Genomic DNA, 1,124,694 nt, shown 5'->3' with positions numbered 1-1,124,694 from the left:
GTAAGACAGACTCGTTGACTGAAGGTTTTGGGAGTCATGTCACTGTGTTTTCCAGTGGACATAAGAAATAATATTCCTGCTTAAGTCTTTCAACCTAAATATTATTTCCAAATACATCCTGATGATAATTTCTTCCATTGTAAGTCATGACTGATTTTCCTCTCTCTCTCTCTCTTTGTTGTTGTTGTTTTTGTTTTTGTTTTTGTTTTTGAGACGGGATCTCGCTCTGTCGCCCTCTCTTTGTTTTTTAAGAGACAGGGTCTCTATGTTGCCCAGCCTGATCTCGAACTCGTGGGCTCCAGTGATCATCCCACCTTGGCCTACCAAAGCGCTGGGACAACAGGCGTGAACCAACTGCACCCAATGCTTACATTCATGATCTCCTTTAATCGCCACTATAACTATTAGCCGGTAGATGCTATTATCTCCTTTTTTGCAGATCAGTAACATAAGGCTTAGAGGATCAAGTATCTTGCCCAGATGCCTTACCGAAATGCTACAGATGAAGTTGGTGTGGTAACCTGGGCTGAGCACTCTGGGAGAGGAAGAGAAGAGAGAAGACAAAAAACAACTGAGCTATGACCAGTCCCAACACAGAGGCCCAGAAAACTTTAAGATTTGAGGATTAATGTCTCAAGGTCAGGAGCAACCTCAAGGCTAAAACTCAGATCTCAGGACTCAATTTCACAGAAGTTCCACTATAAAGGCATTAATCCAAATCTTTAAATGATATGAAAATTTTATAATAAGAGTTCAATATTTCTGCCAACATTGGCACATGGATTGCAAAGTCCACAGGATTGAAAACACCGTCAACATAATGGAAATTGAACAGCATCTGATTACTGAGTGCTATATCAGCAAGTTAAATGCATCTTTTGCATACATTTTAATGGTGTATATCCTAAAACTGAAGTGTTCAATATAAACATCCAGATTGAAACTCAGGCAGTGAATTACATACACAACAAATCAATTGAACATGGCAGAGCTTGTCAGACTCATGAAAGATTAAATACATTTTACATTTCCACAAGTGTAGTATTCACAGGTCTAAATTGGAAAATTCTTGGGTTGAAGAAGAAGAATCATAATCTTAGCTTCACTCATTGAGGAAACATTATTCAGGGATGATAAGAGGTAAAACCTTAAAAATATTGACAAGCTAATGAGAGAACTTTGAGATAAGCTGATATGCAGGTATCGTTAGGACTGGGAAAAGCAAGAAAATGGAAGGATGGGTTAGAGGGTGGCACTAAACGGCTGATATGGTTTGGATATCTGTCCCCACCCAAATCTTATATTAAATTGGAATCCCCAATTCTGGAGGCAGGGCCTGGTGGAAGGTGTTTGGAACATGGGGGAGGATCCCTCATGGCTTGGTGCTGTCTTCACAATAATAAGTGAGTTCTCCCGAGATCTAGTCATTTAAGAGTGTGTGGCACCTCCCCACTACCCCCCCCCAACTCTCTCTTGCTCCTACTCTGCCATATGAGATGTATGTTCCCCCTTTGCCTTCCACCATGATTAGAAGCTTCATTTGCCCTCCTCAGAAGCAGATGTTGGTGCCATACTTCCTATATAGCCTGTAGTACCATGAATCTCTGCTTTCTAAATTACCTGGTCTTGGGGATTTCTTTATAGCAATGCAAGAATGACCTAATACAGAAAACGTACCGAGAAGTGAGTCATTGCTGTAGAGATACCTGAAAATGTGGAAGCAGCTTTGGAACTCAGTAACAGGCAGAGGTTAGAAGAGTCTGTAGGGCTCAGAAGAAGATAGAAAGAAAGATGAGGGAAAGTTTGGAATTTCTTAGGGACTGGTTAAATGGTTGTGACCAAAATGCTGATGGCTAAGCCGTGAACAGAATGCACCCAAGCACTTTGCTAAGGCAAAGCATGTGTGACCTTTGCTCTAGTTCCCCATAAGTTCCTTATTTCCATTCGAGACCTCAGAAGCCTGGACTTCAAACCAAAATGCTGACAGTGATGTGGACAGTGAAGTCCAGGCTGCTGAGGCCTCAGATGGAAATTAGGAACTTACTGGGAACTAGAGCAAAGGTTACGCAATGTTACGCCTTAGCAAAGAGCTTGACTGCGTTCTGTTCATGCCCTAGGAATCTGTGGAAGTTTGAACTTGAGAGTGATGATTTAGGGTATCTGGCAGAAGAAATGCCTAAGCAGCAAAGTGATCGAGAAGTGGTGTGACTGCTTCTGGCAATCTATGCTCAGATGTGGGAGCAAAGACAAAAGGTAGAACTTATGTTTAAAAGGGAAGCAGAGCAAAAAATTGTTTGGAAAATTTGCAGCCTGGCCATGTGGCAAAGAAAGAAAAAAGCTTTTTCAAGAGAGGAATTCAAGCAGGCTGTGGGACAATTGCTTGCTAGAGATGTTTGCAGGATTAAAGGGGAGCCAAGTGCTACTGTCCAAGACAATAGGGAAAAAGCCTTGAAGGCGTTTCAAAGAACTTCAAAGTAGCTTCTCCCATCACAGGCCCAGAGGCCTAGGAGGAGAGAATAGATTCATTGACTGGACCCAGGGCCCTAGTGCCTTGCACAGCCTTGGGACACTGCTTACCACATCCTAGCTGCTCCTGTTCCCACTCTTGCTGTGGCTCAAAGGGGCCTACATACAACTTGGACTGCCACTTTGGAGAAGTCAAACAGTAAACCGTGGTAGCTTTCATGTGGTGTTAAGCCTGCAGGCACACAAAGTGCAAGAATCATGGATTCTTGGCAGCCTCTGCCTAGATTTCAGAGGATATATGGCAAAGTCTGTGTGTCCAGGCAGAAGCCTATTGCAGGGGTGGAGACCTTACAAAGAACCTCTACTAGGGCGGTGTAGAGGGGAAATGTGGGGTTGGAGGCTCCAGCAGGGTCACCACTGGGGCACTGGCTAATGGAACTATAGGAAGTGGGCCACTGCCCTCCAGACCCAGGGATGATAGATCCACCAGCAGCTTGTATTCTATACTTGGAAAAGCCACAGACTGCAGCCCATGAGGACAGCCTTGGAGTCTCTACCCTGCAAAGCCATAGGAGCAGGACTGCTGAAGGCCTTGGGCCCTCACCCCCACCCCCCGCCCTTGTACCAGTGTGGCCTGGATGTGGGACATGGTGTCAAAGAAGATTATTTTGGAACTTTAAGATTTAGTGACTTCCCTCCTGAGTTTTGGACCTGTGTGGGGCCTGTAGCCCCTTTCTTTTGGCCAATTTCCCCATTTTTGGGATGGGAACGTTTACCCAATGCCTATATTCCCATTGTATCTTGGAAGTACATAATTTGTTTTTGATTTTACAGGCTTATAGATGAAAGCGACTTCCCTTGTCTCAGATGAGGCTTTGGACTTTGGACTTTTGAGCTAATGTTAGAATGAGTGAAGATTTTGGGGGCCTATTGGAAAAGAATGATTGTAGTTTGCAATGTGAGAAGGACATGAGATTTGGAGGGGCCACAGGTGGAATGGTATAGTTTCTCTATCTCTCTTGCTCCTGCTCTGCTGTATGCGATACCTGTTCCCCCTTTGCCTTTCACCATGATTGAAAGCTTTGTGAGGCCTCCTCAGAAGCCGAGCAGATGCCAGTGCCATGCTGCCTGTACAGCCTGCAGAACCATGAGCCAAGTAAACCTCTTTTCTTTATAAATCACTTAGTCTCAGATATTTCTTTACAGCAATGTAAGAATGGCCTAATACAATAGCCTAAACTAATTTGAGGGAGGTGATGTGTCTCTTGCTTCACAAAGTATGGTTCATGGACTAACAGCATTGGCATCACCAGGAGGTTGTTAGAAGTACAGACTTTCAGTTCCCATCCCAGACCTAATAAATCAGACTCTCCAAAAAGTTTGGGGAGCACTGCTCCAGCCAATGACTTGTGGTAGAATGACTTCTGTTTTTGCCTCACCAGCATCCATTCTCCTTTCAGTAATAACTCCTAGCTTCTACTTTGGGGAACTTTCCATCTCCCACACTCAGACCTAGGGTTCAAATGTGGCTAACCTAGCCCCCTGTGACCAGAGGAAGGCACATGATCCAGGCCTGGCCAATGACAGTGCCTCATGCCCCAGCCAGAGTGACTGGTTCAGCCAAGAGGATGTAATATGAGCTGAGCCAATGAGACTTAGCCCTGGTACTTTTGGGAAAGAAATGCTCCCCTTCCTGAGTTTGCTGAGCTGGTAAGATATTCATCTACAGCAGCCATCTTTCCACTACCTGAGAATGAAGCCAACACAGGAAAATGAAGCTGAGAAATGAAAGATATCCTAACAACTTCATTTATCCACTCGCTACCAGATCTGAATCCTGGGATTTTTAGTAACTCAAGCCAGTATAGTCTTCATTTTCTTTGGCCAGTTCAAACTGGATGTCTACTAGTTCCAACTGAAAGAATCCTAATACATCAGTCTCTTCCTGTCCCTGAAATTCGTTAGGCTCATTCTGAATCTTTGATGTTTCCTTTTCCTCTCTTCTTTGCCTGTGTTTAATCCATTTTGCATTGCTATAAAAGAATACCTAAGACTCAGTAATTTATAAAGAAAAGAGATTTATTTGGCTCACAGTTCTGCAGTCTACACAAGCATGGCACCAGTATCTGCTCAGCTTCTGGTGAGGCCACCAGAAGCTTTAACTCATGGCAGAAGGCAGAGGGAGAGCAGGTGTGTCATATGGCGAGAGAGGGAGCAAGAGAGGGGAGGGAGAATTCTCTCTCTTTTCTTGTTTTTTTTTGGCCATCAGATCTCATGGTAACTAATAAAGCAAAAATTAATTTATTACCATGGCACGGACACCAAGCCATTCCGAAAAGATTCACCCCCATAACCCAAACACCTTCCACCAGGTCCCACCTTCAGTATTGGAGATCACATGGGGGACAAATATGCAAACTATGTCACTGCTCTCTAAACCAGTTTAGAGGGTTCAAAGTTTGCCTCCTCCAGATGTGCCTCTTGCCTGAGACCTTCCCATATAGCTTCCCACACATACTGCTCTCCCCAGCCCATCAGTGAATTCCTGTGTCCAGGTGGCTAATGGTTCCACACTTACCCTTCAGCTGTGATCAGTTTTGTGTCCACCTCTGTCTTCCTCTCTCTTTTTGCTTAGATGACACCCACTCAACCTGTAGATGTCCCCTGCTACAGGTGGGATACCCTTGTTATATGTTCTTATAGCACCACCTGTCTTCCCTTTGTGGCACTTATATTTGTAAATATATTCATGCCACAGAGTACTGCATGAAGACAGTCAAGTGGGTGGTTCAAACACAGAACCTGGTGTGAGCCTACCTGGACTAGCTATATGACCTTGGGCAAGTTTCTTAACCTCTCTATACCTCAATTTCCTTATTTATAAGGTGAAGATACTAAGAGTACCCCCTCAGAGTGTGATTTTGTTAATTTATGTAAAGTCCTAAGAACGTGCCTGGCACAAAATAGGCACTGTATAAGTGATATCTATTATTGTTGTACATGGGATTATTTGATGTCTGTATCCCAACTCCCATCAGACATGAAAAAATAGGTCTGCTTTTGATCACCATTTTACACTTAAAGAAAAGGGCCAGGCTAGGCATGGTGGTTCACACTTATAATTCCAGCCCTTTGGGAGGCTGAGGCAGACGGATTGCTTGAGCCTAGGAGTTTGAGACCAGCCTGGGCAGCATGGCAAAACCCCATTTCTATAAAAAAAAAAAAAAAAAAAAAACCTAGCTGGGTGTGGTGGTGTGTGCCTGTGGTCCCAGCTACTCAGGAGGCTGAGATGGGAGAATCACTTGACCCTGGGAGGTCAAGGCTACAGTGAGCCAGTAATTGTGCCACTGCACTCCAACTTAGGTGACAAAGTGAGACCCTGTCCCAGACAAAAAAAAAGAGGGCAGCCAGGCATGGTGGCTCATTCCTGTAACCCTAGCACTTTAGGAGGCTGAAGCAGGAGGATTGTTTGAGGCCAGGAGTTCAAGACTAGCCTGGTCAACATAGGAAGATGCTATCTCTACAGAAAATTTTTTAAAATTTGCTGGAAATGGTAGTGTGTGCCTATAGTCCTAACTACTTGGCAGGCTGAGGTTGAAGGATTGCTTGACCCTGGGAGTTTGAGGCTGCAGTGAGCCATGATCAGGCCACTGCATTCCATCCTTGGGCAACAGACCAAGACTCTGTCTCTATTAACTAAGTAAATAACTAAATAAAAAGGAAAGTACAGTCCAGGCATGGTGGTTCATGTCTTTAATCCCAGCACTTTGGGGGGCCCAGGCAGGCAGATCACCTAAGGCCAGGAGTTTGAGACCAGGCTAGACAGTATGTTGAAACCCCATCTCTACAAAACAAAAAAATAAATAAATAAGAACAGAAGTTAACTGGGCATGGTAGTGCATGCCTATGGTCCTAGGTACTCTAGAGGCTGAGGTGGGAGGATTGTCTGAGCCCAGGAGGTGGAGGTTGCAAAGACCCGGTGTCAGAAGAAGGAAGGAAGGAAGGGAGGGAGGGAAAGAGAAAGAAAGAGAAAAGAGAGGGAAGGAAGGAAGGAGGAAGGGAGGGAGGGAAAGGAAAAGAAGAAAGGAAGGAAGGGAGGGAGGGAAGGAAGGAAGGAAGAAAGGAAGAAAGAAAGAAAGGGAAAGGAAAGGAAAGAGGGAGGGAGGGAAGGAATGGAAGAAAGGAAGGAAGTGAGGGAGGGAGGGAAGGGAAAGGAAGGGAAGAAGAGAGAAAGAGGAAGAAAAAGAAAAAAGGAAGGAAAGAAGGAAGCAGAAAAGAGAAAAATGTCCGTAGGAGTAGCCAATAAATTGAATACTGAATTTGGACAATTGCCTTTCTCTAAGTGGTCTAGAAGCTTCTGGAGGGAAGGAATCTTGTCTTGTGCATTTAAAAAAAAAAAAAATCGTATCCAGTCTTAAGTACTGTGCCTGGCACATTAATTCCTTTCCTCTTTTCCCCTCACTGCCAAATGAGTTATTGCCACTCACTTGATATGCAAACACTGGCTGTCTGATATGGAAAAATATTTTTCTGGCTGTAGACTTGAGTTTGATTACCAAATTGATTTCTGTGAATTATATTTCAATTCTGTGCAGAACTTTTTGACAGCCCTTTTCTTTAATCATCATGTATCCAATAAATATTTATTAAAGACATATTCTGTGCCAGATACTGTGTGAGGCACTTGCCATCCTGGGATAAAAGAAGGTGGAATTGGCGCTTACATAACTCAATTTCTAATGCAGCATTCATTGGCATTGTTAATTAATGTCTTTGCTACTTTTTGTGTGCTATTAGTATAAGGATAAGATAACTTTGGCGTGAGTATCAAATTAGAATTCCTACAATGGAAACTACATCTAAAACCATAGGTGTATTTATGGGTGGTTAAGATGCCCTAAGTTAGCCAGGAAGGGTGGCACATGCCTATAGTCCCGTGTACTTGGGAGGCTGTGACGAGAGGATCACTTGAGCCCAGAAGTTCGAGTTCAGCCTAGCTGACGTAGTGAGACACCATCTCTGTTAAAAAATAATAATAATAAAAGTTGTTTAGGCCTTTGAAACAATTGGCATATTTCGAACTGCCGAGTGAAAGGCCCCTGAAGGATTTTTAAGCTAAGTTGGAATGTGATTAGATTTTTATTTGATAATACCTTTTGATTAACTGAAAGAATGGATTACTCTAGCTGGCTACACTCTGGGGAAAAAGGGTTAAAAGATAGCAACATTTTTCTTGGTGAGACCAGTTAGAAATCTGTGGTGAGACAGTCAGAGAGTTGTTGATAGTCTGAATTTAGGGGAGTGGACATGGAAAAAGAGAGGTAGGCATACTGAAGACTTTTTTTGGAGGTAGTCAGCTGAATTTGTGATTGCCTGGGATGAAGGACAAGGGCCAGTCCCAGATTTCTGAGATTTCTGACTGGAATGAAGAGAAATGTCATTTTGGGTTTTTGTTTTGTTTTGTTTCAGATTGGGAATGCTGAAGGAGAAGGTTCAGGTGAGGTAATGAGGGAGAAATGAGTTTGGTTCAGAAATGTCACCTTTGAGATAACCATGAAACACCTGAATTGTTTTATCAAGTAAGCCCTTCGCTGTACACATGTAGAGCTCAGAAGAAAAGTCTGCACTGTGGAAATAAATCTAAGAGTGATTAACATATAGAAGATAATGGAGGACACACAATTATGGATTAAAATGCCCAGAGAGTGTCAAGTGAGATACAGACAAGCGTGTAGTTCATGAAGAGCTCCTCCATGCAGAGAGCAGGTGGATAAAGAGTAGCCAATGAAAATCAAAAGAGAAATTCCAAAGTGGCAGAAGGAAAGCCAAATTGGCCTGGTACAGTTGTTCATGCCTATAATCCCAACATCTTGGGAGGCTATGGCAGGAGAATCGCTTGAGGCCAGTAGTTCAATACCAGCCTGGGCAACACAGTGAGATACCCATCTCTACAAAAAAAAAAAAAAAATTTAATTAGCCAGGCATGGTGGCACATGCCAGGAGACCTAGTTACTCAGGAGGCTGAGGACAGAGTATTGCTTGAGCTCAGGAGTTTCAGGCTGCAGTGAGCTATGATCACACCACTGCACTCCAACCTGGGTGACAGAGTGATACCCTGTCTCTAAAACTAAATAAATCAATTTAAAAAAAAAAAAATCCAAATTAACACACAACATCACAAAAGCCAAAGAGTATTTCAAGATGGAGGGAGTAGTCAAATATATCAAATACAGCCAAGTGACCAAGGAAGATAGATAATAATATTAACAATGGTCACTTCTTGAACAAGACTTTAAGCTGCATTTAATACTTTTGACGATCCTGTGAAGGAGGTAATATTAAAATTCCTATTGCGAGGATCGCTTGGGGCCAGGAGTTCAAGGCCAGCCTGGGCAACATAGCAACACTCTGTCTCTTACAAAATAAAAAATAAAAAAAATTAGCTAGGCATGGTGGCACACACCTGTAGTCCTAGCTACTCGGGAGACTAAGGCTGAAGGATTGTTTGAGCCCATGAGTTAGAGGTTGCAATTCATAGAGCTATGAACATACCACTGCACTACAGCCTGGATGACTGGATGACCAGAGTGATACTCCATTTCTAAAAAAGACATTTTTAAAAAAATCCCCACTGCAGAGAAGAGGAAGCTGAAGCTGAGAACTTAAGTAACTTTCCAGAGTCCAGTGATCATTGTCTCAGCAGAGCCTATTACTAAAGAGTTCTTTGAATTCTATCAAGGGCAGTCTGGGTGGAATGGTTGGGAGATAATACATACGGGAAGGGGTTGATCAGTGAAAAGCACATGAAAAGACAGACTCTAAAAGATGTTTGGCTGTGAAGGAAATGAGAGATAGGTAGTAGACAATTGGAGATCTCAAAAATGCCTTCAGTGGGTGATTCTCTGCCTGGTCTGCAAAGACCTCTTCTCATCTGGCTCTTCCCTGACTCTTCCAACTTTTAAGCCAAAGACAGCACTCACTTCATACTTCCAGGCCTACAGGCTCACAACGCCTCCTGTCATCTTCCTTTTGTTTCAAGTTGACTCGTTCCTCAAAACTCAGTTCAAACTTCACTTCCATAGGAAGTCTTCTCAGCCTCATCTTCCTCAGTAAGTTTTCATCAAAAGTCACTTTTTGTAATTCTTTAAAAACCTAAACTGCCCAGCACAGTGCTAGGCACCTGCACAGGTGGTTCTCAGATACTCACCAGGTAATGAATGATTTTACCTGAAACACTTGGCTTACTTGATCAGAACCAGCATACTCACCACCCTGCTTTCCTGATGGTTCTCTCCCTTCTCCACATTCTGGTCTGAATTATATGGAGCTGAGAGCCCTTGAGTGTATGGGAGGATGGAATTTAGAAGGTAAGTGCATGGGAAGGAAATTGAAGCCAAGAAGTTTCCATGGAAATGAGACTTCCTAGAGAGGTTTAGCCATAAAGAGAGATCTCAAACAGCAGCTTCAGGGAGACAAGAGAATAAATAGGTTTTTTGATTTATTTGTTCCTTTCATCAAAATAGTTCATGTGAAAAACCTTGAGTATGTTTGTCATCAAAAGGTGAGAGGTTCATGAACAGGGGGGTTTGATGGGGGAAGTTATTAGAAGGAGTGGAGGGTGGAGCAGATCAAGTGCCCGTAAGCTTTAGAAAGGGAGAAATCATTTCATTAGGTTGAAAAAATTAAACTGAGATGCCCTACCTCTTCTCCATAGACAGAAATATCTTCTCCTTCATTATGCTCAAGGAGTTCCACTGCCTTGCTTACTGCTCAGTCCCCCAGAACAGCAGACACATAGTAGGGCTCAATAAATTTTTGCTGAATGAAGTTATGATCCAAAGAGGATAACACTGGAAGAGTGCTAAGCATAGACTCTAGGATAAGGTAAGTAATATAGAGTTCCACAGTGGGCAAGTCTATGCAAACCTACCCCAAAGTCCGAGGCAGCTGAGATAGATAGATAATAATATTAACAATATTATTAGAAAATTAGAAAGAGGCTGAGAAATCTGGTTTCTCAGAAAGAAACATTTAATAGGTACTTATGAACAGTAGCCTTGTATGTGTCTCAGGTGGCATGAGGCAAAATGGTGGATTCCCCACCATTACCCCCATGACCTGGGGCTTAAATACTACAGGGAAAGCAGTGGCTCAGAAGGGATTTGTAGGACAATTGAAGTATTATAACATCAAGGTTATTTGACCTAAGGGCAGGACCAGGACTGGGGGTCAGTGTGTGCTCTTACACAGGGAACAATAGATAAATTGGAAATCTCAGAGGCCTTCCCAGCACTGGGGTTAATCAGAAGCTAACATGGTAAATTAGCACCCAAGATAGAGTTGCTCTGGCCTCCACATGTAGCCTGGTCTTATTTAGAACAGAATTTCTTTGGGAATGTTTACATTCCTTCCATGGCCACAAACACTGTTTACAATAAAGGCAAAGCTATTTCTTCTATCCAGATTATTCCTCAGTGTCCTCCCAGCCCCTTACTATGGGTCACTTCCACAACTTTAACAATCCCACCACCTGGTGGAAGGGCAAGTATTCCGAAGAGGCACCCTGACCGAGACTTCTCTCAGAGGGGCAGCACCCTATAATTTTCTTTGGTCCTGTCCTTCTAGAAAGCTGTAAGCCATGTGGCCCATTGAAAACAAGGTAAGACCATTCTAAATGTCCTTGCTGTACAGTTTTGTCCCCAGTTGGGGTGAGGGTTTCACTCTTCCACTTCTTCTCGGAAAATTAGGTAGACAGCCAGATTAGGGTTTACAGTGGCAGGGCCACAGGCATAGCATCCTCCTAGTGGCAGCTGTGGTATTCTATACTCGGAAAGCACTAAGCAAATGCCAGACATTGCTTACTGTCACCAGTGGCCAAAAAGAGGTAGGCTGTAACTGACCAGCGCAAAATTCTTTACTCAATTGTTAAGCCTTTCAAGATCTACATGAACCAGGTAAATGAATTCAAAAGTCTCAAGGGTGCTAATGGATTCAAATGATCACAAATGTCTTGTGCTTTTTTTAAACGGAATTCTGGTTCAACTGAAACCTTTGAAAAACGTGACACTGTAGATGTTTCCATTTTCAGCATTGCATTCATTGCCATTTGGACTTTTTAAATAAAAAGGGAAACACAAGGATAGCTTAATTATCTTTGAGGGGCACAGTGATTATGACCATTTCACAGAAATCACTGATAAAATAATGAGTTTCAATTATTTCCTATATTTCCTATATTCAATTTATTTCCTATAGGAGTAGGTTCCTATAGGTTATTATGACTTTTTAAAGAGTGATTGTTTTTATGTCTCAACACAAAGCATCACAATTTCTGTATGTTTTTAATGTTTTTGGTTAAATCATAACATGCATACAGAAAAGTACATAAATCTTAAGTAAATTGTCACAAAGCAAATACACTTGTGTAATTACCAGACAGGGTGAAAGAACAGAACATTATCAGTATCACTAAACCCCCAACCTTCTCTGATTCTTCCAGTCACTATCCCCTCTTCCCCATGGGTAACCCCTATTCTGACTTCTAACACTATAGCTTACTTTTGCTTGGGTTTTTTGTGTATGTTTATATAACTAAAACCATGTAGTGTGAGGTGGGTATCGTGCGGGCTCCTTTAATCTCAGCTACTTGGGAGGCTGGGGGAGGAGGATACACTTGAGCTCATATTTGAGTCTGGCCTGGGCAGCAAATGAAATCCCATCTCTAAATATATAAATATATAAATATATATATATATATATGTGTGTGTGTGTGTGCTGGGCGCAGTGGCTCATGCCTATAATCCCAGCACTTTGGGAGGCTGAGATGGGCGGATCACTTGAGGTCAGGAGTTCAAGACCAGACTGGCCAACATGGTGAAACCCCATCTCTACTAAAAATATAAAAATTAGCCAGGCATGGTAGCAGGCATCTGTAATCCCAGCTACTCAGGAGGCTGAAGCAGGAGAACCTGGGAAGCAGAAGTTACAGTGAGCTGAGATGGCACTACTGCACTCCAGTCTGGGCAACAGAGCAAGACTCCGTCTTAAAAGTAATAATAATAGGGGCTGGACACAGTGATTCATGCCTGTAACCCCAGCACTTCAGGAGGCCGAGGCGGGCCAATCACAAGGTCAGGCGTTTGAGACCAGCCTGGCCAACATGGTGAAACCCCATCTCTACTAAAAATATAAAAAATTAGCTGGGCGTAGTGGCAGACGCCTATAATCCCAGCTGCTCAGGCGGCTGAGGCAGGAGAATCGCTTGAACCTGGGAGGCAGAGGTTGCAGTGAGACAAGATCTCACCACTGCACTCCAGCCCTGGTGACAGAGTGAGACTCTGTCTCAAATAATAATAATAAATAAATAGTAAAATCATGCAGTGTATACTCTTGTGTCTGGATTCTTTTGCTTAATATTATATTTATGAGATTCAGCCATGTTGCTCAGAAAAGCTGTAGTCATTAGTTTTCATTGCTGTATAGTATTCTATTAAATGAAGATGCCACAGTTTATTTACAAATTCAATATTGATGGATTTGGGCTTGTTTCTAGTTTGAGGCTATTACCAAAAATGCTACTATGAACATTCTTCTGTGTATCCTTTGGTGTACATATGCACAGATATCTGATTGATAGATACCTAGGTAAAATTGCTGGGTCATAGGATGTGCATATGTTCAACTTTATAATGCCAAGCAGCTTTAAGGTATCATATTAACATTCCCACTAGCAGAGCGTCAGAATTCTGATTGTTTCACATGGTCCTCATGCTTAGTGTTGTCATCCTTTTTTTTTTTTTTTTTTTAAGACAGAGTCTCAGTCTGTACTCCAGGCTGGAGTGCAATGGCATGGTCTCTTCTCACTGCAACCTCTGCCTCCCAGGTTCAAGCGATTCTCCCACCTCAGACTCCCAAGTAGCTGGGATTACAGGCACGCACCACCACGCCCGGCTAATTTTTTTTTGTATTTTTAGTAGAGACGGGGTTTCGCCATGTTGGCCAGGCTGGTCTCGAACTCCTGACCTCAGGTGATCTGCCCACCTCTGCCTCCCAAAGTGCTGGGATTACAGGCATGAGCCACCACACCTGGCTGGCTTTTTAACTGTAGCCATTTTGGTGAGTATACAGCTGTATTTCATTGTGGTATTAATTTAAAATACTGTAATAAACAACCAATTGGGTTTCCTTTTATAGCAGAAAAGAGGGAACCATTTATAACTTGGTAATGCTCATAAAAATATTTTTGGCAATGAGTCCACATCATCCTATTTCCTTTTAGGATGGTGTCGATGATCAGTCCATGTCCCAACTAATACAAAGATAACAACATAGGATGTGACAGGGCCGTCCAAACCATCTGTTAAGCAGAAGGACTCATTTAATATCTCCTCGAAACAAAGAATGATAGAAAACTGAATAGCAGCCGGGTACAGTGGCTCATGTCTGTAATCCCAGCACTTTGGGAGTCCGAGGCAGGAGGATTGCTTGAGGCCAGGAGTTTGAGACCAGCCCTGGCAACATAGCCAGGCTAAAGTTTGCTAAAGTTAAAAAGTCTGACAATATTAATTATGAGGAGAATATGAAACATTGCTTAAACTCTCATCTCTACAAAAAATTTTTTAAATTAGCTGCCACTTAGGAGGTGGGAGGATCACTTAAGCCCAGGAGATCAAGACTACACTGCAGCTTGGGCAACAGAGCAAGACCTTGTCTCAAAAAAAAAAAAAAAAAAAAAGGAAAATGAATAGTCAAAAATTATCATCAATAACAGAGAACTACCTTTAAAAAACTTAAATGTAAAATGTAGAATATATAGTTCCATTTGGCTTATCCAATACAACCAAATGAAAGCCAAGAGATTAGGTGATTAAGACCCACACCAGCTGTAGACAGAGCCAGAACTAGAAGTCTAGTCCATATACCCATGGCTTTTTATACCCTACCCAGAATTTTATTCAACATACTTACGTCTAAAATTTATCTTTAAACTCAATTTAATTGGCCAAAGTTCAGATTAATTCTGTAAATGCACTTAGCTAAGCGTGAAAAAGATCAGTATGTTCATATGCTGTAATTATATAGCCATGCTTTCTCTCCCTGACTAATTAGGAGACAACTCAACACTGAAATCCAGTCCCAACAGAACATGTTATCTGGCTATCACTCTGCAGAAAGACAAAAGCAGTCTATCTAAACTCCCACTACTTTATTCGCCAGCAAGTCAAGGCTTAGAGTTTTATAAAGCAATCCATGTATATAATTAGCTTTCTTTTCCTCTGAGAACTCGAAGGGGCTAGCTCCATAATGCGATAGCTTTCTTGTAGGAAGATGTCACCGTTGGCCAACCGTCAGTAAAGCATGGACTTTAAGTCATGGCTCTGCACCAATCAAATACATTCATCCAGAACTGCTAAGTAACAAAATAAAACTAATTTGTCCTTATAAGGTTTATGGTTTGAGTCTCTGCTAACAGCATCAGCAAACCAGCTACAAACTCTTTCACTAATCTTGATCTGGGAAATAGATGTTCTTTTCTATTTCACTGTGGCATTCAGGTACTATACCCCCTAAATCAAAGGCCCCACAATGGTGGCTCACAGACATATTTGGTTTCACTATCACTGGTTTAAATTTGAATTAGAGCCAACACTTGAAATCTAGCGAGTTTACACAAAAATTCAGATTATCATCCTCTCTTGAACCATGAAAAGCTCTAGCCATTCAGGGTCAAGATTCCTGTTATGGGCCAGGTGGAACTGAAAGACAGTGGCCTCCCTGAGTGGAGCAAGGTCTCCGTAGTTCACCGCAGCCTCCCGTCCAGGCCTCTTTACTGCTTTATTCTCCCTTTCCCGGCCTCCATAGGCATTTGAGTTTACAACCCCTTCCCTAATGAAATGGCCTCAAGGTCAGGTTTCTGCCTGGAGAAAACAATGGTTGCACATTGCCAGCAATTTTTTAAAGTCTCAAAACAGGCTGCATATGATCATGATACCTGCAGGGCCCTGGTGGATTGCCCAACCCTGCCCTTATTCATTCCCTTTCTATGGATTGGATATTGGTATCACACAGAGCTCCACTGGCATACAACCTAGCCAGAGAGATCTGCAACTTCTGTCATGCCCCATGAACCCGACTTTCATTCCTTCATCCCAAGCACTGCACATGGGCAGAAAAGTGCTAAGAGATGTAGTTCAGTTTTCTCTAATCTGCAAGAAATTCAGGTGACAACGAGAGCTGTGCATCTGACTCTCCTTTTAAGCCTCTGTATGTTTCCCCTGTGAATCAATGCATTCAACAATGCTATTTAAAATTCAATAAAGACAAATGAAATTATAAAAATGGATTATCACTTTTATGGAAAATCAACTAAACAAATGTATTGCTCAGAATGTCAAGTATTAGGGGACTTGAATAAAATATTGAAAGTACATTCCCTAGGGGAGATGAACAATTCAAAAAATAGGACATATGGCAACAGTGCTAACTGATATTTCAAATACAAATGGCACTCCATGTCCTAATGGAAGAGGAGCTGTGTTACCTGATGAGATGACACAAATCGTGCAGTGGGGGTCTCAAGGGCCCAGTGGACAGCAGCTGTGCAGGATCTGAGGCTACGGATATGAGCAACACTGTGTCCCTGGCAATCCACAGGGGAAATTAGTTCACATATAGAACTATATATTACAGGATTTACTGTGGTAAAAGCTTCTAAAGTTCCAATAACAATAGATAGGCCAGGCACAGTGGCTCACACCTGTCATCCCAGCACTTTGGGAGGCTGAGGTGGGTGGATCACCTGAGGTCAGGAGTTCAAGACCAGCCTGGCCAACATGGTGAAACCCTGTCTCTACTAAAAATGCAAAAATTAGCTGGGCGTGGTGGCAGGCACCTATAATCCCAGCTACTCGGGAGGCTGAGGCATGAGAATCGCTTGCACCCAGGAGGCGGAGGTTGCAGTGAGCCAAGATTGTGCCGCTGCACTCCAGCCTGGGCAATAGAGAAAGACTCTGTCTCAAAAAAAAAACACACAAAAAAACAGATAGCCAGAACCCAGATGGTCTCAACAAAAATGCAGCACCACAAGGAGTTCAGCACTGCATAGCACTACTCCTGTCTGTTGGGCTCTTGTTGAAGGATCTAATTTATCTACCTTCCCTTCTCTTGAATCACCAGTAGCTGATCGTGTGGTCTCATTTTGGAGTAACTGCTCAGGCGTGCATCCACTTAGTCATTTATTCCCAAGCTCTTTTTTGTGGGTTTTTTTTTTCCAACCTGTCTTATGGAGCTGACATTCCCAGGCTCTAATGAGGTTGCCCCATAAGGCTATCCATTCCACGGCCATTTTAGAAATCTCTGAAGAAGTGTGTTAGAAGTGAATTTTCTTTTTCTTTTTCTTTCTTTCTTTTTTTTTTTTTTTTTTGAGACAGAGTGTCATCGAAGCTGGAGTGCAGTGGTGTGATCTCGGCTCACTGTAACCTCTGCCTCCTTGGTTCAAGCAATTCTCCTGCCTCAGCCTCCCAAGTAGTTGGGACTACAGGTGCATGCCACCATGCTTGGCTAATTTTTTGTATTTTTAGTAGAGAAGAGGTTTCACCATGTTGGCCAGGCTGGTTTTGAACTCCTGACCTCAAGTGATTCACTCACCTTGGCTTCCCAAAGTGCTGGAATTACAGATGTGAGCCACCATGCCTGGCCCAGAAATGCAGATTTTAGGGCTGTACTCTAAAAGATTCTCACCTAGTAGGTCCAGATGGAGACCAGGAATTTACATATGAACCAGTACCTCCAGAGGATTCTGGCTTACATGGTCTGTGGCCATACTTTGAGAAACACTATCTCAGAAGGCTGATGGCAACATTTCATAATTCCATCTCCAGCATCAATTTTTAAAACATGTTTTTAATACATTGTCAAATATATGTCTTGAATTCATAATAATACAAAACCTGTCCCATCATTATTGAAGGTTGTTTTCCTATAAAATTTGATAAATAAAGGAAAAGAAAAATAATGTGTCCTGCCTTTGCTATATGAACTGTTTTTCAGAGTAACCAAATAGTGTATGAGGAAAAGTCCATCCTTATAGAAGCCCAGCTAACAAATACAGAAGGAATGACTTAAAATTTTTTAAATCACTATTTTACAATTACTAACATTAAAAAAAGTTGTGTAAGGAATGAACATAAACCGATGTCAAGGCCATTTAGTGAAAGGGTGATGGCTAACTTTATTTTTTTGTTTGTTTTTTTTTGTTTGTATTTTAGATGGAGTTTCACTCATCGGCCAGGCTGGAGTGCAACGTCGTGATCTCGGCTCACTGTAACCTCTGCCTCCTGGGTTCAAGCAATTCTCCTGCCTCAGCCTCCTGAGTAGCTGGGATTACAGGCGCCCGCCACCATGTCCAGTTAATCTTTGTATTTTTAGTAGAGTCAAGGTTTCGTCATGTTGGCCAGGCTGCTGTTGAATTCCTGACTTTAGGTGATCCACCCTCCTCAGCCTCCCACAGTGCTGGGATTACAGGCGTGAGCCACAGTGGCCTGGGTGATGGCTAGCTTTATACTGAAGGGATCAGATTTACACCACCTGAGCCCACTGATGAAGCCCAGGAAAATGGGGCAAATATAACAACATGTACCTCGTGATATGATGCTCCAGGAAGTATGAAGTTTTCTTCTGCAAAAAAGTCAACTTGAATTTCATCAAGCTACTTTATAGGAAATATGGGAGAAAAATAAATAAGTTAAATTACACTAAAATGACATAATAAGACAAATCCAGAATGTGGATCATGTCTAAAATTTGGACAATTAATCCAGTTTCTACAACAAATCACTGGTCAAATGAAGGAAGAGGGTTGTTCAAACTAAAAGAGACTTATAGACATAACTAAATGCCATGTGTAGGTCTTATTTGAATCCTGATTAAAAGAAACAGACTGTAAAAAGATGGCTCTGAGATGCTCAGAGGAATCAAGTATTTTTGCAAACACTTGAGCAAAAGTAAGGGTAGATGGACAGATAAAATGAGACTCACAAAATATTGCTAACTGCTGAAGCTGAATGTTGTGTATATGGTTTATTATACTGTCTACTTTTGGGTATGCTTGGCATTTCCCACAATAAAAAGTTTTTTAAATATGCTTTAGCTGTAGGCACCTTCCTCTTTCAAGTCAGGCTAATGAAGTCAAGAAGACTTAGCAAGAAGTTGAAGTTCTTATTACTCGGGAATTAAACATGTCTTTCATGTAATAACTCCCCTATAAATGTCCTTCCAGAAAGTCAAAAGTCAGTTTTCATATCCTGAAATCTATTATTTTTCTCAAAGCCCAAAAAAAGCCAAGCACGGTGGCTCATGCCTGTAATCCCAGCACTTTCAGAGGCTGAGGCGGACCGATCACTTGAGGTCAAGAGTTCGAGACCAGCCAGGCCAACATGGTGAAACTCCGTCTCTACTAAAAATGCAAAAATTAGCCAGGTGTGGTGCCATGTACCTGAAATCCCAGCTACTCGGGAGGCTTAGGCAGAAAATTGCTTAAGCCTTGGAGGCGGAGGTTGCAGTGAGCCGAGATCACGCAATTGCCCTCCAGCCTGGGCGACAAAGTGAGACTCTGTCTCAAAAAAAGAAAAAAAAAAAGAAAAGAAAAAAAAAAAAAAAAAAAAGAAAAGGAAAAGAAAAGAAAAAATCCTTGAGTCAAAGCTTAAAAAAGCGCTGGCAGTTTTTCCCTGTACTGCATTACTCCCTTCTCTAAAAGCTTAATGAGATGCATGGAGTAACTGGAACTCCATTTATAGTGTTGGCTGCTCGAGAACCATTGAAAGACCCTAAAAAGCGTCACATAGCTATGAAGTGAAAGCAAACTCTTTTCATTAAATAAGGAAAAAACAGCTGTCCAGACTCAGGAGTTTTTGGTGTTGTAAAATGCATTATTTAAATAATGATAAAATGTTGAAACAACAATGGTTGTACTTCACTATCACATGTTTCTAGAATGAAAGGATAGTTACCTTAGAATGCTGCATCTACAACTTACTTTGTCCTGTTCACCTTGAAGAAAATGGATTCAGATTCAGAATTTAAATTTCCTGAATGAAAACTACTCTAATTAATTAATCTGAGTGCATCTGTAAATTTTGAAGTCGCTACTGTAAAAATGTATGCAGTAATTTAATTCTTAGAGACCATTTGGTTTTCATTTCCTTTAATGTTAAATTGGCTACTTAACTCACCCCCTGGTAGTTAACATTCACAACACAATTCTCTTGTCCAACATTCTTTCAAATGTCTGTTTCCACTCCAGAAGACATCAGCCAGAATACTTAGGTCTTTTTTAGTAATTCTGTAAGTAATATTTCTAACTTTATTTTTTAAAAAGTCTTCATCAAGGCTAGGTACAGGTCTCATGCCTGTAATACCAGCACTTTGGGAAGGCCAAGGTAGAAGGATTGCTTGAGTCAAGGAGTTCGAGACTAGCCTGGGCAACATAGTGAGACCTCGTCTCACAAAATATAAACAAAATTAGCTGGTGTGGTGGCACATGCCTGTAGTTCTAGCTGCTCAGGAGGCTGAGATGGGAGACTCATTTGAGCCTGGGAGGTCAAGGCTATAGTAAGCTGTGATGGTGCACTGCACTGCAGCCTAGGCAACAGAGTGAGACCTGTCTCAAAAAAAAGAAAAGTTTTAGTCACTAACCTTTTTGTGGCTTTCCTGTGAAATGCCAAGTGCTATTAAAATAAAAATGTTTGATACCTGCCAGTTTTTGCTCATATTGTGTTCTGGGAATACCTACATCAAAATCAAGAAGTGTGTTAAAAGTGGGCCAGGCAGTGGTGGCTCACATCTGTAATCCCAACAGTTTGGTAGGCCAAGGTGGGAGGATTGCTCGAGCCCAGGAGTTTGAGACTAGCCTGGACAAAATAGATCCTGTTACTATAAAGAGTAAAGAAAATTAGTTGGGTGTGGTGGCATGCACTTGTGGTCCAGCTACTTGGGAGGCCGAGGGAGGACTGCTTGAGCCCAGAAGGTCAGAGCTGCAGTGAGCCGTGATCATGCCACTGCATTCCAGCCTGGGCAACAGAGTGAGACCATATCTTTAAATAAAAAAAAAAAAAAAAAAAAGCAGACTCTTGGGTCCCCTCTTGAGCCTATGAAATCGGATTTGTGATGGGGCCTAGAATTCTTTACCTTCAGCAAGTGTGTCAGGTGACTCACACACTAAAGTTTAACAACCAAGTTTCCAAGATCATGGAGTTTCTCTTGCATTTACAAGAAAAACAGAGGATAGAGAAGTTTAACAGTACCGTTAATAAAGCAATCAGCCAAATCTGGCATGTGGAAAACTCTGCAGGAAAACTGACCTGCTTTCTTCAAAAAGTCCAAGGTATATCCACCAACTCATGAATAGATAAACAAAATATGCTATGTCCATATTTTGCAAAAATGCAATATTATTCAGTCATGAAATAGAATGAAGTACTGATATCTCCTACAACATAGATAGACCTTGAAAACATTATGCTAAGTGAAAAAAGGCAGATACAAAAGGCTACATCTTGTGTGGATTTCATTTACATGAAATATCCAGAATGGGGCAAATCCATACACAGAAAGTAGCGTTGCTGAGGGGAAGAGAGATGGGGAAAAGTTAAACATAAAAATGTTCTGGAATTAGATCATGGTGAGTGATCACATAACTCTAGGAATATACTAAAAGCCACTGACTTGTGCATTTAAAAGGGTGACTTTTATGACACCTGAATTATATGTCACAAACTGTTATTAAAAAGTTAAGGGCATAAAAAAGGGTCATTTTTTCTAGACTAAAAAAGGCTTAAAAAACACAAAGGAGGCATAAGAACTAAACAAAATGAATAGACTTTGTTTGAATCCTAATTCAAGTCAACTTTAAAGTGACATTTTTAGACAATGGGGGAATTTGAATGTGGACTTGGATTTACTTTTAAATTTCTTGGCAATCATCTGGCATTGTTGTCAGGTATGATTGTCTTTTTGTATTAGAGTCCTGTAGAAGGACAGGACTAATAGAATACGTGTATATATGAAGGGGAGTTATTACGGAGTATTGACTTACACGATCACAAGGTGAAGTCCCACAGTAGGCCGTTTGCAAGCTGAGGAGCAACGAATCCAGTCCAAGTCCCAAAACCTGAAAAGTAGTGCAGCCTTCAGTCTGTGGCTGAAGGCTCAAGAGCCCCTGGCATAGGTCCAAGAGTCCAAAAGCTGAAGAACTTGGAGTCTGATGTTCAAGGACAGGAAGCATCCAGCATGGGAGAATGATGGAGGCCAGAAGACTTAGCCAGTCTAGTCCTTCCACGTTCCTCTGCCTCCTTTAATCCTAGCCATGCTAGCAGCTGATTAGATGGTGACCACCCAGATTGAGGGTGGGTCTGCTTCTCCCAGTCTGCTGACTCAAATGTTAATCTCTTTTGGCAACACCCTCACAGCCCACCCAGGATCAATACTTTTTATCCTTCAATTCAAGCAAGTTGACACTCAATATTAAGCATCACATTTTTCTTTTGAGATGAATACTAAAATGTTTAGGAGTGAAATAATGTAATATCTGGGATTTGCTTTAAAAATACTTTGACAAAAAGGGGTGATAGGTGGGACAAATATGCAAAGTAAATGTTTTTGTTGATTTTGTTGGCTGGAAGATAAATATATAGGGGCTTATTGAACTTTTTTTGTGTATGTTTGAAAATCTTTATAATAAAAAGTTCAGAATAGACCAGAAGTTCAAGACCAGCTTGGGCAACATGGTGAAACCCTGTTTCTACAAAAATTAATACAATTAGCCAGGTATGGTGGTATGCACCTCTAGTCCCAGCTACTCAGGAGGCTAAGGCGGAACAATCACTTGACCCATCTTGTGATCAAGGCTGCTTTGAGCTATGATTGCACCACTGCACTCTAGCCTGGGTGAAAGAGTGATGCCCTGTCTAAAAATAAAAAAGTTAAGACTAAAGGAACTCAGGATTTCTTGATTGCCTTATTTTGCTGTGATTCAAAAAATTTCACTTGTACTACTGAACACCAAAGTGTTAGGATGAGATTGAAGGGCAAATATTAGAAGCTAGTTCTTACTTTTTAGCTCTTCTGCAGGGAAGGGCCAGAGGGATGAATTTTGAATGCTTCCATTAACTGGGAGAAATTAATGGACAGAATAGAAAGGCACTGGGTTTAAAGTTTCTTGGTCATTTTTTTTTTAAAGAGAGATCACTTAAATTAAAATTCTAAGCCACTTGAAATTCTAAGAGCATGAAATTATTGTTTACTAAATGTTCTGTTGATACCATTCTAAGTAATGAATTAATTTTGCATCAAAATAAACTTGTGTTGGATTCAACATTTTATTTTGGAGGGTTTCCTATGGTGATATATTGCTTCTAGAACCTAGTTTTACTCTTACAATCTTGTTAAAGATATTTACCTGCCTTAAAAATATAGTACTATTTATATACATACACACATAAACATATGCACTGAGAAAAGAAAATTAGTTTAGGGCCAGTAATCCCATTACTGAGGATAAACCCAAAGGAATATATATCATTCTAGTATAAAGACACATGCACATGCATGTTCATTGCAGTACTTTTCACAATAGCAAAGACATGGAATCAACCCAAATGCCCATCAAAGATAGACTGGATAAAGAAAATGTGTTACATATACACCATGGGATACTATGTAGCCATAAAAAGGAACAAGATCATGTCCTTTTCAGGGACATGGATCCTCAGCAAACTAACACAGGAACAGAAAAACAAACACTGCATGTTCTTACTTATAAGTGGGAGCTGAACAATGAGAACACATGGACACAGGGAGGGGAATAACACACACTGGGGCTTCTCTGTGGGAGTGGGGTGGTGGAAAGCATTAGGATAAATAGCTAATGCATGCCGGGCTTAATACCTAGGTGATGGGTTGATAGGTGCAGCAAACCATCACGGCACACGTTTACTTATATAACAAGCCAACATGCCCTGCACATGTATCCCAGAACTTAAAATAAAATAAAATAAATTTTTTTAAAAAAAGAAAGAAAAATAGTTCAGGACAGTTTGAGCTATGTGAAGTATGCAAAATTTATAATGCCCAGAGAGATACAAGTATGGAACTTCAGTCATATCCCCTGACCCAGTGCCTGTGCCTTGGGGACCATTGTTTGAAGTCATTTCGTTCGTAGCTAGCTGCCTTACCCATTATCTTCATGTTCCTGGAATTTGTGACATAAAGAACTATTTGTAGCCAATCATTAGCTTATGTTGTTTTAATGTAAATTCTTGATAAACAAGTTATAAACTGCTTATTTTTTCCTTTAAAAACCCACTTATAACTGCCACTAATCAGAGTGTATATTCAGGGCAACCTGAGGATGGCCTCCTCAAGCTCTGAGCTCAAATAAACTCTCTACTTAATTATATTTTCTGAATCTCATTATGTAAGGTTGACATTTTGGTGATCCAGCTGGGGACCTGAAGCAGACCTCCAGTGATCCTCAGTGTTTTGCCTACAGCCCTGGTATCAGCACAAATGACTTTGTTCATCTGACCTTGCCAGAGTCACTAGGGTTCTCTGGTAAGGCCCTGGTGGGTTTAAATCCTCTGTGACAGTTGAGGACTCAGAACTGATTCAAGCTACACACATTTCTACCCAATGGAGTTGGAATTGAAGCTCTACTTTAAGGTAGGTGATACATTTGTTATTCTCTAGAGATTCTGCTGATTGCAGATTTGTGACTTTCATATTTCTCTGAGGTTAAGGGTTTGTTTCTAATTACTCCTTGGAGTTCTTCAATTTTTCTGTATTTGAAATTTTGTTCAGGGAGAAAACAGTTTCCCTCTGAAAAAAGAAAGGGAAATCTCTGTGACTGAAGCAAAAAATTTATAATTTGAAAAACTGGCCAGATTCTGAAGCTCAGTTCAGTTGACAAATCTAAACTTTTTTCTTGAATGACCAAAATTTCTCCCAGTAGGTCTTTCAGAAGGAAAGTCTAAAATATAGACATTAGTACTATGATAACCAACTTCTGTTAGTCCGTTCTTGTGTTGCTATAAAGAAACCTCTGAAGCTGGGTAATTTATAAAGGAAGGAGGTTTATTTTGGTGCATGGTTCCGCAGGTTGTACAGTAAGTGTGGTAACAGCATTTGCTTCTGGTGAGGGCCTCAGGAACCTTACAATTATGGCAAAAGGTAAGGGGGAGTGGGCACATCACATGGCAAGGTGCGGGGGGAGGTGCTACTTTTTTTAAACAACCAGTATTCATGGGGACTACCAGAGTAAGAACTCACCCTTTACCATGAGAATGGCATCAAGCCATTCAAGAGGGATCTGCCCGGATAACCCAAACACCTCTCACCGGGCCCCACCTCCAACATTGGGGATTACATTTCAACATGAGATTTGGAGAGGGCAAACATCCAAACTATATCATGAGATTTTCTCTTTAAAAAGAAATCTACCACTAGAAACTCCAGCTGAATTCATGTTTAATACTTACATTGCCTCTTCATGCAAGTATTTAGAAAAATATGGGTCTCACATAACTTGAGATGACCCTGAGTTACAATGGTCAAAATGGGGATGGCTTTGAAATACCTAAACTAGTTTATCTGCATGCTCAATTAGAAAACCCCAGCTCTAAAATAAAACAAAATAACTGGGAGAGCTATTTTCAATGGAAAATAGAAGCTTTTTTAGAAGCTTCTAAAAATGTTTCTAGAAAAGGCAAGTGGAAAACAAAGGATTGTCTAAAACAATTTCTAAATTGAAAAAAACTGCTGAAATTTCTCCCCCTTTTTCAACTCTTCCTTCCATTTTGTCAGAACTTCCTTGTCTGGACTTTACCTCCCCTTCCTCTTCCTCCTCTTTCTCCTGCTGTTCTGGTTCCATTTTGGGAATACCCTCTGTCCAGTACAGAAGAACCTGCCTTGGTTTATTAACCACGGTAAATGTAGAACTTAAAGGGATAACTAAAGAATTCCCAGATCCTTTTCAGAGCTCTGTTGGGTTTGCTAGAGGTTTTGAATTAAACATTCGAGCTTATGATCCAAGAATTTCTGATTTATATCAACAGGTTCACATTTTAGTGTCAGAAAATAAAGCCAAAGATTGGATAGCAAAGGCAAACTGGAGAAATCGTTTAAAAGACTTCCATAACTTTTTTGAAGCTGATTGTAAATGGGCTCACAATACTGTCAAAGCTTTACTAGACTCTATCCCCTTAGTTTTCCAAAAAGTAGTTGATTGGAACAAAATACAACATGCTGAAAAAATCCCATTGATCACTATGGGAAATCTGAAAGAATGTTTAAACAATATTCAGGCCTATGAAAAGAAAGTTATGCTAACCATCAAAATGATACTCTCCTTAACTGAAACTTTATAAATGAATCAAATGAAGAAATGGCAACTATAATAAAGACACAATGCCCCAGTTGGGCTACCTCTCAAACTCATAATCTAGTTAATCCATTGTTCTATACTGTAACCAAAGAAGAAAAGGAAAGGGAAGTTAAATCAAGAGGAAAAATAAATAAGTCATGAGTTTACAACTAAAACAATTGTCCAGGCTGGTGGAGGGGCTCATGCTTGTAATCCCAGCAATTTGGGAGGCCAAGGTAGGTGGATCTCTTGAGTTCAGGGGTTCAAGATCAGCCTGTGTGACATGGCAAAATCCCATTTCTACAAAATAAAAATACACAATTGTCCAATCAATTTACAACCCCTACACAACCTAGTAAGTTCCCAAAGTGACCCAAATCAACCACTTTTCAATTACTAAAAAAAGTCTGAACATTTCAGGATTATATAATACTAGCATCTCTTTTCAAGAAGAGGGATATGTATTTAGAATTAGAAGATAAAATATAATTATTATGTCCCAAAAAATTTTCAAAACCTGATCATTTTAAATCATAAATTGCAATTCATATTGTCACAGAGAAAACTAAATTGGTAAATAATTTAAAATTACAAGAGCTGTTAAAAGTAGTATCTGATCTCACAGAGCCAGGTGGCTCATTCCTATAATCCCAGCACTTTAGGAGCTCAAGGCAGGCAGATCACTTGAGGCCAGGAGTTCGAGACCAGCCTGGCCAACATGGCAAAACCCCATCTTTACTAAAAATGCAAAAAGTAGCCAGGCATGATGATGCATGCCTGTAATCCCAGCTACTTGGACAACTGAGGCACGAGAATCACTTGAACCTGGGAGGTCGAGGTTGCAATGAGCGGAGATCATGCCACTGCACTCCAGTCTGGGTGACAAAGTGAGACCCTGTCTCAAAAAAAAAAAAAAAAAAAGTATATCTGATCTCTTTGGTTTTGGGGAACCAAGGATTACTTTGTGCTGTGAGAGAGAATTTGACTTTAGTGTATGCAGTGTCTGACAAGTCACTGCAAAAGCTGCAGTTTGGGGAGTGGCTAACAATAGTCTCAGTGAATGCTTGTTAATGAAGAGTGCTACTTATTTCTCTGTGCACGTAGGTAAAAAGACAGGTTTGAACATTTGTGAGGACACTTGCCACCAAGAGATAAGACTCCTGACAGGGAAAGGCTGATCACAGAGGGAGCTGATTGGCATCATTTCACCCGCCAGTAACAAAGCAATGTCTTCGTGGTGAAAGGCACTGTGGAAGCATTGCATGGCCCAGTTCCAGGGGATTTCCCCTTATTAGGGGACCTAGGATTGTAAAAGTGGGATCCTTGATTTTTTTGTTCTTATTTTTGAGACAGAATCTCACTCTGTCACCCAGGCTGGAGTGCAGTGGCACAATGTCGGCTCACTGCAACCTCCGTCTCCTGGGTTTAAGTGATTCTTCTGCCTTAGCCTCCCGAGTAGTTGGGACTACAGGCGCATACCACCACACCTGTTTTTTTTTTTTTTGGAGGGGGGGTTTGTATTTTTAGTAGAGATGGGCTTCACTGTGTTAGCCAGGAAGGTCTCGATCTCCTGACCTCGTGATCCGCCTACCTCGGCCTCCGTGTTGGGATTATAGGCGTGAGCCACCGTGCCTGGCCAGGGATCCTTGATTTTTAAAGATCTAGATGTGCTGCCTTCCAGCTGTGCCTGCTTTTCATATATTTAAATATTAGGCCCTGGTAACTGCAAAGGTTTCCTTTGTTTGCCTTGTTCATTAAAGGGCTCCACCTTGAAGTCAGTAATCTACTCAAGAGAAAAATTAAGTGGAAAAGAACACCTATCTAACCAGATTGGTATCCAAAATACAATGTTCTTAGCTGGCTATACTGAAACTCTTTGTAAAATAAATCTACATCTATAAAGGAAACCTCCATTTGTAAGGACATCTCCCTCACTGTACCTAAACCACTAGAAACTTTTGAGAAAACATTAGTCTAAAGTAAATATGACAAATATTGCCTTTATTTAAGATACTTAACATAGGCCTTTATCTATAAATAATGGTGTTTACATCTAACTTCAGTGTCTTTAAATAAAAATTCTCACATAAGAGTCATGTCTTTAAAAGTACAAATTTAAGATTGCCTAGCTAATATTATTTAGAGCTTGATTGTCTAAAGAGGGTAGAAAAACTATTTGAAAATTGGCTTAAAAAGAACAGTATGAAGCTGTAAAATACACTTCTGTGTGTATGTCTATATGTTTATGTGTCATGTATGTGATATTTCATTACAAAGATGTATGAAAAAGCTCTAATCATTGGTTTTTAAAAGTTAACACTTAAATATTTAATCAGAAAAATAGAAACAAACTCAAATGCCTTTAGTTTACATGACTTGGGTGAATGCTCAGTAAATAAGACTAGTTTAATATTGTTGGTTTAATGAAAACAGTTGTGTGTCTTCTACTCAACAAAATATGCATGTATTTAACTTTAGGGTTCCTGCTTAGGTGCCAACTATCTAACATTCACAGACTGTAAAAATGATTAATAAATAGCTTGAGATAATAGCTAGCTTTGTTTAATGAACTATTCAAGCATAATTGTTAAAAATGAATAAATTAGGCCAGGTGTGGTGGCTTGCGCCTGTAATCCCAGCACTTTGGGAGGCCAAGGCAGGTGGATCACCTGAGGTCAGGAGTTTGAGACCAGCCTAGGCAACATGGTGAAACCCCATCTCTACTGAAAATACAAAATTAGCCAGGCATGGTGGCACATGCCTATAATCACAGCTACTTGGGAGGCTGAGGCAGGAGAATCACTTGAACCTGGGAGCTGGATGCTGTGGTGAGCTGAGATCATGCCACTGCACTCCAGTCTGGGCAGTAGAGTAAGACTCCATCTCAAAAAAAAAAGAATGAATAAATTACATGAATGTAAATGGGATACAAGTTTATAAATGAACTCTGTAGTTCCAAAAATATTTTCAGAAACTTGATCTTAAAGTCATGTTGTGTTAAATTAAGTAATAGATAATCATAAAATGTCTGAGTCATTTATATGATATAGAAAAGCTATATCTAAATCTGTTAATTAGAAAATTGAGGAAACATCTTTCTAAAAATTATGAAATGGTTTAGATTTACAAATACAGGCATAAACTCTACATCAAAAATAAAATTCTAAGCCCCCACCAACCAACTGGACCCCTGCTTGGCTAAGGGCATTCTAAAGTAAACCTGATTGAATAGGAAAATATTTAAGGGGAAAAATAGTGGGCTAGATGTGGTGGCTCATGCCTGTAATCCCAGCACTTTGGGAGGCTGAGGCAAGCAGATCACCTGGGGTCAAGAGTTCGAGACTAGCCTGGCCAAAATGAAACCCCATCTCTACTAAAAATACAAAACTTAGCTGGGCGTGGTGGTGGGTACCTGTAATCCCAACTATTCGGGAGGCTGAGGGATGATAATTGCTTGAAGCCAGGAGGTGGAGGTTACAGTAAGCTGATATCACACCACTGCACTGCAGCCTGGGTGACAGAGCGAGATTCAGTCTCAAAAACAAACAAACAAACAAACAAAAACAAAAAAACAAAAAAAGGGGAGAAATATTAGAAGAAAGAGAGAGAGAAAAAAGAAAAGAAAAGAAAAAAAGAAAGGCAAGGCAAAGCAAAGCAAGGCAATTTGGAATTCAGGCACAGCTGACCAGGATTAACATAAAAACAGAGACTTTGAGACTGACAAAACAGACTCTTTGTAGCAATAAGACATCAGCATGACAGGTAGCAGGCCCTGAAAGAAATTGAAGTTTTTACCCCAAAATATATTTCTTTTTTATTTTCTTTGTTTTTTTTTTTTTTTTTTTTTTTTTTTTTTTTTTTGAGATAGGGTCTCACTCTGTCACCCAGGTGGAGTGCAGTGGTGCAATCTTGGCTTACTACAACCTCCACCTTCCAGACTCAAGCAATCCTCCCACCCAGCCTCTCTAGTAGCTGGGATCAAAAGACATGCTCCACCACACCTGGATAATTTTTTTTTTTTTTGTAGAGATGAGTTTTGCCATGTTGCCCAGGCTGGTCTTGAACTCCTGAGCTCAGGAGATCCACCTGCCTCAACCTCCCAAAGTACTGGAAGTACAGGTATGAACCACCATACACGACCTCCCAAAATATATTTCTTTGACATATTTTGAAATGGCACTGCAAAGCTATCTCTTGTACAAAAAAAATACCTTCTGTCGAGAACCCCTTTCCCTTTCTAGGTCTTCTTTCTGATCCAGGAGTGATTAACAGAGTTTGGCGCCTTTAAGAAACACAATCTATTTATTCTGAAGCCTGCTACCCGGAGACTTCATCTGCATTATAAGATCCTTGGTCTGCACAACCCTTGACCTTAGCCCAGATACCCTCTTCTACTGATTTCAGGTCTTTCATTAAGATCTTTCAACCAATTGCTAGTCAGAAAACCTTTGAATCCACCTATGACCTGGAAACCTCTGCTTTGAGTTGCATGAGGGGGAACTTTATGTGTTCAAAATGACAACAGGAAAAAAAAGTAAATTTTTGTCCTAAGGTAAGATGCCAATATAAAAAGGAAACACAGGACAAAACTGACGCTTTAAGCAAATTTTAGAAAATTTGTGGAAAACTCATCTTAGGAAAGAAATTTTGTTTGTGATCAAGTTGGCTAAAATTAGAACGAAATTATATTTAAGTTATTTTCCTAAAAATTGAGCCATAGGAGCACTCATGGGCATAGAGACTGCCAGACCTGTACCCACCTGTGCCCTGTCCCCACACCAACATTGCTGCCAGTGCAAAACTGTGTGGGAGACCAGTAGACCCATCCTCACCCCCAGTAGCAGCTGCCAGCTGCACAGAGAGTGCACAGAGTTTCATGCCTACCAGCACCCCACCCTCGTGCTAACACCAGCCCTGGAGCAAACACATGCACAGACAATGGGGGGACCCCTGGCTAGCCACACTATCCTGCCACCATCACCACTGCAAACACCCACACAGAAGTTGGCACCCCTGAACCTGCCAGCACCTCACTGCAGCCAATGAGTGTGCACCCTGCCATGCTACCCATGCTGCTGGCACATGCAAACAAGGATGGATCCCACAGCCACTTCCCTGCAAAGTTCCGTGGCTGGTACCACCCATCAGATTCTTGTGAACACTGCTTCAGGAACAACTTGGCTCTTCCAGCACGGCAGGTTCCTAACTTCCAGGGACCACAGAAAAAAAGCCAGGGGTCTGAAATCAACACCCCAGAGTTAGAACACACAGTCCAGGAGTTCTGAGCTGAGCCTTGGCTCCCTGAAATCCTCCAGAAACAAACCCAGTCAATTGAACCCACCTTATACCACAATTAAATCTCCAAGAACATAAAATGGAATAAAAGAAAAAATAAAACTTATCTAAAAGTCAGCAACTACAAAGATCGAAGGAATATTAGCCCAGAAAGATGAGAAAGAACTAGTACAAAAACTCTGACAACTCAAAAAACTATAGTGTCTTATTACCTCCAAAGGATTGGACTAGTACCTAAACAGGCTGAGATGGCCAAAATTACAGAAATAGAATTCAGAATCTGGATAGAAAATGAAGATTATTGATATACAGGAGAAAGTTGAAATCTAATCAAAGGAATCTAAGGATTACAATAAAATGATACAGGAACTGATAGACAAAATGGCCATTAGAACAAAGAACCAAATTTATTTGATAGAGTTGTAAAACATTCTATGAGAATTTCATAATGCAATCCCAAGTATTAACAGCAGAACTGACCAAGCTGAGGAAAGAATCTCAGACCTTGAAGACCTCCTTGAAGACCTCTGAAATAACTCCATTAGAGAAAAAGAGAGAAAAAACAATAAACAAGAAGGAACAACCACTGAGTAATATAGAATTATGTAAAGAGACCCAATATATAACTCATTGATGTGCCTGAGAAACAGGGAGGGAAACCAAGCAACTTTGAAAACATATTTCAGGGCTGGGTGTGGTGGCTCACACCTGTAATTCCAGCACCTTTGGGAGGCTTGAAGTGGGTGGATCACTTGAGGTTAGGAGTTTGAGACCAGCCTGACCAACATGGTGAAACCTTATCTCTACTAAAAATACAAAAATTAGCTGGGCATGGTAGTGCACGCCTGTAATCCCAGCTACTAGGGAGGCTGAGGCAGGAGAATTACTTGAACCCAGGAGGCGGAGGTTGCAGTGAGCCAAGATCATGCCACTGCACTCCAGTCTGGGCAATAGAGTGAAATTCCGTCTCAAAAAAAAAAAAAAAACTTCAGGATATCGTCCATGAAAATGTCCCCAACCTCACTAGAGGCCAATATTAAAATTCAGGAAAGACAGAGAACCCCTGCAAAACACTACATAAAAAGACCATCCCCAAGACACACAGCCATCAGATTCTCTAAGGTTGAAATGAAAGAAAAAAAAGCGGCTGGAGAGAAGGAGCAGATTGCCTACAAAGAGAACCCCATAAGACTAACAGCACACCTGTTAGCAGAAACTCTACAAGCCAGAAGAGATTGGGGGTCCATATCCAGCATACCCAAAGAAAAGAGTTTTCAACCAAGAATCTCATATGTGGCCAAACTAAGCTTTATAAGTGAAGGAGAAATAAGATCCTTTTCAGACAAGCAAATGCTAAGGGAATTCATTATCATCAGACTTGCCTTACAATACATTTTGAAGGGTGTGCTAAATATGGAAAGGAAAGATTGTTACAAGCTGCTAAAAACCACATTTAAATACATAAACCAGTGACACTACAAAGCAACCACACAAACACCTCTGCATAATAACCATGAATAACAGGAATGAATCCACACACATTAATACTAACCTTGAATGTAAACTGGCTAAATAACCCAATTAAAAGGCACAGCATGGCAAGCTGGATAAAGAAGCAAAACCCAATTGTACGCTGTCTTCAAGAGACCCATCTCACATGCAATGACACCAGTGACATCCCTTCAATGTAAAGGCATGGAGAAAAACTCTACCAAGCAAATGAAAAACAGAAAAAAAATGAAAGCTTGCTATTCTAATTTCAGACAAAATAGACTTTAAACTAACAAAGATTAAAAAAAAGACAAAGAATGCATTACATAATTGTAAAGGGCTCAATTCAACAAGAAGATCTAACTATCTTAAATATATACTCACTCAACATAGGATTGCCCAGACACATAAAGCAAGTTCTCAGAGACAAATGAAGAGATTTCAATAACCACACAATAATAGTGGAAGATATTAACATCCCACTGACAGTATTAGATGGATCATCAAGGCAGAAAACTAACAAATATATTCAGGACCTTAACACTTGACAAAATGGACCAAATAGACATCTACAGAACTCTCCACCTGAAAACAACAAAATATACATTCTTCTAATCTGTACATGGCACATACTATAAAATCAACCACACAACTGGGCATGAAACAACCTTCAGCAACTACAAAAACACCAAAGTCATACCAACCACACACTCAGACAATAGTTCAATAAAAATAGAAATCATTCAAAACCATATGATTAAACAAAATATACACAACCTGCTCCTGAATGACTTTTGGGGAAATAATGAAATTAGAGCTGAAATCCAAAAATTCTTAGAAACTAGTAAGAACAAAGATGCAATGTACCAGAATCTCTGGGACACATCCAATACAGTGTTAGGAGAAACGTTTGTATAACTAAATGTCCACTTCGAAAAGTTAGATCTCAAATTAACAACCTGACATAAAGTCTGCAGGAGTAAGAGAAACAAGAGTATACTAACCCCAAAGCTAGGAGAAAACAAGGAATAACCAAAATCAGAGCTGAACTGAAGGAAATTTAGATGCAAAAAAAAAAACATACAAAAAGATCAATGAATCCAGGAGCTTATTTGAAAGAATTAATAAGATTGATAGCTTGGTAGCTAGACTAATAATAAAGGAGAGAAGATCCAGATAAATACAATCAGAATTGACAAAGGGGATGTTATCACTGAACCCACAGAAATTACAAAAATACCCTCAGAGACTATTACAAACACCTGTATGCACACAAACTGGAAAACCTAGAAGAAATAGATAAATTCCTGGAAACATACAATTTCATAAGGTTACACTAGAAAGAGACTGAATCCTTGAACAGACCAATAATGAGTTCCAAAAGTGAATTAGTATTAAAAGGCTAACAACCAGAAAAAGGCCAGGACCAGATGGATTCACAGCCTAATTCTACTAGATGTACAAAGAAGAACTGGTACTATTTCTACTGAAAGTATTCCAAAAAACTGAGGAGGATAGTCTCATTTCTAACTCATTCTATAAGGTTAGCATCATCTGATATCAAAACCTGGCAGAGACACAACATAAAAAGGAAATTTCAGGCCAATATCCTTGATGAACATTGATGCCAAAATACTCAACAAAATATGAGCAAAGTGAATCCAGCTGCACTTCAAAAAGCTAATCCACTACAATCAAGTAGGCTTTATCCATAGGATACAAGCTTGGTTCAACATGCACAAATCAATAAATGTTATTCACCGCATACACAGAACTAAAAACAAAACCACAGCTGGGTGCAGTGGCTTATGCCTGTAATTCAGCACTTTGGGAGACCAAGGCGGGAGGACCACTTGAGCCCAGGAGTTTGAGACCAGCCTGGGTAACATGGTGAAACTCCATCTCTACAAAAAAATACAAAAGTTAGCAGGGCATGGTGGCATGCACCTGGAGCTGGAGAGAAGGTGCTCACCTATCAAGAGAACCCCAAAAGGCTAACAGCCTGTTAGCAGAAACCCTACAAGCCTATTATCATTTCTCCAGAAGTCATTCCCCAGTCATCCCCCAGAATCATTTCCCCAGTTACTCAGCAGGCTGAGAGAGGAGAATTGTCTGACTGGGAGGTCAAGGCTGCAGTGAGCTGTGATCATATCACTGTACTCCAGTCTGGGCAAGAGTGAGACTCTATCTCAAAAAAACAGAAAAACAGGCTGAGTACAGTGGCTCACACTTGTAATCCCAACACTTTGGGAGGCCGAGGAAGGTGGATCACAAGGTCAGGAGTTTGAGGCCAGCCTGGCCAACATAGTGAAAACACATCTCCAGTAAAAATACAAAAAACTAGCAGAGGTTGTAGTGAGCCGAGATCGTGCCACTGCACTCCAGCCCAGTTCAAGACTCTGTCTCAAAAAACAAAACAAAACAAACAAACAAACAAAAAACACAAAAACAAAATCCATGATCATCTCAAGTGATACAGAGAAGGCTTTTGACAAAATTCAACATCCCTTCACATTAAAAAATCATTGCTGGGCAGGGTGGCTGACGTCTGTAATCTCAGCACTTTGGGAGGCTGAGGCAGGCAGATCACGAGGTCAGGAGTTCAAGACCAGCCTGACCAACATAGTGAAACCCCGCCTCTATTACAAATATAAAAATTAGCCGGGCATGGTGGTGTGTGCCTATAATCCCAGCTACTTGGGAGGCTGAAGCAGGAGAATTGCTTGAACCTGGGAGCGGAGGTTTCAGTGAAATGAGATTACACCACTGCACTCCAGCCTAGGCGACAGAGCGAGACTCTGTCTCAAAAAAAAAAAAAAAAACCTCAACAAACTAGGCATTGAAGGAACATACTTCAAAATAATAACAGTCCTCTATGAAAAACCCACAATCAACATCATACTGGCAAAATATAGAAGCATTCCACTTGAAAACTGGAACAAGACAAGGATGTCCTCTCTCATTACTCCTATTCAACACAGTACTGGAAGTCCTGGCCAGAGCAATCACACAAGAGAAAGAAATAAAAGGCAGCCAAATAGGAAGAGAGAAGGTGAAACTATCTCTGTTTGCAGACAATATAATTCTATACTTAGAAAGCCGATAGTCTCTGCCCAAAAGCTCCTTGATCTGATACACAACTTTACCAAAATCTCAGGATACAAAATCAGTGTACAGAAATTATTAGCATTCACATACACAAACTGGGAGCCAAATAATGAATGCAGTCCCATTCACAATCACCACATAAAAAATAAAATATCTAGGAATGGCTGGGTATGGTGGCTCACACCTGTAATCTCAGCACTTTGGGAGGCCGAGGTAGGTGGATCATCTGAAATCTGGAGTTTGAGACCAGCCTGGGCAACATGGTGAAACCCCATCTCTACTAAAAATACAAAAATTAGCCAGGCATGGTAGTGCACACCTGTAATCCCAGCTCCTTGGGGGGCTGAGGCAGGAGAATCACTTGAACCTGGGAGGCAGAGGTTGCAGTGAGCTGAGATAGCACCACTGCACTCATCCTGGGTGACAGAGTGAGATTCTGTCTCAAAAAACAAACAAAAAAAACCACCTAGGAATACATCTAACCAAGGAGGTGAAAGACCTCTACAACAAGAATTACAAAACACTGCTCAAAGAAATCCGAGATGTCACAATCGAATGGAAAAACATTTCATGCTCATGGATAGGAAGAATCAATATTATCAGAATGGTCATACTGCTCAGAGCTATTTATATATTCGATGCTATTCCTATCAAACTACCAATGACATTGTTCACAGAATTAGACAAAAAAATTTAAAATTTCTTATGGAACCAAAAAAGAACTCAAATAGCCAAGGCCATACTAAGCAAAAAAAAAAAAAAAAAAAGTGATATTCATATATTCATCACTTTACCCTACTTCAAACTATACTACAAGGGTAGAGAGCCCAGGAATAATTCCACACACCTACAATAATCTGATCTTTGACAAAATCAACAAAATAAGCAATGAAGAAAGGACTTTCTATTCAATAAGTAGTGCTGAGGTAACTGGCTAGCCATATGGAGAAGACTGAAACTGGATCCCTTCCTTACACCATATACAAAAATTAACTCAGGATGAATTAAAGACTTTAATCTAGAACCCATAACTATAAAAACCCTGGAAGACAACCTAGGAAATATCATTCTGAACCTAGGACCTGGCAAAGATTTTTTGATGAAGACATCAAAAGCAATTGCAACAAAAACAAAAATTGATAAATGAAACCTCATTAAACTAAAGACCTTCTGCACAGCAAAATAACCTATCAAGAAAGGGTAAACAGACAACCTATACAACGGGAGAAAATATTTGCAAACTATCCATCCAACATAGGTGTTATATCTAAAATCTATAAAGAACTTGAATTTACAAGCAAAACCAACCCCATTAAAAAGTGGCCTAATGTCATTAACAGACTTTTTCAAAAGACATTCATGCTGCCAACAATCATATAAAAAACGGCTCAATTTCACTAATCATTAGAGAAATGCAAACCAAAACCACAATAAGATACCATCTCATACCAGTTATACTGGCTATTTTTAAAAAGTCAAAAAAATAAAAGATGCTGGTGAGGTTGTAGAGGAAAAGGAATGCTTATGCACTGCTGGTGGGAATGTAAACTTGTTCATCCACTGTTGAAAGCAGTTCGGCAATTTCTCAAAGAACTTAAAACAGAACTACCATTTGACCCAGCAATTCTATTCTTGGGTATATACCCAAAGAAATTATAAATCATTCTACCATAAAGACACATGCATGTGTTTGTTCAACTCAGCAGTATGCACAATAGCAAAGACATGGAATCAACCTAAATGCCCATCAATGGTACGCTGAATTTAAAAAATGTGATACGCACACACACACACACATGCACACGGAATACTATGCATCCATAAAAAGAATGAGATCACGTCCTCTGTAGCAACATGGATGGAGCTAGAGGCTATCATCCTAAGCAAACTAATGCAGGAACAGAAAACCAAATATCACATGTTCTCATGTGTAAGTGGGAGCTAAACAGTGAGTACATATGGATGCAAGGAAGGGAACAAGAGACACTGGGGCCTACTTGATGGTGCAGGGTGGGAGGGGGTGAAGATTGAAAAACTACCTCTAGGGTACTATGCTTATTACCTAGGTGGCAAAATAATGTGTACACCAAACCCCTGTGACATGCAATTTACCTATATAACAAACCTGCACATGTACCCCCAAACCTAAAATAAAAAATTTTTAAAAAGAAAACAGGAAAAAAATATTTATTTTACTGAGCCCTAACAAAAAATAAATAAAAGTCAGAAGGGTCATAAGTGTCTAATCACTCAACAAAACTAGCATCTCTACCTTCAGATCACAAAAAGATGATAAACTCAACACTGATTTTACTTTTCCGGAGAGTGTAAGTTCAACTCCACTAGAAGGAATCTTTTTTCACCGTTGTGTATCTTCAATTATTTAAAAAAGTTAGCTTCCCATTCCAGTAGACATAGCTAAAAAAAAAATTAGTTTTCCTATAACTTCTTGATCCTATGGGACCCTCTGATATATAAAAGGATAATTTCCCTCTTCTGTAGAATAATATATCCACAAGTGTATATATATATACACTTATATATATATATTCTTATACATATATATATATGTATATATATATATATATATATATTCTTATACATAGATCATGTTCATCAACACCGCAAATGTTTAGTGTCATGGAAGAATTTGGCATCAAAATTTGTGTATGTTAATTTATTAAGAAAAATATTTTTAAAAAAACAGAAATTCAGCATCCTAAATAGAGTATTCTAAATGTAATTTATATTTTGTTCTGTGGCTTTAGGTTATCACCATTATTGAAATAAATTTTTGTATTGTGCTCTCATTAAAAAATAATAAACTAAAAATTGAGCAAACTGATTCAAGACGAGTCTAGGACCCTACGTAAAACAATACAGTTTTCTTAGAGCATTGATCTGGTCTTTAATAGATAATTGTTAAGAGGTTATAAAATGTTTATAGAAATCTCATGTTGTGTGGCCAAAGCTGACTTAGATTCGATGAATTTGTTTTTAAGACTTTATTAAAATTAGCTTTATTGTTACTAATATACTAATATGAAGGTAAAATTTGATTTTCTCCTTTGAACAAGAATTTCACATAGTATTAATAAGACATTGTAACATATTTATTTACCTTTTGAGTAAACTGCAAAAATAAGTGGAGGAAGACTTTGCCTCATGCTGTCTTTCTTTTGTTTTCTCTACTGGAAACAGTATCCTCTCTATCAAAGAGTAAAAGTCTTTGCTTTTTGAAATATGTTAATTATCATTTTGGGTAAATGAATGATTATTTTTTACAGTGACCTGTGATTCTATTTTGATCATATGTTTTAAACTTTTCTTATTTTAATATCAAGTGTTTCAAACCTTTGATATTTGATATACTTCCCAAAATTAAATTTTGAATTCTAAAATTAAGTCTTTTTGACCTGAACTAAATTGCACATAACAAACAGGAACCCCTGAAAATCCTCAAGAGACATGTTAGGCTTATTTGGTATGTTAAACTCATACAAGAGGCATTGTCAAATAAGAAATTGTGTTTAACTTTTTCAAGTTATATTTGCATAAATGTGTTATTAATATGTGTTCCAAAATTATATGAGGTTCCTAAAATTCTGATACATCTTGATATATGTTATGTCTTATGTATATATGTGTGTATGTATGTTTTTGAGATGGAGTCTTGCTCTGTCACCCAGGCTAGAGTACAATGGCACGATCTCAGCTCACTGCAACCTCCGCCTCCCAGGTTCAAGCAATTCTCCTGCCTCAGCTTCCCAAGTAGCTGGGATTACAGGTGTGTGCCACCACGCCTGGCTAATTTTTTGTATCTTTAGTAGAGACCAGATTTCACCATGTTGGCCAGGCTGATCTCGAACCCTTGACCTCAAGTGATCAGCCCGCCTGAGCCTCCCAATGTGCTGGGATTACAGGTGTGAGCCACCGCACCTAGCGGTGTCAGTCATATTTATAATTATTATGTTAAATTGTTGTATGCCACAGAAACGATATAATTGCATTTTCAATTGCATCTTTAACCATGGCTACTCTAAGTCTTTTTCCATTGACAATCATTGCTTTACTTTTATTCTACTAAAAAAGTGGTTTATAATAGATTATAGTCTATATTTGCTTCTTCAAGTAAATTCACTTCTTTTTTTGCTTCTTCAAGTAAATTCACTGAAAAGAGCCCTGACAAGTACCCTTGAGAACAGGCTTCTGATAACTTTAGAGATCATACCATTAGACCAAGTCAAAATTTCCAGAACTCTAATAAAAAGCTTATGTGTTCATGAAATTGCTAAGAAAACATCAAGCAGAATAAGAATTATTACACGGTATGACTTGATAGAGGACTAAAAGTATGTTTTCACAAAAATTGTTAACAAAACATCAAGCAAAATAAGAATTATTACACAGGACTGAATTGATAGAGGACTAAAATTACTTTTATGACATTTTTTGTTTGAAACATTCCTGGTTCTTTTTGTACTTTGTTTTCTAGAGTCAAGAAAACATTTTTCTTTTCAGTTATTTACAGCTCACAGCAGTTGTCTAAAGTATACTTTTATAAGCAAAATATAAATATTTACCTTTCTCTCTACCTGATTTTTCCAAAATTTGGAAACTATTGGTGACTATTTCTATTTTATGGAAATATAATTATTTGCATAGGTTCAATAAGAATATGTTTTCTTTTGTAACAGGACATGTTAGATGAACTGGTAATTTTACTAAGGCTCAACAGGAATGGCATGTTTTACATATGACCAGACTGCTTTGAGGAATTGAAATTGATTTTATGCAGCTGCTAAAACGCTGTTGGAAAGACTGGCCAGGTACCTTGTCTACATGGTTTCTGACTCTGTGGTAAATGAATAATATCACTTTCTGAAGATGAGGAACCTCAACATACTTTTGAGACCTTGAGAAGAGAGGAATTCACCCAATTCATACAGATACTACACGAACAGTCTCCTGGTGAATCCCTGGCTTGGTATCCTAACTTCAAGAAGCTTTTAAAAGTTTAATCTTAAGTGGCTGGGCATGGTGGCTCACACTTGTAATCCCAGCACTTTGGGAGGCCCAGGCAAGCAGATCACCTGAAGTCAGGAGTTTGAGACCAGCCTGACCAACATGGAGAAACCCTGTCTCTACTAAAAATACAAAATTAGCCAGGCGTGGCAGTGCACACCTGTAATCCAGCTACTTGGGAGGCTGAGGCAGGAGAATCGCTTGAACTCAGAAGGCAGAGGTTGCAGTGAGCTGAGATTGCACCATTGCACTCCAGCCTGAGCAACAAGAGTGAAACTCTGTCTCAAAAAAAAAAAAAAAAAAACTTAAATTCCTTATTAAAACATTCCAACAAGGCCAACTTAAAAAAGCCTATATAGCCATTCACTATTCTTGCTGAGTTTTATGCAAATAATCAGGCCAAGTATAATACTAAAACTTATTTTGCAATACATTGGTCCTATTAAAATTTACCTTTGGTAGAAATGGGGAGCTGAAGAGGGGAAAAAAAATGTTTCAGAAGAAAACTATAGCACACCTTTTCTTGTATACCAGTCCTGAACACTATTTTTAACATTTTATTATTTCTCTATGATTTGAACTAAATCCTAAATTATTTCCTAGATATAAGAATTTTCTAAAGAAGGACCAGGTTTTCATTTTCTTTATAATCTTCATAGTTGACTCCTTTATGGAATAGGGTTTTCTTTTTGACATTTTGGTATTCAAATTCTCTTTTTTATTATAATCTTTATGTGTATTATATTTCTACTATGTATCCCTTGTTTTACTTCTGAGAAAACTAAACTCATGGTAATCTGAATACTAGAGATGATTCAACAAGTGATAGCAGCTATATAAATCAATGACTTGACTAAGGTCTCATTTTTGCCACCCTGTGATGCCATCCCATTTAGCCTTTGGGGACTCTTAAAATTCCTAACCGAGATGTATCTTGTTTCCCCCACCCCCCATGTGGAACAGGACCATCTGGGAATGAGCATTCCTAATGACATGGGACTAAGCTCCTGAACATAACTGAAGCCAGAACTGTTTGAGTTCACCTACAATGCTTTCTTTGAAAGGTCTTGATGAAAAGGGGGGAAATGAGAGAAAAAGAAAGATCAGAACAGTCTGAGTCATATGAGACATGCAAAAATCTATTTGGCCCAGAGGGACGTGAGTATGGAACTTGATCACATCCTACCCCTGCTCCCCACATCCATTCCCAGGGACAATTGTTTAAAGGCATTTTGTTCCTGTGTAGCCCCTTCCCCCATTATCTTTTTGTTTGCTTGTTTGTTTGTTTGTGACAGAGTCTCACTCTGTCACCTAAACTGGAGTACCGTTGAGTGATCTCGGCTCACTGCAATCTCTGCCTCCCGGGTTCAAGCAATTCTCCTGCCTCAGCCTCCTAAGTAACTGGGATTACAGGTGAGCACCAACACCCCTGGCAATTTATTTGTATTTTTAATAGAGATGGGGTTTCAGCATGTTGGCCAGGCTGGTCTTGAACTCCTGACCTCATGATCCGCCCACCTCAGCCTCCTAAAATGCTGGAATTACAGGCTTGAGCCACCGCGCCCGGCCTGATTTTTGTATTTTTGGTAGAGATGGGGTTTTACCATGTTGGCCAGGCTGGTCTCGAACTCCTAACCTCAGGTGATCTGCCCGTCTCAGCCTCTCAAAATTCTGGGATTACAGGTATGAGCCACCACTCCCAGCCCCCATTATCTTCATGTTCTTGGAATTTGTGACACAAAGAACAATGTATAGCCAATAGCTTGTGTTACCTTAATGTAAATTATTGGTTTACATTACAATTTAGGAACTGCTCTTCTTTTTCCTTTAAAAACTCACTTTCAGAACAAGGATCACTGAACTACCAAAAAATAAAAATAGTAATAAACCCACTGTGGCCACAATCCCAGCACTTTGGGAGGCTGAGGCAGGATTGCTTGAGGCCAGAAGTTTGAGACCAGACTGGCCAACACAGGAAGACCCCATCTCCACAAAAAATTTTTGAAAAGTAGCTGGGCATGGTGGCACTTGCCTGTAATCCTGGCCATTCAGGAGGCTAAGGTAGGAGGATCACTTGAGCCCAGGAGTTCAAGGTTACAGTGAGCCATGATTACGCCACTGTACTCCAGCCTGGGAAGGACCCTGCCTTTAAAAAAGCTAAAAATTAAAAATAAACCCACTTGTAACTGCTGCTAATCAGAGTGTATATTCAGGACAACTTGAATCTTTGCTCCTGGGTGGCCACCCTCAAACTTTGAGCTCAAATAAACTCTATACTTAAAAATTTTCTGACTCTTGTTATTTAAAGTTGACAACCGCCCCTCCCCCCCAACACACACACACACACACACACACACACACACACACACACTTATGTCTATGACTAAATGCCGAATCTTTGGCCAGGGAACTAACCCAAATTACCACATCTTTGTTATGGGAAGGTGCCATCTGTTTTTAGCCATTGATTTTAGTATTACAGCAGAGTGTAGCCTATCTGCTTCATAATCAGTTAAAAGTCCAATTTTTTTCCCAAGTGTCATGTGCATGACAGACAACTCTCTTGCCAAATGATAATTGGGATGTGAAAAACATTTTGTTATAATTGAATTCAAGCAAGTAAATCATCTTGGCTAGGCATCAAAAATCTTGGACACCCGAAAGCTGGAGAGATTAAAAACATTCTTTTTTTTCTTTTTTTTTTATCACACCTATTTTCCAAGTAAAAAACTATTCTCTTTAGATTATTGATATTGAGGAGGTTGGTTACAGTACCCTCTTTATAAAGATCCATGGAAGAAATTTCTTTCAGGAATATTTGTATTTCTCTTGAGTGTCAATTTTTTTTTCTATTTTCTGATGTTTTACATTGACTGTCAGGCAGCTCAGAGCAAAATCTTCAGCCTTCCTCCAGCAAGTATTCCCCATGGTTTTATTTTGTGTACTAGCCTTGGACTTTAATCATATTTTCCCTGCACTCCAACTTTCTCACTATTCTTTGAAAATCTCATTGTAATGTATTTGTGTAAATTACACTCAAATCCTTTTTGGACTAAACTGGGCTGTAAACAATGAATAAATGACCAGGTGCGATGACTCACACCTGTAATCTCAGCACTTTGGGAGGCTGAGGCAGATGGATCACTTGAGGTTAGGAGTTCGAGACAACCCTGATCAATATGGTGAAACCCCATCTCTATTAAAAATACAAAAATTAGCTGGGTGTGGGGGTTCCTCCCTGTAATCTCAGCTACTTGGGAGGCTGAGGCAGGAGACTGCATAAACCCAAGAGGCAGAGTTTGCAGTGAGCCGAGATGGCACCACTGTTATTTTCGCAGATTAGTTACTGTGCAGAATATAGACTATGTCTTGGCTCCAGGCTATGTTGTCTCCTCTACTCATTCTGGTGGCTTTTTCAGCCTTACCCTACCACCAGAGCTCTAAGCCCTATAAGTGACTTCCACAGCTGAGCACACTAAGCACAGAGCAAGACTCTTTCTCAAAAAAAAGAATAAATAATAAATCACAAATAATCATCAATAAATACAAAACAGTAGAAATTTAAAAAGCACAAATAAATTGCAAATACAAGTTGTTTTCAAGTTCTTGGCTAACTCCATTTCACTCTTAACACGTACTACTTCCCTCTCCCTTTATACAGGGATATCTGAAGCTCTCTTCTGATATTTACCAACGATAAATATGCTGGGTTTTACCATGCAAATGAAATTAAAGAAGAGAGGATAGAACTAAGGGGGTTTTAGTTTTGTTATCAGGGCTTTCCAACATTGGGGGAAAACAGTGACTTTAACGCTGGTCTGAGGAAGACATTGGGATTAATGTATTTGTGTGCAAGACTAAAAAAGAGGAAGAACATGTGATGCATATTTATCCCAAAGAAGGTGGAGAAAGGTGGCATTAAACTGTTCCTAGATTATTTCTCAGCAGTTTTATTGTCCAGAGAGCTTCGTGGCTGCTCAGAGTATACAAATGGCCATTTTTATTTTGAGTTTGTGGATGTCAGGAAACCTTTCTGCCCGTTGACCCATCATCTCTGAATCTCTAAAACCAATCTTATGTTATATAGTGGAGATTCCTGGGGCTCAGAACCAAGATTCCCTACCTCCAACTCCCCATATTTGGCTGAGACCTTCTGTCCAGTTCTGGAAACTGGATCTTTCTCCTAGTGACCTATCAGGTCACTTATAGTCCTGCCTGCTCTCACCAAGCTCACTCCACAGCAGAGGTCAGGTTGTTGAACCTCAGTTTGGTGGCCTAGGCCTCTCTTTCTGCTACTGTTCTTAGACAGCACTGCCCCAGGAATTCAACAGCTGGAAACCCATCCCCACCTCTGCCTGTTTTTCAGCACTCAGCAGGTACCTCTTCCTGGGCAAGTTATTCAATATCTCTGGGTTCAGTTTCCTATCTGTAAAATGGAGATCGTCTAGTACATATATCTCAGTGTTAGTATGAGGACTCAAAAGAGACAATGCAAAAAAAAAAAAAAAAAAAAAAGGCTTAAAACAGTGCCTGGCACAAATAGTAGGTGTAGAGTAAACTGGACCATTGCTGATGATTAAAGAAGAAGCCCTTGTGTAAGCATGGAGTTTCCTCCTTAGCTGTGCTGTGCTAAGGATGATATTAAAGAGTAGTCAACAATTCCCCTTTCTAGAGCATCTGAGCAGCCAAGGTAGATTTACCCTAAAACTGTTGAAGTAAAGTTTAGGTGTCAATTTCTTTATTTGCATGGGCCTCACCTAGGGCCCAAGAATGGTGCTAACAATGTGTCCATGGGGTTGCATATTTTTGTAAAATTCATAAAAGTATGATGTTTTTGCATTGTTTCTTTTAAGGACCACCCAAATTGTATAAGCTTCAATCTCACAAAGTCTGGCTCCATCCCGGTATCCAAGTCACATGACACCTCGGGAGCCGCCAATACATGAGGTGGGTGCTGCCAGTAGTAGATAGATAAATAGAGATAGAATTATAAATATGATCATACATGTACAAAAGGATGATTTAAAACACTGAGTTTTGGGGCCAGGCACAGTGGCTCGTGTCTGTAATCCCAGCACTTTGGGAGACCAAGGTGGGTGGATCACAAGGTCAAGAGAGTGAGACCATCTTGGCCAACTTGGTGAAACTCCGTCTCTACTAAAAACACAAAAATTAGCCAGGCGTGGTGGCAGCCGCCTGTAATCCCAGCTACTCAGGAGGCTGAGGCAGGAGAATCACTGGAACCTGGGAGGCGGAGGTTGCAGTGAGCCGAGATCGCACCACTGCACTCCAGCTCTGGTGACAGAGCAAGACTATGTCTCAAAAAATAAATTAATTAATTACTTAAATAAAACACTGAGTTTGTTACTTATTTAGATAAGCCACCTTGTTTTAAAATAAAGAATACAAATTTCCTCCTATCTTTAGAATTGAATTAGAACTTGTACAATACCCTTAATAATAATAAATAGATCTAACTCCCCAAAATGCTTCCTTCACCTTGCTGCTTAATCAAATTTCAAAACATCCCGTTATTTTTGCAGATTAGTTACTGTGCAGAATATAAACCATGTCTTGGCTCCAGGCTACGTTGTCTCCTGTATTCATTCTGGTGGCTTTTTGGGTCTTACCCTACCACCAGAGCTCTATACCCTATAACTGACTTCCACAGCTGAGCACACTGAGATCTGCAGAAATTGCATCCCATAGCTCAGCAAAACACATTTTGCCATGAATTTAAAACAATCTCTCAGGTAATTGTCACTTTTTTCATAAAGAAAAAATTGCCAAAATGTAGAAAAGAAACATAATAGCCAATAAATGAAAACATTAGTTCTTAATAGAGTATTTGATAGAATAAATCCTTGATGCTAAGGGCCAAATAAGATGTCATCTGAGTCACCCAACATATCCATATACTTCTGCAGATGCTTCTAGTGATTCCAGGTGACCCTCTCTGTACACCTAAGGCCCCTTTTCAGGCTCCAGCCCTAGCTAGGAGTCAGTCAGGGGACAGAGAAGAGGTGATTGTCGTGGTGCTAGGATCATGTCTGCTGTGGGGGTGGGAGGGTAGACACAGGAGACAGCAGTGGAGGCACCACAAGAGATCATTCTTTTGCTTTCAGGTCAGTTGTTGCTTATGCCATGGCTACTGCCCGCTCTTGTGCTGTAGACAAGTGAGTATTGGGGGGCTCTCCTTTTTTTGTAAAACACTATACTTTATACTGATATCATGTTCTTGCAGTTTCTTACAAAAGGCTAATATAGTCTTTATTTTGTTTTCTGTAATGAAAATTATATATCAGTAATACATGCTCATTGTAAAGAATTTGAATGATACCTCAAAAATATTTTAGAAAGTAAGACACATGAAATCCCATCACCTTGAGAGAACTACCACTGACATTGTAGTAACCATATTTTTACACACACACACACACACACACAAACTATACTTATACATGTATATACATAGAATACATATGGCAGCTGGAGTGCAGTGGCTATTCACAGGCACTGTCAGAGCACACTGCAGCCTCAAACTTCTAGCCTCAAGGGATCCTCCCACCTCAGACTTCTGCCCACGTAGCTGGGATTATAGGCATACCACCACCAGACCCAGCATGACTATTTAAATTTAAACTAGTTAAAAGTAAATAAAGTTTAAGATCCAGGTCTTGTGTTGTGCTATTCACATTTCAAGTACTCAATAGCCACATATGGCTCCCATACTGGACAGCAGAGATACAGAACATTTCCATCACTGCAGAAAGTTGTACGGGACAGTGCTGGACAGCATTCAGGGCTCTGCAGTTATTTCAGCATGGTTGGATCATAATAGGTATGTGGGAAGTGGGAGGAGGAGGTAGATAGGTGGGGGTCGGTTTTTCTCCTGGTGGCAGTAAAGAACCATTTAACGATTTCCAATGGAGATGACAGCCGTGTGGAAGAATTCATAGGGAAGGGAACACTGGAGACAGGGAAGCTGAATGAAGGTGGAGGCTACTGCAGTGGATGATGCTGAAAGTAAATGATGGAGCTAGAACTAAAGTACAAGCAAGGGCTGGAAAGAAGAGGCAGACTCGTGGATGGTCAATAGGAAGAACTGCCCGCATGGAAGAAGATGAGGAAGTAGGAGGCTGAGAAATGGAGGAGGAGGCTGAGAAAGGAAAGCATTTGTGCTAAGTCCTGGACAGCTGGGATAAGGAATTGTTATTCTTCAAGACAGAAGACACAAAAAGGAAGTGGACGGGTGGAAGAAGAGAATAAACTCTGGGCCAAAAGAGTGATTTTGTGGTGTCTCTGGGAAATCCAACTGAGAATATCTGGAGGGCTGGTGAGTATTCTTCTAGGTCCCTTTATTCAGCTTCAGACAGATTAAAGTTGGACAGACTGAACTCCCTCAAATTGGACAGACTGGCCAGGCGTGGTGGCTCACAACTGTAATGCCAATGCTTTGGGAGGCTGAGGCGGGAAGATCACTTAAGCCTAGGAGTTGGAGCTAGACCCATGAGCTATGATCGTGCCACTGCACTCTAGCCTACGTGATAAAGACCCTGTCAAAAGGAAAAGAAAGGGAGAGGGAGAGAGATGAGAGAGAGAGAGAGAGAGCAAGAAAGAGAGAGAGAGCAAGAGAGAGAGAAAAGAAAAGGAAGGAAGGAAGGGAGGGAGCAAAGGAGGCAGGGAGGGAGGGAGGGAGAGAGAGACAGAGAAAGAGAGAAAGAAGGAAGGAAGGAAGGAAAGAGAGAGAGAGAAAGAAGGAAGGAAGGAAGGATTGGACATACTAATTTCTCTCAAAAAATTAGGCCTAATAATGAACCCAATTGAAACAATTCTCTTTAAACTGTATTGTAAGTATTGTAAGCTTTTTTAGTACCAAATACATATTATCTTGAACCTAACTTAAAAGCAATTATAAATCAGTTTATTTTGTTCTATCATCTCTGTATTTAATAGACATTTCTCCTCTAAGCCCAGTGAAGTTTTACTATTTCAAATGAACAGAGTTTTTCATGTTCATTGAATTGAAGTATTTGGCCAGAAATGTGAAGCCTTCAGATTAAGGTGAATTTCTCTTAAATCAAACACAAATGTAATTCTTTCATAATTCCTTCCCATTTTTATCTCCTGGTTGGGGGAGGGGAGAAGACATTCTGCACAACTACCCCCAGCCCCTGCTAGGTTGCTGCTGAATTCCTGCATTAGTCTCTTTACTAAGGAGATTTACTTCTCTTTTCCTATATTTTCCCATATAGCCTGACCAAATTCATTGCCATAGTTAAAGGAAAGGTAATATCTCTCAGCTATCAAAAAGGACTATAAAAAGAACAGATTCCAACTAGAGATACGTTTGGAAGACTCTTGAGAAAGATGAGGGGACAATAAACTGATATTCACTTTCCGATTTCAACAAGATCCTATGAATATCTACAAGATGATGACTAGCTGCTAGGGTTTATTGGTAAATTTTATTCAACTTCTTCTTCCCACCAAAATCACCTTAATCACACCCGAAACCACACCCTACATCAGATCCTAACATTCCACTGTTAAAAAAAATGCACACGAAAACAAACAAACAAACAAAAAAAGCACTTGAACAGCTTTCCATCATCATTAGCACAAAATATAAACTCTTCCATAAATACAAAAATTAGCCAGGCATGGTGGTGTGTGCCTGTAATCCCAGCTACCCGGGAGGCCGAGGCAGGAGAATCGTTTGAACTTGGGAGGTGGAGGCTGCAGTGAGCCAAGATCGCGCCACCACATCCCAGTCTGGGTAACAGAGCAAGACTCCATCTCAAAAACAAAACAAAACAACTCTTCCAGGGTTTCCTGCATGGTCTGGCCCCAAGCCATTCTCATCTCAGGCCATTCTGCTCCTTATGTTCCATTTCTGGGCGTCCTTAAACAAGTAAATCCCTTTCCTGTTTACCTTGGGGCTCTGGACGAGCTGTTCTTTCTGCTTGCAAAGCTACAACCCCACCAGAGCTGCCTGTCTTGATCAGTTAACCAAATGTAGGCTATTTTTTGGTTTCCCTTCCTGCTCCATCCCCAATACCTGGGGAAAGGCTAGGTAGCATGGTGTTTGAGGGGCTCTGCCTTCAGGTTGCTTGAGTTCAAATCCTGGATCTACCACTGGCTAGCTGCTCTGTGACTTTGGGCAAGTCACATAACATAATTATTTCCCCATCTATAATTTGGAGACGACAAAATATATTTTGAGGATTAGATTTGTTAGCAGATGGTAACTATGTGAAACAGTAATAGAAGTTCTCCTTTTGGCATATACTCCAATTTTATTCTACTTGTTTGCCACGTTTGAGCCTGTTACCTTGAGACTGCTATGGCTGCCTTCTCAACCTCCCCAACTCCCACCCTCCAACTGATTATGGTTTACTTATTGGACTCTGCAAATGAATAAAGAGGGAGTATGAGGAAAGGAGGCAGTCCAAGCTTTAGGAGAGTCCATGGGAGTGAGCTTGTCGAACAAGACTTGGTCCTGGCTTCTCTTTAAGCTTACGGTTTAGGCGGACACAGATTATGAACACACACTGGATTAGTGTGGCTTTAGGAAAGGGAATCTCAAGGCCTTAGGCAAGCCCTGGAGTAACCTCGATGGCCTCCCCACAAGAGAACCCGAGGAAGGGTCTAGGGCCTAAGAGCACCAGAATCACCAACGCCGGGGATTGGTGGGGAGCCTGAAGAATCTAATTCCGAGGATGCTCTGCGCGCAGACACGGCTTATCCACGCGCCACTGCAAGAGCCAGACCTAGGCCGGCCCCGGACACCGAGAGCCAATGGCCAGGCCCGTCCTGCCCCGTCCGGGATTGGCTGTGCGTGCCGCGGCCCTCCACCCCGCCCCGCTCAGCGTCTTCCCGGGATTGGCTGAGCTACCCGACGTCTCCAAAGATCGGCTGCGAGCCCCGCCCTCGCCCAGAGTCTTCCCGGGATTGGCTGCGGGCCCCGCGACCCTCCTCCTCCCCTCCCCCGCCCCGCCCCGCCCGGCGCCGCCTCTCTGGTTTGTTCGGCCGGTGCAGGTCGCCTGCCTCTTTGTCAGCTGGAATGCCGTGGTGAGTGCGTCTCCAGCCTTCGGCTTTCGGTCTCCGGAGGGGAGGGCGCCCGGCCGGCCCGCGGGCCCGATCAGGGGCTGGGCTCGCCCAGTGTCCCCACAGGCTTTGCCCGCCCCGAGCTCCTCTGCTCCTGGCGGCCAGAACGGAGGGGTAGAGCAGCCCTCGGCTGCCCGGGGGGCGGGCGGCAGTGCTCGTCCCGGGGCCGCGCGAGGCACAGGCGCCGCGCCCAGAGGAACAGCCAGAGGTTTCCGGGGCAGGTCCCGGGCACCGTAACAATTTTGCCCTTTGCTTCCCCAGGGCGGACGCGCCACTACTTTGTAGCGGGTTTCGGGCGGGCCACGCGTGCGGCGACAGGAACCCAACCCCAGCCGACCTTGAGCTCAGGAGTTCGTCTCTTACGTCTGCGGAAGTGCAGCCGCCTCAATCCTTAGGTATGTTCGTAGCCTTGAGCTGGGGGAAATGACTCAACCCGGAGCACGTGGCCAGTGGGACCGGAGGGTTCCCCGGCGTCTGTTTGTGGCCAAGGTCCGAATCCGGCTCCCCTTAACTGGAAGGAAACCTCCATGTAGATGCTCACCAAACAAAACAGCTGTTTCTAGTGGTGGTTTCAGACTTAGAGAAGCAGAGATCCACGAGGTATGGAGAGCAACGCAGGAAATAGTAGTGAACCCTGTAAAAAATCAAAAAAAAAAATCCCAAAGCACCCTTTCCTGTGCCCTTTTAAGGTTAACCCAGTGCTTTAAGAGGCTAACACAGAAGGGTAAAGTAAGTCTCCATAAAACCCAGAGAAGAGACTGGAAATCTCCCCTTTGGATCCTGTCTGGAGTCACACCTGAACCAGAAAAAATTTCGTTACAACTTGAGCACCTTTGTGATTTTCTTTACACAGTTTGTAGAACAAGCGATACATTTCAGTTTTCTTTGTTTAAAACGTCATTTTAAAACTTTTCTTTCTATAGGTTGACAACTACAGGTACAAGCCATTGAAGCTGGAATGTCCTGTTGCTGGTATTTCAGTTGACTTAAGCCAACTATCCCTTCCATTACAATAGGAAAGTGCCTCTAATAAGGCCAAATATGCGTACTAACTTGTAGCAACCACGTGTCCGTGCAGTGCCACAGGAGCTAGAGCAGTGGGACATTGCTGGTGGCAACAGGGCAATGTAGCAGGTGCTTCGTGTTCACCTTTTCAACATTTTTCATTTAATTGTCACAACTCAGAGGTGGATTCTGTTAGGGACAAGCTGCCCCAGGACCACCCCGTCCCCGCCAACTCAATGCAGCTGACCCTTAACCTGAATACTCTGCAGCTGCATTCCTGAACCCTTATCTAGGTGCCACAGCAAGGTCCCCAGACTTGCTACACCGAAGCCCTCCGGGTGGCACGGGGGAGGTCATGAGAAACGTGGATAAACCTAAGTTACACCCCCTTGTAAATTCCTGTTTTCACAAGATAATATATTGTAAGCCGGCCACGAGATGAAATGTGGTAAAGTTAATCAACTAACAACCCCCGGGTCTCTCTCTCCCCCATATAAACCCCTCATTTTGTAAGCTCAGGGCTGCCACCTCTGACTGGTGGAGAAGCCCGGCAGGTTAATAAACTTACTTGCCTGACCTTGGGTCTGTCGTCTTTTCTCTCTGCTAACCTTACAGATTCTATTCTCCCATTTCATACGTAAAGAAATGGATTAGGGGTAACTCAAGTTTCATCACATGTGAGTATCTCTGAGAGGCTTCACGTGTATAACTTTTCAGCAGTGTGACTTCTGGAAAGTCACCTGTCTCTTGAGATTTGGTGTCCTGCTGTAACAGTTAAGAATTAAACCAGGAAAGAATCACAGTAGAGCTGTTAGGAATATTAACTATTTGTATTAATTCATTGCATTGAGCTGAAGAAGTTTCACAAAATTTGGCACAAAATGAGTATCTGGTTAGCACATTCTGGTTTTTTTGTGTGTCTATGTAGCAAGTATTTAATATTTATCTTGGAGTCATTCTTAATTCATAGCACTGTTCTTACCTTTTTATCTAAACTTTTATGTTCCATATTGTAAAGTCTAGCCTCATAAGTTTAGGTAATTGCTCATAAGTTCAGATAATGTTGAATTGTAATCCCAATGTTGGAGGACGGGCCTGGTGGGAGGTGATTGGATCAAAAGGGTGGATTTCCCTCTTACTGTTCCTTATAATAGTGAGTTCTCATGAGATCTGGTTGTTTAGATGTGTAGTGTGGCTGGGGCAGTGGCTGGTGCCTGTAATCCCAGCACTTGGGAAGGCCAAGGCAGGGGGATCGCTTGAGGTCAGGAGTTAAGACTACCTTGGGCAACATAGTAACACCTCCTCTCTACAAAAAATGAGGCAGAAGGATTGCTTGAGCCCAAGAGGTTGAGACTGCAGTGAGCCATGGTCTTGTCACTGTGCTCCAGCCTGAAAAGAAAAATTAATAAAAATAAAGATTATGCAATTGTGCATATGTTTTCTCAAGTCAGAGGCAGAAGAATGGCAGAGTTTAGATTAAAAGTGTGGCACCTCCCCTTCCTCCTACTTTGGCCATGTGCTTCCTTTTAGACATACCCCATGATTGTGAGTTTCCTGAAGCCTCAGCAGCCAAGCTCCCTGTGCAGCCTGCTGAGATGAGACAAACCTTTTCTTTATAAATTACCCAGTCTCAGTTCCTTATAGAAATGTGAGAATGGACTAGTACAAAAAATATTCAACTAATGCATTAGCTGGCTATAATTGCTAAGGAGGGAAGGAAAGGGAGATGACTTAACATGGCCGGCAAGGGAGGCCTCACTCAACATGAAAGAGCTGAGGGAGATGTCATGGCCTTATATATAGTTGAGGGGAGAGCATTCTGGGCAGAGGGAAAACTAGTGCAAAGGCCCTGAGGATAGCTGTGTTTAAAGGTTTGGAGAAGCAGTGAAGCTATAGAGAAGTGCCCTTGGAGGGGAGGACTTAATGTCTGTATATAGTAGTGGAGTTGGTTATTTTCAAACTCTTGTAAAATGGCAATGTGCTCTGGCCTTCAGGGCTCTGAATGTTTTAATTTAACTGGAATGCTCCCTATTGCCTTATACCTTACTGCTCTTAACCTAACTTTTCTCTGACCACCACCAGCCCTTCTATGTAATGGCCCTGTAGCATCAGAACTACATTGCACATTGTGTGTGAACTTGCCTAACTGCCTGTGCTTCTCTACATTCTGTAAAGTCCCCCTTGGTTCCCACCATATTACAGAGGGTCTAGTCAGGTGCTTGACATTTTGTAGGTAAGTGGCTTATAGTCCCCTTCTAAGGGCAGCATAATGTTGAGCCTAGGTTCAGATCTCTATGTGTGATCTTAAACCACTTAGTGTTAGGTTTTATTAACAAGTAATATGTGATACATCAGACTACTTGGTAAGTAGTAAGTACTCAGCAAATGATATATTAGTTGGTAGTACTATTTAATCATTTTTATAATACGTAGAGTCATAATGTGAGAACAAAATGACAATATTGATATTTAGTATTCTGCATGTTTCGGCCGCACATCTACTAAATTTGGAACTGATACTTAGTATTTACATAGTACTGGAATAGCTCTAATGTTCTTTTAATGGAGTGTTTAACTATGGATCAAGTACTATTCTAGGTATCGTAAGAATCAGTGAGCAAGTATACAAAAATCAGTGGATATGGTTGGTTGTGATAACTCATTGGCCACATTTCAAATATTCAATAGCTGCATGTGGCTAGGGGCAGCACAGATAAAAAGGCTCTAGCAAATAGTTGTCAAGAATAACCACGGGTTTCACAAAGCACTCCACGGAGTCCTGGTGGTGGTCCTCTCCCCCTTGAGTTATTTGGGCAGAGGCCCTGTAACACATCCACGGCTCAACAGCCACATGTGGTTAGGGACAGCATAGATGGAAAACATTTCCATTACTGCAGGGTTTTATTAGCAGTACTGTTGTAGCATTGCATGATGCAGCCAACTTTTCAGAAGAGACAAGCTGTCAGAACCTGGAAAGACAGTGTAGTCTGAATGACTGCCTCCAGAGATAATCAGGCCTAATCTCTGGAACCTGTAAATGCTTCCTTATTTGCAGATATTATTATAATTAGATTAAGGATCTCAGGATGGGGAGATTACTTTGAATAATCCTAGTGGGCCCTAAATGCGATCACAAGTTCCCTCATGAGAGAGAGCACAAGGGAGATCCACACACAGCAGATTGGAAGATGCTGGCCTTGAAGATCGGAGTGAGGCAGCCCCCAGGAGCTGGGAGATACCAAGGAACACATTCCCCATCAGAGCCTCCCTGAGGAGCATCATTTGATTTGGCTCAGTGAAACTAATTTCTGACTTCTGGCCTTCAGAACTGAGAATAAATTGCTGTTTTAAGTCACCAACTTGTAATTTGTTACAGCAACCTCTAAGATCACAAATATAGCTGGGGCAAGAACCCCACCACCTCAGCCTGCCTCCACTGTTTTTATTAGTGCCGTGTGGGTGGTTGGGAGTAGATCCTATATATATTCATTAGTCATTTTTTAAAGGTATGACCATGAATTTAAAATGTATTTAGACTTTAATCTTGAGATACATGAGCATGTGACTAAAATATGTGGGGTCAGCAGATACCTCCTAATAAAGCATTGTGAAAAGTAAGGAATCAATTTATGGTTTATTGGAAAGTCATTTATGCACACTTGTATTTATACAGTACAAGACACCACATTTTACAAATTCAGTAACTGAAGCAAATTAAGACAATAGAAAAAGCATTCTAATTATAATTTTTGCCCTGCGGGCTGTACAGTTTCAGCCAGTAGTGTCCTGGAGGTAATACAAACTGCTAAAGTGAGATAATGTTTTCATAAACTTCAGTTTCAGTTTGTGTTTTAAGAAATGTAAACTTGAATCTCTGGGCAAGAGAAGGTTCTCAATATTTGGCACAAAGGGAGCATCTGTCAGCCTATTAGGTGTTTTTGGTGTATGTAACATGTAAAAGAGGACTTAAAAGGACATAATGGTACTAGTGTCCTTTAAAAATATATATACCGGCTAGGCACAGCCTGTAATCCCAGCTCTTTGGGAGGCTGAGGCAAGGGGACTGCTTGAGGCCAGGAATTCGAGACCAGCCTGAGCAACAAAGCAAGACCCCATCCCTACAAAAAGTCAAAAACTTCGCTGGGCACAGTCATCTAATCTACTTGGGAGGCTGAGGAGGGAGGATCACTTGAGCCCACAAGTTCAAGGCTGCAGTGAGACATGACTGTCACTGCACTCCAGCCTGGGCAACAGCAAGACCCTGACTCCAGAAAAGTAGTATCACTAATAAAACTAGTCTTCCCAGGGTCAGCTACCACAAGGCTCTGACTTAAGTCCTTGCCACTAGGTTGCAGTAATACTCATTCTGAATTATGGGATACTACACTTAAACAGCACTGTACTAGAGTCTGGGAAGGAAATTGGGGCAAAGAACCTAAGTGTTTTAATGAGAAGTCCATACTTAAATTTATTATGGGATGGAATAACACATGGTTCACCTAGCTCCCTAAACATGTTAATTGACAAAATACTATCTGAAATCCTTTACATTTTCTAGGTGTATCAACATTTCTTCTGTGTGAAACCATTTTTCACCTATTCCCTGTAAGAATACCTTATATCAACTGACATGAATTACTAATGCGTTTTTATTACAGTGTTTCAGCAAAACCACCATTTCACTGGACCACGACGCACTTGAGGCTATTCGTGGGCTCATGAATATTCAAGTAATTCAAGCTTCCCTTTAATGAATGCTGTTAGAGCTGAGGCATAGGATATGAAGGTCAAAACTCAGTCACTTGAAAATATTGTATATATTATTGTTCATACCCTTTGAAACTTCTCAAACTATAGAATCTCATTCTCATGATGAAAGTTAGGATCAAACTGAACCCTATTTGCCCTTTATTATAAATCCTAGAGATGAACAGTTTATATATAAAAATCCATTTAAAAGTGAAATTTAGATTCTATAAAGAACAAAGTATTGTGAGATTCTGAACATAATCAGGTCCTCACTTTTTGGTGGGTGGGAAGAATGAAACAGAACAGTATATTTTTATTTAATACTTAAACTGCCCACAATTCTTGTTTTTTCTTTCTTAATTGAATCCCTGTTTCCAACATCTGAGCTCCATCTCCCACTCCCAAAAGAAGTTTCATTATTATAAGTTAAATATTTCTGCCCAAGTATGGCCAATCTCAGACTACTTTTGAGATGTGTCCATACAGAATAACAATTGCTAGCTCCCTGTTGAAGGTTTAACTGCTTAGCCTGCAGGTAACCTGATGAGCTCACATTGAAGAAATTAAGGTAGAAATTCTCCTACAGTTAGTTCCTTACCGTGAGATAACAGTTTGTTCCTCATAATAAACTTCTAGTTCCATCCTCTTTTTTTTTTTTGTCATATCCAGCTCTACAAGTTTCACGCTGTTTAAATCACGTACCTACAAAAACCTGTTTAAAATGTTTGGATACTCAGCTTGTTTCGGCCTGAAATTTCTCCAAGACCAATGAAACAAAACAGGATTGTGCCCTGAATACACACCCAAGCTGCAGGCTCCTGCTTAGCTCTATTTTGCTTTGGCCTCCATTAGATCTTCAGCCACAATAGCAGGAGATAACAGTCTTCCTAGAAGCTTTCATCAGCTGCAAGTTTTCTTACAGAATGAAACTTTTCTGCTATTTTTCTCACAGTTAATTGGCTATTTGAGAAAACCGAATTTCTGGCTCTCAGCATTTAACTGGATTCTGTGGGTGACTGGATGACCGCTTTGCACATCACTATGGGTATCATCCCTACCTTCTTTAAACCTTTTGTGCCAGTCAAAAATTCTTGCTCTTGATATGTCATCACCAGAAACTACTTTTTTTTTTCTTTTTTCTCTTTTGCGACAAGGTCTTCCTCTGTCACCCAGGCTGGATGGAGTCTAGTGGAACAATCATAGTTCACTGCACCTTGATACCCTGTGCTCAAGTGATCCTCCCATCTCAGCCTCCTGAGTAGGTGGGACCACAGGTGCGCACCTGTGGCTAATGGCTAATTTAGTTATTGTTTTTTATAGAGATAGGGGGGTCTCCCTATGTTGTCCAGGCCTGTCTTGAACTCACGGGCTCAAGTGATCCTCTTGCCTCAGCCTCCCAAAGTTCTGGGATTACAGGTGAGCCACTGGACTCAGCCAGAAACTACTTTTAACAGTTCTAATTGCCACCTGTCTTGGCTGTATATTCAGAAAGAGCCAGTTTGGAATTAGGGTTTTTTGATTGCTATTGATAAGAAGGTTCAAATGCAATAGTCTATTTCAAGTGTCTCACTGACATATTTAACTTTACACAAAGTTTAATATGAATTCTTTGCTCTAACAGTCACCAATTTTAGGGTCAACAAAAAAATAATTCTATTCACATCTAAGAAACTTAGCTGGCAACCTTAAAAGCTCTGTTGTAGCCAGCGGAAACATAACCTATTCCAGCAATTTCACAAACTACACAAAAATTGGTAAATATTTCAACAGATGAGTACAAATAATCTTTGGAGAAGGTGATAAAGATTTCAGTGCTATATCATCTTAGCCTTCTGTTTTCCCACCTACAAAAGGGTCGAAAATAAATCAGTATTTTCTTGTCCAATTAATAGGAAAATGATATATGAAATACTTTAATTATATGTCATCAGCACTGTCGCACTCTGAAAGAACCTAAGATTTTAAAAATACATCCTAATAACATGTATATTGCCACTTGTCTTGGCTATATATTCAAAATGAGCTAGTTTGGAATTATGGGTTTTTTTTTTTTTCTTTTTTCAATTGTTGTTGATTGGTAGGGAGGCTCAAATGCAAGGTACCAAAATAGTTATTTCCAAATATAGAACAAGAGAATAGATGCTGTTGTCTCCAGTCTGTATAATACAGTATGTGTGGTTGGGTTTCTAGGAATTCTAACACATAAGTATTGCTTCCCAAATTCATCCTGCAAATACTACCTAGTGGAGTCAATCTAAAATAAGCACACATACACTGAAAAATACCATCTTATAAGCTTTGAACACATATTTCATACATCTCTCAAATCAAATTTTGAAGAGGTTTTCACAAATTACAATTGTACAATGTGGATGCTGGAATTAAAATAGGTTTTCCACTTCCAGAACTTTTCCATCATCCCAAACAAATTTTATACCCATTAAATAGCAGCTCCTCATTCTCCCTTCCCCTAGCCCTTGAGAACCTCTATCCTGCTCTCTGTCTCTACGAATTTGACTATTCTCAGTGCTTCATATAATTGGAATCATACAGTATTTATCCTTGTGTCTGGCTTATTTCACTTAGCATAATGTTTTCCAGGCTCATCCATGTTATAGCAGGTGTCAGAATTTCATTTTTAAGGCTGAATAATATTTCATTGTGTGTGTGCCTCTGTGTGTGTGTATACCACGTTTTGCTTACCCAGTCATCTGTTGATCAACATTTGGGTGGTTTCCTCTGTTTGGCTATTGTGAATATTGTTATGAACATTGGTGTACAAGTATCTGAGTCCTTGTTCTTTCAGTTCTTTTGGGTATACACTGACAAGTGAAATCGCTGGATCATATGGTAATTCTATGTTTAATTTTTTGAGGAAGTACCATACTATTTTCTAGAGAGGCTGCACCATTTCACATTCCACCAGCAAAGCACAAAGGGTTCCAGTTTCTCCATATCCTCACAAACATTTGTTATTTTTCTATGAACAGTCGTAATTGTATGTGAAGACTCAGGTATCTACAATGTTATGTATTCTCTTCCCAGTTGCACGATTTTTTCAGTGCTTTGTTTTCAGGGAAAACAGACTCAGGCTGGTCTTTCTTATGGTTTTAAGTACAGGGTACTTTACGATAATTTTGTGGTGTTTGCTAAATTCAAGAATTCAATACAGGCCGGGCGTGGTAGCTCACACCTGTAATCCCAGCACTTTGGGAGGCCGATTCCAGCAGATCACCTGAGATCAGGAGTTTGAGACCAGCCTGGCCAACATGGTGAGACCCCCGTCTCTACAAAATATACAAAAATTAGCCGGGAGTGGTGGCTGGCGCCTGTAATCCCAGCTATTTGGGAGGCTGAGGTGGGAGGTGGGAGGCAGAGGTTGCAGTGAGCCGAGATTGCACCACTGCACTCCAGCCTGGGCGACAGAGCGGCACTGTCTCAAAAAAAAAAAGAATTCAACACATATTGCCATGTTCCTTCACTGGGGGAATCTCCATTACTTTTTGGGGAGGCTGACAGGGCTGCTTAAAGTATTTGTATTAGAAAGGCACTGCAAGATGTAAACGTGAAGATGTAAACTGGACCTTATCCTACTTAAATTCTCTTTAAATTAGCAGAAAGAGCAGCAGCTAGAAACGGCTGGTAACAACTGGAATCCACCATTTAACTAAGGCGGTTAATCCCCCAAAGCATAGTAACATACTGTACTGCACCCCCTAAAAGTGTGTTACCAACAGGACCACAAACAAGTTTGCCCACTTTTTAATGCAAATATCCCTTTCAAGATCGCAAATCCTTCAAACACAGGGCCTAATCCAGTCGCGCTTTACTACTACGAGTTCCTCCAGCCAACTGGCAGGAGAGCCGCCCCAGGCCCCGCGGAGAAGGCAGGTACGCGTCAGGGAAAGGAGAGCCCGGGCCGCGCCCACCTCGGCCCCTGGCACTGCAGGTCCTGCAGGTCCTGCGGGTCCCGCGGGTCCCGGATTCCAGGCGAAGCGGCCCACAGCCTGCGGCTGCTCAGACCTCCTCACCTCGCCCACCTCCCAGCCGCCTCCTGGCTCCAGGTCCGTAGCAGGAGGAGGCCTACGGAGGTCCCTGGCACGCGAGGAGCAGAAATACCTTGAGGGGCAGGACCAATTGGCCCAGCGCTGGACGAAGACCAGCACCCTCGCCGGAGTTCTGAGAGCCCCGGCAGGCCGCGACAATACTGGGAGACGTGTCTGTCAATCACTGGATGGGGGCGGTCCTGGCGGGGGGCATGCAGTTGGCTAAGCACCGAGAAGCTCGAGTTCCATTGGCCATTTTTCCGGTTCCAAGCCCACCCCTAGGCCTGAATCCCCGTCCAGTTCCGCCGGTCCACTCTCGGCCGAGAGGCTGGGGAGGAAGAGAGGAAACGCCCGGCTTAGTTTTGGTTCCTTCTGCTGGAGGCAGAAGGAAGAGTCCCAGACCTTCACCCATGGTCCCCTGGGCACGTTTCACGCCCAGGTTCTGACATGTCCTGTGGCATTCTGGACCTCTGCCTTCTACCCTGTGTCCCACGCTGATCCATCCTAGGCAGGGAGAAGGCAGCGTCGCAGGGACAATGCCAAAATCAAGATGTTTCTCTTAGAGCTTTCTAATATTAATACCTTATGTCTAGGTCTGTATAGTATACAATGAGCATATATACTTTTTATAAATCTCTGAAACCACTCCCCTTCATTAAATCATCAAACTAGTCACAGTGAAGTAAGTACTGTTTTTCCTTATTTTTCAAGCAAGGAAGCATGAGTAGGATTTAGAGGTCAGCTCACGTCCTGTCATGTTTACTTCCTAAATATCAGCTGCACCCTGTCCTCATTCCTATTCCCTTGCTTTAATTCAGACCTTCATAATTGCTTGCCTGGATTAGTTCTACAAATAGCTCCCAACTCCTTTTCCGGTCGTTCTCCAAGCCAAAGATTAATCTTCCTAATGCAAATCTGATCGTGTATCTTAAACCCTTCTCAAACGTCTCAAATGTCAACTCCTTCTGTGGCCCCTCATTGCCTGTAGGTTCTGGCAGAGACTGCTTTTTATTGAAATATAACATGCCCACAGATGAGTACACAAAAATGCACAGTCGGCTGAAATTTCACAAACTAATGACAGTCCTGCTACCAACGACTAATTTAAGAAACAAAACATGGCCGGGCGTGGTGGCTAACGCCTGTAATCCCATCACTTTGGGAGGCCGAGGTGGGCAGATCGCTTGAGGTCAGGAGTTTGAGACCAGCCTGGCCAACATGGTGAAACCCCGTCTCTACTAAAAATACGAAAATTAGCTGGGTATGGTGGTGCGTGCCTGTAATCCCAGCTACTCGGGAGGCTGAGACAGGGGAATCGCTTGAACCCGGGAGGTGGAGGCTGCAGTTATCATGCCACTGCACCTCCAGCCTGGGCGACAGAGGTAGACTACATCAGAAAAAAGAAAAAGAGAAGAGAAGAGAAGAGAATGGAGGGGAGGGGAGGGGAGGGGAAGTATTTCCTTCCAGTCCACTCCTTTTCACCCAAAGGTAACCGCTCGCCTGACTTCTAACAGCATAGAGTAGTATCCTTGGGTTTGTACATTATATACATGGGACCATTTCAGCATATGATTTTTTGTGTCTGGTTTCTTTAACTCACTATTTCGGTCATAAGGTTCATCCATATTTTGAGTATACAGTGTGCTCATGAGGTTGCTGCAGTGCATTCCATTTTGTGAATACACCACAATTTATATTCAACCAATTATTGATAGGCATTGGAGTAGTCTACATTTTGGAACTATTAAATATATTGCTGCTATGAACATTGTAATAAACGTCTTTTGATGAACATGATGAAAGATGATTGCATTTCTGTGCGGTATATACCTATCAATGGAATTCTTGGATTATAGGTTATACTATGTTCAAATTTAGTAGATATTAAATATTTTAAAACGGTTTTTCAAAGTGTTTGAGCCAATTTACACTTATCAGAAATGTATGAGTATTCCAGTTATTCCACATTCTCATCAACACTTGGTATTTTCCATCTTTTTTCATTTTAGTCATTTTGGTGGGTGATAATTGTGCTTCAGGTGATTTTAATTTGCAGCTTCCTGATGATTAATGAAGTTGATCACCTTTTCATCTCTTTATTGGCTATTAAGAAATAACTTCATGAAGTGTCTGTTAAAATTTGTGCCCATTTTCAGTGTCTTTTAAATTTGTATTTTCCTAACATTTGATTATGAAAAATTTCAAATATTTAGCAAAGTTTAAAGAGTTTTACAGTAGCGTCTGTAAGCCTACCACATAAATTATTCTACTATTAACATTATATAACACTCGCTTTAGGATATTTCTACCTTTCCCTATATCTATCTTAATGTTGTTGCATTTCAAAGTAAATCGCAAACAGCAATACATATTTGGCCATTTAAATATTAATATTTCAGCATGCATATCATTAACTAGAATTTAATACTTCAGGTTTCTTTTGATGTAAAATTTACATGAAATGAAATGCACAGATCTTTAGTGTATATATTTGCTGAGTTTTGACAAATGCATTCATTAATATAACCCAAACTTCTATCAAGTATAGAACATACTATCACCCCAGAAAGTCCTTCATGCTCCCTCCCATTTCCACTTTCCCAGGGACAACCAACATTCTAATTTTTTTCCCCACTGTAGATTAGATTTGCCTGTTTCAGAAGATCATATAACTGGAATCACACAGTATGTTCTTCTGTATAAGGCTTCTTGCACTCAGCATCCTGTATTTGAGATTTATTCATAATGTTGCATGTGTCAATAACGTATTCCTCCTTATTTCTGAGTAATATTCCATTGGATGAATATATCACAACTTGTTTATCCATTTTAAGAAGATTTTTAAAAGTCATTTTATTGAAGTATGTTTGGCATGCTAAAAAGCTATACATATTCAATGTACACAACTTTATAAGTTTGTAGATAAGTGTACACCCTTAAAACCATCAGCACCATCTATGCCATGAACCTAATCCATCACCTCCAAAAGTTTTCTCCTGACCTCTTTATTATTATTATTGATAATAACACTTAACATGGGGGGAGGGAAAGAGAGGGAGAAAAGTTGGAAAAACTGTTGGATACGGTGCTCAGTACCCAGCTGAAGGGATCATTTGTACCCCAAACCTCAGCATCACGCAATACACCCAGGTAACAAGCCTGTACATGTACCCTGAATCTAAAATAAAAATTGAAAAAAAATTAATTTAAAATAACACAATGTAAGATATATCCTCTTAGCAAATTTTTAAGTATACAGTATTATGTTTTTGTTTTTAGAATTCTGAATATTCATCCTTTGTCAAGTATATATGTTGCAAATATTTTCCCCCATTTGGTTCCTTTTCATTCTTTTAATGGTATCTTTTGAGGAAAACTTTAATTTTGAAATATCTAATTCATTAGTTTTAACAGTATTTTCTGTTTTTATTTAAGAAATCTCTGCCTACTCCAGGTTATAAAGTTTCCTCCTTTTTTTTTTTTTTTTTTTTTTTTGAGACAGACTCTCTCTGTCACCAAGCTGGAGGGCAGTGGTGCGATCTCGGCTCACTGCAATCTCTGCCTCCCGGGTTCATGCAGTTCCCTTGCCTCAGCCTCCTGAGTAGCTGGGACTACAGGCACCGCACCACCATGCCCAGCTAATTTTTGTATGTTAGTAGAAACAGGGTTTCACCATGTTGGCCAGGATAGTCTCCATCTTCTGACCTTGTTATCCACCAGTCTCGGCCTCCCAAAGTGCTGGGATTACAGGCATGAGCCACCATGCCTGGCCCCCAAAAATCTTTAATGTTTTAGTTTGCTCGTTTAGATCTGCAATCCGTTTGGAATTGATTGTTGTGGATAGGGACATAGAGGTAGGTCCAGATGTCTTTTGTTTCTGTGTGGATAGCTAATTGATCCAGCATGTTTATTCAAAAAATCCATTTTCCCACTTGCAATTGTCATAAGTCAAGTGACCACGTATGTGTGGTCCTATCTCCTGCCTCTGTTTTGTTCTATCAGTTGGTTTTTCTATCTTTACAACAATGCCAAACTGACTTCATTACTTAGCTTTATAGTAAGCCTTAATAGTGTATCAGTGAACCTAATTTTCAATGTAATTAAATTTAAATTTAAATAGCCACCTCGCTATTGGCTACTGTATTGGACAGCACAGATATAGAACATTTCTATCCTGGCAGAAAGTTCTACTGGATAACACTGTTCTAGAAAGCATCTAGAAGCCAATCCCAGATGCTTCATTTTATAGCTGCATGCTGGGCTGCTCTTCAAAAATATATATGTAAAATCTTTTTTCGAAAACTCAGAACGCAGCCTCCTATAGTTATGACACCAATTCTTTTAACCTTGCACTTTTTGCAATACAAATATTCTGTCAGGTGTGGGAGAGCTTAGTGAGTTGGGAAACATTTTCTTTGATCAGACACCAAAAAATAGTAGCCTCAAATCATAGGAAAAAATTCCTGCTGAATTACCATTACTTGTAGTTCATTACCTGCTCTCATCCAAGGTCACACTTAATTCTCTTACTGCTCCAGGAAAGCCCTGGCCTGTCACTAGCTGTGTTTGAGAGAGCTTGCCTTCAGACTTGCAATCAGGGGTCTGAGTCAGATCTGGCTCCTATAAGGGATTCCTCAAGCCATATGGTCCTAGTCTATCAGTGACACTGTAGACTTGTGACTGTAAAATGATGCATTATACTTATTTTATCCTTGAGATGTTACTTTAAAAATTATGCATATTTATTTCTCCCTATAATGTTTGTATTTGATAACTCTTTCTTTTCCAATGTTTCGTGTTTTACACTACTGTGATGGCTATTTTATCATCAATTTCCAGACTGCAGTCTAGCCCAGGGCTTTATTTTTATTTTTAGAGACTGGGTCTTGCTGCGCTCCACCCAGACTGGAGTGCAGTGGTGCAATCGTAGCTCACTCCAACCTCAGCCTTCTGTAGCTGAGGGCTTTAGTCATGATCTAAATCTCCATTGGGCAACAAAATGTTTGTGGAGCACTTAGTCTGTGAGAGGCACTATGCAAGGCCCTGGGGAGATGATGACAAATAACAGATCACTGTTACCATTGAATAGCTACTATAGTCCAAGCTCTTGTATTTGTTATTTTACATGATCATAACAACTCTGCAAAGGTAAATGTTGCTGCTTCATTTTCAAGATGATAAAGCTAAGATTGTGAAGTTGGGGGAGTCAAAATCCTGTAGACAGTAAGTGCTGGAGCTGAGATTTAGGCTATGAATTCACCCTTACAGAAATGGGCCCTTTGAGAAGACCCTGAATGTGAATGTGGTGGCTTGGATCTCTAGCTGCTACCCTGGGCCACAGGGGTGAGGATCACATCCTACACATTATGGTCTGAATTGCACCGCCCTCAGATTCATAGGTTGAAGTCCTAACTCCCAGTACCTCAGAATGTGATCTTATTTGGAATGTGGCCTTTCAGATGTAAATAGTTAAGATGAGGTCATACTGGAGTAGGGTATGACCAGTTTGACTGGTGTCCTTATAAAAATGGGAAATGTGGACACAGAGAGATAAATACAGGAAGAATGTGATATGAACATGAAAATGAAGACAGAGGTACTTCCACAAGCCAAGGAATGCCAAAGGTTCATAGCAAACCCCCGGAAGCTAGAGGGGAGTCAGGGAACAGATTGGTGCTCATAGTTCTAGGAGGAACCAACCCTATCAATAGCTGATCTCAGAATTCTACCCCCTAGGACTGTGAGATGATACATTTCTGTTGTTGAAGATACCAGTTTGTGGTACATTGTATGGCAGGCTTAGAAAACTAACACACTAAGGGCCGGGTGCTGTGGCTTACACCTGTAATCCCAGCACTTTGGGAGGCTGAGGCGGATGGATAACCTGAGGTCAGGAGTTTGAGACCAGCCTGACCAACATGGTGAAACCCCATCTCTACTACAAATACAAAAAATTAGCTGGATGTGGTGGTACACATCTGTAATCCAGGCTACTCAGGAGGCTGAGGCAGGAAAACAGCTTGAACTTGGGAGGCGGAGGTTGCAGTGAGCCGAGATCATGCCATTGCACTCCAGCCTGGGCCACAAGAGCAAAACTCTGTCTCAAAAAATAAAATAAATAAAAAGAAGAAAACTAACATACTAGGGATGGCTGAGAAACTCACACACTAGGATGGCTGAAAAACTCTCACACTAGGGATGACTGAGAAACACACACACTAGGGATGAAGTGGAAGGAACTTGAGACCCGGAGGATGCTATGAAGCACAGTCTCCACATCAGCACTAGTCTGAACAAAAATGAAAATTTTCTTATTTAAAGGACTACTATTAGGGCCTCTGTTATTTGCATTCAAATCTAAATGACACTTAGGATAAAGACCAAACACCTAATTATGACATACTAGGCCCATCAAGAGTTGGCCCTTGGCCGGGCGCGGTGGCTCAAGCCTGTAATCCCAGCACTTTGGGAGGCCGAGACGGGCGAATCACGAGGTCAGGAGATCGAGACCATCCTGGCTAACACGGTGAAACCCCGTCTCTACTTAAAAATACAAAAAACTAGCCGGGCGACGAGGCGGGCGCCTGTAGTCCCAGCTACTCGGGAGGCTGAGGCAGGAGAATGGCGTAAACCCGGGAGGCGGAGCTTGCAGTGAGCTGAGATCCGGCCACTGCACTCCAGTCTGGGTGGCAGAGCAAGACTCCGTCTCAAAAAAAAAAAAAAAAAAAAAAAAAAAAAAAGAGTTGGCCCTTGCCTTCTTTTCTACCTTCCCCTTTCTGACCCCGCATACGCTTCAGTCATATAGGACTACTCTACTCCTAAAGCCATCTCCCCACTACTTTCATCTGTGCACACTTCTTCCTCTCCTGTAAGTGATATCTTTCTTATCATTTTCCCTCTGCATGTGTATTATTTATTTATTTTGTTAAGCCTTCTTAGCTTGGCCACATCTTAACATAGGTTTTATGTCCTCCAGAATTCCTTCCCTGACCTCATCAGGCTAGATCTCTTATCTCATGGTACCAGTGCTTCCTGTTATCATAATGTTTACCAATTACACTGTAGATTGTAAATTTCTTTTAGAGCTCAGTGCCTATTTCATCATAAATACTCATTAAATCTTTGCTCAGTGGCTGAAAGAAGACTACCGTTTTTCCTTGGCCTTCTATGGAAAGGTATTCTCTGAATTTCTAAAAAATAAGATCTTATAGATATTTTTAATGAACAGCTCAAAAACAAACTGAAGATAGCAATAAAATGAAGCATTTGGTACTGGCTTCTAGATGTCTTCTAGAATAGTGCTGTCAATAGATTTTCTGTGAGGAGGGAAATGTTCTGTATTTGTACTGTTCAATATAGTAGCTCCTAGCCCTATGACTAATTACAATAAAATAAAGTTAAATTAAAAAATTTAGTTCTTTGGTATGAAAGACTGAATAATGGCCTCCAAATATATCCACATCCTAATCCTGGGAACCTGTGATTGTTAGTTCATATGGCAGAAGGGATTTTGCAGATGTAATTAAACTAAGGATCTTGAGATGGGGAAATTATCCTGGGTTATTTGGGTGGGCATTAAATGTAATTGCAGGTGTCATTACATGAAAGACACAGAAGGAGATTTTATTACAGGCCAAAAGAAGGCAATGTGACAACTGAAGCAAGAGGCCATGCTGCAGGCTTTGAAGACAGAGCTGGAGTAAGGGGCCTCCAGTCAAGGAATGCATGCTTGTGCAAGACTAGGTTGAAAACAAAACAAAAAGAATGCATAAAATGCAACTCTAGAGTCTGGAAAAGGTAAAACAAAACAAAACAAAGCCTCCAGAGGGAGTGTGACCCTGCTGTCACCTTGATGATAGCCTAGCAAAACTGATTTTAAACTTCTGGCCTCCAGAACTGTAAAACAATAAATGTATGTTGCTTTGAGCCACCAGGTTTGTGGTAATTTATTATAGCAGCCATTAGAAATTAATAGATTCAGCAGAATTGGCCACATTTCCAGAATACATCCTAGATAGTGCAGCTCTAGAGTTTTCTGCTTGCCACAGACACGTATGTGGGAGATCTCTGGGATGCTACATGTTTCAGACTTTAGACATTCTGAATATTAATTTGCTACATTTGTACATGAATCTATGGTATAATTGTTTTGTATATGGAAACCAAGGCTAGAAAGTTCACCTATCTTCTGCTAAAGCAGAACACTAGGACTATAGTAAATCAAGGCCTTTCTTCGACACTGTAATCCATTACTTTTTACTACTCAAGACCATTTATAAATGGCCTCATTTTTCTCATGAAAAATGAGAGGTGTTTTTCACCAAAAGAAGTGTTTGTTTTATTTTCATCCAAGAGAGGTGTTCCAGTTCAATTCACCTTTGGAACAGGTGAATTGAACCAGAAACATCATCAAGTCAGATACAAATCACATTTCTTTGATATATGTCTCATTTAATAAAAAAATGACTTTGATGTCTTAGGTTTGCTTGGTGTGTACATGTACAGTCCAGGCAGGAGCATATCTAAGGTGTGGAGGTAAAAGAGGCTCACCTCTAATCTCTGCCTTAAAAGGCTCCACACACAATAACCCTCACAGCAGTACAGCTGTTATAATTTGAGGCATTGCATTGCAGAGTTCAGCTTTGTGCCTCTACCTGTCTGCACACATGTGAAAGTTTTATAATGGGTAATAGTTGTTAGCAAAATGTAAGTCCTGTTTTCCTTGGAGATGGTAAGAGGAAAAAGTAACCACTAAACAAATTCCATTAAAGCAATTACTACAATGCCTTGTATTATAATCCTTAACACTCTAGTTAATGTTAACTAGTTGGGAAAGGACGTATATAGCCTACCCACTGCCATTAAAAGTTTTTTTCTTAAAATATACATAACACAAAATTTATCTTTTTAACCATTTTCAAGCGTACATTTCCATGGCATTAAATAGACTCACAATGTTGTCCAACCATGACCGCTTCCACTTCCAGAACTTTTTCATTATCCCAAACTGGAACTCTGTGCCTGTTAAATAATAACTCCCCGTTTCCTGCTCCCCCCAGCCCTGGCAATCACTATTTCTACTTTCTGTTTCTATGAATTTGACTATTCTAGGTAACTTATATAAGTGGAACCGTATAGTATGTGTCCTTTTATGTCTGGTTCATTTCACTCAGCATGATGTTTTCAAGGTTCATCCATGTTATAACATGTGTCAAAATTGTCTTACTTTTTAAGGCTGAATTATATTCCATTGTATGTATTGACCACATTTTGTTTATCCATTCATCTGTTGATGGATATTTGGGTTGTTTCCTCCTTTTGGCTGTTGTGAATAATGTTTCTTTGAACACTGGTTTACATGCTGGTGTATTTTATTAGTGAGCTACACAAACCTATTAACCAGAGTTTGCATAAAATGAGAAACAGATTTAAAGTCTCCCCTAAATAAGTGGTTATACAATTTGGTCATACATTAGAATTACTGGGGGTTTTTAAAGGTTCCCAGTATCTATGTTGCACCCCTGAAAAATTATGTGAGATTACCTGGGAGTGGGACCCAGGCATCAATGCCTTTGGTAAATCTTACCTGTTGATTCCACTGTGCAGCCAAGTTTGAGAACTAGTGCCCTAAACAATTGCCTCATAAATATCATTTCATCTAAGGCTCTTTTCCTTTCCCTACAATCTTTAAACCACACTCAGATTTCCCATACTTATAAATCCAATTTAGCTGAATTAAATTCATTGTCATGTTTCACCAAAGCAGTTACTCATAATTTAAGCTTAAGGGGGAAAATCTCAGCTCTGTATAAAATTATTAAGGAAATGTTTGCTCTTATCAGCAATAGGATGCATATAGTCAAATATGTTTTAAAATTTTAATCTACTAATGAAACTCTAAACACATTTTAATTGCAGGACTGAGAATTAACTTTTTATTTTTATTTATTTACTTTTTATTTTTTTGAGATGGAGTCTTGCTCTGTCACCCAGGCTGGAATGCAGTGGCGCAATCTCAGCTCACTGCAACCTCTGCCTCCAGGGTTCAAGCAATTCTCCCTGCCTCAGCCTCCGAAGTAGCTGGGATTACAGGCGCCTGCCACCCCACCCGGCTAATTTTTGCGTATTTATAGATATGGGGTTTTGCCATGTTGGCCAGGCTGGTCTTGAACTCCTGACCTCAGGTGATCCGGCCGCCTCGGCCTCCCAAACTGCTGGGATTACAGGTGTGAGCCACCATGGCTGGCCACAAAATTAACTCTTACTAATACAATTATTAAATATTGCCTTGGGAATGTCACGCTAATGTAATTTTATAGGAAAGAAAGAAAACACCATTATTTGCAGGTGACACAATTGAAATGCTTAGAAAATTCAAAAGAATCAGCTTTCAAAAAGTCCTGAAGGCATACAAATAAGTTAATGGCAAGAAAAAGAGATAATCCTTATGTAGGATCCTTGTATAACCTTGTATACCAGCAGAAAAATAAGAGATCCAATGTATAACAACCACAAAAATTAAAATACTTAAAACAAAAGATGCAGTATACATTTATTTGTTTAATTATAAACCATATTGGACAATGCTTCAGAAAGTGGCTTGTAGAACAGGCTGCTTAGGGGATTATCCTGGCTTCCAGCACTTAGTAGCTGTGAGAACCTGGGGAGTTATTTAACCTCTCTGTGCCTGAGTGCATCTATCTATAAAGTGGGGAAATAATAGTGCCTACTGCATAGTATTAGAAGGATTAGATGAGTTTAAAATCTACAGTGCTTAGAACAGTCCCTGCTACAATAGCATCATTTCAGTGTTAGCTTTTAGGTTTATTAGGAGGAGTCTTTTGAGAAAGGGATTAACTACATAGAGGGCTATAGCGTATTGTTGAATAGAGTGAGTTTGTAGGTGTGAAGGGAGACAGAAAATAAATACACAGTGGATGACTGGGTGCGAAAGAAACAAGTCTGAAGCTTGAGACTAAATATTTTATATATTTGTCCTCCCTATATAATATGAGATTGCGTGAATGAGTATAAGATTTCTACATCAATACAACTCCAGTTAAATACAGAGAATGCTAAATATTGTATAAAGGGAATTTATAAAAATTCACATGGAGAAATAAATGGATTTAAATATAAAATAATATTTGAACAAGAAGGGCTGTTATCAGCTTTTACAGCCTATTATGCAGCACTTACAAAACAGTAGTGGCATAGTAAATACTACTTCAAGAACTAAGATTCTAGAAACAACTCCAAGTTTAAAGAAAGCAAGAGGAAACATGGCTGTATAAGATTTTTCAAAACTCAAGGGGATGTAAATATATATCCTATGTATACACAATATGTATGTATACACATATACACAATTAGTTTTCTATATATTATATATAGTGTATATATATACACTATATATACATAGATATACACACACACACGACTGTGCCCAACTAATTTTTAAATTTTTAAAAATTTTCACTTTTTGTGAAGACAGAGTCTTGCTACCTTGCCCAGGCTGGTCTTGAACTCTTGGCCTCAGGTGATCCTCCCACTTTGGCCTCCCAAAATGCTGGAATTACAAGCATGAGCCACCATGATTGGCCAATATAGTTGAATAATTGGATAGAAACTTGAAAAGTACTCCAAAGGCCTTAAATATTAAAAAAAAAATAGGGAACCATTAGAAAACAATTTTCAAAACAAAGCTATGAAAGAAAAATTAATTTCTTTCTGCTTTGAAAACCTCGGTGGCAACAGACTGGAATATCAGACTGGAATATATATTACAATTTTAAGTATCTGTAAAATGGGACACAAAAGCACAATAACAGAACAGGAAGCTTTAAAAATCAAGTGTGACCAAAAAATGGATCCATCTCCACTTCCATCCTGAACATGGTGTGTCCTGCTTTAACTTCTGAAATACCTCCTACTCGAATAGGTTTCTCTGCTTTTACCCTTGCCTTCCTAAAAGTCTGTGCTCCACGTAGAAAGCCGGGTAATCGTTTTTAAAGAACTTAATAAGACGGGGTCAAGTCTCACACTTAATACTCTCCATTGCCTTCCCAGTGCACTAAAATAAAATCCAAATCCCTACTCATGGTTCATAAGGTTTCACATGACCACTCACCTTATGCCAGCCTACTTCAGCCATTGATAGGTCCTGTGCTGGGTCCCACCTGAGTCTTTGTACCAACTGTTTCTTACTTTTTCATTCTTCTTTTTTTTTTTTTTTCAGATGGAGTCTCACTCTTGTTGCCCAGGCTGGAGTGCAATGGTGCAATCTCGGCTTACCGCAACCCTCGCCTCCCTGGTTCAAGCGATTCTCCTGCCTTAGCCTCCCGACTAGCTGGGATTACAGGCAGACACCGCCATGCCTGGCTAATTTTTTGTATTTTTAGTAGATACGGGGTTTCTCCATGTTGGTCAGGCTGGTCTCGAACTCCTGACTTCAGGTGATCTGCCCACCTGGGCCTCCCAAAGTGCTAGGATTACAGGTGTGAGCTACTGCGCCCGGTCACGTTTTTTTTTTTTTCCCCCCGGGATGGAGTTTCTCTCTTTCCCCGGGGCTGGAGTGAAATGGCGACCTCAGCTCATTGCAACCTCCGCCCCACAGGTTGAAGCGATTCTCCTGCCTCAGCCTCCTGAGTAGCTGGGATTATAGGTGCCCACCACCATGCCTGGCTAATTTTTTTTGTATTTTTAGTAGAGATGGGGTTTTGCCATGTCGGCCAGGCTGGTCTCCAACTGCTGACCTCAGGTCATCCACCCCCACTTGGTGGATGGGATTACAGCCTCCCAAAGTGCTGGGATTACAGGCGTGAGCCACCATGCCTGACCTCTATCAGCAGTTTCTTTTGTCTGGAATGCTCTTCACAATCCCCCATCTTTACAAGACAGGATTCTTCACATACTTTAGATTCCAGCCTATATAGTTCTTTCTCTGAGAAGCTTTATCTGAGCCCTCAGTTTAAAGTAATAAAAACAAAACAAAACAAAGACTAGAGGCTGGATGTGGTGGCTCACACCTGTAATCCTAGCACTTTGGGAGGCTGAAGCAGGTGGATCACTCAAGCCCACAAGTTGAAGACTAGACTAGACTGGGCAACATGGTGAAACCCCGTCTCTCTCCGCAGAAATACAAAAATTAGCTGGGCATGGTGGTGCATATCTGTAGTCCCAGCTACTTGGGAGGCTGAGGTGGGAAGGCTGCTTGAGCCCAGGAGGCAGAGGTCAGAGTGAGCCATGGTTGCCACTGCACTCTAGACTGGGTGACGATGTGAGACCATGCCTAAAAACAACAACAAACCTAAAACAAAACCAAATGTATTTCTGTATGCCAGGCAGTTTCTAACACTTTACATACAAAACTCAAAATATTCTCACAAGAACCCAATGAGAGAGATTCTATTATCATTTCCATCTTATAGCAAGAAAACTGAATCCCAGCAAAGTTGGGTAAAAATCTCAATATACAGCAAGAAAGTAGCTTATAAGTGCCTTTATTTAATTGCTGTGCTCTGCTGCCTGTACAAGTAGCCTTCCTTCTACTCTCAATCATATCACTGTTTTTATTTTCACTATGGCACTTTTAAAAGTGTGATTTTTAAAATTTGTGACTTGTTTCTACTGATAGAATGTCTGTCTTGTTCACTGCTATATGTCCAATACCTAGAACAACGACTAGCAAATTGGAAATACTTAATACTCTCTCTCTCTCTCTCTCTCTATATATATATATATTGTGTGTGTGTGTGTGTGTGTGTGTTTGTTAGATGGAGTTACACTCTTGTTGCCCAGGCTGGAGTGCAATGGCACAATCTCAGCTCACTGCAACCTCCTCCTCCCAGGTTCAAGCAATTCTCTCACCTCAGCCTCCGGAGTAGTTGGGATTACAGGCACCCACCACCATACCCCAGCTAATTTTTGTGTTTTTAGTAGACCTGGGGTTTCACAAATACCCAATACTGAAAGTTGCATTATCTTGTAATGGCTTTTCTAGTTTCAATGCATATTGCATAACAAACACAGGAAGTCCTATATCTTTCAGCTCAAGGAGTCTTTCTCTTGTGACCTGTATTGCTGAAGTTTTTCTTACCTTCTCGTGTGTGTGTGTGTGTGTGTGTGTGTGTGTGTGTGTGTGTGTGTTTTGAGACAGAGTTTCGCTCTTGTTGCCTAGGCTGGAGTGCAATGGTGTGATCTCGGCTCACTGCAATCTCCGCCTCTTGGGTTCAAGTGATTCTCTTGCCTCAGACTCCCGAGTAGCCAGGATTACAGGCATGCACCACCAGGTCTGGCTAATTTTGTATTTTTTTTTTTTTAGTAGAGATGAGGTTTCTCCACATTGGTCAGGCTGGTCTCAAACTCCCAACCTCAAGTGATCCACCTGCCTTGGCCTCCCAAAGTGCTGGCATTATAGGCATGAGCCACTGCACCCAGCCTACCTTCTTTTGATATCAACATTACTATGAACAATAAACCCATCTATAAGGGCTCTATTGTTCCAGAGTATGAGTTTTCTTTTCTTTTTCTTTTTGAGACAGGAGCTCACCCCATCACCCAGGCTGGAGTGCAGTGGCACAATCTTGGCTCACAGCAGCCTAGACCTCCCAGCCTCACGTGATCCTCACACCTCAGCCTCCTGGGTAGCTGGGACTGTAGGCACATGCCACCATACCTGGCTAATTTTTGGTAGAAACAGGGTTTCACCATGTTGCCCAAACTGATCTCCAACTCTTGGGCTCAAGCGATCCACCTGCCTCAGCCTTGCAAATTGCTGGAATTATAGGCATGAGCCACCACACCCAGTCTGTGTGTGTGTGGTTTTTTTTTTTTTTTTTTTTGCCACAGAATCTCACTCTGTTGCCAGGCTGGAATACAGTGGCACGATCTCGGCTCACTGCAACCTCCAATTCCTGGATTCAAGCGATCCTCCTGCCTCAGCCTCCTGAGTGGCTGGGACTACAGGTGACTGCCACCATGCCCAGCTAATTTTTGTATTTTTAGTAGAGATGGGGTTTCACCATGTTGGCCAGGATGGTCTTGATTTCTTGGCCTCGTGATCTGCCCACATTGGCCTCCCAAAGTGCTGGGATTACAGGCGTGAGCCACTGTGCCTGGCCATCTGTGTTTTCTTAATGTAACTTGAAATGATTATTCTGTTAATAAATTATCTGCTATATTCATAAATTTGTTTATATGCAACCTTAAAAAGGTAAGAATCTCATTGTCCATTCCTCTTACATGTAATTGCTTTTATTTGTGAATGGCTTTTCCTTTCTGTTTTATTTGCAAATACATATACATATACATATCATTTCCCCTTTTTTAAAATAAAAATTAACATACTAGGCTGGGCACGGTGACTCACGCCTGTAATCCCAGCACTTTGGGAGGCTGAGGTGGGCAGATCATGAGGTGAGGAGATTGAGACCATCCTGGCTAACATGGTGAAACCTGTCTCTACTAAAAATACAAAAAATTAGCCAGGTGTGGTAGCGGGCACCTGTAGTCCCAGCTACTTGGGAGGCTGAGGCAGAAGAACGGCATGAACCCAGGAGGCAGAGGTTGCAGTGAGCTGAGATCAAGCCACTGCACTCCAGCATGGGCGAAAGGGCCAGACTCTGTCTCAAAAAAAAAAAAAAGAAAAAAAGGATAACATACTAGGTACCCTGTTCTGCATCTTGCTATTTTTCAGTAATGGCATAATCTTTAGCAAGCTATTCACCCTTTGAGTTGATTCATCTGTAAAATATGAACACTGTGAGGATTAACTAGAAAGATGCATGTAAGGAACTCACCAGAGGACTGGGCAGAGTGAAGCATTTGATATAATAGATGCCACCTCAACACTCCCTACATCCTACTTCCACCTGCAGTCCATGTCGTAAGATGGCTAAAATGCATATCAGACTCACATTCCATTAGACCACTAAAATGCCCATGGGAAGCCAGGAAAGCTCAGATCATACCAGCCTAAATTATTTGTGGCTCTCTCTCTAAAGTAAGTTTTCCATCGATTCTGATGACTAACCAATATTTATTCTTTGAGACAAATTTAAGGACATAGTCTTGTATATGCGTACATTGGATTCTTCTACGACTTCAACGAAAATCAAGGGAACAAAATTCTCTTATCTATTCAAACACACTCTTTCATCTATCGAGAAGTCTACAAAGTGCTGTTGGGAGGAACTTTCCTGCTCCCAACTTCGTTCCAGTGTTTGGGGGCTTGCAAATTAACAGATTAATAGAAAGAACGTTTATTATATATGCATGCAAGAACACTATAAACAGCAAGGGGTAAGGGTTTACAGACCAACTTAATGGTTGTGTCTTAAGGCTTCAGAGTGAAACTATGAAAAGTTCTGATAAGGCTTATTTACAATACCTTGGGAGATCCTAGTGCTAAGTGCCCTTATAAGAGGAACACTCGGAGGAGGGTTTTGGCAGCTGAATTCTCAGTAAAGCCTGCTTTACTCATCAAAGTTTAGCTAAGGCTTTTTTTCTGCAGCTGCTCTTTGTTCAGATATTCTCAAAGTAGACTTGTGTCATACTGATGGGTTGTTAGTCCCTTCATTGCCCTATTTGAAACTTGACATGAAGTTTCATTGACAAGGAGCTGTGCTGATTGCTGTGGAGATAAGGCTGGGTTCAGAGGTTGGGAGTTAAGGGATCTGTGAGATTTGCGAAAGACGTGAACATAGATTAGAACAAAGATGAATAAGCAGAAAAGAACAATTAAAAGCACATAGCCCCATGATCTGAACCAGTCTCCCACTTTTGCAAATAGGCCTTCCCAATCAAATAACGGTCCATTCTTCAGGTTCTCAGATATTTCATATAGATGCTGTATATCAGACATTATTGCTTCCGAATTATTTATATAGAGGCAACACTGTTTGCCAACAGTTCTACAAGCCGTTTGTCGTTGGGTGGTTGGTATATCCAAGACATGATCCTTTTGGGAGGCAGACACTAAACTGCTAACTTTTGATTGGTGTGCTTCCAAGGTCTGCTTATTGGCACTGATTTCCTGTTCCATTGCTTTGGAAATGTTTAGAATTGCCTTTTCTAAATCATAAGTTCCCAAACTTGGAAAAAGGGCCCTTACTGTTGAATTGTCCTTGGGGTTGCAATACAGAGGTGAATTGTCTGTGTCTCGTTGGGTGCATCTATGTGGTGTTACTTTATGAATGAAGGATCTCAGGTTTGTAATTTGGCTAGCATTTAAGGTGAGGTATCTGGTGAGGGAAGGTACCAGATACCCAAGTCCACATCGTCCAGACCATTTAGGTGGAAACCCTTTGTACACCCCATTGCCGCATAACAAAAAGAGGCCAGAGTTGTTCACAGACAAGGTCAGATTGGAACCTGTGAGCCACCAGGTGGGGGTCTGGTGTCCATCATGATCTTTGTCATTAGTTATGTTGGCATCTGCACATCTCCATTTCCCATGTGCCTCTGTCAGGCCATAAGAGCAAAATAGGTTGCGAAATAGCTGGTACAGGAGGCCTTTGGTTTGGTTTTGGCAGCTATAAAGACAGGTGCCATTACCTGACCAGGTCAATCCAGAATTTCGATCTACCCATTTGTAGTCTTGGGTATTGGGTAGACCAATCAAGGGAACAGCTGAGCTGTTCCAGGTCTGGTTTGTGCAACCTGCAAACCAGGAACATTGTCTAGTGCCTAGGCAAACACTTGTATCATCATAATCATTCCTGGATTCATCTGTAACATCTATAGAAGGCATGAAGGTGCCATCTGTAAAATCAAACCATAATATTTGATTACAGTATTGTTTAGGTATATTACCTAGGAAGGGTCCAGTGCCATTTTTATTTTCTACACAAAGAGAAAAATTTCCCTCCAATAACCTTACTTGAGCGAAGGATAGACCTTGAGCTTCCATGGCGGCTTCCCAGTGCCAAGTCGCTTTACCATAGGAGGAAGTAGAGTGATTCTGTACTTCTGCTTGTGGATACCACACCCTTTCATACATCCATTGTCCAGAATAGGTCCACCAGGTGCTTGCACTGGCAGGAACAAAAACTAGTTCGGGTTGTTCTGCATTATCTAGATGCTCACATAGCCAGCAATTAGACTGATTAGTCAAGATAGATAGTGTTCGGAAAACTGGTGCAAGCAGGTGTTGAGCTTGTACTAGAGTTGTCAAAAAAGCAGTAAGGGTTAATTGAAGCAGGGCATAGTTTGAAAGGGAGACCATAGTGGAGGAACAGAGGGAAAACAGGCTAGGTTAAGAAAAGCAAACTCCAGACAACGGAGATTCAATGAAAGGGGAGGGTTTTGTTTAAATTTCTAAGTCAGAGAATTTTCCAGGTCAGGGAGGGAAGATGTTTCAGCTAGTTGGAGATGGAGACGAAGTTCTTGGTCTGAGATACTGAGTAAAGCTGTCTACTTCATCTGCTCATGGAGCCTGTGAGTAGGTGCTGAAATTCCTCAATTTGAGGTAACCCATAGGCATGACCTTCCAGTTGTCATGTGATGATCTTGATCTGGCTTGCTGTGGCTTGTACAAATTCAGGAATTTTATTTTGATGGCTGTGTAGGTGGGTAGCACTACTTCATAAGGTCTCTTCTTTTTCCAGGGAGGTTATAATACATCTTTTCTTCTAAAAACTTTGATATACTTGATCACCTGGTTGAAAAGATGGCAGGGTCTGTTAGAGAAAGCCACATATTTTTACCTGTTGAAAACATGCTCCAAGTATACTAATTATTGTATATAATTAATCATAGTTTTGAATTGTTCACTGAAGTCCCCACAATGCTCATTCAATCTATGAAAGTTTTAGAGATGCCAGTAGGCACAGAGTAGCCAGAAACTATTTCAAAAGCAGTCAGTCCTCCTATTTGGAGTATTCGACCTTTTTTGTTTCTTATTTTTTGTAGAGATGGGGTCTCACTTTGTTGCCCAGGCTGGTCTTGAACCCCTGGCCTCAACTGATCATCCTGTCTCAGCCTCCCAAAGTGTTGGAATTACAGCCATGAGCCACTGTACCTGGCCAGTATTCCAGATCTTTATAAGGACCAAGGATAATGCTTTTGGCTGAGTCCAGTTTATTGACAGATTTTTTCCTAGAGTTCATTTTATGTTTAGATTTTTAGGTTCCACTTGCCTTGAGGATTGAGGATAGTAGGGGGGATAAAATTTTAATGAATATCCAAGAGTTTTGCAAGGAAGTGATTTAATTCTGCTGTAAAGTGAGTTCCTTTATCTGATTCAATTCATAAAGGAATGCCAAAACAAGAAATAATCTCAGTTGTTAGTTTCCTTTCCACTGTTATGGCCTTAGCACATCTAGTTGGATAGCACAGTCCATCCATTAAACATGCAGTGAGAACAGTCTAAGGCTAGAGACAAATCTATAAAGTCCATTTAGAGTACCATAAAAGGCAATGTGGGTCTTGGAAGACTCTTTGTAGTATGCTTACCATACTCCAGAGTCTTGGTGAGATTTACGAGTCCTGCACTGGAAAACAATTTGATCAGAAATGCTATGGATGCCAAGAGCCAACTGTCTTTTGGCTCTTTTGATCATCCTATTCACGTATATGTAAATACTTTAAAATTTTCTGTATACTAATTGTGTTCTGACGTTTAGAAAACCTTTCCAGCTGAGGGCCAGGCACGGTGGGACACACCTGTAATCCAAGCACTTTGGGAGGCTGAGCCGGATGGATCACTTGAGGCCAGGAGTTCAAGAACAGCCTGACCAACATGGAGGAACCTCACCTCTACTAAAAATACAAAAATTAGCTGGTCATGGTGGTGTGCACCTGTGGTCCTAGCTACTTGGGAGACTGAGGGAGGAAAATTGCTTGAACCTGGGAGGCGGAGATTCCAGTGACCCAACATCGAGCCACTGCACTCCAGCCTGGGTGACAGAGTGAGACTCTGTCTAAAAAACAAAACTCAAAACAAACAAACAAAACACCTTTCCAGCTGAGGAGAGACTACCTTTCTTGGGGGCTAGCCAATTCTCAGAGATAACAAGGGGCCAACCAGGAGCATGTCGCTGATATACAAACTAATCCAGAGCCATACCTCCTCTATCTGGCCCTTACACACATGTAAGCAATTATCTGTCTGCCTTAATCATCCCAGGGCCACGTGCTATGCAACTAGGGGACAACCTCTACAGTTTGAAATCCATTGAAATGATTTAAACTAGCCAATCCTAAGCTGTTCACCCTGCCCTGTCTCTTCTTTCCCATGGAGGTTAACACACATCCCTGGCCTTGAGTGGAACGAAATGATCCAGGCCACAAGCACATGACCAGTGGGACTGGAGGGTTCCTTGATGTGTTTGTCACCAAGGCCCGAATCTGGCTCTCTTAACAGAAAGGCAATTGACACTCATGGGCTCACTTAGCAAAACAGCTGCTTCTAATGGGGATTGCAGACTTCAAGAAACTGAGATGCAGCCAGGCACAGTGGCTCACACCTGTAATCCCAGCACTTTGGGAGGCCAAGGCGGGCAGATCACATGAGGTCGGGAGTTCGAGACCAGCCTGACCAACATGGAGAAATCACATCTCTACTAAAAATACAAAATTAGCCAGCTATGGTGGCACATGCAATCCCAGCTACTCAGGAAGGTAAGGCAGGAGAATTGCGTGAACCTGGGAGATGGAGGTTGTAGTGAGCCAAGATTAGGCCATTGCACTCCAGCCTGGGCAAAAAGATGGAAACTCCATCTCAAAAAAGAAACTGAGATGCATGAGCTGTGGACCAGGAAGCACTGCAAGGAGTAGTAGCAAACCCTGTAAAAAAAAAAAAATCTTAAATCACCCTTTCTTGTGCCGCTTTTAAGGTTAACACAGTGCTTTAAGCAGAAGGGTAAAGTAAGTCTCCATAAAACCCAGAGAAGAGAATGTGAAGCTCCTCTTTGGAGGAGCTGGACTCCTGTCTGGAGTCGCAGCTGAACAATTTCCTTACAGTTTAAGCACCTTTGTGATATTTTTACATGTCACATATGATGCATTTAAACTTAACCTTAGTTTTGACAGTGCATTAAAACCAAGTGTTGGTATTTGACACTGTAGGCAGTAATGGTGCAGCAAAATAGTGTAAAGACTGCTTTTACCTGAGAACATCTGAAGACTGGCTGACTCTGGTCACGCCTCCCAGAACCAGATTTCAATGGGTATGGACATTTGAACTGTTACCTACTTAGGCCATGGAATGTCTCAGGTTACTCAAACTCAGCCACAAATGCCTTGCGTCACTTGCGTTCATCCTGATCTCAAAGGCAGGTGTGCACACTTACCAGCTGGCTATTGCTACCAATGGATTCCCAATTGTGCTGCCTTTGCCTAACCTCTATGTGCTCTCCCAGGCACAACCACAGAAACCTTCACTGAGATACTGAAATTAGCATTATCCACCCCACACACCTGTTTTTATTTACTCAGTTTTGGCAAGCTTTTCCGTGTTTATTGCTGTGAAAACAATGAGCTAGCTCTGGGTATTCTAGGACAACTTTCTTCCTCTCAGGTAAGTTCCATAGCATATATATATATTTTTCTTTTCCCTCGGAGACAGGGTCTCACTCTGTTGCCCAAGCTGGAATGCAGTGGTGCAAACATGGCTCCCTGCAGCCTTGAACATCTGGGCTCAAGGAATCCTCCCACCTCAGCCTTCCCTGTAGCTGGAACTACAGGCATGCACCACCATACCTGGCTTTTTTTTTTTTTTTTTTTTAATTATTTTTAATAGAGACAAGGTCTGGCCATGTTGCCCAGGGTGGTCTCAAACTTCTAAGTTCAAGCAATCCTCTCATCTTGGCATCCCAAAGTGCTAGTATTACATACAGGTGTGAACCACCACGCCTGGCCTCATAGCACATTTTTCATGTCAGTTGGATCCCGTGGCATCAGGCATGCTCCTATGCCCATGTAGTGACCTCAGTTGCCACCCTAATTGACAAAGCCATTAACCTTTTTTTTTTTTTTTTTTTTTTTTGAGACGGAGTCTTGCTCTGTCGCCCAGGCTGGAGTGCAGTGGCCGGATCTCAGCTCACTGCAAGCTCCGCCTCCCGGGTTTACGCCATTCTCTCGCCTCAGCCTCCCGAGTAGCTGGGACTACAGGCGCCCGCCATCTCGCCCGGCTAATTTTTTGTATATTTTAGTAGAGACGGGGTTTCACCGTGTTAGCCAGGAGGGTCTCGATCTCCTGACCTCGTGATCCGCCCGTCTCGGCCTCCCAAAGTGCTGGGATTACAGGCTTGAGCCACCGCGCCCGGCCGCCATTAACCTTACAATAGGTTCTCTTATTTACCTTTGTTTCCCATTCTGTGTCAACTCTTACAATTCCATAAAAGAGTGCCTTTCTACTTGACAGATCAACCCCTCCTCATCTTGCAACTCTGTAATGCTCTAAACCTGTACCTCTCCCTGATGGAGAACCCCACTCCACATACACGTGATTACAGTCACAGAGTTGGCTTCTAACCCCCAAGAAGACCTCTTAAGACACTCCCTTGAGTCATCCACACTTACTCTGGGCCAGGTGTGGTGGCTAACACCTGTAATCCCAACACTTTGGGAGTCCGAGCCAGGCAGATCACCTGAGGTTGGGAGTTTCAGACCAGCCTGGCCAACATAGTGAAACCTCATCTCTACTAAAAAATACAAAAATTAGCCAGCGTGGTGGTTTGTGCCTGTCTTCCCAGCTACTCGGGGGATCACTTGAACTCAGGAGGTGGAGGTTGCAGTGAGCTGAGGTAGTACCACTGCACTGCAGCCTGGGCAACAGAGCAAGGCTCTGTCTTAAACAAACAAAAAACAGACTTACTCTGTTCTGTGACAGCTCTTATAAACAAAATTTTCAGAAAGATAATAACTGGCTATGACATAGTGAGCTTGTACACTGGCGAAAGAGAAAACATACACTACTTACACTGACTAGATATACCCTGGGACTCTGCCATGTCCTTGGCAGTCTGGAAGCCCCATAGATGACGATGATGATGATTTGAGATGGAATTATTATTCTTACTATTATTAATTGAGATGGAATCTGTTCTCACTGTTGCTCAGGCTGGAGTGCAGTGGTGCGATCTCCGCTCACTGCAACCTCTGCTTCCCGTGTTCAATCTATTCTCCTGCCTCAGCCTCTCGAGTAGCTGAAATTACACGCATGCACCACCACGCCTGGCTAATTTTTGTATTTTTAGTAGAGATGGGGTTTCACCATGTTGGCCAGACGGTTCTCGAACTCCTGACCTCAGGCGATCCGCCCGCCTCGGCCTCCCAAAGTGCTGAGATTACGGGAGTGAGTCACTGCGCCCTACTCCCCAGATTCTCGACCTCAGCAGATACTCCCATCACCAATGGGCATATAATTGCTATCCGATTACAGCTATTTATTTTCCTATATAAATTGTTATTGTTCATTGCACAACACTTAGGAAACTTATAGAGTATCTTTATGGAATGGTAGGACACAGAAAACTGCCAAATGGGCAGACAAAAATGGACTCCCTGTCTCTCCTCCACCCAGCTTGCGACCCTACCCTTATCTCTTACTCATGTTTATTGTCGGGCAAATGCCCCACAACCTAAAAAAGACATGGCTACCAAAGGGGGACAAGCAATTATGCTATGGATTAGACATGGGACCAAATGGACTTCTTTAGCTAGTGTGCTCACAAAGGGCAGACATAGGAGAGGCTCAAGAAAAAATAAAGCATTATACTTACAAGACCTAAAGACAGAAACCACGCCAGCCATACAGGGAAAGACACTAGGATGGTCAGTAGGCAGTAGACCACCGTGAGGGAAAGGTTTGGAACACAGCCTCTATTGCCTTCTGTTAAGTGAGCCGGATTCAGACACCAGGAACCCTCCGGTCCCACTGGCCAGGTGCTCGGGACTGGGTAATTTCCTCCGCTCAAGGCTAGGAACATACCTGCGCTTAGAACTGAGGCTGCCGCACCTCCGCAGACGTAGAAGACGAATTCTTGGAGCCCAGGGTCGGCCGGGGTTGGGTTCCTGCCGCCGCGCGCGCTACCCGCCCGAAACCCGCTACAAAGTAGCGGCGCGTCTGCCCTGGGGAGGCAAAGCGCAAACTTGTTACCGCGCCGGAACCTGCCCCGGGATCCTCCCAGCTGCTCCGCAGAACGCAGCGCCTGTGCGTCCGGCGGCCCTGGGACTGGCGCGGCCTTCTGCCCCCTGAGCCGCCGAGGGCTGCTCCACCCCTCCGTTCTGGCCGTGGGGAGCAGAGGAGCTCGGGGCGGGCAAAGCTCGAGGGGACACTGGGAGAGCCCAGACCCTGCCTGGGAGCACTCCCAGCCAGAGTCCAAAGGGCAGAGACGCACTCACAGCGCAACTCCTCGGGACAAACTGGCCGACGATCCCCACCTGGCCAGAAGACCAAGAAGAAGGTGCGCGGCGGGAACTGACCGGAGCGGGGACGCACGAGGGCCGGGAAGTTCCCGGGCTGGGGCGGGGCGGGGCGGGGCACCGCAGGGCAGATTGCCGGATTCAGGCACCAGGAACCCACTGGTCCAACAGGCCAGGTGCTCCGGGGCTGGGTAATTTCCTCCCGCTCAAGACTAGTAACATACCTGCACTTTGGGCGTAGGGAAGACTCCGGGCGGGACGGGGCGGGGCTGGGAGGGGAGCCACGGGGCCGGCAGCCAATCCCAGGAAACTTCGGGACGAGGGCAGGACCCGGGCTGGACCGGCCCGCCCGTTGGTCACCGGTGTCCTCGGCCTGCCTAGGTCTGGATCCTGCACGCTGGGTGAGACACAAGGCCACCCTGCACGAAGCATCCTTCGAACCTCAGGGATCCTGGGCAGGAGAATCGGCTTCTTCAGGCACCCTGCTGGGCCTTGGCCCTCTTCGATCTGGTTCCCTCAGCCCCTCAGTTTCTCCCCCGGGAAGCCTTGGCGATTACCCTCTCCTCCCCTTGGCGCCTAGGCTCTCAGTCACGCGACCGCCTAGAGCTCTGAGCTGTTATTTATACCGCGTTTTTTTGGTTTTTTTTGTTTTTTGGTTTTTTTTTTTTTGAGACGGAGTCTCGCTCTGTCGCCCAGGCTGGAGTGCAGTGACGGATCTCAGCTCACTGCAAGCTCCGCCTCCCGGGTCTACGCCATTCTCCTGCCTCAGCCTCCCGAGTAGCTGGGACTACAGGCGCCCGCCACCTCGCCCAGCTAGTTTTTTGTATTTTTTTTGTAGAGACGGGGTTTCACCGTGTTAGCCAGGATGGTCTCGATCTTCTGACCTCGTGATCCGCCCGTCTCGGCCTCCCAAAGTGCTGGGATTACAGGCTTGAGCCACCGCTCCCGGCCTTATGCCGCGTTTTTACTCACTTAAGTATTCAGCACGGGTTCATCAGGTGTGTACTCTGTGCCAGGCAATCTTCTAATCCTTAAATGGAAGAAATAAAGGACTCCCTTGGACTGACATTTTTCATGGAGAATAAAAAATGAACACAAAATATAAAAAATGTTAAGGTTATAAGAGCTAAAGAAAAAAACGTGTTAAAACTTGAAAATATAAAAATAGCAAATCATCTTTCCTGTGGACAAATGAAACCCCTCTTTGATTCTAAGAAACAAAGAAACAAAACCCATCATGACTGGTGTTCTGTAGTCTTTGGAAAATACGTTTTACTGTAGAAATGACTAAATACGATGAAAGACTCTTTACCAGTAGTGGTTGGTCGGCACCTCCACACCTGAGTAGCATCCTATTTTGGTTCATGTTTGATAAAGCAGAAGAGACCTAAAGAGACATGGGCCAGCCGGCGCGGTGGCTCATGCCTGTAATCCCAGCACTGGGGAGGCCGAAGTGGGCAGATCACCTGAGGTCGAGAGTTTGAAACCAGTCTGACCAACATGGAGAAACCCTGTCTATACTAAAAATACAAAATTTGCCGGGCTTGGTGGTGCACGCCTGTAATGCCAGCTACTCGGGAGGCTGAGGCAGGAGAATCGCTTGAGGCAGAGGTTGCGGCGAGCCGAGAGACTTCGCTATTGCACTCCAGCCTGGGCAACAAGACAGAAACTCCATCTCAAAAAAAGAAAAAGAAAAAGAAAAGAAAAGACAAGGGCCAAGGGCCATCGCGCTGAGGCGTGGAACACGTGGTCCGCAGTTGGGATACTAACTGCTGTATGGGTGGGGGAGTGGTCCTCAAACCCTGGAGCTTCTCAGTCCCTGCCTCTTTCAACCTCTAAATGGGACCACTGCTTTTCCCTTCCCACTGTTCTGCTGGCTGGAGCACCCTCACCACCAGCAGCGCGGCTCTCACCCATCTGGTCTGGGTTCTGCCAGCCCCACGGGTCTAAGCTCTCCCCAGGCCATTATTTTTTGCCTCTTCCTTCTTCATTGAGGTCCTCTCTCTGTCTTTTGCTCTTTTGCCTGGCTCAAGACATGGGTTTAACCACTGTTTATACTACCCCTTGCTAATGTTGACTCACTACCCCATATCTTTTTCTTTTTTCTTTTTTCCCAAGTGGCACTTTTTGAGATGTCTTTTTTTTTTTTTTTTTTTTTGAGACGGAGTCTTGCTCTGTCGCCCGGGCTGGAGTGCAGTGGCTGGATCGCTGCTCACTGCAAGCTCCGCCTCCCAGGTTCACGCCATTCTCCTGCCTCAGCCTCCCAAGTAGCTGGGACTACAGGCGCCCGCCACCTCGCCCGGCTAGTTTTTTGCATTTTTTTTTTAGTAGAGATGGGGTTTCACCGTGTTAGCCAAGATGGTCTCGATCTCCTGACCTCGTGATCTGCCCATCTCGGCCTCCCAAAGTGCTGGGATTACAGGCTTGAGCCACCGCGCCCAGCCGAGATGTATTTTATTGATGTTTCTTTACACGTTGTTTTTACATGCATTACAGTGTGACGAACACATCCATCCACTGAAATAACATTATTCTCAACCATGCAAAAGCAAGCAATACTCTTAGAATAATCCTTTCTGCATATGTCTTTAGACACTTTTACATTCATAACATGGCGGTCACCACCCCATTTCTATGTTTAAGTAACTTGACTTTTTCTCTTTCTCCCTTTCTCTATCAATTAAGTTCCCATTTTATTTTACCTCAAGCTACTTTTACCTAATAGAATATCTATGTTTTTCACTGTAAGATTGAATAAGGCCAGAGATGAGGAGAATAGTGATTGTGAAATAAAATGAAAGACATAAATACTCAATTCTTGGGAGCAATAGCCTTGTTGTTGGGATACGTTTATTCATTTATAAAACCAATGAGAACCTACCATATGTCAAGTACTGTAGTAGACCTGAGAGCAAATAGTGAAAAAAAACCCAAATCAAGGACCTTGCCCTTGTGGAACTTTTAGTATAGTAGATAAAACAGACATTGATACACAAATCATACAAAAATGTAAAATTACCACTTAACAAGAGCTGGAGTGGTGGTCAGGGACCTAACTGTGAGTTTGAGGGAAGGAAGAGTAAGCAGAAAATTGAAGATGAGTTTATAAAGCAAAAGAGTGGAGCCTGGGGTATAGGTAGAGGAAAGAGGATGTACAGTGTGTGTGCTCTAGGAAGGAGCTCAGTGTATCCATGGACATGTAGAAAGGCTGCCGTGACTTTCTACAAAAAAAAGCCAAGGGGTCAGGTGGGGTGGAGAGAGATATAGGATAAGGCATGATATAATCTGGGCTATAGAGGGAATGTGGCTGGAGATGCTGGTGACTGCCAGACCATGCTGGACCTTGTAAACCATGTTTAAAATGCCCATCAATGATGCTCATTAGTAATGTGTTGTACAAATGCAGGTCAATAAAAGTTGATGTTTGCAAGACCAGCATGTGTTCAGGTCATTATGTTCACAGCTAATAATAGCTAACCATTATTGCACACTTATTTGATTCTCTGCACTCCTTTAACAGCTCTATATAGATAATCTCATTTAATTTTTCCAGCTACTCTACCCAATAGGCATGATTAAATTCCTCATTTTAGGCAGAGCGTGGTGGCTCACACTGTAATCTCAGTGTTTGGGAGACCAATGTAGGAGGATCACTTGAGAAGTTTGTAGTTTGTATTTTATTTATTTAGAGACAGAGCCTTGCTACAGCCCTGAACTCCTGGGCTTGGATGGTGGGCATGTCTTGCCAGATAGCAGTAACTCAAGCAGACCCTGAGAATTACCCTATGTTTCTTGGTGAGTTGTTGTTCAGTGTTCTGAGCTATGGACCCCAGGAATGGTTAAATCAGATGTTTACACCATACCTGTAAGAATTCTGGGACCCTGACTCGTTCCTTGGAACACGAGTCGTACGAGGAAGGGAAGGCCTTTGTTTTGAGCTTAGTAGAGGCTACTAAGTAGAGGCTGCCAAACAAAAATAGCTTTCTAACTTGCGTGTTATTCACAGATAGCAGTGGTTTTCCTGTCCAGCATGCCACTCCTGGACGCCTGGTACGTAAGCCCCCGGAATAAAACTCCGTGTCTCGCCTGCTGTCTCCCGGTCTTTTTTATTGGCCTCTGCGTGACCATACCCTCCCAGCTTGCTGGCCTGGGAGTCCAAAACGACAGGGCTCAAGCAATCCTGCTGTTTCAGCCTAGCTGGGACTATAGTCATGTGCCACTGTAGACGATAATACACTTTAGAATGACTCTTCATAACTCTGAGATCTTTCTGTCAGTCCCAGTACTGGGCTGGGCGTGGTGGCTCAGGTTTATAATCCCCGCGCTTTGGGAGGCTGAGGTGAGTAGATATCTTGAGCTCAGTAGTTTGAGACCAGATAGCACTAACTCAAGCAGACCCTGAGAATTACCCTATGTTCCTTGGTGAATGTTTGTTCAGTGTTCTGAGCTATGAACCTGAGGAATGGCAAAATCAGATGTTTACAGCATACCTATAAGAACATCTGGATCCTGACTCGTTACTTGGAGTGCAAGTTGTACAAGGAAGTGAGGGCAACATGGTGAAACCCCATCTCTAAGAAAAATACGAAAAGTTAGCCTGGTGTGGTGGTGCACGCCTGGGGTCCCAGCTACTCAGGAGACTGAGGTGAGAGCCTGGGTGGCAGAAGTTGCAGTGAGCCAAGATCATGCCACTACACTCCAGCCTGGGCAACTGAACGAGACTCTGTCTCAAAAAAAGAAAAAAAAAAAATCCCAGCATTGATGCTGAGGGTCTGATATTGATGATGTACATGAAATGAGAAACATTCTTAAACTTCATGATTACACAGATTACCAGCTAGTCAAAGATACTTTTATCCATCCTAGGTGACTGTTACTGGCCTATACTACTGTGGGAGAGCTCAGTCCTTATTTCAGCAACTGGATAAGGCACACACTGTGATTGTGCTTGTTTTTGAAAGACAGAGTCCAGGTCAGAATCACAGGGAAGGAAGTCAACTACTTCAAAATATTGAACTGGTTAATGGGAAGCGCTTAACTTCTCACTCAGAAATTCCAAGTGGAGGAATTTGCAGTAGAGTAATATGCCTGGCTTGCCTGGGCTCCTTCCCTCACTTTTCCCCAGGGAAGGAGGAACATTTTTTTCTGATCAGTGAGTTTCAAGAAGTAACTGAACAGGGAATGGCAGCCTCTTCCTGCCTCCAGGCCTCTGAGATTGCTGATCTGCAAGAGCTAGTGTAAATTTTAAAACTATATATTTTTTGTACATTTTTTATGCATATCTATAGAAGTCTTTTTTTTTTCCTTGAGATGGAGTCTTGCCCTGTCGCCCAGGCTAGAGTGTAGTGGCACAATCGTGACTCACTGCAGCCTTGACCTCCTGGGCTCAGGAGATCCTTCCCGCTTAATATTCCAAGTAATTGAGGCTATAGGTGTGCACCACCATGCTTGGCTACTTTTGAAATTTTTTTGTGGAGATGGGGTCTTGCTATATCCTCCAGGCATTGAACTCCTGGACTCAAGCCATCCTCCTACCTGTGCCTCCCAAAGTGCTGGGATTATAGGTGTGAGCCACTGCACCTGGGTAGTATGAATTCTGTTTTCTGCAACTGAACCCATTGGACATACTTACTTGGTGATTCTGGCCAAGCTGTTATAAATGTTCATTATGTGGACTCCAGGATGGATTTTACATAAAGAATGAAGACAAAATCTATTCATAAAATTCCCCCAAATCAACTATCACGTCATTTCAGTAACTTATAGGAGTAATTGCCCTCTTCATATAGGCTGATATTCAGATGAAATCGAACCTACTAAATATTCTGGTGTCTTTTTTTTTTTTTTTTTTTTTTGCTCACATTCTTCTATATCTTTGACGGCAGTGGCTCTGGACATGCAGAGTGAATGGAAAAAGTGTAATGTTTTTACATTGGACCTTTCCTACTATTATAGCACAGTAGCTAACCCATATTTGAAACTCAACAAATATTTGTTGACTGAATGAATTATTACATTCAGGGATCAACTGAAAATGTTTTATGTATTTATTTTTGAGACAGAGTTTCACTCTTGTTGCCCAGGCTGAAGTACCATGGTGAGATCTTGGCTCACTGCAACCTCTGCCTCCTGGGTTCAAGCGATTCTCCTGCCTCAGCCTCCTGAGTAGCTGGGACAACAGGCATGTGCCACCATGGCTGGCTAATTTTTGTATTTTTAGTAGAGGCAGGGTTTCACCATTTTGGCCAGACTGGTCTCGAACTCCTGACCTCAGGTGATCTACCCTCCTCGGCCTCCCAAAGTGTTGGGATTACAGGCGTGAGCCACCGCGCCTGGCCAAAAATGTTTAAAAATCACTGTATTTTGGGGCGGAGCAAGATGGCCGAATAGGAACAGCTCCAGTCTCCAACTCCCAGCGCGAGCGACACAGAAGACCGGTGATTTCTGCATTTTCAACTGAGGTACTGGGGTCATCTCTCTAGGGAGTGCCGGACAATCGGTGCTGGTCAGCTGCTGCAGCCTGACCAGCGTGAGCTGAAGCAGGGCGAGGCATCGCCTCACCTGAAAGCGCAAGGGGGAAGGCAATCCCTTTTCCTAGCCAGGGGAACTGAGACACACAACACCTGGAAAATCGGGTAACTCCCACCCCAATACTGCGCTTTAAGGAAACAGGCACACCAGGAGAATATATCCCACACCTGGCCGGGAGGGTCCCACGCCCACGGAGCCTCCCTCACTGCTAACACAGCCGTCTGCGGCGATCTATCCGCAAGGCAGCAGCGAGGCTGGGGGAGGGGCGCCCGCCATTGCTGAGGCTTAAGTAGGTAAACAAAGCCGCTGGGAAGCTCGAACTGGGTGGAGCTCACAGCAGCTCAAGGAAGCCTGCCTGTCTCTGTAGACTCTATCTCTGCGGACAGTGCACAGCTGCAGTCCATTAGGGGAAAGAGCGGGGGCCGGCGCAGACGCGAACGACTCTGTCTGACAGCTTTGGGGAGAGCCGTGGATCTCCTAACGCGGAGGTTGAGATCTGAGAACGGACAGACTGCCTGCTCAGGTGGGTCCCTGACCCCTGAGTAGCCTAGCTGGGAGACATCCCCCACTAGGGGCAGTCTGACACCCTACACCTCACAGGGTGGCGTCACCCCTGAGAGGAAACTTCCAAAGAAAGAATCAGACAGGTACACTCGCTGTTCAGCAATATTCTATCTTCGGCAACCTCTGCTGCTGATACCCAGGCAAACAGGGTCTGGAGTGGACCTCAAGCAATCTCCAACAGACCAACAGACAGTCCTTCTGACTGTCAGACGGAAAACTATCAAACAGGAAGGACACCTATACCAAAACCCCATCAGTACGTCACCATCATCAAAGTCCAGAGACAGATAAAACCACAAAGATGGGGAAGAAGCAGGGCAGAAAAGCTGGAAATTCAAAAAATAAGAGCGCATCTCCCCCTGCAAAGGAGCGCAGCCCATCGCCAGCAACGGATCAAAGCTGGTCAGAGAATGACTTTGACGAGATGAGAGAAGAAGACTTCAGTCCATCAAACCACTCAGAGCTAAAGGAGGAATTACGTACCCAGCGCAAAGAAACTAAAAATCTTGAAAAAAAAGTGGAAGAATTGACAGCTAGACTAATTAATGCAGAGAAGATCATAAACGAAATGACAGAGATGAAAACCATGACACGAGAAATACGTGACAAATGCACAAGCTTCAGTAACCGACTCGATCAACTGGAAGAAAGAGTATCAGCGATTGAGGATCAAATGAATGAAATGAAGCGAGAAGAGAAAACCAAAAGAAAAAAGAAGAAAAAGAAATGAACAAAGCCTGCAAGAAGTATGGGATTATGTAAAAAGACCAAATCTACGTCTGATTGGGGTGCCTGAAAGTGAGGGGGAAAATGGAACCAAGTTGGAAAACACTCTTCAGGATATCATCCAGGAGAACTTCCCCAACCTAGTAGGGCAGGCCAACATTCAAATTCAGGAAATACAGAGAACGCCACAAAGATACTCCTCCAGAAGAGCAACTCCAAGACACATAATTGCCAGATTCACCAAAGTTGAAATGAAGGAAAAAATCTTAAGGGCAGCCAGAGAGAAAGGTCGGGTTACCCACAAAGGGAAGCCCATCAGAATAACAGCAGACCTCTCGGCAGAAACTCTGCAAGCCAGAAGAGAGTGGGGGCCAATATTCAACGTTCTTAAAGAAAAGAATTTTCAACCGAGAATTTCATATCCAGCCAAACTAAGCTTCATCAGTGAAGGAGAAATAAAATCCTTTACAGATAAGCAAATGCTTAGAGATTTTGTCACCACCAGGCCTGCCTTACAAGAGACCCTGAAGGAAGCCCTAAACATGGAAAGGAACAACCAGTACCAGCCATTGCAAAAACATGCCAGAATGTAAAGACCATCGAGGCTAGGAAGAAACTGCATCAACTAACGAGCAAAATAACCAGTTAATATCATAATGACAGGATCAAGTTCACACATAACAATATTAACCTTAAATGTCAATGGACTAAATGCTCCAATTAAAAGACACAGACTGGCAAACTGGATAAAGAGTCAAGACCCATCAGTCTGCTGTATTCAGGAGACCCATCTCACATGCAGAGACATACATAGGCTCAAAATAAAGGGATGGAGGAAGATCTACCAAGCAAATGGAGAACAAAAAAAAGCAGGGGTTGCAATCCTAGTCTCTGATAAAACAGACTTTAAACCATCAAAGATCAAAAGAGACAAAGAAGGCCATTACATAATGGTAAAGGGATCAATTCAACAAGAAGAGCTAACTATCCTAAATATATATGCACCCAATACAGGAGCACCAGATTCATAAAGCAAGTCCTTAGAGACCTACAAAGAGACTTAGACTCCCATACAATAATAATGGGAGACTTCAACACTCCACTGTCAACATTAGACAGATCAACGAGACAGAAAGTTAACAAGGATATCCAGGAATTGAACTCATCTCTGCACCAAGCGGACCTAATAGACATCTATAGAACTCTCCACCCCAAATCAACAGAATATACATTCTTCTCAGCACCACATCGCACTTATTCCAAAATTGACCACATAATTGGAAGTAAAGCACTCCTCAGCAAATGTACAAGAACTGAAATTATAACAAACTGTCTCTCAGACCACAGTGCAATCAAACTAGAACTCAGGACTAAGAAACTCAATCAAAACCGCTCAACTACATGGAAACTGAACAACCTGCTCCTGAATGATTACTGGGTACATAACGAAATGAAAGCAGAAATAAAGATGTTCTTTGAAACCAATGAGAACAAAGATACAACATACCAGAATCTCTGGGACACATTTAAAGCAGTGTGTAGAGGGAAATTTATAGCACTAAATGCCCACAAGAGAAAGCAGGAGATTTCTAAAATTGACACTCTAACATCACAATTAAAAGAACTAGAGAGGCAAGAGCAAACACATTCAAAAGCTAGCAGAAGGCAAGAAATAACTAAGATCAGAGCAGAAATGAAGGAGATAGAGACACAAAAAACCCTCCAAAAAATCAATGAATCCAGGAGTTGGTTTTTTGAAAAGATCAACAAAATTGACAGACCGCTAGCTAGACTAATAAAGAAGAAAAGAGAGAGGAATCAAATAGACGCAATAAAAAATGATAAAGGGGATATCACCACCGACCCCACAGAAATACAAACAACCATCAGAGAATACTATAAATGCCTCTACGCAAATCAACTAGAAAATCTAGAAGAAATGGATAATTTCCTGGACACTTACACTCTCCCAAGACTAAACCAGGAAGAAGTTGAATCCCTGAATAGACCAATAGCAGGCTCTGAAATTGAGGCAACAATTAATAGCCTACCCACGAAAAAAAGTCCAGGACCAGATGGATTCACAGCTGAATTCTACCAGAGGTACAAGGAGGAGCTGGTACCATTCCTCCTGAAACTATTTCAATCAATAGAAAAAGAGGGAATCCTCCCTAACTCTTTTTATGAGGCCAACATCATCCTGATACCAAAGCCTGGCAGAGACACAACAAAAAAAGAGAATTTTAGACCAATATCCCTGATGAACATCGATGCAAAAATCCTCAATAAAATACTGGCAAACCGGATTCAGCAGCACATCAAAAAGCTTATCCACCATGATCAAGTGGGCTTCATCCCTGGGATGCAAGGCTGGTTCAACATTCGCAAATCAATAAACGTCATCCAGCATATAAACAGAACCAAAGACAAGAACCACATAATTATCTCAATAGATGCAGAAAAGGCTTTTGACAAAATTCAACAGCCCTTTATGCTAAAAACGCTCAATAAATTTGGTATTGATGGAATGTACCTCAAAATAATAAGAGCTATTTATGACAAACCCACAGCTAATATCATACTGAATGGGCAAAAACGGGAAAAATTCCCTTTGAAAACTGGCACAAGACAGGGATGCCCTCTCTCACCACTCCTATTCAACATAGTGTTGAAAGTTCTGGCTAGGGCAATCAGGCAAGAGAAAGAAATCAAGGGTATCCAGTTAGGAAAAGAAGAAGTCAAATTGTCCCTGTTTGCAGATGACATGATTGTATATTTAGAAAACCCCATCGTCTCAGCCCAAAATCTCCTTAAGCTGATAAGCAACTTCAGCAAAGTCTCAGGATACAAACTTAATGTGCAAAAATCCCAAGCATTCTTATACACCAGTAACAGACAAGCAGAGAGCCAAATCAGGAATGAACTTCCATTCACAATTGCTTCAAAGAGAATAAAATACCTAGGAATCCAACTCACAAGGGATGTCAAGGACCTCTTCAAGGAGAACTACAAACCACTGCTCAGTGAAATCAAAGAGGACACAAACAAATGGAAGAACATTCCATGCTCATGGATAGGAAGAATCAATATCGTGAAAATGGCCATACTGCCCAAGGTTATTTATAGATTCAATGCCATCCCCATCAAGCTACCAATGACTTTCTTCACAGAATTGGAAAAAACTGCTTTAAAGTTCATATGGAACCAAAAAAGAGCCCGCATTGCCAAGACAATCCTAAGTCAAAAGGACAAAGCTGGAGGCGTCACGCTACCTGACTTCAAACTATACTACAAGGCTACAGTAACCAAAACAGCATGGTACTGGTACCACAACAGAGATATAGACCAATGGAACAGAACAGAGTTCTCAGAAATAATACCACACATCTACAGCCATCTGATCTTTGACAAACCTGAGAGAAACAAGAAATGGGGAAAGGATTCCCTATTTAATAAATGGTGCTGGGAAAATTGGCTAGCCATAAGTAGAAAGCTGAAACTGGATCCTTTCCTTACCCCTTATACGAAAATTAATTCAAGATGGATTAGAGACTTAAATGTTAGACCTAATACCATAAAAACCCTAGAAGAAAATCTAGGTAGTACCATTCAGGACATAGGCATGGGCAAGGACTTCATGTCTAAAACACCAAAAGCAACGGCAGCAAAAGCAAAAATTGACACATGGGATCTAATTAAACTAAAGAGCTTTTGCACAGCTAAAGAAACTACCATCAGAGTGAACAGGCAACCTACAGAATGGGAAAAATTTTTTGCAACCTACTCATCTGACAAAGGGCTAATATCCAGGATCTACGAAGAACTCAAACAAATATACAAGAAAAAAACAAACAACCCCATCAAAAAGTGGGGAACGGATATGAACAGACATTTCTCAAAAGAAGACATCCATACAGCCAACAGACACATGAAAAAATGCTCATCATCACTCGCCATCAGAGAAATGCAAATCAAAACCACAATGAGATACCATCTCACACCAGTTAGAATGGCAATCATTAAGAAGTCAGGAAACAACAGGTGTTGGAGAGGATGTGGAGAAATAGGAACACTTTTACACTGTTGGTGGAATTGTAAACTAGTTCAACCATTATGGAAAACAGTATGGCGATTCCTCAAGGATCTAGAACTAGATGTACCATATGACCCAGCCATCCCACTACTGGGTATATACCCAAAGGATTATAAATTATTCTACTACAAAGACACATGCACACGTATGTTTATTGCGGCACTATTCACAATAGCAAAGACTTGGAATCAACCCAAATGTCCATCAGTGACAGACTGGATTAAGAAAATGTGGCACATATACACCATGGAATACTATGCAGCCATCAAAAAGGATGAGTTTGCGTCCTTTGTAGGGACATGGATGCAGCTGGAAACCATCATTCTTAGCAAACTGTCACAAGAAGAGAAAACCAAACACCGCATGTTCTCACTCATAGGTGGGAACTGAACAATGAGATCACTTGGACTCGAGAAGGGGAACATCACACACTGGGGCCTATCATGGGGAGGGGGGAGGAGGGAGGGATTACATTGGGGAGTTATACATGATATAAACGTCATGCACATGTACCCTAGAACTTAAAGTATAATAAAAAAAAAAAAAAAAGAAAAAAAAAAAACATAACAATAGGAAGATTAAACAAACCTTATGGTAAACTTCATATATTGTAAAGATGATTTGTAGTTTAAAATAGTCACCTATAATTTTTTACTATTATCATCACTACAATTCAACAGATTCACTCAGTTTTCCTTTCACCTGTTACTTCTCACTCCTCTCCTTCCCTATCACAGTTTTACTACATGGAAGCATCATAGCATTTAATTTTATATTTTCTGAGCTATGTTTCCTTCCCATTAAGCTAGTTAATAGAGATGACTCTATTATCTTCCTGAATGAACTGTAAGTTTGCTATTTGGTTTTTTTCTTATTTCCTCTAAGGCCCTAAAATAATCTCAGGCATCCCTCCAAAATCATTGTGGAGTAACAAGGGCATAGCTATAGAGGTACTTTTTTATTTTTAATATACAAGTTGTAGAAAAGAATTACACATTTTTAAACAAACAAAAAAAGCTCAAAATGGGACACATACCTTGCATTCAGTCTTCCATCACATACGCCTTCTATATTAGAATAGACATTCTTATTAACATTAGACACAGGCTCTGGGCATTCAAATTTGTTCATACAGTAGATAATGTTTTAGAAATACTGGTTATGAAAAGGAAGGAGAATTGGATACAGTAACATGGAAGCAAGTTCTTTTTCTGCTTCTAAAGGCAGGTCAAAATAAATAACGCTCTTGCTCGTATATCTAAAAGGTACCATGTTTTTATCTTCTTGATTTAAGTCATTGAAACAGCACAGTAATTTCAAACATTTCAGAATCGTTTCAAAAATATTATCAAGGTAATTAGATAGCCAAGAAAATAAGTTGTGTCAAGAGACTAAAGATATAATTCAATGTAATTATAGTAATTTTTCCATTAAGTCTTAACATAAACATTTTGCCCTCCAATTAACATAGTAGAAGCCATATGATCAATATATTTTATGTTTTAATTCTATATATTCTAATTAGTATCATGCTACTTTGACAGCAATGTAACTTTTTGTTTTTTGTTTATCTTTAACATGCAGAGTTCAGTTGGTTAGCATTGAATGTTAGAGTACATATATTAGTTTAGACCTGTGAAAATGCAAAAGTGCAAGACTTATTAATCTGATTTAAATAAATACTGAAATTAAAATGTAAAAAAAATAAAATAAAATAAAATAAAATAAAATAAAATAAAAATCACTGTATTTTATAATGCCCTTAATCAGATTCTAGTAGCATGGTGGGTTACTTACTGGTGCAGCCCGGGGGGAGTCTTACCAAGCTAATTTTGGGACAGACCCATCATGGAGGCCATGGGTGTGCAGTACCGGGAAAGCTTTTAAGCATTTATCACATGAAAGAGGACGCTACCGCATTAGCCCAGATCTCATGTACACACATAAATACAGGTTCTCAACCAGTGTTTCCAGGTGCAAGTAGTTAAAAATGTTAGAGTCCATCCTGAACAGAATGCAAAGAAAATGATATCAGCTTTCTGCTCTCTGGGGTCTGAAGCTCTAGCCTGTATCCTATAATGGCTGACATCTTGTCATTCACTTCACCTTTAGCCTGTGTTTAATGAGCCCCTTTCTACTAAATATGCTGCCTGACTTCTTGGACCTTCTTACATCACATATTCCAACTGCCTATCCTTGCTCTAGTTGACCTGTTTCCCAATTGTTCTCCCTCTTTCTTCCCAGACTCCTGAAGACTCTTGCTTTTAGTCACATGGGTGAAGGGTGATCTGCACATCCATTCATGCTCTTAACCAGACAACAGGTACTTGCGAGCTCCAACTGTGTGCTGGGCAGTGGGCTATGTGCTGGGGATACAAAGATGATCAAAACATGGTCCTAACTCCCAGAGAGCTCACAGATGATGATGATCGTACAATAAGTGATGAGGTCGAGGTAGCACTGGTCACTGTGGGGGACAGAGATGAGGCATCAAACCAGGCTGGGAAGGATTCCAGGAGCAAAGCTGCCTTCCTCTGGTTGTCATGTCCCAGAAGAGCATTTATTTATAAAGGTGAAATTGAGAATCCTGAATAAGTCCTAGAACCAGACCAGAAGGCTTTGTGCTTCTGGGAGAAAATGGATAGGTAGACATGGGCTCTGAAGAGAAAGGAAACTTCTACACACATTAGAGAAAATGTTGAGTGTTTAGATTCCTGGGCTTAGAAACAGCATTTGTACATCTTTGTGATGGGGCCTTATTGGCACTCTTTTAAAATTAGTCTTGGGGAACAGGGTTAAGTGGGGAAAAATATATTAACTAAAATTTGTTTATAACGCATAGGAAAAAATTGTGTGTGTGTGCTGTAGGTATTTTTACTGCCATTTTGGAGGAGGTTTATGGTTTCCTAACAAGCTCCGATTATTATAAAGCATGTACTTGCATAGACAAGTTGAGGGAAAAGCCTGATTGACATTAATCTCAAACATGTTGCTGGGAAGAATTTTTTTCTCCTGGTTGTCTTTGAAGTGAAGATCAGAGGTGATTCTTTGTTACCCAAAAAACTTTGATGTTTTCCTGCACTACTGCTGACAGCCAGGATGTAAACACTAACATCCACAATCATTTTATGATTAGGTGAGAATTTGTTAAGGAAAACAATAATAAATAATTTGTTATTGCTCAGTTGTGACTTTAAAATGTTCCTGGGTGTCTTGAAGGGAAAGATAGTTCTAGAACAGAACCACTGACATCCATTAACGAAGTCTATTTAAAAACTTGTTTAGCTGAAAATGAATGCATCAAAGTGGCAACAAAAGAACTTGCTTTAGTACAGTTGGAGTGGGAGGGAATCAGAAGAGAGAGAAAATAATAGGGAATTGATGGAAGAGAGAAACCCCTTTCTGGCCCACCAGCACAACCAAATCCATCCCCCCCAACCATTCATCCACTAGCATGTGCTCAGCAGTGGGGGACACAACGTAAAGCAGATGTCCACCCTCACAGAGTTGACAAGTCGTGGATCACAGGGCCAACTGATTTGTTAGACAGAATGCCTTCATACCGGGTGAGGAAAAGAACATTTCATCCCAAATATGCACTCATTATAGAAAAGTTGTAAAAAAAACAAAAAAACAAAAAAAAACACAAATAAATGAAGAAAATGAGAATCACCTTTAACTTACTTCCTAGAGCTAATCATCATTAGCATTTTGGTGTAGTTCCTCCTTAAGTTCTTCTTTTTTTTTTTTTTTTTTGAAATGGAGTCTTGCTCTGTCACCCAGGCTGGAGTACAGTGGCACGATCTTGGCTCACTGCAACCTCGACCTCCTGGGTTCAAGTAATTCTCCTGCCTCAGCCTCCCGAATAGCTGGGACTACAGGTGCCTGCCACCATGCCCAGCTAATTTTTTTTTTTTTTTGCATTTTTAGTAGAGACGGGGTTTCACCGTGTTAACCAGGATGGTCTTGATCTTCTGACCTTGTGATCTGCCCACCTCGGCCTGCCAAAGTGCTGGGATTATAGGCATGAGCCACTGTGCCCAGCCTCCTCCTTAAGGTCTTTGTGTTTGTGTATGTGTGTCTAGCATGCAATCCATATTTTCTGTCTTGTTTTATTATTCACTTAACATTATATCATGAGCAGTTTCCTATGCTGTTAGAAATCTTTAAAAATATAATTTTTAGTGGTTACTTGATGTTCCATTTCATGGATCTGCAAAATTAACTTTTACCATTTAGACTGTTTTTCTCTTTATTGTTTGCTACTGTAGTTAATAGTAAAATAACATCTTTAAACCACAAATTGTGCCCAAATCTCCAGTTCTTCTTTAAGGTATATTTCTAGAGGTATAAATTTTTGGATCACTGGATATGAAAGTTTTGCTGCTTTTGCCAACTTACTTTCCAGAATGGGAAATATTTGATTCTAGAACATCTGGATAATTTAAGCAGTGGTTTGGTTTAGTGCTTGCTCTCATGTAAATCAGTCACAATGGCATACTTAGCTGAATGATAGTGTTTTTTTTTCACAAGTGAGCATTTGGACAGAAGCTTTTTAAATTACAGGTTACAGAGGGTGGCTTTGAGGACCCATGCTGAAAACAATGGTCGTTTTTTAGTGTTTTTCTTTTTCTTTTTCTTTTTCCCCTTTCTTTCTCTTCGCCTTTCTCATTCCCTCTTCCCCTTTTATTCACAGCAATTCAAACTTCCTCATCTCTACCCACGCTCTTCCACTTATGCTGATAACCCACATTCACAGTCTGGTATGTCTCCTTCCATAATTTTCCTCTTGTATGTGTAATTTTTTTTTATTATTTTTTTATTTTTTTTTTTGAGGTGGAGTCTTGCTCTGTCACCCAGGCTGGAGTGCAGTGGCACGATCTTGGCTCACTGCCACCTCAACCTCCTGAGTTCAAGCAATTCTCCTGCCTCAGCCTCCTGAGTAACTGGGACTACAGGTGCCCGACACCACACCCAGCTAATTTTTGTATTTTTAGTAGAGATGGGGTTTCGCCATGTTGGCTAGGCTGATCTCAAACTCCTGACCTCAGGTAATCTGCCCGCTTTGGCCTCCCAAAGTACTGGGATTACAGGCATGAGCCACCACACCTGGCCATTGTACATGTAACTAGATACTCATTTATGCACATGTATATGCACACACATGCACACATAATGTCACTATTTTACAGAAATGATGTTTCATTATACTCTTCCGTGTTTAAAAAAAATACTGAAAGGAAAGCAGTGTCTGGTGGTGAGTTCAGCAGTGATTTTTATGGAGGCCATTGCTGGAGGCACACCTTAGAGCCAACTGCCCCAGCCCTTTCAATAATAGGTGCTTAAAAATTATTTTGTATTTCAGGTTGAGTGGTTCATGTTTCCTGCACTGCACCCTGATGTATACACTTCATTTAATATGTCATTTACATTATAATTCTTGGTGTTCCATTCCTTTCTAATTACCTTAGTCTGTTTCACCTGCTCTAATAATATACCATAGACTGAGTGGCTTATAAACAACAGAAATTTATTTCTCACAGTTCTGGAGGCTGAAAGTCCAAGATCAAGACTCTGGCCGATTCAGTGTTTTGTGAGGGCTGCTTCCTCACAGATGACAGCCTCCTTCTCACTCTAACCTAACATAGCAGAAGGGATGAGTGACATCTCTAGGGCCTCTTTCACAAGGGTGCTAATCCCATTCACAAGGACTCCACCCTTTTGATTTAATCACCTCACAAAGGCCAGATCTTCTAATGCTATCACCCTGGGGGTGAGAATTTCAACATAAAAATTTTGAGAGAACATCAACATTCAGACTGTAATACAAATTAAAACAATAATTTCTCTTTTTTAAACCTGAATCCTGACCTTATTCAATCACCCTTTTCCAATTCCCATCACTGATATATGTCATTGCTCTTTAAAACTTTTGCCAGTCTGATGGGTATAAATAATATCTCAGTATTGTTTAATTTTGGTCTTCTCTGATAACTAGTGAGTTTAAACATATTTTCTTAAAAAATTGCCATTCATGTTTCTTTTTCTGTAAATGCCTGTTGATATCCTTGGCCATTTTTCAATTGCTTACTTTTTTCTTATCCATATTTAATAGCTCCTAATGTATTTTAAATTATATGTCTTTGTCTATCATCAGTGTGGAAGTTTCCAGCTCACAGCCCCCAAATGTGTTGCTTTTGAATGAACTTTGTTTGCTGGACATGATTTTGCCAGTTGATGTAGAGAAACCCTTGATACAGAACCCCTTCTATGTACTCTTTTGATCACAAGTGCTGGCAAGATAAAGACCACATTCACAGATTCTCCTGCAGCTAGGAATCTTATTATTATTATTTGAGACAGGGTCACGAAGGCTGTAGTGCAATGGTGCAATCATAGCTCACTGCAGCCTTGGGTTCCTGGCTCAAGCAATGCTCACTCCTCAGCCTCCTAAGTAGCAAAAGCTACAGGCATGTAGCATCACTCCCAGCTAATTTCAAAAATATTCTTAATGAAATAAATAAAATAAAATCCTGTCTCACTGTGTTTGCCGAGGCTGCAGCAAGGAATGTGGCATGAACGAGGTTGTACCAAAGGGATGCATTCATGCAAGACCTGGAAGATGGAAGGGAGGCAGAAACCATTTTCTTCTGCTATTTCTGCTATAAAGCAAGTTTAAAGAATTATGAATATTTGTAAGCAGACTCTGCATTCCAGTGTCCAATCATCACCTTCCTGAATTTGAGAACTGAAGAAGCAGCAGTGATAATAGCAATAGCTTTCTGACGTCTCATTATTATTTTGTTGATGTGTCCTTGAAATGGGTCATACAGTGGCAGACACCTGACTTCTGGTTCTTGTTCTATGGCCCTTCTAATACTTTTATAAACTCCTAATTTCCTGTATTACACTCTGTACTTCTTGAAATACCTAGGGTGGTTCATGTTTCCGGCACTATCTTCTCACTGACGCGCTTTGTTTTGTTTAATGTATCTTTTACATTAAAGTTCAAAATTTTTATACAGTCAAGTATTTCTATTGTTTTTACTGCATGGTTTATGAGATTTCTGACTTGGTTAAGAAATATCTGTGACCCTAGATTATACATACATGGAGTCCAGATTATCTTTTACATTTTTATGATTTAGCTTTTTATTTTAAATTTTTATTCACCCTGGGATTTAGTTTTAATATTATGTAAGATAAAGGCTGAATATTACTTCTTTAGGTGGTGGTGTGGACTGAATTGTGTCTCTGCAAAATTCCTACATTGAATACCTGATTCACAATGTGACTGTATTTAGGGATAGGGCCTTTAAAGAGGGAATTAAGGTAAAATGAGGTCATTAGGTGGGGTCCTAATCCAGTATGACTGGGGTCCTTATAAGAAGAGGAAGAGAAACCAGGGATGTGCATGCACATATTAAAAAGGCCGTGGAAAGCTGGGCACGGGAGCTTATGCCTGTAATCCCAATCTCTCTTTGGGAGACTGAGGCCGGCAGATCACTGGAGGTCAGGAGTTCGACACCAGCCTGGCCAACATGATGAAACCCCATCTCTACTAAAAATACAAAAATTAGCTGGGAGTGGTGGCATACGACTGTAATCCCAGCTACTTGGGAGGCTGAGACAGGAGAATTGCTTGAACCTGGGAGGTGGAGGTTGCAGTGAGCCAAGATCGCGCCACTGCACTCCAGCCTGGGTAACAAAAGCAAAAAACTTTGTTAAAAAAAAAAGAAAAAAGGAAAGAAGAAAGGAAGGAAAGAAGGGAGGGAGGGAGGGAGGGAGGGAGAAAGGGAGGAAGGGCCATGGAAGATACAGTGAGAAAGTGTCCCATTGACAAGCCATGGAGAATGGCCTCAGGGAGAACCAAACCTGGCAATGCCTTGATCTCAGGGCTTCTGGCTTCCAAAACTATGAGAAAATCAATTCCTGTTGTATAAGCCACCTAGTCTGTGGTATTTTGTTAAGGCAGCCATAACAAATTAATACAAGTGCATAGACAATTGAATTGGCATTATTTATAACTTAATCATCTCTCTTGTTGAATTGAAATACCATTTGATCATGTAAAAATGTATATATGTATTAAGGATCAATTTCTACATTCTCTGTTCTACTATTCTGTTTATTTATATGTGTATACCATCTAATTAGATTATTTATATTGGTTTTATGGCATGCTCTGATATTTGATAAGGCAAATCCTCTCTCTTTGTTTCTCTTTCTTCCCTCATCCCATGGGTTACTCCTTGGAAAATATTGTTTTCTCAGGTCATACACTTGCATAGTTTGAATACCCAAATAGTACAATAAAGCTTATAATTGAAACAGGAGTCCCTGTCCCACCCCAGTGGTATACTGGTATATATAACAACTAACTCTCTGGAAAAAAAAAAAAAAAAAAAAAAAAAGAGGCCTGACTTACAGTGTTTTCTGTTTCCATGGTCTAAATACCCCCATGTGTCTGATTTCAAGCTATCATTTTGATGTCCTTGAACAGGACCTTGGGAAGAAATGTGCCAGCTGGCTTTCCCAAGCTGGAACAAGTCAGCTCCAGGACACCTCTGCCCATTCCTGAGCCCTTCTTTGAACTCTTTTTAATCTGCTTTTCTGGTGTTTTTAGCCCTTTATTTATTTAATTGACTGATTGATTGAGGCAGGGTCTTGCTCTGTTGCCTGGCCTGGAGTGCGGTAGTATGACCATGGCTCACTGTAGCCTTGGCCACTGGGGCTCAAGCAATCCTTCCACCTCAGCCTCCTGAGTAGCTGGGACCACTTGGGGATGCACTACCATGCCCAGCTATTTTTTTTCTTTTTTGTAGAGATGTGATCTTGCTATGTTGATTGGGCTGGTCTTGAACTCCTGGCCTTAAGCAATCCTCCTGCTCTCCAACCTCCCAAAGCGCTGGGATTACAGGTGTGAGCCACCCCACCTAGCTGAGGTTTTTTGTTGTTGTTGTTGTTATTGTTGTTGTTTAATTTTTGTGGGTACATAATAGGTGTATGTATTCATGGGGTTCATGAGATACTTTGATGCAGGTGTGCAATACGTAATAATTGCATTATGGTAAATGGGGTATCCATCCCTCCAGCATTTGTCCTTTGTGTTACAAACAATCCACTTACACTGTTTTAGTAATTTTTAAATGTATAATTAAATTATTATTGACTATAGTTACCCTGTTGTGCTATCAAATACTAGGTCTTATTCTTTCTAACTACTTTTTGTACTTATTAACCATTCCCATTTCTCCCTCTGCCATTCCCCTGTCCTGCCCACTACTCTTCCCAGACTCTGGAAACCATCTTTTTACTCTCTGTCTCCATGAGTTTAATTGTTTTAATTTTTAGCTCCCACAAATAAGTGAGAACATGGGAAGTGTGTCTTTCTGTTTCCAGCTTATTTCACTTAACATACTGACCTCCAATTTAATCCATGTTGTTGCAAATGACAGGATCTCATTTTTCTTTTTTTATGACTGAATAGTAAGTACTCCATTGCGTATATGTACCATATTTTCTTTATCCATTCATTTGTTGGTGGACATCTGCATTAATTCCAAATCTCGGCTATTGTAAACAGTGCTGCAACAAACATGGGAGTGTAGATATCCCTTTGACATCCTGATTTCCTTTCTTTGGGGTATATACCCAGCCGTCAGATTCTGCATCATATGGTAGCTATATTTTTAGTTTCTTGAAGAACCTCTAAACTGTTTTGCATAATGGTCATACTAATTTATATTGCCACAAACAGTGTATGAGGGTTTACTTTTCTCCAAATCATCGCTAGCACTTGTTATTGCCTGTCTTTTGGATAAAAGCCATTTTAAGTGGTGTGAGATGATAGCTCATTATAACGTTGAGCACCTTTTCATATGCCAGTTTTCCATTTGTATGTCTTCCTCTGAGAAGTGCCTATTTAGATCTTTTGCCCTTTTTAAATCAAATTATTAGATTTTTTTCCTGTAGAGTTGTTTGAGCTCCTTACATATGCTGTTTATTAATCCCTTGTCAGATGGGTAGTTTGCAAATATTTTCTCCCATTCTGTGGATTCTCACTTCACTTTGTTGATTTTTTTCCTTTGCTGTGCAGAAGCTTTTTAACTTGATGTGATCCTACTTTTGTTTTGGTTGTCTGTGCTTATGGAGAATTACTCAAACATTTTTTGCCCAGACCAATGTCCTGGAGAGTTTCCCCAATGTTTTCATTTAATATTTGATAGTTTCAGGTGTTAGATTTAAGTCTTAAATCAATTTTGATTTGGTTTTCATATATGATGAGAAATATGGGTATAGTTTTATTCCTTTACATGTGGATATCCTGTTTCCCCAGCACCATTATTGAAGAGATTGTCTTAACCCAAATGTATATTCTTGGCATCTTGGTCAAAAATGAGTTCACTGTAGGTATATAGATTTGTTTCTGGGCTCTCTATTCTGTTCCACTGGTCTACCTGTCTGCTTTTGGCAGTACCATGCTGTTTTGGGTACAATAGCTCTGCAGTGCAATTTGAAGTCAGGTAATATGATTTCTCCAATTGTTCTTTCTGCTTAGGGTAGCTTTGGCTATTCTTGGTCTTTTGTGGTTCCATATAAATTTTAAGATTTCTATTTCTGTGAAGAATATCATTGGCATTTTGATAGGGATTGCATTAAATCTGTAGATTCTTTTGGGTAGTATAGACATTTTAACAATACTGATTATTCCATCCATGAACATGAAATATCTTTTCTTTTTTTGTGTGTGTGTCCTCTTCAGTTTCTTTCATCAGTGCTTTATAGTTTTCATTGTAGAGATCTTGCACTTCTTTGGTCAACTCCTAAGTGTTTGATTTTATTTGTGGGTATCGTAAATGGGTTACTTTTTAATTTTTTTCCAGATTGTTCACTGTTGGCATATAGAAATGCTACTGATTTTGGTATGTTGATTTTGTATCCTGCAAATTTACTCAATTTGTTTAGTAATTCTAATAGTTTTTTGGTGGAGTCTTTAGGTTTTCTAAATATAAGATTATATCAGCTGCATATAAGGATAATTTGACTTCTTCCTTTCCATTTTGGATGCCTTTTAGTTTTTTCTTTTTTTTAAGGTTTTTAAAAAAATTATACTTTAAGTTCTAGGGTACATGTGCACAATGTGCAGGTTTGTTACATATGTATACATGTGCCATGTTGATGTGCTGCACCCATTAACTCGTCATTTACATTAGGTATATCTCCTAATGCTATCCCTCCCCCCTCCACCCACCCCACAACAGTCCCCAGTGTGTGATGTTCCCCACCCTGTGTCCAAGTGTTCTCATTGTTCAATTCCCACCTATGAGTGAGAATATGTGGTATTTGGTTTTCTATCCTTGCAACAGTTTGCTCAGAATGATGGTTTCCAGCTTCAACCATGTTCCTACAAAGGACATGAATTCAACCTTTTTTATGGCTGCATAGTATTCCATAGTGTATATGTGCCACATTTTCTTAATCCAGTCTAGCATTGATGGACATTTGGGTTGGTTCTAAGTCTTTGCTATTGTGAATACACCGCAATAAACATACGTGTGCATGTGTCTTTATAGCAGCATGATTTATAATCCTTTGGGTATATCCTCAGTAACGGGATGGCTGGGTCAAATGGTATTTCTAGTTCTAGATCCTTGAGGAATCGCCACACCATTTTCCACAATGGTTGAACTAGTTTACAGTCCCACCAACAATGTAAAAGTGTTCCTATTTCTCCACATCCTCTCCAGCACCTGTTGTTTCCTGACTTTTTAATGATCGCCATTCTAACTGGTGTGAGATGGTATCTCACTGCGGTTTTGATTTGCATTTCCCTGATGGCCAGTGATGATAAGCATTTTTTTGTGCGTGTCTGTTGGCTGCATGTCTTCTTTTGAGAAGTGTCTGTTCATATCCTTTGCCCACTTTTTGATGGGGTTGTTTGATTTTTTCTTGTACATTTGTTTAAGTTCTTTGTAGGTTCTGGATATTAGCCCTTTGTCAGATGGGTAGATTGTAAAAATTGTCTCCCATTCTGTGGGTTGCCTGTTCACTCTGATGGTAGTTTGTTTTGCTGTGCAGAAATTCTTTAGTTTAATTAGATCACATTTGTCCAGTTTGGCTTTTGCTGCCATTGCTTTTGGTGTTTGTCATGAAGTCCTTGCCCATGCCTATGTCCTGAATGGTATTGCCTAGGTTTTCTTCTAGGGTTTTTATGGTTTTAGGTCTAACATTTAAGTCTTTAATCCATCTTGAATTAATTTTTGTATAAGGTGTAAGGAAGGGATCCAGTTTCAGCTTTCTACATATGGCTAGCCAGTTTTCCCAGCACCATTTATTAAATAGGGAATCCTTTCCCCATTTCTTGTTTCCATCAGGTTTGTCAAAGATCAGATGGCTGTAGATATGTAATATTATTTCTGAGGGCTCTATTCTGTTTCATTTGTCTGTATGAATGTAGGAATATCTGTTTTGGTACCAGTACCATGCTGTTTTGGTTACTGTAGCCTTGTAGTATAGTTTGAAGCAGGTAGCGTGATACCTCTTTTGGCTTAGGATTGTCTTGGCAAGGTGGGCTCTTTTTTGATTCCATATGAAATTTAAAGAAGTTTTTTCCAATTCTGTGAAGAAAGTCATTGATAGCTTGATGGGGATGGCGTTGAATCTATAAATTACTTTGGACAGTATGACCATTTTCATGATATTGATTCTTCCTATGCATGAGCATGAAATGTTCTTCCATTTGTTTGTGTCCTCTTTTATTTCGTTGAGCAGTGGTTTGTAGTTCTCCTTGAAGAGGTCCTTCACATCCCTTGTAAGTTGGATTCCTAGGTATTTTATTCTCTTTGAAGCAATTGTGAATGGGAGTTCACTCGTGATTTGGCTCTCTGTTTGTCTGTTATTGGTGTATAGGAATGCTTATGATTTTTGCACATTGATTTTGTATCCTGAGACTTTGCTGAATTTGCTTATCAGCTTAAGGAGATTTCGGGCTGAGATGATTGGGAGTTCTAAATATACAATCACGTCATCTGCAAACAGGAACAATTTGGCTTCCTCCTTTCCTAATTGAATACCCTTTATTTCTTTCTCCTGCCTGATTGCCCTGACCAGAACTTCCAACACTATATTGAATAGGAGTGGTGAGAGAGGGCATCCCTGTCTTGTGCCAGTTTTCAAAGGAAATGCTTCCAGTTTTTGCCCATTCAGTATGATATTGGCTGTGGGTTTGTCATAAATAGCTCTTATTATTTTGAGATACGTCCCATTAATACCTAGCTTATTGAGAGGTTTTAGCACGAAGGGCTGTTGAATTTTGTCGAAGGCCTTTTCTGCATCTATTGAGATAATCATGTGGTTTTTGTCTTTGGTTCTGTTTATATGATGGATTACATATGTTGAACCAGCCTTACATCCCAGGGATGAAGCCAACTTGATCATGGTGGATAAGCTTTTTGATGTGCTGCTGGATTCAGTTTGCCAGTATTTTATTGAGGATTTTGACACTAATGTTCATCAGGGATATTGGTCTAAAATTCTCTTTTTTTGTTATGTCTCTACCAGGCTTTGGTATCAGGATGATGCTGGCCTCATAAAATGAGTTAGGGAGGATTCCCTCTTTTTCTATTGATTGGAATTGTCTCAGAAGGAATGGTACCAGCTCCTCTTTGTACCTCTGGTAGAATTCGGCTGTGAATCCATCTGGTCCCGGACTTTTTTTCGTTGGTAGGCTATTAATTATTGCCTCAATTTCAGAGTCTGCTATTGGTCTACTCAGGGATTCAACTTCTTCCTGGTTTAGTCTTCGGAGGGTTTATGTGTCCAGGAATTTATCCATTTCTTCGAGGTTTTCTAGTTGATTTGCGTAGAGGTATTTATAGTATTCTCTGATGGTAGTTTGTATTTCTGTGGGATCGGTGGTAGTATCCCCTTTATCATTTCTTACTGCGTCTATTTGATTCTTCTCTCTTTTCTTCTTTAATAGTCTTGTTAGTGGTCTATCAATTTTGTTGATCTTTTCAAAAAAGCATCTCCTGGATTCATTGATTTTTGGAAGGTTTTTTTTTTATGTCTCTATCTCCTTCATTTCTGCTCTGATCTTCGTCGTTTCTTGCCTTCTGCTAGCTTTTGAATGTGTTTGCTCGTTCTTTCAATTGTGATGTTAAGGTGTCAATTTTAGATCATTTCTGCTTTCTCTTGTGGGCATTTAGTGCTATAAATTTCCCTGTACACACTGCTTTACATATGTCCCAGAGATTCTGGTATGTTGTGTCTTTGTTCTCATTGGTTTCAAAGAACATCTTTATTTCTGCCTTCATTTTGTTATGTACCCAATAGTCATTCAGGAGCAGGTTGTTCAGTTTCCATGTAGTTGAGCGGTTTTGAGTGAGTTTCTTAATCCTGAGTTCTAGTTTGATTGCACTGTGTTCTGAGAGATAGTTTGTTATAATTTCTGTTCTTTTACATTTGCTGAGGAGTGCTTTACTTCCAACTATGTGGTCAGTTTTGGAATAAGTGCCATGTAGTGCTGAGAAAAATGTATACTCAGTTGATTTGGGGTGGAGAGTTCTGTAGATGTCTATTAGGTCTGCTTGGTGCAGAGCTGAGTTCAATTCCTGGATATCCTTGTGAACTTTCTGTCTTGTTTATCTGTCTAATGTCGACAGTGGGGTGTTAAGGTCTCCCATTATTATTGTGTAGGAGTGTAAGTCTCTTTGTAGGTCTCTAAGGACTTGCTTTATGAATCTGGGTGCTCCTATACTGGGTGCATATATATTTAGGATAGTTAGCTCTTCTTGTTGAATTGATCCATTTACCATTATGTAATGGCCTTCTTTGTCTCTTTTGATCTTTGCTGGTTTAAAGTCTGTTTTATCAGAGACTAGGATTGCAACCGCTGCTTTTTGTTTGTTTGTTTGTTTTCTATTTGCTTGGTAGATCTTACTCCATCCCCTTATTTTGAGCCTATGTGTGTCTCTGCACGTGAGATGGGTCTCCTGAATACAGCAGACTGATGGGTCTTGACTCTTTATCCAATTTGCCAGTCTGTTTCTTTTAATTGGACCATTTAGCCCATTTACATTTAAGGTTAATAGTATTATGTGTGAATTTGATCCTGTTATTATGATGTTAGCTGATTACTTTGCTCATTAGTTGATGCAGTTTCTTCCTAGCATCGATGGTCTTTACAATTTGGCATGTTTTTGCAGTGGCTGCTACCAGTTTTTTCTTTCCATGTTTAATGCTTCCTTCAGGAGCTCTTGTAAGGCAGGCCTGGTGGTAACAAAATCTCTCAGCATTTGCTTGTCTGTAAAGAATTTTATTTCTCCTTCACTTATGAAGCTTAGTTTGGCTGGATATGAAATTCTGGGTTGAAAATTCTTTTCTTTAATGATGCTGAATATTGTCCTCCACTCTCTTCTGGCTTGTAGAGTTTCTGCCAAGAGATCCACTGTTAGTCTGGTGGGCTTCCCTTTGTGGGTAACCCAACCTTTCTCTCTGGCTGCCCTTAACATTTTTTGCTTCATTTCAACTTTGGTGGATCTGATAATTATGTCTTGGAGTTGCTCTTCTCAAGGAGTATCTCTGTGGCATTCTCTGTATTTCTGAATTTGAATGTTGGCCTGCCTTGCTTGGTTGGGGAAATTCTCCTGGATAATATCCTGAAGAGTGTTTTCCCACTTGGTTCCATTCTCCCCATCATTTTCAGCTACACCAATCAGATGTAGATTTGGTATTTTCACATAATCCCATATTTCTTGGAGGCTTTGTTCATTTCTTTTTACTATTTTTTCTCTAAACTTCTCTTCTTGCTTCATTTCATTCATTTGTTCTTCAATCACTGATACCCTTTCTTTCACTTGATCGAATTAGCTGCTGAGGTTTGTGCATGCATCACGTAGTTCTCGTACCATGGTTTTCCCCTCCATCAGGTCATTTAAGGTTTTCTCTACACTGTTTATTCTAGTTAGCCATTCATCTATTCTTTTTTCAAGGTTTTTAGCTTCTTTGCGATGGGTTCAAAAATCCTCCTTTAGTTCGGAGACGTTTATTATTACTGATCGTCTGAATCCTTCTTCTCTCAACTTGTCAAATTCATTCTCCGTCCAGCTTTGTTTCATTGCTGGAGAGGAGCTCTGTTCCTTTGGAGGAGAAGAGGTGCTCTGATTTTTAGAATTTTCAGGTTTTCTGCTCTGGTTTCTCCCCATCTTTGTGGTTTTATCTACCTTTGGTCTTTGATGATGGTGACATACAGATGGGGTTTTGGTGTGGATGTCCTTTCTGCTTATTAGTTTTCCTTCTAACAGTCAGGACCCTCAACTGCAGGTCTGTTGGAGTTTGCTGGAGGTCCACTCCAGACCCTGTTTGCCTGGGTATCACCAGCAGAGGCTGCACAACCGCAAATATTGCAGAGCGGTAAATGTTGCTGCCTGGTCCTTCTTCTGGAAGCTTCATCTTAGGGGGCACCCAGCTGTACGAGCTGTCAGTCAGCCGCTACTGGGAGGTGTCTCCCAGTCAGGCTACCTGGGGGTCAGGGACCCACTTGAGGAGGCAGTCTGTCCGTTCTCAGATCTCAAACTCTGTGCTTGGAGAAACACTACTCTCTTCAAAGCTGTCAGACAGGGACATTTACGCCTGCAGGAGTTTGTGCTGCCTTTTGCTCAGCTATACCCTGCCCCCAGAGTTGGAGTCTACAGAGGAAAGTAGGCCTCCTTGAGCTGTGGTGGGCTCCACCCAGTTTGAGCTTCCTGGCCTCTTTGTTTAAGTACTCAAGCCTCAGCAATGGCAGACACCCCTCCCCCAGCCTCGCTGCCACCTTGCAGTTCAATCTCAGATGGCTGTGCTAGCAGTGAGCAAGGCTCCATGGGTGTGGGACCCTCTGAACCAGGTGTGGGATATAATCTCCTGGTGTGCCGTTTGCTAAGACTGTTGGAAAAGCACAGTATTAGGGTGGGAGTGTCCCAATTTTCCAGGTACCATCTGTCATGAATTCCCTTGGCTAATAAAGGGAATGCCCCTATCCCTTGCACTTCCCATGTGAGGCGATGCCCTGCCCTGCTTTGGCTCACACTCCATGGGCTGCATCCGCTGTCCAACAAGCCCCAGTGAGATGAACCCAGTACCTCAGTTGGAAATGCAGAAATCACCTGTCTTCTGCATTGCTCATGCTGGGAGCTATAGACTGGAGCTCTTCCTATTTGGCCATCTTGGAACCTCCCTTAATGTCAGTTTTTTTCTTTTGTCTCATTGTTCTAGCTAGAAATTTCAGTGTTATGTTGAATAACAGTAGTAAAAATGGGCATCCTTGTTGTATTCCAGACCTTAGAGGAAAGACGTTCAGTTTTTCCCCATTCAGCATGATACTAGCTGTGAGTCTGTCATGTATGGCTTTTATTATGTTGAAATATGTTCTTTCTATACCCACCAGCTGAGATTTTTAAAATGTCTTTAATATTTATTGGTTCTGATGGATTTTTGTTTGTTTATTTATTTTTTGCTGTCTAACATCTAAACTACCTTCCTGTTTGAAGAATTTTCTGTTGTATTAGTCTTGGCCAGAGGCAGAGCCTGTCTTCCATTATAATAGCTGAAACGATCAAACATATGCATTCCTCTACCTATTAACATCCAGGACCTGGGAAAATGCTATGTTTTCAGCAAAGGAGGGCCTCTTGCCTAGTATTTTAAACCTAGAGCAAATTAGCAAAGAATCAAGGAAGTATGCATAGAGTTTTGTTTTGTTTTTCTATATATGGCAATGGTACAAGAAAGAGCATCAAGTATCTAGTGACTGCAATGTCTAGTGATAGGATGGTATCCTCTCCAGTTAATAACATCATTTTCATCTTTAAAGTTTTAAAAAAGGCCGGGCGCGGTGGCTCAAGCCTGTAATCCCAGCACTTTGGGAGGCCGAGACGGGCGGATCACGAGATCAGGAGACCGAGACCATCCTGGCTAACATGGTGAAACCCCGTCTCTACTAAAAAAAAATACAAAAAAACTAGCCGGGCGAGGTGGCGGGCGCCTGTAGTCCCAGCTACTCGGGAGGCTGAGGCAGGAGAATGGCATGAATCCGGGAGGCGGAGCTTGCAGTGAGCTGAGATCTGGCCACTGCACTCCAGCTTGGGTGACAGAGCGAGACTCCGTCTCAAAAAAAAAAAAAAAAAAGTTTTAAAAAATTCACTGCTGCATTCAGTGAGCTAATCTTTTATAGTTGACCCTTGAATAACATGAGTTTGAACTGGGTACAGTTTTTTTCAACCAAACTCAGATTGAAAATACATTATTTGGCTGGATATGATGGCTCACATCTGTAATCCCAGCACTTTGGGAGGCCAAAGCAGGCAGATCACCTGAGATGAGGAGTTTGAAACCAGCCTGGCCAATGTGGTGAAACCAGTCTCTACTAAAAATGCAAAAATTAGCTGGGCATGGTGGCAGGTGCCTGTAATCCCAGCTACTCAGGAGGCTCAGGTAGGAGAATTGCTTGAACCCAGGAGACCGAGGTTACAGTGAGCTGAGATTGCGCCACTGCACTCCAGCCTGCACAGAGTGAGACTTGGTCTCAAAAACAAAAACAAACAAAAAAGAATATACATTATTTGTGGGATGTGTAACTTGTGTATATGGAGAACATTTTCCTATATGTGAGTTCAGTAGAGCCCACTGCTGGACCTGAGTATGCAAGAATTTGAGTATATGCAGGCGGTCCTGGAACCAATCCCCACGTATACTGAGGGGTAACTGTATTTTAGCTATTTGCATATATATGCATAAGTGAGATTGGCTGGTAACTCTTTTCTTGCCCTATGGTTTTTTTTCAGTTTTTGTAACTGAAATTTCAGTTTTTATAACTGATTTTGTAAGGTAAGCCAAAATCATTTTCTGTTGTTTGAGCAAAGGAGCCCTGGCTGACAAAGTGTTCTCTTCAGATCTTGTTTTTCATGTAATTTTGGTAATTCATAATTTTCTATTTGTTTCAAGTAGAAACAAGATTCTGGTTTTTTTTTTTTAAATCTGTCATCTTGACTAGAGGTCACCTGTTTCATAGTGTGTGCGTGTGTGTGTGTGTGTGTTGCCAATACACTAAGTTCTTACCTTTGTTTTCATTTTTCAAAATTTATTTGTTATAAAAATTTATTCTTGACTTATTCCTGAAGAGCGGATAGATATTCATAGGTGGTTAGCATTATCTGTAACTGTCCCATAATTACTCTCTGGGCAGAGATCCTCATCTCAGTGTTGAGAAAGTGCCCACGCCCTAGAAGAGTGCCTCTGCACAGCATCTTCACTAATTCAGAGAGGTCTGTGGCGATCTCCTCTGGGAGAAGACTGGGGGTTTCTGTGTGGACAAATGTCCCTAATGACCGTATGACTCAAGAGAGATTGTCGCAGACAGGATTTCAGAAAGCGGGACTGTTCCCACCCATTCCCTGTTTCCTTCTCCTGTCCTTGTCTTGCCTTTTTCTGGTCAACTTCTCCCCATCCCCAACTCCAAGTCCTGTCTTGGCTTGCTGATTTCTGGGAATTTGGGATCCAAAGTAGGGAGAATGATGCCCAGAGTTTCAGCCCAGGCCAAGACCTAGCTACTCAGGAGACTGAAACAGGAGGATCCCTTGAGCCCTGGAGTTCAAGTCCAGCCTGGGCAACATGGTAGGATCCATCTCAGAAACAGAGAAAGTGAGAGAAAGGGAGAGAGAGAGAAAAGGAGAGAGAAAGAGAGAGGAAAGACAGAAAGAGATAGAGAATGGATATGAATGACAGAGTAAAAAAGAAGATAGGAAAGAGAAAAGAGAAAATAAGGCTTCTGAGAAAGGGAGGAGCATCAAGATTTAGAATAGGACCACCAGGTTCCAAGGCAGTGTTAGAATGCAAGCAAGAATGCCCTGCTGAGATGATGGGGAATTATTGCTGTGGGATATGAACTGAATTTCTTTACTGTTCTTCTAAAATACAATCAATGACTATAATTACCTTTTAATGACCTGATTTCTTCACTTTTTTCTTTAAATGTGCTTAATGTGTAATTCAGCAATATGAGCCCCAGGCTCACTTTTAAAGAGCTGAGCATAGATTGGCTTCTCCTTGGTTGGCACTTTTCATCTCTCACTTGTGCTAGACTTTACAGTGAGGCTCAAGAATTCCAAATACTATGCATCAAGTATTGTTGAAAAAATCTTCTTGTTATTGTTATTGAAATAGGGTCTTGCTTTATTCTCCAGACTGTAGTGCAATGGTAAGAACACAGGTCACTGAAGCCTCCACCTCCTGCGCTCAAGCAATCCTCCTACCTTACTCTCCCAAAGTGCTAGGATTACAGGCACGAGCCACCACGCCAGGCTGTTCAGTAATTCTTGAAATATATTTTTTCAATGGTCATGGAGATTTTCAGAACTTGTATTTCATTGTTTCTTTATTGATGTATATGTGGCATTGTTTCCTAACTACCCCCAATATCCTTTTCCCCTTTCTTCCTTACGAATAAAATTCCCAATGTTTAGGTTGTATCAGTGGTGCAGAATAAGGGTTACATTTTCTAGCTTCCCTTACAGCTAGGTGTAGCCATGTGAATAAATTTCAGCAGTGGGATCTACATGGAAGTTGTATGTGGTCCTTCCAGGAAATGTCTTTCAAAGGAGTATCCACCCTTCTTTAGGTCTTCCCATCTTTCTGTTGGTTGAAATGTAGGCACAATGATTGGAGCTGAGCAGCAAACTTGGACCACAGAGTAAGGAGCCTAATTTTGAGGACGGTGGACGAACAAAGCAGAAGAATTCTGAATCCTTAATCATTGTAGAGTCACCCTATCAGCTGGGCCTGTTTTCCTATGGCCTTGTTACATGTATAAGAAAATAAATTTTTGTCTTTTAAACCACTGTTTCTTGGGTCTTCTGTTATATGCAGCCAAATCTAGCTCTAAATTATATATATATATAATCAGGTATGCAACCATATATTGTTTAATATGACAAAAAAACACACTTCATTTCTGTTTGTTTGTTATGCATATTGTCTACTCCTTGGAAACCCCAAAGAATGTGGCATCACAGTTGCAGACTGAATAACTGGAGAACTATTTAAGAGCATAAATGACCAACATGGAGAAACCCTGTCTCTACCAAAAATACAAAAAATTAGCCGGGCATGGTGGTGCATGCCTGTAATCCCAACTACTCAGGAGGCTGAGGCAGGAGAATCACTTGCACCTGGGAGGCGGAGGTTGTGATGAGCCAAGATTGCCCCATTACACTCCAACCTGGGCAACAAGAGCGAAACTCCATCTCAAAAAAAAGAAAAGAAAAAAAAAAGAGAGTATAAGTGGCAAATGATGCAAGATGATTATTGTTAACACTGATGGGGGCCTAACGAGCAGCAGGAGGGTCCGTTCTTCTTATAGAAACTAGATATTTTTCAGATATTCACCCACCCCTGTCAACACAGTGCAGGGAAAGCTGACTGTGTTAGTCTGTACTTGCATTGCTATAAAGAAATATCTGAGACTGGATAATTTATAAGAAAAGAGGTAGAGGTTAACCTGCAGAGGCTATATAGGTAGCATAGTACTGGCATCTGCTTCTGGGGAGACCTCAGGATGCTTTTACTCATGGCAGAGGGTGAAGTGGGAGCAGGCACAACACATGGCTAGAACAGGTCAAGAGATAGTGAGGGCGGAGGTGCCACACATTTTTTTGTTGTTGTTTTTTTGAGACGGAGTTTCACTCTTGTTGCCCAAACTGGAGTGCAATGGCACGATCTTGGCTCACTGCAACCACTGCCTCCCGGGTTCAAGTGATCCTCCTGCCTCAGCATCCTGAGTAGCTGGGATTACAGGCACGGACTACCTTGCCTGGCTAATTTTTTGTACTTTTAGTAGACACGGGATTTCACCATCTTTGCCAGGCTGGTCTCGAACTCCGCCCACCTTGGCCTCCCAAAGTGCTGGAATTACAGGCGTGACCCACTGCGCCTGGCTGCCACACACTTTTAAAGACCAGATCTCATGAGACTTACTATTGTGAAGACAGCATCAAGTCATGAGGGATCTGCCCTCATGACCCAAACACCTCCCACCAGGCCCCCCACCTGGTGCTTTGGGGATTACAATTCAACATGAGATCTGGGCAGGGACAAGTGTCCAAACTATGTTACTCGCCTCATCGCAGCTCTTGGGATGATCTAAGTGTTACTTCATATTTCTGGCAAGAATTTGGTTCATGAATGGCTACATAACCCAAGGTGGGCTACTTAGACTCGAGAAGCAGTTTTCTGGACCTTCTAGGAAAGTTACTTCTCATTTCCTTGGAGAGTTTCTGAAAGCGATCCTTTCTCCCTTTGCTTGGTTATTGCTGTTCAGATCCAAGGCCCGACACTGCTGTAACCATCAGCACAAGCTTGAAGATGATGCTGACACAGAGGACAGCAAAGCCAGTCAAGTCACAAGCACATGGAGTCACAGGCACTGGATTTAATACTTTTGAAGCAGGTTCTACTTCAAGGCTTTCAGTGAGGTGAATTGATCAATTTCCAGGTAAGTGATATTGAATTGGATTCTCTACTACTTGCAGTTAAAAACATTCTAAGCTGACACGACCATATGGTGGAAACAAGCCCTCAACTTGGAGCTGAATACTTGGATTCTGCTCCCAGCCCCACCAACAACTGGCTGTGTGCCCATAAGTAAGTCACTCCACCTCTCTGGGCCTTACCTTCCTTATCTGAAAAGGTGAAGCTTTGGGGCTAGATGAGTGGTTCTCAATCATGGGTAATTCTATTCCCATAAGACATTTGGAAAAATATGGGACATTTTTCATTTTGACAATAATTGTGGAGTCACTACTGACATTTAGTGGGCAGGACACAGCAGTGCAGAATTTCTTCAATGCTTGGAATGATCGCACGTGATGAGAATTTGTCACACCTAACATGCCTCTTGAGACACGGCATTAGATGTTCCTTTTATCTCTTTCTTCACTTATGAATCTGAGGGGCCCTTTATTAATCTCTCTTGATTTGCTGTCTTGCTTTTCTCAATCTGTTGGCCTCTATTTGGCTGTCTACATAGAAGCTACAGAACAGTGTTTCCTGGTTTTGGTCCCTAGGATAATATGCAACAGAATTACCCTGAAGAATTGCTAAGAATTCAGATTCCTGGGCCCAGTCTGAAACCTACTGAATCAGCATCAAGATCTCCAGGTTGGGGCACAGTGGGATGTGCCTATAGTCCAAGATACTTGCAAGGCTGAGTGAGGAAGATCTCTTAAGCCCAGGAGTTCAAGTCCAGCCTGGGTAATATAATGAGACCCTGTCCTTAAAAAAGCCAAAAACCAAAAAAAAGTCCCTAGGTTACCTTTATGTAAGCTGTAATTCACTTTATATATTGTCTACCTAGGCCACAATGCCAACAATGTAAGTTTTTTTTAAATAAAAGTCACTTACAACATTTAAAAAATAAAGTATCATTCATCTTGGTAGTATTTGAGTTCTTTACATAAATTATTTTACTTAGCCTCACAGCAACTTCATTTAAATAAGCTGCTATCCCCATTTTACAGAAAAGAAGAACTAAAGAACCAAAGTTCGTATCTTCATTTCATAGGTTAAGAAAAGAGCTACTCTGTCTTTACAAACTAGCAAATGTTAAGGGCTTGGACTTGAGCCCAGATTTGCTTGAGCCCAAAGCCTGACTCATGCCATTATACTCTGCCAGTCCATGCTGCTCCCTGTCTTTGATAATAGCTAGCAAAGACACACACCGGAGAAATGCCCCAGCTGCTATTTGCAGCCACACTGTTCACACAAATGATGTACATTAAAATATATGTGACATATGTGATTCAATATGCTGAGTATGAGTAATATTCAGTTAATGAAACAACATGTACAGTATGATGCCATTTGTTAGCTATATACCAAAATGTTAACAGTAGGAGGGATTACAGAATATATATTTTTAATATACTGACATAACTCAAGCATGGCAGAAATGGCTGGCTGAAACTCATATTTCCCTCTTCCTTAGTTTACAGTTATCGCTTGGACACAGATGTCCAATCAGGGACTACATTTCCCAGCCTTCTTTGCATTCAGATCAGAACATATGACTAATTCTCACCAATGCAATGTGAGCAAAAGTGATGTATCATTTCCGGGGTAGAGCTTTGTTTTGTGCTCCCCTCCACCCTCTGTTAGCTGGGTGCAGAGGACTCCAAGGAAACAGAAGCTATTAGACCTTCAACTTGGAAGGAGTCTAGGTTCCTAAATGACAACATGGAGGAACAGCCACTGTCTGAACTCAGCCGTTCAGTTACCAAACTGAACTGTTCAGTTTAGTTACCCACCTGAACTGTTACATGAGCAAGAAATAAACTGTTACCTGAACTGTTACATTAGCAAGAAATAGACTGTTGTGCTATGTCATGGAAATTTGGGATTTATTTGTTATAGCAGCTAGTGTTACCCTACCTAATATGAGTAATACATACTGACAATTACACTTTTAATTTTCTTCTTTTTATATGTGTGTGATTTTAAAAATAGTAATAAACAACATTTTTGGGATTCATAGTTGTAGTTACAGCAAGGAGTATCCTTACTGGTTTTAACTCTCAAAACTCACATCATCTAATGAAAACTGGAGGGATCTACAAAGTAAGGAATAAAAGTCTGGCAGATTGACTAGCTGCCTCTCAACATTTCTTTTTACATGGAAGCTGACCCTATATAGAAAGTCATCTAAATAGCCTTGAGTTATTACTGCACCAGAGGGACAAATCAGTGTCAAAAATTTGGGAACTTGCTGCCCAAAATTTTGCTTTTCCTTCAGTCGAATGGCATTTTCCACATAATAAGTACATATGAACATGGGGCGACAGATTGCAAAGTGCTCCTAAGGGTATAAAGAAGAATGGATAAAAGATTTTCCTGTCCTTTGTCATGGTACCTTGCATGGATGAAGCTTAATATAATACCTAATTGGCTACAAAGAATCACAGGGCTTTAGAAAAACTGAATGGCATGGTTATGCTGCAGCATCTTATCCAACAACTCATAATGAATTGCAGTAACATAATCCAGCATTGAACATGAAGCTGACTTCACCATGAGACTGCATGAGAACCCTGAAGAGTGTACAACAGCCACATTGTGGACAGGTTTTAATAAGTTTAAGATTTCATCAAAAATGAAAAAGAAGATGAAAGAAAAATTTGTAATTACTTCAACAGAAGAAACCAGAATAGTTTAATTACTTGGAATGAGAATTAAAGTACAAAACAAATATTTGGTGAGAGTTTAGCTATAAATACAGGGGAATATTTATTTTCATAGGCAAGATAAAGGTAAAATTATCATATTTTATTTTTCATGGTTCAGTGATTACTGTGTTCTTTGCTTTTAGTGTCTGTGTGATGACAGAGATAGATCTTTGTGGACAGAGGTTTTATTTCAAATGGATCATTCCTGCTTCCTGGCTGTGTCCACACAAAACCAAAATATCTAGATAAGTGGTATCCAGCTGTAAAAATGCCAAATGATGCCAAGGTTTCTGGTATTTCTAAATATCTGAGTGTTTGGTACAAATGTTTCCAAATATGTAGATGTAGGCATTGGCAGTTTAGTTGACAAAACTCAGATAAGTACTAGACTTTCTATTTTTAGCATACTTATTTTTAGCACAAGATTCTACCTATGCTTAGTAATGGATGATAGAGTAACTGCTTCAAATTCTTGATCCCAGGAAAGGCCTACGTATTCAGGGAAGTCTGAGAAAAGCCACAATCCCTTCAGCCTTCTATGGGTACCATTTCCCTGTCACATGAAATCTAGTAAGTCCTGCAAACAGTACTGAGTTATTACTGTCCTAGAGAGGCAAAGTCACAACAAAGATGTTGTGATGACCTAATGGCCATCCTAGTGCTGAGCACCCAGTAAGTACATGAGAAAATCTGGCAATACAGAGAATGTTCACAAATTGCCTTTACCACTTCTGTCCACTTACCAGCATCTGAAGCTACATCTTCATATGGATGAATTTCCTGTGTTCCTATCTAAAACCCATCCTTCCACTTTGCACTAGACTGCTTTCCCTCTTGCCTACCCAAGATATTGTTCCAAGAGTTCTTCTCTCTCCTGCATTGGAACGTTTTCTCTCCTTCTTCAGGATCCTTCCCATCTGCAGACACACATGCTATTGTTTCTCCTGTTCTTCAGCATGCACAGGCATGCAGGCACGGGCACACACTGCACTTTCCTTTGATGAATACTTCCCCAGCTAGCTACTGTCGTACCTGTTTGAGAGCAAAATGCTTTCCAGATATGTCTGTACTCACTGTCTCTAAGCTTTATCCCCTCACTTTCTCTTAAACGCACTCTTATCCACCTTTTAGTTCTACCCATTCCATCAAACCTGCCCTCCTTGGGCTGAGGCTGCTGGATCCACCCAACAGTTCTCAGCCCTCATTTTAACTTAATCCCTTAGTAGCATTTGATACTTTGAGTCACTCCCTTCTTGATCTTTTTTCTGTTTCACTTGTTTTCCAGGACACCAGACCCTTCTAGTTTTCTGCCTACATTAGTGCTTGCTTCTTCTCGGTCTCCTTTGCTGTTTCTTCCTTCCCCTCCAACCTTATTTTATATTTTGCTTTTATAGATGAGGTCTCGCTTTGTTACCTAGGCTGGAGTGCAGTAGTGCAATCATAGCTCACTGCAGCTTTGAACTCCTAGGCTCAAGCAATCCTCCCGCCTCAGCCTCCCTGATAGCTGGGACTACAGGAGCACACCCACTCCCAGCTAAGTTTTTTATTTTTTTGTAGAGATGGAGTCTTGTTTTGTTACCCAGACTGGCCTTGAACTCCTGGCTTCAAGTGATCCTCCTAATTCAGGCTCTCAAAGTACTGAGATTACAGGTGTGAACCACTGCACCTGGCACACACAACCTAGCTGGAGTATCTGAGAGTATAGACATCGGAACTTTTCTTTGCTTGATCTAACTACAGTTTTTTGGAGATTTTATTTAGTGTTATGGTATATTTTGAATGTTTGTATCCCCCTCAAATTTAAATGTTAAAAACATAATCATTGACTGAGCTCAGTGGCTCAAACCTGTAATCACAGCACTTTGGGAGGCTGAGGTGGGCAGATCACCTGAGGTCAGGAGTTTGAGACCAGCCTGACCAACATGGTGAAACCCCGTCTCTACTAAAAATACAAAAATTAGCTGGGCGTGGTGGTATGCACCTGTAATCCCAGCTACTCAGAAGGCTGAGGCTGGAGAATCACTTGAACCCGGGAGGCAGAGGTTGCAGTAAGCCAAGACTGCACCACTGCACTCCAGCCTAGGCGACAGAGTGAGACTCCATTTCAAAAAAAAAAAAAAAAAGTAATAATCAATTCGATGGTATTATGTGGGGGCATCATGAGACCAAAGATCTCACTAATGGGATCAGTGCCCTTTAAAAAGAGGCCCTGGAATGCTGCCTGGCCCCTTCTGCCATGTGAGGACACAGTGAGAAGACACCTGTCCATAAAGAAAGCGGGTTCTCACCAGACCCTGAATCTTGGCACCTTGATCTTGGACTTCCCAGCTTTCAGAACCATGAGAAATAAATTTATCTTGTTTAGTCATATTGTGAGGTATTTTGTAACAGCAACCTGAATGAAGTAGCTTTAAAAACACCATGCTGATGACAGTGACTCCTGAATTTATTTCATAATTCCAGCCCTTTCTCCCACACTCCAGAAGTACATCTACTGATATCTCCACTTGGATGTCTAATAGACAAGCTCAACTCCTGATCTCCCATCTCAGTTAAAGGCAACTCCACCCGCCAGGTGGTTTCATCAAAAGCCATGGAGCGAATCCTGGACTCCTATTCTTTTCACAGCCTACATCCAATTCTGGCTCTGTAAAAATCCCATTGGTGCTACCTTCAAAACATATCCAGTGTCTACTTTTGGCTACCTTCACTACTTCCACCCCAGCTGGTGTCACCATAACTGTGTGTGTGTTTTGAGATGATCTCTTGCTCTGTCACCCAGGCTGGAGTGCAGTGGCTCCATCATAGCTTACTGCAACCTTGAACTCCTGGTCTCGAGTGATCCTCCCACCTTGGCCTCTCAAAGCACTAGGATCACAGGCATGAACCACCATGCCCAGCTCACTTACTTGATTTTGATGCTCATAATCTATTGTTTGTCTCCTCTCTCCCCTGACTGGAATGTGAGTTCCATGAGAGCCAGAGTCTTCATCTGTTTTGTTCACTGATGTACCACAGGTGGAGAGAACAGAGCATGACATACAGAGGACCCTCAATAAATATTTCTCGAATGCATTAAATCAGTAAGTAGAAAAATCAGGTTGTAAGATTCTCCTGGTAGTGATGATGATGATGATCATGATGATGCTGATGATAGCTATCTTTTATTGAGCACCTACAATGTGCCATTGACAGGCTATTTACTTAATCTCATTTCATCTGCAAAACAACCACCTGGCATAGATACCTTTATTTACCCTATTTTTCAGATGGAGTCTGAGGCACAGAAAATTTCTGTAATGAGGCTGATCCAAGTGCAGTGGTGTTTACAACTAATAGATCACAACCAGTTACATATCTCTTTATTCCTTCTCCATTCTCACTGCTTCACTTGACTAGCCTTTAAAAACTTTAAAAAATATTTTAAAAAGAGAGCATTTTTGTAATTTGCCCTAGGTCACCATCACTGGAGGAGGCAGAGCCAAGATTAAACCCAGAGCTGCGTGCTCAACTTCCTCACTATTCTTATGCATTTCTGGAGTGAGTATTAATTGGTGCAGCTTTTCTGGAGGGTAATTTGACCTCAGCTTTAAAAAGGATATGTTCATACCTTTTATTGCAGAGAACTACTGACAGATATTCACAAAAGTCTATGCACACCACTATTAACACAAACAACCAACCAAACAAATAAAAAATCAAGAAGAACCCAAGTTATTCATAGCAGGTACAATCATACAATGGAAAACTATGTAGCTAATGATACAACACTTTAAAAGAATGTAATGACATGGAAAAACCTTCACACCATGTGGTAAGCAGAAACAAAAGAATAACAAGAAACCAGGACATAAAACTGTATACATTTCATGATCTCCTAATTTTAAAAATTTATGCATAAAAAAACTGGAAGGGAGGGAGTGGAGCAAGATGGCTGAATAGGAACAGCTCCAGTCTCCAACTCGCAGTGCGAGCGACACAGAAGACCGGTGATTTCTGCATTATCAACTGAGGTACTGGGGTCATCTCACGAGGGAGTGCCGGACAATCGGTGCTGGTCAGCTGCTGCAGCCCAACCAGCGAAAGCTGAAGCAGGGCGAGGCATTGCCTCACCTGGGAAGCGCAAGGGGGAAGGGAATCCCTTTTCCTAGCCAGGGGAACTGAGACACACCACACCTGGAAAATCAGGTAACTCCCACCCCAATACTGTGCTTTAAGCAAACGGGCACACCACAAGATTATACCCACACCTGGCTGAGAGGGTCCCACGGCCACGGAGCCTCCCTCATTGCTAGCACAGCAGTCTGTGATCTAACCGCAAGACAGCAGCGAGGCTGGGGGAGGGGCGCCCGCCATTGCTGAGGCTTAAGTAGGTAAACAAAGCCACTGGGAAGCTCGAACTGGGTGGAGCTCACAGCAGCTCAAGGAAACCTGCCTGTCTCTGTAGAATCCACCTCTGGGGACAGGGCACAGCTAAACAACAACAACAAAAAAAGCAGCAGAAACCTGTGCAGATGCAAACGACTCTGTCTGACAGCTTTGAAGAGAGCAGTGGATCTCCCAACACGGAGGTTGAGATCTGAGAACAGACAGACTGTCTGCTCAAGTGGGTCCCTGCCCCCTGAGTTGCCTAACTGGGAGACATCCCCCACTAGGGGCAGTCTGACACCCCACACCTCACAGGTGGAGTACACCCCTGAGAGGAAGCTTCCAAAGTAAGAATCAGACAGGTACACTCACTGTTCAGCAATATTCTATCTTCTGCAACCTCTGCTGCTGATACCCAGGCAAACAGGGTCTGGAGTGGACCTCAAGCAATCTCCAACAGACCTACGGCTGAAAGTCCTGACTATTAGAAGGAAAACTATCAAACAGGAAGGACACCTATACCAAAACCCCATCAGTACATCACCATCATCAAAGACCAGAGGCAGATAAAAGTACAAAGATGGGGAAAAAGCAGGGCAGAAAAGCTGGAAATTCAAAAAATAAGAGTGCATCTCCCCCTGCAAAGGAGCACAGCTCATCGCCAGCAACGGATCAAAGCTGGTCAGAGAATGACTTTGACGAGATGAGAGAAGAAGTCTTCAGTCCATCAAACTTCTCAGAGCTAAAGGAGGAATTACGTACCCAGTGCAAAGAAACTAAAAATCTTGAAAAAAGAGTGGAAGAATTGATAGCTAGAATAATTAATGCAGAGAAGGTCATAAACGAAATGACAGAGATGAAAACCATGACACGAGAAATACGTGACAAATCCACAAGCTTCAGTAACCGACTCGATCAACTGGAAGAAAGAGTATCAGCAACTGAGGATCAAATGAATGAAATGAAGCGAGAAGAGAAACCAAAAGAAAAAAGAAGAAAAAGAAATGAACAAAGCCTGCAAGAAGTATGGGATTATGTAAAAAGACCAAATCTACGTCTGATTGGGGTGCCTGAAAGTGAGGGGGAAAATGGAACCAAGTTGGAAAACACTCTTCAGGGTATCATCCAGGAGAACTTCCCCAACCTAGTAGGGCAGGCCAACATTCAAATTCAGGAAATACAGAGAACGCCACAAAGATACTCCTCCAGAAGAGCAACTCCAAGACACATAATTGCCAGATTCACCAAAGTTGAAATGAAGGAAAAAATCTTAAGGGCAGCCAGAGAGAAAGGTCAGGTTACCAACAAAGGGAAGCCCATCAGACTAACAGCAGACCTTTTGGCAGAAACTCTACAAGCCAGAAGAGAGTGGGGGCCAATATTCAACGTTCTTAAAGAAAAGAATTTTCAACCCAGAATTTCATATCCAGCCAAACTAAGCTTCATCAGTGAAGGAGAAATAAAATCCTTTACAGATAAGCAAATACTTAGAGATTTTGTCACCACCAGGCCTGCCTTACAAGAGACCTGAAGGAAGCCCTAAACATGGAAAGGAGCAACCGGTACCAGCCATTGCAAAAACATGCCAAAATGTAAAGACCATCGAGGCTAGGAAGAAACTGCATCAACTAACGAGCAAAATAACCAGTTAATATCATAATGACAGGATCAAGTTCACACATAACAATATTAACCTTAAATGTCAATGGACTAAATGCTCCAATTAAAAGACACAGACTGGCAAACTGGATAAAGAGTCAAGACCCATCAGTCTGCTGTATTCAGGAGACCCATCTCACATGCAGAGACATACATAGGCTCAAAATAAAGGGATGGAGGAAGATCTACCAAGCAAATGGAGAACAAAAAAAAGCAGGGGTTGCAATCCTAGTCTCTGATAAAACAGACTTTAAACCATCAAAGATCAAAAGAGACAAAGAAGGCCATTACATAATCGTAAAGGGATCAATTCAACAGGAAGAGCTAACTATCCTAAATATATATGCACCCAATACAGGAGCACCCAGATTCATAAAGCAAGTCCTTAGAGACTTACAAAGAGACTGAGACTCCCATACAATAATAATGGGAGACTTCAACACCTCACTGTCAACATTAGACAGATCAACGAGACAGAAACTTAACAAGGATATCCAGAAATTGAACTCATCTCTGCAGCAAGCAGACCTAATAGACATCTACAGAACTCTCCACCCCAAATCAACAGAATATACATTCTTCTCAGCACCACATCACACTTATTCCAAAATTGACCACATAATTGGAAGTAAAGCACTCCTCAGCAAATGTAAAAGAACAGAAATTATAACAAATTGTCTCTCAGACCGCAGTACAATCAAACTAGAATTCAGGACTAAGAAACTCAACCAAAATCGCTCAACTACATGGAAACTGAACAAACTGCTCCTAAATGACTACTGGGTACACAACGAAATGAAGGCAGAAATAAAGATGTTCTTTGAAACCAATGAGAACAAAGACATAACATACCAGAATCTCTGGGACACATTTAAAGAAGTGTGTAGAGGGAAATTTATAGCACTAAATGCCCACAAGAGAAAGCAGGAAAGATCTAAAATTGACACTCCAACATCACAATTAAAAGAACTAGAGAAGCAAGAGCAAACACATTCAAAAGCTACCAGAAGGCAAGAAATAACTAAGATCAGAGTAGTACTGAAGGAGATAGAGACACAAAAAACCCTCCAAAAAATCAATGAATCCAGGAGCTGGTTTTTTGAAAAGATCAACAAAATTGATAGACCGCTAGCAAGACTAATAAAGAAGAAAAGAGAGAAGAATCAAATAGACGAATGAAAAATGATAAAGGGGATATCACCACCGACCCCACAGAAATACAAACTACCATCAGAGAATACTATAAACACCTCTATGCAAATAAACTGGAAAATCTAGAAGAAATGGATAATTTCCTGGACACTTAACACTCTCCCAAGACTAAACCAGGAAGAAGTTGAATCCCTGAATAGACCAATAGCAGGCTCTGAAATTGAGGCAACAATTAATAGCCTACCCACCAAAAAAAAGTCCAGGACCAGATGGATTCACAGCTGAATTCTACCAGAGGTACAGAGAGGAGCTGTACCATTCCTTCTGAAACTATTCCAATCAATAGAAAAAGAGGGAATCCTCCCTAACTCATTTTATGAGGCCAACATCATCCTGATACCAAAGCCTGGCAGAGACACAACAATAAAAGAGAATTTTAGACCAATATCCCTGATGAACATCGATGCAAAAGTCCTCAATAAAATACTGGCAAACCAGATCCAGCAGCACATCAAAAAGCTTATCCACCATGATCAAGTGGGCTTCATCCCTGGGATGCAAGGCTGGTTCAACATATGCCAATCAATAAATGTAATCCAGCATATAAACAGACCCAAAGACAAAAACCACATGATTATCTCAATAGATGCAGAAAAGGCCTTTGACAAAATTCAACAGCCCTTCATGCTAAAACCTCTCAATAAATTCGGTATTGATGGAACATATCTCAAAATAATAAGAGCTATTTATGACAAACCCACAGCCAATATCATACTGAATGCGCAAAAACTGGAAAAATTCCCTTTGAAAACTGGCACAAGAAAGGGATGCCCTCTCTCACCACTCCTGTTCAGCATAGTGTTGGAAGTTCTGGCTAGGGCAATCAGGCAAGAGAAAGAAATAAAGGTATTCAGTTAGGAAAAGAAGAAGTCAAATTGTCCCTGTTTGCAGGTGATATGATTGTATATTTAGAAAACCCCATTGTCTCAGCCCAAAATCTCCTTAAGCTGATAAGCAACTTCAGCAAAGTCTCAGGATACAAAATTAACGTGCAAAAATCACAAGCATTCTTATACACCAGTAACAGACCAACAGAGAGCCAAATCATGAATGAACTTCCATTCACAATTGCTTCAAAGAGAATCAAATACCTAGGAATCCAACTTACAAGGGATGTAAAGGACCTCTTCAAGGAGAACTACAAACCACTGCTCAGTGAAATAAAAGAGGACACTAACAAATGGAAGAACATACCATGCTCATGGATAGGAAGAATCAATATCGTGAAAATGGCCATACTGTCCAAGGTTATTTGTAGATTCAATGCCATCCCCATCAAGCTACCAAGGAGTTTCTTCACAGAATTGGAAAAAACGGCTTTAAAGTTCGTATGGAACCAAAAAAGAGCCTGCATTGCCAATACATTCCTAAGTCAAAAGAACAAAGCTGGAGGCATCATGCTACCTGACCTCAAACTATACTACAAGGCTACACTAACCAAAACAGCATGGTACTGGTACCAAAACACATATATAGACCAATGGAACAGAACAGAGTCCTGAGAAATACTACCACACATCTACAGTCATCTGATCTTTGACAAACCTGAGAAAAACAAGAAATGGGGAAAGGACTCCCTATTTAATAAATGGTGCTGGGAAAATTGGCTAGCCATAAGTAGAAAGCTGAAACTGAATCCTTTCCTTACTCCTTATATGAAAATTAATTCAAGATGGATTAGAGACTTAAATGTTAGACCTAATACCATAAAAACCCTAGAAGAAAACCTAGGTAGTACCATTCAGGACATAGGCATGGGCAAGGACTTCATGTCTAAAACACCAAAAGCAACGGCAACAAAAGCCAAAATTGACAAATGGGATCTAATTAAACTAAGGAGCTTCTGCACAGCAAAAGAAACTACCATCAGAGTGAACAGGCAACCTACAGAATGGGAGAAAATTTTTGCTATCTAATCCTCTGACAAAGGGCTAATATCCAGAACCTACAAAGAACTCAAACAAATTTACAAGAAAAAAACAAACATCCCCATCAAAAAGTGGGCAAAGGATATGAACAGACACTTCTCAAAAGAAGACATTCATACAGCCAACAGATAAATGAAAAAATGCCCATCATGAGTCTCCATCAGAGAGATGCAAATCAAAACCACAATGAGATACCATCTCACACCAGTTAGAATGGCGATCATCAAAAAGTCAGGAAACAACAGGTGCTCGAGAGGATGTGGAGAAATAGTAACACTTTCACACTGTTGGGGGGAGTGTAAACTAGTTCAACCATTATGGAAAACAGTATGGCGACTCCTCAAAGATCTAGAACTAGAAGTACCACATGACCCAGCCATCCAATTACTGGGTATATACCCAAAGGATTATAAATCATGCTGCTATAAAGACACATGCACACCTATGTTTATTGCGGCATTATTCACAATAGCAAAGACTTGGAATCAACCCAAATGTCTATCAGTGACAGACTGGATTAAGAAAATGTGGCACATATGCACCATGGAATACTATGCAGCCATAAAAAAGGATGAGTTTGCGTCCTTTGTAGGGACATGGATGCAGCTGGAAACCATCATTCTCAGCAAACTATCGCAAGAACAGGAAACCAAACACCGCATGTTCTCACTCATAGGTGGGAACTGAACAATGAGATCACTTGGACTCTGGAAGGGGAACATCACACACCGGGGCCTATCATGGGGAGGGAGGAAGGGGGAGGGATTGCATTGGGAGTTATACCTGATGTAAATGACGAGTTGATGGGTGCTGACGAGTTGATGGGTACAGCACACCAACATGGCACAAGTATACATATGTAACAAACCTGCACGTTGTGCACATGTACCCTAGAACTTAAAGTATAATAATAATAAAAAATAAAATAAAATACAATAAATATACCAAAAAAAGAAAAAAAGTTCAAGTCCAGCCTGGGCAACATAGTGAAAGCCCATCTCTGAAACAAAATGAAACAGAAAAATGAAAGGAAGAAATTTTGTAATTTTTGACAACACAGGTGAACCTAGAGTCAGGTACAGAAAGATACACACATAAGCCAGGTACAGAAAGATACATACTGACTAATCTCACATGTGGACTCTAAAGAAAGTCTCAAACTCACAGATCAGAGAGTAAAATGATGGTTACCAGGGGCTAGGGGAGGTGGGAGTGGATGGGGAAAGAGGAAATTGGTCAAATGGTATGAAGTTTCAGTTAAACAGGAGGAATAAGTTCTAGTGATCTATTGTATAACATGGTGACTATAGTTAATAATAATGAATTATATATTTCAAAATTGCTAGAAGAGTAGATTTTAAATGTTCTCACTACAAAGAAATGATAAGTATTTGAGGTGATGGGTATGTTGATATGTTTGACTTAATCATGCTGCATGTGTATGAACATATATCATAACATCACATTCTATCCCATAAATGTATAAAATTATTTGTTAATTAAAAATAAAAATAAAAATTAAGTAAATATCATGAAGAATCACATTCTCACCAGCTAATCATTTTTTTTTTTCCAGTCTTCAAGGCCATTATTTCAGGAAATAAAGAAATATGCCATCCTAAAGTAGCTTATAAAGGGCAAATGAGAGTGAGCCTTGGGTGGAGTGTGGCAAGGGGGTGGCAACTGTTTGGAAGCCAGGTGCAGAGGACTCTCTCATGTTTATTTTTCCATGGAATATTTGGTTTCCTCAGCTTGGTCCTTTAGTGTCCCATCTAGCAGCATCTTGGACTCACCAAACACTCTAATTTATAATTATCCAGCATTAAGTTGCTCTTTGGCAACTATTCTTGGTGATTCTGCTCATTGGTGTGATTAATTACACCCCATTAAGAGACCAGTATATATTCTGTGGGAGTGTAACGTCGTCTAATTTGTGGGGAGCAGTTTTCAGCTCAGCCAGCTCAGGAACAATTTAATACTGAATCACCAGCAAAGAATCATTGCTTCTAAAGCAGGCAGCTCAGGATTTGGAAATCTGATGAGGAAAAAATAAAATAAAACTAGAAAAACTAGTTTGGGAGGAGAACAACTCCACCTCTCCAGTTAGGTTCTCCTAGGGTTCTCCTGAGGGTAGGTTCACAATTATTTAATGTCATTTGATTCAACTGACACTTATTGACTCCTGCTTTATGTCGGGAGCTGTTTGGGCCACTGGCTCCACATAACACATGGCATTTATTTAGTAAGAATTTGCTGAGCGTCTATTATGTTCCAAGCATATTCTAGGTCTAGATTCTTTTCTTACATCACACCAGAGTAGGAATTTCTGTCTGTTTTGTGCATTGATATAACACAGGAAGCTAGGCCTACAACAATGCTTGGCACATAATAGATGCCCACTAAATTCTTACACACACACACACACACACACACTCCTCCTGATGCTTTTTACCCTGTTCTAGTGGAAAGGAAGAATAACAATAAACCTTATACATAAGCAAATAATCTAGTATATCAGCTGGTGGCAGTGCTAAAGAAAATACGAAAGACAGGCGGAGACACAGACAGAGGGATGAGGGAAGTGAGGAGGCCAGAGCATGCAGGGCCTCTCAGAGTGTTGTAAAACCTTGGGTGCAATAGCACATGTAGAATTCATCACAAAAACACCATTACTGGGCACCTATTGCATGTCTAATACTGTACATAGTTACTTCTTCACCTACACCATCTCAGCTATTCCTCACCAGGGCCATGTAAGGAAGATTTCCTCCCCTTAGCTTCACGTACCAGAAACTCCATTATTTAACACGGTTGTATAACTAGTGAGTGTTTGAGTTGGGACCCAGAGCCAGTCTTTCTGTCCCAAAGCCCACACTCTTTCTACCCCATCACACAACTCTGCAAGAAGTGCAATAAAAATGCGATGACCTGGGCAATACTTAGAATAACAAGAATACATCTGCAGCTCCAAATCATCATAACGAGAGCAAACACTTTTCCAGAGCTTCATACATATCAACTCATCTCATCTTCTCCACAACCCTATGAGAGGCCATCAGGATGTTCCTCATTTTGTAGATGAAGAATCTGAGAGGTCAAGTGGCCCGTGTGTCATGCAACTAGTAAATGGTAGATCCAAGCTCTGAGTCAAAGTGGCTGGCTCTGTGTTCATAACAACCACACTCTGTGGATTCATTCATTTATTCAGCATCATTTGTTGAACACTGTGATAGGAAGGATAATTGCTCCCTCAAAATGTTCATATTTTAATCCTGGGACCTGTGAATATGCTATTTATATAGCATGTCTATGAATTTTCTGAGACCATCTCCTCATCTGCAAAATGGGGATATTGATACATGCTTTACAACTACATATGTATGTTGTATTATGTATCTGTTCTCATACTGCTATAAAGAATACCTGAGACTGGGTAATTTATAAAGAAAAGAAGTTTAATTGGCTCACAGTTCTGCAGGCTGTACAGGCAGCATGATGCTGGTATCTACTTGGCTTCTGAGGAGGCCTCAGGAAACTTACAAACATGGCAGAAGGCAAAAGGGAAGCAGGCATGTCTTACATGGCCAGAGCAGGAAGAAGAGAGAGAGAGGGCAAAGGTGCTGTATGCTTTTAAACAACCAGATCTTAACAGAACTCGCTCACTATCATGAGAACAGCACCAGGAGATGGTGCTAAACCATTCCTGAAGGACCACCCCATGATCCAATCACCTCCCACAAGGCCCCACCTCCAACACTGGGGATTACATTTGGACATAAGATTTGGTGGGGACACAGATACAAACCATATCATATGCCTATAGAGTTGTGTAAAAAAAAAAAAAAAATCTGTGTCCATAGCTATAATTTAAATGACACTTGTGGGGTTGCTGTATCAACCTGCTATATCTGGTTTTAGATTTCATGCTACAGTAAAGAGTTAAAAAAAATCTTATTTAAGGACCACACAACAAATCAGAATAATATACATATCAATCTCTTACCTTTGGGTATAAAATTATGGGACATTTCCATTTTCTACTTTTTGTATTTTGTTAATTAAAATAAAAAATCTTTAATATTTTTGTATGCAGGAAAAAATAAAGACAAAATGAAAATGATAGTAAAGACCCAAATTACATACCTGTCAGGCTTCTTGGGAGCATTAAATAAGCTCTTGGTGCTTGAGAAAGAGCATTAAGGGAGGACGTGGGAAGAGATGCAGCACTTGAGCCATAAAGTTCAATGCTAATCAATATTGTGGTCATGAACCTGAGATCCTGTAGGATTCTGAAGCAGAGTCTGTTCAGGGTTGGATACTTTCTGGAGTAGTATATTTAATTTTATTCTAATTATTTGGAGGATGGCAAATTCTTTGTAGATAGAATCAGAGTTTTATTTCTCTTGAATCCCTGACAGCTCCTAGGGTAATGCCTAACTACATCATAGTTGCTGAATAAATACTTTTTAACTAATTGATGAATTGAATTTATATTTCATGTACATTACATATAGTAACTTATTGTTGAGTGAACTAGAATACTCCATAATGGAAGTGGACTAGAATGTACTATATTTTACCCTGGTGTTAAAGAACAAGTGCCACTTGGGGCTCATAAAGAACTATTTGAAAAAATTCATTACATCTAAAGATAAACTTGGTGGAAACCCTGCAAATAACTTATGAGGCCGTCAATACCTTGATTCCAAACCAGAAATAGCAGACAGTTTGAGAAAAGAAAATTATAGATCAATTCTATTCATGAACATAGACACAAAAAAATTAAACAAAATATTGGTTAACTTAATCCAGCAATCTATAAAAAAGAATAATAAAACAGCTGTTTGAGACTACTGGTTTAATATTCAAAAATCAAATCATGTGTTACATTGTACTAACAGTCGAAAGAAGAAAAACCACATGATCATATCAATTGATGTAAAAAAATGCACTTGACAAAATTCAACATCCATTCATAAAAACATTCAGAAAACTAAGAATAGAAACCAATCCAAATTTTGATATCTAATTTTACTAGTTTTAATTATAAACACTCAGCAAACTAGAAAGAGAAGGAAACTTCCTCAATCTGATAAAGGGTATCTACAAAACCCTATGACTGGTATCATACTTAAGGTACTTAATGGTGAAAGACAGAATGCTTTCCCTTCAGGATTGGGAACAAGATAAGGTTTTCCATTCTCAATGTTGTTGTTCATCATTATGTTGAAAGGTTCTAGCCAGGGCAACAAGGCAAGAAAAAAAAAATAGCCATACAGATTGAAAAGGAAAAAAAAAAAGACTGTTTGCAGATGACATGGCTGTTTACATAGACAGTTCAAGGAATCTGTGGGTTGCTGGCAAGATGGCCAAATAGGAAGAGATCCAGTCTGCAGCTCCCAATGAGACCAATGCAGAGGTGGGTGATTTCTGCATCTCCAACTGAGGTACCCTGTTCATCTCAATGGGACTGCTTAGGCAGTGGGTGCACCCCACAAAGGGCAGCAGAAGCAGGGTGGGGTGTTGCCTCACGTGGGAAGTGCAAGGAGTGGGGGAACCTCCCTTTCCCAGCCAAGGGAAGCCATGAGGGACTGTATTATCCAGCTCAGATACTGTGCTTCTCCCACATTTTTTGCAATCCACAGACCAGGAGATTCTCTTGTGTGCCTATACCACTAGGGCCCTGGGTTTCAAGCACAAAACTGGGCAGCTGTTTGGGCAGACATCAAGCTAGTTGCAGGAGGTTTTTTTTTTCTTATTTTAATTTTATTTTTTTACCCAAGTGGTGCCTGGAACCCCAGCAAAACAGAACTGTTCACTCCCCTAGAAAGGGGACTGAAGGTAGGGAACCAAGTGGTGTCACCCCGCAGTTCCCACTCCCACAGATCACAGCAAGCTAATAACCACTGGCTTGAAAGTCTCACAGCCAGCACAGCAGTCTGAAGTCAACCTGGGACGATCAAGCTTGGTTGGGGGAGGGGCCTCTGCCATTACTGAGGCTTGAGTAGGCAGTTTTCCCTTGACCATACTCAAAAGGCCTGGAAGTTCAGACTGGGCAGAACTCAACACAGCGTGGCAAAGCGGCTGTGGCCAGACTGCTGCTCTAGATTCCTCTTCACTGGACAGGGCATCTCTGAAAGAAAGGCAGCAGCCCCCTTCAGGGGCTTATAGATAAAACTCCCGTCTTACTGGGACAGAGCACCTGGGGGAAGGAGATGCTGTGGGCATAGCTTCAGTGAACTTAAACATACCTGCCTGCCAGCTCTGAAGAGAGCAGCAAATCCTGACAAGGAGGGTTCTCCCAGCACAGTGCTCAAGCTCTGCTAAGGGACAGACTGCCTCCTCAGGTGGGTCCTTGACCCCCATTCCTCCTGACTGGGAGAGACCTCCCAACAGGGATCGACAGACACCTCATACAGGAGAGCTCCAGTTGGTATCAGGCCAGTACCCCTGTGGGATGAAGCTTCCAGAGGAAGGAGCAGGCAACAATCTTTGCTATTCTGCAGCCTCCACTGGTGATACACAGGCAAATAGAGTCTGGAGTGACCTCCAGCAAACTGCGACAGAACGGCAGAAGAGGCGCCTGACTGCTAGAAGAAAAACTAACCAACAGAAAGCAATAACATAAACATCAACAAAAGGAATCCCCAAAGAGAAACTCCATCCAAAGGTCATCAACCTTAAAGATCAAAAGTAGATAAATCCACAAAGATGAGGAAAAACCAGCACAAAAAGTCCGAAAATTCCAAAAACCAGAATGCCTCTTCTCCTCCATATGATTGCAACTCCTCTCCAGCAAGGGCACAAAACTGGAGAGAGAATGAGTTTGACAAGTTGACAGAAGTAGGCTTCAGAAGGTGGGTAATAACAAACTCCTCTGAGCTAAAGGAGCATGTTCTAACCCAATGCAAAGAAGTTAAGAACCTTGACAAAGGGTTAGATGAACTGCTAACTAGAATAACCAGTTTAGAGAAGAACATAAATTACCTGATGAAGCTGAAAAACACAGCACAAGAACTTCGTGAAGCATACACAAGTATCAACAGCTGAATTGATCAAGCAAAAGAAAGGATATCAGAGATTGTAGATCAGCTTACTAAAATGAGCATGAAGACAAGATTAGAGAAAACAGATAGAAAAGAAATGAACAAAGCCTCCAAGAAATATGGGACTACGTGAAAAGACCACACCTACGATTGATTGGAGTCACTGAAAGTGATGGGGACAATCAAACCAACTTGGAAAACACACTTCAGGATATTATCCAGGAGAACTTCCCCAACCTAGCAAGACAGGCCAACATTAAAATTCAGGATGTACAGAGAACACTACTAAGATACTGTTCGAGAAGAGTAACCCCAAGACACATAATTGTCAGATTCTCCAAGGTTGAAATGAAGGAAAAAATGTTAAGGGCAGCCAGAGAGAAATGTCAGGTTACCTATAAAAGGAAGCCCATCACACTAATGGTGAATATCTCTGCAGAAACCCTACAAGCCAGAAGAGAGTGGGGGCCAATATTCAACATTCTTAAAGAAAAGAATTTTCAGCCCAGAACTTCATATTCAGCCAAACCAAGTTTCATAAGTGAAGGAGAAATAAAACTCTTTACAGACAAGCAAATGCTGAGGGATTTTGTCACCACCAGGCCTGCCTTATAAGAGCTCCTGAAAGAAACAGTAAATATGGAAAAAAAAACCGGTACCAGCCACTGCAAAAACACACCAAAATATAAAGACCAAGGACACTATGAAGAAACTGCATCAACTAATGTGCAAAATAACCAGCTAGCATTATGATGACAGGATCAAATTCACACATAGCAATATTAATCTCAAATGTAAATGGGCTAAATGCCCCAATTAAAAGACACAGACTAGCAAATTAAGCTCAAAATATAGAGATGGAGGAATATTTACCAAAAAAATGGAAAGAAAAAAAAAAAAGCAGGGGTTTCAATCCTAGTCTCTGATAAAACAGACTTTAAACCAACAAAGACCAAAAAAGATAAAGAAGGGCATTACATAATGGTAAAGGGATCAATGCAACAAGAAGAGCTAACTTTCCTAAATACATATGCAACCAATACAGGAGCACCCAGATTCATAAAGCAAATTCCTAGAGACCTACAAAGAGACTTAGACTCCCACACAATAATAGTGGGAGACTTTAACACTCCACTGTCAATATTAGACAGATCAACAAGACAGAAAATTAACAAGGATATTCAGAACTTGAACTCAGCACTGGACCAAGTGGACCTAATACATATCTACAGAACTCTCCATCCCAAATCAACAGAATATACATTCTTTTCAGCACCACATAGCAGTTATTCTAAAAATTGGCTACATAATTGGAAGTAAAACACTCCTCAGCAAATGCAAAAGAATGGAAATAATAACAAACAGCCTCTCCAACCACAGTGCAATCAAATTAAAACTCAGGATTAAAAAACTCACTCAAAACCACACAACTACATGGAAACTGAACAACCTGCTCCTGAATGACTACTGGGTAAATAACGAAGTGAAGGCAGAAATAAAGATGTTCTTTGAAACCAATGAGAACAAAGACACAACATACCAGAATCTCTGGGACACAGCTAAAGCAGTGTTTAGAAGGAAACTTATAGCATTAAATGCCCACATCAGAAAGTAGGAAAGATCTAAAATTGACACCCTACCATCACAATTAAAATAACTAGAGAAGCAAGAGCAAACACATTCAAAAGCTAGCAGAAGGCAGGAAATAACTAAGATCAGAGCAGAACTGAAAGATATAGAGACATGAAAAACCTTTCAAATAATCAATAAATCCAGGAGCTGGTTTCTTTGAAAAGATTAACAAAACAGATAGACAGCTAGCCAGACTAATAAAGAAGAAAAGAGAGAAGAATCAAATAGACACAATAAAAAATGATAAAGGGGATAGCACCACCCATCCCACAGAAATACAAACTACCATCAGAGAATACTATAAACACCTTTACACAAATACACTAGAAAATCTAGAAGAAATGGATAAATTCTTGGATAAGTTCCTAGGCACATACACCCTCCAAGACTAAACAAGGCAAAAGTTGAATCCCTGAATAGACCAATAACAACTTCTGAAATTGAGGCAGTAATTAATAGCCTACCAACCAAAAAAAATCCCAGGACCAGATGGATTAACAGCTGAATTCTACCAGAGGTACAGAGACGAGCTGCTACCATTCCTTCTGAAACTATTACCAACAATAAATAAAGAGGGATTCTGCCAAATTCATTTTATGAGGCCAGCATCATCCTAATTCCAAAACCTGGCAGAGAAACAAAATAAAAAGAAAATTTCAGGCCAATATCGCTGATAAACATTGATGCGAAAATCCTCAATAAAATACTGGCAAACTGAATCCATCAAAAAACTTACCCACCAAGATCAAGTCAGTTTTACCCCCAGGATGCAAGGTTGGTTCTACATACACAAATCAATAAACATAATCCATCACATAAACAGAACTAATAACAAAAATCACATGATTATTTCAATAGATGCAGAAAAGGCCTTCAATAAAATTCAACACTCCTTCATGCTAAAAAGACTCAATAAATCAGGTATTAATGGAACATGTATCAAAATAGTAAGAGCTATTTATGACAAACCCATAGCCAATATTATACTGAATGGGCAAAAACGGGAAGCATTCACTTTGAAAACAGGCACAAGGCAAGGATGCCCTCTCTCGCCACTCCTATTCAACATAGTATTGGAAGTTCTGGCCTGAGCAGTCAGGCAAAAGAAATAAAGGGTATTCAAATAGGAATAGAGGAAGTCAAATTGCCTCTCTTTGCATATGGCATGATTATATACTTAGGAAACCCATTGTCTCAGCCCCAAAATTCTTTAAGCTGATAAACAACTTCAGCAAAGTATCAACATGCAAAATCAACGTGCAAAAATCACAAGCATTCCTATACACCAATAATAGACAAGCAGAGAGCCAAATTATGAGAGAACTCCCATTCATAATTGCTACAAAGAAAATAAAATACCTAGGAACACAACTTACAAGGGACTTGAAGGACCTCTTCAAGGAGAACTACAAACCAATGCTCAAGGAAATAAGAGAGGAAACAAACAAATAGAAAAACATTCCGTGCTCGTGGATAACAAAAATCAATATGATGAAAATGGCCATACTGCCTAAAGTAATTTATAGATTCAATGTTATTCCCATCAAGCTACTATTGACTTTCTTCACAGAATAAGAAAAAACTACTTTAAATTTCATATGAAATGAAAAAAGAGCCCATATAGCCAAGTCAATCCTAAGCAAAAGGAACAAAGCTGGAGGTATCACGCTACCTGACTTTTAACTATACTACAAGGCTACAGTAACCAAAACAGCATGGTATTGTTACCAAAACAGAGATATAGACCAATGGAACAGAACAGAGGCCTCAGAAATAACACCACACATCTACAACCATCTGATCTTTGACAAACCTGACAAAAACAAGCAATGGGGAAAGGATTCCTTATGTAATAAATGGTACTGGGAAAACTGACTAGCCATATACAGAAAACTGAAACTGAACCCCTTCCTTACTCCTTATACAAAAAATTAACTCACAATGAATTAAACACTTAAACATAAAACCTAAAACTATAAAAACCCCAGGAGAAAATCTAGGCAATACCATTGAGGACATAGGCATGGCAAAGACTTCATGACTAAAACACCAAAAGCAATTGCAACAAAAGTCAAAATTGACAAATGGGATCTAATTAAGCTAAAGAGCTTCTGCACAGCAAAAGCAACTATCATCAGAGTGAACAGGCAATCTACAGAATGGGAGAAAATTTGTGCAATCTAATCCTCTGACAAAGGGCTAATATCCAGAACCTACAAGGAACTTAAACAAATTTACAAGAAAAAAAAAAACCCATCAAAAAGTGGGCAAAGGATACGAACAGATACTTCTCAAAAGAAGACATTAATGAGGCCAACTAACATATTTTAAAAAGCTTATCATTATCACTTATCATTAGAGAAATGCAAATCAAAACCACAATGAGATACCATCTCACATCAGTTACAATGGCAATCATTAAAAAGTCTGGAAACAACAGATGCTGGTGAGGATGTAGAGAAATAGGAAGACTTTTACATTGTTAGTGGGAGTGTAAATTAGTTTATTCATTGTGGAAGACAGTGTGGTGATTCCTCAAGGATATAGAACCAGAAATACCATTTGACCCAGCAATCCTGTTACTGGGTATATACCCAAAGGAGTATAAATCACTCTACTGTAAAGACACATGCACACGCATGTTTATTGCAGCACTATTTACAATAGCAAAGACTTGGAACCAACCCAAATGTCTATCAGTGATAGACTGGATAAAGAAAATGTGGCACACATACACCATGATACTATGCAGCCATAAAAAAGGATGAGTTCATGTCCTTTGCAGGGTCATGGATGACGCTGGAAACCATCATCCTGAGCAAACTAACACAGGAACGGAAAACCAAACATTACATGTTCTCACTCATAAGTGGGAGCTGAACAATGAGAACACGTGGACATAGGGAGGGGAACAGCACACACTGGGGCCTATTGGGGGATGGGGATAAAGGGGAGGGCAAGCATTAGGACAAATACCTAATGCATGTGGAGCTTAAAACTGAGATGATTGGTTTATAGGTGCAGCAAACCACCATAGCGCATGTATGCCTATGTAACAGACCTGCACTTTAAGCACATGTATCCCAGAGCTTAAAGTAAAATTAAAAATAAAAAAGAAAGTTCAAGAATTCTGATAACAACAACAACAACAAAATCCAAGAACTAATAAGTGAGTTTGGCAAGTTTGCAGGATGCAAAATAAACACACACAAGTCAACTCTATTTCTTTATTTTAGCAATGAACAACTGGAAATCAAAACTTTAAAAAAATACCATTGACAATAGTTACTCCCAAAATAAAACACTTAGGTATAAATCTAACATCACAGGACATGTATGATGATCACTACAAAACACAGATGAAAAAGAAATCAAAGAAAACCTAAGTAAATGGAAAGACATACCATGCTCATGGATTGCAAGACTCAATATAGTAAAGATGTCAATTGTCTCCAATTGATGTGCAGATTTAATGTCATTTCAATCAAAATTATAACAGAATTACTAAAAAGATAGAGACAAGCTGATGCTAAATTTTATATCGGGAGGCAAACAAGTAAGATAGCCAAAACAATTCTGACAAAGAAGAAAAAGTTTAGAGAAATCATACTATCCAATTTTAATATTTACTCCAAAGCTATAGTCATCAAAGCAGTGAAGCAATTGTGAGTACTAGCAAAGAGAGACACATAGCTCAATAGAAAAGAAATGAGAGTTTAGAATTAGACTCACACAAATATATCTAACTGATTTTTCACAAAGGCAATTCAAAGGAGAAAGGACAGCCTTTTAACAAACGCAGTTTGGACAAGTGAATATCTATATGTAGAAAGAAAGAAAGAAAGATGAAAGGAAGAAAGAGAAAGAAAGAAAGGAAGAGAAAGAGAGACAGAGAAAGGAAAGAAAGGAGAAAGAGATAAAGAAGAAAGAAAAAGAAAAAACTTTAATCTAACCATCACAGCTTACATAAAAGTTTAAAATATTCATAAATCTAAATGTAAAACTTAAAACTACAAAGTTAGCCTTCAGTGGAATAGATCGAAAAAGTTAGATCCTTTCAGTTCATTACATTTTCAAGAAAAGTAATTAAATTAACTAGGCATGGTGGCACACGCCTGTAATCCCAGCTACTTGGGAGGCTGAGGCTGGAGAATTGCTCGAACCTGGGAGGCAGAGGTTGCAGTGAGCCGAGATTGCGCCACTGCACTCCAGCATGCACGGCAGAGCGAGACTCCGTCTCAAAAAAAACAAAAAAAAAAAGAAAAGAAAATTTAGCAAAAAGGCAATCTCCCCTTTAATTTAGTGGAACAATCAGAAGTAAAAGGAAAGAAAACTCTGGGAAAACAAAATTGGTGAATCACATGGAGAAATGTGGCCTGGGATATCTACCTGGGAACACGAATCCCCAGAAATAGCAGTGTCTTGACAGCCTTTGAACTCATTTATTCATTCACCAAATATTTACTGAGCCCCTTATATCTGAGATGCTAAGTACACAACAGTAAACAAAAGAGAACCCATCTTGTTCCGTACCCATGGAGATTACACTGAAGCAGGGGAAATAGGCTTTAGACAAATACTAGTAAGCACATAGTAAGAACTTGTGATAAGTGCTATGAGAGAAACAACAGGGTAAAAAAGTAACTAGGTGAGGTGGTGGATGGATGTGTTAGTTTGCTATGAAATTGTCCATATTGGCCTTTTTTTTTTTTTTTGAGATGGAGTCTCTCTCTGTCACCCAGGCTGGAGTGCAGTGGCGCTATCTTGGCTCACTGCAACCTCCGCCTCCGGGTTCAAGCGATTCTCTGCCTCAACCTCCCTAATAGCTGGAATTACAGGCACAGGACACCACACCCAATGTAGTTTTAATAGAGATGGGGTTTTGCCATGTTTGCCAGGCTGGTCTTGAACTCCTGACCCACCTCAGCCTCCCAAAGTGCTAGGATTACAGGTGTGAGCCACCATGACCAGCTGGCTTTTTTTTTCCTACAAAGATGGGAATTTCATATTATTTGGTCTAACAGATTTGGCAGGATGGGTGAAGGAGTTGGAGGGAGGTGTTAGGAATAAGAATGACCCCCATGTTTCTGGCCTTAGCAGCAGAGCATGTGGAAGTGCCTTTATTGAGATGGGGAAGACTGGGAGAGGGGCAGGTGCTGGGGTGTGGGGGTTGGTAGAAGAAGCTCAGTTGGCAGATGTGAGGTTTGTGATATCTGTGTGAAGTCCAAGTAGAGATGTCCATGAGGCAGTTGGTATAGGATTTGGGAGCTCAGCGGAGAGTTCTAGCTAAGACACACGTTTGGGAATTTTAGCATATTAGATGATACTGAAATATGTGGGAATGGATACATGCATCTATAAGAAAGTTTAAAATGAGGAGAGAAGAGGGCCCAGCAGCTCCAATATCTGGAGACTGGGTATAGGAGGAGGAGCAGCAAGAAACTGGAGAATGTGTCAGAGCTGTAGGAGGAAAACCACGAGAGTGCAGTATATGAAGGCCAAAAGAAGAGCATGAGTCAACAAAAAAGAGAGAACGGTAGATTGTGTTGGATGCTCCTGAGGGGTCTAGCAAGAGGAGGCATTGATTATTTGTTGTTTAAACTCCAGGTTAAGGCCAGGCATGGTGGCTCACACCTGTAATCCCAGCACTTTGGGAGGTTGAGGTGAGTGGATCACTGGAGCTCCGGAATTTGAGACCTGCCTGGGCAACATGGTGAAACCCCATCACTATAAAAAAATACAAAACTTAGCTGGGTGTGGTTGCACACACCTCTAGACCCAGCTACTCGGGAGGCTGAGGTGAGAGGAATTACTTGAGTGCAGGAGGTGGAGGTTGCAGTGAGCTGAGATTGCACCACTGGATTCCAGCCTGGGCAACAGAGCAAGACTATGTCCCTAAATAAATAAATAAAAATAAATAAAATAAAATAAAATAAAATCCAAGTTGAGAAAACATAACTGCTACTCTATAAAACACAGATTTGGTAACACCACTGAAAAGAAACCTACTATTGCTGTGAATGGATATAACAATATAGGCCAGGCGCGGTGGCTCAAGCCTGTAATCCCAGCACTTTGGGAGGCCGAGGCGGGCGGATCACGAGGTCAGGAGATCGAGACCATCCTGGCTAACACTGTGAAACCCCGTCTCTACTAAAAAATACAAAAAACTAGCCGGGCGAGGTGGCGGGCGCCTGTAGTCCCAGCTACTCGGAGGCTGAGCCAGGAGAATGGCGTGAACCCGGGAGGCGGAGCTTGCAGTGAGCTGAGATCCGGCCACTGCACTCCAGCCTGGGCGACAGAGCGAGACTCCGTCTCAAAAAAAAAAAAAACAATATAAACACATACATTGTGTTTGCTCTGTGTCAGGCACTGCTCTGAGTATTTCTTATATATTCACTCATTTAATCCTCACCACTCCCAGTTTACAAACAGGACAAAAGTAAATAACTTGTCCCATGTCAAAGGGCTAAATGTAATGGAGCTGGAATTAAATCCGGGCATTCTAGCTCTGGGGTTAGTGCTATTAACACTCTCATGAATGACTGACAGAGATTCCTTAACAAACTTGAAAGTTGTCATTTGAAATATAGAATGTCACTGCTGAAGCATTCAGACAGCTGCCAAAGGTGAAACAGTTTTCAGTTTAGAATTTTAGTGGATTTGCTATAAGGACATGTTTGTGTGTGTCCATGTGTTTTAACTTCTCTGATCCTGGGCAGACCTATTGCCATATGTGGTAGATTGTTTCAGAGATGCTTACAACAGTCTCTCCCATCCAGCATGCCCTTAGCCTCTCCTCCATCAAGAGGAAGGGCCTATTCCTTTCCCCTTAAATCTGGGCTGCCCTTTGTGACTTGCATCAATTGATTTAAACAGGGTGGAAATGATGTTCTTGGACTGCCAAGGCCTGGCCTCAAGAAGCTTTTAGTTAGTTAGTTAGTTTGTTTATTTTTTGTGTTTTGTTTGAAACAGAGTCTCCGTCTGTTGCCCAAGCTGGAGTGCAGTGGTGCGATCTTGGCTCACTACAACAACCTCCTCCCAGGTTCAAGTGATTCTTGTGCCTCAGTCCCCTGAGTAACTGGGATTGTAGGTGCCTGCCACCATGGCCAGCTAATTCTTGTATTTTTAGTAGAGATGGGGTTTCACCATATTGTCCAGGCTGGTCTTGAACTCTTGACTTCAAGTGATCTGCCCACCTTGGCCTCCTAAAGTACTGGAATTATAAGGATGAGCCACCATGCCCGGCCAAGAAGTTTTTAGTTTCTGTTTTCATTTAGGAAAAGCGGCCACCATGTAAAGAACTCAAGGCTCTTCTGCTGGAGGGAAAAACATCTGAAAAGGAAGGAAGGCCCTGGAGGATGAGACAAAATGAATCCAGAGAGGTCACAGGAAGAAAAACCAAGGCGTCTCAGTTGAAAGTCAACACCACAGCCCAAGATAGATGAGTGAGGTTGTCTTGGATCTCCAGCCCAGCGAAATGACAGCTGAGGACAGCTGTGTGAGTGAACCAGCAAACACCATGTAAAGCAGTCTTTATGCTGAGCTTGGCACAACCTCCTGACTCACACAATCCTGAACAATAAGAAATGATTGTTGTTTAAGCCACTAAATTTTAGGGTGGTTTGTCTTGCCACAATGCGTAACAGATAAATTTGATCTCAATCCTCTCTCTATGTTCCTGTGAAGAAGAATGTTAAAGTCAAGGAAGAGCATTTTACTTTGACTCTCAAGTCTACAAGACTTTCAAGGCCTAGGTTAGAGCCTCTTTCCTCTGTTTCCACTTGGCTTCATGTACCCAATAAAAAAAGGTTGGTGTCCTCAGACACAAAAATGTCAGTGGATTTCTTTGGGTCATGTAGTTATAGGTAATTTCCTGTATTTTTCAATTTTTCTAGAGTTAGCAAAAATTATTTTAATAATGAGGAAAGATATACCAAAACTCCTTTTCACAACCATGGCAGCACGGCAACCACTGTTTGTGGGTTGCACAGCAGCCACTCCCAGACTTTGTCTTTCTTCCCAAAGAGCCTGAAAGAACCAGGTGCTCATCTTCCCGGTCTCCTTTGGTGCTAGAGGCAGTCATGCAATCAAATACCAACAAGATGCCAGTAGATACGAAGGTAAGTCTGCTGAGAGGCTTCTGACCAAGTTTTCCTTCTTGGGAAAGAAAGAAGGAAGGAAGGAGACCTCTCTCTTGTTTTGCTCCTTCTGTGCCCTGCATTTGGTTGTGGACACATACGATTGTGGTGTTTGGAGCTCGGTAGCCATTTTGCAACCATAAGGCAATGGGTTTACAGTTGAAAAAACTAAAAAAAAAAATCTACTCAAAAATAAAAAGAAGGAAAGAAACAGAGATTGAAAAGCACTTGGCTTCTTGATATCATCACTGGTTGCTGAACCAACCCTGAAACTTCCTGTCTATTGGCTACCTGTTAACTAATTGACAAATGTCCATATAGTTTAAACCAGCGTTCGATTTTTTTTTTTTTTTTTTAACTCACAGCTGAAAGCATCCTAGCTAATACAGCAACTCTCTGGGTATTGAACATTCTCTTACTGGTACAATCGTCCCTTCAGCATACATGAGGGATTGATTTTAGGACCACTGCATATACCAAAATCTGTATATACTCAAGTCCTTCAGTCAGTCCTGTGGAACCTGTGCATGCCAAAAGGTAGCCCTCCACATACACAGCTTTCGCATCCTGCCAGTACTGTGTTTTTGGCCAAAGTTTGGTTGAAAAAAAAAGAAACCTATGTATATGTGGACGTACATAGTTCAAATCTGTGTTGTTCAGAGATCAACTGCACTCAGTTTTTCCATGCAGCTAAATTCAATTATTCCCACTGTAAATTAATCCTTTTCCCTCTTTTTTGTCTCAGTGGAGACAAGACTTGCTGCTTATCAATCTTTGCAGTAGAGCGAATTCTGTGGCAGGCAGCCATCAGACTTGAACTGCAATATCGGGTCTTCCTGGCTTTCCAGCTTGTGGGCCTGCCTTCGTAATCATGTGAACCATTTCCTTAAAATCAATCACCCCCCGTGACTTATTTATATATATATATATATTTATATGATCTGTTTCTCTGGGGAACCCTGACTAATACAATGATCTAAACCAATTTTCTGTTTTGATTTTAGCTTTGTATTACGGCAATTTGTTATCTATACACAAATCGACAAAATAGAATTAAAAACTCCCATGCACCTAGCACTCAGCTTCAACAACGGTTAATTTGCAACTCTCGTTCTCCTGTTATACTCCCTCCCACATAACTACCTCCCATATTATTTCCAGGTCAACCCCCAGACATTGTATCATTTCACCAATATACCTTTCTGTATGCATCACTAGAAACTAATGACTTTTAAAAATATAACCACAATACCATTTGCACACTTAAAAATAATTCCTTTATATCATCAAATATTCCATCATGTTTAAATTTCCACCAATTATCTATCTTTTAAAAATTGGGGCTGAGAGTGGTGGCTCATGCTTGTAATCCCAGCACTTTGAGAAGCCAAGGTAGGTGGATCACTTGAGCCCAGGAGTTCAAGACCAGCCTGTGCAACATGGTGAAATCCCATCTCTACTGAAAATACAAAACATTTAGCTGGGAGAGTAGTGGTGTGCACCAGCTATTTGGGAGGCTGAGGTGGGAGGATCACCTGAGCCCAGGAGGTCAAAGCTGCAGTGAGCTGAGATTGTGCCACTGCACCCCAGCCTGGGCGACCAGAGTGAGACCCTGTCTCAAAAAAAAAAAAAAGAAAAAAGTTATACTATGTATTGTTTTTCAAAGTTAATACAGAAGTAGGACATACTCATTGAAGAAGTTTTAGAAAACATGAGAAAGCACATAGAATAAAAATGAAAATCACCTGCAGTCCCCACCAGCCTATAAGGTGTCATTGTATGATTAGAAAAAGATGGACCTTTCCAGAAGGAACAGCCTGTGCCAAGATGCCAGCCACCACTTATTGTCTCAAGTGGTACCCTTGCATCCTGCACAAACTGAGCCATTTTACACTCATGGCCCTGAGTATTCCACCAGCGTTTACATTTTGAAGTAGAGCCTTCCAGATTGTTTATGGATATAGGCATAATTTTTGTATAATCAGTTCCATACTATACATTCTGTTTTGTAAACAGCTTTTTTTTCACTTAATAATAGACCATAAACATTTTCCCATGTCATGAAATTTCTTCCCAAGCATGACTTTCTGTGGCTACACAGGTTGCCGTATATGACTATACTATAATTGGTGTAGCCAGTGACCCGCTGTTTAAACCTATTGCCCTTGGAGTGCAACACTTATCTTAATACACAGGCAAGAACATTATGTTCTTTTTGGTAGGAACATTAAAGCATGCAGGGAGTTTCTGCACATGGATTGCATGATTATGAGGTTTGAAGTTGGTTCCACGCATTGGTTTGGGAAGACAGAGAAAGTATGCTTCCACTTAGTGCAACTCATGCCTTGTGGGGTGGAGAGAACTGTCTCTTGATGCATTTAGATTCTTGGCTCTTCCATGGTAAACAAGAAGCTTCAGCCAGGGGCGGTGAGGCACAAAAATGGAACATATTTATTTGTATGGTTATTCCCAAAGTGATGCAACCAGGAGACCTAGGGCTTGGGGAGCCAACCTCAGCTGATGTGTGAGGCTGGCAGAAGGCCACAGGCATGAGGGTTCTCTTGGATTGGCATTGCCGGGTGTCAGGGCATGAACACAGCTCTCCCTGGATGCAAAAACCTGCTGATTGTCTTGTAAGAAACATCATCACAGGCTCAAGGAGTTGACTAATGGATTCTCAGAAAATTGCCAGCTCATAATCTCTGTGTCTTAAGAATTGGGATAAACATTGAGGTCAATTGCAAAGCCCTATTTGCCCAAACCCACAGCCCACAGTCAGTCCAAAACCAGAACCCTAGTGTTTTCTATGCCAGTTCTTATCATTTTTTCTGAATCCACAAAACTAAATGGCTCAGTTTAATGAAGGCATTTAGACTGGGGGAGGTTACAGGGCAGATGCAAAGCAGGAATTCCTAACCCCAGAGGCCACTCCTAAGGGTCACGGTATTTGGTAAGTGTGTTGAAATCCCTCAGATGGGAAGGCCACATACATGAAATCATCAGAAGGATGATTTCACATTAATTCACAAATTATACTTTAGGAGGAGAGGAGTCCATATCACTGGGCCTTGAGGGAAGGCTTTTCTCAGGTAACAGGAGACACAGAACATCAAGTTCTTCTCAGAGATGACTCACATATTAAACATGACTTGGTAGATACTCTTGAATCTGAAACCCACAATGAGCTGTCTCTCATCACTTCCAAGGAACTGCATTTTCTAGAATTTCACCCAGTTCTTGTATCAGAGATGCTATTGGATGGTATGAGTTTTCTAGGACTGCTGTAACAAAATGCCACAAACTGGGTGGCACAAAACAACAGAAATTCCTTCTCTCACAGTTCTGGATGTTAGAAGTCTAAAAGCAAGATGGTGGGCAGGGCCATACTTCCTCCAAAACCTCTAAGGGAGGATCCTTCCTTGCCTCTTCCAGTCCATGGAGGCTTCATCTGGGTGTTCCCTGGCTTCTGGTTGCATAGCCCTAATCTCTGCCTCCTTCGTCATATGGGCTGTCTTCCCTCTGTGTATGTCTGTGTCCAAATTTCCCTCTCATTATAAGGAAACCAGTCATACTGGGTTAGGGTCCGCTCTAATGACCACATTCCAACTTGATTGCATCTGCAAATACCTTATTTCCGAATAAGGTCATATTCACAAGTACCAGGAGTTGGGATTTCAATGTGCCTTTTTAGAAGACACAATGTAACCCATGACAGCTGGAAAGTCAAAGGTCCAGAATTATAGATACAGCTGCATCACCAACTGCTGTGTAATCCTAAGCAAACTGCTTTTCATCCCTGGACCCAGGTATCCTCGTCTGTCCCCACAACTACCCTCATGACTTGCAGATTCAATTTCTTTCAGATCAGTCAAAGGGAATAGACTCATTGTAGAAAGGGTCTATCAGGCGGGAGCAGCATCACAATGCTGGCAGGCAATGCCAGGACTGGTGTGGAGGGGTCTGCATGATGGCCCGGGTGTGCCAAGTGGAGAATGAAGGGCACCAGGATACCCCCAGCAGTCTCTGGCAAGGCTTTTTGTGGTGCCAGCAGCCACGCTATACACTAAAGAGCAATCAGCCAAATTGCCATGCTCCTTCCCCCTGGCCCCATAGGCAGCCAACCCCTGGGACAGCAGTCGTGATACTCAGTTCTAAGGCCCAACGAGCACAGCCAACAGCCTTTGGTTTCCAGAGCTCATTATGAAACTGGCACTAGCAGGTGAAGACCCGGTTGGCTTGAACAACTAGTGTAATCAATCCAGACTAAATGTACCTCCCCTTGATCCAGCTTAAATATTTAGACAGCCACAATGCCCGTGTGCAGAGGCAGTGAGTGGGTGAGAAGGTTTTAGCTCTGGTGAGGCTGAAGGGACTTGACATGTTATTGAATCAAGGGCTGTAGAAGGTGAAGCTGGGGCCGCCACACATTCCAGGAATGCGGATGTAGCACTCTCAGTGTGTATCTGAGGTTGACAGGGTTTGACAGTCTCCATCTGGGAACAATAACTGCGAGCAGCAGGCCAGGCCATACTAAGGGCTGCTCTGCCTCCCTCCTGGCTCTGCCCCTCGTCTCTGGCTCTGCGCTGTGCACTCTGAGATGGATAGAGGAGGGGAAGTCCATGTCCCATGGTCCCCTGCAGCACTGGGCTGCATGCAGGAGCCCTGGAGAAGCCAGGGGTGGGGGCCAGCCTCACTGAATGCTTGCAATTCCAGGAGCAGCGGGCTGAGGACAGAATCCATTTCCCCCCTCTGGGAGACCTGAGTGGAATGCCACAGGGGAAGGCAATTTGGGATGCTGACTGATCACCCAGCCAGCTGCAAGGTCTCCTAGCATCGGGTGGAGAAGCCAGGGGGTGGCAATGTGTTTACGTCACATTTAATACCTTGGGCTGTCTTTGTGTGAATGGGGGAAGGGAGGAGGCTTTCATCTGTGAAGTTCAAAGTACTGTTCACAAACTACCTCTGCTAATCCTCACTCTGATCTGAATTTTGTTGTGTAGTTAAACTGATTACAAGAATTTGGTGGATGGGGCTAGGCTGGGCCTCTGGGACAGACTTCCCCATGCTTGGTTCCCACGTGGCCATGCAGTGAGGTGGGGGGAGAGGGTTTATGGTGCAGAGATTGCTGGAGCAGGAAGGAAGACCTCAAGACCACATCACACAGCCCAGCAGTATCCTGCTCTACATGGGTGACACTGACTGCAGGGAATGTGATGAGACATACTTTCCTGAGCTCCGGAATGACGATCTCTGCCTACTTTCTGGACATGTCCACGGGTCTTTCAAGCACAGCCTGTCCAGAACTTAACTCAGTATCTTTCCCTATCTGGCTTTCTCCCTGCAGTACTGCCCTTAGCCTGGGCTTCTGGGACCCTGTCCTGGGGGACATTGAGGCCCCTATTCTGTTCTCTTCTGGCTGTGTCCCTTTCCACAGGGTCATCCCATCACAGCCCACACCAACCCCTCAACTATGCTTATGCTCCAGGACCCCAGAATTCCCTGCCCAAACAGCTCCAGGCTCCTTCCAGGGCCTATGCAGGCCTCTGGCACTGGTTTGTCCTCTGAAGGGTGCCATCTGCTGCAGGGGCAGTTCTTAGTGTGGATGGGGCATTGGCGGAACTTGGCTGTGCAGACTGGAGCGCCACTTGTTGGTCTCCTCATGGTGCAGGAAGAGGGGCAGGCTTTGGGTCACTGGCCTCCATGGGTAGTGTGGTCCCAGGCCTTGGCCTGTCCCCCTGTGTTATCCAGCTCTGTGACATATCAGCATCATGTTTAAACCCCTCCTGCCATCTTGACCAGATCATCCTGATTAGCCAGTTACTAACTTCTCTTGGTGCCACCTCCACAACCGCTTTTGGGCACACTCCCTTCTCTCCACCCACGCTGCCTCGGCCTCTCCTCTGTTCTCCTGGGTGAAGCAAAATAACAGCCTCCTCCCTGGCCTCCCTGCCTCTACACCTGTCCCTCCCCAGTTCATTCTCTGCACTGTGGCCAGATGATCTTTTGTCCTCTAATCTTGTGACTTCATTGTTATTCACAATTGGAATAACTTCTACTTGACCTTCAACTCCCAACTTGGAGGTCAAAGACCTACCAGTGAGGTACTGGGGAGCTTCATACACCACCCCTCAGCACCCTACACCATGCATGTGCATTGTCTATGACCCCCACTGGACTGTGAGCACCACGAGGGCAGTGTCGTTGCTTGTGTTGGTTCTTGGGATCACAGTATCCCATGTAACGCCTTGGGTAGGTTAGATGTTGTGATGGTTACTGTAAACATCGACTTTACTGAATTAAGCAATATCTACAAACTTGGTAAAGCATAATTTTGGGTGTGTCTGTGGGGATGCGTCCAGAGGAGATTAGCATGACAGTCTGAGTAGACTGAGTGGGGAAAATTTGCCCTCAGTGTGGTGGGCACCATCAATTGTCTGGGGACCCAGACAGAACAAAAACAGAGACGAGGCGAATGTGTCCATCCAGCTGCTAGAGCTGGTTACACCCTCCTTCTCCTGTCCTGGGTTATACCCTTCTCCTGTCCTGGGTTACACCCTCCTTCTCCTGTCCTGGGTTACACTCTTCTTCTCCTGTCCTTGGACAACAACTCCAGGCTCTCTAGCCTTTGGACTCCAGGACTTACATCAGTGAACCCCTGAGTTCTCATTCCTTTAGCCTCAAACTGAGAATTACACCACCTACTTCCCTGGTTCTGAGGCCTTCGAACTTGAGCTGAGCCATAAGGTCAGCTTCCCAGCATCCAGTGTCTTCAGCTTACAGATGGCCTGTTATGGAGTTTCTCAGCCTCCATAATTATGTGAGCCAATTCCCCTAATAAATTCCCTCTTAGCCAAGCGCAGTGACTCATGCCTGTAATCCCAACACTTTGGGATGCCAAGGCAGGAGGATTACTTGAGGCCAGGAGTTTGAGACCAGCCAGGGCAACAAAGGGAACTTCATCTCTAGAAAAAAATTTAAAAATTAGTTGGGTGTAGTGGTGCATGCCTGTAGCTCTAGCCACTTGGGAGGCTGAGGTGGGAGGATTGCTTGAGCCCGGGAGTTCGAGGCTATGGTGAGCTATGATTGTGCCACTGCACTCCAGCCTGGGCAGCAGAGTGAGATCAGTCTCTAAATAAATACAAATGAACTGGATGCAGTGGCTCACACCTGCAAGCCCAGCATTTTGGGAGGCCAAGGTGGGCAGATTGCTTGAGCCCACCTGGGCAACATAGGTTGTTGCCTATGTTGATAGATAAATAAATACATGTTTTAAAAGCTCATCTCAGATATCTATATATTTATACTATTGGTTCTGTCTGTCTGGAGAAAACTGACTAATACAGATGTTTGACAAACATTTGTTGAATGCATAAAGGATCCAGACAGACAGTACCATTGCAAGAACTAGAATCTGCCAGGCATGGTGGCTCACGCCTGTAATTCCAACACTTTGAGAGGCCAAGGTGGGCGATCATGAGGTCAGCAGATTAAGACTATCCTGGTCAACATAGTGAAACCCCATCTCTACTAAAAATACAAAAATTAGCTGAGCAGGATGGTGCGTGCCTATAATCCCAGCTACTCGGGAGGCTGAGATAGGAGAATTGCTTGAACTTGGGAGGCAGAGATTGCAGTGAGCAGACATCATGCCACTGCACTCCAGCCTGGCAACAGAGCACGACTCCATCTTAAAAAAATAAAAATAAAAATAAAAATAAAAATAAAAAAAAGAACTAAACTCTAGGTTTGCTAGTCAGTATCAGACTTATAAGTGTATCAGCCAGGTAACTTCACAGGCCACCAATCCTTTTTTCTTCCAAATTTATTTACCTTATTAACAGCAATAATAATAATGAGAATTTATGTATGTAATATAAATTATTATTGATAACTGAGTGACTAGGTGGGGTTTCCAAGATACCTTAGACTGTTAACATTCTAAAACTGTGAAACTTTTCCTTATCTGAAAATGGAAGAATTCAGATGAGGGCTAACTTTGTGCAGACCTATTATTAAAGGGCTGGAAACTTGAAAGTGTTGAAAATCTATGGTTTCTTTTTTTATTGATACATAATAATTGTACATATTTATGGGATACATGTAATATTTTGATATATGCATATAATGTGTAACAATCAGGCCAGGTAATTAGGATATCCGTCATCTCAAACCTTTTTTGTTGTTGTTGTTATACTTTAAGTTCTAGGGTACGTGTGCACAATGTGCAGGTTTGTTACATGTGCCATGTTGGTGTGCTGCACCCATTAACTCATCATTTACATTAGATATTTCTCCTAAAGCTATCCCTCCCCTCTCTCCCGACCCCATGACAGGCTCCAGTATGTGCTCTTCCCCACCCCGTGTCCGAGTGTTCTCACTGTTCAATTCCCACCTATGAGTGAGAACAGCGTCATCTCAAACTTTCATCATTTCTTTGTGTTAGAAACATTTCACATCTCCTAGCTATTTTGAAATATGCAATAAATCTTGTTAACTATAGTCACCCTACCGTGCTATCCAACACTAGAACTTATTCCTTCTAACGATATGTTTGTACCTATTAACCATGCTTGCTTCATTCCCCTCTTCACCCTTCACAACCTCTAGTAATGATCATTCTACTCATGAGATCCATATTTTTAGCTTTCACATATGAATGAGAACATGTGACATTTCTCTTTCTGTACCTGAACCACCAGTCTTTGAAGGGAGTTTAAACATTGCTGTGAAGCTAAATTATCTTTGGAAATGTGCCAATATGGAACCAACTCTACATACTAGAATTTCTCTCTAGGAGAATATAGTATAATATATCTGGAAAAAATGTTCTGACATTTTTCTGGGGAGTATTTGAGTAACAAGAGGAAGTAAATATGGTGCCTTACAAAGTGCTTCTTTTTTTGCTAGGCAAGTATGCAAGTTGGGGGCCAGAACAGAATTGTTGAGGACAATAAAATGGAAGCTGAGTTACTACAAATAGTCCCCATTCTTCGTATTTCCGTCAAATCACTGTCACTGTCTCCTTACATAGCACAGTCTCCTCTGTAGCTAGGTGTGCTTGTACATCTGAGCTCTCACCACTGAGATTTAAGCAGAAATTTTGTATAGGACTTCTGGGAAGGCTTTATAAAACGTACAGGATGTGAATAGTTTTTTTGCCCTTCCTTGGTTCCTTCTTCATGCTGCCTGGAATGTGAATATAATGGCTGGAGCTACCAGCAGCTATATTGGATCACGAGGCAACCTTCAAGAAGGAAAGCAATGAACAAGGCTGGTGAACCAGAAAACTAAAAGGAACCTCAGTCTCTTTTGAGTTTATAGAGCCACTACAGAAACCCTCTAGATTTCTTTTATGTAGGAGAGGAATAAGCCTCTTCCTGAAGGTACCACACTCAGATTTCTGATAATAGCAACTAAATCCAATTTCTAATTGAGCCAGGGGCCAAATGATTAGCTTGCCCTGGGGTCCTACATGCCTCAGTCAAGTTCATTCTAATCCTGGCCCCTAGCCAAGGACTCTCCTCCTCTCCCTTTCTCCTTTTTCTCTTCCCACATTGGCAAGGCCCCAGGCACCTGATGTCTCCCGTGAGCAACCCACGAACAATTCCCTTCCAACTTGGTAAGATGCACCCAGCCTTGCCAAAACAGTGATCAGTAGGGGGATTCAAACATAAGCAAGACTCTACAAATGTTGTAACAAGAAAAACTCTTTCTCAGAAGTTTGGGCCTGTTCGTTGATTATGGAATCTGCTTCCTGGAATAAAGTCGATGAAATGTGGTAGTATTCTTGAAATTGTAGGCACAGACAACACCAGTCTAGGATGTTCGGAGCACTTTGTATAGCTCTTCCAGGAATCCAGGGTGTAAGGGACAACTGTGGTGAAGCGGAAGAGATATTGTTCTTCCAGTGGGAAAAGGCAGACAGAGAGTAGGAGGTACAATGGCAGACCTTTCCCATGGCAATCGTCTCCCTTCTGATGGTATTTCCCATATGTATGACTTCCTGAATGTCCACTGGTGGGGTTGTGCCCCATCCTGGAGCCTGGAATGGAGAGCTATTCACTGACTTCCATGGGAAGAGTAATTTAAAAAGTTTTAACTTTTATTCTTTTTTTAAACAAATTTCATTTCCATAGGTTTTGGGGGAACAGGTGGTATTTGGCCACATGAGTAAGTTGTACATGCATGTTTATAGCAATACAATTCTTAATTGTAAAAATATGAAACCAGCCCAAATGCCCATCAATCAATGAGTGGATAAAGAAATTGTGGTATAGATGGATAGATGGATGGATGGATAGCTAGATAGATAGATAGATAGATACGTTGGAATACTATACAGAGTCATTTTTGCAAGGGCACTTCTCTTTAGCGTCTTCTTGGGATAGTGCATCTCCATCTGCACGTGACCAGGTTTCAGTGACAGGCTGGAGTCACACCTAGGGTTGGGGAACAGGATCCCAGAAGCAGAGGAAGCTTTGTCTTCCTCACAGTCAGGGAGGGCCTTGATGGACAACTTAGCAAATGACATTCCCTGGGGGAGGTCTGAGTAGATGATCATTGAGTATTTAAACCTGGGGACAGGAGAACTTTTAAACAACAGGTGTAGTGATAAAAAGCTAGGGTCTTATTTTTGTAAACAGGAAGGATAAGAAGGATGTATGTGGAGCTTGTCTGTTAGCACGTCTGTGGTGACTCATTTACAAAAGCTATTATCAATTATTACCCTCTACTTGATCTTCCTTGAAAATGTAGGGTTTTGATATAGGTATTATTTAAATATCTCTATATTTATTATTCTGAAATATAATCTGATGCTCCGAGGGTGGAGCTTCTGGGAATTATGACACACCCTGTGACCCCACCATAGGTGAGTGCTCTGGGGACATAAAAGTGGACCTCATGTAGGTCATTGGGAAGACACCCCTGCGGCTGGTGGGGTGCCTCAAGCCCAGCCATGCTTCATTGGACAGATAGTTTTGGATCTCTTTTCTCTCTTTTTAAAAAATCTCTACTCACTCCCTATACAATCTCATATTTTTGAGTGACATCTTTTCACTTATGACTCCCATATTTTTATTAAAGTGTCTACTTGGCATTTTCTCTTGGATGTCCAATGGACATCTCGAACTCAGCATGTCTAAAACTGACTTCTAACCAATCCCTTGAAGATGATTCAGTCCCAGCTTTCCCATCTCAGTAGATGAAAACTGTCTTCTTAGAGGTCAGGTACAAAACCTTGGAACCATTCTTGACTTTTCTCTTCCTCTCAAACCCAACATTCAGACTCTCAAAAAACTCTTCTTGGCTCACCTATCAAAATACTTGCAGAATTTGACCACCCTTCACCACCACTACCTTGGTTCAAGTGCTAACTTCTCTCACTTGGATTATTGCAATCATCTCATAATTGGCCTCCCACTTCCACTCTTGGCCTCTTTGGTCTACTGTCAACATGGCAGCCAGAATAAACCTGCTAGATAAAAGTGAAATCATGTCAACCCTCTGCTCAGAATCTTCCAGTGGCTTCTTAACTCTCAGAAGGAATGTACAGTCTGGGCTCTGATCTACAAGTGCCATATGCTTTTCTTGCCTTCTTCATTACATTGCACACTGCATCTTCTTTGCCTGTCTCTCATTTCTCCACTCCAGTCTCCTTGCTTTTTCTTTAGCATGCCAAGACCACTGCCACGCCAGAGCCTTTGTACCTGCCATTCCCGCTTCTGGACCACCCCCACCCACCCCCCAAACACACAACCTCTCCCCATTGGCCACACATTAGGTGCTCTCACTTCATTTAGGCATTTCTTCAAGCCACCTTCTCAGTGGCTTTGTAAATGTTACCTCCTACTGGTATGTTGTATCCCCTCCTCCTGAGGTAGACATGGCAGTTGCTCCATCCAGAATCTTTTCCTCCCAGTGCACCCACCCTGAGTTGCTGTGAATATCAGCTGCCAAAAGCTCCCAGATGTCCTGCTTCTCTCAGCTAACGGTTACTGCCTTGATGGGAAATCACATTCTCTTCTCCACCCATGCTAGAGCAGCCTGTAGCCAGTGATGGAAAGATATGGGAATGCAAAAGGCCGCTTCCTTCGCCTTAAGGGGAAGAGGGAGAATTCTGCAATATTATGTGAATATTCCAGAGTCCCTGTGAATCACACCTAAGACCACATCTTGTCTGGCTTTTTTCTATTCACTACTGGAATCCTTTCTTCACTTTCTTTCGTCTGAGAGCTCTCCCTCAAAACTAAATCAGGGCTGGGTATGGTGACTCATGCCTGTAACCCCAGAGTTTTGGGAGGCCGAGACAGGCTGATCACCTGAGGTCAGGAGTTTGAAACCAGCCTGACCAGCATGGTGAAACCCCATCTCTACTAAAAATACAAAAAAAAAAAAAATTAGCCTGGCATGGTGGCAGATGCCTGTAATCCCAGCTACTCGGGAAGCTGAGGCAGGAGAATCACTTGAACCTGGAGGTGGGCGTTGCAGTGAGCTGAGATTGTGCCATTGCACTCCAGCCTGGGCGACAAGAGTGAAACTCGGTCTCAAAAAAGCAAAAACAAAAACAAGAACAAAACAAACACACACCCTAAAAACTAAATCAGCTGCACTGAACCCCTGTCTCAGGCTCTGTTTCTAGGGTACTTGACCTAAGACATTTCTGTTATTCTTTTCTTCTTAGTGATCACCTAACAAGCTATATATTTAACTTTATCCATCTCTACCACTAAAATGTCACTCTGTGAGCACAGTCACTTTGCTTTGTTCACTGAGGCATCCTCAGAACCCAGCACAGTACCTGGTACATAGTAGATGCTCAGTAAATATATGTGGAAAGAAGGAATGAGTCCTCATATCCCTGTGAAGCCTGGAACTTACAAAAATCCTGCTCTTGTTAATCAAGTGGGGGTGCCCGGACTCTTAATTCTGTTACCCACACACTCTTCCCACTTTCTCATGCATTTTCTCTGGCCTGTTAAGGTCGCTTTGGATTCCAGTGGTCTACTCTGCCCTATCTTGGCTGACTTCCCAGTAACCTATATCACTTGCTTGTTGTCCAAAGGCACCTGTCAGCTTCTCTTTGGACTACTTTCCTCATTCAATCTGCCCATCCACTCCCAGTAAAATAACAAGGTAAGCAAGAGAAATCTACTCATCGGCATCCAGGTGTGGTATGAAAACTAGCTAGATGAGGAAAGGTAAGAGGTAGAAGACAGCCAGGGGCTGTTCTTCACAGTTGGAGTGAGAGATCAGAATGTGTGGTAGAGACGGGAATGGCCACAGGCAAGGGGAGAAGCTCCCTTTTTTGGAGGGGTGGGGTGGATTGGGTATAACCCTGCTAACGCAAGCTGAGATCCACTGCCTGACTCATGTTAAAAGTGAATTTTGACCCAGCCATCCCATTACTGGGGATATACCCAAAGGATTTTAAGTCATGCTGATATAAAGACACATGCACACGTATGTTTTTTGCGGCACTATTCACAATAGCAAAGACTTGGAATCAACTGAAATGTCCATCAGTGACAGATTGGATTAAGAAAATTTGGCACATATACACCATGGAATACTATGCAGCCATAAAAAAGGATGAGTTTGTGTCCTTTGTAGGGACATGGATGCAGCTGAAAACCATCATTCTCAGCAAACTATTGCAAGAACAGAAAACCAAACACCGCATGTTCTCACTCATAGGTGGGAATCAAACAATGAGATCACTTGGACACAGGAAGGGGAACATCACACGCCGGGGCCTATTGTGGGGAGGGGGGGCAGGGATAGCATTAGGAGATATACCTAATGTAATGTTAATGGGTGCAGCACACCAACATGGCACATGTATACATATGTAACAAACCTGCACGTTGTTCACATGTACCCTAGAACTTAAAGTATAAAAAAAAAGTGAATTTTGGCATAATTACAAGAGGATACCTTAGCACTGTGCTCCAGCCAGGCTGGGCTTCTATTACCGAGGAGTGGTTAAAGGTCTAGAGACATGAAATCAGGCAATCCAGGCGGGGCTGAAATCTTGGAGGTTCTGCACTCCTGACTAGTCAGTGACCTAGGTGCCTTCCTGGGCTGTTTCTGGTGAGTAGTGTGTTCATTGGTTTCGATAACAGCAAATGCTTCCTGCTGCTCTTTACGTGATAGGCCCTGTTCTGAGTGCTTGCTAAGTACTAACTTATTTTTCCTTCTGATAACCCTGTGAGCCACATACCCATATGTCTTCTTATTATGCACACTTGTCAAAGAGGAGGCGATGGAAATACAAAGAGCTCAAGCAACTTGTCCAAGACTGCAGTCAGTGGTGGAACTGGGATTTGAACCCAGTTTTCTCACTCCACTGCTTGTGCTTAATTGAAGCAAAAGGAAATGCATTGAAGGATATTGGGTGCTTGCAGAATTAATGGGAAGCCAGGAGGACCAGCTCCAAATAGGCAGGTATGAAGGTATTCTAGAGAACTAGGAGGCAAGAGCAATAAGGAAAAGTCTTTAACAGAAAGAGTCTCATCAGGATGAATAAGCCCCAGCCATTCTTACTCTGCTGAAATTCTAACAGGAAAGGGTGGGCTTGGTCATGCACCTCCTCTTTGGATCAAATGAAGAAAATAACTCCTTTAATGGGTACAAAAAATAGAATGAATGAATAAGGCCTAGTATTTGATAGCCCAACAGGGTGACTATAGACAATGATACTTTAATTGTACATTTAAGAATAACTAAGAGAGGCTGGGCATAGTGGCTCAAGCCTATAATCCTAGTACCTTGGGAGGCTGAGGTGGGCTGATCACCCGAGGTCAGGAGTTTGAGACCAGTCTGGCCAACAGCAAAACCCTGTCTCTACTCAAAATATAAAAATTAGCTGGCTGTGGTGGCACGTACCTGTAATCCTAGCTACCCAGGAGGCTGAGGCAGGAGAATCCCTGGAACCTAGGATGCAGAGGCTGGAGTGAGCCAAGATCACGCCACTGCACTTCAGCTTGGGTGACAAAGTGGGACTCCGTCTCAATAAAATAAAATAAAATAACTAAAATAATATAATTGGATTGGTTGTAACTCAAAGGATAAATCCTTGAGGGGATGGATACCCCATTCTCCACAATTATTTCACATTGCAAGCCTGTATCAAAACATCTCATGCACCCCAGAAATATATATACCTAATGTGTACCCACAAAAATTAAAAATAAAAATTATATATAAGAAAAGAAAATAACACCTTTTTAAAAAATCTGTTGCTACATGACAAATTACTCCAAAACTCAGCAACCGAAGAAAACAGCAAACGCTTCTTATCTCACAGTTTGTGTTTGGGAATGCAGGAGCGGTTTGGCCGGGTGATTTTGGACTGGGGTCTTTCATGAGGTGGTAGTCAAACTGTCAGTGGGGGGCTGCAGCCATCTGAGAGTTGGACTGGGGGCAGAAGGTCTGCTTCATAGGTGTCATGGCTGGCAAGCTGGTGCTGGCTGTTAGCAGGAGGCTTCAGCTCCTCAGTGCTTGGGCCTCTCTGTGGGATTTCTTGAGTTCCCCATGACACAGCAGCTAGTTCCCAGGAAGAGTGATCCAAAAAACCAAGGTGGATGCAATCTTGTCTTTTATGACATATACCACTCTTTCTACAGTCTCTTTTTGATTACACAGATCAGCCCCATTCATTGTGGGTGGGGACTGTCAAGAGTGTGAATATCAGAAAGTGAAGTTCAGTGGCCATTTTAGAAACCAGTTACCACTTTCCTCAAAAAGAATCCAGAGCACCATTAGGAATGGGGAGCAGATATTACAAAACCAAAACAAAATCACACACAGACACAGACACACATACACAGACACACACACACACACACAGATATCTTCTAGTTTCCTTCAAGTGAAATGAGAAAATAATAGTATCTACTTTACATGGTTGTCTGGAGAATTGGTGGATTAGCTGGCTACATGGCACATTGTCAGCAATAAACAGATGTTAGTTATTATTGCTGTGGTTGTTTGTTAGAGTCATCAACTTGTTAGTCACCCTCTGGTTTAATAAAACTCTTTCAGTCAAGTTTCAATGGTACTTTTGCCCTAACTGGCATTTGCTTTATTCACTTCTTACTGATTTCTGATCACACAGCTCTCAGCATCCACTGCAACTGTGGTTTCTACGTCATTCCATTTCTTGCACCACCTTTGCTCCTCTTTTCCTGAAACGTTTAAGCTCCTCCATGCTGCCTTTTCTTTTCTCTATTTGAATATTTATCTCTACACAATTTCTCATCTTATCCTTCATTCTTTCTTCCTGTGAACAAATGGCTTAAATTGTCACCTGGAAATTCTATCTGTGCCCCAGTGTTAGCAGGTCTTAAAAAGGAAAAACTCTAAAATTCTTCCCTGCCATTTTAAGCAGATACAGAATGTGGGCTTACCCATGCAAAGAGTAATAATTATTACTATAATCTCTAACATTAAAGCATCATTTTACAGTTTATAAAATGTGATAGTTATCAAGTAGTATTAAGTACCAGTAACTTCTGGTAACGGAGTTAAATCTATTTACATTCTAAGATCTTTTGCTGAAGTTGCATGCAGTTGAGCTCTCAGGAGTGCCACCCAGGGGCTGGGGGATCTGGTACTTTCAGAGCTTATGGTGAGTGTAAGTGCTACTTCCACTATCTCTAAAATCCCACAAGCCTACTCTAAGAATCAATTGTTTGCAAGATGGACCGTACACAACTATTCATTCACTCCATTATTTTTAACCAACATTGTAAATGAAGCTACCAGGGACCACTTAGTGTGCTAGATGCTGGGGATCCAACAATGAATAAAGCTGACTCCATCCCTGTCCTCGTGGAGCTGAGTTTGCAGGGCTAGGGCAAGGTGGAAGAGACATTCAACTAATAATGGCACAAATATTTTGTTTTGTGGTTTAGTTCTGGTTGTTGCAGAGGGAAAAGCAGCAGATGCCGGAAGAGTATTCTACAGAATCCCCAACTCACTTACTCTATCTCACTTGCCCCAACTTGCCCATGCCCTGGTCTGCCCTGGAAAGCTGTTTCCCAGGCTCCATGATGGCACAGTTCCTGCTTAGTTCAGCCAGCGGGAGGCACTGACAGGAGACTGGAGGACAGGGCAGAGGGAGAAAAGCCAAGATAGTTCTGTTCCCTTTCTTGTCTTGGATGGTGTCTTCCCCATTGCTCCTCAGCAGCCCAGCTGCCGGTGAGGTGGTTCCCCTTTGGTTGTGATTTCTTTCTGGGCCTCCTGCCTCAGTTCTGGTTACACCATCTCCTCGCTTTGTCCCTTAAGCCGTGGAGTAGCCGCAGTTTCCTTCTGTTGCCTACTTCAGGTGGTCTCACCATCCCATTTGGCTGCTTGGCTCTTCCCTCACCTGTGTGACAAATTCCCTGGAATCAATTTCTTGTTTTAAATACAGAGTAGTTTCTGCTTTCCTAGTGGGACTAGACTGATATAATTGCTCTCTGTATTTTTTAACCCCAACGACTGCATTTGCTGCAATGTCTGTTCCTGTCATGGAGCTGGGCTGTGACTTTCTCACAGACGGTGCCTATCTTAGGTCATGGCAAAAGAATGTGACCCAGGGCTGCAGGCAGTAATGGTTGATAGCACTGAGCAGAAAGAACTCAGGTGGGATCGGAGCAGCACTAGCTTTATTAATTTTTCCACCTTTGAGATGAGAAACCTATCCTAAAATCTCAAGTCTCTGATTCTCAGCCCATTTTCTTATAGAACCCACCTATTACCTCCAGAGTCCTACCCATTGCCCGAGCCCATGGGATCATTCCACACCTACTCCCAATTTCATCTGGCTTCATGGCCACCCAAGCAGAAATTATTTGTTTGCCCACCCTGTAACTTCCACCCTGAAAGTGCTGAGGTTTCCGTAATGCCCTGGGGCGGGGGAGGGGGAGTGATGGGGAGAGGTGAGGGGACAAAAGATGGGCTGTTATTTAAGCAGAACAGAGGTCTCAAGTCCAGGGGATCAGCTAGCAGCATGATCAGAAAGCAAATTGGGACTGGAGATCAAAGGGCATGAAGCAGGGGCAGCAGTGGAGAGACATTTCTGGAACTATGTCCTCCAGCAGTGGTTCTCATCTATCTCCAAGCCCCAGACCCTCCCAGGCAATTGCCTATTGTGCCAAGCAGTGGCAGCAGGTTTCAATCTAGTAATATATTTTCTTGGTCTGGAATTGCTTCTGGAGCCCAAGGGAGGAAAAAGACCAGTCAGCATTTTCTACCGGATACAAATGTTTCTCTCACCTACCTCTTTGTGCAGAAAGCCTGACCTCCTCAGAAATGTCAGCCAGAAAAATCCACACTCCTTATAATCCTACAATTTTCCACTAATCAGATGTCTAGACAAGAACGGTCTCTGCCCCCTTTCCTGTTTGCAACTCTGCCTCGAAAAGTTGTATCCTCCTGACAATACCATTAAAATGTTCTTTATTTGCTCCGTGGGCCTTCTGAGACTTGGTTGCTGGAAATGCTATCAGTTCCCGGACCAGTGCAATTCTCTTGAAATCACACTTTGATATTCCTCTGCTTAAATTTCATTCTCATGAGAGGAGCTCTGTTAACAAGGCAATTAGTACTGCTTTGAATATAAGTAGAGTACTGTGGGGTTTGCAGCCAGATGGCCCATGAGCCAAACTTGATTCAGGGTTACTGTAACTTTGGAGAGAAAGCTATTCTCACTGTAGCTTGAACTCATTTAGAGAACACAATGTACTTCTTTAATTTTGTAAGAAAACTGTGGTGACCAGTTTCAATTTCTATCCATCTATTAGAGATCAGGAGAAGCTATCATTTGATTTCTCCTCCTTGGTATGCTAACCATATCTAACAAGGGTTGCAAAATCACATAATGGAGGCTTAAACCTAATTTATGTAGAGTACATTGTTTAAAACTTAGCAATAAGATAATGAGGATCAAAGGCTGTCAGAGAATGAAATTCCCAGCTTCTTCATGGAGGAGCTGGGGAACAGGGCATTGGTTTAAGTGATGGACCACCCTCACCTTCCCCACAAAATCTCACCCACACCACTTCTTACTTGGCATCACTGGGGACCACATTGGCAATCACTGAGCCAGGGATGGTGCCACCCTCAGTGTCAAGGGTGGCTGCAAGTACTCCCTTCCACATTGAGAAAAAATAGTGACTTCATTCTTTAAAAGCAGTACATTCATGTGGTATTGGATTTTGGAACCTCTCTACTTGGGTTCAGATGCTAGAAGTATAAGCTCTGCACCTCAGTTTTCTCATGTATAGAATGGTATCCTAATAGTTACTACCTCTTAGGTATGTTGAGGATTAAATGCGTCTATAAATGTGAAGTTATTAATGTGAAGCAATACTGGGTATGTAATATGTGCTAAACTAATGTTAGCTATAGTAAAGATATTTTTTAAGTTTTAAAATTCAAACATTATGAATGGGTATCCAGTGAAAAGTAAATGTTCTTTTTAACTCTGATACAGGCCCCCTCATTTTCCTCCCCAGAAACAACCACTGTTACCAGTTTATTATGTATCATTCTAGAGATATTCAAAGTATATTTATTTATACATATAGATACTGAAATAGATAAACAAATGGAGAAAGAAAGCTATAGATACAGATAACTCCCAATTTAAAACAACAACGGTAAATATCATACCCTGGCCTGCATTTAAAAATTTTACATTGAAAAAATGTGCTGTAAATAAAAAATATTTACAATAAAAGATTGTTCCTTATCAATCCCTACAGATGCAGCCAATCTTCTCACCAGCTGTACAACACCCGCTTCATCTGGATGTGCATGTGGAGTGATTCGTTTAGCCAGACCCCTGCTGATGGGCAATTTGGGGGTTTTCACTCTCTTTCCTTTAATCACTCTGGCCCCTACCCCTTCCTTTCCTTCATTCCAGCTAAGTGGGAGAGGCCTTCATGTGTCTCCTCATGAGGACATTGATACAGATCCTCATTTCTTCTAAAATGATCAAGGCCAAAGTTATTTCCAGAAGTGACCAGGCAGCTTCTAGCAGAGGGTTCCATTTCCAGCCTACTGCCCATACTATCCATAAGAGAGGAATTCAGAACACCTGGATCCTGCCAGACTTACAAAAGTTTGTCAAGTTTTAAAATGTCTTTAAAATATCTTCAGGTTATTTTTCAGAAGCCATGTCACGAAGATATAGAATCGATGTATATATAATTGTAAGTTACATACAGATTATAGTCTGCAGGTGTGTTTGCATACCAAGCTTGTTTTTCCAGTCTTAAGAACAAGTCATTATTCTTGCACAGTCATTGATCTCACTTTCTGATTTTTTTTAAGTTGCCTTAAAAGAGCATTTAATTTTAGCACCACAATAATGATGGCTCTGGAAAATAGTCTCCCTCCACACCCAACAGACTTTGAAATACAGGAATTTCAGGTATAAATAACAATTGGCATGTTACAGTATTGTCCAAAGATTCAATAACAAGTCATAAAAAAAAGGTATATCTTGATTTCTTTCTAGAACAGGAAACATCTTTTTTTTTTTTTTCCCTGAAAGCTAAGCCCTGAAGCAAAATTTTGAATGTTGGTAAATTTGTCTGAAATAATCAAAAGGTCATCTGGGAGGTAGCTCTGTAACAATCAAAGGTCAAGGTTTTGAGTCAAATGGGTCTGCATTTGAACCCCAGCTGGTTGCTCCACCATTTTTTTAATGTGGATCCTGGGCTATGGGACATCCAGAAACTTCAGCGACCTCCTTTTGGAAATGAGACGAAGGTCTACCATGAAGATCAAGTGAGGACTGAAAAGCACTGTGAATGGGCCTAGCCGGTAACAACACCCTGTGTTCATCACTCAAAATGCGTGACGTTACTCTGTTTCTAAGCCTTTGGAAGCATGTGAATGTGCGTGACGTTACTCTGTTTCTAAGCCTTTGGAAGCATGTGAATGTGTGTGACGTTACTCTGTTTCTAAGCCTTTGGAAGCATGTGAATGAGAGAAAAGAGACCGGCTGCCTTGCTTGTTTCCTTTTTAATTCTGTCTTAGTAGAATGGGAGTGAGGGAGCCAGGCCCCGACCTCACAAAGGGCCAGTGTCTGTGGGCTCGGTGATGTCTGGGAGGCCCATTAGTCTGAAATGGGACCCCGCCAAGTTTTCATATGGTTTTCATATAACCAGGCTTGTTTTCACTTCTGTGAGCTTTCTTGTCACAATCCCTCTGGAAGCAAGGAAGTACAGGTGCTATGAAGCAAAGCTACATGCACAGAGGCAGGGGTACCAGGGGTGCGGAGACAGAGAAACACCTCCAGGGCCTTGCAGAATCCCTGAGAACTGTCTTCCCCAGTGACTGTCTTCCCCACTGATTGTCTCCTTGCTCCCCTTCCAAGGCTCCCAGCCTCTGGCATGTGTAGGCCTCTGAAGGACTCCTTCCGTCTGGTCTGCTCTTTCTTCCCAGAGGAGGATGGGCGGGAGAATTGGCAGACCAACAAAAGCCATTAGCAGCGTCTGGTCTGGCGGAGGCGCAGCATTTGGGGCAGTCCTGGGCTCCACTGGGCTGACGTGGGTTCAGCCCTCCATCAGCTGCCTTTTGACAATTGCACCCCAGGTCCCTTCCAGCTCAACTGGTTGTCCAGAAATAAAGTTGGGTTAAATTAGGCTCTTCCTAGGTGCTATGTAAATGGTGTGAGCTCTTGATGCTGCTTGTGGGTCTTTTATCGCAACAATAATAATGATAATAATAACTGATTCGCAAATATTTATTGAGCTCCAACTGTATGCCTGGCATTGTACAAGTCCTGAACAAAACAAATAAAAACAGCCAAGGCTTGCTGTGTTGACACTTTTGCAAAGAACTTTCCAGGTATTTTAATTAATCTGCTCATTATCCTTGTGAAATGGGTATTGCAATTACTTTTCTTCTTCAGATGAGGAAACTGAGTGTCATAAAGATTAAGCAACTTGCCCCAAATAACATCACTAGAAAGGGGGTCACAGGTAAGGTTGTGGGCAAGAAAATGAAGCCAGGACCCCAACAACATTGTGCAGCTATTGTAACTGTCTACCAGGGGCAGCCTGAGAGTGCTCCTCTAAGACTTTGGTTCTAACCTGCTGCATCTAACCTTAACTGATGCGCTGTAAAGATCTTTCCAGTTGGGAAATCCTGACTGTGTAAGCACAATGTCCTGCTTGACTCTCAGCCCTTTGCCGTCTAACCTTTATGGCTTTCACTTCCACCTCAAAATGGGGGCTTTCTCTGGGCTAAACAAAGGAGAGGGGTTCTCAGCCCCAGAGCATGAGAGCCAGTCTCCCCTGCTCTTGCAACCACTAACTACTAAGTCTTCTTCTTGTTTTGAGACTAAGCTGCCATTTCCACCACACCTCCTCCTGCCATCCCTCCTCCTCCAAGGCCCTGTCTTGCTTCTCTGTCTGTTGCTGAGTTCCTCTTGAACAGGGCTCCAGCTTGTAGTTTGCTAACTGGGACAGGAGGGAAGGAGAGAGGTTTGGAAACTCCGGCGGGTCCTATTGTCTGCTACATGGAGAAAAGCTTCCAATGAATGGCTCAAACCAGTCAGTTTTGTGGGAGATGGGAGGATAACACTTTCACGTTTTCAGGCCTTCGGTCTGTTATCTAAATTCAAGGAAGTGACAGAGCACAATCTCTTTGACCCTCATTTTCTACCCCAGACACTGCACCTTTATCATAATCCAGACGTGACTAAAGCTGCGTCTCCTCCTTAATCTCCGTTTCAAACATCCCCCATGTCCCGCATCTTCTACTCCCCCAGCTGACTTCCTCCAGTAGCTCAACACAAACCATTCTTTGGCCCCAGTGGGTAGAAGGTCCTAGTAAGTTTACTGCCCTCACCTCCCTCCTTTCCTCATTTCTCCAGCTGAGCGTCCACTATCCATGTCTAGAGTCACTTTCTTGCAAAGACCCTCAGCCTCTTTACCTCTCTCTCTTCATTGTATCATCCTGGCAGAACACAATCTAGTCAAATACTATTCTGTGCCTGCATGCAGGCCAAAGGACAAGACCTGAGAAAAATACTCAGCCATGCTGGCTAGTCTCATTTTATGTTCCTGACCACCAATTTCAAGTTGGTCTTGAGTTTGCCCAATAATCCCACCATGTATCCCTAGTTGATTTACCTCCTTCTACTCCACTCTGTGACTTTTCCACACTTTCTCCTCCTTCCTCAACTCCACAACACCTCCTTCCCCATCTCCATCTCAGTTGCTGGCCTTGCTTTCAGCTTCACTGAGAGGATGAAGGAGTCAGAGGAGAACTTCCACACTCTCTCCCCATTCCCATCAACCCTCCTTCCGGCTTCAGCGTCCACATCCTGACCTCCTCCTGAAAGGGGCAGTGCCAGCTGCATCAAAGCTAAAGGTTTTCCTGAAGCTGTCAACAAACTTCCACTTCCTCTATTTCATTGGCCAGGACTGTGTTATAGTCTTCCTCACTAAGATGGAGATTGGGAAATGGAAATTTACCTTTCTTTGCTTCTGTAACATAACCTGTAAGGGCCCAGGAGTTGGGATTAGCTGTTGGATTAGACAGGTAATCCTGTCTGCCACAAGTAGTCTTATTCCCCAAGACTCATTCATGACAGCAAGGTGGTTTCCTGTATTTAATACATTCTTTCTCGTGGAGGTTCCCTCCCTCATCAAAGTGTGGGGCCCTCACAGACACTGTTGTCCTAAGTGAAGAAATGTTTTTCAGCTAAGCTAAGAGGGAGATAGCTATTTCAAGCCTTTTGACTTCCTAACTCTAACTCTTAACCTTAATCAACACTTTTATTACATTGATCAGACTCAATTCACAACCAAAACATGAGTGTGGGGTTTATGTTTATATTCCTTTCTTCGGGATGTGTAGGTATTTTCTTTTCACTTCTTCAACTACTCATTTATGATGGGAATTGAGATTCATTTCTAAAAAAAACACAGATGCAATGAAACTATATACTAAGCAATGAGAAAAGAACAAAGGCTTAGCTAAAGGCTTAGCAATGAAGGTGCAAACGAGTCATATCAGAATATTCAAGATGAGGAATATGGATCCAGTTAAGCATGACTCTTAGGTCTGAGATTCCTGGGAATTGTAATGAATAGTGCATGATTGTCTTGTACAATGAAAGAATGGTTTTATGAAGCATCGACTTGGGTCATAAAATAGGTAAATTTTGGTCAGGTGCAGTGCCTCAGGCCTGTAATCCCAGCACTTTGGGAGGCCAAGGCATGAGAATTGCTTGAGCCCAGGATTGTGAGACCAGCCTGGGCAACATAGTGAGACTTTGTGTCTACTAAAGTTAAAAAAAAATTACTGGGTGTGGTGGCATGTGCCTGTAGTTCCAGCTACTTGGGAGGCTGAAGTGGGAGGATTGCTTGAGCCTGGGAGGTTGAGGCTGCAATGAGCCGTGACTGCACCACTGCACTCCAGCCTGGGTGACAAAGCAATACGCTGCTTCAAAAATTAAAAAGTTAAGCTTTGGCATCTGTGTCTCGGTCAGCTCCTTCGTGTCATAAATGCCCGTCGGGAAGGGTCATGGCAATGCGTGTATCTGCTGCTGTTGTGTAGAAATCACTCAGTTGCAGAGGCTCCTCATTGGGGATGAGCTTGGAGATGACCAAAGGAAGCCCTATGAACTATTTTGAACACTGGTGCATGCTTACCAGGTATGAGGTGTTGGGAGAGGTAAACACCAAACACACCAGGGACACTGCATTTGTCACATATACCACTGTGGAACTATTTCTTTTTATCTAGCTAGAAGATGCTTTTCAAAAGCTCCTTCATAAGAATTCCAATTACATCTCATTGGCCACTTCTGTGGTGAGGGATGCTGGAAAAGGAAATATCTAACAATGAGAAATGGAATAGCTATAATGGGCTTAGACCAATCATGGTGCATCCTTTAGGGCTGACACATTTCTGACCAGAACAAAATAGAATGAGAAAACCAACAAGAATTGGTTAGGAAGAAATGATGTTTGGGGAAGGGGCTGGCTCCCGGAGGCCACCTACAGTGTCTGCCACAAAGGCTGTTTAGCATTGTGGAGGGAATGCAGGCTTTGGAGCTAAAAAGACCTGGGTTCAAATCCTAGGGCTACTTTTTTCCAGCCAGGCAACTGTGGCTAAGCTCTCTAGTCTCTCCAGGACTCATTTTTCTTAGCTCTAAAATGTAAGTGATATGAATGAATAATCTATGTATTGCCTGGCATATAGTAGGGGCTCAGTAAATTGTCGCCAATATTATTACTACTAAAAATCTGTCAAGTTCTTTCCTGAAAGTTTTCACAGCCTCACCACAGTCACTGAGGTGGGAAGTATACAGTAATTCCCATCTTGGCAAGAGTCTCGAACCTCAGAAGAGTTAGAACTAACCTAAGATCACATGGGAAGCTGGTGGCAGAGCTGGAACTCAGATCTGGAGGTGCAGATTTCCACCTTCCCCACCTTATGCCTCCCCATGAAGTTTTGATCTTCCAGTGCATGTGGACCAACCACTGGGGATGAAAACCCTTTTTAGAAATGCCTTCTGAATTCCATTTTTCTGTATCCTAGAGAGACACACTAAATGTCAGCAAGAGAAGCAGAAAGCTTCGGAGGGCACCAGGACAGCATAGCCTGGTCTGTGCAGGGCCCCTTCCATTTCAAAATGTGAGCCAGGGCCCCATAAAAATCAGTGAAGATCCCAGAAGAGATGGTTTATTTACACACAGAGGGGCGCGCACATTGGAGGGCTGCTCTTTCACCTGCCTAGTGTTCATTTCTCATTCATACCCATCCTGTTCCCATTCCTAATCCAAGTGGTTCAGTGTGGCCGACCTCAAATTCTCTGCTCCAGGGCTGGGCATGTGGTCTAGGCTTGGCCAATCAGCAATTTCTACCCTCTTGGCCAGGACACTTGATTCTGGAATGGACCTGTGACCCAAGCCAGCCAACTCAGGCTCAACTCTGGAACTTTTGCCAGGAGACAGGTCTTTTCTTTCAACTGGGAGCTGCAGCTGTGAGGCTGATATAAGCTTGGAGCTTCCAAGGACAACTGCCTGGCCAGAGACTGCTTAAGAATAAAGACAGGCAAGAGATGAGTAGAAGGCCTGAGACCTATGGACCTGTGGAGATTGTTGGAGACTATAAAATCCAGCCATGCCTAAACCTACCAATCCAACTTTAGATTTTCCCATTAAAAAAGCCTATACACTTTATTTTGATCCCTAAGACAGCTTAAGTTGGGTTTCTGCTATTTTTTTTCCAAGGAGTATCCTGACTAATTTGCAAAGAAAGATTCTTTTCCTATCCTCCCTATAAATCCATTAATCTACACGATAAAATGAAAACCATTCCAGCCAGCGTTGTTACTCCTCTGCTACTTAGCTAAGACAGGTCCTTTTCTCTTACTTAGCTAAAGGCATCATGAATTAGTCTTTAGCATCAAAGGATGACACCTTGTCTGACACTATCTGGAACAATAACCCAAAGATCAAGAGATTTAAATTTGAGTGGGAGACAGTTATGAGAAGGGAGCCATTGCTGGCTCTGCTTTTCTACAGAAATTTCATATTTTTAAGCAATTAGACATCTGCTGTAACATTATGGCCAGCTTAATACCAGATAAGCCACCAATGTGACATTAGTATTGACTTCCTTAAAGCATTCTTGTACTCACCAAGTGCCCAGGCTTGTGACTATTAGCGCATATTCAGTAAATCATGCAGCCAATGAGAAGGAAAAGTCAAAGTTTTGCAGAAATTAGGACAAGACAGTCCATAAATTTTTACTGACTTCACCTTTCTCACTCAAGTAAGTGTGTAATGAGATAGAGAGAAAGGTGTGATCACAGATTGGAAATTATTCCCCACTATTAACCCCCCAGAGGGAATAAAGAAAGCCATTTATCCATCTATTCCATAGCACAGGCTTGAGAATTCTATTTCCAGCCATTTCAGATGTCCAGCCTGTCTCCTAAAGGGCTGACCTTTCATCACCAAAGGAAGGCCACTCGCCCAGGGGCTTTGTAGAGGATGCTTTATAAATCTAGCATCTGTCTATAAATGCACTTTCATTTTCACCTCTCTTTCTACGGGAAAAGCTGCCTTCAGCTCTCCTTGCTGTTCTAATGTGAGGACTAGAACGGGTGGGCACGAAGAGCTGGCCCAGGCCCTGGTGTCTGGCAGGATTTGTTTTGGGGCCTTGTGCATACAGCTCTTGGTCTTCTTTCTGTGCTCTTTCAACTTCCAACCTTGATTGGTTGGCTGCTTCCTAGTCTTGGACTCTCCCCTGAACCTACATTCATCTGCATCTACAACAGTGCCTGGGGCACATAGTAGGCATGCCATCTGGGCCATCCTGATGCATAGCTCCAAAAACACTGTTCGTATTTACCACACATGGCCCTCCAGCAATGCCCTTTATATACAACACAGTGTATGCAGGGCCCCTGTGATCGGGTAACTCAGTGACTGCACTTAACATATTTTGTTGATAAATAGATAGATGAATGAATGAATGAATGAGATCCTGGCTGGACATGCTTTGATTTCTTTCCTTGGGTATTGAAGGTTTTCCTTTTCACTAAGTTCTAGCTTGCATTTTCCTAACATGCATCTGACACACAGTTGGCACCTTGTAAATATTAACTAGATGGCATCAGCCTCAAAATTAATTCTGTTCCCATGTCTACCTGCTTTCCACTTAGGTGATTTGACTGGTTATCCTAGCTTCTGGACAAGTTCTGTTCAAGCAGCCAATTATTATTTTTTTTTTTTCTTTTTTTTTTTTTGAAACCAGATCTTGCTCTGTCACCCAGCCTGGAGTGCTGTGGTGTGTTCTTGGCTCACTGCAACCTCTGCCTTCTGAGCTCAAGCAATCTCCCTGCCCCAGCCTCCAGAGTGGCTGGGAACACAGGTGCATGCCACCATGCCTGGCTAATTTCTTTTATTTTTGGTAGAGACAGGACTTTACTATGTTGCCCAGGCTGGTCGATCTCAAACTCCTGAGTTCAAGCGATCTGCCCCCTTTAGCCTCCCAAAGTGCTGGGATTAAAGGTGTGAGTCACCGTGTCCAGCCTCAAGCAGCCAATTTTTTATCTCATGGCTCTCACCATCCTACTCCAGGTTCGTGGCTCCCTAGGGTTGGCCTTCACCCCCTCACCCCATCTCTCCTTCACTCCTGTTCTTTTTTGTTTTGTTTTGTTTTTTAATACTTTAAGTTCTAGGGTACATGTGCACTATGTGCAGGTTTGTTACATATGTATATATGTGCCATGTTGGTGTGCTGCACCCATTAACTCATCATTTACATTAGGTATTTCTCCTAATGCTATCCCTACCCCGTCTCCCCACCCCACAACAGGCCCCATTGTGTGATGTTCCCCTTCCTGTGTCCAAGTGTTCTTATTGTTCAATTCCCACCTATGAGTCCTTCACTCCTCTTCATTCCACATGTGACTTCTGCCCCTGGAACATCAAGGCATTGGGGGAGTGGTTGTAGCTTAATTTTCACAGAAAAACAAAGGTAAGAAATGGACCATAGTTCAATGATTAACTTGAATTGTGGCCTATTGTTGACAGTAGCCATAGTCACAATGTTTCAAATGCTTTGGTTTTGGCAGGTTCTGGAGTGCATCTCTCCTGCCAACAGGCTCTAGCAGGGGTGGCTGGCTACTGTGAGACCCTCTGTTGAAACCTTGGGGTCCCCCACTCAGTTTGGGTACTAGCAAGTATCAAGACTAAAGCCTAAATGTCCTGCCTTTCAGTTTCCAAGTCCTTCCACAATCTGGTAACATGTTACTCATTCAATCTGAGTTCCCATTCCATCCTAACACAATTTCGTCAATCAATGCAGCCTCTTCTACTTCCTCCACAAGGTCACTTCCATTCCCCCTCAAATGCACCCTCTTATCCAAATCTCATCCATCCTTCAAATTGCTGCCCAATTTCCAGCTCCTCCAAGAAGCTTCCTACAGTCACTCCAGCACTTATTCATCCTCCACTTTCTTCTTAGACACTATTTGACATTATTTTTATAGATTATAGTATATCATTCCCTCTTTCCTGTGTGGATCTTGCCTTTCTCAGCAGACTATAAATTCCTTGAAGGCAGGGATCATGCCAAAGTCTTTCAGTGACCTTCACATTGAACTCACATGCACCTGATGATTTAAACAAATAAGCTTGACTGACCCTGCATCATAAACACTTAGTATTTTTGAGATATCTTTCCTGGGAAAATTTCATTATTTTAACGTTTGAAACAGGTCAGTTTTTCAACTTTTCAGCATCATGTTAATGAGGACAATTGAAGGTAAGAGTGTTTGCTGTGGAAGTAGAATGAACTTTCTGTCCAAGACGGAAATAGAATCCTTTCTTTGAGACCCCTGCTGGAGCCTGTTACGTATACATAGCTGTCACATTGGCAGGGCATACAAAATAATCAAAGGTTCTGTTGATTATTATAAACTCAAGTGGAGCTGTGGCATTTGTCAACAGCCACCAGTGTTCAGCAAATGTGCTCCTTGTCATTGAATGCTGGCCCTGTTTTGAAGCGTTATTCCTTTTCTGAATGGGGCTAGCATTATGTAATAGGACAGAAGGTAGAAAAAGCAAAACATCAAGAAATAGACAAATGCCACTTTTCCTTCCTCAAGCACCTTGCAGAGGCCTTGCTTATGATTAGAGTTAAATTAAATTCTACTCCACAGATTCAATTTTGAGGGGCTTCTTTTTCAGGCCTTGGGACTTCTGGGTAAAATGAAGAAGTGTTTGATCGAATGCTTAAGTTAAATTCAATAAGTGATGCTCTTTCCCCCTTTTTCATGGGTAACAGGCTGAAAGTCTTGGTTGGGTGTTGCTTTTCTGGGGAACCAGTCCTAAATTTTCTGTGCTCTGACTCTATACTGGCAGAGGTCACATTATGGTCAAATCACTTTTCTGTAGCTGTGATCCATGCAGCTCTAGAGGGGAATATATGAGATGTCATTTTTAGCAACTGCAGCCCCTGTCACAATACACACACACACACACACACATGCATGCGTGCACACACACACACACATGCTTCGGACTCTGGTCTTCTGCTCTCTCTTCATCTTAGCATTTCACATATTCCATTCCAAATACAAACCTCCTCCACCTGTGAGTCACAAAAAGATAAAAAGGGGAGACAAAGCCTGAGAATAAAGGGGACTTCGCCCTGGGTAACTAGACAGTAGAGCCTACTGAGAAGTGAGCAGCAGATTTAGAGTCATGGGTCTCTGGAGCCAGACTGTCTGGGTTCAAATGTTGCCTTTCCCACTTTCTAACGGTGTCATATTGAGCAAACTGCCTAACTTTCCTGGGTGTGAATTCTGTATCTGTAAACAGATGCCAACAGTACTGGCCTTGTCTCATGGGTATGTCATGACAATTAAAAGAGTCAATACATATGGAGCACTTAGAACAGTGCCTGGGACATGGTATGTGCTTAATTCATATTAGGGAAAGGGGTGTAAGTTCCTTAAGTAACAGTGCCTGGGACACGGTACATGCTTAATTCATTGTAGGGAAAGGGGTGTAAGTCCCTAAGGTCCAGGAAAAGATTCACGTGAGACAGCAAACAATAGAAAACTGTATCTGCGGCTGGGCGCGGTGGCTCATGTCTGTAATCCCAGCACTTTGGAAGGCTGAGGTGGGCAGATCATGAGGTCAGGAGATTGAGACCATCCTGGCTAACATGGTGAAATCCCATCTCTACTAAAAATACAAAAAATTAGCTGGACGTGGTGGTAGATGCCTGTAGTCCCAGCTGCTCAGGAGGTTGAGGCAGAAGAATTGCTTGAACCCAGGAGACAGAGGTTGCAGTGAGCCGAGATTGCACCACTGCATTCCAGCCTGGGCCACAGGGTGCGATTCCATCTCAAGAAAAAAAAAAAAAAAGAAAGAAAGAAAGAGAAAGAAAATTATATCTGCCAGTTCTTGCATAGAACCTGCTCTTGCTCATTATTTTATTTAGCAACTATTTACTGAGTGCTTAATATATGCCAGACGCATGCTAGGTGCAGAGAATGAAGAAGTAGAAAAAAAATCACAGTCCTTGCCTTGTACAGTCAAACACGTGTCCTTTCACAGGCACTCTTGTGTGGCATGAGATGTGTGCCACTAGACACTTTGTGTGCAACACAGTGCCTGGCCCACAGGAAGGTTCCAGAATTACTCACCATTATAGGCTCCTGATAGACATCCCTGATTCACTTCCCACTTGGATTCCAGAATTCCAGCCATTCACCAAAATTCCAGATAAACTCACTTTCTTGGCTCTCGGAGATGCCTCCCCAACCCACCTCTCTGCTTCTCCTTCCCTACAGAGAATGCTGCTGCCCAAACCACACCCTCCACACTCCTGTTTTCTCATTTCAGCTGGTCCTTTGGTTCTTGCCAAAGCATTTTCAGTGGATGTCGCCCGCCTGTCCTGCTCTCCCTCTGACTTCCCTACCACCAGCCTGCCATTCCTAGTCTTGTCCTTCACCCTGTTCTGGGCCAATGACCCAAATTCTACTTCCTTGAGACCTGAGTTGGCCACAGCAGCATCCTCTCAGCCTCTCCATCCTCTCCTCTTCAGTCACCTCACCCTTCAAGCCCTTCCCTTTCATCTTTCCACTGGTGCCAGTGGAAAAGTGAGCCAAGATTAAGCTTATGTCTGGAGCATCCTGAGAGCTTGCCCCATCTCCAAAGCCAGCCTCTGCTTCTGTGTTCTCATTCCCACCACTCCCTCCCCACTCCAGCCCCGGCTCCCCACATCCACTTCCACCATTCCAGCTTCCTCAGGCTCTTCCCACTGCCTCCTTTCTCATTGCATATAAAATGCACAGTATTCATTCATTCATTTACAAATACCCATTAAGTGCTAGCATGTACTGTGTGTTAAGCACTCTTTTAGGTTCTGGGGATAGAGCAGTGAACAAAACAAAATCTCTACCCTTACAGAGCTCACACTCTAGTGTGGAAAGTTGGACAATAAACAGCCCACCAAATAATGCAGGATGTCAAATGGCAAAGAATACAAGCTTGAACCAAGTGTCCAGGCAGTGCTGGGCCTGCATGTGAACTGGAGAGAAAGGATGGAGGAAGAGAGAGAGGTCGGTCATGACTTGAAAGGGCTCTCCTTATGGGTCAAACTATTTCATAGTGGTGGGAGAGTAGCTGCTAAGGTTTGTATTGATTCGCTGGTTTGCTGAGAAACTTCTGGAGCCTGCTGCTGGACAAGACCACAGTCTGGATATTGTTCTCTACAAGGTTGTGGGGCTTGGCATGCACTGAAACTGCAAGGAGCCTGCCGTCTTCTGCCCTAAAATCATAGTAGGTCTCAGGTTGATAACAGTATGCCAGCTTGTCCAAGAGGAATCATTCCATCTCTTGCCTGGGGATAGAGAGCAGAGGAATGCCTTGGCTTTTGGCTGTACTGTGTGTTTTGGCAAATGAATATAAGAAAGACTTCAGCGTGGTCTTTCTACCTATCTCCTCACCTAAGTCCAGGTAATGAGGAATTTGGGAGAAGATTTGACAAGGTTATGAATGTACTACTTCCCAACCACTAATTAAAGGACAATCCAGGCTGTAAAAAGAGCTCTGTTTCACTTTCATCATGAACATATCAAAGTATTAAACTTTTATAATTTACTGGGCTATTTTATATGACAAATTTTGTTGGGTATTCAACATATTGTATGGCACAAAATCTGTTGTAATTTACTTGTCATTGAGCTGAATATATTTCCTAGTTAGCATGGGGGTACACATACTTTGCAAAACAATATTTTGTTGTTGTTTTTTGCTTTTAGAGTTAGTTAAAATCATCTCAAATGACACTAGAGCTTTTCTATCTTGCAACACTTTGGAGTGGATAGCCTTACATTCCAGCTGAATTAATAATAGTTAATTATGGACTTCACACAACATTCCCAGCAGAGATGTCCCAGCATACCAGCCTTCATACTCCTGATGCTTGGAATGTTCCTCTATCAGTTACAATCTGCTGTGCACAACTTCTATTTTGGGGCTAAGTTGTTTCTTTATACAGAAACCAGTACCCTTGTCAAATCAAGTGAGTGCATGAGTCATTGTGCATTTCCTAAAAATGATCACATCAAATTTTCCTCATCTGTTATCCATTTTCTTTTTTAATTAGAAGGAAAAAGCATTAATAATGCATATATCTTGGTGAAAATCCTAAATGTTCATAGACTACTGTTACAGTAAAAATGTTTCTTGGCCAGGCACGGTAGCTCATGCCTATAATCCCAGCACTTTGTGAGGCCGAGGTGGGTGGATCACTGAGGTCAGGAGTTCAAGACCAGCCTGGTCAACATGGTGAAACCCTGTCTCTACTAAAAAATACGAAAATTAGCTGGGTGTGATGGCACATGCCTGTAGTCCCAGCTACTTGGGAGGCTGAGGCAGGAGAATTGCTTGAACTCAGGAGGCGGAGGTTGCAGTGGGCCAAGATCACACCACTGCACTCCAGCCTGGGTGACACAGCAAGGCTTCGTCTCAAAAAAATAAAAAATAAAAAAAAAAGTTCGTTTGGTGGCGACTGAATTTTGTACTTGTTTAAGAAATGATCAGTTTCCATTTGCATTTTCATCAACTATGTAACTTAAACACCTCTGCTAACTTGGGGCTCAACTTCAATCGTTCATACTGTGATCTGTGATATTTTAGACACTATTGAATGGCTGGAGATGGTGGCACTAATTAGTTAGAAAGTATTTGATGGCTACTCTGATTTTTGAGAGTCCAATAAAGCAATGAGAACCAGTGTGGCCCCAGACAAGACTTAATTTCTCACTTTTCAGGTGACTTGAAGTGTGGGGGGAAGTGAAGCTTGTTCTTTCCCCATATCATGAATGGATATTTTTGAAAAGCTTTGATTTCATTTAGGTGTTAGTACATTATGCTAAGGAGCTGATGCTTTGGGGAGAGGATACTGCCTTCTATGCGAAGACAAACAAGGACACCTAAAATGTCCTTAGGTAGCCCTTTCTGCACTCCAGGGGCAGTTAGAGGACAAATATTAGGTGTGTCTAATCTACTTAGGAATTTGAACCCAAAGGGGTCTGTTAAACAATTGGCCCATTTGTCTGAATCTTTCCGAACTTTTTCTGCTTGTGCATATCTTCTGATCACAAAATCTTGTCAAGTATCCCAAGAGTACTCGCTCCTGTGAGGCCAAGGCCAATGCTCATTTCTTTTGCTCTCTTATCTTCTGAACGAACAACGAGTTAGAAGGAGAAGAGGCAGAGGGACATTCTAGTAAGATTCGTCCCGCTGGAGAAGAGAATGATCCCAAAGAACATTGCCACTGTCTATCTGCAATATTATTAGACCTTACATTTAACTGAGGGAACTTCTACCAATGGCTTTATTAATAATGTAGTAATGTCCGTTTCTAGTGTCATTCAATGTTCCAAAGGCTTTGTGAAATTGGGCACCGAGACTTTTCCTATTTCCAATTAAAACAGTGGAAATTTACCAGTTGTTTTGTGGACTGCTTAATATTTGAATTTATTCTGACCCATTGTCATAAGATTGCTTATCAAATAGGTGGTTCTATGTTCCCAGAAAAATGACTGAGGCTATTAAGATTCAAATCATTGAGAGAAGAAGAAAATCTCAGATTTTAACCTAAATGAGAAAGAACTAATTTAACCTTTTATTTTATCTTTCTTTCATATATTACAATGAAATAGAGAAAGAGGGCGGAAGAAACCTTCCAGAATAAGGAAGATAAAATCTGACTGAGTAGCAGGGGAATATAATCCTAGAATACTAGTTCTTCTTTCCTCCCGGGTGTGGAAAGGGGGACATGTGGGCCATTTTGCTACCATGGAAACCAACCAAGGTATGTGGGAGGGGGAGGGAAGGCCCCTTTGAGGCCCATCCTCCCCTTCTTGGAACTTAAAGATCTTACTTTTCTCAGAGTTAAAGTGTTCTAGTCAGGAGGTGATCTTTCTAATGGCAAGAGATGTGTGTGTGTGTGTGTGTTTGTGTATGTGCGTTTATTTTATTTGAGTTCCAATTTGCCTTCTTTCCTACTTCGCCTTTTAAATCTAGTGATTCTGGCCGTCTTTAGTCTAGACTCACCCAGAAGGAAAGTTGACAGTTAAAGACAAAACAATTGTTGAGCACACATTGGGTATCAGCACAGCCTTCTGTTGTGGGGATGCATGGACTGCAAGATATCTAACACATCGCATAGAGTCACTAGATACAAACTCTCTATTATGCTAAGCTATATCTGTCCTGTTCCTATTTCCATACTCACAGATCTCTTAGAAAATAAGCAGCTCAAAATGAATTTCCTCTCCTCTTTAATTCAGAGGAATTTCTGAGCCACAGTTCTCTTTAATTTTTAAAACTGAGTATTAAAAACTGTCATCCTCAACACAGATACAGAAGCCAGTCCTCCTGGGTTTACTGTTTCTTTACAATCCTATGTCACAGGCATCCACCTTTCCCCTTCTTCCTTCCCAGTCCTTTCTAAGCTGCAGTGGAAGGCGAAGGAGCAAGGAACCAGGTATTCGGAAAGCTGGTAAGCATGCCAGTCTGTCTTTCTGGAAGGATGTTATAGGAGAGAAGAGATCAGCTTGGTAGAAATGTGCCACTGTGGATGGTAGGAAGTTCTCATCACAGGAAGCATCCTAGACTAGGTTGGAAAATCTCAGAGGAGGAGTTGGATTAGATGCCCAGTAATCTCATTTTTTAAAAAATAAGCATTCTATTTTTTAAAGCAGTTTAAGGTTCACAGCAAAACTGAGCAAAAGGTGCAAAGATTAGCCCTCTCCCCACCAATCTCTCCATTATCAACATCCCACACCAGAATGGTGCATTTACTACAATCCATGAATCTACACTGACATGTCACGATCACTCAAAGGCCACTCTATATGAGGGTTCACTCTTGCTGTACATTCTATGGGGTTGGATAAATGTATGACAAGTATTCACCATTGTTGTATCATACAGAGTATTTTCACTGTCCTAAAAATCCTCTGTGCCCTGCCTGTTCACCCCACCCTCCCCAGATTTCCTGGCAACCATTGATCCTTTTTCACAGTTTTACCTTTTCCAGAATGTCATATAATTGGAATTACACAGTATGTAACTGATTTGTTTTATGCGACCACTAGAGCCGGCGCCAGAGGAAAAGGCAAGTAGGCAAGACAAAAAAGGAAACTTTATTAGCTAGCCAATGTGAAGGAGGAAAGGGGCGAAGTTCACCAGTCTCTGGCGGCAGAGGCCGGGGAAGTCGCTCCAGCGTTCTCGGGCGAGGTTTCTGGGTCCCGCATATGAGGAGGGACCCAGGAAGTTCGCGCCGCGGGCCTGCCTGGAGCGGCTTTTATGTCTTGGGCCTGGGAGTGGGAGGGCGGTAGGCAGGATGCGGGCGGGTCGAGGGGCGTTCAGTAGGTGCAGCCAGGTAAGTCTCAGTCTCTTCGGATTGACATCACCTGGCGCATGCCCAGTTGATCTACACCTTCCCAGGCGCGGGCTACATTTTTGCCCGGGCGGGGAAAAGTTGGTGATGAAGAACCTAGAAGTACGCCATCTTAGCCACCTTTGTTCTTTGTTTCCCTCTCCCTCCATCCAGACAGTAACCTTTTCAGATTGGCTTTTCTCACTCAGTGATACGCACTTAAGGTTCTTCCCTGTCTTTCCATAGCTTGATAGCTCATTTCTTTTTAGTGCTAAATAATATTCCATTGTCTGGATGTACTAATATCCTTATGTTAGTTTCTAGAGATTGCAGGATAGCACTGCTAGGGTATCCACAGAGATGAAATAAAAAGGATGTAACAGCCCGATATCTGTGATTTCTACTGAGAATGAATGGCTGAGTTTCAGAGTTCTAAATGAGGGAACATTGCTAGTGCTCGGGAGTCAACCTCCACATGGCTTGTGTGGAGCCCCTGACTCTGTGCAAACAGGATGTGGGAGGGCTTATGCAGTCCAAGTGACAGAGATGCAGCACACACCAGCTGAATCTAAACAGGGACTGTATTGACTCCTGTAACTGGGGGTAAGTCTGCATTTTCAGGCATGGCTGAATGTAGTGTGGGAAAAGGTGCTATCAGGGTCCTGGCTGTCTCTGCCTCTCAATTGTCTTTTCTTCTAGGTTGGCTTCATTCTCAGCTGACTCTCCACGAGGTAGCCAAGATGGAGCTCCAGGCTCACTTTCTACCAGCTGGTTGACACCAGTGCAAATGAAGAGCCTCTTTACTAGCAAAACTCTCAGGGATGGATTTAATTGGCCCAGCCATGAAGGAATCCCGGGAGTGGACGCCCCTTATTCCACAGAATTAGGGACTGGAATCATCATACCACCACCTCCTGGACAACATGAAAGTGGGGCAGGAGAGGTTTCTAAAGGAAAATTGGGAGTGCTCTTATTAAAAGAATGGAAAATGATTCTGAGCAAGGGAGGTCAACAGATGTTCTTTGTAGCCAGACTACAGGAAATGTCCAAAAGAGTGGAGATGGGTGTTGATATGGTTTGGATATCTCACTCAAATCTCATGTTGAATTGTATTCCCCAGTATCAAAGGCAGGACCTTGTGGGAAGTGTTTGGATCAATAGGGCAGATCCGTTATGAATGGTTTGGACCATTGCCTTGGTGGTAAGTGATTGTTTGCTCTGAATTCATATGAGATCTGTTTGTTTAAAACTGCGTGGCAGCTCCCCTCCCACTCACTCTCTCTGTGGCTCCTGCTTTTGCCATGTGATGTGCCTGCTCCCCACTCACCTTCTGCCATGATTGTAAGCTTCCTGAGATCTCCCTGGAAGCCAAGCAGATGCCAGCACTGTTTCCTGTAAAGCCTGTGGAATCATGAGCCAAGTAAACCTTTTTCTTTATAAATTACCCAGTTTCAGGTATTTCTTCAGAGTAATGCAAGAACAGCCTAACACAGGTATCAATACATACTACATAAAAGTAATGAAAACAGTGGTCTTGAATATGGTCTCAAAGCAATCAATTCAAAAAGAACCTCATTATACCTTTTTATAATTGAAAGTTAAATGTCTACTGGGACATGATCTCTCCTTTTCTGGGCCTTTGTGTTCTTTGGGCTGCTAGAGAAGAGTAGAAGAAATGGTGAATTCACAGTGAGTTCCTATCTGTTTCCAGTGTGTCTTCATGTACTGCTGGGACTAGAAAGGTAAACATGACATTTCCTAGACTCCCTTGCAGCTAGGGTAATAGATACAAATGAGTTTAATTAATCAGATGTGCTCAGAGATTTGAAAGGCAGAAGCAAGGAGGAAAGATTATTTCTGCTGCTTGGTTGCTTTCTGCTGCCATACACAATTGAGATATTGGGCTTCTCTGCAGCAACTTTCCAATGTCTGATCTCTAGCTTTGTGAGTTTTGAGAGAGAACAACAGAGGCAGCCACTGTGTTCCCCTGATTATGGAAGAGGCAGCAGCTTCCTGCATGGGCCAGTTCTGTAGTGCTGCTCTAGGAGCCATTTCTGCAGGTCCAGCCTAGAGCCCGCTACTCTAGCCCTTCCAATGACATTGAAAGCAGATAATTTCCTGTATTAAATCATCTTCGACTTAAAACCACTAAAGAGTGTCTGTTTACTAGATCCAAACAAGGCGAGTTGACAAAAGTCTCAAGAAAAAATAAAGTCTGGCTCTTGCTCAAGGCCTGGATGTTCAGAGAGGGCTGATTTGGGAGCAACACCTGGTGACGTGGGCAGAGGAGCAGCTCATTTGGCTTCCATGGGGGCATATTCCTATGGAAGAAGGGAGCACCAAGGCAACTTCTGGAGATTTTCTCGTCAATATAAGGGCTCCTCCTTAGAAATCCCTAGGACTTTTCTCTCTGTTCACCCAACAGGAACTATCCACTTTAATTCATTTTCTCAGTGTGAGGCCTTTGCTATATTCACTTATGCTTTCATTTATAATCCACAACTATTTACTGAGCACCTACCGGAAAGTGTTATTCTCTTTGCAAACTAACCCATCTCGCCCCCTCCTAACTCCCTGCTCCATACTCCCACGTACATGCACACACACATGCACACTGTACACAACACACAAACTTCTCAACTCCTTCACCACCCCCTCCTTGACTGCCACAGCCCAGGTTTTTAGTCCTAGTTTGTGCTCCTATAATTCCTGAATTTTCCCTATCAAAGCGTTTTCTCACATTATATTGAAATTGCTCATTCACTTCTGTCTCTCATGCTGAATGTAGCTGCAGGGATGGCAAAGGTTGCATTTCTTGTTTGCCACTGTAGACTCAATACCTAGCATAATGTCTGGTATACACATAGCCCAGACATCCAACAAATATTTATTGAATTTATATTCTGGCATTCTAAGGGCTTCCAGGGACTGAATTGTCTGGGCTAAATCTCTTAAGATCAAAGGAAGTGCTAGAAAATCCAGATGCTGAGATAAAATTGAACCTTGGCAAAATACTTCTTTCTTTTCTTCCCAAACCCCTCATGTTTCAATTCCCCATCCTTGTCTCTTTTAGCTTGACCAAAAAAAGAAAAAAAAAAAAAAAAGGTGGAGGAGTTTTTAACCCAAGACTTTTTGCTTTCTCACTTGTAAAATGGAAGCACAGTGAATTAAAGATGGCCACACATTCTTTGACAACATTCCCATTTAAAGATAGGATTGATGTTCCTGCTCCTTGATCTTTAATCTCGGTGGGCTCTGTGACACTTGACCAATAGAATAGAGCAGAAGTGATGCTGTGCCAATTTCCAAGTGCAGGTCTTAAGAGACTGGCAGCTTCTACTTGGTTTCTTAGAATGTTCACTCAAAGGGAAGCCCGTCGCCATGCTGTGAGAGAGCCTGAGCCAGTCCCAGCTGTTCTGCCCATTCCAGCTGACACGCAGACATATGAATGAAGATACCATCTTGGATGTCCTGCCTAGTTGAGCCTTCAGGTGATACCAACCCCAGCTGCCATCTGACTGCAACAACGTGAGAGATCCTAGGTAAACACCCCCCAGCTAAGCCTAGTTAACACACAGAACTGTGAGCCACTGAAGTTTGGGGTGATTTACTAAGCAGCAATAGATAACGGCAACTAGAAGTAATGGTAATACCTACCTCATAGTACTGTTATGAAGGTAAAATGAGATTTTTAAATGCAAAACTCCTGTGTACAACCTAGAATGAAACAAGCACTCATTATGTATCATCTTCTCCTGCCTTGCCTCCTTCCTCTTTTTAACTCTATGAATGTCTCAGAAGGAGAGGTAGGTGGAGTGGAGATGGGCTATATGCTAGGTATTTGGAATTTGAACAGCTCTCTTCTTTTTTCCATCTTTCTCTTGCTTCTTTCTTTTCTATGTTCTTTAACGCATAGCCAGATCATTTAGATCTAAAATAAGATCACCAAATCAAGCCTTTGTGTTGCAGACAGAAAAATCATAGGTTTTGTATGGGCTTATGGTAATGAAAATCAAGCCCAAGAAGCTAAATGATTCAAAGCAAAATTCCCTTTGACAGCTTTTGTCATCTCTCTCTCTCTCTCTCTGTGTGTCTGTGTGTGTGGAGAGAGAGAAAGCAGTTAAACAAATACTTTAGCCTACATAATTATTTTACCATGTAAGCATGATAGAATTGCAGGCTTTTTGGAGGGGAAGGATTTTAAAAGCACATGGTTACCTGTAATTACAGTCTTGCAAAGTTTGATTTTATACAAGTGACATTTAAGTCTGATTTAAACCATGCAGAAATACATGGTGCATATTGGAAATGCTCTTTTTCTTTCTGACTCAAATGGCTATTTTGTTCTAGTGATCTCCCTAGAAGTCAACATTTTATTATGTTTATTGTAAGGTTGTGTGTCTTTCTAATTATGTGGCCCATCCTAGAAAACTTGCTACCTTGAGATTACCTTTCTATTTCTCCTTGCATTCCTGCAAACACCTAAACCTCTGTAGACAAGAGGTTCATCTCAGAGTCTGAACTGGCTGAGGCTCATAAATTCTGTCAAATACCTGGTCAATTAAGTTCAGGTTGGAAGAGGGGGGTCAAATTAGATGCGTGACATATGTGGATAAGGGCATTGGTTTATTTCACATTTCAGACTTTAATGTGGGTGGGTACACAAAATCACAGAGTTTGTTGTCATACCCCAGCATAAAAGCCTCTGGGACAAGGCTGAAAGGGTAGCGGGGAGAGGGCCTTGGATGGGGGATGGGGTGGTTAACCCGCGACTCGAGTGACATCTTGCCATCAGCTGCAGCTACAGACTGTAGCTTGCAGGAGGAATTTGGCCTGCCGTTGAAGATGTGTTCCTCAGATGAGACTGTAAGGGGCCGGAGCTTGGGATTTTAGGAGTGCAGGGCCCACCTCTTCCTTGGCATCAAGCCACTTAACTAAACTCTTGCGGTGTCATATGACTAGGGACGAAGTGCGGGGCCCCTTCAGACGTCGCAGCTGGGCTGTTTTCTTTCCATTTCACAGTTCCTGGAGAAGGTGTGACTGAGTGAGGCGTTGGAAAGCTTGTTCTATAATTACTTCTTGATCCGCTTCTGGGCGTGCTGTGCATGCGTCCGACCATGTGTGTTCCCGTTAGCTTGTGCTGTCGACAAGAGCCAGAGAATGTGGGTCTAGGATAAAATGTGGATGATATTTTTGCTTCAAATGTCACATTTTAGGGGGTTCTAAAGGTCTTAGGCTGGGGGCTTTGTGGATGATTGCAACTGTAGCCGAATCTATGAGCCGGGAAGTACCCAAGCCAGTGTAATCGCTCCAAATTAGGGCATGTGGCACTAAGCCGGGCAGCAGACACCGCTCCCGGCCCGTCGCGAGCAGGCGCCCCAGGTGGGGGCTGCAGCGAGTGCGCGCGCGTGGGCTATGGAGCCGGCGGAGGCAGCGGTCCGGAACGGCTCTGTGGGGGCTGGGCTCTCTCCCGGGTCCGGCAGCCACAGCATCTGCCCCGTGCTCGCGCGGCGGGACCTACCAGGCGCCCGCCCTGGGCTGTGCCACCTCTGCCCACCCGCCGCTCCCCTCCACCCGAGGCCCCTTCTCCTCGGGCCTCACGGGGCTCCTCACTGACTCCACGCGCCTCCGGGGGCGTCGCGCGCTCGGAGCGGCGCTAGAGGCGCGGCCTCATGCAGGGCGCCCCGGGATTGGCCGCGGCGGAAGGGGGCGGGGCCGGCCGCGGAGAAAATAGCTTGCGCGCCGCCAGAGTGTAGTCTCAGTCCGGAGCCTGAGCCCTGCTGAGCCTTGGCGCCCGCCCCAGCCCCGCCCGTACCTGCACTTATTTATCGTTGTTGTTATTATATATATATATATATATATTTTTTTTTTTACCGCGGAGCCCCGCATTCGGGTCCTCCCGCCGCCTCCCGTGCAGCGCTAGCCTTCCCCAGTTCCTCAGTCCCCTCCCGCGCGGTGCGCCGCAGCCGAGGCGATGCGCCTCATTCAGAACATGTGCACCATAGCCGAGTACCCAGCGCAGGGCAGCGCAGCCGCCTCCGACTGCTGCGTGGGCGCCGCCGGCCGCCGCCTGGTCAAGATCGCAGTGGTGGGCGCCAGCGGCGTGGGCAAGACCGGTGAGTCCTCGAGCTTAACCCCGGGGCTGGTCGTGGGCGACCCCTGACGGGAGCTGAGGCTGAGCGAGGCGTGGGGAGCGGTGGGAGCTGCAGTCCGACCGCTCGCCGTCCCCTGCAGGGAGCCGCTGCCCCTTGAGAGTGGGCTTAGCCGTTGTCGACGCCACCCGCCTGCTTCCACAGAGGAGGGAAACAGGGATCAAGAATGGCCAGGCGTCTTTCTGGGGACCACCGGCACCGCCGCCATCAGAACTTTGGGGTGTTTTAGTCTCTGGCAATGCCTGGCACAGAAAGGGAGTTAGTGAAGCTAGCACCCCGGGAGATCTTGAAAGTTAGGAAGACGTGGGTCTACTGGAAGGCTTAGGTGTGGCTCAGCCGGGCTCAGAGAAGGGGGTGGGCCCAGTGAGCCTTCCAGCTGCACAGAGCCATAATTCACGATGCCTTCTACCCCGCTTCTTTTTGTCTGGAAGAGGGGTCAAGGAGCTACAGGGTAGGAATTTCACTTGTGGCCATCTATGGCTTTCTTTGGGAGAGCTGTTTTCCAGGCTGGGGGTGGGGTGGAGAACAATCTAACTTCCAAGGTTAACACTTTGACTTTCTTTTTTGTGACCTGCAGCACTGGTGGTCCGGTTCCTTACCAAGCGATTCATTGGTGACTATGAAAGAAATGCAGGTGAGACAATGCATTTGAGAAAAATTCTGTCCCATTGCAGGAGGACTGTGGTTCCCATTTTCCAGCACTTCCCAGGCAGGTTCTTTCAGTGACAGTCCAAGCCTGAGGATCCTGCCACTTAAAACTTTCCCCAGCCCTCCATGCCCCCCCCCCCCAATAACTACCATCTGGCCTCATTCCATTCCAAGCCCATTCATCATTTTATCAAGTGCCTGAAAGTATTCCCCTTGGTATGTTTTAACTATAGTGACCCCAGTTGGAAGCACCCTTTGTAGTCAAGAACCTCTCCCTTCAAAACACTCCGGCAAAAGTCGTAAAAAAAAACAAAAACAAAACAAAACAAAAAAAACGATGGTCAGCTCCTTCCCCCACCCCTCTCCTTCTCTGCTGGCTGCCTTTCAGAGGTGACCTTTTAAAGCAAAGGCCAAAGGAGAGCAGTTGTAAACCTAAAGTTCTTCCTTCTTAACAAAGACAAACAACTGGATGGTAGAATTTTAGGAGGAGAATTCCTGAATAAATGAGAGGACACATTTTTCAATCCCTATGATTAAGAATAGCCACTGGGGAGGCTTAAGAGCTTTCTACCTATGCTCTGTTAGCAAATTGCTTAAATCTGTAGACCATATGAGTACATATAGGGGATTATTTGAAACGAGCTGTATAAGCTATCCCAAGATAAGACGTGGCAGCCTTCTGCTTTGATGTAGAGTTGATTATCATTATGTCACATTTTTATTCCAACTGATAACATTGGCTGTGTGTTTACTAACAGTATTTGTCTAGCAACCCATTCTATCTAACGGCCAAAATACAAAGTTACAGTCAAAGAATGATCAAGTACTCAAGAAAACAGAAACCTCACATAGGCTGACCAAGATAATTTGCATTAAGGGAGTATTCTAAAACTGGAAACTTTGTTTAAAATTAGATAAATACATTTTCAAAAACTTGCAAACTTTGCCCTGGTTTTAATAAATCTAACATAAGGTTAACATTGCTGTTTTTTTTTTTTTAATCTGAAGTAAGCCCACTAAATAGAAATAAACTATAGTTTTTTTGTGTGCATTTGTGCATTGTGCATTTTTTTTCTAGCTTAAAACTCAATGTTTTAAAAGTTGTACAAGAAGGAAGAACATAATCTTTTTTATTTGCCTTCATAGGTAATCTGTATACTAGACAAGTTCAGATAGAAGGTGAAACCCTGGCTATTCAGGTTCAAGACACTCCAGGTATTCAGGTGAGAAGCTCTGAGACTCTGGGTGAAAGAGGAGCCTACTTGGCTGTGGAATCACTCACTTCTTCTCAAGTCCTTTATGCTGCAGGAGCAGAGAAATGTGCAGAGTCACATGTAGACTTCCATATTGTCTGACAGCTCAATTGTATCTGGCTGTTGGTCAGTCTTAGCATGGTTTAGTTTGGGAGATTTGGCTAAGGGGCAGTAGAAGGATTCAACACAGCCGGAAAGCCCAAACCAAATGCAGTGGGAATTGGTGTTTTCCTTGCTACGGTTAAAAAGTCCAGTTTTAATATATGTGTCTTTGGCATGAAAAACCAAGCTTCTGGGTATAGTCTGCAAATACTTGGAATCTCTTTTGTACTGTGGAAAGTTGCTCTATAGACAAAAGCGCCACGCTAGGGTTTTTTTTCCCCCGCCTCCTGAACTGGGCAGTTATCCAGGTTTAAATGCTTCCAGCTCCTATCTTTACTTCGCCAGACTTACTGTCTAGCCAGTTAATTTCCCATTTTGTGCAACTACAAAGTCTCTCTGCATGGAGTTCTCTGCAGGTCAATTTTCCACTGGAGTGTGGTGAGCTGCACTGTTATTTATTCCAACTCTGTGCAGCTGGATCAACATATTGTCAAGAAAGCTGAAGTGTGTGGGATATAACTTGTTTATGGCCCGCAACCTGGCATTACTATGAAGGGCTCTTTTGAATTTGAAATCTACCCAAGCCCAGGCTCTTTGCACCACTGACCAGCATTCACCTTGCCGTCACCCCACTCTTTCAGGTCCATGAGAACAGCCTGAGCTGCAGTGAACAGCTGAATAGGTGCATTCGCTGGGCAGATGCTGTGGTGATAGTTTTCTCCATCACTGACTACAAGAGCTATGAACTCATCAGCCAGCTTCACCAGCACGTGCAGCAGCTACACCTGGGCACCCGGCTGCCTGTGGTGGTCGTGGCCAACAAAGCTGACCTGTTGCACATCAAACAGGTTGACCCTCAGCTTGGACTGCAGCTGGCCAGCATGCTAGGCTGCTCGTTCTATGAAGTGTCTGTCAGTGAAAATTATAATGACGTCTACAGCGCCTTCCATGTTCTCTGTAAAGAGGTCAGTCACAAACAGCAGCCTAGCAGCACACCTGAGAAGCGAAGAACCTCCCTCATTCCCAGGCCCAAGTCACCCAACATGCAGGATCTGAAGAGGAGGTTTAAACAAGCTCTCTCTGCCAAAGTGAGGACTGTCACCTCTGTCTGAAGCAGGAGGAGCACTCAAGGGGCTTTGGTCTTCCCAGGAAGAGGGCCTGAGTGCAGGAGTGTTGAAGACTGGCAGTGGTTCCTGGTTCCAGAAAGGGCTGGAGCAGAAGGGCCAGAGGGCCTATGGAACTGCTACAGAAAAGGAAGTGTTGTTCTGAGCAGGGGGACAGGATTGATGAGGCTTGAAAGAGCCCACTGAGCCACTCTCTGAATATGTGAAATGTACTCTGTGTCTTTTCCTTTAGAGTGGGGAGGGGGCATAATCGGTTTGGTTTCTGCATTTAGCTACCTTGTAAATGGTGGTCCGTTGCAGTTCCACGAAATGTATTGTTGTGATTTACAGTGGGAATGACAGAACAGATTAAGCATTGATAGGCTTTCTTTTTTCCCCCTGTTTTCTTTTTCCTTCTTTCTTTCGTCTTTTTTTTCCCCAAGAGGAAGAATTGCTTTTCTCTTATCAGTATGATTTGTAACTCTGGAACACGATTCTTACAGAATGCCTTTCTAACCTGAAGGATACCCAGATTTCTTTCTTTATGAACAAGATGGAAAATCCCCTACCCCTGAAAAATGGATTGAGTTTATGGACCAGAATATTCTGTATAGCAGACATCGGTAAGCTCGCTCGGTTTGCAGGAAGGCGCCGGTTCCCCTCACAGGATGCGCATGCTCAGTGGGGTGTGTGTTGAGGAGTCGTGAACTTCACACTCTTCAGCCCCAGACTTTGCCTGTATAGTTTTTTGTTTTTGTTTTTAACTGTTCCATCAGGAAAAAAAATGTGTCAGTTGATTTTGGTGTGACTTGTGTAAATGGTTCATGGCAATGGCATTGGAGTGCTTCGGAGGCCTGGCTGAGTCGTGCCTAAGGGTGGCCGAAATACGAAAACACTTTTTACAGCAAGTGAACAGGGGCTACCTGCCAAATCCCCTCTACAGATGCACTTTAAAAAGCCACTCATGCTTTGGCTTAAACTGTAATTAATTTATTTTATGTACAATAAATCTCATTTGAAAAAGAGCAGACGTCTAAGTTGGTCTCTATTGAAACGTTAACTTTCTGCCCTTTAGACAAAGTATGACCTGGTATCCTGTGATTATTGGGCACATTGAATCTGGCATTGTGCCTTTCAGGGGTTATCTCTCAAGGATTACAGCAATCCAAGGAGGTACATGCTAGTATTATCCCCATAACACAGATGAGGAAACAGGCTTATAGAACAAGATCAGTAACCTGTCAAAGGCCACAGCCTGTAGCATTGTAAATTGTAATTTGCTGCTTTATATTCAAGACTAGCTTATCTCCTATTCACTAACTTCATGTCTTAGGTATACCTAAGGCAGATGTCTGGCTCCACATATTCAGCACAGCCTCAAGGGTATTCTTTCTTGGACACTAAGATGACTGCTTCTTTCCACATGCTTTGTTTGGCAGACCTCTTCTTTGGGTATGCTGCTTTCAGGAGATTCACTTTGTTCTCACTGTAGAAGCTTGCAGTCATTGATCTGGGGCTGTGAAATCAGGAGCCAGTCCCATGGACCTTTGCCACACCTGTCTCACTAAAGCTGCCAGCTCTCTCGTCTGTGCCACTTGGGCCTAGAAGGATCTTTCCTGCAAGCTAAGTGAGCCACCATCTATAGGGACAAATCATCACAGCTGACATTTCTTTGAGTAGTGCTTTCACATACCTGATCTCATTTAATGCCCAGGAGAACCCAGGAGAACCCAGGAGAATACTGTGGGGTATTGACACCATTTTACAGATGGAGAAGACAGGCTCTAAGTTTTGGATGATGTCTTCAGATTCACACAAAGGAGCTGAATCAATGCCACCTCACTGTATTTCCTGTTCTTAGTCTTTTGGAGGATTTCATAGCTAAGACACTCCTGCATGCGTGGGGCGATGGGGCCACAGTGAATAGCAGTTGAGGGGCTACTGCGGGGTGGTGCCAGGATTTCCAATCAGTGTTCCCACAGGGTACAGATCCTGATGGCTGACAGGGTTTCCAGGGATGCCTCAAACCTTCCTAATATACAAGGTAACTTTCTATGCTTCCAGCCTAACCTCATCTCTGAGAAGAGTGTGTGTGTTAGCGGTGGGCAGGGAAATGGTGCTAACATGGAACTGAAAACATCTCAGTTCAACGGCAGTGACAAGTATCTCCAACTGGATTCTATTCACTTTTATTTCTATTCAGCCTATGTGGTTGTGTTAACAATGTCCAGTGAGCGAGAGGTTGATCTTTATATAATTACTAAATGTCCCTTCCCCACATTCTGGAATTAAGAGTTTTCCTGCAGGTGGCTTTATGCTCCCAAGGGTGCTGAGCAGTGCTGCATTTTAGTGATCACTGCCGCGCCACCGCCCCCTTTCCTTCCCACCAACCTACAGGCTGCAGGGCTCTGGCAAGCCTTGTCTGCTCCCTTGCTGAGCTGTGAGCTCTGCCTTCTCCCTTCCTGGCCCCCCAGTTAGCGATTGCCCCTTACTTCCTCACCCCTGCACTGGACTCAGTCTCTCCTACTGCATCTTAGACAGGCTGGAAGGGAGCTCAGAGCTCTGGTGCACCCAGAGGGAAAAAGTGGCTTGTGTAAGGGCACTCTAGGAGAGAGAGGGCAGGGAAAGAGACAGAGACAGACAGAGACACACACAGAGGGACAGAGACAGAGTCGCAGCTGGAAACCACCCAAGTCCCCATTCTGTCCACTCTCTCAGGCAGATTTGTCTATTTATAGTTCTGGAACACATTTTTCTCTCTTCTAATAAGTCTAGATTTATGTTTTATTACTTTTGCTCATCTCTTTCCTTGTTGGTTAACTCTTCACTTAATCCCTGTTTTTGTTTTTTTTTTTTTTTGAGACGGAGTCTTGCTCTGTCGCCGGGGCTGGAGTGCAGTGGCCGGATCTCAGCTCACTGCAAGCTCCGCCTCCCGGGTTCACGCCATTCTCCTGCCTCAGCCTCCCGAGTAGCTGGGACTACAGACGCCCGCCACCTCGCCCAGCTAGTTTTTTGTATTTTTTAGTAGAGACGGGGTTTCACAGTGTTCGCCAGGATGGTCTCGATCTCCTGACCTCGTGATCCGCCCGTCTCGGCCTCCCAAAGTGCTGGGATTACAGGCTTGAGCCACCGCGCCCGGCCTTGTTTTGTTTTGTTTTAAAATTTATGATCTACCACCACCTGGCCCTGAGAAATGACCCTCTCCATCTAGACAGGGGAATACATCCTTTGCCATCTGGGAAGGGGAAGGCAGGGATGTGTATGTGTCTGGGGTACAGGGGAGCAGAGAAAGGGAAGGAGTTAGAATTTACTGAATATTTACAACATACCAGATTCTACGTTACCCCCGTTAAGCTTTTGAAAAATCCTATAAGGAAGGGTAGTAATATCGCTTCTATTTTAAAGATAAACTGAGGCACAGACAGATGAAATTTACCTTAGGGCCACATCGGTTATAACAATTATTGTTTCTATTTATGGAAAACCTGTGTGCCAGGCCCCACAGGAGGGTTTTTGAAATAACTGATGTTTGCTGTGATATCTCTACAATCCATCTTTAGTCTCCTCTTCAGAAAAGCAAAAGGGAGGCTGAGAATTAAGTGGCTGGCCCAGGCCCTAGGTCGCCTCCAGGACTCCACCCCAGGTCCATCTGATGCCACTGCCTAAGCCCTGGGCTGATGGCTCAGCAGAGCCCCACCTAGGAGCCCTCCTCTTCCCTTCCCTGGCCGGGTCTCCTGTCCTGCTGTTCTCGTCTCCCACTTGCTGCTGTAGGCTCCTGGATCCTGCCGGGCTCCAGGCCCCCCTGGCTGCCACACCACATCTGCTGTTGCCATCAGCCAGCTGCTTACTGGCCTCCAGCCCTGCTCAGTCATAAAGACGTCCAGGCTGGGAGCGGGAGGGGCGTGCAGTCCGGCTGTCTCAGAGCTGAATCCACTTCTGTCATGATGTCTGGCTTTTGAGTTTCCTCCCTTGCCTCAAATCAAAAACATTCACAACACTCTGCAGCCTGCCTGGTGCTGCGTGGTGTGCAGAGAGGGCTCAACCCTCAAAGTCTTCCTGGCTGCTCCCGTCTCCAGCACTCACCAGGCGCCGCAGATCCGAGTTTGCCTGCCCAGCCGGCTCCTAACCCCAGGTTTAGGAGCCATGGGTGTATTTATGGTGAGCCCCTCGCTTTGGTGAAAAATGAGATTTTGACATTCATCTTACACTCCAAGAGGGAGAAAACAAATGTGTTTTCTAGGCAAATGAACAAGTTTGTAGGCACATCCCTCAAAAATGAGCAGCTGATAATCTCTGGTGCTACCTCTGCACCCAAGGGAAATGAGCACTGTCCAGTCGTCTCTGTGGATAACTCATGACAGGTCCCTTGGGGAGTGGCCCAGGATGAATTAGAGAGCTTGTCTGGTTACAATAACCAGGAAAACTGGTGTTGCACATATTCCCTTTCAAGTCTAAAGAGAGATGGTTCCAGAAAGTTCTTACTACCTTCATTACTCTCCTGAATTTGCAACGAAAACAGGATTAGGGTTATTACTGACTATGGCAAGATCCCAGCCACCACCCTCCAAGCTTTCCTCTCAAATAGTTTGCAAACCCTCCATCATCTGGTTTTGTCTTTTTAAATTCCTTTTAAGACAGAGATGGAGTCTCTTGATGTTTGTTGGGCTAGACAGCAGACATTTGTAATACTGGATTATTTGTTGTTGAGATTCTGTTTCTGGTAACCAGGGTAAGATAACTAATAGTGGTCTTGTGGGGAGTTTGATGGAATTCTTTGTTATTGGGATCCCATTGTAATGGAGGGGTGGCATAAACAGAGCCATCTGCATAGGCCCCGGCTCACTGGGGACAACTCTTGGCTGATGCAGCCTGGAGTGCTTCCAACCATTTGGCCGTGCCTGCCATGTCTGCTCTGAGGTAGACTCCAGAAGAGGGTTTACAAAGGCAGAAGTCAATTGCTACAAAGTATTTACACTTCTATCAATTGTGTTTATAAGGAGTGTGGCCAGTGAGGTCGCTGGCAGAAGGTTTGGATTTGTAAGTGCTTGTTTAGGTGATAAACACTCAGACCCAGGCCCCAGACAGGGGAAACCAGTCTTACCACTCCTGTCAGCCTTTTAAGTCACCTTCAGGTGGCTGACAGCTGCTGGATCCCTTTAGAATGGATACATTTGGAGATGTTGAAATGGGAAATTGGCTAGCATTAGTGATGGAGAAAGTTCTATCAGAGATATATGGCCTTGTATGAGCAATAATCAGACATTTATTACCGATAAACGCTTATGTGCTCTGAATATGCATTACACGTATTCACTCTTTTAATTCTTCCCCAACCCAATGTTGCAGGTCCTATTGTTATACAACTGCATGGTCAGCGAAGACCAGGAGAGATGGACTACGATGTGGAAGAGGTGGGACTGGAATCCAGCCATTGGATTGGGCTCTTGACCTCTGGGCTATGCTATCCTGGACCAAGCTGTTATTCCTCCTCCACTTTCTCATCTCCTTGTAGACCCCATGAGTGCCTCCAAATTTCCTCTTCATTACTATTATTCTCCTGTTGATGTTTTATTGTTTTGAGAGGTAACTTCCTTGGCATCCTCAGTGTGAAAACCCACATTCCTTGAAATTCAAGGATGGCCATTGTGTTAGGGATGGCTCCACAGGAACCCCCCCCATGAGGCAGGTGCCACAATTACCATTTCTTACAGACGCGGACACTGAGGCTTGGAGAGATCCACAGTGCTTGGCGTGGCGGAACTGGGACTTAGGCCCAGGGAAGCCTTCAGAGCCCTTTTCTGCCAGCTGCTCCTTTGGAGTTGGAGGGTGTGACTTGCTTCTCCTCCAGCCCCCCCCATGCTGGGAAGAGTGCCCAAGAGCCCAGCAGCAGCACGGAGGTTCTGGGAGGTTCTGCCATGGCGACAATTCTCTTTCCCCCAAACCCCCCTCTTTTTCCTTATTTGTTGGAGGCCCTTTGCAGGATTTATACCAAATGTCTATTGTTTTCCTGCTTTTTAATCAAGGAGCAGTGAACATCCTGTGCCTCCTGCTTCATCTTCACTCAAACTCTGGTTACCAAGAAATTCTTCCAGCTTACCTTTCCTCCAAAGCCTTCCACCACCTGACTGCATGCCTGGCTTAGCTCCTCAAGCCAGCCTCCAGAGAAGAAAAAGATGACCATAAGCCAAACTCTGACACTTCTCCCACCACTCACAGACTGCCCCTGACCACACTAATTACAGTATGGGGAGCATTTTCAAGACATAAGAACTGCTGAGTAACATTTATAATCAATACCTTCCTCCTTTTATCATTTCAGATTAGAAGTTTTTGGATTTTTTTTTTTTTGAAATGGAGTTTCACTCTTGTTCCCCAGGCCGGAGTGCAGTGGTGTGATCTCGGCTTACCGCAACCTGTGCCTCCCAGGTTCAAGCGATTCTCTTGCTTCAGCCTCCCTACCTGGGATTACAGGCATGCGCTACCACACTTGGCTAATTTTATAATTTTTTAAGTAGAGACGGGTTTTTCCATGTTGGTCAGGCTGGTCTAGAACTACCGACTTCAGGTGGTCCACCTGCCTCAGCCTCCCAAAGTTGAATATTTTTAAAAATAAAAAATTAATTTGTAAAAATACAGTTTTCTGCTATGGCGGATTAAAGTCACAAAAGTAATATACAAATACACGTTTGCTATAAAAAAAATACAAAAGTATACTGAGGGCGAGACTCTCCCTTCTCTTAGCCCTCCCATTCGATATTCCTTCCCAGAAGTAACCATTATATATGTATTTCCAGAAAGTTTCCTTTGCATATAGACATGTGGTTTACAACTTCCTCTTCAGTAGATGCTCACGTCAGGCCTGAGCATCAGAGAAGTGCCAGCTACTCATTCTGAGTGCCACAGAGTCAGGGACACATCTTGTTCATTCACCACAGTGGCCCAGAGCCTAGCACTGTGCCTGGAACATGGCAGGTACCCAGTCAATCTTTAGGAATGAATGAAGGGAGTACAGATTTGAGTCACATAACAGGTTATTTTTCATTTTTTTATTTTAGAAAAGTCATCTCTGCTTTAACATTTCTTAGGGATGGTTACCATTTCCTTCCTTATTCAAATTCAATACTTTAAGATTAGTAGAATGAAAAAGGCACCTGAGGTCTCCTCTATTTCATGAAACAATTGATATTATGTGGAAAACATACTTGGGCAAGAAAAAGAGTGTCTGTGTCTACAAAAACCCTGCTTTGGTTACATCTTAAAATAATCTCCAACTTGACGGTTCTTTCAAAAATGACAGCGTTTCGTAGAGAACTAAAATCAGAGACATGTGAGTGTTTTGGTGTACATGTTATTTCCTTCACCTGTTTAATCCACAATAAAAACCTTTTCAGTTTTATCTGTTTATTACCAACATGGATGCCAGAAACTTCCATCAACCATACACCTACAAACATGTGGGTTGCAAGTGGTTCGTTTTTGCCCTGGAGTTCTTACAAAATTTCACTAGGCGGGTCTAGGTTTTTCTGCTAATGGTCAGATGGAAAACTTACACTTATAGAAAAGAAAGCTTTATATTTCAATCAAAACTCATACCCACAAAGTCCACAGGGGTTGCTGTTACAATTTAGACTCCCTGGGACCAGATATCTCATATTGGGGTCTTTCTTTGGAGGGGAGGAAAACTTTTATATGTAGATAACCCTCCAATCAACCACCTTCCCACTACAGTTCCAAGTAGCCTGGCAGACCTGCCCAGTGGGCCAGCTAGAACAATGCAGTTCTTTGTTATGGCAGGATGATTTACAATACATGCAGGCTACCAGCACTGCCCCAGACACTACCCCTCCCTTCTTTGCCTTTTCAGAAATGTTTCAGAGCAAGAGAGAAACAAAGCCTCAGACCCTATTTGCAATGTTTTCTCCTCAATTATATAATCCTAAGGAACATCAAACTTTCCTCACACTCATAATTCTAAAGCATGTCTAACTTCTTGAGCAACTTCAAATTGAAAGAGTTGTAATCTACCAACACTTGCCAACAGGCTTTTCTTTAGAATTAATGAACTTGCAGGTGGAATCAGGAAGCTCACAGAGGGTTAAGGATAAATGGAAATGATCACTAATTGGACTAGCCAAAAGACAGATTGTCACCTTCAGGAAAATAAGAAAAACTTTTTTTTTTCTTTTTTTTAAGAATCACAGCAATTCAAGCAAAGTACCTCACTGCGAAGGTATCAAGACCCTTCAGGCAGAATTCTGTCATGCTCGCAATTAGTGACAGGGATGTTGGTTGTGGACGAGTATTTGGAGTGGTGGCAGAAAATTGTATCAGCATTTCCAGCATGAGTAGCTCTTATCTTCTTAGCGGATGCTCAGAAGCCAAGGTCTGGATGCAGTCGGTCAGTTGCAAATAACAGCTCAGGAATGTTAAGTGGCTTCAGGAGTCGAGTGGACAGCACGATTACCTAACAACAGGAGAGGGCAAACACACCGCAGGGAATTAAGAGGGCCAATCTCAGGGTACTGGATGATGAGAAATAGAAGGCAACAAATGTCTTTGGGGGAGGGTATGAAGTGAAGTTCTATGAAGGAAAGGTAGAAGGCAGCCAGTTCAATGGTGCTAGTGCCCTGCCTGGAAGGAGGGGGACACAGTCTGGGATTAATGAATTTGTCACCCACATTCAGATGGCCTGTGGGACAGCTGGGCTGTGTCTACTGAACCTTTAGCCAGTGGGGCACTCAGGATGGCTCAGACTGGCACTAGGTACATTTGAGAGGCAGAGCCCAGCCACTGCCTTGCTGCTAAATTGGACTGGATCATATTCTCGCTTCGTAATGCAGTAATTTGACCTCAATATCAAGGTTTCTCCCCATTTCAGGGAGCCTTTGCTCCTCCAGGGAGCATGAGAAGGCACATCCAGGAGGTGGATGTTGTTAGTGATGATGGTGATTGTTAGTTTCCTAGTACCACAAACTGGGTGGCTTAAACAATGGAAACTTACTGTCTCACAGTTCTGGAGCCTAGAAGTCCAAGATCACAGTGTTGGCAGGGTTGGCACCTTCTGAGGGCTGCAAGGGAATCTGTTCCACGCCTTTCTCCTAGCTACCTTGCACCTTCACATTGTCTCTCCCTATGCATGTCTGTTGCTGTGTCCAAATTTCCCCTTCTTATATACACACAGTCACACTGGATTAGAGCCCACACTAAAGACCTCATTTTAATTTGATCATCTGCAAAGATCCTATTTCCAAGTGAGGTCATATTCACAGGTACCAGTGGGGAGGTTAGGACTGTAAGATATTTTAAAGGGGACACATTTCAACTCATAACAATGATGATGGTGATGATAACGATAACGAATACTTGTTAATTTTTATGATGTGCCAGGTTCTGAGGATTATCTCATTGAATATCCATTTGATCCTGATATCGAGCTTATGAAATAGGTATATTTATTATTCCTGCTTTGTAGATGAAGAAAATAAAGTACAGGAAGGCTCAGGAACTTGTACAAGGACACACATACAGTCAGAGGCTGAGTCAGGATCCCAGCGCAGACAGGCTGGCCCCAGTGCCCCTGTGCCTCCCTTCCCTGTCATCAAGGGCTCTGGGCCCTTTATTCCCTTACTCCACATGCATCTTTGGGCTCCTCTGGCTTCTTTCATGGTGACCCTTTCTGCTTCCCTCAGTCTGGATTTTATTCCGGGATAGATTTGTCTCTGCAACAGTGGGAGAGCCTGTTTCCTGGGTCTGGGCTGGGGGCATGATGTGCTTTATAAGGGCCTGGTTAGGTTTTGCACAAGCAGTATTGTATGCACCCTAGAAGAAGAGGTGACTATGGGAAAAGCTATCCTGGAGCCTGAAGTCCACAGCCCACAATCCCTTGGAAGGAGATTCCAAGGCCCACAACATGACTACCTGGCTGCGCTCCTTTGGAGTGGTGCAAGTGGGCCTGCACACTTTACTATCCTCCTTTCCCACTCCCCACATTGTCCCAGGTATAATTAAATTAGTGAATTAACCAATCCATGTCAACGAGCTCATTGGTGGAAAACAAAAAGTCTGTACTCCAATGAAGAGAAAAAGTAGAAGAGGAAGAGAGAAGGAAGTATTTTCTTGTTGTTAAAGAAATAATTTTTCAACAACCTTATGAGAAAGTTTTCTGTTTAAAAACTTAGTTTTTGGAAGCATCTATGTTACTTCTTGAAAGAGGATTATCTTAAAAATATATATATAGTTAATGTCAGCCAAGTCATATTTTTGGCAGAAACAAATTCACTGAAATCTGTGTTTCATGATTTTCCTTGAAAACCATGCAAGGAGCCTTTGAGGACAGTGGGTGAAGATTGGCCTTCTCTATCATCTGCATGCATGGTTTAGACACCATTTGAATGTGTGTCTCCCAAGAGGGTCTCTACTTATTTCAGGTCTTCCTCACCAAACCCAGTAGGTAATTGAGCCTGGCGGCTTCCAGGCGAGTGCCATCAGCAGACCCTGAGTAGATCCCAGCTCCATACTGACCCGCCAGAAGCCCTCCAGAAAGTCACAACTTACAGCCTTGCTTACCTCATCTCTCTCAGAAGGAAAATAACAGTGCCAAGCTTGAAGCAGTATGGCAAGGATTACATAAGATCATGTATGTGGAGCACAGGAAGTGCTCAGCAACTGTGAGCTGCTATTGTACTGTGGTTTTGTGATTCGGTCCTAGATCTCCTTCTGAATCTTATGAAAGCTAAGAACTTTCTAGAAAAATATACAGATGTTCATACAAGATTTTGTGTTATAGTTTTAGGGGTGGTTAATGAACTCCTAGGAATTCACAGACCACAATTAAGAAGCCCTTTTTCGGCCGGGCGCGGTGGCTCAAGCCTGTAATCCCAGCACTTTGGGAGGCCGAGACGGGCGGATCACGAGGTCAGGAGATCGAGACCATCCTGACTAACACGGTGAAACCCCGTCTCTACTAAAAAATACAAAAATACTAGCCGGGCGAGGTGGCGGGCGCCTGTAGTCCCAGCTAGTCGGGAGGCTGAGGCAGGAGAATGGCGTGAACCCGGGAGGTGGAGCTTGCAGTGAGCTGAGATCCGGCCACTGCACTCCAGCCTGGGCGACAGAGCGAGACTCCGTCTCAAAAAAAAAAAAAAAAAAAAAAAAAAAAGAAGCCCTTTTTCAAGCTGGGTGCGGTGGCTCACGCCTGTAATCCCAGCACTTTGGGAGGCCGATTTGGGCAGATCACCTGAGGCCAGGAGTTCAAGACCAGCCTGGGCAACATGGTGAAACACCATCTCTACTAAAAATACAAAAATTAGCTGGGCGTGGCGGTGCACGCCTGCAGTCCTAGCTACTTGGTAGGCTGAGGCAGGAAAATTGCTTGATCCCCAGAGGCGGAAGTTGCAGTGAGCCGAGATTGTGCCACTGCACTCCAGCCTAGGCAACAGAGTGAAACTCTGTCTCAAAAAAAAAAAAAAAAAAAAAGAAGCCCTTCTTCAGAAATCTTTTTAAATGCACACATAAAGACAAACATTGCGCACTCTTTGGAAGTAGGTTCTTCGAAGGTGGTAGAGGCCAGTAGTCGTTCATGCAAAGGGCCCTCTCCTCCTGCTGTGACTTGGCGGTCTCCAGTGCACCGCCAGCCCTTGGGGTCTTTAATTCTAAAGCAAAGATGGTGGATTCCTCTCTGGCTGGGGTGAGGGTGGGCCTGAGGGCTAGAGTACATCTCCATCCCCAAGGATGCTAAGTCTTCGTGGCAGGTTTGAGGAACTTGAAGTGAAAAGGCTAAAAGTGTTGACTTCCAGAGCAGCAATAACTGAGCCCAAAGAATCTGTCACTCTCGGGTACTGTGCTGGGCTTCCAATCATGGCTGACAGAGACCGTGGATTTGGCTACTGCCACTGAGCTGAAACAGTAAGGCCAGTCCTCACATCTGAATAAGCAGGTATTTAACAGTAATCAGTCTATAGCTTTGTGAGGGCTCAGCCAGAGGCTGTCTGGGGTCTGCTCTGTGGAGGGGTGAAAAGAAACAGATGGAAAACAGGGGTTTCTCAAGCAGTAAGTTGGGGGCCTTCGTGGAGGGGAGACAGCAGGACTGAGGCCAGGAGGCTTTGGGATAGCACAGTGGTTAAGAGCACAGGTTTAGGAGGGTCTAGTCTGCGTTGGACCCTGGCTGGGCCACTTGCCAGATGAATGACCCTGGAGAAGTTGCTTAACCACATGGAGCCTCAATTTCTTCATCTGTAAAGTGGGAATGATACCCACCCCACATGATTATGTGAGGATCAATGTGAACATCTTCTAAAATATCTGACACAATGACAGGCTCCAGAGGGGCTTAGAATGACAGCTGCCATGACTGTCTTTGTCACCATCACTGTCCTCATTATGTGCATCCCCAGCTGCATCCTTCCACCCAGCTCACAGCAGCCAGGGGGTGGATGCAGGGGAGTGGAATTGCCAGAGCCAGTGACCCCAAGTGTGAATCTGATCATATTACTACCAGGCTTAAAATCCCTGCAGCTTCCTCACTGCCCTCTGGTAAGCCCAGCCCTCCCGGAGAGCATCAAAGGGCTTCAGAACCGGCCCTTGCCTCCACACCCACAAATCAGTCCCACATTCCAGCCTCCCTAACTCCTCGTAGTTTTGCACCTGGCACTTTGGGGATGCTTCTTGGTCCGGGAGAGGAGCTCCCCACTCTGCCCAAAGACCCCTCCTCCATTGTCCTTCAGCAATCAGTTCAGGCATCACTCCCTCCAGAAAGCCTTCCCAGACCACCCCTCCCCAAAGCCTGAGTGTGTCCCCTGGCTGTTGGTATCTCACTGTATTCCCTGTTAACTTAACAGAGTCTTTTCATTGTTTCTTAGCACAGTGCCTGATACATAGCAGGTCTTTGATTGAGTCAGTTGGCGCCTGATTGAGTGAACAAAAACCATACAGCAGTGGAGGAGGCAGGGAGTGTAGCCATGGTCAGCGGGAAGTTTTCGCTCAGGGCAGCTCTAGTGGAAGATGCTCAGACAGCTCCAGGTAAATGTGTTTCCTCTCCATTCGATGAAAACCTTACTTGTCTCTAATTCCTATTTTGAAGAGCAAGCAGGATCATACTGCTGACATTTCACATACAGCATGAAATATAAAAGTTGGTGGTCTTTAAGTATGTTTGCATCTTAGGCATCTTTTAGTATTGGCTACTTTTGAGCATTTTCAGAATTTTTAAAGCACATTCTACTAGAACATTTCTACATTATTTGGCTAAGATCACCCTAAAATTCTAAAAAGTGGGCCCTAAACAGGAACAAAGATGCTCAAAAATGAAAAAGAAAATAGTCAAAAGAGTTTGAAATTAGCTGATCAGATATGACATGTAATTGTTTTTAAACATAATCATCAACCATGTGATAGTGGACAAGTTAAGCACTAGAGAATTCCTTTCAGAGAACTGGTCTTTTCTCAGGCAGCCAAGGGCACTGAAGAAAATTCCCATGGGTGATGCTCAATCCTTGCCCATCATATGGCTACTTTTCTCTGCATTTTCTAAAATGCTTCTTTTGATTCTCAGTATTAGAAATCAGAGGTACATAGAACCTAAACCTGGTCTTCCCGGCTTCCTCTCCCTCTCCCCTTTTCAGGGTCCCTGCCATCTCTTCTTCTCCTCCTTCTCTTTCCCCTCCCTCTCTCGCCTCCTGTTTCTTTCTGGGGGTAGTTTTTGTCACTTCTTCTCAACTCTGACCTGACTGTCATTCAGGGCTGAAGAGTCAGCTGACTTGACCCCTGACCCATCAACTCCTAGCCACCCGACTTTCACCTGCTAATAGCCAAGTGGGCTGGCGGCAGTGGCCAGCCTCCTTCTCAAGCCAGAGGTGTCCAGGACGCTCAAGAGCACTCTGCAGTGCTCAGAGCTTGGCCCAGCCACCATACCTGCCCTGCACCATCCACCCACTGGAACACCTCCCACAAAAACAGCCAGTGGGGAGAGAATCTTTGCTGATTAAAAATAAATTTCACAGTCAAATATGAGAAACGGGGTTTTTAATGAAAACAAAAAATTGTTTTCGAAGAGCCTGAACGACACTGCAAGCTGCAGGGTAGTTATGACTTAAGCGTCAGCATGTGTTGCTAACTGCAGGCAGTTCTATCAAGGAATGTTTGAAGATCCTGCTCATTCATCAACAACAAGCCTCTGTGTCAAAGCAGATACTTGACATCAAAAAAATATACCGGCTGACTGTGAGACGGGGTGGAGGACATCAGCCAGGGAACCAAGTCCCTCCAGCAGCTTTCGGCCAGCACTGGCTCTCTACTCCAGCTAGAAGGGGGATGTTCAGTCTTTGTTCTCAGGCCTGCCTTGAACTCCACATGGGCAGTCCAGCCCTTAGGAGTGACCCAGCCCTCTGGGCTTTCTGCTGCTCCAGACCATGGCTATAATTTGTAGGTGCCAGCATCTTCCTGTTCTATTTCTGCTGAACACAGAGGAAGCAGGGAAGTCCAGGATTTACATTCCATATCCCCCTGATTTCTAACACTCAGTATCAAAAGGAGCAAGGGGTACATTTTTTGTCCCCTTTTCTTTTAAATTTGGGAGATTCTTCCCCAAAGTGACCCACATATGCACAGGCACCAACATGCATATTCATTCGATAGGCAGCTTTTGGAGCATATATTGTATTCACGCTGTACAGGCACATGCACGCATACCCACTCACACACCTGTGCTAAACCCAGAAGGTTTGTATCATTAAGCCAGTGACACAGTGGATTAGCCTTCCTGAAAAACCTGGGAACCATCTGACCTGACTACCACTGCCCCAGAGTCACTGTGCTGTGCTTATAAGGCTCTCAGAAGACCTGAAGTATGAGATTCAGATCTTTTCGCTGTTGTCTCCCCGGGGCTTCCCATCAATTTTAAAATAACCTGGAGGCAGGTTGGTGGAGCCAGGATTACGGATCCTTGAACCTCTTAAGTTGTGTGCAAAACTGTGTGTGAGCATATTTCTGGGTCTACTATTTTTTTATAAAAATTAGTATGTCTTCACTAAATATTCAACTCTGGGTTGGGCATGGTGGCTAACGCCTGTAATCCCAGCACTTTGGGAGGGCAAGGCAGGCGAATCACTTGAGGTAGGAGTTCAAGACCAGCCTGGCCAACATGGTAAAACCCCGTCTCTACTAAAAATGCAAAAAATTAACCGGAAGTGGTGGTGGGCACCTGTAATCCCAGCTACTCAGGAGGCTGAGGAAGGAGAATCACTTGAACCCGGGAGGTGGAGGTTGCTGTGAGCCGAGATTGTGCCACTGCATTCCAACCTGGGCGACAGGGCGAGACCGTCTCAAAAAAATAAATAAATAAAAATAAAAATAAATAAATAAAAATATTGAACTCTGTAAATGCAGAACTACAGGAAAGTGTGGGTGCGGCATGCTTCACTATGAAAAGCAGTGGATGGGTGTCATCTTGCCCACTGGCCTTCCTCTTGTTTCTGAGCTGGCGGTTCCCTGTATTTTCTCAGAGGTTCCCTCCTTGTTATTTTCTTCTTACAATCACAGGCTTCTGCTAGCCTCTCGGCTACCATCCAGCTGCAAAGTTCAGCCAGCCAGAGCTGTCTGGCCGTGGAGTCCCACAGTAGGCATTGAGTGAGTGAGGAGAGAGGCTGGTGTCGGGCATATGTGGATCAGAGCAGGGGAAACCTGGAATTTCCCACTTGGTGTCTGTGGCAGTTTGGGATGGGGGAGGTTGCCCTCTTGATCCCTTTTCAGTAGACAGGAAAGAGGACCTTCCCCAATGCACACATTTTCTCTCATCAGCACATCTCCCAACAACCACAGGCAGGAGAGTGGAGAAAACATGTCCCTTTTAGAGCAGAGAAGTCTTCAGAGGCTAGCAGGTGGGCATGTGGTTTCTGGTTTCCTATGTTTCATGCTATTCTTGCCACTTTTTGTGAAAGAGAATTCATTTCTGGAGGTGCTGTGAATGGATTCTATTCATTTCCTTTGAACAGCTGATCCCCGAATGCTTTTCAAATCTCAGATCCAAAGCCTTCTCCATGGGAGTCTGTGCTATCTAAAAGAAGCTCGTTCTCCTGGTTTTTTCTACACTAGCACCTATCTATGTCTGCTGTCCACTTGTCACGAGCTGGCGCTTCCATGTTTATTGTCAGTTACTACCCAGTAGAATGGAAGGAAGTTCCATGAAAGTAGGAATGTGTCTAGCTTGGTCACTGTTCTGTCCTTAGCATAAAGGACAATGCCCGGCACAGAGCAGATCATCTTTTTGCTTTTTAGATACTCTATAAATGCCTGTTGAATCATTACTTAATCCAGCTTAATAGGAATGATTGTAAGTTCCTGTACATGGATCCAAAAAGCACCCACACAGCAGTAGAATAGGGAAGATTTGGAATAATAGCAATAGATACAAAAGACAAGGTGGTTTTAATTGTCTGTAATGTCAGTGTCAGTCAATAGGTTGGTGTGGTTTGTGTGGTCTTTTCCAGAAAAGCTGCTTTTCTGTTATGTCAGAATGACATAAGTAGAGTCTCTAATGTTCAGTATTGGACATTCAATTAACATTCATGAATATCAATAAGTGGCAGACTCTGTTTGCGGTGCTGAGAATGTAATAGTTGAAAAATGCAAAGTCCTGAGGCTGGAGGGGCATAAGCAAGGACAAGAGTGGTAGGAAAAGAAGCCCCAGATGTAGGCAGGGGTGAGATCATGTGGGCTTTGTAGGTCATGGTAGAGAGGAGGAGATGACCCCAATTTTCTCTGAGCTGATCAGTCCACGCCAAGGTTTGGCTTTTGGTTACAATCAAGTGCTAGAGAGGGAGACAAACTGGGGTTGAGGAGAACTGCTACATCATCAGGGAATTCAGGTCCATGTCACAGGGTAAGAGTGGGGTGGCTACAGGAACTGATGATACTCAGTTTGGAGAAGAGAAGACCTGGTGGAGGACATGGGAGCTATCTTCATATGTCTGCAGAATCATCGTGTGGAAGAGGGATGAACCTCATTTTCTTTTAAATTCTGTGTGGCTTAAGAGCTAGAACCAGCACTGCTGAGTGACAGTACCAAAGAGGCAGATTTGGGCTTCATCTAGAGGAGATATTAGAACCAAGAATGAAGCCCTCTGTGATGGTTAGTAGTGAGTGTCAACTTGATTAGATTAAAGGATGCAAAGTATTGTTCCTGGGTGTGTCTGTGAGGGTGCTGCCAAAGGAGATTAACATTTGAGTCACTGGACTGGGAAAGGCAAACCCACCCTCAATCTGGGTGGGCACAATCTAATCAGCTGCCAGTGAAGCCAGAATAAACACAGGCAGAGGAACATGGAAAGACTAGATTGGCTTAGCCTCCCAGCCTACATCTTTCTCATATGCTGGATGCTTCCTGCCCTCGAACAATGGACTCCAAGTTCTTCAGCTTTTGGACTTGGACTGGCTTCCTTGCTCCTTAGCTTGCAGATGGCCTATTGTGAGACCTCACCTTCTGACTGTGTGAGTCAATACTCCTTAATAAACTCCCCTTTACATCTACATTTATCCTATTAGTTTTGTCCCTCTAGAGAACCCTGACTAATATACCTTCCAAGCCTCAAATAGGCTGCAGTGGGAGGGGACAAAACCTCATCCTGGGAGATGGTCAAGTAAAGGCTGGATAGTAAAGCCAGAATGGAAGCACTAGCTATGTCTATTAGTGCTGTTTACATCAATGATCAAGTGAGGGTTACTCCCTTGCTTGCCCAAAGGTCTTAGACGGTCTATTGGGTATAGATTCCGTAGAACCTATCCCCTTCAATTAGGTCACATGTGTTCTTGAACAGAAGTCAGAGTCTGAGCAGACCCTGGAACTAGCACGCATGCCACTTCGTGTATTGCTAGGGCAGCAAGGCATGATTTCCGCTGCACTCTAAAAAGCAGGAAGCTGGTCCTGTCTCATATCTGCAGAGTTTGCTGTAGGGCCAGGGCAGCTGTGTGTCTGTCAAGGTCTAAGAAAGGGAGACCTGCAACAGCAGGTGTCACTCTGCAAACATCCAGGTAATTCACCTCCTTTCAAAAATGTGGAGTGAAGGACTTCAGGATAAAGAATGCCTCTTCTGTTTCCCCTGCTGCCTGAGGAATCCTCCTAGGGCCTGCTAACTCTTCAGAGGAGCTTTTTGCACAAAGGACAAGTAGCAGTCAAGGCTGATCCTTAAGCTCAAAATTCTTTGAGAAGCTCTCTCTGCAGATGACTGAGCACAGGGTCAGATTGCAGCAAAGTCACTGTAGATTCTGGGGCTCTGCTGTCAAACTCAGGTCACAGGGCTTTGAAAACGTCTGCATTTTATCCTTTTAGAGTAGGGATTAACATATCTGTCAGGCTATTATAATGCATCACTGTTCTGAAGAGCTAAGAATTTGGTTCACCATGTTAGGGGCAGCAAGAAGTGTGGTTTCTGATGAAAAAAAAAAAGAGGTCTTTCTCAAAAAGGCAATCATTCATTAAACAGAACCGTATCACTGCTGGCAAGGAGGGTGTTAAATGAAGCAGAATTTGCAAATTTATCAGAAATCTTACCAGCTATGACCATAACAGGTGATAGTAACAGAAGAATGATCATAGTCAAAAACTGGTCACTGCCCTGCTCAAGAGCCTGCTGTAGCTCTCTAGGTATCCAGGTCCCATTCCTCAGTTGGGTGTCTGGAGACCAGCAGGGACCAGACCTTCTTGACTTAACCTGGTAGCTCAGTCACTCTAACAACACAGACTGCTCCTACCAGGCCAGTTCTCTTGGAGTCAATAAACCCCTCAAACTACAAGGGTTACTGAGTCACTGCCATTTGCTCAGGCCTGGAAAGCCCCAGCCTTTGTCCTCAAGGAATTTATATTTGATTGAGGAGACTAGACCAGTAAATATGAAGTAGTCAGGGAGAAGTCCAGATCTGCATTTCCCAGTATAGATGGTGGAGGTGGGTAGAGACGTGGAAAGAGCCCGGAGCAACAGGTAGGATGTCACAAAAGGGAAGGATGCAGCTCCTGGAGCTGGCTGTGTGGATATGTACAGTAGTGGGTGGAGGTAGGAGGTGGCACAAAGCTGTAACCCCAAAGCACTGGGAAGATAACACCCCCAGAGTCAAGTCTCAACCTGGGGGGATGAGAGTGGAAGGGAAGACATCCCAGGTTCTCTGACCTCTGGCATGACAATTCTGAGCCATGTAACACCAGCTCCTCAGGGGCCTCTGGAGGACCGCGCACCCAGAGCATACCCAGCTTGGCAGTGTGTTGTTTTGTGGCTTTTCTTCTTCACTGTCTTTTTTTTTTCTGAGTTCTTCACTTCTGCTTCTTGGGATCATCTGCCAAGTAAACTACCTGCTCTCTCATCCCTGGCTTCGGGGCTGTTTTGGGGAACACACTAAGGCAAGGGTTTTACATCTTACCAATTTAACAGGCTGTGCATCCCCAGTCACGGGAGAACTTCCAGAGGCAGGGGTTCTCCTCTTCCAGAAGCCTCTCTCCCTGGGCTCCTGCTGCCTCATTCTGTGAGCCTCAAATCCTCCAGCACAGCAGTGTGGTGACTGCTCAAAAACGGCTGGGAATAACTGCAGCCATCATTGACTGAGAGTTCTGAGCCAGGCACAGTGCTAAGAAGCATATTCTCAAGCCTATTCTGATTTAAGATTCACAGCCACCTTGGCCCATTTCCTAAATGAGGAAACTGAAGGCTTTTCCCTCCCAGATCACCTGATTAGTCAAAGGCAGAGATAGGATTGGAACTTGGGCCCATAAAATAGAAAGGTCTACGTTCTTCACTACTGGGCCACAGAGCCAGTTTTCTTGTTTAGGGGATGGGATGGGGCCTGGCAGGAGGTATAGAGAAGAAAGCTACAACACTAGTCATTGTCTGGACAATGCTCCTTCCCACACTCCTCTGACTCTACTCTCTAATTGCCACAGTTGGGAGGTGGTTCTTGGAGTCATCCCTCCATTATCTGGAGCCTAGAGAGCAGTGAAAACTCCTGAGTGATTCAACACTGATTGGACATCAGAGAATATAGGACCCTAAGGAATCAGGAATAGGGGTAATAGTACCTTAGCCCCAGAAGCCCAGAGCTACAAAAGAAGAGCTCTCCTCCCTTCCTTCACCCCACCGGACTCCACCCTACCCCAGTTTATTTTGCAAACAACAGAGTTTCCATTTAGAGCTAATTTGCCTGGTGTCATAGCATTTAATCTGTCATGATAGACTTTATCAAAATGACCCAGTCCTGCACCACTGGGAACAAAGGAACTTGTTTGTTCCTGTATGGGCATGTAGGGCTGGTTCTGGCTGCAGGAAGACATTGTGACACAGGTGGCAGCAGGAGGGAGGGAACAAAGCCAGGAGGGTGATAGGCAGGCAGACTAGGAGATGGGCACTGGGACCCCTAGGTGGAGGGCCCTCACCCATCCGTCACACCCCTGCCTCTGAGCTCTTGTTCAAATCATGGAAGACTCAGTACCTGGGTTCCTGGTTTCAATGATGCCACAAGATCTTTGACCGTTTTCACTTCAGAGACTGTGACCCCACCTACCACAAAGAGGATCAGGACAGGGTAGTCACTAGGATGAGGGTGGCTCACCTGCAAAACAAAACACCAGCAATATCAGATGGACGGCAGTGATGCAGGTGTGATGCAGCTGGGTGCCATCTTCACTGTCCCTCTGTAGAAACCTCAGGACTACTACTGATAGTGGCAGAAGGCAGATAAATCCTAGGCAGATAGGGGTGGGACCCTGGTGAAACCTGATGACAGTTTAAAGCCTAGCTACAAGTCCCAGGTAAATCCATGTACTGGATTGAGAACCTGTCTTCCCATTTGGTGTGTTTTCCTCTGATTGATCCCTACCCTTCCCCTATTTTACATATACCTACACTTCCCTAATTGGTTTTTTACACTGTCATGTCTATCTTTCAGTGGTGACTTTGTTTTAGCCTTTTTTTGCATACTTGCAAACCAATCAGCAGGCACTTCCCATTCTGAGCCCATAAAAGCCTCAGACACAGCTACACACAGAGCGAAACCAACTGACTTCAGTTGGGGACCACCCTTGCATCCCCTCTCTGCTGAGAGCTGTTCTGTTGCTCAGTAAAATTCTTCTCCACCCTCCTCACTTTTCAATTGTCAGTGTGACCTTGTTCTTCTTGGGCATGGGACAAGAACTTGGGAACCGCTGAATGCGAGTACAAGCTATAACATGGGTGAGCTGGGGCATGTCTGCCTAGCCACGGGCTGAGCCAGTGCACAAGCCATGTATGGCCCAGTGGGCCGAGTAGGTGGGGCAACTCCTGTGGCAAGCCTGGGGTCTAGCAAGGCCTGGGAGTGGGGCATTGCTGGCTGTGGAGGTCCCTGGTTGGCAAAGTGGGTGAGAAAAATCCTGTGTCACTACCTCCATTATGCAGGTGTGATAAACAGCCCTTAGAGAGACGATGATTTCTTAGCTATCAGATGTCCCAGTGGTCTGCGAACTCATTGACTGGGAAAATGTATAACACAACTCCTTATTATGTCTCTTTCAATAAAGATTTAATTGAAAGAAAAGTTAAAGGAGCAGGAGCTACTAAAAACAAGAGAAGGCTGAGGGACAACTTCTTTCTTTCTTGTTAATCTTCAGGTCTCAGTATAAATGTGCCCCCTTCTTTGTTGCATGGCTCTGTTTATTTCCTTCAAAACATGTAAAACAGCTTGTCGTTACTCTATTTGTTTATTTATTTGTTTACCTGTTGGCCATCTTCTCTACTAGAACATAAATTCCATGAAGCAAAAGCCTCATCCTCCTGGTTTATGCTATTCCCAGCTTACCTAGTACAATTTCTGGTACATAATAGGTGCTCAATAAATGTTTGTGGAAATAATAAATAGTTAAAGCGGTAGGTAGGTGGAGGCAGAGGGTGTACAAGGATGAAAGAGCACAGGGCCCCCCCCGTCAAGGTGCTTACAGTACAGTACAGACTTACAGCCCTTAACTTCTTCAAGCTAGCCTGAGCTGAGGGTCCATGTTGCATGGAACCTACACAAGATGCTGTGGAGAATTCCTGCTGATTCCCTATGATTTCATCAATGAGGCAAAAATATTCTTATATACTAAAATGAGAATAACTCAAAGTAACCATTCAGGAAATACAAAATGACCAATAACTAGACTCAGTGATGGAGACACTGAGGGGACAAGAAGGGATTCCTGAAGACAGTATGTTTTGAGCTGAATCTGGAAGCCACAGTTGGTTTGATGAGGAGTGGGCAGGAGAAATAGTGTGAGCCAAGTTTCAGAGACAATCAGTCACCAGAAGGGTGGAGCGGGACAGGGAGGCCCAGCCAGAATGGAGCATGCATGGAGTCCTTGCAGGAAAAAGTCTGCCAGCTGCCTGCGTGGCCACCAAAGCCAGAAGGTGGGTAACAGGCTTCACCTCCAGCAAGAAGAGGGGGAATGAAGGTATAAGTGTACATGCCCATCACAACGCATCTGTGGGTCACAGGCAGTCCAGAGGAGTGCCTGGGGGAGGAGCAGGGCAAGAGGACGCCCTTTCTCTTACCACCCCCAACTCCTTTCTCAGCTGAGATCTCTGGCTCCCTTGCCTGATTATACCCATGTCTCAACATCTTATTCTAAAAGCACTTGAAAGGATGATGCATTAAGTGTTCCCAGTTATGTCATTATTCCTTGGCTTCTGAAGAGGAAATTCAGAATGCAAAGGCAGCAGGCAGGAGGAAAGGAAGGACAGAGAGAAGAGAGAGGACTGGGGGACTATCTAATGGCCTCAAAATAGGTGGTGGTGAATACTGGAAAAAATTTCAAAACACTCTCATCTTCAGAAAAAGACTCAAGTCCGCATCCTACTCTGTACCTCTGTTTCTCCCTGACCACGTTTGTCAACTGCTTTCTTCCAATCTGCATATCAGACACCATAGCAACCCTGCTTTTGTCCTACTGTGCCCTGGAATTGCTCTCACAGGAGTCACCAGTGGCTCATATTGTAGGAGTCAATGGACACTCCTTTGTTGTCATCTAACCTGACATTTCTGTGGCATTTGTCACAGCTGATGACACCCTTCTTAGGTACCATGATAGCACTTTCTCTAGGTGGTTCCTTCTACCCTTCTAATTATTTCTTCTCAGATTTCTTAATAGGTTCCCTTTCTTGGTCTGCCCCTTTAAATGTTGTTACTTATGGCTCCATCCTTGGCTCCTTGCCCTTTGCACTCAATGCAACATCCCTGAAGGACCTCATCTTCTCATTTTTTATGTACCTCTCAAACCTATGTCTTTTGCTCAGTCATCTCTGTTGAGCTCCTGTGGACAGCACCACCCAGCTCCTGTGGACGATACCTCCCGGGATTTCTGAACTTGACAAGTTTCAAATGTGATCCATGATCTTTTCCCCAAAAACTTTCCTTCTCTTGAATTTTTAACAGCATCACCACCTTCACAGTCACCTGAGCCAGGCACATGAGAGGCATCTTAGATTTTGCTGTCTCTTTCATCTCCCAGATGAAGTTCTATTCATTCTACCTACTTAAAGTTATCAACATCTCCTTGATTACTTCCACATTAGATCACTGCTACAGTCTTCTAGTTTGTCTCCCCTATGCAGTTTGGCCATACCCCATCCATTCTCCTCATTTCTGCCAAGTACGTTTTCTAAAATACAAATATTTGTTATTGAATATAGCAAACATTGTACTTTTTTTGGTATTATCTCATTTAATTCTCAAAATATCCTTAGAAAGCAAACACAATTATTAGTGTATTTTGCAAATGCAGAAATTGAGGTTCATGCACAGTAATGGATCCAGGAGCAAAACGCCAGAGGCCACACTCTTAAACACCTCTCGGCTCCATCACATGATCAGATTCTCTGCATAGAATCTCATAACTTTTGGGATAAAGTTCGAACTCTGTAGTTTAGCATATAAGGCTTTTACGGAGGGGCGGAGCAAGATGCCGAATAGGAGCAGCTCCAGTCTCCACTCCCAGCGCGAGCGACACAGAACCGGTGATTTCTGCGTTTTGAACTGAGGTACTGGGGTCATCTCGCTAGGGAGTGCCGGACAATCGGTGCTGGTCAGCTGCTGCAGCCTGACCAGCGTGAGCTCAAGCAGGGCGAGGCATCGCCTCACCTGGAAGCGCAAGGGGAAGGAATCCCTTTTTCCTAGCCAGGGGAACTGAGACACACAACACCTGGAAAATCGGGTAACTCCCACCCCAATACTGCGCTTTAAGGAAACAGGCACACCAGAGAATATATCCACACCTGGCCGGAGGGTCCCCGCCCACGGAGCCTCCCTCACTGCTAACACAGCCGTCTGCGGCGATCTATCCGCAAGGCAGCAGCGAGGCTGGGGGAGGGGCGCCCGCCATTGCTGAGGCTTAAGTAGGTAAACAAAGCCGCTGGGAAGCTCGAACTGGTGGAGCTCACAGCAGCTCAAGGAAGCCTGCCTGTCTCTGTAGACTCTACCTCTGCGGACAGCGCACAGCTGCAGCCCATTAGGGGAAAGAGCGGGGGCGGTGCAGACGCGAACGACTCTGTCTGACAGCTTTGGGGAGAGCGTGGATCTCCTAACGCGGAGGTTGAGATCCGAGAACGGACAGACTGCCTGCTCAGGTGGGTCCCTGACCCCTGAGTAGCCTAGCTGGGAGACATCCCCCACTAGGGGCAGTCTGACACCCCACACCTCACAGGGTGGCGTCACCCCTGAGAGGAAACTTCCAAAGAAAGAATCAGACAGGTACACTCGCTGTTCAGCAATATTCTATCTTCGGCAACCTCTGCTGCTGATACCCAGGCAAACAGGGTCTGGAGTGGACCTCAAGCAATCTCCAACAGACCAACAGACAGTCCTTCTGACTGTCAGACGGAAAACTATCAAACAGGAAGGACACCTATACCAAAACCCCATCCGTACGTCACCATCATCAAAGTCCAGAGACAGATAAAACCACAAAGATGGGGAAGAAGCAGGGCAGAAAAGCTGGAAATTCAAAAAATAAGAGCGCATCTCCCCCTGCAAAGGAGCGCAGCCCATCGCCAGCAACGGATCAAAGCTGGTCAGAGAATGACTTTGACGAGATGAGAGAAGAAGGCTTCAGTCCATCAAACCTCTCAGAGCTAAAGAGGAATTACGTACCCAGCGCAAAGAAACTAAAAATCTTGAAAAAAGTGGAAGAATTGACAGCTAGATTAATTATGCAGAGAAGATCATAAACGAAATGACAGAGATGAAAACCATGACACGAGAAATACGTGACAAATGCACAAGCTTCAGTAACCGACTCGATCAACTGGAAGAAAGAGTATCAGCGATTGAGGATCAAATGAATGAAATGAAGCGAGAAGAGAAACCAAAAGAAAAAAGAAGAAAAAAATGAACAAAGCCTGCAAGAAGTATGGGATTATGTAAAAAGACCAAATTTACGTCTGATTGGGGTGCCTGAAAGTGAGGGGGAAAATGGAACCAAGTTGGAAAACACTCTTCAGGATATCATCCAGGAGAACTTCCCCAACCTAGTAGGGCAGGCCAACATTCAAATTCAGGAAATACAGAGAACGCCACAAAGATACTCTCCAGAAGAGCAACTCCAAGACACATAATTGCCAGATTCACCAAAGTTGAAATGAAGGAAAAAATCTTAAGGGCAGCCAGAGAGAAAGGTCGGGTTACCCACAAAGGGAAGCCCATCAGAATAACAGCAGACCTCTCGGCAGAAACTCTACAAGCCAGAAGAGAGTGGGGGCCAATATTCAACGTTCTTAAAGAAAAGATTTTCAACCCAGAATTTCATATCCAGCCAAACTAAGCTTCATCAGTGAAGGAGAAATAAAATCCTTTACAGATAAGCAAATGCTTAGAGATTTGTCACCACCAGGCCTGCCTTACAAGAGACCTGAAGGAAGCCCTAAACATGGAAAGGAACAAGCGGTACCAGCCATTGCAAAAACATGCCAAAATGTAAAGACCATCGAGGCTAGGAAGAAACTGCATCAACTAACGAGCAAAATAACCAGTTAATATCATAATGACAGGATCAAGTTCACACATAACAATATTAACCTTAAATGTAAATGGACTAAATGCTCCAATTAAAAGACACAGACTGGCAAACTGGATCAAGAGTCAAGACCCATCAGTCTGCTGTATTCAGGAGACCCATCTCACATGCAGAGACATACATAGGCTCAAATAAAGGGATGGAGGAAGATCTACCAAGCAAATGGAGAACAAAAAAAGCAGGGGTTGCAATCCTAGTCTCTGATAAAACAGACTTTAAACCATCAAGATCAAAAGAGACAAAGAAGGCCATTACATCATGGTAAAGGGATCAATTCAACAGGAAGAGCTAACTCTCCTAAATATATATGCACCCAATACAGGAGCACCCAGATTCATAAAGCAAGTCCTTAGAGACCTACAAAGAGACTTAGACTCCCATACAATAATAATGGGAGACTTCAACACTCCACTGTCAACATTAGACAGATCAACGAGACAGAAAGTTAACAAGGATATCCAGGAATTGAACTCATCTCTGCACCAAGCGGACCTAATAGACATCTATAGAACTCTCCACCCCAAATCAACAGAATATACATTCTTCTCAGCACCACATCGCACTTATTCCAAAATTGACCACATAATTGGAAGTAAAGCACTCCTCAGCAAATGTACAAGAACAGAAATTATAACAAACTGTCTCTCAGACCACAGTGCAATCAAACTAGAACTCAGGACTAAGAAACTCAATCCAAACCGCTCAACTACATGGAAACTGAACAACCTGCTCCTGAATGACTACTGGGTACATAACGAAATGAAAGCAGAAATAAAGATGTTCTTTGAAACCAATGAGAACAAAGATACAACATACCAGAATCTCTGGGACACATTAAAGCAGTGTGTAGAGGGAAATTTATAGCACTAAATGCCCACAAGAGAAAGCAGGAGAGATCTAAAATTGACACTCTAACATCACAATTAAAAGAACTAGAGAGGCAAGAGCAAACACATTCAAAAGCTAGCAGAAGGCAAGAAATAACTAAGATCAGAGCAGAACTGAAGGAGATAGAGACACAAAAAACCCTCCAAAAAATCAATGAATCCAGGAGTTGGTTTTTTGAAAAGATCAACAAAATTGACAGACCGCTAGCTAGACTAATAAAGAAGAAAAGAGAGAGGAATCAAATAGACGCAATAAAAAATGATAAAGGGGATATCACCACCGACCCCACAGAAATACAAACTACCATCAGAGAATACTATAAACACCTCTACACAAATCAACTGGAAAATCTAGAAGAAATGGATAATTTCCTGACACTTACACTCTCCCAAGACTAAACCAGGAAGAAGTTGAATCCCTGAATAGACCAATAGCAGGCTCTGAATTGAGGCAACAATTATAGCCTACCCACCAAAAAAAGTCCAGGACCAGATGGATTCACACTGAATTCTACCAGAGGTACAAGGTGGAGCTGGTACCATTCCTTCTGAAACTATTTCAATCAATAGAAAAAGAGGGAATCCTCCCTAACTCTTTTATGAGGCCAACATCATCCTGATACCAAAGCCTGGCAGAGACACAACAAAAAGAGAATTTTAGACCAATATCCCTGATGAACATCGATGCAAAAATCCTCAATAAAATACTGGCAACCGGATTCAGCAGCACATCAAAAAGCTTATCCACCATGATCAAGTGGGCTTCATCCCTGGGATGCAAGGCTGGTTCAACATTCGCAAATCAATCGTAATCCAGCATATAAACAGAACCAAAGACAAGACCACATGATTATCTCAATAGATGCAGAAAAGGCTTTTGACAAAATTCAACAGCCCTTTATGCTAAAAACGCTCAATAAATTTGGTATTGATGGAACGTACCTCAAAATAATAAGAGCTATTTATGACAAACCCACAGCTAATATCATACTGAATGGGCAAAAACTGGAAAAATCCCTTTGAAAACTGGCACAAGACAGGGATGCCCTCTCTCACCACTCCTATTCAACATAGTGTTGGAAGTTCTGGCTAGGGCAATCAGGCAAGAGAAAGAAATCAAGGGTATCCAGTTAGGAAAAGAAGAAGTCAATTGTCCCTGTTTGCAGATGACATGATTGTATATAGAAAACCCCATTGTCTCAGCCCAAAATCTGCTTAAGCTGATAAGCAACTTCAGCAAAGTCTCAGGATACAATTAATGTGCAAAAATCACAAGCATTCTTATACACCAGTAACAGACAAGCAGAGAGCCAAATCAGGAATCAACTTCCATTCACAATTGCTTCAAAGAGAATAAAAACCTAGGAATCCACTTACAAGGGTAAAGGACCTCTCAAGGAGAACTACAACCCACTGCTCAGTGAAATCAAGAGGACACAAAACATGGAAGAACATACCATGCTCATGGATAGGAAGAATCAATATCGTGAAAATGGCCATACTGCCCAAGGTGATTTATAGATTCAATGCCATCCCCATCAAGCTACCAATGACTTTCTTCACAGAATTGAAAAACGGCTTTAAAGTTCATATGGAACCAAAAAAGAGCCCGCATTGCCAAGACAATCCTAAGTCAAAAGGACAAAGCTGGAGGCGTCACGCTACCTGACTTCAACTATACTACAAGGCTACAGTAACCAAAACAGCATGGTACTGGTACCACAACAGAGATATAGACCAATGGAACAGAACAGAGTCCTCAGAAATAATACCACATCTACAGCCATCTGATCTTTGACAAACCTGAGAGAAACAAGAAATGGGAAAGGATTCCCTATTTAAAAATGGTGCTGGGAAAAATGGCTAGCCATAAGTAGAAAGCTGAAACTGGATCCTTTCCTTACCCTTATACGAAAATTAATCAAGATGGATTAGAGACTTAATGTTAGACCTAATACCATAAAAACCCTAGAAGAAAATCTAGGTAGTACCATTCAGGACATAGGCATGGGCAAGGACTTCATGTCTAAAACACCAAAAGCAACGGCAGCAAAAGCAAAATTGACACATGGGATCTATTAAACTAAAGAGCTTTTGCACAGCCAAAGAAACTACCATCAGAGTGAACGGCAACCTACAGAATGGGAAAAATTTTGCAACCTACTCATCTGACAAAGGGCTAATATCCAGAATCTACCAACTCAAACAATATACAAGAAAAAGCAAACAACCCCATCAAAAAGTGGGGAAAGGATATGAACAGACATTTCTCAAAAGAAGACATCCATACAGCCAACAGACACATGAAAAATGCTCATCATCACTCGCCATCAGAGAAATGCAAATCAAAACCACAATGAGATACCATCTCACACCAGTTAGAATGGCAATCATTAAGAAGTCAGGAAACAACAGGTGTTGGAGAGGAGTGGAGAAATAGGAACACTTTTACACTGTTGGTGGGATTGTAAACTAGTTCAACCATTATGGAAAACAGTATGGCGATTCCTCAAGGATCTAGAACTAGATGTACCATATGACCCAGCCATCCCACTACTGGTATATACCCAAAGGATTATCAATTACTCTACTACAAAGACACATGCACACGTATGTTTATTGCGGCACTATTCACAATAGCAAAGACTTGGAATCAACCAATCAAATGTCATCTGTGACAGACTGGATTAAGAAAATGTGGCACATATACACCATGGAATACTATGCAGCCATCAAAAGGATGAGTTTGCGTCCTTTGTAGGGACATGGATGCAGCTGGAAACCATCATTCTTAGCAAACTATCACAAGAAGAGAAAACCAAACACCGCATGTTCTCACTCATAGGTGGGAACTGAACAATGAGATCACTTGGACTCGGGAAGGGGACATCACACCTGGGCCTATCATGGGGAGGGGGGAGGAGGGAGGGATTGCATTGGGGAGTTATACATGATATAACGTCATGCACATGTACCCTAGAACTTAAAGTATAATTAAAAAAAAAAAAAAAATAAGGCTTTTACGATGTGCTCTGGTTTATGACTCTATTTTCTCTCCTCCACACACACTATTTGCTGGAGCATTCACGGCGGCTTGTGCCATACCTGAACACCTGGTATTTGTTTTTGGGAACATCTGTTAAACATATGATAATTTACTGAGTGTATGCATATCACCAGTGTGCTGCTCCATTAATTTTGAAAGTAAACAAACCAGTGTAACCAGCACCCAGACCAAGAAACAGAACACCAGCACCCTGAAGAGACCCCCTCATGACCTACTCCTGTCACTACCTCCCCACAGGTAATCATCATCTTGACCTTAACAGTCTACCTTATACTTACTCAACTATACACCTTGGGGATTTTCCATATCAGTAAGAAAGGCCTGCAGGCTATAGACATGGTGTGGACCACACCAGTGGGTTTTGGCCTGTTTGTGCTTAGTACTTAGCACCTGGTAAGCTTTCAGTAAATGTTGCATGAATGAAATAGTTACATGAAGGAATGAATCATATCCGCAAGTTAACAAGAAAGGCCCTTCTTTTCTTAGAAACTCTCCCTTTTGCTTTTGGCATAGTTCTTCTGCCTGAGTAAGTAACCCGGATCTTCCTTCCAGCCCTACAAACAATTGTTGTTTCTCACTTAATCCTGGGACAGAAATAAATGGGCTCCAGAACTTGAACGTGGTACAATATGTTCCCAAAGACATACGCTTTCTATAAGAGAGTCTGGAATTCAAAGTACATTGGGAGAATCCTGGAAGGATGTATTGACAGATGAAAAGGGAAAAAAAGAAACAAACTGCAACAACAAAGAACAATACCCTGGGGCTAAGGAGTGGGAGGAATGTTGGTTTTAGTACAAATAAACGGGTCCAATTAATGCATGTTGGTGTTTGCTATTTTGGTTTCTGTTTAGATTCATGTTTTGATACCAGACTTTTCTTATGGAGCTGTTCAAGTCAGCAGACTGTTGGGAAGTGGAGTCTTTTCAGTCTTTTCCATCAGAATAACACATTCCTTATAATCGGCCATACATGACTAAGCCCTGTTTGCATGTTAGTTCATGGTATAAGGCATTTTGAAGATGAAAGACTGAAGCATAACTACTGCAATTGCAAATGCACAGATTAATAACGTAAGTTCGAGTCATTGTTCTTTCTTTCATTTTCTAAATCTTTGCTGGCTGTGATTTTAAGACATCAGTTCTGGTGAGAGAAGACAGTTTCCTTACACCACTCCATCTCAGCCTTTGCAGCAGAGGCTGCTGAGACCCCTTTGGAGGAGTGCACCCCTGATGTGTTGTGATTGTCTTCTATCACTGGGGCTGCCAAAAGAAGGGTTTCTGCGCTGCTTCCAGTTTCCAGGTGCCCTCTAAGAGTTTGGGATCCTGATTCCTCCTCCACATGGTGCTCCTCCACTCAGTTTCTCTTTATTTGTGATTCATTTGTCCCTACAACAGGCAAGGGGCAGGTCATACAACAATGGACAGGGCCTTGTAGAAGGAAGACAGTTCAACAGGAGCTTTGGCCTTAAGGGGTACTAAGCCTCGGAAGCACCCAGGCTGACACTGAAGTTGGCCCTTGGTAATGGCTTTTCTCCCCCCAGGAATTAGTAACAGCACTGCCACTCCCTCTGAACACATCACGTTTCATGTTTTATTCACTTATTCATCCATTCAACAAATATTTATTGACCAACTACTGTGGGGCCAGACACCATTCTAAGCATCAGGGATTCATCAGTGAACCAAAGAGAAAAGCATCCCTGCTGTCACAGAGCTGATATTTTAGCAGAGGGAGAGCGACGGTCAATAAAATCAGTAAGTCAGTGGGTAAGTAAGTAAGTAATCAGTAAGTAAGGAAGGTGGTGGGTGCTATGGAGGAAAATCAGGTGGGGGAGGGTAAGTGACAAGCATCACTTTATGCAAGCCTTGGAATCTATGAAGTAGGCAGAAGCCCCATTTCACACAGAGACACAGAGGCTTAACGAGGTGGAATAACTTGTCCAAAGCGGCTGAACTAGTAAGCTGTAGGGTCGAGGTTGAAATCAAAGTCCATCTCGCTGCAGAGCTGTAACCGTTGTACCTTTCATTCCACATACTGCCTTTTCTCCACAAATTCTTCAAACGAAAAGCATTTTTATTAGCATTCATCTCCTAAAACTCTGTACTTTTGGTTCTTTAGAAACATCAGCCAATCACCAGAGCCTGTGGGACTTACTTTTACTTACAGTTAATTCCATTGCAAAAGGTTTCCATGCTGCTAGAGCCGGTCGGCTGTTCAGCTTGACCTCTCTGCCTCATTTGCTGCAGTTGATGGCTTCCTTTTTCCTGAAACTTCCCCCCTGCCCTCTACTTTCTAAGCCCTCTTAGCTTCTCTCCCTCCTTGGAGGGCTCCTCTTGCTCGACTTGCTCCATGACAAGCTGTGTTCTTGACTGCTCTGGCCTCTGGCCCCTGATCTTCTCCCAAACATCCTCCCTGGGTGGCCCTGTCCCTGTCCATAGTTCAATGCCTCACACATGCCAGTGTCCCCAGATTGCTAACACTGGCCCAGGCTCTGCTGAGCTATAAGGCTGTCTCTCAGGCTCCTACATTCAACAAGTCTAAAGTGCAAGTTTTCTTCTTTTCCAGTTCTGCTTCCCGATGGAAACAATGTTAACACTGTCCATCCAGTCACTCCAAACTAAACGAATGGTCCTAGACAGCTTCCACTCATTTACGGCTGCATCCCATCAATCCCCGTCCTGTGGAATCCACCAGGCTTCATCCCCGTCCCCTTGTCCCTTGGCCCTACTTGACCTTAGACTTTCATCCTCTCACCTTCCCACCCCAGTCAGTCTGCTCTTGTTTCTGTCTCATGCACTGCTGCCAGGGTGAACTTCATAAAATGTAAACTGGTTATATATTCCTAGCAAACATCCAATGGCACTTCAGTGTTTCTCGTCAAATGTCAAAACTCCAGCCCTCTGGGATCTAGTTTCTGCTTATCTCTGTCTTCATATTCTTCTACTCCCTGCATGTCACCCTTAGCTCCAGTCATTTGGAACTGCCTGTACTCACCTCAATGTATGATGGCATTTCATGACTTCGGAGTTCCTAACTCCTGCTGGTCTGGCAAAATCCAACTCCCCTGGGAAGTTTTCTCTGACTCCCTGACTGAGCTATTCTTCTGTGCCCTCACATTCCGTCCACCACACCACTTATCTCTTCTCTCCGCAATCCTCAATTTGCTTATCCATCTCCTTAACAAACTGTAAGCTACATGATATAGCTGTGCTTTGGCAGGTAGGGAACCTGGTTTGTCTCTATATCTTCCTTAACCGCAACAATGACTAGCATACAAAAGAGCCTCTCAATCATTGCACACTGTCAGATGCAATATACAGACTGCCAAAATCAAGTTTGTGTTTTTGCTTTACAGTTCATACCAAAATCTATCTCACTTGAACTTATGGATCATGTTTAGCTAATGTTATGCAAATATTGAACCCTATTTCATAGCATGGAGTATGATTGAGAAAAAGAAAATAGAAACAATGGTTTCAAATAGTGTTGCAAAGAGGAATTCCAGGATTTGTATTCATTTAATCAACAAATGTGAACACTGAGATATTTTCCTCTTGTCAGAAATGTCCTTAAGTCCAATGGACCTAATCCAATAGTTCAGCCCTCGAGTCTTGCTTCTTTTCTTTTCTTTTTTCTTTTCTTTTCTTTTCTCTCCCTCCTTTCCTCCCTCCCTCCCTCCCTCCTTCCTTCCTTCCTTCTTTCTTTCTTTTCTTTCTTTCTCTTTCTTCATTTCTTTATTTCTTTTCTTTCTTCTTTCTTTCTTTTTTCTCTCTCTTTCTTTTCTTTCTTTCTCTCTCTCCTTCCTTCCTTCTTTCTTTCTCTTTCTTTCTTTCTCTCCCTCTTTCTTTCTTTCTTTCTTACTCTCTTTCTTTCTTTCTTTCTCTTTCTTTCTTTCTTTCTCTTTCCCTCCCTCCCCCTTCTTTCCTCCCTCCCTCCCTCCCTCCTTCCTTCCTTCCTTCTTTCCTGTCTTTCTTTATTCTCTTTCTTTTTTCAGGGTCTTGCTATGTTGCCCAAGCTACTCTCAAACTTCTGGGCTCAAGCGATCCTCCTGCCTCAGCCTCCCCAGCAGCTGGAATTACAGGAGCACTACTGCACCCTGTCTTGTTTTTCTTATACGAACAATGTGTAACTGGATTACATGACCTCCAAGGCATGTTCAGCTCTCACCATCCAAGGACCTGACATCAATTTTTACTGACAGCCTATGATTTTTGTTCTGCATTCCAAAGCATCCTTTACCCCTGTTATAGATTCCTCTGCAGGTATCTGTCCAATCCACAAGCCAACAATCTCCCCTGTCCACATGGTCATACGAAAGGGTCCTAGCATCCATGCAGTCACAGTGTGACCCTGTCCTTCAGTCACAGTTGATTGGTTCTGGAATGGCCCCCTGACCCAGGGTGGGCCAACTAGAGACCCTTCCCTGGGAATTGAAGCTTAACCTCAAAAGCTTGAAGATAGATGAGGTTCAGTCAAAGCTGTGGCATAGCTACTCTACTCAACCATTCATTTATACTATTTATTGAGAATCTACAAAATGCAGGGCACTGTTCTCATTCAGAGCAGAATGGGTCTCATAGAACTGTCTGGTTTCCTGATGGCTTTCCAGTTCTTAGTCTCAATCCTTCCTGAGGCCTGTTGCATTGCTGCCCTTGGGTTCCCCAGGACATCCCATGGGCCTCATAATAAACTTTCCTTTAGTTCAGTTATTACGATTTGTTGGCATCTTACTTCCAATGGAAAGAGTTTTAACTCTTACCCCTCAACACCAGCAGCTTTTCAAAGCCTACCTGAGCAGTTGCTCTAGTTCTCCTTGTGGTCCTCTTTTTGTTGCAACTTAAGGCAATGGGAGACTCATATCCACTCAGATAAGGGACCCAGAGGTAAGCACTGGGCTTTCTGTGAGTCTTTTTCATAATTTAAAAAATGTTTTCCAATTAAGCATGGCCACATAAGAAATGAAAGAACAAAAAAGAACATCTTAAAAAGCACACTTAAAAGGAGGTAAAAGGGCCTCATGCAGTTTCATTAGATAAAACCCACCCTCCTCATGTCAATTTTAGCAGAGAAAACATCTTGACAAATCGTGTCCTTTAGTCAAAACAAGCTGAGGTCCAACATATGGAGTAGATAGAAAATAAATTATTTTCAGGAGATTGAGATCCAAACCACAAATTCCAGAAATGCACTTTAAAAGTGCTGCCTATTAGACATGCTAGTTTTAAATTAAATTAATGTTGTAGGGAGAGGGGTAAGGTATGTTTTGATTTATTTATTAGATCATTATCAAGCTTTCCTCTAAGGAGCTCAAGTTATTCCATGCACAAGGATTTTGGAGAAAAGGCTGTTTTAAGAATGTCAGGTTCTGCCAAAGCGATTTCTCCCTAGTTTGCTAGAACCACCCCCTAGTGGGTTTCACCCACTGCCCTTTGAAGCTGACTGCTCTGTGTGGCTAACCGCAAGTCTATCCTCTGGTTGAGAAGTACATCAAGTTACTTCAAACACTTCTCAGAACTGCTGGAAAAGTGATCTAGTGGGTATACTTGCTCTTCTCCCCAGCTCATCTGGCTTACTTTATGGGACTTGATGGAGCAAACTTGGGAGAGGAAAGTTCCCCAGCTCAGGAAGTAGTTTTAAAAATATTATATTGTTAAAAAACATATGGAAGAATAGCAAACAGGCCTTTCATTGACAAAGCCTTTCTGGGCTCACTTATTTTGAAATCAGCTTAGAAGCATGAGTGACTTTTCCATCCTCTAGATTGGAAGGAAAACTCCTAGGATTAGCCAAACACTGCCTTGCTCAGCTTGACAGCCAAACATATTTAGGTGGAGTACAGATTGTATTTTCCAAAAGTGCCCATGACAGTATTTTCTGCTCCTCATGCTCTTGATCCATTTTCAAGAGGAAAAGTGCGTGTCCCCTCCTCTTGAACCTGGGTAGGCATTTGTGATGGCCTTGACAAATAGAGTACAGTGCTGTGGAAGTGATGTTATGTGGCATTTGAGGCTAGGTCATAAAATACAATACAGCTGAATCCTGGCTCTCTCCTAGGATGCCTGCCCTTGGAATGCAGCTGCCATGCTGTGAGAAATCTTGGCCACATGAAAAGGCCCACATGGAGAGAAACTGCGGCCCCTCGCTGCCAGCTGCCGCTCGGCGTCTACTTTCTGACTATATGAATGAGCCATCTTGCAGGTGAATCCTTCCCTACTGAGCTCTACCCAGAGTGTAGATTCATGAGTAAAATGAATGATCAGTACTATTTTAAATCAATGATTTGGGATGACTTGGTATGTAGCAATAGATAACCAGAACAGGTGGAGATGAAAGACTTCTCTGGACAATCTGATTTCAACAGGAATGCATGCTAAACACTGCAAAGAAAGTAAGTTCAACCAGTTGCAATATGACGCAGATGAAATTCTGACTCTAGTAAAGGCAAAATCCAGCTACCCTGACTTTCCTATCATAGAGGAGTTGTTTGATGCAGATAATCTTAGACACACAGGTATTTTTCTTAACTTTCGCTGCCTGCAAAAATGTACATAAATAAGATTGAGTTCTGTGAGCCATTTCCAATTACCTGGAATGGAGGTCTCCATTTCCCTGCAGTGCTGAGGTTGCCCAAGGAGCAGCAGCAAACCTTTGCAGAGCAGAGCTCTTGCTCAGTTCCCGTACGTGAAGACTGCACTGCTGAAGTACTCCTGGGAGAGTTGTGGGCCTGAGTTGCTTGGGGCTTCTGCCTCTGTGTTGGTCAGGGTCTAGCCCTGCTGGCCTCCATTCCTGTGAAACAGCTTGTCATGGCATGTGTCCAGATTTTCACTGGCTCCCTACAGTTTGCCCCAAGAAGGACAGTCGATGTCTCCCAAGACTGAGGAGCTCAACAAGTTACTCACAGTGGAAAAGAAAAAGAGGAGTCTGGAAAAACACATTACTGCCTTATGAACATGGCTTCCCATAGGCACAGCAAAAGAAGAGCACTCAGCACTCCATGTCTTTCTGACAAGAGCAAATCAGTAGTGAAATATGAAATGTTTGTGACTTTTTGGGGGGGCAGCATATCTATTCTATTCTATTTAATTCACTTGTTCACCCAACAATTAGGCTTTGTGCCCCAAATACTTGAGCACTGGCTATGTACAGGCATACAAGGGTATTCAAGGTGGCTCTTTTCAGACATCACAGTGTGGCAGGGATACAAACCCATAAAAATAATAATAGCAAATATTTATGTAGTACTTACTATGGGCCAGACATTGTTCTGAGTGCTTTATATGCATTCTTGATTTAATTCTCATAATAGCCCCCAAAAGTAGATGCTATTATCATCCCTGATCTATAGATGATGAAACTTAGGCACAAAGAGGTTAAGAGATGTGCCCAAGGTCACATAGCTAGTAAATGGTGGAGCTTGGGTTCTAACCCAGATAGTGTGACTCCAGATGTGTTACCACTACTCTCTGCTGGCTGTTGTAAACAAACACAGTAGAATGAAGTGATTGCTATTAGCATAGCTTACAGTAAATGGTATGAGGAAGAAATGCATGAAAGAGACAGCTGTTTATCATTTATAAAATCTAACTTAAAAAATAAAGATGTTAAATAGGAAAGACCCTCAAATCTCCCTTGGTGTCACTCATTCTCCTATGTGACCACTCTGTGAGGACATTTCTCCTCTTGATTCCTTGAATTTCTCAGTCTACAAAATACACCCGTTTACTTCTGTTCTGTTCTGTTCTCTAGAGAAACAAAGAAGTTGGAAGAAACAGATTTGCACACTGTCCGTGTGGAAAGGAGAAGAGAGCAACAGATTTCTTTGACAGAGGTGGAGGCAGGCTTCCTTCCCCTTGTGCACATCAACGCAGGGTGGGCGAGGCAAGAGCGAGTGGGCTGCTGCTTCTTTGGGGTTACCTACAGATGAAGCAATGACCAGCTTTGCCTTGCTTAGTAGCTGCTGGAAAGGAGGGTCAGGGCCTCCTTTGAGGGTCACTGGAGTTGAGTGATGGGGCTGCTACTTTGCAACCCCTGTGAAACTGACATAGAAGCTTTTGGCTTAAAGGCAGGAGTTGGAAAGAGGAACCAGTGCCTTGGAGCTGTGCTGCTTTCTGAATAAGGACTAAAACAGGTCCACCCTGACCACCCTCCCAACTTCTGGTGAGACTCTGCTGTTTGTAAGGCCTATACAGGTGCCGACCGCTGAGGATGCAGAAAAGAATAAGACCGCTGAGGATGCAGAAAAGAAAAGAATCAGCTTTCTGATTCTCACAGTGATAGCGTTCACATTCTTTTGATAAGAAAACATCTAAATCATGCGTGTGTATCTATGTGCGACTGGGTTGTGTTATTTTATCTTGCTAGATGCAGTGAACTCTGATCTAGTCTGTTCTATTCTTTTTCAGTAAAACATGCTGTTCAAAACCATTGAACTGATATCTTGATCCACTAATGTGCAGTGAATCAAGTTGTGCAGTTAGAAAAACACTAGTCTGAAGAAAAACAGTCTGGAGAAAGGTACCTAATATGTATAGATACAAAACAGTATATGACTGCAGCTATACAAGTAAGAACAAAATGTATAGAGCCCTGAAGAAGTCACGTGGGGCCTGGACAATGCTCTCCTGTGTTCCTTCCATCACCTGCTGTGAGGGCACACACTCTACACCCCACGGGAGTAACTGCTGGCTCTGTTACCCAGCGCATCTCTCACCAGCCTCTCCATCTGCTCTCATCCCCGCACAGTCTATAGACCCTGTTTCTGGGTGTCCCTGTGTCAGCACCATCACGAAACCATTCCTATCTGGAAGGGATGGATGAGCAGCTCAGCTAGAGCCTTTCAAGCTCTAGAATTCTCCCATTTCTACGGCAGCACCCTAAGCACGGGAAGGATTCCACATTGATAACTTTATTCAGCAGACTTTGCCTTTTTGTGTCTTTCTGGCTCAGCACTGGTGGGTCTTGAGTGAGAAGGGGAGGAGGGAGCAGATTCCAGAAGAACTGAGCAGGGCAGCAAGTGACAAGAAAGAAATGAGCAATAACTGTTGGTAGCTAATACACAATGAAGATGCAATGTGTAGAGGCAACTCAACTCCAATGCATACATTTATTCTCCTGAGGAGTGCTGCCAATGAGTCCCAGGGCCAAGTCCCAGAGATGCAGATGAGGTAGCAGCAGATGACCCTTGAGGGAGCTCATTCACACTGGCTGTCTCGATGACCAGCCCAGGCATAGATTTTATTCATGAGCTGGATAGATGCTGAAAAGGGAGAGCAGTTGTGCTAATGAGTAACCACAAAGGAAACCAGAAAGAATGACATATGAGCATATGAATACTTAACTTCCAAGAAAATGCCTGGCAGCCTCCTGGAGCCAAGAAATATGGTTATGAGCTAGGCTTTGGAATACGAGTGACCTTGGGACAAATTCTGGTGTCACTATTTCCTGTGTGCTCTTAGGAAAATGCCTGAGAACAGAGGAGAGTAAGACCCCATCTCAGCCTCCTGGAGGTTCACATCTACTGCGTAACATTTCTGGGCCTCAGTTTCCTCACTGGTAAACAGGGATAATGATAGGACCTACATTCTAAGGCTGTCGTGAGGATCAATATCAGAATAAATGGTAAGAGCTTGGCTGAACCATGGTACACACCCATCACAGGTTCTCTGTATAACTTTGGATAGTAAGAGGTGATGGAAAACAACACGAAGGAGGCTGGTAAATGGTTATAACCATGTCAGACTCCATCTGCATCTTGCATCCTCCTCTTCTGGAGGGCCTTAAAGCAGAGTGGTAGACATCTTCTCTTGATGGCTTCACTTCTATCTCAAAGAAGTAGCTCTTTCGGAAATTACAGTCAGTGTCTCAAAGCCCTACTGGGTGTTCCTCTTTAAGTTCATTCCAATTTTGTCCAAACCTCAACATATACACCAGAGGTAACTCTTTGCTGTACCATGTGGAGTGGTAGGAGGGTTCAGCCATGGAGAAGGCTCATTTAGAAAACAAACAAAATGACTCTCCTTTGGGGACTGGAGGGGAGAGGGCTTTGTTGCCAGCCCACCAGGATTCTCCCCACCCCCTATAGACAGATGAGATGCCCTGGCAACTGAGAGCTGGGGCCTCACAGCTAAAGGCTGAGGAATGGATCCTGACAGCTGCTGGAGGAACTGGGGGAACACAAATTCCTTTTTCTTAAATCCATTACTTGGAAACCTCCCTCTGAGATCAGTCTTAAGCTGGCGGAGCATTTCGTCATGAGCCCTAACACTGGGGGTTTGAAATGGAGAGAAACACAACAGCCCAGTGCTGGCCCAGGACGGTTCTAAACATCTTCCGAGGTAGAGCCTGCTTGAGGACAGTGGAGCAGGAAGCGATGTAGAAAACACTCTGCAGTGTTTGAAAGGGTCATTAAAAAATAAACTCCAAAATAAACATGATCAACAACAACAAGAACAACAAGTGACACTCTTGTTTCATGAAACAGTGACAGAAAATGCAGGTGGATATTCCTTACACAACACAACTATGTTCTATAATATAGTCTATATTCTCCTCAGGAAGGATTGTAAAGTCCATTAGTGTATTAAAGGCACTGTGATGTTGGACTACAAAGAAACAACCAAATTTGTTGTTTAAGCCAGTGTTTCTGAAACATATTTGATCAAAGATCCCTTTGGCTAATAAACAGTTATTTTTGTGGAACATCTGTGGACAAAGAGCAGAGTTAGGGCCTCCTGTCACCTACACTGCAACTCTCCGAGTGCAGGTGGGGTGGAGCCTTCATTTGTACCCTTGGTCAGACCCCCCTCTACAGGGTCTGACTGTACCACAGACACAGCAGCCTGTCTGGGAGAGGACACATGGGAATTGGGCCATCCTCAGACCTTACTAACCAGGCTCTGAAAGTCCAGACTTGTTATTTTAGTCTCTCTTCAGGGTAAAGCCACGCCTGTGAATGAAGGAAGAGAACGCTCAAGTGGAAAAGGTTGGAAACTGTGTCTACTCTGGGAGTTTCTATACCAACTAGCCACCATGAAGGGCTACTTAGGATAGGGAGACACTGACCAATTCTGGGCCTACTTATACCAACTCAGAAGTCCCTAAACACTTTGAAGAAGCTGACTGCACTGCTTTATTAAAAAATATAGAAGGAAAATGCACCAATCAGGCACTGCAACAGAAGTTGCTGAAAATTGGGAACAGCAGGAAGGAGACCTGCAGGTCCACTCCAGCAGGTTTACTGCTTGGTTTAAAGTCTGATTGTCTGGCATCTGTCCTCTGGCTTTTGGAGTGGAACTGTTTTCCCGGAATATGCATTTATTGAACTCTGAAAGGCCAGATCTCTTAGGTAGATTAATTCATGATTTCAAAGATGCTTTGATGCTGGCAAAACATTCTGTTACTTCCAAGAGTTATTACAAGTGAAATCCTGGCATGGACTGAGAGGTCAGCCTGTAATCTTATTGAAATCTTTTTAGAGTTAGAAACTCTACAGTAGGTTAAAAATAGATCACATTTGTGTACTTTTTCCTCCTTTCATCCCCACTTCAAGGGCTGGTCAGTCATTTTGACCCACCCCAGATATGAGCCAGATAAATTCTAGCACTTATCCAAAAGTCATTTCCAAGTGGGTTTTGATGTGATGCTAGCCATAGGACTGAGCAGAGCCACTCATCATCCTATATAATCAGTTCTAGAATGAAGAGCAAAGGGCTGTCACTAAGACCGGTGTGTGCTATGTGGATTCATTTTAAGTGAAAACATAGACTGCAAGGAGGAGAGTTTCAATAGTGCTGTCCCAGAGAGCTTGTGTCCTCCACCTTAGACCACACGTGCTGACCAGAAAAGACCATAGTGCTCAGGTCAGAAGAAGCTGTATGAGACTAGCAGGTCAGGCTGCTTGTAATCAAAAAATAAAGATTGCCCTTGATTTTAGAAGAGCCAAAATACCAAATGTTATCTGTGTGGTGCTGGCTAGGGTTAACAGGGTGCCAGCGCCCAGCAAAGAGAACATTTCTACATTCAGGATTACATCTTCATGGTTACTTTACCTTCATGAACATGCTAAATCCAGTTTTAAGGAGATCAGTGAGGCCTGAAGACATGTGTTCAATATCAATGGAATCTGGCCTCTCGGGATGAAGTATTTCCTCCACAACTTGCTTCAACAATGGTTTATAAGATGCCTGGAAAGAAAACATACTGTGAGTAAAGGGATTGTTTGGTTTGTCTGCAGAGAGTACAGCTTTATCTGCAATGAAGAAAGCAAAGCAAGTTGATTTTGATACTGAGCAATGGCTATGATGTGTGTGTGTGTGTGTGTCAGAGAAAAGACAATATGACAACATTGGGTTTTAAAATAAACTTTCACCCAATGCTTTGGCATGCTTTTCTGCTTCTCATGCTCTCTTCTACAAGCAAATATATCTTATCAGAGCTACAATCATACTATGACTAATTTTTCTATTTAAAGTGACAATTTTATGCGTGAAGTATACTGAGAAACAAACTACGGTCATTTGATACAGACATGAAGATGGTCTCCAGTTTTTCCTGAATATTCTTAGAATTATGCTCTCTTCTGCTAGGAACTCCAATGTTACTTACAATGTGCTGTCAATAACCAAGCTTAAAGCAATCCCTCTTCCTTCCACACAGCTCAACTCCCAAGTATGACTTGGCCAGGAAAAGAAGCTAAGATGACATAAAGGAATCTGACAAAGGTCAGAAAGCAGACTACATGGTATCATAAGAATTTCAATGGAATTAGGGAGATGTTAGTTTGCAACAACTTCTACAGTTTGATAATTGCTGCTAAATGCCTTCCTTTTCTGTGACCTGAATAACCCATCCACGTTTAGGTTATATTGGGAGCCAGCTGCCTTATTGACCCGGCACTTTCTGAGCTGTTTTTCTCCACCTCTTTTCTTAGTTCTTGTTACCAAGTTCTTCCTGTTTTCTTTTCCCACTTGGTGCACCACCTTCCTCCCAATCCTCCAGTCAGATACGGCACGAAGTCTGGGGCATGAAGGGCAAAGGAGGAAGGAATATCTTCTCTCAATGCACTCTCTGATCTATTATAGCTTCAGTAAAGCCAGTTTCTAACAGGGCACAGTTGAGGCATATCCTGTATTAACCTCTTTCTCTCTTTGATTGGCCAAATATGTGACTTGTCTGTAGCAACTGTCTAGAATATTTAGTGTACTGACCTCATTCCTGGCTTCATATTGCTTTTCTTCCAGTCACTTTTTTTTACTCAGATTTTCCCTTTCCAATTTTCTTATTTAAAATAGCTTAGAAATAAAGCAAGGTATAAACCATCAAAATCATAACCATTCAGCAGGAATAGAGCTGGCATCTTTCCCAGGGATAAGATGCAGGGAAAACTAGCATCTTCTCACTTGGGGATACCAATTCTTTTATGTTTATTAGTCAAACAGAGCATTGTTTGTCCAGAGAGCTCATAGTTAAATGATCACGAAGGGCAAGGCAATGAACAGAAACACTGGTCAGACAGGAATATTTTGAAAACTATGGATCCACCTTGCTCATAAAGAAATTGCAACTAAAGCTATGCCAAGATGGATTTTTTTTTTAAATCACACTATCAAAACTCCAAAAGTTTGAAAATACACTCTTTTGATGAGGCCATGGGGTCACAGGCCCTCTAATACATTGCTGGTGGGAGGGTTAATTGTTACAATCAATGCAGTGAGCAAGTTGATAATACCTATTAATATCACAGATGCATTTGACATAGCAATCATACTCCTAGTCATTTATTCTTTGCATATGCTCATATATGCAAATGAGATCCAAAAAAGCTGTTTATTGTTTGTAGTACCAAGATTAGAAACCACCCAAGCGCCATCAGTAGGGAGCTGTTTAATAAATGGGGTGCATCCACAGGGAGAAATGCCATGAAAGAGAAGAGGAAAGCTCTGTGCTTGTGTGGCAGAAACAAGGCACAGAATAGTGTGTGAATGAAAAAAGCAAGGTGAGGAACACTGTGTATGATGGGCTAGAATCTGTGTAAAAAGTGGCAGGGGGAATATGGAAGTTTATATTTGCTGAAATATGCAAAACTAAACTCTGGTGTGAAGCATAGTAACTATCAGCAGCAACGATTATGGGGTGGCACAACAAGCAAGGGAGAAAGGTGACAGGAAGACTTTTCATTGTATTGTTCATTTATTTACAGCACAGTTTAAAACACCACTACAGACAGCAAGAATGATCTCATTTCAATTCTTAAAAATTAATAAATTCTTATGCATGAAAAAGAGATTGAGGTAAAGCACACCAAAATGTTATTTAGGGTTATCTCTAAGTTCAGGAAGTAGGAGACATTTATTTTATTTTCCCAAATTTTCCAAAATTAAGAAGTCCACTTCCAGAATCATAAGAAAATTTAATAATTACTATTTTAAATGTAAAAAAGGGGCCATGGAGTGGCCTCTGAATCCTGCAAATACTCTTCCCTGAGTAAATTGTTTTGAATCGTCTTCTATCACCTTAGCCTTTCTGGACATTGACTCTCTTAAACTTTAATCTCTTTAAAGCTCCTCCACAAGAAGTTGTTTGGTCAATAATCTGATACCTTATCAGCACTATCATCAAATAATAATAGATTCTTCCTTGGTAATAGACTTCAATCTTTAGCCATGCACACTACCAGCTGGCTAAAAGACTACATTCTCCAGCCTTCCTTACAGCTGAGTATAGCCACGTAATAAAGGTCTGGGCAAACAGGGTAATGTAAGAATTTCAAAAGTCTCCTTTTTTAAAATGGAAGGATATGCTTTTCTCCTTTCCTCTGCTCTGCTGGCTAGAATGTAGAAGTGAAGCCTGGAGCTCCAGCAGCCATCTTGGAAGACAGGGCATTCGTTAGAGATGGTGAAGCAAAGAGCTAGAGAAAACTTGGTAAGGGATGATTTATGGAGTCACTATCACCATAACATGGACAGGCTAAATTAGTGCCTACTTTACATGTCACCATAAAACCTTGTATGTTTAAGCCACTATTTTTCAGATCTCTGTTACTTGTAACTGAATGAAATTCTGATAGAAAGCATGAAGGGAATATAAAGATATGAAAGGACATTTCCTCCTTCCAGAAGCTTATAGTTATTTATTTTATTAATCTATTAAAACTCATTATATAAAATAACTTTAAGCAGAATCACAGAGAAATACACATTGGCTGTCACATTTAAGAGAGAAGAAAATATACCCCTGATATGGTTTGGCTGTGTCCCTACCCAAATCTCATTTTGAATGATAGCTCCCATAATCCCCACATGTAGCAGGAGGGACCTAGTGGGAGGTGGTTTAGTCATGGGGGCAGTTACACTTATGCTGTTCTCTTGATAGTGGGAGAGTTCTTATCAGATCCGATGGTTTTACAAGGGGCTTTTCCCCCTTTTGCTCAGTACTTCTCCTTGATGCTGCTGTGAAGAAGAGCATGTTTGCTTCCCCTTCTGCCATGATTGCAAGTTTCCTGAGGCCTCCCCAGCCCTGTGGAACTGTGAGTCAATTAAACCTCTTTTCTTTATAAATTACCCAGTCTTGGGAATGTCTTTATTAGCAGCATGAGAACTGCAACCCTTAACCTACAAAAAAATAAAAAAGATTGTTATTCTCCATAAGATGTACTGTACAAAAAGGAAGAGTAGTGATTCTGAAAAAGAGATCATACACAGCACAAAGGTGGCTCTGTAATTAAGCAAAAACACTATACTCTGTACCTCCTCTGTGCAAGGCACAGTGTACCTGGGGTGATAGGATTTGTTCTCAGGGGTTCTGTGACCCCAGTGTAGACTGGGAGACAGGGGAAGGCAGGAGTTATGGAGGGATTGGGGAAAGTAGAGACACTAGGATCACTCTCTCTCTTTCCCTTGCTCCACTTTTGACTAAATTTTGGGGAATGAAACATCCAGGAGAAAAATGCCCACTGAGCTGGGTTCTCCTTGGGGGTAGTGAGCAGAGATTCAGAAGTGCTGTTTTCTTAACCTCTTCATTCTTGAGACTTTGCGATTGCTCTGTGCTACATTGGGAATGTTGAAAATCTTTTGTTTTTTATTTTTTAAGGGATGTAGGTGAACATTTATTTAGCAGACGAAAGGAAACTATGATTTAAAATACAGAAAAGTAACAGCAAACACATCACATAATCCAGAAAAAGAACATAAATGCTTTTATTAATTAATTGCCTGACCTACCTCTCTGATATTCATTTCTTACATTTTTTTGGTTGCCTTCTCTCTCATTATCTTTTCATATAACAATAATTTTGAAATAACATTTTCTATGAAAATGTGGTCGTTATTAAGCTATTGTCTCTCAACTCCAAACCCTCTCTTCTAGACTCAGTTCTGTGATGCTGGGCTGAGATTCTGAAAATCCCTTTTGTGCTTTGACAGCTAGGTCTGTTAGACTCTGCTGATAGGAGGCACTAGAGGGAGACTGGAGCGCAGGAAGAACAGGCAGGGACTTGCTTCTCCTGTTTATTTGCAATTCCTGCCACCATTACCCTGGCAATGGCCTCTCACCACTTGAAGCTACCCCTCCTCTAGACTTTTAAGTCAGGATTTCATAAATTACCTTTCATTTTTTTTTTTCAAGGTAAAAGTGGCATTTTATTTAGTAAACAATCAGATTGTTTGCATACAATCAGTATTGTTTGTAATACTGATTGTATATGCTATAATATACTATTATAGCATAATGCTATAATAGTAAGAGAAGCTGATTAAGTCTACAAACAAAACAAAACACAACAAATCTTGAACACTGACAAAAACAGGTACAGATATTAACAGAAAAGATGAGATAATGAACATTGTAAAAATTTATTCTAAAATGTATTTATTCCATTAAAACAATGCCATAGAGGATGAGAGGGACACTCTGGTTTAATATTTTACCTAAAAGCATTAAGATTTTAAAAAAAAGACATAAAATGGGAAAAAAGGAGAGGGGCAAGAATCAGGGGCTAGAAAGGCAGAAAAAAATTACCTATCTTGTTTCAGCTTTTTAGAACTTTTTTCTTTGCCTATTTTTAATTGTAACCAAAAGCATAGTAAATGATGTAAATATTAATTTATAGAGAAGTTGATAGATTTTCCTACTTGAATGGGAATATGTGGGGGAAAAACCCTCTAAATTTTCTACTGAAAGAACTAAGTACAGAACAACTGGATAACATTGTGTATTCAGAGAGCACAATTTGGTAAAGACTTTCTCAGGCACGAAACAGTACTTGTGCCTTCTTAACGAAAAAAATTTCCAGTTAAGTTTTTAATGAGGAGAACCTTTGGTTTCTGTCTCTCAGCCACTTAGTTTGGACCATTTTGTGCTCTAAATCATGTCACTGAAATCTGGTTAGAATGAACTGCTTGGCAATGATTTCTTAGATGGGAACCCTCTGACTTCCACGAAATTTTCTACTCAGCCAGGAATGACTCACTTCTCAGCAAAGGACCCTGTAGAAGGTGGTGATAATGGAGACAGATGTGGTTTCTCTGGTGCCGTACTCAAAGATTCTCTCACGTGCTAGGAAGGGCCAGAGGAGGGATTAGCCATATAGTTTGTCCCCATATTAAGAGGGTAAACCATAGTAATTTAGTTTTCCTGATCAAACACTCTCTGCCAGTTCACCTTTTTGGGAGATTGGGAGAGGCATGAAAAACTCAGAAAAATTTGTTCTTTCCTTTTCTTGCTGGTCATTGATTTATTGCTTATATCACATCCAGTGTGGGCTGGTCATTGATTTATTGCTTATATTACATCCAGTGTGGCCCTGCCCAATCATTCAGAGACCCAGGTTCCTGCTACACCAGGAGTCGCCAACCCCAGGCCATGGACAGCTACTGGTTCGTGGCCTGTTAGGAACTGGGCCACACAGCAGGAGGTGAGCAGTGGGTGAATGAGCGAAGCTTCATCAGTATTTACAGCTACTTCCCATCACTTAAATTACCATCTGAGTTCTGCCTCCTGTCATGTCAGTGATGGCACTAGATTCTCCTAGGAGCACAAACCCTACTGTGAACTGCGCATGCGAGGGTTCTAGGTTGCATGCTCCTTATGAAAATCCAACGTCTGATGGCCTGTCACTGTCTCTGACTCCCATCACCCATAGACGGGACTGTCTAGTTTCAGAAAAACAAGCTAACCTCTCCCACTGATTCTATATTATGGTGAGTTATATAATTATTTCATTATATGTCACAATGTAATAATAGAAATAAAGTGCAGAATAAAAGCAATGTGCTTGAATCATCCTGAAACCACAACTCCCCACCCTGCACCGCCTGGTGCCTTCCACGAAACAGGTCCCTGGTGACAAAAAGGTTGGGCACCACTGTGCTACACCATTTCTTAGAGCATTCGAATCCTACACTGAAGACTTTGCCTCTTATCAGCAGATGATGAATGAGAGAGAGAATATGAAGGATTTCCAGAGATTTTATGGGTCCAGTCCTAAAGTGATATGTATCACTTCCACCACAGTTCATTGGCCATAACTAGTCACAATTCTACAAGGGAACCTGGAAAAAGTAGTCTGTTTGCCCCAGAATAAAAGGCAATGGAGTTTTGGGAATACACAGCATGGTCTCTGCCATAGACACCCTGTTAAGTTTTGATTGGAACATTAGTGTAAATATTTCTTTAACAACTGGCAAGCTGCAGGTTGTAGGTAATAGATTATCAAACACTTTTCCCTTCTACATAAGAATTTAACCTTTGGTTAACTTTTTATCTCTGTTTCCCTGGAAACCTGATAAAGGAAGAATGTCAAACTATGCAGCCAGGCAAGATTGCTTATGACAAAAATGATCCCTGGTTGGTAAATTGCATTAAGCTGGAAGAACTATAAATATCTGATAGAAAGCCAGAGCTTTAGGCTTCTCTGAGTATAATGACTCTTGAATAATAATTGGACATGCCCCTTGGAAGAGTGCTGGAAGCTATGTCTGTGTAGTTCTTACAGAGAAATTAGCTCCTATAGGATATGAGGATTTTAAGTCAGGGGACTTGTGTATTCATCCCATGTGAATCTAGCTCTCTCACTCCCGAGCTGTCACCTTGAAACCAGTCCAAGTAACTCCTCAGTAGCTGTGTGGACTGCTTCAAGCTTCATGGATGGTCATAAGGATGACTCCAAGGAAGAAAAATGCCTGAAGCTCCCCTGATGGGGAGCTACGTTCCCGTCTCGGGCACACTTGTGTCAAGTGGGAGCCACGACCACAGAGCTGACTTATTTGTTAGATACAAACATATAGTGCCTTGGGCCCACATTCCTTTTGAGGGCCCATGAAAATGCATTTTTTTTAATCAGAAGAAAAAATACTTTAAGGTGAAAGTGATGTTTTGATATGTAATATTAATGTATTTATTTTTACAGCCATGCAACTGTACCAGATACTTTTTACTATTTTTTTATTTTTACAAAGAACGGGGCCCATGAAGGTCATACCATGGCCCTGTGTGAGGGCCTCCCGAGGCCGGCCCGACAGCTTGGTAGATCGTAAAGAGACCCCCGATGGCTGATACACATGGAATAGTTGAAGTTTCAAAAAATGAATCTTCAAAAAATATCACATTTAAGTAAAATACGATAACTAAAATACTTGTGTCAACGTCTCTGGTTACTCTTTTGGGGTGAACATACTGTGTGGTGAGTCTGGAAGATTCTTTTGTTGACTTAAATGTTAGCTCTTGAGGAAAAGCAGTGAGTATAGCAGCAGTTCTTGACATAATATATAATAAGTCAGATACAATCTTGAGAAAGGAGTGTAACTACAACATCTTGAATTTGGTGCACCTTAAAAATGACCTAGGATAGCCGTTTCCAAGAAAACCCAGTTGTAGCCACAGTCACATCTCTATCAGCTGGGGCTGCTGACCTTGTTTTTGCTCGTTGCTGTTGGCGTAGCTGGGGACTCCTCAGTTCTGCTAGTGAAGATGCTTGCTTCTCCCTTTTCTGCAAAATTGACTCTAAACAACCAGCCTCTCAGAAAAACCAGGCTTACTGGGAGGGTATTCATTTTGTTTCAACTCAAGACAGCACAGAAAATATCTGTTCGAAATTGCTCATGGCTTTGACTAATCCATGGCTCATTTATTTTTATTTTTTGCTATACGATGACTGTTTTTTCTCCTTTCATCTTCTTAAAGCAAACAATGTATTTGTCGATTTTAAAATAGTTCATTTGTCTGTCTATTCATCCATCCATCCATCCATCCATCCACCCACCCATGCTTCAATCCAGGAGCAAATTCGTTTTTAAAAATTTGAGTATAGCCCCTTCAACTCAATATGAGGAAGGCGAAGCCCAAACACATTAACACGTTTGCCTGAGTTCACACAGCCAATTAGAAGTAGACTCAGGACAGAGCCAAGTTTCCTGGCCCTCAGTTTAGTCCTATCTCATGCTGATTCCTTCAGAAAGGATGCTAGCAGGCCTGTTAGAAAGAATCAGGAGGAGGAACAGAACTTAGCACTTGGAAAAGAACAGTTGGAGGCCAGGGCTGGGGATTGCTGACAAAAGAGGCCAGGCCTAAAGCCTGTTCAGAGAGCCATATTTCACTGGGCACAAGATTAATCAAGCCTTCTTAGGCGCTGCTGTTCGAAATGCTCTTGTTCAACATGCTGGAGGCATAAAGTACAGTATGCGTCTGTGGAAGGTTTTCTGCAGCTCAGCCCTGCTCTTCGAGATGCATGGCAAGGTAAGCCATGTGAAAGCCATACAGTATTTTGTCTGAAAGCCCCGTATAAGCTCCCTGCCCTGAGACATCTGCCTAATACCCTCCTGGTGTTGCAGCTGAGGAATGGCATCACATCACCCACTGTGGCATTTAGTGGGGAGATTAAACCTTTCATTAAACTGAGCATTTGCAGTAAGAAACGGAAGGGCAAGAAGACTTTCTGTGGCCAGGCACAGTGGCTCATGCCTGTAATCCCAGCACTTTGGGAGGCCGAGGTGGGTAGATCACCTGAGGTCAGGAGTTCAAGACCAGCCTGGCCAACATGGTGAAACCCTGTCTCTACTAAACACACACACACACACACACACACACACACAAATTTTTGCCGGGCATGATGGCACACACCTGTAGTCCCAGCTACTTGGGAGGCTGAGGCATGAGAATTGCTTGAACCTGGGAAGCTGAGGTTGCAGTCAGTTGAGATCGCGCCTCTGCACTCCAGCCTGGGCGACAGAGTAAGACTCCGTCTCAAAGAGAAAAAAAAGACTTTCTGTACAGGCACAGTTGGGGGCTTAGGTTTCCAGTCAACATAAGCGACCAAACAAACCCAACCTTTTAAAATAAATGGGTATTAGCAATAAACCTTCTGCCCCACAGCAGCTAACAGGACACTCAGCTTTTGAAAGACACCCTTTCTGTGTAGCCCATGTCCTAACAAAGGAAAAGCTAAAATGTTGCAAAAGAGGATGAAGAAAACGCCTCTTTTGTTCTTTACTGTGACAATGGCTATGATAGCAAATACTTACATAGTTCTGTCTGGATGTCAGATACTATGCTAAGAAGTTTTTTCTTTTTTGTTTTTGAGAAGGGGTATCACTCTTGCCCAGGCTAGAGTACAGTAGCACAATAATAGCTCACTGCAGCCTAGAACTCCTGGGCTTAAGTGATCCTTTTGCCCTAGCCTCCCTAGTAGCTGGGATTACAGGTGCCTGCCACCACACCCAGCTAATTTTTTAAAATTTAAGAATTTTTTAGAGATAGAGTCTTGCTGTGTTTCCCAGGCTAGTCTTGAACTCCTAGCCTCAAGTTATTCTTTCACCTCAGCCTCCCCAGTAGCTGGGATTACAGGTGTGAACCACTGCACTCAGCGTGTTCTAAGAGTTTTGCATGTATTAATTCACCAAATCGTTAGAGCATTTTTATGAGAGAGCTACTATTATTAGCTCCTTCTTAGAGAGTAGGAACCAGGCACAGAGAAGTGAAGTCGCTTGCCTAAGGTCACACAGTTAGCAGAGGGGACAGCTGGGCTGTGAACCCCGATGCTCTGGCTTGAAAATCTGTTCTGTTACCCTCTGTGCTAAGTTCCCTCTCACTAAGAATTAAAAATGTAAGAAATGCCATTCTAGATAGCATGTACAGTCTAGGATCCATCTAGCCATCCATCTACTCACCTACCAGGTGGCAAGCACTGAGCTAGCCCGTGCAGATACCATCGTGATCAAAGACAGGCGCTGTCTCCAGTCTTGGTGACATGTTCCTTAAGGCAAGAGCTTCTGTGGTTGCCTCTTGATCCCCATTGCCCTCACTCTCCAGGCTGTGAAAAGGTCCTGGATGCCCGGGAGGGCCAGGCCTGTGGTGATGTTCTGGGATTTATTTCTGGAGGTCTAGTACAGATCCCACTCCTCTGACCCCTCTAGAGACTTTATACGCTCAATGTAACACAATTGGGACACCTTCTCCTTAAAATGACTAGATGGTGTCTGTTTTGTGCATCTGAACTGTGATTGACACATTTTCCTAAAGGGGTAATGGATAAAGATTAAAATAAGGGGTACCTCTAGTCCTAGCAAGGGAAACAGGAGTGGCTCTGAGACTAGTGCACGTGCATCACAGCAGGAGTGAGGGCCACTGGGAGGGAAGGTGGGGCCAGTGGGGGCCCAAGGCCTAGAGCCTAATGTGCAGCATAGGTCAGACCTCGAACAGGAACCCAGGGCCAGGTCAGCTAGTGCTCTCCCATGTGACCGGGGAGCCCAGGACATCTCAATCAGATTCTGTCTGGAGATAGCATGGAGTTGGGTAGAAAGTACAGATTTCTTCTGGAGCCACAGGGCTGAGGACCAAATTGGGAGACGGGATAAACAGAAGATTGTTCAGCCAAGGACTATTTTTTAAAAACCGGATACACAGCTGGACTCTGAGTCTAATCTGGACACTTGTACTTTCCTATGTATGCATATTTTGTGTCCCAATAAATCCCCTGATCTGTAATAAAGATATATATATATATATTGTACTTAAGATGTACCTAACAAATATTTATTAAGCATCCACTATGTGACAGATGCCACTCTAGGTACTGGGGATATGGCAGTGAACAAAACCCATAAAAATCCCTGTTCTCACAAGGCTTACATCTGTAGTTTAAAAATATTCTAAATTTGAAAAACACTGAAAAACCCAAAGAGGTAAAAATTACCCATAGCCCCATTAAAAAATGTCATGTATATAGAATATGTAAAAATAAAGCAAGAAATCAGTGTTTCTCCTTACCCATCCAACCCTACACATCCACCACAAGGTAACCATTATAAATTTTTCCTAAATTTTAAAGACATTAAATATATATACCTATGAAATATTTATTTTATTCTATTTTTATAAAAATAGAATAATGCTTTACAGAATGACTTACATGTCCCCCCACTGCCACCCAATTGATCATTTTGTTTCAGTTTGAGCTCTGTTTCAGTTTGAGTTCCCCAAGAAGTGGACCCTGGGCCAAGGATTCAAACACACACCCTGCTCAGCGTATCTAGGTCTATTCCATTCGTTGTAATGGTGGAACAGCATTTCACCATGTGTCTGTATCATTACTTATGCAGTCCCCCCCAATGTACACACATTACCCTACCTCCACCTCACTTCCCACTCACTGATGCTTAGGATTGTTGGGAGGGTGCTGGCATTATTGACTCTTGTAAGGGGGGACATGTGCAACAAAGGGAAACTCCATTTTCCAAAGGCCACTGCCGCAGGACAGGGTTTTGAGGCCTGGAGACACGGCAGTGTTGGCAGCAAGGAGATGAGGTCTAAGAAACTCATCATTGTCCTTATCGTGCGAAGATACAGAGCTAATCCATGTTTACGTGAAGTTGGCCAAATCAGTCACCCGGATGACATAAAATGGAAAAGACCTCATTCATTTAGTGGTTTATTTTCTCTTTGCCAACTACACCAGCCACTTGCTTCTTGACATTTTTGGTCTCAATGCATCATATATCACTAGTTCTAGCATGTCTTTTGGAACTAGGCCACATTATAGTATTTAAGATCGCTGATTTTTTAAAATGACAAAACTACATATGATTATTGGAGTGATTTTATCTGTATTTTGTGGCCGTGGCATTCTCAGATCTTTGAGTAAAGTGTGAAAATCTTTATGTTTCTAAGCAGAGTGACAGTTTCTAAGGTCCTCAGTATCATGGTAGGTGACTTCAGATGACCATCAGCACCATCAATCAACACTTCTAGAATCTCCATGAGAACCATATTATAGTCGGGGAGGAGATTTTGGGCTGGCAGCAAAGATCTGGCATCTGCCCCTGGCCATCTGCATGCCTGTGGCACGTTACTTGGCCTTCCTGGATCTTGGAATAATAATGCCTCCCTGGCATAACTTTTGGCAATCAAAATAAAAATCCAATGTAGAAGTGCTCTTCAGGTATCAGCTCCCAAACAAATACATGATACTGGAGGAAGAATCTGGATTGTGCTAGGCTGCAGTGGGTAACATTAGCTCAAGTCTCCCTTAAAGAGTCGGCACCCTGAAGCTGAACTCCTCCTCACTAACAGCACATTCAGCTCTCCAAAAAGCCTTAACGAATAAAGTTGATTTTACTAAAGGTATTATGGAGAAATAAATAAGATTTCATCTTATTTATTTATATAAAATACATGGATGGATATCTATTTATATAAAATAGTCATCTTTTCCATCAGAAACATTTGTTCTTCTCTGAGAGCTCATCTTTGACCACCAGGAACCTTAGTTCTATCACCTTGTTCAACAAAGACTCCCTAGCCTCAATGGCTCTAACCTTTCCTTATTGCTTAAGCTTCCCTTTGGATCTTCTATGTACTTTCCCCCTCTGAGTTTTTACACAGCAATTACCCCTTAATCTTGATAACATCTTCTTACTCAATGTTCAAAAAACATTCTTTTCAGGTCCTCCTGCGCTCCTTTGAAAGCAGTGGAGGAATTTTAAATAACACACGTTTTCATCACAAACTTTTTCCCTTGTTGTAACATTATTAGGTGCTTTTCATTATTCTACTTGTTCAAAATATTTATGGACTGGTTAGATCCAGAAAATTGGGAATCCTCTAAGGCCAGCCCCTCATTTGTTACTTGTAGTCACTAGGTCCCAGAGGAGAGAAGGGACTTGCAGAAGGCTATAGAATCAGTCTACGACAGACCCACAGTTAGAAAGCCGTGGCTGACTCCCAACTCAGTGCTCATCCCACCATATCAAGCCTGGGACACAAATGAATTGAGAGGCTTTCAGATTCCATGAGACCCAAAACTCTGAACTAAAAGAGAACTTGGAGTTTATCTGGAACAAACCTTTGATTTTAGGGAGGTTAAAAGGGAGTCTTTTCTTGTAGTTATAGTCTCTGAATCCTAGAAGTATAACAGATTAGAAGGTTACTTTAAAGCGTATATACTTGCCTGGTGGGTATGATTTCCAGGAACATATACAGACTTAAACTGTTTCATGAGACTCCGAGCTCCAGCAATATCCCGAAGTGAAGTAAAGAGTTTATCCACAGAAATTTTGGATTTGTGAAATGTCAGGTTAATTGAAGAGTCCCAGTCTGAAAAAATCCAGAGATATTTTCTTGAGTGAGTAAATCTTTAAGTTTTCATCATGATAGCTTGAGCCTGATGTAACGTAGTTGGAAGATTTTATTTTTTTTCATTATTATTATTATTATTATTTACCCCATTTTCCCCTGGCTGTTTACCAACTGGCCTGTTGCAATCGTCCACGAGCAATGAAGCAAACTGAGTATAAATGCCTTTGACGGGAGTGGAACTCAAAATTCCCTGGGATTGCAGCCACTGGCTTCCATCCCTAGACTGCAGACATTTCACAGAAAGCAAGCTCCCAGGGCCCATAATCCTCGGAACACAACTTTGGGAAAATATGAGGAGATGCAAAGGAAAGTACAAGAGACTGTTATGATCAAACTCGCTTGCTTGAATCCCACCAACAGTTCCCATAAAGCAGGACAGCAAGAATGAGGAAGATCACAGTGTTGCTCCAGGGACAGAACTCACTGCAATGGGCATCTGTCTAATGTGTTAACAAAGCGCGTGGCACATTTCAGACGGCAGCCATTCAAAGCTGATCAAACGCAGGGGGACTTAACAAGAAGACGGTTTTCTGCAACCTTCTGTTTCTTTTTCAAACTTAGAAGAACGTATTCTCTGCTTTGTTAGAAGCTCATTCAGAAGAGACACGATCATGGATAAGTTAAAAAAATAGGAAAATATTAAAAATATGTCTTCTTACCTTTCCCAAATACATCAGCTACATTAACTCATTAATCGTCACATCATCCGTATGTGGCAGGAACTATTGTCTTCTCCATTTTAAGAATAAGGGGACTGAGGTGCAGGTTAAATAACACCCCTGAAAGCAGGTGTGTGAAGGACTGACAAGGCCCTGCCCATACTCGCTTGGTCACCCTGTGTGTCCCCTGCAGGAGTGGTCAAGTTTCCGTCTATTCTGACTGCTTCCTACCTCAGTACCTGCATGTCAGGCAGTCTGTCTGTCTGTCTCTCTCTGCCTCTGACTCTTCTTGTCTGATGTAGGAGCATGTTTGGCTTGTATATGGGGCAGGCTGGGAGTGCTGGGGAGTCCACACTCATAGAAATAATCCCATTTTCTTTTCCTGTGGAGGAGTAATTCTGAGTTGTGGTCTGCACAGCCTTTCTGAGGGGCCCCAGAAAGATGGAGCCCCCACTGCCCACAACATCAACTCACCGATTAATACCCCCATTAGTGGCTTTCCTTCCTCCCCCATCTCACTTCCCTACCTCCTGACTGTGCTTTGGGATATCTTTCCAAATTCAGTATTCACACCCAAATCCTTGTCTCAAGACACTAGTGATTTGAAGACAGGTCTGGCTTTATTTTTTTAGTAGTGGCTTTATTGAGATATAATTCATATACTATACAGTTACCCATTTAAAGTGTATAATTCAAAGCTTTTAGTACATTCACAGAGTTTAACAACCACCATCACCACCACAATTTTAGAACACTGTGTCACCCCAACAAGAAACCCCATAACTGTTAGCAGTCACCCCCAATTTCTCCCCTCTCCAGCCCCTGGCAATCCCTAATGTGCTTTGTCTCTATGGATTTACCTATTTTGGACATTTCATACAAATAGAATGACAGAATATGTAGTCTTTTGTGACTGTCTTCTTTCACTTACCATAATGTTTTCAGAGTTCATCCAAGTTGTAACATTAGTACTTCATTTCTTATTGCCTACTAATATTTCACTGTATATAGGATATTCATGTATATGGAATATGGAAATAGCATATTTTATATATCGACTCATTGGTTAATGGATATTTGGGTTGTTTTTGCCTTTTGGTTATCATGAGTAATGCTGCTAGTTTTACATGTACATGTTTTTGTGTGGACATACATTTTCATTTCTCTTGGGTATATACCTAGGAGTAGAATAGCTGGTCATATGGTAACTTTGTGTTTAACCTTTTGAGGAAGTGCTAGGCTGTTTTCCAAAATGATTGCACTGTTTTACATTCCCACCAGCAGTGTAAGAGGGTTTCAATTTCTCTACAACCTAACCAATGGTTATTATTAGCTATCTTCTTAATTATAGCTATCCTAGTAGATGTAAAGTGAGGACACATGTGTTGATTTTGATAATAAGAGAAACAGTTTTTAGGGAGTAGAGGTAGATTGAAACAAGCTTAAACTAAAATGGAATGAATCTAACATACATAGAAGCATCCAAAAGAATCCAGCTGCATCAGACACAGTGAGGTGGCATGTGAGAAGCTGAGCTTGTACTCTCAGTTACTATGTGACATTGTATGTAATAACTCTTAAAGGATGGGCAAAGGCCTCTGATTAGTCTTCATCTCCTGGTTTTCAGAAATGTCCAACCCATTGCCATTAAAAAAAATCAGGCTGTACGTGGTGGCTCACACTCGTAATCCCAGCACTTTGGAAGGCCGGGGCGGGTGGATCACTTGAGGTCAGGAGTTCAAGACGAGCCTGGCCAACACAGTGAAACCCTGTCTCTACAAAAAATACAGAAATTAGCTGGGCATAGTGGCAGGCCACATATAATCCCAGCTACTTGGGAGGCTGAGGAATGAGAATTGCTTGAGCCCGGGAGGTGGACGTTGCAGTGAGCTGAGATCGTGCCACAGCACTCCAGCCTGGGTGACCACAGCGAGACTGAATCTCAAATAAATAAATAAATAAATAAATGAAAGTGTGGTCAAGCTCAGTGAGAGGATGCCTCCTCACGTCAGTGGACCCTACACACATGGGATTCATAGACTGCAGGGGACTAGGGGGAAAGGGGAGAATGAAGGGATGCAGGAAGTTCATGGGAGCCTCCTGGAATTCTATGCCAAGCTTTGAGGAAAGAAGAAAATGTGTAGTTTTATGGGGAGCATGTCTATAATTCCCTCTTGATTCTTAAAGACTTCATAACCAAGGCAAGTTTAGAGCTACAGGTACAGAGCATTGATGGATACCACACCGTACTTGCTGTTGGCATCACACTTCAGTTGAAATGCACTAGCTTGTGCTTTAGGCAATCACCAGTCAGAAGAAACCTTGGGAGGTTATGGCTTCTCACTCAACATGTGGCTTCTTTCCTTCAATCCCTAGGCTCAGCCCTTTAAGATGTGAGAAACTGAATCAATTATATCTAGGAGTTGCGTACTATGTACTACTTTTTCAAATCTAAAAAGGCACAAAAACAAGAAGAAAAAAACGCTACTAGTTCTAATATCATGCAAAGTTTTTCAGTTTCTCTAAAAGTCAATCCAGCTAAATAGATTAATTTTTTTATTTAAAGTAATTCATTTTCTATAGAACAGAAAGAGTCATCCATTTTCCATATGGTCTATTGCAATTTTTTGGAATATGAGAAGTATGATATTCATTCATTAGGCTAGGTGGAATAGAATCATCTACTAGATTATACAGCATTTACTTAAAATTCTAGATTATACATGAAAATTTTGGATTATACATTGACATTAATTAATCATAGGCTGTGTAATTGCACAGATTTAGATCAACTGTGGAGCAGGTTGTCTGACAGAAGTGTTTACAGGTTACTACTGATAAATTGAACTCAAATGAACCCAACAGAAAAATAAGACTTAAAGAAACTGCTGGAAGGAAAATGTAAAGTCTTAAATTCACAAATAGAGTCAACCTTACTGAAAAATAGTAAATTATGTCTATTTTTCAAGCCAACTGTACATGGGCAATTTCTGTCCAAATCATTAACCCTCTCCAATTTGTTTATCATCCTCAAAGTTCTATGATATATATGTTTTATGATATAACATATATGTTATATGATACTGAGCCAAAGGTGACTCATTTTTATCAGCCTTTAAGCATTTTTCATAATCACATCAATCTTCACCAAAAGAGGGATTTACATTTATTTTTCAAAACCCTATAATGAAAGTTACATACACACACCCTTTAGAAATATGGATCAGTCAGGATAAATGACTTATACAAGATCACATCACTATTCCCAACAGAGCCAGGGTTCAAATATCCCTGATTGCAGACCTGAACTTCTCCATGTATGCTGCCTCCCACAATTTCAGATCTCATCTGTGAATGCAGCTCATTCCAAATATATGCTGAATTGATAGATAAGATGGAATGTGGGTACAAAAGCTGTTAAATGAGATGAATTATTTTCTGTGATAATGGTAGTATATAAGCACCAGTTGCTCATACTATGCTAGAAACTATTCTAAGAAGTTTATACATATTAGCTCATTTAATCTCCACAGACACGTAATGTGCTAGGTACTATTATCATCCTCATTTTGCAGATGGAGAAACTGAGCCACAGAGAAGTTAAGTAACACAAACTCAGTCAGTATGTGGTAAAACTAAGATTCAAACTCTTGCAGTCTAACTCCAAAGTTTGTCCTGTCAAAGACTATATTTTGCTTTCTTTTTTTAAAATTATTATTATTATACTTTAAGTTCTAGGGTACATGTGCCCAACGGGAAGGTTTGTTACATATGTATACATGTGCCATGTTGTGTGTTGCACCCATTAACTCGTCATTTACATTAGGTATATCTCTGAATACTATCCCTCCCCACTCCCCCCTCCCCACAATAGGCCCCGGTGTGTGATGCTCCCCTTCCTGTGTCCAAGTGATCTCATTGTTCAATTCCCACCTATGAGTGAGAACATACAGTGTTTGGTTTTCTGTTCTTGCGGTAGTTTGTTGAGAATGATGGTTTCGAGCTACATCCATGTCCCTACAAAGGACACGAACTCATCCTTTTTTATGGCTGCATAGTATTCCATGGTGTATATGTGCCACATTTTCTTAATCCAGTCTGTCACTGATGGACATTTGGGTTGATTCCAAGTCTTTGCTATTGTGAATAGTGCCGCAATGAACATACGTGTGCATGTATCTTTACAGCAGCATGATTTATAATCCTTTGGGTATATACCCAGTAATCGGATGGCTGGGTCAAGCGGTATTTCTAGTTCTAGATCCTTGAGGAATCACCACACTGTTTTCCACAATGGTTGAACCAGTTTAGAGTCCCACCAACAGTGTAAAAGTGTTCCTACTTCTCCACATCCTCTCCAGCACCTGTTGTTTCCTGATTTTTTAATGATTGCCATTCTAACTGGTGTGAGATGGTATCTCATTGTGGTTTTGATTTGCATCTCTCTGATGGCCAGTGATGATGAGCATTTTTTCATGTGTCTGTTGGCTGTATGAATGTCTTCTTTTGAGAAGTGTCTGTTCATATTCTTTGTCCACTTTTTGATGGGGATGTTTGTTTTTCTCTTGTAAATTTGTTTGAGTTCTTTGTAGGTTCTGGATACTAGCCCTTTGGCAGATGAGTAGATTGCAAAAATTTTCTCCCATTCTGTAGGTTGCCTGTTCACTCTGATTTCTTTTGCTGTGCAGAAGCTCTTTAGTTCAATTAGACTCCATTTGTCAAATTTGGCTTTTGTTGCTGTTGCTTTTGGTGTTTTAGACATGAAGTCCTTGCCCATGCCTATGTCCTGAATGGTATTACTTAGGTTTTCTTCTAGGGTTTTTATGGTTTTAGGTCTAACATTTAAGTCTCTAATCCATCTAGAATTAATATTCATATAAAGAATAAGGAAAGGATCCAGTTTCAGCTTTCTACTTATGGCTAGCCAATTTTCCCAGCACCATTTATTAAATAGGGAATCCTTTCCCCATTTCTTGTTTCTCTCAGGTTTGTCAAAGATCAGATGGCTGTAGATGTGTGGTATTATTTCTGAGGACTCTGTTCTGTTCCATTGGTCTATATCTCTGTTTTGGTACCAGTACCATGCTGTTTTGGTTACTGTAGCCTTGTAGTATAGTTTGAAGTCAGGCAGCGTGATGCTTCCAGCTTTGTTCTTTTGGCTTAGGATTGTCTTGGCAATGCGGGGTCTTTTTTGATTCCATATGAACTTTAAAGCAGTTTTTTCTGATTCTGTGAAGAAAGTCATTGGTAGCTTAATGGGGATGGCATTGAATCTATAAATTACCTTGGGCAGTATGGCCATTTTCACAATATTGATTCTTCCTATCCATGAGCATGGTATGTTCTTCCATTTGTTTGTGTCCTCTTTTATTTCACTGAGCAGTGGTTTGTAGTTTTCCTTGAAGAGGTCCTTTACATCCCTTGTAAGTTGGATTCCTAGGTATTTTATTCTCTTTGAAGCTATTGTGAATGGGAGTTCATTCATGATTTGGCTCTCTGTTTGTCTGTTACTGGTGTATAAGAATGCTTGTGGTTTTTGCATATTGATTTTGTATCTTGAGACTTTGCTGAAGTTGCTTATCAGCTTAAGGAGATTTTGGGCTGAGACAATGGGGTTTTCTAAATATACAATCACGTCATCTGCAAACAGGGACAATTTGACTTCTTCTTTTCCTAACTGAATACCCTTTATTTCTTTCTCTTCCCTGATTGCCCTAGCCAGAACTTCCAACACTATGTTGAATAGGAGTGGTGAGGGAGGACATCCCTGTCTTGTGCCAGTTTTCAAAGAGAATGCTTCCAGTTTTTGACCATTCAGTATGATATTGGCTGTGGGTTTGTCATAAATAGCTCTTATTATTTTGAGATACGTTCCATCAATACTGAATTTATTGAGAGTTTTTAGCATGAAGGGCTGTTGAATTTTGTCAAAGGTCTTTTCTGCATCAGTTGAGATAATCATGTGGTTTTTGTCTTTTGTTCTGTTTATATGCTGGATTACTTTTATTGATTTGTGTATGTTGAACCAGCCTTGCATTCCAGGGATGAAGCCCACTTGATCATGGTGGATAAGCTTTTTGATGTGCTGCTGGATTTGGTTTGCCAGTATTTTATTGTGGATTTTTGCATCAATGTTCATCAGGGATATTGGTCTAAAATTCTCTTTTTTTGTTGTGTCTCTGCCAGGCTTTGGTATCAGGATGATGTTGGCCTCGTAAAATGAGTTAGGGAGCATTCCCTCTTTTTCTGTTGATTGGAATAGTTTCAGAAGGAATGACACCAACTCCTCCTTGTACCTCTGGTAGAATTCAGCTGTGAATTCATCTGGTACTGAACTTTTTTTGGTTGGTAGACTATTAATTACTGCCTCAATTTCAGAGCCTGCTATTGGTCTATTCAGGGATTCAACTTCTTTCTGGTTTAGTCTTGGGAGAGTGTAAGTGTCCAGGAAATTATCCATTTCTTCTAGGTTTTCTAATTTATTTACGTAGAGGTGTTTATAGTATTCTCTGATGGTAGTTTGTATTTCTGTGGGGTCGGTGGTGATATCCCCTTTATCATTTTTTATTGCATCTATTTGATTCTTCTCTCTTTTCTTCTTTATAAGTCTTGCTAGGAAAGACTTTTTTCAAAAAACCAGCTTCTGGATTCACTGATTTTTTGGAGGCTTTTTTGTGTCTCTATCTCCTTCAGTTCTGCTCTGATCTTAGTTATTTCTTGTCTTCTGCCAGCTTTTGAATGTGTTTGCTCTTGCTTCTCTAGTTCTTTTAATTGTGAAGTTAGGGTGTCAATTTTAGATCTTTCCTGCTTTCTCCTGTGGGCATTTAGTGCTATAAATTTCCCTCCACACGCTGCTTTAAATGTGTTCCAGAGATTCTGGTATGTTGTATCTTTGTTCTCATTGGTTTCAAAAAACATCTTTATTTCTGCCTTCATTTTGTTATGTACCCAGTAGTCATTCAGGAGTAGGTTGTTCAGTTTCCATGTAGTTGAGCGGTTTTGATTGAGTTTTTTAGTCCTGAGTTCTAGTTTGATTGCACTGTGGTCTGAGAGACAGTTTGTTATAATTTCTGTTCTTTTACATTTGCTGAGGAGTGCTTTACTTCCAACTATGTGGTCAGTTTTGGAATAAGTGTGATGTGGTGCTGAGAAGAATGTATATTCTGTTGATTTGGGGTGGAGAGTTCTGTAGATGTCTATTAGGTCCGCTTGGTGCAGAGTTGAATTCAATTCTTGGATATCCTTGTTAACTTTCTGTCTCGTTGATCTGTCTATGTTAACAGTGGGGTGTTAAAGTCTCCCATTATTATTGTATGGGAGTCTATGTCTCTTTGTAAGTCTCTAAGGACTTGCTTTATGAATCTGGGTGCTCCTGTATTGGGTCCATATATATTTAGGATAGTTAGCTCTTCCTGATGAATTGATCCCTTTATCATTATGTAATGGCCTTCTTTGTCTCTTTTGATCTTTGATGGTTTAATATCTGTTTTATCAGAGACTAGGATTGCAAACCCTGCTGTTTTTTGTTTTCTATTTGCTTGGTAGATCTTCCTCCATTCCTTTATTTTGAGCCTATGTGTGTCTCTGTGCGTGAGGTGGGTCTGCTGGATACAGCAAACTGATGGGTCTTGACTCTTTATCCAATTTGCCAGTCTGTGTCTTTTAATTGGCTATTTACATTTTGCCCATTTACATTTAAGGTTAATGTTGTTATGTGTGAACTTCATCCTGTCATTATGATATTAGCTCGTTATTTTGCTCATTAGTTGATGCAGTTTCTTCCTAGCATCGATGGTCTTTACAATTTGGCATGTTTTTGCAGTGGCTGCTACCGGTTTTTCCTTTCCATGTTTAGTGCTTCCTTCAGGAGCTCTTGTAAGGCAGGCCTGGTGGTAACAAAATCTCTCAGCATTTGCTTGTCTGTAAAGAATTTTATTTCTCCTTCACTTATGAAGCTTAGTTTGGCTGGATATGAAATTCTGGGTTGAAAATTCTTTTCTTTAAGAATGTTGAATATTGGCCCCCACTCTCTTCTGGCTTGTAGAGTTTCTGCCGAGAGATCTGCTGTTAGTCTGATGGGCTCCCCTTTGTGTGTAACCCGACCTTTCTTTCTGGCTGCCCTTAACATTTTATCCTTCATTTCAACTTTAGTGAATCTGACAATTATGTGTCTTGGAGTTGCTCTTCTCAAGGAGTATCTCTGTGGCATTCTATGTATTTCCTGAATTTGAATGTTGGCCTGCCTTACGAAGTTGGGGAAGTTCTCCTGGATGATATCCTGCATAGTGTTTTCCAACTTGGTTCCATTTTCCCCATCACTTTCAGGCACACCAATCAGATGTAGATTTGGTCTTTTCACATAATCCCATATTTCTTGGAGGCTTTGTTCATTTCTTTTTACTCTTTTTTCTCTGCACTTCTCTTCTCGCTTCATTTTATTCATTTGATCTTCAACCACTGATACTCTTTCTTCCAGTTGATCGAGTCAGTTACCGAAGTTTGTGCATTTGTCACGTCATTCTTGTTTCATGGTTTTCATCTCTATCAGTTCTTTTATGGTCTTCTCTGCTTTGATTATTCTAGTTATCCATTCATCCATTCTTTTTTCAAGGTTTTTAGTTTCTTTGCGCTGGGTACGTAGTTCCTCCTTTAGCTCTGAGAAGTTTGATCAACTGAAGCCTTCTTCTCCCAAATTGTCAAAGTCATTCTCCATCCAGCTTTGTTCCTTTGCTGGCGATGAGCTGCGTTCCTTTGGCGGGGCAGATGCACTCTGATTTTTTGAATTTCCAGCTTTTCTGCACTGCTTTTTCCCCATCTTTGTGGTTTTATCTGCCTTTGGTCTTTGATGATGGTGACGTACTGATGGGGTTTTGGTGTGGGTGTCCTTCCTGTTTGTTAGTTTTCCTTCTAACAGTCAGGACCCTCAGCTGCAGGTCTGTTGGAGTTTGCTTGAGGTCCACTCCAGACCCTGTTTGCCTGGGTATCAGCAGCGGAGGCTGTAGAAGATAGAATATTGCTGAACAGCGAGAGTTGCTGTCTGATTCTTTCTCTGGAAGCTTCATCTCAGAGGTGTACCCAGCCATATGAGATGTGAGGTGTCGGTCTGCACCTAGTGGGGGATATCTCCCAGTTAGGCTACTCAGGGGTCAGGAACCCACTTGAGCAGGCAGTCTGTCTGTTCTCTGATCTCAGCCTCCATGCTGGCGAACTACTGCTCTCTTCAAAGTTGTCAGACAGGGACATTTTCATCTGCAGAGGTGTCTGCTGTTTTTTTTTTAGCTATGCCCTGTCCCCAGAGATGAAGTCTACACAGGCAGGCAGGCCTCCTTGAGTTGAGGTGAGCTCCACCCAATTCGAGCTTCCTGGTGGCTTTGTTTACCTACTTAAGCCTCAGCAATGGTGGGCGCCCCTCCCCCAGCCTTGCTGTCACCTTGCAGTTGGATCTCAGACTGCTGTGCTAGCAATGAGGGAGGCTCCGTGGGCGTGGGACCCTCCAGGCCAGGTGTGGGATATAATCTCCTGGTGTGCCGTTTGCTAAGACCCTGGTGAAGTGCAGTATTAGGGTGGGAGTTACCCGATTTTCCAGGTGTTGTGTGTCTCAGTTTCCCTTGGCTAGGAAAAGGAATTCCCTGCCCCCTTGTGCTACCCAGGTGAGGCAATGCCTCATCCTGTTTCAGCTCTCGCTGGTCAGGCTGCCACTGCTCACCAGCACCGACTGTCCAACACACCCCAGTGAGATGAACCCGGTACGTTAGCTGAAAATGCAGAAATCACCCATCTTCTGTGTCGCTCACACTGGGAGCTGGAGGTTGGAGATGTTCCTGTTCGGCCATCTTGGGCGCCCCCTCTGCTGTCTTTCATATCTGCTAAGGCCACATATATATGTATGCTAATGTGCTATTATATACATATGTGCTGTATGTGCTATTTCATATCTGCTAAGGCCATATATGATCAACAAAACACTTAATTCACATTTAAACAGAAGAGATGCTAAAATGGAGGGAGTTGCAAATACCTTTCTTTTTGGGAATACCTGGGTCTGTCTCTGGGTTAGATGCTAACAATGTGGTTGGTAGCTACACCTTAGATCCTTCTTTTTTGGCCACACGAGGTGTGAGGTATCCCGGGCCTGGTTGCACAGCCTTCTTTGAATCTCTGCTCTGTAAGGTGCTGTATTCAGTTACTTCTTATAAGCCCCTGACAGGCTGTTCCATTAAGCCAGCTTATGAGATAACGGCCTTTTGTAAGGAAACTTTAAGTGTCCAATTCCAGTCAATTCTCATTTGATCCACTTAGTTAAACAGATAATAAGCCAGAAGCTGATTGTAACCTTTAGCCAAGCACAGTCTGTGTACTTCAGTTGCCCACTTCTTGATAGGGGAGGCCCTCAATCCCCTAGGGTGCCCTATGTTCTCGCATAACCGGGGGATGACTCATGCCCCTGTAATTTCTTTCTCTAGAGGGCTTGAGGACCTCCTGGGCAGGGGTCTAGTTACCCCTCAGATCAACAAAATAGGGCTCCTGTGTCAGCATCTACACTTCCTCCATTCCCCCCTCACCCTTCTCCACTTACTGAAGCCCCTTTCCTTCAGCAGAGTGACAGGAATGGTTTCCATGGCTCTGTACACCGCAGGGACACATAGTGTGGGTCCATTTCCAGCCGCAACACAATTAAAATGGAGAGAAAACAGAACAGCTTAATGATCCTTCTGGGATGGCTGAAATGAAGCTCTACTCCGTATTCCAGTCTACCTAGTTCTCTTCTGTTTGGTCCTCTCAGGAAATAGTCTTGAAGCTTGCTGGTGCTTGGGTCACCTTTTCATAAGAACCTGGTTTCCTTAAGTTTGGTTTCATTACTTAGGTATTTAGGAAACTAAAACATCTTTCATCAGAAGGGTACTTCAGTCTGGATTCGAGCTGAAGTAGCCCTTACCTGAGGCCTTCAAACACACACACACACACACACACACACACACACACTCACATGCGCGCCTGCACGTGTATGTGCCTGTACACATATGCATTTATGCAGGTCAAGCATAAAGCATGCACACGTGTGGCTTGATAAGCTGTGAGTAGGAGGGCATAGCTAGAGTAGGATTTGAAATGTCTCCCTATTTACTGATATCATTATCTGCACAGTTCTAAAGGCCCCTCAGGCCCCTCACATCTGTTTGGGAAAAGCCAGGGTCAAAAAATACACTTTAACTCTGGTCAAGAGGCTATTTTCTCATCTGGTCTAAGGCTGGTCTCATATTTCCACTGGCCTGAGTTTGAGAAGCTCAGGCCCACTTTCTAGTTTGCACTCCTGCCTGCCTTCCTCTCAGCAAGCCCCAACGCAGCAGGGGCCACCTCCATGAGCTCCTGGGGCAGTGAGAGAAAGGGTTGGCTTGGAGGTGTGACACAGCCAGAGAGGGCAGAGCACAGGGGGTCACGACCTCCCCCATCCATCCAGCAGTCTGACAACAGCTTTTCTCTCTTTTCAAATGATTGTTTTTAAAATGGAGTCTTTTCTCAGGGCTTTCAATAAATGTTTGGCAAATGAAAACAAAACTAAATGAAGTAAAAACCAAATAAACCTTAGCAAGTGGCATCATATCTGAAATTTTCTAGTAACGCTGACTGTATAAAACCCCTCTTGAGTAGGACAGTCCCGGGAAGTGCATGAGGCAAATAAACAATAGAAGCCCTCTTTCCAAATATGCTTGAACTGATGTGTGATTGGAAAAGTCATTAAAAGAGGGGGATCATGGAAAATCAATCTTTCTCTTACAAACATTTCTAAATTACTCTATCCACACCTCCATATGTATAACTATATATACATATATGTAATCTTTAAATTAAAATATAAATGTGTTTTCACTCACTAATCCTTTGATGACAGACCAAGGTAATTATTTTTTATTTTTTATTTTTTTTTAGTATTGTCTGCTGATTAGAGTTCTTTTTAAAAAAACATTATTTACCATGTAGGATTTCTGACATACCATATGCAATCCCATTTAAAGTGGAACCAGAAGTTAAAGACACCTGCAGCACAATCTGAGGACAGAATTCTTCTAGATTTTAAATTGTTTTCTTCAATCTTTTACATTTGCCTTGTTCACACCTAATTCAAAAGCATTTTATTAATGACCCATTTTTACTGAGTCTCTCACAAACATCCAATTTGGTTTTCACTGAGACAATTTTCTTTTAGAGTTCATACTTCATCAGTATGTGAGAACATTTAATTAAATCTTGCAACTTAATAACAAGTACAACTGGCACACACAGGTTTGAGAACAAACACAGTTGACTTTCGGAAACACACAACTCAGCTGGGAGGAGCAGGTGTGCACAGGACATGGACACAGCTTTAGAGCTGTGATTGGTCAGGGTTTTGGTGTTAGTCCTATTTTATAAAAGGATTGTGAAGTGTGAGTGATTCCATTCACCTGACTGGGTCAAGTGGAGGCTGGTTTAGAATGTATAAATTATATCTATTATATATACATATATTTATTAGATACATTACATATAATTTATATAAATCAAAACCATATAAGTACATATTTCTGAGGTTCTATATTTATACTACCCAGGCAGTTGTATCTGTCATCAATTTCATGTTTTATAACCTAATGTAGCTTTAAGTTCTAACATAAAAAAATTATAGTCTAGGTGGAGTGGCTCATGCCTGTAATCCCAGAACTTTGGGAGACCGAGGTGGGAGGAACACTTGAGGCTAGGAGTGTGAGACCAGCCTGGGCAACACAGCAAGACTCTGTCTCTACAAAAAATTAAAAAAAAAAAAAGCCAACGTGGTGGTGCACACCTGTAGTCTCAGCTGCTTGGGAGGCTGAGGTGGGAGGATCACTTCAGCCCAGGAGTTTGAGCCTACAGTGAGCTATGATCACCACTGTTCTCCAGCCTGAGTGACAGAGTGAGACTCTGTCTCAAGAAAATTATAATCTAGGTTGTCAGACATCAGGTTTTATAGGGATAATTTTCCCCTTCATTGTAGAGTTCTTGAGTTACGTACCACACAGCAGGGCGCCTCAGCAGGTGTGGAGGTAATGATATAAAGAGGCCTGGATTAGTGAGGAAGGCAGACTAACAAAATTACAGCTGTAACTATCTAGTTGAGGTCACAAAAGGCCAAAGACAAATAGGCATGCACAAAGGGGGACTCCTTCTTGAAGTCCTCCCAGAAGTCTCCCCTCTGGATCCTGCTTGGTGTCTTGGAGTCTCCTAGCCTATAGTTTTTGCTCCCATAGTTATTGCAGTCTGAAGCCTATAGTTATTGCTCAAATGACAAAGGAAGACAGGCGAGAGGAGGCGTGAGGACATGCTCCAGTGGGAGCAGAGACTTTGGACTCTCCTTGCATGCCTAGTACAGTGGTTAGTTCACAGAAGACATTCACTGCATAGTTTTTAAATAAGTGAGTGGGGAAAATAGAGTGGTTATAGAAAAAATAGTTAAATCAGACCAAAAAATGACATAAAGCAGCAGCACTGATTTTCTTGAGTGGCTGATAAACTGTCTCTGCATGAAATTTCAAACAAAGAGCTCCCAGACGGTTTTGAGCAATTGCAGCCTACATGGGTAAGTGGATAAATTCCCAAAAAGGCTACTTGAGAAGAGTAACCTCAATTGGCTGATAAATTCTGTTTGTCTATTTAACAAGCAAAACTAAACTATACATGGTTTAGGTATACACACATATGTGACAAAAACTCTGAAGTTTGTGTTTATCATTCTCCTTCTCTGTTTTAAAGAGAAAGATGGGTGAGGAAGGCAGATTCATCTGGAGGCAGGTAAGCAAAGTGCCAGGATAGGGTAGTAGATTCACAGGTGTTTATTACATAAGTATGTTTTATACCACACAGATCACGTAATTTTTATATGTATCAGCTATTACCTTAAAAATATAACAAAACAAAAACCAGCTGCACTACTTTCTAAAGCCTCCAGCAAATTCGGCTTATTAAAACAGGTGATTAAAGGGGAAAATGACAGGTGAAATCTATTATTATTAGGCAGGTTTGGGATGTGTGATGGATATGGAAAGACTTGTGCATTCAAAAGAAAATGTGACATGGTTGCAAGAGGCTGCCCAGCTAGAATTCTGAGGCTTTTTGTGAGAAATCACGTGGTGGGAAGCCTGAAGGAAGGAAAACCATTGGGAATAGGCTTCAGAACCTGCACAGTCTTAAATGCAGGTTTGCCTGGCAGGGTGCAAAGTTGCCAGAGAGGCCCAGAAAGCGGGAATTCTGTTGGGGATGCAGGCACTGGGACAAGCAGCCCTTTGATCCTGAACATCTGTACTGCTCCAGGAAGCATTGCTACAAAAAGAATAAAATACCTAGGAATCCAACTTACAAGGGATGTGCCAGACCTCTTCAGGAGAACTGCAAACTACTGCTTAAGGAAATAAGAGAGGACACAAACAAATGGAAGAACATTTCATGCTCGTGGATAGAATCAATATTGTGAAAATGGCCATACTTTCCAAAGTAATTTATAGATTCACTGCTATTTCCATTAAACTACCATTGACATTCTTCACAGAATTAGAAGAAACTACTTTAAAATGCATATGGAAACAAAAAAGAGCCTGTATAGCCAAGACGATCCTAAGCAAAAAGAACAAAGCTGGAGGCATCACACTACCTGACTTGGAACTATACTATAAGGCTACAGTAACCAAAACAGCATGGTACTGGTACAAAAATAGACACATAGACCAATGGAACAGAATAGAGATCTCAGAAATAAGACCACACATCTACAACCATCTGATCTTTGACAAACCTGTCAAAAACAAGCAGTAGGGAAAGGATTCCCTACTTAATAAATGGTGCTGGGAAAACTGGCTAGCCATATGCAGAAAATTGAAACTGGACCCCTTCTTTATGCCTTATACAAAAATTAACTTAAGATGGATTAAATACTTAAATGTAAAACCTAAAACTAGGAGAAACACGTGGAGAAAATCTAGGCAATATCATTCAGGATATAGGCACGGGCAAAGATTTCACGACAAAAACATCAAAAGCAATTGCAATGAAAGCAAAAATTGACAAATGGGAAGCATCAAGGAGGCAGAAAAATAGACGATCCTAGATAATCACGAAAACAATGGAATAACCCCAACTATTTCTAAAACTTTTCTCTAAGCTGCCTATGTGAAAAATCTCTCTACCTAATCTTCTGACTACCATAATTGTAAAATAACAGTTTATCCAAAGGTTTTATGTGTTAAATAAGGGAAGTGTGGAGGACTATAAAAAATATCATGATACTGTATCACAGCAATTAATACAATTTCATATGTTGGTTATTAGGTTGTCTATTAAATCAATCTAAATACACTGTAGACAAAGAGATTCTGAAGTTCAGCATTCAGAGTAAACTGAAATACAATGTTTGAGGTTATTTCTTTAAAAAGGTAGGCATCAGATTTTTGATCAGTTATCTAATGTTCTATTATCAGCTGTCACTATGGGAAAATCAGATCTCTTATAGCATTTTGACTTTGGGCCCTTTTTCCAGCAATTAAACTTACTGTAAGTGGGGGAAATGCCCATATACAGCCACTTATGCCAGGCTAAGGTTCATCAATCTTCCCATTCCCAAGGAAGGCAGCACACAGTCTCCTACTAGGAATTGCAGCCAAGTTCTCAAACAGGCATATCTCACTAGGAGTGCTTCCTAAAAGGTGGATTGTTTTTAGTCCATTGAATTAATTCTATTGAATAACAAACTTGCCATTTTCACTATAATAAGTTCCCTCTCAAAGTGTGTTGACATTTCTGGTGGTTCTGAATAGCTTAAAATGGTTTGCTGGACTCTCAGAGCTGACTTGAGAGACTATCTGGATCTGCTTGTTTTCAAAAGTTGTGGGGCAGTAGAGCCCGGGGAGCTACGCTGCACCTGATAGAAGAACACTATGACATTATTACCACTGCCTTCGTCTTCTGAACTAGGAGAAAACAAGGTACAGAAAAGAGTTACCACAACTTGCCCATGAGTTAAGCACAGCTGGCGGTTTTCCTGTTAATATTTGTTTACTTCTTCTTTTTTTTTTTTCAGAGTAGGGAGTGGAGGGTGCTACAAAAGATGAAGCAGCAATGAAGTTAAGAAAACACAGGATAGATGAAAACTTATGGTGAGGAAATTTTGATCTGCTTACTTTATTTTTCTTTGAATTGGGAAAAGACTGCCATAATTTGATTTTAGCAGGAAATATTCCCCCAGTGTATAGTTTCAGAATGAACGGGCCAGTCCAGCTTCTCAGAGACAGTGACATGGAAGCCCAGATGCATCTTCTGTGGATAGTTCTTTTGAGACCTGCTGGAGGCTGATCCCTCCTGCCCTCCAGGACGCATATCCCATGTGCCACTTCCTGCAACAAGTCCCATACCTTCTTACCCTCCACACTGTCTACCCCTATTTTTCATCACGAAGATGTGTGGCTATATGTGTGGGAGGAGGATTCTACCTGATGCAGCTGCAGCAGAGGCCCCAGGGCTCCCCCAAGAAGACCACCTAGAAGGTTTCCTGGAGGTGCAGGCCAAGAAGGAAGCTGTGAAGAATGACATCAGGTATACTATTTCTGCTCTTTTCTGAATCTTAGCCCAAGACCAGTCTTGTTGCTGGTTTAAAAAATAGTACCAAAGGGCCACCTCACATGGTGATTTGTTTAAAGAGACAAGCTTATACTTTATTTTAGAAATGCCAATAAAATTGGAGTACAGTGTGGGAGTCATATGGTGACACTTCTGGCTGTGATGTGCCCCTGGAAAATGCTTTTCTTTTTTTTTTTTTTTTTTTTTTGAGACGGAGTCTCGCTGTGTCACCCGGGCTGGAGTGCAGTGGCCGGATCTCAGCTCACTGCAAGCTCCGCCTCCCGGGTTCACGCCATTCTCCTGCCTCAGCCTCCGGAGTAGCTGGGACTACAGGCGCCCGCCACCTCGCCCGGCTAGCTTTTTGTATTTTTTTAGTAGAGACGGGGTTTCACCGTGTTAGCCAGGATGGTCTCGATCTCCTGACCTCGTGATCCGCCCGCCTCGGCCTCCCAAAGTACTGGGATTACAGGCTTGAGCCACCGCGCCCGGCCGGAAAATGCTTTTCTTATTCGGTTACAAAGAATAAGTCATTCAGAGTTTAGCTTGTCTGCTAATTACACAAATCTCTGTCACAACTAATTGTCCATTTGCAGAAAAGGATGGAATCAGAAGACCAAGTCATGGCATACTTAAAAGCCTTTCAGACTACTGTCTGCCTTCCCCACCTCTTGTTCTCACTGTTATTTGGAAGAGTTCTTTAAAAATCTTCTTTTTCCCATTATGTTTCTTGAGGTCCAGCCTTACCATGTTATCATAAGATTCTGTAAGTATTGGGGGAATAGTAGTGTCTTTTTTTTTCCATATTTTTGGGGAAGGCAATAATATGGGATTATTTTGTAATCTATTTGAGAAAGAGGCAAGAATAAAAGGGAAGCTTAGTGGCCTAATGTTTCTTTCATCCCTTTGTTTCTTAGAAGAGAAGGGCAATTTGAGTTTATTTTTCTTCCAGTAGCAGACAGATCAGATGAGGCCCCCACTTTCTCCCCTCCCCCAACACACACACAAATCACTCTCTGCCCCAATCTAAGGTTCCACTGCACCTGTTGTTGTAAATCTCCATTGAACCGAGCCAGCATCACTATGCCTGAAATTTAAGCCCCCCCTAATGAGGCCCCTTATCTATCACTTCTCTCTATTTTCTTTTGGAGGCAGCATGAATTAGTGTATAGGTTAGGCATGCTCGATTCAGAGTTGGGACGCAGTCCAGAGAGGGTTGCCAGTGGGCCGTGGTGAGGAGGAGAAGGGTGGAAATATTCCCCTTCTTCTCATCCCTTTCTGAGGCAAGGCTGAGCCTTGAAAGTGGATTCCAGAAACAAATGCAGAAAAATCAGGGAAGCTTACGGAAAGACATCTCCCTCTTGAAAGTCACTTAGGCTCAAAGCACATTCAAGTAGCATTGCAAGCAGGGTTAGGATCTGGAAGAAGTAGGACAGAAAGCAGCAGCTCTCTCTGCTTCCCTGACCCTGAGGACAGGGCTAGACTTCCTGCTGGGGTACAGAGGCTGCTATCTGCAGCCTTCTAGGTACTCCTTACCTGGCCCAACCCCACTCCAGACTTAAGCCCCCATGGAGATACTCACTCATTTCCTTCAGCCTCTGGCAGAGATAACTAAGATGAATCTCATTGTTTACAGGACTATTTGAACTCTTAACTGAGTTATCGCAAAGATTTAGGATTTCTAGGCTTTCACTTGTTTCTGTGCAGGGACAATTTCAAAAGGGTTGGAGAAATGCACAAGGATGTAAGTTCCAAGGATGTTCATGGCAATATTGTTAATAATAGTGAAAAACTGGAATTAAATATCCATTAATAGGAGGATACAAATCAATGTGTTTGATGTATTTATTGATAAAAGATGACCATGCCAGATTAAGCGACAAGAGTTGGTTGCTGAAGAGTATGAATGGACATTATTGTCCCATAGAACTTTCTGCAATGATGAATAGTCTATACCTGTGTGGTTCCATACAGTAGCCACTAGCTACATATGGCCAGTGAGTACTTGAAATGTGGCCAGTGTGACACGGGATCTCAATTTCAAATTGTATTTAACTTTACTAAATCTAAATAGCCACATGTGGCTAGTGGTTACTGTATTGCATTGCACAGCAGTAGAATGTAAGTCCAGTGGGAATAAAGATCTCTAATTACAATGAATAGGAGCTTCCCAAAACAGTGCTTGTGCTTGGCATATGGAAGAAGCTCAATAAACAGTTGCTGAATGAAACAATTGCCTGTTAAGTGTTATTGTGTCAGGAATTATGGGAGATTTCTTTTTCCACTTTATATGCTTCTGTTTTGATTTTTAAATAATATAAGTGTTTAATTAACAAGAACAACAACAAAATTCTGTGTGGAGACTGAAGCAATTCCACCTTGAAAGCTAATCTACCATGTTGGCTCCTGATCAACACCTGTTCCAGGAAGACCTCTAAGATTTCCAGTTTATCGATTGTTCCTTGTGTAAGAGCACATACTCACTGTAAATCCTGCCCTTAGGTCAAATATCCTTGATGTTGTAATATTTTGATTGTTCTACATATACCTTCTGAACCAGCCCTCCCCTATGGTATGTAAACCCTGGGTCTGGGGGTTAATGGCATGGGGATCCACCATTGTGTCTCACCACTGCCTGAGACACAGACATGGCTTCTGTTAAACATTTAAAGTCCCTATTAAATGTTTCTTTCTAAGAAGTTGGATATGTCAGCCTCTTTCTTTGGCATCTCAGCTTCCTCAGACTTTGGGGTAGGTTTGCATAGACCTGCCCAATGCAAAACAAATTCAAGTTCTGAGAAGCAACACATATCTATCTCATCCTTTCCTTTTTCTTTTCTCTTCTTTTCTTTTCTTTAGACAGAGTTTTGCTCTGTTGCCCAGGTTGGAGTGCAATGGCATGATCTCAGCTCACCACAACCTCTGCCTCCCGGGTTCAAGTGATTCTCCTGCTTCAGCCTCCCAAGTAACTGGGATTACAGGCATGCACCACCACGCCCAGCTAATTTTGTATTTTTAGTAGAGACAGGGTTTCTCCATGTTGTTCAGGCTAGTCTCAAACTCCTGACCTCAGATGATCATCCTGCCTCAGCCTCCCAAAGTGCTGGGGTTACAGGTGTGAGCCAATGCACCCAGCCTTCCTTTCCTTTTTCATGGCTGTCTAAATGACTGCTCACTTTGGCTGGTGGGAGGAAGGCTGACTCCTGGGTAGTGATGTAATTTATTGCTGGGTACCTGGATTAACTTTCCCTAATAAACATTACTGGGTGCCACAGCTCCACCTGCTTAAACTTACCCTCCTTTCCTTGATGCCTGGAAAAAACCACAGCCTCCATTTCATTTTTCATTAGTCAATGCAGTCATCAGGATTTCCATATGTCTGAACAAGGTTAACAGCAGTGGGGAAAAAACCTGATATATTGTCTCTGCCATTGAAATATGCGGTCAGGTACATATAGTTTTGTAATTTACAAGGTCAGCCACAGTACTGATTCATAGCCTTTCTAAGTCAATGAGTGTCTTAGTAATAAAACTCTAAAATACCTCTTCACTTCTCCTGAGCGCCCATCAAGTCTGTCTGCCAACTCAGTTTTCAGTTCTCTCCTCAAGTCTTGGTGAACACCAGTTAGACTTCCAATGTCAGGCTGGTCCCTCTAGCTCTGACTCACCTGCTCTTCTCCTTCAAAGCCTGACTCTAGAAGCCAACTCCAGAGCACTCCTCTCCACTCCTCTGCCTCCTTCAGCTCACGGACGTTGTAGCTGCTAGATCCATGTTTCCCAAACTTCAATCATTCATTTATCACCTTCACTTCTGCAACTTCTTTGTACTGTCTACTCCATTATTTACTCAGTCTTCTCCTGTAAGTTGACTTTAAATCAACTCGTGTCTTTTTTAGCTATAAGCTGATCTTCCTTCCTTTCAATAAATATTTATTGAGTGCTGACTACCGCTAGGCACTGAAGGTATATTGTCTGTGCTCACGGAGCCTACACTTCAGTGGTAGGAAACAGACATATACACATAAATAAATCATGTGATATTAGAGGTAAGTGCTTAGAAGAAAAATGGAGGTAGGGGATATTTTACATGTGGCCAAAAAGGGCCTCTTGGAGGAGTTTGCATTTTAGCAGAGACTTTTTGAAGTGAGTAGGCAAACACTACAGATACCTGGGGGAAAACTTTCTGGACAGAAGGGCAGCAAGCGCAAAGGCCCTGAGGCAGGAATGTGCTTAAGTTCTAGAAGAGCAAGGGGACCAAGTGGCTGGCTGAGGGGTAGGGAATGCAGAACACGTGAGAGAGGCAGGGAGGGCCAGATCACATGGGGGCATGTACAGAGTCACAGACAAAGGAGCAGGAGAGAAAAGAGCATGCACATGGATGAAGGCTGGAAAGGAAGGCACATTCACAAGCCTGAACACCTTATTAGGTTGATGCATGGACTTATGTGGGGGCACCAGGAGAGAAGCAGACCATCTGCAAGGGGCTCCTGTAGAGAGCACACAAGCTCTGCACTCCACATGTCCAATTTCAATGTCTCCTCCATCCCTTCCTGACAGTAAGAACATGATGAAATTCAATGGGACAGAAAGCCACATTATGAAACACAATAATCATCCGAATTGTTATAGGAGGAAGCTATAGCATGGCTTCATTGTCACCAGCCTCTGTTGTGAGAGGGTCAATACTGTAATGCCAGAGTCACCAACTGAGCGTGTGAAGAGGAGGGAGGAGAGTGCCAATCTCAGAAGCTTGACATTGGCACCTCTGCCGGATTTAATTGAAAGTGAGCTGGCAAGTGAAGGAAAAACTGAAAATCCTTGGCCAGTGAGGTTAGTTACTGGTTCATTCTGGATCCTGAAAATTCAAGGTTGGTCAAGGTAGCTTTAAGAAAGGAAATGTTCTTATTATTCCAATAAAGTAGTTAAGAATTAAGCCGACGTTTAAATTTCACAAAGGTAGTGCTCACACATTGATTCACTCAACAAATATTTACTAAGTGCCTGCCATGTGACACTGTCCTAAACATGGGTCAGAACAGCAAGCAAAACATAAAAACCTCTGCCTGTATCATACTTCCTCTGCATTTCTTCACTGTGCCTAAAAATGATGAAAATAGTTACATTTATTGAGCACTTACTATGTGCCAAGTACTGTTGTAAGTACTTTATATGTATTAATTCATTTACTCCTCAGAGCTGTTCTATGAAGTAGGTACTAGCATTATCCCCATTTCACAGATGAGAAAAATAAGGCAGAGAGGTTGAGTAACTTGCCTAAGGCCACACAGCCAGTCAATGACAGAACCATTATTTGAACCCAGGCAGTCTGAGTCCAGAGCCCAGACTCCTAAATGTTATGTTTCTACTATTGCAGGAAATCAATACAAATGACTATGATAAAAAGTATAGTACAAACACAGTAAAATAGTCCAAATTTAAATAAACGCTAGGAGAAAGATCAGTTTAAAGTATGACAAACCTACGAGTTACTTAGAAACTGCACTTTTATTACCTGCAAATACATACTGATACTAGGGTTAATCTGTAATATTAGAGGTCTCTACTGCTTGTTGTGATGAACACTTAAAATTAGATTCCAACTCAAGTGCCCTATAGCTAATAACTAACACTTAATGTCCTTAAAATAATGTTTTATTCTCTTAAGCAGGCTAAGCAGTTGCCATTACAATTTTATTGATTTTACTCTTTTGTTCAACGATCCTCACTCTCAATCTAGATCAAAGTAACCTAAATGAATAAGGTTTCATTGTGTTTCAAAGTCAACTCATCTTAAATATTGCTGGACTCTTCATTGGTGTTCAACAATATCCCAGTTCTCCTCTTCTGGTGTGTGGTAGGATTTTACTCTTCTCTGAATGAGGTAGGGATTGGGCAGTAAAACATGAGTGGCAGGGACATGTGCCATTTCTGAGCTGAAGGCTTTAAAAGCCAGTGTCTAATTGACCACTTCCCCTTTCACCTGCCTCAGTAACATGGAAGCCAGGGGACTTCTGGATGTCTGGCAGAACCCTCACAGACCTGAGGTGGACCCAGAGCACAGTGAAGAAACCAGCCATTGTTTTAAACTACTGAGATTCTGGGGTTGTTTGTTATTAGCACAACCTAATAGATACAAATGCCAACCCTGCACATTCTAGGTGAAAAAAACAATGAATAAAGGATCTATACAGCCAATTAGAAAGAAAATAGAAACAAACATTAATTGGCCATTATGATATTTTAGATATTTACATGTTATCACACCTAATCTTCTTGTTATTGGTAATACTGAGAAGTAGGTACTATTTCCATTTTATTTCTGTGGAAACTGATGTTCAGAATTGCTAGTAAGTGACAGAGATGAGTTTCCAGTCCAGGCTTGTCTGAATCTTGTGATTATGCTATGTTGTCTATAAAAAGCATCTGTAACTAGATTACTCTAAGGGCCAAACATAGGAACACTAGGAGGGAAAGACATTCAGTCACAGTCATTCTTTAAAAGGAATAGGATGCTTACTGTGTGTCAGGCATTGTGCTAGGAATCTCAGAGTGAACAAGACAGTTCTGTTGATGAGCTGACAATCTAGTGTGGGCAACAGACAAGTAAAGTGGCAATTTCAGTATGGTGTGATAAGAGCTATTTGACTAGGGTAAGGATGGGGTTAGACTTAAGAGTACACTCAAAGGAATGGAAGAAAGAAAAAATGAAAAAAAAAATAAAGCAGAGAAAGGAAAGCTAGGAAATAAATGAGGAATAACAGTCAAACAGAGAAGCGCCATCAATGTCATCATCTCTTCCTGTCCAGATTTGCACACATTTGGTAAGAATATGCCACACGTTTCACCCTGGCACACATAACTATGGTAGCATGCTGCCACTGGCTGGTGACATCAAAGTCACCTGTGAAAATCAAGGGAAGAAGCTCTGCTCTGCTGTTAACAGCAGTCCCCAGCCCAGCTGGCTTAGGAATTCAAACCCAAGCAGGGAGCCTACATTCCCTCTAGGGCAGCTGGCACCCGCCAACTCAGAAGGACAGAAGGGCAATTTGCTTGCTAGTCTTCCCTGCTGGGCTATGACTCTTGGTCACATTTATCAGAACTTTACTGTGTCTGACCTGCGAGCCACTCAATAAATGTTGATTGGTCGCCTGACAGAATGGACAGCCATGAGGGTGGAAAGGTGCCTAATGAACCTCAGGTGCTGTAAAGCATCAAGAGGACTGAGCCTCTTTAAAGCCCAGCCAAGGACCCCAGAATGGCTGGGGCTAGTTCTGACTACACTCAGCATGTATTAATAGATCTGTATTCTCAGTTTCACAGAGAGATCCCTCCCACTTGGAAATGAAGAAATAAATGGCTCTCCTGAGTGGAAATGTCAGAGTGGGGGCTGCTAGGTCACAATGCAGGACCATGGGATCTAGAGAGAGAAATAAGTCCCACATTAGAAATTAAAGGCACGGTCCATATCTGGGCAGTTTAACAATCTAACTATAGAAGGGTTAATGCATAAGGTAGATTAGAAGATGACCTGGGAGGACTCTTGTAATCTAAGGATTCCAATTGCAGCTAGAAAGAGGAATGTAGCTGAAATGACAGGAAACATGAGCCACTGCTCCTGAGTGCAGATTTCAGAAGGGCACCCCTATGTCCCTATTAAACTGATTTTTCTGAGGGCTCAGCCAGGGAACAATCTGTTTTGTGGTAATGGGCAAAGGGACTTCTTATCGCAGGACTAAGCACTTACAGGAGAAGACACAAACTGATAGAAAGTGTGGAAGGGATGAGCATTTTAAGGTAGAAACAGTAGACACCACCCTATGGGAGTAGGAATGAGCATGTTCTTTTGGGGAGGACTGGTTAAGACCCTTGGGCACACTCTTTCCACTGTTAGAAATGCCCTTCTGATCCTGTGCCTGGAAAACTCTCCTTCTCTCTGCTATAGCAGCTTAGGTGGCCCCTTTCCCATGACACCTCCCTTGATTCCTCCTGGTCCTAGATAGCAGTTTTACAGCCTAGGTTCTGAGCCCCTCTATCCAAGCCATAAAAAAACATGCTAAATCCTGGCACTCTTTTTTTCCTGCAGAAGAGAGGGTAGCCTCACACCCCTTTTCAACATAGTTCCAGAAAGATCTTTTCAGCTGACAAAATTAATTAAGCACATATTAATTGAATACCTACTACGCAGCAGGTAGTTTCTAGGGGATGTAATGGTGAATAAGACAATATACATACCTGTTTCATGGCTCTTACATTCTAGCTGAGGAGGCAGATAATGAACAAATAGATATGTAAGTAAATGTTAGAATGTAATAAGTACTAAAAATATAAACAAAGCAGTGCATGGCAGAGAGGATGGATAGCTTTTCTAACATTTATTTCTGCTTCTTTTGGTGGGTCTTTCTATATAACAGAGGGTGGAAAACGAAACACTCAACTTCTTGGACTCCTTGCCCAGGAGCTGAGATGCTCCCTTGGTAGTCTTAAGAAGATCCCAGAAATACAATGCTGAATCATCACTCCACTGTGTTAAACCTAACTGTCTTCATCACTGGACAGGGAGTATTGGGAAGCCAGACACTCATGCTGGTTCACTTATCTGGCACATAGAAGGCACATGCCAAATGCTTGTTGAATGAATGGCTCCATCTGAAACAGACTGCCTAGCTTAAACAGAGGGCCTGCCCTGATAGGGATGAGGGAAATTTACAAAGTTAGGATGTGGGCACTAGTTACCCACTGCACAGTGGATGCTAAGAGGCCATGTTAATACTACAGGTTGAGTATCCCTTATCCAAAATGCTTAGAACCAGAAGTGCTTCAGATTTAAGATGTTTTGATTTGGGGTTTGGAATGTCTGCATGATACTTACTGGTTGAGCATCCTTAATCTGAAACTCTGAAATCTGAAATGCTCCAATGAGCATTTCCTTTGAGTATCATGCCAGAGCTCAAAATGTTTCAGAGTTTGGAGCATATTGAATTTAGGTTTGGGATGTTCAACCCGCGTATACTAATTAAAGAGAAGCTACTGCTGATTCTTTCCCAGGGCCAAGAGTTTGATGAAAATGGTATATGAAAGGAAAGATTTTTCTAGTGTCTATGTGTTACAGGACTAGAGTATACAGAAAGTGGAGGAAAAGAACTAAAATCTTGACTCTAGATGGTAGAAAGTTGATTGCCAAAGAAAAAGAAAGAGTGAGCAGAAGCTACAGAATATTTGGCAAAATATTAGCTTCTTAGTTTTTAGCCAAGGGACAAGGGGGAGAGTGGGTTGTGGGACATAACGGAGAAGTTGGAAAGCAATGTGCTAGTTTGAAAGAAGTTGAGAGTTCTGATTCCAGTGCCAATGTCATGCTAGAGGAACTGGGAGCTGATCTGGAGAGATGTGACTATCTTAGCTGGAAGTGCTGACTTAGGAGTGGTAGAATCATGCGGCTGTTAGGAGCAAGGCCTCCAGAGCCAGGGAGACTGTTATGAGTCCTGTTCTGCCATTCATTAGTTATGGGGGCCTGAGCAAGTTACCTGACTTCCCTGGGCTTCATAAATTCAATATGAGTGATAAAAGTACCTCCTTCATAGGGTTGTTGGGGGGAATAAATGAGTTACTACATGGAAAGCCCTTGAAACAGTGCCTGACACTAAGAGAAAGGCAGCTTTGTTAAAGTTACCTTTAGGTAGCACTCTCAATGAATGACATCTCAGGAGAAGAAGTACAGAAGGGAGACGGACTAAGGTCCAGGGAAAAAGTATTTTACTCTACTTAATATAACTCAAAACAAGTGGGCTAGTGGCTTGGCCTTGGAAATATTCTGAGCATTTTGATATAAGAATATTCCTCATGAAAATGGTATTTGCCTATATATGAAAGCTGATAGATAACTACGGATATGACCTATATAAATCTGCCATGGCAAGTAAAAGCAAAAAAAAAAAAAAAAAGTCATTAAGCACAAGGGAATTTGGTACTATCTGAATTTGACTTTACCTTGATACTACTAAATAAAATCTTCTAAAATGGTAAAAAATAATTTAAACAAAACAAAGGTGTGGGAGTAGCCCAATGATTCAAGATGGCATGCCTGACACAAGAAGGCCAGCTACAGCCCCCAGCTTCTCTGGCACTAGTGTCAAGAGTATGCCTTACGGAATGTGCTGAATTCCAAACATCCCATATGAAAGAAACTGTTAGTAACTCATGCCTTAAAACAAAACAAAACAAAACAAAAACGCTGTTGAAGATAGACATTAAACTTATGCTAGGTATACGTTTTAGTTTGTTTTGTGCTGCTATAACAGAGTATTTCAGACTGGGTAATTAATAAAGAACATCAATTTACTTCCGCATGGTTCTGGATGTTGGAAAGTCAATGTCAAAGTGCCAGGTGAGGGCCTTCTTGCTGCATCTTCACAGGGTAGAACCAACTGTAGCTTCTCTTTAATTGATATATAGTATTAATCTGGCTTTCAAGCACTTATCATGCAGTGAGTAACTTGTGCCCATATCCTAACTTTGTGAATTTCCCTTATCCCTAACAGGAAGGGCAAGAGAAAACCAACTCCCTCCGTAGAGCCCCTTTATAAGGGCACTTAATCCTCATTCATAGGGGAGGAGCTTTGTTGGTCTAATCACATCTTAAAGACCCCACCTCTTAATACTATTTTATTGGCAACACTTGAATTTTGGACGGGACACATTCAAACCAAACGCTAGCATATTGGGCTGACATGAAGAGAGACCCTGAGCTCACCATGCAATGGTGCTGTATCACCCATCTTGGCTTCCTCGTTCTTCTCCCAGCCCTTCAATGTGCCTAAAATAGAACCATGTGGGAGGGCTGAATTCGGACACATGGTATACCTTTATTTTTAGTCCATTGAAAACATTTGTTTACCAAACAATCACATGAAATGAAAGCCTAACTACAAGAGCTCCAGGATGTCAAAATGTTAAAAGTGCAAACAATTATTTAGCAGTCTTAGAAACTGACAAGGATAATAAGCACTAAAAATATTCTCAATGGGCTTTATTGAATGATAGATAACACTTGTAATTTTAAACACATTCTGTCTCTATTAGTTGTATCTGGATTAATATAATTATATCATAAGACTTCTCAATATTTATTTTATGTCAGAGTGGACTAAGACTGAGAATTCTCTTGTTTCTTTATTCATACGAATTATGTATTACTGCTTATCTCATTTGACAAAAGATTTCCATACTGCAACAATGTTATTGAGTTTTATATCAAAAGGTCTGTGGTTGTGGGAGAAGACATTGAAATTATATTGCTTTTATAACAACCATGTCTTAGAAATGTTAAGTTCCTTCTTATGCCCAAATAGCTGGAACTTAAGAGAAGAACCATGACAAGTAAGGTTAAGGACTAAAGAAAGAGACCATAAGACAGAAAAGGATAACAGCTAACTATATTATTCAGTTCTTTAGAGCCCATGCCAGAGAACTGTGCAACACTGTAAAGAGATAGATGTCATGACTCTTTTATTTAAAAGATTGAATTACCTATGCCTGTTGTTCTAATGACAAATTTATCATCTGAATTTTGCTCTCAAGGACAAAACTGCCTGGTCTCTCTTTTCACATGTTTAACATCATAAGATAAGCTATTTCAACTTCCTAATTTAGTTTTAAATATATTTCAGTAAAGTGCCTGGGCACTGTTGCCTAATGCTTGATCAGAGACATCCCTCTGAGCAGAGCTATAGGTAGGTGAAGTAACCTCCAAGTCAACTGGTGGAAGGAGAAGGTGGCCTCCTTCTGATGTCCACTCCCTGCCCTGCAGTCATTCAATGTCTTTGAGCTACTCAGAGATAACCAAACCTTCCGTGTCCACCTAGCTGCAGGTATTTCTTGACCAACTCCTGTATCAATAAGTAATGACTAAATTAATAATATGGAATACTATGTGGTCACTAAAAAAGGTCTATAGAGTTGTCTGAAAATAACTAAGACATATTAAGTGGAAGAAGCAAGCTGTGGAACAATATGCAGAATATTATGTCATAATGCTTTAAAAAGCTCTATATACTTCTAAGCATTTCTTTGCAGATAAATTTGTATGTGAATACTTACAAAACAATGTAGAACACTACATCAAAACTGATGAAAGGGGTTACATATGGAAAGGGGTGAAATTAGAAAAAGAGACCTCAAGAGGGACTTGTGCTTTTATCTCTATTGTTTAAATTTCATGAGATCATATTCGCATGCTATAAGCATTATGAATCTTATTTAATTATATATTTAAATTATTTTTCTTTAGAGAACTAAAGGCATAGCCCAGAAAATCTGGTTGGGATGCCTTGTTTTCATATCCCCAGCCCACATCTCTCCTCCTCAACACATATATTTTAACTTAGTCTGGTAAAATAATTCCATATCCTTGTCGTGGCAATGAGTATGAGGATGTTAACACTGACCTTTTCACAGATGTGTCTTTTTACATCAATACTTAGTGTTCATCCATGGGAAAATGAGAGGTACTTCTGCTAATGTCAAGGGCAAGACTCAAATTCAAAAAACATCACCACTACCAACAAACAAAACCAAAGGGACAGGAATCCTTATCAACAGAGAGTTACAGCCCCCGCTAGGACACTGCCTTCTCAGAGGCTTCAGTTATCAGATATTCCTGGGCATACTTTCCAAGTCATGAAAAATAACAAGTTTCAAATGGGATAATTATTTTACTGACTTTAAATTTAATTCTCTTTTTCTCCAACCTTTCTCATGAGAAAGACTCATGAGAATTTTAACATTCCTTTCTCTTTTTTCAAGAAGGAATAATGAGTTTGGAATTTATATATCAAACATTTTGGGGGGTTATATTCTTTTCTTTTCCCTAAATTAACTGATTTTAAAAAGCAAATGCTGCATCCTTTTAAAATAATCTTCTAACTTTTTTAGTTTTAGAAGAAAATAAAAGCACGTGAATTTGGAATAAGTAACCATCATGGAAAAATGAAATAGGTCATTTGCAAAAAATTGAGACAATAAGACTCTTGCTTCAAAAGCATAGAAAATTATCACAGGTAGCTAATGAATCTCTTGGCATGGTACCAGGGATCTGCATTTTTAATACCACAGTTAGTTCTGATGCTTTGCCAGCTATGTTTTCCTTCTTGGTATAAAATGCATTTTCTAAAGCTGTGATTATCAGCCGTGAACATCATAGGTTTATCTCAGAATGGCAAAAAGATCCTCAAGATCTCATAGGAAAAGATTCTAAAATTTTCCATTTAAAAAATAAACATATTCCATTGAGTGCTTTCAGAAGGATAGGAAATGGCATGTTTCAAAATTACCAAAGTATTCTAACTCTAAAAAGGTTAGGAATATTTGTCCTTTACTTCTAAAAAAAAAAAGTTTGATGAAAATACCTAAAATTCAGAGTTCCTTCTTAAGCAAAGAGAAATGACTTACCATCATAACAACTATGATTATGGTCACAAACAATCACTATATTTTTATCTCCTTAACCAAAAATATTAATTATGTTTCTGTAGTTTACCATAATAAAGCCACTTATTTTAATTTCTAGAAAATCTTAAGCATTAAAAGAAATAGGCTCTCATCTTTAAAAAATCCTCATTTACCAGGATTGGAAGCTACTAGAACAAAGGATTAGCGTTATTACTATTCAGGACTTACATTAGCGTTATTACATTGTTTTTCTTTGAGTCTTAGGTACTTATGGCTGGAAAGCTGGGAGGATCAGGAAAGTAGACATCAGAAGAAAAGGGTAATAATCTTTGGAATGAAATTGGCTGGGCATATCAACCTCAGCAGGCTCGAAGGCACTGTCCTATTCTATTTTTGCATCCCTGTCCTGCTGACAGTTTCCAGCCCATGCAGGCTGCTCACTGTGCCCTGGTGGATGTGAGCGCTTTCATTCAGGCCATCTCAGGGATTCAGTTGTCAGAGCTGAGTTGGCTCTTGCATTGTTCTTACAGGCTTTCTTCTCCCTAATTACATATATTTGATCACTCAGCTAGAAAAAAGTCTTGGCAAATTGCACTACAATAATCATTTCTCCCTTCAGCTCACCATCAAGAAAAATATCTGCTGTAATGAACTCAAGATTCAGTCAAGGATGGCCATTCAGAAAGAGCTTTCCATTTATGGCGAAACTGACAGACAGAAGCCAGAAGTCATTTCATTATTAAGAGTGAGCTCCAGCCTTCATAGGCTTATGGCAGGTGAAACTCAGGTTCCATCAGGCATTAGTACTGTAAAAATACCAATTCTCTACAAATTAATCTAGTAATTCAGTACAATTTCAATGAAAATCACAGTGAAATGTGTATGTATAATTTTACAAATTGATTCTAAGACACCTATGCGAGAGCATACGGTTAAGAATAATCACGAAAAATGTGAAGAACAGACTCATTATATACATATAGTAATTAAGACAGGGTGGTATTGCCATAGGGATAGACACATTTAGATGAATGAAACAAAGCAGAGGGTCCACGAACAGTTCCACGCACATATGGAAACTTGATACACCACAAAGATGGCACTGAAATTCAGTAGAGGCAAAGATGAACTACTTAGCAAACGGTGTTTGCAAAATAAAATTTCATCCCTAGATTACAGATTTCATGGAAAATAACCCAGGTGTGTTAAATACCTAAATGTGAAAGGGCCAAAACTTTAAAATAAAAGAAAAAAATTGAAAGATACCATGAACAGAGTGAAAAGGTAAGCCTTAAGCTAGTATAAGGTATTTGTAACACAAAACCAACAAAAGATTACATAAGCAAACAAAGAAATTAATAAGAATATCAATTGGAAAAATGCAAACAACCAAGTAGAAAAATAGACAAAAAAAAAAAAAAAAAAGGGCAGCAGGCAAATCCTAGAAGAAATCATGTGAATCACAAAAAATCACGTACAAAAAATTCTTTACACAGGATCAGGGAAGAGAGAATAACACAGATTTAAAGGTCTTATACTACCCAAGTCTATAATGGATACAGCAGAGGCTGGAACCCTGAGGTGGGAGAGTGCAGTGTTGTAAATAAAATAGAGGGATTAAACGAGATAAAGGCTATTACATGCCTGGAACACAGCAAGTGCTCTGTTAATGCGCTTTCTCTTCCCTCTTTTGTCCCTCTGGCGCATGGCTCTTAATCAGCAGAGCCACAGCTTTCCCAGCACTCTGACAAATGTCCATGAGCCCCCAAAGACTGGGAAGTCATGACAGTGCAGCTGCGGCACCATAGAAGAAACAAGTAACTTCAGTTAAAGGGCCTGGACTCACAAGCTTGCAGCTTTGGACAGATTCTTGAACTCTCAGCCTCAGTTTCCGCTTCTGTAAAGGGAGATAACTACAGTGACCTTAAGGTTATCTTGAAGATACCAATGAGCTAGTGAAAATGCAATTTAATCTGTACAGAACTAAACGAATGTAAGTCAGTGCTAACATTCTGTTCCTAGTGGGGACATGCCAAGTCTCTTTACTGCAACCAGTGGTTCACACATGGAAATGTTGTGCTAATTTCCAACTCCTACTTATATATATGACTTGTTAACTCCAGAGGATGCAGCCATCAGCATTACCAACCAACAGAAGAACACGCTGGATCCTCTCCTTTTCCTGGCAGTGTGTAGTCTTCATGGGGGTGGACAGGCTAGATTTAAAACGATGGGCGGATTGATTATTTTTCTGCATCTATTTCTAGGGTTGTACTGTATATTCTCTTTCTCCCACATCCTGCCTTCTATTTTCTTCTCCCTACACGGGCTCTTTTAATACAAATTAATTAAAAGCAGGCATCTTAAGAAGACTCCTGCATCATCATAGGGAGTTAAAATTCTGAGCAAAAAGCCTTTTGGAGGAGAAACATAGGACAGGCAGCCCCAAGACTGGACTGGATAGATGTTGCCAAGCCACTAACTCTCTGAGGGACCTGAGGCAAAGCCAGGTGACCTCACCGGTGCTCCACATTCTCACCATAAGTTCTTATAGGACTCTCAAGACACCAGTTTACTATACACATGCACACACACGTATTTCACGTTTCATTCAAAGGGTAAAACATAGACTCCCTTTGTTCTATAAACCTACAAACATGTCTGAGCATTTTTTACATAAATATTTCACATAAATATTTTACATGAATACTTCTACTTAAAAGTCCATATTTTAACAGTGGCATCTTTTCCAATATGTACAGTATGGAAGTGTGGTTGGGGTGCAGAGCCTAAGAGCTCAGGGACTGCATAGTCCTGTTCTTAATGGATGCATCACATTCATCTCCCACAGCCATTTGTAGCTTCAGCTGTTTCTAAAGCTTCAACTTTCCCTTTTGATGTCTGAGGTTCATTATTTTCATTTTTGACTTAACCAACAGGTGTTCTGTCTTGAACTCCTTCCTATATGGGCTGTCTTCCCTCAGGGTTCCCACGGACAGGAGAGTTTTTCCTACAGCGTTAGTGAGAGGCACAGAGAAATCAGTTCCTCCTGGTCCACTGGCTCTGCTGTCAGCACTGCAGTCTATTGTGACCATGCTGAAGTCTCAACGTTTCCCCCTTTTGAGAACATGCAGGGACAGAAGGGTGAACCACAAGGGCCAGACCTAATGCTCCAGGAAAACAATGAAAGAACAATCTTCCATCCTTTTATTTAGGGCTTAAGTAAGCCAGGCCTGTAACACCAAATTGTGAGAGGGCACAAGATGTTTTTGAACCTTGGTGCAGAATCCAGAAAGAAGTGCAGCCTCTGGGGAGAGGGTCTTGGGCTAGCCATGTGAAGCCTGGCTTTATGTCAGGCCTCTCAAATGTGCTGTGTGAAGCTACCTGCAGGTCTACTCTAGGCAGAAGGGGTGGACTGACGGCACCAACAAACACATCTGTACACACAACAGGGCAGCAGACACTTGTGGACGGGGTATGAGACAAGATGAAGATGCCTTCACTTAAATCTGAGGACAAAAGAAGACTGCCCAGAGAGTGACACTAGCATAGCAAAAGAATATTTCAAAATATTAATGGATTTTACATACATGCATAAAATCACGTTTTTCTGACCTTATAACCCATTCCAGTAACTTAGGTATTGAGTTTTTAATGTTTGTGGATACTTGAAAAATTGAAAGAGGCAAAGTTAGACTTCTTGTCCCCAAGACTGGAAATATGTCCCTTGGTTGGGAGTTGGGTAGTGTTGAGTGCAGTTGGGGCAGAAGGAGAGGAGAGGTAATGGGAAAACAAAGTATAAGCAAATGTTCTACATTCCTGAGAAAAGGGGCCCTGCTCCGTAGCCATCTCTACAGCAAAGCCTTGGGGGAGAGAGAGAGAATGCTCAGACATGTTTGTAGGTTTATAGAACAAAAGGAATCTATGTTTCACCCTTTGAATGAAATACAGGAAAGCAAAATACCTAGAGCAGAAATGGCTGTGTGGTATGTCAGACAAGGTCACAGAGTTTTCTGTGGCCCTGCACTGCCTGTGGCTTATGTGGCATGCCTATAGGTGAAACCCAGAATGGACTCTCAAGGTCCCCTGGGCTCCCTTCCTCAATGGCTGAAGAAGGCTTCTCTTGACCTAATGGAGTTCAAAGAGACTTGGGGGTATAGTGAACTGGACCCCAAAAGCCTTTCAAACAGGAACTAGGGGGCACCCACCAAGACCTTGTGGACTGACAGTGGAGGATCAATGAGACAAAATGTGTCACGGAGATACCTTCAAGACAGACAGCATTGGGGAACAGATACCAGCTCCTTATAGTCTTGGCCTCCAGGTTAGACATGGCCCTGGAAAAAGGCGATGGGGGGCCTGGAATTACACTACAGGTCAGCAATTACAGACAGCAATTCCTTCCCCCCCATTTACATGAATGGGAGCACAACATGTAAATTAAAGGAATTAGAGAAAAACATTTAAAGTTGCATTTGTTATACACTCAAACATTTATCCTGAGACTGATGCCCACTACACTGGTAAAATCAACCCATAAGAGATGTGTTTAGTTTGGGACTAACACACTCTAAGAGGTGGCTTTGATTGATTGATTGATTCATTCATTCATTCATTCTCTCCCTCCCTTTCTTCCTTCCTGACTCACCAAAGAGCCAGCCATCCTGCTGAGTATTAGCAATGTTTTTCTTTAAAAAACTCCAAACACCTGTTTTCTGCCTTCAAGATTTAGAAGTTTGGCTAAGACATGGAGAAGCATAGAGAGACAGAAACAGAAACACTGACAACTAAATCTCATGCAATATGGTAAGGTCTATAACCAACATGCATACTACATTGTCTAAGAGCACAGAGGAAGGCTTGTTAACCTGAGACTGGGAAGTCTTTGAAAACTGACAACTCCAATCCTGCCAACCAGTACCCTCAGAAAGACTAACTTATGATTGGAAAGCTGTAATCGACTCAATTATATTGAAAATTTGGGGGGATGTGTTGTGGCAGAAGCATCATCTGCATACTGACTATCTGTAGGATCCACCTCATTTTCCAGCCCCCTAGCAGTCAGGAAGAGTTATGTGATTAGTTCTTGCCAAGAGTCTGTAAGAAGTGATACTCCGAAGGCTTACACGAGATCCTCCAGCTCAGCTCTTCTTTCCCCACCATAGTGTCTGTGGAGACCTCAAGATGGTGCAGCTTTGAGCTGTCTGAGCCTCCATCAGCCTGGATCTTTCAGAAAATCTGTGAAACACAAACCTTACTGAGCCTCAATGAACATGTAAAATCAGCAAGAAATAAAGTCTTAATTGAATTAAGTCCTTGAACTTTCTGCAGCAGCAAAACTTAGACTATCCCAACTAAGGATGGTGTTGGAGGATATAAAAGGGAACTGGATTACAAAAATGCATTTCAACACTGTGCAGAGGAGAAGGCGCTCTGCCCCCAGGTGACCAGTATCTTAAGAACAAACTCCTGAAAGAGATGGTGGAGTGGCAGGTCACAGAATGATATCTGTACGTGGAGACAGTACCTAGAAATGGGCTCAGGTATCAGGTTGGTAAGAGAAGCCTGGACTAGGGGCAGAAGACAGGAGGAAAGCAGGAAAGCCACATTTCTACTTTTTCTCTGTTTGTCTGTCTGAGTAGTAGCCCAAAACCACTCCCTACCCTATTCCCTCTCACACCCCCCATCCCCTCTCACACCTCTGCCCCAAATGGTCCCACGTGAGGCCCAGACAGTAACACACCACCATCAGGCATCTTTCTGCGGGGCAGTCTAAAGGCAGCTGTCCTCCTCTCTGCAGGCACCTGTGGTCTGCTCCAAGGGAATGAATAGCTTCAGACTTGGCACCTCAGAAAGGCTGACAGCTCCTGAGAGAGAAAGCAAGTAAGTTCAACAAGGCCAGTTTAATGTTACTCCTGAAAAAAGTTTATCTTCTCTCCCAGAAATAGTAAACATAAGCTTTAAAATGTTTCCATTATTACTGCAATAGTTAATTTTAAAATTTTAATTTCTTTTGAAATAGGCAGTAATCACACATGGGCAATATCTAGGTGACTCCAGCAGCATGGAGCTGCTGTGTGGATTGCTGAAGTCCCCTTTCTTTCCTGATATGTAACTCATGATTTAGTATGGAACAGAAAAGTTTATAGCATTACAATCTGTTAGAGATAAGGGGACACATGTTAGAAACAGGTCCATTAGAAGAATGATGATCCTTTCATTCCCTAAATGTCACTTACCTTCTGCCCCACCTTTTCCTAGATAAAATATAGAAATCTTCATGTGACTGAACTATTCCCTGGGAAAGTCATCAAACAGAAGGGAACCAGTGATAAAATGAATGCTAACATCTTGAAATCTAGTAAAAGTATGTTTTTAGTAGCCACAGACAGCAGAAGAGTGTTTATAACTTTAAAATGTCCCATAGGGCTAGCAACTTTCTCTGCTGGGTAGGGTGAATATAAAGGCTTGTTGGAAAAGTAACGACAAACAAATAGCTGTAACAACAACTACAACACCTAGATGGCTCTGTTATCGGAGTATTTACAGAGGGCCTGGTAGTACTCGGTGTGTTACCTTCCTCAGTCCTCACAGGGAGCCCCTGGGGGAGTTACTATCATTGCCTCCACATGGCAAATGAAACACTCTAAAAGCAGCCATTTAACTACAGTAGTTTCCAACTATAGGGTAAAGAATGTGTATCTAGGTTAGTTTGCTTTATACCCTATAGACCTGGTGTCAGTTTATGCCAATGACTGTGACTTGGACTAACATGGGATAGCAGGCCTCAAGTAGATCAAAAAGGGAAAGGGCCTCTACTATGTCTACATGATAGACAAGTTCACAGACAGCGCTGGATACCAACCCTGCCAGCTATGAATATTCCCCATCTAGGAACAAAGAAAACAGCTCAGGGAGGTTAGGTCGCTCTCTAAAGTCATGCAGCCCCTAAAGGTGGAGCAGGGAGTCAAGGCGTCTTTTTAGCAATGCCCTGTGAATTCAGCTGCCTTCTTCAGGAGACAGGGATTGTGAGGAATGAATGAGAAGATGAACCTGAAACTGCTTTGTCAAGTGTCAAGGGCTGCACAAGTGTGAAGAAGATGGTGGTAAAATCCCAGGAAAATTAATCATCAAGAAGATAATTACCGATAGACTTATATTAGAGTTTATCCAGAAAAACTACTTCATCCAAGCCAACAACAATGCCAGGACAGCATTGAAATGAAAAGGCTGGGCAGGAATATTTGATAAATAATAAGATTAGCAGTGTACAATAAAGGACAGATGGGCACTTGTTGATTCTTGTTTGGTCAAACAACATTTTTAGTGGAGTGGCTGAGACGATGGACTCCTGAGCCAGGCTACCTGGGTTCAAATCCTCGTTCTGCCATCTACTAGCTATGTAACTGTGGGTGAGCTGCCTTACCTTTCTGTGCCTCTGCTCCCTCATGGCAGATGGGGACATTCCAAGTACCCACGGCACGGGATTGTTGTGACATTCACGGGCAGCACTGGGAGCAGTGCCTGGCATAAAGGCTGCCATCTAAGCATGAGCTCACACATCCATTTTCCATTCTTGACAGTTAACTCGCTTTCTGTCACCACAACCTCCTCTTCAGTGGCAGGTTGTCCCCAAGTCTTTGGTCTCTCACCTGCCTGTGGAGGACTGGGCTCGATGGGTGGGAAGCAGGCCCCATACCAGGCCAGTCTGAGTGCCTGTATTCTTCTATCAAGTATGTCTTTAGCCTCATCTTCCCATCTTCCTCAAATCTATGGAAGGTGGGGAAGATGATAGAAGATTACAGGCACTCAGTTCCAAAGACAGAACGCCTCTGGAAGGTGAGGAATTCGGGCAGGTGGCTACAATCCAGCTCCCTTGGGAATTCACGATTGTAATCTTAACTTGAAAATATTCAGTTGGGCCATATGAAATTGCTGTTTTGGTAGGTTGAAATGGCTGAAAAGCAGGAATTTCATATTCCTCCACCTAACCCACATAAGCAAACAGATCAAAAGCTCAGAAAAGCAGCAAGAGAAAGGAACAAGCAGTCTAGCAAAAATCATAAAGGGAGAGTCCAGAGAAAAGTAAATAAAATAACCATGGCTTACACAGCTGCATCAGAATCAAAGAAATGCATAAATTAAGTCCAGGATATAATCATGTCCTTTAGCACAAACATTAGCTCAAGGGGCTGGCGGATTTGCAGATGCACACATCTGACTAAGAAGTGGGAAGAGGAGGGATTCTTCCAGGCCATAAAAGAGACATGGAAGGGGCTCTGTCCTCCCTCAAGAAGCGGCTCCTATCTGCACTAGTGCACGCTCCTCTTTCATCTGCTGCTTTTCCTTCCTGTCCTTTTGATCCACAAAAGAGAACCTCTACCCACCCCTCCTGCTCCTGACGTCAAGCCTTCTCCCACACAGTATCCCATTCTTAAGACTTTCCTCACTCCATCTGGTGGCTACTTTCCTCCCACCTTCGAGCTTCACCTTTGTCCTCTCTCCCACAAGGGCAGCCCTGTTTAGGAGGAAATAGAGAGTAGACAGGGGCTCGGGTGTCCACAGTGGGCAGCTGGGGTTCCAGGATGCTCCCTTTATACTTGCATTGGACAGGAGGGCTTAGGGCAGTGGGTTTTCAGCACTGTTTTCTGTTCAGTGCTAACAGCAAGAGGTCACCCCAGCAAGTTTCTCTTCCAGCACACCTTTGGTCTTCTTGCTACTAATTTTGCTGAGTCCCATTTCCCAGAAGAAAGAGAAAGACCATTATATAAGAAACAGATCTCACAGCCTCCATGTGAAACAATGATTATTATTGCTAGTATTTATTAAATGAGTAGTAATGTGGTAGAACCTATGGTAAGCCCTTCATGTCTTCTATAACATTTAACTTTTCACAATGGCTCTATAAAATAGGTACTGTGACTAGCCTCAGTTTCCATGTGTGGGAACTGAGGCACACAGGGGTTAAGTGATTTGTTTCAGGGAACACCACTGGTAAGTGACAGATCTAGAAGTCCAACCAAACAGTTGAACACCAGAGCCTCTGTTCTTAGCCTTACTCTAAATATCCCTGAAAATTGGCTTTGTGTTTCCATAACCTGGTAGGACATTCACAAAAGACCCTGGCCGCAGATTCTACCTCAGCAATGTGGAACAGAAAATATAATGTGTTTATACACAGAGAAATACAAAAAAACAGCTTTTCCGTGATGACTATGGTACAAAGGCAGTGGTCAGTAATAATGATTTGGGGCTGAGAAAAATATCCCATGCATGCCCAAGTTAGCAGGCTCTAATTGAAGGAAAGGCAGCTACTTGACTATGGGAATACTTCCTAAGGACAGAAGATAATCCCTTCCATGAACCTGGTGTCCCACAGTAGACTGAGATACCTATTGCTGTGGTCAGCAACACCATGGAGGCTTCACTATGGGACTTCAGATTTGTTGGTGAAGAGAAAGCTATGGGGGTCTCACTCTTCCTCCCAGCTTGAGGTCTCTGAGATGCAACATCAGGGGCCTTGGAATGAATTTCTCTACAGCCAGAGCTCTAAATCTGGAAGAAGCCCAAGACTACTGCTGGAGCTCCCAGAATGGTCATCCCTGGAGCAGCAGCCATCTCCCCTACATCCTACCTGCCTCCCCATCACACTTAGAAGGCAAACCTCCTTTCCCTTGGAGACTGGAAGGGGAGCTGTGGCTGAGGAACCAGAGGAAAGTGAAGTGGCTTTATAACAGAGGTCAAGAGGACTACATTAGATAGGGCTCTTGATGGCAAGTGACAGAAATCCAGCTTAAATTATATTAAGGAAAAGAGGAAAATTTATTGGCTCAAGTAACCAGGCTGAGGGAAGGGCAGGTGGCCAGCAGGGTCCTGGGACAGTGCAATGAGGACTTGGAACCCACCAGGCCCTTTCTGTCTCTCATCTCTTCTCTCTAAGGCTCAGTTTAATTCTCCTGCAGATTGGTGGCTTCCTTGCAGTATAAAAACATGGCTGCCGGCTGCTCTCATGAGCACCTCTTCCCAGTTCATGGTTAAGAAGGAACGCTTTTCCTTTCATTCCAGTTAGTAAAGTCCTAGACAAGAAAGCCAAATGGCCTAGTCCTGTGGGCAAAAAGGTGAAGCACTATGAAAGACAGTCCCCATTAACATCAAGTGGGGGAAGAGGAAGAGAGCTGCCCATGAAGGATTCTCAGAAGGAGGGCTGTGTGCCTGGTAGGCAACAGCACAGATGTCCACCAGATAAGGATCTTCCAGTTCTGGGCCCCCAACCCTCTGCAGTATGGTGGGAGCTGCCCTGGGTGAGCAGCAGGGGAAGAGAAAACAGGGATGAGACAGTGGGGCTGGAGTTGCTGAAATCCTAGCAAAATTTGATTGGTGGTCAGAATGAAACATGCCTTCGTAACTGAGGTCTTCAATGTTCTGGGGAACTCATGTGGCTTGGGAGACTGAAGGCACACAAGCGAAGAGGGCAAGGGAATCAGAGATACCCCACAATTCCAGAAACCACCCTGGGCTTCAAATGCAAATATTGCTGCCATGTGGAAGGAGTGGGGTTGTAAACATAAGGGTTGGAAAAAAACAACGAACGCAGTCTGGGTGCACATTTCCACCTGAGCCCCACAGAGCTGTTCTGCCAGGTAGTCTACAAAGCACGCACCTGGGTCTGCAAGTGCTGGGTGTGTGCTTCTATTGCATAAATAACCCTGGCACACTGTATAAACATCAGATGAACATGAAAGCTGCAACATCTGGAGAACTGTCACCATCTGCCACTCTGAGGGGAGCATTTAAGGAATCAGCAGGATAGGAGCAACATGTGGCCTGAGTTTAAAAAAAAAATGTTGGCAGCTGCTGCTGCCAGCTATCAGTTGCTGAGAATAGCAGTGGTTCTTCCTGACGTGGCAGTTTATGGACTTTCACAAATCCCGGGTGACCCCTCACAAAGGCGGAGGCCAACATACCAACCAGCTCGAACGGCCATCACTCACCAAGTGCGTTTACAAGGCTTTTTTGTTCCTGTCTCTTCCGTGGCCTCACAATGGCAGACGCACACCAGGTCCCACAACCAGAGAAAAAGAGAGGGAGGAGATATTAGAAAAAGTACTCCCCTTGTGCCTGACTTCTTTGATTAAACCCTTGTTTGATTTTGTCCAGAGAGGCAAGACTTCAACACGTAGCTCTAAGTGCTGGGCCAGGCACCCCAGGTTTAGACGAAAAATATACCTACATTTTTCATTTGTTAATATAAATCTAAGTTAACCACCTCAAGCGGAACTCAGCAAGGACTGTGCTCTTTATTAAAGGACTCTGCTCTTTATTAATGGGCTGGTCATTGCTGTTTTTAAGAGGGCACCGTTAACCCTGACATACGGGCTCCTTGTGTAATTGAACAGTAAACGTGATTATGATCCCAACTGCCATCTCCAGGCACTCCTCGGAACACAAGTTCTTTCTACCGGAGAAATAAAATCAGACACAAAGGAAAAAAGGTTCATTTTCTCTTATTGTATCAAAATTGTTCCTTTAGACTAAGCAGGGTTATTCTTATACCCCAAGGTGAGAAGCAAAAACAAAGACACTTTAAGTCCAATTAGAAAATACACTCATGCGTAAACATTTGATCCCAGTCTTTATTACAAGGTTATGAACTTGTGCTTACATATTAAAATCTGACTGAGCTGTGAGGCCCTTTTGTTAATACTATAAGGCAGGCTCCACGTGTTTGTTTATTTCTGGGAAGGAAAGAATTAACTGGGCTCTTATCCCAGCTCTATCTCTAATCAGGTACTTTTCTCACTTATTAATGGAGGAGGGGAGAGTGCCAGACAAGATGTTTTCTGAGGTTTCTTTCAGCAGTAACATTCTATAACATGGTGGCATTTTTTATGTGCTTAAGGAGTTGTCATGACTGACCTTTCATTATGGTTTCACCCCCACCCTCAACAAGTGACGTTTGTCGGCTTACCGTCAGATCCAACATCCCTGTGTCTACAGATCTCACAGACACCACAGGCACAAGGACAAAGGAACAGCTCTAACTTGGGAGTAGTTGAGTCCCACATCAGCCACCCATGGCCAGAAATACGGGAGGAAATGTGTGGCTAGAGCAGAGGAAAGGTGTCTCTGTACAGCTCTGCTGTTCCCCAGAGATGCCTTGCCATTCCATCTCAAATGGCTCTTATACTTTTTAGAAAGCTCTACAGGTAAATATAGTTCAAGCATGGAGATAATTTACCATAAATGAGAACAATAAGCTGATAATCACTGATGACCATATTTAAACATTAACCTGAACTCATTATATATTAGGCATTATGCAAAGTCCTTAATGTGTATTATCATGTGTAATCTTCCCAATGACTCTTGAAAATTTGTGTTATTACACCTACCTCACTGAGTAAGAAACTAAGGCTTAGAGAGGAAAAGTAATTTGCAGAGTGTCTAATGGTTCAGAGGTGTTTACATTGGCATTTGAACCCAGACAGTCTGACTCTTGAGTCCATATGTGTAATCACTGTGCTATGATGCCTCTTACAAGACAGGCAGACAGGCAAAGCTCTGGACAGGGTATCAAGAGGCTTTGGTTCCAGTCTCAATCTGTAATGGAGTGATGTTCAACAGGTCACTTTGCAACGAATGGCTGCAGTTTCTTTCTGCCCGATAACAGGAGGTTAGGCTGGGTCAGTGCTCCTCAAAGCGGGGTGTATGGGTTGCTCTACCCAGAATCACCTGGGGTGCTTATCTGGGCTCCACTGCAGATGTACAAAACCAGAATCCCCGGGGATTCTGTTGAACCAGAGCCCCAGGTGATTCTTAAGCATATTAAAGTCTGAGAACCCCATGTATATGATTCCTAAATCCCATCTGGGCTCTATTATTAAATGGCCCATGGTTTCCTTTTGCTAGAGACTCTTCAAGAATGCAAGTCATTCTCTTTCAGTGGGGCCCAAAGTTAACCCCCAAATATCCAGAACATCTTCTTTGGATCAGCTTTATACGACACAAGCTCTTGCTTCATATACAACACAGGCACATTCCTCCTCCTCTAAAATGTTTAAACCACGCCAAATGAATTCTGCTCACTTAAGAGGAATGCAAATACAAGATGACACGGCCTTAGCTAAAATAATTTCCTTAAAGTTGTTTTGCAAATAGATGTGAATAAACGGCCGGGCGCGGTGGCTCAAGCCTGTAATCCCAGCACTTTGGGAGGCCGAGACGGGCGGATCACGAGGTCAGGAGATCGAGACCATCCTGGCTAACACGGTGAAACCCCGTCTCTACTAAAAAAATACAAAATTAGCCGGGCGAGATGGCAGGCGCCTGTAGTCCCAGCTACTCGGGAGGCTGAGGCGAGAGAATGGCGTAAACCCGGGAGGCGGAGCTTGCAGTGAGCTGAGATCTGGCCACTGCACTCCAGCCTGGGCGACAGAGCGAGACTCCGTCTCAAAAAAAAAAAAAAAAAAAGATGTGAATAAACATATGGAAGTAGTTACTATGGAAAGGTCACTGGATCACAGAACACTGACAGTACACATGAGGGAGGGAGGCACGGAGGAAACACACACACACACTTCAATCACCTATAGAGAAGAAAACAGGTAAAATTAGGCTGTAAGCGAACAATGTGAGAGAAAATGGGCTTCATTTTTACTGCGAATAAGTAAGTTTTGTCACCTTGTCTACGGTCTTAACTTTTTCTCTGAATTTATGTTCCTATTTTCCCCTAAAAATGTCCCTCTAACCCCATTATTTTCATTCTTTCCCCTCACTTACCTTTTGGCCTATTTATGTTTGTCCCTTCCTGCTGAAAGTGAGGTTAGAGTTACAAAATAACCCACACCCAGTACCTTATAATTTCATGATTTTACTGCCCAACAGGTAAGGATGCAAAACCTCCTCAACTGAGGCCCCAACTCTGGCTACCAAGATGGCCAATTACTGGCATTAGTCATGCGGCCATCAGGCCCATGGGCTGCTTGCTGATATGTTTTCACAGAGAGAGGCATGTCTTCTTCTTCTTCTTCTTTTTTTTTTTTTTTTTTGAGACAGAGTTTCGCTCTTGTTGCCCCGGCTGGAGTGCGATGGCATGATCCTGGCTCACCACAACCTCTGCCTCCCAGGTTCAAGTGATTCTCCTGCCTCAGTCTCCTGAGTAGCTGGGATTACAGACATGCACCACCTTGCCCAGCTAATTTTGTATTTTTTAGTATAAATGGGGTTTCTCATGTTGGTCAGGCTGGTCTCGAACGCCCGACCGCAGGTGATCCGCCTGCCTCAGTCTCCCAAAGTGTTGGGATTACAGGTGTGAGCCACCACGCCTGGCTGAAGCACATCTTCTTTTCTATGCACCTCATTTCTTTCTCTGACACACACACACACACCACATGCTAATAGTAGCAAAAGTCACTCACAAGAACAAAAACTTATTATACATCAACTATGCAAAGTACAGTTCCAGTTGCTATGAGGAAAACAAAGATGCAAAGATGTGTAAGATGTGGTCTGTGCCTTTAAGGACCTTAGTGCTTAATTTGAGAGACTAGGAATGCTCCAGGAAGTGAGTACAGTAAGAGTTCATGGTCATAGTGAGAAGTCTAGCTACAAAATGGCCTCCTGGGTGAAGTGGGACCTGAGAGGGACCTTGCAGGAGAGGCTGAGGAGAGTTGGCAGAGCATTCTGGGCACAGAGAATGACTGCAGTCTCCCCTCCCACTTCTCTTGATTCTGGCACGATGATTTTCCTTATCTTTTACCCTCAGCTCCCATGTTTCATAACTTTACCTTGCTCACCAAAGCACTCTATCCATCTGGCCACTGTGAGGGCTCAGTATGGCCCACAATCCAGATCAGTCTGAGACATGATCTTGAGATTTCTGCTGGAACCATAGGAAAGGGAAGTTCTCCTTTTCTGGGGGCTGCTTGCTCAGAGGATGTAAGCCTGGAGCTACTAGTGGCCATTTTGCTACTACCCAGAGAGGGGTGAACTAAGAATAAAGCCAACACCGAGAGAGGCAGAGCCAAGATAGAGGCAGGCTCCTGAGGACAAAGATTGAGGAAACCAGACCTATCCCTGGCCTTTTGTTTCATATGAGCTGTTTACTTTATTCCACGTTTTAAAAGCTAGCCTGAGTTGATTAGCTGTCATTTGTAAGTTGGAAGGAGAAATGTCAGGGTGTTCATGGAATAGTGGGAAAACCAGCCTCCCTGGTTGATGTTGAGCAGCTGAAAGGTGTGGCCAGATTTGGTGGAGGATGGGAGGGGACGCATGAATGCAAAGCATGGAGTAAGAACTTTATATCTTATTAGCAAGAGATGCCACTGACAACTTATGAGTGAGAAAGTACTGATGACAGAGGTAATGTTTTAGTAAGAGTTCATGCACAAGACAGGAGGGAGTGAAAGATGAGCTCTTAGGTTACTTTCAGCCTGCAGATTCTGTGTAGATGGTAGTAGCTGGTGACAGTCATGGCTTAGAAGTGGTGAGACTGGAATCCGGGATAAGCAGAAAGCAGTTATACACAGCCTGAAGGCAATACTACAGTGGTGATGATAGGAGTGCAGAAGGGAGGCTTGGAAAGACATTGTGAAAGAACTGACCCTATGTTGGTAACTGCTTGTGAGAGGCAAAGAGAAGAGAAGATGTTGAGTCCCTGCACCTCTGAATTGACAGGATTGTGGTTCCACTGATGGAAATTACAGGTGGAGTGGGGATGATTCTCACCTAAGACTTTTGAAGGAATGTGACTGGAGCTTAAAGGTGGCTATGGTAATCTAATCTCCCTCCATATGGGTTGGACAAGACAAGCTTTGAGGTTCCAGCCAATTATATGGCTCTCTGATTCCAGGAAGTAGGTCAAGGTTGCAAATGCAGATTTGGCACTGAGGGGAGCTCTCTGTTCTAAGCAGCTTCAGAGGGTACCTCACAGAAGCTCCAACTCAAAGCAGGAATCTCTTTTCCAGAAAGTCTGTTAGTTGGGCCTTCAACTTGAACCCATTTTACTCCTGGTAACTTACAAACTCTTGAGCCCATCAACTTTGCTGCCAGATAGCTTTAACAAAAAATGATACCTTTCATTGAGTTGAAATAGTCTTCCCTATAAATGTGGTCTGTAGGTTGTAGTATTTTCTCCTGAAGGTAGCACATTTAAGAAGAAGCATAGCTGGGCTGGGAGTGGGGTGGCAGAGGTCATTCTCCTTTGGCCACATTCTCAAAATATGGTTGTCTTCCTATTTTTTTCTTTTTGAAGTAATATGTTAAAATGAGCATTGTGTTAATGCTATGAGGAAAATAGTTTAGGGGAGGCAGCATGACTCTGAAACAGGCTAAGAAAGTAGACAAAAGTTGTAACTTCTTACCTCCCTGTCCATCTGCCTTAATCAGCAGTAGAAAATCTGCCTTACCCCCAGACTGGCTCTCCTAGATGACGGAATCTGACTTTCTTTGAAATGAAGTCTAATCCCTTTTTCCCAAGACAGCTTATCCAATATTTTACTATCACGGTCATTGTGAATCTTCCTTTTCCAAATGAATTATCTCTGTGGATGATACAACCGAAGTTTTTAGCTTGGATGAGATTCCAAAAGGAGAGGGAAGAGAAAGAAGGGCCAAGGCCTCACAAATCCACACAGAAGTGACTTACTTGTATATAAGCTCATTGATTTCCTTATTTCTCCTCCCCCAGCGCAACACACACACATCTGGCTTTGTTTAAATCAAGAATTACTAAACAAACAACAAAGTTCTACCAAGTTGAAGTCTCCAGAAGTACTCCATTCCTAGGAAGGCGTTTTAATTATCCTCTATCGAAAAAAACTGTATCTTCCCAAATTTGCAACTTATTTGCAGAATGTCCTGATGAATTATTAGTGAGATTACTACGGGGACCATTTAGGATCATCTGTTTTCTGATTAAAAAAATAAAATCTCCTGGGGGCGGAGCAAGATGGCCGAATAGGAGCAGCTCCAGTCTCCAACTCCCAGCGCGAGCGACACAGAAGACCGGTGATTTCTGCGTTTTCAACTGAGGTACTGGGGTCATCTCGCTAGGGAGTGCCGGACAATCGGTGCTGGTCAGCTGCTGCAGCCTGACCAGCGTGAGCTGAAGCAGGGCGAGGCATCGCCTCACCTGGAAGCACAAGGGGGAAAGGAATCCCTTTTTCCTAGCCAGGGGAACTGAGACACACAACACCTGGAAAATCGGGTAACTCCCACCCCAATACTGCGCTTTAAGGAAACAGGCACACCAGGAGAATATATCCCACACCTGGCCGGGAGGGTCCCACGCCCACGGAGCCTCCCTCACTGCTAACACAGCCGTCTGCAGCGATCTATCCGCAAGGCAGCAGCGAGGCTGGGGGAGGGGCGCCCGCCATTGCTGAGGCTTAAGTAGGTAAACAAAGCCGCTGGGAAGCTCGAACTGGGTGGAGCTCACAGCAGCTCAAGGAAGCCTGCCTGTCTCTGTAGACTCTACCTCTGCGGACAGCGCACAGCTGCAGCCCATTAGGGGAAAGAGCGGGGGCGGTGCAGACGCGAACGACTCTGTCTGTCAGCTTTGGGGAGAGCCGTGGATCTCCTAACGCGGAGGTTGAGATCCGAGAACGGACAGACTGCCTGCTCAGGTGGGTCCCTGACCCCTGAGTAGCCTAGCTGGGAGACATCCCCCACTAGGGGCAGTCTGATACCCCACACCTCACAGGGTGGAGTCACCCCTGAGAGGAAACTTCCAAAGAAAGAATCAGACAGGTACACTCGCTGTTCAGCAATATTCAATCTTCGGCAATTTCTGCTGCTGATACCCAGGCAAACAGGGTCTGGAGTGGACCTCAAGCAATCTCCAACAGACCAACAGACAGTCCTCTGACTGTCAGACGGAAAACTATCAAACAGGAAGGACACCTATACCAAAACCCCATCCGTACGTCACCATCATCAAAGTCCAGAGACAGATAAAACCACAAAGATGGGGAAGAAGCAGGGCAGAAAAGTTGGAAATTCAAAAAATAAGAGCGCATCTCCCCCTGCAAAGGAGCGCAGCCCATCGCCAGCAACGGATCAAAGCTGGTCAGAGAATGACTTTGACGAGATGAGAGAAGAAGGCTTCACTCCATCAAACCTCTCAGAGCTAAAGGAGGAATTACGTACCCAGCGCAAAGAAACTAAAAATCTTGAAAAAAAAGTGGAAGAATTGACAGCTAGATTAATTAATGCAGAGAAGATCATAAACGAAATGACAGAGATGAAAACCATGACACGAGAAATACGTGACAAATGCACAAGCTTCAGTAACCGACTCGATCAACTGGAAGAAAGAGTATCAGCGATTGAGGATCAAATGAATGAAATGAAGCGAGAAGAGAAAACCAAAAGAAAAAAGAAGAAAAAGAAATGAACAAAGCCTGCAAGAAGTATGGGATTATGTAAAAAGACCAAATCTACGTCTGATTGGGGTGCCTGAAAGTGAGGGGGAAAATGGAACCAAGTTGGAAAACACTCTTCAGGATATCATCCAGGAGAACTTCCCCAACCTAGTAGGGCAGGCCAACATTCAAATTCAGGAAATACAGAGAACGCCACAAAGATACTCCTCCAGAAGAGCAACTCCAAGACACATAATTGCCAGATTCACCAAAGTTGAAATGAAGGAAAAAATCTTAAGGGCAGCCAGAGAGAAAGGTCGGTTACCCACAAAGGGAAGCCCATCAGAATAACAGCAGACCTCTCGGCAGAAACTCTACAAGCCAGAAGAGAGTGGGGGCCAATATTCAACGTTCTTAAAGAAAAGAATTTTCAACCCAGAATTTCATATCCAGCCAAACTAAGCTTCATCAGTGAAGGAGAAATAAAATCCTTTACAGATAAGCAAATGCTTAGAGATTTTGTCACCACCAGGCCTGCCTTACAAGAGACCCTGAAGGAAGCCCTAAACATGGAAAGGAACAAGCGGTACCAGCCATTGCAAAAACATGCCAAAATGTAAAGACCATCGAGGCTAGGAAGAAACTGCATCAACTAACGAGCAAAATAACCAGTTAATATCATAATGACAGGATCAAGTTCACACATAACAATATAACCTTAAATGTCAATGGACTAAATGCTCCAATTAAAAGACACAGACTGGCAAACTGGATAAAGAGTCAAGACCCATCAGTCTGCTGTATTCAGGAGACCCATCTCACATGCAGAGACATACATAGGCTCAAAATAAAGGGATGGAGGAAGATCTACCAAGCAAATGGAGAACAAAAAAAAGCAGGGGTTGCAATCCTAGTCTCTGATAAAACAGACTTTAAACCATCAAAGATCAAAAGAGACAAAGAAGGCCATTACATAATGGTAAAGGGATCAATTCAACAGGAAGAGCTAACTCTCCTAAATATATATGCACCCAATATAGGAGGACCCAGATTCATAAAGCAAGTCCTTAGAGACCTACAAAGAGACTTAGACTCCCATACAATAATAATGGGAGACTTCAACACTCCACTGTCAACATTAGACAGATCAACGAGACAGAAAGTTAACAAGGATATCCAGGAATTGAACTCATCTCTGCACCAAGCGGACCTAATAGACATCTATAGAACTCTCCACCCCAAATCAACAGAATATACATTCTTCTCAGCACCACATCGCACTTATTCCAAAATTGACCACATAATTGGAAGTAAAGCACTCCTCAGCAAATGTACAAGAACAGAAATTATAACAAACTGTCTCTCAGACCACAGTGCAATCAAACTAGAACTCAGGACTAAGAAACTCAATCAAAACCGCTCAACTACATGGAAACTGAACAACCTGCTCCTGAATGACTACTGGGTACATAACGAAATGAAAGCAGAAATAAAGATGTTCTTTGAAACCAATGAGAACAAAGATACAACATACCAGAATCTCTGGGACACATTTAAAGCAGTGTGTAGAGGGAAATTTATAGCACTAAATGCCCACAAGAGAAAGCAGGAGAGATCTAAAATTGACACTCTAACATCACAATTAAAAGAACTAGAGAGGCAAGAGCAAACACATTCAAAAGCTAGCAGAAGGCAAGAAATAACTAAGATCAGAGCAGAACTGAAGGAGATAGAGACACAAAAAACCCTCCAAAAAATCAATGAATCCAGGAGTTGGTTTTTTGAAAAGATCAACAAAATTGACAGACCGCTAGCTAGACTAATAAAGAAGAAAAGAGAGAGGAATCAAATAGACGCAATAAAAAATGATAAAGGGGATATCACCACCGACCCCACAGAAATACAAACTACCATCAGAGAATACTATAAACACCTCTACGCAAATCAACTAGAAAATCTAGAAGAAATGGATAATTTCCTGGACACTTACACTCTCCCAAGACTAAACCAGGAAGAAGTTGAATCCCTGAATAGACCAATAGCAGGCTCTGAAATTGAGGCAACAATTAATAGCCTACCCACCAAAAAAAGTCCAGGACCAGATGGATTCACAGCTGAATTCTACCAGAGGTACAAGGTGGAGCTGGTACCATTCCTTCTGAAACTATTTCAATCAATAGAAAAAGAGGGAATCCTCCCTAACTCTTTTTATGAGGCCAACATCATCCTGATACCAAAGCCTGGCAGAGACACAACAAAAAGAGAGAATTTTAGACAAATATCCCTGATGAACATCGATGCAAAAATCCTCAATAAAATACTGGCAAACCGGATTCAGCAGCACATCAAAAAGCTTATCCACCATGATCAAGTGGGCTTCATCCCTGGGATGCAAGGCTGGTTCAACATTCGCAAATCAATAAACGTAATCCAGCATATAAACAGAACCAAAGACAAGAACCACATGATTATCTCAATAGATGCAGAAAAGGCTTTTGACAAAATTCAACAGCCCTTTATGCTAAAAACGCTCAATAAATTTGGTATTGATGGAACGTACCTCAAAATAATAAGAGCTATTTATGACAAACCCACAGCTAATATCATACTGAATGGGCAAAAACTGGAAAAATTCCCTTTGAAAACTGGCACAAGACAGGGATGCCCTCTCTCACCACTCCTATTCAACATAGTGTTGGAAGTTCTGGCTAGGGCAATCAGGCAAGAGAAAGAAATCAAGGGTATCCAGTTAGGAAAAGAAGAAGTCAAATTGTCCCTGTTTGCAGATGACATGATTGTATATTTAGAAAACCCCATTGTCTCAGCCCAAAATCTGCTTAAGCTGATAAGCAACTTCAGCAAAGTCTCAGGATACAAAATTAATGTGCAAAAATCACAAGCATTCTTATACACCAGTAACAGACAAGCAGAGAGCCAAATCAGGAATCAACTTCCATTCACAATTGCTTCAAAGAGAATCAAATACCTAGGAATCCAGCTTACAAGGGATGTAAAGGACCTCTTCAAGGAGAACTACAAACCACTGCTCAGTGAAATCAAAGAGGACACAAACAAATGGAAGAACATACCATGCTCATGGATAGGAAGAATCAATATCGTGAAAATGGCCATACTGCCCAAGGTGATTTATAGATTCAATGCCATCCCCATCAAGCTACCAATGACTTTCTTCACAGAATTGGAAAAAACGGCTTTAAAGTTCATATGGAACCAAAAAAGAGCCCGCATTGCCAAGACAATCCTAAGTCAAAAGGACAAAGCTGGAGGCGTCACGCTACCTGACTTCAAACTATACTACAAGGCTACAGTAACCAAAACAGCATGGTACTGGTACCACAACAGAGATATAGACCAATGGAACAGAACAGAGTCCTCAGAATAATACCACACATCTACAGCCATCTGATCTTTGACAAACCTGAGACAAACAAGAAATGGGGAAAGGATTCCCTATTTAATAAATGGTGCTGGGAAAATTGGCTAGCCATAAGTAGAAAGCTGAAACTGGATCCTTTCCTTACCCCTTATACGAAAATTAATTCAAGATGGATTAGAGACTTAAATGTTAGACCTAATACCATAAAAACCCTAGAAGAAAATCTAGGTAGTACCATTCAGGACATAGGCATGGGCAAGGACTTCATGTCTAAAACACCAAAAGCAACGGCAGCAAAAGCAAAAATTGACACATGGGATCTAATTAAACTAAAGAGCTTTTGCACAGCCAAAGAAACTACCATCAGAGTGAACAGGCAACCTACAGAATGGGAAAAAATTTTTGCAACCTACTCATCTGACAAAGGGCTAATATCCAGAATCTACCAAGAACTCAAACAAATATACAAGAAAAAAGCAAACAACCCCATCAAAAAGTGGGGAAAGGATATGAACAGACATTTCTCAAAAGAAGACATCCATACAGCCAACAGACACATGAAAAAATGCTCATCATCACTGGCCATCAGAGAAATGCAAATCAAAACCACAATGAGATACCATCTCACACCAGTTAGAATGGCAATCATTAAGAAGTCAGGAAACAACAGGTGTTGAAGAGGATGTGGAGAAATAGGAACACTTTTACACTGTTGGTGGGATTGTAAACTAGTTCAACCATTATGGAAAACAGTATGGCGATTCCTCAAGGATCTAGAACTAGATGTACCATATGACCCAGCCATCCCACTACTGGGTATATACCCAAAGGATTATAAATTACTCTACTACAAAGACACATGCACACGTTGTTTATTGCGGCACTATTCACAATAGCAAAGACTTGGAATCAACCCAAATGTCCGTCTGTGACAGACTGGATTAAGAAAATGTGGCACATATACACCATGGAATACTATGCAGCCATCAAAAAGGATGAGTTTGCGTCCTTTGTAGGGACATGGATGCAGCTGGAAACCATCATTCTTAGCAAACTATCACAAGAAGAGAAAACCAAGCACCGCATGTTCTCACTCATAGGTGGGAACTGAACAATGAGATCACTTGGACTCGGGAAGGGGAACATCACACACTGGGGCCTATCATGGGGAGGGGGGAGGAGGGAGGGATTGCATTGGGGAGTTATACATGATATAAACGTCATGCACATGTACCCTAGAACTTAAAGTATAATAAAAAAAAAAAAAAAAAAAAAAAAAAAAAAAAAAAAAAAAGCTACCAATGACTTTCTTCACAGAATTGGAAAAAACGGCTTTAAAGTTCATATGGAACCAAAAAAGAGCCCGCATTGCCAAGACAATCCTAAGTCAAAAGGACAAAGCTGGAGGCGTCACGCTACCTGACTTCAAACTATACTACAAGGCTACAGTAACCAAAACAGCATGGTACTGGTACCACAACAGAGATATAGACCAATGGAACAGAACAGAGTCCTCAGAATAATACCACACATCTACAGCCATCTGATCTTTGACAACCTGAGAGAAACAAGAAATGGGGAAAGGATTCCCTATTTAATAAATGGTGCTGGGAAAATTGGCTAGCCATAAGTAGAAAGCTGAAACTGGATCCTTTCCTTACCCCTTATACAAAAATTAATTCAAGATGGATTAGAGACTTAAATGTTAGATCTAATACCATAAAAACCCTAGAAGAAAATCTAGGTAGTACCATTCAGGACATAGGCATGGGCAAGGACTTCATGTCTAAAACACCAAAAGCAATGGCAGCAAAAGCAAAAATTGACACATGGGATCTAATTAAACTAAAGAGCTTTTGCACAGCCAAAGAAACTACCATCAGAGTGAACAGGCAACCTACAGAATGGGAAAAAATTTTTGCAACCTACTCATCTGACAAAGGGCTAATATCCAGAATCTACCAAGAACTCAAACAAATATACAAGAAAAAAGCAAACAACCCCATCAAAAAGTGGGGAAAGGATATGAACAGACATTTCTCAAAAGAAGACATCCATACAGCCAACAGACACATGAAAAAATGCTCATCATCACTGGCCATCAGAGAAATGCAAATCAAAACCACAATGAGATACCATCTCACACCAGTTAGAATGGCAATCATTAAGAAGTCAGGAAACAACAGGTGTTGGAGAGGATGTGGAGAAATAGGAACACTTTTACACTGTTGGTGGGATTGTAAACTAGTTCAACCATTATGGAAAACAGTATGGCGATTCCTCAAGGATCTAGAACTAGATGTACCATATGACCCAGCCATCCCACTACTGGGTATATACCCAAAGGATTATAAATTACTCTACTACAAAGACACATGCACACGTTTGTTTATTGCGGCACTATTCACAATAGCAAAGACTTGGAATCAACCCAAATGTCCATCTGTGACAGACTGGATTAAGAAAATGTGGCACATATACACCATGGAATACTATGCAGCCATCAAAAAGGATGAGTTTGCGTCCTTTGTAGGGACATGGATGCAGCTGGAAACCATCATTCTTAGCAAACTATCACAAGAAGAGAAAACCAAACACCGCATGTTCTCACTCATAGGTGGGAACTGAACAATGAGATCACTTGGACTCGGGAAGGGGAACATCACACACTGGGGCCTATCATGGGGAGGGGGGAGGAGGGAGGGATTGCATTGGGGAGTTATACATGATATAAACGTCATGCACATGTACCCTAGAACTTAAAGTATAATACAAAAATAAAATAAAATAAAATATTTCTGTTGTCATTATTTCTGTTGTTTTCTCCTGATGCAGGTTGGAGGAGAAGTGAGAATCCTGGGGTCACTCACCCTACTGCTTTAACAATGTTCACATATACTTCATTCTTTTGCATTAAGAATTTGCTGTAAGGTCCTTGGACTGTCTTCTCTTTCCCATTTCTTGGAGCCAGGTTCTAAAAAGCAATCTGTCTTTCTAAGAGTACCCATGTCTGTAAAGAAAATATTTTTAACTTGACATTTTGTTTTTTAATCCACCCACCCTGCCCCGTTCCTTATCTTAAATTGAACTACTTCAAATATGAGTATATAGGTACAGTTACCAACTCAACCGTCTGCAAAAGTCTCTCCATCAAATGAACTCAAATGCCCCTTTTCTAGTCATGATTATCTACTTATTTTTTTCTCAGGAATGGGGAAAAATAGCTACTTTGAGACAGGAGTCTTTTCTGGAAATCTGATGAGCAACAGCCTACATCTCACTCTCAGCCTCAGTTTCACACTCCAAAAGATATACTATTGGTAAAAACAGAGGTGAGGGGAGGATAAAATGTTGCCTTTTGGTTTCATAGGTTGGACAAGAAGCAATGGCTGTGCAACATTAAAAGTTCCATATTGTGTTGTTACCTGAATAATTAAGTACCTGAAAATCAAGAGATGCCTAAGAAAAATTAGACATGAGAATGAAGGACTAGTCATACACTTGTCCTTGTCAAATTACATTTTTCTCTTGTCATTAATTGGGAAAAAAGAATAATATAAAGATTGTATTCAATTATTTCCATGGAAAAGCTCAATGATGGATTAATTAAGACCAACACATCTTTCCCTGAAGCAGGCCACTTAGCAATGTTCTGGGCACCAATTTTAGAAATGGAAAGCCTCCAAACGGTTGTGTTCCAAGATTTTATAGCTAATTAGTAGAGAGAAATTATTTTCATCTATGCATCATGTAAAGATACAAAAACTAGGTCAGGAATTTTTCTGCCTATTCTTAGTTGCTTAGGTTCTGGACTGGTTGAAGGCACAGGAGCTTGGCAGAAGGGTAGAGATGCATATATCACAGTTTGAGTCCAATCCAGTGTTAAGTCATCAGTAGTAACTGCTAATTGCTTTAGCCAACAGGTCTAACTTTTCCAAAATAGGAAAAGGACATTTTACTATACCAAAAAGGGGTTCACATATTCCCAAAACCAATGTCTTTTCCAACGGCCCTGTCAGCACTGAAGTAATCTCCACCCATGTTTCCAGGCACATTCTAGGAGTTGCAGGCTAAGTGTCTTGAATTTTGATTTCACTGAATTAATGGTTCAAGGTAAAGTGGGTTTACAATGTCAAAACAATATAGTCAACTACTACAATCCACCTCAGATTGCCAAAGTAATATCGATGTTGTGAAATGTAAGGGACACACACACACACACACACACACACACACACGGACTTAGAAGGGATCCTTGAATCTTTTGGTCTCAAACACCCATCAGGTGTAGTTTGTTGTCCAGCCCTCACTTGAGTACTCCTAAGGGTGAGCCAGCATAAAATAGGATGCTCTAAGGTAAGCATCTGAGATAAAATAACACCATGTTAACTTAGTCGGTAATTTAGAAAATGGTATCAGTTGACATCCCATCTTGTAATGGAAAAAGCCTCGCAGAAATGACATTAATTACATGATTCCTAATCTGAAAGGCACAATGTATGATGGTGACTAAGTGAATAAAACAAAAGACACATGCACACACACAGTGCTGTTGCTATCTATTTCATAATGCTCATTCACTCAGAAAGCATTTCTTGAACACCTACATGCCATAACCAGCATGATAGGTAGAGGCCAGGCTGGAAAATATCAGGTTTCATGTCATTTCTGTATTCTGTTGCACATATTTCCTTTTCTACTAACCATATTGAAAACATGCCAGTAAATTAAGTAGACTATAAAAGCCAAAAAAAAAAAAAAAAAAAAGATGGGCCTAATAGTGACATCCTTCATGGCATATTATTGGATTTCTTTGATTCCTCACTTCATGCCACAGACACTATTTACTGGTTTCCAGCCTCAGCCCAGAGCCCTCAGTTCCTCTGGCACCCCTAACCAATGCCCATTTCCCCCAGCAGCCGAGTACATGCTTCTTTTATTCTGCCCCTGCCATGCTAGTGTTCATTCTACCCACAGAGCAGTGTCCCATCACTTCCTTACTCTTCTCATGTTGATTGGTCAGAATCTGTGCATGCCCAATATCCACAGCACTGTGCAGTATTCAAAATGATGCCAATACTGCTGCCATTTCAGCTCCCAGGGGGTGTGGAGCAGAGCACCCACGGAGGCTGTGCAGCGCCCACTTCTGATCTTCCATGCCTCCTCTAGCACCTGCTATGACTCGGTTTCATTTGGTTTGACAGTTGTTATAGAAGGAGCCTAGGAACTCACAATTCTTTCTTTCATAGTCATAATAGGAAGATCACGGTTGTGGTCCTTTTTCTATTATTTATTACTCAAAAAACTTGATTCTAGTGTCTGCAAATAATACTCTATGGTAATAATGCTACCAGTTATTATGATAATTCAAACAACATGGGTAAACATGCCAAATACAGACTTCATGGGTGCTAAAACTGTGCTGAACTTGGATCTGATTCATAAAGACTTTCTTGGGACAAGAATTAAAAATGGCATGATCCTATGAAAACGACATCTGATTTACAGGATCAACCCTTGACAGCCCAGTCTTGACACGCTGAAGTGCCCTCATTTATGGAGACACACCAGGCCACCTGGTGATGGGCCCATGCCTCATGCCCTGCCCTGTACGATTCTTTTTGTTCATAATTGCCAGGATTTTATTTTGCTTTAAGGAAACATACCAAGGATGCATGTTTAGTAATCTTCCATATCTGGAATTTGAAATACTCTCAACTGATTATACGTGTGTTTTTATGACATTCTCCTATGCATGTGCAAAGTAGATGAATGTGAGCACAGGTCGCTTGATGACCTGAGTCCTTTCCCAGGCAGTGCTCATGGTCGTCTGCTCATCGGCTGCTGTGGTCAATCTTATGATTCCTCAGATTCTTTAAATCCCTTTCCTCCTTCCCACAATATCTTCCAAATCACCTTTTTGATCTCTGTTTTCGGGCTCATAACAATCTCTCCCCAAATCTCAACCATCCCTTACTCAACCAAGGGAGCTCTTACTCAAGCAAGCAGCTCTTTATCTGGTTCTTCCCATCTTCTGCATCTATTTTTTAAAAATATACTTTATTTATTTGGTTTTAGATTTATAAAAAAAGTGATAATAGTACAAAGATTTCTTATATAATTTATTGCTATCTGAAGCCAGTTTCTACTATTATTGACATCTAACATAAGTCTGGTACATTTTTTACTATTAGTGAACCAATATTAATACATTATCATAACTAAAGTATAAACTTTATAAAGACTTCCTTTGTTTTTAAAAAAAATTGTGGTAAAGCTCACGTATATAACATAAAATTTACCATTTTAGCAATTTTAAGTGTAGAGTTCAGTGGCATTAATGACATTCACATTGTGCAGCCAACACCACCATCCATCTCTGGAACTCCTTTTATTTTGCAAAGCCGAATTCCTGGTCTGTTAAACAGTAACCACATTCTCCCTTCCCTCCAGGCCCTGGCAAACACCATCCATTTTACTTTCTGTCTCTATGAATTTGACTATTGGAGATGCTTCAAATAAGTAATTTCATACAATATTTGTCCTATTATTTTTGGGTTACTTCAGTTAGCATAATGTCTTCTAGGTTCACCCATGTTGTCCATCATCGGCACCTTTAACCAACCTCAAGGACATGTTGCTGCACATTCTAGATCTTTCTACCATGGTTTCACTCTTACTTCTGGTTCTCCACCCTGGACTTGGCCATCTTCCACATGGAACCCCAGCTCGCCTCTCGTTCTGGGACCTTGCCCTAAATCCCAGTTTGCCTCTGAGACCCGAGAACCCCTCCTAGATCTTACATTTTCAAATCACTTACTACATGGCAGTCCTTGTTGTCCCTAAGTAACTTTACACCTGTTATTTTGCTTACTTATCACAACATCCCCATGAAGTAGGTACTATTATTAACCCCATTTTACAGATGAGGAAACTCAAGCATAACTTGCCAAAGGAGTACAGTTAACAAATGGCAGTACGAGAATTAGAATCTAGGCAGTCCCAAATGTCCTGTAATGTCTCTGTTCTGGCCAGTCCTGGTGTTCCTTCCATAGGGGAAGTGGTCCAGTTCTCTGTACTCCTGATAAGGCCACAAAAGCACACATTTCCTCATGAGACTACAGCTGGTGCTGATTCCTTTTGGAATCTCTCCCCATTGCCCTGTTTGCTGGTTTGGGTCTGGTGGTACCAGTGTTTCCTGAGCCATGCCTGAGCTCGTGAGACCCTTTGTCTACCCTCCGGGTTCTGGAGCCTGTGTCTCATGCCCTGCTCTGCCCAATTCTGTACCTTCCTCTTTCCCCTTCCCTATGTCATTCCCATCAGTGTTGAGTTGTTTCCCAGTTCCAATATAACTTCAGCCGGAGTCCTCTCAGCCATTAATTTTTTTGTTAAATTTAATTCTACAACTACAGGGAAGATGGCTCTAGCGACCCACTAACATTTTATGTTATCATCTGGAAGGCTGGTAAGACATAATAATTCAATTCAAAAGCCACAACAGTCCTTTGGCCTGTATTACTAGAGGCCATCTCATAGCTGGGAAATGCCGCCACCCTCGCAGGGTAAACACAGCCATCAGCGTTTCCTCATTCCATTTCTAAAGTCATCTCTGTTCTCATTTAGACTGGGGCTACTGTGTGCCAGGCACTGTGCTAGGGTTAATGATATAGGTTGCTGTTGCTCAACTATGCAAAGAGCATTGTTGCTTGACATTTTACATGCTGGGCACAAAAGGTATTCTTAGTAAAAGGCACAAAGTCAGAGGCTGCATCAGGGAGGAGATAAGGTACTTAAAATGCCACCTTGAGTTCACATGGGAGTAGGTCAGAACATGCAGGCATACTTGGTTCTGTTTCACGGCAGGGCTTTGTTAGTACCTGGTCTTCCAATCTGGTCATGAGGCAAAGAGGTGATTGGGTGTAGGAGTGTGTGTGTGCGTGCATATATGTGTGTTCAGCATTTATGTAGTCGTAGTTGGCTGACATGGAAGACAGATACTATTATGAATTCTTTACTGCAAGAAGGGAAGATTACACAGGGGTTGTCAAGAACCTAGCCACAGGGAAATGGGTGTGACAAAATCTCTGATTTATACTTCTATCAGTGCAAGACAGAACTGGACAGGTACGGGGGGATGCTATTAGTGTGGGGATTGGCAGCCAACTGTGTGTGTGTCTGGGTGCTTGTGTGTGTGCGTATGTGTACATGTGTGTGTGGTGCTCAAGGGATCTCATGTGGGGGCAGCCAAATGTTACCTGGGGACGGGGCCATAAAACACATTCAAATATATGACAAAGATTCTCTGCTTGGCCAAACGCTAGTTAGGCTTCTGAATCCTCTGCTAGGCCCATATGTTCACTTCCTTGTAAAACCAAGTTTTGGCAAAGAATTCTGCTACATCAGTTTAGCAAGAACCCCCATCCTCAACATCTGACCATCCTTGATATCTGATTAGGTTTCTCACCCTCCACCATTCCCCAGGTCATGTCCAATCACCTCGGCCTGTCTTTGGCAAGAATCCTGTTAGGTAGGTTTAGCCAGACTTCCTCACCCCTGATGTCTCTCCTTAGTAATTTTCTATCCACTGACTCCCACATTCCTTCTTGGCTATAAATTCCCAATTGCTTATGATGTGTTTGGAGTTGAGCTCAATCTCTTTTCCTGACTGCAAGACCCTGTTGTGGGGGTCTCTACAGCTATCTTTACGGTTCTGAATAAAGTCTTCCTTACCGTGCTTTAATAAGTATCATTGAATAATTTTTCATAACATATTTTAAAATCATACATAAATATAAATCTTTGCTCTTGGCCCAAATATCCATTGGTAGGAAAATGGTTTAGAAAATTATGGTTCATGACAGAATAGAATATACTTACAGAACTCATAAGGGCCCTTCTCAAACATTCCATCTTTTGTTCTTCCAGGCACACAGTAGATGTACAATTAATTCCCCCTGAAGTTGGCTTGGCCATGTAATTTGTGTTGGCTGGTGGAAAGTAAGCTGGGGTGATGGGTGTTACTTCCAGGCAGGACTCTTAAAAGGCTATCTGTAATCTGCCGTTTCTCCTTCCTCTGCCTCAGTGCTTGTGGAAGTGTGTGTCCTGATGGGGTCTGACCCCTTGGCCTGAGGAGGAGTGACTATGATAAGCAGGGCCTTCTGCAAACCTGAAGCAGTGATGCAGAGGGGGTGAGATATGAATGTGAGTTGTGTTTAGCCCCTGAGATTTGGGGATTAAGTTAGTTGGGCAAAACCTAGCCTCTACTGCCTAAGATGACCTGCAAGGACCATTATGGAAAACATGAATAGTGTGAGCCTGAACTGGAAGACAATATGCAAAAATGAAAATCATTGTTAGTTTTTTGAAAATGGGCAGTTTTCTTTAATATAGTTGCATTTTTTTCACTTATAAAAATGGTTATACCCAGTAGTGGGATGGCTGGGTCATATGGTACATCTAGTTCTAGATCCTTGAGGAATCGCCATACTGTTTTCCATAATGGTTGAACTAGTTTACAATCCCACCAACAGTGTAAAAGTGTTCCTATTTCTCCACATCCTCTCCAACACCTGTTGTTTCCTGATTTTTTAATGATTGCCATTCTAACTGGTGTGAGATGGTATCTCATTGTGGTTTTGATTTGCATTTCTCTGATGGCGAGTGATGATGAGCATTTTTTCATGTGTCTGTTGGCTGTATGAATGTCTTCTTTTGAGAAATGTCTGTTCACATCATTTCCCCACTTTTTGATGGGGTTGTTTGCTTTTTTCTTGTATATTTGTTTGAGTTCTTTGTAGATTCTGGATATTAGCCCTTTGTCAGATGAGTAGGTTGCAAAAATTTTCTCCCATTCTGTAGGTTGCCTGTTCACTCTGGTGGTAGTTTCTTTTGCTGTGCAGAAGCTCTTTAGTTTAATTAGATCCCATTTGTCAATTTTGGCTTTTGCTGCCGTTGCTTTTGGTGTTTTACACATGAGGTCCTTGCCCATGCCTATGTCCTGAATGGTACTACCTAGATTTTCTTCTAGGGTTTTTATGGTATTAGGTCTAACATTTAAGTCTCTAATCCATCTTGAATTAATCTTCGTATAAGGAGTAAGGAAAGGATCGAATTTCAGCTTTCTACTTATGGCTAGCCAATTTTCCCAGCACCATTTATTCAATAGGGAATCCTTTCCCCGTTTCTTGTTTCTCTCAGGTTTGTCAAAGATCAGATGGCTGTAGATGTGTGGTATTATTTCCGAGGACTCTGTTCTGTTCCATTGGTCTATATCTCTGTTTTGGTACCAGTACCATGCTGTTTTGGTTAGTGTAGCCTTGTAGTATAGTTTGAAGTCAGGTAGCGTGACGCCTCCAGCTTTGTCCTTTTGACTTAGGATTGTCTTGGCAATGCGGGCTCTTTTTTGGTTCCATATGAACTTTAAAGCAGCCATCCCACTACTGGGTATATACCCAAAGGATTATAAATTATTCTACTACAAAGACACATGCACATGTATGTTTATTGCGGCACTATTCACAATAGCAAAGACTTGGAATCAACCCAAATGTCCATCTGTGACAGACTGGATTAAGAAAATGTGGCACATATACACCATGGAATACTATGCAGCCATCAAAAAGGATGAGTTTGCGTCCTTTGTAGGGACATGGATGCAGCTGGAAACCATCATTCTTAGCAAACTATCACAAGAAGAGAAAACCAAACACCGCATGTTCTCACTCATAGGTGGGAACTGAACAATGAGGAAACTTGGACTCGGGAAGGGGAACATCACACACTGGGGCCTATCATGGGGAGGGGGGAGGGGGAGGGATTGCATTGGGGAGTTATACATGATATAAATGATGACTTGATGGGTGCTGACGAGTTGATGGGTGCAGCACACCAACATGGCACAAGTATACATATGTAACAAACCTGCACGTTATGCACATGTACCCTAGAACTTAAAGTATAATAAAAAAAAATAAATTAATTTAAAAAAATGTTTAAAGAGGGTAAAAAGCTCAAGGAGTATAAAACAATTGGTTGTTTCTAACATTCTATTCATGTACAAATTTGAAGGCTTTGTAAAAAGAAAGCGATAGGAGTAAATTTTAGCTACTGCTGCTGAAGGCTGCTATTGTATTCAAATGAATACCTATCTGGCAGGTGAAATGTTACTTTGATAAAGGGAATTGTTAGGAGAGGCATTTCCCTTGTCTTCCAGAGTAAAGCAGAAAATTATTTCCTCTTGTAAAGTCTTAGGAAATTGTGGCTCTCCTCCTATCAGCTTTCTCTTTAACCAGACGTATCATCTCCAAAATCAGAAACCTACCTCACAGGGCTTCACCTCCTCCTGAAATAGTAAAAATTCTGGTGGAGAGGAAGGGGGGTGGCAGCCCAAACTAGAAATACTAGGCTGGATGGACTATAGCCACAGGTGGGCTTGGTAAAGTCAGAATGCCAGCAGACCCTGACACTGAAGGAGCGGATGTTCCCAGTGACCCAAACACCTATGACATGGGACAATCTGCCACTTCACTGAGGCACTGATCCGAATGCTCCACTGTGGAAGACAGGTGTGGGAGCCCCATTCTAGGTGAGTGAGCCCTACCATGTGCCCCGCACACCTCATCACAGCTTTTCATTCACTCATAGTGAGAAGGATGACAGAGCTGAGATTTTGACATTGGCTCTGAGGACAGGCAGCCTTGACAGGCTGGTTCCACCATTTACTAGCTGGATAATGTTAAGCAAGTTATTTTACCTCTCTCTACTTCAGTTTTCTCATCTGAAAAATGAGGACAATAATAGCACTTACTTTGCAAGGTTGTTGGAGGATTTAAAGAGTCATACAGGTAGAGCTGTCAGCATGGAGTCTCACACACAGTGAGCTCTGTGTCGGGCCAGCTCCTAATCCTGTTGTTATTGTTACCCAAATCACTCTAACTTCCTTGAGATGGAAAATTCTACTTTGAACAATTGCTCCCACGGCAGAGTTGACTCCTTGTGCTGTCACTGGAGGTGGAGAGAATCTTAAGAAGTTGTACATAACTGATGATTTTTTATAAGAAATTCAATTATTTTTGTTTAATATAGAATCATTAAGGTTCTGAAGAGGTCACTTACACTTGACTGCACTTTATGGGAGAAATTACGTGTTCAGCACCATTTCTAAATCTAAATAGTTGCTAAAAGCTTAGGACATCCTTTCTAAGAATATTAAAGGTCTACCTTATTCCACTCTAACTAAGGTCGAGGTTGTCAGGGCTGGCAGTCATACTCCTTTCCTGTAGGCGAGAACTTCATGGGAAGAGTGACAAAACAGTATTATCAGAGACTGGCTACAGCAGGCCGTTGGGATCCTCTGAGCTCAAGGGGCCAGACTATAGACCAGAAGAAAGATACAGGCATCTGGCAAGGAATGACTAAAAAAGAGGGTATTAAGTTTCCTTCTAGATTATTCTATTCAGTTAAAAATGGAAGTATCTGAGGCAGACAGTATTCAGGAACAAAGACTGAATGGCCGGCTAGATTCTCTGGTGCTGTAGTTATCGGGAATATGAACATATAATAAAGAGGAAAATTGTTACAGAGGAGCTAGCACTTCCTACAGCCTTGCTCATTACTCAGGTATATGAGTAAGGAACACAGACGCCAGGGCTCTTCTGTCAGTGAATTCTTACTGCCTAAGAAGGGTGAAGAGACTGCCTATGGCAGATGAGAAAGAGCCCATCCACGTTTTTGACATGTGTTTGGTTAGAAGCCTGGAGTCAAGTATGAGATTGAAAGGGTAAGATTCAGGGTGATTTTATTACTTGTTTATTTTCCGTCTGTGCCCAACAGCTCCACAGAACAGAGATTTACACAAAATAGACTGCTTTGTTCACTGCTGTGTCTCCAGTCCTTGGAGCAGCTGCTGGCATGTAGAAAGTGCTTGATAATTACTTGTGGAAAGGGTGAAGCATGGAATGAAAGGAGAATTGTGGAAAAGGCAGCAGGGTAAGCAAACAGTCATCGTAAGTGAGGAAGATACAGAATCTGGAGCTTCTGTGAACACTGAAAGTCACCCCCACAGCAAGAGAGTGTGCTCACAGGCCTAAACGGAATTCTTAAGGATGCTGGCCCTGCTCTCCCAGTGTTTGATGCTACTCTCTGATGACCCCCTAGGCATGTCCAACAAGCATTCTAATTAGCATCTGCTAATAAGGCCTGAATTACGTATATCTGAGCCCAACCTCCTCATCTATAAAATTGAAGTAATATATCTTTCAGGGTTGTTGTGACTATTACATTTCAGTAATACATGTGAAGTATGCAGGACTTGGCAATGATTAAGACTCAGCAAACAGTAGTTATTATTGTTATTATAAAATCATACAGATGGTTTATTTCCTTAAGGTTTGTTTTTAGATTGTTTTCCTAATTATTGGATGTTCATTGTGATTAGTTGTTTTGGAAAAATAAAAAGGCATGTTTTGCTTTAAAAAAATGAAAAAAAAAGGAAAGGAACAGTAGATAAACTTACTTGTGATATTGATCTTAGGTAAAATGTATGCTTTACAGAGCAAGCTGCGGAATATAGAATCAAGGCATTGATAGCTCTAGCCCCCTAAGAGTGAAGCAATACTAAAAATGTGGCATATTTGATAAGTATCACACATAAGGTAAAGCAGGGAAAAAAATTAAATCCCTAAGAAAAATGTGTTTAGCCAGTGTAACCTGTTGGACTGGGCTTGTTATTGTTGTTTTGTAGAGATGGGGTCTCACTATCTTGTCCAGGGGTCTTGAACTCCTGGCTTCAAGTGACCCTCTCTTTCAGCCTCCCAAGGTGTTGGGATTATAAGCGTGAGCCAACACATCAGGCCTGCGGGTTTTTTTTTTTTTTTTTTTTGAGAGTAGTTAATAGCAAGATAAAATAGAAAATACATAATTGGACCCAAAACAGGCTAAGAAAATGATCCTGCAATACTCTAACTGCCTGTTCCTGGGAGGTGTTTCCCAAGGGACTCCCAAGACTCCTAAGAGACCTCTACAAACAGATGGGTGTGGATAATACACCAGCAGTGTAGGCTTTCTAGGGGCTGAGGCAATGACACAGCCCACAGTCTTTCCTGTCTCTTCCATTTGAGGGTGCTCTGGGCTTGTCTTTACAAAAAGATGCATACACAAATATTTTTTCTTCTGTGTCATTAAAAGTTCATGCTTACATGACCTGTGATGAGTATTTCAAACATATATTAATAAAATGAAGTGCTTTTTCACAACTATTAGGAGACTCCATTTTTATGTACCATATCTCACTGAAAAGGTGTCTTGGGTGATTGATTGAAATTATTAATTCAGAAATAACAAGGTCAATCTTGCCAGACAGAAGACTGCAATAACACAAAATCAACATAGGATTCTGACATTTATCCTGGCACTGAACTGCATTGGGCTATGTTGTTAGGAACACAGTTTGAGTTAATTGGGATTAACTCAGTAAATCCCAATTATTTACACTCATAAAAGGATGAAACACACTTAATAAAACAAAATCACTAATCTGAAATCATGTTTATTTTCCCTTTGGAAAGCAATCAGAGATACATATTGAGATACATAAACTAATCTGAGTTGATTCCCCACCCCTCTTATTTCCCCGCTGCACACCTACCCAGGCCAGAAACCTACAGTTAATCAAGTCCCTCTTTATCGTCTTTACCCATGAGATCTCTTGTTCCCCAGTATCTGTCACCACTGTTTCTTCTCTGTCCCCTCATTTAGGTTCTCATCACCTCTGGATTACCTCTTGTCTTGTTCTGCTCAGAGCCATTGCACAGCACGGGTCCAAGGGGGCACTGTGTCATTTACACTGACTACAAAGTGAATGGTGTCCCTTGGGGTTGTCACTATAATGGCCTCGTCACCTGCGTTCCTTCATTTGCCCTCTTAGTCATCTTTTAATGCAAACATGGTAATGGTGTTCCATTTCTTAAAATCTTAAAAATTAATGGAAATGATAATGTTGAAGATGATAATAGATAATAGTAATGACAGTTAATGCCATGTGCCATGCACAATGCTAACCAAGCGTTTTACATTTGTTAATTTGTTTAGTTCTTACAGCAATTCTATGAGGCAGGCACTATGATTATTCCTGGTTTAGAGATGATGAGAGGATTACTCATCAGTGTTGAGTAATTTGCCCAAGGTCATACAATTTCTATGGCTCCTTTTCACTTGGAGGTGGAATAACCGTGGTTCAGAGCATGACTCGAACAGTGGCTTACCTGGGCTGAAACCTCATCAGCTGTTGAACATTATATGAGTTAGATCATGCAAAGTGGGTTTAGTGAGGCCCCCAAGTTAGCTCATGTTGTTATTATTAGTATTTCAGGACACAGCTCAAATTTTTTGGAGAGAATATGAGACATACAAAGTCCTTCATGACATGGTGCCTGCGTCTCCTTCCAGCTTTGTCTCTGGCCACAGACACCTTAGTATTTCACTTGTTTCCCCAAAGGACACTGCTGATGCACTTCCAATTTCTCTGCATACCTGAATCCTCTTCCTAGGACACTGTTTTTTTCTTTGATAGGTAAATATTGTTTACTCATGACACTTTGTCTGATCCCTCCATGGTGACAGAAGTGCTTTGTTACCCCAAAGCACACAGTGCCTTCTTCTATTACCTCGCCAGGTTTCTGACATGATATTTTTGCATATAGGTCTTCCTGCTGAACTGCGAGTTCTTAGAGAGCTGGGCCCAGCATTTGCCTATTACATAGCCTGTATTGGTGTGGTGCCTGGCATCTGGAAGACACTCAGCAAAATGCACAGAACCAGATTGAACTGGCATGGGGTTGGTTCAGTTTATAAATAAACTGAATTTAAAAAATTCACCTTCATTTTCTGTGGTCCACTGATTTAAGAGCATCTAATTATTTATTATCTGCTACAGGCAATGAAACAATTCTGGTTTGGATGTCTGACAATCTGAAATTAAAAACTTGACAACAGTGTTCTACTGATGAGAATAGTATAAACCTTGAAAATGCACTTACAATAAAGGATGGTTAGAATGTCAATTAACATACAAACTCACATGGAGCTGGTACATTCAGATGGAAACTAGTGAGAGAATAGTAAATTTGCTTTCTAAGAAAGATGAAGTCTCTTACCCTGCTTTAATTTTAGGCTTTAAGCCTTCTCACAGGGTATACACATCCCTCTATTAATTGAAAACATTGCTGGCTAACATATATGTCTCAATTTCAAAGCATTTTATAGTTCTATACTATACTTGGAAAATATTTTCCAATGGGCCTGTGGCTAACCTCTCATATTATGTCAGGGTCAGTGCTGAGTAGAGGGTTATTAGAAGATAAATTCAAGAGAACTGGTATTTTTTTCTAAGAAAACAGGAAGGGCATTGCTAGAAAGGACCAAGGCGCTTAGTTTAGAGAAGAAAATCAAGACCCAGAAGGTTAAATGACTTCCTCAAATCACACAGCCTTCAGGCAGGGGCAATACCACACAGGAAAGCCTTGAATCAAAAAGAATTTGGAAGGGGTACAGGGTGAGACAGGAGAGATGGTCAGGGCTTGGAGAGCCACTACCAGGGGTTTAGATTATATTCTAAGATGAATGGGCAGCAGTTGAAGGATGTCATGCAGGGAAATGCTAGGATCTGGTCTGTGTTATCAAATATAAATACCCTACTACTGTTGGGAGAAGGACCAGCTGGAGGTTCTTACAATGTGCAGACATGTGATGATGGGGGCCCAGGTGAGAATGTGACAGTGGAACTGGAAAGAAGGAAATGGATTTGGGATGTATTTTAGAATTAGAATCAAGAGGACTTACGGACGGTAAGGAAGAGGAATGGATCAAGGATGACTCTTATGTTTCTGGTGTGGGTGGATAATGGTACTGTTTATGAGCTGGAAAGATATGAGAGCAAGGAACCAAGATTCTGACTTTGGACATGTGGTTCTGGGAGGCCAGAAGTGGAAGCCATACAATGGAGGCTGCACTGCATGGTGTCTGTCACAGCATAAGCATAATGGTTGGTGGTTACTGTCACTGTAACTATCTCCATCACCCAAGTAGAATTACTATAGTGAAGGGGAAACAGATCAGAATTGTGATGTAGTTTGTACAAGGGCTAGTTTGACTACATAATGAATGGTAGACACATTTATTGGTAAATTGATGCAGATGTCTTGAATATTGGGTATAAATAGGCATTCATTGAAATGACACTGATTTTGATGACTCTTCTATTACTGATGACCTAAATCTCATGCAGAATTTGTTACCAAATTTTTCTACTCCAAAGTAAGCAGTTTTAACTTATAATAAACTTCTTATCAGTATAAATACTAGCATTCCTATTGATAGCTGATTGTTTGGATGTTATTTATCCAATCTCTAAAAATTGATTCATTTATAAGATAGTTGAAATTGTCTTCCACTGTCAGTGGAAACTGAATATCACTTAAGAGAATATGCCTGATATTGTTTTGAAGCATGTTGATTTTCAGCCAACTATGTGCTCAGACACTCCTCTACTGCTCTCTACTGTCCATAATTACTCAGCAGATCTTTAAGTTTGCACATGTAGCAATCCACTGGGGAAGAAATAAAAACCTTTACTTTATCTATACTTCATCCCAATTTATTTTGGGAGATGTACATGCCATAAGTAGTCAAAATAATAATCCATCTGGAGCAGTAAATATTTTCAGAAAATCCATCCTCAGGGATTTCCAGTGGGCATTATTTACAATCATGATTCTCCAACCTCTCAGAGAGGTTATTTTTATTGAGTTCCAATGTAAACTACTTGGTCCCTTGCTTTGTTGTGCTGGCTTTTGACAGTGTTATGGTTCAACCTATACAAGTGATTATTTCAGTGCTTTCACAGTAAGACCTGGATGCTTACCAGATAACATAATCTACAACGTGCACAAATAAAGGAACGATAACTCCTTGCCTAGCCACATGCACCAGATCTGATAACACCAAATTCAACGTTCAATGTATATATTTGTCATTTCCAACACCCATAGAATCAGATTTTTAAGGATGGATACAACTAAAAATCACAGTACAGCAGAGAATTGCAGTGATATTTATGACTCTTGTGTTAAGTGTTTCCAAGAGAAGGAAAGCCACATTTTAAAGCAGTCAAAATAATTTAAAAGCTGTAACTGTGTGTGTATATGTGTATGCACAAATGTTCAAAGGAGATATATTTACCTTAGTTTAGTGGGGATTTATCTCAAATACCAATATCTAAATCAAGCTGTGTGTTGGACTGGGTCTTACAATATACTTAAATAAATAAATAAATAAACTGCATGAACAGCCTACATTTTCTAGACAAGTGCTATTTTTCTTTATTTACAGAATAAAGTGGTCTGTTCCCAGTTCCAGGAGCTGAGAACTCAGTTTCCAGGGGCTCTTCAGTAATTTGCCTATTCTAATTTATAGAACCTAACAATTCTCATGTTTAAGACTTTGAAACCCATCTACATAATGAAAATAGTGCCCTCTGCTGGAAAAAATCAAGAAGAACTAGAGTCACAAACCCTCTTCTTTCTCGTTCTGGTTTCATTATACCTGGAATATGGAAAAGAAATATTTGTATTTGTTTTAGGAGTTAACTTTGCCTACACCCTTATTAAGACAGATGCTCCATCAATCTCTTCAATCCTGGAGAATTTAGGCTGTTTTGCTGAACATGTCTTTTCCGAAGAGAAAGCCTCACCCCAAATACTGACTCCACATAGTTTTTGACTGAGTAAGTAGGGTTATTAGTTTACCACGTCTCTGCAAAGCAGGTGGAGTACCTGTGTACATGAAGGAGAATGTAAGAGAATGGTGGATTGTTCAAAAACTTCTCGGGTCTACTCATTGCCCCTGCCTGGTTCCCAAACAGGAAGCCACTAGGGTAGTAAATATAACCCCAGTGGGTGAGTTACTCCAAGGGCACCTTTTGTAAAACTCTAACTTTGGGAGAGGTGGAGGCTACATTGGATATATTAATAGTAAAACAAAAGGGTTGAAGTTGAAGAACATTTACAATATTAAAACCATTGACATAACATGATAAAGAATTTGAGTGTTGTCTTTAATAGGAATTTTTTCTGCTGCTCTATAAAATAATGACCTCAACACTGTGCCACAAAGCCACCATTGTCAAGGGTGCTCTATAAACACTACTATGAGTATCCAACCCAATTTTAATTCTTTATCAGGGAAACAAAAGAGTCACAAGGTGACTGACAGTGGAATCAAATGCTTTCCAATAGGACTAGACTCATAAAAGAGCTTACAAAGATTTAAGTTCTTCTGAAACCAGGGCCCCTTTGGTGTATATATGACCTAAGAGTGACCATTATATAATAGAATGAATGGGAAACTGCCTGATCACCATGAATCCTAAACAAGTCTAAGTAATTCTTCTTGTTGAATCATCAATGACAAATCCTTAGGTCAGCAGAGGCCTGAAGTCATCTGTCATCCAAATATAAGGGGAGAGAGGCACATAAAGCCATGTGCAATGTTTAACCTCAGGTTCCAAGTATTTAATTTTGAGTCTTCTTTTCCTCATGGACTGTCTTCAACTTTCCAAAACAAATTTAATGAAATGCAGCTGGATTCTGTACGCTTTCCAATAATGCAGGAGATAGGAAAAATGATTTTGCTTACTTGTCTACACCTTTTATACGCTAAAGTGTGAATGAACTATCAAAATCTACTGAAACTTATTAAGCTGAAGTCTGTCGCCAGTAACACATTTTATAGCTTTTAAAAGAAAAGCTATGGGGAATTTTGAGTAGGACATGGGTATTTAAAAACACAGTGCAATCATTTAATTGGGAGCTGTACCCCTAAGCTTCAGACAATTTAAGTTTTAAAATTTCTCTTGGGGTTTTAAGGGCATTGATCACAAAATACTTATTTGATATTGTTTGGCTGTGTGACTGCTCCTTGGCAGTAAGGGTCATCCTTGTCCTGCTCCCTCCCAGGTATGAAGAGTGGGACATGGTATTCAGCATGTGTTAGTGAAAACACAGAAACAGCGAGCATTCTTCTGAGTACAGTTTTAGGACCTTTCTGCTGCAGTGAAGTCATTTTGGTTATTTCCAGTAAATATTTCTTTCATTTGGCACCATGCTTAGCTCCTTATTTTATTAATTAGCATTATGTTTCATTCCAAATACTAAAATAGAAGCCTTTCAAGTTATTGAGGATCCCAAATGCATTTATAATAAAATGCTAATATCATCTCTGTAACTTTGGGGATTTTGGTGTTGATAAATTTGAGGGTGCTTTGGAGAGGTTTCTAGCACCATATAGCAGCATATTATAAAACCATGGCAGTTTTATTCTATTAAGAAATCACACCCCCAGAGGTGAAAAATTTCCTTTGGAAGATTGCAAAAGGCCAGATGCAAATTTTTTGCTTAAGAAATTGATACAGGAATATAAATATCAAATGTTTATGATTTTAGAAGGTCCAAATATCTGTCTGGAATTCTGGGTCGAAGTTAGTAGGTTAGGGTCAAGTTTTTTTGAAAGTTTCTCCAAATATGCAACAGATGACACTTTGCAATTCCAGCTGTGTTCACCTACTCTAGAACAAAGCCCTACATGTACTAGGAAATTTCCAGTCAGATAAGAAAGACACCAAAGAGAATGGGTAGATTGGTGGGATGTGAGTATGTGGACATTTTTTTTAAAGTGCTGAACAAATCACCAAGAAGTAATTTCGTCAAAGACACTGAGAGGACAGAATTAGCGTACAATCCCTCTATATATTCTGTTTTTGCACCTGTCCCCCCGTGATGTCGGAGTCAAGTAGATCTCATGTTAACTGGTTCCCTGGCTTTGGTAGGTGCCTGGGGCTGGAGGCTGGCTTCCACTTCTTCCCCCCAGAGCTGATCCTCTTTGCACCATGAGAATTACTTCCCCACCTTTCTTCCCTCTGTCCATTCCCTGAGCAATTTAGAGGGGGAAAAATGTGTAAAGTTTTTTTTTTTTTTTTTTTTTTTTTTTTAGTCATTGATTGTATGTAAAATTTAAAAACTTCTTGTATCCTCCACTTTGGTATTAAGGGAAAGCTCAATGATAAGAATCTAATTCTGCAACATTTGTGGCTATTAATGATGGTGCAAGTTCAAAATTACTCTGAGCGTGTGATAGAAGTCAATAAGTATTCTCTCAGCAACTACTGTGGGCTGGATGTTACAGGGGATGAAGAGAGAAGAAAGACACTACCTTCATCTCAAGCTTAGGATCTTCATGAAATTCTTTTTTTTGAGACGGAGTCTTGCTCTGTTGCCCAGGCTGGAGTGCAGTGGTGCAATATTGGCTCACTGCAAGGCTCCTGGGTTCACACCATTCTCCTGCCTCAGCCTCCCGAGTAGCTGGGACTACAGGCGCCCACCATCACGCCTGGCTAATTTTTTTGTATTTTTAGTGGCGATGAGGTTTCACTGAGTTAGCCAGGATGGTCTCGATCTCCTGACCTCGTGATCCGCCTGCCTTGGCCTAGCAAAGTGCTAGGATTACAGACGTGAGCCACTGAGCCCGACATGGGATTCTTAAAGTACCTAATTTAAGTTCTTAAATTTCTAGACTACAAGAAAGAATTCAGTAGTTGTGATAAATGAGGTTAAGATTCTAGGCCATATGATATTGACAATATTTGAACATTTTTATCTATAAAATGGAGTTTCATGTGGCTCAGCCTAATACTTGGTGAGAATTTAGAGCTTGATACATAATGTTCTGTAATTTTTAGTTGCAAAATAAATGTAGTTTGAAAGGATTTTTAAAATAAATGACCTATGTATCACTCCCTTTCCCCTTTTGTTGTAGTTATTTAGTATCATTTGTTTTTCTAAAATATAAATGAGCAAATTTCAAATGGCCATTCCTTTCTTCACAAACTTTCCACCTCAGAACAATGCTTTTCTAGACCTTGCTCTCCTTTTCATCTCCTTTTCCTTGACGTCTCCAGAGCACGAGTTCCTCTGGAGTGTCTCTTTAAACAGAGTTCATGGAAAGGTGAGCCATTTCACCAAAGAAAGGGGAGAGTAAAGGACTGGCAATGTGCCATTATCATCAGAGCCTCTTGTAAATCAGAATATGTGATAAGTTCTTCACTGAACTAACTCCAAGCAGTAGTATCTCTGTTCAGATTCATTTATCTCAATTTTTTTCATTTACTTGAATTATTTTTGTGCTTTTTACATTGTTAACTGAGATGGCAATGGTACACACAACTATTCTGCTATCCACAAAAATAAAACGACACATAAAACGCCGCAATGCAATTCCCTCTCATCGAACTGATCAACTGTAATAGCTAGGGTATCATTTCCCCCATGTAGAGGAACTGCAGGTGAGACAGCACAAGCAATGGGTGTCTCAGAAGATCCTACCAAAGTGCATATTAACAGAAAGTGCCAGGTTGAAACATCTGCCAAGATCAGAGAGTGTGACGCCAGCTCATTACAGTGTCAGACAAGTAAGGACTTTCCGGTGCTTCCCTAAACTCTAACCTTGCAAGGGGTCAGAACCTACAATTCATCAGCTGTGGGAGGAGAAGGAGAATCCTTATGTGAGGGAGACAGAAGGAGCCAGACACGCCTCCTGTCATCAACTGCAGCACACAGAAGCTGGGAGACAGAAAATGCATTAACCGTAAATCACACTCTGAGTTTTGACTATGACATGGAGTTGGACTTACATATTAGCAAATTAAGACTGTTTGTATTTCTTAAGGATGAACAGAAAAGTTATGGCCTCACCCAAATATTCATCCTGAGGTAGGGGAAGAACTGGGTCCCATTGAATAATTTAAAGAAATAGTGAAAAACAAAATAACATTGCTTTAGGACCTGATCTTATGAACCACATTTGTCCAATGTCCTGGTTATACAGCTTAGAGGTCTCTGTGTCCTTGGGCTGCAAAATGGCAAGTTTGAGGGATGAGGTCTGAGGGAGAATGACCGCTGCTGACTGTTGGGTTTTTGAACGTCAAAAATTCAGGTTTCAACCATCGAGACCTTTCTTTTTATAGCCTGGATCCCCCTTAATTCGTTACCTCAACCATCAGGTACAGATGAAGACATCTTCTGAGGGACGCCAAACCTCCATTTTAATAGTACTTCATGAGGCTGCAATTGAATTTATTCCATTTCTGTACTTGTTTTCACTGAGGTACACTGACTCAGAGGCAATACAGGAATACATTTCCATTTCACTATAGGATACAACCACTCTAGCAAGCTTTTCTGTTGATTATTTTCCTTTCTTGCTCTAATATAATCTTGCTGTCTCCCCCACCTTTTCGATGAATACAACGATATTAATACTTCTTCATTACTATAAAGATATGTGTGACTATTTGCTGTTGCATGAAAATGATAATTGCTACAATGTGTTGACTATCTACCTGTTTCAAATACTTTATATATTTTATCCCTAATAGTTATAATAGTCCTGGGGGAAAAAAGTGGCAGTATCTCCATTTTATAGAAAGAGAAACCTCAACAAAGAACATCAGAGTTGCTCCAGTTTATAAAGTTGTAACATCAGGTAGTCCAAACTCTCACCAGGGTGTGTTTAATCCCTGGTTCATTTGTTTCTGTAGGATGAACACAGGGGGCAATCATTGCACAAATGGAACAAGAAACTTGGATGATGTCCCTAGTTATGTGACTAATTTGTGGATTATTTCATTAGTCCTTTAACCATGTTTGGTGAAATAAAAACCATGCTATGCCCATCAATTTCTCCTAAAGGGATGTTATAAGACTGACATCCTAAGGAAAGATGATGGATAAAGCATCCTAAGGAAAGGTGATGGAAAGAGTCTTATTAACAGAATAACTTCAGTTTTGTCTCTATTCATACTATAATTTCCTTTAATATTATATTATAGTGTTTCAGTATTTGAAATGTTATAGCTTAGGAGTTCAACTTATGATAAAGACACTCTGTAATTTTCCCTAGTTTGCCCATTTCAAATGTAATTCAAAGAAAGAATAGAATGCCAGTGGAATGCTTACGGTAGTGACTTCAAAGGAGTTCAGAAATTTCTATCAGACAAAACCTTTGCTCCCTTATTTACATAAAATAGACATCATCTAATAATGTATGTTTCTCACTTTGGCATTGGATTCCATTCACCTTGATTCCTGTTTTCATTTCTTTCATTCTACTGTCTTCCCAATCTGCCCGATGTATTTTGTTTTCTCAAAACTCTGTCTGTTCTGTTGGTTGCTAATGAGTTTTCTCCCTCTGCTCCCTTCTTTCCTTTTACCTCCTAATGCCCCCTCCCACCATCTCTGCTTACGTGTTTCTAGTCCTGCTGTTCACCTCCCTTAGTTTTCCTTCTTTGACTCTCTTCCTCTGTCTACACTCTACACATTCTGGCATCATCTCTCTCCTTCCTTCTCTCCCATCCTTCATGCCTCCTTCAATTTTTCCTCATTACTGCTGCATGTATAAATAGGCTTGAGGCAAGCTATCACTTACGCACATGCTCTCAGATAATCTCCTGCTGTATCTCACAGACAGTAGTTAACTGCAGCAGCAAATGTAACATGCTCATTTATTATCTTCTTAGAAGGAGTGCTGAAGCAGGGGTCAAAAATGAAAGAGACATCTCACAAGATTCAGTGGCTTCTGAAGAATGAGCTGGTGATAAGAAGAAAGCTGTTTTCTTACATTTAAGATCGACTGAAAACATGTTTCTAATGAGACAAAGCTGCTGCAAAATATAAAGCTCTGAATGATATTAATCTCTGTCTTCCAAATGTGTTCTCATTAGTCTCATTTCACTATTACAATTAATAATAAGTTATTGCTAGAAATGTACAATATGCCAGCCTTTCAGTGTTACTTTTTAATATTTAAAGTGAATTATCTAATTCAGGGATCTTCCTATGGCTGTACCATTTGTGTACTAAATTAAGGAGACCAGTCAATGGGGAAAGCTGAGGCTGCTTGCTAAGCCATAGGTGGAGGCTAGCATTATTCTCATTTTCAGGTGAAGAGAATGAGGTGCAGATGGTTTAAGCAACTTGCCCAAGTGGAAGAACCATGTAAGTACAAAACTGGGTATTTGGGGACTTGAAATGACAAATGTATAATATACTGTCCAGTATAGCATTCTCTTACTAAAGCACACACAAATTGAGGGCAGGTACTCTGTCTATCTTGTTCCTCCTGGTTGCTACCAGTTTTAGAATAAAGAAAAAAAAATCAGGGTAAAAGTCATGAAACATTTAAAGAATTGGTCTTTCCAACAAAAGAGAAATGCAGTAACTCTTACGCATCAGTTTAATCTTCACTTCCATCAGACCCTGGGCTGAGGTCGTGGTGGAGAATGTGGGAAAGTCTAGACTGACCCACCTGGACACGGAGCACACCTGGCTGTAGCTGGACAATGCGAGGCAGGCCCTTCGGTGTGCAAATTCAGATCCTGTGATGAGGAGTACAGAGCAGGACAGGGATGGGGAAGGAAGTCCGCTGAGAGGTACTAGAGGGTATTCTGTGGGCAGAAAGGGGGCTGAGTAGATCCGGCCTGCAGGGAAGCTTGTTTTCAAGTTAATATGGTGAGACATGGGAGATAGATGTTGGTGTTCAGTATGCTTGGGGAGAGGTAATAACAATATTGACATGCACTAAATGTCATACCTGTCTGAAGCACTTTGTGTTACCTCATTTCATCCTCACCAGAATCTCTGGGATTGGTATGATTCCTCCTACCTAAAGAACATTGAAGTAAGTTGTCAAAGTTTTAATAACAGTAAAAAGGTACACTGTAGAGTCACTCCCAGTTATGTTGATTTCAAAGTCCACATTTTTGCCCTTCTACCTTAGGAGGAGGGATTGGGGTTCAGGGGAGAACCCCTACCACCAACTGGGCTAGGGGAAGGATGGAAGGTTTCTAAACCTGGAGGATCAGGGAAATTACACAGGTTTTGAGGATGGGCTTGGCCTTGGGGAACACGACTGGCACCCAGAGACAAAGTTCAGTGAAGGCTCAGGGAGAGGAGTTGGATTATGGATGCACCACATCTGAGCAGAACAGCCTCAACACGACTTGACATTGCTCCACCCAACTCCCAAATGATGGAAGTGGCTTGAATTCTCTCTGGATAAGAAGAATATTGGTTATGAAACTGGGGTTGTAGCTGTAGCTGTGGAAATGGGAGGCTGTGTAGCAAGGAAGTCATTCTGCCATTGCATTTTGAGTTGATTGTTTTATCTGCCACTATCTGTCTCAAAGTGATCTTGGATCATTTTGGAACGAGGTAGGGTATAAACTTAAAAAATGTACATGTCTATATAGTGGATACATTTCCCCTAAGCAGCCTTAAAATGTGTGTGTATGTTTTTCTTAAGTATGTTTTTTAATTTAATTGAATATTTTATTTATGTGCGGCAACTAAATCATCAGAATACTTTCAGTGGCTCACTAGGATGCATACCTAGAAGCAGCTCCCTGTTTTAGTCTCAAGTGTGTTTGTAGGTTCCATACAATTTTTTACTTATATTGTTTATCTCTTCAAAATAACCGCTTCAAGAAAACTGAAGAAACAAAGACAGTGGCAAGGCGCTGGCATACAGGGTGAAATTAAAATGCTACTCCACTCATACCAGGCAAAAGGTGGCAATATTGCTGGATTTTCACCCCAAGTTCCCAAATTCCGATGATAAAAATGGTTATAAAATTAATTAGAATCACTGTAACTCTCTAGCACAGGTACTTTTATTTTGACACAAAAATTATTTATAGACTGTTTTGTACGTAGTAATAAATAGCCTCAGAAAAAGGCTCTGGAGACAGATGGAAGTGTGGGAGATACTGGGGTTGTCAAAACGATGACTGGGGGCGTGAACTGCAGGTCTTGGCAGTGTCATGGTGAGGAGAACGAAGTGCAGACTGCCTTGCTTGGCCCCCAGCCCTCCTCCCAGCCCTAAGGTTGGTCCCACTCTAGACAGCTGGGTTTGGAGCTGCTCCTGTTCAGGGGCAACTCTCCACAGGCCAGGAGTGGGGCTGTTCCTGGGGCATCCTCAGGCCAGCAGTTCCTCTGAATGTTTGGGGAAGAAATGAAGACACCTGAAGGGCTGTGGATCACAGCTGGGTGTTCCTGAGGGAGCCCAAGCATTCTGGGCAAGTCCTGGATGAACTCTGACCAAACCTAGAGGATCCCTTGTTTTTCTTAACACTGCCTTGCTACTTCAGTTTTCTTCAAAACCCTAACATTTCACTAGCCTCTTATACTGCCTCGGACCACCCTGAAATTATGAGAGGGGAAGTGGCAAGAGCAGGGGACTTGGTGCCAGAGAACGGGATTCTACTTCTAGCTATGCTGATCTTGACCTTGAGCAAGTCAATTTAACATTGCCCAAGTCAGTGCCATGAGTGCCCTACCTGTCAAATAGAGGGTGGATGGCAAGCCCCACTGGTCAGTGAGGGATCTGGAGATCATCTGGCCCATTTGACACAGGGACCTTGTTTTAGAGATGAGTAAATCAAGGTATCAAACAGCCCCGTGCTCCCCTGGACTCTCAGGTCATGTGGGGACTATGCTTGAACTCCAGGGCTCTTGCCCTTCCTCTACTCCACTCGACAGATATACCACACTGTTGGTGATTAAAGTCCTGTCAGTTGTGAGGCTCCATGGAGCAATTTAGACCGACAATGACATAGTTTCTGTCCTCACTGTTTGCAATGCAAAAACATTCCCTCATTAACAACATGAAAGAATGAGAGTATCTACATCTTCATAAAATCATACACTGTATTTATCATCATCACCACCATCATCATCATCATAAAAAAAGCCTTACAAACACCTACTGTGTTAATGATACCAACCAACATCTGTTGCTAGAGAGGAAATTAATTTCCTTACAAATAATAGCTATGTAGGAAAGAAAGCAAACTGATACCACAGAGCAGCAGGGATTGGTTTCATGGAAGACAATTTTTCCATGAACCGGGGGGTGGGGTAGGGATGGTTTCAGGATGATTCAAGTGCATTACATTTACTGTGTACTTGATTTCTGTTATTATTACATTTTAATACATAAGGAAGTAACTATAAAACTTACCAGAATGTATAATCAGTGGGAACCCTGAGCTTCTTTTCCTGCAACTACATGGTCCCATCTGGGAGTGATGGGAGACAGTGAAAGATCATCAGGCATTAGATTCTCACAAGGAGTGTGGAACCTAGATCCCTCGCATAGGCAGTTCACAATAGGGTTCGCTATGATAATTCTCCTATGAGAATCTAATGCTGCTGCTGATCTGACAGGAGGCGGAGCTCAGGTGGTAATGCTCCCTTGTCCACTGCTCACCTCCTGCTGTGCAGCCTGGTTCCAAACAGGCTGTGGACCAGTGTTAGTCTGTGACCCAGGAACTGGGGACCCTTGCCCTAGAGCAATATTGTGTTTACTCGTGTCTTCTATTCTAGATTCAGTTTCTTAAGAGCAAGAACTGAGTCATTTCTGTTTGACCAGTATGTAGCATCATGCCTGGTCTGAGTAAGAGGAATGAAGATTATGGATAATCCAAAAGCTTTCAATCTCCTTTCATGTCTTTCACAATAAACCTTTGTTGAAGATTGCTGTAGAAGTAATGCCTGCTTTGAGGAACTAAAACCTTTCTTGACACCATCACAAGGAAAGGGGCAAAGGGCAAAGAAAGAGTGGCAGAAGGAAAAGGAGATGGGGAGGTGTTGAAAATTCTAAACAGCAGGGTGGTTATAAGTGGATCATCATGGTATTCCATGTGCATTCCACTGCTGTGTTATGTCCCACATATGAGGTCTGAGGGTGCCCTATTACCTCCTGGTCTAAAACCCAGTAATGAACAAGAGTCCCATATTAGCTTGTGAATCCTTAGTGGTGGCAAAGAGGAAGACTGGTCCTGCTGATGGCAGTAAAACTGGGCTCTCTGTCAATGCGAGATCTATCCAGAGTGTCACTCTCTGCCTGGGCAACATTAAACAAATGATTAAAATCTTGATACTGCCTTTTGAGTCACGTTCTTCCTCAATCTCTAGTTCAAAGAGAATAAAGCCTAAACAAAAACTCATCTCAATTATGGAAGTTTTTTCCTCACAAATTTACACCCCATGAGTCAGTCAGGGACAAGACTTACTTGAAATCCTACATGCTGAAAGACACAGGGGGATGCACAAGAGCATGCCTTTCCAAGTCTCTCTAGCCATAGGGACCCCACTGCCTCCCAGAGCTTGAGCAAGGAGATCTTGGTGACTGTATGTGCAGACGATAACAGAGCAATGATAAAAACCCTCCAGCTGGAGTGGAGTTGCCTGACCGTCACTGGAGCCTCCAGCCCTGTTTACTGTGCGGGGCACATTGGAAACACATTGGTGTTATTTTCCCTTTTTAAATGCGTTTTATGTTTCGCTTTCAAGTTGTCCCAGTTACTGTGTCATGGCATCATCACATACCAACTCAATGTGTTTCATGTTCATTTGGAGAGAACATTCCCTCCCTTCCCCTTCTGAGAAATAAAAAGGAAGATGCTGGTGTTGTGGATACGCAGCTATAGGAGTATATGGGGCTTGGGATGAGAAGAGGGAGAACAAAATGAAATTCTAACTAATCTGGCCCATCTCATCTCAGAAAACCAGAACTCTATGAATGATTTATGATTCTCCTGACCCTCACAGCAATGCAGATTGTGGCTCTTGCCAAGAACAAATTAGGCTGTCTGCATCTGTTACTTTTCCCAACCGAGAAAATCTCCTTGTGTGAGGAAGGAGCGAGGTCAGCAACCAGGACAAAGGATCAACCCAAGAGAAGGAAAAGATAAGGCTGCATTCCAGTGCTTCTATTGGAAACGCGACTCATTGGAAGCAAAATCAAGTCTTCTTTCAAAACTCAGAATGAGCACTTGGTTGCATGTGTGCATCTAAAATACTCAGAATAAAAAACAAAATAGAATACTCAGAATAGCAGTGCCATCTCTTATCTTGCTTCAGGGGCATGCATGACTCCAGGCCAGCTATTGACTAGGTTTGGCTCAGGTAACACTGACCTTATTCCCCTAGACTAAGGGTACCTCTCCATGCCACAGCCCTGGACATCTTTAGGACTGAACCCACCCGCACCCACTTCAGAACTTTTCCCTTAGGCTCCTGCTATGTCCAATGAGTGGTTATTGTTGGCTCCATGTGTAGCTTTTGAAAGGAGCTTGAGGTTTCCCTCCTCCCACTCAAGCCCCAAAAGGAAGGCCCCCTGCACTTGGATCAAGGGATCAAAGAGCTCTCGGGAAAACACAGGAGGGGCCTGGTGTTAGGGGCAACTGGAACTTTCCGTGGCAGGAACAAAAAGGCGAAAAAGCCTATTGTAGTGTGTCCTCTCATCCTTCCCAGGAGCAGGTGCAGAAAGACAAGCCTCCTACTTGTAGGGGGCCCACTTTGGAGTAGAACCAGGGGATGGGAGGTCTGGAGTGGATAAGGCCATCAGGTGTGGTCTAGTGTTCAGAGAAAGGCTTTCTAAGATTGCCTTTTCATTTTGTTGCTGGCCTAGGCAATAGTAAAGCATCAAAAAGGCTAACCTCAGGGTTTAGGCCTGGGGAAAACAGGTCCCTTCACCTCAGAGAAAATAGATTTTAGGCAAAAACAGACCCAGAGGCTTCTATATTGTGTAAACCCCCCCACCAATCCAGACAGTCAGATAAGGAATTAGGGCCAAACCCCAGCTATTTGATGAGGAGTCTGTCCTTGCCCAGAGGGTCTTCTATGCCTAGATCCCTGGCAGCCCTTGGACTCTGGGATTTGGCATGTGGTAAAAATATCTTCTCAAGAGACACACAATTGAAAGTTAAGATAGTCTGGCTTGGTCTGACTACTAATCAAGAGTAGTGACATCATTTTTCTTATATTCTTCCTTATTAGATGATCTAATTCTTTCAAATACCTGGTAGAATATTGGTATAAATGCAAGGGACTTTTGAGTGGACGAAACCCAACCCCTTCATTTTACAGATGGTTAAGTTAGGATTCAGAGAGATTATTTCTCTAGGCTAGGTCACCCTGCTAGTTAGTGGTGAAACTGAGACTAGCGCACAAGGAAAGCCGCAGTCATTGGCAAGGCCTGGGAGGATGATGATAATAATAATAATAATAATAAAAACACGTAACACTGAAGGGGCAAAATCTTAGCAATCAACCCTCAGATACTCAGTAAGTTCCTACTATGTGCCAGCCACTGCAAGGCTGAAGTGTGAGGTCAGACAGACATAGCCACTGACCTCACAGGAGATATAAAATGCTGTAAGTACCAAACAACAAGAAATGGAAGCAAGGCTAGTTTTCCTTCAAAGAAGAATGGGTGCTTTGCATCATGAGAAACTTGTAGGTACCTTGGCCAACTGTGTATTCAGCCATCAGAGTACCTCAGTGATAAGAGATTAAATCTTTCCTATTCATATATTTGAACATATTACTTCCACATTCATGAAAATGAAAGGGAAAGTTAATTTCAAAAGAAGTATCTCAATTGTGCTAATGCCAGCCCCTTTAGCTCCAGCTGGAGAAACAATTGTAGGTGTGGAGCCACACTTCTCCGTAGTCAGGAGGAACTCCTTCTTGGTAAGATCACCCAAAAAGAAGACTGATGCTCAACCACAGCTGACATGAACGACAGAGTCACAAACGGACTGTGCATTTACTCCTGACTCTGCAAAAATGAAAAACAAGAGTGATGCTTCAAAATACTAAAGGAAATACTTTTGAGTAATAATCAAAAATAATAATAATGATAATATTAACAATAATGACATGGTATGCCATTAAAATACTGTTTAGACTAAAACACATTTTGGGGTATTATGATCCATTCCAACAGTCCCTGAGCTACAGGGTTGGAGAACAAACTTCCATGAAAATAAACCCTCATCTGGGGCAAAACCCACCTTATCCTTTTCAGTAAATCCAGCCAAATGTATGTTTCCTACTATTTCCCTTTGAAATTTAATTTGAGGGCATTTTGAATGAGCAACAAGGGTTAATACATGGAGTTGACTTTTAAAGAATTGGATGATTATTCCTTTCAAGAACATAAGATGAGCCTTCAAGGGTGTCGACAAGTAAAATCCCTGGGGACCTGCTTTAACTGATTGACAAGGACTACATATAATTAGCACCCTGATTGCCTATACCCTAAAACCTTGTTTACACCAATCAATTGCTTTGACTCCCTAATTTCACAGGACAAAAGAGGCTTCAGTCCAATACCAGTGTGAATGATGATGAGTCTACTCAAAATTAGTAGACTGTGAATGAATTCATTTGTATTCCATTTAATAACTCTCATCAGATTGCAGTTCTGTTCCTCTTGCCCAGAGGTAGTGTGTTACTAAAATGCTTGGGGGCAGGAAGGAGGTGACACAAATCAGAGGGAACTGTAGGAGATCTCAACATGAGAGGGGCATTTATTTTTCTTTGTTTTGGTTTTTGCCTTGATGAAAAATTTGTAAAAACAAATTGGACTATGATATTTCACATTCAACCCAGCTGATTGTGTGTCTGACAGGACCTGGTATGTGTGGAGGGCAGGGGCATCAAGGTAAAATGTGCGAAGGGTCATGTTTCCCCTGCCAACCCCTATTAAATACTGTTTGACATTCTCATCCATTTGACTATCAGCTTTACATTTCATGCCTGCTTCTCTAATATTGTTTTTGGGTAAACCACGACTTTTTTGAAATCACCAAAAGAGAAGACCACCTGTTGCATTATGATCATCACGGTTCAAGGTCAGGTCACTGTGAGAGTCCAATGAGGTGTCAAAGACGAGTTCCTTGTTGTCCTCACTGATCCTCCTGGGCTGTTCTGTGCAGTGGGAAGGATGGCAGTCGCTGAGCTGCTGAGACACTGGGCAGTCTCCTTGGGTTGGCATTTCTCCTGCGGTCTATTTATTTACCTGTGTGTTCCACACAAGCCAGGGAGCTCCTCAGGGAATGCATTTTCCTAATCTTTGCACTCCTGTCCAGCAAGCCCCCAGCACAGTGCCTGGGGCATAGCAGATGCTCACTAAATAGTGGGACTGGATGATGGGATGTTGTGGGAGGCAGTGACTGCAAACTCAAGTGCTTTCACAGGGTGCTGCCTTTGCTCCCTTTGGTATCCAGTCTGAGGAGAGCACAGGTTGAGAAAGGCCAGAAGAGCCTTGTACCTGGAAGACCCATTAAGTGGCCAGGTGATAGTAGACACTTGAGTTCTGTTGGAGGCCCCAAACAGATTTTGCTCCCTGTATCTAAAAATCAAAAGATTTCATATACAAATAGAGACTTCCAGCTTCTCTTGGAAAACTAGATACTACAAAATTCGGCCCACATTCCAAGTCAGCATCAAGTGGCTGGAGCTGCTCCCTTTAGATGGGACACAGTCTCCAATCATCCACCATTCACGTTTATACTATCTGTGTGGCTCCTTGAGGCATCTGACTTTGCACCTATTCTACTGGAGGACAGGTTAGAAATCCAGCCAGATTGTGTACAGAGGAGCCAGGGGAACCATAAGCTGAGTCCTGAGTTCCAAAGTTCCCAGGCCATAGCACCAAGCATCACGTCACCCAGAGTCTTGGCCTATCTTCCAGGCCAGCCTGCTGTCCCTGGTCCTTGCTGTGGGTATCCTTTGAACAGGTTTGGTAGATTTGTACCAGTAGAGAGAAGCAAGAGTTCCTCATGGGAAGGGCAACCAGTTGTTGAGGACCTGTTACACTAACATAGCAACCACTCAACATATGCTTGTTGATTGACAGGAGGCGGAGGTCAGGCAGTAAAAAAGGGTCTTTGCCTACCACTCACCTCCTGCTGTACGGCCTGGTTCCTAACAGGCCACAAACCTATACCAGTCCATGGCCTGGGAGTTGGGGACCCCTGCTCTAGAAAGATCTAGCATTCTTCTAGCACTGAAGTCATTAATCAAGAACAATGAATTAGAGTAAACACTATGACACTGGCTGCTTTCTTTGTAAAACAACACTAGCAATTTTGATACTTCTCAAATATAACTTTGCAATATAGTAATCAAAGCTAACTGCAGTTATGTAGTACAGTGTAGCTGCCTCCTTAGAACTAAGTTTGCTGAAGGGCTGTTAAGTGCTCATGTTGTCTTTGGGGAGGGAGCATACAGTGGCTGCAGAGAACTGAAGATGTCTCCCATCAAGGGAAGTTCTACGGTGAGAATTTACATTTGTAAATTGTTGTCCTTTCTACCATGACAGTCAAGAGAGCGCACAGCAGCATGGGAATTAACCCTAATTACACTGAAGAATTTGCATTGGAGGCACAGTACTTTCCTTTTAGTGTTACTGATTTGCCTTTTACTGAATTGTTTTTCCATTATTTTGTTTCTCTTTGTTTATTTGGCTTGATTAGGTGGTTTACTTGATTCACAATGCAAAAAATATAAAAATTTGGCTTTTATTTACTTGTAAAAGGAATTTCTAATTATGTTGCATGGGGACCCTGCTTAGCTTCATCAATAATTAGAACAAACTAGTTTTCCACATGAAAGGTAGATAGTAAGATTACTATTTTAGTAGTTTAATCTTTTAACAGTGAAATAGGTGTATAGGACAATACAAAAGGGTGAAGTGTAATTAAAACTTGAACACTCAGAATTGACTTTAAATTCCTATGTATATGTTTGGGAATATGTATATATAGGTATATTCAAGGAGAGAAGAAAGCTTACATTTATTGCACACCAAGCATTATGCTAGATACTTTACCTACAATGTATCACTTAATTCTCAGAGTAAATTTATAAGAGATGCATTATTATGCCATTTTACAGATGAGGACACTGAGGGTTTGAGAGTTTACATAATTGGCCCAAATTAATCTAAGTAGTAAGCTGTAAAGCTAAGACTTGAATCCAAGGTGTCTACCTACAAAGCCAACATTTTTTCCACTATGTGCTATTAAGTGATCTTGTGGTTTACTGAATAATAAATAATTATTCAATAATTATTCAATAATTATAGGATGTCCTGTAATAATCTGACAGCTTGGCATGGTTGTCAAGGAGTAGGGAAGAGGAAGGTCAGAATGATGTGGTTCAAAAAAGGAAGCATCAGAGCAGAGAGAGGCACCGAGGGAGGCCCCTTGTGAGAAACACACGAATAAGGGGATGATGGGGACAGGGCTTAAAGGCAGAATAAATAATTATGACTATCTCCCTTTCTCTTTATAAAGGATTTTAGTGGTAAGTAGCAGGATTTCCAAGCCAAACAGGGAGCAAGAGGTGAGGATACATCAGAGAAGTCAGATTTGCTCGATAGACTTAGAAGGCCTGGAGTGGATACCACCATCAGACGGCACCAACATTGCTTGTCTGATATACAGCACTGGGCGGGGGTATTTTTCTTCCTCCTATTAACAACAGCAACCTTGCTTAATATCACTGGGGAAGGCTAAGTTTTCTTCCTATTAAAAACAAACACTACTAGGATTACTATCCCCACCACTACTAATCTTGCATTTATTCAGCATTGGTTTCAACTCAACTAACATTTCTTGAGCCCCTCCTATGAGCCTTGATATAGTTTTAGGCAATGGGTATAAGGATATGGGCAAAGAAAAGACAATCCCTGTCGTCTGGAACTTAAAGATCTGTAAACAAATGGATCTCTACTACATTTAAGCTCTACAAGGTCAGAGACCTGTTGTACTAGTCTGTTCTCACACTGCTATAAAGAAATATCTGAGCCTGGACAATTTATAAGGAAAAGAGGTTTAATTGACTCATGGTTCCATGAGTCATGGACCCATGATCCAGTCCCCTCCCATCGGGCCCCACCACCAACACTGTGGATTACAATTCAACACGAGATTTGGATGGGGACACAGATCCAAACCAGATCACATGTCTCTCTTTTTTCCCTCTCTCCCTTCCTTTTGTCCTTCTTTTCTTTCTTTTATTCATGCCAAATGGCAGACACTGTTCTTGGTCCTGGGAGTAGAGTGATAAACAAAAGACAGGGATCTCTGTCCTCATCAGTCTTATGTTCTAGAGCTGTGCTGTTCAATACCGTAATCAGCAGCCACAGGTAGCTATTTACATGTACATATAAAGTAATAAAATTACATATTTGGTTCCTCTGTTGCACTAGCCACATTTCAAGTGCTCAATAGCCATCTATGGGTAGCAGCTGTCATACTGGGTAATGCAGATATAGGATATAGCCATCTTCACAGAATGTTCTACTAGATAGCACTGTCTTCAAGTTTTATTTGCAGTTAGATTTTTAGAATCTACCACTGTGCCTGGCACATAGAAAGCAGTATTAAACTGTCATTAAATGTTAAAGTAGAGTGATAAGTACAATGATAAAGTTATGTCCCTGTACAGAAATTGCACAGAGGGGGAAGAACTTAATGGGGTGGGGTCAAAGAGTATCTCCCAGAGGAGAGAGAAACAGGTGATAGGATTCGAACTATGATAAAAAGTTATGATGCACATTTGGTCAATGAAGGCAGCTTGCTACAACTCTAAGGAGGACAATAGAAAAGGATTCCTTTCAAAGTTAAATCGCAACCTTCATGATAGCATTGGTCAGATGCTTCTTAGACGGGTAGGCTGAAACGTGGGGGAAGACAAAAAGGGCACAATAACAGTTTTCAAACCCCTGAGGAATACTCATTAGGAGGATGCAAACAAAAAGCATGCCCTCCTTATTTTAGGAAATAAACAGTTTGCAATAAATGTCTGAAATAGTCCTGGTTCTTAAGTATTACTATGCTCTTCAAAATGAATGCTCTGTGAGGCCTTCCTTTTAATCAGCAAATATGCTAGTCAGAGCCTTCTATAAAAAGAAGCAGTACTTATGTGTCCATTCCTCAGCCACAAAAGGAAACTGAATAACAACATGCACACGATATGTGGTCAGTGATGGAGACCTCTGAGGCCTGATTCAGAATAGCTGTAGTCTAGAGCTGCCCAATTCAGTGGGTATCTCGGCTACAGGAAAACCAGAAGATTGGAGAGCATGGAAAGGAATGTAAATGTGGGCCACACAGAGGCCATGGTAGGTCAACTTCAATTACCCATGTCTGCTTACCAGAGGAATAGAAAGGCAATGATCTTGCATAAAGGTGATATGGTGGCTGGCCAGACACCCACTGCCATTGTAATCAGAATAAGTGCCATAGCTAACATTCAGATAGCCTTTACACATGCCCGGCATTTACTACATTTAATTCCTACAATGACCCTACGAGATAGGTACTATTATGATTCCTTTTGACAGAGGAAGGAATTAAGGCATGTAGATGTTAAGTAGCTTGCTCAAGGTCACACAGCTAAGTAGTAAGTGGTAGAGCTAGAATTTGAAAGCATTGATTATATGCCAAGTGTGGCTAGGGACAGATGGGCCAAAGGAAGTTAGGTAGTGAGAGGGCTCGACACCTGCATATACTGTCAGAGGCATTCTAGAAACTTCCTGTGGCAAATCCCCACCCTGACACCTTGAACTTGAAGACAGGTGGCGCACCACTGGAAGTAAGGAAGACAGTCAGGGAAACTGCTTAGGGTTGGGGGTATGTTTAGGGGTAAACTATCCATTCCCCCAGCACCCATGAAACCTCACTGCTCTCAGGACAAACAAGAATTTCTATTCTTCTTTATGAGACAGAGTCTCGCTCTGTCGCCCAGGCTGGAGTGCCACTAGTGGGGTGATCTTGGCTCACTTCAACCTCTGCCTTCTGGGTTTAGTAATTCTCCTGCCTCAGCCTCTCCAGTAGCTGGGACTACAGGCATGTGTCACCACACCCGGATAATTTTTGTATTTTTAGTAGAGATGGGGTTTCACTATGTTGGCCAAGCAGGTCTCGAACTCCTGACCTTAAGTGATTCACTCATTGTTGGCCCCCTCAAAGTGTTGGGATTATAGGTGTGAGCCATTGTGCCCGGCCAGGATTTCTATTCTTACCTTTGGTCATGACTCCACTCCCCAAGTCGATAGAGACCAAGGTAATAGATGTTGGAGAGAGCTGTAAATTCTGTACTTTTCCATAAAGTTGTAAGGGGAGTAAACAGCAGTAACCCACCACTGCTGATCTCTGCTGACAGGAAAGCCCCTGGCTTGCCTCCCGGAGGTCAGGCATCTGACCCTGCTCAGCAAAGAACAAGAGCCCCAAGTCTTGGCCAATTCTGCACCCTCAACCACTTCCACTTTTTCATAAGGAGAAGTTTGTGAGGTTTCCCTCTCCTCATACATTAAACTAAAGAGACAGCTATAAGCACTATAAGATCTTCATGTTCCTTCATCGGTAAGTAAGGCTGATTATTCCATTAAAACAGACTGCTGTTTTGGGAAAGATGATTCATTTTCTTAAATTTGTATCTATTTCCTGAAGTCCTTTGGCCCCTTAAAGAAGGGTCAAGCTATAATAAGATGGAACAATAAAACATTCAATCAGAGAGACACAAAGAGTATCACATTTTAAAAAAAGGATTATATGCTCTTACCCTGACTGAAGCATGCTTCATAGTTGTGCTTTAGAATAACATCCATATTCTGCTGAACGCTTCTACCTTGAGTGTGCATTCACAAAAGTAAAGCCATCACTCATCAACAGGGCTTTCTGCCACACACTTCATTGTACTAACTGGAGAACTTGCCCTTTAATAAGCCCTACTGAGTGTTATGCACTCCACTCCACACTCCAGGAGAAAAGAGGAAGGAGGGGGACCCAGCACTGTGTGTGTTCCGGCAGAACCTCTCCCTCCCCCACTCCTGCCTCTCCTTCAACCCTCACTGCCTCATGACCGCAATCTGCTTTGGGAACCATCAGGACCGTCACCAGCATGTCCTGCATCCCTTTGTACATCTGTCACCAGAGGGTCTCAGTCATTCCTCATCACCCCTGTTCCCAATATGGGCTCTGCAAATTCCTGCTCTGCCTCCATTTCCCCTCGCCCAGCCCCCAATCACTGTGTCTTTTGGGACTCATGTCCATCACCAGCAAAAGCCTCTATGTTCTCAACGTCTTTGAAACTTCCCTTCACCTTGCTCCACCTAAAATCGGCTCTCCCCTCTCCCATAGCTTCCTGAAGCAGCAGTTGTTTTCTCTCCTACAAACTGCACACCATTGGACCTGGAGGCGACGTAGATATTCGCCTTTCATCAAAAACAGGGGCAACATTGCCAACAACAGCTAGGCTTCAGGAATACCCAGAGATGTTACTTGTTTGGCTTTAGAAGCAAACGGCTTGAAGGGATTAACTCCAGTCCGAGAATAAGGATGCCTCTCCTGTCCTTGATGAGTTACCTAAGTTATTAATAGCTTACTTAGTTAACTGAAGCAGGTTGTTTTCTTCACATTCACAGGTTTTTATTGAATATAACCTGTTCTGTTCTAGTTGTTGAGGCAAGTTTAAAATATAGACTGTCCTCCCTAAACCTAATCTAGCTGGGGAAACAGAAGCTCCTGTGGGAAATGACAAAAGGCATGCAAGTGGTTTCCAAAGACCACATGTAAAAATCATTTTCATGCAGAGCTCCCAGACTCAAGGCCTCTGGAAGTCAGGAAGGAGCACGGATTCAGGAACACGCTGGGTAGAGGCCCTCACAAGTGAAGGGCATGGACCCCACCTGAACAGGGTAGCTCCTGCTTGCTCTGGCCAACTGTTGCTGTGGCCCATGGGTCCGAACAGCCAGATCTTCCATTTTTTCAAGAGACACCAGAAATGCAGGTTTTAAAATGAAATAAGGGCTGGGCATGGTGGCTCACGCCTATAATCCTAGCACTTTGGGAGGCCGAGGTGGGAGGATTGCCTGAGGCCAGGAGTTTGAGACCAACCTGGACAATGTAATGAGATCCTGTCTCTACAAAAAAAATTAAAAATCAGTTGGGCATAGTGGTACGTGCCTGTAGTCCCAGCCACTCAGAAGGCTGAGGTGGGAGGATTGCTTAAGCCCGGGAGTTTAAGGTCACAGTGAGCCATGATTGTGCCACTGTACTGTAGCCTTGGCAACAGAGTAAGACCTTCTCTCAAAAAAAAAAGAAAGAAAGAAAGAAAGAAAGAAAGAAAGAAAGAAAGAAAGAAAGAAAGAGAGAAAGAGATGAATTTTTAATGGCAATTGTTAATTTGAAATTTAAAAGCACCGTGAGAGGTAGTTTAGTACAGAGTTAAGAGCATGGATTCTGGAGCTAGACTGCCTAGGATCAAATCCTAGCTCAAGCACTTATTATAGGTATGTTCTGGGGCAATCTGCCTCACTTCTCTATGTGTCAGCATCTGTACCTGTAAAATGGAGGTAATAATAGTATTCAACTCTAAGTGTGGCTTAACAGCACCTGGAAGTACTCTATAAAAGTTTGATAACACTATTTGTCTTGCCAAAAGTCAGGCTGCCAATTGGCAACCTCTACTCACTAGCCACCCTCCCTACATATCTATGAAACATCATTTATAAGCACGAGGAGCAATGGTCTTAGTACATTTAAGTCAGTATATGAGAGACCATTTTTTTTTTTTTTATTATACTTTAAGTTCTAGGGTACATGTGCATGACGTTTATATCATGTATAACTCCCCCATGCAATCCCTCCCTCCTCCCCCCTCCCCATGATAGGCCCCAGTGTGTGATGTTCCCCTTCCCGAGTCCAAGTGATCTCATTGTTCAGTTCCCACCTATGAGTGAGAACATGCGGTGTTTGGTTTCTCTTCTTGTGATAGTTTGCTAAGAATGATGGTTTCCAGCTGCATCCATGTCCCTACAAAGGATGCAAACTCATCCTTTTTTATGGCTGCATAGTATTCCATGGTGTATATGTGCCACATTTTCTTAATCCAGTCTGTCACAGATGGACATTTGGGTTGATTCCAAGTCTTTGCTATTGTGAATAGTGCCGCAATAAACATACGTGTGCATGTGTCTTTGTAGTAGAGTAATTTATAATCCTTTGGGTATATACCCAGTAGTGGGATGGCTGGGTCATATGGTACATCTAGTTCTAGATCCTTGAGGAATCGCCATACTGTTTTCCATAATGGTTGAACTAGTTTACAATCCCACCAACAGTGTAAAAGTGTTCCTATTTCTCCACATCCTCTCCAACACCTGTTGTTTCCTGACTTCTTAATGATTGCCATTCTAACTGGTGTGAGATGGTATCTCATTGTGGTTTTGATTTGCATTTCTCTGATGGCGAGTGATGACGAGCATTTTTTCATGTGTCTGTTGGCTGTATGGATGTCTTCTTTTGAGAAATGTCTGTTCATATCCTTTCCCCACTTTTTGATGGGGTTGTTTGTTTTTTTCTTGTATATTTGTTTGAGTTCTTTGTAGATTCTGGATATTAGCCCTTTGTCAGATGAGTAGGTTGCAAAAATTTTTTCCCATTCTGTAGGTTGCCTGTTCACTCTGATGGTAGTTTCTTTAGCTGTGCAAAAGCTCTTTAGTTTAATTAGATCCCATGTGTCAATTTTTGCTTTTGCTGCCGTTGCTTTTGGTGTTTTAGACATGAAGTCCTTGCCCATGCCTATGTCCTGAATGGTACTACCTAGATTTTCTTCTAGGGTTTTTATGGTATTAGGTCTAACATTTAAGTCTCTAATCCATCTTGAATTAATTTTCGTATAAGGGGTAAGGAAAGGATCCAGTTTCAGCTTTCTACTTATGGCTAGCCAATTTTCCCAGCACCATTTATTAAATAGGGAATCCTTTCCCCATTTCTTGTTTCTCTCAGGTTTGTCAAAGATCAGATGGCTGTAGATGTGTGGTATTATTTCTGAGGACTCTGTTCTGTTCCATTGGTCTATATCTCTGTTGTGGTACCAGTACCATGCTGTTTTGGTTACTGTAGCCTTGTAGTATAGTTTGAAGTCAGGTAGCGTGACGCCTCCAGCTTTGTCCTTTTGACTTAGGATTGTCTTGGCAATGCGGGCTCTTTTTTGGTTCCATATGAACTTTAAAGCAGTGTTTTCCAATTCTGTGAAGAAAGTCATTGGTAGCTTGATGGGGATGGCATTAAATCTATAAATAACCTTGGGCAGTATGGCCATTTTCACGATATTGATTCTTCCTATCCATGAGCATGGTATGTTCTTCCATTTGTTTGTGTCCTCTTTGATTTCACTGAGCAGTGGTTTGTAGTTCTCCTTGAAGAGGTCCTTTACATCCCTTGTAAGCTGGATTCCTAGGTATTTTATTCTCTTTGAAGCAATTGTGAATGGAAGTTCATTCCTGATTTGGCTCTCTGCTTGTCTGTTACTGGTGTATAAGAATGCTTGTGATTTTTGCACATTATTTTGTATCCTGAGACTTTGCTGAAGTTGCTTATCAGCTTAAGGAGATTTTGGGCTGAGACGATGGGGTTTTCTAAATATACAATCATGTCATCTGCAAACAGGGACAATTTGACTTCTTCTTTTCCTAACTGGATACCCTTGATTTCTTTCTCTTGCCTGATTGCCCTAGCCAGAACTTCCAACACTATGTTGAATAGAGTGGTGAGAGAGGGCATCCCTGTCTTGTGCCAGTTTTCAAAGGGAATTTTTCCAGTTTTTGCCCATTCAGTATGATATTAGCTGTGGGTTTGTCATAAATAGCTCTTATTATTTTGAGGTACGTTCCATCAATACCAAATTTATTGAGCGTTTTTAGCATAAAGGGCTGTTGAATTTTGTCAAAAGCCTTTTCTGCATCTATTGAGATAATCATGTGGTTCTTGTCTTTGGTTCTGTTTATATGCTGGATTACGTTTATTGATTTGCGAATGTTGAACCAGCCTTGCATCCCAGGGATGAAGCCCACTTGATCATGGTGGATAAGCTTTTTGATGTGCTGCTGAATCGGTTTGCCAGTATTTTATTGAGGATTTTTGCATCGATGTTCATCAGGGATATTGGTCTAAAATTCTCTTTTTTTGTTGTGTCTCTGCCAGGCTTTGGTATCAGGATGATGTTGGCCTCATAAAAAGAGTTAGGGAGGATTCCCTCTTTTTCTATTGATTGAAATAGTTTCAGAAGGAATGGTACCAGCTCCTCCTTGTACCTCTGGTAGAATTCAGCTGTGAATCCATCTGGTCCTGGACTTTTTTTGGTGGGTAGGCTATTAATTGTTGCCTCAATTTCAGAGCCTGCTATTGGTCTATTCAGGGATTCAACTTCTTCCTGGTTTAGTCTTGGAAGAGTGTAAGTGTCCAGGAAATTATCCATTTCTTCTAGATTTTCTAGTTGATTTGCGTAGAGGCATTTATAGTATTCTCTGATGGTTGTTTGTATTTCTGTGGGGTCGGTGGTGATATCCCCTTTATCATTTTTTATTGCGTCTATTTGATTCTTCTCTCTTTTCTTCTTTATTAGTCTAGCTAGCGGTCTGTCAATTTTGTTGATCTTTTCAAAAAACCAACTCCTGGATTCATTGATTTTTTGGAGGGTTTTTTGTGTCTCTATCTCCTTCAGTTCTGCTCTGATCTCAGTTATTTCTTGCCTTCTGCTAGCTTTTGAATGTGTTTGCTCTTGCCTCTCTAGTTCTTTTAATTGTGATGTTAGAGTGTCAATTTTAGATCTCTCCTGCTTTCTCTTGTGGGCATTTAGTGCTATAAATTTCCCTCTACACACTGCTTTAAATGTGTCCCAGAGATTCTGGTATGTTGTATCTTTGTTCTCATTGGTTTCAAAGAACATCTTTATTTCTGCTTTCATTTCGTTATGTACCCAGTAGTCATTCAGGAGCAGGTTGTTCAGTTTCCATGTAGTTGAGCGGTTTTGATTGAGTTTCTTAGTCCTGAGTTCTAGTTTGATTGCACTGTGGTCTGAGAGACAGTTTGTTATAATTTCAGTTCTTGTACATTTGCTGAGGAGTGCTTTACTTCCAATTATGTGGTCAATTTTGGAATAAGTGCGATGTGGTGCTGAGAAGAATGTATATTCTGTTGATTTGGGGTGGAGAGTTCTATAGATGTCTATTAGGTCCGCTTGGTGCAGAGATGAGTTCAATTCCTGGATATCCTTGTTAACTTTCTGTCTGGTTGATCTGTCTAATGTTGACAGTGGAGTGTTGAAGTCTCCCATTATTATTGTATGGGAGTCTAAGTCTCTTTGTAGGTCTCTAAGGACTTGCTTTATGAATCTGGGTGCTCCTGTATTGGGTGCATATATATTTAGGAGAGTTAGCTCTTCCTGTTGAATTGATCCCTTTACCATTATGTAATGGCCTTCTTTGTCTCTTTTGATCTTTGATGGTTTAAAGTCTGTTTTATCAGAGACTAGGATTGCAACCCCTGCTTTTTTTTGTTCTCCATTTGCTTGGTAGATCTTCCTCCATCCCTTTATTTTGAGCCTATGTATGTCTCTGCATGTGAGATGGGTCTCCTGAATACAGCAGACTGATGGGTCTTGACTCTTGATCCAGTTTGCCAGTCTGTGTCTTTTAATTGGAGCATTTAGTCCATTGACATTTAAGGTTAATATTGTTATGTGTGAACTTGATCCTGTCATTATGATATTAACTAGTTATTTTGCTCGTTAGTTGATGCAGTTTCTTCCTAGCCTCGATGGTCTTTACATTTTGGCATGTTTTTGCAATGGCTGGTACCGGTTGTTCCTTTCCATGTTTAGGGCTTCCTTCAGGGTCTCTTGTAAGGCAGGCCTGGTGGTGACAAAATCTCTAAGCATTTGCTTATCTGTAAAGGATTTTATTTCTCCTTCACTGATGAAGCTTAGTTTGGCTGGATATGAAATTCTGGGTTGAAAATTCTTTTCTTTAAGAACGTTGAATATTGGCCCCCACTCTCTTCTGGCTTGTAGAGTTTCTGCCGAGAGGTCTGCTGTTATTCTGATGGGCTTCCCTTTGTGGGTAACCCGACCTTTCTCTCTGGCTGCCCTTAAGATTTTTTCCTTCATTTCAACTTTGGTGAATCTGGCAATTATGTGTCTTGGAGTTGCTCTTCTGGAGGAGTATCTTTGTGGCGTTCTCTGTATTTCCTGAATTTGAATGTTGGCCTGCCCTACTAGGTTGGGGAAGTTCTCCTGGATGATACCTGAAGAGTGTTTTCCAACTTGGTTCCATTTTCCCCCTCACTTTCAGGCACCCCAATCAGACGTAGATTTGGTCTTTTTACATAATCCCATACTTCTTGCAGGCTTTGTTCATTTCTTTTTCTTCTTTTTTCTTTTGGTTTCTCTTCTCGCTTCATTTCATTCATTTGATCCTCAATCGCTGATACTCTTTCCTCCAGTTGATCGAGTCGGTTACTGAAGCTTGTGCATTTGTCACGTATTTCTCGTGTCATGGTTTTCATCTCTGTCATTTCGTTTATGATCTTCTCTGCATTAATTAGTCTAGCTGTCAATTCTTCCACTTTTTTTTCAAGATTTTTAGTTTCTTTGCGCTGGGTACGTAATTCCTCCTTTAGCTCTGAGAGGTTTGATGGACTGAAGCCTTCTTCTCTCATCTCGTCAAAGTCATTCTCTGACCAGCTTTGATCCGTTGCTGGCGATGGGCTGCGCTCCTTTGCAGGGGGAGATGCGCTCTTATTTTTTGAATTTCCAGCTTTTCTGCCCTGCTTCTTCCCCATCTTTGTGGTTTTATCTGTCCCTGGACTTTGATGATGGTGACGTACTGATGGGGTTTTGGTATAGGTGTCCTTCCTGTTTGATAGTTTTCCGTCTGACAGTCAGAAGGACTGTCTGTTGGTCTGTTAGAGATTGCTTGAGGTCCACTCCAGACCCTGTTTGCCTGGGTATCAGCAGCAGAGGTTGCCGAAGATAGAATATTGCTGAACAGCGAGTGTACCTGTCTGATTCTTTCTTTGGAAGTTTCCTCTCAGGGGTGACGCCACCCTGTGAGGTGTGGGGTATCAGACTGCCCCTAGTGGGGGATGTCTCCCAGCTAGGCTACTCAGGGGTCAGGGACCCACCTGAGCAGGCAGTCTGTCCGTTCTCAGATCTCAACCTCCGCGTTAGGAGATCCACGGCTCTCCCCAAAGCTGTCAGACAGAGTCGTTCGGTCTGCAGCGGCCCCGCTCTTTCCCCTAATGGACTGCAGCTGTGCGCTGTCCGCAGCGGTAGAGTCTACAGAGACAGGCAGGCTTCCTTGAGCTGCTGTGAGCTCCACCCAGTTCGAGCTTCCCAGCGGCTTTGTTTACCTACTTAAGCCTCAGCAATGGCGGGCGCCCCTCCCCCAGCCTCGCTGCTGCCTTGCGGATAGATCGCCGCAGACGGCTGTGTTAGCAGTGAGGGAGGCTCCGTGGGCGTGGGCCCCTCCCGGCCAGGTGTGGGATATATTCTCCTGGTGTGCCTGTTTCCTTAAAGCGCAGTATTGGGGTGGGAGTTACCCGATTTTCCAGGTGTTGTGTGTCTCAGTTCCCCTGGCTAGGAAAAGGGATTTCCTTCCACCTTGCGCTTCCAGGTGAGGCGATGCCTCGCCCTGCTTCAGCTCACGCTGGTCAGGCTGCAGCAGCTGACCCGCACCGATTGTCCGGCACTCCCTAGAGAGATGACCCCAGTACCTCAGTTGAAAATGCAGAAATCACCGGTCTTCTGTGTCGCTCGCGCTGGGAGTTGGAGACTGGAGCTGTTCCTATTCGGCCATCTTGCTCCCAACCCCGAGAGAGCATTTTTAAGTGCTTATGAGTGTGGCAGACTGTAAGAGCTGGGAGATCTTAAGAAACGCTTCATGCTGAACAGAGAGGCTTCCTTAACAAGATGAACATGAGCTGGGCTCTGATGAATGATGTTCCTGGCTGGAGAGCAAAAAGGAGAGGGTTCCAGGAAGGTGGGTATATCAGTCAAAGTCTCTGCAGGAAACAGATGACTCACTGAAACTAGGTAATTTGAGGAGAGTTGAATAAAAGGACTATGTACAAACATGTGGGCAAGGTTAAAGGAAGCTAATGAGTGGAGGACTAGTAGTCCAGGGCCACGCATAGGCCCAAGGAGCCCAGAAAGGAAGCACTAGAATACAGAGAAAAGAGCTCCATGGACAGGGTGGTCTCATTCTCCTCCTAAAACTTACAGCTGAGGCCTCTGCATTAGCCAATCCCAGCCAGAAACCACAGGGCAAGAGAGCCCACTGGTGCAGTCCACGTAGAATGACACCCTCCCTTCCCCTCTCCCTCCCCACCCTGGCACAGAGCATCATGGAGAAGCGTGAAGAAGGCAGAATAATGAGCACAATGGGAAAGATGAAGCAAAAGGAGAAGAAACTAAAATGTGCTGGAGAGAAAGAAAACTATTCTGAGACTTAGTTTTTAAACATATCATATTCATTTGCTCTCCCTAATGTCCAATAAATAACAACAACAACAACAACAAAACATTTTACAATGTTGGAAGGACATTGTACCTATGTAAACTTGCTCAGTGAGGTGGGAAAGAGAAAGGGTAAAAAGTCAGCCAGGGTCAGGGAATGGAGAGGTGCACGTATGAAACACTCTTCAAAATAATGAAAGGTTTCTAGTGGAAAAAAAAAGCACAAGTCTACATAACTGTTGAACTTGAATCCTTAGCCAGGTTTTCAGAGAAAAGCTATAGAATCCAGCTGACATTGTTTTAATGGGCATGAACTGAAACTTAATAGAATGTGACTGGCCTGAAAGTTCAAGAGAAGTACTTTCCAATTATCTATAATCTCACTATCATGCAGAACGATCTGCTTAATTCAGCCAAAACTTAAATGAGTTTCTTCTACGTATTTTTCCCTTTTGATGGTGCAGAAGAGATGTGTAATCCCGATAGAACAATCTAAACCCTGATGTGGAGATGTGGGTCTTAACAACCGCTCTAAAAGCACTGTGGGGACTCTAATGGCTTTCCATTGGATGGTCAGCCACACCTCCCAACTACTTTTGACAAACTTGCCATCTTCCATAAATGACTATAAATTCCTGCTACTTGCAAGCTATTAGTCCTCTCTCACTATCAGCCCCTTTATTATTTTCGTCCAGTATTGACTGGCTTGAGAAGTAATAACTTTCACAGTGTTGGTAGCACTTCCTCTGTCATGGATTAACTTCCTTCCAGGGATCTTACTAATATGAGAGTCCCATCTTCCCAGAAGCATTTTCCGAAGTCCTCATAGGCACTAAATGAACAGAGGATTACATGGTCAAATGAGTTTGGTAAATACTGGTTGAGATCCACAAAGTTAAATAAGTTTTCCTTAAGAATGATCTTTTGAGATTTTTTAATATGAAATGTAAATGGAGAATCTACTGGAAGAACACATGGTATGCAGAGATTTTCAAACTTACTTGGCTAAAGAAAACTTTTTTTTAGCAAGCATCTTGTAGGATAGATGTGCTGCTGAACATATTCTGGAATCGGGATTACAAAAGAAGAAACTGGAGTCGAACGAAGTGACATGCCTTGCTCAAGCCTTCACAAATGATTATGGCTTTCCCTTGGTTCTTGTAATTCTGAGACTTAGTGCTGACCTTATATATAACCTCCATTTATAGACACACACAGTCTCAACCTCCATTTCTACAGACTGAAGAATCCTAACCTTCTTGGTTTTTTCCTGTTATGGCATCTGTGCTCTCCCAATATCACCCCCTGCTTCCCTTTATCATTTTAATTGCATTTCTCAGAACCCTGTCCAATTTGAAGCTATCTTTCTGGAGGAATACATTTGGAAGCAGCACACACATTCCAGGTGGGAATGTGGATGGCCCTTTAAACACCTTCAGTCTGGTTTCCTTCAGCTTTCCCAAAACCCCTTGCATTTCACTGGCCCACTGGCCTGCTGGAGCTCTGTGCTCACTATACTTTCTCGGGCTGCACTGAGAGCTTGGAGCACATCACCTTCTAAGTCAAGGGCTTATATTTCATTTCCTCTCTGAGATTAGATTAGAGGCCATCTTATCCTACCTCATATGCTCCAGAGCATCCAGCCTCCCACATGATAACTGAGTCCTCAAAAGTCTTACATTTGTTTTGCGGAATTGATGTTTTAGAAGTTATTATCTTGCTCTGGCCTCAAAAAAAACATTCAATACATTTCTATAGCTTTACAAGACCTTGTTTATTCCTGACAGCTTCACAATTACTCTACATTTATAGGTACTTTCTTCAAATTACTTAAAACTATTTTCTATGAACTGTTTCTTAGGGCTTTGTACCGCTTCTTCAAGATATGACAAAAATTTATATTCAAAACAAATGACTTTTACACAATAGTAAATATGCTGGCAATTACAAGAACAGTCTAGCCAACAGGTTTGTGCTTTTAGATGTAGACACGCTGAGTTCTGCTGAATGTCAAGGCTGACTTGGGAATCCAGCTGCTTCTTACACTATAGCAATGAGGACAGAACATTCTTGGCAGAAATCCCTGTCCTTGTGGGCAAGCTGTCTTTAAACTAGACCTCCCAGTACCTGGCACAGTTCTGGGCTCACAGTAAATACTCCATAAACTTTTCTGAAATGAATAAATCATTGAATAAAGGAATGAACAAGTAAACAAAGAAACATTCTGGAAGAGAACCATCTTAGGTGTGGTATTGGTCACCTCTCTCAAGTGAAAGTTTTCGTTCCTTTTGCTTCTTTTCCCATTTTGGGGAGGTCCAGCCTCTTCAACATATGTCTAAATACTCTCAGTACGTTCCTCAGATCCCAAATACAGCAGCAGGTAGTCTAATCAGTCATGTACTTAGAATGGTGACAATTTAAAATTTCTGTACCTCTTTTGTTCCAGAAAATTCATGCCTTAAAAGGCCAATGGCAAACTCTTGAAAATGCTTTCAGGAAATAAAGGTGACATTTGTTTCTATAGCATACCTTGAAAAACCATCTAGTTCAAATACTGTTCCAAAGCACTAGCTATGTCTGATTTCATATTTCACATTTGGACTTTATTTTCCCCCTAGAAAAGGCAGACATCAGAATATTATGTTTGCCAATTCACAAAACAATTGTTACTATTCTGTATTATTTCTACGAGGATATTATTATGAGGCTGTGCTCATAATAAAACCTTCATCCTAAATCTCTGTGCACCTTATGAATTTCACTGCATCTTTGCTTTTTTCCCCACCAAAGAAGTCATTCAGGTTCCTTTAATAATACCAGTAAATAGCTCTAGCCTTCCACAGCTGCAGAGGTTTACTGTCCTGAGAGATTTTCAGTGTTACAATTCATGCTTCCAATCAAAACAGTGACAGAGTTGACATGATTTAGTGAGAAGAAGGACTTGATTAGGAACCAGGACACTACTGAGCAAATATTAAACAACAACAGGGAATTTTTAATATGCAATGTTCTCTCTGTTCACAACAAAAACAAGCCAGAAACAATTTCCTGTGCTACAGCTAAATGAAATGGAAGTTTGTTTTTAAGGTTCCTTGTAGTGTGTTGTGTACATTTCAGCAAAGCTGACTTCGCCTATGAGAGGCACTGGCTCCTTAAATAATTCCATCCTTCTCATTTCAAATGGAAACCAGCTGCACTTCTAAACTGTAACAAGAACACCTATCCAGGAGGTCAAAGCTGGAAGACACCTCACTGTGAAATGCTTCAAGCTTCTTTATCTGGGTTACAAGTTTGGTCTGCAGTGAATTGTCACTGACAACCTGTGGCCTGGAATTTAATTCCTTGATGCCTTCACAACATTATTATTTCATCCTCTCTAGAGGATAAACAAGCACATAATATACTATGAATTGGAGGCTGAAACAGACATTGATTTTAGGGAGAGGAAAAGGTTCTGGGAAGACAAATCTGGGGATTTTTCATTGGGAATAAGTAATTTTGAAAAACCAGGTTTTAGGCTTTTTTTTTTTTTTTTTTTTTTTTTTTTAATAGCTTAACTCCTTCTACGGGATATTTGAGAGGACTCCATCCCCCTACTCTCTGCCCCACAAATTTCCAAAAACAACAGCAAGAAAGATCCTGGCAGAAGTCAAAGGGTCAATGGATCCTAAATAGTTTTCAGGTTCAAGTATGCACCATCAACAACGAGAAAAGCCCAACTGTGTTACAACGACTCACCCCTTGACAAGAGATTCCAAACCGTGAAATTGCACAACTGCATATTTAGCCCTATGAATTGCATGGCTTACAAGTCACAGAGGGGTAAATTTGAATTAGGGAAAGGCTGGGATATCTTTTTTTTTTTTTTTTTTTTTTTTTTTTTTTGTTTGTTGAGACGGAGTCTCGTTCTGTCGCCCAGGCTGGAGTGCAGTGGCCAGATCTCAGCTCACTGCAAGCTCCGCCTCCCGGGTTTACGCCATTCTCTCGCCTCAGCCTCCGGAGTAGCTGGGACTACAGGCGCCCGCCATCTCGCCCGGCTAATTTTTTGTATTTTTTTTAGTAGAGACGGGGTTTCACCGTGTTAGCCAGGATGGTCTCGATCTCCTGACCTCGTGATCCGCCCGTCTCGGCCTCCCAAAGTGCTGGGATTACAGGCTTGAGCCACCGCGCCCGGCCAGGCTGGGATATCTTATTAGTATAGAATCTCTCTCTCTCTCTCTCTCTCACACACACACACACACACCACACACACACACACACACACACACACACACACACACCAAACACACACACACACACAGCAAAAGCAGGGAAGCGGATGCAGAGGCTGCACTGTGATCCTGGTCAAATAGGTTGGTCCTCTGTGAAGTGCCTATAATTCCAGAAGAACCCAGGGCTGGCTATTTGGTCTCAGGGGCCACTCTCACGGCCTGTTTGAAATAGTTCTCCTAAAAGCAAGATTCAAAAAAGATATTCTTTTCTTTCTCCTTTATTTTTCTTTCATTCCTTTGTTCATGTAGGATAAAATTTTTACCTTTCTCTACCCCATTTCATTTCATTTTCTTAGCATTTCAGGAGAGATGAACCAGGGCTTTTCTGGTACTGCTTATCAGTATGTTCTAGCCAGCCGGCAAATAAAGGCATCTGCATTTATGGAGTTAATTGACATCTTATTAATTTTGCTTGGATTCTTTCTTTCACCTCCCTCTCCTTCTCCCCTCCTTTCTGTTTTCTTTCTTTCTTTCTTTCTTTTTTTAAGAGAGAGAAAGCTAATGAAAACCATGTTTATGTGCTCAAAGGCACAGAGGAAATTCATTACTCTGAGGAATAGCACACTCCACAAGTGAAATGAAAGTAATCTTATTTATGACAGGAAGGGGCCCTAGCTAGACTGAACTCCACCATACTTCCACTGTTACATAGAAAAGAAGCTGCAGAGCTCCTGCGCCAATTCCAAATGGCGGCCTCGCTGACAACAAACACATTTGCACTCTGTGTTTGAAAACTGTTAGAAGCGCCGGAAAAACAGCCATCTAATAAAGACAAGGAAAGAAAATCTGCTTAGAATAGGCCATTCTTCCTTCATACCTATAGTACTTTCCCAGGACTCCTTGTTACTTAATGTTACAAAGATATCTCATCAAATCATTAGGTGATGACATTTATCAAGTACTGGTAAATACAGCTATGTTAGTTTCATAGCCTTAATTCCCTTATTAGAAAAGTTTTTCACTGTAAATTCATGGTCCCTTTCCTGTGTAAATAAATAATGGAAGAACTTAAATAATTCCTTTCACTATAAATGTCAACTTGTGCCCTTGCAGACAATTCTCCCTTTCCTTCTTGAAAATTCCATCAACTGTGAGAATATTTCCCTTTTTATTACTTGGGTTTTTGCCATGTGGCTTTTTTTCCTCATTCATTCAATTAGTCAACAAAAATCATTTAGCTGTTACGATCTAGAGGCTGGTGGGGAGATAGTCTCTACAATATCTGTCAAAACTACTCATGAGTACTCTTCAAAATCTTAACATTATGCGAAATTTTGGCAGTAATAAGATGGTTTTATAACATTTATTATATGGCTTCTGAGAAAAACTTCTGCTGGAAGGTTCTCTGAGATCATTAGGCCCATCTCCTCATTTATAGATGAGAAATCAGGCTCAAGGGCAAGGCCCAGACTGTGTATCTCCTTGTTAAAAAATACTTTTTTAAATTCCAAGAAGCTTCACGTTTATCACTGAAGGAAAGGTATTATTGCTTGGAGTCTGTGCCGTGGAGGGATTTTATAGTCCTCCCATCTTATGAAAAGGCTTCAGTATAAAATTAAAAGGGTCAACTAAAAAATATCTGGTATTTTGAAGTCCCATACAGAGATGCTATAGGAAAGAGCAACCTGGAATTAAATTAACTAATTTGAGTTAAGTCATCTTTATGAAGCCTGAGGTGCTGAGCATGTGCTGGGTCCTGGAGAAACACAGACACACCCCCTTTGCCATGTGTAGGGATGCAGGGAGGTGAATGGGTGGACCTGTTTATATTATGGTATGGTAGGCGCTATGATGTGGAAGTGCAGAGGGCTACGAGACAGAGGAGGCTTCCTCCAGGGTGAAAGGAGCCGGTATGGAGATGGGGTGGCAGTCATTATTCCAGGCAGAAGAAACAACTTGTATAAAAGCCTGGAAAAGAAAGTTCCAGAGTTTTCGTAAAGACAGTGCAATTATGCACTGAAGGGGAGGTTAGAAAGGGATTATAGTCAAAGTCTCTGATTATCGCTGGCCATGCCTAAAATCCAAGTGTTCCTTACTTGCCTTCTCCAAGTTGACATTTTTAAGTGTGGTATGTAACAGTTATTTGTGCAGTTATTGTTCCCTGTTATCCAAGACACTATTCTTAGTTTTCCTTTGCAATACACAAAGGTGATCCACTCACCTTGAGAAGGCCCTGAATTCAGCTTATTCAGCATTTATCAAGAACCTCATATGCACGACCCTCTCCAGGTGCTGCCTCAGCCCTCTGTGTTTACAGTCCTGGTTACAGCACAGATCACATGACCTTAGGGCTCCTTGGGCTCCCCTTGAGCGCTAGGAAGGACTGTCTTAGCCACCTCCATAACTCCAGCACAATGCCAAGCATATAGAAGGAGATAAATGCTTCTTGAATAAATACATTAGTTTGGTGGAATATACCTCAATTCTTAAAACATACTTAAATGCACCTTTTGAATAAAACAGTGTCCTACAGAGCTTGTTTTGGTACAGACGGTAAGGGGACAACCAAAAAATGGTTAGAGAATCTCCATTTTGTGAAAAACACATGAACTCAGCATTCCCTGTTATAAGGATACACAGAAATATTTTTGAATTTACAATATCCACTAGAACATTTTACTGGCGTAGTACTTAGTAGCAGTTGTTTTGAATAGAAATTAGCCATTACAAGGTAATGATTTAGCAAAACAACCCAAAAGTCAGCGAGTCAGGAGGAGAAAAGGCACTGTGTTAAAACGGCCAGCTATGTTACAGGGTTTGCTATTTGCTACCTCAGTTTCTCATTAAGCAAAGCTCAGTATATTTAAGGTAATTTTAACAGAGTAAATACAGAAAAACACAGTGATAAAGACTAACCATACACTTGGATGGTCAGGACACAGGCCAGGATTATGGATATTATTCCTCTGATCCACCATAGTTGGTCCTAAAACACCTGTCATTCATCTAGCATTTACTGGGGACCTGCTATGTGCCAGGCACTGTGCTGTGCATTGAAAATACAAAGGTAAAACAGCAGCTCTGCCCTGAAGAATTTTTAGTAAGGAGTACAGGAAAATAAGTAAAAAAACAAAAACAAAACCCAAAAAACAAAATGAACCTTTGAAAGAAGCAGCAGGAGAGTCAGGGCAAGCTTCCCAGGAGAAGCAAAATCTCTCAAACGCATGCTGTCAATCATCAGGTGGTTCAGGCAAGACTTTGAAAACTGATCAGCACATGTCTTCCACCACTATTAGAAAAATAACTTGAGTGCACCCAACTCTGGCTTATCTTCCAAGTTGGTAACACATCTCTATGTGTTCCTGGAAGCTTTGTATTCATATGGCATGGTCAAATAATATATTTATTAAAATATATTCTACCTTTAAAACTGATTAAGCTTGGGGAGTAGAGGAATAGAGGGCAAATTGAAAAACAGTCTTCTCCCAGCCATTCCATTACTGGGTATATACCCAAAGGATTATAAATCATGCTGCTATAAAGACACATGCACACGTATGTTTATTGCGGCACTATTCACAATAGCAAAGACTTGGAACCAACCCAAATGTCCATCAGTGACAGACTGGATTAAGAAAATGTGGCACATATACACCATGGAATGCTATGCAGCCATAAAAAAAGGATGAGTGTGTCCTTTGTAGGGACATGGATGCAGCTGAGAACCATCATTCTCAGCAAACTATCACAAGAACAGAAAACCAAACACCACATGTTCTCACTCATAGGTGGGAACTGAACAATGAGATCACTTGGACTCGGGAAGGGGAACATCACACAGTGGGGCCTATTATGGGGAGGGGGGAGGGGGGAGGGATTGCACTGGGAGTCATACCTGATGTAAATGACGAGTTGATGGGTGCTGACGAGTTGACAGGCGCAGCACACTAACATGGCACAAGTGTACACATGTAACAAACCTGCTCGTATGCACATGTACCCTAGAACTTGAAGTATAATAATAATTAAAAAACAAAAAACAACAACAACAAAAAAGGTCTTCTGTAGTAACATGTTTGGGCCACAAAGAGGCGCTCTGGATTCAAGAATGAGTGGGCTTCTCTTATTGTACAGTCTCTTCTCTATGAGGGGTTTTCAAAGAACAAAATGCATTTATCTAACATCAGGAAGGCCAGCAGCTTTTGTAGGAAGGCAGATGTTCGTCCTGTACAAAGTACAAATGTTTTTGACTGAAGTTCCAAAATAAATCTTATTTGTGGAAGAAGAATTAAATGAAGGCAGAAACTGCTTCTTAACAGAGGGGCTTCTAACATCTAAAATAACCGTTTTCCTACCCGGTCACCTGGGGTGGAGGAATAAATAAAACAAACAACCACACAAAATTAAAATATTAACCAACAACAACAAATGATAAAAACCCTCACAGAATAAAACAAAGCTCTCAGTATAATGAGAACATTTTTGAAAGGACACACTGCTGGAAGCAGCTCTGGTAATATTCCCCTTGGTGTTGGTTTTGGAGATCCTATCCAAGGAGTAATCTTCCTTAACCTTCATGTTGAACTAGCCAGTAATCTCAGGTTTGTAATATTACAATCAGTAGCCATGGAAATAAAACTGATGTCACAAATTTTGCTTTTTGGTTAACACTCCTGGATTGTACACGAGCAGAAAGCAAGAAAATCACATCTGACCTGTGCTATTTCGTGTTTAGTAGATTAAGAAAAACTGGACCAACAGTATACTGTTACAATATGAATCTTTAAAAAATCTTCAAAATCTTTATGCAGATTTTCAAAACTTCAATGCTTCAAGATTCTTATTTAGCTAGAACTCCTGAGCTCTTTAGTCATGAGTATTCGAAATATTCTTTGTACTAGACAAAATAAATGACTCGTGCTGGAGATGAGTAAGAGGTTCTAATTAGAAGACAGGTGAAAGAAAACCTACACTTCTCACTGTTCAGAATATTTAGTTTTAACTGAGCTTGTAGGGATTTTTTAAAAAAACTGCTCAGAGATCTTGAAAAAATACGAATCTTTCAAGATTTCCCAAGTATTTCATTTAAAAGTGAACAAGATCTGGCCAGGCACGTTGGCTCACGCCTGTAATCCCAGCACTTTGGGAGGCCAAGGCAGGCGGATTATGAGGTCAGGAGTTCGAGACCATCCTGGCTAACACAGTGAAACCCCGTTTGTACTAAAATTACAAAAAATTAGCCAGGTGTGGTGGCGCACACCTATAATCGCAGCTACTTGGGAGGCTGAGGCAGGAGAATCACTTGAACCCAGGAGGCAGAGGTTGCAGTGAGCTGAGATTGCACCACTGCACTCCAGCCTGAGCGACAGAGCGAGACTCCATCTCAAAAAAACAAACAAAAACAAAAACAAAAAAAACCACGATTTATCCTTCTTCCTGCTCTTACCCTTGTTCCCTCCCCTAAAAAAGAAAAGAAGAGCTTGAACCCGGGAGGTGGAGGTTGCAGTGAGACGAGACTGCACCACTGCACTCCAGCCTGGGCAAGAGAGTGAGACTCTGTCTCACAAAAAAAAAAAAAAAAAAGAAGCAAAAGTTATTGCCATAGTAATCATATTTGGGTGGGCACCAGTGGCTAATTATAACACAATAAGCTATTTTCTGCTTCCTAAAAATAAGGAGGACAATTATCCAGGGGTGGAGGTAGTTATGCAATGGTACCACATATTTCTTCACCCACTAGAAACAAACGTGAAAACATTCAAATCACATATGAAAAACAAGAAGAGAGAAGATGAATAAAAACAAGTTAAATGAAAACATACTGTGTGAAATAGTGAGGTAATTCACCCAAAGTTCTGATGCTGCTGCTATCTGTTTTATATCTGTAGTAAAGATGACAGATGAAATAGTAGGTGCAATATGGGTTTTATAAACCTAAGGAAAACATCTTAAAGTATTTGACCCAACTATGTTTCATCTTTTAAGTTTCAATTTCCATCTAGATTTCATGAGAATATGGACTTTAAAATATCCCACATTAGTAAGATTAAGTTCTTTTAAAATTAATATTTGGAAAAAATAATGACCAATTTGTTGTAGTATAAAGACAGCTGGGTTGGGTCTGCCCAAAATCCTCTGTGACACACTTCTCATGCAGAGCCAAAAGCCCAGTGAAGGCAAACTAGGTCCTGCCTGTGCTGAGCTCTGCTACCTCTCCTTCTCCTCCTACTTGCTCATTCCACCCTCCTGGGTATTGTTCCTTAAAGAAACCCAGCAAGCCACCACTTCAGGACCTTTGCATTTGCTATTCTCTCTAACTGGTAGGTCATTCTACAAAGTATCCAAACAGCTCACAGCCCAGTACTCTGTAGGTCTGTACAAATGGCTCCTTAAAGTAGGGCTTCTCTTGACCATCCTGTATAGAACAGCACACTGCTAAACCCCTCTGTATCCATCCTGCTCTCTTTGCTCACTCTATTTTTCTCCAGAGCTATCATCAGCATATGACATACTATGCGTTTGTGTGTTGTCTTCCCATACCAAAAGGTAAGCTCCAAGATGGCTTACATTAGAGCTTTGTTGGTTTTATTTACTGTTTCAACTCCAGGGCCCATGATAGGGCCTGACACTCATATTTATTTAATGATTTAATTGATTTCTGTAACATGGTTGAGCATTTAAGAAAAAGTTGAGGAAAATGTGATATTGTTACAGAATAAACCAAGCATTATAAACCATAACTATGATAAATCTATTATTTATAGATTACTAAAATGGAAAAGGAATTGATAGAACATGTACACCCAGAAAAAGATAGCTCTAAATCATACGGCAAATCCAATATTGCTCCAAATAACATGATATCAGAAATAAGGCAAAAATGCAATGTTCCTGACAAGCATTGCTCCTGACGGCAATAATCCAATGTCTCACACTTCAGAGACCAATTTCCTTCTGGTGATTTCTCTCCAATTCATCCTGAGTGGATAGAATCACTCAAGTCAGAGTGATTTATATTTAGTCAATCAATTCTATGTCAGCAGGAAAGCTCCACTGGGCCCAATTTTCATGCTTGGAGTTTCCTTTATTGCTAGACCAGACATTTCTGGGAAAGAGACCCAGCATATCAACCCTGAAGACCAAACACAACCCTCCCAGAGGATGCTTAGGACATCTAAATATAACAAAACTTACGCCAGCCTGACCTTGCTTATTAAGAACAAGGTAGTGTACGTGTTCATGCAGGATGCATCTTCAATGGTGTGCACGCTCTTGTTCACCTTTAGACTAAGGATAGCCATAATAAGGTTTGTTGTGATAGCCTCTCACAGTGTATACTCAAGATGGCCAGTTAGGAAGCAAAGCAGCCCAGAATGCTATAGAGGCCCTAACATGTCCAATTTCTACTTGATGAGTGAAGAATAATAGTGTTGGAACGATTTTGGTCAGATGGGCCCTCTCATACCCAGATGATAGGTATAAACTGCAGCAAATTTCCCAGGGTGCAATGTGTTCCATCGATACTAGAAGCCTTAAAAAGGATTATAACCTTTGACCTAATAATTCCATTTCTAAGACTTTCTCCTAAGGAAGTAATCAAAGATAAGGACAAAGATTTACGCACAAGGATGTTCAAAAGCTGGAAACAGCTGAAATGTACAAAAATAGGAAAATGCTTAAATAAAAAATAGTAAATCTTACAATACAACATTAAAAACAAATTTTTGAAAATGAATAATTTGGGAAGTACCTTTCATATAAAGGTTAACTTGTATTTAAAGCCCTGTTTATGTGGGTATATATATAGATAGATAGATACTTATACATACATGCTTATGAATTGAAAGAAATTTATCAAAATATTAACAGTGATTATCTCTAGATGGTGAGAATAAAGTCTGTTTAAAATGTTTACCTTCATAGTTTTCTACCATAAATAGATATCACTTAGTTAAAAAAATACCATTGGCCTGATTATAAAAGGACACTTATTACTTCAACATCAGGAGGAGAAATAAGGAGTAAAAGGTCCCCTTGGATTCAAAGGGGTTGGACAACCCTGACACTTGTAAATGTGTGATTGTATCAATGTTGCTGAAATTCTTTCCTTCTGTTAGACACATCACTTTAAAAAATCACCTCCAAACAGACTTACAAACAAACAATATACAAAGTTATGCAGCTGAGCTTCTCAGCTTCCCACCTTCATTTTCCCAGTGGGTTCTCTGGTGGTAACTTATTGATTTAATTTAGATTAATATGGTAGGTCTTAGGTGATTACTCTGCTCTAGATTCCAAGCAATGCTAATTATTATCATAAAGGATAAGCTACTCAGAGGTTTAAAGTTCAGGCACAGAGACCTTGTCTACATTTCTGTTATTTGGCTCACCAAATTACAAGCGTCTGGTGAGTCAATATGAAAGATTCCAAACACAAAGGTCAATGCTGGGCTACTGATCTTCCTGACCCTAACTCAGAGCCAAGAATTGCAATGCAGTTTTCTCCTCCCACGCTAAAACCATTAGCAACCAGCTTGTCTTGGCTGATTCTTTTCTTTTACAACTATTTTTGAATAGGTAATAACTCTTCTGGTGCCCACATACTAAATTAGCATGTCATTTCATGACTTTTCTTCTCTGTAAAAGCCTTTAATGTGTCTGTAACAGTACTGTACTTGCTAATGTTAATTCACATTAATTAGATGATGCTCTTTCAGATCAAACTATGGTCCCTCTGAAAATTCACATGATCTAGAATGGATGTGGAAAGCCTGTTTATACACATCTTGTGAGTTAATCGGTTACTGTTTCAGAACAACTTTGCAATAGACAACTATCCACAGCCTTGTCCAGTTGTTTTTTAGAAATAATTTTCAGAGAGCCTCAAAAGGACAGAGATAGGGAAAGGTTAAGAAACTGTCAGTCCTATCATCTGTCTTTCTACATCCCCATCCAGTCAGTCACTAAATCCTAATCATTCAAATAGCTCTGGTGTTGGTATACCCTCGTGGACTCCCATGACTCTGTGGCTGAAACAAGGTATCCTGTGAGATGCTTTCAGATTTCAGAGACTAGATAGCTGTTCAGCACAGTCCTTTCCTTCCTGGGTACACAGTAGCCCATGTTTCCCAGCCTCCCCTGCAAATAGGACTGACTGAGGGTCATGTGACTGAGGGTACAAGTGAAATGCACCACCGCCACACATGGCAGATAAAGACTTCCCATATATAGTCCTAGGAACCATGGATTAAAGAAGATGGAGCTAGGGTGCCTAGGTTGTGTTTAAATGAGAGCAAACCATGAATACCTGTTCCTGCCCTTTGATGAAAATTTGGTGTGAAGGGTCTTAATGCTAGGGTGGGTGGTTTTGGCTTCTGTTCAAGCCAAATTTTTGTCCCCAACATTCCTTCTTCTAGAATTGCTCCTGTGGTCACCTCATCATGTAACCTAAACTGTGCAAGCAATCATTGAAGTGGGAGATTTTTTAAAAAGCCTTACATTCTTTTAGAAACGATTTCTACCTTGACTAAGCATGTGCATCTTTTAGATAACAATATACTGATAATGTGAAATTTTCAAGTAAAGCAGGAACCCATTTTAGAATGATAAGCACAAACTTATTGGGCCTTTTAACTAATGACAGAGTTGTCAAATGTCTGAGGTCAAATCTAAATGACCTGAATAATTTTACATGTCCTGTGAGTTTCAACAACACAAAATTGTAATTGTTTTTAAAAATTTACCTTTAAAAGGATAGCTTGAAACCCCAAACAATAAACTTCCTATTTCTAACATTTTATAGAAGGAAAAACATTTTAAAGTACTTCATTTTTAATAATAGCAACTTTCAACATAATTTATTTCTGTAGGTTTAGTTTAAAACTAACAGGCATTACTAATTTTTTCTAAACTTGCAAATCATTTCCTCAACAGAAGCATACTGTATGTTATGAACTTTAAAAGACACAGTGGCTACTCTCCTTTGAAGAGTTTACAGTCTAGTGAGAGGGAGGAAAATACAAATAAATAATGGCAATGCAATGCAGTATGAATTAAGTTCTCCAGGGGCACAGGGGCAAGTCAAGGGTGAAGGTGTTGGGAAAATCTCCCTAGAGGTGACATTCGAGATCTATCAGGATTTGAAGATGTGGGAGAGAAGAAATGAAGAGAGATGGTAGAAAAAAGCATTTCTGAACTCTTTGACTAAACCTTTTTTCCTCCAATAAATTTCTTTTAGATACTACGGCAAAATCTTGTTTTGTTGACAGTGCCAACAGAATATGTAGTTGTTCTTCTGTAGTGTCTCTAACCTTGGCTCTGGAAACCGTAAGACAGAACCCAGGTGACAATCTATGATGACTGGTGCAAGCCAGCAGATGGAAAACATTACTGAGCCAGTTCTACCCCAGTGACTGGATACCAGCATCCTGGTGTGAAAAATGAGGAGGTGGTCACAGGTCCATGTATCATAGAGCATGAAGGTAAACGCCACTGGGGATGTTGTCGGGTGATTTGTGTTGTTGTCAGAAACCCTTCCACTATAGTTTCCTGTTCTTCAAGTTTTGGGAATAGGGAAAATATTATCCCTGGCAGGTTGGGAAAGGAGGCTAGACTGCAAAAGGATGTCAAATGTTAACTATTGAGAGATGTGTGTAAAAAGGAACAAACATGGAAAAATGTTATTTTCTCTTACTGGGGGACTTAATTTATTTTTACATCGATAGTGACAAAGAATAAGAACACAGTATCTTTCTATTCCCCTCCACCTATAAGTCAGCCCTGAAAATACACCTGAGCCCACATCTAGGGCCTCTAAGGTCATTGAAGGCTCACATTAAATCAGGCAGTAGTCTAAAAATAACCTGTGTTCTGATTATTCCTCTTTACTTGCTTGGTTTTCTGAGAAATCTGTAGATCTGTATTTATAGTGTCATAAAGAGCTGCTTATCCTTTTCCATCTAGCAAATTGGAAGTCAGAAAATGAAGGGAAAATGCCTAACTGGGAGAATAGTATAAGAGAGAAAGTTTAGGCCTTAGAGTTGGGAGAACTGGTTTTGGATCCCTGCTGTGTGTGACCCTGGCAAGTTTTACACTTTCTTCTAATCTCTAAAGTGGGGATTAATTCCTGCCAGACTACCTCACGTAGTAATTTAGAGATCAAAATAAAAATGAGATAATACTGAAGAGGCTGGTTGGTTGGCTAGAAGAAAATGCAACAAGAGTTAAGTTTTTTCTGAATGTTAAGTAACAAAAACAAAATAATCATTATAACTGCAGGGTGTGAAGATTTTTTATCCTCAGTGCTTGGCACAGTGCCTGGCACACAGTTGGAGTGTGAGGATTATTTATTGTGTAAATGAATGAATGGGGCCAAGGTAAATCTATAAAGCAGTGCTTCTACAGGCATTCTGAAAACTATCCAAAAGGCTAAAAGAGCCACATTAAACCTCTTTAGTGCATCACAGACAACTGATTTAATTTATGGTGATTATGAGTGATTGTTATCTTCTTGAGACCTTTGTGCGTAGAGAGCTTAGTAAATGCTTAGACTCACGGGTACATGGGTCTAAATGTAAAACTAGACTCCAGGGAGGAAAAGTCCTTTCCTGTGATACTATATGTAATTTTGGAGCTACATTTCATTCTTTCATTCTGATTTGAATTTGCTCCCCAAAAGATGAATACTGCTAAGATGAGGAGTTGACACCTGCAATGGGTTGTGACTCCAATTCAATGAATTCTCTACTCCAAAACTGTACTTTGGAAAACTTGGATATCAGTTTCCAAAGGCACACTTTGGAAAAAGGAATCATGAACCCATGTGAACCTGGCCCTAAAAATATTGGTATGGTTGTAGAAGGTACCAAGAATTCAGGAGGCTTAGCCCCTACTCACAGAGTGGAGTCTAGGTGGGCAGACTGCTATGCCATTACACCCCTTCCTCTCTTCACAATCCCAAATTCTAACTAATTTTAGTTCTCACTTTTCTTTGGCTGCTAGGAAGCTGTGTCAAATCTAGATCAATCTCATCTATATAGGACCTACAAATTTTATTTCATGAATTAAAGTCCATGATTTTCTTTATCATACCTTTAGCTTCATTTTTTCTATTCTCTTTTGCCCTGGTATTATCACCGTTTTTGTAGTCTGTTTCTCTGCAAACTGCTTTGGACCTCTTTTGAAATGAGGCATAGTATTAATGAATGCAACTGTGAGCGCTAGTCTCAGAGGTTTCTAGAGTGAAACCTGAAGATGGATGGTAGCTCTCCTCAGTATGAGCTCTGTTACCACTGGATGACATACTCCTACCATGCACAGTTAATCATTTGAGGGAAAACTTCATCTTGACATTGAGAATGTAGGAGATTGGTGGTGGTGGTGGAGGGAAGCCCCACTGATGACAAGCCAGAGTTCTAGAGACATGGTAATTCAAATGCATCTGAGGCTGGCTTGGAACATAAACTCAACAGTCAGCAGCAGACTTATTCTTGGGCATCTAGAAACAACCAACCAATGGAAACCTGCTGGTTTCAAGATGTCTGCTTTCATTAAATACTTGTGGCTGTGCTTCTAAAACCCTGATGGCAAGTCCTAGCCATCACAAGGAAATCTGAAGACTTGAAGATTCACTTACGTCCCCAATATGAAGGATTTTAGGCTAATATTTGGCCCCAGAGAAATCTTCCAAAGAGGTAGTGGCTGGCTCAATCTTTTCTTATTTAACTCAAACTGGCTAACAAACACTGAAGACCAAAGGCTTTTCATCCAGCTTGTCCCAGGTAATAGGTTGAGAGATAAGATTTAAAGCCCTGCTTTTAAAATGGCATAATCAACTTGGAGGAGGATATCGAAGAAATGGTTGTAGAGATGAAAAGAAGGTTGAGGGGAAGTGACATAAAGTAGGCAAGCTATAAATACTTGATGAATGAATAGTTGCATGAATAAATGGTAGGCTAAGACATTATTGGTTCTTTCTAGATATTTGGTTTCACTTCTTTTGAAGACTGGCCATCCAGTGCCACTTTGAGACCACTACTTTCTGCCAAAATTCTAAAAAATAAAAATAAAATATTCCATGTTTTTTGCAGCAATCAATAGGGACAGTACTTTTATTAAGAAGGCAGCTCATCGCCAGCAATGGAACAAATCTGGATGGAGAATGACTTTGACCATCCAGTTGAGAGAAGAAGGCTTCAGTCGATCAAACTTCTCAGAGCTACAGGAGGAACTATGTAACCAGCGCAAAGAAATTAAAAACCTTGAAAAAAAGAATGGATGAATGGATAACTAGAATAATCAATGCAGAGAAGACCTTAAAATAACTGATTGAGATGAAAACCATAACACGAGAAATACGTGACAAATGCACAAGCTTCAGTAACCAACTCGATCAACTGGAAGAAAGAGTCTCAGTGATTGAAGATCAAATGAATGAAATGAAGCGAGAAGAGAAGTGTGGAGAAAAAAGAGTAAAAAGAAAAGAACAAAGCCTCCAAGAAGTATAGGATTATGTGAAAAGACCAAATCTACGTCTGATTAGTGTACCTGAAAGTGAGGAGGAAAATGGAACCAAGTTGGAAAACACTCTGCAGGATATCATCCAGGAGAACTTCCTCAACCTAGTAAGGCAGGCCAACATTCAAATTCAGGAAATACAGAGAACACCACAAAGATACTCCTCAAGAAGAACAACTCCAAGACACATAATTGTCAGATTCACTAAAGTTGAAATGAAGGACAAAATGTTAAGGGCAGCCAGAGAGAAAGGTCGGGTTACCCACAAAGGGGAGCCCATCAGACTAACAGCAGCTCTCTCGGCAGAAACTCTACAAGCCAGAAGAGAGTGGGGGCCGATATTCAACATTCTTAAAGAAAAGAATTTTCAACCCAGAATTTCATATCCAGCCAAACTAAATTTCAAAAGTGAAGGAGAAATAAAATCCTTTACAGACAAGCAAATGCTTAGAGATTTTGTCACCACCAGGCCTGCCTTAGTGATCCTGAAGGAAGCACTAAACATGGAAAGGAACAACTGGTACCAGCCACTGCAAAAACAATGTCAAAATGTAAAGTCCATCGATGATAGGAAGAAACTGCATCAACTAGCAAGCAAAATAACGAGTTAATATCATAATGACAGGATCAAGTTCACACATAACAACATTAACCTTAAATGTAAATGGACTAAATGGTCCAATTAAAAGACACGGACTGGAAAATTGGATAAAGAGCCAAGACTCATCAGTTTACTGTATTCAGGAGACCCATCTCACATGCAGAGACACACATAGGCTCAAAATAAAGGGATGGAGGAAGATTTACCAAGCAAATGAAAAAAAAAAAAAAAAAAAAGAGCAGGGGTTGCAATCCTAGTCTCTGATAAAACAGACTTTAAATCATCAAAGATCAAAAGAGACAAAGAAGGCCATTACATAATGGTAAAGGAATCAATTCATCAGGAAGAGCTAACTATCCTAAATATATATCCACTCAACACAGGAGCACCCAGATTCATAAAGCAAGTCTTTAGAGACTTACAAAGAGACTTAGACTCCCATACAATAATAATGGGAGACGTTAACACCCCACTGTCAACATTAGACAGATCAAGGAGACAGAAAGTTAACAAGGATATCCAAGAATTGAACTCATCTCTGCATCAAGCGGACCTAATAGACATCTACAGAGCTCTCCACCCCAAATCATCAGAATATACATTCTTCTCAGCACCACATCGCACTTATTCTAAAACTGACCACATAGTTGGAAGTAAAGCACTCCTCAGCAAATGTAAAAGAACAGAAATTATAACAAACTGTCTCTCAGACCACAGTGCAATCAAACTAGAACTCAGGACTAAGAAACTCAATCAAAACCGCTTAACTACATGGAAACTGAACAACCTGCTCCTGAATGACTACTGGGTACATAATTAAATGAAGGCAGAAACAAAGATGCTCTTTGAAACTAATGAGAACAAAGATACAATATACCGGAATCTCTGGGACACATTTAAAGCAGTGTGTAGAGGGAAATTTATAGCACTAAATGCCCATAAGATAAAGCTGGAAAGATCTAAAATTGACACTCTAACATCACAATTAAAAGAACTAGAGAAGCAAGAGCAAACACATTCAAAAGTTAGCAGAAGGCAAGAAATAACTAAGATCAGAGCAGAACAAAGGAGATAGAGACATAAAAACCCTCCAAAAAAATCAATGAATCCAGGAGCTGGTTTTTTGAAAAGATCAACAAAATTGATAGACCACTAGCAAGACTAATAAAGAAGAAAAGAGAGAAGAATCAAATAGACGCAATAAAAAATGATAAAGGGGATATCACCACCGACCCCACAGAAATACAAACTACCATCAGAGAATACTATAAACACCTCTACGCAAATCAACTAGAAAATCTGGAAGAAATGGATAATTTCCTGGACACTTACACTCTCCCAAGACTAAACCAGGAAGAAGTTGAATCCCTGAATAGACCAATAGCAGGCTCTGAAATTGAGGCAGTAATTAATAGTCTACCAACCAAATAAAGTCCAGGACCAGAGGGATTCACAGCTGAATTCTACCAGAGGTACAAGGAGGAGTTGGTACCATTCCTTCTGAAACTATTCCAATCAATAGGAAAAGAAGGAATCCTCCCTAACTAATTTTACAAGGCCAACATCATCCTGATACCAAAGCCTAACCGAGACACAACAAAAAAAGAGAATTTTAGACCAATATCCCTGATGAACATTGACGCAAAAATCCTCAATAAAATACTGGCAAACCAGATCCAGCAGCACATCCAAAAGCTTATCCACCATGATCAAGTGGGCTTCATCCCTGGGATGGAAGGCTGGTTCAACATATGCAAATCAATAAACATAATCCAGCATATAAACAGAACCAAAGACAAAAACCACATGATTATCTCAATAGATGCAGAAAAGGCCTCTGACAAAATTCAACAGCCCTTCATGCTAAAAACGCTCAATAAATTCGGTATTGATGGAACGTATCTCAAAATAATAAGAGCTATTTATGACAAACCCACAGCTAATATCATACTGAATGGGCAAAAACTGGAAGCATTATCTTTGAAAACTGGCACAAGACAGGGATGCCCTCTCTCACCACTCCTATTCAGCATAGTGTTGGAAGTTCTGGCTAGGGCAATCAGGCAAGAGAAAGAAATCAAGGGTATTCAGTTAGGAAAAGAAGAAGTCAAATTGTCCCTGTTTGCAGATGACATGACTGTATATTTAGAAAACCCCATTGTCACAGTCCAAAATCTCCTTAAGCTGATAAGCAACTTCAGGAAAGTCTCAGGATACAAAATCAGTGTGCAAAAATCACGAGCATTCTTATACACCAGTAAGAGACAAACAGAGAGCCAAATCATGAGTGAACTCCCATTCACAATAGCTTCAAAGAGAATAAAATACCTAGGAATCCAACTAACAAGGGATGTAAAGGACCTCTTCAAGGAAAACTACAAACCACTGCTCAGTGAAATAAAAGAGGACACAAACAAATGGAAGAACATACCATGCTCATGGATAGGAAGAATCAATACTGTGAAAATGCCATACTGCCCAAGGTAATTTATAGATTCAATGCCATCCCCATTAAGCTACCAATGACTTTCTTCACAGAATTGGAAAAAACTGCTTTAAAGTTCATATGGAACCAAAAAAGACCCCACATTGCCAAGACAATCCTAACCCAAAAGAACAACGCTGGAAGCATCACGCTATCTGACTTCAAACTATACTACAAGGCTACAGTAACCAAAACAGCATGGTACTGGTACCAAAACAGAGATATAGACCAATGGAACAGAACAGAGCCCTCAGAAATAATACCATACATCTACAGCCATCTGATCTTTGACAAACTTGACAAAAACAAGAAATGGGAAAAGGATCCCCTATTGAATAAATGGTGCTGGGAAAATTGGCTAGTCATAAGTAGACAGCTGAAACTGGATCCTTTCCTTACTCCTTATACGAAAATTAATTCAAGATGGATTAGAGACTTAAATGTTAGACCTAATAGCATAAAAACCCTAGAAGAAAACCTAGGTGATACCATTCAGGACCTAGGCACGGGCAAGGACTTCATGTCTAAAACACCAAAAGCAACGGCAACAAAAGCCAGAATTGACAAATGGGATCTAATTAAATTAAAGAGCTTTTGCACAGCAAAAGAAACTACCATCAGAGTGAACAGGCAACCTACAGAACGGGAGACAATTTTTGCAATCTACTCATCTGACAAAGGGCTAATATCCAGAACCTATAAAGAACTCAATCACATTTACAAGAAAAAAACAAACAACCCCATCAAAAAGTGGGCAAAGGATATGAACAGACACTTCTCAAAAGAAGACATTCATACAGCCAAAAGACGCATGAAAAAATGCTCATCATCACTGGCCATCAGAGAAATGCAAATCAAATCCTCAATAAGATACCATCTCACACCAGTTAGAATGGCAATCATTAAAAAATCAGGAAACAACAGGTGCTGGAGAGGACGTGGAGAAATAGGAACACTTTTACACTGTTGGTGGGACTGTAAACTAGTTCAACCATTGTGGAAAACAGTGTGGTGATTCCTCAAGGATCTAGAACTAGAAATACCATTTGGCTCAGCCATCCCATTACTGGGGATATACTCAAAGGATTGTAAATCATGCTGCTATAAAGACACATGCACACGTATGTTTATTGCGGCACTATTCACAATAGCAAAGACTTGGAATCAACCCAAATGTCCATCAGTGACAGACTGGATTAAGAAAATGTGGCACATATACACCATGGAATACTATGCAGCCATAAAAAAGGATGAATTTGTGTCCTTTGTAGCGACATGGATGCAGCTGGAAACCATCATTCTCAGCAAACTATCAGAAGAACCGAAAACCAAATACCGCATGTTCCCACTCATAGACGGGAATTGACCAATGAGATCACTTGGACACAGGAAGGGGAGCATCACAAACCGGGTCCTATTGTGGGGAGGGGGTAGTGGGGAGAGATAGCATTAGGAGATACACCTAATGTAAATGACGAGTTAATGGGTGCAACACACCAAGATGGCACATGTATACATATGTAACAAACCTGCACGTTGTGCACATGTACCCTAGAACTTAAAGTATAAAAAAAAAAAAATGACTACATTTGTGAAGCAAAATTCTAAGATTTAGGTTTTAAATCTAATTAAAATAATTAGATTTTATTTTCAGTTATTTTTATAGCTTTTGCTTACTATTATATCTACTTGTATAAAGATGTAGGATTTACAAGAACATAGTGTTTTCATTAAAAGTAGTATATTAATGACAAAAAGAAAGGTGTTTATGTCTCAGACCACTTTTTTTTTTTTTTTGTCTTCAGCCGCTCCAAATGTTTTCAGCTAACCCATGGAATGACATTACTCTCATGGGGTTCCAGAGTCCCTTTAACTCTAGTCCTGTCACCACCTCAGTCATCACAGATTGGCTCAGATTATCCCAGGGCCCAAGCATTTTGGAGAAAGCAGTCTTTGGGCACCTGAAGACACTGACACAGCTTCTAAACTCCTCTTGACTCTCCCTAGCATATTAGCTTAGGCTCTGTGAGTATCCACTGCATTTGTCCCACTGGTTACACTCTACCTTATCTATTCACAGATAAACAGGGCACATGTGATTAATCCAACCTGTGAGCATCTCCACAGCCCTTCCGTTTGGCTCTGCTGAAAGCTTCCATTACTACAGTTAGGAATAAAAGGAATGGAATGAACAGAAGAAGCGGGGAAGAAACAGAGGGGAAGGTGGCTTAGCCCTTCTGGGTGGCCACATCTGAAACAGAAATCTATACTTGGTTATATAATACCACACTCAGTTTTTCAAACTCTCAAATAGCACTTATACAAATAAAAATGTCTTTATTTCCAAGTTATCATGAGTGAAGCACAGATGGGGATGTCCTTCTTACAATGACATTAAAAAAAATCAACACTAAAATACACATTCCTGTTAATCCACGAAAACATCTTTTAGTTTAATTGATGCCAAACAACATAGATACTTAAAAAACCAAAAAATGCATCAAAGAAAACTTATATTCTTTATGCTGCTGATGGAGAATGCCCAGTAAGTACAATTTAGAGATCACACAGTAGGCAGACAGTTCTTTCCCAATCTCTATCAGTTTATCAAAGCACAACTTTTCACTGCCAAAGTAGGATTCTTATGCTAACTTTTCACTCTTATGCCATCTCAGCATGTTCTGTTGTGATCTACTCACTATCCAAGGGCAGAATATTTCCATTATAAATGCTAAAATTTTGAGTTAAAAAAAGAGATTTTGAAAAAGCTGTTCAATTCATGTGGGAAAAACTAGCACAGTGAGAGTTCCCAGAGGATGAGGCCCCTGCGGCCTGCTGCTGCGCACCACAGCATACACATTTATTTAACTGGAGTCACCTCATGGATCTTAGGGACTGAATGTTTAAATAAAAGTTTGTCAAAATGTAACCTCTGTTAAATACATGTGTAAAATGAACACACTTGATTTCCACAGGGATAATTTCATATGTTAAAAGTTTCAGGAAATCTTTTTACTTAGACTGAATTATGTTCTTATCATGTACTTTCATGAACATGGATGACTAAAGTTTTTCATTTTTTTTTCTTTCCCCTTCTCAGGAAAAATTTTATACAATTTTCCAGAAAAGTAAGCTATCACCACCAGAAAAACAACAGCAACAAAACAAGACACAAAAAAACGAAAATTCTTTTTGTTAAACTGTGATTACAGAGTTTCTTCCACACTGTTGTCCCTCAGTTTCACTCAGAGATTCTAGGAAACTCGCTGCTTTCAGGAATAGAATATTCCCATTGTAAAAGATGTTTCAAGAACATCCAGTCCAAGTCCTGCACTTAGAAAGGAAAACTTCTTCAGAGTCCACTGCTAATTAGAGGCATAACTGAAGTTCCACCAGGGCAGGAGTTATCACTGTGCTTCCGATGCCTCGCGCAATGCCTGGTACATGGTTGACATTCTATAGATATTTGTTGGCTAAACAGATGACTTAACATGAGCTAAGAATGCTGCCTCCAATTTCCTAGTCCAGTCTTGCTACAGCAACATAGCCACAAGGCCAGTTTTTAAATGATGCACTAAATGAGAAACAAGGATATGAGTCATGTTTGAAGATTAGCATTTTCAGGGCTGAATTAATCTTGCCAGCTAGGGACATGTGGATAAAGTTACAGTGAGAACCCTGCAAATCCATACTGGCTTATCATGTAGTGTTTTAGGCAATCACTCTAGGAGCCAGACCCTTTTGGGTGTCTGAAATACTCCGTAACTTCTAGACAACTAGAGTAGTAGTACTGCCATTACTTGAAGGTCACCCTAATAGGGTACAGTGCAGGGCAAGCAGAAAAAAACATAAAATGCAAACTTTTAAATTCAAACCATCGTTTTTTCTTAAAAGGAAAAAAGGCAAGAAATGGAGAATGACAATTTCCAAAGTTGACAATCATTACTAAACTCTTCCAGTTTTTTCCCTGCTAGTGAAAGTGTAAAAGTGATAAGTTAACTTCTCTGGCCAAATGATCTGTATACAAATTACTGTTTTGAAACAGCAATGAATTGCCTGTCACCCTAGTGACCTGATAGAGTTAATATACGCCAAGGTAACAATCTCCTTAAGTTTCTAATTGACTACATTATCAGTGAGCAGACCTGTGTTTAGTTGAGCTAGCCTCTTACAGAACCATGGGCTTATATCCCTGAAGGGTTCTAAACTTCAGAGTTCTGCAAAAAGATCCTCTCACCTTACCCTGTTCTTCCCATCCTTCCAGGCCTTGTTTGTCCACCTCCTTCATGAGGTCTGCTCAGTTACCCAGCCCTACACACTTTTTTTTTTTTTTTTGCCACAGTCTGAGGTACTTTCAGGAAAGAACTGGTCCAGCTCCGAAGTGTCCTGGGCAGTGATACAGGTAAAGTGGGCTGACCTGCCCAGTGTTGGTTTTCCAACATGGTTGGATAGGGTGATTAGAGAAATCCCTCCCAGCCCCAAGAGTCTATAACTCCACCTACTCTTTGCATTTGTTACTTTGGCAATTCTTTAAGTTCTTCACCTGGAAGTCTGGGAGTGATCTACAGAAGAATATGAGCAATTAATATACATATATTTAACAAAAAGTAGACTGGTAGTGGTGGCTCATGCCTGTAATTCCAGCATGTTGGGAGGCCAAGGCAGGCAGATTACTTGAGACCAGGAGTTTGAGACCAGCCTGGCCAACATGGCAAAACCCCACCTTTACAGAAAATACAAAAATTTGCCAGGTGTGGTGGCACCCACCTGTAGTCCCAGCTACTCGGGAGGCTGAGGTGGGAGGATCGCTTGAGCCCAGAAGGCTGAGGCTACAGTGAGCTGCATTCAAACCACCGCACTCCAGCCTGGGTGACAGAGTGAGACCCTATCTCTAAATAAATAAATGAAAACAATAAAGAACGAAAGTAAAGTGAGTACATTTTTGTACTAATTAAGATTCTATTTTTTTTTTTCTTTATGGGATAGACCATGGTAGCAATATTAAAGTTTTAAGAAAAATATATGTGGGCAGGCATGGTGGCTCATGCCTGTAATCCCAGCACTTTGGGAGGCTGAGGCAGGCCGATCACTTGAGGTCAGGAGTTTGAGACCAGCCTGGACAATATGGTGAAACCTTGTCTCTACTGAAAATACAAAAATTAGCTGGGCATGGTGGTGGGCTCCTGTAGTCCCAGCTACTCAGGAGGCTGAGGCAGGAGAGTCACCTGAATCTGGGAGGTAGAGTCAGTGAGCAGAGAATGTGCCACTGTACTCCAGCCTGGGTGACAGAGCGAGACCCTGTCTCAAATAAATAAATAAATAAGAGAAAAAGAAAAATACATGAGAGGAATGCTTAAAGTTTTATTCTTTAAATTCTTTTTGTTGTCAAATTAGACAAAAGTCTACCAATATTTTATTTTATTGATAACAAATATAAATACCTTGAAAAAACTAGGTAAAATTATTTGTAGGTTAATTATTTGTGAATCATACTACAGTACTCCTTCTCTGTCTCATGGATATATGTTCTCTGTTCAACACAATCAGGGACGAACTATGTCGTGTTTTTTCTGTGATTTCCTCATATTATGGCTCAATGCTACTTATTCAATAGAGTTGAAAGAAAAGGGAGAGAGGGAAGGATAGAGGGAGAGAGTAAGAGGAAAAAAAGAAGAGGAAGAAAGCTCTTACCCGGAATTTTAAGTTTTTCCAGGGGAAGTATTTTATGAGTTAAGTATAAAGGGGGAGTGACTACCCGGCTCTTTTTAAGCTTGCCAAACTAACTTTTTCTCTGAATTCTACCACAAAGTTGAATCAGTTACTTGATGAAATGTTCTCAGGACTTTTGAAGGTTAGGTAGGACCAGTGCATAGTAAGCTGGCACACTAGAGATGAGAGACAAGTAGGCAAGCAGGTTATTTTCTGAACCATTTCATTGATAAACGCATGTTACACATATTTTACATCTTGCTTTGAAATCTTGCTGGTTGAAACCAAAAAGATGGCAGTTTCTAGTACTCCATTCCAATACAAGAAGGCAAGCTTTCAGTAACAAAAATAATTCTGTTCTTTTGGGCTTGAACAAATATCAAGCTGTAAAATTTTCCCTGTGATGTGTGATATGTATATATATTTAAGAGGAAATTATTCTGTAATTTCACACTTCCCCTTTGAGGAAGAATCTGGAAAAGCTTATGCCAATCTTTATCTTTGGAAAAATTTTACCAAAAAAAATTTTATTTATTTATTTATTTATTTTGAGATGGAGTCTCGCTCTGTCGCCCAGGCTGGAGTGCGGTGGCCGGATCTCAGCTCACTGCAAGCTCCGCCTCCTGGGTTTACGCCATTCTCCTGCCTCAGCCTCCCGAGTAGCTGGGACTACAGGCACCCACCACCTCGCCCAGCTAGTTTTTTGTACTTTTTAGTAGAGACGGGGTTTCACCATATTAGCCAGGATGGTCTCGATCTCCTGACCTCGTGATCCGCCCATCTCGGCCTCCCAAAGTGCTGGGATTACAGGCTTGAGCCACCGCGCCCAGCCCCCCAAAAAAATTTAAACCAAGGTGTGTAAAAATTGCTTTACCTTAACTTTGTTCTTCCATCCCATCCAACCCTGGTGAGTTCCACTTCCTACTAAACTGCTCCAAGAGGCAAGAGGGGAATGAGGCAAGGCCTTCTGGTAAACAGGTGGTCAGAGGCCCAGAAAGGAGGATAGAAGCTCTAATATTTTCTTTCTTTTCTTTCTTTAGATCATATTGTACATGCACTCCACCTTGAAGACCTATGCCTTAAACAATTCAAGTTTTTATAACTTGAATTTAACTATAAGATGTGTTCATTGTGACTTCATTAAGCTGTAAACAAGAAGATGGTCTAAAGGGGTTGATAACTTCATTTCTTGGGTAAATTTAGAAGCACTATGGTAGATCTTTAAAATTCGTAACTCTAGAACAGAATACAGTGTTTAGAAACATATCCACACACATATGATCAACTGATTTTGATAAATGTGCAAAGGCAGTTTGATGGGGAAAAATAATCTTTTCAATAAATGGTGCTGAAACTACTGGATATCTGTAATCCAAAAAATGAAACTCAACTAACACTTTGTACCTTATATGAAAATTAATTCAAAATAGATCATAGATCTGAATGTAACAGGTAAAACTATAAAACTTCTAGAAGAAATCATACAAGAGACTCCTTACAGTTTTAGGTTAGGCAAAGATTTCCTAGACATGACACCAAAATCATAATCCCTTTTAAATTGGTAAATTGAATATAATAAAAATTTAAAACTTCTGATCTATTAAAGACACAGTTGAGTGAACAAAACGAAAAACATAGTCTAGGAGAAAATATTTGCAAAATAATATCTGTTAAAGGAATTATATCTAGAAAACACAAAGAACTCTCAAAACTCAATAATGGGAAACAACCCAATGAAAACACAGGAAAAGATTTGAACTGATACTTTACCTAAGAAGATATATGAATGGTAAATAGGCACATGAAAAGATAGTATCATTAGTCATTAGGGAAATGAAAATAAAAACCACAATGAGTGGTAGCTACACACCTACTGGAATGGTTCAAAAAACAGAAATGAAAAAGGAAATCCTGACAATACTAAGTGCTGGTAAGGATATGCAGAACTGGAATCTTATGTTGCTGATGAGAATGCAACATGGTCCAGGCACTTTGGGAAAAAAATCTAGCCTTTTTTTTTTTTTTTTTTGAGACAGAGTCTCACTCTGTAACCCAGGCTGGAGTGCAGTGGCGCGATCTCAGCTCACTGCAACCTCCACCTCCTGGGTTCCAGCGATTCTCCTACCGCTACCTCCTGGGTTCCAGTGGTTCTCCTGTATCCGCTTCCTGGGTATCTGGGACTACAGACACATGCCACCATGCCCAGCTAATTTTGTATTTTCAGTAGAGATGGGGTTTCACCATGTTAGCCAGGCTGGTCTCAAACTCCTGACCTCAGGTGATCTGCCTGCCTCAGCCTCCCAAAGTGCTGGGATCACAGGCATAAGCCACTGCACCCAGGCAATCTAGTAGTTTTTTATTAAGATAAACACATACTTACCTATAGGACCCTGTAATTCCAATCCTGAACATTCACCCAAATGAAATTAAAGTTGATGGACATATAAAAGCCAATACATGAATATTTACAAGGGCTTAATTGATAATTTCAAAAACTGGAAATAATTCAAATATTCATCTGACTAATGAATAAACAAACACATTGATACTTCCACATAGCAGAAGAGTTCTCTTCTATAAAAATAATTAAACTCTTGACACACATAACATTGTTGGGTCTCAAATGCATTATGCAAAGTGAAAGAAGCTATATTTAAAAGGCTACATCCAGGAGAGCTCTGGCTGGCATCTGGCAGGTGCCCCTGTGGGATGAAGTTTCCAGAGGAAAGATCAGTCAGCAATCTTTGCTGTTCTGCAGGCTCCACTGATGATACCCAGGCAAACAGGGTTGGGAATGAACCTCCAGCAAACTCCAGCAGACTGGCAGCAGAGGGGCCTGACTGTGAGAAAGGAAACTAATAAGCAGAAAGGAAGAGTACATCCACTCAAAGACCCCAATGGAAGGTTACCAACATCAAATCCCAAAGATTGATAAATCCACAAACATGGGGAGAAACCAGCGCAAAAAGGATGAAAATTTCAAAAACCAAAAGGCCTCTTCTCCTCCAAAGGATCACAACTCCTTGCCAGCAAGGGAACAAAACTTGACGCAAAATAAGTTTGACGAACTAACAGAAATAGGCTTCAGAAGGTGGGTAGTAACAAACTCCTCTGAGCTAAAGGAACATGTTCTAACACGGTGCAAGGAAGTCAAGAACCATGACAAAAGGTTAGACAAACTGTCAACCAGAATAACCAGTTTAGAGAAGAACATAAATGACCTGATGGAGATGAAAAACACAGCACGAGAACTTCGTGAACCATACACAAGTTCCAACAGCCAAATAGATCAAGAAGAAGAAAGGATATCAGTGATTGAAGATGAACTTAATGAAATAAACAGTGAAGACAAGATTAGAGAAAAAAAGAACGAAAATGAATGGGAACAAAGCCTCCAAGAACTATGGGACTAGGTGAAAAGACCAAATCTATGTTTGATTGGTGGACCTGAAAGTGACGAGGAGAATGGAACCAAGTTGGAAAACACACTATCCAGAAGAACTTCCCCAACCTAGCAAGACAGGCCAACATTCAAATTCAGGAAATACAGAAAACACCACAAAGATACTCCTCAAGAAGAGCAACCCCAAGACACATAATCGTCAGATTCACCAAGGTTGAAATGAAGGAAAAATGTTAAGGGCAGCCAGAGAGAAAGGTCGAGTTACCCACAAAGGGAAGCCCATCAGAGTAACAGTGGATCTCTTGGCAGAAACCCTACAAGCCAGAAGAGAGTGGGGGACAATATTCAACATTCTTAAAAAGAATTTTCAATCCAGAATTTCATATCCAGCCAAACTAAGCTTCATAAGTGAAGGAGACATAAAATCCTTTACAGATAAGCAAAAGCTGAGAGATTTTGTCACCACCAGGCCTGCCTTACAAGAGCTCCTGAAGGAAGCACTAAACATGGAAAGGAACAACCAGTACCAGTCGCTGCAAAAACATACCAAATTGTAAAGAACCTCAACACTATGAAGCAACTGCATCAACTAATGGGCAAAATAACCAGCTAGCATCATAAAGACAGGATCAAATTCACATATAATGATATTAACCTTAAATGTAAACAGGCTAAATACCCCAGTTAAAAGACATTGACTAGCAAATTGGATAAAGAGTCAAGACCCATCAGTTTGCTGTATTCAGGAGACCCATCTCACATGCAAAGACACACATAGGCTCAAAATAAAGGGATGGAGGAATATTTACCAAGCAAATGTAAAGCAAAGCAACAACAACAACAACAACAACAACAAAAACAGGGGTTGCAATCCTAAACTCTGATAAAACAGACTGACTTTAAATCAACAAAGATCAAAAGAGGCAAAGAAGGGTATCACGTAACAGTAAAGGGATCAATGCAGCATGAACAGCTAACTATCCTAAATATATATGCACCCAATACAGGAGCACCCAGATTCATAAAGCAAGTTCTTAGACCTACAAAGAGACTTAGACTCCCACACAATAATAGTGGGAGACTTTAACACCCCATTGTCAACATTAGACAGATCAACAAGACAGAAAATTAACAAGGATATTCAGGACTTGAACTCCGCTATGGACCAAGCAGACCTAATAGACATCTACAGAACTCTCCACTCCAAATCAATAGAATATACACTCTTCTCAGCACCTCATTGCACATATTCTAAAACTGACCACATAATTGAAAGTAAAACACTCCTCAGGAAATGCAAAAGAATGGAAATCATGACAAACAGTCTCTCAGACCACAGTGCCACCAAATTAAAACTCAGGATTAAGAAACTCACTCAAAACTGCATAACTACATGGAAACTGAACAACCTGCTTCTGAATGACTACTGGGTAAATAATGAAATGAAGGCAGAAATAAAGATATTCTTTGAAGCCACTGAGAAAGAAGACACAACTTACCAGAATCTCTGGGACACATTTAAAGCAGTGTGTAGAGGGAAATTTATAGCACCAAATGCCCACAAGAGAAAACAGATCTAAAGATCTAAAACTGACACCCTAACATCACACTTAAAAGAACTAGAGAAGCAAGAGCAAACAAATTCAAAACCTAGCAGAAGACAAGAAATAACTAAGATCAGAGCAGAACTGAAGGAGACAGAGACATGAAAAACCCTTCAAAAAAATCAATGAATCCAGGACCTAGTTTTTTGAAAAGATCAACAAAATAGACACCCACTAGCCAGAATAATAAAGAAGAAAAGAAAGAAGAATCAAATAGATGCAATAAAAAATGATATAGGGGATATTACCACTGATCCCACAGAAACACAAACTACTCTCAGAAAATATTATAAACACCTCTATGCAAATAAACTAGAAAATCTAGAAGAAATGGATAAATTCCTGGACACAACACCCTCCTAAGTCTAAACCAGGAAGAAATCCAATCCCTGAATAAACTATAACAAGTTCTGAAATTGAGGCAATAATTAATAGCCTACCAACCAAAAAAAGTCCAGGACCAGACAGATTCACAGCCGAATTCTACCAGAGGTACAAAGAGGAGCTGGTATCATTCCTTCTGAAGCTATTCCAAACAACAGAAAAAGAGGGACTCCCCACTAACTCATTTTATGAGGCTAGCATCATCCTGATACCAAAATCTGGCAGGGACACAACAAAAAAAGAAAATTTCAGGCCAATATCCCTGATGAACATCGATGTGAAAATCCTAAATAAAATACTGGCAAACTGAATCCAGCAGCTTATCTACCATGATCAAGTTGGCATCATCCCTGGGATGCAAGACTAGTTCAACATATGCAAATCAATAAATGTAATCCATCACATAAACAGAACCATAACCAATCACATAAACAATCACCATATGATTATCTCAATAGATACAGAAAAGGCCTTAGACAAAATTCAACACCCCTTCATGCTAAAAACTCTCAATAAACTAGGTATTGATGGAATGTATCTCAAAATAATAAGAGCTATTTACGACAAACCCATTGCCAATATCATACTGAATGGGCAAAACCTGTAAGCATTGCCTTTGAAAACCAGCATAAGACAAGGATGCCCACTCTCACCACTCCTATTCAACATAGTGTTGGAAATTCTGGCCAGGGCCATCAGGCAAGGGAATGAAATAAAGAGTATTCATATAGGAAGAGAGGAAGTCAAATTCTCTCTGTTTGCAGATGACATGATTGTATATTTAGAAAACCCCATCCTCTCAGCCCAAGAACTCCTTAAGCTGATAAGCAACTTCAGCAATGTCTCAGGATACAAAATCATTGTGCAAAGATCACAAGCATTCCTATACACCAATAACAGACAAACAGAGGGCCAAATCATGAGTGAACTCCCATTTACAATTGCTACAAAGAGAATAAAATACCTAGGAATATAATTTACAAGGGATGTGAAGGACCTTTCCAAGGAGAACTACAAACCACTGCTCAAGGAAATAAGAGAGAACACAAACAAATGGAAAAACATTCTATGCTCATGGATAGGAAGAATCAATACCGTGAAAATGGCCATACTGCCCAAAGTAATTTATAGATTCAATGCTATCCCCATCAAGCTACCACTGACTTTCTTCACAGAATTGGGAAAAAGCACTTTAAACTTCATATGGAACCAAAAAGAGGCCACATAGCCAAGACAATTCTGGGCAAGAAGAACAAAGCTGGAGGCATCATGCTACATGACTTCAAACTAGACTGCATGGCCACAGTAACCAAAACAGCATGGTACTGGTATCAAAACTGATCTATAGACCAATGGAACAGAACAGAGGCCTCAGAAATAACACCACACATCTACAACCATCTGATCTTTGACAAACCGGACACAAGAAAGCAATGGCAAAGATTCCCTATTTAATAAATGGTGTTGGGAAAACTGACAGCAAAACAACATGGCACATGTATATCTATATAACAAACCTGCACATTGTGTACATGTACCATAGAACTTAAAGTATAATAATAATAAAATTAAAAAAATACGTGTGCATGTGTCTTTTTAGTAGATTGATTTATAATCCTTTGTGTATATACCCAGTAATGGGATGGCTGGGTCAAAGGTATTTCTAGTTCTAGATCCTTGAGGAATTGCCACACTGTCTCCCACAATGGTTGAACTAATTTACACTCCCGCCAACATTGTAAAAATGTTCCTATTTCTCCACATCGTCTCCAGCATCTGTTGTTTCCTGACTTTTTAATGATGGCTATTCTAACTGGCATGAGATGGTATCTCAATGTGGTTTTGATTTGCATTTCTCTAATGACCAGTGATGATAAGCATTTTTTCATGTGTCTGTTGGCTGCATAAATGTCTTCTTTTGAGAAGTGTCTGTTCACATCCTTTGCCCACTTTTTGATGAGGTTGTTTTTTGTTGTAAATTTGTTGAAGGTCTTTGTAGATTCTGAATATTAGCCCTTTGTCAGATGGATAGATTGCAAAATTTTTCTCCCATTCTGTAGGTTGCCTGTTCACTCTGATGATAGTTTCTTTTGCTGTGTAGAAGCTCTTTAGTTTAATGAGATCCCATTTGTCAATTTTGGCTTTTGTTGCCATTGCTTTGGTGTTTTAGACATGAAGTCTTTGCCCGTGCCTATGTCCTGAGTGGTATTGCCCAGGTTTTCTTCTAGGATTTTTATGGTCCTAGGTCTTACATTTAGGTCTTTGATCCATCTTGAGTTAATTTTTGTATAAGGTGTAAGGAAAGGGTCCAGTTTTAGTTTTCTGCATATGGCTAGCCATATGGTTTCCAGCTTCACCCATGTCCTTGTAAAGGACATGAATGTAGACGTATGTTTATTGCAGCACTGTTCACAATAGCAAAGACTTGGAACCAACCCAAATGTTCATCAAGAGTAGACTGGATAGAGAAAATGTGGCACATATACACCATGGAATACTGTGCATCCATAAGAAAGGATTTCATGTCCTTTGCAGGGACATGGATGAAGCTGGACACCATCATTGTCAGCAAACTATCATGAGAACAGAAAACCAAACACCACACGTTCTCACTCAAAAGTGGGAGTTGAACAATGAGAACATATGGACATAGGGAGGGGACCATCACACACCAGGGCCTGTCAGGGTGTGTGGGGTAGGGGAGGGATAACATTAGGAGAAATACCTAATGTAGGTGATGGGTTGATGGGTGCAGCAAACCACCATGGCACATGTATACCTATGTAACAAAACTGCATTCTCTGCACACGTACCCCAGAACTTAGAGTATAATGATAATAAAAAAGTTTATATCCTATACAATTCCATTTTTATGATATTCTGGAAAAGGCAAGATTATAAGAACAGGAAACAGTTCAGTGATTGCCAAGGGCTGGTGGTAGGGGAAAGGGTTGATTACAAAGGAGCAGTAAGGGGAAACTTTTGGGGTGATGGGCAGTTCTGTATCAGAACTGTGGTGGTTATATGACTGCATTCATTTGTCAAAACTCACAGCAGTTCACTTTAAAAAGCGAATATCCTTGTATATAAGTTTAAGAAGTAAATAAAAATTAACACCTTATGTAAATGTCTATCAACTGAGGACTGTTCAAATAAATTATGGGCCACTTCCCAAAGGAATATAATATTCCTGTCAAAAATGAATAAAGTAGATTTATATGTAATAGCAAGAAAAGTAAATTGTGGAAGTTTAGGCATATGGTGATTCCATTTTAAGGACTATATACACAAGCATGTTAGGAACTATATAGGAAAAATTATGGAGAAATATTTCCCAAATAGTAAGAGAAGTTGGATAAGAGACTTTCATTTTCTGTGATTTTCATATTAAAATAACGTATGGAGTTTTTAAACATAATTTTTTTGTAATAAAAAATTTTAAAGTTATAAAATCTTATGTCTCAAGCTGAAGACGTGAATGTATTTTCCCAATAAAGCACAGAATTTAAGTGGTTGCATGACAGGTTCTTAAAAATAAGTTTTAGCAATAACTTGAAATGGAAACTTGATTCTGAGTACATTATAGAAGCATCTGTGTTGCCAATCAGTAACTGTCTGCCAGCTTAGAACATTTTATGTAACCAGTGAAAACAGCTAACCAATATGACACACATCCTGTAAGCACAGGTGCATGTAAAAGCAAAGCTTTTACAGCCTCCCAGCCTTAACTCTTTTTGAACACTATGTTGTCTCAGATCTGAAGTTGTCTTTTCACAGAAAAATACCTAATCTCTTTAAAACCACATATATCTGTTATATTTATGAGACCCAATAACTCATCCTGGCAAAGCAAGGCCAAGGAAAAAAATCTATGATAAACATGACAACAATCCAAAAATGAACATAATGTCACAGTTCAACCAAACCCTGGGCAATATAGATCTTGGATATCTGCTTGGAACATGACACTTCATTGTAAGCCAGAATGTGAAAATTTTTATTAAGTCTGCATTCAGTGAAAAGAAAATAGTAGTGCTCTGGATCTTTCTAAGAGGGCCAGACAATGTTAGGCTGTAAGTGTAATACTTTTTGAATATTAATTGGTAACACAAATTGGCTCTTGAAATACCACATGGCTCCCAGAATTTTCCTTAATAAGACCAGCATGTTAGAAAGATAATTCTGAAAAGAAAAACGAATACAACTCTAGAAGAAGTCGTGTTTTCTGATTTACTGAGCTCTTTACTGGCATTTGCTGGAATCCAGTAGAATTCCAGCCTCCTGGAGTTGGCAAATCCTTTCATGAGTCTGAAGAGGGTTCCATGAAGCAGGAAGTCTGCCAAAATGAAATCACCTTTCTTTGGCCCGCCCTCAACTGTAAAGACAACTGGATTGTCTTGGATACAACTCTTCAGATTGATAATTGGGCTCCTGCATATTTCCTTACAGATGTTCAAATGTTCACAGAAGAGTTTGTTTTAAACTCTTTAAACAAGTTTTCATTGTAAGACAGTTTAGTTTTAATTAAAACAGACTTGCATGGAGAGTTTTATGAACAAATCATGCCTTACATCTGAAGCCTCTGAGCCTTGTCCATTATGAATTTTACTCTAAGTACAAAAGAATAGGGAGGAAGAACATGGAAAATAAAATGTCAGGTTGTTAACAGAAAAAAGAAGACATTTAAAAGTTTTGTTTTGTTTTTAAGACAGGGTGTTATTCTGCATTCATAGTGGAATACAGTGGTGTGATCACATCTCACTGCAGCCTCAATCTCCTGGGCTCAAGCAATCCTCCCACCTTTGCCTCCTGAGTAGCTGGGACTATAGGCATGTACCACCATGCCCAGCTAATTTTTTTTTTTTTCTTTTAGAGATGGGGGATCTCACTTTGCTGCCCAGGCTGGTCTCGAACTTTTGGCTCAAGTGATTCTCCTGCCTCAGTCTCTCAAAGTGTCAGAATTATAGGTGCGAGTCACCATGTCTAGCCTTAAGTATTTTAATACTGACAAAAATATTTCCTTAAACAGAATTTGAATTCTGAGCTTTCCTTCTGCCAGCACTATATATTCTCTTTCCAGGTAGCAGTTTGCTACCTTCAGAATTCTGAAAAGCTCTTCTAGGCTTTCACTTTCCATCTCATCAAAGAGAAAAAGAGATTCAGTCTTCCTTTATAGGAAGTTCATTTGGGATCAGAGTTTGGCTCTTAGGCCATGGTCTAAAACATATACATACCATGTATGTTCAATAAATGTTCATTTTTTTCCTTCTCATCCTTTGTTCTCGACTCTCTCATTTCCAATCCAGTTTGCATGTCCAATTATCAGGTCTATCAGAATAAGCCTTAAAATATCAATTTCATTAGGTGACTTTCTTGCTCAAATCTTCCAGTGACTCCCAACTGCCCATAGAATGTAGCCTGAACTACTCTTCCTGGTATTCAAGGCCCTCTGTAATCTGACTACAATATACTTTAAAATTCTCTAACACACTTTAAAGACAAATTTCTATTGGGCCAATCTTCTCATCAGTTACTGCCTTTAAGTGCCAGGCCCTAATCAAATCTTTCACTGGGCCTGAGTTTAGGCATATCTTTTGCAAGAGGACTGGCTGCTCCACTCCTGCCCCGATAGATCACAATAGCCATAGTATAGCAACCAGGTAATGGGTGCCTCCTGTACATTATGCACTTTTCATACATTATCTATTTTCATCATCATAACAACTTGTAAAGAGGACATTCTGATTCCATTTTACAAATAAGGAAGTTGGAGACATTAAGTGACATAAGATCATGTTGCTGTTATATGAACTGGTGAAAACAGGATTCTCTCCTAAATCAGTTGCTAGAGTCATTGCTCTGCCCCTGCCTCTAAGCTGACTTCATCTCTTCTGCTCTGAACCTTATCCAGTTTTATCTTTGGAATCACTTATTTGACACATACACTCCTTCTGTCTTGAGCTGGTATTACAAGATCCACTTGTGCTTATCTTCCCAACATGGCTGTTAGAAGGCAGTGGCTTCATGCTATTAACAAATCACCTCCATCAGCATCAAGCACAGTACTACTGGCATAGCACGAATGCAGTGGTGAGTACATTCTGAAATCCTACTTATAAACTTCTTTTTGAGTTGAATTCTCCCTCAGACCTCCCGCTTTTGTTTAGAGTGCTATTGCTGTTGGCTGAGTTAATGTTATCAAATTAAGCAATATATCTTTATCTGAGCCCACGTAATTACCGCAGCATGTAACTCAATATGAAAGAGGGAGGTGAGCTTGACTCAAATGTCAATTTTCTAAAATTAACAAAGTATTTATGAATGAATGAAGTTACATGAGTCATCTGAAGAAGGACCTTTATTTATAAATAATCCACATTGGAATTTGATATTTTTTATCTAACCATACCTCAATTTCATAAGATGGGTTTCATTCAAACCAAAATTTAATTTCCTACAATGCAATAAAAATGAAACAATGTGAGATTCCACGTTTCATCATGAAAGCTTGCTAGTGTGTAAAATGGAAAGTACCTAGCCATGTTTAACGCAGATACTTTGCTTTGCTCTATTTGCCTAAAAATCTCTGAGGAATGCCCTGAATTATGCAACTATAAATATCTCCATTCTTTGGGTTTCCTATCTTTTCTGCAAACTCCAACCACATTAAGTTCTTCCAATGCATGCTTCTTACTCATTGCCTTTTAGTAGTGGGTTCATTCTAGAACTTCCAGCATTGTTGATAAGAACTGTACTTTTTTGATGGTTCACGCCTTACTGAAAAATTTGTGAAAGACCTTTTCCAAGAGTGAAAATGATAACCAATTTTGAAAGCAAAGGTTAAAAGATTTTAAACTTGTTGATACAAAACCTTTCATGAACGGGATAAAACCTCTGTTGAACTTAAATAATTGCCTAGGTTTTAGAAGTTTATTCATTTCCCTTATGTGGTGAAAGAAAAAAGAAAGAAAACCACGGGGACTGTTCAGTCTATAAATCTGATACTAGACATATGCTATGCATATTTTCATAAAGACTTTTATTATGTGGTCCTTAAGCAGCATATCCGTGCCATATGGGTAAACTGGAATATAAAACACATCTCTAGGAAGAAGCTATTATTGGGTCAATAATATGCTAATTAAAAAGGTTTATGCAACCATCTGTGGGATCCCCAATGGCAGAGGTTTGTTTCTAGAACTGATAGTGCTGTAGCATCTTATAGTGCCTCCTACAGTGTTATGGATGATTGAGACAGTTTCACTGATGGTGATGGGAACAAAGGTGTTGGTAAACCTGGTGAATTCATAAGGTATGTTTTACATTTAACAGAGATTTACAATCGCTGCACATAATTTGGTAGATTTAAAGGGTTTCTGTGGAGCCAAGTTCCTCTAAGTACCATTCTATTCAAAATAAATCAACATTACATTTACGTATTTACCATACTTGCACACAGTAAAACAGCATTTAAATCAGGAGATGAGATGTCCAATGAGAGTAACTAAGTAAATAACTGTGCACTCCAGTTACCAGCTTTTGGGAAGGGTAAAAAATTAGTTTTGTAAAAGTACCGGGTGAGGATGAAAGAGAGAATGAGCCACTGTTTCTTCAAAACGCCTTTGAAAATGGAAGTGTTCACCTTGCACATGTGGTTTAAGGATGTTTTGATGTAGCCCTTAAGAAATTCACACATTAGGCCGGGCGCGGTGGCTCAAGCCTGTAATCCCAGCACTTTGGGAGGCCGAGACGGGCGGATCACGAGGTCAGGAGATCGAGACCATCCTGGCTAACACGGTGAAACCCCGTCTCTCCTAAAAATAGAAAAAACTAGCCGGGCGAGGTGGCGGGCGCCTGTAGTCCCAGCTACTCCGGAGGCTGAGGCAGGAGAATGGTGTAAACCCGGGAGGCGGAGCTTGCAGTGAGCTGAGATCTGGCCACTGTACTCCAGCCCGGGCGACAGAGCGAGACTCCGTCTCAAAAAAAAAAAAAAAAAAAAAAAAAAGAAATTCACACATTATTGCTTCAAAAACGATGCTTCACTATTTCAATGGTAATATAATTACTTGCAACTGTTGGTGTTAAAATACTTGAGTTTTGTTCTTTTCATGCATTCCACAGCACAGCTCTATTTCCTAGAGCGTATCCACTTCTTCCATTATTTGCTACCCTCAAGAGTTTCCTTATTTTTATATTCATCCTCTTTTCAGTAGTAATAGCACGGAGCATAAATGTTCCACTTTGTTAAGACAAGCTGAGGGACAAATAAGCTATGTCAAAAGAATAAAACATATTTCAAATATACCTAAGAGCCAAGACATGGTCTCATGGGTCTAACAAAGGGACACACACACTTCTCTCAGCAGAGCTGGATAATGCTTCTGATGTCTTCTGGGCCCTTTAGTAATCAACAACTCTGATGTGGTTTACAAAGCTGGTCTCGTTGGAGACTGTTACACGGTTTTCTCTTATTCTCTACACACCATGGTTACAGGGTGTAACTCCCAGGGTTACACAGTTTTCTCTCATTCTCTATACACCACGGTGGTGAATTTGCTATCTATTCCTCAATCCAAATCTGGAAATGCATAAAATCAAATCATTTCACTGTTTTCAACCACCTGCTATTATAGACATTTATTTCTTTTTTTTTTTTTTTTTTTTTTTTTTGAGACGGAGTCTGGCTCTGTCTCTCAGGCTGGAGTGCAGTGGCCGGATCTCAGCTCACTGCAAGCTCCGCCTCCCAGGTTTACGCCATTCTCCTGCCTCAGCCTCCGGAGTAGCTGGGACTACAGGCGCCCGCCACCTCACCCGGCTAGTTTTTTGTATTTTTAGTAGAGACGGGGTTTCACCGTGTTAGCCAGGATGGTCTCAATCTCCTGACCTCATGATCCGCCCGTCTCGGCCTCCCAAAGTGCTGGGATTACAGGCTTGAGCCACCGCGCCCGGCCTATAGACATTTATTTCTATGTAAGTAGTATAAAGTTTCTCCTAAAAAAAAAAAAAAAATATATATATATATATATATATAAAGATCCAAGAACACTAGGCCTTCATTCCCACATGGCCGCAATCAGCTAAAGCTGAGCAAAGGTGTCCCTTCCCTGTGGTATAATTTAGCATAGTTCAACACACCATGTTCTTGCCTTTCTCAATCCAGTAGAGAAAAAGGAAATATGTACTGAACGTCCTGGAAACTGGAACTTTAAGGCTGGATCTAAATATTACAATCAATCAATCAATCAATCAATCAATAAAATATACATTTTCTTGTGACACATCCGGAAAATGTATATGGAGGATCTGGTGTAAGATAAAATATTCTAAAAAACAAAAAACAAAAACAAAACAAAACAAAACCTCTACATATTAATTTCCTCCTTTTCTTCCCCAACCTATTTCTTTGTTTTTTTTTTTTTTTTTTTCAGTGAATTCAGCCATTTTATCCTAATGTCCTCCACTTACACATGTTAGATTTCCAAGTGAGGTAACAAAATGGAGCCTCAGAAGCCCCTGGAGCTGACCACCTTTCCCTCTTGTAGTTTCTTCTTGGGACTATGGATTGTCATCTAAATGCTATCCCTGGTTTGTCTTGGGGCAAGGCTGGGCTGAATCTTCACAGCTGGAGGTATTAGGACTTACTCTACTTATTCTGTTTTTAGGAAAAGTGAAACCAGAAAGTACATGAAACTGTATAAGTTAGAAAAATAACAAGGGCATAGACACTACTTCTAAAAATAAATACCATCTCGCCATTTCTGACCATGGCAGTGGGTTTAGCTACCAATAAAATCCAATTATATCATGTATTAATTGAGTGGCTTTCTATTAAGGGAAGCAGGGGTGAGAGGGAAGGAGGTTAGGAAAACATCTCAATAAAGCTCAGCTTCACAATGCTGAAGGCAACAGCAGATCAGATGAAACCAGGAAAGGCACTGTGGGGAATCTGGTGAAGCCCACATCAGTGACAAGTGAAAGAAAAGGGATGGCTTCCAGCCAAAAGGAGGAAGAAAACAGATGGCAGCAAAATTAAAGCATCTGATTAGGCGGAGATCTTAGATGACTGTCAACGAACAAATATAAATAAATTAGGGAGACTTGACATATAAAAAACAGTGTTGAGAAAAGAAACCAGCCATGCTTAATTTTAAATAATTGGTGACCATGTTGCTGTGAAATCCATGCATTTGTCAACAAAGATTAGTTAAATTGAAGAAATACAAAGTGAAAAAATAATAATTATCTGGAACAAAATTTTTAGATAATTATAACAAAACACGAGGGTCAGAGCAGTGGAAGGTGATAAAGTGTGCTAAAAATCCTATCTTGTTGAATAAAAAAAGCAATTTGCAAAACAGTATTACTTTTAATATTGTTCCACTTTTTATGTACTATGAGAAAAGGCTTTATGAGGATACATACCATATCTTTCAAGTGGTAATCGGAAATAGAGGGAGAATATTTGGGTACTTTTGTATTATTTAAATATTTTTTAAAATGAACTTTTAAAAAATATTCTTTTAAAATAAACACTTAAAAACCTTTACAAAATAATATATTTCCCAAAGTATATTTTCAAAATATGAAATCTCTCTTATTTTTTGACATTGATATACTGATTATTTGCTTCTTGTGTTTCAATAGTAAAACATGTCACAGTTAATGTTAGACAGTGTAGTAGCCCCAGAGTTCACTGTTCAAACTCTTTCAAGAAAGCTTGCCTTTGAGCTGCAAGGAGTGCAATTAGTAGACAGCTGCCAGCTGTCACCCCATTGGCATCCTCTTTAGCTTTTGAGACCAGGCCACAGTCCTCCTGGTCAGTACCAGCCAATAACTGTAGATGGTGAGGGCACTAGGACCTGGCCATTTCTTCCTAATGAAGTCTCCTCTAATAGTCAATCTTTACTCCCCAATTTCCCTTGGGGTTGGTACACTTGTCAGACCTGCATCAGAGTCTGAGGCTCTCCCTCCCCAACCCTGCTTCCCCCTCTGTCCTTTCACAGTTGTCAGATTTACATCATAGCCCAAGGCTTTCCTTGCTCAATCTGCAATCCTGCTCCCTCCACCTTTTATTTTTCAAAGCCTTTATCCCCTCCTCTCACCTCCCATAAAGCTCTTGCACTTCTAACTCTGTCTCAGTTCCTGGTTTCTGGAGAACACCATCAACAGACACCTTTTGGGGTTCAGCATACTTTACAGGAACTTCTTTCCTTCCTTCCTTCCTTCCTTCCTTCCTTCCTTCCTTCCTTCCTTCCTTCCTTCTTTCCTTCCTCACTTCCTCCCTCCCTCCCTCTCTCCTTCCCCCCCTCTCTCCCTTTCTCCTTCCCTCCCTCTCTCCCTTTCTCCTTCTGTATACTTTACAGGACTTCCTTTCCTTTCCCTTTCACTTTCCTTTTCCCTTTCCCTTTCCCCTTCTCCTTTCTTCCTCTCTCCTTCCTTCCCTCCCTCTCTCCCTCCTTTCTTTTCTCCTTTTTCCTCCTCCTCCTTGAAGGGAGAATTCCTCTCTCCACCCTAACCCTGAAATTCCTTGCCAAGCCTTTAAAAAAAAAAAAATCATATAACTCTGTCCTAAGATTATTGACAGTGTAGGAAGCAGACACATAATCTGTCTCCATCTTTACATAGTGAGTCCATTAGGAGGCAAGAGTATTTCTGTTTGTTTTTTTTTTCCTTTTTGTCGGCAAATAAACTGTATCCACTTACCTCCCCACTCCAATTCCCACCTCCACCCCCAACCCCCGCCACCCACAAAAAACTTGCTTTGAGTCTGGGGTGAGTCATGGTAACTTATAGTCACTTAGTAGCTACTAAAAATATTCTAAAAATAAGCAATGCTACTGCAATAGAAAATTCAACTAACAAATCTGCCATCTGCATTCAGTGGACAATAGTAGGAGAATAGCAATGTTGCCCTGATGACAAAATGTTACCTCCAATACATCACAGCAAAGAAGTGAGTTTCACAAATATTCAGGTTACCGGAGGAGAATTCAGGTACATTTATAGAGTTTTACTGTTTCCTTTGCACAAGGTTTTACTAACATTGTTGCTTTGATTGCATACGCTCTACTGGAATTCATTTATTATTTGTTTTATAGTGTGGAGTTTTAGTTATTAGTATTCAACAAAGTGTAGTACTGGTATTTGCTTTTCTAACCCCATAAGTATGGTGTGGGCATTTAATTTGTTAATGCAATTTGTGTTTTATTGCCTGCTGGGTTCTGGTATTCTACGGCCAATGTATTTCTTTTTGGATATGTAATTTAGCTTTAAAAGCATAATTCTAAAGGTTTGAATACTACCATATATCCAGAACTTATGCTTTCATATACTATACAAATAAATTTATAAATAAAAATAGCTTTTCTTATTCTCTGTACAATAAAGCATACTTAAATTTTTAATTTCCCCCAAAATGTCCTTATAAAATTAGATTGCATCTTACATATCTGAGTATATCTTATATTCTGCCAAATAAGAGATTTTGTGTGTGTGCTTAGCATATAATTCTTGGTAGATAGATAGATAGATAGATAGATAGATAGATAGACAGATAGATAGATAGAGTGAGTGGGTGTTCAAAAATGCTTATTTGATGACTGAATGAATTAATCTACCAATTATTTACATATTTTGGAAAACAGAAAATAGTCTGTGGCTATCTCAACTTAAGTTCCTGTCAACTAAGAAAAATTTTAATATGCCATAAAATGTTCTTCATATGCTAATTTTCTCATAGTTACAATCTAACTTCTTAAAATATAAATATTTACTATTTGTGAAATGAAAAAAAAAAAAAAAACCTGTAGCTTTGTAGAGCTGGAAAGAGATCAGTTAGCTAACCATCCCATCTTGAAGATGGGGAAACTAAAGATCAGAGGTCACTTAACTATCCAGAGGCTACATACAGCTATGAAGGTGCAGAAGTGGGCCCAGAATGTGGCTCTCTAATATTTTCAGTTTAGTTTTCATTTCTCTTCTACCATGCAGTTGAAATATCTATACTAAAAAATCTTTTCAAAACAAATATTCAGTACCTATGAGGATGGAGTCAGCAGTGGCATAAATTAAAGTATATTCATTTTAAGTTTTATTTTTATTTTTATTTTTTTAGAGTTGGGGTCTCACTCTGTCACTCGGGATAGAGTGCAGTGGTGTGAACACGGCTCACTGCAGCCTTGATCTTCAAGCAATCCTACCCTTTTAGTCCCCCAGGTAGCTAGGACTACAGGTGTGTGCCACCACACTCAACTGATTTCTGTACTTTTGTAGAGACAGGGTCTCATTATGTTGCCCAGGCTGGTCTCAGACTCCTGAGCACAAACAATCTAACTGCCTGGGCTTCCCAAAGTGTTGGAATTATAGGTGTGAGCCACTGCACTTGACCTATACCATTTTTTAAAGAGCACAGATTTTTTTTTTTTTTAGTGATATCCAGAAAATCATAAAATAAGATATGCTCTGGAAAATATTTCAAAAGTAAGTAGAAAGTTCTGGTTTAATGGTACCTGACACTCCCACTTCAACAAAGCTATGTGTTTTCGTTGCTTTTTCTTTGAGACAGATACTCGCTCCGTCACCCAGGCTGGAGTGCAATGGCACAATCTTGGCTCACTGCGACCTCCGCCTCCCAGGTTCAAGCAATTCTCCTGCCTCAGCCTCCCAAGTAGCTGGGATTACAGGCACGTGCCACCACACCCAGCTAATTTTCTTTTGTACTTTTAGTAGAGACGGGGTTTTGCCATATTGGTCAGCCTGGTCTCGAACTCCTGACCTCAGGTGATCCACCCTCCTCAGTCTCCCAAAGTGCTGGGATTACAGGAGTGAGCCACTGTGCCCAGCCAAAGCTATGTGTTTTTGTGATGTGCGTAGTAATTATTTTCCCAATTTTTGACTTCTTTTCATATTTCAATAACAAATATTTACTGAATGCCTACTATATTTCAAAAATTGTTCTACAACTTGAAGATAATAGATTTAAAAAACACAAATCTCCTGCTCCCCTGTCATTCTCAAAAGTGTGAAATCACAATTCTTACAGAGCACAGTGGCTTATAACCTATAATCCCAGCACTTTGAGAGGCTGAGGCAGGAGGACTGCTTGAAGCCAGGAGTTCAAAATCAGCTTGGGCAACATAGTAACACTCAGACTCTACAAAAAATTTAAAAATTAGGCAGGCACAGTGGCATGTGCCATAGTCCCCAGCTACTTGAGAGGCTGAGGTGGGAGGATCACTTGAGCCTATGAGGTTGAGGTGGCAATGAGCCATGATCACACCACTGCACTCCAGCCTCGACAACAGAGTGAGACCCTGTCTCTAAAACAAAAAACAAACAAACAAAAAGCACCAGAATTATCTTCCAAGTATTTTCTTTGTAGGTTGTGTCTTCTTGACCCCTTAATTATCTGTTCCTCATGATATCTTCCTCTCAGCTGTACCACACACACTAATGCACACACGTACACACAAACAGGTGACTGACATGTTACACAGTCTTACAATTTTGAAATTCAGAATGACTTTACTCTTTTCCCATTTTTGGCTTTGTGGTTCCACTTAGGTTATTTCTATCCAAAGAAAGTCATGAATGGCATATTTATTTCTTCTCCCAATATCCAAGGTGTGCTTTGCTATTTTGTTTCCTTAGAGAAATGAAGTTTAAACTGTCTCAGAAATGGGCATCTCCAGTAGGTAACCTTCTGGACTTTAACTGATATTTTGCAGGGGTGTCTAATTCTTCTGAAAATGTGACAGCTGTCAGACCTGACAGGTCTTCTGTCTTGACTGGTCACATGTGAGGGAATGTGTGTACTGTCTGGTGACTGCTAAAGGTGGCCCAGGCATTCATTTACCCAGTGCACACCAGCAGCATCAACAGCAAGGTAACTTGAAAAATCCTTTAATTAAATATTCCAGGCTACGCACATTTGCTCACACCTGTCATCCCAGCACTTTAGGAGGCTGAAGTGGGTGGGTCACCTGAGGTCAGGAGTGCAAGACCACCCTGGGCAATATGGCGAAACCCTGTCTCTACTAAAAATACAAAAATTAGCTCGGCGTGATGGTACACGCCTGTAGTCCCAGCTTCTTGGGAGGCTGAGGCACGAGAACCACTTGAACCTGGAGGCAGAGAATGCAGTGAACCGAGATTGTGCCACCGCATTCCAGCCTGGGTGACAGAGAAAGACTCTGTCTCAACATGAATAAATAAGTACATACATACATATACACATATACTCTAAAACGTAGTGAGTCGCTTTAACCTTTGCAGTATTGTCTTGACCTAAAAAAATGAAGAGACTAGGTATAGTGGCTCATGCCTTTACAGCATTTGGGAAAGCTGAGGCAGGAAGATCCTTTGAGCCCAGGAGTTTGAGATCAGCCTGTGAAACACAGGGAGACCCTGTCTCTACAGAAAATAAAAATAAAAAAATTAGCCATGGGTGGTGGTGCACATCTGTGGTCCCAGCTACTCAGTAGGTTGAAGTGGGCAGATTGCTCCAGACTGAAAGGTCAGGGCTGCAGGGAGCTGTGCACCTCAGATGTTTTATTTCGATGGCCCTCTAAGCCCTGGGTCATCTGGCTCCTGCCTCTCTTCTCTTTGGGCTTCAGTCATGCTGCCTGCATTCCTCCAACTCCCAGTGCCCCTTCTTGCTTCCTCTAAAGCTGCTCACACCCTCTGTCTCCCCATTTCCTGTCATCTGTCAGATGGAAGCTTAGGGAGGCCTTCCCTGGACTCCCACACACCATTACACTCCAACCTGGGTGACAGAGTGAGACCTAGTCTCAAATAAATAAATAAATAATAAAAATAAACCATCAAAACATTAATCTTAGGAATCTTTTTCAGCTTGCAGAGTAAATCAGATGAGCAGTGTGTGAGAATTAGAAAACATTTCCCAAAGAATAAGCACAACAGAATGGCGTACCTTCTTTCAACCCAGTTGAGTTTAACACAAGAGATTTCACATGGTTAATTCCATGTGGGAAGGACATTTTCTTGCTGGAAACAAATTTTAATCTTTGTGAGTCTGGAATTCACTAGGAAGAACACAAGATATGATACCAAGAATGTCTGCCCAGACTTGCCATTAGAATTGGGTGACATGGAGGTCTGTCTGGCACACTCATAACCTTAATGAAAGAGGATGGTGAAGAGAAATGTTTAGTGACCTGAGTGCAGATTATTGGTACTAATAGTAACAATCACAGTAACAACAAACACTGGTATAGTGCATACCATGTGCTATTCACTGTGCTATGCACTGTTCATAACCTATATTAACTTACTTAATCCTCACAACAGACCTGAGGGTCAGTCTACAGAGGTTAAATCACTTGTGCAAGCTTACACAGCAGAAGTAGGATTCAAACCCAGGCAGTCTGGGTTTCTGGTGCTCTAAACCACATGTTTCACTGCCATTAGCTATCATTTCCTCCTCGTTTTGTTCCCAAATGACAGAATAATGTTGAAGAGCAGAGAGGCAGCAGGGCATAGTGAATGGAAGGCATGCATCAGCTGGAACCGTGAATCTTGCCTGGTTCAGCCTCCTGCACCAAGCTGCCTAATCTGAGTCTGAGTTTATCTCTTAAAAAAAATTTCTGATAATGATAATGACTACCTTATGTCAGAAAATTAGATAAAATGCACAGACAAAATGCTCTCTCTCAGTGGAGAGGTTAGAGGTCATTTTGTTGATGTTTTTGTTTTATTTGAGGTCATTTTACTTTTCTTCTTTTGGCTTTTCAGCATTTTAAAAAGTTCTTTGATTGGCATGTATTCATTGATATATTCAGCATTCAGCAAATGTTTATTTACTCCTGTTACAGGCTATAGAGGTTAAACAGGAAAAAATAAAACACAATAGAAAATATTTTGATATGTGTACATAAGTCCACAAACACTCTAATGTCATATGCAAAGGTAGTCATATAATGGAGGTAAGGAATTTCTTTCTCTAAAATTCTATCTTTAATGTTTCTATGGCCACTTTTGACATCAGCAAGTAAAAACAAGTCTTAAAAACACCTTTAAGTACTTAAGAGAAGCAAGATCTTACCAGAATACCTTATTCCCCCAATAATGGTGGACGAATGAGGTGTTGATTAGACATTTGCAAAATGGCACAGAAGGCAGTCATGAGCACTGCTTTCTAACAGCTCCAGATTAAGTGGCGGCAAACATCACCAGCAACAGTCTGGCTAAATAGCTGCCGTGATTAAACAAATCAAGATAGGTTGTAGAGGAGGCCATGAGGAATATTTCAAGATGACAAAGAGCTCAGAATTGGATTAGATTATTCTAGTCCAATAAAACAGATAACATCTCTATGTCTGGAACTGAAAATTACAGCCCTCCCCTTGAAGCCAGAGAGTTTTGCACACAGTGGTGGGAGGCTTTGAAGAAAGAACACAAACCAGGAAAAAGCCAGGCAGACAATGCACCTGATTGCTGACACCATCTCTGGCCTCACTCCAACCCATTCCCCACATTGAGGTCAGTGTTTTATAAAACACAGATATGATCAAGTTACTCATAGGTTGAAAACCCTTTCATGGCTTCTCACTGCTTTGTTACCTCAAATGTTTTATTTCGATGGTCCTCTAGGCCCTGGGTCATCTGGCTCCTGCCTCTCTTCTCTTTGGGCTTCAGCCATGCTGCCTGCATTCCTCCAACTCCCAGTGCCCCTTCTTGCTTCCTCTAAAGCTGCTCACATCTTCTGTCTCCCCATTTCCTGTCGTCTGTCAGGTGGAAACTTAGGGAGGCTTTCCCTGGACACATCTTGATTAGGTCAGATATCCTGATATACGCTCCTCAAAACATCAGGTTATTTTCCTTCACAGCTTTTATTACAATTTCATAATTAACATTGTGTGATTGTTTTATTTCTGTCCATCTCCTGGCTAAACTGCAAGCTCCATAAGGGCAGAGACCACATCTAATTTGTTCCTCACTGTATTCCTAGTGCCTGGCACAGTGTAGGCATTTGTGAAGACATATTGAATACAATAATGAATAAATATAATTTACAAAAAGCAACAAAGGTTTGAGAACATCTTCTGTCACTATGGCAGACTGGTTAGACTCTGATCCCTTAAATTTTTTTCTTCCTGGTACTCTGGGAGACATCAGTCAGCCTCCCTTTCAGGTTCTAGGGGCATGCAACTGTGCCCTACCCTGTACGCAGAAGTGACATGAGCCCCTTCCAGGACCAGCAACAGAGCATCTCCAATCTTCTATACCACTCTTTTCCCCAGGAGTATGGTCAGAAGTTAAAGATCCCAAGTTGTGGAACCACCAAGGGGAAGCAGCCCAAGCCCCTGAATTACCTGTTGGTTAAGTGGACCACTTGAACCACACTATGCTTGGCTTGAGTGAGAAAATAAAATTTTATTAGGTAAAGCCACTTTATAATTTGAAATGTTTATTACAGTGGCTAGAGTTAATTACGTTGGTTAATACAACTGCTTATTTCACCAACTTGTTTCTCCATCAGGATATAAAGTGACGCTAACTGCACTGAGGTAGACTAGCAATGCTGTCACTCATCGGAAGTTAAAGTCCAGAAGTTTACCATCAATAAAAGAAGGCTCTGATTAAAGGAGAAAGTAAGGATTTTAAAATTAGTTCTACTGAGTATTTCTCCTCATCTTTTAGTCAAAGAGAAGGAATTTCTAAAAGTCAAAGATGTAATAAAGAAAGAAGATACAGAAAAGATCTGAACATATTAAAAAATGAGATGAGACCATTAAAGAATAATGACTGGTCCCTCAATTTGATCTAATTTTTCAAAAAAGCCCAAATCTGGGGCGGAGCAAGATGGCCGAATAGGAACAGCTCCAGTCTCCAACTCCCAGCGCGAGCGACACAGAAGACCGGTGATTTCTGCATTTTCAACTGAGGTACTGGGGTCATCTCTCTAGGGAGTGCCGGACAATCGGTGCTGGTCAGCTGCTGCAGCCTGACCATCGAGAGCTGAAGCAGGGCGAGGCATCGCCTCACCTGGAAGCGCAAGGGGGAAGGGAATCCCTTTTCCTAGCCAGGGGAACTGAGACACACAACACCTGGAAAATCGGGTAACTCCCACCCCAATACTGCGCTTTAAGGAAACAGGCACACCAGGAGAATATATCCCATACCTGGCCGGGAGGGTCCCACGCCCACGGAGCCTCCCTCACTGCTAACACAGCCGTCTGCGGCGATCTATCCGCAAGGCAGCAGCGAGGCTGGGGGAGGGGCGCCCGCCATTGCTGAGGTTTAAGTAGGTAAACAAAGCCGCTGGGAAGCTCGAACTGGGTGGAGCTCACAGCAGCTCAAGGAAGCCTGCCTGTCTCTGTAGACTCTACCTCTGCGGACAGCGCACAGCTGCAGCACATTAGGGGAAAGAGCGGGGCCGTTGCAGACGCGAATGACTCTGTCTGACAGCTCTGGGGAGAGCCGTGGATCTCCTAACGCGGAGGTTGAGATCCGAGAACGGACAGACTGCCTGCTCAGGTGGGTCCCTGACCCCTGAGTAGCCTAGCTGGGAGACATCCCCCACTAGGGGCAGTCTGACACTCCACACCTCACAGGGTGGAGTCACCCCTGAGAGGAAACTTCCAAAGAAAGAATCAGACAGGTACACTTGCTGTTCAGCAATATTCTATCTTCGGCAACCTCTGCTGCTGACACCCAGGAAAACAGGGTCTGGAGTGGACCTCAAGCAATCTCCAACAGACCAACAGACAGTCCTTCTGACTGTCAGACGGAAAACTATCAAACAGGAAGGACATCTATACCAAAACCCCATCAGTACGTCACCATCATCAAAGACCAGAGACAGATAAAACCACAAAGATGGGGAAGAAGCAGGGCAGAAAAGCTGGAAATTCAAAAAATAAGAGCGCATCTCCCCTGCAAAGGAGCGCAGCCCATCGCCAGCAACGGATCAAAGCTGGTCAGAGAATGACTTTGACGAGATGAGAGAAGAAGGCTTCAGTCCATCAAACCTCTCAGAGCTAAAGGAGGAATTACGTACCCAGCGCAAAGAAACTAAAAATCTTGAAAAAAAAGTGGAAGAATTGACAGCTAGACTAATTAATGCAGAGAAGATCATAAACGAAATGACAGAGATGAAAACTATGACACGAGAAATACGTGACAAATGCACAAGCTTCAGTAACCGACTCGATCAACTGGAAGAAAGAGTATCAGCGATTGAGGATCAAATGAATGAAATGAAGCAAGAAGAGAAAACCAAAAGAAAAAAGAAGAAAAAGAAATGAACAAAGCCTGCAAGAAGTATGGGATTATGTAAAAAGAACAAATCTACGTCTGATTGGGGTGCCTGAAAGTGAGGGGGAAAATGGAACCAAGTTGGAAAACACTCTTCAGGATATCATCCAGGAGAACTTCCCCAACCTAGTAGGGCAGGCCAACATTCAAATTCAGGAAATACAGAGAACGCCACAAAGATACTCCTCCAGAAGAGCAACTCCAAGACACATAATTGCCAGATTCACCAAAGTTGAAATGAAGGAAAAAATCTTAAGGGCAGCCAGAGAGAAAGGTCGGGTTACCCACAAAGGGAAGCCCATCAGACTAACAGCAGACCTCTCGGCAGAAACTCTACAAGCCAGAAGAGAGTGGGGGCCAATATTCAACGTTCTTAAAGAAAAGAATTTTCAACCCAGAATTTCATATCCAGCCAAACTAAGCTTCATCAGTGAAGGAGAAATAAAATCCTTTACAGATAAGCAAATGCTTAGAGATTTTGTCACCACCAGGCCTGCCTTACAAGAGACCCTGAAGGAAGCCCTAAACATGGAAAGGAACAACCGGTACCAGCCATTGCAAAAACATGCCAAAATGTAAAGAACATCGAGGCTAGGAAGAAATTGCATCAACTAACGAGCAAAATAACCAGTTAATATCATAATGACAGGATCAAGTTCACACATAACAATATTAACCTTAAATGTCAATGGACTAAATGCTCCAATTAAAAGACACAGACTGGCAAACTGAATAAAGAGACAAGACCCATCAGTCTGCTGTATTCAGGAGACCCATCTCACATGCAGAGACATACATAGGCTCAAAATAAAGGGATGGAGGAAGATCTACCAAGCAAATGAAGAACAAAAAAAAGCAGGGGTTGCAATCCTAGTCTCTGATAGAACAGACTTTAAACCATCAAAGATCAAAAGAGACAAAGAAGACCATTACATAATGGTAAAGGGATCAATTCAACAGGAAGAGCTAACTCTCCTAAATATCTATGCACCCAATACAGGAGCACCCAGATTCATAAAGCAAGTCCTTAGAGACCTACAAAGAGACTTAGACTCCCATACAATAATAATGGGAGACTTCAACACTCCACTGTCAACATTAGACAGATCAACGAGACAGAAAGTTAACAAGGATATCCAGGAATTGAACTCATCTCTGCACCAAGCGGACCTAATAGACATCTATAGAACTCTCCACCCCAATCAACAGAATATACATTCTTCTCAGCACCACATCGCACTTATTCCAAAATTGACCACATAATTGGAAGTAAAGCACTCCTCAGCAAATGTACAAGAACAGAAATTATAACAAACTGTCTCTCAGACCACAGTGCAATCAAACTAGAACTCAGGACTAAGAAACTCAATCAAAACTGCTCAACTACATGGAAACTGAACAACCTGCTCCTGAATGACTACTGGGTACATAACGAAATGAAAGCAGAAATAAAGATGTTCTTCAAAACCAATGAGAACAAAGATACAACATACCAGAATCTCTGGGACACATTTAAAGCAGTGTGTAGAGGGAAATTTATAGCACTAAATGCCCACAAGAGAAAGCAGGAGAGATCTAAAATTGACACTCTAACATCACAATTAAAAGAACTAGAGAGGCAAGAGCAAACACATTCAAAAGCTACCAGAAGGCAAGAAATAACTAAGATCAGAGCAGAACTGAAGGAGATAGAGACACAAAAAACCTCCAAAAAATCAATGAATCCAGGAGTTGGTTTTTTGAAAAGATCAACAAAATTGACAGACCGCTAGCAAGACTAATAAAGAAGAAAAGAGAGAGGAATCAAATAGATGCAATAAAAAATGATAAAGGGGATATCACCATCGACCACACAGAAATACAAACTACCATCAGAGAATACTATAAACACTTCTACGCAAATCAACTAGAAAATCTAGAAGAAATGGATAATTTCCTGGACACTTACACTCTCCAAGACTAAACCAGGAAGAAGTTGAATCCCTGAATAGACCAATAGCAGGCTCTGAAATTGAGGCAACAATTAATAGCCTACCCACCAAAAAAAGTCCAGGACCAGATGGATTCACAGCTGAATTCTACCAGAGGTACAAGGAGGCGCTGGTACCATTCCTTCTGAAACTATTTCAATCAATAGAAAAAGAGGGAATCCTCCCTAACTCTTTTTATGAGGCCAACATCATCCTGATACCAAAGCCTGGCAGAGACACAACAAAAAAAGAGAATTTTAGACCAATATCCCTGATGAACATCGATGCAAAAATTCTCAATAAAATACTGGCAAACCGGATTCAGCAGCACATCAAAAAGCTTATCCACCATGATCAAGTGGGCTTCATCCCTGGGATGCAAGGCTGGTTCAACATTCGCAAATCAATAAACGTAATCCAGCATATAAACAGAACCAAAGACAAGAACCACATGATTATCTCAATAGATGCAGAAAAGGCTTTTGACAAAATTCAACAGCCCTTTATGATAAAAACGCTCAATAAATTCAGTATTGATGGAACGTACCTCAAAATAATAAGAGCTATTTATGACAAACCCACAGCTAATATCATACTGAATGGGCAAAAACTGGAAAAATTCCCTTTGAAAACTGGCACAAGACAGGGATGCCCTCTCTCACCACTCCTATTCAACATCGTGTTGGAAGTTCTGGCTAGGGCAATCAGGCAAGAGAAAGAAATCAAGGGTATCCAGTTAGGAAAAGAAGAAGTCAAATTGTCCCTGTTTGCAGATGACATGATTGTATATTTAGAAAACCCCATTGTCTCAGCCCAAAATCTCCTTAAGCTGATAAGCAACTTCAGCAAAGTCTCAGGATACAAAATTAATGTGCAAAAATCACAAGCATTCTTATACACCAGTAACAGACAAGCAGAGAGCCAAATCAGGAATGAACTTCCATTCACAATTGCTTCAAAGAGAATAAAATACCTAGGAATCCAGCTTACAAGGGATGTAAAGGACCTCTTCAAGGAGAACTACAAACCACTGCTCAGTGAAATCAAAGAGGACACAAACAAATGGAAGAACATACCATGCTCATGGATAGGAAGAATCAATATCGTGAAAATGGCCATACTGCCCAAGGTGATTTATAGATTCAATGCCATCCCCATCAAGCTACCAATGACTTTCTTCACAGAATTGGAAAAAACGGCTTTAAAGTTCATATGGAACCAAAAAAGAGCCCGCATTGCCAAGACAATCCTAAGTCAAAAGGACAAAGCTGGAGGCGTCACGCTACCTGACTTCAAACTATACTACAAGGCTACAGTAACCAAAACAGCATGGTACTGGTACCACAACAGAGATATAGACCAATGGAACAGAACAGAGTCCTCAGAAATAATACCACACATCTACAGCCATCTGATCTTTGACAAACCTGAGAAAAACAAGAAATGGGGAAAGGATTCCCTATTTAATAAATGGTGCTGGGAAAATTGGCTAGCCATAAGTAGAAAGCTGAAACTGGATCCTTTCCTTACCCCTTATACGAAAATTAATTCAAGATGGATCAGAGACTTAAATGTTAGACCTAATACCATAAAAACCCTAGAAGAAAATCTAGGTAGTACCATTCAGGACATAGGCATGGGCAAGGACTTCATGTCTAAAACACCAAAAGCAATGGCAGCAAAAGCAAAAATTGACACATGGGATCTAATTAAACTAAAGAGCTTTTGCACAGCAAAAGAAACTACCATCAGAGTGAACAGGCAACCTACAGAATGGGAGAAAATTTTTGCAACCTACTCATCTGACAAAGGGCTAATATCCAGAATCTACAAAGAACTCAAACAAATATACAAGAAAAAAACAAACAACCCCATCAAAAAGTGGGGAAAGGATATGAACAGACATTTCTCAAAAGAAGACATACATACAGCCAACAGACACATGAAAAAATGCTCATCATCACTCGCCATCAGAGAAATGCAAATCAAAACCACAATGAGATACCATCTCACACCAGTTAGAATGGCAATCATTAAGAAGTCAGGAAACAACAGGTGTTGGAGAGGATGTGGAGAAATAGGAACACTTTTACACTGTTGGTGGGATTGTAAACTAGTTCAACCATTATGGAAAACAGTATGGCGATTCCTCAAGGATCTAGAACTAGATGTACCATATGACCCAGCCATCCCACTACTGGGTATATACCCAAAGGATTATAAATTACTCTACTACAAAGACACATGCACACGTATGTTTATTGCAGCACTATTCACAATAGCAAAGACTTGGAATCAACCCAAATGTCCATCTGTGACAGACTGGATTAAGAAAATGTGGCACATATACACCATGGAATACTATGCAGCCATAAAAAAGGATGAGTTTGCATCCTTTGTAGGGACATGGATGCAGCTGGAATCCATCATTCTTAGCAAACTATCACAAGAAGAGAAAACCAAACACCGCATGTTCTCACTCATAGGTGGGAACTGAACAATGAGATCACTTGGACTCGGGAAGGGGAACATCACCACTGGGGCCTATCATGGGGAGGGGGGAGGAGGGAGGGATTGCATTGGGGAGTTATACATGATATAAACGTCATGCACATGTACCCTAGAACTTAAAGTATAATAAAAAAAAAAAAAGAGAAAAAAATAAAAACGCAAAAAAAAAAAAAAATAGTAAAACTGTAGGTTTGCTATCTCATCTTTTTAGTTTTATAACATATCAATATAGAATTAAATATGTATACATATACACTCTATATGTGCTATATATATAACTGTTCTCTATATATCAGTATGTTATTAATTTTACGTATATTAACTGTATGTTCAAGTTGATACTTTTATTGCTGTTTTTATCTTATGGAAGAATAATCTATTGATTTATAGATGTACTTCCTCCAGCTTGTATTTTTAAATCTCTGTAGGCCTCAAAAGCCAAAGCAATACTTGGCAGAGTATACACTTAATATATGTTTGTTGACTTGAATGAAAAAAAAAAAAAGCCCAAATCTACGTCAGACATTCAGCACCAGACCTCCTTTCTTGTAAGAAAAGCACAATAGGGAATCTAATTATTTTTAAAATGCAAAAATATGACATTATTCCCCTTCTTAAAACCTTTCAGAAGCTTTCCATTGCTTTTACTAATAAAATCTAAGTTCCTTTGTGCTGCGGGCCCACACATGATTAGGTCACTGCCCACAACTCCAGCTTCAATTCTGCCTCTCTCACCCCTTACTCTCTTCACTCCAGATACACTAATATTCTTTTAGTGTCTAGAACTTTGAGGGTTTCCTCCACCTTATGACCTCTGCACATGCTGTTCTCCCTACTTAATTCCTGCTCATCTTTCAGTTCTCAGCTCAACAAGAAAGAAAAACTAAAAACAAAATCTTTCCCAGTCCTCTAAATTAGGGCAGAATCTTGATTGCTCAATACAAACTTCCTGTCACATGTTCCAGTGACTGGTATCTAGTACATTATCAACAATCATGCATTCATTGTTGAGTCAAAAGGCCATGGGAGACTAAAGAGTAACAACAAAATAAAGACTGTGCATTATCAACTGGAATACTCTTGAATTGATCTTCCCTTCAGATGTTCGCGATCTTAAATTTTCCAGCTACTGACAGATCCTTGATCCATTAGGTAGGACAGTGGGGCAGTCTTCAACTTAAAGCCCAAATGGCAATTGAGACTTATACAATGAGCATTTTGTAAAGATGGCTAAAATGAGAGTGGAGAAGTCTGTTGGTCCACTTTCAGGTGATTTTAGGTCAACAATTGAAATAAAATTAGTTACAAGTGACCCCAAAGGTATCTCCATACAATGCAATACTACACAACAAACAAAGCTTCTGCTACATGCAACAACATGATGGTTCTGACAAACAAAATGTGAAATGAAAGAAGCCAGACACAAAAGAGCATACACTGTATGATTTCAGTTATACAAAGCTCAGACCTGGCAAGACAGGCCAGGTGCCGTGGCTCATGCCTGTAATCCCAGCACTTTGGGAGGCCAAGGTGGGCGGATCACTTGAGGTTAGGAGTTTGAGACTAGACTGTTCACCAACATGGTGAAAACCCGATTCCACTAAAAATACAAAAATTAGTCAAGTGTGGTGGCACACCCTTGTAATAGCAGGTTGAAGCGGGAGGATTGTTTGAACCCAGGAGGCAGAGGTTGCAGTGAGCCAAGATCATGCCACTGAACTCCAGCCTGAGCAACAGAGAGACACCATCTCAAAAACAAAAACAAAAAACAAAAAACAAAAAACAAAAAAAAACTGGCAAAACAATAGTAATAGAGGTTGGAATGCTGGTTACCTCCAGGTATGCACTGGGTCCAGACATAGGAAATTTTCATTAGGCTGTAAACATATGATTTGTCCACCTTAGTAGATAGGTGATACCTTAATGGAAAATAAAACAGAGATTCCACTGGTCAACACCCTGCAATGATTTTATCACAGCCTATAGGATAAGGTCTACATGCTCAGCAAGGCATACAAAGCTCTTTGCAATCTACTCCCCAGCCAGATGCTCTCATGTCAATTCCCAACGCTCAGAACTTGCACACTGGTGCTCCAATCACATGGCTCTCCCTGAAGTTCTCTAGAAATGCCATTCCATTGCTCACCTCCATGCTTCTGCATCCACTTTTCCTCTCCCTAGAGAGGACTCGGCCTGGTCTCCACCTGACACCCTCCTGTTCCTCAGGGAATGGCTCCACTGTGCCTCACTTCTCTGGGGCTGAGTCAGGAGCATCTTCCCCTTGTTTCCCTATTTTCTTTAAAAAATTTTTAAAATTAATACATAATAGATATATATTTTTTCAGGGTACATGTGATAATTTAATGCATTCTGATAATTTTTAAAGATCAAATCAGTATAATTGGAATATTTACTACCTTAAATTTTGTCTAATTCTTTCAAAGAATTAGAATTATTCTTTGTAGCTATTTTGAAATTACAACAAAATATAATAAACTATAGTCACCCTCTGGTCTATCAAACACTAAGTCTTATTTCTTCTATCAAACTGTATATTGGTATCCATTCATCAATGTCTCTTCATCCTCCCCTCCTCACTACCTTTTCCGGCCTCTGGTAACCACCCACCTATTCTCTGTCTTCATGAGATTCACATAAGCCCCGACGTGTGAGTGAGAACATGTGCTATTGGTCTTTCTGTGCTTGGCTTTTTCATTTAGTAACCTGTAGTTCCATCCATGCAAATGACAGGATTTCATTCTCTTTTATGACTGAATAATATTATCCTGTGTACTTTTCATACCTCTTATAATTTATGACCAGAATTAGCATTCTGCATTGTAGTTGGCTTTTTACATGTCCGCTTCTCCCCCTAGACTTAAGGCTTCTAGAGGGCAGAATTTTGTATTAATCAGCTCTATACCCTTAGGTCTTGTCATGCGGCCTATCACACAGAAGGTACATGATAAATATTTGCTAAGTTTGAATCGAAAAATATGCAGTAAGACATACAACAGGTAGCAAAGAACAAGAGGACATTTTAACTAATGTTTCATTTAAAGAAACTAAATCCTTTTAGAATATAAGAAGCCAGAGAATGATGAAGTAAACAAAGAAAATGATTAGCTTAGTAAAAAAATAAAAAAAGTTTTTTTTTTTTTGAGACAGAGTCTCACTCTGTCACCCAGGCTGGAGTGCAGTGGCACAATCACAGCTGCTCAGCAGACTTGACCTCCTGGGCTTAAACGATCCTTCTATCTCAGCCTACCCAGTAGCTGGGACTTCAGGCATGCAACACCATGGCTGGCTAATTTTTGTATTTTTTGTAGAGACAAGGTTTCCCTATGTTGCCTGGGCTGGTTTCAAACTCCCGGGTTCAAGAAATCTGTCCACTTCAGCCTCCCCAGGTGCTGGGATTACAGGTGTGAGCCATTGCCCCTGGCCTGCAGTCCAACTTTTAAAAGTTAACAGATCAAGGGGAAAGAAGCAGCAATAATAATAATGACGGGGTTTGTGTTTGTGGTTGTCAGGCATGAGCTAGACCAGGATATTCACCATAATATCAGTAATAACACCTAATTGTGGTACCTAGTATGTATTGGATATTTCCTATCTACTAGGCAAATTGCATTTTAGAATAATTTCATTATTAGATTTAATCTTTACAGCAACCCTTTGAAAGTCTGTCATTATTCTCCATTTTATGTATCAGGAAACTGATGTTCCAAAAAGGTAACTTGCTAGGGGTCACACAGACAAGATGTGGCTCAGCTCAGATTTTAATTCAGGCCGGTGAGATTCCAGTGGGACTGTGATCAGTGACACTCTCCAAAGAGCACCTTGGAAGCCCACATAATGGTGGACAGCAGGCAGAAAAGTGGCAAGGCTCTCTCCCCTGTGTCCACTTATAGCATTTAAACGTTCACAGCTGGAGAGCTACCCTTGGGAAATGATGCCTGGGAGTCCTGAGGGGTTGGAAAGTTGCCTAAAAACAGGCCCGTTACAAAACCACATATGAAGCTGTGTGGTGATTTCCTGTAAGGTATTCATCCCAGCACCTACTAGGATGAAAAAGAACCACTCTGGAGGAACCCACAGGTTGACAGATCTGAGGGAACAGCTACCAATGTCTACATGCCAAAAATAAAAATACAAAGGAGAGAGAAAAAGAATAAAACAGGACTCACCAGTCTTATGATGGACACATGGCTCCCTCTGCAACCCACAACAAACATTAGAGTAAACATCCTGGCACACCAAATGCCATCTGGTTTATTTTAGGCAATCTTGGGCACAGTATATTTAGTGTGGCTTGCTAGGGTCTGGGTATTGGAGTGTGCACCCATTTGCTTAGCCTCTCTCCTGACTGGCTGCAGTGAAAATGAGCTCGCTGGCCAGAGCAGACCACCATCAGAAGAGCCACCCACCTCTTAGAGATGCTTCATGTGGTTCTCTCCTAGCCCCAGCACTTAACTGCAAAAGAAGGAAAATAAAGTACCCCAAAATGAACATGTGTATCCTGGGCACTTTTACCAAATTATGCTGCCAGATTTTTTCTATGTTATTCCTCAAGATATCTTCCAAAACCAACATTTCCAGGGTGTCCTGTGACTTTGTAGCGTAGCTTTTTTTTTTTTTTTTTTTTTTTAAGGTCACAGGGGAAGGCAAACACACATTTTTTACATTGACAGGCCTAGAAAAATAACAATGACTGCCTGTATTATACAATGGGGCCTTGTATTTTTACAGCTAAGCTGCATTAAAATACAGCCAGTGGACCTAGACTAAATCAATCTAATGACCTCAGGTGAGGACCCAGGGGAATGTCCATTCTCATAGTAAATCCCAACCATTCAGCCTCAGCCTCAGCCACAGTTTAGGACTGGGCCTCATCAAGTCTCAAAAATGGTAATGTGAAATGTATATGTTTTGCTTCTCAAAGAACGGACCACTCCTGGAATTAAGGAAATAGTAGTAGGGAAATGCTAATTATGTTTTATCCACAACAAATTCATTTATATATCTTTTTTTTCTAAGTACTATTCAACCAGATTGCAAAATCATACATGAAAATTAGTTTGGATAAAACTAGTAGAGTAGGGTGAATGGTCATGACTTCATTCTAGAGAGATTTTTCCAGAATATATTGTACGTTTCTTTCTAATTGTTCAGTTTCTCTAGTAAAGCACCACTTTTAGCCACCAATAACTTATGTTTCGACATCCCACTCCACTTCAGTTTTAGATCCTTGTATAAACTGGAACACAGTGATGAAAGAGAAAGAGGGATGGGGCACTGAGTGGGGAGACCAAAGGATGAAGGAGGAAGAGTAATAATGAGGACATGGAAGGAGATGCTGGGAAAAGGAGGAAAGAAGTCTGACAAAGACAAAAATATCACAGGCTGAGAACCGTGGCTCATGCCTGTAATCCCAGCATTTTGGGAAGCTGAGGTGGTGGATCACTTAAGGTCAGGAGTTGGAGACTAACCTGGCCACCATGGTGAAACCCCATCTCTACTAAAAAAATACAAAAATTAGCCAGGTGTGGTAGTGCAGGTCTGTAATCTCAGCTACTCTGGAGGCTGAGGCAGGAGAATCGCTTGAACCCAGGAGGTGGAGACTGCAGTGAGCTGAGATTGCACCACTGCACTTGCAGCCTGGGTATATACCCAAAGGAATATAAATCATTCTATTATAAAGACACATGCACACATATGTTTATTGCAGGACTCTTTACACTAGCAAAGACATGGAACCAACCCAAATGCCCATCAATGATAGACTGGATAAAAAAAAATGTGGTACATATACACCATGGAATACTATGCAGCCATTAAAAGGAATGAGATCATGTCCTTTGCAGGGACATGGATAAAGCTGGAAGCCGTTATCCTCAGCAAACTAACACAGGAACAGAAAACCAAACACTGCATGTTCTCACTCATAAGTGGGAGTTGAACATCGAGAACACATGGACACAGAGAGGGGAACATCACACACTACGGCCTGTTGAGGGGTGGGGTGTGAGGGGAGGGAACTTAGAGGACGGGTCAATAGGTGCAGCAAACCACCATGGCACACATATACCTATGTAACAACCCTGTACATTCTGCACATGTATCCCATTTTTTTAGATGTAATAAAGACAAAAAAAAAAACAATTATCAGGAACAGGGTGCTTGCTTATAAAAGAAAGAAGTAGGTATGTGCCATTCAAGATAGAGAGAGAATAATCAGAGGCCTCTCATTACTTTTCCAAATGTGGTAGAGCATAAAAATAAAGCCATGCATATGTGTTAGCAGTCAAAATGTAATGTTACCAACACCAACATCTGGCAGGGAAGGGGCGATACAGAGATCATCAGGAACTTGATGCCAGTTTATAAGTGGAGATTGCTTAGAGGGTAGAAAAGTACTGAGCACTCTCAATAAAAGTCATCTCAGAAAGTCAAGCAGAAGGGAATCTCCCCTTCATCCTCGGCACAACTTTCAGTGTAAATAAGGCTATCAGATAAAATCTGACCATTCAGTAGACAGCTGCATTTATTACTAACTTAGTTAATTATAAATCTAATTACAAATATGGTTAATTTTAACATTCTATCTTAATGTTAAGGCAGAGGTGATAATTTTATTATGTGCTATTATAGAGACTATTATTGTTTTGCTAAATATAACATTAATTCAAATATTTTCTTTTTTTATACCTATAAGTTGGGGAATTAATGTTATATCCCAACTCATATAGGCATAAAAAAAGATTTGAATTAATGTTATATTTAGTAAAACAAAAAATAAGATATGTTTTTAATATATCAGACAGACAATTACACAGTTAACTGTATATTCAGCTTCAAATACATATAATATATCAGGGAAAGCAGCCATTTTAAGTATACACAGAATTTTAGGACCACGGTCCCTATAGCAGTGGGTTGGCTGCACATTGGTATCACCTGGAAAGCTTTAAAAATTGCTGTTTTCTAGACCAACCCCTGTCCACTGACATCAGAATCTCTGAAGGTGGGACCAGGCACCGATAGATTTAAAGATGACAGACTGGATTAAGAAAATGTGGCACATATACACCATGGAATACTATGCAGCCATAAAAAAGGATGAGTTTGTGTCCTTTGTAGGGACATGGATGCAGCTGGAAACCATCATTCTTAGCAAACTATCACAAGAACAGAAAACCAAACACCGCATGTTCTCACTCATAGGTGGGAACTGAACAATGAGATCACCTGGACTCGGGAAGGGGAACATCACACGCCGGGGCCTATCATGGGAAGGGGGGAGGGGGGAGGGATTGCATTGGGAGTTATACCTGACGTAAATGACGAGTTGATGGGTGCTGACGAGTTGATGGGTGCAGCACACCAACATGGCACAAGTATACATATGTAACAAACCTGCACGTTATGCACATGTACCCTAGAACTTAAAGTATAATTTAAAAAAAAAAAAAGATTGACAGGAAATTCCAATTTTCAGTCACAGTTCAAATTTATTGTTAAAACGGAAAGCAAAATTGCCCCTAACAATCTGCCTCTTAACTGAATCTTTTGGTTTTGATCTCTGGGTTTGGGTCCTTTATCAATTGCTTAAGATACAATGGTTGAGAACTCTCAGATAAGTGCGGAAGACTGAATATACAAGTTTATATCTGCTTATCCTCAGAACCCCTGGAAAACTGACAGTAAAGCAGTAAAAATAGGTACCACAAAGAAAATATGACAGGAGATATACTTGATGTAAGATAAAATGAGCCTTTTGGAAGATGGAAAGCACACAGACAAGTGGCAAAGTAACTTGGAGCTGAGAAAACCATCAAGTAGCACGCCACTCTGCCACAGCATCTCAGAATTGCTCAGGAATTGGCATACCAGGAGCTGATGGCAAGGGTGTAGAGTAGAGCTAAGTGAGAGAAATGATTTAAAGTTTCTACTAGAAGCAGTTCAGAATATCAGATTTCTTCCCCGATGAACTCCAGCCAGGTGACTGATCTCTCCCTTGCCTCAAAGGAAATAGGAAATTAATCCTGGGTAAAACAAAACAGAGACCTCAGAACTAAGCCCCATTTTACAGATGAAGATCTGTGGTGAGGGGCAAAGCCAGTATTTACAACTACCATGGGCCTGGCATGATAACAACTTGCCTCATTCGATCTTCAAAGCAACCATAAGAAGTAGATACTTTTAGCTCCATGTTAGAGATGAAGAAATCATCGTTTAGGTATGTTATGTATCCAAGGCCCTGTATGTACCAAATAGCACAACCGGAACATGGGTCTTGGCTGTGTCTGACTTCAGAGCCTGAGTATTTAAACACGAATGTAAAAGTATAAAGCAGAGCCTGGTTTAGTGATACAGTATTTATTCTGCAAATGTCTTTTGATAAACACTCCTTTCTTTTTTTTTTTTTTTTCTGACTATGGCTAGGAAGAGGTAATCTGCATTCCCCTTCTTCCATATAGCCAACTTTCAAATACTTTAATTAGTGCAATTTACCTCAATTCAAGCCTCCTTGATATGTCAGGAGGCTGACTGAGATGGACTTCAGTAATTCTCAGAACAAAAATATAAGTGTATTATATTTTTGTTAAAAGCATTAACCAAGCACTTTTCTACAAACAGCAATATAACATGCATTATATTACTTCTCCTTGCAATTTTGGAGTCTGAAATTTTATGTAGTAAGAAAGCTCTAGTGTTACAGTAACTAGATACATAAAGCAAGTTCTTCCTTCCCTTTTAATGATATTCCTCTCACTCTAAGTGGGAAGAAGAGAATCTCACATTGAAAAGATTCTTGGGCTCCTTGGTCCAACTTGCTCATGTGTTTACTATTGGGAACACTTGGTTCCAGAAAAATGATTCTCTCAAATGAGCAAATAATTTTCCATAACACTTAGGCCAAGACAATATGTCTTGCTCATTGAGTGTAGAATGAATAAAGAACAGTCAGGGTTTAAAAAGAAAAGAAAAAAGTTGTAGCATTAGGTCAGAGTGCTAAGGAACTAGAGGACCCATTAATTCTACTTTCTCTGTGAAAAAAGTACTGTTCTTCGTGTTACTCTGATCATGAAGGTAACTGCGCTGGGGTGGGTTGCGGGATGGAGATTTGGCCCAAGCCTCTGATCCATGAAGGACCTCAAAATGTGGATATGTGGCATCATCTCCAAGTGAGGTTTACATGTAAGTTGACATAGAAATGTCCTCAAGAGGTTGAAAGATGCTTATTATACACATGAAACTTAGGTCTCTGTACTGCAAAGGTTCTCAAAGTGTGGTCTGGCTGTCCACAAGGTTAATACTATTTTCATTAGAATATTAATACGTTATTTGCCTTTTTCATTCTCATTTTCTCATAAGTACATAATGGCTACCTTTGGTGTGATATCTCAACACACTGAATGCAAAAGGAGATAAGATAATCTATCTTCTATTTAGTGAGACATTAAAGAAATCTGGAAAAATAGAGAAAAATGTCACTCATTCTATATATATGTACTTTTGTTGTTTTTGAAAGTATAATTTAAAAAATATAAAGATATGTGACTTTTTTAACATGTAATGAATTTATTTTTTCAGGTTTAATTTCTAATAGATAAACAGCAATAGATAAAATCCATATAAACAAAAGCTTTGGGGAGTTTATTACTATTTATAAAAGTATAAAGAGGTCTAGATGATCATAAAGTCTAGGAACTGCTGGTTTACTGTGTCGTAACACCTACAGTGAATTATAAATTTAGAATTCATCCTGTAATTTTCCTGTGAATTGCAAAAATACAGTGCATTATATTTTTGTTAAAAGCATTAACCAAGTACTTTTCTATAAATAGCAATATAATATATATAAATAACAGAAATATAACTCTTTAAAATATGCCACCATTTTTATAAACCTGCTTTGACATCTCTTTAATTAAAATATGCTAAGAGCTTAAAAAACATCAGGTCTTTCTTGAGTTCTGAATAGCCATTAGTGAAGAAAATGCAAGATTGAACTTATATTTTGGTATGGCAAATACTAATGCTCATATTCACGGAGTTCTGACTCTGTGCCAGATGCATTTCTAAGTGTCTTCCACTGGCTCTCCTCATGGAGTCCTCACAACAATGCTCAAGGATGGTATTGAAACACAGAGAAGTTCAACAACTTGTCCAAGGTCAGACTGCTGGTAAATGGGAAAGCTAGGATTTGGACCCAGGTAGCCTGTCTCCAGAGCTCCTGCTCTAAATCATATGGACCACCATGATTCATCCAGTCCATTCCTGTCTTAGGAATCTTCCTCTCTTACTTGCCAGAAGGCACTTTAGTACAAATGAGGAGAGGGGGACTACAAATCAGAAGGGCTTTTAAGAGTATGGCAGGCCCTTAATGTAGATGGAGGTCCATGGTTCTGCCTTCTGTTGCACTTACGTTGTGAGTTCCTTTAGGGCAGAGTTCTGCTTACTCTGTGTTATTTATTCATTTGGGAAACATCACCCTATGTGTGAAGTGCTTCAGGGCTGGGAGATCAGATGGTAGTTTTAAAGGACTTTTTCCCTGGGGAGTTGTGTCACAAGAAATTCTCATAACGGCAATATGTCCCCCTATTTCCATTATGCAAATCTGATTGCCTTAATCAGTCCTCCTTCAGCACCTGAAAAAGAAATGTGGTACTAGGACACAAACTGGTGCAAGAGAAACAATAAGTGATTTTTCCCAAGTCCACGATTAGACAGAGGGTGAGAGAACTAGCTGGCCTGATGATATCACATCCAGATGTGATGGCAGCCTTTAGTCTAGGGAGGTAACAAGATGCTATTAGGTGACTTAAAATATATATAATTATTATTGTAATTACGTAACATAATATGTAACATAATAATAGTAATAATAGGCTGGGTGTGGTGGCTCACGCCTGTAATCCCAGCAATTTGGGAGCCTGAGGTGGGCAGATCACTTGAGGTCAGGAGTTTGAGATCAGCCTGGCCAACAGGGCAAAACCCTGTCTCTACTAAAAATACAAAAATTAGCCAGGCAAGGTGGTGGGCACCTGTAATCCCTGCTACTTGGGAGGCTGAAACAGGAGAATCATTTGACACTGGGAGGCTCAGGTTGAAATGAGCTGAGATTGTGCCACTGCACTCCAGCCTGGGCAACAGAGACTCCGTCTCAAAGAAAAAAATATGTATGATAATAATAATAATAATAATAGTCTCTCATTAAAGAGTTTTGTTTGCTTTCATTAGATCCTATACTTCCTTGTAGACAATAGCTGATTTACAAATTTTCCTCTGCATTTCTGTTCAAATGCCAATTCTAGTTATCAAAGAACCAAACAAAGCATGACAGGCATTTTTGTTTAAGTATCATGACTTACATACCTACTAGCAGAAACATTATTTCTTGTCAGTTGGGGAGCCTGCGAGTGTGGAGAACAGTGCTCTGATGGAAAACCCAAATCAGGTGTTCTTCCTACCTGTGTAAATTTTTAACAATTTACTCAGCTCTTACAACTTTTATCCCATTGTGATATAAATGTAACACCAGGATAAAATTATGTCTGAATAGTGACACACACCAAGAGTATTTTCATTTCAAGTGAGAGGAGATGCAAATCACATCTGTGATTAGACATTTAAAAAACTGTTTTTTTGAGCACCATCCAGGGATTTAGTCTCTTGAGTAACAAAGCTGGCTTTATTACACGGAACCCATATAATTTAATAGGTGCACAGTGATACAAAAATACTATTACAAATGTGAAATGACCTGGCCTTACCAAAATAAAAACCATTCATCTAGTAATTTCTTGAGTTCTTTTCACATTCAGAGACAAAACAGAAGCTTCAATTATAAATATAGGTGTATTTAAAATACCTAAGGCAAGGTCTTGCATATAAGAATAGGAGCTTAGCATATGCTTATTAATACATGGCAAAGATTAATTTAGCAATTTCATCTTCTTCACAATTGGAAACAGTATTTGGGATAATGCCTTTGTCAGACTTTATTCAAAATTTATTTACGAACAGTGATCTTATGACTTTCACCTTTCAATGTGTAAAACTGGGTAATCAATCTTTATATTAGAAAATTTAATTTTAAAAATCCACAGTAATGATTCTGTATACAGCTTATGCTTCAATGTAACAATTCTCCAAAGCTAATAACAGAAGCATAGTTATTTAAAGGAAAGGTATCATAAACATATTTAACATAATAATTCCCATTTTAAAAGGAGATAAAAAGGGGAGTAAGGAGAAAGGCCTGATTTCACTTTCATAAATTCATTTAATGATCCTAACGAACAAATAAATACTATCATCCCCTTTAAGAGATAAGGAAAGTGAAGCTTAGATGCTGTTGCTGCTTGTCCAGTCTCAAGTCGGATAAACAGGGAAGTTAGGATTCAAACCCAAATCTGTCTGACTCTAGGACAACAGGGCGTATCCCTACTAAATGAGAAGAGTGAAAAAGACTACTATATCACTTGAATAAGCTTCACTGTTATTTGATGAAAGTCCCCAGAATTTATTCAAGCTCTCTCCATGCTAAATGACATTAATCACTAAAAGTAGGTTCACTTGATTAAAGTATCCCTGTAGAAACACTTCAGATGAACATGACCAGTTCTTGGAAGAGGGTACCAGTGGCAGAGTCTATGCTTATCAGAACTTTTTTTCTAGCTAAGCTCAAGGCATCAGCTGTCTAGCCCGGATTTACTATCATTTGTGGCTAATTTTGAGGCAAATTGTAGTCTCCTCCCTCCCTCCCTCTCTCCTTCCCTTCCTTCTTTCTTTCCTTCCTTTTTATATAAAATATCAGTATTACCTTGAATTTACCTTCCTTTTTTTTTTGGTAATGGCTCCCAACACATCCATTTTCTAAAAATGTTCTTTTCTTTTTAATTTATCTTTTATTGCAACTTTTATTTTACATTCAAGGGGTACATGTGCAGGTTTGTTACATGAGTATGTTGCATGATGCTGAGGTTTAGGGTACAAGTGATCCCCTCACCCAGGTAGTAAGCATGGCGACCAGTAGGTAGTCTTTTAACCCTTGTTCCCCTTCCACCCTCCCCCTCTAGTAGTCCCCAGTGTCTATTGTCCCCATCTGTATGTCCACCAACCCATACCATTTTTATTAAAAACTTGAATGCAATAAACTGCCATTTAAAGGAATGTCTAACAATATCCTGTAACGGAAATGACCTTTAGGCAATTGGAAATGGAGGGGGGAGATTTATGACTTGGGTAACTGTCCTGAAGACACGATAGAGCCCAATTATGCCTCATTTTCAAAACTACAGGCAGCATTACTTACTTTCAATACCAATCTCTTGGAAACTCTGAGGACAATCCAAGTAACAGTCCTAGATCACTGAAGGTGTTTAAAAGAGAAGAGACAGTAAGACACAATGGTTGAGGGGAAAGACTCTCTTATTGAATAAGCTCACTTTCAGAGGTACCCTAAGCAATTAAGTGTGATGTTATTTATCTTAAACAATCACAGTCTTAAAATATTTCCTTATGAGGTCTGAATTCCAGCTCCACCAATTTATAACACTTTGGACAAGTTTCTTAACTTACTTGAGCTTCAATTTCCTCATCTGACAAAACAGGCATAAAAAGGCAGTGACTTCATAGGGTTCCATGAGATAATACATGTAAAGTACTTAGCTCAGTGCCTGGCATGTAGAAAGTACTCAATCAATTATGATTTATAATTAATCATGTTCTTAATATTTTCTTTTGGGACATCTATAGTTTTTCACTAGAATGTGTGCTTCCAGGAGTTTATTTTTGAAAGCATGTTGCTTTTTAGAAAAGAGCCAAAGTTTTTCCAATAGTTATAGAAGTCGAAAAAAAAATTTAATCAGAAAAATATAGAAAATCGACAGGAAAAAACTCCAGTCATGGCAGCAGATACCTTGAGAGTGGCAGGAAAACTTTCAGCAGGTCATCTCAGTAGAATAATAACTGCACAAATGACAGGCATATAACTAGCAGTGATCATAGATCACAGATCACTTATAGCAGTTAGCACAATAAATTCAATATGACTTATGAGTTAAGAATATTTATATCACGTATAAATTACTTCAAGGATACAGACGGGGAAGTAGCCTGGGGGAAAGGATAACAGAGACAAACTTTAGTTTAAATATGAAAGGAAATCTGGAAAGAAAATGAATACTTCTACTGTAAGAACACTTATAATACAAATAATAAGTCAGATGTCAGATTAGGAGAAAGCAAGGAAAATCTCTGAAATCCTGCTGAGAAACAAGCAGAGCAAACCATACCAAACCACTTTGGTTCACTGAAAATAATTTATTATTTTTCTTAAACTGTAGTCACAGTTAAAGACATTAATTGTTATACTGTTTTAATATTAATAACATCACACTTCAAAGTATGTCATAGTATCTTTTAGGTCAACATTACTCAAGAGCATTACTATTCTATTCCAAAAGTTTTATCTTATAAAAAAATTTATAATTTTTTCCCATTTGGTTTCTGTTACCATATCTTATCAAAATAAGAGTTTGGCTTTTTTAACTTAAAAAATTAAATACATATAGTGCTTCCTGATGCCATTTCACTACCATACTATGTATTTGTCATTTTTCAACAGTTTTAACACATGCACAGTACAATCCCCTATTTTGGAGAAATAAGTAAAACTGAGGTTTAAAAAAGAAAATGACCAACTGAGCCCTTAAATAAAAATATCACGTTTTTCATCCATTTTTCTCACTACTGTATTCACTGAACAGCTCTTATAAGAATAAAACTTTAAGGAATTGAACTTGTGGCAAGACCAGAAAGAATATTCTGGAACTATGCTTTGAGGTAAAATGATTCCCTTAACATCAGGAGACTTAATACTACAATTTCACCGTGAAAATAATCACAGATGAATGTTCTGACCAGGACTAATTGTCTTTGACGTTTTCTAAATTCAAGTATTAAAAACAGTGCTTGACAAAACTCTTTATCAAAAAGTTACAAAGAAAACAACTTGTGGGCAAGGCTCAATCTACTTTGGCTTGCATATGAAATCAAACCTGTAACATTAAGTGAAATTAAAACGTGTACAAGAATCATGTTACTAAGGCAATGTAAATTTGAGAACCCGACCTTTGGTCTTTACTTCATAGTTACCAAGGTGACAAAATAACTGCTGGGTGACAGTAGCCACTTAGCAATCAAAATCAGAACAGTCAATGTATGTGCTCTTTCCTTGTGATCGTTTTATAATACGTGTTCAAATTCTGTACCAAAAAGTACAGCTGTAAAAACAGATTTTATGGTGAAACAAAACATACAAAAAATAAATATTGTAGGTCCAACAGAACATTCACTTGCACCTGTATAGGTCCTATGAGGTGTCTGGGAGTTGGAATGCTAAAAATTGAAGGCTTTTTTCAGTGATCTGGGCCCCTACCCAAACAACATTATTAGAGCTTTGGCACATTCTGGTCCGTCTGCCTAGAAAACCTTTCACTTTCCTTGCCTATTTCACGCCAACTCATCCTTCAGATCTCAGCTGAAGTGTTATTTCCCTGGGGATGTCTTTCCTGACCCCCTAGATTCAAACCCTCTCCGTAATATGTGGAGATATGTTCTTTCCTCTCCTCCGTAGCACTTGTCACAGCTGCAACTTTACATTTTTATGCATAGCAGTTATTCAATCCGTGCTCTCCCATTAGAATGCAGCTCTCATGAGGAAAAGGGGCTGATGATGCTCTTTCCTGCCATTAAAGCCCTAGAACCTAGCACAGAGCTGGGCATGCACTTATGCTTCTTTATGGAGAGAGGAGAGGAAGAGGAAAAGTAATTATAGTTAATTGGTTAGCTAGTTATTACTGGTTGTTTAGGTAATGATTCTACTTCAGGCCAAACACAGTAGAATGCTACCTCCTCCACTAATCTTACTTGGTTTCCTTCTACCTTTTCTCTTCTTTCTCCCTGTAGCCTCCTGCTATAGGGACCATGGAGCAAAATGTACAGCATTGGGATGAAGATCTCAACCCTGTGTATCATGGCCTTGTAGCTCAATCCTGTGTATCATGAGTACACTCATTTCAAATATGCTTTAACTCATCCTGGGCCTCACACCTTTCTTTTGGGGAATGTGGTTAGTACACATACATTTCAATCACGGCTCTCTGGGGTCAAGATCATAACCAAAAGAGTGGCTGTGATGTCACTGTGGCAGCCTTTCAGAACGGGCATGTGCGTTTGATATGGTTTGGCTCTGTGTCCCCATCCAAATCTCACCTTGAAGTATAATAATCTCCACTTGTCAAGGGTGGGACTAGGTGGAGATAATTGAATCATGGGGGTGGTCTCCCCCATGTTGTTCTTGTAATAGTGAGTAATTTCTCATGATATCTGATGGTTTTATAAGGGACTTCCCCCTTCTCTTGGTTTCATTCTTCTCTCACCTGCTGCCATGTGAAGAAGGACATGTTTGCTTCCCCTTCCACCATGATTGTAAGTTTCCTGAGACCTCCCCAGCCATGCTGAACTGTGAGTCAATTAAACTTCTTTTCTTTCTTGGGTATGTCTTTATTAGCAGCATGAGAACAGACCAATACAGTGTTGAACACAACAAAGGCTCTGAGAACAGAGGTCATAGCCAGCAAATACAGGAATCTAGAGGGTGAATAGTCTTCCTGGTCTATGACTAGGAGAGAGGTGAAGATTGACAGAGTTTGGGGTTCAAGAGGCCAGGAGGAGTCAGCCAGAAGGAGAAATCTATAATACCAGATACAACAGAGTTCAGAGTTCTTAGCAAGTCCTTGCTTCTTTCCAGACTACAGAGAGAATCATCTTGCTCATAAGCACTGCCCTTATGACTTATTAAAACTCAAGTGTTAATATAACATGTTAACTGACATCACCTGTAATCAAGAGACAATAAAAGATGGCCAACTACTTCAAATGTAAAGGGTCTTTCAAAGTTTTTATAGATATTTTTAGAGATTTAGGTTTACAGAAATATTAAGAAGAAAGCACAGAGCTCCTCTATACCATCACCCTGACCCACTCCACAGTTTCTAAAGAGTCTGTTTAAAATATACATAAATTTAACTGTCAGAAATAAAATGCTCCAAAATCTGTTCCTCTTGTTTCAAATTAATTGGCAAATTTTCTATTTTAGATAAGCATTAGCACTAGTTAACTTATTTAAATGACTTAATGTTTAGCTTATTTTGAAAGAAAATTTAGTATTGATGAAGGAAAGAGAGAGAGAGAATAAGACAGAAAGGAAAATTCAGACCTAGTCTTTGTACTCAAAGGCAACTACAAAAATGTGTTGGTGTATACCTTTCAATACTTTTTCCTGTGTATATGTTTTTAATTTTTAATATTCTACACAGTAACCAAATATTCTGCATATTATTTTGGTTAGATTATAATTATCCATACAATAGAATATCCTGGCCATATTTGTACTTTATTAAGTATTCTTCAGCCTTATTTTTAAAGGCAGCATAATATTCCATTTTATGAATAGCCATACTTTATTTAACCAATGTCTCCTGGCTTTGGACATTCAATATTTATTTGTAAAATTTAAAGCATCTATCTTCCCCAATTTGTTCTTTTATATATATTTAAAGAACAGTACTTTGTAGGGATGGAAAACCCTGCAGTGAAACATCAGATAATTTATTTTAATATTTATACAAGATACTAGTGTTGGCAAGGCAGGAGAGAAGAAAAGCTCTTCCTATGACCCTTGTTTAACTTTAGATGGATGTACACAGTACAAGGCCAGCAAAGTGATAAATGGGTTTTGGCAGCTCATTCTCCCTACCTTAAGCAGTATTACAGTGTGTCATTGGAGTGGGTCATTTAGAACAGGAAGCCAGGGACATTCTGTGGTATTCTCCCAGGGTAAATTCACAGATACCTCATAGAAGGCTTTGGCAGGATTCTCAGTATGCACAGAGAGGCATAGAAAGTGGCTTTATTTTTAAGGCTCAGATTCAGCTGAAGGATCCGCTAGGGAATCCAGAGAAGGGAATGCCCGGGCTTGGATTAAAATAGCTGGTTTATTCTTGCCTTCACAGTGCACAAAAGCTTTACTGATTTGCCCAGCAGTCATCTGCTAATCTCACACCTTGGGATAAGTAACACACACACATCCGCATTATGAGTGAGTCCATGACTCTGAAGGGAAAGATATTCAGGAGACTGCAGTGCTAATTCACATTAATTTACTACATTTTCATATCTTATTAGAATTCAGTGTAGATATTGCACTTCAGCCCATCACGGGCTACATGAAAACTTCATCAGCAAAAGCAGCAAAATTTCAAATTTCCTGTGAAATTTCCTAAATGCTATGCTTCAAAATCACAGTAGACAGTCATGGGGTATACAGTTTTACTTTCGAAGTGACTCTCTTATTTTTAGATGATAGAACTCTGTGGTGGAACAAAGAATGAATGTTACTTTTGTTTATCAATTTTCTTGTAACTTGTCTCCAAAATGGAAAAATGTGCCAGTTTGCTTTTTCCATCGGTAATATAAGTAATGCAACATGGTACTATAAAAATCTATACAATATAGAAAAGAAACTCTAGACAGTAAAAATCACCTTTAATCCCATCATCCCAAAATAGCTGCTACTATTCAGTTGAATAACTGGTGTATATTGTTAGAGATTGTTTTCGCCCTGACACTTAAATATTTTAAAAACCATATTAAATATGGTTTTTAATATTTAAAAAGGTTGCTTTGTAACCTTCCTTCCACTTCAATAATATACATATACATCTTTCCATATCAATCGATACTTTTATAGTTTCATAATTAACTATTTTAAATATTTTTTAAAGTCCTGGCATATTTTTATGTTGACAATTAAATTAGTAAGACCATTTTGGAGGAAGGGGTCATGTGTTTCAATGTTGACATCTGGCTTTCTTCCAAACAGAGAAACTTCTTAGTAGTCATTAATTAAAATAAATAACCCAACCATTTATAGCTACAAATTTCTGCATCAGCAAAGAAAACTATGCACAATAAAAACAAAAATAAGACCATTAAAATGTCTAAAAACAACTTGCTTTCTTAGAGTTGGTTTTATCAGTTGTTGACTTTTGAAATGAATTAAATTAGGGTTTTTGACATTTTATGTGTTGTTCAACATGTGCTACTTAAAACTAGGTAAAAATTAAAAGATCAGATGATCTGTACAAAGCAAAAGCATTATGGCAAAAGTTCAATTAAACTAAAAAAGATGTCCACTAGGTTTTATTAAATTGAAATTAATTATGAAAAGCAAAAGTTAATTTTTAATTATCAAAAAGAATCTTAGGCTGGGCGCAGTGGCTCATGCCTATAAATCCCAGCACTTTGGGAGGCCGAGACAGGCAGATCATGAGGTCAGGAGATAGAGACCATCCTGGCTAACATGGTGAAACCCCGTCTCCACTAAAAATACAAAAAAAAAAAAAAAAAAAAAAAAATTAGCCAGGCGTGGTGATGGGAGCCTGCAGTCCCAGCTACTCGGGAGGCTGAGGCAGAAGAATGGCGTGAACCTGGGAGGCGGAGCTTGCAGTGAGCCGAGATCAGTCCACTGCACTCCAACCTGGCCGACAGAGCGAGACTCTGTCTCAAAAAAAAAAAAAGAGAATCTTAATTAGTATCCAAAATGATGAAAGAAAAGGGTAGATTGTTTAGGAATCATTTAATTAACAGATCATAAGTAAATGCATGAGAAATCATTGACTTATGATGTGTAAAGTCATTGATTTAAGAGAGCAAATTAAGATGATCAACAATCATTATCAACTGGTGTCTATGCTGTGTACATAATAGCACCAAATCTGTACTTACTGGTTGGCTGATTATTTCCTACTTTTCTGTTCACAGCACAGGTAGAAGATGATCTAGAAAGATGCTTTAGTCTATAGGTTTACAGAATAAAATGCCTGATTCCACTTTGAAACAGTGTTTTCTTAGGTTTATACATTAAAATACATCTCTTTGGGATTCTGATGAAAGCCATAGATTCCTTCTCTCTATAAAAATATGTATCCATATTTTACAGACATAGAACACTCTCCCATTAGGCAGTCTTCCTTCTTGCTTACTAATGTGACGCTGAGAATAAAGACTGTGTTTCCTAGTTGCTCTGTTAGTTACATGTGCCATGTGACTAAGTTTTGGCCAATGAGGTATAAGCGTAAGTGTCATATTCAACTTCTAAAGAGTGTCCTTAAAAGTCAGTAGCATGGCCTTCTTTCACTGTCTCCTCTACGTCATCTTTACTGTTGGCTCAAATGTAGATATGACAAATTGGAGCTTGAGTTGTCATGCTGAACTATGAGAAGGAAGCCACAGGCTTAGTGAAGCAAAACAGTGAGAGAGGAGGAGCTTCAGTCCTTGATGATTATGGAATTATCGTACCCATCCTGGATGAATTTTCTCTGGAGTCTGTATATTTGAGAGGGAAATGAACTTATATTTTGTTAAGCCACAGTTCCTTGTAGGTGTTCTGTCACTCACAGCTGAGTCTAATATTAGCTGATACAGGTATAAACACATACAAGGTTACATATAATTTTTTTGGAGGGGGGTGGTCCATGGACCCCAAATTAAGAATATCACTTTAGAAATATATGTAAAAAGTTAACCACTTAATATTTGTACTCTGTAATTAACAAATTTTTCTTCACATCCATTATCTTTCTTAATCTTTACAATCATCAGTGAAATAAATATCATTTTTAATCCCATCTGTTTATTAAGAAACAAACAAATAAAAAATGCTGAGGCTCAAGCCATAAATCTTGCCCAAAGTTAACAATGCAGTAAAAATTATAACCAATGTGAATGATTCTAAATCCCATGCTCTTATCACTATTCCAATGACTGCAGTACATGTACAGGCATTCCCCAATTTTGTTTAAAAAAAAAAAAATCATTCTTAAAAAACATGTAAGAAAGGCAAATGTATGCAACTTAAATGTAAGAATTATATTCTAAAAGGGGGATTCTATTTCCATATAACTAGAAACGTTGTAGATATTATAAAATCTTCATTTTACTAAAATTGCTTCTACTTTTTGATACCAGATAGTAATATAATTTGCACATAATTATTTAAAATACAGAAGGCAAATACAGTCCTTGTTTAATGTGCAATGCTTCATCACCACCACCACCCTTTATTCTGGTGACAGATTCTATTATACCTTCAGTGGTGTATACCCCACCTGCTTCCATAACAACTTTACAACTAGAGCTGGGGGTACAAAATTGCTTTTCTGGTGGATGATGAGTCCAGAATCTCAGATACTTAAAGAAAATCTCATGTGCAACAGATCATCACCTACACCTAAGAAGAGGCCCAGATGAGAGACAGAGATGGAGAGAGAAAGGGTACTGTTAGCAATCCAGGCTCTGGTGTCAGTGATACAGGAGCTAGAAAGAAATTATTTAGGCAGATAGGATAAAAGAGTTCTTAGCAGAATTTCCCTTTTAACAAAAAGCAGCCCCAAATCATTGCTTTTCTGGCAAAGAACAGCCTGAAATATCCAGCTGAAGACATAGATAAGCAAGCTGGTAGCTTGCACAGGTGAAGGTTGGCAGCTGTGCCAATAGAAAAGGGCTACCTGGGGTTCAAGTGTGTTCAACATTGAGGCTCCATCTTCCCTTTTCTTTGTAACTCCGTGTACAGTGAAGAAACAGGCAATATGGCAACAACCAGGCAAAGAACCCAGAGAATAATAAAAGATTAGGGTGGGGAAAGCCAGGTTTTCATGCCCTATGCAAACAGCACACCTAGCCCTAACTAATTTTTCGTGCCCTATGCAAATGACATACCTGGTCCAACCAATCTTTTGCACCCTATGTAAATCAGACACCACCTCCTCAACCTCATCTGTAAAACTCACTGCATTTCACCATGGAAGTGGCAACCCATTTCTCTGTGACCCCTCTTTGTAGCAAGAGAGCTCTTCTCTTTCTTTCACCTATTAAACTCCTGCTCCTAAACTCACTCCTTGTGTGTCCGTATCCTAGTTTTCTGTGGCCATGAGTCCCTGAGATGTCCAGGGCTGCCCTCACTTTTATATCCTTTGATTAGACTCAGTCTTCTTCTAATTAAACCACCATTCATGGGTTCTGCATCTATGGATTCAAACAACTGCAGAACAGAAATATTTTTTTAAAAAGTAGTGTCTGTACTGAACATGTACACACTTTTTTCCTTGTTATTCCCCAAACCATATAGTATAACTATTTATATAACATTTTCATTATACTAGGTATTATAAGTAACCTAGAGATGATTTAAAGTATACAGGAGGATGTGCATGGGTTGTATGCTAATACTATGCCACTTTATGTAAGGAACTTGAGCATCGACAAATTTTGGTATCCATAGAAGGCCCTGGAACCAATGCCTGAGGGATGATTGTATGTGTTATTTTTCCCTCTGGAAATGCACAAGGCTTTGAAACTTTTTCACTTTCTATTGCTTGGATAAAGCTATTTTTATGAGCACAATACAGTTGATCTGGTCCCTATAATTTACCTGAACCATGTTTAGCCCCCAGCAGTAATCACCACCTGAATGTGGCTAGCATACCAAGCATTCCAAGCCCTGCTGACCCTCTCAACACTGCATTTGGACTGTCCTCTGAAAATGAGATCAAGATGCTGAAAAGAAAAGGTGGAAGACTTTAGTTTCCCTGCCAAAAGATCTGTAGACATGAGTCGGCCTAATGACATACAGATATACTTCAGAGATACTGTGGGTTTGATTCCAGACCACTGCAATAAAGTGAATATTGTAATAAAGTAAGTTGCATGAATTTTCTTGATATAAAAGTTATATTCATAGTATGTTTTAGTGTATTACATGTGCAATAGAATTATGTCTAAAAACAACATACATACCTTAATTAAAAATATTTATTGCTAAAAAATGCTAATGATTATCTGAGCTTTCAATGAGTTGTAATTTTTTTGTTGGGAGAGACTTGCCTTGATGTTGATGGCTGCTGACTAAGCAGGGTAGTGGCTGCTGAAAGTTGGGATAGTTGTGGCAATTGCTTAAAATAAGACAATAAAGTCTGCCTTATTAACTGACTTCCTTTCATAAAATATTTCTCTGTAGCATGTAAGCACCACAGTAGAACTTTCAAAATTGGAGCCAATCCTCTCAAACACTGCTGCTACTTTATCAACTAAGTTTATGTGGTATTCCAAATTCTTTGTTGTCATTTCAACAATGTTCATAACATCTTTGCCAGAAGTAGATTCCATCTCAAGAAACAACTTTCTTAGCTTATCCATAAAAAGCAGCTCTTTATTTGTTCAAGTTTTATGGAATTGTAACAATTCAGTCACATCTTCAGGCTCCGCTTCTAATTCTAGTTCTCTTGCTGTTTCTACCACATCTGCAGTTACTTCCTCTGCTGAAGTCTTGAACTCTTCAAAGTCATCAATGAGGCTTGGAATGAACATCTTCCAAACTGCTGTTAATGATATTTTCACCTCCTCCCATGAATCACAAATGTTCTTAATGGCATCTAGAATAGTGAATCCTTTCCAGAAGGTTTGCAACATAGTTTGACCAGATCCATCAGAGAAATCACTACCTCTGGGAGCTATAGTCTTATAAAATGTATTTCTTAAATAATATGATTTAAAAATCAAAATTACTCCTCAATCCTCAATCGCTCATGGATTGAGTTCTTAGGGATGTTGTGATAGCAGACATAAGAACAACATTCATTTACTTGTACATCTCTGTCCGAGCTCTTGAGTTACTAGGTGCACTGTTAATAAGCAGAAAAAAAAGGAAGTTTTTTTCTGAGCAGAGGGTCTCAACAGTAGGCTTAAAATATTCAGTAAGCCATGCTGTAAACAAATGTGCTGCCATCCAAGCTTTGTTGTTCCACTGATACAACACAGGCAGAAAAGATTTAGCATAATTCTTAAGGGCCCTAAAATTTTCAGAATGGTACATGAGCATTTGCTTCAACTGAAAGTCACAAGCTGCATTAGCCCCTAGAAAGACAGTCATCCTGTCCTCAAAAGCTTTGAGGCCAGGCATTGATTTCTCTCTACCTATGAAAAGTCCTAGATGGCATCTTCTTCCAATAGAAAGCTGTATCAACTGAACATCTATTGTTTAGTGTAGCCACTTTCATCAATGATCTTAGCTAGATTTTCTGGATAACTTGCTGCAGCTTCTACAATAGTATTTGCTGTTTCACCTTGCACTTCTATGTTAGAGAGACAGCTTCTTTCCTTAAACCTCATGAAACAATCTCTGCTAGTTTCCAACCTGTCTTCTGCAGCTTCCTCACCTCTCTCAGCCTTCATAGAATTGAAAAGATTTAGGGCTTACTCTGGATTAAGTTTTGGCCTAAGGGAATGTTGTGGCTGATTTGATTTTCTATCCAGACGACTCAAACTTTCTTCATATTAGCAATAGGGCTGTTTCACTTTTTTATTGTTTGTGTGTTCACTGGAGAAGCACTTTCAATTTCCTTCAAGAACTTTTCTTTGCATTCATAACTTGGCTAACTATTTGGTGCAAGAGGCCTAGCTTTTTTTTTTTTTTTGGTGCAAGAGGCCTAACTATTTGGTGCAAGAGGCCTAGCTATCTGGGATAGCTTTCAGCCTATCTCAGTTTTTGACGTGTTCTTCACTAAGTTTAATCATCATTTCTATCTTTTGATAGAAGTAAGAGACTTGTCATCTTTTCACTTGAACACTTAGAGGCCACTGTAAGGCTGTTAATTAGGTTAGTTTCAATATTATTGTGTCTCAGGGAAGAGGAAAGTCCAAGGAGAGGGAGAGAGATACACGAACAGCCAGTTGGTGGAGCAGTCAGAACACACACATTTATCGATTAAATCTGCTGCCTTCCATGGGGGTAGTTCATGGTGCCCCCAAACAATTATAATAGTAACAAAAAAGATCACTGATCACAGATTGCAATGACAGATATAAAAATAATGACTAAGTTGGAAATATTGTGAGAGTTACCAAAATATGACATAGACATGAAGTAAGCATATGCTATTGGAAAAATGGTGCTGATAGACTTGCTAGATACAGGGTTGCCAGAAATCTTTAATTTGCAAAACCAAAACCATACAAAAAAATGCAACAAGTGCACAGTGCAATCAAGTGAAGCTCAATAAAACAAAGTGTACCTGTATATGTGTAGGGATTATCTGCCAAAAAAAGTAGTTTTATAGCAAAAGGTATAATTTTTTACTGACATTTAATGAAATCTGAGCCTAGAAAGGATTGTTCTTCTCAGTCCTAATTTTCATTCATTACAAGAAAAAATTTCTATCACAGTTACAGCTTTTCATTTGGACATCTGGGCTGGTTATTCCATCTCCTTTTGGTCTTTTCTAAAGAAATCTTTTATATACAAAAACATTCAGTTGTTTTCTTTTGGCTAAAAAAAAAAATCCAATTTTATAAAGTAGGTGTTCTCTACAGCATCAAGGTTGATGAAAACCATACCCTTGAACAGGAAGTTCAAAAGACAGAATGGCAGGCAAGAGCCGACCCAGCTGCTATGGAAACATGTTACCATCCTGCAAGGTCCGAATCCCTGACAAGAGCACACCGTTATTTATGAAAAGCCTCTGCTCCCTAGCTCTTGTCAGACTCATTCCCAAGCCACTCTGGGGCTGAGCAAATGCGCTGATATCTAGTTGGCCTTGTGTCCTCATAACTGTCAGGAGCAGAGGTGTTGGTGAAATATTAAGAGGAAAATGAGGTGGACGGACCAATCAGTGGCAAAAGAAGTAATTTTAAAAGCTGTGAGGAAAAAAGGACCTGCCAGGTCTGAGCATTGAAATATAATTCTCCATCAAATTTAATGAACCTTTAAATGGTGATGAGCAGGAGCTCCCCAGCAGCCTTTGTCTACACTGGCTCAGAGTAGGCTGCCAGCCACACTTGGATTTATCCAACACGGGCTCCTTCCCCTTCCCTCTTCTTTGAGAACAAATTATTTCTTCATTCAACAGCAGAGTAGCACTTGGAGAAAATATGCTTGGTAATTGCCTTAATTTAAACATAACAGAGGTCATTTTATATATTGCTCACTCAAAGTATGCCAAGTAAAGGTCTAGGAATACAGTTCAGTTATAAGATGTATATCTTGTATATCCTTTAAGCACCCAATGGTATCATCACAGAACTTACATTGTATTTTCTTCCTCTAAGGAAGAACACTCCTTGTTCTCTGGAGAAAATCTAGGTTTGGGGGATACACATGTAGGTTATGAGCCTAAGTGTGATCACATTTAATTTTAAGATCTCACAGTGTGACAGGAAAAATAACAACATAAAAATAGAAGTTCTCCATTTGATCAGTGCATTCAAAACTTGATTAATAGAATTCCTTTAAGTGCTTGTGTTTTATGGGTCATATTTCAGTTTTAAGATCTAATTTTTACCACTCATTTTTGCATATACACAAGTTTTCTGGAAAAATCATGGGAAATTCCAGTAATAGTTGTACCCTAGTTTGACAAATGCTCAATTATCTTTACTATATTAAAAGTTTATTCTGTCTTTCCTGGACTCATGAACGTTTATTTTTTATTTATTATTTTTTGAGACAGAGTCTCACTCTGTTGCTCAGGCTGGAGTGCAGTGGCACGATCTTGGCTCACTGCAACCTCCGCCTCCTGGTTCAAGCGATTCTCCTGTCTCAGTCTCCCAAGTAGCTGGAATTACAGGTGTGTGCCACTGCACCCAGCTAATTTTTGTATTTTTAGTAGAGATGGGGTTTTACCATGTCAGCCAGGCTGATCTCGAACTCCCGATCTCAGGTGATCCACCCGTCTTGGCCCCCAAAAGTGCTAGGATTACAGGCGTGAGCCATGGCACCCGGCCTCGTGAACACTTATTTCTAATAATAATAAATGAACATTATATTAGGTCATCTTGTCTAATCCTCCTATATCAAGAATGAGTCACAGAACAATTCGGTAACTTGCAGTAGATCACATAAGCTGTTGCTTTAGTTTACCGGATTTTATGTCTAAAATACATAGCACTTTTCTTGGTGATAAACTGTCAAGTTTTTCTCTTTAGGCCAAAATTCTACGTGACAGCTTGGTGTAGTATGATTAATGTTAAGCTCCAGCATATTTTGGAGCACTGTAAGATCAAGACCACTGGAACCATCATAAGACTTTGTTGATTTTTCGAAATCCTCTCAGATAGTCAACAGGAACTAGTTATCGGTTAAATTACAGGAGCAATTTTTTAGCACCATCATTTGCCTTATACTGTGATAGATCAATTGGCTTATTAATCTTACTTTGTAGACAAGGAACTGAGACCCAGGAAAGTGAAGTACTTGCCTGGGATCAGAAAGCAGCAGACAATGGGATAAAATTTAAAAACCTAGTCTATATCTCCCAAGCTCATATTCTTTCTACTATACCAAATTGACTTTAATCTCCATTTGTTGTAGCAAATATTCAAATTACTAAAGCATTCATAGACAAGAAATCCATTTTAGTTCTAAAAATGTTAAGAGCACAGCCATAATTAATAAGCAATTTGTGGCAAAGTTCAATTTTAAAGATTTCATTTTGACAAAGACACAATCCATAATTTAAAAACCGTGTGATGTGTGCCTTTCTAAACAATAGGGGCTAAATTAGAAGTCTTACCTTCTGTAACAAATCAAGAGGCATTTCCTCGGGCATTGACTCTACGTGCTGGTAATGTTCTAAGTGGTTCAAAAATATAATTTCACTTATACTACTAATAAGGCAGGTGCTATTGCTAGTCACACATTACAGGTAAGAACCCTAAGGTACAGAAGAGTTAAATAACTTGCCCAGTCACACAGCTAGTAAATCACAGAATTAGAAATGAACCCATGTGATCTGATTCCAATATCCATGGTCTTATCCACAATGCTGTCGTTACTAATATAATTTAAAAAACTCTATTAAGTGGTTATGTATTCTTCTTTTAACTGCACTTACTCAGCGTATTAGTCAGGATTCCCAGAGGAACAAAACCAATAGTCTATACAAAACGTTCATTTCACCCCTAAACACAGGGGTAATTGGTAATTACAAATGGTGATATTTTATAAAAATCCAGACCAAGAGGTTTAGATTACCTCTGGTTCGTACAAGAACCAAGAGGAGATCTATTATAGGAAGTGGCTCACATAACTATAGAGGCTGAGAGGTCCCATGATCTTCCCTCTACAAACTGGAGAACCAGGAAAGCTGGTGGTGTCATTCAGTTTGAGTCTGAAGGCCTGAAAATTGAGGTTGGAAGGGGAGGAGAGACAATGGTGGGCAGGGCTAATGGTATAAGTACCAATCTGAGCCTGAAAGCCCAAGAACCAGGAGCATTGATGTCTGGGGGGCAGAAGATGGATGTCCCAGCTCAAGCAGACAGCTATTCGGCTCTATTCAGTCCCTTGAAAGACAATGCCCACTCCCATTGGTGAGGGTGATTACACAGTCTGCCAATGCAAATGCTAATTCCTTCTGCAAACAAGTTCACAGACAAACCCAGAAATAATGCTTTCCCAGCTTGCTGGGCATCCCTTAGCCCAGTCAAGTTGACACATAACATTAATCATCACACGCAGTTAAGATGAAACAGAATGAGGTGTAAATCAAAGAAGAACATAGCATTCTCTTGGATCCAAATTTTTTTTCATAGAATATTCTGCAATTACTCTATGTGTGCTATCACTGGCTACAATATGTAGGCAGAGGGAACTAGGTAGATATAGCACTGAGTTTATTGACTTCTTGTGGCTGTCCAAACTAAAAAGTAACAGTGTTCAAAGCACCCAATAATTACCATTGTATGGTTCCTGGCACAGTGACTAGATGCTTGATAAATGCTTACATTCCCCTTACATTGTGCTTTATAATCTGAATATACCATCCAATTGCAAATCCTCAACCAAAGCATGAGAAAGTCACTCTCTCCATTATAAATCACCATTGAGCTAAGACCCTAGGGGATGTTTGATGACTATATGGCATATACAGATACATATCTGTGTGATATAGAAAACATATATAAGATTTATGTGCATGTGCATAAATATACATTTTAATATATACATGAAGAAATTCCTTTCTTCACTATGGGAAGAGTTAGGTATTCCTGTTGTGTAACACATATAGACAGATGGTAAGGATTCATATATTTGTTTAAAAGTAATTCCAATGAAGCTTTGCCTGATGAAAGGATATCAACATACAGAACCAAGTGTTCTAACAACGAAACATTACCCTCTGCTTCTACTCCCCTTAACAATTGCATCTTAGTCTAAGAAGGATGAGTTCTCATCTCATGTTTAGATTTTTACAAAATCTCACCATTTGTAATTACCAGGATCACTCTGTGTTTAGGGGTAAAATGAATATTTTGTAAGTTATGGCTTAATAATATCATTCCAATCTCCACTCAGGAATCTAAGACTTTCTGGTTTAAAAGGCCTTAGAAGAGATACTTGGGCAAAACTTTAACTTTATTGTTTTACAGGATATTTTGGTATAATTAGAATGGGTCATAGCAATAAAAAACTATTAAATTATGTCCTGTAATATAAACATTGAAGACTTTACACTATAAGTTTGAAGTGAAAATAATATATATAGAAACAGGATTTTTAAAATGCCTGATTATTTACAGGTTCCACTTACTCCTTAAAACGACCCAGAGTGACAGAAGGGGATAAGCGAGGAGAACACCTTGATAGGCCTTTCTCTCTCTGGCCCAAAAAGAAGTAAAGAAACGCAATTATTCTTATACTCACAATACAACAAACAGGGAAGGGTTGTGGGAAATCTTCATCTAACCTCCAAGAACTATTTTTCATGCAATTAGGAGATATGTCAACAACCAGGTTTCAAAACCTCGAAATAAACATAGCACTGTGGGTGCATTAGAAATGATGTTTTAATATAAATAGTTGTTTGGGGAATAGTAAAATTAATTTACATGGCTAACCACTGTAGAAAGACATCTAAAGCAAACACACATGATACAAAACTGCCATATTTCATCAAATCTAAGACATCATTAATTGTGAAATATATCTCAAAGATGTTAAAATTAAACTGGAAAAAATGTACATCTTAAAGTAGATGAAATACATTAAGTATATAATAATTCTGACTTCAAGAACTATCCAGTACATTATTTCAATTACTTGTTGCAAACTACGATCCACCTCCTAATGCCCCGTAAATGCAACACATGATTAAATCTATACTTGAGCACATGTGAAGCAGAATTTCAGGCACTTATCTCAGTGTGTGTGTTTGCAAAATCTAGATAATTGTTGTATAATCTATCCTTTATATCCTGGGAGAAACATTTGTTGTCATAAACAACTCATCTTCTTCAAAAATTTTTTATTTCAACTTTTATTTTAGATACAAGGGGTACGTGTACAGGTCTGTTGCATGGGAATACTGCATGATGCTGAGGTTTGGAGTATGGATCCCATCACCCAGAGAGTGAGTATAATACCCAATAGAGAGTTTTTCAACCCATCTCCCTCCACCTTCTAGTAGTCCTTAATGTTCATTATTCCCATATTTATGTACATGTGTGCTCAATGTTTAGTTCCCACTTATAAGTAAGAACATGTAGTATTTGGTTTTCTGTTCCTATGAACAACTCATATTCTTAAGTACTTTTACCTTTTAATAATAACTTAGGGGGGAAATCAGAACTCTGGATAATTATTACATTGCTTTATCAGGATGATTTTTAATTTGTTCATTGATTTTTATTAGGTTCTCTGTGTTGATTCTTAAGAATTGACACATAATTCAAATATCATAAAATTTATTACTTTAAAGTGTGCTACTCAGTGGATTATATTATATTGACAAGGTTGTACGAGTGCCATGACTATCTAATTCCAGAACACTGAAATCACCCCTTAAAGAAACCCAGACCAATTAGTTCGTCATTCCCCATGTCCTTCCCTTCTTCTCTACTGACCACTCCAGTCCTCCCCACTCTATCGTCAGCCCTAGGCAATATTAATCTTCTTTCTAATCTGTATAGATTTGACTATTTTGGACATTTCATATAAATGGAATCACAGAATAAGTGGCCTTTTGTGTGTGGCTTCTTTAATGTAGCATAATGTTTCTTAAGGTTCTTCCATGTTGTAGCGTGTGTCAGTACTTCATCGATTTTCATAACTGAATATTCTACGGATATAACACATTTTGTTGAACCATTCATCAGTTGCTGAACATCTGGGTTGTTTCTACTGAGTTACTATGAATAATATTGCTATGAATATTCATATACAAGGTTTTGTGTATAAAAACAGAATCTTATTTCTCTTAGGTATAAGAATGGAATCGCTGGGTCATATGACAACTCTCATGTTCAACTTTCTGAGGAACTGTCAAACCATTTTCCAGTCCGGCTCCACTATTTTAAATTCCTATCAGCAATGTATGAAGGTTCCAATTTTCCCAAATCCTCATCAGTATTTATTATTGCTCTTCTTAGATGATTACTATTATTATAGCCATGCTAATGAGTATAAAGTGGTATCTCATTGTAGATTTGATTTGCATCTCCCTAGTGGCTAATGAATCTGAGCATCTTTTCATGTGCCTACTGGTTATCTTCTATGGAAAATGGCTAGTTAATTCAAATGTCAACTTGACTAGGCTAAGGGATGTCCAGAGAGTTAGTAAAACATTATCTTTATGCTTGTCTGTGGGGGTGTTTGCAGAAAAGATTCACATTTCAATTGGTAGCCTGAGGAAAGAAGATCTACCCTCACATATAGGGGTGACCAAGATTTAATCCACTGAGGTCCAAAACAGAACAAAAGGCAGAAGAGGACCAAATTTGCAGGTCTCAGAGAGCAGAGAGCAAATTTGAGACATCCATCTTCTTTGGCCCACAGACATCAGTGCTCCTGATTCTCAGGCCTTCAGACTCAAACTAGAACTTACACCATTGACTTTCCCAGTTCTAGAATCTTCAGGTTTTGACTAAAATTATACCACTAGCTTTCATGGGCCTCTGGTTTAAGATAACAGATTATGGCCGGGCGCGGTGGCTCAAGCCTGTAATCCCAGTACTTTGGGAGGCCGAGGCGGGTGGATCACGAGGTCAGGAGATCGAGACCCTCCTGGCTAACACGGTGAAACCCCGTCTCTACTAAAAATACAAAAAACTAGCCGGGCGAGGTGGCGGGCGCCTGTAGTCCCAGCTACTCGGAGGCTGAGGTGGGAGAATGGCGGGAACCCAGGAGGCGGAGCTTGCAGTGAGCCGAGATCGCGCCACTGCACTCCAGCCTGGGCGACAGAGCGAGACTCCGTCTCAAAAAAAAAAAAAAAAAGATAACAGATTATGATATTTCTCAGTCTCTATAATCACATAAGTCAATCCATTATAATAAATATCTGTCTCTCTTTCTTAATATATATCCTATTGGTTCTATTTATCTGGAGAACCCTGACTAGTATAGATTTTGGTACTGGGAGTACCAGTACCTAAAAATGTGGGAACAGCCTTGAAACTGGGTAATGGGTGAAGGCTGGAAAAGGTTTGACGTGTGTGCTAGAAAAAAACTACATTGCTTTGAACAATATTTCAAAGGCATCTCTGGTGAGGACACAGAAAGAAAGAAGAACTGTAGAGAAAGTCTCAATCTTCCTGAGAATACTTAATTATAAACAGAATCTTGGTAGAAACATGGATGGTAAGGGCCATTCTGATGAGGTCTCATATGGAAATGAGAAACATCTTATTAAAAATTGGAGGACAAACATTTAAAGGAAAACTAGGCGGCGGAGTAAGATGGCCAAATAGGAACAGCTCCAGTCTCCAACTCTCAGCGCGAGCGACACAGAGGACCGGTGATTTCTGCGTTTTCAACTGAGGTACTGGGGTCGTCTCACTGGGGAGTGCCGGACAGTCGGTGCTGGTCAGCTGCTGCAGCCTGACCAGCGAAAGCTGAAGCAGGGCGAGGCATCAACTCATCTGGGAGGCACAAGGGGGAAGGGAGTCCCTTTTCCTAGACAGGGGAACTGAGACACACAACACCTGGAGAATCCGGTAACTCCCACCCCAATACCGCGCTTTAAGCAAACGGGCACACCAGAAGGATATATCCCTCACCTGGCCGGGAGGGTCCCACGCTCAGGGAGCCTCCCTCATTGCTAGCACAGCAGTCTGCAGCGATCTAGCCACAGGGCAGCAGTGAGGCTGGGGGAGGGGCGCCCGCCATTGCTGAGGCTTAAGTAGGTAAACAAAGACGCTGGGAAGCTCGAACTGGGTGGAGCTCACAGCAGCTCAAGGAAACCTGCCTACAGACTCCACCTCTGGGGGCAGGGCTCAGCTAAAAAAAACAACAAGGGAAGTAACAGAGGCCTGAGCAGACTCGAAGGACTCTGTCTGACAGCTTTGAAGAGAGCAGTGGATCTCCCAACACGGAGGTTGAGATCTGAGAATGGACAGACTGCCTGCTCAAGTGGATCACTGACCCCTGAGTAGCCTAACTGGGAGACATCCCCCACAAGGGGCAGTCTGACACCCCACACCTCACAGGGTGGAGTACACCCCTGAGAGGAAGCTTCCAAAGGAAGAATCAGACAGGTACACTCGCTGTTGAGCAATATTCTACCTTCTGCAACCTCTGCTGCTGATACCCAGGCAAACAGGGTCTGGAGTGGACCTCAAGCAATCTCCAACAGACCAACAGACAGTCCTTCTGACTGTCAGAAGGAAAACTATCAAACAGGAAGGACACCTATACCAAAACCCCATTAGTACGTCACCATCATCAAAGACCAGAGGCAGATAAAACTACAAAGATGGGGAAAAAGCAGGGTAGAAAACCTGGAAATTCAAAAAAAAAGAGCGCATCTCCCCTGCAAAGGAGCGCAGCCCATCGCCAGCAACGGATCGAAGCTGGTCAGAGAATAAGTTTGACAAGATGAGAGAAGAAGGCTTCATTCCATCAAACTTCTCAGAGCTAAAGGAGGAATTACTTACCTAGCGCAAAGAAACTAAAAATCTTGAAAAAAGAGTGGAAGAATTGACAGCTAGACTAATTAATGCAGAGAAGGTAATAAACGAAATGACAGAGATGAAAACCATGACACGAGAAATACGTGACAAATGCACAAGCTTCAGTAACCGACTCGATCAACTGGAAGAAAGAGTATCAGCGATTGAGGATCAAATGAATGAAATGAAGCGAGAAGAGAAACAAAACGAAAAAAAAAGAAGAAAAAGAAATGAATAAAGCCTGCAAGAAGTATGGGATTATGTAAAAAGACCAAATCTATGTCTGATTGGGGTGCCTGAAATTGAGGGGGAAAATGGAACCAAGTTGGAAAACACTCTGCAGGATATCATCCAGGAGAACTTCCCCAACCTAGTAGGGCAGGCCAACATTCAAATTCAGGAAATACAGAGAACGCCACAAAGATACTCCTCCAGAAGAGCAACTCCAAGACACATGATTGCCAGATTCACCAAAGTTAAAATAAAGGAAAAAATCTTAAGGGCAGCCAGAGAGAAAGGTCGGGTTACCCACAAAGGGAAGCCCATCAGATTAACAGCAGATCTCTCGGCAGAAACTCTACAAGCCAGAAGAGAGTGGGGGCCAATATTCAACGTTCTTAAAGAAAAGAATTTTAAACCCAGAATTTCATATCCAGCCAAACTAAGTTTCATCAGTGAAGGAGAAATAAAATCCTTTACAGATAAGCAAATGCTGAGAGATTTTGTCACCACCAGGCCTGCCTTACAAGAGACCCCGAAGGAAGCCCTAAACATGGAAAGGAACAACCAGTACCAGCCATTGCAAAAACATGCCAAAATGTAAAGACCATCGAGGCTAGGAAGAAACTGCGTCAACTAACGAGCAAAATAACCAGTTAATATCATAATGGCAAGATCAAGTTCACACTTAACAATATTAACCTTAAATGTAAATGGACTAAATGCTCCAATTAAAAGACACAGACTGGCAAACTGGATAAAGAGTCAAGACCCATCAGTCTGCTGTATTCAGGAGACCCATCTCACATGCAGAGACATACATAGGCTCAAAATAAAGGGATGGAGGAAGATCTACCAAGCAAATGGAGAACAAAAAAAAGCAGGGGTTGCAATCCTAGTCTCTGATAAAATAAACTTTAAACCATCAAAGATCAAAAGAGACAAAGAAGGCCATTACATAATGGTAAAGGGATCAATTCAACAGGAAGAGCTAACTCTCCTAAATATATATGCACCCAATACAGGAGCACCCAGATTCATAAAGCACGTCCTTAGAGACTTACAAAGAGACTTAGACTCCCATACAATAATAATGGGAGACTTCAACACTCCACTGTCAACATTAGACAGATCAACGAGACAGAAAGTTAACAAGGATATCGAGGAATTGAACTCATCTCTGCACCAAGCGGACCTAATAGACATCTATAGAACTCTCCACCCCAAATCAACAGAATATACATTTTTCTCAGCGCCACATCACACTTATTCCAAAATTGACCACATAATTGGAAGTAAAGCACTCCTCAGCAAATGTCAAAGAACAGAAATTATAACAAACTGTCTCTCAGACCACAGTGCAATCAAACTAGAACTCAGGACTAAGAAACTCAATCAAAACCGCTGAACTACATGGACACTGAATAACCTGCTCCTGAATGACTACTGGGAACATAATGAAATGAAGGCAGAAATAAAGATGTTCTTTGAAACCAATGAGAACAAAGATACAACATACCAGAACCTCTGGGACACATTTAAAGCAGTGTGTAGAGGGAAATTTATAGCACTAAATGCCCACAAGAGAAAGCAGGAAAGATCTAAAATTGACACTCTAACATCACAATTAAAAGAACTAGAGAAGCAAGAGCAAACACATTCAAAAGCTACCAGAAGGCAAGAAATAACTAAGATCAGAGCAGAACTGAAGGAGATAGAGACACAAAAAACCCTCCAAAAAATCAATGAATCCAGGAGTTGGTTTTTTGAAAAGATCAACAAAATTGACAGACCGCTAGCAAGACTAATAAAGAAGAAAAGAGAGAGGAATCAAATAGATGCAATAAAAAATGATAAAGGGGATATCACCATCGACCACACAGAAATACAAACTACCATCAGAGAATACTATAAACACTTCTACGCAAATCAACTAGAAAATCTAGAAGAAATGGATAATTTCCTGGACACTTACACTCTCCCAAGACTAAACCAGGAAGAAGTTGAATCCCTGAATAGACCAATAGCAGGCTCTGAAATCGAGGCAACAATTAATAGCCTACCCACCAAAAAGAGTCCAGGACCAGATGGATTCACAGCTGAATTCTACCAGAGGTACAAGGAGGAGCTGGTACCATTCCTTCTGAAACTATTCCAATCAATTGAAAAAGAGGGAATCCTCCCTAACTCATTTTATGAGGCCAGCATCATCCTGATACCAAAGCCTGGCAGAGACACAACAAAAAAAGAGAATTTTAGACCAATATCCCTGATGAACATCGATGCAAAAATCCTCAATAAAATACTGGCAAACCGGATTCAGCAGCACATCAAAAAGCTTATCCACCATGATCAAGTGGGCTTCATCCCTGGGATGCAAGGCTGGTTCAACATTCGCAAATCAATAAACGTAATCCAGCATATGAACAGAACCAAAGAGAAGAACCACATGATTATCTCAATAGATGCAGAAAAGGCTTTTGACAAAATTCAACAGCCCTTCATGCTAAAAACACTCAATAAATTCGGTATTGATGGAACGTACCTCAAAATAATAAGAGCTATTTATGACAAACCCACAGCTAATATCATACTGAATGGGCAAAAACTGGAAAAATTCCCTTTGAAAACTGGTACAAGACAGGGATGCCCTCTCTCACCACTCCTATTCAACATAGTGTTGGAAGTTCTGGCTAGGGCAATCAGGCAAGAGAAAGAAATCAAGGGTATTCAGTTAGGAAAAGAAGAAGTCAAATTGTCCCTGTTTGCAGATGACATGATTGTATATTTAGAAAACCCCATTGTCTCAGCCCAAAAGCTCCTTAAGCTGATAAGCAACTTCAGCAAAGTCTCAGGATACAAAATTAATGTGCAAAAATCACAAGCATTCTTATACACCAGTAACAGACAAGCAGAGAGCCAAATCAGGAATGAAATTCCATTCACAATTGCTTCAAAGAGAATAAAATATCTAGGAATCCAACTTACAAGGGATGTAAAGGACCTCTTCAAGGAGAACTACAAACCACTGCTCAGTGAAATCAAAGAGGACACAAACAAATGGAAGAACATACAATGCTCATGGATAGGAAGAATCAATATCGTGAAAATGGCCATACTGCCCAAGGTTATTTATAGATTCAATGCCATCCCCATCAAGCTACTAATGACTTTCTTCACAGAATTGGAAAAAACGGCTTTAAAGTTCATATGGAACCAAAAAAGAGCCCGCATTGCCAAGACAATCCTAAGTCAAAAGGACAAAGCTGGAGGCGTCACGCTACCTGACTTCAAACTATACTATAAGGCTACACTAACCAAAACAGCATGGTACTGGTACCAAAACAGAGATATAGACCAATGGAACAGAACAGAGTCCTCAGAAATAATACCACACATCTACAGCCATCTGATCTTTGACAAACCTGAGAGAAACAAGAAATGGGGAAAGGATTCCCTATTTAATAAATGGTGCTGGGAAAATTGGCTAGTGATAAGTAGAAAGCTGAAACTGGATCCTTTCCTTACTCCTTATACGAAGATTAATTCAAGATGGATTAGAGACTTAAATGTTAGACCTAATACCATAAAAACCCTAGAAGAAAACCTGGGTAGTACCATTCAGGACATAGGCATTGGCAAGGACTTCATGTCTAAAACACCAAAAGCAATGGCAGCAAAAGCAAAAATTGACAAATGGGATCTAATTAAACTAAAGAGCTTCTGCACAGCAAAAGAAACTACCATCAGAGTGAACAGGCAACCTACAGAATGGGAGAAAATTTTTGCAATCTACTCATCTGACAAAGGGCTAATATCCAGAATCTACAAAGAACTCAAACAAATATACAAGAAAAAAACAAACAACCCCATCAAAAAGTGGGCAAAGGATATGAACAGACATTTCTCAAAAGAAGACATACATACAGCCAACAGACACATGAAAAAATGCTCATCGTCACTCGCCATCAGAGAAATGCAAATCAAAACTGCAATGAGATACCATCTCACACCAGTTAGAATGGCAATCATTAAGAAGTCAGGAAACAACAGGTGTTGGAGAGGATGTGGAGAAATAGGAACACTTTTACACTGTTGGTGGGATTGTAAACTAGTTCAACCATTATGGAAAACAGTGTGGCGATTCCTCAAGGATCTAGAACTAGATGTACCATATGACCCAGGCATCCCAATGCTGGGTATATACCCAAAGGATTATAAATTATTCTACTACAAAGACACATGCACACGTATGTTTATTGCAGCACTATTCACAATAGCAAAGACTTGGAATCAACCCAAATGTCCATCTGTGACAGACTGGATTAAGAAAATGTGGCACATATACACCGTGGAATACTATGCAGCCATAAAAAAGGATGAGTTTGCGTCCTTTGCAGGGACATGGATGCAGCTGGAAACCATCATTCTTAGCAAACTATCACAAGAAGAGAAAACCAAACACCGCATGTTCTCACTCATAGGTGGGAACTGAACAATGAGGAAACTTGGACTCGGGAAGGGGAACATCACACACTGGGGCCTATCATGGGGAGGTGGGAGGGGGGAGGGATTGCATTGGGGAGTTATACATGATATAAATGATGAATTGATGGGTGCTGACGAGTTGATGGGTGCAGCACACCAACATGGCACAAATATACGTATGTAACAAACCTGCACGTTATGCACATGTACCCTAGAACTTAAAGTATAATAAAAAATAAAAAATAAAAAATAAAAAAAAAGAAGTAAACACAGGAGAATTAAATATTATTTGAACAAGTGGGCAGGAGTGAGGTCCTATTGGTAAAGGTTCTCTTTGTGGCACCATACATAAAAATTTGACTTTGTTTAATCATCCAATCATTATTCAGGCAAAACTGAGCTATGTCTGAAACTCCCCATTTAATAAACTAGTCAAAATTAAAAAAAAAATAATAAAAAAAGAAAAATAAACATTTATATACATGGAAAAAATAAATAAATAAAGGAAAACTAATACCAGTTCTATTCAATCTATTTTTTTTAAAAAAAAGAAGGAGGGAATACTTCCAACCTTATTCTGTGAGGTCACTATTACCCTGATACCAAAACCAGACAAAGACACATCCAAAAAGGAAAACTACAGGCCAGTATCTCTGATGAATATTGATGCAGAAATCTTCAACAACATACTAGCAAACCAAATTCAACAATATATTAAAATGATCACTCATCATTGTTGGTGGAATCCACCCCCAATATTTCAATGTACATTCTATTTTCCATAAGTGTTGGCCAGCTGAGAAATAAAGAGAGACAGTACAAAGAGAGGAATTTTACAGTTGGGCTGCCTGGGGTGATATCACATATCAGTAGGACCATGATGCCCGCCTGAGTCTCAGAGCAGCAAGTTTTTATTAAGGGTTTCAAAAGGGGAGGGAGTGTAAGAACAGAGAGTAGGGACAAAGATCACATGCTTCAAAGAGCAAAAAGCAGAACCACTAATAAGGGTCTAACAAATATCACATGCTTCTGAGGGGACAGGACAAAGGGCAAAAGCAGAACCACTGATAAGGGCCTATGTTCAGCAGTGCACGTACTGTCTTGATAAACATCTTAAACAACAGAAAACAGGGCTCAAGAGCAGGGAACTGGTCTGACAACAAATTTACCAGAAAGGAGTTTTTCCCCACCCTAGTAAGCCTGAGGGTTCTGCAGGAGACCAGAGTGTATCTCAGTCTTTATCTCAACTGCAGAAGACAGACATTCCCAGAGTGGCCGTTTATAGACCTCCCCTCAGGAATGCATTCCTTTCCCAGGGTATTAATATTAATATTTCTTGCTAGGAAAAGAATTTAGCGATGTCTTTCGTACTTGCATGTCTGTTTATAGGCTCTCTGCAAGAAGAAAAATATGGTTCTTTTTGCCCCACCCTGCAGGCAGTCAGACCTTATGGTTGTCTTCCCTTGTTCCATAAAAATCACTGTTATTCTGTTCTATTTCAAGGTGCACTGATTTCATATTGTTCAAACAAACATGTTTTACAATCAATTTGTACACTTAACACAATTATCACAGTGGTCCTGAGGTGATGTATATCCTCAGCTTACAAAGATAACAGGATTAAGAGATTAAAGTAAAGACAGGCATAAGAAATTATAAAAGTATTATTTGGGAACTGATAAATGTCCATATTAATATTAAATCTTCACAATTTATGTTCCTCTGCTGTGGCTCCAGCTGGTCCCTCCGTTCGGGGTCCCTGACTTCCCACAACACATCATGATCAAATGGGATTTATCCCAGGGATGCAAGGATGGTTCAGCATATGCAAATTAACCAATGTGATGTGTCATATCAACAGAATGAAGAAAAAAACCCATATGATCATTTCAACTAATGCTGAAAAGGCATTTGATAAAGTTCAACATTCCCTCATGATAAGATACCTCAAAACACTGTGTATAGAAGAAACATACCTTGACATAATAAAAGCCATATATGACAAACCTACAGCTGGTATCATGCTGAATGGGGAAAAACTGAAAGCCTTTCCTCTAAGGTCTGGAACACTACAAGGATATCCACTTTCACCACTGTTATTCAACATAGTATTAGAAGTCCTTGCTAGAGCAATCAGACTAGAGAAAGAAATAAAGGGCATCCAAAATGGAAAGAAACAAGTCAAATTATCCTTGTTTACAGATGATATAATCTTACATTTGGAAAAACCCAAAGACTCCACAAAAACTATTAGGACTGATAAACAAATTCAGTAAAGTTTCAGGATACAAAACCAATACACAAATATCAGTAGCATTTCTATATATCAACAGTGAACAATCTGAAAAAGAAATTGAAAAGTAATCTCATTTACAAAGGCCACAAATAAATTTAAATAATTAGGAATTAACTTAACCAAAGAAGTAAAAAATCTCTGCAATGAAAACTATAAAGCACTGATGAAGGAAATTGAAGAAGAAACATAAAAATGGAAAGATATTTCCTATTCATGGACTAGAATAATCAATATTGTTAGTATGTCCATACTACCAAAAGCAATTTACAGATTCAATGCAATCTCTATCAAAATACCAATCACATTCTTCACAGAAATATAAAAAACAATTCTAAAATTTATATGAAACCACAAAAGACCCAGAATAGCCAAAACTGTCCTGTGCAAAAATAACAAAACTGGAGGAATCACATTACCTGAATTCAAATTATATTGCAGAGCTATAGTAACCAAAATAGCATGGTGCTGGCATAAAAACAGACACACAGACCAATGAAACAGAATAGAGAATCCAGAAACAAATCCATATACCTACAGTGAACTCGTTTTTGACAAACGTGCCAAAAATATACATTAGGGAAAAGGCAATCACTTCAACAAATGGTGCTGAGAAAACTGGATATCTATATGCAGAAGAATGAAACTTGACCCCTCCCATCTCTCGTCATATGCAAAAATCAAATCAAAATGGATTAAAGATATAAATATAAGACCTACAACTATGAAACCATTACAAGAAAATGCCATGGCAACTCTCCAGGAACTTGATTTGGGCAAAAATTTCTAGAGTAAAATATCCCACAAGCACAGGCAACCAAAGCAAAAATGGACAAATAGAATTGCATCAAGTTTAAAAGCCTATGCACAGCAAAGGAAACAATCAACAAAGTAAAGAGACAACCTACAGAATGGGAGAAAATATTTGTAAACTACCCATCTGAAAAGGGATTAATAATCAGAATATATGAGGAGCTCGAACAACTCTATAGGAAAAAAATCTAATAATCTGATTTAAAAAGTAGGCAAAAGATCTGTATAGACATTTCCTAAAAGAAGACATACAAAGGGCAAACAGGCACATGAAAAGGTGCTCAACGTCATTGATCATCAGAGAAATGCAAAGCAAAACTACAATGAGATATCAGCTCACCTCAGTTAAAATGACTTTTATCCAAAAGACAGGCAATAACAAATGCTGAAAAAGATGTGGAGGAAAAAAACCCTCATACACTGTTGGTGGGAATGTAAATTTGCACAACCACTATGGAGAACAACTTGGAGGTTCCTCAAAAGACTAAAAATAGAGCTACCAAATGATCTAGCAATCTCACTGCTGGATATACACCCAAAAGAAAGAAAATCAGTATGTCGAAGAAATATCTGCACTCACATGTTTGTTGTAGCACTATTCACAGTATCCAAGATTTGGAAACAACCTAAATGTCTATCAACAGATAATTGGATAAAGCGAATGTGGCACATATATACAATGGAGAACTATTCAGCCATAAAAAAAATGAGATTCTGTCATTTGCAACAACATGGACGGAACTGGAGGTCATTATGTCAAGTGAAATAAGTCAGACAGAAAGACAAACTTTGTAGATTCTCACTTATTTGTGGGTGCTAAAAATCAAAACAATTGAACTCACAGAGATAGAAATTAGATGGATAGTCACCAGAAGCTGGGAAGGGCAACGGGGGGTTGTGGGGTGGTGGAGATGGTTAATATGTATGAAAAAAAAGATAGTTGGAAAGAATGAGTAAGACCTGGTGCTTGGTACTACAACCAGATGACTATAATTAGATATTTGGAAAAGTATGACTGGATTGTTTGTAACACAAAGAATAAATGCTTGAGGAGATGGATATCCCATTTCCCATGATGTAATTGTTGCTTGTTGCATGTATAGAAGTATCTCATGTACCTCATAAACATATATACCAGCAATTACCCACAAAAATAAAATTCTTTTTAAAGTTGAAGGAAAAGTTATCTTTGCTATAAAGAGGCAAAGAACCTGGCTGAATGATGTTCATGTTTTAGCAAAACACTAAAACATAGAAGGTAGAACTTCTACAAAACATAGAAGGTAGATCTTGTGAGCAAATAAATTGAATATTTAACTAAAGCTATTTCTTTTTCTTTTCTTTTTTTCTTGAGATGAAATCTCACTCTGTCATGCAGGCTGGAGTGTAGTGGCACAATCTCAGCTCACTGCAACTTCACCTCCCAGGTTCAAGTGATTCTCCTGCCTCAGCCTCCCAAGTAGCTGAGATTACAGGCATGCGCCATCACACCCAACTAATTTTGCATTGTTAGTAGAGAAGGAGTTTCTCCATGTTGGTCAGACTGGTCTTGAACTCCTGACCTTGGGTGATCTGCCTGCCTTGGCCTCCCAAAAGTGCTGGGATTATAGGCATGAGCCACTGTGCCTGGCCAAAGCTATTTCTTTTTTTTTTTTTTTTGAGACAAAGTCTCGCTCTGTCACCCAGGCTGGAGTACATTTTTGGTGCGATCTCAGCTCACTACAACCTCCGCCGGCAACCTTGAAACCTGCGCCTCCCAGGTTTCAAGCGATTTTCCTGCCTCAGCCTCCCGAGTAGCTGGGATGACAGGCACCCATCACCATGCCCAGCTAATTTTTGTATCTTTAGTAGAGATGGGGTTTCACCATCTTGGCCAGGCTGGTCTTGAACTTCTGACCTCATGATCCACCCACCTCGGCCTCCCAAAGTGCTGGGATTATAGACGTGAGCCATCATGCCTGGCCCCAAAGCTATTTCTAAGAGAAGTGTTGAAAGTGAGGCTTGGCTCCTTCCGACTGCTTATAGTAAAATAACAGAAGAGAAAAATGACTTAAATATGAAATTGCTAGGTAAAAAAGGAAGCAGACCATAAAGATTTAGAAAATTCTTAGCCTATCCATATTGCAAAACAAGATAACAGTAAAGGTGTGACCAAGTAACCATTTGCTAATGAAATTTGTATGGATCAGCCATCTCAACAGAAGCCAGGTATGATCCTCTAAGACAATGGAAGAATGACCCCAAACATGATTCCAGAGATCATCAGGGCTGCCTTCCTTGGTTTCAAAAGGCAAGACCATCATTGCATAATCAGCCAGATCGCCTCCACCCAAAATAGTGAGAGCAGGACTGCCAAAAGGCTTGGAGCCCAAGCCCTGCCTGACAGAGCCGCGGGAGCGGAACCTCCAACTCAGCAGTTCTTGAAGGCAGGAGTCCCACTGTAGTGGGCCTAGAAGAAGCATCAGGCCAAAAAATATTTTTCTCAAGCGTTAAGATCTCATGGAGTTTGGCTTGTAGTCTGGACTTACATGGGATTTGTTACCCCTTTCTTTTTTTTTTTTTTTTTTTTTTTATACTTTAAGTTCTAGGGTACATGTGCATAACGTTTATATCATGTATAACTCCCCAATGCAATCCCTCCCTCCTCCCCCTCCCCATGATAGGCCCCAGTGTGTGATGTTCCCCTTCCCGAGTCCAAGTGATCTCATTGTTCAGTTCCCACCTATGAGTGAGAACATGCGGTGTTTGGTTTTCTCTTCTTGTGATAGTTTGCTAAGAATGATGGATTCCAGCTGCATCCATGTCCCTACAAAGGATGCAAACTCATCCTTTTTTATGGCTGCATAGTATTCCATGGTGTATATGTGCCACATTTCTTAATCCAGTCTGTCACAGATGGACATTTGGGTTGATTCCAAGTCTTTGCTATTGTGAATAGTGCCGCAATAAACATACGTGTGCATGTGTCTTTGTAGTAGAGTAATTTATAATCCTTTGGGTATATACCCAGTAGTGGATGGCTGGGTCATATGGTACATCTAGTTCTAGATCCTTGAGGAATCGCCATACTGTTTTCCATAATGGTTGAACTAGTTTACAATCCCACCAACAGTGTAAAAGTGTTCCTATTTCTCCACATCCTCTCCAACACCTGTTGTTTCCTGACTTCTTAATGATTGCCATTCTAACTGGTGTGAGATGGTATCTCATTGTGGTTTTGATTTGCATTTCTCTGATGGCGAGTGATGATGAGCATTTTTTCATGTGTCTGTTGGCTGTATGGATGTCTTCTTTTGAGAAATGTCTGTTCATATCCTTTGCCCACTTTTTGATGGGGTGTTTGTTTTTTTCTTGTATATTTGTTTGAGTTCTTTGTAGATTCTGGATATTAGCCTTTGTCAGATGAGTAGGTTGCAAAAATTTTCTCCCATTCTGTAGGTTGCCTGTTCTCAATAAAATACTGGCAAACCGGATTCAGCAGCACATCAAAAAGCTTATCCACCATGATCAAGTGGGCTTCATCCCTGGGATGCAAGGCTGGTTCAACATTCGCAAATCAATAAACGTAATCCATCATATAAACAGAACCAAAGACAAGAACCACATGATTATCTCAATAGATGCAGAAAAGGCTTTTGACAAAATTCAACAGCCCTTTATGCTAAAAACGCTCAATAAATTCGGTATTGATGGAACGTACCTCAAAATAATAAGAGTTATTTACGACAAACCCACAGCTAATATCATACTGAATGGGCAAAAACTGGAAAAATTCCCTTTGAAAACTGGCACAAGACAGGGATGCCCTCTCTCACCACTCCTATTCAACATCGTGTTGGAAGTTCTGGCTAGGGCAATCAGGCAAGAGAAAGAAATCAAGGGTATCCAGTTAGGAAAAGAAGAAGTCAAATTGTCCCTGTTTGCAGATGTTACCCCTTTCTTCTTTGCTATTTCTCCCTTTTGGAATGGATATGTCTATTCTATCCCTGCCCCACCACTGTATTTTGGAAGCACATGGCTTATTTGGTTTCACAGTGTCACGGCTAGAGAGCAATTTGCCTCAAGATGAATCATACCTTGAGTCTCACCCATATCTGATTTAGACGATATTTAGGTGAGACTGTGGGTTTTAAATTTTAGGTTGATGCTGGAATGAATCAAGATTTTGAGGACTGTTGGGATGCAATGTCTTTTGCTTGTGAGAAAACCATAAATTTTTGGAGGCAAGGGGTGGCAGGCTATGGATTGAATATGTAGCCCCCAAAATTCATATGTTGAGATACTAATCTCCAATGTGCTGGCATTAGGAAGTGGGCACTTTGGTAGGTGATAAGGTCATGAGGGCAGAGTCCTTATGAATGGAATTAGTGCTGTTATAAAAGAGACTGTGGATAGCACCCCTACTTCTTCTGTCATGTGAGAACTTAGCAAGAAGACACTGTCTGTGAACCTGGAAGAAGGCCCTTACCAGACACCAAATCTGCTGGCACTTTGATCTAGGAATTCCCAGTCTCCAGAACTGTGAGAAATAAATTTGTTATTACAAGCTACCTAGCCTATGGTAGTTTGTAATAGCAGTTCCAACAGACTAAGGCAAGTGTCTATTAAATTCTCTGTTCATTTTTTAAATAGTTTATCTTTTTATTGTTGAGTTGTAAGAGTTCCTTATCTATTCTGAATACTAGACTGTTACCTGATATGTGGTTTACAAATATTTTTCCAATTCTTTTAATTGCATTTTCGCTTTATTGCTAGTGTCCTTTGAAGCAAAAAAGTTTCTAATTTTGATGAAGTCCAATTGTGCTGAACTGTTTTTAACCACAAAATTTCTCTATGAAAATTTTCATTATGATACAAGTAACTAAAATTAAAATGCAGGGCTTTTTATAATTATTCATTTGACAAATAACTGAATATGGAATCAGCTTACAATTCCTCTGCTGGTACAAAAGTCAAATTTCTTTAATTTGTAAAAGAGACAAATAACTATAAAGTAGGCAAATTACATATGTAATAGTCAAAAGATACCAAATTAATTCTGTCATGAGGCATTCACAACAAAAGATTTTTTTCTATACAGGTTAGGAAAAAATTGCTTGAAAAGGGATCAAAACAAATACAATCAATTTCTTGTCAACGGATAGAGGTTAAGGCCATTTCTAGATGTCCCGTTTGTAGAATTTCTATATTCTTAAATTAGTTTTGGAATCTACCTCTGGACTAAATGCTAATATTATTAATTCACAGAACATATTTGCTTGCCATCATTTCTTAAGATGTGAAGTTATACAAATATATTTCCCCTGCAGCATTTCAAAACATACTCAACCATTAAAAGGAAATTAATTTTGAAGACATCTGTGCCAATATGTATGATATATTTGCTTCTTCTGCAGAGAGCTACAAAAGACAGAACTTTGCGTTGGTAATAATAAAGTATGTTGACTTCCAAGCACTGTATAGTTTTGCAATGGAAAACAAGCTGGAGAAACTTTTGAAGGTTTGTCAGAAACTATGGTGTCTGGGTAGCAAGTGGGATTTCACTAGTCCCGAGGGACATTGCAAAACTGTCTTCCCAACCATCTGTTGCCTGTTGCTTGTATCTGCAGTTCTACTGGACTCTAGTCAAAAAGAGAATGACAACTGAAAACTATTTTGGCAACAGAACAGAACAAAAAAATTAGAAACCCAAAACAAATATCTCACAAACAGTTGGGCCTTCTATTATATTCAAATCATACATGACCACATTTTTAGAAAATACCAAAGGAGATAGAATGGAAAAGGAAAGGTAACCAGGAGGGGACACCTCTTCTGGAAGAAACTTGTCTATTAATACTTGTTCATATGACAGAAAAGTTCCTTCAGGGCAGAGATTGTATTCTTAGAATGTCAGTGTTGGCTAAATGAATATGTGTAGAGAGAGTACAAGAAAGGATCATAAGATCCAGATAGGAAAGAAATGAGCTTGAAAATATCCACAGTATGTGACTTAGGATAAGGAAAGGATACAGATCATGGCAGTGGTATTCTCAAGTGGGATCTTTAGTAACCATTCATTCACTTATTCAACAAATATTTGTGAAACTACAATGGGTAAAATCTTAGACACTAGGGATGCAGCTATAAACAAAACAGACCAGATCCCTGCCCTCATGGAGCTTACAGTTAAAAGCTAATAATTATGGAGCACTGAAGTGTGCCAAGCACTGTGTTCAGAGCTTCATATATATATTCTCTTCTTTGATCTTCACACCAACCCTATGGGATAAGCACTATCATTCCTATTTTACAGAGGAGACAATTGAAGTTTACATAAAGGGACTTGTTTAGGTCCAAGAATTGATGACAAATGCAGGTCTGCCTAACCACTGAAACTCTAATCTTCACCACTGCACAACTCCCCTCACAGATTCATCATATGACTCTAAGATCATACTTCCATATTAATAACTGCTATGCAATGTTGTTTATTTTTGGATGGCAATTATGCAAATGGATGTTATACCATTTCATACTATGTTATACTATTATAGTCATTCACAGATGAGAGAAAAATCTTCCAGATTGGTAAAGTTTAAATCCATGGGCTCAAGAAAGGAAATGTTTTGTCTCTGAAGATTGCTGAAAGAGGAGACAGTGAGGAGATACAAAGTTAAAAGAGATGCACACTGCAGAAAGGAGTAATGCTATGAGTTTTTCTAAGATGGAAGAGAGCTGTCTTCCACTAGAGATAAAGAATTAACTCTCAGCACCCAGGCAAAAGATGAAAATATGTTAAAAAAAAAAAAAAAGAACTCTGGCAACTCTGTGCTAGGATGGTGTGTAAGTCTTAAAGTAAATATTAATGAGATTCAGAATATTAAAATTCTAAGAACATTATTTGAGTATACATTGTCTCTGATGATTTTCCAGTAATTCAGAATCTAGAAAATAGCATATAAAATATTAACATGACCCTCCAGGGGTATCTACATAAATCTTATTGCCAAATAAGTAATTATGACTTATTATTCCATAAAATGCCAATTTAGCTCAACTTTCAACTGTTCCAATTCAGAACACCTAAAGTCTCTCCAGAGTCCTGTGGATATAACTTTCATAGAAACTGCTTAGGTGACCTGTGATATAACACAGGCAGACATGAAGATTTCTGGGAGGAGAGATGCACTCTGAAAAATAGGGCTATGGATTCTGGTCCTTTTACATTCATTTTAGCAATGCTACATCTTCACTATTAGACACTCTAGATCATGCTCACTTCCCACTTATAATAATTTATAGCTTGTTCTTTAAAAATAATTTTATTAATTTATATACTGCTGGAATATCAAAACTCTTAAAAGATTCAATTACTAAACACTTAAAGAAACATAAATCTTCCAGAGTCAATATCAGTATGACTGTGAGTTTTTAGGCAGATGTGACAGAAAAGAAGATGTCAAAATTACAACAGGATGTTATACATGCAAAATAATCTCATTAAATCAAAGCTATATTAGAAGTTGTCATATGACATACTGTGCAAATTACAGTGCATATTTGTGCTTCATTTCATTCAATAAATATGTATAGAATACAATAGGCCAAGCATTGTGCTAGAAGCATATATACAGGACAACATGACACAGTCTAAGCTTTTGATGGATTTACATTATAATTTGCCTGATAAAACATGTCATATGACACGTAACAGGTCATATTTTTTAACATCTTGTAGGAAAAATATTTTAAGGTCTAAAAGAGGAAATAATCTCAAAATTGTTAGTTGAAATGTAAAATGGTACAGCCACTCTGAAAAACAGTTTGGCAATTTCTTTAAAAAATAAACACACACTTACCATACAAACCAGCAATTACACTCTCATGCATTTAACTCAGAGAAGTAAAAATTTCCAACTCCATAAAAACTTGTACATGAATATTTACAGTAGCTTTATTTTTAAAGCCCCCAAACTGGAAACAACCTACATGTTCAATAATAGACAAATGATTAAACAAACTGTGGTACATATATACCATGGGATACTACTCAACAATATAAAGGAACTGATTGATATATGATATAAAAAGAACTATGGATACATGAAACAACCTTGATAGGTCTCAAGGGTATTTAAGGCGAAAAATGCCAACCTCAAAAGGCCACTTAATGTATGATTCCATTTATATAACAATCTTGAAATGGCAAAATTATTAACACAGAAAACATTAATGGTTTTCATGAGGTAGGTAGGGATGATAAAAATACAGTATGTCAGATGGTAATAAGCGTTATCAAAAAAATAAAACAGTCAAAAAAATAAAACAGAGGGCCCAATTGGGGAAGGAGATTATTGCTATTTTACATAGGTTGGTGAGAAAGGCTGCTCTGAAGGAGGTACAAGAGTGAGCCAAGTGGATATTTGAAGCAGAGAGGACAGAAGAGTAAGGTCCGTGGCTGGAGTATGCACAGTGCATTTCAGAGGGCTCAGTGTGGCTTAATGAGGGAGAATAGAGGAGCAGGAGATACTGTTAAAACATTGGGAAAAAGAGGAGAGTTGATCATAAGTGGTCTTCTAGGCAACTGTATGGATTTTGACTTTTTTGCTGACTGACCTAGGGAAGTCGCTGAAAAGTTTGCAGCACAGGGTTTATACCAGTGCCCAAAACAGTGACTGCAAATAGTAGGTGTTCAGCAAATAGCTGTTCAAAGGATGGCATGTTTTGGCTTATATTTTTAAAAAAGGATCTCCGTGGCTGCTGAAAGAAGAATGAAATGTGTTAAGGCAGGAGTCTGAAGAAACAGTATTGATGTGAGAGCAAATCAGTACAATTTCCATTAAGAGCAATTTGGCAGTATCTGTCAAAATTATCAATATATATAACTTTTGATCCAGGAATTCTACTTCTATGAATACATCCTACAGATATACTCACACATGTGCGAAATAATGTATCTGGAAGGCTTCTGTGTAAGAGCAATAGATTTTAAACAACTTCAATGGCCACTGAGAGATGAGTTAGAGAAACTATAGAACACCCTTACAACAGAATACCATGTAACCATAAAAATTTAATAGAAAGCTCTTTACATGCTGATATAAAACAGTCTCCAAGATTATATTAAATGAAAAACCAAGGCAGATTCCAGTGCTATGATTTGTATTTTAAAAGGTAATAGGAAAAAATATGTATTTGTGTGTGTGTAGATATGTATATCTTTGTAGGAGCACTCAAGAAACAGTAGCATCAGTCATCTCTAGGAAGAATAGCAGGGTGAAGGGGCTAGGGATGGGCTGGGGCCAGGAAGGAGGGAAAACATTTCACTGTATGTAATTTTGAAACTTTTGGATTTTGAACTATGTGACTAAAAAATGAATAACATTGAAATTTTCTTTCATATTTTAAAAATAGATTATTTATATACCTTAGTTAGGAAGGGGGAAAGAAACATGAGACTTAAAGTTACAAAGATGTAAGTTTAAGACCACTTCCAGTATTAGTAGGGATATAACATTAGAAAAGCCACATAACCTTTTGAGCCTCAGTTTCCTAATTGGTGAATGGAATTGTTGTAGAGTAGGCTAACTCTTAACCAAAGTTCATCTTTCCACTGTGCATCACATTCCATCCTTTCTCCTCTACTCAATTATGTGGCTTGTATTAGTTCGCTACAGATGCCATAACAAACATCACAGACAGGTGCCCTAAACAACAGAAATTTATTTCCTTACAATTCTGGAGTATAGAAGTCCGAGATCAAGGTATCAACAGGGTTGTTTTTCTAAGTCTCTGTCTCCTTGGCTTGTAGGTAGCCATGTGTCTCCCCATGATCTTTCCTCTGTGTATATCTGTGCCCTTATCTCATAAGGATGGTATGAGATACCAATCTCATTCAATTATGGCCCACCTAATGACCTCATGTAGCCATCATTAACCTCCTTAATGACCCTATCTCCAAATACAGTTCCATTTTGAGGTACTGGGGATTAGAACTTCAACACATGACATCAGGAGGATCACAATTCAGCCCATAACAAAGTATTGGCAACTCTGCTCTTTTTTCTCAATGTCATCAATTTCTTTAATCTCTCTCTGCTGGACCATTTTCATCAGCGTACAAATTTGCTTTTATTTCTTTTATCTTAAAAAAAAAAAAAAATCTCTGACTCTACTTCTTCCTTCAGCAACCACCCTATTTTCTGGGTCTCCTTTACAGCATAAGTCTTCCAAAGAGTTGTCTATATTCACTGTCTCAAATTCCTCTTTTATTCTCTTTCACTCACTTCAATAAAGTTTTTGCCCCTTCACTCCACTGAAGCTGCTATTGCATTTGTCACCAGTAAACTCTATGTCACAAATACAGTGGTCAAAACTCAGTCATCATCTTAACTTGTCCTATTAGCATTATTGATATACTTTTACTTGGTTTTAAAGACACATATTATATTAGTTTTCCTCCTAATTCATTGGTTGCTCTTTCTCAATTTCCATTTCTGGGTTCTTTCTTCTTTCCCTCTATGGAACATCAGTTCTTGATCTTGTTTCCTTCTCTACCTATACTCAATCCCTTAGTGATATCATCGTCTCATAGCTATGAATAGTGTCTACATTTCAATAGCTCTTGCATTTTTGCCTTGGATGTTCAATAGATGTGTTAAATTCAGCATGCCCCAAAGTGAACTTATGTTCTTCCCTTAAAAACTGGCTCACACATAGCCTCCCTTATTCCAGCTGACTTTAACTCTAATCTCTCTAGCTGCTGAAGTCAAGTAATCTTTGACACCATTTTTTTCCTTATATCTCACATCTAATCCTCCAGAGAATCTCTAGGCATAATCTGCTATATATATACACACACATACATATATATATGTGTGTATGTATATATATACACACATACACACATGCATATATACATATATATTCTGATCTCTTTTTACCTCCTTCACCACTACCATCCTGATTCAAGCTTTCATCATCTCTCACTTAGATTACTCTAAAAGCCTCCTAACAGGCGTCCATGCTCCCAGTCTTGTTCCCTTCTTCAGTATCTTCTTGATAGGATAGACAGTGTGATCCTTTAAAAATGTATGATAGATCATTTCACTCCTCTGCTGAACACACTCCAATGGCTCTACATTTCATTCAGGGTGAAAACCTAAGTGCTTAAAATACCCTAAGACTCTTCATGACCTACTACTACATTTTCCTCTCTTGCTCATTTTGTTCTTTAAACATTCCAGACTCACTCCTCCTTTAGAGACTGCTCTAACTCTTCCCTCTCTCTGGAAAGCTCCTCCCCCAGATAGCCACTTAGTTATCTCCTCACTACTTTAAGATCAATGAGCCTCTTCCCTGACATCTCTATTTAATACTTCTTACATGCACATGTGTGTGCATACACATACACACACTCTATCTGACTCCCTTAATGACTGTATGATTACTTACACATGCACGCATGCACACAATCTGACTCACTTAAGCACTATATGATTTTTTTTTTAGTCTCATCGACTCCCTTAAACTACTGTAATATTACTTGTTTCCATAGACCTATTCTTCTAACTTACTCTATCATTCATCTAGCTTTGTATGTACCTATCTATCAATCATGTTTACTATTTATTGGCTGTCTCCTCCAGCTAAACTGTAAGCTCTGTAAAGGAAATGAATCATTGTCTGCTTTGTTCACTGGTATATCTCAAACACCCAGAACAGTGTCTGGCACTCAGTAAGTATTCAAAAACTATTTGTTAAATGAATGAGTACAAGCACCAGTACTACTGCTTCTATCACTTCTACCACCACCATTCGTATTAGAAATATACAAACAGTAAACAATTACAAGTCTTCACCAGTTTTCCAAATCACTAACGATGTCTGTAAGACTACTTCTACAATCTCCTTTTATCACATGAGGTCACAAAATTTCACAAAGCAGAGAGTTGAAAGAGAAAAGAGTAAGTTATCATTATATTCCTTTTAACTTGTGCCCACCAAACACACAATTATCAGCCCATTTCCTCATTAAGTATCCTCTAATTGGTAGTAATCTTTTCAGGGCATCTTAGTCTACCTTGCGTTGTTATGAAGGAATATCTGAGGCTGGGAAATTTATCAAGAAAAGAGGTTTATTTTGCTCATGGTTCTGCAGGTTGTGCAAGATGCATGGCGCCAGCATCTGCTTGGCTTCTGGTGAGGGCCTCATGCTGCTTCCACTCATGGTGGAAGGTGAAGGGGAGCCAGTGTGTGTAGAGATCACATTGTGAGAGAGGAAGCAAGAGAGTCTGAGGAGAGGTGTCAGCCTGTTTTTAACAAGCAGCTCTAGAAGGACCTATTAGAGCAAGTACTTACTCCCCTTACCCACTTAGGGAGGGCATTAGTCTTATTCATGAGGTATCTGCCCTCATGCCTCAAACAAACACCTCCCATTAGGGACCACCTTCAACACTGGGGATCAAATTTCAGCATGAGGTTTGGAGGGGTCAAACATCCAAACCATAGCAGAGGGTTTTTGTCCTTAATTTTTTAAAGATTATTTATGGGTAAGAGGTATGTGAAAGTTTATAAAATACTGGAAAAGACACTGAATTGAACCTCATTCTAGTTCAGTGGACACGGAAAATATGAAGGAAAAACTAATTTAGAATTCTCATAAATACCAATAAATAATGGTATAAGCAAACTAAAAGGAAATCAGAACAGACATCAGGAAATTGATGAAGAAACAATAATAATAATAGCACTCTGTTGCTTGTCATGTTAGTAATCTTAGCCTTCACTTCTGCTAATTGTTACTCATGTGGTAGTTAAAAGCTCAGGAATTAAATTGCCAATATTTACTACCTGGTTGAACTTGGGCAACTTACCTCAGTTCCCTCATCTCTTCAATGTAGGATAATAATAGCAACTACTTACTAGGGCTTCTAAGAAGAATAAATACCTTGTTTATAATAGTGTCTGGCACCTGGTGATGGTCCTGAGGACATTAATCAGAAGTACCATCATAGTTATGAAGTGTTAAATAAATTACACAAACAAAAAATAAATGTGTACACATGCATGTGTGCATATGTGAATGAAGGGATAGAAATGGTTTCATAATGTGATTATTTAATTAGCCATAAGAACCACTTCCTATTCATACTAGCTAGCAAAATTACATTACCTTTATTAAATTAGGTGTTGAAAGGTCATTAGGACTATATTACAAATTCTTATTATTAAAAAGTTGCTTTTATGACTATTCCAAAACAGCATATTGTGAGAATAAAATCTAGATGAGGAAAGAATGAACAGACACATAAGGCTCCCTATGGAATCAGCCCAAACCCAGTAAGTGTTCAAGATTATAAAACTGAATTTCTGGCTTTACTTCAGCATTATTCTGGGTCCTGAAAATTTGCTTTCTTTTTAAGTATTTTTCAGTATCTCTTTTGTAGTGAATATAAGATATAACCAATGCTACAAGTAAATTGTAAAAAGTGGTTTGCAAGTTTTCATTAAAATCTCATGACTATGTAAATACTCAGAACTTTTGCATAAATAATCACCACTACCCCCGAATGATGTTTTCAAATGAATCATGCAAATCCACAGCTGAGATATTAAGTATAAAAAAGACAGATATCCACCTCTGGCACAACTTCAAATGCGTCGATGGAGACAGAAAAATGTCAAACACAAAGATTACATGAAGCACTGCAGCTCGCATGGACAGGGAAAAAACTACCAATACTTTCTGTATGGTAAAATACTTAACACACTTCAGCTTTCATGCACTATAAAGAGGACTGTCCTGCAGAAACTCAGGACCAGTGGCTTTATGGATCTGCAACGGGGACTCCTATGCTGTAAACAAGCCTAGTCAAAGAGCTGTACTTCCAAATGCTGATGTACTGCTAAGGAGATTGGGGCTTCTCTCTGGTCTTGTTCCTCTTTTTGACTCTTTGACTCTCTTTGATTCAAAGAGCAACTCAGAGTTTTCAGAATGATATTCTCATTTGATAATAGTTGATCTTTTAAATTCTAGATAGTGAAGGGTTCCAGTAGATTCTAGTTAACAGTACATGTGTGAAGTTTAAAATGTATCTACTGATATAGAGGAAATTACTCATGGAAGAAATATCTTTGAGGCATAACACACAGTCTGGCTGTACTGAGATAGTTGTTTCAAATGGAAAATAATGCAGTAGGTAGTGCTTTTAATCAGAACTTTAAAAACCACTGGGTGAAGTTAGAAGATATAATGGTAGAGAAAAACCTCATTTGCAACAACAATGGAAAAAAGAGATAATACTTGGAAATAAACTCCAAATGTTTCAAACTATAGGAGCAAAACTTTAATAAAACACTCTTGCAAAACACAAATGTAGACTTGAACAAATGGAAAGACATTCCTGGTTCTTGATTAGGATGTCTCAACATCATCAAAAGATGTTTGTACTCACTAAGTCAATCTATAAATTTTGTGACATCCCAATAAAAAAAGCCAATAAGCTTTTTCTCCCCTGGGAAATAAACAAATGAACTTTACTACACATGAATTTTCACATGAAACAATAGCCAAACCAGAATATCAAGAAAAGCAATGAAAAGAAAGAGTTGTAAGGAGATGACAGCCACATCAGATATTAAAAAATACCACAAAATCTGTATAAGTAAAATGGTGTGGTCCTGGAACATGAATACACATGTAAATCAATGAAACAGAACAGCAAGTCCAGCAAAAGACCTGACCATAGGTGGAAATCATTCTAGTATATGATAACAGGTGCAACTCAAAATGCTGGGGCAGCAAAGAACATTTTAATAAATGCTGTTGGGACAATTGGAAAGCCATTTCCAAAAGATAAATTTTGATCCATTTCTCATGTCATCCATATCCATAAGCACTAACTTCAAATAGATCAGATTTTTAATAAGTAAAAGTATACAATTAATTTTTGATGGATAAATTCCCCTATAATTCCTCTACAATCTGGGTATAGAAAAGGCCTTCTATGACTAAAAATCCAGATGCAATTTTTAAATATTGACATATTTGACTAAAAAAATGGAATGGCAAAAACACCATAAGCAAAATGATAGGACAAACAAATTAAAAGAAAACATTTGCAAATAATATAAAGAACTAATACTCATAATTTATAAAGAATTTTTAAAAGTTGATGAAAGGAGACAAAAAGTACTCTAGAAAATGGGCAAAAGACATGAATAGAAAATACAAAAGATATAAAATTGCATTAAAATATGATAATATGTTCAATTTTACTTAAAAGGAAAATTCATATTAAAATTATATTGAAAACGATTTCTCACCCATCAGTTTGACAAAAAAACAAAAGCTTGTTAGTGAGGCTGAAGGAAAACAGGCCAATTTTTATACATAACTTTCAGGAAGGCAAAAGGGTGTAGATCTTATGTAGGGGAATTTCACAATGTTTAACAAAAATACAGGAATCAGCTTGAAGGAGCTCTTACTTGACAAATGTAAAATGATAGGGTACCCAAATTAATTGATTACAATTCATTGAATTAAGAATCCATGAGTCTATACTAAATAAATACATACATACATAGGCAGACAGCTGGGGAGAAGGAAAGGCTCTTCCTTCTAGTAAAATGTCAACTGATGAGTGCAGGGAGTAATGGAATTGAAAATCACCCTTTACAACCATCACTGTAAGATTGTTTGAGGCAAGAATCAATGGGGAAAGGTTTGATGAGGAGCAGGATGTTTGTATGGTCTCAAAGAAAATGACCATACATTGCTTATTTCTTGCAAGGAAGAACATAATAACTATATTGTAAGTCAATGTCCTGACTGGGTGATCAAAATTAACATAACTGAAGGGAGATGATTAGCAAAGCACTATGGATATAATACCCCAAGAAGGCTACAACCTCACTTATGTAGTATTATGGGTGAGTAGGGGTTGGGAGTATGAACTGAATCTAAACAATAAATGGATGGAGAATTACGGGAGCCAAGTTTTTCACTGTTGGTGTGGAAGTGTGCAGATAAACAAGGACATAAGGCTATAATCCATCTATTCATGCAGAATGCTCCACCTGGTAATGGATTAGAGTTGGAGACATTAGTATAAATAAATGTTTAGCTTAATCTGGATATAGAATGTTTCATAAAAATATTTATAGATATCTATATTTTCATGGTTTTTATATATATTATATATAAATATATATGTTTTCTTGCTCTGTCAACTAAGAGGATGTAGAAGGACAATGACATCCCAGTAGCAATGAGCATATCTAGTACCAGATCTTGATTTTCAATATCCTCCAGTGAAAGGAAGCATATTGAAGAAGTAGCTATTCTAGGACTAAAGTAGGAAATATACAAGATGAATCTGGGTCTTGTAGTTCCAGAAAGTAAGGAAGTAAAAAAACAAAAACAAACAAACAAAAAAGGCACAGGGTAGGGGATGGGAGAAAAGAAAAAAAAAAAAAATCCCATAAGGGTTGACAACACAGATGCCACTGAAAGAGCTTACAATGGCCAAAGCTAGAACAATAAGAGCAAAAAAAAAAAAAAAAAAAAAAAGACGTATTGGATTATAAGCCAAAATACAAAATAAATATGTGTCAGTCCACACTGATATAAATAAATAATTGATTAAGTAAATAAAGGGAGAAGAGAAAAATATCTCGTGTAGAAGAATTCCTAATAATTCTGTCGAGGTTTTATATATGTTAGGTATGTATATTGCCTTCAAGGAGGTGAAGCATAACTCCTTATTTATTAAGTGTGGGCTACTTCCCTAAGAGTTCAGTATGGAAGCGGGCATAGCGGGGAAGAGTAATTGTACAGTAGAGAAACCTGAAAAATGCTTCTTTAGCCAGGTGATAAAGGTCAACATCATGTCGATGGTATATACTCTTGATACGATCTAATGAAAATGACACTTTACCTCTGCAGTCTTCCTCCCCAAAATTTATACCACCAATCTAATAATGAGAAAAACATCAGACTCATCCCAGCTAAGAGCATACAAAATGTTAAATAGTGTTCCTCAATACTGTCACGGTCACCAAAAATAAGGAAAGTCTAAGAAACTGCTATAGCCAAGAGAAGCCATGATGAGTGAATGTAATATGGCATCCTAGATGGAATCCTGGAACAGAACAAGGATATTAGGTAGAAACTAAGGAAATCTTTAAAAAGTCCACACTTTAGTTAATAATACTTTATTGTTACTTGTAAATGTACTATAATAACGTAAGATGTAAATAATAAGAAAAACTGGATACAGGGTATATGGAAACTCTGTATTAGCTTTGAATTATTCTGTACTTTTAAAACCATTCTAAAAAACAAAGTTTATTTAAACCAAAAACAAAATCCATGTCAGCTGAACAGCGTGTGCTAATCATTGCTGTAGAATATCATCACAAAACACAGATGACCTGACATTTCCTCACAGTTCAATTCTCCACGGCGCATGGGGTCATACAGCACAGCCTAATTAAGAGATTTGGTGGTAAAAAAAGAATTAGAGAGTAGCTGGCAAGATGGCTGAATAGGAAGAGCTCCCATCTGCAGGTCCCAGTGAGATCAATGCAAAAGGAAAGTGATTTCTGCATTTCCAACTGAGGTACCCGGCTCATGTCACTGGGACTGGTCAGACAGTGGGTGCAGCTCACAAAGGGTGAGCTGAAGCAGAGTGGGGTGTCGCTTCACCCCAGAAGTGCAAGAGGTCAGGGAACTCCCTCTCCTAGCCAAAGGAAGCTGTGAGGGACTGTGCCATGAGGAATGGTGCACTCCAGTCCAGATACTATGCTTTTCCCACATTCTTCGCAACCTGCAGACCAGGAGATTCCCTCTGGTGCCTACACCATCAGTGCCCTGGGTTTGAAGCACAAAACTGGGTGGTTGTTTGGGCAGACACTGAATTAGCTGCAGGAGTTTTTTTTCATACCCCAGTGGCACCTGGAATGCCAGCAAGATAGAGTCGTTCACTCCCCTGGAAAGTGAGCTGAAGCCAGGGAGCCAAGTGGTCTAGCTCAGTGGATCCCACACCCATGGAGCCCAGCAAGCTAAGACCCACTGACTTGAAATTCTTGCTGCCAGCACAGCAGTCTGAAGTCAACCTGGGACACTCAACCTTCGTTGCGGGGAGGGGCGTCCACCATTTCTAAGGCTTGAAGAGGTGGTTTTCCCCTAACAGAGTAAACAAAGCCGCTGGGAAGTTCAAACAAGGTGGCGCCCACCACAGCTCTGCAAAGCCACTGTAATCAGATTGCATCTCTAGATTTCCTCCTCTCTGGGCATGGTATGTCTGAAAGAAAGGCAGCAGCCCCAGTCAGGGGTTATAGACAGTGCACCTGGGGGAAGCAGTGGCTGCGGACACAGCTTCAGCAGACTTAAATGTCCCTGCCGGCAGGCTCTGAAGAGAGCAGCAGATGTCCCAACCAGCGCTCGTGCTCTGCTAAGGGACAAACTGGCTCCTCAATTGGGTCCCGGACCCCCCACCTCCCGCCTCCTGACTGGGAGATACCTCTCAGCAGAGGTCAACAGACACCTCATACAGGAGAGCTCTGGCTGGCATCTGGCTGGTGCCCCTCTGGGATGAAGCTTCTAGAGGAAGGAACAGGCAGCAATCTTTGCTGTTCTGGAGCCTCCACTGGTGATACCTAGCCAAACAGGGTCTGGAGTGGACCTCTAGCAAACACCAGCAGATCTGTAGCAGAGGGGTCTGACTGTTAGAAGGAAAACAAACAAACAGAAAGGAATAGCATCAACATTGACAAAAAGGATGTCCACACAAAAACCCCATCTGAAGGTCACCAACATCAAAGACCAAAGGTAGATAAATCCATGAAAATGAGGAAAAAACAGCACAAACAGGCTGAAAATTCCAAAAACTAGGACACCTCTTCACCTCCAAAGGGTCAGAACTGCTTGCCAGCAAGGGAACAAAAATGGATGGAGAAAGAGTTTGACGAATTGACAGAAGCTGGCTTCAGAAGGTGAGTAATAAGAAACTCCTCTTAGCTAAAGGAGCATGTTCTAACCCAATGCAAGGAACCTAAGAACCTTGAAAAAAGGTTAGAGGAATTGCTAACTAGAATAACTAGTTTAGAATGAACATAAATGACCTGATGGAGATGGAAAACATAGCACGAGAACTTCGTGAAGCATACACAAGTATCAATAGCCAAATTGATCAAGTGGAAGAAAGGATATCAGAGATTGAAGATCAACTTAATGAAATAAACAGTGAAGACAAGATTAGAGAGAAGAGAATGAAAAGAAATAAACAAAGCCTCCAAGGAATACAGGACTATGTGCAAAGACCAAACCTACATTTGATTGGTGTACCTGAAAGTGATGGAGAGAATGGAACCAAGTTGGAAAACACTCTTCAGGATATTATCCAGGAGAACTTTCCCAACCTAGCAAGACAGGCCAATATTCAAATTCAGAAAATACAGAGAACACCACAAAGATACCCCTCGAGAAGAGCAACCCCAAGACATATAATCATCAGATTCACCAAGGTTGAAATGAAGGAAAAAATGTTAAGGGCAGCCAGAGAGAAAGGTCAGGTTACCCACAAAGGGAAGCCCATCAGACTAACAGTGGATATCTCGACAGAAACCCTACAAGCCAGAACAGAGTGGGGGCCAATATTCAACATTCTTTAAGAAAAGAATTTTCAACCCAGAGCTTCATATTCAGCCAAACTAAGCTTTATAAGCAAAGGAGAAATAAAATCCTTTACAGACAAGCAAATGCTGAGAGATTTTGTCAACACCAGGCCTGCCTTACAAGAGCTCTTGAAGTAAGCACTAAACATGGAAAGGAAAAACTGGTACCATCCACTGCAAAAACATACCAACTTGTAAATACCATTGACACTATGAAGAAATTGCATCAAGTAACGGGCAAAATAACCAGCTAGCATCATAATGACAGGATTAAATTCCCACATAACAATATTAACCTTAAACATAAATGGGCTAAATGCCCCAATTAAAAGACACAGACTGGCAAATTGGATAAAGAGTCAAGACCCATCGGTGTGCTGTATTCAGGAGATCCATCTCATGTGCAAAGATACTCATAGGCTCAAAATAAAAAGATGGAGGAATATTTACCAAGCAAATGGAAAGCAAAAAAACAAAAGCAGGGTTTGCAATCCTAGCCCTTGATTAAACAGACTTTAAACCAACAAAGATTAAAAAAGAAAAGAAGGACATTACATAATGGTAAAGGGATCAATGAAATAAGAAAAGTTAACTATCCTAAATATATATGCACCCAATACAGAAGCACCCAGATTCATAAAACAAGTTCTTAGAGACTTACAAAGAGACTTAGATGCCCACACAATAATAGTCCAAGACTTTAATACCCCACTGTCAATATTATTTAGATGAATGAGACAGAAAATTAACTAGAATATTCAGGACTTGAACTCAGTTCTAGGCCAAGTGGACCTAATAGATATCTACAGAACTCTTCATCCCAAATCAACAGAATATACATTCTTCACAGCACCGCATTGCACTTATTCTAAAATTGACCACATAATTGGAAGTAAAATACTCCTCAGCGAATGCAAAAGAATGGAAATCATAACAAACAGTCTTTCAGACCACAGTGCAATCAAATCAGAACTCAGGATTAAGAAACTCACTCAAAATCACACAACTAAATGGAAGCTGAATAACCTGCTCCTGAATGACTACTGGGTAAATTATGAAATTAAGGCAGAAATAAATAAGTTATTTGAAACCAATGAAAACAAAGACACAATGTACCAGAATCAATGGGACACAACTAAAGCAGTGTTCAGAGTGAAATTTATAGCACTATATGCCCACAGGAGAAAGTGGGAAAGATCTAAAATCGACATCCTAACATCACCATTAAAAGAACTAAAGAAGCAAGAGCAAACAAATTCAAAAGCTAAAAGAAGACAAGAAATAACTAAGATTAGAGCAGAAGTGAAGGAGATATAGTACATGAAAAACCCTTCAAAAAAATCAATGAATCCAGGAGATGGTTTTTTAAAAAGATTAACAAAATAGATAGGTGACTAGCCAGACAAATAAAGAAGAGAGAAGAATCAAATAGATACAATAAAAATGATAAAGGGAATATCACCACTGATCCCACAGAAATACAAACTACTATCAGAGAATACTATAAACACCTCTATGCAAATAAACTAGAAAATCTGGGAGAAATGAATAAATTCCTGGACACATACACCCTCCCAAGACTAAATCAGGAAGAAGGTGAATCCCTGAATAGACCAATAACAAGTTCTGAAATTGCGGCAGAAATTAATAGCCTACCAAACAAAAAAAGCCCAGGACAAGAAGGTTTCACAGCCGAATTCTACCAGAGATACAAAGAGGAGCTGGTACCATTCCTTCTGAAATTATTCCAAACAACAGAAAAGAGGGACTCCCCTCTAACTCATTTGATGAGGTCAGCATCATCCTGATACCAAAACCTGGCAGAGACACAAGAAAAAAATAAAATTTCAGGCCAATATCCCTGATGTACATTGATGAGAAAATCCTCAATAAAACACTGACAGAATCCAGCAGCACATTGAAAAGCTTATTCACCATCATCAAGTCGGCTTCACACCTGGAATGCAAGGTTGGTTCAATATATGCAAAGCAATAAATGTAATCCATCACATAAACAAAACCAATGACAAAAACCACATGATTATCTCAATAGATACAGAAAAGGCCTTCGATAAAATTCAACACCCCTTCATGCTAAAAACTCTCTATAAACTAGGTAACAATGGAACGTATCTCAAAATAATAAGAGGTATTTATGACAAACCCACAGCCAAGATCATACTGAATGGCCAAAAACTGGAAGCATTCCCTTTGAAAACTGGCACAAGACAAGGATGCCTTCTCTCACCACTCCTATTCAACATAGTATTGGAAGTTCTGGCCAGGGCAATCAGGCAAGAGAAATAGATTAATAGGAAGAGAGGAAGTCAAATTGTCTCTGCTTGCAGATGACATGATTGTATATTTAGAAAACCCCATTGTCTCAGCCCAAAATCTCCTTAAGCTGATAAGGAACTTCAGCAAAGTCTCAGGATATAAAATCAAAGTGCAAAAATCACAAGCATTCCTATACAACATAATAAGACAAACAGAGAACCAAATCATGAGTGAACTCCCATTCACAATTGCTACAAAGAGAATAAAATACCTAGGAATCCAACTCACAAAGGATGTGAAGGACCTCTTCAAGGAGAACTACAAACCACTGCTGAAGGAAGTAAGAGAGGACACAAACAAATGGGAAAACATTCCATGCTTATGAATAGGAAGAATAAATATCATGAAAATGGCCATACTGTCCAAAGTAATTTATAGCTTCAATGCTATACCCATCAAGCTATCATTGACTTTCTTCACAGATTTAGAAAAAAAATACTGTAAATCTCACATGGAACCATAAAAGAGCTTGTACAGCCAAGACAATCCTAAGCAAAGAAAAACAAATTTGGAGGCATCACACTACCTGACTTCAAACTATACTACAAGGCTACAGTAACCAAAACAGCAAGGTACAGGTACCAAAACAGATATACAGACCAATGGAACAGAACAGAACAGAGGCCTCAGAAATAATGCCACACATTTACAACCATCTGATCTTTAACAAATCTGACAAAAACAAGCATTGGGGAAAGAATTCCGTATTTAATAAATGGTGTTGGGAAAACTGGCTAGCCATCTGTAGAAAACTGAAACTGGATTCCTTCCTTACACCTTATACAAAAATTAACTCAAGATGGATTAAAAAATTAAATGTAAGACCTAACACCATAAAAACCCTAGAGGAAAACCTAGGCGATAGTATTCAGGACATAGGCACGGGCAAAGACTTCATGACTAAAACACAAAAAGCCATGGCAACAAAAGCCAGAATTGACAAATGGGATCTAATTAAACTAAAGAGCTTCTGCACAGTAAAAGAAACTATCAACAGAGTGAACAAGCAACCTACAGAATGGGAGAGAATTTTTGCAATCTGTCCATCTGACAAAGGGCTAATATCCAGAATCTACAAGAAACTTAAACAAATGTACAAGAAAAAAACAACCCCATCAAAAAGTGGGCAAAGGATATGAACGGACACTTCTCAAAAGAAGACATTTATGCAGCCAACAAACACATGAAAAAAAGCTCATCACCACTGGTCGTTAGAGAAATACAAATCAAAACCACAATGAGATACCATCTCATGCCAGTTAGAATGGCTATCATTAAAAAGTCAGGAAACAACAGATGCTGGTGAGGATGTGGAGAAATAGGAATGCTTTTACACTGTTGGTGGGAGTGTAAATTAGTTCATCCATTGTGAAAGACAGTGTGGAAATTCCTCATGGATCTAGAACCAGAAATACCATTTGGTCTAGCAATCCCATTACTGGGTATATACCCAAAGGATTAGAAATCATTCTATGATAAAGACACATGCACATGTATGTTTATTGCAGCAGTATTCACAATAGCAAAGACTTGGAACCAACCCAAATGCTCATCAATAAAAGACTGGATAAAGAAAATGTGGCACATATACACCATGGAATACTATGCAGCCATAAAAAAGGATGAGTTCATGTCCTTTGCAGGGTCATGGATGAAGCTGGAAACCATCATTCTCAGAAAACTAACGCAGGAACAGAAAAACAAATACTGCATGTTCTCACTCATAAGTGGGAGCTGAGCAATAAGAACACATGGACACAGGGAGGGGCACATCATACACTTGGGCCTATTGGGGGGTAGGGGACTAGGGGAGGGATAGCATTAGGAGAAATACATAATGTAGATGATGGGTTGATGGGTGCAGCAAACCACCATGGCACATGTATACCTACATAACAAACCTGCACGTTCTGCACATGTATCCCAGAACTTAAAGTATAATAATAAAAAAAAGAAGAATTAGAATGAAATGCTAGTAATAAGACACACTTTTATAGAACTTTCTGGTACATATAATTTCACTTATTTCAATGTCATAACTTTGTTTTGAACTATTCTGCGTTATATTTATCCTTAAGTCGATCATCTTTCAAGCAAAATGTTGTGAAGCTTTGGTAAAAATTAGAACAAACCAGAGCCTAAATATTACTTGATTAAGAAAGCTACTCTGGATCACATATTCCTGGAAACTAAGACAGTTTCTGGACATATACTTGAGGACTGAAAGGGTAATTAATTGTGTAAGCTGAATTTTTGCATTTCTTCTTCCCAAAGCCCACAGCAACATTGCTAATTTTACCATTTAACATTTTTCATATTTGAATATATTAGTGAGTGTATTAGGGAGTAACTGCATGCTTGGCACCATGATAAATAAACACATTTGGAAACAGTGAAAGAAGTATGAAGAATGAGTTATTCATCCTCAAGGAGGACAGACTGCAAAGAGGAGCAGGAATTAGTCAAAGATAAATGTGCTTAAAACAACAACAACAACAAATGAAGATCATTTAGGACTGATAGACAAGTGGTGAGAAGTTTCATGGACCTGTGGATACAGAGCTAGCCCTGGAATTTTTATGTCAATAGATGGAATGGAAGAGAGTTTTACAGGACTTTGTAGTCCACATATTGAATCACTCTGCTACATTGCTTGAAATAAATGTCACTCAAATGAAGCTTGACCAAATGAATGCCTGAAGGAAATCAAAGGGAAAAGAGAATGAAAGGTGGAGTATTTTGAGGAAGGAATCAGGATAAACTAAGACACCTTAACTAAATCTAAACATCTTATATTACAAAATACTCTAGCCTTAATGCATAAATTAATGCTTTAATTTAAATGAAAGCATTTACATACAATTTTGAACTTTGACTTTAACACCTCACCAATATAAACTCAACTGGAATTTACAGTGTAGCTGGTATGGCTCTAAGGTGAGCAGAGAACACTAAGTCATGATGTCTGCCATCAAAGGGTCTATCTGCAAGATGCATTTGCACCAAGTAGAAGCCCTAAAATTTTGCCTCCTTTCTCCATTACAGGACATAAAATAATGCTTCTCAAAACATTTGACTGAAGTAATGTGACATGGTAGTTATGAGCACAGGTTTTAGAACCAGGCTCAGGTTTGAATCACTGGTTTGCCACTCAATAGCTGAGCTCTATTATTTCTCCAAGCCCTACTTTCCTCACTGAGAAAATGGGGATAATAATACACTCCTCAAGGGATCTTGGAGGATTATCCCACCAATCTCAAAACCCTGTTTCTCCAATCTACCCACTTATCTCAACTATTGCTGCCTAAATCAAGCCTCCATCTTCTCCAGCCTACATTAGGACAATGGCTTCCTCACTGGCTTTTTCTTATGCATTCCCCACTCCTATTCCCACCCCATCTATTCTCCACACTAGCCATAGGATCCCAGATAAAATATAAATCTTATCATGATTCCCTCTTAAAATCTCTTACTGGCTTCTCATAGCTCTTAGGATGAATACTAGATCCTTAAATTGGCATACAAGGCCTTGAGTTACTCTATTTACTCTTGCACGTTAGTCACATTTTGTGATTCCATCTACTCCCCACCCCAATCCCTTTGCCTTTGCATCAGAATTCAGCTCAAATATTGCCTCCTAAGGAACTCCTTCGTGACCTCAAGACCAGACTGGCAGATCTTAGTGCCACTCCTCAAATATTTCTGGTTTTCTTCTTTCAGGCACACGGTAGGACTGCACTTTTCCTAGCCCCTGTAAGTTAGGAGAGACCATAACCCTTACTTTGGCCAATGAAATATGAGCAGAAGCTACTGTGTTACTTCTTTTCCTGTCCTGAAAATGGCCATGTGCTTGTTAGTGGTGGCTCTGTTTGGCTGTGTCCTGGAGTAAGGGGGACAAAAAAACAGATGGAGAACAGAACTCTCAGCCAACTTCTCACAGACATATAGCATAAGCAAGAAATACGTTTTCATTGTTTTAAGTCACTGAAACGTCAAGGTTGTTATTTCAAAATAATCTATCTTATCCTGACTGGTAGACTTAAGTTAGAAACCCCACTAGAATGTTCTCCTGACTAACAGTCTCCCCTATGACAGTTTTCACAACTGCAATCACATAGGTATATATGAATCATTTGTTTCATGACCTCCTCCTACTAGAAAGTAGCCTCTACCAGGGCAGGTTTGTCTTGTTCACTTCTGGAACCTTAGAACCCAGCACAGTACCTGACATAATTCTCAATAAAGATTGGACAAATGAACACATTTATTATTGAATAATGTGTATAAAGTGGCTGGAATAAAACAAAGATATAGGAAGTGGTCAATAACAATGAAGCATTATTTCTTCTCACTGTTTTAGTATAATTATTACATAATCATAGTTAATTAAAGACAGCTTAGTGTAATGGTTAGGAGCCAAACTCTGAAACCAGATTCCCTGAGGATTTGAATCCTGGCTCCACCACTTACCAGCTGGGTGACCTTGGTCAAATTACTTAAACTTTCATTCCTTTAATTTCTTCATTTGTAAAGTATGGGACAATAATTGTACATATCTCATGGGACTGTCATGAGGATTAAATGAGTTAACTTGCACCTAAAACTATACTTGGCACATAGTAAGGACTATGTTACTTTTGTTAAATACACACAAATATGCACACATACCACACACAGTATTAACATAAAAGAGGCTTTAGCAGCTTCTGTTGAACTATATATCTCCAAAACAGATGCACAGGGAGGTTCCTGGTAAGGTGAAGTTACCATACTCCATCTTTTCACCCCCACTGAATGCAAGTAGAAAACCTGGGCAGAGCACGTGACCCCAGAATGCCAAAAAAAAAAACATACTTTGAAGTCTCAGTAAACTGGTGGTGAGTATATCATTCTTGTTTTCCTCCCAGCTTTGTACTCAATCCGGCCCAAAAGCCAGAAATTTGATTTGAATAATTGTGGATTTCTCATCAGAACCTCTTGGAGGCCAGAAGGAAGTAGAACATTTTTTAAAGGCTGAAAGTAAAGAAATACATTCAGTGAAAACATTTTTCAGGATTGAAGGTGATGTAGCTATTTTTAGTTGAAAGAAAATTAAGAGAATTGCTACAGAAGGGAAATCATATCAGAAGGAAAAGTGGAACATCAGAAATAAAGAAAAACAGAAATAGTTTTGAAAATTGAAATGGAAAATTATCACATTATCTAATAGAGTTTTTAATGTATATAAATGTAGTATATGAAAGAATTACAATATAAAGAGATTTAGAGATATCTGAGTAATGTTTCCATGTTCCACTTGAAGTAGCAAAATATTGATTGTAAAAAGACCATGTGTATGTGTATTCTAATCCCTAGAGCAACCTCTATTCAAACAGAAATAGGCAAACGCAATATTTTTAAAATGGAGTATTAAAAAATGTTTAAATAACCCCAAAGAACACAGGAAAGGGAAAACAGAAGAATGAAAATTAGAAGAAATAATCAGAAAACAAATTATAAAATGGTAGACCTAAATCCAAACATTTCAATAGTTACAAAAATATAAGTGGTCTACACACACAAAAGACAGAGATTATACACTGAATTTTTTTAAATGAAAGCAAATCATATACATAGACAAGTTGGAGCACAAAAAGGAGAAAACAGTACAGTTAGGAGATTTAGAAACATTAATTCAAGAAAAAACTGAAAGAGCATGATAAGATTAACCCAAAAAAGAAAAGACTGAGTCAGGGTATCTTTAAATTTAAAAAAAATATACAGTGAGAACCTGTTCTTTACTCAGTGCCAGGTCCATCCTAGAAGCTTCCACACACATGGAAGTGGTACAAAATTTGCTTTCATCTTGAGTCCTAAAAGGCAAAATTAATGAATGTCAGTCAGAGGTAGACAGATCAATTGCTGTAAGAATCCAGAGAGAGAGAGAGGACAGACCTGTCATCTCATTGGAGGTATCTTCTCTAAAGCTGAATAAAGGCTGAAATTTGGGTGGCACTGTAGAAGAAACTTGAGAAAAGGAAAAGCAGTCATATTGTTATTCTAATCTTTTACTTTGTTACTGACAATTGGATATGGGCTGACATGGATTTCTACTTTAGGCTTCAAATTTATAATTTTTTCCTGACAGATCTATTTATAGTATGGCAATAAAGGAGACCATAAAACTCTTTTCAATAGATTTAGACACTGACCTTCTAAAAGGTCTAACAATGTGATGTCTGCTGCAGAATAAAAATAAAATGCTGCAGAAATTTTTCCTTTCTTATCATATAGAAGACATATGCTGTTTTAATTTGCCTAGGACTCATCCTCCATTTTTCTTATATCATTATTTCTTTTGGGTCCCTACATCTCTTTTACTCTGTCCATGAGCATTGGATGGCTGATTTCCCCTCTGATTCAAGGATAAAGATGTGACCTTGACCTGGCCAATCAGAACACAAGATTGGTTCAGAGATGGGAACATCACTAACTGTAGCTATTCAGTTATTACAGGACACTTTTTTGAGCAACCAGAAGAGAAATTCCTTTTGTTTTCGTTTGCATATGAACATGGAGGATGTATGTTAGTCAGGATAGAAAGGATTACGTTATAATAAAATGTCAAAATCTCAGTGACTTAGTAAAACAAAAATTGTCCCTCACACTAAATGTCCATAATAGACAAGCACGGAAGCTCTGCTTGTTGAAGTCACCCATGCATCTAAGCTGATGAAGGCCCACCCCATCTTTATACATGCTTAAATGTTTGCCATAGTAGGAAGAGGGGGACATGATAAATAATGTACTGGCTGTTAAAAGCTTTTTGCCCAGAAGTGCCACATGCCTCTTATGTTCACACTTTATTGGTAAAAGTAAATCACATTGCCAAACCCAATTTCAGGGGACAGAGAAGCACAATCCTACCATGTACCCAAAAGGAAGAAAGCTGGAAATATTTGGTGAACAGCTAACAATTACACAAGACATAACAGGATATACTACACAGAAGAACACTTGCAGAGGTAAAGGAAGATGAAGTCCTGATAACACTGTTTCAGCTTCTGAATCCAATTATACCTGAAGCTGGATGGCCTTGGAGAGATGGGTTTGTGATTCAATAAATATGATTAATTCAGTTGGATTTCCTTTCATATCTGACAATTAAAAGAACCCTGAGTCACATGCTTCTCAACAAATAACAGAGTTAGCACAGTGATTTGGGGTTTTGAGGGAGATGGTAGAAGGCTGACGGATGTTAACATATCCTTTGGATGCCAACAGGTCTTTAAGCAACCACAGAGCCTCTAGGTACCATTACCTTGTTACAGATATCCTGGAATTCTGAATGCAATGAAAGTTGAAGAAGCTGATGAAGAAAGAAAACCAAAGATGCACGATTTCTAACTAGACCTAGACAAAACTTCTGCATCTTATCTAACAGATCCTGGGAAATAGACTCAGGAGAGGAGTGTTTCCCATTTTCTACAGGAGGAGAGTAGCACTCTGTGTACTGGAACTGAAACCATGGAACTTTGAGGGACTCCCAGACCACGTTGACTCCCATCAAGGCTGATTCCTATCAAGCTGCTGTGCCCCACCCCAGGAGAGCTGAACACAGGAGTAACACGAGAGGGGCCACGTTTTAACCTACCACTTCCTGTGATCTGTCTCACCTGGCCCAGAGCAGCTTGGAGTAAGAGAATTTTCACTCTTGCAAGACTTAGACAAGAATATCTATTAGATAGAGAAGAGGTACATTCTTGTTCCCATATACAGCAGCTTGGGGTTGGCAAACCTGGGCTCAAATCCTAACTCTGCTACCTCTCTACTGAGTGTTCTTGAGAAAGTTTCTTAACCTCTGTATAGGTTCCTTATCTGTACAGGTGATCAACACTATCTACCTCAAAGGTAAGAGGTGAGAGGTGATTTTAAAAAACAAAAAACAAAAAACACATACAGTGTTCCATAAAAGCCAAGCACCTAATATGTCTTTGTCTCGCCACCTCCTTCCCATCCCACCACCCACTCACTGTCTTTCTTCCTTATCTGGAGATGTAGAAGGGAAGGCTGCTGGTTTGTGGGCCGGCCAGAAGTTTTGTGCACACTAGAGAAGGAACTCGTCATGCTGCAAAGTACAGTAAAGTTCAAGAGTAAGTCCCCAACCTTGGTTTGTATTTTGGAAAAACCTTCTTTTAAACATGTCTTGATATACCAAAACACCACATGCAATTTTATATAAATAGAGTCACAGCAAAGGGCTTCTTTAAAAAGCAAGAAAACAGTAATCAGCTAGATTCATTTTTCCATCCAATCAGGTTGATGGAGATTGTTAATAAATAAAACATAAAGATAAGGTGGTCTTTTCAAGGAAAAATCTTATTTTTTTAAAGAAAAATTCCAGAAAGAGCACTGGACTTCCATTTCAGTTAAGCTGCACTCAACTCACCCAAAACAGCCTCACATTGATTGAGCATTAGTATTGTATGCCAGGTCCTGTGCATGTGAGATGGACACGAACATGAGTAAGAAGTAATGTTGCCATTAAACCACAGGCTCTTTGAAGGCAGGGGATTTTTTCTTATTTGCCATTGTTTTCCCAGAACCCATTCCTGCCTGGCACATAGTAGGTGCTCAGTAAATAAGGGACAACTGATGAAATGACCAGCTCAAGCAGTTCATGGTCTCCTCGTAGTTAAAAGTAAGTGAAATAAGTCATACTGATGACTGCATTTCTCCATATTGAGTAGTTATTGATTAAATAAAGAGGTTGTGGTGGTCAATAAAATTTGAAATGAGACACAATCACAAAGAGAGATAAATCAAATACTTCTATCACAAAAAAAGTATTTTGAAAACCCTTTGAAAACATGACATCTCATAATTGCAATAAGTAGAATTTTCTTCTAGGTTCAGTTTAGAGCAAGGTACAATAACAGTAAAGCAGTAATAAAGGTAGCATATTAGTGGCTGAGTGCTTACTATGGGTAGGCTGAGCAACGGTCCTACCCACCACCCAGAGGGTGGGACACAAATGACTCCTGATTTACAAAGGACAAAGTAAGAACTTGCCAAGGTCACAGGCATAATTAGCAGGAATACATTCAATTCTGTCTCTAGAAGACTTCTTTCCCCACTTCTGCCTTTTAACTGCCACACTATATCTATTCCCTCTTATTATCTACAAGGCATCTATGTAAAAAAATAAAATAAAAGGCTTTTGTTTCAGTTGTATCCATATCACATGGGGGAACAAAAGCCACTTTGGGAAACAACTCTGATAGAATTCACTGTTATTTGGTAGAGACTTGAAATGCATTTTTAAGTAATTGGAAATAAGAGGCCCAACATAAACATTTATAATCTTGCTACTAAAATCAAGTTTTTGGCTGGGCACAGTGGCTCATGCCTGTAATCCAGCACTTTGGGAAGCCAAGGTGGGTAAACCACTTGAAGTCAGGAGTTCGAGACCAGCCTGGCCAACATAGTGAAACCCTGTCTCTACTAAAAATACAAAAATTAGCCAGGCATGATGGTGTATGCCTGTAATCCCAGCTACACAGGAGTCTGAGGCAGGAGAATCACTTGAACCCGGGAGACAGAGGTTGCAGTGAGCCAAGATTGCACCATCGCACTCCAGCTTGGGCAACAGAGCAAGACTCCATCTCAAAAAAAAAAAAAAAAAAAAAAAAAAAGCTAGGTGTGGTGGTGGGTGCCTGCGGTCCCAGTTACTTGGGAGGCTGAGGCACAAGAATCGTTTGAACCCAGGAGGCAGAGGCTGCAGTGAGCTGAGATTGCACCACTGCACTCCAGCCTGGGCGACAAAACAAGATTGTTTCAAAAAATAAAATTAAATAAAGTTTCTGCCCAAAGTAAGTAAGGGAGTGGATTAGAGGAAGAGACGGTAATAAAGCCAGCTTGAAACCCCTGTGGTTTGTTGGTTAAGAAAAAAATAAAGTCTGCATAAGGTTAGCATATACTGTTAGCCCTGAGAGGACTGCCAGTGTTTGATATAGGCATGTGTTACCCCTGAAGTATGCTTTCATTTCAGAACTTTCCAAACCCCTGAAGAGTGCTGTAATCCCCTGTAGAAAACAGATAAATTGAGGTATTCCAATAACACAGATGAAACCCAGAACCCCAGGGCCAATCAGCAGTGACATCACACCACATTCCAACGCTGGCCTCTCACTACAAGGAGCTCACACAGAAACCAGAGCTTTGTTTTCCTTCAGTAATCAGGGGTGAGAGAGTGTTGGATTTTTATAGAAAAGTAATTACTGGAGGAAGATAATTACCTTCCCTCAAATAGGCCTCCTCTGCCTTCTGTAACCAGGAAAGCTAGGGGCCGTTCTTGTTCACCAAATCCAACTTAATCGTACACTAACGGGAAAATGTAGCCAATATTTTTACAGTCTAGTGACAAAAGGGCTGTGCAATTCTCAAAGTAATAAATGCATTTGACAAGAACTATACCTTAAATATATACAGTTTTATTTGTCAATTATATTTCAACCAAGCTGGGGAAAAGAGACAAAAAACTAAGTTAAAAAAAAGTTCTTAGTGCACATTTTTGTAATTTAAGACAGATATCACTTCTGCTATCAATACTACCATCAGAGTGGCAGCTGTCATTTACTTAGAGTTTATGTTTAAGGCATTGTTCTAGCGATGCTGTGATCTTACTACTAGGATACTCATTTTGCAGATGAGAAAATTAAGGTATAGCAATGAGATATAATTTGCTTAGGGCCACATGATGAACAAATAGTAGAATGCAGATTCGAACCCTGTCAATCTGTGAAGCCCTAGTCCTAAATCACTGTAATAGAAGCATTAATAACTTGTATTTTTCCTTGTAGGACAGGACCTAAATGTTATTAACAGTATAAGGGTTCATGGTTAATACCAAGTGTATCTGGGGCACAAAGACACAGAGGTCCCTGTTTCATAGCCCACACTGGGAGAAATACAGTATCAGGTTAGAGAGACTGTCAGGCGTTACACACAGCTGAACCCAAGAGGACATTTTGCTTGGATGAGAAGAAGAAAATTTATTGAAATTTTATAAGGTCACCAAAGTTTAATGTCCCCCAGAATGGTGTTGGTATAATGTGGCTAAGGTATCCCATCACAAAATAAAAATAAAATCCTGTATTTTGTGGAAATGAAAAAAATTGCTAGCTGTCATCCAAACTCCTTGTGTATTTAAAGAGTGTCATTAATATTCCCAAACTGCCCTGTAAGGTCTCTTCTTCCAGCCAAACAAATGACCCCAAGTCTCCATACACTCAGGAGTGCTATTCAGAGATTCACTCAGCAGATGCTTGCCAAGTGGCTACTAAGTGCCATATCCGGTCCTTGATACATTTCTGAGCCTCTAAGGACACTTATAACCGTGTGGATCTTGAGTTCCTGTTTACAAAAAACTGACACAATGATAAGTGAATTATTTCCAATTTGATCTGAACTGTGGCTCATTATAATCTTTTATTCCACCAACAGGGAGGTGGAGGGAAAACATAGCAGTGAAGGGAAAGCAGAGGCCATCAACTCCACTGCACCTAAGGGCCCACACGTAATACAAGAGAATGAAGAAAGGGATTGATTCTAGGGTAGGCTGGGAACACAGGCCGCTTCTAAGGGGCAACCATGATTCAACTCCAACCAATTCTTACCATTCCTTGCATTTTTCAAAAAGAAACACATAAACAAAATCCAGCTATTCATGTGAAGTCTCTATTGTTCAAGTTTGGGCTCCAAATGAAAGTTATCACAAACACTGAGTAGGCCAAACAAAACAGGGCTCCAGAACAGCTAGGGCTTGCTGATTATGAGTCTGCCATTCAGTTTCTTTTCTGAGGCATAGAAGGATAGAGGCTGATTGAATTGGGAGAATGCTGTTGTGGACAGTTCTTTCAGGTCCCTTCCACGTCCATAAAAGAAGTAACTTTGTGAATTACTGGCAGAGCAGACTGAGTGCGGTGCTTACATAACATTACATAGCAGACTTGGTCTCAATCAGAATCGTGTCCTGCAAAGGCAAGGCACAGACAGAAGTGGCAAGTCTTGTGATCTTGACTCCCTTTGTGGAAGAAAGTGGGATTCCAGGCAGCCCTGTCTGCATATCGTTTCATATTACATAAACATAACTAATTGGTTATGACTGGTACAATGATTACAGCTGCATTACCAGTGTGATTTCTTAAAAACAGACATTAATCAAGAATGCTAATATAAGCAACTACCAAGGTCACTCTTATTTTTCCTGTCTTCTTTTTTTTTTTTTTTTTTTTTTTTTTTTTTTTTACCAAAAGTGAGTTCTTACTTTTAACTTCAGCTGCCATCATCACATCACATAATCCATTTTGAACCCAATTCTGACCTGATGGAATCACCTAAGGAATAAACTTTCCAAGACTCACTCACTTTGGTGCCAAGTAAAAAAAATCCTGAACTGTAGTCTGGGCACCATGGCTCACGCCTGTAATTCCAGCACTTCGGGAGGCTGAGGTGGGTGGATCACCTGAGGTCAGCAGTTTGAGACCAGCCTGGCCAACAAGGTGAAACTCCATCTCTACTAAAAATACAAAAATTAGCTGGGCATGGTGGTGGGCACATGTAATCCCAATTACTCAGGAAGCTGGGAAAGGAGAATTACTTGAACTCAGGAAACGAAGTTTGCAGTGAGCTGAGATTGTGCCACTGCACTTCAGTAGTCTGGGTGACAGAGCAAGACTCCATCTAAAAAAAAAAAAAAATAAAATAAAAATCCTGAACTCTGACCTCTGAACCCTGACATTCTGACAAGCCCCAGCTCACTCACCATGAAAGGGAAGGAAGAGCCTCAGCATAAACCCTGTCCTGCCAAGAACTTCAGCCACTAAATGGCACAGCTGTGTGACAATAAACAAGGAGAAATAAGCAGAATAAACAGGTGGGGAGGGAATGCCGGAGCCTCTGGGTCCAGAATTAGTAGGCAATACATGCAGACATAAAGAATTCAGACTTTGACTCCAGATGGGCCTACATTTGAATTGTAATTCTTTCACCTAATAGTTTTGTGATGTTACATAAGTCAATTTACCTCTCTAAGCCCAGTCTTCCTCATCTGTAAAACTGGGTGGTAACACCTACTTAACAGGATTGCTATGAGGTATAATGAGGGAAAATATACAAGGCATTGTATAGGCACTCAGTAAATGGCAGCTGTACTTACTCTAAATGTTTTCATTTTTAATATTATTATGGTAAACTTATTTTTATATTTTCATGTTTTTTATTTTTAATTTTATATTTTTAATAATAAATTTAAATTAAATTTTTCTTGTCTTTTTTTCCTAAACGTGAGTTCTTGCTTTTAATTTCAGCTGCCATAATCACATCACATTATCCATTTGAATCCAATTCTGATCTGATGGAATCACCTAAGGAATAAACTTCCCAAGACTCACTCACTTTGGTGCCAAGTAAAAAAAAAATCCTGAACCCTAGTCTGGGCACGGTGGCTCATGCCTGTAATCCCAGCACTTCGGGAGGCTGAGGTGGATGGATTACCTGAGGTCAGCAGTTTATGACCAGCCTGGCCAACAAGGTGAAACTCCATCTCTACTAAAAATACAAAAATTAGCTGGGCATGGTGGTGGGCACATGTAATCCCAGTTACTTATTCATACAAAAAAGTAGGGCTTATTTCTGAACTGTGAGATTATTTGGAATATATCTACAATTCCTGTCCAATACGCCCTTACTGCCCCTATTAAATGGCTATTGAAGGACTACCTTGCTGACCCACTCTCTCTAGACAAAATTTTCATTACAGATTCACATTTTCAATGAAGAATAGCATGCTGGATATTTACATTTTTCATTTTCATTTCTCCAACTTCTATTGCAATGTATGTTTCTGTCACCCCATTTTCACCCTATCCTAGCCTGATAGCTAGACATGAATCATTTTCTGCAGAAACAGAAAGCAAGATTTGCAAATACTTGAACATTAAGTTTAAACAACATTAGTCTAAGCAAAGGGCAAAAAGATTAGCCTGTGTACATATAGAGCTTTCTCACTCCCAGACTAGGTTTTTAAACGTTTCCAGTTTGGCCAAGGAAATGGGAATAGAGAGGGAATGCATGGATAGGTGACTGTGAGACCATGGAAATCCACAGTGGGAACTGTCCAGTGCCAGAGACAGCTGAGGGAGCAGCCAAACCAGTGCCATAAGGGTTACCTTGCTGCTAACATGAGATGGGGGTGGGGGTGGGGCACTAACAAACATTGCTAGCAAGTTGCCAGTTATGTACCTATAAGAGGAGATGCTCATTGATGACCAAAATGGTACTAAAACCCAAAGCCTCAACTGGTCCCCTCCAAAAACACAACTCTCACCCCATTCAATGACCTAGGACCTTAATTGCTCCAGAAGAAAGGGCAAGGCCCTGGGTAGCTCAAGTGAGATGATGTCTCAAACAAAAGCCATTCCTCATGCTTGATCAAGGGAGCTCCAGACAGAACACACTGCTCCAGTTCCACACAGATGTTCAGACAGGCCTCCTCAGCTTTCTGATTCAGTAGGTCTAGGGTAGGACCTGCAAAGCCGTATTTTTAACAACCATCTCAGGTGATTCTGGCTTCCAGAATGGTGCTTGGAAACCACTCCATCTAGAGAACTGAAATGGATTTTCATAGGTACCTCTGTGGTAACAACAGTCCTATACTAGGAAGTAAGAGTCCAAAGGCTTTGTGTATTCTAGTGATGAGTCTATCGAGACAGAATATTTGGGGGGCAGGGCTTCGTCCTATTAGAAGGTCCAATATATTGCTTTCCTGCTTAGATTATGAGACCAGTAGGCCGGGCGCAGTGGCTCAAGCCTGTAATCCCAGCACTTTGGGAGGCTGAGACGGGTGGATCACGAGGTCAGGAGATCGAGACCCTCCTGGCTAACACGGTGAAACCCCGTCTCTACTAAAAATACAAAAAAAAAAAACTAGCCGGGCGCGGTGGCGGGCGCCTGTAGTCCCAGCTACTCGGAGGCTGAGGCGGGAGAATGGCGGGAACCCGGGAGGTGGAGCTTGCAGTGAGCCAAGATCGCGCCACTGCACTCCAGCCTGGGCGACACAGCGAGACTCCGCTCTCAAAAAAAAAAAAAAAAAAAGATTATGAGACCAGTGAGCTAGGTCATCCCACAGGGTGGTTTGGTGCTGTATCTGGTCATTTTTGTTGTAAAATAAATATTAACTCCTATTAGTGTTGTTTGGCATGCTAGGAACACAGGACCAAGTATCTGGGAAACAGACATAAAATCTTCCTCTTATATAGGCAAATTAATAGTGTCTGATAGCCAAACTTCACATGGTTGGGCCAGAGAAAGCTGAGGGTCAACCTATAAAATTTTCTTCTGAGAAAAGAAGCATAAGTAAGTTCATCTTAACTATGCATAGGTTGTGTCCTTCTCTTATGAAGTTATTATTAGAGAAAATCAGTTCCAAATATGTAGGTGTGAAAGAAAAATAGGAGACTCAATTCTAGATGAACAAAGTGGTTTGGGGAAGAATAATTAGACTCGCTGTCAAGAAGATGATATATTGTTATGATATTTGGCTTATCGGGATTAGAGAAGAAAGTCCATGATAGTATAAGCAAAGTTTTAAAAAGAAAGAAGATTTTTCTAGAAAATATTGGTCATTATCAAATACTTCCCTCATTAGCTAACATCCTAGAACCAAGTCTAGACTCCAAAGGATCAGCTATAAATCTAGCCTTCATGGAGTTTAAACCAAATCAGAAGAGAAAAGTGAAGAACATCATAAAAATGTCAAAACCCAATATTTGTTCATTCCTTCATTCAGCACCACCATTTTCAGATGGGAGCTAGAAATGCAAAGGTGGAGAACACAGTCACTGCTCTCAAGGAACTTAATTAATAGAAGAGAGAACAAACAACAATAATAACTACATTCCGCAATCCCGTGAGATAGGTACTATTATATCCCCATTTTAGACATGGGGTAACGGAGATAAAGAGAGATTAAGTGATTTGCCCAAGATCACCCAGGGAGAAGGAACACACGTGTATAAATTTCAACCCTATGTGGCAATACAAATGTAAGTCCCTGGGATACTCACAAATCAATACTGAGGCACAGGGGTCATTTTGAGCTGGGATGATTAGGGAAGGAATAAGAAAGGCAGTGACATATGAGTTGCATCTTAAAGAATGAGTGGGAGTTTTATAGGTAAGAATAGGGAGCAGGGAATGTATTTTAGGAACAGGAAATGGTATTAAAATATAGTACAGTTGGGGAAAATAACTTATGATAGAGATGGTCTAAAATTATTTAAATCCTGAAGAGAGAATACAGAAGGGATCTTCTTCTTCCAGTATATTATAACATGTCAGATAAGATCATTTCGGTTATAATATTATAAGAGTAACATTTTATTTATCTTGATCTAAAGTCTTTTTCATTATTATTCTCTTTTACTAGCATTTTGAAATTTTTCCATTTATCATAGTCAACAATATTCTCCTGTATGTAGGAAAAAAAGCAGCAAGTGCTCATACAAGCCAGTCAGCTTTCTGCTGTTGAGTAGCTAACCTCAAAAGCTGGGACACACGCTCATGTTTCTGTCAATGGGCACACATGCCTGATGGCAGGGCCTAGGTTACATATACACAGGCAAACAGATACCTGGGGCTAGGAGCAAACACACTCCTGCCATATCATATTAAACATTATATATTCTTAGTTTATCCGTTATGATGAAAGACTACCCAATAGGATGCTGTAACTTAGAACTGCCAATTTCATGACTGACTGGCAGGGTTTAGGGCCTGATCACTAAAGGGAGGGGGCAGATATGGTGTAAATAGAAGCTGTTTTACACAATGTTTCAGGAGTGATGGTTCCATCTAGGTTGGGAAGAGTATGGGACAGCATCCAGAAAGGACTACAGAAGCTGGCTGAGGACAGATTTATCAAGGAACATTTGCAAAGAGGCTGCAGCTGGATACTACCAACGGGCACTTCTCCCATGGAGGACAAAGGGAAGCAGACCGTGCTGAGGGGGTTCAAGGGAAAACCAGAGAGTTGAAGTTGAGCTAAAACTAATACGAAGTTTAGCTAAAACTAAGGGATATATGTGGCATTAATGAGAGACACTTTCCCCTTAAAAGTCGCTCCATGGCCACACACACCTTGCCTACTCTACTACTGACCCTTTGCCAGTACCACCTTAGATGCACAGTTGTTCTTGCATAATAATCAGTTGAAAGGAGAGGAAAAAAAGAAGATGAAAGAACAGACACTTTTGCCACTTTAAAATGGCAGACTGTGTTAAGTTACATTACACTGTTTTTTGTTTGTTTGTTTGTTTGCTTGCTTGTTTGTTTTGGGACAGTCTTGCTCGGTCACCCAGGCTGGAAGTGCAGTGGCGTGATCTCGGCTCACTGCAAACTCTGCCTCCGGGGTTCAAGTAATTCTCCTGCCTCAGCTTCCTGAGTGGCTGGGATTACAGGCATGTGCTACCATGCCCAGCTAATTTTTGTATTTTTAGTAGAGACGGGGTTTTGCCATGTTGGCCAGGCTGGCCTCCAACTCCTAGCTTCAAGTGATCTGCCCGCTTCCGCCTTCCAAAGTGCTGGGATTACAAATGTGAGCCACCGTGCCCATCCTTACACTGGTTTTTAAATGATGGTGTACACATGGAATTTACTTTCCTTCTTAAAACTAGCACTTTGCAGGTCCCTCACATGTGGGACAAATAATTTACCCACTTAACTACACAGTACAAGTTCTGTGGGTGAGCCATACCTGCAGGGAAAGCAGGATTCCCAAGAATCACTGTCTTGGCAGAAAGCACTCCTCTTTCTCCCTGAGTTCCTCCCAAAAATTTACTTGGTCTGTTTCATTCCCATTATAATCAGGTTGGAAAAAAAACTTCAGAGGACCAGAGGATTAAAAGATAGGTTTAAAAAAAACATTGTGGCCGGGCGCGGTGGCTCAAGCCTGTAATCCCAGCACTTTGGGAGGCCGAGACGGGCGGATCACGAGGTCAGGAGATCGAGACCATCCTGGCTAACACAGTGAAACCCCGTCTCTACTAAAAATACAAAAACTAGCCGGGCGAGGTGGCGGGCGCCTGTAGTCCCAGCTACTCGGGAGGCTGAGGCAGGAGAATGGCGTAAACCCGGGAGGCGGAGCTTGCAGTGAGCTGAGATCCGGCCACTGCACTCCAGTCCGGGCGACAGAGCGAGACTCCGCCTCAAAAAAAAAAAAACATTGTGCATTCCATGTATTGGTTGAATGGAGTGCTCAGTACCTGATCAGGAAAACAAGATGTGGGGACAAAAGGAAAGAAGAGAAAAGCAATGAAGAAGAAAACAATCTGAAGAAGTAGAGAAAGAAACAGCTAATTTAACCAAAAACTCCAGAATTTAAAAATCTGGTCATGTAAAAATATTAAAACACAAAGCAACAGTTCCACTAACAGCTGACGTGATTTGTTTTCATTTCATGAAATATTTTCTTCACAATATTTCAAACAATGGGATTTAAAAACTCTCATTCAAAACTCATGGTTTCTTTTGATGTTCCATTTCCCTCTTCAACCAAACTTTCTATTCCCCAAAGCTAAGTTCATCTGGTAAACTTGCAACATATTTGCCCTGTTGCATAGCATCAGAGGAAACTCTGAAACACAATCAGCTTCTTTCTTATTCCTACATTTATGCAATAAATATTTATTAAGAGTCTTATATGTGCCCCCAAGCACAACTGGTGCTTGAGATACAATGTTGAGCAAAACTCACAGGGTTTATCATCCTGGAGGGAAGGCAGACACTAATCAAAGTAACACACAAATATGTAATAAACTGTGTTCACTTTACAACACACAATGGGGTTGGGAGGCATTGAGCTGGTCTGGAGGGTCAGAGAAGGTTGATCTCAGGAGTTGTCTGAGCTGAGCTCGGAAACGGTTAGCTGGGCTGGGCTGGGCTGGGGAATCAGTTGGAAAAGAACTGCTCTTGCAAGCACGTAGTATCTCAGGCAGTATAATATATTTAAGGAACTGCAAGGCCTCTGTCTGGGACAGTGGGAATGAAAGAAAAAAATGGCCTCCGAACTAAGAAACTGGCCATGGAAAAAGGACCTTCTGCTGCTCTGAGAAATCCAGTGTGGAGGGGTGTGTCACTTTGGTCCAGACAGAGAGGACATGGTGGGTGTAGCACACTATTTGGTAACCATTTCTAGCTCCTCCCTACCCTGGAGAGTAATAACCCAGATTTTTCTTTTTTTTTTTTTTTTTTAGCCCAATCATGTGCATTTTTGCTATTCTGTTATTTTAAGCAAAACACTGATTTTTTTCACCATAAAATTGTAGAACAAGGGCCATGTCCTAAAAAAAAAAAAAGCCGATAAAAAATCCAATATATGCATGTTCCCAGAATTGTTTTCACTTGTTGAATCTGACATTAAAATAAATTTAGACATAAATTGGCTCAAGAAAAAACTGTAAAGATAATAACAATAAGGAAGTAATTAAGAATTTGGTATTTTGATTTTTATTTGCACATACTTCATCAAAAAATTCCAACAAATATATACTGATGGCTTTTGTTCTGTTCTAAATTCTGTATATAGCTGATCTGATGTATAACAGCTTCAACACTTTCATTCTAATATCTGGAAGGGCTGCTGCTCTGAAATGCTATAATCACCTCAAAGTCAAAAGCCATTAAATGTTCATTTCTAAAATAAAAGGCATGTACTCATCTCAAATGATGTCATTTTGTCTGGGCTTCTGCATTTCCAAGGAGAACAACTTGAAATAATCAAGAATATAATGTGCAGACTCCCAACGTGACCAGTTATAAGATATAATATGTGCATGTTTTCTGATTTCTGTTGGAGAGCTGTGAGGTTAGGAGGGGAGGAAGGTTGAAGGGGAATGGTAAGCAAGAGATTAAAGTTTAAAAAAAAATAGAGATACAATTACCAAATAAACTGGTGCCTTGAAATATGTTTCTGAAACAAAATTTAAAGCATCCTACATTTTTAAAATACATGAAAATATGTGCTTCACTTCTTATCTATGAAAGAGATGACCAAAATACTATGACCTATAACTACAGTGTTATTGTTTACATGGTGCACTGTTTCTGTGATTTCACAGAAAGGCTGTGCATCCTCAGTTAGCATGTATACAATCACATTTTAACTATGAAGAACACTTTCTTGGCCAAAGATTGAATTCTTTGCAAGGCAGTGATTTGTATGGAAAAGAACCCCCAAATTATACATCACTATGTGAGAAGAACAGTACGGATTTAACTGTTTTTCTTATATACCACAACACAAATAAGGAAATAAAGAGTTTAGTTATTTTACAGTATAATTTGGCTTTAAAAAAGTTTCAAAAATTAGAACTCTAAAGCATTTTGCATGTTGGGAAATGTAAATTGCTAATGAACACTGCACCACATCAGTTTCCTCTGCCAGTTGGCTCTCTGTCAGGTTGGCAACAACTCAAGAGCCAGACAGGAAAGTTCAGGCGTATATCTTGGAGGAAAAAAAAAAAAATGAAAAGAAAAAATAGAGAAAGGGGCTTCATTCTGCAAACACTTCAGTGAAAATTAACACTCCATTTGGGACCAATTCAGTCCAGGTGCTAAGGACAGAATAAACAGGCAACACATGAAGGCAGAAAAAGTAGGGCTTCTATGGGAATTACATTCTTGGTTACACTTAAAACTAAATTTTAAAATATGAATCAATATCAGCATGGTTGCATGCATACATTCTCCTTCTGGCTTTAAAAATGTTAATCTTGCATTCTCACATCGTAAAATAATGTAAGTCAAAGCCTAGAGCCTGTTGCATCTCTTTTAATATTTTTTCTGCTGCAATTTTAGGCTGAAATGGTTGTAACTAAATGTTTTTCCTCCCATTCAAGATCCTAATGAACCTCATTTGGAAATTAGAGGAACCTTTTTACATTCTGATTAAGGATAAATTTACTTTTATGCAATAATGTCTCCTAGAATGTGGGACATAAACTCAGCACCAACATTGTCAACAACTTCCTTTCCAATGTTAGTTTTAATATCTTTTTTTTTTTTTTTTTTTTTTTTTTTTTTGAGACGGAGTCTCGCTCTGCCGCCCAGGCTGGAGTGCAGTGGCCGGGTCTGAGCTCACTGCAAGCTCCGCCTCCTGGGTTTACGCCATTCTCTGCCTCAGCCTCCCAAACAGCTGGGACTACAGGCGCCCGCCATGTCGCCCGGCTAGTTTTTGTATTTTTAGTAGAGACGGGGTTTCACCATGTTAGCCAGGATGGTCTCGATCTCCTGACCTCGTGATCCGCCCGTCTCGGCCTCCCAAAGTGCTGGGATTACAGGCTTGAGCCACCGTGCCCGGCCAGTTTTAATATCTTAATGTTGACAGTATATCCATGTCTTCTTTATTCTAGGCACTATGAACTTAATACACCAACTGCAAAACATATGCAAAACAAAATCCTACCTGATACCTTCACCTGGAGAGCCTATATGGGATCAGGCTTTCTTTTTTTTTTTTTTTTTGAGGCGGAGTCTCGCTCTGTCGCCCGGACTGGAGTGCAGTGGCCGGATCTCAGCTCACTGCAAGCTCCGCCTCCCGGGTTTACGCCATTCTCCTGCCTCAGCCTCCCAAGTAGCTGGGACTACAGGCGCCCGCCACCTCGCCCGGCTAGTTTTTGTATTTTTAGTAGAGACGGGGTTTCACTGTGTTAGCCAGGATGGTCTCGATCTCCTGACCTCGTGATCCGCCCGTCTCGGCCTCCCAAAGTGCTGGGATTACAGGCTTGAGCCACCGCGCCCGGCCGGGATCAGGCTTTCTATTTACCAACAGACTTTGCACTAAATACATATCAAAATACTAACTGGTTTTCTCTGCGTAGTGAGTTTACAAATTATTTTAAATTTTATTCTGTGTTTATTAAAGAGCAAAAGATCACGCTGGAAATCCTGACTTCACCACTATATGATATATCCATGTATCAAAATTAGACTTGTATCCCATAAATTTATAAAAATGTTTAAAAAGAACTAAAAGATCTTTCAAGTATTCTAAAATAAAAAAGTATGACTTCTGTAATAAGGAAAAATCCAATTATAAATAACCCATTGTAAAGGAAATTATAAACATAAAGAGAGATGTAAATTTCATTCAAATGACAATCCCTGCCCTTCTAAAGCTTATATTTAAAGAATTGTATATAATTACACAGCCACACATGACAGGCACAATTACCATTATTTGAGACTTGAAGGGCAATCACATGGTGAAAGCAGCTAAGAGTTCTAAGAATTATTTTAGTCAATAGTTGCTCTGAGGCTGTTTTTAAGACACTAGAGGAAATTCCATACAATTATTGTTAGGCATACAAAAAATCTTGAAGCAACTGTTCAGATGTCAGTGACATTTTCATCTCTTTATAAGTAAAATATCAAACTCACTGTGAGAGAAGACAAGATACCTCTATTTTTAAAATACAGAGATATAAACCTGGTTCTTTAACGAATGCTCTTATGGTAGACATATCTAGTTTTTGTATATTGGTATCCCTTCCTTTGTGGAATCACTCCAACTCTCAATCTAAGTGGCAGTTGTGGGACTGCCAATTGCAGTGCTACCCCACTGACCATTTCTTCAAATCCCTTCCCCCATCTCCCTCTCCCTCTACACACACACAATTATGGCCACATGACTTTGGTTTGGCCAAAGGGTACCCCATCCTGGGACTGATCTACAACCTCTGGAAGAAGAAACTCTCTTTTTTCATGGGTTGCTATTCTAGAATGACATAAACCAAAAGTGGCTGGGGGTGATGAGGGGTTACACAGAGGCAATTGTGATAGGAAAGGATGACGCCAATAACTAAAAGGAAGAACATCTTAGAAGATGCAGAGAAAACTGATCATGTTGTTGGGCGCCTGCCCCAACTCTCCTAAATATAGCACTATCTCTGGCAAATATCTGTATCTAAACGTAAATATAAAAGGCAAACACCAACCAGAAAAAACATATTAGCAAAATATATGACTAAGAATTAATAATTGTAATAATCCAAGTGCTCTGATTTTAAATCATTAAGCATAAAATGAATGATTCAGCAGAAAAAAAGGAAAAAGGCAGTATCAACAAAATGAAATTTATATGTGGACTCTACTTTGCTCTTTATGATTCCAAATTTTCTACAATGAGAATTTATTACTGTAATAATAGATTTAAAAAAAGCTTAAAGACATTAAAATATAAAATTAAATTTAAGAATGTTCCCTGGGATCAGTATGCAGGATGAATGGCTGGGTATGCAAGGAGTCAGAGATGTCAGACAGAAGGCCATGGGCCAATGGGTGTCCAGGAATAAAGAGGCATCTTTGGAGAGATCTAAACAGCATATCAAAGGAAACAGAAATGGGTTGCAGGGAGGTGCTGCCTACCATGGGGGTGAAGGTGAGTCAATGACTCCATTGCTTCCCTCTTGAGATGATGGTGTGACCCTGAAAAAGACAGATAGTACTGAGGAAGAGCTAATTTGGAAGTGGATGAGGGAGTATATTGATTCAGATAAAAATAAAAAGTATATGAAGCTAGAACCATAGAATGGCAGAGAAAGAAGATATCTTAGATTTGCCTAAAACAAGATTCTCATTTTATGATGAGTACACTGAGTCTGGAGCAAGCTAAGTGACTTGCAGGTTATACAACTATGGGCATAATTAGGAGTGAAAATTCAGCCTCCTCCCCACTGTGCTCTTTTCAACCACATCACATCATCTCTCCAATTTGATCCATAGCTTTGTGTTCAAGAAAACTACTCTTGTGTTCCATGTATTCCATCTCTTCTCTCTAATGTAGAGTTAACAAGAATCAGTAATAGCTAATCTCTTACACAATTCATTGTATAATTACAAACACAATTATTACTGCCAGCATTGTCATAAAAATTGGTGACATGGACAGTATGTGTCATGCATTTGTACACAAATAAATATTAGTACAAGAAGATTCATTCCAGTGTCTCAGATAAGAATAATCATTTTTATGGTGTGGCATGGAAAAATTAAGTACTTGAGAAAGTAATTTGTAGTGATCCTTTAATATGTTAGCAAAATTACTTAACTAGTTAGCTACCTCAATAGGAAGCTCTAAATATCTATCTACATAGCTTGTGATATATTTTAAACATGTATTAAACATCTTGAACTTCACTGACATAGTGTCTAGTAATATGTGCTATGAGTAACTATTTTAATATGTTGGATAGTAAAACTAAATGTAACGGTTCCAACATTTCTCCTGGGAGTGATTTTGGCAGACATACGTTTTTCATCAGAGTTTCCAGCAGAAATTTTAGAAATTAAGAGAAAAAATAGATCCTATTATACCAAACAACCTTGGAAACCACAATAGAAAACAAATATTTAAAGCTGTTTTTTGTTTTGTTTTGTTTTGTTTTGTTTTGGCAGCCTTGAAATAACAAATCTGAAACACTAGAAATGAAAGCATATTTTGTAATGGAAAAGTCTAATACTGGCATGACACAATAAATGAGAATATTTAAATTATAAACAAGAGATTAGGTAAAATCCTTTCTGAAATGAGTGTTCCCCCTACTCCTGAGGTTTTCCTTTAGTTGAGTGTGTGAATTTGACAGTCATTGTTTTATACACTTTCACTTACTGTAATGAGCTAAAGTTTTCATTCAAGTGTGGGTGACATGAAAGGTGGTGATGGACGTGTAGAATCATTCTTCTAGTTACCATAGCAACATCCTTGTCATCACCAAGCCAGGAGGTATGCTCAAGGTTTAAGGGACAATTCTTCAAGGAAAAGATTTTTGAAATCCTCAAAACTGTCTTTCAATTGGAATAGTGTCCTGGGGAGCAGAAATATGCAGCTATACATATCCTGAAATTTGATGAATTACTGAGGAAAAACTGTGGGATGAGAGAAGAATGCAGAGGTGATAGTAAGGGAAGCATAAGAAGAAAAATTGTTATTAGCTCCTTGTCTTTTGCAATTCTCTGTTGGAGGCCGGACACAGTGGCTCATGTCTGTAATCCCAGCACTTTGGGAGGCCGAGGCGGGTGGATCATGAGGTCAGGAGATCGAGACCATCCTGGCTAACATGGTGAACCCCGTCTCTACTGAAAATACAAGAAATTAGCCAGGCATGGTGGCGGGTACCTGTAGTCCCAGCTATGCGGGAGGCTGAGGCAGGAGAATGGCGTGAACCCAGGAGGTGGAGCTTGCAGTGAGCCCAGATCGCGCCACTGCACTCCAGCCTGGGCGACAGTGCGAGACTTTGTCTCAAAAGCAAAACAAAACAAAACAAAAAGTTATCTTTTGGGAAGTACTTCATATGTTATAAAGAAGACTCACTTTCTACAAGGTTGGAGAAAATTACTTGGCTAAGTATGAAAAGTGCTTTGTTTGAAAGACAACTTCTCAAACATAATAAACAAAAGTTCCATGCCTTGTGCTAATGGAGATGCAAGCTTTTATAATTAAGTGGTAGCCATGAGGAACAATAATAATTTTATATGGTCTACATTAGACTCGGACTTTTCCAACGAAGAGAGATAACATAAACAAATCATTGCAAATAGATTTTTACTACTGGTTGTAGAATGTGACCTTGTTTTACTATGGATAAGAATACATACATGCTTTCCTTTGGAAACTAGAGCTGAAGGCAGTACCATGAGCTGCCTTCCACAACCCAAGGAAAAACAAATCCTCAATTCCTTCCTCATTCACAGTTGATAAGACTCTGCTCTGTTAGATTTCTGGTGGGGAATGTAAGAGAACCCCAATTGAGAGCTCACTATACTATGCCTACCTTCCCAGTGTCTTTAAGAACACTGCTTTCCATTTGTCTGTGAATGAACATTTAGGTTGTTTCCATAGTTTGACTATTATGAATAGTGTGCTTCAGGGAATACCAGAATGCTAATATCTCTTTGAAACAATGGACTATTATTCAACTTTAAAAAAGAAGAAAATTCTGTAATATGTGACAACACGGATGAAGCTTGAGGACATTACACTAAGTGAAATAAGCCAGTCACAGGCACATACTGTGTGATTCCATTTATATGAGGTATAGGCAAATTCATAGAATCAAAGAGTGAAATGATGGTTACCCAGGGCTGGGGTAAGGTGAACTGGGGAGTTGCTTGCTAATCAATGGGCATAAATTTTCAGTTATGCAAGGTGAAAGAGTAGAACTTATTCTACTTATTCTGCTGTGCAACATGGTACCTATGGTTAACGATACTGTATTGTACACTTCAAAACTTATTAAGAGGGTAGTTCTCATGTTAAGTGTTCTTATCACAATAAAATAAAATTTTAAAAAATAACAGAGCTTTTTAAACCAGACCTGTCTGTCCTCATTTAACATGGTTGATTTTAAACATGGTTGATTTTAAACAAGGTAATGAACAGGTGAGAAAAACAGAGAAGAAAAAATTTAGGAAAGACCTAAAATCAAAACTTTTAAAAAGCTGAAGATAATTTTTAAAAAGTGTGGTTCGTTACAAAGGTAATTTATACATTTTATATAAAGCAATGTGAAGTTTTTGATTATTCCCATTCGAATAACAGAAATCTCTATACCATTATTTTATGTCAAAGTTTTGGGAATTAAATAGCAAAGGAAGCACAGATATAGGTGTAGCTAGAAAAAATACTATCTTGACAGAACATGAGGAGAGCCTCGCAGCTTTCCATAAAACTTACTTTTCACATTCTAGTTTCTTAAAGTCCAAGAACTCAATTAGTGCAATTCCTACCAGTGCAAAAGTCCCAGCGTCAGTTCCTCAAGCTGGGAAGCTCATCTCATGGAGTGAATCAGACTTCCTGGCTGGCTTTAGTTTCCAGAGATGTCTGCCTTGTATTTAACCGAAAACTGCCCATCAGCCTTTTCTGTTCAACAGACAGAGTTCTATGAGAAGCCTACTTCCACTTAAATGGTAACTTTATAGAATGTATTTGAAAGAAAAATCTATTCTATATCACTAGTAAACTTAAGCCAGATTAAAATATAAACAAATGTAACTCTTTTGTTTTAGTTAAAAGTAATCAAAAAAGGAGATCATAGGGTACTTTCCCTTGCTTTCTGATAAAAGTGCAGCACATCATTTTATCCATCTGGAGATCTTTTAGATTTCTAATAATTTCTAGAGTTAGAGATTCAAAAGCATTCTTCTGTAATCAATGCCTAAGGCCAGGGCTCTAGAATAAAGACTGGAAATTGTTAAGTCCACAAGCTGAATTCTGTCCACCAGTAAGATTTCTTTGACTCATGTAATGTTTTGAAAATAAACCACTGTCTTAAACTTTGGTGATCTCAATTTTTAAAAAATCCAGATTCCTGGTTTCTTGAGAGATTGGAAATATCAGACTCATGCTTCCCTGGCAAAAATAAGAGGATCTCAGGCCAGGCGTGGTGGCTCACACCTATAATCCCAGCACTTTGGGAGGCCAAGGCGGGTGGATCACAAGGTCGAGATCGAGACCATCCTGGCCAACATGGTGAAACCCCATCTCTACTAAAAATCCAAAAAATTAGCTGAGCAAGGTGGTGCATGCCTGTAGTCTCAGCTACTTGAGAGGCTGAGGCAGGAGAATCACTGGAACCCGGGAGGCAGAGGTTGCAGTGAGCCGAGATCGTGCCACTGCACTTCAGCCTGGCAACAGAGCAAGACTCTGTCTCAAAAAAAAAAAAAAAGAAAAAAAAAAAAAGAGGATCTCTAGTTTGACACAGTCTCCACCACTCCCTATTGCCCATTTTAGTAAGACTATACATCCCTGTCATTTATCATTGCATTTTCACTGTTGTTGTTCCCAAAACCTAACCTACTTTAGTTATTTATATTTCTTGCTAGCCTCTGAGTTTGAAATTCCTGTGCTAAGCCATGGTTTCAACCATTTTTAAAGTATGAAGACACAATATAATTATGCTTTTGATATCTGTTAATTGAAAAATGGGAAAAAATTATGCAACTTCAGCACTATTTTTAAATAAATTTATCTTTTATAAATCACAACTGTATCTACAAATTTTTGTATATTTATATGTGAAGAGTAATATCTAGTTCATGGATGATACATAAAGCACACATGAAGCAGTGACCCTTTGCACTAAGTCTTATGTTTTCCCAGGGATCTGTGAGCCAAAGGTTGGGAATCACTGGTCTAGTAAAAGGAATTCTGGACTGGGAATTGGAAGACACAAACCTTAGTCCTATCCCCTCACTGAACAGGCTATGATTGGTGATACGAGGCAAGTCAAATAACCTTTTGTGACCTCAATTAACTTTGATGTCCTCATGAACAAAGTGAATAGACTAGATAATTGTTGAGAACATTTCCATCAATAAAACACAATGATATTGTGCCTTATGACTCCTTTTACCTACCATAAAAACCCAGATATCTACAAAACTCCCAAAAAGTATACTTTGATGGATTAAAGGAAAGAATTGCCATGGAAAACCTGAAAACACAATGAAAACTAACTCTACCATTTCCAGATTTAGACACAATACCATATTTTCTGTACCAAACCATGTTTGAAAAACTAGTAGTATATCTGCAAATAAATTCTCCCAAAGAGAAGTTCGTATTACAGATACATTTCACTTGAATTCAGATATTTGGGCTACATTATTAGAATGCAAGTTTATGGAAATGAGCACACAACTACTAAGAGTCAGAGTCAAAACCAGAACCCAGATCCAGTTGACTCCAAATCCTGTGTGTTCTATTACCACTGCCCAGGGTTTCGATGCTGAGAGAGCTTAGACTAATGCTAGGTACATAAATGTGGTCAATAAATATTGATAATCTGAGAATATTTATGATATAAGTCCAGTGATACAGCACACAATAGATGATTATTTCAGCCTATACTGTAAAAAATTTTCATATTATAACCGCAATATTAAAACACTGGACATCACTCCAACTCACAGTATCTTGCCTTAGAATTTCCTCTGTCGGAGAAGTCTGTAATTGTAGCAAATACAAGTTTCCTACCTAATGTACATTCTCACCTTCTATCTTCTAACAGAATCCTTACTTTGTTTATGACAAATATACACCCAGTTAAAATATGCACTCACCATATTATCTTGCAGTCAGAGGTTGCCATGAAACCCAGATCTAGCCAAGGATGCAAGTCTTCTGAGTGGGGCTTTCAAGAAAGCTATTGCTTTCCTAATAAAAAAGGACAGATTTGGCTAGTATATGCCTTTTACCTTCATCCTTCCTCACTTCTTGCCCAAAGCATGGACACTTCTCCCAGGAGGAGAAGTGCCCAGCTCATGACCATGATGATAAAAACCACACCTAGGACAGTGAAGAAGGAAGTCAGAAAGAGCATGAATTCTGCCTGGACTTCTTGCTTAGAAAAATAAACCCCAGTTGTTATGCTAATATGGTAAAGTTTTCATTGCATACAACTGGGTATCCTAATGCATATAAAGGTATAGTAATTGATAATCAAATCAAATTATCAACAGTAAAATAAGATTTTGATAAATGTAAATTACAGTTATTAGGGTATTATCATGCCTCTGTCATGAATCACTGCATTTTTAGATACTTTGAGTTATTCATTCTCTAGCTTTACACTAAGCCTAAACAGATCTAGCCCTTGTTGACCTGGACTTTAAAGATACTACAGAAATACAGTGAAAATCAATGAGTAATAATGTGAGTAAATCAATGAGTAATAACAAAACATGTTTAGAAAAACAAATTTTTCCAAAGTAGTTTTTTGTGTCAAAAAATAACATTAAAGTCTTGTTTTCCTTTGTCTCCTGATTCAGAGCCTTCTGATCAATATACCCTAAAGCACTGGTTTGCTACTAATAGGTCAGAGGTGTGCCAAGCTGCTGCTTCACCTCAGTCCACAGGTCAACTAGGTAGGACCTAGACTGGCCAGAGCCCCCAGGGCTGGTTGCCTTTGATCACAAGAGTCTCGTCCACTTACCTCAATCTATTATGCAAACATTCTCATTGTCTATGTGCACATGATGAGAAAAGGCTGGGGAAGCACTACCCTATATGACAGCTAGATGCTATCAAAATCATAATGGTGGTGGTAGAAAAATAGCCTATTTATAATACTAGATGGACCAAACATTAGTTAACACACATAACATCATTTTATTCTCAGCAAAATCAAGAATGGTCAATAGGGCAGTTATGTTTATATCAAGGTTCAAGAATGGATGATTTGCCCACTAACACTCACTGCTGAAAAACAGCAGAGCCCAGACTTTCAAATCAAGAATTCTACATCAAAACACTACTTTTTTTGATATACCTCTCATATGATGACATTCCACGTTTACACAGATCTTTAAAAATAGTGTTTTAATTTCGTTCTGTGAAGAAAATTCAAACAGTTTTCTTTGTTTTCTCTTGTGACTGCCATGCAAACACTAACGTATGTGGAAACTGATACTCTCCTTGAACTTAGCAGGACTGAGAAAGCATAACACTAATCAACATACTCGGCTGTACCAACTTTCTTTTTACAGTTTCCTACCCTCGAAAAGCAGAGAGCCAACCCTTGTTATTTTGTGTGAGTAGAAAAGTGAATTTTTGCCCATCACTCTAGAAACCTCCCCAAAAGTATCTATTAAAAAGTGAACAGAATAAAAGTAAAATAGTATGCTACCATCGAGTATGCTTAAATTTTTGTTTTGTTTTGCTTAGTTTTGTCAGATTTTTTATTGCCTTTCCATACAAGGGAAGAATATAGAGAAACGAAAGAAACTGTCAAAAGTAAACTACATATTTAACAGATAAAAGAAAACATAAATTTTAATCCACAGGGCAATCACTGTCAAGAGATATTATTGAAATAAACAAAATTTAAGTTTCTTAGCCATGTTTTAGAAAGCTGGGCAACCAACAGATTTCAAAGGCTAGAAGTAATACTTTAATTTCTTTATAACAACGCAGAAACAAAGAGGATACATTCATAAAAATAGGGAGGTATAGCAAGATCTATAAGTAGCTAATATAGACAGATTAAAAGGCATAGGCAATATCTAACGTATTAACCAGAATATTAATTCTCTGTTCAGAAAACAAGAACATAATGGGATGGTTGAGCGTGCATGGTATAAAATGATATATGTAAGCAAACATGAGTTACAGAATATAATACATGAAATGGTAACCAGAGGTGAGCTTGTGGCAGGTTTAGAATATCATGTTTAAAGACATGGGCTACAGATCCAGAATACCTGGGCTCAATTCCAGGCTCTACTGTTTATCAGTTGGGTGACGTTAGCACACTTAAATTTTTAGTATACAAAAATGGTTACTTTCTTGATCCTATGAACAGTTAAGATGGTAATGCAGGGTAGATAATCATACACCCAAAAGATGCAATCCTGAGCTCCCTAATACTTAATGTTGAAATCCTAAAAGATCAGAACCTCTAAAGCTAAAATCCTAAACATTGCAATCCTAAAGTATAATTCCGGAAAAAAAAAGTTTTTAATCTTTAAAGATATTTACATTTTTAAAAGGTGATTTATTTGATAAACAACATGACAGAACACTCCAAAAGCCACTTTACACAATAAAACAGCCAACAATAATATCTATTTTTGCAAGCATAAACACTCAGGTATAATAATAACAGTCAGAAGGGTATAACAGTTAAGATGAGAGGAACTATATTTATAGAGAAATAGGGTCAAAAAGGGAAATGTATAAATATATATCTCTCTAATTGGTAATTGCATGCACCCAGCTTTATATAACTGCAATCATCTGAATTATCATGATAAACAACCTATGTCTTTTGACAAGATCGATCAAAAACCATGATGGCTCAGACAGGAAAAAAAAAAAAAACAAAAAGTCACCACCCACAAGAGCCAAGATTTCGAGAAAATTTGTCTTTCACAAGTGCAGATGTATGAAAAGGACACCTCCTCATTTATTGAAGAAGTTTCGATGTTTTTATATACATGCACAGTGCTTACACACAAAGTCAATGTTGTGATAATGTAGTTCTGTGGAGTCAAATGTGAAAAAAAAAAACAAACATTAAATGAGTTAGAACTCTTTGAAAGTCTCTACACATTTTATATCTCCAATTTATACTGGATGTTGGTAACATGGCTCAGGCTGAAGAAGCCTCAGTATTCTGGGGATCAATGATGTAAGTTCTGCAGTCTGAAGTCCAGCAAGCCTGGAGTTCTGATGTCTAAGGCAGCAAAAGAAAAAATATGTCCTAGCTCTCAGAGAGAGACCAATTTGCTTTCTGTATTATTATAGTTCTATCCCGGCCCCAGCTGTTTGGATGGTGCCCACCAACACTGAGGGGCAGCTCTTCACCTAATCCACTCGGGCTCACACACTAATTTCCTCTGCAAACACCTTCACAGACACACCCAAAATAATGTCTTACCAGATGTCTAGGTATTCTTTAATACAGTCAAGTTGACAAGTAAAATTAAGTCCACAAGTCCAACCCGTGTCAACTTGGCAACCATGCACATCTTCTTAAACCATACTTAATTTCCAAATAAAGACAATAACAAGATAATAGTTCCACCAAACATGATTCAACTATCCTGTGTTTGTGATTTTCAGGATTTTAGATGTTAGGAACTTAGGCTTTAGGGATTTTGATCTTTCAGATATCAACACTTCAAACTGGTGTTCAGAAATGTGTCTTTTAGGATTATCCAAATCTGTAAAACTAAAGCACTGTATAAAAAGTAGAACTGTCATTCGATTGTTAATCGATTCCTTATTTTCAATAATTCATTTTAACCAAATTTTCATCAACCACAAAATGTGCATGAGGCAAAAAATAAATTTAGACACTCAGTAACAAGAAAACCAAAACTATACATCAGAATAACATGAGTGCAAACCTTATGCCAACTTGCCAACAGCAAACTGTAGGCAAGTTCACTATAAAAGCCAGGTTAACCTAGTTCCACCACACACAAAGCACATTTGGAAGGCAATTTAGTTCTTTCAATATGTACTGGAATATCCTTTCCTATTCTACAAGACCGAGTCAGAGTCACCACTGCCCCAACACTATGCTATTAGTTTTTATCCTGAGATGTAAATCAATAATCATTTCAGCAGCTAACTGAAAACATAAACCCTTCTTTTTAGTACATTTTTGTCCCGACCCGCAGGACAGTCGAACGGGCCCTGGAAGGGGGAGTGGGAATGGAGGAGACAAGAAAACACGAGAAATGGGCCGGGCGCGGTGGCTCAAGCCTGTAATCCCAGCACTTTGGGAGGCCGAGGCGGGCGGATCACAAGGTCAGGAGATCGAGACTATCCTGGCTAACACTGTGAAACCCCGTCTCTATAAAAAATACAAAAAACTAGCCGGGCGAGGTGGCGGGCGCCTGTAGTCCCAGCTACTCGGGAGGCTGAGGCAGGAGAATGGCGTGAACCCGGGAGGCGGAGCTTGCAGTGAGCTGAGATCTGGCCACTGCACTCCAGCTTGGGTCACAGAGCGAGACTCCATCTCAAAAAAAAAAAAAAAAAAAAAAAAAAAACACGAGAAATGGAGACAAGACAAATAGCCTGATCAAGTCTCGTTTATTGAATGTAGGGTCATGCCTTATATAGGCTGGCAGGGGAAGAGGTTGGGCCAGGGCGGTGAGGGGGTGGGGGGCGGCGGGTCTTCTCAAATTACAATCGCGCATGCGCCGTGGGTTTGTACTTTTCCCGGGCGCGGGATCGCGCCTGCGCCCTAGGCTGCATATCTTCCAGGGTGGGAAAATGTTTGCGCGCCCGCGGGAAAGGTTGGCGCGCGCGGGAACAGTTTAGGCGCGCGCGGGAAAGGTTTGTAATGAGGAACCCGGAAATGTGCCATTTTGTCTCCGCTTTGCGGGGATCAAGCAACAGAGGTCGGCTAACTCCGGGCCTCATGGCTCCGGACACATTTTTGATTTCTTGACATACTTAGCAAGAGATATGTCTATAATGGCCAAGAAATAAAGTCCTATTGGTCTTCACAAAGGCTGAAAAAATGTGTGTGTGTGTGTTCCAGTGGTAAGTTTGAATATGTCAAATTTAAGTAACATCTTCTTTACCCTGTTTAAAGTGTATATCCAAAGTTAATCTAAGCAACAATGTGTACTTAGTATTATGTCTCTAAAATTTAAAAATATGCTAAAATTTCCACAAACTCTTATTTTTTAATCTTTAATATGAGTTTACAAATTTTCCTAATATTAGTATGAATGCACAGAAGTATTTTAAAAGCAAGAACAGGCATATCCTAAGCAACCATAAATAGAGAAACTAATTAAAAAATGAAGTGCTGGGCCAATGAACACCTTGAGTGAATATCAAATGAATACTCTTACAGCATGATTTCAGTTCCAAAAGTACCATAGCAACATACAAATGTTAGAAAAAGCAATCCAAATAACCTTGGTTAAAACATGTCATCTCGTTAACCTGTTTCCGAAATTATGCTTCTTAGGAATAATTTTAATTAAATTCTCCTAGTATTCAAATTTATTTTGAATCCCAGCATGCTTCCAAGCACTGTATAAATCATATTAAAACTTTCTAAGTTGAAATTTATTTATGGCCAAACAAACACATGCAATCACATATAGTGTTATGCTTAATGAAACGGCATTAAGTTTTTCTTAAATGGATTTTAAGTTGGCAAACAGGTTTTATACTAAGCAAGAAAACATTTCGTTTCTGTGGAAACTTCATTCAATTTCCATCTTGACAGGGTTTCATTTTCTATAACCAATCATAAGAAAGGTCAGCAGTGGGCACAAAGCAAAGTTCACATGCACGGGAGACTAATGCTCACAGCTGCACATCCTGCTCCCGAGAAGTCTGGACACTCCTCCCAGAGAGGCCCAACAGAGGACAAGATGAAAAGATGGAGAATATACAAGCTGCCTCCACCGCAACTTCCTGAATGAAGAAGTCTTCATACACCTAAACACACCCACACATGCACACACACACATACCAGCAAATGAATCGAAATTTGGTACATTTTTAAAGTACTCACATTTCATATAGAACTTTTAATAACTTCTTACTTTCAGATAGACACAGACTCAATCCATACTCATGGAAATTAGCTTTACACAAAATATAAATAATAATATTGAATTTGATACAAAATAACACGAATGCCTTCATGAGTTATATTGTAGTTATTATTGGAAGTGAAGGTAGTTAGATTTTATGAAGTTTAATCACATTTCCCTAAAATTAGCAGAACCTATTTTACTGGGATGTTTAGGTATTATTCTAGATAATACTAATTAATTCAATTCAAAATAAAATAAGAAAAGTTAAAATATAAGGCTGGGCATGGTGGTTCACAGTCGTAATCTCAGCACTTTGAGAGGCCAAGGAGAGAGGATCGCTTGAGCCCAGGAGTTTGAGACAAGCCTGGGCAACATAGTGAGACCCCATCTCTATTTAATTTTAAAAACACACACACACGTAATATATGTGTGTATATATATGTGTGTGTATATAAGTATATATATATACTTGGACTTACATATATTATATATACACACATATATATATTGGACTTATATGTATATATATACACAGGTATATATAAATTAGAAATTGGAATATGTATATAATACATACATATAAAAAACAATACTGAAAATGGCCATTTCCAATCCTATAATATTGTGTAACATCTCAAATAAACCATTTTTAAAGTTTGAAATGACAATCTCACAGAGAATATATCAATAAAAACTCTTTGAATAGGATGTACTACATTTTATTTTTCTTTACAGATTATACGCTCTGTATTTTGCTATTTTAACAAGGTCTTGGCTCTAAGGAATATTAATTCTGAAAAGCAATTAGAAGGGAGGCCATGTCACTACCATGCCATTGCGGAAAAATACTGCAGTGGAAACCTCTAACCCTATAGGCCAGGGGTCCCCAACCCCGGGCTGCAGACAGGTACCCGTCCGTGGCCTGTTAGGAATCGGGCACAGCAGGAGGTGTGCAGTGGGCAAGCCAGTATTACTGTCTGAGCTCTGCCTTCTGTCAGATCAGTAGCAGCATTCGATTCTCATAGGAGTATGAACCCTACTGTGAACTGCACATGTGAGGGATCTAGGTTGCATGCTCCTTATGAGACTCCAACTAATGCCCGATGTTGTGAGGTGGAATAGTTTCATCGTGAAACCACGCACCTCCATCCCTGTCCCCTGATGGCTGCCCTTGGTGCCAAAAATGTTGGGGACTGTTGCTATAGGCTGGCTAGCATTCATCAGGCCTCATGAAATTCCAAACAACTCCAGTGAAGACAGTTACCTCCTCTTCCCAAAACAGTATTTATTTTGAAACCTGTTTTGTGTATTAGTGATGTTTATGTCCCATATCTTTGTTAGACACTCACCTGTAATTTTTTGCAGCAAAGGTGACAATTCAGATTCCTCACAGAAGACCTGAGCCAATGCTTTCTTGACTTTTTCTTCTGCTTCACCCAGGTCTTTGTCTACTGTGAGCTCTCCAGTGACAGAATAAATATATATGAGAAGGATCAGCAGTTCCTCAGGGCTGTAGTCCTCATTGGTTCTCTGGGTTACAGGCTTAATCATGGGCAACAGCTGATTTAACACAACGGACATTGCTGACTCCCCAATACTCTAAAATAAAAAAGGACATGAAAATATGTCAATCTTGTACAAAGATATAATTTATGGACTACATTAGTCTAATGATAGCTTTCAAACAAGTCTGTATGTGATATTTACTGGCTGCATTGCTTTTTATTTGTGTGTTTCTTGTCCTGAAGAGAATACTACAAGAAATTTGGCATTAGAGTTTTTGTTTTGAAAGTCCTAATTTATAAAATGCCTTGTCAAGTTGTAGGTTCCATTATATCATCTTAATATTGCTTAAACAAATAGGAGTCCATTAATTTTAAAGAAAAAAAAAGTAAGTACTTCAGATACTTGAAATTTTTTTAAAGAGATGTGGTATATTTGTAAGATAATATTACTTAACAAAAAAAAAAACATGGCAACATCTATATATCCAAATGAATGCTGACACTGCTTCAAAGGAATCACCTCGGATTTTCCAGCATATTCTTTATAATAGTCTCTATATCAGCAAATATTAGCCAGAATACTTTTTAAAACAACAAAAAGTCACTTTCTGCTAAATCTGATGAATAAAATATGGAATCAAACAGGGTAATGTCACTTAGGGTTCAAAATTTCTTTGAGTGAGTCAGTAGATAACTCGCATTAAATTTTAAAAAATGCCTTTAGCTCTTCCCCAACTTCTTGAGCGATATTTAGCAGAGGATTTCAAAATTCTTTGAATGTGATAATAGCACTGTATTACTGGAGAAACTGTAATATGTACAGAAACTGTACATATTTCTATCATAAATTCTGAGATTTTGGTCAATACAGAAATCTTCATCTTAAATAATATGATTTAATTCCTCTTAAAATATAAAATAATCCTTGTTTTTGTCAGGTTTGTCAAAGATCAGATGGCTGTAGATGTGTGGTATTATTTCTGAGGACTCTGTTCTGTTCCACTGGTCTATATCTCTGTTGTGGTACCAGTACCATGCTGTTTTGGTTACTGTAGCCAAAGGATTCCCTATTTAATAAATGGTGCTGGGAAAATTGGCTAGCCATAAGTAGAAAGCTGAAACTGGATCCTTTCCTTACCCCTTATACGAAAATTAATTCAAGATGGATCAGAGACTTAAATGTTAGACCTAATACCATAAAAACCCTAGAAGAAAATCTAGGTAGTACCATTCAGGACATAGGCATGGGCAAGGACTTCATGTCTAAAACACCAAAAGCAACGGCAGCAAAAGCAAAAATTGACACATGGGATCTAATTAAACTAAAGAGCTTTTGCACAGCAAAAGAAACTACCATCAGAGTGAACAGGCAACCTACAGAATGGGAGAAAATTTTTGCAACCTACTCATCTGACAAAGGGCTAATATCCAGAATCTACAAAGAACTCAAACAAATATACAAGAAAAAAACAAACAACCCCATCAAAAAGTGGGCAAAGGATATGAACAGACATTTCTCAAAAGAAGACATCCATACAGCCAACAGACACATGAAAAAATGCTCATCATCACTCGCCATCAGAGAAATGCAAATCAAAACCACAATGAGATACCATCTCACACCAGTTAGAATGGCAATCATTAAGAAGTCAGGAAACAACAGGTGTTGGAGAGGATGTGGAGAAATAGGAACACTTTTACACTGTTGGTGGGATTGTAAACTAGTTCAACCATTATGGAAAACAGTATGGCGATTCCTCAAGGATCTAGAACTAGATGTACCATATGACCCAGCCATCCCACTACTGGGTATATACCCAAAGGATTATAAATTACTCTACTACAAAGACACATGCACACGTATGTTTATTGCGGCACTATTCACAATAGCAAAGACTTGGAATCAACCCAAATGTCCATCTGTGACAGACTGGATTAAGAAAATGTGGCACATATACACCATGGAATACTATGCAGCCATCAAAAAGGATGAGTTTGCGTCCTTTGTAGGGACATGGATGCAGCTGGAATCCATCATTCTTAGCAAACTATCACAAGAAGAGAAAACCAAACACCGCATGTTCTCACTCATAGGTGGGAACTGAACAATGAGATCACTTGGACTCGGGAAGGGGAACATCACACACTGGGGCCTATCATGGGGAGGGGGGAGGAGGGAGGGATTGCATTGGGGAGTTATACATGATATAAACGTCATGCACATGTACCCTAGAACTTAAAGTATAATAAAAAAAAAAAAAAAAAGAAAGAAAATATAAAATAATCCTATAAGATAAAACTCTACACTTTGTGTTTACATTCAAATCAGGGGCCAAATTAACACAACTTGCAACTTACATTAACCATTCATTGAGCACCTACTATGTTGTAGGCACTAGTCTAGGAATACAGCAGTGCACAGAACAAATTCCCTGCTTTCATAGAGTTTACATTGTAGTTAGAGAAAACAATTAAAAAGCAAAAGAAGTAAAGCATAAATGGCAGCCCACCCTTATCTATGGTTTTGCTTTCCATGGTTTCACTTACCTGTGGTCCAAAAATATTACATACAATAAGATGTTTTGAGAGAGAGAGAGAGAGAGAGAGACCCCATTCCTATAACTTTTAGTATTGTATATTATTAGAACTGTTCTAATTTTTATTAGTTATTGTTAATCTCTTACTGTGCCTAATTTACAAATTAAACTTTATCACAGGTATGTATAGAAAAAAACACAGTATATACAGGATTCAGGACTATGCATAGTTTCAGGAATCTACTGACAGTCTTGGGTCTTGGAACATATCCCATGCAGATAAGCAAGCAGGGACTACTGTAGTATATTAGAGTGGTAAGTGCTATAAAGAAAAATAAAGCAGGAAAGGAAACACATCTTAGGATGTGCGTCTGTGTGTATGAATATGCACACACAGTTTGGGGCTGCAGTGAGCTATGATTGTGTCAGTGCACTCTAGCCTGCGCAACAGAGCAAGACCCTGTCTCTAAAAAAAGTTCTTTTTAATGCTCAAAGAAGAAAAGCTTTATTGTGGATACAGTTTACATAGAAAAAGTCATGTTAAAAGGAAATATTAGAATAAAGAAATACCAGTAGAAACTCTTCCTCTTTTTGAAGAGAAAGTTAATAGCAAACAGCTCAATGTTGTTCTGTGCTGAAATGATTACCCAAAATGAGCTTTTCTAGTCAAGCCATTTCCACACCTGGAAAAATTTGGATAGATCATCTCAAGGTTAAGGTTCATGATTATATTTCATACACAAAAAACAGCTGTTACCATTTATTTCCACTAAAAATCTTGGATGTTCACAATGTACCATAGAAAAATAAAATGTTCAGTCCTTGGAATGGATGAGGTAAAAATGGAAAAGAACAGAACAGAGATTTTACTGTCACATGGTGACAAGACACAATTTACCAAGTGTGAACACACACATGCTTCCAAAGGATCAGGGGGCTGAAAGTTTTGAAGACACCCTACGGCTGCCCTATAGCTTCAGGACTCTCTAGAGCAGGGGTGTCCAACCTTTTGGCTTCCTTAGGCCACACTGGAAGAAGAAGAACTGTCTTGAGCCACACATAAAATATACTACCACTAACTGATGAGTTTTTTAAAAATTGCAAAACAATCTCATAATGTTTTAAGAAAGTTTATGAATTCCTTTTGGGCTGCTGCATTCAAAGCCATCCTGGGCCACATGCAGCCCATGGATCGTGGGTTGGGCAAACTTGCTCTAGAGGAACCCTCAAGTGTTTCTTTGCTTTATAAGCTGCCAAAAGTAATTTAAAAGAGTCTTGTGGTTGGCCTGTTAAAAGAAGGTCATGAAGGTTGCAGCTTTCATTTTTGCTGTTTACTCTATCACTAACTCCTTGGATGACAATAAACAGATTCTTTCATTGCTTTATGTACCATTTCTAGAAACCAAGTGTATACATAAAGCATCTATTCTACAGGAGCCCTCTGGGTCTCCCCTCAGAGCAACATGATTATTATTACTTTTTTTTTGGAGATGGAGTCTCGCTCTGTCGCCCAGGCTGGAGTGCAGTGGCCAGATCTCAGCTCACTGCAAGCTCCGCCTCCCAGGTTTACGCCATTCTCCTGCCTCAGTCTCTCGAGTAGCTGGGACTACAGGCGCCCGCCACCTCACCCGGCTAATTTTTTGTATTTTTTAGTAGAGACGGGGTTTCACCGTGTTAGCCAGGATAGTCTCGATCTCCTGACCTCGTGATCCGCCCGTCTCGGCCTCCCAAAGTGCTGGGATTACAGGCTTGAGCCACCGCGCCCGGCCAGCAACATGATTTTTTAAAATACAGTTACAAAAAGTTTATATAGTTATAAAACAGAATAATCATCATGATCATTTGTAAAGATTCATTCACTAACATCTGGCCTTCAGAGCTTAATTTTCAAGTCATTGGTCTATGATATGTGCAAGAGAATAAAATCTCTCATTAATGATACCCTATCAGTATTCTGTTGTACATACCAATTTCTAAAATTACATTCTAAATCTGTTTCATGCATCCCAAGAAGCCTATAACTGATCTGAATACAAAGGCAGGAATATTGACCAGTCTTAAAGAGCCATCAGAGATGGTGGAATAAAGAGATTCTAGTTCAAAGAAGCTAGATTCCAACACTGATTGTTCCTCTAATTCCTTAACTTCTCAGGATCTCTTCTTTCTAAAGTGACATGATCTGACCAGAGGATGGCTGGGCAATAAGTCATGTTACGCCCAGGTCTCCATTTTCACTTTCTTCCCCTTTTCCTTTTCTAAAAACTCTACCATTGCTGTGAAGGCAGGAATTCATACTCTTACTGCTGGCTACTTAGCAAAACATAAATGCTCAAAAAAGACCAGGTGTGGTGGGCTCATGCCTATAATTCCAGTACTTTGGGACGCCAATAGGGGAGGATCACTTGAGGCCAGGAGTTTGAGAACAGCCTGGGCAACATAGCGAGACTCCAGTCTCTACATAAAATAAAAAACTAGTTGAGCATGGTGGCATGTGCCTGCAGTCCCAGCTACTCAAGAAGCTGAGGCAGAAGGATTGCTTGAACCCAGAGGTTTGGGGCTGCAGTGAGCTATGATTGTGCCAATGCACTCTGGCCTGTGCAACAGAGCCAGACTAAATGCAATTGTAGTATCCTGGATAGGCTCTTGGAATAGAAAAAGGACTTTAGGGGAAAATTAATGAAATCTGAATGAAGTCTGGAGTTTATAGTTAATGTACCCATGCTAGTTTATTATATTTGATAAATGCACCACAGTAATACAAGATTCTAACAATAAGGTGAAGAATATATAGAAACTCTCTGTACTATCTTGGGAACTTTTCTGTAAATCTAAGCTATTCTCAAATAAAATGCTTAGGGAAGGTAAAGGAGGGAGAAGGAAGGGGAAAAGAAGAAAGGAAGGGGAAGGAAGGCAGGGATGAGAAATAAAGACTTCGTGGTCAGGAAGAACTCCTCACAACCAGAGCCATCAGCCAAGATAAGGGACTGACCCAAGAAGCCGTAAAGTCTCCATCAATGGCAAAGAGAGGCAGGGTGGTCATCTGCCGAAGAGCAATGAGAACCCTCTGCCGCTCTGGCTTGGAAGGTAAGCCAGACTAGACCCTCTTAGTGCTATCCATAAAAGCATGGTTCTAAACTGAATGTTTATACATTTTCTGCTATTCTCTATTCTTAGAATGGAACTTCTATAATAAGGAAGAAAAAAATCAGTGACTCCATAGATTAAAAATGTTTTAAAGGCAGAAGACAGAATCTCAAGAGGATTAATAATAAGGATGTGGGAATAAGATAATATGCTTGGGTTTCAATCCAGGCTGTACCACTTATTAGCTGTATGACCTTGGGCAAATTATTTACCTTCTCCAAGTCTCAATTTCCTCATTTGTAAAATGGAAACAACACCATAAATGCCTGAATATTAGGCAATCCTATATCACAGCCATTCGTGTGCATAACATTGGGACAATTGGTTAAACTACTTTGCGGTTTCAAATGACATAATCCCCACAATAGGGTAGTCCTCATAAACACTCAGATATAAAGTGATGCCCTATTTTCTGAGGGCCAATTTGGGGAAAGTACTTTACCTGATTTAGGAATATATAATCATAGCTTTTGCTTCATTAGGTTGTTCTGAATATGTAACATTAGAAATGAATGACACAACACAGTGCCTCGCACACAGCCTCCAGTAAATATAAATTATTAGTACCACGACTCCCACCTACTAATCCACAGGCTCCTTTCTTAGAACTGATTAAGATGGTTGGAAAGAGAATTAGTCCTTCTAAGAAGAGGAAATTGGTAGTCTCAAAGGAGGGAGGGGAAGCCTGGGAATACTGGGTTTGAAATCACATCTTGGAACTTAACTGCAACAGTCAGTGAAAGGTCAAAGGCAATATAAACATTATTAAACACTGCCATTTAAAAAGGACACGCACAGCAAACCAGATCCAAGACCGAAAGAAAAAAGGTTTCCTTACAAAGTACTGAGATTAAGTTTCTCATTTGTTTTGATATAAATGGGCTTACTAGTAGGAGGTAGAAGACTGAAGCTGTGTCTAGAGTGACAAAACCTTCTGTTTATCTGAAGTCTGGGGCTCCTGTTATTCTTGAATGAGTCCTCAGTCACTATGTGCAAAAGGCCCTCTGTAAAATATGTGTTTTCTTTAAAAAAGCTGATCTTTTTGGTTCAATTAAAATGCCACTGCAAAGTCAGAGTTTGTCTCTGTACTGGCTACCTTGGCAAGCATGAGGAGCAAACAGGCTTTATTCCATGTGGTTGCAGAGCAGGCCAGGCTGGCTGTACACCTGCTCTTCTGTGGTGCACAGCCTGAAGACACTCAGTAAAACTCCAAATCATGCTAAGGTTCTGCTGGAGAACCCATCTCTGCAACTCATTGTGTTAGTTCATTTGTGTTGCTATGAAGGAATACCTGAGGCTTGGTACTTTATGAGGAAAAGAGAATTATTTGGCTCACAGTTCTGCAGGTTGTACAAGCATGGTGTTAGCATCTGCTTGGCTTCCAGTAAGGCCCCAGGAATCTTCAATCACAAAGGAAGGCAAAGGGGGTGCTCAGCACATCACATGATGAGAGAGAGCAAGAGAAAAGTGGGAAGGTACCACATTCTTTTAAACAACCAGATCTTTTATGAACTCAAAGCAAGAACTCATGTGTTACCATGAAGAGGGCACCAAGCTATTCATAATGGATCTACCCCCATAACCCAAACATCTCCCACCAGGCCCCACCTCCAACACTGGGGATCACATTTCGGTTTTTTGTTATTATTGTTTTTGACAAACCAGACTTTACTAAAATTTCTGTTCATCAGATGTAACTAATAAGGCAGCAAAAGGTAAATCCAGTCTCCAACATACACAAAAAACTTCAAAAAATCAGTACAAAGTATACCAAAGCTTGAGACTTCATGAAAGAGGATATCCAAATACCATTAGGCACATATACATGTACTCAGCATCATTAATCAACAGGAAAATGCGAGCTAAATTCACAGTAAATCCATATCATACTAACGGGAATGGCTAAGTGAAAAAAAGAATTAAAAAAGAACCTTCCAATATCAAATGTAGGCAAGGATGTGGAGCCACTAAACCTCTCATACATTGCTACAAGGAGTGAATATTGACATAAACACTATTAAAACCTGTTTTGTGACATCTTTAAAGTTGAATACAAGAATTTATGATGAAGCAGAAACTTCATTCTTAGGTACAAGGGTTTCTTTTTTTTAATTATTATTTTATTATTATTATACTTTAAGTTCTAGGGTACATGTGCATAATGTGCAGGTTTGTTACATATGTATACTTGTGCCATGTTGGTGTGTTGCACCCATCAACTCGTCAGCACCCATCAACTAGTCATTTACATCAGGTATCACTCCCAATGCAATCCCTCCCCCCTCCCCGCTCCGCGTGATAGGCCCCGGTGTGTGATGTTCCCCTTCCCCAGTCCAAGTGATCTCATTGTTCAGTTCCCACCTATGAGTGAGAACATTCGGTGTTTGGTTTTCTGTTCTTGTGATAGTTTGCTGAGAATGATGGTTCTCAGCTGCATCCATGTCCCTACAAAGGACACAAACTCATCCTTTTTTATGGCTGCATAGTATTCCATGGTGTATATGTGCCACATTTTCTTAATCCAGTCTGTCACTGATGGATATTTGGGTTGATTCCAAGTCTTTGCTATTGTGAATAGTGCCGCAATAAACATACGTGTGCATGTGTCTTTATAGCAGCATGATTTATAATAATTTGGGTATATACCCAGTAATGGGATGGCTGGGTCATATGGTACATCTAGTTCTAGATCCTTGAGGAATTGCCATACTGTTTTCCATAATGGTTGAACTAGTTTACAATCCCACCAACAGTGTAAAAGTGTTCCTATTTCTCCACATCCTCTCCAGCACCTGTGGTTTCCTGACTTTTTAATGATTGCCATTCTAACTGGTGTGAGATGGTATGTCATTGCAGTTTTGATTTGCATTTCTCTGATGGCCAGTGATGATGAGCATTTTTTCATGTGTCTGTTGGTTGTATGAATGTCTTCTTTTGAGAAATGTCTGTTCATATCCTTTGCCCACTTTTTGATGGGGTTGTTTGTTTTTTTCTTGTAAATTTGTTTGAGTTCTTTGTAGGTTCTGGGTATTAGCCCTTTGTCAGATGAGTAGATTGCAAAAATTTTCTCCCACTCTGTGGGTTGCCTGTTCACTCTGATGGTAGTTTCTTTTGCTGTGCAGAAGCTCTTTAGTTTAATTAGATCCCATTTGTCAATTTTGGCTTTTGTTGCTGTTGCTTTTGGTGTTTTAGACATGAAGTCCTTGCCCATGCCTATGTCCTGAATGGTACTACCTAGGTTTTCTTCTAGGGTTTTTATGGTATTAGGTCTAACACTTAAGTCTCTAATCCATCTTGAATTAATTTTCGTATAAGGAGTAAGGAAAGGATCCAGTTTCAGCTTTCTACTTATGGCTAGCCAATTTTCCCAGCACCATTTATTCAATAGGGAATCCTTTCCCCATTTCTTGTTTTTCTCGGGTTTGTCAAAGATCAGACAGCTATAGATGTGTGGTATTATTTCTGAGGGATCTGTTCTGTTCCATTGGTCTATATCTCTGTTTTGGTACCAGTACCATGCTGTTTTGGTTACTGTAGCCTTGTAGTATAGTTTGAAGTCAGGTAGCGTGATGCCTCCAGCTTTGTTCTTTTGACTTAAGATTGTCTTGCCAATGCGGGCTCTTTTTGGTTCCATATGAACTTTAAAGCAGTTTTTTCCAATTCTGTGAAGAAAGTCATGGGTAGCTTGATGCGGATGGCATTGAATCTATAAATTACCTTGGGCAGTATGGCCATTTTCATGATATTGATTCTTCCTATCCATGAGCATGGTAGTTTTTCCATTTGTTTGTGTCCTCTTTTATTTCACTGAGCAGTGGTTTGTAGTCCTCTTTGAAGAGGTCCTTTACATCCCTTGTAAGCTGGATTCCTAGGTATTTTATTCTCTTTGAAGCAATCGTGAATGGAAGTTAATTCATGATTTGGCTCTCTGTTTGTCTGTTACTGGTGTATAAGAATGCTTGTGATTTTTGTACATTAATTTTGTATCCTGAGACTTTGCTGAAGTTGCTTATCAGCTTAAGGAGCTTTTGGGCTGAGACGATGGGGTTTTCTAAATATACAATCATGTCATCTGTAAACAGGGACAATTTGACTTCTTCTTTTCCTAACTGAATATCCTTTACTTCTTTCTCTTGCCTGATTGCCCTACCCAGAACTTCCAACACTATGTTGAATAGGAGTGGTGAGAGAGGGCATCCCTGTCTTGTACCAGTTTTCAAAGGGAATTTTTCCAGTTTTTGCCCATTCAGTATGATATTGGCTGTGGGTTTGTCATAAATAGCTCTTATTATTTTGAGATACGTTCCACCAATACCAAATTTATTGAGCGTTTTTAGCCAGAAGGGCTGTTGAATTTTGTCAAAGGCCTTTTCTGCATCTATTGAGATAATCATGTGGTTTTTGTCTTTGGGTCTGTTTATATGCTGGATTACGTTTATTGATTTGCATATGTTGAACCAGCCTTGCATCCCAGGGATGAAGCCCACTTGATCATGGTGGATAAGCTTTTTGATGTGCTGCTGGATCCGGTTTGCCAGTATTTTATTGAGGATTTTTGTGTCAATGTTCATCAGGGATATTGGTCTAAAATTCTCTTTTTTTGCTGTGTCTCTGCCAGGCTTTGGTATCAGGATGATGTTGGCCTCATAAAATGAGTTAGGGAGGATTCCCTCTTTTTCTATTGATTGGAATAATTTCAGAAGGAATGGTACCAGCTCATCCTTGTACCTCTGCTAGAATTCAGCTGAGAATCCATCTGGTCCTGGATTTTTTTGGTTGGTAGGCTACTAATTATTGCCTCAATTTCAGAGCCTGCTATTGGTCTATTCAGGGATTCAGGTTTTTCCTGGTTTAGTCTTGGGAGAGTGTAAGTATCCAGGAAATTATCCATTTCTTCTAGATTTTCTAGTTTATTTGCACAGAGGTGTTTATAATATTCTCTGATGGTAGTTTGCATTTCTGTGGGGTCGATGGTGATATCCACTTTATCATTTTTTATTGCGTCTATTTGATTCCTCTCTCTTTTCTTCTTTATTAGTCTTGCTAGTGGTCTATCAATTTTGTTGATCTTTTCAAAAAACCAACTCCTGGGTTTTTTATATCTCTATCTCCTTCAGTTCTGCTCTGATCTTAGTTATTTCTTGCCTTCTGCTAGCTTTTGGATGTGTTTGCTCTTGCTTCTCTAGTTCTTATAATTGTGATGTTAGAGTGTCCATTTTAGATCTTTCCTGCTTTCTCTTGTGGGCATTTAGTGCTATAAATTTCCCTCTACACACTGCTTTAAATGTGTCCCAGAGATTCTGGTATGTTGTATCTTTGTTCTCATTGGTTTCAAAGAACATCTTTATTTCTGCCTTCATTTCATTATGTACCCAGTAGTCATTCAGGAACAGGTTATTCAGTTTCCATGTAGTTAAGCGGTTTTGATTGAGTTTCTTAGTCCTGAGTTCTAGTTTGATTGCACTGTGGTCTGTTAGACAGTTTGTTATAATTTCTGTTCTTGTACATTTGCTGAGGAGTGCTTTACTTCCAATTATGTGGTCAATTTTGGAATAAGTGTGATGTGGTGCTGAGAAGAATGTATATTCTGATGATTTGGGGTGGAGAGCTCTGTAGATGTCTATTAGGTCTGCTTGCTGCAGAGATGAGTTCAATTCCTGGATATCCTTGTTAACTTTCTGTCTCGTTGATCTGTCTAATGTTGACAGTGGGGTGTTGAAGTCTCCCATTATTATTGTATGGGAGTCTAAGTCTCTTTGTAAGTCTCTAAGGACTTGCTTTATGAATCTGGGTGCTCCTGTATTGGGTGCATATATATTTAGGATAGTTTGCTCTTTCTGTTGAATTGATCCCTTTACCATTATGTAATGGCCTTCTTTGTCTCTTTTGATCTTTGATGATTTAAAGTCTGTTTTATCAGAGACTAGGATTGCAAAGCCTGCTTTTGTTTGTTCTCCATTTGCTTGGTAGATCTTCCTCCATCCCTTTATTTTGAGCCTATGGATGTCTCTGCATGTGAGATGGGTCTCCTGAATACAGCAGACTGATGGGTCTTGACTCTTTATCCAGTTTGCCAGTCTGTGTCTTTTAGTGGACCATTTAGTCCTTTTACATTTAAGGTTAATATTGTTATGTGTGAACTTGATCCTGCCATTAAGATATTAACTGGTTATTTTGCTCCTAAGATGATGCAGTTTCTTCCTAGCATCAATGGTCTTTACATTTTGGCATGTTTTTGCAATGGCTGGTATCGGTTGTTCCTTTCCATGTTTAGTGCTTCCTTCAGGGTCTCTTGTAAGGCAGGCCTGGTGGTGACAAAATCTCTAAGCATTTGCTTATCTGTAAAGGATTTTATTTCTCCTTCACTGATGAAACTTAGTTTGGCTGGATATGAAATTCTGGGTTGAAAATTCTTTTCTTTAAGAATGTTGAATATTGGCCCCCACTCTCTTCTGGCTTGTAGAGTTTCTGCCGAGAGATCTGCTCTTAGTCTGATGGGCTTCCCTTCGTGGGTAACCCGACCTTTCTCTCTGGCTGCCCTTAAGATTTTTTCCTTCATTTCAACTTTGGTGAATATGGCAATTATGTGTCTTGGAGTTGCTCTTCTGGAGGAGTATCTTTGTGGCATTCTCTGTATTTCCTGAATTTGAATGTTGGCCTGCCCTACTAGGTTGGGGAAGTTCTCCTGGATGATATCCTGAAGAGTGTTTTCCAACTTGGTTCCATTTTCCCCCTCACTTTCAGGCACCCCAATCAGACATAGATTTGGTCTTTTTACATAATCCCATACTTCTTGCAGGCTTTGTTCATTTCTTTTTCTTCTTTTTCCTTTAGGTTTCTCTTCTTGCTTCATTTCATTCATTTGATCCTCAATCGCTGATACTCTTTCTTCCAGTTGATCGAGTCGCTTACTGAAGCTTGTGCGTTTGTCACGTATTTCTCGTGTCATGGTTTTCATCTCTGTCATTTCGTTTATGGCCTTCTCTGCATTAATTATTCTAGTTATCAATTCTTCCACTCTTTTTTCAAGATTTCTGGTTTCTTTGTGCTGGGTACATAATTCCTCCTTTAGCTCTGAGAAGTTTGATGGACTGAAGCCTTCTTCTCTCATCTCGTCAAAGTCATTCTCCATCCAGCTTTGATCCGTTGCTGGCGATGAGCTGCGTTCCTTTGGAGGGGGAGATGCACTCTTATTTTTTGAATTTCCAGCTTTTCTGCCCTACTTTTTCCCTATTTTTTTGGTTTTATCTGCCTCTGGTCTTTGATGATGGTGACGTACTGATGGGGTTTTGGTGTGGGTGTCCTTCTTGTTTGTTAGTTTTCCTTCTAACAGTCAGGACCCTCAGCTACAGGTCTGTTGGAGATTACTTGAGGTCCACTCCAGACCCTGTTTGCCTGGGTGTAAGCAGCAGAGGCTGCAGAAGATAGAATATTGCTGAACAGTGAGTGTACCTGTCTGATTCTTGCTTTGGAAGCTTCCTCTCAGGGGTTCACTCCACCGTGTGAGGTGTGGGGTGTCGGTCTGCCCCTAGTGGGGGATGTCTCCCAGTTAGACTACTCAGGGATCAGGGACCCACTTGAGTATGCAGTCTGTCCGTTCTCAGATCTCAACCTCCGTGTTGGGAGATCCACTGCTCTCTTCAAAGCTGTCAGACAGAGTGGTTTGCGTCAGCAGAGGTTTCTGCTGCTTTTTGTGGTTGTTGTTGTTGTTGTTGTTTAGCTGTGCCCTGTCCCCAGAGGTGGAGTCTACAGAGACAGGCAGGCGTCTTTGAGCTGCTGTGAGCTCCACCCAATTCGAGCTTCCCAGCGGCTTTGTTTACCTACTTAAGCCTCAGCAATGGCGGGCACCCCTCCCCCAGCCTCGCTGCTGCCTTGCAGTTAGTTCGCTGACTGCTGTGCTAGCAATGAGGGAGGCTCCGTGGGCGTGGGACCCTCCCGGCCAGGTGTGGGATAAAATCTCCTCGTGTGCCCGTTTGCTAAGACCCTTGGTAAAGCACAGTATTGGGGTGGGAGTTACCTGATTTTCCAGGTGTTGTGTGTCTCAGTTCCCCTGGCTAGGAAAAGGGATTCCCTTCCCCCTTGCGCTTCCCAGGTGAGGTGATGCCTCATCCTGCTTCAGCTCACGCTGGTCGGGCTGCAGCAGCTGACCACCACTGATTGTCCAGCACTCCCTAGTGAGATGTACCCAGTACCTCAGTTGAAAATGCAGAAATCAGCTGTCTTCTGTGTCGCTCACGCTGGGAGCTGGAGACTGGAGCTGTTCCTATTCGGCCATCTTTCTCTGCCCCCCAGGTACAAGGGTTTCAACATGAGATTTGGAGAGGGCAAATATCCAAATATCATTCCATCCATGGCCTCCTCAAATCTCATGTCCTTCTCACAATAAAAAATACAGTCATCCCCTCCCAATAGTCCCCTAAGGTCTTGACTCATTCCAGAATCAACTCAAAAGTCCAAAGTCTCATCATAGACTCAGAGTAAGTTCCTTTCACTTACAAGCCTAAAAAATCAAAAAAAGCTATTTACTTCTAAGATACAATGATGGTATAGAAATTAGGTAGACGTTCCCATTCCAAAAGGGAGGAATCAGCCAAAAGAAAGGGGCAACAGACCCTACACAACTCTAAAACCCAGCAGGGCAGACATTAAACCTTAATGCCCCCCCGAAAAAAATCTTTGACTCTATGTCTCACATCCTGGGCACACTAGTGTGAGAAGTAGGCTCCCAAGGCTTTGGACAGCCCTGCCCTTGTGGCTTTGAAGGGTGCAACCACCAAGGTTGCTCTCATGGGTCACAGCTAAGTGTCTGCAGCTTTTCCAAGCTCAGGATGCAAGCTGCCAATGGCTCTACCATTCTGGGGTCTGGAGGATGGTGGCCTCCTTCCCACAAAGTTCATCTCGAGAGTGTCTCAGTGTGGAATCTGTGTACGCACACCACACTCACATTTCCCCTCCACACTGCCTTAGTTGATTCTCTCTTCAGGGGCTCCACCTCTTCAACAGGTTTCTGCCTGGACATCCAGGCTTTCCAATACATCTTCTGAAATCTAAGGGGAAGCTGCCAAGCCTGCTTCACTTATGCACTCTGAGTGCCTACAGTCTTAAAACCATGTAAAACCTGGCAAAGCTTATGGAATGTGCCCTCCAGAGCAGCAACTAGAATAGTATCTGGGGCCCTTTGAGTCACAGCTGGAGCTGGAGTGGCCAGGATCCTGGGAGCAGTGTCCTGAGGCTGCATAGGGCAGTAGGGCCTCAGATCTGGCCCCTGAAACTATTGTTTCCTCCTACACCTCTGGGCCTGTAATGGGAGGGGCTGCAAAGGAGATTTCAGAAATGCTTTCAAGGCCATTTTCTCATTGTTTTGGATATTATCACTGGGATTCCTTTTAGTCATGTAAAATCTCTCTAGTAAGTTGTTGCTCCACAGTCTGCTTGTATTCCTCTCCTGAAAATGCTCTTTCCATCTCTACTACATGGCCAGATTGTGACTTTTCCAAATTTTTATGCTTTGCTTTCCTTTTAAATATAAATTCCAATTTTAAGGAATTTTTTTGCTCCTATATCTGGTCATAGGTTGTTAGAAGCAGCCATATTACATCATGAATGTTTTGCTGCTTAGAAATTTTTTCTACCAGAAACTCTAAGTCATCTTGCATAACATGAGTGACCATCACTCCAATTCTCAATAACTTTCTCATTTCCAATTGAGACCTCATCAGCCTGGGCCATCACTGTCCATATTTCTATCAGCATTTTGGTCACAACTATTGAACCACTCTCTAATAAGCTCCAAACTTTCCCTCATCTTCCTCTTTTTTTCTGAGCTCTCCAAACTCTTCCAGCCTCTGCCCATTCCCAAGTTCCAAATCCACTTCCACATTCTCAAGTATTTTTATAGCAATACCCCATTCCTGGTGCCAATTTTCTGTGTTAGTTTGTTTGCATTGCTATAAAGAAATACCTGAGACTGAGTAATTTATAAAGAAAAGAGGTTAATTTTGCTCACAGTTCTGCAGGCTGTACAAGCATGGCACAAGCATCTGCTCAGCTTCTGGTAAGGTCTCAGGAAGCTTTACAATCATGGTAGAAGGCAAAGCATGAGCTGGCCTATCACATGGTGAAAGAGAATGGAGGTCAGGGGAGCAGGTAGCATACTCTTTTAAACAACCCGATTTCACATAAACTCTGAGCAAGAACTCACTCACTACTGTTAGGAGGGCACCTAGCAATCAAGAGAGATCTGCTCTCATGATCCAGGTATTTCCCACCAGGCTTCACCTCCAACACTGAGAATCACATTTCAACATGAGATTTGGAGGGGACAAATATCCAAACTATATCATCCTCCCAACTTCAGCCAAGTCATGGTGTGTGCAGGCGCATAGGATGTTGCCAGTGGGAGCCTGACAGAGTGCTCAAAGGAGCCCATATCCTAGTCCCTGGAATCTGTAACTGTGGTACTTTACACAGCAAAAGGGACTTTGCAGATGTGATGAAGGTTGCAGATCTTCAGATGGGAAGATTACCTACATTATCTGGGTGGGGCCAATCTAATCATATGAGTGCTTAAAAGTTGAGGACTTTTCCTGGCTGTGCTGAAAGAGAGATGTAATGATGAAGAATCAGAGAGATTCAACATTGCTGGCTTTGAAGATGGAAAAAGGAGGTCATGAGCCATGGAATGCCGGGGGCCTGTGGAAGCTGGAAAGAGCAAGGAAACAAATTATCTCCTAGAGCCTCCAGAAAGACAGGCAACCCTGATGATATCTTGATGTTAATCCAGTAAGACCTGCTGAACAGTAAGAGAACAAATCCGTGTTGTGTTAAGCCACTAAATTTGTGGTAATTTGCTACAGCAGCAATAGAAAATTAATACAAGTGGTTGATGTGAGGTAGGGCCTGAGAAGTTCTGCATCAGGGCACACAACTCAGGCAGAGAATCTGGTACATGGCAGTAGGATGCTGTGGTTTGAATGTTTATCCCCTCCAAAACTCAAGCTGAAATTTAATTGCTATTGTTACAGTATTAAGAAGCAGGACCTTTAAGAGATAATTAGGCCATAAGGGCTCTACCCTCATGGGTGGGATTGGTGCAGTTACAAAGCAGCAATTTCAGCCCTCTCTTGCTCTCTCGACCTTTCCACCTTTCTGTAAGAGAGAATGCAGCAAAAAGGCCTCACTAGGCCGGGCGCGGTGGCTCAAGCCTGTAATCCCAGCACTTTGGGAGGCCGAGACGGGCGGATCACGAGGTCAGGAGATCGAGACCATCCTGGCTAACATGGTGAAACCCCGTCTCTACTAAAAAATACAAAAAACTAGCCGGGCATGGTGGCGGGCGCCTGTAGTCCCAGCTACTCGGGACGCTGAGGCAGGAGAATGGCGTGAACCCGGGAGGCGGAGCTTGCAGTGAGCTGAGATCCCGCCACTGCACTCCAGCCCGGATGACAGAGCGAGACTCCGTCTCAAAAAAAAAAAAGGCCTCACTAAACACCAGCACCTTGATATTGGACTTCCCAGCCTCCAGAACAATGAGCCAATAAACTTCTAGTTGTTATAAATTACCCAGTCTCAGGTATTGTTGTAGCAGCACAAAATAGGCTAAGAGACAGGGCTCAATACACACTTGCTGAATGATTAAATGAACAAGCAATAACATGCATGAATAGGCAATTCAGCTGTATCCATTCCATCTGTACCACTAGGGATCCAGTGCATGTCTTCAGGGATGTGATAGAGAGGAAAGGCACAGAGACACACTGAATTTAAAGCTTATTACTTAATAATTTTACCTATAACTAGTCAGTTAAAAACTATGTAAGCTCATAATCCAATATTTATCAGATCCAGAATAATTATATAAGAGGACAGCAGTTTTCTAAGTTTGGTCCACAGGCTCCTGAGATCCCAGAGATTCTGTCAAGAGGTCCATGAGGTCAAAATTATTTTTGTAATAATAGTAATGCATTCTTTACCTTTTTCACTGTATTGACATTTGCACTAATAGTGCAAAAGTATGGTGGGTAAATTTGCTGGTAACAACACAGATAAAAGCAGTGGCTCCAAATTAATACTCGTTGAATTCTTTACCACTAGGCTATATACTCACAGCTGAATTTTGTAAAAGCCAGTTTCACTTAAGAGCTCTTGACATGGCCAGGTACAGTGGCTCATGCCTGTAATCCTTGCACTTTGGGAGGCTGAGGTGGGCAGATCACGAGGTCAGGAGTTCCAGACCAGCCTGGCCAAGAGACCAACCTAGCCAATATGGTGAAACCCCGTCTCTACTAAAAATACAAAAATTAGCCAGATATAGTGGCGGGCATCTGTAATCCCAACTACTCACGAGGCTGAGGCAGGAGAATTGCTAGAATCCGGGAGGCAGAGGTTGTAGTGAGCCGAAGATCACACCATTGCACTCCAGCCTGGGTGACAGAGTGAGACTCCAACTCAAAAAAAAAAAAAAAAAAAGAAAAGAAAAGAAAAGAAAAAAGCTCCTGGCTGGCCACAGTGGCTCACGTCTGTAATCCCAGCACTTTGGGAGGCCAAGGCGGGCAGATCATGATGTCAGGAGATCAAGACCATCCCGGCTGACAAGGTGAAACCTCATCTCTACTAAAAATACAGAAAAATTAGCCTGGCATGGTGGCAAGTGCCTGTAGTCCCAGCTACTCGGGAGGCTGAGGCAGGAGAATGGCATGAACCCAGGAGGCAGAGCTTGCAGTTAGCCGAGATGTCGCCACTGCACTCCAGCCTGGGTGACAGAGTGAGACTCTGTCTCAAAACAAATAAACAAACAAAAAGACCTCATAACAAAGTGGTCAAAATTATTAATCTTATTGACTTTCAATCCTAAATGTCTCTTTAATATTGTGCATGACAAAATGGGAATATGTATGAAGCACTTCTGCTATATACTAACGACAATGGTTATCCCTAGAAAAAGCACTTGCGCAACTGTTTTGAGTTGTGCGCTGAAGTAATCGCTTCTTTCATGCAATAGCATTGTTACTTGAAAGAATGACATAGAAGTTACAATTTTTCAGACTTGGCCATTTGGTACATATTTTCTCCAAAATGAACAAAGTGAGACTGTTCCTTCAAGGAAAACAACTGACATACTTACTGTTAATGTCAAAATTCTGGCAAAAATTGCAATTCTGGAAAACTTATATATGCCACTGCCAGATGATCTATTCTTAAAAACTCTTCTGATGAGATCAGTGGTGACATTAAATGTGATTTTTTTGAATTGCATAATAAAATGTGTCAACATTTGGAACATCTGTATAATTTGGTGAATCAATGTTTTCCAAATGACCAATGCATGATGTAAGACAATCAGGCATAGGCTAAAGATCCATCCAAAATACAAGGTACACCAGTGAATTTTAATGTAAAAGGGTACAAAAAGCTTACTGATAGGGTTTCGAATGCCACATTACAACTTACCTTCAAGAAATCACTACTTGTAGAGTTTAGATATAGCATCAAACTAGCTCCACAAACATCTAAAAAAGCCATCACAATATTCCTCCCTTTTCCAACTATATGTCTGCATGTGGCTTGATTTTTTTCATATTTTTCAACCAAAACAATATATAGCAGCCTATTGAATGAGGAAGCAAACATAAGAATCCAGCTGTTTTGTATTCAGCAAAACACTACAAATATTTTCAAAACTATAAACAAATGTCATCCTCTTTTATTGTTTTGGAAATATGGTTACTCTTCATAAAATATGCTATTTATATGATGAATCAATGGATTTATTATTTTTTAAATAGATACTTTTCAATTTTCTCAGTATTAATTTCCAACACAGTAAATATTAATATTTACCAATTTAAGAATATCAAATCCTCAAAAGAAAGCTTATTATTTTCTACTCTCTTATCCTCTCTCCACAGCTAAAATACAGATAAAGTGGTTGTAATCCAGTTTTGTCTACGTTGCCAGAGAGGAAGGCTGAGAAACAAGATAGAAGAAAGATTAGTTCCCTGGACCAGAGCTTCTCAAAACTTAATGTGCATGTAAATTATCTGTGCTCAGTTAAATTCATTAGGTCTGGGATGGGGCCTAAAGATTCTGCACTTCTAAAAAAATTCCAGGTTGATGTCAATGCTTCTGATCTTGTAGCTCCTTCGAGTTCCCTAGTAAGGTACATGACTGGCCCCAGAACCTCAGCCCAGGTTAAAACCTCCAGTGGAGGGATATGTAGCTCCAGCACAAATAATGTAGACCACATTTTGAATGGCATGTGAACTGGACCATCCAACTATTTCTAGACTGCAATGTCAAAGTGAAATAAGCTATCCTGTTTGAGTCTCTATAACACTTATTTTGGTATAGCACTTGAATCTGCATAATAATATAACACGTAAATACGTATCTCCAGTCAAATTTCTCTCCTTTGCTCCAAACCCAGCCAACTGCCTATTGGACTTCTCCACTTGTATATCTCACCTGTAAATTTGATTCAATGTGTCTAAAGCTGAAATCACTATTTGTGCCCCCAAAGATGAAATCTTCTACATCCTATACTATTGTGTGGTACCACACTCTTCCAGTCGACCAAGTCAGAAACTTGGACTCTACCAGAATTCTCCCTTGCCCCTGACACATCAAATCAGCCAAGTCCTGATGATTTTTATATATCCATCCCTTCTTATCCATTCCTTCCCCTACCGCTTAAGTTGTAACTACCATCATTTCTAGCCACAATATATCTCATTCTAAAACAAAACACTGATCCACTTAAAATTATTTAATGCTAAATAAAGTCCTCAAGAGAAAGCCCATAACATTACATATGTATTCCTTTTATCTTCTTGGCCCCAATTAACTGCTTAGCCTCAACAGTCATGACTTCTTTTCTCACAGATTACAATTAAATTTTGCTGAACTACTTGCATTTGCCTCTGTGCTTTTGTGCATGCAAATCTCCCTGCCTAGAATGTTCTTTTCCCTCTTCACTTTGTGTCAGGATTCAACCTAAGCATTATCTTCTTTGACCTTCCCTAAATGGGTTAAATGTGCCTATTTTGCAATCCCAAAGAAGCCTCTATTTCTGTCTACCTTGGCTCTTATCACCCTAAATTTAATTATCTATTCATATCTAGCTCTCTTCTAAGACTGAAGAATCCTTGATAGCGAGAACCACATCTTATCTTATTTCCAGGACCTAGCTCCGCCCTTTGAATACAGTTGGTATTGAAATCATACTTGTCTCTACAATGAAACAGCTGACATTAGAAAAAGAGAAAAAAATAAACATTTATAAAGATATAATTGTAGATTATCTCATTTAATCCTCCTAATTACCCTGTAATATGGGTATTATTATTACAGAGAAGGAAATAGAGTTTGAAAAAGATTACTTGTCAAAGATACCAGCTGGTGAATGTTTGAGCTGGAATCCAACCCAATGCCATCTTTCTTCAAAATATACATCGAGTCTACTACACATTTTCATCTCCAGTGCTTCCCAGTCAGAGGAAAGCTAGAGTTTGCAGGGAAGGGGAATCCAAATCCTTGGGACAAGGATGATTATGACAAGGATTCTGACTAGGACAAATAATTAAGGGACCCAGCTTATAAGACAATAGATAAATTACACGAGAGCAGAGGCAGTAGCAGGGAAACTTTAGACATCAGAGGTAATCTACTGACTTGTGGCTCCTTAGAGTTCTCTGGTAAGGTACATGAAGGGCCCAAAGTCTCAGTCAAAGTTAAAACCTCCAGTGGAGAGAAACCAGATTTCCCCCACCCCCTTGGCACATAAATACCACGTGCCACAAATATTAAGGAAGATATTCCCATCCAGGATGTCACCATGCCCTAGTGACATCTGGCTGGGGCCTAGGACAGCCAGTGCTCCTGGGCCGGTGACCATAAGTTCTGTGAACTCAGTATATGGTGTGCAAATGCAGTATTTTGTATGTATGTCTACAACTATATGAAAAAGGATGGGATGCACTTAAGAGATACGCACAAAAAATGCACGAAAGAGAATCAGATTCTGAAGTCATCTAACAGTGTAGAAATGGTCTCCATGAGCAGCTGATGTAAAGATGACAGACTGGAACTACGGCATGGGCTTCAGATGCAAAGAAGGGAGAGGGTGCTAGATCAATGTCATGGAAATTGTCAAGATAGATTTAGTTCCTTTAGCGATGGAAAAAGAAGAGTGGTAAGACAAGGCAGAGAATCATTTAGGGGGGTGTAGCCGGTCCATTGTTAGAACTTCTGCATTTCTTCTGACATGGAAGTCAGAGAGGTTTTGAGCAGAGAACTGGTATGATCTTGTTTTAAAGTGTTTCTCATTTGGGCCATGGTGAAGAGAATAAACTAGAGGGCCAAGGGGATAGGCAGGGAGACAGGAAGCAATTTCAATAAACCAAGTGAGAAACAATGGGACTTGGATCAAGGAAGGAGCATTGAATGTAATGTTAACTGGTGGAATTTGCAAAGATTTTGAAGTTAAATGCAGTGGTTTGTTGATGGACAGAATATGGAGTATAAGAAAAAGAGTCTAGAATTATTCCAAGATTTTTAGAGGAGGTTGAGAAAAGGAAGAGGTGTTTCAAAGGAGAAAGCACAGAGGACAGAATTGGTGTAAAATGTAAGAATGGGACAGATATAAATATTTCAGAAAGTAGGATGTTTAAGCCCAGGACAATAAAAGAGAACAGAATTAATTGAAGGATTCTGGAGTGAGGAGCAAAATAATGGCAAGAGTGAGAGGCAGGAAAGGTAGAAGAATGCAACAAGAAGACTTAATAGACAGGATAAGCAGATGAAAATAAACACAGAAAAGTTAATCTCAAAGTATCAACGTGTTTCCCAAAATGTATTCCTATAAGGGGCACCAGCTGACAATCTGTGTCTGTGGAGCGTACAATTCTGATAGTGAGAAATAGTGAAGTCCCCGAGGAAGTGAAAACAGTCCGCAAACTTTCTCTTCTATTAAAAATGCCACTGGAGAAAAAAAATATGGTATATTCACACAATGGAATATTACATATCAATGAGAATGAATGTTCTGTAATTTCATAAAACAATAATACAGATGAAACTCACAAACATAATATATAATGGAAAAAGCCAGAAAAAATATATAATTATATCCACGTAAAATACAAAAGCCAGGGGAAATGTATCCAGATTTTCAGAAGTCCCTACTCCTTAGAGGGAGGGAGTAACCGAGAGAGAGCAAAAGAGGGGCTTCCAGGGTTGTTGGTAATCTTCCAGGTTGAGCTGGGTGCTGATTACACAGCTGTCTTCAGTTAGTAAAAATTCATTGAGCTGTACTTTTCTATATTATATTTACTTCAATAAAAAGTTTTTAAAATGACATTAAACCGGCCATATTTCCTGTGTCCTGGGAAGAACAGAGCTATCTACTTAGAGTTCTTATTACAGATTAGCATTTATCCAAAGTAAGAGCAGGAAAACATAAGAAGCTTACAGGATTCATCAAATAATCTAATTCAGCTACAAGTACCTTTGGCTAGGAAGATAGGAAAAGGACTTGATTTCAGAGGATGGAAAGAACAACTTTCAATGGATGCTCAGTTTAAAACATGCATATGTTTTAAGGGAGATATAAACTTTTTTGTAATGTTTTTTCTCCCATCTCGGGAAATGATGTTATGCTGTGCTTCAAACAGAACTGCCAAGTTTAAGAGGCTGTTTTCTGTAAACAGGCCAGCTGAGCCATAAGTTGCATGAAACGACGGACAAGTGACTTCTTCAGAGAGCAGAACAGAACACTACAGGGAATTGGGAACTATGCATCCAACAAAACCGCCAGCCGTTCGTCTTTATCTGGCCACGTTTAATGATTTAAGAACTCTTGTTGTCATGTTATCATCAATCAATTACAATGATTGAGCAGCGTCTAAAAACCCAGGGTTTTTAAAATGCAACGATCCGTGACCTAAATTTCCTGCTGATTCTGTTGGCCCCAGGTTAGGCCTGTTTGTCTATCATCAAGGGAGCCAATAGAAATAATAAAAACAGGTCAAGACTGGGCTTTCCAAAGCCTTTATAAAAATATGCACACTTCTCCAACCAGTGCCAACTCAACATGTCCACTCTTTGCTTGACCTCTTAGTAAATTCTGCCCCTAATTACAAATATTTCACAGAATGTATACATTATCTAAAAACCTGTTTTTTGTTGTTGTTGTTTTCCTTGTTTGCTTATTTTTTAATCTGGCTAAGCAACCATTTTGCAACTCTGATCGGGCAACATAAATGATGTCATTTCGCTGTATTCATCTTGGCAAATGAGAGGATATACGAGAAGATGAGAATCTAAATTTTAGCTCTCTGAATGGAGAATGTGAAACTGCACTCCCAAGGCTGTGCTAGAATCTGACTTCCAGGATCCACAGAACAAAGCAAAGACTACTGAATGTTTAAGAAGGAGGAAGAAAATGGCCAGTAAAAAAGGCCAGTTTAAAAGCTGTCTGTAGAAATGAGGGCAGTTATCTTAAGTGCTTCTTCAACCCATTTCCTATCACTTGTTTGGGAAGGAGAAGGGCATTTCAATGGCTGAGGCCTCCAGCTACCTTAGGAGAGTAACCAGCAACAGGGAAATTCTACTGGATAATGACCTCCCTGAAGAAACCTGCAGGCTCTGTGGAGCCGGGACAAGGCCCTGGAGTCCTGTCCTACAAGAATCCCAGCCAGAAGCTCTGCAAGTTAGACTAGCATATTTAAAAGAAATTTTGGAATGTTCTCTGCTCCAATGGAGAAGTCTGGACAAACTCCAGAAAAGGCTTGAGTGCTGGAATCAGGGCCCAAAGTCAAAATCACGAACATAGCAAATTGCCTTTAGGGGTTTCTATTTTCCTTTCTCTCACTTTGGCCCTCCTGCGTCTCCACCTAGAACTCACTGGCTTCTTCTGAGCATCAGCAAATGAACCATCCCTCCTCTAAGAAATGAATGACTGGATGGCTGCATTTAAAAAGGGGAGAAGAGGCCAGGAGCAGGGGCTCACATCTATAATCTCAGCACTTAAGGAGGCCAAGGTGGGCAGATCACTTGAGGTCAAGAGTTTGAGACCAGTTATTGAGCCAACATGGCAAACCCCGTCTGTAGTAAAAATATAAACAAATTAGCTGGGCATGATGGCAGACACCTGTAATCGCAGCTACTCAGGATGAGGCAGGAGAATTGCTTGAATCCAGGAGGTGGAGGGTGTGTGGAGCCAAGATCACACCACTGCACTCCAACCTGGGTAACAGAGACTCTATCTTGGTGGGGGTCAGAGGGGAGAGGAGAGGAGAAAAGAGAACCAAAGAGGAAGTGGGATGACTCTTTAATGGTTAAATTTCTGGCCTGATGGTAATTTGGCAGAATTTGGCATTGGAAGCCTTTCTGGATCTCTCGAAATAACATTTTACAGAAAGTAACTGAAGGATACTTCATCTTCTCCTCCTCTTTTAAACATGTACTAGGCTATATTCAAAAGGAACATCTCATTTCCTTAAAGGAATAATATGAAAGGCTGTAATGAAGATTGCTATATCTCTTAACAGTAGCAAGGCATTTAGCATCTCTAGGTCTGAAGTTCTTGGTAAAAGGGAAGATAATACCACACACCTCACCAGGCTTTCATCGAAGAGAAATGAGATGAACACTCTATAAAGTACTGTATATTTGTTTTACTACTACATTTATTACTATTTTATTACCTTCTCCAAAAGATGCTTCTATTTATTTAGAGAGAGGCTTGGTGTGCAAGGTGTATTTACGTTCCTCTAAAGATTTACCTGCCCACTGCCCCCAACTGCTGAGTCTTTACCACTTGTTCTGTGGAGCCCCTGAGCGACTGCTGTACTGTCTCACCCTTACACTGCCAACTCTTTCAGACTTCCCTCAGGACAACCTTGACATGGTTACATCACATCCACACGGTGTGAGCCACAGTAGCTCCACGTGCCTAGGTCCAGCCAGCTAGTCCCACGGAGGCTCTGGCTTCCAGTGTAGCCACCTAGAAGACCCAGAGAACACCATCTAGAAGTAAGGGCAGTATCAGCAGAATGCGGTGACTCATGCCTGTAATCCCAGCACTGTGGGAGGCCAAGGCAGGCAGATCACTGGAGGTCAGGCATTCAAAACCAGACTGGCCAACATGGCAAAACCCCGTTTCCACTAAAAATACAAAAATTAGCCATGTATGGTGGCGTGCCTGTAGTTCCAGCTACTCAGGAGGCTGAGGCAGGAGAACTGCTTGAACCTGGAGGTAGAGGTCGCAGTGAGCTGAGATCACGCCATTGCAGCCCGGGCGACAAAGCAAGACTCCAGAGTCTTAAAAAAAAAAAAAAAAGGCAGTGTAGTCATTCCTTATGAGAAACTTTAAGACCAATGAGAAAGAAGAAGAGTAGAAAGAACTAACAGATAAATTCCTCACCAGCTTCTCCCTTACAAATGATTCTAAGCAGCAACAATGCTATAACAAGTCTCTTCAGATTTGAACCCATGACTGAAAAAGGTGTGTTTTTTGTGGAGCACTGGCCAGCTTGGCAGTGCAGCCCCTGGAATGTGCTTTTCTTCCTTCCCTAACTCACTCTCCTTGTTCCCTTACTCTTGCCGCTCCTGGGTTCCACCTACCTTTCCTTTTAAATGTTACCACGAAAATTTTGCCTCAACTCTGTTTCCTAGGAAAACAGGATGCAGATACTTAGAGAATGGCACAAAGGTGAATTAGGCAAATAGAAGCTTCCTAATGCCACTGAACTGTTTGAGTTTGCGTGGGTTTGTGTGTGCATGCACTGTCTCTTCAACTGTATACTTGCATAAATTTTGGAATAGAAAATCCTTGAAGGGGAAGAAAATCCTTGCCTATCTTTATATGATTAATGAAAAACAAACACTAACCAGCCTGATTTTTTAAAAAAAGAATCTCCTTATGGTTTTATAGATCATGGAGCTATAATCTCAGAGAGCCATTGCGTGCAATGCAATCTCCACTCCTTACACTGACTTGCACGGCCCTGCATGACCAGCTCTGCCTTCCTCTCCTTTTATCCAGTACCACTCTTGCTCCCATCCCCATTCTTCCCTTCTGTTTGCTCTAGCCACATTGGCCTCCATTCACCCAATTACCCGTCCCTGCTTTATATTTCTCTATAGACCTTTTCACCATCTTACTTACTATAGGTTTTGCTTATTTACTTTGTTTATTGTCTGTCTAATTTCACTAAAATAGCCAGGGAGAACAGGATTGTTGAGTGTTTGAGTGTTTTGCTCATTGCTCTAGCCCCAGTGTCTAAAACACTTGATATATAGCAGGAAATCAAAATTTATTGAATGAATGGATGACTGAATAAATGAAGTCTCTAAATACTGACCCCTTCAAGATACGATTTTCTCCATCTCTTCTCAGAAGTACTTTTTAAAATTGTTGCAGTAAAATATAAATAACAGAGAATTTGCCATCTTTATTATTTTAAGTGTACTTCCTGTCTGTATAAATTTGACTATTCTAGGTACCACATATAAGTGATAACATACAATATTTGTCCCTTAGCATCTGGCTTACGTTATTTAGCATGTCTTAAAAATTCACCCATGTTGTAGCATGTGTCAGAATTTCACTCCTGTTTAAGACTGAATAATATTCCACTGTATGTATATACTGCATTTTGTTTATTGATTCATTTGTCAATGAATATTTAAATTGTCTCTACTTTTCAGATATTGTGAATAATGCTGCTATAAACACTGATGTATCAGATATCTTTATAAAGAGGTAAAGATGTATCTGTGTATCTTTTTGACACAAAGAAAAAAACAGGAGGAGACCTCAGAGGTCATGACATCTAATCTTGTCAATATACAATCTCTTTTCTTTTGTGGCAAAAAGAAAAAAAATCTGTGAAACAAACCAGCTGCTTCCTAGGTAGAAATCATTCACTCTGCATTGGTAATGGCTGGTATACCTTCACTTCATGTGTTTGAAATGGACCTGCCTTATAAGGAGGTACACAGAGAGACTGGAGGGCTGAAAGACATAACAAAAAGAGACAAAACTTGAAGTTACAAGAAAAAAAATGAGACAAACATAAACCGATTCTCTAGATTAAAAATGGTAAAATTAGTAAAAATGAGGATGAAAGGTTATGGTAACTTGAAATAAAATATTTTCCCTACTCCATGTACAAGTGGTAATATACAAACACAGAAAGCAAAGTGTTACTCATCCACAACCAAGGCAGCCAGCAATCAACACTTGGATTAAAGATAACACGAGGACCAGAGATCATTCTGAGGATCAAAAGATGGTCTAATATCAAAAATGCCCACCAAGGGATCCACACCAAGATGGCCGAATAGGAACAGCTCCAGCCTCCAGCTCCCAGCATGAGTGACACAGAAGATGGGTGATTTCTGCATTTCCAACTGAGGTACCAGGTTCATCTCACTGGGGCGTGAAGGACAGTGGGTGCAGGACAGTGGGTGCAGCCCAATGAGTGAGAGCCAAAGCAGGGCGAGGCACTGCCTCTCCCGGGAAGCGCAAGGGGGAAGGGAATTCCCTTTCCTAGCCAAGGGAAACCATGACACACAACACCCGGAAAATGAGGTCACTCCCACCCTAATACTGCACTTTACCAAGGGTCTTATCAAATGGCACACCAGGAGATTATATCTGGCACCTGGCTCAGAGGATGCCACGCCCAGGGAGCTTCCCTCATTGCTAGCACAGCAGTCTGAGATCTAACTGCAAGGCAGCAGTGAGGCTGGGGGAGGGGCGCCCGCCATTGCTGAGGCTTAAGGAGATAAAGTTGCTGGGAAGCTCGAACTGGGTGGAGCCCACTGCAGCTCAAGGAGGCCTGTCTGCCTCTGTTGACTCCACCTCTGGGGACAGGGCATAGACAAACCAAAGGCAGCAGAAAGCTCTGCAGATGTAAATGTCCCTGTCTGAAAGCTTTGAAGAGAGTAGTGGTTTTCCCAGCATGGAGTTTGAGATCTGAGAACAGACAGACTGTCTGCTCAAGTGGATCCCTGACACCCGAGTAGCCTAACTAGGAGACATCCCCCACTAGGTGCAGACTGACACCTCACACCTCACATGGCCGGGTACACCTCTGAAACGAAGCTTCCAGAGGACTGATCAGACAGCAACATTTGCTGTTCAGCAATATTTACTCTTCTGCAGGCTCCACTGCTGATACACAGGCAAACAGGGTCTGGAGTGGACCTCGAGCAAACACCAACAGACCTGTAGCTGAGGGTCCTTATCATTAGAAGGAAAAATAACAAACACAAAGGACATCCACACCAAAACCCCATCTGTACATCACCATCATCAAAGACCAAAGGTAGATAAAACCACAAAGATGGGGAAAAAGCAGTACAGAAAAGCTGGAAATTCTAAAAATTAGAGTGCCTATCCCCCTACAAAGGAATGCAGTTCCTCGCCGGCAATGGAATAAAGCTGGGCGGAGAATGACTTTGACGAGTTGAGAGAAGAAGACTTAAGACAATCAAACTTCTCTGAGCTAAAGGAGGAATTATAAACCCAGTGCAAAGAAACTAAAAACCTTGAAAAAAGATTTAACGAATGGCTAACTAGAATAACCAACGCAGAGAAGTCCTTAAACGACCTGATAGAGATGAAAACCATGACACGAGAACTATGTGACAAATGCACAAGCTTCAGTAACTGACTTGATCAACTGGAAGACAGGGTATTAGTGATTGAAGAACAAATGAATGAAATGAAGTGAGAAGAGCAGTTTAGAGAAAAAAGAGGGAAAAGAAATGAACAAAGCCTCCAAGAAATATGGGATTATGTGAAAAGACCAAATCTACGTCTGATTGGTGTACCTAAAAGTGACGGGGAGAATGGAATCAAGTTGGAAAGCACTCTGCAGGATATTATCCACGAGAACTTCCCCAACCTAGCAAGGCAGGCCAACATTCAAATTCAAGAAATACAGAGAATGCCACAAAGATACTCCTCGAAAACAGCAACTCCAAGACACTAAATTGTCAGATTCACCAAAGTTGAAATGAAGGAAAAAATGTTAAGAACAGGCAGAGAAAAAGGTCGGGTTACCCACAAAGGGAAGCCCATCAGATTAACAGTGGATCTCTCAGCAGAAACTCTACAAGCCAGAAGAGAGTGGGGGCCAATATTCAACATTCTTAAAGAAAAGAATTTTCAACCCAGAATTTCATATCCAGCCAAACTAAGCTTCATAAGTGAAGGAGAAATAAAAGCCTTTACAAACAAGCAAATGCTGAGAGATTCTGTCATCACCAGGCCTGCATTACAAGAGATCCTGAAGGAAGCACTAAACATGGAAAGGAACAACCAGTACCAGCCACTGCAAAAACATGCCAAAATGTAAAGACCATTGATGCTAGGAAGAAACTGCATCAACTAACGAGCAAAATAACCAGCTAAAATCATAATGACAGGATCAAGTTCACACATAACAACATTAACCTTAAATGTAAATGGGCAAAATGTAATTGGCCAATTAAAAGACACAGACTGGCAAATTCGATAAAGAGTCAAGACCCATCAGTTTGCTGTATCCAGGAGACCCACCTCATGTGCAGAGACACACATAGGCTCAAAATAAAGGAATGGAGGAAGATCTATCAAGCAAATGGAAAACAAAAAAAGGCAGGGGTTGTAATCCTAGTCTCTGATAAAACAGACTTTAAACCATCAAAGATCAAAAGAGACAAAGAAGGCTATTACATAATGGTAAAGGGATCAATTCAACAAGAAGAGCTAACTCTCCTAAATATATATGCATCCAATACAGGGGCACCCAGATTCATGAAGCAAGTCCGTAGAGACTTACAAAGAGACCGAGACTCCCAAACAATAATAATGGGAGACTTTAACACCCCACTGTCAACATTAGACAGATCAGTGAGACAGAAAGTTAACAAGGATATTCAGGAATTGAACTCAACTCTGCACCAAGTGGACCTAATAGACATCTACAGAACTCTCTACCCCAGATCAACAGATTATATATTCTTCTCAGCATCACATTGCACTTATTCCAAAATTGGCCACATAGTTGGAAGTAAAGCACTCCTCAGCAAACGTAAAATAACAGAAATTACAACAACCTGTCTCTCAGACCACAGTGCAATCAAACTAGAACTCAGGACTAAGAAACTCACTCAAAACTGCTCAAATACATGGAAACAGAACAACCTGCTCCTGAATCACTACTGGGTATATAACGAAATAAAGGCAGAAATAAAGATGTTCTTTGAAACCAATGAGAACAAAGATACAACATACCAGAATCTCTGGGACATATTTAAAGCAGTGTGTATAGCCGGGTGCGTTGGCGGGCGCCTGTAGTCCCAGCTACTTGGGAGGCTGAGGCAGGAGAATGGCGTGAACCCGGGAGGCGGAGCTTGCAGTGAGCTGAGATCTGGCCACTGCACTCCAGCCTGGGTGACAGAGCGAGACTCCGTCTCAAAAAAAAAAAAAAAAAGCAGTGTGTAGAGGGAAATTTATAGCACTAAATGCCCACAAGAGAAAGGAGGAAAGATCTAAAATTGACACCCTAATATCACACCTAATTAAAAGAACTAGAGAAGCAAGAGCAAACACATTCAAAAGTTAGCAGAAGGCAAGAAATAACTAAGATTAGAGCAGAACTGAAGGAGATAGAGACACAAAGAAACCCTTCAAAAAATCAATGAATCCAGGAGCTGGTTTTTTGAAAAGATCAACAAAATTGACAAACCACTAGCAAGACTAGCAAAGAAGAAAAGAGAGAAGAATCAAACAGATGCAATAAAAAATGACAAAGGGGATATCACCACCGACCCCACAGAAACATAAACTACCATCAGAGAATACTATAAACAACTCTACGCAAATAAACTAGAAAACCTAGAAGAAATGAATAAATTCCTGGACACATGCACTCTCCCAAGACTAAACCAGGAAGAAGTTGAATCCCTAAATAGACCAATAACAGGCTCTGAAATTGAGGCAATAATTAATTGTCTACCAACCAAAAAAAGTCCAGGACCAGATGGATTCACAGCCGAATTCTACCAGAGGTAAAAGGAGGAGCTGGTACCATTCCTTCTGAAATTATTCCAATCAATAGAAAAAGAGGGAATCCTCCCTAATTCATTTTATGAGGCCAACATCATCCTGATACAAAAGCCTGGCAGAGACACAACAAAAAAAAGAGAATTTTAGATCAATATCCCTGATAAACATCAATGCAAAAATCCTCAATAAAATACTGGCAAACCGAATCCAGCAGCACATCAAAAAGCTTATCCACCATGATCAAGTGGGCTGCATCCCTCAGATGCAAGGCTAGTTCAACACACGCAAATCAACAAACGTAATCCAGCATATAAACAGAACCAAAGGCAAAAACTACATGATTATCTCAATAGATGCACAAAAGGCCTTTGACAAAATTCAACAGTCCTTCATGAAAAAAAACTCTCAATAAATTCAGTATTGATGCAATGTATCTCAAAATAATAAGAGCTATTTATGACAAACCCACAGCCAGGTATCATACTGAAAGGGCAAAAACTGGAAGCATTCCCCTTGAAAACCGGCACAAGACAGGGATGCCCTGTCTCACCACTCCTATTCAACATAGTGCTGGAAGTTCTGGCCAGGGCATCAGGCAAGAGAAAGAAATAAAGGGTATTCAATTAGGAAAAGAAGAAGTCAAATTGTCCCTGTTTGCAGATGACATGATTGTATATTTAGAAGACTCCATCGTCTCAGCCCAAAATCTCCTTAAGCTGATAAGCAACTTCAGCAAAGTCTCAGGATACAAAATCAATGTGCAAAAATCACAAACATTCCTACATATCAATAACAGACAAACAGAGAGCCAAATCATGAGTAAACTCCCAGTCACAATTGCTTCCAAGAGAATAAAATACCTAGGAATCCAACTTACAAGGGATGTGAAGGACCTCTTCAAGGAGAACTACAAACCACTGCTCAATGAAATAAAAGAAGACACAAACAAATGGAAGAACATTCCATGCTCATGGATAGGAAGAATCAATATTGTGAAAAGGGCCATACTGCACAAGGTAATTTATAGATTCAATGCCATCCCCATTAAGCTACCAATGACTTTCCTCACAGAATTGGAAAAAACTACTTTAAAGTTCACATGGAACCAAAAAAGAGCCTGCATTGCCAAGACAGTCTCAAGTCAAAAGAGCAAAGCTGGAGGCATCACGCTACCTGACTTCAAACTATACTACAAGGCTACAGTAACCAAAACAGCATGGTACTGGTACCAACCAACATAGAGATATAGACCAAGGAACAGAACAGAGTCCTCAGAAATAATTCCACACATCTAGAGCCATCTGATCTTTGACAAACCTGACAAAAACAAGAAATGGAGAAAGGATTCCCTATTTAATAAACGGTGCTGGGAAAACTGGCTAGCGATAAGTAGAAAGCTGAAACTGGATACCTTCTTTACACCTTATACAAAAATTAATTCAAGATGGATTAGAGACTTAAATGTTAGACCTAAAATAATAAAAACCCTAGGAGAAAACCTAGGCAATACCATTCAGGACATAGGCATGGGCAAGGACTTCATGTCTAAAACACCAAAAGCAATGGCAAAGAAAGCCAAAATTGACAAATGGGATCTAATTAAACTACATAGTTCCTGCACAGCAAAAGAAACTACCATCAGAGTGAACAGGCAACCTACAGAATGGGAGAAAATTTTTGCAATCTACTCATCTGACAAAGGGCTAATATCCAGAACCTACAAAGAACTCAAACAAATTTACAAGAAAAAAACAAACAACCCCATCAAAAAGTGGGCAAAGGATATGAATAGACACTGCTCAAAGGAAGACATTCATACAGCCAACAGACACATGAAAAAATGCTCCTCATCACTAGCCATCAGAGAAATGCAAATCAAAACCACAATAAGATACCATCTCACACCAGTTAGAATGGCAATCATTAAAAAGTCAGGAAACAACAGCTGCTGGAGAGGAGAAATAGGAACACTTTTACATTGTTGGTGGGACTGTAAACTAGTTCAACCATTGTGGATGACACTGTGGCGATTTCTCAAGGATCTAGACCTAGAAATACCATTTGACCCAGCCATCCCATTACTGGGGATATACCCAAAGGATTATAAATCATGCTGCTATAAAGACACATGCACACATATGTTTATTGCAGCACTATTCACAATAGCAAAGACTTGGAACCAACCCAAATGTCCATTAATGACAGACCTGATCAAGAAAATGTGGCACATATACACCATGGAATACTATGCAGCCATAAAAAAGGATGAGCTCGTGTCCTTTGTAGGGACATAGATGCAGCTGGAAACCATCATTCTCAGCAAACAATCGCAATAACGGAAAACCAAACACCGAATGTTCTCACTCATAGGTGGGAATTGAACAATGAGATCACTTGGACACAGGAAGGGGAGCATCACACACTGGGGCCTGTCGTGGGGTAGGGAGGAATGGGGAGAGACAGCATTAGGACATATGCCTAAAGTAAATGACGAGTTAATGGGTGCAGCACACCAACATGGCTCATGTATACATATGTAACAAACCTGTACATTGTGCACACGTACCCTAGAACTTAAAGTATATAAAAAAAAAATAGCTGGGTGTGGTGGCATGTGCCTGTATTCCTAGCTACAGGCTTGACTTGGTTAGAGCTCTTAATGTTTTTAAGGAAGAGCACCCTGGTCTAGTATTTGATTTTTGGAATCTGAATAAAAAGTGAATTTGTCATTAAAAAAAAAAAAAATGCCCATTAAAAAAAAAAAAAAGACAGCACGTACTGAATTCTTTGTAACTCGGTCCACATGACAAGATAAAGCATTTGGTAGCATTTGGTAATAAGAGGATAGGGTTGTGAATAGGAGGGATAGAGGAGCTGTGATTTCATTAACTAAGTCAGGGGCCTTTACCTCCTATGAGAAGATGAGTATGTGATACTACTAATCATCTCTTCTTCAGATAAACCTTTCTAACCTGCTCCATCTAACAACAGCCCCTTTGCCTAGACTTCCTCATCTCCCTTTTTCTTTACGTGATAATTCCTACTTACTCTTTAATATCCAATTCATATGTCCTTTCCTTCGTGAAGGAAGGACTGGTCAGATCCTCAGCATCACAGACACAGATGCTCCCTCCTGCGTACACCCAGAATACTCTGTAGCCTTTTCTACTCTAGGACTTAGCCCACTGCCTTATAATGATTTCCAGACATTTATTTTCTCATTAGGCTAATGTGTCCAAAGCACATGACTTATTTATTTGAATGTTATAATCTTGTGGTAACTGACCCAATAGAGTTTGAAGAATGATGCAAAAGACAAATCTGACTTATGGAGAATACTGAATATTGAGCATGAACACTGATAATAACCAAAGTACAAATAATGGGTCCAAAATTCCAACTCTAAATCATAGTTATATTTTAAGATATCTACCTCCTAGGCTTTTTCTGATGCTACTTAATGAGATAGTCCATATAACCTAACAGGTGAATCAAAATGCTTGATTAAGTTTTAATTTTGTTTAAAAATGATCTAAAAATACACGAGAACCTAGGATAAAGGCAATGACAAATGTTAAATTTTACAATGATTATACTGTTCACCAAAACCAAGAGGAAAGAGGAACTGTTCTTTCTTCATATAAGATTAATCTCTGTACTTGCAATGTTTCTGCCCATGAAAGCACTTCATTATTCAAATTTTTAAGATTAATTATGCTATATATTTTATTTTCTGAAAAACACAGATTATTAGGGAGCCATATGCAAAATGAATAATTAAAGGTAGACTTCAGTGTCTTGGAGTAATATGAGGTTGGATATTATGATGGACCCTCTTGCTACAGTAACATATAGACCACACACAATACAATAATATATAAATGATAGTAAATGTACTTTTTAATTCACTGCTGACTTGTAAGAAAGTAAGGAAAATCTGCATAGGCCAAACAAGTAAAACAAAAATCAACCAGTGAGCTGAATGAAATCAGACTTTAGATAACAAGTCAACAAAAAGCTGCCATTGCCTTGGGGAGACTATTGGCTTCCTTGCAGGAATCCAGAAATTTGGACTTGGGCTGCCTTATAGGTGGGAAAACTGAACCTGCAATTCATGTGTTCATTCAAGACCCCAAAGTGAGCTAAAGCAGTGGCAGATTGGTAGTGTCCCTAGTGACCCCTTAGCTTCAAAGGAGAAGCCAAGCCAAATGCTCTTTGAAGGAAATCACTCCTGATTTAGGCCCGCAGAAGTACCAAAGATTATTCTTCCAGATATGAGCTCATAACCCAAACCTATAAAACACAAAAAAGCAAGTCATGAATGAGTCAATAGACATATCATAGAGCAGATTCAAATCCCACTGACTTCAATAGTGGAATTATTAATGAATATAAACTATAGATAAAAGGTTCCACAAAATAAAAGATGAAAGCAAAATAATTAAGTTGGAAATAGGACACTATCAAAAGTAACCTGAAGATTTTTTATTATATACAGATTGATATATTATAGTTGTACATATTTATTGGGTACAAAGTGATATTATGATATATGTATAGAATGTGAAATTATTAAATCAAGTTAGTTAACATATTCATGATCTCACATACTTATAATTTTTTTGTGGTGAGAACACTTGAAATTTACTCTCAGTAATTTTGAAATATATAGTACGTTAGTATTACTATAGTCACCATACTGTGCAATAGATCTCAAAAAAAAATTCTTCCTGTCTAACTGAAACCTTGTATCTTTTGACCAATATCTCTTCATTCTCTCAATGCCTCAGTCTCTGATAGCTACCATTCTACTCTCTGCTTTTATGAGTTCAGTTATTTTAGATTCCACATATAAGTGAGATGATGTGGTATTTGTTTCTGTGCTTGGCTTATTTCACTTGGCATAATGCACTCCAGGTTCATCCATGTTGTCACAAATGAAGGATTCCCTTCTTTTTTTTAAGAATGCATAGGCCGGGCACAGTGGCTCACGCCTGTAATCCCAGCACTTTGGGAGGCCGAGGCAGGCAGATCACCTGAGGTCAGGGGTTCAAGACCAGCCTGGCCAACATGGCAAAACCCCACCTCTACTAAAAATACAATAATTAGCTTGGCACCTGTAATCCCAGCTACTCAGGAGGCTGAGGCAAGAGAATCTCTTGAACCTGGGAGGCAGAGTTTGCAGTGAGCCGAGATGGCACCACTGTATTACAGCCTGGGTCACAGAGCGAGACTCTGACTCAAAAAATTAAAAAATGAAAAATAAAAAAAGAATGAATAGTATTTCCTTGTGTACATATATACCATGTTTTCTTTATATGTCCATCTATTGATGAACATGAAGGCTGATTCCATAACTTGGCTACTGTGAATAACCCTGCAATGAACATGAGAGTGCAGATATCTCTTCAACATGGCAATTTCATTTCCTTTGGATATATACCCAAAGTGGTAGTGCTGGAAAATATGGTAATTCATAGTATTTTGAGGAGCCTTTGTACAGTTTTCTATAACAGCTGTATGAATTTACATTCCCATCAACAGTGTGTACGGATTCCCTTTTCTCCACATCCTTGCCCACACATCTTTTTTTGTTGTTTTAATAATAGCTGCATATTGTAAAATAATGTATGTTTTAATGATATCTCATTATGGTTTCAACTTGTATTTTCCTAATGATTAGTGATTTGGGGCATGTTTTTCATTTTCTTTGTTGGTCATTTGTCTATCTTCTTTTGAGAAATATCTGTTCAGGTCCCATTCCCATTTGTTAATTGGATTAATTGTTTCTTACCATTGAGATGTTTCAGTTCCTTAAATATTCTGGATATTACAGATGTATCCAACGTATGGCTTGCAAATATTTTCTCCTAATCTCTCCAGGTTGTTTCTTCACTCTGTTAATTGTTTCCTTTACTATGTAGGAGCTTTTTAAATTTGATGTAATCCTATTTATCCATTTTATTGCTGGAGCTTTTGGGGTCAAATACAGAAACTCATTGCACAGACAAATGTATGGTGGTTTTTCTTGCAGGTTTCCTTCTAGTCGTTTTATGGTTTCAGGTCTAACATTTAGTGTCTAACTCATTTTCAGTTGATTTTTGTATATGGTGTGAGATATACAAAAGTGTTCAGTTTCATTCTTTTGCATGAGATACAGTTTTCCCAACACCTTTTATTGAAGATACCATCCATTTCCCACTGTGTGGATTGGGCATCTTTGGCAAAAATCAATTTTTTGGGTTCATTTCTATATTCTCTATTTTGTTTCATCCATCAATATATCTATTTTTAGGCCAGTATCATGCTATTGTAATTACTGTAGATTTGTGAAATAGTTTGAAAGCAAGTAGTGCAGTGCCTCCAGCTTTGTTCTTTTTTACTCAAGACTGCCTTGGCTATTTGAGTTTTTATGTTGTTTCATATCAATTTTAGAACTGTTTTTGCTATTTCTGTGAAAAATGCCATTGGAAATTTGATAGAAATTGTATTGAATCTGTAGATTGCCTTGGGTCATATGAACATTTTAACAATGTTAATTCTTCCAATACATGAGTGTGAAATATTTTTCCATTTATTTGAGTCTTCTTCAGTTATTTTCATCAATGTTTTATTCTTTTCAGTGTATAGATCTTTCACATTCTTGGATAAAATTATTCCTAAGTTTTTTTAAATAGCTATTGTAAATGGGATTGTCTTCCTGATTTCCTTTTCTGATAGTTAGTTGTTGGTGTATAGAAATGCTACTCATTTTTCTGTGTTGATTTTGTAACCTGCAACTTTACTGAATTCATGTATTAGTTCTAACAGCTTTTAGTGAAATCTTTAGGGTTTTCTGTACATGAGATGTCATCAATAATCAGTGATAATTTCACTTTTTTTCCTATTTTGATGCCTTGTATTTCTTTATCTTCTCTAATTGATCTGGTAAGGACTTCCAGTACTATGTTAAATAGAAGTGGTGAATGTGCATATCCTTATCTTATTCCTGACCTTAGAAGAAAAGCTTTCAACTTTTCACCACTCAGTATAATGTTAACTGTGAGCTTGCCTTTCTTGTGTTGAGGTACCCTTCTACTAGATCTAGTTTGTTGAGAGTTCTTATTATAAAAGGATGTCAGATTTGTCAAATGCTTTTTCTGCATCTAATAAGATGATCATATGGTTTTTAATCTTCATTCTGTTAATGTGGTATTTCACATTTTTCGATTTGCATATGTTGAACCATGCTTGCATCCCAGGGATAAATCCAACTTGTTCGTTGTGAATTATCCTTTTGGTATGTTGTTGAATTCAGTTTGCTACTACTGCATTTTGTTAAGAATGATTGTGTCCGTGTTCAGCAGAGATATTAACCTATTATTCTCTTTCCTGGTAATTTCCTTCTCTGGCTTTGGTATCAAGATAGGAGTTTGGAAGTATTCCCTTCTCTACAATTTTTTCAGAGTCTGGGAAGGATTGGCATTAGTTCTTTTTTAAATGTTTGGTAGAATTCAGCAGTGAAGCCATCAGGTCCTGGGCTTTTCTTTGACGGGAGACATTTAATTATTGATTCAATTTTCTTACTTGTTATTAATCTGTTCAGATTTTTTATTTCTCCATGATAGTAGGTTGTATGTGTCTAGGAATGTATCAGTGTCTTCTAGGTTATCCCATTTGTTGCTGTATAATTGTTCATGGTAATCTCTTATGATTCTTTGTATTTCTGTGGTATCACCTGCAATGTCTTCTCTTTCATTTCTGATTTTATTTTAATCTTCTCTCTCATTTTCTTAGTCTACCTACGGGTTTGTCAGTTTCAGCTATCTTTTCAAACAATCTGCTCTTAATGTAATTGATTTTATTATTTATTTATTTATTTATTGAGACGGAGTCTCACTCTGTTGACAGGCTGGAGTGCTGTGGTGTGATCTTCAGCTCACTGAAACCTCTATCTCCCAGGTTCAATTGATTCTCCTGCCGCAGTGTCCCATGTAGCTGGGACTACAGGGACGCACCACCACACCCAGCTAATTTTTGTATTTTTAGTAAAGACAGGGTTTCACGATGTTGGTCAGGGATGGTCTCAATCTCCTGACCTTGTGATCCGCCTGTCTCAGCCTCCCAAAGTGCTGGGATTACAGGCGTGAGCCACCACGCCTGGTCTTGTAATTGATTTTATGGTTTGTTTAGTCTCTAATCCATTTATTTATGCTGTAATCTTTGTTAATTCCTTTCTTCTGCTAACTTTTGGCTTAGTTTGTTCTTTTCTAGTTCCTTGAGATGAAACATTAGGTTATTTCAGATTTTTCTTCTTATTTTTTGATACATATGTTTATTGCTATAAACTTCCCTCTTAGAGCTACTTTTACTGTATCCATTAAGTTTTGGTATATTGTTTGACCACTTTCATTTTTCTCAGGACATTTTTCCACTTTTGTTTTGATTTCTTCTTTGACCCACTGGTTGGTCAAGAGCATGTTGTTTAACTTCCACATATTTGTAAATTTCCCAAGACTTTTCCTGTTCCTGATTTCTAGTTTCATATCATCATAATCAGAAAAGATACTTAATATAATTTCAGTTCCCTAAGTTTGTGGCCCAATATATGACCTCTCTTGAATAATATTTCATGTGCAGTTGGAAGAATGTGCATTCTGTTGCTGCTGCATGTAATGTCCTATATCAATTTGTTAGGTCTATTTGGTCTGAAGTGTAGTTCAAGACCAATGTTTCCTTATTAATTTCCACTCTGGATAATCTGTTCCTTGTTGAAAGTCAGGTATTGAGGTCTCCTACTATTACTGAATTGCAATTTATTATATCTCTCCCTTCATATCCTTTAATATTTCATATTTACTTTATATTTAGGTGCTTCAAGGTTAGGTACAATATATTTATAACAGTTATATTCTCTTGTTGAATCTACCTTTTTATCACTGTATAATGTACTTCTTTGTCTCTTTGCAGTGTTTGACTTAAAGTCTATTTTGTCTAATATAAGTACAGATGTCCCTTAATGTATAATAGGGTTATATCCTTATAAATCCATCATAAGTTGAAAATATTATAAACAATGTAAATCAAAAGCACATTTGTGACTTAAAATATTTTCAACTTACCATGGATTTATCAGGATGTACACCATCATAAGTCAAGAAGTGTGCTGAATATGCATTGCTTTTGCACCCTGATAAAGTCAAAAAATCATAAGTCAATCGAAAGTCAGGAATCATTTGTATAACTACCTCTGCTGTTTTTCAATTTTAATTTGTGTGGAATATCTTTTTCCATCCCTTCACTATCAGTCTATGTGTGCCCTTAAAAGTGAGGTAAGTCTCTTGTAGGCAGCATACAGTTGGGTCTTATTTCTTAATCCATTCAACTATTCTGTTTCTTTTTATTGGAAAACCTAATCAATTTACATTCAAATTAATTACTGATAGGTAAGGACTTAATATTGTCACTTTATAATTTGTTGTCTGGTTGTTTTGTGGATATTTTATTTCTTTCTTTTCCTGTTCCTGTCTTCCTTTGTGGTTTATAGTTTCCTCTAGTGGTATGCTTTGAATCCTATTTTGATTTCGTGCTTCTTTTATACGTTTTTGCCTTGTGGTTACCATGAGGCTTATGTAAAATATAACAAGCTATTTGAAGCTGAAAACTGCTTAACTCTGATCACATACAACTCTATACTTTTACTCCCCATGCTCATATCATATAGACATACACACATCATACAGCAGATTCAGATCTTAGTGTCTTCAATAGTAGAATTATCAACGAAAGAATATAAGTTATACAAAAAATGTTTAAAGAAATAAAAGATGAAAGCAAAATAATTAAGGTAAGAATAAGGAACTACCAAAAACTACCTGATTTTTTAAAAAGGAGAGTTTTTAAAAATGAAAACCATATTTGAAATTAAAAACTCAAACACTGACTTCAAATACTAAAGAGGAAAATAGTAAAATAAGGATAAATCTGAAGATATCAACAAAACCATGACAAAGAAATAAAAGACAAAAATATGAAAATAATATTGAATGCAAAGGTCTAAAACATTTTAGAGTTCCTAAATTTAAAAAAAAAAAATGAAGAGGAGACATAATACTAAATGAAACACTATATGAGAATTTTCTAAAACTGAAGAAAAACATAAAACCACAGACACAGGAAATACAATGTATACTAAGCAGGGAAAATGTAAAGATATCCAGAATTAGACATTATAACATTATAATTAAACTGTAAAAAATGTATATACATACTCATCTGAAAAGCAGCCAAAGAAAAATGGATCACATACAAAGAAACTGACATTACAGTGGCTACAGACGTATCAATAGCAACAATAGAAGCTGAAAACAGTAAAATAAATAATGTTAGCCATCTTTGTGCATTTAGCTCCTATTATAGTGCAAGTACACCCCAAAATGCTCCAAAAATGCTGGCCTAATCAATCAACCACTTCAATAAAATGATTAAATTAGGCACAGGGAAGAATGGAATGAGACTTATATTAATGAAATCTGAAATTGGCTTATTTCCTCATTTGTTAGAGTCCTGGAGTGGGGTAGGGTGCAAAAGTAAATTCATGACAAAGTGGGAAACATCTGCTAATATGAAACAGTAAGTCTTCATACACACACCTCACCCCTTGTCTTCAGTTAAAATAAATGTCATTTATTCAGTATAGTTAGCATGGGATGTTTTTCTTTATAATAAAGATTTGTATCATCCATATAAATGCTCTGCCTATGCAGTACAGCATAGATGACTGTTTCGTATGTTTGTGACAGACCACGGCTCCACACTGACTACAGAAAGTCTTACTCAGCTCTAATTTCAGTTTACTCTGGGGTTTCAGATTCTGCTGACTACAGACAAAATTTTTCTTCCCCAACAATGGCTGCATACTTTAACCATCCCCACAGAATTCCACAAGAGTCTGAATTGAAATACAGAACTACTAACGTACCCTAACAAATAGAAAAACTTCAAATCACTTTTAGAGTTAGTAACTTCTCTACTGAATTAAAAAGCAAATATTAGTACAGAAATAAGTTTTATTTCTTAAAACAAAGCCATGTAATGTGATATATTTTAGCTTTGTTTAAATTTTTGAATTTCCTGTTTTCAGGGACTAGGAAATTGGATGTTCAAATTCACTTGAGACAAATTGTAATGTTTTCCAAATAATTAAAATGTAACAAAAAAACCCACAAAATTTAAAATTTTATTTGTACATGGACCGAGGCTAAAAATTATTTTAATCTGCAAGTAATTCAATGAATTCATATGATTACTTCTGAAATTTTTTCATTTCTTCAGCATTCATTATAGACTGAAATTAGTTCCTAATTGAAAATTGAAACTCCTAATTGAAATATTACCATGAATCAGATTTATATCTGTTAATTAGTTTATTTATGCCTTATCTTTTTTCAGGAAAGATTTAAAGCACAAAGATCAATGACTAATTTAGGACACTTTGGCATCTTTAAATTTGTCTCCATGAATATTTTATTAGACCTCATGACTATAAGCCATGACACTTTCAAAAATGGAAAAGCAGGCCGGGCGCAGTGGCTCAAGCCTGTAATCCCAGCACTTTGGGAGGCCGAGACGGGCGGATCACGAGGTCAGGAGATCGAGACCATCCTGGCTAACACGGTGAAACCCCATCTCTACTAAAAAATACAAAAATCTAGCCGGGCGAGGTAGTGGGCGCCTGTAGTCCCAGCTACTCAGGAGGCTGAGGCAGGAGAATGGCGTGAACCCGGGAGGCAGAGCTTGCAGTGAGCTGAGATCCGGCCACTGCACTCCCGCCCAGGTGACAGAGCGAGACTCCGTCTCAAAAAAAAAAAAAAAAAAAAAAGGAAAAGCACACCAGCAGATGAGACAACTGCCACTTTCAGTGACCCTGGATATACCACTTAGGCCCTCTCCTCATCTATAAAATTGGAACACTGAACAAGAGGATTCCAAAGATCCCTGGTTCTAGCTTTACAATCCCATAACACATAAGGAATCTTTATATCTTCCCGGTCCCTGACTCCCTTAATTATTCATCAAGGCTCTAAACCCAAGACTGAATTTATAACCATTGTAATGGTTCTTCTCCCATTCCATTCTTCACATCTTTCCACTTGCCACATAGTTGCCCATTTTCTGTTATTTTCTATCTATTCAAATGATATTTTTTACTTTATTTTACAGAACAGTCTCATTCAATTAAGAAAGTGTTCTCAGTGTTGAAGATAATAATGGAATGTATCATGATAAAAATGTGTCATTGAATACTTAGATTTCAATTAAACAACAAACTAGATACATTGTAGTCTACCTACAAACAACTTCTTTCAAAAGTCTGCAAATTAAAATATAAGTAAAATATATTTTGCCAAGCCTAAAAACACTGGATAGATTTTTAAGTTAGTAATACAGACAATACTCAAAGGAAATTTATTTTTGTGAACTGGTAGAATATAACCACAGTTGAAACACATAACTGAAACCCTCCTTAAGCCTCTTAGAGCTCTTTGGGAGTGAACGGATGAGATACCTTGGGGAGAAAATGGAACTGCTACCTTGGCCAGACAACTTAGCCAACACAGAAACACTCTCACCACAACCTAAATTGTCTCTGCTTTCCACCATGAGCTTAGAGAAGGGACCTGAACAGAGAGAAAAGAATAACTACCATGCTAAGCAAGTGGCAGCTGAGAGAAAAAGCCTTCTAGACCACTGTTCTGACTGCACTGTGAGAAAACTGACAGTTGGGTGGGTCAGACAGAAACAGGTTTTAGATGGGTGCAGTGGCTCATGCCTGTAATCCCAGCACTTTGGGAGGCCAAGGTGGGTAAATCATCTGAGTTCAGAAGTTCCAGAACAGCCTGGCCAACATGGTGAAATCATGTCTCTAGAAAAAATACCAAAATCAGCTGGGCATGGTGACGGGTGCGTGTAATCCCAGCTATTTGGGAGGCTGAGGCAGGAGAATCAGTTGAACCCGGAAGGCAGAGGTTGCAGTCAGCTGAGATCGTGCCACTGCACTCCAGCCTGGGCAATAGAGTGAGAATCAATCTCAACAAAAAAAAAAAGAAAGAAAGAAAGAGACAGGTTTTAAACAGGTAGACATCATGAAAACGAACGCACTTCTTCCTTCTTCCTCATCTGTTTCCTGTTCCCTTTTTGTTAGTTTTTCCTTCTATCTATTCCTTTTCTTCATCCACTCATTTCTACATTTGTTGAACAAATGTGTGTTCAGGCACTGAGTGCCAGATAGAAGAGATACATCGGTGAATAAACAACATAGTTCATCCCCTTATAAAGCTTAGAGTCTAGTGGGGGATAGAATCATATAAGCAGACAACGACAAAACAGAGAGTTAGTTGAAGAAAGTAAACCACATCCCTGGTATTACAGTAATACATGCTTGGGGCACCCAATCCACAATTGAGATACCAGGTAAAGAAAGCTTCCTGGAGGAAGTAAAGACCATGCAGAATCTGGAGGAGAGAGGGCCAAGGAGTGGGCTAGCAGAAGGGAGAGGGTATTCAAGTTTATTTATTTATTTATTTGTTTCTTTGTTTGTTTTGTAATTCAAAGTAAATTGAACAAAAAAGTAAAAATAAAAAACTCTAAGAAATGAAAACGAACATTTAACAGGATTAAAATAAGAATATGCCTAAACAGCTTCTTTCAAAAGTCTGCAAATTAAAATATAAGTAAAATATATCTTCCATCTTTCTTACATTTTGGCTACTAGGATGATGGAAACTACTTAACACGTATAAAGCAACACCTTTCAGAACAAAGTTGTACTAGCTTCCATTTCTTCATTCAAAAGTGGCCTTAACATATAACAAGCTGCATGTTCTTGGCTTCATATCTGCATAACAATGACACACAGAACAGTTAATCTGAGCAAGCACATACAACAGTTAATCCAAGCAAAGACGATGACGTAGCCAGTTTCATCAGCATTACCTAATATAACAAATGCCTTTCAGAGACTACAAAATTAACTAGAAAATATAAACTACTCCTAGAAAAATATCCTATTTAAAAATGTAATTTATGTCACTGACTTTCAGTACCACAACTAGTGGTAAAGGCCATTTTACTGGAGATTGTTTCTTGTGCCCAAATATTCAACTTTCCTTACATCATTTAGTAACATAACCACCCATTTAGCTTGGCACATGGCTACCTAGGGAAAAAGATTACATTTCCTACCAGTTCTTGTGGTCATGGAAGTGAGATCTAGCCAATGGGAGGGTGGGAGATGTAGTGAAATGTACAGTTTCTGGGTCATCACCTTAAAGGGAACATACTCTGTTCCTTCCTGTTTCTGTCTTTGATCTCTGGAATCAGGAAATAATTGCAAGAGCTAAAACAGCTATTTGGGACCACAAAATGGAAATAGTATAGACAGCAGAACAACAGTAACTGGAACCCTCGTACCAAGAAATTGCATTGCCAGCTCTAGACCACTGATGGAGATTTTTACATGAGAAAGAATAAAATTTCTATCTTGCCTCTATCTACTGTATTTTAGGGTCAATTTATTAGATAAGCATAAGATACATCGCAGCAAATTTAACTAATATCTACACTGTTTGTCCAAAGCCCTTTTGAGATGGCTGGTGAACCACTCTTAAGCAAGCTGTAGGCAATAGGGAACTCAACTCATCAATCTCTCACTTATTGTTTACTTCATGTCAAATATCAATAGTGTTATGCAAAAAGAACTACTCTTGTTTGTTATCATGAGGCTTTGTGGAAGCTTGGGAACTTTTTAGTTGCTCTAATATACCCTGGCTGCCCATGAAACAATCTTTTTACCAGCGATAAGAGATTAACTTTCCTGGTGAGCAGCATTCTCTTTGTAGATGGATTTGTTGTGATGAATTTGATGCATCTCTTTGCTGGGGGAAAAAGCATTTAGAAAAAAACAAATAAAATATAAATATACTCTCCCTAAATAGGAGCCAGTGAACATTACCAATAGCTAATTGACTCACACACATTATAGACAGATAAGAGAGAAAAAATATTCTTCGCTTAATTCAGGCTACAGGGGCTGACTCAGTTGAACATCCAATCCAAAGAGAAATATAGACAGTAACAAAATTCTTTTGAAATGATAATCCTTTGTGATACTAAACTTATGATAAGTAAACTGTATAACTACCATAATCACAAAACACCTTATCTTACGCCCTTAGGTTGTAGTAAACCATGGCAATTTTAATCTAAAATAATACTTGGCACCAGCAAACCAAGAATGGCATCCTTGAAAATGCTGCTCTGAACAGGAAACTGACATTTTAGGTATATTATAACACATTTGTTTCATTTCAAGTGGCACTCCATTATGCAAATACTTTCACAAATTAAAATATGTTTTTGAGATTTAAAAAATTCAGTTAACCTTGTAGAGAAAGGGGAGAAAAGCTTCCCAGGAAGATCCAGGGATTGTGTTAGATTCTATGGATAACAGGAAGATATCATTATCCTCAACCTCAAAGAGTTCAAAGTCTAATGGGGAAGGCAGGACAGAGGGCCTCTTCCAGGGCAGTACCATATTGACTGTACATTCTACATTTAAGGGAGCAGAATTCAAATAATAGATATCATAGATTTGTATATTTATTATGACAATTTTCTAGCAGAAGCCATGTGGTATCTTGAGGAAGCGGAGTTTTTTCTTATTGCTATAAAGGTGCCATATGAACTAAAGTAGTCCTGTGTGCTTTCTAACTCCTAAACTATACAAGGAAAACTGGTTCTAGTGAGGGAGGAAGTGGTGGTTCTGATGGATATGGATAGAAAGAAGAGAAGAATGGGGGAGATGGTTGGTTTCATGTCTCATTGTGTCCCACTCCAGTTTATAGCAAGTGCTAAAGATCATGAAGAGCTGCAAGTAGTCTTTAGTCCACCAACATTGATCCGCATGGACATGCTCTCTCCCAAGCCTTGGGGATTGGCTTCTGTTCTCAAGGTTAAATGGAGAAGGGCTCAGCAATCATCATCTATTGGACGTAGTCCTGGTCCCAGGTTCCAGATTGCTATATAGTGCTGCTCTTAAAATTATATTGTAGGTGCCAAGCTTCCTGCTTCCTAGTCTCTCATGTTAACTGTTGTTCCCTGGCAGGGTCCTACCCCCAACCAAAAGAAACCTGCAAGTCCCCAAAACAGCAAAGGTATCAAATATAATTTTATTATCTAAATTAAGCTGGAATTACTACAATATATTAAGGTAATATATTATCCTTAATATAATAATTCTTAATATAATTATTAATTAATATAATGTTAATATAATTAATATATTAAGTTAATATATTAGAGTAATAAGTAATAAAAGGCATACCCATATACATAGATATCACTGTGTGAAGATATTTAAATTTAACTGTGATTACAATCTATAACTAAGGCTCTCAGACTTTCTTAAACCTCTTTCTAAGGTTAATTAGTAACCAATGAACAATTTTCAAAATAAAAGCATAATATATAAAAGTTAATAAAACTGGCTCCAAGTTAATTAAATTTATTTTCCTTCAGAAATATCCTGCCTTCCTTCAGATGCAACATGGATAACTTTGTGAAAACAGTGAAATGTACAATTCAGCAACTACTAACACAAAAAAATCAGAGGGATACTCTGCTTTGCAAGTAAAAATCTACAAGGTAGGCCTTATTCTACAGTCAGCACTTTTCTAACTTTTGTTCAAGTTGTGATCATGAAAACAGTGCTTAACATTGACTTAGCTCTTAACTGCGTGCCAGGTATTGTCTCACACGCTTCACATGTATGAGCTCATTTGATCTTTATGACAGTTCTATAAGATGGTGCTATTATTGTCCCAGTTTTATAGTCTAAGTCTTTCCTACTTTTCAAGATTTGGTTTAAATTTCTCTTCCTCACAAATCCTTCCTTAATTATTTCCTCAATTCATATTATTTTCTACCTCCCCCTTTTCCCACTATATTACGTGTATCTCTTACAGGACTTAAAGTTCTTGAAGGACTTAGAGCTTTCTCCTTAAAGCTCTTTATGAATGCTTCTCTTTCTTGTCATTACATCACAAGTTTCTGGGGAGGCAGACTCTGTCTTATTCATTTTTATATCCCTACAATGCCTAGCAGAGATTCTTGCACGAAGAACATGCCCAGAAAATGTTTGTTGAACTTACTTATACTAGCATTAATATGGGATTAAAGGAAGAAAGGAATTTAGCAGCAGCTCTGAAAACAAAGAAAGAGTCATGAATAAAAAGTAACAAGCAATTATTCGGTTTCTGCAGATGAGAGAACAAAAGCGATCCCAGAGATCATGAGATAAAACATTTAAATATTAGGTAAACATTAAACCATAATAATACCGAAAGAAAACACAGGTGAATGGTTACAAAATCTTTAGAGGTAGAAGGCCTAAACAGGACACCAGAGCAAAATCTAGCAAGAGAAGAATTAAATAAATGTTCAAGGGAGCCAGCTCTGAGTCACGCTACATGGTTTCAATTCCCAATTTGCTGTTTGTAGAGTCAGTTTATTCATCCGTAATATAGGGATGATGACAATATCCGACTTACAGCGTTGTACAGTGGAATGAAGGAGTTAATGACTATCAGGCTCTCAACACAATGCATGACACAATGTCTTCCATAAACATTTCAAAACAAACCAATTAAAGAAAAGAAAGAGTTGACTGTAAAAAAAAAAAGCATTTATGCTATAAAAGTATCAATCCAGTCAATCAGTATCAAATGACAGAAAAAAGATTACTAGCATAAATATATGAAAAGCTTGTACAAATTAACAAGAAGATTGAAATTCCAATAGAAAAAAAAGGAAAGCCGAGTTCAGCATTTCACAAAACGTTAATATATACAAATGAGATAACAAACATGAAAAAAAAAAACACCTTATTTAAGAAATTAGAAAGTGTTCATTAAGTTCTTCTTCTTATTAAATCAGCAATATTGACAATGCTGTGAAGCAATGGGCAGCATATAGAGGCTTGTGGAGAGCTTAAATTGGCATATTTCTGAGGGCACTTTGCCAATAACCATCAAAACCCTTAAAATGTGCATACCTTCCTAGAAATGTATAACTATTATGCATCCATAAAAATGTAAAAAAAGAAAAAAAGTACATATTTTATGACCTAGGAAATTGAGACATTTATACCAAGGAAATAATCATTGATATGCACAAAGATGTAAACTGCAGCCTTGTTTATAAGAGTGAAAAACTAGACATAACCTAGTGATCTAACAATGAGACTAGTTAGTGAACTAAACCCCTTTACAAAACTGTGACTGCTGTGATCTCATGGGAGATACTTACTGCTATAAATGCCATTTTCATTAAAACAACAACAATGAAATGTGTGTAGGTATGGGTGTGTGTATACACACACATAAGAAAGATCTGAAAGGAAACATACCAAAATGTTAACATTGATTATCTCTAGGTAATAAAATTATAGATGACTTTGGAAAACCATAACATTTTCTAAATTCTTTATGATAAACATATCTTCATAATTAAGAAAATAAAAATTATCTTTCCAAAAGGAAAAATTAAGGATTAAGAGATATTCTTGCCTATTGTTCAGGTATCCCCATCACTAGAATATATATCTTTAATTGTGGCTGCACTGTGCTCCTTAGAAAAGTCATACAGTAATGAGCTTCAGCCCACAGGTTCTATTGGTATAAAAGCAGCTCAAGCAGTTTAGCAGAAAAGTTCAACCAAATACAAAAAACAACTCAAGGGAACATCATATGCTTAATGGTTAAATGGCAATAGAAAAAAAGACAACTAAGCAGTACTGGATAAAGCTAAAGCCTTACTCTCATGCTTACTCAGCAGCAAAAAGAAAAAGCAAAACAAACATTAATTATGGAAGATTTAGTGATCTGTATGCTTATAGTCATAGAAACACTTCCAATCTGTGTTTACCCATGCTGTAACTCATTGCTTTCTGTAAATTTATAGAAACCTTTTGCCTGACAGTTCAAATGCTTGGTTACAGCTAAGGGAACAATAGTTCAACCACTTTGAAAATAGGCTAGAGGACAAAGTCCTCACACTTCAAAACTGGTGTGTGTGTCTGTGTGTGTGTGTTTAGTGGCTTTCCAACTTCATAATAAATCTATGAAAAGGCCAACTTCATAAGCCAGTCTGAATATAAATATATTTAGCCCCATCCTCCCCACATGGCAAGGAAGGAGCAGGCACATCACTATGTAACTAGGTTGCACATTCATTCATTCTCACTACTGTTACCAAAGATTCCCAAAGTAAACAGTAGCGAAAGCCATGGTATTATAGTATTGAAAACAATCTATTAACTCATGCCTTTTCAAAACCAATGAGAGAATAGATCTAGTTGAAAATTCTTAATTCCATCTAGTAAGATAAATCTTGAACACAAAATGCTAGAAAAAAGCAGGGGGAGGTGTAAGTACATAACTGTTTAAATTGTCTATCCAGTCTATCCCAAATGTAGTACTCACTTGCTTTTTCTTGCCCAGCATCCACTGCGCCTTCTCTAAATAATAGCACCCAGTTTTTATTTAGGGGACTACTTCTCACATTTTGGTTCATATGATCACCTCTATTTCCTAACTTCAGGAATTGACAGGTAGTTCAGGAATGATCATACAATGTATTCATTCCCCTAGACAGAATAAATATTCATCACGCACATAGTCCAAGATAGTCCCACTGGTGACAAGAACTATCAGCCTTAAAACTTTTCTCTAAGCTCTTGGAAAAGAAGTACATTCCTTTTGCCTGAGTTTCATGCTGAAAGAATGTAAGCTATTGCTGTTGGGCACAGCTTTGCCATCACTTGGAAAGAGTATATCTAAAAATGAAACAGTAAAAAAGTGAGTAGGATTAAAAAACAAAGAAAAACAGATTCCTGATAAACTATTTTTAAAAGCTGGATCCAAACATGCCTGAAGTTATTTATCAACATTTGATTTAGATTCTGTCACATGAGACTAAAAGGAGACAATAAATATGGGGGAAAGGAAAGTTAAATGGTCATCTCTTCCCTCCCCAATTGATCTACCTATCTTGGTCAGCATGGGTTACTATAACAAAATACCATGGACTGGGTAGCTTAAACAAGACATTTCTTAGCTTGCAAACTTTGCTTCCTTCTTGCCGTATCCTCGCATGGCAGAGCCTGAGAGAGCAGTAAGGGGAGAATTCTCTAATTTCTTCTTATAAGGGTACTAATCCCATTATGAGGACCCCACCCACATGACCTCATCTAAACTTAATTACCTCTCAAAGGCTCCACCTCCAAATACAATCACATTGGAGCTTAGGGCTCCAACATAGGAATTTGGAAGAGATACAAATATTCAGTGCATAGCACTGCCTAAATTGCTTTTAGACACAAACAAAACAGACTGGAGGAGGTTACTCTATGCTACCTCCAAGCAGATCTGTGTGACTGTCATTGTACTAGAATACATCACCAGAATATTGGCTACATCCTTAAATGTATATCACTGCTTACTCCAAAGCCTAAACTAGTGCCTAGAACACAACATCACTCAATAAATTCTTGCTGAAAAATGAATACATGAATTAACTAATCTTTTGGGACTTATTGTCAGTACAAACTAAACAGTAACATGAATGCTATAATAAAGATATCAGTAACATGATATGAAAATACACAGAAAGGTCTAACTGTATATTGGAAGCCAGATAATCTGAAGTCACATTCCAATATTCAACTGATCTGAATCCCTCCTGAAACAGTCAACCTATCTCCTCATCTTCTCCTTAGCCTTATCTTCAACAGGCACAAAATACTTTAATAATGAAAAATAATCCCCAAGGACTGGCATCCTCTACTTGACTAGCTGAGAAACAGCTCTGAAACTGTAGCATAGACAGATGTTTGCATGTGTGTTTTGTGTAGGTGTCCTTATCATGGTCTACAAGGTCCTAAAGGCTCTGTTTGAGCTTGGCTGCTCTCCTTGCCTGCTTTGCTCCAGCCACAAGGGCCTCCTTGTTCTTTGAAAACACCTGGCACTTCTCACCTCGGGACTTTTGTTTTTGCTAAAACCTCTGCCCACAGATCATATAAGTGGCTATCTCTTTTAGGGTCTTTGTCCAAATGACACCTCAGAAGTGAGGACTTCTTGACCCTCCTTTTTACAATTGCAAACTTCTCTACCTCTAATACTTCCTATTCCGTGGCATTTACCCATGGCATTATACCTTCTAATATATGATTTACTTATTTATATTCTTCATCGTCTGTCTGTCTTCCCATACTAAAAGATAAACTCCATGAAGGCAGAGATTTCAGTCTGTTTTTTGTTCTCTGTTGAATCCTCAATGCCAGGGAAATAATAGATGCTGAATAAATGAGCATAGAAATATAACACAAGAGAACTACAACTAGATCATTAAGTGCTCTGATTCAAATTAAATATGAAGATTTTCCAATCCAATAAACTGCAGAAGGTTATGTCTGTGAACTCCTTCAGAAGTTGAAACCAGGCCGGGCGCGGTGGCTCAAGCCTGTAATCCCAGCACTTTGGGAGGCCGAGACGGGCGGATCACGAGGTCAGGAGATTGAGACTATCCTGGCTAACACGGTGAAATCTCGTCTTTACTAAAAAATGCAAAAAAACTAGCCGGGCGAGGTGACGGGTGCCTGTAGTCCCAGCTACTTGGGATGCTGAGGCAGGAGAATGGTGTAAACCCGGGAGGCAGAGCTTGCAGTGAGCTGAGATCTGGCCACTGCACTCCAGCCTGGGCGACAGAGCGAGACTCCATCTCAAAAAAAAAAAAAAAAAAAAAGAAGTTAAAACCAGAGAATTGCTATAAATACATTTAAAACCATAATCACTATAAAACATTCCCTTATATTACAGAAATTAAGACATAAAAATTATTTAAGAAATTAAATATGTTATCACAAAAAACTACACCAATAACCAGAAAGTATAAGGCTTGCATTTACTTTGCTTTAGATCTAAAACAGTATTAAATATAAAATTTGAGGGCAGGGTGCTGTGGCTCACGCCTATAATCCCAACACTTTGGGAGGCCAAAAAGGGCAGATCACCTGAGGTCAGGAGTTCCAGATGAGCCTGGCCAACATGGTAAAACCCCATCTCTACTAAAAATACAAAAAATTGGCTGGACCTGGTGGCAGGTGGCTGTAATCCCAGCTATTTGGAAGGCAGCCGAAATCGTGCCACTGTACTCCAGCCTGGGCAACAAAGCGAGATTCTATCTCAAAATAAATAAATAAATAAATAAACAAAGAAACATAACATTTGAGAGATATTCATTAGCAAAAAAAAATCAAGCATGAAAATATTCATAAATTATGGTTATATGGGTTTTGTTTTTTGTTTTTTTGAGAGAATCTCACTCTATCACCCAGGCTGGAGTGCAGTGGCATGATCTCTGCTCACTGCAACCTCTTCCACCTGGGATCAAGTGATTCTCCTGCCTCACATTCCCAAGTAGCTGGGATTACAGGTGTGTGCCACCACGCCCAGCTAATTTTTGTATTTTTAGTAGAGATGGGGTTTCACCATCTTGGCCAGGCTGGTCTTGAACTCCAGACCTCATGATCGACCTGCCTCAGCCTCCCAAAGTGCTGGGATTATAGGTGTGAGCCACCGCGCCTGGCTGGTTATATGTTCTCTTATAGAAATTAAATAAGGAACTGTCACAGGAAACAATAGGAACACACTTTGTGACTCCAAAAAGGTTTGTCTATTGGAAAAACAGAAAGCACCAATTCAAAAGGGGCTGCCTGGATGCAAAAAGTCCTACTTCTACGGAGCACTCTTTTCCTGATTCCCTTTCCAGTAGAGACCACCCTAGATAAATGGAAAGTTAAGTTTAGCCCTGGCTGCTCCCACATGCCTAAACAGGGAAACAGTAATATTAACATTTAATGTCAGGAATCCCCAGCTCTAGACTCTGGGAGTCTAATGTTTTGTTTAGCAAAAAGAGTGTCTTGAAAATTAACAAATTTCCCATTACAAATTCGAACTTCTGACTTCCCTTAAAAATCTGCAACTTTCAGCAACACCGAGGTTGAACTGCTTAATAAAAAGAGGAACTAAAGAGTAGTTGCCCCTTGACACTAGTCACCTGTTTTCAGGTTCACCACTGTCCTGATGGCTCCCTATTGTCTTACATCTTGTTTCTACTGCCTGCCTGGCCGGGGAAGAGTTGAAAGTCCCACTCTATATAGTCCAGTACCTTTCCTTATTGTTTGTAAGCACGAACCCTGAACTCCCTGCATTCTGTTGTTTGATTCATTAAACTCTTAGCCCCTTCTGCAGTAGATTTAAATCCTACTGCAGAGTAACATGAAATCAAGGTCAGAACCGAATTTTCTAGGGGAAACTGAGTAAGGGGTATATAGGAACTCTCTGTACTATCTATGCAACTTTTCTGCAAACACAAACTACTGTATTCTACATAAAATGTTTATTTAAAAAAATTGAGGAAAGCATGAACTATTCAATAAATGGCAACAATACAAAAGAAAACCCCACGAATTGCCATTCTTCACTCACTCAGTGTATGACTGCATGCAAGTCACTCATCCTCTCTTATCTACAAAATGGGGACGGTAATTCCTCCTCTGCCTTCCTCACAGTTTTGCTGTGATGATTAAATGGGATAACAGATGTAAAAGTTCATGGAGGAGCTGTCACTATACAGTAAATGCTAATCTTACTATAGTAAGTGTATTAATAGGATATTAGTAATATATAATAAATGTGCTAATAGGATAGCACATTTAAAAATACTACAAAACAACAGCATGTTATAAGAATCTTTAAGGATGTTACACCAAGAAGGTTTGATTATCTATACATGGTTAATGGCACAAAAGAAACTATGAAACCTAAGATTACATACTCAGGAAATGTAAAAATACATATATTAAAAACAACCTCCTTATTGTAAATGAGTTGTAAGCATAAATTACGTCTAACTTGTCAGACTGCTAAACTGAGAAATGACTAAATTTCCTGAAAACTAAGGATAACTTTAAGGTCAACCAAATAAGGTTTTCAGGAATAATATATATGACCAAAACAAGTCCATCTAGGAATGATAATGTTAAGAAGTCAACAAAAATCATCTGGCCGGGTGCGGTGGCTCAAGCCTGTAATCCCAGCACTTTGGGAGGCCGAGGCGGGCGGATCACTAGGTCAGGAGATCGAGACCATCCTGGCTAACACGGTGAAACCCCGTCTCTACTAAAAAATACAAAAAAACTAGCCGGGCGAGGTGGCGGGCACCTGTAGTCTCAGCTACTCGGGGGGCTGAGGCAGGAGAATGGCGTGAACCCGGGAGGCGGAGCTTGCAGTGAGCTGAGATCTGGCCAGTGCACTCCAGCTTGGGTGACAGAACGAGACTCCGTCTCAAAAAAAAAAAAAGAAAAAAAAAAGAAAAAAAAAAAAACAAAAAACATCTGCAAAGGAAAGTAAGACAAATGTTGATATTAAAATGTATGTAATGAGCTAAGATTACCACTACCTCCAAGGCGAATATAACAGGATTTCTTAAGTGGTTAACCAGTCTTAAGATTCTAGACAGTCAAGGTTGCTGTGATTATCTGTTTCAAAGAAACAGGCCTACAGAATACAAGCACATTCTGGTAACAGTAACCAAAAGACAAAAAATAATTTAAGAAGTCCTTGAGGCATCGTGTCACTACATCCATCACTTAAATCTATGGACTTCAGTAATTTGCTATGGAAAATTAATCAAAATGGTCCGCAGGTCATTGGTCAGGTTTATTTAGTCATCAAAAAACCTGGCCTAATTAACCAAACAGATTATGAAAAATGTCTTCTCTGCAAACCTTCACCTTACCAACAAAGGGAACTTTTGAGACTAAACAAAACCAACAGCAGTTACTTATATGCCAAATTAAAACCTCTGTTTAAGCAGGAAAAGGAAAGTACAATGCGGTACATGAAGGAGTAGTTTTTCTTGTCTTTTTTTTAAATATAGAACTTAGAGTATTTTTTGTTTCTCTCACCATTGTTTTTAAAATATTTTATACTTATCAAAGTAAAATATAAGCATGGTTCATAAGATTCTATTCAAATAGTACAGAATAATTTACAATGAAAAGCAGCAGCCTCCTACCTCACCCCTTCCCAAGTTTGAGCCTGCTTCTCAGAGAAAATCACTTTGGGTTGATTTTTGGTTTGGGTTACTCTGGCGATCAGCATCAAGTCATAAAATAGAGTGTTATAATGACACCACTTCTTTTAAAAATCACTTTTTTTTAACACTTTCTATTGGCTTCCTACTATGACAGATTAAAATGTAGCTTACTTGCATCCCCACCCTACACATACAACCAACACATACACAGACAACGTACATTTACATAACAACTTTGGTTTCTCTATTGATTACCTTCTTCATTTAAAATACTAGAGCTACACTTTTGTCTCTTCTTCCATCAACTATAGAGCATCCTTTTTGTCTCGTATGTAAACATACTAACGAATGCAGTTTTCTTTTCCTTTTCACTCCTCCTATCACTACTACTACCACTACATTAGCTTATACCTCTGAGATTCTCTTTCTTTTGGTCAATGCTTTTTCCAATTACGTAAAGAAAAAATTCACTATTATTTATTAAAGTCTTTTTAGAACCTATAATTATATAAGCTATTGCTAGCAGTACATTTGTGCCTCACTTTTGAAGACTATTATTCACAATGAAAATCCATTCTAGTAACACATATATTCTTTTATTCATATACAGATGAATGTAGATCAAATTTCTTAAAGAACTAAGTTTTACTCAGCCAAGGAAGTACCAGTAGTTTCAATTTACTGTTGAAACTAGAGGCTTTCCACAGTAGAAATCCATCATTAGAAGATAATATAGATTCAGGATAACTTAATGATTTGAAGGAAATCATAGACTAGCTGAGATGAACACAAACCATCTTTTATCTTAATCCTTCTCTACAAAGTACTAGCCTCCTAAACTAAAGATTTCTTTCCATCACTACCTGATGACCTCTGGCACAAATCACCCTGTATCCCTTCTGTCTCCAACTGAGTACACACGAGTAAATAAAAAAAGATGTTATTTTTTCGTTCAGGGCCACACATCTGAGCATCATGGCTGTAGGTACAGATACAGCTGCTGATAAAAAGTCAACGGATCTTAACTGGACGGATTGGATATTAACAGGATTACAGGTTACAGATGTCATGTAAAAACCCCAAGTGGCTTTAACAACAGAAAAATCAGTATGTATCATGTAGTGGTAAAGCAGCCTAAGGGAATGTGCTCTACAGTCAGAATGGCTGGTTACAAGGACCAGCTCTGCCATTGCCAGTGGTGTGACCTGAGCATACTACTCAAGCCTCTGTATCCCAGCTTCCCCATTTTAAAAATCAAGTGCTGTAAGAATTAAAAATAATGGTATATGTAAGAACTTAGCATTGGCATGGCATACAAGAACTTAACAAATGAGACCCACTAAAATTATTATAGTAGTAGTAGTAATAGTATGTTATTGGTCAGAGAGACAACTTCACCGATTTTTTACGTTGGACCTAATCACATCTTTCACTTCTGCACATCTGGTGAAGTCAATAAATGACTTTCCTTTTCAGAAACCTGCCTTCACCTCTAACTGTAGTCAAGGCAAATAGTCCTGATAGGCAAATAGCCCCCAGGTGACCCTTCTGATCTGGGCTCACTGTGATATTAACCCCACATTCCTACAGATTCTGGTTTCACATTGTGTCCTTCAAATGCTTTCACCATGCCACTTCTTATAGTCAGCTCCAGTTTTTAAGGTGCATTTAAAATAAGCTTACATTTGGAACCAGCTAAGAATGCTAAAAACAGATGTGCTACTTTCCAGACAGACTGAAGAAATCGTACGAACAACTGATTTAGTACTACTTGGATTGTGACTAAAACCTATCAAATTATAGCTCCTGATAACAAGTCTAAAGGAAAACAGTTAATTTATTGATAGTGCCCTGTTAGACACATTTAGGGCAAAGAAAAGTACATTTCTATGGCAATTTCCAAGATATTAAAAATGAGATAAAACCAAACGAGAGAAAAACAGAAATCTAGCTCATGACTTAACATCACCATATGTGAAATATCAAATAAATAGCTACTCTAATCTCAAATGGTAATCTTTCCTTTCAGCCTTTCTCATTTTATTGAACCAAATATTTCAAGCCTCATCTGTGTTCTATTATAATCCTAAAGACAACATGATATCTAGGATAGTGTTTACATATAAAAATCATTTTAAATCAGGAGGTGACAGAAACTGATGTCCAGATTCCATTACCCTAAGACTTCATGTAATTACATTGTCTTTTTCAAAATCCTTAAATGATCATTTTCTCCTTTGGCACAGAATCTTATGACTTCACTTTTGATGCCAACATAGTCTCATCATGAAAATAAATTGAAAGTAGGTGGTCTGGTTAGTCTTCACAATGCTACATTGTAATCAGGCAAAGCAGTGAAAAACATGATTGTCGAAATGCTGGCGTGTCTTCAAACAACAGTGCATGCTGTCCATTTTACTCTCAATGAAAAAGCTCTTCAAGAGATTTCGATAAAGGTTTCCTTCCTACTTGCAGTCCACATTTGTAATGTTTATATAAGTGGAGGATATAAATCTTTCTCCAATGAACCCCATGGTTTTTAAAGCAGACTTCTTGTTATAAACTGCCTGTTTCCGTTTTGCCTGCCTAAGCAAGCCAGGCAAAGACCATTCGCGAGAGACTGGAACTAATTTAATGTGCTCCAGGTTTAAGCCCCTAGCCTCTGCGCCTTTGCAGGGAGATTTTACACAGTGGATTACTGCTGACTTTAACAATGATTCATATGATAAGTGGCTTTTGATTTATTTTTTAGTGTCAGAAAATATGCATTGGCAAAAGAAATGTCATTGAAATCATTTTGTTAAAGCAATATCCATAAAAAGGGGTGGGGGAAGGAGAATTCAACTTTTCATCAAAAAAAAAAAAATCTAAATCATGCCAATGTCTTGTTAACATAAATTTATAGTTTTACTCAATGCAAAAGAATACAAAACTGTTTAGAGACAATTAGATTTAAGCCTGGATGAACTGCAAGATATGATTGGTTGAATCGATATACTTTACTGCAAAATTGGTTCTTATTATTAAAATACCAAAGCCACACGGAAGACAGACAAAAGCATCATTCTTTATCCAGCCTCAAAGACACCCTGTGTGCTTTTTTCAAAGATGCACAATTCCTTGAAACCAACACTAATTAAAACAGAAACACATTCACAAAACCCGGAGTAAGATCCATCATCCCAAAGCATGTCAGGGGAGGAAAATTTCCTCTGTTTAACTCAAAGGAACAGAACAGCAACAACATTAATTCAAAAGAAAACAAACTGAGAAACAAAAGAATGTACTATACTATTATTCTAGAGTTCTGCATTTAAGAGGCCTGAACTGTTCATCAAAACATGCTTTTTAAAATGCCAAATGTAATAAGATATGCTTGTCCTCAGTCATCTGTTAGTTTCTTCTGGTTTTTCTTGAAGTTCCTTTGAAAGGATCAACCAAAGTCTTACAGTAGGGGGCAGTATTGTAACATCACGTTCACACTTAAAAGGACTCCAGGTTAGACCAAAGAGGAAAAAGGGTCATTATTCTTCATAAAGACTTAACTATGTTGGCATAATTACCCAAATTTATTACAAAATTGCATATTTTTTCCCCGAAGCCCAACCTGCTTTCTTATCACCTACCTATAATATTAATACGTCTTAAACAATAGAAAAAGCAAATGCTTTTCATTGAAAAAGTCTCTCCAACAATCTGATACATGCTGATTGCTGCTTAGCAGTGAAAGAACTATTTATCGAATGTCATATTTCAAAAGCATGAAGACTTCTCCAGTTGCAAATATCCAGATGTTCTTTATTGTAAATATGACATTAGAAGATGGCCAAAAAAAAAAAAAAAGTGAATATTTCATCTTGCTCTAAAATGAAATGCAGAGCTGGTTTATAAACACAAGTCAATGTAACCTATGCTAGTGAGATGTTAATTTCAAAAATATGGGGTAAAAAAATATTTACAAGTATAAGAATGTCTTCATATTTTCCAGAAATAAACCTTTTCTTTCCATCTGCCTAGGATGGCTCTTGGCTAGCCTGCTAGGAAATAAGGAAACTGAAACTGTTTGTACTGAACGCTTGGCTTCCAATGACTTACAAAATTCTGGGAGTTTGCAGAGAGGAAAATGCAAAGTCCTCACCATGTCCCAAGATAAAGCACATAGATATATAATGGCAATTTTTTTCCATGCATAATGGTGATCCATATGGATTTCTCTTAATTCTGTAAATATGAGTGTTTGCAACTTTTATTTAATACTTGAAAGCCTTAAGGTCACTAAACAAAACAATAATTACTGTATTTGACTTTAAAAGAATCAAACTTCATATAGTGTTTAGGCAAGTATTTTTGTTTATCTTTGTCTTCAATTTCAACTCAGACTGAGTTGCCTGTTTGCTTGCTCACTTGAAGGGGATGGGCTGTTATAAATTCAAACAGGATTTTTTAAAATCCAATAATTCTAACAAAAATTATATTAAAAGTATTGTTTTATAGACATATAATCTAATATTTTTAAATGTAAAAAATGAGATCCTAAGAATACTAAAACCTATGAAAAATCATAAGAAGCCAGCAATTATTGTAATCATGTTTAAATGCTATAAACTTTCAGTTTCAGTACTTCAAGTTATAGTTTATTGTAGTCTTATTATTATACATTATACTCTCTCTACTTGTCCATTTTTGTTTAAGTTGTTTTGGAGTTGGGGATGTTTTGGTTTTATGCTGCGTGAGTGAATGTGTGCGTGTGTGTGTGTGTGTGTGTATGCATGTGTTCATTTAAAGATCCTGAAGAAATCTCATATGTATACTTCTTGGAGAATATGGACTGCTCCTATGCCTTATCGTCCAGGTTTTCTCAATTGTTGTGATAGGTTCCTTTTCAAGACTTAACAGAAAAACTGTGCCTATAATTACCATCAAATTTCCCTCAAATTGAGCTAAACAGTGTACATTTGAGCTGCCAGATGGGACATAATTCTTCATAATTACTGTCCAAAAGAGCTTGTGACAGTTACAACAAAGTAATTCGCTAATGGAAGAGCACCAGGTATGCATTTTCCTGAAACATCTGTTTGAAATGCTGGGTCATTTGAAGAGTATGTAAAATGCTCCCATCTTCTAATTAGTTTCTCACCAATCAAAATATCACTGCCAAAGTTAAGTAGTTTGAGGGGCCAAGGTTCTTCTGTAGCAAAGCCAGTATAACCACTCAGTCCCTCTTAAGGCAAGCACTTGTTTCATCTCTGAGTGATGGCATTTGTGATGGAAAAGAAGGCAGCATTTCCTTCTAATAATAACGTTTTTCCTTATTATTTCATTTCTCCATCATCTGTAGTCAAAAAGCATTCTGACATACTGCATAAAATGTTTGCTTACTTTCTTGCCTCTCTCCTTTATCTATCTGATCAAATGAGTGAGGAGATGATCACAAACAACGGAGTATGAGCTTTGGGTTGTGTGGTATAAGAAGAAATACATTTGGTTTTTGTTTCTGGTTCCTGGCAAAGAGTGTCAAAAACCTTTAGAATTTCCTGAGTGATAAAAGTATCATTGTTTATTCATAACTAGCTTTTGATTCATAACTAGCTGAGTTTATGCTAATAAGGTAACTTAGGGTAGGATCTCTAGAGAGTCTCAGGATGGGGCTGGTCATCAGAAAGATCAAGTAATTAGAGCGTTGAAGGGGGTGGGACTTCAGATTGAGCTCTACAAAAACTCCTTAGCAACAACACTTGATGAAATTCCCAGCTGGCGAACACATCAACATGCTGGAAAGGTGGCATGACCAGAAAGGGAAGCTACCTGTCCCCATACAAAATAAGTAGCACTGGGTAGCTTAAACAAGAGAAATTTATTTTCTCACAGTTTTAGAGGCTGGAAGTTTGACATCAGGGTGTCAGTATGACCAGGTTCTGGTAAAGGCACTCTTCCTGGCTTGCAGATGGCTTTTTTCATGTGTATTCACATGGCAAAGAGAAGGAGACAGGCAGGAAGAAGAGTGAGAGAGAGTGAGAGTGAGAGCAAGAGAGAGAGAGAATGCAAGTTCTCTTATATCTCTTTTAATAAAGGCATTAATCCTATCAGAAGGTCACACCCCCATGGCCTCATGTAAATCTAATTATGTCCCAAAGGCCTCATCTCTAATTACTATCACAATCACATTGGAGGTTAGGACTTCGACATATGGGTTTTGGCAGAACACAATTCAGTCCATAGCCCTGAGGTCATTGGCCAAAATCAGATACACAGCTTGCACTCATGTAATAATACTTCTTCCTAGGAGTGAGTGATTATTCTGCACCTGATCTTTTAAACCAGGGTATAAGAAACTGAGTCAATCCTAGAGTCATTACAATAGAAGTCTGTCTTAAACAACAGCCTCTCCTATTCTTTTTCTCGTCCCTCTACCTCCAAACTCACGCTCAACAACAACAACAAAACCCACTGTAGAATGTAAGTAGCACTATGAAAGTGAATCTCCGAAAACTTTGAACTATTAAAGTAGATTTCAAATGAAAACAATTACCATAGCATCCTGATATAATCAGATTTGAAAGGAAAATGTAAGCACTGCCTCTATGACTAATTACAGAGTTTTTCCTCTACTTAAGGTAAAAGCAATAATCTGTTTCTGGAAAGAAGACTGGGCTTCCTGTTTGAAAAGTCAGGAGATAGGACAAGCACTTGTCTAGTAACTGAAAAAAGTTTTCCTCTATGAGGTAGAGTCTCTGGTTTAGAAAAAAACATGTTCAAATTAAATCCTGACTATTTATTATTGAAGGATAAATGTAGATTAAAGTACATTCTGTCTTAATGACATGACTTTAACCTACATTGTGACCTATGTAGCTTCTAGAAGACTCAACCTCCTGACACATATACACATGCATTCAATAGATTCATTTCAGTCATTCATCTCTGTGCACATTAAATTTTTCACTAATTCATCAGAAATATGTAAATCCATTCTAAAAATCAAAAGTTTAAAAGTTTAGCAAAGTTCATGTATTTCATGGAAAATCAGGTTGATATAATTTATAATACAAACATGAATTTTAAAAAGAGAAAATATAATCAGACTTTTTTTTTAGCTTGTATTTGATTCTACTAAGATCATGAGGCATAACTGAAGATCTCTAAGTTGGATTTTCGATTTTAGATCAAAGAAAGAAAGATCAAATGGAATGTAGACAAATAAATACACTCCCTCACAAAACCCTATTAAATTACTTAAAAAGAAAAAAAAAATTTGTTCTTTTTTTTAATATAAACCCACAATGCAAAAAAACAAAACAAAACAAAACTTGAAGGAGATAGTAACAACATTTTAGGAGCTTGAAAGCCAATGAATAAGGGTTAAAGGATTTATGAAAGTCAAGTCAAAAAAGTCAAATCCCAACTGGTGGAAGAGGTAAAAAACAAACCTACTTATATTATAGAATCCTTGAAAGGCTCAGCAAATGGCAGCAAGAGGTAATTCTAAAATTGGGAGGGAATTGGGTACATTAATAACACATGGGATAAAGTTCTTCAAGAAGTAGTTGGATCCCTAAGGGTCCCCACCAACACACTCCATCCAGATCACTCAGCAGGAGGTTTAGTCTCTGGAGAGAGTAAAATTGCATTTTGGTCTAGGAATTAACTGGCAAAACTTGAGAATTATTAACTGAATGTACACCAAAAGCTGGTTGCTGGCACTACGCACCCTTTCTTCTATGTGTCTCCCAGAAGATGCATCCAGACCTTTTCTATTCCATGCAGGAAACTGGAAAGGTACTCTTTGTGGGAATACGTCTATTTCAAGAAGAAAGAGCTAATACTGATTCTGACGGCTCTCCAACCAACCCACCTGATCATTCTATAGCAAACCTCAATGCCACAAACCCACCATAAGCTCAGCCTGTTCAACTGGTTTTTTGATCTCCATTCTTAATCCTTACAACCTGGGACTATCCAATATCTGCAGAAAGTTTCTAACATGGAAAATGGAGGATAAAACAACTTTTTCTAAAAAAGCAATTTGGAAAATCCATGCAGGGAGAAGGAAATGTCCAAAAAAGATTATGTCCTTGAAAAACTAAGAGAAAATACTGTATCCATAAAAAAGAACACTATTTAAAACAATAGTATTTAGAATACAGACATGTACACACATAAACACAGTCACAAAGATTGAAATAAAAATATGAGCAAAAATAAAAATTCAATAAAAAGCTTTGAAGATAAAGTTGAGAATATCTGCCAGAAGAAGAAAAAAAGAAGACAAAAGAAATAAGAAACAAGAGGAAAAAGGTTCAAAAACTTTTTGAACCTTCTCAAAAATAGAATAGGGATTTCAGAAAGGGAAAATAGAGAAAATGGAAAAAGGGAATTTTAAAAAAATCAAGAAAATTTTCCAGAGTGATTCCACACTAAGAGTATCCAGCAAACTAGATGAAAATAGACCCACAGCATGGCTCACAATTATGAAATCTCAGAATACTGGCAACAAGGTAAGATCCTATAAGCTTCCATAGTAAGGAAAAACATGTATTACATATATTACAAAGGATTAGGAATCAGAACAGGTTCAGACATCTCAAAAGCAATGCTGGAAGCAAGAAAACAGTGAAGAAATACCTTCAAAATTCCAAAAGAAAATTATTTCTAAATTGGAATAGTATATTCAGCCATATTACTAATAGGAAGATAACATATAGGCATTTTCAGCTTGTCAAGGTATCAAAGGATATATTCCTACGTCCTTTTTGTCTGGAAATTACTAGACAATGTCCTCTAAAAAACAGGAGGGAAAAATGTCATAAGAGAGGAAGATACGGCATGAAGAAAACAGGGGATCCAACACAGGGTAGAAGAAAAGGGAATCTGCAGAATGACAGTGAAAACAACTCTGGATCACAACTGTGCACTACACATATAAGATAAGCAGTGCAGACTGCACCAGTGTCCAACTCAGGAGACAAGCACATTGAAGGCTATCATTGCCGCTGTCCCATTTACCTCTGTACCACCTTTTTTACCTGGATGTACTCCATCAAATGAAGGAAGTAAACCAGGAAGGATAAAAATAAAGAGATCCAAGAAAAACTGACTCCATCCCAGGAAAAAAGCAAATGAAATTTGAAGAATGACAGCAAAGAATGATGATGCCTACCATGAGAACTGGAATTCCTAAGATAAAAAGAGAATAGAACAGAGGTTAAAGCAAACAAACAGTAAAAACAACAACAACAAACCACAGAACTGCTGGAAACCCTTACACCAACATTATTCATCTTATGAAGTCAAGAACCAAAGAAGAAAAAGGCTCTTAAAAGATGGGCAAAAAGTTAGTAAAAAGTACAAAATAAGCTTAATGAATTAAAAAAAAAAAACACAGTTATCAACTCAAAGAAAAGAGTAAATAAAATCATAGAACTTTACAAGTCTCAGCTGTGAACAATTTTTGCCTGGGCATTATCAGCACTAATTATTATTACACTAGTCCCCCAAAATGCAGCAAAAATTTTAGTTAACTCGGTATATTAGCTGTGAGTAGTTTTATAGAGTACAAATTTCACTGTTAGCTCTTTAGTCCACAAATCACTACGCAAGTAACAGATGTGCATCTTGATCAATGACTAATAATGTCACTTCTTTCAAAGTCTGTAGGCAACTAGTTACTGCCTATCTCTTATTTGGGTCACACACAGACAACAAAGTGTGTAGTGGTGTTGCCTTCTTGTCTCCCAATAATAAGCCCATACGACATTTAATTTAAAAAATAAATAACTAAAAGTAGAAATTAGCCAACAAGAAGATGAAGATGTTCCAGAGGACGTGATGCAAGCAAAAAATCTTCACATTAAAGGAACTCTCGGAGATATGCATGACTTTGAAAGTACAAAGCTTAAAATGCTGTAAGTTAACCCAAATTTAGAAAGAACTATGACTGTTTACCAAAGCACAGAAAACATGTTTGCTCCATATTGTAAGTTATACAAGAAGAAGGTGAGAAATCATCAAACTACTCAAGTTTTTTTTATCATAAAAACCCCACTGTAATTCTCAATGTTGCCCCTGTTTTAAATTACAATATACTAAATAAATACTAATTATCTTATACATGTATCACCTAGAGTAAATGAGTTTGTAATGTTCTGACTAAAATAATTTAATGGTCAAGGAACAATTATAATTTTTCATTGATTATTAGATCACTTTGCATGGCCTCAATTCTGAACAGTCATTTTTACCATCCCACACGACTGTGCAAAGTGAGGAATGTATTTGATTTTTAAAGCTATAAGCATCAATTTGTTTGCTAAAAACTAAATGAACAGTACCTGGTTGTCTTAGTCCATTTTCTGTTGCTATAAGAGAATACAAAGACTAGGTAATTTATAAAGACATGAAGTCTATTTAGCTCACAATTCTGGACCCTGAGAAGTCCAAGAGCATGGTGCCAGCATCTGGTGAGGGCCTCCTTTCTGCATCATAACATGGTGGAAGGTGTGGCATGGCAAGAGGGCAAGAGAGCCTGTGCAAAAGAGAGGCACCAGGGACCAGACTCACTTTATAACAACCTACTCTCTAGATAACTAACCTGCTCCCATGATAATGGCATTAATCCATTTATGAAGGTTTTGCCCTTATGACCCTTATGACCTCTTATTAAGCCCCACCTCCCAACAATGATGCATTGAGGATTAAGTTTCCAACCTATGAACTTTTGGGGGACATATTCAAATCACAGCACTGACAAAACCTAGGAATGTAATAATTCTTGCTAAAAAAAAAAAAAAAGTATGATGGCAAGAGGGGAGAATATTTTTTTAAAGAGTGCTCACATTTTTCAAACTGCTATACTGACAAAACCAACAATCCTTAGTGTCTGGAAAAGGTCAAACTTGAAAAGATCATAAACCAACAAAACATGGCTGAGTAGTTTGAAAAGTCAATATTAGAAACTGTTAAGTAGTTATATCAGGAAAAAATCACTCTCTCTATATATGTACATACATATACACACATATATATATTGTATATGTATATATATATTATATATGTGTATATATATAAAAATAATATTCTAAACGAAAAGCCTGACTAATATGGTTTGGGTCTGTATCTCCACCCAAATCTCACGTCAAAATATAATCCCCAGGGTTGGATGTGGGGCCTGGTAGGAGGTGACTGAATCATGACGGCAGATTTCCCCTTTGGTACTACGAGTGAGTTGTCATGAGATTTGGTTGTTTAAAAGTTTGTAGCACCTCCCCCTTCTCTCTTCTTCTTTCTCTGGCCATGTGAAAACACGTCTGCTTCCCCTTTGCCTTCCGCCATGATTGTAAGTTTCCTGAGGTCTCATGAAACTTACACGGCCTCAGCCATGCTCCCTGTACAGCCAGCAGAACCATCAGTCAATTAAACCTCTTTTCTTTAAAGATCACTCAGTCTCAGGTATTTCTCTCTCTCTCTCTTTTTTTTTTTTTTTTTCACACAAAGTCTGACCCTATCACTAGGCTGAAGTACAGTGGCAAGATCTCAGCTCACTGAAACCTCCACCTCCCAGGCTCAAGCCATCCTCCCACCTCAGCCTCCTGAGTAGCTGGGACTACAGGTGTGCACCAACATGCCCAGCAATTGTTTTCTTCTTTTTTTCATTTTTTTATATATAGAGAGACAGGGTTTGCCATATTGCCCAGGCTGGTCTCAAATTCATGAGCTCATGCAATCCACTTTGGTCTCCCAAAGTGCTGGACCAGACACAAGCCACCACACCTGGCCAGGTACTTCTTTATAGCAGTGCAAAAACAGACTAATACACTAACATTAAAAACAATAAGCAAGTTTATTGAGCGAGGTTGTTACCTCGCTCAATAAACTAAATGCAGATACATCAACAATGATTATAAACATTTACTAAATAATCCTGTACATGTGACACACACTTTCCTGCAATGTTATCTCTTAATACTCAGAAGAATCTGTGACAATGTTACTATAGTTTCTCCTATTTTGTAGAGAAAGAACTCATAGTTCAGCAAAGCTAGGTGCTAACCAAGGTCTCCATAGCTGGGTTTGTGGCAAAGCTGGTGTGCATACCCAATCTCCTGACTCCTAGTCATGTGTGTTCTATGCTGCACCACAGCAGTGAAGGCTAAGGCAGTGGCCTCACCTCCCAATGAGAGCCATATACACCTCTCATAATTCCAAAGCAATGGAAGCATATACATTTTCAGAATTAGGCAAAGAAGGAACTAGAAAAATCTTATAAGTTAAATATCTTGTCAAAAGTACGTCTCACATTAAATGATAAACTGATAAACTAAGTGAGCAATGTTCCTGTGATTTTTAGCAAAAATAAAAATATTCCAGTGAAAGAGAATAATCTCAAGAAGCTTGGCCCTTTGAAAGTTTGCCTGCCTGCCTTTAGGCAACTAAGGGCCTCTTGGCCACAGGAATGTACCCAATATTTGCTTTCCTAACAAACCCTAATTTGAATTCCCTGCTTCTGTGCTTAGGGTGGAGGATTGGGATGAACCCTCTCAGTTTGCCTGAGTTTGAGGAAGTTACCAGGACTTGAGACATTCAGTGCTAAAACCAGGATAGTTCCAGGCAAACTGAAATGAGTTGGTCATCCTATGGAAGTTGCATGACAGTAAGGGATATATGGCAATACTGTGCTGCCTTCCTGCTCTCACTCTCCAAGGTCGAAGTCTATACAGATATTAACATAATATCAACAATCGAAAACTGTAGTGCTTAATGCATCCTACCATTCCCTTGATAAAGCTAAATAAAATGATACTCTAGATGAGGGGGCGGCAGCCAGGAAAGCTTCCCCTTTGAGTAACAGTCAGACATTTGGTTAATATTTGTGTTCAGTGTATCCTTGGGGAATTGGACGGTAAGGTTGGAAAAATGTGATGACTTTCTTCAAAGACCAAGTGGAAGCTCAGTACTAATGATCAGTTCCTCTTTGAATATAAGAATGTCCATTTGGGTATTCCTTCCTATAGCGCTAATAGTGGGTCAGAAATTATTTACAATGAACATAATTTCATTATACAGTACAGCTTCTGTTCATTCCTTCATGGATACATGCCCTCACTGTGTATTCAACTGAAAAGCCTTTCAGAGAATATGAACTATTGCTAGACACTATGTTAAGAGTAGAAAAATGGGGGGGTGGAGCAAGATGGCCGAATAGGAACAGCTCCAGTCTCCAACTCCCAGCGCGAGCGACACAGAAGACCGGTGATTTCTGCATTTTCAACTGAGGTACTGGGGTCATCTCACTAGGGAGTGCCAGACAATCGGTGCTGGTCAGCTGCTGCAGCCTGACCAGCGAGAGCTGAAGCAGGGCGAGGCATCGCCTCACCTGGAAGCGCAAGGGGGAAGGAAATCCGTTTTCCTAGCCAGGGGAACTGAGACACACAACACCTGGAAAATCGGGTAACTCCCACCCCAATACTGCGCTTTAAGGAAACAGGCACACCAGGAGAATATATCCCACACCTGGCCGGGAGGGTCCCACGCCCACGGAGCCTCCCTCACTGCTAACTCAGCAGTCTGCCGCGATCTATCCGCAAGGCAGCAGTGAGGCTGGGGGAGGGGCGCCCGCCAGTGCTGAGGCTTAAGTAGGTAAACAAAGCCGCTGGGAAGCTCGAACTGGGTGTAGCTCACAGCAGCTCAAGGAAGCCTGCCTGTCTCTGTAGACTGCACCTCTGGGGACAGCCCACAGCTGAAGTCCAATAGGGGAAGCAGCGGGGGTCGGTGCAGACGCCAACGACTCTGTCTGACAGCTCTGGGGAGAGCCGTGGATCTCCCAACGCAGAGGTTGACATCCGAGAACGGACAGACTGCCTGCTCAGGTGGGTCCCTGACCCCTGAGTAGCCTAGCTGGGAGACATCCCCCACTAGGGGCAGTCTGACACCCCACACCTCACAGGGTGGAGTCACCCCTGAGAGGAAACTTCCAAAGGAAGAATCAGACAGGTACACTCGCTGTTCAGCAATATTCTATCTTCGGCAACCTCTGCTGCTGATACCCAGGCAAACAGGGTCTGGAGTGGACCTCAAGCAATCTCCAACAGACCAACAGACAGTCCTTCTGACTGTCAGAAGGAAAATTATCAAACAGGAAGGACACCTATACCAAAACCCCATCAGTACATCACCATCATCAAAGACCAGAGACAGATAAAACCACAAAGATGGGGAAGAAGCAGGGCAGAAAAGCTGGAAATTCAAAAAATAAGAGCGCATCTCCCCCTGCAAAGGAGCGCAGCCCATCGCCAGCAACGGATCAAAGCTGGTCAGAGAATGACTTTGACGAGATGAGAGAAGAAGGCTTCAGTCCATCAAACCTCTCAGACCTAAAGGAGGAATTGCGTACCCAGCGCAAAGAAACTAAAAATCTTGAAAAAAGAGTGGAAGAATTGACAGCTAGACTAATTAATGCAGAGAAGGTCATAAACGAAATGACAGAGATGAAAACCATGACATGAGAAATACGTGACAAATGCACAAGCTTCAGTAACCGACTCGATCAACTGGAAGAAAGAGTATCAGTGATTGAGGATCAAATGAATGAAATGAAGCGAGAAGAGAAACCAAAAGAAAAAAGAAGAAAAAGAAATGAACAAAGCCTGCAAGAAGTATGGGATTATGTAAAAAGACCAAATCTACGTCTGATTGGGGTGCCTGAAAGTGAGGGGAAAATGGAACCAAGTTGGAAAACACTCTTCAGGATATCATCCAGGAGAACTTCCCCAACCTAGTAGGGCAGGCCAACATTCAAATTCAGGAAATACAGAGAACGCCACAAAGATACTCTTCCAGAAGAGCAACTCCAAGACACATAATTGCCAGATTCACCAAAGTTGAAATGAAGGAAAAAATCTTAAGGGCAGCTAGAGAGAAAGGTCGGGTTACCCACAAAGGGAAGCCCATCAGACTAACAGCAGACCTCTAGTCAGAAACTCTACAAGCCAGAAGAGAGTGGGGGCCAATATTCAACGTTCTTAAAGAAAAGAATTTTCACCCAGAATTTCATATCCAGCCAAACTAAGTTTCATCAGTGAAGGAGAATAAAATCCTTTACAGATAAGCAAATGCTTAGAGATTTTGTCACCACCAGGCCTGCCTTACAAGAGACCCTGAAGGAAGCCCTAAACATGGAAAGGAACATCCGGTACCAGCCATTGCAAAAACATGCCAAAATGTAAAGACCATCGAGGCTAGGAAGAAACTGCATCAACTAACGAGCAAAATAACCAGTTAATATCATAATGACACGATCAAGTTCACACATAACAATATTAACCTTAAATGTAAATGGACTAAATGCTCCAATTAAAAGACACAGACTGGCAAACTGGATAAAGAGTCAAGACCCATCAGTCTGCTGTATTCAGGAGACCCATCTCACATGCAGAGACATACATAGGCTCAAAATAAAGGGATGGAGGAAGATCTACCAAGCAAATGGAGAACAGAAAAAAGCAAGGGTTGCAATCCTAGTCTCCGATAAAACAGACTTTAAACCATTAAAGATCAAAAGAGACAAAGAAGGCCATTACATATGGTAAAGGGATCAATTCAACAGGAAGAGCTAACTCTCCTAAATATATACGCACCCAATACAGGAGCACCCAGATTCATAAAGCAAGTCCTTAGAGACTTACAAAGAGACTTAGACTCCATACAATAATAATGGGAGACTTCAACACTCCACTGTCAACATTAGACAGATCAACGAGACAGAAAGTTAACAAGGATATCCAGGAATTGAACTCATCTCTGCACCAAGCGGACCTAATAGACATCTATAGAACTCTCCACCCCATATCAACAGAATATACATTCTTCTCAGCACCACATCGCACCTATTCCAAAATTGACCACATAATTGGAAGTAAAGCACTCCTCAGCAAATGTCAAAGAACAGAAATTATAACAAACTGTCTCTCAGACCACAGTGCAATCAAACTAGAACTCAGGACTCAGAAACTCACTCAAAACGGCTCAACTACATGGAAACTGAACAACCTGCTCCTGAATGACTACTGGGTACATAACGAAATGAAAGCAGAAATGAAGATGTTCTTTGAAATCAATGAGAACAAAGATACAACATACCAGAATCTCTGGGACACATTTAAAGCAGTGTGTAGAGGGAAATTGATAGCACTAAATGCCCACAAGAGAAAGCAGGAAAGATCTAAAATTGACACTCTAACATCACAATTAAAAGAACTAGGGAGGCAAGAGCAAACACATTCAAAAGCTAGCAGAAGGCAAGAAATAACTAAGATCAGAGCAGAACTGAAGGAGATAGAGACACAAAAAACCCTCCAAAAAATCAATGAATCCAGGAGTTGGTTTTTTGAAAAGATCAACAAAATTGACAGACCGCTAGCAAGACTAATAAAGAAGAAGAGAGAGGAATCAAATAGACGCAATAAAAAATGATAAAGGGGATATCACCACTGACCCCACAGAAATACAAACAACCATCAGAGAATACTATAAATGCCTCTACGCAAATGAACTAGAAAATCTAGAAGAAATGGATAATTTCCTGGACACTTACACTCTCCCAAGACTAAACCAGGAAGAAGTTGAATCCCTGAATAGACCAATAGCAGGCTCTGAAATTGAGGCAACAATTAATAGCCTACCCACCAAAAAAAGTCCAGGACCAGATGGATTCACAGCTGAATTCTACCAGAGGTACAAGGAGGAGCTGGTACCAGTCCTTCTGAAATTATTCCAATCAATAGAAAAAGAGGGAATCCTCCCTAACTCATTTTATGAGGCCAACATCATCCTGACACCAAAGCCTGGCAGGGACACAACAAAAAAAGAGAATTTTAGACCAATATCCCTGATGAACATCGATGCAAAAATTCTCAATAAAATACTGGCAAATGGGATTCAGCAGCACATCCAAAAGCTTATCCACCATGATCAAGTAGGCTTCATCCCTGGGATGCAAGGCTGGTTCAACATTCACAAATCAATAAACGTAATCCAGCACATAAACAGAACCAAAGACAAGAACCACATGATTATCTCAATAGATGCAGAAAAGGCTTTTGACAAAATTCAACAGCCCTTTATGCTAAAAACGCTCAATAAATTTGGTATTGATGGAACGTACCTCAAAATAATAAGAGCTATTTATGACAAACCCACAGCTAATATCATACTGAATGGGCAAAAACTGGAAAAATTCCCTTTGAAAACTGGCACAAGACAGGGATGCCCTCTCTCACCACTCCTATTCAACATAGTGTTGGAAGTTCTGGCTAGGGCAATCAGGCAAGAGAAAGAAATCAAGGGTATCCAGTTAGGAAAAGAAGAAGTCAAATTATCCCTGTTTGCAGATGACATGATTGTATATTTAGAAAACCCCATTGTCTCAGCCCAAAATCTCCTTAAGCTGATAAGCAACTTCAGCAAAGTCTCAGGATACAAAATTAATGTGCAAAAATCACAAGCATTCTTATACACCAGTAACAGACAAGCAGAGAGCCAAATCAGGAATGAACTTCCATTCACAATTGCTTCAAAGAGAATAAAATACCTAGGAATCCAGCTTACAAGGGATGTAAAGGACCTCTTCAAGGAGAACTACAAACCACTGCTCAGTGAAATCAAAGAGGACACAAACAAATGGAAGAACATACCATGCTCATTGATTGGAAGAATCAATATTGTGAAAATGGCCATACTGCCCAAGGTTATTTATAGATTCAATGCCATCCCCATCAAGCTACCAATGACTTTCTTCACAGAATTGGAAAAAACTGCTTTAAAGTTCATATGGAACCAAAAGAGAGCCTGCATTGCCAAGACAATCCTAAGTCAAAAGGACAAAGCTGGAGGCGTCATGCTACCTGACTTCAAACTATACTACAAGGCTACAGTAACCAAAACAGCATGGTACTGGTACCAAAACAGAGATATAGACCAATGGAACAGAACAGAGTCCTCAGAAATAATACCACACATCTACAGCCATCTGATCTTTGACAAACCTGAGAGAAACAAGAAATGGGGAAAGGATTCCCTATTGAATAAATGGTGCTGGGAAAATTGGCTAGCCATAAGTAGAAAACTGAAACTGGATCCTTTCCTTACCCCTTATACGAAGATTAATTCAAGATGGATTAGAGACTTAAATGTTAGACCTAATACCACAAAAACCCTAGAAGAAAATCTAGGTAGTACCATTCAGGACATAGGCATGGGCAAGGACTTCATGTCTAAAACACCAAAAGCAATGGCAGCAAAAGCAAAAATTGACACATGGGATCTAATTAAACTAAAGAGCTTTTGCACAGCAAAAGAAACTACCATCAGAGTGAACAGGCAACCTACAGAATGGGAGAAAATTTTTGCAACCTACTCATCTGACAGAGGGCTAATATCCAGAATCTACAAAGAACTCAAACAAATATACAAGAAAAAAACAAACAACCCCATCAAAAAGTGGGGAAAGGATATGAACAGACATTTCTCAAAAGAAGACATCCATACAGCCAACAGACACATGAAAAAATGCTCATCATCACTCGCCATCAGAGAAATGCAAATCAAAACCACGATGAGATACCATCTCACACCAGTTAGAATGGCAATCATTAAGAAGTCAGGAAACAACAGGTGTTGGAGAGGATGTAGAGAAATAGGAACACTTTTACACTGTTGGTGGGACTGTAAACTAGTTCAACCATTATGGAAAACAGTATGGCGATTCCTCAAGGATCTAGAACTAGATGTACCATATGACCCAGCCATCCCACTACTGGGTATATACCCAAAGGATTATAAATTACTCTACTACAAAGACACATGCACACGTATGTTTATTGCGGCACTATTCACAATAGCAAAGACTTGCAATCAACCCAAATGTCCATTTGTGATAGACTGGATTAAGAAAATGTGGCATATATACACCATGGAATACTATGCAGCCATCAAAAAGGATGAGTTTGCATCCTTTGTAGGGACATGGATGCAGCTGGAAACCATCATTCTTAGCAAACTATCACAAGAAGAGAAAACCATCACCGCATGTTCTCACTCATAGGTGGGAACTGAACAATGAGATCACTTGGCCTCGGGAAGGGGAACATCACACACTGGGGCCTATCATGGGGAGGGGGGAGGAGGGAGGGATTGCATTGGGGAGTTATACATGGTATAAATGATGAATTGATGGGTGCTGACGAGTTGATGGGTGCAGCATACCACCATGGCATAAGTATACATATGTAACAAACCTGCACGTTATGCACATGTACCCTAGAACTTAAAGTATAAAAATAAAAAAAATAAAAAAAGTGACATACCAGTGTTCTTACAGTCCTTAGATTGTTTTGCTAGTAGCTTTAAGGTTTTGTAAGTTAAAAAAAAGTTGATGTATGTATGAATCTTTCTATGGTTCTCTCTTTTGAACTGCTTTTTCAATTAATCATCTTCTGGCCCTTATCACCATGGATAAGAAGACTTCAACTATAGTTTTAATTTCAGAAAGTAGGTTCACTCATTCTCAATGAATCCTTTTGGTATTTTCATGATACCTTGAGTCGGAGAACCCTCCCATAATAGATATCTGTACTAGATAGGCTCTACTTGACTCTCATGCTTAAGATTCTGGGCTCTGAACTGTGGGCACCTAGGAGAATCGGCGGGTAGGGGTGGGAAAAGGAGCAGGCTGAAGTGTTGACACAAAAGAGGCTCAGAGGGGCTTCACACAAGAGTGTGGTTGGAAAGATTTCTGTAGGCCAATAGTTCTCAAACTGTGGTCAGTTAAGTCCTGAGGGACTTTTCCAGGGGTTCCACAGGGTCAAAATTATTTTCATAATAACACTAAGTAATTATTTGCCTTTTTCACTCTGTCTCAGGACCATAGAGTGAAGTTTTCCAGAAGCTATGTGATGTGTGATATGACAACAGACTGAACACAGAAGCAGAAACGAGAATCCAGCTGTCTTCTATTAAACCAGACATTAAAGAGATTTGCAGAATGTAAAACAATACCACTCATCTCACTAACTATTTCTGTTCCGAAAAATGTATTATTTATATTATCATACATATTTATTTTTATTTTAATTAATAACAGGAATTACTATTCTTTTTAATAAATTAATAAACATGGTATTATGACAGATACTGATTTTTGTCCATGGTTCCTGGCTCATAACTCCCACAGCCTTTGTTACAGTCATTTGTTATAATGTGGAATGTGTTAGACCTCAGGGGCAGGCTTCTGACCTCCTGCCTTCCTTTCACCTGCCCCGAGGCAGTACTCTAATCTTCCCCTGCCTTTCTGTTGTGGGTCTCAAGACCCTCCCAGAGATGGTCCACCCCGAACCCTGAAGGAAGGAATGCTGACGTCAAGAAGCCTCCATAAAAATCCAAGAGGGGCCAGGCACGGTGGCTCACTCCTGTAATCTCAGCACTTTGGGAGGCTGAAGTGGGCAGATCATGAGGTCAGGAGATCAAGACCATCCTGACCAACACAGTGAAACCCCGTCTCTACTAAAATACAAAAAATTAGCCGGGCATGGTGGGGCGAGCCTGTAGTCCCAGCTACTCTGCAGCCTGAGGCAGGGGAATCCTTTGAACCCGGGAGGCAGAGGTTGCAATGAGCCGAGATTGCACCACTGCCCTCCAGCCTGATGACAGAGAAAGACTCCATCTAAAAAAAAACCCAAGAGAACTGTGTTCAGAGAGGGTCCAGATAGCTGAACCCTTGGAGGTTCCTGGAGGGTGCACACCTAGGGTGGGCATGGAAGCTCCATGCCCCTTCCCCCATATCTTACACGTCTCTTCATCTGTATCCTTCATAGTATCTTTTATAATAAATTGGTAAACGTGAGTGTTTTCTTGAGTTCTGTGAGCTGCTCCAGCAAATTAATCAAATTCAAAGGGGAGTCGTGGGAACGCCAGCTTGAAGCTGGTCAGTTAGAAGTTGTGCAGGCTAAGACTTGAGACTGATGTGTTTGGGATGGGGGTCAGTCTTGGGGACTGAGCCCTCAACCTGTGGGATCTGATGCTATATCTCTGGGTAGATAGTGTTGGCACCAAATGGGAAGATGCACAGCTGGTGTCCACTGCTTTGTGTGGGGGGAAAAATCCCTACACATTTGGTCACAAATGTCTTCTTCTGTGTTGACAATTGTTGTAGTGTGAAAGTAGAGGAAAAGCATGGTTTGAGAGAGTTTTCCTCAATACAGTCAGTAGTTTTAAAATTTTCCGTTTTATTTCTAAGATGGTGGATACCAATAAATACAATCCATTTAAACAAAACCTCTTTGGAGCTCACAGTAACATTCAAGAATGTAAAGGGGTCCTATGACCAAAAAGTTTGAGAACCACTGGCTTAGACCATACACTAGAAAACCAAAACTGCCAGCTAAAGAGTTTGAATTTTAGGCTTAACAAGACTAATTTCTGCCTAGCATTTTACTACTTCTCCTTCCCTTCTTTCCTTCTTCAGTTACCTTATAATATTGGATGGATAGTATAGCTCCCAACCTAAATTTCCTCCAGCTGAATGTTAAATTACTCAGGCATGGCACCTCTATTCCTTCTGCTGGGGAAAAATAAACCAGAACTTAATAGAATTTACTGTTGGGAAAGCATTCTCCACCCCTCAAAACCAAACGCTCCTTTCCTACCCCAAAGTTGGTAAAGTTAACCACACATTATAGTTTATAAAGGACCAGGACTTCCAAAAGTCAAAACAATACCAAATGTGGAAAGTACGTTTAGCTTAATGTAACCTTCAGAGCACCCAAAGTGACATAATCACAATGAAATCAATTACCTAATCAGCAGGTATTTGTCCATGTCACTTCCCAAACCAATAATACAGTCCAGGAAAGGCTGGAAAGAGTATCCAAATTAAAAGAAAGCAAAAAAAAAAAAAACAAATTGCCCATGAACAAAGAACCCACACAATATAGTATTAAGGAGATGGTGAGAGAGAGAGGAAGAAAGTGAGCACGTGTGTGTGTGGTGTGTGTGTGTGGTGTGTGTGTGTGTGGTGTGTGTGTGTGTGGTGTGTGTGTGGTGTGTGTGTGTGGGGTGTGTGTGTGTGTGGTGTGTGTTGTGTGGTGTGGTGTGTGTGTGTGTGTGGTGGTGTGGTGTGTGTGGTGTGTGTGGGTGTGGTGTGTGTGTGTGTGTGTGTGGTGTGGTGTGTGTGGTGTGTGTGTGTGTTGTGGTGTGGTGTGGTGTGTGGTGGTGTGTGTGGTGTGGTGTGTGTGGTGTGTGTGTGTGTTGTGGGTGTGTGTGTGTGGTGTGTGTGTGTGTGTGGTGTTGTGTGTGGTGTGGGTGTGTGTGGTGTGTGTGTGTGTGGTGTGTGTGTTGGGTGTGTGGTGTGTGGTTGTGGTGTGTGGTGGTTGTGTGGTGTGTGTGTGTGTGTGTGTGGTGTGTGTGTGTGTGGTGTGTGTGGTGTTGTGTGGTGTGTGGTGTGGTGGTGTGTGTGTGTGTGGTGTGTGTGTGGTGTGTGGTGTGGTGTGTGGTTGGTGTGTGTGGTGTGGTGTGTGTGTGGTGTGTGTGGTGGTGTGTGTGTGGTGTGTGTGTGTGTGGTGTGTTGGTGTGGTGTGTGGGTGTGTGTTGTGGTGTGTGTGTGGTGTGTGTGTGTGTGGTGTGTGGTGGTGTGTGGTGTGTGGTGTGTGTGTGGGTGTGTGTGTGGTGTGTGTGTGGTTGTGGTGTGTGTGTGTGTGTGGTGTGGTGTGTTGTGTGTGTGGTGTGTTGTGTGGTGGTGTGTGGGGTGTGTGTGTGGTGTGTGTGTGGGTGTGTGTGTGTGTGTGGTGGTGTGTGGTGTGTGTGGTGTGTGTGTGGGTGGGTGTGTGGTGTGGTGTGGTGTGGTGTGGTGTGTGTGTGTGGTGTGTGGTGGTGTGTGTGTGTGTGTGTGTGTGGTGTGTGTGTGTGTGGTGGTGGTGTGTGTGTGTGTGGTGTGTGTGTGGTGTGTGTGGGTGTGTGTGTGTGTGGTGGTGTGTGGTTGTGTGTGTGTGGGTGTGTGTGGTGTGGTGGTGTGTGTGTGTGGGTGTGTGTGTGTTGTGTGTGTGTGTGTGGTGGTGTGTGGTGTGGTGTGGTGTGTGTGTGGTGTGTGTGTGTGTGTGGTGTGTGTGTGTGTGGTGTGTTGTGTGTGGTGTGTGTGGGTGTGGTGTGTGTGTGGTGTGTGTGTGTGTGTGGTGTGGTGTGGGTGGTGTGTGTGGTGGTGTGTGGTGGTGTGTGTGTGTGGGTGTGTGTGTGTGTGGTGTTGTGGTGTGTGGTGTGTGTGTGTGTGTGTGGTGTGGTGTGTGTGGTGTGGTGTGTGTGTGTGGTGGTGGTGTGTGTGGTGTGGGTGGTGTGTGGGTGTGTGTGTGTGGTGTTGTGTTGGTGTGTGTGTGTGTGGTGTGTGTGTGTGGTGTGTGTGTGTGTGTGGTGTGTGTGTGTGTGTGGTGTGGTGGTGTGGTGTGGTGTGTGTGTGTGTGTGGTGTGTGTGGGTGTGTGTGTGTGGTGTGGTGTGTGTTGTGTGTGTTGTGTGGTGGTGTGTGTGTGTGTGTGTGTGTGGGTGTGTGTGTGTGTTGTGGTGTGTGTGTGTGTGGGTGTGTGTGTGGTGTGTGTGTGTGGTGTGTGTGTGTGGTGTGTGTGTGGTGGTGGTGTGTGGTGTGTGTGGTGTGTGGTGTGTGGTGTGTGTGTGTGGTGTGTGTGTGTGTGGTGTGTGTGTGTGTGTGGTGTGTGTGTGTGGTGTGTGTGGTGTGTGTGTGTGTGGGGTGTGTGTGTGTGTGTGTGGTGTCTGTGTGTGTTGACGTGGAAGGGATAAATAATTATAAACAAATGACTAATATCAAAGTACAAGGAACACTGTTCATATTATAAATAAAATTTTAGAGTAGTTGTTTCTATATAATTGTCATATGGGATCATTTTTTCTCTGGATGTGAATGGTAGTTTTAAAAAGGAAACCAAATGAATTATTCAAACTCTGCTTCACAAGTGAACCTTAACTCATCACAATGATTACACTGTTAATTTGTTTTAACCAGCACACTTTGTTTGTTCTATCTTGTTAACAAATATAGTTGATTTTTAAAAATTCTACACACGAGAGAAAAGTCAGTTAACTAGGTGCGGGTAGACAGGTGGCCAAGGAAAATATTCAGCCTGTATGTATCAGTAAGGCTGTTCTAGATGTTAAAATATGGAAACGCTTCTGTAATAACGATAAATGAAGTGTGTGTAAATGTATCTGGTACACATAAACACTTTCTAGCAATGATAACTATGCTAAAATTATTTAGTAGGCGTAATGTGAAAAGCACTACCTTTTTACGAAGTTTAATGCCTAAAGACAGTCCAGTTGCCTATAAGACTTTAAATATGATTGTCTCTAGTATAAGCAAAAAGAGATGATGAGTAAAGACAGGACTCAAAATCACAATCCCTTTATGTTTTATTGCTGCAGGTGTATAGAAAAAAGAAATTCCTCTTGGAGATGCATAGTGCCAAAACAAGAACTCAAAACCTTCTTTGGAATTGAGTAGAAAAAATGCCTCTGACTTGATTCCTTTCTCATCAGGGACCTGACTTTTGATACAAAAAGGGGTCTGAAATCAAAACCAGAGTGAGTATGATCTCCAAAGTCTACCTGCCTTCAGTCATGCTCTGTAAAAAGACTCTTTTGTAAAAACTCTTAAGAGTTCATACAAAAAACTTCACGCTAGTTCAAGCTAAAAGTAAATTCAGGAATTAAGATGTGCAGGCAAATACAGGATATAAAAGTATCAGTGGAATTCTGCTTCAAAGAGTTCTTCAAATTTTCTCATTCGTTTAACTAATAATGCCATATGGTTCTTTTAATGCTTAACATTATTTTAAGACACACTAAGATAAAAAATATATAAATGAGAATAATAATAATGGTTACTACTACCACCGCCATGACTGCCAAGGTCTACAAGGCCTAAGAATCTGCCCAGTCATCCTCCCCTCCACACCTCTGAGTTCATCCCCTCCACTTCCAAACACTCACACTCCAGCAGTGGCCTCCAACCTGCTGGAGTGTAAGCATTGGGTAGTGGAGGTGTTTTTGCCCTTCCTCCTACCTCTACCTAAAACACTCTCTCCCCAGATGGCCTCATGGTTCACTACCTCTCTTCATTCAAGTCTCCACTCAAATATCACTTCTTCAGAAATGCACAACCCTCATCATACTGTATCTGATAGCTTTTTCAATTCTTGCTGCTTTTTAGCCCATGACCCAGCTTCATTTTTCATCATAGCACTGATCAAAAGCGATATTGAAATTATTGAAGAGCCAGTACAGCAAGGACACCAACCAAAGGAACACATGCTATAGAAAACCTGATCAGCTTATAAGCTCATTATCATATATACCCATTACTCCTGACATGCTTTATATATTTTTTGGTTTCTTTACTGTCTGTTTTCTTAACTAGAATGTAAGTTTTGTGAAAGCAGGGACTCTGTAATGTTAACTGCTCTATTTCCACCACATGGAACAATTGACTATTAGTCATATAATAGGTACCCAATAATTATTTGTTGAAATAAGTAACTAAGTAATTTCTGTGTGTCTATGTGTCAATATATTTAACAACTTATCAGAAATGCAAAGAATATTCTCATATAAAATGCAGTCAGGTATTCAGTTACTCAAAGACCATATAAATGTACACATACACATACACACACAGCACACATGAGTTTTATAGCATTAGATACTATAAAACAGTTAATAATAACATCTTAATATCTGTAACAATACCCTTGATGATTCAGAAGTCACATGCAAGGTTTCATACATATAACAAGAGCCCCAAAGACTCCATCCAGTTATCACTGATTCTGCTGGTAATGGTTTGGGGAAGAATTCCTCTAAGAAAATAAATATACTTTACTGAAATAAAAATGTGAAGCCCTAATTCAAATTACATGCAGGAATATTTGAAATGCTATCTTCTCTTTCCTTCCAATAAAGCTAAACAAAATTTGCCATGCAGGAAGTGGGAGAAATTAATCTCACCTGCATCGTGATGTTTATTTTAATCATAGAAAAAAATAGGTATTTACAAAATACTGGCAGATAAGAAGGTAATAAGCAGCAGAGTAGCAGGAGTATCAGGAGCAACTGCAATGGTCAAATCTACATTTTAAGTACCCACAACTGGCCAGGTACTGTGCTAGTGCAGTATACACATTATCACTAATGCCCAGAACCACCCAACAGCCACTTTACCTACACAAATGAGGAAAATAGGGTTCAAGGCCAAACAACTCTTCTTGGAGATTTGAAAGTAAGATAATGTTGATCATTACAGAATCTCCTCAAAGAAAGGAATAATAATAATATCTCATTTGGCTGATGAGGAAACCAAGGAGCAAAAGATCTAAAGACTGAAAATCAAATCCTTTGACTCCCATTCACAAACATCCTTGTCTATCGAGGCTAAATTAGTCCACGTGTTTTTAATTTCACCAAGATCCTGCCTTGTAATAAAAATTGCAATATTAAATTAAAATCCCACTCAGGTCACATTGATAAAGTTAAGCCTTGCTAATAATTATTCATCCTTGACAATACTACAACAGTTTGGAATGATGCCTCTCCATCTGTAACTTCCTCTCCAATAGTGATTTGTGATATGAATTCCCATCTAATTAATATTGCCCAGATTTTGGATACAATTTTTAGAATATGATTGCTTGCTTACTTTTTAACTGATAACCTATAAAAATTTCAAATTAAGGCAACCAGAGTAGAAAAGAAAAATCAGGTTAAAATTAAAATGTCATTGACAGGAGACAAATGGCAAATTGGAGGAAAGTAGAACAAGATTAATATTGCTGGAAAATGGACATTGGAAAATGAGAAATAGGGAGATCCAGCAGCTCTGCTACAGCTGGTGACATTTCCAGTCCTTGAACACCATCAAGCACCATGGGAGGCTACAAGAAGAGGCAACAGAGGAACCACAACAACAAAATACTATGTTAGCAACACATAAGACTGATTCTGTTAACGGTGTCCCTTGGTTTCCAGTGTATCTGACATTACTTTGAATGAGTCAAATATCAGTACCAGACAGGTTCCTGGCCACATTGTTTTTCCATTAGGCTGATTACTAAAACAGCTTTTCACAACGTCAGCTAACACTTTGAAAATCTGTTCCTATATAACCATCTCATCTGGATTACGTCTTTCCTTTCACCCACCCACTCTCACCTTTGTTTTATTAACACAAGAAAAGAGTACAAATTTTAATCATGTTCTAAAACAATGAGAGAAGCCACAATGACTCAATGAGTTAAGAAGAGAATAAAAATCTCGGTTTTGAAACACGGAATCTTGGTGTGTCACCATCATAGTATTTAACCTGGAGAAAACCACTACACATGTATGTGCTGTAACATTCTTCCTGAAGCTTGAAGCCTTGATAGAAGTAATTATTTTTACATGACTGCAAAAGCTTAACTGTCATTTGTATACACGGGACAGTGGATATCTGTGTATGATAAATTTAGAAAACATTAAGTGATAAATATTTGCTAGTAATATCCTGAACTTACTTTTTATTTGAAATTTTTATTGGTTTATCATGATAACTATTTTAAAGACAGTTCTAGGGAAAAAAAGACTTGGGACTTCAACACCAATTAAATTGATTACAAGTGGAAGAACTACTCCAAATAGCATTTTTTTTTCACTATAATATTGATTCCAAATGATTTGCCCAGAATAAATCAGTACTAGCTCTGGTTACCATATTTAATCATGATTTCATAGATATGTCAAAACATCAAAGGGATATCATTACAAGCAATATGTCGGAAGAAAGAACTGGTACCAGAAAGTTTAAAGCCCTAATTTGTATTGTGTCCTATCTGGTTACTGCTAGCTTTGAAAAGTAATATAACTTCAGTTTTATGCATTTAATTTGGTACCCAGATATTTGCAGGCATAGGCACTAGCAGATTCTACAGAACTGTATTTCAGGTGTCCCTCCCAGGAAGTTTTGTTTTCTTTCCCCCAAAAGAGCACGGACTGGTCACCAGATGTGGAAGCCATATGGCACAAAAACACAAGAGCCCTGGGACAGCAAGAATGGAGCTCAATAGGCAGGAGCACCCATTCTGAGATGATGGACAAATGTTCAGTTCTATTGGCTTTCTGAAAAAAATATATAAATCACTTTATTTTTAAACTAAAAATAGGGCTTGGCCTGTCATTTTCTCCAATTTTTCTCTTTTTTTAGTTTGAAAGGAAATTTACCCATATGTAATTTATTACTTAGTCTGAATTCGGTCCTTTTCACATACAATTCATGTTGAGGTTTAAAGAAAGAAAACTAAATCAGGAACAGATAGTAAGATTGCTTTAACTAGTGAAAAGTTAAATTTTGTTTGCTGTAACTCTGAAGGAGCTGTTATAGTTCATCAGTCACTAGGACCTATATATTCTGTTTCTTGGTTGTCTCTTGAATGTAATTCTTCCCCTTCAGGTGTCAGCCCTTTCTCCACAAACACATGCCTTACAGTCACACCCTGCCACATGAGATCCTGTAACATGCTATGCACTATCAGAACTCTGTCTTTGCATATACAGTTCCCATCGTCTTGCATGTCTTTCCCATCCTTCCCTGACTGGCAATTCCCTTTCATCCTTCAAAACATAGTCTCATGGAACATTTTCTCATGGAAATCTTGTTTGGCTTGCCTAGACAAAATTATGACTTTTTAATGCCTTTTAAAATGAGCCACTGCAAATAAATCCACCAATGTGTTTATTTTCTAAAGTAAAAGAACTAAAGATAATACTGATGGCAGTTGACATTTATAGAGAGTTCTATTTATGCCAGACACAATGTTAACTACTTTATGCAAATCTCATGGAAGGTTATAAACAATATATAAAAAGCTCTTACAAATTACAAAAATAATACTTCTGCATTATAGATACTACAGAAATACAAAGAAAATAAAAATCTCACAATCCACCTGAGAGAGGATAAAGATGGTTATAAATTATTTGCTTCTCCTCCCCTTGGGAGGTACAGTCTAATTCTTTTCCCTTCATTCTGGGCTAGTCAATTAAGTTCCTTCATTCTGGCTGGTCAATTAAGTTCTAGAACTTTCAAGGCTGGGTGATAAAAAGTCTTACATTTGGCTGGGCGCAGTGGCTCATGCCTATAATTCCAACACTTTGGGAGGCCGAGGCGGGTGGATCATGAGGGCAGGAGTTAGACACCAGCCTAACCAACATGGTGAAACCCCATCTCTACTAAAAATACAAAAATTAGCCAGGCGTGGTGGCATGTGCCTGTAATCTCAGCTACTCAGGAGGCTAAGGTAGGAGAATCGCTTGAACCTGCGAGGTGGAGGTTGCAGTGAGCCGAGATTGCACCACTGCACTCCAGCCTGGGCGACAGAGCAAGACTCCATCTCAAAAAAGAGTCTTACATTTTCTGCCAGTTCCCCCAGAACAATTTCTCTGGGTACCTTAACCTCCGTGTAAGAAGTCTGACTACCCTAAGACTGCCATGATGGAGAGGCCACGCGTAGGCACTGCAGCTGAGTCCATCCTTCTACCTAGCCCCTACAAAGCCCAGACACCTGACTGAAATCATCTTGGATCCTCCCTCTACAAGCTGAATATCCCCAAATAACCTTAGTAGGTGCCATGTAGAGCCAAAGAATTGCTCAGCTCAGCTCTGCCTGAATTCCTGACTCCACAAACCTGTGAGCTCTAATAAAATGCTGGCTTTAAGCCACTAAGTTTTGGGGTAATTTGCTATGCAGTAATAGATAACTGAAAAACCTACTACTTAGAAAACTATGATAATAATTGTGATGTATTTTCCAGTATTTCTTCTACTTTATGTATCTAATCTCCCTCTACTTTCTTCACTTTTTTTTTTATTACTTAACAGAGTTAGTTTCATGGTATATATGCAGTTTTGTTTTTCATGTGAATAAACTCTCTTCTATTAACATTACATGAATAACATTTCCACACCTCATTAAAAATACTCTTCAATAACTTAATTTTTAACAACTATATAATGCATTACATCAATCTCACTGTAAAACATCTAGATTGTTCCTAATTTGTCATTATTATAAATAAAAACCAAAGCAAAAATATTACAACATAAATCATATCACCATATTTGATTATATTCTTAATTATCTTAATTAATCTGAAATGAAATTACCAGAAAAAATATAAACCTTTTCAAGGTTTATTGCCAAAATGCTTTGACAAAATTCACTCTTCCAATAGTAATGTTTCCGAATGAACATGTTACTGAGTTCCACCCATCACTACTTATCATTTGATAATCTTTGATAATTTAAAGTGGTAAATTACATCTCAGCATTGTTTGGGGTTTTCTTATTAGTAGGAAAAGTGAACATTTTTTTCATATGCTTATTAGCCACTACTATTTCTTCATCTGTAAAATGGCTGGCCACATTTTAAAAAACATTTTTTCTGTTAAATGATATTTTCCTTATCCATATGAACAAATTCTTCACATGTAATATACATCAATCTTTGTCTTATGGCAAATACTTTTCCTATTTTGTTTGCTTTTATCAAGGTGACTTGTTAACACACTATATAAAAATTTTAGAGCTAATAATAATGGCTAAAATTTGTTGTGTTTTCTATGTTATTGCCAAAGGGCAACTACCTGATATAAATTTTTGTATTCTAAAGACTTAATGAATTTGCTATTATGATTATCCCCTCTAATTTACAAATGAGGAAACTGTGCCTTAATGAGGTAGATAATTTCTACCAAGATCACTCAGTAAGTATCAGCAGAATTTAATTCTAGAATCCTCTAATTAAATTAGACCTTAAGGTCCTTACTCTAAACCACTAAGCCATACTATTATCAAATCTGGTGGCTTTCCAAATCCTTTGTGATTAATGTCATGGCTTTTAGATTCTTCCCTATTCCAAAATAAACCCAATGTTTACCAATATTTTCTGGTAGTTTACTTTTGATTTGGGGTATTTTTAATTTTTTTTAATTTAAGAATATAGAAATTTGATCTTACTGTATTACCCAGGGTGGTCTCAAACTCCAAGCCTCAAGAGGTCATCCTGCCTGGGCCTCCTGAAGTGCTGGGATTACAGATACGAGCCACTGGGCCCAGTCTGGTTTTGGTTTTCTGATTTACCTTTTAATATAGCAATAATCGCTCCCCCCATCAATTGTTCTTGGTCACATATTAAATATTATTTCTTTTCCCACTGGTTTGTGATACTGCCTTTATCAAATAAAAAAGTCACTAAAATACTCTTGCATCTATTCCTAAACTATCTTGCAGCAATACAACATTATTGGTAATTATTTTTATGGGGGGGAGGGGACTAGTTGCTGAATTAAAATGTAAGAACCAAAACCCAAAAAGACTACTAGAAAATACTGATAAACATTATTGATGTATAATTGTATATATTGATATATAATATTCATAAGTATTATCATATGGGCTGACACAAGTCTTTTTCCCAACATTAATGTTTTTTAGGCTTTTTGGGCTGTTTTCAAGAATAATTTAATCAAATTATTTAAAAAATTATTCACTGACATTCTGATGAGCAATGAAGTTCATAAAATAAATTGAGAGGAAATTTTTAATGAACACCTACTATCTGCCAGGTGGAAAAGTAACAATAAACAAAACATGGGATCCCTGCCTTCAGAGAGCTAAGGATACAGATAAGTTAGGCAACATTTAAATTAATTGAATTATTTAAATTAGGGTGATCAGTGCAAGAGGATGGGCAGCACCAAAAAAAGGCAGCTTACTTGGACTTGAAGGATGAGGTAACACATACAGGTAGAGAAATGACCCAGTAAAAGAAAAGATCACTGTGGCCACCTCCTACTCCAGAAACCAACCAACCTCCAAACACCTGTCTATCACTAACTAAATTATTTTTAACACTCTTGTATAGTTATCAGGGGATTACGTTTTTTCTGTGGATCTAAAAAAGGTATCCCCAACGAGGGTGCATTTCAGCAAACTCCTTGCTGTTGAGGATGCCCTGAACTTTCTCATCCTTTCCTGTCATGCTGTCTTCCTGCGAAAGAAGATGGAGCATGTGGCTGACAGATGGAAAGATGGCCAGTACATGTGACCTCTGTGAGTGTCTCCTCTGGCCTCTTATCTGAGCATCGCCTGACATTCTTCAGTGATGAAAATCCTTCCTATCACCACTCTACAATTGTGTATAAAAGGACACCAATTATAATTTCAGCCATAGAAAGGTAACAAAATTAAGTATAATGTAAGAAAAGGATATTGTATATGAGAGATGTGAAAACAAATTTTAAAGAGAACAAAATGGCCATTTCCTTGATTATTTTTCCTGTCACAGCAAACAGTGAAATTCTCCTGTGTAGCCAATGTTTAGAAAGAAATCTAGATCTTAAATAAACTCATACAAGCCATCTATAGAAGGGTGTGCCATAGAGGGGATTCTTGTAAAGATGACACTGAAGTTCTTCCAAAAATGAGAATCTTGGTATAAACAGGGCTAAGATTTTGAAGTATATACAAACAACAATACAAAGTCTTTGCATGAATTTAAAAACTATATTTGTCGTTTGGATCAAGCCTCACTAGAGCAGAATATTTGTGCCTTTGGGGCTGAGCCCTGGGGAATCTAAACATTTTATTCCTACATGAATCATCCATCAGTCATAATATATGGCTGGAAAATGGCGAATAAGATGAGCTACATGTACTGGAGGGGAGTGCTCCAAAAGAAATTCCAGGGTATATTATTTATTCATAAAACAAAAACAAAGAATTATTTCTGCAAAAAATCAAAAATTATGAATCCGACTTTATGTGTATTTTCTGATAAATGTATGTACAGATGATTTGCTTATAAACAGGCAGAGCTGCACTTCTCATACTAGAAGTGTAGTTTGACAATTACATTCTTTAATTTATATTTTCAAATAAGTCCTTCAATGTAGTGTGGTACAGTTGTTGAAAGCACAGACTCTGGAGTCAGGCAGAGCCAATAGAATCCAGGCTCCACTACTTATTAGCTATGTAACCTAGGCAAATACTTAACTTCTCTAAGCTTCTGTTCCTTCCTCTGTAAAACAGGAGCAAGGATAGTTCCTAGAACTGTAAGGTTTGAATGAGACAATGCATGTGAAGCATTTAAGGCTAGTTCTTGTCACTGGGCAAGAGCTCAATGGTGGTAGATGGGGTAGTAGTGGGGATCAACTATCTCATAATTTCAGTACAAATATCTTGTAAAGCTTCAGAATGATTTTACAAAGAACAGGGTAAAAATGGGAGTGGTGTGGTGAAACAAAAGTGATAAGGGTTTCTGGCAAGCTTAATACATTTTTGACAAGATTAGAACAAGTTATAGACATGAGCAGCTATAGTCATCCTTCTTGTATGACTCTTGGCAAAAACCCTTATGTACAAGTTGTCACTCAAACTCTGTTGTCTTTGTTGCTTCTTTGTTACCTCTTCTATGAGTTTGATGAAGATAAAATAGATGCAAATGTTAAGATATTTTCTATATCTCAGATATTGAAATCAGATATGCAATATCTCAGATCTCTGAGGTATAATTTTGAAATAAAATTAGATGAAAATTCCTCACTAACTATAAAGAATTATACATACATCAAACCAATATGTACACTGTATTGTGTGTTTCTTATAGGTCAGGCATATTCCAAGTGAAGAGAAAGCACGAATAAATAAGTTATAAAATGCCAGTCTAACAGTATGGGTATAGTTGTGGCAGAGTGAGATGGACACAAATAAGCCATGCTACAACTGATATGCATTATTATAGGTGTATGTATAAGGGACTATGGCATACTAAGAAACGAACCATTCATGTGTTAAGTAGGATATATATCCCTTATAAGTTGAAAATTAGTTTTAAACAAAACTCTTCTCAACACTGAACAAAGTGTTTCAGACCCAACAGATGCTCAAAATCTTTGCTGACTATAATTCTTATTATTTAACTTGCCTGTCCTTACTCACTAGATAATGCAAGCCGCACAACAGCACAGATCTGGTTTATCTTGTTCGTGGATTCAGCCTTGCTGCCAAAGCATGGCGTCTGTTGTCCAACAGGTGGCTAGATAAATATTGATTGAATGAATGGATTTTATGTTCTGGTTACATAAGAAATCATCTCCATTTGGAGGTCATTTCATTAGCTCTCCTACAAAAGCAAAATGTCTTCGCTTCTAAACATTAGTCTATATTTTCTCTTTTTTCATTGAATGATTTTATCATGCTAATCAGAAATACACTCAATTATGCCTATACCCAATCAATATATGAATTATTCTTAAGGAATATTTAAATCAGGTGGGTGCCATTAAAAACTATCCTGGTCAGTAGAGAAGAGTGCTGATGATGTACGCCTTGGTTGATAAATTCATCATATTTAAATAGGCAGCTTTCCTCTAAAATGTTATGTTTATGAGATTACTGCTAATACACTTTTTTCTTTTCTTTTTCTCACTAAAGCTATAATCTGTTTAAAAAAGTAGGACCAAGAAGAAAACAAATCCATCAAATAGAAGTGACCTAAAAAAATTAAACAAAAATGTTACATACATATTAAAGTTTCATGTAATTATCTTCCTTCTAGTCTCAAAACACCTTGATGTACTCTACATGTACAGATTTTATGTCTTTGTACTTTATGATGATTTTTCTATCAGAACCATAGTTAAAGAATACAAAACAAAAAATAGTGGGTATCATATATTCAATGAGACGGAAGACAAATTCTATATTTTTCAATAAAAATTAGTAACAAGAAATGCCAAACCCAAATTTTTCCAATTTAATTCCCTACTTTTTTCTACTTAAAAATTATGAATCCAGAATGTTGCAAGGAAAACAAACTTCAAATACTTACTAATATATAAAACAAAACAGCAACACCAACCAAAACAGTTCCCTTACAAAAAGAAAAAAGGCGACACCATCCCTACATAGACAAACTACTCAAAGGAATCTTTTGTATTCTCTAGTAAAACTACAACAAAGATTTTTTTTAATCACATGCGTGGATAACAATAGAAAGCTCCCCGTGGAAGGGTGATAATCTATTAATTTTTAACACATATTTTTCCCCTGTAATAAGCTTTCTGGCAATTTTGTTTTGCTTATTTACAAAATCAGGAGATAAAAAAACAAGACTAGTATTCTTGCATTTTATGTTAGGAAAGACACCTGTTAAAAACATACGGTACAACCACTATGTATTTGCCCAGCTGTGGATTTCTTTTTCTGCACAGGACACGAAACGACATAAATTACTCTAGAAGAAATAGTTTCAGAATGTTTGTAAAATTACACTGCAACACAACACTGCAAGTCATAAGCTAGTACTGCTCCCACTGGACAGCCCTGAGTAAAGAAAGCGCTGAGGAGAGCCACATATTCCTCCTAAAGTATGTCTTTCTTTAGGAGACTTGGATCATTCGACTTTCATCACTTCAAGTATCAACACATTCTGGAGAAAAAAAACAGACAGACTTATCAGCTTCTACTCAGTACTCTTCCACTTCTTCCACCTGTCCACTTCTGCTGTGGGTCCTTTACCTCAAAAGTAAAGGATGATAAGAACAGAGGGAGATAACAAGACATAGACATTCCAGAGATCATGAAGAAATCCACGCACTAGCCCAACACTCCTGTCTAGTCTCAGGAACCCACTAATGTTAAGCTAACCTCTACTACTCTCAGAATCCTTAAGTCAGAAATATTCTCAGGTATTCTGCCAGCCGAGGCATAAGCTTCCTTCAGAAAAGCACACCTTTAAGCAAATTAGACCTAAACGCCCTGCGAAAGGACATACGCAAGATTGGTTTCTCCAAGGCTAATGCTAAAAATAAAAAAAAAATCAATTAGACAGTGTTATTTCCTTTTATTCTTAGGAACCCAGATGCTTAACAAAGAAAAAAAATATCCTAGCACCACTGGGGTGGTTGTCACGGTACAAACAGCTAGAGGGAGTGGCTCAGGATGGATGATTCAGTTAGTGTAGGGAAGCACAAACCATTCTTATTTCCCTTTTGGTCATGCAAGAATAACCAGAATGATTGTATCCTCCTTGTTTTTCACAAAATGAAGACCCACCCGTATGCGCTTTCAGTCACTGGCATAAGGTCTGTATTTGAAACTTTTTTGGTAAACCCATGAAATAGTAAGAACCAAAATTGTTAGCCTTAAACTTACTTTGCCTGATTACTAACTCTGGTTTCCAGCTGGAATAACATATTATATAATTGCTTCTAAGGCAAGGCCAGTTAAAAAGCACTGGTTTACATAACCTATATATTCGACTCTCATTTTCTGATCAGATGCTTGGCACAGATTCACCTAACTCCAAATCTGGCGATATGCCTACCCTGGGCAAAGGAACAAAAGTTCATGGTGTTATTTTCTTTTTTCTACTTGTCTCTCTTTCATTATTCAAAAATACAATACTTTAATGTGACGGAGAGAAGAACAACATTAAAATAGCTATTCTGCAAGAAGAAATGAAACTGAGATGATATATCCTTATGGAGAACTGTGTAGGTCTCATAAGGGTCCAATTAAAAGCTTACTGGGGAGTAAAACTCAAGTTAAAAATCTAACGTGAATGCCAAATTTATAGATATATCAAAGAAAAACAAATTAATGGGAAACACTGCATTTCAGTAATCCCAGTACTCATAAAAAAAAAAGTTATCAATTAAACGCAGAATCTAGGACTTACTTTTCTCACAGAGGCAATACTAAAAAAGCAGGACTCAGATACCCACACCAGCCTATAAAATCCTACTTGGTCCTGTATCCCTGAAAATGGCACAAGTAGTAGTAGTGTACTGATAAATCCACATTACAAAAGAAATTGTATGCACATCCAAAAGACCATATTTGTTTCAGTTTGGCAACTTACTGTCTAGCAGACAGCATGTGCTCAATACATTGTTGTTACATAGACTGAAACAGAATACTTAGGAAAAGGCTTTTCGGCTTTTCCGCTCCACTATTTGGAAGTGACACCTCTCTTGGCAAAGAACTTGAGGGCAGGAGCTTCCCTGGAGAGGAGAGAAGAGAGAAGGTGATGGAGAGAAGATTTATATTTCTTGGAACTGGTAAAGTTTATTCATTCTCGCTGTATATAAATAATACAGCATCCCCCAGGTATTCTGAATAATTTTTAAAAATGGGGGTTGGGGGACAGAGGTTTTGTCAATTAAATACAAGTGTCTAATCATATGAATGTCTGAGGACCCAACATGTTAGGCAGCTCAGATCTCTTTAATTCCTAATGTTCTTTATCTGGGACTTTTTGGATAAATTTCTTTGGAAAATTTAAAAATTCTAAAAATTTAGGGTTGTACTAAAATAAGCGAAATCTTCATACACTACTTCCAAATACCCAGAATCTGGTGATGTTTAAGAGCACAAGCATCAAGATAATTCATTATTTTGATCACTTCCTTAGCGGTCACAAAATGATCAGAATTACAAGGCTCACAACACGAACTCCTGTGATGAATAATACAGCAAAAGGTGACTATAGTAATTGGAGTGCAGTTCGGCTACTGTCACAGAGACCCAAAATTACAGTGGCTTAAGCAAGATAGGAATGTATGTCTTACTCACACAAAGTGAAAATAGGTGGTCCTGGGCTGGTATGGTTTTTCCACCATCATGAGAGAAGCCATCTTTTGTTTAAACATCCCCAACACACAGCTTCCTCTATGATCCAAGATGGCCACTCCTGCTCCTGCCATTCTGGCTGCATTTTAGCATGCAGGAAGAAAGAGGATAAGGGAAGACATGTGCCTCCCTTTAAATGCACAGCCTGAACCTGGCCCACATCACATCTACATAGGTCTCATTTGCCAGAACCTGGTCTCATCTAGTTGGAAGGGTCACTGGGAAGCACGTTCATTACTTGGGGTGGCAATGTGCTATGTAAAAAGGTGAGAACAGGTGGTAAGAACATAAAGAAGCCTCTCTGTCCTAATAGCCACAACAAGATATCTCTCTGGACTCTTGTAAACCATGTAAACATTTTTATTGCAGGTACCAATCTGTGGCAAGTAAATTCCATGTTTATAACAAACTTCTCCAATTCCCATGAGCGGGAAGTTATGCCTGCTACTGCAAGTGTAAAAATGAAGATTCTACATTTGAGGACATACTCATGAATAAAGTATACAAGGTCCCTAGTCTCGCTTATCTTATATTCTAGCAGAGAGAGATAAGTAAACAAAATAATGTCAATAAATGAGAAGTAAATATAAAACAAAACTGGCTCCAAGCTGTTCAGGGAAGTTTTCCTTTGAGGAGCCCACAATTGAGTTCTGATCTAAGCCAGCTAGGTGAAGAGAAAGTAGCAATTGTAAATGCTCTGAGATTCCCCATTTGTCAAGATCAAAGTTACCTCAGCTCTAGTTTTCTTTATGTAAGTCTCTTATGTGTGGAAAAGGGAATGGAAGTATGAGCATGCATGTGGGTGCATACATGTGTGTGCATACATATGTGTGTATAAGGACACAAAGGGAAATCTATAACACTAACACTGGAGTTAATACTGAACTACCAAGAATAATGCAGAATACTCTAAAGCCTGGGGCAATCTATGGACTGAGGAAGATAAAAAAGCTAATGGTTAGAGAAGTTGAGAGGCACAGTAGAACCTTTGTATTCTGTGATGATTAATACTGAGCGTCAACTTGATTGGATTGAAGGATACAAAGTATTGATTTCAGGTGTGTCAGTGAGGGTGTTGCCAAAAGAGGTTAACATTTGAGTCAGTGAGTTGGGGAAGGCAGATCCACCCTTAATCTGGTGGGCACAATCTAATCAGCTGCCAGCGAATATAAAGCAGGCAGAAAAACATTAAAAAGAGAGACGGGCCTAGCCTCTCAGCCTACATCTTTCTCCCATGCTGGAAGTTTCCTGCTCTCAAACACTGAACTCCAAGTTCTTCAGCTTTGGGACTCAGACTGGCTCTCCTTGCTCCTCCGCTTACAGACAGCCTATTGTGGGACCTTGTGATCGTGTAAGTTAATACTAAAGTGGAATTTATTAAGTATATATAAGGGTGTATATATATATATATATATATATATATATATACACACACACACACATATATGATATATTTATTAGAATATATACCACACATATATAGATCCCATTCGTTCTGTCCCTGTAAGAGAACCGTGACTAATACATATTCAAAAGCTATTTTTCTTAGTTGTTTTAAAGTGCTTCTTGTTATATAAAGTTAACTAACTTAAATTTGAGTATACTGTTCTAACTAAATTGCAGTTCAAAATGAAAAATTGGCAGTTATGAATAAAATGTCTGGCTTTTTTAATCAAAATGAGTTCCATGCAAAACAGGTTTAAAACTAAGCAAATACAGTAACTAAATATTTATATATTTATATTGCTTTAAAAATAATAATTACGGGGTTATTTTAACTAGGATAATCTGTCATAATTTCTAACTATTTAAAGTCACTATTTTAATACTTCTTATATTTTGAGATGGAGTTTCGCTCTTGTTGCCCAGGCTGGAGTGCAATAGTGGGACCTTGGCTCATGGCAACCTCCATCTCCTGGGTTCAAGTGATTCTCCTGCCTCAGCCTCCCAAGTAGCTGCGATTACAGGCATGTGCCACCATGCCCAGATAATTTTACATTTTTTAGTAGAGACGGGATTTCTCCATGTTGGTCAAGTTGGTCTCAAACTCCCAACCTCAGCTGATCCCAGCCTCCCAAAGTGCTGGGATTACAGGCATGAGGCACCATGCCCAGCCTTCGTTTTAACACTTAAAATATTATGCTACTTATATTTTACTATATAGACCCAAGCTAAATTAAGACATTCTTGAGCTATTCAGCAATCCACTCATAAAAATCTTCCTAACTTAAGATCTCATAGTGTCAGCCTAAAAGGTCATTCCCAAAGCATCCCTCAGTCCTAGGCTAGATTGGGGGAAAGTTCAGTGTTGCTGAAATAATCATGATATATTGTCAGGATATTCAAGTAGTCACAAAGGTATCTGATAAAAGATCACCCTCCTTAACTTATGAAAGGTGCTACAATGGGTTGACTACAACAACTGAACAACTTTTTGTCATACTCATGGCCAGTGAAGGCAAACTGCCACTTAGGTATCATGTTTTTGCTCCAATGGTTTTGCCAACACAGCAGAACCAGAAAGATATGAAGTCAGGCCCAGGTCTGCGGGAATTTTCATCTACCTCTTACCTTCAAAAATCCCATTTCATTGATCTAAGACTCTATGATTGATCTTAACACACACCATTATTATTATTATTATTATTATTTTTATTTTTTTTTTTTTTGAGACGGAGTCTCCCTCTGTCGCCCAGGCTGGAGTGCAGTGGTGCCATTTCGGCTCACTGCAAGCTCCGCCTCCCGGGTTTACGCCATTCTCCTGCCTCAGCCTCCCGAGTAGCTGGGACTACAGGCGCCCGCCATCTCGCCCGGCTAGTTTTTTGTATTTTTTAGTAGAGACGGGGTTTCACCGTGTAGACCAGGATGGTCTCGATCTCCTGACCTCGTGATCCACCCGTCTCGGCCTCCCAAAGTGCTGGGATTACAGGCTTGAGCCACCGCGCCCGGCCACACCATTATTTTATGTGCTCCCAAGCTAGAAAAAAATAGTTTCAACTAAAATATGCTACCAATTTCAGGATGTACCCAAATTTCACAAATGTGAAAAAATGAACATATCAGAATCAATGAAAAATGGTAGGTAGTATTCTTCTAGCGAAATCTGCCCCTTTTGTTTACAGAATGGAAAGTGACCTTGACTATTTTCAACTTAATCCTCAAAAAAGGAAGGTTGCTTGTATTATATCACCATTTCATTGATTCCAACCTCTTTTTGCATACAACTATTAAATACAAATGACCAAAGGGGCAACTAATACTTTCCCATTTGATGTTTGTCCAAAAACATTTAAAACATTTCATTCAAAATAACTTCTGATTACTGTTTGGATCTCCAAAATAGCTACAGAAAACAAAACCAAACAAAAACCTCTTCCCAGCTCTGGTTCTGAACAAATTAAGAAATAAAGCAAAGCTTGAAAAAGACATGCTATCAGGCATCCAGAAGTGGCTGCCTATGCCACAGGGCAGTGGTCAATGGCTTCTGCTATCCAGTGCCTTGAGTTCGATTTCTTAGAAACAGTTTGAGGTGAACAAAAGAACATTGGATGGACCTCTCCAAGATGGCCAACTAGACACAACCAGGAGGAACATCTCCCACCAAAGGACCAGGACATCAAGAAGTCTAGCAGATCTTCAGAGGGAAAGCATTGAGAGCAGAAAGATGGAAGACACAGATGCTAGACTAAAGGGGAAGGAAGCTTGGAACGCTGTACAGTACTACCATGCACCAGGACTTATTTCTAGACCCCAACAACTCCTGCAGAAGGGGTGAGTTGAATAGGCAAGGAGCAACCTGCTCTCACCATAGGCTTCTGGAATCCTGGCAGGAGGAGACCCCTCAACCACCAAAGACAAATGAGTTGGCAGAGAGAGATGCTCAGAGAAGTACTAGGGGCAGAATTCCAGCCAGTGCAAAGCCGAGAGGGTTTGGTGTGGTGGCAACTATAGAGGAGCATGGACAGAGATACCCATCCCCTAGACTCAAGTTGCTGCCATAGGAGACTTTAGCCCCCAAGGGAACTGTCAGACCTGAACTCTGCAAGGCAGTCTTCCCTATGAGACAGGGCCAGTCCAATCCAAGCACCCCTCAGTGTGCTGGCCTCTCCCAGCCTGGCTGTGCCTGTTTGCAGTCCAGCCCCGAGGTACCTCCTGGGGGCCCACATCATAGCTCCTGTGCTGGTGGACCACACCTGACCAGCAGAGTGCTCCAGTAGAGTAGCCCTGTGGACATATACCAGCCCGCTCATATCCTCCCACCACCGCAGCCTCCCACATACCACTTTGCTGGCACACACCTAGCCAGGACCACCCCACGTCGCTTTGCCAGCACATGTGTATACAGGCAAACCTTGCCTTCCCTCCCATGCTAGCATGTATGTGTGTGTGCACCCTGTCATGCCATTGCTGCCAGTGAAAGTTCACTCCCTCCCCCTCCTCCTGCTGCACCACCATTGTTGTCTGAGCATTAGTGGGCACTGAGCTTACCAGCCCCACTTCTGCCAGCACCCCACTCCTGTGCCAACACTGTGGTGGCTTTGAAACGAGGCATGGAAAACAGTGGACATGCCTCCACTCTGAGTGGCACCACCACCTGCATGGACATGCACAGAGGACATACACAGTCCTATGCCCACCAGTACCCCACCCCCATGATAACACCATCACTAGTGCAAAAGGGCACAATTGCTGGACAGGGGCTCCCAGTCTCCACGAGCTGTGCTGCCATTGCTGCAGTTGTGAATGCCGGAACAGAGGCTAGCATCCCAGCACCCACTAGCATCCTGCCACAGCCGACAAGCATGCAGTCTGCTGCACTGCTGCTGCCAGTGCTGGTGCTATGTGCAAACAAAAATGAATCCTGCTGCACCAGCCTACGAAGTGCTTTGGCTGGCACCAACCATCAGAGTGTTGTGACCAGCAGTATGGGAACACCTCAGTCCCCTAAGTGCAGCAGGTTCCTTACCTTGAGGAGCCAGAGAACAAAGCCAGTGCCAATACCAGTCACCCAGTGTTAGAGCATACAGGTTTGGACTCCTGAGTGGAGTCCTGGCTCCCTAAATATCTTCGAGAAATGAAGCCAGTTGACTGAACTCACCTTATACCAAAAATAAACCCCCAAGGTCATCAAATAGGATAAAAGAGGAAAAAAACATCCAAAGGACAGCAACTTCAAGACTGAAGGAACACCAGCCCACAAAGATGAGAAAGAACCAGTGCAAGAACTCTGACAACTCAGAAAGCCAGTGTCTTCTTTCCTCCAAATGACTGCACTAGCTGGAGTGCAAAGGTTCTTCACCAGAGTGAGATGGCTGAAATAACAGAAATGGAATTCAGAATATGCATAGAAATAAAGATCAGCAAGATTCAAGAGAATGCTGAAACTCAATCTAAAGAAGCTAAGAATCACAATAAAATGATACAGTAACTGACAGACAAACTAGCCAGTATAAAAAAGAATGTAGTCAATCTGGTAGAGCTGAAAAGCCTACTACAAGAATTTCATAATGTAATATCACAAGTACTAACAGAAGAATATAACAAGTTGAGGAAAGAATCTCAAAGCTTGAAGACAGGCTTTCTGAAATAAGCCAGCCAGACAAGGATAAAGAAAAAAGAATGAAGAAACATAAATAAAACCTCTGAGAAATATGGAACTATATAAAGAGGCCAAATCTATGACTCATTGGTGTTGTAGAGATGGGGATAATGGAAGCAACTTGAAAAACATATTTTAGGATATCCTCCATGAGAACTTCCCCAACCTTGCTAGAGAGGCCAACGTTCAAATTCAGGAACTGCAGAGAGCCCCAGGAAAATACTTTACAAGAAGATCATCCCCAAAACACGTAATTATCAGATTCTCCAAGTCAAAATGAAAGACAAAATATTAAGGCAGCTAGAGAGAATGTACAGGTCACCTATACAGGGAAGCCCAACAGACTAACAGCAGACCTCTCAGCAAAAACCCTACAAGCTAGAAGAGATTGGAGGCCTATATTCAACATTTGTAAAGAAAAGAAATTCCAACCAAGAGTTCCATATCTGGTCAAATTAAGTTTCATAAGCAAAGAAGAAATAACATCCTTTTCAGACAAGCAAATGCTGAGATAATTAGTAATTACCAGACCTGCCTTACAAGAACATCTGAAAGAAACACTAAATATGAAAAGGAAAGACTGTTACCCGCCACTACAAAAACACAGTTAAGTACACAGACTAGTGATGCTGTAAAGCAACTATACAAACAAGTTGGCATAATGACCACCTATCAACATGAAGACAGGATTAAATCCATACATATCAATTTTAACCTTGCAAGTACATGAGCTAAATGTCTCAATCAAAAGGCACAAAGTGGTAAACTGGGAAACACACACACACACACACACACCACACACACACACACACACACACACACAAGAACCAATGGTATGCTGTCTTCAAGAGACTCATCTCACATGCAATGACACCCATAGGCACAAAATAAAGGGATGGGGAAAAATCTACCAAGCAAATGGAAAGCAGAAAAAAAACAAAGGTTTCAATCCTAATTTCAGACACAACAGACTTCATTTGTTTGTTTGTTTTTAGTATTTTCTGTTTTTTCATTTTTAAATTTATTTACAACTTCACTCAATGAAGAGACATAACAGACTTTAAACCAACAAAGATCAAAAAAGACAAAGAAGGACACTACGTAATAGAAAAGGGTTGAACTCAACGAGAAAATCTAGCTATCCTAAATACATAAGCACCCAACACAGGAGCACTCAGATTCCTAAAACAAGATCTTAAAGACCTTCAAAGAGACTTACACTCCCACACAATAATAGTGGGGGACTTCGACACTCCACTGACAGTATTAGATCGATGATTGAGGCAAGAAATTAACAAAGATATTCAGGACCTGAACTCAACACTGCACCAAATGAACCTGATTGACATATACAGAACTCTCCTCCCCAAAACAACAGAATATACATTCTACTCATCACCACATGGCACATACACTAAAACTGACCACACGATCGAATATAAAACAATCCTGAGTAAATGCAAAAGAACTAAAATCATACCAACCACTCTCTTGGACCACAGTATAATAAAAGTAGAATTCAAGACCAAGAAAATTACTGGAAACCATACAATTACATGGAAATTAAACAACATGCTCCTGAAAGACTTTGGGGTAATTAATGAAATTAAGGCAGAAATCAATAAGTTGTTTGAAACTAATGAGAATAAAGATACAACATACCAGAATCTCTGGGACACAGCTAAAGTAGTGTTAAGAGGGAAATTTATAGCACTAAATGTCCACATCAAAAAGTTCGAGAGATCTCAAATGAACAACCTAACATCACAACTAAAAGAACTAGAGAAGCAAGAGCAAAGCAACTCCAAAGCTAGCAGAAGACAAGAAACAAGCAAAATCAGAGCTGAACTGAAGGAGACTGAGATGTGAAAAACCATTCAAAAGATCAAGCAACCCAAGAGTTAGGGTTTTTTTGAAAAAAATAATAGGAGAGATAGACCAATAGCTAGACAAGAAAAAAAGAAAAAAAGAGAGACATCCAAATACACACAGTTAGAAAGAACAAAGGGGATATTACCACTCACCCCACAGAAATTCGAATAACAATCAGAGAATACTATGAACACCTCTACGTACACAAACTAGAAAATCTAGAAGAAATGGAAAAACTCCTGGACACATACACCCTCCCAAGACTCAATCAGGAAGAAACTGAATCCCTGAATAGACCAATTACAAGCTCCAAAATGGAATCAGTAACAAATAGCCTACCAACCAAACAAAAGCCCGGGACCAGATGAATTCACAGCTGAATTCTACCAGATGTACAAGAAGAGCTCTTACAATTGCTACTGAAACTATGCAAAACATTGAAAACAAGGGACTCTTCCCTATCTCAATCCATGAGGCTGGCATTATCCTGATACAAAAACCTGGTAGGGACATCAAAAAAGGGGAAAACTTCAGGCCAATATCTTTCATGAACATCAATGCAAAAATGCTCAACAAAATACTAGCAAACTGAATCCAGAATCACATCAGAAAGCTAATACACCATGATCAAGTAAACTTTATCCATGGAGAGCAAGGTTGGTTTAACATATGTAAATCAATAAACATGATTCATCATGTAAACAGAACCAAAGGAAAAAAACCACATGATCATCTCAATAGATGTAGAAAAGGCTTTCAAAAAATTCAACATCCCTTCACATTAAAAACACTCAACAAACTAGGTATTGAAGGAATATACCTCACACAAACTAGGTATTGAAGGAACATACCTCAAAATAGTAAGGATCATCTATGACAAATCACAGCTAACATCATACTGAAGGGGAAAAAGCTGGAAGCATTCCCTTTGAAAACTGCTGCAAGACAACGGGACCCTCTCTCACAACTCCTATTCAACATAGTATTGGAAGTCCTGGCCAGAGCAATTAGGCAAGAGAAAGAAATAAAAGACATCCAAATAGGAAGACAGGAAGTCAAAATATCTCTGTTTGCAGATAACATAATCCTGTATCTGGAAAACTCTATAGTCTTGGCCCCCAAAGCTCCTCATGCTGATAAACTTCAGCAAAGTCTCAGAATTCAAAATCAGTGTACAAAAATCACTATCATTCCTATACACCAACAATAGCCAAGTGGAGAACCAAATCAGAAATGTAATCACATTTACCATTGCCACAAAAAGTACAAAACAGCTAGAAATATAGCTAACCAGGGAGGGGAAAGATCTCTACAGTGAAAATTACAAAACACTGCTCAAAAAAAGAAAAAAAAAAATCAGAGATGGCACTACGAAAAAAAAAAAATCATGCTCATGGATAGGAAGAATCAGTATCATTAAAACAGCTATACTGCCCAAAGCAATGTACCGATTCAATGCTATTTCTACCAAAATAGCAATGACATTCTTCCCAAAACTAGAAAACACTATTTTAAAATTCATATGGAACAACAACAAAAAAATCCGAATAGCCAAGGGAATCCTAAGCAAAAAGAACAGAGCTCGACACATCACACTACCCAACTTTAAACTATACTGTAAGGATACAGTAACCAAAACAGCATGGTACTAGTACAAAAACAGACACATAGACCAATGGAACAGAATAGAAAGCCCAGAAATAAGGCTGCACACCGTGACTACCTAATCTTTGACAAAGCTGACAAAAACAAGCAATGGAGAAAGAACTCTCTATTCAATAGATGGTGCTGGAATAACAGGCTAGCAGAAGATTGAAAGTGGACCTTTTCCTTATACCATACATAAAAATCAACTCAAGGTGAATTAAGAACTTCATTAAGTAAATGTAAAACCTAAAACTATAAAAACCCTGGAAGATAACCTAGGCAACATCAGCCTGGTCACAGGAACTGGCAAAGACTTCATGATGAAGTTGCCAAAAGCAAGTTTAACAAAACAAAAAATTGATAAATGGGATCTAACTAAACAAAAGAGCTCTGCACAGTAGAAGAAACCATCAACAGAGCAAACATACAACCATAGAACGGAAAAAAAAATTTGCAAACTATGCATCTGACAAAGGTCCAACATCTATAAGGCACTTAAAAAATTTACAAAAAAAAAAAAAAATAACAAAAACCACCACCATTAAAAAGTAAGTGGGCAAAGGTTGAATACTAAGAATGAGAAATTAAAAAAAAAAAATTGAGTAAAGGACATGAACAGACACTTTTCAGAAGAAGATATACATATGGTCAAAAAGCATATAAAAAATGAGCTCAAAATCAGTGATCATTAGAGAAATGCAAATCAAAACCACAGTGAGATAATCTCACAACAGTCAAAATGGCTATTACTAAAATGTCAAAAAATAGGTGCTGGTGAGTTTGTGCAGAAAATGGAACACTTAAAAACTGTAGGTAGGAGTGTAAATTAGTTCATGCAGTGTGGAGATTCCTCAAAGAGCTAAAAACAGAACTACCATTCCACCTAGGAATCCCACTACCAGGTATGTACCCAAAAAAATATAAATTGTTCTATCATAAAGACACATGCACATGTATGTTCACTGCAGCACTATTCACAATAGCAAAGACATGGAATCAACCTAAATGCCCATCAATGAAAGACTGGATAAAGAAAATATGACACATATGCACCATGGAATACTATACAGCCATAAAAAAATAACAAGATTGTGTCCTTTGCAGGAACATGGATGGAGCTGGACGTCATTATCCTTGACAAATTAACATAGAAACAGAAAACTAAATACCACATGTTCTCACTTATAAGTTAGAGCTAAATGATGAGAACACATGGACAAACAGAGGGGGACAACACACACTGGGGGCCTACCTGAGGGTGGAGGCGGGAGGAGGGAAAGGATCAGAAAAAATAACTGTTGGGTACCAGGTTGAATGACTGATATGGTTTGGCTCTGTGTCCTCATCCAAATCTCACCTTGAATTATAATCCCCATAATCCTCATGTGTCAAAAGCAGGACCAGCTGGAGGTAATTGGATCATGGGGATGGTTTCTCCCATGCTGTTCTGATGATAATTAGTGAATCTCACAAGATCTGATGGTTTTTAAGTGCCTGGCATTTCCCCTGACTGCACTCACTCCATTCTGCCACTCTGTGAAGAAGGTGCCTGCTTCTCCTTTGCCTTCTGCCATGATTGTAAGTTGCCTGAGGCCTCCCTAGCAATGTGGAACTGTTAGTCAATTAAACCTTTTTCCTTTATAAATTACCCAGTCTTAGGTATTTCTTCATAGCAGTGTGAGAAGAGACTAATACTGTGATGACATAATCTGTACAACAAACCTCCATGACATGAGTTTCTCTATGTAACAAACCTACGCATGTATCCCTGAACCTAAAAGTTTAACACACACACACACACACACGAGGTCAAATACCACCTTTAATACAGATAGAGAGGCAGAGTTGAGCCTCTTCTTATTCAATCATTCCAAATTTGCCAATCAGATAAAACATCCCTCTCACTAAAAGAGGGTCAGAGAAAGGCGAAGACCATGGCTAGGAAAACTTTTCTTGATGGAAATCAGGAGTGGGAGAATGTTGTTTTATTCTAATAAAAAAGAGTTTTGATGTTGGGTTGTGTGTGTGTGTGTGTGTGTGTGTGTGTTTGGATACACATTGCAAAAAAACATGCTCCACAATTTTTCTTCCCAGGAAAAACATTATCATAATATCTCCCTAATCTATAAAGAGTACCCAATTCTGCCTTTGGAGATTACATTTTTTTGCCTCTTTCCTTACTCTTCATTCAAATGATATCATAGTGTTTTTTTGTTTTTTTAGATTTAAAAATCTCTTCATGTCTGGAATTCATTAGTCCAATACAATCTTTTCTGCATTATGCATGTTCTCTTCTTTAAAAAAAAAAAAATAATCACGGGTACAGCTTATTATAGCAAAAAAGATACAAAACAGGATCAATAAAGAAAAAAAAATCCCTCCCATAGGGTTGGCTGCAAGAGAAACTTAGTAAGATTTAGGAAGTAGAAGGAAGGCTGAGCAGATGATGTTCATCATTGATCAAGGGCCATAAAGGAAAGACTTGAAGGTGCTAGTGGTTTCCAAGTCATCCTCACTTGTTCTCGCTCAACCTCCAGTCCATCTTCCTGACTGCCAACATTGATAGCATCAAGTCTTCTCAATGACTTTTATAGAATTTATTTCTTATTTCAATAGGCTTTGGGGAAACAAATGGTATTTGGTTACATTAATAAGTTATTTGCCAGTGATTTCTGAGATTTTGGTGTACCCATTACCTGAGCAGTGTAACTGTAACCAATGTGTAGTCTTTTATCCCCCATCACACACACATTCCCCCAAGTCCCAAAAGTCTACTGTATCATTCTTATGTCTTTGTGTCTTCATAGCCCAGCTCCCACTTTCGAATGAGAACATAAGATGTTTGGTTTTCCATTCCTGAGTTACTTCACTTAGAATCAACATCTCTAATTCCATCAAGGTTGTTGCAAATGCCATCATTTCATTTCTTTTTATGGCTAAGTAGTATTCCATGGTATGTATGTATGTGTGTGTGTGTTGTGTGTGTGTGTGTGTGTATCACATTTTCTTTATTCACCCATTGATTGATGGGCATTTGGGGTGGTTCCATACTTTTACAATTGCAAATTGTGCTGCTATAAACATGCATGTGTGTGCAAGTATGTTTTTTATATAATGACTTACTTTCCTCTGGGTAGATACCTAACAGTGGGATTGCTGGATCAAAGGATAGATCTACTTTTAGTTCTTTAAGGAATCTTCATGCTGTTTTCTTTTTTTTTTTTTTTATTATACTTTAAGTTCCAGGGTACATGTGCATGACTTTTATATCATGTATAACTCCCCAATGCAATCCCTCCCTCCTCCCCCCTCCCCATGATAGGCCCCAGTGTGTGATGTTCCCCTTCCCGAGTCCAAGTGATCTCATTGTTCAGTTCCCACCTATGAGTGAGAACATGCGGTGTTTGGTTTTCTCTTCTTGTGATAGTTTGCTAAGAATGATGGTTTCCAGCTGCATCCATGTCCCTACAAAGGACGCAAACTCATCCTTTTTGATGGCTGCATAGTATTCCATGGTGTATATGTGCCACATTTTCTTAATCCAGTCTGTCACAGATGGACATTTGGGTTGATTCCAAGTCTTTGCTATTGTGAATAGTGCCGCAATAAACATACGTGTGCATGTGTCTTTGTAGTAGAGTAATTTATAATCCTTTGGGTATATACCCAGTAGTGGGATGGCTGGGTCATATGGTACATCTAGTTCTAGATCCTTGAGGAATCGCCATACTGTTTTCCATAATGGTTGAACTAGTTTACAATCCCACCAACAGTGTAAAAGTGTTCCTATTTCTCCACATCCTCTCCACACCTGTTGTTTCCTGACTTCTTAATGATTGCCATTCTAACTGGTGTGAGATGGTATCTCATTGTGGTTTTGATTTGCATTTCTCTGATGGCGAGTGATGATGAGCATTTTTTCATGTGTCTGTTGGCTGTATGGATGTCTTCTTTTGAGAAATGTCTGTTCATATCCTTTCCCCACTTTTTGATGGGGTTGTTTGTTTTTTTCTTGTATATTGTTTGAGTTCTTTGTAGATTCTGGATATTAGCCCTTTGTCAGATGAGTAGGTTGCAAAAATTTTTTCCCATTCTGTAGGTTGCCTGTTCACTCTGATGGTAGTTTCTTTGCTGTGCAAAAGCTCTTTAGTTTAATTAGATCCCATGTGTCAATTTTTGCTTTTGCTGCCGTTGCTTTTGGTGTTTTAGACATGAAGTCCTTGCCCATGCCTATGTCCTGAATGGTACTACCTAGATTTTCTTCTAGGGTTTTTATGGTATTAGGTCTAACATTTAAGTCTCTAATCCATCTTGAATTAATTTTCGTATAAGGGGTAAGGAAAGGATCCAGTTTCAGCTTTCTACTTATGGCTAGCCAATTTTCCCAGCACCATTTATTAAATAGGGAATCCTTTCCCCATTTCTTGTTTCTCTCAGGTTTGTCAAAGATCAGATGGCTGTAGATGTGTGGTATTATTTCTGAGGACTCTGTTCTGTTCCATTGGTCTATATCTCTGTTGTGGTACCAGTACCATGCTGTTTTGGTTACTGTAGCCTTGTAGTATAGTTTGAAGTCAGGTAGCGTGACGCCTCCAGCTTTGTCCTTTTGACTTAGGATTGTCTTGGCAATGCGGGCTCTTTTTTGGTTCCATATGAACTTTAAAGCAGTTTTTTCCAATTCTGTGAAGAAAGTCATTGGTAGCTTGATGGGGATGGCATTGAATCTATAAATCACCTTGGGCAGTATGGCCATTTTCACGATATTGATTCTTCCTATCCATGAGCATGGTATGTTCTTCCATTTGTTTGTGTCCTCTTTGATTTCACTGAGCAGTGGTTTGTAGTTCTCCTTGAAGAGGTCCTTTACATCCCTTGTAAGCTGGATTCCTAGGTATTTTATTCTCTTTGAAGCAATTGTGAATGGAAGTTCATTCCTGATTTGGCTCTCTGCTTGTCTGTTACTGGTGTATAAGAATGCTTGTGATTTTTGCACATTAATTTTGTATCCTGAGACTTTGCTGAAGTTGCTTATCAGCTTAAGGAGATTTTGGGCTGAGACGATGGGGTTTTCTAAATATACAATCATGTCATCTGCAAACAGGGACAATTTGACTTCTTCTTTTCCTAACTGGATACCCTTGATTTCTTTCTCTTGCCTGATTGCCCTAGCCAGAACTTCCAACACTATGTTGAATAGGAGTGGTGAGAGAGGGCATCCCTGTCTTGTGCCAGTTTTCAAAGGGAATTTTTCCAGTTTTTGCCCATTCAGTATGATATTAGCTGTGGGTTTGTCATAAATAGCTCTTATTATTTTGAGGTACGTTCCATTAATACCAAATTTATTGAGCGTTTTTAGCATAAAGGGCTGTTGAATTTTGTCAAAAGCCTTTTCTGCATCTATTGAGATAATTATGTGGTTCTTGTCTTTGGTTCTGTTTATATGCTGGATTACGTTTATTGATTTGCGAATGTTGAACCAGCCTTGCATCCCAGGGATGAAGCCCACTTGATCATGGTGGATAAGCTTTTTGATGTGCTGCTGAATCCGGTTTGCCAGTATTTTATTGAGGATTTTTGCATCGATGTTCATCAGGGATATTGGTCTAAAATTCTCTTTTTTTGTTGTGTCTCTGCCAGGCTTTGGTATCAGGATGATGTTGGCCTCATAAAAAGAGTTAGGGAGGATTCCCTCTTTTTCTATTGATTGAAATAGTTTCAGAAGGAATGGTACCAGCTCCTCCTTGTACCTCTGGTAGAATTCAGCTGTGAATCCATCTGGTCCTGGACTTTTTTTGGTGGGTAGGCTATTAATTGTTGCCTCAATTTCAGAGCCTGCTATTGGTCTATTCAGGGATTCAACTTCTTCCTGGTTTAGTCTTGGGAGAGTGTAAGTGTCCAGGAAATTATCCATTTCTTCTAGATTTTCTAGTTGATTTGCGTAGAGGCATTTATAGTATTCTCTGATGGTTGTTTGTATTTCTGTGGGGTCGGTGGTGATATCCCCTTTATCATTTTTTATTGCGTCTATTTGATTCTTCTCTCTTTTCTTCTTTATTAGTCTAGCTAGCGGTCTGTCAATTTTGTTGATCTTTTCAAAAAACCAACTCCTGGATTCATTGATTTTTTGGAGGGTTTTTTGTGTCTCTATCTCCTTCAGTTCTGCTCTGATCTTAGTTATTTCTTGCCTTCTGCTAGCTTTTGAATGTGTTTGCTCTTGCCTCTCTAGTTCTTTTAATTGTGATGTTAGAGTGTCAATTTTAGATCTCTCCTGCTTTCTCTTGTGGGCATTTAGTGCTATAAATTTCCCTCTACACACTGCTTTAAATGTGTCCCAGAGATTCTGGTATGTTGTATCTTTGTTCTCATTGGTTTCAAAGAACATCTTTATTTCTGCTTTCATTTCGTTATGTACCCAGTAGTCATTCAGGAGCAGGTTGTTCAGTTTCCATGTAGTTGAGCGGTTTTGATTGAGTTTCTTAGTCCTGAGTTCTAGTTTGATTGCACTGTGGTCTGAGAGACAGTTTGTTATAATTTCAGTTCTTGTACATTTGCTGAGGAGTGCTTTACTTCCAATTATGTGGTCAATTTTGGAATAAGTGCGATGTGGTGCTGAGAAGAATGTATATTCTGTTGATTTGGGGTGGAGAGTTCTATAGATGTCTATTAGGTCCGCTTGGTGCAGAGATGAGTTCAATTCCTGGATATCCTTGTTAACTTTCTGTCTCGTGATCTGTCTAATGTTGACAGTGGAGTGTTGAAGTCTCCCATTATTATTGTATGGGAGTCTAAGTCTCTTTGTAGGTCTCTAAGGACTTGCTTTATGAATCTGGGTGCTCCTGTATTGGGTGCATATATATTTAGGAGAGTTAGCTCTTCCTGTTGAATTGATCCCTTTACCATTATGTAATGGCCTTCTTTGTCTCTTTTGATCTTTGATGGTTTAAAGTCTGTTTTATCAGAGACTAGGATTGCAACCCCTGCTTTTTTTTGTTCTCCATTTGCTTGGTAGATCTTCCTCCATCCCTTTATTTTGAGCCTATGTATGTCTCTGCATGTGAGATGGGTCTCCTGAATACAGCAGACTGATGGGTCTTGACTCTTTATCCAGTTTGCCAGTCTGTGTCTTTTAATTGGAGCATTTAGTCCATTGACATTTAAGGTTAATATTGTTATGTGTGAACTTGATCCTGTCATTATGATATTAACTGGTTATTTTGCTCGTTAGTTGATGCAGTTTCTTCCTAGCCTCGATGGTCTTTACATTTTGGCATGTTTTTGCAATGGCTGGTACCGGTTGTTCCTTTCCATGTTTAGGGCTTCCTTCAGGGTCTCTTGTAAGGCAGGCCTGGTGGTGACAAAATCTCTAAGCATTTGCTTATCTGTAAAGGATTTTATTTCTCCTTCACTGATGAAGCTTAGTTTGGCTGGATACGAAATTCTCGGTTGAAAATTCTTTTCTTTAAGAACGTTGAATATTGGCCCCCACTCTCTTCTGGCTTGTAGAGTTTCTGCCGAGAGATCTGCTGTTAGTCTGATGGGCTTCCCTTTGTGGGTAACCCGACCTTTCTCTCTGGCTGCCCTTAAGATTTTTTCCTTCATTTCAACTTTGGTGAATCTGGCAATTATGTGTCTTGGAGTTGCTCTTCTGGAGGAGTATCTTTGTGGCGTTCTCTGTATTTCCTGAATTTGAATGTTGGCCTGCCCTACTAGGTTGGGGAAGTTCTCCTGGATGATATCCTGAAGGGTGTTTTCCAACTTGGTTCCATTTTCCCCCTCACTTTCAGGCACCCCAATCAGACGTAGATTTGGTCTTTTTACATAATCCCATACTTCTTGCAGGCTTTGTTCATTTCTTTTTCTTCTTTTTTCTTTTGGTTTCTCTTCTCACTTCATTTCATTCATTTGATCCTCAATCGCTGATACTCTTTCCTCCAGTTGATCGAGTCGGTTACCGAAGCTTGTGCATTTGTCACGTATTTCTCGTGTCATGGTTTTCATCTCTGTCATTTCGTTTATGATCTTCTCTGCATTAATTAGTCTAGCTGTCAATTCTTCCACTTTTTTTTCAAGATTTTTAGTTTCTTTGCGCTGGGTACGTAATTCCTCCTTTAGCTCTGAGAGGTTTGATGGACTGAAGCCTTCTTCTCTCATCTCGTCAAAGTCATTCTCTGACCAGCTTTGATCCGTTGCTGGCGATGGGCTGCGCTCCTTTGCAGGGGGAGATGCGCTCTTATTTTTTGAATTTCCAGCTTTTCTGCCCTGCTTCTTTCCCATCTTTGTGGTTTTATCTGTCTCTGGACTTTGATGATGGTGACGTACTGATGGGGTTTTGGTATAGGTGTCCTTCCTGTTTGATAGTTTTCGTCTGACAGTCAGAAGGACTGTCTGTTGGTCTGTTAGAGATTGCTTGAGGTCCACTCCAGACCCTGTTTGCCTGGGTATCAGCAGCAGAGGTTGCCGAAGATAGAATATTGCTGAACAGCGAGTGTACCTGTCTGATTCTTTCTTTGGAAGTTTCCTCTCAGGGGTGATGCCACCCTGTGAGGTGTGGGGTATCAGACTGCCCCTAGTGGGGGATGTCTCCCAGCTAGGCTACTCAGGGGTCAGGGACCCACCTGAGCAGGCAGTCTGTCCGTTCTCAGATCTCAACCTCCGCGTTGGGAGATCCACGGCTCTCCCCAAAGCTGTCAGACAGAGTCGTTCGGGTCTGCAGCGGCCCCGCTCTTTCCCCTAATGGACTGCAGCTGTGCGCTGTCCGCAGCGGTAGAGTCTACAGAGACAGGCAGGCTTCCTTGAGCTGCTGTGAGCTCCACCCAGTTCGAGCTTCCCAGCGGCTTTGTTTACCTACTTAAGCCTCAGCAATGGCGGGCGCCCCTCCCCCAGCCTCGCTGCTGCCTTGCGGATAGATCGCCGCAGACGGCTGTGTTAGCAGTGAGGGAGGCTCCGTGGGCGTGGGCCCCTCCCGGCCAGGTGTGGGATATATTCTCCTGGTGTGCCTGTTTCCTTAAAGTGCAGTATTGGGGTGGGAGTTACCCGATTTTCCAGGTGGTGTGTGTCTCAGTTCCCCTGGCTAGGAAAAGGGATTCCTTCCCCCTTGCGCTTCCAGGTGAGGCGATGCCTCGCCCTGCTTCAGCTCACGCTGGTCAGGCTGCAGCAGCTGACCAGCACCGATTGTCCGGCACTCCCTAGAGAGATGACCCCAGTACCTCAGTTGAAAATGCAGAAATCACCGGTCTTCTGTGTCGCTCGCGCTGGGAGTTGGAGACTGGAGCTGTTCCTATTCGGCCATCTTCCTTCATGCTGTTTTCTATAGTGGTTGTACTAGTTTACATTCTCAGTAACAGTATAAAAGTGTTCCCTTTTCACCACATCCACACCAATATGTATTTTTAAAAATTTTTTTGTTATGGCCATTCTTGCAGGAGTAAGATGGTGTCACATTGTGGTTTTCATAGGCATTTCCCTGATAATTAGTGATGTTCAGCATTTTTCCATATGCTTGTCAGCTATTTGTATATCTTCTTTTGAGAATTGTCTATTCATGTCCTTGGCCCACTTTTTGGTGGAATTGTTTCTTTTCTTCCGCTGATTTGTTTGAGTTCCGTGTAGATTCTGGATACTAGTCCTTGGTCAGATGTATAGACTGTAAAGATTTTCTCCCACTCTATGGGTTGTCTATTAACCCTGCTTATTATTTCTTTTGCTGTGCAGAAGCTTTTTAGTTTAATTATGTCCCATCTATTTATCTTTGTTTTTGTTGCATTTGATTTTGGATTCTTGGTCATGAAATCTTTGCCTAAACCAATGTCTAGAAGGTTTTTCCAAAGTTATCTTCTAGAATCTTTATGGTTTCAGGTCATAGATGTAAGTCTTTGACCCATCTTGAGTTGATTTTTGTATAAGGTGAGAAATGAGGATCCAGTTTCATTCTTCTACCTGTGGCTTTCCAATTATCCCAGTTGTTGAATAGGGTGTCTTTTCCCCACTTTGTGTATTTGTTTGCATTTTCAAAGATCAGTTGGCTGTAAGTATTCTGGTTTTCTTTCTGGGTTCTCTACTCTGTTCCATTGGTCTATGTACCTATTTTTATACCAGAATCATGCTGTTTTGGTGGCCATGGACTTATAGTATAGTTCAAATTTGGGTAATGTGATGCCCCCAGATTTGTTCTTTTTGCTTGGTCTTGCTTTGGCTATGCAGACTCTTTTTTGGTTCCATATGAATTTTAGAATTGTTTTTTCCAGTTCTGTGAAGAATGATAGTGGTATTTTGACAGAAATTGCACTGAATTTGTAAATTGCTTTTGGCAGTATGGTCATTTTCACAATATTGATTCTACTCATCCATGAGCATGGGATGTCTTCCCATTTGTTTGTATCGTCTATTTAGTGTTTTGTAGTTTACCTTATAGAGGTCTTTCACCTCCTTGGTTAGGTATATAACCAAGTATTTTTTTGCAGCTATTATTAAGGGGTTGAGTTCTTGATTTGATTCTTAGCTTGGTAGCTGCTGGTGTATAGCAGAATATATAGTGCTGTGTAGATTTGTGTGCATTCATTTCATATCCTGAAACTTTGCTGAATGCATTTACCAGTTTTCGGAGTTTTTTGGATGAATCTTTAGGGTTTTCTAGGTATATGATCATATCATCAGCAAACAACAAGAGTTCAACTTCCTCTTTACTGATTTGGATGCCCTTTATTTCCTTCTCTTGGGGGAGTGCTCTGGCTAGGACTCCCAGTACCATGTTGAACAAAAGTGATGAGAGTGGGCATCCTTGTCTTGTTCCAGTTCTCAAGAGGAATGCTTTCAACTTTTCCCCGTTAAATATAATGCTAGCAGTGAGTTTATCACGGACAACTTTTATTACCTTAAGGTATGTCCCTTCTATGCTGATTTTGCGGAGGGTTTTAATCATAAAGGGATGCTGGATTTTGTCCAGTGCTTTTTCTGCATCTATTGAGATGATCATGTGATTTTTGTTTTTAATTCTGTTTTGTGGTGTATCACATTTATTGACCTGTGAAAGTTAAACCATCCCTCCATCCCTGGTATGACACCCAACTGATCATGGTGGATGATCTTTTTGACATGCTGGTTGACTCAGTCCACTAGTATCTTGTTGAGGATTTTTGCATATACGTTCACCAGGGATATTGGTCTGCAGTTTTCTTTTTTGGTTATATCTTTTCCTGGTTTTGACATCATGGTGATACTGGCTTCACAGAATGATTTAGCAGGGATTCCTGCTTTCCTTATTGTGTGGAACAGTGTCAATAGGATTGATACCAATTCTTTGAATGTCTGATAAAATTCAGCTGTGAATCCATCTGGTCCTGGACTTCTTTCTGTTGGCAATTTTTTTATTGCCATTTCAATCTTGCTGCTTGTTGTTGGTCTGTTCAGAGTTTCTATATCTTCCTGGTTTAATCTAAAGGGCTGTATATTTCCAAGAATTTATCCATCTCCTCTATGTTTTCTAGTTTATGCATGTAAAGGTGTTCATAGTAGCCTTGAACGATTTTTGTATTTCTTTTTTTTTTTTTTTTTTTTTTGAGGCGGAGTCTCGCTCTGTCTCCCGGACTGGAGTGCAGTGGCCGGATCTCAGCTCACTGCAAGCTCCGCCTCCCGGGTTTACGCCATTCTCCTGCCTCAGCCTCCCGAGTAGCTGGGACTACAGGCGCCCGCCACCTCGCCCAGCTAGTTTTTGTATTTTTAGTAGAGACGGGGTTTCACCGTGTTAGCCAGGATGGTCTCGATCTCCTGACCTCGTGATCCACCCGTCTCGGCCTCCCAAAGTGCTGGGATTACAGGCTTGAGCCACCGCGCCCGGCCCGATTTTTGTATTTCTGTGGTATCAGTAGTAATATCTCCCATTTCATTTCTAATTGAACTTATTTGGATCTTCTCTCTTCTTTTCTTGGTTAATATTGGTGATATTCTATCAATTTTGTTTATCTTTCCAAAGAACCAGCTTTTTGTTTCATTTATCTTTTGTGTTTTTGTTTGTTTGCTTGTTGGTTTCAATTTCATTTAGTTCTGCTCTGATCTTTGTTGTCTTTTCCTCTGCTGGGTTTGGGTTTGGTGTGTTCTTGTTTCTGTAGTTTCTTGAGATGTGACCTTAGGTTATCTAGTTGTGGTGTTTCAGACTTTTTGATGTAGGCATTTAATGCTATGAACTTTACTCTTAGCACCTTTTGCTGTATCCCAGAGTTTTTGATAGGTTGTGTCACTATTATTGTTCAGTTTAAAGACTTTTAATTAGCATCTTGATTTCATTGTTGACCCAAAGATTGATTATTCAGGAGCAGGTTATTTAATTTCCATATATTTAAATGGTTTTGAGGGTTCCTTGTGGAGTTGATTTCCAATTTTATTCCACTGTGGTCTAAGAGAGTATTTACTATAATTTATATTTTCTTACATTTACTGAGACTTGTTTTGGGGCCTATCATATAGTCTATCTTGGAGAACATTCCATGTGCTGATGAATAGAATGCATATTCTGCAGTTGTTGGATAGAATGTTCTGTAAATATCTGTTAAGTCCATTTGGTGTAGGGTACAATTTAAGTCCATTGTTTCTTTGTTGACTTTCTGTCTTGATGATCTATCTACTGCTCTCAGTGGAGTATTAAAAGTCCCCCACTATTGCTGTGCTGCCATCTGTCTGATTTCTTAGGTCTAGCAGTAATTGTTTTATAAATCTGGGAGCTCCAGTGTTAGGTGCATATATATTCAGGATTGTGATATTTTCCTTTTAGATTAGTCCTTTTATCATTATATAATGTCCCTCTTTTTTTTTTAACTGCTATTGCTTTAAGGTTTGTTTTGTCTGATATAAGAATAGCTATTCCTGCTCACTTTTCGTGTCCATTTGCATGGAATATCTTTTTCCACCCCTTTACCTTAAGTTTATGTGAGTCCTTATGTGTTAGGTGAGTCTCCTGAAGACAGCAGAAACTTGGTTGGTGAATTCTTATCCATTCTGCCATTCTGTATCTTTTAAGTGGAGCATTTAGGCCATTTTCATTCAAAGGTAGTATTAAGGTGTGAGGTACTATTCTATTCATCATGCTATTTGTTGCCTGAATGTCTTGGTTTTTTTTGTTTTTTTGTTTGTTTTGTTTTTTTGTTTTCATTGTGTTATTGCTATATAGGTCCTGTGAGATTTATGCTTTAAGGAGGTTCTATTTTGGTGTATTGCAAGAATTTGTTTCAAGATTTAGACCTCCTTTCAGCAGTCTTGTAGTGCTGGCTTGCTAGTGGTGAATTCTTTCAGCATTTGTTTGTCTGGAAAAGACTGTTATCTTTCCTTCATTTATGAAGCTTAGTTTTGCTGGATACAAAATTCTTGGCTTATAATTGTTTTTTTTTTTTTTTATGTGGGCTAAAAATAGAACCCCAATCCCTTCTAGCTTGTTGGATTTCTGCTGAGAAATCTGCTGTTACTCTGATAGGTTTTCCTTCATACGTTACCTGATGTTTTTGCTTCAGAGCTCTTAAGATTCTTTCCTTTGTCTTGATTTTAGATAACCTGATGACTATGTGCCTAGGCAATTATCTTTTTGTGATGAATTTCCCAGATGTTCTTTAAGCTTCTGGTGTTTGGACGTCTAGATCTCTAGCAAGGCTGGGAAGTTTTCCTCAATTATTCCCTCAAATATGTTTTCCAAACTTTTACATTTCTCTTCTTCCTTAGGAAAAACAATTATCTTAGGTTTTGATGCTTAACATACTCCCAAGTTTCTTGGAGGCTTTGTTCATTTTTTTTAAATTCTCTTTTCTTTGTCTTTGATGGATTGGGTTAATTAGAAAGCCTTGTCCTCGAGCTCTGAAGTTCTTTCTTCTGCTTGTTCAATTTTATTGCTGAGACTTTCCAGTGCATTTTTCATTTCTCTAAGTGTGTCTTTGATTTCCAGAAGTTGTGGTTGTTTTTTATTTATGCTTTCTATTTCACTGAATATTTTTCCTTTCATATCCTGTATCAATGTTTCTAATTTCTTTAAGTTGGACTTCACCTTTCTCTGGCATCTCCTTGATTAGCTTAATAATCGACCTTCTCAATTCTGTTTCTGGAAATTCAGAGATTTCATCTTGGTTTGGATTGCTGGTAAGCTAATGTGATCTTTTGGGGGTGTTAAAGAACCTTGTTTTGTCATATTACCAGAATTGTTTTTCTGGTTCCTTCCCATTTGGGTAAACTATGTCAGAGGGAAGATCTGGGACTCAGGGCTGCTGTTCAGATTCTTTCATCTCATGGGATGCTCCCTTGATGAAGTGTTCTCCCTCTTCCCCTAGGAATGGGGCTTCCTGAGAGCTGCACTGCAGTGATCATTTTTGCTCTTGTGGGTCTAGCCAACCAGTGGAGCTACCAAGCTTCACGCTGATACTGGGGAGTGTCTGCAAAGAGTTCTGTGATGTGATCCATCTTCAGGTCTTTCAGTCATGGATACCAGCACCCGCTCCAGTGAAGGTAGTGGAGGAGTGAAGTGGACTCTGTGAGGGTCCTTGATTGTATTTTTGTTTAGTGCACTGGTTTTTTGTTGGTTGGCCTCCAGCCAGGAGGTGACGCTTTCAAGAGTGCATCAGCTGCAGTACTATAGGAGGATGCAAACTTGCCCTAGGGTTGCCTGGTTAAGTATTCAGGTTTTTCAGACAGTAAACAGGGACATAGAGCTCCCAAGAGATTATATCCTTTGTCTTTCGCAACCAGGGCTGGTAGAGAAAGACCACCAGGTGGGAGCAGGAATAGGTGTGTCTGAGCTCAGACTCTCCTTGGGCAAGGCTTGCTGCAGCTACTGTGGGAGATGGTGGTGTGGATCCCAGGCCAATGGAATTCTGTTCCCGGGGGATTATGGCTGCCTCTGCTGAATCACATAGATCACCAGGGAAAAGGGGTAAAGTCAGCAGTCACAGGCTTCACCCCGCTCCCATGTAGACCACAGTCCTAAAGGCTGGTCTCAAGAAAGCAAGCAGACTCAGTTTTTCGGCATCTCAGGGAGCCTGCAGTGGTGATCCAGTTCCTCCAAATGGTCTGTGCATTCTCTCAGCTCTTCTGGCATGTTCCTGCAGTAGTTTTGGAGCAGAAGTTCATGATGTGAATCTCCACACACTACTCTGTCTGAGTGGTAGCTGCAAGCTAGTCCTGCCTCCTATCTGCCATTTTAATCCAAATCTCCACAGATGCTTTTGCAAGTGACAATACACCATGCTGCCAAATGACTCTGAATAGCAAGGCCCACAGAGAAGCAGAGTGGTGGAAACTTCTTCCTAGAAAAATTCAATCCTGATTATAAATGGCTAAAAAGAAGGCATTATAAAACAGAACCTCCCAGGCTGTTGGTGAAGTCAGGAACAGCACTAAAATGAGCCATCATATTTCCAAGCCAAGCCATATGGCGTGAGAGCTAGTAGAGGCACTAGAGGACTTAGAAAGTAAAATCTGCCAATGTATTATAAAATTAGCAGATATACTATTACTTAAATTAGGTAAACTTGACTGGCTATAGAAAGATATTGTCTAACACTCAACATATTTTTAAAAAACAATCCTACCTATTAAAAACTACTTTGGCAGCCAATAAAATAGATGCCTACTTTTTATTGCAAAGGGATAAAATTTTAAACTAAAGCTATATTTTACCTCAATTTTCTTGAATGGCTTTATAACTCATTTATATTTTATTTAAAAACCATTTTCTAAGCTGGATTGTTTTAATTTAAAGTATACATTCTACCTAAAGAAATAACTGGAGATAGATATATTACATATATATTTTTATAAAGTATATGTTTAGGAAGTAGGAAGTTTAAACACAGCTGCTTCCTTAATATATAGTTTGCTATCATTTTATTACCACAATAAGTTATAGTCAATAAAGGTTTTTTTCCTTGTATTACTCTTCAGTGATTTTATAGAGAGGAAATCAGATGTTGGGCAGCGTTCAAGAATACATATTACTTTTCAATGTTCTCACTTTATGATACCTTGATTTTATCCCACAAAATCTTTTCTGGGGTTTCAAAGTTCTCTGAATCCAATGAGGATTATGTTTATTATTATTATTATTATTATTATTATTACCACTCACACCAATACACCATGCCATTTTTTAAGACAAGCAGAAAAAGTATAAGGCTTAAAAAATCATAATGGGTTTGCTAATGCACAATTTTTCTTTAATTTTTACTTTTATTCTAGATTTTAAAAATGCGAAATGCTTCACGAATTTGCATGTCATCCTTGTGCAGGAGCCATGCTAATCTTTTCTGTATCATTCCAATTTTAGTATATGTGCTGCCAAAGAAAGCACCTACGGCACAATTTAAAGGGTCATTTATTTGCTATGGTATAAACATACCTATGAAATAACTGCTTTCTTTTTCTTTTTTCCCTTTTTTTTGAGACAGGGTCACCGAGGCTGGAATGCAGTGGTGCAATTACGGCTTGCTGCAGCTTTGACCTCTTGGGCTCAAGTGATCCTCCTGCCTCAGCCTCCTAAGTAGCTGGGACCACAGGCATGCACCACCACACCAAGCTATTTTTTTTTTTTTTTTCATTTTTAGTATAGACAAGGTCTCACTATGTTGCCCAGACTGGTCTTGAACTCCTGGCCTCAAGTAATCCTCCTGCCTCAGGATTGCAGGTGTGAGCCACTAGGTCTGGCCAATAAATTTTTAATGGGAAAAAAAGTTTTTTTCTTATGATGACTAGCATAAAAACTTCAGCCATCCATTGCAGAAAAAGTGGGCTTTAAATCAAGATTTAAAGAAAAATTCTGTCAAACATTATCAAACAGTAAATATAAAAAGATAGTAACATTTTTCTAAGTGACAAACTCATTCTTCCTTAATAAATTTTAATTTAGGAAACCAAAATCTAGGTGAGAATATATTAAAGGCAATCTTCACATAAAATGAGACAGCATTTGTAATATTTTTGACCCAGCTGAAAGAATAAATAATGACTATTTATTGAGGATTTAATGTACTTAGTTATGTATTAATACACATATAGTCTCACTCAATCCTGACAATAACACTACGAGATAGATACTTTATTCTTAGCTATGTATTAATTAGTTATGTATTAATACACATATAATCTCAGTCAATCCTGACAATAACACTATGAGGTAGATATTTTATTTTTCCTTAGATGAGGAAACTAAGCCAAACTCTCTTGCTATACTACAAGAAAGGAATTCTTCATACTTTATACCCTTTCACCAAATTAAATGAATTTGTACTTTAATTAAAAGAAGGCAAAGCTACTTTGTGAAAACACTAATTGAATCATAAACATATCCATGATCAGTTTAAACTTGTTCTTTTCTACACTTTAAATTTGAAGCAAAATCAGAATTATTTTGTAACTAGCACACATGTATTCAATGCCTAAACACTGTCTGTGATATTGGACCCAGTAAGAGAAAAAAGGAGTCATGAAGATGTTTTATCTCCTTCGGCTTTTCAAATTGTACTCACTGCTAACAAATATTAGATTTTCCCCAACAATACTCAAAAAGGTTTCTCTTTTGAGCATATAATATTATCTCTAGAAATTAAATGTATAAGTCTATTGTTTCCAGGAGTGTAAGTCCAACACAAATCTTACAAATCGTCCTCAAGTCTCTTGCCGACTAGTCGTTAGATCACCAAAACCACTGTAAGTAGAAGAAATGCAGTAACCTATTTTTAATTATAGATTTCTAAGACCGATTTCTTTTTTTTTAACTAAGGTTGTCTATAACGTTACTTAAAGTAACGTTACCATAAAGTAAACATTGACATCTCAGTGATGGAGGCCTGGTAGAAAGTGGTGGAAATGAGTCTCCCAAGAAATAAACAATTCTCAACATTAGCTGAAATTTCTTGGTGGCTCTCAAGCCCTTGGGGAAAAACGAAAGGTTGTCCTCACGCTCAAAATAAACACAAATGCCCTCTTTTCAAACCAAAGTCTGTAAAAGGGGCAGCTGCCCATATATTATTACTTGTTAAACTAATGGATGAGTATACACTACGTAAAGTAAGCACATTCATAAACCAAGAGCATTCCGATGATCAGTTTATACATTCACCTATGCTAAAACCCTAACTTGTAAGGACCCATAAGTGACTGAGAACACAGTACTGGTCAGGGTGATATGCAATTATGCTAGGAGTAGGATTTTAGTATTTTAAATGTTCATTTCTTTTCCCCAATCTTACTCATGTATTTATTTAAGAGATTGGGCAGAGGCAAGGGGGTCTCTCTATATTGCCAGGCTGGAGCGCAGTGGCTATTCACAGGCCACTGCAGCCTCAAATTCCTGACTTTTGAGTCATCCTGCTACTTCAGCCTCCTGAGTACCTGAAACTACAGATGAGTACCACTATGCCTGGGGTTCCTCAGTCTTTCAATTCTTTCTTTAGTTGTTGAAAGAACCACACCAATTACCATGATCACATCTAATAGTCTAAGAGTCTAATATGGAACAAAAGATTCCAAATATTAATTACAAATAAAAAATGGCTTAGAATTAATATGTCAAGTTTCTTCAGAAACCTTTAGTAAGCTTATCTAGAAAGATTATCATTCTCAGGAGAAAATCTCTGCATAGCCTTGTTTTGAACCAATTTTATGAGATTTTGTAGTGGGGCTCACTTTAGAGGACATGTGATATAGACAGCAGCAGGGTGAAGAGATTGTCCATACGGTAGGGCAGGGGGAATGAAGGAGGTCACAATAGTGGCTTTGGGCAGGTTATCAGAGCCCATGAGTATAAAGAAGGTGTCCACAGGGGAGACAATGGTAGCCCAGGGCATGGTGTCAGAGCCAGAGCCAGGTGAGGCGGCCATTAGTGCATGGGGGTGGAAGAGTCTCACAGGGGTTGTTGGAATCCAAGGGGATGGAAAGGGCATCCAGGTGGAAGGTGGTAGAAGTGAGGATCCATGGCAGGGGATCAGAACCTGAGCAAGGTAAGGATGGTGGCCACACGACTACCAGGACCCAAGTGGAGTGAAGAGGACATCTCGAAGGGATGGGGAGGCTGGAAGAGAGGGGAGAATGCAGCAGCAGCCCTGCATGGGTTGCCAGAACCAAAGCAGGTGAGAAAGGTATCCAGGTGGAGGTTGAGGGATAACAACATCCCAGGATGCAGTGTAGGACACTAAGCAGGTGAGGGTGGCCAAAGAGAGTAGTAGCAATGGTAGTGACTCGGCACAAAGTGTCAGAGCCTGCAGAATGAGGAGGGCATCTGTGCCTTAGGAGCCACAGTGTGGGCTTAGTGTGGGGTGCTGGAACCCGAGAGGCCTGAGGAGGGCCTCTATGAAGAAGGCAGAGGTAGGGGCAGCACAGAGATGTCAGAGCTCAATAGAGGTAGAAGAGCATCCCTACGGGGAGGTTTCCACAAGGGTACCTCTGTATGAAGTGAGAGAGAACATCCGTGTGGGCTTGGAGCAGGAAGAGAGAGCCCAGGTGAGGTGAGGAGGCATCCACGCCACGGGGCAGCAGCTCTACTGGAAGATTAGTTACACACAGTGGGGACTGATAAAGTAATTAAATATGTCGAGGATAATGGGAGATAAGTTCCTCACTGTCAGAGAAGGGAGGTACAACTATGGAAAGGGGGAAAACTAGAATGAACCATGTGCTATTAGGTTAGAGCTATGATATTAAACCAGATGCAGTGGCTCACGCCTGTAATCCCAACATTTTGGTAGGCCGAGGTGGGAGGAGCACTTGAGTCCAGGAGTATGAGACCAGCCTGGGCAACATAGAAAGATCCCATTTCTATAAAAAATAAAAAATAAAAATGAGCCAGGAGTGCTAGTGCACTCCTGTATTCAGGAGGCTGAGGTGGGAGGATCACTTGAGTCCAGGATGTCGAGGCTACACTGAGTGGTGATCACGCCACTGCACTCAATCTGGGTGACAGAGTGAAACCCTGTCTCAGAAAAAGAATAAAAAGAACTATGAAAGCAATATGAGCTCAGAGTTTCTAATGAAGACAGACATAAAGACAGTGATAGAGATAGAAATATGTTTTAAAATGGTATAATTGGTAAATTCACAATCATTGTGAGTAATTTAAAATCATCTCTGACAGAAGATAAATCAAAGTGATAAAGAACTGAAGAAATTGCAGTTTTGAATCACTTGATTACTATTACTTATATTATTATGATGATAATTATAAATATCAACAACAAAGCGACAGGTCCAGGTTATTTTTTGGAAGTATTTTACTTTTAAGTAACTGATCATTCCTTTTTTAAACAAATAGAGAATAGAAAAAGAAAACTCACCCTAACTGACTTTACCAAACTATTATAATCTTTTTTGGAAAACGAGACCATGGCAGAACAATAAAGAAAAAAATATAGGCCAGGTGCAGTGGCTCATGCCTATAATCCCAACACTTTGGGAGGCCAAGGCAGGCAGATCACTTGAGTCAGAAGTTCGAGACCAGCATGGCCAATGTGGCGAAATCCCATCTCTACATACAAAAATTAGCTGGACGTGGCGGCACACACCAGTAATTCCAGCTATTCAGGAGGCTGACATGGGAATATCACTTGAACCCGGGAGGTGGAGATTGCAGTCAACTGAGATCACGCCACTGCACTCCAACCTGGGTGACAGAGCAAGACCTGTCTCAAAAAAAGAAAGAAAAAATTCCTAATTTCACCTATGAGCATAAATGCAAATTTCTATGGAAAATATTAGTAAACTAAATCCAGCAATTTGTATGTGTGTGTGTGTGCATATGTTTACATGTGTGAGTGTATGTGTGTGTGAGAACAAGTTGAATTAATCCCAGGAATGCAATGAAGATTATTTAGCATTAAATAAGTTATAAACAAATTCACCACATTAACAGATTAACGGAGAAAAACTATATAGTCATTTAAAAAATTAGTAATCTGCATTAAACAAAATGCAACACTAACACATCACTAAAAAAAAAAAAAAAACAGCAAACTAGGATTAGGAAGAAACTTCCTCAGTCTGATTAAAAACAAAACAAAACCTCAGAAAACATAATACTTAATGGTAACATTTTGGAATATTTTCTTTAAAGTCAGGAATAAGATGAAGATGCCATTAGCATGACTCTTACTGAAAAAGGGCCTAGTATGCCTGGTCAATGCACTATGAAAGACACTTGGTATCAAGTGTGGAAACGAAGAAACAAAACTGACTTTATTCACAGATAATATTCTTGCCCACACAGAAGACCCAGGACAATCAATGAATAACAACCAGAAATAAGAAAACAAGTATCATTACAAAATGCAAGGTGTTGGATCCATGATCACTATTCACAAGTCAAGATATTCCTATATGCCAACAATAAACTAGAAAATTAAATTTTAAAAATTCAATTCATAATAGCATTAAAATCCTTAAAATACTCATGAATAAAAGCATAAAACTGAACATATGATTTAAAAGCACTGTGATGGATAAACTGACAACTGGAACAAACTAAAAACTGGGAATAAACCACTTTTATTTGGGGTCTTAGTATATTACATATTAATAGGAAAAAGATGAGTGTATTTTGGCTCCAAATAACAGAAAACCAATCACCTTCAACAAAAATTATCATCTCACAAAACAAGATATTTTGAGGTAAGGCTCATAGCCATCACTAAGGATTCAGAAAGTTTTTTTTTTTTTTCTTTTTGCCTTGATAGGAAAAGTACATAATGAAGAAATAAGCTCCTTCTTCTGACTCTTGATATATGTTTGTGACATTTTAGACATTCTGGGATAATGAAGGGAGCTCACTGACATCCTGAAGAGGACACAGCTTTTAGCCTTATCTGGTTCAACATTTTTGGCAATCTTTGGTAAACTCAACAATATATAACAGGAGACATATTCCAGAGTATTCACTGCATAATTCTTCCTAATCTCACATACATACACACCACACACACACACACACACACGGGCACAAATGCAACAGCCTAACTAAACATCAGTAGAGATTGCATAAATAAATTGTATATTTATGATGTGGTTTAAAGGAATGAGCTAGATCTACATACATCACTTTATTTATTTATTTATTTATTTATTTATTTATTTATGAGATGGAGTCTCCCTCTGTCACCCAGGTTTAAGTGCAGTGGCACAATCTCAGCTCAATGCAACCTCCACCTCCCGGGTTCAAGAAATTCTCCTGCCTAAGCCTCCCGAGTAGCCTCCTGAGTATAGATGACCACCACCACACCCAGCTAATTTTTATATTTTCAGTAGAGACAGGATTTTGCCATGTTGGCCAGGCTGGTCTCGAACTCCTGACCTCAAGTGATCTGCCCATCTCGGCCTCCCAAAGTGCTGGGATTATAGGCGTGAGCCACTGCACCTAGCCCATCACTTTGGATTATCTTAAAAATAGAAACTTGAGAGAAAAAAGCAAGCTATTTAGGGATATTTATAGTATAATATCACTTATATAAAATTAAAATCTATAGCATAAATGCTCTATATTATTTATGAAAAAGTAAATATTTAATAAAAATGTAAAAACAACAAATTGAGCTTGTAATTATCTCTAGGGAAAGAAAAAGGAAAATCAAATTAGAGATGGTTATATAGTATCAAGAATGCTTCAACTTTATCTCTAGTTTTATTTCTTTAATGAAAAAGGATCCATGATAGATATGAAAATAATGATAAATCATATTGAGTCTATGTGGAAAGTTTATAGATACTCGTCGTTTTAGTACATTTATGCTTTATAATCCTCTATCCCTTTTTAAAGTACTGTATAATTTTTAAAAAGTTATAATTTTAAAAAATACATACTACATATTTTTTGAAAAGTTTCCCATGAAAATATTTCATCAGTCACAAAAAGTTCCTATCCCACATACAAATATCTGTATAAACACTACAAATGGAGATCACTTCCTTCATTTTTTACTAAACGCCATTTTAAGGCACATGCTGTGTGTTGCTTAAGGACTAGAAACTAGGTAATGTCAGAGGAAATGTGAATAGTAGTAATATGTTACAGAAAAAGTAGCAAGGATCAAATAAAGACACCATGAAGAGCGAGAAAGGTCCAAATGGCATAAAATTGAAAGAGGTTTCCAGAGGTTAGTTCAATGCTCAAAAAACATCCTTAGTATTGAATGAGAAGCCAAAGACATTACTGTCAAAATTTTTTTAAACAGGTGTGAAAAAAGTTTCTACTTGAACTTTAACTCGGGGACACTTAGAGAATATGAAGCAGGGCACATGTCAACAATATGATTTATTACTAAGGCTATAATAAATGTCAAAGTTTTTCCCTGGAAATCAAAACATTTAATTATTAAGATCCCATGAAGTACCCACAGCAACATACCTGAAGAAGGAGTCTTTCAAAAGCAAGAAAGTTGTCCCACTTGGCAGTCTGTGGGTGTTTCAACGTTTGAGCCGTGGCCAGCCCAAGCTGGAGGAGCCCACAGTGATTCATTAGAGCTTTGAGGTTGTTCTTGAAGAGCTGAATATACGACATGAGCTGTCCTGGTGTGACTCTCCCTGGAAAAACATAAGAATTTATCAGTGTACCCCTTTCTGGGAATAGTACAAATAATGACAAGGATTCCATTAATAACACCACTGTCTTGTATTTGGGCAGAACATCAGAGTTGACTACAAGCTTTCCTAAGCTATTGTGATTCTTACAACTATATAGTGACAAGAGCAAAATTGGTACTATGATTAATACTTGCATTTTGCAAGTAAAGAAACAGTGATGTTAGTTAAGGGATCTGATCAAGGTCATATTGCTAGTAGAATTCATTTTATCATTATGTAATACTCTGTAAATAAGTTTTCAAATAAAGTCATATAAATAAGTATTTGTTGAGCTCAACTTGGAGTACCTCTTTACGACATATGACATAGCAATCTAAGAGGGAAAAAGGTATGATTTCTAGTTGTGTGTGTATAAACATAAAAGAAGATGAGAAATAGGTTATGGCTGTACCTAAAACTTTACCACTGACATCAGTGAGTTCATGACAATATTCATGAGGATAAAAGCAGTTACATGGAACAAAAATGTATCAAGAACTAGGGCGGCAAAACCACTGGAAGAGGAGGTATCAGAAGAAAAGGCTGGTGTGGGTAACAGCACATTTGCTACAATGGTCACCTACATTTAGAACAAGAGAGTCCACTTCATAAAAGGACAGAGACTGTACAAAACACATGTACATCTACAAACACACAAACTGTTGAGGATTCACTCCTTCAGAGCCCCTAACTCCAAGTTTTGCCGGTAGCAGTCTTTCCACTGAGTCTCCTCCCATCTCCAGTCTATGAAATTTCATTCCTGCCATTCCTCCATGCTATGCGCAAAGCTCCTGGACACCGGATTCTCCCCACCAGGCAAGAAGGCAATGGGGCCAAACATAGATGTAAGCCAAGTAATTCGTTCCTATGTTTCACCCACGCCATGTTTGTGGGTTGTTCTTTGATACTGAAATCCAAGTTTATTTGCTTGTTATACCTAGGTTTTTAAATGTTTGGCAATGAAACCACCTGCATTTATTTAGCAATTTACACAATGCTTACACAAACACACCCTTTACTGATTCTCATGGCAACTCCTTGAGGTAGCAAATGAGGCTTGTGCTGCGTCTATTAGCCCTGCCCGACGTGCTAAGAACACAATGTCTTACCCAGTGCTAAATGGCAGATACTACTTAATAAATGGTTTTTGCTAAAAGTAAAGACCTTGCCACATGAAACTCAAAAGCCTACAACACATCTTTCTATCTTTTCATTAATTTTTTGAAGAGATTAAGAATGTTTAAGTTCTTCATTACCAGTTTATCAGGGTAAGCATTTAAAGAAAAAGAACAGTGGGAATGATAAGTAGGAGGGTGAGTCTCACGAGTTTCTTTGGTCCCTTGGTAAAGCATGGGTTTGCTCCCGATTCTCAAAGCAGCAAGCTAACAATTTGCTTGCTCAAGTACTCATAGAAAAAAGACCTTATAAATACTTTGATTTCTTTATCAGGTTTATTAAGGTATTTTCTACATACAGTAACATTCACCCTTTTCTAGTGTACAGTTCTACGAATGTTGACAAATGGATATGGTTGGATAACTACTGTCACAGTCAAAATACAGAACATTACCATCATTTCAAACAGCTCCCCTTCTTGGTAGTCCATTCACTTTCCCCAATTCCAGCCCTGTTGGTTGACGAACCCTTATCTGTGTTTATCTGATTTCCATCTCAGTTTTGCCTTTCTAGAGTGTTGTATAAATGGAATCACATAGTATGTAGCCATTTGAGTTTGGTTTCTTTCGATGAATCATAATGTATTTGAGATTCATCCATGTTGCTGCTTTTTCTTTTTCTTGCTGAGTGATATTTCATTGTGTGGATGTATCATAGTTTAGCCATTTATTTATCTATTCACTAGTTAATGAGTATTTGGGTTGTTTTCAATTTTTTAGAAATTATGAATAAAGCCTTCACAAACATCCATGTACAGGTTTTTGTGTGTGTATGTGTGTGTATACATATGTCTCATTTTCCTTTAGGCAAATTTCTAGGAGTAGGTTTCTAGGTCAGATGCTAAGTATCTGCTTACTTTTAATTCTTTTTTAGTTTTTAAGCTTTATTTTATCACTCTTCTCAAACATATCAGAAAGCATATCAACAGTGCATCTTATGTTAAGTTTACAACAAAACTGAACAATCTAATTGTGTTTGATGAAAAAGTTTTTTTAGCAAAAAAGCATATGATACAGCCCATTGAAATGCAGGGTTCATGCTTTTTAGGTACATTAAAAAGTGGAAAATAAAAGACCGCTGCTACACAGCAACATAAAACGAGTTTAAAAGACTTAAGTGGAAATCAGACACTTAGGGGTTTGTGAAAAAATAAAACTTCTTGGTACTGATCCACATCTACATTTATAGTCCCATTTAGTTACGTTTTAAATTTTTATTTTAGATTTAGAGGTACATGTGCAGGTTTGTTATATAGGTAAACTCATGTCATGGGGATTTGTGGTACAGAATATTTTGTCACACAGGTACTACGTCTAGTACCTACTAGTTATTTTTTCTGATACTCTCCTTTCTCCTACCCTCCACCCTCAAGTAAGCTCCAATATCGGCCATTCCCCTCTTTGTGTCCATGTGTTCCCATCATTTAGCTCCCACTTGTAAGTGAGAACATGCAGTATTTAGTTTAAGTGCATGTTTAATTTTATAAGAATTTGGCAAACTGATTTCCAAAGTGGGCTGTACCACCAGCAACATATGAGAGTTTTAGTTGTTTTACAACTTCACCAACACTTGGTTTTGTCAGCTATTTTTGTTTTAGCCATTCTAACAGATGTGTAGCAGTATCTCATTGTGGTTTTAAATTTCATTTTCCTAATGACTAATGATGTTAAGCACCTTTTCATGTGTGTTTTTTGCCATCCTATATCTATTTTGCTGAAGTGGCTGGTCAAATCTTTTGCTCATTTTTTAATTAGGTTGTTTGTTTTCTTATTACTGAGTTGTGAATGTCATGAACTTTTATTGATTCATTGATTCAATATATATTTCTGTAACAGGCACTATTCCTGTTTCTAGGAATAAATCTGTGAACAAATCCAGACAAAAATCCCTATGTTTGTAGCCAACAAATAAAGAAAACAACTCCTTGATGATCTCCTAATTAATTCAGCCTCTTACGTGTCATTCTCTCTTAAGGGATGGGGACCTTTTGTGCAAATGATTAACATTTTTAAGAAATGATATTCTCTGACACCTATTATATTAAACAAATTTTCACAAAAAATGGTTTCAAACTTAAGAAACTTAAGAAATTGCCATGAGCTCCATTTATTTATATAAACACTGTACTGCAGGTGATGGCAGTGTGGCTCCTAAACACACAGAACTTAGTCTATCAAGACAAACATTCATTTAATGACCATACAAAGAGTTACTTAATCATGATAGTGATAAGCACTGCTAAAGAAAAATACAAAATATCTGGAAGGTGTGAAAGGCTCTACATGATATGAAAACTGCCTACCTCTCCAACCCCATCTCCTCAACTGAAAGAAGAGGAATTAAATAGATTCAAAATATACACAATTCATTTGTACTGTAACTATGTTTTAGAGAGACTCCAGGAAATGGGAATCACCAGATGAAGCCATCAGAGGATCGGCTCAGATTTCTATTGTAATAACCATATGTTCATTTTAAAGATAAAAGTGTCTTTGATTAAAAAACACAGTCCAGGCCCGGCGCGGTGGCTCACACCTGTAATCCCAATACTTTGGGTTTGGGAGGCCAAGGCGGGCAGATCACAAGGTCAAGAGATCGAGACCATCCCAGCTAACACGGTGAAACCTCATCTGTTCTAAAAATACAAAAAAATTAGCCGGGCTTGATGGTAGGCACCTGTAGTCCCAGCTACTCGGGAGGCTGAGGCAGGAGAATGGTGTGAACCTGGGAGGCGGAGCTTGTAGTGAGCCGAGATGGGGCCATTGCACTCCAGCCTGAGCGACAGAAGCAGACTCCATCTCAAAAAAAGAAAAACACAGTCCTCGCCAGGCACAGTGGCTCACGCCTGTAATCCCAGCACTTTGGGAGGTTGAGGTGGGTGGATCACTTGAGGTCCAGAGTTGGAGACCAGCCTGACCAAGATGGTGAAACCCCGACTCTACTGAAAATTCAAAAATTAGCCGGACATGGTTGTGGGTGCCTGTAGTCCCACCTACTGGGGAGGCTGAGGCAGGAGAATCACTTGAACCCGGGAGGTGGAGGTTGCAGTGAGCCAAGATCGCACCACTACACTCCAGCCTGGCAGGCAGAGTGAGACTCCGTCTCAAAATAAATGAATAAATAATAAATAAATAAAAAAGAAAGAAATAGAAAAGTTAGCTGGGCATGGTGGTGCTCACTTGTAGTCCCAGCTACTCAGGAGGCTGAGGCAGAAGAATCACTTGAACCTGGGAAGTGGCAGTTGTAGTGAGCTGAGATCGTGTCACCGCACTCCAGCCTGGGTGACAGAGCGAGCCTCCATCTCAAAAAAAAAAAAAAAAAAAAGTCAAATTTTTTATCCAATCAGCATTTCCTAGCTGAGAACCAGACTCAACTACCATGTTTATGTAACGTCACCTTCTCATATAAGGCATGTGATCTAAAGGAACAAATGAGTATATCTCCTAAGAGAAAATATCAACACCACACTACCTCGTATTCCTTGTGGATTTAGTAGTTATTCACCTTTTCTACTCTGTTCTATTCCCCTTTGTATGTCCATTTTTACACACACATGCCACTAATCCTTCATTAGGTATAAATCATGACAGCAGATTTTTTTTTCCTAAAAATCCCTGAGAGGCTAACTGGAACTTAAGGAAAAAAGTAATTCACACAGATGATCCAAAAAAAAAAGGCCAGTGACATTTAAAAAAATTTTAAATTTAACCATAACCTTACCAAAAGCAAATGGAAATCAACTAATTGACTAACCACTGAAGTAAAATTTCTTGGTTTATATAAACTAAAACAGCAAGCAACTAGACAAGTGCCACCTCCCAAAGTGCTGGGATTACAGGTGTAAGCCACCATACCTGGCCCTTATTTCACTTGTAAGAAAGAGAAACAAGCTTTTGGTTTCAATTTAGCTAAGATAAAAGCACAAAACTTCATCAAACATCAATTCTATACATTTTCAAAACTGTTATTAAAATATAAATTTATCTCGGGTAAAAGGTTACAGATTTAGAAAACAAAAGGATTTAATATTATGTCAATATTCTCTGTGATTCTTACGATATTGAATTCAACTGAATTCAAATGCATTATGAAGCTGTATTAGTCCATTCTCACACTGTTATAAAGAAATACCCGAGACTAGGTAATTTATAAAGGAAAGAGGTTTAATGGTCTCACAGTTCTGCATGACTGAGGAGGGCTCAGGAAACTTACAATCATGGCAGAAGGGAAGCAAACATGTCCATCTTCACAAGGTGGGAGGAGAGAGGAAAATGAGTAGTAAAGAGGCAACAGCCCCTTATAAAACCATCATATCTTGTGAGAACTCACTCACTATCACCAGTACAGCATCAGGGAAAACTGCCCCCATGATACAATTAACTCCACCTGGTCTCTCCCTGGGGATTATGGGGATTATAATTCAAAATGAGATTTGGGTGGGGACACAAAGCCTAACCACATCAGAGGCTATTCTTCCAATTACTGCACATACGTGACAAATTACAGATTTCTCAATCTGTTTTCTGGCAGGTAAAATATATTTAAAATATTTACACATAAATAATTCTTTATTGGCACTCTTAAAACAATGACTATTTTATCATAGTCATTCTGTCAGATTTGATTTAATGGCAAAACTGTTATGATGGGAAAAAGCAACCATCACATAAAATTTTGTCTAGAGGCCAGGTGCAGTGGCTCACCCCTGTAATCCCAGCACTTTGGGAGGTTGAGGTAGGCATATTACTTGAGGCCAGGAGTTTGAGACAAGTCTGGCTAACATGGCGAAACCCCATCTCTACTGGAAGTACAAAAATTAGCCAGGCATAGTATCATATGCCTGTAATCCCAGCTACTCAGGAGACTGAGGCCCAAGAATTGTCTGAGCCCAGGAGACAGAGGTTGCAGTGAGCCAAGATTGTACCATTGCACTCCAGCCTGGGCTGGAAACTCTGTCTGAAAAACTCTGAAAAGTCTGAAAAACTCAGAGGGAAACTCTGTCTGAAAAAAAAAAAAAAAAAGAAACAATGAAATTTTGTCTAGAATAGCATATATAGCAAATAAAAAACTGTAAAACCCTTGACATAAGAAACAGTCATATTGTCATTGCCTGTTTTTTATTCATTCAGTTCTGCAAAGATGAATGAAAATCCAGTGGGTAGAATTTGAATAAATAGATGTATATGTTTTAAGACATGCATTCTTAGAAATCTAATGTCAGCATTTCATTTTTCTCCTTTTCAATCATTTTCTAACATAATAAAGGCAATGTATATTAGAATACTTAAATATAATATATTCTGCTAAAACTCTGGTTTATCAGTTCATACACAACTGGCAAACAGGAATTATGTCAATATTATTCAAAAGTCACATCTGTTCATGTGAGATTTTTTTCCCCATTATTTTAATACTTTTTGCTACCAAAGACAGCAGCTAAACACAAAGTAAATGAGCACAACTGAACACACCAAGCTACAAGAGGAATTGAGTACCCTATGAAGCGCCCATTCATCCTTGCTTTTCCTCTTGGATCTGCTGGCCGTGCGCCCTGTTTTGAAAGTGATTCCTGTTTGATTCGACCTGATCTCCAATGCATTTTGCTTTTGACTTCCTAAACAACCTCAACTCCTCTTACACCTTCCAATGAGTAAACTCTTTTGCTCACATAAAGTTCCATATATGCTGTAACACTGATTTATAGAAATTTAGCATGTCTTTTTAACTGTGCTCATATTTTTATCAAGAGTCTTAATGTTTTTGTAAGTGCTCTGATTATAAGGTTGCATAGATTTTTGAATGGGCTCCTGCTGATACCATGAGCCCTGATTCCTAGTATGTGACGCAAAACCCAAGTTTTTCAGAAATGCATATATATCATAGCAAAAAATACCCACGCTGATATATAGACAGGGGTGGGAACTTTACTAAGATTAAACTACTGGTTAGTACACAGCACCATGAAAGAAAACCTCAAATGTTAATTCAACAGCTGACACAAGGGAAACAGAATCTTGAGTATGCCAGATGGCTTACGAGTTCCGTAAATAATGTGCAAAAGACAAGAGGCTACCCTGAGCACATGTGTTTATATTGGTTCCGCAGGAGATGCATCAGAATGATAAAAAGGAATAAAAAGGGGTAGAAATGCACTCAAGAAGAGCACCGAAATAGTCTATAAGCAGACAAAAGATTTCAACACCTTTTCCCCTCACCTGTTGGTTATCTCTGGAACTTACATTATATATTTTAGCTTTCTGTTGTTCTGTCAACTCAGCAAGATCTTATGGCTGTCCATGTTCTTAGTAGAGGCTATTAAGTCCTTTGCCCTTCTCTTTATTTCTTCTTTCACTCTTTCACCTTTTAAATCATCAGTATTTGTATTTTTCCTGGTCAAGATTGATAGCATTTCTATTTCATTCCATAACCATAATAAATTATGGTTTTACTAAAGTATTTTGTGCTTTTTCTGTAGTTTGATTCTAAAAGTTCAAAATCAATCAGTAGTGTTTACAACACCATAAACTGTATAACAATTCCATTCTCCTGTACTTTGAAGATTCACAGTGATTGTGTCTAATTTAGAGCTTTGTCAAACTTTTATTTTAGGTTCAGGGGTAGAGGTACAGGTTTGTTATGATGTTTTTTAATTCTTTCTACTTGCTTCTCAGTAAACCTATTTAATTTGAATACAGTTTTCTTCTGTATTTTGGGAAAGTTTCACATTCTTTCATGCTAATTGCTCTCTGCCTTTTGAAACTATTAATAGTTCATGGGCCTTCTAGATTGCTTCTGTATGTTTGTCTTTTCTCTGATCTTTTCTTCTACATTTCTTTCTATATTCTCTTCTCCCTCCTTTGTTCCTACATTTTAGGAGATTTTCTTGATTTATCTTTAAACTACTGGCTGAAGTTTTTGGCTCAATATTTTATTTTCACAATGATATCTTTAATATCCGAGGGCCTTTTTTTAAAACAGCTTTATTGAGATATAACTTACATACTATAAAATTCCCTCCTTAAAATATACAATTCAGTGATTTTTGGTATATTCACAGAGTTGTACAACCATCAGTGCGATATAATTTCAAAACATTTTTATTAGCCTAAAAAGAAACCCCATACCCAAATAAAAAAGATTTTATATATCTATACATATTAGAATTTCAGCTGAACAAAATTTCCGGCTAAAAGACATAACTGTACTTAGCTATACCAGGAAATGAAAAAACAACAGAAATGATAATATTCAAGTAAATTCAGCAATAATTGAACTCTGTTTCTTTTAATATAGTAAAACTATCATCATGTGTGGTTTTTTTAATTTAATGAAGAATAAATTTCTAGATAGTGAAAGAGTGATGGATGAGTATGAATTTATGGAGAAAAACAAACAACAAAAAACAACTCCCACCTCCATAAGAGACTTTGCTTGGAATATGTGAAAGGGCTCTGACCACAGAAGGAGCTACCTGCCCAGAAGGAAAAGCATGAGCTACTCCAGCCTCAGAAGCCTCAGGGATAATAGAGGTGAATAGAGAGGAGTATAACCTACATAAAGCACATGAACCTTAAGTATACGGTTCAAATAATTTTTACATATGTATATATCCATGTACTCACCAACCAGAGCAAGGTATAGAACATGTCAAGCACTCTAGAAGACTGCCTTGTATACTTACCCAGTCAATAATCTCCTCCTAAAGGTAAACACAACAGACTATTTTTTGTCTAGCTTTAAACTTAATATAAATGGAATCCTACATATGTATTTTTTCTTGTCTGGCTTCTTTTGTTCCAAAATCTCATTTTTTGTTTGTTTGTTGCTGTGTTTTACTACTCTATATGACCATAACAGTTTCTTTATCAATTCTACTGTTAAAACATATTTAGGTTTTAGAGTCTGGGACCATCATAAATACTGATGCTATGAACATTCTAAGATATGCCTTTCAGTGGACATAATCATTTGTTTCTATTGGATATATACACAGGTATGGAACTATTGGGTGGGTGAATACCAGTTTTACTTGATACTGTCAGTTTTCCATGGTTGTACCAATATCCTCACACATTTTACTTTTTTTTTTTTTAAGGCAGAGTCTCAGTTTGTAGCCAGGCTGGAGTGCAATGGTGCAATCTCAGCTCACTGCAACCTCCGCCTCTCAGGTTCAAGTGATTCTCATGCCTCAGCCTCCCAAGAAGCTGGGATTACAGGTGCTCACCACCACACCCAGCTAATTTTTGATTTTTTTTTTTTTTTTTTTTGAAGAGACAGGGTTTCACCATGTTGGCCAGTTACATTTGCTTTCACATAACTTAAAATAATTTTAAAATATGCATGTAATGATGCATTACATGCATAATGTAATGTATGACTGATAAGTTTCCTTCATGGTATTTTATGCTGGGTAGACAAAAGTCTAATGAGTGAAAGAAAAAAAAAAATCACAAGAGAAACCACATTGCCACATTGCCATACTATTAATGTGCACCTTTTTTTATTGTTTGCTTGTTTATCTACTTACTTTTTTACCTTATTATATAGAAAAAAGTTGGAAAGGCAAGACACCAATTTAAGAAAAAAGGTTACTTTGAAGAACAGTATGGTGGGGGCAGGGAAGAGAGGAAGTGTACATTCATTTTTTATTTTATATATGTTGTCATCTGAATTTTCTAGAAGCTTGTGCTAGTATAACTTTTGAAAGATTGTCTACGTTCTGACACAAAACAATATGTCTCATGTAGAACAGACAGATGTATATTTTTCTCTGGGAAATTTGACTTTATTACTATCACTATTTGTACAAGCCACAAAGCATTGTCTTTCAACAGATAAAGAAATAGAAGAGAAATAACAACTCCTTACTTCTTACCTCAATGGGGTTTAAATGAGACAGAAGTATGGTTAACATGCATATTTAAGTCAGCCATAAGAAAAAAAATCCTGCTCATAATGACTATCAGATACTGAAACAACTTAATAAAGGGGGAAGAGGGAAGGAATTATAAATCTTCTCCCACAGGGATTTGGAGGACTATATATACAGCCAACCGTATAGTGAAAGTTGGATAAAGCCCAGCTGGGAATTGATATCCATTTTAATAGCACCATAAATACTGAAGGTTTTCTGGGACATCCTTTAAGTAGTATAGGTTTCTTGTTACACAATTGTTTTAGCTCTACAGCATTACAAAGGTAGAATAAGAAATTAATGTGAAAAGAGCACTTTAATTATATGAATCAATTCAATCAAATGGGTTTAAAATTCAGAAATCTGCTGAAAAATCTATTTCAAGGCTACTATGGAATAAGGTACAACTGCTGCAGGATCTGGAGTCATGAACATAAATAGCTCTCTCCGAAGTTATACAAAACAGTAAAATATAAAACCACCAGAAACACTTACGGTTTAGCTTTCTTTGGAAATGCAGCCTTCTTGAGGCTAATTTAAACAGTGCCTCAACATTTATAAACTCAGCAGATATCATGGCAGATAATAGGTAGATTACCTCTGTTTTGCAGGGGCAAATTACCAGGCCGCCAGGGAAACCATTTTCTTGGTGGATCCACTCTGACTTGGAAAGGAATTTCTGCTCTTCAGGGTACCTCTAAATAAATTCCCACCTACAGCCATGGGCCTTCTCCCCATATTATTCTCTCAGGATTTAAAAGCTGCTAGCCATATTATCATGTTGAGGATCCCTTATATTGAGAAAATTTGAGAAGACTGATAAGCAAGATGGCTGACTAGAGTTGCCTAATGTTCATCTCCCCAACAAAAAAGAACCAAAACAATAAAAAAAAAACTACATTTCAAGCAGAATGACTAAAGGAGAGTGCTGAAGTACATAGTACAGCAAGGAGTGGTGGAAACTATGTGGGGCACAAAAACTCAGAGGATGGCACATAAAGAAACACCTTGCCTTCACCTCCCCATTCCCCTGGCTGGGATCTGCTCAGAACCAGAATGGACTTCTCCTTGAGGGGAAAGAGTAAGCTGGAGGCCTCCAGCAGCCCCCATCACCACTGTAGATATCTGCAATCTTTGCTACCAGAGAACACCGCAGTCCTCACAGGTCATGAACCCAGTTAGGGAGCTTCCTGGAGTTCACATGACTGTACTACTTCAGAAAAAGAACCCACATTCTGTCCCACCACCCACCACCTCCCCACAACCCTGTGGCGCAAGATGCTTTGTACAGTACCATCTTGAAACTAGAGCCTCTACTAGAGTGCATCCTTCTCTGGGGGAAGAGTAGCCACTGCATCCCATCATCCCTGAGGCTCAGCCATCACTGTACCATATTCACATATACAGAAGCAGACCATTCCCTAGCCAAACCACTGAAGCTTGCACCCCGCTGAGGTAAAGCTCCCTAAGGGGCACTCCATCTCCTAGATCCCAGCTCCTGCGGTGTGTGCCCCATTCCCAGGCTACTAAGAGCCTTGCCCAGGGAAATACTCACACTCCTGGCACCTGAGCCAATCTGGTGCCTTAACCCCCAGAAATCTGAGCTTCAGCCTAGTGGAACAGCCATGTACCCTGGTGCCTAAGCTGATGCAGCATCCAGCCTCTCAGGGACACAAAACCCTAGCCCAGCAGAGTAGGTATATGTTCTAACCCCCAAGGACTGGAACCCAGACTTCAGCAAAACCACAGGGCCCCCCAGCATCCCAGCCTTTGGAACCTAGAACCTGGTCCCAGTAGAGGTCCATCATCTCCCAGTACCTCACTCCCCAAGGACCTGGAGCTCCCGCACAGCAGAGCAGTCATATACCCCATGCTCCCTAGCTGATAAAGGAAACCAGGTCCCTGGCCCAGCAGAGCAGCTATGCTCCCAGGTACCTGAGATAATGTGGTACCCTGTCCCAAGGGAAACAGAGCTTTGGCTGAGCTGTGGCACCCCTCTCTGGGCCAAACAGTCACAGCACCCCACCTCCCTGGATGTGGACTAGCCCTTTGAAGTCTGAGCTGTTGAGGTACCCTGTCTCTCTGTGAAGTTGAGTCATTGTTGCCCTGCTCCTTGAACCCTGAAACACAGCCACAGTTGTGTGCCCCCATTCCTGGGCCCTTGGTGCCACTGCACTCGGCCTCACAGAGCCAATGTCACTACCATGTCCCAGCATCCCAAAGTCCAGAGTCACCACTATGTGGTATCCTCTCTCTCCTAGTGCCTGGGTAGCTACTGTGCCCTGTTGGCTCTGGAATCCAAATTTCAGATGTGCTCTGCTCCCCAGGGTCTGACCTTCTAGAACACCCCTTCTCCCCTGGTGCCATGCCAGCTCTGTGCCCTGATCCCTAGGACCAGAGTCACAGACATAAACCTGTCTCCTGGGTCTAAGCTACTGGGGAGTGCCTCAGACTCAATCCCCAACTTTGTGGGAGAGCTTCATCTACCTGTGCTTCAGTTAGTGAACCTGTGCCCACATCACAGGTGTCACAGTAGTTCAGCAAAACACTGAGCTCTGAACCCCAGCTCCATAGCCACTCCAACCACCTGTGCCCTAGAACGCAGTACCACTATCACTGCCTGTGGACCATGTCAGACCTGGCACCAAGAAGGACACGCTCAGCTAATTCTCTGAACTGTGGGAAAAAAAGGAACAGAAAAACCCCTACCCTTACCACTGGGAATCCTAACCTACAGTGCCACCACTGTTGCCAAAAACTCCTGCAGCCTAGGCCACTGAGACACCTAAAATCATCACTGACACACTGATCACAGCTGAAGTAGCTACACAGAGAGTCTGTACCCGCCCAGAACCAGAGTCAATGCACCCTGCACAAGTAACACCCTAAAACTAACCTGCAGGTGGAAGTCTTTCCCTACAAAAGCCACTCTATAAATTGGGAAGAGAAAACCATTCTACCAGATACACAGACATCACCATAGGGACACAAAAACATGTAAAAAGCAAGTAAACATGACACCACCAAAGGAACACAATTGTTCTCCAATAATTGACTTCCAAAAAAAATGGAAATTCATGAATTGCCTAAAAAGAAATTCAAAATAATAATCTTAAAGAGACTTAGCAAGATAAAAGAGAATACAAATAGACAATTCAATTAAACCAGAAAATAATTCATGATCTGAATCAAAAATACAACAGAGATAAAAATCATAAAAAAGGACCAAACAGAAATCTTGGAGCTGCAGAGAATTAAAAAAATATAATTGGGCTGGGCATGGTAGGTCATGCCTGTAATCCCACCACTTTGGGAGGCCAAGGCAGGAGGATTGCTTGAGCCCAAGAGTTCAAGACCAGCCTGGGCAACACAGCAAGACCCTGTCTCTAAAATAATAATAAAATATAAAAAATGTAAAGAAATAATTGAGAGCTTCAACAGCAGACCAGATCAAGCAGAAGAAAGAATCTGTGAATTTGAAGACAGTCAGAGGAAACAAAAGAAAAAATATTTTTAGAAATATTTTTAGAGTTTAGAAAGCCTGTGGGTAGAGTAGCATGCAGCATATAAATATTCTCATTATGGTAATTCCAGAAGGATAAGCAATGGAGAAATGGAGAAAAGCAGAGAAGCTTATTTGATGAAATAATTACTGAAAACCTCTCAAGTCTTAGCAAAGATTTGGACATCTAGATCCATGATACAAAGTCCCCAAAAAGGTTCAATCTGAAAAGGACCTAAACAAGGCACACTACGAAAACAAAAACAATTGTAAAAGCAACAAAAGAAAAGAATCAAGTGACATATAAGGGAATCCCCGTTAGATTACCAGTGAATTTCTAAACAGAAACCTTGCAGGCAAGGAGCTAATGGGATGATATGTTCAAAGTGCTGAAAGGAAAAAAAATGGAAAAAAAAAAACCCTGTTAGCAAAGAATACTACACCCAGCAAAGCTTTCCTTCAGGAATGAAGGAGAAATAAAATTTTCCCCAGATAAGCAAAAGCTGAGGGAATTCATCATTACTAAACCAGCCTCACAAGAAATGCTTAGGAAAGTTCTTCAACTGGAAGTGAAAGGACAATTACTATCACAAAAACATATCAAAGTATAAAACTCACTGGTAGAGGTAAATAATTCAAATTCAAAATATGCCATTACTATAATGGTGGTAAATATTTCAAATTTCTACTATGAAAGTTAAAAGTCAAAATATTCAAAAACAAAAATAGTTACACCAACTTGTTAAGAAATACACAACATTAAAAGATGCAAATTCTGACATCAAAAATATAAATTGTGGGGGTGAGGAGTAAAAGTCCAGACTACTTTTATGTGACCAAAGTTAAGTTAAAACAAATGGTCTGACTGGGCGTAGTGACTCATGCCTGTAATCCCAGCACTTTGGGAGGCCAAGGCAGGTGGATTCCTTGAGGTCAGGAGTTCAAGACCAGTATGACCAACGTGGTGAAATCCTGTCTCTAATAAAAATACAAAAACTTAGCCAGGTGTGGTGGCAGGCACTTGTAATCTCAGCTACTTGGGAGGCTGAGGAAGGAGAATTGCTTGAACCTGGGAGACAGAGGCTGCAGTGAGCTGGGATGGCACCATTGCACTCCAGCCTGGGCAACAAGAGTGAAATTCTTCTCAAAAAAAACAAAAACAAAAACAAAAAACAAATGGTCTATTATGACAGCAAGATGTTTTATGTAAGCCTCAAGATAAAAGATAACCACAGAGCAGAAAACTATGATAGATACACAAATGAGAAAAAGAAAAGGAATCAAAGCTTAGTACTAAAGAAAACTACTAAATCACAGAAGCAAACAATAAGAGAGGAAAAATGATCTAAAAAACAACCAGAAAACAATTAACAGAACAGCAATAGTAAACCCTTGCCTATCAATAATAATCTTAAATATAAATATAAACGGATTAAAGTCACCAATCAGAAGATATAGAGTGGCTGAATGGAAAACAACAACTACAACAAGATCAAACTCTATGCTGCCCATAAAAGACTCATTTTAGCTTTAAGGACACAGTTAGGCTGAAAGCAAAGGGAAGGAAGAAGATATTTTCTGTAAAAAGTAACCAAAAAAAAGAAAAGCAAGGGGAGCTATACTTAGATAAAATAGACTTCAAGTCAAAAACTGTCACAAGAGACAAAGGTTAATATTTAATGTTAAAGAGGTCAATTCATCAAGAGGATATAACAATTGTAAATATATATGCACCCAACATTGGAGCACCTAAATATATAAAACAAATATTAACAGTCATGAAGAATAAATAGATAGCAATACAATAATAAGAGTTCAATACTCCTGTTTGAACAATGGGTAAGTCAACCACATCAAAAATTAATAAGGAAATATTGGACTTGAACTGCTCTTTAGACCAAATGGACCTAACAGATTTATATAGAACTTTCCATCTAACGGCAACAGAATAATATTCTTTAGCACACATAAAACATTCTCCAAGATACACTGTATGTGAGGCCACAGTACAGGTCTTAAGAAATTTAAGAAGATCACAATCATATCAAGTATTGTTTTTTTTTTTTTTTTTTTTTTTTTGAGACGGAGTCTGGCTCTGTCACCCAGGCTGGAGTGCTGTGGCTGGATCTCGGCTCACTGCAAGCTCCGCCTCCCGGGTTCACGCCATTCTCCTGCCTCAGCCTCCGGGGTAGCTGGGACTACAGGTGCCGCCACCTCGCCCGGCTAGTTTTTTGTAGTTTTTTTTTAGTAGAGACGGGGTTTCACCGTGTTAGCCAGGATGGTCTCGATCTCCTGACCTCGTGATCCGCCCGTCTCGGCCTCCAAAGTGCTGGGATTACAGGCTTGAGCCACCGCGCCCGGACCTCAAGTATTGTTTCTAACCACAATGGTGAGAAACTAGAAATCAGTAATAGGAGAAATATTGAAAAAAAAAATCGCAAATATGTGAAAATTACACAATATGCTCCTACACAAACATGGGTCAAGAAAGAAATCAAAAGAAAAATTTAAAAATATCTTGAGACAAACAACAATGGAAACAAAATATATCTTACCCTATAGGTGAAGCAATAGCAGTTCTAAGGGGAGAGTTTATAGCAATAAACACCTATCTCAAAAACAAGATGCCAAATAAATAGCCTAACATTACACCTCAAGTAACTAAAGAACAAACTAAATCCAGAGTTAGCAGAAAGAAAGAAATAATAAAGATCAGAATAGAAATAAATACAGAACAGAAAAACCATGGAAAATAATTTTTAAAAAGATGGAAAAATAGCCGGGCGCGGTGGCTCAAGCCTGTAATCCCAGCACTTTGGGAGGCCGAGGCGGGCGGATCACGAGGTCAGGAGATCGAGACCATCCTGGCTAACACTGTGAAACCCCGTCTCTACCAAAAAATACAAAAAACGGGCGCCTATAGTCCCAGCTTACTCGGAGGCTGAGGCAGGAGAATGGCGGTAAACCCGGGAGGCGGAGCTTGCAGTGAGCTGAGATCCGGCCACTGCACTCCAGCCCGGGCGACAGAGCGAGACTCCGTCTCAAAAAAAAAAAAAAAAAAAAGATGGAAAAATAAACAAAATTGACAAATGCCTAGCTAGATTAATTCAGAAAAAAGAGAAGACAAAAATAAATAAAATCACAAATGAAAGTAGAGACACTACTACAGACACTTCAGAAACTAAAGGAATCATAAGGTACTATTATGAACAATTATATGCCAACAAGTTGAATAACCTAGAGGAAACTGATAAATTTCTTAAGATATGTAACATAGCAAAATTGAATAATAAGCAATTGAAAGTTTGAACAGACCAATAACAAACAAAGAGACTGAAACGAAATTTAAAACCTTCCAACAAAGAAAAAGCCCAGAACTAGATGGCTTCATGGCTGAATTCTATGAGTCAAGGAAGAATTATTACCAATACCTCTCAAGCCCACACAAAAAAATTAGAGCTAAAGGGAATACTTCCCAATATATTTTATAAGGACAGTATCTCCTTAATATCTAAACTAAAGACACTGCAAGAAAATAGAACTGGAGGTCAATATCTCTGATACACATTGATGTAAAAATCCCTAATAAAATATTAGCAAACAAATTCAAGAAAACATCATAAAGATTATACATCATGAAAAAGTGAAATTTATCCCTGGCATGTAAGGTTACCTTAACATATGCAAATCAAAACTCATAAGCATTCTTTTACACTAACAACAGACAAGCAGAAAGCCAAATCATAAATGAACTTCCATTTACAACTGCTACAAAGAGAATAAAATAACTAGAAATATAGCTAACAAGGGAAGCGAAGGACCTCTTCAAGGAGAACTACAAACCAGTGCTCAAGGAAATCAGAGGACACAAGCGAATGGAAAAACATTCCATGCTCATGGATAGGAAGAATCAATATCATGAAAATGACTATACTACCCAAAGTAATCTACAGATTCAGTGCTATTCCCATTAAACTACCATTGATATTCTTCATAGAATTAGAAAAGAAAAATTATTTTAAAATTCATATGGAACCAAAAAAGAGCCCATATAGCCAAGACAATCTTAAGCAAAAAGAACAAAGCTGGAGGCATCACGCCACCCAACTCCAAACTATACTGCAAGGCTACAGTAACCAAAACAGCATGGTACTGGTACCAAAACAGACACATAGACCAGTAGAAAAGAATAGACAACTCGGAAATAAGACCACACATCTGCAACCAGCTGATGTTTGACAAACCTGACAAAACCAAGCAATGGGAAAAGGATTCCCTATTTAACAAATGGTGCTGGGAAAACTGGCTAGCCATATGCAGAAAACTGAAACTGGACCACTTCCTTATGCCTTATATAAAAATTAACTCTAAATGAATTAAAGACTCAAAACTATAAAAACCATAGAAGAAAATCTAGGCAATACCATTCAGCACATAGGCATGGGGAAAGATTTCATGATGAAAACGTCAAAAGCAATTGCAACAAAAGCAAAAATAGACAAATGGGATCTAATTAAACTAAAGAGCTTCTGCACAGCAAAAGTAACTATCATCAGAGCGAACAGACAATCTACAGAATGAGAGAAAATTTTTGCAATCTATCTATCTGTCAAAGGTCTAATGTATAGAGTCTACAAGGAAATTAAACAAATTTACAAGAAAAAAACAAACAACTGCATTAAAAAGAAGCAAAACACATTGACATACGTTTCTCAAAAGAGGACATACATGCAGCCAACAAACATACGAATAAAAGCTCATCATCCCTGATTATTAGAGAAATGCAAATCAAAACCACAATGAGATACAATCTCATGCCAGTAGAATGGCAATTATTAAAAAGTCAAGAAACAACAGATGTTGGTGAGGCTGCAGAGAAAAAGGAACACTTTTACACTCTTGGTGGGAGTGTAAATTAGTTCAACCATTGTGGAAGGCAGTGTGGCAATTCCTCAAAGACCTAGAACCAGAAATACCATTTGACCCAGCAATCGCATTACTGGGAATATACCCAAAGGAATATAAATCATTCTATTGTAAAGATACATGCATGTGTATGTTCATTGCAACACTATTCACAAGAGCAAAGACATAGAATCAACCAAATGCCCATCAATGATAGACTGGATAAAGAAAATGTTGTGGGGAACATCATACACCGGGACCTGTCAGGGGTTGGTGGGGAGGGGAGGGAGAGCATTAGGACAAATACATAATATATGTGGGGCTTAAAACCTAGAAGACAAGTTGATAGGTGCAGCAAACCACCATGGCACATGAATACCTATGTAACAAATCTGCACATTCTGCACATGCATCCCAGAACTTAAAGTAAAATAAAAAATGAAAAAGTAATATAAATTTACTAATCAAAAAAAAAGAAAAAACAAAACGTGGTACAGACACACCATGGAATATTATGCAGCCATAAAAGGGAATAAGATCATGTCTTTTGCAGGGACATGGATGGAGCTGGAAGACATTATCCTCAGAAAACCAAACACTGAATGTTCCCACTTATAAGTGGGAGCAGAACAATGAGAACACATGGACACAACAAGGGGAACAACACACACTGGGGTCAGTAGGGCGAGGGGAAGCAGGGGGAGGAAGAACATCAAGAAAAATAGCTAATGCATGCTGGGCATAATACCTAAGTGATAGGTTGATAGGTGCAGCAAACCACCATGGCACAAGTTTACCTATGTAACAAACCTGCATTCCTGCAAATGTACCCCAGACGTTAAAGTAAAATAAAATAAAATGACATATGCAAATCATATACTATATCACAATGACAGAATGAAAGATAAAAACATCATGATCATCTCAAATGATGCGAAAAAGCATTTGCTAAAGTTCAACATCCTTTCTTTTTTTTTTCTCTTAAATTTTTTTTATTATGAAAATGTTCAAACATATAGAAGAGAAAAAAAAAATAGAACCATGTACACCCATGGTTGTATTATCTAGACTCAGATTGCTGAGTCCAGATTTTAGCAATTTGAGTCTAGATAATACAACTAGATAATAGATTCAAATTACTTGACTTCTTGCCATGCGTACATTCTCTTTTTTTTCTCTCGTTTATTTATTTATTTATTTATTTATTATACTTTAAGTTCTAGGGTACATGTTCATAACGTTTATATCATGTATAACTCCCCAATGCAATCCCTCCCTCCTCCCCCCTCCCAATGATAGGCCCCAGTGTGTGATGTTCCCCTTCCCAAGTCCAAGTGATCTCATTGTTCAGTTCCCACCTATGAGTGAGAACATGCGGTGTTTGGTTTTCTCTTCTTGTGATAGTTTGCTAAGAATGATGGTTTCCAGCTGCATCCATGTCCCTACAAAGGATGCAAACTCATCCTTCTTGATTGCTGCATAGTATTCCATGGTGTATATGTGCCACATTTTCTTAATCCAGTCTGTCACTGATGGACATTTGGGTTGATCCAAGTCTTTGCTATTGTGAATAGTGCCGCAATAAACATACGTGTGCATGTGTCTTTGTAGTAGAGTAATTATAATCCTTTGGGTATATACCCAGTAGGGATGGCTGGGTCATATGGTACATCTAGTTCTAGATCCTTGAGGAATTGCCACACTGATTTCCATAATGGTTGAACTAGTTTACAATCCCACCAACAGTGTAAAAGTGTTGCTATTTCTCCACATCCTCTCCAAACTGTTTTGTTTCCTGACTTCTTAATGATTGCCATTCTAACTGGTGTGAGATGGTATCTCATTGTGGTTTTGATTTGCATTTCTCTGATGGCGAGTGATGATGAGCATTTTTTCATGTGTCTGTTGGCTGTATGGATGTCTTCTTTTGAGAAATGTCTGTTCATATCCTTTCCCCACTTTTGGATGGGATTGTTTGTTTTTTTCTTGCATATTTGTTTGAGTTCTTTGTAGATTCTGGATATTAGCCCTTTGTCAGATGAGTAGGTTGCAAAAATTTTCTCCCATTCTGTAGGTTGCCTGTTCACTCTGATGGTAGTTCTTTTGCTGTGCAAAAGCTCTTTAGTTTAATTAGATCCCATGTGTCAATTTTTGCTTTTGCTGCCGTTGCTTTTGGTGTTTTAGACATGAAGTCCTTGCCCATGCCTATGTCCTGAATGGTACTACCTAGATTTTCTTCTAGGGTTTTTATGGTATTAGGTCTAGCATTTAAGTCTCTAATCCATCTTGAATTAATTTTCGTATAAGGGGTAAGGAAAGGATCCAGTTTCAGCTTTCTACTTATGGCTAGCCAATTTTCCCAGCACCATTTATTAAATAGGGAATCCTTTCCCCATTTCTTGTTTCTCTCAGGTTTGTCAAAGATCAGATGGCTGTAGATGTGTGGTATTATTTCTGAGGACTCTGTTCTGTTCCATTGGTCTGTATCTCTGTTGTGGTACCAGTACCATGCTGTTTTGGTTACTGTAGCCTTGTAGTATAGTTTGAAGTCAGTAGCGTGACGCCTCCAGCTTTGTCCTTTTGACTTAGGATTGTCTTGGCAATGCGGGCTCTTTTTTGGTTCCATATGAACTTTAAAGCCGTTTTTTCCAATTCTGTGAAGAAAGTCATTGGTAGCTTGATGGGGATGGCATTGAATCTATAAATCACCTTGGGCAGTATGGCCATTTTCACGATATTGATTCTTCCTATCCATGAGCATGGTATGTTCTTCCATTTGTTGTGTCCTCTTTGATTTCACTGAGCAGTGGTTTGTAGTTCCTTGAAGAGGTCCTTTACATCCCTTGTAAGCTGGATTCCTAGGTATTTTATTCTCTTTGAAGCAATTGTGAATGGAATTTCATTCCTGATTTGGTTCTCTGCTTGTCTGTTACTGGTGTATAAGAATGCTTGTGATTTTTGCACATTAATTTTGTATCCTGAGACTTTGCTGAAGTTGCTTATCAGCTTAAGGAGATTTTGGGCTGAGACGATGGGGTTTTCTAAATATACAATCATGTCATCTGCAAACAGGGACAATTTGACTTCTTCTTTTCCTAACTGGATACCCTTGATTTCTTTCTTTTGCCTGATTGCCCTAGCCAGAACTTCCAACACTATGTTGAATAGGAGTGGTGAGAGAGGGCATCCCTGTCTTGTGCCAGTTTTCAAAGGGAATTTTTCCAGTTTTTGCCCATTCAGTATGATATTAGCTGTGGGTTTGTCATAAATAGCTCTTATTATTTTGAGGTACGTTCCATCAATACCGAATTTATTGAGTGTTTTTAGCATGAAGGGCTGTTGAATTTTGTCAAAAGCCTTTTCTACATCTATTGAGATAATCATGTGGTTCTTGTCTTTGGTTCTGTTTATATGCTGCATTACGTTATTGATTTGCGAATGTTGAACCAGCCTTGCATCCCAGGGATAAAGCCCACTTGATCATGTGGATAAGCTTTTTGATGTGCTGCTGAATCCGGTTTGCCAGTATTTTATTGAGAATTTTTGCATCAATGTTCATCAGGGATATGGGTCTAAAATTCTCTTTTTTTGTTGTGTCTCTGCCAGGCTTTGGTATCAGGATGATGTTGGCCTCATAAAATGAGTTAGGGAGGATTCCCTCTTTTTCTATTGATTGGAATAGTTTCAGAAGGAATGGTACCAGCTCCTCCTTGTACCTCTGGTAGAATTCAGCTGTGAATCCATCTGGTCCTGGACTTTTTTTGGTGGGTAGGCTATTAATTGTTGCCTCAATTTCAGAGCCTGCTATTGGTCTATCAGGGATTCAACTTCTTCCTGGTTAGTCTTGGGAGAGTGTAAGTGTCCAGGAAATTATCCATTTCTTCTAGATTTTCTAGTTCATTTGCGTAGAGGCGTTTATAGTATTCTCTGATGGTTGTTTGTATTTCTGTGGGGTCAGTGGTGATATCCTCTTTATCATTTTTTATTGCATCTATTTGATTCCTCTCTCTTTTCTTCTTTATTAGTCTTGCTAGCGGATCTGTCAATTTTGTTGATCTTTTCAAAAAACCAACTCTTGGATTCATTGATTTTTTGGAGGGTTTTTTGTGTCTCTATCTCCTTCAGTTCTGCTCTGATCTTAGTTATTTCTTGCCTTCTGCTAGCTTTTGAATGTGTTTGCTCTTGCCTCTCTAGTTCTTTTAATTGTGATGTTAGAGTGTCAATTTTAGATCTTTCCTGCTTTCTCTTGTGGGCATTTAGTGCTATAAATTTCCCTCTACACACTGCTTTAAATGTGTCCCAGAGATTCTGGTATGTTGTATCTTTGTTCTCATTGGTTTCAAAGAACATCTTATTTCTGCTTTCATTTCATTATGTACCCAGTAGTCATTCAGGAGCAGGTTGTTCAGTTTCCATGTAGTTGAGCCGTTTTGAGTGAGTTTCTGAGTCCTGAGTTCTAGTTTGATTGCACTGTGGTCTACGAGACAGTTTGTTATAATTTCTGTTCTTTGACATTTGCTGAGGAGTGCTTTACTTCCAATTATGTGGTCAATTTTGGAATAAGTGCGATGTGGTGCTGAGAAGAATGTATATTCTGTTGATTTGGGGTGGAGAGTTCTATAGATGTCTATTAGGTCCGCTTGGTGCAGAGATGAGTTCAATTCCTGGATATCCTTGTTAACTTTCTGCCTCGTGGATCTGTCTAATGTTGACAGTGGAGTGTTGAAGTTTCCCATTATTATTGTATGGGAGTCTAAGTCTCTTTGTAAGTCTCTAAGGACTTGCTTTATGAATCTGGGTGCTCCTGTATTGGGTGCATATATATTTAGGAGAGTTAGCTCTTCCTGTTGAATTGATCCCTTTACCATTATGTAATGGCTTTCTTTGTCTCTTTTGATCTTTAATGGTTTAAAGTCTGTTTTATCAGAGACTAGGATTGCAACCCCTGCTTTTTTTTGTTCTCCATTTGCTTGGTAGATCTTCCTCCATCCCTTTATTTTGAGCCGTATGTCTCTGCATGTGAGATGGGTCTCCTGAATACAGCAGACTGATGGGTTTTGACTCTTTATCCAGTTTGCCAGTCTGTGTCTTTTAATTGGAGCATTTAGTCCATTAACATTTAAGGTTAATATTGTTATGTGTGAACTTGATCCTGTCATTATGATATTAACTGGTTATTTTGCTCGTTAGTTGATGCAGTTTCTTCCTAGCCTCGATGGTCTTTACATTTTGGCATGTTTTTGCAATGGCTGGTACCGGTTGTTCCTTTCATGTTTAGGGCTTCCTTCAGGGTCTCTTGTAAGGCAGGCCTGGTGGTGACAAAATCTCTAAGCATTTGCTTATCTGTAAAGGATTTTATTTCTCCTTCACTGATGAAGCTTAGTTTGGCTGGATATGAATTCTCGGTTGAAAATTCTTTTCTTTAAGAACGTTGAATATTGGCCCCCACTCTCTTCTGGCTTGTAGAGTTTCTGCCGAGAGATCTGCTGTTAGTCTGATGGGCTTCCCTTTGTGGGTAACCCGACCTTTCTCTCTGGCTGCCCTTAAGATTTTTTCCTTCATTTCAACTTTGGTGAATCTGGCAATTATGTGTCTTGGAGTAGCTCTTCTGGAGGAGTATCTTTGTGGCGTTCTCTGTATTTCCTGAATTTGAATGTTGGCCTGCCCTACTACGTTGGGGAAGTTCTCCTGGATGATATCCTGAAGAGTGTTTTCCAACTTGGTTCCATTTTCCCCCTCACTTTCAGGCACCCCAATCAGACGTAGATTTGGTCTTTTTACATAATCCCATACTTCTTGCAGGCTTTGTTCATTTCTTTTTCTTCTTTTTTCTTTTGGTTTCTCTTCTCGCTTCATTTCATTCATTTGATCCTCAATCGCTGATACTCTTTCTTCCAGTTGATTGAGTCGGTTACTGAAGCTTGTGCATTTGTCACGTATTTCTCGTGTCATGGTTTTCATCTCTGTCATTTCGTTTATGATCTTCTCTGCATTAATTAGTCTAGCTGTCAATTCTTCCACTCTTCTTTCAAGATTTTTAGTTTCTTTGCGCTGGGTACGTAATTCCTCCTTTAGCTCTGAGAAGTTTGATGGACTGAAGCCTTCTTCTCTCATCTCGTCAAAGTCATTCTCTGACCAGCTTTGATCCGTTGCTGGCGATGGGCTGCGCTCCTTTGCAGGAGGAGATGCGCTCTTATTTTTTGAATTTCCAGCTTTTCTGCCCTGCTTCTTCCCCATCTTTGTGGTTTTATCTGTCTCTGGTCTTTGATGATGGTGACGTACTAATGGGGTTTTGGTATAGGTGTCCTTCCTGTTTGATAGTTTTCCTTCTGACAGTCAGAAGGACTGTCTGTTGGTCTGTTGGAGATTGCTTGAGGTCCACTCCAGACCCTGTTTGCCTGGGTATCAGCAGCAGAGGTTGCCGACGATAGAATATTGCTGAACAGCAAGTGTACCTGTCTGATTCTTCCTTTGGAAGCTTCCTCTCAGGGGTGTACTCCACCCTGTGAGGTGTGGGGTGTCAGACTGCCCCTAGTGGGGGATGTCTCCCAGCTAGGCTACTCAGGGGTCAGGGACCCACCTGAGCAGGCAGTCTTTCCATTCTCAGATCTCAACCTCCGCGTTGGGAGATCCACAGCTCTCCCCAAAGCTGCCAGACAGAGTTGTTTGCGTCTGCACCGGCCCCCGCTGCTTCCCCTATTGCGATGGTGTTTTCTAAATATACAATCATGTCATCTGTAGACAGAGACAATTTGACTTCCTCTCTTCCTAACTGAATACACTTTATTTCTTCTCTTGCCTGATTACCCTGGCCAGAACTTCCAATACTACGTTGAACAGGAGTGGTGAGACAGGGCATACTTGGCTTGTGCTGGTTTTCAAAGGAAATGCTTCCAGTTTCTGCCTATTCAGTATGATATTGGCTGTGGGTTTGTCATCAATAACTCTTATTATTTTGAGAAACGTTCCATCAATACCTAGTTTATTGAAAGTTTTTATCATGAAGTGCTGCTGAATTTTGTCGAAGGCATTTTCTTCATCTATTGAGATGATCATGTAGCTTTTTTCATTGGTTCTGTTCATGTGATGGATTATGTTTATTCATTTGCATATGTTGAACTAGCCTTGCATTCCTCGGATGAAGCTGACTTGATCATGGTGGAAAAGCTTTTGGATGTGGTACTGGATTCAGTTTCCCAGTATTTTACTGAGGATTTTCACATCAATGTTCATCAGGAATATTGGTTTAAAATTTGTTGTATCTCTGCCAGGTTTTGGTATCAGGATGATGCTGGCCTCATAAAATGAGTTGGGGAGGATTCCCTCTTTTTTTATTGATTGCAATAGTTTCAGAAGGAATGGTACCAGCTCTTCTTTGTACCTCTGGTAGAAGTCGGCTGTGAATCTGTCTGGTCCTGGACTTTTTTTAGTTGGTAGGCTATTAATTGCTGACTCAATTTCAGGACTTGTTATTGGTCTATTCAGGGATTCTACTTCTTCCTGGTTTAGTCTTGGAAGTAGGTATGTTTCCAGGAACATATCCATTTCTTCTAGATTTTCTAGTTTATTTATTTGCATAGGGGTGTTTATAGTGTTATCCAATGGCAGTTTGTATTTCTGTGGGATCGGTGGTGATATCTCCTTTATCATTTTTTATTGCATCAATTTGATTCTTCTCTCTTTTCTTCTTTGTTAGTCTGGCTGGCGGTCTATCTGTTTTGTTAATGTTTTTAAAAACCCAGCTCCTGGATTCATTGATTTTTTTGAAGGGTTTTTCTTGTCTCTATCTCCTTCAGTTCTGCTCTGATCTTAGTTATTTCTTGCCTTCTGCTACATTTTTAATTTGTTAGCTGCTGCTTCTCCAGTTCTTTTGAATGTGATGTTAGGGTGTCGATTTTAGATCTTTCCTGCTTTCTCTTGTGGGCATTTAGTGCTATAAATTTCCCTCTACACACTGCTTTAAATGTGTTCCAGAGATTCTGGTACATTGTATCTTTGCTCTCATTGGTTTCAAAGAACATCATTATTTCTGCCTTTATTTCCTTATTTACCCAGCAGTCGTTCAGGAGGAGGTTGTTCAATTTCCATGTAGTTGTGTGGTCATAAGCGAGTTTCTTAATCCTGAGTTCCAATTTGATCATACTGTTGTCTGAGAGACTGTTTCTTATTATTTCTGTTCTTTTGCATTTTTTGAGGAATGTTTTACTTCCAATTATATGGTCAATTTTAGAACAAGTGTGATGTAGTGCTAAGAAGAAAGTATACTCTGTTGATTTGGGGTGGAGAGTTCTGTAGATGTCTATTAGGTCCACTTGGTCCAGAGCTGATTTCAACTCCAGAATATCCTTGTTAATTTTCTGTCTTGTTGATCTGTGTAACATTGAAAGTGGCATGTTAAAGTTTCCCACTATTATTGTCTGGGAGTCTAAGTCTCTTTGTAGGTCTCTAAGAACTTGCTTTATGAATCTGGGTGCTCCTGTATTGAATATATATATATTTAGGATAGTTAGCTCTTCCTGTTGCATTGATCCCTCTACCATTATGCAATGCCCTTCTTTGTCTCTTTTGATCATTGTTGGTTTAAAGTCTGTTTTTTTCAGAGAACAGAATTGCAACGTCTGATTTTTTTGTTTTCCAATTGCTTGGTAAATATTCCTCTATCCCATTATTTTGAGCCTATGTGTGTTTTTGCATGTGAGATGGGTCTCCTGAATACTGCACACCAATGGGTCCTGACTCTTTATCCAATTTGCCAGTCTATGTTTTTTAATTGGGGCACTTAGCCCATTTACATTTAAGGTTAACATTGTTATGTGTGAAACTGATCCTACCATTATGATGCTAGCTGGTTATTTTGCCCATTACTGGATGCAGTTCCTTCAAAACGTCGATGGTCTTTACAATTTGGCATGTTTTTATGGTGGATGTTGCCAGTTGATCCTTTCCATGTTTAGTGTTTCCTTCAGGAGCTCTTGTAAGGCAGGCCTGTTGGTAACAAAATCTGTGAGCATTTCCTTCTCTGTAAAGAATTTTATTTCTCCTTCTCTTATGAAGCATTTTTGGCTGGATATGAAATTCTGGGTTGAAAAGAAGGGGGAGCGCCAAGATGGCCGAATAGGAACAGCTCCAGCCTCCAGCTTCCAGTCTGAGCGACACAGAAGATGGCTGATTCCTGCATTTCCAATTGAGGTACCAGGTTCATCTCACTGGGACATGTCAGACAGTCGGTGCAGGACACTGGGTGCAGCCCAGTGAGCAAGAGCCAAAGCAGGGCGAAATATCGCCTCACCTGGGAAGCACAAGGGGGAAGGGAATTCCTTTTCCTAGCCAAGGGAAACCATGACAGACAACACCTGGAAAACCGGGTCACTCTCACCCTAATACTGAGCTTTACCAAGGGTCTTAGCAAACGGCACACCAGGAGATTATATCCCCCACCTGGCTCAGAGGGTCCCATGCTCATGGAGCCTCCCTCATTGCTAGCACAGCAGTCTGAGATCTAACTGCAAGGATCAAGTTCATACATAACAATATTAACTTTAAATGTAAATAGGCTAAATGCTGAAATTAAAAGACACGGACTGGCAAATTGGATAACGAGTCAAGACCCATCAGTGTGCTATATTCAGGAGACCCATCTCACATGCAGAGACACACAGAGGCTCAAAATAAAGGGATGGAGGAAGATCTACCAAGCAAATGGAAAACAAAAAAAGCAGGGGTTGCAATCCTAGTCTCTGATAAAATAGACTTTAAACCAACAAAGATCAAAAGAGACAAAGAAGGCAATTACATAATAGTAAAGGCATTGATTCAACAAAAAGAGCTAACTATCCTAAATACATATCCACCCAATACAGGAGCACCCAGATTCATAAAGCAAGTCCTTAGAGACCTGCAAAGAGACTTAGACTCCCACACAATAATATTGGGAGACTTTAACACCCTGCTGTCAACATTAGACAGATCGAGACAGAAAGTTAACAAGAATATCCAGGAATTGAACTCAACTCTGCACCAAGTGGTCCTAATAGGTATCTATAGAACTCTCCACCCCAAATCAACAGAATATACATTTTTCTCAGCACCACATCGCACTTATTCCAAAATTGACCATACACTTGGAAGTAAAGCACTCCTCAGCAAATATAAAAGAACAGAAATTATAACAAACTGTCTCGTAGACCACAGTGCAATCAAACTAGAACTCAGGATTAAGAAACTCAATCAACACTGCTCAACTACATGGAAACTGAACAACCTGCTCCTGAATGACTACTGGGTACATAATGAAATAAAGGCAGAAATAAGGATGTTCTTCGAAACCAATGAGAACAAAGATATAACATGCCAGAATCTCTAGAACACATTTAAAGCAGTGTGTAGAGGGAAATTTACAGCACTAAGTGCCCACAAGACAAAGCAGGAAAGATCTAAAATTGACACCCTCACATCACAATTAAAAGAACTAGAGAAGCAAGAGCAAACACATTCAAAAGCTAGCAGAAGGCAAGAAATAACTAAGATTAGAGCAGAACTGAAGGAGACAGAGACACAAAAACCTCTTTAAAAAATCAATGAATCCAGAAGCTGGTTTTTTGAAAAGCTCAACAAAATTGATAGACCGCTAGCAAGACTAGTAAAGAAGAAAAGAGAGAGGAATCAAATAGATGCAATAAAAAATGATAAAGGGGATATCACCACCGACCCCACAGAAATACAAACTACCATCAGATAATACTATAAACACCTCTACACAAATAAATTAGAAAACCTAGAAGAAATCGGTAAATTCTTGGACACATATACTCTCCGAAGACTAAACCAGGAAGAAGTTGAATCCCTGAACAGACCAATAGCAGGCTCTGAAATTTAGGCAATAATTAATAGCCTACCAACCAAAAAAAGTCCAGGACCAGACGGATTCACACATGAATTCTACCAGAGGTACAAGGAGGAGCTGGTACCACAACATTATCCTGATACAAAAGCCTGGCAGAGACACAACCAAAAAAGAGAATTTTAGACCAATATCCCTAATGAACATCGATGCAAAAATCCTCAATAAAATACTGGCAAACCGAATCCAGCAGCACATTAAAAAGCTCATCCACCATAATCAAGTGGGCTACATCCCTGGGATGCAAGCCTAGTTCAACATTCGCAAATCAATAAACGTAATCCAGCATATATAAACAGAACCAAAGACAAGAACCACATGATTATCTCAATAGATGCAGAAAAAAAAGGCCTTTGACAAAATTCAACAGCCCTTCATGCTAAAAACTCTCAATAAATTCGGCATTGATGGAACACATTTCAAAATAATAAGAGCTATTTATGACAAACCCACAGCCAATATCATACTGAATGGGCAAAAACTGGAAAAATTCCCTTTGAAAACTGGCACAAGACAGGGATGCCCTCTCTCACCACTCCTATTCAACATAGTGTTGGAAGTTCTGGCCACGGCAATCAGGCAAGAGAAAGAAATCAAGGGTATTCAATTAGGAAAAGAAGAAGTCAAATTGTCCCTGTTTGCAGATGACATGATTGTATATTTAGAAAACCCCATGGTCTCAGCCCAAAATTTCCTCAAGCTGATAAGCAACTTCAGCAAAGTCTCAGGATACAAAATCAATGTGCAAAAATCGTAGGCATTCTTATACACCAATAACAGACAAACAGAGAGCCAAATCATGAATGAACTCCCATTCACAATTGCTTCCAAGAGAATAAAATACCTAGGAATCCAACTTACAAGGGATGTGAAGGACCTCTTCAAGGAGAACTACAAACCACTACTCAATGAAATAAAAGAGGACACAAACAAATGGTAGAACATTCCATGCTCATGGATAGGAAGAATCAACATCGTGAAAATGGCCCTACTGCCCAAGGTAATTTATAGATTCAATGCCATCCCCATCAAGCTACCAATGACTTTCTTCACAGAATTGGAAAAAACCACTTTAAAATTCATATGGAACCAAAAAAGAGCCCACATTGCCAAGACAATCCTAAGCAAAAAGAACAAAGCTGGAGGCATCACGTTACCTGACTTCAAACTATACTACAAGGCTACAGTAACCAAAACAGCATGGTACTGGTAACAAAACAGAGATATAGACCAATGGAACAGAACAGAGGCCTCAGAAATAACACCACACATCTACAACCATCTGATCTTTGACAAATCTGACAAAAACAAGAAATGGGGAAAGGATTCCCTGTTTAATAAATGGTGCTGGGAAAACTGGCTAGCCACAAGTAGAAAGTTGAAACTGGATCCCTTCCTTACTCCTTATATGAAAATTAATTCAAGATGGATTAGAGACTTAAATGCTAGACCTAAAGCCATAAAAACACTAGAAGAAAACCTAGGTAATACCATTCAGGACATAGGCATGGACAAGAACTTCATGTCTAAAACACCAAAAGCAATAGCAACAAAAGCCAGAAATGACAAATAGGATCTAATTAAACTAAAGAGCTTCTGCACAGCAAAAGAAGATACCATCAGAGTGAACAGGCAACCTACAGAATGGGAGAAAATTTTTGCAATCTACTCATCTGACAAAGGACTGACATCCAGAACCTACAAAGAACTCAAACAAATTTACAAGAAAAAAACAAACAACCCCATCAAAAAGTGGGCAAAGGATATGAACAGACACTTCTAAAAGAAGACATTTATGCAGCCAACAGACACATGCAAAAATGCTCATTATCACTCGCCATCAGAGAAATGCAAATCAAAACCACAATGAGATACCATCTCATACCAGTTAGAATGGCGATCATTAAAAAGTCAGGAAACGCGAGCGACACAGAAGACCGGTGATTTCTGCATTTTCAACTGAGGTACTGGGGTCATCTCTCTAGGGAGTGCCGGACAATCGGTGCTGGTCAGCTGCTGCAGCCTGACCAGCGTGAGCTGAAGCAGGGCGAGGCATCGCCTCACCTGGAAGCGCAAGGGGGAAGGAAATCCCTTTTCCTAGCCAGGGGAACTGAGACACACACCACCTGGAAAATCGGGTAACTCCCACCCCAATACTGCGCTTTAAGGAAACAGGCACACCAGGAGAATATATCCCACACCTGGCCGGGAGGTTCCCACGCCCACGGAGCCTCCCTCACTGCTAACACAGCCGTCTGCGGCGATCTATCCGCAAGGCAGCAGCGAGGCTGGGGGAGGGGCGCCCGCCATTGCTGAGGCTTAAGTAGGTAAACAAAGCCGCTGGGAAGCTCGAACTGGGTGGAGCTCACAGCAGCTCAAGGAAGCCTGCCTGTCTCTGTAGACTCTACCTCTGCGGACAGCGCACAGCTGCAGTCCATTAGGGGAAAGAGCGGGTGCCGCTGCAGACGTGAACGACTCTGTCTGACAGCTTTGGGGAGAGCCGTGGATCTCCTAACGCGGAGGTTGAGATCCGAGAACGGACAGACTGCCTGCTCAGGTGGGTCCCTGACCCCTGAGTAGCCTAGCTGGGAGACATCCCCCACTAGGGGCAGTCTGACACCCCACACCTCACAGGGTGGCGTCACCCCTGAGAGGAAACTTCCAAAGAAAGAATCAGACAGGTACACTCGCTGTTCAGCAATATTCTATCTTCGGCAACCTCTGCTGCTGATACCCAGGCAAACAGGGTCTGGAGTGGACCTCAAGCAATCTCTAACAGACCAACAGACAGTCCTTCTGACTGTCAGACGGAAAACTATCAAACAGGAAGGACACCTATACCAAAACCCCATCAGTACATCACCATCATCAAAGACCAGAGACAGATAAAACCACAAAGATGGGGAAGAAGCAGGGCAGAAAAGCTGGAAATTCAAAAAATAAGAGCGCATCTCCCCCTGCAAAGGAGCGCAGCCCATCGCCAGCAACGGATCAAAGCTGGTCAGAGAATGACTTTGACGAGATGAGAGAAGAAGGCTTCAGTCCATCAAACTTCTCAGAGCTAAAGGAGGAATTACGTACCCAGCGCAAAGAAACTAAAAATCTTGAAAAAAAAGTGGAAGAATTGACAGCTAGACTAATTAATGCAGAGAAGATCATAAACGAAATGACAGAGATGAAAACCATGACACGAGAAATACGTGACAAATGCACAAGCTTCGGTAACCGACTCGATCAACTGGAAGAAAGAGTATCAGCGATTGAGGATCAATGAATGAAATGAAGCGAGAAGAGAAACCAAAAGAAAAAAGAAGAAAAAGAAATGAACAAAGCCTGCAAGAAGTATGGGATTATGTAAAAAGACCAAATCTACGTCTGATTGGGGTGCCTGAAAGTGAGGGGGAAAATGGAACCAAGTTGGAAAACACCCTTCAGGATATCATCCAGGAGAACTTCCCCAACCTAGTAGGGCAGGCCAACATTCAAATTCAGGAAATACAGAGAACGCCACAAAGATACTCCTCCAGAAGAGCAACTCCAAGACACATAATTGCCAGATTCACCAAAGTTGAAATGAAGGAAAAAATCTTAAGGGCAGCCAGAGAGAAAGGTCGGGTTACCCACAAAGGAAGCCCATCAGAACAACAGCAGACCTCTCGGCAGAAACTCTACAAGCCAGAAGAGAGTGGGGGCCAATATTCAACGTTCTTAAAGAAAAGAATTTTCAACCGAGAATTTCATATCCAGCCAAACTAAGCTTCATCAGTGAAGGAGAAATAAAATCCTTTACAGATAAGCAAATGCTTAGAGATTTTGTCACCACCAGGCCTGCCTTACAAGAGACCCTGAAGGAAGCCCTAAACATGGAAAGGAACAACCGGTACCAGCCATTGCAAAAACATGCCAAAATGTAAAGACCATCGAGGCTAGGAAGAAACTGCATCAACTAACGAGCAAAATAACCAGTTAATATCATAATGACAGGATCAAGTTCACACATAACAATATTAACCTTAAATGTCAATGGACTAAATGCTCCAATTAAAAGACACAGACTGGCAAACTGGATAAAGAATCAAGACCCATCAGTCTGCTGTATTCAGGAGACCCATCTCACATGCAGAGACATACATAGGCTCAAAATAAAGGGATGGAGGAAGATCTACCAAGCAAATGGAGAACAAAAAAAAGCAGGGGTTGCAATCCTAGTCTCTGATAAAACAGACTTTAAACCATCAAAGATCAAAAGAGACAAAGAAGGCCATTACATAATGGTAAAGGGATCAATTCAACAGGAAGAGCTAACTCTCCTAAATATCTATGCACCCAATACAGGAGCACCCAGATTCATAAAGCAAGTCCTTAGAGACCTACAAAGAGACTTAGACTCCCATACAATAATAATGGGAGACTTCAACACTCCACTGTCAACATTAGACAGATCAACGAGACAGAAAGTTAACAAGGATATCCAGGAATTGAACTCATCTCTGCACCAAGCGGATCTAATAGACATCTATAGAACTCTCCACCCCAAATCAACAGAATATACATTCTTCTCAGCACCACATCACACTTATTCCAAAATTGACCACATAATTGGAAGTAAAGCACTCCTCAGCAAATGTACAAGAACAGAAATTATAACAAACTGTCTCTCAGACCACAGTGCAATCAAACTAGAACTCAGGACTAAGAAACTCAATCAAAACCGCTCAACTACATGGAAACTGAACAACCTGCTCCTGAATGACTACTGGGTACATAACGAAATGAAAGCAGAAATAAAGATGTTCTTTGAAACCAAAGAGAACAAAGATACAACATACCAGAATCTCTGGGACACATTTAAAGCAGTGTGTAGAGGGAAATTTATAGCACTAAATGCCCACAAGAGAAAGCAGGAGAGATCTAAAATTCACACTCTAACATCACAATTAAAAGAACTAGAGAGGCAAGAGCAAACACATTCAAAAGCTAGCGGAAGGCAAGAAATAACTAAGATCAGAGCAGAACTGAAGGAGATAGAGACACAAAAAAGCCTCCAAAAAATCAATGAATCCAGGAGTTGGTTTTTTGAAAAGATCAACAAAATTGACAGACCGCTAGCTAGACTAATAAAGAAGAAAAGAGAGAGAAATCAAATAGACGCATTAAAAAATGATAAAGGGGATATCACCACCGACCCCACAGAAATACAAACAACCATCAGAGAATACTATAAATGCCTCTACGCAAATCAACTAGAAAATCTAGAAGAAATGGATAATTTCCTGGACACTTACACTCTCCCAAGACTAAACCAGGAAGAAGTTGAATCCCTGAATAGACCAATAGCAGGCTCTGAAATTGAGGCAACAATTAATAGCCTACCCACCAAAAAAAGTCCAGGACCAGATGGATTCACAGCTGAATTCTACCAGAGGTACAAGGAGGAGCTGGTACCATTCCTTCTGAAACTATTTCAATCAATAGAAAAAGAGGGAATCCTCCCTAACTCTTTTTATGAGGCCAACATCATCCTGATACCAAAGCCTGGCAGAGATACAACAAAAAAAGAGAATTTTAGACCAATATCCCTGATGAACATCGATGCAAAAATCCTCAATAAAATACTGGCAAACCGGATTCAGCAGCACATCAAAAAGCTTATCCACCATGATCAAGTGGGCTTCATCCCTGGGATGCAAGGCTGGTTCAACATTCGCAAATCAATAAACGTAATCCAGCATATAAACAGAACCAAAGACAAGAACCACATAATTATCTCAATAGATGCAGAAAAGGCTTTTGACAAAATTCAACAGCCCTTTATGCTAAAAACGCTCAATAAATTTGGTATTGATGGAACGTACCTCAAAATAATAAGAGCTATTTATGACAAACCCACAGCTAATATCATACTGAATGGGCAAAAACTGGAAAAATTCCCTTTGAAAACTGGCACAAGACAGGGATGCCCTCTCTCACCACTCCTATTCAACATAGTCTTGCAAGTTCTGGCTAGGGCAATCAGGCAAGAGAAAGAAATCAAGGGTATCCAGTTAGGAAAAGAAGAAGTCAAATTGTCCCTGTTTGCAGATGACATGATTGTATATTTAGAAAACCCCATTGTCTCAGCCCAAAATCTCCTTAAGCTGATAAGCAACTTCAGCAAAGTCTCAGGATACAAAATTAATGTGCAAAAATCACAAGCATTCTTATACACCAGTAACAGACAAGCAGAGAGCCAAATCAGGAATGAACTTCCATTCACAATTGCTTCAAAGAGAATAAAATACCTAGGAATCCAGCTTACAAAGGATGTAAAGGACCTCTTCAAGGAGAACTACAAACCACTGCTCAGTGAAATCAAAGAGGACACAATCAAATGGAAGAACATACCATGCTCATGGATAGGAAGAATCAATATCGTGAAAATGGCCATACTGCCCAAGGTGATTTATAGATTCAATACCATCCCCATCGAGCTACCAATGACTTTCTTCACAGAATTGGAAAAAACGGCTTTAAAGTTCATATGGAACCAAAAAAGAGCCCGCATTGCCAAGACAATCCTAAGTCAAAAGGACAAAGCTGGAGGCGTCACGCTACCTGACTTCAAACTATACTACAAGGCTACAGTAACCAAAACAGCATGGTACTGGTACCAAAACAGAGATATAGACCAATGGAACAGAACAGAGTCCTCAGAAATAATACCACACATCTACAGCTATCTGATCTTTGACAAACCTGAGAGAAACAAGAAATGGGGAAAGGATTCCCTATTTAATAAATGGTGCTGGGAAAATTGGCTAGCCATAAGTAGAAAGCTGAAACTGGATCCTTTCCTTACCCCTTATACGAAAATTAATTCAAGATGGATTAGAGACTTAAATGTTAGACCTAATACCATAAAAACCCTAGAAGAAAATCTAGGTAGTACCATTCAGGACATAGGCATGGGCAAGGACTTCATGTCTAAAACACCAAAAGCAACGGCAGCAAAAGCAAAAATTGACACATGGGATCTAATTAAACTAAAGAGCTTTTGCACAGCAAAAGAAACTACCATCAGAGTGAACAGGCAACCTACAGAATGGGAAAAAATTTTTGCAACCTACTCATCTGACAAAGGGCTAATATCCAGAATCTACAAAGAACTCAAACAAATATACAAGAAAAAAACAAACAATCCCATCAAAAAGTGGGGAAAGGATATGAACAGACATTTCTCAAAAGAAGACATCCATACAGCCAACAGACACATGAAAAAATGCTCATCATCACTCGCCATCAGAGAAATGCAAATCAAAACCACAATGAGATACCATCTCACACCAGTTAGAACGGCAATCATTAAGAAGTCAGGAAACAACAGGTGTTGGAGAGGATGTGGAGAAATAGGAACACTTTTACACTGTTGGTGGGATTGTAAACTAGTTCAACCATTATGGAAAACAGTATGGCGATTCCTCAAGGATCTAGAACTAGATGTACCATATGACCCAGCCATCCCACTACTGGGTATATACCCAAAGGATTATAAATTACTCTACTACAAAGACACATGCACACGTATGTTTATTGCGGCACTATTCACAATAGCAAAGACTTGGAATCAACCCAAATGTCCATCTGTGACAGACTGGATTAAGAAAATGTGGCACATATACACCATGGAATACTATGCAGCCATCAAAAAGGATGAGTTTGCGTCCTTTGTAGGGACATGGATGCAGCTGGAAACCATCATTCTTAGCAAACTATCACAAGAAGAGAAAACCAAACACCGCATGTTCTCACTCATAGGTGGGAACTGAACAATGAGATCACTTGGACTCGGGAAGGGGAACATCACACACTGGGGCCTATCATGGGGAGGGGGGAGGAGGGAGGGATTGCATTGGGGAGTTATACATGATATAAACGTCATGCACATGTACCCTAGAACTTAAAGTATAATAAAAATAAAATAAAATAAAATAAAATAAAATAAAATAAAATAAAATAATAATAATAATAATAAAAAAAAAAAAAAAAAAAAAGTCAGGAAACAACAGGTGCCGGAGGGGATGTGGAGAAATAGGAACGCTTTTACACTGTTGGTGGGACTGTAAACTAGTTCAACCATTGTGGAAGACAGTGTGGCGATTCCTCAAGGATCTAGAACTAGAAATACCATTTGACCCAGCCATCCCATTACTGGGTATATACCCAAAGGATTATAAATCATGCTGCTATAAAGACACATGCACACATATGTTTATTGCGGCACTATTCACAATAGCAAAGACTTGGAACCAACCCAAATATCCATCAATGACAGAGTGGATTAAGAAAATGTGGCACATATAAACCATGGAATACTGTGCAGTCATAAAAAAGGATGAGCTCGTGTCCTTTGTAGGGACATGGATGCAGCTGAAAACCATCATTCTTAGCAAACTGTCTCAAGAACAGAAAACCAAACACCGAATGTTCTCACTCATAGGTGGGAATTGAACAATGAGATCACTTGGACACAGGAAGGGGAACATCACACACCGGGGCCTGTTGTGGGGTGGGGGGAGATATACCTAATGTAAATGACGAGTTAATGGGTGCAGCACACCAACATGGCACATGTATACATATGTAAGAAACCTGCACGTTGTGCACATGTACCCTAGAACATAAAGTATAATTTTTATAAAAAGAAAATAAAAGAGAATTTTGAATAAAAAAAAGAAATTCCGGGTTGAAAATTCTTTTCTTTAAGTATGTTAAATATTGGCCCCTACTCTCTTCTAGCTTTTAGGGATTCTGCTGAGAGATCCACCGTTAGTCTGATGGGCTTCCCTTTGTGGGTAACCTGACCCTTCTGTCTGGCTGCCCTTAACAATTTTTCCTTCATTTCAACCTCGGTGAATCTGATGATTTTGTGTCTTGGGGTTTCTCTTCTCAAGGAGTATCTTTGTGGTGTTCTCTGTATTTCCTGAATTTGAATGTTGGCCTATCTTCCTAGATTGGGGAAATTCTCCTGGATAATATCCGAAGAGTGTTTTCCAACTTGGTTCCGTTCTCTCCGTCACCTTCAGATACACCAATCAAATGTAGTTTTGGTCTTTTCACATAGTCCTGTATTCCTCAGAGGCCTTGTTTATTTCTTTTCATTCTCTTCTCTCTAATCTTGTCTTCACTGTTGATTTCATTAAGTTGATCTTCAATCTCTGATATCCTTTCTTCTGCTTGATCGATTCAGCTATTGATACTTGTGTATGTTTCTTGAAGTTCTTATGCTGTGTTTTTCAGCTCCATGAGGTCGTTTATGTTCTTCTCTAAACTGGGTATTCTAGTTAGCAATTCCTCTAACCTTTTTTCAAGGTTCTTAGCTTTCTTGCATTGGGTTAGAACATGCTTCTTTAGTTCGCAGGAGTTTGTTATTACTCACCTTCTGAAGCCTACTTCTGTCAATTTGTCAAACTCATTGTCCATCCAGTTTTGTTCCCTTGCTAACAAGGATTTGTGATCCTTTGGGGGAGAAGAGATGTTCTCGTTTTGGGAATTTTCAGGCTTTTTGCGCTGGTTTCTCTCCATCTTCATGGATTTACCTACTGTTGGTCTTTGAAGTTGGTGACCTTCAGCTGGGGTCTTTGAACGGACGTCCTTTTTGTTGATGTTGATACTATTCCCTTCTGTTTGTTAGTGTTCCTTCTAACAGTCAGGAACCATGTCTGATTCCCTGCTTTTCACTCCCTCAGCAGGCTGAATTAATTGCTGCAGGTCTGCTTAAAGTCTGTCCATGTTGTGGCAAATGGCAGGATTTCCTTTTTAAAGGCTGAATAATATTTCATTACATATTAATCCATTATATATATATGTATTTTTTGAATTTTTTTTATTTTTTCAAAAAATCGTTGTGAAGGCCAATGGCAGAGAGTCTTTTCCCTATGTTCTCTTCCAAGAGTGTTATGGTTTCACATCTTACATTTTGGTTTTTTGAGTTTATTTTTGTGTATGGCGTAAGATAAGGGTCCAATTTCATTCCTTGTATGTGGATATCCAATTTTCCCAGCAGCATTTATTGAGACTATTCTTTCCCATTGTGTCATCTTGATGCCCTTGTCAAATATTTTATGTATAGGATCTACTACATAATAAGCACACATACTATCTTTTAAATACAAAATACCAGTTGTTTCGTATGAAGTCAGACATAAGACATGTGCAAAGATGTAAAATAATGCCACACTTTTAACTTCTTTATTTTGTTTTAGAAAATATCGTTTAGTTTTTTTGTAAAAATGTTACTTTTGTTAACATATAACAGGTTTATTATTATCTCAATATGAAATAATAAATATTTTCAAATACCCCTTGCTTTCTTTTCTAATGTCTTGTTTTCTCTCTATCCATCTATCCATTCACTATCTCACATGTATCAATGGATGTAATCCATATAAACAAAAATTATTGAGGAACTCCTTGGGTTTTTAAGACTGTAAACGGGTTCTAAGACCAAGAAGTTTGAGAACTGATGTTCTAAATCAGTGTTACTCTCGGATTCCACAGGAGAGTGATAGAAAAGCAATTCATTAAAGAAATATGTAACAAATACCAACTGACACTATTAATTCAAGAATTTATTTATTAATTCCATAAACATTTATTGGGTATATAGTAAGTTCAAGTTCCTGTGTTAGGTGCAAAGAATACTAAGAAGCATAGGTAAGAGTTCTCAGCCCCAACTACTCTGAGTCTGGTGGTAATTGCTGTGATATAATAATAGTACAAACAAAGAGATGAGAGCTATGATAGAGAAAATGTTGGGAGAGAACTGGAAAGCCCAGGATACTGAATGATAGGAAATGGGCTTTTATGTATTTATTTATTTTGGAGTGGAGAGCAGAAGTAGAATAAGGCTCTAACATTGGTGGCAATCATTAAGTAGCATCTATGTGCAAGGCACAACAGGAGATACAAAGATATCTATATCCTTCTAGGAAACTAGAAGTAACAGAAGGCATAAAACAATTATCAGAAAGAGGGAGAGATCAGAAGAGCAGAGTGATATGAAGACAAAGGGAAAAGAACCCAAGAAAGAAGACGTGATCAGATGCTAGAGAGACATCAAAAGGAACAATAAGTATCAGAAAGGAAATTTGTAAATAGAAATAATAATTATTAATTATTAACTCAATGAAAACTATTTCTGCCTCTTTCTATTGAAAATAGAAATACTCATTGTCTCTCTGTTACTCACCCATACTCATCAGGCAATCCATTCATTCAAACTGCAAGCACTAAGCCACCCACCATGTACCAAGCCAATGGTCAATGAAGGACATGACATGTACACTGTCTAGCATGGTTTTTGATCCACATAAACTTAACTATATCACATCATTGTAAGTGCTAAAAAGGCATTCAGAAAAAGAGCTGTGTGTCCTTAGAAGCCAGAGCAATTAATTCAGCGTGCTGAGGGAGTGAAAAGCAGGGAATCAGATGTGGTTCCACAGAGAAAGTGACATCTGTATTTAGTCATGAAGAATCAGATGGGTTTTGACAGGAATGATGTGCATTTTTGTGTGCGAATGAGTGTATTGTAAAGTGATGGGTTATATTAGTAAAGGTCTTGGCAGGAAAAAGATGGCATGCCAACTGCATCCGGGCAGGAAGAAGCCAGGCAAACAATATCCTAACTATACTTTCCTCTCACCCTCTAAATCTCCTGCCTATGCCTCTCATAGGCCAAACTCAAATGAGAGGCACAGTCCATGAAGGTCAGTCTCCAGAGGCACAGATATAGAGGGGTGGAGCGTGATCTGGAGGAACAACCAAATGACAGTATTTCAGACAGACAACAAAGACCTGGATCTGCAAAAGTTCATGTCGGCAAATAGGTAATAGAGAGGGAAAGCAATGAGAATAGGTGAGTGAAGCATGAGACTAGAAGGCAGAACCATCTTTATAAATAGCATGCTTAGACATTCGGATACTATCCTGAGGCAATGGGGACCCACCAAAGGGTTTTAAACAGGGGCATGGCATGATCATATCTGAGCTTGTAGCTCTGTAGATGCTACCTCCCCCAATCCCTAGTTGTTTGATTCCTTTCTCTAAAGAGAGGCCTGATAATAGAAGTCAGACAGATCCAGCTTTGTATTCTGGCTTACTTGCTATGTAACCCATCAGTCAGGACCCAGTCAGAAGACATTAAACACACCAGTGACATGAACAGAGAAAACTTAACATACAGAACTGTTAACTGGGTAATTGAATGGATAAAAAGAGAGCTCCAAGGTACCAGGGAAGTAGCAACTACATGGAAGTAGCTACCACCACCAGTGTGGACGAAACAGAAGCAGGAGATTGAAATTATTAAAACTTACAAACGTAGGGACTGAAATACAAACCTCTGACAATGGAGCACTACTTGGCTGGGGTGGTACCTCTGAGGAGAGGGTGCCCTGAAGTGGTTCTTCAGGTGTTAGAAGAACTACACACTGGATTCAGCTGCTACCACAGGAAAAACTTGCCACTGCTGTGGTGAAGGAATATATTGTTGGCAAGACACTCACAAGCAGAAAGAAAGTCCACAGAAAGCAGAAAGGAAGAAGGCTGCTTCTTCCCCTCTAGGCTTGCAATTTCCCTCTAGTTCCACTTATTAGCATAGCCTGACAGGGATCCAGCTGGGCAAGCTGAAGTGTAGTCTGAAAGTCCCAGCCCCAGCATCACGAAGTGGGAGTTTAGATCTGAGAGGCGGAATTTAACAATTGGCACAGTAATCCTGGAAAAGAAACCTCACCTTTGTGGTCTCAGTTTTCCTTGTCTGTGAAATGGGAGTTTTAAAAAATTACCAAATTTATACTATTGGGAGCATTAAATGAAACAAACTATGCAAATCTTCTGTTATAGTACCTGAAACAAAGTAGCTATTCAATAAAAGTTAATTCCATTCCCCATTCTCCAAATTGTGGTATCAACTAACATATGAAAACAAAGATGTGTGTGAGTAAACAATCAGTATACGTCTCTTATGAGGCAGTCAGATGTTCTCATCTTTTATAAGTGACCATATATCACATGGTATGTTAGTCTTACTAGGTTTTAACTTATCCTTTTTGCAAAGTTGGGCAATCTCCCCATCTGCCCACCCATTTCTCACTCTTTCTCCCCGCCTCTCTCTCTCTCTCTCTCTTCTCTCTCTCTCTCTCTCACACACACACACACACACACATAACAAAGAGATTTGCATGCACACATGTTCTTCTTAATTTCAGAGAAAATTTTTCCCGTGAAGGAAAAAAAAAATATAAACGTGATCAAAACACAGCTGTTATTCAGCCAGAACTGGATGAACTCAAGTATCAAAAACAGGAAGTAGAACATTTCAATGCTTTTTTTAAAAACACATATCAAATAAAATTTTAAAGTATTTTGATGTATTGCTGTTTTTCAAAGTCAATACTGCTAAATGTTGAAATTCAGAAATGAAAGTAAGTGTGGCATTGGTGGAAAACAAAAATCACAAATCTTATCTGGGGCTTTATTAAGAGAAGCAAAGGCCAGGCACAGTGGCTCACGCCTATAATCCCAGCACTTTCGGAGGCCGAGGTGGGCGGATCATGAGTTCGAGAACAGCCTGGCCAACATGGTGAAACCCTATCTAAATAAAAACACAAAAATTAGGCGGGCATTGTGGCATGGGCCTGTAATCCCAGCTACTCGGAAGGCTGAGACAGGAGAATCGCTTGAACCCAGGAGCCGGAGGTTGCAGTGAGCTGAGATCATGCCACTGCACTCCAGTCTGGGCGACAGAGCAAGACTCATCTCACAAAAAAAAAAAAAAAAAAAAGAAGCAAGTGAAGTGTTCAAAACAGGGGAAAAACAAGACAACATCTTTGATGAGTTCTGGAATTCACATTTTAGGAGGGATGTTAACAAACTAGAGCTCTGCCAGTGACTTAAAACTAGAAGTAAAAGGTGGGAAAGGCTTGTCTTTTCCCAAATGGTTAAAAGAACTCATCATATTTAATTTGGAAAAGAGACAATGGTGGTGAGTTTATAGGACTGACACTAAGATGTCCCAGAACTAGGAGAGCAATTAAGAAGTATCACACTGTAATGGATCAGATTATCATCTATAAATGTAACTCTAGAGATTTTTTCCATAACAGTGTGACCACAGAGGATTAGGAATCCCAAATACAGTCAAGGGGATGTTAGTGGTGCAGGGAGGAGTCAAGGAGGAATGAACAGAGGCAGGAAAGAGGGAACGCAATGGAATTATAACGAGGCCGAACATGGAAAAACTATTTAGAATTCTGTTTAAAAAAAGATAGGTTTATCAGAAGGGAGATATTTAGCATGAAGCCTAGAAAAAGATGAGTGAAGTGGAAAGAATGAATGAGTACATTTCCGAGAAAGAAAGGGGAAATCATCTAACTTGATCTGTTTGCTTTGCTTTCACTCTCACCAAACAACCTTCTTATAATTTAGTTTCCCGTGTAGATTTTCCCACAGAGACTGTAACTATAGCTTACTCATTCCAGTTTGTTTGATAGTCATAACTTTACTCTACTCAGAGCTTTTATTCTCCTTTAAAATTCCAGAAAATAGCTATTTCCCCCATTTTATGAACAAAGGAATTGAAGTTTAGCTAATAAGTGGCAGAACTGTGATTCACCCTCAGATATAATTGACTTTGTACTCCATCACAATCAGAAGAGGCTAAAGTCACAGAAAACACAGAGATACATATAAGAAAGTGGCAAAATCTAGTAGTGAATACTGCAAAGAAGTCAAGAAGGATGGTGACTGGCAAAAATGTACTTACATTTAGTGGTCCGGGAGACTTTCCAGTAAAAAAGTGTCATGAGCCAGACTACACTACATTAGTAAGAAAATAATAAAGAAACAGAGGCATCAAGTATAGAACACTCTTTCAAGAACTCTGGCTACAAAGAAAAGACAGTATCATAAAGATATCTGTTTCACTTCAGCTCTAATATAATAGAATACTTCTGCCACCCATTAAACATTGGTGAATATGTCCACTTTGTGGAGAACTATAGGACAAATATATGAAGTTCCTCAATCACAATCATATTCCAGTGAAAGATTCTCCGTAAAATGTACCAGAGTTTGAGATGGACATCATCTACTCATTTCTTCTGTGAGTAGCCATTTTAGACTTAAACAAATGGATTTCTTATGGTCTGTTTGTTTTGTTACTTTCAGAGTACATTTTTCATTATGGAAGCCAGTGGGAAAAATACAATTCCATTTCAGTGTTTTAAAAGTCACTTTTCTGGAACATATCTATTTAGTTAACTGACAATTTAATAACAAGCTCTCAGAAAGATGACATGTTTATATGTGCAATGATAAAATGAATTTTTTTCTGTCTTTTAGCAATTAAACATTTTTCCTTTAAGTGGATGATGTTTATTTCTCTTGGTGCTCATAGTGTTTTAACATGAATTTACCTTGTACTGAGAAATTTTATATTTAAAATCTGAGGTTTCAATCATGGGATCCCTCCCCATAAATTTAAATACAAGAGAATCCTGAGTCTATAATTAAAATCTGTTTAACATCTCAAAAATACTAGAAGCCTTTATCACAGTCAGAAAAATTTATACTTCAGTAGAAACTACAGCAAAGATGGGAGAATTGTGCATAGTTTAAAATATATTTTATAGTTTTAAACACTATATGATAAGCTATATGATAGGCAGTTTTCAAAAGTCAATGTTTTATTATGTTTACAAGTTCTAGTTTTTTCCTTACTGTTCATAGTTATGAATCTGTTTATATATGAAAATGAGACACAAGAAATTCTGGCTAGGGATATGAAGCAAAAATGGGCAACCATACTGTGCTATCTGTTACTAAAGAGCAGTTAGTACATGGATAGAGTATGCTTTGAATCAATCTTTTTGGTCCTTCTTACAACAGAAGTTTTTTAACAATCCTCTGTTTTTTCCCTTCTTTCTTCCTCCCACTCCCACCCCAACCCCTATCTAGAGCTGTGGGATTAAGCAAACAATTCTATCTTTTTAAAAAATCTTTTTTTGGTTGACAGAAAACTTAAACATTTAAATGTGAATTCCTTATGGGATTACCTGGCCTTTTTAAAAATTTCTGGCTCTGATTATTTTTCAAAGATACAGCCCTTTAGAAAAGTAGTTTGTTGCTCTTTCAAGAGTCCTGAATTGAGCAATAAAAATTGATTTATGCTCTATAATAGTATCATAATGTTGTATCCCTGAAACACAATATAAATTAACCTTAACATCAAGACCCTTTGTGCATTCCTACTTTCCTTGATTCACATTTTTTTTTTTTTTTCTCTGTTGCCAGGCTAGAGTGCAGTGGTGCAATCTCAGCTTACTGCAACCTCTGCCTTCCAGGTTGCCAGGCTAGAGTGCAGTGGTGCAATCTCAGCTTACTGCAACCTCTGCCTTCCAGGTTGCCAGGCTAGAGTGCAGTGGTGCAATCTCAGCTTACTGCAACCTCTGCCTTCCAGGTTGCCAGGCTAGAGTGCAGTGGTGCAATCTCAGCTTACTGCAACCTCTGCCTTCCAGGTTGCCAGGCTAGAGTGCAGTGGTGCAATTTCAGCTTACTGCAACCTCTGCCTTCCAGGTTCAAGTGATTCTCCTGTCTCAGCCTCCTGAGTAGCTAGGACTAAGCGCCACCATTCCCAGCTAATTTTTGTATTTTTAGTAGAGACAGGGTTTCATCATGTTGGCCAGGATGGTCTCAATCTCTTGACCTCGTGATCTGCCCGCCTTGGCATCCCAAAGTGCTGGGATTACAGGCGTGAGCCACCGCGTCCAGTCAATTCACAATATTAATTAGTTCTTGTTTCAACATACTTAAGAATAAGACACTCAGTAAGGTAAATAAGTAAGGTAAACACACTTGCTACTAATGTGTACCTAGGGCTATGGAAAGGAAAGGAGAGAGAGGGATGGGAGATGGAGGGAGAGAAGGAAGGAAAAAACGAGGAAGAAAAGAAAGAGAATTAATAGTCAAATGCCAGGATGTCTCAGTGTAGCAACTTTGAGACCCACTCTAAGGGTGAGGGGCCAGGCTAGGGCATGTCTGTCTGCTAAATTGTTTTTAGTATAATAGTTCATTTATTAATTCAAAACTATTAAAAGAGCTCTCACCCTTTAAAACCACTTCTGGCATTGGGTGTATGAATTAGAATGATTTTATAAATAAAGTGCAATTATGTGGCATCAAAATTCTTGGACTTGAATTCCAGTCCTACCACTTATCCGATATATATATAGCCTTGGGCAACTTATTTTTCTCTGTTTCAGTTTCCTTATCTGAAAAATGAGATACTAATAGTATATGCCTCATAGAATTACTCTAAGAATGAAATAAGATAACACATGTAAAGAGTCCAAAGACCTAGCACACTGTAAGTTCTTAATAATGGTTAGTTATTTCACTTTTCTTATCATCATTATATTCCTTGAAGCCATCAAATATAGTCACCTAATGCACCAAAAGTCACATTTTTTTCATGTTATAACCCTGTAACATTTTTCTTCCTAGATTCATCCATATTCTGCTACTTTCAAATTTTGTTCTATTTCAACTTAGTTTGATTTTTGCCTTCATGTGTAATCAAGAACTTGGGCTATGAATCTCAGCAAAGAAAAATGTTCCCATCCAGTAAAATGTACTAATATTTACTGAATACCTAAGAACAGATTATAAGAGAGAAATCTTATTTTTAAAAGAGAAAAATAAAATTTTGCAAGCTTCCAGAAACAAATTCTACCTATTAACCAGATTCAATATCCGTATTTAAGTATTTCTGTATCAATAAAATTATTAATATTTCTTAAAACAAAAAAATGAAAAGCCAAATTTTTTTCTAAAATCAACACATTTGTTCTGTGGTTCTCTGACTTTTTGATCAAAAGAATAAAGGCCACTTAAAACTTAAATTCCATTGCAATCATATTCATCTAATACCAAAGACAAAGGTGGATGTGAAAAAAAGTGAGAAATAGAAAAGTTAGGTATGTAATCCCTGGTGAAGAAGAAATAACACTGATGTGACTTGACAATTAGCACTCCAAGGGTGAGGGACTAGGCCAGACCATGTCTGTCTGCTCAATTGTCTTCTCAGTACCATTTCATTCACTAATTCAAAAGTAATAAGAGAACTTTTACCCACCATAAGTAGGGGAATAGGGGAAGAATGGGGAAAAAAGGGAGTGGGGTAGAATAGAATTAAGGAGAGGTAGTCCAGACCAATTTTGATAGTTCTAGAATAGATGAATAAGAAACTAAAATAATTAATCTTTGTAAGTAAAAACTCTCCTGGAGTTCCCAAAGCTGAATCTAAGAAAAGTGGTCATTGCTGAGCCCAAGGGCAGTGTGCACATATTCCCTCCCTATTCTTTCAACAGTATACAAAAGTCGTTACTACTTTAACCTAGATTCCGTGTTGTCTAGGTTGGCCCATAATTCAGAGCAGGTTTAAATAAGCTTCCCCAGAGGCTGCCTGTGTCCTAGGTTTAGGCTTACCCATACTCATCTTGATTGGCAGGTTTTCTCTGCTTGCCGCTTCCACTAGATGTCTCCGAACCTCCATCACTGCCTCTTTGTGCTTAGTGTTGAGTAAAGCTTCCCACAGGGCTTTGGCTGTGGTGTCACTGCAGGAAAACCACAAAAAGAGCTTCAGATTAAATTTCTACTGGATACTGGAAAGGATTGAGAGCAAAATACTTTTTTAAATATATTTTTGAGCATTAATGTAGTCTTTCCTACTGATAGACTCTAAGTATTAGGATTAAAGCATGCCTAATTCACATCATTGGCAGAGAATATTGAGAAATTAAGGAAACAATAAAATCAAGTGAATAAAGAGAAGAAAAGCTGTACTGTGTGATGAGAAGTGTGGAAAAACTATGGATAAATTCTTTTTAAAGATTTTGCACTTAAATCTTTCAGAATGCAACTCAACATCACTAGAGTAACATACATGTTATATAAGCCAAAATTAAATGCATGTCTCAAAATGATTTATCAGTGATTATAAGCACTACATCAATTCGAGATTAAATACCTGTCTGAGAAACAAAGCAATCAGCAATAGCATTTCATTCAAAAATTACTCAATAGACTTCCTAATTAGTAGACTTCCTACTAAATGAAAATCGGGAATTATACTAAGTAACCATGGACTGAAGTATCCCACTTTGTGCCTTAGGTTGGAAGGATGGTACTTACTAAAACCTTTACAATTAACTGTTGATAACAGCACGAAGCACTGCATTATATGCAAGGTCTCATCTGGGCTCACTTCCCCAATAACCCTCTGTCTCACCCAACATGCTATGTCCAAATTATAAATGAGGGCAGTGTTCTTTCCGGAAGATCTCTGCCATGTAGCCAAGTATACACATTTGTAGTAATGTTTTAAAAACTGAATACAAAGAAACAAGGATGACTTCTGTCCCTTTCTAAAGACTTTTTCCCCCAATCAAAGCCTCACTTACTCTCCTACTATTCACTTAGTAATAGTCAAAAAATAAATACATTTTAATTTAGTTTTAAAGTTATATCTATTAAGATTTTAATTTAGTTTTACAGTTATATTTATTAAGATTTTAATTTAGTTTTAAAGTTATACCTAATAAGACATATCTTCCAAGTGTGAATTTGATCTTGAATAATAGAATAATATATTTTTACACTGAGTTTAATGCCTGACACATTATAATCTTTCATTGAATAGTTTTTATTATCATCTATTTTTCCATAATGAACTAATATTACTGCTCAATATACTCCACTTGTTTTAATCTGATCGAATCTGTCATCATTATAACTCTGCATCTAATATTCTTAAGTTTAATTTAAGTAAGCAGGTAAACTACATGCCAGGCCCTATATTTGGTTAGGATATAGATTTTTTTTTTTATTTTTTTTTTTTTTTTATTTTTTTTTTTTTTTTTTTTTATTTTTATTATACTTTAAGTTCTAGGGTACATGTGCATAACGTTTATATCATGTATAACTCCCCAATGCAATCCCTCCCTCCTCCCCCCTCCCCATGATAGGCCCCAGTGTGTGATGTTCCCCTTCCCGAGTCCAAGTGATCTCATTGTTCAGTTCCCACCTATGAGTGAGAACATGCGGTGTTTGGTTTTCTCTTCTTGTGATAGTTTGCTAAGAATGATGGTTTCCAGCTGCATCCATGTCCCTACAAAGGACGCAAACTCATCCTTTTTGATGGCTGCATAGTTTTCCATGGTGTATATGTGCCACATTTTCTTAATCCAGTCTGTCACAGATGGACATTTGGGTTGATTCCAAGTCTTTGCTATTGTGAATAGTGCCGCAATAAACATACGTGTGCATGTGTCTTTGTAGTAGAGTAATTTATAATCCTTTGGGTATATACCCAGTAGTGGGATGGCTGGGTCATATGGTACATCTAGTTCTAGATCCTTGAGGAATCGCCATACTGTTTTCCATAATGGTTGAACTAGTTTACAATCCCACCAACAGTGTAAAAGTGTTCCTATTTCTCCACATCCTCTCCAACATCTATTGTTTCCTGACTTCTTAATGATTGCCATTCTAACTGGTGTGAGATGGTATCTCATTGTGGTTTTGATTTGCATTTCTCTGATGGCGAGTGATGACGAGCATTTTTTCATGTGTCTGTTGGCTGTATGGATGTCTTCTTTTGAGAAATGTCTGTTCATATCCTTTCCCCACTTTTTGATGGGGTTGTTTGTTTTTTTCTTGTATATTTGTTTGAGTTCTTTGTAGATTCTGGATATTAGCCCTTTGTCAGATGAGTAGGTTGCAAAAATTTTCTCCCATTCTGTAGGTTGCCTGTTCACTCTGATGGTAGTTTCTTTTGCTGTGCAAAAGCTCTTTAGTTTAATGAGATCCCATTTGTCAATTTTGGCTTTTGCTGCCGTTGCTTTTGGTGTTTTAGACATGAAGTCCTTGCCCATGCCTATGTCCTGAATGGTACTACCTAGATTTTCTTCTAGGGTTTTTATGGTATTAGGTCTAACATTTAAGTCTCTAATCCATCTTGAATTAATTTTCGTATAAGGGGTAAGGAAAGGATCCAGTTTCAGCTTTCTACTTGTGGCTAGCCAATTTTCCCAGCACCATTTATTAAATAGGGAATCCTTTCCCCATTTCTTGTTTTTGTCAGGTTTGTCAAAGATCAGATGGCTGTAGATGTGTGGTATTATTTCTGAGGACTCTGTTCTGTTCCACTGGTCTATTTCTCTGTTGTGGTACCAGTACCATGCTGTTTTGGTTACTGTAGCCTTGTAGTATAGTTTGAAGTCAGGTAGCGTGACGCCTCCAGCTTTGTCCTTTTGACCTAGGATTGTCTTGGCAATGCGGGCTCTTTTTTGGTTCCATATGAACTTTAAAGCAGTTTTTTCCAATTCTGTGAAGAAACTCATTGGTAGCTTGATGGGGATGGCATTGAATCTATAAATACCTTGGGCAGTATGGCCATTTTCACGATATTGATTCTTCCTATCCATGAGCATGGTATGTTCTTCCATTTGTTTGTGTCCTCTTTGATTTCACTGAGCAGTGGTTTGTAGTTCTCCTTGAAGAGGTCCTTTACATCCCTTGTAAGCTGGATTCCTAGGTATTTGATTCTCTTTGAAGCAATTGTGAATGGAAGTTCATTCCTGACTTGGCGCTCTGCTTGTCTGTTACTGGTGTATAAGAATGCTTGTGATTTTTGCACATTAATTTTGTATCCTGAGACTTTGCTGAAGTTGCTTATCAGCTTAAGGAGATTTTGGGCTGAGACAACGGGGTTTTCTAAATATACAATCATGTCATCTGCAAACAGGGACAATTTGACTTCTTCTTTTCCTAACTGGATACCCTTGATTTCTTTCTCTTGCCTGATTGCCCTAGCCAGAACTTCCAACACTATGTTGAATAGGAGTGGTGAGAGAGGGCATCCCTGTCTTGTGCCAGTTTTCAAAGGGAATTTTTCCAGTTTTTGCCCATTCAGTATGATATTAGCTGTGGGTTTGTCGTAAATAGCTCTTATTATTTTGAGGTACGTTCCATCAATACCGAATTTATTGAGCGTTTTTAGCATAAAGGGCTGTTGAATTTTGTCAAAAGCCTTTTCTGCATCTATTGAGATAATCATGTGGTTCTTGTCTTTGGTTCTGTTTATATGCTGGATTACGTTTATTGATTTGCGAATGTTGAACCAGCCTTGCATCCCAGGGATGAAGCCCACTTGATCATGGTGGATAAGCTTTTTGATGTGCTGCTGAATCCGTTTGCCAGTATTTTATTGAGAATTTTTGCATCGATGTTCATCAGGATATTGGTCTAAAATTCTCTTTTTTTGTTGTGTCTCTGCCAGGCTTGGTATCAGGATGATGTTGGCCTCATAAAATGAGTTAGGGAGGATTCCCTCTTTTTCTATTGATTGGAATAGTTTCAGAAGGAATGGTACCAGCTCCTCCTTGTACCTCTGGTAGAATTCAGCTGTGAATCCATCTGGTCCTGGACTTTTTTTCGTGGGTAGGCTATTAATTGTTGCCTCAATTTCAGAGCCTGTTATTGGTCTATTCAGGGATTCAACTTCTTCCTGGTTCAGTCTTGGAGAGTGTAAGTGTCCAGGAAATTATCCATTTCTTCTAGATTTTCTAGTCGATTTGCGTAGCGGCATTTATAGTATTCTCTGATGGTTGCTTGTATTTCTGTGGGGTCGGTGGTGATATCCCCTTTATCATTTTTTATTGCGTCTATTTGATTCCTCTCTCTTTTCTTCTTTATTAGTCTTGCTAGCGGTCTGTCAATTTTGTTGATCTTTTCAAAAAACCAACTCCTGGATTCATTGATTTTTTGGAGGGTTTTTTGTGACTCTATCTCCTTCAGTTCTGCTCTGATCTTAGTTATTTCTTGCCTTCTGCTAGCTTTTGAATGTGTTTGCTCTTGCCTCTCTAGTTCTTTTAATTGTGATGTTAAAGTGTCAATTTTAGATCTTTCCTGCTTTCTCTTGTGGGCATTTAGTGCTATAAATTTCCCTCTACACACTGCTTTAAATGTGTCCCAGAGATTCTGGTATGTTGTATCTTTGTTCTCATTGGTTTCAAAGAACATCTTTATTTCTGCTTTCATTTCGTTATGTACCCAGTAGTCATTCAGGAGCAGGTTATTCAGTTTCCATGTAGTTGAGCGGTTTTGATTGAGTTTCTTAGTCCTGAGTTCTAGTTTGATTGCACTGTGGTCTGAGAGACAGTTTGTTATAATTTCTGTTCTTGTACATTTGCTGAGGAGTGCTTTACTTCCAATTATGTGGTCAATTTTGGAATAAGTGCGATGTGGTGCTGAGAAGAATGTATATTCTGTTGATTTGGGGTGGAGAGTTCTATAGATGTCTATTAGGTCCGCTTGGTGCAGAGATGAGTTCAATTCCTGGATATCCTTGTTAACTTTCTGTCTCGTTGATCTGTCTAATGTTGACAGTGGAGTGTTGAAATCTCCCATTATTATTGTATGGGAGTCTAAGTCTCTTTGTAGGTCTCTAAGGACTTGCTTTATGAATCTGGGTGCTCCTGTATTGGGTGCATATATATTTAGGAGAGTTAGCTCTTCCTGTTGAATTGATCCCTTTACCATTATGTAATGGCCTTCTCTGTCTCTTTTGATCTTTGATGGTTTAAAGTCTGTTTTATCAGAGACTAGGATTGCAACCCCTGCTTTTTTTTGTTCTCCATTTGCTTGGTAGATCTTTCTCCATCCCTTTATTTTGAGCCTATGTATGTCTCTGCATGTGAGATGGGTCTCCTGAATACAGCAGACTGATGGGTCTTGACTCTTTATCCAGTTTGCCAGTCTGTGTCTTTTAATTGGAGCATTTAGTCCATTGACATTTAAGGTTAATATTGTTATGTGTGAACTTGATCCTGTCATTATGATATTAACTGGTTATTTTGCTCATTAGTTGATGCAGTTTCTTCCTAGCCTCGATGGTCTTTACATTTTGGCATGTTTTTGCAATGGCTGGTACCGGTTGTTCCTTTCCATGTTTAGGGCTTCCTTCAGGGTCTCTTGTAAGGCAGGCCTGGTGGTGACAAAATCTCTAAGCATTTGCTTATCTGTAAAGGATTTTATTTCTCCTTCACTGATGAAACTTAGTTTGGCTGGATATGAAATTCTGGGTTGAAAATTCTTTTCTTTAAGAACGTTGAATATTGGCCCCCACTCTCTTCTGGCTTGTAGAGTTTCTGCCGAGAGATCTGCTGTTAGTCTGATGGGCTTCCCTTTGTGGGTAACCCGACCTTTCTCTCTGGCTGCCCTTAAGATTTTTTCCTTCATTTCAACTTTGGTGAATCTGGCAATTATGTGTCTTGGAGTTGCTCTTCTGGAGGAGTATCTTTGTGGCGTTCTCTGTATTTCCTGAATTTGAATGTTGGCCTGCCCTACTAGGTTGGGGAAGTTCTCCTGGATGATATCCTGAAGAGTGTTTTCCAACTTGGTTCCATTTTCCCCCTCACTTTCAGGCACCCTAATCAGACGTAGATTTGGTCTTTTTACATATTCCCATACTTCTTGCAGGCTTTGTTCATTTCTTTTTCTTCTTTTTTCTTTTGGTTTCTCTTCTCGCTTCATTTCATTCATTTGATCCTCAATCGCTGATACTCTTTCTTCCAGTTGATCGAGTCGGTTACCGAAGCTTGTGCATTTGTCACGTATTTCTCGTGTCATGGTTTTCATCTCTGTCATTTCGTTTATGATCTTCTCTGCATTAATTAGTCTAGCTGTCAATTCTTCCACTTTTTTTTCAAGATTTTTAGTTTCTTTGCGCTGGGTACGTAATTCCTCCTTTAGCTCTGAGAAGTTTGATGGACTGAAGCCTTCTTCTCTCATCTCGTCAAAGTCATTCTCTGACCAGCTTTGATCCGTTGCTGGCGATGGGCTGCGCTCCTTTGCAGGGGGAGATGCGCTCTTATTTTTTGAATTTCCAGCTTTTCTGCCCTGCTTTTTCCCCATCTTTGTGGTTTTATCTGTCTCTGGTCTTTGATGATGGTGACGTACTGATGGGGTTTTGGTATAGGTGTCCTTCCTGTTTGATAGTTTTCCGTCTGACAGTCAGAAGGACTGTCTGTTGGTCTGTTGGAGATTGCTTGAGGTCCACTCCAGACCCTGTTTGCCTGGGTATCAGCAGCAGAGGTTGCCAAAGATAGAATATTGCTGAGCAGCGAGTGTACCTGTCTGATTCTTCCTTTGGAAGTTTCCTCTCAGGGTGACTCCACCCTGTGAGGTGTGGGGTGTCAGACTGCCCCTAGTGGGGGATGTCTCCCAGCTAGGCTACTCAGGGGTCAGGGACCCACCTGAGCAGGCAGTCTGTCCGTTCTGGGATCTCAACCTCCGCGTTGGGAGATCCACGGCTCTCCCCAAAGCTGTCAGACAGAGTCGTTCGCCTCTGCACCGCCCCCGCTGCTTTCCCTATTGGACCTCAGCTGTGGGCTGTCCCCAGAGGTGGAGTCTACAGAGACAGGCAGGTTTCCTTGAGCTGCTGTGAGCTCCACCCAGTTCGAGCTTCCCAGCGGCTTTGTTTACCTACTTAAGCCTCAGCAATGGCGGGCGCCCCTCCCCCAGCCTCGCTGCTGCCTTGCGGATAGATCGCCGCAGACGGCTGTGTTAGCAGTGAGGGAGGCTCCGTGGGCGTGGGACCCTCCCGGCCAGGTGTGGGATATATTCTCCTGGTGTGCCTGTTTCCTTAAAGCGCAGTATTGGGGTGGGAGTTACGCGATTTTCCAGGTGTTATGTGTCTCAGTTCCCCTGGCTAGGAAAACGGATTTCCTTCCCCCTTGCGCTTCCAGGTGAGGCGATGCCTCGCCCTGCTTCAGCTCACGCTGGTCAGGCTGCAGCAGCTGACCAGCACCGATTGTCCGGCACTCCCTAGAGAGATGACCCCAGTACCTCAGTTGAAAATGCAGAAATCACCGGTCTTCTGTGTTACTCGCGCTGGGAGTTGGAGACTGGAGCTGTTCCTATTCGGCCATCTTGCTCCGCCCCAGGATATAGATTTTTAAAAAGCTTTGAATGGCATAGTTTAGAAGACAAGGCAGATACAAAAGCAAAGAAATTACTTTAAAAGTATGGTAATAAAATCCATGGTCAATGCTTGCATAGGTTTTTAGGCAAGTGTAATCCTAGCTGAGAGGATAGGGACTGAAGGAATGATTTCTACTGGACATGATGAGCAAGTACAAAGATATATAAGCTCTTAAACCAGCCTGGGAAGAAGTCAAAACTCAATCTGGGAAGGAAAATGGCAAAAAAAAAAAAAAAAAAAAAGTCTTCAAGAAAGATATAAAATCTTGGTTACAAAATAAGAGAAAGAAGGACATTTCAGAATGCAAAAAATCCTAGGAACATGACCCTCAGGAGCACCGTTCTGTTGCATGCCAAGGTGCATGGGGAGGGGGCAGTGGGAGGAGGGCATAAAAGAAGGTGTAGTCACACTCTGAGGGTTCTGCATTCCTTGCCAAGTCAGGTCAACTTTGATATGTAGGTGACAGGAAGCCAAGGAGCATGTGATTGATTTCACACTTTGAGAAGAACAGCATAGCTCAGCAGTTATAAATGTAATCTTTATCATAATTCAAAAGCGGGTCTGTTTGCTATGAGGCTTTCAGAAAGTTATTTAATTTCTCTAAAGCTCTGCAGGCAATTGAAGAACCATGGAAGAATTCTGAGCATGGGAGCTACAATCCCAGTTTCCCAAACTTAGGCTTCATAATTGTTCTCTGCTTTTAGTCTCAAAAACACCCCTCCACAAACCACAGGGATTTCTCACATAGCCTCAATGCAACCCAGAACTTTCAGAGTAGAATGTCACCACCCTCCTCTTTTCCATGAGAATATGTATCTGGCTAATATGTCTCTAAGATCACAGCAGGTTAGGTAATTTTGTGGTTGCCCTATCAGATTGGTGTAATGGTTTATGGACTCTGGAGTCAGATAAATCTGGGTTCAAACTCCAACCATGCTCCTCCTCACGTACTCCAAATACATGGCCTCCTAGACCATTCTTCTCCTGTATTCCAAGCACAGGAACACACTTCCTACAAATATCTCTCTCTCTCCAGGTATCTGCTAAAATGTCACCTCATCAGAGAGGTCTCCCCTTACTGCCCTGCATAAAAAAGTGACAACGCCTATCACAGTACCTTATGCTAGCACTCTCTTGTCTACTTACTGGGCTTTACTGTTCTACATAATTCTAATTACCAGCTGACTTATTATGTTTCCATGTTTATTTGTTTGTTGTCTGTCTCTCTCATAAAAGGTGGGGTCCTTCTATGAAGGCAGGGATTTTGTTTTACTCATTTTTAATTCTTCACTACCTAGAACAGTACAGATCTCTGGTGGGTATACTCAGTAAATACTGAATAAATGATACTTGTTAATTGTGTAACTGTGCACATAATTAATGCTCTCTTTTTGTTATCTGTGGAGTTGGGAGCTATAATAGTGAATTCACAGGGTTGTTGTAGGATTAAATAATATAATTCATTTAAAGCACTTTCCTGATTCACAATAAATGTAAGTTGTGTGGTGGTGGTTGTAGTTGTTACTAGTATTACTGTTGTTATAAGTGGTATTATATCCATGGTCTTTAATTCACTATGTTCAAGAGTTTGTGATATATTGGATGAATTCACTTACTTAATTACACTGAGTATGCTTATTCATACAATTTTGATTAGTACAGATGTACTAAAGTCACTTGTCACCATCTGGCTCTTGTCTATTAAAACATTTTAGAAAAAATACATAGTTTCCATGATCTCTAGCAGTGATGCATACTCAGGTCATGTTTTCTTGAAAATTGTTTTGCCAATAAACAATTCTGGGCTGGGCATGGTGGCTCACACCTGTAATTCCAGCACTTTGAGAGGCCAAGGCAGGCAGATCACAAAGTCAGGAGTTCAAAACCAGCCTGACCAACATGGAAAAACCTCGCCCCTAATAAAATTCAAACATTAACTGGGTGTGGTGGTGTTTGCCTATAATCCCAGCTACTCAGGAGGTTGAGGCAGTAGAATCGTTTGAACCCGGGAGGTGGAGGTTGCAGTGAGCCAAGATCACGTCACTGCACTCCAGCTCGGGCAACAGAACAAGACTCTGTCTCAAAAAAAAAAAAAAAAGTCTGAATGTCTAGATAAGTGTGAGAGTTCCTAATGCCTACTTCCTGTCCTAAAGAGTTTTCTAAACACATAATACTAACTTCACATTACACATGGTCATTTTAAGTTTATCAAGGGAACATTTACAAGTTAAATAAGGTTCTCTGAATAATTGGCACTGAAGAAGGTCAAAGTCATACTTACTGGTATCTCTTTTATCTCCTGCACCCACTTCTTCACCAAGTCATTCTATTACTGCAATGTGGTAATTCACACATGTACACCTATATCAGCATCTGAGTTGAGCATGGGAGTTAAGTCACTGCCTTTCTCTAATATGCTCAAAAAGTTGATCCAATAGGCAATATTTCATATAACTGAATTTTCACATGAAATCAATTCCTGATATTAAATTTTATGTCAAGAAAAGTTAATTGAAATCCACACTGTAATTGCAATAGCGGATTGTATGTAATTCTCTATCATCTCCAATTGTGTAAAACTTTCTGTTTTCCTACTGGGGAAATAAGCAATACAGAGAGGACTATATACAAGGGCCAATGTGGTAGATTAGTAGTAGGCAAGACTGCAGAGTGGCAGGGGCATACGTTCTGGACTAAACAATACAAGGTGCCATTTTGCCACTTAACTAGCTCTATGTCCCTAAAAGGACTTCTTCTCTCTGTACATGTTTTCTCCTCTCTTAAAGGGGGACGGTAATAGTACATACTCAGTAAGCTGTTATATGAATCAAATGGGCTAATACATCTAAATCACCTAGAGCAAATCCTGGCACATAAACACTACAGCAGTAGTAGCAGCAGTAGCAGCAGTAATAAAGAAAAATTAAAGGGCAGAATTATCTTGTAAGATATAGAAGGAAGCCTTTTGTATAACTGCAGTAGTCTTCCCCCCGACTTGTGTACATATGTACAATCACTGTCAGCAGCTTCATTTTCTAATATGAAAAGGTCAACAATAATGTAGAATTCATACACACTGAAAACTCCAACTCAAGCAATCTCCTGTAGATGACAAGTTGATATAAAGAATTTTTATTTTTCAGGAATAAAATTAAGAAGTTTACTATAGCTTACTTCAAAACTGACAGCTAAAGGAAGTTAGTGTTTCTCTTACAAAGATTTTTAAGCAATGATTTTTGTTTCAGCTTATCTCTTCAATTTAATTATTGTAAATTTCTGTAGGACCTTTTAAAGCTACAATTATTACTTTTACAAGGAGTTCAGATTCTCTATTCTATTTCCAGATTGGCTTATTAAATGGTTGTACAACTCTTGGGTCAGAAGCAAACATTAGAGGTAATATTAATCATCTTTATATCCTCAACAGGACTCTACCTAACCCAATACAGACAGATGAAGAATCTATTTTTAGTTTTTAAAAGCACCTAAAGAAAAAATTTATAATATTCCTGAGAAAAACACTACAGCTTCAAATAAATCAAAACTGTGATTAGACTCTATTTATACCTAAACCCTTTGTGTTCTACTATAAATCTCGTTCATCTAGCTTAATCTTTTGTCTTAAGTTCAGGAACAGCTGGTCAACATCTTTTTAATAATCAGGCCCACCCTAAAATAGTTTTTTTTTTTTTTTCCTGATGGACAAATTGAGGAAAATTTTTGAAAGATAAATAAAATATAATGTTAAATATAGTTTCAAATACCATCACTCCATTCTATTTCAAAAGCAATTCAGAATTTACAAAACTTCTTATATCTCATTTGATCCTCACCTCCTGAGCTAAACTATTATCTGAGGCTTCTTAAATCCAATTTAAAGAGCCTCAGAGAGGCAACTGACTGATTTAAGTACCCTCAATCTGTAAATGGCAAAATCACAACTGAGGCAAACGGCTTCTAAACCCGGTAATCTTAATACTTATACCATGCCATGCTTATATTATGCAAATCATCAAAGAGAATCAATTATGCAGAATGTCAATTGTTTTTCACTTTTCATGTTGGTTTTCTTTTCGAATCCATAATATCTTTTAAGTTCACACGTGGGTCCCATAAAGGACAGGATGGAATGGAGTGACGAGTAAAGTAGATCCACATTAATTCCTAAAGCAGGTAAAGCTCTAAGAATTCTGCACACTTTTGTTGTAAGCAATATCATACTATTCCCCTTGTGGGTCACCATCAGCCATTGACAGTCACTTGGCTACACAGTGCTAATTTTCCACTTTTATTCAGCCTTTTTCCTTAAATGTTTCCCTCCAAGAAGACTTTGATAAATTTTAATCTTTCTACATATATATCATTCATATAACTGAAAAGGCAAAAAACTAGTCTAAATTGCCTTACAGGTATTATTTCCAATCTAGCTCTAACTCTATGTACAACATGTCCTTGGGAAAGAAATAAGGGGAAAGCCTTTACTTTTTTTTTTCTTTTTTTTCTTCTTTTATTGAGATGGAGTCTCGCTCTGTCACCCAGGCCTAAGTGCAGTGGCATGATCTCAGCTCACTGCAGCCTCCACCTTCCGGGTTCCAGTGATTCTCCTGCCTTAGCCTCCTGGGTAGCTGGGATTACAGACACACATCACCTCGCCTGGTTAATTTTTGTATTTTTAGTAGAGATGGGGTTTCACCATGTTAGCCAGGCTGGTCTCAAACTCCTGACCTCAGGTGATCCACCTGACTTGGCCTCCCAAAGTGCTGGGATTATAGGCATGAGCCACCAGGCCCAGCCGTCTCTACTTATTTTGACACTGATAAAAATGAGACAAAATGAAATGACTTGCCTAACATTTCATTATATTACAAAAATTAAAAAGGAGGGTTAGAGCTCAGGTCCACTACTGGAAGTGCCAATGGGCTGCTTCTGTAACTTGGTTAATTAGTCTTTTTGGTGCTTTATATCCCCTTACAGGTATTACTAATGTTATCATTTTCACTTATTGAAAACTCACTATGTGGCCGGGCGCGGTGGCTCAAGCCTGTAATCCCAGCACTTTGGGAGGCCGAGACAGGCGGATCACGAGGTCAGGAGATCGAGACCATCCTGGCTAACACGGTGAAACCCCGTCTCTACTAAAAATACAAAAACTAGCCGGGCGAGGTGGCGGGCGCCTGTAGTCTCAGCTACTCGGGAGGCTGAGGCAGGAGAATGGCGTGAACCTGGAAGGCGGAGCTTGCAGTGAGCTGAGATCTGGCCACTGCACTCCAGTCCCGGCGACAGAGCGAGACTCCGCCTCAAAAAAAAAAAAAAAAGAAAAAAGAAAACTCACTATGTCACAGGCAGCATGACTATATTATCTCATTTAATAACAACAGCCTTTCAGGATAAGTATCACTGACCCCATTTCATAAGTGAAAAAACTGATTCTAAACGAGATAAAATAGTTTACCCAAATTACATGCCTAGTAAATTAGGGTTTGAACTCAGGTTCCTGCAAACTCCAAAATCCATCTGTTTACCATAATTCTACACTATTCTGTAAAATAAAAGGTTTGAACTAAAATGCCAATTTCTGAGATTCCTTGGGTCCCCAACAAGCTATATTTATAAGGTTTCCAGGCAGGGTGTGGTGACTCATGCCTGTAATCACAGCACTTTGGGAGGCCGAGGCAGGCAGATCACCTGAAGTCAGGAGTTCAAGACCAGCCTGGCCAATATGGTGAAACCCCATCTCTACCAAAAATACAAAAATTAGCTGAGCGTGATGGCACATGCCTGCAATCCCAGCTATTCAGAAGGCCGAGGTAGGAAAATCACTTAAACCTGGGAGGCAGAGGTTGCAATGAGCTGAGATTGCGCCACTGCACTCCAACCTGGGAGACAAGAGTGAAACTCTGTCTCAAAAAAAATCAATAAAAAGTAAAAATAAGGTTTCCATTATGCTATGGTACTCAAACTTCACATGTACAAATTTGATTAACTTTCCAAAGGTCAGCAAAAGATGAGTGAATATCCCATGCTGCTATTTCTTTTATTAAATCTCTTTTTCTTTTTCACAAGTCCAGTGATAGCAATAAAAAGAATTAACAACAACAAAAAAATCACCAACAGTTTGTGGAATATAAATTAAACAATTTATTCCCTTTTTCTGCTTTTAATATCATGGTTTCAAAAGAGATAAACTGAATCCATTGCAGCTACTAGAATACAATTTAATTTGTTAAAATAAATTCCTTGAAATTTACAACATGAAAGTAGAATATTTATTCTGTGAAATATAAGTAGTTTCTATATTTTCAGTAACTATTTAAAATGCCAATACATACTAATTGTCATTTTTTGATAAATTATTCTGAATCCTTAAAAATCAAACTATTTTTATAAATTGTCATGTTTGAAGAAGACCAATGACATGCACATAATAATAATCTGCTACAAATAGCTTTTTAAGGTCTTTCAAGAAACTTCTGTACATGAAAATATGGTCATTTCAGTTCATTCCTGGCTCTTTATTCACCAGAATTACTCAACCCTGAATGAAATCTTAGAAGTTGCCTTGGGTTGGCACGTATGAAATGTCAAATGCAGTCTGCTAGAAACTAACAGGAAATATTCATCACCAAATAAAATAAATAGAAGACAGCAAAATTTTTAAAAGGTGGCCGAATGTTGAATCATGGTGACACTTCAATCAAGTAGAAGGCATGCAATTAAGAGATGAGGGTGAAATGTGAATGCACACCATTACCTTGTGACTAAACTTGGAGAGTTTCTTCATGGCATGCACAGGAAGTTAAGCTAAATCACAGGATATGCAATAATAGTCACAGTATTCCAACAGAAATACAATGACAACAAAAACCCCAAACAATTTCAACTAATTTTAAACAGAGGACAAGCTGAATCAGTTTTTCACAGCAGGGAATAATGGCTTCCATGAGGGGTGAGCTTAATGAGCTCTGAAGGTAGGTTTTCCAATTAAATTATTCACAGAGGCTTCAATAGTCATCTTTCCTTTTGACTACCTTTTAAAACAATTATTTCATCTTTAACAAATGTACCAATTAATCTTCATCTCAATAGAAACAAAAGCAGCTAAGTGCAAGATATGTGACAAAGTCCCTTGGCACTGGAAAGCAGCTCTTTGTTCATTCTTTCTTTCAAAATATAAGCACTTTCTGTGAGTTGGGCATGGATGCTGGAAACATGGCTGTGAGCAGCCTCCCACACCCTGCCCACATGGAGCTAGCCATCTAGCAGGGAAGGTGAAACTGAGCGCACTCCAAAACAGAGACTGGGAACTCTGGTAAAGTGCAACACCTAACCTGGGCTTGTCAGAGGCATTTGAACTACAGCAAGTCCATCTTGAATAAGGACTGGGTAAAATAAGGCTAAGACCTGCTGGGCTGCATTCCCAAATGGCTCAGCATTCTAAGTCACAGGATGAGATAGGAGGTCAGCATAAGATACAGATCATAAAGACCTTACTGTAGGCTGTTTTAGCTTACAGTAAAGAAGCCGACCAAAACCCGCCAAAACCAAGATGTCAATGAAAGTGACCTCTGGCTGTCCTCACTGCTCATTATACGCTAATTATAAGGCATTAGTATGCTAAAAGACACCCCCACCAGCACCATGACAGTTTACATATGGCATGGCAACATCAAAAAGTTACCCTATATGGTCTACAAAGGGGAGGCACAAATAATCCACCCTTAAAAAACAGACTAGATAACAACATATTAACTGTTTAACCATCATATAAAATACAGAGTATTTGAGCTTCATCTCAGTGTATTCCTACTCTCTATCAGTCATTAACGATAATACTATAATCAACACAAACTTAATAATTTCCTCTTAGAAAAGAGTAAAGCATAAGAAAGACTGTTTTTCATATGGATTTCTAATGCATAAATGGATTAACTCAGTATGAGGATTTTAAATCAATAACACAATTAGATTACTTAAAAACCAAACACATATCCCCTCTCTGCCACATTTTTCTGACTCTAAAAGATATACTTTGAGTTCCTATAGGTTAGTACATGACCCAGTACACAGAACAGCACTTGCTCCACTGGGGAACTCTAGGCTGGATTGATTACATCTGTGTGTTCTGGCTCAAATTCAAGCCATGGAAAGTTTAGGATTAATTCATGTGTCAAGAAACTCTAAGACAAAGAGTTAGTGATAGTTTGATAGAGGCTCTTAGAAGCAAAGGTATCTGCCTGCTTCACTCTTCTGTCACTCACTTCCATGAAGAAGGTTCATTTCAATCAGCATAATCTTATATGCAATGATTATACAGTGACTCTGGTATCTATCAATTTGGTAGGTGACACCATTGTGTTTATATGCACATTTGTATGAAGCTTCAAAGCTTTGGAAAAACTTGATGTGTGGAAAATTATTATAGCTTGTTTTCTCTTCATTGGTAATAGCCAATTGATTAAAAACTAGCTTGAGTTTTGGCTCAGCTGAAATAGGAATTTGCATTGCTCCTATTATTAACTATCTTAATTCCCACAGACTTTGTTAAGATGTTTTGTACCATCTCCTTTGATACTCTAGAAATATAGAACAGTGTTGAAGTGTTACAACTCTGAGGAAAGAATATACAGTAGTTCTTTCTTTTGAGACACGGTCTCCCTGTGTAGCCCAGGTTGGATTATAGTGGCACAATCACAGCTCACTACAGCCTAGACTTCCTGGCCCAAGTGATCCTCCCACCTGAGTAGCCAGGACTACAGGTGCATGCCACCATGCCCCGGTAATTTTTTTTTTTTTTTTACTTTTTGCAGAGATGAGTTTTCACTATGTTGCCCAGGCTGGTCTCTAACTGGGCTCAAGCCATCCTCCTACCTCACCCTCCCAAAATACTGGGATAACAGGCATGAGCCAACGTACCTGGTCTTTCTTTTTGCATTATAGTCAACCCATAAAACACATTCTATTTGAAGCATTTTCCGTATAGTAAGATAAATAATTCTGTGTGTGTGTGTATGTGTGTGTATTGTGTGACAAAAGTAGAGGGCTCTATGTTGTCGCTTAATTTCTGTGTTCCATGATATCCAAAAACCTGGGAAACCACTTCAAAAGGTTCCAGGCCTAAGGAACAGAGAAAAGAGGAATCTTCAGGCTTCCTTCTAAATTTTTGCAGCCACAATTACCCTATTAAAAAAGGAGACAGGAATTCTTAGTAAAAACCCCAAATACAGGGATAACAAGCATACAGGTCTTGAATATTTCCCACAAGGAACAGCAAAGTTAGGAAGGCATTGAACAACTTACACTCACATTCAACCTTGTGGACTAGGAGCACACCATCCCCTAATAAATGTCTTCAATACTATTGAAAAATATACCTGTGGCCAGGCACAATGGCTCACACCTATAATCCTAGCACTTTGAGAGGCCAAGGCGGGAGGACTGCTTGAGGCCAGAAGTTCAAGACCAGCCTGGGCAACCTAGCAAGACCCCATCTCTACAAAAAAAATTAAAAATCAGCTGGGCATGGTAGCACACACTTGTAGTCCTAGCTACTTATAAGGCTGAAACAAGAGGATCACTTGAGCCCAGGAATTTGAGGCTACAATGAGCTCTGATCATACCAGTTCACTCCAGCCTGGGTGACAGAGTGAGATCCTGTCTCTTAAAAAAAAAAAATATATATATATATATATATATATATATACATATATATATCCTGGATATATATATATATATATATCTCCAGGATACACAGGGACAGAAATGACTGTCAAAAAGGAAGAAGTTCTTATACTCACACACCCCTTGAAACAGGAGGCATGGCATGCCAGGCAGGGCCACATGGGGAAGCACCAGGGTTGGTCAGGAGGCAGAGGGAACAAGGGAGAAACATAGGCACATGCCTTTATTGTGGATTCTGTGGGAAGGAATGGCCAAGGCAGGGTAAGCAGGCTGTGGGAGCTTAGGATTTGCTGCTTTAAATCGTTTCTGTGGGCTCTGGTTGTCTGGTACCTGGCGCTGGGGTGACGAGGGCAGGGGAATATTGGCTGGGAGCATAAGAGCCCAGCAGAGGAAAGAGGGGTGAGGTCTGATTGATAAGTTTGCATATAAGAGGCTCATTTCCTGGCTAGTTGTTTGCTATTACTAGACTCCAGGTGACAGAGCATCAAAGAAACAGAAAACAAGAAAATATTGTTAATACAAATATTGATATTAGTTAACTATGTCTTAGTCAAATAAGGCCTAGGAAAGTAGAGAAAATAAAATTGTGACACATGGGAAAGGTTCTTGAAGCTTGCCTCACCAAGAGAAGATACAACAACAGTCAGGCACTCTATCTCCAACCCTAACCCACCTTGCAATACTCCTTTTCTCACCACAAAAACTCTAACTTCCCTCTTACTTTGGTTTCTGTATTCACTCTCCTTAAGAACGTAATATAACCTAGAAAATTACTACAGATGTGCCTGTGTGTGTGTACATGCTTACATGTTTGTGACAGTTAAAAAAAAAGAGAGAAGACTCGCTGCCTTTCTAGGTGACACAGATGACAATAATTCTAACAACACTTTCCTAGAAGCTCTCCCATTCTTGAAGGTAAAATGCACTTGAGAGCCATGACTCACCAAAACATAAATGATTAACAAAAATAAGGATTGCACCATTCAATCAATTCACAAAGAATTAGCCAGAAAAGAAGAAGAAGAAGAAGAAGAAGAAGAAGAAGAAGAAGAAGAAGAAGAAGAAGAAGAAAGAAGAAGAAGAAGAAAGAAGAAAGAAGGAAGAAGGAAGAAGGAAGAAGGAAGAAGGAAGAAGGAAGAAGGAAGAAGGAAGAAGGAAGAAGGAAGAAGGAAGAAGGAAGAAAGAAGAGGAGGAGGAGGAGGAAGAAGAAGAAGAGGAGGAAGAAGAAGAAGGAGGAGAAGAAGAAGGAAGATGAAGGAGTAAATACCAGAAGAAAAGACACAGGACTGAGCTTCAAGTACAATCTAGACCAGCAATAAACAAAGAAGGTTCTAGATACCACATTTTATCAATTGCAAATGATCTGAATAAGTAAATGAATTGAAAGGCATCGTTGGAATGTATTTTGTGAGATTTACTGATAGCAGCTTTCTACAAGAAATAAAAATAAAAATAAGTAGGTAAATCTGAAATCTCAAAGGAAAGTCACTATACAAGACTTTTGACTTATTTTTATCTCGTTTGAGTCTTACAAGCATATATGGGAGGCATTATTATAACCAAATTTTCAGACGAGGGGGCTAAGGTTCAGAAAGCATAAGTAACATTAACCCTTCAGTTCAAACAATGTTTAACAGGAAGCTTTTTGTTTAAGTCACTTCGTCCAGATGTTTTTTAGGATACTAAAGGGGCATGAAAGAAGAAAACACCAATACATGGAAAAATATATGAGAAAATGGCAAACCACGACAAAGCAGCTGAGTTTATGCAAAATATGCTAGAATGATTCAGTCTTAGACTATCTATAAATATAACTTGCCACATTAACAGATGACAAGAAAACATACTACCTTTTAAATAGATTCAGCAGAAACATTTCACAGATTTCAACACCAATTCATGATTTAAAATTTTATTTATTTTTATTTTATTTCATTTTTTTGAGACAGGATCTGACTCTGTTACCCAGGCCACAGTGCAGTGGCATGATCACAATTCACTGCAGCCTCGACCTCCTAGGCTCAAGCAATCCTCCCACCTCAGCCTTCTGAACACCTGGGACAACAGGCACATGCCCCCACACCTAGCTAATTTTTGTATTTTTTGTAGTGACAGTGTTTTCAGCGTGTTGCCTAGACTGGTCTCGAACTCCCTGGCTCAAGTGATCCACCTGCCTCAGCCTCCCAAAGTGTTGGGATCACAGGCATGAGCCACTGTGCCCAGCCCATGATTAAAACATTTTGTAAAATCTTAGTAAATTAGAATGAGAGCTTCCTTAACCTGATTCAAAAAAAAAAAAAAATCTACAAAAGTCTACTGTGAACATCATTATAAATGGGGAAACATTAGAAATATTCCCCTTAAAATCAGAAATAAGGCAAGGATAGTCACCATCACCTCTCCTATTTAAAACGATGTACCAGACAAAAAGAAAAAAATATCTTCTCATTCCTAGAACATATGCAGTCTTGCTATCAGTTTTGTCAAGTACCAAGATCAAAAGAATGAAAACAGCCGGGCGCGGTGGCTCACGCCTGTAATCCCAGCACTTTGGGAGGCCAAGACGGGCGGATCACTAGGTCAGGAGATCGAGACCATCCTGGCTAACACAGTGAAACCCCATCTCTACTAAAAAAATACAAAAAACTAGCCGGGTGAGGTGGCGGGCACCTGTAGTCCCAGCTACTCAGGAGGCTGAGGCAGGAGAATGGCGTGAACCCGGGAGGCGGAGCTTGCAGTGAGCTGAGATCCGGCCACTGCACTCCAGCCTGGGCGACAGAGCCAGACTCCATCTCAAAAAAATAAAATAAAATAAAAGAATGAAAACACAAACCAACCTAGACTGTCATTCAATGAATAATCTAAACCACAGTGTCCTAAAGATGTGGTTAGCAACTTGATCTTCATAGGTCCACAGATGAACATCTTTAGTTGTCATTCATCTGTATTTATTTTAATGTAAATCACAGAAAATTTAACTAACAAATTAAACCCATGACTATTCAAGTATACAGGCATTATTTTAGAATGAGGCTTTAAGTAGGTACTGATCACTTAAGTTTAGAAACAAACAAGCAAAACCTGTCTTTATAATAAAGTCCAAATAAGAAAAAAACAAACGACAACAAAAAACTTCATAATTTAATCCAAATGCCATTAGTTGGAGCCTAGAAGGGAGTTGCACTGATACAGCAGCAGAGTTCATGTAATGAGCAGGTTGGAAACATGTTCGCGCAGAGTGTCAGAGCCTGAGAGGGTTGAGGGGGTATCATCTTGGGGAGGGTTGGTAGCTGAATACAGGGTGTTGGGATCTAAGCAAGAAGAGGAAGATGTCTGCACGAAGGGCCCAAGAGGGTGGGTGGGAGCATCAGATTGCAACCAGAATGAGGGGACATCCACATGGGATGGAGGGTGGCAGCAGTCTGACCCAGGGTGGCAGAGCCAAAGTAGGATGAGAAAGGTGTCTGTGTAGGGGTGGGCAGCTGCAGCCTGGCTCAGGATATCAAAGGCCAAGTGGAGTGAGAAGCATACCCACACCAAGAGTATGATGCACTATGGCAGTGGCAGCCCAGAGCAAGTGAGCAGACTGAGAGGGGCGAAGAGGAGTCCAGTGCAGAAGCAGGCCAAACCAAAATATCAGAGCCTAAATGGTATGAACTCTCCATGCAGAGCATGGGGCAGGATGCGTTTATGTTGGAGACCAGGAGTGATGGAGGCAGCATCCACATAGAGGAGGAGGAAAAGGCAGGAATGTTGACACTATATCGGTTAAATACAGGAGACCGAGCAAACTAAGTAAACTTATTGAGGGATAAGACGGACAGGTTACTCACCGTTCAAGAAGTAGTTACAAATACGCAAAGAGAAAAACTTAAAATGAATCCTTGAGATGCTTGCTTAGAGTTGGAAGTATTGCTGGGAACTCATAGTTCTCAATATACAGAGATTAGCATAGAAATAAAGATCGGCCGGGCGCAGTGGCTCATGCCTATAATCCCAGCACTTTGGGAGGCCAAGGCAGGTGGATCACGAGGTCAGGAGATCGAGACCATCCTGGCTAACACAGTGAAACCGTGTCTCTACTAAAAATACAAAAAAAAAAAAAAAGAAATAGGGGGGCGTGGTGGCACACGCCTGTAGTCCCAGCTACTCGGGATGCTGAGGCAGGAGAATTGCTTGAACCCAGGAGGCAGAGGTTGCAGTGAGCCAAGATAGTGCCACTGCAATCCAGCCTGGGTGAAAGAGAAAGACTCTGTCTCAAAAAGAAAAAAAAAAAAATGATCAATGTAAATACATGTGCATGTGTATATGTGTGTGTGTATGTGTGTGTATATATATATATACATTCCTTAGCTGTGTCCACTGTGAGGCCCTGGGAACAGTGACACCTCAAAAGCAGCAAGCACACTGAGAGCCCAGATCTTGGTATCTAAATACAATTTTCCACGAAAAAGAATTAGTGCTCTTAGAGAAATGACTGATTCCAGGACTAGTTAGGATAGGTACAAGATGAATTTAAAATATACCAGAAAGTATTAAAATGCTCAAAGAATGATGGTTATATATCAAAAAGACATGGAAGTCAGGGGATCTCATTGACCAAATATGGGATAAAATTAACATCAAAGCAAATAATAAAAAATGAGTTATAACCCATTGAATAAAATATGAATCTATTAGTTTATGCTAATATACACAAATAAAAAATACATGCATACATGTGGAGAACAGAGAGCTTTATCTTACCATAAAACATGAAGAAATGTAAAGAAAATGATAGAATTGGAAAAATCATGATTTTCAGCCATCACAGAAATAATTCAGCCAAGACACATTAATAGATGCTAAAGCAGTGGATTAAAATTTGACAAGGAAGAGACTATTTACATAATCTTAAAATGCCTCCTTTATTCAAGTGACCAAAGCTAACATCACCATAAGTGGACGAATTTAAATTATGTTCCACCTGATGAGATGCAATAAGCAGGCCGGGTGCAGTGGCTCACACCTGCAATCTCAGAACTTTGGGAGGCCAAGGCAGGTGGATCACTTGAGGCCAGGAGTTCAAGACCAGCCTAGCCAACATGGCAAAACCCATCTCTACTAAAAATACAAAAATTAGTCAGGCATGGTGGCAGATGCCTGTAATCCCAGTTACTCAATGGCTGAGGCACAAGAATCGCTCAAACCTGGGATGCAGAGGTTGCAGTGAGCCAAGATCGCGCCATTGCACACCAGCCTGGCGACAGAATGAGACTCCATCTAAAAAAAAAAAACCCACAGCATCACTTCTGTGATATTCCTGTCAGAAATACATAACCTGAATCTAACTGTGAGGAAACATTAGACAAACATAAACTGAAGAACATTCTCCAAAATCACTGGTCTGTATTCTTCAAAACTTTCCAGATCATGAATGTTATGGGAAGACTGAAGACTAAGACGGCATGATAAGTGAATGCAGCGTGTGCTTCTGACTGACATCCTTTCACTTTTACAAAGGACATTATTGAGACAAATGGTGGAACTTGTCTAATCTACAATCTACATCTATACTCTAATGAGGGTAGTAATGTACCTGTTAATTTTTTATTATGATTATGTTGGAAAATATCCCTTTGAGAGAAATAAATACTAAAATATTTGGGAGTGATGGTCATCATGTTGGCAAATTACTCTCAAATGGTTCAGGGGAGAGAAAAGTTTCTTATACTATTTCTGCAACTTTCTTGTATGTTTAGAATTATTAATAAATTTTTATAAAGGAATCAATCAATTAAAAAAGAATACCAAGCAGCAAAAATATAAAAGTTGAGTATGTGAATGAGGTGTTCTCCAACTAAGTCTAGAAATATTACTCTAAGCAAGTGTAAAGAGAAAACACAGCCATACCAAGCATCTAAATGCTCACAACCCTTCTCCTAGGGTAAAAATTATGCTGGTTATTGCTAAGACAATTTAAATTAAAAATGCTCTGAGTAATCTCCTTATATAAAATATAAGCTCTGAGGACCTGAGATTTCTTACTTAGGGAACCTAATGTATTTAAAGCACAGGAATCTCTGAAACAAACAAAATTCTAAATAAGAGTAAAGCCACATTCTAGATTGTATAAAACCCTTAGAGACATGGTACTCCTCATAGAAATAGAGCAATATAGTCATGGACTAATGTTGGATAATACAGGTCTTGGCTATATTCTAAAACTCACTTTTCTCCTTTTACAATTAATATGGTTCATAAAACAATTACTAAAATTGAGCTCTAATATTGGAAAAGTCATAATTGAAATAGTTATGCTATAGTACCCAGTGAAAAATCCCACAGAAAACAAAAACAGAAACAAAAAGTAAAGATAATCCTGACAGAAAAAGAAAGGATATTATTCCATTTATCGAATGATGGCTTTCTATAAATAAAGTACAAATATAGAGACTGCTTCTAGAGTAAAAGAAAAAAGATGAATTCTGTAGTCAGAATTGAGCTCAAAATCAATTGTGATAGCTCTATCACCTTCAACAAGGTAAACTAATTTCTATAAACCCCAGTTTTCTTATTTCTTTTTTCCTTTTTTCTTTCTTCCTTTATTTTATGTATTTATTTATTCATTCATTCATTCATTCATTCATTCATTTACTTGAGTTGGAGTTTTGCTCTGTTGCCCAGACTAGAATACAGTAGTGCAATCATGGCTCACTGTAGCTTCAAACTCCTGGGCCCAAACAATCCTCCCACCTTAGCCTTCTGAGTAGCTAGGACTACAAGCACTACATCCAGTTAACTTTTTTCTTTTTTAGAAATGGAGTCTTGTTATGCTGCCCAGGCTGGTCTCGAACTCCTGGCCTCAAGAGATCCTCCTGTCTTTGCCTCCCGAAGTTCTGGAATTACAGACATGAGCCACTGCACCCAGCCAGTTTTCTGATTTCTAAAAGCAGAAATAAATGAGGGCTCTGGTTTCTCCATACAGTAAGCACATGAAAATGTTCTTAATATCCTTGAAGCCTGTGTATTTGGAGGAAAAAGAAAAAAGAGAAAATGTGCTCAGTATCATTAGCCACGAGGGAAATGCAAATTCAAACCACAATGAGATACCACTTCACACTCACAAGAAAGACTAAAATTTAAATGACGGATGTATTAGTCTTCTCGGGTTGCCATAAAATTTACCACAAACAGGGTGGCTTGAACAATAGAAATTTATTTTCTCACAGTTCTGGAGACTAGAAGTCCAAGATCAAAGTTTTAGCAGGTCTGGTTTCTCCCAAGGCCTCTTTCTTTGGCTTGGAGATGGCCCACTTCTTGTGTGTTCACATGGTCATCCTCTGTGCATGCATGTATCTGGTGTCTCTGTGTGTGTCCAAAGTTAATCTTCTTGTAAAGACACCAGTCAGAATTGGATTAGGGCCTACCATAAGAGACTCATTTTAACTTAATTACCTCCTTAATGGGGTTTTCTCAAAATACAGTTACACTCTGAGGTACAGGCATTAAATCTTCAACTTATGAACTTGGGAGGAGGACATTCAGTCCATAACAATGGAAATTATCAAATGTTGGCAAGAATGAGGATCAATCAGAACTCATATGTATTGTTGGTGGAAGTAAAATGACATGTTATCAACCCATGTCTACTGAAATTAAAGTATAACCCATAAATTACATGGAAAGGAAAGAGAGATAAGTCATAGTATAGCTCCCCCAAGACACTTGTTTAAGAATGTTCATAACAGTAAAAAACTGGACACAGCCCAGTGTTGCGGGAAGTCAGCAACCCCGAATGGAGGGACCAACTGAAGCCAGGGCAGAACATAAATTGTGAAAGTTTCATGGACATTTATTGGTTCTCCAAATTATTACTTTTATAATTTCTTACGCCTGTCTTTACTGCAATCTCTGCACATAAATTGTGAAGATTTCATGGACATTTATCACTTCCCTAATCAATACTCTTATGATTTCCTATGCCTGTCTTTAATCTCTTAATCCTGTCATCTTCATAAACTGAGGATGTATGTCACCTCAGGACCCTGTGATGATTGTGTTAACCGCACAAATTGTTCATAAAGCATGTATGTTTAAACAATACGAAATCTGGGCACCTTGAAAAAAGAACAGGATAACAGTGATGTTCAGGGAACAAGGGAGATAACCATTAGGTCTGACTGCCTGAGAACTGGGCAGAACAGAGCCATATTTCTCTTCTTACAAAAGCGAATAGGAGAAATACAGCTGAATTCTTTTTCTCAGCAAGGAACAGCCCTGAGAAAGAGATTGCATTCCTAGGGGGAAGTCTCTAAAATGGCCGCACTAGGAATGTCTGTCTTATACAGTTGCAGATAAGAGATGAAATAAGCCCCGGTCTCCCGTAGGGCTCACAGGCCTATTAGGACAAGGAAATTCTTGCCTAGTAAATTTTAGTCAGACTAGTTGTCTGCTCTCAAACCCTGTCTCCTGATAAGATGTTATCAATGACAATGCGTGCCCAGCAGACATGAAACTTCATTAGCAATTTTAATTTCAACCTGGTCCTGGGATCTCACTCTGCCCCCATGTGCCTTGTGATATTTTATTGCCTTATGAAGCATGTGATCTCTGTGACCCACACCCTATTTACATACTCCCTTCCCTTTGAAAATCACTAATAAAAACTTGCTGGTTTCATGGCTTTGGGGGCATCACAGAACCTGCCAACATGTGATGTCTACCCTGGACACACAGCTTTAAAATTTCTCTCTTTTGTACTCTTTCCCTTTATTTCTCAGACTGGCTAACACTTAGGGAAATAGAAAACAACATATCTTGAAATATTGGGGGTGGTTCCCCCAATAGCCCAGGTTTCCATCAACAGGAAAACGGTAAGGTAAATTAAGGTAGATTTATGCAACAAAATACTATTACATAGCAGTACAGATCAAAGCAATGTGCAAAAATTTCAAAACATTTATGCCTAGTGAAAGAATCCTGACCCAAGAGTATATGCTAAATGATTCAATTTGTGCATTTCACAATTTTATAAATATTATAAATTTTGCTTCAGTAAAAAAAAAAATACATAAATGGACTATTTAATAATATGCCTTTCAGATTATCCAGATAGGTCCAATGTAATTACAACAGTCCTTATAGGAGGGATACAAGAGGATTCAGAATTGGAGGAAAAGGCAATGTGAACATGGAAATTCAGATTGAAATGATGTGGCTATAAGCAAAGGAATGCCAAGTTAGCCCCAAGAATCTAGAAGAGGCAAAGAATAGATTCTACCCTGGAGTCCAGAATGAACCAGCCCTGCTGATACTTTGATTTTAGGGCTGTATGACTGATTTCAGATTTCTGACCTCCAGAACACTAAAATAATAAATTTGTACTGTTTTAAGCCACTAAAACTTTATAGTAATTTGGCATAGCAGCAATGAGAAACTCATACACCTATCACTGGCATCCCAGAAGAAGACAACAAAGAGGATGATACTAAAAATGTACTGGAAGAAATAATAGCTGAAAACTTCTCAAATTTGCAAGTTATAAACCTACAGACGCAATATGCTAAATAAACCCCAAACAGAATAAACCCAAGGAAACATATGCCAACACACATTACAATTCAGCTTCTGAAAACTAAAGGCCAAGGAAAAATTCTGAAAGCACTAAGAGAGAAATGATAGCTTAACTATAAGAGAAAAACAATTTAAATGACAGCAGGTTTCTCATAAAAAAGATGGAAGCCAAAAGAAAGTAGTACATTTTTCAAGTGCTGAAAGAGAAAAACTGCCAACCCAGACTCCTACACCCAGTGAAAATATCAAAATATTCTCAGATGAATGAAAACTAAAAGATTTTGTTGCCAGGAGATCTAATCTAAAAGAATGGCTAAAGGAGGTTCTCTAAACGGAAAAAAAAGAAATATTTAAATGTGGGGAAAAAAGAACACAGTGAGCCAAAATATAGGTAAATACAATGAACTTTTCTTCTTCACTTGAGGTTTCTAAATTGTTTGATGGTGGAAACAAAACTTGTAACATATTCTAATGTGATTCTAAATGTAAGTAGCAGAAATATTAAGATGATAATATTACATGTATGGGAGGGTAAAGGGAAGTTAAGGGAGCTAATGTTTCCATATTTCACTCAAACAGTTAAAATTACATCAGTAGGCCGGGTGCAGTGGCTCAAGCCTGTAATCCCAGCACTTCGGGAGGCCGAGACAGGCAGATCACGAGGTCAGGAGATCGAGACCATCCTGGCTAACCAGGTGAAACCCCGTCTCTACTAAAAAATAAAAAAAATTAGCCAGGCGAGGTGGCGGGCGCCTGTAGTCCCAGCTACTCGGGAGGCTGAGGCAGGAGAATGGCGTAAACCCGGGAGGCGGAGCTTGCAGTGAGCTGAGATCCGGCCACTGCACTCCAGCCTGGGCGACAGAGTGAGACTCTGTCTCAAAAAAAAAAAAAAAAAATTATATCAGTAGATTGAGATAAGTTATTACATGTTATTACATATAAATCTGTACATATTATATGTAAATATATATTACATATATAACATGTATTACATAATTTATGTATACAACATATTATATATCAGTTGTTATATATAATATCTAGTGTAACTACTGAAAAAACTATATAAAAAGATACATTTAAAAACACTGTAAGGGCTGGGAGCGGTGGCTCATGTCTGTAATTCCAGCACTTTGGGAGGCCGAAGTAGGTGGATCACCTGAGGCCAGGAGTTCAAGACCAGCCTGGCCAACATGGAGAAAGCTGTCTCTACTAAAAAATATAAAAATTAGCCAGGCATGGTGGTGCACACCTGTCGTACCAGCTACTCAGAAGGCTGAGACAGGAGAATTGCTCGAACCTGGAAGGCAGAGATTGCAGTGGGCCAAGATCCTACCACTGCACTCCAACCTGGACAACAGAGTAAGACTCCATCTCAAAAAAGAAAAAAAAAAAGTGCTATTAAATAAATCAAATGGAATTCTAAAAAAAAGCTCAAGTAATTCACAGAAAGGCCGGATAAAAGAAACAGATAAATGAAAAACAGAGTCTACAAAGAGAAAGCAAAAACTAAAATAGCAGGCTTGTGTCCTAATATATAAAAAGTTTTGTTAAATGGTCTAAATATACCAATTAAAAACAAATTGGCAGACTGGATTAAAATATATGACCCAACCACACGAGTTTTATAACAAACTGGATCAAATATAATGACATTGGCAAGTTGAAAATAAAAGGAAGAAAAAAGATATATTATGCAAACATTAATTAAAAGAAAGCAGAAGTAGCAATCAATATCGGATAAACTAGACATCAGAGCAAAGAAAACTAACAGAGATAGGAAGAGACATTTTATAATTATAAAAGGGTCACTACACCAAGAAAACACAGTGATCCTAACGTGTATGCACCAGACAACAGATCTGAAAAATATAAGAAACAAAAACTGATAGAAATGAAAGGAAAAATAGATTCACAAATATACTTAGAGATTTCATTATCCCTCTCTCAACAATTGAGAGAAAAACAAGACAGAAAATCAACAACGATATATAAGAACTCAAAAACACCATCAACAATAACATTACATATTCTTTTCAAGTGTCTGTGGAACATACATCAAGATAAACTATATCATTGTCCATAAAACAAATCTCAACAAATTTAAAATACCTAAAATCATATAGTGTTTATTCTTCAACCATAGTGGAAATAAACTCAAAATCAGTAACAGAAATATAACAAGAAAATATCTCCAAATCCTTGGAAACTAAATAACTCACTTATAAATAACCTATCAATGACAAAGTCTCAAGAAATATCGTAAAATAGAACAGAATAAAAATGAAACTAAAACATATAAAATTTGTGAGACACAGTTAAAGCAGTACTGAGAGGAAATTTTATAGCACTAAATGCATACTTTAGAAAAGAGGAAAAATCTCAAACCAACTATCTAACCTTCTCTCAATAATCTAGCAAAAGACAAGCAAAATAAACTCAAAACAAGCATAGGGAAGAAATTAAAAAGATAAAAGTAGAAACCAATGAAACTGAAAACAGAAAACAATATAGAAAATCAAAGAATTGCTTCCTTGAAAAAAAATCAATAAAATTAACAAACTTCTTGCAAGACTGACAAAGAAAATAGAATACATAAATTACTCATATCAAGAATAAAACAGGAGAGATTAATACAAAACCTACATACATCAAAGAGGTAATAAAGGAATACCAGGAACAACTCTACATATATAAATATGCTGTTAGCTTAAGTGGACCAATTCCTTGAAATTGACCAATTCTCTGAAAAATATATATAGGGTGAATCACAATTTGCCCAATATGAAATAGATCATTAGAAGAGTCTTATAACTATTAAGGAAATTAAATTCATAATTTGAAACTCCCAAAATAGACATTTCCAATCCTAGGTAGTTTCCCTAAAGAATTATACCAAGTACTTAAAAACAATTAACATCCTTCCACACAACATCTTCCAGAAAATAGAAGAGAAGGAAATGCTTCTAAATTCATTTCATAAAAATAGTATTACTGTAATACAAAAACCAGGCAAAGACAGTTAAAAAAAAAAAAAAAAAAAAGAGACGACAGAAAAATTACCCTCTTAATTGTAGATCCAAAAACACTTTAAAAAATATTAGCAAATAGAATTCACAAACACACACAAAGAAACTGTACACCACGACCAACAGGATTTTATTCCAGAGATGCAAAACTGGTTAATATTTTTTTTCCTTGCCTACTGCTTTTTTTGTTTGTTTTCTATTATTGTACTTTAAGTTCTAGGGTACATGTGCACAACGTGCAGGTTTCTTACATATGTATACATGTGCCATGTTGGTGTGCTGCACCCATTAACTCGTCATTTACATTAGGTATATCTCCTAATGCTATCCCTCCCCACCTCCACTCCCCACAATAGGCCTCGGTGTGTGATGTTCCCCTTCCTGTGTCCAAGTGATCTCATTGTTCAATTCCCACCTATAAGTGAGAACATGTGGTACTTGGTTTTCTGTTCTTGCGATAGTTTGCTGAGAATGATGGTTTCCAGCTGCATCCATGTCCCTACAAAGGACGCAAACTCATCCTTTTTGTGGCTGCATAATATTCCATGGTGTATATGTGCCACATTTTCTTTTTTTTTTTTTTTTTTTTTTTTTTTTTTTTTTTTTTTTTTAGCAGATAAAGGCTTGTTTTATTTTAATGGCTGATCTATGTAATCACAGAGGCCAGTATGTACAGACAAAGGGGGAGCTTTTATTTCTTGGTCTCTTCCTCCTTGGACAAAGTCTTGATGATCTCCTCCTTCTTGGCCTGGAGGCGCTCTTCACGGCGCTTGCGTGCTTCCTTGGTCTTAGACCTGCGGGCCTCAGCCTGGTCAGCCAGGAGCTTCTTGCGGGCCTTGTCTGCCTTCAGCTTGTGGATGTGTTCCATGAGAATACGCTTGTTTTTGAATACATTCCCCTTCACCTTCAGGTACAAGCTGTGATACATGTGGCGATCAATCTTCTTAGACTCACGGTATCTTCTGAGCAGCCGGCGCAGAATCCTCATTCTCCTCATCCACGTGACCTTCTCTGGCATTCGGGCATTGGCTGTACCCTTCCGCTTACCTATGCCATGTGCCTGCCCTTGCGGCGGGCCAAGGTATTTTTCCGGCATCGCGCCCGGGAATGGACTGTCACAGGCTTGCGGATGATCAGCCCATCTTTGATCAGCTTTCGGATCTGCTGACGGGAGTTGGCATTGGCGATTTCATTGGTCTCATTGGGGTCTAACCAGACCTTCTTCTTGCCACAGCGGAGGACACTAGAGGCGAGCCTCTTCTGAAGCCTGAGCATACTCATGGCTGCGGCCGCAGCAGCGAAAGGCTGTGCCACATTTTCTTAATCTAGTCTGTCACTGATGGACATTTGGGTTGATTCCAAGTCTTTGCTACTGTCAATAGTGCCGCAATAAACATACGTGTGCATGTGTCTTTATAGCAGCATGATTTATAATCCATTCAGTATATCCCGAGTAATGGGATGGCTGGGTCAAATGGTATTTCTACTTCTAGATCCCTGAGGAATCATCACACTGTCTACCACAATGGTTGAACTAGTTTACAGTCCCACCAACAGTGTAAAAGAGTTCCTATTTCTCCACATCCTCTCCAGCACCTGTTGTTTCCTGATTTTTTTAATGATTGCCATTCTAACTGGTGTGGGATGGTATCTCATTGTGGTTTTGATTTGCATTTCTCTGATGGCCACTGATGATGAGCATTTTTTCATGTGTCTGTTGGCTGTATGAAAGTCTTCTTTTGAGAATTGTCTGTTCATATCCTTTGCCCACTTTTTGATGGGGTTGTTTGTTTTTTTCTTGTAAATTTGATTGAGTTCTTTATAGGTTCTGGATACTAGCCCTTTGTCAGATGAGTAGATTGCAAAAATTTTCTCCCGTTCTGTAGCTTGCCTGTTTACTCTGATGGTGGTTTCTTTTGTTGTGTAGAAACTCTTTAGTTTAATTAGATCCCATTTGTCAATTTTGGCTTTTGTTGCCATTGCTTTTGGTGTTTTAGACATGAAGTTCTTGCACATGCCTATGTCCTGGATGGTATTACCTAGGTTTTCTTATAGAGTTTTTATGGTTTTAGGTCTAACATTTAAGTCTCTAATCCATCTTGAATTAGTTTTCATATAAGGAGTAAGGAAATGACCCAGTTTCAGCTTTCTCCTTATGGCTAGCCAATTTTCCCAGCACCATTTATTCAATAGGGAATCCTTTCCCCATTTCCTGTTTTTGTCAGGCTTGTCAAAGATCAGATGGTTGTAGATGTGTGGTATTATTTCTGAGGGTTCTGTACTGTTCCATTGGTCTATATCTCTATTTTGGTACCAGTACCATGCTGTTTTCATTACTGTAGCCTTGTAGTATAGTTTGAAGTCAGGTAACGAGATGCCTCCAGCTTTGTCCTTTTGGCTTGGGATTGTCTTGGCAATGTGGGGTCTTTTTTGGTTCCATATGAACTTTAAAGCAGTTTTTTCCAATTCTGTGAAAAAAGTCATTGGTAGCTTAATGGGAATGGCATTGAATTTATAAATAACCTTGGGCAGTATGACCATTTTCACAATATTGATTCTTCCTATCCATGAGCATGGTATGTTCTACCATTTGTTTGTGTCCTCTTTTATTTCACTGAGCAGTGGTTTGTAGTTTTCCTTGAAGAGGTCCTTCACATCCCTTGTAAGTTTGGATTCCTAGGTATTTTATTCTCTTTGAAGCTATTGTGAATGGAAGTTCATTCATGATTTGGCTCTCTGTTTGTCTGTTACTAGTGTATAAGAATGCTTGTGATTTTTGCACATTGATTTTGTATCCTGAGACTTTGTTGAAGTTGCTTATCTGCTTAAGGAGATTTGGGGCTGAGACCATGGGGTTTTCTAAATATACAATCATGTCATCTGCAAACAGGGACAATTTGACTTCTTCTTTTCCTAATTGAATACCCTTTATTTCTTTCTCTTGCCTGATTGCCGTGGCCAGAACTTCCAACACTATGTTGAAAAGGAGTGGTGAGAGAGGGCATCCCTGTCTTGTGCCAGTTTTCAAAGGGAATGCTTCCAGTTTTTGCCCATTCAGTATGATATTGGTTGTGGGATTGTCATAACTAGCTCTTATTATTTTGAGATACGCTCCACCAATACCGAATTTATTGAGAGATTTTAGCATGAAGGGCTGTTGGATTTCGTCAAAGGCCTTTTCTGCATCTATTGAGATAATCAACTGGTTTTTGTCTTTGGTTCTCTTTATATGCTAGATTACGTTTATTGATTTGCATATGTTGAACCAGGCTTGCATCCCAGGGATGAAGCCCACTTGATCATGGTGGATAAGCTTTTTGATGTGCTGCTGGGTTTGGTTTGCCAGCATTTTATTGAGGATTTTTGCATCGATGTTCATCAGGGATATTTGTCTAAAATTCTCTTTTTATGTTGTATCTCTGTTAGGCTTTGGTATCAGGATGATGTTGGTCTCATAAAATGAATTAGGGAGGATTCCCTCTTTTTCTAGTGATTTGGAATAGTTTCAGAAGGAACGGTACCAACTCCTCCTTGTACCTCTGCTAGAATTCAGCTGTGAATCCGTCTGGTTCTGGACTTTTTTTGGTTGGTAGGCTATTAATGATTGCCTCAATTTCAGAGCCTGCTATTTGTCTCTTCAGGGATTCTCCTTCTTCTTGGTTTAGTCTTGGGAGAGTGTAAGTGTCTAGGAAATTATCCATTTCTTCTAGGTTTTCTAGTTTATTTGCGTAGAGGTGTTTATAGTATTCTCTGATGGTAGTTTGTATTTCTGTGGGGTTGGTGGTGATATCCCCTTAATCATTTTTTATTGCGTCTATTTGATTCTTCTCTCTTTTCTTCTTTATTAGTCTTGCTAGCAGTCTATTTATTTTGTTGATATTTTCAAGAAACCAGCTCCTGGATTCATTGATTTTTTTGGAGGGATTTTTGTGTCTCTATCTCCTTCAGTTCTACTCTGATCTTAGTTATTTCTTGCCTTCTGCTAGCTTTTGAATGTGTTTGCTCTTGCTTCTCTAGTTCTTTTAATTGAGGGTATCAATTTTAGATATTTCCTGCTTTCTCTTGTGGGCACTTAGTGCTGTAAATTTCCCTCTACACACTGCCGTAAATGTGTCCCAGAGATTCTGGTATGTTGTATCTTTGTTCTCATTGGTTTCAAAGAACATCTTTATTTCTGCCTTTATTTCGTTATGTACCCAGTAGTCATTCAGGAGCAGGTTGCTCAGTTTCCATGTAGTTGAGCGGTTTTGAGTGAGTTTCTTAGTCCTGAGTTCTAGTTTGATTGCACTGTGGTCTCAGAGACAGTTTGTTATAATTTCTGTTCTTTTATATTTGCTGAGGAGTGCTTTACTTCCAACTATGTGGTTAATTTTGAAATAAGTGTGATGTGGTGCTGAGAAGAATGTATATTCTGTTGATTTGGGGTGGAGAGTTCTGTAGATGTCTATTAGGTCCACTTGGTGCAGAGTTGAGTTCAATTCCTGGATATCCTTGTTAACTTTCTGTCTCCTTGATCTGTCTAATGTTGACAGTGGGGTGTTAAATTCTCCCATTATTATTGTATGGGAGTCTAAGTCTCTTTGTAAGTCTCTAAGGACTTGCTTCATGAATCTGGGTGCTCCTGTATTGGGTGCATATATATTTAGGATAGTTAGCTCTTCTTCATGAATTGATCCCTTTACCATTATGTAATGGCCTTCTTTGTCTCTTTTGATCTTTGTTGGTTTAAAGTCTGTTCTATCAGAGACTAGGATTGCAACCCCTGCTTTTTTTTGTTTTCCATTTGCTTGGTAGATCTTCCTCTTTCCCTTTATTTTGAGCCTATATGTGTCTCTGCATGTGAGATGGGTCTCCTGAATACAGCAAACTGATGGGTCTTGACTCTTTATCCAATTTGCCAGTCCGTGTCTTTTCGTTGGACCATTTAGTCCATTTACATTTAAGGTTAATATTGTTATGTGTGAACTTGATCCTGTCAATATGATATTAGCTCGTTATTTTGCTCGCTAGTTGATGCAGTTTCTTCCTAGCATTGATGGACTTTATATACTGACATGTTTTTGCAATGGCTGGTACCAGTTGTTCCTTTCCATGTTTAGTGCTTCCTTCAGGATCTCTTGTAGGGCAGGCCCGGTGGTGACAAAATCTCTAAGCATTTGCTTGTCTGTAAAGGATTTTATTTCTCCTTCACTTATGAAACTTAGTTTGGCTGGATATGAAATCCTGGGTTCAAAATTCTTTTCTTTAAGAATGTTGAATATTGGCCCCCACTCTCTTCTGGCTTGGAGAGTTTCTGACCAGAGATCTGCTGTTAGTCTGATGGGCTTCCCTTTGTGGGTAACCCGACCTTTCTCTCTGGCTGCCCTTAACATTTTTTCCTTCATTTCAACTTTGGTAAATTTGACAATTATGTGTCTTGGAGTTGCTCTTCTCGAGGAGTATCTTTGTGGCATTCTCCGTATTTCCTGAATTTGAATGTTGTCCTGCCTTACTAGGTTGGGGAAGTTCTCCTGGATGATATCCTCCAGAGTGTTTTCCAACTTGTTCCATTTTCCCCATCACTTTCAGGCATACCAATCAGATGTAGATTTGGTCTTTTCACATAATCCCATATTTCTTGGAGGCTTTGTTCATTTCTTTTTACTCTTTTTTCTCTACACTTCTCTTCTCACTTCATTTCATTCATTTGATCTTCAATCTTTGATACTCTTTCTTCCAGTTGATCAAGTCGGTTACTGAAGTTTGTGCATTTGTCAGGTAGTTCTTGTGTTATGGTTTTCATCTCTATGAGTTCTTTTAAGGTCTTCTCTGCATTGATTATTCTAGTTATCCATTCATCCATTCTTTTTTCAAGATTTTTAGTTTCTTTGCACTGGTTACATCGTTCCTCCTTTAGCTCTGAGAAGTTTCATCGACTGAAGCCTTCTCTCAACTCGTCAAAGTCATTCTCCGGCCAGCTTTGTTCCGTTGCTTGCGATGAGCTGTGTTCCTTTGGAGGGGGAGATGCACTCTGTTTTATTGAATTTCCAGCTTTTCTACACTGCTTTTTCCCCATCTTTATGGTTTTATCTGCCTTTCGTCTTTGATGATGGTGACTTACTGATGGGGTTTTGGTGTGGTTGTCCTTTCTGTTTGTTAGTTTTCCTTCTAACAGTCAGGATCCTCAGCTGTAGGTCTGTTGGAGTTTGCTTGAGGTCCACTCCAGACCCTGTTTGCCTGGGTATCAGCAGCAGAGGCTGCAGAAGATAGAATATTGCTGAACAGCGAGTGTTGCTGTCTGATTCTTGCTCTGGTAGCTTCATCTCAGGGGTGTACCCCACCGTGTGAGGTGTGAGGTGTCAGTCTGTACCTAGTGGGGATGTCTCCCATTTAGGCTACTCAGGGGTCAGGGACCCACTTGAGCAGGCAGTCTGTCCATTCTCAGATCTCAACCTCTGTGCAGGGAGAGCCACTGCTCTCTTCAAAGCTGTCAGACAGGGGCATTTACCTCTGCTGAGGTTTCTGCTGCTTTTTTTTTAGCTATGCCCTGTCCCCAGAGGAGGAGTCTACAGAAGCAGGCCAGCCTCCTTGAGCTGTGGTGGGCTCCACCCAATTCAAGCATCCTGGTGTCTTTGTTTACCTACTTAAGCCTCAGCAATGGCGGGCGCCCCTCCCCCAGCCTCGCTGTCACCCTGTAGCCAGACCCCAGACTGCTGCACTAGCAATGAGGGAGGCCTCGTGGGCGTGGGACCCTCCGGGCCAGGTGCGGGATACAATCTCCCGGTGTGCCATTAGCCAAGACCCCTGGCAAAGTGCAGCACTAGGGTGGGAGTCACCGGATTTTCCAGGTGCTGCGCGCCCCAACCTCCCCTGGCCAGGAAAAAGTGGTTAATATTTTTAAATCCATCAATGTATCCCACCATATTAGCAGGTTAAAGAAAAACAATCACATGATCATATAAATTAATGTTTAAAAAAGCATTTCACAAAATTCATGATAAAAACTCTCCAAGCAATAGAAATAGAGGGACACTTACTCCATCTGACAAAAAGCATCTTCAAAAAACTCTCACAGCTAGCATTATACCTGATGGGGAAACACTGAATGCTTTCCCCTTGACATCATGAACAAGACTAGGATGTTCACACTTACCATTCTTATTCAACAGAATTCTAATCAGGGCAATAAGGCACAAAAGGAAACATAACACATACAGGTCATAAAACAACAAATAAAACTGTGTCTATTTGCAGATGACGTGATTAGCTAACAGAAAATTCATAGCTAGGGTTAGGATCTATGAAGAGATTCTGTTAAGAGGATAAAAAAGATAAGCTACAGAGTAGGAGCAAATATTTCCATACTACTTATCTGACAAAAGGTTATATAAAGAACTCTCAGACTGGGCGCAGTGGCTCACACCTGTAATACTAGCACAAGGCAGGTCAGGAGTTGGAGACCAGCCTCAGTAATAATGGCGAAATCCTGTCTCTACAAAAAATACAAAAATTAGCCAGGCGTAGTGGCACGCGCCTATAGTACCAGCTACTCAGGAAGCTGAGGCAGGAGAATCACTTGAACCTGGGAGGCGGAGATTGCAGTGAGCTGGGATCTCACCATTGCACTGCAGCCTGGGCCACAGAGCAACACTCTGCCTCAAAGAAAAAGAAGAAGAAGAAAAATAAAAAAACTCTAAAAGCTCAAGAGTAAAAACAAAATCCAATTAGAAAATGGGCCAAAGATGTGAAAAGACATTTTATCAACAGTATACGCAGATGGAAAACAAACACATGTAGAATGTTCAACATTATTAGCCAGTAGGAAAATGCAAATCAACACCAAAATGTGTCATCTTTGAATAACTAATCCTTTCCCTGGGCTGCAGTGTTCTAGCCCCAGATATCCAGAAGAATTTCAACTTACTTTACTAAGGTCTATGCTTGAAAAACATCTCAGAAAGGCATTTTCTATCTCTCCACACCCCACCTCAACACCCCAAATCCCTAGTCACTCTTGATTCCCTTACCTGGTTTTATTTGCTTATCTTCAGCTGACATTAGATTATATATTCACTTGTTTCTCTGTTATCTGTCTCCCCTATTAGAATAAGTTCCATGAAAGCAGAGATCTTGTCTTCATCAAGTGCCTGACATACAGTAGTCAATTAATAAATGTTTTGAAAAACAAATTATAACACACATTTCCATGCTTGGAGGGTTTGCTTCTGTATTTCCATCCATGATGCTTCACCTAAATAGGCTTCCTGGATTTCTAACTTTACCTGCCTTGGGCCCCAAAGATGCCTCCTTTCATTGCTAAAACCCTTTGAATTACACTGTTCTCCTTCCAGCTTTGCTAAAAGGGCACCTACCTGTACCCTGTTGATCCCATCCACCCCACTGACAGCCATTGTCCCAGTGTGACACCATTATTAAAAGGCAGAGGTAAAAGAAAAATAGGAAATGGGCCCCCTGGCAAGAATAGCAACTTATGTTAGAGGAGAGCCAGAGTTGTGGGGACAATCTGGGAAATCCTGTTGAATATACTCTAGTCTATATAACATAAGATTTAGAAACATTACCGTAAGGTTGTGATCGGTTAACTCACCAGGAGTTACCGTTTTGGACTTGTTATTGACTTTTACTAGGCAGTAAAGATCAACCTAATTAGGAACTGCAATCAGTTACTATACTTGTCATTCAAATGTAATGAGCCTTTCCATTCCTCCTTTTCCATTTTAACTAACTTCAGAGGGTTCTTGTCTTTGTTGAAAGAAGCCATAGTTTCCATTTAGATTATGAATCCCCAAGCCACAGTGACCCGAGTTCAGTTTTCTTACAACATAGATAGCACATTTTAAAGTTTTAAAACCATTTTAAAACCATTTTAAAGTTTTCAATATAAAAAAGATTCAGCGGTTTGAATGCACATTCCTTACCTAACAAATACCATGACAGAGTATCAATGTCAGCAGTTATAGAACAAGAATTTCTACCTTCCAACTTTCTTTCCTTAATATGCATTTTAAAAGGGAGAATTCTGGAAGATATATCTATTAAACATAATTATTTATCAAGAAATATAACTTAAAATGTCTCTGGTACATTAAAGCATTTAAATATTTCTTAGTAGACGTGTTTATCTCTTCATTTTCATTTTCAGAAAATAACCCTGCTTTACTTCACCACACCATTCACAGATTATTTGTGAATTCTATTGTTTAAACCTGTAACTGAGCCGAGATGGTCTTTAGGAGAAAAAGGTAATAATAGCAAGCTTCATGCTGAGAAGTAATAGGCCTTTCTTCTTCCCAATTTGCAATGTTCACTTGAAAAGTACAAAAACAAAAAAAAGTCATTTTTGCAGGGAAGCCAGGTGGGGAAGAAGAGATGCCCACAGCTTGTACCAACAGCACCATCATAACACTGCTATGTGAAGATACACCCTCTGTGTGCTGGTTGTCCAACTTAAAGCCAACACTTAATATATAGTTACTTAACACGGGCATCCAAGTTCAATAATTCTATCCATCAGAGGCATCTGAACCAGAGAAATTCCATCTTAAATAGGGGCTAAGATGAGGTTAAGACCTACTGGGCTGCAGTACCAGATGGTTAAGGCATTGGTCACAGGACCAGATAGGAGGTTGTCAAGAGACACAGGTCATAAAGACCTCGCTGATAAAAGCAAAAGAAGCCGGCCAAATCCCACCAAAACCAAGAAGGCGAGGAGAGTGACCTCTGGTTGTCCTCACTGCTACACTCCCACCAGCACCATGAGTTTATAACCACGAAGAAGTTACCTTATATGGTCTAAAAAGGGGAGGCATGAATAATCCACCCCTTGTTTAGCATATCATCGAGAAATAACCACAAAAATGGGCAACTAGCAACCCCAAGGGGCTATTCTGTCTATGGAATAGCCACTCTTTTATTCCCCTACTTTCCTAATAAACTTGCTTTCACTTTATGGACTCATCCTGAATTCTTTCTTGGGGTCTACAGACCTCTCTTGGGGTCTGGATCAGGATCCCTTTCTTGTAACACCATCTCTACAAAAATATTTTTTTTAAAAAATTAGCCAGATGTGGTGGTGTATGCCTGTAGTAACAGCTACTTGGGAGGCTGAGGTAGGATGATTGCTTGAGCAGAGGAGGTCAAGACTGCAGTGTCAGCTGTGATTATGTCACTGCACTCTAGCCTGTCTCAAAAATAAAAGAAAAAAGAAAGGAAAATGGGAATCCATCAGAATCATGAAAAACACAGGCAAACAGCCCCCAGGACAGCATTCAGCTGATAAGAGTGAAGCGCCATACGTGAGAGTGGCAGAGAGCCTCCCTCTGTGACTCACTTTTCCCCTGGGATCCATGTACCCCATGCCAAGGGACAGTACTTCATTTCTCCCAAGCCCTGGAGTTAACTTGAGGAGAGGCGTGAAGACACTGTGAGACAAAGACATCAGGAAAAGCTGTGGGCATTTTCCCAGACTTGGGACTGAGAGCAGGAGATGATTTTTAAATATTTATCTATCTATTTTTATTGGAGACACGGTCTTGCTTTGTCACCCAGGCTGCAGAGCAGTGCATTAACACAGCTCACTGTAGCCTCAGCCTCCTGGGTTCAAATGATCCTCCCACCTCAGCTTCTTGAGTAGCTGGGACCATAGGCATGCACCACTACACTCAGTTAATTTTTTATTTTTTGTACAGACAGTGTCTCATCATATTGCTCAGGATGGTCTCAAACTCCTGGGCTCACGTAATCCTCCCACCTTGTCCTCCCAAAGTGCCAGAATTACAGGCATATGCCACCATACCCGGCCAATGACACCATTTTAAATTGAGGTGCATACAAAGTCAGCCATTCTTTGGTGACCCAGTGGCATGGCCATGCAGGCATTTTAGCCTTGGGAGAGAGATTGGAGTCCTTACTCTAGAGATCTTGCTCCAGTGGAGTAAGGGCCTCCACAGTCAGAACTGTGGAAAGTGTAAGCACTGGAATTATGCTCTCCCCCATTTTAGGCCCGGGGTCAGAGGAGAGCTACCCTAGCTACAGTTTGTCCTGGGCAACGAGACTTGTGACCACGGTCACCTTGGCAATCTGGAATTGGTCAGTATATGCCATTGCTAGGTGCCCCAGCCTGCTCCCCTGAAATCACAGTGCAGCAGGCCTTCTCCACTCTATCTCCAGGCAAAAATCCAGGTATTTGGAGCACTCCCTTGCCTAGATCAGCAGCCTGAGCCACTCCACTCCTCCTGTGTATAGATCAAGGTACAATGGAGAACTCTCTACTCCTCACGTAGGCAGATCTCCTGGCATTTGGAGCACTTGCTCATATGGACTAGCAGTGTGAGTTGCCCCACCCCTTCTATGCAGAGATCCTGGCATAGGGGGAGCCTGTCTGCTCCACACCCAGGCAGATCTCCAGGCATTCAGAGCACATTTTTGTTTGGATTAGCAGCCTGAGTCACTCCACCCTTCCCGTGCAGAGATTGCAGTAAAGTAGGGCCCTGTCTGCTATGCGCCCAGGCAGATCTTCAGGCATTTGGAGCACCCATTCACCTGGATTAGCAGCCTGAGTTGCCCACCCTTCCTATGCAGAGACTATGGTGTAGTGGGGCCCTATACAGTCCATGCCCAGGCAGATCTCCAGGCATCTGGGGCACCAACTCTTCCAGATTAGGAGTCTGGTCTGTCCCTAACCTTGCGCAGAGAACTTGCAGCTGAGGAGGCTTCCCAGCTCCATGCCTAGGCACACCTCTGGAAGATTGGTGGGTACCCACTGGATTCTCCCTCAGTGCAGGTGCTTGTGCCTTCCATCAGGGGACTTACAGGCAGGCCTGCCCAGTCTGGCCCTGCTCATCTTTCCCTTTTCCCCCCAGGCTGAGCAGGGAGCTCAGACCACTGCACATTTCCAGGAATCAGTCTATTACCTGAGGCAACAGAAAGCTTCTCCCAGTAAACAAGGATCAAGTATTTACCCAGCTGTGTTGGCCACAGCCAGTTCTTACCTAAGTGTCACCTACCAGCTTACTGGTTGAACTCCACAGCCTAATATAAAACCTGCCAACAGAAGTGGATAGGGCTATAGAAGCAAGGCCAAAAGACCCTACCCAGAACTCTCTACAGTCACACCCCTAGGGAGGAGGGGAGAGGGAAAGAAAATAATAATATTACAGAAAAAGAAAACTTCTTACCTGCAAAAAATAATTACAAAAATTATAAGTACCAGTGTCTCCAAATGAGGAGGAACCAACACAAGATTTCTGGCATTTTAAAAAAATTTAACGCTGTGAACCACCAAAGGATTAGATTAACTCTCTAGCAATGGTCCCTAACCAAAATGGAAACTAAGAAATGACAGATAAAGAATTCAAAGCATAGATTACAAGAAAGCTCAACAAGATCCAAAATAAGATTAAAAATCAATATTAGAGAAATAAAGAAAGAGATAAACATATTGAAAAGAAACCAATTAGAACTTCTAGAATCAAAAAGATCACTGAAGGAATTTCAAAATACAATTGAAAGCTTTGTCAATAGACTGGACCAAACAGAATAAAGAATTTCAGATCTTGAACATCAATCTTTTCAACTAAATCAGACAAAAATAAAGAAAAAAGAATTTTAAAAAGTGAACAAGAGAAATACAACATTGTGTAAAGTGAACAAGCCTATGAATTATTGACATTCCTGAGAGAGAAGGAGAAAAAGTAAACAACCTGGAAAACATTTTAGGGAATTATTCAAGAAAACTTCCCTAATCTTGCTAGAAAGGTAGACATCAAGATATAAGAAATCTAGAGAACACCTGTGAGATAGTATACAAAATGAACATCACCAAAGCAGAGTCACCAGACTATGCAAGATCAAAGCTAGAGAAAAAGGTCAGCTCATGTACAAAGGCAATCCTATCAGGCTAACAGCTGACTCCTCACAGAAATCTTATAAACCAGGGGAGCCTATTTTCAGCACTCTAAAAGAAAAGAAAAGCCAACCAAGAATTTCATTTCCCACCAAACTATGCTTCCTAAGTGAAGGAGTAATAAAATCTTTTTCAGACAAGCAAGCACTATGAGAATTTGTTAGCAAGCACTAAGAGAATTTGTTACCACTAGATCAGCCTGACAAGATATCCTTAAGAGAGTTCTAAGCATGAAAATGTAAAAATGATATCTGCTACCAGAAAAACATATCTAATGACATAGCCCATATACCCTATAATGCAACCATATCATAGAAACTACAAAGCAACTAGCTAACAGCTTCAAGATAGGATCAAAACCTCGCATATCAATATTAACCTTGAAGGCCAGCACAGTGGCTCATGCTTCTAATCCTGACACTTTGGGAGGCTGAGGCAGGTGGACTGCTTGAACCCAGGAGTCTGAGACCAGCCTGGGCAACATGGCGAAAGCCCATTTCTACTAAAACTAAGAAAACTGATGTGGGAGGATGACATGAGCCTGGGGAGGTTGAGGCTGTAGTAAGCCGTGATCACACCACTGCACTCTAGCCTCGGTGAAAGAGTGAGACCCTGTCTCAAAACAAACAAACACACAAACAAAAATTAACCTTGAATGTAAATAGTCTAAACACTCCCACTTAAACAGCACACAGTGGCAAATTGGATTAAAAACAAAAAACAAGAAGACCCATCCATCTGTTCATTCAAGAGACCCATCTGACATGTAACAACACTCATAGGCTCAAAGTAAAGAGTTGGAGAAAGATCTATCACACAAATGGAAAACAAAAAAGAGCAGAGGACACTATAATTATAGCAGCTAAAACAGACTTTAAACCAACAACAGTAAAAAAGGACAAAGAAGGGCATTACATAATGATAAAGGTTCAATTCAACAAGAAGACTTAATGATCCTAAATATATACACACCCAAAATTGCAGCACCCAGATTCATATAACAAGTACTTCTAGACCTATGAAAAGACTTAGCCACACAATTATAGGGGGATATTTCAACACCCACTGACAGAGTTAGATCATCAAGGCACAAAAAAATCTGAACTTAAATTTGATATTTGACCAACTGGACCTAATAAACATCTACTGAATACTCCATCTATCAACCACAGAATATACATTATTCTCAACTGCACTTGGAACATACAACAAGATTAACCACATGCTAGGCCAAAAAGCAAGCCTCAATAAATTTTAAAAAAATCAAAATCAGACCAACCATACTCTTCGACCACAGTGGAATAAAAACAGAATTCAACACCATGAGGAGCTCTCAAAACCAGACACTTACATGAAAATTAACCAATTTGCTCCTGAATGACATTTGGGTAAACAACAAAATTAAGGCAGAAATCAAAGAATTTTTTCAAATAAATGAAAACAGACATATAACATACCAAAATAAAAATCTCTGAGATGCAGCAAAAACAGTACTAACATGAAAGTTTAGAGTGCTAAACATCTACCTCAAATAGTTAGAAACATCTCAATTTAACAATCTAACATCACATCTAAAGAAACTAGAAAAACAAGAACTGACTCAAAGCTACCAAAAGAAAATAAATAACTAAAATCAGGGCAGAACAGAATGAAAGTGACACCCAAAAAGCTATACAAAGAACTCATGAAACCAAAAGTTGGTTCTTTGAAAGGATAAGCAAGATCAACAGACTATTGGCTAGATTAACAAAGAAGAAAACAAGAGAAGATCCAAATAAACAAAATCAGAAACAACAAAGGTAACATCACAACAGATCCCATAGAAATACAAGATTTTCAGGGACTATTATGAACAGCTCTATGTACACAGAAACTAGAAAACCTAGAAAAATGAATACATTCCTGGAAATACACAACCTCCCAAGATTGAATCAGGAAGAAATTAAAACCTTGAACAGACTAATATTGACTTCTGAAACGGAATCAGTAATTTAAAAAAATAATAAACCTACCAACCAAAAAAAAGCCCTGGACCAGACGGATTCACAGCCAAATTCTGTCAGACATACAAAGAAGAGCTGGTACCAATTCTCTTGAAACTATTTTGAAAAACCAAGAAGGAAAGACTCCTCCCTAATGCATTCTACATAGCCAGCATCATGTTGATAATAGAACCCGGCAAAGGCACAACTGAAAAAAAAACAAACTACAGGCCAATATCCCTGATGAACACAGATGCAAAAATCATTAACAAAATGTTAGCAAAACATATCCAACAGTAAATCAAAAAGTTAATTCACCATGATCAAGTAGGCTTCATCCTTGGAAAGCAAGATTGTTTTAACATATGCAAACTAATAAATGTGATTCACCAGATAGATAGAATTAAAAACAAAAACCATATGATCACCTCAATAGACACAGGAGAAGCTTTCAATGAAATCGAACATCCCAGCCAGGCGTGGTGGTTCACGCCTGTAATCCCAGCACTTTGGGAGTCCGAGACAGGCGAATCATGATGTCGGGAAATCAAGATCATCCTGGCTAACACGGTGAAATCCCATCTCTACTAAAAATACAAAAAATTTGCCAGGCATGGTGGAACATGCCTGTAGTCCCAGCTACTCAGGAGGCAAAGGCAGGAGAAGTGCTTGCTTGAACCTGGGAGACGGAGGCTGCAGTGAGCCGAGATCACGCCACTGCACTCCAGTCTGGGTGACAGAGCGAGACTCATCTCAAAAAAAAAAAAAAAAAAAAAAAAATCCAACATCCCTTCATGATAAAAACCCTGAAAAAGCAAGGCATCAAAGGAACATACCTCAAAATAATAAGAGTCAACTATGACAAACCCACAGCCAACATCATACTGAATGGGCAGAACGCATTTCTCTTTAGAACTGGAACAAGACAAGGAAGCCCACTCTCATAATTCCTATTAAACATAGCACTGGGATTCTTAGCCAGAGCAATTTGGCAAGGGAAAGAAAGAAAAGGCATCCAAATAGGAAAGAAAGAAGTCAAACTATCTCTCTTCACTGATGATATGATTCTATACCTAGAAAACCCTAGAGACTCCACCAAAAGGCTCCTGGAACTGAAAAACGACTTTAGTGAAATTTCAGAATACAAAATCAATGTACAAAAATAGTAGCATTTCTATATACCAATAATGTTCAAGTCAAAAGTAAAATCAAGAATGCAGTCCCATCTACAATATCCACAAATTAAATAAAATATCTATGAATACATATAACCAAGGAAGTAAAAGATCTCCGTGAGAAAAACTACAAAACACTGCTGAAAGAAATCATAGATGACACAAGAAGTGGAAAAACATTCCACACTCTCAGATTGGAAGAATATGGTTTAAATGATGATACTACCCAAAGCAATTCCAGTGTTGATAGGAATTCAACACTATTCCTATCAAACTGCAAACATCATTTTTCACAGAACTATGAAAAACTATTCAAAAATTCACTTGGAACCAAAAAAGAATCCAAAGAGCCAAAGCAATTCTAAGCAAAAAGAACAAAGCTGAGGGCATCATATTTCCCAACTTCAAACTATACTAACCAAAACAGCATGTTACTGGTACAAAAACAGACTCACAGATCAATAGAAAAGCATACAGAACCCAGAAATAAAGCCACACACCAGTATCCATGTGATCTTTGACAAAGTTGACAAATAAGCAATGGGAAAAGCATTCCCTATTCAATAAATGGTGGTGGCATAGCTGACTAGCCATATGCAGAAGAATGAAACTGGATCCCTACATTTTACCATATACTAAAATTAACTTAAGACAGATTAAAGACTGACATGTAGACCTCAAACTGTAAGACTCCTGGAAGAAAGCATAGGAAATAGCATTCAGGACACTGGATTTGGGAAACAATTTATGACTAAGTCCTCAAAAGCAATTGTAACAAAAACAAAAATTGACAAAGTGAGGCCTAATTAAACAAAAGAGCTTCTGCAAATTAACACAGGAACAGAAAACCAAATACCACAGATTCTTGCTTATAAGTGATAGCTAAACACTGAGTACTCACGGACATAAAGATGGCAACAGTAGACACTGGTGACTACCAAAGAAAGAAGAGAGGGAGGGGAGCAACGGTTGAAAAACTAATTATTGGGTACTATGCTCAATACCTGGGTGATGGGATAAATCATATCATAAACCTTAGCATCATGCAATATAGCCAGGTAACAAACCTACAGTTGTACACCCTGAATCTAAAATAAAAGTTGGAAAGACAATATTTTATAATAAATCAAAATAATCCAAACTAATAATATATTTTACCAAAAGCTAAACATCCAGAAAAAAAGAAAATTGGACTTAAAATATGATTTTTTACAAATCAGAGTATCCACAATTTCTGAATTTATTGGTTTAATTGTACACACTGTATAATTAAATAATTTAAATTTAAGCTGTGGAAGTTTAAATTATTTTGAGCCTTGAAAGGAATGTGGCTATGTAGCCTGAGTCGTGTAGCATGCAGCTACAACTTCTGCTTTCTTCTATAAATGAATAGGAAGACCAAATGGCACCAGAGATAAGATCCCTCAAGACTATTACTCCTCTTTATGGAATGTTACAGCAATCGTCCTGCATGTAGCAATCAAACAACTATAACATGTATACTGACCTTGGACAGAAAATGTTGCAACCCTACTAAATGTCCCTGTCTCTGCCTATATAAGTGAAACTTTAACTTCTCCCCTTTGAAGCACGAATTCTATTCCTTTGGAGCCTATATTTCCCAGGTGGTACTCTCAAAGCTTGTGCTCAAATAAACTCTATATTTAATCATATTTTCTGTATCTCATTATTTAAAGTTGACAATGCACTCAACAAAGAATGTGTCACAGAGTTAAATTTATAAATAATGTTTATTCGGCCGGGTGCAGTGGCTCAAGCCTGTAATCCCAGCACTTTGGGAGGCCGAGACGGGCGGATCACGAGGTCAGGAGATTGAGACCATCCTGGCTAACACGGTAAAACCCTGTCTCTACTAAAAATACAAAAACTAGCCAGGCGAGGTGGCGGGTGCCTGTAGTCCCAGCTACTCGGGAGGCTGAGGCAGGAGAATGGCGTAAACCCGGGAGGCGGAGCTTGCAGTGAGCTGAGATCTGGCCACTGCACTCCAGTCTGGGTGACAGAGCGAGACTCCGCCTCAAAAAAATAAAATAAAATAAATAAAAATAAAAATAAAAAATAAATAATGTTTATTCAAAAAAATGAAAGAATTGATTCAATTATATAAAAAATCTGGCTTGGGACAAATTACTTAAGTCTCTTTCTCTAAACTTCTATGGAAACAAAACAAACAATATTATCCAACTTGTAGAGTTGTTTTTAAAATTATGTATATAATAATACATTTTAAAATACCTAGCACAAAGCTTAACAAAATTCAGGTACTTGATACTAACTTGCTTCTTTCACACTGACCTAGACAATGAGGTGCATTTGGGAAAAAGTACATACAAAGAAATAAATAAATAAGGAGTCCATTCCAAGATGGCCAAATAGAAACTGGAGTGGAGCTCCAGTCTGCAGCTCCCAGTATGATAGACGCAGAAGATGGGTGATTTCTGCATTTCCAACTGAGGTACCTGGTTCATCTCATTGAAACTGGTTGGACAGTGGGTGCAGCACACACAGAGCGAGCCGAAGCAGGGCGGGGCGTCCCCTCACCCAGGAAGCACAAGGGGTCAGGGGACTTCCCTTTCCTAGCCAAGGGAAGCCGTGACACACTATACCTGGAAAAACGGGACACTCCCACCCAAATACTACACTTTTCCCATGGTCTTAGCAACTGGCAGACCAGGAGATTCTCTCTCATGCCTGGCTCAGTGGTCCCATGCCCATGGAGCCTTGCTCACTGCTAGCCCAGCAGTCTGAGATCGACCTATGAGGCAGCAGCCTGGCGGGTGGAGGGATGTCTGCCATTGCTGAGGCTTGAGTAGGTAAACAAAGCAGCCACCTCAACTCAGCAAGGCCTACTGCCTCTATAGACTCCACCTCTGTGGGCAGGGCATAGTTGAATAAAAGGCAGCAGAAACTTCTGCAGACTTAAATGTCCATGTCTGACAGCTCTGAAGAGGGCACTGGTTCTCCCAGCACACTGTTTGAGATCTGAGAATGGACAGACTGCCTCCTAAAGTGGTCTCTGATCCCTATGTAGCCTAACTGGGAACACCTCCCAGTAGGGGCTGACAGACGCCTCATACAAGCAGGTGACCCTCTGCGAAGAAGCTTCCGGAGGAAGGATCAGGCAGCAATATTTGCTGTTCTGCAATGTTTGCTGTTCTGCAGGTTCCACAAGTGATACCCAGGCAAACAAGGTTTGGAGTGGACCTCCAGCAAACCCCAACAGACCTGCAGCTTAGGGACTTGACTGTTAGGAGGAAAACTAACAAACAGAAAAGAACAGAATCAACATCAACAAAAAGGACATCTACATCAAAACCTCTTCTGTAGGTCACCAACATCAAAGACCAAAGTTAGATAAAACCACAAAGATGGGGAGAAACCAGAGCATAAAAGCTGAAAATTCTAAAAACCAGAGCACGTCTTCCCCTACAAAGGACTGCAGCTCATCACCAGCAATGGAACAAAGCTGGACAGAGAAGAGTTGACAAAAGTAAGCTTCAAAATATAATAATAAACAAACTTCTCCAAGCTAAAGGAGCATGTTCTAACTCATGGCAAGGAAACTAAAAACCTTGAAAAAAGGTTAGATGAATGGCTAACTAGAATAAACAGTGTACAGAAGACCTTAAATGACCTGATGAAGCTGAAAACCATGGCACGAGACCTTCGTGACACATGCACAAGCTTCAGTAGCCAATTTGATCAAGTGGAAGAAACAGTATCAGTGATTAAAAGATCAAATTAATGAAATAAAGTAAGAAGACAAGATTAGAGAAAAAAATAGTAAAAAGAAATGTGAAAAGACCAAATCAACATTTGATTGGTGTACCTGAAAGTGACGGGGAGAATGGAACCAAGTTGGAAAACACTCTTCAGGATATCATTCAGGAGAACTTCCCCAACCTAGCAAGACAGGCCAACATTCAAATTCAGGAAGTACACAGGACACCACAAAGAGACTCCTCAAGAAGAGCAACCCCAAGACACATAATAATCAGATTCAACAAGGTTGAAATGAAAGAAAAAATGTTAAGGGCAGCCAGAGAGAAAGGTCGGGTTACCCACAAAGGGAAGCCCATCAGACTAACAGCAGATCTCTCAGCAGAAACCCCACAAGCCAGAAGAGAGTGGGGGCCAATATTCAACATTCTTAAAGAAAAGAATTTTCAACCCAGAATTTCATATCCAGCCAAACTAAGCTTCATAAGTGAAGTAGAAATAAAATCCTTTACACACAAGCAAATGCTGAGAGATTTTGTCACCACTAGGCCTGTCGTACAACAGCTCCTGAAGAAAGCACTAAACATGGAAAGGAACAACTGGTAACAGCCACTGCAAAAACATGCCAAATTTTAAAGACCAACGATGCTATGAAGAAACTGCATCAATTAATGGGCAAAACAACCAACTAACAACATAATGACAGGATCAAATTCACACATAACAATATTAACCTTAAATGTAAATGGGTTAAATGTTCCAATTAAAAGACATGGACTGGCAAATTGGATAAAGAGTCAAGATCCATCGATGTGTTATACTCAGGAGACACATCTCACGTGCACAGACACACATAAGCTCAAAATAAAGGGATGGAGGAAGATCTACCAAGCAAATGGAAAGCAAAAAAAAGCAGGGGTTGCAATCTTAGTCTCTGATAGAACAGACTTTAAACCAACAAAGATCAAAAGAGACAAAGAAGGCCATTACATAATGCTAAACGGATCAATTCAGTAACAACAGATTACTATCCTACATATATATGCACCCAATACAGGAGCACCCAAATTCATAAAGCAAGTCCTTAGAGACCTACAAAGAGACTTAGACTCCCACACAAAAATAATGGGAGGCTTTAACATCCCACTGTCAATATTAGACAGATCAAAGAGACAGAAAAAGATCAACCTTTTGACAGAAGGTTAAAAGGATATCCAGGACTTGAACTCAGCTCTGCACCAAGCAGACCTAATAGACATCTACTGAACTCTCCACCCCAAATCAACAGAACATACATTCTTCTCAGCACCACATAGCACTTATTCTAAAATTGACCACATAATTGGAAGTAAAGTATTCCTCAGCAAATGTAAAAGAACAGAAATCACAACAAACTGTCTCTCAGACCACAGTGCAATCAAACTAGAACTCAGGACTAAGAAACTCACTCAAAACCGCACAACTACATGGAAACTGAACAACTTGCTTCTGAGTGACTACTGGGTACACAACAAAATGAAGGCAGAAATAAAGATGTTCTTTGAAATCAATGAGAACAAAGACATAACATACCAGAATCTCTGGGACACATTTAAAGCAGTGTGTAGAGGGAAATTGATAGCACTCAGTGCCCACAAGAGAAAGCAGGAAAGATCTAAAATTGACACTCTAACATCACAATTAAAAGAACTAGAGAGGCAAGAGCAAACACATTCAAAAGCTAGCAGAAGGCAAGAAATAACTAAGATTAAAGCAGAACTGAAGGAGACAGAGACACAAAAATCCCTCCAAAAAATCATTGAATCCAGGAGCTGGTTTTTTGAAAATATCAACAAAATTGACAGACCGCTAGCAAGACTAATAAAGAAGAAAAGAGAGAAGAATCAAATAGACCCAATAAAAATGATAAAGGGGATATCACCACGGACCCCACAGAAATACAAACTACCATCAGAGAATACTATAAACATCTCTACGCAAATAAACTGGAAAATCTAGAAGAAATGGATAAATTCCCAGAAACATACACCCTCCCAAGACTAAGCCAGGATGAAGTTGAATCCTTGAACAGACCAACAACAGGCTCTGAAATTGAGGCAATAATTAATAGCCTACCAACCACAAAAAATCCAGGACCAGACGGATTAACAGCCAAATTCTACCAGAGGTACAAAGAGGAGCTAGTATCATTCCTTCTGAAACTATTCCCATCATTAAAAACGGGGGAATTCTCCCTAACTCATTTTATGAGGCCAGCATCATCCTGATACCAAAGCCTGGCAGAGACATAACAAAAAAAGAGAAATTTAGACCAATATCCCTGATTAACATTGATGCGAAAATCCTCAATAAAATACTGGCAAACAGAATCCAACAGCACATCAAAAAGCTTATCCACCACGATCATGTCAGCCTCATCCCTGGGATGCAAGGCTGGTTCAACATACGCAAATCAATAAACGTAATCCATCCCATAAACAGAACTGATGACAAAAACCACATGATTATCTCAATAGAGGCAGAAAACGCCTTTGACAAAATTCAACTGCCCTTCATGTTAAAAACTCTCAATAAACTAGGTATTGATGGAATGTATCTCAAAATAATAAGAGCTATTTATGACAAACCCACAGCCAATATCATACTGAATGGCCAAAAACTGGAAGCATTCCCTTTGAAAACTGGCACAAGACAAGGATGCCCTCTCTCACCACTCTCATTGAACATAGTGTTGGAAGTTCTGGCTAGGGCAATCAGGCTAGAAAAAGAAATAAATGGTATTCAATTAGGAAAAGAGGAAGTCAAATTGTCCCTATTTGCAGATGTCATGATTGTATATTTAGAAAACCCCATCGTCTCAGCCCAAAATCTCCTTAAGCTGATAAGCAGCTTCAGCAAAGTCTCAGGATACAAAATCAATGTGCAAAAATCACAAGCATTCCTATGCACCAGTAACAGACAAACAGAGAGTCAAATCATCAGTAAACTCCCATTCACAATTGCTACAAAGAGAATAAAATACCTAGGAATCCAACTTACAAAAAATATGACGGACCTCATCAAGGAGAACTCCAAACCACTGCTCAACTAAGTAAGAGGACACAAACAAATGGAAGAACATTCCATGCTCATGGATAGGAAGAATCGATATCTTGAAAATGGCCATACTGCCCAAGGTAATTTATAGATTCAATGCCATCCCCATCAAGCTACCAATGACTCTTCACAGAATTGGAAAAAACTACTGTAAAGTTCAAATGGAACCAGAAAAAGAGCCTGCATAGCCAAGACAATCCTGAGAAAAAAGAACGAAGCTGGAGACATCATGCTACCTGACTTCAAACTATACTACAAAGCTACGGTAACCAAAACAGCATGGTACTGGTACCAAAACAGATATACAGACCAATGGAACAGAAGAGAGGCCTCAGAAGTAACACCACACATCTACAACCATCTGACCTTTGACAAACCTGACAAAAACAAGAAATGTGGAAAGGACTCCCTATTTAATAAATGGTGCTGGGATAACTGGCTAGCCACAAGTAGAAAGCTGAAACTGGATCCCTTCCTTACATCTTATACAAAAATTAATTCAAGATGGATTAAGGAGTTAAATGTTAGACCTAAAACCATAAAAACCCCAGAAGAAAACCTAGGCAATACCATTCAGGACATAGGCATGGGCAAAGACTTCATAACTAAAACACCAAAGTAATGGCAACAAAAGCCAACATTGACAAACGGAATCTAATTAAACTAAAGAGCGTCTGCTCAGCCAAAGAAACTACCATCAGAGTGAACAGGCAACCTACAGAATGGGAGAAAATGTTTGCAATCTACTCAGCTGACAAAGGGCTAGTATCCAGAACCTATAAAGAACTCAATCAAAATTACAAGAAAAAAACAAACAACCCCATCAAAAAGTGGGCAAAGGATATGAACAGACACTTCTCAAAAGAAGACGTTCATACAGCCAATAGACACATGAAAAAATGCTCATCATCACTCGTCATCAGAGAAATGCAAATCAAAACCACAATGAGATACCATCTCACATCAGTTAGAATGGCAATCATTAAAAAATCATCAAACAATAGATGCTGGGGAGGATGTGGAGAAATAGGAACGCTTTTACACTGTCGGTGGGAGTGTAAATTAGTTCAACCATTGTGGAAAACAGTGTGGCGATTCCTCAAGGATATAGAACTAGAAATACTATTTGACCCAGGAATCCCATTACTGGGTATATACCCAAAGGACTATAAATCATGCTGCTATAAAGACATATGCACACATATGTTTATTGCGGCACTATTCACAATATTAAAGACTTGGAACCAACCCAAATGTCCATCAATTTTTGACTGGATTAAGAAAATGTGGCACATATACACCATGGAATACTATGCAGCCATGAAAAAGGGTGAGTTCATGTCCTTTTCAGGGACATGGATGAAGCTGGAAACCATTATTCTCAGCAAACTATCACAACAGAAAACCAAACACCGCATGTTCTCATAGGTGGGAATTGAACAATGAGAACACTTGGACACAGGGTGGGGAACATTACATACCAGGGTCTGTGAGAGGATGGGGTGCTCAGGGAGGGACAGCATTGGGAGAAATACCTAATGTAAATGACGAGTTGATGGGTGCAACAAACCAACAGGACACATGTGTACCTGTAACACATGTATACATGTAACAAACCTGCACGTTGTGCACATGTATCCTAGAACTCAAAGAATAATAATTTTAAAAAGTTTAAAAAATAAATAAATGAAAGAAATAAGATTTATATTTATATATGTTCATATATATAGTATATAAAAACCAATCAACAATACTAGACAATGATGTAAGTACTAAAATGAAGTAGTTAAGCCTTTACATGGATTTATGTCATCATTTCTATACCTGGCCTCAAATCTTTTTTTTTTTTTTTCTTTTTTTTTTTTTTTGTGATGGAGTTTCACTCTTGTTGCCCAGGCTGGAGTGCAATGGAGCGATCTCTGCTCACTGCAACCTCCACCTCCTGGGTTCAAGCGATTCTCCTGCCTCAGCCTCCCAAGTAGCTGAGATTACAGGTGTGCACCACCATGCCTGGCTAATTTTGTATTTTCAGTAGAGACAGGGTTTTACCATGTTGGTCAGGCTGGTCTCGAACTCCTGACCTCAAGTGATCCACCCGTCTCAGCCTCCCAAAGTGCTGGGATTACAGGCATGAGCCACCACCCCAGCCTTGGCCTCAAATCTAATGTTACAACTTATTCAATCATTTATTGATTGCTGTACTCAGTTCACTAGTACATCTTAAAAGTGTCAGGGCACATCTTTTAAGGAATTTACAGTCTAGTAGAGAAGAGAAACATGTAAACAATTATATTATAGTGTTCCGGCATTTTAATAGAAGTTATAAAGTGAAGAGTAGTTCAGTGAGGATGGAGGATAATATAGGGGAGAGAAGCTTTGTAGAGGTCCCAAAGTAAGAGACACTTTCTTTCCTAGATGTGAGAACCCTACCTTAAGCTAGCTTAAGAAGGAAGTCATGTTTTTATTTAAACCCAATGCCTATTTATTTTAAATAACAGATAACATTCACATGATTGAAAATTCAAAATACTCAAACTGATATTTGTAGTAAGAAATCTCCCTCCTGCCTCCATCCTCATTCATTTGACTAACTTCTCATTGTGTCCCCAGTCACCCAGCACTCCACTACAGAGGCAGCTAACGCCATCAGTGTAAGAGATAGCTAATGTCATCAGTGTCTTAAACATTCTCCAGATATTTAATGTATCATAAGGAAATGTGAATATAGTTCCCCCCTTTTTTGCAAATATTTTTACTAACCCAATGACAGTGTTCAGAATATTTCACAGAGTCTAGAGATCCCCATGCTCTCATCTGGCTTCACTCTCTCTATCTTAGTCAAGTAGCCTTACTTCACTCACCGATCCTGCCCTGGCAGCATCCATCGCCATGTGTTCATTCAACAAATATCTCTTGAATGCCAGGTGTGCCTGGCAACGGGGACACAGCAGTGAATAAATCAGACAAATATCCCTGCTTTCGTGGAACTCGCTAGTGGAGAGTTTTCTCCACAGCTCTCTAGTAGAGGAAGAAACCAAAATACAACATAAATATCAATATATTAGAAAGTGATAAGTGCCATGGAGGAAAAAAAATGAAATAGGGAAGGAAGACATGAAGAGCTAAGATGGACAGCAAAGGTCTCACTAAGAAGGAAAAAGGGAAATGGGCTTAAGTGTATATCTGCAGGAAGAATGATCTGGGTGGGGGGAACTTTAAGAGCCAAAGCCCTGAGGCAGGACCTAGCCCGTCCTATTGGAAGAACAGCAAGGAAGCTTATGTGGCTGGAAAGAAGAAAAGAAGAGATGCAGTCAGAGAGGACCAGGAAGTTAGATGGCACATAATATTGTAGGCCATTGTGAGGTCTTGGCTTTCACAGGGAGGCACGCACGGAGCAATGGGAGAGGCAGATACTGAGCCCAACAGAACCAGCAGCACTGCAGGTGCAGGGTCAGCGCAGAGCCAGGAGCGCCAAGTGCAGATGTAGTAAATGCAAGTAGGTCATCAGGTGAAGGTTGTTTAAGGACCTAAAAACGGTTAGAGATAGTGGAGCTGGGGCACAGAATAAAAACCCATTTCAACAGGAGGAAAACATAAAAGCAGAAAAGATTCTGCCTACTTCTTGTTGAAATATACCACATAATCCAGAGAATAATAGAGAAGGACTGGAAGGCCATGTTAAAATGCATTTTAAATTCTCAGTTTCTCATTTGCATTGGCAGTAACTTTAATTGCTATAATTCTAAACAGCCTTTTATAAAAATTATCTTAGCAAATAAATTTTTACTATCAAAGCTTATTGCTTTTTAAAGATTTTTCCATTGCAGGCATATTTGTTGCCAAGCACCCATTTGTTTTGCCTTTTAGTACTAACTTTTTTATCTTTACTCTCATTTCATTGAGAAGTTTCTGGTAGGTGTGGTCGAAGGTATAGTAGTTATTATTGTTTTGATAGATATATAAATTATGCTAGGAAAGCTGTGATTTATTTCAATTCTTCTTTTGCAGATAAATTAATCAACATAATTCCCTCAGTCTTCCAAGCAATTGAAAAAAAACTACTATTTTTCTCCCAATTATTGCTTTAGACCTCTATTTGTTTATAATTTTCTTACCACCTATTGCTTTATCTTTTACAACCTGACTTCCAGTTTCACTACTTCATCGAACTTGCTGTCTCTAAAAGCTTTCTTCTTTGTTTATATCCCTCTAGACTTATCTTTGACACTTAAGACCATACTACTACTTTTTTTTTTTTGAGACAGGGTCTCACTCTATTGCCTAGGCTGCAGTGCTATGGCCCAATCTCGGCTCAGTGCAACCTCCACCTCCCAGATTCATGTGATTCTTCTGCCTCAGCTTCCTGAGTAGCTGGGATTACAGACATGTGCTACCATGCCTGGCTAATTTTTGTATTTTTTTTTTTTAAGTAGAGATGGGGTTTCACCATGTTGACCAGGCTGGTCTCAAACTCCTGACCTCAAGTGTTCCACCAACCTCGGCCTCCCAAAGTGCTGGGATTACAGGTGTGATTTTTGAATGGCACACTCAAATTCTATGATATTCTGTGATAACATTCATTCATAGTCTAATGAGAAGAAAAGGACAACCAATGAAGGCAAAGACCATGGAGACAAAATATGTATACATGAACATAGCCTAAGTGACAGGCAGAGCTGAGTCACAGCAGGGGCTCAGTTAGGAAGGAATTTTATTTTAAGCCCAAGAAAAGCCTTAGGAGTCATTTAGGCCAATGCCCTCATTTTATAAGATGAAATAATGAGGTGTAAAAAATGTGTCATGAAGACTTTGTCTACAAGTGATAGAAAACAGCAACTAAATTTGGCTTAAACAATAGGAAATATATTCTCCCATACAACATGATGTCCAAACATTGTGCATCAAGGAGCTTATAGCTGCTCCTCTTTGTAGTTCTCTTGGCAAGGCCACCTTTCACGTGTTAGCATTAACTTGCAGATGTGAGCAAGATAGCTGCAGCAGTTATCAGACTCAATATGTCTGACATATTGATCACATCTGGAAGAATAAAAATGGACACGTTTCTACTGACTCTCTTGTCAGTAGCAAAGAAACCTGACCAAGAAGCCCTAAGACTTTCTCTCTTGTCACTTGCCCATTTCTAAAGCATCACTGCCAAGGAAAATGAGATTCCAAGATTGGCTTAGCCTTGGTCTCAGCTTGTAATAGAATCAGTGCTGGGGAGTCAAGGTTAAACAAAGTGACTATAATCAAAACATTACTTATAGGACTGAGATACTTTTATACCTATGTTTGTTCTACTACACTTCTAAGAATTTGCTTCTTTACCTGCTGTCCAATGACGGACTCAACTCTTCTTTCTTTTTGCAAGCTCCTCTGGGGAGCTTACTTATTCTTTTTGTAATTACCTTAGGTTTCTGTGGAAGTGGCATAGGGTAACAGTAAACACTAATTTTAGAGCCAGGCTGCCTGGGTTCAAATATAGGCCTCCACCACATCTAACTGTATGCGTTACCTTAGGCATGTTATTTAAGTCCCTTCCTCTTCTATAAAGGGGGACACTAAGAGAATCCACCTCATAGAGATACCGTGAGAAGTACATAAGTTAATACATACTAAGTGCTCAGAATGATGCCTGTTATACAAAAAGTGCTCTATAAGTGTGTGCTAGTATTAAGGGGCATCTACTACTTTTGCATGTCCAGTATCTGTTCCCCCATCTTCTGATAAGTGCTTCCATTTTCCTTTGAAGAACCACCCCTCTGCCATGCCATATGATATTAGCGTAATTCTAGTCAGTATAAAGAGCTCCCAACCCACACTGAGCAAAAAGTGGGCACAAAGGCCAAGAAAATCCAATCTTACCATTTCCCCCAGAATCTGAATCTTATGAAGGACTCGAAGAAAACAGTTAAAATTCAGTCTCTCTAATGTCAATGCCTTAAAGAGGCTTTTCCTGAGCCTCTGCTTCCTACATTCCTATAACTATTTTGTCCTTTCGAAAATCTGATTAATAATCCTTCCTTTCACTCTTTTAGCTACCCAATACCCTTTAATAACCCTTTATTGCTTAAATTAGCCAAAATTGATTTCCATTGTTTGTATAATCACTATGTTGAAAACATAGGACTCCCAAATCAACTCAAAGAGTAACTTTATTTTTGTCTCTCATCTCTTTAAATCTATTCAAGAGCCTAGCTCTTCTCTGGACCCTTCACATAGATAGCACAGAAGTTAAGACAGTGGCTCTAAAGTCAAACTTTTTTTCTTTTCTCCTGAGATAGAGTCTCATTCTGTTGCCCAGGCTGGAGTGCTATGGCACTATCTCAGCTCACTGCAACCTCCGCCTCCCGGGTTCAAGATATTCTTGTGCCTCAGCCTCCCAAGTAGCTGGGATAACAGGCACCCGCCACCATGCCCAGCTAATTTTTGTATTTTTAGTAGAGACAGGGTTTCACCACATTGGCCATGTTGGTCTCAAACTCCTGACCTCAGGTGATCCACCAGCCTCGGCCTCCCAAAGTGCTGGGATTACAGGCGTGAGCCATTGCGCCTGGCCTAAAATCAAACATTCTGGACTCATTTCTAGCTCTACCTCCCACTAACTCTGTTACTTAGTATATCTTTGCCTCAGTTTCCTTACCTATAAAATAGGAGAATAATAAAATCTATCTCATTAGGATACTGTAAAACTTAAAATGATTTCCCAAATGTAAAATGCTTGGAAGTGTAACCCAAAAAATGTGAACAGAGCAGATGACAGAAGTGGTCCAATGAGGTCATCTCTCATTGACATCGGGCCCTGACCATTTTTTGTTTATATCCTTTGGTTCACATCAACCCCCTCCTCTTTTCTAAGTCATTCAAGACTTAAAGCACTACCACTTCCTCAAGGTCTACATTGATCTACAAAGACCATATTAACTTGATACTTTACTTGTAGAAATTATACTCCATAGCAGATACATTAATCTTGACTTCAAATCATTTCTATTGTTTTCAAATTATGATCGGGTATAAATCATGACTCCCCAACAAAAAGAGTGTTCAAAGAATAATATATTATTTTATGTCCTTCTTGTTAGTTAACCTAGAGTAAGACTCACAGTAAATCCTTAATAATTAACTTCTGAATGGCTCTCTGAACAGCTAAATGTGTTTCCAATCACATTACTTCTGGGTTTGTAGAACTGCAAGTCTTTAGGCCTATGTTTTTATTGTATGTGTAAACACACAAAATAGACAAAAGTCTAGAACTTCCCATTTTCTTCCCACATTGACCCACAAACATTGGGTATCCAATAAGTACTGTTAACTATTACAAAAAGGCTAAAAACTTCAGGAGCTACATATACTAATTATATTAATAAATATGGGAGGAAATTCCAAATGCATCTGCTACAGTGAAGATTTAAAACTATAATACGGAAAGATATTGTTTTATTTAAAAATATAAAACATGAAAATAAAAGAAACAGATACACTTACATACTTTATTCCCTTCTAATACTTTTATTTTTTCAAATGAGAGTAATCCCCGTAAGAATTGCTAATGAAGGACAAAGTTGAGAAGGTGACTACCATATATTTTTATTGTCATTTCTGGAGAAATTTTTATTTTTTAAACTCTGCATAACTTAACGTACATAATCTTCTCTCTTTGATTTCTCTAAGCATGTGAAAAAAATATACTTAGAAATAAAAACTTCTGTTGATATCCACAGGCATATCATCTAATATAAAATGATGGCATGGTCGAATTGTTTGAGTTGCTTTTTAGTGATGTGAAAAAGTCAATTGGGAAAAAGAAACTGAGGAAGACTAGACTCAATTCCATGTGAAACTATCTGTGAAATGCAGATACATAAACTGACTCACTTAACCAATCCTGGGAACAAGCTAACATTACATGTAAATGACACTTCTATAGAACTCCATACTTTCTGGGTTATTGTTATGTTTAGTGGATATGCTTATTTTAAAATTAAGAAAAAATGCTTTTTGCTAAATGCTACCAACTGTGAAATTTTCAACCAGACCAACTCTTCATTGCTTTTTTTCTATGGGAATACTCAATCTAGGAGAAAAAGAAAGGGGAAGATAGAGAAAGATAAAAGGACAAAAACTACATATCTTACTTGGATTGTGCAAGACAGCCTGGTGCAACCACATTACAATTTTCCTCCTCAGTTTGGAGTGCAGTGAGCTCTATCATGTTAACCATCACATCATTTGTGTGGCCTGGGAGCTGGGGAAGTGCTGAAATGATCTTCTCTACTAAGTTGTCTCCATGATGTCCAACTGCTCCTATTTAGGCAGACAAGAAGATGTAAACTCATAAAATAGGAGGAAAAAGCAAGCTGGATAAATGTTTTATCACATGCTTTCTATCAAAAATAACAAACATTTTTAGTTTCTGTTCAACAAAACTCACATTTTGCCCTTTATACAACTAATCACATTCACAATCACCTAGTCAACATGTAACTCACAGGTTGTAATTAATGCTCCATGAGGGCAGACCTCATGTCTGCTCTGGCTAGTACTGTATCCCTAGCACCTAGCACAGTGCCTACACATAGTAGGCATCAATAAGCATTTGCTGAGTGAATGAATAAACAAATAATGTGCATCTAGTCAGTCAAGTAAATAGTATCATAAGATGATACTCTCCTAAAATTTTAAAGCTTAATTTTTTTTATTCTTTTATTTTCTTCTTTCTTTTCTTTTCTTTTTTTTTTTTTTTTTTTTTAATTTATTTAGAGACAGAGTGTCACTCTGTTGCCCATGCTGGAGTGCAATCATAACTCACTGCAGCCTTGAACTCCTGAGCTCAAGCAATTCTCCCACCTTAGTTTCCCAGATAGTTGGAACTATTCCCAGATAGTTGGAAAATTAGCCACTATACCTGGCTAATTTTTTTGTTTTTAAGTCTCTCACTATGTTGCCCAGGCTGGTCTTGAACTCCTGGCCTCAAGAGATCCTCCTGCCTTGGTCTCCCAGCTGAAATTATAGTTGTAAGCTACTACACCTGGCCTGAATTTCATTTTTATTTTACTGATGAAGACACTAAAACCCCAAAGGGCTTAGGGACCTGACCAAGAATAGCAGATCTCCCCTCCACTAGAACCATGTCTTCATAGTGGCAAAGGCCCTATTTATCTAGTTCACCCTGTACCCACCAAGTTAACCATGGAAACTGGCAGCTAGTGGGCTCTCACCAAATATGTGTTGGATGAAGAAAAGAATAAATGAATGAATGGTAATGGCCTGCAATGACAGAAACATTTATTGAATGCTTTCTGTGTACTAGGCACTGTTTTAGGTGTTTTACTTTAATTAATGAACTCGAATTAAAATTCAAGACTAATGACACAGTTCAAGGCTTTTTCCATGAAACCAACTTATCTCTGTAAAAGTCATGATTGCTTGGAAGACATCATGCCAACAATGGGTGGGACTTGCCACATCTATTTGCTATAAGCCCATCGACTTCAAATCAATTAACATTTTGCTTCTAATGCCTCCCTAACTCTATCTCTCTGTTGTTTTTGCCACGTCATATTAATGGGAAAGAAGAATCAGGAAGGAAAGGCCAAATCAGGAACCCAAGGAATCACCATTATCACCATCATCATTTTCACCAAAACAGCTAATATTCATTGAGGGCTTGTGCTACATCAGGTCCTCAGTTCCATACTGTACATTCATTATCCACTTAATTCTCACAGCAACCCTAATATGTAGGTATTATTATGCTCAGCTTGCTCAAGAACAAGTAAATAATTAACTTATACATTACAGAGTAAGAATTCAAACCCAGGAGTCAGATAACTCCAAAAACCATACTCTTAGTTTAAAAAAAAAAAAAAAAAAATCAGGCACACTACAGTGACTTATTACAGAACTGGCATGGGTGCTTCTAAGGTGACTTCTAATGTTAAACAAAGGGGTTCTTGTTCTACCAGTACAATCTTCATTTATTAGGTCTAGAAGGAACTATGTCTTATTTATGTTGTCTATGAAGTATAGTTGTCTCTCCAGCACTCGGGCTAGAAGTTGCTTGGTAAATACTTGCTGAATTAATGCCTAGTGATTATAAATGGTCCTGGTATCCAGAGAGGGATCAGAAATCTCTAAGTGAATTATGTCTTTAAACTAAGGCTGAAATGGAGATACTAGGACTACCTCAGAGCATCAAGAATTTCTTTGTTTCTCAACTATTTCCCTCCTCAATTACTAAAAATTTTTAAAATCTCCATTTATCATCAAAATAACTTTTCTTTGAACCTGATGCCCAAATCCTTCTGATCCTTACACCAAGCTATTCCTATATTTCATCTGCCTCCCATAGACACAAGGCACAAACAAGTGTTCTATATGTGCTGTCTTTCTTCCCTAACTTCTATAGCCTCTGCAATCTGGCTGTTGCTCATTCCTCCTTCCGACCCCAAACTCCCTGACCCCAAACTCAGGGATGTTCAGCAAGTCTCAGTTCATTAAACCCTCTGCAAATTAAAATTGTTAACAGTCCTCTTGAAATTTTCTGAATATGAGAAATCAAGACATAAAATATTTATTTTTAAGATGTAATGGCTAAGTTATTTTTATAGAACCAAAGTATAATTTATGTGACTAAAATATTGTATACTAGCATTCTAAATGTTCAAAAGCAGATGAATCATTTTCTTTAAATTATAGTATATTTATTAAAGCAGTTCTCAAACTGAGATTTTTATTTTCTGCTATTTATATGCACTTCTAAACTTACTATGGTGAACATACATCCCTGTTGTAATAAGAATAAACACACACACACACACAAAGTTTTATGAAGGGTTATCTTTGGATAGTAGGATTATGGTTGATGTTAACTCTATGAAAACTTCACTTTTCCCCAATGTTTGCTACAAAAGCACATGAGACTTATCCAATTAGTAAAACTATTCACATTTCATCAGAAACTGTTTAGAATATTACATTAGAGAAATAACAAAATACCAATTTTTCATGACCATGATTATTCAGCTTCTCAGATTTGATAAAAAGAATACATATTCTAATTAATGTGCTCTTCTGTGAATACATTTTATCCCATATCCAGCTTCAGAGAATTCAATATTCATTTTTAAAATTTAATTAGTGCCATTTACATAATTCAAATATAGACTTAAGAATTTAGGGTCTATCGATGTCACAGTAACTTCAGATTCTCCTTTCATAAAATGAATAAAATGCCAAGATTTGTATCACATTTTAGTTTTCAAAGAGCTTAATTTTTATTTTATTATAGAAAATGTAAAATATTATTTGAGATGCTCTAGGGTGGAAGTCAATCAGAACCCAGTCATTTCTTCCCTGCCCAACTTTTAACCTGACCAACAGCAATGTGGTCCTTAGTCTGGGCAAAGAATGGCTTCATTCCCAATGACATCTCTTCCAAAGAGGTGTAGGAAAAACAAAATGGAGACGAGGGTTCTAGTGGTCCCTTCCTCTACGAGTTTCTTGTGTAATTTGAGGCAACTTCCATAAATGTGGTGCTGTTCTACCAATCTAAAAACTCAAGTTGGTCCAACTGACATCTAAGTATCCTTCAACCTCAGGATTTTTGATCCTAAATTAAGCCAATTGCTTCAAGAGCTAAACTTTTCAAATTACCAGGACCAGAAAATACCAATTCTGTATGATCCTGTGGATTATATGTGTGTTAGTGTCATTATCATAAGGCATGTAACATCTTCACTTGTCTCTAAGTCTTACATGGAATAAAATGAGAAGCAAGCATTGAGATGTCTTCATAAGAGCTCAATCCATATATTCTGTTAGCTCTGTCCCTCTAGAGAATCCTGATTAATACACTTATGAAATGAACAGAGATCATCCATACCATTTTTAACACTGTCTTGAGTAACTAGAATTGTACTGATCTTGCAGAATCATGCAGGGGAACCTTTCACTTAATCTACTTCATTTTTTTTCTCTAGCTGTTCTAGCAGATAGACATGTTAACTTATTTTACCCTCTCAATTACCCTCTGAGGTCCTTATTTTACAGATCAGGAAACTGTGAGGCAGAAGTTAGGCAACTTGCCCAAGGACTTTTGACTAGGAAAGGGCAGAGCTAAGATTGCTACAACTAAGCTCTCATAATCTCTTTAGTAACAGTAGCTACCATATATTGAGGATCTACCTCAATCCCCATATTCCTTACTTAAATGATCCTATGTAACATAAATCTGATCATGTCACATCATAGCTCAAAACTCTCCAACTGATTCCCATTATACCTTGGCTATTATTCTAAATCCTTATTTTAACCTACAAAGGATTCCCTCTACCTACCCCACCAACTGATCTCCTATCGGTGCTCCCTCTTGCTCACAACACTTTAGCCAAACTAGCCTCCTACTGGTCCTCAAGCATGACACACATGCTCCCACCTTAGGCCCAATGCACTTGCCATTCCCTGGGTCTTATATGTTCTATCCTTAGGTAGCCACAGGGCATGCTTCCTCCCTTCTTTCAGCCTCTGCTCAAATGTCACATCCTCACAGAGGTCTTCCCTAGCTATTCTATTTAAAGTGGAAACTACATCACTTTTTTAGTACCTATCTAATCTCTTACCCAGTATATTAGTTGTATGTTGCTGCTAACAAATTATCTCAAAACTTACTGTCTTAAAATCACATGTATTAATCTCACGGTTTCTATGCATCCAGGAATTCAGAGTGGCTTAACTGGGTCTGACTCAGAGACTCTCATAAAATTGCAGTCAATATGTCAGCTGGGGCTGTAGTCATCTGAATGTTTGACTGGGCTGGAGGATCCATTTCTCAGATGGCTCACTCACAAAGCTATTGACAGGAGGCCTCAGTTCCTCATTGGCTGTTGGAAGGAATCCTATTTCCTCACTACATGGGCTTCCCACAGGGCTGCTTGAGTCTCTTCATGACATGGTAGCTAACTTCCGTCAGAGCCAGTGATCCAAAAGAAAAAAGCAAGAAAAAAGACACAATGCCTTTTAGGACCTGGTCTTGAAAATTACACTCTTGTGTTTCTGCCATATGCTATTTTAGGGATAAGGGATAAGTGAGTCACTAAACCTAGCCCACACTCAAGGGGAGGGGAATTTAAACTCTATTTCTTGCAGGAAGATGTATCAAAGAATTTGTAGACATATGTATAGAAAGAGAGACAAGGTCTTGCTCTGTTGCCCAGGCAAGGGTGCAGTGGCTCAATCATGGCTCACTGCAGCCTAGACTTCCCAGACTCAGGTGATCCTCCCACCTCAGCCTCCTGAAGAGCTGGCACTACAGCACGCAACACCATGCCTAGCTAATTTTTTGTATTTTTGTAGAGATGGGGTTTCACCATATTGCCAAGGCTGGTTTCGAACTTCTGGGCTCAAGAGATCCACCGCTTTGGCCTCCCAAAGTGCTGGGGTTATGGTGAGCCACCACCCCCAGCTTGTAGACATATTTTTAAACCACCATATCTATCTTCATTAATATTAATAGCCCATATTATTATAGTGATATTAGTAATTTGTTTACTGTCTTCATTTCCAAACAAAATTTAAACTTCTTAACTGGAAGGATTTGGATATTTTTAGCACTATTTCCCCTATTCCTTGAGCAATAGATAATATGTATTTTTGAATGAAGGAATTATTTCAGGCCAGGCTTGGTGGCTGATGCCTGTAATCCCAGCACTTTGGGAGGCTGAGGTGGGAGGGTCACTTGAAGTCAGGAGTTCGAGACCAGTCTGGCCAACATGGTAAAGCCCCATCTCTACATATATATATATATATAAATTAGCCAGTTGTAGTGGTATGTGCCTGTAATCCCAGCCACTCAGGAGGCTGAGGCACAAGAATTGCTTGAACCCAAGAGGCAGAGGTTGCATTGAGCTGAGATTGAGCCACTGCACACCAGCCTGGGCAACAGAGCAAGACTCTGTCTCAAAAAAAAAAAGAAAAGGAATTATTTCATATTCCTCCCACAGGTTAGAATGCAAAAATATTCCCTTTACAAATGAGAAAACCCTCAACAGCTCAATGCGGGTCAAATAGCACAAAAAATCACTAAGCCAGGATGTGAGGTTATCCTGGCATGGATCTAACATCAAAAATCTAGTCAGTCCTTTATATGGCTTCCCAATTGTGTCTCATACCTATTTATTTTAAATAGTATCTTCTGAACCCTGAAATAAAGATATAAGTTAGTTAGTTTGCATGTTTTGGAAAAGCAGATGGGGGAGAAAAAAAATCAGACACCTTTCTGAGCACTAACGCAGCACTGGAGTCCAACTATGTTTAGTCTCTGAAGCTGCCAACTTCTGGACACACCATATAATGATCATCTCTACTGTATAGTACAACAGTTCTCAAATTTTTCCCACACCCACACATGAGTAGTCACTGGAGCAAACTGCGAAGGTTCAAATCCTACCTCTGCCACTTAATACCTGTGTAATCTGAGGCAAGTTATTTAACTCCTCTATGCTTCAGTCTCATCTGTAAAATGAGGATAATTATAATACTTATCTCACAAATTATTGTGAAAATTAAAGGAATTTACATATGCAGAGTACTGAGATAAACAGTTCATTTTCAAATGTTAGCCATTACTAGAGGACTCAAATTTTAATACTTCGACAAGTGATATACAATCATACTTTAAAGCAAATATAAACACTTCAGTGTATCATTATCCCAGGATTAAGAACCATCCACTGGATTGAGAGTTTATCTTTAATCAAAAGGATTTTAATTTAAAAGTTTGCATGAAGCTGCTTGTAATCCCAGAAGTTCGGAAGGCTGAGGTGGGCAGATTACTTGAGGTCAGGAGATCAAGACCAGCCCCGCCAACATGGTGAAACCCTATCTCTACTAAAAAACAAAACAAAACAAAACAAATACAAAAATTAGCTGGGCATGGTGGTGGCTTTCCTGCCTGTAATTCCAGCTATTTGGGAGGCTGAGGCACAAGAATCATTTGAACCTGGGAGGTGAAGGTTACAGTGAGCCGAGATGGCTCTACTGCACTCCAGCTTGGGCAACAGAGAGAGAGACTCTGTCTCAGAAAAAAAAGAAAATGTTTACATGAGGCTAAAATTCAGAATTGAACTAAGAGAGTAAATTTAATTCCCAGCGTTATCACCATCTCCTACCTTTTAATTTTGAGCTTGAAAACTATTAGCAAAACACTCTAGCCAATCTCAAGAGCCAGAACATGAAAGGAAATCAAACTCAAATATTTTAGGAATTCATGAATCGTCTCTTTTTAAATTGTCCCGGGAAACAAATCAGAAGCCAGAATAGCCCACAGAATGCTGTACTGAAATCCTCGGTACAAACATGCCCGACCCATAGGTGTCCAAACCCTGGGTAGTCTAGACATGGTCAAAGCAAGCCAGAATGAAAGAGATGAGCATCAGTGGCCATTTACTTCTCAAACAATTATAACTTTTTATATTTAAGCCCTGAGTACTTATCAACTGGATAACCAGGAGAGAAAGGAACTTGACTATCTTGTTTACCACTGTTTCCCTATTACGTGGAACAGTGCTTAGCACAAAATAGGCACTCAATAAATATTTGTTTTTAAAAAAAGTACATTTAGACAAAGAAATACTACTTTCAGCAAAGACGATGACCGAAAGATGAGAAACTTGTCTACATTGTGAACATCATGATGTTAACAATGTTAAGTACTTATGAATTATTTGAGGTTATTTTTCATACTGCCAATTTCACATCTAAGAAGAAATACAAATATATACATTTTCTAATAGTAAATTATCAAGGCTAGCATCCAAAATATTTAGCATATTTACATAAATTAATATATAAATTAATATCTAAATCAAATACTGAAAAATGTATTTCCTTTTGGTCTCTATATTAAAATGACTGTCAAGTCTCTTAAATTGAAATTCAAATCATTTAAGTCATTCTAATAATTTTCAAATCACCTCTCATGCCTGTAATCCCAGTACTTTGGGATGCCAAGTCAGGAAGATTGCTTGAAGCCAGGTGTTTGAGACCAGCCTGGGAACAAAGTGAAATCCCTGTCTTTACAAAAAATAAAAAGTAAAACCCCTCAGATTTTTACAAGTTGTTGGTATAATCTTTTGTTTGCTTCAGTTGTCACTGGCTAAACAATGCCACAACGTAAGCCACAATTTGATGTAAGAAACCTCACCAAACTCTTGTAACAACTACTCCATTAAACTGATAGTCACGAGCTTCCCAGCTCCCTAACCTTGCTGCATCCAGAAGGGCAAATCTGTAAAAAATGTGAGCATGATGACCAGGTATTCTCCAGAATGCCAGGGCCAGGAGCACCCTTACCAACAACAATGCCACTAACATCATCTACCCTACTACCTCATTCAACGTGGGGCCACTCTGAAGCAGTAGGTAAGTGCTGCATTTTCTCATTCACTACTACCATGGAGCCACCATGACCTCCACTGCCTCAGTTCCCTCAGTGCCCCTAGGGGGCCAGCTGCATCCGCACTAGCATGCTCCTAGGCCCTATCTACTGCCTCCACTGGACAACAGGATTTGGTGACTTGTGTTCTTAATAAGTAGAGGGCTTATTTTTACTCACTAATACAGAACTACTTCAACATTTAAACAAAAGGTTTGACAATACAGCTATGTACCCACTGAAAATGAACCCTGTATATTACTAATATGGGATGTAACACTATGTGGAAACATCTTTGAATCAAATGAGACTTTAAGCTGATCATCTGGAAGATAATCTAGATGATTATCCAAAAGTTATCTATTAAAAAGACATCAATTTATCAGTTACTAGGATCACAGTAACAAACTAATCCTGATTAAAATCTATCTTCCAAAGTCTACCCTCCACCAGCCAGCAGTAATTTTAATCCTTCTAAAAGTGAGCAGGTGATAATTTTTAAATGGGATGTAGATCATGGACACTTCTTGAGTATCTTGGTTTCAGAGAAGACCACAAATCAAAACCTGGTTCCATAAACCAGTAGATAGGCAAATACACTGGGCCCTAGCCATTCTGGCTTTATCACCCTACCAGGCCATTGCTGTTTCCACCTACCACCACTAAGCAGGTGACCTCATTCTGCTCAGGAGATCTCACCCCATTTGGGATCCAACACCCAGGGCCCAGCCAAGGTCTTCCTCCCTGCCAGACACTTACCTCACTGAGTCCTACCTAAATGTTTTTGAACTGAATTATTCAAGAAGATAAGAAGGAAGCAGAGTCTTTATAATTTTTAACGTATTTGAGAAATACCTCAAGGAACTTTTGGGGGTTCATTGCTTTATCATCATATCTTGTGTTAGAATGCCCACAGTATCCCATTGAGACTGATATTTTCATAGTTCCTCTCAGGCTCTTGACAGAGTGGATGAATTTTTCTTACTCTTTTTATATGTTGCCTTGAATCTACCCACAGAAATCTTCTATTTGTTCCCTTTGAGCAACGCCCCTTTCAACATTAAATATTGTTTCACTGATCTCATGTACCTAAAATGCCCCCTCCCACACAAACCTGCTACTGAGTACCTTTGCTAACTTAACCATTCACCTTGGAAGACCACCTACTGGCAGAGGGATTCTTAACAAATGTAAAGAAAGTAAGCACTTTACACTAACAATACAACACTAACTCTCTCTTTGACAATTCAAAAAACAAAAGATTTATTTATAGAAATAAGTGTCAAATGTGACACAATACCATCACACCTCGCTAACTAACTCTTATGCTTTTTTCAGTAAGGAACAACATTTGACCATCAATATCTTAATTCTTAAAATGATAAAGAACACTCAATTTGTTGAGATCAAATAAGGTAATGTAAGAGTGGGATTTTTATTTTTATTTATTTATTTGAGACAAGGTCTCGCCCTGTCATCCAGACTGGAGTGCAATGGCGCGATCACAGCTTACTGCAGCGTCAAACTCCCAGGTTCAAGCAATCCGCACACCTCAGCCTCACAAGTAACTGAGACCACAGGCATAAGTCACTATACCTGGCTAAGTTTTGTGTTTTTTGTAGAGACAGGGTCTTGCTCTGTTGCCCAGGCTGTTTTTGAACTCCTAGGCTCCCATGATTCACCAGCCTCAGCCTGGAATTACAGGCATGAGCCACCACACCCAGTGTTGGGATTACAGATATAAGCCACCACAAAGAAGTGGTTTTTACCTGTAAAATATTCATATAAATATTACTAGCTAATATCATTATTTTCTTTCTTAAGTTTTGCGGTGAGCCCAAGCTTCCAAATCTTAGACCATTCAGAAAAGTATGCATCATTTTTTCTGCATTTGTGTATTACTAATGATATGATTCAAGAAATCTCAGAAACATTTTCAATTACAAAAAATAAGTATGTTGGGAGCGAGATGGCAGAATAGGAACAGCTCCAGTCTCCAACTCCCAGCGCGAGCGACACAGAAGACCGGTGATTTCTGCATTTTCAACTGAGGTACTGGGGTCATCTCACTAGGGAGTGCCAGACAATCGGTGCTGGTCAGCTGCTGCAGCCTGACCAGCGAGAGCTGAAGCAGGGCGAGGCATCGCCTCACCTGGAAGCGCAAGGGGGAAGGAAATCCGTTTTCCTAGCCAGGGGAACTGAGACACACAACACCTGGAAAATCGGGTAACTCCCACCCCAATACTGCGCTTTAAGGAAACAGGCACACCAGGAGAATATATCCCACACCTGGCCGGGAGGGTCCCACGCCCACGGAGCCTCCCTCACTGCTAACACAGCAGTCTGCTGCGATCTATCCGCAAGGCAGCAGCGAGGCTGGGGGAGGGGCGCCCGCCATTGCTGAGGCTTAAGTAGGTAAACAAAGCCGCTGGGAAGCTCGAAATGGGTGGAGCTCACAGCAGCTCAAGGAACCCTGCCTGTCTCTGTAGACTCCACCTCTGGGGAGAGCGCACAGCTGAAGTCCAATAGGGGAAGCAGCGGGGGCAGGTGCAGACGCGAACGACTCTGTCTGACAGCTTTGGGGAGAGCCGTGGATCTCCCAACGCGGAGGTTGAGATCTGAGAACGGACAGACTGCCTGCTCAGGTGGGTCCCTGACCCCTGAGTAGCCTAGCTGGGAGACATCCCCCACTAGGGGCAGTCTGACACCCCACACCTCACAGGGTGGAGTCACCCCTGAGAGGAAGCTTCCAAAGGAAGAATCAGACAGGTACACTCGCTGTTCAGCAATATTCTATCTTCGGCAACCTCTGCTGCTGATACCCAGGCAAACAGGGTCTGGAGTGGACCTCAAGCAATCTCCAACAGACCAACAGACAGTCCTTCTGACTGTCAGAAGGAAAACTATCAAACAGGAAGGACACCTATACCAAAACCCCATCAGTACGTCACCATCATCAAAGACCAGAGACAGATAAAACCACAAAGATGGGGAGAAGCAGGGCAGAAAAGCTGGAAATTCAAAAAATAAGAGCGCATCTCCCCCTGCAAAGGAGCGCAGCCCATCGCCAGCAACGGATCAAAGCTGGTCAGAGAATGACTTTGACGAGATGAGAGAAGAAGGCTTCAGTCCATCAAACTTCTCAGAGCTAAAGGAGGAATTACGTACCCAGCGCAAAGAAACTAAAAATCTTGAAAAAAGAGTGGAAGAATTGACAGCTAGACTAATTAATGCAGAGAAGATCATAAACGAAATGACAGAGATGAAAACCATGACACGAGAAATACGTGACAAATGCACAAGCTTCAGTAACCGACTCGATCAACTGGAAGAAAGAGTATCAGCGATTGAGGATCAAATGAATGAAATGAAGCGAGAAGAGAAACCAAAAGAAAAAAGAAGAAAAAGAAATGAACAAAGCCTGCAAGAAGTACGGGATTATGTAAAAAGACCAAATCTACATCTGATTGGGGTGCCTGAAAGTGAGGGGGAAAATGGAACCAAGTTGGAAAACATTCTTCAGGATATCATCCAGGAGAACTTCCCCAACCTAGTAGGGCAGGCCAACATTCAAATTCAGGAAATACAGAGAACGCCACAAAGAACTCCTCCAGAAGAGCAACTTCAAGACACATAATTGCCAGATTCACCAAAGTTGAAATGAAGGAAAAAATCTTAAGGGCAGCCAGAGAGAAAGGTCGGGTTACCCACAAAGGGAAGCCCATCAGACTAACAGCAGATCTCTCGGCAAAAACTCTACAAGCCAGAAGAGAGTGGGGGCCAATATTCAACGTTCTTAAAGAAAAGAATTTTCGGCCGGGCGCGGTGGCTCAAGCCTGTAATCCCAGCACTTTGGGAGGCCGAGACGGGCGGATCACGAGGTCAGGAGATCGAGACCATCCTGGCGAACACGGTGAAACCCCGTCTCTACTAAAAATACAAAAACTAGCCAGGCGACGTGGCGGGCGCCTGTAGTCCCAGCTACTCGGGAGGCTGAGGCAGGAGAATGGCGTAAACCCGGGAGGCGGAGCTTGCAGTGAGCTGAGATCCGGCCACTGCACTCCAGCCTGGGCGACAGAGCGAGACTCCGCCTCAAAAAAAAAAAAAAAAGAAAAGAATTTTCAACCCAGAATTTCATATCCAGCCAAACTAAGTTTCATCAGTGAAGGAGAAATAAAATCCTTTACAGAGAAGCAAATGCTTAGAGATTCTGTCACCACCAGGCCTGCCTTACAAGAGACCCTGAAGGAAGCCCTAAACATGGAAAGGAACAACCGGTACCAGCCATTGCAAAAACATGCCAAAATGTAAAGACCATCGAGGCTAGGAAGAAACTGCATCAACTAACGAGCAAAATAACCAGTTAATATCATAATGACACGATCGAGTTCACACATAACAATATTAACCTTAAATGTTAATGGACTAAATGCTCCAATTAAAAGACACAGACTGGCAAACTGGATAAAGAGTCAAGACCCATCAGTCTGCTGTATTCAGGAGACCCATCTCACATGCAGAGACATACACAGGCTAAAAATAAAGGGGTGGAGGAATATTTACCAAGCAAATGGAGAATAAAAAAATGCAGGGGTTGCAATCCTAGTCTCTGATAAAACAGACTTTAAACCATCAAAGATCAAAAGAGACAAAGAAGGCCATTACATAATGGTAAAGGGATCAATTCCAGAGGAAGAGCTAACTCTCCTAAATATATACGCACCCAATACAGGAGCACCCAGATTCATAAAGCAAGTCCTTAGAGACTTACAAAGAGACTTAGACTCCCATACAATAATAATGGGAGACTTCAACATTCCACTGTCAACATTAGACAGATCAACGAGACAGAAAGTTAACAAGGATATCCAGGAATTGAACTCATCTCTGCGCCAAGCGGACCTAATAGACATCTATAGAACTCTCCACCCCAAATCAACAGAATATACATTCTTCTTAGCACCACATCGCACTTATTCCAAAATTGACCACATAATTGGAAGTAAAGCACTCCTCAGCAAATGTCAAAGAACAGAAATTATAACAAACTGTCTCGCAGACCACAGTGCAATCAAACTAGAACTCAGGACTCAGAAACTCAATCCAAATGGCTCAACTACATGGAAACTGAACAACCTGCTCCTGAATGACTACTGGGTACATAACGAAATGAAAGCAGAAATAAAGATGTTCTTTGAAACCAATGAGAACAAAGATACAACATACCAGAATCTCTGGGACACATTTAAAGCAGTGTGTAGAGGGAAATTTATAGCACTAAATGCCCACAAGAGAAAGCAGGAAAGATCTAAAATTGACACTCTAACATCACAATTAAAAGAACTAGAGAGGCAAGAGCAAACACATTCAAAACCTAGCAGAAGGCAAGAAATAACTAAGATCAGAGCAGAACTGAAGGAGATAGAGACACAAAAAACCCTCCAAAAATTCAATGAATCCAGGAGTTGGTTTTTTGAAAAGATCAACAAAATTGACAGACCACTAACAAGACTAATAAAGAAGAAAAGAGAGAGGAATCAAATAGACGCAATAAAAAATGATAAAGCGGATATCACCACCGACCCCACAGAAATACAAACAACCGTCAGAGAATACTATAAACGCCTCTACGCAAATCAACTAGAAAAGCTAGAAGAAATGGATAATTTCCTGGACACTTACACTCTCCCAAGACTAAACCAGGAAGAAGTTGAATCCCTGAATAGACCAATAGCAGGCTCTGAAATTGAGGCAACAATTAATAGCCTACCCACAAAAAAAAGTCCAGGACCAGATGGATTCACAGCTGAATTCTACCAGAGGTACAAGAAGGAGCTGGTACCAGTCCTTCTGAAACTATTCCAATCAATAGAAAAAGAGGGAATCCTCCCTAACTCATTTTATGAGGTCAACATCATCCTGATACCAAAGCCTGGCAGAGACACAACAAAAAAAGTGAATTTCAGACCAATATCCCTGATGAACATCGATGCAAAAATCCTCAATAAAATATTGGCAAACCGGATTCAGCAGCATATCAAAAAGCTTATCCACCATGATCAAGTGGGCTTCATCCCTGGGATGCAAGCCTGGTTCAACATTCGCAAATCAATAAATGTAATCCAGCATATAAACAGAACCAAAGACAAGAACCACATGATTATCTCAATAGATGCAGAAAAGGCTTTTGACAAAATTCAACAGCCCTTTATGCTAAAAACGCTCAGTAAATTCGGTATTGATGGAACGTACCTCAAAATAATAAGAGCTATTATGACAAACCCACAGCTAATATCATACTGAATGGGCAAAAACTGGAAAAAATTCCTTTGAAAACTGGCACAAGACAGGGATGCCTCTCTCACCACTCCTATTCAACATAGTGTTGGAAGTTCTGGCTAGGGCAATCAGACAAGAGAAAGAAATCAAGGGTATCCAGTTAGGAAAAGAAGAAGTCAAATTGTCCCTGTTTGCAGATGACATGATTGTATATTTAGAAAACCCCGTTGTCTCAGCCCAAAAGCTCCTTAAGCTGATAAGCAACTTCAGCAAAGTCTCAGGATACAAAATTAATGTGCAAAAATCACAAGCATTCTTATACACCAGTAACAGACAAGCAGAGGGCCAAATCAGGAATGAAATTCCATTCACAATTGCTTCAAAGAGAATAAAATACCTAGGAATCCAGCTTACAAGGGATGTCAAGGACCTCTTCAAGGAGAACTACAAACCACTGCTCAGTGAAATCAAAGAGGACACAAACAAATGGAAGAACATACCATGCTCATGGATAGGAAGAATCAATATCGTGAAAATGGCCATACTGCCCAAGGTTATTTATAGATTCAATGCCATCCCCATCAAGCTACCAATGACTTTCTTCACAGAATTGGAAAAAACGGCTTTAAAGTTCATATGGAACCAAAAAAGAGCCCACATTGCCAAGACAATCGTAAGTCAAAAGGACAAAGCTGGAGGCGTCACGCTACCTGACTTCAAACTATACTACAAGGCTACAGTAACCAAAACAGCATGGTACTGGTACCACAACAGAGATATAGACCAATGGAACAGAACAGAGTCCTCAGAAATAATACCACACACCTACAGCCATCTGATCTTTGACAAACCTGAGAGAAACAAGAAATGGGGAAAGGATTCCCTATTAATAAATGGTGCTGGGAAAATTGGCTAGCCATAAGTAGAAAGCTGAAACTGGATCCTTTCCTTACCCTTATATGAAGATTAATTCAAGATGGATTAGAGACTTAAATGTTAGACCTAATACCATAAAAACCCTAGAAGAAAATCTAGGTAGTACCATTCAGGACATAGGCATGGGCAAGGACTTCATGTCTCAAACACCAAAAGCAATGGCAGCAAAAGCCAAAATTGACAAATGGGATCTCATTAAACTAAAGAGCTTTTGCACAGCAAAAGAAACTACCATCAGAGTGAACAGGCAACCTACAGAATGGGAGAAAATTTTTGCAACTACTCATCTGACAAAGGGCTAATATCCAGAATCTACAAAGAACTCAAACAAATATACAAGAAAAAAACAAACAACCCCATCAAAAAGTGGGCAAAGGATATGAACAGACATTTCTCAAAAGAAGACATCCATACAGCCAACAGACACATGAAAAAATGCTCATCATCACTTGCCATCAGAGAAATGCAAATCAAAACCACAATGAGATACCATCTCACACCAGTTAGAATGGCAATCATTAAGAAGTCAGGAAACAACAGGTGTTGGAGAGGATGTGGAGAAATAGGAACACTTTTACACTGTTGGTGGGATTGTAAACTAGTTCAACCATTATGGAAAACAGTATGGCGATTCCTCAAGGATCTAGAACTAGATGTACCATATGACCCAGCCATCCCACTACTGGGTATATACCCAAAGGATTATAAATTACTCTACTACAAAGACACATGCACACGTATGTTTATTGCAGCACTATTCACAATAGCAAAGACTTGGAATCAACCCAAATGTCCATCAGTGACAGACTGGATTAAGAAAATGTGGCACATATACACCATGGAATACTATGCAGCCATCAAAAAGGATGAGTTTGCGTCCTTTGTAGGGACATGGATGCAGCTGGAAACCATCATTCTTAGCAAACTATCACAAGAAGAGAAAACCAAACACCGCATGTTCTCACTCATAGGTGGGAACTGAACAATGAGATCACTTGGACTCGGGAAGGGGAACATCACACACTGGGGCCTATCATGGGGAGGGGGGAGGGGGGAGGGATTGCATTGGGGAGTTATACATGATATAAATGATGAATTGATGGGTGCTGACGAGTTGATGGGTGCAGCACACCAACATGGCATAAATATACATATGTAACAAACCTGCACATTATGCACATGTACCCTAGAACTTAAAGTATAATTTAAAAAAAAAAAAAATTTTAAAAAAAAAAAAAAAAAAGAAAAAATAAGTATGTTAACCTCAATTAATGCCTGGTATTTACAACCTATAATCCACTCATTATCTATTCATTCAATAAATATTAGAATACCTACTGTTTTCAAGGTACTCTTGCTGGTTAATAAACAGTAAACAAAACAGAGTCCCTTCCTTCAAGAATTTCCATTCAAGTGGGAGGAGACAGGTAATAAATAATCAATTAGTAGTGTCAGGGAATAGTGAAGGCTATGACAAGTAAAGCCAGGTAAGGGGTAAGAGAGTGTTAAAGAAGGTCACTGAGGAAGGCCTCTCTGAGGAGCAGGAATGATGTGAGGGAGAAAGCCATGTGGATATCTCAAGGAAGAACATCCCAAGCAGAGCTGCAGAGGAATTGCAAAGGCGCTGGGGCTGGAACATGTTTAGCATGTCTGGCAATGGCAAGGTAGCCAATGTTGTAAGAGGGGAGATCATGTATGGCCTTGAAAACAACAGTAAGGAACTTGACAGGAGGTATGATGAGAGGCCACTGGAATACTGAGCAAGTAAATGATATGTCATAGTTACGCTTTGAGGGATTATATAAGAAGCCGGGCTAAGTGGTTGCTTGCCTGTATATGTTTCACACTTCTTTGTTTTTTAACTATTTGCACACTTTACTGTGTCAAATGCTGCTTTGAAGTTCAGTAGAATGAATGTGGTAATAAAACAAAGAAAGTTTCTGGGAAGTATTGGAAAATAAAAGTCTAATTGAAGTGGAGTCAAGAGAAAATTGGAGTAGATGTTTGTGGAGACAAGTATAGACAACTCTTTCAAGTTTGCTATAAAACAAAGCAAAAAAAAAAAAGGAATTGAAGTTGGGAGAGCATGGGAGATCAAGAAAGAAGATGTTCCCTGGGGGAAAATACAGGGAAAAGGAAAAAATGATGGTCTAACAAAGGGAGAGGGTATTTGAGAAACATTAAACTATGAGAGAAGTGAAAAGACAGGATTTAGTCTACATAGGTGAAAAAGGTGGCATTAGATAGTGGCAGGGACAGTAGCTCTCTCTTCAGGATGAAGGAAGGAAAAAGACACGGGCACAGATGTAGCAAGGGTGGTAGATTTGGTGATGGGAAAATATGGATTTTTCTAGTGGCTTATATTTTCTCAGTGATATTAGAAGTGAGAAAGGTGGGTATGGGGAAGGAGATCTGGACGCTTGATGAGAGAGAACCTATAAAATGATTGCTGCCAAATGGCAACTTTGTCTTTCTATGTGTCTTTATTTTGTAAATCTTTTTTTTTTTTTTTTTTTTTTTTTGAGACAGAATCTGACTCTTTCACCCAAGCTGGAGTGCAGTGATGTGATGGCGGTTCACCGCAACCTCTGCCTTCTGGGCTCAAATTATCCTCCACCTCAGCCTTCTGAGTGGCTGGGACTACAGATCACCACACCTGGCTAATTTTTTCATTTTTTTATTTAATTTTTAAATTTTTTGTAGAGAGTGAGTTTTGCTGTGTTGCCCAGGTTGATCTCAAACTCCTGAGCTCAAGCAGTCTGCCTGCCTCAGCCTCCCAAAGTGCTGGGATTACAGGTATGAGCCTCCATGCCGGGCTCTAAATCATACTTGACTACATTATATTGCAAACTTTTAGAGGGCAGAAGTTATGCTCACCTTATTTATTCTGTATGTTTAAAAACAAAGTATTAGCTACCGAAGATGTAAAGAGCTGTTACTATGATGCTGGACAGTGGGACATTAAGTTTTGCGTAACTGAAGTCTTAGGGGAGGGTACAAAATTATGTGAACTTCCCAGTTGATTATGAAACAACTTTGTTACATTTTTGGCATAAAGAGATAGAAGTAAAAGTAATATATAGCATCCACTAAAAAACTCAACAAGCATCTGCTTATCGGGTTTTATCTTTTAATCCCCTATGGACTCTGTGATGCTACAGTTATTACTTATATATTTAAATCACAGACTGGACATCTGGTTTTTCCAGTCACATAAGTTTACATCTCAGTATTACCATTTAGGCTACTTTCTATTTTTTATCTGAAAATTAATCTTAAGATTAAAAACTCAAATATACCTATTTTGTTTTTTATAACTTAATTCAACTTTTCTCTTACCGATTAAAGGAAATGCCTACCAATGTCAGTTTTCCGATTATTCTCCCTGGACGCGGAAGGGGCTAGGCTACATTACTAACAGTATTATACAACCTAATTAGAGAACAATAAAGTTGACCTTTGAAAATAACATATCAAACATCAGAAAGTGTCTTTTCTTCATCTGCTTTAAGGATTACATTTGTTTCTTTTGTGTAAATAATACATTATTACAATTTGAGATTATTTATTCTTTAATACAATGAGAGCTAAAAATAAATCAATAAACATTTGAAAGTATTTTCTACAATTCTATTTAATCTCATTTACTAGTGACATTTAAGTTCAGCCTCACTTTTTAACACTCATTTCCTAAACCTCAATTGTCTGTGATAATTTTATGTTTTATTATACAGTAGTTTTCCTTCTGATGGGTCATCTGTTAACACTTCTCCAACAAACCAGAGTGCTCTTATGAAGGACTGTTGTGAGTACTGGCATTCGTAAATTTCTAAAAATAAAATTTCCCAGGTGCACAGTTTTCCTCCATGTCAGCATAATCTTGGGCTAAAGTTGTTGTTTAACAAGGCAATGCTCATTTATGATATTTCTACCCATTACAGCATTTAACAAATGTTATTGTAATTGCTGATTCACTTGTCTATATTCCACTTTAGACAATAAACGCTGTGAGATTAGAGACTGTGTCCATCTAGTTCATCTTTATATCCTCAATCTGATATATAATAAAAGGTCAATAAAAGATATGCTGAATCAATGAAAGTCCCAGAAATGTGGGGAATGGTAATGAAGAACTCCGGAGCAACGCACTTACCTGTGAGATCCAGGGTTCTATCCATAAAAACCACTGATGCCCTGCCTGCAGCAGTCTTCTTCCTGTTCTTTGCAGGGGCATAATTGGCCAGATCCGCAGCGATGACCCGACTTAAGGAACCTACAGCAAAACACTCCTCCCGTACTCCTAAATGTTCACACAGAGAACTGAGGCCTGACACTAGGCACCTGATCTGCAGCAGCAGCTCTGGGGTTAGGGCAGTGGCGTCCACATCACCCAGGCTTCCCAGCTTCCTCTTGTCCAGTCGGGCGCTATTAAGGAGATGCACATCCTGGGGTAGCAGTGGGAAAAGGGATGCAAAGGCTGGAGTCAAGGCAAAGTGGGGAGCAACAGGGGCAAGCAACAACGGGACATGGAACACCTCGGCCGTGTAGTTCATGTTGCCCATCCATTCACACAGCTTCTCCTCCAGCTGCTCAAACACCGGCTGCTGCCCCTCCATCTCGGCCGCTGCCGCCGCTGGGACATGATTAGCTGTGAGGTGGACAGCGTGGCTCACGGCTGTGACCACCACACAATACTGGAAGTGACTGCGGCAGATGATGTCCCGTAGGATCTCCACAGTCCGGCCTTTCAGCAGGCAGCTCAGCACAAACACCGCCTTGGGCTGCTTGGCTCCACCACCAACTGCGTCGGGCTCGAACTCTCGCAGGTGACAGTCAGGACCCCCCACCGCCTCCAGGAGACGGGTGGATCCGCAGCCCCAGTGCAGGCTCTCGGCGCAGGCGGAGTCCAGGTAAACCACAGCCCGTTTCACTTTGGCCAGCACCTGCTCCCATCCTTGCTGGGTAAAGGACAGAACGCCTGAGGCGCTCATGGTTGGGGATTCGCAGGCTTGGGGAACTACGGTGCAGGAACTTCTTTCTAAACTCACCGCTTCCGGAAATTGGGCTCCCAGAGACTTTGACAGTCAACACAGTACACGTGGTACGGCCTCTGACACGCTACCTGATGGCGCTCGGTGATGACGTTGAACTGAGCGGTGATTGGTTAGGGAGGAGGCCGGAATTGAGGAAGGATGGTGTGGTCTGGAAAGAAGTGGGTGGGGCTCTGTGGCTCTGGGCTTCCTCAAAAATTTCGCGGAGATGAGGTGTTCTCCGGGGTGGAGCTGAACTGAGTTCTTTGCGTCACTCGGCCTGTCTGTGCAGATAATCTTTTCATGTTCCTTGAAAAGTCTCCGAAATAAAAGCCTAATCCGAAATTTGATATTTTCCTTAGATATGAACACGTCTCTAAAAGCACATTCACATTCTCAATCTAAACTCAGAGCAACTAGAAAAAGATAATAAAAACAACCGTGTGAAATATTTTGAGTTTATAGTTTGCTGCCACATACGTTATTGCCCACAAGCCTCATAACAAACCCTGTTGTTCTCATTTTCACTTTCTCCATCTTTCCTCCCTCACCTCATCGTCACTACATCTTCATAGGCTTCAAAACTCTTAGAATTCAGCCTTCCTCTGCATTCTTGCTGTCACAAAAACCCAACATCATCGCTCACCTGGACAATGATCTCCCAACATTTTCTGGCTTTCAATCTCTTCCCCCTCCGATTCTATTTTCTTCCTAATAAAGTTGGTCCTACAACTTTCCTGCTTAAAAGCCTCTCCTAGCCCAGTTGCCTACAGTCAGGTATACTCTTTAAAAAGCATCAACATCCTTCATGATTTCTCAATTTCTCTCCAGCTATTCCCAACCTGGAGAAAAATAGTACCAATACAATGAAGTCAACAGGCTGAACCCCAAATGTTTTATGGGTTGTTTGTTCCACCAATATACTTATATTACTAAGTATAATCTCTATGCTAAGCTTCAAAGATGAATGGTTAATAAAATTCATTACCTAATCCACAAAGAGTTTACCTAGTAAACTTGCCAAAAATAATCATTCCAACAGTACTGCCTACAAGAGACTTTTTCTAACTCACTACCATTATCACCCTATTGCCTCTCTCTTCCCCCACCTATCAAACCTCTCAACTGATACATTTGCTAAGTACATGCCATATCACGGGGTAAGTATTAACACCTATTTTCTTTAAACTATCTGTTTTACTAAATTATGCACTAGATGCTTGTTATCCCCAACACTTATAACAGGTGTTCAATAAATGTTTGTTGAATGAATGTTCAATTAATATCCATGGCCAGGCGCGGTGGCTCATGCCTGTGATCCCAACACTTTGGGAGGCCAAGGTGGGCAGATCACCTGAGGTCAGGGGCTCAAGACCAGCTTGGCCAACATGGTGAAGCTCCGTCTCTACTAAAAATTCAAAAATTAGCTGGGCATGGTGGCAGGTACTTGTAATCCCAGCTACTCGGGAGGTTGAGGCAGGAGAATCACTTGAACCCGGGAGGCAGAGGTTGCAGTGAGCCAAGATCGCACCACTGCCCTCCAGCCTGGGTGACAAAGCAAGACACCATAAAAAATAAATAAATAAAAATAAATAATATCCACATAATAATATATCCAGCCAATTTTTAATAAATATGTACAATATTCCACACACTGGGTATTAAGGATATAAAGAAAACTAAGCCACAGCCCTGATTTCAAAATAATTATAATGAAATAAAGGGACCCACACACGGAAAACAAGTGCAATAAAATGTTACAGAAGCAAATTTTTTTTTTAAATGTTTGAATAGGAATTACGAAGGAGGAAAAATAAATTCTGACTAAGAGAAAAGGGAAGTAGTCAGAAAAAGCTTCATATAGGGCATGAGTTTTGACTTGCCTTCAAAGAAACCCAGGTGTTCACCAGGTGGACAGGATGGGGAGGAGGATTCTTAGCAGTCCAGGCACAGAGTGCAGCATAAACAAAGTTGTAGAGGCGTAAGACAGTACAACATGTTCTCTGGAACTACAAACAGTTTCCTATAGCTGGAGTGCATTGTATGAAAACAAGGCGCAAGAACTAATAAGAGCGAGGAATTAGAAAAGAAAGAAATGGACTAGATCAGCAAGAGCCTTATTTTCCATTCTAAAGAGTAGCAGCCAGTGGGGAACTATTAATGTATTTTGCGGTATGGAAATAATTTGTTCACATCTGGATTTTAGAAAAAAATGATTCTTAGTCAAAACATGGAAAATAATTTGAAATGGAGCAATTTAGGGCAGAGGGAGCAGTTAAGAAAATGATAGTATCAGCAGCAACTCTGGGTGAGAGAGTTGAAAAGCATAACAAGCAGAGGGACAGAGTGGGGAGTGTGAAGAGACATTAAGAATATAGTGTCAAAGAGCGTGCTTATTAATTTGGCAGAGAGGGTGACATGGAAGGAGAATTTCAGGTTAGCACCCAGCTTTCTATCCGGATGACTGGTAAATGCCAGTCACTGAGATTTGAAAAACCATTAAGAGAAGCAGATTGCGGAATAAACACAGAGTTTAGTGGGGACATATTTTTGTTTGTTTGTTTCCTTATGGCAAGATAAGTGTAACAGAAAAGTTACCATCTTAACCATTGTAAAATGGACATTTTGATGGCATTAAGTACATTCACATTGTTGTATAACCAATCTCTGAACTTTCTGTCTCACAAAACTGAAATCCTGTACCCATTAAACAACAATTCCCCATTTCCCCTCTCCACAGCCCTTGGCGACTTCCACTCTACTTTCTGTTTCTATGAGTTGACTACTTTAGTTGTTAGCAAGGTAGTAGTTGACTACTCTAGCTACCTCACATAAGTGGAACAATACAGTATTTGTTTTGTGATTGACTTATTTCACTTTATGCTAAGTCCTCCAAGTTAATCTATATTGTAACATGCATCAGATTTTTCTTTCTTTTTGAGGCTGAATAACATTCCATTGTATGTTACACTATTTTGTTTATCCATTCATCTGCCTCTGGACATTTGGTCTGCTTCCACCTTTAGCTACTGTGAATAATGCCATCTTGAATATGCAGCAGAAGAGTCATATACCTGGTAGAACCCAGTAGGTAAAAGGGCCAATGATAGACCCAAGTTCACATGTTGAACCAGCAAACAAGAAGATATTCCTCCTAGTTTGTATCCTTGTCAGCATGAAAATTATTTTAAGAAGCTTAAGTTGAATAAGTTGTTAGATGACAGCCCTTGGTCTTCAATTTAAACCCAGGTCAGTGCCTAGTTACTAGCACCTGCATTAATCCTGATCTCAAGCTCACTTTTTGTTTCTATTCCTTGTATCTCATGCTGAATCATACATTCATTAGATAAGTTTGAGTGAATTGATACTTCATCTTCTCTGAAATACTTCAAGGCACTCATAAAGTCAGGGTTGAATATTGTGCCAGCAACTGCTAGTGGTTGCCTCAATATGTATTTGTCTCTTCTTATGTAGTGATAGGTTTATTCTGAACACATAAACACACAGCTAAAGACTACTTTTCCAAGCCTCTTGCAGCTAGCTATGGACAAATGATGAGGCACAGGTGACTAAGATAGTTGGAAGTGACACATACAAATTTCAAATCACTCCCTAAAGGTGTATGGTTTTCTTTCCTTACAAATCCTGCTTTCAGTTCTTTTGTACTTGCACCCAGAGTGGAACTGCTGGATCATATGGTAATTCTATTTTTAACTTCTAGACGGACCTCTGTTTTTGTTTTGTTTTGTTTTGTTTTGTTTTTTACAGAGGCTGCAACCTTTTATATTCCTACTAATACTGCACAAGGGTTCGGATTTCCACACATCCTTGCCAACACTTGATATTTCCTGGGTTTTTTGATAATGGCCATCCTAATGGGCATGGGGACATGTTGTTTTCAACATACTTATGGGACATCCAGGCAGAAACGTCTAGCATGCTGTTGGATGTATGACTCCGGAATACAGAAAAGAAATAAGGCAATTCGGATCATTAGTAAATGGATGTGCTTCAGAGTGCCTTAAGAGCACAAAAAAGAAAGAAGACAATGTTGGTGATGGAGAGAACTCTGAGCAACTTTTCTTGATGGGCAGAAGAAGTCAAGCCAGTGAATGAAGTAATGAGAGGTGCAAGTTTTAAGAACAGACTGGCCAACAGTGGCAAGTGTCAGAAAAGGGAAAAGAGATGGAATATAAGAAGACTCTACAGGATTTGACCTATGCAGAAAGAAAGTGCAGTCATGACAAGGGAGTGCTGGGGGTGCAGTGCAGAATGAGTCAATGGATTGGGGAAAATGCAGCTTCTAGAAATTATCTACACATTTCCTAGAAAACAAGGTGGTAGGGGAATGAGGAGTTAAAAAAGTTGGAAGAATATGAAGTTAGGGTTAAAGAAAGTAACTTGGCCTCTACAATTCAGGGAGGGAACACTTTTTTTTTTTCAGAGACAGACTCTCACTGTGTCTCACAGGCTGGAGTGCAGTGGCACAATCATAGCTCACTGCAGGCTCAAACTCCTGACTTCAAGCAATCCTCGTGCCTCAGCCTCTTGAGTAGCTAGGACTACAGGTGCACACAACTAAACATGGCTAATTTTTTTCTTTCATTTTTTTTTTTTTTTAATAGAGACAGGGTCTTGCTGTGTTACCCAAGCTGGCTTGAACTCCTGGGCTGAAACCATATTCTGACCTTGGCTTCCCAAAGCACTGGGATTACAATTTATCATGGAAGTACATAAAGAGGAAGGAAAGCTCTACACATGTACAATTACTTTGCTTGTTCAAAGAAGAGAAGGCCTAAACAACACATTACCTGCTTGTCAATAATTTGTCAAATGCTTTGACTTTTCTTTTTTTTCTTCTTTTTTTTTTTTTTTTTGAGACCGAGTCTTGCTGTGTTACCCAGGCTGGAGTGCAATTGCGTGATCTTGGCTCGCTGCAACCTCCTCCTCCTGTGTTCAAGTGTTTCTTCTGCCTCAGCCTCCCGAGTAGTTAGAATCACAGGTGCACGCCAACATGCCCAGCTAATTTTTGTGTTTTTAGTAGAAACAGTGTTTCACTATGTTGATCAGGTTGGTCTTGAACTCCTGACCTCAGGTGATCCACCTGCCTCAGCCTTCCAAAGTGCTGGGATTACAGGCGTGAGCCACCGTGCCTGGCCAGATGCTTCAACATTTGAAGCCTCAATTTAGCTTTGTTATTCTTCCCCAAAATGGGTACAAATGTTATTTTAATGTATCAATTTACTGCTGAGGAAACTTAAGAACACTGAGAATTTAGGAATATTGAAATGTACATGACAGCAAAGAGCACAGTAGGGCATAAACATCATGAATGCCAAACACATTTATGTGTACTTGCTATATATACTGGATAGTGAGCAAGACATTTTTATTTGATCTCCAATTCTTGTCATCATTTAATTCATCATCATCTACTAAACACTCTCAGTACTTCTCAGAGATAAGTACATTAAAACTTATCTTTTAATTTTTTTTGCTGGAAACCAACAGACCACAAAAAAATAATAAAATGGAAAACAAATAGAATATATGGAGCATTGTAGATTGATAAGGTCATAATATAAGAAATGGAAGGAGGAATATATAATATCTTCAAACTACCTACCTTTGATGTCTCCCTTGGTGAGTAGGGAGAGAAAGACACCTTTAACTAAGAAAGCATATTCAGGCAAGAAACTCAGCTTAGAGGTAAGGAGGAAGAGGTGCTTTCAGAGTAGTTATTAGTGATTTATATGCTTCTCTTCTCATGGAAATCTTCATTTTCAAAGCTTAGCTCAAATGCTACCTCCACCACAAAAGATATTCATCAAGTATTCATCATTTCTTCAGTTATGTTTAAGCAATGCCTTGAAAGACAGCTGAAAAGAGAAAAAGATCCCTTAACAAAAGGCAACTGGTTTTCTCATGAAACCAATTAAATAAATAGAAAGAGAAATACACAGGACTGTGAGTGATTGCCTTACAATACTCACAGTCTGTAAAACTTCATTCTATTACTTTCAACAGTGACCACAAAGATTTACTCAGCGTTAAGCACTGTACTAGGAATGGAAGTGATGGCTATGAGATGCCCTGTTTGGAGGTGGACTTGGTCTAGTGAAGAGCCTGAGGCAAACAGAAATGTAGTCAAATAATTACTACACAGTGTGATAGGCACATGGCATAGAAGCGGCATGGTGTCCAGAAGGAGTGAGTTGCTCTGTCCCACTCACCCCCCTAATACCTCTGAACTCATCTGCATTCTCTCTCACTCACTATACTTTAGCTACATTTTGAGTTTCTTGAACATGCCAAGTATGCTTCTGCCTCAGGGCCTTTGCACTTCTTATTCCTCTGTCTGATAGCCTGTCACCCCGAAATCCATGGGGCTTACCTCCTGTCTCCATTCAAGTCTCTTATATCACTTCATCAGAGTAGCTTTCCCTGACCACTCCATACAAAATTGCACCCCATCCCTTCATTTTATATTGCTTACTCTTTTCATAATTCTTATCATCATGACATATCATACATTCATATGTTTATTATCTGACTCTCTTATTAGAATCAAAGTTCCACAAAAGAAAGAACTTCGTTTTATTCACTGTTGAATTTACATAGCTGGAAGAGTTCCTGGCAAAACAAATGGGAAGAGATAAAATGGGATTCAGGAAAGATTTCACAAAGGTGATTATACCCCCAGAGTTTAGAAGGATGCAAGAGATTATCATAAAAAGATAATGGAGCTGGGAATAGCAGGTACAAGTGTGTTCAAAGGTAAGAAAGATTAAAACCACGTGGTTTGTTTAAATAATGCGAGATGGTGCGGTGTTCGTTGGGCATAACCTTTCACTTGTGCTTCTATTACAACAGTCACCTTTTCTTTTGTAGGAGAGTTGTTTACTGCCCTTCTGTCTTTCTCAATAACTTGAGAGTTCTTTAAGGGCTGGGACTGTTTCACTCATGTTTTCATTTTCCAAGTTCTTAAACAGAGCAGATATTCTGCAATTGCTAAATAAATAAATGATAAAACAATATTTATTCATTGAGCAAGAAAACTCATTTATTTGTTCAATTAAAATGGATTTCTCTCTGTTGACAAGTGAATGCCCTGTTTGTAAACTTTATAAATGAAAGAGACCTCAGAGGTAATTTAGCCTTTCCATTTTATAGATGAGGAAACTGAAGCATAGAAAGGTTGATTGCCTGACTATACAACCTGCTAAGTATAATGAAGAACTGAGGCCAGGCCTCGTGGCTCATACCTTTAATCCCAGCACTTTGGGAGGCCTAGGTGGAAGGATTGCTAGAGACCACGAGTTCCAGACCAGCCTAGGCAACATGGTGAGACATTGTCTCTATGAAAAATAAAAAATTAGCCAGGTGTGGTGGCATCTGCTTGTCTGTAGTCCCAGGTACTCAGGAGGCTGAAGTGGGAGTACCGTTTGAGTCTGGGAGGTAGAGGCTGCAGTAAGCAGTGACCCTGCCACTGCATTTCAGCCTGGGTTACAGAGCAAGATGGTTGTTGTTGTTTTTTTAAAAAACAAAACAAAACAAAAAATCAAACAGGCCAGGCGTGGTGGCTCATCCTTGTAAGCCCAGCACTTTGGGAGACCAAGGCAGGCAGATCACCTGAGGTCAGAAGTTCAAAACCAGCCTGGCCAAAATGGTGAAACCCCTCTCTACTATAAATAGAAAAATTGGCTGGGCATGGTGGTGTGTGCCTGTAATCCCAGCTACTTGGGAGGCTGAGGAAGAAGAATCACTTGAGCCCAGGAAGTGGAGGTTGCAGTCAGCAGAGATGGCACCACTGTACTCCAGCCTAGACAACAGAGTGAGACTCCACCTCAAATGAATAAACAAACAAACAAACAAACAAACAAACAAAAAACCTGGTGCTCCAGTTTGAAGCACGGTATGTCATCTTTTCACTTAAAGATGTGCTTTCAGAAGTGGCCTGAACATTTGGTTTACCTATTAAAATAAAAACTGTACATACTTTATTATCTATCTTCGAGAAACAGACAAATCTCAAGAAGCCACGTGGATCTTCATTGTCGTTTTTTGTTGCAGTTAAAAGTGTAAAGTCAAAAGCAATCTAGGTGTACATCAATGGAGAAATAGCCATATTCACTCTGTGATAGCCACACTATGCAATTTTATGAAGCACTTAAAATGGATATAGTTTGATTCATACAAAAATGTAAAACAGCTCCAAGACATCGATGCTAACCAAAAAAAGGAAGTCGCCGGATGATACTATACTATACTGTACTATTTAAGACTTGTCAGTCTCAGGTTTTCCCACCAAAACAGCACAACACAGGAAGTAAGTGTATAGGAAATTTCAGAATGATGAACTCCAAACAGGATATGCATCTGTAACAAGGGCTACCTCTGGAGAGAAGGGTAGGGGAATGAGGCGGTCTTTGACCTTGACAGTAATTTATAGTTTTTAACAAGGAGGGTGCATTATTCATCTATTAGTTTTGCTTTAGTTGGCTGTGAAAATTAATTTTTCAAGAAATAGTACTGACTGTGATTTCTTCTCTATTCAGTGAGGAAAGGGAGTGACAGGTAATGATTCTGTATCAAGGCTGATTAAAGAATAAAAGAAGGCCTTTCGGAAGATTAAAAAGCAAAGAAAAGGTTGAGAAAAAAGAGCACGAAGAGTAGAAGGGAACAACGGTGTACTCGTTAGCAATGGCAATACGGGTTATTAAAGGGAAGGGTGGGGGCGGGGAACCCGGGTCGACTCAGGATGCAAGGAGAGGAAGCCACGCTAAATAGCAAAGCGGGATCCTAGAGGGGCGGGGCCCACCTCAGCGCGCAGGCGCAACCAGTCCCAGGTGGCCGCCGCCGCGGAAGCGAAGCCACCTATAGACGCCGCGCCGCTTGGGTCTGCTGCGCATGCGCAGGCGGATCTGCGCTGGAGTCTTCATCTTTGCCACCGCTGCTGCCGCCTTCCTGGGATTTGAGTCTCGAGCTTTCTTCGTTCGCTCGCCGGCTGGTTCGCGCCCTTCTCGCGCCCCGGGGCTGAGGGGCTGGGAAGGGGTTGGAGGGGGCTGTTGATCGCCGCGTTTAAGTTGCGCTCGGGGCGGCCATGTCGGCCGGCGAGGTCGAGCGCCTAGTGTCGGAGCTGAGCGGCGGGACCGGAGGGGATGAGGAGGAAGAGTGGCTCTATGGCGGTACGAAACTTCCTGTCCCTGTCTCTTTCTCGGGTTCTCTTAGGCCTCCCCTCTTGGCCCTCAAACGGCCGGCGTTCCGGCCCCTCGCGCCGCCCCTTCGGGCCTCTGGTTGGGAGTCCTGTCCGGCCTGACTTAGGCCGAGCGCAGCGTGCGCGTGCCCCCCCCTCCCGCGGCGGTCTCCCCCCTGGCCCACGCCCACCATACGCACCCACCCTGCGGCGGCCGGGCAGGGCTGGGGGCCTGTGACTGGTCCCGGCCCCCGGCTTTGCCGTGCTTTTCCTGGGGCGTCTCGGTCGCCTCGCTGCTGCGCTCTTTACCCTTGTTTTTTTCTGTCGATTCTGAGGTGGTGTTTTTTTGTGTCTGTTTTTGCCCCGTGGCCTTAGGGTGCCCTTCCTGTCCCTTCTTTCAGAAACAGTCATTCTGTGATAATAGCGAAATAAAGTTAATGCTGTACAACTAACGTCTTGTTTCTTGATGGTCAGTTTGTATGGAATGCACCTGCAAGGGTACTCCTTGTCTGAAAGTCGTGCTTTAAAAATAATTAATTAAGAGAGAGAGAGAGAGAAAGATGGCCCATAAAGAAAACCCTGAATGTCTCCTGTATTAAGGTGAAGTTTTTCTTTTTTAAGAGACTGCCGTTTAACCTACATCATGGAGGTATCTCATGACCCTTCGGCTTATAGTTTTCAGTGTCATCTCATACATTTCTTTTTCTCAAAATAAATTTAATGCATCATGTACTTCTCTCTAGAAGGGACATCTGGTTTTTAACTTTCGTTAATTTACAATCCCTTCTTGCCTGTTACACCAGATTTGAAACAATGTTTGTTCCTTGCCTAAAACATACATTCTTGATTGTCTTTAGAATAGAATAGTAAAAGTGCACATTGGGCACCACGCAGGTCCTTGATGATGTAACTTTGATAAACTTGTAAAAAAAAAAAAACATTATCTTTGGCGGCAAGATTTAGCATTAGTCTTTGAAATGTGAATGTGTAGGATTTCTTTTACAAAGACTGGAAATCTTCAGTACCTCTTAAGTTTAAGCTTATTTTTATACCAGTAAAGTCTGATTTTTTTTTCCATAAAATACGTATCTTGTTAAGTAATTATAAGGTGATCTAACTTTGGATGTGCTTATAGGCCCATGGGACGTGCATGTGCACAGTGATTTGACAAAGGACCTAGGTTAGTGCTTGTGATGATCACTTCAGATTTTCATAATACTAGTTTCTTTGAGAGTGGTTTCTTTATTTTGTTTGCTTATTTGTTTATTTGTTTATTTTACTTGGTAGATGAAAATGAAGTTGAAAGGCCAGAAGAAGAAAATGCCAGGTTAGTGAAATTTTCTGTTGATGCCTATTACATAGATTGTGTGATACAATGGTTCTGTCAGTTGTCAAAATTATTTTCTTACAATCATTGGCGTCATTACAACACTTAGAACATTTTGGAGGACATTGAATCCTTTAAAGGTTATTCCAGTTTCAGGACCTAATCTTATGCCAATTCTATTTGTTGATAGTTTAAAGGACAAAGTTTTTGAACTTAGGATTGGACTGATGTTACACTGTTGAGTAACTTGTTACTCTTAAGTGACTTCAGTAGTGAAGTATACAGTATAATCATTAAGCTACCGATAAAAATATTTTAACTTAATTGAAAATGTTTTTAAGTAAATCAGGAACACTCCAAACTACTGCTTTTCCAGTTTATTAACATTTTTGATGGTATAATGGCACTTTGGTTGTAATTTCAATGCTATGTATTATTTACATTCAAAATGTAATTAGCTGATTTGTTATAAGGTTGATTTCTTTGTTAGATTATAAGAAAGATGTAAGTATTTGATTATAGAACATATACAGGGAGTCAGAATTTTACCCCAAATTTCAGAAAACAAACCGTGCAAAGAAGTACATGGAGATGTAGACTTTACCCTGACCACATGCATTAGTGTCAGTAACGGAGAGAGAGGTAGGTAGAAGATTTTAAAGAATATTTGGGTTTAAAAAGTGGAAGATAAACCACTTCATACCGAGTAAACTGCAATCAGAAAGATAAAACAGGTGTTGGTGAGGATATGGAGAAATAAAACCCTCATACACTTCTGATGGGATTGTAAAATGGTGCAGCTGCTTTGAAGAATAGCCTGGCCATTTTCTCAAATGGTGAAACATGGAGTTACCATATGAGCCCTCCACCTTAGAAAAATGAAAAACATTCACACAAAAACTTGTACGTGAATATTCATAGCAGCATTGTTAATAGAAAATGGAAAAAAAAACCTCGCAGCTGCATCAACTGATGACTGGATAGATTAAGTGTGTTATATCCATACAGTGGAATATTATTTGGCAGGGAAAATAAAATGAAGTACTGGTAGATGTTACAATATGGACGAACCTTGCAAATGTGCAAGTGAAAGAAGCCGGTCCATAGAGACAGATTACTGGTTGCTAAGAGTTGGGTGAGTGATTGCTAATGTATACAGAGTTCCTTTTGGGAGTGATGCGTATATTCTGGAATTAGATAGTTGTGATGGTTGGACTATGTGAACATATTAAAACTCAGTGGTCCTGTTTGAATGGATAGATTGTGTAATATATGAATTGCATCTAAAAGCTGTTAACAACAAAAAAATGGATAGAGGGAAAAAGTGAGAAATGAAAGTAGAAATAGCTTAGGAGGAGCTGAAACTACAGTTCAACTTCCTTACCCAAAAAATCCCCTATAGTCTTTTCACTCATTGGTATATTATCTGAAATGTTATTTCATTTTGAAATTTATGTGTTCAACTCAGTTCCTGATTCAGATCTCAACCACAAAGTTGAGATTAGTTTTAATTTATGTTATGAATGTGATTGAATATTTCTTTATATCCATTCCTTCATTTGGTCAAGAAATTAATTACAGGGTATAGTTTTACAATCAAATATATTTCTCTCTATGATCATCTTTATCCCATTGATTTTTATTTTTATTGGTTACAATTTTAAAATCTTATTTTCTGATCAAACGTTCTTTAATTTTAATTCTGCAATACACAACTTGCTAAAATTTATTGGAGGGAACCTTCTACTTTCCCTGAGTCTCACTGTCAACATAGCTTTATATTCCTTTCTACAGCTTCATTTGGGGAGCCGTTGAGTTGATTTCATCCTATGGGGGAGAAAACAACTTCCTTTACAGTGTTATTTTTCTAGAAAAAGCTTAAAATTTTATCATGTTTCTAACATTCTCATGGTGATAGAAAATTAAAACTTCTAAAAGAGTAGGCCTATTGAAGAAAGGAACTCTGCCAAACCTACTGCTATCTGGCTTGGTACATCACTGCATTGCTCTACCTAAGTTCCTGCTGTTAGAATTTGCCCCCGTTTCCTACTGACAGGCTCATTGCTGAAGACTCTGTTTTTCTTAAACGTTGCATTACAGTCTCCAATTGTGTTATATCTATCCAAGTTTTGACTAAAGAAAGGATACTGTTTTGTGACATAGAAAGCAAATGGGACTTGTTTCTGGCTACCGAGAAGCTTATTTCAGCAGGAGGTAAATGTATCGAACAATTACAGCTGCATATTTGTTTTCTTGAAGCAAGCAGTGGAACAATGAAAATTTAACAGTTAGGTTTTGACTTTTTATCTTTCATTTTGCTTTATTTGGTGATTGTGCTGTAAAATGCCACTGTAAAGATCAAATTGATTTACATAGAAACTACCCGACAGAAAGTGCAGTTTAGAAGAGATTAGCAGAAATCTAATGAAAAGTGCTCTGAACTGTGTCAACATCTGGACATTTTTGTTAAGAATGCTACTAAATAATTTAGAAAGTTGGGCCAGATCAGCTACTTGCTTTGTACTTCAATTTTCTTATCTGTGAAATGAAGTGATGGCTGTTGAATGACTGTTGAAATTTTAATTACTAAAAAATGTAAGAAAACAATTACGCTATGGTACTGGAAGTGTTATTTGCTGGTAAATGACCATATGCTTGAGTTTCATGGGAATGTGAATGTTTTATTGTTGCATACCAGTTTTGTTGTGAAAAGACAAGTTCAAGTATTAACTGGTCTTAAAGTAATTACTTTTAACATTCATGAGAATTAGCTCCTTATTAATATCAAATTGGAGAAGAGCCTTGAATGAAGATACTTTTTTAATCTTAAAATTTTATTTTTTATTCAATAAAGAACGTATCTTCAATAAGATTGATAACACAGAGAACCAAGAAGCAGCGTGTATGTTAACTGAATACTGAAAGAGTTAATGTGATTATACTATAAATCTGAGTTCTTGAACACCAAGGAAAGGAGGAAACTGTATTATGTAGGTGTGGGTAGTGATAATAGTAGTACCTGATACACAGTGGATGTTCAGTAAAGATTTAGGATAATTAAAATTGATTAACTTTGTCATATAGTTTTAAAATGTGTAAAAAGCTTGAATTTCAGCCCACTATCAAATTATAAATCATTAATTGCATCCTTTTTTTTTTTTTTTTTTTATAGACAGCCTCTCACTCTTGCCCAGGCTAGAGTGCAGTGGCATGATCACAGCAACCTCCACCTCCCAGGTTCAAGCCATTGTCTGCCTCACCCTCTGAGTAGCTGGTATTACAGGCGCCCGCCACCATGCCTGGCTAATTTTTTTTTTACATTTTTAGTAGAGATGGGGTTTTATCATCTTGGCCAGGCTGGTCTTGAACTCCTGACCTCATGATCCACCCGCCTCAGCCTCCCAAGGTGCTGGGAGTACAGGTGTGAGCTCCCGCACCCAGCCTGGCATTTGCATTCTACTTACAATGTTGAGTACTTGTTTTATGCAAGTTACTAGAAATAACAGGGAATACGACAGTCAGATTTTACCATTACTGTCTCCAGTGGAGACAATAATTTTAGGAACTTTATTAGATGTGGCTTAGAAATACCTAATATAACCTATCTGCACTTCGGAAAAGTAATGCCTGACGTGTATATTTATTTTTGTTGTTTGTAGTGCTAATCCTCCATCTGGAATTGAAGATGAAACTGCCGAAAATGGTGTACCAAAACCGGTAACATAAGGCTTTGAAATCCAGTTACTTTCCTGATACAAATCTTTATCAATAGCTTCACAGTTTACATAGAAAGCAAGCTGACATTTTATATTACCTTCAGTATCCTGTGTTATCTGACCCTTTCTTATATCTCCTGCTGCATCTGGTGCTATCAAAAACATATATGGGAATTAGCAAGGAGGAAAAGAAATAGTAGAAAGACGTCAGAGGAAAATAGTATGTGCAAAGGCTTGATGTTTATTGCTTTCAAGGAACTGAATGGTTATAAATCTACTGAATATAGTGTGCCTGGTTTTCAGAGCAAGTTTTGAGTCCCACAGCCTTTGAATGTTATGATTTTTTAGCAGTGCTTTTTAATGTATGTGACAGTCCCTGACTGCATGCCTGCATTCCTTTGATACTTTGTGAGGTGAACATATCACTGGTCCTATGAATATTTGTACATTTTAATCCTATAAAAAGAAGGAAGTTACTGTTCTGCAAGTTTGAAGTTGTGTACAAAAAGTATTTTGCATATGTTATCTAGTTATTTACTATGATGTGATTAAGCACAAAATAGGCTTTAAGAGCCAAAGTAAAAACTTCACAAATGTAGAATTTGCATGTAGGGCCTCTTCTAGGTATACAAGAATACCAAGAATAATTGAGCTTCTGCTTAACTATTTGGTACTTCTTATGTTTTGGGTTATTTTTAATTCTTTAATTGATTTGGTACTTTTTATTTGTGACATTGTGAATCTTAAAATTGTTTTCCTCTTAGATTCTTTTTTTGCCAAGAATTCTCAAATACATATTTTTTATAGTTTTATCTTGTAGATATCTTAGTAAGTTGCTTTAGATCCTTTTTGCAAGAGGGGCAGATATAATAGTAAAAAAAAAATATGAGGTGGTGTTTACCAAAAGGAGATGATGCCAAAAAAGATTTCATTTCTTTATTCATAGTCTTATCCTTTTTATTATGTAGAACATCAAAATTATGAGTCGAAATAGGTGGCAGCATTATAAGCTTGTAACTTTTAAATTACATCTCAAAAAAATACAGAGTGGGGCCGGGCACAGTGGCTCACACCTGTAATTCCAGCACTTTGGGAGGCCAAGACGGGTGGGTCACCTGAGGTCAGGAGTTCGAGGCCAGCCTGGCCAACATGGTGAAACCCTGTCTCTGCTAAAAATACAAAAATTAGTTGGGCATGGTGGCAGGCATCTGTAATCCTAGTTACTCTAGAGGCTGAGGCTGGAGAATTGCTTGAACCTGGGAGGCGGAGGTTTCAGTGAATTGAGATCACGCCACTGCACTCAAGCCTGGGCGACAAAGTGAGACTCTGTCTCAAGAAAGAAGAAAGGAAAAAAAACCAGGGTGGTTACTTTTTTTAGTTATTAATATTAGATGTTGAAATGGATTATTGAATGTATGTTATAATTTGTTTATGTTCATGTAGAAAGTGACTGAGACTGAAGATGATAGTGATAGTGACAGCGATGATGATGAAGATGATGTTCATGTCACTATAGGAGACATTAAAACGGGAGCACCACAGTATGGGTACGTTATTTTTTAGTAAGTAACAATTGTGTAAATGCTATATAGCAAAGAGAGTGTGCCTATATCAATCTCTCAGTAGTTGATTCCATTGTTTTTGCGTTTTTCTATTTTAACATAAAAGAACTCTTGTTAAAGTTTCATCATGCCTAAAATAAAGTTAAGTGATTAGGCAAAGGTACATGGAAGCAGCAGTTTTTAATCCTGAGTTTAAAGTGCTTTTATAAAAGAATTGAGTACTAGGCCAGTCATGGAGGTTCATGCCTGTAATCCCAGGACTTTGGGAGGCTGAGGTGGGTGAATCACCTGAGGTCAGGAGTTCAAGACCAGCCTGACCAGCATGGTGAAACCTCCTCTCTACTAAAAATACAAAAATTAGCCAGGCGTGGTGGTGGGTGCCTGTAATCCCAGCTACTCAGAGGCTAAGGCAGGAGAATCACTTGAACCTGGTAGGTGGAGGTTGCAGTGAGCCCAGATTGAACCCCACTGCACTCTAGCCTGGGTAACAGTAAGACTCTGTCTCAAGGAAAAAAAAAATACTATAAATTCTTTGTTTAGAATTAGAAATCCTTAAATTGTAATTTGTATCTGTGCTTATTATTTCGCTTTATTACTTATCCAGACCTGAGTTTAGGTTTTTAATTTTTTTGTCCAATAAAAACAATATCAAAAGTATTTCTTTTTGTTGTTAATAGTGTTTCCAGGTTTTTAATTCTCCTGTAGGCCTTTTAGGCCAATGTTTGTCTGAAATTTTGTGTTCTATAAACTGGACCAAGTGAATGGACTGTCATTGACTCATTGAGCACATAAAGACTCTTACAGAAAGATTGGAAGGGAAATGCATTGAAGTATGAATTGTGATGTAGTTGCAATAGGAGAATAAGAGTCAATGTGTTTTATTTTTCAGATTGGCTGTATAATGTTGTTATAGCTTATGCATTGGAAACATAAAATACATTAATTTCACTGTAGTTCATTAAGCAACCTCATCTGGAATCAACCAGTAGATACAAAAATATTGTTAAATATTTTATTAATAGAGTCATTTGTTTTCAAAAGTCATTTCAGGAAGCTTAAAGCCAGTTCAGTTATTGTCATAGTCAGTTTTGTATTATAGTAATGATACATGTACCCATGTAATTTTAACATCCTAGCACCTTTTTAGGGAACAGAGTAAAGAGGTTAGTTTTTCATGTTAGGGGTAGATATTCTAAATGTGCTCCTCATTCTCATTTGGGAAAGTAAATAATTACTTAATGAGAAAGTTGGGCTTATACTGTAGTACTAGTAGGGCTTTCTGCTAATAATAGGCCTTTACTGTCTGTATTATGCAAAAGGAACACTTATATAAAATTGTAATAATTGCATGTTCATTAAATATTATATAAAATTATTTGTACTTGCAAGTTATAGAACAATTTGAAGCAAATGACAATTTTTTTGGATTATGAATGGTACCTTTTTTTGGTAGAAATTGCACTCAAATATTAAATATATGTGGACTTTCATAGTACCTTACTAAACTTTATTTCTTACAACAGTTTTCAGTTTTATGCATTGTAATTATGTTTATACATATTTATTATCTTTAGACACTTTAGATTTCTATAGAGTAGGAACCATTGTATTCAAAACTCTTCAGTAAAACAGAAAACTGATTTATGAATTTTTCTCTTCCTCACATTGCCTTAAATATAGTAAGTGTGCCGTAAATGGTTATTGACTAAATAAACTGAATGTTATTTATTTACAGTTGTCTCTGAAGGTTTTTTCCCCTTAGACATTTGATTATGAAAATTTTCCAATACTCACAAAAGTTGAAGGAATTGACCTGTGACTGCTCATTTACCCATCACCTAAATTATACAATCTACATTTTGCTTTGTTTGCTTGAACTCATATTCCTCTATCTATGCCTTAACCCATTTATCAGTTGATTTATTTCTTATTCATTTCATGAATTTCTAAAGTAAAGTACAAGTATTTGTGAAGAGTGTAAAGTTGCTTAACCTCTGTATTTCAAGATATATCCCTTGAAAACAAAGTCCGTGAGAAAATGAAATTTGATAAACATTTACTTATGCACAGCGTTTTCAGAAGCAAATTTAAAGAACAAACTGTGTTAAAGGAATAGTACTGAATTGATTTATTGTAAATTGTTACAGGTTGTTTTTTTAGGTAACATACCTTTGTTACAAGTTCATTTTATATGTGTGTAAGATATGAAGAAAAGCAAGTCTTAAAGTAGGAATAATTTATCTTGGAAAGTAGTTTGTTACCTATCTCTGTGAGATTCATCCATTTATATACTCAATAAATACTTTTTAAAGGCATAATTTATTTGGCAGGTTAAGTAGCAAAGATAATGTGCCTTTATCAAACCGTCTATGATCATTCCATTATTATATTTTTTTTACATTTACTGTGCTACAAAAGAACTCTTGGTAAAATCATCATGAAATTTCCTGGAGTCCACAAATTAGATAGAGTTACATGAAAGCAGCAATTTTTTAATTTGTGAATGTATTAATTGATGAGAATGCAAGAAGTTATTATTTTCCAGAGGGAGTGAGGAAAACAGACATGTGAGTAAATATTTTCAGTGCAACGTAAGTGCTAGAATAGAAACATGTACAAAGTGATTCGAAAGGTTTGAGAGGAAAGTTTGCTGAAAGCCTACAGGTGTTAAAGAGAAGATCCCAGAGGTGACATTTGAATTTGTTTGAATAATTTTTGAGAAGGGAGACAGTGGTTTTTAGGTGGAGGACAGTGCTTAAAAATAAGTGTAGTAGATGCATGGCTTGGAGGAAGTACATGGCTGGAGAATAAGGTAGATGAAAAGAGATGGTTGAAATCACTTATGAAAGGATTTAGGATGCATTTGCTATGTCTTTGTAGACCTTGCAAGCTCGTCCAACCAGCCAAAGTTATTTTGTTGTTGTTGTTGTTGTTGTTCTGTTTTGGTTTGTATTAGGCTTTTAGCTGCCCAAAGCCGTGGTTTTTAGTTTCTGTCTCCAGTGATAAGTGGAAAAGAGGGATGATGAAGGGGCTTTACTGGCCTAACCAGATCAGAAACTGAGGACCCATGACTGTATTCTCTCACTTAGACACCCCAGTTAGGTTTTTAGATAGTTCATGTTATTTGAAAAGGTATTACCTTTAGACACTTTAGATTTCTATAGAGTAGAAACCATTGTAGCATCAGTAGTTGAGATGGGTTAGATGGAGAGACATTGACTAATAGGTGTGAAGTAGTTGTCCAGGTGAGATAATAATCTAGACTAAGGCAGCAGTAGTAGAGAGATGAATGGGAAAATAGTATATTTGAATATTTGAGAAACAAATATAGTCAGGCATGTGGTATACACCTGTAGTCCCATGGACTTGGGAGGCTGAGGTAGGAGGATTGCTTGAGCCTTGGAGTTTCAGGGCAGCCTGGGCCATATAGTAAGATCCTGTCTCAAAGAATAAAAAGAAAGAAATAACGAATAACATGGGTAACTGGTTGGTTGTGGATGGAGGAGGAGATAAAGGGACTTAAAGATTTCTAGAGCAGTTAATTGGGTCCAGGTGGGCGCTACTCCTCCCACCTCCCACAAAATAGATTCATTTGACATGTTTATTTTGAAGTTCCTATAGAAAATCCAAGTATAGGATCTAGCATTTAGAGTGGTGTGAGAGTTCATGGGGATCTATTGGACATTATATCAAATTTGCCTCTGCAATTTTTCATACCACTAAGCTTCTCTACGCAGAATGAATACAAAGGCTTGTGACTTGAAAAAGAAAAATGATGTTTTAAAAGGCAGAATGGAGAATAGAAAGTAGCTAGGTGGAAAGCAAAGAAGCTCATCTATTGAAGACTTAGGGCTAAGCCTTTTATAAAAATGCCATTTTATTCTATAGCAGTCCTGTAAGAGAACAGTTTAGAGAAAATCCTTGATTTTTCTACATTTGTAGAAAAATCATGTACATCATATGTAGATAGCACTAAGTCACTTTTGCTGAATTTGGATTGTTAAACTGTAAACATCGTGAAGGCAGGAACCAAATTTGTCCAGCTCCTCATACTTTTTCCTTAGCCTAGAATCATACCTGACATGGTTTTGGTGCTCAGTAAGCATTACATTAATTAATCAGTCTATAAAGTGATTATGTCAAGTTGGTGACGATAGTACTGCTTGACAGTAATGTTTGGTCCACTTTGTAATTCTTGCATTTCTAGCTGTGGAGCTGCAATTATTTGATACAATTACTTAAACATTTTATTACATTTACATTTTTGTTTTTTAAGTGGAAAAGAAAAATGGCAGTGCAAATGTAACTCAACCTAAGTCTTATATTTAGTACATTAGAGACAAAAGATGGAAGTAAAGATGGCTAAACTTCTGAGAGAAAAGAACCAAATATGTCACATGAATATAATGTGAGAAATATATCATTGAAAATACCTATGACTTGAGGTCTTACTGGTATCTTTTTTTTTTTTTTTGAGACGGAGTCTCGCTCTGTGGCCCAGGCTGGAGTGCAGTGGCATGTTCTCGGCTCACTGCAAGCTCTGCCTCCCGGGTTCATGCCATTCTCCTGCCTCAGCCTCCTGAGTAGCTGGGACTACAGGTGCCCACCACCACGCCTGGCTAATTTTTTCTATTTTTTAGTAGAGAGGGGGTTTCACCGTATTAGCCAGGATGGTCTCGATCTCCTGACCTCGTGATTTGCCCGTCTCGGCCTCCCAAAGTGCTGGGTTTACAGGTATGAGCCATTGCCTGCCGTCTTACTGATATCTTTTTGTTCAGTGGGAGTTGGTCCTTCTTTGCCCATTCCTGTTTTCTTTTAATTTCCCTAGTAACAGAAAAGTCTATTTTAATTAGTATATTTGATAATACTACTGATATATAAGAATCCATTATATAAAAAAAGTAAAGAACTATCTGTAACCCCTTACAGAAAATTTATATGAGGCTCATTTATACAAGTATAAATGCAATGAAATATTCAAATAATTATATACAAGTCTTAGATGTCTTGGCCAAGATTACACTAACAACTGACAAAACATTTGAATGTGGATTGGTCCAACTTCAGAAATTTTTTTCTTTATCACTGTGTGTTATATTACATCTAAAAAGGTGCAGCTTAATACTTTTTTCAAATATATGCATTCATGTAACTACAGCCAGATCAAGATATGAAACATAATTGGCATCCTAGAAGTTTCTCATTTTTCCTCTTGGTCATTAACCACCCACCACCGGTAAACGCTGTTCTGCTTTCATGCTAGACTTATTTTTGAATTTCATGACAATAAATTTCTATTACGGACTCCATGAATGGTTGAAAAAGGATTTATTAACAATATCCAGTGCGGGAAGAACTGAAAGGCCACTGGATTTAACAACAAGTTGGAGGAATTTTACTTAGGCTTAAGATTGCTGTATGTGTAATAACTGGCAGGCAAGGAAATGAAGAAAAGGGGTATACAACTATGTTTCCCTTCTTCGCCTTATTTCTTGTGAAGTTTGTTACAGTAGAATGTTGAGTTAGTGGCAAAGAGATTTTTGAAATGGAAACAAGTCAGTTTTTTTTTTAATGTTTTTGCCTTTTATTGAGCAAGTGACTTTAGAAACTAGTTTAAAATGTTTTTTAAAATGTGTGTTAGCTGGGCACGGTGGCTCACTCCTGTAATCTCAGCATTTTGGGAAGCCAAGGCGGGTGGATTGCTTGAGCTCAGGAGTTCGAGACCAGCCTGGACGACATGGTATGAGATCTCATCTATCCAACATTTAAAAAATAAAAATAGAAATTATAAAAAATAGAAAAATAAAAATAGAAATATTACTGCTTTGTTTAAGCTTTTCAGGATAATTTTTGGTTTTTTGTTTGTTTTTAGGAGTTATGGTACAGCACCTGTAAATCTTAACATCAAGACAGGAGGAAGAGTTTATGGAACTACAGGTAAAATTTGTATTTTCTGTTGCATCAGTAGGGAAATAAGGCACATATCTTAAATAGGTCTTAATCACTTTTTTTTTAGTGGGAGACAAAGTCTGGCTTTGTCACCCGAACTGGAGTACAGTGGTGCAATCTTAGCTCACTGCACCCTCCATCTTCCAGGCTCAAACCATCCTCCCACTTCACCTTCTCAAGTAGCTGGGACTGTGGGCGTGCACCACCATGTTTTGCCAATTTTTGTGTTTTTATGTAGAGACCAGGTCTCGCCATGTTGTTCAGGCTGGTCTCGAACTTTTGAGCTTAAGTGATCTGCCTGCCTTGGCCTCCCAGACTGTTGCGATTCCAAGAGTGAGCTGCTGCGCCTGGCCAAGGTGATAATATAATAGCTCTTTTTAAAGGTAATTTTTGACCATACATCACAGGGACTGGTAAATTTTTTCTGTAAATAGTCCAGTAGCACATATTTTAGGCTCTGCTTTGTTTGGAATGCTTGCCAGATTTTTTGCCAGGAATAGTAAAAAAAGTTTGTTTTCTGTTTGTGTGTGTATGTGTGCCAGGAATAGTAAAAAGGTGTTTATATTTTCTGTTTGTCTATGATATGTCCCAGCTTCTTGCAAGTGTAGCTCCTTCATTTTGTAATTTTATAAAACAGGAACAAAAGTCAAAGGAGTAGACCTTGATGCACCTGGAAGCATTAATGGAGTTCCACTCTTAGAGGTAGATTTGGATTCTTTTGAAGATAAACCATGGCGTAAACCTGGTAAGACTGTTGTGGATTATATTAATTTCAATATTTTTAGTGTGAAGTCATCAGAAAATTTTTTGAGCATCAATTTAGAATTTTGTTTTTTCATTATAATTTTAATTGTCTTAAGCAAATGATGAGAAATAATGACTTGGATTATTAAATCTTACTGGTGGCCTCATATTACTTAAAATGTAGACTTATTGTTTATTATAATGACGTTTCTAAAGGAAATAATTTTATCAAAAATTTTATAGTCTTTTTGCCACCGTAAATGATAGAGTAGTGATAACTGATAGAACTCTAAATTTATATTTTTATAGTTTATATTTTATAGTTTATATTATATAGTTTTATATTTTTGATGCTGCATAAAAATAGAGCTGAAATATTTGTACACTAAAGATGTCTTTTATCTTTAGGTGCTGATCTTTCTGATTATTTTAATTATGGGTTTAATGAAGATACCTGGAAAGCTTACTGTGAAAAACAAAAGAGGATACGAATGGGACTTGAAGTTATACCAGTAACTTCTACTACAAATAAAATTACGGTAATTAATAAATACTCCGGAATACCCTTGGCTTGTCTACCGTCCCACTTTTACTCCCCAAATAAATCACTTCCCTGTAAAAGTGGTTAAATGATATACGATAGTTTAAAAATTCCATTTTGTTTACCATGTTTGTTTTTCCCTTCCCTCCCTTTTAGAGTTTTGTATTAATGATTATCTGATGTTCTTACTTTCAAATCACAGACTAGCCACAGCTAGTTTGTCTTTATATGGCCTATTAATTAAATATTATGTGGTATCTTAATGGGGAATATGTTATTTAACTTAGGCCGAAGACTGTACTATGGAAGTTACACCAGGTGCAGAGATCCAAGATGGCAGATTCAATCTTTTTAAGGTGAATTTTAGTAAATTATCCTTGGTTGCTCTCATTTTTTGTTCTTGAGTCTGCTCCCATACCACTACTCAAGGGACAAGATTAAAGTGCAAATAGCTACCTTTTTTCCAAACCTTCAGCTTCCTGGTGACTTACAAATTTGCTGATTGTTGTTTTATCTCCACTTTTGCAAGCATGTGAATTTATAGCCTATTATACTAACAAATGCCAAGTAAAACTGTTCTTTGCTATATGTTGTGATTTCATTTTGAGTTGCAATACGTGTTTGTAGGATAGAAAAGTTAGTGGCAACAGATTAAGCTCTCATTGTAGATAATACTCCAATCTTTATCAACAGAATTGGAGACTTTTTTGTTTTCTTTAAAAAAAGATGGTAAGGAAGGTGGCATACTGTTTATCTCTATGATACTGGTAACACTGATATCATTGGTGTAATGCCCTGATAGCTCAAGATATCTTCAGAAATCTTAGACGTTCTCTGAGAGGCTTTAAGAACTCAACAGAATGAGATAAAGCCATTGATTTTAAAAATTGGTACTTGAAAGGAGTAGGTTTATGTGAGAGACTTTGAGGTTGATACTATAACTTGTGTATCAAGTCTGGTTTCTGGCTTCTCCATTGCATGGTATGATCACAGACCCAGTCCGAAGAATACTACTATATTGTCATAGTTCTTTTATGGAAAACTGATTGTGTACTCTTTTTTCTTTACCTTGATAGTTGATTCTTGTATTGAATGACACTGAGATGAAGATTGGGAGTGGCTTTTAGATTGGGTTATATACTCAGGGAACTTAAGTGGACTGGAAAGAGACCTCTGCTCCCCTCTTGGGTTTGCAGCCCTGTCCACCAGAATACTGCCTTATGCAGTGTGTGTGCTATGTCTGCAGATAAAGTACTCTACTGTACACAGTTCTATATAGATAATTTTATTTTTAATTTACATCCTACTTTGTGTATTTGGTTCTTCTTTTGCAAATATTTTGAAAGTGTGTGGCGATGTCTGTTGTATTTGAAAGGGTCATCAGGTTTTTTTGGGTTATATTGTCTATAATGGCATTGAATTACTTGACTACAATGGGTGGAAAAGTTGTCTTAATGAGCTAGTTCATTAGCAGCAGTGCATTTTATTTTTTTTTAATAGAAATGAGAACTGCCATCATAAACTGTTAGCTTCTGTATACTTTATTTTTTGTAGTAGACTTTTAAAAAGAGAATAAAAAGAAACTCCTAGGGGTCAGTCTCATTGAAGGTAGCCATTATGAATGTGTATTTATATACATACTGTGTACTGAAAAACTTATTTTGAAGTTTCTTTTGGTTATGTGAGAGGAGGTCAGAGTGTTCCATTCTGATTGGATTCTGAATGAAAGATTTGAATTTGATGGGTACAGTCTTCATGGTTTTCTTGCCTTGATAGTGTGTTTAAATACTAATATGTTTGGTAGAAATACTGATTTGGGAAGAGGATGTGTATTAAGACTGTGTGTGGCAAACATTTTTTCTTTATGTATGTTGTGGTCTGTAAGAAATGTTGGAAATAGGGCCATAATGAGCAGGACATTGATTTTAAACTAGCCTGCAAACATTTGTGTGGCCAATAGGAAGCTGTTTGAAAGTTCCTGAGCAGTAGAATGAAGTGCAGATCTGGTTTTCAGAAAAGGAACTGGCAGCAGGTTGGGCTGTAGAATGAAAGGGATATGAAACAGATAGGGTTATATTGCCATACTATAGGAATGAAATGAACTAGGGCCTGAACTCACTCATGAGGGTGAATGGGCAAAGGATTGGATTTAAGAATTAAAATTTATTTTCATATCTACTGCAAATAGAATTTTTTCACCCTTAAGTGTGAGACAACTCGTCAGCCTCTTTAAGATAACTTTATTTACTTTTCATTAAATAATTTTCAAACCCAATAACAAGTAGAATAGTACACATGAACCCTTAGGTGCTTATACAGCTTCAACACTTAACGGTGTTTTGACATTCTTGAGGTAACAGCCTTTTGTATACTTCAATATGAATAAAGTTTTACTAAAAAGCAAAATAAAGGAAAAAATTTAACAGGTGTAAAAATAAAGCCACTCATTTGCATGCAAAAACAATTGTGTAATTATTTAATTAGAGTGAGGGGCAATAGAGAAGTGACTAGTGGGAACAGATAACATGTATGCATGAGAAAACACTGACTACAACGTTTTCTTAAAATATTTTTTATTCATTTGTGCACACATGCATAGCTCTTTCCCCCAACCCCCGACTGTGAATCTATGAGCTTTGTCACCAGTTTTCTGAAATTTATAGTTACGTGTCTTGGTCTGTTTTCATCCATTGTACCAACACTCAGTTGCACCTTCTCGATTTGGAAGCACTTATGCTTCACTTGTGGGACACTTTCTCTTTTACTATTTTCTCTGCTTTCTGTTCTATTCTAGATAAATATTGGATATCTTCGAATGGTCTTCTAAATTTTTTTTATTGTTTTTCTCTTTTTTGTCTTTTCCATTATCTGGGAGAATTTTTTATTCTTAAAATGTTTCCACTTAGTTTTCATTTCTGCTGTTAATTTCCAAGAAAAGTTTTCTTTATTATTGTAGTTGTGGCATCTTATTGTTCATGCCTACAGTAATGCAATATCTTTTTCCCCCCTCTTTCAAAGGATATTAATGATAGGCTGTTTTGTTTCTGTTAGATTTTCTTTTCCTGCGTAGTCTGTTTTCAACTTGATTATTTTAGTTAGTACTTTTAGCTTCTGACTTTGACTTTTCTGAGATGTTTGTTGATTGTTGGCCATACACCTATGTAAGGGTGGACTGCTAAAATTGATTGGAAGCTCTGTGCATCTGAATAGAACTTGCTTGACTGCAGGCTTCACTGGAGGGCTGTTTTTTCACATTCCCTGCTGTATTTTTAGGTGTTTTTCTTTTTGTGGTAATCAGATTTGTTTCAGATAAAATATTCCAGTATTCTATCTAGAGGGTATATACTTGGCTAATGCAAATGTTCTGGTAACTGGAGCTTTTAATTTCTGAATTTTTGAGGGGGTCCTGACATGATAATCATTGTCTTTGCTTTCTCATTGCTGACTTAGGATTTAGTTTTCTTTGGTCTGCTCAGTCAGTTACTATTTTTTAATCTAATTTCAAAGTTCTAAATGTTGTTGCCTTCTTAATTTTTTTCCTATGGGTTGAAACAAAATTGTGATAATTCATTTATGGTTGTCTATTTTTCCTTTTTTTGACTTTTAACATGTAGTAATGTTTTCATAAGTTCTTAAAATTTTTTTATAAATATAATTTAAAATGGCTACATAGTTTATTTGGATACACCTTAGTTTACTTAACAAGGTTTTTTTTTTTTTTTTAAGATACTGTTTGTAAAGTTAAACTTTTATAAATGAAGCTATGATAGGCAGCCAAAGGAAATTTCAAAAATAATTTTAAAACTAAGTACAGTGATAGCATAATTTGGGTGAGTATTTAGCTTCTCAAGGTTGTAGACTTAAGTTTTGTTTGGATTTGTCAGATCTGACATAAATTTGTTTTCAGAAAATTAGTTACAATGTCTTATGGTCATTTCTTAAGATATTAGGTCATATGAAATAATCTCATTATGTTCTGGTTAGACAAATTTTGAGTCTGTAATCTTGAGTGTAACATCTGAAGACAAACAAATGGAAAATCAAGTTGACTAGAAAGGGTGCTAGAATAATGAAGATTTTCAGAGTTGTTTAATAGGATGAGGATATTATGAAGAAATTAAGAAAAAAAGAAAAGCTGGGAAACACAAGCAATTTTTGTGTGTTTAAAAATCTGTGCCATTTTCCTAATATCTTCTCTGACCTCACCTCTCTCTTTCTATTTTAATATCTCTTCCACATCTCTTCTCCAGTCCTTCCTGGTTCCTCCTTCCCAGTTTTTAACTGAGCATTGACTGTGCCAGGAAGTATCTTAGGCTTTGTGGGGAAGGGGAGGTCACCATAATAGACATGGAGCCTATAGTCCGGACATTTATTGTGCTTAATGGGAACATTTAGGTATTAATTAAATAATCATGCTAAAGATGATATAAACTACATGTTCTATAGAGTTTGAAGAAGTGACATTTAAGTTGATTGCCAGTCAAGTAACAAATATTTATTGAGTACTTATTGCATGCCAGGTACTGTTTTAGGATGAGACATAATAATAAGGTGATGGAATTTTGTGTGTGTGTGTGTGTGTGTGTGTGTGTGTGTGTATATCTGTATTAATTTTTTTGATTTCTTGTTTATATATCTCAGCATCACAGGGATGAAAAGCACCTCAACAAATCCTATTAGAATAATGAGCACTCATCTTGTGGATATAGATATCACCCTGAGTAGGACTTCATTGGCATAACTATATTTTATGATTTTTTTTGTCTTGAGACAGAATTTTGCTCTTGTTGCCCATGCTGGAGTGCAGTGGTGCGATCTTGGCTCACTACAGCCTCAACCTCCTGGGTTCAAGTGATTCTTCTGCCTCAGCCTCCCAAGTAGCTGGGATTACAGGTGTATACCACCACATCTGGATGTTTTTGTATTTTTAGTAGAGACAGGGTTTCACCGTGTTGGCCAGGCTGGTCTCGAACTCCTGACCTCAGGTGATCCACCTGCCTTGGCCTCCTGAAGTGCTGGGATTACAGGTGTGAGCCACTGCACCCTGCCATAACTGTATTTTAGATGTTAACTTTAAGTAGGCCTTTTAAAGGAATTACCTATACAAAATAATCATTGATATAACAGAACTTCAAAGGAAATAAAACATCGGCTTCTTATAATTAGAATTACATGGTGAGAAGAAGATTCAAAAACAAATGTTTCTATGTTAAGACAAAATGAACTACAATTTGAATCTTTTTTTTTCCCAAGACAGAGTCTTGCTGTCACCCAAGCTAGATAAAGTGCAGTGGCGTGATCTTGACTCACTGCAACCTCCGCCTCGCGGGTTCAAGCAATTCTCCTGCCTCAGCCTCCTGAGTAACTGGATTACAGGTGCCTGCCACCACTCACAGCTAATTTTTTTAGTTTTAGTAGAGACGGGGTTTCACCATGTTGGCCAGGCTGGTCTCAAACTCCTGACCTCGTGATCCGCCCACCTCGGCCTCCCAGAGTGCTGGGATTACAGGCGTGAGCCACCATGCTCGGCCTACAATTAGAATTGTATGCTTTCTTTTACAACCTCAAATGGATATTGCTCATAAAATTAAAAAATCATGCTTTCATAAACATTAAAGCCATCATAAAGTTAGTGGCAATTAATAGCTTCTTTCTTAGTCTCTCTGTATAAATAACCAGTGAACCACTTATTTTCTCCCTGTTGTGCAAAGCCAAATGGTCAATGCAGTTGATTTCAGATTGAGCATTTTTTTAACTAAATTATTGAAGCATACACAGACTTAATACTTTCGGAGAATTATAGGAGTATGAAAGGAAAATTTTGAAATCTGCAGTTTTTACCACCAGAGAGTTCTAAGACATTAAAAGGTATTTTTCTTTTTAACCAATGAAAGAATATTTATGTGCCGAAAAAGATGAGATATTTTTGTTATGGAAGGAAGTGATTGTGCCTCAGACTAGAATCCTTTTGAATTCATGTTTTTTTTCCCTGTGAAGAGAAACCAGGAAGAAGAAAATCCTGTGACACTAATACATCATCCTAGGTGCTGTCAAAGGATTCCTTTTTGTATGGGAACTTATAAGCAATCACACTGTTGCCGTAATGAGATTCTTTTGGGTGGTTGAGTAACTTTCCTTCATTCCTCTTCTTCTGGTAGACTCAGTAAAATTAGCTAGAGAGATCAGTGATCACTAGAGAGTGAGCTGTGTGGTAGAGCTTGGATCCAAGTGGTCCAAACACAGTTTTTATTCTTATCCCCTCTCAGGGGAAGGATACTTATTAATGGAGTGGCATGCATCTTCACTGAAGGCAGTGTGTCTGCTGTTTTCTTCTCATGCCCAAATTAGGTAGTCTCTATCTGTTGATAAAAAGGCTCATAATAAAAATAAAAAATGCAAAAAGGAATTGTTGAAATCTCATTTCTCTGTCACACAAAAGTGAAGTGACAGCTTTCAGTGTAAACCAAACAATCTGTAAATAGTCTGGATTATCTGTGTGACTCTCTTTACAAATGACAAACCTCACAGTACTGCCAACTGTGTTTTCCAGGAAGTTTACTGATGGCAGATTGGAATTTGGCATATATATTGTAAAGGTAAAGTTGACATATTGGGTATTGATATGTATTAGATAATTTCTATGGTTTTTTTCCTTGAGCAGCAGCTCAGTAGATGATGGTGCTATTTATTTATATGGGGAAGATTTGTAGAGGATCAGATTAGGGGAAATTAGTAGTTTTGTTTTGGCCATGGTAACTTTGAGATGTCTGCTAGACGTGAAAGAAGTTACATAGAAATTACTGGTGGTCAGGGGAGCAGTTGGGGACAATAGTGTCAACTCTGAATATTCTTTGACATCCCCAGGCAGAACAATGCATTTCTTTTTGTGTTATTATAACATCTTTTATCTCTTAGATTTTTTTCATGATATTTATTATATTGCTCTGATTGTTGGTGTGTTTGTTTTTTCCTAAGGTCCAGGATCCTGTTGTGTTTCTCTCTATCAGCTTCTGGTACATAATAGATATTCAATAAATGATGAATGAATAATGTTTACATTCTGTCACCAGATCCTGTCAGTTTTACCTGTCAGGTATCTGTCAAGTCCATTTCTTTCTGTTTCCATTGCGTTAGTGCTGATTCTTATCGTCTCATTAGAATCAGGGCATTTAAAAAAAATTTTTTTAAGTGGTAGAACTCATTTTCAAATAAACTAAATGTAAAATCCTCATTGTATGAGGCTATCAATTAGGGATTGGTTTGGACACTATTAATAAGAGATCTATCTGACTATAATGGCCTAAGTGTAAAAGAGTTTCTTTTTCTCACACAATGATTAGTTGGGAGGTAGATGATTTTGGAATTGAATTGGTAGTTCAGATATATCAGTCAAAATGTCTTGAGATTCTCTTGGCTTTTACCTCATGGGAAAGGAGAGCGATGCTGAATTTAAGTGGAGCAGGGAATTTAAATAGAACATAAAATATGCTGTGATATTATTTAAGTGTAAGGAAACTTGAATTTAATTTGTTTAAATTAAATAGTTTGATGATAATTTTAAGATAAAAAGATGAGTATAAAAGCAGAAGAGCATAAAGAAGTCATTTCAGCAGTCTAGAGGAATGTCACTGGGCCACAATCAAAGTCTCTAATAAGAGCAGAAAGGATAGGCAAATCTTGGAGAAATTACGGAGTAAGTAGATAACTGGTTTTGAAATTAATATTAAGAGGGAGAAGGCTGGGCGTGATGGCTCACACCTATAATCCCAGCACTTTAGGAGGCAGAGGTGGGCAGATCACTTGAGTACAGGAGTTTGAGATCAGCCTGGCCAACATGGTGAAATCCTCTCTCTGCTAAAAATATAAAACTTAGCCAGGCATCGTGGTGCACACCTGTAATCCCAGCTACTTGGGAGGCTGAGGCAAGAGAATCACTTTAACCTGGGAAGTGGAGGCTTCAGTGAGCCGTCATTGCACCACTGTACTCCAGCCTGGGCGACAGAGTGAGGAGAGGTATTAAGACAGGTGATTGACTTCAAGCTTTTAAGCCTACTGAACTGGCAGGATGATGGTACTTTTAATGGTGATGGGAGAAATTGTATGGATGTACAGTAGCAGATTATTCACATTTGTGTTACAGGAAATCACAGTCTGAATAGAAAATGGTCAGAATGGGTAAAATGGTCACCTGTTGTTTTCTTAGAATAAGGGTGGTGAACACAGAATGGGAAAATTCTTCAAGGCCTTTCTTGAATTCGAAACAAGAAGTCATAACCAAGTATCGGGGACCTATTTGTGGTGATCTGCGAGAATTTATGAAAGTGCCAAAGAATTACAGTTTGTTCTGCTTCTAAGTGTTATTAATGTGAACTTTTTGATAGTTGGAACATTTTGATCCCATGCTCTGTTTGGTGCCTTTCACCTAATACTATTCTAAAATAGGCTATTTTTAATAAATATTCAGCAAAGAAACATTCTTAGTGTTTAACTTCAAATTAAATGTTGTAAACTTATTTTAACATCTAAAGTCCATTATGTTTGAGTTTTCTATTAAATTAAACAAGCTAATAACCTTTTTTTTTTAAGGTACAGCAGGGAAGAACTGGAAATTCAGAGAAAGAAACAGCCCTTCCATCTACAAAAGCTGAGTTTACTTCTCCCCCTTCTTTATTCAAGACTGGCCTCCCACCAAGCAGGTTAGTTATGTAGTTGTAACTCAATTATTGTACGACATTGGTATCTTTACATTGTGTTTGTGTTACATTAAGTATAAAAGCTCTGAATGTTCTACCAAAAAACTGGAACATTCTACTTTGTTTTAGTACAAAATGAATTCTTCACAAGAAACTTCTTGATGTTTTTCCATCTAAAAAGCCTAGGTAAGCAAGAAGTGAAGTGTGGTATATAGTTATGTATATGTATAAAGAAACAATCTTACATTCAAGAGAGGTGGTAACAATAGTATTCGCTGTTTTCTGTGCTCACTATTCTTACATAAAGAATTATTGGACTTCTAAGTCTAGATCTATTGGCCTGAAGGTCTTTTGCTACTTTTAGTGAAAGAGGCTATTGAAATTTCAGCTTGGAAAATCTTTAAAATTGGAACCATTTTTTGTTGTGCTTTGGTTTGATATGATAATACCTCATATGTTCCAGAAGGTATCAGATATAAGAGGCAAACATGCTAAAAAATGTCTTTTTTACTTAAATGTGACAAATGGTTACCCTATTATGCCATTACCAGGAAACTGGTAAAGGAAAGTAGGCTAAGACTGGCGAAGTTTGAGGTTAGTAGTTTAATCTTGCACTAGATAAGATGACTAAAGTCTGGGCCTGAAACAAATTAATAACCCAAGTATTACTAGTTCTCGGCCAGATCACTTACCTTTTGTGTTGCTTGTTTAAATTTATTTTATATAGTTTTCTGTTTTTGTTATTCTGCAGTTTTGTATTGTTATGAGAGATATTTTAGAATAATCTAATGCAGGAAGAGACCTTACAGTGGCATCTAGTCTAGCTCTAAGATAAAGATTCTTGAAGCTTTCAGCCAAAATTAAATGTTATAAAGTAATCCAGGATTTTTGTGAATTGTCATAGACCTAATGAAATGTGATTATTTAAACTAAATTTAATCTCAAAATGTTTGGTTAAAGAATTTATGATAGCTAAGCTTTTAATATGTAGTAATATTTAATATTTTAATATGTAGTATTCTTTTGGCTTGTACATTTTTTAAGAGGTTAATTTTCATTCATTGAGTTTATGGTGTTCTGCAATATAGAGTGTTGGTAACAGCTTGGACTCTGGAGTGTCAGATTTCTGGAGTTCAGATGCTGGCTCTGCAGCTTACTAGCTGTGCTATCATTGGGCAAATTCCCTAATCTTCTTATGCCTTGATTTCTTAATCTGTAAAATGTAGTAATAGTACTTCCCTCACAGTGTAGTTATATACATTCAGCGGTTTCATTTATGTAAAGTGTTTTAGAACAGTGCCTGGTACCTAGAAAATACTCTAGATGTTTGCTATTATACTTAAACTATTTAAAAATCAGCAACTTTTCTGTATTTTGCCTTTTTTGTTGTTGTTGATTAGCTTTTCAAAATTTGGGTCAGATTACATAGAGCTGTGTGCCATTATAAAAACTTTGGCTTTTCCTATAAATTAAGTAAATGGGGAGTCACTGGCAGATTTTGAGCAGAGCAATGAAATCTTACTTAGATTTTTAAAGTTTCGATTTAGTCGCTTTACTAAAAACAGACTATAGAGTTACTTAGGATGAGTGAAAACAGGGAGACCAGTTAGGAGGTTGCAGCAATTATCTAGGCAAGAGATAATGGTAACTTAGACCAAGATGATGGTGTGGAGATGCTGAGAAGTCGGATACCAGATATATTTCAGAAGGTAAGCCAATAGCCTATCTCGATGGATTTGATGTAGATTGTAGAGGAAAAAGCAGTTAAGGGTGAATCCAAGGTTTTCGTTCTGATCAACTGAACCAGAATGATGGTTTTGTCATTTACAGAGATGGAAAAGACCATAAGGAGGAGTGGTTATTGGAGGAAGAAGACCAAGAGTTCAGTGTAGAACATAATAAAAATGAGATGCCTATTGGACATGCAAGTGGGAAATTTGAGTAGGAAGTTGGCTGTATGGATCTGGAGTAGAAGGGAAGAGTATGGGTTGGAGATAATGAATTTAGGATAATCAGTGTTTACATATTATTTAAATGAAACTACAAAATGGAATAAAGAGGTAAGTATTGATGGAGAAGTGGTAAGAGACAGCCTTGGGGCACTCCCTTGTATGTCAGGAAAATAAGGATTAACTAGTAAGAGGAGAGCAATAAGGAGGAATGATGAATGAAGTAGGAAAAAAACCCACTGTATATCTTGAAAACAATGTGTTTCAAGAAGGAGAAAAGTCAGCTGTCAAATATTAAATCCAATTGATTGGTAAAGAAAATGAAGACTAAGAATGACCACTGGATTTTATTCATGGTCTTTGGTGATCCTGACCAGGATCATTTTCATTTGTATAAAATGAAGTTAAAAGACTTTGTAATGGATTCAAGAAAGAGTGGCAGGAAAAGAATTAGAAAGAAAATATGGGCACTTTTTGGAAGATTATTTTCTTTCTGTGGGGGCCAGAGAAATGGGACAGTATCTGGAGGGAAATGTGGGATCAGGAGAAGTTTTTTTTCAAAACAAAAAAAAATCCAGCATATTGGCTGGGCACTGTGGCTCATGCTTGTAATCTGAGCACTTTTGGGAGGCCGAGATGGGCAGATCTGTTGAGGTCAGGAGTTTGATACCAGCCCGGCCAACGTGGCGAAACACCATCTCTACTAAAAATATAAAAATAGAAAAATTGCAACGCACACCTGTAGTTCAAGCTACTCAGGAGGCTGAGGCAGGAGAGTCACTTGAACCTAGGAGGTAGAGGTTGCAATGAGCCAAGATCACGCCACTGCACTCCAGTCTTGGCGACAGAGTGAGACACTGTCTAAAAAATAATAATACTTACAGCATTTTGTATATTTACGGGAATGAGTTACTGCAGGAGAAATTGATGATGTAAGACAGGGAAGTTGTAGAGCAATGTTGTTTAATAAAGCCAAAGGAATGAGATGTAATATGCAAGTGGAGGAGTTGCCCTTAAGTAGAAGCATGGACCGTTCATTCATAAGAACAGGAGGGAAGGCAGGATACAGGGCACCAGTGCAGATGGGTAGGTGGATAATGGAATGGGAATAATTGAAAGTTCTCTTCTGTTTGCTTTCATTTTTTGCAGCAAAATAATATGCAGACTTATCTGGTGAGAGTGAGGCTGTTGGAAATAAGAGACCAGTGGAAGGTAGCATTGAGTGAGAAGAAAAGAGGTCTGAAATAGGTTTTTGGAGCTCTGTGAATAAACTAGGTGAAAGGAGTAGCTGGGCAGCTGGAGTGAAGTGTGGGGTCAAGAGAAGCCTTTTTTCAAGATGAGAGAATTACAGTATTTTTATATGCTGATGGGAATGAGTTAGCGTAAAAAAATGATGACACAGGGAGAGAAACTGTACAGTACTACTTCCTTATCTGGGTTTCGCTTTCCTTGGTTTCAATTACCTGTAGTATGTTACAATAAGATATTTTGAGAGAGGCCACATTCATATAACTTTTATTATAGTAGATTGTTTTTAGATTGGTGCAAAAGTAATTGCGGTTTTGGACCGTGAAATTTAAATCACGGCTCAAACACATCTTTATTAGGCTCAAACACATCTTTATTAGGCTCATCTTTATTAGGCTCAAACACATCTTTATTAATCAAAATAGAAACTATTACAATCATATTTTTTGCCAATGAGAAATAAGTTTCTTTATTCCTGTAATGTAAAAATCCGTGCTTTGGGATTTGACAAACTCTTGGAAAGCATTTTCTGTATCCCGCTGATTGTGGTAGCGTTTTCCCTGCAAAAAGATGCTGTTGAGTTGCTTGAAGAAGTGGTAGTTGGTTGGCAGGAGGTCAGATGAATATGGTGCATGAGGCAAAACTTTGTTGTTCAATTCATTCAACTTTTGAAGCATTGGTTGTGCGACATGTGGTCGGGCATTGTTGTGGAGAATTGGGCTCTTTCTATTGACCAATGCCAGCTGCAGGCATTGCAGTTTTTGGTGCATCTCATCGATTTGCTGAGCATACTTCTTAGATGAAGTGGTTGTGCTGATATTCAGAAAGCAGTAGTGGATTAGACTGTCAGCAGACCACCAAACAGTGACCATGATTCTTTTCTGGTGCAAGTTTGGCTTTGGGAAGTGCTTTGGAGCTGCTTCTCTGTCCAGCCACTGAACTGGTCATCTCCAGTCATTGTATAAAATCCACTTTTCATCGCACATCACAATCCGATAGAGAAATGGTTCATCGTTTTTGCGTAGAGTAAGACAACACTTCATGAGGATGATTTTTTTGATTTTCAGTCAGCTTATGAGGCACCCACTTACTGAGCTTTTTCAGCTTTCTGATTTGCTTAAAATGCCAAAGGACCACAGAATGGTTGTTGAGTTCTTCGACAGCTTCTTATGTAGTTGTAAGAGGATCAGCTTCAATGATTGTTCTCAGTTGGTCGTTGTCAACTTCCGATGGCCAGCCAGGGTTCTCGTCTCCTTTGTAAAACTTGTGGAACTACCACTGCACTGTATGTTCATTAGCAATTCCTGGGCCAAGTGTGTTGTTAATGTTGCGAGTTGTCTCCGCTGCTTTATGACCCATTTTGAACTTGAATAAGAAAGTTACTCGAATTTGCTTTTTGTCTAACATCATTTCCATAGTCTAAACATAAAATGAACAACAAGTAATAAGTCATTAGCAGAAAAATAAATAAATAAAGCGAGAAATGCCCATTAAAATGATGTGTAACATAACCACTTATTTAAGAATGTATTCCAGTATCAAACTGCAGATCCCAACAGTTCAAAAACCGCAATTACTTTTTCACTCACCTAATATAATTGTTCTCTTTTATTATTGTTGTTAATTTCTTACTGTGTTTAATTATAAATTAAATTTTATAGGCATGTATTTATAGAAAAAACATTGTACTATTGGGTTCAGTACCATCTTCAGTTTCAGGTATCCACTGGAGGTCTTAGGATATATCCTCCACTGAGGGTCTTAGAATATATCCCCCAAGAATAAGGGGGGGACTGCTGTATATTTTCAACTTTTCTCGAGATTAATGGCCATGGGTTTAAAATGAGACAAGTCAGCTGCTTTTTGGATGTTTCTGTTACTCCTTTCAGGTATATGAGTGTTTATACAGATTAGCTAGAGTTGGATTTAACAGAAGTTGATGTATCAGGCAATTATAAAAAAGGAATAAAGGAGATAGGTACATGAGCGTTTACTTGAGAGAGTTATTGTAATGATGGGCCATTGGCTAAGAAGAGATGGAGGGCAAATATGGGTAAGGGACAGCTGAAAGGAGGTAAAGAAATGATGGAAAAATTAGCAGGGCTTTCACTAGTAAACCAAAAATGAATAATTACCACTGCTACCTATAGAAGTTACCTACGTTGTCCATACTGTCACTTTTGTATGTAAAGGCCAGCAGCCACAACTCATTAGGGAAGTTTGTTTTCTGGACTCCATTTGATAAAAAGGATACTTTTCAGTCATTGTGAAATATTTCCCATAACAATATTTGTTTTTGTTTTATTCATTATATTTATGGAGATTGGATAGACATCTTTGAAAGTAAAATTGTATTGACTTTAGGGAGAAAACAGTAAATGTTATTCATTAAGACATAATACAGGATGCACAGTAGATGTTTAAGACTAACGAGCTGTACTACTGACCTAAGCACTGTATTTCCATTGTTGAAAATCTTAGATTGCCTTATTAGTGTATAGATGAGTATTGATATGCTTGCACAGAACTTTTAAAAATATTTTTTCATGCTTTATCAATAGAAATGCTGGGTTTCCAACTTTTTGTACTACCCAGCAAATTGGCATTGTTAAGTAAAATTTTATATTTAACATATCGGAATGCTTTGCTTAATCTTTAGAAGTTTTCATCTTAACTTTTTGTGAAATACATACATACAGAAAAGTGGCGTATCAGGAATGCACATCTTGGTTAAATTTTTACAAACTAAACATACTTTTATAAATCAGGATGTAGACAGATACGTTTTCATTACCCCCAAAAGTCCCCATTATGCCTCCTTCATGTGTTGTTGTCATTTAAAAAAAAGTTTTACTTTGACAAAAATTTAAACTTACAAAGAATTGCAAAAAAAGTACAAATAACTTCCATATACTGTTATCCAGATTTTCCAGTTAATAACATTTTGTCATATTTGCATCATAATTTCTCAAAAACATTGTTCTTACTGAGCCATTTGAATGTTAATTGTAGGCATCGTGCCCCTTTACTCTTAAGTACTTAAGCATGTATTTCCTCAGAACCAGGACATTCTGTTAGATAATCATATGGCACAGTTACCAAAGGCAGAAAATCTAATAGTGAATCAGTACTTTCATCTAATTGCAGGCTATAAATTTTGCAAGTTATCCCAATATGCTTTATGGCAATCTTTCTTCCTGGATTTAGGACTTAATCCAGTTTCTCGCATTAAATTTAACTATTTTATCTTTTTGTTTTTCTTAAATCTGGATCAGCTTCTTAGCTTTTCTTTGTATTTCTTAACACTGAATTTTAGAAGAGTACAATCTAGTTGTTGAGTAGATTGTTCTTGGGTTTGCCTGATAATTTCTCATGATTAGATTCAGGTTTTGCTTTTTGGACAGGAATACTATGTAAGTGATGATGTACTCTTCTCAGTGTATTGGCTTGGAGATACATGGTGTCAGTTTGTCATGTTATTTTATTAGTAATGATAATTCTAATGACTTCGTTGTGGTGGTGTCCTTTGGGTTTCTGCACTGCAAAGTTACTATTTTTTCCTTTGTATTTAATAAGTAATTTGTGGAAAGACTAAACCTGTTCCTCTTCAAACTTTTTAGGGATTTTAGCTCCAGTGATAATTTTTTTCTTTAGTCAGTTATTACTGTAATGGCTGCAAAATAGTTATTATGTAACTCTTACGTCTCTTAACATTTATTAGTTGGCATTCTACTTCAAAAATGAGCTTTCCCTCTCCACCACTTATCACTTAGACTCATAAATTCTTATTTTATGTGTGAGAAAGTATGTATGTGTGGCTTACAAATATAGCTTATTTGTATACATGGTGTTTAAACCATATGTATGATTTATATATACTAAAATTCATTTTGATGTTCAAATTGTTCCTCTTCAAAGTTGCTCCGTGACCTTTTGATATGTCTCCATCTTTTTTTTTTAAAGGTTGTTTTTATAGTTTGGCATTACCAGGATGTTCCAGGCTTATCTTGTAGTTTCCCTGTTTCTTCCTTAGAAGCAGCCATTTTCAAAGGCACTCTGATTCCTTTTAGTGGGGAATGGTAATTAAAAAACAAGTTCAGGGTGCTGGCTGTGCCAATTATACTAGGGCATCCTTATTTCCAGGCCTTTTCAGCACTCAGAGCTAGGAAAGAATTAGCATTTTCAAGATGCAATTGCCATGTGTGTTTTTTAAAATACATTTTAGTCATGAAATCATCATGTTTCTTTTACTTCCATTTGAACGTCACAGGATTCTTATTCCTATTTCCCTTTCCCTATTCCATGTTGCATCTCCTTTTTTTTTTTTTTTCCACAAAGAACCTGGCTCCCAGAATCTTGAAATACACATATAACAGATTCAGAACTTTTACTGTTATAAGAAAACCTATTCAGTAGAGTTTAGGATTTGTTTACAGTTTTTTCTTTGTCTCTTTTTAAGCTAAGGGTATATAGTTCAAATATTGGGTTCAGAAGTTTCCTACAGAGTTGTTTTATTAATAATTTCAAATATATAATTTGGTTCACTGTGTCTGTCTGTATGCAGTTTTAGCATTTGTTTTTCCTTCCACATTCACTGATTTATTTTTTGCATACGTTAAAACATCTGACAGTTCCAAAGGCAAGAGTATCCAAAGATACAAAGAAACTTGTCACACCTTTCTCTGTTTCTTTTATTCCTGTCAGAACAGATTTCATTTAGTTTCTGGTTTATGTTTCCTGTGTTTCTTTTTACATAAACAAGCAGGTGCATAAACATGTATATATGTTCTGTTGCTTTGAAAGAGCATCTTATTAGTTCTGTAAAGTATTGGCAATAGTGCACATATCTGAACTTTTTATGAAGTATGTCAACAGGGATAAAATTAACTTTTTTGGGAACTTTACTTTGAAAGAGTTATTTTGAAATGGATTTTTTATAAAATAGTATAGGTTTTTATGAAACACATCAGAGTGTTGCTGTTAACTGGTCACACTAACAATACTTATATTCATTGTTGAAGAATATAGGGAAAGAAATACCAAAATTTTGAATAAGATTTTGTAAAACTGCAAAAATTAATGTTAAGAATTCATAGAGGCACAGAAATGTAATTTTTAAATAATGTATTGTAACCTGATGTAAATCCTTAGTTCTTTTCTCATTTCTGCATTGACATCATACTATGTTGAAGAATATTTCTAAAAATATTCTAGAGTTAATAAAGTGTTGATAGCACATCTATATTTAAATACTTAGTATCATTAGTACCACAGCAAGTAGTTTATATGACTTGAGAATGATACTGTAGGAACATACTAAAAGACTTTAGAAAACGCATGTCAAGAAAAAAAAAAAAAACAGAACAAGGGGGGTCAGAGACAACAATATGTAAGAAAAAACATAGAAAATTTATCTCACCAGAAACAGCACCTCTTCTCAGTCTCAGACAAGTACTGCCTCCAGAAAAGCCAATTCAAGCGTTGGGAAGTGGCAGGATCGATATGGGAGGGCCGAATCACCTGATCTAAGGTAAGGCTATTTTTAAACATTGGATACTCCCTGATGTTTAGATCATCAATGTTGTTTTGCCTTAATAGTAAGATAATAAATTTTGACTGTACCATATTTTTACCCTCCAAATTATGCTTTTTCAGGGTACAGTTGTAGGTTTTTTAGTTATCTTATAAATCAAGACCCAGCACTTGTCTTGCCACCCATCTTTCTGGCCGTTTATAATATTTAATGAATTACATTGAACCATGCTAATGGATGCTCAGTAATTTTTTTTTTCCTCCTCCTTGCTGCAGGTTAATCCTTTCTCATACCATCCCATTTTTAAAAAATTCCCAGGTGCTTTTCACTACTTATCGAATAAAACCTAACATTCTGAGCCAGTATTTACATTCGGACCCATAAAATTTAACTCTACTGAATCTTTCCAATCTTATACCCTACTATAGTGCAAAAACCTGTGATATCATTAAGTGGACATAGTAGCTGCCCTGGAATATGCTGTTTCCTTTATTGTTGTTATGCTTTTGTTAATGATCTACCCTCCATTGAATTTTGGTTTGTGTTCTGAATCTTAAATTTACAAAGCATACAACCTTGAATGGATATTATAATTTCTCCGAGCCTGAAAATTGAAATAATAACTTCATCTTTAAGGGATGCAATGAGAAGCAACTGTGTTCCAATATGAAAGTATATTACCTGCAGTGATCAATCTGAGAGATTGCTTTCATAACCTGACTTCAAAATACAGACCAGAATACTTCCCTAATTTATCATTTGAGGTTTTAAATAATTATGGTATACAAGGGTAATTTTGTTTTTGTTTTGCTTTTGTTAGAGAATTTTAAGCAATTTACCTGATTAGCTCAATGCTATATAAATATATTTACAATTGTTTTAATTTAAAAACTTAAAAAATACAAATGTAAATTGTGATCAAGTACCTTTGATCATAGCACCTAAAAGAAAAGGGAGGAAACACTATCAAAATTTGATTTTCTTACGTTTCATTTTCTATACAGTCCTAATTATCTATTCCACATGAGTTGTAAGTATTTCCTATTAGGAAAGAAGCTTAGTCATTCTTAAAAGTGGATATACATCTCAAAGTAAGAATATCTACATTGTAAGTCTAGTAACTAATGTAGATAAAAATATACTACCTGCATTCTTAGAATAGTGTCAGTTGCATTTGTTGCTTTAGTAGGTTGAGGAAAGTTTTCATCTTATTATTTTGAAAGTACTCGTTGATTTTTTTATCTATGTATTATGTAATATTTATCTTTGTCTTTGAACACTAAAATTCTACTTGAAAAACCAATAGAAATTTCAACAGTTATTTTAAATAAAGGTTAGATCTGACAAGTGTAGAATGAAGTGTATGAGTCTTTTCACATTCAACATCTCTGTGGAACCTAAAAGTTCATAATTGTACTAATACAATTTCTGTATAACAACTAACTCGATTATTGCATAGAGAAACACTTGGGTTTATATTTAACCTGGCAGTGTGGACGGCCTATTTACTGAACCTAAAAGGGCCAGACAACAAGATCTTATAAACTTATCATGCTATTGATAAAGAAACTTAAACTTACAACTGTTTTATTGCATAAGTATTGGACTTGGATTTTAGGTTTAGTTTTGTTAGTAACTACCTGTGTGAATTAAGGAAGGTTTCCTAACATGCCTATGCCTCCATTACCACAATTGTAACATAGTGGAGTTAGACGGTGTAATTTGGAAAGCCTCTTCAAACCTGAAATTCTTTATTTTTTGACTAGTCCCTGGTTTACAAGGGAAACTAGTCCTTGGTTTACAATGGAAAAAGAGATTTGAGAAATTAGAGAATTTGCCCAAATTCACAGCTAGTTAAGAGGCAAAACCAGAACTAGAATACCTGCTTTTCTGGCTTGTAGTACTGATAGTTCAGGCAAGTCTACTTTCATAGACAAAGGCATAGAAATGCTTAAAATAGGCCAGGCATGGTGGCTCACTTTGGGAGACCGAGGCAGGTGGATCACTTGAGGTCAGGATTTCAAGACTAGCCTGTCCAACATGGTGAAACCCTGTCTCTACTAAAAATACAAAAATTAGCCAGGCATGGTAGTGGGCATCTGTAATCCCAGATACTCAGGAGGTTGAGGCGGGATAATCACTTGAACCCGGGAGGTGGAGGTTGCATGAGCCGAGATCACGCCCCTGCACACCAGCCTGGATGACAGAGTGAGACCCTGTCTCAAAAAAGAAAAAAAGGAATACTTAAAATATGTTACTTTCAATGTAATATTAAACTTTATTTTTGTTTCTTTGGCTTTGTTGTTTTAACATCTGAAATTCCTTTTATATCAGCTATTTGACTTAGAATGTTTTATTTTAAATTGTTTTACTTTAGATATAATACTTTATTTTTGGACATCAAATGGCTAATTTATAGCGAAAATATTGGTTCCCATACCTGAAAGAGATACATCTCAGTGCTTTATCTTTAGCAACTCCATCTATACCTACTTCTCTCTAAAAAAGATGCTTTGGAAACAAAAAAAGCTCCTCACTTTGACTTCGTAATTAGTCTCAAGGAATATATGTGGAAGGAAATTTGAGGCTGTATTTTCATTATGTGTTTTGTGCTTTAGAAAATTCTAAAAATAGGCTGGGTGTGGTGGCTTATGCCTGTAATCCCAGCACTTTGGGAGGCCAAGGCAGGTGGATCACCTGAGGTCGGGAGTTGGAGACCAGCCTGACCAACATGGAGAAACCTCGTCTCTACTAAAAATACAAAAATAAACTGGGCCTGGTGGCACTTGCCTGTAATCCCAGCTACTCGAGAGGCTGAGGCAGGAGAATCACTTGAACCTGGGAGGCAGAGGTTGCAGTGAGCCGAGACTACGCCATTGCACTCCAGCCTGGGCAACAAGAGTGAAACTCTGTCTCGAAAAGAAAAGAAAATTCCAAAAACAGATAACCTGGATAAAAGCTACTTTTTCTGTTTTCAAACACACACGCACACACACACACCCCTTGCGCTCTCTCTCTCTCTCCCCCCCTCTCCCCCCCTCTCCCTTTCTCTCCCTCTCCCCCTCCCTCTCTACCCCCCACCTCTGTCTCTTTCTCAGGCTACTTTTCCTCTTAAAACAGACACACACACTCTCTCACTCTCACTCTCTGGTAGTGTAAGAAAAACTAGATTCCAGCTCTTGTAGTTAATGTAACTGACAAGTGTGGAGTTTGAGGCATTGCTTAAATGTTTGTAAAGAACAAGTAAATAATGATTAAGATCTTTTTCGTAAGTTATTATATTTGGGCTGGGCGCTGTGGCTCATTGCCTGTAATCCTGGCACTTTGGGAGGCTGAGGTGGGTGGATCACTTGAGCTCAGGAGTTTGAGACCAGCATAGGCAATATGGCAAAACCCCGACTCTACCAAAAAGACAAAAATTAGTTGGGCATGGTGGTGTGCACCTGCGGACCCAGCTACTTGGGAGTATAAAGTGGGAGGATTACTGGACAGGTGAGGCTGCAGTGAGCTGTGATCGTGTGACTGCATTCCAGCCTGGGTGACGGAGCAAGACCTGGTCTCTAAATAAATAAATACATAAATAACATTTACTATATTTGAAGTTGTGGCCTTATCATATGCTAGTGACTATTAATTTGCATAATATAGTGTTTTTCCAACTTTAACAGTATTCTTCAAGCCAAATCTATAAGTGTTTTTCAAACTATGACAATATTCTTCAGGCTAAATCTGTCTGTATTAACAATGGCATTTTATTGGTATAAGTTTGCTTTATAAATTCAAATTTTAACTCTTGAGAAACTAATTAGAAGAATGAAGCACTTTTAGTGAGTGCAGGAAATTGAAACTGGAAGTATGGATAATTGCTGTAAACATATCCTAATGCACAGTTCGTTTTTTAATTTTGTTTCTATTTTATGTTACCAAGTTCTGTTCCTCTTAATTTTCAAGTGATAGTTTATTTTTCTTAGCTTATGTTCCTATATTAGAATGCTTTTTAACTGATTCATACACTTGAATGAATAGTAAAAATTGTTTTTCAACGTTAAATCACAAATACATTTAAACATGCATGTATTTCTTATATTAAACACAATACTTATAATAAAACTGAATGTTAAATGAACATTATATCTAAGAATGACTTCTCCCTCTGACTATCTCCTTTTATGTCTTGATGAGACACTGTACTGAAAAGATGTGCCTGTACCTTGGAGCATTTGATCAAGTGCTCTGAATGCATGTTGCTATAGTGTGTAGTTTGTAAGATTTTATGTTATTGGACATATGAAGGCCTTTGTGGTTTTTTGTTTGTTTTTTTAAGTTTCTTGTAGAGCTGTATCTTTTCCTGTCATTGATACATTTAAAAGCATGAAATTAAGCATAAATATGGAAGGTAGAGCTTTATTACAAGCTCTATACAAAAGTGAATAAACTTGTTTGCACTTTTGAACACATTTGTGTCCTCCAGTGAGTAAAATTTGGGCTTATTTCACCTTTAAACATTCAAGGTTTTTTGTTTTGTTTTAAATAGGGCTTAAAAATTGACATTTTAAAAATTCAGACCCCAGGAAATTAGTATGATAAACACTGCTGAAGAAGAAGGGAAGGGGTTTGAAGTTGGTTATGCTAAGCCTGAATCCTGGTGCTGCCACTTTATAATGCAAAAGAGCCTCTTTCCACATATGTGAAAATGAAACTAATTGGACATGTACTTTACTTTTTATTTTTTCAAGACAGAGTCTCACTTTGTTTCCCAGGTTGAGTGTAGCGGTGGGATCGTGGCTCCCTGCAAACTCGAACTACCAGGCTCAAGCAGTCCTCCCACTTCAGCCTCCCAAGTAGCTGGGACTACAGGCATGCACACCATGCTCGGCTAATTTTTTATTTTTTTGTAGAGATGAGGTCTCACTATGTTGCTCAGACTGATCTCTCCTGAACTGAAGTGATTCTCCTGCCTCTGCCTCCCAAACTCCCAGATCCCCAAATCACACCTGAGATTACAGGTGTGAGCCACTATGCCGGCCCATATGCCTTAAATGTGATGTACTTGTAAGTATTAAATCAGTTCTAAGCTGTAAAAGCACCTATTTCAGGGCTTGAAAGATAAATCGGCCAGGCGTGATGGCTCATGCCCATAATCCCAGCACTTTGGGAGGCTGAAGCAGGCGGATCACCTGAGGTCAGGAGTTCAAGACCAGCCTGACCAACATAGAGAAACCCCGTCTCTACTAAAAAAAATAAAAAATAGAAAAAAATAGCTGGGCATGGTGGCATGTGCCTGTAATCCCAGCTACTCAGGAGGCTGAGGCAGGAGAATCACTTGAACCCAGGAGGCGGAGGTTGCGGTGAGCCGAGATGGTGCCATTGCATTCCAACCTGGACAACAAGAGTGAAACTCCATCTCAAAAAAAAAAAAGATAAATCAGACACTCAGTGAGTGTCAGATCTCCTCTTTTATCGTGGGCTTTATCAGTCTCTTTAAATATAGTACCAATAGAAAATAAATTGTATGTCTAGAAAAGTGTTTTGAATTCTGTGATTTTTATTTTAGACTAGGTTCTTTTTCTGGACTGGATTTTTCATTGATAAATTGTTACTTGAACATTAGAATATATTTTCTTTATAAATTATGTATATATCTATAGAGAAAATTATTCTTGTGCTTGTGAAAGTAAAACGTACACACAGGTATAGAAACAGTACCATGTCAGACCAGTCATGTTGCCCAGGCTGATCTTGAATTCCTGGGCTCAAGTACCGCAAAACTAAAAGATCAGTAGAAAAATATCTAATCAATGATATTCTTACCTTGGTGGATATGACTTTAAATTTTTTGTGAAATAAATATTAATATTTTATGAGCTACTTTAAAAGTTCTTTCTGGAGGGAACAAAATGTCTAGCAGTCTCTTGAACATGCCCTTAAATTTGTAGTCTTCAACTTTGACTATATTGGAATTACCTAGGAAGCTTCAAAAAAGTGTTGATGCTTTTTTTTTTGTAAATGTTATTTTAAATAGTCTGGTGTACACCCTGAGCATCAGGATTTTGATATGCAGGCAAGGTTGAGAACCACTGATTTAGAGACTTGATTTTGGGTTGGCATAAAGATTAAAATCAAATGATAGCTAGGCACCTACAGTTTTGAAGTAAAATGATAGATGTAGTTAATGGGAGCTGATATTTGCATAGCATTTTACAGCCTCACAGTTTTTTTCTTTATGTGTTTCTCATTTAATTTACATTTTCTGCCTCTTTTAATGTCTTTTGGTTGGTAACCACCATCAAAGGTGCATGATGCTTCTGTTGCAAGCAGTTGGATAGGTAATATATTTGCTAAGTAGAAATTGTGCACATATCTGCCCCCCTCCATCTTTTCTCTCTGCTCATAGTTATCCCTCCATCTGAAATGTTTTACCTTCCCATCCTGTGTCTATATATCTTTTAAGGCTCGTCTCTTTCCTCAAGTTGCTTAAAAGATGCTACACAATTTCCATGTAGAACTGTTTACAGCTATCTGTTTACATATGTGACCTGAATTAAATGTCATAACAAGTGCACCTCTTTTCAAGTTGGGAATTAGAGGTAGCCACATTCTAGGCTTTTTCTCAGAGAATGGACCTTTGAACTGTTTGCTGCCCAGCTCTTATTAGAAGCCCTTCTGTGAGAAAACATTCATAGATGTCTACATTGATATGTGATTCATCCATTATTTTACAATATGGTTATGAACTTTCAAGCAATAATTCAAGCAATATTTCAAGCAAAATAATTTGAAAATTTGCTGTAAACTCTGGACTTTTGCCTGAAAATTACATCTATACATATGTATTTATTTAGAAATCAGGGACATCCTAATTCTTCTTTAGAGAACCGTGTAGCTAGTTAAGAACTTGAACTATTCTCAAAAGCACAGATTATTAGATCAAGCCTGACTATTAAGAGGGCTAGATACGCAGACCACGTTGTTTTGCTTCCCCTGATTAAATTGCTCTTATTGAATCGGGCATTGTTGTGCTTCACTCCGCGTTAAAGAGCATTTTGAGAAACAGCTCTGTAAAATTCAGTTTTTTTTGGTAGGAATATTGGAGAGTTTATTTGCATATTTTTGAAAACATGAGATTGCAGTCCATTAGTGGGTTGTGAAACAATTTGGTGGTCCCAACCAATATTTCTTGTTTTTGTATTATTTTGCTTTTTTCCTATGCTATATTTAAATATTAATAAAATCACATTTTATCTTAATGTCACTGTTTTTCCTTTTTTAAGTATTGTTTCATGAACCTTTTTTAGTTTTTAATGTAATGTGGGTACTGGTACTGTATTGCTGTGTAAAATGTACTTCTTACTGTGTTTTGTAGTCTTGTACTCATTTTCTCTTAGACTCAGAGGAGAATTTTTTTCTCTTTATTCTCATTTGTAAAATGACAGTAATGAGAGTTGCTGCCTTACGGGTTTATCATGAAGACTAAATATATATAAAGTCTTTAGAACAGTGCTTACCTTGCACATAGTAGGTGCTCCATAAATACTAGCTGTCATTACTGGGAAAAACAATCTTACAGCAAAAGCTTTGTTTTAATCTTATGCGCATTAAAGACATTTATTATTAATGATGTCCTTTGCTTTGGCTGGCAAGAAAAAGCAGCTGAGATTTTTTTTTTTTTTTTTTTTTTTTTTTTTTTTTTGAGACAGGCTCTTGTTTTGTTGCACAGTCTGGAGTGCAGTGGCGCAATCAAAGTTTACTGCATCCTTCATCTCCTGGGCTCAAGCAGTCCTCTCACCTAAGCCCTCTGAACAGCTGGGACCACAGGCATGTGCTCCTATGCGTGGCTAATATTTTAAATCATTTGTAGACACAGAGTCTCGCCATGTTGCCCAGGCTGGTCTTGAATTCCTGGACTCAAGTAATCCTCCCACCTCAGGCTCCCAAAGTGTTGAGATTACATGCATGAGCCTGACCTTCAGAGATCAATTTATGGCCTTTTGTCTATCTTCTATTAGCCCTGATTTGTCATCTCAAACTTTCTGTTGCATCTCTGCAGAGAGCCCTCGGATTCTTTCTTGGACGTCAGAATCATCAAAACATGATAATTTTTTGTAATTTCAGAGTTATTTTTATATTCATTTACTGAAGTTGCGTTGTAACTTCAGAGATATTTTTATATTCATTTACTGTGCCAGGGGGAGGGTTAGAGGTCTTGGGAACATTTACTGCCTGTTTAAACTGTACGTCAACTCAGACACCCAGAGTGATTAATTTCTTAGCTTTTTACTAGATGATTGAGTCCAATATGGAAAAGAGATTTTGATAATAGCATTAGCTGTCTACCTTACTGAACAAGTTTGTTGACCTAATTAAACCTACGCTTTGCGGAACTCCTAAGTTACAGTAGATTTCCTCATAGGGAAACTCTATTGAATCTTCTTAAACAATGAAAGAAAAAGCTGTCCATTAAGAACTTTCGTGGAATAATATGGTTCAATATTTTTTTTCCAAAATGTGGCATCAGAATAATATTAATATTTTAAAATTATTTGTCAGTGTTAGATATTATGTGCTTTTTGTTACTCTGGTACGTACTGTGTGTCTATCGTAAAACATTTCTGAACAAAACAGTAAGCTTCATTTATATGATTAAGTCAGTTGATGTGGTTAAAAAATACGGGCACAAGGAGATGTTTTGAAAATGTAGAGAATTGTAATTTTCTGAACTCCCTTTAGGGATATACTTGTTAAGGCTGATTTCTCAGTTATATGTTTTTAGAAACATAGTATTTGCCATTTTGAATCTTTAGTGATTCAAAAAAATCAATTTAAATCTGAAAAAAACTAATTAGACTTCTGACCATATTTAAGGGTACATTTTAGTAGATGAATACTTCCATGTGTCCCAGACTTTTTGAAAACTAGAGATCCTTGGAAATAAATGGTAAAAGACAGGCTATAGAAAATTTTCCCCTCAACAGGAAAGTTAGTCTTATATCTGGATCTAATTTTTACCACTTTTAACAATTTGGAGAATTTGTTGTCTGACTTTCAAGTCCAAACAAATTTGGTAGAATTTGTGTTTGATGGGAATAAATTTAAAAATGGGAAGGAGAGAGTCCAGTGATTGGCAATAGAAAGTAGTATAAAAGGAAATAGAGTGAAAGTGAAAGTTTTGACAATGGAGGGCAGCAATTAACGGAGAGGAAATTATGGCCTCAGAATGCACACGTGTATTTGGTAGGATGTTGGAATATGAAATGTTATACTGTATATCAGAGGGCTGATGGCATGTGCTTTGATAATGCAGTTATGGTGGGCATAGCTTTGCAATTTAAATTATAGGGAAGAAGTTGAAGCAATATTTGTTTTATCATAGAGATATTTGGGTTTTTGTAACGTGAATATTAAGATCTTTCCTCAGCTGTATTGGAGGATATGTTAATCCTCCAATGAAATAATTCTTTATCTTTGGGATCATGAGGAAATCTAGGAAGTCAATGACTCAGGCATAAAATTAGAAAGGCTTGAACATTTTTAAATTGTACTAAAATTATAGAGAAGGGAAGTCTTAAATGGTCAAGAGATGGTAAGTGGGAACTATGTACTTGAAAACATTTCAGATGTCATGATATACTTTTTATAGGGCTGTCTTTGTTAGCACAAAATAATTAGTGGAGTGTTTCAAGGTCTACTTGAGATAAACTCTTCCTAACTCAAGATTTCCAGAAAAGTCTTAAATTTCTCCAAGATGAATTGTCTTGCTGGAAGGAAACCTAGCTCAAGGGGAGGGGAGGTCTGTAGTCTTTGGGATCAGAAAGACTCAAGTTTGAAAGTTAGTTTTGCCTCTTAATTCATGCTTAGGTCAGTGATTTCACCTTGGACCACGGCTTGTCTCTAACAGGTATACAGTAATTTTTAAGTTTTTGTGAGGTTTAGATACAATGAAGGTTTGGCATCCAACCAATGGTAGCTGCTGTTATTTGTCATTTTAGGAGCCTAATCTAGTGACTGTCGAAGAATCTATGGTGTTTTAATTGTTTTCCTTCTATAAAGTTTTAAAGGCAGTGTTGTTCAGAACTGAAATCTAGATGAAGAGAAATCCATCTAATTTGCATCTGTTTTTCATTGCCTATTTCTCCAAGTGATTTCTATATCATCTTAGGCATGCATACTTTTATAAAGTCCTTCATCTGCATAATAGCTTTTAACATTATTTTAATTATTTAAAATACAACTTACTAGGTTTTTCTCTTAAATTTGTAGCATTGTTTTATGATAGTCTGTTTTTTCCATATCCTTATAAATTTTAAAAAGATTGTAAATAGAAGTAAGGCAAGTATTTAAATATTTGAATTTTTCTGTCTAAATGCAAGTTATCAGAAATGGCAAACTGGTTCCTTTTTTATGTTTTTTAACACTTGGAATATATCCTGTGTGTGTTAAAATGAGCAATATTTTCAGGCCTTTTTGGGGAATATTTAAGGTTTCTGTAACAGAGCTGTAGTATGTGTTACAATTGTAGTGGCCCCAAAATTTCCATTTGTCTAGCATTTGCTGTCTTATTTAATTTCACAAAGATAAATTTATTTGGAGACTACTAAAACTAGTAAGTTTAGAAGAAGAACTCTACAGAGACTTAAAACTTAACATTATGATCATTGTTGGGTATGTTGGTTCTAGCTTATTAATAAAAATGTTTATGACAGTGCAAAGTAGTGAGCTTAAACTCAGGGATATTTTTCAGTGTGTATTGTGATCTGATTTTATTTTAAAATTTATTGCAAACACATTTTGTTTTTCTCTCTTACTGCTTTTATTATTTTTTAAGCATGTAATTAGGTGAAACTGAATTGATTCAATTTTTATGTTACAGGAGATTACCTGGGGCAATTGATGTTATTGGTCAGACTATAACTATCAGCCGAGTAGAAGGAAGGCGACGGGCAAATGAGAACAGCAACATACAGGTTTAGTATTTTCTTAAATTGAAGGATGATATCAGCATTCTAATTTAATGTATTCAATAGATAGTCATAGTGCTGTGCTGTGTTTTAGGTGATACAAAGAGATTTAAAATGTGGAATGAGTCATCCTTTATTATAAAGGCATTTCCAGTGAGAATTTGTAATTTCTGAATCTTTTTTTAATAGGGATTTTTCCTTTTCCTTGATAGAAACGTAATACAGTTTGAATATCTGTTACCTAAAATGCTTGGTACCAGAAGTGTATCAGATTTTGGAAATTTTCAGATTTTGAAATGTTTGTATGTATGTAATCTTAGGGATGAGACCCAAGTCTAAACATGAAATTTATGTTTCATATATAAGTTACTTAATTTATTATAATGATTTGTTAATTTATGATAATCTTTTTTTCCTTTGGCAACCCTGAATAAACTGTGTAGTGGGCCTGAGTTTTGATTGTGACCCGTCACATATGAGGTTGGGTGTGGAATTTTCCACTTGGGATAAAATATTGGTGCTCAAAATGTTTCGGATTTTAGAGCATTTCAGATTTCAGATTTTTGGATTAGGAATATTCAACTTGTATATAGGTTCGCTGATTGAAAAATAAAAGACCACCAGTGATTTTACCACCTAAAGATAACCACAGCTGGTACATCTCTTGTTACTAAGCAAAATTGGGATACTATTATATTTCTGTGTATACTTTTTTCCCCCATCAAAAATTATTTGTATGTTTTCATATTCTTAAAATATGATTAAAATATCTTCCTGATAGCTTCACTGGATGAGTATACCATAATTTATTTAATGTGACATTTCTGGGGGAGGTGTAGAGTTCCTTTGTTTTTAAGTGAAAAAATGAGGAGAGGTGAATTATCAGTAAGTTGGATAATTGATGTTAGAACTTTAATAACTGAGACTTCCAGCTATTCAGTTTGGCCATACTTTTTTCATTATTTATTCTGTTTTCTGAGTCCTTTTGAAAATGTCCAGAGCACTTGATTCTCACCTTCGATAAGTTGATCATGTAAAATATTCCTTTTAGCATCTTTAAAGGCAAATCATTTCTATAGTGGAAGATGTTAGTCCATTTTTCCTTTCCTCTTACCATTAAAATGCCATGATTTCTCAAAATAAATACTTAAAGAAATAGCTTATCAGCATAAGCCCTACAAAAAACACTGCACTTAAATGTAGGAAACGTTAATAGAAAGAGGGATTGTATGTTTAAAAGATTGCTTTAGTCAGCAAGGATCTGAGAAGTATAAATTAAATATACAACATTATGTTGGCTGTCTTTCCCAAATTTATTTACACATCCTTGGGGACTTTACCAAAAATCCAGATTTTGAGGTGCCAGTTTGCTTGTTTTATTTCAGTAGGTTTGGGGTGCTTCTTACGGTGTCTGTCCCTTAACCTGTTCACACAAATAAGCATTTTGCAAACATTGCTTTATTTTTCAAGAATAAACCCTGTTCTTAAAGTTACAAGGCTCACATGATAAAGTTATTTACATATCTTGCTGCCTATTGCTTGCAGTCTGTTGATGCATGCCTGACAGTCTCTTACTTTGCAACCTGTTGATGACAGGCCCTTGTACAGTGAATGGCTGACCTGCTGCCATGTTAATTTCTTAAGGCTAGTGTCTGTGATTAATGATTACATTGCCTTAATTGAATTCTTTAACTCTGGTTGGGTGACAAAGATAATACTTGTTAAATGATCTTTATGAAGTACTTTTTTCTTGTGTGGGGTGTTTTTATTACTTAATTACTTTTTATTAAGAAATTTTTGGTAATGAGCCAGTTGTTTTTCTTAAGATTTGAATATGCAAATTTTTAAAAGTATAGGTGTGTATATGCTCACATAGGCATATGTATGCACATATCACACATGTAGAACTGTTACTCTCCCCGCAAAAATACATATATGTGAATTAAACTACCTTTTACTTTGTTTCTTAGATTAAATGAAGTTAATTTACTAAGATTAATCTTACATAATATTTATGCATCTGTTTATTTAACTGTGTTCTAATTTTAGGTCCTTTCTGAAAGATCTGCTACTGAAGTAGACAACAATTTCAGCAAACCACCTCCGTTTTTCCCTCCAGGAGCTCCTCCCACTCACCTTCCACCTCCTCCATTTCTTCCACCTCCTCCGACTGTCAGCACTGCTCCACCTCTGATTCCACCACCGGGTAAATAGTAAATAAGAATTTGACTTTGAAAGAAAAATAGCTTGCGGTGTGTTTTTTTTAAATTTTTGACAATTAAATTAATATCTTGATCGCATTACATTAAAAGTAATAGATATTGTATTTATCTTTAACAGATTCACACTGAAACAGATATATATGTGTCTTGCTATTTCACAGTATAGGAAAGAGACAATGTTCTAAAATTGAGAAGAACATACAGATACCAATCTTGTGATTCAAAAATATGATAATGATCCCCAAACTTAAGTTGCTAATAGGATATGTATAAATCCATACTCAGTTATAAACTTTACCAGTGTTAATTTGTTTTAAAAGAAACATTAAAGATACTTTTAGGATGGGAGTAGATCAAAACATTTTATCTTGTGAAGAGATTGAAATTAATATTTCAGTCTAGTCTTCTGTATACTGGTTTCCTTTTTGGAGACTGCTACTGGGTGCCTGGTATTTACTTCTTTTAAACAAAAGTGATATAAATGTTTATCATATTTATAGCTACTTTTAATTACTTATTAAAAACCAGGTTAGTGGTGATAGAGAATAAACTCACAAATAATTCCCAAATTTTATTTTTATTTAAATTTTTCATCTGGTTGCCTTTCTTACTTTGTTTTTAATCTTTATCTGCCTTAACGAAGTTTTTATGAAACTAACAAGATTGATTAAGAATAATAACTTCTTCCCAGGGAGAAAGCTAGTAGTAAATGATGAAAAAATAGCTGCTTATCCTCATCAGGGCAACATGAATGACATGTATTAGGCTTTACTTCCTATTAATAAAATCAGTTTATACTAGAGAGCCATGTACTCTCACTCACTTTTATTTGCAAGAGAGCTGTCTTTGTTTTAAGGTGCCAGTTGTGATCGGAGTACAGAACCAAATACAGGGTCTGAATAGTCCTTCCCTAACATATTCATCCTTGGCCTCTAAATGTCAGCCACTGCTTCTGTCTTTCATCCTCAGTGCCTTTGATTTCCTTCCACTGTCACCTCTATCTCAAAAAGTATGGAAAAATATGAAAAAATAACTTGTGGCTTTAGAGGGTCTGTTGTCTCAAAAATAGAGGAAGGAGGAGGTTGTAATATAGGTTTGAGGTCCTTATTCTAGACAACATTAGTATTTCTAAATTCAGTGAATTTCTTGTTCCAACAAATAGATTGAGCAGAAACCACTCATTAGTTGGGACTGACTTGTGGTTCTTGTGTCTTTAATATGCTGAGTATTAACCAAATGAAAGGGGACTTAGGTGATTCAAAATGAGGACTTCTGTGATTTCTATATGAATCCTTTGTCCTCTGAAAAAGAATTAGATAAATAAAAGAAATAATTAATATTTTAACATTTGATTAATGATACTAAAAAATTATTAAAATGTTTGTGTTAATATTCCTGTTGGATTCCTTTGTAATATTACTTAGGTAGTAAGTGATTTGAAATAATTTTTTTTATTCTTAAAAATCTTTTTAAAAATTTTATTTTTAATTGACGGTATTACTTGTATATGTTTATGGGGTACAGTGTGATGTTTTGATCATGTCTACGTTATAGAATGATTAAATCAAGTTAATATGTTCATTGGCTCACATACTTACCATTTTCTTGTGGAGAGAACATTCTGAAATCTACTCTCCTAGCAGTTTTGAAATATACAGTTATTAATTATAGTTGCCATGCTGTACAGTAGAGCTCCAAAACTTTTTTTTCTCATTTTACTGAAACTTCTGTGTCCTTTGAAAATCATCTCCCCTCCATCACCTATGGCCCCCAGCCTCTGATAACCACCAGTTTACTCTCTGCTTCTATGAGTTGGATCATATAAATGAGATTGTACAGTAATTGTCTTTCTGTGTCTGGCTTATTTCACTTAGCACAGTGTCCTCCAGGTTCATGCATGTTGTCACAAATGACAAAATGAAAGGATTTCCTTATTTACTAATATAGTATATCCCCAGATGGCTAACATTTTATATGTTTAGTACTAATTATTAAAGTAACTAGGGCAGAATTGGTATGAATTAATAACAACAAATACTTAGCTGGTATGAGAATATTCAGAAACTCTGTAGAATATTGCTATAGAGGTAATTGCTATAGATAGGCGGTGGCATTATCTGGGAGTTTACTTTTTTTCAAAGTGATAAAATTACTTTTTTTTTTTTTTTTTTTTTTGAGAGAGAGTCTCACTCTTTCGCCCAGGCTGGAGTGCAGTGGTGCGGTCTCGGCTCACTGCAACCTCCACCTCCCAGGGTCAAGTGATCCTCTTGGCTCAGAGTAGCTGGTACTACAGGCACGTGCCACCATACCGGCCTTTTTTGTATTTTTTGTAGAGATGGTGTTTTCGCCATGTTGTCCAGGCTGGTCTTGAACTCCTGACCTCAAGTGATCTGCCCTCCTCAGCCTCCCAAAGTACTGGGATTACAGGCATGAACCACTACCCCTGACCATTTCTTTTTCATGTAACCTTTGTTCATAAGTATAACAAATCTTTGAATAGTGTTTAGGTTATTAATGACATTATGGAGTGTGGCTAATTATTTTTCTTTTGCCTAATCTGTTTTTCTACTTAATTCTCAGCTACATGCTTTCCGTATTTTAAAATCCAGATTTCCTTTGATGCTTGTTCTTGGTTTACATTTCTATGTTGTTCTATCAGTATTTAATGAGTACAGATTCAAATGAATTCTAATGCTGCTATATATGCTGAGCAGGATACCAGTTGTTTAAAACCAAATATTTGAAGTTGAGACTCTCTGAACTGCTCCTTATTTTCAGTAGAATGTGAGCTGTTGGGGAGCATACAAGCTATGTGTTTCTATCTATGTTTCCCTACAGTTTTAGTCACAGTAGTCTTGTATGTACTTGGCATTTCCTAATGTGTTTGCTAATTGAGTTAACGACATGTGTGTGTATCCATAACAGCAAAGATGATTTTCGGATTCATACCTGGTACATTTGATCAGGATGGGCACTAGCTCTGAATAACAGTACGGCTGCATAGATATATGCCAGCTGCCATGCTTAAAGCTGTAGTTTTCAGTTACCATTTACCACAGAACCACATGATTACACTATGTTCCGTAGTTTGTTGTAATTTAAATCACCTTAAGAATCATAAGCAGCTAATGAAAGAAAGCTATGATTCAGGAGTCTTTTTAAAGTATTGCCTTAAAAGATACTCCATTTTTCTTAGATAAACTGTCTTGTTTTTTTGCTTTCTTCAGAAATAATCAAAAGAAAATGGAAAAAACATTTTTTAAAGAATTAATTTCAATGTATTTTAATGTTACCTTTTTCACATTAGACGTCTAATGTTTTTAAAACTAAAGTCCAAAATGTGATAAGTATAGTAATGATATTTTATTCCCATATTTTAGGATGCTACCAGTTTTTTTTCTTTTAATAAGTAGGGTGACCATACATCCAGATTTGCCTGGAAGAGTCCTACTTTATACTTTCTATTCCAGCATAATTATTATTATTCATTCTTAGAAAGAAATTCCCTGGTTTAGATGATACAATTTGTGATTGACTCTTGCAAATTTACAGAGGGCTTATTGCGTAAGTAGATAGTTACTGTTTAACAATTATAAGGTGTTAGAGATGATAACGCTCGTTTGAAGAACTTTCACTGTCAAATAGTTCACAGAAGAGGAGAAATATATTGCCTCCTTTCCCCCTTAAACGCACACCTACAAACATATATGAAACTTTGCTAGTAACACAGAGAGCGCAAAGTATTTCTGGCCGTAATAGATTTGTATGAAGAGTAGAGATTTATGTATTAGAATACAATAAAGAAGGAAGAGATGTCTGGAAGTGCAAAAGTATTTATTGTGGTTCCCTGCAGCCATACTAATAGTAGCTTAAAAACAAATACTGGGCCAGGCGTGATGGCTCATACCTGTAATTTCAGCACTTTGGGAGGCTGAGGCGAGAGGATCACCTGAGGTCAGGAGTTCAAGACCAGCCTGGCCAACATGATGAAACCCCATCTTTACTAAAAATACAAAAAAACATACTGGGCATGGTGGCACACACCTGTAGTCCTAGCTACTTAGGAGGCTGAGGCAGGAGAATCACTCAGGAGACAGAGGTGCAGTGAGCTGAGCTCACACCATTGCACTCCAGCCTGGGTGACAAGATCGAAACTCCATCTCACCAAAAAAAGAAAGAAAGAAAAAAAAATACTGGCTAATTTAGTTCTTTTATAATTTTCAGAAAATTTGTTATTTCATTTTCTCGTGAATCAGAAAATAGTTTCCACTGTACCAAGTTTTTTCAGAAATACATTAGAGTGGTTTCATGCTGTTTCTGAGTAATAATAGATATAATAGCTAACACTTAGTGGATGCTAACTTTTCAGAGTACTATCTGAGCACATTCCATGTATTAACTCATTTGATTCTTGAACAATATCTGAAGTAGATATTCTAATTTTGCACTGAGGAAGTGGGGACATAAGCCATCTAAGTAATAGCTAGAAAATAGTAAAACCAGAATTCTAACCAAGGCAGTTTTGCTTGAAAGCCTGTTTTCTTTATTAACTATGTTGAAATGAATCAGTACCTGTATCCAGAATATTATTGGATTACGTGTATTTGTCACAGTAACATGTCTTAGAAACTTTTTTTTAAAGCATTTCTCTGATGTTGAAGTACATGCATACGTATTGGTGGGTAGGGAAGTTAAGGAGATTATAAGGAACAGTCATCAGATTTTTGAAAATCTGAATAAGGTTTTTACTGTTTACCTGGGTTGTGTTAAGATGTCTGTGTTTAGCTGAAGAAGTCAGTTTTGAAATACTTGTGTATTGGAAGAAAAACTGTAAAACTGGAAGTATTGTTATAGGGTAGGTGATTTTGTGTGTTTGTTTGTTGTGGTAAAATACAATATATTTGTCATTTTAGCCATTTATTAATGTGTAGTTCATTGGCATTAAATACATTCACAATGTTATGTAACCATCACCATGATCTGTACCTAAAACTTTTTCATCATCTCCAGCAAAAACTCTGTGCCCACTAAGCTCCTTCCCTCCTAAGGATAGCCCCTGTAACCTCTATTCTACTTTTTGTCTCTATGAGTTTCCTTATTCTAGGTACCTTATATAAGTGGAATCATGCATTTGTCTATCTGTAACTGACTGACTTTGTTTGTTTCTAAAATAATAGAATTTAATGATTATGAGCTAACTTTATGGTAAGCTTTTAATTTAGGCTTTTAAATGTTAATTTACTTTAGTGTCATCATATTTGATTTTTTTTTTTTTTTTGTAGTAGAGTTTACTGAAGAATAGAAGGCAAATTCAGTTAAACTCATTTGTTTTTGTATGAACTCTTACAAGCCTCAAATGACTAGTTCTGTGGGTCTTGGGAACAATTGAAATGTAGCCCAGTAGTGGAATTCTGCTGAGTTGAATAAGGGTCTTTGCTTTACTGAGATATCTGGACCACAAACCAGGCATCCCTGCTTTTAAAGTTAGCTGTAGGGTTTAACTGTTTATCTAGATATGAGATGTGTAGGATTCTGCATTTTAGAAAGAAGTAGATTTCTTCCTAAAAGACTGTTGTCTTGTATCAGTGTCTGACTAGTCATCTAGTACTACTAATTTCATGAACTTTAAAATCTTGTTTATTTCTTAAATATGTTAATTTTGTGTTAGGGATGATATATAGGAATTGGGTCGGGGGTGGGGGCGGGCAGCAAGTTGCTCATATCTAGCGTCATTCTGCATTTGCTCCAAGTCCTGCATTCTTTAGATTATTTTTCTGTTAGCAGTCTGGTTTTTTAGCACAGCAGTTCTCAGACTTTTTAGTTACAGTCTTCTTTAAACTCTTTAAAATTGCTACAGATCCCAAAGAGTTTCTACTTATGTATGTTTTATCTGTTTTTTAATATTAGAAATTAAAACTGAGAAATTAAAATACTAGTTTAGAGATATGCGTAATACACTCATTACATGTGAACATTTTAAAATTTCTTATGAAAAATAACTGTGCTTTTCCTAGAATAATTTTAAAAATTTAGTGGGAAGTCATCTTATTTTACGCTTTTGGCGTGGCTTAGTAGAAAAAAGCTGGTTTCTCCTGTTTGTTTTCACATTAAATCTATTGTGATATCATAAGTTATGTGGCCCCTGGAAACTCCACTGTAAGAGAATGAACATGAAAAAGGCAAATAACATCTTAGTAACATTTTTTTTTGTTTTTTGAGATGAAGTTTTGCTCTTGTTGCCCAGGCTGGAGTGCAGTGGCACGATCTCAGCTCACTGCAACTTCCGCCTCCCAGGTTCAAGCGATTCTCCTGCCCTCAGCCTCCCGAGTAGCTGGGATTACAGGCATGCACCGCCACACCTGGCTAATTTCTTAATTTTGTTAGAGATGGGGTTTCTCCATGTTGGTCAGACTGGTCTCGAACTCCAACCTCAAGTGATCTGCCTGCCTCAGCTTCCCAAAGTGCTGGGATTACAGGCGTGAGTCGCTTCGCCCAACTATAGCTTAGTAAATTTATGAAAGTAGTTTTGACCTGGCAGATTCAGTAGGGTCTCAAGGACCCCCAGGAATTCCTGGACAAAACATTGAGAATACTGCTTTGGGAGAAGCTTGGCCTATATTGGATGAATATTATCAGTGCCCTTGAGGAAGTACACTTTTATCCCTTTAATTGAGAAACTATTTTATGACTAACGTTTATTAAGCTAATTTTATAATACCATGGATTTTTTGTTTTACTCAACAGATTACCTCAAATTAACTGGCACTGTTTGCCAGAAATGTAAGCATTTTCCAGAGCTACCAGTAAAAAAGAATTCCTTAAAGTTTTTGAAAACTGTATTTACTCTTGTGTTTTTCTGTATTTAATTATAAAAGCCTGCCTATCAGTGTTTTCAGTAAATTCAAAACAGAGAGCAATGCTAATTATAATAAATAGAATTTTCTGGCACAATTAAAATTCATTTAAATGTAAATTTAATAGAGATTAAAAGCTTTCTTAGGATGTTGATTTTAAAATGTGCTTTCTCCTCCACGATGCACCCTTTATAATGGTTACATTTTTAATACATCATTGACACCACATTTTGTCAAATCTAATTAGTTTTATTTCTGCCTTCTGCTTACACTGCTCTTTCGATCATCTCATGATTATATGGAAGCTGGTAGAGATAATTTCTTTACAAGTTCTCTGTTAAAAAACATTGGTATTTCTATCAGAAATGTTTTGTGTAAGAAGTTTATTTTCTGTAGGCTTTAGATTTTATAAGATAGGAGAGTAAGAGATCTTAATAAAGGTAGCATAGTTTGTCCATTTTATAATTTATATAAAATTATCTTTTTTACCTTTTAGACATGAAGTATGCTGGTAAATTTTTGGTTACTTTGTTGTGTGACCGTGCCACTTTTAACACTTTTCTTAAAAATAGCTTAAATCTTTTTTTGCACCTTGTAATTGTTTTAATTATGAAATACTGGTTTTGCCATATTCTTTCTACATTCTGGTTTGTATTTAAGGGTGGATGGTAGATGAGATGATACACATGTGTGTCCATATGTTTTTGTTTGTGTTTAGTTTTTAAAATCCTGTTACATAGAAAAACATTTCTGGTAGAAGGTGATATTTAAAGGTTTTTGTAAACCTTGGCCTTTTCTACTCTTTTTGAGTAAAACTTCTGAGTTTGATTAAGGCTTTGAAATACAAATCTTGAGACTTAAGGAAAGTGATCAAGTTTATCTGTTTCTTAAATAACACTGCTGATGGAATTTGCAGTTTACTAGTGAGAAATAGGAAGTGTAGTTTACATATTCTGCCATTTTTTTCTTTCATTTGAATTTGAATAGAGAAAAGATAAATGGTTATTGCATGTATTGGTTTTCTACTGCTGTATAACAAATTATTCCAGAATGTAGTGACTTAAAACAACATACATTTATTATTGAACAGTTTTCATGGGTCAGGAGTCTGGGATAGATTAGCTGGATCCTCTACTTGAAGGTCTCTCTCAGACCTTGCAGTCTTCTCTAAAGGCCTGACTAAGGAAGTATTTGTCTCCAAGCTCACTCACCTCTTTGTTAAGAGGATTTTGTTTTTTTCTAGGCTGTTGGATTGACAGGGCTTCAGTTCCTCACTGGTGTAGGCATCTAATAATGTCAGCTTGCTTAATCAAAGCACATAAGCCAAGAAGGCAAAAGAGAGGGTGCCAGTAAAATAGAAATCACTGTTTTTTGTAACCTAGTCATGGAAGTAACATCCTTTGATTTTTTTGTGTGTGTGGTAGAAATAAGTCACAATGTCCAGCCCCCACATGGGACAGGACATAAGTACCAGCAGACAGGGATCATTGAGAGCCATGTCAGAAACTGTTTTGCCTTAGTTATAATAAAATGATGACAGACTACATTGAGAATGAGTTTATAGACAATCTTTGTTTAGTTTTTTGTGAGTACAAAGCCCACTCTTAATTTTGTGGGAATTTTTAGCATGGGTAAATTCTTTTTAATATGATGTTTAACAGGAATGCTGCCTTTTTATTTCTTTGCCTCAGTTCCTTCAATCTCCCAAATAGGATTTCAGGTCTTACCCCCACCCACTTTTACATTTAAATGTATGTGTTATATACTGGAAAAATTAAGCTGGGTGCGGTGGCTCACTGCTGTAATCCCAGCACTTTGAGAGGCCAAGGCAGGTAGATTGCTTGAGTTCAGGAGTTCGAGACCAGCCTGGGCAACATGAAGAAACCCCATCTTTATAAAAAATGCAAAAATTAAGGCCAGGCATGGTTGCTCACACCTGTACTCACAGCACTTTGGGAAGCTGAGACAGGTGGATCGCTTGAGCCCAGGAATTTGAGACCGGCCTGGGCAACATAGCGAAACCCTGTCTCCACAAAAAATGTAAAAAATTAGCTGAGCATAGTGTGGTACACACCTGTGGTCCCAGCTACTTGGGAGGCTGAGGTGGGAGAATTGCTTTGAGCCCAGGAGGCAGAGGTTGCAGTGATCCGTGATCATGCCACTCACCCTGGGCAACAGAGTGAGACCCTGTCTCAACCAGAAATAAATCATCTTCTCTTTTGAGAATGCCAGATGGTGTAGGCTCTCATAGTACTTTTAAGTGTCACAGGTATCAGATGCATTTGTTTCATGAAAGTTTGGAATGGGATTTATTTAGTCTCTATTAAATTGCTCAGCAGTGAAATTAGGAGAGAAGCTTAGAATCAGATCCAGTGATCCTCATAGTATAGTCCTGGGCCAGCAACATCATCTGGGAAATTTAGGGGAATGTAGGTTTTCTGGTCCCACCCCAGACTTACTGAATCAGAAATTGTAGGGGAAGGGCCCAGCAATCTGTGTGTTTTAAGAGACTCTCCAGGTGATTCTGATGCATGTTCAAGGTGGTTTGTTTTTATTTTTTTACTTATTTATTGTTTTTGAAACGGAGTCTTGCTCTGTTGCCCAGGCTGAGTGCAGTGGCACGACGGCTCACTGCAGCCTCTGCCTCCTGGGTTCCAGCGATTCTCCAGCTTCAGCCTCCTGAGTAGCTAGGACTACAGGCACATGCCACCATGCCCGGCTAATTTTTTGTGTTTTTAATAGAGACAGGGTTTCACCATGTTAGCCAGGATGGTCTCCATCTCCTTCCTGACTTTGTGATCCACCCACGTTGGTCTCCCAAAGTACTGGGATTATAGGCGTGAGCCACCGCACCCGGCCTATGTTCAAGTTTTAATACCACTAATCTATTCAGTCTGTTAGAGCTTGAGTATTACTTTTCCAAAAGGTTTTGGCCAGCACTAAAAATCTACTTTTACTACTGTTACGTACAGCTTTCCAGGAAAATCAACATTTTTAAAACTAATTTTTCAGATAAAGGATATAGAAAAGAAATAAAGTATTTTTCTTATTTAAGTCTGTTGTCTAGGTTAGGCAGCATGTGTTTGCTAGGAAGATGGAGGTATTGGGAGAGGAAAGGAGAGGGACTTTTGAGATAAGTTTTGTTTTCCCTTATACTGTTTCTCTTTTATTAAGAAAAGTCAAATACTAAATAGTGATTTTTAAGTGAGAATGGTGTTGGCCTTACATGATATTTCAGTTTGAAAATACATTCAATAATTGTCAGAGAATTGGTTATATAGTGTTTCATCAACTTTATAGTCTTGTTTTAATGAACATTTACTTATAAAGATTTGCATTGAAATAACATCTTAGATGAAATGGAGGTCTCACAAGAAGGGCGCTTCCTAGTTGCCATGCCAACTTTCTGATGTGTAGGTATTGATTGGAAAGACCTATGAATGAGATGGTTTTTTCTTTGATGTCTTTAATTCCAGTAGATTATTTTTGTCTGTCCTATGATACTACTGTAGTAAGATTAACACTAAAGGCAGACAGTAATTTTAACTACGCTTGTAACGTACTTGATTCTTTGGTCATATGTCTTTTATCTCTACGTTTTGTGGAAGTTTAACAACTTAAATGTTTTTGAGGAGTAAAGTTTGAAGGGGCTGACTAGAAATTTTTTAGTTTTTTGCATGAATTTACATTTTAACATTAAGCATTAGCATTAATGCTAATGTTAATTAATGCTAATGCTAATTAATGCTAAGTAAGCATTAGCTAAAGTGATACATCTGGCTCACATTCATTTAAGTAAAGTTATTAGGATTATAGTATATAGAGTGGGTGGATGATTTTGGTGTATTCCTTTATCTTATAAATCTTATCTTACAAATCTGTATCTTACAAATCTAAGAAAATAATCATATATTTACATATGAAAACTAGATCAAATAGTGAAGTTAACTAGTATCCATATTGTTCTAAAGAAAATTAGGTTATAGTATATATTAAAAACATTTAATGCTCTGCCTTCCTTACTTTTCTCATTTACTTTGGAGTCTGGGACTCTGCTAGCTTGTATGGTTTGCTGGATTCTTTTAGTTTAGTAATTTGGGAAACAGGAAGGTAACCTCAGGATGGATGAGAATTGCCTTTAGCTATGGGTCAGTTTAGTAGACTTGTGGATTCATAAAGAAACTTGATGGCTGCTTTATGTATCTTCTTTAGTCTTGTTGGTTTTGTAAGTTTGGAATATGTTTTTATTGTGTGGGTGGTTAAAATCAGGTGCTTTGGTCTCTTTTTCAAGGCCATTTGCTACCTTAAGATCTTTTTAATCTAAATCTCTTACTCTGATAAAACATGCACATCAGAACATTTTTAGATAGTGTTAGAATATGTTTCCTTTGACATGAAAACGTTTCATTTTTTTGCATACATTTAGCTAATGAATTAAGATTATTTTTTAGACTAATTTTGATGCAGTTTTTAAGATAGGATTTAGGAACCCATGCCAACTGTTTTAGTTATTATATAAAATTTTCCATGAAAAAGTTACTTTAAATTGTCTTACATTTTTTTTTATTTTCCTGCTTTGAAATCTCTCATTTTTCCTCCACTGAAAAATAGTTAAAATTTGCATGCCATATAAATTGCCTTTCATGTATCTCTTAAATTTAAAATGCTGAATTTAATTTTAGTATTTAGTAAATACATTTTACATTAGGCTTTAAGGGCACATTTGGTCCCTGTGAAATTGAGAATGTACATAGTTTATTCCTCAGAGTTTATAATGTATACAAATAATGAGTGAGAGTCACTCAATATTTGCTAGCACCTGTAGAATTAAATCATTCACATTTATGTTAATGTGCCCTGGGGGTGTATATATATGAATTGGTTATTCCCCCCTTTCTCTCCTACAAATCAAAGGAAATGTTAGCCTTTTACTACTTCTGCCAACAATACTAAAACAGTCAACACTTGAATGAACCAAAACATATTGAGCTTTACAAAAGTCAGTAATATCCATCATCTTGAGTTATCCTTGTACTACCTGCAGTATTAGAGAAAGAACCCACAGATCAGTTTTTCTGTTAAAATGTTAAAATAACAACCTCAGGCATTGATTATCATATTTAGTTAGGATTACCTTCATGGCATTTGATAATTGTGTGTGCATAAGTGTGCTTTTTAACTGATGTCTAACTTTGTGATTACTTGTGGGGGAAACCTTGTTATCAAGTTGTTAGACTGGGTTTTCATCAAGGAAGTTGGATGTTATACTCGAATTGTTAGTCCTCTACGAGAAAACAGAATGCTTCTCTTGAGTGAATAAGCCAGGATAATGAGGCGAGGGGTTTTATTTCAAAGTTTGTTTTGGTGATGGCATAAATACATAACAGGTTCTGAAATCCAATTACTATATTAAATTTCATCACTTGTTTTTTAGGTATTCCAATAACTGTACCACCTCCAGGTAAAACTTTTTTCATGTTTTCTCCATCATTGTTAATAAACATGAACTTTCAAGCTTATAGTTACAGGAGAGACGGTGTTGATGTGGTTAGAATATGGAATAGGCTATTGGGATTTCAAGGTCCTATTTTCAGCTCTGCCTTTGCTTCATTCCAGTTTTGATTAAGATATAGTTTTCTTATACCTGTCTTACCCATTTCTGTAGAAATAGAGATTCTGAGAAAATTCTTATCTATTCAATTTATGAAGAAAACAGTCTAGGATATAAAATAAAATTTTTCTTAAAAATGTCTTTACAGACCAATGAATTTTTTATGTCATATAGTGACTATAAGAGAAGAGAAAGATACTTTATTTTGACTTTATCATTATTTCTGATTTTTTAATTTTAATCCTGCTGGCTTAGTATCATGAGAAAATGTGTTCTAAACCCCACATAGCAACTAGACAAGACAGCTGGTTAGGTGGCTGTTCTTAGAGTGGTGATTGTTTATTGTTGTAATAGTATGATCAATAGGAGTTTATATGTGGCCCAGTGTTTTATTCATTTATTTATTTATTTTTACATTTTTGTCAGTTATTTCTTTTTATAGTGTGATATCACACCTGGTAGCAAGTGTGTCTTACTGAGTTCAGTGTTAAAAGCCAAGGTGTATGAAGAGAATGAGAGGTGATAATGCTTGCAAGGGTGGGTCTGAATTCAAAATGACTTCGATAAACTGAGTGAAGTTTAGGTAGCATAGGACAGTATACATATTTAGATGTGGCATAGAGACATTGATTATATGTGAATGTGTCTGAAATAGACTCATCAGGGAAAGTCAAAGGAATCATTTATGTGTCTTTTTAGTTCAAAAAACAATGTGTTTGTGAGGCTGTATGAAATAGGATTGTGGACTTTAGGACTAATGTGGTAATTGCTAATTTTGTACTTTTAAGATGTTTAATAGAGGAGTTATAGATCCTAAAACTGGATACAGTGAAGAACATGGTAAACATGAAAACAATTTGGAGTGGGGCTAAAAATCGATTTAAGTGGACGTTTGAGAAGGATTCAGAGAACTGATTTATTTTTTCATAGAATTACTAAAACGGAGGCTTAGTGGAAGTGTTTTCACATAACTGCAAGGTGACAGGCAATACGACAGTGGAATACTCTTGTTCTCATTTAGGACAGTGTCTGAATTTGTAGTGTGAGAGACTTAAGTTAGATAATTTAGTGCATTTCCTAGTAGTGAGAGTTGTTCATTGTTAACACTTGGAAGGAATTGGTATCATAAGGAATTGACATCATAAGTTTTGGAATCTTTTTCTGCTGGGATGCTTTATAGCCTATCTGAATTTGAAAGTATAGTGTAGATTAACTGTTTTTCAGCCATATTATTCTGTGGTATTCCGTTTAGGTATTGTGAATTATTGAGAATGCAGACCCCATGATACAGAGGTACAAATTGTTTTCCTTCCAAACTGATCCACAAACTATATTATGTGCTTTTCTTTGTAAAATAGTTTGTTAGGGTTGTGCTATTTGAACATATTTTATGGTGGATATTCTCAGCTTTGAGCACTATGCATTTACTGGTAAGATTTTATTTATAAATTACACATTTTAAGGCAATTTCTATACTTCTAAAACTCTCGAAATATTTTTTGAAAGAGGTGATTGCTATATATCTACTTTTCTTCTAAAATATTTCAAATATATCTGGTGGCTACTGTTTTATGTATGGAGAAGGTAAGGCATTGAGATTAACTTTCTCATACTTACAAAATGGGCTGTGTGTGGTGCTGAAAATAAGACCAGTGTCCTGACTCCCAGTTTGTTCTCTGTGTATTAGACCAGACTGCTTACTTAAAGTTTTATTGCACTAAAAATCTGTTTATAAGTTTGAGCTCCATTTTTTTTCTGTCCATTATTACAACATAGAGAAGCACATTCATATCCCCAGAGAAATTTAGTGATACACAGCAACTTTGTTTCACTCTTGACATTAAGTGTACATTCTGTTAACATTTTTTATCTTATGGTTGAATGTTTCAGGTTTTCCTCCTCCACCAGGAGCTCCACCTCCATCTCTTATACCAACAATAGAAAGGTAAATCAGTATGGATACTGATTTTTAATCATTGATAGCCTTTTGACAGAAGAACCATATACTTATCTTGGAAATATTTTCAAAGATTTAATTTTATAAACACAGCACCTGTCTTTTAATTTATAAATCAACGTCTATGTTAGTTTTATGTAAGATGTTGGACCTGTAGCCTGAAATCAAAACAGGGCAAAGAAAACTAAAATTATAATATTTTGAAATAATGTCTTGCTTTGATTTATGACACACTTGATTAAAGAAACTCCTAGACTGTTAAAAACCCAGCAAGTCAGTTTTAATGGGAAATACAAACATAAATTACTGGAAATGATGAATAATACATGTGTCTTTTGGGATGAAGTAGGGAAAACTATTATGGGACCATAGTCAAGAAAAGCTGTCTTATTCCTTGATACTCCATCTCAGCTTCCACAAAGAAGGATTAGATCCATTCTGTGTGGCAGTAGCCTTATTTTTTGTACTGTGTACTTATGGCTTATGTTAAGTAGAATGCTGTACAAAGAGAATATTTCCCTCATGGGTGGCAATATGGTATTTAACAACATAGAAATCAAACAGTGTTACGAGGCAAGGTTCGTAAGCCCTTTGAGACTCAGTTTTCCTTTTTACCAAAAGGGCTGATAGAGTTGTGAAGATTTTAAAAGCTACTGAATATAAAGTACAATTCTTGGCAGGTAGAGATCACTAATAAGAGTTATTGCTATTTTCTCTTAAGTAGCAAATAAACTATTAAAAATAGTGTGTTTCTGAAAAAATGATTCAAATGATGTAAAAAGACAAAATATGTGAGAACTTTACATCAGTAGCATCAAACCCTGCATATGATTTTCAAAGGAAACTATAAAATCAAGAAAGCATGAATTGTGAGAATACAAGGATTTAGTTTTGTTAAGTGACTATTAGGCACATTTGTTTTCTCAGTCAAAATGTTAAGAAGTATTATTCGTTAATCCTGTCAGTGGGGCTGAATTAAAATTAAGACTAAATTTTTAATCTGAAATATTCTGATAGCCTGAAAGTTTCTGTTACTTTACTTGTGATTGAAGCTAAGTTGATTGGATTATTTATGTTAAATAGTACTAGCACATCCTATTTTTCTGTAAAATTAGGTATTTTAATATTTTTAAGTCAAAAGCCGTGTTTTATTAATAAAATTATAGAACTAAATTATTAAATTGGTGGTTGGATAAAAGTTGTAATTTTGCCTTAAGTTTTTCCTTTTGCACTACATTATTAAAATTCAGAACTTCTTTGTACCAGACATAAAAATATATCTTTTTCTTCAACAGTGGACATTCCTCTGGTTATGATAGTCGTTCTGCACGTGCATTTCCCTATGGCAATGGTAAGTAGTAGTATTTAGATGCCTAGATTCAGTTTGGATCAGTGAAGTACTTAAATATTTTTAAAGCAATAAAAACGTGTTGCATCTTACAGAGCAATTAAAAAATATTAACTAAAGGAGTGAGTGGTCTATGTATCTGCCAGGTTAGCAAACAATAAATTTCATGTATTTATCAACTGTACTTTTAAAAATTAGTTCATGGTGACACAACAGGGATATTTGTACTTTGCGTTTTCTAAAAGGATTTAGGATTTGTCACCAAAAAAGGATTACAAAGAACGGAAATCAAGTACATAGAAAACTACCATATAATGGAAAAAAAATGAAAGGTGGTTTTTGAAGACAACAAATAAAACATGACAATTTTGTGACAAGATTAAGAAAAAAGAACATATAAACAGTATCAGAAGCAAAAAGGGATTACAACTGTAGACAACGCAGATTAAACAATAAAAGAGAGTCCGGCTCAAGCCTGTAATCCCAGCACTTTGGGAGGCCGAGACGGGCAGATCACGAGGTCAGGAGATCGAGACCATCCTGGCTAACCCGGTGAAACCCCGTCTCTACTAAAAAATACAAAAAACTAGCCGGGCGAGGTGGCAGGCTCCTATAGTCCCAACTACTCGGGAGGCTGAGGCAGGAGAATGGCGTAAACCCGGGAGGCGGAGCTTGCAGTGAGCTGAGATCCGGCCACTGCACTCCAGCCTGGGCGACAGACCACGACTCCGTCTTAAAAAAAAAAAACAAAAAAACAAAACAAAACAAAAAAAAACAGTAAAAGAGAATATGCTGCACCGTATACCAACGCACTTAAAAACTTAGCTGAAATGAATTAACTCCTAAAAACAAAAACTTACCAAACAAAACTGACTCGAAACGAAAAAGAAACCTTGAAGAGTCTTCTTTGTTATCCTGTTTTGTTGGATTATTCTGGGTTTTTTTTTTTTTTTTTTTTTTTTTGCATTCTTGGAGACTTAGCTCATTAATTTTTACTTTTTTCTAATATAGTATTTTAAGACTAAATTTTCTTCTGGAACAACTTGTATCCCTAAACTTTTGATGTGTCTTATGTGTGTCTATGTTTAGTTCTTAATTATTTAAATTTATGATATTTTTGACCCATGAATTATCAGAAGTGGGTTTTTTTTTTTTTTTTTTTTTTTTTTATTATACTTTAAGTTCTAGGGTACATGTGCATAACGTTTATATCATGTATAACTCCCCAGTGCAATCCCTCCCTCCTCCCCCCTCCCCATGATAGGCCCCAGTGTGTGATGTTCCCCTTCCCGAGTCCAAGTGATCTCATTGTTCAGTTCCCACCTATGAGTGAGAACATGCGGTGTTTGGTTTCTCTTCTTGTGATAGTTTGCTAAGAATGATGGTTTCCAGCTGCATCCATGTCCCTACAAAGGACGCAAACTCATCCTTTTTGATGGCTGCATAGTATTCCATGGTGTATATGTGCCACATTTTCTTAATCCAGTCTGTCACAGATGGACATTTGGGTTGATTCCAAGTCTTTGCTATTGTGAATAGTGCCGCAATAAACATACGTGTGCATGTGTCTTTGTAGTAGAGTAATTTATAATCCTTTGGGTATATACCCAGTAGTGGGATGGCTGGGTCATATGGTACATCTAGTTCTAGATCCTTGAGGAATCGCCATACTGTTTTCCATAATGGTTGAACTAGTTTACAATCCCACCAACAGTGTAAAAGTGTTCCTATTTCTCCACATCCTCTCCAACATCTATTGTTTCCTGACTTCTTAATGATTGCCATTCTAACTGGTGTGAGATGGTATCTCATTGTGGTTTTGATTTGCATTTCTCTGATGGCGAGTGATGACGAGCATTTTTTCATGTGTCTGTTGGCTGTATGGATGTCTTCTTTTGAGAAATGTCTGTTCATATCCTTTCCCCACTTTTTGATGGGGTTGTTTGTTTTTTTCTTGTATATTTGTTTGAGTTCTTTGTAGATTCTGGATATTAGCCCTTTGTCAGATGAGTAGGTTGCAAAAATTTTCTCCCATTCTGTAGGTTGCCTGTTCACTCTGATGGTAGTTTCTTTTGCTGTGCAAAAGCTCTTTAGTTTAATGAGATCCCATTTGTCAATTTTGCTTTTGCTGCCGTTGCTTTTGGTGTTTTAGACATGAAGTCCTTGCCCATGCCTATGTCCTGAATGGTACTACCTAGATTTTCTTCTAGGGTTTTTATGGTATTAGGTCTAACATTTAAGTCTCTAATCCATCTTGAATTAATTTTCGTATAAGGGGTAAGGAAAGGATCCAGTTTCAGCTTTCTACTTGTGGCTAGCCAATTTTCCCAGCACCATTTATTAAATAGGGAATCCTTTCCCCATTTCTTGTTTTTGTCAGGTTTGTCAAAGATCAGATGGCTGTAGATGTGTGGTATTATTTCTGAGGACTCTGTTCTGTTCCACTGGTCTATTTCTCTGTTGTGGTACCAGTACCATGCTGTTTTGGTTACTGTAGCCTTGTAGTATAGTTTGAAGTCAGGTAGCGTGACGCCTCCAGCTTTGTCCTTTTGACCTAGGATTGTCTTGGCAATGCGGGCTCTTTTTTGGTTCCATATGAACTTTAAAGCAGTTTTTTCCAATTCTGTGAAGAAACTCATTGGTAGCTTGATGGGGATGGCATTGAATCTATAAATAACCTTGGGCAGTATGGCCATTTTCACGATATTGATTCTTCCTATCCATGAGCATGGTATGTTCTTCCATTTGTTTGTGTCCTCTTTGATTTCACTGAGCAGTGGTTTGTAGTTCTCCTTGAAGAGGTCCTTTACATCCCTTGTAAGCTGGATTCCTAGGTATTTTATTCTCTTTGAAGCAATTGTGAATGGAAGTTCATTCCTGACTTGGCTCTCTGCTTGTCTGTTACTGGTGTATAAGAATGCTTGTGATTTTTGCACATTAATTTTGTATCCTGAGACTTTGCTGAAGTTGCTTATCAGCTTAAGGAGATTTTGGGCTGAGACGATGGGTTTTTCTAAATATACAATCATGTCATCTGCAAACAGGGACAATTTGACTTCTTCTTTTCCTAACTGGATACCCTTGATTTCTTTCTCTTGCCTGATTGCCCTAGCCAGAACTTCCAACACTATGTTGAATAGGAGTGGTGAGAGAGGGTATCCCTGTCTTGTGCCAGTTTTCAAAGGGAATTTTTCCAGTTTTTGCCCATTCAGTATGATATTAGCTGTGGGTTTGTCGTAAATAGCTCTTATTATTTTGAGGTACGTTCCATCAATACCGAATTTATTGAGCGTTTTTAGCATAAAGGGCTGTTGAATTTTGTCAAAAGCCTTTTCTGCATCTATTGAGATAATCATGTGGTTCTTGTCTTTGGTTCTGTTTATATGCTGGATTACGTTTATTGATTTGCGAATGTTGAACCAGCCTTGCATCCCAGGGATGAAGCCCACTTGATCATGGTGGATAAGCTTTTTGATGTGCTGCTGAATCCGGTTTGCCAGTATTTTATTGAGAATTTTTGCATCGATGTTCATCAGGGATATTGGTCTAAAATTCTCTCTTTTTGTTGTGTCTCTGCCAGGCTTTGGTATCAGGATGATGTTGGCCTCATAAAATGAGTTAGGGAGGATTCCCTCTTTTTCTATTGATTGGAATAGTTTCAGAAGGAATGGTACCAGCTCCTCCTTGTACCTCTGGTAGAATTCAGCTGTGAATCCATCTGGTCCTGGACTTTTTTTCGTGGGTAGGCTATTAATTGTTGCCTCAATTTCAGAGCCTGTTATTGGTCTATTCAGGGATTCAACTTCTTCCTGGTTCAGTCTTGGGAGAGTGTAAGTGTCCAGGAAATTATCCATTTCTTCTAGATTTTCTAGTCGATTTGCGTAGCGGCATTTATAGTATTCTCTGATGGTTGTTTGTATTTCTGTGGGGTCGGTGGTGATATCCCCTTTATCATTTTTTATTGCGTCTATTTGATTCCTCTCTCTTTTCTTCTTTATTAGTCTTGCTAGCGGTCTGTCAATTTTGTTGATCTTTTCAAAAAACCAACTCCTGGATTCATTGATTTTTTGGAGGGTTTTTTGTGACTCTATCTCCTTCAGTTCTGCTCTGATCTTAGTTATTTCTTGCCTTCTGCTAGCTTTTGAATGTGTTTGCTCTTGCCTCTCTAGTTCTTTTAATTGTGATGTTAAAGTGTCAATTTTAGATCTTTCCTGCTTTCTCTTGTGGGCATTTAGTGCTATAAATTTCCCTCTACACACTGCTTTAAATGTGTCCCAGAGATTCTGGTATGTTGTATCTTTGTTCTCATTGGTTTCAAAGAACATCTTTATTTCTGCTTTCATTTCGTTATGTACCCAGTAGTCATTCAGGAGCAGGTTATTCAGTTTCCATGTAGTTGAGCGGTTTTGATTGAGTTTCTTAGTCCTGAGTTCTAGTTTGATTGCACTGTGGTCTGAGAGACAGTTTGTTATAATTTCTGTTCTTGTACATTTGCTGAGGAGTGCTTTACTTCCAATTATGTGGTCAATTTTGGAATAAGTGCGATGTGGTGCTGAGAAGAATGTATATTCTGTTGATTTGGGGTGGAGAGTTCTATAGATGTCTATTAGGTCCGCTTGGTGCAGAGATGAGTTCAATTCCTGGATATCCTTGTTAACTTTCTGTCTCGTTGATCTGTCTAATGTTGACAGTGGAGTGTTGAAATCTCCCATTATTATTGTATGGGAGTCTAAGTCTCTTTGTAGGTCTCTAAGGACTTGCTTTATGAATCTGGGTGCTCCTGTATTGGGTGCATATATATTTAGGAGAGTTAGCTCTTCCTGTTGAATTGATCCCTTTACCATTATGTAATGGCCTTCTCTGTCTCTTTTGATCTTTGATGGTTTAAAGTCTGTTTTATCAGAGACTAGGATTGCAACCCCTGCTTTTTTTTGTTCTCCATTTGCTTGGTAGATCTTTCTCCATCCCTTTATTTTGAGCCTATGTATGTCTCTGCATGTGAGATGGGTCTCCTGAATACAGCAGACTGATGGGTCTTGACTCTTTATCCAGTTTGCCAGTCTGTGTCTTTTAATTGGAGCATTTAGTCCATTGACATTTAAGGTTAATATTGTTATGTGTGAACTTGATCCTGTCATTATGATATTAACTGGTTATTTTGCTCATTAGTTGATGCAGTTTCTTCCTAGCCTCGATGGTCTTTACATTTTGGCATGTTTTTGCAATGGCTGGTACCGGTTGTTCCTTTCCATGTTTAGGGCTTCCTTCAGGGTCTCTTGTAAGGCAGGCCTGGTGGTGACAAAATCTCTAAGCATTTGCTTATCTGTAAAGGATTTTATTTCTCCTTCACTGATGAAACTTAGTTTGGCTGGATATGAAATTCTGGGTTGAAAATTCTTTTCTTTAAGAACGTTGAATATTGGCCCCCACTCTCTTCTGGCTTGTAGAGTTTCTGCCGAGAGATCTGCTGTTAGTCTGATGGGCTTCCCTTTGTGGGTAACCCGACCTTTCTCTCTGGCTGCCCTTAAGATTTTTTCCTTCATTTCAACTTTGGTGAATCTGGCAATTATGTGTCTTGGAGTTGCTCTTCTGGAGGAGTATCTTTGTGGCGTTCTCTGTATTTCCTGAATTTGAATGTTGGCCTGCCCTACTAGGTTGGGGAAGTTCTCCTGGATGATATCCTGAAGAGTGTTTTCCAACTTGGTTCCATTTTCCCCCTCACTTTCAGGCACCCCAATCAGACGTAGATTTGGTCTTTTTACATAATCCCATACTTCTTGCAGGCTTTGTTCATTTCTTTTTCTTCTTTTTTCTTTTGGTTTCTCTTCTCGCTTCATTTCATTCATTTGATCCTCAATCGCTGATACTCTTTCTTCCAGTTGATCGAGTCGGTTACTGAAGCTTGTGCATTTGTCACGTATTTCTCGTGTCATGGTTTTCATCTCTGTCATTTCGTTTATGATCTTCTCTGCATTAATTAGTCTAGCTGTCAATTCTTCCACTTTTTTTTCAAGATTTTTAGTTTCTTTGCGCTGGGTACGTAATTCCTCCTTTAGCTCTGAGAAGTTTGATGGACTGAAGCCTTCTTCTCTCATCTCGTCAAAGTCATTCTCTGACCAGCTTTGATCCGTTGCTGGCGATGGGCTGCGCTCCTTTGCAGGGGGAGATGCGCTCTTATTTTTTGAATTTCCAGCTTTTCTGCCCTGCTTTTTCCCCATCTTTGTGGTTTTATCTGTCTCTGGTCTTTGATGATGGTGACGTACTGATGGGGTTTTGGTATAGGTGTCCTTCCTGTTTGATAGTTTTCCGTCTGACAGTCAGAAGGACTGTCTGTTGGTCTGTTGGAGATTGCTTGAGGTCCACTCCAGACCCTGTTTGCCTGGGTATCAGCAGCAGAGGTTGCCAAAGATAGAATATTGCTGAGCAGCGAGTGTACCTGTCTGATTCTTCCTTTGGAAGTTTCCTCTCAGGGATGACTCCACCCTGTGAGGTGTGGGGTGTCAGACTGCCCCTAGTGGGGGATGTCTCCCAGCTAGGCTACTCAGGGGTCAGGGACCCACCTGAGCAGGCAGTCTGTCCGTTCTGGGATCTCAACCTCCGCGTTGGGAGATCCACGGCTCTCCCCAAAGCTGTCAGACAGAGTCGTTCGCCTCTGCACCGCCCCCGCTGCTTTCCCTATTGGACCTCAGCTGTGGGCTGTCCCCAGAGGTGGAGTCTACAGAGACAGGCAGGTTTCCTTGAGCTGCTGTGAGCTCCACCCAGTTCGAGCTTCCCAGCGGCTTTGTTTACCTACTTAAGCCTCAGCAATGGCGGGCGCCCCTCCCCCAGCCTCGCTGCTGCCTTGCGGATAGATCGCCGCAGACGGCTGTGTTAGCAGTGAGGGAGGCTCCGTGGGCGTGGGACCCTCCCGGCCAGGTGTGGGATATATTCTCCTGGTGTGCCTGTTTCCTTAAAGCGCAGTATTGGGGTGGGAGTTACGCGATTTTCCAGGTGTTATGTGTCTCAGTTCCCCTGGCTAGGAAAACGGATTTCCTTCCCCCTTGCGCTTCCAGGTGAGGCGATGCCTCGCCCTGCTTCAGCTCACGCTGGTCAGGCTGCAGCAGCTGACCAGCACCGATTGTCCGGCACTCCCTAGAGAGATGACCCCAGTACCTCAGTTGAAAATGCAGAAATCACCGGTCTTCTGTGTTACTCGCGCTGGGAGTTGGAGACTGGAGCTGTTCCTATTCGGCCATCTTGCTCCGCCCTCCAGCCAGAAGTGGGTTTTTAATTTGAAATGTTTAGGGATTATTTTCTCATAACTTTTAAGTTTGACTTCTAACTTAAATTGCATGGTGGTCAGAGAACAAACCTATTACACTCATCCTTTGAAAGTATATGTACCTTTTCATAAATGTTTCATATGTGCTTCAGAAGAATAATGTCCTTTGTTATGGGCAGTATCCTATGTGATGTCCGTTACATCAACCATGCTAAGAACATGTAGCTCAAGTCTTTATCTGCATGGTGACTTGTACCTGTAATCCTAGCTATTTGGGAGGCTGAGGCGGGAAGATCACTTGAGCCTTAGAGTTCAAGGCTGCAGTGAGCTATGATCATACCACTGTTCTCTAGCTTGGATGACAGCAAGACCTCATCTCTTAAAACAAAAAGAAACCGCTTCTATATTTGTACTGATTTTTTCATCTGCTTAATCCACCAACAATTGAGAGAATTATGTTAATCTCCCATGAACATGGTGAATTTTCTATTTCTACTTGTGTTTCTATTAGTTTTTACTTTCTAAAACTTAAGGTGATGTTGTTAGCTACTTGGAAGTTTAAATTTGTTCTGTTTCCTTGGTAAATTACATCATCCATCTTCATGTGATCATCCTTTCTTTCCTAAGTAATGCTTTTTGTATAAGTCGGTTGTGTCATTAATAAAGCTACTCTTTATTTTTTTTGAGACGGAGTCTCACTCTGTCATCCAGTCTGGAGTGCAGTAGTACGATCTCTGCTCACTGCAAGCTCCACCTTCCTGATTCAAGCAATTCCCCTGCCTCAGCCTTCCGAATAGCTGGGATTACAGGCATGTGCCACCACGCCCAGCTAATTTTTTTTGTATTTTTAGTAGAGACAGGGTTTCACCATGTTGGCCAGACTGGTCTGGAACTCCTGACCTCAGGCAGTCCGCCTTCCTCGGCCTCCCAAAGTGCTGGGATTACAGGCGTGAGCCACCGCGCCGGCCTAAAGCTACTCATTTTCGATCTGGGGTTGTATTTTTTTTTTCTCATCTTTTTTCTTTAAACTTTCTGTTTTTATGTTGTTTATATTAAGGTTATAGTTAGGTTTTTAAAAAGTACAAATCAACAATCTTTGTTTTGTAACTGATGAGTCAGTCCCTTTTTATTACTGAGAATATTTGGCTATTCGAACTTAACTCTCCACCTACATCTTTGTCAAGTCTTCTTGAATTGACTGAGTTTCGCATTGATTTTCAAAAAATCCTTTTTTCTTCATTGTTTTGAAACTATACATTTTCTTTTTTTTTTTTGAGTGGTTACTCGACATTTGTTATTCATACTTAACAATGTGTAGTTACATATAATTTGAACATCTTTCTCCATCAATACGGAGACTTTAGAATAATCTTCTCGTCTAACTTATATCCTGTTGTGGTTCACTATTTTAGTTTTATTCTTTTTAAAAAAATCTCTACTGTTGAATAGCATATATGGTTTGTTTGAATTTGCATATATGATTACCATTTATTTGTTCAGCCGTTACTTCTTTTCATGTTAGATCCTCTAGGATAATTTTTCTTTTTCTCTAAGTATATCTGATAGATGTTCCTTTTTTCTTTCTTTTTCTTTTTTTTTTTTTTTTTGAGATGGAGCCTCACTTCGTTGCCCAGGCTGGAGTGCAGTAGTGCCATCTCGGCTCACTGCAAGCTCCATCTCCCGGGTTCATGCCATCTTCCTGCCTCAGCCTCCTGAGTAGCTGGGATTACAGGCACCTGCCACCGCGCCCTGCTAATTTTTGTATTTTTAGTAGAAATGGGGTTTAACTATGTTGGCCAGGCTGGTCGTGAACTCCTGATCTCACCATCTGCCCACCTTGGCCTCCAAAAGTGTTGGGATTACAGGCGTGAGCCACTGCACCCGGCCTGATAGACATTCTTTTGGTGAAGTCTGTTGGTTGTAAGTTTTGCTTATTTTTTTGTTGATGTTTACAAAGGCAGTTTGAATCTTGAAATAAAATGTTGTTGAGTACACTTTTCTAGGTTGATATTTTTTCTCAACACTGTTTTTTTTTTTCTTTTTTTGAGATAGAGTCTCACTCTGACGCCCAGGCTGGAGTGCAGTAACATGATCTCTGCTCACTGTAACCTCCGCCTCCTGGATTCAAGTGATTCTCCTGCCTCAGCCTCCCAAATAGCTGGGATTACAGGCATGCACCACCATGCCCAGCAAATGTTTATATTTTTAGTAGAGACGGGGTTTCACCATGTTGACCAGGCTGGTCTTGAACTCCTGGCCTCCTCTCAGCACTTTGAAGATGTCCCAATGTATTCTGGTTTCCATTTTTTATATTGGGGAGTTTTTGGTCAACCTAATTCTGATTCCTGTTCACCTTGTATAATGAAGGGTCTTTATATGTTAGGTTTTTAAGATTTGTTTCTGGATCTTCCCCTGATACTGTGGGTATTCATTCACCATGTGATAGTTCTCTTTTCTATTTATAAAGTGAATTTCTATTATAATCTAATGACATATTTTTGGTGGGCATTTTGTTTTTTTAAAGTACCATAATGTTTGTTTTTAATTGTGTTTTTTCTTTAGTTGCCTTTCCCCATCTTCCTGGTTCTGCGCCTTCATGGCCTAGTCTTGTGGACACCAGCAAGCAGTGGGACTATTATGCCAGAAGAGAGAAAGACCGAGATAGAGAGAGAGACAGAGACAGAGAGCGAGACCGTGATCGGGACAGAGAAAGAGAACGCACCAGAGAGAGAGAGAGGGAGCGTGATCACAGTCCTACACCAAGTGTTTTCAACAGGTTTGTTGGGTGTGCAGGAGTTTATACTATGTATTTTATAACCGCTTTCAAATTTATTTTTGTTATGAGGAAGTGAATTTCAGTTCACTTGGAAAAGAGATGCTCAGGGAGTACTTAGGAAAGCCATCTTAAAATGATAAAGGATTAGAAGCTTCCCATTACCTTGAACAGCCGTCCTTTTATTTGTTTACTTATCTCTTAAAAGAATTTTCTACCCCTTCATTTATTTTTATCTTGCCATCTAAGTTTTTCATCTTAAGCTTAAATTAGTTGACCATATAGATATTTCCAGTGTATTATAAATATTAATATTCAAAAATAAAATTATCACCACTTCTATTCTGTTTTTAGAGACAGGATCTTGCTTTATCACCCAGGCTGGCTGGAGTGCAGTGGCATGATCATAGCTCACTGCAGTCTTATATTGGAAGAAGATGCCATCTAAGACTTTCATAGCTAGAGAAGAGAACTCAATGCCTGGCTTCAGAGTTTGAAAGGACAGGCTGACTCTCTTGTTTCCTAATGCATTGTTCCCTAATGTAGGAAGTCCTGGGCTCAAGTGATCCTCCTGGTTTAGCCTCTCAAGTAGCTAAGACTACAGTCATGCATCACCATGCTTGGCTCATTTTAAAAATTTTTTGTAGAGACAGGGTCATGCTGTGTTGCCCAAGGTCACTCTTAAAATATGTCCAGTGGATTAAAAACATTATAGTGATTTTCCAAACACCATTATCCATTTTTTAAAGAAAATGCACAAATAGGCTGCCTTTAAGAATTGGAAATTTTACTTAAAACTTTTTAAATGGGTTTTCCTATGAGTCTTTCCTGCAACACACTTATGTATTAAGTTTTAATATTTAAGAAAATTTGTCTTACATATGTTTTAAAAAGTTTTCCTCCTGATTTTAGTTATTATTTTTATATTCTGTCAGTGCAAACCACATGTATAACAGTGGTCTCATAAGATTACAATACTGTTTATACTGTATCTTTTGTTTAGATACACAAATACTTACCATTGTGTTAAAATTTTCTACAGAATTCAGTGCAGTAATATGCTGTACAGATTTGAAGCCCAGGAGCAATAGTCTATAATATGTAACCTAGTATATAATAGGCTGTACCATCAAAGTTTGTGTAAGTACACTCTGGGGTTTGCACAACAATGAGATCACCTAATAGTGCATTTCTCAGAACATATCCCTGTCATTAACTTGACACTGGACTGTATACATATACTGCAAATTTTGAAAATAATGTAATGGAACTGCATCGTTTAATGAGAAGGAGGAGCTTTCCTCTATCCCCAGTGAGTATTACTATTGTTAGGAAAAAACAGAGTTTGTTCAGAATACTTAAAATATTCAGTAAACCATCCTGTAAACAGATGTGCTGCCATTCAGGCTTCGGTGTGCCATTGTTAGAGCACAGGCAGAGTCAATTTACCGTAATTCTAAGGACTCCAGGATTTTCAGGGTGGTAAATGAGCACCAACTTTAACTTAAAATCACCAGCTACATTAAGGAACAATGCATTAGGAAACAAGAGAGTGAGCCTGTCCTTTGAAACTTTGAAGCCAGGCATTGCCTTCTCCTCTCTAGCTGTGAAAGTCTTCATGGCTGCTTCTTCCAGTATAAAGCTATTTGATCTACATTAAAAATGCGTTGTTTAATGGAGCTACCTCCATCAGATGATCAGATTAGCTAGATCATCTGGATAACTTGCTATAGCTTCTACATCAGCACTTACTGCCTCACCTTGTACTTTTATATTATATAGATCACGTCTTTGCTTAATCCTTACAAACTAACTAACTTCTGCTAGCTTCCGTTTCTTCTGCAGCTCCCTCACCTATCTCTGCCTTCATAGAATTGAAAATAATTGGGCCTTGCTCTGAATTAGGCTTCGGTTTAAGGGAATGCTGTATGGCTGGTTTGTTCTTCTATCCAGACACTAACACTTTCTCCATATCAGCAATAATACTGTTGTCATTTTTCTTAACCATTCATGTGCTCACTGGAGTAGCACTTTTAATTTTCTTCAACAGCTTTTTGTTTGGCTTGACAACTTGTCTTTTTGGCACATGAGGGATAAACTTTAGCTTGTCACGACTTTTGACATGCCTTCCTCTCCAGGCATCATTTTTAGCTTTTGATTTAAAATGAGAGATGTGCGATTCTTTCTTTCACTTGAACGCATAGAGGCCATTGTAGGGTTATTAATTAGCCTCATTTCAACATTATTGTTTCTCAGGGAATAGGGAGACCCAAGGAGAGGAAAGAGATGAGCTGAACAGTAGATCAGTCAAAAACATGCATATTTATTAAGCTTGCTGACTTATATGGGTGTGGCTTATGGTACCCCTAAACAGTTAACACTAGTACCTCTAGATCCTGTTCAGCGATGTTGTAACAAATTACTGAGTTTATTTTGGTGCAGAAAAATGTTGAAATCCATGCATAATTTTTTCATAGTATGCATTTTCCATGAACTTTTTGAAGACCCCTCATATTGTCAAGCTGACTAGGACTGGTCAGTGGCTTAAAACTTTACCTAAAAAAATGCACAAGAAGGAACTGATAAGGATTTATTCATCTTTTTTCCTTCCTTTGGCTCCTACTAATATGACTTATACATCATAGGCACTTAATAAAATTTTATTGACCAAATAAGTAAACACTATGATACGTGTGTGTGTGTGTGTGTGTGTGTGTCTATGTGTGTGCATGAGTATATGATTTGTGTTTGCTTGGTGGGAAATGTGCTGTTGACTTTAGCTAATTTAAGTGCATGATTCTTTTAAGTTCGAGGGCATTACTTTCCAGAAAGTCAAATTGTTTCTAATGTGGAAATGAATATGTTTGAGATAGCATTGCTATCTCTAGATTGTATATGTTTATAAGTAAGGAGCTTAATGCAAAATTTGATAGGAAATAAGAATAAAATAAATTGCTTTACCAGGCAGGGCTCATAAATTCTCTTTGCATAAATAACACATTGTTTATAGAAGATTTGGCTAAATCCTCTAATTCTTCTGCTTCAAATACATGCACAGATATTACTGAGTTTTTATTGAAACTTAAAAGCATTAATGGTTAAACCACATTTGATATTCAAGTTGCTGAACTGTAGGGCATTAGGAGTCAAAGTTTACCTAAATTTTGACTGAAATGTTTAAGGTCAGAGAGGCAAAAAGTGGAGGAATTTTGAGTTCTGAATTATCCCGGGAAAACATTATGCTCTGGAAAATCCAAGTGAAGTATAAGTAAAGGTGTCTGAAGGCTGATATTTTAGCAGTATGGCATGTAGTATATGTTGCTTTACAAATTACAGGGCCATTGTTTTGACAATTACTGACCAGTTTCAACTTCTGCTTTTTAGGCAGCTTAATTATGGGCCAGAAAGAAGGCTGGTCATTTGAGGATGTTTGAAATGAACTCTAATGTAATTTCCAGGTTCAGAGAAACCTTTCTGGTTCAGCCACTTATCAGAAAAGGGGATGGAAGGAGGAGGGTCTTTCTATTTTGTGGGTAGGACCCAATCTTCTACTGTCTGTTGTAAGGTTCCCATCACAGGGCTGCTTTTAGAATCTAAAGGCTTCGAGTTCAACAAGACTTGGTTTTAGGGTAAGAGGAAAAGGAGAGTTACAAATGACACATTATGAGATAATTGACTTTAATTATTTTTATGTAAATCTAGTTGCAGTCTTTGAAAAGCCTCATTTTTTGAGAGAAGTTAACTGTATTTCCTATGGTGCTAGTTTATTCTACTTCAAGACATGGTACTAAAAAGTTCTGCTTCTGAAAAAATTAAGCATTAAATTCACCAAAGACTGCCATTTATTGAGTGCCTGCTTTCATACCAAGCACTTTATAAATGTTGTCAGTTCTGTAAAAAGCCTTGAAAAAGACTCTTGGCAGTTTTTCAGATGAGAAAACCGAGGCTGAGTGAGGTTAAGTAACAGCCTGGGTCACTCATTTATTAAATGGCAAAATCAGGATGTGATCCTGTGTGTACTCCACTTGTACTCTTTCTGCTGTTCTCCACTGACTGGCATGGCATGTTCCCTTTCAGGTGACATGCTTCCACACTCCAAGTACAAAGTACATATTTATGGATAGGAAAAAAATAGTGGAAATAACATATACAAATATGTGCAAAAGTATATATTAATATATTTTCTCTTTTTTAAATAAGATTCTAAAATTTTAATGTATCACAGATAATAACTTGGTCAGCAGTACAATTGGGCATTAAGCGTAGCATTACTGAATCATTACTTTTGCTAGAACATAGGCTGACATGTCTTTTAAAACATGGCTTATAGTTGTTACCTGACTATGTTAAACCCTGAGATTCCTTACCATCTTGATGTTTCATACAAATTACTACTTTAATAATTCATATTAAACATTTCTAGAAATCAAAGCTCTTCAGCATACTCTTCTAAAAGATTATTTTATTCTAAGGGAATTTACTGATGTAGAAAGTGTTGACTTCTATGCTAAACAAAAAAAAGAAAAAGGAAGAAATAAGAGACATGAAGGATAAAGAGAAAGATGGAAAGAGAATGTCAGTTAAAGAACATGAAAGGAAAAGAGGTCTAGGGAGGTAAAGAAAGACCACCCTCTAACTCTAGCCATTCATCTCAGTTTCACCAGTCTGTGTAATTCAATCCAAAATCAGAAAATGGAGATGCAACTTATATGTATGCAGTTGAAGTTATTAGCCACGTAGTGCCCCCTCCCACGCGCGCAAGCGCACACACGTAATTAGGATGTCAGAATGCAGGTATGTCCAATCTGCATTTTGTATGGATACTGTAGAAGTTGCTTTAATGTCTCTGTTCTTTATGTTTATACTTCTCTATTTGATGAATATTTAATGATAAACCTAAAGTTTAAAAACATACTTGCTTTCTGTTTTGTAGTCATTGTGAGTTGTATATTTCTATAATGTTAAATATGTGTCCAAGACTTTCCAAGAATATTGATTAGAAATCTGAGATATATGGGCCGGGCGCGGTGGCTCAAGCCTGTAATCCCAGCACTTTGGGAGGCCGAGACGGGCGGATCACGAGGTCAGGAGATCGAGACCATCCTGGCTAATACGGTGAAACCCTGTCTCTACTTAAAAATACAAAAAACTAGCCGGGCGACGAGGCGGGCGCCTGTAGTCCCAGCTACTCGGGAGGCTGAGGCAGGAGAATGGGGTAAACCCGGGAGGCGGAGCTTGTAGTGAGCTGAGATCTGGCCACTGCACTCCAGCCTGGGTGCAGAGCAAGACTCCGTCTCAAATCTGAGATATCTGAGATATACAAATATTTTAATTTTAAAAGGAGCAAAAATTTTAAAAGCTGATAACAATTTAAATCAGTTGCAGATCTCACTTTTTCAAGAAATGAAAAAACCAAAGCATTGTTATATTAAATCTTTTTAACAGCTATGAAAGTACAGAACAAAATTGGTCATTTAACATATGTAATTATTATATATTTATATTCTTAGCTCTAGTGCTATTTTGAGAACAACCATTGTTTTCCTCTCAATTCAACAAATATTTATTCCTCACTAATGTTATAAAAGATGCTAATGTGAGTTTGGGGTTTGGACTGCAGATCACATCTCCTCTTTTACAGTTTGAATCCATTCAGAATTAATAGTCCAGTTGTCAAGAAAACATTTCTATTTCAATTTCAGCGATGAAGAACGATACAGATACAGGGAATATGCAGAAAGAGGTTATGAGCGTCACAGAGCAAGTCGAGAGAAAGAAGAACGACATAGAGAAAGACGACACAGGGAAAAAGAGGAAACCAGACATAAGTCGTCTCGAAGGTTTGCTCTTTAGTAAAATAGTGAGCCAATAGTATGGGAGAGATTTTGACTTACTACATTATCGCATTGGAAGAGGGGAAATTTTGGCCTATGAACCAATCTTTAGTAAGTTATGAAACGAAGCAGTGCTTGGTTTCGTTAAAGAAAAATTCAGGGCCTTGTCTCAATTTTTTTTAAAAAAGCATTAAACAAAATACCTATTGTTTGCCAAAAATCAACCCTTTACAGTATTTCCAGTTTTGAGTTAGTGCTTGTTTCTAATTTGTTACTGTATATTATAATATGCATTTCAGAAACTGTATAGGCACTGGGAATCTGAGATAATATCAGTGAAGATGGCCCTATAAAATAAATACAACCCTTGCATAAAAGTCACATAAAACTGATTCTTCCCCACACTATATTGATGAGAAAATGCATTAGATTATTTTAAACCCAGTGTTATATTGAGAATTTCCTTAGAGTGATTGGATTTTTGTCACTGATTGTGTATTTAAACAGAACACACCTTTTTTATTTCAGTAATAGTAGACGTCGCCATGAAAGTGAAGAAGGAGATAGTCACAGGAGACACAAACACAAAAAATCTAAAAGAAGCAAAGAAGGAAAAGAAGTGGGCAGTGAGCCTGCCCCTGAACAGGAGAGCACCGAAGCTACACCTGCAGAATAGGCATGGTTTTGGCCTTTTGTGTATATTAGTACCAGAAGTAGATACTATAAATCTTGTTATTTTTCTGGATAATGTTTAAGAAATTTACCTTAAATCTTGTTCTGTTTGTTAGTATGAAAAGTTAAAGTTAACTTTTTTTCCAAAATAAAAGAGTGAATTTTTCATGTTAAGTTAAAAATCTTTGTCTTGTAATATTTCAGAAATAAAGACAGCAATGACTTTATATCCAAGAAAGGAATGTGAATGAGTCACTTAACAGGGACTCTAAAGAGCTGTATTAGCTGTGTACATAAACAAATTATCTGAGAAAAGGTCAAGGTTCCACTTGGGCCACAGTTTTGTTAATCAAACAAACAAAACACCAGTCTCGTAAGAGGCTGCACTACAAAAGGCAACAAAGGGTCCCTCTAAGGCTTGAGACTAAAACTAGTCTTTATCATTACTGCTGTGACACTCTTGCTGAGTATATTAAGAGACTCATACATTTTTGCTATCAATCATCACAACTTTTTGATAGCATTTGGGTTCCTGGTGAAACCAAATGGGGTACACTTTCATATCCAAATTAATAAAATCTATAAGGCATTTGGGTGGGCTCTATGAAATAAATTACCCTTAGTGTAGTTTCTAGGAGGCACGTGTACAAACACTCTTCATGTGGCACAAATTTAAATAGCCTCATGACCATGTCTATGAGCCAGGGTCAAGCTGGTTTGGCCTTGATGCATTTCCCAAGGCCCACTGGTGGAGCAGCGCAAGTTTTTACACAGTCACTAACAATTGTGGAAAAAAGAGCTTTAGCCATTTCTTACTAAAACAAAACAAGTTTATAATTCTCTGAGCATTTTTAGGGATAACCCTAGAAGACATTTGTCAATGATGGTAACAAATAACATGGTATTTGAAAGGATAAATTACTAGGATCTTTTAAATGGTGGTAATACAAGTAACCTTAATTAGTATCGCATACTAAAAGACAACTATAATTTCTGAAAAATATGTATTTATTGTTTGATGAAAGCATTGTTTCTCAGCAATGCATTTAAAAAAATCTTTTAGCTGTAAATTAAAAATGGTCATAATGTACCCTTGGCAGACTTCAGCATATACCAAATTTTAAATTTAAGTCAACTTGAATTCAGTGGGGTATACAAATCATTTTAGCTGTTTAGGGCTTTTTACTGAATAGAAAAAATATAAACAAAGTTGTAGAATAATGAGAAATCCTCCACACTGAAAAAAAACTAGTAGTTTTAATTTTTTTGGAATCATTTTCTGAGGTGTAACTGACTTTCATTAGATCATACTTTTCCTGACATTTTAACAGTGTATTTACATATAAAAACTGACAAGATAAATACAGTGTTTCAACTTAGCCTATTTGTGATTTTTCTGTTTTTCTCTGACCAATCATTGATTCTATAAAAAAGTGCCAGGCCAAGAAACAATAGTTAGAGTAATTCTTCCTTTAAGTTCTTTCAGCAGTCTTGCCAAGCAAGCATGTATCATTCCTGATGTACTTCTACCATTGACAGCAAGAAGAATATCACCACATCTAAAAAAAAAAAAAAAACCAAGATATGATTAGTATTTTAATTCATTGCTGAAGTTAATGCAAGTTTATCTTAGTGGTCCTAATTTTTGCTGCATCTGACCATTTTAATGATGTTACTTTTAATTTAGTTATTTCTTGCCTCTTATTTACATTCTCCAGACTCACTATCCACTCAGCTTGTATTAGAAGGAATGCTAAAAGTATGGGGAGTTTTAGTATGGGACTAAGAATATGTGTAATTATTTTGGATTTCTCAGAAGTTGAATGCACATAAATACTTTTAACTCCCCACAAAGTATAATGAATACATGCCTTATCTCAAATGAGGCCAAGCTTTGGCATTTATTAAACAACATTTAATACAAGTTTTTTTGGTTAGTCATTATTACCTAATTCTTCCATCATTGTATGCTGGTGTTCCTTCAACAATGGATTTGATGAAAAAAGGTTTGTTTCCATTGTATTCTTCATAACCTCCTACAATGCAGAAGCCCAGACTTCCAGCTGTGTTTCTTCGTAATATAATGTCTTTACAGTTATACAAGCACCTGAAATAGAATGTAGTCAGTGTACATGCATATTTAAGTGTTACAGTTAAGGGAATATTTACTGTGATTCATTCCCCATTCCTTTTGTTGGCATTTTTAATGGCTAAGTAGCACTGCATAGGTCCCACTCAAAATTGTATCGTACCTTGGTGACCTTTGTGCTGTTAGCTGGCTTTTTGTAATTGAACCTCTGTTTTCCAGAAAACTGACACCCCTATTGTATTCTGTTATACATCTACTGGGAACGATAATCAAGAAGACTGCTTGAATTTGTATTAGCAAAAAGTTGGATAAACCTAAATCCTTATTGGTGAACAAACATGGATGTCATATTTTTATTTACTTGATATAATTTTTAATGAAGGCAAAAATCCTTTGAATAATTTCAATGAAAGCAATTTAAACCTAATCCTAATAAATGAATTTGTATACTTCTTTTGACCTTGGAAAAATACTACTTTGCACCCAATTCTACATGTTTGGCAAGTCATAGAGAAGCATGCAGGCATAAAGTGAATGGAAACAGATGCACTTAAAGATTATAAGAACAATTCATATAGGAGGAAACACAAACTGCAGGAAACTGGATAGGAAGTTATAAAAGGAATGGGAGAAGGAAAGGCCCAGCTCTTCTGTAAATTAGAATCCTCAACTAAAATAGCAAATGAGATTGAAGAAATTTTTATTCACTGGCCCCTAATGGATCAGTGTTCATATAGGTACAGGCCAAGTGTTAACTATGTTACAGTTGCCATAGAAGTGTGTGTCAGGAGTTGAATTTTACTCTATATGACCTTGTTCACTACCTTTGTAGCTGTAGTCCAGGAATTGTTTTGAAAGGAAATTGGCCTTTTCATGTTGCCAGAAATCAAGATACGGCTATTTTGTTTATATACCGTACCTTAAAAATATTAATTACTTTTTAGAACCAATAAAAAGTCTTGTGAAATGTTAAGTGATAAAGGTGATCATTACATTTGTTACCAACCTTGTTAGTCAATGTGACATGACTTTTTTCATGATGTTTTCACTTGAAATAAAATGAGCTTTAGGGTTTGTTTGGCAAATACCTTTAAAATGTATTGCTGAAATTCAACTCGAACCAGTTCTGAATCTGTTGTCATACATATACATCATAACAATTTCTTTTACTGAAATGATTGCTTAAAAGTATGAATTTCATTAAATTTCATATTTTGTAAAATATGTATCTGCTGCATTTCACAGTAAACCTTGATGTCAGTGGTAAATTCATTCTTTGGGAGCTGTGGTATGTCAGATACACATTTTACTTAATGGTTCACTGACTCCTCATATACAAAGCAGGTAACTGACTATTCTGTAAATACCAAAGCATTAACATTCCCACCTGGGAGGATATGTGCCCAATTTTTTGGAGAAAGGTAAGAATTAGATGATTGTTATCCAAGGTCATGATCAAATATCAGTTTTAACATTGCCCAGTTTGATTCTTTAAAATATATAAATGAGTATACTCTTAATGAATATTTCATATGGAGAAGCTGTAAACATAACCATCTAAAACATTACATGTTCTAGTTCAAAGCTTTGAACCCAGTAAGTCACAGTGTGTCCATTTTCTAAGCTCTTGATACTGGAGAGAACACACTGCTTTGATCGTCTTTCTGCAGATATTTAAACAAAACACAAAATCCCCTGCCCTCCTGAAGCATCCATTCAAGTTGATACCAGTGTTACTTGTTTTATTTCCTTAAAAAGTAAATGCTTTCTTTTATTGGTGTTGAATATTTAACTTTATTGCAGCAGTGAGAACTCCTTATGTTAACCCGTTTCAAAGTCAGACCCTGGTCTGACTTTGTGGGCATTTTTTTCTTAAGTTGGGTTATTTTACTCCCCACTGGGAAATGTGGCAGCTGTTTTTGATCAGTGACCTCAGATACTAGGTGGCTTTAAACTTTGAATGTAAATGTGGGCTTTTTTCCTATTCTGCACTCATTCTCTAAATTTAGGCCTATCAAAAAAGATTTGGCATAGTATAAGGAGTTTGGTAGTTTTTCCCAATGAGAAAATTTGGGTTACCTCAAGAACAAATTGAATGAAATGAGTTAATGAGTATGGTGACTCATTTGATTTCCACTGAAATGAGTTAATGAGAATGGTGAAGTCTTGAGCTGCTCAAGAAGCTTAAGTTTTTTTCTAAATTTTTATATATCCCCTTATACTACTAATTTAGTCAATACATATTTGAGAACACTGACTTTGAACTAAGTCTGCAGACTACAAAGAACACTGAGGCAGAGCCTCTTTCCTAAGAAAAACACTGTTTAGAAAATAAATCAAGTGCATCAGCCAAAGCCAGTGGAGATCTTATTTCTTCCTGATTTAAATTATTGTAAATTTTTCATTGCTAAGTGGTGTTAGAATAGCAGAGGTTGGAAAGAGGTTGGATGTAGGATGTTTTGAGCTCTTTGTGAGAGCAGAAAATTGGAAATTGAATCTATAGAAACAATCCTTTCACAGAATGTTGCTTTATTATTTTGCTAGCCCTGTGTTCAGAAAGATTTAAGTTCTTGGCCCCAATTTATATGTAACAACTATGACCATTAACTTAATAGATTCCAGTGAGTAATGTAGAGCCTCCTACTATGATTAACCTAGCATTTATTCCCTCTTCTGGATCAGGTACCTTTCAGTCTGTGGTGAAGGGACCACCTTTTTTTTTTTTTTTTTCCTAGTTTATTGTAGACTAATACTTTGGTTAAATAAAAAATGAATTTCTAGAAAAATGAAATGTTGAACCCCAATTTGTGTTGTACATAACAAATATAAAATGTTATAATCAACATAAAAGGAAAAAGACTTATAAAAACTATGCATTGCTCATTTATTTATGGGAAGTTAATATGGACAATCACTGTTACACTCATAATTTTGTGTTCCTCAATTATTTTTCTAAAATCATGAGAGAAATGCTGAGTCCCCATATTAAATGTCTATATGCATACTTTGAACAAACAGGTATAGCAATGTTTAATGTAAGTGAGGTTGCTTACTACAATAAGTTGACACTGCTACTTGCAGAGGATAAGGGATAGCTAAACCATTTTCTACTACACTATTAGTAGAAAAGACAGTGTCACATATATATGTTCAGGATAACAGAAGATTTTAAAGCACTTTTAGTAAGCTCAGGCAAGTGATAATTTAACTTCAAAATTTGTCTTTATTCCTCAATGATAGCCAATTACAACAATTTATACTATAAAGTTAGAGTCAAATTTAAATTTTATCTCAATGACACGGACTTTGAATTCATGAATTCTGTGTTGGTTTATTCTGAAAATCAGAACATTCTATAAAATATGTACCATGTTTGATAACTTTTTGCAACTGTGCAATATAAAATTTACCACCTACTTCATTGATAATTGTTATCAAGTTACATCATAACAACTTATGGAAGCTATTCTTCCAAGCGTCTTTCACTTTGCCCTTTGATGTTATTGGCCATTGGAAAACATCTTGCATTTTTTTCCTGGCAGGAAATATTAAGCTCAGTAAAAATATTGAAGATAATCTGGCAAATAAACAAGTGTGGCTATCCAGTTTACATCTTTAAAAAGTTGGGACCAAACTGGCTTCCTATCTTGCAGAAAAAAATAAGGGTTTGATCTATGGTTCAAACATTTTTGACAGAACTTCTCTTTACTTGTTACTCAGCATGCAATAATAGTTTGTTATGATTGGCTTCCTTATTATCACATAATAAAGAGAATAAACTAGTAAACTAGTATCTAATGCACTAGCCTTTATGTAACCACAATTTTTACTATGTCACTAAACACATTATTTAGTTTGGCTGATACCACAGGAAAATTTTCTGAAGGAGCCACTGTATTAAGTTACATTCATTCTCCAGCAGCTTCTTTAATCTGCGGAGTCAGTACTCCAGAAAGTTTTACAATCAATGCAACCGCACCAGCAAAACATACCCCTACCTAAAACTTAAACTTCCAATTCACCAACAATGTAAACTTCCTTAGTTGTATATGGTTCAGAGCTAGTTGTGTTTATTGCCAAAGAACTTTTTTAAAATTCTGATATCATGTTTAAATTGTATATACACTAAAAAGATTTGCCTGTGTATTCAAGTTAAAATGAAAAATATGTTGCTGGCTTTTTTTGAAGTTGGTTTTCATATCATTAGTTATGAAACATAGTACCCTTTTTACCACAGATTCACCCAATGTTTCTAAGCAAATTTTAGTTTTCACAAATACCTTGGCAATGTGTATATACATTTTAAATCTTACTTAAAATGCTACTTTATTATAGGAAGTCCACAAAGTATATAGTTTGTGCATGGTATATTGGCATCTACTTCTGGTGACTTTTTAATTAAATACTCTTTCAAAAAATTATTTTGGCTTTTTGTTTGTAAGAGGCATTTATGATTCCATTGTTTTATTAGCCAACACCTCCACAAGTGGTTTTACTATTTCACCAACAATGACAGCTGCAAACCCAAGCTCCACAGAGGAGTAAAAGCAGCATAAACTTTTTGTCTTAAGAAAAAAAAATCACATATTATTTGGAATCACTTCTATTGTACTGTTTTCAGAAAAGATATGTCTTGTCTTGACAAAAATCCAGTGAAGCTTAATTCACCAACTATAAATAGGCTACTTCTCTAATTTGGCCAGTAATGTTGAACTACATACTTAAAGCAGCTTTGATTAAAATGTAAATGATCGTAAAAATACGTTTAAAAAGAAACCTGACAGTCTCTCAGATTTTTATACATATTTTGGTGACAGCTAAGAAAACTTAAAATATAGGTTTTAATGTGGGGTCCTACTGTGCATGATACAGTGATCCCCTACTGGGATGCAGATTGCACAACATAAAACTCACCTTGCGAGTTCAACAGCATCCCCTTCAACAAGAGTTTACTGATTATATTTGAATGATGTAGCAATGTCAAATTGCTATAAAAGTTTCTAAACAATTTCTGTGCTTATTGCAGACCAATAATACAGTTTGTGGATTAGCACTGGTCTATTGCCCATTGCTCTGAATAATTTTTAAAGAAGTAAAACATACAAAAGAAATATTACAGGTTTCTTTTAAAAGTTATTAAGGAAGAAAGCTTTAGACTATGATGCGCCTAAACAGGAGTATAGAATTAAAAATTCTTGGCCAGGCAAGGTGGCTCACACCTTTAATCCCAGCACTTTGGGAGGCTGAGGCAGGCAGATCACTTGAGCCTAGGAGTTCCAGACTAGACTGACCAACATGGCAAAACCCTGTCTCTACCAAAAACACAAAAACTAACCAGGTGTGGTGGCGGGCACCTGTAATCCCAGCTACATTGGGGGCTGAGACTGGAGGATGACTTGAGCCTGGGAGGTTGAGGCTGCAGTGAACCAAGACTGTGCCACTGCACTTCAGCCTGGGCAACAGAGTGAGACCCTGTCTCAAAAAAGAAGGGAAAGGGAAAGAGAGGGAAGGGAAGGGAGAAAGAAAGAAAAGAAAAGAAAGAAGAAATAAAAACTAAAAATTCTCTCAGGTAAATTTGAGCATTTTTCTCATCCATATGGTGCTTATCTATATCATTGCCATGAGTTAACTATCCCCAAAGTCTCCTTTTCTAGCACTCCACTCTGATCCTCACCTCTCATGGACTCAGTGCCCCATTCCAACAGATTTTTGACTCCATCTGGACTGGATGCCTACTTTTCCTAGATGGTTGGGAAAGACCTCTAAAGAGGTAACATTTAGTCCATGACCTGAATAACAAGAGGTAGCCAGAAAATGTGAAGCACAGAGTATTTCAAGCAGAGAGAGCCTGGACTTTTGAAATATAATAAAAAACAGAATACTACAAGGGACTTATCACAAGAAGCAGCACTATAGGAGGATGAAATAATGTGTGCTTTCAGCTAACTGGTGACAGGGCCAGGTGTCTCATGAACCTAAGTCATGACAGAAAAGCAGTGAGTAAGGAAACCAGGACAAGATGTCCTGGGATCCACTCCCAGGCTTGTCTATGCTGTCCCTCCTGTGCTACAGTGTTTGAAACATGCATGGAAAACACCTCCAGTTGTGTATTCTGTATTATTGAAAGTTACAGTTGACATTTCCTTGGCAAGTTTTCCTACTGTATTAATTCTAGGTGACAACTGAGCCTTAATAGTTTTAAAAGATTGAGCCAGTCAGTGCCCAAGGACATGCTGGCTATTCTTCAGTAAGTCAATCAGAGGAAAGATCCAAAATTTATTATCTTATAAAACAGAACTAGAGACCATAATAAGGGCATGGAAAACATTCCAAACTGAACTCCAAAGTAACACAATCATGAAGTTCAATGCTGCTACAAGGTCGCGGTGTCCAGCTTCACCTGGCAATACTGTGAGACCCCTGTTGGCTTCTTCCCCCAGACGCTTCTCTCTCTACCCAGCCAGGTCCCTCTCTACTCTGATCTCTCAGACTTCTCCCCCAACCACAGGTTCTGGACACACAGTCCTTTTTGCCATTCCTGGACCATGCCACGTTCGCTCCCACCTGTGGGCTTTTGTTTAACTGCTCTGCCAGAATTCTCTGCTGTGCTTCCACTGCCAGCTACTTCCTGTTATTCAGGTTATGAACTAAATGTCATCTCTTTAGAGATCTTTCCCAACCACCTAGAACAAAGTGGACATCCAGTCCAGATGGAATGAAAGGTCTTGCAAAGGAGATTTTGGGGTAGTAACTATGGGTAATGATACAGATAAAAACCAGGAGGACAAGAAAATCCCACAAAGAAACACAGCAAGAGAAGGACTGTAACATGTCCACTCTACGAATCCATAAACAGGCCTGTGGTGATGATATTAAAGAGTGTGATTTTGTGGCAAGAGTGGGAAGGGGAGAGAAGCAAGATGTGGTGAGTTGAGGAGTGAATAAAGGGAGAAGTGGATACAGTGACAATCACTTCAAGATATTCACTTGTTAGAAGAAAGAAAAAGCTGGAAGACTCAGAGAAGCTTATGATTCTTTAACAGAGCAGAAACTTGAACCTACTGAACAGGTGAGAAAATACAGCCAGCAGAGAAGGAAGAGCACAGAAAGGGAGGAGGGATGATCTTTGAGAAGGCGCAGGAGGGGAAACTTCAGAGCAGTGCAGTGGACAGGAGAAGGGACTCCTCCTTCATGGTGCCCGGAGGCAAACAGGAAAGGCTGGATATGGACTTACACAAAGCAAGAGGTATGAAGGCAGAAAGGTAACGAAGGCGCCATTCATAGCAGCTAGATTTGTTACTTCCTGTTATTCAGGTCATGAACTAAATGTCATCTCTTTAGAGGTCTTTCCCAACCACCTAGACCAAAGTGGACATCCAGTCCAGATGGAATGAAAGGTCTTGCAAAGGAGATTTTGGGGTAGTAACTATGGGTAATGATACAGATAAGAACCAGGAGGACAAGAAAATCCCACAAAGAAACACAGCAAGAGAAGGACTGTAACATGTCCTTCTCATGTAGGAAGTGCAGGTATTTGCTGGGGGGAAAGGGGTCGGTAGAGCTGCTGGAGGTTTAAGTTGCTCAGAGTATGTGGGACACTGCTGCTGTAGAGAATGACAGAAGACAGCTGATAAACAATGTCAAAGGATACAGGAGCGGCACTGTGGGCCCACCTGAAGGTGGTGACCACAGGTTTAAAGGGTATCTGTTGTTTGATTTTCCCCAGCAGTGTTCTGAGACTGAGTTGTAGGCTTGGAGAAAATGTACATAATTGGACAATCCAGGGGGTTGTAATTTTGCCAGATAGTCCAGAAGGGTGATGGAGTAAGAAAGTGGAAAATAATGACTCCAAAAAAAAGAAAAAGATGGTTGATGCGATTGTCCGTGGACCCCAACAGCGTTAGGATGGAGGTGAAGACAGAAGGAAGAGGTTGAGGGAAAAGGTAAAGGGGTCTATGAACCCGAAGGGTCTATGGACTAGATGGCAGAAGTCTGTATTCACAACATCTGACTTTATGATTTCAAAGGGGGAGTGGTTCTAGGAGACGACAAGTTTGGGTGGAGGCCATGGAAGAGGGTGACTGAAATACTGACTTTTTTAAAAACAGTGCCCTTCTCTGCCTTCCTGGCCCATGTGTCACCCTCTACACTAAGGATTTACCCTTTCTTTTTTCTCTGAAAAGTTCCATCTGCATCCACTCCTTTACTGCTCAATATTTTCTTAAAACTTCTCCTGCTTAAGCCTCTGACTATACCCCATTAGGCCAAATCCAGCAAATATTGTTCTGTTCTTTCATTGGTGATTTCTTCTCAGTCTCCTTCAAGGGCTCTCCTTTCCTCAATCCTCTTCTCAATGGACCCCAATATTTTACGGAGCCCCTACACTGTACTACCTACATATTGATCCTGCCCAAATCTATCTTTAAAATTAAAATATGTTTTAGCAGATATAGGGTCTCATTATGTTGCCCAGGCACTGGTCTCAAACTCCTGGGCTCAAGCGATTCTCCCACTTCAGCCTCCCAAAATCCTGGGATTACAGGCATGAGCCACTGCACCCAGCCCCAAATCAATTTTTAGCTTATACTTTTCTCCAAAGTGTGGTTTCCAAACGGTGTGCCTTTCAGGGTGTCTGAAGGTAAAAAAAACATTTTTGTAATAACACTAAGACATTAGTGGCCTTTTTTATTCTTGTTTTCTTATGAGTATACAGTGGCATTTTCCAGAGGCCACATGATAGGTGATATAGCAACAGACGGAATGCGGGAGCAAATAAGAGCATCTAGTTATCTTCTCTTGAGCCAAACATTAAGAAGCTTTGCAAAAAATGTAAAATAATGCCATTCCTCTGAGTTTTTTTAAAACATTTTCTCATAAAAGATGATTTATGCTAACATAAAATAGGTTTATTTTAAATGACAATAAATTTCTCAGATTAATTTATGATAGGGTAATTTTATTAGATATAACCTACATAAACAAAAGCTCTTTGGGATTATCAGTATCTTTTAAAAAATGTATAACAATCTTGAGACAAAAGGCTTTAGGAATTGCCGTCCCAGACATGTTTATTAAACTTGGACATCCCACTGGTATCTAAAACACAACATGTCCAGAACAACAAATATATCTTCATTCTTCCTTAATATTGCAGAATAATTGCATTAATGGCTCTAATTCCTCACTCACTCTTGGTATCTATGTTCTTTATCACACAACTTTGCAGTGCCCTCCTACTCTGATTCTGGCCTCATCCATGAGCTCATCAGTCGAATGCTTGCCATGGCCAGTCAAACCCTAGACATGCAAGCATGACCAACCAAGATTAGCAACCACCTAAATGCAGAGCAGAGTGCAAATGCATGAGTGAGCCAGCCAAGATCTGTCAGCCCTAGCCTGGATCAGCTGAACCCCACAGACTCGTGAGCAAAATATATTCTTATTGTCACATGCTATTGAGGTTTTGTGGTTGTTATGGAGCACAACTGTGAAAATAATTGGTATTCCTACTCCTCTATTTGACTATATCCTCCAGCCAGATGAAGATATCATCATTTACTCCATTACTCCAACATCTTTTCTTTTTATTTATTTTAGACAGAGTCTCACTCTGTCACCCAGGCTAGAGTGCAGTGGCATGATCTCGGCTCACTGCCTCTGCCTACTGGGCTCAAGCAATTCTTCTGCCTCAACATCCTGAGTAGCTGTAACTACAGACATGCACCACCACTCCCGGCTAATTTTTTGTATTTTTAGTAGAGATGGGGGTTCACCATGTTGGCCAGGTTGGTCTCGAACTCCTGAACTCAGGTGATCTGCCTGCCTTGGCTTCCCAAAGTGCTGAGATTATAGGAGTGATCCAACACACCTGGCCTCCAACGAATTTCTAAATTCCCAAACCAGCCCAGTGAATGACAAAAGTCTGCTTCATTCAGACTCCTAAACTTGCTTTACAGTAGAGAGAAAACAAATTATATAGCTCACATTATTAAAGCCAAGTGTAGGCTTAGCATCCTCTTGAGGGTGCTCACAAAACTTCCATTGCATCACGGTAAAGCCATAGACTCTAAGACCAGAGAGCCTGGTTCAAATTTCAGCTCTGCCTATTAACTGGCCACGTAACCTTGGACAAGAGAACCACTCTGTGCGTTAGCTTTCTACCTTTAATGTGAGGATGCCATTAGTACCAAAATCACAGAGTTAATGTGAGTTTTAAATGAGTGAAAAATGCAAAGAACACATAAAGCTCTCACAAAAATGCCTGACACATAGAAAGGGCTTTATAAGTAATAGCCACAGCTGCCTCTTTTATTATTACTGCATAATGTGAATGCACCTGATAGTGTCCCTGTCTTATAGTAAAAATATGAAAGTTCTTTGACTTTAAAAGGAGAAGACATGAGATCTGTTTCCTTGCTATTCAATATAAACAATCTTCATTAAGATGTTTTATGAGTTTCAGGAGAGTAAAAGGTTAAAATTCTAAGGCAAGAGGAGAAATGAGTTAATGTGTATTACTACCATACTAGTCCAGATGAGAGCATGTTTGGAAAGACTTCCAGATGTGGAATGTGGGCCCTGAGAGCCAACAAAGAATGAAGCAGAAAGCCTTCAGTATTTCCTGAATCACTTCCAACTGAATGGCAGCTGATAATTTGTATAGCTGAGAGACAATGTCTGGAGCTGTTACCCAGGGGTCACTCTTGGCACACAATTCACACAACAATGCACATTTGCATTGTCCTTCATAGCCTACTTTTACTGTCTCCTCGATTAGTTCAGAACAAGCACAGCTTACCAATGCTACCTTCTTCATGTATACTCTGTGTCGTATCGCACTTAAGGACATAATTACAATGGATTTCCTGTTTCTAGACCTGCTGACAGGTTATATCATTTTTCTTCATTGGTAGAGCACCTTAGCTAATTGGCTGGATCACACATTGGGAAATTAGAATTTCCTCGAAATTTGTTAAGTGAAAGGGAAAAATATTTGGCCAAGTAGATTTGTAACTTGGAGGGAAATTTCTGTGGATTCAAAAATATCCATTTGCAGCTTAACTCTATGAATTCAAGTAACATGATTTTGCTGAGATATGACAAATGGCCTGAAATTCTTAGAGTGAATGATATTCATGCTAAATGGCTAGAGACATTTAAGCCAGTGGTATTGCATCAGTCAGGGAGAAACTGGTGTCCTCGAGGCTCTGAGGAGTCGAGATTAGAGACGGGAGCAGATGCCTCCTCCCATGAAAACTGAAAGAGGCTCATACCCTGGGACTATCTGAAGCCTGATCTAGGGGCATGACTGATTATTGATGACTTCTGAGAAATACCAGGAGGACACACTTCTAGTTTCAAAATGGCAGAGTGAAGCCTGTGTTTCCTCTTCTGCTTTAAAACATTACTATAAAAGCAAGTAGGAGCCTTGGAAACAGAAATGCAAATTCCATCTTAAACAAAACGAAGTGTCACCATATATGAGGGAGAGGTGCCAAAGGCAGTCAAAGAGGAAAAGATGGAAGAGAAGAAACTCACAGCTGGAGAGGATAGACCAAGCCAATAGAGCCTTGAGGTCTTAGCAAATGGCCACTCTAATGGGCAAAACACCCATTCTACATGGGAACGCCAGACACAAGAGGGCTGGCTGCTAGCAGGCTTCCCTGGGCCCAGATTGGCAGAAAATAAAGGCATGGGTAAGCCAATGAGAATCCGAGATAACACACAGGTAGGGGCTGCAGTTGGCCAGTGTGTGAGTGGAGTAAGAGAGACTATGGATTGTGCCCAGCCAGGCTGGGCTTAGTCAGCTGGGGACAAATAAACACACTCATTGCCTGGTGCCATAAGGAGAAATTTCTACTATCTGGAATATGGCACTGTTCTTTCCCCATGTTATAAACCTCCAGCAGATAGGACTCACCAGAAAAATGCTGCCACAGAAATGAAGTGCTACTACAAAAAATAAAATTTATAACCAACCATATTACTATGAATTTAAAATATTTCTGAAGCAACTGCTCTATGAACAAGAGCTCAATGCAGAGATAGGACTTCAAGGAAGATGAGACAACAGAAGAGATAAGCCAATGGAATAGAATAAAAAAGTAGAAGAGAAAAATAAAAACACCACAGCAATGAAAGTGGTTGCAAAGGAACAGAAATAATATTGAAAACACAGTGAGCATTGAAGGACAGATGCAAATAAGCCAGGAAAACATGCAGCACTATTTACAATCGCAAAGACACAGAATCAACCTAAATGCCCATCAGTGGTAGACTGGATAAAGGAAATGTGGTACATATATACCATGGATTACTATGCAGTCATAAAGAAGAACAAGATCATGTCTTTTGTGGGAATATGGTTGGATCTGGAGGCCATTATCCTTAGCAAACTAACTCAGGAACAGAAAACCAAATACCTCATGTTCTCACTTATAAGTGGGAACTAAATGATAAGAACTCACGGACACAGTAAGGGGGACAAGAGACACCAGGGCCGACTTGAGAGTGGAGGATGGAAGGAGGAAGAGGATCAGAAAAAATAACTCATGAGTACTAGGCTTAGTACCTGGGTGCTGAACTCATCTGTACAACAAACCCCTGTGACATGAATTTACCTATATAACAAACCTGCACATGTACCCCTGAACCTAAAATAAAAATTAAAAGTCAAGAAAATAAAATGGAGAAAAAAGAGTTGAAGAGGATCCTAGAATATTAAATATATGTAATATAAAATATATCAAAGAAACAAATATCTAGAGTTCCTAAAAAGCAGCAACAAAATAATAGAAGTTATTTTGAATGTTAAGTAAAAAGACCAAGCCACATATGGAGGGAAAGAAATGACATGAGCCTCACATTTCACACCATTCAGTGCTACTTAGCAGTGATGCAATGCCTATGTAGTCCTATAGGAATGAAGTGTGATACAATAAGATGCTACTCAGGCAACCCGGTGCATGGCTGTTTAGATGTACCATAATGTATTTAACCAGTTCCTAATTGGCAGTGGATACGACGATGGTGCAATGCCTATCATGATACCCAAAACATCAGATTTGTTTTTAAATAAAATGCATGGTATATAGGAGTGTATATGCTACCATTGTGTTTGTGTGTATGTGTGTACATATAAACACAGGCCAGGGGTGAGCAAATTACAGCCCAGCACAACACCTCATTTTATAAGTAAAATTTTATTGGAATGAATGGAACACAGCCTTCCCCATTCATTCACGTATTGCCTGTGGCTGTCTCACACCATAACAGCAGAAATGAGTAATTGCCACAGAGACCGTGTGGCCCTCAAAGCCTAAACTATCAGGCCCTTTTCAGAAAAAGCTTGCCAGCCTCTGACTTACAGTACACAAAAAATTGATAATGGTGATCACCTCTATTGAATGGATCTGAAGGGAAGGAGACTTACTTTTTGTTCTCTTTACACTCTTTGGTGCACTCTGAATTTTCTACCATGTTTATTCTATTGCTATAGGGAGAGGATGGAATGAAAGAAACTAGGAATCTCCAGGATTCTGAAAATCAGTGTTGTCTATGCCAGGACATCATGCTTCCTTACCACTGTCCATTTAGAGGAAATGAGCAAAGTGCAGACTCTACTTCTTCTTCTTCTTCTTTTTTTTTTTTCCAGACAGAGTCTCACTCTGTCACCCAGGTTGGAGTGCAGTGGCACGATCTCAGCTCACTGCAACCTCTGGCTCCTGGCTTCAAGCAATTCTCATGCCTCAGCCTCCTGAGGAGCTGGGACTATAGGCGTGTGCCACCATGCCTGGTTAATTTTTTGAATTTTTAGTAGAGACAGGGTATTGCCATGTTGGCCAGGCTGGTCTTGAACTCCTGGTCTCAACTGATCCATCCACCTCAGCCTCCCAAACTGCTGGGATTACAGGCATGAGCCACCATACCCAGCCCAGACTCTACTTCTAGCAAAAGCAGAGCAGTACCACGCCCAAGGGCAAATGACAAAATGTAGAGGGGAAGAAAGACATTCACTTGGTTGTATTTGGAGCAAAAAGCACCTCACATTGTCCTCTCTTACATAAATGAATAATGAGGGACTTTGATTATATGACAGAACAGCTTTCAAACACAAAAAACAAAACGATTTTAATAGATCCTAGTTTCAGAAAGATTTTTAAAAATAAAACTTTAAAGTAATACTCTCTACTTTCACTCAGGCTCAGTTCTAAAATGTCCAAAGGGTTTTAAACGGACTCAGTGCTCAGATTTTAACTGTTTAAGGACTTTTGAAAATGTACTGCTTTAGAAAACAATTTATCAACTAGTGAAGGCTCAAAAAGCAATCTAGTTCATTTTGCATTTGAGGCAGGGTTTTGTTTTTCTTAAAAAACTCACTTGAAATGTAAAAAGAGAGAGAAAATTATCCCCACCCTCAAGAAAAATGTACTAAAACTAAATGTCTCACTTTCATTTTTCCGTATTTAGTTCTATGCTAGTATCTCTTCAGTGATGCTAATATTTAGCATTATTCACACATTGGAATTAACAAGATGATCATCTGAAGGCCAATAGTTTATGCTCTAATGCAGGTGAGCAAACACGAACTTGTCTGTTCTTTGAATAGTTCTTATCTAGCCATTTTGTAAGGCTAACCCCAAATTCTTCCTTGAAGTAATTAAGTGAGACAAGTACATGACAACCCAGCTACTTCCTGAAGTTTTACACAAGAACTTCTCAGGAGCAGGCACTAAGGAGAGACGATCTAAGAATTGTCTCCAAATAAAAGGTGCTTAAACATCTTAGCAAAGGCAAAGTGTTCTGGTGCATGGTTTTATGTGCAGCCAAGGCCACTCAAAAGACAAAACTGGCCGGACACGGTGGCTCACACCTGTAATCCCAGCACTTTGCAAGGCCGAGGCAGGCAGATTGCTTGAAGTCAGGAGTTTGAGACCAGCCTGGGCAACATGGTGAAACCCCATCTCTATTAAAAATACAAAAATGAGCTGGGTGTGGTGGTGTGTGCCTATAGTCCCAGCTACTCGGGGAGGCTGAGGCAGGAGAATCATTTGAACCCAGGAGGCTTAGGTTGCAGTGAGCCGAGATCGCACCACTGCACTCTAGCCTGGGTGACAGAGCAAGACTCTATATAAAAATAAAATAAAATAAAATAAAATAAAATAAAGCCACAGAAGGCAGTCAGCCTCTCTGCAAGGTTCCAGGGCTGCCACTAGCAGATCAGGCAAAGGTGAACCTTCTCCTAGGTGGTGCAGCTCAGCTCCAGGGGGTGTAAACACAGGCTGGGTCTCTGCCCCCTCTGCCTGTCTGTGGAGTTCCATGCTGCATGAACAACCTACACAGCTGTACATGGCAGTCCTGTAAGCTCTGCAACCTGAACGCCAAACAGTGTTTCCACATTCAGGCTTTCATCCTTGCCCTAGAATGCCCGCATGCATTTTCAGTTACAAATGGGAAGAGAGAATTATTTCACAGTCCCATAATCAAGACTGGGTCTCATTAAGATGCTAGTGCCATGAATCAGCCCTAGAGAGTGAAAGAGTGGTTTAAGAAATGTAATCATTTCCTCCCACGCCCCTACAGGGATGTTGCATTGGGACTTACCGTGGTAATTCCAGCCACATGACCCAGGATGGGGACCAGTCACTGCGTGGGGCCATGTTGTGGTTGGAGTCCAGTGCTGCTGGGCTGCTGCAGTCTTCCTGGGGCTCATACTGTTTAACTTCCAAAGCTTTGAGTACTATCGAGGATGATGTTCTTTTCAATAATGCCACTGCCTCACTCCGGCTAACCTCTGTCAGTTCGACCCCATCCACATTCAACAAAATGTCACCTGATGACCAGAGAAGCAGAAGCTATCTTGAGTGAGAGCACAAACATGACTTCTGCTTAAAGTGCAAGGGGGTAGGGGCTGACTGGGACGCAGAGAGGCAGAGGGTAAAGGTTTTCTTTGTTGACGGGAGGCTGGGTGCTCACATAGCAAATGGTAAACAGTGTGTGCATTCCAAGGTGCTGTTAAGACTTGTTTGGGGTTTTCTAAAGCACACCTATCGGTGTTTGGCTCTTGCTGAAGGAAGGAAGGAAGGAAGAGAGAGAGGAAAATTAGTCTTGTTCACTATTTAATCAAAGAAAACCTACTTTTTCACTCTTTTGTTTCTTGTTTTTAGCATAAAGTAGGAGGATCTGGCAAAAGCTCCAGCATTTGCACAGAGCCAGGCATGTAGTAGACATCCAGTAAATATGGATTGAATGAAAAGAAACTACCCATGAGAGTGTCTGGCAGAGGAGTCTTGGAGCTGCACTCTTAAAGAAGCAGAAAGAACAACATTTTCATTGCCAAGGTGAAAATAGCTACTACTGGTTAAGCACCTACTATGTGCAAGATCATTTCCATACAGATCATATAATCCTCTAGCTCATGTTCTGTTAACAAGTCATTTGTTAACAAGCCACTTTGTTTGGCCTCATCATTCTCCACCCAAGTGTTTTGCAGAAAAGAGAAATTAAAACATACATCTCTCCTATTTCCATTTTCTATTCTTTTATCTTCATCCTGTTTCTTTCTGTCCCATTTTGCTTATCTTTCTTATACAGAATAACCACAGCAAGAGCAAAAAAGATAGGAGGAGAAAAAAGAGAAAGGCCCTGAGTCCTTTCTGACCCAAAAGAAGCATCTTTCAGCCAGCTAAATCTCTTAATATACCATCCCCCTATGGCTCCTCAGGCTCAGCAACTGTACTTGGGAAACTTCAATTTATCTCTTGAATCTGGACTTTTAAATGGCATAAATCCTCATCCATCTGAGCTACCCTCTTATATGAACTGACAATATTATTAAGGATACATATTTGTAGAGGCAAATTTGATATCACCTTCCTTTATTTATTCAAAGTAGCCCAGAACATATGAGCTTAAAGTAGTGAAATACTTTTCACCCTGGGAAAGTATCTAGCATGATATTTTCACTTAATGAGTATTCATTGAATCAAATCTATCAAATGAGTTTTTCCATCTAATCCACATAATGGACTAATTCATGAATCAGTTTCACCACTGGATCAACCCACCAAAGAACCATGTAGAATGAATGGAACTAAATTATGCCATTTAATAGAGGCAACTTGCTCATAACTTTAGCAGTTCTCTATTAATTCCTGGAACTGTTTGGAGAGTCCACCTTTACTTGCAGGCAAGTTGGCCTGCAACTAAGAAGAGTAGAACCTGGTCTAGTATCTATACTCAAACCAGTCAAGGGCAATGGGTAACAAAAGTCCTGGCTGATCACTCCCACATTCTCTCACTAATTTTGAAAAGAGTCACCTAACACAACAAGCTACTAATTTCTCGTAATACTCTGCCACCCCAGTGCCTTTAACATCCCTTTACTTTTTACCTGTTTTTATTCTTCCATCTCTGCTTATGACTCCTCCAGGCTCAACACTGATGACATAGATAGGCAAATCCCATTCTCTATGTGACGCTCCCCCTGCGACGGTCATGCCGAGAGATTCGCCGGGGTCTTTTTGGATATTTACCACCTTCTCATGACAAGTAATTGTAGGATGGAGGGGCTGAAAGCACAGACAGAAAAACATGGCACATGAATTTACAACTCTAGTAGTTTTTGAATGTAGAAAATGCAAAGTGGGTTTCCGTTTTCTAAATGCAAAAACTACCAAAACTGCATAAATTATGAAAAGTGCATAAATATAACGGTGGTTCTTGAAATCACAGAGAAAGACACATGGAAAGAACCCTCAACTTATTCACCCCAACCATAATAGGGTTACATTGTCCCAAATTCTATAGGTTAACTCAGATAAAGTTTACATTTCAAAAGGAACGAGTAAAAATGGAGGAAGGAACAGATTAGAGACCATTAGAAAAATACGTTTCTAAAATATTTTTGGTGGAGACAAAGCCTTGCTTTATTGCTCAGGCTGGTCTCAAACTCCTGGCTCCAAGTGCCTTGGCCTCTCAAAGTGCTGGGATTACAAGCATGAGCCACTGCGCCTGACCATGGAGGAATCTTAAGTACACAGAGTGAACTGCACTCAAAAGTTCGCAAGTGAGTCATTTATTCCTGATAGTAGTGAGTCAGCATTTCAGAAACACTGTCATTTATGAGTATCAGAAACTTTTCTAAGTTAAAAAAAGTAATCATATTTTATAGAGTCTTCTTTCACACCTGCTCAGTACTTACCAGACAGCCTTGCCTGCGGTGAGCAAGTGATGTTTAGTTGTGCACTGAGGGGCTGGATGCAGTGGCTGAAATACCACAAATACGACGTGTATGCATGTGTTCTGTGTCTCATGAACCAATGTTCATGACCATTTGCTTTCTCAACCAGAATGAGACCAATGTCAGCAATGGAAAAAAAAAAAAAGAAATAATCTGTGAAAGCTTCACACCCGGGGTTACCTGACTTTGGCTGGAGAGGAGGACAGTTATGTATGATAGAGATGACTTTTCTATCTTTTCTCTCCATTCTCCTCACCCTACTTTGGACACCTTACAATGTTCCTTGATGTTTAAAAACATAATTTATGATAAAATAGTTTAAGCTAATTAAAAACACGATGGGTACCTGAATATTTCTCAAACTATAAGACTATTTCTATTTTAGAATATTTGCTTTGGATATTTAGAATAAAACATTTTAGACAAGTAACAAAGCATAAAGAATAACAGAATGACCTACCCATGTACCTCAAAACCCTACATCAGAAATAAGCATTCCATGTGCACTTAGTCCCTCTATGACTCTTTCTGCTCATAGTCCTTTCCTCCCCACAGAGGTAAACCATGCAAAATTTGATGCCTATCATTCCTTGACTTTTTTAATTGGCTAAAAGTTTTCTGTCCCACAAATCCTGCTTTGTCTTCTTTGGTATTTCTTTGAATTGTTTAAGCTCTTATTTTTAAAAAGCTACCTAGTTTCCTAAACCAAAACAAAATTTTAGTAAGAATATAAAAACTGAAATCATCAAAGAATCATATATGTCTTAGTTTTATTTTAAATATGTTACTTTTTTGTGAGGCTATTTCAGAAGGCAGATAGAATATAAGTTAAAATGGAAATAATTACAATTCCCACTAAGTCAATTTGTATGTTTCCAGGAATTAAGACACATGACAGAGGGTTGCAGCAGAAATGTGATCAGATCCTCCCCACTCTTTCATGATGAGGAGGTGGAAGGAATTATAAAACCACAGTGCAGATGGAGGCTACCTTTTCCATAATTTGATGACTTAGAATATGACATATTCTAGTTAATTCAACTAAAATTAGTTAATTGGATAAAAACTTCAATTAAGTTAATGAACTAGTTTTCCATTAATAAAGATGATCAGTTAAATTTAAACATTAAGCATTTACTAGCAAAAAGACATCAGCGAGTCCTTATCTATAAAATGTTTTAGTGGGATATATTTGGTCTGTCTAGACTCCTTATTGTAAATAAACATGTAATTTATGGATTTATGAGGCTTGGCTGGCTGGAGAACCTGGAAGGGTGTATAACCTTGTAGGCTCTGTAATTAACACAGCATACAGCAGAGAGGTTCCAAAATAAAAAATTTGATATTGTTTCTGTATGTATTACTCAAAAACTCAAATTTGTAAGCTATTCCAACCAACATATAGATTGACGTGGAAAGAAAAGGGCATTCCCTACTCTCTGTTGCAAGAAGAATGAGCTACCTTTAAGAATTTTTTTTAGTTACAAGTGATGCCATGAAACCAGAACTCAGGAGAAATGACTGAAAGAAGCTCATTAGCATCACAACAGGATGCCAAGCTAAAGCCATAGGACTCTTAATTTGGACTAAACAAAGTCTGTGTTGCTTAAACACACATCTAAATGAAGAGGTTAAGGCATTGCATCTAACAGAAGCCACAGAGAGAAGTACAAATTGGGCTGCGTCACTTCATTTAAAGAGAGGCTGCAAACTGGTGGCCTGAAGAAGGAATTCCACCCACAGATCCACAGTGTTTTAGAGTTTTCTGGATTGAATGCCATATAACATGTGCTCTCTGGTTTGCCCCAATCCCCAACACTCCGTAATGTTACATGAGCTTCAAGTGTTTAAATTATCTTCCTAGGCCCTTCAGCAAACACAAACAAAAACTAAAAGTAGCCGGGAAATCATTGATTTCTAGGCAGACTGAAAAATTCAAAAGCCAGAAACTAAGCAAACTGTTTGCTACATTTCAAAGTGAATAAAATACAGTCCTTAAAAAAGATGACTCTTGGCCAAAACATGACATTTCTTTTGGCTTAGGCTAGAAATCAGGTCCCTGTATGAGGTCTACATGATCAGGTTTCAAAACCTTCCTGCGCCTTCCTCTCTCCTGCTTGGATGGGAGACACCTGTTATCTCTTCAAGTCTTAAATATGGGACTTTGGGCTTTTAGTTTTACAAGTCAAAGTGTCTGTTTAAGTAAAAAAGTCCCGAGATGACACTTAGAAATGTTAAAGCAAGCAAGAAATAGCTCCTTGCAGGAGCAGGGGACCTGCCCTAGAGGCCTCACCTTGGGAGTGTTGCTCCTCTCCCCTGGCCCTGGGGACCAGCTGCCATTGCTGTTCCAGCTGGCTTCCTGAAAGATGTCAGGGCTCCGCCGAACCCGGCGGGACACGATGAGGTGAACACGTCTTTCACTGGCCTGGGCAAGAAGACATAGGTATTAGCCACTGTCAGTTTCCATCCACTGCATCCAGCACCAGGGGCTTACAAAGACATCACTTTGATTATACCATTTTTTTATGGCAAAACATGGTTTCTAGTTTGTGGGGTTTTTTTTGTTAATACCCATCTTGTAATTGGCAACAGCATGAGAGCTCTTTCCTTTATCCTTAAACCAGGTAGTGAACGTTGCTCAAAGAGAAAATCTAGGGAAGGTTTGGTTCCTTCCAGTCTTTGAAAAGGCATCATTAGATATTGCTAATTCATTTTTAATTAATGGTTCTACCACACACAAGCCATGTCCTAAGTTCTTCCCAGATAGAATTAGGTTCACAGTGTAAAGTAGCAACCCAAAGCAAAGGTCTGAGATCAATGGTACACAGTAAAGAAAAAGAGATAGAGTTAATGGCAGTAACCTGCCACTGTAGGAAGAGAAATCCTGAGTCCGACACTTGCAAATATGTGGGCATAGGAAAGGTTTAGCACTTTAGCAATATGGGGATGACTTCATACATTAATATGTACAGCCTAATCAAAATCCTTTACCTTCAATTCACAATCACAAAGACATGGAATCAACTCAAGTGCCCATCAACTGATGGGTGGATAAAGAAAACGTGGTATGGTATATACTATGGAATACTACTCAGCCACAAAAAAGAATGAAATGTCTTTTGCAGCAACTTGGATGGAACTGGAGGCCATTATTTTAAGTGAAGTAACACAGGAATGGAAAATCAAATACTGCATGTTCTGACCTGTAAGTGGGAGCTAATCTCTGGGTATGCAGAGGCATACAGAGTAATATAATGGACTTTGGAGACTCAGAAAAGGGGAGGGTGAATGGGGTGAGGGATGAAAAACTGCCTATTGGGTACAGTGTACACTATTCAGGTGACAGGTGCACTAAAATCTCAGACTTCACCATCACACAACGCATCCATGTAACCAAAAACCACGTGTATCCCTAAAGCTATTGAAATACAAAATGTTTAAAAAACTGCAAAAGAGTAATTTGCCTTGATTCTTTATTTCTTACGGAACTACCACTTACTCTGACTGCTAATTCTCTCTGCTATGTACATCGATATTTGGACAGGCATTCAGAATAGCAAATATAGTACTTATTGGAAAGGTCCACTCCACATGATTGATATGGTTTGACTGTGTCCCCAGTCAAACCTCACCTTGAATCATAGCTCCCATAATTCCCATATGTCATCAGAGGGACCTGGCAGGAGGTAATTGATTCATGGGGGCGGGTCCTTCCCATGCTGCTCTCGTGATAGTAAATCTCATGAGATCTGATGATTTTATAAATGGGAGTTCCCCTGCACAAGCTCTCTTGTCTGCCACCACGTAAGATATCCCTTTGCTCTTCCCTCCTCTTCCACCATGATTGTGAGGCCTCCCCAGATATGTAAAACTGTGAGTTCATTAAACCTTTATAAATTATCCACTCTCAGGTATGTCTTTATTAGCAGCACAAGGACAGACTAATACAATGATACATTTACAATTTGTCTTTCTGCCACAGATTAGTTTCACATGTGTCGGGTAGTATGGGTCATTGTTCCAGAATTGCTGACCATTGAGATTTCAGAGCTGCAGGTCATTCAGACTAAATCTTAGACCGATGAAACTCACATAAATGGAGCTCTCTGGTAGCCTACGCTGAAGTAGCCAGCTGACCTCATTTATCTCTTTAGTAAAAGCTGAAAATGAATGAGATATGGAAGATTTGATTAGAAAGGTTCCCAAGACAGACCTGGTTTAGGGACAAGGGAGACAGAAGAGAGAGGAGTAAGGTTTGGTGGTTTCTGTCTTCATCCCATCCCTTGTCCACTCACCACCACAGCAGAGAAGAGGCAGTGACCTGCCAGCCTTCTTCCTATACAGGGATGGTTATTGGGCTAGAGGAGAAAGTCAGGTCATGAAATGAGGGCATTGAAATTCCATGCTCTTTTCCATTGACTCAGACAATGGGGGTGGAGATATTTGCTTCCTGCCTGCTATGGTCTGCACATGTTTCCCCAAAATTCAGATGTTAAAATCCTAATCCACAACATGGTGGCATTTGGAGGTAGGGCCTTTGGGAAGTGATTTGGTCATGAAGGCAGGTCCCTCCTAAGGGGATTAGTGCCCTTATGAAAGGGGCTGGAGGAAGTTTGTTTGCCCCTCTACCATGTAAGGACAAAGTGAGATGGTGCCATCTGTGAGGAAGTAGCCATCCCCAGACACCAAACCTGCTGGTGTCTTGATCTTTGACTTCTTGACCTCCAGAACTGTGAGAAATGAATTTATGTTGTTTATAAGCCACCTAGGATAGTGTATTTTCTTATAGCATCATGATGGACTAAGACACTGCCTTTTCTACATCTTCCTTCCCAGAGCACACAACTCACTCACTCTCAGGAACTAGGACCTTGTTTTAAAAATCTCAAGTAAACACACTTTGGGAGGCTGAAGCGGGCAGATCACTTAAGGTCAGGAGTCCAAGACCAGCCTGGCCAACATGTTGAAACTCTTTCTCTACTAAAATACAAAAATCAGCCAATCATGGTGGCAGGCACCTGTAATCCCAGCTATTTGGGAGGCTGCAACAGGAGAACTGCTTGAACCTAGAGGGTGGAGGTTGCAGTGAGCCGAGATTGTGGCACTGCACTCAAGCCTGGGTGACAAAGCAAGACTCTGTCCCCCCCCCCCAAAAAAGATTCTTAAATAAAAACCACCCACTAGTGAAACCATATTCCTATGGTTGTCTGACACTAACCAGTCCAAATCTTCACGACTTAGCGTTCTTATAACACTTCTTCTCAGGGCTCTCTTGAAACTTAGGGGTCATGATTTGGGTGGCTGTAAATTAAATGAACTTTTAGAGACAACTGCCTGGGTACAGTAAAAGTGTCTATTGTAACATCAAAATGGATGATCAGCCAGGTGAGTTGACTTATTTCACAAAAATTAGAAAATCCATCTGAAAAGGGCCCAAGAAAGAAGCTGGAGTCCTCTGCCCCATGCCCTTCACACAAAGCCTGACCATCACTTCTGATCTCCCCAGCCAAGGCTAATGTGCCCTTCCTTTGTTCACCTATCTTGAATTCCCTGGTGTTTCTCATCACATATAAAGCTTGTGTCTGAACATAACAAAAATAAAAAGCCCAGGAAACAATTGTGAAGAAAGCTGACATGAAGAACGATGGAATTAGCCAACTAAATCCAATTCTTGGAAGAGTATTTTGTAAGAGCTGTGTCTTTCTTTGTACTGTAAGCCTCCCTTCTTCTAAATAAGATTATCTTTGGGAACTCTCTAAAGCAAAACTTACTAAAAGAGAAGAAGTGGTGAACATTCAGGTCAAAACCCCAATTGCTGAGCTTGAATTTGCTCTCTTTGGGGAAACTCTGATGTTTTGAAGGATCCCAGCAGCGTGTCCGTAGGCCTGCAAATTGCATCACGTTCATTTTGGATGAGGAGCAGCCACATGATCTAAGCACCTCATAAGAACTTAGAAAATTTTAGACTTACACATCAAATCAACTTGCCAGGCAAAATCCAAATTGCCGAGGAGAAGCCTGCAAGAACTATTTAATTCACATTTCCAAGGACAAATTTCTCACTGGATTTTCAAATGCTGGCTTTGGTATTAAGTTGTTGGCAGGAATAACACTACAATAAATAACTCTGGTATCAATTTACTTGGAAAGAAATTCTCTGCAAGACTGGATCTGTGGCTCTTACCAACCTCCTTGTAAACTCACAGGAAGACTTTGTTTGATGCACTTTTGTGGTGTTTGAAGATATAAGGTGGAAAATGGGCTAATATGCTTGTCCTGGCTTTAACTCCTATCAGGAGCTGGATTCGGTGTAAAGAAACATCCCCTAGCTCTAGAGAATCTTTCTTTCCACTGGTATGAATGTGGTGTGAGTGTGAGGAGGGGGAATATGGGGGAGACACAGAAAGACTGAATGAGGAAATGGCAGAAACTTGTTTATTTTACACCTACATGATATGTGCCAAGAAAGTGGATACAGCAGATCTGTCTTTCCAGCAAGCAAAGAATAGCTTACTGCAAGAAAGAGGTAAGACAGCTTCTCTCTTGCATCTCTTGGGATGTTGCAATTTGGGCAAAAGGATGGTTTAACAACGGTGGCTACCTTAATTAGAAGGCACGACTTAAAGTTTCCTCTCCTCTCTCCCTTAAGAATCCTAGATTGTGATCTAGGCAAATTCTGGACACATTGGTTACAACCTGCATAGCTTGACTGCTGTACCATATTCTTTCTCTCCCAAGAGCGCAAGCATTAGACTACCTCTCTCTTTTCCGCCCTGGGCCAGTTCCCTCCTTAGGAAACTTGGTGGTCCTCCGCTCCTGGGAGGGCACCATATTGATGCCAAACTTAGTGAAGACACCCAATCGGCAGAGTGCACTACAGCCCAGAGCTCTTGGGCTCAAACGACCCTCCAGCCTCAGCATCTGGAGTAGCTGGGGCTACTTCACCTGGCATCCCTCTCTCTTTCTACAGGCAAAGAGGAAGGGGTTCTGATGCCATCCATATTCTCCCCTGTGGACTTTAGCTTATTGGCAGCCTCCTGACAAGCACTCTGTCCTCAAGGCTGATCTATGCCTACCCTGGGCCAGACACCACACTGGGAACCTTGAGGACATGGTTCCTGCCCTCCTGGATTGTTTCCTACTGCAGGGATAGTCAGATGGGGAGTGCCATGAAAGAGAAATAGCGAATATACCTATGGGTTTCCAGAGGTGGGACCGATTACTTCTGGCCGAGGAAATAGGAAACATCTAATACTCAGAGAAAAAAGAGGGTTAAAACTAAGTAGCATTTGTATGGAAGGACTTACTTTCTGTCATTTTGTTTAACGACTGCTTTTCTCTGTTGAGATTTGACTCAAAACTGCCAGTTATATTTATATGATGGAACTAAGCATTTTGCAGAGCTGTACACTGGAGCACAGGGCATCTTTCTACTTTCTTGGCATTGCATGAATCCATACAGTGGCTAAGAGAAGAAAAACATAGTCCAGAAGCCTCATTTATATGTACCCATCTTTAAATAACAAAGCCTTTCTCTTATAGCTGGAAGGAGTCTGGGAGCATTGCAGTGTGATCTCTTGCTGATCGAGCATCTTCCTTTGTGTTCAGCCTGCAATTGACTCTTTCCCTTCCAAAATCCACTATGGCTGATGAAAACTGCTCACACTGTCAGGGCGTAACATAGATTTGCAGCTTCCCAGAACAGAGAGATGGGAGTCAAACATGCCACCACACAAGGAGCAGCATTTTGTAGAACTGTACACTGGAGCACAGGGCATCTTTCTACTGCCTTGGCATTGCATGGGTCCATACAGTGACTATGAGGGCCAGTGATAACGTACAGGGAGAGCAAGAACTGGTCAAGTACCTGTTCTCATCCAGCCAAAGGCTTCACCTGCGCATTGGCAGAGAGGGATTGGAGTTAAGCCAAATGCATGACAACATTTGCTGCCTTTTTGACATATAGGTATATGCTTAAGCAGAATGTATAATAAACTATGTAAAATGCACTGGGCTCATTCATTATTGTGCTTCTCGTATGAGTTTTGTAAAATTTCAAGTTAAGAAAGTTAAGAGTTGCCACCCTCTCCCCACAATGCCCCAGGGTATTATTCTATACACACACTTAAAAGGAGACTCTAAACCCACTGCTGGGCATCAGGACTGTGTTGTTCAGAGTAGGCAGACCATGTACATAGCTCCCTTTATAGAATAGCCTCGGTCCACAGGAGACTCATGCTTGATTGTGTGGGCCCCTTGTTACAGAGACAAGTGAGAGCTGTAATGCAACTGATAACTATATAAGCTACTTAAAGAGTTCGTCCTCTAGGGTTTCATCATAAACATGTTTTACATATTTTACCTGATATTTTAATAATCACTTCTTTAAAAAAATTTATCCTGCATTCCTCATTGGTTTCTTTTCCAAGTGTCTCACAATGAGACACTTTGGCTTTAAATGATTTTTCAACATATACTTGTGGGGATAGCTCTTTCTACACTGTCTGTGTTGCCCCATTTTAGAATCCCTTCCAGCAACTGTTCAAGTATCATTCTCAGCGAATCCATCTTGTGCTCACAAAGCCCTGGGAAATTGTGAAGGCACTGATTCCATAAAATTAGAAAGTCAAAGACACACAAGAAATGTCAGACATCATCTCATCCAACATTTTCTCTATAGCCTATAATTCAGTTTCCCTAAAAATTCCTCGTCATGTTGTCACCCAACTCATGCTTCGGTGCCCCCAATGACAGAGAGCTCACTGTATCCCAAGGCAGCACTGGCCATTTTTAGATAGCGCTAGTTAGAATGTTTGTCCTTAGGTTGAACTTAAATTTGCCATCCTATTGTTGCCTATTGGTCTAGTTATGTTCAGTAGGGCAACCCCACATCATTTTCCCTATGACAAATCTATTTGAAGATCACTCTCATTGCCCTCTCTTAGCTCTTTCCCTTTCCAGGTCAACAATTCCTAGTTTTTTCCACATTGAATATCTTTTCAAGTCATCTCAAAAATGTAGTAAGTTCTGGACTCACTGTAATAAAGTTATGTGTGTGCACATGCAGAATAGAACCCAGAAGATGAGTTCTGGTCTGTCCAGTACAGAGTAGGGTCTTTTTGTTGATGAACCAGTTGCATGAAGGATCTCATTAATGGTGTTTCAATTTTGTCATTTGTACAAGCATAGCGGATTGTCTCTATGTTCTATGAATCCAAAAATTCAATAGATTCCTGTCTTTACCTATGGATTAATTGAAAGGTGACAAGGAGATATTCAGGACTGCACTATAGGGCAAATTACAGCAGAGCAGCCTTCCCCTGAGACCACATGATGCCATACAGACCTTACATGACAATACAGACAACTGGAAGCATCAGAACCAAATGATATGCTAGAAAAAATCAAAGGCATCAGTCATTCCTGTTGATATGTCAGTGTATTTCCCAACAAGGTATGGAAACAGAATCCTTCCCCTTCCCTTCCTTCCAGTAAACAAAAGAACTTCCAGGGAAAAAAAAATCCTTCCATTGAGCAATGAGTTGGAGGCTCCAGAAATATAACTCTAGAATGAATTAATGGTGTACTATAAGTTGATATTCCCTATAAAATGAGTTTGGTCAGAGCAAATCTGGTCTGTGTTGATTTGTTTGCCATTGAAACTTTGGACCCCCAGCAAAGCACCTGATATATTATTAAAAAGTTTATGAGTATCTCATGCTGAAGAGGTGGTAGCTCCTTCAATGAGCTAAAAGCAATCAGTCTGGCCAAGGAGAGAGGAAATTAAGGAGGCTTTGAAGAAATGTAGTAAATAGGATCTTAAGATTTGATCGGGGTGGAAAAGGAGAATTAGGGCAGCAATATGGTTTGTTTTTCCCAGTAGACTATAGCTCCATGTTCATCCTTATGTTCCTAGAAGCATATATCTTTAGATGCAAAGACATTAATGATAATACAGATGGTGACTTATATGGGGCCATACAGATGACAGTGACAAGGGCAAGACACAAGGATTTAGTTCTTGAGTCCCTGAATCTGCTGGTGGCTGAGTCAGTAAAATGACTCAGCATCCTTGCCTCATACACCATTTCTTTTACGATATCTAAAAGTTACTCTCATGATTATGTTCTATAAAAAATATGCATTTGGGGGGATATGTGGGTTAGAGGAAGAGCATTGAAGTTTCAAGATCCCCTAATATTTGCAGTGTATACCTGCACATAATGTTCACTCATGAAATTCTAAGTTGAAAAGCTGTACAGTTTACTAAGTCACACCCTGTATAAGAATGCATAAAATTTGGAGCCCTATACAAAAATCATTTGGACTTTGAGAATTCAGCTCAAGGAGATTAAAAAATAATCTATAATCACGTCTATGTGCATTAAATTCACCACAAAACCATGGTAAGACAATTTATTTAAGTAGGGATTTAATTCCCGATTAAGTGTACTGATCTGTTAAAAAAAATACAGATCTATCAGGTTTTATTTCACTGGTGATTCTCACTGGCTCCGGGGTACTTGAATGTTTACAGTACCACGAAAGTTCTACCCTTTTTTTGCAGGTATACAGCAGAATTCATGAGCTGGAATCATGTATTTAAAATGCGTGTAGGTAATGCAAGTAGTCCATTATGGGTTTTGTGGCTCTGTCTGAAGGTTTATCTCATTAAAAAAAAAAAAAAAAAAAAAAAAAAAAAGTTTGAAGAGCCTGTTGTCAAATATTCTTTGATGAAATGAATTCTCATTTAAATATTGATTCATATAAGGAAAAAATACACATATGTCAGTATTGATGAAAGCCCATATTATCATCAGCTCTGCAAATGGCTTTGAGTATTTTCAGTTTCTTCATCAAGTCTGGAATTGCCTGGGGAAAAAAGGCTTAAGAGTGACATTCAAATTTGAATCTTTGGTCCATTATTTCTTTGTTCTCTTATCTTAGCTATGTCATACGACAGTTCCAAACAGCTGCCTCTTTCATACAGTTATTCCAGTCATTATGCCCAAAACACTTGAGAAACTGACAATGGAGAAAAATAAAATTGTACTTAGTTGCTACATAAGTCATCAGCACCATATTTGAGGCTTCTATATCCATAAGGACTTTCTTCTTAAAAGGACCTGGCAAACCCAGGCTGCTGCTGAGTAAGCTGAGGTTAGAGCTCAACATATGTAAAACTGGTCAAACATAAAATGGTTGTGGTCTCTCTGTAATAACTCTTCCCTGAAATAATGCAGAAAAAAAGCTGAATGTGGGGTACTGGGAGAGAACATGACCAAAAAACATGTTGTCTGGGAATTTCTTTGTAAGGCAAATGTGATTCATGGAGTAGACATACAAAGGCAACACAGTCAAGGATTGGTTAGAAATTTGAGTCTCAACCTTTGAAGGGTATTTAGTTTAATCCCCTCAGCCTGGTGTATGTTACAAATATCACATAAATAAAATCCACTCTTCAGAAATGGCATGTGATTGCTTAGCTAGGTTTTTCCAGCATTCCATGTTTTCCATTTCTTTTTCAACTAGCTTTGCTCCCATTTTTTTAAAAAGGTTTTTCCTGCTTATAAAGCATGTTGGCTTTGTTTAGTAAGCAAAAGAATCTTTTAGGAAGTCCCAGTGTTAGGCAAGATTTTATTTCATAAATTAACTTTCTCAGGGAAGAAACGGTGTTTGCTCTTGTTATTAATCTACAAAAGCAAAATGCCATATGTAGTCAAGATTTTTCCAAATGACATGATGAGTAAGAATTTTTCTTTTGTTTATTGCGAAGCATAGTTGGCAAACATTATCTCCAGAATGTGAGTTGCACCAATTGACCTGCAGAGGGAGTTAACAAGTGTAACATGAAAAAATACTGGTGGTCACCTAAAAGGCTACTTTTCAAAGTGAGAAAAAAAAAATCATGCTAAGAATGCAGTTTTCTTCATAAAGAAATACAATGGATTCTCCCTTTTCCATGTGTGAAGGTTTTCATAAACATAGTATATTTTCTCTTCACATTCATTGACCAGCTAATGCCACCTGCCTGATGCTGACTTGGTTGTTTTGAGATCAAAGGTAGGAATACATTCCAAGCTCTATGAAACCAGGAACTGTACCAACCTAGTTCACGATGGTACCACACACCTCTTGGCACAAAGAAGTTGCTCAGCCAATAATTACGGAACAACATCAAGGGGACAAAGAGTAGATATGATATCTTGGGGACAAACAGCATGTGAAAGCAGATTTGGTGCTTCTTTGGTAAATGGTTTGATAACCAATCCCTAGGAGATAAAGTTAATGTATGAAATATATTTTATATACACATAGATGTTCATAATTTGACTCCACTTACTCATTTGGCAAACATTTATTGAATGCCTGCTATTGCCAGCCATTGCTTTAAGTGCTGAGGATACAATAATTATTTTTTTTTTTCTTTTGAGACGGAGTTTCACTCTTTTTGCCCAGGCTGGAGTACAATGGCACCATCTTGGCTCACTGCAACCTTCGCCTCCCAAGTTCAAGTGATTCTTCTGCCTCAGCCTCCCAAGTAGCTGGGATTACAGGGGTGCGCCACCACCCCTGGCTAATTTTGTATTTTTAGTAGAGATGGGCTTTCACCCTGTTGGTCAGACTGGTCTTGAACTACTGACCTTAGGTGACCCACCCGCCTCGGCCTCCCAAAGTGCTCAGATTACAGGCATGAACCACTGCGCTTGGCTGAGGATACAATACTTTACTGTACTGTCTGGCAGGTAATATTAGTTGGTAGGAGTTGAAGCGTATTGTAGGATAAAGTGTCTATGAGCAGAAATTGACACAATTCTAAGGAAAACTGACAGTGAAGAGCTCTCTGTCAGTTGAGGGGAGACCTGAATGAACTGTGGGAATGTGGCAAATGGATATTTAGAAGATTCTTCCAGGTAGAGGAACAGCAAGAATGCCAGGCCTGAGGCAGAAATGCTTGAAGAGCAGCAAGAAGGCAATGTGGCACATGGTTAAACATGGGGAGAATACTAGACATCCTCTTCTGTAAGAAATGAGGTTGGAAAGAGAACAGAAGGCCAGGAGACGTATGGCACTGCAGGCCATGGTAAGGATCTGCAACTTTAACCTAAGTGTCTCAGGAAGCCTCAGAGGGCTGAGAGGGAGAGAGTGGCATCCTGACTGGAGTGGTTTGGTAAACAGCTCATTCTCTCTGCTGTGCGTAGAGTAGGAGAGAGATGATTAAGTGTGGAAGGCAGGAGGCCAGCAGAGGCTCTGGCCGTCACTCAAACCAGGTCAGAATGGGGTGGGGAGGGAGACGCTGAGGAGAGTCAAAGTTCTTTTTGGCTCAAGTCACTGGGTAAACAGAGGTGCCATTATTATAGACTGGGAATGGCCTAGGGCAGAGCATGTTGGGCAAGCAGTGGAATGGGAGGAGCCAAGGGTTCAATTTTGGACATTACATTTGAGATGCCTTTGCCATATCCACAGGAAGATATGAAGCAGGCATCTGGAGGTGTAAGTGTGGTCAGAGGAGAAGGTGAGGTGGGCACATGAATTTGGGAATAGATGGCGTACACCTCAGAAAGAAAATGTCCCTTTTTTGTTTGTTTGTTTGTTTGCTTGTTTTTGGAGACAGAGTCTTGCTCTGTCCCCAGGCTGGAGTGCAGTGGTGCGATCTTGGCTTACTGAAACCTCTGCCTCCCGGGTTCAAGCAATTCTCCTACCTCAGCCTCCCAAGTAGCTGGAATTACAGGTGCCTGCCACCACACCTGGCTAATTTTGTATTTTTAGTAGACATGGGGTTTTACCATGTTAGCCAGGCTGGTCTCGAACTACTGACCTCGTGATCTGCCCGCCTTGGCCTCCCAAAGTGCTGGAATTAAAGGCGTGAGTCACCGCACCCAGCCAGAAAATGCCTCTTCTAACTCTGGGTTTGTTCCCCACCTGATCTACTGGGCATGAGCTCGGGCTCTCTAGGGCAGATGAGCATCCATGGGGGCCAAGACACCTTGGAACTGGGACACCACCAAGCAGCACAGCTCAGGAGCTAAGGTACCATGTGTGTTTTCTGCCCTGGTGGGCAGAGGGAGAAGGCTAAGTCCCCTTGTACCCTCTGCCTCAGGCTGCCCAGGTCTACAATGACAGTAATACCATCTAACACTTGGTCCTCTTCCAAGAAGAGGGATAAGCTGCTGTACAGGACAGTGAAGAGAGTTGCCAGCACCTGAAGAATCACATAACGAGATCTCAGGTGCAGGCAAATGTATTTGTGTTTAAATAACCAAGTCCTTGAGCGCAAGCAGTCTTTTGATGATCACCCTTTGTGGAACTTGGTGCAGGGCTCCATCAATTACTGCTGCTGACTTACTGCCTATTCTCAAAGTATGAAGACTTCAGTCACTAAATGGAAGTTGACATAGACTTGCTGGATAATTGAGAATACTTTTTAAGATAAGGCCTCTGGATCTTACCCTTCTCCTTTCAGCTCTCCACTGACTTTAGAGAGATCATTCTAGAAGATCATGTCATTTCCTTTCCTAAACCCTTCCAAGAATGCCCCCATGGCTTTGTGGATAAAGTCCGAGGTCCTTAGCATGGCTCGCAATATTTCATAAGATCTGTCTCTTGCCTCATCTATGGCTGCTTTTTAAAATACACACCCCAGGCTCCAGGTACTATTTATCATTTCCCTAATAGGCTGATATGGTTTGGCTGTGTCCCCACCCAAGTCTCATCTTGAGTTGTAGCTCCCATCATTCCCACGTGTTGTGGGAGGGACCCGGTGGGAGATAATTGAATCTCAGGGATAGTTTCCCCCATACCGTTCTTGTGGTAGAAAGTCTCAGGGGATCCAATGGTTTTATAAAGGTTTTCCCTTTTGCTTGACCCTCATTCTCTCTTGCTTGCTGCCATGTAAGACCGGCCTTTCACCTTCTGCCATGATTGTGAGGCCTCCTGAGCCATGTGGAACTGTGGTTCCATTAAACCTCTTCTTTTTAAATTACCCAGCCTTGGGTATGTCTTTATGAGCAGCATGAGAATGGACTAACACATGGGCTATTAAGGAAATGTTCTTTTGTCCTGTGTCTCCTTAGGATGACCCTTGCTGACTTATACACTGGAGAACTTCAGCTCATTCCTCAAGCCCCAAGTTCAAGATCTTCCTCCTCTGAGGAATTCATAGACCTGGCCAAGCAAAAACCTCCCCTGTGCCTGCAGCAGCATCATACTTAATTTTTCCATTGCAGCAGTGTTAGACTGCATGGGCAGTCATTTAGATAAAGTCCAGCTTTCCTGCTACACTGGTGGATCCTTTGGAAGAATAATCTAAGTGGTCCTCCCTCCACCTTCTGCATCTAACCCACGGGCACGTAAGCAGCAGAACTTAACAGATATTTACTGGATGAAGTGAATGAATGGGTTAGAATATAAGAGCCCAGAACAAAGTCTGTTCTTCTAAGAATAAAGCTCACATCTTATGAAACGTCGCTGAGACACAGCACTATCAGAGCATTATACTGGGTGAAAAAAGCCAGTCCCCCAAGTCTATATATGATTTCATTTATAGAACATTCTTGAAATTCAAAATTATAGAAATAGAAAACAGATTAGTGATTTCCAAAGGTTAAGGAGGACATGGGGTGGGAGGGAAATGGATGTGGCAATAGAAGGCAACTTTTATAGGGATCTTTGTGGTGATGGAAATATTCTGTTATGACTGTTAATGTCAGTAGCATGCTGGTGATGCCATACTATGGTTTTGCAAGATGTTAACACTAGGAAAAACAGTAAAGAGACATGGGATCTCTGTGTATTATTTCTTACAATCACATAGTAATTGATAATTATCTTAAAACAAAAAAGTTAAAGTAAAAAAATTTCAACAGTGACCCTGATAAAGTCAACAAAATACATGCGGGTACTTGATGACATTATACTGGTCAGAAAAGTGGATTAGTTTGAACAGTCATGAACTCTATTTGCCTGAGAGATCAAGAATTTATGTCCCTCTCTTATTAGGGGGCTTCCTCTCAGGTTCATACTTGGGTTTCCACGTGCTTTCCAAGTCACCTGGACTTAGCCATAGAGACTAAGACTTACTCTGTCCATAGGATCCCTGGAGAATGCATGGCATAGCCTTTTTTTTTTTTTTCTCCTGCCTCAGTCTCTCAAGTAGCTGAGACTACAGGCCCCTGCCACCACGCCTGGCTAATTTTTTGTATTTTTAGTAGAGACAGGGTTTCACCATGTTGGCCAGGCTGACCTTGAATTCCTGACCTCAGGTGATCCACTCGCCTTGGCCTCTTGAGTAGCTGGGACTACAGGTGCATGCCATGATGCCTGACTAATTTCTTGAATTTTGTAAAGACTAGGTCTCACTATGCTGTCCAGGCTGGTCTCAAACTCCTGAGCTCAAGTCACCTTCCTACTTTGGCTTCCCAAAGTGTTGGGATTACAAGTGTGAGCCTCCACACCTGGCTGAGCTGCCACGTCCCACATGGCACAGCTTCTTACAGGAGTAAATACAACTAGATGTCTTAGATGCATCCCGAGTGTATGTAACTGACCCCTGGGTCTACACTGGCCATACTGGGTACAGGGTTAACACGAACCTGCTGACCCTGAGTGATCCTAATTCTGTGAGATTGTAGCATACAACCCAACGTGTTTATCTGCAGTCAGACTTGATGGCTGACAACACAACACCTAGGGAATGTCCATGGCCTTGAAGCCCATCATTTGCTTGTGTAATGTTCTTTTTTTTTTTTTTTTTTGAGATGGGTCTCACTCTTGTTGCCCGGGCTGGAGTGCAATGGTGCGATCTCAGCTTACTGCAACCTCTCTGCCTCCTGGTTTCAAGCGATTCTCCTGCCTCAGCCCCCTGAATAGCTGGGATTACAGGAATCTGCCACCATGCCTGGCTAGTTTTTTATATTTTTAGTAGAGATGGGGTTTCACCCTGTTGGCCAGGCTGGCCTTGAACTCCTGACCTCAGGTGATCCACCCGCCTCGGCCTCCCAAAGTGCTGGGATTCCAGGCTTGGGCCACCACGCTCAGCTGAGTAATGTTCTTACCTGGGCAGAAGCTTTCTAAATGTTGGTCTTTCCATCCTGACCCCTTGAAAGGGAGGCACTGCATGACACATGTGGTAGTGACAGGGTGCCTGGTTCAGGGGGATTTGCATTCTTGCTCATGTACGGGGTTTCTGACTGGGATCCTGGAATGATCTGTGACTCACCTGAATCAGATGAGCCGCACTTTCTGGGCTGCCATATCGAAGGTCATGTCCGTTGATGGCTAACACGCGGTCGTTCTCCTCGAGCTGACCATGTCGATCTGCCACACCGCCATCCAGGACATTGAAGATGAAAACCCCAGGCTCATCCACCTTGCGCACCAGTTTTATTCCAAGCTGCTCCTCGGGGCTACTTTTGTTGAGAATCACATGGAAGCTGTCATCCCGGGATCCGTAGGCATCCAAGGCCTGTCCACTGTTCCTGCTGCGGAACTTCTGTTCACGCAGCACAGTCAGCCACAGCACCTGGCAGGGCTGCCGCAGGAGACGCACGGCATAGTTGTGAGGGACATTGCTGATGTCCATCCCGTTGACCTGGAGGCAGGTGGAACAATCGTGCGGTCAGCTCCACCTGCCACATCCCTTCCTGAAAGATCCAGGCCCACAGAATAGCCAGGATCCTGTCTTTAAAGACTGCTCTGCTCTCCCACCTCATCCTGTGTCCAATAACTGCACCTTCCAACAGCGTTTCTAACCCTGTTCTCTCCAAGCGTGGCCTGCAGCACCTCTCCAGGCCTCTGTGAGTAGACATCATCTTTCTCCACCTTGTTCTTACCCAAGCCCACATATTTATTCCCAGAATCCTGGCCTTCATTTCTGTTGTCATTATTTTTTAGCTGGCAGGAAGAGAGGAAAGGAAGATAAGGTAGGAAAAGGCAAAAGAAAAGCATTTTTCCAATTTGCCTCAGTTAAATGATTGCATTAAACAGCTGCTCAAGCCGAGTTGACATTTTCTTCCCAAAAATCTCCAACTGAATTTTTCTCCCTGGGTCAACTCATACCCGAACTTCCGGTCCTCACCACTGTGTGTGTATGCAGATGTTCTAGCGTGACTGAGGGTCTGTGAGTATGTGAGCATGAAGGAGCGTATGTGTGTATGATACTGTGTATGTGCACATGGGAACGTGTCAGGTCTCAGGGTGGTCCCCTGCAAGATTTTTTTTGCCCGTGTTCTCAGCAAAAGGAAGAAATCCTTGCACAGTTTCAAACAAACTGATATGAAAGGAAGTTTCTAGACTCTTTTATTGAAAAGCTAGATCTCTTTATAAAGTTACTTAAACAAGCTTAAGCTTGGCCCTCTCATTTGTGCCTCACTACTGATGTGTAGAGCTGACACTGCATGGGGCTTTCTGGTTTTAATTTCTCTGGCTACACAGGCCCGGCCTGGAGGCTGTAGCCCCCGTGTTGGAAGAAAACAATTTCACAGCGAGCGAAGCTCTCTGTGCTTGAGGAAAGAGGCCCCACGGAGGAGAAATAACTTTCTCGAATTTCTGTAGTTTGATAAGATTTCTTGTTATTTGTAGCCAATTGTTAGAGAAGGCTTGGAACAGGCTTTACAAAGGCCTGTCTTGAGGACACAGTCACCTGTTCTCTGGTGCAGCTCCAGAGGCTCCCTCATGCAAAGGCAAAGCTCACCACCCTTGTCCAAGCACAGGTGAGGAGAGCCACCTGAGGTGGCAGGACCCGGTTCCCCCATCACCTCTGGGCCCAGAGAAGGTCAGGGGAGTCAGGGTTGCCTGCTAAATAGTCCTGGCAGTCCTTTTGCTTGTAAGCGCCAGTTGAAGGCCACAGGAATCAAAATGTTTTATTATGCAACTCTCCCAGGCAGCATAGTTTCCACTGGAACTGGGAGGCAGCCATGCACGGTGTCGCTGATTGTACTGCGGACGGCCCCGAGGGCCCTGCCTTATGCTCCACCTCAGAAGCCAGCAGGAATTTCAGCATTTCTGTGAAAACTGCTTTAGGTTATTTCTCCTCTTATTACAATCCGTTTGCCAAAGAAACAGCTCATAATGTGACAGGAGCTGGTCCCTCAGCAACCTAGAAGGGATGGGATAGAACTGTTATCTGAGTGTCAGATAGAAAATGTATGAGCAGGGAGGGGTTTCTTGTCACTTTGGGCAAACATTGGACTTCTGTCTGATAAACAGCTCTTTATCCTTTCTGTTCTGAAAATTCCTCCTTAAAGTCCTTCCCTTTAACCAAGCCTCTGAGGACAGTAACACCCAAAGCATTCTATTCCAACACCTGTCTCCCCTGGAATGTCTCTGGGTTGGTGAAACTAGCATAGAGATTACTTTTATTTTCAGGGAGGGCCATAAGACTATAGGAAATTGACTTTCAAAGAGTAGGTGATTGTGATTAAATAAAATACAAAATGTTCTACTAATCTACTCTAAAAACAATTTAAGAAAATATTGTCCCCGTTTTATTTTATATTAATGCTCTTTTAAAAAAGAGATAAAAGAAGAAAGAGGAACTGGAGAAAGGGAACGAAGAGGAAGATGGAAAAAGCTAAAAGGGAGAAGAGGGGACAGACAAAATGATATATAGAGATAAATATTTATGTACAGAGAGAAAGGGTGGAGAGAGTGAAAGAGCAAGACAGAGAGAAACAAAGATCTCAATTAAATGACAAATCTCAGAGTCGTAAAATGATAGAAAGTGACTATCCACATTTATTTTACCATTTTGCTCATTCATCTATGCATCTACCCAATTATTTGCTCAGAAGCCCCTTGCTGCAGCCCCACAGCCATAGTCTCTACCTTTAGAATGATGTCTCCTGGCAGTAGCCGGCCGTCTCTGGCAATCACCCCATCACGATAAATGTGTTGGATAATGATATGGACCAGTGGGGTTTCGCTACCTCCCACCAGCCTAATGGAGAGGCTTTCACTGGGATCTACTCGATTGATCTTGATGCTGGTAATTTCGCCATCTGGAATCAGGTGGTACAACCTCGGAAAGACTGAAATGGATAAAGAGTGTTTATTTAAGACACCCACCCAATGGACCTTTCCAACTACTCTTCTTGCCAAACTTCAGTGTCAGCCAAACTAAACTATTCATTTTTCCTCATACATGTTTTCCATTTTCCTGCCTCTGTGCCAGTGTAAGTTTCTCTGCTTGGAATGTTTTTCATCCCAAGCTTAAACCCAATTTTTCCTTCAAGGCCCTTCCAATTAAACTCTACCCTGATTCCTCCTTCTCTTGCTCTAAACAGTCCGTTTCCTATAATGCTTTCTAGCTATTTCTCACGGCACTCAATCCTTTACTGTTATTTTTATCTTTTTTTTTCAATTTTTTTTTTTGAGATAGGGTCTCACTCTGTTGCTTAGGTTGGAGTGCAGTGTCTCACTACAACCTCCGCCTCCTGAGCTCAAGTGATCTTCCCACCTCAGCCTACCAAGTAGCTAAGACTACAGGCACATGCCACCATTCCTGGCAAATTTTTGTATTTTTTGTAGAGACGGAGTTTTGTCATGTTGTCCAGGCCAGTCCTGAACTCCTGAGCTCAGGTGATCCACCCACCTCAGCCTCCCAAAGTGCTGGGATTACAAGTGTGAGCCATCGCGCCCGGCTTATACTCATTTCTTATATACCTCATATCATGTCCATAAAACCTGAGGGCATAATCTCTGGCTGTTCCATGGTTCTCTACACATATATCTGCATGCAGGGGCCTCTAGCTGAAGTTTATTGAATTAATAGAAGTGAATGAATGATTTTTAATGGAATGAATTGCAGTTTTATCACTTGTTTATTGAGAGGTAAAAAACAGAACCCATCTGCCATTTTGCCCTCTCAGATAATTTTGAAAATTTCTTCCTTAAAGATTCTGCTTTTCAGGCTTGGGGGAACATCATTTCTTTTTTTTTTTTTTTTTTTTTTTTTTTTTTTTTGAGACGGAGTCTCGCTCTGCCGCCCAGGCTGGAGTGCTGTGGCCAGATCTCAGCTCACTGCAAGCTCCGCCTCCCGGGTTCATGCCATTCTCCTGCCTCAGCCTCCCGAGTAGCTGGGACTACAGGCGCCCGCCACCTCGCCCGGCTAATTTTTTTTTTTTTTGTATTTTTTAGTAGAGACGGGGTTTCACCGTGTTAGCCAGGATGGTCTCGATCTCCTGACCTCGTGATCCACCCGTCTCGGCCTCCCAAAGTGCTGGGATTACAGGCTTGAGCCACCGCGCCCGGCCGAACATCCTTTCTTTCTACCAGACATTGTTGTCAACAAATGGAAGAGGCCTGATTCATGATCAAGAAGAGGCCAAGGCCTAGTTGGTGGCCTTGGGCGGTTCATCCCTGGTTTGCCTGAAATCACTGAATTCAGAGCAAGGAGATTCAAAGATCATCTAGGCTGGTGTTTTCAAACTGTATTTTTAAACTGATGAATCTGCTTTCCTCAAGAAATCTCTCCTAGCTCTCTGCTCACCTCTCATCCCATTGTGACCACACAGAAAACAGCTGCTCTAATTGTTCTGCTGCTTGACAGTGATAGTCAAACCCTACAAGTGAGGAGGTTTAAGGCTGAGAGAAGGGGAGTGAAGCAATGGGCTGGACATCCCAAAGTTAGGTGGCCCTGAGAGCCAGGTCAGAACCCAGAGCTCTGGTGACTGGTACTCTCTGCCAGGTATCCCTGGAACCAGGGATTCACAGCCAGGCCAGAGCCCATGAGGGACTTGCTCTATGGACCTACGAGTCAGCAGCACCGACTGGCATTTTCTTCACTTCAGTTTGAATAGAAGTGTTCAGAGGGGACACCAACAAGTGGTGGGAACAAGCCACACCTAGCTTGGTGGAAAAACTGGCTCCTCCAAGTGACTAAAGGCTCAAATTTCAATGGTAAGGGCTGAGATGCTTGTGTCTTCTGTAGGTGCTGACAGCTGCCTCTCCTTAAGAGTCTCCTTTCGTTATGGCATCTGGAAAGATCTCACATGGCAGGCCTGCTTCTGGATAGTCTGTTCCTTGTGAGCATTTGCAAAATCTGTGACCTTAGTCCATTTTCCCTAATGAATTAATGAGTACTCAATTCTTTAAGAATAATAAAGAATTAAAATTATTTCTAAGTACGTTAGAGCAAAGTAACTTAGTAGGTAGAGGAAACCCGAGATGTTGCAAATGTGGGTCCTTAATCTCTATACTGATTGAACTGAAGTGACTGCATAAGGCAGGGCTAGCTGGCTTCATCAGTCAGTTCCTGGTACTACCAGTACTTGGGTGATTGAGTTCAATTAATGTTTAAACTACCTCGGTTATATTAAGTAGGCTATATCACAGGCACTTGCTAGAGCATGTCTGGTATAACAAGGGAATGGAAAAAAAATTCATTCTGAGCAAAGAAAGACTTGGAAATAATCACAAAAGCCAATTTTCCCTCCCTCATTCCCCTTCCCTTGTTACCATCTTTTCCAACAGATTTACAAAAACCACACTACCAAACCTAAACCTCTAGAGAATTTTTGATATGATACCTTGAAAGGACATACCATTCACACTTGTAAATGATGTTAGAGCAACACCAATGAGATCCTAGTGACCTTAAAGAGATAAAGGAATTTTTAAACTGCAAAATTTGTGTTGGTCTGGAAAGAAAAGAATTTGTTCAATATTATATCCTTACTCAAGGACTAAAGGATATAATCTTATTAGCTGAGAGTTTGTTATATGCTGACATTGAGTTAAGGTATTTGGATGCATTTTTTGTTTAGTCTTCACAATAACCCTATGAAATAGATGATAATTATCTTTTTTTTTTTTTTTTTTTTTGAGACAGGGTCTCACTCCGTCACCCAGGCTGGAGTATAGTGGTACGATCTTGGCTCAAAGCAGCCTTGACCTCATGGCTCAGGCAATCCTCCCACCTCAGCCCAAGAAGCTGGGAGTACAGGTGTGTGCCACCACGTCCCATGAATTTCATTTTTTGTAGAGACAAAGTCTCACTATGTTGCCCAGGCTGGTCTCAAACTCCTGGGCTCAAGGGATCCTCTTGCCTTGGCCTCCAAGTGCTAGGATTCCAGGTGTGAGCCACCATGCCCAGACCCATCTCTGTCTTTTCAGATGAAGAAATGCTGAAGCTTAGAGCATTAAGCAACCCAGCCAGGGTCACACAGTTGATAAACAGTGGTGCCAGTCCCTTTACTGACATTAAAAGAATGGATACACCACGCCAGGAGGCCAACGGTAGGTTGCTGAAGCAATGAGGCCCTCTGACCATTTTTGAAAGCATTGTTGCCTCACAAATTCTGTGACGACATTGATACCAACCTAGCTGAGTCTTAACACCTCACTCCATTCTGGAGTTACAGCTTCTTAGTGTGTTTGAGGAAATCCAATCTCTCCCACTCCAGCCCGCCTACGCATGGAACATGGCTGCTATCTCTGTGTTCTGGAAACATGGCTCCAATCTTGCAATAACTCTACACAAGAGCTCCCAGGTGTGTTCACTGCCCCCAAATCAAGTACAGACTCCTAAGTAATAATCAGGACACACTATGATCTGACCTTCACCTCATCTCCTGTATTGGTCTGGAAAGAAAATAATTTATTCAATATTATGTCCTCACTCAAGGACTAAAGGATATAATAATAATTATTAACTGAGTTTATGCTGGCATTGAGCTAAGCTACTTGAATTCATTTTCCAACACACGGCATCCCAACATCCATCCAAGTCATAAGCCATTCCTTAAACATGGATTACACTGTCCCCTATGGCTGCTATGGTCATTAATTTATACCTCATTCTTCATAGTACAGGCATATCTCTGAGATATTGTGGGTTTGGTTCCACACTGCCATAATAAAGTGAGTCTTTTGGTTTCTCTGTGGTTGTAAGAGTTATGTTTACACTGTAGTCTATCAAGTATACAATAGCATATTTTTAAAAATGTACATACCTCAATTTAAAAATACTTTATTGCTAAAACATGCTATTTAATGATCATCTGAGCCTTCAGTTGTAATCTTTTCCTGGTAGAGGGCTTTGCCTTGATGTTGATGGCTGCTGACAGATCACAATGGTGGTTGCTGAAAGTTGGGAGTGGCTTTGGCAATTTCTTAAAATAAGATGACCATGAAGTTTGCCACATCAGCTGACTCTTGTGAAAGATTTTTATGCAGATTCTCTGTAGAATGCAGTGCTGTTTGATAGCATTTAAACTTCAGTAGAACTTCTTTCAAAATTGGAGTCAATTCTCTACTAACCTTGCTGTTTTATCAACTGTTTATATAATATTCCCAATCCTTTCTTGTTGTTTCAACAATGTTCACAGCATCTTCAGCAGTAGTTTCCATCTCAAGAAACCACTTTCTTTGCTCATCCATAAGAAGTAACTCTACACTCGTTCAAGTTTCATTATGAGATTGCAACAATTTGGTCATATCTTTTTTTTTGTTTTTTGAGACTGAGTCTTGCTCTGTTGCCCAGGCTGGAGTGCAGTGGCATGATCTCAGCTCACTGCAAGCTCCACCTCCCGGGTTCATGCCATTCTCCTGCCTCAGCCTCCCGGAATTTGGTCATATCTTCAAGCTCCACTTCCAATTCTAGTTCTCTTGCTATTTCCACCACATCTATAGTTACTTTTCTCCACGGAAGTCTTGAACCCCGGAAAGTCATCCATGAGAATTAGAATCAACTTCCTCCAATCTCCTGTTAATGTTGATATTTTGACCTTCTCCCATGAATCACTAATGTTCTTAATGGCATGTAGAAGGGTGAATCCTTTCCAGGATTTCAATTTTCCTTGCCCAGATCCATCAGAGGAATCACTATCTACGGCAGCTATAGCCTTTCGAAATTTATTTCTTAAATAATGACTTAAAAGTAGAAATTACTGGCCAGGCGCGGTGGCTCACGCCTGTAATCCCAGCACTTTGGGAGGCCGAGGCAGGCAGATCACAAGGCCAGGAGATCGAGACTGTCCTGGCTAACACAGTGAAACTCCGTCTCTACTAAAAATACAAAAAATTAGCTGGGCGTGGTGGCGGGTGCCTGTAGTCCCAGCCTCTCGGCAGGCTGAGGCGGGAGAATGGCGTGAACCTGGGAGGTAGAGCTTGCAGTGAGCTGAGATCACACCACTGCACTCCAGTCTGGGCAACAGAGTGAGACTCTGTCTTAAAAAAAAAATAAAAAGTAGAAATTACTCTTTGATCCATGGGCTGCAGAATGGATATTGTGTTAGCAGGCATGAAAACAACATTACTCTTGTACATCTCCGTTGAAGTACTTGGGTAACCAGGATGGATTATCAATGAGTAGTAATATTTTGAAAGGAATCTTTCTTTCTGAGCAGTAGGCCTCAACAGTGGAATTAAAATATTGAGTAAACCATGCTGTAAAAAGATGTGCTGCCATCAGGCTTTGTTGTTCCGTGGATAGAGCACAGGTAGAATAGATTTAGCATAATTCTTAAGGGCCCTAGGAGTTTTGAAATGATAAATGAGCACTGGTCTCCACCTTAAAGTCACCAGCTGTATTAGCCCCGAACACAAGAGTCAGCCTGTCCTTTGAAGCTTTGAAGCCAGGCATTGACTTCTCTCTAGTTAAGAAAGTCCTAGATGGCATATTCTCCCAATATAAGGCTGTATCATCTACATTGAAAATCTGTTGGCTGAGTGCGGTGGCTCATGTCTGTAATCCTAGCACTCTGGGAGGCCGAGGCGGGTGGATCACCTGAGGTCAGGAGTTCAAGATCAGCCTGGCCAACATCGAAACCCTGTCTCTACTAAAAATACAAAAAATTAGCTGGACATGGTGGTACATGCCTGTAATCTCAGCTACTTGGGAGTGAGCCGAGATCATGCCACTGCACTCCAGCCTGGGCTACAGAGTGAGCGAGACTCCATCTCAAAAAAAAAAAAAGAAAATCTGCTTAGTGGAGCCACCTTCAATGATCTTAGCAAGATCTTCTGGATAACCTGCTGCAGCTTCTAACATCAGCATTTGCTGCTTTGTTACAATCAGCACTTGCTGCTTCCCTATAATCAGGATTTGCTGCTTTACCTTGCACTGTTATGTTATGGAGATGGCTTCTTTCCTTAAACCTGATTAACCAATCTCTGCTAGCTTCCAACTTTTCTCCTTTAGCTTCTTCACCTCTCTCAGCCTTCACAGAATCAAAGAGAGTTAGGGCCTTCCCTTGGATTAGGCTTTGGTTTAAGGGAATGTTGTGGGTATTTTGTTCTTCTATCCAGTTCACTCAAACTTTCTCCATATTAGCAATATGGCTGTTTTGCTTTGTTAGTCATATGTTCACTGGAAGTAGCACTTTTAATTTCCTTCAAGAACTTTTCCTTTGCATTAATAACTTGGCTATTTGGCACAAGAGACCTAGCTTTAAGCCTACCTTAGCTTTCTTTTTTTTTTTTTTTGAGACGGAGTCTTGCTCTGTCACCCAGATTGGAGTGCAGTGGCCGGATCTCAGCTCACTGCAAGCTCCGCCTCCCGGGTTCACGCCATTCTCCTGCCTCAGCCTCCCGGGTAGCTGGCACTACAGGCGCCACCACCTCGCCCGGCTAGTTTTTTTTTTTTTTTTTTTTTTTTTTTTTGTAGTTTTTAGTAGAGACGGAGTTTCACCGTGTTAGCCAGGATGGTCTCGATCTCCTGACCTCGTGATCCGCCCGTCTCGGCCTCCCAAAGTGCTGGGATTACAGGCTTGAGCCACCGTGCCCGGCTACCTTAGCTTTCAATATGCCTTCCTTACTAAGGTTCATTTCTAGTTTTTGATTTAAAGTGAGAGACATGTGGCTCTTCCTTTCACTTGAATACTCAAAAGCTATCGTATGGTTACTAATTGGCTTCATTTCAATGCTGTTACATATCAGGGAATAGGGAGGCCCAAGAAGAGAGACATGGGGAAATGGCCAGTGAAGCAGTCAGAACATGCAATTATTAAATTTACTGACCCATAAGGGCGTGGTTCGTTGCAAGCTAAAACAATTACAATAGTAACGCCAAAGATCACTGATCACCTATCACCATAACACATATACTAATAATGAAAAAGTTTGAGATGCTTCAAGAATTACCAAAATGTGACACAGAGACATGAAGTGAGCAAATGCTTTTGGAAAAATGGAGCCAACAGACTTGTTCGCTATAGGGTGACCACCAGCTTTCAATTTGTAAAAATAAAAATGAGGTATGCTTTTATTTTATTGTAGTCTTGAATAAACCCCCTGATGCCAGGTACTACATTTTATATTCTTTATATAAAATGACAGCACCTAGGCCGGTGCCTTACATATAATAATCTCTTTTATAAATGTTTTTGTAATAAATATGCAAATATATCTTTTTCAAGATAACTTTTTTTTTTTTTTGAGATGGAGTCACCCAGGCTAGAGTGCAGTGACACAATCTCAGCTCACTGCAGCCTCTGCCTCCCAGGTTCAAGCAATTCTCCTGCCTCAGCCTCCCAAGTAGCTGGAATTACAAGTACCCATCACCACGCCCTGGCTAATTTTTGTATTTTTAATAGAGAAGGGGTTTCACTATGTTGTCCAGGCTGGTCTCAAACTCCCACCCTCAGGTGATATGGCTGCCTCAGCCTCCCAAAGTACTGGTATTACAGGAGTAAGCCACCACGCCTGGCCCAAGTACTAGAGAACTTTACATGGAGTGGAATTGAGGAGTCTTTAGTAAGAGGAAGAGACTGGTGGAAAGGAAGTTCTAATCTTTTCATTTAGTCATTGCACAGACATTTAGTGGATACTTATGTGCCAGACACTGTACTAGGCCTTAAAACAAGGACTCAGAAAAATAATCCCTACACTTTGAGGTATAGTTACATGAAATATGATAATCACTGCTACAGGTGCTTCAAAAACACCTAAAAAGAGGGCTGAGGGAGTCAGTGAGGTTTCCAGGAGGAGGCAAAGGCTTACGCTAAACCTGGAAGAAGGAATGTCAATGCCAGCTGAAAGGAGAGTGGGAGTGCAGGCTGGACAATAGAAGGGAGGCGAGAGAAAGACATCCAGCATTTACAGGACTGTAATCAGCTGAGAGCTGTTAGAACATGCAGCATGTATGTACAGGGTGAGAGGCAATCATGAATAAGTATACAAGAAAAGGTCTGATAAGGCTGCTCATGAATTTTGAGGGCATAATACGTACAGTGGTTTGGGCTCTGCCTCCCAACTCCCAAGAGTAGAGGGCAGTATAAACCAGGAGCTAAGAGAGTAGGTTCTGGAACGAGAGGACCTCAGTCAAAATCTTGGTTCTGCCATTTTCTAGCCGGGTGACTGGACTAATTACCTAATCCCTCTGGGTCTCCGTTTTCTCATCTGTAAAATGGGAATGATAGTCCTCTCCCCTTAACATTATTGTCACATCTAAATGACTGAAAACACTATGTGCATACAGAAAGAGCTCAATTTTTTTTTTTTTTTTTTGAGACGGAGTCTCGCTCTGTCACCCAGGCTGGAGTGCAGTGGCCGGATCTCAGCTCACTGCAAGCTCCGCCTCCCGGGTTTACGCCATTCTCCTGCCTCAGCCTCCCGAGTAGCTGGGACTACAGGCGCCCGCCACCTCGCCCGGCTAGTTTTTTGTATTTTTTAGTAGAGACGGGGTTTCACCGTATTAGCCAGGATGGTCTTGATCTCCTGACCTCGTGATCCGCCCGTCTCGGCCTCCCAAAGTGCTGGGATTACAGGCTTGAGCCACCGCACCCGGCCCAAGAGCTCAATTTTTAAAAAATGTTATTATTACTACTCTAAAGTTCTAAGATAAAAAGCAAAGACAGTAGGACAGTATTTCCTCAGCTCCATTTATATTGGAGAAAACACATGGGATCTAAGACTCAACAGCTTGCTTTGCATGAATTCTGCAGCCATGTTACCTGGATTCAAAGTTTAGCAAGGTAATTTGGAACAACCTAAAGAACCTCTCTGTGCCACAGTTTCCTCATCTGTAAAACAGGAATAGTAGTAGTGCCGGGTGTGGTGACTCATGCCTGTAATCCCAGCACTTTGAGAGGCCAAGGTGGGTGGATCACCTGAGGTCAGGAGTTCAAGACCAGCCTGACCAACATGGAGAAACCCCGTTTCTACTAAAAAATACAAAAAAATGGCTGGCTATTTTGGCAGGTGCCTGTAATCCCACCTACTTGGGAGGCTGAAGCAGGAGAATCGCTTGAACCCAGGAGGCAGAGGTTGCACCGTTGCACTCTAGCCTGGGCGACAAGAGTAAAACTCTGTCTCAAAACACACACACACACACACACACACACACACACACACGCACGGAGTATGGGGTTGTTATGAGGCTTAAATGACAAAACGCATGTAAAACACTCAGCACCACACCTCACATGTAGTTGAAAGAGTAAGGAGAGCAAATATATATATTGCATTTATTGTATGTGCCAGTCATTGTTTTAAATGTTTTTCACTCATTAACTGTAATTCTTCTTCTTCAAATGCATAATGGCACTAGCACCTGAAGGTAAGGGTTTCAACCTTTTTTTCTTCAATCTATGTAAAAAGATGATAATACTTTCCGCCTTTAGCTACTTACGTGAGAAGCAGGCTAATCAAAGTAAAAAACATTGTACACCCTTGGGAAGAGAGGGGTCACAAAAGCTGGATGGTGATCAGATTGCATCATCCCTGAAGTCCCCCTGGAAGCCCAGCCCATGTCCATCCTGCCTTGTGGGGAGGTCATTTACCTTCAGGGGCAGTGGTGTTTTCAGAATTTTCCCTGCCCTGGTCAGCGTGGTTGGCAACTGCACTCCCGCTCTTTGTCCTTCGAAGAACACTCAGAGCTCGATTTATTTTTTTAAAAGATCTGCTTCTAATAGTGGATCTCTCAAAGGGCCGTGCTGAGGAAAAGCAACAAGAGGAACAGTAGTTATGATTTAATAGAAATCATCATTTATGTAGATATCTGATAAAATATATATAATAAGACATTAACAGTGACTACCTCTAGGTGGTAGGATTGTAGAATTTGCTTACCTGTATTTTCTAAGTTTTCTACAGTGAAATATGTATGACGTGCTTAAAATCCTGCTTTTCTTTTCTGTTTCTGGGCTGAACTGAATACAATAGCACTTTTCTTGAACAGTATGGCTGAAAAATTACTGACACTGCAGGAGTGATGAATCATTAGGTCTAATTTCAGTCCCTTTCACCAAGTCAGATTACACACAGTTTAATGATCGGAGGTACTTGTGGTTTCATTTCACTTTGGAGAATTGGACATTGGGTTCCTGCCAAAACTGCCAGAATGATTTCCCCTTAAAAAACATTTCTAGAACTTTCCACAGTAAGTATTCCACAGAGAGCAATCCCAAGCCAAGGAACCCAATCCTGGACAACCACCCATTTGACTCACCCCTAGTTCGGTTGCTCCGTCCAGAGTCCACTGGGCTGACTGCTGGCTGCCCGTCCTCTGCCGAGGACACGTAGGCAGGGTTGTCTAGGCCAGGCTCGTCTGTCATTAAGGAGATGGTGGCAGCTGCAGAAACCTCTGGGGAGGGAGCCATGGCTGTGAGGCTTGCACAGCCATCTGGACAGCCATCTTGTGAGCGCCTCTTCCTGTCTTTGGTCAGGCCGTAGTGGGAGGCACCTTTACAGCTGTAACAGAACCAGTGGGGAGGTGAGGAAGAGCGTTGGCTCTGCTGCCATTCCTCAGTCAGACCTCTTCAAATACAATTGAAGAATGTATAATAGGCTTGTTGAACTTGGAATTTGATTTGCCTTCCCCTATATTCTCTCTTCCCTTTTCACACGTTGGTACTCAATACACATTTGCCAACCAAGTGAATTAATAATTTGAGATTTTTTTAAAAGATGCCCACTGCATTCTCTTAAAGCAATCTCTATATTGGCTCCTGGAATGCAAATTTATTCAGGTCGCCATGGTGTCTACATGACCAGGCTTTGAGGCTGGCAATGTTCAACTGTTTGGTAATTCCTGCTTGTTGGTGTTTATTTTGACCATGAAAGCCCTTAGTCACACTCTCACTCATTTCTTTTGGATTTTGTTCCCACAGCACTGAACGTAAATATAAAGCTCCTCCCAGATTCCATATTTAACCGTCCATGGAAACAGAATCACCCTCACCACAAAGCCACAGGAGTGAGTTCAGCATTGCTGTCCTCTAGCGGCAGCTTGGTGGCTTCCATTCTCTTTCTCTGGGCTGGTCTGGGAGGGCCTCCCTGGTGCTAGGGGCTCCCATGATCTGAAAAGTGTCATTCATCACCATGTTGTCTAGCATTAAGAGAGTAAAACAGCTTTTGTGGATTTTAGCAAAAACATATTTGTCTCTCCCCATTCACTGTCCATGCTATAAAAAAAATCCAAAAAATTCCACAAAAACCAAACTTTGTGAGAAAGGCAAGTTATTGGTGCAATAGAGAGAAGTTGAAAAAGAACATTCTTGAGGCTCAGGAGACCAGGGTTTGAGCTGATCTAGGTCCATATTTTGCCATGAACATGAACACTGCCACTGGGCAAGTCATTGCAGCTCACAGGCTAGGTTTTTATCAGGAAATGGTGATTTAACTATCTCACTGCACTGTCGGGAGGGTAGCTACAGGTAGCCACTCCAGTTTCCGTAGTTGTGAAGGCAGAAATCATATCATGAGCCCCTTTAAGAAGTGTCCATTTACATATAATGGATGTGTTAATTATAAATTATTATCAATTCATTACACAAAACCTTATATTATTGAACTATTTTAAATAGCCCTTTGAGATCCTACTTTAGGGACGCTTCATGTTTTTGAAAGTAGATGAAATCAAAGGTCAGTCTACAGTGATATGCACACATGATTTGTACTGTCCAGAGAGTCACAGAAATGGCAGGATGGAAGGTCCTATCATCTAGATCCAAATCCTTGCTCTGAAATTTACTTAGCTGGGTGATCTGGGGAAATTTTATTTAGCTGGCTAAACTTCCCAATTTGCATATACTTTCTGGATTGCTGTGAGGTTTGATTGACATTAAGTCTTATTCGGGGTTTAGTGCTTTTTGCCAAAAGTACTAGAATGAGAATTCATTAAAGTCGTCATGGTATCCACATGACTACAATCAGTTCTCGTGAGACTGTAGCTATTTCCATATTTGATCCATCCTAAGATGCTCTTTTCATGCTTTAACATGTCTAAAATCAGGATGCATGTGTGATTGATGGAGTTGTGAAGTTTCTATTGCCAGGTGGCACTCATGATGCAGATGCCACCATCCCAGCATGGCAAACCTAGTCACATGGGTACTCCTTATCACTTCCATTGAGTTGCCTACATGCTTGGTATTACACCATTGTGTGTCATTGCCATTTGAATGTAATGATTCAGTACTAAAACGAAAAGTTATAGAACACCTCAAAAACCGAACAATTGGATATTGATTAAGTACATCTTCATTGTCAGAAGCAGAATCATAATTCCATGTTTTCTTGCAAAGGGATAAGCAAAAGTTTTATATGCTTAGAAAGAAAGATGCACCCAAGGGAATTAAAAGTGCTGTTACATTTTGTTATTGAGAACATTCAAAAAGGATTGACTGTTTCGTGCCAAGCAACACAACCAAGGGCAGGAGAAGCTGCCAAATTCATCTGAATGGATTTCAAAGCCACAAGAGTCTAGTGTCACCAATCTATACATCATGGGGATATCTTTGGTGTTTGGGGATTATTTAACTAACGACACATTTTAAAATGTCATCTTCTTTGCTGTTACATGAACATGATATCTCTTATAGTCAGTGGCATCTTAGATTAGATGAAATGTGGTTTTAATATTAGTAGAAAAGGAGTTTGGTTATACAACCTTATGTCCTCATCTTCCAGATGAGAAAACAGGCCTCCAACTTACACTGCTAGTGCTTGTCCTCAGCTGGAAGAGTTCAATCTCTTGGCTTGAATTCGTGAGGTTTTACTGTACTGATTAGCTGCGTTGGCTTGAAATAGTTCTGCTTAAAAATAGTGAAGAGGTTGATCTGGGAAACTCAAAAATTGGTGAAACACTGTGTGATGGAAAAAATAAAAGCCAACTTGCATTTGAGCAGCTCCAGAGTAACAAATACTTGAATGAAACACTTCCGGGCAGGCTGGCAGTATTTGATTAGCAGTGCATGGAAAGCAAGTTCCTAGCTGGTCTGGAAACAGTCTTTTCTGAGGAGGCAGCAATGCTCTTGACCATGTGCCCTGCCAGAGTAGTAATGTTATTTTCCAGTTGGACAAATGACTGGAAAGGCACAAGCCATGGCTTTGTTAGGAGGACACAGTATGTCCTAGTAAAAGAAAGTGGCACCTTTCTCTGCTGCCCCATCAATGGAAGGTTAAGGTATTTTTAAAATATCTGAATCCCAAGATTATGCCATTAAGAAACCATTGCACTTTCAAATTCTTGGGGTTCTAAAGATAAGTTTTTGAGTCAAGGAAAGGAAAACCTCATAAAGTAGGTAAGTAGCCTTTCCTTTGGTCTCATATCACAGCTGTTCTTACAACAGCTGAGGAGGGTGCAGAGTCTTGATTTAGGTATTCAGACTCACATGTTTTGAGTAATAAAGGCTCTACTAACGCAACTCATACTGTGTAATGTTAGCTTTCTCCAGTCTCTTGGCTTAGCTTGAGCCAGAGACAGAGTGATCTATGAAGGTAGCAGCTTGTACTTACTAATTATCTCCTTTGTGGTGACTAATACTGGGGCAGCTTGATTTACAAGCATGAAAGAGGGAAGAAGTGGGGAAGAGCTGATTAGCATTGGCTAGGACAAGAACATACGGTGAACCTTGGGGTTGTGTTCAAAGCAAGCAGGATTTATGCTTCCTTTCAGTTGCTCTGAGCACTAAGTACTCTCAGGTGGTGAAGGGCGATGGCCATGAACTTGAAGGATGAATACAAGGAACACAGAAAACCCCTTTTCAACCAAACCACAAGCTTTGGATGTGCTGTTCATTCAAATGAGCAACTCTGAAAAATCAGTTTTCTTGGGAGATCCTGAGCTCTTTTGTCAAAGTGAGTAGAGGTAAATCTGTCTTAATATAAGAACGCTAATACTCAATGCCAGAAATTTTGTCTCTTTTGAGGTTGGAGGGGGGATAAGAAAAGAAAATGAATCTCCTTCCTGCAAAACTTCTAAGTCTGAGTTCACTGCTAATGAGAGTTGGAGACGAGACACAGGAGGGACCTCAGATGTGATTCACAGAGGTTCTGATAGGGTATCCTCTGCAAAGGTCACCCAACAGGGCAGCATGATCTGGGTTCCCATGAAGAGCTCCTTTCTGATGCTGAACTTACCCACTTATAATAGAATAAGTGTTGTTCACAAAGCGAGTTGATACTCATCATCATCATCCAGCCATACAACCTCCCTTTGATCTCTCCTACTTTCTGTAAATTCTTTCTCTCGGTTCACTGTTGCATTAGCAAACATTGAGGCAACTCTCACTTTGGGTTCATTAATTGCCCAGTCTGATCTGACTTCAAACAAGAGCTTGCAAATTCAAATGCTCGTCAGGTGAGACAACAAGGGAAGGAAGGCCATTGGGGACCATGGTGAGCAGTGCTGCTCAACTTAAGGACACAGTGGCTGCTCCACTCTTCTCTGTTAAAAAGGCTAGCCCAGTGGCCCCCAAAAAATATGGAAGCAGAAAGCTAGTTTTCAATGTAAAATCTCTTGATTTTTTAAATGGTAGCAACACATTCGAAAATCTTAAATACACTGTGTGGTCCAAACAAAACACATCTACAAGTCAGCTCTAGCTCCAGAGTTGGCACATTCTAATCTCTGGTAATAAAAAAAAACTGCCAACGTGAGTAGATGGGAACCATTTTTCTTTTCTTAGTCCTCCAGAAAGCAACACTACCCTCTCCTCTTTCTCCAGTCTTCCTCCCTACCCACTATTTATGTGTGTGTGTGTGTGTGTGTGTGTGCAGAGGGGAGATGACCCCTAAAGGGGGCTTTCCTATAATTATGTGCCCTGGCCCCATTTCTGATCCAAGTCCAAAAATGAGACTAATTTTTCAACTGTATTTCTTTCACTCATGAGAGCACTAATGGCTGGCCCACAGATATTATTTAATGAGAAAGGGAGACACTCAGTCCTAATGTATGTATTCTTTCTTTCACGCAGAGAGAATCAAGATTAGGGAACTCGGTAGGGAAGTGAGTCTCCTTGCCAACAGCTGGGTTTTAGGCCTTAGCTGCTCCACTGAATGGGATGAGTGATTCTGAAACTTTGCCCAAGGTGGGGTTCCTGGAGCCAGGCGGGGAGACTGTGCTGCCAGAAAGGAGATGGTCACTGGGAGACTGAAATGGGCTCTCCCCGAGCAATCTGGTGAGTATGGGCCTCAGTAATGTGTGCTCAGCCCCTAACTCCATCTCCATGGCCAAACCCTGGCGCTGGTCCTCCTGACACCCCATCTCCATGGCTTTGCAACCAACCCCGGCCTATCCCTCTGCCCCTGGTCTAGCCCTCCATCCTCTACTGCATCCTAACCATATCAACAATTTTTTTTTTAACTCAAAAACTGCCCAGGGAAATGTTCCCATCGCTTCAGGATTGAGTCCCAACTCTGTATGCTGACATTCGGGCCTTCCCTGATCCATATTATCGATCATGGTCTCTTGCCTACAAATCTATGGCAGCCCAGAAGACAGCCTGGCAGAAGACAGCTCATATCTATTGATCTTTTTAAATGTACTATGCTTCAAGGATGTGGTCTCATTTAAGCCTCCCACTTGTCCTATTAGTTATACCACCTAAATTCACAGATGAATATATGGACACTAGAAGGGAGAAATGTCTTGTCCAAGTTCAGAGTGGAGCTAGACTCTGAAGCCAGGCTGTGGATTCCATGCTTTCTCACCTTACATGGCTTCCTTGGTCCCTAGACTCATATCAAACTACTCTTTCCATGTCATTACTTAGATGTCTAACGGTCAGCTCAAACTTAACAGTTTCATCCTCCTTGCCAAACCAACTCTTCCCACGTGTTCCCGTGTTATTAAATAGCTCCTTATCTGTCATTCAGGCCAAAAATCTCAGACTCATCCTTGATTTCTTTCTTTCTCTAGATAGCTGAAATACAATCCAGCATGAAATATTCAGAATCCTACTACTTTTCATCATGGCCACTGCCACCATACTGGTCCAAGCCAGTATCAGTAATCAGTGCCTGGATTATCCCAACAGTCTCCCAAGAGGGGTCTTGCTTCCACACTTGTGTTGCCTGCCCATCTATTCTCAACAGAGCAGCCATGGTGATCTTTTCATAATGGCTCTCCACTTTACTAATGCATAAGGTCCTTATAACGGTCTATAGGGCCCTATATTTTCTGTCTGTTGTGACTTCTGGCTTCCTCTCCATCCCTTGCTCATACAGCCCTCCTGCTAGTCCTCAAACTTGCCCACCATGTTCCTACTTCTTCAGGGTCTCTGTACTTTGCTGCTGCCCCTGCTGCCTCAGATATGCCTTCCCCAGATTCCCATCCAGTTTGTTCCTGCATCTCCTTCAGGCCTCTGATTAAAATCCCTCTTCTCTGACCACCTGATTTAAACAGCGGCTTTTTTTCTGATACATCCTACCTCTGCTTATATTCTCTCTATGGAATGCAAGCTCCAAAGGGCAGAGATTTAGGTTCTGCTTTGTTAATTGTTTCATCTCCAGTGCCAAAGACAATGACTGGCATATAGAAGGTGCTCAGTATATTACTTTTAAATGAAAAAATGACTTTTGCTAATAAAAGAGCATGTTCCTAAACCATGGGGTTGTATTAGTCCACTTTTACGCCAATAAAGACATACCCAAGACTGGGTAATTTATAAAGAAAAAGAGGTTTAATGGACTCATAGTCCCACCTGGCTGGGGAGGCCTCACAATCATGGTGGAAGGCAAGGAGGAGACAGTGACATCTCACATGGCGGCAGGCAAGAGGGATTGTGTGCGGGAACTCGCCTTTATAAAACCATCAGATCTTGTGAGACTTATTCTCTACCATGATTCAGTGATCTCCACCTGGGTTCCTCCCATAACATGTGGGAATCAGGGGAGCGATAATTCAACACGAGATGTGGGTGAGGACACGGTCAAATCATATCAGGGTGAATTATCTAAACTGGCTATCTACACTAATCAGATGACTCAGTCAGGTCATCTGTGTTTCTGCCCAGGGAAAGTACCCCCCTTGGACTATCGGGTCTCAGTGTAAAGATCACACCATCTCAGTACTCAGGCTTTTCAAGCTAAGGGCCCTGAACCATGAACAAGGCATAGAACTATATGTTTAATGAGTTTTGGGATATTGACCTCAAGAGAACATTTAACTGACCAATTAGGCTAAACATTTTAATTTTAAAAATTATTTAATTGAGGGACAATATTTTAAAACCTAAATATCCCATCCAAACAACATATTTAATGAATCTAAATCCAAATGCAGCAATATTTCCTATACCAGAAAACTATGATTCAAGGATATTTCACAGAGAGATGGAAATTAACTGCTTGGGGGAAAAAAAGTCTAGTTCCACAATTACACCAATAGAACCAAACTTTGAAAATGTAGGAACTCTCTCTCCAGGACTGAGATGGCTTCCTCATATTAGTGCCTGAGAAGTGTTGGCTCATGGAGTCCCACATCATTTATGGCAGCCAGTCAAGACATACCAGCTCTGCCTTGGCCAACTGGTTAGCTGCCGGCAAGTTGTGGCCACAGAGCTACATAGTAAACATTTCTTGAATTGATCTGAGCAACCATCACCCTTTTGGTGTTCTGTTGATTGAAATTACTGCATTGGGAATTGTGGGATTCACTCACACCGCGCTGATAATGCATAATTACTTGTGGTCGATTGTGATACCAATACTAGTCTCTCTTTTCTCCTAGCAAGCTCATGATTTCCCTTTCCATTTCCTTGCACTTCAATTTAAGCCCAATGAAAAAACAATGACAAGAAGGAAAGACCAACTTAAGAAACTGATCTTTTTTTCGTGTATTTCCCTGGTAATTTTGATATGATTTTATTTGCTTTGAGTTTAAGAAGCATTATGCATATAATACAACTGAAGGGTAATGACCATAACCTTCCTTTGATGGTTTATGCTGCTACAGTGGGTTTTTAATCATAATGTTGAAATACAGTTTTCAATAAACACTCATGGGAGCGTCTTCTAAGAAAGATGGCACAGTACAGAGGAAAAAACACATGCTTTCACTTTTTAAGCATCTGGATGTGAATCCTAGGTCTGCCTTATGGAAGGGCCTCCTAAGAAGGCAACTCTACTGCCTCTGCAACTCTGGACAAGTTCCTTAATTCCTCTGAGCCTTGTTTCTCATACATAAAATGGGCACAATGGTTATTTACCATGAGGTTTAAAGGTTCACACAAAAGGCTGAGTATGGTGGCTCACACTTATAATCCCAGAGCTTTGATAGGCTGGGATGGAAAGATCACTTGAAGCCAGGAGTTAAGAGACCCATAGCAGGACCCATATTCTACAAAACAATTTAAAAAATTAGCTGGGCATGGTGATACATGCATGTAGTGTCAGCTACTCAGGAGGCGGAGGCAGGAGTACTGCTTGAGCCCAGAAGTTCAAGCCTGCAGTAGGCCATGATTGGGCCACTGCACTCCAGCCTGGACAATAGAGCAACGCCCTATCTATCTCTTTTTAAAAAAGAATCATGCAAAATGCTGAACAGTACCTGTAATATATAGTAACTCAGTAACCAGTAACTAGCATAATTATTGTCTAACATCAAGGCATAATGTTAGACACTGTGGATGCAAAGAAAATGACAGTGTATGCACTTGGTTCATGAAAACAGAAAAACATGCCACATTATCAGAGAGAGAGAGGGAGGTAAGAGCCAAGTGTCAGGAGAGCTCAGAGGAAGGGGCTTGGGGTAATTGGAGAAGGCTTCTTAGAAGAGATGAAATCTGAGCTGAGTCTAGAAAAATGAGTGACATTGATCTAGCAAACTAGGTATGAATGGTATATTCAAAAGCTCCAAGGATGCAGGTGCATGGCAGGTGCCAGGAATGGTAGATTCAGGGCAGGCTTTGTCCTATGTGACACAAATGGGGAAAGAACAGACCTGAAGTGAGATCCAAGAGGAGCAGCATGTTGGTGGTGGTGCTGGGGATAAAACCCAGGACACCTGATGGCCAGTCCATCTACCTACTTCTGGGATTCAGTAAGCCTAAACCATGCCCGTGGGGTAAGAGACAAGTGGGCATTGCCAAGTCTGATGCCAAGACAGGAGAGGGGAGGAGGTTTCAGGAGGAACAAAGTTGACAACAGAGGGCTCAAAGTCAGCTCATTGCAGAGACTCCCTGACCATCAATCCAAAGTGAACTGCTGCCCCTGCCTGCCAGTCACCCTCTTTGGAAATTATATTGTTGGTTTGTTCTCCCAACAGAATATAGATAGCTTCCATGGGAGTAAACATCCTGCTTTTCTTGCTCACCACTAAATCATCAGCATTATGCAAAGAGCATTGGTGGACAGGGTCTGGTGGGGTGGGGGTGGTTGAGTGTGCTAAAGGAGCCTGAGAGATTCTAAAAGCAGTGAATTGTTTTCTTACTCCTTTTATTAGAGTCTGTTTATGCTTCTGATTATGTTAGCCTAGATATGTTTTAATAGTTATGGGCCACCTTGATCCTTTTTTTTTGAAAGGAAGCAGATATATAGTTTAAATATATGATAACTAATTATATCATGACTCCTTTAATGAAAAGCACTATAAATCTTTACTGTGTGAGACAAAAATAAATGCATCAGTCAGTGCCTTCCAAAACAGTTCCACTTGCGCTCCCTGAGCCCACCCTCGAATAGGTCCTATCCCTGCCAATTGAGTCCTGATCATGCTACTTGGAGGACACTCAACTAACAATAATACAACTTCTATTCATAGGATTCCTCTAGTCCTCAGGCATCCTGGTCCTCAGCACAGACCTCCTGTAAGAAACTTTCTGAGTTCAGTTTGGGTAATTATGTTCTACATGTCACCTCAACTCACCGTACCTGCATCTTCTTAAATAATAGCTCTTCGGCCTAAAGACATTAGGTAAAGTCATTCTTCCTTGTTTGGATTACTTTTTCTCCCCCTCTAAGTTAAAACCCATGTTGCCTGGCACTGAATTATATGGCCACTTACATAGCTACCAGAAACTGTACATGGAAAAAAGTCATGAGCAGTTTTGTGTAGTCAGAAGTGAAGTGAATGTCAGTTGAAAAGTAAAAGAGGTCATCAGCTGGGCACGTCCACCATCTGGTAGTCAGTGTAGATCCGAGTATGAACTTGAGGCTGAATGGCCCTCGCCTCAGAGGACGGATGAATTTCTGACACCACTTACCACCAACCACACACGGCTTCCCCTCATTAGCCCCTTTCTTCTGCCTCCAAACTGCTGGGAAAATGTCCCTAGTCCTTCCAACCACCCCGATTTCATTTGCTAATGAACACCAGACAGGAAAAATTCAAAACAAGCTGGAACTCGATGTGAAATGCAGGCCACCATCATGGGCACCTGAAATCCGTCTTGGCTTGTCAGGGTGGGGCCAGGAGAGGCGTGGTGTGCCCTCAAGGTAGAGTCTGCTCAGGCGACAAATGGTCCAATCCCAACCTAAGCAAGCACATTGACTTGGTTTACCAAAGATGCTGACATGTTCCTATGGCATGGATCGCCTGGTGCTGAACAGGCATGAGACACACTGGCCAGTCTCTGCACAGTTCCAATTTCAGGGTGGGAGGGAGGCAGGGAAGAAGTAGACATTCTTCCATTTAATGACTCTCCTTTAATGCCGATGTTTTTCCTATTGGTTTACAGAGTTAGTGTCTGTAAGAATCTGTGGCTGCATCTTTTTATCCTTCAAATCTCACTCACAAATTAATAGTAACATAATTACAACCAACACTTATAGTGCCCTCACTAGAGACCACATACTGTTTTACATGCTTCCTATTAACCCATTCAATCCTCACATTAACCCTATGAGGAGGGTCGTATGATACCCCCACTTTACTGATTAGAAATTAAGGCACAGAAAGATAAATTTTCCAAAAGTCACACAGCTGGTAAGTGGAAGGGCTAGGATTTAAACTGAAGGCAGACAGAACTTTAATTGAAGTGTGCACCTTAGGACTGTAATGTGCCATGCGCCCTGGTGGCTGATTATTTGGGGGGCGACTGTAATATGGGACGTAGGGGAAAGCTTGGAAAATTAGAAGCATGCTTATAATTAGAATTATATTCTTTATAGATCTATAAATGCCAGCTACTGAGTAACTGCCATGAAGAATACGAATGGCACAGGCTGGCAAACGAGTCTGTCATAATGGGGTTGGCATCTTCAGCCTGCAGTTGACAGGCAGAAGCGGTGAGCGTCACACTGCTGGGTCTCTGTCCTGCCTTGTCATCAGGGCCATTTGTCAGTGCCACATGCCTCATAGGTCAGTGTATGGGGGATGTGGTTGCAGTGGTCCCCACATGCCCTCAGGCTGGCTGTCTCACTGCCCCTCTTCCTCTCCAAACATAATTAGCTCCGAGCACAGGCAGCAAGCATCGTAGAAAAAGAGGCCTAAAAGGATCTTGTCTGGGTGTGCGGGAGCCTCCAGGTGATTTATTTCATCCTTTTCTAGAGAAAGCACCTTAGTCCAGGCACTCATATATATTCATATTCATGATCTGACACACATAGCATTTGAGGTGGAAACAGGAGGCCGACTTACCCATCCCCCATTGGGTGGGGAGGTGCCCTTTCTCTCCTGTTAATAACAGCAGTCCTAACAGTAACCACCTGAGCTATCATCTGTTCAGTTTTGTTCAGTTTTTTTTTTTTTTTTTTTTTTAAATCACAAGGCATGGTACCAGGACTTATTTCATTAAAACATCCCCCCACTGGGGAAAATGAAGCTCAAAGAGGTTAAGTAATTTATCCAAGCTGACAAAACATTAAAGCAAAAGAGCTGAAAGAGTAGCTTTGTGTGGGATCTTGTTGATTTAAGCCCTGTGTCTGTCAAGATATCTGACACACTTTGACACACACACACACACTTGCATGTGCATACACTCCTTAACAGGTGTCAGGCTGTTCTGAGCACTCTACCCTTTACTCATTTAATCCTCACAACAACCTCATGAGATGGGCAGGATTATTATCCCCAGTTTGCAAACACGGGAACTTAATACAAAGATTCACTTGCCCAGGTTTGCACAGTTTGCATCTAGGGTGACCAACAATCTCAGTTTGCCCAGGGCTGAGGGGTTCTTGAGATGTGGGATTTTCAGCTTTAACACTGGTCAGCCTAAGGCAAACCAGATGTGCTGGTAGTCACCCAGCACAGAGACAGAATTTAAAGTCAATAGCTGTGAATGCTCATAACCATGACATATACTGCATCTTTTTCCTTTGCGTATATTTTGTCCCCACATTTAGTAGAAACAGAAGCTAGTTTTGAGGGGCTTTGTGGTTTCAGGTACCTCCCAGTGTGTGATCATCTGATGCTAAGATGGGGGTCCAGAATGTCATCCCCAAACTGCTGCTGAAGCACGGTCTCTCACAGCAACCCCTGCGGGTCCAAACCTACGCAATTGCAGGGCTTCCCAGGGACTGAAAGAACTGATTCCATTGTTTAGTTTAGGAAGAGCTGAGCTGATAGCCTGGAGTGCCTGATGAATACCAGTGCTGCTCCCTGGGGTGACACCTCAGAATTCCAAAGCCACAACCAGATGTGGAGTTGACAGTAGTTAATGAGGGATGGTCGAGGGCTTGGGCACAGTCTACATGCCAGGTCAATTCTTCAGAGACGCCAGAATCGTTTATTCATTCTGTGAGTCTCTGGCATCTTTGGGGTCACCGAGTTCTTTTCCTCCACACTTTGGGGAAGGGGAGCAGGCAATTCCCATGTGACAGATGATTTGAGTTTTCCGTTATCTATCCATGGATTCGAGTGTGTATGTGATGGGGTGAGGGTCAGGTTCTTTTTAGTTAACTTTTGGTCCCTGCAATTCTTGGTTCAAAATTATTCTATTTACTTTTGGCTGGGCACGGAGGCTAATGCCTGCAATCCCAACACTTTGGGAGGCTAAGGTGGGCAGATCACTTGAAGTCAGGAGTTGGAGACCAGCCTGGCCAACATGGTGAAACCCCGTCTCTACTAAAAATACAAAACTTAGTCGGGCGCGGTGGTGAGTGCCTGTCATCCCAGCTACTTGGGAGGCTGAGGCAGGAGAATCACTTGAACCTGGGAAACGGAGGCTGCAGTGAGTCAAGATTGTGCCACTGCACTCCAGCCTGGGCAATGGTTCGCTACTCCGTCTCAAAAACAAAAAAAAGAAACCCTAAATTATTCTATTTACTTTTAAAACACTTGGAGACAACCAAAGTCTAGCTTTTCGTTTTCAGGAAACTGGGCTATGGATCAATGGTGCTTTCTATTTCAGGACTGACTAGGAAGTGTTTTTAGAATAACTGGAAAGGGTGGGTTTTGTGGTGGTGAGGGTTTCTAGAAGTCAGAACTGACTGCCCAGTGAGGTTTTATGATCAGTTTCGAAAGCAGCCTAGGTTTTCAGCTGCCTGTGATGAGCTCTTTTTGAGTCCTCGAGTTTTTGTGAAGTCTTTGCAACCCCAGGGGCTGTGCAGAGGTTTTCAGAGCTTGATATGGAGATGGAGGAGTGGGGGAAGGTGAAAATCATTCCCAGACATTTAAAAACATTTCCTCCATTCCTCAAAGTGCATTCCATCGCATTCTCAGGATAACCAGGATATGTCCAAATTTGTCCAAGCCCCTTCTGGGCTGGTTGTCACAGGCCCTCCTGGATGTGCTGTATGACACTCAGTGGAAAATTGTGTTCTTCCTTGCTCTGTGTTTGGAAATGTGTCATGCAAAGACAGCTGCTTCCTCATACCAAATATTTTTACATGAAACAAAAATCCTATTTTTCCACCCATTTTCTGTATTTGCTAAATGAGCTTCCTCTTCCCTCCCAATGTATTTAAAAGAAACAACCTTACTCCTTCTATAAAACATATTTACCCAAAATTGTGTTAAGCAAATGAAGGGGGAACAGAGTGAATGCTTTTCCTGTTTGCAGGAAATGCTATTATATTAAAATACTTATTGGATAACTGAAAGCTCTTCTTCTATCACTCTTGGGCCAGGCCTACTCTTTGATTACTGCTCTGCTGGATTCCTCTGTCCCCCAGGCTGGAGTGCAGTGGCATCATCATTGTTTACCACAGCCTCAACCTCCTGGGCTCAAGGGATCCTCCCTCCTCAGTCTCCTGAGTAGCTAGGACTACAGGTGTATACCATCACAACTGGCTAACTTTTTCATTAATTTTTTGTAGAGACTATGTTGCCCAGGCTGGTCTTGAATTTCTAGTACAAACAATCCTTCCATCTCAATCTCCTAACTAGCTGGACTACCAGTGAGACTCACCACATCCAACTCTGCTCAGTTCTTTTTGTTTGGCAGACAAGGCTTCTTGGGCTAGACAAGGCTTTTTGCAGTCAGACACATTGACAAACTGTCCCTCTTCACATCAAACTCATTTCTACCACAGGTCTTTGTCCAATCTGTCTTCTCCCCTGGAGTGGCCACCACTCAAACAAATCCTACTCATTTTTCCTAAGGCCTGCCTCTCATCTCACTTTCTCCACTGATGCTTCATAGTGATCTCTCCCCTCTCAATGCATTCATTTATTCCACAAATATTGAAGTGATTACTAAAGTCTACCAAATGTAAGGCACCAGGCTTGGTGCTCCTATGACTCTATGCCTGTTAGCAATCCAACACAGAAATAAAGCAGACAGGCAAACAAGTCCAATATGTCTATACTTGCTTAGTGCTGGGACCTTAGGGTTTTATTACATATTGACACAGAGAGTTGCATGGATGTTGGTCGGGCCAGTTTGACTAGACTACAAACTCCCTGAGGCCATGTCTCGTGTCTTTTGTATCCTCCATTGTTTATACAGGGTTGATGACACAATAGACATTCATGAAATACTTCTTTACTTGTATTGGGATCAAATAGGAATTGCTCTTTTTCTGATTTCAAAAGTAATTGAGGTTCAGAGAAGAAACTTTTTAGAATATGGAAAATAAAGAAAATATTATCCAGCCTGGACAACAGAGCAGGGCCCTGTCTGAAAACACGAAATCAAAACCAAAACCAAAACCAAACCAAACCAAGCCAAAACACTGTAATTACACCCCCAGAGAAAACTGCTGCTAAGGTGTTTTATTTATTCTTTCAATCAGTTTTCTATGCATAGACATATATAATTCTGTATGTTTATGTTTTTGTGTTGATTGTGCTATCAATCTTTTAACATGCTTGTTCTCCTATCCAGTGGTTCTTAACCTCGGCTGAGCAATAGACTCATTTGGGAAGATTTTTAAAAATCTAGCTTATGAGGTACCTCAGATCAATCAATCTCTGGCAATGTGTCTGCTAAACATCAGAAACAGACAAACAACTGCACAGATCTCCAACTAGACTGAAGAACAGGACCCTTGAGAGAGCTTCCAAGAAGACACCAACCTAGGCATGGGTTTATGTTCCTGACAAAGAATAAGGATTGTTATAAAGTATGTTCTATTTTGTATGATTTTTTTTTTCTTTTTTTTTTTTTTTTGAGACAAGGTCTCATTCTGAAGACAAGGTCACCCAGGCTGAAGTAATGTGGTGTGGTCTCGGCTCACTGCAACCTCTGCCTCCTGGGTTCAGGTGATTCTCCTGCCTCAGCCTCCTCAGTAGCTGGGACTACAGGCATGCACCACCACGCCTAGCTAATTTTTATATTTTTAGTAGAGACGAGGTTTTGCCATGTTGGCCAGGTAGGTCTCGAACTCCTGACCTCAAGTGATCCCCCTGCCTTGGCCTTCCAAAGTGCTAGGATTATATGCATGAGTCACTGCACTCGGCCTCAAGCTGTATGATTTTATGATTTTATTTGCTATGCACATCTCATGTGAAATCAGATAGTGGCCTATTAGTAGGAGACTAGGGATTTTTCTGCTTCTTAGGTAAATCTGGAAATACAGTTTTTGCATCTCCAGATGAAGACAGACCCAGATGCATTGTAGAAATCACTCTGCATTTAGGTAGTTTTAGATACTTGAAACAATTAGTGGCCCTCTTTACTTTGCTATTTATCCTAAAATACTCAATGAAGGCTCCGTTCACACTGTCCCACTATCTTCCTGCTTCCCCTGGCAGTGATAGAGGATTTTGTTATTTATAGTAATGGAATAAGTTGATTAGGATGCTGAGAACTTACATTCAGAAGACATCTTTCTTTTCTATTCACTTAATTATAGTCTGGCTGGTCAGCCTAGTCTTAAATTGACCATCAATTGGATGACATAAAACTTACATTTTAGATAAGGGCCTTTGTTCTTCTGGAAAACCAGGAGATTTGGTTCACTGCTGTCTTACTGTTAATAGTATTAATATGTTTTGAGGAGATACAGTTTGATAAGAAAGAGTCCTATGGTTTAAATTATATATTTTTTTCTCTTCTAAAATGAGTGAAAGCTTTCACAAGACCTTGATGGCATGATGGACATTATCTTGTCAAAACTGTGATGGATTTGAAGGGCTAGTGATGAAGAATGGAGGTTTCCTGTCCTAGAAATAACCAAAGGCCCAGGTGTGGAGGTGGCAGAAAAAGTGTCACTTAAGGTAACAGATGTTTGTTGAGACCTGTACTACCATTTCACACATAGCATCTATCACATTTAATACTCACCTCCAAATCTGAGGACCAAGGTGGTACTCTCTCCATTTTACAGATAAGAAATAGATTCAGAGAAATAAGTCACACACCCAAGTTCACACAGCAAGAAGGCCCAGATGATTTTTCTTAAAGTTCATTCAATTCTAAGGCAACCAGTAAAATGACAGATCAAGAAATGAAAAACAGGTCTGTAATGGTTTAAGCCTATACTCTTTCTAGTACCAGTCAATATTACCTACAGGGCAGACTCAACTCCTAGAAAGTGAATCGGGTTTCTGAAGAGACTACAAGGTTTAGGGGAAATAAACATTTGGGTCCTGCACAAAGATGCCCAGCTGAGGAATTGAAGGAATTGAGGAACTGAACATCCAGCTACTGCTCTGCTTTCCAAGAGGCATGCTAGCAGGAGATGTATCTGTCAAGAGGAAGGAACCCTTTCTTTGCAAAAAAAAGCTCTGTCTGCTTGCCCAAGGGGTGTTTTCCTCTGATTTTCACATGATCTGGGGGTGCTTTCTTCTAATTTACACATGATCTAAGACTTTCCCTTGTGGAGGGAGTCTTAGAGGGGAATTTGTGCTTGATTTGGAAGCTTTCAGAAAGTTCTGTGTATTGGATAAACAGTAGTGGTCTACATCGGACAGCCTTTTGCAGCCACAGGGCCTCACATGTGTCATGCTCCTCTTTCACTCTCATTTAGAACTCCCTAAACTACTCATGGTGGGCTATAATCCCCTTTTGTCACACATTAAAAAAAAATTAATTAGAACGTCTGTCCAGGCTGGGAGCAGAGGCTCACACCTGTAATCCCAGCACTTTGGGAGGGTGAGGAGGGCAGATCATTTGAGGTTAAGAGTTTGAGACCAGCCTGGCCAACATGATGAAACCTGGACTCTACTGAAAATACAGAAGTTAGCTGAGTGTGTGGTGCACGCCTGAAATCCCAGCTACTTGGGAGGCTGAGGCAGGAGAATTACTTGAACCTGGGAGATGAAGGTTACAGTGACAAGCTCACACTACTTCACTGCAGAGTGGGCGACAGCATTCCGTGTGTATCTAGCTAACCAAACAGCTCAAAGACACTTGGTTTCCTGCCTGGAATACCAGCTCTATTTTGACCTCAGCAGAGCTTAGAAATATTTCTGTGCCTCAGTCAAAGTTCACTGGCCACCATCCCCCAAATAGAGGGAACTGTCAGGCCAGTGGATGAAAATATTAATAGCAAAAACCACAATTACTTTTGCACCAACCTAATAACTTGAGGGTTCAAAAGTGCTTACAGGCAGTCTCAGTTAGGGAAGGTTCTTCTTGCATCAATGCCAGGTAGGCAATCCTGTTATCTTGTGGCCAAAATAGTATCTCCCTTTCGGGGAGGGCACTCTGAAGGCCAGGAAAGGGTTGTGTTGGGGGTTGGCATGGGGAGGCACTGGCAAGCTAGGCTGGGCTGGTTAAAACAATGAAATTCTTTGTGAGGTCAGTCGCATCTTTAGGAAATACCACCCTGCAATTTAATAAAATGGGCAAATAGGTAATTTGCAAATTGGACTCTGCAAATTTCTAGTATCTAATTACTATTTAATCAAAATAATCACTTGATTATTGACATTCAATTTTTTAAAATGCAAGCCATTGTGTGGAAGACTTTGCTTAAAGGAAAAGCATCCACAGTATGTTTTGGGGACTTTCTAGAAAAGAAAAAAAAATATTTAATAAAGGTAACATACGCCACATTCAGCAGGAAACGTCTTCCAATCAACAATGATATGAACAAACAAAACCCCATCACTGGGCATGGCACACTGCTCCCTGAACACATTCCTGTGTCCATCCTCATGTTGATATCAGAAATTCAATTTGATGAGCTTATAAATGTTGATGTAAAATGATGTGTACTAGTTACTCTATTAGTGAGAGACAATAGCTACTTCTGAATCATTTTCATAATCTTGAATTCTCACGTCTGAATTACCAACTGATCAAGCCACCAAACCCTGGCACAAAGTGGGGAAATCAACAAGTGCAACTTAGTATCAGAATGCCTACTTTTTGGAAGAAATTTTAAAGCCCAACGAAAACCCTTGGCCAACCAGCTGGTAAAGATAAGTAAGAACTAAGGCACAGCTTTTCACAATAACAGTGATGAGAGGCCTTTCCCTCCAGATCCCTGTGCTACTCTGGACGCAAGTAGACCCTATCTCAACGCCTTTCCACCTAATCTAGTATCTGCTTGAAATTCTTTTTTCTGCTCAACATTACCCTATTCCATCTTTCTGCCTTCACAATCCAGCTTAAAGGCATCTTTTAAGAGCCTTTCCTTCAGGCTGATGGTAAAATTATTCTCTTTCCTCTTGAACTTTTGTAATCTCTGTAACTTATCAGTTGTGAATTCCTTCCACCTTTTCTGTTATAGTGTGAGGACCTTAATGGTAGAAACTCTGTCTTAAAATCTTTGAATCTCCAGCAGCTGGCTCCAAAGAAGGCTCACGATGTTTATAAAATTGTAGAGCTAATTCCTGCTTGTAAGAGACACAATCATCACGCTAAAGCAATAGAAATGAAACCTAAATGAAGGGTGAGGAATACATAAGAGGCTAAATATATGCTGGATCAAATAAGGTTTTAGACTCTTGCCCGCCTCCTGCCCCCCAAAAAAATGAGAAGAACAAAACCTGACCCAAGCTTGTGTGTATAAACATTACTTACAACTGAAATATACTATTAGGAACTAAAATATTCAGTTTTATGTTCTCAGCACCAACATCAGTTTCTTCAATTCACATTTATAAACAGATATGAATTTCAATGAACAGATATTGTTTTATGTTCTACATGTTCAGTGAACTAGCAGATTCAAGGTATAAGCTATTTTTCTAAGACAAGGATTATTTATTCATTATAACTGACTTTCTTCTATTTTAGGAATTTATCTGCTTAGATGTACAGCACTTTCATAATGTGGTGTGGTGCTCCCTATATGATGGCTTCAAAATCCTTTTGAGAGTGAGTTTGCATGAATCCCCCACACCCAGAATTAGCCTCTATGAGCCTGGTGCTGACATCTGGTGCTGACTCCGTTATTACGATTCTTAGCCCCAGGGCACTTCTTGGCTCCACTGGTTCTGGAGGGCAGGCTCCAGCCTCCTTTCAAGCACTTCATTCATGCATAGGAAATGCTTTGACTCTTCTGTACATTTCCAGTGTCTCTCTTTACATTCTTTGGCATTGTCACCTTCGCTCAGCAAAAGCCTGAACTTTGCAGCCTCACTGCATGGGTGGTAAAGCTCATATACATCCAAACTACAGGTGAACAGTGCAATAGTGAGCCTCAGCAGCAGAAAGGGGGCTACAACGGCTGTCACCTACTGGACTTTGTGAGGACAATGACTTTGTGAAAGTTGCCTCCTCCCTGACAGATTCAGTATCTTCTCCAATAAATAAGGGAAGAATTACAGAAATTCTAGTTCTATTACAAAGGCAAAATGCCACCAGCAATTAGGTGATGTTTATGGTTTGAAAAAGTTTACTTTTTCTTCATTCACCCACAAACTAATATTTTTGAGCTTAGTATGTGCCAGGTTAATGTTTTCTAAGTTTATTTAATACTCAGAATTCAGGACTGCCCATGTTTAAGTGTTTTCCAGTCTATCTCCTAAAATTCTTCATGATAACATGCAGGTCGTTGCCTAACCCTTTGTGTCCGCTAAGTGTATTTTCCCTTTGAAAACTGCTCATTTGCCAATTGGAAGAACTGTCAATCACTGGGGGTCATCCAGAGATGACAGCCAAAACGTTTAAGAAATACATAGTCCTCCCTTATCCATAGTTTTGCTTTCCGCAGTTTCAGTTACATCTGGTCAACTGCAGCTTCAAACTATTAAGTAGAAAATTCCAGAAACAATTCATAAGTTACAGTTCAATAGTAGCCATATGCTATGTCACAATGCCGTGTGATTCACCTCTCTTCATCTCATGTGGGCATTTTATCACCTCATATTATCACACGTAGAAGGATGAGTACTGTACAATAAGACATTTTGCGAGAGACCACATTTGCAGAATTATTACAATATATTGCTATAATTATTTTATAGCATTGTTAATCTCTTCCTGTGCCTAATTTATTAATTAAGCTTCATCACAGTTATGTACATGTAGGAGAAAACAGTGTATACAGGGTTCAATACTATGGTGGTTTCAGGTATTCACTGAGGGTCTTAGAACACATTCCCTGTGGATAAGGGGGGACTACTGTATAGCCTAGACAGCAACTAGTGAGAACAGATCATTGACCAAAGTTGGCCTAAACAAACTGGCTAAATTTACTTACCCTGGCATCATCTCCCTGGAAGGTGGGGACTAGCTGGGAGAAGCATATGCTCAAACCTAGTCAATCAGGACATCCATGGCCAAAGGTATTGGCTCTGGGATGGACATGTGACTCAAACATCAGATCAATCAGAGCTGAGACGACACATGTCTGGTTGGTGGTAAGAGCCTACCCATAAAAAAAAGCCATCACAGAGGAAAGCAGAACAGCCCGATACAGAGAGAATGCATATTGATGTAGTTCTAAGATACAGGGATGTCTGGAGTTTTCAGTTCATGAACCATTCTGGTCTTGCTGGCTTATTGGCAGTTACAACTTAAGAGTCCTGACCAACACACACACACACACGCACGCATGCGCGCGTGCACACACACACACACACACACACACACACAGAAAACAACACGAGAAAACTTAGAAAACCAAACCTTAGGCACTGAACTGACACAATCTAGGAGATAAGGGCACTGGAGCTGGACTGGGAAACACAATAGCTACCTTCCCCCAGGCATTAACTTCAGAGACAGGAGGACAGAATCTGTGGAGCAGGAGTAGGCAGTGGGGATGGCAGCATAGTTGAGAAGACAAGGTACTTCTAAATTTCCCTAGTCCAGAGACCTAGAGGCCATTGCAACAGAAAAACTGGGTAATGTGGGTGCTGATTTTTAAGGCAACCAAGCTACTGCTTTATATTCACATATTTCTATATTCATGTAGAGACTGCAATGCCTAGGAAATGAGAACAAAAGTCTAGAAGAGAAGAGACATTGGTGGCACACTGCATCCTGGAAGAAACAGTCCACCCAGTAAAACATGAAGCTCTATTGGCAGGGACAGATGCAGGGAGACCCTGGGAACAGAGCAAGCGTGGAATTTGACAGCTCCATGTACATTGTGAGCTCCCAGAGTATGAGAGAGTCAGGAGGAGGTGTGCAAGCTACCATCATAGTAGGATAGAGCCACACTGGAAAGAACTTATTACACAGTGCAGGTAAGGCTGGGCTGAACTTACTCAGCATCTGTGGGCCAGAGACAGCATTTGCCTGGTTCCCAAATGCATGACAATCAGAGCCACAGGAAATGAACATACACCATCTAAGGGCAAACACAGTCCTGAAAAAGCTTCTCTATTCCAAGACAGGTACAGAGAACACATTAACATGGGGCTTGTGGACAAAAATGCTACAGAGACTAGAAAAATTGTAGGTGAATACTTTTCAGACCTCAATATGGAAAAAAAACTTTCACACTTTCTACCATTTAAAGAAACAAGTTTGATATGTTTAACCAAGTAAAAATGAAATACTTTCTCCTTCAAAAAGTATTCTAAAGTGATTGCAATTATGTAAAAATGTTTGCCTTCACATACAAGCCTAGCAAATAATAGCTGTGTTAGAGCAATTTGGTTATAGAGTTGTGCTCTCTACTTTCCCAAACATGCCTTAAGATTATTTTTAAGTACTGCTTTAAAATATACAGAAAGAATCATAAGTAAAAAAGACTAATGATAATAGCAAAAATAATTGCAACATATGTAATCAAAGATTATCTTTAACATATAAAAGGTATACAAAAGTCACCCAAAAAAGCCACCAAAAATGACTAATATTGAAGAAATACATATGGCAAATTAAACATAGGAAAATTGTTCATCCTTATTTATAAAGAAGTGCAACATTATAATTAAAGAATACTGAGATTATATTTTCATGTATCAAATCAGTAATGATAACATCCATTGCATATAAAGATCTTAAGTGAAACACTTCGTAAAAGCTGATAGTAGGAGTATAAAATTTTTAGAAAGCAATTTGGCATATGTATCAAGTATTTTTAAAATTTCTTACTTTGAATCAGTAATTTTACTTCTAAGAATTCAGAGTAAAAAAAGTAGTAAAAAAAGTAAATTTTTATTAAAGAATGTTCATCACAAATTATTTAGGATAGTGAAAACTTAAACTTAAGCATGTATCTAAGTAAATGTCCCTATGTCTTGGGGATAGTTTCATTGACTACAGCATACCAAAGACAAGACTATGCAGCCAGTTAAAACCATAATTTTTGTTTAAGTATTTCAGGGTCAAATTACATAGTGTCTTGAGTTTGCTTTAAAATGCTCCAGAAAAAAGGAGGGGGGGACAGGGAATTAAAATTGTAAAATGAGGCCAGGCACAGTGACTTACACCTGTAATCCTAGCACCTTGGGAGGCTTAGGCAGGCGGTATTGCTTGACCTCAGGGGTTTGAGACCAGCCTGGCCAACATGGTAAAATCCCGTCTCTACAAAAAAATACAAAAAATTAGCCAATGTGGTGGTGTGTGCCTATGGTCCCAGCTACTCAGGAGGCTGAGGTGGGAGGATGGCTTGAGCCTGGGGAGGCGGAGGTTGCAGTGAGCCAAATGCACACACAGACACACTGCTTTAGTCTCATACTTTCTTGCTTCCAATAAGTTAAACTCAGCTGAGAGATGTCTTCCCCCCATGACTTTGTCTAGCAGGAAGTGCTATGGACATGAGGTGGGAAAAGAACACTTTATGGACAACAGAATTCTGTGATTAGCAGAAAACAGTCAGAAAAGAAGAGGCCACCTGTTCTTTTCCTGCACCAGCTCACTGCATTCTCTTAAGTAAACCACTTATTTTCCAGGGCTGCATTCGTCTTATCTATAAAGTGAGACACTTGGATTGGACAATCTCTAAGACCCCTAATAATCTTGAAATTCGATGGCTCAGCCATTACCCATCTCATTCTATACCCACAGCTCCCCAGATGAGACACACAGAAACAGACAGTGGTTGGGACAATATTTGGTTTTCAAAATGCTTTTAGTATAAATGATTTCAGCTTGAAACTAGTTATTAGGTTTTTTCTGCTCTGATGCTTCTCCACCATGTAAACATATAAGCCTGGGGTGAATGTAAAGGGAGGTGGATGAACTCATAATCGTGTAAACTGTGAACAAAGATTCAATGTGAGAGTGAAATGCCCCATGTTTGTAATATGTTTGAACCAAGCTGCTGGTAAGTCACAACTTCTGCACTTCATTTTTCTTGACATTGGATCATAATTGCTGATCAGAGTTCTAAGAGAGATCTTAGGACAAGCTCTTCCAGGCTCGGGTGTTGTTGCTCTTTGTTCTATCACAACAACATCCTGGTGATGTATTTATTTCTCTCTCTAGAGGAATGTTTAGGGAACACAGTGTGGCCTCTTTGAGGACTGGAAACCACTTGCTACTTCTGTTGTTCTTTCTGCGAGAAATGAGTTAACAGGCTCTGGTGCAGCTGTAAGAAATATACAAGACAAAAGCTGACACCCCAAGCATCTATTCAGTTGTGCAATGAGAAACAAGGACGACATTATTTCTAAATACAACTGTGCAATGGCTTAAGTTCTTAAGAAAGGGATGGACCAAGGACACAAATACTACCACAATATATTGAGTGTTCCCTTCAAGAAAGCAGCAGGTGGCTGGGCACGGTGGCTCACGCATATAATCCCATGCCTTGGTGGGGCCAAGGCAGGCAGATCACCTGAGGTCAGGAGTTTGAGACCAGCCTGGTCAATATGGTAAAGCCCCATCTCTACTAAAAATACAAAAATTAGCCGGGCGTGGTGGCATGCACTGTAGTCCCAGCTACTCAGGAGACGGAGGCAGGAGAATCACTTGAATCTGGGAGGCGCAGGTTGTAGTGAGCCGAGATAGACTCTGTCCCAAATAAATAAACAAATAAAATGAAAAAAAAAAAAAGAAAGCACCTGGTGACACAAGACCATCAGCTATAAAATGTTTGCTTTCCAGAAAGACCCTGCAAAAGGTCATTCTCTCTTGAATGGAGCAGCTCATCCAGAGCACAGCATTTTGACAGTCCCCATAGGAAATTCTCCTCATGCCAGTTGGAAAATAACATCCCCTATGTGACCGTTTGGAGAGGAAGTTCCAACCACAGGAGACAGACTAAACAGAATTCCTGAGAGCATTCAAATCATCATGCTAGAAACAAAGACATCAGACCATACTTTGCCAGCGCTCAGCTCCTGCGGGGCAGCAGGGTGATGGGTTTCCACTAAAGGCTGCCTCACCTGAGGGTGAATTCAGGTTCAGCCTTCCCTCAAGGAATATGGCAGGCTGCCCAGGAAGTTGCTGCCAGCATCATCTGTTTCAAATGTTTCCTCCTCCGGGAGCCTGCCAGGCTGACACTCTGTCCCCATTTGGGTGCAAAGATCCCGTCAGGGGAGCCCATATATTGTTTTCCTGGGGTTACACAACAGCAGAGACATTACCTCCAAAATGACCCCATTGTTAAGCACCTATGCTCCCTAGATGCAGAGACAGGGCCACATATCAACACATGGCATGATTTTGTTTATTTGGTTAATTGCCTTCTGGACAGCACAGTGGGCCTGGACTGAGAATAACTGAGCTTTACCTTTTAAGACTGCTGTAAATCCTCTAGGCAGCCATGGAAACAGGGACTGAGGCACACAGGATCTTGAAAACGAAGAGAGTCCAGTAGAACATACAAAGGAACCAGATTTGTCCCAGGAGCTTTTTAAAAATAGAATCCTGGGCCCTATTCTCCCTTTAGGAATTAGAATCCCTAAGACAGTCATTCTCAATAAGGGGCAATTTTATCCCCAAGAGACATCTGACAATATCTGGAGACTTTTTTATTTGAGATGGAGTCTCCCGCTGTCGCCCAGGCTGGAGTGCAGTGGTGTGTTCTCAGCTCACTGCAACCTCTGCCTCCCAGGTTCAAGCAATTCTCCCGCCTCAGCCTCCTGAGTAGCTGGTACTACAGGCACATGCCATCACACCTGGCTAATTTTTGTACCTTTTGGTAGGGATGGGGTTTCACTGTGTTGACCAGACTGGTCTCGAACTCCTATCCTCGAGTGATCTGCCCTCCTCGGCCTCCCAAAGTGCTGGGATTACAGGCATGAAACACCGCACCCAGCCTGAAGACATTTTTGATTGCCACAATTTGGGAGGGTGCTCCTGGCATGTAGTGGGTAGAGGACAGGGATGCTGCTAAACATCCTACAATACCCAGGACAGCCCCCACAACCAAGAATTATCTGGTCCAAAATATCAGTAGTGCTAGGGATGACTGCTTGATGTGAGAGAGGGGTGCCAAGCATCTGTGTTGTTGACAAACTCTCCAGGCAATTCTAGTGCATGCTAAGGTTTGAGAACCTCTGCCCATGCCCTGGCAGCCAACTGACACATCAAGGTGCCAGGGCAGTGAGGGTGGGCAGAGATATATGGGAGTGGACACACCAAAAGCATGAGCACTGACAGTCACAGCCTACTTTACAGTGTATCCAAGTAAGACTTGTGGAAGACTTTCATAATATGACCCACCAAAAAGGGATGGTTCTCAGGAAAAGCCTAGGGCCCAGTTACCCCAAGCAGAAGGGGTCAGGGCAGGCTGAACAAGTACACCTCAGAAATAACAATTTCACTGCGAATTATTCCACCATGACCTTCACGGCTTTGTTGGTTTGGCTCTTAAAGGGTCTCTGTGAATCCTCTTTTCAAGGGCATATGTTTCTGGGCAGGAGCCCATCTCCAACCCTGAATGTCATAAGTTGATATGAGGAGAGCAGGAATTAGTGGTGGGGTGCAGTGGCTCACACCTGTAATCCCAACACTTTGGGAGGCTGAGACAGGAGGATCTCTTGAGCCTAGGAGATCCAGAGCAGCCTAGGCAACATAGCAAGACCTTGTCTCTGAAAAGAAAAAATAACAAAAAATTAGCCAAGCATTGAGGGCATGCTTGTAGCCCCAGCTATTTAGAAGGCTGAGGTGGGAGGATCACTTAAACCCAGGAGTTTGAGGTTGTAAAGAGCTATGGTCACACCACTGTACTCTAGTCTGAGTAACAGAGCAACACCCTGTCTCTAAAAAAACATAAGAATTCTAGGCCTGTATTTTGGTCACTTGGTATAAAACATAACCTATGTGTCCTTGGGGGAGGATGTAAATATTTTCACGAGAAATATCTCGACTGTCTATTCAAGAGAGTACCAAATGAAGAGTCAATGATTTGTGCTCTTTCTCATTTCTATTCAGCCATATACATTGTCCAGGCTGCTATGTCTGGGGACCTTGACATCCTTGCCCATAGTAATGGTTGACCTGTCTTAACAGCCTTGTAAAAATCATCGAGTGAGGACCTGTAAAACAATTACAACAGAAAGAAATGACTGCTCATAGGTACAAAGAAACCAGTAGCGTTAAATGTTTTTCTATTAAGTCATGAAGCTGATGGGAGATGTTTGTCATTTTGCAGGGAATAATTATGAATCCTCTTTGCTATAAGGAGAGAGAGGAGAAATAGCACCAATGTTTTCTCTCTGCATCATAATTTAAAGGTTTAGACTTTTTTAAGGAACACAAAGGATGTAATCAAAGTCGTATGAGACTCACCAATACTGCTGTTTCCATTACAAACTAAGTCTGTTTAATTAGGTTACGTAGACCCCATAAACCACGGAGACCAGATTGTTTTGGATGCTTAAGCCATGACTCTTTTAGTCCTTTTTGCAAATTTTACCATAGTCATTATCTTTCTCCTTGAAATGGTATTATTTCCATGACACAAAACCTACATTTTGATGTTGTCAAAAATGAAATCTCTCCCCTCCATCAAGAATAGCAAACTTTATTTCACTGTGCTTACCTGCAAGAGAACATGAGAAATCAATCCAACAAAACAAATTGGCTTATTATGTTGTAATGAAATTGAACATAAATTATTTTTCATGGCTAGATTTTATCATTCTATTCTGTTAGTGAGTACTTTAAAACTCTGCATTAATGTTCTAGAGGTAAATGTTATTATCAATTATAAAAATCATTGCAATTCATCGATACAGATGGGAATAAGATGTGGAAGGATGACAGCCAGGGAAATGAGTTGGGTTTCTTGGCTCTGTAGCCAGCACCTTACATATGCCATGTACTTCCTAGTAAATTCCCTGCCTTTATGCCATCTCTCTTTCACTTCCTCGTTCATAGTAATTCAAGAGATGAATTACTTCTCATTCATCTATTGGCACAGTTTATGAGCATGTCGGGCTGGGACTAACTGTATGTCTACATTTGATATGACACCTGATAACTACTGATAAAAGCACCATCACCCTCATTTTACTGATGGGGAAGTTCAAATACCAAAGATTGGACTTAGTCAAGGTCAGTACTTCCGAGAGGTATTCAGGGACCACACTGATAGAAGCCTTGTGGGTTAATTATCTGCTCCTGCCCCCAAGTCTTCCTACCTGTTTTTTTTTTTTTTTTTTTTTTTTTTTGAGGCGGAGTCTCGCTCTGTCGCCCGGACTGGAGTGCAGTGGCCAGATCTCAGCTCACTGCAAGCTCCGCCTCCCGGGTTTACGCCATTCTCCTGCCTCAGCCTCCTGAGTAGCTGGGACTACAGGCGCCCGCCACCTCGCCCGGCTCGTTTTTTTTGTATTTTTAGTAGAGATGGGGTTTCACCGTGTTAGGCAGGATGGTCTCGATCTCCTGACCTCGTGATCCGCCCATCTCGGCCTCCCAAAGTGCTGGGATTACAGGCTTGAGCCACCGCGCCCGGCCCCTACCTGTTTTTAATAAGCATTTTACAGTACCCTGGAGCTGCTTTGCCATTGTTTTTTTCATTATTGCATGTAACAAGGTTGCCTGGTTTTCCAGGAAGAACTGGGTAGACACTAAGACCATTTCTACATAAACACAACGCTCTCCATCTGTGAATACACCTCCCTTATTCTCAGGTCAGTCACTTAGTGGAAATCCCATGGGAAATGCCTAACGATTTCTTCCAGTGCCCAAAGTCACCTACCTCGCAGTGCGAATGAACAGATTCTCCCTCCACATCTTCTTCAAGAGGGGACTCTTATACAAAGACCACACACAGTCAAAGTCATTCCCTAAGGAACTCTTATAAAAATCATCCCAGTAAAATATCTAGAAATGTGTCTAGGAATGGTGCCTAGATCACCAGCAACTCCTGAGCTGAAAAAGTTTCCTCTTCCTCCCTGACCTTTATCCTAGAACACAGTGTGTTCCATGAAAGCATGTTACAAAAAAATGATTTTGGCAGTACTGATTTACCAGCTCTGGACCAGATCTCAGAGCCTCTGTGTCCCTGGTTTGGTGCTTCCATTTCCATATTACTTCGTCATAAAGAGTTTTGCAAATACTGATGTGACACAACTTCCTTAAATGAATGCTTTCAATGCCTCTAAAGAGACTTTGATTACACTAAGAAGCAGAAAATGTTCTTGACAAACCACTCCTTTGTTTTTCTATAATTAGTTGGGTTCTCTTCCTCTTCTCAATTCTACACCTAATGATGCATCTTGTGTTGTTATTTAAATAACACAAAGGACGTGGTAGATTGTATTTATTACACTATGATATAAATATTTTAGCATATATGTAGAATTTCTGCTCCAACCCCAGGATCTTTATTTTCTGTTTTTAGCAAAATCCAAATATCTCTGACTTGGTGTTAACAGTGATGATTTCTAACTACTTAGGAAAATCTACCTTTTTGTTTACTGCTTTTTTATAACCTGAGTCACTAGGCATGGCATTAGGTGAGAAGGCTCACCTCTAGGTTTGTTTTCTTTGCATTTTAGAGTTGTAGTGGGGATGGTATGAGTACAAATTTTCCTGTCAAAGTTAATTTGCCTTAAGACATATAATAAAAGTGCATGTATTAATAAATAAAAAAGGTAGCTAACTTGCACGAACATCTGACGCTTCTCATGGAGTCAAACACCAAACAAGCTATAAAGGAATTAAAAGCATTCCTGTAAATGCTTTGAAATGGTAAACAACACCCTTGAAGTCCTATGTGCACAATAGCCTTGGGTCCACCCTTTCTTAATTGACAATGTTTTGTCTGAGAGTCAAGTTCTAGTCTTCCCTCTGTCTAATCTAGTTCATGAGTGGAGAAGGGAGGAAGGCTATTGGGTTTCTTCTACCAATAGGTGGCCAGATGCAGGTTCTTTGGAAAACATTGATTAGCTTTATTCCTTTTATAGCAATACACAATGAGTAGTTTCAAAGGATCAGAAAGTGCTCATTTTTAATGTTCCTTTAGTATTTTCTCATTCTCTCCATCTCTCCATTTACTCTAGTGTGACTTTGCATCAAACACGGGGCTCTCATGCCAGGCTTGTGAGACTCAGTACTGCCAGGAGCCCCAAACAGGTAGACAGCCCTGGGCACCTTCTTTGTACCATTTCCCCATTTGTCATTAGGCTGTGCCCTGAGTTCCACAGGAGCCCACCCAAACCACACCCTGTAACACAGTCAAGGAAGAGAATGTCTTTGTCACTGACAAGAAAAGAACAGCTTTCAGTGAGCAGCACTCCTTCCTCATGAAACACACTCTGGTCCAGCTAGTTTGCTTCCTTTCAGGAGATGGTATGGGGAGGTCAGTGACCTGAGTGAGTCGCATCTGTACCTCTCCGAGGACGGAATATCCTAAGGCTGGGGGAGAGAGCCTTGGCTACTGTCAATAATTGCTTCTCTAATTATTCTCTCTCATTCTGAATACCAAAGATTAGTGGACATAAAGTATGTGATGAAATTTACATAGCAATTGGTTTCAGCCAACCATTGGCTAGATATGTCTCACTAAAACAAAACAAAACAAAACAAATCACAAACTCACTCCCAAGCACAGAATCCAGAGGAAAGGAGCACACGAAACACACATGGCTTGGAGGATGGGCATGTGGATTGCTCCTGTGGATGGGACACCATGGCATCCAGGTTTTATCTACACCCCTTTCCATTAGACTGCCTACAGAACAGTTGGGCAAGACCCTCTTCTTTCAGGTGAAGAGCCAGGATCAGCAGCCATAGAAAAGTGCCTTCTGGCAGCAGGGTCTTCTACTACCTAGAACCGCTTTCCCTGTGAAGTCTTGCTGCATTTGGGGCTCCCACTAACTCCAAGGAAAATTAGTGGAGGAGGCAGGCATATAACATGAAGAGTGGCATGAGACTAAGACCCCTGCTTTTTTTCATGAGGGTTCATCATTTAAAAACCACTCCATTGGGTACAATTAATCTGAAGAAGCCCTACATTTGAAAAAGTCAGAGTCAATCCACTTGCTCTGTTAGATTGCTTAAACCTAGTATCATGGCATGAATTTGGTTAAAAACTCTTCCCCATGTAGCCTGAGTCTCACTTGATTCATCTGTTATTCAAAAGCTGTGATTGAAAGAGCCTTCAAACTCACAGGTGTTTAGGTCACTGGGGATGCTGCACAAAAATTCGAAATGCAGCAGCCATTAGTGTCCAGTCTCATTATTTTCATGGCCAGGAAAGGCTAAACATGAACATGCTGGAACAAGAGCGCTTTTGGGGAGAAAAAAAAATAAAGGGTAACTGAAGACCCTCAATAGGGACAACATGTTCTGTAACTTCTGGAAGTAATCAGAGGGAAAAAGCTGAACGGCCGATTAACAGTCATGCACAGACAGTCTTCCCTGGCCAAGTCCAGGAGATCTGACGGGTTGAAGGGGATCCAGAAAGAAGACTAAATCAACTTGGTCCCACTGAAATTGAAGTCAGTTCCAAGGGCTGAATGTGTTTTAAAGGTTTGTTTTTGTTTTTTCCTTTAGGTTAAATTTTCTGGATAAAATCAGATCAACTGTGTAATCACCCTGCTACAATAAAAGGAGCTCAGTGTGCTTTATGGCAACCATACCAGTCAAGGGCTCTCTCTGGCACCAAGGGGGCCACATGGGTCCCCTGCCAAGTGGAGCTGAGGGATGCTCGAGGCCAGGGTCCGGACCTTCTCACTTATAAAAAGAATAGTGAAGTATACAGATATTTACCTACTGAGTTATGTTTGGACTGATAAAAATGCTCAGATGTCCTTTAGTTTCTCTTTTTTATATTAGTTTATTTTTTGAGACAGGATCTCACTCTGTTGTCCAGCTTGGAGTGCAGTGGTGTAACTTCGTCTCAATGCAGCCTCAGCTTCCCGGGGCTCAAGCAATCCTCCCACCTCAGCCTTCCCAGTAGCCGGGACTACAGGCATGTGCCACCATGCCCAGCTAATTTTTTTAGTTTCACCTTTAAATGACTGTTTGTGTAAGAATTTTAGGACTTCGAAAAGATTTGAGCTTTGAAATTTCTCTAGGATAATGTGAGCATATGATTCATATGAATATTCAGTTGCAGAAAATGTTTTTGTTTTAACTTGTTTACTGCCTGCTCTGATCTCCTTAAAATGATCTCCTTAACATGTATGTATACACAAGTCTCTAAATACCAGGACTGCTGTTACCCAAAACCCACACTATCAAAGATATTGCTTGCTTCATATTTTCAAAGTCAGCTTTTGGAGGACAGGGACAATGGCTTCTTGTAATCTGCTGAGGGAGCTGACCCCAGTGAGGCTGTTCCTTCTCTGTAACCAGCTGCAATTAGGATTTCTACTATCCTTGCATGGGGCATCCATGGCAAAGGTTGACTTGGCCATGTGGTTAGAATTGGAAACTCAGTATTTTCAGTTGCTCCAGTTGTTTTTGCTCAGGCTACTAATCAATACCAAATCCAATGCTATCTAAATAAAATAAAATGGCATAGCAACTACCCCATTCTTGCTAACAACTCCAAATGACAAGGAGGGCCGGCATGGTGGCTCACACCTGTAATCCCAGCACTTTGCGAGTCTGAGGCTGGCAGATTGCTTGAGCTCAGGAGTTCAAGACCAGCCTAGGTAACATGGCAAAACCCTGTCTCTACAAAAAATACAAAAATTAGCTGGGCATGGGGGCATGCACCTGTAGTCCCAGCAACTCGGGAGGTTTAGGAGAAAGGATGGCTTGAGCCCGAGTGGTTGAGGCCACTGCACTCCACCACTGCACTCCAGCCTGGGTGACAGAGTGAGACCCTGTCCCTGCCCCCCCAGAAAAGATAGTGAGGCTTTACTTGAATGTGCTCCAACTCAACCTCAAAGCCAAGTGCCATGCCACCTTGTAAAAAAGGCTTGTTAAAAATAAGTGTTATTAGCCTGGCTGACATGGTGAAACACCGTCTCTACTAAAAATACAAAAAATTAGCTGGGCATGGTGATAGATGCCTGTAATCCCAGCTACCTAGGAGGCTGAGGCACAAGAATTGCTTGAACTCAGGAGGTGGAGGTTGCAGTGAGCCAAGATTGCACCACTGCACTGCAGCCTGGGCAATAAACAAAGGCTCCGTCTCAAAAAAAAAAAAAAAAAAGCCCTGTTATTATTATAAATAGAGCTACAGACTCTGTAGACATTGACACAGTGCTGATTTAAGTATCCTCACTTATTGGGGTCAAACATCTGTCTTTAGTAAAATAAGAGCACTGGATTCGATTCTAAAAATAAATGGCAGGAGGGCTGGGAATGGTGGCTGACGCCTATAATCCCAGCACTTTGCGAGGCTGAGACGGGCGGATCACTTGAGGTCAGGAGCTCAGGACTAGCCTTGCCAACATGATGAAACCCCGTCTCTTCTAAAAATACAAAAATTAGTTGGGTATGGTGGCACTTGACTGTAATCCCAGTTACCTGGGAGGCTGAGGCAGAAGAATCCCTTGAACCTGGGCGGTGGAGATTGTAGTGAGCTGAGACCGCGCCACTGCACTCCAGCATGGGTGACACAGCAAGACTCTATGAAAGAAGAAAGAAAAGAAAAGAAAAGAAGAAAGAAAGAAAGAAAGAAAGAAAGAAAGAGAGAGAGGGAGGGAGAGGGGGGGAGAGAGGAGAGAGAGAGAGAGAGAGAGAGAGAGAGAGAGAGAGAGAGACAAAAAGAAAAAGAAAAAGAAAGAAAGAAAGAAAGAAATGGCAGGAATGCATTCTGTGATTTCAGGATTCTCTAGTGAGTGGGTGGAGGTAACAACCAAGTTAGGATACCCTTAGCAACTGAATCAACTTCAGCAAATGGCTCTCTAACACCACACTGACTTGGCACGGTCATGTCAAAAAAAAGAGGTTGGGCTGAAAAAAATTATTTCTCTAAGGAAAAGTGTGAACAATTAGTGCCAAACTATTCACATAGTGGAAAGTTCCATGCTTTTGGAAGATGACACACTTGGTAATTTCTAAGAAGCTGATTTAATCAGCACATTTCATATATTTATTTTTTCTAAAAGAGATTTAGAGTTCATGATTCTTTTAGTGTAGATTCTAACCACTTATATCAAATGGAATAAGCAGGGATCTATTCAGTTGTGTGTCAAATTCTTAGGATCACTGAATAGTTCTGACTTGAGACAAGAACAATACAAGGCCAAGAAAACGAACTGTTTCAATTAAGCTCAGCAGAAAAAAATACACATGAGCCGAAACAGAACGACTTAACACTTAGCAATCACTTAAAAATCTGTAAGCTCAATCTGAGTCATAAAAAAAAAGTAGGCCAAGAAGCTTGAAGGAACACAGATTTACAAGTAAAAGAAGCAAACACTAAAATAAAAATGTTAAAACCCTGCAATGCTAAACTACTTTCAGATAGCTTTATAATAAGTGAAATTTGGAGAATTATATAAACCCCACACAGATAAGCTTGGACAAAAAATAGATGAAGGAATATTTGGCAAACATGAGCATGCATAAATCAGCTGCTCCAGATGACACATGGCCCTGGGGAATAGAATTTGACTAATATGCTTACTGAACAATGGTGCAGTAAAAATGAATCATTATTTCTGAAAAATTACCTTGCACTCAGGGGGATGTCAGAAGACTGGAACAAGGCCAATAACATGTGATAGTGATGCAGAGAGAAAACAGAAGGAAAGGGTAGTGAAAAATTAGTGTATGAGATATGCAATTGTCAGCTTGAAAAATTGGGAATAACTATTAGGAATGTAAAATTGGGGGTCCAGAAAACCAGGGATAAATAAACAAAGGACAGTTTGCATTTAAATGATCACGGAAAAGTTCATGAGATTATCTTAAAGATTGTAATACTGTTGTTGTAGTTAAGAATATAAAGGGATGGGGTAGGGGGTGGATTGAGCTGAATACCCAGTGTCTTGGGATTTTATGTTCACTATTAGTCCAAAGAAAGCTGAAAATCATCAGAAATCACCAACTAAAGGGGTGTTAAGCCCAGCCATGGGAAGGTGTTTCAGAGAGTGTCCTAACAATCCGCCATCACATTGATCTGATTCAGTACCCTTGCTGATGACTTAGGAGCAAGTGTCACAAAATTTATGGATGACACTGAGGTGGGGAATGCCACAGAGGACACAGGCAAGAGGAAGGGAAAAAAGTAGGTTAGACATGGGTACATCTGCAATTAGAGAATATCCATGACAAAGACACGAACAGGCTGGAGTAATTTATAAGGCAACATAATTTTGGTATGAGAAAATTCAACATGAATTGACACTGAGTAAGAATACGGGGCGAGGTGGAGAAGGCCATTGGCATTTGCAATTGCTTTTAAATCTATATTTGGAGTACATGGTCCAGAGTGATGTTTGACCAGGTAAGAACCCCCCTCTCCCATCACGAATAAATCAGGGAGAAAGCAAGTGGAAGTAGAGGGAACTGATGGTCATGAGCCCACCCAGGTGTCAGCTTAGGTGGTTCTCACTCACTACTCAGGAATCCTGTGCTGTAGGAATCGTTAGCACTTCATAGGTGTGGATTTGGAGTCCTGTCTGCTGCTTTTTAAAAAAAAAATAGAGATGAGGGTCTCACTATGTTGCCCAGGCTTGTCTCAAACTCCTGAGCTCAAGCAATTCTCCTGCCTCAGCACCCCCAAGTGTCAGAATTACAGAAATGAGACACCACACCTGTTCTGTCTGCCACTGTTATCCAAAGGTCAGTTGCCTTCATGGCTCCCTCCCTCACTTCTTTCTGGGTTCCGCTGCTTTCTTGGCAAGGCCTGCTTATGTAGAACAGTATCTCCTTACCTGCTTTATTTATTTCATGACACTTATTTCCATCTGATGTATTATGTGTGTGCTTATTTACTGCCCTCTCACTGAAATATAAGTTTACTGCAGAATCCCCACAGCCTAGAACATGCCTGATACGTCATAGACATTTGATAAGTATTTGTTATTAAATTATACTCTTCCCAGGAATGAATGTTTTCTTTTTGCTACCTAAGTGTAAACTCTTAATTCATCTACCAGGTGGCTACCTAGTTTGGAAAGTAAGAAAAAAAATCACACTTATATAAAGAAAATGCTGAACAGAGAAGAACTTACAAGAAGCAGGAAATGTCTTGCTCAATTTTTTTTTTTTTCAGAACATTAATTTACTTCCACGGGACAAGGCAAATCTGTTCCTGTAAACCAGTATTTTTATTAATAGAAATTCCCTGCCTTTGCTAAATGGTAAACAAATGTTAAGAATTTGTAGGAGAATCACATCACTGGGCTCCTTTGAGATCCATATGCCTCAATTCAATCCTGTCAACCATGCCAAGAAAGAGGAGAGCAGCTCATGTCCAAAGAAACTGGGAAAGAAAAAAAAAATCTCCCTGATGCTTTCTTTAGATGACACTAAGCAACTGAATGGAGGATTAAAAAACAAAAACAAACAAAAAAACAAAATAATAAAAACACCTCACAATAAACAAACAGAAAAAAACAAACACACATTGACCTCATCTCTGGGTCTTTTGTAACTGAAGAAAAAATGCCTGAGTTACATGGAACACTTTATCTTAGTCTTTTTCACCTTCGCTGTCCTATTTTTGAACCCTAGACACCACACCTGCCTAGCTGTCATTGGGCTTTTAAATTCTCTGAAATAGACTATATAGGTGTTCGAGAGCAGTACATGGAGATTAGTAAGCACCTGAGAGGTGCTGATTTCTCTCTCTCTCTTTTTTATTTTTGAGACAGTCTCACTCTGTTGCCCAGGCTGGAGTGCAGTCGTGCCATCTCAGCTCACTGCAGCCTCTGCCTTCCAGTCGTCAAGTGAAGTGACAGGTCAAGTGATTTTTGTGCCTCAGCCTCCCAAGTAGCTGGGACTACAGGTGCATGCCACCATGCCTGGCTAATTTTCTGTATTTTTAGTAGAGACAGGGTTTCACTGTGTTGGCCAGGCTAGTCTCAAACTACTGCCTTCAGGTGATCCACCCACCTTGGCCTCCCAAGGTGCTGGGATTACATATGTGAGCCACCATGCCAGGCCCAAGAGGTGCTGATTTCTTTTGTGATGTTAAAGGAATTAGTTTCCTGATGAGGTTGAGCTGCTATCTGAGTAGAACCCAAGAAGGCCAAAAGGTGGGTACTTCAGGGAAGACCCTGGAGTGATAACACACCAGCACTGCTGCCCAGTACCATGCGAGTATCTTTTCTAAAGAGAAAAGTGTGCAGGGAGTGAAGAAAAGAAGCTGGCTTGTATAGTAGCAGAGATGGACACGTAAGTAGCTGACACTGATCGATAATGCCCATGTGCCAGGCATTGTACTGGGGCTGCATGTGCATGATAGAGCCTGTTAGTCCTCACAGTAGCTCCATGAGGTTGATGCAATGATTATCATAACACAGAGAAGTTAAGGCAATTGCCCAAAGACACGCAGACAGCAAGTGGCAGAGCCAAGCTCTAGCTCTGGATCATAATGCTTGTGATCATAATGCACTTGACCAGCACGTCCCCGATGACACCTCAGACCTATGCTGGGTTTGTATCGCAGGAAGGCGGAGGGAGTGGTGCCCAGATGCTTCTTTCTACTAAAGACTGCACCAGCATCTAACAGGGAAGGATTATTCCAGATGTGTTTGCAAAAGATCCCTTTGATCCTTTGTAATCTTTCACCAATTAGCTCATGAAGCCAAAAATATTTCTGACTAATCACTTTAAATAATGACTTTGGGAACTCCTGTAGCCTGGTCTCTTATGCCTACTTCAGTGGGAAAATAACTGTACAAGCCAGGAACTGTCATCTTCAGCATAATTTTAACTGGCCAGAGAAACTACCCAAACACTACCCAAAAAAGTTTACTCTATAAAGCAATTACTTTTCTGTTTCAGAATCCATCTCAGCCCCCCAACCTGGCCCCAGTGAATTATAAAGGTGTGAAACAACCTAACACATCCAAGCAAATCTGTCTCCATGACAACACAACAGCGATGCAGTCCTGGAGTCAGGATGCCTGTGTTCCAGGCTGGCTGGATTACCTAGGGAAGTTTCCTCAGCCTCAACAAATCAGAGTTTTCTCATCAATGAGATGGGGAGCCACTGCATTTGCTGCAAGGTTCCTAGGAGATCATTTATTTCTCATCACCATTAATTTCTCATCTCTGATGTTTATAATGCACTTAAAATGTTCCAGGCATCTAATGCTTCCTGTATATTGCATTTAATTCTTACCCGCAGGAGATAGGTGCTACCATTAAAACTTGATTTAAGGATAAGAGGCTTGAAGCTTAGCTGAGGTTACATAGCTAGTCAGTGATGAGCCAGGATTTGTACTCAGATTTGAATGACTTCAGAGGCCACATTTTTTTTTTTTTTTTTTTGAGACAGGGTCTACTCTGTCGCCTAGGCTGGAGTACAATGGTGCTATATCGGCTCGCTACAACCTCTGCCTCCCAGGTTCAAGCAATTCTCCCGCCTCAGCCTCCAGAGTAGCTGGGACTACAGTGCATGACACCATGCCCAGCTAATATTTGTATTTTTAGTAGAGACAAGGTTTCACCATGTTGGTCAGGCTGGTCTGAAACTCCTGGCCTCAACTGAACCACCCACTTCGGCCTCCCAAAGTACTGAGATGACAGGCATGAGCCGCCGCACCTAGCCAGAGGCCACATTTTTAATCAATACAAGCTAAAGCTTGTTAATGTTTCATGACTGAACTCTGCCCTGCCTCTCTGCTGCCATCCTTTGTATATGAAACTCTTAGAATTAGATAAAAATCTTTGGAATAGCATATTCAAATGTAAAGCCTTATTGCTGTCAAATGGCCCCAGGCTGCACGTGTTCCAAATTGGTTGAGGAAGTCCCATGTTACCATCCTGAGCAGGCCCAGGTGGTCAGACTCCATCAGAGGATGCTCCATTCATGATGGGTGCTCTGTAGGGTCACTTGCCACACCGTGTCACCTCTATGTCATTGCTCTGCCTAGAGCTGGTAGTTTAAAATTTTAACCATTAGCTCCAATTTTATTGCTTCCTGAGGACACATTTCATAAAACGATGAATGCTTTAATATTGTTTCCAAAAAAATGTCATAACTTGTTCAAGGTCACATAGTTTGTTACTGGCAGGGCTGAGTCATTTGAGTAAATTATTAGGCCTTACTTTCTTCATCTATAAAATAGGGGGATTAGACTAAATCATCTCCAAGCTCTCCTTCAGCTCTCAAAAGTTTATGGTTCTGGGCCACAGACACCACTAGCCAGGCAACATGCTGGATTCAGTCTTCCTCTTCCTAGCGGGGAAGGAGGAAAATAGGAAAGAGGAGCTGCAGTGCGAGGACAGCAAGGAGCTAAATAGCTGCGGAATGACAGCTGGAGAGGGAATCGGGGGCAGAGTCAAGAGACTGGCAGATGTGGTAAAGACTGACCCACTTGTGGAGGCAGAGCTGCGTGGGAGGTGAGGCCTCAGCCACTGATAAGTAGCTCAGGCTTCTCTCCACGGACTTTCCCCTAAGCTAGTTACCCCTTTCTCAGTTCAAGTCAGCCATTTCCCTGCCTCTTCAGTGAGTGAGAAGAAGAGACTGTATGGTTGCAGCAACTCCAGTTTCTTGATCTCAGTCCACCTGTGCTCACTGTGGATAAAAATTAGTTGTTACCAAATTACATCAAATCGAAGACTACATCTATTGTAAGGCGCACCATTATTTTTATAGATAACCAAGAAAGATAGACACTGCCAATTATCTTTGCACGGTGTTGTCAATTCCAAGATGGAATCTGCTTTCAGGAGACATTAAGAAGTATGTCTTAGAATCGATGAAATGTATTCTAACTCCCTCCATTACTCATGATAAAATCCACAATTTAAGGGTTTCTTATGTACCAGGCACTATATTAAATGCTTTACATAATCTCATGATAGCCTGTGAGGTAAGTGTTATTCCCATTTATAGGTGAGAAAAGCTCAGAGAAGCTAAGTAACTCACCCAAGGTTGCCCAGCTGGCAGAGACTATATAGGAACTGGGGTCAGTCTGACTCCAGAGCATGTGCCTTGAATTACTAGGTCATCTAACCTTCAGCTGAGAGCCACTGGATTACCATCCTTGGGATGACAAGTGGACTTGTTTCTGGGGTCCCTGGCCTCTCCCTCTCTTACTGTTCTGGGTAGAGTTGCTAATGAAGGATGAAAGTGGGGAAGGGTTCACAGGTACATTCTTGGCTCATGGGGCAACAAGGAAGACAGCTCCAGCTCTGCATATGCAAGAGTTAAACATGGAAGAAATGGGCTTAGAAGGGCACCAGAATTCCCAGAGCTGGCTCTACAGGAAAATATAGGAGAATAAGAAAGAGGGAGTCAGAAAGAAAGGAAGGTGAATTTGGTACCTCAGAGCTCCCGTGGGAGGGAAGATGACAGTGAGGCTGATGAATATGGTTTGAGGTTCCTGGTATGCATGTGCCTTTCCAAGAACCTGACGGGGACCTACCAGTTGTGAATTCACAATTTTATCTTCCTTTTTAAAAAGAGGACTGAAATTCTGAACACTTCAAGTTTCATAAACCTGGATCCTCCAGTTCCACTCTTGGTGTTAATGAAAGTAGGTGTGGTTGGGGGTGGTGGGCCTCGGAGAAAGCTGGAAGGGATTGGGGCCACATGGGCACACAGAAGGAGTGATAGTTTAAAAGAAAAAAAAAAAGTCGGGGGAAGTATGACTATGAGAAAAAGGATGTCTGCTTCCTTGGCCCGCCAAGTTTTATTTGGCCTGCAGAAGTAGACCATTTCCTGCCCCATTCCTTCCAAGACCAACCCCACAGACTGGCAGTGAGCAACTTTCTTCCTTCTACTTTGAAGAAGTTGTTTTACCAGTGAGCCCTGAAAGTGGGCAGATTGTCATAGAACTCTTAGGTATATTTTTTTTATTCTTTAACAACGTTTTTGTGCCTATTTTATCATGGACATATTAATGTAGTAGTATATGTGTATAATTTTATATAGATAACTATACAAATGACAGGCAGTGGAGAAATTTATTGATTGATAGAGGTCTGTGATCAAGAAGTTGTGAGATTATTGCCCTATGGCGATATTTCTCCATTCTCTTAAAGTTCTCCCATTAGAACACTTATACACTGTTGGCAGAAGTGTAAATTAAATCAACCATTCTGGAAAGCAGTATGGCAATTCCTCAAAGAGCTAAAAGAAGAACTACCATCCCACCCAGCAATCCCATTACTGGGTATAAACCCAGAGGAATATAATTCATTGTACTATAAAGACATATGCACGCAAATGTTCATTGCAGCACTATTCACAATAGCAAAGATAGGGAATCAAACTAAATGTCCACAAATGACAGACTGGGTAATGAAAATGTGGCACAGATATGCCAAAGAATACTATACAGCCATAAAAATGAACAAGATCATGTCTTTTGCAGGAACATGGATGGAGCTGGAGGCTATTATCCTTAGCAAACTAACGCAGGAACAGAAAACCAAATGCTGCATATCTAAGTGGGAGCTGAATGGTAAGAACTTCTGAACACAAAGAAGGAAATGACTGACAGTAGAGTCTACTTGAAGGTGGAGGGTAGGAGGAAGGAGAGGAACAGAAAGGATAACTACTGGGTACTGGGCTTAATACCTACATGATGAAATAATATGTACATACCCCGTGACATATGTTTACCTATGTAACAAACCTTGACAAGTACCCCCCAAACCTAAAGTAAAAATAAAAAAAAAAAAGTCCTCCCCTTAAAGCTTCTGGGCAACAAGGTCATAAAAGACACTCATCTTGAGTAAAATTGTAGTTACATTCATAGACTTCAATGCTCAATATTTTGGACCTTTGTTTTTTTACATTTCTTTCAACTTGGACAGTAAATTAAAATCATTGTTTTATTTTTCTTTTTCAGTTACTAGCCCAGTATTTGGAATTTGCCAAAGCTATATTCCTCAGAATTTACCTCAAGAACTCCTTTGTATCAGCAAAGGATGAAGAACGGAGAAGAGGAGGAGCAGGAGGAAAGAAACTTAAGAGATGTGGTGACTAATTGCAATGTGTAGATTGTATTTAGCTCATGATTCAAACAAACTAGATATTTGTTATTAAGGAATTATGGTTGTTTTTCATGTGATATTAGTATGGTGGTCCCATTTCTTAAGAATCTATCTTTTCTAGCCGGGCGAGGTGGCGGGCGCCTGTAGTCCCAGCTACTCAGGAGGCTGAGGCAGGAGAATGGCGTAAACCCGAGAGGCGGAGCTTGCAGCGAGCTGAGATCCGGCCACTGCACTCCAGCCCGGGCGACAGAGCGAGACTCCGTCTCAAAAAAAAAAAAAAAAAAGAATCTATCTTTAGAGATAGGTGCTGAAATGTTTGCAGATGAAATGACATGTCATCTGTGATTTGCTTCAAAACAGTTAAAGGAGATATAGATGAGATGGCCTTGAATTCATAATTGCTGAAGATGGGTATAGGGCACATGGAGTTTCATTATAACCTTTTCTCTCCTTTTGTATTGTTTGTAGTTTTCAATTATAAATTAAAATGAAGAAAATAAGTCAACCAAGCATGAAGGAGTCAGTGAGATTCTTACGGACATCCCAACGTTGCCTCTTATCCACCTGACATAGTCATGGAACTAGAAAGACAAGCACAATTTGCCAAGCATCAGAGTGGCATCTTGAAACTGCTGGGTTTGGTGTAAGGTGACCTCCCTAGGAGGAGAACACTTTAGACCAGTGAGTGAACAGCTTGGAACTGGAGTGACTACTGCTGGCAAAAAAGAATTTGCTAATACTCAAAGGGGGAAAAAAAAAAAGACCATGAAACAGGATCACAATGCTCTTTGGACATCAAAGAATCATTACAAAACAAGATTTTGGTGAGTTCAGTGTAAATGAATGAGGGCCATGCGGCTTCAATTTCTTTCAAAATACACAAGTCTAAAAATTCAAGGAAAAATGCCCTGTTAAACACGTGCTGAACTGAAATGCTTCGAGAGTCATTGAGCCCAAATGGGCCCTGGCTTTGCCCCAAGACTGGATCTTGTTCCTTTTGAATATGATTTCTCTACCTTACCCCATTTCCTCTATAAACTCTATCTCCTTCCTTCCAGGTCCTCGTCCAAATTCTACTTCAGATGCTCAAAACACAGGACAAGACAAATCCAGAGATCAGCAACATTTTTTTTTCCCCTTTTCAATTTCACTGAGAAAGAAACAAATTCTTGGAGACTCAATTTGGAAAACATTTGCTGGCAAATCCATAAAGCTCACCCTGTTGGTTTGAACTTTGAAAGTGTTGGGAATGGCTAACACAGTGAAAATGAAGTGGGGAGGAAATGGAATCTAAGGCAATCCACTGTATTCCACTCACCCCCGACTCATTCACCCCAGAAAGAATCCAGCCACAATCATCTGGACCTTCCTGTGTGGATCTCCATTAGTACAAAACTTTTTTAAAAAGATACTTATCCAGGTCATAGAGTTTATGGCCCAATACCTGGCCCAGATCTGACTGAAGTCAGCAGGCAGGAAAAGGAGCTACTAAGGATGGTCTTGCCACACAGCTTTGACCTAGAGAAAGGGATACCGACAAGCCAGACCAGGGTGTAATGGGTAAATGGAAATAGATAAAGAAAATGGAGGCAAGCAACCTCCCCACTTGAAAGCCTGGAACGCCCAGCTGGGTTTGATTCAAAGCTCTCTTTGGGCCTGTGAGCCCAAAAATGAATGTTCTTGTTGCATGAAGTCTGTGCAGTTTGTCAGACGTGTATGTTGCAGGTTAGGTTTGAGTCAGTTAACCTAGGAGGTGGTTGGTGGTTGGAATCCTTGGTTCTAAGAGCTTGGTGTGTTCTGTGGTTCTGACTCCTGGGGCCTACCACATTTTGCTGGAAGGGCGTACATAAGGCTGTCCATAACTCTTACCGCTCTTGGCAGTTTCTCCAGGAGACCTCATCCTTCTATTACAGTAGGTACTTACGCAGTCATGAGCAGGGAAGGCCACCCCCTCATAACCAGGAACGTCAGGCAACCATCAGGTGATGGTCACAGGGGAGTTGGGGGAGTAGACTCAAGCATGCACACTAAGAAGCAAAATGGTAGCGTTTAACTGGTGTATGAATCCTCAACTGACAAGGAGAAAAACCCCTCAAGTGAGCACACCCACAACTTCAGTAAACACAATGTGCCTGCTCACCCCCCAAGTGCCTGAAGGCCACTGTGCATGCAGACGGCCCACTCCAAGGGAAGAATCAGGGGAGAAAGGATGCAACCCCCCTGGAAGCATGCCAGCATATGAAACCCCAAGTCAAAGGTCAAACCACTCAGCTGATCTCAAGTCACCCGTCTGGCCCTCTTCTAAGTGTACTTCCTTTTGTTCCTGCTCTAAAGCTTTTTAATATACTTTTCACTCCTGCTCTAAAACTTACTTTGGCCTCTCACCCTGCCTTATGCCCCTTGGTTAAAAATTATTTCTTCTGAGGTGTTAAGAATTGAGGTTGCTACAGATTTGCCACCGGTAACACTTCCATAGCCTTAGATGAGTTGGGCTTCAAAATTGGAATTGCTCATTTTAACCCCTGGAGTACAAAACTCCAGTGGGAATAAGCTATCCCTACTTAGTACTACTATCACTATAGGGATAAGAAAATAAAGTATAATTTTCTCTCCAGATTCTAGCATGAATATTGGTCCTAGTGATTCCACTTACAAACCAAAAATATTTGACTCAAACTAGAAAGAGCACAGCATTTCCTGGCTTCCTGGGAAGTCAGTCGCACAGCTAGTGGCACTAGTTTCCAGGACCTGTCATCCTCCAGCAACCACGCCTAGCTGTTTTGTTGATAACTGTTCCTAAAATGAAGGGCAGGTACTTTGAAAAGCGAGTCCTAAACTAACTGTGCATCTGCTCCAAGCTCACTCAGACTTTGTACCACAGGCAAGAGCAGGTCATACCATCAGAAGATGGCACAAACATGAGAAGAATTTTCAAGGATGATAGGAACTAAAAGCTTTTAAAGTGGGAAGGAGATGAAAAAACTCCACTTTTCTGTAACTAGCTCATGAAGGTTTGGTGTGTGGAGAACCAAATGCACCACGAGTACTAGCACGACTCCATCAAATTCTAAGTTTTTTTCTTGGATTTTTGTTAACTTAAAAATTTAGGCTGGGCGCAGTGGCTCATGCCTGTAATCCCAGCACTTTAGGAGGCTGAGGTGGGTGGATTACCTGAGGTCAGGAGTTTGAGACCCGCCTGACCAATATGGTGAAACCCCATCTCTACTAAAAATACAAAAATTAGCCAGACGTAGTGGCAGGTGCCTGCAGTCCCAGCTACTCGGGAGGCTGAGACAAGAGAATTGCTTGAACCTGGGAGGTGGAGGTTGCAGTGAGCCGAGATGATGCCACTGTATTCCAGCCTGGGCAACTGAGCGAGACTCCATCTTAAAAAAAAAAAAAAAGACTTAAATATTTAAAGAAATGTTACAAAAGCCACAGGTGATGACCAACCAGCTCAACGACAATCCCAGTGACAAGCCTAGCTTGTATCATTATGAGCAAGGTCAATATTCCCTTCCAAAGAAACCAACCAGGGTCTTCTTTATCACAGCTTGAAACATTTAGGAGCTGGCCAAGATACGAGGCAAATTCATTTAATTTGGTTTAACTTAATTCTGCCCCAAGCTGTGCAGAAGCTGGGCATATGAACATTACTACATCCCAAAATATCCTCAGAACTCACAGGGTAAAATTCCTGATGCATATAGCACTGAGTGGGGACACAGAGAGGAGTGATAATTTTCAACAGGGGAAGTCAAGGTAAAGTAGCTTTCCAGCTGGAGTGAAGAGTTCTTAAACTGTAGTGCCCATACGGATCCCCTGGGGAGCTTGTCAAGCATGAAAATGGGAAGGCCGCATGAGAATCACCTGGAGAGCTTAAGCATGAAAACGGATGGGCCCCACTCCCAAAGATTTTAATTAGGTTTGATTTAGAGCCCTCCAAATCTTCATTTTGAAAACAAACTCTGCCCCTACTTCTGATGTGGGTGATCCTCAGAACCTACACTGTTCTAAGGTTTTCATCTGCAAGTCCCTCCATGTGTAGGGCTGTAAATATAGACCCAGACAGATGAGAAGGCTGTTTCCATGCTCATGCCCATGATGCTGAAAGTTATTTTTGCAGATTCCCTTTGAGGTCTAGGAAATTCAAAAAGAATGGTCATGGAGGTCTGCGGGTGAGGGCATGTGGGGAAAGAAAGGGCTGTCATTCATCCTTAGGGCCTGCTCTTTGTAGACCTGAGGGCTGTCCCATATTCTCAGTGCCCTGATCTATGGATTGGGACTCCACACCAAATACTCTGGTTTTAGGGTTCTTCTGTCAAATTCACTGTCCTCTAGGTCAAGGCATCAGGTGACAATAGACATATTTAAAGAAGGAAAGACCCTGGTATAAACACACCTGATAGCAATAACTTAAGCATACCCTGAGATTGACCCTGTATAGCAGACACACCTGCAGGTAGTTTGGAGTTTCAAGCTAAGGAATCTGGGAATGGCCAGCCCAGAAGGTCATTCCTTATCTATGAGAAACAGCTTAGCCCCTAGCCCATCCCAGGAAACATGGGCTGTATGACGTCCTTTGTCTTGGGTTAAGGTTGCTAGGTGGAGACTGTTAGGGAGAGGGTCCTAAGTGAATATAAAATGCATGTCTTTGCAAGCGTTTGCAGTTCTGTCCAGCTCTCGCCATTGGACTACACACAAAAGGGTTCTCCTGTCCAGCCTGCTGCCACTGGACTCTTCCTTATATGTAAGTCCCCAGTAAAACCCAGTGTCTCATTTGTCAGTTCTGGGTCTGCTCTTCATCCTTCTGAAACTGGTGTCTTTCCCATTGGAGTCAATAAGTGTTTGGCCCAACATTCCGAATTGGTTTGGCCAAGTTGTTATAAACTATTGGCCCTCAAGGCCAAACCAGGCATGCCTAAGTGATCTGCTAAATTGGACACAAGGTTTTTGTTTTGTTTTAAATTGAATTTGAATGCTTTCAGGCATTATATATTCATTCTGTAGTTGGCCAGAGGCCTCACCACCTCCTTTTGTGTTATGCCTGAATGATGCACATTTTAAAATAATTCCTGGCTGGGCACAGTGGCTCACGCCTGTAATCCCAGCACTTTGGGAGGCCAAGGCGGGTGCATCACAAGGTCAGAAGTTCAAGACCAGCCTGGCCAATACGGCAAAACCCCATCTCTACTAAAAATACAAAAATTAGCCAGGTGTGGTAGTGGGCGCCTGTAATCCCAGCTACTCAGGAGGCTGAGGCAGGAGAATCACTTGAACCCAGGAGGCGGAGGTTGCAGCTAGCTGAAATTGTGCCACTGCACTCCAGCCTGGGCAACAGAGTGAGATTCTGTCTCAAAAAACAAAACAAAACAAAACAAAAATATTCCTGCCTTGTTCCTGTAGGCAGTTGACTTTGAGAAACCTGGGCCACATGCTAAATTTGAATCCATGTACTGGATTAGTTCCAGTATCTGAGCTAGGCATGAACTCAGGAAGACAGGAGTGCATTGGTGTTAGAGAGAGAGGAAAATCCAGGAGGGTCTGTGCATCTGGAAGCACAAGGAATACAGGGCAAGCTTCCCCTAGTGCCAGGAGTCCAAAGCTAAGATAAAGGGTGGAGGAAGCCCAGCAGATCCCCTGAGCTCTGCCTGCTTTTGGGATCCTATGACCCAGAGTAGGTAAGAGAAGGCCTCCATCTTGGACATGCAGCCATCACCCATCATTCCTGCTCCTAAGGGTGCTAAACTGGCCCAGCAGCCTTATTTACTGTTCCAAATGATAGTTTTTCAAGCTTTGGTGACAATCACAGCTAGCTCCTAACCTTTTTGCTCGTGCCACTTACCATCCCTGAAATACTTGCTCTTTCTACCCGTTTCTGCCTCATTCCTCTAAGCACTTCAAGATCCAGCTTAAACCCCCAACTCCTCTGGAAGCTTTCCCTGATCAATTTCACCAACGTAGACAATCTCTCCCTCCTCTCAACTTACTACCTACTCTACTTGTAAATGACTTATTTCCATCTGCCTTGAATCATTCCTTATATCTCTTATGTGTACAAATTTCAGCTTCTCAATTAGACTGTCAGCTCCTAGAGAGGAGGTACCATGCTTCAATTCTTATTGCCTGGATTCCTTAGAGAACAAGACAGTACCTCAAATGTGTCACTAATTCACTGAGTAATTGTCCCCAGTAGCATCAGGGAACAGCTGCACAGAACTCTCTCACAAAGCATACACAGCAACTGGAAGCTTCTAAGAAAGTCAGATAAATGTGGAAACACCATCCTGGCAATTCCTTAGCATCATACTTTCATAGATTCCTTGTGTCCATTCAGTTATTCAGTAAAAATGTTGCCTTTGATTCATGTACTTGTAGAAGAGAAAATTATTAAGTAGTATAAGGGCCTTCCTTCAATTAGGCTATAAAACTGAAAGTAAACAAATGGAAAGATTCCTCAATAGCAGGAATCTTTGTGTAGGAATAGCAGGAATCTGTAGTCAGTGGAGTGGTGGCCCCCAAAAGATGTCTACCCAGAACCTGTAAACGTGACCGTATTTGGAATAAGGGTCTTATAGATGCAATTAAAGATCGCAAGATAAGATTACCATAGAGTATCCAAGTAGGCCCTAAATCCAATGATAAGTATCCTTATAAGAAGAGGAGAAGGCAAAGAGAATTGAAGAGGACACTGAGGAGAAGGCCATGTACAGAGAGTTGGAGGCAGAGGTAGAGTTACACAGCCACAAGCCAAGGAACACCTGCAGCGCCACCCCCACCCCCTACAAAACTAGAAGAATGCAAGAAAGCATTCTCCCCTTTAGCCTTCATAGGGAGCATGACCTTGCTGACACCTTGAGTTTAAGCTTCTGGATGCCAGAACTGTGGGAGAATAAATTTCTGTTGTTTTAAGATACCCAACTTGGGTTAATTCATGACAGCAGCCCTAGGAAAACAACATAGCAATGAAGAAGGATAGCGGATGGGAATGGGTGGGCAGGGAAGAATATCATTGCACTGAATTTCAAAGATCCCAACCTCAGCATCCATTGAGAGAGGAATGAGCCTTTTCATAATCTCTGCCATTGTCTGTTTGTCTAGAAAAGCTTCTGCAAGGTCATTATTTCCTCAGAGATGCTCATGATTCAGATTTAAGCTAGATACTTTCTCTTGGATCCTGGGGTTACATTCCAGTAAGATGGGACCAGATAATCCTGAAATGCAGAACAAATGATCTGCTTCCAAGAACCTAGCTCTATTTATCAAAGAGCACCTGCTGTGTTAGACAAATTGGCTGGTCCAGCTAATTACAAAGGAGGCACGGGCTACCACCACAGAGTCATGGGTGGTAGCACTATCTAAATGTGACCGGACAAGCTTTTTTGATCTGGGCTCTAGGAACTCTATTTAAAGTCTCTGTTTTCATTTGCTCACTGACTGTAATTTACACATAAGTCAACCCCTGCTATTTTTCCCATCTGGTTAGGTTCCTAAGGAGAAATACATTTTTACAAATGTTCCAAACATGAGGCACACACAGCAACACTTTTCATATGATTGCTAGAAGCCGTTCACATCAGTCTGTAATCCTTATTCAAAGCTTACTAACAAAAGGAGCTGGAAAAATATCACTCGAGGTTGGTGACATGAGGCATTTGCTTGCATAAAATGGACATGGGTCATGTAGGAAATCGTGTTTATTTTTCAGAGATGCACAATGATGTATTTAGGGGTGATATGTCATGATGGCTACAATTTGCTCTGGACCATTGCAGCAAAAAAAATATATGAAGCAAATGTGGCAAAATATTAACCATTAAATCAAGGCAATGGAAATATGGGTGCTCAAGGCATATTTCTTTGTATGCCATAGGTTTAAAAAGCATCAAAAATAAAAATAACATGGATATAAATGTTTAATACACAGGTTTTGTTTTTGGGTTTTTTTTTTTTTTTTTTTTTTGCTGACACTATACCTGTTTTCAGGTATAGAGACTGTCTCAATAAAGGGATGATGCCTGTTTGCAATTATAAATACCCAACAGAGGCAGCAGATCTATGCGTACAAATTCTATTCTTAACTGCTCTTCAGTTCTATTTACAGAAGGAAGAGAAGTTACATCTATTGAGGAAAAAGAGTACCCCAAAAAAAGCAGCATTGGCACTGAAGCAGGAAAAAAATGCCTTGTTGAGAAAGCACTGCATCTGTTAATATGGGGCTTTTTTGTCAAGTCACAGACAGCTAAGCATGCCGCTTTAAACTGCTGGCAGGGCGCTTTGTCCAAGTGCATCTAGTGTGTGTAGAATGTATTCCTCTAAATGGACATATCCGCTAGGGAATGGACTCGGGTCCTACCCCCAACATACTAGGCACATAAACAGACACAGGCACGGACAGAGAGGGGACTCACAGTTCTGAGTACAGGAAGTGCAGGTTGCCCACATTGTCAATGTAGTTAGCAGGGCTGAGCCAAGGCAAGACCAGCAACAGAAGCGCCTTCATTCTCCGAGCAGTGCGCTGCCTTCTCCCTGGCCGCCTTCTGTCAGCTACAAGGGCCCAAACCAGCCAAGCTCCTTCAAGCAAACCTTGTCACGCCCCCACCATCAGTACATCATAAAGAATTTGACTGAGAACCGTTAGATTAAGCCACGTTAATAAATCACGGGCCCATAAGAAGATTATGCTCTCTGATTCTCAGATAAGAGGATGTAGGAATGCAAGGAGCCACCATGGTTGGCGAGAGAGCTTAGGCTGAGAGCAGGCAGGCTGATGCCCAGGAAAGGAACCAGCCCCTCCTGCAGGATGCGGACTGGTTCTTAGGAAGCAGCTGGTACATTTACATCACCGGCTGGGAGCACACAGGCTGGGAGTTAAAGTGTGTTGGAAGAGGGCATGAGCATGGCACATTCAGACCCCACGTGTGAATAATTAAACAATGAAAAGCTGCCCTCCAGTTTGCTAGAGCGACACTGTAAGAAATTCCCATCTTTGGAGCAGCCTGGAGATCTGAGCTTAAAGCAAGCATTCAGATATTATAACACAGGAGTGGCTGAAATAGGAACCAACCCCACCTTCCTCTAGCACTGTATGTACATTTAGAGTACAATTTAAAACATTTCACCGATCACCATCTTGACTACACTGACATGAAAGAGATGCGACAGTGACAGCGTCCTTGCTAATTTTGAAAATTGGCTCTAGAGATGAATAGGCTGTGCCATTCTCTGTCTGAATAACAAAGAGCCTGGATAGACATAAAGTTCTGTCAAAACAACGTACAGGTTCCTGTTTGGTGAGGAAATGAGTCACGCCATTCTTCCTTCTCCCTGGGGGGATTGAATTGCGCTCTGAAACCAGCTGTTTCATTTAAGCTCCCAAGCCTCAGTCACCTTACCTTTGAAATGGCGCTAATTATGCCTTACCTGCCTGGTTTGTCAGGGACTAGGCCACCTCCCCTCTTCCAGCCTTAACACCTGGGATTTGAGACTGCGCTACCGGCCTCAACACTAAGACTTCTTTGCAGGCCTAAGCTCTGGAATGCCACAGAAGCCCCCAGGACGCTCCCTTACCCCATAGTCAAGAAGATTAAATTCCATTTTGCCAACTCAAGACCAGAATCTTAATAGAAATGGCTCAAAGGGATAATTACATTCATCACATTAATGACAGCCAAGCCATGATAGCAAACTCCACTCCACAAGAAGACGAGCAGCGAAAAGTCTACAGGATGAGACCAATTGTGATGAACTGTGCAGTCATTAGGAATTTGGCATCAGCGGCAGGGCTAAAAGAGTTTAAATACAGAAGACTCTCAGAATGTGCAGATTTAATTTCTACAGTTTACAGTGGAGATGAACAACCTTGATAAAACATGGGATATAATCATTCATAATTTTGTTGAGGTCCAAATTGGAATTCTATTCTCTGTAAGGCTGCTCTGCAAGAGTGAGTCAGAGCTCATGGAAAGCAGTAGAAAGGAAGTTAGGTTTGATATTTAGGTGCTGGGGTTAGAGAAGCTTGAGATTAGAGTTCTAGCTCTGCCATATACTAGCTGTATGACACTGGGCATGTTTGCTTAACCTTTCTGAACCTTCATGTCCTCCCCTGTAAAAGAAAGACAATAGTAATAGTGCTTAACTCAGAGTGCTGGTAAGAAGGTGAAATGAGGCAATGCCCATAAACAACAAAGGGCTTAATGAGTATTAGCTTAAGGTTATTGTATTTTATTTTTTTCAGAGATGGCGGTCTTGCTCTGTCACCCAGGCTGTAGTGCTATAGCACAATTATACCTCACTGCAGTGGTGAACTCCTGGGCTCAAGCAATCCTTCTGCCTCAGCCTCCCAAGTAGCTGGGACTACAAGTACATGCCACCATGCCTGGCTAAAAAAAAAATATATATATATATTTAAATCTTTTTCAGAGATGAGGGTCCCTCTATGTTGCCCAGGATGGTCTTGAACTTTTGGTCTCAAGCAATATTCCTGCCTCAACCTTCAAGTAGCTAGGATTATAGGTGTGAGCCACTGTACCTGGGTCCACTGTTGCTAACAACTATTAGCGATACTGAATGAACCTACCTGGAAGCTTAACGTCTATCTCCAAGAGGCTTTGTTACTCTTTTCTTATCCCTTCTTTCCTCCTATACTATTAGGGAAGTGACATGTTATAGTTTTATCCTAAATATGGACTTTCACAAAGTCCTGAAACATACTCTTCTTGGATGTCCAAGACCTCCTGTATAGATCAGAATTCTTAAGTAGCATGATGTATTATAAAGGTCGTGGACTTCATATTGGTATTCGATTTTATTTCTGACGATCTTGGACATGTCAGATTGCTTCTGACATTTGATACATCTTTTATTAAAAAAGGATGCCTGCCCATTCACCACCTTGCATTTAAAGGGGATGAAATTAATTAATGTGACTGCAATATAAACATTAACGTAAGGTTTTCTGTTTTTTTTTATGTCACTATTGCAACCACTGCTGGTTGTCTATCAAATATTTAATCTCCCCTTCTTCCTTATAACAGAACCCAGGTTTTGTTTATGCTGGTACTACACATAGACTGTCTCACAGATGGGCAGTGGTATAACACAATAGTGACTAATGAGGTATAAGTAAAAATTACTGGGTAAGGCATCTCAGAAGCCTCTTTAAAGGGAGGTGTCTCCATTGGCACATCGTATTTTTCCTTGCCTGCCTAATTCTTTCTACCTGGAACTTGTACATGACACTGAAGCATGCAGCCATTTTGAGACCGTGAGGTGACAAACTTGAGGATGAAAGCTAAACCGATTCCTGCTGGCATCATGTCATGGCAAAATCATAGTAATCCTGGGCTTCCCACCCCTAGGCTTTGTGTTACATGAGAAAAACAAAACTTCTACCTCGTTAAACCAATATAACATAATTTTCTATTACCTGCCATCTGATGTAATCCTAATTAATACAATCCCTTGGGGCTAAAACCCTACCTCAAATGGACAGAGATTGCTCCATGGCTTCCTTGCCAGTAAACAGCCCTAACTCTAATCCTTGCCCTATTCTTTGCCTGGCTGTCCTATTTATCCTTAAATGTTATCTCAGATATCACTGATCATCTCCTATTTTCTTGTTTTTTTCTCTTCACTAAACAGGTTTTATTTAGGGGCCAGGAAAATGTTGGGTTCAGAGTTAGAAGGTCGCAGTAAGGTTGTATGTCAAAGCACAATTATTATGAGATGTTTAGTCCGGCTGAAATGACCAGCAAGACTAGTACATGCCTACTTTTCATAGGTAATAGTCCCCTGTATTTCTTTTCTTTTCTTTCTTTTTTTTTTTGAGGTGGAGTCTCACTCTGTCACCAGACTGGAGTGCAGTGGTGCAATCTTGGCTCACTGCAACCTCTGTCTCCCGGGTTCAAGCGATTCTCCTGCCTTAGCCTCCTGAGTAGCTGGGACTACAGGCATGCACTATGATGCCCAGCTAATTTTTGTATTTTTAGTAGAGATGAGGTTTCACCATGTTGGCCAGGATGGTCTTGATCTCTTGATCCTGTGATCTGCCCACCGCGGCCTCCCAAAGTGCTGGGATTACAAGCCACTGTGCCCGGCCCTCCCTGTATTTCTTCTTTCAATAAAGTCTTTCCCACGTTGTAGACAGCTGGCTGTGTTGTCCTGAACACACTACCCTGGATGGAAGTAAAGGTCAGCAGAGGTTCCAGGGTAGATCTTTGGAGAAGAAACTCCCAGGACATTGGATACAAAGTTAATGAGGAAAATATTCCCAGCCAGCCTTCAGCCACGTGTGTCTTGGGCCAATTACATCACGTCTTTATTCATGGCTCTTTTCAAATTATTGAACAATGAACTCTGTATTCATACTAGAAAATACTTGAGGAGGGTCAGTTTTATTATCTTCCATTTTTAGGAAATAAAAGAGTAGGTACAGCAAACCACCATGGCACACATACACCTATGTAACAAACCTGCACATTCTGTACGTGTATCCCAGAACTTAAAAAAAAAAAAAAGAAAAAAAAGGAAAAAGGAGAGAAAATAAAGGGCAAAGTGACTTGTTCTATGAAACTATTCACGTGTGTTTTCAACTTCTTTCTTTTACCTTTCAAAGGTCATTTCCTTAGAGGCAGAAATCACAACTTATTTTTCTTTCATTTAGGGCCTGACCCTATTGTGAATCCTTGCTAAATACTGTGTATGTAGATGATGAAATTACACAATGAAAATGTGGTCTTGAGCCTAAAATAAGTCTCGCTCAGGATCAAGAAGTAAAAGCTTGGCTTCCACACACACTTCCAGACATTGAAAGTCTAGGTCAAGAGAGATGAGCAGATGGGCCGTCTGCAGGGGCCCCACTACATACTGGTAATGGCCTCCAGTTAGGAAGGCTGCCATTCAACTCAATAAGTCCATCTCCCCCTGGGAATTCTCTACAGTAGACCCATGTGATGGGAGTCTGTAAGCATCTAAGAGGGCAGAAATCAACAGAATTAGCCAGAAGGTTCAAACTGCTAGCTCCAAACTCAGATTTATTCCCATACAAGAGCTCTCTAGTCTGAAAGCAGAAACAGTTGTCCAAGTAATCAATGATCTAGCCAGTCGTGCATACCTACAGCCAGTCCTAAATGTTTTGCTCAAGTATTTATATTTAGTAGACAAGTATTATTTACAAATGAAACGCATTCTGGAGAAAACAGGCAGCAGTTGTTTAAAGATGTGACGCTGTTTGCCTGTACCCTGACTTAAGTCTCCTGTTGGGTAACAGGTGCAGAAATTTCAGTTAGACAGGAAGCATAAATTCAGGAGATTATTGTACAACAAGGTGATTATAGTTAATAACAATGTATTGTGCAGTAGAAAATTACTGAGTACATTGTAAGTGTTTTTATCACAAAAATGGTACATATGTGAGGTAATGCATGTCGATTGGCTTGCTTTAGCCATTCCACAATATATACATATTTTAAAACATCATATTGTACACCATAAATATATACAATATGTATATGTCAATTGAAAAAATAAAATTTGGGCCTGGTGCAGTGACTTAAGTCTGTAATCCCAGAACTTTGAGAGGCCAAGGCAGATCACAAGGTCAGGAGATCGAGACCATCCTGGCTAACATGGTAAAAACCTGTCCCTACTTAAAATACAAAAACTTAGCCGGGTATGGTGGCAGGCGCCTGTATTCCCAGCTACTCGGGAGGCTGAGGCAGGAGAATGGCATGAATCCGGGAGGCAGAGCTTGCAGTGAACCGAGATCACACCACTGCACTCCAGCCTGGGCGACAGAGTGAGATTCCATCTCAAAATAAATAAATAAAAAAAAGTAAAACAATTATATTTAGATGCATATTTATTGAATAAAGCAATGTTAAAGATCAAGCAAACCAATGCAAAATTTATAAACAAAAGCTATGACAAGACTCCCGTACAAGCGGCCACCAGCCTGGAGGCCTCACAGAAACACTTGCCTCTTAGTTTTCTAAATTCAAGGGACTCCAGAGGTAATAACTACTTCTTAAGTATTCTTCTTAATATCCCTCCTAAGGGGAGGAAGAGGGGGCCTACTGGCCCATTACAGGCCCAAAGCCCAAGAGAGATCCACAGTCTGGTTCTAGGTTAGCTTCAAATTTTTTTTTTTTTTTTTTTTTTTTTGAGACAGAGTCTCACTTTGTCACCCAGGCTGGAGTATAGTGGCATGACCTCAGCTCACTGCAACCTCCGCCTCCCAGGTTCCAGCGATTCTCCTACCTCAGCTTCCTGAGTAGTTGGGATTACAGGCACCCATCACCACGCCTGGTTAATTTTTAAATTTTTGGTAGAGACGGGGTTCACCATTTTGGTCAGGCTGGTCTCGAACTCCTGACCTCGTGATCCGCCCGCCTTGGCCTCCCAAAATGCTGGGATTACAGGCATGGGCCACCGCGCCCAGGCAGGTTAGCTTCAAATTCTTAATCCTTGCCAATAAAACGTCCAGGGGGTGGGAGGCGAAGGACTGTATATTAGGCATATGGTGACTAATACATACAACATATTTTTGGAAATGTTTTCAACCTACTTAGGAAGCAGAAGTGTGGAGGCTTGAGAGCATGTGTTGAGGCCCACGCCTCCCTGATGTGGGGGCGTCCTCTCCAGAGAGCTGCTGTGGGTGCCTGTGAAGGACTCACTCAGAGGGTGCAACTTAAAAAGGTAACTCACTTTCAGTTTTGGGTTCTCTCCTCACTGCCGTTTTCCAAATGTGCATCTCATTATCAGCTGAGTGTTCATCAGGCTTCTATCTCGGCCTTCCTTGAGGTGTGTGTGGGTCACACAGGCTGCATGGGCTAAGGGTGAATGAAATTCCCTGTCCGCTTCAGGCAGCTGAGGGGCACCTGTGTCATCTTTCTCCTGAAGACCTCACAGATTTCCAACAGTCTCCTCCTAGCCCTTCCCCTTCCCCCCCTCCCTTCTGGCCTAACCCTCGGATCCATGCACTATCTTCTCCCTATTTTTAGAAGCACTCTCAGCCCCAAAACAGTCCTGGATGAAGGAATGAGGAGTCGCCGCTGAGTTCTGACTTTCTCCCCAGAGGATGCCTCCAATACTGTCTTCTGTCTCCCCACTCTTACTCCTGGGGTGGGCAGAATATTCCCCAAAGATGTCCAGCTCCTAATTCTCAGAACCTCTGAGAATATCACTTCACATGGCAAAAGGGACTTTGCAGATGTAATTAAGAATCTTTTTTTTTTTTTTGAGATGGAGTCTTGCTCTGTTGCCCAGGCTGGAGTGCAGTGGTGCAATCTTGGCTTACGGCAGCCTCTGCCTCCTGGGTTCAAGTGATTCTCATGCCTCAGCCTCCCAAGTAGCTGGGATTGTAGGCTTAGGCCACCATGCCCAGCAATTTTTATATTTTTAGTAGAGACAGGGTTTCACTATGTTAGCTAAATTGGTCTCAAACTCCTGATCTCAAGTGATCTGTCTGCCTCCACCTCCCAAAGTGCTGGGATTACAGGTGTGAGCCTCCACGCCCCACATAAATTAAGAATCTTGAGATGAAGAAGCCATCTTGGATTATCCAGGTGGGCCCAAGGTAGTCACATGAGTTCTTATAGGAGGGAGGCAGGAGGCTCAGAGTCACAGAAGGAGATATGAGGATGGAAGCAGAAGCCAGAGAGCGCCTGGAAGATGCTATGCGGCTGGCTCTGAAGATGGAAGAAGGGGCCATGAGCCAAGGAAGACAGGCAGCACTAGAAGCTGGAAGAGGCAAGGAAAGGGATTCTGCCCTGAAGCCAACAGGAATGCTACTCTGCTGACATCTCAATGTTAGTCCACCAAGATGTATGTTAGACTTCTGACCCTCAAAACTGTATGATAACAAATTTGTTACTTCTTTTTTTGAGACAGCCTCTTTGTCACTTAGGCTGGAGTACAGTGGCGCATCACAGCTCACTTCAGCCTCAACTCCCAGGCTCAAGCAATCCTCCCACTTTAGCCTCCTGATTCACTAAAACTGTAGGCACACATCACCAGGTCTAATTTTTAAATTTTTTATAGAGATGGGGTCTTTTGCTATGTTGTCCAGGCTGGTCTCAAGCTCCTGGACTCAAGTGATCCTCCTGCCTCAGCCTCTCAAAGTGCTGGGATTACAGGTGTGAGCCAGTGCGCCCAGTACTTTGGTTTGTTTTAAGTCACTAAGTTTGTGATTTGTTACAGCAGCAACAAGAAATGAACACAGCTCCCCAGCACAAATGTATAGCTGCAACATATCAGGAACACGGGACCATGGTGAGGGTGGAGGGAGCTCTACTGGGTTCTTTCTCCTCCTTGTTCCCCTCATCCCCCTGCCCAATGTGGCCCCCACTCTTGAACATGGCTCTGTGCCAACTCCTGTTGGCATCTACCTCGCCTTTGACTCCAGACCTACTTCTTTCCTACCAACGTCTCTCATACCTAGGCAAAACTTTCAGCAAAGGTCACAAATAGACTACCCTACCTACTCCTCCTTTAACCACATCTGCTTCTGGGGAATGAGGGAGGTAGGGCATCCTAGTTTAAACACCAGCAATGACAGCTGCAACCCAAAAACCTGAGGTGGAAGCATCTGGCTCAACATCTTGGGGAGAAAAATGAATTCACTGACATAATGAGTGTGAAAAACACAAGCTAAGCACTACACCCAGGCCATTGCTTTTGATGCAAACTTCCACATTAGAGAATACATGCAAGTCCCAAAAGACAAAGACTCAGATTCATGACCTAAGGTATGTAACCTTTAAAAAAAAAAAAAAACCTGCACCTGCCTCCTGCCCTTGTCATGACAGGAACCAGGATAAACACCAGCTTCCAAATTTCCTGTTACAAAATAATTGTGGTATGATTGTTCACTCTTTATTAAGCACTTTAAATGTTCTCATGCCCAGGGACATGACAATGTAAGTGGACAAAATAAGAGGAAGCCAGATGGAACAGGTGATGTTAGGCATCAGCAGCGGCAGTCACACCAGAATTCTGCCACCACTGTGGGTGCGGTGTGTGGGTGGGCGTGTGCGTGCATGCACAACTTAGCAACTTGACCACAAAGTTAGCAGAACAAATTGCTTGGAGGACAAAAATTTCCTAAATTTCTCCTTTTAAAACTTAATTGAGAACACCTCACACCTTCTCAAAGGACAGTTGTGCCTTGTTAATTCCAATACAAAGGAAATTCTAATAATCAAGGGTCAAACTGGGGCACCTTTTTTTCGTAAGTGAAAAAGCAAGCAGCGCCTATCAGGAAATACTTCTGGGACCCATGAGCCTCAGAGAAAGCTGCTCATATGCCCTCTCTGGCATATTTCACATTTCACAACATACACACATGAGATGAGCTGGTCGCAAAAGGATAAATACCATATGATGTCATTGATATGAAGCACTTAGAGCATATTCATGGAGACAAAAAGTGGAATGGTGGCTGCCAGGGACTGGGGGAAGGTGGAATGGGGAGTTTGTGTTTAATGGATATGGAGTTTCCATTATGGAAGATGAAAAATTTCTAGAGATGGATGGTGGTGATAGTTGCACAATACATGAAAGTACTTAATACCACTGAACTGTATACTCACAGTGGTTAAAAATGGTAAACTTTATGTTACATTTTATTACAATAAAAAAAAATCCCATAAACACACACACACAACGCAACTCCACCAAATGCTATTTCCTCACACTGAACCATGACCATAAACACCTATGTGTTTTTTTTATTTTGAATGGATCATTTTGTTGGTTGCAACCCCTCAGGAGACTGGGGGGTGGAGGGGTCCAGCTGTCCCCCTTGGGGGCGGGGCTTCCCAGCTCACTGGTGGGGGACCTACCTGGTTTGAAAGTGATGCTCGAGGTCGCAGCGCTGCAATACCTGGGCGCAGTGCTCCCTAAATGGGCAGGTCACCAGCAGCTTGTTGAGGAGTTTGTTGACCAGGATGCTAGACTTCTTGCAGTGCTGCAGAACCAGAGGCTTGCGATCCATGGGGCAGAAGTCCTTCTCCACCAGGAAGTTGGTGAGGCAAAGGGTGCAGTAGGTGTGTCCACATGGAGTGTCCAGGGGGTCCAGCAAAGCCTGCAGGCAGATGTGGCAGATGAGGTCATCATCCACATCCTCCGGGTAGCTGTAGAAGTGGTTTTCCTCCAGGGAGTGGGCTTGGCCGCACACTGCACACAGGGGTTCAGGGTCATTGGCAGACTCTGGCTGGTTCATGGTCGATTGGAGCACAGTATAACAGGAAACTCAGTCACACAATATTTCCTCAGGAGCAAGTCAAGATCTAGGAGCCATTCACACACCTAAAAGAAAACAAGAAGGCTCACTTTTGCCTCCCAGCACATGAAAGACTTATGCTTATGGTAGACATGAGACAGTGCTGCCAGTGCATGGCGAATTGAGCTACGATTCAGAAAGCCAGGGTTTAATGTCCACTCTGGAGTAACTGACAGGACCTTGGGCAAGCCCCATGGCCTCCTCGTGCCTCTCTTTTCCCACACATGCCAGTAGGAATAATGTTCACCTTTAACATCCTCACATTGGTGTGGTAAGAATCATTTGGAAAGTATCTGGGAAATGCCTAAAGTAACTCTAAAAAATGTAATTTGTTAAGAAAATTAAATAGATCAGTGATTTATAAAATTCTTGTCAGATCAGGACAAGAAAAAAAAACAAAACAGTTAATACTGTGATGGCTCTTATCTTTCTTCCCCATCTTTCTCCTAAACTCAGAAAATGTAGGAGATCAGAGCTTTCAACTAAGTCATCTGAGAGGAAATAGTGTCGCTGAGCCTTTCATATTTTCACTATGATAAATGCACTGTTGTCTCCTGTATGCATTTCACTCGGTTGGTCATTAGCGGCTAAGTGGGCTCTGGACACATTGTCTGGGTTCAAATCCCACCACTATGGGCCAGTGATTTCAGACTGTTTTCACATCTGTAAAATGGGGATAATCACAGGCTACTTCATAGAACTCTTGTGGGGATGAAATGAGATATGATACATAAAGCTCTTAGATTTGTATTTACTACATACTAGGCACTCAATAATTCTTACACGTATTTGTTACTGAATTCATTGTCTCTAGTCTAGCTCTGGTAGCCCAGAAACTGAAAGCTAGAGCTCCTATAAGGTACCTTTAAGCTTTGTTCTAATAGGACTCTTTTATTCCATTAGATATTGCTTTCTTTTTTTTTTTTTAGATGGACTCTTGCTCTGTTGCCCAGGCTAGAGCGCAGTGGCATGATCTCTGCTCACTGCAACTGCTGCCTCCCAGATTCAAGTGATTCTCCTGCCTCAGCCTCCTGAGTAGCTAGGATTACAGGCACACACCACCATGCCTGGCTAATTTTTGTATTTTAGTAGAGACAGGGTTTCGCCGTGTTGACCAGGCTGGTCTTGAACTCCTGGCCTCAAGAGATCCACATGCCTTGGCCTCCCAAAGTGCTGGGTTTACAGGTGTGAGCCCCCATGCCCACCCTAGATATTACTTTTAAACAGTAGAATACTATCACAATACATATTTTCCTTTAACATAGATAGGAGTCAACAATAATCAAGTTTTTTAACATGCTTGCTTTGCATCTAGGAAGTCCCTTGGGTAGACAGTCAATAAATAGTTTTCAAGCACCAACTCTGAGCTAGGTCGTGAGTTGGATATGCAGACCTTTGAGAGAGACTTAAAGGATATGCTTCTGCCCTCAGGGAGTCCCAATTCCAGAGGTGACATGGAGATGCACACAAGTAGGAGTCCAGTGCAAACTAGGGCTCTGGGTCAACTTTCATGGTGATTAAGAATCCCGCCTCGGGACCAGGCCCGCTTTTGGCTGCATTGACTGGGGATCGTTGGCACCAGGTGTCTGCATTTGGGACCGACCCTCTGGGCTTGCTGATCAAGGAGGAAGCAGCAGCAGTATCTGATGTGGGGGCTGCAGCTCTGTACCTGCATCATCCTGGTGATAGTCACAGTGGCCAAGTGAGTTTATTGGGGGCCCAGCTTCCTCCAGAGGTGGCAGCAATGGCCCAGCTACTAGGGGACCTAAACAGGAGCACGTTCAGAAAATTGCTGAAGTTTGTGGTCAGCAGCCTGCAAGGGGAGGACTGCCGAGAGGCTGTGCAGTGTCTTGGGGTCAGTGCCAACCTGCCAGAGGAGTGGCTGGGTGTCCTGCTGGCAGGCATGCACACACTGCTCCAGCAGGCCCTCCATCTGCGCTCCACCAGCCTGAAGCCCAACACCTTCAGGGACCAGCTCCAGGAGCTCTGCATCCCCCAAGACCTGGTCGGGGACTTGGCCAGCGTCGTATTTGGGAGCCAGCGACCCATCCTTTATTCTGTGGCCCAGCAGCCAGGGGCTCGGCTGCCCCATGTTGCTGACTTTCAGTGGTGGGTGGATGTGACAATCTCCACCAGTGCCCTGGCTCGCTCCCTGCAGCTGAACGTCCTGATGCAGTTGAAGCTTTCAGATGGGTTAGCATACCTCTTCGAGGTCCCCATAGACCGCTTCCTCATAGACCGCTTCGAGGTCCCCACAGCCAAGTTCCAGGAGCTGCGGTACAGCATGGTCCTGGTCCTAAAGGAGATGGCAGATCTGGAGAAGAGGTGTGAGTGCGGCCTGCAGGACTGACCCCTCACATGACCAGTCCCATTCAGGTCCGGCTTGGACACCTCAGAAGGCGCCAAAGTGGAGCTGACTCTTCCCAGGACAGCCCTGCCCTTCCCATGAGGCAGGCTCTTCATCCAGGTGCTTTTGTAGATCTTGTATTTTCGGTTGGGCATTTTGATTCTTCTGCCTTAAATCCCTGACCTCACAGAGCTGACATTCTAGTGGGGCTGAGGGGAGGGGAAATATTATAAAATAAATAATAAAAATTTTTTTTGAAAAAGAAACCTGCCTCTTCCCTCAGCCCCAACTCAACTTTCCTCTTTTCCAAAAGTAAAAGACCTTACGCTTTCCACAAGAACATAAAGACACATGAATAACCTAACAGGAAATTAGCCACATTTGGAAAGAGCCCAGCAGTCATAAACTGTATTATATCTCTTTTCTTTTCCAAATAAAGTCGGAGGTTGTTTGTACAAACATAGACTTATCTCAAAAAGAAAATACATTGACTTCAGGCTTTCATAGAGTCAGCTTTGTTGTTTACATTTCTGTACTGCAGTAATATGCCTGAGAGGACACTCTAGTGAAGAGGTTGCTGGTAAATGCCCTTAATATAAAAACATTTAGAAAATTGTAGCATTTTATTTAGCATCGATAGGACCACAGAAGGCAAAAAAAGAGGGTACAGGAGGGGGCGAAGTTGTTTCAAGGAAATCTAGGCAGCTGCTAATTGTCCTCAAGGCTGTTAGAAAGTACTGGAATCTCACAGGATATACTTTAAGTGACACCAGAAACAGTCGAAAAACAAACATGAAAATGGAAATGGACCACGCAGAAGATTATCATCTACCATCTACAGGGGAAAAAAGGTGCACACAGGATGAACTAAAGCTCTAAGTCTTTTAAAGCTTCTCTGTAGTGTTCGGCCATATAGTCCCACATGCTACGGTCTTAGTTATTCTTTCTCATGATGCTGTAGGGGAAGATAAATTCGGGCTGCAGTGTGGTCATACCACTGAAAATACAACTTCATGTTTCTGGGCCATTCCCTTATTGGTGAAATGGTGGCATTGGACCAGATTTTCATTTTTCAAACTGTGCTGTAGAAGTCATCAGATGCTTCCAGATCTTTCAAGGGAATGGAGATACGAGGAAACCAAGGGGGAGCTTTGCCTACTCCTCCAGCTCTGCCATTATTATTATTATTATTATTATTTATTTATTTTTTAAATGGGGTCTCACTATGTTGACCAGGCTGGTCTTGAACTCCTGGCCTCAAGCAATCCTCCCATCTTGGCCTCCTAAAGTTCTAGGGTTACAGACATGAGCCACCACACCCAGCCTGCCATTATTTCCTTAATGCATCAGGTTCCTCTTAATATTCTGTTCAAAGAATACTAGCTTTTAAAAAAACTTGCAAACTACCAGACTAGATCGTGTGCAACAGTCCCTTCTAGAAACAGAGTTCTATGATTCTGTGCTAATCAAGTGGGGTTTTTATGTTTTGTTTTGTTTTTGATGATCAGATGTTTGGGGAAAATCCTTTTTTCATCTAACAGTTCTTTGAACATTTACCAGGTGCCAGGCACTGTGCTAGGGGCCTTATTATATTACAGTATATTACGTTTTTCAATCCTCACAAACGGCCACAGTTTTAATTAGTTCGTTTCTTGTTTTGTTTTGTTTTGTTATGTTTTAACAGATGAGGAAACTGAAAGGCGGAGGGTAAATAACTTGTCAATCACACCAAAAAAAAGAAACAAAATGGGCAGGGGCTGTCTGACTCCAAGTTTCTGCTCCTACTTCCCTACTTTGTCTCCCAGCATCTTTCTTGATTATGGCTAGTCAGAATCCCAATAATGTAACTCATTAAATACAAGACACCCAGGAAATTAGAAGCCTTTAAATTTCTTCAGGCTCCATTGCAAGTAGAATCATGTGTCGCTTAATGATGGTGATATGTTCCGAGAGGTGCATTGTTAGGTGATTCGGTCCTTGGGTGAACATCAGAGACTGTACTTGCACACAGCTTCATGGTATAGCTGACTATACATCATATAAATGTGTAGTCTATGGCTGTCACTGCAAGCCTGTACAGTATGTAACTGTACTGAATACTGTAGGCAACTGTAACACAATGGTAAGTATTTATATACCTAAACATAGAAAAGGTACAGTAAAAACAGTATGTTAATCTTATGGGATCACCATCATATGTGGAGTCTGTCATCGACCAAAACGTCATTATGGGGTCCAGGACTGTAGATACGTCAAAGATCTCTGAAGAAAAAGATTCCTTGATTTCACTGAGTGCTGAAGTAGAATGAATGGAGGGAGTAAGCAAAAATGGCAGATTTAGCTCCAACTCCAATTTTCTTTTATCTTTTCCCTTCCTTTCTTTTTCTTTCTGAGAGCAATTTGAATTCCCTGGCACTTACCCATGTGGATAAACCAAATTCTTAATATAATGTTAATGTAAACACTGCTGTATATATTTTCTGACTTTATTTTAGACTAAATAAAGCCTACATGAATAGAAACAGATTATGAGATAATTGACTGAACAAGCAGTTTTGGCTCTAAGGGAAAGAACTAGGTAGACTTAAAAAATATGATTAATAGCTCCCTGGTGGTTCTTATTTGCAGTGTATAGCTTATAAACATGTATGATGTATCATGTTTTCAGACATATCAGAGCCTTGCTGTTGAATGGAGAAGAAATTATTAAAAATCATTAAGCCTTAAAAGGTAAACTAGTTTCTCCCACCAAAAGTAAGAGAGAGGGCTTGTCAGCTTTGTGTCCATGTAAATTTACTGAACGTATCAGCCATCAGCATCTCTGGCCCTGGATGAAGTAAGCAGACAGAGCTGTGATACGGTGTTTTGGCAGTTTAGAGTAAGAAAGAGTAGTGGAATGGATTGATTCCCTCCTTATGTACGTGTATCATGGGTAGGGTGGAAATCTTACACTTTTTTGGTATAACCCTGTTGTGCCTTAGGAATCACCCTTTCCTTCTTGTTTCTGATCTGGAATGGGACAGAAACCAGAGGTGACTTTTAGAGATATATGTAGCCAAAACCACCAATCTAGTGCTGAAAAGCACCCGGAAAAATAAAAACCCCCATCTCTCTTTGCTCCTAATCCCTGCTTCCTTTCCTACCATTTTATTGACTAGCCTCAAACCTGTATAGAAGTTTCTCTGGCTAATTCTCAAATTTTGAACTTCCTGGATGACAACAAAGACACATACCAGAGCAAAAGCCAGTCGGTGCTGCCCATAACCAAGAGGGTCATTCGAGATCATATGTCTACTGTCATCGCACTAGACAGATTTAAGAACAGCCTTTGGAATACAGCCTGTTTGGAAGTGGAAACATTTCTGCATCAGGTAACTCATCAGAACAACGGGATCCTTGGTGTGCTATTGTCCTGCTAATTCTCCTTTCAATGCACCCTGGCTTTATAGAAAATGGTTATAAGATGTGGTTGCCAGAATAAACCACACACTCCACTAGAAAGATAATTGGATAAATATAACATTTAGCATGTGGCACTGATAATTTTACATGTTCTTCCCATTGAAAGGACAAGATTTGACCCTAAAAGCATCTCTGAAATTGTTGCCTGAGTCACAGTTTTCTAGTAATAGGAGGAGGATTCCATATTATGAAAAAGAATCATTCTTTATAGTCGCATGGTGGTGTGTCCTGCATTGGCACTTCAACCTTGTCAAAGATGAAACACTGTAGCCACAGACTCTGAGTCAAAAGGAAGCCTGACAGATGAGAAAGGACTTTATTACTTTATAAAATAGATGATTCTGCCTTTGGATAACTTTGATTTTAGAGGAAAAAGTCCACATAACGAGCAAAATTTTCCTTTCCTATACCTCACCTGCCCTTTCCACAAGTGCCACTGTTACTAGGAGCTCTTTAGAATATGTCTAACTTTTTAAGTCCTTTAATTATTTGAAGACAGATCTCATGTTCTCCCCCAGGGTGAGTAGCCTCAGGTTCAGTCAATATTTCTTCCACATTCAAATCTCTTCTGCAAGCTGCCCAATTGATCAGTGTTTCTCCTACAATGTACGGGTAGAATGAACTCCAAAACTCCAGGCCAGAGTGAAGTTAGGGAATCTGTTCCCTTGATGGGACTGCCAGACAGCCTGAGACTGCATCCACCTTCTTGTAGCAACAGCACACACTACTGCTATTACTCGAGTGGGTAGAGCAGGAGACACTGCCCTGAGGCCTGGAGAAAACAATTCTTAGAGGTGGTGGAGGAGGTATATATCTTAAGAGTAAAAAGGTAGAAATGTAGAAGCTTTTAAAAACAAAAACAATGGCTATGAATGCAGCTTAGAAAATGCAAAAATATGTAGTGGCATTAGGTGGATTTATATAAACAGAAGATAGTCTTCAGTGGCTAAACAGTTTGGTACTGGAACTCACAATGTATATCCAATCCTTAGAACCATTGCTATCTGGGGAATGTGGGGCTCTCTTATTTGTTTGTAAATGTTCCTTTACTTTGATAAATCTCATTCCAAACTTTACCGACATAGTAAATAACACAAGAAAAGGGAAATGAAAACCATTTAAACAAATGCTAAATCAGACATAATTTTTCCCACCCAGAAGTACAAATACTGAAGAACTTCCACTGAAATTCACAATAAATGAAAAAGTTAAAACAGTGACAGGCCACAAGCGACTGATGGAGAGGCAATGGGAGGAAACGAAGCCTGCAGCTCCAGGTGCTCCGTGTTCCCACCCCAATGCCAAAAGATGCACAAGTACTTGAAAAAGGAAAGTATCAAAGGAGTTATACTGGTCACCCGGGACCATAACAGCTGTCCCCTTATCCAGGGAGGGGTATCTGCTGAAGAATCTTGCTCATGAAAAATTCCTACTTTGCCATAGCATATTCAGAGAAATCCACTGAATACATTCCTAAGTAACAGATCTAGTGCTGCACTAAGCCATGTTGCAGCCTGAGGCCAAAGGAAAAATGCATGTCCTGATATGTACATTTTTGTTTATTTTTCAATGGCTAATTTTTAAAAAATCATTAAGGAAGTTGAAAAATGTGGAAAACATGAAGAGTAGGTATATCAAGACTTAAAACATCAATTTAAGTTTAAATATTTTATTTATTTTCCAAACAATTTTAGAAATAGTTTTGCTTTCCTGGCTTTAAAGGAAACACACTCATCAATGTTTTCAAAAACCTTTCTCTTTGCTCACTATGTTAGTCCATTGTCATACTGCTATGAAGAAATACCCAAGACTGGGTAATTTATATAGAAAAAGAGGTTTAATGGACTAATAGTTCCACATGGCTGAGGAGGCCTCACAATCATGGCGGAAGGTGAAGGAGGAGCAAAATCATGTCTTACATGGTGGCAGGCAAGAGAACATGTACAAGGGAACTGTCCTTTATAAAACCAACATATCTCATGAGACTTATTCACTGTCACAATAATAGCATGGGAAAAACCCGCTCCCATGATTCAATTACCTCCCATTGCATCCCTCACACAACATGTGGGGATTTTGGGAGCTACAAATCAAGATGAGATTTGGGTGGAGATGCAGCCAAACCATGTCACTCATCTTGTTTTTGATTGAGGAAATGTTTGATCACTTCCCTTAACTAAGTGATGATCTTAAATAATTTCTAAATAACTTTAGCTTATTGATCTTGTCTTTATTCGAATACATTTTGACCTTTTGTTCATCATGGATTTTTTGCATTCATTTTGCATTGTTTTAAATATTTCATTCACATTAGGATTACTGAATTTTTCCGGCACCTTAAATTTTGCACCTGAAGGTGAGTGTCTCACTTGCCTCACCTTAATTATGACCTTGTCACTGTTATTTTTAAAACCTAAGTGGGGAGAGTAGAATATCAAAACTGTGGTTTGGATGCAGCTCTGCTACCAACTACCTTTTTGGGTCTTGATATTTTCCTTTTACTTGACCTGGTGGCCAGCCAGCTACAATGACAAAACAGTAGAATTACAAACTCTTTCCAGGTGTGCCACTAAACTTCACCGAAGGTCAGAATTGATTGTTGCTTCAGCCGATTGTTACACTTGACAGGTGTCACCCAGAGGTGAACAGTTTGCTGAAAGGTTCACAAGGCAAGAGGAATGACTTGCTTCAACAAAGAGAAAGATGTAACCTAGAGCCAGGTCTCACAAAAGATCACAAAATGACTGGATCCTGTAAGAGCTTTGTTTCATGAGTACATAAGCGAGCCCAGTCAAGCAATAAAGAGTTCTCTCCAGCAAGGACACTACACGGAATGTGACATTTTACAAACAGTGTGAGGCTCTGCCCTACTGTATTCATGTTTGCTTTGCAATTTTTGCTCATTTAAAAGTTGTTCAAAATCTTTTACTCCCTTCAGCCAACCCTCTTGTTTTACGGCATGTTTCAAACACACAAAAGCTAACTCTATATCAGATGATTTCCGAGGTTACTTTTAGCTTCAAGAAAATTAGCTTACGGTTTTTGTTTTTATTATTATTATTGTTGATGATGCTTTAAAATTCGGATGAAGCTCCACGTAGCAGAATGGTAGCTTAGTTTCAAACTGGTCACTGGGGTGACAGCTCAGTGCAAAAATCACAATCACAGTCAGAAATGCCATCCTGGACCATGAAGAGCAGAAATATACCCACAGAGGAACCGAACGGACCAGCACCCGCCACTTCTTCAAATGGTGGCCTCATCTCTCTTTCTAAAATAATTCACCCAGCAAGCATGTTTGCCTAACTACTGTCCTAGCCCTAGCTGTAACTCCTAAATCAGGTTAGTGGGGGGAAAAGAATTGCCAAAGTTAGGGCAAAGTCTATCTTTCTGTATTAAACAAAGTAAATGTACAATTACATTTTAAATTTTAGATGAATTTAGTAAGACTTGACAGTATCAATAATGTGCCATCAATCATTTTTATAAATGCCAATTTTAAATGAACATACACAGAGAATGGGCAGTGTTCTGTGGGCTATTCCTTAGCTTACAGACTCTTATGTAATAGAGAAGAATTAGGAGCATTAATGACCTGGATAAAAATGGTCACACACGGAATAAAAATTATCTTCAAACTAAGAGACTGGGTTGGAAGTTGGGGGTGATGTGTCTGTGTGTGCATGATGGGGGGCAGGTACACTGCAGAGGAAAGAGCGGGGAGGCAGGTGCTTACAGGCTGCTGCCAAGGTCGTGGTTAGGTCCGCTTCTGCTTAACTTCTAAATCGGTGATCTCAAAGAGGGACTAAGCCACTCATTAATGAATCTGTGAATGACATTAGCCTGTATAGTACCGCAAACACCCACAAATGCAGGAAAAAAAAAACCCTTTTAAATGGTCTTTAAAGAGGTCAGAAACATGTCAAGAAATTACAGGAGAACTGAACTAAAGGGAGACCATGTAACACATCTGGAGTCAATAAGGGAGGACATAGATGTTCAGAATGTGGGAAAAACAAGGGAAGTGGTTAAGCAAAAAGAGTCCCAAGTAGCTAGCCAATTAGACACAAGTTTTAGAAGTCAGGGAATGCCTTTCATAAGCAGGTTAGAGAAGAGTGTTCCTTCTCTTGATGAGATTTTACCACCTTTCCCCTGGGGTGTCATACTTGGGTTGGTTGTAAAAACTCTGTAACAGAAAAGATGTCCTTCCATTTCCTAGTCCATAAACATGATGAAATAGAACTGACCCCCTGCAAACAACAACAACAAATGAAGGCAGAGTATTTTTGCATTGATTCAGATTGGTTCCCTTTTATCACCAAGGATCCCAGGAAGAGCTGATATCAGAGGGGTATGGAAAAGAAGCAAACTATCATTCTTTCATCCAAATCTGAAAAACAATTTCAAAAAGTGTTTATGTTTGTGTGTGTGTGTGTGTGTTTAATAGATAACCAAGTTTTATAGAGGGAAGGACAAGATGAGGAAGATATTTGAATTCTCAACATTTTCCTGCTGTGTTTCAATTCTACAGGGGTCATGGATTTGCCTAGTCTATGCCTGGGATTGGCCTTCAACTCTGTGGGAGTTCCCATAGGGAATTCCATTTCATCTCCAATACATTTAAGTCTAATTATGAAAATAGGGTTTATCCATAGGAAAAAAAGGTGAAAACACTGCAAGAGAATATACAATAAATGGCAATATGTATAATGCCTGAAGACAGAAGCCATGGACAAATTTTGGAGGAGAGACAAGAGAGAGTGTGTGTGGCCCAGAACAATCAAGGAAAGTTAATGGGATAGATGGTCTTTGGGAAGGATCACGAATGATAAATGGGATCTGGACAAGTGGGAAGTAATCCAGGTGAGAAGAACCTGAGCAAATGTGTCAGTCAAAGAAGAGTAGTGATCTCTTGATGTGACCCACATGACGACCTCTATGTGAGGTTTTAAAATGATTTATTTAGAAGTCACAGGATTTTGGTTGGGTAAGGAACTTAGATTTCCACCAAGTAGAAAAATCCTCTTTTCAAGATCCCTACAGGACCTACCAGCTTCTACTTGAAACACTTCCACTGATGGAGAACTGGTCAGTTTTTCAAATAGCTGAATGCTTCCCACATTACTTTGACCTTTGGCCTTTTTCTGCCTTTAAGTGTAACATATATCACATTTGCCTCCTCAAAATATGACACACACATCCCCAAATTAAAGATGGCATTGGTGGTTTCTCCCTTGTTTTTCTCTTTGTCTTTGGTTCTTCCAACTGTCTTCCTGGGTAGTCCAGGTGGTGGTAAAAGATCTACCTAGGATACCTTATAGTTTGTTAAGATCCCTTTGAAAACATGGACCTGGAAGTGAAGTTGTCCTGTTTTGGTTTGGTGGACTTGGGATTCCCTGGAGTGATCACTTCCTTAACCTGTGTTACTACTATGTGTCTACTAATGCAATCTATGATGGTTTTTACTGGTTTGTCTTATTAGATATATCACACTATTGACAGGAAGAACTCAGTAGGCCTTTAGAGTACACAACACTTATTACTGTGGCATGAACATAGAAATAAATGAAGGTAGTGGTAATGGCTGCCAATTCTGACTCTCCTTGCCTGTACTTTGCTCAGTATTTCAGCCTACAAGTGGACAAGAAATCTCTCCATAAGTAGTTGGAAGAGCTTGTGTATATGGTTGTCAGCTGGGGATACAGTGAGTAGAATGATGGTCCCGGCAAAAGATATATCCATGTCTTAACCCCAGAACCTGTGACTATGACCTTACAGGAAAACGATCTAAGAAGATGTCATGAGGTTTAGGATCTTGAGATGAGATCATCCTGGATTATCTGAGTGGGTCCTAAATCCAATGACAGATGTCCTTAGACACTTATAAGACAGGAGGAGAAAACACAAATACAGAGGAGAAGCTGATGTGAGGACAGAGGCAGAGATTGGAATGATGCACTCACAAGCCAAGGAATGTCTAGAGCCACCAGAAACTGAGAGACCAGAGAAGACTCTCTCCTGGAGCCTTCAGAGGAGTGTGGCCCTGCTGTTACCTTGATTTCAAACTTCCAGCCTCCAGAACTGTGAGAGAATAAATGGGAGTTGTTTTAAGCTGCCAAGTTTATGGGCATTTGTTATGGCAGCTACATATTTCCAGGGGTATTCCCGCAGGAATGTGGTGAACACTCCCAATGATCCTTTCCAACACTTCTCTATAGGGCTCAGAAATAGGGAAAAATATTTGGAGATGGCAGCCACTTAGATTGCTACATATTTAGCAACTCTACCCTAGTAGAAAATGTATTAATTTCCCTTTAATACATTAATAAATTAGAATACAGACGCCTTCAGAGATGACTGTTAGATAAATTTGCGAAGGTCCTCAAGGGAAAAAAAAAAAGGCCACAGATAGAATGACTGAGTGTGTGTATGTTGTGGAAGACATAATATAAGTCTGACAATCACATTTAATGAGGAGTCTGAAAACATATGGTGACTCATGTATTAATGCGAGTATGCAGGAGCCTAAACATGCTGCGCTCTATTCAGAAAAGGCCACATGACTATCAAAAGCAGTCACAAGCAAATTATGCAAATCATCTCAGCAGATAGCAATGACATATTTAGACCTCCCCATCATGCATGTGCTATTGTGCCAAGATGCTATTAAAGAAAATTCTTGGAGAGTTTCGACTCTGCTGCTGGTGAAGTCTTGTGTGTGCCTATGACAAATGCATCAAACACAAGAAGCAAATAAGAGTCACTTGAAAAAAATGGTGGAGTCTAAGTCCACACATTCCAATTCACAAATTAGTGATGTTACCAAAAAGGTCCCTGGTTAATTGGGATAGAACTTACTCCCACTGTTAGAAGTGTACTAGTCAACTTACCATGACAAGGAACTTGGCTTTCTAGAGCAGACAGAAGTTCTTTCAGATGGGTAGATGAAGAAGGGCAGAGGCGAAGAGAACAAGACTAAACAGATGACTGTAAAAACTGGAAATCTCAAATTGGTGGATCATCTTGTCTACCTTCCACCTGAGGCAGAAATTCTTTTTAGCATATAAAATAAAAAATAATGATTATTACTATTTAATGAGCAGTTTGCAATATGCAAACTGGGTATTCAACTTGTTTTTTCATTTAATCTAAAATAAGCCTATCCGAGATCATTAAGGTAATCTTCACTTTACAGATGAGCATATGTGCAGCTGAAAAACACAAATCCTCTTTGTCATTCATTTATTAATTCATTCACTCATCAAGCAAACATACACCATGCACTAAATATGCCAAAAAAAATGATCACCTTTAGTGACAAGAAACTCAGTATCCCAAAAGGCAACCCACTACATTTTCGGACAACTCTAATTCATACAAAGTTCTTCCTCTTACTGATCTGAAGTGTGTATCTGTGTAACTAACCAAATAGGTCACTCTGGTGTCCTTATGTCACACAGAACAAAATGGAGGAAATGGTAAACATATAAAGTTTATGGGAGACAACCAACATTTTCTGTTCCTGATTTCAGCTCCGTGTAGTTTTCCACATTTTATGGTTTTTTATGGTTTTCATGTCAGCCCTATTCTTTGGGGATAGTTGATAGTTAAATCCTATTAACCCAGGAACAGTGACACAGTCTTCCTTCTAAATAGTTTTGAAAAGCCTTTGATACTTTGGAGGCGTTGTCAGAGGACAACAAAATTGCCAACCACTAAAAGGGAGTCTATGTAATGTCAGTACATAAATATTAGGAGTAGTTATATGCTACTGGGAAGTCCACGAATACTGAGGCAATGAGGAGGACACACTTTAGAGCACCTCTTATCTGTCCTCGCCTTGCCAACATCTTACAGATGGCATCTCGAGTAGTCAAGATCGTATCCTGGTCAACAGTGTGAAAGGAAAAAAAAGTAGTCAAGATCCCACCAGACCCTATTTTCTTCACTTTAAGTGAGGAATTCAAATATAGAAAGGAAGTCTTAGCCAAGGTTATGGAGACAAGGAGATAGTGACAGGTGAAGCCAGGAAATCACTGCTCCAGGAAGACCCACTGTTTACTTACATCACAGAAGCCCACTCCCCACAGGTTTATGAAAGACGAGGCATTTCCACTGCCAGCCACTCTACCCTGGAACTCCAAGAGAAACAACACAATCTTTGTGAACAGGATTTCCTCCTCTGCCTTTGGGAGCCTTTCGGGAAATCTTTTTTGCTCAGTCTTTGGCCCTCAGCGTACTACCATTTCCATCATTATTATATCCAGATAGTAGCATGATCTAAGATGCCTAACTGTAAGCAATATAACAATGTTTAAAATAATGTAACAATAGTTAACACTCACTGAACATTTACAATATCAGGCACTTTCCATGTAATTATTTCAATTATTCCTCCCAACAGCACTAAGTCTGGGAAGTATTTCATTTCCCAGATGATGAAACCAAAGCAAAGAAACATTAAGGAACTTATTTAGGCTAGCAACTATATGGTAGAACTGGGTCTGATACACAGACCTGTCTGATACTATCAACTATGCCTTCCTTTCAAGAAAATAATACTAGTAACAACTAACACTGTGGCAGGTACCATTCCAAGCACTTTACACATTTCAACCCATTTCATCTTCATGATAACCCTATTACACAGCTGATGAAAGCAGGTTAAAGAATCTGTCCCGGGTCACAGAGGTAGCACATGGTAAATCTAGGTTTTGAAAACCCAGGTAGGCAGCCTGATGCCGGAGACAAGACCACTATTCTAAAGCAGTAGCATTGCCCCACCTAGAATAGAATGAATAAGACTGATATTTTCTAGTGAGGCACTACCTAGTCCCCCCAGTCAGTCTGACCTACCCACCTAGGCATGCAGCCCACCTTGCTTCAGTAGTAAGGACTGAGGGGGCCTGTGAAGCACACCATTTTAGCATCCTTTGGGGAAAAATGTCGCTAAGGAAACTGACATGCAGGGAGGTTGAAGTTCTCCCTTAGGGTTCCGTAGGCAAGCTGACCTCAGTCCAGTAATCCCTTACTCTTGAATGATGAAAATTTGTGGTATCCCTGAAGGGCGAGACCCAGAGAAGTGAGCAGGGCTCTGGGCACACAACTGCTTATATGCAATGACTCAAGGTCATCCATGGGCACAGGGTATTCCATGACAAGACCAATCACATCCAATGGGTCATGAACCTCCCTTCTATGGTACAATGCAGGCTCCAAACCAGGGGCTTCCTCCTGCCAGTGGCTCGGCATGGACCCTCACTCGGGCTAGGGAGAAGGGTGTTTATCTGTAAGACTGGAGGAGACCAAACGCCTGGTCTGCCCTGGAGATAGCACAACTGACAGCAAAAAGAACTCTCTGCCAAGTCAGATTACAGCAATGACAACAGGACATTTCCCCCAAAGGCGATGGAAGAATGTGGAGAATCACATTTTGTGGGTCTGTGGCAGGATGAGAGCCTTAGGGTGGGAAAAGGAAGAAATCACAGCCAGCCAGCAACTCCTAAAAGCTTTGCCTGGGAGGCTGGTAGAGACAAATCTGCCCACCTTGTTTAATGACATGGTTTAAGCATTCTCCTCCTGTTTTCTTTTTCCAAACTGTTAACATTGAAGTTAATTACCTACAATTAATTACAATAACAAGAACTAGCAAGGTTCCTACAATTGCAACCACATAAGATCTTTATCTTGATAGTGTCAGACTCTGTCCTCCAAGCAACCTAGGAAAATTCCTTCCAAAGGAAGAACCTAGCCTCAGTTTGGGACCAGTTAGCACCAGGCATTGGTCGCTGGATGCTAACATATATTAGCTACCTCATTTACTTCTCACAACCACATTAGATCATGGGGATTATTATCTCCCATCTTACTGATGAAGAAACTGAAAGTCAGAGAAGCAACTTGCTCAAGGATGTAAATGAAGGAGATTGTACATTTTTCCATCAGGCCTATGTCCACTTGAACAATGGGTGGAGTTACCACAGGAACTCTGGACAGAACTTGTGTATAAATTACCCAATAGACCAACTGCATTCTAGACAATCTGACTCTGAATTTCAGTCTTTGTCACTTCTTTCCTTTCTTCTCCCTGGGGGTACAGTGTCTACAGCTTTGCTCCTTTAATACTCAGACATGCTGACATACAGTGATGAAACGATTGATTTAATCGTAAATTAACTACTATGAACAGCACTAATCAACCATGGTAAACCAGAGGCAATGTAATCTTGAGGTGAGGTTTAGATGCCCTTTTATCCAGAAGGTCCTAGCTTTGAATCAAGTGAGAACCTTAGTAAGAGACAAGTGGTAGCCAAACCCCACCCCCTAAACTCACAAGCTTGGGGAAAATAATAAACAAAGGTCAGTTAAGAAAGAACAATACGGGCCTCCAAACAGTAAGACAGAAATTGGCAACAAGAACTGGGCAGATTCTTAGTGGTGAAAAACTTCTGTCTGTTTAAGGCAAAAATGATCTCAGCTTGTTTCAATTCATACCTTTGGAGAATTTACATGCACTTTGTATTCCTGGGTGGATGAATAGGAGCATAATTCCTGACAGATTATTCTCTTGTAAACACATCTGCTAACTTAAATCTCAGAAAAACAGCTGATGATGGAATCTAGAATGAAGCATCTCACAGATTTATTTCTTCTTCCAATTTTTCCAGCTCATCCCAGCAGGGAGTTGGGCTTAAAAATGGTTTCCTTTCTCTGACAATAATATTGGGTAAAGAGTTTGACTATTGGGCTGTCAAGAACAGAAGTAGTACAGGCTGTGTGATCAGGATTAAGAAAACAAAAATGGATCCTAGAGGTAAAATTACTTTAAAAGTCAGGTCATGGTAGAACAATTTCCTCAGTGTATTTGCTGTTAAAAGAAAAAGAGACAGAAAAAGCCAAAGAGGTCCAAAAAATTAAAAATCAGACCTGAAGTCACATTCTTGCAGCAATCAGGGAATGAATCCTTACTGTAACCAAAGGTCAGCAGGCAGCCAGTCCAGGTCTAAATGTAAACAAATTCTAAATGCACGCTGCAAAGTCGTATTTAAAAGAGTGCTCAACAAAGAGCAAAGAAAATGGTAGACTTTTTCAGAGAAGAAAGAAAGGAAAGGACAGCTTCTGAATAGGGCAACAGAACTTGCCCTGAGGAATAGGTTTTCAGGGGGAAAGAAAAAAAAATCTAGGGACACCTCACAGGTTTAGATCAAAATATGGGAGGAAAAACGGTAAAAATAAGAGCTCCGAATCCAGTCCGCACTGGCCTCCTAGCCCCCTTAAAAGGGTGAACAGCTCTGTACCTTCGAGCTAAGTTTCAAAACAAAAGCCTTCCCTCTACTTCTCTTTAGGTTGTTGTTGTTTTAATCAGATCAAGCACGAGGACTAGCACAGGCTGGATTAATGATCAGAGAAACAAAAAGGATTAAATATCTGGCCTGGGAGAAGTTTATTGTGCAACTAGAATGTCAAAGGCATCTCTCTACTATTCTCTCTCAAAAAAGCTTCTCCCTCTGGGGCAAACACTAGAGACAAGCCATTCCGCTTGTATTTTTTCATTCAAATTCCTTGTTCAGAGCCCTCAGGGGCCAGTGGTCTAAATGCCAAGAAAGAAAAATGGAGGGTTTCAACTCACCTCTTCAAGCGACTGCCTGGGGCTCTCCAAGCAGCAGCGGGCAGGCAGCTCTCATCCCTTGTGGGTGAACCGAGCAGCTCCTTGGGCCGCCGGAGTTGTGACTAGCCTCAACTTTGGTGAACAGGTGCCTGGAGGAAGGAGTTCGGCATTGGTCGGTCCAGAGCAGGAAATGGGTGACATCACGGAAGCCCCGACAGATAAAGCATTGCTGAGACCTTAGGGATTGAAACAAGAGGCCCCGCCCACCTGTCATTTACCTGAATACCTGCAAACAGGTAGGTGGCGTCTCTTTGTGGACAAATGAATCAGAGCAATTTGCCAGGTGGAATTTACTTTCTTTCCTGAGCAAAGCACGTGTCCAGCCCCGTGTTCAGATCTAAAGTCAAATGCCAGATTGTTTCCCAGGCCCTCCCCTTTCCCCATATCTGCCCACAAAGGAGTTAAAAGGGAAGTTTAAACACCAAAATGAGACAGTAATTTAGCAGACACAAAAAGGAAGAGTGTGAAGCTCGACTGCTTAGAAATATCTGAGGTGCCTTTTTGAATGGCATCCATTTGAACACCAAGTGTTTCTCTAATTCCAATAAAATGACAAATTTAAGGTGACATTTCCAATTCATCTTTTAAACCATTCTAAATAGGATACCTGTCGGCAGCTTCAAAGTGGTTTTCAAACACGTTTGCCCTACCCCTCCACCGCCCAGCATTTTTAATTCCATATTCAGGAATTTGCAAAACTTCAGTCATTCCTTTCTCGGCTGGCTTGGCAGTTACAGTCATATACGGCTGTTACAGTGCACTGCAGGCCTGCAATTAGGAGCAATTTAAATGATTCAGATTGGAATGGTAGTACACTCATCAGGCGATGTTGTCTGCTGTTATAGCCAGGAAAGAGGCGTCAGAGTTATTTCTGTCCCAAGCGTGGTGTGTGACCCTGGACAAGTCACTGGTTGCTTCACCTTTTCCAGCAGGAAAGGAAGCGTAAACTCATCCAGTACCACAGCAGGCAGCTGGGAGGTATCCCAGGACTGTTAAACCCTCTGGCATCTTCCCAGGAAGGCTGTAAACATCTCCCATCATCCCATTGAAACGCTGTGTATTTTTACCACCTGCATCCAGCATCCCTGGAACTTACTACCTAAGGAAACTGTGGATTCCCCCTCCGGGAGGATGGCCTGCCTGCCCAGAGAGAATTTTTTCCCCCTTCAGGAAAATAAATACTGACATTCCTCTTTTCCTCCTACTTTTGCCTCCCTCGTCTTCTTCTTTCCCTCCTCCTGATTTTGGGAATGCTTTGGTTCCACCGGTTTTAATATTGGACTACCTAGAGGTTTTGGGGTTTGGTTGGTGGGAGCGGGGAGAAAGAAGGAAAAATGGGAGAGGGAAGAAAAGGAAGTCCGGATTCCTACAGCCTGGGCCTCGGCTGGCTGCAGCCAGTCAATAGCTCGCAAAGCAAGTGGGAGGGGGAAGGAAGAGACATTGTAGTCGAAGGCGGGGGCTGGGGGCCGGCTCTGGTGCTTGACCTCAGGGGAGCTGGCTCCTGTCCCCGAGTCGCTCCAGACAGGTCTAAGCTACCTCTTTGCACCTGGGAACTCTGTGCCTTTTGAGAGTTGAAGGCTTAAGAAAACAAACAAAAACAACAACAAAACTATTCAGTTTTTATCCAGTAGAAACTAAGGTAGGTGTGGCTATTCCTTTATTATTTAAAAGAAAAAAAAGGAGGTAACAAAACCTTTTACACGCAGGTGTTTCAGGAAAAGGTTTCACGCCACTAGTTTGATAATGGAGAAACATTACTCACACAAAGGCACCCCTTCACGCGGACAGCGTGTCCCCTAGGCAAGGAGGAGGGAGGGCGAGCCCGCCCACCTGATGAATCATCTAGAAGGCCACGCCTTCAGCAGTCTTGCCTTTGGCAAGGGGCAGGATCCGACTTGAGAGGGGATCACAGGCTTGGGTTCAAGGTTTGGGTGGGCAGGGGAAGGGGTGCAGGTGAAATGAATTCGCATAAAGCTTCACTGAACAGCCTGGAGATTGTGAGGTTTCACTTGCCATAATCACATACACACAGTCATCTACATCTATGGTGTGATGAGTTGTAAAACAGAAAGAAAATAGAGTAGTAAAGTTAATCCAGGAGTGAAGCTAATTCCCAGGTATAGTGTATAAAGGAAGAGAAAAAACTGTTTTACACAATTAGCCTTCTCAGGTGAGATCTTTCTTGGTACTCCTGGATTCGAATAATATGCATGGGTTTAAAAATAATAATATGGGCTTTTTTTTTTTTTTTTTTGGCCATTAGGGCTATTACATTATCATGGAAATGATATTTCTAAACTACTAGAAAAAAATGTAATCATAAAAACAAACATTGTATTTAACAGGTGCTACTTATTGTTCTGAGCACTTTATACAAGAAGGCTGTGTCAAGTATTATTGCTATTTGCATTCTACAGCTGGGAAAACTAAGACATAGTGAAACTGAGAAGCTGCCTAAGGACAAGCTCATCAGCAAGTGGCAGAGCAGTTTTTAATTAAGGCCCACTTTTTAACCACTGGAAAGAAAGGAGGGAAGGTTCTGATTTCATGCTCACTGGGACACTTCCTGGACACATTCAGCTTCTTACTCATTATTCAGAAGGAGAAGGAGAAACCTGTAGAAGTAGCCCTGGGGAGTGTAGTTTCTGATAAAGGATGTCTCCGTTTGGAAATTAATTAGTAATCTGGTCTATACACTGAAAGTGTTTGTATTAAATATATATATATATATACACAGACACACACACACACACATATATTCATAAATTCATATATTTATGAGAAAACATACCAGGAAATCCATCACCCCTGGGTGCACACTTGAAATAATCTTTTGAGAGCTTATCAAACCAACGCCAAGATAGAAGGCCAGCTTGAGGGACCCCTCAAGAATGACCAGTTGTAACTCTCTATGACATCTTTTATGGTCATTTTTCTTTGTAACTTTTGCAGTGTATCACTTTAAAATCTGAAAAGTTAATCCGAATGGCCATAAGAACATGGAACTGCATACGTTTGAATAATATGAGAGAATAAAAAGTTTCATTATAAACCACTACCAAGAAGAATGGTTTAGACTAGGCTTGGCAAATCCTGGACATATAGTGCTCCATTCCCTCCTCCCATACCATTCTCACTCTCATTGCTAAAGACTATGACACTTTTCAACTCAGAAGGAGCTTTGGAATATTGAAGCTATTACTCCAGGCACACTAGCAGTTAGTTTTAACCCCCAAGATCAAACCCTTTTCTTTTACTTTCTTACTTTCTTTTCTTTCTTTCTTTTATATATATATATATTTTTAGAGACAACTCTCCCTTTGTCATCCAAGCTGTAGTGCAGTGGTGCCATCATGGCTCACTGCAGCCCCAACCTCCTGGGCTCAAGTGCTCCTCCCACCTTAGCCTCCCAAGTAGCTGGGACCACAAGCATGTGCCACCATGCCCAGCCAGTTTTTAAATTTTTTCTGGAGATGAGGTCTCACTATGTTGCCCAGACTGTTCTTGAACTCCTGACCTCAAGTGATCCTCCCACCTCAGCCTCCCAAAGTGCTGGAATTACTGGTGCGAGCCACTTGGTCCCCTCTTCTATCTCTAGTTGGGCAATAAGTGAGACAGAAAAGAGGGCTGATCAGGAAGCAAAAATATTGGTGTTGGCTGGTGCCATTGGGGAATATTTCATGAAGAAAGGAACATGAATTGGGTCTTGAAGGATTTGGAGAGGTGGTGAGAGGGCACAGACCATTCCAGACAGGGCAGCGGCCTGGGTGGAACAGGAATGATCATAGCAGATATCTGTTGGGGAGGAACATGTGTGTGGTGGGGTAGAAGAGGAATATGAGACAATGAAATATCCACCTTGCTGGGGCAAAGAGGATCCACTGATTGCTAACTTTAGATGGGGTGAGACTGTAAAGAGCCTCGGGAACCCCAAGGGCTAACTGCTTCATGTCTTCACATGCCTGTTGACTACTTTTCTCGTGATGATTAAACAGCTTAAGAAAAAGAAACTCAGTATCTTGGGCATGGGGTAATTTCTTACGCATGACAATGGTTTTCAGCATTGAGCTAAACTTCCAGGATATGCCATTTCAGCAACCACATGATCTTTCTCTTTAGGAACAAGCCTTCTTTGCAGTCAACATATCCTGGAAACTTTGTTCTTTGCATAGGCAGGTGGAAAGCATTAGAAAGCTTTCTGAACTCAAAGTTGGGCCTGTCCTAGTTAACCAGCCGGCTCACTTGGGCTTTTTGATTAGTTTTAATTCCTTTATATATCTTGACAGGGAAATCTAAGTGGGGAAAGAGGTCTGTCTTCAAAGCTCTTTTCTTGTAGATCCCCACAATGAAGTCTGGTGTTCTCAAGGACTCTTCCTGGCAATGAACCTACAGCAAAGACCATGCCTTGTGATTCAGCAGAATTACTTTGCCCCCGTTTTGCTTCCTATTATTTTTCCCACGACATATTTCTAGAGTTGTCTAAGATGACTGAATGCCACAACTAAAATGGACATATTCCATTTGACTTTAATAAAAGTCATCTCTATAAAAAGTCTCTTTGGCTATCTTCTGAAGGTATTTAACATTATGATTTGGACTTGCTTATTACATTATATACCATCATATTGGCTGTAATTACTTTTTAAAATGGGCTCAGCTCCATATCTTTTATTGGGTAATTATATGTGCTTAGCATAACGCCGACGAGCAGATCTCAGAGGGGCAATTATGGGAAATAATAGTAATAGTCACAAACATCAGCTGATGTGATAGAATGCCATCTGGTTCTGTGTATATAGAAGATAATTCCATTTCTCTCACAAACTCACAACCTGTGTGTTGCCTAGTTTGCAGATGAGTTTCTAGGGTAATCTATGGCTCTACAGTTTAGGAGGAAACACTTCTCTGGTTTGTGTGCTTTTGGGGAGAGAGAGAGAATCTCAGGAAAATGAGCATTAAATCAATTATTGAAGTTGGCGCATATTTTGTGAAAGTTTACCACACTGAGTTGTGGTCAGCACGTTCTTCTTTAGTAGGAGAAAAAACAAAAAGAACTTCATTGTTACTGTCTTTATAATGGTCACGAGACCTATATCTTCTGACAGTTATACATATTTTTATGTTTCTATGATCTCCATTCTTGCATAAACAGGGTAGATTATTCCCAGGGAATTTTTTGGTGGTGACTGTTGCTATTTTGAAGGTTGCCATGTCTTTGTTTCTTTCTTGGATCCTTCATACCTGGCAACTTAGTTGACCCAGTTCCACATACCAGATTTAAAATGTCTCTTCTCCTTGTTAACTTTGACTTCATCCTGAAGGCTTCCACATTCTTGTAGATGACCCTTCCAGCATCCCTGACTTCCCTCTACTATAATGACAATGACATTCACTCTACTTCTATTGAGTTACCCATTCTCTGGGCCACCCCTTAGATGTTGTTATCACCCCAAAATCTCCCATTTCAAAAGAAATATGAGAATGCAACTCTCTACTGTATTTTCTTATCCATTCAGATTTTTCATTCCCTTCCTCAAATTTTACCTTCTTTCTGAATGGACTGTACTATCTGGTTCCTGGACTCCGGGAGGCTGCCCAAGAATATCTGTTCCTTACTAGTTTAACTTTAGGTCCATCTAGCCCAGATCCTACTTCCTTGCCAGCATCTTCAGCTTCCCAAGGACCTGGCAAAACCACGTTGCTAGCCTTGTTTTTCTACAAGCCTGGAAATGAGTGCCTCTACCCATGTATGCTTTGCAATGCTGGATGCACTTGTCACTCTCCTTGTCAATCTATCAATTGATATTCCTGATCAGTCCCTCTTCCTGTCTTTTCAGTAGTCATGCACCCTCAGCTCCTTTGCCTTGCCTGGGCTGAGGCTTTTTATGATCTGGCCCCTGCCTGCCTTCAAACTTTATCCATATCTCTGATCCTTTGCTAGCACAGAATGCCACCACCTGCCAGCCCCATGCCCTAGTAACACTGTGTTAGAGGGGTGCACTCCCCGACCCCCATTTCCACAGGGAACTGGTTTTCTAAGCACATTCTGGCCATGTTCCACCCTTCACTCCCTCTGTCCCTGGGAGTCCTTGGCTGGTAAAATGGAAATGAACAGCAGGGCAAACTTGGGTTTGCACCTCCCTTTCCTCTCTTGAAAGTGAGCCAAGAGCTTTCCTCTGTGGCTCCACACTTTGAGTCTCTCCAGGGCAGGCTTCTGTCTAGGAGGCTGCCATGCCCACATCTGCTCAGTCTGAGTGCCTTCTAGCTCTGTTTCCCTTGTTCTAACCTTATTCTCCAATTTAGCTGTTGCCATTTCAAAGGTGATATTTTGGCCTCCATAATTATTCATTTAAAATTTTCTCAAATTGTCCTGAACCTAGATGAGAAAAAAGGGTCCCCCTTGGATACTCCCCAAACCGGACTGTCTGTGGTTCCCATTAACAACCAGGCTGGATATTTTTATGGTTATTTCTAACATTTGTTGTACCATTGTTGCGCCATCCTAACATTTGTTGAACTGTTGCCTAGATCGATATTATGCTCTTTACTCATGTTCTGAATCCTGGCAAAAAAAAAAATCCCATGAGCTAACTACAAACAGGTGAACAGACTGAGTCTCTGCTAGGTAAAGTAACTTGTCCAACATGCCTGGTTGGTTATGGGCAGACTTGAGACTCAGTCTCAGGCAGGATTATTCCTCCATCTACAGGGCTCAGCTCAGATGCCATCTCCTTTACAGGACCTTCCTGACTTCCCCAAGCAGATATTGATGCCTGTTCTGCACTCGTGACACACTCTACTTCAGCAATTATTTTTACTGACTGTGACTTTTTTTTTTTTTGAGACAGGGTCTTGCTTTGTTGTCCAGGCTGGAGTGCAGTGGCACAATCACGGTTTACTCTAGCCTTGACCTCCTTGTGATCAAGGGATTCTCCACCTCAGCCTCCCAAGTACCTGGGACTACAGGCATGCACCACCGTGTCCAGCAAATTTTTGTATTTTTTGTAGAGATGGGGTCTCACCAAGTTGCCCAGGCTGGTCTCAAACTCCTGGGCCCAAGCGATCCTCCTGCCTTGGCCTCCCAAAATGGTAGGACTAGAGGTGTGAGCCACTGCACCTGGCCCTGACTGTAATTTTTAAAGACTGTTTCCTCTCTAGACAATGAGGAAAGGAATGTGACTTTCCATATAATCTCAGACTTAGCCTGGTATTTGGAAGAAACACAGGAGGCCTTTGATAAATATTAGTTAAGAGAACTAAAGATGAATATAAGTCAAGGGAAGGAATGGAGGAAGGGAGGGATTACTCATTGTTAAGTTACATCTTGAGTCATCTCTTCGTTTTCTTGAGAGTCAAAGCCTGTACACTTTGGGAAGGGAGCTAACTTTATCACATTTAATTTTCACAATCCCATTCACAATAATGAAGACATTAATTCATTCACTCATTTATATATCAAATTTATTAAGCACCTTCAATATGACAAAGATGGAAAGAATCTCTGCATTTGAGGAACTTAGAGTCAATAAGGAAGCAGAGTTAAGGACAAACAATTAAAGTGCAAGGTAGAAATTGCTTAACAGAGGAGTGTTACAGATGCAGTTACATGAGACAGCAGGCCAGCTTGTTTCTTCTAATTTTAAGGCTCCAAGTTATTATAAAGTACTTGCCTGAGTTTGCAGAGCTAACATTTGAGTGGCATGTGAACCAGGGCAATTCATCTTGAATAGGGGGTCGTAAAATAAGGCTGAGACCTATTGGGCATTCTAAATCACAAGATGAGATAAAAGACTGGCACAAGACACAGGTCAGAAAGACTTTTCTGATAAAACAGGTTGCAGTAAAGAAACCAGCTAAAACCCGCCAAAACCAAGATGGCTATGTGAGTAACCTCTGGTCGTCCTCACTGCTACACTCCCAGTAGCGCCATGATGGTTTATAAATGCCATGGCAACGTCAGGAAGTTACTCTATATGGTCTAAAAAGGGGAGGCCTGAATAATCCACCCCTTATTTAGCATATAATCAAGAAATAACCATAAAAATGGGCAACCGGCAGCCCTTGGGCCTGCCTGTCTATGGAGTAGCCATTCTTTTATTCCTCTACTTTCTGAATAAACTTGCTTTCACTTTACTCTATGGACTCACTCTGAATTCTTTCTTGCACAAGATCCAAGAACCCTCTCTTGGGGTCTGGATCGGGACCCCTTTCCTATAACAGTGCCAGTTGACTATAGAGCCCATGATCTTCCCAGGTCCCCCGCAACCTTATCTTAGCTCTTACCCATGAAGGGCCAGGCAGAGAAGGAGGCTCATGGGAACCGAAACTGAAGCACGCTTTCATATTCTGTGTATGTCACCTGAGAAAACCTAAACCTCTTATAGCTTTAGAAATTGCACAAATGTAGAGGCAGCTGCTCTGAGTGGGTAGAAAGACTATGTATATTTCAGATATGGTCTCAGTTTCATGCCCACAGTCAGGGCTGGCTGGCATGCACCTTGGGAAGAACTTGAAAAAGATCTGTGCTCTGCAGGTGACAGTAACATCTGTAGATGTTTAGATGAATTTAAAATTCCTTTAAGGTAGAGTTGGCAGTTCAGTAACCTTTTTAAAAAGGCCCCCTTCTCCAATACCATACGCTTTTTAAGAATTGTATTATTTACATCCCTGTTAATTCTATTTTTATATATTCAGTGCTCAGTGGATAGGAGCAAACTACTATTTTCCTCACATCAAGCCTCCACGCACTTGCTGTTTTTTATGCTGTCCAACAGAGTATTCTGTCCTCTAAGAGCCCAAATTCTTCAAACTTTTTCCCAAAGGGGTTGAAAATTCATAATAACTAGTAACACAAAGTGACTTGAGGACACATGCACACACAAAAAAATGTCCTAGTAGGGAATGGAGTGGGAAAGGCCAAAGCAAGAGGGGAATTGTTTTGCTGGCAACTCAGGCACTAGAAGAGCAGGAGAAGCCAACTTTCTAGGTGGGGAAGTGTTTTCCTTCCCATGAACTTTTGCTTCCAAGAAAGGGCAGGCCCTCAAAAACGCAGACTATGGCCAAGGAGCTCATCCCTTTAGTTGTTCTAAATTAAAGAATACAAGAAAGAGCATATCATGAAAAACACTCACTATTACCAGAGAGAAGGACTCTTGGTCAGATTCCAACTAATAAGGTCTCAGTGAAGGGAAGTTCTTTTGACTTTTCTCAAATCAAGAGCATGTGAAGACACCCCTTTTTAACTTGGACATGAACCTGGATGGGTGGCCTCCTTTTTTTTTTTTTTTTTTTTGAGACAGAGTCTCACTCTGTTGCCCAGGCAGGAGTGCAGTGGTGCGATGTCGGCTCACTGCAACCTTTGGCTCCTGGATTCAAGTGATTATCCTGCCTCAGCTTCCTGAGTAGCTGGGATTCCAGGTGCCCGCCACCACACCTGGCTAATTTTTGTATTTTCAGTAGGGATGGGGTTTTACCATGTCGGCCAGGCTGGTCTCAAACTCCTGACCTTGTGACCCACCAGCCTTGGCCTCCCAAAGTGCTGGAATTACAGGTGTGAGCCACCGTGCCTGGCTGACCTCTCTTTTTAGAGATGGAATTCAGCTCTAAAAAGTGGGCGCTTGTCTCATGGACACTTGTCACCAATCTGTGATGAGTTGCCTGGAATAAACAAGATTAGACTTCTTGTGGCCATTAAGCCACTGCGAGGTGGAGCAGCAGATATGGATTCGGCTGAGGTAGAGGGAGGGCTTGTCCATGTCCGTATCAGGTAACTCTGGCCCCAGAAACAGCTGTCTCCTGCCAGGGTCAGTGTGGACGCTGAAATTCCAGTCTAAAGTTTAGATTATCATAGAGTAATGAACGCTTTCCCTGCTACTCTCCTCTGAGTATTATGACAGCGTGGAGAGTTATGATCATGAACCATCTCTGGAGTACACCATCTCTGAATAGCTCCACTAATCTGGATTTGGAAATGTTGTCTTCAACTGCAATCACAGGACCAAAGTAAATCTGAGGGAGCAGGGATATAATCATGTCTGAGAAGTTTGAGGAAAGCCTGGCCAACGTTGCAAAATCCCATCTCTACTGAAAATACAAAATTTAGCCAGGCATGGTGGTGGGCACCTGTAATCCCAGCTACTAGAGAGGCTGAAGCAGGAGAATCGCTTGAACCCGGGAGGTTGAGGTTGCAGTGAGCCAAGATGGCACCACTGCACTCCAGCCTGGGGGACAGAGCAAGATTCTGCAAGAAAGAAAGAAAGAGAGAGAGGGAGGGAGGAAAGGAAAAGTCTGAGAAGAGGCTTGCGTTTCATATTTAAATCTATTCTACTCAGTTTTATGAAGATGGAGGTTTAGGAGTTAGGAGAAGTGTTATTAACCAGACCGGAAATCCCTAAGTTCCTTGTTTGTGATGTCTTAATTTGAGTCTTTGCCCATATCAGTGCCAGCCATCAGCCCAGGGTGGCCGGACTGGTCCTTCCAGTTGTGGCTGTCCCCCTAAAGTGGCATGGTCCACCCCTCTCCCACTTTCGCTGAGTCTGCCCAGGACGTGGACTGGAAATGCAGCTTTGACAAGTTCTGCCATGGGTATACTCGCAACCCCACATTGGATGACTCTCACTAAGTGTCTTGCCAGGATGGCCAGTCCTTCTAAGTTATTAGGCTGCACCTGGACCAATACTGTTTGCGTTCTGGCCACCTGCCCATAAACTCGCAGCAGCTGTGACGACTGCATGAGCCCGGCAGTAAGCCCATTGTCCCCTGGGATGCTTACTCCTCAATGCCATGTGGCTGCAGGGGGTTTGGCAGAGACAGCAGCTGTGCTAGGTATGTCCCCTCCTCATCTGTGCCCCCTAGAGGCAGCTGCACACACTGACTCATCTGAATTTGAAGCTAGGAGATCTACGAGGCTCCCGCTCTACTTTCAACTTGTCTCAAGATGGCATCTTCTCCAGGATAAAGGCATAAGGGACCACGTGTCAGGGGTCACTGCAGGTCAGTCTGAAGCTGCCAGTCATCTCAAAGTCAAACTCTCCTAACTGGTTACTGCTAGTTCTTCCTGCCCTGCATCCCCTCTCCTGCAAACCACCCCATTCTGTAGAATCTGAATACCACTGACCCTCATCACCCCTGCTCACGTGGCTGACTTCTCTGGTTAGCACCGTTGTCCTCCCCTGGAAATGATCCCATGAAATTTTGTAAAACATCAAAAATGGCTCCTCGTCAGATAGCCTTATGGTTCTACTGGTATGATAGAAATAGGGACACAGTGAGAAATAGAAACTAGGATCTGTCTGTGCAGAAACCCAAGGTAATGAAAATCAAGTTACTCTCTGAAGCGATAAGGGGATGGATCCAAATCTGTGACCTTGACATCACCATCTATTCTAGGTCCTGCAAGCAACAGATGCCAAGACCAAATTAAATATGCAAGGACTTGATTAGGGAAAATACCTGTGGGATCAACAGGGGATAGGGGCTGAGAAAGGCTGGGAGAGCTGTCAGACCACCGTCCAATCTGACGCCAGTGAAGGAGAGGAGGGAAGTTTCGGTGGAAATGTACCTGGGCCAACATCAGCTGTCAGAGTAATCCCAACTCTCAGGAACAAGCCTGTCTTAGGGTCCTGCAGCACTCAGTCACTCCATCACTGACCAGGAGCTGCACCTGGAAGGGTGGCCTGCTGCAAATGCAGGGGTGGCTTTCAGAGTGCAGCCACTTAAGTCCTTTGTCAGTGATACCTCCTATAATGGGGAATATGTGAGGGCATTCGAATGGCCTTTATACATGGTAACTAAACTAATGAAGTAGCTGAGGAGATGGGGAATGGAGTTCACTGGACCCAAGTCAAGGGAAGGCAATCAGGATATTGTTTCAAGGAATGAAAAACACGTGTTGAGTGAGAGTTCCCAAGGCTTCAGTCTGATCACTTGGATTGGGCTCAGTGTGAAGGAAACAAAGTCTGTACATCCATGACATATCGTTTTACTCTATTTTTAAACAGACCAACTATACCTGAAAGCCTAGAAATTTCAAAGCCTTGAAAAAATTCTTCTCTTTTCAAGTTTCCCTTAGCACTGAGAGTAGATATGAAGCTCTAAGACCACTTTTGAAGCCAGAAAAGTCAAGGACAAAAGTACAGAGACAATGAGTTTCATGGACATCTTATGACCTTTCTGGGCCTCAGTTTTTTCATCCATAAAAAGATCCCTTTCAAGCCTAAACTTCTAAAATCAAATAATGCTCAGATTGGCAAAGTTTCTAATAATCAAGGAAAACAGTTTTCCAGGATCCGGAGCACCACAGTATTACTGTGTTAAGGCAGCAAATAAATCAGCCCTGGTTGTGCTGGCCATGGGGCTGTGGAGGACTCCAGGGTGGTTGCAGGACTTCCTTGGGAGCTGATTCCTCACTGCATTTGAGGACCTACTCATTTTCGTACTCATGGTTCCTAGCTCATGGGGAAACTCAATAACGTCTTCATTAAATGAACACACAAATGAACAAAATACAATTTGGGAAGAGAAAGAGAAAAGGATTGGGTAAAAAGTGATGTGAATTAGCAGAGCTGGGTTATAGGCAGGGTGAATATGCAGCTGGTGTCCACCATGGAGCTTGTGTTACGCGGTTCTTGCATTGGTATAAGGAAATACCTACGACTGCTTAATTAATAAAGAAAAGAGGTTTAATTGCTTCATGATTCTGCAGGCTGTAAAGGATGATGCCCAGTACCTGCTCGGCTTCTGATGAGGCCCAACAATCCCATTTTGGGTATATACTAGAAGGAATATAAATTTTTCTACCACAAAGACATGCACATGTATGTTAATTCCAGCACTGTTCACAGTAGCAAAGACATGGAAACAACCTAAATGCCCATCAGCGGTAGACTGGATAAAGAAAATGTGGTGCATATTCACCGCAGAATACCATGTAGCCATAAAAAGAATGAGATCATGTTCTTTGCAACAACATGGAGAGAGCTGGAGGCCATTATCCTAAGTGAGCTAATACAGGAACAGAAAACCAAATACCACACGTTCTCACTTATAAGTGGAAGCTAAATATTGAGTACATGTGTACACAAAGAAGGGAATAACAGACACCAAGGCCTATATGAGGGTGGAGAAAGGGAGGAGGGTGAGAATCGGAATACCCAACTTCAAACTATACTATAAGGTTACAATATCCAAAACAGCATGGTACTGGTATAAAAGCAGACACATAGACCAACAGAACAGAGTAGAGAGCCAGAAATAATGCTGCACACCTACAACCATCTGATGCTCAACAAAGTTGACAAAAACAAGCAATGGAGAAAGGACTCCCTATGTTTATTACCTGGCTGGAAAAATAATCTGTATACAAAACCCCTGTGACATGCCATTTACCTATATAACAGATATGCATATGTACCCCTGAACCTAAACTAAAAGTAAAAAAAGAGGAAATCTAAAGAAAGAAAAGTGTTTAAGAACTACATTTTAAAATATAGCACTTTAACAATTTAAAATTTAATTAAAAAGAAAATAGTACCAGAACAATATGTTTTAACCCGTAAACCATTGCCAAAAACACCAAAAAACTTACATTAGCTAAATATATCTCTTTGAACTATATTGGAAAGTTCTGTAGAAAGAAATAAGGAATTGACATATTTTGATTTATACAGAAATGTTATAGCATTTAAAATTCATGAATTTATAATTTACATATAAATAATATATAGTATAATATATAATATGTAATTATTAGTATAATTTATAATTATATTATTTATAATACTATTTATAGTGCTATTATACTTTTACAGTACTATTATAGTACTATTTATAATATATAGTATAATATGTTATTTAAATATATAATATAAATAACATCAATATAAAATTTATACATAATGCTATATAAATAAATCATGTAATTTAGATAGCATTATATATAAATATATAGCATATAATTTTTATTCTAAATACTTTATGAATAGTAAATCATTTAATGCTCACAACCACCCTATGAGTTAGACACTGTTATCATTCACATTTTACAAGTGTGCTCAAGGTGAAATGGTAAAGTCAAGATTTGAAAATGGACACTTTCTCTGGAGTCTTTACTTTTAACCTCTGTGTCACGCTGCTTCCCAACACAGTAAAGAAATAAACCTCCATATTCCTGATCTAAAGTATTTGTATTGTTTTTCATATGTCTGCAGAACATTTATAGAGACTGATCAGGTATCTGACTACAAAGAAAACTTGAGCAAATTCAGAGTCATAATTTTATAGTTGACATTATCTGATCATAATTCAAAAAAAAGAAAAAATTATCAAAAGGTAACAAAAAATTGACTACTTGAAAATTTAAAAATACTTATAAAATAATTGGTTCCAAAAGTTGAAAGGGAAATTATTGACCATCTTAAAAGCCATGAAAGGTCGAACTTTATAACATACTCTAGGACTCTGAAAACTATATATGAAAATTTTTGTAGTTAAAATGCTTTTCATGTGAAAAAAAAACTGTATTAGAAATAAAGAAATCAAATCTTCATTCTAAGAAATTAGAATAAGAATAAAGAGAGATTAATAAAGGCAAAAGCTTAAATTACTGAAATAGAAAGCAAAATTAATAGGATATATAAATAAATTTAAACTTGTTATATAAAACATCTAAACTCTATACATGTCTATAACAAGTTTGATTTTTAAAAAGGAGGAAATGCAAAATTGTAAAAGATCAGAAAGCAGAAGGAAGACTAAAGTGACTGAAAGTATTACAAGAGAATACAATATAAAACTTGATGGTAGCAAATTTTAAAACTGGAATGAACATTAGAAAAAAGAGGTAAAACTGTCTATTTTTGCAAATGATATGATTGTAAACCTAGAAAACCAAAAGGAATCTAATAAAAGTCTTCTAGAATTAAGAATAGAATTTGGTAAAATAGGTAGACCTACAAATAGGCAAAAATATCATTAGCTTTTTTGCACTCTAGGAATAAGTGCAGGACTGAAAAAAAAAAAAAAAGTAAAATAGTGAAAAACTAACCCCTATGAAAACTTAGGATAACAAAAAAAGAAAACGCACAACAAAGTTATACTAAAATATGCAAAAGGAGAAATGAAGAAATGGAAAGATGTGCCATTTTCTTGGATGGGAAAACTCAATGCCATAAAGATATTAAATTCTACAAATAGATTGTGTGTGTGGTATGTTTTACTAAAAATCACAAAGTGGGTGTTTCGGGTTTGTTTGTTGTTTTTGGTAATTAGATAAAGTGATCTTAAAGTTTCTAAAGAAAAATGAATATCAAAGAAAAGACAAGTAATTTAGAAAAAATAAGTAGAGATGGAGTAAGGGACATCCTAACTAGTTACTAGAACCCTCTATAAACCCATTGTATTAGGTTGAGGCAAAAGTAATTGTGTTTTTTGCCACTAAAATTGCAAAACTGCAATTACTTTTTCACCAACCTAATGTTCAAATCAGCATCCTATTGGATCTCAATTTTATTGCACCATCAAGGATACAATACAAATACATGGATGAAAAATATAAAAGGTGAAGTAAACCAAAGCTCTCACCAAAAAATCTAGTGGATTATATGTGCTGTTATATAATGGGGGCAGGAAAAACCCTCCCAATAAAAACTGAGAAGCCAAAAGCTCTGAGAGAAAAGATAGCTGTATTTGACTGAAATTAGTATAACTTTTTAGGCAAAGATAATATAAAAATACAATAGACCATGGTAGATTTGAAGAAATCTATATAGTGTATATACTAGTTATAATTTTTATAATATTCAAAGATTTGTTATGATTTGGCAAGAAAAACAAGAACAAACCAATAGGAAAATGGACAAAAGATATGAATGGGCAATATACAGAAAAGCATATCCAAAGTGTTGAGAAATTCGGAAATATCCTCAAATATAACAAAAGTGAGGGGAGTACAAATTGAACAAACAATAAGGTATGACTTTGTACCCACCAGATTGTCTAAAATTGTAAAGATTTGTAACACTTATTGCTGGCAGGATTGTAGGTAAGGGAGAACTTTCATACAGCTTAGGTAGAACGGAAACACTGTAACCTCTTGCAGGAGCAGCATGGCACTATGTATTACAATTTAAAATACAGATAGTCATCAGGCCAGCAATCCCTTCCTCAAAGATTCATATACAAGGTTGTTTTAGCTTGCTTGTTTTACTTTGTTTTGTTTTTGCAAATTATAAAAGCTAAGTGTTTTCCGTAATGGGGGATGGCTGAATAAATTATGGCATATCCATCTGATGGAAAAATACAGTCCTTAAGAGTAAATTAACGCTTGTAATCCCAGCACTTTGGGAGGTTGAGGCAGGAGAATTGCTTGAGCCTAGGAGTTCAAAACTGGCTTGCGCAATATAGCGCGACCCTGTCTCTACAAAAAAATACAAAAATCAGCTGGGTATGGTACATCAGCTAATGTTTGTACTTTTTTTGTAGAGATGGGGTCTTGCTATATTGGGTATGGTGGTGCTTGCCTGTACTCCCAGCTACTCAGGAGACTGAGTTGGGAGGATTGCCTGAGTCCAGGAGTTTGAGGCTGCAGTGAGCTGTGATCGCATCACTGCACTCCAGCCTGGTTGACAGAGTGAGACCCCACTTCAAAAAAATAAAAAAGAAGAAATTAGTTGTGCTAGCTGACAGGAAGAATTTTAAAGGATATCGTTGAGTGAGTAAAGCACAATGCAGTGAAAAGTATATGCTATGGTTTTATTTTTGTAAAACAAAAGTCCCTATGTGTGTATGTGCATGTGTAGGTCTACCTATGATTATATAGCCATGAGTAAAAATAGGAAAGACACATACTAGATTATTAATATGGGCTTTCTGGGTAAGTGGGTAGGCTGAGAATTTATATGTGTTGAAGAGAAGAGGAAGCACTAAGCCAAAAAAGGAAAAGGAATAAAAAGACCCCCTACACATAACTGTACACATGAACATGTTTAAATTGATCCCACACATGCATTTATGAAAATGTATGAATGTGTGTTTCCATACATGACGAAATCACCTTGCCAGTTTGAGGGATTCTGTTTCACAGATAACTTCCTGCTTTCCAGGAATTTTTTTTTTTTTAACTTTTAAGTTCTGGGGTACCTGTGCAGGATGTGCAGTTTCGTTACATAGTAAACATGTGTCATGGGGTTTAGTTGTACAGATTATTTCATCACCCAGGTATAAGCCTAGTATCCATATTTGTTATTTTTCCTGATCCTCTCCCTCCTCCACCCCCCACCCTCCAGTAAGCCCCAGTGTGCATTGTTCCAATGCAGTATTTGGTTTACTGTTTCCTGTGTTACCTTGCTAAGGATAATGGCCTCCAGCTCCATCCATATTCCCACAAAAGACAGCTCTCATTCTTTTTTATGGCTGCATAGTATTCCATCGTGTATATGTGCCACATTTTCTTTATCCAGTCTATGATTGATGGGTATTTAGGTTGACTCCGTGTCTTTCCTATTGTTAATAGTGCTGCACTGAACATATGGGTGTATGTGTCTTTATAATAGAATGATTTATATTCCTTTGGGTATATACCCAGTAATGGGATTGCTGGGTTTAATGGTATTTCTGTCTCTAGGTCTTTGAGCAATCGCCACACTGTCTTCCACAATGGTTGGACTCATTTACATTCCCACCAATGGGGTGTTAAAAAGCATTCCTTTTTCTCCACAAGCCAGCATCTGTTATTTTTTGACTTTTTGATAATAGCCATTCTAACTGGCATGAGATAGTATCTTATTGTGGTTTTGATTTGCATTTCTCTAATGATTAGTGATTATGAGCTTCTTTTCACATGATTGTTGGCTGCATGCATGTCTTCTTTTGAGAAGTGCCTGTTCATGTCCTTTGCTTACTTTTTAATGGGGTTGTTTTTGTTTGTTGATTTAAGTCCCTTGTAGATGCTTTTTCAGGAAAGTTTGCTGTTCCATTTGCAACCCTGTCCCTACATATTCTCCAGGAAAGAATTACTGACTCTGGGACTTCCAGATTTACTTACAGAATTACTGAATTACTGACTCTGGGGCTTATTCTAAGACTTCCCCTCCCATGACACACCATTTCATCTCACAAACAGCACTCAGAAAGGCTCCAAGATTCTTCTGGAAATGGATATCCCTTTGGGATCTCTACCTCTATCCCTTCTCAGCCATACTTCCTTTTGTGAAGTGACCCCCACACTAACCTTTCTAGGCAAAGCAAATCAGGCCTGTTAGGTAGATTTTCTAGGGGTGTCAGGTTCCCCCTGCACCCACACCAGAAAAGCCAGAAGGTGAAGAGTTCCATCACAGGTACCCAGGAAAATGACCAATTGCTCTTCAGGTCATAGGTCTTAGAATTTTAGAGTTGCCTAAGTTGTGAAGTTCTTTAGGGTCTAATAAAAGTAATAAGCAGCCAAGAATGCTAATTTGAGATACCTTTGGTCAGCCTATGCTGTTTATGGCTCACGAGTTCATCTCTTCCTTGATGCTGACTGAATGTTGCCAGTTTTACATTCCATGCTCACATCTGTCTGCCTCCTTCAGCCTCCTTGTGGTGGAGCAATTTCCTTCACTTCAAAGGAGGCTCCAGGTGCAGGGAAGGCTCCAGAGGTGTGGCCTGACCTCAGAATCTGGCTCCCTTTTCTTTTACTAAAACTTGTATTCTCTTCATCTTATCCCAAGTTGACTTTTGGAGCTATTCCGAAATTTGTTCATCTGTCTTTGAACACTGAGAGTGAGAATAAAATATACTTTTCCTTTTCCCTCAAATCATTGACTCTAGTTTTGTCATGACACTTCAAATGAATTAATTGCTGAAAGAAACAGGAGAGAAGATTATACATGCCCTACAGGAGAAAAATGCCACTATTGAAAGAGTAGAAAATAGGCTGTGGGAGATTTAGTATAATAATGACCTCTGATAAATCATGGAGAAGCAAGAAGTCATTGTAAGCCATTCACGTTTAGGGTGGTTTCTTATGCAGCAGTAGTTGGTGAATGCTGCGTGTTAACTCCTTCAGCAAGGTGAGGCTGCTTCTCCCAACAGGAGGCAGGGAGTATTTCTTACTCCCATGAATCTACCTGGGTTGGCTTTGGGGCACTGTGGGAGTTCCAGAGCCTAGGCATTCAAGAGGCTTTGCAGCTTCCACCCTTGCCCTCTTGGAAGCTTGAGACTGCCATGCTGTAGAGAAGGTTAGCCTAGCTCCCTCATATATGAGAAGCTTAAGAAAGAGGACTGAGGCTCTAGCTAATGTCCAGAGCCAACTCCCAGACATGAGTGAGGCCATTCTGTACCTTCTAGCTAAAGGAAGCTAAAGGAAAACCCCTAGAGGAAGAGCTTAGCCAACCTACAGAATTGTGAACAATAATAAAGGTTGTTGTTTAAGGTATTGAGTTTTGAAGTGGTTTGTAATACAACCATGCCTGATTAAAATGGAGCCTTGGATTTTTTTTTTTTTTACCACCTTAACATAAAATAATTTATTCATTTATTTTTAGATTTAAAAAAATTTTAGTGGGTCTATAGTAGGTATATATTTTTCTGGGGTACATGAGATGTTTTGATACAAGCATGCAATGTGTAATAATCACATCATGGAGAATGGGGTATCCATCAGCTCAAGCATTTCTCCTTTTTATTGTAAGCAATTCAATCATACTATTTTAGTTATATTAAAATGTACAATTATTATTGACTACAGTTACCCTGTTGTGCTATCAAATAGCAGGTCTTACTAATTCTTTCTATTTTTTGTATTCATTAACCCTCCCTGCTCCTCACCACCCCCATCCTTCCAAGATTCTTGTAACCATCCTTCTGCTCTCTGTGTTCATGAATTCAATTGTTTTGATTTTTATTTTTTTTTTTTGAGACGGAGTCTCGCTCTGCCGCCCAGGCCGGAGTACAGTGGCTGGATCTCAGCTCACTGTAAGCTCTGCCTCCCGGGTTTTACGCCATTCTCCTGCCTCAGCCTCCCAAGTAGCTGGGACTACAGGCCCCCGCCACGTCGCCCGGCTAGTTTTTTGTATCTTTTAGTAGTTTCACCGTGTTAGCCAGGATGGTCTCGATCTCCTGACCTCGTGATCCGCCCGTCTTGGCCTCCCAAAGTGCTGGATTACGGGCTTGAGCCACCGTGCCCGGCTGTTTTGATTTTTAGATCCCACAAATAAGTGAGAACATGTGATGTTTGCCTTTCTGTGGGCTTGGATATTTTAATTCAATATCTGCCTTTTTTCTAGCTTTCTATCTATAATGAGACATCTTTTTTACTTTTTTTCTTGGAACCGAGGAAGACACCTTCCCTACATAGACACAAATAACTCCTATATACCATACACTTAAAAGCTCACAGGAGATAAAGGTGCAAAGACAGGCACTACATCATATTTCCACTCTTCAGTGTCCTGCACCTGGGCAGCAGCATATGATTGGTGGGAGGTCAGCCTATGTTGACCAGATTATCTCATGTGATACCTGCTGCTGCTTTTATCTCATTTTGTTAGTACTTGGATTTGTCACAAAATGAGTGGTCTGATTCATTTGACCTACCTGGCCAGCTCTGCTTATGTCCCCTTGTTCTCTCACTTTTCCATGTAGATAGTTCTCAAGGGTCCGAGCCTAGAGGAAGAGAATATCTTTCCAGTTGTTGGTGGACTGAGCTTATTGGTCAAGAGCATTGTAGTTGTAGTAATAATAGTAGCAACAGCATCAGCAGTAGCAGCAGCAGCTAATATTTAGTGAAACCTTATCAATATGCCAGTCATTCACTTTAATGAATTAGTTAATTTAGTTAATTAGTTATTTTGATTTCCATAAAGGAAATGGAGGCAATGATGGGTTACTTGATTCTCCCAATAAAACATAGGTAAATGACAGAGTATTATCTTTTAGCAAACACCCTGGCTCGAAATGTAGCTAGCTGTATGGTTACTGATGTTTAAGAAGTATTAAGCATAGTCATTTATAAAAGTTCCCTGACTACAAACACCCATAAGCTACAATCGCCAAAGCTTTTAAATATCATTTGTACTTCTCATTAGCCAAGGAACAAGTATTACTGAGTGCGTCATGTAAGTCTGTGCTTGTGCCAGTTATTATAGAAAGTTATAAAACATATAAACTGTAATACAAAAGCATCATATAAGAATCTTGGCGGCCGGGCGCGATGGCTCAAGCCTGTAATCCCAGCACTTTGGGAGGCCGAGACGGGCGGATCACGAGGTCAGGAGATCGAGACCATCCTGGCTAACACAGCGAAACCCCGTCTCTACTAAAAAATACAAAAAACTAGCCGGGCGTGGTGGCGGGCGCCTGTAGTCCCAGCTACTCGGGAGGCTGAGGCAGGAGAATGGCGTAAACCCGGGAGGCGGAGCTTGCCGTGAGCTGAGATCCGGCCACTGCACTCCAGCCTGGGCGACAGAGCGAGACTCTGTCTCAAAAAAAAAAAAAAAAAAAAAAAAAAAAAAAAAATCTTGGCTCTAAAGGGGCTTACACTATTTTGAAGAGACCAGACTTACGCAGTAAAATGACCAAAAATTAAGACCCAGTCTAATAATAATAATTTAAAAAAGAGAGCAAAGGAGTTTTGAGACCTCACCTTTTGCAGGGAACAATCTGAGTCATATTTCAAATCTCCTTTTCTCCTTCTTAGGGCAAAACCACAGCTTTCATTTTTGAAGGTCACAGCAGTAAAAGATGGTTCAATAGGCCAGACTAACCTGTGTTCGCAACTAGAATGATATCCAGAAAAGAAAATTTACTTTGGGATTTAAGATGATCAAAACTGATTACTTCTCAAGAGGCATAGAAACCCAAAGCTGTAAACACAGCTGGGGAAACACTTGAATGTGGGTCCATAAAAACTCCAGTGAATAATCCATCCTTCTGCTTCATGACACAAATAGTACACCACATACATGAAGCTATAGGAAAGCAGTAAATATTTTCATACAACGTTGTTGGTGAAGAGGAAAGAAAAGTGTGTAGAGACATGCCCACCCACATCATCTATGTGTGCAATGTAAATGTCTCTCTTGCTTTGTTGAAGTTAAGGCAAAAGGATTACATTCAGTCCAGCCACTAAATTGTAATACAGAGATGTTATATAACTAAACCTGTAACAACTGGGTTTATCTTCTCAAAATTTAGAGAACCAATAGAATTATTTCTGATTGGATGATAAGTAAATGCTGTATTATTTGTTGACCAATAGTCAACAACAGAAATTGAGCCAGTTTTCTCCATATAGAACATTTTTGACTTATCAAGACCTCTTTTTTCCCTGGAAAGATAGATATCTATATATTAACAATTATTTTCTCTAGTAGTGTAGTTAAGAGTTTGATGATTTATTTTTCTTTTTGGTGTTTTTGAAATTTTTCAAAATAACATCTATTGTTTTTATAATCAAAAGATACTGTGATTTTTAAAAGCAAACAACCTACTTTCTTATTGATAGACGTTCTTATACCATTTAAACAAATTGCCCTTAACTACTTTGCCTACCAAATAAATCCTTATCTTTGGTTTATTTTAAAGTGATTTTTCCTTTCAGCGGAGTTCTTACGATCAGCTTTTGCTGATATCTAGGAATAAATGTCAAGGTTAAGAATGTTATGATGCAGGACTTGAGCCTTGGGAAAAAAGTATTCTAAAGAGGACAAAAATTATGCCTTAAAAATTCCTTTTTCAGATGACTTGCTGTGTAGTTCATTAGGCAGAGACACAAAAAGTACTTTCTAAAATAATAATGGCCCAGAACCTTGCTCTTTGAGATAACAAAGCTCTGTTTTTGCAGGTGGCTTTCTACTCAAAGAACAAAAACTGGAAAGATCCATTGAATTGGCCTGTTTACAAGTGCTGAGTCTAGCTAATAGAACAGAGCTAATCAAGCCCTGGGTACAGAGCCCTCTATGTAAAGGAAAACACCCATCTCACTAACCCTCAGATGTGCACACTTTTCATGTTTTTACAAAGACACTTACCATACTAGGGAGGGCCTTGAAGGCAGTGCTGGCCAATGGGATGACAATGCAAGCCACATACAGAGGTTTAAGTTTTCCAGGAGCCACATTTGAAAAGTAAAAATCAGCAAATCAGTTCATTTTAATACTGTATTTTAGCTAACTAAATATATCTAAAATACCATCATTTCAATATTAAACATGTATGTACATATTTATGTCCCTTTAAAAAAAATCAAGTCTTTAATTTCCAGGGTGTGTTTTACCTACACAGCACAGCTCCCTTTGGTTTTTTATATGTGTATATATATATTTTATTTTTATAGAGACAGAGTCTCACTATGTTACCCAGGGTGGTCTCTAACTCCTGGACTCAAGTGATCCTCCTGCCTTGGCTCCCAAAGTGCTGGGATTACAGGTGTGAGCCACTGCACTCGACCTCACTTTGGACTAGTCACATTTCAAGAGCTCAAGAGCCACATGTGGCTAGTGGCTACCTTATCAGATAGTATAACTCTGAAATGAAAATGTTATCACCACCAAATGGGACTAGAGGGCCTTACTTTTTTCTTACATTGAGATATAATTTATGTACTATACAATTCATGCTTTAAAATATACACTTCGGGGCTTTTTGGTTTATTCACAAAACTATACTAAAATAGATACGAACACTATTTCATTTCAGAGCACTTTCATTATCCCCCAAAGAAATCCCATACCTTTATCAGTCATACCCCATTCCCTCATTCCCTTCTTTCTCCAGCCCTGGCAATCACTAACCTGCTTTCTGTTTTGTGAATTTGCCTATTTGGGACATTTTATATAAATGGACTCATGCAATATGTGGCCTTTGTGTCAGACTTCTTTCTTAGCATCATGTTTTTAAGTTTCATGCATGTTGGGGCATTCTTATCCATGTTAGAAAAAAGTACTGCCTTCCTTTTTATTGTTGAGTGACAGTCCATTGTAAGGGTATACAGCATATGTTATTTAGCTATTTATCACTTGATGGGCCTTTGAGTTCTTTCCAATTTTTGGCTACTATGAACAATGCTTCTGATATTCATGTGAAAGTTTTCACAAGAACCAATGTTTTCAATTCTATTGGACATAAACTTAGGAGTGAATGTGCTGGGTTACATGGTAATTCTATGTTTAATTTTTTGATGAACTGTCAAACTGTTTTCCAAAGTGGTTGCACCATTTTACACACCCATGAAGTTTCCATTTTCTCCACATCCTTGCCAGTGCTTGTTATTATGTCTCTTTTTAATTATAACCATCCCAGTGGGTATGACAAGTCAGCTGGTGTTCTCGTCAATTATGAAAAAAAAAACCAAAAAGCTGTGATTACAAAAATGCAACAGCAGTTTTAATATTCTTATAGATTTAAAAGATTAAGGGTTAAACTCACATTTGCCTGGTATGTTTGTAATGAAACACATTGTGGCTTTTGTTAAACAACTGTTTTATGCTGTCTGTGCCAGCAGCAAGTGAGGCGAGTTCATTTACTACAAATAATTGATATTTATTTGCAGTTACTGGGTGTTTTATCTATCTGTCATCTATCTGTCTGTCTATCTATTCTCAAAATGTGGTCCCCACACCTACAGAGTTTGCATTTCTAATATGTTCACAGGTTACAATTTTGCATTATGTAATTTTGGAGTATAACCTGTGAACACATTAGAAATGCAAACGTTCAAGCCCCAACCCAGATGTAGTGAATTACAAACTCTGGGCATGGGATCCAGCAATCTGTGTTTTAGCAAGCCCTGCAGGTGATTCTGATGCAGGCTAACATTTGAGAACCACTAATCTAGAGCAAACATAAAATGTGACCAAAGTTTATGGAAAAAACTATGGGTCAGACACAGTGTTAGGTGTTGGGTACATTCGGGTTGAGGATTCAAAACTAAAAGACATGACTGAAGATTGTGGACCAGAGGCAGTTGCTTGATGGGTACAACGTGCATTGCTCCACTGATGGATGCACTGAAGTCCTGGATTTCACCACAATGCAATACATCAGTGTAGCGGAATTGCACTTGTACCCCAAATACAATTATTTATAAAAATAAAAATAATAAGAAAAATTAGATTAAATGTGTGAAGGAAAAAAAAAGACATAACTTTCCTCCCAGTGCTTAGAGTCCAGTGGATTTGATGAGTAGGTGAATCAGTGTTAACTCACAGTGCAGCATCAAGGTATGCATGTGTTTGCCTCTGAGGGAAGGCTGAGAAAGCTTCCCTGCAAAAATAACTTTTGAGCTTCCAATAAACTTAGAAAGCCAACATCAGTTTAAAGAAATTCAATTATATTTGTTACTCCTGTTACTTTCAAAGAGAATCCTAATTCGACAGCATGGCGTTCAAAACACTTTATTAACTGGTTCTTGCTGAGGCTTCCACCTTCACCTCCCAGGGAGCATTACTCAGAGTGTGGTGCATGGGGCACGGTGACATCACCTGGGAGCTTGTTAGTGCAGCAGAATTTCAGAGCTCACTCCTGACCTATGGCATCCACATTTCACCAAGGTCCCCAGGTGACTTGTATGCATATGCAAATTTCAAAAGAGCTGCCCTAGCTGCAGTGAAGGAATTGCAGTTCTCCAAATCAAATTATATTCCCTGTGGAGCACCCTCTGCCTGGGATGCCCTCTCCTGACCCTGGAGAAGTTGCACGTCCCTTTATGGCATCATGCTCACTGTGGGATTCTAGTTGCCTGTCCATCTTCAGTACTAGAAGGTGAGCATCTCCAGGACAGGGAGACTGTTTTATTTTTCTCTGTAATTTGCAGGATTCAAAACCTACTTGCTGCCTTGCGTATATTGGATGCTCGGTCAATGTTCATTTAATGAAACAATGGATAGATGAATGAGATGTGCCAAATACCCAATGTGGACACTGCCTCTGCAGTGAATTGTACCTAAGAATTTACAGTCCACTCTGTCACGCTCATATAACTCTAGTCAGTTGTCTGGTTTGCTAGAGTTAGACAGAATCAGACAATCAGACAGAAAGTTAAGGTATGAGGAGACTGGGAAGTGGCTAGGGGTCAAAATCTAGTTTCTACTTTTGAAACTTTACATTATGGTTTCTCATTATGTTTTGGCTTCTCAGACCCCACCTCAAATGACAGAGGCAGGGACATGAAATGGGCACCAATTTGAGAGTTGGATTCTAAGTCTGGTGCCAGCCAGTGGTAAATTGCTTTAGGCCTTTCATTTCACCTCCACCGGATTTGTTGCCTCATTTATAAGTGAAGAAGTTGTAATAGGCAATCCTGTAGGTCTCCTCCACTACCCACCCCACCACCTGCCAATACGTCTTTTTAAGCACAAACAATTCACATATATGTTAGTACAGAGGCCCCTTTGGAAATTAAGGTTTTATTTAAAAAGGACTCTGAAGGTTAATAATCAATTTTCTTGACCTTTTTTTATTGGCAAGTTACACTAAGTTATATGCTTATTTCCCTAGATATTTTTAAAAACATGATTTATCATATATTTAGTGTTTCCTAAGAAGGAAACTGTTGAGTGGAATCTGCTTTGGAAAGATGTAGGTATGTCATATGCCAGGAAGAGTGGATTTTGATTAGGAAATTTGGCATTTGCAATAAATCCAACTTTGTTCTGAGTGATTAAGTTCTTTAGAAAACCTATTGACTTTTCAAAGTGCGTGGATTAGAAATACTGACAATTTTCAAACCACTAGCCTTGCATTTTAATGCCCCGGTGTCGCAGGAGTGAACAGTAAACCTCTGTTGACACACACTGGGCCACTCAGCACACATGAAGTGTGTCGACCTGATTGGCGTGGCGAAACCACAGCTCCCCTTGTTCCCTCCCTCACGGTCTCACCCCAGGGCTAGCAATGGACCATTATCTCCAATTTTGACATCTGAAGAGAAAATCTGGATGCCAGGAAGGAAGTTTTTCCAAATTGGTATAAAAAACCCCAAATCCTCTTAGTACAACAGGATACAGTAAATATAACCAAGGAGGAAGTTCACGAGCGTGAAAAGGTTTAAAAGTGTACATGAAAAATACTTCTGAGAAAAACAAGATAGCCCTAATACAGTGCAGTTGCTTGTGTTTATTGGGAAAACACTCACTGCTGAAGAGATGAGAATAAGAGAGGGAGGCTGACTCGTGTGTTAACAGAAAGATTGCACATCATTGTCTGCCACAGGACTTGGAAATCAGACCTATGTAACTGGAAGTCCATAGCATTTTCTTTCACAATTTTATTTCTCTTACAAGTAAAATATTATTCTTCTGGAGGAGAGTTTTAATGAGTGAATACAGTTGCACAAGAAAGGTGGAAACAGTTTGTCTTTTACATTAGCCAGAGATTAGGGAAAATGAGTCATAAAGAGCTTTAATAACTTAACCTAGCTTGGGGCTGGAAGAGATTTCAAAATGGTAATGTCATCATTCAGGATTCATAATCCTAGACTGATCACTTGAATACATTGTACGGCTGGACTATATGTGGGCTAACGTCTTCTTAGTTATACCTGAGGATGAGAGCGTTTGACTCCAGATGAGTTAAGAGCAATTCTTTTTTTTTTTTTTTTCAGGATGGAGTCTCACTCTGTTGCCCAGGCTGGAGGACAGTGACATGATCTCGGCTCACTGTAACCTCTTCCTCCCAGGCTCAAGTGATCCTCCCATCTCAGCTTCCCAAGTAGCTGGGACTCACCTCAGCTTCCCAAGTAACTGGGACCACAGGTGCATGCTACCATGCCTGGCTAATTTTTTTGTATTTTTTGTTAGAGACAGGATTGTACCATGTTGCCCAGGCTGGTCTTGAACACCTGAGCTCAGGTGATCCATCTGCCTTGGCCTCCCAAAATGTTGGGATTACAGGTGTGAGCCACCACACCTGGACTCAAGAACAATTCTTATACAAACCATAAGTTCTTCCTAGATTTTTATCAAGAGTATTGTGACTTAGTGGTAGGAAGAGGGTTATGATGGTGTAAAATGTAATTTCAGCCAACCAAATTATCAATTTGAAGTTATATGGCTATGTTTTATTTTTGTTAAAATCACCAAGAATTTATAACTATCAAGAGATGTATATGTAGTCCTCATATAACCCTCACACTAACAATCTGATGAGGTAGGTCTGTTATTGCTGCTATTTTATAGAAGAGGAAATTGAAGCCTAGAACAATTAAATAGCTTGCTCAAGGTTGTACAGTAAATGAGTAGCAAAGCTGGAATTTAAACCCAGGTCTGTCTGCACCTGAGCTCAAGTTCTAGGTTTTGAACCTCTTTTAGCTTGAATACAAACTTGCATTGAAAGATCCATAAAAGGGTAGTTATTCCTCAAAGGAATATAGGTTTTTGTGATGTCGGATTTTCATGTAACCCAAGCTCTTAACTCCATCCTTTTGCTTGCCTCTGAGAGCTGGGCCCTCAACGACTCCTTTTCTTGAGCTCTTTCGTCTGTCCTCCTTACTTGCTTCCTCTTCTCATCACCTACATGCATAGGCTTTCTTTATTTAGAGTAACTCTTTACATGACTCTTTTGTACCTTTGCAATCATTAGCCTATTTCTCTCTGATATGGTTTGGCTGTATCCCCACCCAAATCTCACCTTGAATTGAAGCTCCCATAATTCCCACATGTGGTGGGAGGGACCCGGTGGGAGATAATTGGATCATGGGGCAATTTCCCCCATACTGTTCTAGTGGTAGTGAAAAAGTCTCATGAGATCTGATGGTTTTATAAGGGTAAACACCTTTCACTTGGTTCTTATCCTCTCTCTTGCCTGCCACCATGTAAGATATGTCTTTCGCCATCCACCATGATTGTGAGTCCCCCCAGCCTTGAGTCCGTTAAACTTCTTTTTCTTTATAAATTACCCAGTCTCAGGTGTGTCTTTATCAGCAGCATGAAAATGGACTAATACATCTCCTTTTCACAAAAAATAGTCCCTTTGGTGCAACTTCATGGCCCTCACTGCCTACCCTCCCACCATGCTGAAATTATGCTGTCCTAGGGTTCTCAGGATCTACAACCACCAAACCCAGGGCCTTTCCCTGGGGGTCTTTCACCTTGACCTTTCTGCAGCATTTGACCCTGCAGACCATCTACCTCCTGGAGCACTGTATTTGCACAGTAGGCACACAAAAATTTATTCAATGATTTATTAACTAAAATATCCAAACATTTTCTGGATTCTTCAATACAATGTATTGTATTTAAGATCACAGAATTTTTTTTACATGTAAACATCCTCGTATATTTTAAAATAATTCATTAGAAAATGATTTCAGTTAAGGAAATGGTCAACATTGCAACAATAATCTTCTTTTGCAGAGTGAAGAATAAATCAATTATTTTAAAAAGATATATATTTTTTAAGGTAGATATTTTTTAAACTTGCAGGCACATCATACACACAGATTAACTTGAAAGGGATCATCGATCTAAATGTAAGAGCAAAAGCTGTAAAACTCTTGGGAAAAAAATAACAGTAAATCTTCGTGACCTTGGATTAGGCAACAGTTTCTCAGCTATGACACCAAAAGCACAAACAAAAGAAAAAATAAATTGGTTTTCATCACAATTAAAAATTTTTGAGCCTCCAAGGGCACCATCAATAAAATAAAAAGACAACCCATGGAATGTGAGAACATATTTGCAAATCAATATCAGATGAGGGAATGTTCACAATATATACAGAACTCTTGTAACTCAACAATAAAAAGACAAGCCAGTTAAAAAATAAGCAAAGGGTTGGAATAGATATTAATCCAAAGAAAGTGCACAAGGGGTCAATAAGCACATGAAAAATGTTCAACATTAGTAATTTGAGAAATGTAGATTAAAACCCAAAAGAGGCTAGGAGTGGTGGCTCACACCTGTAATCCCAGCACTTTAGGAGGCCAAAGCAGAAGGATTGCTTGGGCCCAGGAATTTGACACAATCTAGGCAACATAATGACACCCTGTCTCTACAAAATAGAAAAGTAAAAAGTAAAAATAGCTGAGTGTGATGGCATGCACTTGTGGTCCCAGCAACTTGGGAGGCTGAGGCTGGAGGATTGCTTGAGCATGAGAGGTCGAGGCTGTAGTAAGCCATGACTGCATCACTGCACTCCAGCCTAGGTAACAGAGCAAGGTCTCAAAATGTTAGTTACCATATGACCCAGCAATTCCACCCCGTGTGTGTGTGTGTGTGTGTGTGTGTGTGCACGTGTGTATCCAAGAAAACTGAAAATACATGTCTACACATGTGTACACAAGATGTGTACACAAACATTCATAGTAACATTCTTCACAATAGGCAAGAAATGGAAACAGCCCAAATTTCCACCAACTGGTGAATGAATAAATAAAATGTTGAATATTCATGTAATAGAATGTTATTCACCATTAAAAAGGAATGAATAGTGATATATGTTGCAACATGGATGAACCTTGACACTATTATGCTAAGTGAAAGAAGTCTGACACAAAAGGCCACATGTCACATGATTCTATTTAAAAGAAACGTCCAGAATAGGAAAATCTATGGAGATAGAAAATATGCTAGTTTTCAAGGACTGAACAGAAGTGGGGTGGGAATAGAAAAAGATCGCAAATTGGTCCAGGGTTTCTTTTTGGGGTCATAAAAATATTCTGAAACTTGATGGTGGTGATGGTTGCATAACCCTCATATAATAAATATACTAAAAAACAGTGAATTGTACACTTTAAAAGGGTAAATTTTATGGTATGTGAATTATAACTCAATAAAGCTCTTTTTAAAAAAGTAGACATTAGCTATCTGCAAACTAGTGTTCATTTACTCATTTGTTCATTTACCGAGTCTTTGTTGAGCATGCATTAAGTGAGGGACTGTGCTAGTGTTAGGCATAACAGCATTTTGAAAAGGTCACCTGGCTTTAGTGTAGAGAACAGCTTAGCAGGGCATCAGAAGCCTTATGAACGCTTACAAAATGGGGAGCTAGCCAATACAGAAAGTTATATCTCTTCTCATTCAAAAGTTATTTCTTTACATTGTTCTTTTTGCCATAAATAGGCAAACCAAAAAAAAGAAGGAAATGAGCTCTTCTTCAGCTCTTTTGTGATCCAAGGGAAGCTCCAGGTTTCTTACGGGTTTCAGAAAAGAGCTTTATAACCGTAAAAACCAAATTCTTGAGTATTAAGTTTACTTTTGAAATCTAATAAAAACCATACCATGCACCCATCTGTGCCAAGAGTCTGAAATGGAAATTGAAGCTCGAAGCATTGCTCTTCAGCCTGGGAAGCCTGGGAAGACTGAACCTTTACTCATCATACATCTTTGACAAAATGTATCATAAAGATTGGCCGAGGATCCCAGTTCAATTTGGTTGGACAGGAGTGGGGTGTGGGAGCACTGCATGCTTCTGCAGGAGTTCTTCTTGTCCTCTTCAGCTTCATTTGCCCCAGGTACACTTACTAGGTTTTCAGAGAACATTTCAAGCTTTGTAGGCAGCCTTTGTCTTACAGGATAATGGTGGTTTCAGGGAGAAGGAAAGCGTAGCTGGCTTAATGAGTCTTCCCTAGATTGTGTGATGGGAACAGAGTTTAGAGTTTTTGATGACCTTGGAGGTTCCCTATTCACTTAATCTCTTTTCATGGCCTTTGAAGATACAGGGTGGTCCTCAGTATGTGTTTATCATCCTTCCCAATGTAAACTACTCATTAACATTTGTAAGAAAATCCCAGTCAAGTGTTGGTAAACTGATTCTAACAGGGTTGAGCAATCTTGAAAGTTTAATTCCCTTCCAAATAACTTGGGTTGATTCTCACATTATTTCAATGAGAATTCCTACTAATGGTGAACTCTTATGTTGAAAGTAACTCAACCACAGATCAACAAAACAAGATTTTCCGCTCTGAATTGATGCCCCCTAACTCTAATAAAGTGAAATGATCCCAAACTTGAATTCAAATTAGAAAAATAATTTTTAAATAAATGCACAGAGGTGAGTAATTTTTCTCCTTTACATATGCTTAGAGGTAGGCCAGTCTTGAGTCAGCATACCTCTGAGGATGCATGCCATATCTGTTCAAATTTAACTAACACAGTGCATTGAATCAGCACCTGCTAAGCCTCTGTTGACTTTACTGCTTCTCAAAGAAGGTCTAGAAGTGTTTGTGTTAGCGCAGAAACCCTCCTCATTAGCCAGTTTTCCTTTTGCATGCCCCTTTGGGATATTTGAGAATGAGGGTTTCAATGGGATGAATGCTAAGCTCTGGGTCAAGTGGACCCTGGATTTACATCATTCTGACTTCACAAGTCTCTGAGGAAAACTGCATTTAGGAAAGAACCAAAGGAGGAAATCATGGGTATCAGTTTACAACACTCCAACTTGAAGGCATTTTTCTTTAGTGCCTCTTCAAATTTTCAGGTGGGAGTGAAAATAAAATTCACTGAACACCAAATCATCTGGAGAATTTCTACTGGGCAGAGTCTGGTAGTAGACATTTGGTTGGAAGGGTAGAGGCAGGTAAGACTCTTCTTGAAAAGAATCATCAGGAGAAACAGACAACCTACAGAATAGGAGAAAATATTTGCAAACTATGCGTCCAACAAAGTATTAGTATTCAGAACCTACGAGGAACTTAAACAAATTAGCAAGAAAAAGCCATCCCATCAAAAAGTGGGCAAATGACACAAATAGACATTTCTCAAAAGAAGTTATACAAATAGCCAAGAAACATGGAAAAACATTCAACATCACTAATCATCAGAGAAATGCAAATTAAAACCACGATGAGATACCATATTATTCCTGCAAGAATGACATTATTAAAAGGTTCCAAAAAACAGTAGAAGCTGTTGTGGATGTGACAAAAGGGGAAAGTTGGCTGTAATGTAAAGCGCAACCTCTATAGAAAACAATATGGTGATTCCTTAAATAACAAAAAGTAGATCTACCATTTGACCCAGCAGTCCCACTATTGGATATCTACCCAAATCCAATAGACACATGCATATGTGTGTTTACAGCAGCACAATTCACAATTGCAGAGATATGGAACCAACCTAAGTGCCCATTGACCAATGAGTGGATTTAAAAACCATGGTACATACATACCCTGGAACACTACCCACCTTAAAAAGAAATGAAATAATATCTTTTACAATGACTTGGATGAAGTAGGAGGCCATTATTCTAAGTGAAGTAATTCAGGAATGGAAAACCAGATACTGTATGTTCTCACTCATAAGTTGGAGCTAAGCTATGGATACACAAGGGCCTACAGAGTGAGGTAATGGACTATGGAGGCTCAGAAGGGAAAGGGTGAGAGGTGGATATGAGATTAAAAACTACACATCAGGTACAACATACACTACTTGGGTGATGGGTGCACTAAAATCTCAGAATGTATCACTACATAATTAATCCATGTAACCATAAACCACTTGTACCCCCAAAGCTATTGAAATAAATATGAAAAACAGACCACAAACAAAAAGACTATTCTTGAGACACAGTCCACGGCAAATATACAGGTTTAGATGTTTGTCTGGGTTGATTAGGGTGCTACTGAAATAGAGGGGTGGCTAAAGGTCCCTCCTCCCTGTCTCCAGCCATCCCTGGGTGCATCCAGGAACTGGAAACAGGACTGGAAACTGTCCCCAGCAGAAACCAGAATAATGGCTGCAAGGCCCCAACCACCAAGAAACAGACCAGGTTTAGACTGACTCTGGCAAACAGGCAGACTTGCAGTGCTAAGAGCTCACTCTGGATCTTTCTGTCCTTGCTTTGGCCCATTCTTTTCAAAATGTCCCAGGCCCTGCCAAAGCTTGGGCTCATCCCAAGACCTGGAGAGAAAGTGTGTTGTAAAAGATGCAGTCTGCCTTCCAAATGGCTTGTCTGCACCACAAACTGCAGCCCTGCCCAAAGCTGCTCGAAACCAGCGGCAAAGCCATTTGCGCCATGGATGAAGCAGTAGAGTTGAACGGGAGGTAAGGGACAGGCTCAGACCTGGAGGATGGGAAAAAAGACACTCCTGCTCTGTGTTTGTTCAACTTTTAGAGTAATCAGAGGTGGTAGGGTGGATGGACTGGAGCTCTTCCCAGCTGATGTCACCTGGAAAATGCGGACGCCAACACCCCTGACTTGGATAGAACCCTTTGGTTTGGCTTTATTTTAAAAAAATATTGCAGGTACGCCTTGGTTTGATTTTTTAAAATGAGTGATGCTGCTTTATCCTCTATATGTATGCGCAATTAAGACAACAATACATCGATTTTTCTCATTCACCCAAAATACTTTCCATTGAAAAGTCAAAATCTCTACCTTGTAACTATACTAATATTTTCTATTACGTTTTACTGGTTCAGCAAAAAACAAGACACTTAATCATGTTGAAAACATGAATATTTTCCCATGAAAATAGTTTCTTGGTTAAAAAACAGTGGTGGGGGAATGGGGGTGGGAATAACAACCATATAAGTTTTCCCTTTACCCTGTGCTAGAGAGTATTCCAGGAGCTCCTGCTAAAAACAGAGACTTTCAAATTAACAGCAAGTCATTAAAATGTTTTGTTACTCAGAATTGAGTATACGGTCGAACCTATTATTTGTGGATTTCATTGTTATGAATTTACTTACTTGCTAAAATTTTTTTGTAATCCCCAGATCAGGATTCATGGTGTTTTCACAGTCATTTGTGAACATATTCAGAGCAGCAAAAATTGGAGTGAAAGGACACACACATTCCCAGCAGAGTTCAGACAAGGTGGCCGTCTTGTTTCAGCCCACATTCTGGAAGTAAGTGTCCTTTTTGCGGTCTACTAGTGCCACTTTTTTGATATTTTTGTGCTTTTTCTTGGTGATTTCGCTGTTTAAAATGACCCCAAGCATGGTGCTGAAGTGCTGCCTGGTGTTCCGAAGTGCAAGAAGGCTGTGATGTAGCTTCCAGAGAAAATACATGCATTACAGAAACTTCTTCAGGCACACATCACAGTGCGATTGGCTATGAGTTTGATGTTAGTGAACCAACAACATATATTAGATAAGATGTGTTTAAATAGGAACACATAAAACAAGCTTATGTATTGATTGGCTGATAAAAATGTTGTCACCAGAGGATCATAGGAAGCTAACGTGGTAGTTCCCCTAGGAGCAATGATTCAGAATTTGCTAATGCATTGTTTGCAGTGATTTTAAAGAACTGAATTACCTCAAATATCAAGAAATGATTGCATCAGCTTTTTGAATTTGGGAAAGTGAACCAGGAGAGGGCATGGGAACCATCCACCAGCGTGGATCAGGGCTTACCTGGTTGCAGAGGTTAACCTGGGCAAGCCGGTCAGGTAAACCAACAGGGGAAATGAGCTGAAACTTTGCAGTAAGTGCTCCTGGGCCAGAGTGCAGTTCTGTGGACCGCTGGGTCAATACAGAGAAGTGTGTGTGAGGGGTAGAGGAGGTAGTAGCCCATGGAGTTAAGGGATGCAGCTACTTGGAGACAGTTTTAGTACCCATTGATTTGTCTTCCCCACTACCTGGTGAGAGTGAAGGATTGAGAGTGGGGTGGGATAATGCAGGAGCCTGGCTTCTTTGGACTGAATAAATTAATTCTGGGCTTAATTTCAAGTACAACAAAATACCCTTTTCCACCCACTGTTTCCAGGAGAAGAAGGGAGCTTCCCTGTGGGGCTTCAGCAGAAAGAAACCTGCTAAAGAAGACCTGAAGAAACAAATGATTCCTGAAAATCTAGTTCCACTTTACATTTGATAGGAAATGTGACCAAGTTGGCTGTTGCTTGCCTATTGTCCATAGAGGCCCCCTTTCCTCTTCCTAGGACACTGATCCCAATATAATTCCAAATCTCCATAACCTGATATGCCTCCCTATGGCATAGTTAAAAAAAAAGCCCTGAAGCCAGTGGTTTTTCATGTTGGCTACACGTTACAAGTATCCGAGAGACTTAAGAAGTCCCTGATGTCAGACCACAACTTAAGACCATCGGATCAGAATTTCCAGGGGATGAGACCCTGGATATATTTTTAAATGCCCTAGGTGATTCTAATATATAGGCCCAAAGTGACTGAGGAAGGCTTGGTGCAGTGGTTCTCAAACCTGGCTGCAAACAGAGTCACCCCAGGGACACGAAAGAAATCCCAAGCTAACAGAGCCTCTTTGGAGGTGGAGCCTGAGCTTTTTTTTTTTTTTTTTTAAGTCCTTGAGAATCCTTAACTCGGTGTAATTCCATAGTTGTTAGATGTTTGAAAATTTTAAATAAAATCTGCTGAAGAAAAGCAAAGAAAGGAGAGTGGAGAAAGAGTTGGGGATTAATGTATGAATGTGGAGAAGGCGAGGCCAAAGCTCCTGGGTCCTCTGGTTTTTCTAATCCACTGAATCTTGACCTGGAGTGGAGGGAGGTGGGTCATTGAGGGGAGCAGAGTTGTATTAAGGGCAGAACTAGGGCTGCATTATCAGGAGACCTGCCTGAGGCTGGCCGCTGCGGTGGCCAGGCCTTTGGAACTGATATCAGCACTTAGAGTGGGATTTTCAGGGACCACCAGGACAATGGTGCTTTCTCTTCTGGGTTCCCATCGTCCCTTTTCTCTCACAGTGGGAAGCTGACAGCAGAATGTGTAGTGGCTGCTGTTGCCTTGCCCAGACTCCCATCTCCTAGCTTCTGTGAGTGTGGCTGCTGATGGCTTATGGCTGCCTCCCTTCTCAGATGCCTGCCTTCTGCTAAACAGCTGCTCCCTTGAGATGTTACCCCTACACTCTCGCTTCAGCCAAGAGGGTCAGCCCACAGACAATGACTGACCGACTGGGGTACAAAAGTCCCGCTCCTTTGCCTCATGGCAGGGTGAATTCTGGGGTGCAATTCATGTTCCCTGTCAGATCAGGCCAAAGCTAGGTACTTGAGCCTATATTTTTGCTTAGAATTTTCCCTGCTCTATCTTGCTGCCCTCCTCCTAAGAACAATTCCCTGTTGAAAAAACACTGGCTTGAGGATTGTTTAAACTATGCCATGGGGAACCATATCAGGTTAGGGAGATTTGGAATTATATTGGGATCCGTATCCTAGGAAGAGGAAAAGAAGCCTCTATGGACAATAGACAAGGAACAGCCAACTTGGTCACATTTCCTATCAAATGTAAAGTAGAACTAGATTTTCAGGAATCATTGGTTTCTTCAGGTCTTCTTTAGCAGGTTTCTTTCTTACTCCCTTCCTCCTGAGAACACTTCCTCAAGATATATCCTATGTACAAGAATCCTTTTGTAGGTTCTACTTCTAGACAACCTGTCCTAAGACAAGATGTCATTAGATAGTGTGTGAGTGGTGGGAAGTTTGGGGTGGAAAGAACATAAACTTTGGGATCGGAAATGTCTGGGTTCAGCCCCAACATCATCACTTCTTAGCTGCATAAATCCATCAAGTTATATGGACTCTATGTTCCTCGATTGCTTTCTCTATATAATGCAAGATGGCCACATATCCCTTGCAAGGATATTGTGATGATCACATTAAATTCGATGAGAAAATGGATGTGAAAACCTATGGCACATAACAGGGATACAGTAATGGCATCTTCCCTTGCCTGCTGGAACTTGACCACCACCCCCATCCACGCATGATTCCGCACTATCCTCTTTGGTTCCCCATGCACAATAATTTTCTTACTCTCTATTCTCTTTCTCTTCTCCCTTTTGTATCTTCCTCATATTATCTCTTCTTCCCAGGATTTCTTCATCTCATTTTTTACAGTGCTTTTCACATCTTCCGGCCATGATAAACTAAGAAAAATGCATGGCAATACTCAGAAATACTGATCCTTGTTCTGTGGGCTATGGCCAGGGAAGCTGCCTTGAGTTTATCAGTTTTTGCCAGCTAGGCTAAGTTAGCTTGGGTTCATTTTTGTAAACAAGACTCGGGGGGCTCGTTTGTGGCTTTTCCTGAACTAGTGTTTACCCAGGGAAGGCTATGCTATTTTCCTCACGAGATGAAAATAAAGGTCATTAAAAATGGATTAGGCTAATGCTTGACATGAGCGCCCTCATCCATCTTCCTCCTCTGGGCCAAGTGGTGGCCCAGAAGAGAGCTGATTGCCACAGTCAGGCCCTAAGATGAGAGTTTACAGGCTCAGTCACAAACCAGCTGTGGGACTTCGGGGAGATTGCATAACCTCCTTAGGGTCCTGTTTCTCCATCACCAGAAAAGCCCGACAGTGAAATGTGTGCCAGTTACTTCACAAAGAGCCTCCTAGAGTTCCGAAAATGTGATCTGGAAAGCACCAGAACCCAGTGCAGAAACTGATGGAAAACAATGTATTTTGTTCCTAATATTCTTGTTAACAACACTCTGAAACCATTGCAAATCAGCACAGTAGGGCAGGAAGTATGCGATAAATCACGTACTCCATAATAACATTCTACAATGAAGAAGACAGGAAATCTGAAAGTCACACATTAGCCTTGTGCACCCAATACCACCTGCTCAATTGGATTTGTATTGTAATTATGATTTTCACAAGCCCAGTGGAATGAGCTGAGATAATTAACATGTTTTTATCTGTCCAGCTTGGCTTTTTTTTGTTTTTTTGAGATGGAGTCTCTGTTGTCCAAGCTGGAGTACAGTGGTATGATCTCAGCTCATTGCAACCTCCACCTCCCGGGTTCAAGCAATTCTCCTGCCTCAGTCTCCCAAGTAGCTGGGACTACACGTGCACACTGCCAGGCCTGGCTAATTTTTTGTATTTTAGTAGAGACGGGGTTTCACCATGTTGGCCAGGCTGATCTCGAACTCCTGAGCTCAGGCAATCTGCCTGCCTCAGTCTCCCAAAGTGCTGGGATTGCCCGTGTGAGCCACCGCCCCTAGCCCCAGCTTGGTTTTCTGTTCCTCTTCTTGCATGAGTACTCCCTTTCCTCTGGGAGCACCATCTCTCCTGGTGGAGCTGCAGCCACAGTGGGGCGCTGGCCAACCGACTTACCACCTCTCATGCAGGAAGGGTGGGCATATGACCCAGCCTCACAGTTGACTATAGTCCACTTCTCTCTGATCGCAGGGACTGCTCCAAGGGGTGGTGGTTTACTAAGTCAATCAGGATTCTTCTCTGGCATGTCTGTCATAGGAAGTATCCCTCGCTGTTTTTTTTTTTTTTTTAATTTATTATTATTATTATTTTTTAAGAGAGACAGGGTCTCACTCTGTCATCCAGGCTGGAGTGCAATCATGTGATCATAGCTCACTGCACGGGCTTAAGTGATCCTCCTGCCTCAGCTTCCCATGTAGCTGGTACTACAGGTGCACACTACCACATACAGCTAATTTTTAGTTTTATTTTTTGTACTGATGAAGTCTCACTATGTTGCCGAGGCTGGTCTCAAACTTCTGGGCTCAAGCAGTCCTCCTGCCTCAGTCTTCCAAAGTGCTGGATTAGCAGGTGTGAGCCATGGTACCCAGTCCCTCCCTGCCTTTTTGAAAACAAGCAGTTCAGATAAGCCCCCACCCCCACACCTCTTATCTTTCTTGTCACATGGGGTGACGATGGGCAGAATGATACCATTAGACTCTAAAGCTGAATAGTGCAGAGGCCAGATGTGGAGAGAGAAGGAAAGCACTGACATTGTTTGAACCAGATCCCCCATTCCGGACGTGCCTGTTTTGTGAGCCAACAAAATTCCTCTTTCTTTAATTAATTTGAATTAGGGTTGTCTCACATAACTCACTACAAAGTTTAAAAGAATCACATTTTAAAAAATATAAATTTTCATTTAGATTGATGTTCTTATTCCTCAAGTATTTTATACTAATGAATATTTATAATTAGAATAGAATGAGCCCATTTGGTATTAATATATTGCAATTATTTCAATATTATTATGAAGAAAAATAGGGCTCATCTGTTATTAGCCCTGTTTTATGCTTTAATGTAAAAAATGTCTATTGGGAAGTAGGGGTATGATTTGATAAATCAAATCAGTTTAATGATTCTATGCAACTCATGAAAAACAAGCCATCTTATATACAAAATAGGAAGAAACAACCAAGAGATTGAAAAGGACAAAATATTAGCCTATAATCTTGGCTCTCCCAGCTTTTAACCTAGTGCTTTTAATATGATGGAGACCGTGCCCAGTAATTCAGGTTTATGTTTTTTCGCATCTGTTTTACAAATGCATACAAATATATGAGAGTACTTCTTGTCCTAACTGCAGCTGGGAAGATATTTCAAGTTGTAAATATTTACTAAGTGTGCATAAAATAGCAGTGAAGGCTGATACGGACAATGATGGGGAACTAGAAGCATTAGGCCCCACTCCTGGCCACTTTGCTAATTTCTGTGTGACCTTGGGCAGGTCAGTTAAAATCTCTGTGTTGCAGTGCTACATTTACATAAAGGAGATGCTGACCTTTATTGGTTGGCACTCCAAAAATAATAACTACTGAGGACAATGCCTGCTATTCAGAGTGGAAATCAAAGCGGGATCTCATAGAGACCGCACACCTATTACTCTTTTTTCTTTCTTTCTTCTCTCTTTCTTTCTTTCTTTTTCTTTCTTTTCTTTCTTTCTTTCTTTTTCTTTCTTTTTCTTCTTTCTTTCTTTTTCTTTCTTTCTTCTTTCTTTCTTTCTTTCTTCTCTCTTTCTCTCTCTCTCTCTCTCTTTCTCTCTTTCTCTCTTTCTCTCTCTCTCTCTCTCTCTCTCTGTCTCTCTCTTTCTTTCTTTCTGTCTTTTTTAGGGGAAAAGGAGTGGTGGAGAAAGAGGGATGGACGCATGCTTGCCTGGGTTGAGGGAAACAAAACTTAATTGTTTCAAAAAAATTAGCATGCACCTCCTTCCACACGTCACTGTGGTAAGAAGAACACAATGAGGATAAAGTGGCCAGGGTTGAAAAGCCCTTCAGAGAAGATCACAGGAGAAATGCCGGCAGAGGAATTGTGAGGCATCTTTGGGACTCTGGTGAGACATTCTTGTCCCTTAGAGTAGAAAAAGGAGGTCTCTGAGGCAGAAGGGCTTGAGTGACCTAAAGCAAATCATTTCACCTTCAAGTATCAGGTCCCTGAACTATAAAATGGAGATGATAATGCCCTTATTGAGGTGTGTTAAAACAGTTGTACAAAATGACCAGCACATAGAAGCAGCCTGATAGACCCTGGGTTTCTACCTGCTTCCATTTATTCACTTACTTTGATAGTAATTTGACAATAGGACAGCAAATAAAGCAGCCTCCACCTTTTCCTGTCAGGGAGCAAACCCTCAGCTGCCATTTCATCTTATACACCCAATTAGCTGATTCCATCCGATGTCCGTATTTTGACTCCAGTGAAATTTCTTGGATTCATATTCTCCGTTTACATCAAAAAGCAAACAAATACGAACAAGGATGCAGGGTTGTGTTCTGTAGTTTAACAAATCTGTTTGGAGTGAAGGTGTTACAAATGTATTTTGTACAACAGAACCCAGGTTCCCTCCCTCCCTCCCCAAGAAAGAAAAAACAGCAACAGGAAGGCAAATTAGTTCAGCCACTGTGCAAAGCAGTTTGGAGATTTCTCAGAGAACTTGAAACAGAACTACCATTTGACCCAGCAATTCCATTACAGGTATATATCCAAAAGAAAATAAACTGTTCTACCAAAAAGACACATACTTGCATGTTCACTGCAGCACTATTCACAATAACAAAGACATGGAACCAACCTAGGTGCCGATCAATGGTGATTGGATAAAGAAAATATGGTACATATACACCATGAAATACTATGCAGCCATGGAAAAGAACAAAATCATGTCCTTTGCAGCAACATGCATGCAGCTGGAGGCCATTCTTCTAAGCAAATTATCACAGGAACAGAAAACCAAATACTGCATGTTCTCACTTGTAAGTGGGAGCTAAACACTGGGTACTCATGGACATAAAGATGGCAACAGCAGACACGGGTACTACTACAGCAGGGAGGAGGGAGTGGGGGTAAGGACTGAAAGACTATTGGGTGCTATGCTCAGGGACTGGATGACAGGATCATTTGTACCCCAAACCTAAAAAAAATTCTTCCTTATATTTATTTAAAATCTGTTTCCTAATAAATTTTCTTTAATTAAAAAGGTTAATATCCCTGAGAAAATAAGACACCTTGAAACAGAAACGTACATTAAACAAGGTTATTTATTGATTGGCTGATGAAAATGGTGCAAACAGAGGCTCACAGGAACGCAACTTCATTCTTACTAAGTAGAATGGACTGTTTTCAGGTCCCAAAGTATCAAAAGGGCTGTTTCTTCTGTCGCCCACTTACCGGCTGTTCATATCGCATGACTGCAAACCCAGTGGAGAAGCCAAGTCAGAGGCATAATCAAGAGTTATTTAGGTCGGGTGTGGTGGCTCATGCCTGTAATCCCAGCACTTTGGGAGGCCAAGGCAGGTAGATCGCCTGAGGTCAGGGGTTCGAGAACAGCCTGGGCAACATGGTGAAACCCTCTCTCTACTAAAAGTAAAAAATTAGCCAGGTGTGGTGGCGCATGCCTGTAATCCCAGCTACTTGGGAGGCTGAGGCACAAAAATTGCTTGAACCCAGGAGGCAGAGGTTGCAGTGAGCTGAGATTGCAACACTGCACTGCACTCCAGCCTGGGCAACAGAGTAAGACTCTGTCTCAAATAAAAATAAAAATAAAAAATTATTTATATACACATACTAAGTAGACACAAAGTATGCCCTAAGATCTGGAAGGAAACAGAAACATAGAATGACGGTGGTGGTGGGAATATGGGTTTTTAACATTCTTTTGTTCACATTTCCAATTGTTGGCATTTCTTTGTAGATTTATGTATTAAAAACAAAACGACTGTCAGGAAGGCGAGGAAGCACTGCCTAACAGAGCATGGCAGTGGTGGAAAAGCAGACCAGGGAGCCCACAAGGAGACAACAATAGAGAAGTCTTTCTTCGGGAGCACATCCTTAGCTGTGGAACAGGCTGAGATGCTTATAGAGGAAGCATGTACCTCTGTATAAGCTCTGCAGCATTCTCGGTGAAAAGTAAACAGAAAAAAATGGGGGGAGAGAAGGAACGAAGAAAGTGAGTCTATGGCCTTAGTGCTTCTCTGCTTAGGATACAGCACTGACACGCACATGAAAACACATACATTTCATTGCTAAAAATAAAGAATCAAAAGTGCTTTTGTTTAAGCCTTCATGTGATATTAACAATAAAGAGCCATCAGTTGCAGGAGAACCACAATGCATCCATAACCCCCAAAATGTATTAGTTTAGGGGAATTGTTGTCAACGGTAGAAACAACTAAGACTGTGTTGTTACAGAAATACGTGCCTAGCTGGTTTGCAAAAGAAAACTGCCTCTGGTGACTTATGGAGGGTCTGGAGGGCCTTTGAAAGCAGTTTGTTTCCTGTGGCCAGTAACTGATTTTTCACAAAATTGTGCATTGACTAATTCTCACAAGAGGTTTTGAAAATGAAGCTGGGTTTCAGGTTCGACTCACATGAGCTACTTTTATTTGGACAGTCTTTGTTTTTCTCAGTCTCGTCGCCAGTCCTTCCGGGGCCTTCCTCAATCCCTGGCTGGGGCTGAGGCCTGGCCGTTGTTTGGGATGAAAAGGTATTGGAAGGCCGGCTGCTAATTGGAGCTTGCACCTGCAGACCCCAGCCTTGGAGGCGACTCGGCACAGGCTACTGCTCTATGTGTGTGTGCTTGTGTGTGTGTGCATTTTATTTCCTCAATGAACACTGGGATGTGGCATGATTTTTTGGCCTGGGTATGCTGGAGGAGATCCAAGCTGCTTGGCCACTTTCTCTGTTCTGGGGAAGGGCGGGGCGGGGGGGCACCCTCTTTACTCTCTAAGAAGGAGGGATTTCTAGCCATGCAAATATATCCAGTGTATTCTGATCTAATCTCTTCTGGCCCCAAGAGGGGACTTACCCAGATAAGAGGTGCTCTTCAGAGACAGTGAGAGGGTGCCACAGCAGGGCTTTCACCCAATAAGCTGATGAATTTCTAATGAGTTTCTCACACTTCACTCTAGAACATTATCCAGGCAGTGCTGAAGAGGAATGGCTACAGCCTCTGTGCTCTGCCAAAGACGAGAGAAATGGACAAACTACCCAAGTGGACCAAGCCACCATGCCTCGGCTTCCCCCACCCCACAATATCCAGGGATTCATCCTAATGCACATATTTAATTTTGTGCATCTGATCAGTTTTGGCATACATACACGCCCATGAAATCATCACTACAATCAAGGAACAAATCAATCTTCTCTCTCTTTGTAATTTCTCCCTCTCACTCCCCATTCACCAGGTCCCCAGGCAAATATTGATCTGCTTTCTATAACTAGACTGCTTGCACATTCCAGAATTTCATATAAATGAAATAAAACAGTGTGTATTCTTTTGGTGTGTGGCTTACTTCACTCAGTATGATAATTTTGGGATTTATTCATATTGTATGTATCAATAGTTCATTCCTTTTTTTCTGCTTAGTATTGCATTGTGTGGACATAGCACAGTCTGTTTATTCATTCAGCTGTTGATGGGCATTGGGTTATTTCCAGTTTGAGGCTATTACCAAGAAACCTGCCATGAAACCAAGACAGGAGGATTGCTTGAGGCCAGGAGTTAGAGACCAGTTTGGGCAACGTAGTAGAGACCTCGTCTCTACAAAAAATAAAAACATCAGCCAGGTTTGGTGGTACATGCCTGTGATCCCAGCTACTTGGGAGGCTAAGATGGGAAGACTGCTTGAGCTCAGAAGGTTGAGGCTGCAGTGAGCCATGATCACATTACTGCACTCCAGCCTGGCCAATGCAGAGCAAAATCCTATCTCAAAACAAAAACAAAAACAAAAATGTCAAAGCAGGCCCAGGCCACTTCCAGTTTTTGAAGCCCTTGGGATATTCAAAATGAAAGAAGGAATCCCAAAATAGACCTATAAAATATGCTATATTTAAAACGTATATATGCTTTTGAACATATTAAGAATTCAACGTATAGATAACATTGGAAACCATATCAAGATTTCGAACTTGAAGCTCCATGTGGGACCTAGGACAAAGGGTCTCCTGGCCATTGACCACTTTGTGATGGGTTATGAGGGGCCAGCACCAGCTAGGGGCCCTTCCCACATACCCTGTACACTCTAAAGTCATATCTGGCATGGTTATTCTTTATATGCTTGGGGTCAAATGAATGCTACAGAGATAGCTCTGTAAAGAAAGAGCATTTTCTAGGTGTACACAGATTTTCTGCCAGAACTAGGAAGGTCAGTCACAACCATTGGCCTTTTGGAGAGATCTCTTGCTCTACTCACCAACACCAGCAAGCCTGTGGGGCCTGAGGTTTCCTTTGGGTTGACCATAGTCTTGGACATCTCTGCTTACTTTGAGGTCAGAATGGTGCCATGACCATGAGACGGGTTGCTCCACTTGAAGAATCCCCAGATTCCTCCCAGCCATGGCATGGAAGCTCCCACCCTCTGAGGACAGTTACCATCGCCTTGGTGGAACTTTAGTCTGCCTTTGCCTTTGGCTGTGTCTAGTGTAATGGTTCTCTGTGTGGGGTGATTTTGCCCTCCGGAGGCCACTTAACATTGACTGGAAACAATTTTGGTTGTTACAACTTGGGGAGTGCTATGGGCATCTAATAGGTCAAACCTAGGGGTGTTGCTGAACATTCTATAATGCACAAGGCAGCTTGCCCACAACAAAGATCAGTCCCAAATGCCAGTATTGTTGAGTCAAGAAACCTCGGTCTTTTTTTTTTTTTTTTTTCTTTTTCTCTTTTAAGACAGGATCTTGCTCTGTTGTCCAAGCTGGAATGCAATGGCACAGTCATGGTTCACTGCAGCCTCAAATTCCCAGGCTCAGGCGATCTTCCCATCTCAGCCTTCTGGGCAGCTGGGACCACAGACACATGCCACCATGCCAGCTAATTTTTAAGTTTTTTGTAGAGACAGGGTCTCCCTCTGTTGTTCAGGCTGATCTCAAACTCCTGGGATCAAGCAATCCTCCTACCTCAGCCTTCCAAAGTGCTGGGATTACAGGGGTGAGCCACCACCCCTGGTCAAGAAATCTTGATCTTTATGATCTAACCAGGTGTCAAGCAGAGTGGACAGAAGGTGGCTGATGTAGAGTCTGAGAAAGGGGTTCTTTGTTCATTAATCAAAGAAGGCCGTGATATAGACATAGAGATAGGGTAACAAAATTCAGGGGACTGAAAAACTTGCTGCCCAAGACTTCTTGCCCTCTCTCTTCCCTTTCTCCTCGTTTTCCTTCTCCTTTCTGTTAAGAGCTTTGGAGTGTAATAGACCTGGTTTCAAACCCAGGTCCTGCTGCCTGATAACCTTGGGCAACTTGCTAAGGATTTTTGAACCTCAGTTTCTTCACCTGAAACATGGAAATAACAATAGTACTTTTCAGAATTATGAAAATTAAAGAAGAGAAGTCAAACCATGTAAAAAGTTTGTTGGGGCCTAGCACATGGGAAGAATTCAGTAAGTGACAGTGATTATTACTATTCCATGAATGGAGCACGTCCTGACACAAAGCACCTTGCCAGCTGCGTTCTCTCGCCACTCAGCAACAGTTGGTGTCAAATTTTTTTTAGTCTACAAAATCATTTACTCTAAAAGTCTTATTAACAGCAACCCCTGCTCCTCAAAAGCAAAACCCAGTGGATAGATTGCACTTACTATGTTTTGTACTTCAGTCTAATGATAAAAAAAGTAAGTGGAGGCCAGGCACGGTGGCTCACATCTGTAATCCATCCCAGCACTTTGGGATGGGGAGGTGGGTGAATACACTTGAGGCCAGGAGTTTGAGACCAGCCTGGCCAGCATGACGAAACTCTGTCTCCACTAAAAATACAAAAATTAGATGGGTGTGGTGGCATACTCCTGTAGCCCTAGCTACTTGGGAGGCTGAGGCACGAGAATTGCTTGAACCCAGGAGGCAGAGGGTTGCAGTGAGCCGAGATCACACCACTGCACTCCCGCCTGGGCAACAGAGAGTCCATCTCAAAAAATAAAAAAAATAAAATAAAATAAAATAAGAACACCCCAAGACAAAAAATAAATGGAAGGTGACTTAAGCTAGACTGATGTATTCTATACTGAAGTATTTATGTACCTGTGTTGACATATGCCTATATGTTAGTTTACGGTCCATGATGAGAAATTTACACAATGAGGTTTATCAGAAAACACACCACTGGCTGGGACTCTCATAGCAAATACCTGGGAACTCATGGGCTGCCCTGTTCCAGGAGGGAACAGGATTCCATGTCAAGTGATTTGGATAGTGTCCCAGGTTGGGTAGGTTACCCTGGTACCAGCAGGGCCTCCTTGCCAGATGGCCAGGCAGAGACTGGGAGTTTCCTGCTAGAGGGAGCTCAGAGTATTTATGCAAGGTCATTGTTACCAACCCAGAGAACCAGTTCTGTGAGGTTGGCTCAAAGGGCATGTTTAACGAGAGTAACAGAGAGGTGTGGTAACAGGGAGGAGGAAGTCTGGGGAAGGATTATAAGTAGCACAGTCAAAGTGTGCTTCTCAGTTTTCAACAGAGTGAGGGAGAAGTAGTGCCTTGGCCCCAGCCCTGAGACCCAACTCCTTGATTCTTGCCAACAGCAGGAGAGTGAGCCCAGGAAATCTCCAGAAAGCCAAAAGATGATCCAGGTAATAAAGGCACAGCCAGGCAGTATCCATGCCAAAAAAGAACAGAAAGTTTGGCTTAACTCTATTTTTGCCCATGTTTTTCTCCTGGGGCAGGAGTGTACCTAAAAACACTCTGGGATACACGGTGGCACTTACACAAATTAAGAATCCAGGGGAAGGGCTCCTTTGGCAAGGGAACTCTCAGGAGGCTTAGGAGACTGGAGCCATGACAGAGCTCCCCAGGAACATTCTAGAAGACAGGCTAGATTTCCTGGCCTTTGGTCACCAGCCTGGAATTTGGCAGAGCCCTCTTGTGCAGAAGGTGAATGAAGATATTTGGTCACTGCCTTCCCTCCGGTGGGCTGTTCTCGGCATTAAGGTGTCAGTGTGCACTACCACTAGGGTTACCCAGTGGGGGCTATTCCAGAAAAGGGAAGGAGGATTTGCCTACTCAAGCCCAAAGAGCAAGGGCCACTGAAATTGCCTTCCGAGTAACAGGAGTGGCAGACATTGAGGCATGTTGCAAAGAACTGTTAATTATAATCTTTAGTTTCTCTCTAACCAGCTCAGAAAAGAGCTTTATGGGAGGAATATAGTTTGAATGAGAGGCATTCTGTTCGTTCTCCTAAATACTCTGTGGATTGAGATCAGCAGGAACAAGAAGGGGTCTACATGGCATTATCTTGGCCTCTCACATGACCGCCTTTCCTGAGTTTAGTTTAGATGAAGTATGCCACTAGAAAAAAGTATCAGGCATGTTTGCATCTGTAGGACTTGTGTCTCAATAAAGATGTTTTGAATGAATACCTGAAACCATATGAAATACCAGACTCCTGGGCATGCATTGGTGAGGATATTGATTACTATTTCATACTGATTACTATTTCACTCAGAGTTCCCTTATAAAGCTGATATACTCAATTTCTACTCCAAGTCAGATGAGGAAAGCTTGGTGCTTATAAAGGAATTGCTTTATTTATGCCTTTCTGAAAAATGTGAATGATGTAATTGGGGATATTTCGCTTTTGCTTTGGTTGCCAGGAAGCTCAGTTGAATCTGATGCCCAACTATATCAATCATGAAGGCTCTTATGACATACATACCTGGTTTCTATTTCCATTGGTCTTATCATCCTATTCTCATATTTCCCTTGTTCTTGATTTAAATTCTTGTTTATATTTCCCATGATTTTATGGCAAAGCTCCAACCCTGAGGTGCCTCCAATGTCAGTAAATGCCTGGAGTGGAGTAATAGGGCATAGTGCAGACTGTGGCAAATGGAGAGAGCTCTTCCTTGGCCACTCTGATAAACTAACATGGCTCCCCTACCCCACTCTCAGTCTCTATCCTCTAACCCTGCTTTATTCACATCCTCTAAACCTGCTGTATTCATAGCACTTACAATTTCCTGTAATTATCTTACTTACCTGTCTACTTGGTTATTATCAGTCTCACCTCTGCTCAATTCCCAGAATCCAGAACAGTGCCTGGCAAGAACTGTCACCCAATCTATATTTGTTTGCTGAGTGAATGAACAAATATAGGACCAACACGGCCAGAGTTTCCTGTGTTTTAAAAAACTTGAAATCTGAATTTTTACATGAAATCTCCTGATTGTTAGATGTTTAGTAGCTAATGTAAAAAATTAAAAACACTATGCTGGCCAGAAATGAGCCATGCTAATGTGGGGCCATTGTTCTACTTTCTGTTCTCCAGTTGGAGCAACCAGAGTTTCTTTGTAGAATAAAGTGGTATATAAATAAATGAAAACACACATCTGTTTCACGTTTTACAAAGCATTGCCACCCACTGTTAATTTTTCACTATTATTTCATTATTGTTCCAATTTAACATGAGTAAACAAACCACTCCCACCCCTTTGCCCTGGAGTTGAAATGAACCTGCCCATTTAGAAGTGGAGGAAGCTGTAAAAGGCAGGAAGTGTCCCGGCAGCCAGAGCTGGCCTCCTGGTCAGGCGTTCAGGAAAGAGGAAGGAAAGGTTCTCCGTGCTCCATTTTTTCTCTTATTCCTGTCCCAGCACCAGAGGTTAGGCTGATGCTTCATCTGACAGAGGCTGTGACCTCGAATTCACATGCAGCCTCATGCTGGGTCTGTTTCTATAAATTTTGTGTGCAGAACTAGACTATCAGTGTGCGTGTTTCTGACAATCCTTTCACATACAACCTTTGGCTCACCCGCCCCCTGTCAAGAACTGCAATCCTAAATGTTTTCGTAATGTGCACACACAAACACACACACAATGAATAATTAAGCATAATGCAGAGTGTCTCTTTTATTTCTGCATAGTTAGTGTAATATTAATCTTATTTGTGTTAGGAAGCAATCTCTCTCTCTTTTTCTCCCTTTCTCTGTAATTGGTAGACTTGTCAGTTCTTTGTGATTTAGCAATGTCTCAGCCAGTGATGGAGAATATAACCAAGTTCTAACCAAGTGATATTTTTCTGTATATATTTATTTTCTCAGAGAAGAAGTCTGCTGTTTTCCCAAGAATCCTTGGTACACCTTGTTAAGAAAAAAAAAGCCAGGATTCATTGGCATTTTTTACTTATGGTAAAATAAACTAACATGAAACTTGCCATCTTAACAATTTTTAAGAGTACGGTTCAGTAGTGTTAAGTACATTCACAATGTTGCATAACCGTCACCAACATCCATCTCTAGATCTTGCAAAACTGAAACTCTTCACCCATTAAACAGTAACTCTCCATTCTCCCTTTCCCTCAGCCCCCGGCTACTGCCATTCAACTTTCTGTCTCTATGAATTTGACTACTGTAAGTACCTCATATAAGTGGAATTATACAGTATTTGTCCTTCTGAAACTGGCTTTATTTCATTCAGTATAACATCCTTAAGTTTCAACCATGTGGCATGTGCCAGAGTTTCCTTCCTTTTTAAGGCTGGATTTATCCCATTGTATATGTATACTACATTTTGTTATCCACTCACTGGACACTTGGATTGCATATACCTTTGGGCTATTGTGAATAACGCTGCCATAAATATGGGAATACAAATATCTGTTTGAGTCCCTACTTTCAATTGTTTTGGCTATATACCCAGAAATTGAATTGCTGGGTCATTGACAATTCTATTTTTCATTTTCTGGTGAACCACCATACCATGTTACACAATAGCTGTACCAGTCTACATTTCCATCAACAGTGCACAGGCGTTCCAGTTTCTCCATGGCCTTCACAACATTGGTTATTTTGCAATTTTTTTTAACTTGATAGTAGCCATGCTAATGGGTGGGAGGTGGCATCTCATTGTGATTTTTGATTTGCATTTTCCTAACCATCAGTGATGAGGATCTTTTCCTGTGCTTATTAGCCATTTATATATCTTCTTTGGAGAAATGTCTATGCAAGTCATTTGCCCATTTATGAATTGGGTTGTTTTGTGTTGTTGTTGAACTGTAGGGGCTCTTTACATATTCTGGATATTAACCCCTTCTCAGATAGATGATTTGCAAATGTTTTCTCTCATTCTGTGGCCTGTCTTTTCACTCTGTTGTTTGTGTCCTTTGGTACCCAGACATTTTTTATTTTGATGTATCATTGGCATTTTTGTGCTTCCATTTTTGTCTCCTCTGGCTCTAAGGGAGGTGGACTGTGGGGGAAGGATAACTGCCTCACAGCTCCAACAACGGGGGTGATAGGCCACTGGAGAAAGGTCACTAAGTCCTATGGCAAAGAGACTTTCAGAACAGTTTCAAAAACTCCCTCACTCCTGCCCTCCTATCCCCTTGAACACATTCAGGGTGCAGAATTGCTTTAGTGATAATTGAATTTCAAGATGGTTTCCCTCCAGATTTGGGGTTGTCAGGACAATCATGACAATTACTACTGGCCTGAAATCCACTGAGTGTGCACAATGGCCACTCCTAACAGATCATGGTGAATGAAAAACCAATAGAAGAGAGGAGGTCACCTTAGCGTACAGGGCAATGCTGGGACCTTTGGAGGCTGAAACGATAAAAAAATTATGGTGCCTCTAACCCAAAATATGTCAAAAGATAAGCAACAGTAAGGCATAAAATGAATCCAAAAGGTTCTGATTTTGCTCAAGATAACAACTTCAGAGTTTCTTTTACAATGCCAAAATCTATTCTTTTAAATTTCTGTCTTTTAATTAATTCATTATATTTTGGGGTGCTTCTGCTTCGCCAGTGCCCTAACCCCTTTTTGATCCACCTGCTGGAAAATAACAGCTTTGTTATTATTGTTTTCCATATGCTATGCATTTTTGTGTACACTGTGTAAAAGAATAATTTAATCATGTCAATCCCACGAGGTGACTACTATTACAGTCTCTAGTTTTACAGTGAAGGAAACCAAGGCAGAGTATTACCTTCCCGAAGATTCAACAGCTATAGATCAACAAATCCTGGGTCACAGAACCAGGATTTGAACTCCAGAAGTCTGGCTCCAGAGCTCTTGTCCTAAAGTCTAGAATCCAGCACCACTGGCTCACCTCCACAGCCTGCACCTGCCTGGACAGCTCCTCCTCTTGCCTCTGGCCCTGTACTAGCCACCCCGAGGTAGCTCCTGAAATTCTCTATCCATTACACTCTTTCATCCTTCCTGCACATCATTCCCTTTACCCCTCTTCTAGTCAGTCTTTACCTTGTTAATCTCTGCCCATTTAGGATTCCCCTTGGGTATCTCCTCTGTGACCACCCAGTCTGAGCTAGGTGCCCTCCGATGGCAGGCTGTGTAGATTCTCATTGCACTTGGCCACATGGAATTGAAATTTATGGTTTGTCTGCTTCCCACAGTGGACTGGGAGTTCCTTCAGGGTGGTGACTAAGGTTTTAAATCTCTATGTCCCACCCTAACGAAGCACCTGTTACCTTTTAGCACTTCATATCTGTTGTTAAGTAAATGAATAATGGAGAACCTAGACAAGGACTTGACAGAGAAGCAAAAGGAGCAGTGACTGCCCAAATAGTAGTTTTCACCCCTGGAAATGTTGTTACTACCCCAAGCATACAGTGAGCAGCCCACATCCATATAGATCAGCAGACCAAGTGGAATAGAATGAATGGAATGAGCCTGGCTTCTTCAGGCCTGATGCTGAGGACATGTGCCCTACCTGTATGGAGGAGATAGCTCTGTCCCCCACCAAAGACAGTGACAACACAGGTACATACACAAATGTATAGCGTGTGTCAAAGTCCTTAAAGACATTACATAGGGCTGAGCAAAGTAGGCACCTGTGCGGGTGTGGAAGACATATGGTAGCTCCAGAATTCCAGGAGCCAGCTCAGGGCGGCCCAGAACAAAGCGTCAGGGCCGAAGCAGGGTGCGGAGGGCATCTGCATGGGGCAAGGGACAGTGTCATGATGGCAGTTGATGACATTTGGGGGACTGAGTGAATAAGCATATAATGTATTAAGGAAAATGGGAGCTAGCTTCTGATGAATGTTAGAGAAGAGAGTTACAAATGTAGAAAGGGAGTGTTGGACTGGAATTGGAAGTATGAATTGGAAGTATGAATTTATGGTTTTCAATACATATAGATTAATATAGAAATAAATAGATACGTAAATAGAGGAGGAAACTGGGATTCAAAATTAGATCTGTCTAGCTCTTTTCACTGTTCTATACTACCGCCCTACACATAGGGCCTCTGCTGTGAAACCTCTGCCCCCTTCCCTGTCCCCCCAGAACCCCAACCCTAACTCACACAGACTTAAAAGATTCCACCCTCGTGGTTCCAGAGCATGCATCACACCTCTTGTCATTAGCTGCACACAACTAACCCATGACGTTTTGATTACACTGAGGGTAGGCCTCCTCTTATCTGTATTCCCTGCATCTCCCTTGGAGCCAGGCACATGGTCATCACAATAGTTAGTATTAATATTTATTGTGCAGTTGTTATGCATCAGGAAAGACTTCCCATGCATAATCATTTACAGCTGAAGATAACCCTATGAGGGATGTATTACCATCATTCTCATTTTACATATTGGCAAGGTGAGGTTAGCAGTGTTAACTGAGGTACCCCAAGATGCAGAGCTAGTGGGAAGTAGAACCAAGAGTCAAGGCCAGACAGTCTAATTCCTCAGGCTGTGCTCCTTGCCCCTCAGCTCTGCCACCATGGACTTGATATAAGTAAATGTTCACTCAACAAATTCCTCTCGGGGGATTTGTGTATCTGAATGCTCTACCTCAATCCAAGTCCACTCTTTATGCTGAGCTTATTTGAAGCTCACCTCTTTAGGGGAGCCCCCCACCCCGCCATCCTACTCTGCACTGCCTCTGCATTCCTTGGGCACAGGACTTGCACCACGCCCTGACCTATGACCCAGTCAGTGTTGGAGCAGGGAACACAGTTTATCGACATTTGTTAAACTGAATTCAATGCCCAGGAGTGGAAGTAAACAGGAATACATGACAAGGTGGTATATTGTACAGGATACTGTGGCTATCTATTTCTGGATTTTCCTGAGAGTTCCAATTTCTAAAATTCCATCCTCTCATCAGACCATTTGTCAGAATACATGGCCAAGAATGTAGTCTGGAATTTTGTTTAAAAAGTAGGGTCACCATTCTACTGAAAAGAGATGGGAATGAAGACAGGATGTGCTGCTGGTCACCCACAACTCTACACACCCGTGAGCAGGTCACAGTTTCTCTCAACCTCTTTATCCATGGGTAAAACTACAATGCAACACCTACTCCTACTGTGGAATGAAACAAAGTCTGTGTGTGAATGTGTTTTAAATACTGATAAAGAATAATGTCGCATAAACCCAGTTACTGTTAGTGGGATTACTTACATTTTTACTGATCTGTCTGGCAAGTCGTTTTCATTTGTCAAAGTAAATAAGCTTTGAATGAGGGCCACTGCAGAAAAAAATAGGGCATAAAGAGAGGAAATGCCAAGGCCTTTCTAGTGTTTTCAAAAAGACACACCTAGATATTTCCATCTTTTAGACTCTCCTCAGTTTGGGGTGTGTGTGTATGTGTGTGTGTGTGTGTGTGTGTGTGTGTGAGAGAGAGAGAGAGAGAGAGAGAGAGAGAGAGAGATAGGGGTGAGAACTGGGGGCTGAGTGGGCAGAGGTGACTTTTTAAAAAATGGTATGAGATTCTACCTTGTAGAGGAACTAGGCCATCTTACCTTTGCTGTATTGCGGATCAGTTCCCAGCTGTGTGAAGTCTCAGGTGATAGTCCGTTTGAGAGATGAGCTTTTCTGGCTTAGCAGTAGCTCAGGAAATTTCTCTTTCTCTTTCCAGTATTCTGTGTCCCAGCTATGCATGAAAACTGCTCCACCTTTGTACATGCAGGGGGTAACCAGGGCATCCCCTGCCCCTTCTGCAAGGCTTTGGGTAGAGCAGATCCATAAAACTGAGAGCAGCTATGGGGAGCTCAGAGGGAGAGTGGTCCCCTGCAGAGCAGCATGCATCAGTGACAAATCTATTCTGGTTTGGATGGGGCTGAGACGCCCCTGAACTTCCTTCTGCTTTTGCCAAAAGCCAAGATCCTTTTGTTCACCTTTAGGGTTGCCAAGTTAGGCCTACCTCGCCCCTAGATGTTGTTTCCTGTGGGCAATGGGAAAATGATCTTGGAGCCAGAGAAGGGAAATCAACAAGGAAATAAACACAGGGTCACCACACCTTCAGGCCATCATTAGGTCTGGAACATTATCATGCTAAATAGGCAGGGGCTGCTGACTAGAATCCTGGGCATCTTTTATTTTTGAATATGAAAAGGGGCATGCACCAAAATCTGTATCAGGCAAATAAGTAGTCCTGACTTGTTCCAATACCTTGCCAAAACTTTCTTTTTTTTTTTTTTTTTTTTTTTAAAGCAACAAAATGTAATTTGACGTTTTATTTTTTTATTTTTTTTTTTTTTATTTTTTATTATACTTTAAGTTCTAGGGTACATGTGCATGACGTTTATATCATGTATAACTCCCCAGTGCAATCCCTCCCTCCTCCCCCCTCCCCATGATAGGCCCCAGTGTGTGATGTTCCCCTTCCCGAGTCCAAGTGATCTCATTGTTCAGTTCCCACCTATGAGTGAGAACATGCGGTGTTTGGTTTCTCTTCTTGTGATAGTTTGCTAAGAATGATGGTTTCCAGCTGCATCCATGTCCCTACAAAGGACGCAAACTCATCCTTTTTGATGGCTGCATAGTATTCCATGGTGTATATGTGCCACATTTTCTTAATCCAGTCTGTCACTGATGGACATTTGGGTTGATTCCAAGTCTTTGCTATTCTGAATAGTGCCGCAATAAACAAACGTGTGCATGTGTCTTTGTAGTAGAGTAATTTATAATCCTTTGGGTATATACCCAGTAGTGGGATGGCTGGGTCATATGGTACATCTAGTTCTAGATCCTTGAGGAATCGCCATACTGTTTTCCATAATGGTTGAACTAGTTTACAATCCCACCAACAGTGTAAAAGTGTTCCTATTTCTCCACATCCTCTCCAACACCTGTTGTTTCCTGACTTCTTAATGATTGCCATTCTAACTGGTGTGAGATGGTATCTCATTGTGGTTTTGATTTGCATTTCTCTGATGGCCAGTGATGATGAGCATTTTTTCATGTGTCTGTTGGCTGTATGGATGTCTTCTTTTGAGAAATGTCTGTTCATATCCTTTCCCCACTTTTTGATGGGGTTGTTTGCTTTTTTCTTGTATATTTGTTTGAGTTCTTGGTAGATTCTGGATATTAGCCCTTTGTCAGATGAGTAGGTTGCAAAAATTTTTTCCCATTCTGTAGGTTGCCTGTTCACTCTGATGGTAGTTTCTTTTGCTGTGCAAAAGCTCTTTAGTTTAATTAGATCCCATGTGTCAATTTTTGCTTTTGCTGCCGTTGCTTTTGGTGTTTTAGACATGAAGTCCTTGCCCATGCCTATGCCCTGAATGGTACTACCTAGATTTTCTTCTAGGGTTTTTATGGTATTAGGTCTAACATTTAAGTCTCTAATCCATCTTGAATTAATTTTCGTATAAGGGGTAAGGAAAGGATCCAGTTTCAGCTTTCTACTTATGGCTAGCCAATTTTCCCAGCACCATTTATTAAATAGGGAATCCTTTCCCCATTTCTTGTTTCTCTCAGGTTTGTCAAAGATCAGATGGCTGTAGATGTGTGGCATTATTTCTGAGGACTCTGTTCTGTTCCATTGGTCTATATCTCTGTTGTGGTACCAGTACCATGCTGTTTTGGTTACTGTAGCCTTGTAGTATAGTTTGAAGTCAGGTAGCGTGACGCCTCCAGCTTTGTCCTTTTGACTTAGGATTGTCTTGGCAATGCGGGCTCTTTTTTGGTTCCATATGAACTTTAAAGCCGTTTTTTCCAATTCTGTGAAGAAAGTCATTGGTAGCTTGATGGGGATGGCATTGAATCTATAAATAACCTTGGGCAGTATGGCCATTTTCACGATATTGATTCTTCCTATCCATGAGCATGGTATGTTCTTCCATTTGTTTGTGTCCTCTTTGATTTCACTGAGCAGTGGTTTGTAGTTCTCCTTGAAGAGGTCCTTTACATCCCTTGTAAGCTGGATTCCTAGGTATTTTATTCTCTTTGAAGCAATTGTGAATGGAAGTTCATTCCTGATTTGGCTCTCTGCTTGTCTGTTACTGGTGTATAAGAATGCTTGTGATTTTTGCACATTAATTTTGTATCCTGAGACTTTGCTGAAGTTGCTTATCAGCTTAAGCAGATTTTGGGCTGAGACAATGGGGTTTTCTAAATATACAATCATGTCATCTGCAAACAGGGACAATTTGACTTCTTCTTTTCCTAACTGGATACCCTTGATTTCTTTCTCTTGCCTGATTGCCCTAGCCAGAACTTCCAACACTATGTTGAATAGGAGTGGTGAGAGAGGGCATCCCTGTCTTGTGCCAGTTTTCAAAGGGAATTTTTCCAGTTTTTGCCCATTCAGTATGATATTAGCTGTGGGTTTGTCATAAATAGCTCTTATTATTTTGAGGTACGTTCCATCAATACCAAATTTATTGAGCGTTTTTAGCATAAAGGGCTGTTGAATTTTGTCAAAAGCCTTTTCTGCATCTATTGAGATAATCATGTGGTTCTTGTCTTTGGTTCTGTTTATATGCTGGATTACGTTTATTGATTTGCGAATGTTGAACCAGCCTTGCATCCCAGGGATGAAGCCCACTTGATCATGGTGGATAAGCTTTTGGATGTGCTGCTGAATCCGGTTTGCCAGTATTTTATTGAGAATTTTTGCATCGATGTTCATCAGGATATTGGTCTAAAATTCTCTCTTTTTGTTGTGTCTCTGCCAGGCTTTGGTATCAGGATGATGTTGGCCTCATAAAAAGAGTTAGGGAGGATTCCCTCTTTTTCTATTGGTTGAAATAGTTTCAGAAGGAATGGTACCAGCTCCACCTTGTACCTCTGGTAGAATTCAGCTGTGAATCCATCTGGTCCTGGACTTTTTTTGGTGGGTAGGCTATTAATTGTTGCCTCAATTTCAGAGCCTGCTATTGGTCTATTCAGGGATTCAACTTCTTCCTGGTTTAGTCTTGGGAGAGTGTAAGTGTCCAGGAAATTATCCATTTCTTCTAGATTTTCTAGTTGATTTGCGTAGAGGTGTTTATAGTATTCTCTGATGGTAGTTTGTATTTCTGTGGGGTCGGTGGTGATATCCCCTTTATCATTTTTTATTGCGTCTATTTGATTCCTCTCTCTTTTCTTCTTTATTAGTCTAGCTAGCGGTCTGTCAATTTTGTTGATCTTTTCAAAAAACCAACTCCTGGATTCATTGATTTTTTGGAGGGTTTTTTGTGTCTCTATCTCCTTCAGTTCTGCTCTGATCTTAGTTATTTCTTGCCTTCTGCTAGCTTTTGAATGTGTTTGCTCTTGCCTCTCTAGTTCTTTTAATTGTGATGTTAGAGTGTCAATTTTAGATCTCTCCTGCTTTCTCTTGTGGGCATTTAGTGCTATAAATTTCCCTCTACACACTGCTTTAAATGTGTCCCAGAGATTCTGGTATGTTGTATCTTTGTTCTCATTGGTTTCAAAGAACATCTTTATTTCTGCTTTCATTTCGTTATGTACCCAGTAGTCATTCAGGAGCAGGTTGTTCAGTTTCCATGTAGTTGAGCGGTTTTGATTGAATTTCTTAGTCCTGAGTTCTAGTTTGATTGCACTGTGGTCTGAGAGACAGTTTGTTATAATTTCTGTTCTTGTACATTTGCTGAGGAGTGCTTTACTTCCAATTATGTGGTCAATTTTGGAATAAGTGCGATGTGGTGCTGAGAAGAATGTATATTCTGTTGATTTGGGGTGGAGAGTTCTATAGATGTCTATTAGGTCCGCTTGGTGCAGAGATGAGTTCAATTCCTGGATATCCTTGTTAACTTTCTGTCTCGTTGATCTGTCTAATGTTGACAGTGGAGTGTTGAAGTCTCCCATTATTATTGTATGGGAGTCTAAGTCTCTTTGTAGGTCTCTAAGGACTTGCTTTATGAATCTGGGTGCTCCTGTATTGGGTGCATATATATTTAGGAGAGTTAGCTCTTCCTGTTGAATTGATCCCTTTACCATGATGTAATGGCCTTCTTTGTCTTTTTGATCTTTGATGGTTTAAAGTCTGTTTTATCAGAGACTAGGATTGCAACCCCTGCTTTTTTTTGTTCTGCATTTGCTTGGTAGATCTTCCTCCATCCCTTTATTTTGAGCCTATGTATGTCTCTGCATGTGAGATGGGTCTCCTGAATACAGCAGACTGATGGGTCTTGACTCTTTATCCAGTTTGCCAGTCTGTGTCTTTTAATTGGAGCATTTAGTCCATTGACATTTAAGGTTAATATTGTTATGTGTGAACTTGATCCTGTCATTATGATATTAACTGGTTATTTTGCTCGTTAGTTGATGCAGTTTCTTCCTAGCCTCGATGGTCTTTACATTTTGGCATGTTTTTGCAATGGCTGGTACCGCTTGTTCCTTTCCATGTTTAGGGCTTCCTTCAGGGTCTCTTGTAAGGCAGGCCTGGTGGTGACAAAATCTCTAAGCATTTGCTTATCTGTAAAGGATTTTATTTCTCCTTCACTGATGAAGCTTAGTTTGGCTGGATATGAAATTCTGGGTTGAAAATTCTTTTCTTTAAGAACGTTGAATATTGGCCCCCACTCTCTTCTGGCTTGTAGAGTTTCTGCCGAGAGGTCTGCTGTTATTCTGATGGGCTTCCCTTTGTGGGTAACCCGACCTTTCTCTCTGGCTGCCCTTAAGATTTTTTCCTTCATTTCAACTTTGGTGAATCTGGCAATTATGTGTCTTGGAGTTGCTCTTCTGGAGGAGTATCTTTGTGGCGTTCTCTGTATTTTCTGAATTTGAATGTTGGCCTGCCCTACTAGGTTGGGGAAGTTCTCCTGGATGATATCCTGAAGAGTGTTTTCCAACTTGGTTCCATTTTCCCCCTCACTTTCAGGCACCCCAATCAGACGTAGATTTGGTCTTTTTACATAATCCCATACTTCTTGCAGGCTTTGTTCATTTCTTTTTCTTCTTTTTTCTTTTGGTTTCTCTTCTCGCTTCATTTCATTCATTTGATCCTCAATCGCTGATACTCTTTCTTCCAGTTGATCGAGTCGGTTACTGAAGCTTGTGCATTTGTCACGTATTTCTCATGTCATGGTTTTCATCTCTGTCATTTCGTTTATGATCTTCTCTGCATTAATTAATCTAGCTGTCAATTCTTCCACTTTTTTTTCAAGATTTTTAGTTTCTTTGCGCTGGGTACGTAATTCCTCCTTTAGCTCTGAGAGGTTTGATGGAGTGAAGCCTTCTTCTCTAATCTCGTCAAAGTCATTCTCTGACCAGCTTTGATCCGTTGCTGGCGATGGGCTGCGCTCCTTTGCAGGGGGAGATGCGCTCTTATTTTTTGAATTTCCAGCTTTTCTGCCCTGCTTCTTCCCCATCTTTGTGGTTTTATCTGTCTCTGGACTTTGATGATGGTGACGTACGGATGGGGTTTTGGTATAGGTGTCCTTCCTGTTTGATAGTTTTCTGTCTGACAGTCAGAAGGACTGTCTGTTGGTCTGTTGGAGATTGCTTGAGGTCCACTCCAGACCCTGTTTGCCTGGGTATCAGCAGCAGAGGTTGCCGAAGATAGAATATTGCTGAACAGCGAGTGTACCTGTCTGATTCTTTCTTTGGAAGTTTCCTCTCAGGGGTGACGCCACCCTGTGAGGTGTGGGGTGTCAGACTGCCCCTAGTGGGGGATGTCTCCCAGCTAGGCTACTCAGGGGTCAGGGACCCACCTGAGCAGGCAGTCTGTCCGTTCTCGGATCTCAACCTCCGCGTTAGGAGATCCACGGCTCTCCCCAAAGCTGTCAGACAGAGTCGTTCCCGTCTGCACCGCCCCCGCTCTTTCCCCTAATGGGCTGCAGCTGTGCGCTGTCCGCAGAGGTAGAGTCTACAGAGACAGGCAGGCTTCCTTGAGCTGCTGTGAGCTCCACCCAGTTCGAGCTTCCCAGCGGCTTTGTTTACCTACTTAAGCCTCAGCAATGGCGGGCGCCCCTCCCCAGCCTCGCTGCTGCCTTGCGGATAGATCGCCGCAGACGGCTGTGTTAGCAGTGAGGGAGGCTCCGTGGGCGTGGGACCCTCCCGGCCAGGTGTGGGATATATTCTCCTGGTGTGCCTGTTTCCTTAAAGCGCAGTATTGGGGTGGGAGTTACCCGATTTTCCAGGTGTTGTGTGTCTCAGTTCCCCTGGCTAGGAAAAAGGGATTCCTTTCCCCCTTGCGCTTCCAGGTGAGGCGATGCCTCGCCCTGCTTCAGCTCACGCTGGTCAGGCTGCAGCAGCTGACCAGCACCGATTGTCCGGCACTCCCTAGCGAGATGACCCCAGTACCTCAGTTGAAAACGCAGAAATCACCGGTCTTCTGTGTCGCTCGCGCTGGGAGTTGGAGACTGGAGCTGCTCCTATTCGGCCATCTTGCTCCCGCCAAAACTTTCAAAGACTTTCTATCAACAGTATTGCTCATAACTGAACATTGGCTAATGTTTGCAGACAAAGAAAAAGACTGAGCAAGTTTGTGGCTGATACTATTTAAGACTCTTAACTCTAAAGATATAGAACGATTGTTTAAATAAGAATTTCTTCTGCTCATTCTTCAGCATCACCATCATCATCATCTTCAGCGGCTGCAGCATCTTTGCTAACATTTATTAAGTGCTTACTGCCTACCAGGTTCTGTAGTAATTACCTGACCTGCATTATTTCATTTAATTCTCAACAGAATCCTGTAATTATCACTCCCATTATATAGATAAAGAAACTGAGGATTAGAGAGATTAAGTCGTTCCTGCAAAGTGACCCAGCTAGTTAAAAATGTAAACGTTGCGCTTCTGGAAGTGTGCTTTTCTGAGTTTTGCTTTTCCCACTGGTTTGCTTAAGCACTTCTGTGGGCTGACAGCTCCAGCGATGGCCAAAGATTTTGCTTAAATAAGCGATTAGCTCTGGGAATTCGATTCTAAGTAGAAATGTGAATAATTAGTGAATTAAGTAGTCTCTTTCCAGAGATGTGAGTCGGGAGCTCGGTGTTATCTTATGTATGTGCAACATGCAAGAAAGACACATAGAGTCCAGGTACTTGTGGCTCCCTAATTACAGGTGGTGCCGCTGGCTGAGGTGCCTTCAGCTCTCCACTGTGACTCTGATTTACAAACAAGGAAGTACACTGCAAATCCCTTGGCCTCTGTGTGCATTTTGGTCATGGACTGATTGCCACTTTGTCCCTTTGACTTTCGGAGCCAGCTGCTACAAGTTTCTTTTAATCAATAATCCACAGAGTGAATGAGGCACAATTACCAACCTGGAAAATTCTGCCTGGTAAGATGAAGTCAGCACATGTATTTTCAGTCCTAAGGTCACACTTCTGACTCTTTTTGGTTCTACCCCTAATCTTTATTTTCAATTGCTAGCACTTAGCTCTCTTGTGTCATGGCGGTTACCCAGGGCAGCTGGCATCTGATCAAACAAAAGTAAAACAGTTAATTAGAAGCCAAAAGGATGCCCTCCAGTGGGCTCAAGTTTTCTGTTTTCATAAACATAAGAGTTGTGACATCAGGGCAGTTGCACATTCTTATCACCCTTGGATTTATTTGGTGATACTTTGGGGATATTTTGCCCTAAGGCTGCATGAGCCTTTAAACTTGAGGTTGGTCAGCTTTTTGTTCTTAACAGAGACTAAAGACTTATTTACTGGAGTTATGATAATAAGGACAAAAAAGTCTGGGCATTTAGTTATCATTTCATTTTTTCTCCCAGAGGTTTATAACTCAGTTCAGTTTTTAGATGTGTTTATGGACTCCAGTCTTGGAGTTCTTTGATGAGGAAGGGTAATTTATAACAGTCAAATGGGCCTTTTCAACCTTATCACATGAAATGAAAAACCACAATGTTGGAAAGGAGCTGATGTAATAGAGACTTTCAAGCTCCTCATCTGCTTCATGGCTTTTCACCAACAGGAAACAATGATGGCAGATTTGGGGACTGTCGTAAGCATTGGAGTTTTCCATTCAGAAAGGTAAGGTAGATGGATTTTATTTCTCCTTTCTCATCTGCGAGCAACCGGATTAGCACTGATTGATTTGGTTCCAAGAATTGAATCCATTCCGAGGTTGACAACACACACACATACCTCCCAAATCTGGTGTTTTGCATGGTCATGTAACCAAGGCAGCTGACAGTTTAAAACTGGAAACAAAGAGAAGTCATGAATGAAAAGCACAGCGTATTAATGTAGCTTTACAAGTGTGCCCTTTCCAAAGCCAGGATTACTCATTCCCTGGCAGCCCACAGCATGAAGACCTGAGTCTGCTCAAACTCCATGGATTTAGAGTGTCACTTCCATTTGGTGTGGGATTTTCAGGAGAGAGGCTCCAACTCAGCAGAAATGTCCAGCTCTAATTAAAATCTTTGTCATTATGAAGCAAACAGAACTTCACCACAGAGGGGAGAATGGCTCATTTTTAGTGTCCCGGAAAAGTCACAAGTATCACACCCAGTTCCATGCAGAGAAAACTTCCTCATTATTGGTGCATTTTGAGGATGCATTAAAGGGACATTAAATCTCAGAAATGTGAAATGATAGTGGAGACATTTCCATCTTCTAATTGTGGTAAAGAAATCAGAACCTGAGCTAGCTTTCTCTCATGTCCATTTTCACTCTTATGAGATGCTTAGGGTGAAAATGAATTTATGTTAACAGGAGGGAGAAAATGGTTTCTTTGAACCATTATGACCTAGTTGCTTTCCTTTCTCTCCTCTAATGGTAAACCTTAGTGTGCTCACGTGTACCTACAAGTGGGGAAGGCAGTGAGGAGCCCAAAGCCTCACCCCAAGGCTTCAGATATCGTTTTTCTGCCAACGATCCCCATATTTGTATCTCTGGCTCAGACTCTCTTCTGAGCTTCCAGCTGCATTCTCAATGTCTCATAGCCACCTCAAACTCCACACAACCAAAGCCAACTCATCATCTTCTCTTCCTGCCTCGCCTCATGTTTTCCCATCTCATCCATCCAAATGCTGCAGCCTGGGAGTCACCTCTACAGGGCCCATCCCTCAAGTCCCACATCCAATCCATGAAGTATGTTCCATCAGTTGCACCTTCAAAATTATATCCATTTCAATAACTGCCCTCTGTTTCCACTCCCACAACGGTCTGAGCCTCTGTTGCTCTTATCTGAATTTCTGCAGTGGTCTCTTCATAAATCTTCCTGCTTCCCTTCTTGCACCTCGTCCCTCTATCAAATCTGCACTCCACATTCCAGCTGAATTAGACTTTTAAAATAAAAGTAGGTCAGCTCATGCCATTAGCCTATCTAGAGGCATCAACGTTCTCCACTGCACTCAGGAGGAAACACAAAACCCCTGGCGTGGCCACTAGGTTTGGCTTAACATGCTCCCTGCTCACTTCTCCAGCATTATCTCAGCACGCTCCCTTCTCAGTGTACTTGGACCACAGAATGCACCACTGCTGGCAGTGTCTTTAACACACCCGGCTCTTCTCCATCTCATAGGTTTTCCTGTTCCTGGACTGGTCTTTACCCTTTCTCTCTCACACACAGACTCTCTATCTCTTACTGCCTGACTAACTCTTTCTCATCTTTCAGGTCACAGCTCGAAAGTCATTTCCTAGAGACACCCCACGACCCCATCCCTTGCCCTCATTTCCTTTGTAGCACTTGATACTACATGTAAGTCTATTATTTATTTGCCTATTTTGCCTAATATTTATTTAACTTATAATTTACCCACTTACAGAGACCCCTCCCTCCAAAACAAGGTTTGCTTCCATGAAGTCAGGAGCTAGGTCTGTTTTGTCCACAACTATATGTCCAAGGCCTGCCTGCTGCACAATACATTCTAAATAAAACAAAAATGCTGAATGAAGACATGCGTAATTGAATGAGATCATCTTTTTTCTCTCAATTCAGGTCAGTTAAGGAACTTGAGTTTCTTAAATAGTTGTTGAGAGGTACTCACATGTTTTTATTCACATACAGATCTAGTTTTCCCTGTGCAGATGTAGAGAATTAGCAAATAATTGTGGTCTAGAGAATCTACCAGAGTCCTCCTTTCAGAGGAACCACTTTCTGTTGCCTCTGGGAGCGCTGTTCTACAGCGCAGGGAAGAGATGGGGAAGAACCAGAAAATAAAGGCTTCTGGCTTTTCAAGTTAGATTTTGCAATTCATTTTCCGTGAAAAGGATAGGGCCAAGTGGAAACCGTACTGTTATAAAAGTTTCTGGTGGCCAGCTCTGGGAAACCAAACACCATTTAGATTTAGAACATCAGTTTATGGGAAGAAATGTGTTCCAAATTCTAACAATCAACATAGCCTCCAAAAATGACTCGGAACAAAAACTTTAAGTGGGGAGTTTGCCTGCTTTGTGTTTTAGATGAATTTGCGAAAATACTGTGACTCATCACCAGCCACACCCTCCCCGGCTCTCATCTTAATTTGGGTTCTGGTTAGCATGTGTTGGACAACATTGGGAATGCCTCCGAGATAATTTATTCACACAGGGATTGTATTTATTTGCATTGAGGCAGAGCCAGGAAACACTTATTTTCTTGTCCATATTAGGAAGTAGCTTCCGATCCACCAAGAAAGTCCAATATTGAACCATTCTCCTGGCCTCCCGCAAGGTGCCAAGTTAATCCTCGTGTTAGGAGTAAAAGCCAATCTGATTGGTGAGATCGGGAGTTCCCGACTAATCTGACTGGCGATATCAGGAGTCCCTGACCAATCAGAGCGGTGAGACAGGGTGGAGGACATCCTTTCCCAGGCCCCTCACCTGAGCACTGCGGGATTGCACTGAAAAAGCAAAAGGGCCTCCTCTAGCCTACTGGATTCTGTGTGATAAGACTTGGAGGACATGAAGAGGGTGGCTGTTCAGCCTCTAGTCACCTTGGTGGTTTGTTTGTTTGATGGAGTTTCACTCTTGTTGCCCAAGCTGGAGTGCAATGGTGGGATCTGAGCTCACTGCAGCCTCTGCCTCTGGGGTTCAAGTGATTCTCCTGCCTCAGCCTCCCGAGTAGCTGGGATTACGGGCGCCTGCTACCATGCCTTTTTTTTTTTTTTTTTTTTTGTACTTTTATTAGAGATGGGGTTTCACCATGTTGGCCAGGCTGGTCTCAAACTCCTGACCTCAGGTGATCCACCTGCCTCAGTCTCACAAAGTGCTGCAATTACAGGCGTGAGCCACTGCTCCCGGCCATCACCCTGTTTTAAACAGGCTGCACATGCACAGGGATGCCAGCCCACCTGAGACAGGTCTCTGCTCTCTTGCTTTCGTCTTCTTCCCTGTCACCCTTTGATTGGTGTAGTCGGACTCTTGCATACCATAGTTCAGAGAGGACGAGATACACCTTTGAGTCATTTGTAATCCAGCTCCTCAGAAAGCTGATACAATCTTTAATATACCCTCTTGGCTTTTTATTTCTGTCCTCAGCCAGAATGGAACTCTCCATCCTCAACCTCCAATTTTCAGTCATTTGGATTGGACTTTAAATTGTTTTTTTCCATAAACTTTGCTATACCTATGTATAAAATGCTTGTGAAAATAAATCTAGTGCTCATTTTAGAAAGTGTATAGATCAAGTGTTTGCCTAGTCTGCAAAACCAGTGTTAAAACAAAATATTCCTGCATTCTAGATTTTTCAAGGAAACAGGCAAATTCCCTGAGGAATTTTATATTAAGGGGCTTTGCCAAGGAGTCAATCCAATCAAGTGTGCACCCATGTATCTTATCTCTGTAGCTAGCATTTCTGCTGTATACTTTTGTCATCATTTAAACAGTTTTGCAGTGCTTTGTTGACATAGAATTATTCCATCATGTCATTGAAGAGAACCAGGCCTAGAAAGATGTGGTGGCTTGCCCAAAATCACCGTGAGTCTTGGAGCTGGGCACACAAATCCAACATCCAGCTCTCAAATCTGCCCTCTACAAATCCCAAATTGCTTGCAGAGGCTGCAGTTTCCTTCTAAAAACAGTTCTTAGGAAAATTCAGCTTGCTGTTTCGGGGGAAGTGTCATCTTTTTCCTATCTTTATGCCTAAGGTTTCTCACTTGATCTTGCCTTGAAGGAGATTTTTGGCCAGAGATTGGGCTAACAGACTTGAGGATAAATGAAATGAATTGTTGCATCGAGAAAATCAGATTTTCTTTGCAATGCCTCTAAGTTTTTCATCAGGGTAGGAAGAACATACAGATTTGAACTTTTCACTAAGTTATAAATTTTAGCCATTTTGAGCAATCTGGTTCCTAGGGGTCAGGAAGATGTCACCTTTATGACACATTTCTTTATTTCATGCCTTTTTAAAAGAATTAAGGACATTTCACTTGAAGTAAAACCATCTCCTCCGAGGCTCTGTGCAATACGGAGTATTGTACATTCTGGGACAGTCATGGTGAAGAGAACCAAGCTGTCATTTATTAGGCAAAGGCTGTAGCCTCCTCTAGGATTTTGTTTCCAGCCCTGAGGACACTGTCAACACTTAATAAATGAAGAAAAACAGCAATAATAAATATCATGAATGGAAAGAACAATGTGGAAGGCACTCCAGACTTCTTTTCTCCACGAAGAAATTTCTGAAGTTATCTTAGACTTTGGAAAAAATCCCAAGAGACTATTAATGTAATGACACTTACCTCTGTTTTCGGGGGACAAAATCCTTTAGACTTCTTATTTTGAGAAGACCTGGTTGATTGTACTGACTAATTAATTGGGTTGGCTGATTTTCAAAACTTCATTGCCATGAAAAAGCAACTGGAAAACATTTTCTTTTAAATGTGGAGTTCTCTAAACTGGTTCGGACAGCTGGACCCCATTTTGTGTTTGTTTTTTCAAACAGATTCTTCGTGCTCTAAACCAGATCCAGCTGTAAGTACTAATTGCATTTCAGTGACTAGGTTGGATGTTGTCTTTTTGAGAAAATTTCATTTAAAAGGAAAACGGATGCTTCAGCCTCACTGCGGTGCATTATTGCTTTTGTCCCAATGTTATACTTTGTCTGAGAGCATTCGTCTTGGTAAACCGAGCCTGTGCTGGTGTTCTGAGCGTGTCGTACTGCTATAGGCAGACAATTATGCCAGATGGCCTCTAAAGGCCCTCAAAGGTGTTTGTACCTCTTTCCTCACACTACTTCCTCATATGCATGTGTATACACAAATGCTTTGAGATAGCAAGAGAAATTATTTTTTAATTTAAAAAATTATAGAAGTCAAACATTCTCAGTGAAAAAGCCAAAAGTATGAAGAAAAAATACCTCAAGTGAATAGAATAAATTTACCTGCTCCTTTAGTACCCAATAACAACACACTCATATATACTCAAACGTTCACACATACAAACGCTTATCCCCAGTTTCCAGGGCTAATCTTTTTCTGTCTATGCCACAGATTATTTCCAACTTGTATTTATTATCTAAGGTTGCATAACAAATCACTCTAAAACTCAGTGGCTTAAAATAACACTAATTGTTTACTATCTCTCACAGTGTTCTGTGGATCAGGAGTCAGGGAGTGGCTTTACTAAGTGGTTCTGGCTTGGGGACTCTCATGAGGTTGTAGCCAGATGTTGGCTGAGGCTGCAGTCATTTGAAGACACAACTGGGGCTGGAGGACCTGCTTCTAAGATGGCTCACTCCTATGGCTGGCATGTTGGTGCCGGCTTCTAGAAGAGGCTTCAGTTTCTCTTCACGTGGGTTTACACAGCCTGCTTGAATGTCCTCATGGAGTGATGTCTGACTCCCCATAAAGAGTGATCCAAGAGAACAAGGTGGAAGGTGCAATGCCTGTTAACGATCTACACTTGGAAGTCATACATCATCATGTCTACTATATTCTTTGGTCAGTCAGGCTAGCCCTGGTTCAGTGTGGAGGTGACTACAGAGAAGTGCACATTCCAGAAAATAAGCATAATTTGGGGCTATTTTAGATGACAGCTACCACAGAGCTCCCATTAAGAGGTGGGGTCTACTTCTCCACTCGTTGAATTTAGGCAAGCCTGACAATGTGGTTTGTTTATAGAGGTTGGAAGAAATGATATGGAATACTATGTGGTCATAAAAAGGAATGAAATTATGTCCTTTGCAGCAACATAGATGCAGCTGGAGGCCATTATCCTAAGGGGATTAATGCAGGAACAGAAAACCAAATACTGCATGTTTTCACTTATAAGTGGGAGTTAAACTTACCTATGGGCATAAATATGGGAACAACAGTCAATTGGGACTATTAGAGGGTACTAGAAGGGACAGAGGGGCAAGAGTTGAAAAACTGTTTATTGGGTACTATGCTCACTACACGGGTAACAGGATTATTTATACCCCAAACCTCAGCCTCATGCAATATACCCATGTAACAAACTTGTTCATGTACCACCTGAATCTAAAATAAAAGTTGACATTATTTTTTTAAAAAAGAATGGGAAGGTACCAGAAAAAAATGAAAGAAAAAATGAAATAGGTAGAAATAAAATTGTGGCAATCCCAAGCCATGGCTCAAGATTTGCTTTTTCTGCTTTTATCCTTGAGGATGAGAGAAAGTCCAGGTAGAAAGAGTTGTCCCAGCTCTCCCTGATTTAGGGACATATATTAGTAAGCCCAGCCAACACCATGTCTAGCAGAGATGACTTGTCCTAGCTGAGCCCAACCCAAATTGCCAACCCACAAAATCATAAAAAATAAGTGATTGTTGTTTAAAATCACTAAATTTTTTGGGATGGTTTGTTACATAGCAATAGACAATTGATACAACATGATAAACAATGGTCTATATTTTATTGTTTTCATATCCAACAATATACTATGGGTATCCTTTCATGTTGGTATGTATAGCTGTCCGTCATATTTAAAAAATTCCAATATGAAAATTTTATAATATGGAAATGTTCTAATTTTTAACATATTTGCCATTAGTGGACATTTAGGTTGTCCACAAAATTTTTGCTACTGCAAGGAATGCTTTAGGAACATTACCTGTTCTGTTACTTGTTGCTTACATTTGTAGAAGTGAAGTTGCTAGGGAAAAGGGATTAGAGATGTTATCAAATATTTGAAGTGTCAAAAATAGCTGTGCCAATTTCCATCCCACTACTACACTACAATGCATCAAATTTTAAAGGAAAATCCTAAAAGCTCGTTGATGCCCTCTTCCTGAAAATTCAAAGCCAGGAGGTGGTGAAACAGAGCTGAGAGCAGTATAAGACTGTGTGGCACCACTCTTTCCTCTGAAGATGTGGTGAGAACAGACCAAGGAATTCAGGGTAGAAATAAAAAGGGTAGATATATGAGAGAGGAGTAGGTGGACATGTGGAGGAGGTTGGCTTTTCTCATAGAATCCTGACACTTTTCTATCTCCAAGAGCTTTTTCAGAAATAAATTTAATAGCCCAGGCTGCCAACTAAAAGCCTTTTTAAAAACAGTATTACAATAATCAGTAGTAAATCTGAAGTATTACATATAACAGTAGTGGTTAGAGTCTTATACAAAGTCAACATTAAGGCCTTAAATCTTACTTGTCAGTCAATTATTTTAGCCAAGCATTTGCATGGACCCCAGACCCCCTGGAGGCCCTCTGTGACTCTAGAGGTTCAAATAATGATGCCTAACACCATGTGGCAGATATGATCAAAAGGAATCTACATATATTCCCACATGCATTTAATTCACACAGCAGATGAAGAAACTAAGGCATAGTGGAGTAGCTAAGTAATTTACTGAAGTTTAGGGTGGTAATAAGTAGAGGAGCAGAATTTTAATCACTTTGCTCTAAGAAGCTCTGATCATATCAACTTCTGTGTGGTAGACCAGTTGGCTGCTTGCTTCCACCATTCTTCCTTTCTGGAAGAGTCCAGGGATGCATTCACTTCCCAGCCTCCCTTGCAGCTAGAACATGCACACATGTGACCCAATATAGGCCAATGGGAACTTAGGGGAAGTCAGCTGGGGGACTTCTGGGAAATATTTTTTTTCCTAATAGAAGAAGATGCCTGCAAAGAAACCTCTTTCTCTCTTCCAAATATTGTGGGAGTGTAAATGTGTCGCTTAGAATGTGGCAGTACTTTTGCACCTATGCTGCCAAGCTTGCAGATTGCAGAGGGGAGAGATGGAAAGAGGCTCTATTCTTCATGATGCTATTGATCTGCTAATCCAAAGTCAGCCTTGCCTGCCTATCTCTCAGCTTCTTCTCTTGTAAGATTATTAAGTTTCATTTTTGTTTAAAACCACTTTTAGTGGGTGTGTTCTGTTAGTTGTAGCTGAAAGCAACCTAACTAAAACATTATTACTTTATGCCTCCAAGAATACTTAATGAATTGTAATCTCAGTATTTTGAAACTGTATTTTAAATGGAGCTGGGAAACCCTATAAGAATACAGAGCACACATTTCATATACAACAGTCAGACTCCTGCTTCATTCTGTTCTTTGAGCTGCAAACACAGAAAACATTATTAATGAAAAACTGAGTCATTTTTAAATGAATTTTACTAAAAGTACAAATGAAAAAAAAATTCACTTTTTTTAAGCTGGGGGAAACCTAGTTTTAAAAAGCACTGATTTACTTGGCTGTGCAAAGGCCTAGTAGTAATTGTTGAAATAAGGGGAAATCAGAATATGAACTGGAAGTACCCCCTGCCATGGACCAAGAGGTGTATATTTTGCTCTGTACTTTTACCATAACTAGTTTTCAAACTTTTATGTCACTATTCATCAAGAGATGGTCATTTGTACTTTGGAAGTTTAAAAATTCAGAATGGTCCTGACTTCTGCATACTTCTATTGGAAAACAGGATCCATATTCTGTTTGGATAGAATATAATGTAAGGGAATAAAATCTTGAAAGCAGTTTTGGTAGAAATCAAAATTTTTGCTTCAGATTACACTGCCCTAAATGGCAACCTGACTGAGAATAAATTAGGGTGAACTGATTACACACTGTCAGGCAAGCTGTCAGCACCTGCTGAGGTGATGGTTGAGGGTGGGGGAGTTCTGCATATATTTAGAGAAAGAGAGAGAGATTGATCTGAAGGAACTGGCTCATGCAATTATGGAGGCTGGTAGGCTGGAGACCCAGGGAAGAGCTAATGTTGGAGTTCAAGCACAAAGGCCATCTGCTGGCAGAATTCCCTATTCTTCTGGGGAAGTCAGTCTTTGTCTATTAATGCCTTCACCAGATTGGATGAAGCCCATCCACATTACAGAGAGTAATCTGCTTTAGTCAAAGTCTACTGATTTAAATGTTAATCTCATTTAAAAATACCTTCAGAGAAATATCTATTTGGTAAAACATTATTCTATTAGGTTGGTGCAAAATAATTGTGGCTTTTGCTATTACTTTTTTATTATTATACTTTGTTCTGGGATACATGTGCAGAATGTGCAGGCTTGTTACATAGGTATACACATGCCATAGTGGTTTGTTGTGCCCATCATCTACATTAGATATTTCTCCTTATGCTATCCCTCCCCTAGCCCCCCCACCTCCTGACGGTCTCCAGTGTGTAATGTTCTCCTCCCTGTGTCCATGTGTTCTCATTGTTCAATTCCCACTTATAAATGAGAACATGCAGTGTTTGGTTTTCTGTTCCTGTGTTAGTTTGCTGATAATGATGGTTTCCAGCTTTATCCATGTTCCTGAAAAGGACATGAACTCATCCTTTTTTATGGCTGCATAGTATTCCATGGTGTATATGTGCCACATTTTCTTTATCCAGCCTATCACTGATGGGCATTTGGGTTGGTTCCAAGTCTTTGCTATTGTGAACGGTGTGACAATAAACATATGTGTGCATGTGTCTTTATAGTAGAATGATTTATAACCCTTTGGGTATATACCCAGTAATGGGATTGCTGTGTCAAATGGTATTTCTGGTTCTAGATCCTAGAGGAATCACCACACTGTCTTCCACAATGGTTGAACTAATTTACACTCCCACCAACAGTGTAAAAGCGTTCCTATTTCTCCACATCCTCTCCAGCATCTGTTGTTTCCTGACTTTTTAGTGATTGCCATTCTAACTGGCATGAGATGGTATCTCATTGTGGTTTTGATTTGCGTTTTTCTAATGACCAGTGATGATGAGCTTTTTTTCATGTTTGTTGGCCACATACATGTCCTCTTTTGAGAAATGTCTATTCATATCCTTCACCCACTTTTTGATGGTTTTTTTGTTTCTTGGAAATTTGTTTAAGTTCCTTGTAGATTCTAGATATTAGCCCTTTGTCAGATGGAAAGATTGCAAAAATTTTCTCCCATTCTGTAGGTTGCCTGTTCACTCTGATGATAGTTTCCTTTGCTGTGCAGAAACTCTTTGGTTTAATTAGATCCCATTTGTCAATTTTGACTTTTGTTGCCATTGCTTTTGGTATTTTAGTCATGAAGTATTTGCCCATGTCTATGTCCTGAATGGCATTGCCTAGGTTTTCTTCTAGGGTCTTTATAGTTTTAGGTCTTACATTTAAGTCTTTAATCCACTTTGAGTTAATTTTTGTCAAAGATGTAAAGAAGGGGTCCAGTTTCAGTTTTCTGCATATGACTAGCCAGTTTTCCAACACCATTTATTAAATAGGGAATCCTTTCCACATTGCTTGTTTTTGTCAGGTTTGTCAAAGAACAGATGGTTGTATATGTGTTGTGTTATTTCTGAGGCCTCTGTTCTGTTCCATTGGTCTATATAAAATGAGTTAGATATTTTGAGATATCTGTTTTGGTACCAATACCATGCTGTTTTGGTTACTGTAGCCTTGTAGTATAGTTTGAAGTCAGGTAGCATGATGCCTCCAGCTTTATTCTTTTTGCTTAGGATTTTCTTGGCTATATAGGCTCTTTTTTGGTTCAATAATGCACAATGAAATTTAAAGTAGTTTTTTCTAAATCTGTGAAGAAAGGCAATAGTAGCTTGATAGGGATAGCATTGAATCTATAAATTACTTTGGGCCGAATGGCCATTTTCACTATATTGATTCTTCCTATCCATGAGCATGGAATGTTTTTCCATTTGTTTGTGTCCTCTCTTACTTCATTGAGCAGTGGTTTGTAGTTCTCCCTGAAGAGGTCCTTCACATTCCTTGTAAGTTGTATTCCTAGGAATTTTATTCTCTTTGTAGAAATTGTGAATGGAAGTTCACTCATGATTTGGCTCTCTGTTTGTCTATTATTGGTGTATAAGAATGCTCATGATTTTTGCAAATTGATTTTATATCCTGAGACTTTGCTGAAATTGCTTATCAGCATTAGGAGATTTTGGGCTGAGACGATGGGGTTTTCTAAATATGCGATCATGTCATCTGCAAACAGAGACAATTTGACTTCCTCTCTCCCTATTTGAATACCCTTTATTTCTTTCTTTTACCTGATTGCCCTGGTCAGAACTTCCAATACTATGTTGAATGGGAGTGGTGAGAGAGGGCATCCTTGTCTTGTGCTGGTTTCCAAAGGGAATGCTTCCAACTTTTGCCCATTCAGTATGATTTTGATTGTGGGTTTGTCATAAATAGCTTTTCTTATTTTGAGATACGTCACATGAATACCTAGTTTATTGAGAGTTTTTAACATGAAGGGGTGTTGAATTTTATCAAAGGCCTTTTCTGCATCTATGAGATAATCACGTGGTTTTTCTCATTGGTTCTGTTTATATGATGGGTTACATTTATTGATTTGCGTATATTGAACCAGCCTTGCATCCCAGAAATGAAGCCTACTTGATCAGGGTGGATAAGCTTTTTGATATACTGCTGGATTTGGTTTGCCAGTATTTTATTGAGGATTTTCACATTGATGTTCATCAGGGATATGGGCCTGAAATTTTCTTTTTTTCTTGTGTTTCTGCCAGGTTTTAGTATCAAGATGATGCTGGCCTCATAAAATGAGTTAGGAAGGAGTCCCTCTTTTTCTGTTGTTTGCAATAGTTTCAGAAGGAATGGTACCAGCTCCTCTTTGTACCTCTGGTAGAATTCGGCTGTGAATCCATCTGGTCCTGGGCCTTTTTTGGTTGGTAGACTATTAATTTGTGCCTCAATTTCAGAACTTGTTACTGGTCTATTCAGGGATTTGACTTCTTTTTGGTTTAGTCTTGGGAGGGTGTATGTGTCCAGGAATTTATCCATTTCTTCTAGATTTTCTAGTTTATTTGTGTAGAGTTGTTTATAGTATTCTCTGATGGTAATTTGTATTTCTGTGGAGTCAGTGGTGATATCCCCTTTATCATTTTTTATTATGACTATTTGATTCTTCTTTCTTTTCTTCTTTATTAGTCTGGCTAGTAGTCTATTTTGTTAATCTTTTCAAAAACCAACTCCTGGATTCATTGATTTTTTGAAGGGTTTTTTTGTGTCTCTCTCTCTTTCAGTTCTGCTCTGATCTTAGTTATTTCTTGTCTTCTGCTAGGTTTTGAACTTGTTTGTGCTTGCTTCTCTAGTTCTTTTAATTTTGATGTTAGGGTGTTGATTTTAGATCTTTCACACTTTCTCCTGTGGGTATTTAGCGCTATAAATTTCCCTCTGAACACTGCTATAGCTGTGTCCCGGAGATTCTGGTACATTCTGTCTTTGTTCTCATTGGTTTCAAATAACTTATTTATTTCTGTCTTAATTTCTTTATTTACCCAGTAGTAATTCAAGAGCAGGTTGTTCAGTTTCCATGATGTTGTGCGATTTTGAGTGAGTTTCTTAATCCTGAGTTCTAGTTTGATTGTACTGTGGTCTGAGAGACTGTTATGATTTTCGTTCTTTTGCATTTACTGAGGAGTGTTTTATTCCAATTATGTGATCATAATTAGAATAAGTGCAATGTGATACTGAGAAGGATGTATATTCTGTTGATTTTGGGTGGAGAGTTCTGTAGATATCTGTTAGGTCCACTTGGTCCACACCTGAGTTCAAGTCCTGAATATCCTTGTTAATTTTCTGTTTCATTGATCTGTCTAATATTGACAGTGGATGTTAAAGTCTCCCATTATTATAGTGTGGGAGTCTAGGTCTCTTTGTAGGTCTCTAAGAACTTGCTTTATGAATCTGGGTGCTTCTGTATTGGGTGCATATAAATTTAGGATAGTTAACCCTTCTTATTGTATTGATCCCTCTACCATTATGTAATGTCCTTCTTAGTCTTTTTTTATTTTTAATCTTTGTTGGATTAAAGTCTGTTCTATCAGAGACTAAGATTGCAACCTATGTTTTTTGTTTTTTTTCTTTCCATTTGCTTGGTAAATATTCCTCCATCCCTTTATTTTGAGCCTATGTATGTCTTTGCACATGAGATGGGTCTCCTGAATACAGCACACCAATGGGTCCTGACTCTTTATCCAATTTGCCAGTCTGTGTCTTTTAATTGTGGCATTTAGCCCATTTACATTTAAGGTTAACATTGTTATGTGTGAATTTGATCCTGTCATGATGCTAGCTGGTTATTTTACCCGTTAGTTGCTGCAGTTTCTTCATAGTGTCGATGGTCTTTGTAATTTGGTGTGTTTTTGCAGTGGCTGGTACTTGTTTTTCCTTTCCCTATTTAGTGCTTCCATCAGGAGCTCTCATAAGGCAAGCCTGGTGGTGACAAAATCTCTCAGCATTTGCTTGTCTGTAAAGGCTTTTATTTATCCTCTACTTATGAAGCTTAGTTTGGCTGGATATGAAATTCTGGGTTGAAAATTCTTTTCTTAAAGGCTGGGCGCGGTGGCTCAAGCCTGTAATCCCAGCACTTTGGGAAGCATTCACACCAGGGCCATGCTTCCTGGGGGCTGTTCCCTGGCAATGGCTGTAGGAATTGGCACCCACCTCTAGGGTGGGTACTAGAGTCAAGCCATTCCTGCCCTACATGGGCTTCTCCAATAGACAGCTTTGCTCAGGATTCCCCATCCACCTGGCAGAAACTCTCTAAGCTGCACTGCAGGTGAAAGCTCCTCTTATCTAGTTCCCCTTGTTTTTTTTTTTTTTTTTTTTTTTTTTTTTACAGGTTTTACCCTTTAATTGAAATCGAAGTCTCCTTTCACATTTTCCAGCTCCTTCCTCCTTTATCTTTCACAGGAAATACATACGAATATAGTTAGAGACCCATATCCACCACCAAAAATTTTTAAAACTGGCATATAGGCTTTCCAGCCAGTGTGTACTAGGAATTGGCTCACACAATTATAGAACATTAATAGTATGGAACATTACAATTCATCAAAAGCCAAATGCAAATGAAAGTTGATGCATAGTTGAGAAAAAATATTTCAGAATATCATTTTCTGAGCTACACAACTCCACAGATTCCATTTAAATAAGAAAAAAATAGACAACTTGACAAAGGGAATGATAAAACCTATTGGTTAAACATTGCTAGAAGTTAGGGTCGAGTTCTTGTAGGCCACAGAATGGACCAACTAAACTTAGTTTAGAACATTTCAATTTCTGCTTGACTATATTTATAAAGAGCAAACTCCGTATCTCAGTGAATTTGACTCCTAAATAAGACCAAGAGTTAGTCCTTGAAAGCCACAAAAATTGCCAGGGAAAAGCAAATCTCTGCTCCTCTAGTGTTGAAGGTGAAGGAGGGAAAAGTCCCCAGCTAGCTGTGTGCTAATTTTAGAATTGCAGAGCCCAATACAAGAAGCCAACTGAAGTCATGCAAACACTGTGGGTAAACAATGCCATGCCAGGTGCTTTGGACAGACTAAACATATGGCAGGTGAAGGTAGACAAGATTTCCTCTGAAACGTTCACTTACTATTTTTTATAATCTTTGTTCTCAGTGGGAAAAAAAATGAGATTGGCCAGAATTTTGGAGTAGTATGTTTATTTTTAAATATCTTTATACTTGTTTTCTCACATTAAAAAATAAAGGCATCCTCATCAAAGACAAAATTTCAGCAATCCTGAAGTGGATATCGGGAAAAGCAAAATGTTTCCTAGCCCCTCCATCTCCCCTGCTTGTTCCCCCCTTTCTGTGACCCTCCTGTCCCCCTCGCAGAAGTAAGCACTGTTAGTAATTTTGTGTGTATCTAAACATTTTTCTACACACATGAAAAGAGAATAGAGTATTTTAAAAGAAAAATCTCACCATGTGTTTTTGAGGCAATCGATACCTTTCGTTACTACTCTTCAACATGGCTGAAAGATGCACGGAAGGAGATGGTCTATGCTCAGGACTCCCTATTTGCCTTCTTGTTTCTCTAAAACTTCTGTACCTAATTTTAATTAATTTAAATGTATATAATACACATGGCTAGTGGCTACTCTATTGGACAGTGCAAATTTAGGGAAAGTAGTCTTTCTCCAGAGAAAACCCCATGGAAGGATTTGGCGGAGGAGAGTCACATCCCCATACTCCTACCACCTGGGTTTCCTTTTCAGTCCCTGAACCATTGGATAACTTGGACTCTACAGACTACAGCCTTTAGACACAGCCAGGAAATATAAAACATACCATACTCATTGGAAGTAAGGGTAGAGAGGAAGAATTGGGTTGGTCACCAGTTGCTATTTCCTCTTAGAATAAAGTAAAATGTAAACTCTCTGTCACCACACATTGGAAATCAATTGAGTCTGTTTCTTTGGGTTTATGAGGACAATCACGTAAACAAATCTTGCTAGATAGTCACGTATTTATTGTTAAGAGGCCTCCAGAGAAGGAAATCCCCAGTTTTCCTCCAGACCCCAGGTCAACATTTAATTGGCTTCACTCTACATTACTCAGAAGGCATTTTGGTTCTTTTCTACTTCCTGGTACTCACTATGGAGCAGCTAGTCATCATCTCTCTTCTTGGATTATGATTTTAACAAGCCTCACTTAGCTTCCATATTTGTTCTGTGAGCTTCTCATACTAGATCCTAGGTAATCATAATCAGTCATAAATAGCTCCCTTTGCCCTAAGGGGCAGTGAGCAAATAGCTGTAAAAGTTGAAGATGATACTGCATGGAGACACAAACTATCAGATGGCCTGTTCTTGGCACCTGAAAGGGTATGATCTATAACTTGTACAACACAGACACATCTTGAGATCCAAAACTGAGCATAGAGCGTGTTTTCTTCCATTTCTACTTAATTTGCTTGTGTGGACAGAGGATACCATTTTGTATACAGGCCCATGTTAAGACTTCCAAGCATCTTGGAGGCAGAAATCCTGTTTGAAGGATTTCAAACAGTGGATACATGTAGTTGTTTCTTTGTTTCCCAAATGAAAATAAAACATAAAACACAAATCCCATCTTTTATGATTAAAAAATAATTTCAGTTCACTATTTTAAAACAAAAACACAAAAAAGTAGAAAGAAGGGAGTAATAATCACCAAAACCTTCTACCCAAAGATGACAACTAGTTACATATTTTTGTGACTCCCTCCCAAGACATTCCCTTTAAGCCTTGATGTTTTATCTGTAAAGTGAGAAGAGTGATATCTTCCTCACAGGGTTGTTGGGAAAATAAAATGAGATACATGTAGCAGTTTAAAGAAGGCCAAGAGTAACATAGACCCCCTAGGTAGCTGCTCTCCTAGAGGTCTCTAAAATCATCAGTTCCCTGATGTTCCAGAATAAGATCTTTAGCTTTGTAAGTTCAGAATTTGGATTATTAGTTCATTTAGATAGGGCCTTACGGTACGTATTGGTATTGCAGAATATACTCACATTACCAAAACATACTAGAGACTGAACCATAAACTAGAATGCAGTTTAATAAACAATAAAAATTATAACTTATCTTGCTGGTCAGTAAATCTGCAGGGAAAGTAACCTGTAAGCAGGATATTCCTCAGTGAACTGGAAACAGAGCTGGATTTTCTTGGGTAATCATAGAGATTCATGTCTTCCAACCATGATAGGCTGGGGGCAACCACCATCCCAATTGGGATAGTGCTGCTTCATGGACTGAATGCTGGAGTGTGCAGATTAAGGCAGCCTTTTTTCCGTACAGTGCCTGGATGAATAGACCTCATCTTTTTATCCCCCACCATGCCCCCCATCACCACCCCCACCTTCTTCCTGCCACCACAGTGCCTAGACTTGTATACATTAACATTTCTCATTAGGATGCAATAGGGCTTCTACTTAAATTATCTTAGAAAGAGCACATAGTACTATTGGAAGTTAATAGGCATTACTATAAAACAGGTGCCAGAGTCAAGAAAGTTTAGAAAACACTGAATTAAACAAGCTAAATACTTTTTTAAAAAAAGTCAGATTTCAGAGGCTGAATATGAACTGTGTCGACATTGTTCACCATTCCATCTACCTCCTTAAAAAAGAGCACTTAACTAAATCTCTGTTGAGTGAATGAAAGTCCTGGATGATCTTTCCATGTGACTTTGGGCAAGTCACTTCACCTCTCTATGTCCAGTTTCTCATCTGCGAAATGAGGATAAAGTATCTACCTTATATATGAGGAATAAATGAGTTAAGGTATGTAAAGTGCTTAAAACAGTGCCTGGCATATATTAAGCATCATGTGTTTTGTATTCATTACTTCCATACTTATTTATACTTTCGCTACATATGTGTGCATCCATAAACATATGTAGTACAATTTTGTGTTTTATGAGTCTGAATAAATTGAACCATGCTAGATCCATCAATTTGTAACTATTAATATACATATTTTTAGTTTATTCAGTTTTATTGATGTGTAATATTTCATTGTATAAATAACTGCAACTTAACTATCTCCTTTTTTGTGCATTTAGGCTGTTTCTAGTCTCTGCTATTATGAATAATTACATTGTAAATATTCTTATATGTCTTCTTATAAACATTATATGTAACTGCCTAGGTAATTTTTGTTTTTGTTTCGTCACATTCTCACAAAGTAATCTTATTATTAAGTCCTTAGGGGGAATGATACCAATTACGTAACATATTGAAAAGATGATGCCTGACTCAGAGAGGATGCCCTATTATTCCATATGATTTCATCTTCCAATCAAAGATAAACTCTAAGGAGAACAGGAAATGAGAGAACGCAGCAGGTTATTCTTCAAAATAGCCTCATGGCCCTGGGGCAGATTGTTTGTTCTTTGGACCTCAGTTTCTTCACCTAGAAAATGAGTGGTTCTCTCTTAGGTCCTTTCACACCTCCAAGTTTTTAATGTCTGTATTCTACAAGATCTAGAACACCACTGGAGCAAGAAAAGCACTCAATAAATGCTTGTTGATTGAAATGGGGCCAAGGTGACAAGATGCACTTTGAAAAAGCTGTTCCACGAGTGCCAGAACAACATGTTCCCATAAAGGAGCGGAAGAGCACAAGACTAATATAAAGCTTTTGGGAAACCTTAAAGCAACAAGGGAAAGTCCCCCAAAGCAGAAATTGGCCAGATTACCACAGGAGAAATATCAGGAAATTGCACAACTTTGTAAGAGCCAGATTAAAAATGCTAAGGGAAGGAGATATTCTACTTTTAAGAGACGTGAAGTAAGAGGCAAGAGCCAGTTGTTGCTCAGAGTGAAATAATGTAGGAAGTCAACAGCCTCTAAACATCTTCCCCCCCACAAAAGTTCTGCTCTTGCTGGAGATTTTTAAAAATAGAACTAAAGGTTATCATTCCCACCAGCAGACACAATGTCCTAATGTCTCCAATCAAAAGTTCTCTTATTTGACCCTGCTTCCTTCTCTAAGTACCATTATATGGCTAATGGCATCGCCCTTTACCCTATCGTATCTCCTCATCCCTGAAGAGAGAAGGAGAGGGACCTTTTGGTATAATAATGCATCCAAGTCTTGTTCCATTACAAGAATGCACCATGTTCCTCCCAGGTTGCACTGAGTGGAACCAATAATCTGGCAGTGAAAGAAAGGGGTACAAAAGGAAAGTGCACAGTGGAGAGAAAGGACAAAATTGAGATGCTGACATGTTACACCAGAAAATAGAACCTTTCTGTGACTGGTATTGCTGGTTATTTCCTGATATGGTTTGGATCTGTGTCCCCACCCAAATCTCATGTCAAATTGTAATCTCCAATGTTGGAGGTGGGGGCCTGGTGGGAAGTGATTGGATTATGGGCAAATTTTTCCCTTTGGTGCTATTATTGTGATTGAATTTTCATAAGATCTGGTTGTTTAAAAGTGTATAGCACCTCCAACTCTCTTCCTCTTTCTCCGGCCATGTAAGATGTCTTGCTCCTCCGCCTTCTGCCATGATTGAAAGTTTCCTGAGGACTCCCCAGGAGCTGAGCAGATGTCAGCATCATGATTCCTACACAACCTGCAGAACTGTGAGCCAATTAAACTTCTTTTCTTTGTAAATTAGCCAGTGTCAGGTATTTCTTTATAGCAGTATGAAAATGGACTAATATATCTCCTAACATCTTTTCTCTCCTTTTGATGGAAATAGAAGTTTAAGCCAGGACATGGAAGTTCAGCCACAAAACCTACTTCCCAGCCTGCTTTGCAATTAAAGATGGCCATGTGACTAGGATCTGGCCAATGGGATTTGAGTGAAAGAGATGTGTGTTAATTTCTCACACATTCTCTCATTGTAAGGGCATGTTAAAGGGAAGAACTGGGTCCTTCCCTTGCTTTCTGACTGGAATGTGGATGGTGGGGTCAGTTACAGCAGCTCTCTTGGGCTGTCTTATTGACTGAATTGTGTCCCTGCCAAATTTATATGTTGAAGCCGTAAGTCCCAATGTGTCTGTATTTGAAGATATGGCCCATAAGGAGATGATTAAGGTTAAATAAATTACAAATGTGGGACCCTAATCCAATAGGACTAGTATCCTTTAAGAAGAGGCACCCAGAGGAAAGGTCATGTGAGGACACAGTGAGAAGGTAGTCATTTGAAAGCCAGGAAGAGAGACCTCACCAGAAACCAACTATGTTGACACCTTGGTCTTGTACTTCTAGCCTTCAGAACTGTGAGAAAATGAGTTTCTGTTGTTTTAGCAACCAAGTCTGTGGTATTCTGTTATGGCAGCCTAATGCATGATTGAGATAGAAGTCACACATTGAGGATGACAGGACAACAAAATTAGAAGGAACCCGGGTTCATAGTGGCTGTGAAGTTGCCATGCCAACCTTGGATTACCTTCCTGAAGTTCTACATGAGACTGCACAAGCTTCTGTTATTTGGGGGTCTTTATTAAAGCCTCAAAGCATGTATTCAAATTAACACAGCAACCCTCCTTTGTAAAGAAGGATTGGTTCAAAGTGAAACATTCCTATGTTGTATGTTTATAATTAGCTACGGTATTTAACTTAACTATAGTGCATCCATAGTGAAATAAATCATTTTAAAACATACTTTTTGGCTTGCAACCCAATTAAGATCCCTAACAGAATATCAATTACATAAACAATTATTTGAAATAAAGTGATGGCCACTAAATATATGCTGTCCAAACTAGTATTCCTACAGTAATGTTTTAGTGCTTTCTTGTAGCTACCTGCTCCTTCATCTTCCATTTTGTAGAAAAGGAGATGGTACCGGGGATTAAGCATGTCTGCCTGGAAAAGGACAGGTATTCATTGTGTCTGTGGTGCTTCCTATTTGTAGTTTCACACAGCCTCAAGAAACTAAGCAGGGACATGAAAATCATGATTCACAACTGTTGTCCTCAGAAACATCAAAAAAAGAATTTATGATGATGGACAGAATTTGTGAAGTAGCTTAAATTTATTATACTAGTTGGTTGTCTTTGATAAGGAACTAAAGGTTTAAGTCAGTTCTCAGACTATGCAGACACAGACGGTAAAATATATCCTTAACATTTCATAAAAGCAACAAAGTTAATATTATTGAAATAATTTCTGAAGTTGATAGAAGGGATATGTTGAGACAATTTATGATGTGGTACATGGAAACCTCTCCTGTATTGCAATTCTGAAGAATGGCCTGGCAGACCATGAGCTATTTATACAGTGCACATGTGTGTATATACAACACACTTACAGACTTTGTGCATGATTTGTCTTCCACCTCTCCAAAGTCCTCTTCAGAACCAGAGATCTCTGCATTTGCTTATTTCCTGTGACATTTGCTATTTCTCTGCATCTGGCCCCTTTTCTTCTCTCATAGTTTATAATAACCATCCCACCTGTTAGAGAGATATGGACAGCCACCCCTCCAATTGTTAATACTGCTCTTAAAATGGATGGCAAGGTCTCTGCTGAGTATGTTAAGGATTCATAAAATCAAATCTAAACTTTTAAATTGTCACTCTTGGAGTGTGGGAACCTGACCTCTGATATACAGTCTATCTCTTATCCTTCCATCTCAAAGTTGTCTTTCTTCACCTTTTTTGTTTTAAATAAACATACAGTTATTGAGCACCTTGTGGCAGATGTGATGTTAGACTGTTTTGCATACATTGTCTTACTTAAAACCCAAGAGTAGACTGTGTTGTTATTGTCTATCCAATATCACATGCTTCCTTATTTCTTACTAACAAAACTTGAATTTTGCAGAAGAAATGGACCCAGATGCATACTTGCTTTTCCCACCCTCGTTTGCTGGTAGACCTAACTGTGTCAAAGATGACTGTGCCACCATCTGGCCAGTGAGTAGAAGGATACTGTTGTAGAGAGGTGGTTCTGACACTGCATTTGCTCTCTTGATAAAGGGAACAGAGATAGCTGGCATTACTGTGTCTTCTTTCTGCCTAAAACCCAGATGTGGTGGCTGGAGCTGTTACGACCATCTTGCAGTGGTGAAGATGTCAGCCGTAACATCACTGAGCTGTTAAACCTATGTAAGCAGCTGTCTGAACTAACTGTCAAGCTTGACATCCTTGAACTTCTGAACCTGTGTCAGCAACTGCCAAGTTCCAAACTTCATATTAGGAATAAATAAAACTAGCAACTCATTGTTTAAGTCCCTATAGTCAGATTTTGTTATTTGCAGTTATCCTAATTGATACAACTCACAATGACACTGAAGTTGGTTTTAATTCTGCTCAGTCTTATCTTTTTTCTTCTTTTCCTCTCCTTTACTGTATTCTCAGTCCATTTGTTTCTCCTCTCAGCTCTGTTTATTCTGATCCCTTTCCCATCCAGTGTTTCTATTTGGTTTCATTTTCATTTTGAATTTTTCCTCCTTCCTCTGTTTCTTCCTGAAGTCTATAGAAGTCTGTCCTGTCCATCTACTGTATGATGAAATCTGACTCAGTCCAGGGAAATCAGTGATGTGGTTTTGATGTCCTTGTGGCCAGCCTTTCTTATGTTCCCCTAACTATGACCCATACATACCCCTAGATGGTTGAGGGAAGATAAGAAAAGAGTTTTCCTTAGGTCTTCGAAAAGTGTCCTGTAAAGAGCAATGATTTCCATGCTCTATGTGTACCCTCACAATACTGCTGCTGGTTGCCTACCTAATAGTCATTCCCTTGTCCTTCCTTCCTAGCTGAACCCTGATATTTTTCTCTGATAGTTGAGGCGGTTTGTGCTAATAGAATGAAGGCCCCTCCTCCAGCCACAAGAAATGAGCTATAACTATTCAAGGAATAGTGCTAATCCTATTTCCCTTGACTGAAATGGTCCATTTCCATCTATTCATGCATAGTCTACCTTTTCTATTAGCACCTTCAACATATGAATCATAGTTATTTTAAAGTCCCTTTGTGACCGGGCACGGTGGCTCACGCCTGTAATCCCAGCACTTTGGGAGGCCAAGGCAGGTGGATCACCTGAGGTCGGGAGTTCAAGACCAGCCTGACCAACATGGAGAAACCCTGTCTCTACTAAAAATACAAAATTAGGCAGGGTGGTGGCGCATGCCTGTAATCCCAGCTACTCGGGAGGCTGAGGCAGGAGAATCGCTTGAACCGGGAGGTAGAGGTTGCTGTGAGCTGAGATCGTGCCATGGCACTCCAGCCTGGGCAAAAAGAGTGAAACTCTGTCTCCAAAAAAAAAAAAAAAAAAGTCCCTTTATGATAATCCCAGCATCTCTAAGCTGTCTCTGTTGATTGCTTTATCTCTTAACGTTGGACCGTTTTCCCCCCTTTCTTGTTTATGTCTCATAATTTCTACTGAATGCCAAGCATTTGTTTGAAGAACAGTAGGGGCTGAAGTGAATGGTATTCATGCCCAGAAATGGCCATGCCTCTCCTTCGGTCAAGCTGTTAGTGTGGTTGAGTTGAGATAGGTTTGGGTTTTGTTACTGCTGTCGTTACTTTTAGTGTACCACAGACTTCGGATTCCTCTGGTGGGATGCTGTCTTTAGCTCTTGCTCGGTGGGAGGCCTTGGATACTAGAGTACATTTTTCTGCTTTTGCTTCACTCTCAGATTTCAACTGTCATTGCATGGTGGTTCCATGGAGGGATTTGCTTTCCCTGTTCTTGGTCCTCTTACATTCTCAAGTTTTCTAGCCCAGCCTCAGTCTTAGGTAGAAACTGTGCACCTTGGCTTCTTCCTCTCCCTTTACTACCCATGGTCCCAAACTCTGTCTCCTATTGGTGTGTACCCTTAGGTAGGAGAGATTTTTCCTGTACCCTCCCCAGAAGCAGCAGAACTCTGCTTTGTTTTGGTACAAGATCCTAGGTCCAAGAGATTTCCTTGCTCATTCTCTAGGGGCAGATTGTTTTTGTTTCTATTCTTCCCCTAGAAGCAGTAGATCTTTGCCTGGTTACCGGGGCCAGGAAGGAGGCTTTTATCTAGTCTCACCCAGAGGCAGATGAGTTTTCCTTATACCCCTCCCCAGGAGCTCTTCAGAGAAGGTTTTGCTGCATTTTCCCCAGTGGCATAAGACTTTAGCTTTGTATGACAGAACGGTTAGGGGAAGTATGTAGTGCTTGTTACCTCTTCTCCAATGGTACTTGATCCCTTCCTACAAACTTGTGCAACTGAGAGGTACTGTCTCTGGTCTCCTACCCTGCCTTCGGTCTCCATGAGCCCCTGTTAGAGGCCCATGAAGAGCTTGACAGAGAGAGCTTCCCTTGTGTCTACAGCTCCTGATACATGAGCCCAAACTAAGTCTTTAGGAATTTGTTAACATTTTAGCTTTCTTCTTACTCACTTCTCTGGCAGCCACCTTTTCTCCCTATGCATTGCCAAAAAAATAAAACAGTCTGTGTATCTCATTTCTCCTAGGAGAGTCCTGTCAATTTTTGAAATTCAATTTCTTTGGTTGTCTTGAGACCTCAGCTCTCTGATGGGCTTAAGAAAAGTTATGATTTTGTAGATTATCCAGATTTTTCTCACTGTTAGTAGGAGAGCAATGTACTCCTGCGGTTTTCTATATTCTAAGTAGAGCCAGAACTTTGAGAAACTTTAGCTGTTTTAAATATAAAATTTGTCCAAAATCTGCCCACTTCTCACCATTTTTACCACCCGCATCCTGATCTCATCCAGCATCATCTCTTACTTGCTTTATTACAAAATCCTTCCAACTAGAGTCCCTGCTTTTCTTCATGCTTTGAATGCAGTCTTTTCTCAACACAGTGGCTGGAGTGATCCTTTTAAAATATAAATCAGATCATGACATGTTTTTTGTTTTTGTTCCCCAAAACCTTCCAAGGATACCCCACCTAAAATAAAAACCAAAGTCCTTTAAGGAGGATAGAGGGTGTAAGGCACGGCCCTCTCCCCCACTCCCTGTGCCCCAATCACGTGGCTGCTTGCTGTGCCTTGCACACATCAGGCCCGTTCTAGCCTTAAGCGTTTGCAATGGCAGTTCCCCCTCCCTGGAACTCCCTCTCCCCAGGTACTGGCACCATTGCTCTGCTCTCACCTCCTTCACATCTATGCTCAAAAGACTCCCCTGGTAATGCTATTTAAATTGCTGCCCACCCACTCCCCACACCTCCAATCTTGCTTATTCTGATCTACTTGTTATTTTTCGGCATCACATTTATCATCTTCTAACATATTATGTAATTTACTTATTTTTAAGTCATTTTTGCTGATTTTCTATCTCCCTCTGCTAAACTGTCAACTCCAAAAGTAGAGGAATTATTATGTTTTATTTTATGATGCATTTTAAGTACCTCGAACCACACCTAGAACACAGCAGGTTCTCTCCTAAATATTTGTGGAATCAATGAATAAATGTTCATGGTGGTATTATTTGTGGATTGGGTTTTCGAAGGCAATCTGTCTCCATAATTGGGACAGTGGTGGGTAAGTGTTGAGGTTGTATTATCATGAGATATATAACATAATAAAATTTGTAAAAGTTAAAATGCATATGCACAAAAAAGCATTCATTTTGCAAGCACACACACATGCAAAAATATATATTAAACATGTTAGGATAGATGGTGGTAGGGAAAGACAATGTGAGTGTGGAAGGGAGAGAGGAGGAAACACATAAGGAAGAAAGAAAAGTGGAAGGAAGGGAAAGCATGGAACAGATTTCCCAAAGACAAATTAAAATAATGCATCGTGAAACGAGGAATGGAAATTAATTCAATACAAGGCATGTGAGGTTAAAAAATGCATTTCAGAACTTTCACTAACTCAAATTACTCTTCCCCTCTGTGGATCAGAACAGAAGTTTTACTATGATTTAACTTCTCAGGTGCGGAATTTGTGGTTCAGGTTGAGTAACTGATGTAGGAGCTAAGACTCAGAAGACCCAAGACTGCACCTCATGAAGGGGCACTGTGATGCCCCTTGTCCACAAGTGATTTATAGCATTGCTGTGACAGCTGAGTCAGCCAGCTCTGCAATTTATTTCTTCAGGCTCTTTAATTTGTCCCAAGATTGATAGGTTTTTGGTCTCTAATCTAAGCTGTTTCTTTCCCTCTCTTCTACCAATAAAATGTTTTTAAACCAAAGGCAAAATTATCATGTAACTTTTTTTGCTGTTTAAAATCAATTATGGGCTTTTTGGGAGTTTATGAAGTTACCTACATACATAATGCAGTAAACAAACTGAATCAAACAAATCCCAAGTAAAGAGGCAGGTCATTAAGAGGTACTGAATGGAAGGGGCTCAGTCCCATGCGGTTCATATATTCTGAAGCTTTCCTGGAATAGAGCTTCACATTTCTCTGAACAGGAGACATGCAAGTATTTATTATGAAACTCTCTTATTCTGATCTGCATGGGACGTTTTGTTCCTAATAACATGAAGCTGGTCCTTATCTCAGCCAATTCTTTACATGCTTGTGTTTTACTTTATTTTATTTGTACCCCAAACACTAAAAGAAATTATTTTACTGCCTTTCATAAAGAGATACATCAGGGAAGCTGGGTGTGAGAAGGGAAGCAAGGCAAAGCTCTGCTGTTTAGGAAATGAGAGTCTGGCTGGGGACTGGGTCCCTCCAGCCTTGGTGTGAACTCATTCAAAGCATGTCTGGGAGTTAAGAGATGGAGCTGTGACCTTAAACAGAAATGATCACAAAGATCCGTGATGAGTTCATCTAGCAGATGGGTAAACTGAGGTTAGGACTGAATGGAAGGATTTTGAGGGTGAAGCTAGCAAAAGGAAACGTACTCACTCAGAAAGAACGGGTTGCAAGTCTCCTGCATTTCTTCTCCCTCCCTTGGTGCTGACAAAGCAAGTCTTCCCAAGGTTTCCAGGATAAATGACCCAGAAACATATGGATTACATTTTCCCAGAAACTCAAATGTCTTTCACGATGAAGTGGAAAACTGCTCTGAAAATACACACCAGAGGTTACCTTTGAGCCTCAATTCATCCAAACAGATTTTAAGCTATGTTGCTGATTTTTAAAAACTAAGTAAATTTATAGACTTGAATATGTTCTTAGCACAAAGAATAAATAACAGTAACTGGTAGGTTTTCAACCCTTTTAGGTGAATTTCCCTCATTGTAACAGGACGGGCCAAGGTCCCAGGCACCCGTGGTCTGGGGAGAGTTTCTAGGAACTGTGGGTTATTGCTGGCAGCTGCTTCTTTCTGCTCTCGTGACCTTTCTTCCCTCCCTCTTCTCCAGCAAGGGTGCCATCAGCACAGCTTACCACAGAGGGAGCATGCCTCAAGAGAGGAGGTGAGGGGAGAAGTCATTCATTCATGCAAAACCATACATTTATGCATTCATTCCTTCATTCAACAAATATTTCTCAAACACTTAATATGTGCCAGGCACTTCAGGTGCTGGTCATTTCGTCTTCTGTTGAGCGGGGCTGCATTCGATTGCTAGGACTACTGTAACAAGCTGTTGGCTCACATAACAGAAGTGTATTGTCTCACAGTTCTTGAGGCTGCAAGTCCAAGATCAAGGTGTCGGCAGGGTTGCTTCCTTCTGAGGGATGTCAGAGAGAATCTGTTCTATGACTCTCCTCTAGCCTCTGGTGCTTTGCTGGCAATCTTTGGCATTCATTGGCTTATAGAAACATTACTTTGATCTCTGCCTTCATCTTCATATGATGTTCTTCCTGTGTGTGTGTGTCTGTTTGCAAATTTTCTTTTTTTATAAGGACATCAGTCACATTGTAATTAAGGTCTACCCTAATGGTTTCCTTGTAACCTGATTACCTCTATAAAGATTCTGTCTCTAACTGAGGTCACATTCTAGGATATTGGGGGTAGGATTTCAACATATGAATTTGGGAGGCATATAATCCATGATATGGACTAAGCAATATCAGACTGGCTGAGCATGTCCTATGTATCCATCCCTTTGAGCTATAGGAGAATAGCCTCTCTGCACAACCATCTTCTCTGGAACTTGGGAGCCAGGAGTCCCCAGAAATGCCCCCAAGAAGTAGAAATTATCTCTAGGAGGCATAGTTGGACCTAGGGATCTTTTTAGTGGCTTTCCCAAAAGACCATGGTAAAAAAAACCTACTCCCAATTTGATTAAGAAGATTAGCAAGTTGCCTGGAGTCCCCATTCCTCTTCTAAGACAGGAGAGAGAAGAAGGTACCTAAGCAGCAGTGTGGCTTCAAATGCCCTGGGCTACTAGCATTTTTTTTTTTTTTTGGCATTAAGTAAAATATGATTTGCATATAATTCTTTTCTCTAACCAACAAATCATTATAATTTGCTCTGGGAGAGCCAAGGTGAGTTTAACAAAATTAATATGTTGTCTACCGGAAAGAAATTCTAAAGTGTGATTTTCAGGTTTCTTTAGCCAGTGTTAAACATTTGTATCATACTCATGGAGTTTTTACACTGAACTCAGGAAGCAGTCAGCCTGGAGAGAAGGCTTATTCAAGGTAACAGTCAAGGTAGAACTTGCTATGTGCCCAGGATGCTAAGCACTTTCTGAAGATCTTCCAGTTTTCAGGCATGGCTCCTAAGTGGCGAGATGAGACATGAATGCAGGGACTGTAGCTCTGGAGCATGACTCTTAACCACTATGCAGTAGTCATTAGTGAAGCACTGGGTTTTGCAGCCGGATCTCCTGACCCCAGTCCAGTGTTTTTCCACAATCCCACCCAGCTTTCTATCTTGCCTTACTCCTGCCCACTATGCATACAACTACTAGGACAATCTCTGTAAAGTACAACCCTCATCATAATATTTTCTGCTTACAAACCTGTAATCACTTTCTCTTGCTGACTGAGGTTAGTACAAATTCCTCACTTGGTATTGAATATCCATGACAAAAATTTCTAGTCTTGTTTCTTAGAGTTTCCTTGCACTCCTAAACTCTTCAGCCAAACTTGGCTGCAAAGACTTCTCTAAAAAGAGCCTGTTTCTTCTGCCTTTTCCCAGGCTGTTTCCCAGACCTGGAGAGCCCTCCTTCCCTTTCCTTTACAATAGTCTAAAATACCCTTTATTTTTTTTTTCTTGTCCTTCTAATAGATATAATTTAATGTGCCAGAGGCTGCTGATTGCCTGTCAATATCTATTTTCCCTTTCACCTTTTAGAAAGAGAATCTTTGAATTTTGCAAGGCATATAGCTCCTTGGAATGAAGGCGTTTCCCAGCTTCCATCATAACTCAGTGTCCAAGGAGCTGTGACCAGAAGCAAGGTGTACAACAACTGCGTCACATCTAAGAGAAGGAAGTACATCTTCCCTTTCTCCCTCTTTCCACTAGATGAAATACAGACCAAGGTGGTGTCGCGGAGCTATACTGTCTTTAGTCATGCAGATAAAGGTAACAACATAAGAGATGGCAGAGCCAAGGGTTAGATGGAACCTGGGCCCCAACAAAATGGACCTGTCATATCAGCCCTGGACTCCCTGTCCTCAGACCATTATGTATGAGGAAAAAATGTTTCTATCTTGTTTAAACCTCTGTTTGGTTTTGGTAATTCTTGGCTGTCTTTGTTACAGTAGCCAATCTGTATCCCTAGAAATACATTCTTACAATGAGTTCATGTCCTTTGCAGGAACATGGATGAAGCTAGAAGCCATCATTCTCAGCAAACTAACACAGGAACAGAAAACCAAACACCGCATGTTCTCACTCATAAGTGGGAGTTGAACAGTGAGAACACATGGACACAGGGAGGGGAACATCACACACCAGGGCCTGTCAGGGCTTGGGGGACAAAGGGAGGGAGAGCATTAGGACAAGTACCTGATGCATGTGGGGCTTAAAACCTAGATGATGGGTTGACAGGTGCAGCAAACCACCATGGCACATGTATACCTATGTAGCAAACGTGCACATTCTGCACATGTAATCCCAGAACTTAAAGTAAGAAAAAAGAAAGAAAAGAAAAGAAATATATTCTTACTTCTTTGATCATCTATACCCCTTTGAGTTTTTCCTAAAGCATTTCTTAAATTTACCATGTAGCAGAGTAAACATGGAGTTTGAAGCTAGATAATCCTGGCTTTGAATCCCATCTCCACCACTTCTCAGCTGGTTGGCTCCAGCCTACTTGCTTAGTCTCTCTGAGCTTCAGTTTCTTTACCTGCAAGCACTGAAGACAACAGTCCATGGAGTAACTTTCCACTATTCTGAGCTGCCTCTCCAGGGCGATTTTCATCTGGCTGTGTGGACCTCATGAGTCACTCTTCTCCACTATAGGAAAATACCAACCACAGAAACCAAAATGTTCACATCTGCTACTCAGGCACCCTCTCCCACGAAGCAAGCTGGAAATGCTGACACATTCTCCAGCTCTCCCTTGGCTATAATCTGGGCCGACCATCACCCCTCTGTTTGTAGATGCAAGGCTATGATTCACCCTTCCTCAATCCAACTCCTTACATAAAGAGATTATTATAATTCCAAATTTCCAGCTTATTCTTCATACACTCATAGATGCTTAGAGTTACAAGGCACTTGAGGGTCTTGTGGTCCAATCTTCTCTCTGAAATTAGTGGGGCCCTGGTGAGGACTTCCTCCACAGCCTGTCTCACCAACAGGCATCTTGCCTCTGCTGAATGTGTCTACTTTGTCACATGGCAGCCTGTTCTATTTTTTGATAGCACAATCATTATAAGGTTCTCCCTGATGTTTTTACTTGGTCTCATTTCTGGAAGATTCAACACTTAAAAACATTAACCCAGAATGGAATAATTCACAGACTGTGCTCTACAGAGAGCTAATCTAATTTCTTATATACATCTTTATTGATGTCAATTTTGGGAGACTTATCTTCATCATCTTCTTCATCTTCTACTATCTCACAATGGTTAGTGGTTTTCAAATGTTTCTAATCAAGCATCTCTATCAGTAAATACTTTTTGAGCATGTGTCTCTGAACATATCCATATTTATTTATATAATAATATATGTATTACTGTGTTAGCATTTTAGAAAATGAATGAGACATATATAAAAATAGATATTAAAGATGATAAGAAAAATGTAAGTGTGAGTTCAAATAGTTCCTCCTCGTATTTCAAGGGATCATCTTGCACATCCTCTGGGCTGCAGATCTCTCTCTTTGGAAATGATTGAACTATTCATGATGCCCCTCCTCACCAGCACACAAGCTTTATATGAGGACAGAGATTCTGTCTTATGTTCTCTGTTGTGCCCAGTGCTCAGAACAATGTTTGGCTTAGAACAGTGTCTGATGCACAGGAAACATTCTGTAAATTTTTAAAAATTTGATTTTAAAAGTGATTCCCAGACCTTTATTTATAGCATAAATTCCTCATGTCCAACTGTCTACAAGACAACTTCACCTGGATCTCCTCAGGTAGTTCAAACCCAACACACATCCAGCTGAACTCTTCATCTCTAGTATCTTCCTCCACCAAAGTGTCTTCATTTGATTCTCACTGCCTACTTCACACTTGCCTCCCATGTCGCTAAACTGGTTGACATTAGACACACAACTGACTGATCTCACTTTAAATTAAAGACCATACATCTCAGGTGGACAGCCACCATTGCTCCTCAATTCAAACACATCTTCTATCCCACTTCCTCTCCTGATCTCGTGGCTACTTCTCCATATCTCCTCCCCACTTCTCAAAACTTCAGCGCCCTTCCACTTCCTTACTATCAGCGGAATATTTTGCTGAGAAAATAAGGACAACTGGAAAGAACTTCTCTTGGTAGGACCAAATCCACCACACTTCAAGCACCTGAGTCCCTATGTTCTCCTTTTCCTCCCCTTCCAGTGAGTGAGGTCGTACCTATTCCTAAGACTAACCTCTCTTTACTTGTGCACTGTCTCTTCTGCCCACTCAAAGCTTTGATGCCTACAATTCATTCCTCTTTGTCCCGCATCATTAATTTCCCCCTTTCCACTGAATATTTTCCACCTGCACATAAACATGCTCCAAAAAAAAAAATGAAGTAAAATCCTTTTGACTCCCCCCAGCCGCTACCCAGGTCTCATTTGCATTCTCTGTACAGTTCCAATGCCAAGATTTTTGAAAGTCGTCTGTAGTCCTTATCTTCACTTGCCTACCTCCCATTCTTTCTTCTTTTTGTCATTACCACTTTGCCAACCTGGCTATTGTCAAGGTTGCCAGTGATCTCCATTTTACCATGTCCAGTGGTCAATTTTCTGGCCACATTTTACTGGATCTCTCAGCAGCATTTTGCACATAAGATCACTTCTTCCTACTTGAAACGATTTCTTGGCATTTGAGACACCACGCTCTTTAATTTCTCCCACCAGCAGCTCCTTCTCAGTCTCCTTCACTGGCTGCTCCTCCTCCTCCCTTCAACTACTGTATCTTGAGTGGCCAAGGATCCATCCAGGTCTACGTGCACTTTCCTATCCATATACAGCTCCCTGGGTAATCTTATCCATGCTTGTGATGTCAAGTGCATTCAAATTTATATTTCAACCCAAACCTTACCCATGAACTTCAGACGTGGGTATCCAGCCACCTCTCCTCTTAGGTGTTCAGAAGGTTTTCCACATGCAATATGTCCAAAATAAAACCTTTGATTTCCTCCTTCACTTTCTTAAATCTTATTCCTCCCAAACACTTCTCAAGCTCGGTAAAGGGAACCAACACCCACCTGTTGTCAGGTGAAGAACCCAAGAGTAATTCTCGATTCCTGTTTTTCCCTATATCCAATCCATCAGCAAGTCCTAATTTTTCTATCCTTAAAAAGATGAAAAGACAACCCCCTTCTCAGCTTTCACTGTGACAACCCAAGTCTCAGCCACCGTCTTTTTTTTCCTCTGTGTCTCTCAAATTTGTTCTGTTCCCCAGAACCAGAGTGATTTAAAATGACCACAAAAACATAAGTCAAATTATGTCTCTCTCCTGCTTAAACCCATCCAATGGCTTCCCATCACACTTAGATTAAAATCCACACTCATGGCTGGGTGTAATGGCTCACACCTGTAATCCCAACACTTCGGGAGGCCAAGGCAGGCAAATCACTTGAGGTCAGGAGTTAGAGACCAGCCTGGCCAACATGGTAAAATCCCATCTCTACTAAACATGCAAAAATTAGCTGGGTGTGGTGATGGGCACCTGTAATCCCAGGTACTTGGGAAGCTGAGGCAGAAGAATTGCTTGAACCTGGGAGGTGGAGGTTGCAGTAAACCGAGATAGTACCACTGCACTCCAGCCTGGGCAACGAGTCAAACTCTATCTCAATAAATAAATAAATAAATAAAATCCATACTTACTATTATGGTGGTCAAGGCTATAAGAATCCAGCCCCTGCCTGCTTTTTTCCTTTTCATTGTTTGTTGAACAAGACTGTCTTGTTTTAGTAGAGGATCTATATGCTCACTATCCCCTTTCCCTGGATATCTTCTCCCCAGGACTTCTCATGTGCTCTCCCTTAGTCTCTGCTCTAACATCACCTCCTCAGAAAAGTCTGACTCCTGCATAAAATAAACATTGTGCCCCATCCTTTTATCATGCTTTACTCTTCTTCAGAAAGCTTCTCGCAGGCTGAAATTACATTATCTCTTCATATATTTACTGACAGTCCTCCAGTGGAATGTAAGGTCCTAAAATTAGGGCTTTTAAAATTTTGTTCAAAGCTGTATTCCCAGTGCCTAGATTAGTATCTACTACATAATAGGTTCTCAATACATATTTCTTGGGTGAATTTACATGTTTACCTCAATTACCAGAGAAGAAACATGGGGAGTCATTCTAGTTTTTTTCTGCTCAAGACATTTTCTTCTTCCACAACCATGGGTCAGCAAGTCCTTTGGCTTACTCTCCCAATATCTCTTAAATCCATCCTCTCTTTTCCTCCAATTCCCACCTTTCCTACAATTTTTTTCTCTACACCACCTCCAGTGAGGTCTTAAAACATAAGTCTAATTGGATCTCTCTTCTGCTTAAGAGGCTTCAGTAGCTCTCCATCACCTGAAGAAGAGAGCCAAAACTCCATATTATGATGTCATCTGGCATCTGTCTGTATTTCCAACCTGGTTTCATGCCACTCTTTTTCCACATATGTCCTATGTACCCAGACAATTTGCATCCATTGAACCCAGGCTACTTGATGTTCCCAAATGAAAACATTCTTTTGCTTACACTGTTCCCTCTACTTGAGTGCTTTTCTCTCTTTTTAAAGCCTGGCCAAGTACTACTTATTTTTTAAGATTAAGCACAAAATCACTTCTTCCCAATTTCTGAAAGCAAAGAGGATTCACCCTCTGTGTTCTCAAAAAACCATACCTGGTTAATATTTTTATGGTGGTTGTTTTACCTGACTATCTTATTCAGTCACTTGTTTATTTATTCAAAAAATAAGTACATTCTTATTGAGCAACTACTATATGCTAGGCACTATCCTAGGTACTGGGGATATCGTTGGACACAAAACAGGTAAAACATTTGCTTTCAAGAAGCAAAGGGATGGTCTGGCATGGTGGCTCATGCCTGTAGTCCCAGCACTTTCGGCAGCTGAGGCGGGCAGATCACCTGAGCTCAGGAGTTTGAGACCAGCCTGTCCAACATGGGGAAATTCTGTCTCTACTAAAAATACAAAAATTTAGCTGGGCATGGTGGCATGCACTTGTAATCCCAGCTACTTGGGAGGCTGAGGCAGAGAATCGCTTGAATCTGGGAGGTGGAGGTTGCAGTGAGCAGAGATTGCACCACTGTACTCCAGCCTGGGCAAGAGAGCGAGACTCTATCTCAAAAAAAAAAAAAAGGGGCAAAGGGGAGTCAGTGATGAAACATATGCTGAGTGCAATGAAACAAAATAATTCAGAGACGGAGCACATAGAGGCTCCCACGTGGGTGGAAGCTGTCATACTGACTAGGGCATTGGGGAAGTCTTCACTGGAATGACATTTGAGTTAAATCTTGAGCAGGTGAGGAGCATCTGGGGATGAGTATTCTTGGCCAAAAATATAGTAAATGAAGAACCATTGATGTGGGAGTGGGCTTGGCCTGATTTAGAGAAAGCACAAAGGCCACTGTGCTTGGAGCAGAGCAAGCAAGGCAAAGAGAAGCATAAGATGGGGTCAGAGAGTAGCAATGGAAGCCTTGAGGTTGAGGCATGAGTGAGGTGTGGCGTGTTGGAGGATACTGAGCAGAAAGGGGTGTGGGCTCATGCATGTTTAAACAGCATCCTGTGTCCTGAAGAGAAGGGTAAATGCAGGGGGACCAGCAAGGAGGCTCCTGCCACAGTCAGGGCAAGGTGCTATAGTGGCTTGGGCCAGGATGGTTGTCCTTATTAGACTCGAGTGACTTGAGATGTGGGACTAGATCCCATTTATGTTTTAACCTCCAGCCTCCAGCACAGTGCCCCACACACAACACAATAGGTGCTCAAAGGCACTAAATAAACAAATAAGGCAAGTTGTCTCAGCAAGAAGCTACAGCTTCTGAAGTTAGCACTGTTTGTTTTTCTAGGGCCATGTCTTAGTCTGTTTTGTGTTGCTGTAAAAGAATGTCTGAGACTGAGTAATTTATAAAGAAAAGAAGTTTACCTGGCTCTTGGTTCTGCAGTCTGAGAAGTGCTAGGACATGGCTCTGGCTTTCCGCAAGGGATTTCATGCTGCATTACAACCTGGCGAACAACAGTAAGAAGAAGCAGACAGGTGGAAGAGGGGGAAACCTGAGGGATGTCCTGACTTTGTAACAACACACTCTTGAGAAACTAATCTATTTCTGGGAGAACTAATCCAGTCTTGAGAGAGTAAGAACTCACTCACTAACATGAGAACAGCACCAAGCCATTCATAAGGGATCCACCCCCACGGCCCAAATACCTTCCACTAGCCCCCAACCCCCGATGTTGCCATGGTGGGGATAAAATCTCAACATGAGCTTTGGTGGGGACAAACGAACCATATCCAAACCATTGCAGGAGAGATTTTGCAACATTTTGTTTCCAGTGGGTAAGCTTCATCTTCTGCGCTTTCTAATTGAATGGCCCTTAGGCCACATTCTGAGGACAGCGTGGGTGTTTGCATGAGGGCCGACACAACCAAAACTTGATTGTGAAATTGTTTTTCTTTAAATTACCTTTGGACATAGGAAACGTGTTTCAAAAAATAAGTAAAAACTACCCATTCTCCAAGGCGGGCTGCCTTAGGTAACTGAGTGCCTCAAGATGCCCCCCAGGTGCATCCTAGAATGCAGTCCAAACCTGTCTGAAACCCAAATCAAGTCTTTGATAGTCAATGTCTGTCGTTCTGGTTCTAATTTAAAGATAAAAAATACCTGTAATCCCAGCACTTTGGGAGGCCGAGGTGGGCGGATCACTTGAGATCAGGAGTTCGAGACCAGCCTAGCTAACACGACGAAACCCCATCTCTACTAAAAATACAGAAAATCTAGCTGGGCATGATGGTGCACACCTGTAGTCTCAGCTACTTGGGAGGCTGAGGCAGGAGAATCACTTGAACCCAAGAGGTGGGGCTGCAGTGAGCTGAGATTGCACCACTGCACTCCAGCCTGGGAGACAAAGCAAGACTCTGTCTCAAAAAAATTAAAAAATTAAAGACTAAAAATCTTCATTAAAAAAATCAAAATCAATATTTGGGTAAGGTAATTTGAGAAGGATTTATTAGCATGTGAATTTATTTACTTATCTTTAAGAAAGAGAAATGTACAGAGAGATGGGGGGCGGTCAGGTAGCAGTTCTTTAAACGCTCTGTAAAGCTCGATGATTATATAATTTCTCAGCGTTGCTGTAGGGCTTCGGTGAGATAATATCCCTAAAATGCCTTGCACCAAGCCTACCATAGAGTGACACTCAAGAAATGTTAGTCCCAGCATTTTCCCTTAACAATTGTCTTTTCCCCTAACAATTCTCTCAGCTGTTTGCCAGGGATCTGAATGTCCTGGGTCCACCAGGTTTCTCAGTCTGACAAGATCACTTTTCTCATCTGGTAACCTCAAGGCTGCAAGATGAGTTTTACGGGCCCTTTCCTCCATAATGTGATATCGATTTTTACATGATTTTTGATACAACTTTAAATTATTCAACATTGTATTTAATTTTTATTTTAGACAAAGTCTAAATTTTCCTAGACCTTGAAAATTTCATTATTTTAGATGTGAGCAATAATGGAATTTTTTTAACCCTAAAAGTTTGTTTTTTTCCTTCTTGATATTAAAATAAACTCACACATTTTTGTGGGTCCCTAAGAGTACCATGACCCTAGGCACTGTGCCTAATGAGAAATGATGGAAAGAGAAACAAAAATGTGAAGAACAAAGTCCAGCAACTCAAAGCTGCTCAAGGAAGGGATATTGCTTCTATGGGAGGGTTTACTCGTCTCTCAAATGGGTTTTCCTGGCTCTTTGACTCTTCAATCCCTTCCAGAGGACAATAATAAGATTTGTTCTTTGAAACTAAAGGAAAACCATAAACGGTCAGTGACTGGGTTGGTGAACATTAGCTAATGTGAAACAGAGCACAGGACTTGTCTAACAAGGAATTTACACATTCCCATCCACACACACCTTGGCCTGGTGTGGGTTCTGCCTGGGGTCATGGATAATGAATGCCTGCACAGCCTCTCCAGACTCTCAAGGGAACCGCTTGCACCCAAAACCTAACGTCAGGGACCTCCAGGCAGATCAGGAGAGCAGGTCATTCACCACTCACAGGACAAAAGGAACTGACTCAGCCTGCTTTTGGGGGCAGGGGATTGATTCCTGGATAATTAGGGAGTGTTTAAAAGAGATTGGCTGCTGGTGGGACCACTCCAGTCACTTTCCAGGCAAGAGAGGGCTACCTTCAGCATCTCTAGTGAAAGTAGTGAATTAGCACTTCAAGGGTGAGATGGCATGGACAGAAGCTTCTGGGACTGAGTTCACCATTGGAAGCTTCTTCCCAGCTTCCTGAAGGTCTCTGGAGGTCTCTTTTTACCTAGGAGGATGATCCCTGGCGGCTCCCTGCCGACATTCGTCAAAACTAGGCTATTTCCCCAGTGTCCTGCAGATAGAACAGAAGAGGAAATGATGAAAGTAGGTTGCTCTATTATTAACTCATCTTTTACTTTCAGTTCCTTTGTTTTAGTATCAGTTTCTTGATGCTAGACATGACACCCATTCATTCACTCATTTATTCATTCAACAAATGTTTATCAATAACCTATGACATTCTAGGCACTATTCTAGACATTTGGAATACAGCAGTGAATGAAATAAAGATCCCTACCAGTGTGAAGCAAACATTCTAGAGGGGGAAAAAGGCAAGAAACAATAACACAACAGCAGAGTTCATTGTCTCTAAGATGGCAGTGATACAAGATGCTCTGTTAGTCTATGTGCCACTAAAGAAAGAAAGAAAGCTGCTAATAAATTGCTGCCATTATAGAATGCATCTTGATTTTATGTATGTTAAAATGTGAAACTTAGAATTGATTACATATGATAAATAAACTACAGTATATTAAAAGGTGTCTATGAAAAAAAGTGAAGCAGGGAGGGGAGTGGTGATATTGAATGAAGGCTTGAAAGAAATGAGGCTGTTAAATTAATGGCAACTATTTTTGCAAAACTGCTTTATTGAGATGTGTAATTTATATATAATAAAACTCATCCTTTTAAGTGTATAATCCAATACATTTTAGTAAGCTTACAGAGTTATGCAAACATGATCTAGATTACCATGATCTAGATTTATAATATTTCTTTCTTTTTTTTTAAAGAACAAGTAACATGAGATCTACCTCTTAAAAATTTTTAAGCGTACAGTACAGTGTTGTTAACCAGAGGCACAATTTTGTAGAGCAGATCTCCAGAACTTAATCATCTTGCATAACTAAAACTTCGTATGCCTTGAATAATAACTTTCCATTTAACCTGCCCCATATGCTAGCAACCACCATTCTACTCTGTTTCTATGTGTTTGACTTTAGATACATTTAGATCCTTATGTAAGTGAAATTATGCAGTGTTTGTCCTTTTGTGACTGGCTTATTTCACTTAGCATAATGTCTTCCAGGCTCTTCCAAGTTGTAGCATATGGTAGAATATTTTTAAAGCTGAATAATAGTCTACTGCATATACAGTATGCCACATTTTCTTTATCCTTTCATCCAGCAATGAACATTTAGGTGATTTCCACCTCTTGGCTTCTGTGAATAATGCTGCAATTAACATGGTAGTGCAAATATCTCTTTGAGGTCCTGATTTCAAATCTTTTGGATAAATCCCCCAAATGGGATTGTTAGATCATATAGTATTTCTATTTTTAATTTTTTTCATGAACCTCCATACTGTTTTCTATAGCAGTTGCACCATCTTACATTCCTACCAGCAGTGTGCCAGTACTTCAGTTTCTCAACAGCCTAGCCAACACTTATCTTTGTTTTTGTTCTTTTTTTTTCTTAATATATAATAGATATCCTAACAGCTGAGAGATGATATCTCATTGTAGTTTGCATTGTATTTCCCTGATGATCAGTGATGTTGAGTACCTTTTCGTATACTTATTGGAATGGCAACTATTTATTGAGCAACTGTGAGATCCAAGAGGGCAGGTATCATTTTTTTTACCACTGTGTCCCCACTGTTAAAGCATCTGACACATGGTAGGTGCTCAATAAACATTTGTTGAATGACTGAGCTACTGTTCATATATGCCAGGCACTTCACAGTGAATTCTTTTTTTTAATTTTTAAATGAATATATTTTAATTACTTTCTCATAAATACTAATTATCATGGATTCAAACCAAATACTAATAAAATGTTTCTTTTTATTTTTATTATACTTTAAGGTCTAGGGTAAATGTGCACAAAGTGCAGGTTTGTTACATATGTATACATGTGCGACGTTGGGGTGCTGCACCCATTAACTCCTCATTTACATTAGGTATATCTCCTAATGCTATCCCTCCCCACTCCCCCCACCCCACAATAGGCCCCCGTGTGTGATGTTCCCCTTCCCGAGTCCAAGTGATCTCATTGTTCAGTTCCCACCTATGAGTGAGAACATGTGGTGTCTGGTTTTCTGTTCCTGTGTTAGTTTGCTGAGAATGATGGTTTCCAGCTGCATCCATGTCCCTACAAAGGACACGAACTCATCCTTTTTTATGGCTGCATAGTATTCCATGGTGCATATGTGCCACATTTTCTTAATCCAGTCTGTCACTGATGGACATTTGGGTTGATTCCAAGTCTTTGCTGTTGTGAATAGTGCCGCGATAAACATACGTGTGCATGTGTCTTTATAGCAGCATGACTTATAATCGTTTGGGTATATCCCCAGTAATGGGATGGCTGGGTCAAATGGTATTTCTAGTTCTAGATCCTTGAGGAATCACCACACTGTTTTCCACAATGGTTGAACTAGTTTACAGTCCCACCAACAGTGTAAAAGTGCTCCTGTTTCTCCACATCCTCTCCAGCACCTGTTGCTTCCTGATTTTTAAATGATTGCCATTCTAACTAGTGTGAGATGGTATCTCATTGTGGTTTTGATTTGCATTTCTCTGATGGCAAGTGATGATGAGCATTTTTTCATGTGCCTGTTGGCTATATGAATGTCTTCTTTTGAGAAGTGTCTGTTCATATCCTTTGCCCACTTTTTGATGGGGTTGTTTGTTTTTTTCTTGTAAATTTGTTTGAGTTCTTTGTAGGTTCTGGATATTAGCCCTTTGTCAGATGAGTAGATTGCAAAAATTTTCTCCCATTCTGTAGGTTGCCTGTTCACTCTGATGGTAGTTTCTTTTGCTGTGCAGAAGCTCTTTAGTTTAATTAGATCCCATTTGTCAATTTTGGCTTTTGTTGCCGTTGCTTTTGGTGTTTTAGACATGAAGTACTTGCCCATGCCTATGTCCTGAATGGTATTACCTAGGTTTTCTTCTAGGGTTTTTATGGTATTAGGTCTAACACTTAAGTCTCTAATCCATCTTGAATTAATTTTCGTATAAGGAGTAAGGAAAGGATCCAGTTTCAGCTTTCTACTTATGGCTAACCAATTTTCCCAGCACCATTTATTCAATAGGGAATCCTTTCCCCATTTCTTGTTTTTGTCAGTTTTGTCAAAGATGAGATAGCTGTAGATGTGTAGTATTATTTCTGAGGGCTCTGTTCTGTTTCATTGGTCTATATATCTGTTTTGGTACCAGTACCATGCTGTTTTGGTTACTGTAGCCTTGTAGTATAGTTTGAAGTTAGGTAACATGATGCCTCCAGCTTTGTTCTTTTGGCTTAGGATTGTCTTGGCAATGCAGTCTTTTTTGGTTCCATACGAACTCTAAAGCAGTTTTTTTCTAATTCTGTAAAGAAAGTCATTGGTAGCTTAATGGGGATGGCATTGAATCTATAAATTACCTTGGGCAGTATGGCCATTTTCACAATATTGATTCTTCCTATCCATGAGCATGGTATGTTCTTCCATTTGTTTGTGTCCTCTTTTATTTCACTGAGCAGTGGTTTGTAGTTTTCCTTGAAGAGGTCCTTTACATCCCTTGTAAGTTGGAGTCCTAGGTATTTTATTCTCTTTGAAGCTATTGTGAATGGGAGTTCATTCATGATTTGGCTCTCTGTCTGTTACTGGTGTATAAGAATGCTTGTGATTTTTGCACATTGATTTTGTATCCTGAGACTGCTGAAGTTGCTTATCAGCTTAAGGAGATTTTGGGCTGATACCATGGGGTTTTCTAAATATACAATCATGTCATCTGCAAACAGGGACAATTTGACTTCTTCTTTTCCTAACTGAATACCCTTTATTTCTTTCTCTTCCCTGATTGCCCTAGCCAGAACTTCCAACACTTTGTTGAATAGGAGTGGTGAGAGAGGGCATCCCTGTCTTGTGCCAGTTTTCAAAGGGAATGCTTCCAGTTTTTGCCCATTCAGTATGATATTGGCTGTGGGTTTGTTATAAATAACTCTTATTATTTTGAGATACGTTCCATCAATACCGAATTTATTGAAAGTTTTTAGCATGAAGGGCTGTTGAATTTTGTCAAAGGCCTTTTCTGCATCTATTCAGATAATCATGCGGTTTTTGTCTTTGGTTCTGTTTACATGTTGGATTACGTTTATTGATTTGCGTATGTTGAACCAGCCTTGCATCCCAGGGATGAAGCCCACTTGATCATGGTGGATAAGCTTTTTGATGTGCTGCTGGATTTGGTTTGCCAGTATTTTATTGAGGATTTTTGCATCGATGTCCATCAGGGATGTTGGTCTGAAGTTCTCTTTTTTTGTTGTGTCTCTGCCAGGTATCAGGATGATATTGTCCTCATAAAATGAGTTAGGGAGGATTCCCTCTGCTTCTATTGATTGGAATAGTTTCAGAAGGAATGGTACCAACTCCTCCTTGTACCTCTGGTAGAATTCAGCTGTGAATCCATCTGGTCCTGGACTTTTTTTGGTTGGTAGGCTATTAATTATTGCCTCAATTTCAGAACCTGCTATGGGTCTATTCAGGGATTCAACTTCTTCCTGGTTTAGTCTTGGGAGAGTGTAAGTGTCCAGGAAATTATCCATTTCTTCTAGATTTTCTAGTTTACTTACGTAGAGGTGTTTATAGTATTCTCTGATGGTAGTTTGTATTTCTGTGGGATCGGTGGTGATATCCCCTTTATCATTTTTTATTGCGTCTATTTGATTCTTCTCTCTTTTCTTCTTTATTAGTCTTGCTAGATAGAGGTCTACCAATTTTGTCGATATTTTCAAGAAACCAGCTCCTGGATTCATTGATTTTTTAGAGGGTTTTTTGTGTCTCTATCTCCTTCAGTGCTGCTCTGATCTTAGTTATTTCTTGTCTTCTACTAGCTTTTGAATGTGTTTGCTCTTGCTTCTCTAGTTCTTTTAATTGTGATGTTAGAGTGTCAATTTTAGATCTTTCCAGCTTTCTCTTGTGGCCATTTAGTGCTATAAATTTCCCTCTACACACTGCTTTAAATGTGTCCCAAAGATTCTGGTATGTTGTATCTTTGTTCTCAGTGGTTTCAAAGAACATCTTTATTTCTGCCTTCAGTTCGCTATGTACCCAGTAGTCATTCAGGAGCAGATTGTTCAGTTTCCATGTAGTTGAGCAGTTTTGAGTGAGTTTCTTAGTCCTGAGTTCTAGTTTGATTGCACTGTGGTCTGAGAGACAGTTTGTTATAATTTCTGTTCTTTTACATTTGCTGAGGAGTGCTTTACTTCCAATTATGTGGTCAATTTTGGAATAAGTGTGATGTGGTGCTGAGAAGAATGTATATTCTGTTGATTTGGGGTGGAGAGTTCTGTAGATGTCTATTAGGTCCACTTGGTGCAGAGTTGGGTTCAATTCCTGGATATCCTTGTTAACTTTCTGTCTCGTTGATCTGTCTAATGTTGACAGTGGGGTGTTAAAGTCTCCCATTATTATTGTATGGGAGTCTAAGTCTCTTTGTAAGTCTCTAAGGACTTGCTTTATGAATCTGGGTGCTCCTGTATTAGGTGGATATATATTTGGGAGAGTTAGCTCTTCTTGTTGAATTGATCCCTTTACCATTATGTAATGGCCTTCTTTGTCTCATTTGATCTTTGATGGCTTGAAGTCTGTTTTATCAGAGACTAGGATTGCAACCCTTGCTTTTTTTTTGTTTTCCATTTGCTTGGTAGGTCTTCCTGCATCCATTTATTTTGAGCCTGTGTGTGTCTCTGCATGTGAGATGGCTCTCCTGAATACAGCAAACTGATGGTTCTTGACTCTTTATCCAATTTGCCAGTCCATGTCTTTTAATTGGACCATTTAGTCCATTTACATTTAAGGTTAATATTGTTATGTGTGAACTTCATCCTGTCATTATGATATTAGCTGGTTATTTTTTTTTGTTATTATTATACTTTAAGTTCTAGGGTACATGCGCATAACATGCAGGTTTGTTACATATGTATACTTGTGCCATGTTGGTGTTCTGTACCCATCAACTCGTCAGCACCCATCAACACGTCATTTACATCAGGTATAACTCCCAATGCAATCTCTCCCCCCTCCCCCTCCCCATAATAGGCCCCAGTGTGTGATGTGCCCCTTCCTGAGTCCAAGTGATCTCATTGTTCAGTTCCCACCTATGAGTGAGAACATGCGGTGTTTGGTTTTCTGTTCTTGCGATAGTTTGCTGAGAATGATGGTTATTTTGCTTGCTAGTTGATGCAGTTTCTTCCTAGCATTGATGGACTTTACATTTTGACATGTTTTTGCAATGGCTGGTACCTGTTGTTCCTTTCCATGTTTAGTGCTTCCTTCAGGGTCTGTTGTAGGGCAGGCCTGGTGGTGACAAAATCTCTAAGCATTTGCTTGTCTGTAAAGGATTTTATTTCTCCTTCACTTACGAAACTTAATTTGGCTGGATATGAAATTCTGGGTTGAAAATTCTTTTCTTTAAGAATGTTGAATATCGGCCCCTACTCTCTTCTGGCTTGGAGAGTTTCTGCCGAGAGGTCTGCTGTTAGTCTGATGGGCTTCCCTTTGTTTGTACCCTGACCTTTCTCTCTGGATGCCCTTAACATTTTTCCTTCATTTCAACTTTGGTGAATCTGACAATTATGTGTCTTGCAGTTGCTCTTCTCAAGGAGTATCTTTGTGGCATTCTCTGTATTTCCTGAATTTGAATGTTGGCTTGCCTTACTAGGTTGGGGAAGTTCTCCTGGATGATATCCTGCAGAGTGTTTTCCAACCTGGTTCCTTTTTCCCCATCACTTTCAGGCACCCCAATCAGACGTAGATTTGGTCTTTTCACATAATCCCATATTTTCTGGAGGCTTTTTTCACTTCTCTTTACTCTTTTTTCTCTACACTTCTCTTCTTGCTTCATTTCATTCATTTGATTTTCAACCGCTGATACTCTTTCTTCCAGTTGATCGAGTCGGTTACTGAAGCTTGTGCATTTGTCACATAGTTCTCTTGTTATGCTTTTCATCTCTACCAGTTCTTTTAAGGTCTTCTGTGTATTGATTATTCTGGTTATCCATTCATCCATTCTTTTTTCAAGGTTTTCAGTTTCTTTATACTGGTTATGTAGTTCCTCCTTTAGCTCTGAGAAGTTTGATCGACTGAAGCCTTCTTCTCCCAACTCATCAAAGTCATTCTCTGTCCAGCTTTGTTCCATTGCTGGCAATGAGCTGCATTCCTTTGAAGGGGGAGATGCGCTCTGATTTTTTGAATTTTCAGTTTTTCTGCACTGCTTTTTCCCCATCTTTGTGGTTTTATCTGTCTTTGGTCTTTGATGATGGTGACATACTGATAGGGTTTTGGTGTGGGTGTCCTTTCTGTTTATTAGTTTTCCTTCTAACAGTCAGGACCCTCAGCTGTAGGTCTGTTGGAGTTTGCTTGAGGTCCACTCCAGACCCTGTTTGCCTGCGTATCAGCAGCAGAGGCTGCAGAAGATAGAATATTGCTGAACAGCGAGTGTTGCTGTCTGATTCTTGCTCTGGAAGCTTCGTCTCAGGGGTGTACCCCACCATGTGAGGTGTGAGGTGTCGGTCTGCGCCTAGTGGCGGATGTTTCCCAGTTAGGCTACTCAGGGGTCAGGGACCCACTTCAGTAGACAGTCTGTCTGTTCTCAGATCTTAACTTCCATGCTGGGAGATCCACTGCTCTCTTCAAAGCTGTCAGACAGGGGTATTTACCTCTGCCAAGGTTTCTGCTGCTTTTTGTTTAGCTATGCCCTGTCCCCAGAGGAGGAGTCTACAGAGGCAGGCCGGCCTCTTGGAGTTGTGGTGGCTCCACCCAATTGGAGCTTCCTGGTGGCTTTGTTTACCTACTTAAGCCTCAGCAATGGTGGGTGTCCCTCCCCCAGCCTCACTGCCACTTTGCAGTTAGATCTCAGACTGCTGTGCTAGCAATGAGGGACGCTCCCTGGGTGTGGGACCCTCTGGGCCAGGTGTGGGATATAATCTCCTGGTGTGCCATTTGCTAAGACCCTTGGTAAAGTGCAGTATTAGGGTGGGAGTGACCCAATTTTCCAGGTGTTGTGTGTCTCAATTTCCTTTGGCTAGGAAAAGGAATTCCCTTCCCCCTTGTACTTCCCAGGTGAGGCGATGCCTCTCCCTGCTTCAGCTCTCGCTGGTCGGGCTGTACCCGTGGACCAGCACCAACTGTCCGACATGCCCCAGTGAGATGAACCCGGTAACTCAGTTGAAAATGCAGAAATCACCTGTCTTCCGCGTCGCTCACGCTGGGAGCTGGAGGCTGGAGCTGTTCCTATTCGGCCATCTTGGGTGTGCCCTCCCACAATGAATTCTTATCAAATGTTTGGTGGTAGGCATTGTCATGCCTATTTTATGAATGGTGAAACTGAGGCTCAGAAAAATAACTTGTTCCTGGTCACAAACCCAGGTGAGGAGAATATGGTACTTGAACCCAGGTCTCTCTGCTGTTAACATATAAACTCTTCTTCTACATCTCACTGGCTTCTCTGCTTCTGGCCATTTTAATATCCCTCTTGTACAAAAAAAAAAAAAAAATGCTAATTGGAGCACCAGGCAAGCAGGGTCTCTGGATAGAAATCAGACTCATAGAAACCAGAATGAAACCTTTGGCAATAGAAAGCCCAATTCACTGCCTGAGAAGTGTCACATTTTGTGGAGGTGCAAGCAGTTGGCTTATGATCTCAGATCTCAAGTTCTAGCACTTTCACTTTAAAACCTATTATTTGAGTGAATTAAGACTCTCTGCCTCCAAAGAGACGATTTTTTTTTTTTTTGTAAAAACTCTCCCTTGTTAAACAGTTTAACTCAAACTGGCAGCATAATTGTTAAAAATAAACTTATTTTGTTACTTTGCAAAGCATAAGACCAAATAACAATGGACATGGAAACCCACCACAGTCTTTTTAAAGCTAAGTCAAACATCCTATATATAGAAAAACATCTTGGGTAAAACCTGTTAAGCCAATATTGGCTGAATTCAAAATTACACCTAATTTGAAACAACTGCTTTTTCCTTAGCCAACTGGCTACCCTATTGTTCTTTAATAAAAATAACGGGAAGTCCAAATTTGAAGTCAAGTTCTCCCAAAAGAAAGATATGTTTCATACCAAAAGGCTCTACTGGTGACACTTGCGACATGAGCTGGGGTCTCCATTGTCTATCCTGGTAGAGTGGGAAAATTATCAGTGGTTAGGCAAGGTCCCTAAGAAGTTGAAATTTTTGCTACAAACATGAGGGAATAATAAAACTTGGTTGGAATAAACAAACTTTCAGGACAGTCTAGGCAGAGATCAGAATTCCCAAAATCCAAAGGCCTTTGCTGTGTTTTTCATAACCTGCTCAGAGGAAAGTTGAAAATGGATCCTATATACCAAGAGCTCATTCCTTTTTTTTTTTGAAATAGAGTTTCTCTCTGTCACCCAGGCTGCAGTGCAGTGGTGTGATTTTGGCTAACTGCAACCTCCAACTCCTAGGCTCAAGCAATTCTCATACCTCAGCTTCCTGAACTGGGACTACAGGTGTGTGTGCCACAACGCCCAGCTAATTTTTGTATTTTTAGTAGAGACGGGGTTTTGCCATGTTGACCAGGCTGGTCTCAAACTCCTGACCTCAAGTGATCTGCTCGTCTTGGCCTCCCAAAATGCTGGGATTACAGGTGTGAGCCACCGTGCCTGGCTTCATTCTTTCTCACTGAAGCAAAATGTTCCATTTTATTAGTAGACCAAATTTTACTTGTACATTTCTCTGTTGGTGGACATTTGGGTTGCTTCCAGTTTTGAGACATTAAGTGAAGTAGTAGTTACCAGCTAGTGGCTGGGTCTATTAGTCTGTTTTCATGCTGCTGGTAAAGACACACCTGAGACAGGGAAGAAAAATAGGTTTAATTGGACTTAACAGTTCCACATGGCTGGGGAGCCCTCAAAATCATGATAGGAGGCAAAAGGCACTTCTTACATGGTGGCGGTAAGAGAAAAATGAGGAAGAAGCAAAAGCAGAAACCCTAATAAATCCATCAGATCTTGTGAGACTTATTCACTACCATGAGAACAGCATGGGAAAAACTGGCCCCCATGATTCAATTTCCTCCCCCTGGATCCCTCCCACACCACGTGGGAATTCTGGGAGATAAAATTCAAGTTGAGATTTGGATGGGGACACAGCCAAACTTATCATTCCGCCCCTGGCCCCTCCAAATTTCATGTCCTCACATTTCAAAACCAATCATGCTTCCCAACAGTCCCCCAAAGTCTTAACTCATTTCAGCATTAACCCAAAAGTCCATAATCCAAAGTCTTATCTGAGACAAGGCAAGTTCCTCTGCCTATAAACCTGCAAAATCAAAAGCAAGCTAGTTACTTCCTAGATACAATGGAAAAACAGGTATTGGGTAAATTCAGCCATTCCAAATGGGAGAAATTGGCCAAAACAAAGGGGTTACAGGGCCCATGCAAGTCCGAAATTCAGTGGGGCTGTCAAATTGTAAAGCTCCAAAAATGATCTCCTTTGACTCCAAGTCTCACATCCAGGTCATGCTAATTCAAGAGTTGGGTTCCCATGGTCTTGGGCAGCTCCACCCCTGTGGCTTTGCAGGGTACAGCCTCCCTCCCACTGTTTTCATGGGCTGGCATTGCATGTCTGTGGCTTTTCCAGTTGCATAGTGCAAGCTGCCTGTGGATCTACCATTCTGGGGTCTGGAGGACAGTGACCCTCTTCTCACAGCTCCATTAGGTGGTGCCCCAGTAGGGACTCTGTGTGGGGGCTCTGACCCCCCATTTCCCTTCTGCACTTCCCTAGGAGAGGTTCTTCATGAGGCCCCTCTCCTGCATCAAACTTTTGTCTGGGCATCCAGGGGTTTCTATACATGTTCTGAAATCTAGGTGGCGATTCCCAAACCTCAATTCTTGACTTCTGTGGACTGCAGGCTCAGCACCATGTGGAAGCTGCCAAGGCTTGGGGTTTGCACACTCTGAAGCCACAGCCCAAGCTCTATGTTGGCCCCTTTCAGCCATGTCTGGAGCAGCTGGGACACAGAGCACCAAGTTTCTAGGCTGCACACAGCACAGGGACCCTGAGACTGGCCCATGAGACCCCTTTTTCCTCCTGGGACTCTGGATCTTTGATGGGAGGGGCTGCTATGAAGGTCTCTGACATGGCCTGGAGACATTTCCCCCACGATCTTGGGGATTAATGTTAGACTCCTTGCTACTTATGCAAATTTCTGCAGCTGGCTTGAGTTTCTTCTCAAAAAATGGGTTTTTCTTCTCTACTGCATCATCAGGCTGCAAATGTTTTGAACTTACATGCTCTGTTTTCCTTTTAAAATGGAATGCTTTTAACAGCACCCAAGTTACCTTTGGAATGCTTTACTGCTTAGAAATTTCTTCTCCCAGGAAATCATCTCTCTCAAGCTCAAAGATCCACAAATCTCTAGGACAGGGGCTAAATGCCACCAGTCTTTCTGCTAAAACTAACAAAAGTCACCTTTGCTCCAGTTCCCAAAAAGTTCCCCATCTCCATCTGAGACCACCTCAGCCTGGACCTTATTGTTCTTATCACTATTAGCATTTTTGTCAAAGCCATTCAGCAAGTCTCTAGGAAATTCCAAACTTTCCCACATTTTCCTGTCTTCTGTTCCAAACTCTGCCTGTTACCCAGTTCCAAAGTCGCTTCCACATTTTCAGCTATCTTTTCAGCAATGCCCCACTGTACAGGAACCAATTTACTGTATTAGTCCGTTTTCACACTGCTGATAAAGACATACCTGAGACTGGGAAGAAAAAGAGGTTTAATTGGACTTACAGTTCCACATGGCTGGGGAGGCCTCAGAACCATGGTGGGAAGCAAAAGGCACTTCTTACATGGCAGTGGCAAGAGAAAAATGAGGAAGAAGCAAAAGCGGAAACCCCTGATAAATCCATCAGATCTCATGTGACTTACTTACTATTATGAGAATAGCATGGGAAAGACCAGCCCCCATGATTCAATTACCTCCCCATGGGTCCCTCCCATGACACATGGGAATTCACGGAGGTACAATTCAAGTGGACATTTGGGTGGGGACATAGCCAAACCATATCACTGGGGGAGGAAGGTACTGTGGTAGTGCTATGGACCCAATCATGTCCCCTGCATATTCGTATGCTGAGGCCTGTAGCCCCAATGTGAATATATTTGGAGATGAGGCCTTTATGGAAGTAATTAAGGTTAAATGAGGTCATAAAGTTAGGGCCCTGATCTCACAGAATTTGTGTCCTTTCAGGAATAGACACCACAGTGCTTGCTCTTTCCCTCCAGGTGCACAAAGTAGTGGCCATGTGAGCACCTACTGAGAAAGCAGCCATCTGCAAGCCAGGAAGAGGGCCCTCACCAGCAATTCTAGTCCCCTGATCTTGGACATCCAGTTTCCAAAACTGTGAGAAACTGATTTTTGTTATTGAAATCACCCAGTCTTTGGTATTTTGTTATGGCCACCCTGGCAGACTAACATAAGTAGGGGTAAGCATGTTATTAACCAGAAAGAGACATAAAGGAGCTTTCCACATAAGGGCGATGGATATATTCTGTGTCTTGATCAGGGTAGTAGTCACGTGGGTAGATACACAGGTGAACAAGTTTGTCAAACTGTCAGTTCCAGATTTGTGCATTCTTGTGCATATAAATTTTCCTAAACTTGAAAAAGGCCTTCTTATTCCCATCTTTCCCAATGGAATCTGTGTTTCAAAAAGATAACAATATAGTCTTCATGCCTTCAAACAGGCCTGGTAGAAAGGAAATTAACATACATTATTTATCTCATATATCTGTATGTTTCTGCCTGTAATAAATAATGGGGATTGAGCAATTAGCACAAGATTAAGCAACTGCTAAATGCAGCTCTGGGTTCAGACCTGTACCAGGCAGAGCTGAGAGCCAGGCCCCTTTTCCTACCACACTGAAACTGACAGCGAAGCCGCTCAACTAAAGGGATGTGCAGAAAAGATGCTCTGGGGTCTCCCGAGGCTGCGGGGTGACCGGGGAGCCGTGGGGTCTGGAAGGCAACTCTCTGGGGCACAGTGCTCGAGTCACCTCTCTGAGGAACGGCTCTGTCTGCACTGCTTCTTGTACTTTGTTTACTCGCCCCTAGGAAAAGAGCTGAGAAGACTATGGTAGGGAGCAAACAGTGAGGCGGCAAAAGTCTCTGAGAGGAGCCACGCAGACAGCCGGGCAGCCGTGCCAAGAACAACAGGAAGCTCGCGGCCCCACCCCTGCTCGCTGCAGCCCTGGCCTGGAGACCCGGGGTTATTTGCTCCGAAGGGCCTTCTGCAGATGTTACATAAACAAAACCTCCATTGACTCCAGTTCTGAGCCTGGCCTAAAATAGCCTGTGGACTTCCCCCTACCACTGTGCAATTTCTCCGCCATCCCTCTTGGTCCCCTTGTGTGCTAGCTGCTTCCCTCCATTGACCACATGTGCAGACACCTCTCGCCAGTGTCCCTAAGAGGCCAGTTCCCTGGGGAACATAAAGCGCGGCTCATTTGCTTTCCCTGGCAGGTCAGACACAAAGCATCCTTCTAAGACCTTGGATGGCTACTGGCCAAGGGACACGTCTCCCCTCCCCAGGGAGGCAGGAAGCTGGGCTGAGGTACAGTGGAGTTTGGTCAGCAGCCGGCACAAGAGGGACGGTGCTTTCTCTCTGTGTCTGTGTCTCTGTGTGTGTGTGTCTGCGTCTCTCTCTCTCTCTGTCTCTGTCTCTCTCTTTCCTAAGGGCAAACTCTCCAGGTAAGGGCACGAGTTCTTCATCAGGGTCTCTATTTTCACTTGATGTAATGACTGAACACTCGAGCCTTGACTCTTCCTCCAAGCTCCTATAAAATTCCCTGACCCCATTTGCACTTCGGCTCCTTCATTCTGCAGAAAACCATTCCTTCGTGAACATCTGGAGAGTCACAGATCAGTGCCACAACACGGGGTCACTCTGGGCCTTGCCACTCAACATGGGCCCCTGGAAGCTATTATCATCTTTTCCCTTTGACCTCCCACATTTCCCCAGGATCTTAACTCACAAAAATAACAAAAACAACACTAGCAATAAAAATATATTTAAGTCGACTACTTACTATGTGCCTGATACAAGGCTAAGCATTTTATGTGTTTTATTTTATTTCATATTGAACAGTATTATGAGATTGGTACAATAATTATCTCCAGCTGACAGAAGGGCAAACTGTAGTTTGGAAAAATTATAGAGCTTGTCAAAGATGTGGCAGAAGTGGAACAGTCAGTCTAGTATTTGTGTCTCAACCTCTGCATTCCATGTCCGGGGAAAAAGATGGCAGGACTCACATCTCCTCCTTTCCATGGTCTTTCTTCTATTCAAAGGCCATGCTTTTGTATCTGTGGTAAATGTCATTAAACATGTCATTGATCAATTAATTATCCAATCAGTATTTAATGACTATGTTTTCTGGGCAAGTTGCTATTTGAGTCTATACCAGACCAAAAAACCAAAAACGTATGATGTATACTATGTGAATATTTAGCTCCTATTGTATCAACAGTTGTACTTTGGTTGTGAGAAGACTTTGTGTTTCTCTGGGCTGGAGATCCTCAAACCAGATGGCTGGCCTGGAACTAGAAATTCTTCTTTAATTTAATGTTTTTTTTAATTTCAACTTTTATTTTAGATACCAGAGGTACACGTGCAGGTTTGTTACATGGGAATATTGCATGAGACTGAGGTTTGGAGTATGGATCCTGTCACTTATGTAGTGAGCGTAGTACCTGATAAACAGTTGATTGCTGCCCCCCATCCCCCACTGTCTAATAGTCCACAGCATCCATTGTTCCCATATTTATGTCCATGTGTGCTCAGTGTTTAGCTCCCATTTATAAATGAGAACATGTGGTATTTAGTTTTCTGTTTCTACATTAATTTGCTTAAGATTATGGCCTCCAGCTGCATCCATGTTGCTGCAAAGGACATGATTTCATTCTTTTTTATGGCTGCATAGTATTCCAAATGTGTGTATGTACCACACTTTCTTTATCCAGTCTTACCACTGTTGGGCACATGGCTTGGTTCCATGTCTTTGTTATTGTGAATAGTATAGCAATGAACATATAAGTGCATGTGTCTTTTTGGTAGAATGATTTTTTTTTTCTTTGGGCATGTTTTCTTTTGGGCATATTTTCCTTTGAGCAAGCCCAGTAATGGGATTGCTGGGTTGAATGGAGCTAGAAGTCCTATCAACTTACAGGAGGGAAGATGGGAAGGAACGGAAGCGATGTGGAGAGCTTTGAGGATCTGCAGAACAAGAGGATCCTTCAAAAAGGCCCACACTCAGGCAAGGGGCCGGAACCAGGCTGTGTTGACCCAGCAAGGGGCTAATGGAGCTTGGGAGACCCTGGCACGCTGAGGAGTTTAGCTCAGATCTGCATTCTCTTCACTCTGGGGGTTACTGTGAGGCTGGCTCTCAAATGATGCCCCCAGGGTGGAGCTGGCTTTCACTTTAGACCAAGTCAAAGCCTGCCTTTATCTCTAGAAAAAAGTCCTACTCCTGCGAGGTTCCTCTGGTTTTATTGTCTATTCACTTGTTTTATTCATCCATCCGTTCAATCCAGAAACATTTCATGAGCATCCACTATGTGCTAATACTAGGCACCAGGGTTACAGAAATGAATTTTAAAAGTAATGGAATATGGTCCCAGTCTTTCAGGAGTCTGTACTGTAACGTGGGGGAGAGAGAAGAAGATAGTTATGGTGCAGGATGATAAGGCCAGCTGTGAATGTAAACTGCAGGCTTGGAAAGGCCCTGAGCTGGTCGGCCTGCCACGTACTGAGGCAGTGTGAGTGCCCACCTGTTCCTGTCCAGAGGGAAGGAGGGTGAATGTCCATAGAGACTTCCAGAGGAGATTGCTGGGGGATGCTTATTTCCTTCTTTTGAGCTTCCTTCCCTGTGAAAAGATCTCCACTAAAGGAAACTGGCCACTGTTTACCTCTTTGACTCATCTCCCGAGGAGATGAGGAATGGCTTATCTGATTGGAGAGTTAGTTCAGGAGAGGGAGCTAGGAGAGAGTGGCTCTGGTTTTTCCCTGGTAGAGATCATTTCCGTCTACTGCTCTGTGTCCTAAACTTTACAGAAGTTGGCCGTGGCCAGGAGGGTGCTGCTTGTAGCCCAGTGAATGAGTTTAGTTCAAGAGAAGATATTGAAATGTCCACCTAGCTAAGATATTGAAAGCCACATTCTCCAGCCTGACTTTTATCAATATTGTCGATTTTGATCTTCATTTGCCTGATTCCTGTAACAAGGACAAAATGTACTGTTTATTGGACTCCCTCGAATCCCATCATACATGATACTTATGTGTGTGACAGGGATAGACTCACCTCTCTGCCTGGCTGGGAGTCATCTACATCCCATATGCTAAGCTTTGCAGAGAGAGGAGGTACATTTTCAGGGACTTCCCTGCCTCATTCCCTGCTTGAAAGCTTCCTTCTGACCCCGCTCTGCAGCAAGAGAGGAAACAGAACATCTAAGATGAAAACAGAAAATCTGTATGGTCCCTTTTTCAGAGTCTGTGGCAGTTCTACAAAGGTCATGAACATCCTTTGGTCTGAGCCCGGAACACCCACTGATGTCCCAGATAAGACTCTGCCTGGCTGCCTGCTGTCCTCTCGGGCTGTCTTTATTTTGGAAGGGGCCCTTCTGTCAATGTGTTCTGGCTTGGCTTTCAGGAACACCTTTGCCCTGTTGTTTCTCATGCTTGACTTCCTGTGGAGCTGAACTTGGGATCGTATGTTTCCCTAGAAGAATATGCTGCAACCGTATTATCCTGGAACCCTTAGAAGGCAGGTCAGGATTACTGCCCCTTTTTTTCTCAGAAGACGGATTACTAAGATGCCAAAAGGGACCTAAGGTAGGGAAACACCCAAGCAGGACTGGCAAAAACCCAGAGGGCCCCATGTATACAGCCCTTAGTATTCTCGCATCAGACAATGCCGTTTTCACCTTCATTCTATCAGCTGGTTTCTCAACTGCGAACTGGACTGGTTCTTTTCTCCTAAATTGGGACACCAAAAGCTTCAGAGTAACCGATAGCCCAGTAGAGGGAGCTGTGTTAAACCAGATTTCCAAGCTAAAGGGTAAAATACAATCAGCCAAGCAGGTAGCCCTGTGTATAATTCAGAAACTTGTGTGTTAACAGATGGTTGCCTATTCAAAAGCTCTGAGCCAGAACACAGCTTTTGCAAGGTGGTGTCTTGGGTTTTGTGGGTTACCCAGGATCATGCATCTTGCTTCCATCAGCAGAGCATGATCTTGGCTCCACATGGCAATTCCATGGTTAGACAGGTTTGTAGATTCCACAGGTAGCCCTGGCTCTGGGAGCGGGAGGGAAGTGGGCAATTCCGCTGACCTTGCACACACCAGGCAGCGCTCATGCTCATGGTCTTTGCAGATAGATTCTGTGTCAGAGAAACCTATAACTTAGGGGAGTTATTAGTGACAAGTTTTGAGGGCTCTGGCTGGGAAAGAGATGCAGTGAAAGGAGAATCTTGCACAAATATTTGGAGCTTCTGTTCACCTAACTCATCTAGCTGCCTGTGGGGTCTCGGACTGGGCTAAGTTCAAATCTAGGGCAGCCCTTCGTATAATTTCATTGAATAAACTTCTGTGATCAAGACAATTATGAAATGTGGAAAATATAGAGGAAAGCAACATATACTCTGTGTGTGTGTGTGTGTGTGTGTGTGCATACTTTGTTGTGTGTTTGACTTTGCCTGATAACAGGAGTTTCCAAAATCGATCATGGATCATGAAAGATATCTATGGTACAGATAAGAGAACTAGCAAACTGGCATCCTTAAGGACTCAGCAGATGCCTACAGGTTAAAAATTCATGCAGACCTGTTGGGAAATAAGAGAGGAATGAGATGGTACTTGAGGTGACTTTATTATGTGCATTTGTTTGCTGGGGCCTGCCATCACAAAATACCACAGACTGGGAGGCTGAAACAACAGACATTTATTTTCTCACAGTTCTGAAGGCTGGAAGTCCAAGACCAAAGTGCCTGCTGATTTCTCCCGGGGGTCTCTCAGTTGGCTTGTAGATGGCTTGTAGATGACTTGTAGATGGCTGACCTCTTGCTGCCTCTTTGAGGTCATCCCTCTATGCACACCAGCCCCTGGCATCTTTCTCTTCTTATAAGGACAGTCATATAGGATTAATGCCCCACCCTAATGATCTCAGCCGGATCACTTCCTTAGACCTTGTCCAAGTATTCCATTCTGGAATATGCCGGCTGAGGAGGGGGTGCAGGTTGGGATTTCACATGAATTTGGGGGAAAAAGATTCAGCCCATAACACTGTGTATGTCCATGGGGACAAAGAATTGTACTGATTATGGTTAATTATGTTAGTTGTTATAAATGATAAATTCTGAAGTCTTAGAGCATAATACAAACAAAATCTGTTTTTCACTCACATGAAAGTCCATTTCAATCAGCCAGAAGCCATTAGATGGCTGTAGAAAATATAGTCATTCAAAGACCTAGCTGCCATCTTCAACATATGTTGTGTCCATGGATATTTTGGAAGGAGAAGTCAGAAGGAAAGTGTGGACAAAGCACTAGACTCTTAATGGCCTTCACCCAGAAGTGACACATCCTTCCACTTACACTGCATCAGCAGGAGCTAGTCTTATGCAAACATCTAGAGGAAAGGGGTCTGGCAATGTAATTTGCATCTAAGCCCAGGAAGGGAAAGTGGGTGAGGTGAACATCTAGTCAATCTTTGCAGGAATGAAGTAAGCTTGGCCAGCTACAAGTCTAAAGATGGGCCAGGTGTTCTGGGGAACTAGTCAGTGGGTACTAGAAAGTCAAGTAAACATGCATTAAGGAACCCTTCGAGGTTTCCAAAGTCATGATGAACCTTGGTCTTGGGTGGTGTTCCCCAACCTCTTTCATGCATGCACATATAGGAAAGGATCATTCTTGTACTGTATATTAGACTCTCTGGATGAGGTTATTCAAGGCCAGAGGTGATACATGAATTAGGAGGCCCCATGCACTCCAGGTGGCCACCTGGCCACTGTGAAGGCTGAGGATCTTATGGCATTTGCCATTCAAGATGTCCAGGGTTAATGGCTGGTAATCTGTTTGCAACATACTGAGGTGCTGCAGCTTACAGGTGGGAATGTTGAGGTCTAGAGAACAAAGCAAATGACATGTGGATTAGGTGCGCATTCTGTGAAGACCAAACCTACTGCCACCATCATGGGATAAAACAAAAAGGGAAACCAGGTGCTGTAAAAGCCAAGGGCAGCAGAATTGTCCTGAAGGGCTCTGCAAGATAATAAAGCATAGGGACCACAGATTTTCCCTTCATCTAGAGTCCACACTCTTAAAACTAGTGAGTTTCAATTATGTTATATTTGTAGCAACTCTTTCTTCTCTCTCTGGAGTAATTAATTGGAAGAGAATTACAAAGGAAACCCAGACATGGGTATTAATATTCATCAGAGGACACAACAGAGGAAAGAAAACAGAACATAGGCTCTTGAACATTTTAACATAGGTTCAAGATTTTAACATTTATACACTCTGGTTTGGTTTAAATCATTTGCACTTTGGACTAACAAATATTTCATGTCATCTATAAATAACTCAGTGAATGCTTACAAATTATAGGACAATGTAATTAGATCACAATGTGGCAGCAGGGCTGAAGGCCAATTAGAAAACTCGTATGCTTTTAACAAACACCCCACTGAAAGAAATCAATTTGCATCCCGTGATTATTGCACCATCAGAGAATCTTTGCAATGTTGTTAACCCTGGACATCCTAATTTACAAATGCCAGATAACACTTAAAATTGATTAACAGTGTATTTTGAGATAAAATGGTGTTTTCACCTTGCTAATCAGCTCTTTCACAGAAATTATTCTTGCTTTCCACAAAGTTATGAAAAATAAATTGGAGAAATATTTTATTAAAATTTTAAAAACAAACAAATAACTTTCAGGATAATATTCAGATCCTTTGTAATTTCCTTTCTCCATTTTCATCAAATATGGGAATGCTTAACCACACAGGAAGAAGTTGGTGGACTTGGAAAGTTGCTGAATTCTTATTTGAATCAATCCACATTAAACACAAGCTATTGTTTTTTAGCAAGTGAAGGATAAACATAGCTTACACTGAGTGGATTTGGAAGACAAACTGGTTTCCTCTAGCCCAGTGATCCTTGAACAAATGAATCATTCTGACGGAAACCCAAGGAGAGAAGATTTTCCTGAGATTGGGTGGAAACAAGCCATTCATGTATCAAATCCCTTCTGACCCACAAAATCCAGCCTACCAGGTTCATTAGTTCCTTAAACCTATGTACAACTAGGGGTGCATGAGACAATTTTAGATGGTATAAAGAAGAACAGTTTATTATTAACAGGAATGTTCTTAAATTAATGTACATTAATAAAAATATACCCAACCCAATGAAACCATGATTTCATCAATAATAGTATCTAAAATGAGAACAAAGATTTATGTTTTAAGAAAGGAGGCAATTAAAAATATTAAGTATGATTGGGATGGGCATGGTGGCTCACACCTGTAATCCCAGCACTTTGGGATACCAAGGTGGGTGGATCATTTGAGGCCAGGAGTTCAAGACCAGCTTGGCCAACATGGTGAAACCCCTTTTCTATTAAAAATGCAAAAACTTAGCCAGACCTGGTAATGCATGTAATGGCAGCTACTTGGGAGGCTGAGGCATGAGAATCGCTTGACCCCAGGAGATAGAGGTTGCAGTGAGCCAAGATCACACCACTACACTCAAGTCTGGATGTCAGAGCAAGACTCTGTCTCCAAAAAAAAAAAAAAAAAAAAAATTAAGTACAGTTGATCTTCACTATTCATAGATTCTGTATTTGTGAATTTGCCTACTTGCTAAAATGTATCTGTAACTCCAAAGTCAATATGTGCAGTGGTTTTGCTATTGTTTGCAGACATGTGTGGAGCAGCAAACATTTGAGTTGCCAGCTATACAAGTTTTCAGCTGAGGCCCAGCAAGGTAATGCTCTATTTTGTTCAGCTCTCATACTGTAAACAAGTTTCTATAATCAAGTGGTTGGTTTAGTGCCATGTTTTTTGCATTTCTGCACTTTTTGTTGGTAATTTCACTGTTAAAATGACCCCCACGTGTAGAGCCACAGTGTTATCTAGCTTTCCTAAGTACAGGAAAGCTGTGATGTGCCTTAGGGAGAACCTACATGTATTAGACACTCTTTCTTCAGGCATACAGTGTGCTATTGGTCATGAGTTCAATGCTAATGAGTCAACAATATATATTAAATAAGGTGTCTTTAAATGGAAACACGTATAAAACAAGGTCATGTATTGACTGACTGATGAAAATGTTATGACTAGAGGCCCACAGGTACCTAACCCTGTATTTCACTTGGGAGCAATGGTTCAGTATTTGCTAATTTAGTATTTGCAGAGATGTTATAGAATATAACTAGTGTGAATAATGAGAACTGACCATGAATAGACGTCGAGATGCTTTTGGTGTACATGGAGATGTGCCACTCAGATCTCCTTTCAAGGAGGGCCTTGCTGCAGCCTTGGGGAACGTGGTCAGCAGACAGCCTCCAGCTGGAAGCTCCTTCAGGGTCCACCTCAGCTTCAGAGAGCTACCTTTCCTGAGGCCATGTCCTTCTCTGATGGTGGAAGCTCTAACGGGGTCCCAATCCTTCCTCTTGCTCCAGATCCCCCTTCCATCTCATTATATTGACTGAGGCTTTGTCAGGCCTGCACGGCAGTTTGTTTTCTCCTTCTGCTCAATCCTACTTCTTTCCTGTTTCCTCTGCAGTGCTAATCCCTAATCAACATCCTGTATCCCAACCTTCATTTCAGCTTCCATTTCTGAAGAAGTTAACCAATTACAGTGGTTCACAGATGTGGCAAAATATAGAGAAACACTTCCCTGAGATCCTCCCTCATTCCTCTCCTGCCCTGCCACAGATATCAGCTTCCTTGCTCTCATCTTCTTGGTTCTGGACTCTTGGGTTATATCCAAACTCAGGCACCCACCCCCAGCCCAGGGTCACTGCTGAAGGCAGTGAAGTCTGAGTCCTGCTCAAGGACCCATTTGAGGAGATGAAGTGAAATCTAGCCTGTGCTCCACTCATTAATTCGTGGGTCCTGGTGAGGGATGCGCTGCCTGAGAGAAAGTCTGCTGGTCCTAACTGGCCCCCAGCAGCTGTGTGGCTAGCTGTGGCCATGGCTGTCTCCGCTTTCCCATACCCCTGTGGCGTGGATCCCTGCTTCCCGCTCCTGCCCTCTGGAACCCTGCTCCCTAAGCAGTGTTGGCCTTTGCTGTTGTTGCCTCTTGCCACAGCACCTTCCATTGTTTGGACTCTTCATTTGGGCCTTCTCATCTTTTCTGCCCCCAAGAGGAGGTGATCTCTTGAGCTAATCACAAAAACATTTCAATTTCTAAGTCTTTGGAAAGGTTTTCCCTTCAGATAGAGTGCTCGTACCAGAACGCACCCACTAGAGAGAGCTCACATTTTCACTCCCTCCCAACCTCTCTGAATCATGTGTGTCTTCTGTACACTAAAATAAAGACTGTGTAACCTCTCGCCAGGATGTGCCTCCAAAGATCTGAGAGAAATTTGTAAAAATAATAGCTAATGTTTACTGGGACGTACTACATGCCACTCTGCCAAGTGCTTTATTTTTATTTTTTCAGCTATAAATATTTCTTCTTTCTATAGCATTTAAGAGAAGCCTATAAAAAGTTGTTGTCATACCAAATTTAAGAAAATTTTACATGGAAATTTTACTGAATCCTCACAGGACCCCTAAGAGGTTGGTACTCACATTCCCATTTAACAAGTGAGGAAACACAGGCTTAGAGAGGTTGAATAATTTGCCTCACACCTTGAATTCAGCAGAGTGGGGTTTCAGGTGTGCTTTCGCCTGACTCCAGCACTGAGTAAGCACTGTGCTTACTTCTGTGATAGTGAAGGTCACAGAAGAGCAGGGCTCAGCCTGAGACAAAGGCTCCTGCTGCCAGAAACAACAGGAAAGATGCTAAGAGCCAGGCTGATGAACAGGCCTCCCTTTGGAGTGAGAAGAGAATGATGCTCTTTTTTCCCCTTTGAAGGATTCAGCTCAAGTTGAAAATCATAGTGGGATGAAGATCTGAGCATTTGAGGTTGGTTGGCTTCATTTTAACCATGTGCCTAAAAATTTGTCATCATTTAAAGACCATTTCCTCTGCACCTGCATCCAAAATGCATCAGGGTCCAGTGTTTTAAGGAAGAATTACTCAGATGCTCTGTTTTGCTTCTTCACAATCCATGCATTCCTCTTCTAACCACGTTGAAGTTTGTGGAGATAATGGCCTCGAGGGATTGGGAGAATGGAAATCAGGAGAAGTGAAGCTGATTTCTCCTTGACCATGTGGCTTCTTGAAATTTCAGGGTAGGCAGTAAAAGAAGTGGTTGACTGAGATTAAAGATTGAACTGTGCATCTTAGCTGCAAATTAAGTCATTTCATCTGGAGAAACATAAAAATCAATAGCTTTCAATGAATCTCTGCTTTAATGTTTTGTCACTCCTCAAAGAGTTTTTAGAAACACATTGAATCCCACGCCCACATTCTTAGGATTGAACCTTGCTGTGGGGGTATGGTGATGAGCAACATGGCTCTTATATTCCTCCAATGTTTGTCAAGACCAGTTTTTGTGAATAAATGATTTATTAATTATTATATGAATAATCTGATGTATTAGCCCATCAATGAGTGACCAAGGCAGGGATGTCGGTGGCATTCCAAGTGTTAGCCAGACACCCCATGCTTTCTATTTGCCCATCTGGTGTGCTGGGTGCTATACCTCTGGGGTCATTCTCCTTAGAAATCATGGGATTCTTGAGGCCTTACATTTCTAGCTGCCACTCACTGCTCCTCAGCTTGCACACATGGCCATGCTGCATTTCACTGACCCATTGTATATGAGTCCAGCCCCTGGGGAATTGCCTTAACTCTCAAGCATCTTAGGAATACACATTTTCCTGTTTAAAAGAAGACCCTGGAAAGGGCAACAAAATCAGAACTCATCTCTAAGAATTCTGGCAGTGGATCCTGGAGGTTAACATCACAAGCTTTGGAGTCAAACAGGCCTGGATTGAAATCCTTCCTCAATCACTTACTAGCTGTTTGGCCTTGGATGACTTACTTGACTTCTCTATAAACGTCAATTCCCCATCTGTAAAATGGATATAATTGTATATGTCTCATTCTGCTGTTGTGAGGATGAAGTGAGATTATGCATGCAAAGCACTTTAGCATTGAGAAGCACTCCAAATATGATAACTGTTAGTGCTATCAGAAGAGAAATTCAATGTATCAGCAGAAACTCCCATCTACAATCTTAAAAACATTGTTAAGTGAAAGAAGCCAGACACAAAAGGCCACATGTTGTATAATCCCTTATATATGAATGTCAAGAGTAGGCAAATCTCTAGGGACAGAAAGAGATTAGCAATTACCTAAGGCTGGAGGGTTGGAGGGGAATGGGGAGTGACTGCTAGTGGGTATGGTGTTTCTTTTAGGAGTGATTAAAGCGTTCTGGATATAGATAACAGTGATGGTTGTACAAATTTGTGAATATACTAAAAGCCACTGAATTGTACACTTTAAAGAATGTGTTTTATGTATGTGAATTATATCTTTTAGAAAGTTATATTTTAAAAAGAACTATGTAGGATGCAGCTAAAACCGGAGACTTTTTAAAGCTAATTTGTTTCCTGGAATCTCTCTACCTCTCCAAGCCTGGAAGAAGGATTAACTGTCATCTCACTGGAAGACAGCGTCTCTTTCTAGGTAAATCATTTGTCATATGACTGCACAGTAAATGTCAACCCATTGCAATTTTGGCATTTGTGGGGATCAGTAACATGCAGTTCTCTTGGCATTCTACGAGAGACTGCTAAACAGTCTGGATTGTGAACATGAAGAGCCAGCCTATCGTTCCTAAATCTGAGCTTCTCTGCATCTTGGTTCATCTGGGAGATGTTCCAGGTGATAAGTGAGGTGTTTTCCTCCATTTAACGTGAAAAAACAGAGGCAGGAAACAGAAAAAAGAGTCTATTGGATTAACTGTGACTATTTTGATGTATTATACCCATTGGTTCTAACTGAAGCTGTGTTTGTGTATGTGTGTGTGTGTGTGTGTGTGTGTGTGTGTGTGTGTTGGGGGGATGAGTAGGGTAGCTTTGCTAAAAGGGAAGAGGGAAGGAGGTGTAGATGAGTCAGTGCCTATTGCAAAACTGGAGTGGATTAATTCTGGAATTTCATTGAGCGTATTCAATGCTTCCAAAGCATAATTTTAAAAACGCAGTGTTTTCAGATTCACATTTTAGACAGACTTGTCAGCACTGCTTAGGAACAATTTCTTTTGGTGTGAGTACGTTTACAAGATTTTGATAAAAATATTATTTATTCATGTTTGGAATGTCTAAAGATATTTGTGGTTTTTCATTTTGCTTTAAAACATGATTAAATGTGCTTAAAAAAAATCAAAGCCTTCTGTCTGGGTTTTGAATCTCTTCCAGATTTATAACTGCTTAATATTATATATGTCATGCTGATTTTCTTTTGGTTCAATCATGTCAACTGAGATTCTTTCAAAGAAAAAAAAAGGCTTATAAAAAAAGAATTATTTGTCCACCACATTAAGACTTTAAGAAATTTATCAAGATATTGATCAAGACCATTTTATTTTTAAAATTCTTTGCCGGAGCTGCTAGGTGGAGTGGATACCCAGAAGGAGAAGCGAGGGAGATCTCAGGGCAGGCAGAGAATCAAAGTGAAAGTCAATTTGAGTAAGTTCTCCTTGGGCTAGCGTGCACACACTGGACTCTTTAATTGCCTTTGTTTTTATGGAGAATGTACTCTCCAATGGGACTTAGTTGAGAATGCTGTGCTCTGTACTAAGAATCTTTGAGAGACTAAGCAGCAGAAGAGAAAATGCTCCCATATAGATAACCTGAATACTTAACAAGCAGTAAATAACAATAGCTACACATATTGTCCATTTACTATGTCCTTGCACTCAGCTTGGAATTTCATTATTTTCCATAAAGCCCAGTGATTTTAGTGTGATTGTGTCCACTTTAAAGATGAAGAAACTGATGGTCTAGGAGGTTAAATAACTGGGCCCAAGGTCAAGCAAGGACATGGTTTGTCTAAACTTTGAATAAGATCTGTTTGGTTCTTGCTTTTGACTACACCAAAAACCTGACAGATGGACTTGCAGTTGGAAACTGGGTTAATATCCTATTTCTAAAATCTTCTACTGCTTAGTTTCCCTATTCTTAGAGGAGGTCTTTTTTTGGAAGCCTAGTAAACTGCTCCTCCTAATGCCTTTCACTCATGAGTGATGCAGCTGCCCAAATCAGAAACCTGAAAGTTATTCCAATGCTCCCGTTTTCTCAGCGGGCACATGGATAAATCCAAGTTCTAGAGATTCCATTCCTTCGATTTCCCTGTAATCCACCTTCTTTAGCTCTGCATCCATGACTGCAGTTCAGAGTGTGCCATTTTGCAGTGCTACTTATAGCAGCCTCCTAACTGGCGTCTCTGCCTCCAGTCTTGCCCCCTCCAGTTCACTTCCCAAGAATGCTTTCATTCCCAACAGTGATTTAAAAAAAAAAAAAAAGTGTAATGAATCCTGTTCATTTGCTGCTAAAAAATGTTCACCCTCTTTTCATTACTTCAAGATGAAGTTCAAGTTTCCTAATATTCCTTATAATGACTTCACTGATTTGGTTTTATCTTTCCAGGATCATTTATTATATAACATTCTCTGGATCAGGATTAGATTTGGTTACAAGTGACAGAAAAATGAAAATACCAGTGGTATAAACTATTAGAAAGCAGATTCTTTTTCTTTACATATAGGTGGTATCATTCAGTCACCCAGAATCCAGTTCTTTCTAGATTATTTTTCCACTTCCTTCGCCATGTTGCTTCTATGTCACTGGCCGGGGTGGCTGCTGGAGATTGAGCTCTAGGATCCCCATGTTAATCCATGGAACAAAGGGAGGATCAAAGAAAGTCATGCCCTTCCCTTTTTTGATGGCATCCAAGAAGTTCCACTTAGGAACTCCCATTTCGTTTCCGTGTAACTTGGTCACATGGACACATCTGTTGCAAAAGAGATAGGGAAATGTAGTTATAGTTTTTGTCAACCATTTGTCCAACAACAAACTGGGGATCCTATTCTCAAGGAAACAGTGGATAAAATAAACTGGGGACAACTAATAGTCTCTGATACTTCCACCCTCAGCTGTTTGTAGGGGCCTATGCTGAAGTGTCTGCCCTTGCTGTGCATCTCACTCCAGGACCTCCTGAAGAGCGCTGATCCTGCATTGTACATGTGGTTCTTCTCCTGTGCCTCCCCACCTGTCAGATAATTTCTTGAGGACATGGGTGACTCTCTGGCACCGACAGTTGCAGGTTTTTATTTTTGTTTCTTTAAATAGAACATTCTGTTTAGCTTAAATGTGGAAACATAACCATAGACGTCTGAGAATGTGAACACAGGTTATAATTCTGCACAAGAAACATGCATTGCAAGAGTCCACCAGCTGCTGAGTCAGAGGTCTGTTTGAGGAGGCGATACTTAAGGCCAGAATTAGGAGAAGGAGCAAGCCACATAACAATCTGGAGGAAGAGCCTTCTAGACAGATAATTCATTAAGACAAAGGCCTTGAGGCAGGAAGAGCCTTTGCATTTTCAGGGCAGAAGGAAGCATTGTGGCTAGAGGCCAGAAGTGAGAGAGAGAGTGGAAGTGTGGTAGGTGGGGACAGACAGCGCATAAAGGCACCACAGGGTGGAAGTTATAAGTACCAGCTCTGGGACAGAGCAGTTGGATGACACATGGTTCTACCACTTGCTAGCTGGAGATCTGATTAAGTCACTTAGTCTCCCTGTGCCTCAGTTTTCCCATCTGTAAAATGGTTATAGACTAGTATTTCATAGACTAGTTGGTAGATTTCAATGAGTTAACACATACAAAGCCCTTAGAACAGCACCTGGGATGTGGTGAACACTCAATAGGCCCTCGGCGCCTGCATTCTTGCTCCTGCTGATGTGCGTCTAGATTCTTGCTATGCCTCTCTTTCCAATATTGTATACCCAAATCTGGGCTCCTATCACCTTCCTGCTCTCTGCATTTAATTAGTTGCTTTCTCAGTGAGGGTTGGGTTTGACTGCATGTAACAGAAAAGTCAGAATATATCAGGGTAAACATATAAAGCCAATTTTTTCTTTCAAGTAGAAATCCTGAGGCAGGCAGGTCACTCAGGGCTGAAATGGTGCCCTATGCACCTTAGAGACCCCTAGTTCCTCCATCTTACTTTTTAAAAAATTATCTTAGACTTTTGACTTAAGATAATTGCTGAAGTTTCAGCCATTGTGTCCACATCTCAGAATGATAAAAACAGACGGATGGAAGAACAAAAAGGCATGTGTGCTTTAAAAACTTTTCCTGAAGTCCCATCCTACAATCTTTTGCCATCACATTGGACAGAATTATTTATTTACATGGCCAAACCTAGCTATAAGAAAGGCTAGCAAACGTAGTTTTCTTTTCCAGCCTGGTACATTGCAGTTCAGTTACTAAGAAAAAAGAGGAGGCCGGGTGCGATGGCTCACACCTATAATCCCAGCACTGTGAGAGGCCACTGTGGATTACCTGAGGTCAGGAGTTCGAGACTAGGCTGGCCAACATGGTGAAATGCTGCCTATACTAAAAATACAAAAATTAGCCAGGCATTGTGGTACGCGCCTGTAATCTCAGCTACTTGAGAGGCTGAGGCAGGAAAATGGCTTGAACCTAGAAGGCAGAAGTTGCAGTGAGCTGAGATCCTGCCACTGCACTCCAGCCTGGATGACAGAGTGAGATTTTGTCTCAAAAAAAAAAAAAAAAAAAAGAAAGAAAGAAAGAAAGAAAGAAAAAAGAAAAGGAAAATGTTTGTTGGAAGAGGCCCATCTCCTTTCTTCTTGCCTAATGTCTAAACCAGACTCTCATTCTTTGTCTCCTAGGCCACTTCCAATGGGCTTTCTGCCTAAAGGGTTTTCATCTTCAACACATTTTCCACATAATGTGCTGTGGTTTGAATATGTGTGTCCCTGAAAAATGTATACATTGACACCTAATCCCCAATGAGATAGTATTATGAGGTGGGGCTTTTGGGGAAATCATTAAGTCGTGAAGTTACAGCCCTCATGAATGGGATTATTGCCTCATTAAATAAGACTGAGGGAGCTTGTTTGCCCCTTCTGCCACATGAGGACACATAGAAGGCACTCTCTATAAGGAACAGGCCCTGACCAGACACTAAATCTGCTAGCACCTTGATCTTGGACTCCTCAGCCTCCAGAACTTTGAGCAATAAGTTTATGTTATTTATAAGCCACTCAGTATAAGGTATTTTGTTATAGCAGCCAGATGGACTAAGACAAGGAGCCTTCAACGGCTCCCATTTGTATCAAGCAGAGCTCATAAATTGCTGTCCTGAAAGCTGAATCCAACCCAAAGTCACAGTTTGATACTTTCACGGCATTTTGGAAAAAAAAAAAGAATCAAACTAATTATCGAAATTTAACAAACCGAAAGTCGCTCTAAAAGCTTGCATGCTTGCATTTCTTTCTTTCCATAGCAGAAGTTCTGGATCCACATTTCAGAATGGCGATAATTAGCTGAGGCTGAATAATCACTCACTCCTTGGATAGGGCTTGAGATTTCTAGTTTGCCCAAATCCCCACTCTTCCTCTTACCTCACACCCAGGCCATTCCCCTAATTTACATTTTCCACCTGTCCCCTCAAGGCATTGACTTTCTAAGTCTTGACTTTATAAAATCGAAAACTCCTATTATCTGTTTAAGTCCCTTCTTTGATCTGGTCTTCACTTACTTCTCCAGCAAAACGTCCCACGATTCCCTTCATGTTCTCTGGGATCCAACACTCCCCACACAACACCTCTCAACTGTAAGTTCTATGAGGCTCATGTCTGTTTTTTTAACCAATATATTCCCAGCACCTGTGACACTGTCTCACTCATAACAAATGCTCCATAATTAATTGTTAAATGAATCCGTGAACCAATACCTCTCTTTTGTTACCTCCCTGCCTTTGTTCCTGTTGTTCTCACTCCCTAAAATGATGGGGTGTTTTGTTTTGTTTTGTTTTTAAGATACAGGGTTTTGCTCTATCACCCCAGGCTGGAGTGCAGTAGCTCTCCACACTAACCCTCCCAAGTTGCTGGGACTACAGGCATGTGCCACCATACCTGCTATTTTTAAATTTTTTTTGTAGAGACAGGGGTCTTGCTTTATTGCCCTGTCTGGTCTCAGGCTCCTGGCCTCAAGCAATCCTCCCACCTTGTCTTCCCACAGCACTGGAATTATAGGCACGAGGACCACACCTGGCCTAAAATGACCCTCTTAACATTCACATGGCAGGTACAAACCATCCAGAGTTCAACAACCCTCCTCAGTGAAGTCTGCCCTGACCTACTTGCTGGAAGTAACTTTCTCCTTCTATGAACTCTTACAAAGTCTTAGTGCTTTTAGCAAATCATGGACGTTCCAAGCCACATCCCTGATGGCCTACGTCTTTCACATTTTAGGAGAGAACTAGGTTAGGGAAGACTCGACAGGTCTGGAAAGTAAAATCCAACCTTACTCTGGTGGCTATGTTTGGAGGGAAGTGAGAGAAAAAGAAGACAGGGGCTACTGAGGCAGTCCAAGCAAGAAATGATGGTACTTTTGGCCTGGGGGTTAGCAGGAAGGATGAAAAGAACTCCCTGGATCTGAGAGATTATTGGCACATGAGTTCATTGGGACTTGATGATACAATGGATGAGGTGGTAAAGGTGGAGGAAAGGGAGATTTCAAAGGAACTCGTTGATTGCTGGTTTATGCAAGAGATGAACTATCATCCCCTGAATGATAAAACACTTAAGGAGAACCAGGCTTCAGAGTTTAGGTTTGTTCAAGTTTACTTTGAAGGTCTTTGAGAAATGCAAGTTGAGATATCAAGTAAAAGATTAGATGTGTAGGTTTAGAACTCAGAATAACATTCTGCGCTGAGGACATAAATCTGAAAGCTACCAGAATTATCAGATATCGAAGCCCTGGATATTTATTGATAACCCTGGTAATAATAATTCCTGAGTGTTGAGGGAGAAAGTATTAGAACAGATGAAGAGAAGGAGCTTGTGACCAAGTCTTGGAAATCTAACATTTCACAGTCAGGGAGTAAAAATTGAGCCTGCAAAGGAGATAGAAAGGGAAGGTGCAAAGCCCTAGGAGAAACCACATAAGGATGGTGTCAGTCCATTCTCACGCTGCTGATAAAGACATACCCCAAGACTGGGCAATTTACAAAAGAAAGAGGTTTATTGGACTTACAGTTCCACGTGGCTGGGGAGACCTCACTATCATGGCAGAAGGTGTCTCACACAGCAGCAGACAAGAGAGGAGAGTTTGTGCAGAAAAACTCCCGTTTTAAAAACCATCCGCTCTTGTAAGACTCATTCACTATCATGAGAACAGCCCAGGAAAAACCCGCCCACATGATTCAATCACCTCCCACCAAGTTTCTCCCATGACATGTTGGAATTGTGGGAGTTACAATTCAAGATGAGATTTGAGTGGGGACACAGCCAAACCATATCAAATGGCATTGGACAGTCAAAGAAGAGAGTGTTTCAAGATGGGAGGAGTGGTGTATTGCTGAGAGGTTAGTAAAGATAAGAACTGAACAATATCTATGATGTGGCATTATGTATGCCTTGAGAGCCTCTGAATGAGCCATTTCCGAAGGCTGCTAGGCCAGGCAGGAGGAAGCCTGCTGCAGGGTGTGGGTAAGGAGGAGAGGAAAGGGGACAGTGCCCATGGCTATAGTACACCATAGCTGTGGTCAATGCTGGATTAGGGGAGGCAGATGTTAAGGGTCATTCCTGTGATGTGGCTAAAAAATATTTATTGGATTTAGCAGCCTGGAGCTCATGGTGTACTTAGGGAGAGGCATCCATTTGTGAGGAGTGCTAGGGTTGGAACCCAGGTGAGAGAGTTGGGGATTGGAAGAGAAGGAAGCAGAAACTGTGCCAATGATGTGGTGTTGTAATGAACATTGGCTGCACTCTGTTTTGCCTCTCTGCCTCCATTTGCACAAGTGCTTACTGGGAGTCCCAGTCACCCACCTCCTTCCCCAGCAAACTGGCTTACAGATGATGTCAAGGAAAAGAAACCATGGTGTGTGAAGAAATGCTTCAGCTTTTTTCTGTATCTCAATGCTAGTGAGTTCACTGGAATTTTTTAAGGGAGACCATACCCTGCCACCGCCCCCTGCACCACCTCACCCTGTGCTGGGTTTCTGCGTGTGTGCATGTGCGTGTGTGTGTGCATATGTACATATGTATATTTAATGTCAAATTTGAGGTCTCCTATTGGTTTAAAGTATTTGAAAGAAATTTCTTTGCAGTCCAGGGACATCTCTGTGTGGTTTCTGAGAAGGATGAGGAGTTCAAGAAGTGAAGACTCTGTCATACATAAAAAGAAAACAATTTCACTGTACAGTCCAGGAGAGACAAAGCAGTGTAGCATGTGGCTTCAGGATTCTGGCCAGCAGAGGTGAGTTAGAAAGACAGCTCTTAACCTTCACACTTATGTGTAACATTAGAGGACAAGCTATTCAGTTGGTGGTGAAAATGCAATGAAAGTAAATGTTGACAACTGCATTTTTTTCCCATCGAAGTCAATTTAACCTAATTTCCAGTGACTAAGTGTCTCATCCTATTTTCAAAATTCCATTGAGTTTTTGGCAACTAGATCTTATAACAAAGTTGAAAAAATTGAAATATTTTATTCGTCACCTGGGCTTCAGAGAGGCCTTGGAATTTCATTCCATCTTTCCTATATAACCAGCAATTGTCCAATAGCAATATAATGCAACCCACAAATTAATTTTAAATTTTCTAGTAGCCATATTAAAAAATGAAAAAGAAACAAGTAAGATTATTTTAAGAACATATTTTATTTTAACCCAATATATCCAAAATATGACCATGTCAATGGGCAATTAATATAAAAGTTTATTAATGGGATACTTAACATTCTTCAGTTCATCCTACGTCTTTGAAATCTGGTATATATTTTACACATATGGCACATCCTAATTCAGATGAGGCACATTTCAAGTGCTCAATAGCAGCACATGGCTAGTGGCTATCAATCATATTGAACATCGCAACTCGAAACAATCATAAAAAAGTCAGGTACAAAAAGAATCTCATCTAACTGGAAAATAGGGAGCTCATATTTACTGAACACCTATTAGGTGACAGCCACTGGGCTCTCATGTCATTTACTCCTCACCACAGTTCTGCCACATAGATACTATTGTCTACCTTTTTTATTTCTTTTTTCTTTCTGAGACAGGGTCTCACTCCGTCACCCAGGATGGAGTGCAGTGGCATGATCACAGCTCACTGCAGCTTCAACCTCTGAGGCTTAAGTGATCCTCCCACCTCAGCCTCCCAAGTAAATGGGACCACAGGCATGCACGACCACTCCTGGCTAATTTTTAAATTTTTTGTAGCGCTGGGGCTTCCTTATGTTGCTCAGGCTGGTCTTGAACTCCTGGGCTGAAATGATCCTTCCATCTCGGCCTCCTAAAGTGCTGGGATTAAACATGTGAACCACTGCATCTGGTCTCTATCTTTCTTATTGAGAGGGAAACTGAGGCTCAGAATGTTTAAATAAATTGTGCTTCACTAAGAAGTGGCAGAAACAGCATTTAAGCTTAAGGCTGTGCTTTTCTTAACACATGCTGTTTCTTCCCTTGGCAGTACAATCAGTTAAACCTCCCTGACTCCTTAGTGTGTATCATGATGTTCAGTCAAGACGTGTTCACAGTAAGAAGAGCAGCTGTAAGACCACCAAAGAGTAAATGCTCCAAAGAGCAAAAAGAAAGAAAAAGGGCCATCCCATCAAACCCCAATTCTTATTAAATAATAGATGTGATAACCAATCTGAAAGCAAATTTCACTGATTGCCTTCCTCGTGTAAATACGCTTTATGGAGGAAAAAAGAAAGTATGCGACCTTAGGAGCCTGACCCACTTCTTGACGTTCCCTCCTCTGCCTTTCTCATTCTTGTCTTGCAGGGAGCCTGTTTCCTGACACCCTCTTTCTGGCTTCACCTTCGTGCACCTCCTCTTCCCTCTGGTGGGAAGATTCTCCCTTCTCCTGTCTGAGTGATTACCTCCTTCTCATCCTTCAAAGCCTGGCTCAAACATCACTTCCTACGAGAAGTCCTCCCTGACACCCTAGGCAGAGTTGACCATTTTGTCCTTTGTGCTTTAATTGTTCATCTTCTGTCAGAGCAATTATTACACATTTGTTCTGAGGTCTGTTTTCCCACAGGGTATGAGCTCCCAGACACAGGGAGAACGCCTTATTCAATCCCTGTCGAGTAAGTTTCTGACTCTGCTATTACCTAAGGTCTGCTGGTCCTTAAACCCTACGAAAGATTGATTCAGATTGAAATTACATTGATTAGGGAAACCTAAAGCACTTTGCAAGGGGTCTCCAAATTCTGGGGGAAGTTCTTATGGTTTATGGTCTTATGGTTAATTCTATTCTCATGTCCTAACTTTGTCAAAATTTGTTCTCTGTGTCTTAGAGCTACTTCTTTCCATTCAGCTCTGACGTTGGGCCCCCACATAACTTCTCTTTGATTCTCCCTTCATCCCAAAACCAACTATACACACAAGCCATTTTACCAAAGACCAGGGGATCCCAGGAAGCATGATATACCACAAATCAAATAGCTTAAAACCTGGTACTAGATTTTTCTGCAATCCTGTTGCCCTAATATTACATTCCTACTTCCTGAAAACTTTCCAGCCTCTTTCTCTCCAATTCTTTTTCTGCCAGTCTCCTTGCGTGCCCCCTCCCTCCTTCCTCCTCCTCACACCCCCCCCTTTTTTTTTGAGAGGAGCCAATACCCAATATTCCTCTTATTTTCTCATGTAAAATGGTACATCTTTTCCTTCCTGCTAGAGCTGCTCCAGATACTGGCATTTTCACGGATCTCCAACCCAAACACTTAGCAAAGTATTTTCCCAAGCACAGTTTCCCTCTTGAGAACAATCTCAGGCAGCAGTTAAGATAATAGTAATATCTCCTTCTGTCCAGAGCAGGGTCAGCAAACTTTTTCTGTAAAGGGTGAGATAGCAGATAATTTTGGCTTTCTAAGCCATAAGATCTCTGCCACAATGACTCAACTCTAAGTGTGGCCTTAGACCAGTTACTTTACTTCTCACAATCAAGTTTTCTTACCTATAAAAGGGAGTTAATGCATATTTCACAAAGGAGCTGTGTCTGTTCAGTGGGACAACATCTAAGACAGTCAGTGCAATGCCTGACACACACAAAAATATTGTTTTTCTTTCTTCTATTTTTCCACTTCAGAGAACAACTGATTGTAAAAAATATTGCATTAATCTGGGTTTAACTGTTTTAGTAATTCCTGAACAATAGCAATTGCAATTTAGATGATATTAAAGCAGGCAGACTATCACACAGAAAGGATTTAGAGATTCAAGCACATTGCTACATTTGCCAGTTGTTCTTTTGTTTATACGTAACATAAAACTAGGGCATACTGACTTTTGAAAAAAGAACATTTATTGGTTCACAAACCTAAAAATTCCTGGGTTAGGTTTTTGTATTTGGTGAGTCCAGGCACTCAAACCATGTCATTGGGAATCTGTTCTCTTCTTCCTCCTCTTGGCAGGACCTCCTTTGAATGGTTTCCTTCTCAGGAAGATTATCCTCATGCAGTAGAAAATGCCCATGCCCTCAGGCCAAATCCCACCCAAAGCCTGTTTGTGTACAGCGTGTAAGCTAAGGAAAATATTTACATTTTTAAAGGGTTATAAGAAATGCAAAGAAGACTATGTGACAGAGACAGAGATGTATGGATACCAAGCTGAAAATTATTATTATCTGGCCCTTTCTAGAAAATGTTTACTGACATCGCAGCTCCAGCGCACAAAGAACTCTTCTTGTCCATTTTTTTTTTTCTGGTAGAAGACCCAAGATTGCTTTCCTGGGAGCTTCTTATTGTTTCTCCGTGCTGCCTTCTGGAATTTTTCTCATTTCTATATGTCTCAGGCACCAGACAGAACTGGATTAATGGTTTTACTGAGTCTCTCTCCAGCTGCCCTTGGATTTTAAATCTTAATTACTATATTGTTTATTCTCAAAGTTCTATTTAGTACAATATGTTTAGTCTTTGCTATGGCTTCTTTGTCTCTCATTATTTCTTTCTTACCTTAATCACCTTAAACATTCTTATTTTATAGTCCCTAGCCAAAGCTGAGTTTGGGGAGGGTTTATATCTTCTATTGATAGGTCTGCTGGCATTAGCTCATGTGTTTGGGGTTTTAAAAAATCTTGGATTGTGATTTCATCTTACATGGCATTTAAACATGGGAATCCCGGATCTCCAAGTTTGAGGGCATCTCTCTGTTGCTGCTTTTGACAGGAATTTTAGGAACGTCTAAAAACTGTTTCTACACTAATTTAACATCCAGAGGTCTCCTGTACCACAGAGGGAGTACAACTTTGAACCCCAAAGCTTGTGAAGGCAGGCCTGGAGTTTCAAAAATTTTCCCCAGTCAGAGCTCACTCCAAGGAATGCAAGCTTCTCTGTCATTTCCTTTGGTCTTTTAGGGGAAGGAGGCCTTTCCCCGCTTTTCCTCTTTCACTAAGGGTAGCAACTTTACATGGGATATCAATTTTTCCTTCTGTCCCAGACTAACCATCAAATCCCAAACTTCTTGGTTTGTGAGATCATCAAATACCCCCAGGTGGCCCCAGCTTCAGTTTGCAGGTTACTCTCTGGTTTTAGTTTCCATTTCATTTTTGGCCCCTGGGATTTTCTTTTCTTTCTTTTGAGCTCAGTTGGGACATTTAAAGGGATGCCGGTTCTAGTTTATACTGCTTTTCCAGGTGTTTCATAGCAGGAGGGTTTCATGTAATGCAATCCACCACATTGCCCCAAATGGAAATTCCATTAGGCCTGTGAGACCCCATGTAAGACTATGCCAGCACCATGTGCCACCCACAGAGAGCTTCCTCTGCCACTTTTATCACCTAGAGTAGCACCTTGAGAGGTGCTCACAGGATGTGTGTTGGAGATGACCATTTGGGTGAGTTTCCAGGAAAGCACAGCAAAGCCTGCTGATAATGTGGTTTGTGTGAAGGTACCCAGTACAATCATATGCACACGGTGTAATGGCTCCTGCAGCATTGTGTGGGGCTTAAGAGTACGTGCTCTAAAATCAGACTATCTAGATTTAAATTTGGTTTCTTCTGCTTCCTAGTTGGGTATCCTTGGGCTAGCCACTTAACTCTTCTTTTCCCAGTATGTGAAATCAGGGTGATGATGGAACCTATCTCAGGGACTCATGGAAAAGAGTAGACGAGGTAATGTCTGCAAAGGGCCAGGCCTGCGTTGTGCTCTGATAAATCTCCGCCTTCGTTTGTTTCAGGGAAAGGAACTGGGCTAGACACAAGGTTGGGGTGGGGGCACAAAAGCCCATCAGAATAAACTCGCCCCTTCCCAGAAGTGAAAAAGGGAAGGAGGATGAGGAAAAGGCTGAGGTAACTAAAGAGAATACTGACCCAGTCCTCAGGAGGAAAAATAAAAGTTAAGATTCTAACAAAGACTCTTTGGGCTGGGCGCAGTCACTCACACCTGTAGTCCCAGCACTTTGGGAGGCCAAGGAGGGAGGATCGCTTAAGCCCAGGAGTTCAAGATCAGCCCCGGCAACATAGAGAGACTCTGTCTCTACAAAATTAACAAAAGAGCCTAATGTTGTGGCGTGTATCTGTAATCCCGGCTACTCGGGAGTCTGAGGTGGTAGGATCACCTGAGCCTGGTAGGTTGAGACTTCAGTGAGCTGTGATTGCGACACTGCTCTCCAGCCTGGATGACAGAGCCAGTCCCTGTCAAAGAAAAGGAAGGGAGGAAGGAAAGAAGGAAGGAAGGAAGGAAAGAAGGAAGGAAGGAAGGAAGGAAGGAAGGAAAGGCTTTTTGAATTATAGAATTCCATGAGGATGACTTAAAGTTTGTGTGTGTTGATCTAAAAATGAAACCTCACCAAAGGGTATTACGGGCTTCCACAAGCACAGAAATGTCACTGTTTATTATGGAGGCTGTGAGAAGAATGTGCAAAGCACATTGGCCTTCAATGGAGGTGAAGGTGGGACTAGGAGAGAGTCAGGGGTCCTTGAATCTCCATGATCCCCTTATGCTTCCATTAACTGCCTCTTACCTAATTCCTAAGTGGTCAGTATTGAAGTGCCATGCAATTGCCTTTGAAACTTCTGATGCCAGAAAATTCACTCTCAAAAGGAGAGCAAAAGATTATCAGAAGTTCCTAAACATTTTCAAGGGAAACTTGAGCTGATACAAAATGCAAAAAGGTCTGCAGAATTTTAATACATTTCTGATACAGGCTAGAATTAGAATTCTTGAAAAGATTTGTTTAAAGTATTTTTAAAACGTTTGGCTACAGGAGCAGTTATTTGTGCAAACACTATTTCTAACTGGATTGTGTGGTCCCCCAAGCCGGAGTGTGCAGACTAGGAAGTGGTCCTTTGGCTACTTCCTCCTGAGAAGTGGTTTGAACACTGGGAAATGTGTTTCTCCCTCAACAAGTGCTTATTCAGCAGCTTGAGTGGCAGAGAAAGGTGATCATGACCAGATATTAGCAACACTCCATTTAATTTTTTGAACAGTTGCCAACATTTCCAGGAGCAGCTATCTATGAGCTTTGAGTAAGGATTTTGTGACACTCAGTTAAATTCAGAGAAAAACTTGCTACAAAGTTAATCAGAAGTTTTCACTGTTAAAAACATTTTTTTTTTCTGCCCATGTCTTTGGGTACAAATAGAAAACAGTTCACACAAATTATTGTAATCTGTATGGTTCCTATACAAACACACTGAATATTTTAGTTTTTATTTTTTCTCTTCAGGATGCCAGTGTCTCTACATTGTGACAACTTTGAATGTGATCATTGTATCACCTACTAAGTCGGGCTGAACTAGAAATTATGGCTAAAGTTCCAGAAAGTTCCAGAAAGTACATTTGGCCTTACAATAGATAATTACGAACTGCAAGAGCTGCGCATTTACTAAATGATACGCTCTGCCAAGGAGCAAGTTCCCCATCACAGAGAGCAGCAGAAGCCACCATTAGGAATGCTGCAGTGGATTTCTGAGTTGAGTATGGGGTTAAAACACAAGTCCCTAGGTTTAGTCCAATCTTAAAAATTCTATGATTTTATCTTTTTTTTTTTTTTTTTTTTTGAGACGGAGTCTCGCTCTGTCGCCCAGGCTGGAGTGCAGTGGCCGGATCTCAGCTCACTGCAAGCTCCGCCTCCCGGGTTTACGCCATTCTCTCGCCTCAGCCTCCCGAGTAGCTGGGACTATAGGCGCCCGCCATCTCGCCCGGCTAATTTTTTGTATATTTTAGTAGAGACGGGGTTTCACCGTGTTAGCCAGGATGGTCTCGATCTCCTGACCTCGTGATCCGCCCGTCTCGGCCTCCCAAAGTGCTGGGATTACAGGCTTGAGCCACCGCGCCCGGCCGATTTTATCTTTTAAAAATAATGTTTGCATAGTATTTTAAAGGCTTTAATTAACCTTACATACATGATCTCATTGATTCTTTTTTTAAAAAATGGAGGTCACTTTTTCCTGGCTTAAACAAATGAAAATAAATATAAACAATATAGACTTCTGAAGAAGGATGGCAGAATAGAGGCAAAATAGAGACTCTCCTCCCCCAACATCTAAAATATGAATAAAAATAATAAAAATCAACAATAACAAAAAAAAAGATACAAAAAAACAGCAATAGCAAGAACACAAGGAAATGGGAGCAACCTAATGTCATAGACTTCAAAAAGGGGAAGACAAAGAAAGGAAAGAGATTTTAGAAAAGTAGTTTCTAACTCTGTGCTCACTTTGGAAGCCTTGAATTACCAAAATATTGAAAAATCGAATCAAAAGCTATAAATCAGAAAAAAAATTAGCAGAGCATATTGTTTTCCCTAAATGCTTTAGATTATAGAACAGGTTAATAAGAATATGAATTCAACATGGTGGGTCCCAAAGAGGAAATGAAACAAGAGAATGACCTGGAAAAGTGATTTTCTACTGTCCTATAGAAACAAATTAAAGACCAAAACAATATTATTTTTATTTTTTTAAATTATACTTTAATTCTACGGTACATGTGCACAACGTGCAGGTTTGATACATAGGTATACATGTGCCATGTTGGTTTGCTGCACCCATCAACTCATCATTTACATTAGGTGTTTCTCCTAATGCTGTCCCTCCCCCAGCCCCCTACCCCCTGACAGGCCCGGGTGTGTGATGTTCCCCCACTGTGTCCAAGTGTTTTCATTCAAAATGACATTATTATAGAATGGATAAATGGATAAAAATCATAAAAAAAAAAAACTAAATAGACACCGCTCAAAATAAGCTTACAGACAGAAAAAAATGCTTAAGATAAAGATAGTGATTGCATGTGAAAAGCACAAAGCAATTTGAGCCTAGTGGTTAAGCCTGTTTGTAAAGAATCTCCAAATAGGACAGATAAAATATTCAAAGCTCTAAAACAAAAAAAATTGCTCTGACAAATACAGAAACGAATCTGCAGATTGAAAGAGCACACCATGACCCAAGAAAAACAAATACTAAATGATCAGCACTGAGGCATATCCCCATTAACTTATCAAACTTCAAGGACTTTTTTTAAAAAGTATTTTGGCTTAGGACATAAAAAGTAAAGGAAGCCAGTTAGGATTGCCTTTGACACTAATAATCAATATTGCATGCCAAGATATAATAAAGCACCACCTAGGATTTCCAAGGGAAAGTGTGACTCAAAAATATTTCACCCATCCAGAATGAGTTTAAGTAGAAAAGTCACAGATAAATATTCTGGCCCACAACAGCACTCAGGGAACACACACTCATGAGTCCTCCTTGAGAGGAATTGTTCAGTGATGAAACAGTCAATTTAGAGATAAATAGAAATAAAATATTTGGAAATATATAGTCTGGGATAAAAAAGACTTATTAGGAACACATAATTCATTTGAACATGGAACTGATGGTATTAAACAATTATGAGATTAATGTTTCCACAACAGAATGTGAATATTATAAACAATGATAACGTAAAAATAATATTAGAGCCAAAATTGGGAAGTGAGGGATGGGGGAAATGGGAGGAAGTACAAGTCTAAAGATTTACTCATCTTTCCGATGTGTGAGTCATTCAATATTGTCTAAAACTGAAACATGTTGCTAAAAAAAAAATGACTCCAACCTTTTAACATTTTTCATAGTATCTTTTCTTAACCTTATTTCCCCAAGAAGGAATTTTGAGCAAATAGTATCTCCTGTGGTAAAGGATATTAACGAAAGGGCAGCAATTTTTCTGTTTTATGTTAGTTTTACTTTTCTAATGTTCAATTCAAGTAACATTAAATCCATTAGTTTTTTGAACAGTGTGCATAATATGCTCATATTTGTGTAAAAATATTTTTGCCTATCTATGTCTGTTTCTCTTTCAATCTCTCTTTAGCATATGACATCGCTTGGTTCTGCGTCCCCACCCAAATCTCTCCTTGAATTTTAAAATCTCCATATGTCAAGGGAGGGATCAGGTAGAGATATTTGAATCACAGGGGTGATTTCCCCCATGCTATTCTCATGATAGTGAGTGAGTTCTCAAAATATCTGATGGTTTTATAAGGGGCTTCGCCCTTCACTTGACACTCATTCTCTCTCCTGCCGCCCTGTGACGAGGTGCCTTCCGCCATGATTGTAAGTTTCCTGAGGCCTCCCCAGCCATGCAGAACTGTGAGTTAATTAAACTTCTTTTCTTTATAAATTACCCAGTCTTGGGTATTTCTTCACAGCAGGGTGAGAATGGACTAATGCAGTATACATTTCCCTTTCCTCTCCTCACCTTTCTAAATAGTAACTGAATTTTCATTCAGATTTCCGTCTCTCTGCAAGGCAACCTAAGTACTTCAGGGGACTGTGAACCCAGCTCCTGGGCCAGGGTGGAGTGATTGGGCGGAAGATAATCCCTTATCCCAGGGAACTCAGGTCAAAACCAACCAGGGTGTGGCATATTCCTGCAGTAGAATCTGGAATGGGCTTGTGACCCAGCTCAGGTTAGTGAAACATGAAGGAAGGCTTGGTGGAGACTTCTGTAGAAGGAGCTTCCAAGCTTTTAAGAGAAGCTCACCATAGGAAACTCCCTCTCTCCCTCTGGACTTGTCGGTTTAAAGGTGCAAAACATGGAGCTGCTACAGACATTTTGCAAGTGAAGACTTTTGCCCCATACACAATGACTAGAAGCTGGATGAGGCCAACCCTGAAGATCACTCTGTCTCTGGATGTCGATTACAAAAATCAACACATTTCCATGTGCTAAAGCAATTCTATTTGGATTTTACATATATTTTTGAAACTGAAAGCATTGTAATCTATATATCTACTTAGAAAGATGTCAAATATTCATCTATACTAATCATTTGGGGTTATTACTAAAAATTCTTATTACTTTTCTTCATTGCTTACTTTATAATGAGCTGTTTCCTTTTTTAAAGCACAAAAAGTTATTATTCTTGCATATTAAATTGTTAAACATAAAAGTAATATGTACCCATTGAAAAAAAATCCAGACACCTTCTCTTCCAGGTGCCCTAAATAGAATTAGGGAGAGAGAAATAATGATCTCTGATCAGAAAATATAATAAAAATGATTTTAGAAAGAGTCAACATATTTACTATGCTTAGAAGTTTACATATATAATCTCATTTAATTTTCACAACATATTATGCAGTAGGAAGCATCATTAGCTCCATTTTGTAGACAAAAAAACCTCTTGCATCCTGCAATTTTCTGAAATTCCTTTGAAAAGAGACAGTTTTTAACAGTATAATTAAAGATAAAAGATTTATCACATACACATGACAGAGAAAATTAATATAGTCATGAATTACTTCGTGATGGGAATATGTTCTGAGAAATGTGTTGTTATATGATTTTGTTGCTGTATAAACACCACAGAGTGAGACCACACATCCTAGCTGGTATAGCCTAATTCTCTTAGGTTACAAAGCTGTACAGCATGTAACTGTACTGAATACTGTGACCATTGTAACACAATGGTGTTTGTGTAGCTAAACATTAAACAAGTACAGTAAAAATACAGTATTATAATCTTATGGGGCCATTGTTATGTATGTGGTTGAGTGTTGACTGGAATGTTGTTATATGGTGCATAACTATGTATGCATGGGACTGTACGACACAAAATGGAAATGGAGGTAGCAGATCTTTTGCTGCTTTGGTAGCCACTGGGACAGAAGACTGAAAGCCACTAGGTCTTAGTAGTTGGGAGTGACTGAGTTTTCTAAATCTTATAAAAGAGAAAAGCCCAGGTCTTTCCCTAGAAGCTGCCACTATCTAAAATAGGACCTCTGATATTTTAAAATAACTTACTGATATGGTTTGGCTGTGTCCTCATCCAAATCTCATCTTGAACTGTAGTTCCCATAATTCCCATGTGTTGTGGGAGGGACCCAGTGGGAGATAATTGAATCATGGGGGCGGTTTCCCTCATACTGTTCTCATGGTCATCAATAAGTCTCACAAGATCTGATGGTTTTATAAGGGGAAACCCCTTTCGCTTGGTTCTCATTCTTTCTCTTGCCTACTGTGATGTAAGTTGTGCCTATCATCTTCCGCGATGATTGTGAGGCCTTCCCCACCAGGTGGAACTTTGAGTCCATTAAACCTCTTTTTCTTTATAAATTACCCAGTCTCAGGTATGTCTTTATGTGAAAACAGACTAATACACTTACTCAGAAGTATAAGCTCCAGTAAGGTATGGACTGAGTCAGCCTTATTTTATGTTATATTCCCAGCACTCATCATAGTACCTGGTATATAGTGAGTGCTCAATAAATGCTTGGAGAAAGAAAACGAGAGAGAGGAAAGAAGGATTATTTTTGATTTCTCTTCTGGTCCACCCACCTGCACCTTTCTCCAAGTTGATGATGCCTTTTATCTGTACACATCTTCCTCTTCCTCCCCTTTCCCTTACAGCTGGCAGTAAGACACCTGATAGCAGGAACTTGAACTGCCCTCTTGGGTCATGAAAGAGAAGCTGCATTTTGAGGATGACAAAGTAGCAAGATCGAGTCCTAGTTAAGCCACAATTGAAGCCCTGTATTGCCTCCCAGATTTCTGCATGGGGGAAGGATGTCCATCTTCTTTAAGCTGTGGTATTTTGGGGTCTCTTTGAAACAGCAGTCTTATTCTTGACTAGTATTAGTCAAGTACTAACACACTTTAAGAGAAACTGTAGTTACCAGGATGGTAAAATCATTGACATTTCCCTAATTCATTTGTTAATTTTATTATTATTTTTAAACATTAGATTTTCAGAAACTCATTTGGCTTTAGGGGGTTTATTGGGTCATATAACTTAAAAACTCCAAAGGATTTTGGGTCCCAGATACAGTTAAATGCAAGGGTTAAACAACATACATAGAACTCTCACTTTATCTCCATCTCTGGCTTTGCTTTTTTCTGTATTGTGTTGACTCCTAGAAAGGATCTGTCTATGAGGTGAACCCTAAAAGCTCCTGGCTTATACTGTCCTTAGAGATAGCAGTTCCAGTGGGAAATAACTCCATATCCCCAGAGTTCCCATCAGAACTGGAGATTGGCCCTCATTGGACTTTCACTGAATCATGTACCATCTCTTAACCAATCACAGTGGCCCGTGGCTCAGACCTGGGACATGCGCTCTGCCTTGCAGCTGGGGATGGATCAGTTGTACTTGAGCCATGTGTACTAAGGGTGGGAAAAGAGAGGTTCTCCAAATAAGGCTTAGGGTGCTCTTAGCAGAAAGAAAGGAATGAATGCAGACAGGCAACAAATACAAATGTCCACTATAATTTATTTATTTATTAATTCAACAAATATTTATTGAGCACCAAGAATGTGCCTGGCTTTTTCTTAGATGTTGGAGATGTAGAGTGAAGAAAATTGACAAAAATCCCTCCCTTCTATCTTAGTCCATTTGAGCTTCTATTATAAAATACCATAGACTGGTGGCTACTAAGCAATAGAAATTTATTTTTCATAGCTCTGGAGACTGGATGTCCAAGATCAGGTTACCAGCAATTTCAGTGTCTGGTGAGAACCGACTTCCTGGTTCATAGATGGCACCTTCTAGCTGTGTCCTTAACATGGCAGAAGGGGCTGGCTAGCTCTCTAAGACCTCTTTTATAAGGGACTAATTCCATTCATCAGGGTTCCACCTTCATGGAGAAGGCTTTGCACCTTCATCTAAGAAAAGCCCCATCCCTTAATACTACCACTGTGGAGGTGCAGATTTCAACATAAGAATCTGAGGGGAAGACACACACACATTCTGTTCATTGCACTTTCCCAGAAAAGTTCTTTGTATTCACTAATAATGAATTTCTTATTTCTTTTGTCCTCTTAAAAAGCTTATGTGTACCTTCTGGGATGTTACAAAACTAACCAAGAGTTCTAGAATAATCTTAAGGCTCACAAAAATGTGATTTGTGGCTTTTATATTGTGGAGGAGGGTGCAAAGGCTTGGTGCAAAGGCTTGGTGGGGTTTTGGTTGTTAGGATGAGAGAGGACTGAAAGAGAATCAAGAAAAAGTCAATGTGATACTCAAACGGTTTAGAAATGGAGTCTGTATATTTTCATATGGAGTCATCTCACCCACAGGAGAGCTCAATTATTCTTTTTTCCCCCATCCTAATCTTGCATCACTCTTGAAAGGGCTGGAAGAAATCTTACAGTATGACATATGGGCACCAGTTAGGCTTTCATAGGTCTAGGAAATAAAATACTAACTTCTATAGTTTTTCCTCGTGAAAAAATATAAAGTAATTTGTCTCCTGGAGGAGTACGGAAGCATTTGCAATAATTTCCTGTTTTGCACACTGCCCTTGTCTATGCCAGCTTGTTGTCTCAACAAATTTATTCTCAACAGCAGCAGGACATATGCTTATGATTTTCGGAACAGAGGCACTGGAGATAAGGTGGAACCTGTCGCTGAAAAATGAACCCCAGTGAAATTGTTTCCCAGCCCCATATTTCAAGATATGTTGGTTATCCTCCAAAAAGTGCCCGAATCAACAAAATTGATTCAGAGATTTGTACAGACTTCTGACACAGGCACAGACCATATTTTAAATGACATGTAAACATTGATGTTGTACCTCGTCTCTTCAGCCCTGGCCCTTGTCTCCCCCACCCAACTGCCACAACTTGGCAAATACTGACAACAAGAAGGTTTTCATTTATTTAAACAAATATCTGGTGAAGAAAGGGAGTGGAATAGTC

General features: G+C 40.3%; 6 protein-coding genes, 2 long non-coding RNA genes, 3 other non-coding genes and 1 pseudogene across 43 annotated transcripts; 7 read left to right on the top strand and 5 right to left on the bottom strand.

Moving 5' to 3' along the window:
- Nucleotides 1–51,584: 51,584 nt before the first annotated feature.
- LOC117086526 lies at nucleotides 51,585–51,706 on the top strand. The gene has a single exon (XR_004438423.1). It is a non-coding gene; the product is annotated as a small nucleolar RNA SNORA26 (small nucleolar RNA).
- Nucleotides 51,707–76,954: 25,248 nt separating this feature from the next.
- On the bottom strand, nucleotides 76,955–85,371 carry ERVMER34-1 (endogenous retrovirus group MER34 member 1, envelope). Of its 4 annotated transcripts, none has more exons than XM_033214695.1 (3): nucleotides 85,302–85,371; nucleotides 84,644–84,783; nucleotides 76,955–79,388 (listed from the first exon to the last, which is right to left on the bottom strand). In XM_033214695.1, the coding sequence occupies exon 3, from the start codon at nucleotides 78,932–78,934 to the stop codon at nucleotides 77,243–77,245; it is 1,692 nt and encodes a 563-aa protein (XP_033070586.1). In that variant the 5' UTR covers nucleotides 78,935–79,388; nucleotides 84,644–84,783; nucleotides 85,302–85,371; the 3' UTR covers nucleotides 76,955–77,242. The 4 variants fall into 4 exon arrangements, with proteins under 4 accessions (XP_033070586.1, XP_033070585.1, XP_033070587.1 ...); XM_033214694.1 differs by lacking the exon at nucleotides 85,302–85,371 and adding an exon at nucleotides 85,057–85,289; XM_033214696.1 differs by lacking the exon at nucleotides 85,302–85,371 and adding an exon at nucleotides 85,096–85,289.
- LOC117086527 lies at nucleotides 81,532–81,655 on the top strand. The gene has a single exon (XR_004438424.1). It is a non-coding gene; the product is annotated as a small nucleolar RNA SNORA26 (small nucleolar RNA).
- Nucleotides 85,372–85,373: 2 nt separating the features above from the next.
- Nucleotides 85,374–120,385, top strand: LOC117085622. The gene is made up of 3 exons (XR_004438017.1): nucleotides 85,374–85,478; nucleotides 119,346–119,519; nucleotides 120,054–120,385. It is a non-coding gene; the product is annotated as an uncharacterized LOC117085622 (long non-coding RNA).
- A 69,923-nt stretch (nucleotides 120,386–190,308) lies between these two features.
- Nucleotides 190,309–194,951, top strand: RASL11B (RAS like family 11 member B). The gene is made up of 4 exons (XM_033214693.1): nucleotides 190,309–190,784; nucleotides 191,398–191,454; nucleotides 192,615–192,691; nucleotides 193,465–194,951. The coding sequence occupies exons 1-4, from the start codon at nucleotides 190,643–190,645 to the stop codon at nucleotides 193,933–193,935; spliced, it is 747 nt and encodes a 248-aa protein (XP_033070584.1). The 5' UTR covers nucleotides 190,309–190,642; the 3' UTR covers nucleotides 193,936–194,951.
- A 6,006-nt stretch (nucleotides 194,952–200,957) lies between these two features.
- On the bottom strand, nucleotides 200,958–763,395 carry SCFD2 (sec1 family domain containing 2). 2 transcript variants are annotated; one of them, XM_033214691.1, is made up of 10 exons: nucleotides 762,299–763,395; nucleotides 742,634–742,802; nucleotides 681,781–681,908; nucleotides 633,644–633,819; nucleotides 506,310–506,559; nucleotides 271,278–271,382; nucleotides 249,369–249,514; nucleotides 235,981–236,115; nucleotides 214,390–214,509; nucleotides 200,958–202,390 (listed from the first exon to the last, which is right to left on the bottom strand). In XM_033214691.1, exons 1-10 carry the CDS (start codon nucleotides 763,134–763,136, stop codon nucleotides 202,298–202,300), a joined length of 2,160 nt encoding a protein of 719 aa, XP_033070582.1. In that variant the 5' UTR covers nucleotides 763,137–763,395; the 3' UTR covers nucleotides 200,958–202,297. The 2 variants fall into 2 exon arrangements, with proteins under 2 accessions (XP_033070582.1, XP_033070583.1); XM_033214692.1 differs by lacking the exon at nucleotides 271,278–271,382 and having other exon boundaries at nucleotides 762,299–763,390.
- On the bottom strand, nucleotides 626,502–626,608 carry LOC117086422. The gene has a single exon (XR_004438335.1). It is a non-coding gene; the product is annotated as a U6 spliceosomal RNA (small nuclear RNA).
- On the bottom strand, nucleotides 712,213–712,902 carry LOC117085619 (annotated as a pseudogene). Its single transcript, XR_004438016.1, has one exon. The product of XR_004438016.1 is annotated as a 60S ribosomal protein L19-like (transcript).
- Nucleotides 763,396–772,086: 8,691 nt separating the features above from the next.
- FIP1L1 (factor interacting with PAPOLA and CPSF1) lies at nucleotides 772,087–854,996 on the top strand. Of its 23 annotated transcripts, XM_033214664.1 has the most exons (19): nucleotides 772,087–772,363; nucleotides 773,507–773,551; nucleotides 773,659–773,698; nucleotides 777,358–777,415; nucleotides 778,858–778,961; nucleotides 784,849–784,913; nucleotides 785,563–785,670; nucleotides 786,078–786,208; nucleotides 786,498–786,566; nucleotides 794,797–794,906; nucleotides 803,523–803,630; nucleotides 814,501–814,594; nucleotides 816,638–816,794; nucleotides 829,099–829,125; nucleotides 831,166–831,220; nucleotides 832,528–832,583; nucleotides 842,404–842,617; nucleotides 848,317–848,454; nucleotides 848,977–854,996. In XM_033214664.1, exons 1-19 carry the CDS (start codon nucleotides 772,279–772,281, stop codon nucleotides 849,122–849,124), a joined length of 1,812 nt encoding a protein of 603 aa, XP_033070555.1. In that variant the 5' UTR covers nucleotides 772,087–772,278; the 3' UTR covers nucleotides 849,125–854,996. The 23 variants fall into 23 exon arrangements, with proteins under 23 accessions (XP_033070555.1, XP_033070557.1, XP_033070558.1 ...); XM_033214666.1 differs by lacking the exon at nucleotides 773,507–773,551; XM_033214667.1 differs by lacking the exon at nucleotides 786,498–786,566.
- LNX1 (ligand of numb-protein X 1) lies at nucleotides 849,933–1,032,537 on the bottom strand. 6 transcript variants are annotated; one of them, XM_033214659.1, is made up of 13 exons: nucleotides 1,032,234–1,032,498; nucleotides 1,031,893–1,031,959; nucleotides 977,435–977,562; nucleotides 959,557–960,022; nucleotides 899,839–900,080; nucleotides 899,171–899,323; nucleotides 889,275–889,477; nucleotides 886,669–887,040; nucleotides 871,744–871,875; nucleotides 868,602–868,779; nucleotides 866,813–867,041; nucleotides 851,069–851,227; nucleotides 849,933–850,679 (listed from the first exon to the last, which is right to left on the bottom strand). In XM_033214659.1, exons 4-13 carry the CDS (start codon nucleotides 959,934–959,936, stop codon nucleotides 850,544–850,546), a joined length of 2,184 nt encoding a protein of 727 aa, XP_033070550.1. In that variant the 5' UTR covers nucleotides 959,937–960,022; nucleotides 977,435–977,562; nucleotides 1,031,893–1,031,959; nucleotides 1,032,234–1,032,498; the 3' UTR covers nucleotides 849,933–850,543. The 6 variants fall into 6 exon arrangements, with proteins under 6 accessions (XP_033070550.1, XP_033070551.1, XP_033070549.1 ...); XM_033214660.1 differs by lacking the exon at nucleotides 1,031,893–1,031,959 and having other exon boundaries at nucleotides 1,032,234–1,032,537; XM_033214661.1 differs by lacking the exons at nucleotides 1,031,893–1,031,959; nucleotides 1,032,234–1,032,498 and adding an exon at nucleotides 972,696–972,843 and having other exon boundaries at nucleotides 850,111–850,679; nucleotides 977,435–977,546.
- Nucleotides 961,086–962,492, top strand: LOC117085613 (COMM domain-containing protein 5). Its single transcript, XM_033214689.1, has one exon. The coding sequence runs from the start codon at nucleotides 961,507–961,509 to the stop codon at nucleotides 962,344–962,346; it is 840 nt and encodes a 279-aa protein (XP_033070580.1). The 5' UTR covers nucleotides 961,086–961,506; the 3' UTR covers nucleotides 962,347–962,492.
- Nucleotides 977,661–978,677, top strand: LOC117085617. Its single transcript, XR_004438015.1, has 2 exons — nucleotides 977,661–977,709; nucleotides 978,406–978,677. It is a non-coding gene; the product is annotated as an uncharacterized LOC117085617 (long non-coding RNA).
- Nucleotides 1,032,538–1,124,694: the final 92,157 nt, after the last annotated feature.

The sequence above is a fragment of the Trachypithecus francoisi genome, unplaced genomic scaffold (assembly GCF_009764315.1).
Source record: "Trachypithecus francoisi isolate TF-2019V2 unplaced genomic scaffold, Tfra_2.0 Lachesis_group1, whole genome shotgun sequence".
Classification (NCBI taxonomy): domain Eukaryota; kingdom Metazoa; phylum Chordata; class Mammalia; order Primates; family Cercopithecidae; genus Trachypithecus; species Trachypithecus francoisi.
The sequence above is the reverse complement of the archived record's forward strand: the minus strand, read 5'-3'. Positions and strand labels throughout refer to the sequence as shown.

Coding starts and splice junctions, on each gene's coding strand:
- LNX1 (XM_033214660.1), bottom strand. CDS start 959,936: ATGAACCAGCCAGAGTCTGCCAATGACCCTGAACCCCTGTGTGCAGTG. Junction 887,041..889,274: donor CAGGAGACATCATTCTAAAG/GTAGAGACTATG, acceptor ACCTGCCTCCAG/GTCAACGGGATGGACATCAG. Junction 851,228..866,812: donor ATGTGGCTGGAATTACCACG/GTAAGTCCCAAT, acceptor ATTCTATTTCAG/GTGCTTGTATAACTGTAAAG.
- LOC117085613 (XM_033214689.1), top strand. CDS start 961,507: ATGGTGATTAAGAATCCCGCCTCGGGACCAGGCCCGCTTTTGGCTGCA.
- SCFD2 (XM_033214691.1), bottom strand. CDS start 763,136: ATGAGCGCCTCAGGCGTTCTGTCCTTTACCCAGCAAGGATGGGAGCAG. Junction 742,803..762,298: donor TAGAACCCTGGATCTCACAG/GTAAGTGCGTTG, acceptor CTGCCTAAATAG/GAGCAGTTGGACATCATGGA. Junction 249,515..271,277: donor TTCTCTCCTGGTGCCCCCAC/ATAAGTCCATGC, acceptor GGATTTTTTCAG/ACTGGGACTCTTCAATTAAC.
- RASL11B (XM_033214693.1), top strand. CDS start 190,643: ATGCGCCTCATTCAGAACATGTGCACCATAGCCGAGTACCCAGCGCAG. Junction 191,455..192,614: donor TGACTATGAAAGAAATGCAG/GTGAGACAATGC, acceptor TTGCCTTCATAG/GTAATCTGTATACTAGACAA. Junction 192,692..193,464: donor AAGACACTCCAGGTATTCAG/GTGAGAAGCTCT, acceptor CCACTCTTTCAG/GTCCATGAGAACAGCCTGAG.
- ERVMER34-1 (XM_033214695.1), bottom strand. CDS start 78,934: ATGGTCTCCCTTTCAAACTATGCCCTGCTTCAATTAACCCTTACTGCT.
- FIP1L1 (XM_033214664.1), top strand. CDS start 772,279: ATGTCGGCCGGCGAGGTCGAGCGCCTAGTGTCGGAGCTGAGCGGCGGG. Junction 778,962..784,848: donor ACGGGAGCACCACAGTATGG/GTACGTTATTTT, acceptor GTTTGTTTTTAG/GAGTTATGGTACAGCACCTG. Junction 784,914..785,562: donor AAGAGTTTATGGAACTACAG/GTAAAATTTGTA, acceptor TTTATAAAACAG/GAACAAAAGTCAAAGGAGTA.